At 39.7% G+C, this 1,104,431-nt stretch overlaps 6 protein-coding genes, 1 non-coding gene and 3 pseudogenes across 42 annotated transcripts; 5 read left to right on the top strand and 5 right to left on the bottom strand.

Annotated features, from left to right (window-relative positions):
• Positions 1-1,525: 1,525 nt before the first annotated feature.
• On the top strand, positions 1,526-12,593 carry Zdhhc23 (zinc finger DHHC-type palmitoyltransferase 23). 3 transcript variants are annotated; one of them, XM_051149967.1, is made up of 5 exons: positions 1,526-1,666; positions 2,113-2,381; positions 7,222-7,932; positions 9,967-10,023; positions 12,264-12,593. In XM_051149967.1, exons 2-5 carry the CDS (start codon positions 2,239-2,241, stop codon positions 12,529-12,531), a joined length of 1,179 nt encoding a protein of 392 aa, XP_051005924.1. In that variant the 5' UTR covers positions 1,526-1,666; positions 2,113-2,238; the 3' UTR covers positions 12,532-12,593. The 3 variants fall into 3 exon arrangements, with proteins under 3 accessions (XP_051005924.1, XP_051005923.1, XP_051005922.1); XM_051149966.1 differs by having other exon boundaries at positions 9,865-10,023; XM_051149965.1 differs by having other exon boundaries at positions 9,856-10,023.
• Positions 12,594-18,799: 6,206 nt separating this feature from the next.
• On the bottom strand, positions 18,800-84,362 carry Ccdc191 (coiled-coil domain containing 191). The gene is made up of 17 exons (XM_051149964.1): positions 84,273-84,362; positions 82,137-82,175; positions 74,420-74,561; positions 72,714-72,851; positions 71,257-71,435; positions 69,657-69,880; positions 64,526-64,679; positions 51,357-51,547; positions 43,332-43,581; positions 38,749-39,200; positions 37,952-38,064; positions 35,993-36,075; positions 35,206-35,307; positions 25,955-26,098; positions 23,606-23,758; positions 22,343-22,488; positions 18,800-19,169 (listed from the first exon to the last, which is right to left on the bottom strand). Exons 1-17 carry the CDS (start codon positions 84,360-84,362, stop codon positions 19,025-19,027), a joined length of 2,745 nt encoding a protein of 914 aa, XP_051005921.1. The 3' UTR covers positions 18,800-19,024.
• Positions 84,363-87,878: 3,516 nt separating this feature from the next.
• On the top strand, positions 87,879-88,011 carry LOC127193501 (small nucleolar RNA SNORA84). Its single transcript, XR_007831143.1, has one exon. It is a non-coding gene; the product is annotated as a small nucleolar RNA SNORA84 (small nucleolar RNA).
• Positions 88,012-93,610: 5,599 nt separating this feature from the next.
• Positions 93,611-111,513, top strand: Qtrt2 (queuine tRNA-ribosyltransferase accessory subunit 2). 2 transcript variants are annotated; one of them, XM_051149962.1, is made up of 8 exons: positions 93,611-93,840; positions 94,571-94,626; positions 97,929-98,005; positions 99,305-99,517; positions 104,549-104,748; positions 107,543-107,694; positions 109,170-109,287; positions 111,180-111,513. In XM_051149962.1, exons 1-8 carry the CDS (start codon positions 93,641-93,643, stop codon positions 111,409-111,411), a joined length of 1,248 nt encoding a protein of 415 aa, XP_051005919.1. In that variant the 5' UTR covers positions 93,611-93,640; the 3' UTR covers positions 111,412-111,513. The 2 variants fall into 2 exon arrangements, with proteins under 2 accessions (XP_051005919.1, XP_051005920.1); XM_051149963.1 differs by lacking the exons at positions 94,571-94,626; positions 97,929-98,005 and having other exon boundaries at positions 93,670-93,840.
• Positions 102,497-102,964, bottom strand: LOC127192699 (40S ribosomal protein S23-like; annotated as a pseudogene).
• Positions 111,514-138,245: 26,732 nt separating the features above from the next.
• LOC127193483 (uncharacterized) lies at positions 138,246-138,358 on the top strand (annotated as a pseudogene).
• An 11,114-nt stretch (positions 138,359-149,472) lies between these two features.
• On the bottom strand, positions 149,473-211,911 carry Drd3 (dopamine receptor D3). 3 transcript variants are annotated; one of them, XM_051150436.1, is made up of 7 exons: positions 211,620-211,911; positions 180,355-180,467; positions 163,359-163,501; positions 154,847-155,043; positions 153,720-153,797; positions 151,005-151,341; positions 149,473-149,926 (listed from the first exon to the last, which is right to left on the bottom strand). In XM_051150436.1, the coding sequence occupies exons 1-7, from the start codon at positions 211,887-211,889 to the stop codon at positions 149,730-149,732; spliced, it is 1,335 nt and encodes a 444-aa protein (XP_051006393.1). In that variant the 5' UTR covers positions 211,890-211,911; the 3' UTR covers positions 149,473-149,729. The 3 variants fall into 3 exon arrangements, with proteins under 3 accessions (XP_051006393.1, XP_051006395.1, XP_051006394.1); XM_051150438.1 differs by lacking the exon at positions 153,720-153,797 and having other exon boundaries at positions 151,005-151,052; positions 151,143-151,278; XM_051150437.1 differs by lacking the exon at positions 153,720-153,797 and having other exon boundaries at positions 151,005-151,278.
• Positions 211,912-311,697: 99,786 nt separating this feature from the next.
• On the top strand, positions 311,698-329,497 carry Tigit (T cell immunoreceptor with Ig and ITIM domains). Its single transcript, XM_051150435.1, has 4 exons — positions 311,698-311,868; positions 313,512-313,841; positions 317,544-317,641; positions 329,258-329,497. Exons 1-4 carry the CDS (start codon positions 311,805-311,807, stop codon positions 329,489-329,491), a joined length of 726 nt encoding a protein of 241 aa, XP_051006392.1. The 5' UTR covers positions 311,698-311,804; the 3' UTR covers positions 329,492-329,497.
• A 26,279-nt stretch (positions 329,498-355,776) lies between these two features.
• Positions 355,777-1,088,667, bottom strand: Zbtb20 (zinc finger and BTB domain containing 20). Of its 31 annotated transcripts, XM_051149938.1 has the most exons (14): positions 1,088,554-1,088,667; positions 1,077,562-1,077,658; positions 963,832-963,881; positions 928,257-928,397; positions 914,539-914,584; positions 787,057-787,128; positions 685,447-685,493; positions 661,211-661,287; positions 515,603-515,642; positions 408,768-408,868; positions 406,726-406,777; positions 400,839-401,026; positions 367,424-369,028; positions 355,777-359,502 (listed from the first exon to the last, which is right to left on the bottom strand). In XM_051149938.1, the coding sequence occupies exons 11-14, from the start codon at positions 406,743-406,745 to the stop codon at positions 359,081-359,083; spliced, it is 2,235 nt and encodes a 744-aa protein (XP_051005895.1). In that variant the 5' UTR covers positions 406,746-406,777; positions 408,768-408,868; positions 515,603-515,642; positions 661,211-661,287; positions 685,447-685,493; positions 787,057-787,128; positions 914,539-914,584; positions 928,257-928,397; positions 963,832-963,881; positions 1,077,562-1,077,658; positions 1,088,554-1,088,667; the 3' UTR covers positions 355,777-359,080. The 31 variants fall into 31 exon arrangements, with proteins under 31 accessions (XP_051005895.1, XP_051005889.1, XP_051005892.1 ...); XM_051149932.1 differs by lacking the exon at positions 928,257-928,397; XM_051149935.1 differs by lacking the exons at positions 1,077,562-1,077,658; positions 1,088,554-1,088,667 and adding an exon at positions 1,054,874-1,055,136.
• Positions 794,931-796,903, bottom strand: LOC127192697 (60S ribosomal protein L3-like; annotated as a pseudogene).
• Positions 1,088,668-1,104,431: the final 15,764 nt, after the last annotated feature.

The following is a 1,104,431-nucleotide window of genomic DNA, read 5'->3' as shown; positions in this document are numbered from 1 at the left end:
TGTGTATGTATATGTACTAAAGGTGAGATTCATATATCAAAAGACCAGACAGTAATTTAGGAAAAGGAAGTATGTAGGCTGCCAATGCTCAAAATGAACAACTTTCAGATTTAGAAGCCAGATTATTATTATAAAATCTGGGCATTTCATGCTGTATCAAAGAAGTCCACGACCAGTGCTTGGACTCAGCTGAGCGAGCCATGCCCGTGGTGGGCGGGACCCACCTGACTGAAAACAGTAGCTGTTATATGGAACTTCATTCTTCACACCTGTGAGGCTTGTCTTGTTGGCAAATTATAAAATGGACACAAACTTGAGCAGCACAGTAAGCACGGTGGGGGACACGCATGCTGACTGATGGGGAGAGGCACAGGCTTGGGCTCTCAGGAAAGCTGCCTAGGCATTTGTCTCAGTGCAAGTGATTTGTGAAAATCAGGACTTTGTGACCTGACTTGACACCAGCTCTGTCCCCTAGGCCTTAAGAAAACTTCAGGATTTATTTATTTTGTTGTCTAGTGTCTTTCTTTGGAACATGCACATGCGCACACAGGTGTGCAAACACACATAATACTGTACATATATGTAGTTATTGTTTCAACAACCATTACCTTTGTGGAAAGGATTCCTTTCCCTGGTGTCACCAAAGCCAAATGGCATTTCTGAGAAGCCTGAAGGGAGTGAAAATGCCGATAAAGGGAAGTGGGTTTCCCTCGGTGAGTCCCAGCTATCCTCCCTGGAAGGGGTGCAGAGTAATAACTCCTATTTGTTTTGTTTCTGATAAGGACATATGAAGTATCCGGCAGTGTGCAAGAGTGATTGGATTAGAAACTTGAAATCGTTGTCAAAGTGAATGTTTTTGTGGTTCCTCTCAAACTACTTTATAATATACCTCAAAGATTACCAACGTTGTTTTGTAGATAAGACTAAATATGTATGCAGAATTAATAAAAATCTGTTATATAGAATGACTTCAATAAAACCCAAAATGTCTAAGTTGTTATTTTTCTTCTGTTTCTGCTTTAAAATCAAACCAAACCTAGAAACTATTGGGTAGGAAAAACCTGTAAGTAGGCCCACAGTTCTTACAGATTCGTGTAGTGATAAAAACCCCGGAAAGGTGTCTCTGCAAAAGCGCAGACTACTGAAACAAACTACCAGAGAGGCCTGGCTGAAACGCAGACCCAACCTCCAGGACTCCTGAGTGCGAACAAGTTGGCTAAGCCCGGTCTAAGGAGCAGCAGTGGGCCTAAAGGGAAAGTGGGCGACTTATGGGGTGGCACTCCTGAACTCGGCGGCGGAGATCGAATCCAACGCCTGTTGCCCGCGCCCGCGAACTCACGCAGTGCGCGATGCCCGGGTCGGGTCCTGCAGCCAGAGGGCAGAAGCCAGGTGGCTGGGAGCGCGGCGGGGGAGGGGCTTCGTGGGCAGGCGGCGCACGTGCGGGCGGCGGGATCCCAGCGCCGGGGGCGGGGCACCCGGAAGCGCGCGCCGACCTGCGGAGCGGCAGCCGGGGGCGACTGGCTCGCGCGGTAGGCGCGCACACCGGCGGTGCTCACAGGTGGGCGACTCCGCCCTGCGCGCCCGAGCCCACGGTGCGGGGTCCCAGTCGCAGCCGCGCCCAGAGGAGCCGGAGCTCCTCCCGGTCCCCGCCTTCGTCGGAGGGCAGGTAACTTCCCCGCCAAGGTCATTCTCCAGGCCCGCCCACGCCCTCGGAGCGGCGGGCTCGGAGTGCGCTGGACGGCGACCTCGGCGCTGCTGGGGGCACCTGGCATCCTTGTGCGGTGGGAGGTTGCAGCGTCGGGGCATCGCTGCCTGCACCTGCAAGGGTGAGTTTCCACGGCACTCAGCCTTGGGGTGGGGACCGCCCGGCCCTTCCCAGCCGGCACCCGCAGGTGAACCCGGCCGCCCTAGCTCTGCTGTCCCGGACCGCGTGGTCGGCTGTCGCCATGGGAACGGCGGGTACCTAGATGTTGCTAGCCTGGCTGGGAAGGGTAGGTGAAAATGCTCAGAACCCCAGGAGTCAAGGAGCCCCCCTGTTAGGCAATGCAGAGCCAGAAAATCCTGATGAAAACGGGACCCCTCCCCCCTTTCTTTTCATTTTTTATTGCTCAGGCGTTGGCGTTAATCAGAAGCAAGGATGTGTTTACAGAATGTGAGTTGAGTTCTTGCCACCTTTACCTTCTGAGAGTGTCTCATGCCTCATGGTGACAGGTGCACATCTTTACAGTAAAGGGCAATATGAAGCCAGTAAAAAAAAAGAAAACCGAAGAACCCGAATTGGAGCCCCTGTGCTGTTGTGAGTACATAGATCGAAATGGGGAAAAGAACCACGTGGCTGCTTGTTTGTGCGATTGTCAGGACCTCGATGAAGGCTGTGACAGGTAAGCATACACGTCCCAGATGCTGACCCCACCGGTTCTATTGAGACATACCATATATTCTTGCAGGTTTGCCATCCAGAATGCCAGAGTTTGCTCTTGCTTTCCTAAAGGATCTAAAGTAGAGAATTGTTCTTGATGTCAGGTGTGAGGATTTTTATAAAAATGAGTTATCTGAACAGCTTTCGTTTTAGAAGATGATGGAGAGAACACGCTGAAAAAGGGAAAGTAGGGAAATTAAATGTATTAAGCACAATCCTGGCCAAACTGCAAGTTTAAATGAACAGCCCAGAAAGTTTTACATTCTCAATGACGACAGTAGAGTCCATGCAAGGGGTCGTTTTCACTTGGTCGCATGGAGCTTGGAGGTTGAAAGATGCTTCTGCTCTTGGTTCACCCCTTGTTTCTGAGGAGAAAGGCCATGTACACCCCACAGAGAGGGACCGTTTTTTTTATGTAAGCAACAACACTGTCCTGATTGTAATATTGTCTTATCTTTGGCTTTTACTTTCACCACTATCTCAGTGGTCGAAATTGCTATTTAAAAAGAGAGTTTTTTTTTAAACATCATAGCCGTTTTTCTAAATATATAGTTTTAAATGCCTGCTTATGGAAGAATGACTTATGGAAGACAAGCTTTTCCCAGAAACTGTCCCTTCTGGTTACAAGTTACTGGTACTATAGTTTGTTATCTTCTCTTAAAGCCTATAACCTTCTTGTAATTGTTCCTTGTCTGTGTGTGTGTGTGTGTGTGTGTGTGTGTGTGTGTGTGTAGCCTTAAATATAGCTTCTTTGGACTTAGTCTAAAATCCATACTGAGAAAATGGAGCACTTTGCACTAATGAGTGGAGACACGATGCTGTTCCCATAATGGCTGTCACTCAGGACTGCGGCTTTTCCATTAACTTTGCTAACTCTTTCTCCGAGCCCCCTCCTCTCCTCTATCTCTCCCTTTTTTTCCTGGAGACAGGCTTCCCTGCTCCCACTGCCCCTGCTGCTCCCACTGGCCCTGCTGCTCCCACTGCCCCTGCTGCTTTGTGACTCCAGATTATCATCTCCCACTCACTTTAAGGTTTGTCCTGCTCAGAGAAAAAAACTGTCTAACATTATTTTTGCCTAAACTACCTTTTCTTTCTCGCCTTAGTTCACGTAGGCTGCTGCAACAAACACTTTAGCTGGGTGCGTTACGAGTGATAGAAGTGGACTACTGCCTGTGGTTCTGGACATGGAGAAGTCGAAAGTCAGAGTGCTGGCAGATGTAGGACCCAGTGTGAACCCTCTTCCTCATGGGTGGCACCTTCTTGCTACATCCCCCCATGGCAGGAGGAACAAATGTCCTACCTTCCTTGTCTTCTTTTGTGTAGATGTTAATCTCATTCACGCTCTATCCTGTTGACCTTAAACTTTCTAAAAGCCCTACCTCTGAATAGGATTGCATTGACAATTAGGTTTGAAGTAAATGAATTTTAGCCACAAATATTTGAGCCTTAGGAATCTGCCTCTTTCTGGCTGGGCATGGTGGCACACACCTATAATCCCAGCACTGTGGGAGGCAGAGGGAGGGGGATCCCTGTGAGTTCAAGGCCAGCCTGGTCTACAAAGTACATCCAGGACAGCCAAAGGCTATACAGAGAAACTGTCTCAAAAAGCCCAACCAACCAACGAACAAAATCTACTTCTTCCACACTCCAAATGAATGTTTTCACACGCAAACTGCATCCCAACAACATCAGGTATTTAATTGCTCAGGTGTCGGGGCAGACATCTTAAGTCTGGAGAGTGGCCTGAGTGAAGCCATCTAAGTAAGAAACGGTAAAGCTCACGGAAGACTCAGGCAGCATCCTTCAGCTGTGGGCCCGTGGGTAACAGACTGTGGCCAGAACAGAGGTGAAGAGAGCTTCTTGCTCTTACAGCGGTTCAGGGTTCAAATATGAACACCCAAAGGCAGCTCACAACTGCCTGTAATCCCAGTCCCTCTCACGTCAGTGGGCACGAGGCATGCGCATGATGCACATACATACACGCAGGCCAAACACTCGTATGCATAAAGTAATAAAAATAGAGAAATAACAGACTATGTACTTTCAAAGCACAATAGTAGGATATTCATTGAAAAGACATTCCTGTGGCAGAAATGGGAAATGAGAAAGAAAAAAAAGGAAAGACTGGTCCCATTCCCACAGGGCAAATGACATTTATGATGCCAGTCTTATAAACAATATTTGATATCCTACCTTCCAGATACACTGAGCTACAAGTTGAGTCCCTAAGAGTGCAGCTTACACTGCAACTTTCATGGGTTGGCATCTTGTGCCTACGCAGAAGTTGCGTGCTGCTGGGTCCGCCATTTTGGGGCCGTGGCAGTTCTTCTCCTACAGCTTTATTAGGCACTGCCTGGTGAGGTTCTCTGCAGTGACCCCATACCTGTGGGTACACAAGACAGTGCCCTAGTGAGGCTCTGTGGTACCTCTTGGTCTCCGCCTTGATGTTCTCTGGGACATCCGTTGCCATCTATGTGGATGTAGCAATGCCCCACAGCACTGTACTCTGCAGGGCTCTAGCTGATAATGCAGTGGCCCCTGCAGCCTACACTGCACTTGGCTTTACAGGAACCACATCTGCGGTTTCTGTGAGACACTACACTAGAATGTAGGGAGGAGAGACTTGATGGTGCTAGGCATTCGGTCTTGAGGTTTCATGGGTGTTCTGAGCCATTTTCTGTGAAATTTTGTTGTCCAAACACTCTAGGCTCAGGATGGGAGCACAGTCCAGGCTCACCGGCTCTAAGAGTCATCCTCTCATTGTCTTGGTGCAGCCCAGGGCTGATCTGTACTGATCTCATGACGGCCTCTCCCACACAGGCTTTCTCTGTTGTTACTGCTTAGATGGACTAAGAAGGCTAAGGACTTTTCAGATTGTCAAGTTGTTTCCCCTTTGGTTACACAGTATGTCTTTAAAGCTAGTGCATGTGTGTTATATGTATGTGTATGTGCACATGTGTGTTCGTGGTGGACAGTGGTTGACATCAGGTGTCTTCTGAATTGTTTCTCTCTTTTTTTTTTTTTTGAGACAGTGCCTCTCACTGAACCTAGAGTTCCTCGGTCGGCCAGGCTAGCTGACCAACAAGCTCCAGGAGTCCCACTGTCTCCCCACCAGCACTAGCATTGCAAGCTCACACCCCATACCTCTCTGTTTTTATAATGCATGCATGTGCATGTGTATACATGCATGCTCCATGATTTTCATGTGGAGGTCAGAGGACAACCTGCCAACGTTGGTTCTCTCCTCCCACTGTGTGGACCCCAAGGATTGAGTCATGGTGGCAAGCACCTTTACCGCCTTGTCATCTTGCTAGCCCCATGTCCACATTTTCACATGGGGCTGGGGATCTAAACTCAGCCTTCTTGTTGCCATGGCAGGGGCTTTGCCAACTGCATCATCATTTAGGCCCTAAAGTCACCGTTATGATTATGACTATGATTTTATTGTCATTTGTTTTTTTGTCATTTGTTTATGTATTTGTGTGTAGGCCAGAGGCATGCCAGATGACTTACGTAGTAGATTTTCTACCCTAATTTTTGAGTCAGGGTTTCTTCACTGAATTTGGAGCTCACCGAGTGGGTCGACTGGCTGGCCAGTGAGCTCTGGGGATCCGCTGCCCCCTCCCTAGTGCTGGGGTTACAAAAGCATATCACCACACATGCCTTTTTACATGGGTGCTGGAAATATAAACTCATGCCCTCATGTTTATATAGCGCTTTGCCCATAGAGCCAATCTCCTCAGCCCCTCGTTTCTTTACTCCCGTTTGAGCCTAAGAGTTCAAGAGAAGCTGTACGTCACCCTGACCATTTTGATTGGAGATTTCCTCTATGACTATTCAGTCCCATTGGTCTTCAATCCTACCTTCTACAAGGCACTAGGACATGAACACAGTTGAGCCACCTGCTTCATAATTGGTGTTTTCTTGCTGCATCTTCATGTGGTAGAAAAATTAATAGGCTCCTTTGGCCTCTTTTATAAAGGTTCTAATCCCATTCGTGAAGACTCTCCTGCCAAACATGGCCTAATCACCTCCTAAAAGACCAACCTCCTGAAGGTCTCACTGGATTGTTCACTCTGGCCATGAATTTCCGGGTTCAGTAATCTGCTTGCCTCAGGCCCTCATGACCTGTGAATGAAGTTGTGTGCCACCATGTCCAGCAGCCTCATCTCTTAATACTCATGCGTTGGTGATCTGGTTTTAAAATCAGAACACTCCAATAGCAGCGTGCCTAAGTGTGCTAAGTCAGCAGACACTCTTCTCTTCGGTCATTGGAGCTATTTTAGTTTGTTCTTCATTCTTGCTTATGCAGACTCCTGTCTAGGACAGCCTGGTTCACCCCAGGGCCCAGGGCGGGCTTTGAACTGCAGCCACTTCTCTATGCTGGAACACCCGCCTCCTTCTTTGCTAGCTGACCGGCTACCCCTTCCACTAAGTCCCTTCGATGGCTGCCCCTCAGCTTAAGAGTTCATTGGAAGACCACTTACCTAATAACCTTTTGAATTCTCACTGTCAATTTTTAAAAAACAGATTCCTTTGAGTGTACACAACTCAGGACTAGACAGCTGTATGGAATGTGTGTATATACCTATGTATTTAAGAAAGAATGCTGATAGTTATAAACAATATTTCCTATTTAAAAACAGATACCTGAACCTAAAAAAGCTTGTGTTTCGTACTGAGGGAATAACATTTTGGCTTTTGCTGTCTTATCACTTATGCTGCTGCTTGACATCTGGGGCCCTGTAGTTTTTACTTCACTAAATCCGTGTAAAGCACGATCTTCTGTTCTCTCTGAATAGATGGCTTACCTGTAAATCAGTGCGTCCAGAGACTTGCGAGAGAATCACAGACACAATTTCGGACCGCCTCCGAATACCTTGGCTCAGAGGAGCCAAAAAAGTTAATATTAGCATCGTCCCTCCACTCGTACTTTTGCCAGTTTTCCTTCACGTGGCTTCCTGGCATTTCCTGCTGGGAGTGGTGGTTCTGACCTCCCTGCCTGTGCTGGCACTTTGGTACTACTACCTCACTCACAGAAGGAAAGAGCAGACACTGTTTTTCCTGAGCCTCGGACTGTTCTCACTGGGCTACATGTACTATGTGTTCCTGCGGGAAGTGGTCCCCAGAGGGCATGTAGGGCCCACCCAGCTGGCTCTTCTTACCTGTGGGCTACTTCTGATACTCCTAGCCTTGTACCGAGCCAAGAAGAATCCAGGCTACCTCAGCAATCCAGCATGCAATGACAAATCCCCAAGCAACAGCCAAATGGAATGCCTGATTAAGAAAGGGCAGGAGAAGACCAAAGGGTTCTCCGGAACAGAGACCTCGGGGAGCCTCAACAACCGCACACTGAAGGACGATATCAAGGGCTCCTCCAGGGTGGGGCTCGACAGCCCTGCCAAGGTAAAGGAAGATTGGTGTGCAAAGTGCCAGCTAGTACGACCCGCCCGGGCATGGCATTGCCGGATATGTGGCATCTGTGTCAGGAGAATGGATCATCATTGTGTCTGGTATGTTGGAAAAATCTGGAAGGCCAGAAACGAAATTCATATAAAAATTCATTTGATCTTCCTTTGTGCTGTCCTAAAACGTCTCATTTTCCCAGTTTTACACCTTGTAGATATTTGTAGGCTGTGAGGATGTTCCCGCTTAGTCATCAGGGTTTTGAGTCTCACAGATTTAGTGGCTTCAGTCATTTTCTGAAGGAGATTAGCAGAAAAACTTAGGAAGTTTTTTTTTTTCCCTATCTCTTTTATTCCTTCCAGTTTTCCTTTGGTTGATTTAATTTCTTAAAAAAATTATGTAGAGATGTCTTAGTTGGTAAAATGCTTGCTATACAAGCAAGAGGACCTGAGTTCTTTCAACACCCATATGCAAAGTGGCACGTGCCTGTGATCCCAGCACTGGGAAGGCAGAGCCAGGGGGATGGCTCATTGACCTGCTGGCCATCCCATCTACCTGAATTAGCAATCTGCTGGTTCAGTAAGAGACCTGAACTAAAAAGTAAAGTGGAGAATGATTATCAACTTCTGTTGATGAGCATTGCATGCATGTACACAGACACACACACACACACACACACACACATTGAGTATAGGTCTTTTTTCCTATGTCTCTTGAACAGAACTCTGGGAAGTGGTTCCTGTTTTCAGATGACTGTTGTTGTATGTCCTTATTATATAGGGACATCTTGCTGTATGTCCTTAATCATTTTATGTAACAAGGGAATCCCACTCATCATCGTGGAGTTCGGGCCCTGTCCGATATTCCTGTGCTGGTTACCTGCCAGGAGATGGGCTTTGTTTTGTACCTTCCAGCTGGCTAGTGACAAGGTCACATCAGGCCCATAACATACAGAGTGCATCATTTAAAACTCCACCGAGTGATGCTGGGCTGAAGGGCGTGTCGGCACTCAGCCGCACATGCTGTAAGTAGCAGGTTTGCAGTTGTGTTGCTCTCTGGGCAGTCCTGGCTAATGAACTGCACTTTAGGTCTGAAGAGAACAGGGGAGAGTGAGAGTATAGACAGTGCCTGGAGGATATTGAAATGGCCCTCAAGTGCATGGCCCTAGGGTGGGGATAGCTCTTTTCGGGGACTTGTCTTCAGGTATAAAGGGGTGTTTTTCTTTTTAGACATGTACTTGCATGTCTTTGTAATTCATCCCTGTTGTGTGTGTGTGCATGGGAGTGTGTTGGGCCATTTCCAAATGCCAGTTTGCAGAGTTGACAGTTTGCCCCCATAGGAAACCTCTGCCACTGAGCATTCGGGAATGCATGTGCAGAAGAGGTGGCCTGTACACCCTGCCCCCACGAAGGCCACGACACAGGGATGTTTTTTACATGAACTTTCATAATATCTTGTTCTAACTGCTTTGGATCCTTTTGTTGATCTCATACATACAAAACATGTTTTCCAGTTTTTGTGCAGCATTTCTGACTCACCTCTTCAAGTTTTCTTAACTGCTTAATTTCAGGTCTCCTCATAGCTGGATGGCAGACCTCAGTTATTAATATTTAGGAACAGGAGCTGGGGATGAAACCCAAATGTAGAGTGTTTTTCTAACATGCATGATGAACCGGGCTCAATTCTCAGTATACATAAAAAATCCCATATACGTGCGTCTACATACATTATATGTATTTATATGTGTACAAGCTCTATATCTAGATGTATAGAGTTGTTATCTGGGTTCTGCCATTTTATTAGGCCTGCCTTCAAACTAAGTGATAATGGTTCTACTCTTCCATAGAAATTGTAATACTTCATCACACAGTAGACAGGTTTTGTTCCCTAAAATTTAAAACTAAACGGAATTACTATTTCATAACCGACATAATCCTATTGTCTGCATTTTAAAGGCTGTCTTGTATATCGTGAGTTAGACGAGACATTTTCAAATATGTCTGTTTCCCCGCCCCCTCTGTTGTTTTGAGGATAAATAGCTGCGTCGGAGAATCAAACCATCAAGCATTTATACTTGCCCTTTTGATCTTCTTGCTCACCTCGGTGTACGGGATATCGCTGACCTTGAACACCGTTTGCAGGGACAGAAGCCTCTTCACAGCCCTCTTCTACTGTCCTGGAGTTTACGATAATTACAGGTAGGTCAGCAACCCTCTGTTAAGAGGGCCAGCGAGGAAGCAGTCAATGTTTCCCAGACACAGGCAGTTATTTGCTCCTAAATTAGTAGTTCTCAATCAAAGCATAGGACAGGCTTTGGGGATGGCAGGCATCCCTAAAATTGCCAACAATACTAGAGTGGCTATGAGTGTATTTCTCAGGTGACGTCAGAAGCATCATTGATAGTGCATGCCTTTAATCCTAGCACTTGTGTGCAGAGGCAGGTGGATCTCTCTGAGTTCGAGGCCAGCCTGATCTACAAATTAAGTTCCAAGACAGCAGGGACTACATAGAGATACCCTGTTTAAACAAGCAAACGAACGGGCTTTGGCTTCATCAGGGACTCCCACTGCTGAGAGGCTTCTTTGTGCCTGGGGTCATAATATGGTCCTTTTGAGAAGTGTTCCTATCGTTGTAACCTTCCTTTTCTCTCTAATCTCTCATGGTTTGTTCTAATTTTTTTTTTTTTTAATTCACCACTCATGATTTCTGTGCTATCTAGGTCAAAATTGCTTAGACATCATTAGGTGGGAACCAATTTAAAAACTGTACAGATCTCCATGCAGTGGTGTAAGTGTGATTCTTCTATGTTTGTCTTGCCACCCCCCCAACACCCCCCCCCCACCAACCAGGGTGCTCTTGCTACTCACCTTCTCCTCCCCCAACCAGGATGCTCTTGCCTGCCACTCCTCCCCCACACAGGGAGGATGTTCATGCCACACCCACTGCTACAGACCAGGGGTGCCCTTGCCCCCACCACCACCACCAAGGGTACTGTTTTCACTCCTCCCCCTACACACAGGGGTGCTTCCTGCACATACTTTGTGTTCCTTCCCTCAGCGTGGGTGTTCTGTGGTCTCTGGAATGTTTATTCTTTCTTCTCAGTCTTTGTTCTTAGAGCTGGTTCTGCTTTTGTAACCAGGCACCCCTGTATGGTGTTCATTCATATTAGTCTATGGCAGAGCTCGCCACTCTAGATCTGGATATCACAGGTATTTTAGAGTGATTAGCAACCCTCTCTTCTTGTGTTAACTTTCTTCTCTAGACATGTGGACAGTCACTGAAATTCTTGGCCAACACGAGGATGATAAATGTTGTATTGCAAAAATGTTGTATTGCAAAATGTCTTGCGTGCTTGATGGTTGACTCAACTCGTCCCACCGTTATTTCTTACCCCACCCCATGATTCCTGTCACTTCAGCTTTATGGTGAAGTTCTGGATTGTCATCTGTGAGGTCCTGTTTAGCTTTACAGATGCAGAGCCTGTGTGTGTTTCTTCCCAGCTAATTCTTCACTTGTGCATGTACAAATGAGCCATAACCTGATCTTAGACTATTCTAATGGGAAGCTCCTCCCTATAGTTCATGAATGAGCCCAAAAGATGTTTTCCTGCCCTATGTGATTTGGCTTGAAATGTTAGGTTCCTACAGATTTTTTTTTTTTTAATTTTATCCAATTTACATGTGTGTGAATGAATGCCAAGTATAAGAGACCTCTCAGAGAAGCCAGAAGGGGACATCTGATCTCAGGAACTGGAGTAGCAGGTGGTTGTGTGCTGACTTGCGAGGGTGCTGGGAACTCAGATCTCCTAGGAGACCCCCAGCCAGTGCTCTAGACTGGCTCCTACATACATAAAGGGCTCTTGATGTTGAGAGTGGCCTCCCAGTGCTCAGTCAGCACTAGATAGCCCTGTTCTTATATTTCCATCTACAGATCCCTAGAGGATACCAATAAGGATTTCCTGGGACCTCTGTTTCCTCCTGAGTTAGAGACAACTTAGGGGTTGTTCATTCATTCAACAAACGTGCTGGATACCCTGATGTCTGTGAAGTGTAAAACATCCTTTGCTAACTGTAATGTACTAGAAATTATGTACCGTGTTTTTTGGACCATAAGATGCACTTCCCCCCAAGAAGTGGGGAGAAAATTAGGGTGGACCTTATGGTCCGATTCTTTTCCATTGGGCATCAACAAAGAGGTCACTTATCGATGTCTTCAGTGTGCCAGCTGAGGAACTCGCACAGGGTTTTACTGCTCTAAAAACTGGGTGCATCTTATGGTCCAAAAAATAAGGTACTAACAATCCAAAGGAGAATTAAAGAGGTCCAGTTGGGCATTGGCATTCTGAAGATACTAGCATATTCTGCAGTGGGGTCTGGAGAGGATTCTCAAGTCCTTACTAATGAGTACAAAATGTTTAGAAAGGTCCCTTTCTCCACAGCTCGGCTCTGTCTTTCACCTGCGTGTGGTACTCTGTGATCATCACAGCGGGCATGGCCTACATCTTCCTCATCCAGCTGATAAACATCAGTTACAATGTGACTGAGAGGGAAGTGCAACAGGCCCTCCGGCAGAAGACTGGACGCCGGCTCCTCTGTGGGCTCATTGTGGACACGGGCCAGTATAACAGGGGATTCCTGCGCAACTGGCTTCAGTTCTCCACCCTGGGTACACACATAGCCCACAGCCCCGCTGAGGACATTGTCTGAAGTGCCTTCTGTGCAGCCCTGAGGGACGCTCTGCTGCTGTCTTTTCCATTTCACACTTCGTCGCCCACTTCTCAGAGCTTCTGTAGGACTATGCTCAGGTTCGGAGAGAAGACTGAAGAAAAGGTGATTTTTCTTCTGCCTTCATAACTTAAGGGATTTTAATACTGAAGCAGCAAGAGTAAAGCCAGTCCTTTCCTACCACCTTGCTGACTCAGGCACCAGAAGCTGCAGAGAGGGTGTGGATCACCCACGCACAACCATTTGTATGAGGAAGGAAGTCGGTTAGAACTAGGGTAGTCCTAGTCCTCCTTTCGATTCTTAAGAGCCATATGATCCCTCGGTAGAGTCACTTTTCCCAAGTCTCAGGTTCATCTGTATGGGGGCTTCTGCTGCCTGGCTACCTCACAGAGCAGCCACGAGAGCCACCTGAGGGGTGTGGAAGCACTCCTGTCCACTCAAGCACTTGGAGGTATCAGTATTAGGAAATCCCTAGGGCTAAGCAAACTGCTTGTAGATCTGAATATTGAAGCCAATACTGTTAAGACAATCGGGTTGTACAGCTACAGAAACAAGAGGAATGATGCTGGTCGTCTCGTCTTGAGGACAGCTGGTGAGAATCATTATCACTCGTGCAGTGTGTAGTGGGCAGAGCTTTAGGTGACAAATATGTTTATTTGTTGGTGTATCACTTTAGATTTACTATAATTCTAACAAACAATTTTCCCCTTTTTCCACATTTTACCTGGTGAGGCACTGGCATACTGGTGACAGCAGCAGGAAGAAGGGGACACCATCTTCTTTCCTGGTTGTGGCGGCTGAGTATATCAAGGGCTTGATTTTTTTATTTTTTTATTACTGCTGTGGGAACATCAGTCCAGCATGAGCTGTCTCCAGGGTGACTGACACCTTCCCACATCCACACAGCTGTTCACTCACCCTCCCCTATGCACAAGTATCTCACTGAGAGAAAAACAGGGTATATGCACTTGCTTTCCAGCACTGAGCAGAATACTGCTTTCCAGCTCTTTGCTGGTACTAAGTTGCTCCTTTATGTCTCAGAACTGAAATTGGGGAAGACTAGATTTCTGCAGAATGGCCAATCTTTCTGCAACAGAGAAAGGAGATTCATGAGGAAAACCTCTGTTGAAGCGTTTGGCTTTTACACAGGCATTGTTTCTGGGATCCCAAAGATAATTTGCGAGACCTTAAATTTGCCTTGGCCTTGTTGCTTCCTAGTGCGGAAACAGTGCTTTGTGTTTTGTTGTTGTTTGCCATTCTGTGCCTGCTTGTACACACTAAGAGGGAATGCCCCTGCTACTTGCAGTGGGTCCTGCCCTTGTGGCCGGTGCCACCCTTAGACTTGCCATTAACCAGGGCTCTCCTCAAGACAGGTGCCACATTTTCATCCAGGTTTGTCATTGCTCTCCCCAGAGATCTATTGCTTAATCAATAATAGACTTTGTAGCTGGGTGTGGTAGCACATGCCTTTAATCCCAGCACTCGGGAGGCAGAGGCAGGTGGATTGCTGAGAGTTCGAGGCTAGCCTCGTTTACAAAGCGAGTCCAGGACAGCCAAGGCTACACAGAGAAACCCTGTCTCGAAAAACAAAACAAAAAACAAACAAACAAACAAAAAAAAGACTTTGTACTCCACTGGGGTCAGCCAGAGAGCGAGCCTGAGGTGGTCACTGGCTGCAGTTTCTAGGGCGATGCCTGTTCCTGGCCCAGATTCAGCCACTTAGAATGAAAGTTGGCTGGATACAACTAATTTCTCTGTGTGGATTTTAGATGTGAGAGAGATGATAGTAATGTCAAAGACAGCGTATGTGGGCAGAAATTGGTGGTTTTCATGTCTCTTGAAAGCAAGGTATGTAGCCAGCGCTCTAAACGTCTAGCTGCTGTGAGCGTTTATAGAAGTTGTATAGTTAGTACTTGTGCCTGCCACATCTTCAGCAACAATGCATTTGTGATGTGAAGGTGAGGACTACACCAAGACCCATCATGGGGAGAATTAGGAATAACCACCATCTTTCTCAGAGCTCGACACTCAAGGGTGAGATGAATGAGGCTACTCACGTGGATGGAGACTCCTTGTCAGTTCTGTGGCTCACTGGAATTAAAGAGCTTGTTTCTTTTCTTTTTAGATTTGTGTGTGTGTGTTGTGTTATGAATAGTGTATGTGTTGTATGAATGGTGTGTATGTGTGTGGTGTATGTGTTGTCTGTATGAATGGTGTGTTGTGTGTGTCTGTGTGAATGGCATGTGTGTGTGTGTCCATGATTGTGTGTCTGTGAGTGGTGTGTGTGTCTGTGGTTGTGTGTCTGAGTGGTGTGTGTGTGTGTGTGAGATGTGTCTGTGTTTGTGTCTTGAAGAGCTCCCCTGGAGCCAGAGTTACAGGCAGCCATGAGACAGCTGACATGGGTGCTGAGAACTGAACTCAGGTTCTTTGGAAGAGCAGCATGTGCTCCTAAGTGCTGAGTCCCCTCTCTAGCTCCAAACCTGAAGTCTCTGGAGAACTTTGGTGTTTGTGGAAGGAAGCTCAAGCCTATAAGAAGACCCTTGCTTCATGGATCTTTCAGCCTTCTCATTCACCCTCCACCACGCACAAGCAGCTCACTAGGAGAGAAGAACAGGGCACATGCTGTTCGCACCCTGGACAGCACACTGCTTCCCAGCTCTTCCCTGGCACTGACTTGCTCCTTTGTGCCTCAGGACTGAAGCTGAGGGAGGACTGCAATTCCCGCAGGACGGTCCACCTTTCTGCCATGGGGGTTCATGTGAGGGAAACTCCTTCTTAAGGTGTTTGGCTATTACACAGGTACTGTTTCTGGGATCCCAAAGATCAAAGATAATTCTGAGACCTTAAACTTGTCTTGGCCTTGTTGCCTCACAGAAGGGAAATAGGAAACACACACGCTGCTTCTGAAGTGCATTTCTAAGCGATAAGCAGCCTCCTCTGGGCCCCAGGCCATCTTCGGCATATATTCCCAGGCTTTGAGCCTCCTTACGATCTTGGATTGTTTTTGGAGTTTTGTTGTAGGCCTTGGAGAATTCCAACTGGTAAAAGATTTAACTAGAGTCTTTGAAAGGGCAAGGCTTTTGTGAATGGGCTGTTCCAAACATCCATGGGTAAGCCCTTGACCATGTGAGCAAGTGCTCCACACACACAGGACTCCAGGTAAGCAGGTCCTCTTCTCTTGTCCTACATCCGAGCCTCGTAAAGAACCCACTCTGTCCTGATCCCCGGTGTTACTACCATGCCATATGTACATCCCACCAAAGAGGACCAGGCCTGCTTTTGAACTGAGTCAAGGGCAAAGCACTAAGGGTCAAGCCTGAAGGAGAAATCCCTTCACTAGTAGAAGTGATTCTTAGCAACCTGCAAAGTACTGTGTAGGTCACTCTCACTGCCTTGTTGTCATCCACTGCCTCATCGGCAGACTGCTCTGACTCCGCTAAAATGAAGCCTTAAATGTGTTTTGGCGACACTGCTGTCTGTTTCCTCAGCCACGTAGTTGCTAGGATATTGCAAATCTCTGCTCTCCCAAGTGGCATTTTCCTTAGGTGAAGTCAATGATTGTCGCCCACTGTACTATCTGCCTAGAAGGAAGACTGATGTAAACTTTCTCTTATGCAATAGTCCTTGCTATGTCTTTTTTAGCAAGAGAAAACTTTATATACTAGAACCTTCCACTGCCAGAAAATACAATGCCAGTAAGAGTCTGTGTGATACTCATATCTGCCTGACAGACTGCCTTTGGGTAGGATATCAACCTTTTTGTTTGTTTGTTTTTTGTTTTTCTAGACAAAGTCTCTCTGTTAGCCTTGGCTGTCCTGGACTCACTTTGTAGACCAGGCTGGCCTTGAACTCACAGAGATCCACCTGCCTCTGCCTCCCGAGTGCTGGGATTAAAGGCGTGTGCCACCACGCCTGGCAGGATATCAACTTTTTATCATAGAGCAAAATCCTGTAGAAGCACAGCTTTGACCACAAAGTTTAAAAGTAATGTTTTGTATACTCACTCATCTCTTTAAACTAGCTCAGTGGGTTTCTGTGATGTAACTTCCCATTAGCCCATCCACAAGCAGTGGATGGGACTGGAGATGTCTGCTTGGGGCCTAGTTTGCTTAGCAGTTTGGCAAGTGAACAGTTTCCTATTAAACATGCAGAGGCCATGCAGGCAAGAATGTAACATTTTAACTACGCTGAACACCAACAGAAATGCGCTATGTTCTTGTTAATGTTTGCTGAGATTCTTGTAACTCTCCTGAAGAAGTGGCCGACTCTGTCCTGATGCTGTGGACGGCCATCTGCTCCTGACCTGGCTCTAAGCTGGACGGCAAGCAGAGCACGTGGTGCTCTCCATGTGAGCTTGTGATCTGTCAGCACTGGAGCCTTCCTGGTGGTACTTCCACCTTTAAAATTCATATTTAAAAGGCAAAGCTTTAAAACCAGAGTTAGTCTGTTGTAATGATACAAATAAAATTTGATTTTCTTCTGGCAGGGCCGTTGACAAGACATCATGTAAAAGCAGCAAGTTCATGTGTGGTGCCAGGGTTTAGGCGACTTGATGATTTTTTAGGTCTTTGGGGCCTTTTAATATGATTTAATTTTTTGGGTCTGATGTTAGACTAAGTGAAACCCAGGAATGAGTTTAATATTCAACACCTACTACAGCTGGCCAACAAAATAGAGACTGAGAGATGGACACTCTGCGTCCTTTGTATACACGTACCTTATCTATCACCTCAGACTCAGACACAGGCCTTTAAATGGAGAGTTTACAAACTACTGCTATTTGTGCAAAATAATGTCCTGTCACTTTGCTGTTTTAAAGGAAAATAAAGTGCTTTCTTTACGGAAAGAGTTAGTGATTCTGATTCTTGGTGTGCCCTGAAAGTGTTTGGCCTTTAGGAAACCCTGTGCTCTGAGCTGCGGGGCCTCCTGACTACCTCGGTGTCCCCATCCTGAATACACAGTACCTGGGGTGGACTGCTAGTTAGCAATCACGTTTCAGACCATGTCTTCACCATGGCCCATCAAGAGTTTGGTCTCTTCAAAGAGGTCTGTAAGCTGGCACTGCTCAGGTGGCCTGGTCAACATGCAAGTCTCAAGAAAGCAATTTCTGGTTGATGCTGGGTGAAGCAAAGATAAAGTTTAAGATAGAAAATAATTGTTATGTGACTTATTTAGGACATGTTTACTTAAGGAATTCACCCTTATCTCCAGGTTTGGCATTAAATTAATATTTGTGTATGGTTTTGATTTCGTGGTGTTAATAGCCAATACTTCATAAATAAGCTATAATTAAGTATAAACAGTGGTCTAGATAGAATGAGATTAAATATGAATTTAATCACATTTTTCTTGTGGCCATTGGTCTTCAAAACACTTGTCTTTTTAGATGACAACCATACGATAGTAAGGAAAAAGGTGCATGTAGGTGGGGTATAGTTCCATTTGGTTCTGGTGCTTTGTTGTCTCTCTGCCCATCACTGCACATTTCTCCTGAGAAAAAGATCAGAGCCACTTTGTATGACATGCAGCTGAGGTAGCTTAAGAGCTAGCTATGCTGGATCGCGCACATTCACTCAGTTTTATTTACCGACTCAGATGCTCTGGGCTGCCAGGCTCTTTCTCATTTTACTGTGTGCATTTGTGGGCTATTTGAATTTGTCACAATAAAGATATGTTTTATATTGAAAAAAAATCCTAACAGATGATTCTGTGTAAAAGTTCACAGAAGGGAACATTTTATCAATCTTTATAGAATCCTAAATATTAGAACATTCTTTGAATTCAGTATAAGTTGCCAGGCTAAGCAGACAAAGCAGATGGATTACTTAGAAGCCGCAGTTGGGAGTGTGGCTAGGCATTTTGATGAGGGGCTGGATGGTCCTTGCTGGAGCTGTTATTAGCTTCTGCTTTCCTTCGTGCTCATCAAGGTGCTTGGGTGTCCTAGCTGCTCTGAAATCATGATAAGCTGCTCCACTCTGTAGCAGCCATGTAGAGTACCTTTAATTGTGCTTTGCCATTGGGTGGCATGGGCCCTGTTGGGCACCTGCCACTCATGCTGTGGTCAAAGAACACTGGCCACCCATGCCCTTTTAAAGTCCGCACTGCTTTCTTTCTATCCGGTGTTACGCTGACCAGCACCTCACAGTAATAAAACACCTTCCTGTGCAATCCACGCAGGCAAATACTTATCCCTTTAAAAGTTTATTATGCTACAGTCATGTCAAAAACCACTCCGCAGTGGTGCTCTAGACTGTTCCTGTAGAAGGCTCCACTGTGACAGACATTACAACAGAGGCCTAGCAACCTAGGAGATCAAGATGAAAGAACACATTTCCAAGGTCATTCCATTGGTCTGTGATACCCCTAGAAGGTAAAGCAGCCTTAGGTAGGGGTGTAGGTGGAGACAGCCTGCACACATCCCAGCACCAAGGACTTCCTTTAGAGCACAAGCATTTAGTTTACTGGTACGCAGCCATCACAGTGGCGCTAGCATCTGGAAGTCTGGAAGGATCTCAGCAACCTTCCGGCGGAGCTGGTCTCGCCGTTTTTCTTTCACTCGCTCTTCTTTGGTAAGTTTTACAAATGCCTTCCATGTCTGAAGTGTGACACTGAGAATATTCCTTTAAGGAGAAAAATGGAGAGGTGGAAATCAATGGTGATTCTGATAGCATACAGAGCTATTAAAAAAAAAAAAAAAAAGAATGGATGGGGATGACTGTGTGGTAAGTGACATTTGCACAAATCACCCAGTGCTAACAATGCAGGCTTTGAGACTCCTCAGCTGACCTGGTCACAGCCTGTATACTGACCAGCTAGGGCCAGAATTCTGACTGGGCAGACAGCTGACAATCCATATCCAGAAGAGCTCAGTTAGGGCACCCAGGCCTGAGCACCTCCACAGTTTAAGACATGACTGCTAAGCTCATCCCCAACTATAACAGAAGGCACCTAGAACTTCAGTTGAGAAAAAATATGCTAAAGCAAGTGTGGGATGGTGTTGGGGGTTGAGTGTTGAAATAAGAGTGCTGTCTGTGGGAAGCATGCCTGTCTTTTGAGGACTGACCAGTGCCTACAACCTCGGTGTACTGGGGACACTGAGGGGAGGCCTAGTAGTCTGCCCAGTCAGGTAGCTGGCTGTCTTTGAGAATCAGTGCTGTGGGAAGGGACAGTGGTGGAGAAGCATAGTCTCAGGGTGAGGAACATGCGAGGTGTTAAACGGTATAACCAGAGGCGGCGATGGTACTTGTTCTGGCCTCTTAGCACCTCAGTCATCATTAATTTTATGGCTGTTGGTTGGTTGATATTTTGGATGGTGTTGAGCTCCAGTGAGCAGAAGTGCTTCACTGTGTTCAGCTTCTCAGCACTGTGGTGGTTTGTCTCTCGGGCGCACACCCAGGCTTGATGACCCTGCCCCCCTTCGTGTCCCTCCTGCTATTTACAGCGGCTCTCACCTCACTATATATACTCCAGCCTTTCCAAGGCCTATGTTTTGGCTCTTCCTATTGCACACTCCTGAAACCTCTGTTCGATCCAGAGAAATAAATAGAGCAAGGAAATGGCTAGACACACTGACAGGCAGGCTGGTCAGTGAGCTGTGTTTGCTTTTAAGCTGAAGTGAGCTTTGTGTCTCTGAGGGGCACAGTAGGCAGCCAGTGGGGCAGGGACAGAGGAGTCAGGGACAAAGTGGGAAAGAGACAAAGGCACAGCAGTGGTGCCACACCTAGCAGACAGATTTCCTTTCTGCTGATTGCACAGTTTTCCCATGCCGACTTCACACTTCAAACCCTAAGAGGAACACTTACCTTGTTATTTTATAGTTTACGAAAGACAGTGAATTAGGAAAATGAGACGTGAGGTTATGTGCCAGGAGCAGGGTGGTTTAGAGCAGGAAACCCCAGTGCTGACTTGAGTCCAGTGAGCTGTCTGGGTGTGTCATTTGTACATGGACATGTATGTTGTTCCCTTGTCAGACAATGAAATCATGTTATCACCCCCCCACACACACACACACACACAAACCAGGGTCATTGCAGTGATCATCAGACCTGGTCTGTGGGAAAGGTCCAAATGAATGCTCAGGCTGAGAAAGACAGCTGAGGCAGATAAAAAGAGGCAAAAGCAGGCTGAATGTATAGTCACAAGGGCAGGAAGCTCAAGAGTATACCAGCTGTTAATAAAGACACTGCTGGTTTCCTTGCTCAAGGTTCACACAGCCCCCAAGGCAAATTCTGTTCTTACTCATTTTAAGTTTTTAAAAAAATTTCTAAAGCGTTTATTTTTATTAGATTTATTTGTTTGTTGTGTAGTGTGTGTTATGTATGTCCGTGGTTGTGCTCATGCCACAGCATGAATATGGCGGTTAGAGGACATCAGGCTTGGTGGCAGGCACCTCTACCTACTAGGCCATCTCACTGATCCTGTGTCAAGGAGGGTCAAAAGGTTATGAATCCAGAGTCAGTCACGTAGGTAGAGTCCTCGCCTTCCTCTAAAGTGGAAGTATTTTATTCAAAGGTAAGTCCCTCGAATATTGTCACTTATTGCATAGTTATCTCTATTTAGACCAAACTATAATATACTTGCTAGTCTAGTCCCAGCCCACTGATTTCCAATACCTATAAATTAGGAATAAACAGTTTTTGCTAGGAGCAGGTGTCCTGATATAACAAGATGTGCAAGAGATATGCATACACTCAGTGAAAACAAAACATCCAAAAATGAATGTGAGGCAGGAAGGAGAGAGTGACTCCTTACCTCACAAGCCTCCACATCTCAGAGTTGTCACTGCACATGCCCACTATGTATCTGCTTCCCAGGAGTGACACATGACTGTCAAAAGGGTTGCTCCTGTCTACTCTCAGAACATTTCTGTTCGGATGCTTAGGGATGTTCTAAATTAAGAACAAGCACACATGTATATTTGTGTGGATTACAATATTTCTCAACAATTAAGACCTAATTGTATTTTAAATATTAATTACGAATAGGTCATTTATTTACAGAAAACCAAGGAACAACTACACTGTAGTGTCAAGTGCTGCACACTTAGGAGGAGAGGAGGTAAGCGTTCACTGCACACATTGGAAGATTCATTTACCTGGAGGACGGACGGTGACTGGGAAGGGGCCTGTGGGACAGTGATGCTCTACTCTGATCTCAGTTGTGGTGACATGGGTGTCTAGTAATTACCAACTGTGTTGGTGTGGTCTCAGCACTATAAAATTTTGTGCTATATTTCACAAGGTTTAAAAATTCAAAGTTAAAAAATAAAATTCCAGATTAAGGGTACGTGTTGCTTTTGCAGAGGTTGCTTTCTAGCACCCACATGGTGGCTCATAACCACCTCTTCAGGGTATCCTATGCCATCTTCTGACCTATATGGGCACCAGGGATGTATACGTACATTTATACAGCCCACCCTCACTCACTCACACACTCATACACACACACACACACACACACACACACACACACACACACACACACACACAAATTAAAATTTTTTAAGAAGTAAAACTGTATGACTAATATGGAGCATATTTGCTGAGATATGTTCCATGAATTTGACATTTGGTCCCTGCCAGCCCCTATGATGTGGACAGGACAGGCTTCCTCATCATTTTAAAGACAGTTTCCTGTGCTGCTCTCATCCATGTCAATCAGGGGAGCTGGGATCCTCAGCTGGCCCCAAGGTCCCAGCTCTCCCAGCCTCCATCTCATCTTCTCACAGTGCAGCAGGAAAATTGTTACAGGCAGCTGGGGAGTCACTGAGTGCCTTGAGCATGCCCGGCCTTACCTGTCACAGTGTTCTGCGGCAATCTCCAGCTTTCTCTGAGACTCGACTTTCAGCTTCCTGACCATGGTAAACCAGGCCATGAAAACCTTCTTCTGCAGTAGGTGGATGAGGAATTTCCTGGCTTCTTGCTCCAGACCATTGATATACTGGTGGGTGAAGACGTGAGTCAGAGACAAACAAGTGTCAGTAGACAAGGAGAGTAAGTAAAAGATAAATGAGAGGAAACCAAACAGAGACACACAAAGCAAAACAATAAAGGATGTAAAAGGCTGAGGATAACAAGGCAGCCAGGACAATATTAACCTCTATAATTTCCTGTATCAATAACAGTAATTCAGGAGCAGAAACAGGTATAAGATTGACAGAGGAAGCTTCTAAAATCACTTAAGTGATGTGTGACCAAAAACCAACCAACCAAACAAACAAAATAAAACCCATAACCAACCAACCAACCCACCAACCAACCAAACCCAGGTAATGTAAGAAAGAAAAGCTGAAGTAAAGATTCATTACAACACACTTTATGGGGAAGTGCTACTTGCTGGACGGAACAAAGCTGACAGCATCTCAAAGGAATGAGCTGCATTCACAGCTCTATGTGCTTGAAAGACCAAAGTAGGGGTTGAGCTGTTAGCTTTGGTTTTCTGTGGAAAGAATATGACTGGGCCCCAGGTGAAAGCAATCTTGGCGGGCTCTGCCCCTTTGAGACACCATGGGTACCCCACTGAGATAAACTGTGATGGACTGAGAGGAGCCACCCTGGGTCCTGAATTAAGGAAAAGGACTAGGGACTCCAGCCAGGCTATAGTATTACAAATCGACCACAGATGGGAGGAGAGACTAGGGGCTGGAAAAGGCTGCAAGCGGAGAGAGGGCTGCTGGGTCAGACCACCAGCTGCATGGATTGCTTCTGTCTGGAGAGGATCTGTGTGCAGGACCTGAGACATGAAGGGATTCGCCCCACAGAACTGATACCCAGAAGGAAGGTTTATTCTTAGTCTCCTTAACTTCCTTTCCCTCTTGCCTAGGATAGATGGGTTGTAAGGAAGATACACACCCTATGTTTAATAAACTCATAATAAAATCTAATTGTTAAGGAGCCAGAGCCAACAGTTTTCTGAGTGGTCTCACTATATACTCAGGACTAGCCTTGGATTTGTGGCAGTGTTCCTGCCTCAGCTTCCTATATGCTGAGGTCCTAGACATCTGTCATCACACATGGCTCCAGGGGATGCATTTAATGTACTTTTCCTGTGGCCTTACCTGGAGCCAGCTTTGGAAGACTTTCCTACACAATAGTTGGGAATACAATTGATCAGCCTTGGCTGTCTTTGTAGCCAGACTTTCCTGGCTACACTGGAACCAGCTGAGCAGGCATTTTCTTTGTAGAGCCAAAGAATGATGTTCTTTTGCTCTCTGGAAAAAAATTTAATGAAAAGTAGAAGTTATTCCTTAAATTTTAAATCATTTAAGGAAACATAGTAGGGAAATGGTACTACCCAGCAGGTATGGATAGTTACTAGGCAGAACCATCTTGAGTTGCCGCCTATAGTCTGTGTCCTAAAAGACAGGCAGACTACCGGCCCTGTTGTGTGAGGTCACGGAGTCATGTCATGCATGCTCTTCCTGTACTGACTCCCGAGAGCTCACAAAGATGGGCTGTTATGGAAATGGAATAAGCAGCCTCCAAGCCACCACTTCATGCCCACGAACCTCTGGACTGGGTGGCTGGCAGTGCTCTCAGTTTGCTCTCCTGGAACTTGGACAGCAATTCCATAACAGAACGCTCTTTATTATGTACTTAACCACTGTCTAATTGAGGAAATGCCAATACTTTAAATTAGTTTTGTAGGATTGAAATTTAGACATTATCAATAAACCACAAAACCATTGATAGAAAAATAAGATGATGAATATTTTAATGTCTTACCAATTTAAGTGGCTGAGCATATCATCACAAATAAATACAACTCAATTTTATGTATGAAAAAGAGGCTGTTATGTCCCTTGAACAGACAGGAGAAAAGACCCTTCTCATTGCAGTCCTTTTTAGATAGTGACACACATCCCTTGGCCTCATCTAGCCACTCAGCACTGTGAACATGCTGAATCCAAGCAGATCTCCTGGTAGTCATTATTTACTGGCCAAAATGGCTATCACAGGGGCCTCTGTGACACAGCCAAACATGGCAGGCCAAGAGAGAGTACCCTTCTATCTGTTTAGAACTTGACCATTTACTTGAATGTGGAGATATTTCATTGGTGTTAGATTTCAAGGATCCCAATGGCAGAGCAGACTGTTGCTCTCTATAATAGCAGCATGTACTCTTTGCAATGTGATTTCACAGCACCACCCTATGGAGTAGACGGAGCCTCATTCCTTCCTAGTGCCCTTGAGCCTTAGGATTGCTCTGCTCAGTGAGCACTGTCAGGTAGCTAGTTAAAATAGCAGCCTGGAGGACACTGGGAATGAACCTCCACCTCAGTGGGCAGCTTGTGAAACCAAGGCCTAGAGCTATGGGGCTGAGAACCACTCCAAAGAAAGGGATCTGAATATACCTTTGGCCTTGGGAAGAGATACAACATTCCAAATGGCCAGGTTGTCACTAAAAAAGTTATTTATGATTTGTTTTTATTATGTGTCTCTGTATGTTGGTGCCCACAGAGGCCAGAGGAAGGTATTAGATTCCTTAGAGCCTGAAGAAACATCCAGTTGAGAACCATCCAAAGGTGCTAGGAAATGATTCTGGTTTTCTGCAAGAGCAGCAGCAAGCACTCCACCTGATAGTTCAAAGATCACTATCTACAAGGCTTTCATAAAGAACAAAGACATGCCACTGCTTTCTCTTAGTTGAGTCATCCAACTGGGCGTGTCACTCAGCTGGATAGACCAAGTCCCTCAGGAAAAGCTGCTTTTTCTAGACACATTAGAAATAGAATACTTGCTGTAAAATGCGAAGTGCGGCAGTGTAATCTCTTTGGTCAGTGTGCACTGCTGCCCCTTCGGGGTGTCCTCCACTTTATTCTGCAGTAAACTTTGTCCATTTTCTGCTCTACACTTCATATTTTGATGATGATCACAAGGACCTGGGAGACAAGGACTCCAGAGCAAGTCCTGGCGATGGACAGAAGTTGACAACAGGCTTATGTAATTTGGCTTGGTACATCTGCTAGTTAATTAATTGCTAGTTAGAACCTGAGCAGCTCGGAAGCCAGTGGGGAGGGCTGGAGAGAGACAAGGACCGGAGCTACCACTGGCCAGCAGACTCCTGAGAGATGAGTGCTGAGTTGTAATGCACTGAGATTTTGGGGTTGTCTGTGGACTTACCATCGCAGAGATCTAGCCACACACTCTCTCTGTTGTAAACCACGCTATAACTGAGTCACCTCTATTCCTCCTACAATGGTGGCCTCTAATAAAATCATTCTAGTTTCCAAAGCCTGTTAAATTATAAGTACTTAGATAACCAAACCTAAACTCTTATTCAAAACAGAAATATACATACTCAAACCAGTCATCTTTCTGGCTTTTAAACTCACTGGCCTGATGGGTGTTCATGCTATCCAAGGCAGGCCTGCTTTCTACTTGGGGCTGATACCATGATGGTGTACCTCAATGCTTTGCTTGCTTTGCATTCTCAGTCTCTTCCAGGGCTCTAGGCCTTTTTTCCTTAGCAAGACCTTTTCATAATGATCTTTGGCCATTGCTTCCAACTCTTGATTTCTTTTAATTCTCTTCTGTTTCTCTAGTTCTTTCTGGTGGGGGTTGGGGGAAGAAAAAATTCCATGATTAAAAACCTGATAAATTTCATTTAAACAAAAAACTAATGAATTTAACATCTAACCACTAAATAGTGTGCCAAACATTATAATAAAACTCTGGAATATTTTTTAAGGGGAAGTTGGTCATGAGCCCTACATAAGTCAAAGCTATGTATTCTTGGATTTCTTCAATATTGTTCATAGAAATGAGCTACTACTCCCCTCATTACTTAAAAGTCGAAACATCTAGTCAGGAGAGAAACCAGGAAGCTTTCCTTATTATTATAGAAAACACGGCAATGCAAACCTTCACTAGAATTATGATGTAGAGACTTGTATGTAAATAAAGATGGCCAAATGACAAGAAACTCCACTGAAAGTCTAGAAGAATATTCTTACCAATGAGTTGTTTTTCTTTCCTAAGTGAACAGTAAGTCTAGATGCAAGCTGAAAATATTATCATCATCCAGCAGCCTTCTGTCCTGAGCAGAAAGGCTGACTGCCGCTGCTGGTTTTCTGAGGAAAAAAAGATACCTTGTGCTCCCCACAGAAGACATACATCTGGAGTAGTGTGTCCAAGAGATACGACAGAAACTTAATGATCTACTGTACAGATGCCATTATCTATTTCTTTTCTGTCTTTTAATAAAAGCAGCCTGTAATAAAGGTAGGTCTACTGGAATATAGTGAGTGGCAGCAAGACACAGCTTTAAAAGCAGCTGCAGACTGCCCTCACAGTGGTGGTCGCCTGTGGGGCAGACAGAACATTCAAGTTCCCTTTTCATTCTCCAATTTTGTGTCATGATGAGGGCAGTGGTGAAGTAGTCGATTCAGTAAGATACTTTGTGTGCCTGAGCTGAGAGGGAGGAGAGAGGAGAGGGGAGAGAGCAGAAGGCGGGGGTGGGGGTGGAGGGAAGGGAGGGAGGGAGGGAGGGAGAGAGAGAGAGAGAATGAATATGAGAGAATATGAATGAGAATGAGAGTTTCTATTGTGAAAGGGAGAGTGTTCTCATCTTCCAATGAGACTACCTATCTTTGTACAAGTACCTGCAAACAAAATGTCCACATTCTTTAGGGAATTAATCTTTAGGAAGTTATATCAAAATAACCTTTATAATCTTTATTTCAAACACTTGAGATCCTTCTTGAATGGGATGGCAGACATGAAAGCTGTAGATAATCATTTTTTCATGACTAGTAAAGGAGGGTAGAGAATAAAGAAGGAACAGAAATGGTTGTTCCTACACTCAGTGACTTACCCCTGCATCAGTGGCAGGCGTGTGAGCCTCATTTCCACCCTTTGAAGAAGCTCTTGGGCTCAGTTTAAAGAACCTGCTTGCATATACTCACAATTGATTTATTTTCCACTTCCATGTACAGGAAGTGACTAGCAGCTGTACCCACTTTCCTCAGATACTGATGTGGCATGACTCTGTTTTGAAAAAGCATTTCCACTGCGGATCTACACGGTGGGGCTTCAAAGAACACACAGTTCCCTCAGGTTGAAAACTGATATTAAATATGGGTTTCTCTTCTGATTTAAATTATATTTTGCATAATTACAAATGACACACAAAACCAGTGTCTTAGCCACTATGTCTCAAGAACAAGATCAAGGGTTACAAGTATGCTAAGGGAAGTAAAGGGCATTCTACACTGTTCTAACACTAATTTCTCCTTCACTGCTGATTCATGGAAATCAAAATAGATACATGCTGGTAAATGCCAATTTAAAATAAATCAAAGCAATGACCACCAAAAAAACCAAACCAAACCAACCAACAACCAACCATCCAAACAAAAAACCCAAAACCCTTTGATCCACAGACCCCAGTGTATACTCGATTCCTCACCAAGTCTCAACCCACTGGAAAGTGGCTCCTTTCCTAAGCTGCCACAGAAAGCACTCTTGTCCAGGTCATGAATAAGGCCCATGTTTCCAAATTAAAGAGTCGCTTGTGTTCTTCAGCACTGAGCTCAGTCACATTGCCCTGGGTCCACCATCTTCCCCTACACAAACACTCCTCTCACTGTCCTTCTCTTAGGTTCTCCTGGTCCTTACAGATCCTCCTCCTCTGGAAAATATTCATATATCCTAGGCTGTGGCCTTGCACTCTCATCTCTGTCCACTGCCTGCCCCCACCCCCAGGGTTGATTCTAGTCACTTTGAGAGCACTGAAAACACTGGCATATTTGAAACTTCTAGATTCCATATTCTGCTCTTGATGTGCACGCTTCTTTATCCAGCTGCGTGAGCCTAACAGGCATCCGACATGTGTAGGTGTGTCCTGTTGGGATCTCCTTTGTACCCAGAAGCTCCTACACCATCTGCTCAGAAAGAGTTTCCCATTTTGCTCCCTCCATTACTCTCTCATGCCTATTCTTTAGATGTTGACTACCTCTTTCCCCAAACTAACATAGATGATTTCTAAAGACTGGGATGCTGTCTGTCTTCACTGCTTTGTTCTAACACCCAGAGCAAAGACTAGCACATAAGGTATTTCACAGGTATGTACCCACGGCTAATATCTTTATTAAACATGGAAGATGTCATTTTCTCTGAAAGTTCTTTTTCAATAACAGATTTTAGTTTCCTAGTAGTTAAAAGTATATTTATAATCTGGGTGTGGTGGTGCCCACCTTTAATCCTAGCATAGAGGAGGTAGAGGCAGGTGGCTCTCTGTGAGTGCAACACCAGCCTGCTCTACAAAGTGGGTTTCAGACCATCAAACAAACAAACAAACAAAGTCTTTCCCCCTCCCAAAGCATATTTATATGGCCATAAACCAATAACTTGATAAGTAGTGGGAGGAAGCATGCACCTCCCCCAGAAAAAAATGAGACTTTTAAGAGAAAGTTTTTATTTTTAGGTCACATGAGACCTGTGACTGGCACTTTTACTGCCACATTTTGTGTGCTTTCCTGTCAGGGTCACAGGGATATGATGCTATAGCTATGCCCTATCCCAAGACCCCTTCTTCCTGAGCATAGAGGGCCACTGTATTATGGTCTTTCCGTTGAAGACTTCCTTTGTCCTAAAGCGTACATTACATGGTGTCTCCATCAATCTTTTGTCAATTTGACATAAGCTACAGTCATCTGAGAAGAGGACCCTCAATTGAGAAAATGCCTCCTGCACAGTGTCTGTAGGCAAGTCAGTGGAGTATTGTCTTGATTGCATGTGGGAGGGCCAAGCTCCCTGTGGGCAGTGCCATTCCTGGGGAGGTGGTCCTGGGTGGTCTATAAGAAAGCAGGCTGAGTAAGCCACAGGGAGGAAGCCAGTAAGCAGCAGACCTCCATTTTCTCTGCTTCAGTTCCTGCCTTGGCTTCCCTAATAATGTGTAAACCATGAGCCAAATAAACTTTTTCCCCAAGCTGCTTTTGGTTTGTTATTATCACAACAATAGGAAACCAAACCAAGTTACACATCCTTCTCCACACAGAGAACTGGGCTTAGCTTCTATTTTGTATCCAGAAAAATATATGTGATTGTCTAAGACAATCTGTCCTAGCAATAGTAGGGTTCCTCATCTATCTAGGTAGAAAACATAACTCTACTGGACCGACTGCTGATAAATTCAGTGGGCAAAAAAGTGCCAAGGAGAAGTTAAACCAGATTTCCCTCAAAGACGTCCAGCCACATGCAAGTGACAGAGAAAGTCCCAGCAGGCACTGGTTCAGGGTTCAGGAGTGCAACTGAGTTTCTGTTGCACATAGAAATAATATTATCATGGCCTTGTAGATTGTATATGTGGGTCAGCTATATGAAGTCTACAAGGGAGCCAGGAACTGCTTGTGTAGAATATGATGCCTCAAAAGCATTAAGACCATGTGACAGAGAGTGGGCAAGCACGCTGTGCACAGCATGTTCGCACAGAAGGAAAAGGAGAAAACTGACACATACACTTTAAGAGCTGAAATCACTCTCAAGGAAGGCTCAATCACAGCCAGTCTGCAAATGCACTGATCTCAAATTTAGAAGGTTACAGACTGAATGGAAACTGGTCTACATGAAAAGGCATTTTTGTCTGTTGCTATGGGCTGGCATTTCTAAAAAGGAAAATTTTGGGCTTGGTATAGTGAGATAAAACATTCTCCTGGCCAGTAATTTTTTTAAAATCATTTTTGTTTGTTCAAGCATTTTGCTTCCAACAAGAAAAAAGCCGGACAGAGATCAGAACTGATTTTTTTTTTTTTTTTTTTTTTTTTTTTTTTTTTTTTTTTGTGAACTGATCTGAGATACAAAATCCTCTGCCACACTGGAGAGATGACACCATTAGGGAGTCACAGGGCATTGGCTTAGCTGAGAAGGCAGAAATGGCCAGACACTGAGCTGGTGAAGTGCTCGGTGTATGTATGTACCACTGTGAGAAAAGTAAGGCCTATGAAGGCAGTCCCACTCTTAGGTAGATTTTTCCTCTCTGAACCTCAGTATGTCTTCATAAAGATGGTAGGGAGACTCAAGAGGCAGGTTCCTGCATTGTCTAGGGAAAAGGAGAAACAGCTCAAACTCTGTTTTTCCAGAGCTTTGCTCCCCTGGAAAACGAAGGCTCTCTCTGCTGGTACCACCTGAAAACAGCAGGACAGGGGTCCACACTGTGGCTAGGAAAAAAAACTTTGAGAAATCTACCAGATGTGATCCCTCCCCACCAATCAACTGCTGCAGAGAAGGGCTCACAGTCACAAAGGAAGGAGGGAAGTGAGGTGAGCAACAGTTCAACCTCTCCAGCAGGAACAGAAACCCCAAAATCAGCCCTGGACACCCTCAAGCCGGATACGTAATCAGAGTAGAGAAAGTGTCCCTTCAGCCCCACCTCATCACCTACTTACAGACATTGTGTTACAAAACAGGAGGAACTGGAAAGGACACGGCCTCTGGGGAGCAGCACAAGGTGAAGACCCAAAGCCAAAGTCACTAAAAAACGTGAAGCCTCTGGTGTCCATAGCAACAACAAAAGCCAATGGGAGTAACCACAGCAACAAAAAACGTCAAACAAAGCCCAATTCCTGCCTAAATTAACATAAACATCCACACTAAAGCCCTAATACTTAAGTTTTGATTGCTCTAAGCAAATGTCTGGGTTTCAGCAACAATATACATATGGTATACCACAAGATAAGAAGTCTGAAAGATAAAACAGTCATCAGAACAAGACACAGATATGATGAAGATTCTGAAGCTCTCAGAATTTTAAATGCTGTATGACAATATTAGAGACTCCAGTGGAAAAGGCAGACACCACTCGGTAACAGACAGTAACTGCAGTAGACATGAAAACCATAAGGTTCAAAACAAAGTGCTAGACATTAAAAACATGGTAATGGAAATGAGGAGGGCCTTCAAAGGACTTGTTAGTAGGTGAGATAACTGAAGAAAGAAGCAGGCAACCTGAAAATAAGGACAAGGAAGACACAGTAACTGCAAAGACGCAAGCGGGTGACAACTGGTACATCTGAGAAGCATAACACCAGCATGACTGGGGCCCAGAAGGAGAATGGAAAGAAGAGGCAGCTAAAATATTTGAAGAACAATGGGTAAAAATGTTTTTAAATTTTGTGATAAAACACAAGGCTATATATCCAAGAAGCTTAAAACTACTAAGCAAGGCAACCAACCTAACAAACCAACCATATCTAGAGAAATCGTATATTCAAGAGGGTTAACATGAGACACAGCCTTAAAGACAGGAGCGGGAAGAAACCCACCAACTGTTACAGACTGCAGTCCTTATGTTGAAGCCCTCACTAGTGTATCAGTGACTGGATCTGTGTCGGACGCCGTGAAGAGGGGGGTGGACAGCCCGACCACGTCAGTGTCCTTGTAAGACATTCCAGAGCCTTCCACTCTCTCCCTCTCATGAACCTGCACCAAAGAAAAGGTCCTGGAAGACACAGGCTGTCTGAAAGGAAGGGAGCAGGTTAGAAGCCGAAGGGAAAGGCCAGCAGAAGCCCTGCCCTGCAGAACTGCTAAAGTTCTTCAGGAAGAAAATATGACACAGATTAAGAATTTAGATCTGTACAAAGAAATAAAAATCACTAGAAATGGAATGCAAAATCCAACACTCCTATTATTAATACCACTAAAGACAACTGTGTAAGTAACTCCAGGACAAGACAAGTGAAATGACATGGGAAGTAGATGATGTCAAGTCGTTGGAGATTATTAAGCACTAGACAACACTAAAAATACTCTTAAAAGAAAAGCAAACAGAACAGAAGAGGAGATAAGATAGAGCCATAGAGATCGGATTAAAGTTAGAGAAGACAGCGAAGAGAGAAATGGAGAACAAGTACAACTGGTAGGAGACAGCATATTTTAACGCAGTTATGTCAGTGTCATTTTAATGTTAGTAGCATAAAAATAACAAAAACGTTTGCTAAAAGAAAGATTCTAGATGGGATACTTGTAGTTTGTTTTCTGTTCTGGCAAACACCATAACCAACTTTCTACCAGCCAGAGGAAAAAACACTTTCAAATTCATTTTGTGAGGTCAGCCTTAGTCTGAAAACAAAGTCAAACAATGATGACGCAAGAAGAGAAAACACTGGCCAATATTCCTGGTGAATGTCACTTTTCAAATCCTCAACAAAACAGTAGCAAACCGAGTTCAAGATTCCACTGATCATATCATATGCCACAAACAAGTGAAATTTACTCCAGGAATGTAAGGACAGTTCAATACATGTGACTTTAGCATAATAATAATGATGATGATGATGATGATGATGATACGATAATAATTCTACAATCATGTCAATAGATAAAAAGAAAACATTAGATAAAATTCAATGTTCTTTTATAATAAAAATTCTCAGTGAATGAGTATATAAGGAATACTCAAAGATGACTACATATGATGAGCCACAGGAAAAATCACATCCAACAGCTCGTATCCAAATGAATTAATAGTTCTGAAACAGAGCCCAGACTAGCCCTAAACTCATTATAACAAGTTATATATATTTGAATGGATGGGAGCTAATGTTCAAATTGTCAGAGAGAACATTTGTAAGCAAATAAGATGGGATGTGTGTAATAACCCCTCTGGTCCTAGGCTAGAGTGGACATCAGTATGAGTTCACTTTAATTGTATATGAAGGGATGGTTACAATTGGATGTGTATGCATGGCTTAACATGCGTATATCATCTACTCTGTCTATCAATATTCTAGAATCTTTAATATCCCAGTAGTAACTTAGTATTCAGGGCCCAGACCTTCTTTTCCAGATGCCATGTAGAACTAAGGCATCTTGGGGAAAAAAATGTCTGATTCCAAGGCTTGGCAGTAAAACTATGGGATGAAAAGCTCCAGAAAGCAAGGTGTTCAGAAAGTACAGAAGAACAGGGTCATACCTAGGGAAACCAGGAACCAGCCTCAAAGAGCTTTCAAAACCACAATTTAAACAATAAAGGTAATACCAACATTTTATCAAAGTATAAAATAAGTATACACGAATCCATAGTTATATAAATGATGACTGAATAAATAAATAGAGGATGCAACCAATTTTATTTACAGAATTCTTAGTATTCACTATAGATATACCTCTGCAGAGGGCATGGAGCTGAACTGTACCTTCCTCTTGCCTTGAGAGAATATTTGATTTAATAAATCACTCTCTGTGGATCAAATGTGAAAAGGAGTAACTGGAAACTATAGTGCTGAAGCCTGTCAAGGACTGGCAAAGTCATCAAGTGGACATCAGATACGCTTCATCTGGGTCTCATGTACAATGCTGCCACGTGCTCAGGAGGGACCGAGCATCACCGTAAAAGCCCACTAGTGCAGAGTAATTGTCAGAGAAACACTAAACACAAATGGAGGAACGTTTTTGGAATCTTCAGACAAGCCCTAACAAAAGAGGAAAGACTGAAGCTATCACAGCCCAGAAGGCACTAAGGGAACAAGACAGCTTCAGGGATGTGATATCTTGAGGTAGATCTTGAATATTCATGAAATGTATGCAGTGATGTGTTCATGCTGACTTCGAATGAATGCTTCACAGTGATAGTGGAGAGTATTCAATGAGAAAGATATATAATACACTACTATCCCTACAATTTTTCTGTAGATCTGTATTAATCCAAAACAAAGGTTTTAAAGGAACATCATTGTATATATAAACTAAGCAGCCCTGAAGAATTCTAAATATACTCATGGTAAAGTCTAAAAGATAAAAAAAAATGTTTAAAGCTATATATACCTACAGGCAGACAACGATCCATCTATTAACAGAGAGATGCACAGAAAGCCCAAGTACTCACTAAGATGCTACGACAGGAGAGCAGTTAATTCTTAGTGTTCAGTTCAGATATTTTCTATCTTCTTTGCATTTCTTACTTTTTCTACAGTGAGCTGATATGACAGACAAATTTGTTATGGTGTATGTTTTAAAATTATTTTGTGCTGTATAGCAGTATGACCTCAAATTGTCCCATGATATGTTAAATAGCTTTATCAAAAGTGGTCTTATAGTCAGATATGCATGCCTACTTTGGCACGTTGTGACTCTTTCTGGAGACTCATAATGTCTGGTAGTATGTCAAAAGTTTTGGGAAGTCAGCTAATTAAGGAACTTTGTTTATCTTAAACAGCATTTTTCAAAAACCATTTGACTACTGAATTTACACTTTCTCAAAACAACTTACTATTTCAGGAACTACTAGGACGACATGGAATATAACACATGTTGGAGAAATGTGTTTTAGAATCTCTCTTCAGTTTGTAAGGGAAGAAACAGCTGCTTTTAGAGATTTCTTATGTTGATTTAGCAAAGGATGAAAATGTTTCTACTGTCTCCACAATCTATGTGGATCTTGCCTCACATGACTTCTTGATTCCCTTTGTTCTGGGTAGCACCCGACAGACAATGAGTAAGTACTACTGTATTTTCTGCAACAGATAAGGTCATATCTTCTCAACCTTGCTTTTCATGTTACTCTGTCGAGTATTTCTCCTATCGTTCACTGCTCAGTTCACCCAGTCACCACCTTTGCTGAGAGCACTCTAGGCATGCAGATGGCCAACACAATAACAAGTAGTGAAATCATTAGCAATGGGCCTCAACAGAGAAGCAATCGTCCAAAGACCCTACTAACCATCTTCTTCAGCCTCTTTTCCTCTCTCTTTCTCTCCAGCTGAGCTTCCTTTTCTTCTGCTTCTTTCTTCTGGCATTCTTCCTGTTGGGCCTTTAACTGAGCCTGGATGAGATCAGAAGACAGAAAACTCAGAACCCTTCCTCTGAGTGGGAAAGGAGATCTTTGTCCTGAGGCAGTCAAGGGTCTAAGAACTGCTGTCCTCATCCTGGACTATGTATGCATTTTGTGACAGAAAGGGGAGACTTACCCAACATGCCATGTAACTTAGGGGTCTCTCTGAAAGGACCTTCTCCTGCCTGGGAAGGGGACACTGACCATGAATGTAACCACTCTACTTTCATGCTAAAATGACTATTTTTAGTTCTTACTTACATGTATAAAAAAAGTCTGGTGGGGGAAAACCTGGTTAACCCACCCCAAACAGAATTGTTAACTTTTTTTCTGGTAGATACAAATTTCCTTCTGACAGTCTAGGTCAAACTCTGGAAGATAAAACTACTGCCCTTTGCAAAGTTATTGGGTCAACACATAGCTATCTACAGCATACACATCATGGTAACCTGTGAGCCTTCCAATCTGCTAGCTGGCTTTCACGTTCATAACATTTCCTTCCTGCTCTGCTAATGATGTTGAGTATGGCCTCCTTTATTTTTTTAAAACTGAATTCAGAGGGTGGGGCCACAGCCTTTTCAAAGATGTTCTAACTCTACCATCTCAGGAGGCACGGACATGTAAGGTTCTGGGTTTTGAAATCTGAACAAATCAGCTTGCATTCTGAATTTATTACCAATTTGTCTTCTTCTTGTTTTTTCTTCCTTTCTGCCAAGATCCGCCTACGTTCAGCTCGTTGAATTGCTCTCTCTTCCATTGCTGAAAAATAGTAACATAGTCCCAAAATAAAAAAATGAGGCGTTCTGTAAAATAAATGTCTCCATATTATACTCACATTTAGATTTACCATTAGAGTTTTCTTATAAGTTGAACACTTTGACAGATGAAGCTTATTTAATGCAACAGGTTAAAGATCTAACACCAGCAATGTACATGTACATTGCATTTCTGTTTATATTTCTTTAGAATCTATTTCTATGGTTTAAATACAACACTGTTCCTGGATGTAGACTTTCAGTATATGAAACTCAGAGTCCAGAAATTTAATATATCATTGACAAACACACAATAACATGTAACTACAGCTAACGAGAACTTGGAGAGTAGAAAAATTCCTTAAATCACACTTTAAGTGAGGCTACTCATTTTTCTAAGTCACTGTCCATGTGTCTGCACTCATGACAACAAGAAAAAAGCTAAAGTTGGGGTCATGGTGAATATATTCCAATGTAGTTTTAAGACCCAGGCACCCAGATGGGCAGGAAATGGAAGTGAACCAGGCATTTGGAGAACTGGCATCAGAATGAATTTGAGTGTCAGACTCCTGTTCTCGACAGTTTATTAAATATCGATCCAAAAGAAACAAATGTGCAAGATGGTCTGATAATCTGACTGTAATCAGTCAGGGCTGGGACAGGAAGGGGGGCATGGGCAGCAGGAGCATCGAGTTCTGCTCACCAAGCCAGCTCCTTGGGCCGTGTTACAGAGAAGAGAATTTAAGTCCAAGTTTTAAGAATTAATAAACAAAAAACTCACCAAGCTATTTCCTACAGATATTAAGTGTCTGCTCTGCCACAAAGGATTATAGTGGTGGCACAGATGGCAGAGTGAGACTGTCCTTAAGGAGGCAGAAATAGACTAGAGGATTAGTAAGGAGCCTGAGAATCAGAATCTCAGCAACACATCTCTCCCATCTTTTCTGGATCGAATCGTTAAAGTCTACTTGAAATGGAGACTGGGATTCTAAAATAGCTAAGCCATTGATCAAACAATAATTTCAAAAACTTATCACAATGAACTGGACATTTCTGGTCAGCCTTAGTAGTGAGCAAAGACAGCAGCTGCTGCTGTCCTGCCAGACGGCTGGGCTACAGACAACCAATCTCTTCATTGACAGGAACTGACTACAGACACAATGCCCTTCAGATGTCAGTACTTTTTGCTAGGGCTCAAGATTTACAAAACTCAAAGTAATTGTCAAAGTGCTCATCACCATGTGTGTGCGCACGCGCACACACACACACACACAGCAGCTATGTGATAAAATCAATTAGCAGAATGACAAGGTGGGTCCCAAGGAATGCATCTAGTCTTAAAGTATTATTTAATTTTTAAATAAAGAGTTCCATGTGCATCTCAAATGCTCTCAAATTAAGCTATCTGGTTTAATACCTCACATTACAAAAATGCCACTAGTAAGACATAACGTGTCATAAAATGATTGAATAACTTGAATTGGTATAAACTCAGTATTTCAGCACTGATGAAATAATAACAACAAACTTTCTCAATGTTTAGCCTTAGCAGCTACTCAAGGCTTTCATTTGTGTAACCTCCCTCCTTTTTTCCCTATGATACAAATATCAAATTAGAGAAAAATGATACGCCTTTCATAACTGTGTGTGTGTGTGTGTGTGTGTCTGTGTGCGTGTGTGCGCGCGCGCAGAAGGCTATAAGAGTTGGCAAAAGGGGAAGGAAAGAGAGTAGTGGAGGCTCCTTGGTGCATTCCATTCCTCCTATGTGTACAAATCTTAGATTTTCACCAGGCTCTACCAAGTCTCCAGGCCTAAGAAAGCTGTAAGCACTCAGTCCCAGACATACACTACTTCAGCAGAAAAGGCAACTATGGTGGAACCTTTCAGTAAGGGGTGTGGCGCTGCTGGCGTCTTTGGGGCCCTTTTGGATGCGGGAACAAAATTTCTGGAATCAGTTCTCCTATCTTCACTCCTACGGGAAGGAATGGATGAACTGGAAGAAAATGAAAAAAGAAAAGAAAAACAAATGAGATCAATAATTAGCTTCCTTCAAAGCATTCACAGCCAAGGAACTCAAAGCATTATACAAAGTTCAATCTAACCTGAGTTAACCGTAAATTATTATACCCAGACTAAAGTCGGTACAAGGAATACCCCATCCTCATCCTGTCAGCTCTCCCAACAACTTTTCATCATACACATGGAGTATATTTCAGGCACATCTGAAACCATCTTAAGTGACTTTTGGGAAATTTAGACTCCTATTCCAATTCTGAAGATACATAGTTTTACTGTGAACAACTAAAAGTTCTAAAGAGGCAATAAGGCAGCCCTGCGCTAGTCTACGGGGTTCATGTTGCCTGCCCCTGTTTCTCAGCATTAAGCACAATCAGAAACTCAGAAACATAGCAATAAGAAGTATTTTTCTCTTTTCCTACAGAATTACAAAGTTCCCCTCTCACAAAGGCAGCTACCACCCAGGGCTCAGTGTATAATCGTATCTGTCCAGGCAGCCATTTGCTTTAAATATCTGTACAACTGGAATGGGCAAGTCAGAACATGTGGGGCTTATTGGCTTTGTGAGTGTACAGGAAATGTACACACTCAGCAGCCTCTCTTTCTCAAAGGAAACGCCTCTGCAGATACATTCAGAGAGCACTCTGACCCTCCTGCATACTTCCGAGGCCTCTGGCAGCTTCCCTGCCTCTCCTCTGCTCCTCTGGGCGTTAACTGAAGGTGGCTGCATGCTTCTGGGCCTGCTGTGGCCCGCCCAGCTGCCCATCGTGCCTGGGCCACGCGCTGGTGTTCCTTCAGCTTCTGAATGGTTTTCTGCTGCTCTTTAAGTTTCTTCTCAAGCAGCTGTTGCTGGCAGACATGGCGGCAGTCGAAATGCCCCACACAAACAGGGTCTGCTTCCTGGCTAGTGGTCCCAGGCTTTTCATGGCTATCAGGCTCTTCAGAGGTCTCAGCACTTGGAGTCATGGGCTGCTTTGTGCCAGGTGTGCTCCCAGAGACGTCTGGCAGAGGACCCTGAAAATTACCCTTGGTTGTCCTTCCTGGGGAATGGCTGAGGGTACAACCACTGCTCCCCAGAGGTGGCTGTTCCCACGAAGGGGATGTGAGAGTGACCTGGGGAAAAAGATAACATTTACTATTCCAACTCCAATTCTGATGAGATGAGATCCTGCCTAGGTCTCATTAGTATTGCTTTGTTCAAGAGCACAGCTGTGCTGCACCTCAGCTAGAGCCGCCCTGATCGCCAGGCCTGGGTACCTCATCTATCACAGCCTTGGCGCTGTGATCAGAATGTACACTGGGCTCATCATGACAAGGAGTGGGAAAGTGGTCAGAGCTGTGACAGCTGTTGTCATGGGCCAAGGCATCTATAATGAGCAAGCTGCTCTTAGGAATTGCTTCTTTTGGTTTTAGGAGGCAGCATTTGGCATAGCTCAGGCTGGTTTTGAGTGACTGATCCCCCTGCTCCCCCCTGCCAAAGGTGCTGGGACTGCAGGGATGAACTTCCACTGTCCAGCCTTCTCTTAGGAAGTTCAACAGTTCATTTTGTATCTAGTCAGGTTATTTCTTATATTATAAAAAATCTTTTAAATATAAAAATTGACTAAATTTTGTAGAAATCTAAAATTTTTCCTCAAGAATGTTTAAAAACTTTCTTCTTCACTTCAGATACTTAGAAGCTTTTTAAGTCTACACATATGTATGTATATTATACAGTAATTTTTTGTTTTGCATAGAAAAATATTTTTTGTTGACTTTTTAAAAAAGGTAACAACAGTAAGAACTTGAAGGAAAAAAGTTTGCCTTTCAGCTATTTATTTCTTAAGCTGTAACAGCAATGTTCTTTCAAGGCCTGTCCTGCCTCTACTAAACTCATCTGTAACTAGAGCATAGGTCTGAGTTTATCTCAGCACCAGGTTTGACTTAGAGACTAGCCTCCAGCTCTTTTCCAACCATCTGTTTTGGGGCAGTATCTGGAAAGCCAAGACTAGGTAAACACCTGTACTACTTTAAGAATAAATCTTATCTAGATATCTTGTGTTAGCAGACAATGTAATACCTCTCAAAGATGTAAACCTCACTGATACACAGGATTCATACTCAGTCAGTTATCTGGAAGGGAAAGAAAGAATCATTCCTAACCAGCAAAACCTCCTGTGGCCAAAATCTGTGCCAAGTTAGAATGTCTCCTGTAGAATGTTTGAGTCCATGAGCACAGGTCTGATCAGCCACTGATTCTGCCATGTGCAATGGCACAAGCAGGAGGAAACCATGAGCCATATCCGAACCTTTTAGCACGAACAGCTTTTAGCACTACCATCCTCAGGTGCCGAAGAGTGTTTTTCATGGTGATGGAAATGCTTTCTAAGACGAAGCTAACGTGAGAGATGTGATGCATGGAAATGCTGACATGTTAAAGACTTTTTAAAATAACCTTTTATTTAAGAAATGTCAGTGGACATTTATTCATGAGAACACCTGCTTATGTAATTTAGCATCAAGCAGGGTAGATGTTTTAGGCTCTTTTAAACCTTGTGGTAATGACACATTATTAACCCAGCAAGACTACATAAAAGCCTTGAGTACAGCAACAAGATTTCTTTGGATCATGGTAACTTCTGAAGGTAGAAAAAAGAGAATGAAACAAAAGCTTAATGTTACTGTTTATACTCACCAGAAAAGGATGGCACGGCCTGGTCTAATCAGAGGAAATCATCTATTAGCTAACTGATAATTCCAAAAAATTTCAAGGTATTACATGCTCACTCTTGGCCCATGTATTCCTATGCCTGTATACCTAGTGAGCATCTAACTGAAGATTCTGAATTTTCATTTATGCATGTTTTCCTGTACATCCTGGGAAAGATGGAGATCATTTCATGAACTACAGGGTCTGTTTTAGTCCCTTGTTTTTTGTTTTGTTTGTTTTGCTGTTGTTTTCTCCATAAAATTATTTGCTTGATAAAAATTTTTCTTCTTCATTTCAGATACTTGGAGGCTTTTTCTTAAGTCTAATGTGTGTGTGTGTGTGTGTGTGTGTGTGTGTGTGTGTGTGTGTATGTACATATGTATATTATATAGTATTTTTTTGTTTTGCACAGGAAAACTATTTTTGCTGATTTTTCTCATTTAAAGGTAACAACAGCAGAACTTGGTAAGGAAAAAAAAAAAAGGTTCCATTTAGCTATTTCTTAAGATATAAATCTTTTCTGAGTCTCAGTAGAGACAAAATTATCTAGCTGATATAAAGGTAGACAAAATGCCTGTGGGAAGGGCCCAAAATGTTACATAAGCCCCAATAAGCATTCTTATGATCCTTCGTGCTGAGAGACTACACTTAAATGAAAACCAGCCGCTTGCTTGCAGTAATCAGGGCTGAGACCCTCAGGTGCCCAATTTAATTTTATGTGTCTCAGTTAAGTACTTAGCTGCACTATGAACAGGGTGGAGGGACAGGATCTTCTCCTAAGGCTTTCTAACAAGACAGGTGCAACAAGGAAGAAAAAACGGTTAGGAGTGACCGTAGGAAAAAATAAATGAACAGCTGTCATAGCACTAAACTCCAAACCAAACCAGAAAGGAAAATGATCAAGTGAGCAAAAGCTCTGCAACACACATAATAAATTAAACATCAATATTCCTAAAAGTGCTCCCATAAATAGAGAGACATACACAAGAAGAAAACGGACAAAAGCACTAAAGGGGTCTGTCTGTCTGTCTGTCTGTCTGTCCGTCTATCGATCTATCTATCGCCAATATAACAATGTTTAATCTCACTAGCAATAAAAACTCAAATGATAAACTGTAAGATAAAAACAGAACACGCACTCTGTCTTAGAGTATTTACGCTAGGTAGAGCGTGATGGATACATGCACAGACTTAGTTGCTATTGGGATGTTTAGTGCAACCCTGTTTGAAATAGTGACTAACTGAAAACAACCTCAATTTCAGCCATCCCCGAGTTAAACAAGTTCTAGCTGAGGCTCACTGTAGAACGCCATGCAGGCATAGCAAATGATAGGGAGACTGTAGACCCCAACTGGGGCAGGGGTCAGGCTCATCTGCAGAACTAAATTACCAGTACCCCATTCCCAGAAATTCTGACTAGTAGGTGTAGCTCTGAGAGAGTCTTTTTGTTTGTTTGTTTGTTTGTTTGTTTGTTTTTTGGTATTTCAAGACAGGGTTTCCCTATTTAGCCTTGGCTGTCCCGGACTCACTTTTGTAGACCAGGCTGGCTTCGAACTTACAGAGATCCACCTGCCCTGAGAGTGTCTTTTAATGAAGAACTACAGGTAAGGTATATTTAATAACATAAAATGACCATGTTTTATTTAGAAAACCCAAAAGATGTTTATAGGAAAAGAAAAGTTACATTCATATTTAAAAACAAACAAACAAACCCCTCCCGAACAGCTTTGTACAACACACCTGTGGGAAGTGAGACAAGAGGATGAGGAGCTCGAGGCAGCCTTCTCTACACAGTGTATTCTAGGCCAACCTGCACTGTATGAGACTCTGCTCAAACAAAACAAAGTAAGCCATAGCCTTCCTTTTCCTGATTATGGCAGGCTAGATTCTCCAGTAACTTGGTTGAGGGAAATGTAAAGCTAGGTAAAATATTAACTTTAACAAATCTATATGTGTCTCAATAGAGGGAAGATTAGCTCATTATGCTCCCATGTTATTAGTGGTTACCTCCAGATGATGGAATTATATAGACTTGGTTGTCTAATGAGACGTGGTGTCATTAGGTAGCCCAGACTGGCCTTGACCTTATTAAATGGCTCAAGCTGACTTGGAGATTGCAATTATAGGTATATACCATCACCACTGGTTTTAAAAAATAATAATAAATTTTCATCTACCAAATTGTCACAATTAGTATGAACAATTTTTCTTATTAGAAAAAAAAGTTTAAAATCCATTATGTCACAAGCGTATCCAAAAAGGAAATGTGATGATCAAATGGCATTCAAAGTTGTCCACAGTGCTTTCCCCATCTCTTTATCAAGGTCTTTTTCACTTAGCTGTTATGAGTCCCTTTCTGAATCATGTCCTTGCCAACTTCCAGCTAGCCCAACCTTGACATATCACTAGTGGTAACCTCTGAGCACTGGAGAAGCCCTAACTTTTGATCTGTGGATGCCCTAGACAAGGCAGTCAGACTTCCGCTGTTATAAAAGTGCAAAGCTCTGATGCAAATCCAAAGCAAACATGAAGCCCAAACAAAGGGAGCAATGTACCTTTCCACTTCCTATTGGTGGGTCCACCGCAGCTGTTGCCTCAGCAAGAAGTCGGACACCTGAAGACCTGTTAGAGTTCAGTTTCCCGAGGGAGGCTGCCTTCAGCAGTTCGTCCATTTTCTTCCTAGTTTGCTTCTTTGCTATAGCCAGCTCCCTCTTGATAACTTCTGAGCCATGCCAACGCTGCCATTCGCCAAAACAGTACCGAAGAATGTGTTTCCGGTTATATTCAGTAGCCAGCTGTTGTTTTCTAAGAGGCAAGACACTTCCATTAAAACAAAGAAGCCATTTACAGTGTTAGTTGGTAAGACAGATGAAACTTAAGGCCAAAGAAGTTCCTGAAATGCTCCATCTTACCCTACTATATTAAACTAAATGGAAATACTTGACATTCCTCGAAGCAAGCGCTCATCAAAGGCATCAATGCCTCAGCCTTACCCTCAAGAAGAAAATGTAACTGTATGGTTCAATGTTCCCAATAAGACATATTAAATGTTATTATATATACACATAACTATTTTGAAAAGATGAATGCATTAGGGAAAGAGAAATTCATGTAGGGGTGGAAATCTAAGGCAGGGAGTTTAGGAGGAAACTCAGTGACCTAGCCACATCATTCAATGATGCCAATAATGAAGAGTCACCAAAGTCTAAGTCAAACTCTGAAGGTGATCTTGTCAAAGACCTGGTTAGAGAGAGACCGCTGAAGAGGACTCATTAGCCATGACTCGGTGGTGAGGGCACTGGTTAACACCAGGCTCCAGCTCTGGTGGAGCTCATTCAGGACCTAAGAAGGAACTCCTTTTGTCCCCGGAGCCTTCACAAACATCAGTGAAGCTGGCTGGTTAGAGCTCGGAGTGGACATTACTGATTCCCCTGTGGGAATCTTCCCCAAGAGACATCATGGTGGAGGCCGGTCAAGAGGAATTCAAGCCTTAGGGCTCATAAGTGTGCGGACTGGAGTTCAGAGGCCCAGAGTACATGTAAACACCACACAGGTGTGGTGGCCTGTCTGTAATCTCAAAACCCAGGAAACAGAAAGAGAAATCCTTAGAACAAGTTGGCTTGCCAGACCAGCAGAGCTCTGACTTTAGCAAGAGACCTTGACTCAATACATAGAGAGCAATCTAACACACATGATGGCAAACTTGGACCTCTGTCTGTGCACACGTGAACCTCACACATGCATGTACATGACACACACACACACACACACACACACACACACACACACAGTTCAAACCTAGAGGCTTCTTATATCTATTGGGGGATGGTTGTCACTGTAACCTTGGAACTTACTATGTGGTTGATTATGTGGAATTAGGTGTCCATTTGGAGACTTAAAATCAAATATTGTTTATTTGTCTTTTTTATTTTACCTTGTAAACATAAGTAAGTTCTCCATAGCCCTTTTCTGTTAAAAGTTATGCATGCACTCTTGGGTCCTATCAAGAAAATATAGCCATTTAAATCAGTGAGTACGGAGAACCATAGATCTAAAAAAAAAAAAAAAAAGATTTGTTTCACTTTTGTGTATGTGTTTTGTCTGCATGTAAATACATTTGTGGACCATACACATGCATGTAGTACACACAGAGGCCAGAACATGGCATGAGATTCCCCCTGGAACTGGAAATGGCCAACTGAATCCAGGTCTTTTGCAAGAGCATCAAGTACTTATAACTGCTGTTGCCATCTCTCCAGCCCCCATTTCTATAGTGTTTAAAAAACGTTTACATGACTTCTGACCTTCTCTGATCGTTAACTACAGTGAAAAATGTTACACTATAACATAATATGGAAGTTTATGTATAAACTTAAGTGAAACAAAAATATACATAGCTGAAACAAAGTTTCACCAAACAGTATTTCCCCTTGTTATCAGAAAGTCACTGCTAGTTCAATTCTAACTCAACCTTGAAATACAAGCAACTCACCCACCATGGTTTCAATATACCTTCCCAAACTGCAGAGACTGAACTCCTACTGTAACAATATGAACAAGTGGGGCTTGGAAAGGTAACTAAGGAGCTGGGGAGTGTGGTTCAGTGTTCTAGTGATTACCTATCAGGCCAAACCCCAAAACAGCTCATCAGGCCCCCGGAGCAGACTATTGCTCTTGTCTTGGAGGTGGGTTACTGATGAGGAAGGACAAGAGCCCCAGTTCCTACCTGTCGTGTGTGTGTGTGTGTGTGTGTGTGTGTGTGTGTATGTGTTTGTCCCTGTCATGACAGTATGCTCTGGATTTCTAAGCTCCCAGAACTAGGAACCAAATAAACGTCTGTTGTTCATAAATTATTCAGCCTATGACAGTCTGCTACAGCAGCAGAAAAGCGACCAGGACATCTTCCAACAGCATATATCATTATATTTAATTGATCTTTATAATGCTTTGGTGATGGTTGACAAATACTTGGTGACTGGCAGTTAGTTTCTAGAGTAAAAATACTCTATAGGTCATAATAAATGTGAATGTATCTATAATGGAAATATCTAACGAGACTAACTTCGGATATAATTTTTAGAAGACACAGAAAGCTCAGTAAAGGGAAAGCAAGAACTAAACTGCAAAAGCTAAGAAGGGAGACAAACAAAAGACCTCTAGTTTCTTCCAGTAAGTAAAATTAATAAATTTTAGGATACAAGATGCATGTTGCTGAGTCTGATTACCTTGAAATCCAATTTCCATCAGTCTTCTCAAGAAGGATGAGTATGAGATGCTCCTGGTGTGCTAATCAGTTCTACAGTATAAACAGCCTAAAGCAGCACTATCAGTTAAACTGACCATCAGTTACATTCTTTAGATACAAGGAAAGCAGAGGGAAAACCATCTCCATAACTGCATCAAGACTAAAAAAAGGTAGGAAAATGAGAAGAAAAGCATGTTTGCTGCAGTGCTGAGAGCCCACTCTGATGGCTGCACAGGAGATTTGGAGTGCAATCGCAGCTTCCGTGTTTGGTAGCTAAGGAGGAAGGGCAGACAGACATTAGGAAGCCAGAAGAGGCTGTTCCCATGCCTCCTGTTTCTGCACAGTGACGTCCCATAAGAACCAACTTCTACACTTTTTAAAAGATGGCACTAAAAATGTACTAGTTCTGAAAGGAGGGTGGAAACACCTCAGTTAAGGCTCGAGACACAGTTCCCAGATCACCGTAGAGAAGGCCGGGGTGCCTTATGGAAAGCAGCCTGTCCCAATATGCTTGTGAGCTAAATCAGAACATTTCTAGCAAGAACGCATAAATTGATCATCATAATTACATAACTGCCTGCAAAGAAAGGCTGTCTCTGCAGGCCTAAGAGCACAAAACAGGAAAGGTTTAAATAGGAATTCAAGTGTGAACCGTGCTGCCCAGGATCAACACCTCTGATGGTGCTTTTAGTGAGCAGTGTGTACTCTAGACCCTCAAACTCAGGAGAGCACCAAGCAGATCTGGGACGGTGGGCAAGCAGCTGACAGTCTCTAAGCTACAGACTCACCCTCAGAAATGGTGCTGAGAACTCTACCCTGCCTAGTCTTCAAATAGTTTTTTTTTTTTTTTGTTACCTAAATAAAACAAAATCTAAAAATTAGAATGGAATCTGTGTATCTTACAGCATATTGAATACTGAATTTCTAAATTCTAAAATCTAAATATCTAAAACATTTTGAATATTGAAACCACGTCTTAATTTTTACATTGTTTTGGGTAGAGGTTACACAGTGGGCATGTGGAGGTCTGAGGTAAACTTGCAGGAATCTGTTCTTTCCTTCTACCGCGCAGATCCTGGGGATGGTGCAGGCCATCAGGCTTGATGGCGAGTCCTTTCTACCGGCTGAGCCATTTCACTGGCCTTGTGTCTGAATGTTTCAACAGGGAGTGGGAAACGGTAAGTGTCCATAAGCCGGCAATCTGACTCAGTGCAGGAATCTGACGCAGACCATTAAGAACAGCAGCGACAGGAGCAGCTGCATTTGGGATAAGCAGGTTCAGCAGGAATAGGAAAGAAGAGCAAGCTAATGCATTCAATAAAGCACTAGGTCGCCCCCAGGGAGACAGGGAATATAAGACAGTTTTGTCTAAAAGAGTTTTTAAAGTGAGCCAGGAAGAGCAAGTCTGGTCCTCTCAAAGATCTATCAGGGGCTTTGCCAGATGCATATGCCATGTGGCTTCTGGCCACTCACCTGGGAAGGGGACTGGACAAGATTTACAGGAGCGCTCTGTATATGATTTCCCAAAGAAGGCTGAACTCAGAAGTGTTGGAAATGAAGAATTATGGATGATCAAGGATTATGGGAAGAAAGAAGTTGGGGGCATAAGAAATGATAGGAAGAGATTAAGGCATGAGCTGGCAGGGCCAAGGGATTGGTGTGAAGACGGCAGCACGGCAGATGTAGGTTGTTGGCACAGCCTAGGGCAGGTGCCTCCTGGGAAAAAGCCAGACAAAGTAGAGGGCAGGACTCCAGAAGAGCCCGCAGACAACTCAAACAAACAACAACACCAACAAACCACCCTGTTTATTCTCACTTTCATGTAGAACGTCTAAAACTTCAGGGAAGAAGGGAGAGAGGAGCAGTAGATAGAGAACCAACCTGGGAAAGTGAATTTGCTGAGGAAATTGAAACCATTAAAATATTGATATCACAACATCAAAGGTGTAACTAACAGAGTTATGTTGTATTACCTCAGCAAATGAATCTGGAAATGTTTGTTATGCTGAAATTATATTGAAATTTAATAAAACCATTAGCTACAATAAGCTTTTTTTTTTTTTTTTTTTCATTTTACTTTTTTGGGACTAGGTCTCATGTAACCCAGGTTTGCCTCAAACAGGCTACGTACTAAACATGACCTCTAACTCCTGGCCATCCTGCCTTCTCCTCCCAACTGCTAGCATGCTGCATCACCCCAGCACAATCACTGCTTCTGAAAGAAAAGGGATGGGTGGAAACAGAATGATGCCCACAACTCTTATTAGGGAAAGCAAGATGCATTTGTATAGTAAGTGCATGAATCCTTGGAATGAGGTGAGCCTGTGCATAGGCTCAGAAAGCAAAGGAGCTTACTAAATTATGAATAAGAAGAGAGGGCTTTGTTGTGGCTTTAGAGAGAAAGTGAGAAGAAAAGAAGAAAGCCCATGAGGAGACATCTCAGGGAACAAAATCATTGTGGGTACAGAAACCAGGGATGTGGACCCAGCTCACATGTGAGTAAGAGACAGGTGACTTCAACAGCACCCTGCCACAAGCCACAGCATCACCTGGGTCCTGTTTATGGGCGAGCAGGAAGTTCTCACATGAGTGGCCACTCTACCTACTTGCTCTCCACCTCTCCTTGTGGCTCACAGGAGCATAAAGACTCCATGTAGTGCTGCTGCAGCAGAGGAAGCCACTGAGGCTTCCTTCACTAACTGCCTCCCTTACCACCATGGTCAGTGTCCGCTGAGGTCTGGGGAGAAACCCCAGTGGGCACAATGAAGTTGGCCCAGGGTCTGAATTTCTGAAAGCGGTTTCTAGGACAATATACAACACATAGAGAGCTTGTCACTGAAGGCTCTGCATGAACAGCTGCTTCCTTCTCAGTGTTTCTCAGATGATCTGACATTTGCTAATGACCATTCTTTATATTCAGTTCACAATCTGAAGCAAATTCCAATACAGCAGAAAATCATGGCTGGCCTAGGAAAGTACACCTAAGACACCGTTTCGCTCAACTGGGAAACAGTGCTGTCTGGCAGAGACATCTGACTCAGAGTCTCAAAGACAAGGCTTTTGTCCCATACTCCATCCACGTGGCGTTGTGTGAGAGTCATGTCTACTCTCTGGGCTTTCTTTTCCTCTTCTGTGAAACGAGGGGCTAGATCAGAGGACCCTAAGGTGTAGTGTGGTCTTGCTCTAAGATATTTTTTGTCCTCAAGCTTTATAGTAAAAAAAAAAAAAAGTATTATCAGTTAAATATGTCCTAACTTTGGCAGAAATTTAGTACCCATTCTGAACACTTTAAAATAGACACCTGAAAATAACTCAGATACCAGACTAAAAGTTCTAAGATCTTAAAAAAAGGCACATTATACTATTATGAAATCTCCATTTAGTGCTTTTATATTTAAACTGTTTAATTGGAATGGATTCTTGAGTTCTCCAGATTTTTCTTCTACAAGTTTCTTCTGGTATGCAGTCTACGGGTGCTTTTAACTTTACCACTTTACTTTCCACTCTATGCCCTTATACTATCTCCAGTTTATACTCTTTACCCAGCAAACCCGTCCATTATTCAGTTTTTCAGTAAGGTGCCACCCAGTTCCCACACCAATCGTGAGGCCCAGGGATTCTGGAAACAGATTAAAGGAAAGTTTTCTCCATTGGCTCTTTTCACTGAGATGTACCCCAGCATATGATACAAAAGGGTCATCCTCCTGCTTGAAAAGCTTTAGAAATTCACCTTATAACCAACTAATACCTAAACGCCTTTGTTTAGATACTAAACAAGGTGTATAAAGCTTCCCATGGGGGCTGGCAAGGCTCAGGGGGTAAGAGCACTTGCTGCTCTTTCAGAACCCAAGTTTAGTTCCTACAAGTCAGAGAGTGGCTCGTGACCATCTGTAGCTTGTTTCAGGGGCCCCAACACCCTCTTCTGACATCCATAAAAAATAAATGCTCTTTTAAAAGATGAGATGGACAGTTCAGAGACCTTGGATTTGGTTTCCAGCACCCACAAGGTGGGTCACAATGCCCATTAACTCCTGTTCCAGGGCATCTGATGGCTTCTATGAGCTTCTGCATGCATGTGGTATAAATATACTCATGTGGGCTCACTCACACACAAATGAAAAAGAAAGAGAGAAAATAAGCAATCAAACAAAGTAGCTTCTCAAAAGCTGATGGACTGAAGGCCACATGTTTGATTATCTCCAGCCAAACCAGATGGCTACACTTCCGCCTGTTCTACACAGGGCGTTCTTAGGAAGCATGAGGCACCTATCTGGCCAGTGATGTTTGCCCTGCCCTGTCGTTAGCAGCAGAAGGGAGTGTACTCCTCACTGTACAACACTTCTGAACACCTGCACTGTCTCTAGATACTGTTCTCACATAGCTGAGTTTTTTTTAGGACAAGAGACCATGTGCCAAATGCTTACATAACACCCCCACTCCCGGTCACCACCACAGAGTTGCACAACTACGCCTTTAAAGGTAACCACTCTTCCACATACCATTCAGTTAATTTTTCATTCTGAATGTAATCAGTAAGAATTATGCATAAGAGTGTAAAGGTTCCTTCAAGCTAGGGGACATTGATTCTAGAATAAAAAGGTGATAGACTTGAGAGTGTGTAGCCCAGTAGTAAAATATGTACTTACAATATGCAAAGTCCTGGGTTCAAATACCAGCATCACCAAGATACCAACCAAGCAACAACAACAAAACACACACACACACACACACACACACACACACACACACACAGCATGTAAAGCTAAACTTCGAAATGAATAGAGAAAATGTATTTAATTTTAAGATAATGAAATAAAGAAGCGTTGACAATACATGTTGTGTGACACAGCACCAGCAAAGAGAGACTTGATAGAAGAGAACCAGAAACCTCTAAACAAGGTATCGAACAAAAGCCAGCAGAGTGGGAGGAATCACTCTTGGCAGGTTGGCCCTCCCAGATGGATGTTCCCTGTGTCCTTAATTAACATTCTATGTGCAGACAGTGACTCTATCAATGAGAATTATTGGCATATAAACCAAACTCTCTCTTCAGAACTATGAGATGGTGCATGGTGCAGTGCTGTTCGCTAGCCTCAGAAGCCCAATCCTTCCCTTACAGAAAGGGAACAAGATTCATCAGTACATTTTAATCAGAGAACATGCTTCACTTCTAACTTTCAGATACATCTCTCTAGCTGTGTAAACGCAGGAAAACGTCAGTGAATCATGAGAAGGTTCTAGTGGACAGCATTTCTGAAGTTGACTTTCGGGCTCTTCAGAAGGAAGATGCCCTGGATAAGCACACCACAAGGATTCTCAGTCTTGGTAACGGTACCTGTTCTCTTCCCTAAGGTCGTTTTCCAAGGCTCGTGTCTCCCGCTCCAACTTCTGGGATCGTGTATGGTCTCTCCAGGCTCGCAGGACCTTCAGTTGAAGCTTCCAGTCAGACAGGGTCCCCGCTTTCCCCAGCTTAATCCTATGATCCAGAATCAGCTTGTGCCAGGCAGAGAAATACCGCTTTTGACACTGAAGTGGAAAGATTTGGGAAATCACCACCAATCAGCTTCTGTGTTTCAACTATGCAACACTGACAACCCTGTCCTCAGATTTTCCCATCACACTTCTTCACATAACTCTATTACCTGTGATTCTGCTGGAGAGGAACAAAGCTAAATTCATTCACGCTTACAGGAATGAGAAATGTTTACGTTAGGCACGAGGCACCCACAGCTTTATGACATAGACTAAAAGACTTAATTCTCACTAAAAGGCACTGGTCTTACGGTAAACTAGGATAGCAGATCATATCTTAGACATGAACTAGAGAATTGTGAGAGAGCTGCTTCCACATAACCTGCCCTGCTATGATGCCTTGGAGCCTTTAGTTTAATCCTGTCTCGAGTACCACTCACGTCCTACACATGTGAACATGGGAGTTCTTAAGGGAACGGAATGGGGCCTGTCTGAAAACAAGACAGATAAAAATGGCGAGTCTAGCTGGGCTACCACTAATCATGTTATTAGGGTTTTGATGAGTCGGCCTAGAGATGTCCAGCCCTCATGTACCTGTGCAGCCAACAGCAAATTAGACAAGGTCTACCAACATGAATGAAGCCCCCGGGGTGTACTTTACTCACGTGATCCAGGTCTAAGGAGAAAATCACGGCTACCTGGTCCCTGTCTATATACTCTATCCTCAGTAAAAAACAAACCAAAACAAACCATTCTGTTCTTTCTAATCTAAGGTCATGTCTTGGCCTCAACACCAACCACACTATTTCATACTCTCCTATTTCTTCACAGTAACTGCTCTGTCTGACCTTCCTGCCTTTCTCTGCTTACTTCAGGATCACTTCCCAGATAGTCCTATGGCCAACCCTTCCCTGCACTGTACACGCTCCTCCCCTGTATGCCAGAGCAAGCTTTGCATTCTTCAGCTAAGCACATACCACACTTTAGCAGGATCTCAGGGTTCCTGTTTTCGAGCCCATGGGAGTCCCGAGAGAAGGGAACAGGACCCTTAACTGGGAATGCCTGAAGTGTGAGATCCCACAGAAGACAACATCACAGAAAGCAGCTTTTTCGCATTTACCACATACCTGCCACTGTGTTTCACTTTGGGAGCTCTAAACAAAGGTTTTGAAGAAACAGTCTCTGCTTTGGAAGGTTATAGAGAAATAAGGAACAGAAATAAAAGACGGGCCAGTGAGATGCCTCAGCTGTGTTAAGACACTTGTTCTCTAAGCCTTAGAACCTGGATTCTATTCTCAGAAACCCCGAAAGGAGAGAACTGACCTCAAAAATTGCCCTCAGTGCTCGTTTGTTTTCTGTTGTTGTGATAAATGCTACAACTGAAAGCAGCTTAGGGGAGGAGGGGTGTAGGCTTCAACCTTTTCCAAACCTTCTTTATTTGAGGTTCTTTCATGCTTATACCTCCCTTCCAACCCACCTACCCTAGAGACGAGGGAAAAGAGGTTAATGGGAACAGGTGAAGCAGAAATTTTTGGACTCAGTTCCTGGGAGAGATTCCCCTGGTGTAGTCGGCAGGATTTCAGCAGACCAGCAATTCCACTAAAGTCACTGCTGGAACCTGGAACAGCAGCCAGAACCAGGAGCCCCAAAGTGTTCTCTGTAGCAGTCTTTCTAGGGCATCTCAAAGTGGAGTGATAAACAGTCAAACAATACAATGATGCAAAAAGCCCCATCTCCTGTTTTGGGCATATATATATCCTCTCAGAGTCTGTACTAAGATGTGTTTCAGCTGGGAAAAACCAAGCCCCCATATAAGGTGGCTCGTCTTCTAGTGGATAAACATCACCTGATCTCTCACAAGTCTGTTCCCCATCTCACACTTGGGAATCAAAGCAAAATTCTGCTTATATCTACTACAAAAAGGTCTATTTGGCTTATCCATCACTGAGGGAAGCCATGGCAGGGACATGTAAAATAAGAGAAGTTTGTAAAGGGAAGCTTCTCCCCCCCCCCTTCCTTTTTTCTAGATGCTTGCCACAATCAAGTGGAAGCCCTTGCCAGGAAGCTGCCAGCTCTGGCCTGGTGCCAGCCACAATCAGTTCTGGCCCCTCGCTTACTACTATGAGTGGAAGCTGCTGTAGGTAACAGTCAGTTCTAGCCTAGAGAGTTACCCTTAGAGAAAGGCTCCTGGGTCATCAGCCAGCCTTGGATCTTCACCCCGCCTCAGTTTAACCCCTAGAATGTCGAAGCAGGTCTTTGACAGACACATTTTCTAGAATATCAACTCAAATCCACAGGGAGGAAGGATGGGAGGGAGAAGAGAGAAAAGGAGAGACGTGCTGTATAAAAGGTTTGTCTTCACCTATAACAAGGGGACACACAGCTTCTAGGCTGAGGGATTTGCTTTTCTCTTTCCAATTATTATTTGCTCCTCTATCTTACAGAATATAGCATCTTAAAACATTTTTAGGCTTGTTTTATTTTTAGGTGAGTGTCTGCCTACATGTATGTATGTGTGCCATGAAGGTGCCTGGTGCCCAAGGAGCTCAGAAGTAGAAAATGGGTCCCCTAGAACAGGAATTAGGGATTATGGAGAGCCACCATGTGGATACTGGGAACCAAACTCAGGACCTCTGAAAGTACAAATACTCTTAACCACTAAGCCATTTCTCCAAATTCAGAACATAGCATTTTGTTAGTATGTGCCATTATCAAAGGAAAATGTCCTGTATCTCTGTACCAGATTCACTAAGGTTTTCCTCTTGAGCTGGGGGTGTAGTTCAGTGGAAGAGCTCTTGCTCAGCTTGCAAGACCCAGGGTTCAAGTCCTAGAGTCACAGAAAGAAAAATAGGAGAACAAATTCTGCTGGACTGACTGGGTCATATTTTATAGTGAAATAGTCCAAACATAATCCAACTTGATAATTATATTACTTCTTGGAATTTTTATTTTGCTTTATGTGTATGGACATTTTGCTTGTATGTAAGTCTGTGAGCCACTTGAGTGCCTGGTATCTCTGGAGGCCAGAAGAAGGCATTGGCTCTCTTGAAACTGGAGTTACAGATGTTTCTGGGCCACCATATGGATGCTAAGAGCCTAACCCAGGTCCTGTGGAAGACTGGCCAGTGCTCTTAACTGCTGACCATCTTTCCAGGTCATGTCCTTGGATTTTTATGTGCCTCTTGATATAAAGTTCATAGTAACGTCTATGTACTATTACCCTTTGACTTGTCCATTTGTTTATTGGTGTTAGGGATCTGTGTGTTATGTTAGAGATCTAGAGGGCTATGTGCATAAGCAAACAATACACAACGAGGCTACACCCCTAGCCCTTTATTGTTCTATGTGTACTACTTTATTCATTCGTAGATCATTATGATAAAATAGAAATTATAAGTATTCTTATGATTCAGTTCATTGAATTAAAACTTTAAATAGAGAAATGCTGAATGATTGGACTAACAAAGTAAAGCATTAGTGTTAATTCCAAGGCCCAAACTCAAACATTCTGGCATCCCGGTGATGCTTTTAGTCTTTTGGTAATTAGTCTATCCTATCAGTGGAGAGCATAGTCTCTGCTTTGAAACTCAAAGAAAACTACACACAGAGCACCATGGTAGACAGCATCTGAATTTAGGAGAGCAAAGCTAGAGTGTATAAACTCTGTAACCAATATGTTCCTTTAAAACTGCAGGGTTAAGACATGGGGAGCAAAGGGTGGGGCTTCAATGGCCTGGAGTGGGCCCCACTGTGCAGAAGCTAACAACAGCTCAGGGACAGGCCCCTAGAGCACTGCTTTGCTGAAATCAACTTGCTATTAGGATCCCCCCGCCCCCATTGCTTCCTCAAAAGCAATCTCATTAAAATTTAGATTAAAAGATAAAGAATGACTCAAAGATAGCTGCTTAGTTATTCTAGATCCGCAGTAAACATCAAGTCTCATAAATGTGCTTGAAGGAAACATTGGTATATGGAATACACTCTCAGGCCTCTCATGCCACTCAGAAGAGACAGGAAGTGTCATGCTTCCACAGATAGCATCCATTTGTTCCCATCATTAGTCACTTTTCTTAGTGCTGTGACAACATTCTTGGCAAAAGCAATTTAAGGAAGAGTTTATCTGAGCTCTAGGCTCAAGGGTGCAGTCTGTCACACAGGGAGGGGTGACAGCTACAATGGTCCAGGAGTAGTTGCAGTCTGAGGCAGTCGGTCACACTGTACCACAGCTGGGAGGCAGAGAGGAGGGATAAATGTTGATTCAATCTGGTTTTCCCCTTTTTATTTGGTCTGGAATAGTCCATGGGATGGCGCTGTTCACATTCGGGATATGTCCTCAGTCCTCCTGTAAACCTCCCTGCAAACTCCCTCACAGGTGTGTCTCCCAGTGATTCTAAGTCCAGGCAAGGTGACAATGAGGATTAAAGGTCACCTACCACATCTCCAGTAAATTACCTGCTGCTCTCAGACCTGTTTCTTCTGACTAGTTCAGAGACTAGAACTACAAGGGTGCTGTAGCCCTTTGCTCTTTGTAAGGAGAGCTGTTTAAAAGCACACTTGAGTTGGAAGAGGGGTGCATTCTGTTTACGCTAGAACTCGAAAGGTTTCCTAGCCAGGTAACCAACATGTCCTCTCTCCATTTCTTTCTTACTGCATTTGTTTCTGTATCGGGTTTTAGCTGCTACTGGTTTCCAGATATAATCACATGTTCTACCCCTAGCTTTTACCATCTCTTTATTACAGCTGTACTGATAGGCTTGATACGCTAAATGAACCAGAGAAAATCACTATGGGGATGAACTGTACCTAAGTTTTTTATGGAGCTATAATAGTTTTTCAAATGCAATACTACAATGTGAGAGAAAGTTTTAAAGTGAAATGCTGTCTTCCCCTTAAAATCTTCCACAAGACGGCATTTGGTTTTTAAGGATTCCACTCAAGAGAAGAAATGACAGCCCACCCTGCTAAATTTATTACCTGCACTGGAGTTGCCCTCGCTTTGTTGGCAAGAAAAGCTCTTCCCTGAAGTGTAATCACACTGCTGTCACTGCAGATGATTGACACTAGGTGGAACAGCAATTTGCTATCTAATCTTCATTGTAATTCTAACCCTGTCACTAGAGATGCTTGTTCTGATTAATGAAGTGGGTAACTCATCAAAATTCCTCAGCTATTTCCCTTTTGTCAGAAAGCTCGGTGATAATTGCATCAAAATTCTCTGTCATGGAAAAATAAACAATGAATTGTAAAGAGGACAAAAATGTCAACAAGTTTACAATTTATTTTTGCTGAATGGAACTAACTGTGGTGCAACCCGTAGTCTAGGGGACTTGGCTGAGGTTCAAATGTCAGGAAGAAGGTTGCCCTCCCATGAACGCCCTAGGGATTCCTTTCGGCTCCCATTCTGAAAGGAACAGACATCCCACACTATAACTGGAAGAAATCTTCATTGCCCTGTTTTCCTTTGGGATGACTGTTCACAAAGAAAAGGCATCACAGGAGCTACAAAGAATCTGAGTCTTGAAAAGGATCTTTTACCACAGCAACAGAAGTCGGTAGCAGCAAAGACCAGCCTTAAATTCTGGAATGGAAAAGAAGAGCCCTAAGACCTATCCTATTCCGACTTGACTTTTCACCAAATTGTCCCCCACCGCCCCCAGTCATCTAGATTCCTCAACTGACTTCATTAGAAGAACATCATTAAGTTTCCAGAACACAGGGCTAAGCCTTGTACTCGCTGTCAGACACCATGGAAAACTCCAGAGGCCTAAAGTCTGAGCGCCTCTACCAGGAGACACTTCTAATATTCAGTTTCACCATTTCTTCTTTTAACTTTAGTTTTTAACAACCCATGACTTCAGATTTAACAAGCATATCCAAAAGTACAACAACAAAAGAATAAACCTTCACCCAGGTTTATAACTTATCAAAACTTTTGCCAACCAGGGGCTTCACCCATCTTCCTATACCCTTTCCTCACTTGCAGAATCTAAAAATAAATCCCAGACATCAGACACTGAAATGTTTTATCCATAAATGTGTCAATATATAGGTAACATAAGGATGTTCGGTAAATTCTTAATACTGTTAGTAAGTTCCAATCAACAATACTGTATTTACTAAATAGCAATTCTGTGTTGCTCTAGAAGGGAAAGGCTTTCAGGAAGCAATTGGTTAGTCTTACTGCAATGCAGCCTACAGGCACGTCACTGTAGGGCAGAGCTCCTTTTCCAAGCTAACCTGGACTAGATTTCAGAACGCCACCATGTCTTTAGGGAAGGCAGGCTACTACTTCCCACGGCCTTCTCTTTCCCTTGAGACGCTCTCATCCTCCATCAGTCTCCAGCGTCTGCTTCTCCTCTTGCAGGCCCGGGCACTCACACGCATAAACTATCAGACAAATGCTTGTTTCAGCTCCAGGCTGAACAACGGTAAGACATAGAGTGACATCGTTGTCCTCACTCACAGGAGATTTTTATAAACACCAGAAATGTCTAGTGTTTTAAGAAAAAAGAAGTGTATTCTACTCTGTAAATATTTAGAGAATGGCCTGAACTTATGCCATAGACTTTCCCCTTAATTTTTTATTTGTTTGTTTGTTTGTTTTTCTGAGAGACAGAGTTTCTCTGTGTATCCCTGGCCTGTCCTGGAACTTAATCTGTAGATAAGGCTGGCCTTGAACTCAGATACCTTCCTGTCTCTGCCTCCCAAGTGCTAGGATTAAAATCATGCGCATGCGTCACCACTGCCTGTCTTTCCCCTTAATTTTTACAAGCAAATTTTAATCAGTATCTTTTAAAAAACAAAACAAAAGGAACATACTGAAGACTAGGTATTGGTAGAGTACCTGCTGGGACTGTGTAAGGCCTGGGGCTCAAGATCCAGCACTGGCCACGAACACTGCTAAAGAAAAGCAACCTGTAAGCTTACAGCACTTTGAAAGGACAAACACTGGCTCTAAGCTCTGGTCTCCTCGTGACAATGGGCAATTTGGGTTACTCATAAGGTGAGACAAGAAAAAAATGACAACAAGAATGAAACCTCCATCTCAAACAGATAAGATTTTAGTGGGGAATTTTCTATAAAGTTGATAATATAATAGTGACACATACATGTCGCAAACACTTTAAAAACATATCTCACGCAGTTAGAGCCAGACTCACGCCGGCCTCACATGCTTCACTTTGTTTTGGCATCTCTCTTCCTGTGCACTTCCCTGACACTGCAGAGAGGACAGTGGCCCTGTCACTGCAGCAATGGCTTTGCTTCAGTGCTCTGCAGGCATTCTGATAACAGTAAGATCTTTGGGAAGGAACCATGCTGTATGAAGGAGGCACTTAACTACAGTTTCCAACATCCTGCCAGGAAAAAAAATCACCATGCTTTTTTGGTCTAGTTTAGGATGGATTTTTGGAAGGCTCTACGCCACAGGCATAACATTAACAATGATTCCTGTGGGTCATTATTATCTTACCCTCTAGCAGAAAAGTCTAACCAAATAAGCAAATCAAAAGTTTCTCCCCAGAGAATGCAGATGTAGGCTAATATCACCCCATCTTCCATTGTTCTCTATGACTCTCCCAAGCTGAAGGGAGCACAGAGTTTCTAATCTTATTAAACAAAAGTATATTTCAGACTAGAGAATTAAGAAGGCATTTTCCAAACACTGTTAAGAATTTCGTAGTTAATCCCATGTTGTTTCTGCTAATTAGCTACGACATGTGAATTGCTGAATCTCCCTAAGAGATTTCACTGCCAGATCAAAGAGAAAATAGGAGAGGCTCTCCTGGAAAGTTGCTATGTAAAAACAAGTTCCTGCCACAGCGAAGGGGAAGCTGAGGAGATGGGGAGGGATGGTATACGCCAAGTGCCGCACCGGGTGCGTGTACTGACACAGGAGAGAAGCCACCAGCACTGGGGCAGCTGCAGCAAGATAGCTGCTTTGAGTCTGAGCCCAGCCTGGGTGACACAGCAAGCTGCCGGCTAGTCTGAGCTATGATAGGAAATTTGTCTTTTAAAACAAAACAAAACAAAACAAAAAACTAGATGAACTAAATAAGTGACTTAAATGAGATGTTAAGAATCTAGAGAAAAATTAAAATCCAAAATTATAGTACAAGAAGTGATAGAGACCTAAACTGGAGCAACTCCTAGAGAGAGATTCCTTAAAAGTCTCCCCAATAATAGAAATATATGATTATTTCTACCAGGTTTGTGCTGTGAAACATTCTGAGTTCACAGCCTGTTATCTCACCTTGGTGTGAGTCAGTGGCATTTTTCTCTTGTTTATCCTGTGCCCACTGAAGGCAGTTTTGGGCTCCTTTAGATCTGGGCAGGAATGGGGAACCAGACTTACACTAGAATTTACCAGAAGACTGTCCTTTTTCCATCTATGTGGATGGAAAAGTGTGAGGAGTCAGGTAGTAGGTTTTACCATGTTTTAGACACCCACTGCAGAAGTACAAAGCTAGAGATTTAAGGCCCATATCATAAGAGATAACTTGACCACACTGAAGGGGAAGAGAAGAACTTAAATAATATTGAAAAATAATAGTTTGACTGAAAACTGTGAGGCTAAAAATAAAAATGTACAAATATTGTACTGTAGATAGTAGATTTGCGCCCATCGTTGAGGGCTTGCTTTTGTTTCTGTGTGTCTCTGTGTGTGTATGTTTTGAGACAGAGTCCACATACTCCAGACTGGCCTCTAATATACTAAATATCACCTCTACCTTCCCAGTATTGAGATACAGGTGTGCCCCATCACACCTAGTTCCCCCATCACATTCAACTCTTGGAAGAGCAATTCTCAAACTACATTATAGCAAAGTAGGACTAAAGTACAAGTCAACAGAAAGCAGATAGATGAGGCAGCTTTCTTATAGTCAGGGGACAGTGCTACAAATGGGGGGTGAGCAGGGGCATCTGAGCTACATTGAAAATATCATTATGGAATCCTAATGACAACAGAAATTCAGACAGTTCATATGTAAATTAAAAATAAGGGAAGAGGATGAATAACATGACTCCCATCCTTGTACTGCTGTACTCCAAGTAGGGGTACTTGGTTATACTTATCTATATCTATATGTACAGACAGACAGACAGACAGACAGACACAAACAGGAAGCATAAGCACGTACAGGTTAGTAGACGCAGATAGCTCTCTTACTACTATGGGCTAAGGAGGCACAGAAACAATGGCTTTCTAGCAGCACTGTGCAGAATGGTCTTACTTTGTTTCTAAAGATCATTCTCTGAGAAAAGGAGCCAGAAGTCTATGCACAAGTGTTGATCTCAGTACTATGGCAGAGGAAATACAAGATGCACCTGGAGTGTCTTGTGGTGCCATTAAAACTGCCTGAAAAAAAAGGAAGTGTGACAAAGGGCAGAGAAGGCAACCCGAAGCTATTTCAAAGGTCAAAGATGGGACACTTTAAGCTACAAAATAAACAACAGTATAACCCAGAGAACAATAAATATTGTTGAGTCCATGGTGAATAAAATCAATAGTTACATAAACCAGCGAGCAAATAAACATGAGAGAAGGGTCAGTACTTTCTTCTAGAAGAATTTAAGATGATACATCTAGGAGAAATGAGGGAAATGCAAAACCACCAGGGGCAATTACAGCAAGACCCACCATTAGATGCCAAAACTGGTGAGTGACAATGGAGAACAAGATATTTACATCCGTTCAGCTTCTCCTGTGCAGTATGAAAGGGTAAACAGTAAGCTTCTAACGGAGAGACCCAGGAGACACGAATTTAACTAAGTGATCAACAACTCTGTACTTGACACGTAGGGGAAAGGTGCTATACTGACACTCTCATTGCAAGTAAGAGACGCCACAGAAAACCTAAACGGAGAGAGATGTTACAAAATGCCTAACCAGCTTCCTTAAACAAAACGCCCCAAACAAACAAAAAACAAAACCAAGGAGGTAAGTGCAAGGAAAGACTGAGGGCCTGTCATACAATGAAGAAAAGTGCAAAGGCACAGTAAAAGAGACCAATTCCTGGGTTGAGTCCTCGGACAGGAAAAGAGTGTCAGTGGAACAGTGAGTGACGGTCTAACAGGGTCTCTCTCAGTGGTAACAATTTCCTAGACTTGCTCAACACTTAAAAAACTGTCTAGATATGTTTTGTACATCTTCTGTACACCAAAGTCAACCTTCAAAATAGAACCTTAGCATAATAATGTATGAGCAAAAAAAAAAAAATCATGTGTAATCTTGGCAAAACAAGGATCATTCACTCAAATGTTGTCACTTTGCTAAATACATTGACATGTCCTTTTCAAACAAAGCAACCGGATTTAGATGGGCTATTACGGTTGCTATTGTTAACCCTGCAGTTCCATCTGAAACAGTTATGTCTACAACACATATGATTTTTACCATAGAATAGAATCCACTACAATTTTTAAATGAAGGTTTTAGAAAACACATGTCTTACTTCTGATTTTTTGCTGAAATATCATGGCATGCTTTCCCTGTGCTGTCTCAAGGAGCCCTTGAATATAACTTCTTTCTCTATTTTCTTTTATTATCTTATGTGTGTGAGTGTTTATCTGCACACCATTTATATGCCCAGTGCTTGTGAAGGCCAGAAGAGGGTGTGAGATCCCCTGGAACTGGAGTACAGACAATTGTGTGCCACCATGTGGGTGCTGGGAATTGAAGATGGTCCTCTGATAGAGCAGGCCATGCTCTTAAACACTGAGCCAGCCCTCTTTGTGTGTGTGTGTGTGTGTGTGTGTGTGTGTGTAGCTCTGGCTATCCTAGTACTCAACATGTAGACCACCCTGGCCTCACACTCAGGGATCCACCCACCTCTGCTTTCCAAGTGTTGGGATTAAAGGCATGAGACACCTCTCTATCTTTTATTAGGAATCTTTACTGTTGTTATAGAAGTACATATTAATTACATCTGTCTCTTGAAGGTTACAGAATTTAAGAGTTGCTGTTAAGTCTTTCACAAAATATTTATGTGAAACCTTTACATTTCCTTCTATTTCTGAAACTAAAACTGATTAAACTCTTAATATTGAAATAAGGATAACTTCCTACCCATCAGTCAAGGATGTCATCATAAAATATGTCCATTTTTTACATACACATTTATATTATTACACATATACAATTAGGAATTATATTAATGTTACATTCATAATATTTTGGCTATTTGAATTTGGCAACCTTAAAGAAAACATTTTTCCTATCTTGGTGTGTCTAAACTTCTGAATGTAAATCAGTATCTATCATATCTCATCTCTATCAACTTAAAACATCTATCTAGACCTAAAAACATCTTAACCTGTAAACAACTACGCTTAATTGTAAAACTAAACTGTCTGGTCTTCAACCCTATCAGAGACTTGAGAAGGAATAAAATTAATTACCTGAGTAATCAGGAAGTGCAGGTTAGCAGCTTCCCAAATGAGAAGATGAAAGAGACAGTGTGCAGCCTGAACAGTCACCCAAAACTCTGTAACCCTGGAGCATCAATTTGTCCATCTTTTAATAACTCATGTTGACTACTTTTTGCCTTTTATCTTGGTTATTCACATCACCCTCAAATTCCTGTTATTGATTTCCAGGGCCTTTTAAGTCTATTCCTACATATATCAAGCTCCATTAGGACCTTCCTATGCGTTTTCTTCTTGTTACATCCACTCATTTATGTATTCATTCTATTAACTTTCATGAATTTTAGCAATGCCTAAGGCCCTAGTGTAGGTGTTGTGAGGGCTAGAAAATATACATATTTATCTTTTCTTGTCCAACCATCTCATTTACAAATCTGCCAAGTAATTCATTTTATATAAAATGTTATAATTCCTAATTCATATTTTGATCAATTACCCTTCATTGAAAAAGCTGCTTAAGTACCATGAGGAGTTTGGATCAGAGATGTTCCCTGGAGGCTCATGTTTTGAATGTTTGGTCCATAGCTGGTGGTGCTGTTTTGAGGGATCCTGGAAATTTGGGGAGTGGGCGCCTAAATGGAGAAACAGGTCAGTAGGGGCAGGATGTTGAAGGTACATCTCTGACCACTTTCTAGTTGGATGTTTCCTGGATGTTGTGATGTGCACAGCTGTCTTCTACCAAATGCTCTTGCTGCTATGGAGTTGTACTTTAGTGCCTGGGATCATGAACTGAGCCTATGGAAGCCATCATCCAAAATGAAGCTTTCATTATACATTTGTTTCTGTTCTGTACTTTGGTCACAGCAATTCAAGGGTAATTGATGGAGAGAATATATATTTGTCAGTGTAAAGTTAGTCAGTAATGGCTGCAAGAGACTAAACCTTCCTTGAATGGATTATTCAACCATCTACTAACTCCTTGGGAATAAAAATTAAAATGTAGAAGCTTTGGGAAATCATTAGTTATTGTTCCTATAAAGGTTCTCCCAAATAAAGTTATAGAAAAGAAGATAGTTTGGTAGTGAGAGAAGAAGGGACATAAGTTATCATCACGTGTGGATTTCAGGTACCAGAAGGCAAGTGACTTGTTCTTGTGCCGTAGGCATAGCCCAGGTGGAACTCTCCTTAAGACTGTCGAAGCAGAAGCTCCATGCCCCAAACTGCCAGATGGTGGTTAAAAGCTAATCTAAAGAGGTTATTCAGAAGGAGTCCTAAGCATGGCTCTCAGTTTCCTGGGGACTCAAGCACACTTCCACAGCATGGAAGAACATCTCAGATCAGGGACCTGATGCACTACCTTGCACACCAGGTCAGCAGGCAGTAGGGACAAATGACAGGGCTGATTTAAGATGAACTCTGTCCCCTCTCTCCCTCTTCTCTCTCGTCTTCCTCTTTTTTGAGCTATGGTCTCATCAAGGAGATCCAACTACTCCGGAATTCACTATGTAGCCAAGGATGGCATTGACCTTGTGGTGACCCTTCTGCCTCAGCCTCACAAGAGCTGGGGTGACAGGCGTGACCCACCATGCCAGCGTACTTTCCCTGAAGGAGCTTCTTGTCATTCATGCTACTGGAAGCTGAATGGAGAGGCACCGTGCTTCTCACCTGGTGATTTTCCTGGAAAGTCCGGATTAGAATCTTCCTCAATTTTCTTTTTCTTTCTTTTGCCACTTTTTCTTCATCAAGATGTAAGTGAGAACTTCCCATCACTTCCCCCTCTGTATTCCTCTGAGAGTTTTCTTCTTGCTTTTTCTTTTCTCTATTAGCAGCAATTAAAAAACAGTTATTAGATTTAATAATGAGTAATTATAGCCCACTGCACTGGAATGAATGAAAGGGAAATATTCCAGAGCAGGGGACTTTAAAAAACTTTTTCAGTTTGTTACTTTGTAATATACAAACAAAATTAAGTACTTTAACAAACATCTCAGTAGATGGTTGTTTTTAAATTTATGTGCATTGGTGTGAGGGTGTCAGATCTTGGAGTTACAGACAATTGTGAGCTGCCATGTGGGTGCTGGGAATTGAACCTGGGTCCTTTAGAAGAGCAGGCAGGGCTCTTAACCACTGAGTCATCTCTCCAGCCCCATCAGTAGATGTTTTAATGAAGCATTTTTGACATTAATACTAAGCTATACCTTGACCAAAGCTTGTCAACTAATATCTATAAAGTACTTTGTAATGTAGATACAAGTTTTTGTTTTTCCTTCTAAAATGTCTCTGTGTGTGTTGTGTATGAGTGGGGGGGGCGGGGAAGAGGACACACATGTGCCATAATATGTGTCTGGGTCAGAGAACAACTTTGTGAGAATTGTTTCACTTCCACCTTGTTTTGAGGCAGGGTCTCTCTTGTTTTGGACATTGCATTTCTTTCGTTAAAAAAAAAAAAAAGTTTTATTCTTTTATTATTACTTACATCCCAATCATAGCTCCGCCTTCATCTCCTCCCAAACCCACCCTCCCTTCCTCTTTCTCCTCCCTCTCCCTTAGTCCTCAGAAAGGGGGAGCCCTCCTCCCCTACCAACTGACCCTAGCCTATCAAGTCTCATCAGAACTGTCTGCATCCTCTTCCTCTGTGGCCTGGTAAGGCCGCCCCTCCAGGGGGAAGTGATGGAAGAGTGGGCAACAGAGTCCAGTTCAGAGACAGCCTCTGCTCCCTTTACTAGGGGACCCAAATGGAGACTGAGCTGCCCATTGGCTACAGGCTACATCTTGGCAGGGGGACTAGGTCCTCTCCACGAATGGTCATTGGTTGGTGCATCAGTCTCTGCAGGGTCCCCTGGGCCCAGATTTGTTGGTTCTGTTGGTCTTCCTGTGGAGCTCCTGTCCCCTCCCGGCCCTTCTTTCCCCTTCCTCTTCCATAAGGCTTTTGGTGCTCCACTCTAAAGTTTGGTTGTAAAGTCTCAGCATCTACTTTGACCCCTGACTGGGTGGAGTCTTTCAGAGGACATTTATGGTAGGCTTCCGTCATGTTTCTTCCCTTCAACCACTTCTGGAGTCTATTCTATCTGTCCTTCTGAATGAGAATTAAGCACCATAGGGACCTCCTTGTTACTTAGCTTCCTTAGGTCTGTGGATTGTAGTGTGGTTATCCTGTATTATATGGCTAATATCCGCTTTTAAGTGAGCATATACCATGTGTGTCTTTCTGGGTCTGGGTTACATCACTCAGGATGATTTTTTTTTCCAGATCCATCCATTTGTCTGCAAATATCATGATTTTGCTATCTATCCTGCTGTAGGAGCACTGGGATTAGAAATACCAAGTATGGTACGAGTAGTTTCTATCAAATCCTAGAAAAAGTGTACTTAGGACAAGATACCTTTTTATCTCCCCCACCACATAAGGTTTTTATGTAATATTTTTAGTCCTCCCCACCCAGTAAAACCTTTGTTTATACAAAGGTCCACTGCTCTATTCTAGGACTTTGATGGCCTGGTTCTGTGGGCAGGGACTCCTTTCCCCTTCCCTTTCATGCCAGCTCTTTTCAGACTAGCCAGCTGAAAAGGATTGTGAGGGTGGACCCCAGCCAATGGGGAAAAGACACAGCCACCACCTGAGCTAGAATAAAACCCAAACGTACTTCCTGTTCAGTGTGGCCCCTCTTCCAAGCAGACCCTCTTTCCTGACTAAGAGTAAAGCTTGCCTTGCCCAGGCACTTCAGTTGGAGTGGCGGTCTCTGTCTTTACATCCCACAACAACTTCTAACAGCACCAGGCTTTGCAGTTGGCTCTGGGGGTTGAACTTGGGTTGTCAGGCTTGTGAAGCAAGCACTTTTTCCACTGTGCAGGTTCTCTTTTGTCTCTGCCACTAGGGCACTGCCCAGCCCCAATCTCTTCTTATTAGAGGGATAAATGAATCCATAAGTAAAAGAGGAACGAGACTCCTAGCATGAGCTTTAACAGGTTTTCTTGGATGAGAAAATGGGATCTAGAGACTCTTCCTACCCTCCATTCCGCCTTCCTGCAGGCCATCGTCCTTCACTTACTAACTCAAGTGACCTCATAGATTTGTGTCCCCCCCCCCTTTTTTTGAGATTGTCTCATGTAGCCCAGGCTATCCTTGAACTCCTGATCCCCCTGGCTCCAGTTCCCAAATGGAGAATGATAGTCATATGCCACTACTTTTGTGCGGAGCTGAGGATCAACCCCAGGGACTTGTGAATGTTAGGTAAGCACTCTACCAACGGAGCTACAGCCCCCAGATCCCAATATTGTCTTTTACTGGTGTTAATTATAGATGTGTATGCACATAACGCATATACTTCTTAATGATGTGGAACAAATGATGAGGAATCTCGGGTCAGCTATAAAAATTCGGGCAATCACCTAGACTTTTAGGAGCTTTACAGTTGTAGAAATTAAAATAGAGAAGAATCTAGAATACAGACACTGTGTTGTTCGTTTTCACATACAAGAGGCATGTAATGCTATGTGTTATTACTGGTGATACTGGCCTGCTTCACTGGGTTAAGGTTGATTAGTGCACATCTGTTTATTTGATTTTCAAAATTATTTTCTATTTATATATCTGTGTAAATATATGCCACATGTGTGCAGGTGCCTCAAAAGCCCAATAGAGGGAGCAGCTTCTATGGAGCTAGAGTTATAGGTTGTAAGCATCCCAGTGTAGGTACAGAGAACTGAACTCCAGTCTTCTGGAAGACCAAGAAATACACTTTAAAAAAAAGAAAAGAAAAGAAATATACTTAACTTCTGAGTCACCTCTCTATCCTCAAAGCTATTGTTTCTTTCCTTTTGTAATTAACAAATTTCTTTAAAGAAATACTTTATGAAGTAAAGCAGATTCAGGATTATTTACAAATAAGACATCGGGTCTAGAAGATACAGGTCATTCAAATTTCTCTTCAGAAAAAACATTAATAACATTTCAATCTTGCTTCATTATATAATCATTTAATAATCTAATAATTTTGTAACATTTATTATTTGTTACTATTTATAATGTTATTTTAGTTGTCACTGTGTGTTTGCATTTCTGATCAGTTCTTAGGGCAATTTTTCTAGAACTAGAATTCCCAGGTCAAAGGAAAATACCATTTGATGAGTCTTGTTATTTATTGCCAAATTGCTGTCTGGAAAGTTCAAATCAGTTCATCCCCCTAGAAGCAGAGTTCATTATCTGTGTCACTATAACCACGGGTAAGACTCAACTTTGATAAGAAATGACTGGCCAGTGAGCATGTGTTGCGTGTCCACTGTGAACTGAACAGAGCATCCTGCTACCATCAAATGTTACTTGTTTTCAGAATTTATTTTAGGTCAGCCTATTTTTCAAGGCTTGGGAGCAATCTGAAAAGCAGGGTTGACCTCCGTGAGAACTCACTAAAACACTGGTGATTGCTTTCTGAAAAGAGCAGTATTTGGAGGAGGCCTGAGCCTGGCACTTGAGGGAGTGAAGCACATGTCCACTGCTGAGCTGTTTGAAACTGGGCAGAATGAGAGCAATCAAGAACACAGGGGGAAAGCTGTGTGGGCTGATGCGGGTGGAAAGATTACCTAATAGGTCTTTCTGGCCCTGAGAATTCAGACACTTTAGTCATGTTGCTGGAAGATTTCTGCAGTTCATGCATCAGTGCTATTTCTCAGAATAAATACATTAGTTATTTCACCTGCAAAGCTCATTTTCTGCAGGAGGATGGATAACGTACTACATCCTGTGAGGGCTATTGTCATTTTCCTCTTATGTCAGATAGTTGTCTTCTTTATCAGTAATGCAATGACTTGCTGTATGATTATCAGAAAATAAGACCCTAGCTCAATTCACAGCAGGACAGGGGCAATTACAAACCACACAGAAGGAAGAAGGAAATGCATTTACCTTTAAAAATCGTATGCAGCCAACGAAATGCAAAGCAGTTACTATGATGCCTATTAACATGAAAACAATATTGAAATGATACCTCCTGGGATAGAGAAGAATGTGGTAAGCTGGTCCACAGATGGTGACGCTGTAAACAGGACAACTCATTTTCAAAGTAACTTGGCAACAATACTTCAAGAGTCACAAAAAGAGCTATCCCATTTAAACCACTAGTTACACTTATAAGGACATATCCTAAAAATACATGACAGGGTTCTAGGAGAAAAGGCATTCACTGCACTATTATATTGGTAGTTTAAAAAAAAGATTTATTGTATTTTTAATTATGTGTATAGGTATGAATCTGTGTGTGTGTGTGTGTGTAAAATGCTTGTAGAGGCTAGAAAAGGGCATGAGATTGCTTGATGCTGACCTGTTGTTGTGAGCCCCTAAGGAAGGTTCTGGAAGGTGAACTTAGGTCCTCTAGAAGAATATTCAGTGCTTTTAACCACTGAGCCATCTCTCTAGTCCTACTTGTAAAAAATTTTAAATAGCCAAAATGCTTAGCAATATAGGACAAGGCCATCATGTTGTGGTACAGCGGCTCAGTGGAATGATACACATGTCTCAGGACTGCAGACATGTTTGGTACAGCAGCTTAGTGGGATGATGCACACGCCTCAGGACTGCTGGCACGTTTGGTATAGCAGAATAACGAAGTAAACGTACTTGATGGTTGCAATTAAGTAGGCAAGGGGACCATGACCAGGAGGAAACATGGAAAAATAACTAATTTGTTAGGATGGTGGAACAGTAGGTGTTGCAATGGTAGTACATTTTTAGCACTTGAGAGTACTTCTCATATGTTTGCTTAAGCAGACATATTCCACACTGTTCACCACGCTGGCTTACATTTTCCAGGCTTCTTCCACAGTGTGCCTTCTTTCAAGTATCTCCCGTCGAAGCTTTACCATCTCTCTCTGAATCCCCTCCTGCTCTTTCTTGGCCAGCAGAGCCTTCCTTCTCTTCTCTTCTCGGACCAGACACTGGGCCTCCAAGAAGGCTGCTTTTTTCAGAGCGTTTTCCATTCTCTGGAACTCCAGCTGTTTCTCTCGTCTTAAGCGATTTTCTTTGACCTTACAGAAATCGCAAGGAGAATGCACAGGCAGACAGTCAGGACAAAATTCAGAATATAACCAATTAGAAACATCCTCAACCAGGACCCTCCACTGTTTATTGGAAAAGCAAAAGTAATTCAACACAAAGTTCTGCAAGCAGCCAGATGAAGAGGACTCTCACCAGCTGGGGTGGTCTAGCACGATGGGAAGGCAGGCTGAGTGCAATACAGCGGTCAGAGCCCAAGGTTTGGATTCTTATTTGGAAATCACGTCCCATTCTTAAGCTTGTCCCCTGTTATGTATACCACTTTCTGTCAGGCTCTGCACTTTAACAACCATTTAAGGAAGACTAGGGCTACATTAGGGTGGCTACACTCTGTAGAACAGAACAGTGATCCTTTATCTTAAGAAACACTACAAGGGTCTACTCATTTCTATCCTTATTGGAGTATGCCAGTAATTATGCCACAGCTGGGAACCAAAAGCAAGGCCTTTGTGGATAATTCAAGTAAGCACATTCATTCTTTTCAATGCTAATTCTTCAGAGGCCGGCTCCTCCCTTAACTTTACCAATCCCTTTTACCCTCTAGTTGTGGTAAGACTTATAGACAATGGGCTTAGGTCTTACTGAACCTTCCCTCCTTCCGTCAAGCCAGGACTCTATGTCTTCTCCTGTAGCTGGCTAGGCATACCTTAATGGTTTAAAACAGTGAATATTCAAAATTTGTAATTAGAAATTTAGTGTTGTAAAAAGACAGCACCATATGTAAATATTAGTGCTAGTTCAGTCTTAGTTCTGGTCATATGGCAAAGACATGGTCATTCTGAGTTCCCCAAACTCCTTTGCAAGGCATGGAGTCCGCCTTTTCCTCTATTACCTACTATTCCTTTTGGAGGAAGGAAAGTTCCCATATGCCTTTCCAATTCAAAACAGCTGAACTAGATTTAATTCAGATCTGTCCTCCTTTTCAAATTATAATCACAAAATGAGTGAATTTTAGTTGTCTAGAAAAGAATTATCCTTATAATATCCAGCAGAATATTCATGATAATATATTAATGTCACCATTCAAAGACCAAATTGGAGCAAATGCAATCTACATATTTATAATCGGAAGTGCCACATTCACACTAATAAAGTTTTAGTTCAGTACTCTACTGGTCAAAATCAATTATTCTAATTTTGGTTATTTCTTAAATAAATTGTTTCCTACTCTCAGTTTATGAGAATTATTTTTCTTCTGAAGTTCTTATATTTTATTTTTATTCTTCCTTCCAAACCACAGATGGCACCCTTTTTCATAATAAAGCCTAAGTCTTTATTTAAGCTTATTAAATGTGTTACACAAAGACTGCTTCCTGTTATCCATTTTAATTTTGTTTTTCCCTCCCACCTGCTTATGTCTCATCTCCATGGTAAGACGAGGATCCTTCTGCTGCCTCTTGCCTTGGTTTTCCTTCATTCCAAGCTCTTCCACCATCTCAGAATCCACCACTTCTTTATGGAGCAGATGCTCTATAAATTTCTGAACACTGGCACTTTCCTCCTCTTCCTCCAAATAGCCACATAAATCTGGGGGGTAAGAAAACAACAAAAAAGAGAATTAAAAAATAATATTCATATTTACATAAGAACTCCGGAAAATATAAGGCTGTGATGGTTTAACAAGTGGGAACTTGTAATGGCACCTGGATGAGTGTGGACCTCACCCTCAGATACAAGGACAAAACTCCACTCACCAGGAATTGCCCTCACCCAAGTCACTAAAGATTTCTTCATAGCCAAGTCTAAAAGGTATCACTTTAACCTAAACAACCTCAAAAACAATCCTCAATTGATCCCAGGATATAGTTCAGTGGTAAAACCCTAGTATCTATTAGCCCTGGCTTTAGCCTGCATTCTTTTACTTGATGCTGCAGAACGGCTGCACTATAGGTACATTTTATATGTCCAACTAAACTTTTAAGGAAACTATCAAACTGCTATCCAAAGTAAAATGCAACTTTACATCCTACCAGGCCTGAGGCATTGTCCCAGCTTCTCCACATCCTTACCCAGGCTGGGCAGGGCTGGTCTTTTAACTTTAGGCAATCTGAACAGTAGTGAAGTAGTAATCCATTGTAGGGTTATGCTTGCTTAGTGACTGAAGACATTGAGCAGTGAGGCTAGGTGACATCAAAGTAGCCTTTTTAGCTTTCAGAGCTCATGACTGTGGTGCCCTAGTGGGAGATTTTTGTAGAGAATTTTACAAGAGGAATGCCACCAGCTGGTTCCACCACGGCTGTCTGAGCCAGGAGTGGAAAGCTGTCCTACCATAACCGTGCTACCCTATCTTCAGAGGAAGATAAACAAGAGAAAACACCCAAACCCTTGAGGTACAGTAGAAGACCTCCTTACAAGTCTGTTATTTGATTTGTGTGACACTAGCTTTGTACAAAAGAGGAAAAGAAAGGAAAAATCCCGAGAAGAGAAACAGCTTCTCTTATAACTGAAAATGAATCAAAGAATAAGAAGCATTTTATAATTACAAAATGATATGTGAATATTTAAGTGTGTTCTCTGTCAAAGTGGTTATCTGATGATATGTGGGCAAGAGAGACTTTTAATTGCTACATAAATTCATAGCAAAATTATAAATAATGGAATATTTTAATTTTAAAAAGCAATAGGAACTTACTAACCAAGGATATAGCAAAGGGAATTTATATTCAATCAAGAAATATTAAATTTACAAAGATAAAGCAGACATACATAAGCCAAGCATATCATTTATTATTTAAAACAATAAAAAACACTTGTTAGAAATGTTCATTAGATGTTAAAGCTTAGAAGAGCCAGATAAGTTCTTACCATCAAACTTGTCACACTTCAAATGGCCGTGGGGGTCTAGCACAGGGGCGCTGCTCGGCACAGTGCTCTCCCCGTCTCCGTCGCTTGCTAATTCTTGTTTAAGTTTGTTGTCTAGCCAGTCGTTGACTAGCTCCCGAGCTATCAGCAGAACAAAAACATCTACTAGTATATCAGTGACCTTCAGCTTTCCTCTATTTGCTTCGTTCATTCATTCATTCATTCCATATTATCTGAACACCCATTATATGACAAGCACTATTTTAGGTACTAGGAATATAATAGGGAACAAAACTGGAAAGAAAAATGTTGTCACCATGAAGCTAACAGTCTAATCGAAGGAAAATGACAAATAAATAAACAAGATAAAAACAAAGCAGGGAAACAAGAATTGGAGACTGAGTGTTGTAGTTTTGAATTGGGTGGTCATGTCGAAGATACCTAAGCAAAGGACGGTTGTGAGTGAGGTATATGGATATGGATAGCAATACTGTCCTATGCGGGGGAGCAAGTTCAAAGGCCTCAGGGCACGTGTGTCTAGAGGGCTGGAGAAGTGACTAGGAGGGCAGTATGGCTTGAGAAATGATGGGGGGGGGGAGAATATGGTTGGGGGAGTGACAGCAATGGGATGGAAGAGGTGATATATAGATCAGGCTGAGAGTAGTGTTTATTAATGAGAAGTGATCTTGCCCTCATTTGAAATCCAGCAGTGCTGAAGCCATGTTTGGTTGTCATACAAAGGGAAGTGAAAACAGCATCTAATATGTCAAGGGGAGGACGCTGTTCATAAGACAGCCTCTCCCAGCCCCCAACATTAATAATCTCTGGCGACAAATGTCAGAAGTCTTGAGGCTGAGCCCCTTTTGTTTAGAGTCCTGATGCCATTGTCTGTACTCTGCCTACTACTCCTAAGTGGGAGAAGCTACAGGAGGGTTAAGTAAAATATCTTTTGAGACATATCTTACTTTGTAGCTCTGGATGCCCTGAAATTCACTATGTAGACAAGGCTGGCATTGAGCTCACAGAGAGGTCCACCTGCCTCTGCTTCTGCCTCTGTGGTACTTGGATTAAAGGTGTGTGCTACCATGCCTGACTTCTGTTTTTTAACTTATTTTTAAATGTTCTTTAATTTTTATCTTACTTTATGTGTGTGGTGGTTTTGCCAGCATGTATGTCTGTGCACCGTGTAAGTGCCTGATGGCTGCAGAGGCAAGAAAATGCCCTGGATTGGAGTTACAGACAGCCATCAGCTGCCATGTGGATGCTAGGAAATGAACATGGGTTCTCAGGAAGAGCAGCCAATGCTGTTAACAGCTGAGCCATCTTTCCAGCCCAAGAGGTGACATATTTCAAGAGGATCACTGACTTCTGTTAAAACAGACTATATGGGATAAGGACAGAGAATGTTATGATGAATATGACAGGCCAGTAAAGAGGGGACAGTGTCTTCATAAACATGCAGACACCAGTATGAAGACACACACACACAGACACACAGACACACACACAGATACACACACACACACACTGCAAACACAAATCTTTACAGACGGCATTACACATAATAAAGGAGTGACCTCTAGAATAAGCAGCTTCAGGTAGTAGAGGAGGAAAGGTTAAAAGCAGCTTTCACTCTGTGCTTTGCAGGGAGTGCTGCGCTAAGCTTTAAGGACTGCTCACATTACATGGGCCACTGCATCCTTTCTCACCTTCTTCATAGACGTCATCAGGATACTCCATTGGCTCACATGTTCCCAGATCTACCGCTTGTCGCCAAAGCCCTCCAGGTAAATCTGCGTTTGTGGTAGAATATGAATTCAAAATAGCAAAATCCGGAGCTTTCTCCACTTTCTTCAGAATAACAGAAAAAAAAATTCATCAGATAATAATAACCCCACTCATGGTTAGAGCTGTTTTTCTGACAACCAGTATAATTTTTAATCTTCCCATTTTTGTTGGAACTCTGGACAATGTTTTAATTTTGTGTGCAATGTTAAATTATTTGCATCCTTAGTTCTAACTGGCATTCCCAATGTTTATAAGAATGTTGTTTATCCAGGTGCAGTGGCACACACCTGTAATCTCAGTAGTCTGGGAGGCAGAGGCAGAAGGATCTCTGTGAGTTCAAGGCCAGCTTGGTCTACAAAGTGAGCCCAGGACAGCCAAAGCTACACAGAGAAACCCTATCTCAAAAAATCAAAAAACAAAACAGCAAACACAAACAAAAACACAAAACAAAACAAAACAAAATGCTGTTTAGGCTTAGGTAAATTGAAAACAGGATTTATATAGAGACACTGGTGCACAGGCCTAACAGCCAGAGTTTGATTCCTAAGCCCCATAATGTGGCAAGAGAGAACCAACTCCTGACTGTACACCTACATACATACATGTACATCCTACATACACACATGCATACATGCAAATGCATACACACACCATGATATAACACAAATATTTATTTTTTATTAGCATGTACTAATTGTCCAAAATAATGCATTCCATCATGATACATTCACACATATATAATATGCTTTGATCACATCACATTATGGTTTTGTCCCCATTGGGTAACTTTGTTTTAGGGCATTGGCAATGGGATCCTGAAACCTGAATACCTTATTCCGAACAAATATCTGATACTAGTCTCTGTGCTACTGGGACTCATAAGTGAACAGGAATCATGGGCTGAATCTTCAAATTACTAAGCTGCAGGGGACTGCCACTGTGTATCAAGCAAGCCACAGGTCCGATAAAATTGAGATAGCCACCACTGTAGTCATATAGATTGTTTTTAACTCAACAACAAGCATTTAACAAAAACATGACCAAATTCACGGGGTTAGGGAAGGAATGAGAGTTGAGCAAAGCACCTTGGGTTTTGAGCAGAGTAGGGGACATTTTACTTCAACAGGTAAACCCCCGCATCCGTGTCCCCACAAACTTGTGTTACCTTGTTCTTACTGAGAGTTCACTCTTCAGACTGGAATTGACAACTGACAACTCAAGACTCAGTACTTCCGGTGAAAATTGTGGAGTCTTCCAAAACTTACCATCAGTCTCTCAGCTTCTGTCTGTCTGTCTGTCTCCTCTTCCTTCCCTCCCTCCTCATACATGTTAGAAAATGTTTTGATTCTATTTTCAACATCCATTCATAACCTGCCCCCTTGGCACTGTCTCCACAGCCACTACCTCTGTCCAAGGAATGAAAAGTCTCCCAACAGCTTTTCTGGACCAGCCTTTACCATGGCAAGAGATGGCTTGAAGTAAAAGCACTTCAGTTAGATTTACGACAAATCCTTACAGTATGCTTCAAGGTTATGGACCCCAGTTCCTTTGTGGGCTCTAATGTCTAACTAGAGCACTGTGTCAACCACACTGATCACTTTGTATGTTCATCCTCAGATCGTCTGATGACGGTGCCACACCAACGCCCTAGTGGTTACCATTGCTCTCCCACCATACCACTCTTTCCCTCACCCCCAGTCTATGCTCAAAAGTCACCTTCACAGCAGGGCTTCTCCACAACCACTGCAATTTCCTCCTCCTGGTTCTCCTCTCATCTCCAATGCTGCATCTTTTATCAGTTTATAATACACTGTCTCTATTATAGCCTCTAGAAAGAACAGTAGAAACTGTTCTCTTCAAAAAAGAACCCCGAGCAATCAGATTCTGGCTAGTACTCACTAAGTGCCCCAGAAATACTTTTGCAAAGGAAGAATTAACTTAGATATTTATTCAAAGATGTTCCACACTGTGTTTGTAGTGTTCCTGACCTACTTTGGAATGCCTTTGCCTCTTGCCCTTGGTAGAAAACTTGGTAATAACTGCAGAAACTTGTCATAGGATGAGCTTATGTTGACTGTGTTGGGTTTCTGATGTCAGAAGAGGAGTAAAGTTTAAAAGTCAAGGATCAAATCTAGGGGTAGGGGTGATGTAAAACAGAAAAACAAAACGTGGTCCCATCAGAGTTGAGTCAAGGAGACGCTAGGTCACTCTACAGACACTGTGCCCCATTTTATTTCTCAGAGCCCGAGGGTTGTCTGGCTTTATGTTCTGGCATGCATCGGTGAATGCACTGATTATTATTATGCTGGTATAGCATATCCTTTAGGTTATCAAGTTCTAAAAACGATGACTTTGTGTATATTTCTACTCTAATATGAGGTATTGTACCCATATAACTCAATTATAATACAAGGCTTACTTCCAGTGCTTGGAAAGTGCTATTAAGCTGTTTAGGAAAATTGAGTTATACAAATTAAATGTTAGTAGATTAAATCATGGTCATGTCAATTGCTAGTCTACTTTTATCAGAAGAATATACAGGTGCAGGAGATAGATATGACTCTATAGAAAGACAAGGTCTTCAAAAACCCCAGAGACATGCAGAATATGACATTTAAAAATGTTTTTATTACTTTAAAGATTCATTGACAATGAGAGAGGTTAACTCATGGCAACACCTAGCCTACCTCAAAGAGGATGATGAACATCAAAGAGCCTCCTCATGGAGATGGCTTCAGATGTGGTAAACTAGCCACTGGGCGAAAGGTCCTCATTTCTATCACAAACAGAATTCTGCCTAAAAAAGGGCAAGTTTAGATGCAGGCAGAGTCGATGGCCAACTCTGCCAAGACAGGGTAAGCAAGTACTCAATAGTTCCTGCCTCACAAATATGTCTTTCAGATATATTGGGCCAGAAGATACTCCAATGTTATAGAGAGTTTTGGGTGACTATTCAGGTAGAAAACTGTCTCTGTCATCTTCTCATTTGGAGAGCTCCTAATCTGCACTCCCGGCATACTCAGATCATCAAGTTTATTCCTTCTCAAGTCTCTGAGGGAGTTGAAGATCAGGTAGCTTAGTTTTACAATGAAGCTTAATTGTTTAGGGGCTAAGATGTGTTTAGGTCTAGATAGGTGTTCTAAGTTGATAATGACAATATGTGATGGAGACTGATTTACATTCAGAAATTTAGATGCACCAAGATAGGAAAGTTGTCTTCTTCAAGGCTGTCAAATACAAATAGCCAAAACACTAAGAATGTAACATCTGTATAATTCCTGATTGTGTCACGGTTCTTCTTGCCATAGGTAACCTATTGTATATGTGTGTATAATATAAATATATATGTAAAAAATGAAATAATTAAAAAAAGAAAGATGACTTTGTACATACTGTTTGTGCTTCTACATACGCATGTGTAAACAACTACAAATGAAGCTATTAACTTTAATTTTTAACTAACACTGATACAGAAAAAAAGCCAACCCAACAGATTTGTAGACTTGATTTAATTCTTTAGACTATGAATACAAGAAATAATTTGTATTCCAAAGAAATGAAATGTCATTTCATTAGAAATTTGTATCTTTTTTTGACTTTTTAAAAACTTTTTACATACACGTGTTTGTCTGTTTTTATTTACATGCATGGATAGATGTCAAAGGACAACTTGCAGAGGCCAGTTCTCTTTCTCTACAGTGGGGTCCCAGAAATCAAACTCAAATGGTTAAGGCTTGGAAGCAAGTGCCTTCACCCCATAAGCCATCTAGCCAGCACTTGTATAGGTTCTTAATAGAAGACGGTAGAGAGTTTGATAAATATGAGAAAAATAAATCTTGATACTAAGCAAAGGGTCTGAAAACGACAAATGAGTAAAAGGAAAGGTTTACTCAGTCCTAGCAAAGCAAGTGTTTAAAATATGTACTAGATGACGCTGAGGGTTAGAACCTAACAGCTGAGAGGAGTCCTGTCTACATCTGAGTAACCTCTGCCCATTCATCTTCTTGTCCTTTCAGAAAGACAAGCTCTGTTCCAGCAGTCTAGTGACCTTTCTGCGGAAACACATGTGAACACTTCATTCTTAGACAGTTCAAGTTTTTGTTTTTGGGTCCACATGCCATCTGCATGGTAAGCTGTTCGGGAGCAGCTCTAATCTAAGACAGACTTAAAGATTTAAAAACAAGCTGTGTGTGTGTGTGTGGTGGGGTGGGGTGGGGTGGTTGCACCTGTGGTGCAGGACAGAGGACAATCTTGGGTTTTGCTTTTCTCTCACTGGCTTGGCACCACCAATTAGGGTCTGCTGGCCGGCCAGAGGACTCCTGGGGTCCACCCATGCCTGCTTCCCTAGCTGGAATTACAAACACCACCATGTCTGGCCTTTTATATGGATTCTGGCACTCTGACTCAGGTTCTCATGCTTAGAAGACAGACACTTTAACAACTGAGCCATCCATCTCCCCAGGCCTAGGAAGAAGCTTATTCGTTAGTAACTAGGTTCAATCAAAGTTCCTTTGCAAAACACTACCTCAGTTATTCCTATAACCGTATGCATATTCCTCATATCCCACAGATCATCAAAGATGGCAGAAACAGTGGCTACAACCTGACCCTACATCTCCTTAAAATCAGAGGATACAGACAGGAGTTTAACATTTCCTCATACACACGTTTCATGCACAATTTTAAAAGTGCCAATTCTTTTAAATATCACTCTTTACAAAGTTAAGTATTTGATGTTTTAACAATAAATGTATGTATCATATAATCCTAAAGGAGAGTAGGCAAGGATGGGGTTAGGGTGTGGAAGTGGCTGTGGGGAGTTTGAAACTGAGTTGTATGGGAAGGCTCTAGATCATGTCTCCAAGAGGACAGATCGTCCAGGCTGACGCATTAGCGAGTAACAAAGCCCAGGCGGTACCTCTTTGATGGAGGGGAAGCAGACAGACCTGGGAGGAAAGGAAGCATACAGAGTATCAGTATAAAGGCATTTCAGAATAAAACTGATCCATGTTGACTGACCGAGGACCTGGAGGAGAGAGTTTCACCTGATAGCACACAGAAAACGTTTAGAAAGCTTAATGAAGCAGGAGGATGTACCGAAGTCAGATGAATCAGACAGGATAAAGATGAACTGTAAATCACAGACGACTGCATTTAGTGCTAGGCAAGTCCCTGCCTGATTCTAAGCGATTTCTGCATTGTTGGGGATGCAGATGTCAAGGCTGGCTGCATCTTCTGTTTTATCACAGCATTCCCCACAACTCTCCTTTAGCAGCCCGCTGAACCATACTTACAGGATGTTTCAGATCTTGAACCAAACCTTGCTAATCACCTCTCCAACCTCATCATCCCATCTCCATTCCTCTTATTCCCACAGCACTGGAGTTGGACCCGGTCTCTCCTTCATCTCTGTAAGACCATGAAAGAGTACCTACCCTTCCTTCCTACTCATGTGGATAGTCAGCTACTGCCCTATTTACATATCTTTGTCCCTTCACTTCTGTAGGGACTTCAAGCTTGGGTCAGTTTAATCTACCATGCTTTTTTGTACCATAAAAGATTATGGTTATTTAATTCTGCTAAATCCATGATGCAACTGGCAATTTTCCTTTTCTGATCTAAAGAGAGGCCTTTCTCTATCGTCACCATCCTTCCACTGAACCAACTCACAGCTGGTTTTTATTTTTTTATTTAAAAAAAAATTTTTATTATTAATTTATTCTTGTTACATCTCAATGGTTATCCCATCCCTTGTAACCTCCCATTCTTCCCTCCCTCCCACTTTCCCCTTCCTCCCCTCCCCTCACAGCTGGTTTTTAAAGGGCAGGAAAGAGCATAAGTACTCAGAGTATACCCAGAGTTGTGATATATTATAAGCACAATCGGGGAGAAAAAAAGAGGCGGAGAACAAGAGAGGTACTAGGAGAAGCGAGAGAAAATGGTCCAATGAACAAAGATAAATGGAGGAGAAGGTGTCTGAAACACAGACGCTGAAGCTATCAGATTAAACTGGAGAAGTCTGATGGCTATCAAGAGACAACTAAATTTGGTCAGGAAGTCATTTCTAGTGACAGTTTCTGTTAGATGGAAACTGAAATAAATAGCCTTTTTTGTGTGTATGGTACTGGTGCCGCTGGTTGAATAGAAATGGATCCTAAGGAAAACAATTGTGGACAAGAGAGAATAATGAAAGTATAAAAGCCAAGAGTCCACACTATATATATCTCTCTGTAAATATTAGATAAGAAAATAAAATCATTCTATAATCAGAAAGGACTTCAGGGTCAAATAAGAACTTATTGATTTTTCAAGATGGGAGATATGAGGGCTGGATGGAGAAATACCCAGTGCACAAGATTTAGAGGAATGATAAAATCTGAGTCCAGCTGGCTGACAGCTGTATGAAGGAGGAAAGTCATAGAAATGACATAAAATGGAGTTTTCATTAAATCTCCCCCTCTAAAAGAGGTAGTAAGTAGGTGCGTGACTAAGGCCTTCAGAAACTCAGTAATGGGACTCTGGACACTGAGCTAGGGGTGTTAGAGGCCGAGTGGTCCTTCAGGAGTGGGCATTCATGATGTGACTTATCTTAGCGATTTTGAGATAGGGCTCCTGCGTGGCCAGGGAGTCTCCCTAGGCTGGTCTGGATTAATGAATGCCTCCCATCATATGCTTCCCTTATGTCCTTAATTCTGTCACCAGCTTTAAGTTAGCAAGTTATGCTCTACTGGACTATAAACTCTGGCCTGTGTCTCATTTTAGCTCTTCTACTCAACATGCCAAGCTTGTATTTAGTAGGTACTTAGCAAGTAATAAGAAATAAATACATTGCTTTAAAAAAATAATACAACTAGCCTGGGTTCTGTCTGGCCTGGTGCCCACAACACCTGTCAACTTAGACAGCATTTGTTGCAAATACTATTAGAAAGAATATTCTCTCAGAAACTACTATATGATTTTGGACTATGTGCTACACAAATAAACTGATTACAACAAATTGCTAAGCTGACACTCAGAGGCATGTCTCTGAAGTGTTTTCAAGGCACTTTTAATTCAAATGGAGCCAAAATTAAAAAAATAAATAAACAAACATCTCAGGACTAGACGATATAATAGGTCAGGACATCATTTACAGTAACAGTTTCTGTGGGGGGTTATCTAGCCCAACCCCCTCTCAATGGATGCTCAAACACACTCTTTACAAGTTGAACATTACGCGAAATTTTAGAGTTGACTCCAATACTACCAGTGATGGAAAGCATACTTCTTTATGAAAACTTACTCCATGTTTGGATTATTCTAGACATTAAAGAATTCTGGTGGTAGCCATGTAGCTTTTGCAATGGGTCCCCTTGTTAAAGTAACCACGGGACAGTCTTCCTTGTGTCTGAAGAAGGCTACCACAGCAGCTTTCAAGGCCTCTTTCTTCTTACTCCTGTGGAATTCCTATACTAGATGAATGGCATATCTGCCAACTTGTTTTTCTCATGAAAACCAACAGAATAATGAAAGCTGTATAAAACTGAGGTGGCATACACAATCACACGGGAACACCAGCACCCATGCATATGCACACTGGAGATCTGTCATCACGTCTGACTCTCACATCTTTTTCTATTTCCGATTCGAAAACCTTACCTTAGTCCAGTGCCCAACATTGTCAGGGTCAAACGAAGACTGTAAAAAACAGATACAAAACGTTAGTGCACAGCAATCACTTAATCAACACTACCATTTTGAGCTGTCTTCCCACCAAAGCATACGGAAACAGATCCTTTACCCTCTCCTCCAAACTTCTCACTGGCAAGTGCAGCACTGATTAGGAATGAAAACACAATAAACCACAGTAGAAGAAACAGGAAGTCTTGCCTGAGATATCCTTATTACTTGCTGTCTACACCTACCTTGAGATTGTAATGTAATTGGTCTGCAGTGTAGCCATTAGTTGTTTTTTTTGGGGGGGGGCTTGGTTTATTTAATGTTCCCCAGCGCTAAGAGTCAAGATATACTACATGTAATACTCCTCATGAAACCCACCCTAACATTGGTTGGTTCACCTAATTTTCTGCTTAAAGATTGCTATGGACCTTTCTCTCCTGTTTGCAGAAGTAGCCAGCCGCTTTCCTATCCTTCCTACACCTGAGATGCTAGGCCCACAAGAGTGGGGGTGTGGAACAGAATTACATTACTCAACTTCTACTGTTGCACCAAGCATAAAATGGAGAACAAATTCATCTCTACCCAGATCAGGCAGATATTAATCTGAAATGAGAAATCAAGATAGCATGGAGCCTCCTCTCCATTCTGTGACTCCTGGAAGCTTACAGAATTCTCTCTGATAATCACTGAGCAAATAGAGGCATTCGCTTTGCAAAAATATTCAGTTTTTTTTTTTTTTTAAACGATGGGACAACTAACCAGTTAGCTGGCACATGAACGTTGGTGGGAAAGTTATAACACTCTCACTCACCAAACTCTTCACCTTCAGCTCACCTTACTCACCACTAATGCCACTGTTCTGGCTGAGAAACTTTGTCACTGCAACAAAGAAAAAGCTGATGCTATTCAAACACAATTGAATTTCAAGGCATTCTGTGTTTTTACTTCCTTTATCCTCTAGACACTAATAATGAGCACTATCAGCAAAAAAAAAATAAAAATAAAAATCCTCTTTTTTTTTTTTTTGTAGTTCTAACTTGTCCTATTTTTTTTCACACCTTTCATCATCAAATCTATATTCATATGCTATTTTGGGCCCCATCTATTATGCAACTGACACTCTGCAGTTGGCGCAACCTCAGTTTCCACTCTCTAATGCTCCAGCCTATGCCCTCTGGTATCTGGAGCATGGTTTTCACGAAGTGGAATGTGCCCTGTGCACATAGCTGCTATATTTAGAATAACCCACAAGAATGAGGGCCCAGGCCCCCCACCAAAGCCACACATCTAGAAGATTTTTGTTGTTGTTTCTTTTTAAAGGAAAGTGCAACTGAGGGGTGAAAACAGCTGGTGAAACTGCCCTGTGGCTGAAAGTTGAATCCCCTCCACTTCAACACTTGCATTCACATTTAAAGCATTTATTTTTGTGACTGTTAAAGAGGTGTTCTAGAAGGCACACTCGGTGTGACTGTGACCTTGCACGTCACTTTTGTATGTTCCAAATTTAAAATGTCATTGTCGGGTTGGGTTTTTTGGCCCCCATGCCTTTAGGAGTGCACAGAAGAGGTAAGAAATAAAAGGAGGATCTATCTTGGAATGCTGGTGGAATTTAGAAAGAACATATGGATAAAGTATTGAGATATAACCACCTGGACTTCTGAGGTCATTTTAGATATCTGATGTAAAACTGGAAAGGGGGTTATATAAGGGATAATGGCAGAGAATTTAATGTGATGATTTAAAAAAATTTTTTTTTCCTTTAAAAGATCCCTTACCTCAGATTTGAAGGGAGAGGGAGAAATGTGCTAAAAGTTTCCTAAAATTGGTGGCAGAGATAAGGATTGGGGTCAAGTTCCCCGCACCCTGATGGGCACTAGCCGACTGCTCCATAGACAGAGCCTTACATGATGCAGCCCACAATAGTATTGAGTAGACAGACCCTAAGCCTCCCGGAACCACTCCTCCTAGGGTTGTGCTGGCTCTGGGGCGGGCATGGCCAGGTAAGGATGCCCCCGGGGGAAGAGTGAGGAAGCGCAGGGCGGGAAGCGGCTGGCTTCGGAACTGTGTAGCGCCTAGGGCCGGCCCATGTTCCACGAAGCTCCCGACTGGGATCACCTTGGGATTCAGCTTCCTCGAGAACCGTTGCCAGCGACTCAGCTTCATCTTCTTCTTTGAGGCGGACACTTCCTGGGACGATAGCAGCATCTTTCCAGACTCAGGCCTTGACTTTGGCCATAACAGTGACAACCGCTCCTCCTCCCAGGCTGCTTTCAGATTGTTCTGGGAGTTGTAGTTCCGCCATCTACCCATTAAACAAGGGTCGGACATTTCGGAACTACTACTCCCAGGAGGCATTGCGCAGACAGCTCGCGTTCGCCCAGTTACCATGGCATCGCTGGGGCTCCTTAGGCTTGGTTTAGCAGGGCCTTTGCCGAAGTCTGACGCTTGGTGATGACGTACGGCTTCCTGATTGGCTTTGCGGCGGAGACAGTGTGGGCCGCGAGTTCTAGGAGCAGGACACGTGTTAGCTCCTGCAAGGAGTTTAAGGGTCCTGAGAGTTCGGAGTGTTGTAATCTACTGGTGAGTGTCTCTTTTCTGTGCTTAGGGAGGGTGACTCGCGCCCACCTTTTTTATTTTGTTGCAGTGCAGTCTTGCTCCCCCTTCGTCCTTTCTTGGTTTCCTGTTGGTCTAGGCTTCTGCCAGCTCAGTCTCCCTAGTGAGATTTCCGGTCACAAACATCTAAGAATGAAAAGGACCTCCTTTCTCCCAGCCTCTGCCCGAGGGTGAGCTGCTTGGCTGGAAGTTTTTCTGAATTTCCCAGGTACTTGGGAAGGTATAAGAATAGCAAGGTCTAGAGCTCCAGGGATGGCTAACGGAACTAAGAGAAAATTGAACTGGAAGGAGTATGAACTTTCAACACAGGGCAGAAATTCAGAACTGGAATTTTGGACCCAGTTTATTTCTTGGCAATTCAGCTTACTTACTGGCAAAATGGGATTAGACCTAAACTCTGGGAGTATTGTAATGATTGAAAACCAATGCCCGGAAATGTAAACCAAACTTGAAACTTGGAAAGCTGTGCACCATAGACCTAGCACCTGCCCTCTCACTATTTTTAAAACGATTTAGTTATTTACTTTGCATATATGGGTGCTCTATCTACATATTTACCTGTATGCCAGAAGAGGGAATCAGATCCCAGTATAGATGGTTGTGAGTCACCATGTGGTTCCTGGGAATCGAACTCAGGAACTCTAGAAAACCAAACAGTTCTCTTAACCGCTGAATGGACCAGAAAGAACATAGTTGGACAGCTTGTGGTCCATTCAGCCTTGCAGCATCACAATGGTAGTTCTTTTGGAAGAGGTAGTTTCATGACTATTCTTTGGAAGAGGTGCCTATTTTTTTCTGAACAAAAAGCAGAGTTCAGAGAAATGCACATAAATATAGTATGCATCCATTTTTGGGGAACAAGTATGTTTAAGTGTTTGGGTGAGTATGGAGAAAGGCTATGGAGGCTGGAAAGATGCGTTAGAGGCAGAGGAGGGAGATGGGAAAAGAACAAGAACATTGCAGCAAAATGGGAAATAATCACAGTTAATATGGAAACATTGCACATGCTATTTGACAAATTTCCGTTTCTCCTAAGTCACCAGCCTATATTATAGTCTCTAAAAGTAGACTTCTGAAATTTCAGTACCAGCTCTGCCAGTTACCACTTGTAACTGACTGCTTTAGTCATTGTGCTCTGGCTGGGAAGAGACACCAGGACCAAAGCAATTGTTACAAAGAAGACGTTGAATTGAGGGCTTGCTTACAGTTTCAGAGTTTAGTCCATGATTGTCACGGTGGGGGAATGTGGTGGCTTGCAGGCAGGCGCTGGAGCAGTAGCTGAGAGCTACAGCCTAGTCCGTAGGCGGAGAGAGGGCTTTGTCATGGGCTTTTGAAACCTCAGCTTATTCCCAGTGAGACACTTTCTCCAACAAGTCCACACCCTTCTAACCCTTCTCAAATGGTGCCGCTCCCTGGTGACTAAGCATTCAAACACATGAGCCCATGGGGCGGTGGGGTGGCTCATTGTCTTTTAAACCACCACAGTAAAGCATAAAATTTACTATTTTATAAATTAGTAAGGAGAATTTACTAATTTATAAACTACAGGTGAAAATAGTATCTATGTTGTATTTGGTATGAGTGGTATTGTAGTTAATGTATAAAGCACAGTAACTACCCAATAAATGTAGCTACTAGAATTGTTAGGCCTTTCAGTGGATGAGATTAGTCTTGGTTGACTGTGATTAGTAACATTTAGACTGATTTGGTCATTTGCATTTGTGAGTTTTTTATGTTGTTGTTGTTTTGGTGTTTTGTTTATTTGTTTTGTTTTGGAAACAGGGTCTCATTCTGTATCCCTGTCTGGCCTGAATCACACTCTGTAGTCAGGTTGGCCTCAACTTTCAGAGATATGCCTGCTTTTCTGGTGCTGGCATTAAGGATATGTGCCAGCACACTCTACTGGCAATAATTTATTTGTTTTCCTCTATCTTTCTCTGTTTTCTTTTTAAGATTTACTTTTATTTTCTGTGTATGAGTGTATGTGTGTGTGTTGGTCAAGTGTACATGGTACCGTCAAATGAGAATAGGAAACCCAATCTTCTGGAACCAGAATTACAGACCATTGTAAGCTGCTATGTGGGTGTTAGGGACTAGTCCTGTTTCCTCTGCTCAAATAGGAAGTGCTTCTAACCACTGAGCCAATCCCCTAGCCCTGCTACTTTCTTTTCTTTTTTTAAAGATTTATTTATTTATTATGTATACAGTGTTCTGCCTGCATGTAACACCTGTAGGCCAGAAGAGGGCACCAGATCTCATTATAGATGGTTGTGAGCCATCATGTGGTTGCTGGGAATTGAACTCAGGACTTCTGGAAGAGCAGCCAGTGCTCTTAACCTCTGAGCCATCTCTCCAGCCCCTGTATTTTCTATTTTTGATACACTTCATTTGGTTTGTTTGTTTCTTTCTTTCCGTTCCTTTCTTTTAACCTTCATTGGATAATTGAAGCAGGTTTGGATAATGTATATTCTGTTATTCATTTTCTTGATGGCTATTCTAAACTCTTAACACATGTACCTAATAAAGTTTAATATTGTTAGTGTATATTTTCCCCTACTAAATAGGTTAAGAATGTTTGATTTAGAATATTTTAACATCCATCGTTCCTGAGTCAGCTTTGTGGATCGTATTGTTTCTATGTGTATATAATTGTTGACTCTATGGGGGAAGATATGGATGTTTAATAGTTACAAATTTTATAGTTTTCTTCCCCCCCCCAAAATATGATCATCTAAGCTTGCTGCATTCAGTTTTTTCAAATTTGGGACATCTTTCCTAGAAGACAGTCCGTTTGAGAAACGTTTTAAAATTCTTTCCTGGCAGATGAGGGGTAGAATGGCACCAGTAGTGTTAGGGCAGGCATTGTCAGAAATACAGATGTGCTCCCAGCCTGTCAGTTTTCACTGCACCCTAAGGGTTCGTCCTCAAGGCCCCTAAAGACGTCATCTGTGAAAACGGAAGTAGCTATGCAAGAGCTTGAGAATAAGTGAGAAGGGAGGCATGGCGATCAAAGCAAATACAACCACATTTGATGTCGTGGAGATATTGGTCTTGAACTTGGCTTGGGTTGCTGATTATGTCATTCCCAAATTATCTCCTAAAAACTACGCCCTGTGGTTGCTGGAGGCTGTTGTGCAGGTACAGCTTTCTAGTGGATACAGTGGGCCAGAGAAATTCTTTGATTTAAGCATGGGAGCTGTTTCTTCTCAGCAGCTGCCATAGCCCGGTCATTGGTACATTATTAAAAAACAAAAAACAAAACAAAGCAACAAACCCCAACTATGTACTTGAGTGTATATTTATGTCTATATTGCATACATTAGTACATAATAAAGACTTGTCTATAAGAACATTACAAAACATTTCAATTAGAAAACATAACATTGATCGATGATTGAGGACAGGAAGTATTGGTTCTAGCTTTGGGGGAAAGGTTCATTTTATGTTTTTGAATGTTGATTTCCAGCTAAGCTGCATTTTCCAGGACCAGTTCAGTGGGTAAAGGCACAAGCTGTCCTCTAATCTCCACACTGAACATGCATAAATAAGCGTAATAAATAAAATTTTAGTCCATTTTCAAGTGCTGTACATTTTTCATTTATATTTCCTGAGCCAGGCTCTCAGTATGGAACCCAGGTTAGCCTCCTGCACCCGCCCGTGTCTGGAGCACTGGTGTCACCGTCAAAGCTGGTTGGTCCTTAGATTCCCAGTGTTGATTCCATCATCACTAAATAGAACCACTGACAACATGCAGTTCCCTTTTTGAAAGTGTTTTTCATTTTTTCTGTGAGTTTGCCCTTTGACAATTTTAATTATCATAAGCTGGATGAAACTTAAAAAAAAAAATCCAAACAGCTCAGCTCATGGAGAGGATTCAATATGCTAAGCTGAGGGATTTGATTTTGATTTTGAACTTTAAAATTCTGGGAATCAACCATCCCAACTAAAGGACTGTATCACACAAAAGCCAATCTCTGCATCTAAGCTGGTGGCTGATGTTCTCAAGGGGTCTTTAACTGTGAATATCAACCCCATATGTGTTTTCCCAAATGAAGGGAGGGGGTGTCATACTAAGATCAAATAATCCAAGGGGTGTCTGGCAGGACTCACCTGTGTAGCATTGCGGAACTTCGCTGCAGCCTTGGTTTTGAATGTACGGCTGTACTTCGTGTGCCATCATGACTCCAACAAATGCTGTCCCAGACACCTCAAATTCAATCCTGTGTGTCTTGTGAATTGTCATGCTTTAATCCACATACAAAGCTATCTGCCCTTATAGGGAAACATTGACAATTATAAAAATCAAAATATTAATCAACTCTGAAAAATATTCAAGGTACGCTATATCTCACATATTAAGCCAATATTTTAGCCTTCATGTAAAATAAACAAGCACATTTCATTAGTCCGCAGATTTGCTTTGATCTTTTTACATTTGTGTGTGCACACATGTGTGGAGACCTGAGGTCAGGAACTCTTCTCCATCCTTCCACCTTGAGGCAGGGTCTCTCAAACCTAAAGCTCACCAGTCAGCTTCTCCAGCCAGCTGACTCTGGAGTACCCTTGCTCTGCCTCCTGCGGCTGGGATTATAGGCAGGCGTCATGCCCACCTTCCATTTACAGGGGCTCCGGGGCTCCAAACTCCTGTCCTCCTGTCCAACGCAAGCGCTTTAACCATTGAGCCGTCTCCTCAGTCCTTTCTTATTTAGAGAATGGTAAACTCATGTATACTGGAGATGCGTTTTTTCTTTACGATTTGCTAGTAATGACTTTTTGTACTTATTTTATGTAACATACGTTTTGTGACAGCCTCTTTGGCATAAGGGGGTTGTGAACAGAAAATGTGCAAGCAGCGGTGCTCAGTGTTACCAAGAGCTTACAGCGACATGGCTGTGTTTCCTTCAGTCACATCTAGATGGGAACGGGTGGCAGGGAGGATGAACTCGGGGTTGACGTAGTTATGCCCAAGGCCCTCCTGTTGCATGATGGGGACTCTAGACTGAGCCTATTCTTCCCTCGGGGGAGGATGAACTAGGCCTTCCCCAAGAGGAAAGTGAGTCCTGGAAGCTGAGAGTCCAGGCTCCCAGGTTTAATGTCTCTGTACTTTTGAATGATGCCTGGTCATTTTTGAGCAATGCCTCTGAGAATGGGTTTCTTTATATTGAGAGAACTTGTGACAATTGCCTTTGTGAATGTAACTGTTACTTATCTAATTCTCTTTGCACCCACTATTTTTTTAAGCTTCTTGTATGGGTCTTCAGGGCAATCAGGCACTTATTGACCCATTTTCCTTAATCTGACTTTGTTGTTTAGTTCCAATTTTAAAAATTGCTCTTGGAGTTGCTGGCTTGAGTTTCAGTTTTTAAAAAAATCTAAATTTTGCATGGATTAAGTTTTGCTTTGCACTTTGGCTTGAGGTTAGAACACAATTTCCAACCATTTTTGCAGTGGTCCTACACATAGCTCAGCCATTTTGTTCTATATATTTGTGCAAAACATTTGCCTTTCCTTGTATGACTTATTTTATTTAACAATGATCTCTAGTTCCATCCATTTTCTTGAAAGTGACATTACATAGTTTTTCCTGTGGTTGATAATGTATGCTTTCTCTATCTATTCTTAAGCTTTACTTTTTACATATTAATTCAGTTATTGCTCTGTGAAGGGTCTTATTATCTTTCTGAATTTAATTTGAAAAGCACAACTCCTGCACATGTAACAACTCAAGCAAGACATTTTCTGAAGGGGAAGATGAGCAGACTCTGGGTTTCAGGAGCTGGGCCTTCTGAAGTAGCTCCTTCCCCTTCTTCTGGTCTAGATGTGCACTGCTCTTACCTTGCAGCAGCATGGCTTCACAGCGCTGCTGGCTTAAAATAGCTAAGTACATAAATTGAGTTTTAGACAATAAATAAGAATATGATTCTGGTGTAGAATTTTCTAGGTTACACTCACTCTTATTAGCCTGTAGTAATGTTTTTATAATGTTGTAGGATGGGTTTTCATCCTTTAATAGTTTAAATAGCTGTCAACAAGGTTTTGCTTTTTAAAAATAGCTTTATACTATTCACTGTTAAAACAGTTTCCTCCTAACAGTTATTTCTAATAGCATTAATTTTTTGATATGACTAAATGTTTACTGATAAGATGAGAAACTAAATGGAGTTGAGACAACTGAGAATAAAAATGAGATTGAGTTTAGAAAAATTAGAGGTATTTATACCCTCTGTTTTAAAAGTAATGTTTTAAGTCTTTGAGAATTTCATACAACATACCTTGATCAGATTCACAGTCCCCCCCCCCTTCCTCCTGCTCACCTCCCCCCCTTCTTGTCTTCTCTCCACCTTAGTTTTTAAGGCAGGCTCTTTGACTGAATGTGGGACTCCCTGGTTTGTCCAGTCCTGCAGGCCAGTGAGTTCCAAGCATCCGACAGCCCCCTTTTCCACGTGCCCCTCCCCCAGCTCTAGGGTTATGGGCACTCACTGATGTGCAGCTTTTACGTGGGTCCTGGGGTCTGGAATCAGGTCTTCATGGTACATGGCAAATGCGTGGCCCACTGAGCTGTCTGTCCAACCCCAGTAGCAGCAGTTTGTATGTTTCTTCATTGTGCCTACTTGAAATGATGTTTTAGTCAAAGGAAGTTACTTTTATTCATAAACATTTATAATTTATGATTTATATGATGTCTCTTTCGAATATACAGAAGATAATTTATTCTGATGTCTAATATTCTTATGATTATAGTAAGTCTTATTTAAATATAAAAACTTAGTTCTTAAGTATAATACTAGTGTTTCCAGATGCCTTTTTTTTTTTTTTTTGTTTTTGGTTTTTTTTGTTTTGTTTTGTTTTGTTTTGTTTTTTTTTTGGTTTTTGGTTTTTTGAGACAGGGTTTCTCTGTGTAGCCTTGGCCATCCTGGACTCACTTTGTAGACCAGGTTGGCCTCGAACTCACAGCGATCCGCCTGCCTCTGCCTCCCGAGTGCTGGGATTAAAGGTGTGCGCCACCACGCCCGGCTCCAGATGCCTTTTTTAAAACCTCATGTGAATGCTTGTTTTTCTGGTGATATCTCTGTGTATGTGGAGAGTGGGCAGATGTGTGTCCATGCTAATCGAGGTCAGGAGACAACATCTGTCATTCATTAGGCCTGGGCCACCTTTTTTGAGACAGGGGTTTTCACTGGTCTGGTTCTAGCAGATTAGGCACCTAGCTCCCAGGGATGCGTTTGTCTCTGCCCCTCAGACTAGGGTTACAAGCATGTACTCCTCCCAAACGCCTAGCTTTTAAAAAGTGGCTTCTGGCGATTCCGCTCAGGTCCTTGTACTGGCAGGGCAATCCTTTTACTTCCTAAGACGTCTGTCCAACTGTTGGGTTGTGTCTTAAACAGCGATTCTCTTAGAAAGTAACGCATTAGAAGATAGGCTCAACAGTTGCAGTTTAACACATAATTACAATAAATCATTTACTAATAAAACTTGGAGGAGCGGCTGAGGGGATGATTCATTTTGTAAGTCCTTGCTGGGCTATCAATAGGATATGAGTTTGGATCCCCCGCACCCATACAAATGCCTGGCATGGCTGTTGTGCACCTGTAGCTCACCACTAGGGTGCTGAGATGGTGGGTGTGGGGAGCCGGGGACCTTGCTGGCCTCTGCCATCTATGCATTTGTGAGAGTGAGCACTCACACAAACACATGCACACCAAACCTTGGTCTGGTCCAGGTGGCAAGAATTACTAAGGATCCTTGAAGTAGCGGTGTATTTATAAAATGTTGATATGTCCAGTGACATTTAAAATGTTTTTAAGGTTTATTTTTATTTATTATTATGTGTACAGTTCTCTGCCTGCATGTACACCTGCAGGCCAGAAGAGGGCATCAGATCTCATTATAAACGTTTGTGAGCCACTGGGAATTGAACTCAGGATCTCTGGAAGAGCAGTTAGTGCTCTTAATCTCTGAGCCATCTCTCCAGCCTGACATTTAAAATTTTTAAAGTGTGTTTTTATATGATGTGTATGTGTGTAAGTGCCATGCCATATATATGTAGAGGTCAAAGGACAACTTTGCAACATCCTATAAATAATGTTTTCTGTTTTTTCCCCCAAACCCTCCTGGTGTATCTATAGAAGTTAGGGTATCTGTATTTTTTCTTTAAAAAATTTCTTTCCCATTATGAAATCACTCATTATGGAATCACTCAAAGATCATTTATATATATGCTCATGTAGTGTGTCATATCTATATGAATAAACTAGAATATAATCTCACTTTGTTGATAATCTATTATTTTATGATATGTGGTCTTTGATATATATCCATTATGCTGTTTTGTTTTGTTTTTTTTTTTAATTGAACAACACTATTAGAAAAGAAAATAAAACTATTGCTTAGTATTCTTTCAAGTTGGAAAAAGAAATATGGTTAAACTAGTAGCATGTGTCCTAATGGGATGACATTCCCTCTGCATGGTTTCAAGGCTGAGTGATGTCATCGCCCTTCTCTCACAGCTAGCCTTTTATTTCAGTGCTTTCATTTGCTTTCTTCTCATCAGCTTCCACAAAAGCATGTATGTATGTGCTTCTACACACACACACACACACACACACACACACACACACACACACACACACAGAAAGACTACATCTCAATGTGATAGGTGTTAAAATTTTGCTCTGGGACTTTGGGGAAAGAGTCTTGGTCTCTGTCCTGATACTGATACTCAAGAAAGATATGAACTGGAGGAAATAGACAGGCAGCTGTTCATCTTTGGGTACATTTTTCCTTTGCAAAGTACTTAGCTTGTAAGTATCATGAATTGCCTTCTAAATTTAATGCTCTTTTCTTCTCAGAACCTAGAAGAATCTCCAGTGATGAAGCTGAGTCTCACCAAAGTCGTTAATGGCTGTCGTCTAGGGAAAATACAAAACCTGGGCAAAGCAGGGGACTGCACAGTGGACATCCCAGGCTGTCTTCTATACACCAGGACTGGCTCTGCCCCACACCTGACACATCAAACACTGCACAGTATCCATGGGGTCCCAGCCATGGCCCAGCTCACATTGTCTTCCCTGTGAGTGCTGAACCTAATCATTCAGGTATTCAGCCCTTAGATGCAGCCCAGGGAGGCTTCTTTTCTTCTCTCTCTCTCCCCTTTCCTTTGTCTCCTTTCTCTTTCTCTCTCTCTCTCTCTTTCCCTCTCCCTCTCCTCTCATATTTGTAACTTATAGAAGAAAAGTATTAGATAGTATACAGCACTTGGCCCTGACCTAGAGCGACAGGCCAGACCTGTATGTTAGCAATGCTTTACTTTTCCTTCCAACTTTCAGGCCCTTTCTAGTGCTCCCTGCATGTGCGAACAACACGTGGAGTTCAGAGGTCCTTCTGCCCTCTGCACCCATAGTGCTGGTACAGCTTTATGAAAACGAGATAAATAGTCATCATTTTGCTAAGCACAAACTATATTTGCAGGAAGATTTGGTTGTATGACCAAGTAAATGAGTTACTATGTTAATAGTTATTTTAAAAGGACCAGAAAAAGGGAGAAAACCTGGGTGTTCTGAAGCAGTTGTTCTTTCTCAGGTTTTCTTCTCATGTTCCCCTGGCAAGTTGTGTGCCTTTGTTTTAACTAATGAGGCCAGCTCTGCTGCCTGGACATCTTGACTAGTGATATGCTTTGCTGTTGAGGGTGGCGTCTACCATCATGTGGCTTATTTGGGTGAGGAGAAGAGGGCTTTGGGGGTTGTACAGAGTAGCTAATGGATGATTCCTTGCTATGCCGGGCACTTTCCTTTTTCTTACAGAGCAGAACATCATGAGGTCTTGGCAGAGTATAAGAAAGGAGTTGGAAGCTTTATAGGTAAAAGCTTATTTACGTTGTGTCTGTTTCTGTCTGTCTGTCTGTCTGTCTGTCTGTCTCTCTCTCATAATCATCTTTGGGGTTTCTAAGAACGGGGTAGAAGGTTCATTGGGAAACACATGGTTCTGGCTGCTTTGCAGGGTTGAGGTTATATACATACTGTCATGACAAACCACAGGGGCCATATTTCCTGCTCTGGATACATGAAAGGTAGTCAGAATAAAGAATTATTGAGGAAGAAGATGAGAGGTCATCTTGGCTGGATTAGGGAAGAACAGGTGTCAGCCAGGTCAGGGTGAAAGCAGCCCTTGGTTTACTAATCATTTTAAAAGATTTAAAATATCACTTACTTTGATTTAAGAGTCCACAAAATTGGGCTGGAGAGATAGCTCAGAAGTTAAGAGCACTGGCTGCTCCTCTAGAGGTCCTAAGTTCAATTCCCAGCAACCACATGGTGGCTCACAACCATCTATAATGAGATGTGTTACCCTCTTCTGGCCTGCAGCTGTACATGCAGATATAACATTGTATGAATAATAAATTCTGAGAGTGAGATTCTTGAATTTAATCTATTCACCTACAGCATCCCTGTAATCCTAGGGGCCGTGATTACTGTTAACAAAATCAGCTTTTGACTTCATCTTCTTTCTAGTAGTTCTTGGATATCTCCTACAGTGAGCATCCCTGACAGTAAGTTCTAAGCCACATGTGGTAGCAATGGTGAGGAAGAGGTGGAAAAAGCAGAGTTCAAGGCCAGGCTGGGCGACAGAGTGAATTTGAGACTAGTCTGATGGGTAAACTCTGTCTCAAGAAACCCAAAAACCAACCAAACCAAGAAAAAACAAAACAAAACAAAACCAACCAAGGTACTAGAAGTCTTCAAATCAAATTCAAAGTGATCAGTGTGCCACTGAAAAGTATCATTAGACATAACTTTAAAGTCCCATAGTTAAAAAAATTTTAAACACTTTAAAAATCTAAGTTCTCTTTAAAAATTCAATGTCTCCTTAAAAATCCAAAATGTTTGAACTATGGGCCCAGTTCTGTATGTAATTTATAAGAAATAAATTAAATAAATGACATGCTTCCTGACTTCAATGAGGAAGAACCAGGGCACAGTCACAATCAAATAAAATCAAGACCAGAATTTCAAAGTGTGAAAAGTGCAGTGCTTGACATCTGGGCTCCAAGGGGCCTTGGCAGCAAGCTGCGCTTCTCCAACCCTGCAACCCAGCCCACGAAGCTTATCTAATAGGCGCAGGCCAGCTCTGTTCTCAATGTGCTGCTGTCCCTGGCAGCATCTCATGCCTATGGCATCTCCGATGAACTGGGGTATCTAACAAGCCGCAACCTTCACCAGTAGCCTGTCCGGCCTCTCTTCAGTCAAGAACCCTGTCACATGGTACCAGTCCTCAGCTTCTCTCCATGAGCTCTTTAGTCCTGTGGTGTCCATTGCAGCTGAGGATGCACCTTCACCAGTGCCCTCTCCTGGTCTCACAGCACCGAGCCTCAGCTGCTTTCCATGAGCTTTGTCAGAACCAGTACCACATGGGCGATTCTTGCAAAGTTCAGCTGCCAGCATGAGATGTTACCTTGGCCCTCAAGATCACTGCTTCTGTGTGCTGACCCTGAGGCAATATACCCACTGATTTCACTTCGTTGATGCTTATCTCTTCTTATCACTGCTAAGTTGTCAGTTCCTCCTAGCCAGCATAGATTGTCCCAGAAATGTAAAGATGCAGCGGCCTTCAACCTTCCTAATGCTGTGATCCTTTAAAACAGTTGTAATGACCCCCCCCCCACCATAAAATCATCTCATTGCTACTTGAAAACTGTAATTTTGCTATTGTTATGAGTGGTAATGTAAATATCTGATACGTGGCCCCTGTGAAAGGGTCCTTTGACTCCCCAGACGGGTCCCCACCCACAGGTTGACAACCACTGCTTTAATGGTTCTGGTGTCTCACAAATCCCAGCTCACTCTTCAGCTTCAGCTGAGCAGAACCGCAGATTCTCAATTCAGAATGCTGTAAGACTGGTCCTGATAGCAGCTTTGAGGGACTCCAAAACCTCCCAAGCCGGACCTCTACTGTCTGCATCTGTCTCAGAATTATCCTCCAAGCTCTCCAGCCCAACGTTCCAAAGTTTTCATGATGCTCCCCAAACAACATGGTCTGGTCTGTCACAGCAGTATTCCTTGAACCTGATACCAGTTTCTGTCTTAGTGTTTCTTGTTGCAATTAATTTAGCAGTATGACCTAACAATGTTTATTATGAGCCCTATAATTATTATTATTATGGTGGTATTTTCTAACCCACTAGCAATCAATGAAACAGACATCTGTTATATTTTAAAATAGTCTTAGTTAACCTGGGGCAGGGCAAATATTAATCCTCTAAACTACCTTCCATATTGAGCAGGTATCCCATACCCTGTCTCAATCCCATGCCATCTTCTAATCATTTCTATCGAGCTACCCTCATCCATAATCCCAAATACTTGCTAATGCTCTCCACTTGAGCCAGATCTCCATCCATGCCAGCCATGTGCTTCTTGCACCTAACCCTCCTTTTCTACTCCGGTCCCTCCTCCTCTTCCGGTCTCTTTCCCAAAAGCCCTCGAACCTTAGCCACGCCTATCCTATTTGCCCTGCCCAGGTGTGTTGGCTTTTTATTGGTCAAATAGCAATACGTTTTTAGGCAAGGTTACGTAGCAATCTTGGGGCACAGAGACAGCAAGCAATAATTAGCATCAAAATACATCAGACCAACCTCCAACAGTTTCTATTGCTGTAATAAATACACTGTGACCAAAAGCAACTTGGGCTGGAAAGTGTTTATATAAAGGCTTTCATATCCTGACAAAAACTGAAGCAGAGGCCCCAGAGGAATGCAGCTTAATTGCTTGCTCCCCATGACTGGTTCAAACTGCTTTTGTATAGAACCCAGGACCACCTGCCCAGAATGGCACTGCCATGGTGAGCTGGGCCCTCCAACATCAACCATTAATAAAGAAATTGCCCCACAGATTTGTCCATAGGCCTGTCTCATGGAAGCAGTTTCTCAATTGAATTTCCTCTTCTCAGATAAGTCTAGGTTTGTGTCCTGTCAGCACAACATGAATCTTTACATTTAATTCCTTTGGGTTGGAAGATCTCAAATCGTTTTCTTTTTCACAGGCGTTCTATAGATCCAAGATCAGGTACCCACTGTTTGCTGAGATCAGAGTTGCTTTATCTGCTAGCCCATGCTGGGAGGCTTTTCCTGTAGCACTTGGAACAGTTCTTTTTGTGTCTATACAGGCATGCCAGAATCGCTCTTCTATTGCTCCTTACACGATCCAGTCAGCCCCGGCCCAGCTGGCTACGTAACAAATAAGGTGTGTTCTCAGGAGGATCCTCAAGACTGCAGCCTTGCCCCGGGAAGTCCTGTGTCTGGGTTGATTCCCTGATGCCCTCTGTTTGTGTTGATGATTTTAACAGACTGTGGTGATTCATAAGATTGAGGAGGGCTGCTTGAATTAAGCTCAGGAATAGATCTTCAGCGTTTTAGTTGTTGGAAAAAAGAGGGTAGAGGAAGGTCAGATACCTGCCGAGTAGGAACTACTGAGGGGAGAGTAAGTAGTGTTTGGGAACAGCACTTTGTGTGTGGTGTCAGCACTCTGGGAGGAGGGCGAGAGCTGCTGATGGGTTATCACAGGTGTACCTACATATCATGGACCCTCAGTCAGCATTGCTGCTGGTAGATCAGAATTCCAAGAGGCTGGATCTCCAGCCAGAGGTTGCAGCAAGTAAAGAATGGCATCGGTAGCTCCAATAAGATTGACCTGAGTGGCAGCTAGGTTGGCACCACCCTGCAGGACAACATCAGTAGGGCCTAGTATGTACAACTGCCTTACAAGAGTCAGTCACTTCCTGCACTCTGTTAATTTTCCTTATGAATACTGTTAGGTTTGCTTGTTTCCGACACAGGGTTTCTCTGTGTAGTCCTGGAACTTACTCTGTAGACTGGGCTGGCCTCGAACTCACAGAGATCCGCCCATCTCTGTCTCCCAAGTGCTGGTTGGGATTAAAAGCATGTGTCACCACCACCTGGCATGAATATTTTTTTCAATTTTTCTTCTAACTTACAATTTTATTTTTAAATCGAATTTTTAAAAATAGTATATTTTACTATATTTACCCAAATACAAGTTGCTGTAGCAACTTAGAGCAAGGAGCATGAACTCTGTCCAGGAAATCTGAGGTGAACACTTTAAAGCGGGTAATATTTAAACTCAGGTTTATCATGGATGTATAGTAGTTAGCCTGGCAAGGAAGTAGAAGGGAGGTATTTCAGCTAAAAGATCGACTACAGTGGGAGCTTAAAAGGACTCAGTCTGGTTTGCATAGGCATGAGGCAGGCTGGGGACGACAGCAGTGAGGAAACAAGTTGTATAGTGAGATATAGTAAGTCTCTAGGTGGTAGTTCCGAAGCTGGACTGGATGACCTTTGGAGGTACATTCTGGGCTGTAGGGTCCCTAGAAGTCCTGGAGTGTAGTGACTGTTAACTCACCATTTTTAGGGCATTGGATTGATACATTTCCCCAGTTGATAGGAATTACCACACACCATCGTATTATTTACTTCTTGTTTTCATGTTACTCTTGTTAATTGCTCATCTCTTGCTCCATGGCAGTCTGTGTCTGTGTGGGGTTTTGGAGGTCGAGTGGAAATGACTGTTTCCAAGTTCATGGCAATTCAGGAGGCCCTGCAGCCAGACTGGTTCCAGTGCCTCTCGGATGGCGAGGCGTCTTGTGCAGAAGCAACATCCATCAAAAGGGCCAGGAAGTCTGTGGACCGGTCACTCGTGTTCCTGGACAGCTGTTTGCGACTGCAGGAAGAGTCTGAGGTGAGGCTGCCCGCTAGCCACGCTGTAAATGCTCGCCTCCCTTCTGCTTGTTGAAGATGAACCTTGGCAGGCCACCACCTGCTTCTCTGCTCCGGGCTTCTTTGCTTTACCTGTTCCTGTTTCCTTTGCTGAACCCCAGGAAGTTTTCTTCTCCAGGACTCCATCCTAGGCTCTTTTCTCTGTACCCTGTCTGTTGTCCCCAAGCTGCCTTCCCTTGGTTTTATTTATTTGGTGAATAGTTTTGAAAACGTATATACTGTCACTTTTCCTTTTACTTACCTTGGGAGTTATAACTGTGAACAGACTGGGCTATAGCTAAGTTGTGGCTATAGAATGTCCGTCAGGTTCTGGGCTTCTGGTCTTACCTCTTCAAGCCTACTCTGCCCCAATACTTTACTTCGGCTTATGGCAGTCACCAGATTCCACAGCCCAGGGATTTAAACTTCTTACGACCTACTGATCATGCACGTCTAGTGCCCAGCTGTATCCTCCTCCTTGACTGCATCTCCTTAAATATGACTTGAGTCTGCTCCCTTCTCACACTTCTGTTATTCCCAGCCTCTCTGTAGGTGGTTACTTTGAGCTGGTTTAGCTACCTTCAGCCATTCTCATTTCTGCCTAACTGGCCTTCAGCTCTGCTTTCCAAGAGATCACCATAAAGCACAATGTGAGCGCACTGTCTGCTTTCCTGGAGACGTTAGTGATTCTTCACTTGCCCTTTCACGGTCTACTGCTCCTGGCATGCCCCTGCTCATCATGGCTGCCTTCTCCCATGACTGGCAGTCGGCTTTTCTAAATGGTTTTGCAGTGCCTTGAAGCATTCCTTTGTTTCACTGTGGGCCACCTATACCCTGATAGTTTTCTTTCCATATCTCCAGGCATCTTTCCTCTCTTGCTTCCACCAAGTTCATTTCATTCACTCATCAGTTTATGAAACTGTCCGTGTCGGGAAGTCCCAGTCATCCTTCGTGACCCCTTTAATCTGTATGTGCTCTGTGGGAGCCCCAGCTGTACTGTACTGCACTGATCTTCTTAATGTGTTTGCTTTTGTTAAGCTGTGGTCTCCACAAATTCAGGTTTTTTTGTGCGTTTTTGTATCTTCATCAGATAGCAGAATGTCTGGCATGTAGTTAACAGAGTTAACACGCTGCTGAAGGATGCGTTTCTTGGAGAACAGAGGAGGCACGGAAGCAAAGATAGTGATCAGTCGGACTCAGTGGCTCAACCTGTAATGCCAGCACTCAGCACGTAGGATACCGAGGCAGAAGGACCAGGAATTAAAGGCCAGCCTAGGCTATCTAGACCTTGTCTGAAAAAAATTAATGGTCATCAGTGGAGCCAAATTTGGACTTTACTAGTAAAATTAATTTGGCTAGTGAGCTTAATTAGGGGAAACTTCATTGCTGTTCTGAATAAGACTTGGTTTTCAGAGGAGCCCAGCATGATGATTTTGCTATGGGTCTGGTCTTGGCTTATTAACCAAGTTTTGTAGTAATTGTGAAAGAGAAAACAGGACAAAGACAATTAAAAAGCCCATGACTGCAAGCTCTGTAGTCCTTCATCTAAGTCCTTGCAGTTGACCTTTTTTAAAAAAAAGATTTATTTATTTATTATATATACAGTGTTCTGCCTGCATATTCGCTTGTACAACACAAGAGGGCACCAGAGCTCATTATAGATGTTTGTGAGCGACCACGTGGTTGCTGGGAGTTGAACTCAGGACCTTTGAAAGAGCAGTCAGTGCTCTTAACCTCTGAGCCATCTCTCCAGCCCACAGTCAGCCTTATTATTTGTTATTGTGCATATTAGTCAACTATGGGCTCCTTTCTGTATTCCTAATGCTTACAGTAATATCTTGATATTACTAGTACCCTCCTTTTTTAAGTGTTCCATTTTAAATAACACAGTACACAATCAAACTTCTTACATCCATGAACAGCAGTTTCCTACATAGGCTATGTTAGTCATGTGAAGTGCAGGCCTATGCAGGTCTACTTTGTGCATCTGCATACATCTTTTCTTTTTCTGTGATTCCTTCCTCTTCTTAGTTACTGGAGTTTGTTCTTTCTTTTCTGTTATTCTTCATTTTGTTTGGTTTTGTTTCTTTTGTTTTCAAGACAAGGTTTCTCTGTGTAGTCCTGGCTGTCCTTGAAGACCAGACTGGCCTGCCTTCCACTCCACCCCACCCCAAGTACGGGGATTAAAGGCTTGATCCACCACTGCCCAGCTGTGGTTGAGAATATGAGTGGCTTCATCGGGGTGGTTGGAACCGTGCCATTGATACAGGAAGCGAGTTATCTGCTAGCCCTGTCTACTGTGGAAGCAGGAGAAGGAAGTGGTGGCATCCTGCCCTGCGTCTACTGAAGTTGTCTGAGCACTCTGATTTGTATCACACATATCTGTAGCTTGCTTTGTATGTTTGGTGGTTAAAAGTTGCCACTTATATGCCCCAGCGATACTCATATTTAGAACACACTGGCCAGAATTATCATTGCCTGTCTTTATTTTTGTCACCATCTCCTTGAACTTCTAAAATAATAAACAGCAGTCACTGTACAATCCTCAGTCAAATTGTTGATCCTACTCCCTGTCTGTTGTCAAGAGTTGTCTTTCCTCTTCTTCACACTGCCACTACCTTAGTGCAAGTCCTGTCAATGTTCGCCAAGATTAGGACCTGTACCCTGTAATTATCCCTAAATTACTCGCCACACTAACCAAGACTAAACTAAACTAGTCTAGTTGTCCTTCTGTTTTGGTTAAGGAGCCCTCCCACAGCATTGCAGATTCCTTCCCATAGAGCCACTTGTGTTTGTGTATCTCCTGCACAGCTTTTGTATATTTAGTACATAGATGGGCATATCTGTAATACATTGGTGTGATTATATGTTCAGCAGCTTGCATATTTTCTGCTAACAGTGTCCTAAAAGTTCCCTATCAATGCATGTATTATTTCCTCTTCACTCTTTTTTTTTTCCAGAATATGAAAGTTTATTACTGTGTTTACATTGTCAAAATTTATGATCTTGGTCTTTCCTTCTTGCCTTTGTACAAGGCCAAAAGAGACACATTGGCTACTTTAACAACATTAAATCGGACTCCAGGAATATCACCTACAGCGTGACCTTTTCGACCAAATCCAGCAACCGGGACTTCATCGTTTTCCTCAGTGAAGTTCAAGCAGCCATCACTGGGCACGAACGCTGTGGTCTTCTTGCCGTTCTTGATGAGCTGCACCCCCACACACTTCCGGAGAGCAGAATTTGGCTGCTTGGCTTCAACCCCTACTTTTTCCAGCACAGTTCCCTTGGCATGCGAGGCACCTCCAAAAGGATTGGCCTTCAGGGCTGTGCCCAAGTGTGCTTTTTTGTACTGTTTATCATGTCACTTCTGGTCATGTCGGTGACTGTGGAGCTTCCTGGCAGTACGGAGACCACAACACTTGCCCATCTTGCCAGCACCCCTCTTCACTCTTCTTTAAACAGATGCTTAGCTGCATGGTTTTTACTTTAATCTCTCAATTAAGTTTTTCATTATTTTATACATCTTTGTAAATATACCTTAATATAAATGAGTCAATATATTTATGAGAGAATGTTAGTAGAATTTTACAAAGATAAAAGCATTGGCATGTTGATAAACACTGCCTGCTTGTCCCCATTTAGTTACTTTTCTGTTGCTATGACAAAACATGATTAAGACACTTTATGAAAGAAAGTATTTAATTTGGCTTACTGTTGCAGAGGGTTAGAGTCCATGATGGCACGGTGGCAGGAAGAGCTGAGGACTCATCTTGATGTGCAAACAGGAGGCAGTGAGAACACACTGGGGATGGTATGGGTTTTTGGAACTTTATAAATCTACTCCCAGTGACACACTTTTTACCACAAGGCCACACTTCTCAGTCTTTTTCAAACAGCCACCAAATGTGAGCCAAGTATTCGAATGCCTGAGACTCATGGGGGACAACGCGTTCAAACCACTTCCACCTCCTGAGAGCTGACCTCATCTTAGCTCTGGTTATCTGGGTACAGAATGCTGTTTCCCCACACTTGGACCACTGTGTTGTTTCTGTTAAGTGTTTGCTCCTGAGGAGAGGCTCTCGTTTCCTGCTTGTGCTTCATTTCTAGTGACTCCGTAGCTCTATGTGTGCAGGGCACCCACATTTGTTTTTCTGAGTTTCAATTTTATAAGTTCTATCTAGTTCTGGGTCAGGGGGGTGTCATTTTTTTCAAGAACTTTCTGGATCTTTTTCTGTTGTATAGATTCTGCATATAGATTATGTAGGTATTATAAAGAATAAGTTCTTTGCCTTTGTTACTGTATATATGTTACATACCATAGCCCTGAGAAGGTCTGAGGTCTTCCTATTTATGCAGGGCAGTCATTTTCCAGGAGCCTTTAGCTTGCCTAGGGAGGCCCTCCTTATACACAGACAATAAATGTAGTGCTGTCTTTAATGCTTGTATAACTGTATTTCTTATGTTTAGATACTAGTTTTTGTCAAATTTGGTTCTTTGAAGATGGGAGCAGGAATCTTTATTTTTTTCAGTTGTCTTAGCTGGACTGTCTCTATGTTCCTAAAGTTATCCATAGCTGAGAGATTTGGAAGCTACCTAAAGACGGCCTGGTCAGTCCTTCAAACTAAAACTCAGAGTACATTTAATTCAAGGGTGGGCATAAAGCATGTTTTGGCCAGGTGTGGTGGCACATACCTGTAATCCCAGCACTCTGGGAGGCAGAGGCCGGTGGATCTCTGTGAATTCGGGGGTCAGCCTGGTCTACAAAGCTAGTCCAGGACAGCCCAGGCTACACAGAGAAACCCTGTCTTGAAAAACCAAAAAACCAGTTGTTTTTACAATGTGCTCTTTAGAGCCTTAAAGATTCTTTGGGTGCACAGTCCCCCTCAGACATTTCATCTGTAGCAACTTCAGTGAGCTCTTTCTCGCCATTTGACTTCCATGCAAAGGTCATGCAAGCATAAGTCTCAGGTTCTTGCAATAGTTAAAAGCATTCAATTCTTTATTCTCTCAGGTCCTTCAGAAGAGTGTGATCATTGGAGTGATTGAAGGTGGAGACGTGATGGAGGAGAGGTTGAGGTCGGCACGAGAGACAGCCAAGCGACCCGTGGGGGGCTTCCTTCTGGATGGCTTTCAAGGGAATCAAACAGTCACAGAAACCAGGCTGCACTTGCTGTCATCAGTCACTGCAGAGCTGCCGGAGGACAAACCAAGGCCAGTGCTGGGTTAGGATGCAGGCTAGCCTCCCGGGAGGTGGGCAGAGGTGCTGGTGACAGTGTGATGCAGGGTCTCCACAGGGTGTCCTTCCCGTGGCTTGATTATGCTCTTCCTGTCTTATTCCTGGCCAGCTGGGGAATTTCCACTGAGGCTGCTATTCTGGATTCAGAATGTGGAGGGGATAATTGACGTGGAATTAGTTTAGTAGATCCTCCTGACTGAGGGCGAATGTTACCTTGTGTTCTCTCCTTCTTGAGCCAAATACAGAAACTGTTTTGTATTCATAATGTGGTACCTGGAGACAAATGTAAAGTCATGTGATATTCTAGTGTAAAGCAAGGCATTGTGGGAATCTGCGATGCCTAGTGGGATGAGGATATGCTCTGTTGATAAGAACTGGCAAGAAGTCTGCTTTTGAGTGGTTTAATTGATGTGACTAGTGGGGTTGGTTCTTTTGTTTATATATATCTCAGAATTCTGCAGTGGCAACAAGAGATGATCCCTAAATTTTGGATTTCAGAGCAGCTGATGTCATACTAGTTCCTACGTTTTCTTTTTTTAATGTATTTATTTTTTACTTTTGTGGAGTCCTGTGTATTCCAGGCTGGCCTCAGACTTGCTCTGGATCCTCCAGCCTCTGCCTCCCAAGAGCTGGGATTGATTACAGGCATTGTGCCTTGCTCCTGGTTTATACAGTGCTAGGAATGGAGCCCAGAGCTTTTTGCATGTTAAGAAAACACCTTACCAACTGAACTGTATCCTCAACCACGTTTTATTGTTTTATTAAAAATACAGAAGCCACAGCCAGCCTTTAATCCCAGCACTTGGGAGGCAGAGGCAGAAGGATTGCTGTGAGGTTGAGACCAGCCTGGTCTATAAAGCAAGTCTAGGACAGCCAAGGCTACACAGAGAAACCCTGTCTTGGGGGAAAGAAAGAAAGAAAGAAAGAAAGAAAGAAAGAAAGAAAGAAAGAAAGAAAGAAAGAAAGAAAGAGAGAAACAAACAAACAAACAAACAGAAGCCAAAACCAAAATTCATAAATGATCCTAGCGGTCATTAAACTGGATGAAATAAGGCAAGCACACACAGAGCTACTGTGTGATCTCACACTGGTGGACCCTGAAAATGTCCATCTCCTTGAAGGCTAAGAAGAGTGGGAGCAAGGGAGGTTGGGCAAGACGTTGGTCAACGAGTGCATGATGACAGTGAAGCCAGAGGAGTGCACTCAGTGGGCTTGTCTTACAGCCCGATGACAGTAGCTGATGACGATGCTGTTGTACTGAAACTGGACAGACCAGAAATTAAGTGTTGCCACAGGAAAAACAGTAATTGTGTGAGATGATGCATTTATCATTTGGCTACATTTACCCATTTCACAGTATATACAAATTCCAAACTACATTGTGAAAAATACACATAATTTTATATGTCAAGGTTTTTTTCAGTCTTTTATCCTTAATGTGAATATTCTTGTCTTTTTAACCTGTGATGCATTGAGAAACTTGGATCTGACATGCTGCTTTGTTCTCACAGCTGTTATTAGACAGGGCAGGAGTAATCTCACTACTTTTGAACACTAGATATAATTACATGAAATGAAGTACATGCACCTTAGAGAATCACACTTGTGTACACTGGGTGTGAACATCCCCCAGAAGAGGGTCTTACAGCCATCCTGCTAGCCTTTGTGCACACACACATGCACACACCAGTTTTTCACATCATCCTTTTGCTGTGCCCATTCACTGTGCTACAGATGAACAACCCAGCATGAGCTTTTGTAGTCAGTTTCTGGACTGTCTGTGCTAAGTGTTCACAGATGTCTCTTTCTGAATTTGAAAGCTGGGATTGTTTTTCTAAGTGTGTAGAAATGCCTGCTTCAGTTGGAGTGGAGTTCTAAAACCCCACAGGAATTGAGGGAGGCTGTAGTCAGGGAAGCTGGCATACATTTAAGGGTTCTGCTTGTTTAATATTACATAAATCCTCTAAAAAAAAAAAACTCCTTTAAGGAATCAAAAGTCTGAAAGCCTTTCTCCTCTAATTCATGAAAAGGGCTATGGATAGAAAAACAAACATTAAAAAAGGAAACATGGCAGCTACCAATCCTGATCATATCCATCTCCGTGTCTGGTTTTCATGGCAAAACCTGCTTGAAAATTATTAATATTCCCTGACTGTCTTAGTCCTTGCCTTGGAAGACACCATTTCATTTCCCAATGCAGACTTAACATTAACAAAGAAAATACAAAGAAAGCCAGCTAGATTCTTAGATCCTGAAGTCAGTGCTGAAACTCTGAGAGCAAAGAGGAACTGTTAATATTAAACAAACCTGCAAAATACACTTAAAGGGGACGGGGTATTGACAGTGAAATAAAACAAATTTAAAAACATCTGCATAGTGTTTAGGGGGACGATAAAATTCAGTCTGTGACCAGGGAGGTGGATCAGAAAAATGGGAATGGAAAATGTTAGAAATGCTACTATTTGCTTTTCAGCTGCTCCTCATGCTGATTCTGGGCAGGTCTTTATAGCTGCTCTTGCTCTGAAGAGAGATAACTAGAACAGGGAAGTAAAGGAACTGCCCAAAGCAGCACAGCAGCCAGTGGGACTGGTTGTCAGTCTCATATCCCTTTCCTTCAAGCCAGAAGCCCCTCCTCACCTGCCACCCTGAGCTCAGCGCTGTTCAGTGCTGTTCGTTGTTTGGTTGTTTTCAGTGGCCTGCTGATTTGGGAGCATTCTCCAGTTTCACCCTGGCCGTTGCCTCATGCTGCTGTTCTCGTCGTTTTTACAGGCTCATCTGTGGTGTCAGCCGGCCCGATGACGTGCTCGAGTGTATTGAGAGAGGAGTGGACTTGTTTGAGAGTTTTTTCCCCTATCAAGTGACCGAGCGGGGCTGTGCCCTGACTTTCACCTTTGATTGCCAGCTGAATCCTGAAGAGACATGTGGGTCTTTTGAAGTTCACCTCACCCTTATCTTTCAGTTTCTCCTGTTTCCTGTGAATTTTCGGCCCAAGTCACAAGACAGAAATATATACACGTAGCACCAGACTTTCATAAAGGTTGATCTTGATTTCTTCTCTGTGTTCCTTGGGATGTTGGCACCTAGGGCAAGGTGCTCAATACTATATATGTAGGTCGTCAATATTAGACTGAGATTTTTGTGATGAACAAAGACAAGACCTCCTCTGTTCACAGCCCTACAAAAAGAAAACTCAGAATGACTTGTGATGAAACTCTAAGGAAAGGAAACCTTTGAACGGCTTAGCAAAAGTTAATTTGTTTTTTATCTACCAAAGATTTCTTGTCTCCCTTTTGCAAGCACCGTGCAGTTAACTCACAGGGAGCCTCACCGTCATCCGGTCCTTGTGTCGCCTGTTACTTCTCTGGGTTGTTTGTTACGTTCTGAGCTATGAAAGCTGCTTTCTTCTGCTAATATTGCTTTGAAGTGCTGCCATTTTCTTTTACTGTTTAGTTATTTCAAAGTCAAGACAAACAGTTTCAGATTTTGACACACACATGGTAGTGGGACAGTCCCGAGACACAGACCATAGGCCAGCTCCCTTGAAGCATGGCTTGAGGGGTGTGTGGCCTGCACAGTCCTCCCTCTAGCTTGCAGAGAAGGGCTTGCTGTTCCTTCTCCTGCGTTATTTTCAACTTTTTAGTCATCTCTGTGTCTGCATATACTATAAAATCTGTGCAGTGTTACCACCAGTGAAGATTTTAAAGAAAGTTGTCAGCTCTTCCCCTAAATGACAAGGACCTTTCAAAATGCCACAGTTTCTGCGGACAGTGCTAGTGTCACTTTACTGGAATTACCCTCGCAGAGCCATCTGGCTGTCTCGGGTCCACACTGACTGCTATCATTCCATTTCTGAATACCTCTTCTCTATGTACCTCTGTTGAAGGGAGCTGGGTTTCTGTAGAGTTGCTGCTCTTCCTCTTACACTTAAGGGGGTGTTCCTCCATTAAGCCAGGAGAACAGGGCCACAGAGTGGTTTCCTTGGGCAGAGTCTCCGCACAGAAGACATAAGTTAAAATCATGTTCTGCATTCATCTATCTGGAATATAGGCTGTCACAAAGCCCAGTTTATAAATGCCCATTGAGATAAGTCATAGTGATAACCCTCCCCCCTCATTCTTTTATGACAAGATATGTATCATGTACTTGGATCCATGATTAGCTTGGACTTGGTTAGGTATCTTCAGTTGTCTTAGTGGTGTAGGTAATAGTCTTTGGTGTCCAGGAATGTACAACTATTTGTTTTTTCTTAGGTGATTTACTTTGGATAATTCTAAGAATGGAATTACAGAGTCAAAGGTTGTGAAATTATAGCTAGAATTATAACTAGAATGAAATAATTCTAGTGTTCACTCCTTATCTGATTTTAATTCAAGACTTTTTATTGGTTTTCCTTCAGTATTGCAACAAAATGGAAACCAAGAAGAAATAAAATGCATGGATAAAATAAAGAAAATTGAAGTAACTGGGTGTAACCAAGAAATGACATCATTTGAAATTAATCTGAAGGAAAAAAAGTAAGACATTTTTTGAAGTTTAGGTTTTGATTTCTGACTTTTTAATTTCTGTCTGTCTTAAGTTTATGTAACTGTTCCCTTTCAGTTTATGACTTTGTAAAATATTTATAGTTGGACATAACTTAGGCCGTCTCAAATACAGTTCCAGAAAACTTTTTTTTCTCCTCTGCAGATGCTTTTGGGTACTTTGTCTTGTCAGGGCATTAGGCTAGATAATTGTTGCTTTAGAAAAGCTGTCAGAAAGACCAATCTATTGCAGAGTGTTTTTATACTTACACTTTTAATAATGACAGAGCAAATAAGGATTGCAAAGTCAAAGACAGTGGAGCTTGTACGTTGAAAAGAGCGTAAGTCCCCTTGACTATATACAGGCTATAAATCAGCTATTAGTAAACAGTAAGCTGAAGGGGGCACGCTGAGTACACCTCTAATCCTGGTACTTAGGCAAAGGTGAGTGGATCTGTGAGTTGGAGACCAGTCTGATCTATATAGCAAGTTCCAGGCCAGCTGGAGCTACATAGACAGTCTTTCTCAAAACCAAAACAAAACAAAAAAGGATGAACTGAGTTGTCTTGTAACTTTACATTTGACCAAAAGTGGTAGTCACCAGCCTCAGAGCGTGCTTCTCTGTGAGCACAACATTGGTGTGTTTAGTTTATGTGAGGAGCTGTTTTAGGGATCTGCCTTACTCCTGGCTGTCTAATAATGGTAAAGACCTGAGCACTCACAAAGGACTGTAAAACTCACCCTTTTTACTTACATTCTATTGTACTTCCTTGATGGTGGGTCTGAAGTGGTAACATCTGCATCCTTTAATATTTTTTAAAAGTTGCCTAGACTGTTCTTTCCTTTAAATAAATATTAAGGTACTATGAATGCTTACTGTAAAATAGCCTTTGCACTGTAGATCTAATTAGAAATTGTAGTGTGTTTATTCTTAGCACTAGGTTGAAATTTTGGGGACAAATCCTAGTACTGCATTCGACTATTTGACCTTGGAAAAGTCACGTGCCTTAGGTGATCAAAGGTAACACAAAAATAATATTGAGTATGCCCCTCTCAGAGTTTTTGCTGTATTAGCTCACTTAATAACCCTCACAACCCAGTGAGGTGGGCTGTTGGTATCTGTTGGTAATGAATGAGAAATGTGCACAAGTGGATGTCAAGAGGCATGCCCAGTTGTGTAGCAGAGTCCAGACTCATGCCCCCAGGCAGAGTTTCCCATCAGCCCTCCCTCTAAATACAGAGTAGTAGTCTGCATCTGTAAAATGACAAGGAAAACAGTCATTTCCAAGAGAAGATGCAGACATTGGCTAAGCCAGGGCACCAGTAGGAGCTTTGTAAGCTTTTGTAAGTCTTATGGAGGTTGTGCTGTGGCTGTGGACACTAAGGCTCATGAGTGGAAGAGAAACTTATCATTTGCCAGAAGAGCATTTCCTAGCATCCTGTGCCTTTGCACTGGCTCTAGTAATGCTCTTGGTGGATGGGTAGCCACTGTGAATTTCTTAGCCCCACACTTGTGCGTGTGTCAGAAACCCCTTGAGCAGGTGCCCAACAAGGCTGGCATTACCATTGGTGACCTCTCCAGTGGAGTGGGTAGCCTGGCTTCTAGATTTATTTCTCTTACTTCCTTCCTTTCTTTCTTTCTTTTTTCTTTCTTTCTTTCTAAGATTTATTTATTTATTATGTATAAGCCTGCATGTAACACCTGCAGGCCAGAAGAGGGCACCAGATCTCATTGTAGATGGTTGCGACCCACCATGTGGTTGCTGGGAGTTGAACTCAGGACCTTTGGAAGAGCAGCCAGTGCTCTTAACCTCTGAGCCATCTCTCCAGCCCCACATCTAGATTTCTTAGTCTTCACTTCCTGGACTCTCTGACTTCCTTCTCAGGTACCAGGAAGACTTTGACCCACTCGTGAGAGGGTGCTCCTGTTACTGCTGTAGGAATCACACTCGTGCATACATCCACCATCTGCTGGTGACCAATGAGCTCCTGGCTGGCGTCCTGCTTATGATGCACAACTTTGAACACTACTTCCAATTTTTCTGCTCCATCCGAGAAGCGCTGAAGAGTGACACACTGGCACAATTGAAAGAACTCATCCGCAGACAGATGTCTTGAGAACTGGAAAATACAAACCTGCCTCGTCTCTGGAAATAGTAAAGCGTCAGGAACCTGAGCTGGTGCGGATGAAGAAGATCCGCCCCAGACTGCCCACAGCTGCGCAGGCGCGAGGGTGGGGGGGGCGGGGCTTCTGCAGACTTCAGTGGACCAGATTGGTCAGAACCGTGACCTTTGATTTTTCAAAGCTTGTTCTACCAGTGGGTAGAGATTCGCTGAGTTGAAGACAAAAGCATAGATGTGAGAGAGACTTGAAAGGATGATAAGGGTCTAGGAACCACTGAGGTGGATGCAGCCCGAGTGGAGGTGCCTGTGTGGGTAGCTTGTCACAGCTGGAGGCACAGCTGTCGCCTGGAGAGGTCTAGCTGACTCAACCAAGGGTTTAGTTAGTTTCTCCTGTGCTCTCAGGGGCTTTTGTTCTCAGTGCTGCCATGTGATGCAGCCACTCAGAAGGGCTCTCTTGACGTAACCATGTTCATGTCTCTGCGGTATAAATATGCGGCTCAAATAGTGCTGTTGTGATCAGTTCAGTTGCCTTCATTTGGTCTGTTTGTGACGTGTCTTCCAACCCCCCCCCCCCCCCCATGCTAGCCCGTTAGGAACCAGATTTTGCCTGGCTGCTTGTTCTGGCTGTGCAGATGCAGCATGACCTGCCCCAGGCTCATAAACTGTAACTTCATAATGATTAGCTCTGTCTGTCGCTTGCGGGAGATTCCTTTGCTGTGTGTTGATGTAGCTAGAATCCTGGCATGACAGTAGATCAGTTTCCATTCCACTCAACTGTAAGCGCAGGCAAATCCTGACTTTTCCATGCCTGGTTCTTCGTGAGTAAACGGTGACAGGCGTAGCGGGTGGGACCAGTGACTCTGCTGGCAGGAAAATGTTTAGAATCTCAACCATACTCATCAGCCTTATTTATTAATTACTATTGGCCTGACTTGTTGTTGTTGTTGTTGTTGTTGTTGTTGTTGTTTTAATGCAGCAATGAGTTTGTCCTGTAGATTTTGAAGTGGTTGGTAAGTTAGCATCTGCAGACCTCGAGGCTGGCCGTCCTTCCTAGGTTCTCTGTAATTCTGTTTTTGTTGGTGGCATGACAGAGCTTTTTTGTATGTATCTTTTCTAAATGTATCGATTTTTCTAAGGAGTACATAAAACATGTATATACAAGTAGTTTTTATAAAAACAATAGAATTTAAAGATTCAATTTTTGTAGGTATAAGACATGCATTTCTTTTTTAAATGCATTTCTTATATTTTATTGGTTTCAGTTTATAGTGGCCATTACTGAACATTGTATATAGTAATTATATAGTTACTGTATTTTTATGTGTTGGATGTCAAACTTTGTTTTTCTTTTTGTGGCATGACTTCTTTGAATGCAGAAGGAAACTTACAGAGACAGGGTCTCTGTTCTTGATGATCTGTGTGGAATGTGTTTTGTACTTCTTTACGTGTTTGTATCCTTGGTCAATACCGAACCCACTATTGAAGGAGAATTAGTAAATATCTAAGATCCATATAAACTTTATGAGTTTTATTTATGTTCAGAACACTGAAAATTCTGTTAAACTTTGTTCTGTTCTCTGGGTCTTTTTCTTATTAGCACATTTGAAAAAGTTTTCCTTTTATGTTGTAAATGTACTAAGGGCAATAGCCAGTAAACATTTTTAATTAAAAAGAAAAACTCCATTGGATATTGCCTTTTTATAAGTGGTAATAGTCTACTAAAGTATTAAATTTCCATGGTACCAGGACTGTCCTAAAGATTTCTCATGAGAAAAAACTTGCTCCAGATTTTATCATTTGTGTTTAATATATAAAGAATTTTAATGTTGAATTTAAAACAATGTTACTCAATATATATTACCTGCCTCTACATTATATAGGTAGTACCTAAAAGGCTATGCTAGTGCATAGTAAAATAAGTTCACTATCTCCGCAACAGATTTTTGTTGGTTTTGTTTTCTTTTGTTTTTCAGAACAGGGTTTCTCTGTTTAACCCTGGATGTCCTGTAACTTGCTCTCTAGACCAGGCTGGCCTCAAACTCAAAAAAATAATCCTCCTGCTTCTGCCTCCCAAGTACTGGGATTAAAGGTGTGTGCCACTGCTGCCTGGCAGCAGTTTTTGAAGTTGTGTGTGTGTCTTTACACATCGGCCATGGCTCTCAGCCGAGGACAACTTTGAGGAGCCGTTCTCTCCTTCCTCCTACCATGTGGGCTCTGACGGAGCTCAGGCTGTCAGGCTTGGTAAGAGCCTTTACTTGCTGAGTCACCTCAGTGGCCCACTTGGAGCACTGACGCCGGTCTGTGAGGGGCTGTTCTACCCTTGATGTGAACTGAGGTTTAGTAGAAATTTACTCAAGCCTGCCTGAACGTCTACCAGAAATTGTGTCACTGCTCAATTTTCAGGCTAAATTCTAGCAGCCCCTGAGTAAAGCACAGCTGTTCAGCATTGCAGCAAATTCTTAGTCATGAGTAGGCATGGTGCCACCGGCCTGAGATTCCAGATGGGGATGGGAAGATTGTCAGTTCAGGACCAGCTTGGGCCACATAGCAAGACCCTGTCTCAAAAACGTCTCCCTCCCTGCGCCTTCCATGCTGTTTAGACTTGCTTCTAGGTTGAAGGTACTGAGCATCAAGACTGAATTGATGGGACTATCCCAGTGGGAAGAGTTGGCCTGACAGACGTGTCCACGACACCATGCTGGTGCTTAAAACATGTTTAAAATGAATTGTCAATCGGTATCCTCCAATCCCACCAGCTAGCCACACCCTGAAAATGGCTGAAAGGGTTTGAGGCTTTGATTATCTCAAATTCATGCAGCGGTCAATAGAAGTCTGGGGTTTCTTACACATTTGGGGATAGAGAGATTTTGTTCTCTGGAGCAAAGTAAAGAGAAAACACTTTTTAAAGCCAATGCTGTAATTAAAGCCATTTAATAAAAAGTTCAAACAAAGACCATCAAAGGGTCTGGGCGAGAATGTGAAGCAACTGTCTTATCAAGGATTATTTTCCCATGGAGGCAGCATGAAGCTAACAGAGATGGAGTTAAATGACCATCCTGTGCCTCCCTGATTAGAAACAGTCTGCTCGCCACAGTTTGATTAGTCGTGCTTGTCAGTGTGGGCTTTCAGCTTATTAAAACTGGCAGTGCTGTGTGTGTAGGTCAGGGAGCCTAGAAGGTCACGCTTAACACACAAAGCAGCCCTGAGCAGAGAGGGCTTGGTTTAAAATATCTATCTATCTATCTATCTATCTATCTATCTATCTACTATCTGTCTGTCTGTCTATCTATCTGTCTATCTATCTATCTACTATATCTGTCTGTCTGTCTGTCTATCTGTCTATCTGTCTATCTATCTATCTGTCTATCTATCTATCTACTATCTATCTATCTATCTATCTATCTATCTATCTATCTACTATCTGTCTGTCTGTCTGTCTGTCTATCGTGTGTGTGTGTGTGCTGGACACACACATGAACCCACATAGCATGAGCATGTTGATGAGAGGATGAGTGGGCATTGGCGCTCTCCTTCCACCACATGGGTTCCAGGGCTCAAAGTCAGGCCATCAGATTTGGTAGCCCCTGGGCCATCTCACCAGCCCTACAGCTTATTTGAAATAATTGCTTTGAATAGCACTGACTTCTTTTTAACCTTCACTTCTCCGTTTTACACTTCATCATGTGGTTACGATTTTAGAAGACAAATCCCAAATAACCGTGCACGGACAACTGAAGCAAGTTTAGTACAAGCAATGTAACAGGGAAGTCGGGTGTCCTTAGTGGATCTAGCAGCCCTGGTCTATGCCTGTGCTCCAGGTAATGATTAATGGTGCCTCTTGACCCTCAGAAGTGCCCTGATTGCGACAAGTTATATGCTCACCCAAATGAGAGTGGTAGAGGGGACCAAGCCGGAGAGCAGGTGGCCATCTGAGCAGCGCAGCTGCTATCCACTTCTTCCTAATTGCTGCTGAGTCCAGTGCTGCCGCACATTGCAGTCTTTCAAGAGAAGCCAAAAATCTGGGGCCTCACACTTCAAATGTTGCAGCAATTAAAAAAATATATTGCTCTCTGAACTTAATTTAGGGGTGCTTAATTTGCAAGCTGTGGCTTAAAATTTTACAAGGGTGGCTTTTGTGCGCCCGCCCTCCCTCCCTCCCTCCGCCGCCCCCCCCCCCCCCCCGTACATGCATGGGTCTGGCAAGATGGCTTAGTGGTTGCACTTGCTACACAAAGCTTGGTAACCTGAATTCAAAAACCATAATTCACATAAAGGTTGGAGGAGAGAACCAGCTCTACAAAGTTGACCTCAGACCTCCACGCTCACTGGCATTCCTCTACCCATCAATGCACATATGCACACAAACTTTTTTTTGGTAGCTTATTTGATAAGAGTTCTTGCCTGACATGCATGAGGCCTTGACCCCAGCACTACATGATACAGCATGGTGACACACATTTGTAATTCCAGCACTTTAAGGGTGTAGACAGGAGTATCCAAAGTTCAAGGTCGTCTTCAGCTACAGAATGAACTCTAGGCCAGTCTGGAGTACATGAAATCCTGTCTTCTCAGAGCGCAGAAGGCTACCCATATGAGGTCCTCAGGCCATGTTTTCCATTGTCCTATCCCCGAAAAGAACAAATCACCCTTGCTCAACCTATTTTGTGGGTGGTAAGTTCTAGGTCTTAAGAATGAAAGAGTAGCAGCTGGTATTGCATCCTCTTGAGGGCATCTTAGTCTACTCGGGTGCCTATAGCAAAGAACCAGAGGCTAGGGGGCTTATCAACAAATTTCTTCCTCATGGTCTGGAGGCCAGAAATCTTGAGGTCAATGTGGCAACATAGTTGGGTTCTGGTGAGGATTCTCTTCTGGATTCCCAAGGTATTGTCTTATATTTTCATATAATAGAGAAGTCTAGAGAGCTCTCTAGGGTCTCTTATAAGGGCACCAATTCCATCCATTGGGACTGTACCATCATGTTCTAGTGAGCTAAATTACCTTCCAACACTCTAGCCTCATTAGCAGCTGGGGCTCCAACCTATGGCATCATGGCAGCATCCTGCTCACAAGGAATTTAAGCATGCAGGCATTCTTTCTAGTTACCATGTTGGCTCTTTTTGCATCAAAACGCCTGTTTGGGGTTGGTGCTGTGCCCTTACAGGGGGGGTCAGCATCCATTTCTTAGGGAATCACTTTCCAGTGATCCTTTCTGGCCTTACAAAGCCAGCTGGTCCAATAACATTAGGCACAGCTATACACTTCCCAGCATCAGCCCCAGCAGGCGCGTTGAGCACCCAATTACTGTTTGTCAGTGAACAGACATCCTCAGAACAGTCCAGGTCTTATCTTGAGAGTTTAGCCTGCCATGCTGCTTAGTGACTTGACTGACGGTGTGTGCTAGGGCCTGTGCACAGTGTTGTCTTGTCTGTGGGGGTTTTATCTGACTTTATTCTAGGCAGGCTCCCAGTGACCTGGCACATCATCCGTATTATTTTTCTGTTACTCAATTCCACTTCTATCATTACCACCTTTTAGAGCTGACCCTAAAGCAATTTCCCCTGTTCTGGCAGGAGGAACTCATACTGAACTGTTCCTTTGTTCTCCTTCCTCAAGCTCCACTTTTGAGGCCTGTCTGAAGTTGCCAAGGAGGTCAAATGGCCCCCTGTGCTCCCACCAGGATGATTCAGGGGGATTAACCAGAAAGTTGCACCCTCTTCCAAATGCTAGCCTCTTTCCCTGAGCTCTTCTCCCCTGCTGTCTGCTCCTTTGTCTGTGAAACACATTTTCTCTTATTATCACCTTGTACCCTGCATGCTTCGGATGGCTTTGGCTCATCTCTTAACAGAATCAAGATGTTGCTATTAACAGTCTTCTCTTTCTTAACAGCTTAGAGTCATTTCTTTATATTTAGTCCTTTTCCCTCTTCCCTCCCTATCCACATAATCATCTCTGCTTCAAATAAAGTTTTATAGCCATTTCATAACCATGCTTTATAGTTTCTATCAAAAGACATAAGAGGAGGAGATAAAAGAAGTAAAGGGAGGAAAAAAAAAAATAAACGAAAGGTGAAGGGGTGAGGCTACTCCAATAATTGAGAAACCGGGCCAGCATCTTCAGGACTCTGTTGCGAAGGAATCCATGTGACCTTAGCCCTCACGCCTATGAACTGCTAGCCCGGTGGTCTGCCGAAGTTTTTCTTTAACTTTTATGGGTGGATAGGAAGGTGGTCTCTCCTCTGAGGACCTCTTTTCCTTCCAAATAATTAAAATACTGTCTTAAAATTCTCCCAGCATCATTCATGTTGGCCATAAATCCTTTCGCAGAATCCAATTACATGATAGATAAGAGTTTTGCAAATCACATCCCCCCCCCAAGCTAAAATATTTACCCATATTTCCTAGCATTTTCTATTCCCTACTCATTTATTTTTATTTTCATTTAGCAAACTTAAATAACATTTCCATTACAATTCCATTTATTGTTCCCCACGATGCCAGCTGAAGGAAATACAAACGATGCAAATAAACTCTGTTCCCACATAGTAATTAGACATCAAACAAGAAGAGAGTGGCAGTGTGCTCATTTTTTTTTTTTTTTTTTTTTTTTTTTGTCTTTCTTAAACTCTTTATCTGATTTTGGTTAGACTCTCCAATTTCGCGTTTCTTTGTTTTTTGTTTTTTTAGTCTCTTCCTGTCATGTAGAAAAAGATCGGTTCTACTTTATTTTCCGCACTTGAATATTCAGTCGTCATACCACAGACCCAATATGCCCAAAGCCAGGCTTAGTATCTGTTTTCCTTCATTCACACAAGTCCTCCACTTCAACTTCTTGCCCATGTGTGGAGCACTTGTCTTCCAGTCAAATCCAGATGGAAAAAAATTATTCTGTGACTGAATCATGCACTATCCAGAAGGGATAGGTACAGGCTATTGCAGGGAGTGGATGCAATTTAATGAGTTCAGAGTTAAGGTGTGACTCCAAGATTGGCTCATCTGTGCCTGCTGATCGCAACTGCTAGCTTGATGAGACCCGGGATCACTTCTGAGTATGCCTACCTTGGAGAGTAGGCTAACTGAGGTGAGTAGGCTTTCCCACTGTGGGTGGCACCATTCCCTGCGCTGAGATCCTTGGCTGTATAAAATAGTAGAAAGTAAGCCAAGCACAAGCAATTCAGAGCGGCTTGGCTGGATGTGTTGTGGGCAGAACTATGACTTCTTCACCATGAGGGACTATAACCTTGAACTGTGACGCAAAAGAAAACCTTTCCCCTTAGGTTGTTTTTATCAGGGTGTACTATGAGAGGAAATATAATAGGATACCATCTGCCCTGCCCTCATTCTCTTCTTTCCTCTCTGCCTGCGTTCTTCCCCTCCTATTGTTTGACCACTCCCTGCGCCCAGTCCAAGCTTTCGCAAATAACTCCCTTGAGATCTCCCACACAAAAAGCCTTCTACGGCTTCCGGTACTACTATCCAGACAGAGGAAAGACGGGAAGCCAGGTTTCTGGGCTTCCTGTAACCTGGCTTCACCTGCATGTCCCGTGCTTTCCATCTCTCCCTCCTCCTAATCCTACTTCTCGTTCTTCAGTGTCCAGCCCAGGAATTAAACTTCCTACGAAACCCCGCTGTTCAGGCAGAAGGAGTCAGCCAGACTCTCAGAAGGGGGAGGCTTCTCTTCTGGTTTCCCTGGTGTGATGCAAGCCACGTGCTTACTGTGCTCAGGACCTCAGTTCTGGGCCTGCTCTCCCAAGGTGAGTGCCAGCTCCACAAGGGAAGAGTTCCTCTCCATATTCTCTTTGTACTGCTGCTTCCCAGCTCCCCGCCTCCAAATGGCTGGCTCTTTGTAATTCCAGTGTCCACCGAGATAAACGGCAAACAGCTGGCTAATTTTCTTTTTTCCTCCTGTCTTCGGGATGTTCTCCACTCTTAACTCGTTGCTTGCCACATTTCCCTTTTGTTTGTTTGTTTTGTGTTTTTGTTATTTTTTTTTTTCCCCGAGACAGGGTTTTCTCTGTGTAGCTTTAGCTGCCCTAGACTCACTTTGTAGACCAGGCTGGCCTCGAACTCACAGCGATCCGCCCGCCTCTGCCTCCCGAGTGCTGGGATTAAAGGCGATGTAACTGCTTCAGTACTTCCCACATGTTAGCACACTGCCTACTGTATTGCTCATGGTGGACTCTCTGGATCAGCAGGTCTCAACCTGTAGGTCACAGCCCCTTCAGGGGTGAAACAACCCTTTCACAGGTGTCACCTGAGACGGTAGGAAAATACAGATGTTTACGTTACAGTTCACAAAAGTAGCAAAGTACAGTTATGAAGTAGCAACAAAAATAATTTTGGGGTGGGGAGGTATCTCCACGACATGAAGACCTGTTCCTATAGGGTCATAGCATCAGGAAGGTTGAAGACCACTGCTGTAGATTAATACTATCTTCTCCAGTACGTGGGAGAGAAGTTCACGGAGCCTTAATGGTTTGTTCCAGGACACAAAACAGAAAGTTCAGAATTTGAACTCAACACCATCAAGGCAGAAGCTCAGATTTTTCCCATTTCATTCTTTGGCGTCCCTAAATTGGGTTTTTCTTATTCAGACAGAACATCCTCTCTCTTTTAAGAACCAAGGCCAGAGACAGTGAAGAAGTCTCGCTCCCCTCATCCCTTTTTAGTCATGGAATTCTGCACTGTATTTTGATGATGAAAGGTCTTCAAATGACCCAGAGATGATAATGTTATTTTGGTCAAAAGCTCATATATTTACATATAAATGAAAGGCAAGGGGACGTTTAAATCATGCCAAAGGGGAAAGATTATGATTCTGCTTGTCAGAATAAGGCTCCTTTGGTGACACACAGACGGAATGTGACTGGTCATTGAAGACGAGCTCCTCATTTTACTGAGACAGAAGCCGGATCCGAGAGAGTGACTGACCCAAGCTCCAACAGGAAGTAGAGACAAGGATAGAAGGAGAGCCTGGCTTCCTTTCTCCGCCTCAGCCCTTCTGCACATACCGTCTCTCTGGTCCTGTGCAGGCCAGGTTCTTGAGCCAGCAGCCCGTTCGTCACACAGTAGGTGCTTTACTTGCACTCCCGGTTGCTGCTGTTTTAGCACTTTCTTAGCCGACCCAGCTCCCAGGGGAGTGGTGATTTATTTAAATGCAGGGACCATTGTGTTGTAGCTGCATCTTATGAAGCCTCATGATGAAGACTATGAACATCGTGGGGTTTAGCAAGCTATGTCTGTCTCTCAAAGTCCAGCCTAAAAAGATGCTATAGGCCAATCTCTTTCCTGTGCGTTATACCAATTACAAATTCTTCCCCTGCCAACACGGTCCCCTTCTGATGGATTCTTCACACTTTTTATGAGCCCCTGGCTTTGATGAGGAGACGGGAAGGGGTGAACATCAGAGTTCATCTTCCATTAGCTCATCAGATGATCTTTTTTTTTTTTTTTCATGGCATCTTGATGGTCTTTTGAATTTGTCCCAGCCAATCAGTCATAAAAACCAACATTTTCATCAGGGACTCCCCACCACCTTTCCACAGGTTTATTGCTTAGTCATAGCCTCTTAATTCCTTTCGGGCATCTTTCATTGTTTCGTTTGTCCAGTCATGACACATCTACTCACTTTTGTATTGGCTTTTGCATCACTGTGACCTAAAGTCCTGACATAAACAACTAAAGGCAGAGAGATGTTTTGGGGTTCAAGATTTCAAAGGATTCCATTCTCGGTCACTTGGCTTCATGTTTCTAAGGGTCATGAGAGGTGAGGTATCATGTGGTGTAGGGTCTCTGCCTTCCTTCATGATAGATGGGAGTCAGAGAACCAGAGAGCCAGTCAGGAATCAGAGAGCCCAGGCAGGAACCAGAGAGCCGGGCAGGAACCAGGAGCCACGTGTTCTCCCCAGAGGCCTGCATCCAGAGACTCCCAGCTAGATCTGCCTTCCTTGAATTTCCACAACCTCCCAAAATAGTGCCACCCAGCTGGTGACCAAGGATTCAAGTGCCTGAGCCTGATAGGGCGAGGAGTGGCGTTTTCATATTCAAGCGGTAACAACTTCCAACAAAGTGTCAAGCATTGTCTAGACACTCGGGATTAAAATACAAAAACTGTACAAAACACATTTCCCTTTCTAGAATTTACAGACCACGAGTAAACTCTAAAATTACCCGTGTTTTGCCGAGAATTAGAAAGTTTCAATTTGCTCATCTAACCCAGCAAATCATATCCTAACTACAAATGAGCTTGTCTAGTTATCTATAGATAAAGAAAATGAAAATGTTTCTTTAGTGTTGTTTTTCTATCTCTGTTCATTATAAGGGAATGGAAAAAACTTCACTGTAGGCATTTTATAGACATGAATGTAGAAGGGGCAGTTGCTGGGGGGAGAGCGGGGCTCAGCAGGAGCAGCAGAGGTCAAGACAGGGTAACGGGAGAGAATAGGGTTAAAACACATGATACATGTGCAGAAATGCCATAATGAAATCATCTGTCACATATAATTGATATGAGCCAATAAAAATCTCTAAAATTATCTAGGACTAGGGAGATAGGTCAGTGGATTAAAAACACCTGCTACCCAACCCTAAAGTTTTAAACCCTGAGTTTAATCCATGGGACCCAAGTTAAAAAGCCAGAGGCCATGCTACTCGCTCACCCATGTCTGCTTTGAGATGGGAGGCAAAGACAAGAGCATCAGTAGGAAGCTCCTAGGCCAAGGAGCCCACAGTGCTGCACTGTGGAAATAAGAAAAGACCCTGACTCAACAAGGTAGAAGGTGCAAATAGACTCCTGAAAGTTGTCCTCTGACTTCCACCTATGCACTATGGAATACATGTGCCAACACACACACACACACACACACACACACACACACACACACACACAGAGAGAGAGAGAGAGAGAGAGAGAGAGAGAGAGAGAGAGAGAGAGAGAGAGAGAGAGCGGACAGACAGACAGACAGACAGACAGACAGTCAGCCAGCCAGATGGTCTTTCTCAGACTGTAAGTTTTAACTCAGTGGTAGGGTGCATACATAACATGCAAAAAGCCTTGGGTTCAATCCCAAGCACCAGGCAAAACAATTTCTTATAAGCCCATGTCTCAGGAGGATGTTGAGCTAATTAGTACTGTGAATAATTTTTTTCAAAAACATGGACATAGATTAGAGTAACTCTAATGTAATTTATTGTACTTTTATATGTGTGTGGGTATTTTGTCTACATGTATGCCTGTGTACCATAAGTGTGTCTGGGCCTATGAAGTCAAAAGAAGGAACCATATTCACTAGAAATGGAGTTAATGATAATTGTGAGCATCATGTTGGTGCTGGAAATTGAACCCGAATCCTGTAGAGGAGACCCAATGCTCTTAACCACTGAACCATGTCTCTATTCCCCTCTTTATGGATTTGGGGGGTGGGGACAGTGATTTTTTTAAGTTAACGACAAGATACTAGCAAAGAAGTCATATTTGGAGTGTCCATTTGGAGCCAAGGACTATTTTTAAACTTTGTCATTTGATGCACTTAACTTTCTCAATAACATTTGCTGATTTTCATTCCATAAATATTGCCTCTGACTATGTCCCCTATTTTCTAAATGGGTACAATTCAAAGGTGACAACATCAAGGTTTTTGCTGTTAATATCACAGCCAAGTGGTGATTAAAAAAACATCAGCCTATATTGCTATTGCTCTTGATTACTCATCAGAAATGATGCAAAGCCTATTGCTAAAGGCGCCACACTCTTCAACTGCAGGATACAGAGAAATCAAGCTGGAACTGAGCTGAAGGCTTTCTTGTTGGCTAGTTTTCATTGTAATAGAGAAGTCACCAACAGTCTTACCCAGCTGGGAATGCTGAAAATTGGAATACCAACCTGCCCAGCAAGATGAGTTTACTGGTGCAGTAGTGGCATGATTGTTAGGGAGGTAACCAACTACTTTCTGATTTAATTGGAGGCCCTCTCCACACATGAGAATTCATGCCTGCTACTGCAAATCTGGTCAAAGTATATGGTTAGGGGGGTCATAGTCCCATAAGGGAAGATGATTACCGTTGTTTTGCTAAATGGGCGTGTTTTCAAACTGCTTTCTACATATTTATGTGTTTACCCACATATTAGTGTTGCTCTCAACCTTGGATAGAGAAGCTTCTGTTTATAGTGGGCAGTGGTTACTGCAGAGACTCATAACTGGTCAAAGTGATGAGAATAATTGAATGTTTCTCTGAATTGAAAATCTATACGGCCTCAGGCCATGTGAAGGAGGGAGAGAAAAGAATACAAGAATGAGTCAGAAGATGGGGAGGGTTAGTGTGAAATGCTGACTTCCGGACATGAGATAGCTGCTGTACTCATAGGCTGATAGGTACTTGCACAAAACAACATGCTCTTGGTCGGGGAGGGGCTTATGAGGTCCTATTCCTTGAGGTGCTATTGGAACTTAATGGGTATTGGCCATTTTCTTCAGTGGCATTGCCATTGATTAGTTGCCCATGCTCCAGTAAATAACTCCCACTTATGCTCATGCGCATAACCCTTAATAAACCAAGTGAGTCACAAACTAACAAACAAACATGAGAACAGGAAGGGACTTTGTGGAAAAAAAGAAAGCATTCCGCAGTAGTGGTTGTGGAATGAGAGGAGGCAATGGGAAAGACAGTGAAACTGACACCAATATCAGAAGTTGGGACTTTCAGAGAGTAAGTGGGCATGGGCGAGTTTGTGAGGATGCAACCCTCCTGATGGAATCGGGGCATTTGTGAGACAGCGCAGTGCTGGCTCTTTGCTTTCTGTTTTATGAGGGTCTAGTAAGAAGGTGGCTGCGACCTTTAATCTTGATGGTCAACTTGATAGGTTTTATAGTCACCATGGAAACAAGCTTCTCCCTAAGCATGTCTGTGAATCAGGTTCTAGACTGAGTGAATTGAGGTAGAAGGATTCCCCTAAATGTGTACATGGTACAAGACCCTTCACTGAACAAGAAAGAAGAAGGAAACATTTGTCTCTAGCTACTTCCTGACTTGGATGTAATGCCTCCAGCTGTCTCCAACGCCTGCTGTCATGACGTCCCCACCACAATGGACTGTACTTTTGAATTTGAGTCAAAACCAGCCCTCCTTCCTTAAATGAAAAGTTGCTCTTGTGGAGTATTTTATCCCAAGAAGAAAAGTAAGCAGAACTGGAGAGATGACGGCTCAGCAGTGACGAGCATTTTGTTGACCTTGTGAGACTATGGTTCAGTTCCCAGCACCCACTTGATAGCTCACCTCATCCATAACTCTAGTTCCGGGGGATCTAATGCCCTCTTCTGCGCTCTGGGGCACCAGTTATGGATGTGGTGTATGTGCATACAAGCAGGCAAAGCATTCGCACATAAAATACACAAATGAGAGAAGGAGAAATGACTAACGCAGTGGCTCTCTGCAAAACGGTGAGAATGCTCTCATCAGACACTGACTGTGTAGACTTCTCCATCTTGGCTCTCCTGGCTTGTAGAAGTGTAAAAAAATGTTCACGCCACTGTCTATAGTGCTCTGTTGCGCCAACCCAAAATGACTCTGGTGGGTCTTCTGGGTGATATCATACTGTTCCTTCTGAATATTTCACTTGGGATACTTCTGAAGGAAAAATGACATTCCCTCATCAATGATTTTTTTTTTTTACACTGAGATCCACCTTGTGGATGCTTGGGTGGGTGCTTGAATCTTATATTTACCAGTTTTCCAAGGAATAAATTGGTTCTATAGCAATCCCTTTAAACTAAACGAGCCTGTAAATTGCATGTTAAGCTATTTGGCATTTAAGGGGTTTTATTTTAATTTTAAATTGTATGTGCATTATATACATGTGGGATGGATGTGAGTGCAGTGCCTATGGAAACCAGAGGAGGGCATCAGATCCCCTCGGCAGAGGAATTACAGGCCGTGATGAACTGCCTAATGCAGTAGGTGCTGGTGGGACCTGAACTCAGGTCCTCTGCATGAGCAGTAAACACTCGTCACGGTTGAGCCATCCCTCTAGCCTGCTACTTGGCATTTAAAAATCATTCCAGTTAATGCTTTGTGATCCCCATATTTACCAGCTTTAGGCAAAAGATGGATCACTCAGAAGTGGATGCTGACTTTGGAGTTCCTTTTATATAATCCCAATGGTTTTTGTTGTTGCTTTCTGTCTAGAACAGTGTGTTCCAGGACCATATTTTATATCTCTGTCTCCAGTCTGGAGCCAGTCATTTTCCTAGGAAATTCTCATTGTTTTGGGGTGTTTTTTGGCGGGGAAGGTGGGTGGGTGGAATGGCTTTTAGAGACCATACACTTGGTTCTAGAAGTGCTTATTACTGCATTTATTGTCGTTTCTTCCAAGGTTTTTGTTGTTGTTGTTTTCTTTTTCTTTTTGCCTTTTTAGTGGACAGGATAAAAATTTACACATTATGAAAACATAAACTATATTGTAAATTCAAAATAGAGTTCAGATGAAGTTTTTTTTTTTTTTAATGACTTTTTTAGGTTTCGTTTGTATCTTATTTTTAGCTGAAAACCTTTGTTCCTTATGACATCAGAGTAACTGCTTTTTTTTGTTTTTCCCATACATAAAGACATATGCAGTAGTGTTCCAATAACAAAGCCAATTCTGTGAGTAATGATGCAATATCTCCTAACAGTTTTGATGTTCTTTATAGTCTCTTTTTTTATTTTTTTTTTAATTTTTGGAGATGTGCACATCTCAGAGATGATGTGGAAATTACTGTGTTTTTAATATCACTTGAAATGATTTCTTGCTGTGTGATTAAGCCATCAGCTCTATTCACAAGACTCATTCATTTCATTTTGCTTCTGATTTTTAAGGGTTGCTTATTATCATGAATATTTAATTCAGATAAGGGCGAGTGGTATTTACTTCAGCACTTTAAGTATGTCACTTTTTTTCTTCTTGTTTGTGTGGCTTCTAAAGAGAAATTTGGTGTAATTCATACATATCTCTTCTTCTATATGGAGAGCCTCTTTTCTCCTTCTCTATTTCTTTCATTGTCTTCTGTTTGAATGATATGCCTACATATAGCATTCATGGTATTTTATATGTGTGTGTTTGTAGAATTAATATATTTCTAGATACAGATACTTAGAATGCTTGGTGGTTTTTTGAGCTTCTTGGATCTCTGGTTTAGTTGCTATCATTACTTTAAAAATCATGGTCATTATTCAAACATTTCTGTTCTATTTTCTCTTCCTTTTCTTTCTGCATTCTAGTCATTCACGGTTACAGCTTTTGAAACTGTCCCATAGTTCACAGTTACTCTGTTCCCCTTTTTTTTTAAATACAAAAATGTATTTATTTTTATTTTATGGGTATGAGTGTTTGTATATGTGTGTGTGTGTGCCATGTGCATGGCTAATGTCCACAAAGGCCAGAAGAGGGAGTCATATCACCTACAACTAGAGTTATAGATGGTTGTGAGCCATGATGTGGGTGCTTGGAACTGAACTCCAATTCTCTGCAAGTGCAGTAAGTGCTCTTAACCACTGAGCCACCTCTCCAGCCCCATTCATTTTTATGGTTTCCTTTTTCTCTTTGTATTACAGCGTGGTTCTTTTTACTAACATCTTCAACCACCGTGGTTCTCTCCCTGGCTGTGTCCAGCCACTGATGAACCTATCAGAGGCATTCTTCATTTCTGCTTGGTGCTTTCTATTTTCCAAACCTCCTTTCATTCTGTTTCTCTTCTTACCTGATTCATCCATTCTTGAGTATCACACACTTTTCCCAAAACCTGTGTTCTCTTTGCTCTGTTGCCCTACACTCTTTCCCCTTGCATTTCAGTGAGTCGTGTGACCTTCTGTTGGAAGTCGGACATGATGTATCATGTGTTTATCGTGAAACTGTATCCTAATCTGGTAGTTGAGTCCTATCCCTGGCTATTGGAGTCTTCAACTTCCTGTGGTACTACCAGAGGTTTGGATTTTCTTAAGACTTTCTTTTTGAGTGGAGTCGGCACCTTTCCACTATAATCTCCAATAATTGTACCAGAGCCCTGTTAATATGGTGCTTAAGTGTGTAGGGTGGGGTAGGGGTAGGATTCTACAGTTATCATTACATCCAAGCCTTTTAGTGCTACTGTTTCTGGATCACGACCTTCCCAAGTGTTCCTTGCTTCCTATCCTCACTCACCCTTAATCATTGAGAAGATAAATACAAAATGGGATCTGGGTAACAGTCCTTTCCCAAGGTGAGGCTTGAGGTCGTCTTTGCAGTGGAGAGCCCTTTGGGTATGGTACAATGGCTGTATTTTCCCTCCTTCTGACAGAGGGACATTCTCTGGTACTTTACCACAAGAAGATTCTGGAGTAGCCCCCAACCTTACCTCAAACACTGAAGGACTTCCCCTAAGAGACTCTCACTTTCATAAAAGTCCATTTTTCAGCCTCGGGTCATTTGTTAGAATTTCTATTTGTTAAACACATGCAAGTTGATGCCAGTTGTAATTTTCACAATAGTCTCAAGAAATATAAAATATTTTGGAGTAACTCTAACCATATAAGCAAAAAACATGTATGACAATAAAACTTTAAGACACTGAAAAAAAGATTGAAGAAGATATCAGAAGATGGAAAGATCCCCCATGTTCATGGATTAGTAGGATTAATATAGTAAAAATGACCATCCATGCTAGTGTAATGGTGGCACAATTCTTGAGTGAGTAATTAACCAATATCTGATTTGATTTAAAGACCATTCCACAAGATGGAGCCTATACCCAACTCTGCTTTGGTGACCAAGAACTTGAGACTGTATAGCCAAGAGACCTAGGGGAAAAACAAATACTACTGCTCTACAAAAGGAATGTAGCAATAAAATTACTCTTAATGATATTCTGATATGCTTATAACTCTCTCTCTCTCTCTCTCTCTCTCTCTCTCTCTCACACACACACACACACACACACACACACACAAAGGCCTTGCTCAGCCATCTTCAGAGAAGCTTCCTCTTGCAGCAGTTGGGAACAAATACAGAGACCCACAGTCAGATAATATTCAAAGAGTGACTGACCTCAGATCACTGAGCCCTAAACAGAACATCTCCATCTCCATCAATTCCCTCTCTTCAGGGCTCAGGGAACCCTGCAGAAGGAGAAGCAGAAAAAGTGGAAGAGCCAGAGGGCATGGAGGACATGAAAGAAAGCCTTCTAAACACAGCAGGGCCCTTGAACTCACAGAGACTGAGGCTGCGTGCACAGGGCCTGTATGGATCTGCACCAGAGGGGGTCCTAGAGTGCCCCATCCTTAACCCAGAAGCTGTCTCCAAGAGATAACCATTTGCAAATGGAAATTTAGTTTTCTCCAAGGAAGTCTCACTGGGGAGTGTCAGACTACTCAAGGGTAAGCCCCATGCCCAGCTGTAGATGGTTAGCAGCAAATGAACTCAACAACATCTTTGGAGGTTCCTTGTCTCATAATGTCTTGTCAGAGCTGTATTTTTAATTTAATTTTTATTTTTACTTTTATTTAAACATTTTAATTAATTAATTATTAATTAATTTTACTCTGCAGGTTTTGCATATATATACATTATAGCTTCTGGTTTTGTGTTTTTATGGGATTCCTGAGTGTGCGAGCAAGTGTGTCTCTATGTCAATATCTGTTTCTTGTGCCTTTCTAAGGGACTCCTTTCCTTCTATTTATTTTGCCCTATTCTGATTTTTTTAAAATTTATCTTAATTATTTTTGCTTAGAAGCCTGTTTGTTTTCTAAGGAGAGACAGAAAAGGGATGGACCCTCATGGGAGGGGAGGTGGGGAGGAACTGGGAGGAACAGAGGAGGGGAACCATAATCAGAATATAGTGTATAAAAATATATTTTCAATAAAAGAAAAAAAGTACAATAAAAATGTTAAAAACAAAACAAAACAAAACAAAAAGACAAAACCCTACTGTCTTATAGTTCTGGAGGCTATCTGCCATTAAGGTGTGAGCAACATTGGTTCCTTCTGAGACCTATGAGGAAATATGTGTTCCGTGATTCTTTGCCCAACTTCTGATGGCTTGCTATCCATATTTGGCATTCCTTCATAGACACATCACTTCATTTTCACACCACATTTACCCCAGTGTGTGTGTGTGTGTGTGTGTGTGTGTGTGTGTGTGTGTGTGTGTGTTTAAAAATACCACCTGATCTTGCTTCATTTCTGTCATAATATACCCATGCAAAAGCAACTTTAAGCAAAGTTAGAAGAAGGTTGTGTGGCTTATAATTCCAGGTGAGAGTTCATCACTGCACAGAAATCAAGGCAGGAACTTGAAGCAGCTAGTCACACACATGCTCACGTAGACTCAACACTCTATTCTTATGCAGTTAAGGACCTATTGCCTATGGATTAGTGCTGCCCACAGTGGGCTGGGGTTTCCAACATCAGTGATGCAATCAAGACAATCCTCCCACAGATGTGTACAGGCTAACCTGATCCAGACAGTTGTTCATTGAGACTCTCTTCCTAGTAAGTTAATAGCTAAAGCTATCTATCACACTGCCCACTCCCACACCATTATTTCTTTTTTTTTTTTTTTGAGACAAAGTCACACTAGATACCTCATTCTGGCTTCTAATTATAATCCTTCCTGGTAAGACTCCCAAGTAGTATGTTTACAGACATGTGCCACCACAATTAGCTTTCCGCTTACTGTTATGACACCAGTTTGGTTAAACAAGTGTTTACCACAATGACCTTATTTAAACTGTGTGTGTGTGTGTGTGTGTGTGTGTGTGTGTGTGTGTGTGTGTGTTTCCCTTGAGGCATGAAAGAGGCCAGGCATGGTGGTACCCACTGGGAGGCTGAAACAATAGAATGGCAAGTTCAAGGCCAGTCAGGGATATAAAGAAGAACCTGGAGTTGGGGGATGTGTTGAGGTAAAGGACAGACTAAAGACAAGTGTTCCAACACTCCAGAATGTTTACACTGTAGAAAACGCTACTAACTTCTTCCTCAGTCGCCAAAGCTATTCCTCCATCTTGAAGAGTAGGACCTGTACTCGTTTCTGGAAGGCAGTGTAGCTAACTCAAAATTCTTGACTTCTGTGGAACCTTTGCATATTATCAGTTCCAGGAAATGGGATGTTAGCAGTCTCTAGGTGGGTACTCCTTCTTTCAGATAAGATTAGAACTCTAATGAGAGAAAGTGATTCATCTCATGGCAGGACTCTGTGTCCTCTTATCTAATGACGGACGTCTCAGAAAGCACTCAACAGATGGATCCTGTCTTTGACAGTAGTGAGGGAAAGTTTTTCAGTTATTATATCCTTGAAGAAAGGTCGGTTTCACTTGTGGATACAGGTTTAAACATCCAAAGTAAAATTCTCCCTCCCTTCTCTCTGTCTGTCTCTGTCTCTGTCTCTGTCTCTCTCTCTCTCCTTTCCTTCTTTCCTTCCTTGATTCCCATCCCTCTCTCTTAATTACCAGTCAAGATTAGAATATTAATTCATTCAAGAATACAAAATGAGTTCACATTGGAATGGAGAAAAGTTGTAATCTTGCGACATGGCTCCTCTAGCAAGGGATCACATCCAAAGACCTAGGTCTGTGTGATCCAGCTAGGATATAGACACACCCTTAGTATACACTTTTAATCCCTCTGGCTGGAATACAGGCATGTCTTTAGCACATTAATCCTCTTTATTAATTGTCTTTAATCCCAAATAATGACATCTAATTGAGGGAAAAACTAAGATGAATCAGAGAAAGCTTTGATAGACTGACTCAGTGATAGGACACACGCAACTCTTATGAACACAGACAGGAAAGAGAAGCTACTTAAAAGCAGCACAGAGAGAGGAGAGAGGAGAGCACAGTACAGGAATACAGTAGAGTTTGTACAGTCAGTACAGAATACTTCAGTGCAGTTCAGTTCATGGAGATCAAAGGCAGTTTTTCTAAGCAGAGCAATTCAGTGAGAAGTCAATTTGAATTTGGAGGCAAAACACATGAGTTGAATCAGCCAGCCAGAGTTCAGAAGGAGCTAGAAAGAGTGAGCTTATTCAGCAGTAAGTCTTGGAGGCTGAAAACATTCCAGGCCGAGGTTAACAGACAGAAACCCTTAAGGTACTTCCTGGCTTACAGAAGATTACATTGTGTGGAGGCTAGAAGCTTCCATATCTAGGCCTAGCGATAGTTAGAACCAGTTTGGGCTCAGCCAAAGCCGTGTATTAGTAAAGTTCGGCTATGGTTCTCATCTTATCCCCACTTCTGAGGAAATAAAACAACATTTACATTGGAAAATATACACAAGCAAAAAAAAAAAAAGGGAAATGATCAATTAAGATTCAGAAAAAGAAACTTTTGATGAATATTCACAGTATCATAATCATTTATTTAAGGAAAAGAAATTTGCAGACTATATTTTAAGCATAGGAAGCTGCTATTTTATATATAAAGTGTGCATATATTATATATAATATTTGTTTTAAAAAACCTTTTTATTGATTCTTAAGCACCCCAGTCCTATTCATCTCTCTGTCCCTTCATATTTACCCTCTGCTTTTCAACCTCCTCACCAAAGGAAACATTTAAAAACCACAAAACACAAAAAACAAAACAAACCCATCTCATCATGGAAGCTGTAGTGCGTCTCAGTTGTCCCACAGTATACCCTGTTGTCCACATTTCTCTGCTTGCAAATATTCACTGCAATGAGTCCTCAGTCTGGTTTGAGACCTCTGGCTTCTCCTACACTGTCAATACTGGATCCTCATTGGGACTTCTTTCAGATATCCTGTTTTGCCCTGTGTCATGGAGATCCTGTACTTTTAGATCTGTAGGATCACCCCCTTTGTGTACTCCAGCAGTTTATAGATGGAGTGGATGTTGGGGTGGGCCAACTCAAAGCCCTGGATCGGGGCTTGGGTGGTAGCTGACTTGGTCAGCCCACCAGCTCTCCCACACCCTCACCACTGGGGTAAGCTCTCCAGCACTACCCCAGCTAGCTCATCCAATGCTACAGTTGGCAAGGGGCAGGGCCAGCTCTTCCACTCTCAGGCCCTCAGAGCAGGCTCAGACTCACCTGTGTCTTCCCCACCAGGGCCAGCTCTATTGTGCTACCCAGCAAAGTGCAGGGCCTGCTCTCCCGAATGCTGCAGCAGGTGAGGGGCAGGGACAGCTATCATGATCTCAGGGCCAGCTCGCCCACCCACTGCAGGTGGTGAGGGCATTTCTACCTCACCCATGCCACCGCATAGCAGACAGTTCACCTGCGCTCCCACCACCAAGGCCAGAATAAAAATTACAAAAATAAGAAACAATTTCCAAAACAAGCATTATTTCAGTCAACATATTTGACTAAAAGCTAAGAGAAATCTAGCAACCACAGGCATACTTCATTATAGAACCCCAAAGCCGCTAGATTCAAGATCAATATACAAATTAATTCTATGTTTACATTCAAGAAATAGGTAATTGGGAAAGATAATGATACAGGAATGGATACAAAATTAGGGTTTAGAAACAAATGGTACCCATTAGACTAGAAAACTTGATATTTCTCAACTCACTATGAGGCTTATATTCCAATAAAGCCATTGTTTTTTTTGTTTTTTTTTTGTTTTGTTTTTTGTTTTTGTTTTTTTGTTTGTTTGTTTTTTTTTCCAATAAAGCCATTGTTAAGATGAAAATACTGTAGGCTAAAAATGTATTCCATATGCCCAAAATCATGCTTAGTAATGCAGTACACTGTAGAATACTGGTTGCTTACCTTTTTAGCAGTATACATTCTAGATGCATGGCTTACTGCTTCTACCAGCATCTCAAGGGAGTGTTGTGCTGTATATCGAATAGTGCGAACCCAGGAAAATATCAAAATACAAAGTATGGCTTCTACTGAGTGCATATTGATCTTGCACCCTTGTGGAGCTGGGGAAACATAACTATAAGTGTTGTAAGTTGAGGACCAACCGTCTGAGTCAATAACTCAAAAGCACATAAGAAAGAACTTTCATAAACTAGGGATGGGAAAATAAATGCAGACAACTGTGTTGGAAAGCAATTTGGTACCGTTTACTACAGAAGAAGATGTGCAAATGTCACTACCGGTAATTTCTCTTGGAGGTTTACTTTCTAGAGGAAATTTAGCACACACGCTCAAGGATACATGTACAAAAGCGTTTGCTGCCGCAGCTTTTTAAAGCAATAAAGACTTGAGAACAAAGTAAATGATTATCAGCAGGAGAATGTTATGTTTACCCAGCAATTGCAATGAATGAACAAACTAAATCTACAAGCATCAATTTCTGTGGGAAAGGAAGTGTCAGAGAATAGTGTTTAATGCACATCTTGGAAGCCTACAGCCCCATGCTGCATGGATACATGCATATGTAACAAAGCATTACATAGGAAAGTGGTAAACATCGAATGTCAGATAGTGATTTCTTCCAGGCATAGAAATGGAGGAAATAGAAGGAAAATGGCCCAGGGAGGACCTCTTATATTCAGTCGTCCTTTTTCTACGTGATCTGAAATGAGCAGGAGAAAATGATAATGTTAGATAGAGCTGTTATGCAATTATTTTTTAAAAGTATCCTGAGTGTTCAGTATATTTTATAATATTTTCAAGGTGGAAGAAATCATCTAGGGAGGATTTTTTTTTTTTTTTTTTTGGCAGGGGTTGGTTGGTCCTTTTTAATCTCATAGGCCACACTCAAGCTCACAGAAACCAGCATTTTTACCAGGTGGATATTTCAGCTTTCCTTTCTTTTTCTTTATCTCTTCTCTAGGAGTTGGGATGAGGTCATAGCTGCATAATCAGCAAAGTGGCACAATTTAAGAGTCCCTACAATGTATAAGTTTTCTGAGATAAACACTGTGACTAAAAGCCATTTGAAGAGAATAGCAGTTATTTGACTTGCAAGTTGCAGTCCATCATTGAAGGAAGCCAGGGCAGGAACTCAAAGCATGGACTTTTTTACACAATCCAGGGCCACCTCCCCAGGATGGCACAACCTATACTGGGCAGGGCCCTTCTATATAAATCAAGAAAATGTCCCATAGAGATGCCTAGAGGCCAATTTAATGGAGGCAATTCCCCAGAGGAGGACCCTTCTTCCCAGGTAACTCTGGGTCACTTTTTTTCACAAAAATTACCAGAACACACTATATTTATTTGTTTACCCCATTAAAAAAAGATTTATTTATTATCTAAACAGTATGCATCAGATCACATTATAGATGGTTGTGAGCCACCATGTGGTTGCTGGGAATTGAATTCATGACCTCTGGAAGAGTAGTCAGTGCCCTTAACCACTGAGCCATCTCTCCAGCCAGTTTACCCCATTTTTAATAAAAGAAGTTAAGACATCTGTTCTCTAGCAAAGAGTCAATAGGCTGATGGTGAGGATGGAAAGATGGGTGGGGTGGAGTTAGTGACCACAGCTCTACTTATTTGAAAAGGTTAATTCTTTTAAGCTTTTTCTTGAATTCTTTCTTACATCAGTGAGAAAGTACTGATGCCTCACAACTTCTCAGTCCTGTTTTCAAGGATATGTTGATTTATTCTCATTTGAAAAATCTTCTTCCCACCTCTTTCTGTGTCTAGAACTTTATCTCACAGGATACATGCTTCTCTACTTGACCTTCGCCTGATAACTCTAAGCAAGCCCTGCTCTTGTCTCCACTCTGCTCTACCCCAGTCTGCTAGGCAGCTTTGTCCTTATACTTTCAAAAGAGAACTAATTCAGTTCGGAGTACAATAGCCTTGTCGCCTTGAAAAGCACTTTCACTTCCATGTAGGTAGAACAGGGTTATTCTTGATTTAGAAGACCCAGTGTTCCCAGCTCACCATCTTCTCTAAGTACAATTCATTTCTTCCCAGTCCCATGCTCGAAAGTTCTGCCCTTGATATTTTCAGTGAACAGACCTATGATTAAATATAAGATGTATATATTCTTTTATAGGTGAGTCATACTTTGCAATCTACATTATCGTCCACATTTCTCCCCCACAGACTTTGTAGGATAGGACAAAAATTACTGTTCTCATTTATTCCTGCAAAGACCAAGGAATAAAGACTTTGTCAACTGCAGAGGAAGGAAGACTTCAATTGAAGTTAGTAGAAACAGAATAGTGAGGAGAGGGAAGTTGCAAGCCATCATAGGGTCAGACACAGACGGTTCCATGCAATTCTTCACCTGGCTCTACTCAAGAACTTCCATGGAAGCAGGTGAGTTTGAATGCTTTCCTCGGACAACAGAGATTTTTTAAAAGATGTATTTATTATTTATACTGCCAGCATATATGCCTGCCTGCCACAAGAAGGTACCAGATCTCTCATTACAGATGGTTGTGATCCACCATGTTGTTGCTGGGAATTGAACTTACCACCTTTAGGAAGAACAGACATTGCTCTTAACCTCTGAGCCATCTCTCCAGTCCGGACAACAAAGATTTGCTCTACTACATGGTGTGCTGGCTAGTCTTATGTCAACTTGACACAAGCTGAAGTCATCCAAGAGGGAGGAACCTCACTTAATTGCTTCCATAAGATTGGGTTGTAGGCAAGCCTGTAAGGAATTTTCTTAATTAGTGACTGACGGATGAGGGTCCAGCCCATTGTAGGTGGTGTCATCCCTGGGCTGGTGGTCCTGGGTTCTATAAGAAAACATGATGAGTAAGCAATAAGGAGCAAGGAAGTAAGTAAGCAGTACCCCTCTATGGCCTCTGCATCAGCTCCTGCCTGCAGGTTCCTGCCCTGTTTGAGTTCCTGCCCTGTTTGAGTTCCTGCCTGGACTCCCTTCAATGAGGCACAGTGATCTGGAAGTGTAAGCCAAAGCAACCCTTTCCTCCTCAACTTGCCTTTTGGTCCTGGTGTTTCATGGCAGCAATAGAAACCCTGACTAAGACACATGAGCAGAGAGTTTTTCACTTAAGAAAAGCAGAGCCTAGGACAAAACCCTGGTGATGGTGGTGGTGGTGGGGGGTGTCCACGATTCTCAGGAGAGGCCGGAGACAACCAGAGGTGAAAAGGACAGAAAGAAGGTGGGAGGGAGAAGGAGGGAGTGACAGAGAAGGGAAAAGTGTGAAATCACTTGCCCCCAATTTATCTTTATGAAAATTTGCTATGTGAAAATACCCACTTGAAAATGAGATAAAGAAAGAAGTAATTATTTGCATTACAAATTAACTTTTCACTTCAAAAGGGTATTTACCACAGGTGTGATTCTGTGATGTGAGACAATAAACTGCTGGCTATAATATAATAGAAAGTAATTCCAGGCATGAAGGGGGAAGATAGATGAAGAGGGGGCAGCACAGGGAGTCTCTGCAGAGCACAGGCTTTGTAAGGGACATGAACAAAAGGCAGAGGGGATATTATAGATGGGCGTCACATGGCAATGCATCATGCACCTTCAAGAACAGAGTGAAGGGGGGTGAAGTCAGGAATAAGCCGAGTCTTAGGAATACAGCTGCTTTGCTAGGGAACAGGAGAAGCACAAACAGGAAACGCCTCATATTTTGAGAGCGTAGTGTAATGTCAACAGACTGTAAGGGTTGTCCATTTTCATGTGTTTGCTTTGCTTATAAATTCCCCAAGGTGCAAAAGATGCTTTTAACAAAGTAGTGAAGATGATGTTTCTCTGAGAGAGAGAATGCACTTGTGTAGGAGGCATACATCGATGTTAACTCAATTGAAAAAGCGACAGAAGTCCTTAGATTATAGTCATCCAAACAGAAGACTTGCCTGTTGCTAAAAGACCAAATTTGAGATGACGTTAGTAAAGGGCAGACACAGAAGTTGGAATATGGTGACCAGCGACTCGTAGATCTATTTGTCCCTCTGGTCGAAGCTTAGCTAATTCCACTAAAATGTATCCGTTGCTTGGTATAAGTGGATTTCTTGTGGCAGTAGAGGGAACTCAGCTCAGCTCCCTTAGGGAACCTGGGGACGATGAAAAGCACCGCTCTGAGGCAGGAAGGGACACAAAGAACTCTGCCTGTTCAGTTTTCAAAGGACGCGACCACAAGACTGAAGATGCACCGTCTTGGGTACCCTATGACACGGTGACTCAAATATTTTGTAAGAAGAAAGGTAGAAATATTTATTCGGGGTCATGATTTCAGAAGGCCTCACTTCATCATGGCGGAGAAAGTGCTGAGGAGTCCACGCTGGTGGGAGCCTGTGGCAGAGTTTTCTCTCATAACAGGGGACCACAAAGGGAAAGTGTGCTGGAACCAGGGGACAGGGGAGAACATTCAAAGGCCTGACCCTAGTATCTATCTCTGGCAAAGAGGCCTGTGTCCTAAAAATTCCACAGCCTTCTAAAATAGCGCTGCCAGCTGGTGAACAACATTTACATCATGATCCCGTGGAGGACGCGTGAGTTTCCAACCGTAACAGATCACTTCCGGTTACCAAGGACGGCGACCACCTCATAACATAGCATGCGTTTAGTCCAACTTCAGCAGTTCCGTCATCTAAACAGTCTCAGCAACACCCAAAATTCAATCTCTTCAAAAACTCAAGGCAAACCTAAAAGCTCTTTGAGATTTTTTTACTTTTTTATGCCAGTGAGTGTTTTGCCTGCATGTATATATGGGTACCACGTGTGTGCCTGGTACCCATGGAGGTCAGGAAGAGGACATCGGATCCCTTGGAAATGAAGTTGTGGTTGGTTGTGAGTCAGCATATGGGTGCTGAGAGTCAAATTCAGTGCCTTTAACTGCTGAGCCCATCTTTCCAGCCCTTTCCAGTTGAAAGGCCACACTTTCAACTGCGAGACCAGGTATTATAAAATTGGAACTTACATAATTCCAATATACAATCGTGTAAAAAATAAAGCAAACATTCCTGTTCTGACTGCCACTAGAGGCCTTGCAGGGGTGGCTGCTGTGCCACGTGTGCGTCAGTAGGTGGCAGAGAGGAGAGTGTTCTGACCTGTGAACATCTGCATGATTAGTGGCCTAACACTCCCTGAGAAAAACAAGCCTGAGACACCACCAGTCCAGTGCCATAGGGCCCAGACATGGAGCTAGCCTGAGATGACTACCAACCCGACGCAGACCATGCCCAAGATGACCCTTGCCTGGCACCATAATGCAAGAGTCGGGCATAGCACTGCTGAGACTACTTCTGGATCAACTCAGAGACCCTGGGCGCCACTAGGAGGCGCAGGTAAGTGGTGGAGAGATGGAAGAGAAACAGGAGGTTGTGGACACAGTGGAGAGAAGCAGAACTGGAGACTCGGGGCGGGGGATAGTGAGGAACAGTCTGATGTGAGTAGCCAATGATACCACCTGGGACCATGGTGGGGTCCTGGTCTGTGCCGCCACAGGGGGCTGCATCTGGGTCCATGTCCCTGCAGTAGCAGGGGTCTGTTACCAGCAAAGGCCAGGTGGACATCCCTGGTCTGGGCGGCCTCCTGGGACATGCTGATGTCTGAGGGCTGTGCAGAACTGACCCCATGCTCACCTGAGCATTATGGGAAATCTGGCCCTGAGGGAATGAAAGCAGGAGAGCTGACCCCACTCCTTGTCAGCTGCAGCACTGGGGAAGAGTGGTGTAGTGAGCCTGGCATGGATAAGGAAGATATACCCCTCTCCCTTCACCCCTTAGCACCAGTGGCAGGCTGAGACACAGGAGAGCTGTTCCTGCCCCTCACCTGCTGCAGCACTGCACCTCACCTGCTGGCCCCACACCTCACCTAGACAGAAGAGTAGAGCTGACTCTGATGGCAAGGGCACAGGTGAGATGACCCTGAGGGTGTGAGTGTGGAACAGCTGGTTCTGGCAATTTGTCTGATATATGGCAGCATGGGCATGGGAGAGATGCTCTCACCCACCTTTGCCCCTTGTCAACTATGGCAATCAGGAGAGCTGGCCCTAGGGTCATGAGAGCAAGAGGCCGGCCCTGCCCATCACCTGCTGCAGAACTCAGGAGAGCAGACCCTGCATTTCGCCTTGCAGCAGGCTAAAGCTGGCTGTGTTTGTGAGGGTTGGGTGAGGGGTATGTGCTGGCCCCAAGGGCATGAGAACAGGAGAGCCGGTGGGCTGACCAGCTCAGGTATCTCTCAGGTCTAGATCCAGGGCTTTGAATTGGATCCATCCCAACATCTCCCCCATCTATGAACTGCTGGAAATATGAAGAGGCTAACCCCACAGATCCAAAACTACAGTGCTTCTATAACACAGGACAAAAACAGAATGTCTAAGAAGAGGCCCAGTGAGGTTCCAGTATTGATAGGCACGTGGACCAAAGGGTATACTATGGGACACACTGGGACACACTATAGCTTCCACAATGAGATTTTTTTTCTCCCTTGGAGGGGAGGTTGCAAGGATGGAGGGTGGACATGAGGGGAGGGAGAGATGAGTGGGATTAGGGTGCATGATGTGAAATTCACAAAGAACCAATAAAAAGTTACAACAAAAAAATTCCTGTTCTAAATTGGAAATTGGACCAAAGCAATAGTGAAACCTGCAAGAGCAAATATAAGATGCTATGTTTCCGTGTCTAGCCTCTAGGGCACAGGGTGTCATTAAGTGGGCTCCAATAGACATGGGCAGCCCTACCTCTATGGCACTCCTACCTGCAACATACATGACCTTTCACCTAGGCTTGCTTCGCTCGATGTCTACGGCTGTCTTTAGCAAATGTCATGTGACAATTTAGCATCTCCCAAACTCCTACACTTAAACTTCATCTTCACACTGATAACTTCATGTACCAGCTTCTCAGGGGCTTCCTGCAGGAATTTGACCTTGCTATGCACTGCTTGGCCTCACCAGCATCCTCTTCTTTAGTGCACTAATATAATCATATCAGAACCTCGTTATTATGATCTAACTTATCCCTAATTATGTCCCTATAGGTCCTCTCTCTAGGTAAGGTTAGATTGTTGGTTGGGGCTTAACATATGAGTTTTTGGGGAGACACAACTGAGTTTCTTGCATATTCCTCTATGGTCACCCATCGTTAATTCAGTTTTTGCTTCCTGTCCAAGCCAACTACTATTATATTTTTTTTTGTCTCTATGGGTTTTTCTTTTAGGGTACATTTCATACAAATAAGATTATGTAATTCACAACACCACCCCTTTTGCTAAAGATGGGAGTCATTGCCTCGTGTCCAGTGGGCAAGCACTCTACCACTGAACTATTTCCCCAGCTCTGTGTTTCTCTTTTCTTGTTGTTTGTGTGTGACAGGGTCTTACTCTGCAGCCAAGGCTAGTCTTGAGCTTATTATGTAGCCTAGGCTGTTCTCAGACTCATCATCTCCTGCCTTAGTGTCCAGGCAGAGGACACTTTTGCTGCCATATCTAGCATCTATACATGTTTGTGTATTGTTTCTCCCTCCTAGTTAAGTTTGTTATCTAGTTATCTCCATGCTATCTGTCTAAAACACTCTTTTACTTATAAGCTGTCTTTGTTGAAGTCAAATATCTATCTATATATCTATAAATTGACATCTATCTATCTATCTATCTATCTATCTGTAAAGCTTTTGAATTTTCAGTGTTTTATTTTTCAGTTGGTATATCTGTATGCAAATACCATGTTTTTCGTTAATTATTTTTTTTATAGTGCCCTTGTTGAGCCCAGGCCTTATGCCCACTACGAAAGCATTCTATGACCACATAGAGCACATCCTCAGTCTTTGGACTTTTGAGACAGACTCTTGTTGGTCTGAGCTGTCGTCAAACTCCCAATCCCCTTGCCCTGGACTCCTGAGTGGTAGAGCCCTACTTAAAGCCGTGTAGCACCAGTCCAGCTAATAACTACAACTTACAGTAAGTTTTAAAATCAGAGAGTGAGAATTCTCCAACCCTCACCACCACCACCACCCCTGGTTTTGGAAATGATTAATTTCTGTCTGTCTCTATGCATTTACCTACTCTGGATATTTCTTCTTTTTAAAATTTGTTTTGGCTAGTCTGGGTTTTTTGCATTTCTATATAAATTTACAATCTGCTCATAAGATTTTTTTTTTTTTTTTTTTTTAAGAAAAAGCCTCCTGGAATCTTAAGAGACATTGCATAAGTATATATATCAACTTGGAAAAAATTTTCATCTAGACATATCAAGTCTTCGAATCTGAGAATGTGATATGTTAAAGGTCTCCGTTCTTTTTGATTTGTTAATTTTTCATAATTAAAATTTTTAATTTTTATAAAATTGGTCGTTTAAAAGTGACATTTAGTAACTTACAATATTGTGCAACCACCCTCCTCTATGTGGTTCCATTTTCAGTATCATAGAAAGAAATTAGGCACCCATCAAGCATTTAGCTCTCACTCTCCTTTCTTTCCATGTTTGGAATTACCAATCTTCCTTTTCTCTCTGTGAATTTATCTATTCTGAATATTTAATAAAGATAAAATCATAACAGATGTGATTTGTGTGTCTGGCTTTTGCATTAGTGTAATGTGTTTATCCTTTTTGTACCATGAACCAATATTTTATTCCTTTGTGCTGAAAGGATGAAACTTACTTTGAGACCCGCTAGAGATTAGACGATTCTACTGAACTTCCATAGGAAGAGACACCAACTAGATTCCTGATGTTGCTGTTTCTAGAGTCTATTATATGAAGAAAGTAAAACAAAGTGGCACAAAGCGTATGCTGTAGTGGATTCTGGGATGTGTGCATCCTAAATCTCATCTGGGTTTTTTTTTTCCCTCTAGTTGTTAAGAATGGAATAAAAGCTTTCAACTGAAGAGAGAGCCTCTGTATAAATCATGCCTCCTCTTTAGAGGTAGTTGGCACTAGCGACTGGCTGAGATCGAGAATGGTCTACATGTATCATAGTTCCCGGTGGGATTCTTCTATGTGCTAGCCCATCATACTTTCTGCACCTACTCCTGCTTCCTCCACCCCACCCCCTTATATGTGTTGATCCCTAAGTCATAGCCTATTAAACATCTCCATTCTGTATGCAAATTTCCTTTTCAGAATTTCAGTATGAGTCCTACAAAGTCAATGCAATTTGAGTTGGGTCATTAAAAATTGAATATTCCAATCATGAGGAATAATGAATCTATGGCACTCTGAACTGATTCAACAACATTTAAAGATTATAACCTATTGAGGTCTTGTAGTTTAAGAGAAACTAATAAAATGGCTATTTTCAGAGGAAATCAATCCAGACAGGTAGCGCAAGAGAATGCTTCTTGAATTAGAGCTAGGAGAACTGAAACTTTGAGGACTGTATTAGCCTCACATAGGGAAGATGGAACCTAAAGACTGGTTTTTAAAAGGAGGCAGATTTTGGCTAACTGATAGCAGGAATTTTTAAATGTCAATTTAAAAATTATACTTTATTTTATGTGCTTGGGTGGTCTGCCGACATGTATAGTTGTGCACAATTTGCATGCCTGGTACCTCTGTGGAGGCCAAAAGAGGGTGTCAGTTACCTGGGAACTAGAGTTACAGATGGTTATAAACCTCTATATGGATGCTGAAAGTCCAACTCTGGTCCTCTGGAGATGCAGCGAGTGCTCTTATCTGCTGAGCCATCTCTCCAGACCTGGCAGGATTTCTTTTTTCCTGGCAGGATTTTTTTTTTTTTTTTTTTTTAAAGAACAAGACAACTTGTCAAGTCTTGGCAAGTAGTGAGCCAGCTACTTAATATAAGATGGGTGATCACAGATCAGAAATGTTCAAGAGAGGATTTGTACACTAAGAACTGGATACTGTCCCTTTCAGTTATCAAATCTCATAATTATAACTTGTGATAAATTATAAGCCTTTTAAGGATCTTAATGTGGTGATTCCTGGAATCTGCTCAACTGTTAATGTAAGACTCAGTTTTATCAGCTTTTCTTTTCTTTTTTATTTTATTTTATTTTACTTTTTTTTTTTTTTTTTTTTTTGAGACAGGGTTTCTCTGTGTAGCCCTGGCTGTCCTTGACTTACTTTGTAGACCAGGCTGGCCTCGATCTGCCTGCCTTTGCCTCCCAAATACTGGGAATAAAGGTGTGTCCACCAGGCCCAGCTTGTCAGTTTTTCTTAAAGGAAAACAAAACAAAACAAAACAAAACAAAACCAAAAACCAAACCAAGCCATCCTTCACCACTTTCAGTCTGTCTAGGGTGGTATGGCACAGAACAGGATAAATACAAGATATTTTCATGTATCTTGCCCACCTACAATGAGTTTGCTGTTCAATTCCCCCCTTCAAGACACAGAGAAGCAAATGGTTGAGTTTGAATTAGCTTTTAGTTTTATTAATAAGCACGTTTACAGGTTTTAAGGGCTCAGCAGATAATTTATATTCTTCTACAAATAGCTTTAGCTTGTATTAGCATAGTCTTAGGAATTCAGGCTAGACAATTTTACTAAAAATAAAGTGGAACTCCAGGAAGTTTACAGTTGACCCAGACCATGGAGAGACTGTATGCCAAGGAAGAATCCCAACCTCTCACTTTAATGATGATAAGACTTTCTACCTATACCCAAATTTAACCACATCCCAAATTTTCCTTCTGGACCACTCTCATCATATATTATGGGATGAAATATTTTACAAAACAAACAAACAAACAAACAAAACAAACAAACAAACAAACAAAAAACAAAGGTAAAGTCCTAAACCCTGGGACCTATAAATAATTCAATTATGAAATAATCAAACTAAGGTCATATTGGGTGAAAACAGCCCTAATTCAATGATTGATGAACCCAGACACAGTGCTATAAGAAATTGGAGGTGGAGACTGGAGTTATATTGCCAAAAGCTAAGGAATAAGTCAAGAGGATTGCCGGTAACTGTCAGAGACCAGGAAGATGTCAAGAGGATCTTCTTGTGGCGCCTTCAGAGACAGCAGAGCTCCACCGGTGCCTTAATTTCACACCTCAGGCCACTAAGACCACGAGTGACTACAGTCTATGTTGTTTTAGATCACCTGACATCTGGGTCCCTTGTCACAGCAGCCCTGAACATTAGTGTCCTATAACCAGGCACTTCTGCCAGACCGGAAGAGATGGAATGAGAAGGCGGCAGAATCGGGCATCATGAGGGACAGCACCAGGCGGTTTTGAGAACTATGTATGTGTTCTACTCCTCATTTGACGATGTTGAGAGCAGCAGGGGACACGTCAGAAAAGAGGTTTCTGACATCATCGGCTTGAGTGTTAGGCCACAACCTACTTGAGCAGGTGGCCATCTGAGCGGGTAAGGGGCCCTGTCAGGTGCTATGCATTTGGTCCAACAGTCAGACTACCAAGTCAGGCAGGTACATTTAGGGAATAAAAGACAAGACAAATCAGATTGTGTAGCGGTGGTCAGATGAGCTTGGAAAGATTATGCCAAATAACTTGAGGAAGGGGATCTCCGTAGGAGATGAGTCAGGTAGGCTTGATAGCCGAGGAGTGAATAGTGATGACAAACCCAAGGATGATAGTGGCTTTTTGCATTTGTTAGGGCTTTGTAGTTCATGAAGCCCTGATGCTCTGGTTGGACCATTTGTGTCTTCTGAAAGATTCGTGCTGAGGCCTTTAAGAAGTAACTAGGCCATGAGGATTCTGCCCCTACTTTTCAAAAGGGCTGGAAAGAACCAGAGTGGTCTTCCCCCTTACCTCTGCAGTGTGAGGACCCACCATTTGTTCTACTGGGAGGATGAAGCAACAAGACAGTGTCTTATACACAAATACTGAGCCCGCCCAGCCTTGATCTTAGCTATTTCAGCCTTAAGTACCATGAAAAATAAATTTCTGCTACTTATAAATTATTCAGGCTGCAGTCTTTTGCTATAGCAACATGAACAGACAAAGAGAGCTACTGACTAGTGAGTTTTTAATCTGATCTTCAAATGATCTCATAAGAAAGACCAGGGCTTTAGGTCTCCGTTGTTCTCCTGAGTAAAGGGAAGCTTCCCAAATGCTCTTATCAGTCACCTACAGTCACTTGTCCATGGTAGCACTAGAACTTCAGACCTTGAATCCTGTCTGAACACTATGTTTCCTATAAGATAACAGAGCCATCACAGAGCCATGCCTGCTTCTGCCTGAGGGCGTCGTCCTCATCCTTAGAAGTCCTCGGCTTCTCCTCCCAGGGACCAGGCTCTACACAAAGCAGAAACTCACTGCACAATGGAGACAATGATTAATTGAGGTGAGGGTGATGAAACAAGTGGTCCCAGGTCTTGTGCTTGGCCTGGACTCTCGGGATCTGCCTCTGCCAGCCACGTACCACAGAGATGAGCTGACAATGGCATCACCTGCGCTGAGCCTTTGTGTCAGGAGGTAGTCATGGCAACTCACTTGCTTCCTCAGCTGATGAGTAGACAATTAGGTAGAATGGAAGAATCAAGTTAATTGCCTGTCATCTCTTTTCTGCTCCCTGTGTATTGATTCAAATTAAGCTTTTCCAGTCTTCTAATGTCAGCAGATACCAAGCGCGAAGCACAGTCCAGGGAGCCAGGATCTCCAGCAAATACCTATCGCAAATGACACTCTTAACCTTTCTGCCTCTCTGTGTGTTTCTGACCTACGTGTTCACAAAAACAAATCTCTCTGACTGACCTCCTTTGATTTCTGATCCAAAGTCTCCAAGCTGCCTAATGGTAACCCTTTCTGGTATCAACTCCATTCAACTAAGCATTCCATCTTTATCAGTAAAGATGAAAGATTTCAGAGGAAAACCTGTATTTGTTGAAACCCAAGGTAGCACAGAGATGATAGGTACGTGTCTCAGGGGTGGAGACTCCATAGTGTGCGCGTCACACATGGGAGTCTCGGGTCCAATGTCTAGATGGTGACAAGTGGCATCATCATCTCAGCTAGGTACCTGATCTAGTATTACATGAGATCTTGAGAAGTGAAGACCCTTCCTTACCCATGCCGTCCCTACAGCTTCGTTTCTATAGTCAGATGTGCATTTTTGGGCAGTTGCTTCCATGATCTTTGTTTCTTCTGATCTATGGGTTAAGAGGGACTACTCTGTCTGAAATAGCATTTCTACATTTTAAAGTCCTCTCAACTCTTGACAGTATTTGCCAAGGAAGCCATTCTGAGACTGAATTTGGACTACCAAATGCCCAGAATCCTGCATTTTTAAAACAAACAATAAGCAGGTGAGCACTGCATACATAAATTATCTCCTGACTGGACTATAGGCTTCTTGAGGAGGGTAGGGCAATGACCATGTCTTCCTGGACAGTGCTTCTTGGTACCCAGTCCAGTACCTGGCACGTAAGAAGGTGATAAACTAGCATTTATTGAATAAACGGTTGATTTAAAAAATGGGTAATAGCGAAGTATTAAATGATGAGGCTCTAGAAGAGGGAAATGCTTGCTTATTTGAATGAGTTGACTGTTGACTGGAATATATTAAAATTTCTGTGCTACGTGCAGTTTACTCAAAGAGTGGGAAAGTATGGTATTTCTTTGGGTTCTGGAAGAGTCTTCCCCAAGGACTATGGCCTGATTCTTTCAGCCCAACATTTTCTCCAAAATTTGTGGTCATGTTGGCAACAAAAATAATGAGCCCTCACAGAGACTGAAGCAGCAATCACAGAGTCTGCGTGGCTCTGTGCTGGGTCCTCAGCATATATGTCATGGTTGTGTTGCTTGGTGTTCCTGTGAGATTCCTAATAGTGGGATCAGGGGTTGTATCTCTGACTCTTTTACCTGCTCTTGGGACCCTTTCCCTCCTACTGGGTTGACTTGTCCAGACTTGATATCAGTGTATGTGCCTAGTCTTGTCATGCCGTGTTCAGTAGACATCTCTGGGAGGCCTGTTCTTTCCTGAGGGGAAATGGAGGAGTGGATCTGGGGGATGAGGGAAGCATGTGGGTGGGGGCTGGGAAGAGTGAAGGGAGGGGAGGCTGCAATTGGAATGTATTGTATGAGAAAAGAACAAAAAGAAAGAAAGGAAAGGAGGAGGAGGGGAGGGAGAGAGATATGAGTCCTGAGGTTGAAAGTGCTTGTTTATGGTGTGAAGAGGAGAGGTAGAAGAGGTGTCGTAAAGGGTCTTGGGACAAAGAGGAGTTTATAAAGTGGGGATTTAGGAGACATGTTTGGGATTTCTCTTAGAATTTCCTCCTGGGCTAGAAAAGAATTCTGGGAAGTAGACTTGGTACAGACTAGTAGACACTGTGGTGCCAATAGGTGTTTTACTGTTTAATGGTAGAAGTGACCTATAAAATAACGTCATCTCACATAAGGTTATTGTAAAGGTTGGTTACGCCATACCAAGGAAAGATGCAGAGGGCGGGGGACATGGCTCAGTGATTAAGAGCACTTGCCCCTCTTTGAAAAGGTCTGGGTTCTGTTCTTGGTTCCAACATGGTGGCTCCAGTTCCAGATGATCTAAGAACCTCTTCTGACCTCTGCAGACACCAGGCATGCATGTAGTGCACATACATACATGCAGGCAAACTCTCATACTCATGAAATCAAATAATTATTGTTTGCTGTCATTTTTCCTCACAAAGGTATTGTTACCGATGCTTATATTTTGGCCTCTAGAATTCTGATTGTTTTTACATAGAAGTCTATAATATTTTTATCTCACACAATCATCCATTTTTATTTGTTTTGCATGGAGGAAATATAGAAGTCACAAACCTTTACTTTTGCAGATTTAACTGTCCAGGATTCAGCTCTGCTTGTAGCATAAACACATCATACTGTATGACACTAAGTGTAAGAGGCTGTTGCAGAGAGGATTTGGTTTTTCTCATTGTGTTACAATACCAGTTATTATAGATAATAATAATAATAATAATAATAATAATAATAATAATAATAATAATAATAATAATAATACTTTTAGGTGCTGGAATCAAAACATTCAGGACTATCAGACAACTGAGTCATTCGGGTCAGACATATCAAGATAGTTTGGGGAGGCCTTGGATTCTTTGTAAACTTCCTGGGCTCTTTAAAGTTTTAACAGCATGGCAGCCACTATCTGTCATGCTATATACTAATGCTCTTAAAGGTAAATTTATTGAAGTTCAGGCTGACAGCATTTCATAAATTAGCCATAAATTTGATCTTGATTCTGCAATCAATAAAAAAGTAGCTTGTGCAGGTGAGAAGGCAAATGATGTGAGTATTCTACCTCCTCCAAAATGCAATTTTGAATGACATTTACAAATTAGTTCTGGTTGCGTTTGGGTTTTGTTTTTTGCTTTTTTTTTTTTTTTTTTTTTTCTTGAGGCACCACACCCAGCTTTTGTTACATTCTGAACACAGCTGTTAGAGTGATGGTGTTTAGGATTTGACTAGGAGTTTATAAAACTTTCCATGTGATGGTTTGGAATGGCCACCCACCCCAGTACCCTCAGTCCTGAGGTCCTCTGAAAATCTAGGCAAGTCACTGTCACCCACATGGACAAACACAATGACAAGGGGAGACTCAAGTCTTAGAGGACAGTAGCTGTCTTGGCCACTCTTATCAGTTCAGAACCGGGGAGGTGACTGGAACTGGGTATCAAGGTCTGAAAGTTTTGGGGTCTTTGTTAAGCGAATGGAAGTTCCTGGCTGGAGAAAGTGTTCTAATGATGGAGAGCATATGGAAGGCACTCTCTGGACCACAAAGTTCAGCCACGACACTGCAGAGGGGCTGGCTTGCCTTCTTCACCTAACCGTCTTGTCCTGAATGACTCTGGAAATTGAGACACCGGAATTGTCTTGAAAAATCAGGGTATGAAGCAATGGTCCCTCCTGGCAGGAGCAAACATATAAGGGCAGTAAGGGTAGAGCTTGAATCCCAGTGTGGGAGAGTGCCTGCTCTGGGGTGAGAATTTCCCTCACCAAAGGCAGCCAGTTCCATTCCGCAGAAAAGCAGAATGTATAAACATTTGCCTTGCCTTTCATATTTCAGGATAGAGTGAAAGAGCACAAGCAAATGGGCCCCACGGATGCTCAGCGTTACCTGTGCTGACAGTTAATTACAGGTCTGAAAGAAGAGTGTCTGCCTGCTTGGTCTATAAGATGGCTTCCTGGCTGTGATTTCAAGGACCCCTGGCAGGCCGAGGCTGCTGAGACCTGCTCGTTTTCTTTCACTACAGTGCATCATGTCTCTAATGACAACTCTCTGTGTGTGTCCCATACTTTTTTTTTTTTTCCTTACCAACAGCTCTTGGAATGATCACCTAGCACATAGCAATTTGAAGACTGACAGAAAGAAGTCAGATGTAATTGGGGGAGGTAGAACCTTCTATTGTGGAGTAAACAGCTGGTTATTCCCATCCGGGTCCATCCAGTGTCACAAATCTTCATACCACATGTACCAGACCGCTGTGTAGTCATTCCAAGCAGACCTTGCTGGGCAAGGGTCCGAACTGCCTGGCATCTTGAAGTGGGTAAAGGGAGTATGGCCTCTCTTCTCCTCCATCAGCAAGTCAGGATCTTGAAGAAGGCTTTGCGGAACTCGACATTGAAGGTGGTATAGATCACGGGGTTGAGGGCACTGTTCACATAGCCTAGCCATGTTGTGGCTCTGTAAAGCTCTGGGGACACATGGCATGCCTGGCAGTGGGTATTAAGAACATGAGTCAAGAAGAAGGGCAGCCAGCAGACGATGAAGGCTCCTGGTCACAAAGAAAGAAAGGAGCCGGGTGAGGAGTTCGCTCAGCACTTTCCTTATAACAGGAAACCATTATTAAGTCATCTCTCTTTATACTGGGCGCTGCACTTGGAGTTTCACGTGCCATTTGCTTCCTGTTGGCTTGGCTTTCACTCATTGACTTGTCCTTGCGTTCGTTGGTATTGCCTATTTAATTTTTACAACAGCTCCACAAAGCAGGCACGATTAGACACACTAGTGTCTCTGCAGTGGCAACTCTCCTCAGGGCTTTCCTTCACTTCAGGCCTTTATTGCTAAGTTAACTTTCTAGTTTGACCTTTAGGAATCTCTTGGCTAATCTTTTTTTTTTTTTTTTTAACCTTTAGGTTAAATTCAGATATTTATTTAGTGCCTTCCTATGCAGGAAGGATATCTGATTAAGACAATAAGACCCTTAAAGACCCAATCAATTCCATTCCTGTGCTAGGAACTCTGAGTGTGAAAATTGTGAGGTTTGTCAGTGACGGTGGCCACAATGAAATCCCCTTCATTAATATTTGTGAGATCTGTGATTTATCACACTTTAATTGATTATATGCTAGAATTTAGATTTTCTACTATAAAATCTAAAACTGGCCCTATACGTAATGGAAAACTTGGTAAATACAGGAACATAGAAAAAGAAGAAGCACTTTTGACATCTTGATGAATTTAGTTTGTCTTCCCCCCCATATTTAAAATGATCTAGTTATCATCATATGTGTAACAATAGAGTTTTGCTGTCCTATTTTTTCATTTATATTTTAAAGCAAGTAACTACTGATTAAATACCCAACATGTGGCAGACACTTTCGTTGAGTCGATTTATACATTATAATTCATTATGATAACCCAAATTAAATGGCTTTATAAATTTCATTCAGGTTTTTTGAGTTTCCATCAGTGTTAATATTCATACAGAAACTTTTTTCAGTTGTATTATAGCGATTTTATAATTGAATTTCTAATGTTCTTTAAATATGGCTATGATAGGCCCCATTGCAGCACCTAGCACTAGCTTCAGCTAACCACTAACTCAACCCAAGCTAGCAACTCAGACTTACCAAGTACAATGGCCACCATCTGGGTGGCCTTCTTCTCTCGAAGTGGCACTGCACGAGGCCCCAACTTCAGGGACGTGGATAACCTGCCGTTGCTGAGTTTCCGAACCTCCAAGCTGAGCTTGGGTGCCATGGTGGGGCTCAAGGAGTTCCCGTTCCTCTCCACCCGGCCCGCCCCTCCCGCTCCTTCTGGGAAGCCCGGGTGCCTCAAGGCGGTGTCCTGGCAGATGCTGTAATAGCGCTTCAGCTCTCCGTGTGTCTGGCCGGGCGAGAGGGGCTGCAGGTGTGACAAGAGAGGGTCCTGGCATTTCTGAGGGTATTGTTTGTCTTCTATGTGCTCCTGCCAGGGAAAGATGGTGAAAAGAAGAAGGAGGAAAGCTTCCTTGTGTACAACCTACAGGAAGAGTGGTGGGACTGTAGGAAGTTACAGAAATGAAGTCCGCTTCTGATTTTACAACTGAAAAAGCAGCTACCAGGTATCACAGCCCATCCGTGCAGCAAGCCACAGAGGAAGGCACCCCAGCAGGGTAGGCTGGCCTTTCTGAATTAGAGAGACCTGGCTACAGCAATGAACATATTTAGTGTCATCACGGTAATCTGGAGTGTGGAAAACCCTGCAAGACAAAGGCTTTGAGATCTTAAATAAATTACAGTAACATGTACTTATGAGATGTAAAGGCCTTAGATACTCAGTTGATTCACAAGAGGGTGTGTGTGTTTGTAGGTTGGAGCATAAATGAAGTAAGATTGGTCACAAATTGACACATGATGAAGCTAGCTGATGGTGAGTCTGGACTTGTTTCATCTTTTCATTAAAATTTTTTAAAAATTTAATTTTTCTTTAAGATTGGGTGTTGGGCTGGAGAGATGGCTCAGAGGTTAAGAACACTGACTGCTCTTCCAGAGATCCTGAATTCAATTCCCAGCAACCACATGGTGACTCACAACCATCTACAATGTGATCTAATGCTGTCATCTGATGTGCAGGCGTACATGCAGGAAGAACTTTGTATATGTAATAAATAAATCTTGAGAAAAAAAAAAAAAGATTGGGTGTCATATAGCTCAGGCTGAATTTGCCATGACTTCTAATTCTCCTGCCTTTACCTCCCAAATGCTTAGGGTTTTGGGTATGTGCCACATTTTTATTTTTGAAAATTTAAATATCAAGATAAGAGGAAAAATAAAGAAAACTAAGATTTGCACTGTAAATTTCCTATTTATTAGCTGTTAGCCCTCGAGAAATTAACTATCTCTATACTTCAATTGTAAGATAGAAAACGCACTAGGAAAAACAGAATATAATTTTTTTTTTCTGGTATTGTTGCCTGGAGAAAGGGGTTGATATGTATGATACGTTTGACATTTGAACTTTCCATATTTGAAAGATCAGACACTTGTGCCAATAGGATTTTGTAACTCCTAGTACCATAGTCATAAAAGCCAGCTGGTCCTGCTTCAGCTAGTCCTCTCTCCAGGTAAGTTAGAAACTTTGATACCCGACCCGAGCCCAGACAAGGGGACATTCACATTATGAGCCTTTGGGTTGGAGACTTCAGAACTGTTGGTTTTTGTTTTGGTGTGATTTCCTGATAATTAATATAAGTATATTGTGTTACTCCAATCTACATTGAGGACAATCTTTATGATTAAGTTGGCACCTATTATTGAAAAACCACAATATTTAACTTCTAGCGTGTTACTTCTGGTCGTGGGTTTGGGCAGTAGATCTTGGGAGAGCTTATGGAACTGCAGATCACCCAACTTCCATGACACTAAAATGGATATCTGTCCTACAAGAGGAAAGCGATTCTCCCAAGATTCCATGCTGGTGATGGTGTTTTTCAGTTTGCTCTGTAAATCCTTAGCCCTACCTCCATAGTGGGTGTGTGTGAAACACTGATTCCTCTGTGGCTGGCTGGCTGGCAAGAAGACGTCTACTCCCAGATGGCAGGACAGAACCTAATTCTTCACACTCCTGGCAACGCAGCTTCGTGGCTTTCCAATTCCTCCTGGGAAGTCAGCACTCTGCCTTCAGCCTTGGCATCTCCTCAGACCACGGATCTGCTGTGTTGATTTTAAACGGCTTATCTATCTGTCCTCATTTACATTAAGAGTCTCTGATTGCTACATCAGGCCTGTGTACGGAGTTGTTAATTAATTACAGAGAGCCTGGACAAGACTCAGCTCTTCATCATTATCAGCTTTTGAAGTTTAATTCCTAACGTGAGCTCTGGAAGCAGAACCTTTTGACGTCTCTAGGCTCTTTTCTGCGCCCTGCTAGCTAGGTATGCCAAAGGTTGCCCTGAATCTGAAAGGCGGAGCTTAGGGTAACCTTGAGATTGTCATGGTTTTGTACACAGTCAGTAACAATCAGGACACGTGAAAGTTTTATTTCTCAGCTCTTCCCATGTGTCTATTGCATTGACCTCCTATTCCTTCTACTGCTGGTGGCTCTAGACTGCATCCTCCCACCGCATGCGGAAGTCATCGACTCCAGTCATTGAGACCTATCCTACTAGTCCCATAGCTTCTGAATGTCAAAGTCCCAGTCTGAGACTTCCATCATGAAGCCTCTGGGATCTTGGCACATATCACAAATACATGTGTGGGATCAGTGAGGAATTCCACTTTGTTGTAGGAGTAAAATCAAGACGAACCAGCATCTTAGAGAAAGATGTCGCACTCTTTCCCATGACCCAATACATGCCTACTTACCATTTGTCCCGTGGCATCTGACAGAAATCTGGCCCTTATTGAAAACTGCCGAATGGGATGTAGCCGCAGACAGGAAGACTGGGGTAGGTTGAAGGAGAAACAATCAGTTGTGGGTTAATCTCTACAAAAATGAACCATGTCGTATGTAATTATGTAGCAAAATGGTACTTGAAGTACACTATATTGCATACTAAGTCATGATCTCCTATTTCATGAGGACTATTGTGCTTTTCTATGCAAGTCCTAGGACTGTGTCATTGCGAGTCTGATCTCCACACGAGTCATCAGAGATTGAGCTAGATACCCAAACTGGTTCTCCCTTTAAGACTAAACTCCGTTCTTTCTCTCTCCAGGAAGCCCTTTCCTGGGTACATTAGTCATTTTCTTAACCGCTGTTACACTTCATATTTGGGTATTCCATTGCTTTCACTTTATAGTTGGAAAACATCCTAAATCAGTTCAGACTTATTCCTTCATTATTAGGTGAAGGCGAGGTTTATTTTCATGTCCAAATTTCAAGCTCCATAAAGGACAATGGCTGTATGATATAATGTGTCTTTTGTTAGTTGGTTGGAAGTGACTGGTATTCATGACAGGGAACCCACCATATGCCAGGCAGCAATGTGAGCAAAGTCTAATACTAAAGGTCCAAACTTTCTCTGTAGAGCCTAGAAAGACCCATCCTCCAAGCTGGTTGGTACCTTGACACAGGGATAAATCAGGAAGATGGGCATCAGTGGATGCTTCTTGGAATGAGTGGTTTGAGGAGAGAAAGCAGTGTATGGCACAACAGTCATAGTGAGATGCTACCCTGCCCCCATCCCAGTTCAATAAACTCAGACTTTGTGGGATATCTGAACTGCTGCAGGTGGAAAGCTCTAAAGAGAAGTCAACAATTTGGAAAGTGTGCTATCAGCTTACCAAGGAAGGTGAGCTCATGGGAGACCCAGGACTCTCTCGATATTGCATTTCCTACCCTTAGAGCACAGACAATGCCAGCTGAGTAGAAGATGGTGTGATGAAATCAGTCTCCTAAGTGTGGATTCTGGCACCATCTGCACGGATGGGGCACATGACTGGGGGCTGAGGGCTGCTGTGTCTTCCCCTGGTTCCTGCCAGGTGCTCACCTGCTGAGCGAAGCTGGGTCTGATGCTGATGCACTGGCTGTTCTGTCGCGTGAGAATCCGTTTCCTTCTCCTTTGCCTCAGCACCATGTAGATCCTAGCATAGACCAGGACAGTCACCCCAAAGGGAACGTAGAAGGATACCACTGAAGAGTAGATGACAAAGTCAGGGTTGGAGATGGAGCAGATGGTGGGATCCCCTGTGGGTAGGAGAAGGGGAGAAGGCAATACAACTGTCCTCAGTGTGGAGCACTGAGAGTGAGTCCGTATGACATGGTGTGGGGGTGTGGATGGAAACGTTTGGTCTCAGGCACCTATGTTGTCAGTGCCCTGCAGGAAGAAAGGATGAAAGCTAATTCATCTTTGTACTTCTTGCAGTTGACTTCCACAGAGTTTACTCATGATTATATTCCAGACACTGATCTGAACAGAAGTTGGGGAAATGAATAAGACGCAGCGTCTGCCCTTGAAGGAACAAACAGTCTAGCTAGACAGGTGATCTCCTCCATGCAAATGGTCAGTTGTAACTCAGAGGAATGTAGTCTGGGAAGCTAAGGAGGGGCACAGAACAGGAGAGGAGAGGCTTCTGGGAGGATGCCACACCCAAGGAAGAGTCTGCTAGTGTGGAGGCATGAACAGATGGTTGAATGCCATGAAAAAAAAGGGGGTGGTGGTGAGGGCTCCTTTTGAATCCAGGGTGTGGGGCAGGTGGTGGAGGACTAGAAGACAGGTATTTGGTTTTCCAGGAACACCCAGCACTGGTTAGGATAGAAAGAGCTGGGAAGGATAATGTGACTTCAAAAGGGTCCTTGTCCCCTGGGAGGTAGAGATGGCTCAGTGGTTAGAAGCATTTGCTGCTCTTGCAAAGGAATCTGGTTCATTTTTTAGCACTCACATGACAGCTCAACAAGCACCTGGAACTCCAGTTCCTGGAGATCCAACACTCTTTTTTTTTTCTGACTTCCCTGGGTACCAGATACACACTATATGCATATATACTTGCTGGTACTCACACATGCACATAAAATGAAAACTAATAAATGTTTAAAACACAAAGAGTTCTTGCCCCTAATTTATGGCCTAGAGTGCTCCTTTGATTTCTCTTTGGGAAGCCCTGTGGTCTTAATTTCTTCACTTGAAGATGTTGAGATTCATCCAGTGCCCAGGATAAGGCCAGAGACTTGCTCTATCTTGAAACAGAAAAGGGAAGCAAGATAACACCTGACAGGCAACAGGCCGAGAATTTTATACACATGATCTTACCCAACCATAATGGGAGCGGGCATTACCGCCTCTACGCTTAGACACACAGGCTGGAGTCTTGAGAGCTTCACAAAGTGGCCTAGGGCAATGCGGCCTGGAAGGCACCTTTCTCTAGCCAATCTAGACCCCAAATCCACCCACCTTCTGTATATTTTGATTTTCTACCTCCTTCTGCTCCTGGACAGGGCGCTTCCGTGCCTCAGCCCACATTATAGGCAAGAGCTATTGGCACACCCAGTCCAGACTTCACAGAAGAGTGGGAATTCGGGCCCAAATCTGGCCTTGGGAATGTGGCCTGAGATGTGAGATGGCAGAAAGTGCAGTGGCCACCTCGGGGCCCTAGTTCTGATCCTTTGTCTTCTGAAACAGGTTGAGGACAGACAGCCCCTGGGTGTGAGGCAAGGACCTGCTGCTTGTTAGTTGAGTGACCTTATTAACTAAGGTCCTCAGCTTTTAGTTTCATTATCCACAGAAGGACAAAAATGTTTCTTGCGTAATAGCTATGAGAAATAGTGAAGGTAAGCGATTGCTATGATGATTATCATTTTGTTATAGCGTTGTTATTGACCTCTTCTGAGTTTTCTGGACTTAAGATAGGACTGAAATAGAAGTTTGCAGAAAGACTCGCAGGGAGCAATATTTGTGGAGAAGGGAAGGGAGAAACAGTTAAGAATGAAAGCGAAAATAGAGACTGTGTCCAGCACCCAGGGAGGCGATTCAGTGACAGCATGGGCCCAGAATCCTCACAGGCCTCTTCCAAATCCTCTCCTGCTGTTGGAGATGGCATGAAATTGATACCATCTCACCAGAGCTTGCCTCAGCATTCCCTTATCAAACAGTACATACGGCCCTGAACAGTGAACACCAAACCGGCATCTGCTGTTCTGGGGACAATGAGGTTGGGGGCAGGAATGGGGTGGCAGCTGGTGGGCCTTCTCAGTCCCTAGGGAGCCATGTAGTCATGAGCATTGAAGCCATTGAAGTCAGCTTGCCTGCTGTCACTGGCTGGCCCAGATCTCGGTGCCACCTGTGGTGAGGAGGAATCTCAGCATGTGTTGGTAAGAAGGGGCCAGAGGACTTACTTTCCTAAGGTTTAGCTTGCTGCCAGCCTTGTGAACTGAGTGCTCCTTATTTGTCCCAGTAAATGCTCTCGATCTTTCCCTTTCTCTGCCCTCCTTGGTACTGAGAGACTAACTTCCATAAGTGAACTTCTTTTGAAATAACAGAGTCAAAAGAAGGTATAGTAGGCTTCTAGACACACACACACACACACACACAGACACACGTTTGTGTATTTATTACAATCAACATCTTACAGGGATATTAGTGTTTGCTGCAGGGGAGGCGATGGGTGCCCTGGCAATCCACGGTAGGAGGCAGACTGACATAGATAGAAGGCTGTATGTATCTCATTACACCTTATGAATGTTTTATCATGTGCAAGCATTTATTTTTCCATTAAAAACATTGCAACTGTATGAAAGAGAGAGAATGAAGACAGAGCCAGCAGCTATTTCAGGGTCCTTGACCACGATGGGCCTCGTTTACAATCGCTGATCTTGCTTTGTCATCCCTTCCTACTGCCCCTGCTACTGCCCCCGCCCCTGCCCCCACCTGCTGAAGGTAACTGCTGTCCACGCTCTGATCAAGCTTTGCAGCCCCCTCCAGAATCCCTCCCGCCACCCTATGTGGTCTCAGGTCTGCACAGCAGGGAGGGAGACACTGGAGTCAGAGACTGATGAGTGCTGTGGGAGGCCATCCAGTCTGCATGGCAGTGGGAAGCCTCGTACAACAGAGTCCCAAATGCTTCTCTGCTGAGTCCTCACGAGGTGGTTTGGGCAGCCGAGGTTCCCTCGGGAGACCTTGGGACCTTTGTCTGATGATTGATCTGAGACAGTATTGTATGTGAGCACGGTGCTTACTGAATGGATATCTGGATGAAGAAAAAAAAAATAAGGAAAATGTACAAATGGGCATTTAATCTAGATATCCAAGGACTCACTGGCTGCAGGATACCGGGGGGAAGGCCAGATAGGCATAAGGGATTTTTAATACACTTTCTAAAATTAGAAGAAAAGGGGGCGGGGCACGGGGTGGAAGGCAAAGACATACCTACTCACTCAGCCTTATGGAGCACATGCTATACTCAAGGTTCCTATGCTGGGTAACAAGACACTAAAGAGGGCACCGAGAGGATGGCTCAAAGGGTTAAGTGCTTGCTGTACACTCACAGGGGTGTAAATTTGGATCCCTAGCATGCATGCACAAAGACAGGTGTGCCTGTAACCCCAGTACTTGGGATGGGAGTGGGAGTGGGGGTAGGTGTGGGGGTAGGAGTAGGCAGGGACAGAAGACTACCCGAAACTTTCTGTGCAGCTGGTTTAGCCAAGTCAGAGAGCTCCAAATTTACTGAGAGATCCTGTCTTAGAAACTAAGGTGGAAAGCAACACAGGAAGACCCTGAATTAAACTTCTGCCCTTTATCACATGTGTAGCATACACACGTGTGTACAGCACACACACACAACACACACACATACACACACACACACACACACGACAAAGAAAAAAGAAGGGGTACCAAACCGCTGCGACAAGGAGTGTCTTAGAAGTCTCTTTGAGCTAGGCTGAGAACTTGAGCCCCATAGTCACGGGAATGACAAGGTCGAGAGAAGGGTGACTTGAAAGACTGGTGAACTTTAGACTTGTTGAAGAATTTGACCTCGTGTCGATTCCAAAGATGGAGATGCCAATGAGTCTGATTTTAGGATGAGTCACTCTCCTTCAAACAGTGTGCTTTTATTCTTCTTTTTAACTTTTTGAGCAACCAAGCTCCTCCACCCGCCCCCCTGGCAGCTCCAAGGCTCTGAAAGCCAGGTGACATTTCTATTGCTAAAATCAAATAAATAGCGCTCTTCTTTTTTTTTCCCCCTAAAGGAATTGATAAGATTTTCTTAACTTTAAGTCTCTTACCCAGAAGAATTCTTAAATCGTATCACTAGCTATTGCTTATTCATTCTAGAACTCTCTTTAAAAAAAAATCACACAATGGGTATCTGATTTAACAGAACTTCGAATACTGTTTTTCTTATCTGTGAAATGAAAGACTGAGCTCATTCAGAGACCTTACCGTTGCCCTCTTGCTCCAACATATACCTTCTTCTGCATCACTATGGCCTGTTAATTTGCTGATTAACTAGACTGCTGGGTCTCCAGTGGAGCTGGGGCAATATTGGTCAGTCAGGCCCTGCAGCCCTGGAATTTCTCCTACCCAAGATCCTACATCCTGTTGCTCCCTTTTCAAAGAAAAGGAGCAGCGCCAAGTTCAAAGCGCTGAAGTTCAGCTTGCCTCTGTGGCCTCCAATGATTCAGTCTTAAATGAAAGCCTCTTGTTAAATTTCTTCAAGCCCAGCTCTAGTAGGAAAGAGTCACTTGTATTGAGCTTTTGAATGAACTTGTCCGTGGGGAAGTTGCTGGAGGGGCCAAGTGGTGGTTTGAATGAGAAAGGCCACCATATTTGAATGCTTGGTCAGCAGGAAGTGACACTATCTGAAAGGATTAGGAGGTGTGGCTTTGTTGGAGAAAGTGTGTCACTAAGGGTTGGCTCTGATCTCCCCCCGCCCCACCTACCCACCATGATCGTAATGGACTAGACTAGATCTCTGAAACTGTAAACAAGTCCCAATGAAATGCTTTCCTTTATAAGAGCTCCTATGGCCATGGTGTCTCTCCATAGCAATAGAGCACTGACCCAAATAGGTCACATGCATCAGGGTAAAGAAGGTGCATCATGAGGGTCAGACAATAACACTGAGTTCTTTATGCCTGAGCTCTGCTCATGAATTCCTTGAACTGTGAGCTCCCTGTGACCTCCCAGAGAACTGCCACTGCTTACATCTTCCTTGGAGCAGATGTTTTCTTGCAAGGGAAGGCACAGAAAACTTTCCATTACATGATCACAACAAGGACACCAGCTAATACCTACTGGGCCCTTGTAATAGACCTTGCATTTGACACAATATGAGAATAATTGGTGGTTTTAGTGCAGGGTTGCTAAGAAACTTAAAAATGAGAGAAAGCCTGGCTTGGTGGTAGAGTATATAAGCTCAGCTACTCAGGAGGCTAAGACAGGAGAAATATAAATTCAAGGCCTTCCTGGGCAATTCAAAGACAAGCAAAATGACCTCCAAACATTAAAAAAAAAAAAAAACACATTAAAAAAAAACAACCCAAAACAATCATAAAACACAAAGTAAGAGAGACCCTGAGAGAAGCAGTAAGGGGTTTCTTTTACTATACACATGCTAGGTCACAAGTCTTTTTTTTTTTTTTTTTTTCCTATTCTTATTTTTTTCTTCTCAATTTGAAAATCCTAGGTTTTGTTTCTAGAACAATGATGATGTCACTGGTGTCAACATGTTGCAATTAGCTCATCACTCTTAACTTGCGATGTTGACATTAGCTGAGAACTCTGTCTGCTGTCAGAGCTGGAGATAGTTTCAGCTATTCTTAGGATGTGTGTGTGTGTGCCTGTGAGAGGGAGTAGGACCACCTCTGCCAGCATCCCAGAGTGTGTTCCCAGGGGAACCAGGCTCAGCCTGGGGAAACTACAGCTATCCCACAGGTGACATGTGCTGGGGGCTGGCAGATAAGCAGTGCCTTGGGCAAGCAGTGGTACTCAGTTCCCATATGAGAGTCCCACTTACAGGGCATTTGCACACAGAACCTGGGTAATGTGTTGGCTTAGCTATCTGGCTAATCCACCGGGCACATCTAACACTGAGCACAAAAGATAGTTTAGTTTCATATACGGACCATAAGACATACTTCCCCGCCCTCCGCCCAAAGTGTGTGTGTGTGGGGGAAATTAGGGTGTGCCTTATGGTCCAATAGCTGTTTTCACTGTTTTTCTTGTTTTACTGCCCTAAAAACTGGGTGTGTCTTATGGTCAGGTACATCTTATGGTCTGGAAAAATACAGTAGTTTGTATAGCCATTTCAATGGACAATGCTTTGTGGTCTACCCATGCGCTCCTGGGTATAAAGTGCAACTCAGTTAGAATAACAACAAAGTAACAAGTAATGAAGAATAAAACGATAACAGATGAAATTTTACGAATATTCTGAGTTAACCAGGAAAACATTTGTTGACAATGTGGTTTCTTAACCTTTAATGTATATGACAAACATGACTGGCCCCAAGTAGAGAAGGTAGCATGTGCTCTGATACATTTGCATATGTTACCTCAATTGAATCCCTGTTAAGTGGCAGAAGCCCCTGTAAAGGATGCAGAGCAGAGCTAGATAATATGTAGGGTAAGAGCCATAAGCTAACAAATAAGAAGTACTTGTGGACCAGAGAGATGGCTTGGCTCTTCCAGAGGACCCTGATTCTTTTCCCACCACCCACGTCTTTAACTCCAGTTCCAGGGTGCCCTGTACCCTCTTCTAACCTTTGTGGGCATCAGGCATGTACATGGTTCAAATGCCAGACATACATGCAGGCAGAACACTCATGTTTTTAATTAAATTAAATGTTTTAAAATTAAATATAAAACATTTTATTTTCTAAAATGAATTGTCTAGATTTCTTTCTTTTTTTTTTTTTCCGTTTAGATTGGTCCATTCAATTTCTACTATGTTTTAGTCTAAAAGTTCACTCTGAAAAATCCTCTACATCCCATATAAGGACACATGCAGTCTGATTTAACTCTAAACAGTAATGAGAAGGATATGTGAAGTTCACATAGACCAGGTAACTTCAGGGATGAATTTTGGGGGCTTTTCTTTTTGCAGTATGTAGGAAGTCATTTGTAAACATAAATGTTGAAAAGTTTGTAACAAAATATGCTGCTTGAATATACACTTGAAGTTCGTTGTTCCTTTTTGCATGGCTGTCTTCAACTCATCAGTGAGGGAGCTGAGCTTAGACAGCCCAGTAACTTGTTAAAGGAGATACAACTGGTAACTAGGCCAAGTAGGTTCAGACCTAGCGAGTTCTGATTCTGGAGTCTCTGTCTGCCTTCCACAGGGAGCTCCGACTTCTAAGATCATTGTCCTAGACACAATGTCTGGAATCTGACTGAATTTTTTAAGTAACAATGTTTCAATAAGTCTCAATAAAAGTCTAGAACCTAGTAGAAATTGAACGAGCCAGTCAAGATGGACAAAATAAGAAATCTACATGACATTAAAACATTACTCATTCAGGCTTTTTTCTTAACAAATACTCTCTTTATACATTTTCTTTTAAATTAAAAACTATTTTTAAGGGGATGGAGAAATGGCTCAGAGGTTAAGAACACTGGCTGTTCTTCCAAAGGTCCTGAGTTCAAATCCCAGGAGACACATGGTGGCTCATAACTATCTGCAATGAGATCTGGTGTCCTACTGGCTCACGTGGAGTACAGAATACTATATAAATAATAAATAAATAAATCTTTAAAAATTTTGATATTGTAATTACAAAATTTCTCCCTTCCCTTTCCTGTTGTTATACATTTTTTTGATATTTCTTCTATTTTTTGAGGTTATAATTATAGAAATTTCTCTTCCCTTTCCTGTTATTGTGCATTTTCAATAGCTTTCATTCAACATATGGATTTCCTGAGGCTAAAAGATGGATAATAAAATGGGTAAATGTGGATTGGATTGATTTCATTTGATTAAAATCCAAATCATCTCAAATTCAGACGTTCATCCATCCATCCATCCATCCATCCATTCATCCATCCGTCCGTCTGTCCATCCATCCATCTATTCATCCAGAAGCTATGCCATATGCCATCTATCATATCCACAACTTTGTATATCAAAAATAAAAAATACATTTCAGAACTAGTTCTCAAATGTCAGAAATGATTCTTATTGGAGAATAACTTATTCCAGGCTTTAGAATGTGTTACTTTGCATTGTAAGTTTGTCCTGAATAGTTATTTTTCATTAGAAATCCTGCTTGAAATATTAACATAGTTTTATATTTTAACTGTTACATTTCTTGCAGTGAGTACAATGACATTTCTTTCAAAAGAGGGATAAGACAGACTTTTCATGAGCTGGGTCAAAACTATAACGGTGAGGTTTTACTCTATACTTAATTTATACCCAACAAAGACCAAAGCTTTGCAGTCTACAGCATCCCCGCTTGATTATACTTAATAGGGATGGAAATACTGGAGTGGGTACCACTCACAGACAGACACTCAGGGATGATGTGAACCTTATGAGTTCGGGAAGTGAAACCAACAGTTTTACCTGTTGTGTTGAAACCAAAGAGGAGAGGGCAGGACACGGCAAATGCCAGCACCCACACGGCTGTAATCATGAGCGCCACACGCCGACAGGAGCTCTGCCCAGTGCCATGCTGATAGTGAACTGGCATGACCACCGCTGTGTACCTGTAAAAGAGTAAGGACAGGGGAGAGGCAGGATGTGAACACCTGTGAGAGAGTTTACTAGAGGGTGACTGACATGGGAACATATGGCAAGAGAAAAGTTCTTAGTCAAGAAAGTTAAGAAGAGTGTTTGATTACAGAAGTCAGAGCAGAAAGAATGTAAGGGGTGGATGAGGAGAAGTGCTATGGAATGCTGTCTCCTGGCCATGACAGGGCCGTGGCATTCGTTAACTTATTGCACGAGACCTTAAAAGGCCAAGCCAACAGAGTTAGTCAACATCCCGGTAGGAAGCACTGGGGTTCAGAGGGTTATGAGAAGGAGAAGGGAGAAAAGGGGGAGAGGAGAGGAGAAGAGAGGGAGAGAGAGAGAGAGAGAGAGAGAGAGAGAGAGAGAGAGAGAGAGAGAGAGAGAGAGAGAAAGGAGAGAGGAAAGATCATGAAAGTAGGGGAAGGAGTGGGTTTTGGGGTGGGGGGTCAGTGGGAGGCATGAGCTGGGGGTGGGTATGGTCAAGATGCAATGCATACATGTATGAAATTGCCAAAAATAAGTAAAAGATATTTCAGAGAAGGAAAAATGTTTGAGTAAAAATAGCAGAAAAGCTAAGAGAGGTGAAGAACTCATGTGAGGATCTATGGAGTGAGGGAGAAAGAGTCAACAGAGCAGCATCAAGTTCAGGGCGGACTTCTTCTTGATCCCCAGTGCAATCCACAACCCACCCTCAGCTCAGAGGCCCTACACTCCAACGACTCTGGTGTGGGTCTGTGAACCTTCACGTCCTTCCACAGTTTTCCAGACAGCATCAGTACTGTGTCCAAGTGAGTTGCTCTCTCCTCCCTGCTTGTATGTGAATATGTATTCTACTCACAGAGCGATAAGCATGCCAGCTAAGAGGGGTTTGGAAAATGAAGCAAGTATCCAATGGGAGCTAATTTTGGAATCCAGTTTGCATGCACATGGTATGTTAGTCTTTTCCGTGCCTGTGACAAACATCCGAGAGAAACAACTTAAGAGGAGAACGGATTCTTTTGGCTCACAATTTTAGAGATTGGGTGGCTCCATTACTTTCGGAGTTCGGCGAGGACGAACGCTAAAGTGGGAAGAGGAGTCTGTTCATCTCAAGCATCCGGCAAGAAGAGAGGAGACCCAGGCAGAAGCCAGGGCCAGAAAATACCCTTCAAAGGCATTTTCCTAATGACTTACTTCCTCGAAGTAGGCTCCAACTTCCACAGTTCCATTAACTTTTAATAGTTAATTCATATTCTTTGTCCGTCAGTGGACTGCCCCAGTGACCATGCCAGATCCTTTGAGATCTACTCATCTCAGAATGCACACACACACATACACCCAGAATAGTGATTACTAATCTCACAGGTAGCTCCCAATCCAATTAAACTGATAATCAAGACTGGCCATGCCACATAGTCAAAGTCTACCCCTCATTTTCTTTGGCTAGTGTATTTTCTTTGGTCACCTCCCAGACTCATTTCCACTGCTTGTTGGGCTTCCCTAGACAAACTCAAGATACTAAAAACAGATCCTGGATCCCCACATATTTTCACCCAGTTCTACTTTTTGCCCTTTTCAAGAAGTCCAGACACAACACCCAGACTTTTCCACTGGCCTTTGACCTTTCCATATCACTTACTTAGTTACTCATTTCACTTTTCATTCAGTGTTTATCCAGGGAAACTGTTCTGGGCAAGCCTGACCTTATCAGGTGAACCTTGAAAGGAACTTAGTTGTTCCCAAAGTCAGAGAGCTTCAAAGTATGACAGTTATCCTGCTTCGAAGATCAAACTGCCCCAGTGTGATCTTTGGCACAGAATAGCTAAAGGCCTATAGAAACCTGGCTGACATTCTGCAAGCTAGTGAGGAGCGCATCGCTCCAGCTGTGAGAACCTGAATCCCCTCTACCCACCCCCCACAACCTGAGTGTGTGAGGAGGACTATTCTAAGGTCCAGAGAAGAACAAAATCCAGCTCACACCTCGGGCTCCGTCTTGGAAACCAAGACCATGAGCACCATGTGCAGTGTTCCGACTTAACACGAACTATGAGGTTAAAATGGTTGTGGTTTCTATTTCTAAACCTGTGATAATTTGTTCTGCCACAGCAGAAAATAAGAATACTGTCATTGGCTCCTCTTTTAATGGCAAAATTTTATTTTCTTCGGCATGAGCTCAGCTTCCTTTGCTAACACGGTCTTCCGTTGACTCCTGGCATATACTCATGGCTACAGCCAAACTGGCCCAGTAGTGGATGTTTCCCCAAAGTCTTGGCCCAGGAATTCAACCATGCCTCCCTATCATCCAAGCTCAGCTCTTGGGTAGCCTCCTTTGGGCCTCTCCAGTTAGATACTTTGAACTTGGAGTACACCAGTGGTGCTGACCTCCTGAGTGTAGGAGTCGCCACTGAGCTTGCCTCACCGATGGGCAGAGATAGCCACTCGGTTTAGGTTACCAAATGGCTCAAAGCATCTAATGGCTCAGCAGTCCCCCTAGGTCCATGTACAAAACAAATAAGAAGCTATTGTCTGTCTCAGTGGCCATGAGAGAATGATCTAACCCTAGCTAGGCTCAAGGGATCTAAGATACGGGTCTAAATGTAGATTAACAATTTTTTTTGTCTTTTCAGTTTCCAGGGAACTATGATGCCAGATTTAGGGCAGCAGCCTCCTTACTCTGTCTTGTGCACCTCAAAGTTTGGGCTGAGTGAGAAAGAGTTGGTCAGTGTTCTCTGTTCCTCCTGTGTGTGTCCATTGCCTGTGCCCACCCCCGCCCCTTACGTAGCTAATTTTTCAGAGTTAGCATCTGTGTTCCTGACAGAAGAGCTTAAAGACTGTTGTGAGTTTTGAGATGAAAGCTAGTGGCTTCCTTCTGAAGAGGGAGAAACAGGGTTCTTGGTTTAGTGAAGTCTTGTTACGAGTCCCTGTCAATTCCAAGGGAGGCCATGGCAGGCCTGCTGCTTTCTCCTGGAGCACATAGTACACAGCATGGTTTACCTGCTGATCCTCCAGGCCTATAGCTCTCATGACGTTCTTTCTGGGGCTCCTGATCAAATGTGGTCACTAGGGCATCGCTTAGTGGTGATCCCAGGTGCCTTTGGGGAGGGTCTGAGACTTAAATCCTGCTGTTGTCATGGGCGAACAGCTATAGTTAGCCTAAGGCCAGGGGTGGAGGGGTCTGGGGGGTGGAGGGTTGGGGGGCTGGGGGATTGTGGGGGGGAGAAAAAGATGTCACCACCTTCTCTGGCTCAGACTTGAGCTAGGCAAAGTCCTTTTTTTTATTATATAAATTTTATTATAAAAATTGCAAATAAACAAAAACATCACACACCAAAAACTTAAGGGGAAACATGTCCTTAGAAATAAAAGAACCCATTCTTGCTATATAGTCAGTGATGTGCTAACAAACAGCTAACATCTGGCCTTACACACCCACCCACCCCCACACACACATGTTTGTAACATTTATCAATTTCTGTGGTGTAAACACTCCTGCCATTGCTCAAGTCAAGCCACCCTCAAAGGTTCGATAACCAACTTGAAAAAGTCCTAGGATACCATCAATTGGGCTCTCACCAGCTCGGTTCTGGCACACTAGTGTGAGTCGCCTGCTGTCTTTAGTTTTGTTTTGTTTCGTTTTTTTGAGACAGGATTTCTCTGTGTAACAGAACCCTGGCTGTCCTAAAACTCGCTTTGTAGTCCAGGCTGGTCTCAAACTCATGGAGATCCGCCTGCCTCTGCCTCCCAAGGGCTGGGATTAAAGGCGTGCGCCACCACTGCCCGGCTCGTGTGCTGTCTTAAACATGCTTTAATACTCATCAGCTGCTTGAAGCTCATTATTCCAATGAGCAGGAGAGTATTCGGAACATGGCTCTGTTAAGAGAGGAATCAGAGCTTCAGCCAAGTCAGGGTGGACTCAAAGTTTCTCAGTCCTTAGCCTGTCTATCTCCAGCACCAGTGCTCCATTCTCTCAAGTGCATGCGTAGCAGGGAAGCCAGGGCTTGGGGGTTTGAAAGTCAGAGACCAGTGTGGATGCTTGGAACTGAATTTCCCCATGTAGCTTGACTCTGTTAATTGCCAGTGTGTTGGGGTGTTGGGGGGTGTGAGGGTGTACTGTTAAAATCCACATTCCCAGGCTATTCCCTTTGTGGTTTCGCTGAGGTACTTCTAAAGTAAAACCCAGAAATGAGGGTTTTGTTGTTGTTGTTTTAAAACATCTAATGTATCTTATTAGACAAGTCTGAGAAAATCTGCATTAGGGAGAATTTCTGTCAAAGCTTCTTGCTCACTTGGGTAAGAAAAAATGAGAGACAAGACTAGTCTTCCACTGTTGCGTTACACTTTCTTTGCTGCTTCTTAAAGGATCAAGCCTTTAGAATAAATGAGACCCCACAGCATGTCGTAGGTGGGTGGCTCAGACCTCGAGGCTGTTCCAGAATCTACCATTGGAGGGCACCAAAATGCAACAAGAACTTCGCAGGCTCCGCCGGGGTGAGAAGTTCACGACTCACCTGGGGGCTCTCCAGGCTCTGTGGGGAGGCAGAGAGGGAAAAACCGCCCCCCTCGGTTCTTGGAGCCCGGTGAGGACTCGGCATTCCCACCCAGGGAGACTGTTTCAGCCTCTGGTTTCCTTTCTCAGCGATTGCTGAAGGCCAACCAGAGGCAAGCAGAGGCCCAAAGCACCCGGAAGGGCCTGGCCTGGCTTGTATGGAAAAGGAAACCCGGCTAAGGCCACCTCCCTTGTCACACTCCCTTCTTTGTGTTTCAGCGTTGTAGCTCTCTAGGCCCGTTCTCCTGTGGAACACTCAGCTGTCCCGAAGGCAGGCAGTGAGCGCTGTGGTAAAAGCCGTGGGGCTTAGGACTGACTCGGGTCCGAAATCCAGTTCTGCAGCTTGATAGTGGGCAATGGCTTGAGTTTTCCTGACTCAAATTCCCTGCCCATCAGGACCGCTCACAGCTATTGAATGAGATCACATTTATGAAGGATTTTTTTTTGTACAATTTAAAATTCGAAAGGCTGCTCTTATTGTTATTGCAGTCATTATTGTGCTAGCCTAAGAGATCGTGATTGTTCGTGGCTGGGTGGTTTTAGGGTTTACGACTGCCATTCTCTTCCTCCTGATTGTCAGGCAGGGCACATTAAATTTATCTATCAGACAAAGGTTGAGCACTTTCTCCTGTTGGCCGCTGTTGAAGAGCCGAGGTAGTGTTGACGTCTCTGTTACATAAGCACGGGGACCCAACAGCTTGGCTGGCCTAAGGGCTCTTTGCTGTAAGGCTTAGGTATTGAACTTGGCAGTGCAGCTTCACAGCTAGGGGCCCAGAATGAGACTCTGCGTTTGCTGTGGGAGAAATATACTGGACAGGCTGGTTTGGTGGCGCAAGCCCATAACGTCAGCGTTCAGGGAGCAAAGGTGGAAGCAGGGGCACCCCGAATTTGATGGTAGCCTGAGCTATGTAACAACCCTGGAGATGCCCCTCTGTGGTAGAGTGTAAGCCTAGCATTTTCTTTTCTTTTCTTTTTTTTTTTTTTTTTTGGTTTTTCGAGACAGGTCTCTGTGTAGCCTTGACTGTCCTGGACTCACTTTGTAGACCAGGCTGGCCTCTCACATCAATCCTCCTGCCTCTGCCTCCCGAGTGCTGGGATTAAAGGCATGCGCCACCACGCCAGGCTCAAGTCTAGCATTTTCAAAGCAATAGGTTCCTGTGTCCTGGGAGAAGATGCCAATCAATTTTTGCTATCATCCATCTCCGTCGTCACCTAAAAGTTTTGTGATTGTAGCCTCCCGTGTGTGTGTGTGTGTGTGTGTGTGTGTGTGTGTGTGTGTGTGTGTACACATATGTACCTACTTTACTGGACAGTTGATGCTGTTTTGTTACCCCTAGACTCATGCAAATTAGGATAACCCCGGGCATGGAGGACATAGGAAATTCCACTTCTAGAGATTGGTTGCTGGCGTGACCTAAGTTCCCTTTCTCAGTGCCCTTCCTTAGCTTTTGTCAATGTGAGGCCCTGTGTAGCGATTTGGAGAGTACTCATGGGTAGCTGGAAGGTCAGGGTCTAGTTTGGGACCTGTGGTGAAGAGCAGCAAGGCCTTCAACACACCCGGAGCACCTTCTGAGTCTTGGTCTACCCCGCTGACGGTTTTAGGGTCTTAATATCATGGCTGCCCAGCAGAAGCAATCGCTATCCTCCAGTGGGGGTGCCTCGCCATGACGGCTGCAGGAAAGAAGCTCCTGGCCCGGGTGGGAGGGCCTGACTCTAACTCCCCGCCCGGGTTTAATGAGCCCAGAGCTCGGAGGCCTGCTTTTCACCACCTTTTATTTGGTCAGACAGGGGGCTCAATAAATCTTTAGTTCTGTGGACTCCCCTGGTGGAGTTGTTGAAGGAGAAAGCTTTTTGCAAATGACTGGAAAGCCCTTTGCAAATATAAAGTGCTTATTTAAATGCAAACTAAAAAATCCAAGGTGCCTGTGACTCATCTGGTACGTATTGTGCTCTCAGCAAAGGCTCCGAGGCTTGCTTGTGTGATGGGTGCCATTTGAGAGCCACTTAAAGAACTCTCTGGTGAATGAATTTGGTTGCATTATTCCCGGGCTCCTCTCAGAGGACTCTAATTTTCACCGCTTTGGTCATGTCCTCCTTTTCTGACACGTTCTCAGCGGCCTCCTTGAGTTAGCACTGACCCAGGATGCGATGGGAGGGGACTGGCCTGCTGGGAAGACGCAGGAGCCCTGGGGTGGGGGGCATGTGATCAGAGGACTTCCCATTCTAATTTTTAAAAAGGAAAAGGGAGGCTTTAATCCAAGCATCCAGAGCCAAGCCTAAGAATCTAGTGACAATAGTATTTATTACTTGCTTTCAAAATCGCTTTTATCATTTCCTTCTCTCTCCCCCGACTCCCCCACCCCCCCCCCCTATCTCTTACCACCCTGCTATTACGGTCCAGGGCTTCATGTCCAAAAAAAAGTACTGAACTATTTGGTCAAGTTTGTCAGGCTGATGGCTGGCATTGTGTGACGCCCAAAGGTCTGTGTGAAAGACTGCATTTCTAATGAACTGACCAGTGCTCTGGCATCACATGAACAGATCGTAATGCCATGTATCGCACAGTGCTGGTAAGGAGAGTGGAGACAGTTTTTCTGAGGCCTGGTTTCATTCCTAGAATGGGGGCAGAAAGCCCTGTTTTGAGGTTTGCTGAGGACAGCTCTCCCTTCAGCTTTTAGGTCAGCTGAGCATTCTTGGGGGCTTCCCTATATGAGACAGAAAGAAATTCAAAATTTATTCTTACCAGTTGGGGTTTTAAGTGGTGAAAGGTGAAGTGTGTGTTAACGTGGCTGTAGCCAGCAAAATGATGCCCTTTTGCCAGTTAGAGGATGGTAAGAGCCTGCCTGGCAGGCAAACTGCAAAAGGACACCCTCCTCTGACCAGCTCAGTCAAATGAAGCATTAGCAGCATTCTGTCCCCACCAGCCTCTTCTTTAAGGCCTATGCTTCTTGGCCTTATTCATCAACCTCGGTGTGTGTGAATGTGTATGTTGAACAAATATGGCCTTCCTCAGCCTCTGTATGTGAGCAAGTGTGTGTGTGTGTGTGTGTGTGTGTGTGTGTGTGTGTGTGTGTGTGTGTGTGTAACATATAGGCGCTCTCTCATGGGGATAGAGAGGAGGGTCAGGAACTGGGAGAGGAGGGAGAGGCTGTTCCAGTTTCTCTCCAGAACTCTGTCTGCTCTTCTTCATTTTGTCAGTGCTAGTAGGTAACTCAGCTCCATGCCGGAGCCCACAGCAATCTGAGTTTTCTCAGAGACCTCCTCTCAGGTGCAGCCCGGGCACTGGACTTCGCTGCAGAAAAGAATTTCAGGCTGGGTCAGTCAGTAGGAAGCAGTGTGGGAGTTTATCAGGAAAACGTAGTAACAAGTTTCAGTCTAGACATTAGGAGAAAGAGAGATTTAGGAAAAGAGCAGTAGACACCTAAGACGTGGGAGTGGACCTCTTAAGAGATACATTTAAATACGTTGATAGGGCTGGGCTTGGTGGCACAAGCCTTTAATCCCAGCACTCGGGAGGCAGAGGCAGGTGGATCGATGTGAGTTCGAGGCCAGCCTGGTCTACAAAGTGAGTCCAGGATGGCCAAGGCTACACAGAGAAACCCTGTCTCGAAAAACCAAAAAAAAAAAAAAAAAATGTTGGTAGGATTTTGGTGGCTTCTGAAGTTACACTGTTTAAAGGTTTTAAAAGCATCACTCCCCTTCCTCTTTTGATAAATGAAGCCATAGAGTGGATTCAGGGCCACACTAAAGAGGAGCACAGGCTGATAAGATAAGATCTTAGACGTGGTTAATATTCATATGCATCATCCTGGCTCATCAGCCTCAGACTCAAGATCCATCTGCCTCGGCCCCTTCAGCATGCACCACTACAGCTAGCAACATAGATAGTATGAAGGAGAAACAAAACAAAACAAAACAAAACCGGGGGGGGGGGGCGGGGAGGGAGGTTTAAGTAGGGAAAGAGGAAGAGGAGGCAGGGCAGAGGCGTGGTGTGAAGAGGGAATATTAACAGGCAGGGTGTTTGCAAAGTGCGGATGGCTGTTCTTGCTCGTCAGCTTGACGATGTCTGGAATGAACTACAATCTGAAGACGGAGGGCACACCTGTGAAGGAGTTTTGCTTAATTTGAATCAGGAAGATCAACTTCTAAATGGGGACCTTGAGCGGGAACACTCGCCTTTAACCTGGGCCTACACCTTCTGCTGGAATCCTAGGTATGGAAGAGGGAAGGAAGCTTTTGCTCTTCGCCTGTTTGCTCTCACCTTGCTATCTCCAGAAAACCATGATTAATGCAAAAAATCCATATGGAAACCTACTATTTTATAAGCTTCATATACATATCTGCATATATATGTACATATACATATCTATATCTATATATATATATACATATAATTGGAGGTTTAATTGGAGTTCCCCTACATAGAGGATAATTCATCTTATAAGCCATAGATGTAGGATACTTCCTTTGAGTTGTTGGTCAAGAGTGCCCTGGACTCCCTAACAATATATGCTTTGCCCTTTCTCTTGGTTAGCCTCTAAAAGACCCTATTGCTAAAGACTACACTTTTGGTCACAGAATGGAGATGTCAAGTTGGTACACCGGGAAACGTTCTTCCTGCTAGCTATGTCAGGATGGAGGTGGGCAGGGAGGGGAGTCATCAGCATTCTTACCTAGCTGTGAACCTTGTGAAGTGCAACAGTGACTAGTGTGGCAGGATATGCTCGTGGATGCAATAGTGGCGCATATGTAATGGGAGTAACCAATGTTTTCTAGTTAGATTTAAGCCCTTCTCTACAAGAGGAAAATGAGTGCCTGGTACTGTAAATCTGACTGTTAATGTCCAACAATGGATGGGGGGCTCACAAGTCCTAAGGGTAAATCTACTAATATTATTATGTTAAATAGACACAGTATCACACTTTTCTCTAAATTCATACCTTTATATTCGTAGATTAGTGTAGTCTTTACACCTTGACAGAGAAGCTTCTTTGTGCAGTGGATACAGTTAATTCACTCATAATTGGTCAAAGGGCAGAGAATAGGTCAGTACAAATGGGATATCTATAGTCTCTTCTCTCAATACTAAGGCTCAGGTATCATTACAGAAGAAAAGGGCAGAAAGGTTATAAGAGTCACATGTTAGAGAGGACTGGAGTGAACTGGTGTCTTCTGGACATGAAAACTGGTACACTTATGAAGTCACAGCAACCCTGTTTATCAACGCAAGACCTGCACAAGATCAAGCCCAGTCAACATTCTAGCAGGGAAGGAAGTGGCTCCTGAGCCCCCATCCCTAACTGAGGAGTGATTGACTTGGTGGCTTCTGGGGAGAGTGAGTTGGTTTTCTTAAAGGATATGGTCATTCCAGTGGATGGCCCCACACCACCTAGTATGTGTGCAGCACAAACTGGGCTTACAGGGTTATTAAAAAGGAAAGAAAGAAAAAAGGATATGAAGCTGGGAAGGGGTAAGGAAGTAAGGAGTGGCTCTGGGAGGTAGGTGGACGGGCAGGAATGAATATGATCAAAACATAGTGTAAGGAGTCCTGAAATAATAAAAATATTGGATTAAAGTATTTCGTGGTCAACTCAGGTGGTTTAAGGATCACTTAGGAGACATACCCTTGGGCATGCCTGTGAAGGTGTTTCCAGGGAGGTTTAACTAAAAGAGGAAAGACTTACCTTGAATGTGGGCTGTGCCATCCCCATGAGCTGGGGTCTACTGGACTGAATAAAAAGGGGAAACAAGCGGAAATCAGCTGAGGACCAGCAGCATGTCTTTTTACTTGCTAATTGCGTGAGTGATGTGACTAGGCCCCTCCCACTCCTACCATAGTGCCTTCTCGGATGTGATAGACTGTACCCTCAGACTGTGAACTGGACAAATCCTTCCTGATGCTGTTCTTGCTGGTTATTTTGCCATAGCAACAAGAGAAGTAACTAATACAATATGTTAGAGAGGTCAAAGGGATGCTTATAATAATAAGTTACAGGGGAGCTAAATGCATCTTGACAGCAAACAGATTTATGATCTTGCTTATATATTCTCAGTAATTTACAGGTTTACATCTGGGAGGGAATAAGGTTACTCAAAGGTCTTTGGTTTTAAGCATAGTTTATTATTACTTTAGCATTATTTGAAATAGCACTATAAAAAAAGAATATTATTAACTCTAGGTAGGTGTGCTGATTTTTTTTTTTTTTTTTTTTTTTTTTGTCAACATGACACAAGCTTGGACAAATCTGGGGAGAAGGAATCTTAACTGAGAAAATGTTTTCATGAGTTTAGCCTGTAGGGAAAGCTGTGGGGTTATTGTCTTGTGCAGTGATTGATGTGGGAGGATCCAGCGGATGTGAAGGGTGCTACCCTGGGCTGGTGAGCCTGGATGCTATAAGAGAGAGAGAGAGCAGGTTGGGAGGGCTGGTGAACCTGGATGTTGTAAGATGTGGGTGGTGCCACCCTGAGCTAGTGAGCCTGGATGCTCTGAGAATGCAGGTTGGGAGGGCTGGTGAGGTGGTTTAGTGGTTAAGAGTGCTGGCTGCATCCTACCAAAAGCAATCTACAGATTCAATGCAATCCCTATCAAAATACCCACACAATTTTTTAAAGACATTGAAAGTTCAATTCTGAACTTCATATGGAAAAACAAAAAACCCAGAATAGCTAAAACAATCTTGTACAATAAAAGGTGCTCCGGAGGAATCTCCATACCTGATCTCAAACTGTACTATAAAGCAATAGTAATTAAAACAGCATGGTACTGGCACAGCAACAGGCTGGTTGATCAGTGGAATCGAATCGAAGACCCAGAAAGGAATCCACACACATATGGTCACCTGATTTTTGACAAAGAAGCCAAATCCATTCAATGGAAAAAGGATAGCATCTTCAACAAATGGTGCTGGTCTAACTGGATATCTATATGTAAAAAAATGCAACTGGACCCATATTTGTCACCTTGCACAAAACTCAAATCCAAGTGGATTAAAGACCTCAACATAAAACCAGAGACATTAAGTCGTTTAGAAGAAAAAGTGGGGAAGAGCCTGGAACATATTGGCACAGGAGACAACTTCCTGAACAGAACACCAACAGCCCAGGCCTTAATGTCAACCATTAATAAATGGGACCTCATGAGGCTGAGAAGCTTCTGTAAGGCAGGAGACACTGTCAAGAGAACAAAGCGACAGCCTACAGACTGGGAAAAGATCTGCACCAACCCTACATCTGACAATGGTCTAATATCCAAAATATATAAAGAACTCAAGAAATTAAACACCACCAAACCAAATAACCCAATTGAGAAGTGGGGCTTGGAACTAAACAGAGAATTCTCAACAGAGGAATATCAAATGGCTGAGAAACACATAAGAAATGCTCAACCTCCTTAGTCATCAGGGAAATGCAAATCAAAACAACTCTGAGATTCCATCTTACACCCATCAGAATGGCTAAGATCAAAAATTCAAGCGACACCACATGCTGGCGAGAATGTGGGGGGAGAGGAACACTCCTTCATTGCTGGTGGGAATGCAAACTAGTACAGCCACTTTGGAAATCTATCTGGTGCTATCTCAGAAAAATGGGAATAGGGCTTCCTCAAGACCCAGCTATTCTACTCCTTGGAATACCCAGAAGATGCTCCAGCACACAACAAGAAAATTTGCTCAACCATGTTCATAGCAGCCTTATTCATAATAAGAACACGGAAACAGCCTAAGTGTCCATCAGTAGAAGAATGGATAAAGAAACTGTGGTACATATACACTATGGAATACTACTCAGCTATTAAAAACAAGGAATTCCCAAAATTTGTGGATAAATGGATTGAGCTAGAAATGATCATAATGAGTGAGTTAACCCAGAAGCAGAAAGACTCAAATGGTATATACTCACTTATATCTGCATACTAGCCCAAGGGGCATGTCCCACAAAAGCCTTCACTTACCAGGAAACTGGGACAGAGGAGAGGACATCCTATTGGGACTCTAAATGAGAGAAGCATGGGAGAATAGCAAAGTAGAAGGATCCAGAGGGTCCTAGAAACCTACAAGTAGAACATTATGATGGGCAGATTTGGGCCCAGGGGTCCCGCTTAAACTAAGGCACCAGCCAAGGACAATAAAGGCGGTAAACTTTAAACCCCTACCCAGATATAGCCAATGGTCAGAACATTCTCCACAGTTGAGTGGAGAGTGGGATATGACTTTCTCACATACTCTGGTGCCTCACATTTGACCATGTCCCCTGGAGGGGGAGACCTGGTGGCACTCAGAGGAAGGACAGCAGGTTACCAAGAAGAGACTTGATACCCTATGAGCATATACAGGGGGAGGTAATCCCCCTCACGAACAGTCATAGGGGAGGGGAATAAGTGGAAAATGGGAGGGAGGGAAGAATGGGAGGATACAAGGGATGGGATAACCATTGAGATGTAACAAGAATAAAATAATAAAAAAAAATTAAAAAAAAAAAAAAAGAGTGCTGGCTGCTCCTCTAGAGGACCTGGGCTCAATTCCTAGCACCATCATAGTCCTTCATAACTGGCCATAACTCTAGTTCTGAAAGATCTGAATCCCTTTTCTGGTTTTCAAGGACACGGCACATACATGGTACACAGACAAACATTCCTGCAAAACACCCGTACACATAAAAAAACTCATCAAAATCTGCTTTTAAAAAAAGTGATAGTGAGGCAAAACCACTGTTTGCATAAGTAGGTAAAAATGTTATAAAACTCCTATCACTTTGTTTTTTAACAGGTCTATGGAAAAAGAATCACATATTATACAATTAATCCACTTAAAGTATATAGTTTAATATTCTGTGTTTGTTTGTTTGTTTTGTTTTGTTTTTCGAGACAGGTTTCTCTATGTAGCATGGCTGTCTTGAACTCGCTTTGTAGACCAGGCTGGCCTCTGACTCACAGGGATCCACCTGCCTCTGCCTCCTGAGTGCTGGGATTAAAGATGAGATACGTGTGTATCAAGCTTAGTTCAACATGGTGAATTCTCGGTAAGCAGCCTGCCTACCATCTTTGGAGGCCACTTCTTGGAGGTATGGAGTAGAGGGATACATACCATCATTTGGAAAGAAAAGAGAACAGATGGTAGGAAAGGAAGTCTTCCTTGAAGACTCAGGGAAGACAGTTGGAGGCTCTTGACTGGTAGGTACTTGAGATCATGAGCCCCAAGTCTACTCTTCTTCCCCAAGGCTTTCAGGGATGCCCAGTGTTAGGAACTTGAAAGTACTTGCACCTATAGGTCACCAGGGAAGCATTCAATATGTATGATTGTCTTTTCAATGAAAAGATGTAAAACCCATTCTTTAACCCAGACACCTGGGAATTGGAGGTGATCAGTAGCCTAGTGATCTGTGATATCTGTTGAGCCATATCAGGCTTCCACAACAAGGACCAGATGTGGCTAGTAATCTAAATGATTCTTACATTACCTGTAAACCCATAGGCTTCCCCAGGCTCCCACAACCAGGACCAGAGGTGGCTGCTCAAATAGCCTGTGTGCTACTGTATGACCCAGACTATGCCAAATCCTCCCCTAGGCCCTTAAGCTAGTACAAGTAGCTTATCTCTAGAACCCATCTTCCTGGAAGAAATGATATATGCCCTGTGTAGAGGAATTTTAAATCAAAACATGGCTCCTCTGGCAAGAGATCACATCCAAAGACCTTCTAGGTCTATGTGATCTGGCTTGAATACAAATATGCCTTTAATCAAGGAGACAGAGGCAAGCAGATCTGAGTTCAAGGCTAGCCTAGTATAGAGCAAGTTACAGGTAACAAAACAAAACAAAACAAATAAACAAACAAAAAACTTAGGTCCAGGAGTGGAGGTATATGTCTTTAATCCCAAAAAATGAAGGTAAAGTTAGTTGTTGATGGAATCACCCATGTTTGAAAGTGATATATCTATTCAATTGCAGAAAAAGTGATGAATCACAGAAAAATTTGACAGAACAGGATATGTCCAGCTCTCACAAAAGCAAAGGGGAAAGGGAAGATACTTAAGGAAGTGACACAGAGAATGAGAGAGATGAGATAGTTTTACCTAGAGAGTTTTACAGAGAGAGGTTGAAGGCAGAACAAGTCAGAGAATGAGAAGGAACCAGAAGATCAGAGTAGATTGTTGGAGTTAGTTTGAGGCCAAGCAGAACAATTCATACACCAAGAGAGAAGCCAGATTGAATAAGTCAGCTGGGAGAGGTGTTTCAGCCAGAACAGCTGAGTTGGACCAGCTGGTCCAGAGCTCAGCAAGAACAAGAAAGGGTGGGCTTATTAAGCAGTAATTCTGAGAGGCTGAAAATATTGTAGGCCTAGAGTAGATGGTACAGAGGCTAGAAGCTTACAGGACTAGGCCTAGCTTAGCAGACGTAGGCAGCAGGCCTCTGAGACAACAATTGAAACAGACGAATAAAAGTTCCTTTTACAACCCTGGGTCGACTTTTGAAGTAATTTATGCTTCTTTGTGCACTGGGGATTGTGCTACATTAGGAAACTTTTTTTTTTCCTCCAAATTATATTGTGCTTAAATATGCTGGCAATAAACCACCTGGCACCAAACTCTCTAAATTTGATAGAATTTGACAAAGTCAAACCGAAACAAGTTTTCATTCTCACCTCTTTGTGGTTTGTTTCCCTGCCTGCTTTGATGCTTTAGGGACCCCTAAGTTCAGGATGTCTTGTAGCAAACCTAAAACTCAGACAGGGAAGAGAGAGTGAGGAGAAGTGAACAAAGAGGAATGAGGAACAGAGGAGCCCAGTATAAGGGCTGTGAGTTCAGGATCTTTTTCAAGTCATATGATGTATGTGGAACACATATAGAACAAAGGCAAAACTGCAGAAACCCATTCCAGAAACTAAAAAGGAAATTTAGAAAATATAGTTTACTTTCTTCTGTGTGTGTGTGTGTGTGTGTCTGAGCAGGCCAGAAGGAGGCGTCAGATTCTCTGAAGCTGGCGCTATAGTCTGTGTGAGCCGCCCAGTGTGGATGCTGGGAGCTGAACTTTTGTCCTCTGAAAGGGCAGGAAGCACTCTTAATTAATGAGTACTAGTCCCTACTTGCTTTCTAAAATTATTTTTATATTTCATTCCTTCTTCTTTCTCTCTCCACAGAAATGCGCCTTTGCTTGCCTCTCTCACCCTCCCCCTTTCTCACTTCCCTCTTCTTACCCAAACCAACCAAGCAACCAACCAACCAACCAACCAATCAACCAATCAACCAATCAACCAACCAACCACCAACCAACCAGACTGAATCAGGCTAAGAAAGTATAATGGAAACAAACAGAAAGAGGCCAACTGCTCAGTTGCTAGAGGTTGACGCAGGACAAGACAGGACCCTGCAAACATTGTAGAACAAGATAATTCAGAACTGTCTGGGACTAACATGGCCAAATGAGATGACTTAGCTTTGTTTTGCTATGAAGATATCTCCATATCACTAACTCAAATCTCCCATCATTGCATCTGATGCCACAACATATCCCAAAGCCTTACATAAAGACAAAAGGAAAAGACATTCGGGCACATCCTGTCTCCCAACTTTGACTCAACATATTGCCCTTCTCTTTTAGAGTTTCCCTCCAAGATGCTATCCCAGACCCCAGGCAGCATGACTATCTTGAGGAGACTACATTCTTTACCCCCTATTATTGTGTATTAATTATACAGTATAATGGGCATGACACTCACTCTTGGTTACGTACTTTTACCCTGGTATAAAACTTCTTTCCTATTTCTTCCTTTGTTTCTTCTTTATTCTTCCTCCGAAGGTAACAAAAACCTAGAAACACTGGATAAGATCTCAGCCTGTTCTGTGACTCTCTGAGACAACCCCCCCCCCCCTCCTATCCCCTCCCACCCCCCCCCCTTCATCAGCAACAAAACCAACTATAGGATTTCCTAGCAACCCATCAACCTACTTTGTGCCTTTAGCCATTCTCTCCCCTTCCTACCAATTAGGAATCGCAAAAGCCCCGAAGGATAATGGGAAAGCAACTCCAGTATCCTGGAGGGAGGTGGGTGTGTGTCTGTCGAGGTTGGGGTGGTGTTGGCTGAAAGAGAGGAAAGCCTCAGAAACCTTTTATAGGGCCATTATTTTCTGTCACAATATTTTTTTTCCCCTCACATGCAAAACTATTTTTAAAGAAAAAAAAAATGAGGAAAGGAAATGTACCAATGGCAAATTTTACTGGAAATGACCCCTGATATCTCATGTTAGCATCTTCTGTACCCGTTAGGGCCATCTATCTCCTAAGCTTGGAAGGGGACTCCCAGCCCTACCTGTCTATGCTGATGGCACACAGGTTCAGGATGCTGGCTGTACACATCATGACATCCAGGGTGACAAAAACATCACAGCAAATTCGGCTGAAATTCCAGACTCCACCGGTCACCTGGGCATTAAGAGACAAGAAGGATGTTAGTGCTTTTCCCCAGGGAAGGAACAATAACCCAATCAACTTTCTTGCCTTCCCTGAGCTGCTCATCATAGATGCCAGCACACCTTCCTGGCTCCCCGTGGTGGGTGCCATCAGTACCAGAGGGCTGACAGGCACAGAGGGTGTGCCAGGCTGTCTGGGATTGATTGCTAAGGAAGGGACAGAATAGTAGAGTGCTAGTGCTGGGAGACATCTTCAAGATTAATTAGTGCAGGGATTCTCAGAGTGGTTCACAGTGGGATATTCATTAAAAACGTAAATTTCTCAACACTCTATAGACCAAGTGACTCAGGGTCCCCGGATCTGAGCTCATGACCATCCATCTTAAAATAAACACCCCCAGTTGGACCAAGTTTTAGCAATCAAACGTGAGGTTCACTCTCAGGGGCGCTCCTTGTAGTTAAGTGGTATGTGCATAGATACGTCTTAGCCCATCGATGCACAGCAGCTAGTAAAAGAGTTTGGGTAGCTGCCCAACATGTGCCGTGTGCCAAGACTGCCTCTCTGAAGCCCGCTGCCCAGTAGAGAGCTCACCATGTGCTCAGGAAATAAGCTAAGAACACATTTTACATAAAACATGACTCTAAGGCCAACATCTCTGTGACTTCAGGTTGTAAAGCTTGGAAACATCATAAAACAACATCTATGAGAACAAGAAGACTAATCCGTGGGGCTGCCTTTGACCCCCAACCCTGTGTCTCAACTCATAAGAGGAGGGAGGATACGGGGGGCCCAAGAGGATCAGAGGGAAGCAGGGATAGCTGTCAGCTAGGTGGGGCTAGCTCTGACCGGCTTGCCTGTGCACATGGGACCAACCTCAATAGCTTCCTGTGAGTAACACAGAGAACATCAGGGAATAAGGCGAATCTATCTATTTATTTATTTATTTTGTGTGTTTGTTTGTTCCATTTTGTTTTGTTTTGTTTTTGAGACAGGGTTTTGAAATTCCCAGAACTCACTCTGTAGACCAGGCTGGATTCGAACTCACATCAATTTGCCTTCCTCTGCCTCCCTGGAGCATTGGGATTAAAGGCATGTGCCACTATGCCCTGCTTAGGCAAATCAATTTATATGGAATCATATTTCTATTTTATCTTTGCATGTTTATATAACCTAGTTAAATAACCAGGATGTATCTGCCCGTACGCTGCCTCTTAAAGGCTCCGAGGTTTGTGGGCTGCCATTCTGGGGGGTCATGGCTCTTGATGAGAGTCTGTGTCCCTGGCTGCAGAAGTGTTTTTGATGTCTCCTCTGAGCAAGCTTCATGCCTAGCTAAGAGAAGGGAACAAATAGGCCCTGCAGATGCTGACCAATGAGTAAAGGAGCTGCCGCCCTCTGCCTGGTCCTCATCCAAGATTCTTTTGATCCTTCCTGTGCCATGCCAGTAGGTAAGACCTCCTTCGTCTACAGCCTCTCCTGGAGTTCATTTCCCTTTCAGCTTCCCATCTGATCTCTATATTTGGTCTTCTTCAGGCTATTTTGAGAAGCACTGGCCAACGATGTTTTGTTTAAAAAGCAACCATGAAAAGTTAAAACAAGTGAAGTAATCACGTTCGTCCATTTGGTTCTGGATTTACTTTCTTTTAGTTAGACCATTTGGCTCTATATAAATAAAGAGGACTCACATAAATTTATAGGAATGCCAAGGCCAAAATCTCAGAAAGGGAGTTTATGGATTCTGATGTACAAAGTCATGACGCAGTGACTCGAGAGCATGGTATGAAAGCTTCTCCCCAAAACTGAATTTTTGTCTTCTTAATTTCATTCAACATATATCTACCACACATCTGGAGTTTTGAGTTGGGGAAACTGACTTTTTTTTTTCCTTTTCTTTTCATATAACTGAGTATGTGTGTCTGTCTATTGTGGGGAATTTAAAGGAGAGAGAATAGTTAGGACTGCAGCCAACCTGAGTGCTTTCTTGTTGTTCATTCATTCATTCGTTTGTTCATTCGCCAAAGAAGCACCTGTGAAGCTGTAATAGTCCATAGAAGGAGGGTAGAGTATGTTTGTCAAAATGTTTTTAAAAATGTACTACAAGGGTATACCCTTGGGGACTTATGTAGTTATGTGGTAATTGGAGAAAGAAGGCATTGTTGTCGTCGTCATCGTCGTCATCGTCATTGTTGTTGTCATCACTGTCGTCGTCATCATCATCATCATACGTGTGTATGTGTGTGTTGTGTGTGTGTGTGCGCGCGCGCGCGCGCGCGCATGCGCATGATGTGTGTGGGCATGCGTGCCATGGCATGGGTATAGAAGTCAGAAGAGAACTTTTGGCAGTCAGTTCTCTCCTTTCATTTTTTTTTTTTTATGGGGGATCCAGGGATTGAACTCAGGGTGCCAGGCTGATGTGGCAAACACCTTTACCTGATGAGACATCTCACCAAGCCTGCACAATGCATTCTTGAACACCCTAACTAGAGACCAGCACGGTTACCAGAAACTAACACTTATCGAAAATTTCTCCTATTTATATCATCTACCCACTCGACCCATTCCTTGGATTTCTATAACTTTGGAACTTCGGACTTTGAAAGTTGGCTTTGTTTTCTGTTGTTGTTGTTGTTTTTTAACTGTGTGAACTACTGCAGCCTTTCTGAGGTGTGCGCAATTGGATAGGAGATTAAATGACTGTTACTTAGCCAACTGGGTAATGGCAGAGACATTTACTTGTTCAGTGGTGCTCTGGGGCTCCTGAGCAGGGGTTCGGCATGCAAATACCTCCGTCAGGATTGAGTGGTCTCTGATGTTCTAAAAGCCATTTATTGAATGCTTGCTAAGTGCCTTGTGTCCTGCCAAGCACTTTGCAGACATGGCCTCTTAGTGCTGATGGTAATCCCCTGGGAAGAAACTGTGAAGCTGCAGGTATCTGCAGAAGCGCTGTCAAGCCCTTCGGCCTCTACTCTGCTCTCTGAGCTTGGTGGAGTAGAAGACTGTGTGGCTTGAGGGATGGACCATCACAGGCGGAGGCTTATTTAGGCTCAGTGCCTGTAAGAAAAACATATTCATTTACTTCATTTAAAAAAATATTTATTTTATGTGTCTTAAGTGTTGGCCTGCTTTGATCTGTGTGCACTACTTGTGTGTAATTCTCACGGAGGCCAGAAGAGGGATTTGGATCCTCAGGAACGGTAGTTACAGCTGCCTGCGAGCCACCACGTGGGTGCTGGGAACTGGACCTGGGTTCTTGGGAAGAGCAGCCAGTGCTTTTAACTGCGGAGCCACCTCTTTCTCTACATACATACCCTCTGTTTCACTTTTAACCCTTTTCTCTGACCTAAAGTTCTCAAGATTATTGGACTGTATTACTAAAATTAGCAGACCTCCAGTGTCTGTCAACCCTAGAGCTAAAAACCGCTATGACTTAAAAGCTCTTCCTCCTCTCCAGCTCAGCCAGTCCCAACCTAAGTTGTTTTTGTTTTTGTTTTTGTTTTTACTTTTTCTCTTCTCTCGCTATAAAAGTTCATGTCACTCTTTCTGTGGCATAAATAGAATCCAAGTTCTGAAGACAAAGTCACTCACATTTGGCTCAGAATAGAGAATTTTTATTATTTTCTTTACACCTGAGCTGTTATTTTTTTGCGCTGACGGGGCTATTTAGAACTCCACGGCACAGGAAGCAATCTTTGAGAGGTCAAGGTCGCTGTCGAAGGTCACGTGATTGTCAGAGGCAGGTGGGGCATTGACCACAGATAGGCAGTGCTGTTACAGAGAACCACAGAGGGAGCAGCAGCTTGTGGAAAGGGATGAAGTGAGTGGACACAAAGGAAGGGAAAAGTCAGGTGAGACTTTTGTCTGGGGAAAAGGCATCTTTCTGACCCCCTCTGTCCCAGGACTGCAAAACAGCAATGCAAAGAAACGTGGGGCCTGTTGTGCTGGGGGCTGTGTGAAAGGACACCAAGCTCTCAAGCTGCCAGCCACCAACGAGACTCCGTTCTATCTGTGTCCCTTTTCCAGAACTGTCGTCAGAAATCCCATTCTCTCCCTGATCTCAGTGCCGAGAAGAAAACAACCTGATTAGCTGATTGAAGTGATTCCCACTAAGATGCTATCACTTAACTTTCCTGAGAGCGTACTCATTAAAATGAGTCTGTAAGCCAGGCAGCGCTGCTGATGGTGGCGGCAGCAGGATCAGTGGCGCACGGGGTTGGTCGTGGGGTGGTGGGTGGTGGTCATGGGGGGGTGGTGGTGGCGGTGGCGGTGGCGGCACAGCACTTGGGAGGCAGAGGCAGGCGGATCTCTGAGTCTGAGGTGAGCCTGATCTACAGAGTGAGTTCCACGACATCCAGGGCTACACAGAGAAACCCTGTCTCAAAAAACCCAACCAGCGGGGCGTGGCGGTGCATACCTTTAATCCCAGCAGTCGGGAGGCAGAGGCAGGCAGATCTTTGTGAGTTCGAGGCCAGCCTGGTCTACAAAGTAAGTCCAAGACAGCCAGGCCTATAATATAGAGGAATCCTGTTTCAGGGAAAAAAAAAACCCAACAACTTAACCATATATCAATAAAATATATATGTATATATCATATGTATTTGTACATACGAGATATGTGTATATGTATTATATAGCATATATATTATATATATCATATTTCAATATTTATACTAATGTCTCCCACATCATGTAAAATAGCAGTAAAGAATGAAAAATCAAAAGCTAAAAACATGATAAATAACCAGCTCACATCATTTCAGAACAACCCAGTCAGGTGACGGTGATACCCAGTCTGTAGGTAAATGGAGAACCTGGAGGGATTCTTTGCTTTGGAACATACAGCTAGGGCCTGCAGAGATGGCTCAGTGGTTAAGAGCACTGGCTGCTCTTCCAGAGGTCCTGAGTTCAGTTGCAAGCAACCACACGGTGCCTCACAAACGTCTATAATGAGATCTGATGCCCTCTTCTGCATGCGGGGGGGGGGGGGGGGTGTTATATTGCAAGTTAAATACTCATCTACATAAATAAATAAACCTTTTTAAACAAAGTAACAGCTAACAAAAAGAGCTAGACCGTCAACCTTTTTCTACCAATGGGCTACTGCACCTGACCTCAAACATGCCCCTCCTGGCCCAGCACTTCCGGGAAGCACACAGTTCAACTTCACCCTACTTGCATTGGAGGAAGGAGGTCCGGCATCTGTTCATCCATTTACCTAGAAAGTCACAGTTTTCTTGACTGCTCACATGCTTGATACATGGCATGGGTGGATGTGATGGAGTGACTTAAACCTGGTCTTGTCCCCAGGTTCTCTCTGACGGTAGTGCCTGTGTGAGTTGGGTGAGTAAGGTGTGAATGAATGGGGAGGAATTAAGGACCTACACCAGAGATCCTAGGAAAATAACTGATTCGATGTGATAAACTCTGATGGAGAGATAAATACAAAGTGTTGAGATATCATAAAAGGCAAAGTCATTTTTTTTTTTTAATTAAAGCAGAATTTTTAAAAACATTATTGATTTAAGGCTTTTTGGAGACTTTTTTTTCCACCTAAATTCTGATGACTAACTCACTTCAGAATTATAGGCAGCCAGGTGCTGTTACTCTCAGTTGCTAATGAAGGTAGCTAATTCCCGGTGGTGGGAGGGAGCAAGATGCTGTCTTCAAGTACTGTAGTTGGCTATTGATTTACAGCAGACAGGGCCCAAGGCTGCATTTCCCAAACTTACTGATGGAGTATAGCAGTCCCCAAATCACCCGAGGCTCTTGTTAAACAAATGACTCAGCCCCACTCCAAATAATGAGTCCCTCAAGTGAGTGTGACAGCCTGGGAAATTTGGAAGCCTTGGCTTTGGGAGGCACAACAGCATCTTCAGAAACGTTTGTCCCCCAAATGGGGCTCCGTAAACATCAGTTTTTTGAGATAGGATTTCACCACGGAGCTTAGCCCGGCCCTTCTGCCTCACCTTCCCTTACTGTCAGGATTACAGGTGCATACTGTTGTGTATTCATTTATGTTTTGTGTGGTGTTGGGGCACAAGCCCAGGTCCTTAGGAACTCTAGACAAGCCCTGCTCTACTGAGCCACGTCCTCAGATCTCCTCAGGCATTCCTTTTTGTTTGCTTTTTTGAAACCGAGTCTCACTATTCTTTGATTCTAGCCCAGATTCTTGCTCCTCCACCCCCCCCCCCCCCAAGCAAAATTTGTGCCTTGTAGAATATGACAGTTGCAAACCTGACTCGTTGTGATACAGGGATCTAAGCCAACACCTACAACAAAATTCCAGAGCCTCCCCTTCAATCAGTAGATAAAACAGGAAGAGGGTTTGGGGCTCCCTCTTTGGCACCCCTCATTAGCATGGAAGTTATAGAAAACAGACATCATCCTTTAGGGCCTTGAGAAGATTTTGGGGACCAAAGCTCTGGGGGTGGGGCTGAGGTGAAGTAGAAGACAGGATGTTCCAGAGACAAATGAAGGATTGGAACCACCTCCAACTGCGTTTTACACATAACAGAACTGTCCATTTAAAACACCCTGCTGTTCCTAATAGCCTAAGAGCTGGGGGGCCTTGTAAATGTGCTGCAGAGAATAGAGACAGGCTAGGAAAAGGCCTTTGAGGCTTGGGCCTTTTCTGGCCCCTTGGTGCAACTCCCATTCCAGGGTGTATTTTTCATTTTCTTAACAGAAGATCTCTGTATCTATCATTACCCATGAATCCCTGTTTCAATTCTTGTTCTAGGACAAAAGACCCTGGGGATCTAGTGGATTCGATCTTTGCCTATAACAAGAGCACAGCTAAGTTCTCCTAGATTTATGTTTTGGTATGTACTGGCTTTTGTTGTTGTTGTTTATTGTTTTTGTTTGTTTGTTTGTTTGTTTTATAAAAGTAAGCATTTTTGTCTAATGGCCACCTGGCCAAAGCAAGGGAACTAAAACTTAGGCTTTTTAAAAACTAAGGCCAGTAAGTAAAGGAAACAGTTCAGGTCTTAAAAATGTACCAAGGTTATGTAATTGATCAAACACTGGCCACTGCCTCGCTACGTATGCCTAGCTGGCCTGGAACTGTGTAGCCTCAAACTCACAGCGATCTGCCTGCCTCTGTGCTGGGATTAAAGGTGTGTACCATTGCACCCAGCTAAGGCTACTTAATGAATACTGGGAAAATGGCAAATTTGTGTTTTGACAGCTTTGTATGAGAAAAAACAAAACAAAAACAAAAACTACTTTTCTTGAAACCAGAGTTCAGGATGCAATAAATAGACATAACATACTATCCTTTGGGGATAGGATTTTACTTATTGTAAAAATCAACTCAATTTCTTATACACTCTAACTCAAATAACTATCTGATTCACAATGAGATTTTACTGCTATAATTTAGTAGTCAAAGTTTTGGATGTTGTATAAGTTACAAGTTAGATCTGTTGTAACCCTTGTGTTTCTTTTCATCCAAAAAAAAAAAAAAAAAAAAAAAAAAAAAGAAAGAAAGAAAAAAGGACCAAATATTTTAATAATCTTTATGCCATATAGTCCCGACCTTTTCACCTCTAGTTAGGTTGGTTGGTATTTTGAGACAGGATCTTACTATGTAATCCTGACGGTCCTGGAACTCACCGTGTAGACCAACCAGCCTGGCCTTGAACACAGATCTGCTACCCTCTACTTAAGTACTGGGATTAAAGGCATATGCCACCATGTCTGGCTCTTTAGACAGGGGTCTCTTTGGGTTCGTGTTCTGTTTCTCAGAATGTTTTTAAAGACACAAGGTAAAAAGTACAAATGTGACCACTTAGTATTTCCAGGTGTCTGTAACAACCATAATGTAATTTGGAAATACAAATATCTATAATTTTTACTGGTGACAGTAGGCAACCCTTTTGCTAAGGGGTGATCTTGATATTCATAAGTGAAGGACATTGCCCAACACCAGCTTAGTCAAAATAAGTAGTTTTATTTTCATTCATGTTGGTGGAATCCCAGGTAGCAGTGCACACACCTTATAAAAATGTACCAGATCTTTGAATGCTGTGAGACAAGAGGGTCAATGTGATGCTCAGTGATGCTTTCCTTTTGCCAGGAAAGGACCAATCAAACCACACCACAGCTAAATCTGCGTGCCTTCTCAATTTTAGCTCGTCCTTTGCCTAATACCGCCATAGACACGGCAGAGAGCAATTCAGTTCATTCTGTTTCTTGTTTGGTTGTAAATCGGCCTATTTTCTGATTAGAAAACAAATTTTGTTTTCTAATTTCCTTTGGAACAGTGTTCAGTCATCAGGGAAGAAAACCGATAGCTCACCCCCCCCCCCCCACCCCACACAGCTGTAGTGTGGAGGACTTTCAGCTTCTTGGAGGCCTTGCGCTTTCCCTTTGCTGCTGGCACTGGCTACCTATAAATGCACATTGATGAACTGGCAAAGGGAATAGGCTTTGAATTTGACTAGCACTCTGGTTCTGTGCTTTGGGAAGTTCTTGGTAAATGGTCACAGTCTTATCTGTTTTTTTAAGAGCCCTCTGTTAAGACCAAGCTGGAGTTCTTGATGGAGCCACAGAAACAAATTTCTGCAGCTACATATCAAAGATTTGCCAAGGAGCTTAAGTGAGATCAGAACCTATTTCTTGGGGGTAGATTAGATAGAATTGTAGCTGATTGGATAAAACTACAGGGTCACGAGGTTTTCATGGGATGTGAGGATTGTTTATTTATTTATTTTGTTTGTCTTACTACAAACAAAGTGTATGCTTTTAAACACCTGGCATTGGATAACCTATGTCCGGGTTTGTCCCCAGAGAAAATTGATCCCCCCCTCTTTCAGCAGACATTGACCAACTGCTGCTCTGTAACTAGGGGTGAAGCTGTGTGGCACTTCCCCTGCCCATTTTGGCATGTCAAACTGGCATTGTCATCATTGGTCTTTGTCAGGCAACCTTGCTGTGGAGAGTTCATGGGTATATTTCCCAGGTCATACCTCAGGGACACCAGCAGGTATCCTGGGACTCTGGCTGTCACAATCTTTCTGCCCTGACTCCGTCTTCTGCCAATTTCTCCCCGAGCCTTAGGGATGTTCACCTACATAGCCTGTTTTGAAATGGGTCCGTTTAGATTTTGGTTTCATCTTTCTCTCCACGTTTGAGGCATGGTAGCCCTTTGGGCTGGCACTGGGACACTTTGAAGCACCAGTGCATGGTAGATTAATCAGCTATACTGTCTGGTGTGGCTCCGGTGGCTGTTTGGTGTGTTTTTTTGGGGTACTGTTATGAGATAAAGATTTGCATAGTTATGCTTCTTAGGGCCTTGTCTGTTTGCATTCAAATATGAGTACATTTTGGGGGATTTCTATTGTATTTTGTGAAAGCATGAAAAATACTGTCTGTGCTATCTTTAAGTGACTAGTACCTTTCTGATCTAAGAGTACATACCAACTTCATGCATTCGTTTAATGATCTGAGCCATTGTTGCCAGCATAATGGTTCACAAAAGGTGGGGCAGCGTGACTAACAATGCAGGTACAGAATAAAGGCAGGTGATTTTTATTTGTTTTAGTCAGACGTGAGTGCAATTTGGATTTTACTGATTGTTCCTAGACCTCACAAGTCTATGCTATCTCATATTAAAACTTAGATACTTTTGACTTCTTAAAATCTGTTAAAATGGTATGTTTGGGTCCATTAAATACATTTCACAAAACATTAATGTGATTCGTATAAACTGTTAAGAGACATCTGGTTGGTGGGGACCTAGAGCTAAAAAGAGAAATGGACACATGCCCCCATCCCTAACCCAGAAGCTATCGCCAATTGATAACCAATTTAGTTTTCTCCAAAGGACTCTTACTAGGGAAACAAACTACTCTTAAGGGTAGGCTGCATGCCAAGCAGTAGATGACAACAGAAAATCAACCTGTATCTGTTACTTCTGCCTTTTTGGGGACTCTTTTCCTTCTCTTTGTTTTGTCCTATTCTGATGTATCAGCTTCTGTTTTTTATTATTATATTTTATTGTTATCCCTGTTTATTTTCTAATGAGAGACAGAAATGGTGTGGATCTGGATGGTAGAGAGGCAGGAAGGAACTGGGAGGAGAGGAGGAAGGGGAAACCTTAATCAGGATATATTATGTGAGAAAAAACTATTTTCAATAAAAGGGAAGAAAGACATCTGGTCTTCTAAAGCAAGTTCTTCAGAGGGACAGCAAAATATTTAAAGTACAGTTTGTGTTTATAAAAAATTGAATTCATTAAATCATAAGATGAAAGTTTTGTTAAGTTACAGGATTTTGTATTGACTACAGAGATTTTGATAAGGATTTTCATCCAAAAGAGATTCTAAAAAAAAAATTAAATTTTACATTTGTTTTTTTCCCCTGAGTAGTCAAGAGAAACAGAAGGCAGGAGAACATAGAAAGGTTTAGTATGAATCTGGGCCCAGGGGATCTTACAGAGACTGATGCACCAGCCAAGGACCATGCATCAAGAGAACCTTAGTCGGCCTGCTCAGATGTGGTCAATAGGCAGCACAGTCTCATGGGAGACAGAATACAGGCAGTAGGAGCTGCCTCTGACATGGAACCTGTTGCCCACTCATTGATCACTTCCTCCTGGTGGGATGGCCATGCCAGTCCACAGAGGAAGAGGATGCAGTCAGTTATGATGAGACTTGGAAGGCTGGGGTCAGATGGTAGGGGAGGTGGGCTCCCCCTTTCTGAGGACTAGGGGAGGGGTGGAGAGTGGGAGGAAGGAAGGAAAGTGGGGCCGGGAAAATATGAAGGATGGGGCTACAATTGGAATGTAAAATTAATAAGTTAAAAATAAACAAACGTACTATAAAAAAGTTTTGCATGTTAATAAAATGTATGGTTTTAAATACATTTGGAAATCAACATGTAAAGTATCTAAATATAATTGCTTTATAATGGTGTCTTTATAAATAGAGGTAGACAAGCCTGGGTATATTAAAACAAAACCCAACCCTTTATTTCATTATTGCTGTGTGTAGAGAAATTTTAAAAAAAAATAAATATGAAAATATTTTACTAGAAATCATAACTTGTGCTAATTAACACTGGCTGTCTTAGTTAGGGTTTCATTTGCTGGGAAGAGATACAATGACAGGGGTAACTCTTAACAACGAAAGTATTTACTTGAGTATCATGTAGACATACTGTTTTTTCTTCTTTTTTTATTTTTTATTTTTATTCATTTATTCTTGTTACATCTCAATGGTTATTCCATCCCTTGTATCCTCCCATTCTTCCCTCCCTCCCCTTTTCCCCTTATTCCCCTCCCCTATGACTGTTCCTGAGGGGGATTACCTCCCCCTGTATATGCTCATAGGGTATCAAGTCTCTTCTTGGTAACCTGCTGTCCTTCCTCTGAGTGCCACCAGGTCTCCCCCTCCAGGGGACATGGTGAAATATGAGGCACCAGAGTACGTGAGAAAGTCATATCCCACTCTCCACTCAACTGTGGAGAATGTTCTGACCATTGGCTAGATCTGGGTAGGGGTTTAAAGTTTACCGCCTTTATTGTCCTTGGCTGGTGCCTTAGTTTAAGCGGGACCCCTGAGCCCAAATCTGCCTATCATAATGTTCTACTTGTAGGTTTCTAGGACCCTCTGGATCCTTCTACTTTGCTATTCTCCCATGCTTCTCTCATCTAGAGTCCCAATAGGATGTCCTCTCCTCTGTCCCAGTTTCCTGGTAAGTGAAGGCTTTTGTGGGACATGCCCCTTGGGCTAGTATACAGATATAAGTGAGTATATACCATTTGAGTCTTTCTACTTCTGGGTTAACTCACTCATTATGATCATTTCTAGCTCAATCCATTTATCCACAAATTTTGGGAATTCCTTGTTTTTAATAGCTGAGTGGTATTCCATAGTGTATATGTACCACAGTTTCTTTATCCATTCTTCTACTGATGGACCCTTAGGCTGTTTCCATGTTCTTATTATGAATAAGGCTGCTATGAACATGGTTGAGCAAATTTTCTTGTTGTGTGCTGGAGCATCTTCTGGGTATATTCCAAGGAGTGGAATAGCTGGGTCTTGAGGAAGCCCTATTTCCAGTTTTCTGAGATAGCACCAGATAGATTTCCACAGTGGCTGTACTGGTTTGCATTCCCACCAGCAATGAAGGAGTGTTCCTCTCTCCCCACATCCTCACCAGCATGTGGTGTCGCTTGAATTTTTGATCTTAGCCATTCTGATGGGTGTAAGATGGAATCTCAGAGTTGTTTTGATTTGCATTTCCCTGATGACTAAGGAGGTTGAGCATTTCTTTAAGTGTTTCTCAGCCATTTGATATTCCTCTGTTGAGAATTCTCTGTTTAGTTCCAAGCCCCACTTCTCAATTGGGTTATTTGGTTTGGTGGTGTTTAATTTCTTGAGTTCTTTATATATTTTGGATATTAGACCTTTGTCAGATGTAGGGTTGGTGCAGATCTTTTCCCAGTCTGTAGGCTGTCGCTTTGTTCTCTTGACAGTGTCTCCTGCCTTACAGAAGCTTCTCAGCCTCATGAGGTCCCATTTATTAATGGTTGACATTAAGGCCTGGGCTGTTGGTGTTCTGTTCAGGAAGTTGTCTCCTGTGCCAATATGTTCCAGGCTCTTCCCCACTTTTTCTTCTAAGCAACTTAATGTCTCTGGTTTTATGTTGAGGTCTTTAATCCACTTGGATTTGAGTTTTGTGCAAGGTGACAAATATGGGTCCAGTTGCATTATTTTACATATAGATATCCAGTTAGACCAGCACCATTTGTTGAAGATGCTATCCTTTTTTCATTGAATGGATTTGGCTTCTTTGACAAAAATCTGGTGACCATATGTGTGTGGATTCCTTTCTGGGTCTTCGATTCGATTCCACTGATCAACCAGCCTGTTGCTGTGCCAGTACCATGCTGTTTTAATTACTATTGCTTTATAGTACAGTTTGAGAACAGGTATGGAGATTCCTCTGGAGCACCTTTTATTGTACAAGATTGTTTTAGCTATTCTGGGTTTTTTGTTTTTCCATATGAAGTTCAGAATTGAACTTTCAATGTCTTTAAAAAATCGTGTAGGTATTTTGATAGGGATTGCATTGAGTCTGTAGATTGCTTTTGATAGGATGGCCATTTTTACTATGTTAATTCTCCCGATCCATGAGCAAGGAAGATCATTCCATCTTTTCAGGTCATCTTCAATCTCTTTCTTCAGAGTTTTGAAATTTTTTTCAAACAAGTCCTTCACTTGCTTAGTTAGAGTGACTCCTAGATATTTTATATTGCTTGTGGCTAATGTGAAGGGTGTGGCTTTCCTAATTTCTTCCTCTGCAAGCTTGTCATTTGTGTATAGGAAGGCTACAGACTTTTTTGAGTTAATTTTGTATCCAGCTAATTTGCTGAAGGTGTTTATCAGCTGTAGGAGTTCTCTGGTGGAATTTTGAGGGTCACTTATATACACTATCATATCATCTGCAAATAGGGATACTTTGACTTCCTCCTTTCCCATTTGGATACCATTGATCTCCTTTTGTTGTCTTATTGCTCTGGCTAGAACTTCGAGTACTTTATTGAAGAGCTATGGAGAGAGTGGGCAGCCTTGCCTTGTTCCCGATTTTAGAGGAATTTCCTCGAGTATCTCACCATTTACTTTGGTTTAGGCTATTGGCTTGCTGTATATAGCCTTTATTATGTTGAGGAAAGTGCCTTGTATCCCTGATCTCTCTAAAACTTTAAACATGAATGGGTGTTGGATTTTACCAAATGCTCTCTCTGCATCTAAAGAGATGATCATGCGGTTTTTTCTCTTCAGTTTGTTTATATGGTGGATTACATTGATGGATTTCCATATATTAAACCATCCCTGCATGCCTAGAATGAAGCCTACTTGGTCATGATGAATGATATCTTTGATGTGCTCTTGTATTCGTTTTGCCAGTTTTTATTTAGTATTTTTGCATTGATGTTCATAACAGAAATTGGTCTGAAATTCTCTTTCTTTGTTGAGTCTTTGTGAGGTTTAGGTATCAATGAGACTATGGCCTCATAGAATGAATTTGGTAATGTTCCATCCATTTCTATCTTTTGGAGTAGCTTGAAGAGTATCAGTATTAGCTCGCCCTTGAAGGTCTGGTAGAATTCTGCACTGAAACCATCTGGCCCTGGGCTTTTTTTGGTTGGGAGACTATCAATGATTGCCTCTATTTCTGTAGGGGAAATGGGACTATTTAGCTTGTTTATCTGTTCTTCACTCAACTTTGGCAAGTGAACTTGATCAAGAAAATTGTCCATTTCCCTTAGATTTTCAAGTTTTGTGGCATATATGCCTTCAAAGTAGGATCTTATGATTCTTTGTATTTCTTCAGTGTCTGTTGTTATGTCTCCCTTTTCATTTCTGATTTTGTTGATTTCAATACTGTCTCTCTGCCTTTTAGTTAGTTTGGCTAACAGTCTGTCTATCTTGTTGATTTTCTCAAAGAACCAGCTCTTGGTTTTGTTGATTCTTTGGATTGTTTTCTTAGTTTCTAATTTGTTAATTTCAGCCCTGAGTTTGATTATTTCCAGACAACTACTCCTTTTGGGTGTTTCTGCTTCTTTTTTTTTTTCCTAGGGCTTCCAGTTGTGTCGTTAAGATGCTTATGTGTGATGTTTCCAATTTCTTTTTAAAGGCACTTAGTGCTATGAATTTTTCTCTTAGCACTGCTTTCAGTGTATCCCGCAATTTGGGTATGTTGTTCCTTCATTTTTATTGAATTTCAGAAACTCCTTGATTTCTTTCTTTATTTCTTCCCTGACCCAGGTGTCATTTAGCAGAGAGTTGTTTAGTTTCCACATACATGTAAGCTTTTTGTTATTTCTGTTGTTGTTGAATTGCAGCCTAAGAGCATGGTGATCTGATAGGATACAAGGTATTATTTCAATCCTCTTGTATCTATTGAGGCTTGCTTTGTAACCTACCATGTGATCAATTTTGGAGAAGGTTCCATGGGGTGCAGAGAAGAAGGTATATTCTTTCTTGTTTGGGTGAAAGGTTCTATAGATATCTGTTAGATCCATTTGACCCATGGCATTGGCTAATGGTGTTATTTCTCGGCTCAGTTTCTGTTTCAATGACTTATCCTTCAGTGAGAGTGGGGTGTTGAAGTCTCCCACTATTATTGTGTGGGGATCGATGTGTAGTTTAAGCTTTTTAGGCAGATCTTTTACAAATGTGGGTGCCCTTGTATTGGGAGCAAAGATGTTCAGAATTGTGATGTCATCTTGGTTGACTTTACCTTTGATGAGTATGACGTGTCCTTCCTCATCCCTTTTGATTAATTTTGGTTGAAAGTCTATTTTGTTTGATATTAAAATGGCTACACCTGCTTGCTTCTTGTGACCATTTGCTTGGAATATTTTTTTCCAACCTTTTACCCTGAGGTAATGCCTATCATTATGGGTGAGACGTGTTTCTTGAATGCAGAAGAATGTTGGATCTTGTTTATGCACCCATTCAGTTAGTCTGTGTCTTTTTATTGGAGAATTGAGACTATTGATGTTGAGAGATATTAATGACCAGTGACTGTTACGAGTCTTAATTTTGATGTTGTTTCCAGTCGAGCGTTTGTGTAGTTGTGTTTTTGCCATGGTCTAGTTATCTATTTCTGGAGTAGTTTTGGTTGTAGCTTGACCTTTTGGGATGGAGTTTTCCTTCTAGTACCTTCTGTAAAGCTGGGTTTGTGGATAGGTACTGTTTGAATTTGGTTTTGTCATGGAATATTTTGTTTTCTCCATCAATGGTTATTGATAGTTTTGCTGGGTAAAGTAGTCTGGCCTGGCATCTATGGTCTCTTAGAGTTTGCAGGATCTCTGTCCAGGCCCTTCTGGCTTTTATGGTCTCTGCTGAGAAGTTGGGTGTAATTCTGATAGGTTTTCCATTAAATGTTATTTGTCCCTTTTCCCTTGCAGCTTTTAATATTTTTTTCTTTGTTCTGTATGTTTTGTGTTTTGATTATTATGTGACGGGCAGTTTTTCTTTTCTGGTCAATTCTATTTGGTGTTCTGTAGGCCTCTTGTATGTTTATAGGCATCTCTTTCTTTAGATTGGGGAAATTTTCTTCTATGATTTTGTTGAGAATAGTTTCTGGGCCTTGAAGTCTGATATCTTCTCTTTCTTCAATGCCTATTATCCTCAAATTTCTTCTTTTCTTGGTGTCCTTAATTTCTTGGATGTTTTGTGTCAGGAGTTTTCCAGATTTGGCATTTTCTTTAATGGTAGCTTCAAGATCTGTGATTGTATCTTCTAGACCTGAGATTCGTTCTTCCATCTCTTGGATTCTGTTAGAAAAGCTCAGCTCTGTGTGGCTCGCCTTCTTCTCTGAGGTCTCACGTTCTCGTTTTTCTTCTGTCTGTGTATTTATCATTGAATCCATTTCCATTTTCAGATCTTGAACTGATTTTTTGATTTCTTTCATCTGACTGTTTGTATATTCCTGAGTTTCTTCCATTGTCTCTTTATAGGTCTTCAGAGCTTGAACCATTTTATTTATTTCTTTCATCTGGTTGTTTGCATTTTCCTGCAATTTTTCCAGTTCCACTCTATGTGCTTCTTTTATGTCTCTCACCTGTTTGGCTGCGTCTTCCTGCATTTGATTATGAATTTTATTTGTTTCCTCCATTATCATCCTCATTACTAAGGATTTGAGGTCATTTTCTTGTATATCCATTGTATTTGAGTCCATGGGTTGTTTTCTTTGGGGTAGCTGGGAACTGGAGACACCATATTGTTTTGGTTTTTTTGTGTATGCTTTTATGCTGTCCTTTAGACATCTTGCCATCTTTGTTTCTGTTGGATAGCTTCCAGAGTTGGATGGAGGGAGTCTGATGACCGATTCACTTGTTTTCTCACAATTTCCGTAGGCTGGAAGCTCTGATGCTTCACTGGTGTGGATGATAGGAGGTTAGCCCTGTCGTTTTGGACTCTCACAGCCAGTGATCCTCAGCTCCCCTGTGCTGTGGGTCCTGCAATCGTTCTGTGTCTCTGAATGAGCGTTGGGTCAGGCCAAGGTATCTACAGCCTTCTGGGTCCTCTGCCAAGTCCAGCCAGGGACACTGGGCTCGAACCACACGCCGAGCTCAGCTAGATTCTCAGGGCCTGAACCGTCTGCTGAGCTCAGCTAGGGACTCTGGGCCCAAAATGCACACAGGGTACAGTCAGACTTTTTGGGCTGGGACTGTGCACCAAGCTCAGCTAGGGGCTTTTGGCCCAAAGTGCGTGCTGTGGTCAGTTATTGACTCAGGGCCTGAACCGTCTGCCAAGCTCAGCCAGGAATTCTGGATTCAAACTGCACACTGTGTCCAACCAGAGTCTTAGAGCCGAGACTGTGCCAAAAGCTCAGCTAGAGTCTCTGGGCCTAATCTGTCTGCCAAGCACAGTTAGGGACTCTGGCCCCAAACTGCATGCCGAGCTCCACCCGTTTCCAGGGCAGAATTGTGCACCGAGCTCAGCCAGGGACTCTGGACTCACACTGTGCGCTGAGCTCATCCCGGGACTCCGGGCCTAAACTGCGTGGATAGTCCAGCAAGAGTCTTAGGGCCACTGAGCCTGTGTGCACAGCTCAGCTAGAGTCTCTGGACCCAATCTGCCCTGCAAGTCCAGCTAGGGCCTCTGGGCCGAATCTGCATGCTCACCTCAGCCTGCGTCAGCGCCCCAGAACTGCCTGCTGAGTTGAGCTAGTGTCTTGGGCAGAACTGCTTGCTGAGCTGAGCTAGCACACCTCGGGTGGAACTGAGCGCTCTACCCAGCCTGTGTCACAGCAGGCGAACTGCAGCTGTGCTGAGCTAGCACCTTTGGTGTAACTGAGCGCTCCGCCTAGCCTGTGTCACAGCAGGAGAGCTGCTGCTGAGCAGAGGTGGTGCCTAGGGTGGAACTGAGCACTCCGCCCAGCCTGCGTCACAGCAGGGGAGCTGTGGCTGTGCTGAGCTAGTGCCTTGGGCAGAATTGCTTGCTGAGCTGAGCCAATGTCTCCAAGGCACTGAGCACTGAGCTGAACCCAGGACTCTGGGGCTGATCTGTCCGCCAAGTCCAGTTTGGGTCTCAAGGCACCACGCGACCCAAATCCTGCCCAGAGTCCCCTCTCCTGAAGCAACTCCCACTGGCCACCACACCAATTGCCTCCACTGGAAGGCTCTGAGCTGCAAACCTCAGCCACCACCGCTGCTGACTACGCTGGTGCCACTGGTGCCGCTGCTGCTGCTGCCTCTGCTGTTGCTGCTCCGATCCGAGAAAATCCGAGCTTCTCCCATGTGCAGGGGCATACAGGTCCTCCTTACCCTGGTCCCTCTGAACCATGGAGCACTCCTGATGCTGTGGTGTGGGGACCTCGGTGTTCCTGGCTCAGAAATCTGTGCAATTCCCTGAATTGTTCACTGGAGCTTCCAAACAGTCCACACTGCTCACTGCCATCTTGGATCCTCCCATGTAGACATATTGTTATTGTGTAATTCACATCCTAATTTCTGTACCACTCCATAGTTGGTTGCAATCCTTGTTTTGAGAATCTCCTGACTCATGTAGAGAAATTTTAATCCAGCAACATGGCTACTCCGGCAAGGGGTCACATCCAAAGACCTAAATCTATGTGATCTGGCTGGAATATAGACATGCCCTTAATATACATCTTTAATCCCTCTGGCTGGAATTTAGTCCACATCTTTAATTCCAATCAGTGATATCTAACTGAGGAGCAGACAAAAGGATGAATCAGAGAGTAAGATTTGACAGAATGAGTCAGAAAGGATATGCCCAGTTCTCACTAGAACAGAGAGGGAAGTAGCAACTTAAGAGCGGGCAGAGAGGAGGAGGAGGGAGTTTGTGGAGACAGTACAGTAGAGTTTGGGAGTACAGTGCAGTTCCATTGAGTGCAGTTGAGTTTGTACAGTTCAGTTCGTGGAGTTCTGAGTAAGTTTTCTCAAGCAAAGCAATTCAGTGAGGAGAGGAGAGAAGCCTGTTGGAATGAATCAGCTTGGAAAGGAGTTTTGAGACAGAATAGCTGAGTTGAACCATCCAGCCAGAGTTCAGAAAGAACTAGAAAAGGTGAGCTTATTCAGTAGTAAGTCTCAGAGGCTGGAAACATTCTAGGCCTGGGTTAGCAGACAGAGGCTGGAAGCTGAAGCCTTGCAGAAGATTAGATTATATGGAGACTTGAAGTTTTCAGGCGTAGGGATAGTGAGATAGAAACACTCTGGGCTCAGTCCAAGCCATGTATTCATAAAGGTTGGGTACGGCTCTCATCTCATGCCCTCATCTAAATGATTGCAGCTATGTGTTTCTCTCTCTCTCTTTCTCTCTCTCTCTCTCTCTCTCTCTCTCTCTCTTTCTTTCTTTCAAAGACGGGGTCTCTCTGTGTAGCCTTGGCTGTCCTGGACTCGCTTTGTAGACTAGGCTGGCCTTGAACTCACAGCAATCTGCCTGCCTCTGCCATGCCCAGCTCTGGGTTTCTATTTCTAAGAATATTTTCATATGTAAAATTGTTAAATACTAAGATTTTGTTAAGGCTGAAATATATGTAAAATCATGGATGTATGTACTTCTCAAATGTGTTTCTGTCACATTTGCTTTGCATGATGGGATTATCAAAGATGCTACTTTCTAGCAAGAGTGGCACTCACTTTCTGGACAAGTGTTTCTATTACTCTGAATGTGACAGACACTTTTTTTATGCTCACCTCATACCAAGCACAGAGGCAACCAATACCTTGCATTTAAAGAGTGATTAAAAGGTTAAGATATGACTTTGTTAAGTGCTCAGAGAAATTTCTAAACTGAGTTTTGCTAGGCAATCTTAAAACATACATTTAAGTGATGAGGTAAGAAAAATGGGAAGACCAGCCCTATGTGCAGGCACTTTTCTGCCTTCCTGCATATGAAATATACATACATCTAGACAATGCTGAGATGGGCTGGCTTTGCTGCTGGGATGATAGGCTGATACTCAACCCTAGTTCATGCTAATAGGTAATATAATGCATTTGTTATACATAATGTTATGAGATTAAACCTTTTTTTTCAAGACTGGGTTTCTCTGTGTGGCCTTGGCTATCCTGGACTCCCAGAGACCTGCCTGCCTCTGCCTCCCTGAGTACTGGGATTACAGGCATGTGCCACTGGGCTAGATTAAACATTTTAACACCTAATTTGATAGATTGGTACGCTATAAGACTATTAAGATAAAGCTGGTATTGTTTACAAAAAGCAACGTTAGATTTAGAGTCTCTATGTTTATTGCATGATAGGACTCAAAGTTTATGCTTTATATAACAAAATGTTCTCATGATACATGTAATGCTACATATGCAGCCATTACATCTGTTATCTCTAATGTAATGCTATGCAAATGAGTCTGTAATAACCGCAATGTGATAGAAGTATCACTTGAAATTTTATCCTTTTTTATGTTTTTCAGATATGTTTGCATACAAACACACATAATTCTGTGTATGACAAAAATCTCCCTGTTTTTAAAGAGCATTCAGCAAAAAGATTTGGGGATGAAAACATCTTAGACTGTTTACACCCCAATTACACTGTGTCTTTTGTGAATCTACAATTGCTTGCGCTATAAATGGTATCCATGGTGTATCTGGAATATAGATATGAATGTATACATATATTAGCTAGATAACCACTATTTAGAAAGCTATGAAGGAAACCAACACAAACTTTAGACATAAATTAACATTCCAAAGCACTTCATAACTAGGTGTTGTTTGAGACAATATCAGACTTCTTAAACTCAAAACATTTCATTTTGGGCTGGGGAAGTAGGTCAGTGGTAGATTCTTGTCTGGGATTTGGGGGGTTCAGGGTTCAATCTCCAGCACCAAAATGTATTTGGGTTTTCTGTTGTTTTTAAATGATCTGTATTATCAGTATGCTTTAAAATAGCCTTAGTTAACCTGGGGTAGGGAAGACATCAATACTCTAAACTACTTCCCATGGTGGGGCAGGTATCATATACCTGCCCCAATCCCATGCCATCTGGCTCTAATAATGTCTATCAAGCTACCTCCCATCCATAATCCCAAATACTTGCTGATGTTCTTCATCTGGACCAAATCCTCCATCCATGTTGGCCATGTGCTTCTTTTCCACCTAACCCATGATGGCACAACCTCTCCTCTGGTCTCTCTCTTTCTTCTCATCCTTCTTCCCAGGATTCCTCTCTCTCTCAGCCCGGGAACCTTAGTCACACCTATCTCATCTGCCCTGCCCAGGTGGGATGCTTTTTATTAATTAGCATAAAAACACATCAGACCATCCCCCAACAGTTTTCTTTTCCTCATATCAAGCCAAATATCTTAAAATGTAAAGCCCTATTATTTAAAGGATGCAGATGGCACACACATGGTTTCTGATTTCTGAAATATCACCATCTAATAAAAAGCTAAGAACTACATTCATACACAACCATCTAGATGAATTATATCAAGTTTTTCACAGTTGCTAGAGGCTCTTCAAGAATATAAGAAACTATGTATTACTAGGTTAGCAATATCTGAATGGTCTTTACAAAACTTTCTAGTCCTTTATAACTGAAACAACTGGATTTCTTTAGAACACCTTACATTTAGTAGTTTTACAAAAGGAATGTTGAAAAAAAAAATACAGATTTGGTGTTTTGTGTTCCTCATTCATTGTGTCAGGTTTTTTGTTTGTTTGTTTATTTGTTTTGGCTTTTCGAGACAGGGTTTGTCTGTGTAGCCTTGGTTGTCTTGGACTTGCTTTGTAGACCAGGCTGGCCTCAAACTCACAGATATTCACCTGCCTCTGCCTTTCCGAGTGCTGGGATTACAGGTGTGTGCCACCGTGCCAGCATCGTGTCAGATTTTTAACAGAATCAATGCCCAAGTAAGTTTCGTTTTGGGTTGAGACCTCTTTAGTGACCATCAACACCTCTGGCTAGATAAGGCTGCCATATATGTGAGACGCACTTGTGCACCAGATAGTAAGTCTGTCTGTAGCCATTGATACTAATTTAAGTATTCTAATTTTCTTCAAAAGCAAGAAATTCTGCATAAACACGATAAGTATTTCCTTTTATGTCTATGATCCTCCAGGTTCCAATTTTCCTAGAATGTAAAGCCTAAAAATGATTTATTAAGATGACATCATCAGAGCTGAAATTGTTAATAATGATACTTCTTTTGGGGCCTATGTATGTTCCTAGCTAGTTACACTGTGGAGGCAGGATAGGCGAAGGGTGAGATCAGAAAGGTTTTATACAAGGACTATGAATTAACGTATGAAGGCATCAGTTGGCAGAGAGGAAGACTGGAAACCAGCCCCAAAGCCAACTGTAATAGATAGAAGCTGTGAGAAAAAGCTTGTGCTATACAAACGTCCAAGAAATCCCTCAATACGTGAACTCTTTGGTGCAGTCTTTCACACAGCATTGTCACTGAGCTTCGAACCTTCCCAGCTCTGGTCTGCTTCCTCCGTCAAAAGTGCACTTTTTCTTGGTAAACCATATTTATTCCTTGTAATCTTATCTGATTCCTCATTTCAGGATACAAGAATCTGGAAATCCCAGTGACTGCCCACCAAAGCCTGACTGATATTCACTGATGTCATTAAGACCATAGTTGTGAGCACAGGAAACGTGCCCAAGCACTTTACATTCCAAGCTAGGCTACTGTGACAGGCTAAAAGCTTAAATGCAGGCCATTTAAGGAGAACACACAGACACACATACAAACTATATATATATATATATATATATATATATATATATATATATATATATATATAATAGTATAATAAATAATATAATGGTATATTATATATAATAAGATATAATTATATATTAATATGTTATATATATAATATATATTATTATTCTGTAAATCATTAGGCCTTGTTCTGTTTTCTTTCAATTCCCTTGAAGTTGTGGTCTATTAATACTTCCCTACAAAAGGGGAGTCAAAAGCCTACCTCTTTATAATATTAATATTAATAATAATAATATTGTTGTTGTTGTTGTTACTATAATTATCATCAATTTTTTTTGAGACAAGGTTTCTCTGTGTAGCCCTGGCTATCCTGGAATTCAATGACTGGCCTCCAGTTCAGAGATTTGCCTGTCTCTACTTCCCAAGTGCTGGGATTAAATCATATACCACCACACTTGTCAGAAAACTCACTTCTTTCTGCTACAAAGCTGGTGTGTTGGAGAGGCACTACAGGAGGCCAATGATGAAGTGCCACCACCCCACAGTCTGTCAAAGGAGAGGCTTATGTGGACTTCCAGACAACTCTTCTAAGCCTACAGTGAACAGGCTTCTTTCTACTCAAGACTCAATACTTTCAGGTGTTAAGCATCTACTCTTATGTAGCCTTGCTCTGGAAGCCCTTCTTTTTCGGGCTCTCGATGGCTTGAATGTGGCCAAGAGAAGAGCCTTTGACACTGGATCCCGCTGCCGCTCCTGCTCTGATGTAGATGTGGATCTGATCAGTCAGGAAATGAATCTCATCCTGGTGAGGGATCATTTTTTTTTTTTTCTTTTGAGACAGGGTCTCTCTGTGTAGCCTTGGCTGTCCTGGACTCACTTGTAGATCAGGCTGGGCTTGAACTCACAGCGATCCACCTGCCTCTGCCTCCCAAGTGCTGGGATTATAGGCATGTGCCACCATACCTAGCTCTGGTGAGGGAATCTTTAAGCAGTGATGTTTTCTAAAATTGTGCTGAGCCAGGAAAAAACTGTCAGGATCAACATGGTATAAGACCACAGGCAAAAACAGCCTGTGCAGTGAGTGGATTGACCAAGACTGGAACCATGTCTGCCAGCTTTTCCCAAAGGACTGAAGCCAAGGGCTGACCCGGGGCTGTGCGGAGGTTACCCGGTACCGGCTGGGCTTCTACAAGCCTGGCTCTCATTATAGTTACTTCAAGCACAGGGGTATTTTAGAAAAATTTTTTGATATCTATACAACCCAATAATAGATAACACAATATCTCAAACTCCTTGAAGAATTAAGACTGGACAGAGAAAGAGACGGAGGAAAGGGGTGTGATAGCATGACAGCATAAAAATATACCAGGTCCTCACACTGAGTGTGGAGACAGCTTGCTAAGACTGGAGACAAGAGACGCAGCCTGGGACTCAGTTCCCATTCTCTCAGAAAGGGACCAACTAAATTGTCTCAATGCTAAATTTGCATTTTATTTATTTATTTATTTTGGTCTCATGTATTTGTGTAGATTATAAGACCGTCACTGTCACAGACATGGTAGAAGGAAGTTAGGTTCTTTCTGTCAGTGGTTTGGTCAGACTGTAAATAAATTCATTTCCTTAGACCAATCTTTTCTTTTTTTTTTAAAAATTTATTTATTTTATGTATATGAGTACACTGTCTTCATGTACACCAGAAGAGGGCATTAAATCATATTACAGATGGTTGTAAGCCACCCCTCATGTGGTTGCTGGGAATTGAACTCAGGACCTCTGGAAGAACTGCAAGTGCTCTTAACCTCTGAGCCATCTCTCCAGCCCCCCCCCCCCTTTTTAAATTTCTTTTGGGATATAGGGAAACAAGACAATGGGTTATGGCCCTCAGGTTGAGAATGACTGTTCTAGGGGGCTAAATTTTTAGTTGTTTGGGGGAAATACCTAAAATGCAAAAGTATAATTACTCTTCTAATTAGCCTCGTCACTTCTTTTTACTTGTTTTGTTTATAATCTTTTTTTAAAAAAGATTTATGTATTCATTATGTATGTATACAGTGTTCTGCCTGCATGTATGCCTGCAGGCCAGAAGGGGCACCAGATCTCATTACAGATGGTTATAAGCCACCATGTGGTTCCTGGGGGGATTAAATTCAGGACCTCTGAAAGTACAGCCAGTGTTCTTAATTGCTGAGCCATCTCTCTAGCCCTTGCTTATAATCTTTTTTTTTTTTTTTTTTTTTTTTTTGGTTTTTCGAGACAGGGTTTCTCTGTGTAGCTTGGCTGTCCTAGACTCACTTTGTAGACCAGGCTGGCCTCAAACTCACAGCGATCCGCCTGCCTCTGCCTCCCGAGTGCTGGGATTAAAGGCGTGCACCTTGTTTATAATCTTAAAAAAAAAAAAAAAAAAAAAGATACATATGAATGTGTCTGCCTTAGTATGAGCCAGTTCCTGCAGGGGTCAGAAGATGGCATCAGATCTCCTGGAACTGGAGTGATAGGTGGTTGTGATTGTCCCAGTGTGGGTGCTGGGAAGCAAACTTAGGTCCTCTGGGAGAGCAACCATGCTATTAACCCCTGGGTCATTTCTTCTTATTTTTTTAAAAAGTAGATTTGCTGTGATGGCAAAATAGGGGTATAAGTGAAGACTTTTCATGTCTTTGAATCTACTTCTCCCTGTCTGTGATGTGGGGGAGTTAACAACTGCTTCTCAGAGGCTGCTTGATGTTGGGGACGACAAGCCATATGGCCAATGTTCAGCCATCTTGTCAGAGCCTGCACCTTTAAGTCTCTGTTTTTCCTAGAGCTTGCCTTTCATCAGAAACTAGCTGACCCTGTTGTGGGTTGGCAGTTAGACTAAAGGCAGATAGAGATGGAGCAACCCTGTTATGGTTTAGCAGTTAAACTAGACAAAGAGGGAGCCAGATACCCTGTGTGGCAGGACATTATGACCCTGCCTGGAATTCCCTGTGTTTTGAGAAAAGCCTGAAGCTGGGTTGCTATAGCAATATGCTTCCCTGCCTTCTGACTTATAAAAGCTGCTGCCTGACTAATAAAGTTTGAGAGTTTGATCAATCAGACTTGCTCTCCTTCTTTGTGTCTTGCATCTTTCAACAGGTGACCTCCCTCCCGAGTTTTAGTCGAACCCTGCAAGCCAGGTCAGCTTGAGCAGAAGGCAAGTATTTGGGGTTGATGGGATGGGGACAGGGGTTCAGTGCGGTGCCTACATACTTGTGGAGACCTCCTGGAAATTCCTGCTTGGATTCAACCCAATAGTGAATTTCACTGATGTAAAGCTGCCCCTGCAATAAAGATTGAGCTGGGAGCTAAATCTCGGTTCAGAGCTGAGGGTGTGGCATCACGGAGGACTGCGTTTCGAACGTGTGCGCCTATTTTTGTTTCTCAGTGGAAAGTGATAGTATCTGTTTTTGAACTAAGATGCAACTCTTCTTAAAAAGCCTTATTTTTCTACATGTTTGTGTTCGTTTCTGTCACTATCCTCTAATTTAGGCTATTTCTTCTGTGGTGTGTTCCTGCCTGAACCCACCTTGGCCTACTTTGATGCTTATTTTTTTTTTCATATCCTGAGTGTGTGTGTGTCTCAATGGCTTTATTAGAATTGCTTACAAGACTGTGGGTGAGGCGTTATATACAGGAACAAGGACATTTTACCAGTGGCAATGCCACTGGAGCAAATGTCTTTCATCCAGCAATCATTAGCTACCTAAAGCTCCTCTGAAGGAGCGGGTCACATTTCTCCTGTCCAAACTGAGACCCGAATCCTCTGAGTTTGGCAGAGGTACTCTTCCAGCAACGAAAGGGTTAATGCTCAATAAACCCAACAGAAAGTGTTATGGGTTGAAAATGCACTTAATGCATCCAGCCTGTCCCAAACCATATCTCAGCAGCACATGGCTAGTGCAGGATTGATTTCCTCTCGGGGACACCAGACTGAATGGGAGCTGTGATTCCTGATGCTTCTCAGCACACTTAGGGTATTGTGCCGTGTACAGCGAGCCCAGGAGAAGATTAGAATTCAAATTTTAAAGTGCGTTTTTTATTTAGTGTGCATTACTTTCAGACCATCATAAAGATGAAAAAATTGTGTCAGGCCATTGGTAGAGGGAACTGTATTTCAAATAGTCTCCTGCATTCTTTCTTTCCCTCTCCATCCTTATATAACTGCACTGAGTGTCACAAAAAAGTGCTTAACCAAGTGGAACCAAGGAGGATGTTTGTGCTTGAAGAGAGCTCCAGACTGCAGCTCCATAAAACAGGAAATTAGAAACTGAAGAGCTAATCTGAGATAGAACTCCATGGCACTACATAGAAAAGAGTGTCCCAGAAAATGATGCAAACTGAATTAAAGAGTTACTGAAATACGACTTGTAAGGCCGCCTATATACTTTTTGTCCTGAATATCTCTACAAAGACAGAGGGCAGAGAATACTGGGGTAGTTATGTGACTAGCCCCTGTGAGTTTCCTGTTACCCCCCCCCCCCCACCACCACCACCCTGAGGGCAGGCTTCTGTGTGTCTTAGTGAGGAAGATGACAGTTAGGACAGCTGACTGTGCCTTGCCTTCTTTTTTTGTTTTTGTTTTTGTTTCTGTTTTTCAAGACAGGGTTTCTCTGTGTAGCCTTGGCTGTCCTGGACTCACTTTGTAGACCAGGCTGGCCTTGAACTCCCAGTGATCTACCTGCCTCTGCCTCCCGAGTGCAGGGATTAAGGGCATGCGCCACCACTGCCTTGCTTGGCTCTACCTTCTTCTCAGCCATCCCTGCCTGCAGTCTACTGGGAACCCATGAGAACCCCAAGCTCCTGGTGTGTTCCTTGGAAGGGACACAGTTTTAAACTGTGTTAATCCAGTTCAGAGAAAAGTCCTGTGCTGTAAGTCCAACTGAGGACCTCTTGCTACTGCCAGGATCTCTGCTCTGTAGATGGTGTGGTGTGCGTGTGTGAGGTTTACAGCCTATCACATGGCTTGTGCATGAGGTCTCAATGGAGGAAGGCAAGGCGGAAAGAATGTGGAGTCGTATCCCTCATCAAAGCATGCCTTCAACCCGCACTGCCACAGAGCTGTTAAAAATGGGAGCACAACTAAACATGTCTGAGCAGATGTACTTATAGATTGCGCTTTTCAGCTGCCAATGTACCCTCCTCGGTGATGACAATTGATACTAGCATCAGCCCAGCATGAAAAGTGTAGCTATATTCATTTCACTCATCTTTTCTGATGCCCTGGCCTGAGTCACTATCATAAAGTGACCCCGAATTGGAATGACATTTATTCAAGTAAATCCCAACAGAGGTAGTGTGGGATGATAATCTATTGCCCATTTTTATAGCAATTCTTCACCCTCTGCTTTCTTTCTCTTTCTTTCTTTCTTTCTTTTTTTAACAAAACTTAAAATTTAACTTTTTCTTTTCTGGCCTTGTCCAGCTCATGACTCAGTTCTGGCCAGTTAGATTGAAATTCCTTGGGGAGATGACGCAAGCTGAGCTGTCTCAGATCTCTGTGTCTCTGTGCCTGTCTGCCCATCTTTCTCTGTCTCTGTCTCTGTCTCTGTCTCTCCTCCCTCTTTCCCTCCCTTCCTCCCTCCCTCCCTCCCTCCCTCTCTCTCTCTACCCCTATCCTTGTCCTCTCTCTCTCTCCCCTGCCATCCCCATCTATCTTATGTTTGGACACTGACAAGGTGCTCGAGGCTTTGTTATTAATCTGTCACAGTATAAAGAAGTAAGTAGCTTGCCAAAGCAGCCAAGAGGACTGATAGAGAGAGGATAGAGGAGCAGGAGTCTTGATGACACCACAGGGCAGCTAAATAACATCAACAGCCACCTCCCTCCAGAGTTGTGGCACGTGACAACAACCGCTTCTGTTTAAATCACAGCAAATGAGCTTTCCAACATCACAGCACATTGTCTCCTCTGACACGCACATGTTACCGCGAGAAAGCCAGTCACGTTTTCTTCAGAAAAGATGAATATATTCACGTCAGACTATAGGCTTTGTGAGTCTTCTGACTCTCATGGTTTCCTTCTCATGTGTGTTCTGTTCTCGAATCCATTGGCTCTTAAGCCAACAGCAGCATCTTTGGTCTGCACCGCACCCTTTCCTCTTAGCTAGGAACCACAATCACTGGAACAGCCTCCCATGCTGACCCACCTCCAGGACTCATGAGTAAGCTTGGCACTTGGCTTTTCTCTGGGGCACAACCATATCTTAGTTGAATAATGGTTGCTTTAAGTCCTACTCTGTGCTTCTGCAAGCAAGACCCTCTCAGATGCTGAATTACACAGACTAGACTCTAGTCAAGAGAGCCTTGAGGCATGTTGGTAGACCAAAAAGTAGCTTCCAGAGCCAAGCGTTTCCCAGTGGGGCATGCCTCTGTTCTCCCGTGTATTTAGATGAATGTGGATTTCATTGACCCTGTGCTGGCTTTCAGGAAACTGCCCTGCGCAGCCTGCTGGTGATTTTCATTGTTGTTTTTGGGGAGGTGGATGGGTAACAGCCGAGAGTCTGCTAAGGCCACTGGGCAGGTTTCCCATGGTTTTCTACAAACCTGTTGGCTCTCTTACGTTCATCAGTAGTCCAGGAGCATCACTAACACTGGCAACTGTGGTCAGAAGGGAGCTGCCATGGCTTTCCAGTGCAGGAAAGTCACAGTGTTTATTCTAAATAGGTGTGTGCAGAAAGTTTCCACTATGGTCCAACCAGACCCCCAGAGGCGAGCACAGCCAGGCAGCCAACAGAGCCTCTCTCTGGTCAGCATCCCTTTACTATAGGCATCAAAGGCCTAATTTTGTTATAGATAAATGGAAATGCTTATTGGAGTGAAAATTACCTCTGTTTCTTCCTGGCATTCATCCTGTGGGAGGTCTAAAGAGTCTCTGAGCTACAGTGATTAGCAGGGGGCAGCTGCCACTACGCATCACTGGGTTGTGGCACATGCAGAGTCTTATATTTGAGTGGAAATATTACCTGTTTTGAACTCCCTTTTTGTTATCACTGGCTAGCAAATAATAAGCGGCTCGTCCCCTTTCCAGTAGGTAGCTAGAATGCAGGAGACAAGTAAGACAGTCTCCACACCAAAGATGACTTAGCATAATTGGGTTGACAGAAAAGTCAAGATAATTATAAGATCCCTCACCATCAAGATTATCCTAACTGGGGAGAAAGAAATACACATTCCCCCCTTTAGAACTATCTCAATCAGCCTGCTTGTTTTCCACATTGTCTGTTCTGCCTATACCTCCTCATTTATTTTCTCATGTGTCCCCCACTTGCACTTGTAAGTCTAATTTTAGTATTCAGTCACTCTTTAATATGGGTACTGGCAGAGGCAGTCTGTGTTCAAGGCTTTTACTCTCCCGTGATATGTCATACTTAATTAACTGTCACCTTCACTATTAATATTAACTGAAATATTAATTTGATGAATCTTAATTTCTCTTAATCATAGCATCATTTTGATCCTTCATTGGATATCTCTTTAGAGTGACACTCAGTGCAGAGGAGAAATATTAATAGCATATTAAGGCGTTTAAAACATCTCTGTAATAATTGCATGTTTTCCTGGCAAGGCTGTGTGTTTTGGAGTGATGTAGGCACCCCGATTTCCTTGTTAGCAAATGGATGTTTTGTCTTGATCACCTTCTGACTCGATTTTGCACCTTTAAATGAAAATACTTTCAAATTTAAGAAGTGTTCCTCCCAAGATTAATTCTCCAGAGCCTGGTGCATTACCCAAGTGGAGAGGGCTTTGTCTATTAATGGAGGCATGGAAAATTTAGATTTGAAAGTTTAACTTGATCCTTTGGTAGCAGAATCTATGGAGAGCCAGCACTCAGGAGGAAAGAGGCAAAATGAAGAGCATCCAAAACATAAAGGGGGAGGGGAGGAGGAGGGGGAGGAGGAGGGGAAGGGGGAGAGAGAGAGAGAGAATCTATTTTCTGACTATTCTAACTTTCCTCTTCTTCATTAATTTTTTTTTAAGCCAGGTGCACTCACACCTTAATCCCAGCACTCAGGGAGGCAGAGACAGACAGTTTGAGGCGAGCCTGGTCTAAAGAGCAAGTTCAGGAAAGCCAGGCTACACAAAGAAACGCTGTCTCAAAAAAATTGTTTTTCTCCTTCTCCTTCTCCTCCTCCCCCTTCTCCTCCTCCTTTTCCTTCTCCTTCTCCTCCTCCTCCTCCTCCTCCTTCTTCTTCTTCTCTTGTTCTATACTCCTCATCCCAGATAGATTGAACCTGGATAAAGATGCTCATCAGACTGCCCCTTCATCATCACCACATGACTGGCACACTGTATTTTTAGGAAGGGTCCCATCATTCACATCCAGTCACCTGGATACTGGACCCACAGGCAAGGGATCATTCCCAGGAGCCTGCAAGCAGCTTTCCCTCCTTCCCCAGTCCTCTGAGCACTATGAGGGTTAGTCTGAATCTTTACCCACTCCGAAGCAGCATGTACAAAGAACCCACTTACCTCCAGGTACACAACCCACGGCATCACCAAAGTGGCCACCAGCAGGTCTGCCACAGCCAGGCTCACCACTAGGTAGTTGGTAGTGGTCTGTAGGGCACGCTCCCTCAGCACAGCTGCACATACCAGGCCATTGCCAAAGATGATGGCTAGGATGAGTGCACAGTAGGACAGGGCATAGTAGGCATGTGGGCGGGCCCGGGTGACACCTGTGTAGTTCTCTGCCCCACAGGTGGAGTTGATGTGGCTACTTATCTGGCTCAGAGGTGCCATAGCCCAGACAGAGGAATGTGACTCCAAAATGTTTCTAGGAAAAGATAGAGAACAAGATGGGTCAAATTAGACTCTTTGAAGCTGGGATACAATATATAGATGCAGCTTAAAATGTCTTGGGTCTACAAATGTTTATGGAACATTTCCTATATAGTAGCAGGCAATGCTGGAAATACAGTTAGGAACAGAACAGGTGATCTACCCCTTTATGAAGCCTTTCCGGGGGAGGGGGTATATAATAATAATAAGATCAGGCCTGTTCAGTGATGACATGCATTTTGGGGAGAAGTAAAGCAGAAATGGGAGTTGGGGTGAGTGGTTGAGGATAGCGTGTCTGTGGGCAGGCACTAGGAAACAATTTCTAACTGGTATCATTAGGAAGCCTTCACGGATATGTTGGCAGCAAAGTCAAGGCTGGCAGAGGTCAAGCAACAGCACAGGCACCTAGTAGAGTGTGGTCCAGGCAAAAGGAGTAGGAAGCAGCTCCAGGAAGGGGCTGGGTGTGGGGAGGGTAAGCAGGAAGGCCCGCACAGCTGGAGCCTAATGAGGCAGCAATGACACGAAAGAAGGATGTGAGCCTTGAGAGCTTGTGTGGGTGACTGAAGGAATCATGCTCACATTCTGCGTGGGATGGAGGCTGCTGCAGCGTGAAAACTCTCCTGGCCATATCCTAGCTCTGGGACCATTCCCATGTGATTCACCTCTGGGCTCTGGGGGGATCTTTCTTCTCTATAAAAGAGAGGAATGATAGAGCCCATATTGGGGAAATAATTTACAGGGTGGGAGGGCAGCTCAGAGGCAGCATACATAAATCTCAGCCCTCAGTTTGAATCCAGTCCCACAGAGGAGAAGAGAATTTTTGCTTCTTGAGACAAGGTTTCTGCCTGTAGTTCAGGCTGGCTTGGAACATGATGTTGCCTAGGCTGCCTTCAAACTCAAGGTGATCCTCCTGCCTCAGACTCCCAAGTGCTGAGATCAGTTGGCATGAACCACCATGACTGGCTTAGAAAGGAACTGTAAACTGGAAGGCAAGCCTTGAACCTCAAATGCTATGCAAGCACTGCGCTGCCTTGTTTGTCCATTTATTAGCCTGTTCATCTAATATTTTGAGTGTGTGTATGAGTGTACGTGTGGCAGATTAGTGCAGTATAGCATGTGTGTGTGTGTATGTGTGAGTACATGCACCTGTGTGTGCAGGTGCATGTGGAGGCCAGAGGAGGATGCTGAGTTCCCTACTCTATCTCTCTTTACCTTATTCTTTTGAGACAGCGTCTCTTTCCCTGGACATAGAGCTAGGCATGCAGCCAGAAACCCAGAGACCATCTTGCCTCTTCCGCTCATAGTGCATATGGCCACATTCGGCTTTTTATGTGGACTCGGGGATCTGAACTCAGGTCCACCTGCTCGTGCAGCAGATGCTCTTACCCACTGATCTATCTCTCCAGCCCTCATGTTCCTGTTTCTCTTCCTCCAACCTCTACAGATATATTTGCACCCCCATCTTGGTTAGTCTTCAACAGCCTACTCTCTCTCATGTTTTACACGGGGAATGGTGGGTTTGGGAGACTAGATTAGAGAAGGAAATATTGAGTATTTGAGTTCAGTACGGTGGCTTTTGCATTTATGGGAGTTCTATATGTAGAATTTTATTTGAAAGTTCCTAATCTTAAAAGATGAGTTAGCAGTTGCAAATGTTTAATCCCTACCGGCCAGTGATGACTGGTTTTCAGTCTTTCTAGCACAGTTTGATACCCTTGCTTCTCAAACAGGGAGAGCACACTCAAAGACACGAGGAATGTATCTTAAGCCCATTGCTTATTATGGTCTTCTAGGTCTTTCAGTCTTGCCTTTTAACATTTGGAAGCCATAGCAACTGTCTTGTTACCATCCCATTGGGGAAGATAAGCCCTCAAATCATGCAGGCTTGAGCCAAGAGTGGTGGTGCATGGCTTTAATCTTAGCACGTGAGAGGCAGAAGCAGGTGGATCCCTGTGTGTTTTGGCCAGCCCCATCTACATAGTGAGGTCCAGGACAGCCAGAGTTACAGAATGGGACTCTGCTTAAAAACAAACAGCAAGAAAAATCAACCAACGAAACAACCAAACAAAACAAATGAGGTTTGGATTCAGAGTGGCAAAGGTACCTGAGTCTATCATCTGTACCCATGATCCCAGTTTGTAGGGACCAGCACTACATAAAGGGCTCCAGTTCTCAAAGCCAGATTTTCATGTGTTCATAGGGCACAAAGGACCTCACTCCTGAAGAAAAGGCCTATGTTCAAAGGGATCAGTGCATTAGGGCCACATGCTAGAAAAGACCTGCAGTCTTTGGCTTACGATGTGTGTGTGGTCCTAAAACCCAGGCAATTCCCCCCTCTGCCACACTCTGAAAGATTGTGTGCTCCCCAAATCTATCTTAGCTCCCCACATGGTGATGGTATCAAGAGGTGGGAGGTTAGAAAAATTATTCAGGTTATATAGTGGGACCTTTGGGAGGCCTTAGGCCCCTCCTGTCATGTGCGAACATGGTGTGAAGACAGGCGTCTGTTAATCAGACACCACCAGTTCTTCTGGTGCCTTGACCTTGGACTTCCTAGCCTCCAGAAATAGGAGAGAGTTACTTCTATTGTTCATAAGCTTCCTAGGCTGTGGTATTTTGTCATAGCGGTCTGAACTGGTTAACAGGTCTTTTCTGGCCACATCCTCCTCAGATCTCCTGAGAATCTTTGACATCACCCCTCTGGAGTGAAGGGCCCAGGATTGTCTGAGAAATTTGTTGGAGTCTATTTGCAGTGCATCAGGACCTCATTCTAGATCCTTCAACCTGAAGGTATGTGTGAGGCCTGGGACCGTGTGGTGACTAGTGGCTGGCATTTAGATAAAAATCTTCTGTGCAGCTGGCAATGGGAGAGAAAACAACGTAGTGCCCAAGTAAGACAGAGGCACACTCACATTTTATATAAATGTGTAAATTCAAACTTATCCTTCCAGTATATATTTTCCTTTCTTAGAAATTATTTTAGTGTGAGTGTGCACTCTTGTGCACATGCTCATGCTTATGAATGCAGGTGTTTATCAAAGCTGGAGTTATAGGTGGTTGTATTCTGCTAATATGTGCATTAGAAAATAAATTTATTTTTGTATTCTTTCCCAAGGCCTAAGGGTTAAAACTTGTTTCTAACATATTTTTTTGGCAATGGCATTATGGTATTTAGACATGGCATATATGAGCCTCTGTAAGAACTCTTGCTTTAGATTTTGGCGGGAGTAGACGCCAGTAGTGGTCAGGGTTTACTATCAATCTTGTCACCTACAGCTCTCCTTGAATTAAGGGATTGCTTAATCATAGCTATCATCTTACAGCTCACTTTGAAACATTCCTGTCTGAAGCAAGAGTTAAAAGGAACAAATGGTTAGAAAAGGGTGACCAACTTGGAATGAATTCAGACAACTACTTAAAAATGTTCTTTATCACAGCACATTGTTTGCAGTCAATATATTTTTTTAACACATAATAATAATTCTTGGTAATAATTATAATTTTCTCATTATTAGGAGAAGGGCAGCTGCTACCCTGGAGATAGCATTGCTGCTGCCAAGAGCTTTCAGAAAAACACAGTTCTGAAATCAGAGCTTTCTGATTGTTCAAGGATATTTCTGCTTGGAGGCAGACTTAGGCCCAGAATACCTTTCCTGTCACAGCTGGGCTACCTTCAAGGCAGGGGCCAGGTTTCCTTCTTTCCTGGAATCCACAGCTGCTTAATGAAACCTTAGCCTCCTCTCCCCTGTCGGGTAAGAAGGACAGCATAAAGCCAAGGGATTTCTGTTACCATGTTGCCAGGCTTTGTGCTCCGCCCCAGGGGAAAACAAAAACAGTACAGGGCTCATCTGCTTCTATTTGGAGGGGGGCTCCCCTTTTCTGAGGGGTGGGGAGAGGGAGGGGGAGAGGAAAGAGGGAGAGAGGGTGGGACTGGGAGGAGAGGAAGGAGAGAGCTACGATTGGGATGTAAAGTGAATAAATAAATTAATTAGAAACAAGCAAGCAAACAAACAAAAGTGGTACGGGGAAGTATCAAGGGCTAATTGTTGGAAGTTGGTCCTCACTTCCGAAAATCAGATCTGGCCCTGATGCTGGAAGCACATCTGCATGGAGTCTGATTTGTGGCTCCACATTGTTCTATTTCTGGTCTTAGATTCTGCCTAGCAGAGGCTGGGTAGACTGTGGTAGTTTCAGAGTTTCGGGTGTGAGAGATGAAAGCAGAGACCAATGAGATATGCCAGGCTGCTCCCTGGCTCTTGGGCAATTATGTCCATTTTTTTTTCCTCCTTGGATTTTTTTTTTAATGAAAAGTTCTTATATAACTCTAGGCTGTGTTTCCTCCCTGTTTATGCCTCTGATAGATGTGCTGACAGATAGTGAACTAGTCCCAGGATAAAGCTGAGAGTCTGAAGAATCCATTACCTTAATAATCACTCTCCAAATAATTCATAATGGTAGACCAGTTGTTTCATCGGCAGAATGAGCATAGATCATGCCCAAATGCAATTATATGCTTAAAGCCTTGGCACTGTGCACAATCTGGCCTGGTAATTCTTTGCTTTGCAGGTTATCTTCTGCAGTGTGGATGTTTAGCAGTGCCCTTGATCTAGCTCCTAGTTGTAGTAACAAAAAGCTAGACGCTGCTCACTATCACATGGGAGAAGAATGCCAGGAGTTAAGAGTGCATGGATGGCGAGAGAGTAGGCAACAGAAGCTAAGAAGTTGACTTGTTCAATGGGAAAGATCTTCATTTGCTGAAGGTCTGAGTTTGAATCTCTAACTCCCAGGTAAAAAATGGCATATGGCTGGGAGAGCACCTATCACGTCAGACTGTGGAGGCCTGAGACAGAACAATACTAGGGTTTGGTGACTGTCAGCCTAGTCAACGAAAGACTCAAGGGAATAAGACAGAGTGTGACAGAGTAGGACATGTGTCACCTTCCTCTGATTTCTGCACCACAACACACAGACACATGTGTGCTTATATTACAGATACCACATAGGCAGAGAGACAGACAGACAGACAGACAGACAGACAGACAGACACATATAGAGAGAAGGAGGGGGAGACTGGAGGAGAGAGGAGAGAAGAGAGAGGAAGGAAGGGAGACAGACAGAGCTAGAGAAAGACAGAGAGACAAAGAGAGGGAGAGAAAGTAAAGGAGAGAGGGGAAAAGGGAGAAAAAGAGAGGGAAAGAGTGAGGGGGGAAAGGGGGTGCAAGGGCTAGAAGATTACTACTGAGCCCTGGTCTCTTAAGATACACTACATACAACATTGCTTATGATTTTTAAGAAGATTGAATTTCATATAAAGTATTGACTCATCCTGGTCTCTTTAGTGTGTCCTCATCTTTGTAGGATGACTGCATGATCTACTTTGAAAGCCAGAGAGACGGAATGGACAAGCTCTCATTATCCGGGACTCATACCCTGCTCTGCTACGTTCAGTTCCTAAGCTCACCTGCATATTCCACGCAAAAAAGTCTCGCCAACGAGACTATTTAACACGAGCTGAACAAAGATGACAACAAGAGGCATGTTAAAGTGGGGGCGGGAAAGGCCACGAGGCCTCAACCCTACACACAGAGCTACAGGCAGCTTAGAAACACCGAGAGCTGGAGAGACAGTTCCATATGCGTGGAACAGCAATTGATGAAAAGAGAGGTTGTGAATTTGGGGGCAAGAGAGAGGGGTGGGAGGACTTGGAGGGAGTAAAGGGAAGGGGAAATGAAGTAATTAGATTACAATCTGATAAGTAAAATAAATAATGAAAAAGATGTATAGGATTTAACTATTTGTTCCTTTTCCTTAAAGACATTGAATTAATCAAACCCCAAACACAATAAAACCAAAACACCTTGAGTGTTTAGTCTTCCTCCAAAGATAACCACTTTTGGGCTAGTTCTGGTACTAGGCAGACTCTGATATGCCCCATATAACATCTGTTAATTTTTTTACATTTGTTAATGCTTACAGCATCTCTTGAGGGAGGATATGGTCATCTTTTTCTTTTTTTGAGTATTAAAACAGACACACAGAGAGGCTCAGCAACTTTCCGAAGCTCAAACAATGTGAACCTCCACCAGATGAGCCTCTGGGCGCCATCACTGTCTCTGCTCTCTCACCACAGGCCCTCAGCAATGGTGCCGCATGACCATGAACCAAACCCTGCAAACCCCACGTACCCAGGAAAGGCCACAAGAGCATGCACACAGAAGAGGATCCTTCCTCCTGAACCAGGAGAGAATGAGATCTTATCCACATCCCTTCCCTGCAAACAATTAGACAGACTATGCTGTGAGCCACCCTTTGACTAGGACTCCTCAAGTGTCAAACTCACAACGTACTTTACATATCTACATGGTAAGCATGGATGCTGGGAGTCACTTCTAGGTTGAAATGGGGTTTCTTTCCAGTCACAATGAACTAGCAGCTTCCATGACGACACATGTTCCTTCATATCCCAGATCTCTTATGTAGATAGTCTTTTCACTAACAAACATGCTGATCACCAGTGTCCCAAGGTTTTCTGGTCTTTGCTTCAATGCAGACTTCCCAATTCCCTGATTAAATTAATAATTCTAACAGCTAACATTTGTACACTTTATCCTATTGAAGTTTCCCGACAACACGAGGAATAAAGTAAGTGCTATTCTCATTCTAGCAGATGAAGAAAGAAAGCACTTCTAGTGAGGCCATAAACCAGGAAATGGCAGAGTTGACTCAGCCCAGGACCTGAAATCCTGCACCATGGAGGGGAAGCAGACAAACCTGGAGCAGGGAATAAGGTGAAGATCTGGCATGTTCAGAGTAGCTTGCGCACATCTCCTCACTCAGCTTTTAAAAGTCAATGCAGGTGTGCGTTGCACACAGAGCCGGTGGGAGTTATATTGTCATCGTTATTAGATGTAGTCTTTAGCATTTCTATGCTGCTCTATTCTTGCAAATTGCTCTCTAATTCATCTCATAATGAAGGCTCACAAGTGCACTGAAGTATATAGCATATTTATAGATTTGGATATATTTACATTGTTGGTTCATATACAGAGGAAAAGCTGTGGGTGGCTACTGAGATCCAGTGGCTAGCATAATACAGTTTTATTTCTCCTCATGGAACCTGACCAATAAAGCATACTTACTTACTTTCCTTGACAATCCTCAGAAACAGAACATTTTGTCATTCTAACCAGAGATAAAATGGGGAAATACAGTAGACCAAGTAATCAATGGGTGACTATTTATTGATAGCAAACTTAAGTGCATTAAAGACCTGGTGGCACTCAGAGGAAGGATAGCAGGTTACCAAGAAGAGACTTGATACCCTATGAGCATATACAGGGGGAGGAAATCCCCCTCAGGCACAGTCATAGGGGAGGGGAGTAGGGGGAAAATGGGAGGGAGGGAAGAATGGGAGGATACAAGGGATGGGATAACCATTGAGATGTAACAAGAATAAATTAATAAAAAATTTTAAAAAATGAAAAAAGAAATTAAATTTAATACTGAATAGATGCTATTTGATATTTGGCACTGATTATTCCGTTATAAGAAACCTCCTATTTGGATGTTATCACTACTTTCCCCCTGAAACACCTTATTCGTCACTAGCCATGCAGACCCTTGAAAACATTCAACTATAAGTAAACAAGTGTCTGAGTAGAAATCTCACATTGCCTCTCCTTCTCTTTGGCTTTACAAGGTTCCATGGCCAGGTCAAATGGCTGTCTTTTATTCCTGCCCAAGGGCAAACAGTTCACTGACCTTGTAGTATTAGTAAGCAAAGGGCTTTACCTGTACAGTGCCAAGAGGCATGCAGAATGCATTTAGAATCTGAGTTCCCCTTTGCTATGGCTACATTATTGGGCTGTTTTTTGTTTGTTTTTGTTTTTTGCATGCACTGAGATAGCATTAGATTTAACTAGATGCATTAAGTGGCACAAGTGCCTAATTACATGAACTCTGTTGACCCAATAAGCCACAGTAAGCCATGGAAGTCCTACTGTTAAACAACAATGCCTTCGAAATCATATACCATCATTGGAAAACACAGAGACGAGCATCCCCTCAGGTACTACATATCTCTGTTGGGATAATTGGATTCTGACTTGGAAGCAGCTTGACTTTAAATAGATTGAAAACTGTGTCTCTCTAAAACCCTTGGCCCCGCATTACCTGGGTGCTGAAGTGGGGAGTTTAAAATAATAGACTCTGACAATTAAGTAAAACCCTTATGAGGAATTCAGTCAACTTTCTTGCAATTCCCAGGAATAATTACAGCTTTTTTTTTTTTTTTTTTTTTTAATTTCTGTCTTTTATGTATGCCTTGATATGTATTCTAGAGCCCATCAGGACACAATTTAGAGACAGGGGATAAAAAAGAGAGCAGGTCCAACCACTTAATAAAATGAACACAGTTTCCTCAGGGTTTCATGTTTTAAACCTAGAGTAGCTCGGAGATTTAATGCATATTCTTAGAGAACCATAGAATTCCATGCTAATCAAATAATCTTCCACTAAATTAGAAATGAAAAGAAAAATCCACTTACCCTGAAAATTTCTTCTGGTGTCTGGAGACTGTGGAGTTTAGCGCCTCAGTTCCTGAAGCCATTTACTGAAAGCAGACACACGGAAGCAAAGCAAACTTTGTCTTTCCCAGGACACAGAAACTATGGAATCATTTCCATGCAGAAAGGAAATCACCTGGTTTTGCCTCTGAGGTGGAAATTACATGTGAACTACTCTTGCAGCTTTCCTGTAAGACCTCACTGAGTGTTTCAGAGCTGCTTTTCCGAGGCACCGGTGTTCTCTAGAGGATTTGAGAGGTACCCCCACTGAACGTTGTTTGGGTTTGCGACTCAGAGGCTCTGTCCTTGGTGCTGAGAGAGATGGAAGAGACACAAGCTGCATTTCTACCCGGCTCTACTCTCTTCCCTCCGTGGCTCTATCTGCTTCGGTACTGTACTTTTTAGTACGTGTGTGTGTGTATGTGTGTGTGTGTGTGTGTGTGTGTGTGTGTGTGTGTGTGTGTGTGTGTTTCCTCAGCGCCCTTGCGCCCTTTTCTAATCCCAGTGTTACCACTCCCTTTACATTTATGCTTTGATTTCTCTTGAATAACTCACTGTCCTCAGTTTAATTGCCTTTCTGGCTTTTGGTGGGTGTGAAGATGATTGGTTCAGAAGGAACAGATCAACAAATGGATATCACTAGCAGTTAATGGAAATCAGTACAATTTAAGGCACAATTGACAGAATAATTAAGTTTGGAGGGTGTGTGCCTGTCTGGAGAAAGGAGGTTAAAGGGAACAGTGCTGCAGTAGAGGCAACACTGAGGCATGGACAGCTCTTGGTGAAGAAGCCAGATAGCATTATGAGCAATATTAAATGTTTATTTAGCAGGGTGTCTTGTTTCCACAGAAGTTTACAAACACTTGTCAATTCCATCCTTTCTGCTTGTCCACGGCATATGCTTTTTTCCCCTCTTCTATTTTCTCACCATTATTTTTTAAACACTATAGCTTTACCAGCTAATTGAGATACAACTAAGGTTAGTGTCAGTGGACATCAGCACTAGACCTTACACAACCTCGTTCATGTCCACCTATTCAAGCCACTCTTTGCCATGAGAGCCTAGCTACTCCCTGTTCTCTTATTTCCAGTCTCTTCCACCTTCAGATAGGTCTGTGATTCTTTCATTAGTCTCTCTGCCCCTGAGCTTGGGAGCTGCCAGGAGTGCCTACTGTCATGCAGAATTGAGTTCCCTCCTTGGACATGATGGAGACATCTGCTGGCTGGGAAAGATGGAGCACCAGCAAATCTAAACACCATTATACCATTAGTGACAAAAAGCCATCATTTAATGAACACATACTATTAGTTGGTCATTTTAAATACTTGCTTCTTTTTTATTTTTTTTCCCCAAGACAGGATTTCTCTGGGTAGCCTTGGCTGTCCTGGACTCAACTTGTAGACCAGGCTGGACTCGGATCTACCTGCTTCTGCCTCCATGAGTGCTGGGATTACAGACATGCATCACTACGTCCAGCTCATTTCTTCCTTTAATCCTTTCAGCAATCTTATATAGTAGGATTATTTTTCTTCATTATTACAGATTGACAAATCAAGGCACACACACACAAAAAAATTAACAAGATTTATGAAGGTCAGTCAGCTAACAAATGGAGCCAAAATTTGAATTTAGATATCACAATCCACTAAACTATTATGGTATACTTTTTCTATAGATGGAAAATTTAGTGTTCTGAGATGAGTGACAATATTTCAGAAAAACAGTAGTTTTTAATAGCCATCATGATGATCGTGGTGGTTTGAAAGAAAGATGTGCCCCATAAAGTTGGGGATTTGAACACATGGGCCCCAGTTGGTGGTACTGTTTTTGAGGTTTAGGAAGTGTGACCTTGATAGAGGAATTCTGTTATTGGGGCAGGCTTTGAGAGTTCATAGCCTTGTCCCACTTCCAAATTCACTTGCTGTGCTGGGTAGTTTTATGCCGGCTTGACACAAGCTAAAGTCATCTGAGAGGACAGAAACTCAAAGAAGAAAATGTTCCCTGAGAACAGTCCACAGGCAAGCCTGTAGGACATTTTCTAAAATTAGTGACTGATAGGGGAGAGTCTAGCCCACTGAGGGCAGTACAATCTCTAGGCTGATGGTCCTGAGTTCTATAAGAAACCAGGCTGAGCACGCCAAAGGGAGCAAGCCACACTGCCCTGTTGGAGTTCCTGCCCTGACTTCCTTCAGTGATGGGCTATGTTGTGGAAAAGCATGCTAAATAAACCCTTTCATCCCCAACTTGATTTTAGTCATGGCATTTCATCATCACAGCAATAATAACCCTAACAGAGACAAAAAGGTAACCAGTGGCATTCTCGGAAATACCATACTTTCAGTGGCAGCCACATATACTATTTGCTGAGAGCTATCTGTAAAACTGATGTCTGGAGCCACCAGGGCCAGATCTACTTTCTGCTGGTGATTGATATGTAATCCCATAGCATCCGTCTCTTCCTGCTTCTTGCTGCTGTTCTTCCCTGCTACACTGGACTCTTACCATTAGGTACTATAAGCCCAAATAAACTCTTTCTTCCATAATTAGCTTTTGGTGATGGTATTTTATCATAGCACCAGAAAATTAACAAATACAATGATACTGACAATATGATCTTTGCATAGTGGTGTATTTAGAAAGCATGGTCTAAGTGAGGTTCTTCATCAATCCACATGATTGATTATTTTTACAGATTCTATCATAAGCTATTCATGCCATCTACGTTCATCTATTAAGGCCTCAACCTTGGGATGTGGCTGGATTAGGACATAAATTTTTTTTTTCAAATTATTTACTAAGTTGAAATTAGGTCTTAAGTGTAAGCCCCATCCCAGTAGGACTGGTGCCTTCATGAGAAGAGAAAAGGATGGCAGGAGGGCACAATGGAAAGACTGGGGGAGACACAGGTATGACAGCTGTCTGGAAGACAAGGAAAGGAGCCTCAGGAGGAACCAAACCCCGTGACACATTGCTTTGAATTTTAAGTCTCCAAACTGTCAGGAAAGAAATTCCTCTTCTTTAAGCCACCTGGTCTGTAAAATCTTGCAATAGGAGCTAAAGCAAACAAGTAAGAGGCTTAGGGAATTGGCTGCTGTCTGCAAGGTTGCTCATAACATTACTGAAGGAACATGCTTAGATTGAGGATGCCCTAAGACTGCAACTCTCAATTTCAGGAGGGACCTTGAGGTTCTCCTTCCCTTAAGGGACTGAGAGGCCAGGTACTGCCCAAACTTGGCTTATTTGAAATATGGAACCAGGGTTTAACAGGGTAGCACACAATCAGAATGAAGCAGAGGCATGTTAAGCATTAAGGATTTAGAGTCTCATGATATCCATTTTTACCTTTATAGGTTTGTCTTCCAGTGTTCTGCTTTGATGGTTTGGGTGTGAAATATTCCCCTATATGCTTATGTATTTAAACATTGGTCCCAGCTGAAGGTGCCATTTTGGGAAGTTATGAGGTGTTTAGATATAGGGCCTTGTTTAAAGAATTAGGTTTGCAGGGGTGGGACTTTGAGCTATTGCTTACCCCTGCCTCTTCCCAGAGTCGTCTGTGCTTCCTGACTGCTGACAGGATATAGCCAGCTGGTTCAGGTTCCTGCAGCTCCAGCCCATGGCAACTCCCATCATCATGACTTCCCAGAGTGATGAACTGTGTTGCCTAAGCCGTGAATGCAAATGAGTCATGTAGAGGAATTTTAATTCAGAACATGGCTGACCCGGCAAGAGATCACATACAAAGACCTTCTAGGCTTGTGTGATCCTGCTATAACACAAATGCACCTTTAATCCCAGGAGACAGAGGTAAGCAGATCTCTGAGTTCAAGGACAGCCTAGTATAAAGCACATTTCAGGTAATGTTTAGGTCCAGGCAAGGTGGCACATGCCTTTAATTGCAGCAGTAAGGAGACAGAGGTGTGTAGATCTCTGAGTTCTAGTCAGCTCTGTTCAGTCAATGAACTGAGAGGCTGTGCAGTGGAGTTGAGTTCATGGCAGTTCAGTTTGTGGAATTCAGAGGCAGTTTTACCAGGACAGTTTTACAGAGACAGGTTGAAGAGAGAAGAAGCTAGACACAGGTGAAGACAGAACAAGCCAGAGAAGGAGAAGGAGCCAGAAGATTAGACCAGATTGCTAGAGTTAGTTTGATGCCAAGTACAGCAATTTAGTGAGAAGCAGAAAGAAGCCAGATTGAATCAGTCAGCTTGGAGCCAGAACAGCTGAGTTGAACCAGCCAGCTTTAGTTCAGAAAGTACTAGAAAGGGTGAGCTTATTCAGCAGTAAGTCTCGAAGGGTGAAAACATTCTAGGCCTAGATTAGATTGTATAGAGGTTAGAAGCTTTCAGACTAGGCTGGCAGACAGAGGCAGTAAACCTCTGAGGCAACAAGTATTCCAGGCAAATAAAAGTCTTTTCTCCCTTATTTATTTAAAGTATCCTGTCACAGCATCAAGAAAAACAAGTTAGGCATGGTGGCTCACATCTATAATGTTTATCCTTAAGAATCTGAGATAGGAGAACTTGAGTTGAGGCCAGCTTCAGGTACATAATGATTTCCAGGCCCGTCAAGGTTCAAGAAACCCTGTCTCACTGCTTGCCCTCCCCTAAAGGTCGCTAAACCACCGTTGTTTATTTTCTTTAACATTTGCACATCTTTTGCCTAATGATAGTGCCATCCTGATGGTGTGTGAGTGTGGCGGGGAAGGTCTCATTTTGAGAGCACAGAATATCCTCACTGGAAAGGAATTTCCTTAGCATTTTCATAGTGACTTTTCTTTGGTAAAGTTGAAAGGAAGATAAAGAGGGGTAAACATTCTCACCCTATTAATTTGTTCTGTAGATTTAATGTTTTGATTACAATGTGGTGGGAAGATTTTCTGTTGTGGTCCAATTTATTTGGTGTTCTGTAACCTTCTTGTATGCTTATAGGCATCCCTTTCTTTAGGTTGGGGAAATTTTCTTCTATGCTATCATTGAAAATATTTTCTGGTCCTTGGAGCTGGGACTCTTCACCTTCCTCAATTCCTGTTATTCTTAGGTTAGGTCTTTTCATAGTATTCCAGATTTCCTGGATGTTTTGTGTCAGGAAGATTTTTAGATTTAACATTTTCTTTGACAAATGTTTCAATTTCTTCTGTCATATCTTTTACACCTCAGATTCTCTTTTATCTCCTGCATTCTGTTGGTGATGCTTATGTCTGTTGTTCCTGTTCTCTTCCCTAGGCTTTCCATTTACAGGATTCTCTCAGCTTGTGGGTTTTGTTTTGTTTCTTGTTTTTGTTTTTGTTTTGTTTTGCTTCTACTTCTGTTTTCAGGTCTTGAACAGTTTTATTCTTTTCCTTCACCTGTTTGTGTCTTCCTGTATTTCTTTAAGGGATTTGTTTCCTCTTTATAGGCCTCTACCTGTTCAATTGTATTCCTATATTTCTTTAAGGAATTTATTCATTTTCTCTTGAAAGGCCTCTATCATCTTTATAAGGTTGGATTTAAGGTCATTTTCTTGTGCTTTGGCTATGTTAGGATATCCAGGGCTTGTTGTAGTAGGACAGTTGGGCTCTCATGATGCCATATTGCCTTGGCTTTTGTTGATAGTGTTCCTATGTTGGCCTTTAGCCATATGGCTGTTCTTGGTGTTAGCTAAGTGTTCTTGATGCAGGACTCCTCAGGGAGGCAGGCAAAGCCTTGGGCCTGACAATGGAGCTCAGGGAACAGCTGGCTGCTCACCTCTGGTAGCTGTGCCTCAGGGGGACCTGAATGTTTCTGGGGTCCTGCAGGCCTCTGCTGGTCATGACCCAGGTGGACCAGGGAGGTAGAGACTAGGCAGAGAGGGCTCTATGCTGAATGTTCCTGAGCCCCCCTCCACACAGGTCTCCTTTCTCATTCTATTTTTATATAGATGCATCAGGAGGGGGAATTACCTGATGTGCCAAAGGTTGTACTTCTGGGAAGACAGCTCAGTCTCAAATCAGCTGTCTCTCTATTGAGAGCCCTTGGGGAAGTGAAAGGGATTGGTGGGAATTGCAAACGGAAGGAAGTAAATGAGGTGGCTCTTTCTCTCAGGTCTTTAGGGGAGGTGAAGATAAACAATTGCCTGTTTTAGCCAACCTGGTACTTCTCATTCATATCATTGCACTGAACAGTTTTTTCTTTTTAAATAAAATTCCTATTCATGATTGGCATTGGAGATTTCAAGATCTTCCTTCCGTGAAGAACTCCAGAATACTCACAGAACAGATATGCCTGGGCAAAAATTAAGGAAAACAGCTCATTTCTCTCATCTTCCAGGAAACCTTCAAAGCAGCATGACTGCAACAGTCTCACAAAGCAGACTACTTCCTTCTATTTGGAAGGAAATAGAGGAAGTCTTGGGAAGAAATATCCTTTGGATCTTTGAAATTTTGCTCCAGGGTCACAATTCAGCAAGAACTGACCTGAGCACCACCTACAGCAGGAGATAGTAGGAACAGGAAATGAATGGACAGCATTTGTCCTCATAGTAACTTCTGACTTCCTAGGTACTTAAATCTCACCTCAATCTATGACTCTTCTAACAGTCCCTTACTTTTATTATATTGTATGTTTTTTCTGCTCCCTCAAAACACACAGAAATGGGAATGAGGGTAAGTCAGAATGAAAGGAATTTGTATATTTTTTCTACAATCAAAATTATCAGTGTGTGTGTGTGTGTGTGTGCGTGCGTGCGCGCGTGCGCATGTGCAAGAGAGGGAGAGAGATTATGTGTATGATGCATATGTGTGTACATGTGCCGTGGAGCATGTGTGGAGGTCAGAGGAGGCTGTTGGTCAGCTGTCTCCTTCCACCTTTATATGGCTTTGATGGAACCCACTGAGCAATCACACTAATCCAAAATTTTGTATATTTAAAAAATATTTCATTCACCTGCATGTGAGTACAGGTTCCCCTGGAGACCAGAGGCATCAGATCCCCTGGAGCCGGCATTACTGATAACTGAGAACTGCCCAACATGTGTCCTGGGAACTGAATGAGGGATCTCAGCAAGAGCAATTCATGCTCTTAACCACTAGACCATCCCTCCAGCCCCCAAGGTTTGTATCTGAAATGATTTGTGCTTGACAGGTATGGCAAATTGTATTTTCCAAAGATGACCTCATTCATCACATTCTTCCAGGCTACTGCCACTAACAGGAAGAGCCAGGCTTCTCTTCTTGAGGGTGTGGGCCTCTGTAATCTTATCAACTTCTAGAGCATGGCGGGAGTGAAGTTATGTGATGTCCGAGGCCAGGCCATAAAAGCATCATGTTTTTCTAATTTGTTTTCTTGAGATGTATGCTTTGGGAACTCAGCCATAAAGACACGAGAAAGCTTAAGCAACTTTGGAAGGCTATGTTCAGAGGACCCAAGGCTTCTGTCCCACAGCTCCACTGAGCACATAGCTAAAATCCAGAAATAAGAACATAGCATTTTTAAAGTGGCTGTTCAGGCCCCAAGTTGAATTACGCCAAACTGGTGACATGTGGAATAGAGACACGGTACCCTGTAAAGTTTTGCCCAATTTTAGTTCATGAGCTAAATAAATATTTGTATTGTCTTAAGCAAATAATTTTGTAACATAGAAATAGATAGCAGGTAACTTGAGGCCCACTGTTTATAGGCCTTGTCACATTCAGCATTCATAATGAACACACTTCAAATTTTACTGCATCCCATCTAATTGATGGGGCAACTGTTAGCTACTTATTTGGTGTATATGGCTTGAATCTCAGATACTATGTGTTTTAGCCTCATAAATTCTTATAAAACCTTGTTATTCAAAATATGGGCCATGAGCCAGGACCAACAAGACTAACTTTACTTTGAAAGTTATAAGGAACAAGGAATATTAATCTCTATTCCAGACTTACTGAATGCAGAATTTTCATTCTAACAAAATGACTTTCTATTCATTATATATAGAGAAGCAGCCATACAAGATGTAAAATAGATAACATCTGTAGGCATGGAATAATAATTTTCTTTTATTTAAAATATTTTTATTGTGCTACAATACACATAGCATAAAATCCATCATCTTAATCATTTTAAATGCATAGCTTAGTGGTATTAAATAAATTTATAGTGCACAGATATCATTGCTTTATCTCTTCTCATGCTGTAAAACTGAAATTATATGCATTAAATAAAACTTACCCCTTTCCTAGACTTGATCTTTTCACCAAAATAGATTTTTCTCAACTTTAAAGCAATTCTTTACTCTATTAAATATAATTTGATGTTTATTATTTCATTCTACTGCTGGTGGCTAGTTTATTTTGCTCTTTTAAAGATTTCTTATGTGGTGCTATGAAATGGCTAAGTGATTAAGGACATTTCTTATTCTTGGAGAGGACCTGGGTTTGAGTCTACGTGGCACTTGTGCTTTATGGCCATTGTACCTCCAGTTCCAGGGCATCCAGCACCATCTCCTGACCTCGGAGGATACTAGACACACATATGGTGCACACACACACACACACACACACACACACACACACACACACACACACACACCATTCATACACATAAAGTAAAATAAATGAAAAAATTTAAATTCCGTACGCTGTAAAGTTAGTTTATTGATTTGGAACCTTTCTAGTTTTTCAATTGAAGTGTTTATAACTATAATTTTCTCTCTTAGCATGGTTCCCACTGTTTCCCATAAATTTGATATATTGTTTTTCCATTTGCATTTGCCTTGAAATATTTTCCAATTTCCCTCGTGATTTTATTTCATTTATTTGCTGGGAGTATTTGAATTTTTTACAATTTGTAAATTTTCCAGTTTTATTCTGTTAATGACTGTTAACTATCCCATCGTGACCAGAGGGACTCCCTTCCTGTTTGCTGAATCTAGCCGGCCAATTATGGCAAATCCTTTACTTATATACTGCTTGGTTTGTCTGTCTACTCTTAAGGGTGAGATCTTGAGGTCTCCAACCAAAATATGCAACTGCCAAAGAGACAATTAGGTTTATAAGTATTTATAATTGTTATATTTTTTATTAACAAAAAAGTTCTTTGTCTCTTATAAACAGTTTAAAAGTTTGCTTTGCCTGATATTCTCATAGCTAGGCTTTCATTGGGTATTTATTTATGTAAAGTAATTCTCCGTCTTTTCACTTTTAACCTATTTGGTTTTTGGGTCTAAAATGAATCTCTTTTAGATGGCATATAGCTGGATTATTATTTTTTAAACCAGCCTGTTAATCTCTGTCTTTTTGATTGAACAGTTTAATCCATTTGCATTTAAAGTAATTACTGATAAGGAAAGACTTGCTTCTGTCACTTTTGCTATGTGTTTTCTATCTTTAAAAGCCATGGCTTTTAATCCCTTATTTATACATTACTACCTCCTTTGGTGTTTAGTTGATTTATATAGTGAAATGTTTAAATTCGTTCTCATTCCCTTTTGTGTGTATCTTCAGCTATTTCCTTTGTAGTTTCCATGGGGATTACATTTAATCCCCCCCCCAAGTTACATCACTCTAATTTCAACGCACAGCAGTGTAACTTCAAGAACATATAAACACTGTCCCCCTTTATAACCTTGACCCTGGCCCTTCTAGTTGTTCATGTTATTAAATTACATGTTTACAAATGTGTACCCCCAAACACAGATGAATCATTCTTCTCTTAAATTAGGTAGAAAACCAAATGTGAAATTCTAAAGTCACAGTAATGCTGCCTGTTAGGCTCATGTTTGTTTTTTTAAAGAAGTATAACCATTTCCTAAATCATATAGACAGAAAGGTATACTAAATGTATTTCACCGATATAGGCTTTTATAATTGCCCCTTTGTTTATATTAATTAAAGTTTTTATTTCCGTACACAGCTTCACTGCCTGGAGCCTAGTCGCTGTGCCATGCAGGTGGTCACTGTCAGTAATTACTTGCAGGCCAGGTCTAATGGTAATAAACTCCCCCAACTTTTGTTTATACTGCAATGTCTCAGCAATATCTCCTTCACTTTTGAAGGGCAGTTTTGTCAGACACAGGGTTCTTGGCTGATAGTTCTTTTCTTTTTGTACTATGGATACATTGGTCTATTGTCTGCCATCTCCAAAGGTTTTTGGTGAAAACTTTGCTGTTAGTCATATAGACGTCCCCTTGTACATGCTGAATCACCTGCCATTTCCCCAGATTCTTTCTTTGCCTTTGAAAGTTGAAGGCAGGTGTCTTGTTAGAGTGCCTGGTAACCCTTCTTCTCAACAAAAGAAGACCCAAACAGAAACAAAACAACTACTTCTTGATTTGACTGCTGGAGCAGAGATTCATAACACAGGAACACATGATGGCCTGTAAAGAAGGAAGCTACTTTTCTAGGATAAACTGTCTTGTTTTTCTAGCTGGTATCAATACTGAACCGAGAATGACTTTTTACATCAGACAGTGTATGTAGGAAACTATGCACACATAGAACATCTGCTTTTGGCAAAGCCCGAGACTCTCTCCATCCTCCTTGAGCTTGGTTTGGGGAGCTATGGAGTGATGATGAAGGAGCCCAGGCCATGCTATATCTACTAGCTGGATTCTTACTCCCAACACCATCATGAGACACATGTGCGTGTGGAGACAGTAGGTGATGGTCCCCAGGGGCCTTGTGAGCTAGATGAGTGACGCTATTCATATACTCCCAGCTTCAAGAGTCAGCCAGGCAGTTAATGACACCGGCCCTTCCTTGCCCCTGTAAAGCATGTAGGAAACCTTTCTTGAGCACTTCAGCTCTCTAAGTTCCCAGGGAAGCACCCAAGTGTCCTCACCTGCCCTTTTATGGCCATAATAAGGAGCTTAGCTTATACTGAGAGTCTTGGTCTATCAAGGCCCCCAGGAAGCATCTAGGTGGCCCTACCCATCCACTGTCAGCTCTGGGTCTCAACTGGACAAGCTTCCATGTGTTAATCAGTCTCACAAAGTCCCACAAGTCACCTGTGCAGCCCTCACACACTAGGTAACCTATCTGCTCCTACGTGGTGTGTTGTAGCCCTGAGTCCCATATGGCTTGCGTATTGGTGGATTTGCTGCCTCTCTTTGCACAGACACTCCACTTGAAGCCATCACTTACAGCTTTAGAAGATAGCTGGAGACACACTACTGCACCCAACTAACACCAAAAGCCCAAATATTCTACCAAATCAACATATTAAGGAACATTATTGCAAAAGTTATTTTATAAAATTAGTAGAGGCATTGTATCTGCTAGATGCACAACTATCAAACAAAGGGATGCTAGAAGCACAACAAAACAAGATGTTATGTCACGTGCAGAGAAACACAATTAGTCTCTACCATTAAGCACAAAGAGCAGAAAATTAACAAAATGCCTAATGGTCTTGAGAAAATTCAGTAAGATATAAGAGAATACAGGAGGAAATTGGCTAGTCATAATTGTCAGCGTGTCTGTGAGCTGCCACTCATCTGCAGTGAGGTGGATTGGGCGCCAGAGTGATGCCCTCCTCCCTCCATTCTCCCTGCCTTTAGAAGTCAGCACGTGATAGGGCCTGTCCTGTTCATCCAAAGCTGTAGGATGTCCACGACACAGGGCAACAACAGGATAATCAGGGGGAGTCCTGATGAGGAGCCAATATTGATATTGTCACAGAAGCCAGAGACCTCATACCAGATCAATGACTCATTGCAATGAGCATTCAAAAGTGAAGATGTGTGTACAGAGGGGTACACTGCGGGACACACAGTGACACACCACAGTGTCCACAATGAGATACTTTCTATGCTTGGTTTTGTTTATTTTTGTTTATTTGGTTTTTTTTTCATTTTGAGGAGGAGGTTGCATGGACAGAGGGCAGACACAAGGGTACAGGGAAATGAGTGGGACTGGGGTTCATGGTGTGAAGCTCACAAAGAATTAATGATAATAATAATAATAATAATAATAATAATAATAATAATAATAAAGTAGTAGTAGTAGTAGTAGCAGTAGTAGCAGTAGCCACCAAAGAAGATGAAGAAGAAGAAGAAGAAGAAGAAGAAGAAGAAGAAGAAGAAGAAGAAGAACCGAACAGAGATGTTGAAACTAAGAAACTTAGAAAGTCAGAGTGCAACCTGTAGCTGACACAATACACTGTGCACAGCAGATGAATGTCTGAACTTTAAGTCTAGGCTTGGATATAACCCTGTCAGATTTTTAAAAAGTTATCTTAGACTTGTAAGACATCATGAAGAAAGTAGATAGTTAAATTCTATCTTCCAGAAAGAGAAAGGTAAATTGATAATATCTATCTATCTATCTATCTATCTATCTATCTATCTATCTATCTATCCTCCAGTAAAATGAAAGCTAAAACTCACTCCATGAACATATAGATACACACAGACACACACACACAGACAAACAGATATACACACAGATACACAGACAGACAGACAGACAGACAGACAGACAGACACACACACACACACACACACACACACACACACACACACGTACAAGAACAGCAAAGAGATAGTCCATGAAGATAGAAAGAAGTTGAGCAGTAGGCATGCTTATACCTAAGCAAAAAGCTAGAAAATGAGACAAAGTCACTACCTAATGGTTAAGGGATGAGTTCAATGAGAGGATGTGACAACTCTAACAACACATGGGAACCCAATTCTGGAGTGCTTGATTATGGAAGCCAAACATTATTAGATCTTAGGAGAGAGAGAGAGCTTTCAACAGAATTCTACTTGAGGGTTTCCACATCTGCCTTCATCAATGGGCAGATTGTCTGGACAAAACATTAGTGAGGAGATGCAAGAATAAAGCTGTCCTACAGAACAAGTGGAGTTGACAGACATTTCCAGAATATTTTGCCCAGTCACTGCAGAATATACATTTTTCTCATTGGCATATGGGATATATTCTAGCTTCACTTCTGTTACTGTGTGTGATAAAATACCCCGACAAAAAGCTGCTTGGGGAGAAAAGAGTTTATTTCAGCTCAAAATTCTAAATTACAGCCCATTTTAGCAGAGAAATCACGATGGCAGAAGCTTAAGAAAGACAGCTTTATCACATCCACAAACAAGGACAGAAAGAATCGGGCACATTCACCTTGGCTTGTGTGGTGGTTTGAAAGAAAACAGACCCCACAGGCTCAAAGAGTGGCACTTTTGGGAGGTGTTGCCTTGTCGGAGTAAGTGTGGTTTTGTTGGAGGAGATGCATTACTTTGAGGTCTCAGAAACTCAAAACTAGTCCGAGTGGCTTGTTGTCTTTCTTCGTGTTGCCTGCTGGTATGGATGTAGAACTCTCAGCTCCTTCTCCAGCACCATGTCTGTCTGCACACCACCAAGCTTCCAGTCATGATGATAACAGACTAAACCTCTCACATGGTAAGCCAACTTCAATGAAATGTTTTCCTCTACAAGTGCTGCCGTGGCCATGGTGTCTCTTTACAGCAGTAGAGATACTGATGGAGACAGCTTGCTTGTTGGCTTATGGTCAGTTCCATCTGTTCTTATAAAGTTCAGGACCCCCCTGCCTAGGAAAGAGGGCCTCCTACAGTAGACTGAGTCTTCTCCTATCAACTTAATTAAGGCAATCCCCCACTGGCACGCCCACAGACTGACCTGACCCAAAGAACTCTTCTTCAAGGCTTTCTTCCCAAGAGAATCCAGGCTGTGTGAGTTGATAATGAAAGGCAACCGTAGTGGATGTAAACATGTTTTTGTTTTTGATCCCAAGTGTGGAATGTGAAACAGACTTGTGTGAGGGTGTGTGGTGTTTTTCCTCTGAAAACAGACTTGTGAAGGAACAGGTGGTGTTGTCCACTGGAAGAGGAACTGTCGCTGATGGGGACATGGTCTTTGCCATCCTAGTATGGACTCTGAGAGGAGACACACACATATATATGCCCAAAACAAGAGGTGGGGCTTTTTTGGTCTTGCATGTTCATCACTCCACTTCAAGACACTCCTAAAGAGCAAAGGCTTCGAGGCTCTGGGCTCCAGCTGCTGCTCTGGGTTCCAGTGGCTGCAGTTACAGTCACCTTCACTGAATTGCTGGTCTATTGGAATCCTCCCAACTACACCAGTGAATTTTCTCCAAGAAACTGAGTATAAAAAGGGGCTATCACTTCTGTTCCTTTTCTCTCCTGTCTAGGGTAGGTGGGTTGAAAAGGAGGTGTAAGCGTTAAACAACCTCAAATAAAATAGGTTTAAAAAAGATCAAAGTCTACAGCCAACCATCACAGAACACTGTTATGTTAGGTCATAAAACAAGTCTCAACCAATTCTAGAAGGCTCTGACCAATCATATGATATAATTTCCAAACAGACAAAAGCTATAGTCTAACAAAAGGAACTTTGGAAATTGTACTAGTGCGTGGAAACCAAATAATATATTCTTGAGTGAACAGCAGATAAATGAAAAAAATTATTTAAACAAATGAGAATGGAAAACACAATACACCCCAATCCATGGGATATGGCAAAACCAAAGGAAACTCCTAAAGGAAAAGCAAGAGGAAACATTTTATGAAGTTGGCATAGGGATTCAAAAAAAAAACCCTCAATGGTAAGTAAAAAAGCAAAAATAGACAAGAAGGATTAGATCAAAACAAAAAAGTTTCTACATATCAGAAGCAACGATTAAAAGAGGAAAAATAAAAATTATTTAAAATTATTAAAAGTGGCAAAGTAAATGTAAAGTATGGGAGAAAATATTTGCATATTGCTTATTTGATAAAAGATTAATATCCAGGATACATAAAGAATTTGGAGAATGAAAAAAGTAAACAATACAATTATAAGAAGCAAATGATCTGAAGAGATACATTTCAAATGAAGATATACCATGGCCAATGTGTGTATTAAAAACATATCCCATATCACTAGCCATCAGGCAAATGCCAATCAGAATTATATGAGGTATCATCTCACCCTCATCATATTGGTATGGTCATAAATAGTGGGACAATGTGGAGGACCAAAAACACATACACACACTTTTGGTGTAATTTACCACAGCTGTTCTGAAGAATGACCCAAAGATTCTCAACATACTGAACATTAAACTACCACATTATTCAGTATATAAGCCCCTAATGAAATCACAGCATCAAAGGATTCTTTTATTTACTGCAATCTTAGTCACCATATCCAAGATTCAGAGTCAACCAAGGTGTCCATTGGCAAATACATGAATGGAAAAATGTAGTATATAGGCAAAATGAAGTATTGTTTAGCAATAAAAAAGTAGAAATCCCATCACTTGTGGCAGAATGGACGTCACCAAATGGTGGACTTTATGCTAAGGGAATAAGCTAGGGACAGAAAAACAAATGCTGCTTATTCTTATTCATATTGGGAGATCACTGATCTCAAAGAAGGGAGGAGAATAGTGACCACCAGAAGTTAGGTAAAAAGACTGAGAGAGGTTGGACAATGGGTACCAAAATACAGAAATGCAGCTAGCAAGTGATAAGTTCTAGTAAGATAGCGAGAGTTACCATCACTCTATTTTATGAAGAACTAACTCACGTACTCTGGTGCCTCACATTTGACCATGTCCCCTGGAGGGGGAGGCCTGGTGGCACTCAGAGGGAGGACAGCAGGTTGCCAAGAAGAGACTTGATATCCTATGAGCATATACAGGGGGAGGTAATCCCCCTCAGGAACAGTCATGGGGAGGAGAATAATGGGAAAATGGGAGGGAGGGAAGAATGGGAGGATACAAGGAATAGGATAAACATTGAGATGTAACAAGAATAAATTAATTTTAAAAAATTAAAAAAAAAAAGAACCAAAATAGAGGAGTTCAAAGACTCCAAACACTAGGAAATGATAAATGTAATAAGGACATGGAAACACTAATTATAATGCATAGATCATCACGTTATATCCCACCAATTATTATAATTATGTGTCAACTGAAAGGGGAAAATAATAAAGTAATATTTTTCTTAGAAAAAGATATATATCAGGCTAGATGTGTCGGTATTGGCTTGTAATCCCGGCACTCAGAAGAGGGAGGATCGTCTGTAAGTTCAACTTTAGTATGGTTTATGTAATACATTCTAGGTCAGCATACTGAGACGGCGTAAACAAATAATCAAACAAACAAACAGACCAAAAGCAATTCAGAGGAGAAAAGGATTTATTGCATTTTACAGGCCACGGCCTATCATGGAGAGCTGTCAGGGCAGGAGCTCACGCAGAAACCGGAAGCAGAAACCCTGGAGGAGGAGCTCAAGCAGAAACCGGAAGTAGAAACGGAGGAGGAAGGCTGCTTGCTGGTTTGCTCACAGGCTCCTGTGTACCAGAGCTTTCTTATACACCCCAGGACTACTTGTCCTGGAACGGTGCAACCCTTAGTGGCTTGGGGCCCCGTTCAATTGATGACTAAGACATGGGTCAGTCTGACCCTGAAGATTCTTCAGTTGAGACTCCCTTCTCAGGAGACTCCAGGTTGTGTCAAGTTGATAGTTAAAGCTCGCTGGGACAAAGTGTGGTTAGTCGCTTTCTAATTTCTCCACATAAACAGTTGCTTCTGAATGTCATGGTCCTTAGTGTCTGCCTCCCAAAAGAAGACTGAATGGAGGTCATTCAAAACAAAACAACAAAGACTTGGCCATTTCAACCCCCCCGAAGTCACTTAGCCTGGAGAGGGCAGAGCGTGCAACAAGCAAGATGGACAACGAAGGTGTGAGTCAGGTATGTAGACCATGTCAGCCTCGAAACTGTGGTTCTGCCTCACTTCCCAAGTACTGACAATATGGGCATCAGCCACCACAAGAGGCTGGTTTGGTGATTCTTTGTTGGCACTTTGGTAACAAGTAGGAACAGTCGGTGTTCAGAACACCAATTCCAGCAGTTTGGAGGACAAGGCACTCTGGCTCATCCTGTGCTTAGTGTCCCTTCCCTTCCATCAATACCGTCCAAGAGCCAAAAAGCTATAGTGCTGGTGGGGCAGTGGGAGCAATGAGAGACTGGGGGGTGATGTTAGGGCAGGGATCTTCTTGGCTGGGAAAGCAAGGGCCTGGCGGCTCAGGTGTTGCCTGCAGACTCTAGGCTGGATGAGGTATGTTTAGATTGTTTTAGTTTAGGAGGACAGAGAGGCTCTGAACCAGTTGGTTTTCTTGCTGTCACAGACTGTCATAAGCAACTCTAGGCTCATTTTGGCTCACAGTGTAGGGTAAGAAAAGCATGGCAGTAGGACCAGCTTCTGTACTTGACAGTGGGAGCAGGAAGCTGCTGCCTCACATCTCAACAGACCAGGGAGCAGGGGACAGGGAAAGGAGAGTGGATGTGCTTGACTGGTTTTTTCCTAACCCCTTTTATTTATCCTAGGACCACATGTGCAGGTCTCCCCTCAGTTAATCCTTTCTGGAAATGTCTTCACAGACAAAATCGTGTGGATGTTTTCATATCGCCCTAGGGATTTCTTAATCTAATTATGGTGACAGTCAAAATTCTCTATCCCAGGTGGGCATTAAGAAGCTTAAGTGGTAAAGTCTTTCTTTCTTTCTTTCTTTCTTTCTTTCTTTCCTTTCTTTCTTTCCTCTTCCCCTCCCTTCTTCCCTCCTTCCCTTTTACTTCTTTTATGGTGCTGGGAATAGAACCCCACAGGCTTGTATGTGCTAGAGTTTTCTACTACTGAGCTACAGCCCCAGTCCACATTAATTTTTTTCATAGTTGACATTCCATCATCAAATAGGTGGCATTATGTGTGTGTGTGGGTTTGTTCTTTTTTTTTTTTTTTCAAATGGCTAAATATATATGATAATATATGTTTAGTTTGCAAGTAAACAGATTTAAAGCACTTTAGGCTTTCCTGGGAGGAAATGTTCTATAAGATTGGAAATTGACTGTTATTACTTTTGCTATAGTTAGGATTTGCGTGCTCACACACCGGGCCTCTCCTGGGTAAGTACTGTCGTAATGGTTTGATCCCTGCCCTAGAGCACAAAGGAGCTGTTTTATCTTCCTATTTGGGTTTTCAAGATTCTCAGCATGTGTAAAGTATATCTGCAAACCCGTTGTTCTCCAGGAGTTACATTTTCTAATTGTCAAAAGTTCCGTTTTCCAAGGCAGACAGGACCTAGGGAACTTTGCATGCTAATGACAACAATCCTGAATTCAGTGCAGCCTTCGGCCAGTCTGCCGCCCTTCTGCAAGGCTGTCACCAATGTTCTGATATCCTACCACACGACTAAGACAGAAGGATGGCTGCATCTAAAGCAAGACAACAGACTGATACAGAGCAGCTGGTTTGAGAAGGGACAAATAGGACGAGCCTAAGAAGGGAATGTGTTGTCACTGAAATTTTGGGGGACCCTAGAAAACTGAGGCTTACTTGAGTGGTGTCACTCTTCTTGGACAAGCCTAATTCTTCACCTGTTTTCTTTAGTTCTACTATGCAGCCTTGCCTAGCCCTTGAACTCACAGGCATCTACCTGCCTCTGTTTCCTGAGTGCTGGGATTAAAGGTGTGCACCACCACCAAGCTATCTTCAGAGAAGATATTTTTCTGCTGTCAGACTGGTTCCAACTCATACTTCTGTTTGTTTTTGTTGTTGTTTTGTTTTGTTTTTGTCTATTTGTTGTTTGCTTGTTTGAGACAGTGTCTTTCTGTTTAGTCTGGCTTTCCTGGAACTCACAGAAATCCTCCTGGTTCTGCCTCCTAAGTGCTGAGATTAAAGGTGTGTGTCACCACTCCTGTCTTGCCTCTATTTTTAAAATGCCACATAAGATGCTGATGTTGATCAGGCTCTGCCATGTTAGGGTGCTTACTAGCCCCCCATTGGCTGCTCAGGAAAAAGGACCCATGCCTCACAAGTATCTTTACCACATTCCTTAATCATGCCAAGAGCACAGCTCTTATCTCAAAGATAGAAAGAGATGGTTTTTCTTAGAAACAAAGACCAACAAATAGCAACACAGTTTTCAAGTCCATTGGTGGGAACCTTAGGTAGGCAGGTTACAGCAAATGGGGGAAAACTCTGTTATAGGCCTCAGGTGTCATTGGTTTTCAGGTTGGTGGAAGCTAGGTGATCTGTTCATGCATTCCAAAGGTTTTACTTAATAGTCACAGTTGACACCCAGAGAAAGACAATGGCTAGCCACATGGTAACCCAAAATGATTTGTAATTGGCCCTTGGACTTTCAACATTCCAATCTCTCTATGCAATTATGGAAGTTCTTTTTTTTTTTTTTTTTAACATTTAATTATTCAGTGTGTGTGTGTACATGCCTGTGTGAGGTCAGAGGACAAACTGTGAGAGATGTTTCTCTTTCTGCTAAGTGGGTGCTTAGGGTTGAACTCAGGCCATCAGACTCGATAGCAAGTGCCTTTGCCCACCAAACCATCTCACCAGTCCTAATTGTTGCAGTTCTAATCTGCCTGTGTAGCAAGGTCAACATAGATGTGTCCTCTTCCTGGGGACTTGAGTTCACACCGAGAAGAGATGAGCTACTACAGAACTTCACATGGTTTTGCTACTTGGGCCTTAAAGAGAAGACAAGAGCAGCACATTGAGGCACCCCCATCTTCCATCCCCATAAAGGGGTTCAATTATGCCTTTCAAATTGCAGGTTATGATGTCTGGGGCTTTGGCAAATAGAAGAAAACCCTATATGTTAAAAAAAAAAAAAAAGTCTTTAAGATTTTCAAACAATGAATTTTGACCATACTTATCCTTTCTCTCTTCTTCTCTCAGATCCACCCCAATCTCTCATGCCCTTCAACTTTCATGTTCTTGTCACTTTAAAAAAACAACTCATAGATTTCTATCTGTGTTGTCCTTGTACTCCTGTCTATACGGCCATCCACTGGAGCATGGTTGACCTCCCAGGGGTCATACCTTTAAAGAGAACTGACTCTCCCTTCTCCAGTTGCCCACAGGTCCTCAGCAACCACACCCCTTCCCTCCATGCTGTGCATGGTCTGTCTTGAGCTTATGCAGGTCTTGTGTGTGTTGTCAGGATCCCCATGAATTCACATATGCAGCTGTCTTGCTGTGCCTGGAAAGCACTACTTCAGTGTAGTCTGACTACCCTCTCTGTCTGCTATGGTAGTTCTGCCTTCTCTTCCTGCATGATCTCTGAGCCTTGGGAAGAGGATGTGTGACATTTGATATCCTAATTAAAAAGCTCCTCTCTCCCCTTTAACTGAATTAAATGATAAGGAGCCATGATCCAGATTATATCATACAAGAGGTCCATAAGCAGATGGTTGCCTTCTGGTTTGTTTGGGGACATTTCCTTTCTCTGCTCTTCGAACCTTCGCATGTGACTTCAGCCTGACTCACCTCATGGCCACAAATGGCAGCAGCTCTAGCTTTAGGTTTTCATAATCTCACAGTAACATTCAGAGGTAGAAAAAGAGATCTGCTTTTAAAAGTGAGGAGGCCCTTTCCCATAATCCCCTCAGCAAACTCCCTCTATGTCTCATATGCCATGTCTTATATGTACATGCTTGACCCAAATCCCCAGTAAAGGGAATCAGGACACCACAACCCATGGACCAGCACACCCTTTTAATTTACATAGGAAAAGAGTTCATACCAGAATAGAATGGAAGTTCGTCTTCTTTTCCTGCTAGAAGTAAGAACCAACAGATTGCTACCTTGAGATAGAAAGAAACTCCTGCTAATGTTGTTAAGACCATTCAGACCGCTCATGCAGCGGTGTTAAAATGACCCTAGAAGAATAACAACCATCACGCCACCACGATTTTAATCTTCCAGCTCCTTCTCAGTGTTTGTCTGCGTGTAAGGCTTTTGTAGGCAAAACCTTAATCAAAGTTACAGTCACTCTTTATTGTGTAAAAGAATCACAGACAGAATTGTCCACCTCCTACATCATCCGTGGCATCTTTAATGAGTCAATTCTCATTTAAGTGTGATGTAATGGTTTAATCTAGCTTCTGCTGTTTGAACCTTTATTATTGTTAAAAGTCATTGTTGTAAGTCCTTATGGAGGACAGCTGCATAAAGCTACATTAATAACTTGAGCCTCCATTGCGTGAAGAGAAGCCATGACAATCGTCTGACAGCTGAAAAGTCATCTCTCCTGGCCTGTGAGACTGACACTCTGCTTTACAGTCGCAGTATCTCCATGCTAAGTTTATCAGCCTTCCCGGCCTCGCTTTCCTTACTTGAAAAAGAAGAAGTTAGAATAAATAAAAATCCTTGATTATTTCCAGCTGCAATTACCCCAATTTGGTGAATTCTAAGATCCTCTGGAAGGAATCACTGCTTGGACCTGAGGCTCAGAAACTGACTCAGAATCTAGTGGCCACATTTTGACTGTAGGAAACCAGTGTTTGGCCAGCACATTTTAACCAAAAGCAAATAGGAATATTTTTTAGAGTACACACAGTGGCCAAACCCCACTACTGCTTGCTAGTAACTACCAGGAGCCTCCACACCTGTATCATAGCTGACACGGCCCTGCGGAGAAGCCTGGAGTTTGCACTTTTTCTTGGGACAGGTGAAGCTAGGAGGTTAAACCATTCACCCACCTGAACCTGGCACCTGGGTTTCCATGGAACCCTTTCTTCAGAGTGTTGTTGAAAGGCAGCCTCATTTGTTCGCAAGATCTAGTGATGGTTCCCATGTAATGCACGTAAACACCTTGTCAGGCACCAGAGACAGGTTGGAGAGAGTGATTGATGGGAGTGGGCTTGTGAAATCACACCTGCTGTCACAGCAGATGGGGGAAAAAAGCCGCAGTAACCTGTGGAGTTGCTGATCCTTTTTGAAAATTCACTCATGAAACATAATTTTAGCTCTTTTGCAGACTTTAGAAATAGCCATTATCGCAAACCAAACACTAGGGGAGCGAGTGCTGTGTGAGTTTAGAGCCGTATAATTTCAATAAAGTAGCAAGAAGCCTTCAGCGACTGGGCAAACTGGTGTTTGAATGCTGGGGTGGTATAGCAAGTCCTCCTCTGCCAAGTGTAAAAGTGCCATTCAAGCTGCAGTTGCTGGCTGGCTGCCCACGGGACACCTAAGCCTGCCCATAGCAGATCTCCACACCCTATACAGAGTTATTGCCTTTACAGAACAGGGTGCCCCCTACAGAGGAAAAGAGACTGGGCAGATTGTGTACAGTACAAAGCAGTGCATGGGCAAAGGGGAGCAGGGGCTGCTGACACCAGTAGGAATGCCATGTGGACCTGATAAAGTGTTCGGAGCTCCGTTTGTTAGGCTCCTGGTATTGTTGGCTCTGTCCTGCTCAACGTAGCAATATGTTACCCTAATTTTCCCTGATATGCATTTAAAATTTATTCCGAAATTAGTTATTGAGTTCTCACTACGTTGCATTGTTTTACAGACGGCGAAAAGAAGTGTTGGGATGGACAGACCACGTTTGTGCACACTCAGAGAAGAATTTAGTGGAGCTAGGCAGCCAATATGAGAAGGTCCCACAGGCAGATGCTATCAACTCCAAATGACCCCTCACATACTTAGAGCTGTGTGTACCGAAGAAGGGAAGGCCTGCCATCAGAGTGGGGAAGGAAGACTTTGTAGAAAAGCAGAGGGATTTATTTGGGCCTCCCAGTACACGGAAATTAAGCTTAAAATACAATACTTAAGAGAAAGGGTTCCATCCATCATTGTCCAAATTATTAGACAGTTTACTTTTATTCACTCAGCAAATGCTTCCTGTGGGTCAGTTTTATGCCAGGTCTGTCTTAAGAATAAGGAACACGGAGGTCCTTCTTGCTCTGGTATAAGGAGACGAGTACAAACCAGCTGACAAGCAGGTTTGTATAATGTACAGCAAACTGTGATTATCGTAGACTGGATGCTTTCTTCAGTTCTTGGGAGAGGTGATGGTTAATCTCATATTGCAAAATCAAGGAGCATCCAGCCATGTAGAGGCCAGGGGCCAAGAGCATTTGCAGGGAAGGGAACAGCTATAGCAGAGGCCCTGAGGTGCAGCACGGCATTGCGGTGTTTGAGGTCAGTGTTGTCCAGTATTGGCAGTGAGGAGGAGGGGTGACGCGAGCGTGGAACAAGTGAGTTGGGAGGGGGGTGATGACAGATGACACAGGAGTTTGCATTTTATTCTAAGGGAGATCGAGTCCTTTCAAGAGCTGACGTAGTTGATATACTGATTCCTCTGCTGTCTGAGAATGGGCGATGGCAGGAGCCAGAGGAGACACTGGGACAGTGCTAAAGAAGGAAGGGCCTGCCTGGCATCCAGTGGTGTTGCTGGAGATGGAAAGAGCATACATTTGAGCTTAGAGTTGGATTCAGACTTGACAGGATTTGCTGATGGACTGGCTGTGGGCAGGAGGGAAGGCGACTTGTCAAAATAGTGCCAGAATTGGCACTCAAGTTACCAAGTGTGTGCTGGCTTCTTTGAAATGCCTGAGCAAGCTTTAGGAGTGCATTGAGTTTGCAAATAAAAGTAAGCATTCTCTGGAAATAAACAGAGGGCAGACAAGCACGAAAAAGCAAGGTTATTTCTTCTAAGCTTGTGAGGACAGGGGAGCCGGCCACCACTCCTATGGTTTTGAGAGATTCAAAGGCACACAAGAGAAAGAGCCTGTATGGTGGGGACAGGGAAATTGTTGTGGGGTGCCCTGGTTGGAGATTGGTGGATGGGAAACCTGCATGGACACTAACTACAAGCAGAATCCTTTGTTGGGCATTTGAATAACGGTGTGTGGATTGACATTTCCAGGGAAAGGAGCAACGCTTACGTTAAAGATGCTATAGGGCGAATTGGGGACTAGGATGTTATAGACCGAGAGCAGAGTTATCTTGAGCTATTTTTAAATCCCTGAAATAGTCACCTATATCCTACTTAACATCCCAGTGACTTAATAGCAAGACCTTTTGGGATATATTAACAGACCACTAACTTCCAATATCCAAATGCTAAGACTGATGTCAGGTAACATCTGAGGCCTATTGTGGAGACTCACCTGCTTTGCTGTAGATCACCTACCTTACATTTCCATCAACACACTTTAGAAACGCATTACTCTCTTTTGTTCTGTAGTACAAGAACTTCGTCTTGTCACATGATTTTGGGAGCAATGTGACTCTGTGTTTCCAGGCCACGGTTGCTTGTGTGGGCTTAAGAATAAACTTGCCTTATGCCCTTTGGGAAGAGAGCTGGGTTTCGTATTAGCAGGCACATATTGGCCCTACAGAACGAGGGGGCATCCTTTAGGGAGGCTGTCATTACTACCATCCTGGCCATTTGTGGCTATTGTCATATAAATTGTTGTTTAGCTCTCTGGGTTGCCGTAGAGATAGTAACAACGTCCCTGTAATGGGCTGGGTTCCCGGGTTGCTTATTATAGGCAACGAGTTGGTGCCCTGGACTGAGTGGTGTCCTAAACATGTTGGTACAGGTTGTGAGTCAAAGTTCTATTTTTACACATTATCCTTTTATGAATACAATGTCCCAATGTCTTTTTGTTTATTTCATTGTAGGCATTTCTGTATATTTCTGTCTCTAAGCTCCTGCAAATCACTTTTTTTCATCATATTTTTCCCCATCTTTATTTCAGTTCCAGCCTTGTTTTCTCTGGCCATTAGGCTTTCCTTTCAATGGCTCATTAGCCCTTACCTCACCCAAATGACCTTTTTGTTTGTTTTGTTCTTTTTTTATGACAGATATTAATTGAGCTTTCAATTGTAGGATTGGGACTCCCTAATGACATTTATGCCCACTTAGTTCACTTGTCGACATACTTTCCAGTGTCATCGCTATGAATTGCCATCCAAAGGGCATCTCTTAGAATTTCCAGAATCTTGTGTACCAGTACAAACAACTGTACCAGGGACACAGAACTGGAGACAATTTATTAAGAAAGAAAAGGCAGGCTGGGGATGAGGCTCTCTTGGCACAGCACTTGCCTAGTGCCTGCCCAGCACTGCATAACTGAGTGGTGGTGCTGCATGGCTGAAACTGCAGCACTGGGGAGGTGGTGGTGGGAGAATTAAGAACTCAAGGTCATCCTCCACGCATACAGAGTCCAAGGCTGGGTTATGTAAGGATCTGTTGAGAAGAAGAAAGCCTAGAGAACAGAAGTGGACCGGTAGCTGGGAAAACAGTGACTCAAATGTCTCTGGGCCATGAGCGTCAAAATCTTTAACAGGTGGGTTTTGTAACACCTACTCTGTCCCTCATTTGGAATGCACAGCTTTCTCCTGCTTGTTTGCTCTGTCTCTTCCAGGTAGCCCTTGCTGGTGAAGATGGGATTTTTTTCCCCTCTGTCCTCAGTGATGTCTCTTCCCATCTGAATCTTGTGACTGAAGTTTGTTGGGAGCTGGTATGATGTATTTTGATGCTAATTAATAAAAAGCCATACCACCTGGGCAGGGCAGTGGAGTTAGAGGTGTGGCTAAGGTTCCAGAAAGAGGAGAGGGAGGAAGGAGAAAGACCCGAGAAGGAGAGGAAGGCTACCATGGGTTAGATGGAGGAGAAACACATGGCCTGGGTAGATGGAGAATCCAGCCCAGATGAAGAACATTAGCAAGCATTTGAGATTATGGATGGGAGGTAGCTTGAGAGAAGTTATTAGGAGCAGATGGCATGGGATTGAGGCAGGGATCCCATGCCTGCCCTACTATGGAAAGTAGTTTAGAGGATTGATATCTGTGCTGCCCCAGGTTAACTAAGGCCATTTTAAAATATAACAAGTGTCTGTGTCTTGATTGATTGCTAGCTGGTAATACTAATAATATTGATATTTAAAAGCAATAGAAATTGTCCAAAACAAGATAAATACAGAAGACAAAGTAGAGCATTCATGAAGACCATAAGCACTTTGATAAACTAATATTTTGTCTGTTGAAATTTATATTTAAATTTCAGACTCACATGACTTCTTCCTCTCCATGTATTTAGAAAACACAACTAAACAACCAGAACACATGGTATGGGAAGTGCTGTGCCAGATTTCCTATAGTGACCAGTAAGACCTTCTGGAGTGAGAAGGGAGCAAGGAGGTGAGTAAACACTTTGCTGTGTATACCCAGACACGAGGCAGGATTCACTAGGTTCATTGATCCACTTTAACTATACTGTTTAAACTCAAAATTAGAGCTGTTTACCCAGCAAATGTGAATGTACTAGTAGGATGCAATTTTTAAAATTATCTCTGACCAAAATATATAATAGCAAAAGCAAGGAAGTCTTGGAAAACTATACAAAAAAATGGTATTAGAACCTTCCATACACTCAAGCTATACTGAAATTTCAAAAAATGGGATTAATATAGTTTAAGATTTCTTCTAGACTTTACTAGTATTCTATGATTTTGATGTGTGAAAGAATCTGAGTCCCATTATCAGATACATGCGAATACAAGCGGGGAGAGCAAGTTTGGAAGAAAAGAGTCTACCTATATGTGTTCCACCGCTCCCCCCACCCCCACCCCCCACAACAAGAAAGACTTCCCTAGACAGGACAGATGGCCAGTCTGCACCTGCTCTGCTGATGGCTGCCAAGCCTGACAACCTGAGTTTGGTCCCTAAGACCCACATGGTGGAAGGAGAGAACCAACTCCTGCCAGTTGTCTTCTGAGCTACGAACACAGACAGACAGACAGACAGACAGACAGACAGACACACACACACACACACACACACACACACACACACACACACACGCACACACACACAAATGTAAACAATAAAGTGGAAAGTGGTGGTCAAAGTGTTAGTCTTTTCAATCTCTGCTCACCTCAAGAGCTGATGAGATTAGCTAAGAACACAAGCCTTTGGGCCTCTTCACAGTCCTCCGAAGTCTGGGGTTCAGCGTCAGCATCCTTCTTCTGCTTCCATCAGCTGCCACGTTCCTAGTCTAGCAGCTTAGGAGGCACGTCTACATAGCACCTCTGGATCTGATTTCACTCTCCCTTCTTTCCTCTGAATCTCTAAAGATGAGTGATTTTCCATGTGATGACCTTGGGCTTGCCTGCTTCTGGCACTCTGTGTCATTTCCTGCCATTGTTTCCTGTCACACGGATGACAGATGTTGTCATGAAGCAAAGATCTTCTTTTTTATTCTCTTAAATTTAAAAAAAAAAAAATCTCCTTTTAAGTTCATCATTTGTCACCCACATTCCCAGGCAGTTCCACTTCCCTTCACCAACTGTGCTGAAAGCACAACTTTCTCAAGACTGGGGAAGCTAGTCTGCTTAGTGCTGAGGGAATTCCTGCAGGCAGGTATCTCCAATCAACTCTTGTCTACTCCTCAGTGGTTTTCTCTCAAAAGGAACCACTCCAGGCTGAACCAGAAGCTTGTCTAGAGCTTGAGGCCATGTGAGGGAAACAGAGAGAAATGGAAGAAAGGTTAAGTGACTTCAAGGGTGAGTTGTCTGTCCATGGACAAGCTTATAAATCTGCTATTAAACCCCAAATGTAGTCTCTTCTGTAGATAACATGCCTAAATTCCAAGAGAGAAGGTGTTATTTTCCACGTGTTGTTTCTGGTTTATTTTTGTCTTGTTTGCAGTAATTGGGAGATACATTGAGAAATCTCCATAACATGAAAGCTACCTATGCTCATCCCCGGTCTAATTAAAGGATGCTGAGTGCATTTGTGCTGATGTACCACCGCAGCCAAGGATGCTGACATGCCCTAGCAAAAGCGTGAATGTCAACATAAGAAAATGGTAAATGTTTGTAAGCACATAGTCAATAAAATGTATACAATTTTGTCAACATTCCAATTATTCCTGAATGAGTTAAGACAAGAGACTAAATTCCACAGCAGCCTTGATTATTCAGAGACAATAAAAAACTGACTTTTGAAAGTATTGGTGTCATGCTTGAAAATATAGGTTTCAGGTTAATTCAAAGTGGAGAGAAATGGCTAATATACAAAACTACTGGATAGTACAATTAGAATAGAAAAAAAGATTGTAAAAAGCATTTATATTTACAGCACCACAAAGGAGTTAAAACTATAAAATATCTTATTCATGTGTAAAAGCACCAGTTCACATAAGTAGAAATCGGGGAGAGTTTTGCTTAAGAATACTTATGGGAGTAAGACTTTGGAGGGAATGGGTGATTAAGTCTAAGCTTAAAGATTTAGCAGTCTGATTAAGATGAAGGGAACATTCACACAGCATCAAAGCCCTAAGCAAAAGTATGCAAAGTAAGGGACATTCACCCTGAGCTGCTGGCTGGTCCACAAAGCTTCAGACTGTTGCATTAGAGCCCATTTTGAGCAGAAAAGCTGTGTCAGAGGAGATTGTAGCCCTATGTAGGTCTAAGGCAATGGCACTCATGGAAACCACACCTCATGCTACGTCCTAGATCGTTTTAGCAGGCCATAGCCACTCTGCTGCCTGCCTCCCAGATCGTCTTGAAATATGGAGATTACACAACGAGCTGCACATGTTTAAAGTGAGCGATTTGATAGCTTTTGGTATAAGTCTAACACATTCGAAAACATCACCGCAGTCAAGATGGCAGCATCCATTAAAGCATCCTTGTATCCACTGGAGATCTGCTTGAGTATCCAGGCAACCACTAATCTACTTTTTGCCGCTACAGATTAGCTTGCACTGTTAAGAATTTTATTGAGATGATATATTATATTCTGTATATTTTGGCTTTTACTCGGCTTAGTTATTGTTTTTTCCATTTGTTGTTGTTGTCCTTTTTTTTTGAGAGTCTCATGTAGCCTGAGTTGAGCTCAAACTCACAATGTAGAAGATAGCTGGAGCTGGCCTTGAACTTCCGTCCTTTTGTCCCTACCTCCAATGCTACTACACCAACTTAGTGTGTGTGTATACACACTGATATATTGCTTATATAAGTCATTCCTTTTACCTATTCATTTTTATTAACATATTAATTATATAAGGTAAATGGGTCTCATTATGATGTTTTCATATATGCATGCAATATACTTTAGTCATAGTTCATTTCTGTTTTAAAACTGGGTAAGATCCCACTATTGATTTCTAGTGTTTGGTGATCATAAGCAAAGGCATTATGAACAAAGCCATAGTAGTCTTCATTTGGGTATCTGCCCCCTTCATTGTGGGTAAATATGTAACAGAGAAAGGGCAGGGTCATGTTACAGGCGGAAGCAGCATCATGTAGCTGTTTTGGTTGTCATGCTCACAGCATATGAAGCCCCCGGTCCTCCCATCTCTTCTGTGGCTTGTCACATTGTCACATGGTTGTTGCTTGTGCAGCCAGTACTTTTTATTTTCGTCCTGCTAATGGCTAAAAGTGCTATCTTGTGGTTTTCGCTTGCCTTTCTCGAATGAATAAAGACGTTGACTGTCTTTCCGTGAGCTTATTTTCCATCCACGTGTTTTGAGTTGATTGTTATAGCTGGTATACTGCTAATGAAAGGAAGGTTAAAAAAAAAATCAATGCATGAAAAAACAGCAGTAGCAACAAGAAAGGAATACAACCAGAAACTCAGAGAGAAAACAAAAAGTGCACAGAGAAAGCCATGATCCACAAATGAACTAAACTACATCATAGGAGCTCAGCGACTGGTGAGGCAGAAGAAGAGTCATTTTTGAAATAACGAACCAAAACTTCAGCTATGCAGGGGAAGTGAAGAGGAGAAGCAAGACACTTTGGAGTCACATCTTCTTCCCTTAAGCTTGTCACAATGCCCAGACGTAAGCCCACGTGTGTGTTCTCCTTAGTGTTGTTTTCTCCTTTGAAGTTATTATGCCATTTAAAAAAAATAGGTATTTCCTCCCATAGATGCCTCTTACTTGTTTTCCCCAGAGTTTCCGACTTTGTGTTTTCTTATAAATTAGAAAGAACGCACGGTGTTGATTTTACCCCTACCCGTGCCTTTCGACTGTCGCAGACAGTTGATGAAGTCTTACTTCCTGCAAATGTAAACTTTTGCTCATTAAACAGCATAAATTGAAAAACTCTCACATAATCACTTAAACCTCAACATTTTCTAGAACTTTCTTTCTAGCTTCAGAGGGGGGAAAACTGAAGTGGAATAGTTTTTATTTCTAAAACATAATTCTCTGTGGTTTGCTTTATGCTTCCTGTTCTTTAGTTTTTCTCACCAGATTCAAATGTATGTCTCATAGATTTATTTAAAGAGAGATTGATGGTCTTTATGCTGGTTAAAAAAACTTATGATTTCTTTCTTGTCTCCTCTCCAAGACCAAAAAAATATCATAAGGAAAGTCGGATTTTACATGCAAACTATTTTGATTATTTATCATTTATTTGGTTGAAGTCACACATTTTAAGGAGTGGATACAGCTGTTTTGCTCCTTCTTTTAAGTTTTCACGTCATGTGTATGAGAGTTTGCCTGTATCTATGCCTTTGCACCAGCTGAGTGCAGCACCCTCCGGGGCCAGAATGGGGTGCTGGGTTTCCTGGGATTGACAGTACAGGGGGTTGTTGTGAGCAGCCCTGTGAGTGCTGAGGATTAAACCAGGGAGCTCTGGGAGAGAGAGACCATCTCTCCATCTCCATGACAGATTTTGTTTTGTGTTTCCTTGAGTTGCTTCATGTGAAGGCGATTTGAGACGTGCCTCAGTTCCTCTCACTCCTCTGTCTTCCTGTGCTCAGTTTCTTGTCAGCCCTGGAAGAGATTTTCCCTCTGCTGGGGCGTGCCGCGCGCGCCCTAGATGGTTTTCTTTCTTCTGCATTTGGCATTTTCACTTTTCCCCCTCACTTTCTTGCTCTCTATAACTCATTTGTTTTGTGACTGTTTTTAATTCTCACCATAATGATTTGCTGCTTTTAATTCCCTGTCAAATCTTTCCTCGTTTTATATAGCTTTTTAAAAACTATTTTTACTTTCACAGGTACAATGCTCTTTCTTGACAATTCTGCAAGAAATAATAATTTTGGGGGGTGGTTCTGTTTCAAAGAAGTTTGTTTGTTTGGGGGTGTTTTGTTTTTGTTTGGTTTTTTGAGACAGGGTTTCTCTGTGTAACAGCTCTGGCTGTCCGGGAACTCTCTCTGTTGTCCAGGCTGGCCTCAAACTCACAGAGATCCACCTGGCTCTGCCTCCCAAGTGCTGGGATTAAAGGTGAGTGCCACCACCGCTCAACCTTCAAAGATTTTTTTCCCCTTATTAGATTGATACCTTTCTTTGGGATTACTTATATTTTAAAAATCAACTTGAATTAATTAACTGGCTTTGTTTTATTTGTTTATTTATTTATTTATTTTAGTAATTTATATAGAGTTTGTTAGAGTTCAGGAATAGTTGCACGCTGACCACTCCAGCACCAGACTCAGACTGATGGAAATTTATTTGAACGCTGAACAAGAACTGACCAGTCAGGGCCACCATCCTAATTTGGGTATTAGACCATGCATGATGTCGGTCTGCTTCTTTTTTTTTTTATTTTTTATTTTTAATTTATTTATTATTTATTTATACAGTATTCTGTCCACATGTGCTCCAGAAGAGGGCACCAGATCTCACTGTAGATGGTTGTGAGCCACCATGTGGTTTCTGGGAATTGAACTCAGGACTTTTGGAAGAGCAGACAGTGCTCTTAACTTCTGAGCCACCTCTCCAGCCCCTCGGTCTGCTTCTAAGGCAAGATTTTTATAAGAAAAATGGTAACCAGGTGACAACCAGGGAACCAGGTGGGAAGCAAGGGGGAGGGTAGCATTACGTCATTTTGATTAGCTGAACACGAGAAGCATTTTGTTCTGAGCACAATGGAATCAGGTGGCTAGTCAAAGCATTTTAGCTGATTGGCTGGGAGTTAGGGTAGGAGAGCTCTTGGGGGCTTTCCAAGTGTTAAGGAACATAGCAGGATGTTGCGGCCTCAACTCTAATAGAACATCATTTATCTTTAGCCCAAGCAGAATATGCATTTATCATCCATTGTTGTATTCTAAGCAGCAAGTATTGAACCTTCCTGGGTTCAGGCACGTAGAGCCTGAGAACTTGAAATGAGTTTCACCTTATAATCAAAATGGAGACTTGGAGTCAAAATAGCTTCTGATATGCTAAGAGCTGGTGTTAGTTAACAGAGGAGCTACAGTCATGCTAGGAACTAAAGTAGGTCTCAGCGGAGGGTCTGTAGACTGTAAGCAAGTTAAGCGGGTGACAACAAGTTCACAGGACACAGGTGTGACTTCTATTGTCTGCTTAGCATTAAGCTTGCCTTACTTCACTTGGATGCAGAAACCTTTTAACTGTGTCGGCACATTCACTCTCACCCTCTTCTTCCTGGCTCAGTAGGTAGGTGTGCTTGACACACAGTGCAGACTCTATGGAGGTAGCATCACTGTCGGCTGTTTTATGTGTTCAGGAGAGACGGAGGCTACATCGTCATCTAGATTTCCCTTTCTCACAATCCTCATTCCTTCCTCGGGGCGGGGGAGAGGAGATGGTTTCTATTTGCTTTAATTTTCCTTCAGTCAGAAAATTTTTGTAGATAATTTCATGTATTTTATATCTGTTGGCAATAAATTCACATAATAATTAAAAAAAAAAAACCCTGACGACCCTTCTACTGTTGTCCTTCCTTCTCTTCATTTAAAAAATATTTATTTCTCATTGTCATAGGTTTGTGGTTGCAGGTGTGCTTGCGCTGTGCCATGCATGTAGGAACCAGGGACAACTTTCAGATGTTGGCTGGCTCGCTCTCTCCCTCCAGGGATGGGGCATTGCACTCAGCCTGTCAGGTCTCCAGCTCAAGGGCTTTTACCTGTTGAGCCATCTTGCCAACGTTCCTCCTTTTATAAAATAAGTCTCTTTCATGCTTCCCAGGCTGGTTTCAAACTCTTGGGCTCAAGGGGTTCTCCTACATTAGGCCTAGGGGTGTTGTAACTACAGGCATGTGCCACAGTACCGGCCTTTAGTGGGTTTTTTTTTTTTTTTCTTTTTGTGCTGAGGACTAAAATCATTCCAGGGAAGTGCTCTACCATTGAGCTACATCCCTAGGCCCTTTCTTTCTTTTTAAAATATTTATTCTATTTATTACTATTTTGTGCATGTGCATATGATGCATATGACCGTGCACGGGTGGAGGTCAGAGGACAACTTTGAGAAGTCAGAAGTCAGTTCTCTCTGTCCACCTGCAGGCACTTGCCCTCTTTTTAAAAGTTTTTTTTTTTTTTTCTGTTTTTGTTTTATTTGTTCTTTCAGGATTTTGAAGCAATCTTTCCCTGTATCTGTAGCTAAGAGTTTGGCTATGACACTACTAGGCATGGCTTTTCTTTTTTATATTCACTTTGTCTATAGTTTAATAGTCTAAGGTTTGTATTTTTCACCAAAAACTGGCAATGTTGTGGCCATGACATTAAAATACATTTATATGCTCTCATTTTTATACTGTTCCTTTAAAATCTCCAATTATATGCATGTTAGACTATATATTATTTTATTTCTGTTTTTTTTTTTCTTTCTCTTGCTTCTTCAGCTTGGGTAATTAATTTAGCCTACCTTAAAACTGATATATTCTTCCATTTCTCATCTCTCTTTCACTAATGCCATGTTGTGAATTTTTTACTATTGAATTCGTACTTACTTTTAAAAACATAGCTTTTACTTTTCTACTGTTTTCCTATTGTTTCATTCATTGCAAGCACATCTTTATTTATCATGCCAAGCATAGTTACACAGTTACATGGGCTATCATTTCGGGTCTCCATTAGCTCCTTTATGCCGTGAGCATGAGTCACTATTTCCCACTTCTCCAGTGAGTAGTTTATCATTTTTACTACAGACATTATGAATGGTAGATGCAAAGTTTATAACTTTGTTCAAAGACTTATTTTATTAGGATGGTTTATTAGGCAGCTGACCTGGCTGTGTTCAAAGTACCAATTCTATCTTTTAGGTGGCAACTTAAAATCAGGTTCACAGATTTTGACTTTGGTTGGAGATCACTCCACAGTCAACAGTCTGTGGTTTAGGAGTCAACCAGATATTTGGACAGTAGTTAAGTAGAGAACTTGGGGGCTCACTCCCTGGTTATGGCTCTTCTTTTACATTCATCTCTTAATTTTCCAGTGGCTGCTGTTTTCCAAACACTGTCCTCGGTTCTTCAGACCAAACGGATCACAGTTTTCTAGGGGAAGTTTAGCCGTCCTGAGCACGTGCTAGCTGAAGCTCACCTTCAAGCCAAACAGTATAACATAGAAGGCTCCCTATGCACTTATTCTGCAAGTCTCAACACTGCTCCGGAATCTACTTGATTTGATTTCGTTTCCAGAATCTTCATAGAGTTTATTAGTTACACTTCATGCAAAACTCATTGCTCTCATGTATGTAGTCTGGTTAGACAGGCCTTTGTCATTAATTTTCATTGTTGTTGTTACTGTAACCCAGGCTGGCCTGGATCTATGTAGCCAAGGCTAGCCTTGAACTCCTGATCATCCTGCCTCAGACTCCTGAGTGTATGTGTCACCAGACCCAGTGACCGGTCAGTTTTGACCTTTCCACATGTAAGTTTCTGGGTTGTTTTTTTTTGTATTTTGTTTTTGTTTTTTACAGCCTATCCATCCTTATCCTTGGTAATCATTAGCTTGGTGTAAACCAAGAGGATTGGGTCCCTTGCAAGGCTGAGACCCTCCGTCTCTATATCGCTCAGTCAAAAATGAACAGTGTGAATTGAAAATTTTATTTATATTGTCGTCTCAAGGGAGTAGAAAGGCAACTGAAGACAGGAGTGAACCCCACAGGGAATTTCATTTCTGTGCCAAAAGAGTTTCTCTTCTGTATTTGAAATGGGGTTACCTTGGCAGTGTCCCTGATTTTGCCTGGCAGAACAGCCTATGCCAGATGTTCTATTGGAATTCAGCCTTGCCTATAGTTAGCTCAGTCTATGGGATAACTTTCCAACGATCACGTTTACTAATACTCGGCCCAGTCTCTCATAGTTGCTTGTCACTGGGATTGTTCATGTAGAAGACTAGTGGCCATGCATATTTCCATATTGTTTTCCCTCTTGCTACAAGGACTAGTGGGAGAAAACAGTACTGATAGCTCCTTGCCACGTGGTAGATACTCAGTAACTATAGGTTGCATAAACAAATATTTATTGACTTCACTGTATAAATGAATCAAGAGAGAGTTTTCTTGGTAGTATTTGAGTATACTACATATATCCAGCATTCTAAAGAATAAGAATTAAAGAGTTACAGTAAATGTTTTCAAATGTCTTCAATTTAGAAGATTTTATTAATAGTAGATATGAATAACTTATTAGAATATTAAAAAACATTTTTAATTAGTTGAGATACATGCATAGAATGTGTTTTGGTCATTCTCCATCCCTTCCCTTCAAATCCCTGCCCCCATCCTTGCCCCCTTTCCCCTTTTAACTTCATATGCTTCCCCTCCCCCTCACACCCCCCTCCCTGCCAAAATTCACCGAGTCTGCTTGATGGTGTCTATAAGCACGTGGATTAGGGCATCTACTGGAGCGTGGGTAGCCTCTCAGTGCCACCTCCCTGAATAAAACTAACTCTCCCTCCCCCAGCTGCCATCAGTTACCATCAGCTCTTCCAACCGGGGGCCTGCCTTCATGGACTCCCACCCGCACGTGCTGGGATTTTGACTGGCTTGATTTTGCGCGTGAAGCCATGGTTCTGTTATGTCTAGCAAACACTGTCTCGCAGCTGCAGTCATTCACTCCACTTCTTCCGCAGGCATCCCTGAGCCTTGTGGGTAGAAGATGTGGTGGAGATGTCCCATTTAGAGCTGGGCACTCTGCAGTCTCATTGTCTGCACACTACCTAGTTGTGAGTGTCTGTATTAGTCACCATCTTCTGTAAGAAAATGCTTCTCTGATGAAAGCTGAGCGAGGCACTGACTTATGGATATGGAGAGAAGAACGTAGGGGCAGTTTATGACTATGTTCGTTTAGCAGAATAATAGTATTAGGCTGTTCTCTAGGACAGCCATTGGTTTTGGCTCAGGTAGCGGTACTAGACATGAGCTATGTCTTGTCAGAGGGCTTTAAATTTAAATAGAAAGTGTGGTAACTCCCATGACATTTGCTGGGGTGTCACACAGCAGGAACCGTCAAACAGGTGTGTCTCTGCCTGCTTGCCTCAGTACCAAGTAGTCATAAGCCGTATGAAAATGAGTTGTTTTCCTACCACAGAGGTTTCGAACAGTCTAGGGTCCTCATAATTAGTCACACTCAGGGTGTAGTAAGCTGTATTTAAAAGATGGTAACATGGTTGCATTGCCTTTCCAAACCACTCATAATGCAAGGTAAACTGCGTGTTAGAGGCAGTGTGGAAGAGTTATGATTGCTTTAGAAATATTTACCTCTGACAATGGCTCTGACTCTACCCACTGTCCTGTTCACACATTCCTCCTGCTCCCTTACCTCATCAGCTGAATGGCATAAGTGTATTGTATAGCGGCATTCTCCTAGGGACTGCGTCTAGAGAATGGAGAAATGAACTGTCCATCTTCCTCACCAGCTGTCAGGCGACAATCCTTGCCTCAGCTAAAGTTCCATACACAGTTCCACTCTGTCCATAAACGTTGGCAGAAAAGTGACAGTGCTTTAAAATAATGTTAGCTGGCACTTGCTGCTCACCTCTGTGCACCGGCTGGCTTTGAAGTCCTTGCTGTGTATCATGTTGTTATAACTTAAAGGGCCTGGCAAGCATGCACCGTTTTCCTCATTTTCCCAAGAAGGAACTGAAGCATAGGGAGGTTGGGTAATGTCTCAGGATCACTCTCCCAAAAACTTGCACAGCAGGGTTTGAACACCAGCATTCTTGGCTTCAATCTGAGGCTCTAACTGTGGTCCAGACCACACCAGGAAATTAACCATGCTAGACGGTTAGGTGCATGATTTCAGAAACCTTTGTAAGATTGCTTTAAATCTTATGGGTGGGGGGAGGGGGCTTGAAATGAAAAAAAGACTACCTACCCTGGCAGATTCTGCTTTTGTGTGCTATGCTTGGGATCCCAAAAATGCCTCCCAAACTGTCACAGTGAGTGTAGTAATCTTTCCCCTAGCAATTTTCCAGATTATTGGCACTAAGCCTATGACCAGACCATCCTGGATGTGCCCAGGCTCAGCAGACTACTAACATTAAGAATTTGTGGGAAATGTGGTGCCTCAGAATAGCAACCAAGAAAAGAGCTGTTAGTGAGACAAATTTGACCCCTTCCTTCTCCCATCCACACTTTCGTTAGCAACCCAGATGGAAAAGCCATAGTTCAAGATAAACAAACTATCACCCATGTGAATCTCTGATGATGGTCAAGTACTTATTTCTGCTAATTGTCAAGCACCTACTATATTCATTATCTTGTAGAAAATTGTGGTGAAACATAAAATTTTCTATATAAGCATATAATTCAGTGGCATTAAATACACTCGCTATGCCGGATGGCTATGACTATCTCTGAAAAATTTTCACCATCTTATACAGAAATTCTGTATCCATTTAAGGAATGATACTTGTTATTTTTTGAAAGAAAAGTGTGTGTGGCATGTGTGTGTGCATATGTGCATAAGTGAGTGCAAGTGTGTGGTACCTGCAGGTGCATGTGGAACCCAGAAGTCAATGTCAAGTATCTTCCTTGATTGCTTTCCACTCTATCTTTCAAGACAGGGGCTCTCACTGAACTTGACATTCAATGATGGCCTTGGCTGACTGGTCAGTGAGCTCTAGGGATCTGCCTGTCTCTGCTCCCCTGCTCTGTCCCACTCTTTCACGCACATAAGACAGGTGTGCATAAACACACCTGGCCTTCTTAGCATGAGTGCTTGGGATCCAAACGCAGGTCTTCAGGCTTGCATGGTAGGCACTTGACTGACCAAGCCAGCCTCCACCCTCAGCAACAATTCTTCATTTTCCTATTCAAAGTTAATAGCTACTAATGCACAATCTCTAAATTCACCCTATTCTAGATATTTAGCATAAGCAGAATAATACAATATTTGCTCTTTTGCGTTTGCCTTAAATTTAGTGGATCTCAAAGTTTATTCATACTGTAGTATAGATCACAACCACATTCCTCTCCATTGTTGAATAATATTCGACTGTATGGAAAGGTCTAGAAATTTACTTATCCACTTGTCTGTTGATGGCAACGTTTTTACCATTGGCCACTGTAGAAAATGCAGCTATAAATACTGAATTGTAAGTATCTTTTTGACTCTCTGTTTCAGTGATTTTGGATGTATACTAAAAAGTGAAATGTGTGGTAGGTAATTTATAGGGTGGCTCTCCATGGTGCCTCCTCCTGGTGTTCAAAGCCTGCATCAAGCTCTCCCTCTAAGTGTAAGCTGAGTAGTAGGGAGTCTTCAATAAAGAGGCCACTGCCTGGAAGATGCTCCTGAGATTAGGCTGTGAAAGTTGTAACTCCTTTCTTGTTTTTTGTCTTTCACACTTTTGCTTTGTTGCTGTCATGGATGCTGGATTCCATGCTGGGAGCTATGTGATAGAAAGACCCATGTGGTAAGTGATGGAAGGAGGCTATGACTAACAGTCAGAGGGCGAGGGCTTTAGTCCAGAAGGCTGTGGGAAACAGAATCATGCCAACAAATCTATGGAGAGATTAGACGTGGGTACTCACTCATTTGAACCTGCAGATAAGATGCCTTGGTTAACATCTTGGTAGTGCTTTGTGAGAGAATATGTGAGGCAAAATCATGCACAGAAGAACCAAGGTAATAAGTATTTGTTGATTCAAACTCCTAAGTTCTGGGGAAGTTTGGTATGCAAAAGTAAGTAGCTAATAGTTTATGTTTACTGCTCCTTCAATAATAACATTAAATTAGTTTGGATGCGAGACAAAGACATTTAGAGAAACATTTGTGGAGCAAGCACTTTCTCTGGACCTGTTGAGAGCAGTAGACTTGGACCAGCCTAAAGAGAAAGCCATCATAGGGGAAAGAAATAATCAGTCTTTCTGTGATTGTAATTTTTTTTACCGAAGCATCTCTGTATATTGGCCTTTTGGATGGTTCTTGGGTTCAGCACGCCATGACAAGCCTCTGAGTTCAACATGCTTTATAGTCACTTCTAGGAGTACAGAAGAGCTGTCACCTAAGCCTTCTCTTGGCTTCACCTTGCGCTTTCATTAGGTAAAAAAAAAAAAAAATGAAAACAAAAACTATCAAGTGAGAGCCACTTTAGAATTTTCTGGACTGAAATAACAATGTTTATTTGTCAAAACTGATTGAGCTTTAGAAAGGTCAGTTCATATAAGAAAGCAGATACACCATCATGCATGTCAGCGGCAAACGTGCAGCCCCCCTCCCCCCCCCCCCGTTTTAAAGATTTACTTGTTTACTACTTGTACAGTATTCTACCCCCATGTATGCCTGCAGGCCAGAAGAGGGCACCAGATCTCATTATAGATGGTTGTGAGCCACCATGTAGTTGCTGGGAATTGAACTTAGGACCTTTGGAAGACGAGCCAGTGTTGTTAACCTCAGAGCCATCTCTCCAGTCCCATATGTGCAGTTTTTAATACGTAGTTTCTAAGTAGATTATGGGCATTCAAAAGAAGCCCTAATAAGTAGAAGCATGATATTCTGGTTCTGTAAATGTGTGTTTTCCTATCTAAAGTGGTGACAAGTTGTGCAGATTCTCAAAGAGAAAAAGGATCTAGAGCAACTGGCAAACAACTGAGTGGGTTTCACACTAGCCTTCCTACTCTTCTTCATTGTAACCATTTTTTAATCTCAGATCAGGAATGGGCGTTTTCTGGTGTCTCTAGTCTCCTATCACTGTTCTGTAGATCAGTAGGTTGGGCCCTTTGCATTCTGACAGTAGATCACCTTGGGCCCAAGGAAGCTGCATCCTCTCAAGGCTATGTGCCGAGGATGGACCTCTTCTCAAGTCACTCTGCAGGTGCATGATGAGGCTCTTCTGTGGAGTTGTTCCTCTAGCTCAGGATAATTTACTTTTATTTATACATGATAATACCAAGAGGAGATTCTAGCAAATTAATATATTCTTTGATGTCAGGATGATGAGCAATTAACACTGAGTGTAGAAGACTCCTAGTCCAATATTTACATTATCTTGTCACAGCCAGTCTCTCAGGTACTGAGGAATTTCTGCCATCCTTGGAAAGAACCCATTCCTCTACAGGGCAATTAAGTTGGAAATATCTTCCTTTTTTTCACTTTTGAAATATCTTATCATTTTATTTTCTCTGATTACCCATTGATCTTGGTTCGCTCCTTAGAACAATGGGCTGTTGTACTTCCTCCTCCACACGAGCAGCTTTTTCAACACTGAAGATAGATTTCAATTCCAGTTACTTTAAGAGTGGTTCAGGTCGTATATTTGAGGCCCCTGATCTCTCTTAACCCAAGAGTATTTGATTGTCCTCAAGTAAGGAGAGTGTTTTTCTCATTATCACAGAAGGCTGTTGAAATGGGCGGCATCCATTTTTATCCACGCTCTTCTTTTGGTTGAGCTATACTTCATGAGTGAGAATTTTTTAGGGGCTGGAGATGTTACTGGAATGTTCAGACTTAGTGTTTAGTTCACAAATTGTATATTAGTCATATGTCAGTCTTGTTTGATCTTGATTCTGAAATCCATTTTATTTACAAATGCAGAAAAATTAATAAAGCATACCCCTGTGCTTACGAAGGCCTTTCCATGGAGGATTATCTAAAAGGAGAGCTGCCCTCAGTGTGAGTGGATCATCTCATGGTGTGGGGGCTGGGATAGAATCAAAGCAGGAAGAAGAGACTCTCTAGCACATGCATTCTAGCTCTCTGTTCCTGGCTACTGTGAGGGGAGTCATTCCACCATGTCCCCACCCCCCACCATGACTGAATCCCACGAGACCATAAGAAAATGAATAACACCTTTAATACCAGCACTTGGGAGGCAGAGGCAAGGAGGATCATTGTGAGTTCAAGGCCAGCCTGGTCTATAAAGCAAGTCTAGGACAGCTAAGACTACATAGAGAGACCCTGCCTCAAAAAAATAAAAAATAAAAAAATAAAAAAGAAAGAAAGAAAGAAAGAAAATGAATCTTTCTTTCCTTTATGTTTGTTTGTTTGTTTTTTTTTTTGTTGTTGATATTTTGTTTTTAAGGTTAGGTTTGTTTTCATAGCCATGAGATGTATAACACCCACACATATACAGATGGATTATATAAAAATAATTAATTATGTATATATGAACATATATGGCAGCAGTGACTGTGACACACACACACATGGATGCACACATGCACACACGCACCCATACTTCATTGCCTTCGTCATCTTTCCGTGTCATGAGGATAATAGGAGAGAGGACAGGGAATTTGTATCTTGTGTTTGCATAGAACATGATTAATCCGTGATAAATCTGACATTATGAGACAGTAATGCTACAGTTAAGAGTTAGTCATTATGAACCCAAATTGATCTGAGAGCCCAACTTTTCAGACCAGGGGAGACTTAGAATAGCTTATATAATTAAAGAAAAGCAGTATTGTTTCATACCTGTATACCGTAGAGAAAAATTCGTATCATTATTGCTTATGGTTATTTAGTAATAACTTGTTTATGGATATCCTCACAGCAGATTTTCCAATTAGAGTTTCAACACTACACCAAGGAGCTCATCCCTTTCAAGAATGTGTCTAAACAGTTATATTCATTTTGAGATAGTGTACAAGCTATATTCCTGTAGCTCTTCCCAACTTAGAAAAACATTTTGTTTGTTTGTTTGTTTGTTTCCTACAGTGAACTTTTAAGGTATACGGGGCTCATTAGCTTCCACTTCATCGATGAAGAAACAGCCTCAGAAAGGCCAGGGACCTTTCTGAAAGGCTGGGCTTGGGTAGGCAGAGCTTTTCTGAAGGGCTGGGTGAGTGGCGGGTAGAGTTTCAGGTACAGGTTTTGATGTGAGCTGCATCTTCACACAGTGAGGATAGAGGGCACCTGGACGGGACTTGGGGACTTTTCTTTCTCACCTAGTATCAGAAAGGTTGGCTGGTAGTGAGCAATGCTGGAATTGCCCTCTCAACACCTCCTACATAAGAAATAGCATCCTATCAAAAATGAAAGTATAATTTACATACAGTGATATGTATGTATAGACACCATGTGCATAACTTGATTAGTTTTGACAAAATTCAGACACTTATGCAGCCCACATTTGATCGAGATCATTTCTATCAGTCTAGAAATATTTCTATCATTTCATGGCTCACTTCAGTTACTTTCATCTCATCTCCAGCTCTACCAGGTGACTTCTGCTCTGACTTCAAGCCTTATAGTTCTGTAGCGCTAGGTTCCCAGGGTTCTCTCCAGGTTGCCTGTGGATGAGGTTAGACGGGCAGCAGTTCCTGTGTCATTTTTTAAATGTAGTGTGTGTGTGTGTGCACGCACGCGCGTGTGTGTACGTAGGTATATATGTATGTGTGCATGTGTCTGTGTGCCTAAGCCATGCATATACAGGTACCCTCAGAGGCTAGAAGAGGACGTTAGATTGTCCCAGAGCTGGAGTTACAGGGAGTTGTGAGCCACTGGGTACTAGAAACCAAACTTGAGTCCTCTGGAAGAGCAGCAAGTGCTCTCGGCCACTGAGCAATCTCTCTGGCTCTCATTCTCCATTCCCCTGAATTTGCTATATTAGCAAACATTGTGCCGCTGTGTCAAGACACTTGAGGAGGAAAACACTTTAAGGAGGGAGGATTTATCTGGGTTCATGGTTTTAGAGTTTTGGTCTGTGCTACCTGCCTCCATGGTACTTACTTCTGAGGTGAGGTTGCATATCATGGGAGGGAGGACATGGGGCGGCAATGCTACTCAGTTCTCAGAGAGAACAAAGAACCGGAGTGCTATTCCTCCCAAGAGCATGATTTTTTAAATATAGTTTATTAATTTATTCATATTACATCTCAATTGTTATCCCATCCCTTGTATCCTCCCATCCCTCCCTCCCTCCTATTTTCTCCTTACTCCCCTCCCCTATGACTGTGACTGAGGGGGACCTCTTCCCCCTGTATATGCTCATAGGGTATCAAGTCTCTTCTTGGTAGCCTGCTATCCTTCCTCTGAGTGCCACCAGGCCTCCCTATCCAGGGGATGTGGTCAAATATAGGGCACCAGAGTTCCTGTGAAAGTCAAACCCCACTCTCCACTCAACTGTGAAGAATGTCCTGTTCATTGGGTAGATCTGAGTAGGGGTTCGAAGTTTACTGCATGTATTGTCCTTGGCCTGCTCAAACTATGGCACCAAGAATATGATTTTATGACCCGTTTGCTCCAGAGGTCTCACCTCCAAAAGTTTTTCCCCCCACCTGAGTGGGGAAAAGTCTTTAGCATATGAGGAGGGACATTTCAAATCCAAACTAAATGTTGCCATGGTCAACCTGGACCAGTCTACATATGGGTCTCATGGGTGGGTCTGCCAGCTGATATCACCGAAGGGACACAGTGTCTCTGTGACAACAGCTCCCTCCTACTATCAAGCTAGCTAGCAACATTTAAGGGGTTCCCAGACCTTGCCTGAGGCTAGCACACAGCCGTGCAGGATCAAGTTAATGTTGACAAAGAGAAAGACAGCCTCTTCATCCTGCCCTAGCTCTGGGGAGAGTAGGTCTGAGCTTGTCCCCTGCACACAGACAGGGAAGACAGTCAAGCCCTGAAATCCATTACTCAACATCAGCGTCCCTGTTAGCAGGTCCCACCACTACTCTCATTTATTAGACACCATTAGTCTATGGTGATTCTGCCAAGATGTGGGCTTCCTCCCTGAAGGAAGGAATAGATGTGGGATGAAACTACTAACCTGTGGGTGTCTGGATAATCGAGCTCAGAGCCAATAGGCAATTCTTCTCTGTCCCTCATCTGATCCCTATTTCAGAGGTGGGCCCAGCTGGGATGATGTAGCCCACCCTCCTTTCCCCAGCTGCCATTCTGGGTAATTCCTTGAGACACTTCTGTTTTTTTACACACAGCCCCAATGAGTCCATTTTGTTCTTGTTGCAGGGCCAGAGTCAGCCACGCTGAGTGCTCCCTGTCTCACTTAGAAAAAGATGCTTAGAGAGAAACTGGGGTGTGATAGCAGGGAAGTCACTTTTTGGGAGAATATCCACTTCATTCTTCCTGGCTGAGCCAGGGAGCTAAAGGGGTGGAGCCCAGCTCATCTTCCCATCACAAAGGAAACCATGGATGCAGACAATAAATTGTTTTCCTCTGTGATCTTATTCATTTCTTTGTCTCCAACTGGCAAGATGGAATGGAGTTGACATTCCAGTGGCAACAGCAGAGGCCACGGTCTCATAAATGCCTGTAGAAAAAGAGAAGGCATCGGTGGGACACAGGGGATGACGGCTCAAGTGGGACACAGGGAATTGATGATTTAAAAAAAAAAAAAAAAGATTCCAAATTCTGTTGTTTTTTTTTTTTGCCAAGGTATAGTCAGTTTTCCCACTTGCTTCCCTCTTACCCCATCTTATTGAGGGACTGTACAAATTCAAATCTCACCCCATTTCATCCAGACCAAAAGCATAAAGAGAAATGACAGTCAATCAAGATTCTGCTTGATTAACATCTTGGGAGTAAGAGCAGGAGCCCTCAGGGATGCTCATAAATAGCTCTGAGATGGGCTGTGCTCCCAAGCCCGACCTTGTCACCGGTTAGCCATCGAAGGCGATGGGAGAATTTTAAGCTTTCCGTACCTGTGTGATTACAATTGTACCCTTAACAGGATGTGGCAATGCTTTTTGGTATTTGATTATGTTTTGCTGTGTGTGTATGTATGTGTGTGTGTGTGTGTGTGTGTGTGTGTGTGTGTGTGTGTGTGAGTGTGTGTGTGTGTGTGTGTGTGTGTGTGTGTGTATGAGACACACACTGAGCTAGAATTGAAATCATCTCAAGTGAGAATTCTTGTGATGCATTTAAGGGGCTTGCATTTGACAGGTTGCTACCTAGTTATGGGCTAAAATCTCACCAGGCACCCCATAGCTTATCGCCTGTCATTTGAAAACAAAGACATCCTGCCTCCCCTTTCTGTGTCACATCTCATCGGCTCACTCTCAGCAGACTCTTACTTTCATTACAAGCTCGGTGCCACCTCCCTGACTTTCATCAGATGAGAACTTGAAAAAAAAAAAATAGAAAAATGAAAAAAAAATTCATGTTTTGACTTGGGCTCTAGGTGTTATTCTCTCAGTCCAGCTTGAAAGAAAAAAAAAAAAGCCTATCCCACGAGGGGGCAGGCCTGCTTTTCTGCCACCACACGGGTCTCTGAAGTGTGTGAAGAAGAGAGGAAGAGACAATTAACACTCAGCACCCATCTGCATTTTCTTTTTAGCTGCCATTTACACGCTGCTCAGGTTTAGAAAACCAGCATTTCATGCAGCTCCCTAGAGAGCCAGCCCCAGCTTCAGCAGGATCCATCTGCACGGCAGTCACATTGCCGAAATCTTCAGCCAACCCAGAACTTATTTATTTATTTATTTATTGGGAAAAAGAAGAAGAAGAAGAAGAAGAAGAAGAAGAAGAAGAAGAAGAAGAAGAAGAAGAAGAAGAAGAAGAGAGAGAGAGAGAGCGAGAGAGCGAGAGCAAGTGAGCTCGCAAGCTGAGTGAAAAGAATAGATGAGAACCTAGTAATATTTAACACTCATGCTTGACCAATCTCTGCACTGGGCCAGGCAGGGGTGAGTCAGTAGAGCTTTTTTCTTTGATCATCTTCTCGATTAGTGTGAGCAGCGAGCAAATGAACAGGAGCCTGGTGACAATAAAGGGATGACAGGCGACGAGGTTGGAGGCAGGAAGGACACAGTCGATAAGTTTCGGAGCTGCTCATCAGCCTGCATGTCAGTGTGCTCTTGCTGATGGGGACCAGCAGGGAGAAAAAGGCACACTGGGACGTCACTGATGCTGTGGGGATTATGAGACGCTTCTGGAGGAGGGGAATGTGTACCACTAAACTCCTCAAGGCTGGCCAGATGCTTTATTTCCCACATCCCACCCCATCCCCAAACACTGGGCACCAAAGCAAAATAGCTTCCATAACCTTTGTTATCTTATCACTATGATTTTTCATACTGGGTTCATCACTCCTGGAGGTCACCTAGTCATTGGCTGCAGCTGACTTTTAAAAGGGGGTTGAGTCGTTTTGTGATTGGTGAAACAGGGAGAGAGCCCAGGACAGGGCAATCACATTTTCCCGCTTGAAGGCATCAGTTGATCATTCCAAGGGGGGCGAGGGGTGTCAGGAAGATGTGTTTTCCTTATGCAAGTCTTGGCATGAGAGACTAGGTAAATGAAGAAGGAGGGGGAAAAAAAGAATGTAAGGTTAGCTTTCTCTTGAGAGCACAGGGCTGAAAAGCCTAGTGCTTTTCCATAGACCAGTGAGCAGTCTGCTCTACCCGGCTCTGCTCAGAAGCAGTGCGTTGTTGGCTGTGCCATGGATATGTTTGTCCCCTGAGTAGCGTGTTTCAGCCCTCTGCATGAACAGAGACTTACCAATGACATGTGGATGGGAACAGGTATGCTCGCATGGGTGAGAAACGGGTCATGGAGCAGCAAGTGGTGTGGACACGTGGCAGTTAGGGTAGAATTTAGTGGGCAAAAAGGAAGAGACTTATAAGAAGCTCGTAGGGACCTGTGATGCTGCCACATGTCAGGCAAATTGTATCCTGATGGAGGCAGGTGTGCTTTTCAGCTCTCACAGAAACACACACTTGTAACCTGGGTTTCTCAGCCCTGCCCCTGATCCTTTCACTCCAGGACACATACGGTGGAGGGGGAATAAAAAAGTAAGATAATAATAAATAGCTTGAGTTTTTCTGGCTCTGGTCTTACTGGATGGATCCCCCAAACCTTCACATTTTTGACTCTGGCGATGAGAATGCTCCCTTTTCTATCATGCTGATTAGTGTTGTCACCTTGCAAGAATTCAAGCTCAGAATGTAGCCATTTATACTGTAGATATTTATAAGCAGTGCCCACTGGGGACCCAATACTGTCCCAGGTGCTGAGGATTTGGGAGCAGGTATACACACATAAAGCAAGAAGTAAGTACGTAGTATTCCATAGACCTGTTGCCACTTGTCCTTGGTTTGAAACTTAACGGTGGTAGTGATGTTTTCTGTGAATGGAAGACAGATACAGTCATTTAATTTATATGTGAGATTCAAGAAAGCTTCTGCCACCGCTGTGTGTAGTTTTAGTTGGAGGAAACAACATTGTGTTCGTATATGGACTCAGTAGAGAAGGCAAAGGACCAGTGCTAGAGCAGCATCCTTAGGTTGTGTGAAGGGATGGGCATTTCCAGGGGGAGGATGCAGATGCAGAATGCAGAAGGATGCAGAGATGTGATGGTGAGATGGGAAAGCCTCTGTGCTCCTTTCTCAGGGTCATAGAAAGCTGAGCTACCTGGCTAGAGTCAGGGCGAAAGTAGTAAAGGTTTGAGAGGGAGGAACATGTGAGCTATTGTGGGAACATGATTTGGACTGGGGGAAGCAGAAGGCCCATGCGAAGCACTGAGGGTTGCTTTGGTGTATGTGACAAGGGCTTTAAAGTGAGAACAGCCTGTGGGGCATTCTTTAGTCCTGCCTCAGTGCTCTGGTGGAGGCATGGAGAAGAGGAGTGCTGGCTGTAATGAGGTTCGGGATTCGCCGGCTGAAAAGGATGAAGGTAGTGACGGTTGAAGCAACTGAAGGTATATGCAGTTAACTCACCATGGCCCAACTAGGTAAGGGATTGGAGGAGAGGGGTGCGTGAAAAGGCACCAGGCACTGTGTTTGTAGGTCTTGGTGTGGTCTAAGAGTGGTAGGGACTGGAAGATGGAGGAGAGCTGGGAGAAGAGGAGGCAGCAGTCTGAGAGGGAGACTGTGCAGCGTTGATGTATCCATGCTTGTAGCTGGTGATGACTAGGGAGGGAATAGACTCGGCATGGCCAGTAAAAGAGAAGAATTAAATCCACCACAAGAGAGCAGGTGGTCTTACAGAGTGGGTCCTAGTAAGCACTCTGGGAGGAGTATCCCTCTGTAGGACCCATGTATCTCTGGATCCACCTTCCATGTTGTATTTTAAGTGGTCAGTGACCTCTGGACAGAGGAATTCTGGGAATGCAGGGGATGCTAGGCACAGCTTCAGTCATATTCCCATTGAAGATTCTCACCCGCCAAGGCCCAGGGTCTGGGGTTCGCATCTGAAGATGCTAAGAATTGTAAGACCAACTGAGCCAACACTTCACGTAATCAGTGGTGAGGAGAGGCCATTAGATGACTGGCCATGAACAGAAGAGCAGAGGCGGGAAGCCCAGCTCACTCCCAAGGGTTCTAGGGGGACGGCAGCTGAGATAGGGATAGTGCAAGTTTCTCCGTTTGCTAATTATATGACTCTGGGGAAATTATTTAACTTTCCTATACCCCCTTCCCCTCCCCCCCCCCAAACATAGCATAGAGATTATAATTCTACTTCTTCCAGAGACTTGTTCTCTAGGTTCAGTGACATAATGTCTGCCGTGTGCTCATCACAGTGCCTCGTCCAGTGTGAGTATAGATATGCCTGTATAATTGAAGATTTTATCAGCTATCTGAGTCAGCAGAGGATGGATGAGCCTTTGGCGGGTGCTGAGGGGCTTCAGGAGGAAGGCGAGGGCATGGGGCTTAGCCAAAAGAGGATGCCCTGATCGTAAGAGGAGGGTACGGGAGCAGGTACACAGCCAAGAGTGAGCAGTTGATGCAGAGGGAGGAGAACGCTGACAGAACAAATAGAAATAAAGCAAGTTTCTAATCAGAGCCCCAGGAGCACTTCCTGGAGGCTTTATTGGCAACTGATGTGCCTCTGACAATAATTAGAAACAATTTCTGGGGTAGAGTCACCTAGTGATTGTATTTACCACAGAGTGGTGTCTGGAGTGAAAATGGATGCTATTGTTTGCTGAGAATGCCTTGGAAGGTGACTTCATGGTGAATAGATGTTTTTCAAGGTATTTGACATTCGCTGACTTTCTCTTTTAGCTCCTCTAAGTCACAGAGGCCATTACTGTAATGACAATACCTGGATTTATCTGTGTTAATGGCAGGCGACCCATGAGAGATAAATTCCGCCTCTGTAGGCTGCAGATTCATGAACACGACAGCTTTTTCTCCTCTAGCCACTGAGGAATTCTGGGATTGACCCTGGATACAGCTTCAGCCATACTCTAAGATTCTAAGATTCACCTGCCAAGGCCCAGGGTCTGGTTAGCATCTGTGAAGTTTTTTTTTTGTTTTTTCAAGTAATGTTACCTTTACTTTATGTCACTTAGCAGTAATATAATATATGTAAAATTCTTAGCATAGAACTAGCACATGGTAAGACTCACTAATTATTATTTGGATGATTCTTCTGGCAAAGGCCTTACTATTGGGGCCCACTCTAAGCCCTGGCAACAGGTTAAGGCTTGAAGGAAAGTCAAAAGCATTATTAGACCACGGTGCTAGGTAACTGGAAAGGGACAATGTTCACGGGCTTGAAATTTCCGCATTGGGGTTGGAAGCCAAAGCCAAACTAGAGAGTGTCAATTTGCCTTCCGCTCCATCTGCCCTGGAAGTCAAGTGAGAACGGAAGTGGGGCCCGGGCAAGGAGGCATGCAGTGAGCTAAGAGGGCAAGAGTCTTTGTGGCTCGCTCACCCATGCTTTTGCCCAGTTCACCAAGGGGGGAAATGACGCCAAAGCCTTGTTAAAGTCTGAGTCTTCTGATGGTCCTAGAAAGGAGCACTACTGCCATCCCAGGAGGACTCCCATGCAGTGCGGAATATACAGCCCCCTTCCCCCAGCCCCCTGCCCTCTGCCCTCTGCCCGCTAACTGCTGTGGTTATCCTGCCTCATAGGTACGGTAATGATTCCTGGGATAAGGACTTCATGGGATAAGATATCCTGCATGACCTCAATGAACACACACCTCTGTTTAATGATGCCTTCACACAAGCCGACCCACGTCCTCTGGGTCACTTTTCTATCCCTGGTTGAAGATGGGGGGATACTGGTAGAGTGATCTCCCAGGATTAAGCAAGTATTTTGAAATTGCAGATCCAAGCTGTCCCTTCTCTGGGGATGTGACCCTATCTAAAAACGCTGCATCAGTCACAACACCCCCAATAGTGCATAAGACTCCCACCTCACCATGCGCCACACTGGCAGAAGAGATTTATTCTAGAGCTAATGAGGCTTAGGAGTCAGTCCCTCTTCCAAGACTCATGAAAGAGACTTGATAGAGTTCTCAAATTTAAAACAGCCCTAGAACTGTATGTGACATTACCAATAACATTTCACTGGAGACATTGACTGTAGAGTGACATTAAGAATAGCTACAATTATTATGTCTTTTGAGAGCCAGACACTAAACACCAGGTGCTGTCAACATCCCTGAGACTGCATTTTTATTTTTCATAGTTACAATTTTACAGTTGAGGCCTTTGAAGAGAAAGAAAGGTCAAATGACTTTTTGTTTAAGACCACAAAGCCAATAGGGATAAGAATCAAGATTGGAACCCCAAGATTTCTGATCCCAAAACCCCCTTGTCCTTGGTGTTCCCTAACCCTGCCCCTCAGACATGGAGAACATTAACATACGGCAGCACCATTGGAATAAAGGTCAACGATATGCATGACATCAGAGGCTTAGGAACAAGCCCTGTTCTCTGCCCAAGAGGTGGGCAGGTAGTTGATAGGGTAGAGTGTGAGCTGCTTATGGGGGTGTTCTTTCACAAAGGGGTATTATTCTGAAAAAAAAAAAAAGTTGGAGTTTAATCAGCAAAGGTATGTTTTTCACTTAGGCTCATTTTGGAAGTCATTCTTCTTGGGAGAGGAAAAATAACACAATTCCCTCATCTTGGGAGCACAGAGCCCTTAGAGTTACAAGCGATGGAGCAGAGGCACAGAGCCAGCTGAACAGACAGATACCAGCAAAAGAGCTGGACACAGTGAGGGAACATCTGTATGATGAGAGCACTTAGCAAAGATTTGGGATTTGAGGTGTTTTTGAAGAGTGTAAGCATTGAAAACACACATTTCATAGCCAGACTCTGGACACGCCCTAGATGTACCTCAGCCGAAGAGTGGATAAAGAAACTGTGGTACATTTACACAATGGAATACTGCCCAGCTATTACAAACAAAGAAATCTTGAAATTTGCAGGCAAGTGAACAGAACTAGCTTGAGAAGAAATCTCTTCTGCCTTTGTGGTACATGATGGGCTTATGCACCGATGGAGGTGTTGTCACTAATCCTGAGCAAGGTAGCCCAGAGCCAGAAAGACTCATGCATGGGATATACTCACTTATAAGCAGATATTAGCCACAGAATACAGGATAGCCACACTACAACCCGCAGACCTAAAGAAGCTACATAAGGAAGACCTTAGGGAGGAGGCACAATTCTCATTCAGGAGGGCAAATAGAACAGACAGCTGAAGTGCTTGAAGAGAGGGAACAGGACAGGAGCCTACCACAGAGCTCCTCTGAAAGGCTCCACCCCGCAGTGGATCAAAGCAGATGCTGAGACTCACAGCCAGACTTTGGGACAGAGTGCAGGGACTCTTATGGATGAGTTGGGGGGATAGAAGGACCTGAAGGGGACAGGAGCTCCACATGGAGAACAAGAGAGCCAAAAATTTTGGGCCCAGGGGGACCTACAGAGACTGATGCACCAAACAAAGACCATGCATTGAGAGGACCTATATCCCCTGCTCAGATATAGTCATAGGCAGCACAGTCTCCAGGTGAGCCCCAAAATATGTGGGGCAGGAGTTGTCTCTGACATGAACTCTGGTACCCACTCCTTGATCACTTCCCTCTGGATGGGTGGCCTTGCCAGGCCGTAGAGGAAGAGGATGCAGGCAGTCCTGATGAGACTTGATAGGCTGAGGAGATCAGATGATAGTGGAGAAGGGATTTCCCCCTTTCTGATGACCGGGGGGAGGGAGAGAGAGGGAGGAAGGAGATGAGGAGGGGGCCACAATCGGGATGTAAAGTGAATAAATTAAAAACAAACAAACTTAATGAAAAACAGAAAAAAAAAAAAAAAAAAAAAAAAGAAACACACATTTCCAGAAAACAGTATAAGAGTCACATACACAAGAGATACCCAGTGTGGACTGAACTGGTGCACATGAGAGCAGTGCCCACGGGACAAAGAAAGTATGTGACAAGTGAATCTAAGAAGAGCCTTTAGGAAGATGTGACTTCTTGTCTCCAGCTGAGAAGGGAGAAATGGGTTGGAATGTAGGTGAGGAGCCCTGTTTATGTCACTACTCAGTCTGGCAGAGCACTGTGCCGAGATAAGCAACGGGCAGCCATAACCAGCCCATTCAGTTTTATCATCACCCTACAATGATAAGGATGCCCCGAGTTATTTTCAATTAGGAGGATAAAAATGATGAGCATCTTCTCTGAGTCACTAGTGGCATCTTGAAGAGGTGTTAGCACAGGCAGTAGACATGTGGATAAGATTTTTATTATGGTACAGGTTGAGTAAATTATGATTGTAGCAGATTACTTACAATCATTTTAAGAGGTTTCAGTGTTAAGTGATAAAAAAGAGAGGTAAAAATAATCATTTTTTGCAATATGTTGTTCTGTTTATATATGAGCAGGAATATACCTACACATGTTTGTGTAAACATTGAAGAAAAAAAAATACCTAGTAAGGCAATGTATACCTTTGAGAGCATAGATTTGAAATAAGAAGGGATGTTCACTTTTTATGCTATACTTTATCTCTTAGTTACTTTTTTATTCTATGACAAAACACATGGCCAAGGCAACTTATAAAAAGGAAGTGTCAATTTGGCTTATGGTTTCAGAGGAGTAGAGTCCCTGATGTTGGAGTAAAGGAAGAGGTGAGAGCTTACATCTTGATCCACAACCACAATGACATACCTCCTCCCAAAAGGCCACACCTCCTAATCCTTCCCAACTAGGCCCATTAACCACTAACTGGGGACCAGTTAATCAGATATAGGAGCCTATAGGGACCATTTTCATTCAAACCACTATACTTTAAAGACACCCCCCCCCAAAAAAAAAAACAAAATAAAAGGATTATGAATGATTTTAATTTTTTAATGCCCCACTTTTATTTTTCCAAATTTCATATAAAAGAGCCTGAATTGTTTTTTTAGGACCAAATTTTACTTCTGGTTAGAAAGCAGCTAAGGCAGAGGCCAAGCGTGTGACTTCCGGAGCCAGAACCCTTAGCTGCCATACAGTAGACAGGTGGCATGGATGGGTGGCTTCACTTCCATGGGCTACAGGTTTCCCTTTTGTAATACAGAAATCGTGCCAGGATGTTGTCAGTAAGAATTCTGGGGAAGAGGAGAATAATCAGGTATGATCTTATTGTAAAGGTTGTGTCTAGGGCTTAGGAAGTGGTGACTGTTATTTTTTGTTTGGTTTTAGTATTTTAAGATAGGATTTCTTTGTGCAGTCCTCGCTGCCCTGGAACTCTCTCTGTAGACAAGGCTGGTCTTGAACTCAGAGATCCACTGGGCTCTGCCTCCACAATGCTGGGATTAAAGGCATGCACCACCACTGCCCAGATGGAACTGACCATTATTATGAGAAGAAAAGGCCATGTGTAAGGACACAGGTAGATGGGCAACAGTAAGCCAAGGCTTGTGCTTTTCTGTCTTCTTGAAAGATTAGAGGAAAATGACTCAATGGGAGGCAGGAACAAACCCTTCTCTCCATGAGGAGGGAAGGAACTGATTGGGGATGCTCTTTTGTCCATAGATGATAGCCCTGCAACTCATATGGTCTGGCAATCTTTTCCTTCTTCCTGCCTGATTTTCTGGGAGGGGAGTATTAAGTGTGGGGCAGAGGGTCAGTCTTGCCACCTTTACACTGTCAGGCAGGGGTCAAGACGGGCCCCACTGTCCTCCCCCGCCCCCATCCCCCCTCCCCCACCCCAGGTCTGCAGGCTTCTGACCAACTGTGCCCTGACTGCACCTGCTGCTGTTTCATCAACTCTCTGTTCTGAAGCTTGCCAGCCGATCAGACACTAGGAGCTGAGCTCTGCCCACAGTGGAAATTGGTTTCTCAGAATTTACTGTTTGGCTCTGAAGCTGTGGTTGCTGAAAATGACTCATGGTCCGTTTATGATTCTTTTTCAAATAAATCATAGGCCGGGCAACCTGACATAGCTGAAAATCCCAGGGGCCAATTCAGATCCCAGCGTGTGTAGGCCTTTTGACCTGACTGTTTAATGTAGCAGAAGAGGCCCTGAGTACCTGACGGTGGTCACCTGGTGGCCCTGTAAGGACAACACACTGAAAAGTAACCAATGATAAGGGATGTTCCACATCTGGCAGCTGCCCTCCCTCTTGCTTGGTGTGATTGCACTATGCCAGTTTGCTTCTGGAGCTCACATACAGCCCAGAGAATTCAGGTGCAGACAGCCTTGCGCTGACACCATTCACGATGATTCACAGTCTGGCTGCAGTCATTTCAGCCTGCACAGCCTCCTACCCATTTCCCTTCCCCTCCCTTCTGCCCTCTGCCCTTGTCCTCCAAGCTTTCGGGGAAGACTTGCCTACGTCTGACAGCTGAGCTAGATATGTGTGCTCACGCCGTCCTGTGTACATCACTTTGTGTTGCTTTTCCGGTGGGCTTATCCCAAGGCCATTTGAACAACCCAGTTCCATTACCAAATGCTCTAAAGTGTCTTTCTAGAGCCCTTCATTACAAATTACATCTATGTTGGTCCTTTCTAGCACTTTGTTCATACTTATCCCACCCCCTTTAAAACCACTTTATATCTTATCTATTCTTAGTTCCCTCACTGAGGTCTAATACATACAGTTGATCAGTAAAGTCTTCCAACTTTGGTGAGCATAAGCATTTAATAGCAATGGTGGCAGCCTGTTAGGCCTGCAGTGTGCAAAGCCGTGGCTGGGGAAACTGTGGCTTCAAGCAGACTGGGTCCTAGAACCTCACATTGTTGTGCGTCCCTCACCCCCACCTCCATCAAGGTGAGACCTCAGAATGGTGGCTCTACCTGGGAGGCTGATAATCTGCATATTTTATTTAATTATTCCCTAAATGTTTTTGGTCTGGGTGGTCAGAGACACATTCCTCTTTGGATAACCACGCAGTTGATTTTCAACTTATCTGAAGGTGGTGAATATTTGTGATTTTGCTGTAGTGTAAATTTGAATCTAAGAGCTTTGAGCCTGACATATGGGAGCCAGTCAGTTACCTAGTGAATGAAGCTAACTATTCACGCAGGCTCTCACCCCATCTCAATGATAGTCATGGTATTTTGCTTTTTTCTATTTTTCTTTTATGGAAAATATTTTTTTTCATATAGATATTCTGATTACAGTCTCCCCACCCTCAACCCCCCTCAGATCCGCTCTACCTCCCCTGCAAAATCCACACCCTTTGAGTTAGAAAACGGGCATCTAAAGAATAACAATGAAATAAGATAAAACAAAAACAAAGGTGTTTTAAATCAGTGAATCAATCTTCAAATAAGAGGCACAGGAAACTTCTAATCTGGCACATTGGGAACTTTGATTCTAGGCGGCGTTAACTGATGAGTCGCTAAATAAGTGAAACAAAGCTTTAAACAGCATCGGGACTCCAGAAGGAGCCACTGTGATTAATGCTCATTTCACAAAGTAGCAGTGGGAGATGCATGGGCTTCCAGCCAGAGGGCCAGCGCATGACCCCAGCTCCCCTTAGCTACGTGTCTAGGCCGGCATCTTAGGTTTCTGAGCTGTGAGCTTCTCTCACACCCGACTCATGTTGCAGCCCTTTCTTAAGGACATGAAAACGTTTGTCAACCTGTGATTTTTCTGAGCAGATACTGCTTTTTCACTACCCAGAAAAATGTTCGAGGTGTTATAGTGGCTGAGTACAGTGTCCTATCTGGCAATGGGGGTGGGGGTGGGGCGGGGGAATAATTTTGACTGGGATAATTCATTTATAGCTAGCAGTTGAATGGAATGCCAGAAGCAAACAGGCACACAGGTGTTCGGGATTTTTTTTCTGACACCATGTGTGCTGTTCATTTATTTGTTGTTTGCTATGAGCAGGAAGACATGTGTAGCTGGAGGTCTGGGAATGCCAATCTTCAAGAGAAGACATTGTCAAGCATGATTTTGATAGGGCCAAGTAATTTTACTTAGGATTTCAGAAGTATTATTATTATTATTATTATACCTTAATAGACACCATTCATTTTTTAAGGCCTAGAAAAATTGTCACTAGGGAAGGGCTTTGAGAGGTTATGCCATGATTTCTCTTTAGAGAATTTTAACATTATCTATAGAAAGCACGAGATCATGTATATATTTTTGTGTTTTGTATTATTTTTCCAGACAGGCTTTCTCTGGAACTCACTGTATAGACCAGACTGGCCTCAAACTCAGAGATCTGCCTGCCTCTGACTCCCAGTTGTTGGGATTAAAGACATGTGCCGTCACTGCCTCAGCTACCACCACCAGGCAAGATCAGGCAGCCTTTATGAGATGTATTAGTTGTCCAAGCAGTAGACGCTGGACAATTCTTGTTCCTTCTGTAGCAGAGTTTTGCTCCTTGGCTGGAGATTTAGTCGACGAGCTCTGGATTTTAGCAAGAAGCATGTTTATGTCACAAGGTTGTATGCTTATTCAGAATTCCATGTCCTATGTGCTCAGCATAGCACTGGGTACTAGGGAGTCTGCTATGCCCCAGCTTGTAACCTAACTGTGTCAGGGGCAGGAGGGGAAAACTCCATGTTACTTATTCAAAAGAATAATGAGCTAAAACTAGAGGTCAACAGACAGGGTGTGAGGACCACTGTGCATTTGTTATTGTATGCACTTAAACAAATCTACGGGACTCTTTCCTGAAGCAGGAGCTCACATGCTTTACATAGCCAGCCTGCAAAGATAGGGACACTTCACCATCCATAATCCCAGCCCCAGGGAGACCGAGGCAGGAGGACTACAGGTTTGAGGCAAGCCTGTCTCAAGAAAAAAAGAAAAAGATGATGGAGACCCTTAGGCAGAGATCAGTGAAGACACCCCAGGCAGAGAACACAGGGTATGTACAAGCCTGACACCGAAGAAAGGACCCACAAGCCACAGCATAGCTGGAGAGACAGGCGTGGGGGCTGGACCGGAAAGGGCTTGTGGGATCCACCGTGGACTTCTGCCTTCCTGTTAAGTGGAAGAGGGAGCTACTGAAAAGGATTTGTGGCAGGGGTAGATATAAAGAGATGAGTACTTTAAAAAGCTGTGGTGGTTTAAAATAACCAACGCTTTGTATCTTCTTCTAAGGATCTGGAGGTTGAGGTGGTGGGTGTGGGAATACGAGATAGTGGATTTAGGTAGATAAGTTGGGGACTGTGCAGCAGCAGTGGAGGTGAGAAATAAGATTTTTAGAAATTAGACACAAGGTGGTGTTGGTGGTGAAAAAGAGAGCAAGGCAGAGCAGAGACACTGAGGGAGGAGACAGTGTGGGAAGAAAGTGGTTTTGTTTTCTCTCTACATTCCTTTTACTCCAAGTTCTACGATCACTTAGATTTCCTCCTTTCTTTCTTTTCTTTTCTTTCTCTCTTTCTTTTTCTTCCCTTCTTTCATATTTATCTGTCCATCTTACATCCTAGGCTGGGAAAATCAAAGTAATTGGACTTTTTTTTTTTTAAAGGAAAATTGGTACCACAGTTTGGATGTGTTTACATATTGCTCATGATAAAGACTGAAGGAGTTTGAGCAGAGGGTTTGAAACTGATTAGGTGTGTTAACTCGGGCCCGCTGTCTCACCTCTCCATCGCACAGAACTGCCATCTTGAAAACAGGAATACAATGGCAGCTGGCTTGTTAGACTTCCTTAAGAACACACACAACCATCAACACAAAGCCTAGTTTAGTGAAAACGCTCAGTGTTAACTAGTGTCACCAGTCACAGCTTTCGGTTGACAATCTGTATCAATTTCTTGACTCATTGCTGTAGCAAAATACACCCCCCCAAGCAACTTAAATAAAGACAGGTTTGATTTTTAATATTTACTTTTATTTATGCGTGTGTGTGTGTGTCTGTGTGAGTGTGTACCGCATGTGCTGCAGGGACCAGGAGCAGTCAGAACAGTGTCAGACAGAAACTCCAGAAGCTGCTACAGGAAGTTGTGAATCATTTAATGTGGGTGCTGGGAAGTAAGCTCATGCCCTTAGTCCCTGAGCTGTCCCTCTGGCCATAACATGGGTATTTTTCATTTGTGAGTATTTTTCAGAGAGGATGAAAGCAAGAATATAATAACTGTGATTGACTAATCTTCCTGTGAGCTCTCAGAACGTCCATATAGGTCATGTGTGGTTTCTACAGACAAAGACATTGAGGCTAAGAGAGTCAGTCGATCCTTTCCCAGGGAAGTAGGACTCAAGTTATAGCCCGTACACCCATCCTTCATTTCTCTATGTAGAGTCTTAGCAATCCTGGCTCACAGTTGCTTGAGATTGGTGGATAGAGGTCTCTGGTCATGCTTTTACATAGAGCAACTATGGTATGTGACATAGTTTAGAAGTCTTCAAATGGCAACCCATGGACTAATGGGACTCAGAGTTGTTGCCAATCTCAACGAGATGTAGACTAAAGTAAATTTAAGTTAAAATAGCTCCCTAGCTTTCCATTAGGAAACGATCACCATGCCAGGTATGGTGGTGCACACCTTTAATCCCAGTACTAGAGCGCACAGGCAGGGGGAATCTATGTGAGTTCAAGGCCAGTCTGGTCTACAGAGTAAGTTCTAGGACAGCCAGGGCTACACAAGAAACCCTGTCTCAAAAAACAAAAACAAAAACAAAAACAAAACAATGACAACAAAACCCCATATAATTTGATTGTCAAGAAAGAAAAATTCTTAAGGCCAAAAATGAAAGCCTTATTCAGGAGGGAGGAGACAACTGAAGGGTCTAAGCAAGGTGGGAAGTGGTTGACTTGCCTAAAGTAGGTGCTTCTACTGGGTGGAATAGAAGAAGATAAGAGAAAAGTGACTCCCCAGAAGGGATCCCAGCAGATACAAGTGTCTGTCTTACCCTTGGGACGCGGCAAAAGATAAATTTCTCCTGAGAACCTTACAATAGGGAGTTGTTCTCACTGGAATCAAGGCTAGTGCTCCCATGACTAATATAAATGGAGAAATCCCAAGATGAGCATCTGAGTTATTCTGGCTTGGGTAGTGCCTCCAGGTACCTGGTTAAAGCAGGTACCAATTCTCCCTGAAGGCAGGCACATTGATTCCATGTCTCAAAGAATTTCTAGAATATCATTCCAATTAGCAGCACAAAATGAAAAATCAGAAATGAGGAAGAACCAAGAAACAGAATCAGAACTGTTAGAATCTCAGCAGGAGCTGGAGAGGCCACTGGCTGCTCCTCCAAGGGTCCCACATTCGAACCTAAGTACCCACATGGTGGCTAACAACTCCAGGTTCAAAGGACCTGACAGCCTCTTTTGGCCTTTGCATACACATGGACATGCTGGCAGGCAACAACACCCATACACATAATAAATAAATCTTTTTAAAAGTTCAGATATTAGAAAGTTGAGCATAGCTAAGGGCTGGAGAGCCAGCTCAGCAGCAGAGGGTGTTTGGTGCTCTCCCACAGGACCTGCCCTTTGTGTCTCACTATTATCATTCTCAGTGTCCTCCTCTCACAGTCCCCACACCTTTGATTGGCTTGTCTAAGAACCTAGGTCAGTTCCAAAAGTAGTTTGGTTACCTTGGACTGACTAGAGGGAGAAGAAGTTTGGTCAGATCAAGCCATGGGAGACAGTAACTTTTCGCTATTGTATGAGCGGCTGGTGACTCCTGCCTTGAAATATACCAAGGATATTATTCTACTCCAATGTCACTGTGACAAACCCAGATGACTGCAAAGCCACAGTGAGAACTCTTAAAACAACAGGTCACACCCGTCACCCACTGCAGCCTCCAGACGTAGAACCATCATCGTCCCTGTCTCTTAGCGTGGCCACCTTCCTTTTGGCTGTTACAGGCAGATCTTACCCACAGGAAATGCCAGCGTTTTTTGCAGTCATCTTTCTCAGGGTAGTGAAGTGTGCTTAGTCAACACTCACACAGCCCGGTACGAGGCTCAGTGACTCTTCCAGGAAGGAAGCACACCTCAGTGGAGGTGTGCTCTTCTCTCTAGCTGAAGTCTTAGTTCTCACAGCTCACTCTCCAGAGCTCCAGGCAGAACACACATGTGTCACCACACAGCAGCCAAGTTCTTTTACTAAAAAAGAAAGCAAAACTCACACACACACAAGAATAGATCTTCCGTGGGGTAGCTCAGTCCGGCACGCTATGATTCTTACCAAATATATTTTTCACTGGTTTTTTTTTTTTTTTTTTTTTTTTTTCTTTCTGAAAACCCCATTTCTTCACTTATTACTAGGGGGAATGTTTCTGATGCTACGTGATTTCCCATGAAATGACTATAATAAGTACTCATCATTTTCAAGGGAGAAAACAGAAAAATGTAAGATGTGATCTGTTTATATGTTTATATGAAACTTCTTTTCCTTATTGGAAAATAAGTCTGACTTCTCAGCATGACTATTATGTTGGAAAAACCATCTTTGATTTTGGAATGCTAACATGTGCCACAAAGTCAGGAGACAGAGCTGGCACTACAAGATCACCTTCATTCGGAGGAAAACACCCACAAATGCCTGGTAGACAGCAGCTGCGTGTGCATGAGTGAGCACACACTCATCAACGTTAAGCAAGGGAACTAAGGGTACTTCCCTTGTGATCTGAGAAGACAAAAGTTTGACACCTGACCCAGTCCTAACCACCAGCAAAGTTCATTTATAAGTTAGTACTTAAAGGGAAATGAGTCATCTATGCTGAACTCTCATTTTTTTTTCTTAACGCGCAATTCTTCATATGTGCTGGCTTTTCATTTTAAAACTATCTCATCATCTGCCTTATCATTTCTTAACTGTGACCAAGGAGTTCTAGATCTTTGGTCTTAGTTACTTCTTTAGGGCACAATAAGAAAAAGATTCAACAAAATCCTTTAAAATTCATGTGCTATAGCAGAGAAATCATTTTTATTCTAAGCCACAGCTTTATGAAAATACTTAAAACTTTTATTACAAAAATAATATATGCTATTTATTTAAACAGCAAACAATGGTGGACAATGTAAAGTGTATACAGAGGTTTCTTACACTCTGGCCCTTTCCATCCCAAATGAACAGCCTCATGGGAATCCTTTCAAATTTATTATTTCACCTCACAATGGATCTAGGAGATATTTTAATAGCTGTACACACAGAATCAGTATACCGTGCAGCATTTCATAGGATAGGTATATTGTAATGTACTTTTACTGATGAGCACTTAAGCAATTTTCAGTGTCATATGTAAGCACAAATGTGATGGGTTTTTTTTTTCACACACAGTTTTGCATATCTGTGAACATATTTCTCTAGGACAGATTTCTAAAAACTAACCTGTCAAATAATTTATATATTTTATATTTTCACATATTGCATTTGTATAAAAATTATTTTCCTAAGTGTTTGATAAGAGCCGTATTCTATTATTTTATCGAAAAACCCTTAGCCTCATCTCACTTTGAATTCTGGGGATTTGGGCACAGAGACGCTGTTTGACAGAGGACTGAAGAAGCTGAGCCCTCAGGGAGACACTCAGCGCTCACCTGGGAAGGATACATGGCTGCGCCGTCATCCTCGCTTGCCTGAGAAAACTAATCAGAAGAGAACAAGGAGTGAAAATGATAGTGCTGAGTCTTCCAAACTAAGGGACAAAAAGACCTGCCCCCCACTTACCACTGAATCATAACATGATCGTACACAATGCAACAAACTGCGTTCATTTGTATGTGGTTCCTTATCTCCTTTAAGATCAAATCATTTTATTTTTCACTGTTTCTGCATTCTAATTTCCTTCCTTTCTGTTGCTCTTTATCTGTCAAAGGAAGGTTCTCTGGAAGGAATTCCCATGTCATTCACACCCACAGGTTTTGCTTTCCCCGTCAAGTGTAGACATATTATCATGCTAGGCAAAAGTGGAGTCTTGGACATGTTCTCAGAAGGTGTAATCTGTGTGTTCAGTAAGGGAATCGCTGTGGTAAAGGCCTTTCCTTCCTTCCTCACACTCGGGCCTGTCCTGCACCCTGGGCCACACCACGTCGGCCAGAGCAGAGCAGAGAGGTAGCTGACAGTCTCCCTCTGCTTCTCTGTTACCGGACAAGTGACTTGCTCATGACATCCTCACAAGGCCTCTGCCTTTGGAATCCTGGGTGCCCAGCTGAGCCTGCCTTGTCACAAAGGGCTTTTTCAGGCTCCTGACTTCCATTCATGGCTGTGACTCCAGTGTGAAGCTGGTGGTGAGGTCCAATAAGGACATGGTTGTTGCTAAACTTTTCTCCACAAGCCCCATATTTGTGGGTCTTTTACCGATGGTCTTTGAGTTATATTCAAATAGTTATCTGTGACAGAAACATGTCTTTCTAAACCCTTAAGTATATCTTCATCTGTCTCCAGCCCAAGGCTTTAGGGCTCATCTTCTTAGGACGAGTCCCCTGTGAGAGCTGCTGTGAGTGTATCTCAAATACCTTCCATGCCTTTTTAACTACCCTTTCCATCCCCACCCTCTCCACTTCCTCCATCTTGTCATTTATAAGGACCTTTTCCTCTGTCAGTCAGTCTTCCCTGTTGCCCCACTCTTTTCTAGAACAGCAGTTTTCAACCTGTGGGCCACACCCCTTTGAAATCACATATCAGATATGAATACTACAATTCATAACAGTAGCAAACTTAAAGTTATAAAGTAGCAATGAAACAATTTTATAATCTGGGGTCACCACAGCATGAGGAACTGTATTAAAGGGCCGCAGCATTAGAAAGGTTGAGAGCCATTGGTCTGGAACAAGGTTGGCCACTTTGGGGTTGTGTTTTGTCACTGGGATGGATGCTTTGGTAAAGGGCTCTTTTTGACTTTTACCAGTGGGCTTCAGTTGCTGGTGGACTAACTCGGGTTGGCATACCATGGGGACTGGACAGCTATAGGTCTACTAAGGTTAGGGTCCTTTGGGCCCTACCCCCAGTCATTCTAGATAAGGGTCATGATTTCACCTGATACTTCTGTAATGGAGAAAGAGAAATAGCCCATGTGGTGCCTGCTCAGAGAACAGCTTGCCCATAGGTACCAGAGAACCACTTTTTCCACATTTGGAGATTTCTCCATATGTTATTGTGAAAGCAAGTTCACATTGGCTGTCTGAGGGAGAAAATTCAATCTTTCACTCAAACATTCATCCTGAATATGCAAACAAGAGATTTAGTGAAGCCTGGTCCAGGGGAGAGAAAGAATCTTATGTCGGGCTTTATTCTATGTCCTCATTCATAACCAAGTGCACACAGGGCTGGATATTTAAGTCAATCCAGTTAAAACACTCAGTGCTGAGAAAGCATGAAAATTCGGGATCACTTTTAGATTGTTGGTAGTTCTGTAATTAGTGAAATCACTTTGACAGTTCTTGGCCCCACACCCTCAACGTCTTTTGAAAGCCAAGTTTTCCTATGAGTTCCCAAGAGTTTGAAGATGGCTTCTTTATACAACATTATTTAGCAGTATAGGAATGTTCTAGACTTCTGCCTTCCCCAGAGTAATCAAGGAAGCATCGTCACTTATGTTCCAGAATCCTCAAAACTTGAGAGCCCTGTACAGTGAGTACCAGGCTCTCTGGCGTTGGTGAGGAGGGGAGACACCATGTGGAGGGAGGTGGCACGCATTTGAGCAGGGACCTCATCCAGTGCTATCCTCTGGCCAAAAGAGAAATGGGGAATAAGAGGTAAATATGAAGATTCTGGTGACCAGAGAGAGGAAAAGTCTTGGTGATCACGGACACACCAAAAACAAGACCTCTTTTCTGTTTGCTCCTCCTAGAAGCTATTCTAAATGTTCGTCTCTGAGAATAAGACTATGGTGGCTATTCCCAGTTGTCAATTTGACTTCATTTAGAATTAACTGAAACCTCCACCAGAGGGTACATCTGGGAAGAATTTCTGCTTAATTTGAAGTGGGAATATCTACTTCTAATAAAGATCTTTGAGGTAGGAAGACACATCTTTAATCCAGATCTTGAAGTGGGAAGATGAATTTTTAATCCAGATCTAGCCTGGCCATGTGCTTTCTGCTGCAAGACTGTTGAAGGGCATGGAGAAAGAAGCTTTTGCTCTTTGCCTGCTTGCTCTTGCCTTGCCAGCAAGTCCATTCCTTCACTCACATTACCAGTCTACTTCTTTGGGATTCTAAGATATACTGAAGACCAGCCTCATGGACTGAGCAACTACTGGATTCTTGAATTTTTCTGTTTGTAGGGAGCCATTATTGAATTAGCACAGCCTGTAAGTCATTCTCATAATATTCTTTCTCTATACATATAGACAGATTCATTGTATAGGTTCTAGAGAACACTAACTAATACAGTGACTGACTGAGAAGGAGACAGTGCAATGCTACTGGCACTGAAAGTCTCCCAGTGAGACAGGCTGCCAGGTTCATTTGGAGCGAATACTTAAATTTGTCTTATCTTTCTAGTTGGCTTGAACTTCTATCTCCAATGTTGAGAAGTGTTGACAGGCAACTGATAACCTCTTAATTTTTATTTTATTTGCTGATTTAAGGTGGTATTAGTCTAATGATTCATAATTGAGAGCAGGTACAGTGGGGGTTTTTATTGGTATTACCTGTTCAATCACTGTCACAACGTATGCAAATATTAGGGTTTGAGGAATTAAGCATCTGGCAGACAGACAAAGTAGAAAATCCCAGAGTGTTCTTATCCAAAGTATTTGGGGCAAGTCAGTGCAGACGGGATATAAGACAGAGGGTTCAGATGCGTGTTACATACAAGACCCTCCCTGTATGGGTGTCAGTACATGGTAATGACTTAGGCAGTCCTACATGTGCTGGTCTTGCTCTGCACAGCTGCACGCCCCCAACCCCATCTCAGGGTGGTACCCAGATGATGAAAAAATCTCTCTCTGACAGTGGTTCTCACTGCTGATCTGCTCCCACTTACACTCATTTTCAAGGGTTGCAGAGTCACTGTTTTCTACCTACCCTGTGCAGAATCATGGTAATATGGGCAATCACAAAATGCGTTGACTTTGCTTAGTACAAATGACTTTTTTAAAAATTAATTTCTATTTCAATGTAGAGTTTTACAATGATTAATAGCAGCTTCTAAGCTGATAAATGTTTTTACCCATCTGAATTGTCAGTAGCAATGCTTAAAAGTCCCCTGAATATCCCAGCAGGAAGTTGGTACAAAATAGGTCACATCAATAGCTACACCTAAAGTCTACTATGTGAGTCCTCTCAGGGGACTTCTCACAGAGGCTTCTGTGTCACCTCGCCACTGCAACTGTTAACCACCATCTGCAGTGTAGGGTTACTGGATGCATCCATGGTTGGAATGTTCTCTGCTCTTCCTCTGCCTCCCTTTAGTGCTAAACATAAACACAGACCAGCTATTTAGTATTAGACCAGGCCAAGCATTTAACCAGACATTGCAAAGTGCTAGATATGGCACAAGGACTTCCACACAGAGAATAGCTTATACCTCAGGCCTCTCTTTTAGTAAAAAAAAAAAATGTTCTGAAATTGGTTTGTGGTGCTGGCTGAAACTGGACGTTTTGGATACTTTATTAAGTTCTATTTACTATCTTCCTATACCACCCCTATCCCTTCCAACCCCCAACTAGGAGAGAAAGAAGGTTAGAAGGTAAATAGGGCATCAATATGATCAGACTACTTCCTGCTGAATAGGGACATCAGGTTCCTTGGGGAGCATTTGATCTTCATTGTCAGGATATCTCCAACTAGCAGCCAGCAATGCAGCAACAGCATCAGGAGCAAACAGAACAGTAGCAGGAACCACCAGCAGCAGGGGGAGCAGCAGCAACTGCTGCAGGCCATCTTATGGCTCTCTCATTTATACCCTCTCAAGAGTGTCCAGAATTCCAAACATAAACTGTCTTCAGCTGGCAAAGTCATGCCCTTGACAGACCAGGAGACAAATCATACTTAGCTGCTTATGGTCAATCTGAAGCAGCCCCCTATTCCACACCAGGGACTAAGACAAAAAATAGTCATATAACATTTCCATTAAAAGACAACAACAATATTTTCACCGTCTTTCTCTCTGTTTTAAGCCATTGATTGTTCTGTGTTTAGTGAAATAGTATAAACAGAGACATTTTCAATGAACTAAACACTTTTTCAGATTGGGGGGCCAAGGTTTTCAGGAGACCTCTCTTGGTCAGTTCTAACCTTTATAAGTTTTGATGGTATCCACAACTTTTCATTTCGTATGGAAACATAAGCAACCCCATGTCCCCATCATAAAGCTTTTGCGTGCTTCCATTCTAATGTTAGCATATCCTTATAGTATATAGACTGATTTAATTCCACAGATTTTTCTATTAATCAGTGTCTGTTGGCTGCTGTGTTCCATTTGCATTACCATTCAGAAAGATTAAAGTTAACAAAGCACTATTTGGTTTATTCCTAGGGTCCTTTAATTGTTTTTGTTGTTGTTTTATTTTATAAGCATTTCTTTTAAAGTGTAATTAGCTCTTTCTCCAACTGCTTGTCTTATAAGATTTTGTGGTATACCCATAATATGCTTGATATTATAATAGACAAAGGACTGCTTCATCTTACTGGAAACAAATACAGGGGCATTGTCAGGCTTAATTTGTGCAGATATCTCCAAAATAGCCATTATTTCAATAAATGTGTAATTACAGAATCAGCCTTTTCAGAACTCAAAGCAGCTGCCCACTGAAACCCTGAGTATGTGTCAATGGTATAGTGTACAAACCTTAGTTTTCCAAATTCTGCAAAATGAAACATACCCATCTGCCAGATTTCATTTCTTCTGGTACCTTTAGGGTTACTTCCAGTGGGTAATGGAGTTTGGATATACAGAGAACAAATAGGAAATTTGTAATCACACTTTTCTTAACCACTATATTTTATTATAACTTATTAACCAAGCATATGTCACTTATAACTCAACTAACCAAAACAAGAGGAAAAGAGAATTAAAGAATACAACAACAAAATTGTAAGGATATCAGTTCTGAGGAACAATTCTCCTGGTGTAGTCAGCAGGATTTCTTCTGTTGGAACCTGGAATAACCAGAACCTGGAACCTCAGCAGGAGCCCAGAGCCCTGGAGCCTTCCCTCGAGCAGTTCTCTCTAGGAGCATCTTGATGTGGAGTGATGAACATCCAAAACAATGTGAAGTCTCCAAAACCTGTTCTCCAGTTCTGGGCTCATTTATATATCTCCTCCCAGAGTCTGTTCATGGGATCTTTTCAGCTGGCAACAATCAAGCTCCCGCATGAGGTGGTAGGTCTTCTAGTGGATTAACCTCACCTGTTCTCTCACAAGATCATTCACCGTGCCACACTTGGGAAACAGGTTTATCTCTCCTTTATCTTCTTATAATTTCTTTTGCTGTTGCCAAGTAAGAGAAATTTTTTTCTCTAAAACTTTAATGGTCTAATAACTCTTTTACATTCAGTGTTCACATACTCAAATGCAAGGGTCTCTGTCAACAACTGTCTCATATCAGGGTCTGATACTGCTTTGTTTACAGTTGAAACCAATATTTGCAAGAAATCTGTGAAGGCTTCCCCACAGCTTTGTACAATCTTAGTAAATGAAGTGAATCTTTTCCTAGGCTCCCCAATCTTGTCCCAAACTCTTAAAGCCACAATTCTGTTCTTGTAAATCAGAATATCACCCTTCACCAAGCAACTGATCTTTGACAATATTCATTCCCCTTGCTCTGTTTTGTTGGGGCTAGTTTGATATTCATTGTAAGGATATCTTTTCACTTAAGTTTTAGTAGGTTATATTTTTAGAAAAATGTAAACTTTTTTTCTAGATTGTCCTATATTTTGGAATACAAGTTTTTAAAGTTCACTAGTAATTCTCTGAATTTCACTGGAATCTCTTGTAATGTTCCATTTTTGTTTGTTTGTTTGTGACTTTATTAATTTGGGTCTTCTCTCTGTTGCCTTAGATTCATTTGGATATGGATTTGTCAACTTTTTTTAGAGCCAACTTTTGCCTTCATTTTTTTTTTCTATGTATTGTTCTTTAGTCTGTTTCATTAATTTCTGCTCTGGTCTTTATTATTTCTTGCAACCTACTGTTTTTGAGTTTTCTTTGTTCTTGTTTTTCTAATGTCTTAAAGCACATCATTAGATATCTTTTTTTTTTTTTCATTGTAAAGACCCATAGCTATAAACTTTCTTTGTAGAATTATCTGCTATATCTCAAAGGTTTTGTCAAGATGTGTTTTTAGTAACCTCCAGGCCAATGAGAGACTCTGTCTTGAAGGAAGAAAAAAAAAAAAAAGGCATAACATAATTGAGAAATGACAACTGCTCTTTTCTTCTTGCCTCCATCAGTATATGCAGCTAGATATTAGCATGCATGCACATAAGCGCACACACATACAAACAAGGAACATTTTTAAAGGGCCATGTTATTGAAAGCAATGTACAGCAAATTCAATGCGATCCCCATCAAAATCCTAGTGATACTCTTCACAGAACTAGGAAAGACAATTCTAAAATTAATATGGAAACACACAAGATTCTGGATAGCCAGAACATTCTAAGCAGAAAGAGAAATGCTGGACATGCCACAGTATTCACTCAAATCACATCAGAAAGCCATAGTAACTAAAACCATGTTATTGTTTTTAAATTATCATTATTATCAGTAGGCCCGGCTATCAACCAATCAAGACATAGACACTTGCTGTATTTTAAAATAGCCTTAGTTAACCTAGGGCAGGGCAGATATCAATCCTCTAAACTACCTCCCATAGTGGGGCAGGCGTAGGATCCCTTCCTCAATCCCATGCCATCTGCTCCCAATAACTTCTATCAAATTACCTCCCATCCATAATCCCAAATACTTGCTCATGTTCTTCATCTGGGCCGGATTCTCCATCCATGCCGGCCATGTGCTTCTCCTCCATTTAACTCATGGCGGCCTTCCTTACCTCTCCTCAGGGTCTCTCTTCTTCTTCCCAGGATTCCCCTCTCTCTATCTCTCTCTCTCTAAGCCCCACCTATCTTCTCTGTCCTGCCCAGGTGGGATGGCTTTTTATTAATCAAAAGATGGGTCACAGAGACAGCAAGCAGCAATTAGCATCAAAATACATTAGCCCATCCCCCAACATCTCCCTTTTTATATACAGTAAGTACGATTATGAAAAATTATAAAAACCAATAGGTAAGACTTATATACATACTGTCTAATCAAAAGATATTTGGCGACTTTGTAGAAAATATTATATATTTTATCTTGGTGAGTCTAAAGTTTTGAAATGAATCAATATCTATTAAAGTTTATATCTGTCAACCTAAAATTATCTATCTAGACATAAAAGTATCTTCTTAACTCCTAAACAACTAAGCTTAATTTTAAAACTAATTGGTCTTCAACCCCATCAGAGACTTGAAAAGGAATAAATTTAACTACCTGAGTAAAAGAGAAGTGCAGGTTAGCAGCTTCCAAAATGAAAAAATGACACAGACAGTTTACTGTCTGAACAGACACCAAAACTCTCTATAATATTGAAGCATCATCTTCAGTGTTCTGGCCCAGTATATCTGAAAGACATATTTGTGAAGCAGGAACCATCGAGGACTTGCTTACCCTGTCTTGGCAAAGTCTGGCTGTCAACTCTGTCTGCATCCAACCTTGCCCATTTTAGGCAGAATTTTGTCTGTGGGAGAAAGGGACATTTTTTGTGTCCTGTGGCTGTTTTGTCACACTCAAAGCCATCTTCACAAGGAGATTCTTTAATACTCATCATCTTCTTTGTGCTAGGCTGGGTACTACCAGGAGTTTACCTGTCTTATTGTCAAAGAATCCTTAAAACAATAAAAACATTTTAATGCCATATTCTGTAGGTCTCTGAGGTTTTTGAAGACCTTATCTAACTATAGAATAATACCTGTTAAACCTAGCATATATATTTCTATACTTGACATGACTGTGAATTGATCAACAATTGACTTGTATTACTTAATTATCCCAAACAGCCTAAAATAATACTATCAGAGCACTGGAAGTAAACCATATATTAATTGATTTGTATGTGTACAATACTTTATATTAGAGTAGAAATACAATGTGTGAAGGATAATATTAAATTTGAATTTTATTTCAATGTATCAAAATTAAACTTATTTTGTATCAATGTACAAAATTTTATTCAATGAATTAAACTTAACCTTATTTGTGAGTAACAATTAAGGCCTTAAGTTGAGGAGTAGATTCAATAATTTATTTTTTGTCCTGTCATCCCTACATATCTCTATGCTTTCATTTTTTTCTTTACAACCCCTATCTCTATACCGCTTAATGACAATATATGTCTATAGCCCAAGAAAGCAACCAAAAACCTACCCAACTCCCCTTAAGGGAAATGGACATCTTTTTCTTAAAGTTTCATCAAGCTAATTTGGGGCGGAGAATACCTGTAGGGGGCCCAAATAAAAGAAATGGTTAAACAAGCTGGGAACAGTATTTGTGGTCCAGTCTCTAAATGTTGAGAAATTTTAGGCTTAATATTCATCGTGTGTGGGACAGTTTGAAATATTGGACCAATTTGGATCAGGAGCCTTCTTTGAAGATTTATTTTCTTTCTTTCTTTCTTTCTTTCTTTCTTTTTTCTTTTCTTTTCTTTTTTTTTTTTTTTTTTTTTTTTTTTAATGAGGAACAGCAACTGAAGCACTTGGGGCTGGAACATGAAGGATATAGGATATAGTGTCTCAGCATATTGGAGGAATCCTGTCAGGGCTGATCTAGCATCAGTGTTTAGTGTTTTTTTTTTTTTTAACATATAATTTCTCACAAGCATTACACAGTCTTAAAACTATGAATGTATTAGGTGTACAGGATGCACATGTCTCAGCCAGTCTTAGAGCAATTCCCAAGTAGTGGAATTACCAATATGAGTTAACTGTTTGTTTTGTAGTTTGATTTCATGTAAACATAGGCCTTTTAAAGTTAGCACCCTCTCTTTTATTCAGGCCTGCTTTATTTTGACCTCTTTTAAAGACAAAATATAACATCACCATTAACAATGAACATACAAACAAGATTGTGTAGTTCTAAATGTCTTTTTTAGGCTCTATGGTGTTTGATGTATAAGCTAGGCCGCAACTTGTTTCCTGAGAAAATGTTTCTCATTTTAGAAACAAACTGGTTGCTCTGAGCAGAAGAAAAAGTCATTAACTTTTAAATAAACATCAGATAGATTTTTATTTTATTTTAGGGTTTATATATATCATAGGTATCTTGTTTCTACCTAGGCAGCCTGCATGTCTGTCTCTCCCTTTAACTTTGGCCCTTATCTTGATCAACAAAATATGTTTTTTAGGCCATAGATATCTTGTGTCTGGCTTTTTACATTTGTTGTGGGTGGTTTTGCCTCACCCCTTCTTTACATGGGAGCCATGTAGCTTTATGTCTGTCTCCCTGTTCAATCTATGTCTTTGCCTTGACCAACAAAACATATTTCTTAGGCTGATTTACCCATATCTCTCGTGAACATTTCACTTTTAAAGAGATTGGCTGGCCTTTTTTAAAGCATTTTCATCACCTTAAAAAAAAACATAAACCTCAGATTGATGTATATCTATCCTTTAGATCAGTAAGCCCATACAATTTATTACTAAGAAAAAGGACCGTACCAAAAATTTTGTCAGTTTAGATCTTAAGCAGTCTCTTGTAAGTAACTTATCATATCAGCAGGGGTCAAGCTTCTGGAGGCCTGGTTGGAACTCAGGAGTTCCACCTGGCTTTTGCCTCTTTTGTGTTGGGATTAAAGGCTGATGCCATTACCATCTTGTTTAACTATTTTAGAAATCTCAGCAAAAAAATAAAGCAAGGAAACCAGAAAAAGCTAAGCTTTGGGTCATTTGTGTCAATTTAGGCTTTAGTTACTGAAATCCTGCCCATCATTCTATGGAATTTAGCTATTGTTATCTCTTTTTAGTGGGCCTTTTCCAGAAAGCCCTGATAAACACCTTGCAGCTAAGGAGCTTAGAATTCCAGCTGTGACCAGCTTTATGGAGAAGAGTTCAGCCCTTTCTCCTTGTCTAGTTGTTAGTAACTTATTCTCACGTTTCTCTGCTCTCTGTCTTTCTGAACTTTTTTTAGAGAGGGTAAGTAGAAGTGTGACTATGACTAAGCACATTGTAAACAAATTTATAAACACCAAAACAAAACCAAAAAAGGACCAGGAGCCTTCTGCCATGATGCCTTGGAAAGGGACCATAGCAGTTTTTATTTTATTATTATTTTTAGGCATTTAACTCTATTTCCTAGGCCAGTTTAGAAGACTGCCAGCCTCTTAGTACCACCTCACCAACGGGATGGCCTGTGGCCATCTTTGTTCTGGCCTATGGATGCTTTCTGGGAGCTATAACCCTTTTCAGACTATGACAAAATATGACTTCTAAGAGTGTGGATACATGCCCCACATTGGGCGCCACTTATTGTTTTTAAATTATCACTATTATCAGTAGGCCCAGCTATCAAATCAATTAAGACACAGATACTTGTTATAGTTTAAAATAGCCTTATTAACCTAGGACAGGGCAGATATCAATCCTCTAAACTACCTCCCATAGTGGAGCAGTCATGGGATCCCTGTCTCAATCCCATGCCATCTGCTTCCAATAACGTTTATCAAGCTATCTCCCGTCCATAATCCCAAATACTTGTTAATGTTATTCATTTGTGCCGGGTTCTCCATCCATGATGACCATGTGCTTCTCCTCCATCTAGCTCATGATAGTCTTCCTCTCCTTCCCTCGATGTTTGATTAAAAACACAATAGCCTGACCAGAGTCCCTGTCAGTTTCCTGAATTCTGGATCCAGGATGGCTCCACTCAGTCTACCACAATGTCAATCTCAGTGGGGTATCTGTGGTGTTTCCAAGGGATAAGGCCAGGGGCAAAGTCTGCCATGATTGCTTTCACCTGAGACAAAGCCTACTGTCCTTCCACATTATATGGTGCTGGAACAAAACCAGACGTGAATATTAATGGGATTGAATAGGAGACACAAAAATAAATTCACGTATCTGTAACCACCAAGTTTGTTTGTCTGCCCCAAGCAAAGCTGTCACAAAGGTGCACTAGATCAAAGACAACCCCTTCTACAAATGGTGCTAGAAAAATTGGGGATCCACATATAGAAAAATGAAACTAAATCCATATTTCTCAAGATGAACAAAAATCTATTCAAAATAGACCATATGTCTTAATGTAAGAACTGAGACTTTGAAACTGCTACAAAAACACATAGGTAAGATACAGGCACAGACAAAGACCCTGTGAAACAGATTCTAATAATGTAGTAATGACATCAGCACTTGACCATGGAATTACATGAAATTGACATGCTTCGGTACAGCAAATAAAACAACTACCTGAGCAAAGAAACAAGCTACAGAATGGAAAAATAGAATCTTGACCAACTACACAGCAAACACTAACATGTAAAATACAAAAGAATTGTAAAAACTAAACACGCACATACATGTCTAATAAATAATCAGGCCAATGAACAGTTTGTCAAAAGAAGAAATAAAATAGCCAGTAAGTACTTGAAAATGTATTGAGCCTTCTTAGCCATCAGAATACAAATTTAATCTGCTTTGAACTTTCCTCTCCTCCCACTTAGAATGGCTATCATTAAAAAGACGAAGACATCAAATGAGGGTGAGGGTATTGGAGAAAGAGGAATTCTATACTATACACTTCTGGTGATGTTGAAAACCGGTGTCGCCAGTGTAGGAAGTCCCCCCCCAAAAAAACTAAAGATAGAGTTACCATATGATCCAGCTATACCCTAACGAATGCTAGGAGATGGTAACTCCTTGGTATATGCTTATGGGGGTCTGAGCCAGCACGCTGCAGAGGTGTTTGTACAGCTATGCTCACTACTTCACTCACTCCTAAGCGCTGGGACATGGAACCAACCTCAATATCCATCAACAGATGAGTAGAAAGAAGAGCCTGTGGTATGGATGCACAATGGAATCCTATTTGGTGGTAAGAAAAATAAAACCATGACATTTTTAGGAAGATGATGTTAACAGAAATAAATACACACAGAGAAACAAATACACATACTTGGAGTCTAGACTTAAACAATAAGTCTGCACCCCCCCCCATGTGTGTGTGTGTGTGTGTGTAGAGGTCCTGAAACCAGAAAGGGGACTGAGAGGGAAAGAAAGATCGTAAAGGAGAGGAGAATGTGGGGAAAGGGCAGGGATGATGAAAACATGTCACACAAAAGCAGCAGAGATGGGCAGTGCAGAGGAATGGGGCAGGGGACTAAATAAGAGCAATATATAATGACAATGGCGTGTATTGGGAAAGCTCCATAATGAAACCTATTACTTTGCATGGTAACTATTTTTTTAAATGGATGTTTTCTGATGAAGAAGAATAGGGCTGGGGAGGTTTTAATGATGTCTGGGCAATGTAGTTAGTACACTGGGCACTAGGGAGAGGGGCACCATCTCTTCATTCAGAAAGTTTACTATTTTCTAGGTCATATGCAGAGTTGAAGCCTAGAAGTTACTATTAACTTTTTTTCCTGTGGTCACAAAGTTACAGGATAGTTAGGACACTTATGTTTATGTGGTAATTCTGTTCATTTTAACTCATCCAAAATTTGGTTCTGCAAGCAGCCTTTTGAGGTTATTGAATGGTGAGGCGCATGAACCATGTGACTGGGGAACTGGCTTGAAGCAAGAGTGAGGTCAAGATGTCCAAACCCCAAAAATCTCAATCTTGAGACTGGCAGGAATAGGGATTGCTTTCCCCTGTTCTGTGCCTGCATGCCCTGGTGCACATAGTCTTGCGACTGTCCCTCATCTCTGACATCCACCATCCTCGAGGTAGTCACGTAACCCTGCAGACCAGGACATGTCCAGCTAGTACCTGGAATTCCTCTCCATGCAAACAAAGCATTCTTAGCACCCCAGATCCAGCCGGTGATGCACAGTCACCTGAAAACCCTACCCACTTCCTCAAGGTTATTATTTTTTAATTTTTAAACTCTTGACTGTACTTTTGTTAGCATATTAGGTAACCTGTCCTCTAACTATACTATTCACAATCATGAGAGGAATAAAACAGAGATTCTATTTATCAACATGTAGGATCTTCATCTAATTTTATTTATTTAGAAGAGGAAAACAAACAAACAAACAAAAAAAAAACAAAGCAGTGATATGAAAGCTCCACCTGTGTTTAAAACTTTGCACCCTCCTCCAAGCTTAACACAGCATCCTGCCTCTCATCTTTCTTTCTTTTTTCTTTTCTTTTCTTTTTTTGGTGTTTGTTTGTTTGTTTGTTTGTTCTTTGAGAGAGGGTTTCTCTGTGTAGCCTTGGGTGTCCTGGACTCACTTTGTAAACCAGGCTGGCAATCCTCCTCCTGCCTCTGCCTCTCAAGTTCTCATCTTTCTCTATCCACTGTTTTCCCCAAAGATCTAAGTCTATCTACACTATAAGACAGATTCTTTCCGAAGTAGTCTATATGATATTAATTTCCACATACATCTACAATTCAAGGATAGAAAGTAGTTTTCAGGTTTATATAGCCCTTATTCCCCACAATTAAAGAGAGCTGTTTCACTGGAATAGCTGTACTGAAGACGATGCATACCACTTCTCACTGTCGAATCGGGATTCTACGGACCCACTCGCTTGGCTAAGCTTCTTTCCTTCGAGTCCAGCACCTGTGCATAGCGGTGCCTGGATGCCCCGAAGGGAAGCAGCAGACCCTAGGCTACGGAATGACGCCACAGATGAAGAATTTTGGTTTAGAAATTCCTAGTATGTGAGATTCCGATATTGGAAAGCGGTCTTCCTTGACGGGGCAGAACGAAAATCACTTGCTTTAATGAGTATGCAAGAAAAGATTGTGTGGGAAGAGGCCCTATCCACCAGCCTATTCCCTGGAGTAGTAATGGACCGCAAAACAGGAAGTGAAGTGCTGACGTTCTCACTGCCCTCTCTGAGTATAAAAGTGGAGGCTGGTTAATTTAGTAATTTGAGTCCCTCTGTCTGCCGGTGTATGCTTCCTGCTGCTAGAAACAGACCGCGCTATCTCTCTGCTCCTCTATCAGAAAACAGAGTGATTTACTTCGTCTGCATGATTCTGAAAACAGAGATTCTGTAGGTTAGCATCCCTGGTGCCCTGGAGCGCCTTTCATGGAGAAAGGAGAAGAAAACACCTCCTCCCTTTACCCTCGTGACCGCCGAATTTTTTTTTAAATTTTATTAATTTATTCATATTACATCTCGATTGTTAGCCCTTCCCCTGTTTCCTCCCATTCTTCCCTCCCTCCCTTTTCTCTCCTTCTCCCCTCCCCTATGTCTGTGACTGAGGGAGACCTCCTCCCCCTATATATGCTCTTAGAATATCAAGTCTCTTCTTGGTAACTTGCTATCCTTCCTCTGAGTGCCGCCAGGTCAAACGGTATATACTCACTTATATCAAAACACTAGTCCAAGGGATAGGTACCATGAAAATCTTTACTTACCAAGAAAGTGGGTCAGAGGACAGGACACCCGATTGAGACTTTAGGCAAGAGTAGCATGGAAGAAAGGGGAAATAGTAGGACCCACAGGGTCCTGGAAACCTACAAGAAGAACTTTATGACAGGCAGATCTGGATCCTGGGGTCCTCCTCAAACTAAGGCACCAGCCAAGGAGAATATAGGCAGTAAGCTTTGAACCCCTACCAGGACCTAGCCGACGAACATGATACTCTCCACCGTTGAGTGGAGAGTGAGATCTGACTCTCACACGAACTCTGGTGCCCCTTTTCTGATCATGTCCCCTGGATGGGGAGACCTGGTGCCCCCCTTTTTTGTGACAGCCGTATTTTGTTGCCATGCATCACCTATTAAAAGGCTTGGAATAAGGCAGGGAATGAAACACTTGTTTTTATTTAAAGCCCTGTCTTTAACAGTCCAGGATGTGTGTCAGAGACAGGAAAGAAGATGGAATCAAGTGACACATGCTATCCAGGATGTGCTGGGGCAGACTGTGGGAGCACTGGGCTCTGTTCCTAGAACAGCCTGCCCCAGCCTCACACTGGCTACTCTTAGGATAACTTCTCCTCTGGGGCTTACCAGTCACTCTGGCAGATTGGTTCCAGCAAGCCTATCTAACCTATGTCAGGCATACCTAACCTCTAAACCGCAACAAAAGGACCCCAAATGGAAGAAGGGCAAGTTGGCCTCAAGAAGATTCAAAGTGTTTGCTCAAGGTGTAGGAGAGGAATTTGAGCCCAGAAGAAAAAGAAAAAAAAAAAGTTTAGAGAAGAGGACAAAAGAGATCGCCAAAGATCCAGAACATGGTAACGAAATAGATGGGCTAACACTGGAGACTATGGGGTCATGGATTCCTGTGACCAGGGTTCATAGCTAAGTCAGAGAGGACGCATCCGCTGTGCCGGAGCTGGGGTGTGTGGACTACCAGGAAAGGGTCTAAAGCACTGGGTCTGAACCTGTGGGTCACGATCCCTTTCATAGTGATCACTTAAGCTCATCAGCACGCTCAGGTATTTACATTACAACTCAGAACAGTACCAACATTAGAGTTATGAAGCTGCAACAAAAATGAGCTTTGTTTGTTTGGTTTTTAGGGTTTACCACAACATGAGGAACTGTATTAAAAGGTCAAAGCATTAGGAGGGTTAAGAACCACTCGTTCAAAGAATTAATGGGGTCAGATCTTGTGTAGTCTCTGAGGGGATGATTGGTTCTTATGGCCTGGGGCACCTCCACTAGCCCTGGTGGGGATAAAGGCACTGAAAGCACCTCAGTCTGAAAGCCACCATGTTCTTTTTCATCTGAGTCAAACTGCCTAAAGGTGGGGAACCTCATGGACAACATAGTTAAGCTGTAAACAACTTGTGGCAATTTAAGAAACAGTCCCACGTCTTTTACCTTCCTTTCACCTAGAGGTCCCTCTTTGAGTCTGGGCAAGTCTGTGACTTTATTGAAATCGATCATGGCAAGAGTACGGGAATGTGACTTCTGTGGCTATGTCATGAATAGGCATACCCACTTCTCTTGGGATATTAGCCAATATGTAAAACATCTGACCACTCTAGACAGCCAGGATAGAGAAAACATGGGTGAAGGTGCCTCAGTCAACAGCTACAACTAAGCTCAGCCTGTGGGCATCTCCATTTGTGTGAATTTGAAATATTCCCCCACAGGCTCATTGTAGTACTTTGAATTGGGAATGGCCCCCACAGACTCAAGTGCTGGAATACTTGGTCCATAGGGAGTGGCACTCTTAGGAGGTGTGGTTTTGTTGGGGTAAGTATGGCCTTGCTGGAGGAAGTGTGTCACTAGGCTTTGAATCTCAAATGCTGGAGCCAGTTCACTTCCTCCCGCCCGCCAATCGAGATGCAGAGCTCTCAGCTCCTTCTCCAGCACCATGTTCTGCCTGCATGCTGCCACGCTTCCCACCATGCTGATAATAGACTAAACCTCTGAAACTGTAAGCCAGCCTCAGTTAAATGCTTTCCTTTGTAAGAGTTGCTGTGGTCATGGTAGCTCTTCATAGCAATAGAGGCAAAGAAAAAAACACAAAAACCACACAGAGACGCAGAGGCACACAGATTCACAGAGAGAGACATCTTATACTTCTGATTAGAATTATATTGTTGGTAGAGAAGAGTTGGACACACACACACACACACACACACACACACACACTGGGCATGCAATGACACAGAGAAAAGACTTTTATCTACAAGCCAGGGAGAGGGCCCTAGGAAGAAGTCAGAATTGCTAGTATATTGTTCTTAGATTGCTGGCCTCCTGGACTATGAAGATATATTTTTGTAGCTTGCGTCTTTGCTTTGTAACTTATAGTGCGTCGTTATCCAGCCCGAGTAAAGTAGCACACACACTCAGACGAGGACGCAAAACCTGAAAAAAAAATGTGATAATGTCATTATTATTTTAAGTTACTAAGTTTGGGGATTAGTTTGTCCCACCACTACGGCCATGAGCTTGGACTTGGATAATTCCTCTTGCTCCAGTGGTTGAGTTTTCCTTCCCCCATCATCTCCCAGACAAAGTGCAGCAGGTGAACTTGAGCAACTGATAGAGGCCTGTGGAGATAATGGGGCTGCAGGCCAACGGCCCCAGGTAGGGCTTGAGACCCACTAATGTAGTTTTAAAAAGTCGTTCTCGTCCATTTGAGAAAAGTAGAAGGATGACGTTCAGTACTGCTTTATAGAACTTTTTCATGGATGTGCCGTTTGGTCAGGTGGGATTCCTTGAAAGAGAGAATTACAGTAGCAGATTGCAGGCCCAGGGCCCCGTCTGACCCAGATTCTGAATTTTTAAAAGAGTGATTATAGCTCTGGAGGTGGGGGTTAGGTCTCAGGGCCTCTACCAGGAAGCATTTTTTTTTCTTTGCCATGGGGGATATTGCATTGCAGCTAATTACAGGCTGTCTGCTAAGATTTTCTAATTACTTCATTGGTATTAATCTTGATTTCTCAAGGAGCCTGTAAGGGTTTTTGAAAGCATCACGAGGACAGGGGCACAGGTCTTTGTTTTTTTTGCTCCATGCAGAGCTTCTTTCAGTGCAGATATCCCAAAGAAATTGAGCAACGTAGGTAGGCAGCCTCTCGTGAGGTGCTATGAGTGAATTTGGATTATGGGTGGGCTTGAACCCAGATTCTTACCAGCTGTGGGATGTAGGCCATGTTGCCTGCCCTCTGCACGCCAGGTCCCTGAACTGTCCAGTGGAACATCAACATAACTTGTTTCACAGAGCACTTGGAACAATGTTTGGTGTCTAAGAAGTAGTCATTTCACTTTGGCAAATATTTACATTAATTGTGCTGGCTAGTTTTATGTAAGGTTAAGGACACTGTCAATAAAATGAAACAGCAGTCTAAAGACTGGGAAAAGTCTTACCAACCCTACATCTGACAAAGGGCTAATATCCAAAGTATATAAAGAACTCAAGAAATTAAGCACCAACAAATCAAATAATCCAATTAAAAGGTGGGATACAGAGCTAAACAGAGAATTCTCACAGAGGTCTCACAAATGGTCAAAAAGCACTTAAAGAAATGCTCAACATCCTTAGTCATCAGGGAAATGCAAATCAGACTGCTTTTCTTAAACAACAAAAATTTTCTTCCAGTTCTGGAGGCTGAAAACACAAGAACGTGGTCTTGACAGGCTTGGTGTCTGGAGAAGCCTCTTCCAATGGCTGGCAGAGTTGCCTCCTGCTTTGTTCTTCTGTGGTTACAACTCTGCTGTCTCTCTATGTTCAATTCCCTCTTCTAAAGAGGACAGTAGACCAGTCAGATAAGGCCACCTAAATACTTGATTTTATCTTAATTACCTCTCCCAAGGCCCTATTTTACTCATATTTTAAAGTCCTATCTTACAACAGTGCTGAAACCCTGCTCCATTAATGATAATACACTAACATCAGCTCACTATAATGTCTAATCTGTATTTCATTTTTAATGCATCACCTGTATTAAATAAGGCAAATGAGATATATCTTTACTAGGAAATATGTAATTACAGATACAGCTTTAAATATCTACCTCCTAAATAACACATATCATTGAAAAATTAATGTTTGTTTAGTGTTATTATATATTTTACATACATACATAACACAAAAGAACAGGCTTCCTTTCCGTACTTTCGTGCCTAGTAGGTGCCCTCTCTCCTGCCCCTTCCCCCCTTGCCTCCTCCAGCCCCCGTCCCTGCCTGGACCCCTCACCCCAGCACTCTCCTTCCTCTTCCATGTTATTTGTGTCCTAGTGCCTTTTCTACTGCTCTCCCATGAAGCTTCATTTCTTCCTACCTCAGAGGAGTTCTTTCTAGTTTCCTGGCTCTATGTTCCTTCATCCCCATGTAAATGTGCATATAACAACTAGAAGCATGATCCACACATGAGCAAGAGCATGAAATATTAGTCCTCCTTGAACCTCGATATTTTTTCAGTTCCATATATTTTCCTGAAAATTCATAAATTTACTTTTCCTCTACGGTTGAATAGAATTCTGTTATGTATATGCACCACGTTTCCACTATCCGTCCATCAGTTTATGGAGATCTAATCTAATCTAGCTATTGTGAATAAAGCAACAAACACTGATAAGCAAATGTTTCTGTAGTTGGACATAAAGTCCTTTGGGTGCAAGCTCAAGAGTAACAGACTTGGGTCATATAGGACTTCTAGCTTGAAATAATTATTTTATCGTTTTTCTTTGTGCACGCATGCATGGGAATGCACGTATGTGCACTCATGCCAGAAGGGAGTATCAGATCATCTGGAAACAGTTATAGGTGTTGGTGAGCCACTCTGTGTGGGCACTGGGATTTTGAGCCCCCGTTCTCTGATAGAATTGAGGCCACTAATATTTCCTTACATGTTGTTGTAAGATCTGTTTTGATTTCTGTTACTTTGCTTGGTTAATTTGTAATGTTTGATTTTTTTCCCTCTCCCTCTCTTGCTTAACTGTTATTTGAGTATGGTTTATTCCTTTTGTGGATAGATTAGATAGATAGATTCGTGTAGATAGATTGGTTTTTCTCTTCAGTCTAAAAGCTTCTTCCAAATACCTTGGATAGAGTTTAGTTGTCATAAATTCCCTTAGTCTGTTTCCATGATGGAACATTTCGTCTTTCCTTCCGTTATGATGGAGAGCTTGCTGTATATAAGTTGTGTAAGTTAGTGTATATAAGACGTGAAAGCATCGCTCCAAACCCTCCCGCCTTTAAAGTTCAACTGAAGGATCAACTGTTCAACTGAAAATATGTAACGTGCTGTTTCTCTTTACTGCTTTCAATATTTTTTCTTTGTTCTGTGTATTTAGTGTCTTAATAACGTGGCTAGGGGAGATTCTTCTCTGGCCTTTTTATGTGATGTTCTACATTTCTCCTATGTTTGAATCTGCATTTTCTAATTCTGGCAATTTTCTGTCACAATTCTTTTGAATATATTTCCTATGCCATTAGAATGAGTTTCTTCTCCCTCGTTGATATCTATCTATTATCCATTCTTTGCATAGTGTCACATATGTCTTGGAATTCCCACTGGTACCTTTTCATTGTTTCATCTTTCTCCTTCTTTCTTTCTTTTAGTTTCTCCATGTCTTCTTCACCTTCAGATATTCTGTACTTTTCTTGATCCATTCTGGTGCTGAGATTTTCCACAGAGCTTTTTATTTGACTTACGATATTTTTCATTCCCAGGATTTCAGATAGGGGTTTTCTCCCGTGTTTCTATCTGTATGCTGAATTCCATTTTTATACCTTGTACCACTTTCCTTAGTTTATTCAGCTGTGTGTTTGTGGTCTCAACCAGGAGCTTATTCTTTGGACAAACCTTCTACCATTCCTTTGAATTCACCACATGGGACTTCATCTAATTCACTCTCATTAAACGCCATTACTGTAGGGTTGGCAACTTGGGGAGGTAGTGGCTGTCTCGGTTTTCTCGTTTTATGTTACTGTGTTGAGGTGCATGCAATCTGCGGTTATTTTATTCCTTGGGGTTACATTTTATCATCTGTGTTCTTTCAGTTGAATCATTTACAATATTTAAGGGTGACTTGGATGAGGTAGAGTGGAGGTGCATAGTGTGGAAGATGGTTCCTTGGTCCAGTAGCGTGGGGTGCCTGCTGAGAAGTCTGTATTACTCCTTGAGTAGGATATTAGTGATGAAATCAACCACGGCTGCTAGATCTTACTGCTGGGCAAATATTGGGTTAACCAATGAACACAGAGAGAGGCCTCTTTGCCTTCAATAGCTGTTAGAAGGCAAAGAAACTAAGAACAATGTGGGACAGGTTTGGATCCTAATGGACAATATTAGAATGTGGAGGGAAGTAAGGTGGGTGAGAAATAAGGATACGGATTAGATAGGCTGAAAAGACAAAGACCTTAAAAGGGATAAAGTAACTGGGAGGGGAGAGTTGGGGTATTATTTGTGCTCACAGATCTGAGAGATTGTTACCAAAATGGGAGATAATAATTAAGGAATAAGAAGGAGGAGGGGATCAAGAGGAAAGAGGAAAAGATTTAGGAATGAGAGTGGAAGTGTCTGAGATACGGGTGAAGGGCAATGGAAGCCTTACAGTAGCCTAATGTACTCAGCAATCCCAGCACCTACTGGAACAACACACAAACAGAAGCCTAGACACTATGGGACACACTCACACTCAGTGGCAATTGGGCAATAGTAAATGAAAGACAGCAAGTGCTCATGGAGTGAATTGTGCCGTATTGAAGGGTATGAATCTCAGATGCTCTGGTTTGTAGCAGCTGCACTTGATGCTTTGTGGGCAGGGGGAGGGGGAACCCTTGGTATCTGCCATCTCTTTAAGCTATGCAGTTTTAGTTAGAAGAGAAAGCAGGAACTTTAGTCTTTTCCTGGCAGTTTTCCTGGACCCCCTATACACTCCATCCTGGCCTCCTTTTAGTCCCATGCAAGCATAGATGTATCGAGGAGCTGTGATGACTTCCTTGGCAGTTCCTACTGTTTTCTGCTGGGCAGCTTAATTTGAACTTGTGGTGCAGAGTCCTGAAGGCTTGCAACTGGGCTCTGATTCTCAAGCCTCTCACCTGCTTTTCTGTAAAGATCTCCCCTGGGTTAATAAATTTGTTTACAGACCTTCTCTCTTGCAGGATAAAAACTCACTGTATATTACCTTGTTTGTTTTTTCAAGACAGGGTTTCTCTGTGTAGCCTTGGCTGACCCGGACTCACTTTGTAGACCAGGCTGGCCTCAAACTCACAGCGATCCACCTGCCTCTGCCTCCCAGAGGGCTGGGATTACAGGTGTGTGCTACCCCTCCAGGCTACTCTATATGATCTTAACTACTTTGTTTTTCATTGAGTTTTAGTGGTGAGGTTTCTAACTCACCACTGTATCCAGAAGTCTCACTCCCCCACTTTGGATGGGTTTAGCATGGAAGTGTAGAGGTCAAGGAGCAGCAGTGTATCCCACGAAAGGAAAGCCAAGCGCTGGCTGCGTTTCAAACTCACGGAAAGGAATGCTTTGCTGTATGACTGCTGTTGCTCTTAGATTCACTTCTGTTGTTTCTTTCACACTGTGTTTGGTGGTGACGTCAGCCTCTATAATAAGGCTTTGTTCTCATCTCTTGGGCACGTCCCCAGAGAGACCACTTCCTCACACCTACATGTTGAGGTTCCCTTACGAACTTTGGCTGGACACAAACATTCAGACCAATACAACATGTTTTTGAATATGTACATACAGGCATTATACTTTGAGTTCTTCTCCCACCCCAATCTTTTCCTTCCCTTATCCTTTTGTCCTTTGTCTAATATAATTTTTAAGCAATAAATTTAACTAATTGTATTTGAGATACTGAATAGTGGCACTGTTATCTTTTGATTTTAAAAAATAATTTTAATTTATTATAATTTATTCAGATTACATCCTGATTGTTATCTCCTTAGTTTTTAAAACAATTTCTGGCTATTTCTTACAGTTTTCATGAGATTCCACATGGAGGCAAATGCATACTTAAACTTTTGATTCTTTTTCTTCCCACAAAGATTCACCTCATTTTTCTTTTGACGAGATCTTACAGGACTCACTCTGTGATTAAAAAAAAAAAAAAACACTGGGCTTCACCTAATTTTTTAACTTCATTTTCTATTTTCTTTCTCTGTATTTTTAGGTCAGGCTGACCTTGAACAGACAAGAGATCTGCTCGCTTCTGCCTTCTGAATGCTGGAAGTAAAGGTATATGCTACCATGCCTGGTTTAATTTTCTGTGTATGGATTTTTGCTTTTATATATGACTGTGCAGCACTTGCATGCCTGGTGCCAATGGAAGCCAGGACAGGAGTTAGAGTCCCCAGGAACTTGGGTTAAGGACAGTTGTAAGCTACCATGTGCGTACTGGGAATCAAATTCAGATCTTCTGGCTCTTAACCATGGAGTCATCTCTCCAGCCCCATCAAGCTAATCTTTTTTTAAATAGTTGTCTAGTTTTCCATCCTATGCAATTTCTAGTCTATGCAACCATCCCTCTATTAATAGACACGCCAATCACTTCCTGTTTTAACATCGCTGGTACACATAGTACTCTAGTGAGTAATTTTGGTCATGTGTCCTTTTATATTTTTGCATTCACTTCGTTAAAGAGACAGAAGTGGGGTTTCTGGTTAAAGGGTAAACACAGCTGTGGGTTTGGTAGATGCCAATGAATTTCTTTCTGAAGAAGTTGTTTCATTTTGTCCCACTAACAATATATGCAGTACTTGTTTCTTCATGGCTTCACCAATAGACTCCATCATTAAATTTTAATTTTTGTCAATTTGATGGGAGGAAAACGGGTATCTCTCTTTATGACTGAAGTTGCAGAACTTTCCATGTGATTAAGAAGCATTGGCATTTCTCTTTTTGATGTACCTTCAGCCCTACCACTTTGGTATGTTAAGGGTTGTTGGCCTTTCATTTTTGATTTCTAGGAATTCCGTATATTAAGGAGCACCAGTCATTTTCATTGTTATGACAAACTACCTGGTGACTTCAGGAAGGGTTTGTTCTGGCTCATAGAGAGGCTATAAGTCCATCGTGGTGAGGAGGGCACAGTGGCAGGTGCTTGAGGCAGCTGGTCACACTGCATCTGCAGTCAGGAAGCAGGGGCAGATGAATTCTGGGGTAGTAACCATCAGAGAAGGAAATAAACCACCTGGCCTCAAAACAAATTTCAATTATTTTTCCTATTTTTTTTTAATTTTTAAAAATATTTATAATGTTTTTCCAGGAAAGCCAAGGCTACACAGAGAAAATCTGTCTCAAAAAACAAAACAAAACAAAACAAAAAAACAAAAAACAAAACAAAACAAAACAAAAAAACAAAAAACAAAACAAAACAAAACAAAACAAAAACAAAAAAACAAATTTATGATGCTTTAATGCAAAAGTCTTTTTTATAAAAAACTTTATTCACTACCAAATCTTACTTATAAACTATAAATTTTGTGTTACAATCAATTTCTCCATTTTCAGGTTTTTTAAAAAATAGGCTTTATTTATTTTTTTAAAGAATCTTGCAAATGAAACACACACACACACACACACACACACACACACACACACACACACACACACACACTGAAATTAACCAGACCCAAGGTCTATACATCTCAATGAGTTTCTATATTGTTAGAATAGCCATTTGGAATGGATGCTGTGTAGCTTTTTATTGGATTTTGGACTTTCAGTATTGAGTATGTTTTTGTGCATTTATCTACCACCAAAAACGAAAAATCCATGATAGAGTCAGAACTAGAAGAATGGTTCCTTTCCTATTCTCTCATAGCTCGTGCCCATTACCTGCTTTTGGTCCTTTGGCATCTCCTAATATTTAGTCTTTCTTATTCTCTTTTCTATATCACACTATTGGCTAGACTCTAAAAATAAAGGAGAACATGGTGCTTTTCTTTCTGAGAGTATGAGAACTCACTGAATATTATATATTCTAAGTCCATCTATTTTCCTGCAAATTTTATGATTACATTTCGTGGTTACAGGTTTTTAAACGGAATTCGCCTGAATATTTTAAATATGTATTTGGGGTGGTAAGATGGCTCCATGAATAAAGGCATCTGTTGCCAGCACTTATGGCCTGAACTGAGTTTGGGCTCCCAAACCCGTATGGTGGAAGGAGTAAAATAACTCTCTCAAGATGTCCTCTGACCCCTACTCCAGAACATATTAAACAAAACCTACAATGAGGGTAAAGTAGGGTAAAATAACACACACACACACACACACACACACACACACACACACGTTAAGTCTTTCTGGACATCCTGGAATGAACCCTCCCTTATCATTCAGTGTGTGTGTGTGTGTGTGTGTGTGTGTGTGTGTGTGTGTGTGTGTGTGTAAACTTTATTGGAATAAAGTTTTCTTTATATGGCTTTTGTAGATTTTTCTAGCTTTCCTCCCTGAGATTTCAGGTAACTAGGAGTTTCCCTTCAAAATAATTGTTAACTAGTTAATGATTGTACATAGAAAGACTGCTTGTTTACTTATACTAATTTTATATACTGCCGGATCACAAAGGTGTTATTCTTAATGGTGTTTCCACCACTGGGTCTGTAACATACACAATCAGCTGTAACTAGAAATAATTGTTTCCTAGTTTCTAGTCATACCTTCAAGTGCTGGTCTTAATTGGATTGCCTAGCACTCCTGTTATTTCATTCCTGATTTTAGTGGCACTACCTATAGTCTTTTGCCATCAAAAGAGATATTAGCTTTGAGCTAATTGAGTGTACATGAGTGCACATGGTCCCCCTGTGAGGTCACGCAGGCTTGCCGTTCTCCCCATTATGGTGAAGGGTGAACCCTTCGTCATCAAAGGCTGTTAGAAAGATAAATATACCCACTTGTGCCTCAATCCCAAGACTAGTTGTCTTGGATGACTATAAGGCGTAAGGAGTAGCTCCTAGGGGTAGATGGGGGGTTGGCAAACCTCAAGAATGAGAAGAGAAAGACTGAATTAACAATGAACTGAAGCAAGCTTTATCAAATGCTGGCCAGGAAGATGGACACTGGCTAGGTCTACACCCGGATTCCCAGAGAAATGGCACGGAACTAGGCCATTCAGGTGCCTGTAAGGACAAACCCACCAGGATATGTACTTCCCACCTTTGTCCAACTGGAGGCAAGCAAACATCCTGACGTACTTCCTGTCTGTGTACCACCCACCTATGGGTGAACAACAGGTACCTCCAGTGCAGCTGGGTCAACCAAATTTGTTTAGGGAAGTGAAATACATGGCTTGCTACTTTAGTAATAGGCGAAAGATTTATATGATCTGAAGAGAAACCAGAGTATTGTGGCTTGCTATTCCATATGGACATCAGCCTCCAGCATCCCAGGAAGTATCTGTCCTTGGGGCTTACGGGTTAGAGGCATTTTTGTTTTATGGATCTCTTAGGCATTATAACCATAATGTAACTTTGGCTCTCAGAGGGTAAGGGTGGTTTGGTAGTGTAAGGAAACACAGGGACAAAGATGATTTGCTTCGCCAAACTTAGGCAGATTATGAACCTTCTAAACCCATCTGTACACTCTCCTGTAAAACCCAGGGTTAGCCGAGAACCCCACAGAATCACTTGAGCAAGAACCTTCCTCCCTCTGTGTCTGGATCACACTGCTTGTCTGACCTCTCTGCTTCACCACTTCTCAAGCGGCATCTGATCCTCTGCCACTGTCAACCAGCAAGGCTCCTGTTAGGTCAGTTTAGGAAGAAGTCCACTTAACTCGAGGTTGCCTCTTTGTAGCTTTCCAGGCACTGTGGCTTCTGGTTCCTTGCCTGTTCCCACTTGCACCCTCTGTATTTGCAAAATCCAATTTGTATGTTAGAGGGAGGTCTTGAACTCCTGTCTCTTGTTCTAAGCTGGAGGTGGGGTGGGGTATGAGAACTGCTGAGAGCTGACGCTCAAAGTCACCATTGAGTGAACCTTGCATTGTGTCCTTGTACAAGCCACCGGCCTTGTGGAAGGCGTGGCCGCTATCACCTTCCTTTCCCTCAGAGACGTGGCATCTGTAGACTCGGGTTCTTGGGCCTTCTTTTTCTACCATGTTCCTCTTCAGAAAAGGTCTTTTAGAAACAGATTTGTTATTTCTATGTATGTGTATGTCTGTGTGAGTATATGTCACATGTGCACAGGTGCCCACAGTGGCCACAGAGCCCTTAGAGCTGCACTTGCATGCAGTAGTGAGCCCCTTGATACAGTTGCTAGAAAGCAGCCTCGGGTTCCATGGACGAGGAGTGCATGCTCTTAACTGCTGAGCCATGCCTCTAGCCACAGCAGCAGAGGTTTAAGAACATGTCCATATGGTTTTTGTATGTATGTATGTATAAGTGTGAGGGTACAAACCTGCCACAGGCTGAGTGTGGAGGGCAGAGGACAGGCCGTGGGAGTCAATTCTCTCCTTCTACCACGTGCGACCCTGTGATTCAATTCAAGTTTCCATGCTTGGTGGTGCTCATCCTTAATTACTAAACCATTTCTCTGGGCAAGAAGTCTTTAACTTTTTCCTTTTTAAAACCAACTCTTAAGTTTTTACATTTCACAAACGGGACAAGTTCTAATTTCTTTGTTTTCTACCCACACCGCTATACAAAGCAGACTATTTACTTTTGTAACCGTTTTCTGTGTTAGATTCCTAATACCTGCCTTTGGAGCTCTGCTTTGTCTGTCTGGGTAACCAAGTTTGGCAACACTCATCCTGTCTAGCTAGCCCCAGCATCTTACTTACCCTGGACGCATGTTAGGTCTTACTGTTTCTTCAACTGAAATACATTGGATGTTTAAAAGTGGTGGAGAAGCTGGGTGTGGTGGCGCACACCTTTGATCCCAGCACTTGGGAGGCAGAGGAAGGCAAGCTCTCTAAGTTCTAGACCAGCCTGGTCTATAGATTGAGTTCCAGGACAGCCAGGGCTTCACAGGGAAAGTCTGTGTTAAAAACAAAACAAAAAAACAAACAACAACAAAAGGTGGAGGAGGTACAGTTTTACGTGAGTCTTGAGGGTTGGATTTGAGTGGGTGAAAAGCTGCAGATTGAACGCTAGCTACAGGTCTGGAGGAGGGGTGCAGGGTCCATGAGTCACTGTGTAGATTTGTGAGTGAGCAGAACCCGGGGAGGAGAGGAGACTGGTCTGAGACAGAGGACCCTGCATACAGAAGAGAAGGGCAATAGCTTGATGCTGAGCACCATGTGTGCACCGGTGGAAATGGTCAGGACCTGAGGCTTTGGATCTTCCCTAGTGGGAACGCAGATTTTCAGGCTCTACAACATGGGGCATGGCCAATATAGCTTTGTCAAGAACCTAGGCAACAGTTAAATGTGTCCCCTCCACCTCCTCTTCCCCGTGGCTTTACAGACACAAAGCTCTGTCAACTATTTGAGTGCTGAGCAAGACTTACTTTCCCCTGTTTGTTTAGAACCTGGCGCTCAGTAGGCCCTCCCTTTTAAATGAAGGAGAGGAAGGTGGGAGAAGGGGAGGTGGGGAGCGAAGAAAGATGCTGTTCTAGTTTCCTTTCTGTTGCTGCCGCCCCGACAAAAAACAGCGTAGAGGAGAGGGCATTTGCTGTAGCTCACAATGGCAGGTTCCAGGCTGTTACTGAGGCCAAGCCAAGGTGGCAGAAGCTTGAAGCAGCCATTAGCATCACATCCAGAGTCAAGAGCAGAGGGGAGGGCATGCCTCCCTCAAGAAACTAGCTCTCTCTGCTCATATATAGTCCAGGGCCCAAGCTCAGGGAATAGTGCCATCCGCCTTCAGGCTTGGTCTTCCCCACATCAATTAAGACAATTCACATCTTCTCCCTCCATGGCCATAGCCAACCTGATCTCCATATTCCCTCACTGAGCTGCTCCTCCCGGGTGATTCATGGTTGTGTCAAGTTGACAGGTGAACATAACCCAGATAGACAGGGCCTAGGGAGTAGCTGAGAGCCTTGGGTGAGCACGACTAATGGAGTAGCTGAGAGCCTTGGGTGAGCACGGCTAATGGAGTAGCTGAGAGCCTTGGGTGAGCACGGCTAATGGAGTAGCTGAGAGCCTTGGATGAACATGGCTAATGCCCTTCCTGGTCACCCCTGGGGCTCATTCCTCCCTATTTCAATTCTCACAGGGTCAACAGGTTTCAGGCAAGCTCATTTTTCTAGTCTCTGCTGGTTCTGTTGCAGTGGGGAAGCTGACCCTCAGTGCACGCAAAGACGCAGTTGGATAATAACAGCACAGAAATGCTAAAGTGTGGAGGAGAGGGACTCCTTGCTGTTTATCCAAGGCCTTTGTCTCACTCATGGATTGTCCCCAGGCATTAGCATCTAAGTTTCTGAATTTCTCTTGTGGAGACACACTCCTCAGCAGGGCAGTGTAAGGGGCCTGGCTCATCAGAAATAGCCCCTCCCAAACCTGTACATCACCTACATGCCCTTGAATGCTTTGGATACAAGTCAAGTTGGTGTTTCCAAAAGTACATCAAGATAACTTAAAAACAACAAATTGGCTTTGAGTCACCCAAGACCTGTATACCTCTAACCACAAGTTTTATTTATTTATTTATTTTTTTCAGTGCGTTTCCTTCGTGGTCTTTCTTGTGGCTCACCGTATGCAGCTTGTAGCCTTACTGAGAGCGTTATCTGTATTGACACTGCTCTAGTATAACTCAGTGTTTCCAAGACGTTCTTTCTCACAGGCTTGGTTTCACCTTAACACCTGCGGCAGGCCAGTTTCAGTCAGAGGAGAGGCCACATCTGCTTTTCTGTAGGCCCTCGCGTTAGAAGCATGCATGGCTGGCTGCTCCTGACCTGGGTCCAGGGGCTGATACAGGCTGCCTTCCTTACTGCAGGTAAGGCCTGCAAATGTAGAGGAGTGAGTGAGTGGGCTTGGCTCGGAGACCAGGGTTCTTAGGTAGAGGAGGTCCAGAGGACATGCCACCTCTATGTACGTCAGGTGGCTCCCAGGCCCTGTGTGGCCACACGGGAAGAGGCAGTTGGGGAGCAGGGGATGTGTTTGGGATTACAGAGGAAAGATTTTGTAGATCCTCTGGGTTGGGGGCTCTGACTGGCCAGCTGGCCAGGAGGGAAGCTGGGGAGTGAACTAAGATGGAAGCCAAGAAGCCTTCTGGAAGGCTCCTCTTCTCTTGTTCTGCCTTCCTTTCTGTTTCTGAGAAACTTTCTGGCAAAAGCATTCTAGTTCTCTGTTGACCAGAAACACCTGTTTCCCAGAGTCTCACACTAAATCCTGTTGTGTTTCTATCATATTAGAAACTGTAGACAATCATTTCTGAGGGGAGGAAACAAAAATGTTTAAAGACTATACTACAACTTAGCTTAGAGGCTGACCTTACAACATTCTGAGGGTAGAGAGGAGCCGGGGGCGGGGAGGTGGTGAGCAGTGAAGACCCTGGTTTCATAGCAGAGGTGCTGACCTCACCTCTCCTCTCTTCTACTCTTCCCTCCCCTCCCCTCCCTTCTCCTTTCCTTTCCTGGGCTTCTCATCTCCCTCCCTCTCTCTTTTACTTTAGTTTGTTTCTTTGGTAGATAGAGGTCTCATTCCATTTTCAAGGCTGGCCTGGAACTCACCATGTTGTCCAGCCTGGCCTAGAACTCACTGTGATCCTCCTGCATCTGCCTCCCAAGTACTGGGATTAAAAAAAAAAAAAGCATATGCTGCTATTTCTGCAGGAGAAATAGGGCTTCTTGCCATGTTTCCGGTCCCTTTCCCTGAGCTGGCTTGCTCTCACTCTCTGTTTCTGTCTCTCTGTCTGTCTTTCTCTCTCTCTCTGCCTCTGTCTGTCTGTCTGTCTGTCTCTCTCTCCCTTGTTTTCCCTGACATCCCAAATGCCAATCAAATAGCTCAGTCCTATTTCAAAGGCTAGGACTAAGCACAAGGCTCGACTGCTGGAAACTGTAGAGAAGCAGAAGATATGAGGGGACAGGGTACACTAAGTGGGAAGATTAGATAAGCCTGTGCGAACAATCGACCACCTAGCTAGGAAACTGCGCACACTATGCCGAGTGGGCAAAGCGCTGAGCTGTGTAGTAATGAAGCAGGCATTTGATAAGGTGTCATACAATTCAGGCCGTGAGAAAGGGAGGGCTTACAAGCTAGGGTCTTCAAAGTGGTGGGAAGGGAGCACAGCTCTGACAAACTGCTAAGGTAAGGATGGGACAGGGAGGCAGAAGCAAGCTCTAGAATCAGCAGTGATGGGTTGGACTGGAACAAGAGTATACAGAAAAGGGCAAAGAAGGTTGGAAAGGGGCCGTGGCTGGGATTCGAACCTTCAGTGACAGGTGTAAAAAGGAGAGTCTCTTGACACAAAGGAAACAGGAAGCGAGGTACCCTCCATGGGGGTGTGCCATGATAAAGTGCAGACTACAGACTTCTCCCTAGAGCCAGTTCTGGCCTCTGGGCTCCCTGGGGTTCTTCAGGAAGGCTGAAGGGCAGCTGCTGGCTAGAGACTCATGTGTGATTCTCCCTCTCTCATAGGAGCCACGGCAGGCACCATAGAGACAAAGGGGAACATTTCCGCAGAGGAAGGTGGCTCTGTCATTTTACAGTGTCACTTCTCCTCCAACACAGCTGAAGTGACCCAAGTCAACTGGGAGCAAAGAGAGCAGCTTCTGGCAATCTATAGTGCTGACCTGGGGTGGCATGTCTCTTCAGTCTTCAGTGAGCGCGTGCTCCCGGGCCCCAGCCTAGGCCTCACCTTCCAGTCGCTGACAGTGAATGACACCGGGGAATACTTCTGCACGTACCACACCTATCCTGATGGGATTTACAAGGGGAGAATATTCCTGAAGGTCCAAGAAAGCTCAGGTATGTCCCTTGAATTGGGGCAATAGTGAATCACTTTCTCTCACATAGACAACACCATCCCGAGACACTCTAGGAAGTTGAGTGTCTCAATCCTCCTGGAGCATGTTGAACTCACTGAAGGGACTCTTGGGGGCATAGTAAAGACAGAGCAACCCAAGCTGATAAAATTAGAGGCTCGTGGGGGAGAGCTAGGATCTGATATGTTCCAGAAACATTGAGCTGATTCTCATGCACGACCACTGGTTTTGCATAGGTTTATCTAAAGTGATGAGACCTACAGATGAGGCTTTTCCATGAAAGGCACTCATGTAATGACTTAGTATCGGTCATGCGAATTAGAATTAGAATTAGCTCACTGGGCGTGGTGGTGCACGCCTTTAATCCCAGTCACTTGGCAAGATATAGGAGGTCAATGAGAAATGGAAGCAGGCGTGGTGGTGCAGGCTAATTCCAGCACTCAGAAGGTAGAGGCAGGAGGATTGCTGTGAGTTTGAGGCCAGCCTGGTCTACAAAGTGAGTCCAGGACAGTCAAGGCTACACAGAGAAACTCTATCTCGAAAAGCCAAAAAAAAAAAAAAAAAAAAAAAATTAGAATTAGCTCATTTAAAACAAGGCACAGTATGTGTTGAGTGTAAATGTATAATAATCACCCACCTTTGTGTGATGAAGCTTCTAAGCTTCCAGATGTCCTTGTTATGATTTTTCTCCTGCAAACATGAGCCAATTTTACTGAGGGAAAGGATTATTAAAATCATACCTAAGAGATAGTTTAGCAGGGTAGCAAAGTGCTCAGCCTTTGATGCCAAAATGTTGCTGGCCTCATTTTCTCTTCTGTACAGGGAAGATGGGTTAAGATTTACTGAGGTGCTAATGTGGGCGTTGAAAAAGCCCTTAGCATGGCACCAAGAGCAAATGCCATGTTAGGTGTTAACCATAAGTACACGAATCCCATCTGATTGATGGTGGCAGAAGCTAAGGCTTGGAATTGCTCAGGTGATAAAGCTGATTTTAGCACAGACGTTCTGGCTCCATGGAATACCACACTCAGAATTGCTCTACCATCAGTTGTATTGGAGTTTAGGCTTAGAATATATATGAACATGTGTGTGTGTGTGTGTGTGTGTGTGTGTGTGTGTTGAAATTATGTTGGAGATTGGGTTTCATGAGTTTTAGAAACATATACACTGGAAAGATAAAACTTTACCCCAAAGTTTCCTTTCAAACAATACTTCTTGACTGGCTCCATCCTAGATCAAATGCCGTGAGTATCCAAGAGCCCAGGTTCTAGAACCAAACAGCCTGGGACTCAATATTGTCATGCATGCTGGGTAATTGTGGTATTTAAATTTCTTCTTGTATTTTTTTGGTCTATGCAGTGTGGCAAATTGTCCCATGAGTTGTTACAAATGAGATCTTCGGACAGTGTTTGTTACAGTTATTCAGAAGAGGCTTGGACAATAAACAGGACCTGAGATCTGGGTCCCAGCAAGTCTAACCACACAGTGACTGTGTGGGCTCTTTACCCCAATGTTTTATTTCCCACAGCCTCTCACCAGACTGCAGGACCAATAGATAGAGGCCTCAGAACCAGAAGCCAGAGAGGAACCTTGTGCGTTAGCTCGTATTTGGCATATAACACCATATATTCTATACATGTTCTGGGAAATATGCTATAGTCCCAGGACATTCAGGGCCTGATAACCTTGACATGCAAACACCTCCCTGATGACAGTGACACAGCCGCCTTTATGTAACCCTGGGGATGTGAGGGCATGGGTGTCTTTCTCACTCTCACAGTCTGTTGTGTGCACCTTTCGCCAGCTTCCACCCCAGACCCTGGGTGCTCCCGTCCCGTCATTCTAAACTCCAGGAAACACCATCGGGCCTGTGAAATTGCCCTCCTGCCTCTCAGGGCGTCAGCTGTTTCCTGTAAGGCAAACCCTCTTCTAATGACTCGTATCGACTCCATGCCTGCTCTGCCTCCTGACATTGATCCCAAACAGGGTACCCAACGCCCCAGTAACTGTATCGTGTGAATCAATTTCCTACCAGAGCTGGAGATGTAGCTCAGCATGAGCCTGGGTGCCTAGCAGGCACAAGACCCAGGCCCTGGGTTCAATCCCCTGTATCACAAATAATAAACGAATCTCGAATGCAGGTTATCAGACTGCCCTGCCTGCCCCGAGGCTCTTTCCGTTTCAAAGGCCTTGAAGTCTTTGTTCTGAAGCAGTGGGGCTGTGAATAGAAGAACCTGTGCTTTCACTTTAACCCAAAAGTTCCTAACGAGGTTGGCAGATTTAATAACCTGAGCTCTCTCCACCCCGCCCCCAACCCCTGCTCTAAGTGTGCTTTCGCTTAGATGTGACCATATTCATTATCATAATCTTCCCTAAAATGTCTCCATGAATCTAGCTGCTTCTTGTTTCACCCTTCAGTGTTAAAAGAACCCAGCACTGACCTGGCCTTTTAAGGTGGCTCTGCCTTCCTCTTCTGACCGCGTCCTCTCTGTTTCATGGTGAGCCTTCCAGCTGCTCCGCGCCTGTGCAGACCATGGTCTTCTACCTCCTTTCTTCCAGAGTGAGATATGGCTATGGCCAACAAGGGGCCAGCCTGGGCTACCCTGGCTAAGTCCTCAGAGCAGGAGGAGCATGCTGGGACCTTGGACTTCCCAGGCGTGGTCCTTGTCCTGAGGAATCAGATATCATAGTCTCTTTTCCTATAATCTAAACCTGGAGTTCAGGCAAGTAGGGTCAGGCCTTTTCTTGTTTCCAGTCTTCTCAGGACTTTGGGGTCCTGCCCACATTTCTGGAGACGAAAGGGGGAAGGAAGCATCCTTGAAATCATTCTTAAACATAGCACAGCTATTATTTATTAAGCATCTACTGTGTCCCAAGGCCTGAAATAAACCACAGAAGGTAAGTTTGAAAGAGCCCCACTCCTTCCAGGCTTTCACACCTGGACTATGGGGTAAGGTGAAAAGTGGCATTCTTTTCTTTGCATCATTTAATGTTAATTTTGTTCATTTTTTATTTAGCCTGTTTTACTGATGTGTGTGTGTGTTTTTATTTTATTGTATATCTGTTATTTTTTACTTATTTTATGTGTATGGGTGTCTTGGCTGTATATACATCTCTGTACCACCTGTGTTCTGTGTTCTGGCATCAGTGGAGGCCTGGAGAGTTTGAATCCCCTAGAACCTGGGTTACAGATGGTTGTGAGCCGCCACGTAGATGCTGAGAGTCAAACCTGGGTCCTCCAGAAGAGCAGCCAGTGTGCTCAGCCCCTGAGCCATCTTTCCATGCCTTTCAGAGTTTCCTTTTACATGGCATTTGTTTCACTTCATGACTCCTGAAAACAAGTGTTGACTAGGGGAAAGAATTATAAAAATCTGGTCCAAGGCGCCTCTACAAGGTACCTCATGCCTCCACTGGAGACCAGGTAGAGTCTCTGCAGACCAGAGAGCTAAGGTTAAAGTCTCCAATAGACGACAGATCTAGAAAATCCCACCTCTGGCCTGGAACTCGCCATTAAAGACCAGGCCGGCCTCGAATCAGAGATCTGCCTGCCTCCCGACTTCTGAGCGCTGAGGCTGAAGGTGCGCATGCCCGTGCCGGGCACTGGTTTGGGGTTGTTTGGAGGCTTCCTGGAGAAGGCAGCTTTGCTCCTGACCTCTGCCACCTGCCTGTTTTGTTCTCCCTGCAGTGGCTCAGATCCAGAGTGCCTTGCTTGGAGGAGCCATGGCTGCAGTGCTGGGACTCATCTGCTTAACGGTAACAGGGGTGACTGTACTGGCTAGAAAGGTAAGGGGTAGGACAGCTCGTCTCAGTCCCCATCACCCCAATTCTTGTTGCCCTGGTGGCTTCTGTTCCCCTTTCTGCTCAGAGACCCCCAGATGGGATCTCTGCCCTTGTTCCTCTCTCTCTCTCTCTCTCTCTCTCTCTCTCTCTCTCTCTCTCTCTCTCTCTCTCTCTCTCTCTCTCTCTCTCCCCTCCCTCCCTCCCTCCCTCCCCCTCCCCCTCCCTCCCCCTCCCCCCTCCCTCCCTCTCCCTCCCTCTCCCTCTCCCTCTCCCTCTCCCTCTCCCTCTCTCTCTCTCTCTCTCACAGAGTTTCTTTATGTAGCCCTGGCCCTGGGTGTCCTGCACTCACTTTGTAAACCAGGCTGGCCTGGAATTCACAGCAATCCTCCTGCCTCTGCCTCCCAAGTGCTGGGATTAAAGGCGTGGGCCACCATGCCCGGCTTTTGTGCCTCTTTTATGGTTCCTGTTCTGCACTTATTTATTTGTATTTGTTCTGGTCCCGCCCCCTTGCTGGGAGCTTCCGGAAGGACGTACCTGCATCTCGCCCACCTTTCCGTCTATCACAGTTGCTGCTTCCTGCCTGTCCATTAAGCCGGCGCGCTGAGAGTTCGTCTTCTGTGGGTGTACCGTAGAGGATGTCTTCTGGATGCTAGTGGCTTTTGTAGCTCATTAGTCCTCACAACTCATTGGTTGCCCTGGGCTGCCCCGTATTACTACTGTAGGTTGGGAAGTTACCATTCCAGATTTGGGGAGTGGAAGACACATGGCAAAAATCAGACATTTTAGTGACTTGAGTTTAAGAGGCCATTGGCTGGAAGAGTGGGGGAAGGGGAACCGGAGGGAGGGTTTTACTCTCTAGCTCAGTCCTGACTATATGGTTTTAAGCTTGTTACTTGATTTTTTTTTTTTTTTTCAGGGTCGTCATTGCTTTGTATGTAAGACGCGGGTTACAGTTTGCTCCTATATTAAAAAGTTGTGATGCATGGCTGTCACCTATCAGGCTTTCCCTATAATGATAGCGGTATCAGCGTGCTTGCTGTGTCATAAGCTGGTAGGTGCTGACTGGGATGAACTAAAAATTCTCAATCCGTTTTGGTCTGGTGGCCCAGACCCTTTAAGCCAGCCCAGCTCATCTGCTTCAATTCACTATGAGAACATTTGAAGGAACGTAGCCTGTGATAAATGCGCTGTTTCTACTTTGCTGAAACTTTCTTCACTTTATTTCCCACTGCGTTTCCTAATACTTCATTTTTGCTGACCCCAGACTTACTCTCCAGCTAGGTGCTTGGGGCTGGTAGTAATGATGTCTGTGGACTGAAAGATGCCTTATTCTTAATTTTTAAAGATTTATTTATTTATTATGTATTATATTTATATATTATATTTTAATTTCTATATATTCAATATATTTGAATTAATTATATATTATAATTTTAAAGTATTTATAGATATATCTGTTTATAATTATATATTTAATTAATATATATTTTAAATTTCTATATATGTTAAAATATATTATATAAATATTGAAAATATAGGATATATTGAATATATATAGAAATTAAAATATAATCACATCATTTCTTGCTTCCCTTACAAAACACACCTGGACTTATTCAAGTTCCTCTGTATTAGTAATAATTGATTAGTGTTCTATAACATTCTGGGATATACAGGAACCTTAGATTGCACGGGCTCTAGTCTTACTGTCTGTCTCCTCTGCATCGCTCCATCATCACCCTGCCCTCTGGTCCTTTCCTCTTTATACCCAAACTAGTGATTGTACTCTGAGTCCACATGCCTCTAGCTGTGCTCTTATCTCTGGTCTCACCATCCTGGCTTCTAGCTGCCATTTTCCTCTGACCTGAGGAACATCCTGCAGTGCAGGTCAGTAAAGATAAAAAGAAGTATTTTTTGTGTGTTTTTTTCCTGCTGTTCTTCACCTAAAACTTGCTTACCCTATGGCTGTAAACATGGTATGTTTGTTTCACTAGGTGTAGAATCTAATGTTGGCCAGTATTTTCTTTTAGCACAAGGAAGATTTTTATCCCAGTGTCTAACTACATATATATATATGAAACTGGGTTTTATCTTTACTTCTTTAAAAATGCCTTTTTCTCCTTCTTGTTCTTTGAACATTTTCTGTCTTCAGTTTTCAGCATTTGTACAACGATATAATTAGATGTCATTATCTTTGTATTTATTCTGTATGGGGTTTGGATCAGTGGTTTTTTTCGGTCTGTGGTTTGATGGGTTTTGTCAGTTTTGGGGTCAATCCTGGCCATATCTCTTTATATATATTCCTCCTCTATTCTTGCTTTCTTCTCCTTCTGGACCTCTCATCGCAGGGACTTTCAATGCTTGCCTTTTCTTCCATATGTCTCCCAGCCTCTTTTATATTTTCCACCCATTTGTCTCACCATGTTTCGTAGTGGGCCTTTTCTTTAAGCTTACCTTTCAGGTTACCAAGTGTCGTCTCCTTTGATGTATCTATTCTTTGTTTAAATAGTTTATAGCCTGTCAAAACTCCCAACCTTTGAGAATATTTATGAGTTATTCTGAAGTCTGTGCCTGACAGTCCTATTAATTACACCCTTCCTGGGTCTTTTTCTATTTGTCTATTTTTACTTGATTAACAGAACCACTCTTGCCTGGTGGTTCTCATGGTGTGCTGGGTGTTCTCCGTGAAAAACTGCAGCCTCTTCCTCCGGCCAGCCCTTTGGAACCTGCAGGTGGTTATTTTCAGGCTTTAGCAATCCCAGGTCACCTGAATTAAATCAGTCGTGACAGGTTGTAATACTTTCCTTATTGCTGTGACACAGTCTCTGATGGGAGCTGCTTAAGGGAGGGAGGGCTTCTTTGGCTCGTGGTTTAGAGGTGCAGCACATCATGGTGGGGAAGGTGCAGGGGGCAGCAATGGAGTGTGAGCCTGCTGATTACAGTCAGGAAGCAGAGCCAGAGGAAAGCCCGCATTCCACTCCCTCTCCTAGCAGGGGATGGTGCAGAAGTAAAGGACCAATGCTTAGATATTGATTCATTGTTTTAGTTAGTGACTGACTTATAGTGCTTCTTCTAAAGCCAAGCATGAGGTCACTTGCTACCTGGAACAGAATGGCTTGGAGCGATAGGTAAAACAATGGTTGGTGCCCTTTACGAGCCGACTGCCTCAAAGGCTTCTGTAAAACCTGGTTTGCTTGCCTGCCTCCCCTTGCATAAAATGAGAGTACACACTGGACCCCAGGGGTGGAGGGGGCGACTTCAGGAACTGTCCGCTGGTGATGTCTCTCTGCCCCTCACTGGTGTCAGAGCACTTCTTCCCGGAGAAATTCCGGGAACTGTGCCAGTCACATTCAGGGCAGGTCCTCCATCTCACTCAGACCTCTCTGGAATGCTCCATAGATAAGCTCAGAAGTTTGTAGAAATCCCATCAAATTAACAAGGAATGTTAGCCGTCAGCGAGGCCATAGGGCTAGAATTCAGGTCGCAATACTCCTCACCCCCAGGGTGGAGTCTCTGAGATTGTTACAGAAACAACAGGCCTCCAGCAGTTTAGTTGATATGTTTGTTTTCTCCAAGGTTCCCCTGCCGTGATGGTTCCTGATTTTATTTCCTCTCTTTGGGTTAACTATGTGTAGGTTATCTGTCTCTATAACTGGAGGCAGTTGCCTCCAGAGGAACTGTAGGCAAAAACGCTGCTTTCACCAAAGCAAATCCGCACAGAGAAACTTCCTCCACCCCTGCATCCCCCACCCCCACTATCCCTCCAAACTTGGCATCTCCCTAGGTAACTCAGGCAAGCCTGGAGGCTTTATTCCTCCTGCCCCAGCTTCCTGAGTGTTGGAAGTCCAGGCATGAGGCACCACATCTGGCCCAAATGCTCATCTCCTCACTAGGTATGTTCTCCTGGGTCTTGCTCCCCACCCAACGATCCAAAATTACTCACTTATCTGGCAGATCTCTTATTTCTTCAACCATTTTCTAATATTTCATCTATCTTTCCTCTTTCTGTCCTTTTTCTTATGGGTGGATGTGTGTGTGTGGTGTGTATATGTGTGTACTCACGTTCATGTTTGTGCGTGCCTGTGTGCAGTGTATGTGTCTCGCGTGCACGCCTGCTTGTGCACACGTGTGCACGTTTGCATGTGCATGTAGGCCAGAAAGTGCCATCAGGTGTCTTCTATTGTTTTATAAAATTATCTGTATTATTAGTATTATCGTATTATCAGTAGGCCCGGCCAGCAATCAATTAAGACACAGACACTTGTTATATTTTAAAATAGCCTTAGTTAACCTAGGGCAGGGCAGATACTAATCTTTTAAACTACCTCCCATAGTGGGACAGGCATGAGATTCCTGTCTTAATCCCATGCCTTCTGTTTTTAATAACTTTTATCAAGCTACCTTTCATCTATAATCCCACATACTTGTTCATGTTCTTCATCTGGGCCGGATTCTCCATCCATGCTGGCCATGTGCTTCTCCTCCATCTAACCTATGGCAGCCTTCCTCTCTTCCCCCTCTTGCCCCCCCCCCCCAAATCCTCTCTCTCCTAGCCCCACCTATCTACTTTGCCCTGCCCAGGTGGGATGGCTTTTCTTTAAGCAAGAGGTGGGGCACACAGACAGCAAGCAGTAATTAGCATCAAAATACATCAGACCATCGCCCAACAGTCTTCCTTGATTGCTCTCCCCCTTTAGACTAGGCCTTTCACTGGTTTAGGTAGTCTAGCTAGGCACCTTGCTCCAAGGATCTGGTGTCATCTCCGGCTTGGAGCATTAGTGGTTTTTGGGGTGGGGGTCATCACACTCTCCTTCGCGGAGATGCTGGACATCTGAGCTTCAACTGCTGAATCATCTCCCTATCCCTCCTCTATATTTTCACTTGTTCTAAAATGAAGGAGAGATTCAAATCAGCAGAGGACTTTCTGCTTTTGATGTTATATTTCCTAGCTTCATTCTAAGTCTGACCGTGAAGTAGAGATTCAGCTGGCCTGCCTTCTTTGCTTCTCTGTTCTGTTGGGTCAAACCCTCTGCTGAGTTCTATTTCCCACATCCCAAGCCCAAGTCCAGGCCAGCTCCTGGCTGGCTGGGTCCTGGCCAGGCCTAAGGAGGGCTGTTAGGCTGAGTGAAGGAAGGAGCGTTCCTAGGCTCTGTTTTCCTTTTTCTCACCCTTGTGAGCTCATAGCCTCTCCTTTCCCCACTCAGAGGGGGACCACACCCTGATTTTCTTCCCTTTCTAACTTAACTTTGACTTTTTAGTGCCATGAAGACAGTTCTTCAGGCCTCAGTTGGGATGAACTGTATAAACTCATTGTAACGGCCTCCTTGGACTCCAGGTCTCTCCTTTATAAACAGTCTTAGTGCTACACTCCGGCTGTGCCCGCTAGATGTATCAGCTTGTACTGTTCCTAATTCTGCTTCTGAAGTCACGGGTCTTCATACTTATTCTTATTATAAAGGCTGGACTTTCACCTCATCTTTTATATCTTAAACTCTGTCAGTTTTCTGTGTGGGGGACCGTGATGCCTATTCCTTCGTATCAATAACAAGGATACAGATATAATACATACACCATGTTGGATTTCACAGACATTCTGTCTTCAAACGTGAGCCGGAAATGAAGAGACCCCAAAGATGGGGAAGATGTTTTGGCAGCCGAAGCAAAGCTGTGTTTCCCCCCAGTGAACAACAGCTCTCTCTCTCTCTCAGGGCCGACACTCAGACCTCCACTAGTGAGTTCTTTGGGCACCTCATGGATCTTGCTAACTTGATCCCAAAGGAACTAAACAGGTTCCAAATGTTAGAAACAGTTCTGATTGCTCTGGAAAGTTAAATATGGCCTTCTATTATTGTGCCCAATTTATCTGCAAAATTCTTTGTTGCATTATGATTTGTCCTTTCTCTCTCTGGTTCTGAGATAAACACCACGGCTGCTGACCTGCCTGATACACAGAGATATGGCCACAGGTCCTCTGTTATTAAGCAGATCTGGCTAGTGTGGAGCCGAGGACCCAGCAGTGGCCAAGACATGGCTGCTGATTATCCACTGTATTTTCTCTTCTGTCATTGCTGTCCTGACAGATATGATTATGAAATAAGACATCTAAGAGAAGATGAGGACAGGAGAAGTGGCTCTCCAGAGGTAAGAGGTGACAAGAATAATAACTTACCTTCAGGCTGGATCAGTGAGCGTGATTGGTGAACAGATTTCTTCTGCCATACAAGTGTCCTTTAGCTCTGGAGTAAAGGGGTCAGTGGCCCTAAGGACACAGCAGAACATATTTGTCTATTCAGGACTCGAGGCTGGTTAATTTTCATGTCAGGAACCCAGAGTAGCTTTGATTAAGATAGAGACTGAGAAAGATGAAAAGGCCAAGAGCTCTCAGTTCCCCCGTAGTACACAGGGCCACTCCGCCCTCTCTCTGACACCCTCATTGTTGCTGGTTTACTCTAGAGCCTTTCTGCTTTATCTTGTAGTCTGGATATAGTCCCTAGAGCTCGTTCTCTTCTTGTTCAAAACGTTAGTCAAGGTATGATCAGGAACACATAGTTCTCTGGAGCTGGGTTGCTCACAGATACTTTCATATGGGTCCAGAGCGAACATATGGAAACCGTGGTCGGGAAGATAGCTGTGCATGTACTTAGGAGGAGAGACGAGTGTGATTGCTGGAAATCGGGAGGGGAGCATCACATGGAGAGTGAAGATTACAACCAGGTCAAGGGTCACCCTGCACCTACTGCAGGGGACTACGTACCTTCTTCTCACTCTCTGTTCCTTCATTCCCTTGTCATTCTGCATGGAGGACAAGTGAGCCCACTGGTGCAGGGCATGCAGTGCAGTCTTCTTGGGGCCCAGAGGACGACAGAGAAGGTTGAGAGTTGAGCCAATAAATATGCTATATCTATATAGTTCTGTTCATAGACCTGGAAATTGGACAAATGATCTTTTCTTTTCTTTTTTTTTTTTTTCTTTTAGTTTTTCGATACTGGGTTTCTCTGTGAAGCTTTGGCTGTCCTGGACTCATTTGTAGACCAGGCTGTTCTCAAACACATAGCAATCAGCCTCCCTCTGCCTCCCTGAGTGCTGGGATTACAGGTAATCCTAGGATCACTGTGCTATATGAACCATCCTAAGATCCCCACTGGTCAGGTCTTCTTAGTTTCCATTGTTGCAGCTAGATCTGCTTTGGTCCTCAAACACTCATCTGTTCTCTATTATTTGGAGGTCTCCTTATCACGTTTGCTGCTAGGGATCCCGTTCTGCAGGAGCATCTTCTACTTCAGCGTCAGTCATGGAAGTCAGTGATACTGGCACTGCCCTTGCACTCCCTTGCCTCTGGCCTCCCTCACTATCCTTTCTCTGAGAAAGTCACTAACACCAGAATATACATGCCTGCCCCTAGGACCTGCAACTCCTGAGAATGATGCTAAAAGGTAGCCTGCAAGGACAGGGCTGATAATGAGGGTGACTTTGCCAATCCCTGCACTAAGTAACTTCAGAAGTTCATCACCTTATTATATTAGCTTCTCTTGGACAGATGCAGAGAACACCTTTACCTTTTGTGTTGAGGTGGGAGGGAAAAAAGTTCATTATGAATGTTATCTCTTCTGGAGATATTTTCATAGCATTGCAAGCATTCATATTCATATTATTCATATATATTATATGAATAAATGGTATTTTCCAGGCAGATATTGTGAAACGTTATGTGTGTCAGATCCTGGACAATGGCTCTGCTAACCCCACTGTCCACTGTTCATTCTCCTCACGTGCTACTAGAAAGCAGTGCTTGCCCCAGGAGGACTCAGTTGCAATTTCTGTAGCTTCACTTGGTTCTCTGGGGCAGTGTTAGTACATTCATCTCAGACCTATATTTTACACTGGTTACAATTATAGGGTCTCCATGTAGGGTAAAATGGAAATGGAACAGCTTAGGGACCCGTCTGAAGAATATTTGCATTTCCCAGAGGAATTTTCGAGCTCAAAATAGTCTTAAAATTAAAAAGAAAGGGTGGCCATCCTTACCAAGAATGAGAATAAGAACACACAAGCACAAAAAGTCATAATTAGTTCTTTGAGAGATAATTGAGTATTCATATTAAAAGGAGATTGTGTTGCATCAAGGGATGTCAAAGTCCTTTCCAACACAGCACCAGCACGAAGTATGACAGCTGTTCCTTTCTTCATACTCATGTTAAAGCTTAGCAGTGTCTGCGGAGAAGAAATGGGAGGAGGGAGACCAATGGCTGTGTGCATCTCCCTGAGCCTGTAGTGTTTCTCAATGCCCAACTCTTCAAGGCCTGTAGCAATGCATCATGGGTTTTAGTTGTTGTTTTGTTTGGTTTTGTTGTTTGTTTTTGGTATCTTTTCATTGTACACATCTATAGGGTACTTCCAACCTCCTTTCTCCACCTCTTTATTTCCACTGGTGCGCAGTTGGGCTTGCCACCAATAGGGTAGCATTTTCTGTCTTGTACACAAAGGGTTCAATGAAGAGAGACTCCATGTGACTTGATTGCTCCATTTTCCAAGTCCCTGGATCTTTGTGAGTTTGTTGATCAGATACATAAAGTGGATGAAGTGAATGACATGCATTAGAGCAGCCATCAGTAAGACCAAAAGGATGTCAAGTGTTTGAAATGTTAGTAAGCACTTCTTCTGCCACCCTACTTGTGGCTGATGACCTCCAGTTTCTCTGTATTGTTACAACCCTCAAGTATGACACTGTAATGTGGGTTCTATGGTTGGCATCACTGAAGAGATTTCACTGCTCTGTCTTGTCTTGATGAATGCAACTTTAGTTTCCTGGCTGTGTGATTATGCTTTCACTTGTAAAATATTCTTTTATATGGGACTATATTTTAAAAATGCATGTATGTGTGTCCAACTAGGTATGCATGTCTATTTCAGTACTAAGACCTATACAGATTGAGCATATGATATGGGTTCTGAGGTTGCAAAGAGGAGCATAGCATTTTCCTTAGGAAACTTGGACATTGGAGTATGGTGAAGGATGAAAGGTAAACCAGTTGGCCTTCACAGAGATGCACAACAGGAGAGCCACTGTGGTCAAAGGAGAGCGTAGGCAAAGTCAGAAAGTCTGAGCAACAAGTGGCTTTGTCCTTGGTCGGTGGACTTCTGCCTGTTCCCATAAGCTTACCCCAAACCAGACATTAGCAGAGCTTCTGATACGCAGAAACAGCTGACTAGGTCTGATCTCAAAGCTATGTTACAGTAGGTGGCATTGCATGGATTGCGTGCCTCAAAAGTTGGGCATCTTGGTTGTGAAATACAGCAGCAGATGAAGCCAGAGTGATGGGCATGAGTGAGACACAATGTGTTTGGGACATCATAGATTCCTTTGGGGAATTTAATGAACTACTGATTTTCTCCCCCACAAGAGTGTGCCTTTATGTAAGACTTTAATTATAATGTGAGATTATATGTAAATCCTCTGAAGTCAAATCTCTCAGGGTGTTCATTAAAGCTCACGCGAGGTTAAACCTCCTCTGGTGGACTGTGGAAGTCATTAAAGAGTTTTAGTGGAAGTATGGACAGATTCCATTTTTATTTTTGAAAAAAAAAAATCACTATGTGGAGGTTTGTTCAAAGTTAGCCTAGCAGTACAAGGAAATGTGAGCCAAACCAGTGTGAAGGAGATCCATTCTTCCCCACAGCAGGTGAGAGGGATGAAATAAATAGGGGATGGAGTAAAAGTGGATGGGGCATGCATTAATCAGGGTTCTCTAGAGGAATAGAACTTATAGAATGGATATATTGATAAAGATATGTGTATATATACATACACATATATAATCCTATTATACATACACACATACGTATATGTCTATATATATAATAGGATTTCTTAGAGTGGCTTATAGGTTGTGGCTCTGCTAGTCCAACAATGGTGGTCTACCAATGGAAAGTACAAGAATTCTAGCTGTTTAGCTTACAATGCTGGATATTTCATCTGGCCTTCAGTGTGCAGAATCCCGAAGAAGTGGGCCCAATGACAGTGAAGGAATGGAGGTTCCAAAGAGTAAGAACAAAGAGAGAAAGCTTCATTCTTCATGTCCCTTATACAGGCTGTTGTAGGAGGTGAGACCCAGATTAAAGATGTGTCGGTCTCACCTCAAAATAGCTGGATTAAAGATGGGTCTTCCCACTCCAAATGATTTAATTAGGAAAAAGTTCTCCCAGGTGTACCCAGCCACTTGGGTTTTAGTTCATTCCCAATGTAGTCAAGTTGACAGTTAAGCATAGTCATCACCTGTGTTGTGGGTGATTGGAACTTCCATGTTTCTGAAGGGCCTGTGCTCTTAGCCAAAAGGGAAAATGTGGGCAGAAGGTTGTGGGGTGAGGCCCAATGGTTTTCATGGAGACAAGTTGAGTTCAAGCTTGCTGTGATTCTCTCACAGGCCGAGCTGAGTAGGTGAGCAAATGAGCCAGGAACTCAGTGCAGAGCTTGGGCTATTGGTGGAGTCTTTAGAGACTAGGTCTTGTTTAGAGTCCTGTGGTGGATAACGTGACTCAGAGCGTTAAGCAGAGGACAGAATCCTGGGTAACCCCTTGAATTGGAGAGCCAGTGTACAAAGAGAAAATGGCCAGGCTGGCTAAAGATGGGATCCAAAAGGAGGAGAGGAGGGAGGAGAATGTGATGGCATAGAAACCAAAGAGAGGGGAGGAAGGAGCACGGCGCCTGCAGTGAGGCGTAGAAGAAAAGAGAGATGGAAGCAAGTCGAGACAAGACTCTCCTGGTTAAGAGAACATGAAATAAGGGCTCCAGGGTGGCAAGTTAGTTTCATTAGAGCTGTTACTATGGAAACTTGAGTTCTATGGGAAAGAGGAAGCAGGCACAAATTCCCACTCCTAATCAAGAAGCTATTTGTAATTGATAACCAGTTTCTCCAATGGAGCGACACTGGGTTTCTATCAACTGCACTTCAAGGCCAATCCCATGTCTAGAATAGTTGACCAACATAAAATGAATTCTAAGGCTTTTGCATGCTTTTTTCCCTTTGAGTTTGGTATTGTTTTAATGACTTTTGATTTTGTTTTGAAAGAGAGAGAAGAACATGAGGTTGAATGGGTAGGGAAACAGAGGCGACCTGGAAGGAGCTGGGAGAGGGGAAAGAATATAAAAATATATTGTATGAGAATTTTAAGAACAAAAAGAAAAAAGCTACAATAAAGTAGGAAAATTAAGGGCTAAGGGCTAAGGATTGTGTACTGGTAAGAACCCAAGTTTGCTTCTTCTTCTTTTTCTCCTTCTTCTTCTTCTTCTCCTTCTTCTTCTTCTTCTTCTTCTTCTTCTTCTTCTTCTTCTTCTTCTTCTTCTCCTCCTCCTCCTCCTCCTCCTCCTCCTTCTTCTTCTCCTTCTCCTCCTCCTTCTTCTTTTCCTCCTCCTTCTTCTTCTCCTTCTCCTTCTTTTTCTTCTTCTTCTTCTCCTTCTTCTTCTTCTCTCACTACTATTACTACTACTACCTCCCCCCCTCGTGTGTGTACATGTGTGTGCATGTATGTTCATGTAAGAAAGAAAGAGGTGGTTATAACTATGTGCTATTTGTAAAGTAGCTTTTGAATAATGCCCCCATGTATTTATTTGTTTAATCCTAGAAATGTATTAGGATGCATTCTATGGAAAGTGGCCTTGGGAGAATGGCAGCTGAGCCACAGGCATGGAACCTTGGGATTCTCTCATCCCCCAGAGACCCTGTAGAGACAGAAGCTGCCCCTGCTGGCCTTCGAGGAGAGCAGCCAGAAGATGCCTATGCTGAACCACAGGACTACTTTAATGTCCTGAGCTACAGAAGCCTAGACAGCATCATTGTCCCAGTGAAGACTGGCTAGAACCCTCCCCCTTCTGGGGGTATATCTGTGTGTTTGTATTCTGTTAGGGACTGAAAGGCAACTTCTTTTTCAGCTTCATTTCTTCCCAAAGTAAATAGTTTGTAACTTGATTACAAATGGAATTCTTAAGGTTATCATTTATTTTGCATGTATGAGTGTTTGGCCTGCATGTATGTGTGCCATGTGTGGATGGTGTTTACAGAGGACAGAGAGGGCATCTCTTCTGGAACTGGACGTAGAGACAGTTGTGAGCACAATGTGGGTGCTGTGGATTGGACCCAGGCCCTCTGCAAGAACGGCAAGTGCTCTTAACAGCTCTCTCCGGCCTTGAATAAAATATTTTTTAAAAAGACAAAAATAAGACAATAAAAATAACTCAAAAGTTCCCATTGACCTGGCTTTGAGCTTAGTGCTCTGAGCAGGTCTGCTGTGGCCCTCCCCACAGCAACTCTGGGTAGAGTTATTGGCTCCGGGTGCCGAGGTGGATGAGAAGTTCTTATTTCTCATTGTTATTTTTACTAATATTCACTCATTCAGGATATTTATTTCTGAATAAGGCAAAGTACCAGCCTCTGTAGGAGGATCCAAGGGTGACAGCCTTGAGTGAGACAGCACTTATAATAAGATGTACTAGGAGATGGACACTCAGGATTGGACCACTTAGGAGAATATGCCCATCAGGGTCTGGTGACATCTCTTCAGAGAACTTACAGACTAGTGAGGGCGATCTGGTGGAAGGAAGGCATTTTCCTAGGAACTTGAAAGAACTCAAGTAGTATAGGTTGAAGTCCTGTGAGAAAGGCCCTGACACCAAATGGCCAATGAATGTCAGGCTTTCTTCATTAGCTAGACATTTCTTTCAAGTCTGTTGAGCTAAGAGTTTATCAGGTGCCTGATTTCAGAGAACGCCAGGCTACTTATTCTTCCTGGTCTGGGGGACCTGTCAGGAAACCTCTGCCCTTCTGAGGAGTCTTGGCACCTGGGCCTCTTCTGGATCAATCTGCCACTGGACCTTTGAAAATGGAAACTTTTGCCATCCAAAGGAAAGTCTAATTTTTAAAAAATAAAGATTTTTTTTTCTCCTGAAAACAAAACAACAAGGTAAGCACATATGTGTGTGACACAGAATTAAAAAAAAAAAAAAAAAAGACCTTCTTTCCTCATTCCCAGACCTCTTCCTATTGGCGCTGGGGTGTCTGCCTTTCAGGCTGACTCTAAACAGACTTTGTCCTTTGCCGTCTCTCTTGGAGAAATGAGAAAAGAGGTTGGATTTGCCTGTGAATGCTTTTATTCCACAGGTACAGATTGGAGAGAGAATGAAGTGAGCTTGTCTCGCCCCAAAGACGCAGGTGCAGGTTAAGCATTAACAGGAAGACAGTTCAACTCTTGGGCCTCCTGGGAATCCCCACCCCCCACCTCACTTTCTTATCAGGTGCCTCATAAAGAGTTAAGATTGGTCCAGCCCTTGGGAAGAAAGATGGAGACAAGTAGAATGGAGTTTTCTGTTAGCTATGGCAGTCCATAGGACTTTTCTTACAGAACTAATGCAAATTGGTTGAAAGTAGAACAAAGCTTACAAATTGGAACTGAACTAAAATGTAATGATAAAAAGGAGGGGTGATTTGACTTGGAGGAGGCCAATATTGAACTGAGGCTGGACTGGAATTTAGGTGTCACTTAGCATAATTATGGTAACTTGGAAACATTTACAAATACCATAGGGATGAAGAGAAAATACAAAGGAGCCTATAGATGTTTGAAATGGGTCAGGTTGCTAAAACGAGATTCAATTTGACAGGAGACAAATTTCTAAGTGGAAAGTGAACTAGATTCCCTTCTGAGAGTCACAGAAGACAAGTACCAAAGGTCCAGACTCCTGAAGACACGTACCACCCAGGACAACCGCAGCTTCTTCTGTGTGGCTGGCTGTCCCAGCCCAAGTGCCATGAGGTTCATCCCAGATGGGACTGGCTGCTATAGGTCTAAAGTCCACACCAGATTCTGAAGGCAATGTGAGTTGTAAAATGTAAACCATCTCACCTGATGCTTCGGAGATTTTAGGTTAAATAAAATATATTATTACAAACTAATTAATTCCCCTGCCTTCCTTTTACTGTTTAGATAGGGCTCCTGGAAACTTAATTTTGCTATGGAACCCCATTATACTTTTATATGCTGGAGGCAAGCTGGAAACTGAGGACTGTACCTCTTTCTGTCTGTTGGTCTTTGGTCTCTTTATCCTTCTTTTAAAATAATCTCCGAGATAGTCTCTCCTTCTTATCACGTTTAATGGGCAGTAGAGAGGGAAAGATCACAGAGAAATTGACGTAAGGGCCCTAAGTGCTGACCAGAACGGATTCCAAGCCCTCCTGGGTGTCCTGAGTTTTCTGAGGGTTTGGGAAGGAACACATCTACTGGTTCCCTGCCCTGGAGTGCAGCCAGATAGATCCATAACCCAAGAGCTTATGCTGAGAAATGTTGAGTCATAGAGCAGCGAGCTTTAATGAGGGACAGCACCTTACCTTGCAATTTTATTTCAGAAAATGTCCCTTCTCTGCCTCTGGACCCTGGGGTTGAATTGTTACATGCTTGTGTTCATAAAGAGTCCATTAGGACTGCCCTGGGAAGGCAGAGAGTCTGTGTGTCTTCTGCACAAATGGCCACATTGTGGCAGGCATCTAAGGATGGAGCATCAGCAGCTAGGGGAAGGGAGTCAGTTTTTTCCATCCATGGATTCTTCTCAGTCCGGCTTCATATCTGTAACAAGTAAAATCTTGCCTGTCACCCTAAATCACAACTGTCAATAGGCCCAGGGGAACCTTATTTGTAATGTTAACTTGAGCTTTTTGGAAGTCAGACGGCCCAATGATTAGGGAATTTCTTTGGGGAGGTGGCATGGAGGATGTGGCTGTCTAGTAGAACTTCCTGTGAGAATCTTCTGCCTACTGTCCGATATGGCAGCCATTAGCCATGGGAGGCTACGAAGATCTAGGAATCTGGCAAATGTGACAAAGGAAATGTAGTGACGTTGAAGTGGCTGGAGCTCCTAATTCAAGTTATTGCTGTGCCCTTAGGCATTGGATGGTTTCTATGGATCTTTTTGATAGAGTCACTATCAGGAAGAAACGTGGGTGGTTTCCTTCTGTCTTGTCCTTCCTATACAAGACAAACCCTGAGGTCAAAAGCAGGCTGTGAATGTACTTATTTCGAGTTCTTTTTATGGTGATTTGAATCCATTAAGTGGTTCTGTTCATAGCAACAGGGCCAAGGTTGTGAAGTTTGCCACTAGGAATCAGCTTTTGTCACAGGATGAAGGCTACACTGGATGACTAATTTCATTCCATGTAAGGCGTGAAAGGAAACTTCAGTGGGTTTCACAGCAATTGAAAGAGGAGCGAATCCAGTGTAGTGTGGAGGAGAAGGTGGCCTAATCGGTCCAACTATCAATGTCTGTAACAAAGCTTCATGATGCAGTCATTCAGTCTCTCAGTGTCTCACTACCAATTCGCCATTTGCAAAATAGTAACAGTGATATACTTCAAGAGACCTTAAAAGAATGAGGCCAGGGCAGCTGGTGCCAGGTTAATAATGAAGTGTTTACTTATTATTGAGTTTTGCCCATGAGCATGTGTGCCTGGTATTGCTTGTGGTGTCATGATGGTTCCTAATGGTGGAGCAAAACTTGCTGGAAAGAAACCCAAGAACCTAGAATTATGCGAGTCCTCAAAAGCTTGGATTTGAGGAATGATGCAGTACTCATAGATTTGGGGTCCACAGGTTCACTGTAGGATTTTTACAAGCTTTGTGCTTTTAGTGAAATAATTCTTTAAACAGTCAAACATATTGTGGACATTGAAGATCTTTAGGATGCTGCCACTGTTTTTTGTTTGTTTCCATGTTTGTGTTATAATTACACTGATTCCAATGGACAAAAGCTCCCCTCACAGGTGAATCATTTGCTCCAGGTAATGGAATAATGGAAGATTCTGCAGTAAGTGGAGGGGACTCAGCTTTACTAAAGCAATGTCCAATACATTGGCATTGGTATTGCAAAAATAATTAACTTTATAGTTTTACTCATCTTTAATGTGTACCTTTGGTTTTGAATCTATAAGGCAAATACAATTCTTGAAGTTATGTCTGAACATATTTTAAAATTCTTATAATAAAAATAAGTATGAATCATATGTGAATTGATTAGTAAGCAGAATAAAAATTTTCAGACTTTCTCCTATGAAGGGAACCTGTGAGCATTTTTTTTCCTTTAAAAAGATAAACCCATTACTCAAGTTTGAGAACTGCTGGTATATATGAACATCAGAGAAAACCTAAGCTTGAGTGTTTGTTTAATTGCTTTTTTTGGAGGGTCTTTGTCACTGTAAATTGGTGAGGTAACAGCTCCCTCACGGTTCACAGTGGAAATGCGAGGATAGATGGATGTATAAACTATTACCTGCTGTCTGATAGTGTATGCGCTGTTCTGTGTGACAGGCCACATACACACCGTGCCACTGTGTGGCAACACACTGAGAAGCAGCTGTGAAAGTCTGTGGATGGTGCAGAGTGGCGAAGCCCTGGGTGAAGATGACTGGCATTGTGATGCTGACAGTGCTCATGGAAATCAGGCAGGCACAAATCACACTTCATCTTTTTAAAATTTGTTTTTAAGAAGATCTTTTTATGTGCATGCATGTGTGCTTGTATGAGTTTACGTGTGCCGTATGTGTGCAGGAGCCTGTGGAGACCATACGCGATCACTGGGTCCCCAGAACCAGGGTGACAGATGGTTGTAAGCTTCCATGTGGGTGCTGGGGACTGAAACACGGTCCTCTGCAAGAGCCGTAAGGACTCTCAACTACTGAGTCATTTTGGCAGCTCTTCTTTTTGGACTTTCTAGAATATTAAGTTAATTTATATTAGTTATGGAGTTTCGAGACACCAGGGTTTAATGTTATTGTCACATCTTTGGAGTTTTCCAGTGACCTTCCAGGGCAGAGGTCTCTCTGACCATATTGGGCTTGTGTCTCGGTGATTTTGAGAGTGGAAATGGCTACTCATAGTGCGGCTCCAGCTCAAAGCCTGAGGTCCTTGTGGGTCCCACAGACTAGGCTTGGACCCTTCCTTGACTCACCTCTCCCATCCTCAACTTACTACTTCATTGGCTCCCACAGTACTGAAAATATAGCCTGAACTGTGTAGCATTGCTTTTGACTTTTATAGAACATCTATTTCTAGTTGTTAGATTTGAAGGCCTACCAGGGCTGAAATAATCCCATCCACATTCTGCAGAATATTGAATGAAACATAGACACTAAAGGCTCAAGGAGTTAAGTTCGGGTGATCTCACCAGCGGCAAGTAAGGCTGAAATTTTCCTTATTAGGCATTTTTGTGAGAATGCCAGTTAGGAGAGCACGCTCAGGTGGAGTTCCCTACAAGAAAGATCTGTGGAGCCCCTAGCAGTCCTTTAGCAGGCTACAAAAGTCATCAAAGGGATTTTTTGTGTGTTGTTTTGTTTTGTTTTTGCTAGAGCTCAAATGCCCAGGGTATTAAAACTTGATTCTGAGAAGATAGATTTACAGGGGAACAGATGAGAGGCTACAGCATCATATGAGATCAGTTATTTTCAAAGGAACTAGAACTAGGTGTCAGGTTCCCCTTCTCACATGGGGAGCTGGTTTGTTAAGCAGTAAACAAGCCACACCATTGCTTTTGAGCTCAGGCAGGCATAGAAATAGTGCTAAAATTTGCACTGTAGATCCCCAAAGTGATTTTCCCATGAGTAGTCCTGGTGTCTTATCCCTATTTATGGTGTCGAGAGGACCGATGTATTTCTCTGGACTTCTAGGCATAGTTAGTTCTCAATTTGGATAACCTCAGACTCAACAGACGTCCATGTGCGAAAGAACAAGGAGAGCTGCCCTAGACAGACACACCACAAAGAAGACACGAGAATAAACGAGAAGAGCTTTTTTTTTTTTTTTTAATTATTCCTTCATATTCAAACTTCACAAACAGTGTGAACTTGTACAATACCTCGGAAAGTGAAACTTACAAAAAAAGTGCTGGTAACATTTAAAAAAAAAAAAACAACAAAAACCCCAAAAACAAACATCATTCTTAGCAACATCAATTACTCTTCCACACAAAACAGAAACCTTGTAAAATTTATTTTCGTATTTTTAAGGCGTAATACTTCTGTATAAAGTATATGCAAGAGATAAAACTTCACAGTATTCCAAAATGTCACAATAATAATAATATAACAGTATAATGAAGCGCTACAGTTAATTTTTCTTTTTTTTTTTGAAATTTTTCCTGTTTAAATAACAAATACAAGTCACAGGTAAATATACGTGAGAAAAATACGAGGCTAATATTAAATGGCAGGTAAGGATACTGTCACTGTAAGAAAAACTGGCAGGATGTGTGTATTTAGTCTATATTTTAAAGCACTTGATAGAAAAGGCGTACGCAAGGTTCTTCAAAACAATTTTTCTGTTTGTTTGTTTAATAACTGACAACAAGAGTATAATGAGAGAAAAAAAAAAAAAAAAAAAAAGGAACAAACTCCGTCTCAAAACTATTGACCTGCTCATCCCAGACCATGCCCCTGTGGGGGATGTGTGTGCTGAAGTATGCATGGGTTCTACAGTACAGACTGAGATGACAGTGTTCACACGCACCTGCGAGGACAGCCATTCAGCTGGTTCCTCTTAGGAAAGTATTCCTTTGCTTTAATGCTCTCTCTTTCCCCGCCTCTCACTCTTTCCAAACTCTTCCCCAGTGCCAGTCTGAAAAGTTGCCCTCCCTTCAAAAATTCTCTGGGAAGTGGAAAACTGCATATGGTTTGTGACACCCACAGAGACATTGGAAATATCACTTGGACAAATGAATTATGTTTGTGTGTGCACATTAGGTCTGAATATACAGTGTGTGTGTGTGTGTGTGTGTGTTTACGCGTGTGTGTACACAGTAGCAATTGCAAAAAAAGGGACTCTATTCCTTCCCACCCTCATAGACAATGTGAAGAGGAACATTTTTCCTCACGTCTTATCACAAACACTATGGTGGGGGAAATCAGAAAATGAGTTCACCTTCCAGCAGTCACCACAGTAAACGTCACTGAGAACACACGTGCTCAGATGTCTGCTCTGTGCACATGTGTGTGTGTTAACAGCTAGCTATTCAGCCAACGGTAACAGAAGACAGCAGATATCAAAACACGTCAATAAGGTGCTCAAAGAAAAAAGTGGCACCCACTCATCAAATGGATGGCCACATTTAAGGTGCTTCAAAAGAGTTTTAAAGTTTTTATTTCAAACGTTGAGAGAGTTCTGGTTTGCACATGGTAGTTCTGAGCCAGGCCAAGGGTTTTGAGATTTCTGACATCTTCCTACTGAAAAGGGCTTTCACTGTGGTTGTTTTGTTCACTTGGATGTGGTCACTTGAGTCTGAAACATTTTTAATAGCCAAAAATTAAAATCAAATCATCATGACTAAAAGAAACAACTGGTAAAATGGTATAGAACATTACTGCATTCCCATTGGAGCAAGATGGTTTCGCCCAGTTTTCCTCAATTGCTAACACTGTTCCTTTTTTTTTTCTTGGTTACAATCCATTCCTTATGAACATACAGAAATGACCAAAGTCACTGCAAATAGCTGTTTTTATTTTTTGTGATCTGTTGCAAGAGTCCAACCTTGTTTCCTCTGCTGCTGTTTGTGTAATGAGCGTCTGGATTCGTAATGAACATCTGATCTGCTTTGTGCACATGTGGGTGTGCACTCTTACATACCTATATATGTATAAAATATACACCATATATATGTGGACACATATAGGAAGTGTGTATACATTTATACATACCATAGGGTATACTGTTTCAACTGGAGATAAGCTGAACTGGGTTCAGACACTAGCACATATTTACCTGTCCCCGGCTCCCTCTGTGTGGTTTAAACAGTCTGGAGCTCTGATTTATTTTTAAAGTGCATTTTCAATGCAGAGTAACTGTAATCCACTGATTCCTTGAATAACATTTTTGATGAGAAAAATCTGACAGTTTTCAGCCCGAGGCAAGAGAAACCAGGGTTTAGTCATGCCAGGGGCTGATGTGGCAGTGCCAGGCTTGTGCCTGAGTGATTACTGGACATTCTGGACTCCGGGCACCTCAGCAGCAACAGCAGCAGCAGCAGCAGCAGCACCTTTATGAGAAGGCAAAGATAGGAAATGAAGAAGGAAGTGAAGTTCAGAAGAGGAATAGTGTATTTGGTGTGTGAGTGTGAGTGTGTGTGAGTGTGTGTGCTTGTGTAAGAGTATTACTAATCTTGACTGTGATGGGCTTGTGCAGTCCCTGTGTAGTTCCTTCCCCTAGCAACTGACTCCGATGTCCATGGCCCCACATGCTCCAGCTTCACCTAGAAGTCCTCACCCCTGAGGCTGACACCTAGAGGTCCTCACCCCTGAGGCTGACACCAGCGTTTGTTCTTGCGGGTATGTGAGTGCCAGCATCGAGTAGGAATAAGGCACCAGGGAAATCAAATTTTATGAAAAAAAGCAAAACCCCACTTCAGAGAGCCCCTTCCCTTGCCCCATTAAAATATTGCATGTGATACCATTTACTTGTTTGTGTCCATGAGTGTCATACACATCTTCTGAAAGCAACTCCAGCTTGAGGCCCTTCAGCACCAAAGATCTTTAGGAATGCACCCTTTGTCTACACCGCCCCACCCCCACCCCCACCAGCAAAAGCACCAAGTTAGGAGAACGAAGCAACTTGCCTCACTCACCTCATTGTGACAAAATAATAATAATAAAAAGTGTATGAAATAGACATTTCAGAAACTGCTCTAAAGTCAAGTGGATTAGGCGGTTGGGGTTCTGATCCCTTGGTGTTCTAGGTGGTGCACAGTGCAATGTGAAGGGGCTGAGATGTTTGTGTTTACTATTTGGTGGGGAATAGGTTAAAAAAAAAAATCTCTTCCCAAACGATGCCTAAAATCTTCCACCAACACTTTAACCTCCCCTCTTCTCCTAAAAAACGAAACAAACCCAACACATTGTAAAAAGGAAGAGGCTCACTTAACTATAAAAGGGGGAAAATGAAGGCACATGATTTTAATTCCGTCCCACAATCCTTAAGAAAAATAGATTTTTTTTGTTTTTGCTTGGGTGTGTCTGTGTGTTGATGTGAGTGTGCATGTGCACGTGCTTTCGCACACATGAAGTATGAAGCCTCCTGGACAGTTACCAAGAGAAGCTAGAAAAGAAAATGAGAAATTGAGACAGAGAGGAGGAAGGAGGAGGAGGAGAAAATGGAGGCCTCTCTTCAGCTTTTTGTCACTGACAGTCTCAGGATCTGGCTGCTTTCGGGTCCAGAATAGAATTCCTTTGTCTTGGTCTGGAAAGTGCCCCAGTTAGAAGTATCTCCAGTTAATCATGTTACAGCTTTTGGTGTTTCCCTTTTCCCTTCCCTCCAGCCAAATGATTTCTTAAAAAATATCACAGTTTTTAAAAATTATTTTTTCAATGTTGAAAAAATACGGAAAAAGCTACTGAACAGCCTCAGGGCACACTGCCTCTCCATCTTCACAGTGAGCAGATGGATGGACAATCCAGAGTCAAAGAGGAGGCTGGCAGCAAGAGCCTTGTGCTGAGTGGTCCCTTGCTTTACCTCCTGAGGGCCAGGGGCCTTCACAGCACCCGCAGCCATGTTTTCTATTTGGATCCCACCCTCTCCCATCCATGGAACGTGGGCTGCTGAGAAAGGCAGAGCCACTATAACCCCAGGGTCTTGGAAGCAGAAGGTGAAGGGGACAGAGCCATCCCGCCAGGCACTGTTAGCTGTGAGTGCTCCTGGCAGCCTCACTTTGGATGGAGAAGCTTGGCTGGCTGGCGAGGCTGAAGCCACACTCCCACTTCACTTCCGTGGCCCTGGCCACCTTTATGACTGTCTCCTCAGAGCTGGCCCCAGGTTCCTAAGAAGGCAATGATCCAAGATGGAGAGGCAGAGCCAACCGGCTGGGTTATACAAAAAACAGGGGCTATGGACAGCGGGATTTCAGAAACAAATTTAACTTTGGTTTTCCGACTTTTTCAGACCATAAAAATTAAAGCAGGGCTTCGGTGACTTCCGTCATCTGAGAGCTGTTATGTTTTCCTCATTTGGCAAGGCTAAGGCAGGGGGGGAGAGAAAAGGTTTCCCATAATTGGTTGAAGACACAGGGTGGTAAAATGCTTCCACACTTAAACTCACAGTCCAGTGTTTTTGACATTTCATAAATAGCTTTTTTTTTCTCTAAAAAAAGAATAAAACAAGAACAATCCCTTTACTTACTCATCTGAAACAAAATAAACAGCAGTGGGTACAAACCTCTTCTTGTAACAATTACAAAAACAACAATATAATCCCAACTTTTAACACGCATCTTGGATCAGTTATTATTTTTTTAACCTCAAAACTGCAGCATATCCTTAAGGGCAAACTTTTCGATTAGTTTTTTTCTTTTTTTCTTTTTTTAAATAATGTCTTCACCAAAAAAACAGTCTTGTACCAATAAAATGCATTCAAAAATAGAAAATATTACACAACAAAAATATGTATCCTTCCTTTCCAAAAAAGATTCTTCACAAAAAAATGTAGAAAAAATTCCAACAATTTTTCCTTCTCCTAAACATTAACTTTCAGTCTAGGGCACAACTATTTATTGATTTAAATGTCTGTTTTTGCATAAGATATGGAAGATGCAAAACTTTACTGTATTAGGATTGTGACATTACATCCACTCCCACCCCATTCTAAAACAGAACAAAACCAGAAAAACCCAGCAAATATTAAGCAAATAATGAGCCAGTTGGCTAAGAAGCAACCTGTGTCTCAGATTTCACCGTGCATTTCTGTGCAGCAGCTGGCCTTGTACTGGGCGGTGCTGGGGAAGGGAACAGGCTGACTTTAAGCGCTTTGCTAGCACACACCAATTTCAAGGAACCACTTACAGTCCTCCATGTTGTGGGACCATCATGACTAAGCCTCAGAGAACTGTGTGAATTAGCATGAGGGCTGTCAGAGTACTGTGTGCATTGCATGCACTGGATACATACATTTTTACAAATCCTTTTCAAGGAGTGTGTGTGTGTGTGTGTGTGTGTGTGTGTGTGTGTGTGTGTGTAGCTGAAACACATGATAAAAAGTAACCCAGAGCTCCAGTGGCATAAGTTAAGAATGGGTTACTCCCTCCTTAATCTCTTCCACATTCAACTTGCTTGAGTGTTTATTGTAACAATGAAAAGATCTCAACTCAGAAAGGGCATGGCCTGTTTTCTCTACACACTTTAAACCCAGGTCTTCTTATAAGTTTTAGCACTGTAGCTTAATTATATGTTTTCCTTACTTGACAGTATTTTTGAGCTATAGCTTATATGTATATTTTGTATGAACAGATTATTTTTCATAGCTTTTTTGCATGTGTGTATGTGTCCTGTTACTTATTTGTTTGCTGGTTTTTTCTTCAGGGTTTTGTTTTGTTTCTGATTTTTAAACAGTGAAATGTGTCCAATTTCATTTCCAGTGCATTAAACAAAAATTTAAATTAAAAGAAGACATAAAACTTTCCCCCTCATTCTTCTAAAGGAAATGACTGATAAAAGTACATTATAATAAAATCAGGCATTATCCAAAAAAAAAAAAAAAAAAAAGAAAGAAAGAAAGAAAGAAAAGAAAAATAGGATCATTGTGCAACCTCAATTACATCAAAGGAAACAGACAAAACAAGACTTGTAGAACATAAGCATGAAGAAGCCAAGATAATATAATTCCAACTATGGTGTGACTGGCAAGCACTGGTTAAAAATAGGTAAGGCTACTCTTTGATTTCTAACAACATAGTTAACCACTGCTCTGCTGTCTTTTCTCTTCGTCTTTACTCACTAGATACTTTATATGTTTAAAATGAGCAAATTTGTTTTTATATTTTTGGTCTACAGTAGAATTACATATTAACAATATAATAAAAAGATATTTAAGTAACAGGTTGGTACTGCATCCATGTGGGGAAATAGAAAAAAGAGCACTCAACTAGACATAGCAAATGGACTCTATTTTTATAAAAATAACAATAACTGTAATAGAAATTATATTCGGGGTAACATTAAGTTGAAAACAAGTGTAGAAATTCTATTTTGGATTATACAAACTTCTGACAAACTATACCCTAGAATTGCAGCCTCAAAATCTTTCCCATGATTCTACCTTTCCACTCTCACTCATGATTCAAATGGAAATGGAAACAAAATGGAAACAAAGTTGACAGATATCTGAGCCAGCCAAAACATCCACATTATCAGAGCTGATGATCAAGACCAAGTCAAAACCACTTGGGAAACCGCCAAGCTATAAGGGAGCTGCTAATAGTGTTTGCTTGCTTTTGATTCTGGAGGAGTTACCAGTCTACTGATAAAAGAGAGAAACCAAGGAATCAAATGGTTCTTCCAGTGACATACGTAGAAGAAGCACAATTCAGGTTGTGAGGACACAGTGGTGAGGTGGAAAGGAGAGAGAGAGAGAGAGAAGCAGGTGGACTTTGGGCACTACCCTCACTTGTTTGCTGAAACACAGTAGCTTTGTTGGGTTTCTAAGCATCCCTTAGGATGAGCGTGTTCTGGGTAAACATATGTCAGCTTACCTACGGGCATGCAGTCCGTACTCATTGGCTTCCACCGGAGCTGGGTGGGTCTAGGTGTCTCTACTCACTATCTCTCACAGTTCCTCACCCTTGATGGGCACAGAAGGCGTGCAACACTGTCAGGGGCAGAGGCTGTTTACTAGCTGTCTCTAGCCAATAACTGATCAATGAACTTATAGGTCAGCATTGGGGGGAAAACAAAGAAAAATAATTATAAAGAGTTGGATTTGGTAAACACAAATGTGAAGTTTCCCTTAAGAGGAAGAAGAAAAGGAGAAGAGAGGAAGAGAGGAAGAGAGGAAGGAAGAAAGGAAGGAAGGAAGGAGAGAAGGTGTAAGTAAAGAGGAAGACAATGGGACTAGAACACATTACTTTGGGTTTCTTTTAACTTTGAGCTGACCTTGTTTATTTTTTCCCTCTCATTCAGTTGCTCCAGTTTAAAGGACAGTTTAGAATCTAGTGCAAATATCTTCAAATCACAGCATTCCAGGGGCAGTATCCTATCCCTTCATCCCTCAGACCTCTTCCAAAGATGGGGGCAATGGTCCAGAAAAGCATAACTGAATAAATCACTTGCTACAACAAGAAAGGCACTATTACAGCAGATCTGCTTCCAAGTTTTTCCTTTGCTATGCACGAACATCTCAACAACGTCAGCAATCACAGCAAAACCACACTGTAGCTTCTCAACCCTTGAATCCACTGGCCTGTGCCTAACATCCCAATAGGCGACTGCCATTGGCCCTGCTCACACTGAGCCCTGCTTTGCTGCATGTGACCCTCTTACCCATATTGCCCAACGATCCTCTTACCAGTGATCCTTGCTTGGTTCTAAATGATTCTGCTCATCCCCTTCCATGGGCATTTCTTTCTCTCTACAGGCCTCCAGGTTACAACTGTAGTTCACACAATTTATGGTGTCAAGTAGTACTGTGTATTTTAAAATTTTTTATCTTCTAACTCTCAAGTCAAAGATTGCTCAGTAGCCCCTCCATTTCAAGATCTATAAATACCACTGTGAACAGCAGGAGGGTGTCTTCTTTCGACCACTGAAAGCATATTCTCAGGCCTCTTATGGTACTTTTGCCTGAGAGAAAGGATGCTGGGCTCTGGAGAAGAATCTTTGGTGACAGAACTGGAGTGGATATGCAAGTTTCAAGAAAAACTTGTTCCCCAAAGCCTAAAGAGAAGTATCCAAAAATAGTGAAAGTGAGGACGTATTTTAAAAGGTCAGTTCTTTCTTCTCATAGATTTGGTTGGGTGTCTCCATGTCTTCTGGTGCTTTCCCAGTATGAATTCCCAAGTATTTGGTAAGGGCTCTGATTTAGAATTCCTATTGGAAATACAGATAATGCTTTGAGTGCATAAGGGGTTGCTTAAGTAGCTCGGAATGGTCTCTGTAGGGTTAAACTAGCAAGGCTGGCACTTTTGTATATATAAAAAGAAATTTTGACTTAGAAAGGTAGACTGAGACGTATCATAAGGAGGAAGGAGAAAGTGACAGGTGTTGGTAACTTGATGAAAAAGGACTCAACTGGGAGTTTCCCAAACTGATGCTGTCATGGGGGACAGTGTTCAAAGAAACTAAACATTAGCTGTTTACATGGGTTGTGATTCTTAGTGAACAAGAGTTTTCCAAAGCTGTCACCTGGGATTCTGGAGGAGCCCCTCAGAATCCTCACACTTGTTTTATTCCCCACACAGTCTATTGCTTTTCGTGGGTACAAGAGCCTCTTGTTAATAATTACTAAAGATTGCTTCTGAAGCAAACTCTGATTGCTTCAAAGATTTAAAAAGGCAAGAAAAGTAAATTGAGCACAGAAAAGATGAGGGGGGGGGGCAGCAACAACCTTTAACTTTTAGGCACTAACAAGGTCTCTGCTTAAAGACAGTCTGGGGTGGAGGAGCTCTGAAGAGTCTGAGGAGACCTCCAACCCTTCCTCCAGTTTTCTAGTTGGCCTACCTTGTTCACCTCACTGGTTGGCAGTGTTTATTGCACTGTTCCCTTCCTGTCACCTTACAGGGTTTTACCACATGTATGGCCTTCCTCTTTGGTTAGGTCTAGGTCTTACCATGTATGCTCAGACTGAAAGAACATCTGAACATGGACATCATTTCCCTCAGGCACATAGATGTGCAGTGGTGAGGGCTTTGTGTCATCTTGTGAGCCAAGATGAAGACTTCATGTCAGATCAGTCAGCTTCCTCACTCTTGGGACTCTTACTGTAAGCTGAGTTGGAGACAAAATTGGATACATTTCTTCTGAAATATCCTCCATTTGCTGTACTAACCCACTTCCATACAATCAGAAAACAGTTTTTTTTTTTTCCCTCAGCATAGCAGTTTCTAGATTTGATCAAGAATTGGCAAAAATTCCACAGATATTGGCTCTGCTAAGACCATAATAGAAATAACTTCCACCTCTGTGATGTTCCTAGTATCCCAGGTCACCTCTTTCTTCCCTAACACAGTCTTCTGGCACAAATAAATACATCTCAGTAGTGCAACACATTACAGTCATGCTTAGTGCAAACAAAACAAAAATAGAAAGAAAGAGAAAAAGACCCCACAAAACAAAACAACTAAAAACTATTACAGACTCACAGCTCAACCATAAACAGCTCTTGCTAAAGGTTAGCTGTGCTACAAAAGTGGGGAACAGCCTTTTGCCTCAAACTTCCGTGACTCATCTCTTTTGTTGCCCCTGTTTGTCCAGCTCAAAGAAGAGAAACAACCAGCTTGTACCTCTGTATTATTCTGGAAAGCATTAAGCTAGTAGGCAGAAAAGAAAGGCATATAGTTGAGCTGGAATCCAGGGCATCAGTTAGAGGAGGAAAATAGCTATTTGATGCAAAAGTCAGCAGTGCTTTTTCGTGATTTTAATTGTGTCAGATGACTGGTGCTAACGGAGATGAGTATGGAGGGAAAAGAGCAAGCTCTCCTGTTTCCTAAAATTCAGTTAAATTGAATAGTTCTGTGCTCTCCTTTTTGAGTATGAAAATCAGCTATTCAAGGGCTACAAGCAGCAGCCACTTTACATACCGTCGATAGGTCCGCTTTTTTCATTGATCTCTTTTCCCTCATGTCATTCCTTCCCTTTTAAATTTTTTTTGTTTTTGTTTTTGTTTTTTGGGGTGGTGGGTGGCTACACACATAGATATACATACACAGAAATTTGTGAGGCCTCTCTTAGAATGATGGATTTTAAAATTGGTACAAATAGCTCAGTGACACTTATGCAAAAAATAGAACCGTTAACTAGAAAGTGAATTAGTATACTAAAATGCAGATTCTGCATTGTATCTGTTCGTGTATTGTTCAGTTAAAAACATCTGTAGTGGGATTTCTTATGGAGCGTATATCTTACTGAAAGTAAGAGTCAGTTTGGGATGTGACCATGCGCTTGATTCTGGAGGAGCACTTGGCATGTGGTAACCCTTTTGTGTATCTGAACCCTCCTTCTGCACATGTGAACCTGCCTGACTGCTCAAGCCCACACACACATGCTTGAGTTTGGGGAGAATCAAGTTTCAGTGTAGAACAGAAAAAGACAAGGCCGTTTTGCATTATGGGTTTTTTGTTTTTTGTTTTTTTAAACAAAGCAGTTGTAGATGTTCTCTGTCACTGGCTTCTTACCTTTCTTTACTGTAATGGGTGTGGGTGACTAAGAGACTCCATGTTCATCTACTCTGACAACTACAATTCTTTCAACAATGGTGCAAAGAAGAATCTTAATTAGATATGCCTAAGCAAATTATCCTTAACATATACTTTAACAGGCTCTTCTAGAGACCTTAAGTCTAAATCGACAGAAGCAAGGTCAAAACTTAGTGGCTCAAGCATCTTTAGGAACTTTCTCCTCTGACTCTATTGCTGATTCCAGATTTGTCCCATGAAGAGCCAAGAGTAGAATAGCTAGCTTTGTTTTTAAACATCCCCTAGCTATGAGCTAAGGCACCTCAGACTATTGCAAAACCTTATCCAAGCCTTAGTCCATTTTTGGTCATCTGGACACATACATCACATGTGCCTTGGAGAGCAGATGAGGTGCAGAGCTGCCAAGGATTTCTATAACCTCCTCAGATATTATTGATAGCATGGAGAGAAATCATGCAATTGCAGAAGAGTGTGTTATATTAATTCTCAGCAAAAAAGAGATGGGGAGAAATAACAGGACCAGGGTGAGATCACTTTTTGGTAACCTCGAGAATGGGCTTTAGGAATTTAGAATTGAATAATATTTAGTTCCGTTGAGTTCTCCTGCCTACCCCCTTCTGTTCACTTAATCAAAATTGCAATTATTTCCCAAGTTTGAGCCAAGAATGTAAATTATAGCACAAAATCCAGGTTATAAAAAGGTTGTCAAGCTATTTGTAAGTTAAGCCAAGCTGCACAGAGCATGCTTCAGATGAGGGGCCACAAGACCCTCCCCACTGTTATCTGGTGTTTTCCTCTCTTGTGATCCTGGGCATGATGGACAGGTGAAGTGATGGCAGCATGGAGAAGGGTTCCTATTTGCTACCATCTCAGAGCCAAAGAGGGGGTTAGGAGTGAAGCAGAGGTGGATGTTTCCATATTTAAGACCTTATGAACAGGACTGAAATCCCTACCACTGTGAAAATGGGTAGATCAGATGACTTGGGTATTTTATAAATGTTCCTTTTTTTTCTTCTTCTGTCTGGGAGTTTGTACTAGATTTTTACAAGAAACATCCAAGTAAGAGAAAATAAATGTATTCCGAGCTTTATTCTGAAAAGGATTTGAGGGTGGCAATGACTTCATCAACAGTCAGCTCCATTCTTTGGCCCTGTTAGTTTAGGTAAAGAGTTTCTTCTTCAAGGAATAGTTTTTGTTTTAACTATCCCATGCCCAAGGTGCAGAAAGAATTTCTCTCCTCAAAGCTCTAAGTGACAGCAGAAAAGGAAGATAAGCCTTTCATGGGACAGGATTCTTGATGGAAGAAGGAAGGCTTCTCTAAGGGGCAGAAGGCTACTGTGGGATGGAGGACAGTCACCTGCCATGCAGGAACAGCGTCAAATCAGAAAATCAAAATACTTGCCTAGCTTGAGAAGAAAGAAAACAAAGGAAAACAAATCAACAAACAAACTCTACTAAAATACACATTCCTCCAGTTTCAGATTTCTACAACGTTAGAATTATTCTTAAATCAAGGTTTACAGATAGCAGACAACTGTTTTAATGTGTACAAGTTTTGTGTTTTACCGTGTTTCACTTTCTTCGAAGGAATTGCATCCATGCACACTTGTCCTAATGTCCAGTGCAGAAAATAAACTTGTTTGCTACCAGCTTCAATTCCAAAACATTTCCTAATCTACGTTCACAAAGCCTAAAAACTACCTAACTGTAAAATGAGATGCAGGTTTTCTGAAATGTGTTGGTGGGGGATAGTGGTGGTGGTGGTATGCAGGTTTTTAATGGGTAAAAGAAGAAAAAAAAATTACTTCCTAATCTCTGAAATATATACTCTAGTGTCTGTGACCGCTATTTTGCTGCATGAGTTACTGTTAGGGCTGCTGGGGCTCTTGACAGGTGTCAGCTTGCAAAAACAGGAGGCTCACAAGCCATAGCATTTCACACCCCGGAGCCTCTAGAATATTAAGCAGGATTTTGACATTTATCTGTGACTAACTTAAGAGGTTTTGGTGAGAAATCCTGGGTTGGATCTCTTGGAGAGCCTGAAGGAACAGTGGCAAGAAGGCAGCCTGGGTCAACTAGACCAAATGAGATCTTTCCAATACAGATCTCTCCCCCACCACACTGTATTTGAGGTGATAGTATATGGTGATTGGGAAGAGTCTTCTATGCCTTCAGAAGGCAATCCCAGAGGACAAGCGTACTTTAGATACAGAATACTTTCAAAGGAGATGGCAGCAGCCCCAAGTGGAAAAGGGAGGAGATGAAGGTAAGACTAGGTGGGAGGATATACCAAGCAAAGGTCACAGTCTTCAGCAATGCAAACATTGGCCTAAGACATGGGGGCTTCCTGCTACATGCCTGCTTAAGGAAGGTTTTTGAACATGCCATTTATCTCATTGCTTTCTGTGTGGCTGGTGCTATAAATTGGTGTTAAGACAAAAGCTAGATCAAGCCTCAAGTCAAGTGACAATGCATTTATCATATTAAGTGTAGATTCTGAGTATGTGTCTCAGACTCTCCATCTTCATATGAACAGAGAGGCAATGTGGCATCACAGCGAGTCAGGGCACTCTGGTAAAGGCTCACTGTAAAATGACATTGCAAGTATCCTCAAAGGGATACACCCGTTTTCTGGAATCCAGACAGCTGTAATTGGAATGAGCTCTACAATGATGGCCAAATAACATAGTATGTGTTTATAAACTGAGTACTGCACAAGGAACTTCATTAGTACCAATTCAGTCTTACTCTTGTTTCTTAAGCATACATTATCTTCATGTCAATTTTTGTCATAAAACAGGCTTTTGATAAACTTTATAGGTCATTTTATTCCTTAATAAATTATCCATCAAAGTCTCAGACCAACCAATATGTGGCTTTTCAAAAATGGAAAACACAAAGAAATTCTCTCAAATTTTTCTTACAGTGTGTTTAAGTGGAAGTAGCTTTTTGGCTTGAATAGCTACCAAAGTATATTTTTAAATGTTACCTCTTTTTTCAGATTCCTGTAAACCTAGTATCTGGCAAACATGTCATTTGCTAAATATTAACACAAGCAGAAATAATCATGGGAGGTTTTGTTCCCTCCCTCAGAAATGGTCTACTCATATCAAGAATCTGAAAACTGTGATATTAAAAACAGAAAATACTTATCTTTGGTTTAATGTAAAGGTGAGAAGCATTAATGATCTCAGCTGGTCCAGTTGACATTTAAAACTGTGACTCGGGTCCTCCTACTCTCAAAAGACACTGACAACCTTTACAATCTGAAGCTGAGAGGAAGACATGCTCCATTCTGCCCGCCAGGCTCAAGTTTATGAACTTTAATTTAAAGACAGAAGCTAAGAAGGGCAGTAGAGGAATGACATGAACAGTTAGGGGTCATAATGTAATATATTGGTGGGAGCAGTGAAGAGATGGCTGGGTGGCTTGAAGTTACCTTTAAAAAGAAGCAAGAAGAGTGAGAATAATTTGGTAAGCAAAGGAAAGAAAAAAAAATGGAGTTGGGACAATCTACCTTGTACCTGATCACCTAAGGGACAGCCTTACTACCCTAACCCATACTCACACATTCAGCTAACATGTCTTTCATTGAGAACAGATGATACGTAATTAGGTTCCTACAGGACTCTAGCTTAGCATCATCAGAAGAGACTAGGAAAGGAAAGCTCCTTAATGAGCACCAGGCTTCACAAGTGGAGGATGCTGAGAAGATTCTGGGTGGGTTGAGGGGCACAGCAGTATGAGACTCGAAGATAATGACTGATGAGGGAAAACTGGAGGAAAAAGAGGTATATTAACACTGAGAAGACTAAATATTGGTCCACTATGTGGAGGTTTTCTACTGGGTTTTATGAAAAGCTGTCTTGGTTTTGTCCTGAATACAGAATGTGGAGAAGGAGACTGAATTCAGTTGACTTGATTCTGGTGTCCATACTTTAAGTGGCTGAACAAAGTTCTTCCCTGAAAAGTGATCTGAAAGCACATCTGTTAGAAGACAGGCTATTTGCATGCCCCACATTGGCCTGGCTAAAGAAGAAAACAAGGAGAGATGCTGAGGGCCAGGTAACCAGGAGCCACCCAGTTATGGATTTTGCAGGCTGAAAATGTCGTATATGTTTTTGAATTCTGTCAATAAAAGGTTCCCAGAAGCGTGGTTTTAGTTTAAAATAAATCTTCTGGGGAAAGGAGCAGTGCATTTGCAAGACACCTCCAAGGAAATGTTGAAAACTGACGAAAATAATGGCAAGCATAATGAAAAGAGAGAGCAGACAGTGAAGGATCAATATTGAGGACCAGTGTTTGAAGATACAGCTGGGGCAGCAAGGCATCCTTGTCTTTCCTTCTCACCAAAACAGCCCCTTGAAGTGCGGCTATGACTGGTGGTTAGATCATGTGATAGGCACGCAGCTCCTTGGCCATATTTTTTTTGAAGCACATATAGAAGATGGCAGTCTACTGAGGATCACAGATGCTCTCATATGTCTTTTGTTCTTCAGATGCTGACAGGGTCAACTAAGCCTGAACTTCTTTGTATTAGCCACAACAAAATAAATTTTTAAAAAGTTTAAACAGTTTTCACTTTACTACCTGTACTAAGTCTGAACTTTAAAAAAAAAAATCCTAAAATTTTCTAAAGACAATACTGAAGCTGATAATATAAAAAGCAAACTAGAGCCATAACGGTCATTAAATGCACCAGATTAACTGCAGCAGGTGGTGATGAGTAGTATATGTGAAGAAATAATATTTCAATCAACTCATGATCATTGGCAGATTCAATGTTAAAATGAATATAATGTAATATATTTCAATATAGCAGTTATATATAATGTGTATGTTCTAGGTTTCAGAAACACTGCAGCGTAGTGTATTGTACTTAAGTAAGCATAGCTAAATAGTAACCATAGTCTTCCACAAAGTCACTAGTACTATTAATGAAAACAATAAAAATAAAAACAAGAAGTGAACTTTTTTTTCCAGTAAAAAGAAATTCCTGTGGTGGCAGCCACAGTCTTCTTTTGGATACAGAAGGACAATATACATTTTAAAAAATAATAATAAAAAATTAGTTACAACAGTAAGTAGCTGTATTGAATGGGGGAGGAGAAATGTCACTAAAACAGAGGAGGATAAAAAGGTCCTTTGAATTCTGTAAAGCGGAAGTAATGTACATATCACAAGAAAGGAAAGAAGGAATGAAGAAGGAAGGAAAGAGACCATCTAGCAAGAGAAGGGCATAGGAGTGAGAAAACTAACTCCAACTGTTTCCAGGTCACAAGCCATTAAGAGTTACCTCGGAGAGCTAAGTCCAGTCACTCAGTATGTTAGGCTAGAGTAGCATTCTACTTTAATGCCTGGCATTCTTACAGATCCCATCAAGATTCCCTGAACAGTCTATTGGTTTGCTAGACATGGGAACTACGTCATTCCTGCAGAGACTTGGGTGAAGGCCACACTGTGAATTGTGGTGATGTCCTGCGGTGCAGGCAGCATCAGGGAGCTGCTGTTTGGGAGTAGGTTCCTGTCTGTGAGTGTGTTCACATGATGGACTTCATGCGCAGGATAGAACTGTCTGTGACCTGCAGGCCATGCTCCTTCTCTAAAGCCTCAAAGGTTCCAGAGAGGACAGGAATGGCCTTTGAGTTTGAGCTTAATCCTGGGATATTTGGGTGTCACCTGCCTGGCTGCCACTCCTCTGGGAGTCCTGTGAGGTGCCTTCGATGGCTCCCTCTGGTCTGCTCCTGGTAGAATGTGTGTACTCCACCCTCTCCTAGAGGAAAACAGCCTGTCCCTGTGGGCTTGCTGTGGAGCCAACAAGCTGCCTTTGTTTCTCCCAACTTTGAAATGCTACAAAAAGCAACAGAGTGGGCAGGTGACTGCTTCCCGGGAAGAGAGCCATGAGTCTGAGCACAATGGTTAGAAGAGGCAACTGTATCTATGCACCAGGAACTCTGCCTGTGTGTTTCATGAGAGAGGCACATACACTCAGACGACATAAATACACACAACATACAAATATGCAGTCACATGCATGCGCGTGCGCACACACACACACACACACATTCACCAGTAAATCCACAGAAATGTAGCATTTGTTCAAGTTTTTCCTCAAGAAGCTAGACACAAACTACTGATGGTTGGTTCTAGAAGCTCTAAAGCCTCATCACAGACATCGATGTTCCTAACCAAGGTAACAGGGCAGAAAGCAAGTAGATGTATGGTGCCTGGCCTCCGACTCTAGCTGTAAATTCCAAGTCTATGGTGCTGTCACTGGAGAATATGAATGAAGTTTTGTGGTACAAACCCCTCAGAGCATATATGCACGTGGACAAGGTGCACTCACAGGCACTCTGGACAGCAGCTGGGATGGACTGCATGGGCTAGGCCACTTTCGTTATTAGCATCTGTGTGCAAAATGACAGTGATGCTTCAGGCTGTAACAACTGTTCCAACAGCAGTAGAAAGAGATGTCTCCTGGGGGGGGGGGGGTTGATTCTTTTTCTCTCTGCCTTGGGAGTATCAGGATCTCATAGAAGCACTCTGAACCAAGGGACTTCTCAATTCGAGAGAGATGCAAGCAGAGATTTGGACTGTTTTCAGGCAGTGCCAAAGCTGGGACTTCATCACTAGGGCTACAGACCTGCAGATTATGCCTCTTCAATAACGACGTGAACGTTTTGATTCTGCGTTTAAAGAAAGGCCCACAAGATAAACCAAACGCACCCCAAAACTGAAGTGGAATAAAGGGCAGACTGTAAAGATACAGTTTACATGAAAAGAGAATGCTGTATGTTGGGTCTGTTCTGCTTACGGAGACATTTAAGACCGTCATCATCCAGGCACCTATGATTATGCTTAGTGGGACTTGCTACTTAGCAACAGGCTCATCTTACATTCAGCCTCGACCTACCCATGACAAAACAGAGTGGGGGTTTGGGGGCGGGGTGGAAGCTGCTTCCTGAGAGCAGCCAGTTCCCCTACAAGTTTGGTGCCTCCCAGGAAGTCACTGTTTCCACAATCCTCAGTCATGAACAGAGCTTATTTTTGTGATTATGAAATCATTAAAAAAAGCAAGAAATCCCTACCTGCACAGCCTTTCCTTTTTCTGTTTTTTGTTTGTTTGGGTTTTTTTGGTTTGTTTTTTGTTTTTTTTGTCTGCTTACCTCCAGGGTTTCTAGCTTAAGGCAAGGATCCTACAACCTCATGGTTCCTTGTGAGAATTCCTTAGCTGGGGTTATGTCAGTATTATGTCTGTGGAGCAGAGATGGGGCCTAAAGACACACTACCCTGGGAGAATGGCCGCTGTCAGTAACCGTGTGCTAAGACTCTTGCTTCAGTCCTGGGCCTAGTCCCTCTTCAGTGAGGAGGAGATACACAGTCTGACAAAGGACTTGTGCCCTGCAAGCCTCCATCTTTGCTTCACCTTGGAGAGAACCGAGACTCGCTGTATGGCCCTAGCCACAGCAGGGGACCTGGCAATGCACAGCACTTACTGTTGTGGATACAGTGCTCAAACAGAAAAGCATCTTGAGAAGCTCAGAGAACTCCTTGGGCTATTTTGCTTGGGCTGACCATCTTGCTCCCCAGGGCTAGAAATGATGCTTTGGATTAGTAACTTGCACATGTGCAGTTTTACAGGAACACCGTCTGCCTCGTGTGGAGGTGTAAGATGGATGGGAAATGATAACTCCACACATGAAGCCCTTGGGAATACTTAAGTGCCCTCTCATGTCAAGGATGAAGCTCTCCTGGGGCATCCCGAGCACCACAGCGAGGCTGCCTTTCAGAGTTTGCCCCCATTCTACCTATTTCCCGGCACCTAAGAGAATAGTTCCTTCTCCTTATGAAAACACAGAAGGAAGGAGGAGGTTGCCAGGGTCCCTGTTGGGAAGTTATGTGCAGGCCCAGAAAGCCAGCTACTGGGTCAGCTCAAGCACCCAGTCCTCCCCCCACCCCCCGACCCCCAGCAGACTGGGAGTCTGGAGCTGGGAGGCCCTTGGGTAGCTTTGCTTTTTTTTTTTTTTTCCCCTGTCCAATTGGGGAGTCTATTGAAATTCTAGTGTCCCCTTTCTTTTGTCTGTCACCGACTCACATGGTGTCCCATTTTTCTTTGCTGTCTTTTAAAATTTTTTTTTCTTTTTCCCCCCCTGGGGGACAAAATTGGCCATTTAAATAAAGTTCTTTTCTCGTGAGTAAAGAGCTTTCTCTGAGCCAGAAATCACTCAAAAGAAAGTCTGAGGACCCTACCCAAGGAAAGGCTGGAGGCTTCCCTAAGTACCTCCTGCCAAACTTCCTAGCTCTCTGATTGGTTGTTCTCTAGTTTGGTATTGTTGGGTACTGAATACATTTTGCAATTCTTTTGTTCTCTTTCCTCAGAGCTTCCATTACCCTGGACTTCAACTCATTACTAAATTAAAGAATTCTTTTTAGAGGGTTTCTTTTAAGAGTCAAGTCACAGCAGAAAAGGCACCCACTCTCCGTTCTCTTCCCTCCCGAGGGCATCTCCTGTGTGCTCCTGGGCTGCACTTTTTTGTTCCCTCTGCGGCAGCTACATACGGGTCACAGCGACCAGTCTGCTGTGATCTTCTGTAGAACTCCCCCAGCCCCCAAGGCCAGCCCTAGCTAATCAAAACAACTCCTTCTGTAACATCAGGGGAAGGCTCCAAATGAGCACGTCGCTACGCATCCTAGCCAGGTCGACCTCAATGTTATCCTTCCTCGGGACTTCCGTGTTGGGAATATCTTGGAGGATGGCGACAAGGAACGTCAGCGTATTTTCCTGGGGACCTGAGGGGTTTTATGAGGCAGACATTTCTCATTTAACTTCCACACTGAAAGAAAACACTGCATGGGGCATAAGCAGGACACAGGCTGGTGTGTGAGATGGAAGCACATGTAGATCCTGAAAGGAAGACGACATGGAAATAAGCACACCAGGAGGAAAGCTCTTGCTCTTCAGTCTCAGACACACAGGCTCTCCCTGTTGATGGGTTGGAAAGTTTTCTTGGTCCTTACCTGTCACCCTGATATAATAAAGCCTCTCTGACTTATAGAGAAAGAAGGCAAACCCGAGTCTAAGTTCTAAGGCCAAGAGCTACTGTGACCCCCTCAATTGGGAAGTGGACAGGGATGAGGAATGGTACCATCTGGGGCATGGACCAGGATTACTCACCCTCCATCATTCCTGGCAAACAACTGGGACAGAGGAGCCTGCAAAATGGTTGTGAGGAGGCTAAGTTGAAACAATGAGAATACTTTCATACAGATTCTCATTTCGGATTACTGGTGGAGGGGGGGGCTACTTCTCAATTGATTTTGTTTTTTACTGTAGAGCTGAATCATATCCACTAGTTCTAATCACTGTCTTTTGGGGGTATATTTTACACAGTTAGGGGCTGTTTTTTGTACAAATGCTGGTACTTAAAATAAAACAAAACTACTACCAGACAAGCTAAGATACTACTGATGTTCCGAGTGCTAGGGAATTTTATTTTTCATAAGTATATGAAAAATATATAGATGTGTTGAGATAAACATTCCTCAAATGTTTTAATGTTTTTATATTTAGCAAATTCCTTTTTAAAGTCAGATTGTTTTTCTAAAGAATTACACTAGTGTTTTTTGTTTTTGTTTTGTTTTGCATACCAGTTCTTGTACCCTGAACTTCTCTTAAGAGGTTTTCTGTTTAGATCAACTGTTTCCATTATGTGAGCATGTGTGTGTGTCTGTGTGTGTGTGTGTGTGTGTATTTCTGTATAATAAAAAGATTTTTTTTTCTCTTTTCTAGTTTTAAAAGTACTGAGAAGGTCTCATCATAACAATTGTAGGACTGGAAACCGAGAGGAGGGGGGGGGGGTCGTTCCCACTTCCGTGGGAAATCCAGGAAGTCCCTGTATCTTTTTTAAATAGGTGCAGGTTGGTTTACCTTCTAAAATGTGGATGGGTGGAAAGCAGTCCTTCAGAGGCCACATATACAGCACTAGCCCTATAGAAGCTCCTTTGATTCAGAACGCTGATGCCAACTGAGTGTCCTCCCAATACTAGAGAACAATGTCAAACATTTTAGGCTGTGAGATGTTTGCGGGGACTACAGCAGGAATGAGCCTACACAACAGGACCTTACCAAGAATGCCTAGGGACAGCCTCACACTTTTTTAAAGGAGACATTCTCTTTATAGGGAAAGGGTGTGATCAGGGTTTCAAGTCATCTGTGTTCTTTTTCTTTTTCTTTTTTTCACGTGTTCCACAACAAATGTTGGATTTTTAACCCAGTTGCTTAGCTGTTGAAAATGGCACATCAGCATTAAGGCAAATGGGTCTCTTTCAGATTTAAGAAGCAGACAGGGACATGTAGCCCAATGGCACATGGTCAAGAAAAGTTTTCACAGAAACAATATGAATCCTGACTACTGTACTAAAGTTTGAATAGAGACAGTATTTTAAATGTACTCCTGGCAACAGTGAAAATAATTAAAACTAGGTTTTGACCTTCTTTCATTTGTTTTATATGATGAGTGATTTCATGTCTTTTTTCCTCTAGGTTAAGAAAACTTATCACAATGCCAGTCCTATTATTTTTCCCTGATGGGTTAAATGACTCATTTTTTGAGATATCCAAATGATTCCATGACATAGTTATTTAATCTATTGGTGGTAAGGAGACATTAAGTCACTACTGACCCTTTTAACAGCAAAACCAGCAGAGGGGTGGGGGTGGGTGGGGAGGACTTCCACATTTCTGAAGCTACTTTTTAAAGCAGGTCACAAAAGTTCTTGTTGTCCTCTAGAAATCACGAGAAGTGATACACATTAGTCAGTTACCCATCCAAATCCACACTACAACTTCTAGCAAAATATCCACTGAATTAAGCACCATAAGACCAACTCAAACACCACAAATACTCCAGTTGCACAAACTACTAAACATCACAAAGAACTTATGGGAAAGCTCCAAGTTAACCAATTGTCTATTTAGAAACAACAAAATCCTCTCTTTTCTTCTTTTTAAAACTGTAGGTTGGTGTTTCTGCATTATCAGAGTGTTTACTTTTCTTTTTAAGTGTGCTAAAGCATGCCCAGTCACGAAGTTACTTTGGAAGTATTAGCTAGGTTTAAAAAGTCCTATTTTTGAGGTGAAATCCCTTCAGGACACTGTATATAATTGAAAATATTACGATTTCTTGATCAAGACCGAAGAGAGAAATCTCAACTAGAAAAAGGAATCTGAGATGATGCTGGAGACTCATGACCTTTCAAAAGCCGGGTGCTAGCATAGGGAAATGGTTAATTTCCAAAGAAGCAAGGGTTAATAATCAACTAAAAAATGATCATCCTACTTGGCCCTCTGAGCCATGAGGGGAAGAGTCAGGAGGTGATGTTTGACAGGAAGAAAGGAGTTTTGGCATCGACGCTTCGTGGTTTGTAACAGGCTTCTCATAGTGACGTCACATAGTGGGGAGGGTGAGGAGGATGGCAGAGTTTTACGGATTCCTCCTCCTGGCTGACCATATATGAAACAAACCCATTTGTCAAGATTTCTAGACTACTAGTGTTTCATCAAAGAAAAAAGCAAGGTCAATGGAAATTCTAGAATCCTACGAGCGCAGTGAAATTTTGGAGAAGTAAGAAATCTCCTGCTAAAATACCATGTCCCTCCCATGAAAAAGGACAGAACTCTAGATGGATTGGTGAAAAAGATTCAGTGGAGCAATTTAAGCTTGCTAGAAGTCAAAGATCTACATATCAAAACAGAGCAGCAGTTGAAATTACAGCAGGGGTGGGCGGGCCTCGGAGGCCCTCAGCAACCCAGGCAATACTTAAAATAATAAAAATTAAGAAAAAAATATGAAGAAAATATCCTTCCTCTCTTTCAAATATAACTTTAGTTGCCTTTTATTCTTTCTCTCTGGAAGCAGTATCGCTAACCTTAACAGTCTTGACTTACCAAAAAATATATATATGTGTGTGAGAGACAAAGTAAAAGAGAAGGGACTGGTGGCAGTGTATGCAAAACCAAAATGAGAAAAAAATTACTTTTAACAATCTCACTTTTTTGTTTTTTTTTTTACACAAATACTGTTGTAAATATATTAAAAAATTCAGCATTCTATCCGGTAAACATCACTTTTGCCCCTCTATAAAATTTTGAATTAAAAAAGCCTCAAGAACATTTACTGTTCCCCCCACCCTCCCTTTCTCTCTTTTTCTCTTCCACAAGAATATATCCTGACACTTTTTTTTTTTTGCAAAGATTGTTGGAAATAATCCTTCTCTTGTACCTAGAAACATAGGTTTGAATCTGTTATCTTTGTTTTATCTGCATTCCTGCCTTTCATGAAAGTCCCTCTTGATTGTGCTGAGGCCATGGCTCAGCGAAGACACTGAATAAATAAGACAGCCACTGTTGCTTGTTGCTTGTCCAAGTCTTCCTGGCTTCTGCTGAAAGGGGCGGGGATGTGGAGGAGGTGGGCCAGGGTGAGCGGAAGCCTGCCACACCACTTTCCCCCTACACCACTGGACTCGCTGCCCCCTCCCATCCTAGAGCCCTTTAATGAAATCAGACAACGTGGTAGGTGAAAACAGCAGGGCCTTTCCTCTGGGTTTTCAACCAGAAGTGATATTCCACAGTTTTAACTGCTTACTGTGAAGTCCAAGTGGCCAGAATTGTGAAATGTCCACTGAAACACTGTGAGCGGTGTACTTAAAGACAGCAGGCCTTTACATTTCATAATAGATTTTGTAGTGCTCTTCACGAGTGGAAAAAACAATTTTTTTCTTTTTTTAAGCTTTTTTTTTAAACTTTTTTAAAAGATTTTTTTCTTTTGTTTTTGTTTTTTTGTGTGTGTGGTTTTTGTTTTTGTTTTTTTTTTTGTTTTTTTGCTTTTTTTGTTTTTTTTTTTTTTTTTTTTTTCTTGTTTTGTTTTGTTTTTTGTAAAGAAGGGTTGTATTTAGAGGCCAGTAGCTAGAGATCCAACCAGTGGACCTCTTGAAGCACTACCAGGCCTTAAGGCCACCATCCAAGGGAGACTGGGAAAAGTATTATTCACCCAAGCCTCCAGAAATGTAATGTACCAGCAGGCAAAAAACAGTTCTTCATGTAGTACAAAATGAAACGGAACAAAAACAAAAACAAAGTAAAAATGAAACCAAAACATTTCTTAAATTCTAGTGCCATAGCTTTTTGTCTGTTTGTTTGTTTCTGTTGTTGTTGTTTTGTTTGGTTCATAAGAAAGAGAGAAAGGGACTACTTATCCGTCAGACACATGCATCCTCATGTGGTCGTTGAACTGCTCGATTTGGTCAAACTTTGCTGGGCAGACGGAGCAGACGTAAGTGGTCCCCTCTGTGCAGGCCACCACGCCTGGTGGGCCTGCACGGGCACCTGGGGGTGTGCCTGCAGGAGGGGTCCCGTTGCTGGCACTGTGCAGGGCCACATGTCGCTCCAGCAGGGTCTTGTGGGAGAACTTCTTTTTGCAGATGTAGCACTCGTAGGACTTCTCCCCGCGGTGCAGGCGCATGTGAACGTTGAGGGAGCTCTTCTGGGTGAAGCGCTTGTTGCAGATACTGCACTGGTATGCTCTCACTCCTGTGTGTGTCACCATGTGCTTGATAAGGTAATCCTTCAAGGAGAAGGAGCGCCAACAGATGCTGCATTGGTGGGGCTTCTCACCTGTTGATGTGGGAAAAGACAGCAAGCAGGACAGAACAAGACACAGCCAAGTGGAAGAATGAGAGACAGAAAAACAAGACAACAGAAAAGAAAAACAAAAAAAATTAAAAAAAATAAAAGTTGATTGTTTCATGGATCCATTTTTTTATTGGAAAGCTCTAGGCCTCCCCAGCCTCTTTTGCTCACAGCAAGCTTGCTTTAAGAATGCCAAGAGAGTCTAGAGCGTTCCATTTCCCTATGACCAAAACAGACTCTTGTAAAGTAATAGCACACAACCACCCAACTCTTCGAAGGCCATTTGGAAAAGAAAAAAAGAGGTTACTTTGTAAGAATACTTCTCAGAACCATCATTAAAGATTTACATAGCCCCAACTAGCATCAGCAAACAAGTACAAGAATTAAAAGAAAGATCTTTGGAGGGAAGGTTTGCTACAATCTTTGGGAAGTAGGAATATTGATCATATAACTGGATTCTTTTTGGAAAATCTCCATTTCCACTATTTGGTCCAGTAAATGCTTGGCTACCCATTATTGACCCTAGGCCTGGGTTGACACTTTCAGTTTCTCCGTCTCTGATAAAATCTTCCTGAAATGAAACCTAAGATAAACTGGCTAGTCTGCGTTGACTGAACTGTTCACAGACTGGCCTCACTGGCTGTGGACGCTGACTAGATGGTGGGAAACTGCTGATCTCTGAGTCACATGGCCCTGTTCTTGCTTAGGTACCAACACACTGCACCATTATAACAAATCATCAAGAGCCTCCAAGGTACACAGTCTTACTTACCTCATTGTGATGGTGTTGACATGAAACACATATGGAATCACTTTGGAGACCACCAAGGGCGGTGTGGGAATACTTGCATGGCATTCTTATTACAAGGCTACATCCTCTACCATTAAATGGTTCCATATGTTTTTTGAACTTTTAGGTCAATTTCTAAAATAGCTTTTTTCTGTCTTTTTTTTTTTTTTTTTTTCTTAGCCAGCTGGCACAACACTTCTTTCTTGTGTGTTTACTGCTCTGTCTACCACTGGCTCTGGAACCAAATGATCAAGCTAGATAGAAACCATAAGGTAAGAATAGTCACTAGATGGTGACTTGAGGGATCCTTTAAAGCCCATGGCTCTGGGCTATCATTTTGGATAACTGCCTGAAGACTTGCTTTGGTTCTCAATACTTGCTGCTTTCTCATTTTGATAGATGACATACACTCTCTAAAGTGTATGATCCACCTCTTCCACTTCATTACTGATAGCCCAAAGTAGGCAGTGGCCTCAGAGTGCCTCAAGCCCGAGACCCTCTTGGGTGATGTTTCAACATCTGGAATGTGCAGCAGGACAAGGGTTCTACCCCTTAACCTTGAGTTAACTCCCATTTAAATAAGGGTCTTGACTGCTGCTCTCCTTTTTCTGTTCTGATGGAGGGTAATGTATCATGGTAACTCTAGCAATAAAACATGCACCGGATGTTTATTATGCCAGGGTCTGAATTGAGGGCTTCATATTTATGCTTTGTCTTGCGGAATGTTCTCTCATTAGACAATTTTCTTGGAATTTCTAACGTAAAGGAGCTTGAGTTAAAGCACTCTAATGGGGATGTATGATGTATAGGGTCTTGGGCTAAAAGAGAATAATTTAATTTTTAGATTAAAATAGGAGAATCTGGGGAAGTCTATTGCCAATAATTCCAGCTTGCGAAAGAGCTCAGCCTATGCATAGTATTTACATTGGTAAAGTTTTTATAAATGGAGGTCCCCATAGAGACAATCATGCATGTAATTTTTAGTTGAGGCATTTCTCTCAGCTGTAAACATGCTTGCAACTCAGCTGGTCTTTGCTGTCCTTGAGCTTTCAGTACAATTTATAGTGGCCATGAGAGGCTGGCCAACTATCTCTTAAAGCACGTCCACCTGTCACCTTTAATGGGAATTGCACCTTAGATTGCAGATGGTATTTTGGCCTGTTATGAAGGTGGAACTCTGGTAAAATGCTCTTGTTTGAAACGTTCACCTTCGGACTGTGCTACTCCTCTAGGCAAGGTCACCAGTCAAAGCTCTTTACTTTCACACCCATCTAATCCAACTATAAATTGATTCTTCACAGTTGTCATTTTCCCCTCTGTTGCATATATATGTACGTTGTTTGTATGCATGTAGTATGGCTATGCCGGCAATTATTTGTGTGACCCTGGACTTTTTAAGAGTTTTCATCTCTCTGGGTTTGTTTTGCCTTCTGTAAGTGATAAATTGGATGGAGCACTTACTATGGCTCTGTGGGTTTACTGGTGTTCATCTCAGGTGGTCCACAACCCCTGAGGTCTCCAGTCCAGGCCTTGTCAGCAAATGACCTGAGGGCAACTTGCTTCATCACTCAATGCTTTGGCAGCCCCACATTTTTACATAGGACAGAGTATCTGGTTGTGGACCATGCCACGTGAAAATGGAGTGCTAGTTAATGGGTAAAGCGTATGCAAAGCACCTGGGAGCTACTCGGAGAAAGGCGCTCTCTATAGTGACTGCAGAGCCGAGATGATGGAGCAGAGATTTCAGGGGCTGCCTGAGTGACCTGAGTGTATTTTCACATCAGTCATCTGCCCAGACTCCGCCCTCTTACACGGAAGGATTTGAAACAACATCACTCAGCAGGAATTGTGACATTTCCTTACATGCTACTTGTTGCAAACCTTAAAGGAAGCAGGGCCCTGTTCATGAAATGGTGTATAGATTGTTGCTCCCGAAGAGAAGAAAATGAGAGGTGAAGATGATAAACTGCCACAGATGGCTTTCTGGTTTGGAGCCTATGGTTCACACTGGCAAGTCTGAATTGATAGGAAGGGTCACAAAAATGCAAAGAGGATATGTGAACTGTAACATGAAGGGCAGCAGGCACAAGGAATCCCTTTGCTGTAAAGTGATCCATTCTCGGGGAGCAGCCCGATATGAATTCCATTTTTGGGGCTGAGTGACCTGCATGTTTTATCTAAGCTGTCTAGGCCTTGGTTTCCTTATCTATAACTTACTAATGGCTCAGAAAGTGCATGTGTGTGAACTTTTTTTGAAAATTAATGATAAGCCACTTAGCCTGGAGTGCAGGTCATTTTAAGGAAAGCTAACTGGTCCATCTAGCCTTTAGGGACTGGGATTAAGTCAACCAACTGAGAAGGCACCACACTGCCTAGGAAAGTGAAGCCTGAATTAAACAGAAGCCAAACCAAACCAACCAACCAAAATAATGTTTCAGATGATCCCCAAAGCAGGCTGGTTTACTGATGCTAATAACCAAAAGTGAACATGGACATGTTAGTGAAAGAAATGGTATCACAAGCAACACATTAATACAAAGCATTGCCAGGGTTTTTCCTACCAGGAAGCAACTAAGCACTGGAGGCCTACACTGCCTTTTCAGAGATGGAGTGGCAAAAGTTTATGTTTTTCTCAATTTCTCAATGCCTGTTCTTTAACCCCTCAAGGACTAGCTCTGACACTTACTCTATTATGACAGACAAGGAAAAGAATAAAGAGGAATAGTGATTAGTAAGAGGGTATAGAGGTTCACACCATTTCAATGAAAGCCGTCTATCTTAATGGGCCAAGGCATCCCAATTCTGCTTTGTGATCTTAGCACTGGGGGCTTAGCGAGAACTCATGTATTCTAGTGATTGTTTCCTAGTCTAGTTAGGTTTTTTCCTGGGCTAGGTAAAGAATAGTAAATGCAAATTTTCAGCTCTATTTCTCCTGTGCCTCTCTATCTTCAGCTGTAGGACAGTGCCTAGCCTCTTCTTTGGGTGAGCATGATGAGGGTGGTTGTGGATTAGAAACCCAAAACAGGATGCTTGGTGAGGTATAAAGTAGCAAGGAAGTCAGAGGAAGAGGAAATACCAGTGTTCTGGGAAGGACAGATCCACTGACTGGGGAAAATGAAGACTCTATCTGAAAACAGGAGGATTGGTTCCAACAGTGGGGATGTGGTCAAACTCGATGACAGGGCAACTGCACTGGCTGCATGGTAACTCTCTACTCAGCGGTGTCTGGTGAAGAAGGCACCATAGCAGTAAGATACATGGTATGATCCCCTGCTTGCCTTTCTATCTAGTCCCTGCTGACTGTCTAGGAGGGACTGCCAACTAGGGACATATACATTAACAAACCTCTGTGTTTTCAATGACAGCTCAGTTTTTTTGGTGGTAAGCAGAATTTTAAATTCCCAGGGAACTTTGTCTATATTATCTGACTTCTTACAGTGTTGTGGGGCGGGGTGGATGTTAACACCCCAGAAAATGCTATCTCATGTCACATTTGTGTTGACATCCTCAAAATCCCAACAAATGAACAAGAGCTGTGAGTAAGGCAAGCTTCCAAGCCCTGCTAACTCTCCCTACCAGTACACGGTTCCGTGATAATGCGAGAAAATGCACGGAATTTCTGTAATATATATTCCTAGGTGGCTGTGATAATGTTATAATATTTATAGTCAAATGAGTTTGTATCCAACCTATTATTAAGACTCCAAAAATTAAAAAAAAAAAAAAAAAAAAAAAAAAAAACTCCAAAAACTGTGATTCTGGTTCAACCTAGAGCTTAAAGTCACTTAGTCACAAAATGGTAAAACTAAAGCTTTCTTCCTCTGAACATGTACCCACCATGTTGACAGAATTCACAGTTCAGCTCCTATGTGGATGGTCACACCACTGTCTGTGTCTTTCTGTGTACCTACTGCTAACATTGACATGCATAGCTATTACTCTTTCTACAGTGAATTCATGGCTGAAAAAGCTGAGCTTCCAAAAAAATGAGCAGAATTATCTCATGTGCACAGGATATCAATGGGCTGAAAAACACCACCAACGGATGGGCTGTTGATAATATGATTCAGAAAAAAGCCAAAGAACTATAATTTGTTGGTGAAAAGCCACAAGTGGGAATATAGATACTTCACAATATATTCTAAAGCTTTTTTTTTTAGAAGAAAGAAATCTAAAAGTCGTGCAGAGAAAAGAATGCATTTATGTATAAGTTCCTTGAATTAAGTTCTCCTGGAAAGCATGTCCACATTTTTGAACATTCATTTACATACTCACTCAACAAACATTTGCTAAGCAACTACATATGCTAGCCCATATTCATTTATAGATTTTTCTTTTAAGTAAAACGCCCTAAGTTTGGATCTTAAAAGAAAGTTCCACCTGGAGTTTCCAGATAAATTATATGACACCCTGTTAAGTTGTTTGCCTTGGTATCCATGGCAACACCAAGGCTTATCCTTCTAACATCCTCCATCTCTAGCTTTTGATTGCTCTCACTCCTTTACTTTGACCTCTGTTTTGTCTCTTGAAGGGAGAAGTGAGAAAGAACCCTACTTTGTCCCATGAAGGATGGCTTGTGCTAGTTTTACTAGATTTCTTTTTCTCTAATTCCTTTGTTTCCATGTTCAATATTGAAATATAGATAGACTTTCCATACTGCTAGTGCCAAATAACTCTAGAATGAAAGGGAAAAGAGTTGGTTTTTAAGAACTGAATGCCTGGTTGGCACATGTACAGGATTGTTTCCAGATATACCTGTATTATATACAGTTTGACAGCTTTAGAATTTATTTAGGACCTTCATCATTTAGTACATTGTGTGGACCACACTTTGAGTACAGCTCAGGTCTATAAGAATGACTTTACCTATAGGCTTTTGATTCTGAAATATATAGTGTGCAAAACCATTGCTGTTTTTATCACAGGCAAATGCACTACAGGATTCTTTAGTGAATTTACTAGAGAAATGTATTTATACATTAAAAAGACAACTTTGGATAGGAGGAGAGTTTTATGTTGCAGTTTTAAGACTCTGTTTCAATATGTGACCTAACAGGATGTGTATGCTTTCTGTCTCACAGGACTACAGGAGACACTCACTAAAGAGGAATGAAGGCATGTCTACGGATTTAAGATCAGCAAAGTCAACTTGGCTAAAGATACACTTTCAAAAATGGCTCCCCCAACTTCTGCTAATCCTTAGTTTCATGGCTGTTAAATCAGCTGTTTTCTGAAGAAAAGGATAAACTACCTGACAACATATTTGTATTATAATATACTACATAACAAAAAATACTGTTTGATTGACTCATTTGATTGATTTCAGGTTATTGCTGCATTTACTTTTGCCCTAAGTAAACACAGTGACTCATCACTACCTAATATTATTCCTAAATTCAGCAGTGAGGCTCTGTGTTTCTTTTGAGGTATGAAAAGTAAGATTTAAATACAAGTGACTGACATACAGACGCATACTGACTGAACATTATGTCCTGACTTAGACTGAACTACAAGGAAGGCAAATTTCAGCTTAGGCAATGACATATGGAGTGTTTTTATGTATTCTACTTCCCTTTTCTTCTAGTCCTCAATCAATGTGTGCGCTTTATGTGCTACCTTTTAGATTCATACTAGACTGGTAAGAGAAGTAAGGCTGCTTTTGGGAATTAATTTGTTTTCCTGTATTAGGACTCAAGTGTGTAAGTATTTCCTGACAAATTATTCTGTTTAATGTGACTATTCTAGACTCAAAACTTTGCCAGGAGAGTGAATCTTGCAAGAATTTCAAATATGATGACCGTCGTTGCAGTCAGTGACGTTAGTTCTAAGAGAACCTATGTGAAACCATAAACATACAGATGGTCTCTTACAGCAGTGGTTCTCAGCCTTTCTAACGCTGTGATCCTTTAACACAGCTCCTTATGTTGTGGTGACCCCACCACCATAAAATTATTTCTGTTGCTACTTCATAACTATAAATTTGCTACTCTTATGGACTGTTTTCCAATATTCAGGCAATCCCGGAGAAAAGATCAGGCTTGAGAACCACTGTCTTATACGGAAACATTTCTGTTTGTGTCCATTACGTAGCTGAGGAAAGGGCCGACTCAGGGGTCTGGAGATCTTTATCTCTGGCATGGTAGAGTCCAGGGAAACACTATCTTTCATAAATCCTCTAGACAGTATCTTCATGAAACTCTGTATACTCTCTCTCTCTCTCTCATATTTAATTTTGCTTTTATGTGCATTGGTTGAGGGCATTAGATCCCTTGGAACTGGAGTTACAGACAGTTGTGAGCTGCCATGTAGGTGCTGGGAATTGAACTTGGGTCCTTTGGAAGAGCAGACAGTGCTCTTAACCACTGAGCCATCTCTCCAGCCCCTATGCATTCTCTCTTTAAAGACCTCTAATTACAGGAGCCCAGTTCCTTTGGAGAAGCAAACAGCTCAGAGCAGCTTGGGCTCTTCAACCTTTTCTTTTATTTAGCTGAAAGATTCTCCGTAGAGCTTTCAATGGCCCAATTCTAATCTTTTTGGAATAGAAAAAACTTAATGTCTCCTCTTCCCAGGCACCTTAATAATACTAATAATAGCTACGACTTCTATAGTACCAACTATGCTTTAAGTCATATATGTTAATCAATACAATTTTCTCAAACGGCATAAGGAAGGTACATCACGAGGACTCTCCCCTCCCCCCAACCCAGTCAAAGTTTAGAGAAGTTAGACAATCTCTTCCAAGGTGGCACATTTGGTAGCAAGTAGCTGGGCCTGACTTCCAGGCCAAACACCCTGTCTCCAAAGAGCTGGCTTTGGATCTACATACACCATGTCACCTCCTGACTTAAGATACTTGACTATGACATACTGATTCTTCTCTTCTGCAGGCTGGACGCTTTTAGGTCATCTCTGTTCCATAAAGTTTTTTTGTGATTTGGGGGTACTTTATTCCTATGATGGGTATAGCCAGACTTCTAGAAGGGGTCCATGGTGGGGTTTCTTTGGAATTTGAAAGAGGACTCCAATCCTTCCCTCTACCTATTGTCCTTGTCCTGTTCTGCCACTCCCACTGCCCTCCAGACCCTGCTGCCAAGCCTTCAGAGAAGTGGCACTCACCTGTATGTACGAACATGTGCTTGACGTAGTTCTGTTTGGCTGTGAAAGTCTTGTTGCAGAGAGTGCACTCGTAAGGCTTTTTTTCGCCTTGCCCACTGGCTGTGCTGTGGCCTGCAGATGATGCCAGGGGCTGTGGCGCTGGCAGCTGTGCAGTAAAGGTGGACAGGCCGGGCTGGGACACTGTCACAAACTGGGTCTGCTGGCCTGTCAGGGGCTGTGGCAGGCTGAAGAGAAAAGGCTTAGGGCCACTGCCCGCGGGCTGGGTAGTGAAGAGGGCTGGCAGGTAGGTGTTGCCAGCTGTGCCAATGACCTGTGTGTTGCTGGTCAAGGTCAGAGGCATCCTCAGGTTGCTGGTGAGGGTTTCTGTCTGGCGTAAATAGAGCTGGGTACTTGGCAATGGTTGCCCAATGGATGTGTTGACTGAAGGCTGCTGTAGGACGCCCTTATCAGAGCTGTTACTGACAGTGATGACTGTGTTTTCCATCTCTACCTCGTTGCTTCTTTCGGGAGAGGAGGCACCTGTTTCTAGCTGGTTTGGCTGGGCACTGCCCTCAGCTGGGGCTTCTACTGCCTGCTCAGGTTGAGGGGGTTCCACCTGACCATCCCTTGTGGCTCCTGCCCCAAACTGTTGCTCCACTGAGTCAGGTTCTGTGCCAATAGAGGAGCTGACCCCAGAATCAAAGCTTTCGCCTTTGGGCTCGCTCTCTGTGCCCTCTGCCTGGTCAGTATCTTCAGTGCACTCCTCGGATTCATTGCGCTCTAGGATCTGCACCCTTTGCTGCCCATAGTAGTCATAGTCATCCTCCATTTCCTGCTTGATGTGGATGTTTCCCACCAGGGTCTGGATGCGCACGGGCCGGGGCTGCTTGCGGCAGTGCGTGGTCTCAGGGGTGGTGGACAGGTAGCGTTCCATCTGCTGGGAGCGCTCATGGATGCGTGTGATCCAGCTGGGGTCTTCCATGTGGTGGTCACGGGGCAGGCCGAGTGCTGTTTCATGGTGGCTGACCACTGCACCGCTGTAGAAGGAGCGCTCACCGCTGCCATTTTGCATGGAGCAAGCGTAGAGCGCGGAGTAAATTCGGTCCACACTGTGTTGTGGATGGCTCTGCAGGTAGCCTGATTCCGTGTCACTGCTCTGGCCAGAGGTGCCTGACTCTGGTGTGCCTCTTGGTGTGTCCTGGCCAGAATCCTGGATGCCCGGAAACACATCGCCCACATTTTGTGACACGATGCGTGTGCATTCATCTATGACTGTTTTGATTTGCAGGATGCTGGCAGCTGTGAGGATCTGCAGAGCTTCCGACTGTGAGACTCGCAGCACACCGCTGTACATGAAGTCAATGAGCTTTTGCACGGATTGTACGGACACCACCGACGGGATTTCGATGTCGCTGTAGCCCAGCAGCAGCTTGTCTTGGAAGAAGGGGCTGCCGGCTGCCAGCACGCAGCGGTGTGCCCGCAGCATGCTCCCGTGGATGCGAACCGTCACGTCACAGAAGTGGCCACGGTTGCGCTGCTCGTTGAGGGTCTCGAGCACGGAATTGCTGAAGTTGTGAAGGTTGATGCTGTGAATGCGCTCGGTCATCCCCTTGCAACTGATGTCACCTGCAGGATAGTGAGGAAAACACAAGACAGGGCGCATAGTCAGATACAGCTGATGGCATTTCTAACTCAGGTTTCAGAAGAGCAAGGCCAGAACCACCCTCTTTGCAGATGCATGCACGAACAGGGAGAAAGATGGGCGGGCTTCACACACGACCTAGGCAACCAATGCCTTGAGTTTCTCCCCACCTCTGGACATAGAGTCCCTTCTATTTTGGTTATCACATTCATACTGTTCTCCAAAAAATTCCGGTGCTGTTGTCTTCTGAAAGGATAAGCAGGTGGGTTGCTGCCCTCTAGCCCTTAACTACAGCATCAAGAACTGAGGGAGAGGGGCACGTGCACTCGGGGAACACTCTCCCACTCTTTGGACAGGCTTAATCCCAAGTCATCTGGGAAATTTTAACTCCTTTCCTCACGTTACTAACATTTCTTATTTCATAAGTAGACAGCAACACTATCTATAGTTTAAAATTCAACAATTCAACCCCTTCTTAGCTTACATGGCATGGTTACCATATCCTATATTAGACTTGCAAAAGTTCCTAGAAAATTCAATGATGCACTCCGCCTGCAGATGGGGTGAGCCGTTTTCTATCTGATTCCGTATCTCCTCACTCTTAGTGCCCTCGAAGTCTGGGCACCTTCAAGGTGGGGCGTGTGTGATACAGGAGATGGTGAGGCTTAATGAAGAAGGAAGTTTTGTTGTTTCTTTTTGAGATAGGTTCTCACTTATCGCTCAGACAGTCCTGGAACTGACTGTGGAGATCAGGCTGGCCCTGAACTCAGAGATTCTTTTGCCTCTGCCTAATCCTGAGTGCCTGAATTAATGGCGTACTTATGCCACTACACACAGAAAGAAGCAGTGTTTTAAAGGGCCGGAGCTAGGTGTGCTGAAAGAGAGCACTGTTAATGATTAGGCCAGGAGAGCAGGAGGAAACTCGAGGTGGGGTAGGTACAAGCTTACTTTAAGCAATAGGGTGTTTTGTAGAACCATTCAACAGTAGAACTATTAAGTGGCTCCCACAAGTTAGACAGTAATCTCTGTGGAGCCTCTGCCGGTCTGACCAACTGCCATCCCTATGCTGTCTACGCGGGTGATGATGGTGTTATCATTGATCCACACTGAGAAGAAAACAGATGGCTATGGCCCAGTCCCGGGGCTTTCCCACTTTCCTACCTCACCTCTCAGATGTCTCCCAAGAACGTCCTTCTACAAGCCATTCCTCAGTTGACACACTCGGAACCTCAGCCTACAACATCTTATTTTGACAGATTGAATTAAAAGGTGCCTAAAAGATTATGAGGAACACGTCTTCTGGTTCTGTCTGTGAGGGTATTATCATTGATAACTAGACTCGGAGGGGCCTGACTTAAGGAATTGATTAAGCCGTTCAGAGACTCATAATAATATTCTATTTGGATGAGGTGGATAAAGGTAGGAGGTAGGGCCTGGTTAGAGGAAGTAACCATTAGTCATGTGCCCTTTGGGGCTGTATCTTGCCTTGGTCTCTTGAATTCTCTCTCTCAGCTTCCTGTATACAATAAAGTTGTATATGTGTCCATTATTACAAGTGTGGGTTGACCCCTCTGAAACCATGAGCCAAAATAAACCTTTCCTCCCAGAGCCAGAGCTAGTTCATTTTTGTCAACTTGACATAAGCCAGAGACAAGGAACAAAAATCCCAATTGAGGAATTGCCTCCATCAGATTACACTGTTGTAATAGGGGCATTTTCTTGATTGCTAAATTGATGGAGGAGAGCCTAGCCAGCCCTGGGCATATGGTCGGGGGTAGAATGAAAATGAGGCTGAGCGGGATCTTGAAATCAAGTTGTCTTAGTGTTCTATTGCTGTGAAGAGACACTATAACCAAGGCAACTCTTATAAAATAAAAGCATGTAATTGGGGTTTGCTTACAGTTCCAGAGTTTAGTCCAATATCATCATGGCGGCCCACAGGAAGACTTGGTGGAGAAGTAGCTGAGAGTTCTACACCTGGATCCACAGCAGCAGGAAAGAGGTGCAAGGCTGGGCTTGACCTTTTGAAGCCTCAAAGCCCTCCCCCAGGGAGACACGTCCTCTCACAAAACCACACCTACTTCAACAAAGCGGTAGCTCCTAATCATCCTGAAAAAGCTCCACTCCCTGATGACTAAGCACTCAGGTATGTGAGTCTATGGGGCCATTCTCATTCAGAACAGCCCCTGGGCCTGCTGCTCCTGCTTCAGCTCCTCCCTTCAGGCTTCTTCCTTCTTTTTTTTTTTTTTTAATTGAAAATAATTATTTTCATACAATATATTCATATCAAATTTCCCTTCTTGTTTCCTGCCTTGACTTCCCTCGGCAATGGACTCTAAGCTGTAAAACATCATAGACCCTTTCCTCCCCAACATAGTTTGGGTCATGCTCTTTATCACTGGAACCTAAATCAAACTAGGCCACTCCCTCAAGGATTTTTTTTTCTGTCATGTATTGGTCACAATGATGAGAAGAGGTATAAGTACAAAACTGAGCTACCAGGTTGAGAGAAGTCAAGTAAGTGGGCTTTCAGGACAAAGTGGCCTTCAAAGTACATTTCGGAACTTGTGTCTTGTAGCAAGCAACCTCAGAGGCACTGGCCTACGCACAGCCGGAGCAAGTGTAGTGGGAGTCTGACTCCTCAGGTTCTTTGTCCTGATCGAGCACCACTCAGGGGCAGTCTCTGCTCTACCACACTGTCCACCTTGCTCACTTGATCACTCTCATACTGTCTATGCATAATAAGTGCTCTAAGCCCTTGTATCACATTCAGTGATGCAATTTACCTTGCGTTAGGTAACTGAACCTCTTTCAACTTCCACCCGGTTTATACGTGTCTGAAATACTGTATTTGCTTATACTTTCCAACTTTTTCACTTAATAAAACAACTCTATTTGTACAACTGATTACAGCAAATCCCTGATATATATGTTGATACAAAATACATCCCAATATGAAGATCCCAATAATTCAGGAATGGATGGCTAGGAATCGAGTCAATAGAGCATATATATCCCAACCTCTTACTGAGGTCTATATTCTATATATGTTAAAGGGCAAACTTTTCTTCAGGCCTCATTATCTGTCAAGCACTGTCCAAACCACTCTATGCCTATGACTCTATTTAATCCTCACAGAAACCATGGGGAACAGGTTGTATTATTATTCCCATTTCTATACAGGGGAATTAAGAACAGAAAAATCATGCAGTGTGCTCAAAGCTACGCTGGTAGCTGGTGGTAGAGCTGGTGTATTCACCCAGGTACTGTGGCTCTGGATTTCTCTCCGGAAAATTCCATGACATCACATGCTTTGTCTTCTATCAGAATTGGCAGTAGGGGTCCATACAGCTGTGGTACCATCAGCTCTCAAATTAAAAGTTAGAAAGATTGTCTTAAGCCTTTGGCTTGTAGGCCTAGAGAATTTACTATAGCTGCAGCCATCTAAGCTACACACACACACACACACACACACACACACACACTTGTGAGAGTGTACAACAGACATCTATTTATGTATGAGAAATAAGCCTTGTCCTGGAACTAAAATGTATCACTTTCTAACTATGCTCTCACTGTCATGGAAATCTCTCTTTCATTGAAGCAGAGAATAGCAGCACAGTTCATTGGCTGCAAACAGATGGCAGGAAAATCATCTCTGGGCTACCAGAATCTTGACCTCTAGTATCCACCACACATCTGAAGGCAAGGGCAAAGGGGGAACCCTGTGTCTGAAGACCAGCTGGAAGGAGTAGGGATCTGGTCAAGAGACCAAGACACTCTAAGTGTCAACAAGACACCTTTGTGCCAACTGCTGAAGGTATATCCCCGAGGGGACCCCAACAGTAGGAAGAGCCGAAGGCATAGGAGGCCAAGGGGTCCCAGGTCCTGACCTTGGTGATGTGAACTGCCCAAGGGGACCACGATGATGAGAAGAACAGAAGGTACAGTAACAAGCATATGAGAAACTGGCTAGCTAAGTGACTGGTCCGGCATGCCGACCAAATTTTGAGCCAAACAATTAAGACTCCCCCCGCCCCAAGTGGCAATTAATTTGGTATTTTAGAAAGAAACATGTTAAATTGTTGTATCAATTGGTTACAAAATTGATAAAAAATGAACAGGTTAATATCTAAATTTAGGACTATGAACCTCAAAGATGCTTTGGAAAGGGTACTAAAAGGACTAAAGGCAAGAAGGTTAAAATAGGCATACCTTTAGCCTCAGCTAGAATGGTGGAAACAATGGTGGAGAGGGCCAATAAACAAGAAATTCCCATATTAATGAAGACTGTGGTTGATTTAGATAAGGATAGATTAATGGGCAAAAGGCTAGCCTTAAATACATCAAGGAGGTGGAGAGAAAGCAACCCCTTCAAGGGAATGATGGGTTCCTACAGTGTGCAGGGTCCCACACCATCATTCCCAGTGACCACCTCTAAATTCGCAACCCCACAAGGAGAAACCCCTTTAGGAGATGGGGAGATGAAATTATGGAAATTAGGCCATACACGCCCATGAGATTCAACAACTCAAACAAGATTATGCCCAGAATGGTATGAAGGACGCTTCATACTTGGTCAAGCTCTGGGAAAAGGGAGCAGACACTATAATGCTAACTGACCTCGAGATGAAAAAGATTGAGACTATAATTGAGAAACCTGATATATATGTGATGCTCTAGAGCACATCCTGGACACCAGTAAAGGTGACACACACCCACTGCTAGACTGGATCACAGCAGCCTGGAGGTATGCATTTCCATCATTAGATTTAACATAATTTGAGGCCTCAGCAAAATGGAACTGGCTGCAGGACACAATACACTTAGCAAGGAAACTTGGTATATCTACAGCCAAACTACCATACCACAGGCCTCACCTTTGAACTCACAATTCAGGAAAATCATATTCAAAAGAGCACCATGGCATATGAGAATGATTCTATCAAGTCCACTACAAGGTTGTTAGACAATGGCAGAGGCCATTGAAGTTTTTAAACAATGTAGAGAGCTAGGTAATGAAAAAATATGGTCACCTTACAGGTGAACAGAAAGCCACCCAAGCCTAAATTCAGACTTAAGAATATAAGACCTTTTGGATAAATGACAACAAGGATGCCCACAAAGCAATCAGGTGACAGACCTGGAATACCTTTTCCTACCTATTTTATCTTTCATACACACACACACACACACACACACACACACACACACACACACACACACCAAACAAAAACAAAAAAACTTCATAAAAAAATCTGCTTGTTTGACCAAATTGGAGTGAATATTTAACTACTCTAAACAATCAGGTTATTTGCTAAATAGTCTATATGAATATAATATTATTGTTGTCACCAAGCTGACTAAAAACCATAAAGGCAAAGGTAATACCATGCACAGATACAATTGACCTTATCAGCCGTCTGGATTTTATGGACAAGACTCTAAACATCTCCCTGAGTACACTGCCTCTCCCCCACTGCAGTGAGGTGCCATGAAAGGCTGGCTTCTCTTTTGCTGATAGTGGTACAGATGCGATGGAGAAGCAAAGCTTCTCCTTTCAGGCAGGCCTCATTCCTGCAGCACACAATGCTGAGGCAATTCCTTTCCCAGGCTTGCTTTTATTTTTAACACGAATACAGTGGGAAAGTTTCTGCCACAGTAAGGCAAAGTCCGGGCTTTTGTGAACATGTCCTTTTCATCCAGTGGGCATTAATGTATAGATTCCAATGGAATAAATTTAAAATAGCCTACTGTAGATCTGTCCCCCATTGAAAACAAATCTTGATTAGATGGTATTCAAGAACTGTATAGGAAGGATTGGTGTGAAAATGCTAACTCCATTCTTTCCTAGATTGGCACTGAATAGGCATTTGGGCTATTCAAAATAACCAAGGGGGAAAAAAACACACAAAAAAAACCTCCAAACACCCCCAAACCAACCAACCTCTCTCTTTTGGAAACCCCAACTCTTCAAAAGCTACACAACTTTCCACAGATTTTTGTGTACTTGAAAATGCCAAATCACCTTTAAAAAAAACCCACAGTGGCACTACAGTACAACTGATGGTAAAGAGAAAATTGTTATTGAAAACAGAGCTCTTCATATTATTTTAAAAGAATAACCCACCCACCTGGCTTTCTACCCCAGTAAAAAGTCAGCCTGTGATGACACTCACTGGGAACATTCAAGAAACTGTCCTACAGACAGTGGGGATGTAATTATTCCAAGTGACTGGTCTGTAAGAGCACAAACACATGGGGCTAACGCAGGGCGGAGCCCCCAAGGGGAAACCCCATCTCTGAAATGGGTGGTGGAGGATCTGGTGCTCAGTTTTATAGGAACTTTGCCCTTGCCTGTCCGTAACCTGCAGGAGTCCAGGGATAGGACTTAGCATGAGAATAAAAAGCTTCCCGAGAATAAGAGAAAATGGACAAGAAAGGGAACAGCAGGCAATACAATTTTTATTAATTAGGTGTGAAATCCAGTTCTTTCTCAGGCAGGAGAGTAAAAGGGTATATAAAATAAAGGAGTGCAAGGATAAGGTGCGGGGAGGGGGCTGAGCAAGGGGGGATGGGAAGGCAAGGTTGTAAAAAGGAGGAAATACCAATTCTCACATTAAAACCAGTGTGAACTTGGATCAAGCCAACAGGGATAAATCAAAAGTAGGGCTCAAAGGAGGTCAGTTACTCAGGACAAGAACCAGGTACAGCCAGGGGTGGCCAAGCCTCCACAGCCCAGCTTCAAACTCTGCCCACCTCTGCCTTGTCTCTCGTCTCGGGGGCATCGTTCTCCCAGACTTACATACACCACTGCATGAGGCTTTGCATTGGTTCTGGAAATCTGCTTCGAGGTCCTCACATTTGTGTGGCTAGTGCTTTATCCACTGACTCATTCCCCCAGCTCAGAGTTGGTAACATTTTATACAATAAGATTAACAATCTTCAAGTAAAAGTTGCTTTTTAGAACAGCAAGTTACCAATAACAACCTGAGAGTCAAAGAAAAGAAAAATGTGGACAAGGAAGTACCAATGCTGTTTGGAAGCTAGCAAATGAAGCTGGCTATGTTTTCAACTGCTGGAGGCAATTTAGCAAAGTCTGACTTGATTTTGGTTTTCAGCAGGGCACACTTCGTTTGACAGTTAATACAAGTTTATGGAAGAATTAGGGGATGAGATATCTTTTAATATTTTTGAATGTTAAAATGAGATATTATAGTATATTCATTTTGTCTAGTTCACTCAACAAAATGAAGTTTGAAATAGGGGTCAGTTGAAAGCTCTGTAATATCCCCCTCTCTCCTTTCTGACCTTCCCCCTTCCCCCTTCCTCCCTTCCTTCCTCCCTTCCCCTCTGCTTTTTTCTTTCCCTTCCCTCCCCTCTTCTCTGTTCTCTCCTTTTCTCTCTTCTCCACTACTCTTCCATCCCCTCCCTCTCTCTTCTCCTCCCCTCCCCCTTCCTTCTTTTCTCTTCTCCTCCCCCTCCTCTATTCCATCCCTTCATCTCTGTACTTACTCTGTTTTTAAGATTTTCAAGACAGGGTTTCTGTGTAGCCCTGGCTGTCCTGGACTCGCTTTGTAGATCAGGCTGTCCTGACTCGATTTATAGACCAGGCTGTCCTGGACTCAATTTGTAGACCAGGCTAGCCTGGACTTACTAGGCAAAACCTACACAGACACTGTGCCATTTCCCTTTTTTCTTTTTGGTTATAGGAAATACCAGTTGTAGTAGCTTACAAGCCCCACCACTAAGAGCCTTAACTTTTTCTCTGAAGTAGAAGGCCCTGAATTTTACTTTCCACCTTTCGATAATAATTTGTTTATTAATATGCCCACAGTATTTGGTACTTTCCATTCACCATGTGCAATCAGCATAATGCCATCAGTGTAAAGGAGCTGTGTTACAGCTTTGAAAGGAAATGTGATCAAGATCCTTGGAACTTCAATTGCGATGCTGGCCTAGGAAGCTAATACTACCCTGAAGCAGGAACTGCAATTCAGATACACAGCTGGCCTAGCTAGCAGAAAGCAAGATGCTTATGGTGGTTCTTATGGACAAGGATAGAGAAAAGGGCACTTGTCCGATTAATAGCTGTTTATCAAGTACCAGGGCATGTGTTGATTTGCTTAAATAATGAAACTACATCTTGTAAATTAATCAATCGAATTCACCACTTGGCTAAACTTTTAATAATCTATTACCATTCTCCAGGATCCATCTGTCTTTTTCACAGGCCAAATACAAAAGCAGAACAGAGACAAAGTGGGAATCACCACACTGGCATCGTTCAAGTGCTTGATGGTGGCTTTCATCTTTATAAGAACTCTGGGTATATACTAATTTTCTTTACATTTTCCTAAGAAAAGGCAGCCCTGAGCCTCCCATTTGGCCAGGGGGCTAAGTATCCCTGTCATATTCATACATTCTAGAGCTTGAGGAAGATACATAGACAGATCTGAGAACCCACCAGGGGTCAGACTGGAGCCACAAGCCCCGTAACCCCTTGATCTTTGTACACGTCTGCTCTGACTGGGAAGCTAAACAAGTATTTCAGTCTACAGGAATCAGTTACAGAGCACATTTCTGCTTGTCCCTGGAAGGTAGGATTATTTCTTTTCTCCTGGTAAATGGCTCAGCCTCTTTGGAGAAGGATGAGAAGAAATATGAACAGAACATTTTAGGTAGTGTATGGAGTGATATCAAGTGATAGCTCTGCCTTGTATTCATTCAGCTCAGTGTTGGGAGCACATAGGGAGCTGTGATTCTGTTTGTAGGACTTGAGTTCAGATTGTCTTCACTTTCTCTAACCCTTTTCTGTTTATACAGGTCATGGAAGGATTTGGCAGGTTTCCTATTATCCTTCTACAATGTCTGGAACTAAGTAGCCAAGGTTATAGGTCTACATAAATTATACTATGCTGCCTGCTGCTTTGTCTGTCTGTCTAGTACTGTAACTACCCACCTTGCATCTGGCAGTGGAATGCTGATGCTTGGCCCTTGTCTTCCCAGATCCAGTTCTCACTTCATCTTAAGTTTCTACTTGAGTGGGAGGGGTCCCTACTCTGAGGGCGGGCTATAGCAAAGCAGCATCACAGAGCCCCTCAAAGGCCCTGGATTGCCCCTTACAAGCTACTCTTTTGAAGCACTGGTTGGTGAAAGGCCTACCTCTGGCTCTCCCAGTGTGGAGGAAGTAGGCGAATACACTCTACCATTCCAATCTCCCTAAGCCTTTACAGGCCTTCCTTGGGCATTTTCACTTTAAGCCTGTTGACTAGCTTTTGATGCATATTGCAGCAAACAAACCAGACAGTGCTTTTCCTACCTCTCTAAGCTGCAACATGAAATGTACCATCTCTGCTTAATGGGCCCAGATTGATGACTTCAGTCTGCAGAAGGCAGGCAGCATGGCTTTGTGAAAGCTCCTAGTGGCCACTGCCTTCAGGTACCTAGCACACAGCCTTCCAGCGGCTAGAACATCCAAGAAGGACAGCCCAGCTGGGTTCTGTGAAGAAAGAGACCCAGATGATACTGTCACTGCTGTCAGTTGAGCCTACTTCTGCAAGAGCTGAAAGGGCAAAGGGAAAGAACAAATCTTCAGATTGAAAAAAAAAGTGTAAACAAATTGGGCTGTGGTGGCACATGCCTTTAATCCTATTATTCAGGAGGCAGAGGTGGGTGGATCTCTGTGAGTCCAAGGCCAGCTTGGTCTATAGAGATAGTTCCAGGACAGAAAGGCTACACAGAGAAACCAAGTGGTTTCTTGGTTAAGTGGCTAACCAAGAAACCCAACATTATTTGCAGAGGAATGTAGAGTTAAAAATGAGAGTCCAGCCTATGATGAAAGATAAAAGCTAACCATGTATATCTCATTGTTCCTTGACTCCGTTCTTGTATAACCCAAACATATTTAAAAACTCTTTTCATCTGTCTATCTGTGGGTGCCAGGCCTGTTTCTGTGTATAGGCAGTTATGCCAAAGAGCAAGTGTGGAGATCAGAGGACTCTTGGGTGTCGGTTTTTCCTGCTCCCTTATGGGATGGTGGACAGAACTCAGGTTGTCAGGTCTGTACATAAGCCCTGGCAAGAGCTGAGCCATGTCCCAGGCACCAGAAGGACGCTTTATGTATAACTGTAAGCCTGAGTTTTTTGATGGTCCTAAGAATATCTGTAGGAAGGAGAGAAGCCATCTCATCCATTTTTAAATAGGTGAAAGAAATCAAGTCAGGTGTTGTGGTCCACATTTCATTTTGCAGCTTAGGGCATTAAGAAAAACACTCAGGCTTTCATTTGTTGGATATAACACTGATCAAAAGAGGGCCAATAAGAGCAATCTGGAGTGCCAAGGGATCACTTCAAAGGCTTAGGGAGCCTAGAAGGGTAGCATGTATTTCTCTTCTCACAGTGGGAAGTGGCGGTGGAGGAGGAAGCTGAAAAATCATTTTCTGGTTGTTTACTATTATTATTATTATTTTGTTTTGTTTTGTTTTTTTGAGACAGGGTTTTCTCTGTGTAGCCTTGGCTGTAGTGGACTCACTTTGTAGACCAGCTTGACCTTCAACTCACAGTAATCCACTTGCCTCTGCCTCCCAAGTGCTGGGATTAAAGGTGTGCACCACCACGCCTGGCCCAAAAATGTGTAGCCCAGGCTCTGCTTCAAACTCGTGATCCTCCTGCCTCTGCCCCCTTTAGCAAATCCTACTGGTGTGCGCCACCACAACTAGCCTCCTTTTCTTGCTAATGTTCATGTGCTGTGAAAGACAACTCTTGAGTGGAGTGCAGTGTGTATGGTGTAAAGCTGAGACATGTTAACTGGAATGTGAGGATGTTGGTATTTCATATTTTCATGCAGAATATTTGCCTCCATATTTGAAGTTGGAAAGTTACCAGAAGATATGCTAATAAAGAATCACAATATAGGACTTTTAGATCTTTCACATATATAAGAATTGTGTACAAATTGAAATTTCATTTACTGGTCCCCCATACAGCCTTAAATACTCAATTGTTTAAAAAAAAAAAAAAAAAACCGCTTGGGAGATAGAGGCAGACAGATCTCTGTGAGTTAGAGGCCACCCTGATCTACAAAGTGAGTACAGGACAGTCAAGGCTACACAGAGAAACCTTGTCTCGAAAAACAAAACAACAACCCCCCCCCCCCCCAAACAACAAAAAACCATTTAGGCCAATCTAAGTTTATTTCCTGTTAACTTATCCTGTTCTCTCATTTGTTCCCCCACATGGTCTCCAGATTGCTGTTTACGTAAAGCAGACATCTCAGCAATTCTTTTGGGTTGTAGCACACCTTCTCATGGGCAGTGCTTTGTTCCATACTTGAGGGATTCTGGTCTGACTTGAATTTACGTCTCTGTCTAGAAACCAAGAAGGCTGGGGCCTGAGGAGAAGCAATGTTATCCTGCTGCAGCACCTCAGGAGAGACCACTAATGTTTTCTCAGGCAACGAGGACAGTCAATGTCTGCAGACTGACAAGAAAGGCCAAATACCTGTGTGGGTGGGCAGTCCTTTTCAGGGGTGGGAGGAACTGGCTGCCATGCAGCAGGGTAGTGGGTACAGAGGCCACTCTGTTGTAGGGCACAGGAAAGGGGAGAACCCCGAGAACGGATACTTCCACTTACAGAGTGTGCCTGGACTTTAAGCACCCCCTCTTCCCTTCCTCCTCCCCCTCCCTGCAGCCCACCTTTCCTCTAATGTCTTCACTGTAACAGTAGACATCAGGAAAGGTTGAGTTCAACACAATGCAGCCAGCTGCATGATGAGGGCATGCTTAATTTTTAGCACTTTACCTACAACTTTACAACTTTAGCAGAGAAATTTTGAGTCTGGACATGCTTCAGCAAGTTATATGGAGCCAGAGCCAAGACATGTTATTTCTGAAGATTTGCAACTGACCAGCATCATATTTCCTGGTTCTCTGGAATGTTTAAAAGTACAATAGACAGGGTCACTAAACTCCTTGTTTCTTATGAGTGGTGAGCTGGGAGTATCAAATGCATTTATCTTGTGTTCCCTACAGTTCACACCACAGTCTCTTGGTGCTCTCTGTACTAAGTTTAGCGTTTTTAGTTTAATCAGATTAGAGAGTCAATCCTAGAAACCATAAAATCAGTTCAGGAAACTCATCCTTATGATTCAGCTCCTCTAAAGTCATTCTTGATACCAAATTCTGTGCTAGGTGGAGTTCTTTGGAGGGAGAGAATCAATAGGATATGCATACAGACATATGAGAGGGCATTTATTAAGGGAATTGGCACATGCAATTAGTCAGTTGAGAAGTTGTCTGATAGGTTATCTCCAGGCTGAGGACACCGGGATAGCTCAGTGTGAGTCTGAAGGCCTCAGAACCAGGGACACTCATGGGCTTAGGGAGAGCACCTGGAGCAGTGTGTGTGTGTGTGTGTGTGTGTGCGCGTGCACGTGCGTCCTACTAGTATGAGCTCTGGAATCCAACTGCTAGGAAGCTTACAGTTCTGATGTCCAAAGCAGAAAATAGCCCTACCCAGCCCTCAGGTGGGGATGCCAATGCCTATTTGCCTTCTGTATTTGTTCTCTCCAAATCCCCAAGCAATCTGACAGGACCTACTCTTACTGGGGGAGAACTGTCCCCACCTGGTCCACTCAAATGCACATGTTGAGCTCCTGGGGAAATACACTCACCACCATACATAAAGCAATACTTTGTGGTGTGCTAGGCAGTCCTTCACTCTCAGTCAAGGGAATCTGTTAGAATTAGCTATTCCTGCAAGCATGATGGATATCTATGCTTTGAGCTTCTGATTCCAGTGGAATAAAACATGGATACTAACTGTCTTGCCATGTATTTGTGAAAGCATACATTTTTACTCTCAAAATAAAAGAATTCCAGACATTATGAAAAACTCCTATGCCTTCCTCCCAGACTTGAAATGAAATGGTTTCTTGAGGAGGGAATACCTGCTGGCACTAGGGAGAAAACTCAGTGGAATCTGAGAGTGATGCCTCCAAATCCTCTCATACTGTAAACCTTTGAAGAGTCTTTTAGGAACTGCATTTCCCCCTAAAGCTCTTTCCTTACAAGCATAGCTGCTGCCCTATTGTAACCTTTCCATTGTTCACGAAATCTGGAGAACAAAAATACAGAGATGCTGGGTCCTAGGTGGGATACAAAGCTGACAGAAGAAAACATTTGAATTCACAGTCCTCCATGCTGAGCTTGGATTTGGACAGACCTAAAACAGGGACCGATGTAGTCACTGCAGTTAGGAAGTTAACTCTTTTCTTTTTTCTGGGAAGGAAATTCAAATTTTAAAACATGTTTATATAAAAGCTAGCATCTTCTTGCTCATTTGTTTTCCTTTTCATCTCCACATCAACATGCACTTCCTTTTACAGGAAAAATAAAATTCTCACTTCAATAATTGTAATGAGACAGCCTACCTCTCTAGAATACAGCTCTTTCAGGAAACGTCAACGGGTAAGAGTTACAGAAATTCATTTGTGAGTTAGGACACCCTTTCATCTGGATTTCAGTGAGTGAGAACTAAGATCCCATAGTGTCAGGTAAATAAGCTTTCCTACTGAAATTACCACACAGCTCCCAAGACACTGAACTTTCTTCTAAGCCCTGCAGCAGTTTTGTTCTGAGTGTTTCTGAAGCACGAGTTCATGCTCATGTGTGCTCTCCTGTGTCTTCTGAGCATAACATCACCTCCAACACGACCATGGGAAGGCAAGTGCAGTACAGTGGGCAGGAGGCGAGATCTTTCTCTTGCCCTGAGCAGTGCAGGCCTTCCACCCTAATTCCTTGCTAGATTAATGGTTAAATGGCAGCTCAGAGGTGATTTGTGTAGGCCACCTTTAGACAGTAAGTAGCTGGAACTCAGGTGCCCATTTGTGATAACCAATTATAGAATCAGCTTCAAGTGCACTGTATACCTGTAGTTAAATGCCCATATTTTATTTTGCAACATAATCTAATGAATATATTAGATTGTGTATGTACTGAGGAAAATTTATCTTCAAATGTAAAAATATAAAATAAAAATTAAAATGAACATGTAAGTTCCTTTCCTGTGCTAAGATGAAGATGATACTGAGCAAGTGCTGAAGTGTTGCCACAGCTCAGACCCTCAGGAAGCACTGGTAAGCCAGTGGAGCAGAAAGCACAGCTCACAGTTATGGTTGCAAGGAGCACTTGGGTTTGGTTTCATTGTATCTACATACCCTATTCTATAATATTTACAATATCATTTACAGATTAGAGTGAAAAGATTGAGCTATGTTCTTACAATCTTGTCTCATTTTGTCAATTTGGTTTGATTTGAGTCTCATGAGATTCCCCCAAACAGAATCCTTCTCGTGGTCCACGAGGCTGGCCATTTTGCCAATGTCTACATCTATTGCATCCATCCTTTCCTTTGGCGGATGGTGGTGTGTCGGCGATGGAGTCTAGGGCATACTAGGTTAGCTAAGTACCAATGAGTTATGTTCTCCGACCTGATCCACTCCACCACATCCTCTTCTTATCCTCAATTTGTTACAAGTTCTGAAATCATTGGGCTTTTCCTACTTACCAACTCTTACATACGTTCCATGAAACCTACTCAAATTTCTCTGTTCTCTGGGACATTTCACATGATTATTAGAGTTTATGCTGAGTTCTTTATTTTCTTGTTTCACACTGGCTTAGAGGTGTAAGTGGAGTTATTAATTTCTGGTTTGCTGTCATAGAATCAGAAAACGTTTATAAGAGAGTCCCCCTCTTCCTCTTCCTCCTGTAGGTCAGAGGTGTCAAAAGTTTGTATATGGATACGGGCTCCCTTGTCACAGTGAGTTGTGCTTTCAGAGCTTATTAAGCCCTAAAAGGAAGGGTTTTCTTTCCCAGTTTGGTCTTCTGAAAGGAATTAATTTGGGCTCCTTCTGGGATATGAAGGGGGAGTCTGGTACTTTGAAATGAGATTGAGGTAATTAAGCAATGCTGACTACACAGCTCACCATGGACTCAGGATCTTACCCCCTTCCCTACATTTCCTATATCTTGTACACATCTGGGGAAGGAAAGAGTCCTGAGATTTCATTAGACTTCCGTATAAACTGGTCATGGGAGTCTTTGGCTCAATCTTCTTGAGAAAAACAAGGAAATGGTTCACATACTTGCATGTGAGGAATAAATCTGTACATGTACTACATAACTTATAATAACAGTAAATTAATGCCTCCTTCATTTTCATTTGTGCCTGTCTTACTGCTGTTAGACAACTCTATTATACCTACTGCAACAATTACAACTACAACAACAAGTATAAATGTTGTTAACCAGGTCCCTGACACGGTCCCACACATTTCCTTAAAAGTGGTAGGTCTTCTCTGAGTATCTGTTTGGTATGTTATCCACAACACTGTGCAGACATTAATGAAAGCAAGTGGGAGGCCCAGGGCTCATTTTCTCTGAGGTGTGCCTACTTGTTCCAGAAGGTCCTTTTAGTCCCTTTCAGGCCTACACTTCCTCTTGGGTTTTTGTTTTTAATTTCCTTATCCTCTCATTAGTTAATAACCATGGTTCTGTTTCCTCTATGAACTTCAAGTTTAAAGCAATTGGTTTATGTTTTTAGCTCACTTCTTTTAAACCACACTCATTTGTTTATTATTTCTGATCCATGCCAAGTTATTCTCATCTTCCTGACTCCACTTGTCCTAAGAAACAGTTCACCAGGCCCTTCTGTCACCGGAGATTCAGGGGGCCCCAAAGATGAGCCACACTTCCATGAAAAGGGAAGAGATACCTAATCTGCTACCTGAAGTATAAAACTATCAGGCTTAACTCTCGCCTGACTGAGGGCAGCTGGTGTGCACTGGTAGGAGATGCTAGAAGTTTTCTACCGAGGGTGCTGGCGACCCATCTTTATATTGACATTGTGTCAGGACTTGTTTAGAATAGTTTCACTTGCTGGCCACTGGGTGTCCTCATTTACAAAGTAAATATGTAACATTTAGTGCAGGTCACCAGGGAGAATAAAAGCCACTAGTTTTCTCTTTGGCTTTTCACATACTGGGCCTAAATTTATTGCTAAACACTCAACCAGGTTGTATATTAGTAATGTTTAAAAGTTTTCAGGTCAAACTGTTAAAAGTTTTTTTTTTCTTCTTAAACAAAAAACAAGTTATTCAGTGTCCAGACAGGAATTTAAAAGGCTGTTTCTTCACAGAAGGGTCTGTGATCCAGTCATTAGAATGAGCCCTTATTCATTTGAGAGCTGGCATGGGACTGTGACTATCTGCAGAGATCCAGCTCAGAGAAGCAGAGAAGATCTTAATTTATTCTCAAATGAGAAGAGAGCACCAAATATCTCTATGGGATATTTGTTAGATTATGTTTTTTATCTTGGCTTTTCTGAAAACCAATTAAAAATAATAATGAGAAAGACAAAATATGGCTTTTGTCTGAGAAACTCAAAATAATGTGAAAAATAGCACAATGTTCTGGGTCAGCATCATGACTATTAATCATTTCACATTTACAGACAGAGAACTGAGTTGTGCCCTTGTGGACCAGTTATTTCATCTATAAATGAAGACGTTTATGCTTTACAGAGATGTCCTGGGACAAGCCCAAGAGTATATGGAGGCACACTGGGTTCCTGGGATGAGAAAGTGTTCATGAAATGGACTGAGGATGTTAACAATACTTTGTGGCTGCACCACAGCTGTGTATGACTTGTCTCTGATGGCAGATAGGAGTCAAGGCCAAAGCTTGTACAGCCAACAAGTATTTCCTGGCTTGGTCATTCCAGGGCGCTGAGGTCGACATGCTCTCGCAACCATTTTCTATGCGTGGTGATCTGATTTTCTGCTTTTCCACAATTGTAACTGTCTCCTCACTTCACTTGTATTTCTGAAAGAATTCTTTTCTCTTCACAACAGAAAACATCTCTGCCTCACTTTATCCTGCTAATCCCTCAAAGTGGAGACAGAGCTACTATTAAGGGTAGAAGGGGACATGCCTTCAAATGTCATACTTGGCTAATTAGCTTTCTCAAAAGTAAACTTCACTGGGATAATTTTTTTCACTAGTGTACATCTCAGCTTAATTATTATTCTCTGGCATGTCATTTGGTATATAAATTATCAACATGATTCCGTGCCATAACTAGTAATTTATACAGATAATATCAGGGAGAGAGGAAGCTCTTTGCGCTATTCACTGCTTTTCAGAGATGTTCTTGGCTTTACCGGCTTTGCTTACTCGGCCTTTTTGTCTGTAAAGGACCACCCACTCCTGCTGCCACGACAGCAACCCATGGCTCCTAATCAATGGTTAAGTGCACAACAATGCACAATAGCTAGGTCACTCTCACCCTGTGACTGTACAAAAGCGTCACAGTGCCTTTGCAGTGGATGGAGAAATCTCTCCTTTAGTCTAAGAAGCTTTAAGTTCCTGGGATTTAGACTATTTTCCAAGTCTTTCATTAGTAGAGTCATGTTTGAACTACTGTAACCCCGAAGACACATCTCTGCAGAGTCCTTCTGATTATTTTACTCCAAGTGCTTTCCCATTTTTGCTTCCTTGGTTTGTTCCTCTGATTTCACTTTCAGAACTTCTTGAAGCTCAGCAGCTGAACATTACACAGCACTGGCCTTATCTGATGTGCTGGCGCCTGGTGTGGCCCAAGACACACTGGTGTTTTGTTCTTAAAGTACAGGACTGATGTTCTGAGACCTAGACTCCAACACAAAGGAGATCATTAGCTCATTTTAAGTGTCTCTGTTCTTTCCTCCCAGCCTCCTCCTACCCACCCCAATACTTCCTTAGTCTTATGTACTGGCAGCAGATGGCAACCATATTCCAAAGCTGAGGATACACTAAACCGTGCCATGGAGAACAGAGTGGCTTCAAAGTTAGCCTTTCTCATCAAGGGATGGCGGGGACTTCTGCAGCAGCAAACTCATCTCTCAGTCACTTAATCCTCTATTCATTCAGCCAGGAATTTGTTTTCCTACACATCTTTCTACTGTCCAGCCAGTTGAAGGAGGGTGGGTGTGAAGCAACTCTCTTGAGGCCGCCTCCAGCAGGAGGGCCCTAAGATTCCATGCCAAGCTCTTATTTCCCTGGGCCAGCTCTGCCTGCTGCTGATCAAATCATGCCATTCCCAGGGGAGGAGCTTGGGAGTGCCATGTGTATGGGGGCTGGATTTCTCGAGAAATGTCTCCTTGCTATACTAACAGTCACAAGCCATATTCCTCAGACAAAGACTGTACCCGGAAAGATGATGAAACAAGAAAGAACAGTTGGGGGTACAGAAAATTGTACACCATGTGGCAGCAATGGGAGGCAGAAATGGGGAAAGCTTTCCTTTTTTGTTATTACAAGGTTTTCTAGAGCTTTCACCTAATCATCTGTTTGAGCATCTTGAAAAGAAGTCTCTATTTCCAGATATCTATGAAAAGACAAGTATCAGAGTATATTACAAAGCTGACCTTAACCCTGTCATACTGCAATCAAAACATGTAGTGGTCTACGCTCAAGAGAAAGCTCTCTGTTTTCCCAGCATACAAACCTGAGGGTATCTGGGATGCACTTTGTTATGTGGGCCTGCAGAGTGCAAAAATTCCATTCAGTTTTATAGCCCTGTGATATGCTCAGTAACACACTTCCCTGAGCTCTCTCACCTCTTTCAATTTTCCAGTCTGCAGACATTTGTTGAGCACCTATTATAGCTGAGCACTTCACTGAATCCTAGAGACTCAGCAGTGGACAAGACCAGAGTTCTGCACTTAGGACTTGTGCCTGGATAAAATAAGCACTCAGCATTTCAGCTGGGGCCGAACAATCAGTGGTACAGTAACTGCTTGGCAAGTGTGAACACTGAGTCCAATTCCCAGCATGACAAAAATGAAAGTATAAGTTAATTGATTAATAAAATAAGTTTTACAAAAGCTAGCAGAGAAGCATTTGAGATAACTCAACAAAAAGATACTTGCTACTCAGCTTTATAAGCTGAGTTTAATCCATGGGCTCAAATTGTAGAAGGAAAGAACCAGTAAGTTTTTCCCTGGCATCCACACACATGCTGTGGCACATATGTGCACCGACACTGCTCTCTACATGTGCTTGTGTGCACCCCCTCCCCCACATAAATACATGTAATAATTTTTTAGCTGCCAGAGCATGAGTGTTATGGCTGTAACCAACAGGAATTGAGGCCTGCCCCCCAGGAGTGAACTCATGTCTAGTATAGTAAATCTTGTCAGGAGCTTGTGGCTGGGAGATCATAGGTCCTAGGGAAACTCACTACTGTCACTTTGCTAAGGGGACATGTGGCCAAGTTGCCTTCTAAACAGTCACGTCTATATACATAGATCAGCACTGCTCTCAGCCTTATTCAGGGAGACTGTTTTTTCATTAGGCAGTGGTTAAGCAAACTTGCTGAAGTTCTGAGAATAAGGGAAGGTGGAGTACTCAGCCTTAAATGGGACTTCTATCACCCACTGCAAGACTTAGGGAATGTCATCAAAGGCAAGAGCCAGATGGTTGGAAGGTATGTTGCAAAATGGGTCTTCTAGACATGACATGATCATTGCTCTCATGAACTCACTGCAGCTGTAGTTACCCACGTAAGTCCTGTACAAGGTTGGGTTCCTCAACATTTCTTCACTGTAGGGGGAGGGGCTCATAAGACCATATATTTCCTTGAGGAACTACTGACATTTAATGCTGACTGGGAATTTCATGATATAACCTGTCACCAATGTTCACATGAGAAACCCTAACTAAATTCACAGAATCATAAGCACACACAGAAGAAAAAGGAAGGAAGGACGGAAGGAAGGAAGGAAAGAATGGAGGAAGGGAGGAAGGGAGGGAGGGAGGAAGGAAGGGGAGTTGCTGGGATTGAATGGCTTCAGTGGGAGAGGGAAAGGGATAAGAAGGTAAGGGTGTGTATGTGTGAAAATGACTAAAATTTATTATATCCGTGTAAGAAGCTGTCAAATAATTTACAAAGTATACATTTTGCACTTTATATATTGTTATGTATTAATTATATATTATTAATATTAAAATGATTTAACACATGTACGTATATTTATATTTATGCTGGAAATGCTATTTCAGTAACAGGAATAGTTCATCTTGCAGAATATTGCTTCTGAATCTTCAGACACACTTACTGAGGGTTTGGACTCATGCTACTAAAACGCTCTGTCCTCAGCCTCCTTCTGCTGCTTGGCTGACTCCCTTCTTGGCTCCAATGTTGGGAGTTCAGATTGCAATGCTACTGCTTTTTGGGGGGGTGGGGGGGGGGTGGGATAGTAAGTGTGAGGATCGTTACTTTTTGAGCTACACATATATTTTCTCTGTAAATATTGTACCATCTAATTTGCGTCTTTGGATTCTGCTGATTAGCCATCAACATGTGATTTAAGAAATTCTGCATACAAGATGCAGAAATCATGACTCAGTAAGTTATCGTTTTAAAGCTCCGGCTTGGGATGTATACAGACTTGCACATCATCTGCTTTGGCTTTCACTCTGCAGCTATTACTGGAAGACTCAAGATCAAGTTCCTCCATGTGTGTCCTTGCAATTCTATACCAGGCACAGAAATACTCAGGAGGCAAAAGAAGCAAATATCTAAACCCATCTCCACATCATACTGCCCAAGACGATGTGGGTACCACAGGACAGAAGGAGGGACAAAGACAACAAGTCTCACTGAGTTTCTTCCCCACGTTTTATTTTCCTCCCAACTACTACAAATTGCTTCAGAAACGGAGAAGGCAGTGGGGCTAGGTAACAGAGAGTAGTCCTCTCTCTGCCAAACATATTTACTTTTTAAAGTGTACCTGGTTTTGTATTATCTCAAATACTCTAAAGCTATCATTGAAGATTGTCTTTCAAAGAGATACATTTTCTCTTTGCTTGTGTTTCTCTTTGCCAAGGCTCTCTGATGTGGTAGAACAATGGTCTGCCTGTTTTAAGCTCTGCTTTCTGTTCTCTTCTTGTGTTTGGACATGGAGAGCTTTCAGGGGCATGTGCAGGTTTGACATCTGAGAGAGAAAGTAAGCCACTCCACCCCCTTCTCCACTTGGAGATCTCCCTCTGATTAGAATGCAGGTGAGCACAAGGAACTCCTTGGGACAATGCTGTCACTCAACACTATGCTGTTATTGTTTGAAAGCTTCCTCACACCAAGGAAACACTCAGAAGTTTTTTGTTTCAAGCTTTTCTGAGCAGCAGATGATTTCCTTATCTATGAAATGGGTATTTTATAAGAGCATTATGACAGTGCCTTTGACATAGACTGGATGCTTGCTAAATATTAGTCTTCTTTCATTTTTAGTAAGGTAAATCAACAAATGTAGAAATAAATTTAAAAAAAAAAAAAAAGAGGCCAAAAAGCCACAAAAATCAGTGGCTTCCTGATTCAGAGTCCTGAATCCAGAAGGGACAAGAAGTGGACACTGACAGGCCTTCTCCTACAGACTGAGGTTTTTAGAGTTTCAGTGGTTCTCAGGTAGTATGGGCCCCTCTTACAACCGCCATTTAAATTGCTTTAACTCAAGCCCACATTTACTTCATAATATAAAACATCTAAACTGACACTAAGCATGGTAGCACCTGTCTGTAGTCCTCACACTCCAGAGGAGGAGGCTGAGAGATCCCAGGTTCAAGTCTAGCCTGGGCTATGAGACCCTGTGTCAAAAAATGAAAATAAAAATAATTGAAGAAGACTGTGGAGACGAAAAGGAAGGGGAGGAGGAGCTATTAACGGTCAAAGCTGTTGTTCTGGTGGTGTTTTGGGAGTTTTACAAACAGCATCCTACCTAACTTTCTTTACAATAACCTATGGACAGATATAATGCATATAAGAAAAAGCTTTACAACCCATTTAAGGCAAAAATAGTTTTATGGTTGGGGGTCACCACAACATGAGGAACTGTACTAAAGGGTCCAGCATTAGGAAGGTTGAGAACCACTGCTGTAGGGTACCACACCTGCCCTGCGCTTTATCAGGAGCTGTGCTAGATCTGGATGTTTCCTGAGACTAGAGGGCAGGTTCGAGGAGACAGACATTGACTAGGACAAGCTCTGGCAACGCTGGTCTTTCCTTCTTTTAATTCTCTGACCTCAGTCCAATGAAAACTTTAAATATGTACATGCATTCTCTTTTCAAGGAGCTCACAGACCTGAGGGGGGGGGGGGGCTCACTTCCTGGAACCAGTGAAGTGTATGGCCTCTGGGTCAAATGTTTGCTCTGATGCAGGGCAGGGCCAGAAACATCCTCTGCCTAAAGAAGGCAGGTCTGCTTGAGAGCATCATTCAATTTTCTTTTTAAAAGATTGTTTCTTTATAGTGTGTGTGTGTGTGTTTGTGTGTGTATGTGTGTGTACTTGGGAGCCTGTGGATGCCAAGTGGGGTGAGTGATGCACTGGGGCTGAAGCTACAGGAGTTTGTGAACTACCCTATGTGTGTGCTGGGAACGGAATTCTGGTCCTCTGAAAGAGGAGCAAGTGTTCTTAATGATGAGCCCTGTCTCCAGCCCAGCCTCTCAGTCTCTTTATGTAGGGTTACTCAAGTTGCCAAGCAGGCCCAGGGTCCCATATGTGCTATAAAACCTATCGGCTGGCAGTAAAATGGGATAGGCTTGACTCCTGGAGCTTCTCTCAAAGTTGGCAACACAGCCAGAGCCTCGGAATCTCCGTTCCACTGCCTCCTCTCCATCTCATGCCTGGCCAGGGAACGAGAAAGTAGAGACAGCAAGTGATTACACAGGAAACCTAATCTGGTAATCACATTTTCAAATTCCTTATGTGATATTCTACCAGGTGTTCTTAAAATTTCCATAGGCCTTGACTTCTGATCTTGATATAAAGATGAAAACAAGAATCATGCTGCGACGGCTGGGGCTAGGTAAGCAGGATGGAGCTTTAGGATTCAGGAAGAAAGGAGAACTTTCTTACAGCCAATGTACTATCACGTGGGAAGTCATTGTGGTTTGTGCAATCGTGAAGAATGTTCAAGATTCTTCCACGTGGTTGCTTAAATTTCCAGTGATGATAAAATACTTTTCATTTAGTTTTGCAGGTAATTTAATAGCAGAGCAAAGTATACTTGATTAAATTGGTTCCAGATCACCATCTTCAAGTAGAAGCAATGTCAGATACTATGTGTCCAGATGGCAATGGCATTTGGCATTTTTTTTTTTTAGCTATTAAAAAAAGCAAATACTCTAAGTGGCCAGGTTTAAGCCTCCTAACCCCAAATGATGAAGCGGAGGGTGCTCACAGTCTTTGATATGGAAGAGTATGTGCTACCACAGGTAACTATATGGCTATTTGTATGGGTGCTGTCAGGAGAGAAATTCACAGAACATGGCACTTTAAAGGATTATGTTTAAAGTAACTGGTTTAAAAATTGTTAGAAAACTTAGAAACTCCAAGTATCTGATTCTTGTCCTCAGCTAATGATCAGATGAACTGGGCATTGGTGAAGCCTTCTACAGAAGAAGCTTAGAAAACATTTGTTTTCACTAAGCAAAAGGAAAACAAAGTGGTGGGGAAGAGCAGATGCAATCACAGATTCACTGGGCTGGGTGGGCGGTGCCTTCAAGTTCTTCTCCTGTCACAGTCTTCATGTCTGCATTGTCTTATGGATGGATCTAATTCCCTTTAAGGTGCTGACTTATGGAATCTTCCCTCATATGTATATGTGCATTTCCCCCTTCATTTCTAAAAGGGCTTTAGGAACTCTGGCATCTTAAGAATACTCGTGATCCCGCCCTTGAGTTACTCAGCATCCTTTAAATCACTAAGTTTCTTTTAAAAAGCTATTTGCAAAGGCTGCTTACCATTTATCTTGTTTGTCCCTAAACTCCTCTGTATGGCAGGATAGCAGGATGTGTGTGTGTGTGTGTGTGTGTGTGTGTGTGTGTGTGTGTGTGTGTGTGTGTGAGAGAGAGAGAGAGAGAGAGAGAGAGAGAGAGAGAGAGAGAGAGAGAGAGAGAGTGTGTGTGTGTGTGTGTGTGTGAGAGAGAGCGAGCGCAAGCACGTGAGAGCACTGACTCTGTTCTCAGGACAGCCATTCTGAGGCAGTAGCCACAAAGCCTGAGGTGACCTTTGCCCAGGTCTCTGCCTTCAAGCTGTCTGTAGCTGACCCATCCCCTCCCTGATGATCCCCTCGCTCTCCTGGCTTCCCCCTATCTCTCAGATCTTTTTTTTTTTTTCCTTTGAAGAGTCTTTGTTCTCTTCTTATCACTCAATGTAAACATTCCCCAGGTTCTATTTCCCCTTTTTTCTTTCAACAAAGTCTTCTTTGAAGTTTACTCCTGTATTTATGGCATAAATTATGGCCTCTTGGCCAAAGGGTTTCCTACCCCTAATTTCAAATATTTCTACTGTAATCTAGGGCCCAATTTGTAACTCACCACTCTGTTTCAACTGGGACCATGCACATGTTTATGTTTTGTATTGTACGAAGGACACTCTATTCTAGTCTCTGAAATCTATCCCCTCCTTTTGCTGGGGATTGAGCCTAGTGTCTTGTGCATCTCTGCAAACCTTCTACCAATAAGCTATGTATTTAGGTGCGTTTCCTTCCTTCTGTTGCTTGTTTGTGTTTCTGTTTTGTTATTTTAGAAAGAGAGTTGATCTGATGACCAGACTGACCTTGACCTTGCTCTGTTGCCCAGGGAGGTCTTGAACTTGGAATCTTCCTGCAGTAGTTTCCTCAGTGGCTAGGACTGTAGGTCTAAATCTTCTGCTTTTGAGATCTTGGTATTATCTTTGATAATTCCCCCCTTCTCACACCTAGCAGTTGTCTCTTGGAGTTTTTACCCTCACCTCAGTCTGCTGAGTCTAGCTTCCCTGGCTTGTGCTGCTGTTACTAGCTCCCCTCGGGCACCAGGAGTGCAAACTACTAAGGATATCTCTAGCTCTCTCCTTTGTTCAGTTGTCCTCTCCCATCCTTGTATGCTCTACATACCGGCTGCTGAATTAGCCCTTCCTTAAGCAGAGTTTTGATGGTTAAAAAAAAAAAAAAAAAAAAAAAAAAAAAGTCCCTTAAAAGCCCTTCCTGCAGGTTTTTATGTTTTAAACTAGGGTGCAAACTCTTCATACTTTACCCTAATATGAATGCCTCACATTCAATGAAATTATATTCACCTTTCAAAAGAGGTCAATTGGAACCTCTTCAATAAACTTAACTAGATGTTAATGGGTTATAGTATATTTCATAACCATTCTGACTTCTAAGATAAAGCTGATCTGAAGACATAGACTAAGTTTTAAGATTGTTGGAGGCAGACTCTGTTTGTTTTCACCTTTGGGTACCCATGGAACTCAGTAAACCTACACTTGGCCACATATGTGTGCTCTACATGCAAGGGCTGAGTGAGTGAATGGCTGCTCAGGGTTGTGGTGCAGATGATGCACTCTCAAGCACCCTGTGGGGCAGTCCTTCATGATGGCCTCTGGTCTTTTTTACAGGGATCTGGGTCTTCAAGCACTGGACAGCAGCTGATAAGGCTACATCCTGCATAACACCTGCCTGTGGCCCCCTGCCTTCAAAACAATCAACTGACTGAGTCACAACACTGCTCTTCACAGTAAATTCTCTCAGAAGCGGACTTGGAATAGGTGACACACTTAGCAAATGGAAGAAGAGAGACTACAAAGATGTAATTAAAATGAAAAAGTATGACCTTAAACACAATAAATACAAACTCTAGAAAATCAAAGAAAGAAAAAGGAAAAAAGAGCCCCTAACCCAACTGGCCTTCTACCATGTAAGGCTACAATCAGCAGGGACATCTCGGAGGAAGAGGTAAAAGGCAACAAAAACAGTTCCAAAGACAGTGCATGTTAACCAGCTCAGCGGTAGAAAGGTGACTTCTTAAACCAGGAGAGACTCTTTTAAAGAAATGAAACCCACACACACTTGGTTAATGGAATGGCAGAAAGTCAACTCACACTGTTAGGAATATAAAGAAGGCAAGCACTCATCTCCTGACAGAACTCAGAAGAGAAGGAACCCAGGCACTCTGGAGGCAGCCACAGCACCTAGTCATAGTACAGATGCCCTATTTACTATTTGATTGATACATAAATTATTAGAGAGTTAATTATCCAGGCCATAGGATAGTAACGATCTGTGGTTGTCACCCCTCATCCCATTTTGACTGTGTTTCTCCTTCAAATTAGTGTGACCCCAAAATGTTTTCAGGATTGTCCAACTTGTCCTAAATTCCATAAATAACTCTTTCAGAGATGCTGTTTTTGCCATGTCTCTATTACGGTTCTTCACAGATGGACCATTTTTGTCCTTCCAAAGTCTAAGAATAACTCTTTCAGTTATCAAGACATACCAAAATCCAGTTCAGCTGCCCCTGTGGGATTCCAGTCAGTTTAGACACAGCTGCTGAGGTACATGCATCAGAATCCAAATGAAGTCTTTGTTTGATTATACATTTTGAACATTTATAGAGGTTTTTCGGGGCCAAAATGTTTTTCATTTTTTTGGCACACCAAACAGAGATCTTCAGTTACAAACACTGCCTTCTGAGCACCTCCAACAGAAATCCAATCTTTCCATGTGAACAGGTGCCTCAGGAAGTTTTTGGAAGGTTTTATACTGAATCAGCTTTCCGATTGAAACATTTCTGAACACACAGTCAAATTTGCCAGAGAGACCTTCAAACTTGCTTGAGCAGTTTTCACTCACATAGACATACATTCACACTTAGAGACAGCCCGAGCACAGCAACTCGGAGCCCTGGAAAACCGCAGTTTCTTTCTTAAAGGTTACATACCATATGCAACCAAACTGAGCAAAAAGGAATGCATGACAGCAAAGAATGAGCAAATAGCAGGAGGATGCTCACTGGGCTGGGGCTTAAACCACACACCTTTCCAGCGCAGGCTTTACATCTCCTAATTGTCATTACACACCCAAACACTTGCATTTTCAAATGCTGTGCCATGCGTACTGCAAATGATTTCTTTTACTCACAAACCTGCTTAGTTATTTTGAGACATGCCCTTCTCTAACACAAATGGGTCAGCCAGATTACAACATAGGTGAAGAGTACACTATTCTCTAAGTGGGTTCCTCTGCAAAGCCCCCCTTCTACTTGAACCCTACAACTCCCTTCCCCCACCCACCCCCCCCCCCAGTCATTAGAGAATAAAATAACCTTTAAATTCTGAAGCCCAAAGAGTTAGGAAAGTCACTCCTTCACCGGGCAACCTGGAATTCATGGGGGGAAAATCTGCTTTCAAGTTGTTCTTACGGCCCAGGACCAGATGCTCCAAGGTGGCCAGAAACCTTTGTCTACACCCACTTAGCAGATTTCTGGCTCTTTATCAGGCACTCAGAGGTTTATTTGCAGAAATGAATCATTTCCTTCAAAGTCTCCCTTACCCTATTTACATGCTTGCATATTCCTTCCATTTTGTTTTCCCCCTACAGCGTTACTAAGGAATTAATTATCCAGAAGAACAGGAACATACAGTAAGTACATCTGAGATCCAGGATGGGACACAGTATGTCATCTATTAGGCCTGGCTAAGACCAGCAGCTGACGCTGAACGGGAAGGAACATGCACCAAATGTTTTTTAATCGCAAAGTTAGTAATTAATTGCTCTTTAAAATACATTTTATGCTTCTTTCTGTCTGTGTACACGAAATGCACATTTATTACATGCCAAAAATTACAACATTATGGTTTAAATGTGACTGGCACGGAAGTCCGGAAACAGAGTTAATGTCCCCACAGCAACTTTAGTCCTGTCTGTGTGCACATGTAGAACATGGCTGTAGTTACAGGATAGCACATAGGGGATAACACATGGGGAGGGGTGCTAAAAGCTCGCGTCCTTCCCTGTAGTTACAGGAGAGACACAGGAGAAAGCCTGCTCGCTTCCACAGACGCGCCTAACAACAATGTCCTCGCGATGCTGTTGTGTAACCAACCACCAAATGAAAGAATCTGCTGTGATGCTGCACTCGGCACTCAAGGGGACAGTTTCTGTTGCTGTGGGAACCTGAACTTTGCATTTCCTGACTTGGGGGTAATTAAAATGTCAGCCTTAATGTGGCATTAATGGAGTTTGCCATAAAAATCCTCTTTGTTTTGTTCTCTCAGAAATTGCTTAAAAGTTCAAAATGATCCAAGTGTACTAAAAATTTAATCACAGGGCCTTGGATGAGTGAAGGGAAGGGAAGAGAAGAGAAGAGAGAGAAAGAGAGAGAGACAGACAGACAGAGAGACAGAGACAGAGATAGACAGAGAGACACAGAGACACAGAGGGTGGGGCAGCGAAGGTAGCAGGCAGGAGACAGGAAAGGAAGAACCCACAGTCTCCTCGACAGCAGGCAGCCCCAGCAGCACCACGCTGCCCACACAGCTAAACTTAAACCCACCCACACAACAGTTTGCTAATGTGTAAAGGTTAAATTAAAAATAAATAAAAACTGTTAATGCGTAAATGCATCTTGGCAAGGGCACAAAAACCAGACAGTCTGATGAGTCCAGCACAGAAAACACTGGAAGGTAAGTAACCGTGGATGTGAGCTTGGTGCAGATCTACGGCGGAAGCACAGAGGGCCGCCAAAGGGAGAAGCACTTCAGCCTTCCACGGGAGCCTTGTTCTGGAGGGGGAGATATGCAGGCAGAAGTTCTGCTTGCGTCTATCACATGAGATGGCTATGATGGGTTATAGCATGACAGTTGTCAGGACAGGGCTTTCATACGAGGGCTTCATCTGCTCTACTGACTCCATTTTGTCGTAAGTACTCAAGGGAGATATTGGCTCAGTGCATACTCAGCCTGCTTGCTGGGTTAATGGCTCTGTCAAACACCTAGGTCCCTTGAACCCTTTCTTAATGCCTTCCATCATCATCATCATCATCATCTTCTTCTTCATCATTTGTTTGCTATTATGCTTTCAGAAATGGTGGTGAAGTGACAAACTCCGTGGAAATGGTAGACTATTGCTGAGAGGAAACCGTGCTGTGCTGGGGAGTGCATGGCCAAACAGCATGCGTTTCTGTGATGGGATGACAGCAGCATCCTGCAAAAGCTACTTCTGCTTTTGAACATCCCTAGTGTCTTTGGCCAAGGGTCTTTGGCACAGCAGGTGACATTTAAAGTGGTGGCCTGGTCATCTCTGCACCGTACATGCAAAAGCACTGTGGCTTGTCACCTTGCCTGTGGGGATGATGTAGCTAGTGCGTTTTTTTGTAGCGATACTACCATTATGAGTAGCCGCACTCCTCTAAGGAGCCTCTTTATAGCTATGAATGTCATTTTTGTGCTTTGAACAGAGAACTCTGGATGCTCAGAATGAGAGCAATTTCATAAAAGCTCGTCAGAGTCCACATGAGTGAACTGTAGGCAAATCCTTCCGCTGTTAGGTGTCAGTTTTCTCAGTTCTCTCATCTGTAAATTGGGAAGAATCATGCTGATGGACAGGAAGTAGGCATTAAGTCATGACTAAGAATAATTTTGCTAAGCACACACAAAATTAAAAGGTGCTATGAAAATTCAAGCACTTGTGAAAGCCTGGAATACCACATACTGGTAGAATGCTCCTGAAGTTAAAGACTAGCAAGTCAAGGGCACTATTTTTAAATGCCCCAAATCTGCTCATTCTAAATAGGATCTGAATATTTTACCTTAAAGAAATTGGGCTTTTAAATTAATCTATGGTAAGAATGACATTTGAAAGTAAAAAAAAAAAAAAAAAAAAAAAAAAATCGTCTTGAATGCAAGAAGAGCATCCAAAAAATTTAAAAGCTTAAAATAAGCTCCTTTCCTGTCTTCTCTCAAGCAACCTCCAAATGGACAGATTTCTGTGAATCTTTCCTAAAAACAATTTTCCCCTAAGTGTAGGCTCAAATCAGGACAAACTACAATCCAAATATGTTTGGAGAGAAGTAGAACCAATTTCAACAACAGGTTGGTGCAGACACTTACACATCTTAATGGCAAAATCAAAGTGACTTTCTAGACAGCTGGAGATTAGGTTTCTCCTCCCACTTGGGTCTCCTTCCAACTGCATGCAGACATCCCATTGAGCTCCGCTCTGCTGGCTTCCAAAGGGTCTGCAGCGACAGCATTGTCCTGCTGTTCCTGCTACATATGCCAGGCAATAGGCCTGGCCGGAGGATGCTTACTGCACGGTGTGTGAAGCACAGTGCTTTTTCTACTCAGTAAACACCCATTCGGTTGTCCCAGGTTTCTGGCCTAGGCCATTCTATGCAATTCTCCCCACAGGTATGGCAGAAAGCCAGGTGATGAAGGCGTGCACAGGGAGACTCCAGGCTTTCTAATGAAGGGAAAGGCTGCCTTCCCTGTAAGCAGGGGCAGTGTGCACATGTCGATGGGCTCTGTGCCATGCTATTTTCACGTTCTTCCTGCAATTACTATTAGGCTAGAGACTTCCAGGCAAGGAAGTCCAAGGATGTGACTATGATGATGGTCCAGGGAAGAGGGTCCCTGCTTCTGTCCCCTATGTCTAAACAGAAGCCATGAGTTTGACTGTAGAGATTATGTGGCCTTAGTGATTTGGATCTCATTTTCTAGTGACAGTTGTAGTGTGGCTGCAGCCCAGCCCCTGCCCCAGCTCACATCCCTTGTCTAGAGACAAAGTGGGTGGGGAGGGAATCTCCCAGACTCACTCACTCTTTGTCCTCCTTGCAGAATTTTACATTTGTTCTGCGAGAAAAAATAACAGCAAAAGGTTTAGAGTCTTATTTCCTAATGGAGATTTTTTTCCCCTTAATTTTGTCTTTGAGGAACAGGATAAACAGAGTCCTTTTGGGGAATAAAGCTTTCTTGGTATATTTAACTCACTCCATTATGCCAGCTCTCTGCCTGTTACTAGACATCCTGTGGAGAGACCAGTTCATAAGAGTTGTTGGGAATCTTGAAGCTAAAAGGAATACTTTTTCGGTTTGGTATTGTCAACACATGTGTTCCTCTCTAAAGTACTGGGTTGCACTTGAGAAACGAAAAACAGCCTCCTCACGTGATTTATCAACTTTCTTAAAATAGAATTTAAGAAGTGACTTCTAGATTAGTGAGAAGATGGCAAAAATAAACAGCAAAGAAGCGATTTCAATAGTGACGACTCTCATTAAGTGCCCACTTCCAAATTTAGCCCGTAGGCAGTTTTTTTAATTAAAAAATATTTTTAACCTGCCTTCTTATTGGCTATGCAGAGTCTGGGTGGCTTTTGAATTCTTGGAAGCCATTCTCTCTCCTTCTGTAAATGTGTGCTATCCTTTAACCACTTCAAAATAAATTAAAAACTGGAAAGACCGAAATTCAGCCAAGCTCCATGAGACTCCAATAACTAATGCAAATCTGACTTGGGTTATGTAATTTGGAAATGGCTGTTTCCTTGTGTCTCACTGGCCTTCTGAGGTCCATATTTGGTTATTTCATTTAGTGACGGTTGAAGTGCTGTTATTGAGAGCAAGAACAACCAGAAAGCAAGAATATCATCACTTCTTTTTGTGAGTTAATGCCATGGAAGAGAGTGTGGCCAGTGTAATAAATCAGTTTTTGAGGCCAAATGGTTGGTTACCTGACTTTCAAATATACTCTTGTTTTGACAATATATAGATGGTGGTTGGATCAAAATGGTGGCATGCTACTTTTGGCTACTTTGGAAGACCAAATGGAAACAGCTTGTTCTGAATGCGATCCAGCCAGAACCCTGGGGATGTTGGGGGTGGGTGGGGGAGAAGCTCCACGCCAAGCATTGGGAAGACACCATCGCCTCACTGCTGTACTCACAATCAGACGACCCGGTGTGAGCGTGAGAGTTTGTCAGTGAATGTGTTGAGTGGATGAGGGCTGGGTCTGGAGACAAAACGGCTTCAAAGTTCAGGCAGGGAAGGCCCGGCTTGGCGCTGGATCCACCCGGCTGAGTAATCTCATTCTCCTCAGATGCCTTCTGGTTTTCAGCTGTCTTGGGTTTCTTCCTGAGAATAAACAAAGGGCCCTTTGAAGGAACTGACTGCATATTTGGGAAAAGGCATTTTTAGAATCTGTTAAAGATAACTTGATTTTTTTTTTTTCTGAGGGGGGATGGGAGGGAGTCCAGTATGTCCCTTGTTTTAAAACAAGCTGATTCTTGTTTTTTTCCCTCCAGTAATGGCCTAACTGGGAACACATGAAAGCATATGGGCCAAGCAAACAGCACCACATTTGGACTCTGTTGGCTGTATAAAAAGACCCTGTCCCAGAACTTTAGACAGCTTGAGCTACGTATGGCTGACATTATCCAAGAAAGCATCCTCCCCCCGCCCCTTACAGAGTTTTAACATGGTCTGGAAAAATACTAGTGGAGGTTTACCGTTCTAGCATTTGTCAGGAAGCTAGAGACAGGACCGTGGAGTAATGGGAAGAGCACTGGACGGGGAGTCAGGAGGCTTGAGCTATGGAACTAGCTGTGCCTGCAACTTGCTGTGTGGCTTTGGGCACCTCACTTCACCTCTCTGGGCTTCAGTTTCCTCATCTGCAAAATAAAGGGCTTGGATTAGAAGGCCCTACAGGCTTCTTCTACCTTTAAGTCTCAGTTCTTGGAACATGGTCTGGAGTACTCAACTTTCCTGTTACCATTAGTTTTATTTGAAATCAACATAGAATTTCAAACCCCAACTGCACTCTGTACAGAAGAGAGGGGCAGTGGTAGAGCTATTTGTAAAGTAGGAAGTCACAGGCTCTAGTAGGTAGAGGGAAGGTAACACACACACACACACACACACACACACACACACACACACACACACACTCCACCCTTCTCTTTATTCACCCCAGCCTTAGGATTCTCTTTGCTCTTTGGTTTAGTATAGGCTCCCGGAGTTTGGGACCGTGACTGGTATTTGCCTTGTGAGAAAGGGACTGCTGATAGGGAGTAGCAGGGTGGTGCTGTTGCTCAGCCAGGAATAGAATGTGAAATAGTTCAGCTCAGGACTCCTTTCCCCATGACAATGCAATCGATGGTAACTAGGCAAATCACCATCATAACACATGGATCACAGACCCTCCAAAAGGGAAGCGTTCCTCCTTGCACACAACTGTGGTTTTTGTGGCCTTGTGTCTTTTTCTATCACTATGTAACCACAGAGTATGGCTTTTTCTTTCTTGGATAGATTATGTGTGGCACATAATCTGTTGTAAGTCGCTGTGTTTCATGTTCTCCTTGTTTCTATGAGCATGCATTGGACTTGTATACAGAATAGTTCATATTGAAATGTGTTGTACTGGGTAGTCAAATCTGCCCTCGCAGAATATGGTGTTATGATTAGTATGCTGTGTTTTTAGTCCAACAGGTTGTGAAATCAAATCTGTTTCTTCAGAGGGCATGAGGCAGAAATAGCATGGTAAAGACTAGAATGGGGAGGGGGCTTTCAGATATATTTCCCAGTGTAGAAAAAGCCAACACAATAGAACCAAACTACAATGCCTTATTCATTGCTGAATGGGTGGCTCTGGGGTGAACCCTCAGCTCCTGTGCCTACCTGGATCACAAAGGATCTGCTTTTCTGGTTTTTCAGATTAAGAAAGAATCCAAGATCACAGTCTTTAACCTTAAACTCTCCCCTTCTCCACCCTTTGTTTCCCCTGGTTTTCTAGCATGGTAGTCTGCTGTAAGGCTGGAAACCCCAGCTGCGTTGCTCACCTTAGCCTGTAGTCTTCATCAGTCTGCTTCCCCGTCAGGCAGCTGTACTTTCTCCTGCACTGCTGCCCACTGACTTGCTCTCCATCCTCCATGACCCTAGCCCGCTGCTCTCCATTCAAAATCCCATGAGACTGTTAGCCTGGCATTCGAGGTCAGCTTCTTTGTTTGTTTTATCAGCCCTACCTTATCTCATAGGCCCTATATATTGGCCTCCTTGGAGTTCGTTTATCATTCCCAGAGCTCTGGAATGTACATTCTTGGCTCTTCACCTTTCCTCATTACTGTTCTTGCTTTGAACACCCTTTTCTCATCTCTCTGCTGATGAAATGAGACATACCCTTCACACTTATTATATGCTGTCCAAATGTCATGCTGTTGTGCGTCCCGTCTTTCAGACACGACAGCTTTTCTCCACAGCATTCTGAAACTCCTCAGGAGTTGCAGAATTCTTGTCTTACTCACTGAATCCTATTTCAATAATGGTTAGGTATGTGCTAGCACTGCTAGGCCAGAATAATCTTTCTGTGGAAAGGGGGTACGGCTTAGTTGTTATATTTCTGGTGCTCCTCCATTTTTTTCATTCTTCCTTTCTGCTCCTCCTCTCATTCACTCATTCACACATTTGTTTTACAAATACTATGTGGCTGTGATGTGCTACGCAGGCTGAGCAATCTGGGTCCTGTCCACCTGGAGTTTACTGTCTGTTCTATACTATGAACCAGGGCAATGTACACACAGCAGCCATTTAAGAGCTGTTTGCTGATGGATTTAAACAGAGCTGAAATTCAAGTACACTTGGAGACTAGTCCCAGTCTGAATCTCAATTAAGCTTCCTCGTTTTTATGCAGCAGTGGAATCAACCTGGATTGGTTGCTTTTTCATTGATTATATGAAGAGTGTTTAATAAGAGTGGCTGGTCCTTGTAATTCATCTAAATATAGGGACAAAATACCAATGGCCATTACCATGTAGCAGAAAAAAACAAATGACCTCTAGTACTCACAGATCAGGCCTGAGCTAGTTTCAGACATGTGATTCAGAGAATTAAGGTGCTCTCTTCCACCAGTGCACTGCCAAACCACCCACTGCCTTTACCTCTGGAGAAATCACATTGTTTACATCCTTGCTTCTTGTGCTGAATTACATCTTGATACTGCCTGATATTTTGTGCACGCCTTATGTCCAGGATCACCTTTGTAGGTTGTCCATGGCACAGGGGTATTATAGCCACCTCTGCAAGTAGAACATATTCAAAACCAGCCTACCTGGCTCCTTCCCTCATTTGCTTATTATCCTTTTACCACTGACTGTTTCCCAACTTCACAGAAAAGATGACGACGACGACGACACAATGTCCGTTGGAGCATTTCCTCTCCCATCCCAGCCTCTTTCATCACAACTCTTTGGGATTCCTTTCTCTAAAGCCAAGAAACATCAACACATAACAGCAGTCTGGCAAACAGGCACAGGTGCTGTTCTATGGCCTATTCTTTTGCAGTTTGTGGTTTATTAAGGAGGAAAGAGCAAGCTCTCTTGTAATTAACTGAAAATGCCTTCTTTGGTTGCATAAAAAGGATTGTATAAACATAGCACATCTGAGGACACGTCTGTACAAGCCTATGCAGCTTCAGCTATCCCCTGGCGCCGGCAGAGGGCAGCAGCACACTGGCGTCTCCAGGCAGCATTTCGGAGAGTAAACTCCTACCAGAACCTTCTGCCTAGTCACCATGCCAAAGGTTGGTTTGCCAAGCTCTCTCTGGCCTCTCAGTCTCTCTCAAGTTTGTTCTCTCCCCTGCCTGCTGTGCAACCTCTCTCTCTCTCTCTCTCTCTCTCTCTCTCTCTCTCTGTTAAAATTATACACTCTGATGAGGTCGCTCCTCAACCGGAAAATGAAAACTTCACTGAAAAAGTCAGACAAGCCAACAACAACAAAGAAGAAGCCGGGGGAAAGGAGAAAAGGGGCTGTGAGGGGGAAAGACTTCAGAACAAGAAAAGGGCAGATGTTTCGTAAATATATGCAAAGCAAAACTGGGTGTACCCTGAACACTTCCACAGAAAAACAGGCCAATCATTGTTCACTTCCTCCCGCCACACTGGTGGAGTTCTGCATTCAAAAAAAGAAAAAAAGAAAGAAAGAAAGAAAGAAAAAAAAAAGTGTGGCCACAGGCACCCGCCTTTCAACGGTCAGTTCTGACATTCTGACTGAACATGTCCCAATTGTCCAAAGAGAACAAAAACATTTTCATCTCCCCACTGTGAACATTTTTGTTATGAGAAAAAGGCTGCTTCAAGAAATAGGAAGGCGTTTTAAGGTGAAGGGCAGCTGAGCGAGCCAGCAGAACCTTCTGTTTTTTAACTCTCCCTGTGCTGGCCCCAACAGTAAGTTTAGGGCTGAAACATAGCAACGAGTGAGGCTGTGGAGGATGTTGGCTCTTTCCTAACTAGACCATATTGTTTGTGCAAAGAAATATGCATTAAAACATATGGATGCGCTGTTAGGTATTAAGCATGTTAAATGCATGGAAATTAGGCAACTCGGTGGTGTTGGATGTATGTAGTTCACACTCCTTCACACATATTGCACACATACAGTGATGGCTGTGCTTTCTGAAACATATGGAAAAATAAATATTTTATCTGTGTGAGCTCTTATCAGTCTCCAGGGTCTGTTGAGAGGCGAGTGCTCTCTTCTTTCTCTCTCTCCCCCAATTCTCTCCCTTCACTGGGCTCCCACTCTCCCCTGCACATTAACAAGCTTTCCACTTATCAGCCAGGTTGGATAGGAAAGAATTAGTCAGAACCTCCCTTTGATAAATAATTACTCAGTCATTGGATCGGGATAATTTAGATCAGTGATGCTTTGCTGGGCCTTTTTTGAGTGGTAACCATTTTCCTACTCTCTTCCACAGCTGTAGTGTGTCAGGAGGGAAGAGGGGATGAAATAAAAAGGCATCACCACTCTGACCTAGGGAGGGGGTACTTGGAAAAACTGAACTCCACCAGTGAGCAGCCATGTGCCCAAGGCACGTTATTCTGCATCTCTGAGCCCTTATCTTCCCATCTGTAAGATGGGAACAATGCAGCCTGGGTAAGAGTAAAGGAGATGAGCCAGGCTGTGGTTAGCACAGTGTAGGTCCAGCAGCAAATGCTTCTATAATGGAGCTTTTCCAAAAAATATTAGTTCTGTGGTGTTCTTATAGCTATAAAAATAAGATACTTTCATCTTAGGTGTATATTGAATATCGAGGTCAGGGGCTAATTGTAGTGAACAGAGAAGGAATGTTAGTGCCCCCACCCTTTTCTGTTCACATGCTTGTCATTGCTGTGGCTGCACTGAGAGTTCCTTGGAGTTGAGGGTCAAGCAAGCTGCATGTGGCCTGCAGTAGCCCATCAGCACGAACACTATGGTCTATTCATGGAAGGCAACCTACAGGACTCTTGCTTATCACGCCTTCTTACAATTTATCCTTTCATGACTTGGCCCAATATTCTCACATTAATTTAAAATGTTTCATGATTAAAGCATTTTATTATCTCAATCTTTTTTCCCCCCTTTTCTTGGCAGGGCTGAATTGCAATATTTTTCAGTGTCTTTCCTCCCTCACTGTAGTCAGTCGCCTGACAGGAAATAAATGGTACATGTAAAGGTTTTAACTGGAGGGAGTTCGATAAAGGGACTGTGTCCTGAGATTTAGACTCTCAAGGATGGTGAAGTGCAGAGACCGGGAACAATGGAGAGCTGTTGATCGCATTTTCGAATCAGTTAAACTGGAAGGCAGGGGGGGCACATTTTCTAAAGGGAGTCAGGATGGCCCTGGGCAGGGTCTGCCAGTCTGACTTCTTGCTGGTCCCACTCTCACATCTTTTGCAGAGGTCTTTAGTCCTGATGCTAAGGGGAGCTAGAGAACAAGTGAGCATGGGGACCAGAGTCCTGAGGTCTGTGTCATGCAGTAGGACAGGGAATGGTAGGTGGGTTGGCAAGATTCATCCGCGTACCTATTGTTTCCCTTTTGCATTTCTTTCACCCTTTTCCTCTCAGTTACACTTTCTGGAAGGAAAAAGCAAAATAAAATAAAATCAGTCCTCTGGTAGCTTTCATGTAACTATTTTGTCTGGTTGCCATTTACAGAGCAGGGAAACTGAATGCAAGCTCACAAATGGGGACTGTTTGTGTTCCTTGCTACCACGTCCCAGTGCCCAGAATAGTGTCTGGCACCCACTGCATGCTCAGTAAATTTTAGTGGATTGAATAGATATATTCATCTCTGCTGTGTCAGACCCTATATATACAGCTTCTCATTTAATTATCACAACAGCAAGAGTAAGTAGGCAGACCTGAGCATGTGTGCAGGTAACGTGTGAAAATACAGCACTTGCTTCATCCACCACCTCTCAAACAGACACAGAGAGCACTGGCAGACCCCAGGAAAGGGCACACTTTTGCAACGTTCAGATTTTTATAATTTTCCCACTTTAGTGATTATTTCTTTGGTGTTTATAAGGAAGCAATTTCTGAACAGTGGAGACTATTAGGGCTATAACTCAACCTGCCCCTTTTCCGGGGTCCAGGAGAAGATGAAACACCTTTCTGTGACAAAACAAGTGACTGTGGATTTCCTTGCCATTTCCAAGAAAGCTCAGACCCCAAGTCTTAGGTCTAGGTCTGATCTCTTTGCAGCACAAGAATGGAGGCGCTGCAGGGAATACGCAAACGTTGGTACCAATCTATATCCTAGCATGACTGTGCTGTTGGCACAGGCAGTACTCTGCATTGAAGCAAAATCCACATGTGAGAAATTATTTAGATGTGAGAAAGTCTAAGGGACTTCTTGCGCCTGTCAGGAAAAATTAATCAGCTAAGTTCCCTCTCTGCTCATATGCTGAAGACGTATGTATGGTCTTCTCATGTCTTTAGCCCCGAGCCCCTCAATGCTCTTCATTTCTAGTCTTGGCTAGCAAGGCCTGTCCATTACCTACATACCAGCTATCACCAATTATTATCAAAAAGACCAAATGCATTATAGGTAAGACGACTCAAAACAAAATCCTGGCTTTTTTTCCTGAGTTTGAGGTATGCTAGACTAGCTAAAGACATGTGTAATAGGAATGGCAAATCCTACCTGGCACCTGAGAGTCGTATTAGCTTCCCAGGCTTAGTGTTTTCTAGTAACAGAGACCTCAGTAAAACTCCTTCACATCACCTGCCTCATACTATACAGAAACATTTGTAAGTACAATTGCAATGAGATTTCATTTTAAAATATGTAATTATTCTAAACAATTCAAATTTCTGTTTTTTCTTAGTGGAAAATAGCATATATCCATTTATTAGTTTTAACATGATTAGTTAGTACATTTTCATTGTTTTCCTGTGGATATCGAATCTCCTGCCCTATCTTATTTCTGCACACTTCCTTGTGAGGGCTATACTTGTACAGAAATGTCCAGAGGACAAGGAGCCCAATCAGCTACAAAGCCATGCATCTGGAGGGCAGAGCAGAGCTGGCATGATGGGCTGGGAAGATGGTGAGAGGAGCCCAGAGTCTAAAAAGAAAGCCTTGGCTTTTTATACTTGACAGGAGGCCACAGCAGGAGGTGCATTCTAGAGATCATGTAGGCATAAGGCAAGCTAAATTGGCTCACAGATTTGACCAGGGTGACATGAAATGGCAAGCAACCATGAGAGTCAGTAGACTAGCACACGATGAGCTATAAACACAAGAAAAGTAGCCACCACCATCTTGGGAAGAGGCACACAGGACGAAGCAGAACACCTTCAGGCCCTATTAGGTATGCAGAGATCTGGAATGACATTGCCACAGGAGATGGGAGAGAACACTACCCAGGCATGCATGCAATGAATGCTGGTAGCTGCAGGTATTGGGACTGGTCACTTTTGCTGCATCTAAGAGATGAAGCTGTATGAAAATTTACATGCTCTTACAATTGTGTGGTTCATAATCATTATCATCATCATCATCGCTACTATCACCTATTAAACAAAGTAAACTAATTCACTGGAGGCATAATGTACTTACAGTAGTTTCCAGATAAATGGTGTCACTCTTCAGGTAAATCACTCCAAGGCTTGGGCCTAGTGCAGATGTTCATTGGGACAGGGGACAGAGAGTGGCTGCATCTAGTATAAACAAAACAAAAAAACCAAGGTCATTAAGTGAGTAGGGGCTGATTACGGCATGCTTTGTTCATAAATTCAAGTTTTTAAAAGGAGATGAACAAGGAACATGACTGCAGCTGGCTCTGCTGGCTCCAGAGGGTGGCAAGACAGAGAAGGGGCTTTGTTTCAGCATTTCTGCTGACTCCTGGGATGGTCTGAGGCCTCAGAGCACCCTGGCAGTACAGGTGCAGAGGCTTGGGGAAGTTGAGTGGGGGTTAGAATGGAGAGACTGGGCCAGCGCCATTCCAACTTGGTCCAGCCAACTCTTCAGATGTTTTCCATGTATTGGTTGTTGTTAGCTGACACAAATCATACATATTTATGGCTCATATAATGTTAGTGCCACGTTTTAGAATTGTTTTTGTTGTGGGAGAGACAAAACAAACTGATTAGTATATCTATTACCTTACACAGTTATATTTTGTGGTGATAATTTTGTTTTTTAATCCTAGAGTGGGTAACTGTAAATCCCAGCACTGCCTGGAGGAAGAGAACAGAGAAGAAAAAGGAGGAAAACCTTTTATCTGTCTTATCTAGAATGAAATTTTTGTTTGACTATAAAAATGTCCAAATAAACTGGGTGTGGTGGCACACGCTTTTAATCCCATGCTGGGGAGGCAGAGGCAGGCTGATCACTATGAATTTGAGGCCAGCCTGGTCTACAAAGTGACTCTAGGACAGTCAGACCTAAACAGAGAAACCCTGTCTTGAAACTGCCCCCCAATCTAAAATTCTTGTATTATTTGCACAATATCCCCCTATTCTATGTGAGCCACCATTTTATTTGTTGCTTCTGTGAGTCCTACTTTTTTTGGATGCCATATATAAGAGAGAGCATGCTATATTTATCTTTATAGGCCTGGCTTATTGCAGTTAATGTTTTCCAGGCCCACTCATGCTGTGGAAATGACAAGACTGCCTTCTTTTGAAAGGCTGAGTAGTATGCTGCAGCACCTCTGTGTATCCCAGCTCTGGTGTGTGTAATTCCCTCCAGTCTCTCCCTCTCCACTGCTCACTCATTGCTGCTCCTGAAGACACTCGCTTAGCTGGTTTGAATTCTTGTCTTCTCTCTATTCCCCTTGAAGAGAACAGAAGTCTCCCTTTCTCATCTTTTGGCCCTAGGGACTACAGCCTTAGAAAGTATAGATTATGATCTGTCTCCAGGGGCCCTTAGCTCACTGCCTCTCCCCACCCCCATTCCTGCCCTTTGGGTCCCGCTCAGGGTCCACTTTGTACCTGAAATGTAACCATCTTTGTGACGGGGCAGGACGCTGTCCTGACTGTGTCCCCGTCTCCAGCCTGCTGCTCTATGCCCGTGCTTGTTTTCTTCTCCTCTTCCCTGGATACATAAGTTCTTTAACATTCTTTGCCGGCGCCACGGCCGCCACAGGCTTTGTCTAGAAAACTTGCCCAGACCTCACCAAGCGCTGTCCCAGAGAGCTTTCTCAAGCTCTTGGGTTCTTCAGTGCCCAGACCTATACTCTAAATCCAGTGGGTGACCAACGCACTCATTATTTGCTCACCCGCTGTACATATTGTATCCAGTAGAGCGTTGGAAAGGACGAGTAGGTCAGGATCTCTAACTCTGGGAAACTTACATCTCCATCCAATATTACATGACTTGTTGAAATTAGAAACTTTTAAAATAGACCCTTTCCCTCAAAATCTACTGCTTCCCCAGAGTTTTCATGTCCTCAATCTTGATGCTCCCTCCACTCTGTAGCTTGCTTGTAGTTCAGCAGGCATCCTGATGTTTTTGCTTTTTCATATCCAGTCAGCTGCCAAACCCGTAGTTCTTCCTTTGGCCAACTTTCTTGAGTCTATTTGTTTTTGGTACCCAACACTTTTGTCTCTTTACTGCTGGCTGCCTGCACATCTGAGATCTGAGAGCATGTGACTGCCTCCATTCTTCTAGTTTCTCTTCACTTTACACCAACATTCAACCTTTCTACCATTGTGACACTGGTTTAAGATGCTAGCCTAAACATATTCCTCCTTTGCACAAAACTCCCCTTTTGATTGTATTAAATTCAAACATTTCAACTTGACATTGAGTATGCTATAAAGTGGCCCCAATCCAATTTTCAGTTCTTCTCCCTACAGTTCATTCTATATGTCAACAAAGCCCCCACTCTTTGCCACATGTTCATGCTCATTCTAGTGTCTACACCTAGCTTCTTTAAGGGCCACTAAATGCCACCTCATTTAGGAAGCATTTCTCAGAGGGAAATGTGCTTGAATCCTCAAGCACTGATTTGCAGGATGCCCTGGCACATTACACGAACTCCAATCGCCATTTGTATCACTTATCACCCTGCTTCTGGAAAGCAGAGACAATACCACAGTGTGGAGGTGTCAGAGCAAACTTTCTCTCTACCTCTCTTGTCCTCCTCTCTCCTGCCTCCTCTCATCATAAGGCAAGTCACAGAAAGAGATACTTTTCTGCAAAGCAGAAGATAGAAATTAGAACCCCCTTTTTAATAGCAGACCATGAAGCTTAAAGATATTGTTCGAATCTTCTCATGCCTTTCTGTGTAGGAACGGACTACAGATGTTCTGACATACCTTGTTTGGAAGCAGATCGTAAGACCCCAGGTTAAGAAATGGTCCTGTCCATACCCAGGTAGAAGGAATGCTGCACAGAGAGGCCAGCAAGAATCTGAACAAACAGGCCTTGCTGGGTTCCTGTGCTCAGTCTACTGCCATTAGGTCACACTCCTTTTGACCAATCATGTTTCTACATAGCTGTCCACTGTACAGCCAATTTAAGCATGGACAGCCACCCTTCATCCTGAAGGCTCTGGTGTCAGGTAGAATTGTGGTTCAATGCATTACTTGAGCTCTTCTCTGTGACTCTGTCTTTGGCTACAGGGGTGTTGGTAACCTCCTTTTAGGGTGCATAGAATAAGGACCATGTCCCTTTTCCTGCCTCCACAGTACAGTGTCTTGCATAGGCAATGCCTTACATATGATGTGCACTTAGCTGATGTTGGCTGAGTGGAATTCCAAAGAAATAAGGAATCTTGCTTAGAAGGCATAGAAACTGGAAGGACTTTGAAGCTCATCTACTGCATTGTCCTTGAGTTCAGATGAGGCGATTAAGGGAGCCAACTTTCTCCAGGTCCTATCCTTGTTAGTAACTAAGCAAGGAAAATTGATAGAAAAAGGTCTTGTGTCTTTAAATATATGTCAGTGCCTGCCGAACACCAATAGACCCATCAGACAACCAAGAGTGATGACCAGACCATAGAGGGAGAGTTTGAGTATATTCTATGTTTCAAAAATAACCAACTTTTTTCACTTATTAGCTTTAAAAGACCGAGCAAATAAATACCATTATGCTTCAATAATGCCTTAAGATGAGGCTGGATCATAAAGGCAAAGAAATAGATTTTTCTAACATTATCAGCAGCAATAATTATGACAGTACTGAAAATACCACTGGATTGACAAACCCAGGCTGGAGACTGGAATGGGGCTCCTTATGCTTTGAAAAGGCCATGGCTTCAGCTTTAGTTCCTGGTGGAAACGTGCTGCAGCAATTGTATGGTTAAATTCGTTATAGCTGTCTGGCAGTCTTGTTGCATTAACACTTCTTTTTCCAGCAAGCTCTGCTCCCTATTTGTGCACTGGATGTGTTTACATTTGCGTATTTTTCTCCTGATTTAATGATTTGCTCATAGAAACGTGCAGATGGCTGCCCCAAGTCTCTTCTCAGTTTCTTGCCTTGATTTATTCCAGCCATGGAAAAAATATTATTTGTCTCATTTCTTCTCTGACCTCAAACAGAGTCATCCTTTCTCAGTCCTAAATGAAAAGCTAAAGCGAAACAAACAAACAAACAAAGGAAATACCCAAATCAAACTAAAACTAAAACCAAAAACAACTGTGTTGGGATGGTGGAGCTTACCACAGTTAGTAAAACAGATCTTCCGGGGGCTATCAGCAAAGCTTCCTCTTAAATGTTCGTCTACAGTACCAAAGGGCTCATCGGCTCACTGTTACCCAGCAGCAGATGACAGTAGTATTTACAAACTCCTTTTGGCTGGTATAGTGGAGAGGTGCTATGCACAGAAACGTTTACCTTAGCAGCCACATAACCAGCACAACTGGGTGCACAAGCTGTTCACTGTTCTTTCTAACCCATCATATGGCTAGAGATTATTAACACTTCGCCCCACTGAACTTTCGTCTTTTTTATCTCCTGGCAACTACATTAAGATAATAAAGAAAATCACTGATCAATATTCTCCCACGTTGCAGTGAACAATTACCTGGCAACATACAGATATCCTCTACTCAATTAGGTAAACGTACATTTTCAGTGCACATAATAGTTTACTAAAAGTGTGAAATTTGTAATTAAACAGAGCCATAATCTTCCTGTCCTTTAATCAAACCCTTCTCCTTCACATCCTGCTGCTATGATCTTCCAGTTTTTGGCAAACTATCTCCTACTCCTTTTTCTTATTTCCCCTCTCAGGTGCCTGCACACACCTGAGGGTCCATTAATCAGTGCTACCGCATGGTCTGTCATGTTTTATTGCTTAAAGGGTAGTTATATTCTAAAAGAGAATTGGTGAAAATGACTTCATGGGGTTTCATATTTATTCCCTTTTAATGACTTCCATAGCCAGTGTACTCAGCTTTTAAGTTAAAAGGTAATTTTGAGGGGCTGCTGGTGCCACACTTGTACTCAGTGTCTGGAAATCCAACTGTTCTCTTTGCCTCTGACATCAGCACTGTAATAAAGAGTCTGCCCTTAGAACCCAGCACGGTTTGTGATGGTGTCAGATGCAGAACAGACAGAGGGTCACTTCCCCTCAGCCTGCTGCTTTGCTGGTGTCTTGTCACACCTGGAAGCCAGTTCAGAGTGGAGCTCCGTGGAATATAATGCCACGTGTCATGGGAAGAAATGTCTGCTGAGGTCTGACTTCAGTGTGGCCTTTGCTACTCACTCCTCAGAGCTCAGCAAATCACTGTGAGATGGGAGGGTACTTTGGGGGGGTGAAAGCTCACAGAAAAGACACAGTGAAAACAACAGCAACTATTTACTGGATGTCTGTATTTTATGGGGAGCATATATGAGAACATTCTCATTTGACCTTCCCAGCTATGTTGATTAATATGTCCAGTGTACAGAGCAGAGACAATGACTCACTGAGCTCATGGAAAAGTCTGTGATTAGAAATCCTGAAGACAGTAAGGATAGACTCCAAACTGATCTCTCTGACTGTGTTCCTGTCACTATGAAACAGGCCTCACAAAGCACAGGTGCATTGCTGGTTCCTGTCATGACCCAGCAGGGCGTCATTTCCTTGAGAATTCAGAGTCACTGGGAAGGAACTGGCCTTGAATCTACTAATATGCATAGTTCCTTCCTAATTCCTTTCTAATGAAAGATGGCAACGTCTTCTATCAGTCTCAAGTTCTAGCTAGCACACGAATCACCAGTATTTCTGATTCAGCGTGTCTGGGTGGAGTCTGCAGCTCTGCATTCCAGCAAGTTCCCAGGTGATGCTACTGCTGCTACAGGCTTGGGTACCACAGATCTTACATTTGACATTCTTTTTTTAAAATAGGGGTTTGTTTTTGAGGGGTTGCTTCAGTTCAGCTGAATAACATGGCTTTTGATCCTGGGTCAGGTTGTCAGTTGTCAGTAGAATTTCAGGAGTTTCTGACATTGAGTATATTGTGAACAGCAACAACAGCAACAACAACAGCAACAACAGCAGCAACAACAACAACAACAACAGCAACAACAACAACAACAAACAATTGTTTCTGGATCTCCATTAACTTTCCTCAATTTCTGAAACTTAAAAATGATAATGTCTCAAACATGCCACGTTCCCATTTTTACATTATTGTTATTTTTAACAATAATTATCTGGTAATAATTCAAATAACACCTTTCCTCTGAGAAATTCAATGAGCTTTACTAACCTTAATTGTCTAACAGCAATTCCCAGGTGTAGACGAAACTGTCTCAAAGATCACAGTAAATTTAAAATTGTTCTACTTCCCTCATTTCTTCACTCTAAATGAAGTGGTGAGCCAGTGGTGAGGGCTTACTAACTGCCAAAGACCCACTAGCTCATAATCTGAAGCCTAAGAGATTTCACAGCACAAGGGTAAATGCAAGAAAAGAAATAGCCAGCAGTGAGGTGACTGTAGAGAACACTGTGTGTGTGTGTGTGTGTGTGTGTGTGTGTGTGTGTGTGTGAGAGAGAGAGAGAGAGAGAGAGAGAGAGAGAGACAGAGAGAGAGACAGAGACAGAGACAGAGACACAGAGAGAGACAGAGACAGAGAGACAGAGACTCCAAAGGAGTAAGACTAAGAGAAGGGAAAGAAAATTCTAGAACTGTCTGGATGACCTTAGGTGAATCATTTAACCTTAGGTGGATTACCTTACCCATTTTTAAAAAGAAGGGATGAGTTTCATGATTTCAACATCCCCTTAAAATTATAATAGCCTCCTGAGAAGAAAAATGTAGGTATTACAGAGCTCATCAACCTGGGAAACCATCAAACCTGTTAAAGAAATCTATTTGACTTTTAACTTCTTAACTAATTACCTAAAAATGAGTTCCCCAGTTGATACACTAATCCCACCTGATGGAAACTGGCAAAAACTATTAAAACAAGTAAGGCACTAAAAGCAGCATGGCCAGGCCGACTGCCCAGGAACCCAGCTTCAGCTTCTCCATGCTGTGAGAACATTCTAGTTTTAAATTTGAGCTCATTAATTAACCACCAGTTAATACTTATGTCCAGGAGAAATACCTCTGATGACTCAAAGACCCTTGGGATGGCCCTGCCAACAGAGAGTGGAATCCTAGTCCAGCTGTTTGTCACAGGAAATCTATGCTAATGTTCTCCATAGAGACCCTGGGTTCCTTTTTGACAATTCACAAACTCTGTTAATAAATGCTGCATATCCCCAAAGCTTTAGTGTTTCAGGTAGTTGGTTCTTATTTAAAATAAGAGAATGGAAGATCATGTGATACATAGTGGCATGATGAATTTTGACTTAATTGAAAACCTAATGACAGGATACCCCATCTTACACTTTCTCTTCTAACTCATTTTAAACTGACATCTTCCTGTCCAGAAAGCCTGGCACAGGTCCTGGTTATAAGGTCTCTTTAAATTCTGAAATAAGGATCCTAACTGCTGCATGATTTGTGTACCAGAATGTGTTTTGGTATATCAGTTTTTTATACTTTGTCTTTTGCATTATATTTTCTATACTAACCATTACATTTTATGGTTTTCTGGAAAAACAGGCACTAAGAAACATTGCAGTAGCTTTGCCCCAGATAACTCAGAGATTTTCACTTTCCCTTTTCTGTTCCCTCACTTCAGTGACAGTTTTGGCTACCACTAACTGCTTTGTCACATGGTAAATGTACTTTCTCTTTCACTGTTTAACATCATGCCTTACAATTACTTTTCTAAGGTGTTATATTTCTATTTTTTATACATACAAGGCAGCTAAGACTCTTTAGGAAAGATACAGTTATTTGCCATAGGATAAAGCAACGCAGGGTGTAGCATCAGATTTTAATCACTCTGCCCTGGGTGTGGCCTATAGCAGCTTGCAGTCACTCACCCACTGACCTCCTGCCTTCATTCCTGTCCCCTTCATCTGGGGTCCTCACCACAGGCTTTTGTTAGAAACTCCACCGTTGGCTTCTACTGCCTTCTTTTGAAGCGTTTGTACTTCTGAAAACCCTGTACACTCGATTCATACCCTCCCTTCATTAACACTTGAATCCAAATCACCACCACTACCCCCTGCCCTCATGGTGGGGACTGAACTCAAGGCCTCGGCAGCACTTGCTGTGTCACTGTGCTATATACACCCTGGTCCACCACTCCTTTTCAACAGATCTCCAGTGTCACTCTTCAGCTACTCCCTGGCCTTCATCCTCTTTTTAACTTACTCTTTTGAGGTCTCACATGTCACTCCCACTCTTCAACTCCTAGCTTTAAACTCACCTTTCTTAATGCCTAATTCTTACCATGTTAATCGTGGGGCCCTGTTTTCACCAGGCATCTTTGTGCAACCTGACCTCAGCCCACCAATAAGCACTCGAGTTCTGTTGTTGGTAAGCTTCTGGTTTCCTGTCCTTCTCAACTTTCATGTGCAGGGCTTCCCCTTGATGCCTTCACCCCGCGAACCCAGATAGCACTTGTTGCTCCTTGCTGCTCCTGCTGTAAGGCCCTCTACCTGCTCCCATCTTGGGCCTCCAACACTGCACACTGTCTCCACGTGCAAACCTTAGTGTACCTGACTTTTACCAAGTCCTGCTCGTTCTTTGTTTTCTTTCTCAGTTGATGAGCAGAGTTCCTATGCTTCCATTCAGCATGCTAAGTTTATGGACTATAATGGCCTTTAATCACCTCTGCTTTTCATTCCTCGAGATAGAACAACTCTTTTTTTTTTTTTTTTTTTTCCCTCTCCACACTTGTTTCTCCCCTCAGAAGTGCTCCTTTCCAGTCCTCACCTACTGTGCGTACTGGTTTCATCACTGATGCTCAGTGGTATGTTCATTTTCAATAGCACTGATCTTTATAACATAACTTCTCACTTGATTTCCAACTTTGATCTTAAAGTCCTTTAAGGTGGGCTATCTCAGAGTGAGGTTACAGACCAGTAAGTAATACCTTCAGAAGCTTCATAAGAAAAAGGGAGTGGGAGACGGGAGGCATCAAAAGGTAGCTTTACAGTCAAAAGCACTGGCCACTCTTCCAGAGAACGCTAGTTCAAATCCTAGCTCCCACAAGTCTAATCACAGCCTTTTGGGGCTCCAGTACCAGCGGACACAATTCTCTCTTCTGACCTCTGCTGGCACCAGGCAAGCATGTGGTACACAAGAATGCATGAAGACAAGGCTCCCACATACGTAAATTAACTATTCTTTTTCATTAAAAGTTGGGCCAGTGTGATGGAAGAGTGTGTGAAGGCAATTTCTGGCAAGCCTGAGGATGGCACATAGAACTGACCACTCCTGAAAGCCCGACCTCCATGTGTGCTTGCTCCCCAACCCTGTACAAGGACACACACACAAAATACTTAAAAAGAAAAATCTTAGCATTTTCTTGGTCAAATAAATTAAGGAAGCTCTACATACTTTCCTCTCTCTTGTCTCTTGAGTGCTCACCATATACATAGAGGCAGGTGCTGAGGAACCTGCATTTGTCTAAGCTTATTGGATCAATAGAATACTATTGTACCTAAGGAAAACTAGGGGAAAGGTGTTTTTCCCCTATGATGAAAGTCACTGAATGTCTAAAAAATAGTCTTTCTGTTAATACTCCATTTAGTATTAACCAGTTAACTTTTAGGGGTCAGAAAGATAAATACCTTTGTATCCCTAAGCTTCTGAGCACACTGTTTTGGAAATAACAGAATATCATCTTTGACACCTTTCCTTTGTTCCAAAACTTTCTTCCTATTCAAGGCTCATAGGAAGTGACATATTCCTTATGAAACTGTTGTGCAGAATGCCTTGGCTGATACAGACTTCTGACATTGACTTAGCATTTAGATAAACAGTATTGTTTACTGTCTGCTTTCTGTGTCATTTGGGAGTGTGTCAGTCCTCTAGGGGATAGACCTTGTCTCGGAGTTTACAAAAGCATCGACACCTTCTGCAGGCCTTTGCACACAGTAGGATCTTATAACCATGTAATTGGAAGCCTGATAAATCCAACTCTGATTTCTGTAAGGGACTGTTTAGGATGGGAAAGGCCCAAGTAGAATGTACGATACTTGGTTGGAAAGAAACACCATCTACTACTACTGCCATCGCTTTTGAAAAAGACTAGATTTAGAAAAGTAAGTGCTGCCCTGATCTTAGCTGTGAGACTCTGCCTTAGTTGATACCAAACAGAGCCAAGGATAAAAGAAAAAGCAATACCAAACAATCCATGAAGGGAAGCCTGGAACATAGCTTTGTACCAAGAAACATTTCTATTTATGACCATTAAGTCATGGTAAGTTGATGAAAGTAAAAGACATCATCAGGGCACGCAGCAAACGTCCGTAGATTTCTCGGCCACATCTCACCCATATTCCAGCCTCTATATCTACTCAGTCTGGAGACTCTTTGTGTTGTGTAAGCTAAGGCAGCTTGGCTGCCACTTACACAACACAAAACCCCCAAACAGTGAGTTCCATCTTGCCCATAATACTGGTTACTGACACAACACAGAAAGCCTAGGACAGGTTTTCTCAGGCCAGTGGATAACTACCAGATATCAAAGGCTTTGAGTTCTGCAGATTAGATGGTATCTGAAGTAGAGACTAGACGTAGTTCCTAACAGTGAGCTGTGCTAAGACTGGGGCTAGAAATACACTCTGTGTGTGTATGGTCAGGGGGTTTCACTGGGTGCAGGAAGAGTATAGCTTTCTTCTTTAAAACTGCAGGAACAAAAGTCTTTCATATTTTAGCAGAAAAGAAAATGCTCATTAACTATAGTCTGTGAAATATTTCACTCCCCTCCTTGATTAAAAAAGTGGTATACAGAGAATATAATTAAAATTATTTTATGAATGAGAACGTTTATGTACTTTTTACCTTAAGAGGTAAAGAACATGTGAAACAGCAGAAATATTTATGAAATTTCATACAGTCCTTTGTTAAAAGTCTTTAAAATGTATGAGGATATGGATCATTACTAGTAATCAAAAATAGTAGTTTTTATAATGAAAATTTATCACAAAGGATTATTGACTTGATGAAACTAAATGGTGAGACACTTCTCTGTCATTTTTATACTCAAAGTTGTCTTTCTGGGTGACTTACACATGTCGGGGAGTGAAGGGCAGCCTGCCTGTGGGGTGTGAAACTGGGGCAGGACTGTTATTTTCTGAGTCATGGGAGGCTTCCAGCAAAGCATCAGCTTCTTTTTGTAGCAGAAGTGGTTTATTTCCAGGTTCTGGGGGAAGCCCAAGATATCCACATCTTTCTGGGATGTCAGTGGGAGGGACAGGGAGACACTGCTGGGGATGCTCTTCTTTACTGGGGAGGCCCAGGAAAGGGTGTCTGGTACTTCCTTTAAGATGAGCTCCCTTCATGATTCACACAGATGAGACTCTCGTGGTTAGGGGAGGGACAGAGAAGGGGAGGGAAGGCTCATGAGCTGCCTGGTGAGTAGTACAGTGTAATCTAAAACAAGTTTTTCTGCAGGAAATTCTTTAAAAAATTAAATTTTTTTTCTCAAAAATGACCTGGTTACTACCAAACTCTGTAGCAAACTTGAAAAAGAGAGCCCAGGTTGAGAATCAGGTCTGTGCATGCTCTCTGCATCTGACAGGAGCAACATGACCCTGGTCACATCACCACCTACTTTCTCAAGATATAAAATTATGGATAATGAACACCACCATAAACATTAAGATCGTTGTCACCTGAAAGGTGGTATTGAAATGCACTGCCTGTTCTACTCAGTTGTGAGGCTGATGTGACAATCTTTGGACACTGTGGAGTTGGTGTGGTCTGAAGGGACCAGGGAAGGCTCTTGAGTCTGTGTGAGAGCTGACAGCCAAGTCGGCATATGCTGGAGTTTTTGGAAAAGCTGTAATAAAAGGGTACTGGCTCTAATACCACCTTATTCTTTGTTCCCTTGGCAAGCTGAAAGCATCCCCCGAGCGACATTTTGAGAGTGGGTGAACCCAACACTGAAGCCCTAAGCTTTCTAAATAGAAGCCACAGAGACGTGTGTGCCTAGTGCAGGTGTAGACAACTGTTTCTTGCCGGGTGGGGGACACTAGCGAGATCCTAGGGAGGAAGGGCAGATGGCACTGCTCCTGAAGCCTACTTTTTCCTGCACCTAGCTCCAGACACATGAATTTATCTAGCAGTCCCAGGAGACAGACCAGAGCCAGAATTAGCAGGAGCCTCTTTTCCTGATAACCTAAGTGCCCTGATTGAAAGGCAGAGGGTATCAGGAGAATGGCTGCACCGAGTCGGCATTGATTTCTCCAGCCTTTGTCTGCGTCTGGTTTCTGTCTCATTTGGAGGTGGTTACTGTTACTACAAGCAGCATGAATCATGTCTCTGTTAAAAAACAGAGCTTCAATTGTCTTACATAACCCCTGGTAACTGAGCATCTAATAATAGCAAGCCATTTCCAGGTAGGGAATCTGTCTACCTCCCAGACACATACACATGCACGCACCTTTGCACACACACTCTTAACTCCGCTCAGTGTGACAGGCAGGAGGGGGCGAAGGGAGAAAGGGGTGGCCCAGTTGACTTTTCTGTATTTTGCAATGTATTGAATAAACACGCATCATGGGATAACCAATATGTTTAACTGAACTTCTCTAAGGAAGTGCAGGAAATCAGCATCTCAAAGGCATTTGAAACAGCCAAGGGTTCCAAACGCACATATATTCTCTAGCTCTTTCCTATACAGAAGCATCAAACCCAAAGGACAAAGGAGGCCGTTATTTCACTGTACTGGCTGCTAGCTTGCACTGGTTAAACTGGAGTTTCAAAGGACTTTTTCTCATCTCCTTTATGCTTCACAGGAGTGTATTCCAAAGTGTCTTGGCTCTGTTTATTGCATACATTTCCAGGGAGTGAAAAATCAATGGAAACCATGGCTTCAGTGTCTCCCCATGCATGCCATGGAGCATGCCCCACTGTCCCTGAACTACTTTCTTTGTGGTGGGGGATAACCACATTCATGGCTTTACATTTCTCTCATAAGCATATGCTCTGTTTTGCTATAAACTATGAGGACTTTTCACACATGATATCCTCCCAGCCACCTGATAAGATGACTACCCAAAATCACAGGGATAGGAAAGACTGAAAACATGACTTAAAAAGATTACAAAGGTCAAGTGTGTGTGTGTGTGTGTGTGTGTGTGTGTGTGTGTGCACGCGCGTGCGCACATGTGTGCGCGTGTGCGTGGGTTCAAGCATGTGTGTTTCATCTGTAAGTTTGACCCACATGTAGAAGCCAGAAAAAGATGTCCCATCTCTTCTTGTGCCACTGTCTCTGCCTTACTCCTTTGAGAAAGGGTCTCTCACTGAACTAGCAGAGCCTCACTGCTCTGGCGAGGCTGGTTGGTTAGAGAACCCTGGGGCTCTGCCTGTCTTTTCCCTCCAGTCCTGGGATCACAGGCGCATGCATCCATGTGCAGCGTTTTATGTGGATCCTGGAGTTCTACACTCAAGTCCTCATGATCGCAAAGCAAGCAGTCTTACTAAATGAGCCCTCTCCCCAGCCCCCAAAGATAATTTTTTCCTTTAACTCACTCATCTGATTGAAGATCAAATTGGGGTCTTGATAGTGAGTTAAAATATTTATGAGAAAAAATATTACAAAGATATCTATGTCTGTATTTCTTCACTGCCTCATGTTTCCCTCTTATGGGAAATCATAGCAGGACATAATTTTAAGGCATGCGTCCCTAGGAGCCTGTACCCTGGATACCATGGAGGACTTTATGGAAAATTAGAGACACAGAGGTTACATCCTGCCACTCATTTGGGGTAGGACCATAGGAGGAAAGAGTTCTTCCTGCCTTTTATTGTTCTGTAATGTGAAACAGTGGATTAGACTAGTTCAAACTAACTCATGTCCTTTGAGCACTAGTGTCAGGCTCGCACACATGCTCCGCAGTTGCATAGGCTACAAAAAGGCACAATGAGATAGTTACCTGTCAGGGTGCGCTCCTGCAAGTGAGATAAACTTTGCTTACTTCCTTTAAGAATGACCCCAATACTTAAAGCAGGAAAGCTTTAGATTGGAGAAGAAAATACAGAGAAAAAAATATAAGAGAGAAGAGAAGATTTCTATTCCTGCTACCTGCACATCTGTCTAGAACTGGCCAAAATAATCCTGATTAGTATTCTCTGGTGGTTTTGCTACATGCCATATGGATATTAAAGGAAATGAGTTTTAGGTTTTTTTCGCCCCTCACAAATATCCAAATGCAGAGCAGTGGGGAGGGATCCTGACCACTGCATCACCCTGCATCACCCTGCATCACAGCAGGGTCACTGTGGTGGGATGCAGCTGTTGGGGCTAGACTTCTCTGTTTATTTCATATGCTTTGTGAATTAAATTATTCTTAAAATTGGTATGCTGGTGGACTAAATGTTTTAATAAAAACAGCCCTGAGACACCACAATTTTCTTCACAAAAGGCTATTCCTTCTAACTATTGTGAATATTGCCAAATGGTTCCTACTTAGCGAAGAGCAGAGCAGAGCTTCTCCTTCTCTTGGCTTCAAATCCCATGTTCACTCACTCCACGCCTGTGTGAGGTGACTGCATTTACCTGAAATCTCAGGGCACGGTGTCGAGTTTGGCATCTGAGCAAGGACTTGATGGGCCACATGCATTTACAGTGTAAAAAATGGATTATTATGTTATTTTGCATTGCCACAGTAAGAGTATTTCTGGATCTTTGCTGACAAGTAGATCATAATAACCACATGTGGGCAACAAACTACACAGCATTGTATCAGAAACTTGGATCTAATATTTTCAAATGAGTCAGAGGTTTTGGGGTTTTATTTTGATAATTTTTCCTGCCCCTTTCAATATCATTTATTGAATGTCTGTTGTCAGTGATGGACTCTTTATCCATCAAAGGGAGCTGAGCCATACCAGACACTCACTATCCTCTTTCTCTTCTACACTGAATAAAAAGCTAAGTACAGTTGTTTTGAGGCTGACAGGTAATCCTTTGTAGGAACTGGTCTGATGATAGGAACAGGAAATGGCTGGTACTGGGAATTACCTCCTTGTGAAGGCACCACAGTTCAAACACAACACATAGGGGGCTAATGAGCAATTCTGACAGTATTATTTATACTGCCCCCCCAAATGTCTGGAGCCCTAGAAATTTGAAAAATCTAATATGGTCCAAGCCAATTTTACAGGTAGTCTATCAGCCATACAGAAAGAAGATGCAGATGTCTACCTGGTATGCTTAAGTGCGCTTTTGTAGTAATCAGGATACATCTGAGAGCCCATCTTAACTATTACACTCATTTATAGGAACCCAGCAATCAATTATTATAAAATAAACCTCTCTGAAGCAATTAATTGAGAAGCCAGTTGGTAATCAAGATACAAAAAGTAGTGTTGCTAGAAGAAGAAGGGTTAGAATTATCTAAAACAATGGACAAAGAAACTGAAGAAAACTGTGGGTGATTTGAATGCTACCTCTGTGCCTCAGAAGATTTTGGATCTCTATCTATGTTAAGCTTTTATAGGCCACAGGCAAGGTGTGCAGTGCATAGTCCTACACATAAAACAGGGTGTTAGGAGGCTGGTTCTCAGGAGTCCTTCCAGTCACGGCAGTTGATGGTGCTATATAAAAGACAAAGGGGCAATTCCTTTTTCTTGTTTAAACATTGATAAAACATTGGTTTTTTTCTAGTCAGTGTTTGTGTGCTTGTTGGGCAGCCCAGAAATGCTGAATGCTACTATATACGTATACGATTTTATTTATGTGTGTATTTATATATCAATATATACACACATATCCATTTCTTTGATGCCTGGTAACCTCATTCATAGTATTACTGTGAAGTAGGCATGTGCTAAACATAATTAGTTCATTAAGCAGATGGCTTGTTGGGTTTTTCAGTTCAAGAAGTCACACAGTCAACAGTCAATTCAAAGATTCATAACTAGTCAATATGCTGAGAATAAGTGATTATGAGTGTTCACCCCTAAATAGGACATCTGTATCAACTTTTCCTCCAAGGCTTAGAAACATCTTGAAGAAGAGATGAATTTAAGAGTTGGAAAATGGAAAGAATTGCTGTGAAATTCTGCGTTCTGGACATGTCAAGGCTATTGCACTCATGAATATATAACATTTTGGTTATCTCTGCAAGGTCTATACAAGATAAAGCCAGCCACATTTTCAGCATGCATAAGGAGTTCATAAGTATCAACTGAAGAGCTATTAGCAGTTTCTGACTGCTGTGGGGATGTACACTTATTCTTCTGGGTGTTGCCATTGGTACCTTTCCTATGCTTCAGTGGGTAGTTTCACACTCATCCTATATAGACAAAACAAACTGGACTTGGTTATCTTTTAAAAAGAAGAAGGTGACATGAATTGGGAAAGTGGACATACTAGAGTATTGATGAGGGTGGAACTAAAAGGGAAAGTGGGCTTAAATATGATAACTTTTATTATGTACAGGTATGAAATTCTCAAAGAATAAAGTTAATTTAAAAGAAGAAGAAGAAAAAAAAGAAGTCACCCAGTAAATACTCAGGTGATCACTTTTCATCTACTAAGGGAAAATACAAGTAATAGCTCAGCCTTTCTTTGTCTGTCAAAGTCTCCTCTCACATCAGACTGACACCCAAGATGAGAACAATCATTCTGGTGCTGATGAAGAGTCTCTATCCTCCCACAATGCCATGCTCATGAAAGCTTATCTGATTGGACTATTTACATCTTGCCTATTTCCCCTCCTTCTAACTTGTTTATAAAAATCCCCAGTAAGCATAAATCTGCAAAAACAAAACAAACAAGTAAGACGAAACAGCTCTGTTTGAAGAATTTACTCTAGCTGAAGCAGTGTAGTAAAACATTCTACCCTTCTGGGTGCAGCAAGTTTTAAAAAGACTTGTCCATCTTAGGAAAGACAAAATGAACTGTACCCATGATAGTCTCCTATGCTATGATCTTTTATTACATGGTGGGTTTATAGTCTGGTATGCAGACATGGATATTTTTCCCAGTGCCTCCTCAGTACCAAGCAGGTCCAGAGCTTGCAGGCTAGCTTTACAGAGACAAAGGAGCCACACAGAAAGCCCAGCACCTAGAGCTTATATCATACCCTGACCAGGCCCTCTGGTTACCCGTGACTCGCTCCTTTTCATTTCTGCCCTGTTCATTTGCTGGGTTGAGTCCCTTCACCTGGAATGCCCCCGTCTGCTTTTCTTTTACTTCTCAAACCCTCTGGACACTGACTGTAAGCCTCATTTCTAAGACACAACTTAGGTAGACCCGACTTGGGACTCTGTGATAAGATTTTTGGCTGACACATGGCAGCTAGTTATTGTAATGACTGGAGTCCCTGAGACCACACACCTAGGAAGTATTCTGAGACCACCTGAAACATTGTCAAGGGCTGCGCAGTCATCATGACAGGGAAAGAATATGCAAGCTTTAACAACAGACTCAATATAGAAGACAGAGTATATAAAAGAAAAGCTATAGCCATATGCCTATTCAGTAAACAGAATAATTCTCAGCTTCTAAAAAGGAGGAACTAAAATATTTGGTACAGAAACAGTGTCATGAAGTTTGGCTGTGTTAATTATGGAGGTAAATTAAGATTTTAAGAGGGAAAATATGGAGTACAGCTAAAACAGGCAAAGACATAATATACACACATATATATGTATATGTATGTATATGTATATATGTATATATGTATCCCCCTTACCTCAGTCATTGTCCCTCTCGGTCTGACCCACCCATCAGACATCATCACAAACTCTGACAAAGCCTAGCTAGGCTTAAGCAAAAGGCCATACCATATCTTGGAAGGAAAACATGGACTAAAGCGCAGAAATGCTGAATGCTACTATATGTGTATACGACTTTATTTATGTGTGTATTTATATATCAATATATACAAACATATACATTTGTATGATGCTTGGCAACCTCACTCATGGTATTACTGTGAAGTAGGCATGTGCTAAACATAATTATCCCATTAAGCAGATGGTAGGTCTCTGGCATCTCTCACTACATTCTAAAATGGTGGAGCTATGAGCAGGGCTGAAGCGAGAGTGTGGCTTGGTACGCAGCTAACTGCAAGGCCCTGTGAATTGCTACTGTCCTAAAGACAATCTGGGTAGGCTGCATTTGGCTGAGAACTGGGGATAGTTTGAGAAGCTTTAAAAATATACAGAGGGACAACTTTCCACATTCATTCAGATATAGTATCTTCAATTTTACTTACTAGAGGCATTTAAAAAAAAAGCAGCTCTTTATCTTAACTCATCTGTGTCTCAAGCAAACTTCCAAACTGCTGAGCAGATTAACAACAATAACAATACCAACAGCAACAACAACAATCCCAACAAAAACTTCTGTGTCAAGTTGATACACTGGATAAATACAGTAAGAAAAGTACTAAGAAAGTACACTATTGAAAGCAGCAACACTGAAAACAGGTTTGTGTTTGTGATGAACACAAGGTGGCCACTCTAGCCTGGCAACCCATTGTGTCCAGGGTTACATGGGATGAACTTGTATCTGGTTGAATTGCACACGGCTGTGTGACACAGCTGCTCCATTGCTCAGCTGGCCTTAGAGATCCTGTAAGTAAACACTCTAGGCCCTTGCCTTGTCAGTTAAATAGGATCTAACAGAAGCCCCAGGGTGAGCAAAGTCAAGGCTTGAATTCGGCAATGTATATGAATGAGCTGGATTCAGGAAGACATGAGACACCAACGCATCTGCAGAGTAGAACTTGCACTTGACGGTTCTTTACCATCTGGTCTCAAGAACACTTTCTGCTTGGAAGTTGCATAAGCAAAAAAAAAAAAAAAACCACACACACAAACAACTCCCTGTACCATGTTTCTGGTCAGTTACAATGACGAATTAACAAAGCAAACCAGTTAAATATGAGCAACTGTGCCTTCCTCCAGATGACAACATACATTCTATAACCAAGGTCCATGGGAAGGACAGTCCTTATTGTCTGAGACCTGGACTTAAACCATTCAGGAGTAAACACCCTGTCTGTCAGGTGTCCTGCTGAGTAGTTTGGCCAGCTTGTTTTTCAATGCCACAGGAAATCATTTCTGCATTTTCCAAAATAAAAAAGTACCAAATAAATAAAAATGATGTCAGTATGAAATGCTCCAACTAAATTTTAATGACATAAACTATTAACACTAACATGCATACTAAACTTCTATAAAACAGAGACCCTTCAGCTATTCCCGTTCGTGTTGGAGTATGCTGGTACCATCTAGTACTTTCTTATGACAAAGGGCCATCCTTGTGGATACTCATCATTCCTGCTTGTCAGAAATATTTTTCCTATTTCTCTGGAGAATTTGCCTCTTCTTTCCAGTTCAGCCTGGCTGCCACAGACTGAGGTGGAGGTAGTGTCCTCTCCACTGCCAAAGCTGCGTGTCACCATTGCCTCTGCTTTTCAGAGCCATCGCCTACCAAGTATCTATGCCACCTATATTCTTAAAACTGCTTTGGATTGGAAAATCAGATAGACGAGGCCTACCCAGATAATACTATTTTGAACGCAGGAGATGTTGGAGACGTGGTGGAGACCCATGTTGACACTTGGAGGTCATTGTTTACTCTGATTCAGGGGTAAAGTCAGCAGGCTACATTGCCAGAACTGGATTGCGAGTAGAAGAGTGTAACACGGAGTTTAACAATTATGTACTTTTATTGAAGGGCTGTTTTCAGTGAGCTTAGCCAGAAATGCATCCTTAATTTATTTGGTAGGTGTCCGATCCCTTCACTTCAGCCCCTTGCTTCCCTCAGGCAGCTGACTAACATGAAGAGCAGGTGAGTCAGGAGGCACTGGGTTCATTAGGGGAGCAGAAGCAGAACAGAATGGAATATGGTAGAAGGATGTCCGGGTTTCCGGTGTTTTTGTGCAGGCCTCTGGAGTATCTAGACAATGACGGCCATAAAGACCCTGAGAAGCTATTGTAAGTGTTCAGTGATGGCTCATCCGACCATCTTCTTCTATTCCTCAGAGGGGACATTAGCACAGCTCACAATCTGATAGAATAGGAATGGTATGGACATTTACCATTTGCTATCTCTGGAAATAGGATTTCTTAGAGAACTACAATGTTAGGCTGTTGGTGTGGGGAGACAGGGAACCACATTTAGTCAACAGCTATCAGGTTCTCTGGTTAATTTTTATTTGGAAGTCAGTGCTCAAGAGGTTCACTTGTTAACACTCTTGAAATTTTAAACTACATAGCTATAACATGACTCATATGTTCAGCTGATTCAGGCCTGTTGTCTCCTTCCAAGTTTTTCCAAATTGGTGATTTCACAAAATAGTTTTTAGCCTTTTGCCTACATCTTTGTATGTTTGTTAACTTTCGTTAATTAAAAAAAAATTACTAAGTTCTGTAGAATATGCAAAGTTTGCAAGAAGCTGTGCTTGTTCCAGTAGCCAAAGCTACTGCCGACAGCAGCAGCCTGGGCAGAAACTGCTCTCTCAGTTTCTCACAAGCTGGCAATCCGCCGCATCTGAAGATGTGGCTAATGCACTCCGAAATCCATTCCTAACACTGCCGATCTTTTAGGAATCTCAAAACCTGTCTTCCCTCTAAAATCATGCGAGGTCCTCCCTACTTTTCTGCTATTTACACTTGCTGGGGGCAGGTGGTGGTGGGTGTGGGTGGGTTTTGGAACAACTGAAAGATTATGTTTTTAAATTCCATAGAAGACTAACGATTGAATACTTTTCTCACATCTCTGTTTGCACTTTCACAGTCTGCTTGCATTGATTTGTGTCTCATAAGTAGACATTTCCTTTGTTGGTCACAAATCAATGCTACAGAACAAACCTGCCAGCACAACCCCACTCCCAACTCTCTTGTAGATTAAAAACAAAGCAGAGTTTACATTTTTCTTTTTAAAAGATTAATTTCATTGGTTGGTAATATATGAAAGGAAGATGGAGCACTGTGCTCATGGTCCCTGGGAGAGGAGCCCCTCCCGAGCCTGGCTGTGTTGCTTTCACACTGTCTAGAGCAGTGCCTACTGGGAGGGCCAAACTCACCCTCCACTACGCACCCCTGGTGTGCCCTGTTATCCCAATTAAGATCTTTGTCTTCATGCATTACACAGCAGCCTGGAGCAGCACACTGTGATGTCACAGTCAGATATGATTTCATGGCAGGGAAAAAACTAAAGAGGCAGAAGAGGCGGACTGTATTATGTTTTTATCCAAATCTTCTAAAAGGGGCAAAGAGGAAATCTGTTATTTTTTCCCTCCCGAGAGGAACAGAGCACACATTTTCTCAAGTGACTGGGAAAGCTCAGTTCTGAAGATACCCTGTTGCTCCGACCCGGAGCGGGTGAGCATGAATAAAGAAGATAAGGAAGCCTCGATTTCAAGCACAACACTCTTGCCCACACTTAGCTATAGGTGGAAGGCAAGCAGGCGCAATTTGATTTGCCCAGATTAAAAGGACAATTTTCTATCCTCTTTTTTCTTTGTAAAAATAGTCAATCGATTTTGGCCTAGCTATTGCTGACTGCACCAGGCCCATTTTAATACATCACTGATTAAATGGTATGTGCTTGGCTCAAGAAGGCACTTCAGCAGGGACAAGCAGAAGGACACCAACAGCAGTGCGCGGCTGGCACTTCAGGAAGGCCACCACTACTCCCCTCTTTCCAGTGGACTGTTGGGAACACATGTTAGGCCCATACTGGCTGAAATATAATTCTGAGAGCCTGAAACATGGAACTCATTTAGCTTTTTAATCCCGACTTTAAGAATTGAAGTGTGTGTGTGTGGGATCCTTTGATTTTAAACAGGAACTGGGGAAATCCTGAGTTCTAAACTGCAAAGACATCTGACATGAAGATGGTGCTCAGAAAACAGCCTCCTTAAGTGGTGTGCATAGAGATAGGTTTCCATAAGGCATGAGTTAACTAACGTACACAGAAGTCAGATTTCAACAAGGGATGGAGGTGGGAATTGCTTAGAGAGAGACCCTGTATAGGGAAGCTGCACTGAAAAACAAAACAAAACATCCTGACGTACACACAGGACTTGTATATGGGTATCTCTTAGAAAACTCTATCTCCACAAATTCTGATAATTATAAGAAAGTACATTTGATTGTTTTAAGAAAGGCTAATCCTAACCATTCTATGAAGCCACAAAAGTAAGCCTGGGAGACACTCTCTCAAGTCGTGCCTAGGGAGATGCAATTTCCACAGACAGCCACAAAGTACAGAAATGCCCAAGCCACCTGACACAGAGAGAGCTGTGGTCAACAGTGTATTCTAGGACTTGGGACCTGGGTCTGAGAACTATCGGACTCCATTTTAAAAAGCATGCCTAATTTCCCCCTCTCGTTTACAGCTTCCTCTCTCCCTCTCTCCTGTTTCCTCTCTCGCATTATCATTTACTTAATTTGTACCCTGGACCTTAATGGGGACAGAACTGTATGCAGAGGTGCTATTAAGATAAGAAATTTCAGGAAGAAAGATTTAATGAGGGGCTTAGGAGTTTTTGGAGAAGAAATAGGAAATTGTTCAGCGAGCAATGAGGAAAACTAAGAACATTAGCTATCAGAATGAGAGCAGTGGCTGCATAAGAAAGGCGTTGGAGAGACACAGATGGTCTGCATTCTCTACAACAAAAACAAACAGGAAGTAACAGGGCCAGAGCCCCCTCTCCCCTTCATTCCTCCCGCCAGCGTCAGTTAGGGGAAAAACAAAACAAAACAAAACCGAGTATGTTCACTTCAAAAAGTTTTCCTTCAAACACTGGAAAGTGACTAAAGTAAAAGAAACAAGAGATAACGGGTTCTAGCCTGTAGAGTGCCAAAGGGACAGTGCATTCCAAGGGCGGAGGAGAAATAGATTACGTGAGCCGGGTGTGGAGAAACTCAGTCCCCTGAGCTCATTAATGATAACTGCAGCAGACAGGTGGCACATCGGTGGCAGGAGGGATAGGAGAGGCTTTGCAGTCAGCTGTCGTGTGTGTGTGTGTGTGTGTGTGTGTGTGTGTGTGTGTGTGTGTGTGTGTGGTGGGTGAGGGTGTTGTGCACGGTTGCTCTGGGTACAAGAGAGACAGGAGAGGTAGTGGGGGACAGAGGCTGTTTGAGGGCACATGGAATTAGCTAGGGTTTTAGTTTGAGTAATAAAGTGTTCTCAAGACATGGAGCTAACTCTTACTAAAATGTAGTTGGAATGCATGGCTAGGTCCCGGGCTAGGAGCTCATCTGTCCCCACAGTGCTGAAGTGCTGCGTAGAGTACAAGCAGGCACATGGAAAATCTGCGACATCAGGCTGCAAGGCTTGGGAGCAGGCGCATGCTGTGCCAGTGGCCTCTTTCCTGTGCCCCGGAAGAGGCACAGAGCTCTGACAGGTTAATCACCAGTCAAACTCCAGACGCAGGAGCCACCCCACAGAGATAAACCACCCTGGTCGCCCACGACTCCAGGCAGCAATGAGGACAGTTTTCATGTTCCCAAACTAATTGGGCAGTAAGGAGTGTCTGTAAGAATAAAAGAGGTTGGGAATGGAGGATGGAAATAAAAGGGGAAAAAAGTGTCCTTGTTCAAAGTTTTAAATTACAGGCTCAGTAAAAAACTGGCATTCCACCACATCCGGTCTAGTTACCAAATGGAAAAATAGGGTCATTAACATGTTTATTTGAATTACATTAGTCCTTCCCTTTCATATTTAATTTATTCTCTTAGAAAAAAACCCAACACGTTCTGCATTCGGGTGAAAGGCAGGAGTGTAATGGATCAGGGAGCCGAAATACAATGATCTTCACCCATTATCTGCCTGGCTGGCAAAGGCTTTTCAGAACTTACCGGGATCATTCAGGGAGGAAGAGAAGGGCCCAGAGAGATCTGGGTCTAGCTTACTAAAATAATATGGAGGCATTTTTGAATTAAGAAATGTGAAGACTAGTTTAGTGTGGAAAGGAAGCTAAAACAAATCAGCAAGAAAGGGTCCCATAATGACTTCTTTTATGGTCTGCCTGTTAGGACCCAAGGGTGGTGCTAGGTTTCCTGAGCGTTCTCAGGGTGAGGAGGCTAAGGAAATCTGTGGCATTAGCATTTGAAAAGAGTCTCAGGATGATTTCATGAATCCTAAAGTCACCTACAACAAGCCACATTAACTTCAGGACAAGGTCTGGAAATGACCTTGTTATCTTTATGGTGACAACATGGCAAAGACAGAAGGCTCAGTACCATGACACTTGTCTCAGCCGCACTCCATGGTTTTCACTATACTTGTGCATATTTAGGAAACTAAATTTAGTTTCCCTTGTTCATGAGATGAGAACATGAATAGTTGATGAACAGTAGAAACATTGAGTGGAATACCTTGTCCACATGTTCTATGAAGCATTGGACAGACAGGTCGTTTTCTAGAGATAGTGGTGCCATGCCCAGGCTGGTGTGTCAAAGTCCCTGACAAGACTGAGGAGGACTGGGCTCCAAGCTGCCTGTCTGTACTTTTCACTTCCTGAAGGAATTTCTCCTTAGGATGTTAACCTTGGGTTCACAGAGAACCTGCACAGGAGATTGCCACCCACTTACGATGAATCATTTCAAGTTTAAATCTTTGTCTTGAAGATGCTAATGTGAGGATGCTCTTTCATCCAAGATTGCTGCTGCCTTGTGAGACTGGCAGCTCCAGTCTCTGACTGCAACACAGTGTAGGGAGGGCAGCTCACTGTGGTTCTGGGCATTCTTGCTGCTCTAAGCCTAAGGGACCCTGGAGAGGACCAGGTGCTGAGGCAGTGCTCTGCAGCCTCCATCGGTCTCTCCGCAGCAGGGAATTGCCAGCCGCCTGCTTTTCCTTAAGTCAAGTTTTCCCCTTTGCTACAGACTGATCGTGTTCTTGTTTTGAGTCTTCCTCTTTGGTCCTCTTTGGTTTGTTGAACATTTTGATAGCTGTCTATAAGCTCTAACCTTGGCTCAGATGCAACTGCATTCACAGTAACAGCATTCTGTTTGGAGCCTAGAATATACTCAGAACAGAATTTTGAAGGAGAAGGAGAAAGTTAAACCAGAACAGTTTTAGCAGAAGAAAATGGCAACTCTTGAGTGGGACTCAAAAACAAGCAAAAAGCAAACCCCCACAAACAAACAAACAAACAAAGGAGAGAAACTTGAGACTGGATTAGACTGATCATGGTATGAGATGAAACTTTCTATTTAGATGGTCAAATCCAGGCAGGGATGTGATGAATGTCTATAAAGGGATGAAAAACCTGGCAATGAGAAAATAGATTTCCTTAGTATATTGTTAGATGAGGAGAGCAGTCTTACTAGCCATTAATCAAAGAACCACTTTACACTTGAGGCTGTAAACTTACCAAATTCATTAAAGGTCGATGGCAGAAATAGTATCACAGAGTTTAGCCGAATCCAAGGGTAGTAAGTCCAGAGTTAAACAGAAGAACCAGGATATATGAAGGAAAGTAACTCACTCCTGAAGTCAGCACGAAGGACAGTTGTGATTTATGTAACAGTTCCCCGGTCCTGGGGTCAGAAATTGAATGCTGACCTGAAAGGACTATGAGCCTGACCCAAAGAGGTTTTCTTAAAACCATATGCTCTCAAGATACTGTGGGGGGCAATTATGATGCTAAGAACAGGCACAGGAGGGTCAAAATGCCTGCACATTCTCAAACTTGTAGTCATCTACATCCAACTACGTGAGCCACACCATGCCGTTCTTTCCCTGCAGTAACTACCTCCCTGATGCAGGTGAGAGAAGTGTGGCTCAAAGACCTTCAGAGAAGAGAAGTGAATTACTGTAAGCCACATGGCTTGTAAGTAGCAGATCTGAGATTTGAACTCAGGATTATCTGCTTCCAAAAATTGGCTATTGACCTTGTGGCTTTAAAGTGTTAAAAGAGAACACTAGTTATTTATATTTATTTAGTGTGTGCCTCAGTCTATCTCCATTTCTCTGTGCATGTGTATACGTATGAACACATGTACCGCCGTGCCTCACAGTAAGTGCCACCTGCCCAGCCATCATGTTGCCTTTTTGCCCAGGGACTTGAAGTACCAACAGTTGAGATGACTAGTTTGACCTTTCAGAGCTAACTGGTCCTTTCCTTCATTTTCCCTTTGTCTAAACTGCATGAGGTAGCTTTTTGTTAGCAAACTATGTGAATGTCTACATCTTACAGCAATTCAGCTGTAGATCTCATTAAAAAGGAACAAAAGAAGCAAGCAGAAAGGGAAAGAGAAAGGGTATACAGCTAGCAACACACACAGCTAAGGATTCCCCAACAATTGCAATCTATGCAAATTAATGACAACTTATTCTTCACCTACTAAACGTTCATAGTTTTCTAAGCTAAACTCATGTAGTAGAAGAGAAGTGACATCTAAGAAGTGAACAAATACCAAGACTTTATATTATTTTGTGTTTATGATTCTAATGATGACTGGATTTTCAAACTGAAAGATGAAAAATGACAACTATTAGGATGAAGAGAAGGCAGAAGAGAAAAATTTAGAATTTTCTCTCCTAGACTGAATGGGTTCATCGAAATGAGTTTGCCTTCCTTCTGTTTTGGAGACAGTGCAGATCAGCTATAGGTGCCTGCATTACAAGGAAATTGTCAGCTTAAAACTGTGATACTATGTTGTAGGCACAGTTAACGAGCTTTTAAACATTGCTACCGAATATCTGTACCTTAATTTTCATTCCTACAAATAGAGATAGTTTATTTTTTCAGTATTCAGAATTATTATTATTGTTGTTGTTGTTTTTCTAGATAGCATTTGTCTGTATAGCCTCAGGTTGTCCTGGAACTTGCTCTGTAGACCAGGCTGGCCTTGAACTTAGAGATCTGCCTGCCTCTGCCTCTGCCTCTGAAATGCTGAGATTGAAGACCTGTGCCACGGTTGCCTGGCAATATTCAGAATTATTATACATGCCTACAAGTAAATAAGACTATCATTAAAGGTCCAGTTAATAATAAAATTATTTCTAAACCTTTTCTAGGGTCCCTTTCCTCCTGTACATTTCTGCTCTTTTTTCCTTTTCCTTCAGGAGTTATCCACAGATACAGTACGCTTTCATAACTGTGGAGCAACTTACAACTTTCACAAGAACTTGGAGGCACACCTCTCAGAATTGCCGACCAGTGGCCAATAGAAAAAGTTATTATAGCTTGACATCATTAAGAAGAGATAGATAAGTGTTTGAGAAATCCTTTTATTCTTTAAGAATGTGTCCGTATAAGGGCTTACATTCTTTCAACACCAATGTGATGACAGTACTGCAAACAAGGCCTGGGGATGTGTCATTACTGAACTTAGAAAAGCTATGCCAGTGCTTAACTGAGCAGCATCAAAGAGGCAAGATAACACAGGGAAAATGTCGTTGCTGATTGCCTCTAGCACCCCAGAGCAGAACTTCTTGGTAACCATGCGTGTTGTGGGTAGAACACAGCACACAGTGAGACCAGAGGCTTGGCGCTCTGCTTCTGGAGTTCGATATGAACCACATGTGTAGAGTGGGAGGCAAATTCGTAAATGTGGATGGTTCCCTTGGTCATCCCGTGGATTTAATGTGGCTGCCATCACAGATTCAGCTCCTAAGCAAATAGGATGGCCCAGTATAGTGTTCTGTACTTAGTACCTTCTCAATAAATATTTATTCAGTGACTAAAATATCTTGGGATACAGAAAAAAAATTCATTTCATAGTCACAGGTTCTAATTTACATTAAAATGGATAGCTGCCAAGAAAGAGCATGGGCACCAGTACCAAGGTGTCAAAGCCCATGAGCAAAATAATTCAAGACATGGGTCTCACTTATGCTGAGGCCGTGGAATTGTGAAAACCAGCTATGCAACAAGACAAGACAAGACAAGACAAGACAAGACAAGACAAGACAAGGACCATTTGGTACTCTCCAAATCAGGGAAGAGTGCTCCTCCTAGCATCCTCTTCCAAAAAGGTAATTAATCACCAGCAAACTCTCTGAGTTTATTAAGATTATATACCAGCATATCAAATGCTCACAACATCTGGCTGGGGTACGAAAATGACAGGTTCATTTTCTTCACTTTTCACATAAGAAGGCAGAAATTTGCTTCTATTGCTGTCACCCCAATTCTTCAAGCGGTGGGAAACAACAAAATCAACTAGTACTATAGCTTGACCCACTATCTCTTTGCAGAACATTTGCATATATTTTGCTAATGTGTGGGGTACACAGTGATTTAAGTGGCATTAAGCCCTTCCATGAATTTTGCTTCAGATAATCATAATCATGCAGTAAAGGGACATACAAAAGTATAGAGCTAATGTAATCAGATGTACCTTAGTTAGAACTCCTTAGTAATACCTTAAAAATACTGAACAGGACTAGAACCTGGAAGACTGTTGGCATCTTTAATTGCTTTTAACATCTGGGTTTTGTTTTGGTCTTGGTTTTCCTTCTCCTAGAATCTGGCCAAGGCAAGCAGAGTGCTGACAGAGCTCCCCTCACCGCCTATAGAACAGACTACTGACTCTCAGCAGTGACCAGTAAGCACTGGTTTTATTTTAATAGCTTGGTTGTAGTTCCAGGGCAGCTGTCCTCACTGCACACAATCCGGTCCTCTTTTCAGGGGGTTATAACTCAACCATCAAAATACCAAAATATGCTTTGGTTTGAAACTTGGTGTACAGAGACTCAAGCCCAGGAATGACTGTGGTTTACTTCCAAATTTAAGAAAATATTGAATTTTGTAGGTTATTTATTTACTGTTTTTAAATATGTTTGAAGAGTCGTTTAAACTTTCCATAGGAAAGTGTACTAAAAAAGACACGCCATTTTATTACCTTTGGCCATTCATTTTGAATTTCAGCACATCAATGGGAGAACTAAATGATGGGGAAACGTTTATTTGTTTTATTTTCTTACCAAATGCAGATGTTTTGACCACTTGGGTCCTCATCAGTGCTCAAAATGTTAGTGAGTTGTAACATAATGAAATAAAGGCGTTAACGTCTTTGTTTTGTTCTTTTCAGTGGTGTGCAGAATGGAGTAATGAGTTCTTGTTTTGGGTCCTGTATAACTCAAGAACTCATTTCAACTTAAATAAATTAAGTAAGCAATTAGTTCATAATATGGCCTAATCACCTCTGGTATTTTGAAACAAACAAAAACACAAAAATGGCTGTTGTACATTTGCACTTAATTACTTCCATATAAAATACTCCTGTGGATTTCATTACAGGTGACAAAAATTTCAGATGTAAGCTTTGCTTGTGATCGGAAGTCTGGGCTATTGCTATGTAGATTCCCATGAAGATTCTGTATCCTTCCCTTCTCTTTTCCTAAAGAAAGCCGGCCTATGCAAGCACATTCTTGCCCTTCTAATTGGCAAAAGAAAGCCCTTTATTTCAAAGACCCTGGAGAATAGGTTATGTTCTACACTGGTTCAAAGGATGTGGAAGAGCAGCGAGAAGTAAGGACCATTCCTAGAACTGCTGCGAAGTTCCACTCTGCACCCGAGCTGGAGGCTGAACGTTCTTGCTTTCACGTTTGTCTACCTGGGATTGTCCTTGGAGATCAGGACAGCCTTATGGAAATCCTTCTGACTTTGTCTCTCTGTCGGTCATGTAAAGTTGGGGGAGGGAGGAAGGGAAGGACTTTCTAGTAATAGTGTAAATGCAAATTCTAGCCTTAAAAGAATTTTCTTGGCTTGGACTCCCCACCCCAGCCCCCGCCTTCCTCTTCAGGTAGATATAATCCAAGTACATTCTAACAAACTGGTGATACAAAACAAAGTACTGCACGTGATCTGGGGTTACTTTCCCATCATGCAATGTGTGTAGCAGCACTGGGACTGAACCTAGTGAATCAATGATAGAAAACAGATGATGGAACACAGTTGCTGTGGTTTATAAAGCACACCCTCTGCTTCATAAATAGGTATGAAGAATCTGAGAGTAGGCTCTCAACTTCGCAGCTAACCGGACCTAGCTTCAAAAAGGATCAACCTTCACCATTAAGCATCCAGGTCCTCTCCTTGGCACAAGCTCACTGCCTAGCCAGCTGCACAGCTCACCGTTCATCGGGTGATATGAGATGTCACCATGCAATTCTAGTGAATTTCAATACAGGAATCTAAGTGCAACTAAACTTTTTCCTGTTATGACAGCGTTATGGATGTCACTCATCTTAGAACTTCGGCCAACATCTTCTTCTGATGTTTGGTTTGGAAGAGCTTCTTCTGTTGTAGCTTAGAGTCATGCAAATCATCCCATCAGAGCCTCACAGTACTTGCCAGCTGTGGCCGTCCCTCACTAAGTATGTCATCCACATTAAGGGTGCTCAGTAAACATCCTTTGCAGGAGGAAACTGGCTTTGTTGTAAGGGGAAACGGAGTACACAACAGAGTTCTAACTGAACTTTAAGGAAGACTAATAGATTTTGAGTACGTGTTTGTAAAACACAAGCATCTAAAACAAGTGGGTTTTGATAGAGCTTCCTTCCCAAGGGGAAATAGTAGAAGTTTCATTACTTGGGGCATTTAAAACTGGAATAGACAAAACACTAGAGGAGTATGTTGAAATATGCGTAGTCTGTCTGTGAATTGGTGTTTACTTTCAATATAATTATAAGTGAAGCAACACTGCAATGGGAATTTTTCATACACATGAAAGCTATGGCTACTATGTTTTCACGTCGACCATATGTTGCACATATTGGTTGGCATGGTTGTGTATCCCTACTGCCCTCTAGTGGATAAAATGTAAGGCCTACCTGATTAGCTGATCTAAGGAGCTACTACAGTTTGGGGGGTATATCAATCCTTAATCATTTAGGGTAGAAAGAAAATAGCTGTGTTGATGCATTTTCCATCAAATTATAAAATTGAGGGGCATTAAAAACAACAGAGACAAACTCTGTAATTAAGACTGCCATTTAATGTTTGTTCGCACACGGTATTCATTTCTGTGTGTCCCTGCCAAAGATCCATTGTGTAATGTTGTCCTCACATGACACTAAAAACACCAGTTCCCTGGAAAATGTGAAAAAGCAACTGTGCTGCCTTGAAATACATGGAGCTTTACTTTTGGAAACAGAAAATTAATACAGATGCAGGAAGATAATTTGGAACACAAATAATTGCTAGAAGAAACTTGAAAATCAGTCCTGCTCCTTACATCTGAGCAAACACATCGCGATGGAAGGGGTGCTGGCGGTCACTCAGATGAGGGCAGGCAGAGAGGACTCCAGAACAGGGAAGCTGCTTGGAGAGAAGGCTGCATAAGCTTCCATAGCAATGGGGTGGGGGGAGGGGGAATCAAAACCCACGCTTGGTACTTCAGCCTGTATTTAATGCTTTCACATTAGGCTGTTTTTCAGGTATAGGATTGAGAAGCTTCACCTCCAGTGATCTGCAGTGTCATTTAGCATCTTGTCTTTATGACACAGGATAGATGGGAAGGCAGTTTTCTTTGTATCATATTAATTTTTTCAAAACAATTTATAGTTTAGTACCTATTTTTAGCCCCACACTTAACATGTTAAGGAACTCTCCTAAAACATTAAGAGAAAGCAACAGAACAATTTCCCCCCAAATAATTGATAAACCAAGCAGAATGAACACAATTCAAATGAAGAGGAGCACATCCTGTGCCTCTTGAGTGCTGCAAACCAATGGCTCTTTCCACAACTATGCAGGAAGAAATGGATTTGCTCTTCAAGCGTCATGAATTATTAGAAGCTGGTGATGTGAAAGCAGTTGCCCTTCTCAGTGGACAGCAGCTACAGTGGGCACATAGTTGATAGCTCCCTTTAAGCAAGTGGCCATTTTTAGTCTGTGATTTGGTAAAGAATCAATGGTTTGGCAAGTCCAAAGTAGATTCTAAGGATTCCTGGTCCACTGCAAAGATACCAGGGCCAGCAAGATGACTCAGGGGGAAAAACACCCATTGCCAACCTTGACAACCTGAGTCTGATCCCCAAACCTACACTATAGGAGAGAACCAACTCCAGCAAGTTTTCCTCTGATTTCTACGTGCATACTATGGCAAATGTGCACCCATGTTCATACATACATGTATACACACTCATATACAATGAAAATATATGTAAAAAAATCCAAAAGAGAAGAAAACAATGGACTAAGAAACAGCTATAACAAAAAAATAAAATCTCTAATATGACATGATAAATGATCTGGGAGCTCTGTTTTCATTTTAATCAGATTTACGGTGTCTTATTGGTGTCTCTTCAGAGAAAAGAATGCAACCCCCAGGAGAGCTGGGGGTAAACAGTATAGTCACAAGGAGGAAACAGAGTCCATTTCCTGCTTAGCACCACAGACAGATCTGTGAGCAGAGAGACATTTTGGAGTTCTCCTTGGTGTTCAACACAAAGAAATCAGTGTTGCATTTCTAATACGAATCTTATTCCAATTATGACTATAGCCAGGGTGGATTGTGTCTACTGCCTTCTCCCAGGGCAACTATTAGAGTGAAAGAGGTCTAACTCTGGGTAAAAAGGTATCCTTCCACCTGGGGAACAACGGTTGGCACAGGAGAATGATTTTTTTTTTTTAAATTTCCTTTATTCTCTGGTGTTTGAAAAATCAGAGCCCTCTAGGGAAGAGCACCCAGCCTTTCTTATGGCAAGATGAGTCCATACATTTCAGCCTTGGGATCTCTGGGGTATGGAGAGTGCTCAGGGCACCAACAGGAAAGACAATAAGCAAAGACAGCTTCCAAAGCAAGTCCCGTTAGAGCAGATTGTAAATAGATCTTTGTTTTCCTCCGGGTTCTGTTTTTATAGGGTGAAAATCACTGTTAGATCCTGCAGTTACATAGCAGAGTCTGGGGAGCCAGCCCCCACCCTCAGCTTAGCTGTAAGTGAATCTTCTTTTCTGTCCTGTAGAAGGTGGATGGAAAGAACCAGTGTGAGGAAAAGGTTTCTTGGCACAGTCACCCAGCACTGGCTCCGAGTGTCCCCTGCTAAAAACCCAGTCAGAGCTTTCCTCACTTGATTGTTAGCAAAAGGAACTTGATTGCCAGGGAACTTACTTTTCATCAATTTTTATGGTCTCCCAATCTTTTATTTTTAGTTTCTTATAGGCACACGAAAGTTTAGCAAGAGTAGAAAGTAAGCTGAAGTCTAGACGTTTGCCAGCTTACGACACATGTTCACCAAATGGTGGAGTCCTCACTCAAAACTCCAGCAGGACAAGAGGAGCTCTGTCTGCCCAGCAGCCTTTCAGAGGCATTAAGGGCAAAAGAGAAGGTAAGTAATTCACTATGCGTCCCCATTTCTATAATGGGGAAGGACGTCTTGATACATTTACAATACTCCTCTGGGGATATTTCATCAGTTATACCTAAACTCTAATGGACAATAATTGATTTGAACTTTCCACTTAGCACAGAGCTGTAAACAGCTTCACTGCAGACGGCAGCAATGAGCCGACGTTTTGTAAAGTGGAGAGAGATTCAGAAAAGTTTGTACTGGGTCATGCTGTAGCCTAACAGCTTTTGTATCTAGGGAAGAAACAGTTTGTCCTCCTGGTTTTAATAGCTAGGCTAATAGAGTTTCAAGCCTGCAGTAGGTCTAGGTTATCTTTTGAAGGCATTCCATTTCAACCCTTCACGATTACGATGGTTTATAACCCAGTCATAAAGATGCACTCCTGATCACCACACACATCAGGACACACTCGGAAACAGAACTTTCTGAATGCTAATTTCTTGGAGAAGAAAAAATAAGACAGAAAAGTCACTTTAAAACTATAGTGTGTGTGTTAAAATCTCTTTGAGTCTGGTAGACCAGTGTCTCAGGGAAAATCCTCCTGCCGTCTAAAGCCTTCCATCCTGTTGATATATCCTGCTTCTATACTTCTTTGTTTCTGGTCCAATCTTAGTGTACATTCATGGAGTGCTTCAAGGCTACTCTACAGCAACGAAGGAGCTGAGCCCCTTACCAGCAGGGACAATGTTCAAGTTGAAAAAATTTGGGAGGGGGGTTGTAAATCTCAGCTCTTGGAATATGCTCTTTCTTCCCCAGACATGAAAACAGGCTCTAGAAGGCAGAGATCTTACTTAGAGAACTCAAACTTCTGCTTGAAACATGACATAACTTTTATACTTGTCTTAATGTTTTTTTCCCCAATGGGTACAAAGCTCACCTGGCAGCTGTAGTTAAGGGGGAGAAAAGGCAGAGGCCCCTTTGAATAACTGCTGTCACCTCCCTGGTATCGAAGATCTATAGACCTGTGGCTGTAAAGCAGGGACCTTATATAGCAATCTATAAGAGCTTACAAAAGCCATTTCAGTCCGATGTGTGAGGAACACACATAACACAGCATGATGATTCATCTTATGAACAACTTCTAGCTGATATTACTTACTCTATATGAGTTTGACATGGAATATGAATTTTCTGATAATTTAGCTGCTAAGATTGTAAGAACAAAAACATTCTGCCCTCAACTGCAGCTCCCTTTCTAGAAATCTACAGGAAAAAACATGAAACAATCAGATATTTGTGTAGCATTTTTTCAAGAGTCTAAAAACACATTAACATTAAAATGAATATAACTTGTTCTGCCTAAAAACACATTAAAATTAAAGTGAATATAACTTATTCTGCCTGCCCCTGAAAATAGCAGTCTGTTGATCCTGGTCACCAACCCATTTCTGTTTCTGCTTCTTCTGATGGTGATGCAGATGGCTTTAAGCAAGGTACTTAGCCTCTCCAGCCTCACAATTCTCACTCCTCATGTGGGGAGAATGATGTCTGTATATTCTATACACTTACTGAGGAGGTGATAAAATCATGGCACAAGCCACTGGAAAAATCGTATTACACGTATTGGGTCAATCTCCTTGACCTTTAGAACAGTCTGACCAATGACAGAATTAGCAATGTGTTTCACCCCCTTGGATAAAATCCAGTGTGGAAAGGTCATTTTCTGTCATTTGGCTGTTGTGACTTAACCATACCAATGTTATTCTCTAGGCAAATTCACCTCCACTGTGGTTTAAGTCCAAAGGGCAGCATTTTCATATTGAATCTTTAAATTAGATCTAGCACCATCAAATTTCATTGGAGCAGCTAAAGTTCCATTAGCTTGTAGAGGAACCCCACAAGTCCCTCTTCTAGCATCACACTTCCACAGAACAGTTTGACCCCAACATTTTATACAGTGGTACCAAATGACTACAAATTATTTTATCAGTGACCAACAGTGTATGGAAAAAGAACCAATCTGGAAGGAACTTACACTCTGGACCATTAATCCAGTAAGCTTTGGTTTTCACAAGTATCATGAAGTATAAAATGTTTTTTAAGAAATAAAATGATGCAGCCAAACACCGTTAATCCAAGCACTACAGAGGCAGAGGCAGGGTCAGGGTCAGGGTCAGGGGCAGGGGCAAGGGCAGGGTCAGGGTCAGGGGCAGGGGCAGGGGCAGGGGCAGAGGCAGAGGCAGAGGCAGAGGCAGGTGAATCTTTGAGTTTGAAGTCATTCTGGTCTACATAGTGAATTTCAGGCCAGAGCTACACCGCAATACTTTACTAAAAATTAAAAAAGCTGAAAATTAAATTAAGGGTATATAACTTAAATCCACTTCCCCTTTGATATTCGAAGCGCCATAACTCATAAAAATGGGGAAAGATTAGTAGAGACGGTTCAGAGGAAATGCCAAGAAACTTTCCTTCCTTGCCTCGAGAGGTGAGATAATGGGATACCTACCCGACTGTCCTTAGGCATAACTCAGACCAAACATCTGAAACAGGGTTTGAGAGTGCAACCAACTCAACATTCTGCCATGCAAACCATACAAAACACTGTGATGCCCCACTGTAGATTTTGTGAAATATACTTGGTTCCCATTTGCTTGTGACAACTTATGTCAAGTGCAGTAGGAAGTCCAGGTCAGTGAACCAACTCAGTTCTAGACTATAGCTTTTCACAAAAGCTTAAAGGATGAGCTGTGGAGCTTCTCTTGAAAAACCTGTGGAGGATGCTAGGACTGTTCCACCCCATATACTATGTTGACTGCTGTCACAGGGAGTCAGTGCCGTACTAACTGCCTGGTCTCCTTATTCATCATGCTCTCTAAATGCTTGGTAGAGGTCAAGGAAGCAAACCAACCACATATGAAACAAGTATGAGATTTTTCTGTTTGCGGGTGACATTTACAGATTTTTAAGAACAGCAGTCAACTGTATGCAGCTATATTCTAATTGTCATATAAAAACCTTAATTCAGGGACACCTCTTTTAAAACAATGTATTATTCAGCAACCTTAGGTAAACATGCAATTTAGGAGTGGAAACGAGGCACACAGAGAGAAGCAATCACAGATACAAAGCGTGCTGAATTTCTGTGCCATGCACTTCACACCCCAACTCATCTCGCAGGGAAACTACAGAAGGGGCAGAACCATTCCTATTATGATAATCCACAAAGGGAGGCCATATAGATATGCATGCTAAGTCTCTCCCCACCTCTCCATTTACATGCCAGGATTTCAACTCTGCCACACTGAGTCCCTTCATTTAGCCAATTAGTCCTTCCAACTTCACGTAATGCACGCCAAGAAGGAGAAATAGAAGTGCTGACGTTCACTGCTTTGAAAGTTGCTATTCTAATGCCAAAGCTGCCTCTTGAGCAATTTCCAGAATGTATTAACATGGGAGCAAAGCTCTATTCCTAAAGACAGGGATCACATTATGCAGGGGAGCCCCCTTCAACATGTCACAATTGCACAGCATCTCTCCCATCCCCTGCAAGATCTTACAGTTACAGTTAGTATGGGCTCAAGTTTATGCCTCTTACCAGGCAAACCTAGGAGGTCTTCCTGAAACAAAGGGACCAATTTAATGATAGTCAGCAAGCAAAGCATGGCACATTTTCTAGACCACAGATTGGCCAAATCCTTGCATTGTGGTGCTGAAGAAAGGCAGTCAAGGTCCAAAGCAAACCAGTTTCTCAGTTTTGATTACAGTGAGGGAGTCTCCAGTTTAATTTCTTCTTTTAAAGCCACTAAGCCTAGACTCACTTTAAATTATTTTTACTCAACAGGCACTCTGGTGTTTTTCTTGATATTAAGTTGAAAACAGTTGCAGAACTCCATAGCTGTGTTTGTGAGTGCTCTCTTACACATGTGCTTTGGATAGTAGCGAGTAATAAAGGGATCTCTTACTTGAAACCATTACTGTGCTGCTAGTCAGCCTGCCCACAGTGGCAGGGATTTTAATATTGCTCTCTGGCCTTCAGCAATGGAGTAGGAGAGGCAAAGATGCACAGACAGCCAAGTACTCACCGCCACAAGCATGGTGAAGGCCTCACTAAGGAGACCAGAGGGGTAGGAGCACGTTTACTAGATTGTGTTAGCTTTCGCTACTCAGATTGAGTCATTTGCTTTTCTGTGACGTGTGCAGGAATGTGTGGTGTTTCTAGAGCTCTTTACTGAGGTGGGAAGAAACAATGAAAGGAGCACTTAGCTCTGACCAAAGGCTCTGACCTTCTATACTGGCTTCTCTGTAAGTTGCTCTACTTTCTTGGACCAAACCTTTGTAGGTAGGCTTCCCTTCCTCCCATATACTCTTTGGGTAGTAGATGGGTTGATCCTGTAAGGTCGTTACTAGCCTCTCTGTCTGCCTGGCCTCCCTCCCTCCTTTTCTCTTCCTCTTTTTTCTTCCTCTTTCCTTCTGAAAAAGCTTAAAATGGCTTCTTTCTCTGTTGTTGCCTTCTGTAGTTTAATATCTTAGCTCAGATCTTTCCATGGTTCTTCCGATATCCCCTTCAGCATTTGCTGAACATGCTGTCCCCCCACAGCACCATTTTAAGATGATAGGGTTTCTTTTCTTTAGATTTATACATTCAAAAGACTCATGTTACTTCATCTTTTCCCATAGCCTATGTAGGTGAACTGAGTTAACTTGGTTTAAAACCTCCTTTTCAGAATGGCTGTTCTGCTAGCACCTCAAATTCTACATAATAAAAATCATTCTGCTTTCACTTTTAAGTTATTACGATAGTCACATTCTGTATAACCATAGTCCATGTCACATCCAATGGCCCAATCTTTTGTTAAAGATTCAACATTTAAAAGGTATTATTTTGACATAGCCAGCAATCAAATCTAGAAATTTCCTAGACTGATCTTTCACTGCTATCCTTGGCTGGCTCTGACCACACTCTCTCTAGGATATAAAAACTGCCTCCTCACCCTAACCATACTCTTCATGATCTGACCATTGGCATTCCAGCTTCAGTCCTCTGGTGGATTTTTTGAATATTTCACCTCAGTTGTGAATTCTAGACGTCATGCACTAGAGTCCCCAAAGCCTGTTTGTGCTTCTAACCTGTCACCAACTGGTGCTACTTGGGCCTATTTTAATCCAATAAGTAAGTCATGGCTGCCTTATGGCTTTTCCCTGAATCTTCTTTCTCCAGCTCTGAACTTTTCTCACATGAGCCCACATCTACGGAATAACCCTTCATGCGCTGAAGAACATCCTCCCTTCATTCAAATTACAACTCAAGCTGCACTTGTGCACAGAGATTTCCATGATTACTGCCAGCTCTCTAAATCAAGGTAAGAACTACTCCATCTGCCTTTCTACGTAGTCTTTGCAAAAGCATACAATGAATTTAAAAAGTATATTAGAGTGGCTTATAAGTTAATGAAGTCAGGAAAACATATAGTGGGCCCTCAAAATCATTCAATTGACCTGTAATTTTAGTCTTGATTTCAAATTATGGTTTAAAACAAACAACACACTGTCTTGTTTTAATACCTTAAGCTGTATAAAGCCATCTAAGCCTCCTGATTTTTTTTTTTAAAGAACTGTTGACTGTTACGGACACTTCAGGTATCAGTGAACACTGTTGAGTTGGATTGAGGAGGAATCCTCTTAAACAATTTATTGACTGGTGTAGGAGGGAGCAAACAGAACAAGGCAGCTAACATAAATATCCATTATAACACCTGAGTGCTGCAAAAATAATACTGAAAGGAAATTTCTCAAATTTAGCTTGCCACCTTGCTTACCATTGTATTGATAAAAAAATATTTCTTACAAAGCTTTGATTTTAAAACACTGAATTTACACATGAAGAATTAGACACTAACAATGTCTAATAGCCTGATTTATTCCTCTGTAATATATCTGTCTTGAGAACATCATCAGGAATACACCAAAGAAATACGTCCCTCATGGGATCAACTATATAAAAAGACAGAACACATCATCAGCACAAAAATCATTATCCATCTAATTTCCCCCCTTCTAGATGGCTCCGGTGAGCCCCTGGATCATTACTGAGTAGGGTTAAGATAGACCTTAATGGATTAATTAAGCAAGAGCAAGACTGCACTGTAGTCCAGGGAGGAGGAGGCCCTGACTCAGAGGAGGCAACACCTCTGTTCCTGTTCTTTTCACAGGTGGGAAAATGGCTTCCTCCAGGGCTATCCATTTACACTCTACATTGGTCTCCAAAATGAGACTAGTTGTGTGTTTTTCTGAGTCTTCCCTTAGCACTCCTCAGAATTGAATCTAGTGCTTGGGTGTTTATAGAATTTTATCATAGAGAGATTAAATGTTAAGATTCTTCTTCAGGAATGTGGGGGAGCAGCTGGGGGAGAGGGCAGGCAATAGAGGCAGAGTGCTTATTTGGATACCAAAACACACCTTCCCGGGCAGCCACTATCCTTTGGATGTCAAGATGATGCTAAAAGATATCATGATAGCTAAAAGGGAGAGGGACCGAAAGCCATAACGCCATCCAGCATGGGGACTACATACATCCAAAGGCAGATGTTGGGATGGAACCTTGCAGAGTTGTTCCTTTAAGGAGGATTTTTAAATTCAAAGGTAAAAGGAGAAAAAGATAATGCAAAACACACAATTTAGAGTCTTTTTCTGCTTGTGAAAAGAGGAGAAAAAGGAGCAACCCCAGCACTGAACCACACTGGCAGTTTACTCTCTATTTCATGAACCAAATCAGCATATTAATGACATAGAAACCTTTTCATGACGAGACAATCAGGCTCTATCAGATGCAGCATTAAATATGCAAGCATCGAGAGGGGAAAGGCAAACCAACCAGGAAGGAATGACTCTGGGCATGGTGAGGTGAATGTGGCCCTCTGTCATCAGCATCTAGCACACCCTTGGAGCCCAGAGCTAGAAAGGGACTGGCAACCTCATGTCTACCAAAGAAATGCTGTCCCAGTGGAGCCCAGAACGAGGAACTTGGTTAGCTCCGTTCTTTTTGTGGTATGCACCTATAACCTCAGTTCTGGAGCAAGGACGAACACAGTGGACTCTAGAGGTTTTTGGCTAGCTAATGAAGCCAAAAATTTGAGGGATCTTGTCTCAAAAACGAGGTGGGGTTGGCCAGAGGGATGGCTCAGGGAGATGGCACTTGTTTCCAAGCCTGTTGACCCGAGTTTGATCCCTGAGACCAACATAGTGAAAGGAGAGAACCAACTCTCAGAAGTTGTCCATGACTCCCACTCTCACACCTTGGCACAGGTGTCATCCAAATAAATGAATAAATAAATAATAGAAAATAAAGTGAAGTGCAATGGAGGACAGATGATAACCTCTGACCTCAACATATACAAGTACCAGTGAGTGCACTTGGTTGGATATACATGTGCATGCCATGTACACACATATGTACTCTATTCACATAAGCAAGCAAGTAAGTGCCTGAAGCTGGGGATAACATGAGGGCCTGAGTTCAGATCCCCAGCACTCATGTAAAAGCTGTGTATCGCAGCACATCTCTAACTCAGCTGAAAAGGTAGTGACTGGTGGATCTCTGGAGCTCGCTGGCTAGCCAGACTGCCTAATGCATTAGTTCTAGGTCTAGTGAGACTTTCTGTGTAAAAACAAGGTGGAGAGAACTCAAAGAAGATAACTGATAGTATTGGCATAAACTCCATTTGCTGCATTTGCACATACTCACTCACACACAATCTCTCTCTCTCTCTTTCTCTCTCTCTCTCTCTCTCTCTCTCTCTCTCTCTCTCTCACACACACACACACACACACACACACACACACACACCATAAAACCAATATAAGTTCCCAGTTTCTTAGTGGAATCCATTTGTGACTCTTATAGTAAGGAAAAACTTGCACTGTGTTCGATAGCAGCACACTTTTCAGAAGCACATGCCATTTCTCACTAAGGAGAATGGATGGAATTCGGGAGTTAAAAGAGTATCCAAGTGTAGTGATCATTTAGCCATTTCGCAATGAGGAAAGTGAGGACTTGCCAATGGTCAGATAGGTAATTACGCAGTTGCAATCTCAGCAACAATGATTTCAAAGATAGACTTGAAGTTATCAGAGATCTGGCTAAATTGAGTCTCTTATGGCCTCATATTTAAACATGATCTTGCATTGCTCAAGGTCTTTTATTTGAACAGCGTACATACATACACATATACAAATATGTAGAGAGGGAGAGGTATGTGGAAACAGATACATATGTATAAAATATATTCTGGGGAGTAAACATTGGAAACTGAGTTATAACTGTCATTATCATGGCCAGGAGCTGCGGACTAAATAAATTTGTTCATTCAACAAACATTTGTTGAGCCCCAACTTATGCAAGTATTATGAAAGCAAAACCACAAAATTAGACAGATTTTGCTAATAAGATTTTATAATATTCTTGCTTAATATCTGCTCTACAACTACCTCAAATATCTACAGACAATTCTACTGGCTTAATACTGGCCATGACTGTTACTTTTGATTCATGTAAGAGGGCACACGCTGTGCTTGTATTTCACTCTGACACTGGAGATGATCTGGGCAGTCCCTGGTACCTCAAATCTAAAGGGTAAGTGTTCTGTGTATTTGGGGATGTGGATCCACGGCCCTCCCCCAGGAGCTCCAGAGCAGACAGAGCTCTCTGGGACTTGCTTTGCTACTACTCTTCAGCCCTGGGAATATAGGTCAAGGTGAGACCGACACTGGGGAGAAAGCAGGAACCTGGGTGGAGCCAGTCTCAAGTCAGTTTGCTTCCAGCTAGACTGAATATATGACAGAGAACAATGGATTCCTTGTGATAAACAAAAGTTCAGTGGCTAAAACCTAATGAGTATCATTAACTCAATCTGGTTAATGAGAAAAATTACTAGTGGTAAACTTGAGATCAAAGGCACGACCACATCCTCCAAGCATCCCTCAAGGAAAGAAAGACTGGAACAGTATGTGAGTACCTACCATGTTTCAGGTGCCATAGGGCACACATGCCGCATAATTTAATCCTCATAAAGACCTTTCAGAGCAGCAATGGTCACTTCCCTTTCTTCAGGCAAAGAAACCACAGTGCAGAGAGACTGTGCTTTGAGCAGACTCACAAATCTAAATGCAATTCATGGCAGTCACATTTGGATCAACATTTGACCTATACTGCTAATATTCTTTGATAACCCAGTAAATACCAGTAAATAGGAATCTATTCAATGCCAATAAACAGGGTCTCAAAAATATTGAAAGGTGAGAACATAGCAGATGTTATCCGAGCTGATATTTTCTCTTCATCTACTTACCCTGTCTTTTGCAAACTGTAGCAAAGAAAACGTCTGCACTTTCTCCCACGTGTGTAGGCTTTCAGAAAGAGGTCATCTCAAGTGACTCAGATCCCCTGCCTAGCGGTGGGCTGGGCACTCAGAAACTGTGTTCTCCCCACAAGCTCCTGCACACATATCAACACGGTCAGTTTCAAATGTCCTAATCTAGTTCCGTGCAGGAAAGGAAGGAAAAAAAACTTGAAAGGAGATAGAAGAAAAGAAGTGGAAAGGATAGAAAAAGGGTGGAAAGAAAAGAGAAGATGTAGTTCCTAGAATGCTCCAGAATCCAAGAAGAAGGAAAAGACAAAACTCTTCCCAGTGGCCTCCACATTGTACCCTGCGGCTGCAGGCCGCAACAGTGTCCTCTGTGGGCTCAAAGAAGGAAATGGGACAGGGGCTGGAGGATGGTTCCAGAGAGCCAGCCAGACCTTTATCAATCACATATGAAAACAATTATCCAAGGAGTAGCATGGCTGGCTGTGGAGGTATATACCTGTGAGCCAGGAGGTTGAGGCAGGAAGACTGCTGTGAATTCAATGCCAGTAAATTCAAGGCCTGTCTGAAAACTATAGGGCAACCTTGCCTCAAAAAACAAAATAAAACAAAACAATGCAACAACAACAACAACAACAACAAAAATACTACAAATTTCCATAACATAGCTAAATGCATGTGAAAGGTCCATTTTAAGATGAAATATGAGCTATTTATTATTATTTATTAGCATGTTATCGAGTCTACTTTTTATAATTATTATCTACTTATGACACCACGATGGAGTACTGACATTTGATAATTAGGCATTGACAAAAAACAAAAACAAGAACAAAAAAACCAAAAACAAACAAAAAAAAGCAAGCAAGCAAGCAAGCATTCCAATTGCTTTGCTAAAGAGAAAAAAAGAGGGAGTGAAGAAAACAGGTACAATACCCTCTAGCAATCAACGGGACGCATGCTGATACCCTAATATCAACCACAAAAATATCAACAGCCATGTCCTATGACTCTGGGTATTTGTAGTTTTCCCACAATCAGAACAGAGATTAAAAGTGGGACTGATGGATATGCAGCTTAGCCTTTTGATTAAATTCATGGCTGGCACTCCATAGATTCACCCATGGTAGAAACAGCACTCACAGAAGCTTTTTGGGCAAGCGGCACAAGGGAGAAAAGTGGCCAAAAAGGAATCAGCAGCAGCCAGACCCTGAACTCATCTCCTACCATGGTGTATTGGCTAGCTGAAGGCCATGGAGAGTCAGGGAAGTGTAGCTCATCTCTTTCTAATACAGACAGCACAGGGGAACCACACACTTGTATTTTGCTAACGTGAAAGTCCCAGCGGAGACATTAGCACTCAAAGACATTAATGTGGATTTGGGACACTCCCTGAAGGATTTTGTTCCATTAGAAGAAAAAAAAAAAAAAAAAAAGACAGTGACAGATATAATCCTGCTTTGATATGTTTAATGCCATTTAAAGAGAAACTGCACCCACTCACCTCAGGCCAGGACAGCAAGAGTTCAAAATGTGAAGTATCACTTCTCAGTGCAAAGAAAAAGCTTGCAAAATATTATGTGAAAATTAGTTTGGCATGCGTCTTTGAAATTTTAGATTTCTGGGATGAGCAAATGGGTACAGTTTTCTTTTAACTGTTTTTGAACACCATGTGTTGAGAAGAAAACAACAGAATGGCAATTGCTCATCCAAAATGCTAACTTGTGGCATGGCACAGTCAAGATGGCCCGCCACAGCCACAAGGCAGGTGCATGCTATGCCTCTCACTTCAGTAGTGCGTACGCCACATGTCCCTGCATTCAGCAACCTCTTGCATTTGCTTTTGGAACCTTTTTGAGGGGGGACAGTAAACATGACTCAACAGAATGCTAGCTGAGGAGACTGGCTTTTCTCGCTTGCTGCTAGACAGGCTTGTGGAGGAAGAACCTAAGACAAACCAGAATAATGTGTCTGTTTTGGAATTCTTTGCTGTGTTGTTTCCTGTGACCCAGTAGCAGGGTACTAGCTTCATTTCACTGTGTGCAGATGGAATTCAGTCAGGCTGGAGAGGAACGGTGGGTGAAGCTTTTGCATTTAAATCATCTGCTTCATTTGGACTGAGGTCACAGTTAATGGCTGGCATTACAGATTGTCTGTACCTAGCCTAAAAGCCTAGAGGGATAAAACCTCCACCTGTAAGTCAGAACTGTAGGATGTACAAAATTATCTATGTGAGTATGCCAAAGCTTCCTCAATCTGGAGCTATGAGTCTGATGTAGTTTTTTTTTTCTTTCTAGGAATTAAAGGTTTTTATAGATCGATGGCTATGTCATTCAACTACTCAGCAGCCCTATGAAAAAGAGAAGATCCCCTCATGCCACCAAAAAAAAGTAGTTTTCTACCTGCCTTATATGAAACCTGAGGAGGAGGCCAAATTATAATTAAAGATGATTTCTGAGCTCAAGTTAAAATCTTAGGAGCTCTGTGTTATGGGATAAGCAGTATGTAAAGGTAAAGGAGTTGAGACTCGCACGACTACACTAATGAAAAGAAACAGAAAAATATCACATTTATTATGCTATTTTAATTAACAAATCAACAACCATTCACTTAAAAATCCTGAGATGTGGATATATCAAAAGTGGGGAAGGATGCTCCAGCTACTCAGCAGGCTGAGGCAGGAGAAATGTGTGAGTCTAGGTGTTTATAATCAGTTTAAGCAACATTGCTAAGCCAAGGCAAAACAGAAACAAAGTATGTAGCAATGGGAAGGAATGGCATCCATAAGCTATAAATTGGAAAATAAATGGAAATGAAAAAATTTCTTATATTTTAGAGATACAATTGAATGATGACCTTTGTGGGCTGGTATCTGGTAGGCATTTATGGAATTTATAAAAGGCAATTTATTGTCCCAAATTCACATGGCATTGTTCATTTAATTTACTCAAATTGCAACATTCATAATATATATTTTATTTCTATAAAATTATTTTTATTTATGTGTATGTGTGCGCATGGTCATGTGCATGTGTGTGCACTTCTGAGACTTTTGATCCCCTGGAGTTGGAGTTATCAATAGTTGTGAGCTGCCTGACATGGGTGCTAGGATCTGAACCTGTGTCTTCTGTAAGAGTACCAAGTGCTCTTAGCCATTGAACTATCTCTTCAGCCCTTACTTCTGATGATATGTTCTAGGGATCTACAATTATGTTTCTGAGGCATAAGATAGATTCAAATGTTCACTGGAATAGAAAAGGGAACAATCAGTGTCATGTGTGACATAAAATCAGCACTTGAACTGTGAAGTAAGTTCTCCTGGGTATGGAATAGCCCCTTGGCAGACATACTAAATGGGTCAATGCACAGCAAAGGCAGTATCAAGCTTTATGCTAAGTAACCACCCACACAGTAGAGACACACTGCACCCAAAGAACTTCTCATAGTGTGTTGTTCCATAGTTAATGCCTACCAAAGGCAGGCATGTAAAAGTGAAAGTTGCTTGAAGGCCAGCGAAGGCCAGTGTGTCTGCATCAAGTACAGATATTTATACAGTTATTAATACCATGTGAAAAGCTGCCATTTGAATGACATAGATTTCTTTCTGTACTAGTGTGAAAAGTTCATTCTTTTACCCATTGAAGAGTGATGGGAGGAATAATTCAGGTCTTCATCTTTTCACATTAGGCATATCCTTTGCCCACGTAAAGTGCCCTTGGTACAGATATCAAAATGTCTTTCAAAAATGGTAACAGATGAATCTTCCCCTGAGAGAATGAGTGAGAATCCATGTTCCCTGGAGGTAATGTCGTGAGATTGGGGAGGGGGACAGGCTAAGATCCAAACAGGAAGGGGAGAAGGAAACAGAATTCAGATGTCCTGCCTTCTAGTTTTGTTTTAATAGAATAACCCTTTTTTTTCAATTTTTATTCCTTTTGAACATTTTGTCTCTTTATATCTTGAAGGATACCCACCCTCCCGCCACGTGTATGCCTGTGTAAGAGAAGGGAGGATGGCATTACTGATGTGCTTTGTAAAGAATTCAAGGTTGTCTGGATCCTCAAAGAATGCAATTGAAGAAGGAAAAAAAAAAAAAAAAAAAAAAAAAAAAAAAAAAAAAAGACTACTGTTTTTCTTTGATTCCATGGTGCTTACATTTGGGCAGAATTTTCTTTTTCCACCCTCAAATACAGTATTTGAGACAATCTGCCCACAATGGAAAGCTTTTAAAGCATCAAAAGTGTAGGCGAACCAAATCAGAATTAGTCTCTATGAAAATGGAGACACAGGTACACAGACAAAGTTTAGGGGAAAAAAAAAAAAAAAAAGAAGCCAGGCAGTAGCAATCCACAGCAAGGTGTCTGACAGGTCTCCCGATTCCACGGAATAGGACAAGTGAAGAGACATGGGATTATGCATTTAGATGCAATGTGGGCTGCATTGTCGGGGTCCGGCTGCCTTGAGTATAGTTTCTTCTATTTTCTGATTGCAGAATCCAGTACAAACCACTTAGGGAGAATCCAGGCCTATGTGGCTAAGACGAGATGCCTGCAGCTAATCACTCACAGGGCTGAGCTGCTCAGTCTTTGGGGTAGGCAGTGTGTTTCTTATCATAGCTAATTATATTTTTATTGGGAACAATAACTCTAAGAATAACAGTTTAAAAAGTAAAATGGAAGAGGATAACTCCCATCATCTTTGAACACTTGAGTACCTGCCTGGCACTGGCAGGTGGATTTCTCCCTGCCACCTTATTTGGTTCTCCTAACCGAAGAATGGTGGAGACAGTGCCTCCTAAGGTTACCCTAAGGCAGTCCTAAGGTTCACAGGTTAGGGGACCTTTCTTGGCCACAAAACCAGTAGGGCTAAACTAGGATTCAAATACGAGCCACAGGACACAAAGCCTGTGCTGCACGCTGAGCCTTGCCAGGCCAGGCTCCATGTGCTTTCCATGGCATGAGATCAGTGTTGGGGGAATTCTGCCCAGCATCTCTGGTTAGCAGAGCGAATCGCTTTTATCATTTGCCAACATGTCATGGAAAAAAACAAAACAAAAAAAAATTTTTTTTTTTTAATTCCTGGCTCTATATCTCCTATCGACCACCTGAAGTTTGGCTTGTTACATATTATTTGAATATCTGACAATCTTATAAAAAATCTAACAAGAATACAAAAAAATTCATTTATCCTAGCTCTTATGTTAGTTAAAAATCTCCTGTTCCTCCATAACAATGTGCCTGGGGATCTCTCTGGCAGCCAGAAATGCATCTGAAAATGCTGAAAAGTCAGAATTTGGGCCTATACACCAACTGATGTTACCAGGTGTGAGCCAGTCTGACCATCAGTAATACAATATTTCTTGCTACAGTCTGATTTGGTTAAAATGTGTTTGAAGTTCACCCTTCTCTTAACTAGAATCACCACCTCCTGGAATGGGAGGGCCCCCTGAGAACAGGCTGCAAGTGCAATCCACCCTCCCAGCCAGCAATGGTGCATTTCCTGGCAACAAATACTATTACATTGATAACTACCTAAATAGGTCGAAATGTCTTTTCAATAGTTGCTAATGTTCCTCTGATGCATCACTGGTACCCTTTAATTCTTATGCTAACATTTTCTCCTGTGGAGAGAAAAGACTGGGAGGGAAGGCTGGCCTCCTCTTAGCAATGCCCATGACTAGGGAGAAGATCTAGATGGTTTAAGGAGCCCATGGCTCCAAACTCAGTTCTACTGCTAAATTTGATCACCTTGAAGAAAAGTTAAATTTCTTTTGAGCATTCACCCTCTCAAATGTAAACAAGACACCCTCCACACCCCAACCCCGACCCCGCTCAAATGACTGGCTGAAAAAAATCATGAAAATGAAATGCTCAGAGTTCACTGGAGGCCAGAGTCTTGACAATGTATTTAAGTTTTAAAATTATTTGCAATATTCTTATAGCCTTATCCTAGGGAACTGCTGCTAAAGTACTCACTTATTTTCATGTAAAACCAAACCCCTATATTTTGGTATTGTGGCTTATTTTCATGGAGACCCTCATCAACCATTCTGAGGCTGATTATTTACCACCCAAGCCTTACATTTCCTTTCTCTCTTCCTGGGAAAAAGTTTGCTTTTCTGACTGCTCTACCTATGTGTCTGTATCTACAGTGAAATGGGCTGAGGTGAGCACATCTGTTCCCATTAGGGAGTATGGCTAATTCTAGGCAGTCTGGTTTGGCTCAGAGGGAATATCCACCCACTGCAGGCAAGGTGCCTGATGCCCCTTGTTAGTGAAGTACATTTTAATTTGTAGCACTTTTGAAATGCAAACATCTCATCGTGTGGTTAAGCCACTCACGTCTTGATGCTTTGACCACTTCAATCCCAACAATTACAGCCATGGAAGGAAGTTTTGAATTCAAACTGGGGGAGAGGTGGAGACAATGTGGGGACAAGGGAAGCTGAAGGAAGGCATCATATTAACATAGGGCCCTGGGCTCTGCTATCAAAGGACAAGACCAGAAGACCAGAAAGGACTGAAATAATCTTCGCGTTCTTGGTGGGGACTTATCTGGGTCTGGCGAGCCTCGCTGAGGGAAGGCATGGTTTAGCAGCTCTGCCTTTGGACTCTAGTGTGGACTTGGTTCTCTTGTTCTGAGCTAGTACATCAGCAGTCATGGAAAAGCTTGCAAGCTTCAGGGAAGGGCAGGTAAAGCCAGTTTCCTCTAATTTAAACTAGAAAAATGTACCTCGCTCAGCATATCTCATTTCTCTTTGATCCCTGCTGTTTTCTTTCCTTTTCCAGAGGAAAGAGAACACTATATGAAGAGGTGATGTGGAAGGGGGAGGGGCAGAAAGGAGAAGCAGCTCTTCCTGGCTTTGCAGTCCGTGAACCAAGCTTTGTGTTAGGTCAGCAGCACTCTGGATGCCCCAGCAATGCTGGGCACTATTAATGATGGAAGTGTTTAAGGGGTTTCTTTTGTCTCAGAATCTCTCCTCCAACTTTGATAACTATTTTCTTCTCCTCTCGGCTGTGGATATTTGGAAACTGGTTAGAAGCCAGGCATGTGTACTTTATGCTTCAGGGATGTGGACAACCTGCCTTTCCCTCCCCAGGGGAATGGAAAGTATACTTGAGGTGAAGTTAGGAGGCCTGGATTATTCTGAGAAGGCTGTTACTGTGAAAAGGCTCCTACAACTGGCTGGGTCTGCTCCAGACCTTACGGTTATGTAATTCACACATGCCAAGGTAGAGTCTGGATATGTTTCACATGCAGCAAAAATTATTCTCACTAGGCCAAAGAGAGAGCTCCCTTAGGATTATTATTATTATTATTATTATTATTATTATTATATTTATTATTATAACAATGAGGGGCTTAATAATTGCTAGGCAGGAGGTCGTCGACAAGGATGGCAGAGGACATATAACCAGCAGTGGTATGGAGGTGGAAAAGCTGAAGCTCAAGCTCAGGACTAGAAGATCAATTTGCTTTCATAAGACTGATGATTTGATCACATGATCGCTAAGAAATACCACAGTTAAGATAACTGAATGCTCAGTGCAATTTTTAGGTTTCAGTCTGATGACCTATTTTAATAGCAATACAGGGCAAACTATTAACTATCATGATATAACTATTTCTCCAGGTATTAGCCTTTATTAAAACAAACAAACAAACAAACAAACACTTTAAACCTCAAAAACAAACAAACAAAACAAACAACTTGGCTAAGACCATTACAGAGTTTTTGATTGTAAGATAAGAATACCTTGATCACAATCATCTTGAGGTGTTTGGAGGAAGGAAGATGGGTTCTTTGAACCACACAACCTGGAGAGAAGTCTTCAAAGAGTTTAACAGGGGAATAAGCTTCTGAGAAATCAAAAGAGGAGATCATTTTCAGTAAGAGAAGACATGTGACTGATACCTTCAGTTGGCATGCCAGAGAAAGATAAATTCTAGGCAGGCAGGGCCTGCTACATAATGTGTAGTGCTCAGGGCTAAAGGCCTTTTATTAGAAATTATTAAGAATTCAAGACAGCCACAGTGAAGCATCAAGCTGAGCATGGAGCTCTTCCAAGCTGGGGCCTTGTGCTGTAGTAGCACTGGCTGGACACTCAGTTTTAGCTGGGCCTGGTTGTTGTTACTATTCACCAAGGAGTTCTAGTGCCACTGTCACCAAGACTCAAACTTAAAATCATGTACCACTGCTCTTACAGCTCTCGGTTAACCATGCCTCCTTAGGGTAAGGACTAGAACAATCTGGGGTCTGCCTACAGATCTGATAGATTATGAATGCAATGGACTCCGCGGTTTTTGTTGTACCCACGAATCCCTACTTTGTCATGACTGAAGGATGCCCAATGACTGGGAACTGAAACACATTTTGTGAAAACACAAAGTAAACCAAGCAGAAGTTACTACAAAGGATCTGGGTTTCCTGGATGCAACTTCTGATTTCTTTCTGGCCTTACTGTGAGCAAGTCTTAGGCATGTGCACACAGGTTCAGGAGCACAGGTGACTTACCACAATAGCTCTTTTCAGTTTGGGAAAAATAGAGGAAATAGGAGAACTTGGTCCCAGCCCAGTAGAAACTCACTTGTTTCACTGACAGTGTGCTTACTGCTCCTTCATGCTCCTCTGCTTATGCTAAACTGAAGCTGTGGAAGTTAATTTCTCTTTCCGGGATGCTTGCAAGAGGCCGGAGGACATGCTGTTAGAGGGTAGCAGTCACAACGATGCCGCCGCCGCCGCCGCCGCCGACAACAACATCACATTTATTTATCTTCACCTACCCTCCTCATAACACTATCATTCCAGGGAGGGCTGAATAGGAAAAAAGGAGATGAAAGAGCAAAGACCAACATCAAAAGAATACTTGCAGCACAGAGTACGATGAACACAGCCTCTTTCCCAGCCATCTTAGGGGTCTTGCACACACTGAGCCTGACTGTTGTTGAGACAGACACTCAGTTTGGACAGATGTTGGTAGGCACTGATGATTATTCCTATTCTTTCTATATATGCCCGTCTCATTTTCTAAACCATGTTATCTGAACCTTTCCTGGTGAAATGATCAAATGTCTATTCACCTCAGATAAGGCATCAATGACAAACCAAAGAACACATTTCCCTCACGTCTAGCTTGGTACATTAAGTAATTAGGGTTATTTACAGAAGCATGGGACTTCCGAGTGGCTACTTCACTAAAGAAACGCCTCCCTCCCAACAACTGCTGACTGCCTATACACTCTCAGGAAGGGATGTGGTGCCCAAAACTGTCAACTGCCCATCAACTCCCATGGAAGAGGGCAGCCTTGTGAACCTCTCCTCCTCTCCATGAGGTGAAGCTAATGGACCCATCTTGTGCAGGTCTCTTGTGGTAACCGCAGTTGCTGAGAGTTAAAGAAGACAAAGGCTGTACCATGCTCTCAGTACAGCATATCACACAACTAGCTTACTTCTACTGCCACAATTATATTTTGGTACCAAATCAACTGCTATGTCCTGGATTTATGATTTTTCAAAGCTATCTGTTGACAAACCTTGTCTTTTATTTTGCCTAATGGGGTTTGTGCTGTGTTCAGTAGGACCACTAGGATTCTGTAGTCTAGAGAGACATGTTTGGACCTCTATACTGATAGCTTCTTTCAAAAACCTGTTTTGTTGAGATGAGAGAGGCTCATTCATCATTTTAAAGTGTTTTAACAATTGGTAATTAGCAGAGGTAGTCTTAAAAATATATATAAAGTGACTGACTTTCACTACAGATACATAAACAAAACCTTGACTCATTTATTTTAAAATGATTCTTCCCTGCTATAAACAGAAAGCTATGACATGTACATTTCTGTATGTGTGTGCCATTAGCCTTTGCCATATTGCTGTGAGGTAGATGAGGATAGACGGCTTTCTATCTGTTTGACAAACACACTCTTACATGGACAGGAAGGGCAGGACTGGGGAAATCCCACCACACTGGCTTTTCTCTCATGCTGCTCTGGAATTAGAACGCCATTATTGCTTCTCCTGGCTTGATGCAAATGTTGGACAGTGTAATTTTTATGCAAGCATGTTTTAATATTTTCTTACCTCCCTTTTCTTTCTCCTTCTTTGAGATTTTGTTAATAAACTATTGGTAATTGTGTTTGTTCTTAAACTTATGCTTGTCTTTATGAGGTATTATGAGTTTTAGCCTCTGAAAAGACCATAGAAAATAAAGAACATCTCTAAAATGTATAATTATAAATAATGCTGGGACACTTTGTTTGAGGTAATGGTCCCAGTAAGGTTGATGTGGCTTACAGCAATGCACTGGACTCTTCTCGCCTAACAGCTCCGAGGTGGCAAAGGAGAAGGCAAAGGCTTTTCTGAGGCAGGCTGTGATCATCAATGCCCACTGTTCTCCTGAGAGCCTAGGGAAGGCAAGAGCTCGGGCCCTACCTTTCCACCAAACTGCTGTAACTCTGAAATGGCCTCCACTGGGCTGTGCCTGATTAGTCCTTGACCTTACGTAGGCTGTCTTGGCTCTATTCTCAAGATGGTAGAGACAGACTATTTTGAAATTATGTTAACTCTCTGTTACGTCTTCTGTTGATTATCTGTCTAACTAGAAGACACCCCAAATTTCTTGCCTGTTGTCATGTTTCTGGTTATTGTCTCCTCACGACATCTAGTGAGTGCTTAGGAAATATAGTTTTAAAAAACAAATCATCAACATAATGTAATAATGAAGGAAAAATAGCAGAGAAAAAGCACAGAATGAATTTTCAAGCTACATCTAATAAATATTTAATTAAGAATTTTCTATTCTTCCTTGTTTATTTCTAAATGGCAAAAAATTAGGTATTCATATTAATTTGAAAAAAAAAAGTCAGGATCAAGACAGTGAGTTTCTTTCCTGATGGTAGGCTCTGTAGCATTTTCTGCATCAGGACACATTGGAGTAATGTCTGTTATGTGAAAGTGATTCCTTTTCAAGGACACTGCACTATCAATCCCTCTCCATAGCCACTTCTGTATAGGACTCAGACTCTACTCCGAATGCAGCTGAACCTTGGCTGTCTATCATCCCATCAGGTACCTGCTCTGCAGTTACTACTCAGACATGCAGCGCGTGCATTTGGGGATGGCACACAGTGGACGAGGAAAGGATACAGAGCTCTGTTGTACCAGTGCATGTATTGTAAGGAAGTAGTTACACCGCAACTGCTTTGCTCTTTTAAATTCCAGGCAACACAGTGATGAACATAATTCATAATGAACATATTCAACATTTTCCATCAGTTCAATACATTATTCATAAATATTAGAGATGGGAAAGACTTAGGAGATTATGGAGTGCAGACCTCCTCTTTGTACTTTCCTTTCCCTCAATTGTTGGTCCTAGCTCAAAAACCAAAACCTAAGCTACAAACCACCAATAACTACAAAATAAAACAACAAAGATACAAGGAGGCAGAGGACTCACAGGTTTTATAAGTAGAAGGGAAAACTCAAAAGCCTCGATTCTGGCCAGGGTGTGGGACTGGAGGAGTTGCTGTATTTCCCTAGGAAGAAGGCTGAGTATGCTTGACTCTTCCCAAGACAGGCAGGTCAGGAGAGAGGGATGCCACATTTTCCCTTTGAGGCTGCAACTCAAGGCAAAGCCTGACTTCTTAGTCAAGTGTGCACTATCTGACTCTGCAGCCTGATGTAGATTCAGGACACAAATACTCCAGATAACTGTAGTCAGGACTCACGGTACTGATGAGAAGGGTGACGAGAAGGCGGGTAAGCGAATGGAGTTCAAAATACTAGAGAGTGCTCCCTGGGATTATCTGTACTAGCAAGATGGGAAGACTCTGCAGATGCTCCTGTCTCTCTAGAGGAATAAATGCATGCATTTTCATATTTTCAGCAGCTGGTTCCTGTTGAATGCCATCAGGATGATTCAGCCACCCACCAGGAACACCAGTAACAGCAAGTGCACACACAGAAATCTGCAAAACTTTTTTCTTTTGATGCCAACACTATTACTCTGGCAAAGTTGAAATCCTTCATTGAATTTCCAGTTCTTCTAAAGATGACCTTGTTTCTCTCACAAATACCTGCTCACTCACACATAAAACGCTGGCAGATTAAACGGTAGCTTTCTTCCTGAACTAGGAATACCCTGATGTCAGCCATCTTCTGCATGCCCACATTATCTATTTTATTCTCTCACCAATATCTTGAATGACAAACATTCATATGCACTTAAGTTTCCTGTGCATGCTGCCTTCCTTATAGCTAAACCCTTGCATTTGTAAGGCTAGTTAGTTCTATCTATTGCAACGATAGTTACTTCTATCTCTGTCTTTATATGTTTCAATTTTTAAAAATCATTTTCACGTTTTTAGTGGTTTTCCCCGTTGCACAATATGTGATTACATCTTTGGAAAAACAACAATGGGTACAAAAAATATTGACAGTAAATCCCATCAATAAAGAATTATAATGCCGTGCTCTGGACAGTTAAAATTTCCCTACTAGCCTCCTCTTCAAATTTGGCCCAGATTAGACCATTAAGGGAAGAAAATGCCAAAGATGATAGCTAGCCATCATCAAGTCCACTGCTATATTTTCAGGTCTCCAGATTAAAATCTGGGGACATTCAGCAGAGTCAGGTGTTCTCTGTGGCCATGAAAGCATATGGTTGAAGAGGGAATCTATAAATGTAATGAATACACAATTGGCTTATAACTGATGCCACCAACATGGAATCTGAGATCTTGACCTGCTCTCCAAAGTGAAAGCTTCCAGTTCAAGCTACAGACAGAGCTATAACAAGCTCATTAATCACTTAAACTAGAGATACTAGCAGCTACTTTGGGGATACTGCAAAGAGCTATCCTAAGTGGCCAAGGGTTTGAGGGGAACCTGAAAGATAACATGGCACTAAGAGAGTCTACAGTGAGCAACATTGTTGTACTTGGAACTGGCACTAGCCATGATAACCACTGTACTAAACCTACAGGAGAGAATTTAAGGTTTGGGAGGAAGGAACAGGTGCAATATGGGCTTGTATAAGGAGATTTCATAAATTTTTATTCAGATCCTATTATGTAAAAATCATTCTGTAATTGAACAATAAGATACTGAGTTCAAAATATGACTTTAAGGATTATATTAATAGTGAAAAACCTAGAACTAGGGTAATATTAGTGATAGCAGTAATAAAACTGATATTGAGAAGTAACCATGGGCTACTCATTATGCTAAGCATTTTATAGATGACATTCCCTAAAATCTTTGTAATACCCAAGCTAGGGGGTGACTATGTTCCTCTTTACAAATATGGAAACTGAGGCCCAATAAAATTATGTACAGTGACCAAAATAATATAGACTCGTCTTTTACTTTACATACAAACTGAGAACTAATCTATGAAACAGAGAGTCAGTATAATATACAAAGTGTCATAAAAATTAAGGAGGGACAGTTTGCTCCTCTTTTGGACTCTGAGAAGAAAGGGATGAGAAAATGTGGAGCATTCTTAGGAGACAAGGAGAAGTCCAGCTTGTAGTGTGTGTCAGCTCAGTGAGTCAGCAAGACCTGACAAGAACTCAGATTCTATTCAAACGCATGAGGTATACAGCAGATTCCTAGAGAAGAAGGTCAACTTCTTTTGAAAAGAAAGTTGTGTTTACAAAGTTTTTTCTTCTCTTCCCTCTCTTCTTCACCTTTTCCTTCTTTTCTTGCTTTTGTGAGGCCAGAGGAGTAGTATGAACCCCAGAGAATCCCTAGGACACGCATGGTGCTTTCCCATCATCTCCCAGAACACAGGGACCCTCACCATACAGCCCTGCCCCATTTCAGCTGAGGTCATTGGTACCAAGATAGGGACCCGGAAGAATTGGTGCCTTTGCTCTCTTCTTCTGTTACTTCTGGGTTATCAATCCTCTCTAGCTCTGCAGATATATTTTGGGGCAGGAGTACAAGTGGTCAGAAAACTTTCCTTCATGTCCCACTTTTGCCTTTCTCATTATAAGAACAAGTTGCCACTTTGTTGTGTTTGTTTTCCTTACCATTTCTCTATTAGGCTTTTGGTTCTTTGTAGAACCTGCTTCCCTCTTTAGAACCCATAATTCACAGGAACCAGTCCAGGTGCAACTTCACATTGTCTGTTTTAAGGTTTCCCATTAATATTCTCTTCTCCAAATACAAACCACATCCCCACACCCACCCCACCATGTGTGCGTATGTACATTATATATCATATGTATGTGTGTGTGTGTGTGTGTATGTGTATGTATATATATATTTGTATCTGATATATATATATATCAGTTACAGCCCTATGACTCTCTCTGTCTCTGTGTACACACACACACACACACACACACGTATGTATATGTGTATGTATGCATATAAGAATTAAAATTACATGGTCTGGCATCAGGTGGTTTAACATTCTTTCACTGAGATACCTTAGGTTCCTTTGTTCTTTGAGATACGATGATTCTGATTCTATGATGCTGATATTTGCTTTGTGGACTCTTATTTTATTTTACTTTTTTGGTTTTTCGATAGCCAGGATAGCCAGGGCTATCCTGGATTCACTCTGTAGACCAGGTTGGCCTTGAACTCACAGGGATCTGCCAGCCTCTGCCTCCCAAATGCTAGGATTAAAGGCGTGCGCCACCACACCCAGCTGCCTTGTGGACATTTAAAACTGTGCTTTAAACCTCAATCAGTAACTCGACAACTTGTTCTAGCAGTCACACTCCTATGACTTTTTAAGCAGATTCTCATAAGAGCTCTTTTCAACCATTATCACACTGGACAATCAAAGCTTATGATGTTACTGTAATTCCCCGAAAGAGTTGGATTCCGTTGTTGATTATATCCTATAGGGAAAGTAATGCTTCTCTATCCACGTTTAAAATTGATTGACTCTTCCATATCTGTTAATTCCAGCCACTAGCTTTAAACATCTCCAACAGCTAGCCACTAGCCCCCTCCCTGTCATACTCCTGAGCCTCATTCTCCTGACCTTGCTCATTGAGTTCACCCTTACTGATGTAATCACACATGCTTCACTGTAGATGCATTCGTCATGGTGCTTGTTAGGATTATCATCATTCCTACTGTACCTTAGGCCAACATATTAAATGTACTTCCACTTTGTTGTCTTTCATTTCTTCAGCTAGGTTTCAACTAGATATGTTATTTTACATGATCAATAAATATCTTGTCAGTCAAATGACTCTGATATAATGATAAAAGATTGTTAATTGGGAGCAAAATCTTAAGACTAGAGAGAATTTTGTAAGTCCAGATAGTGGCATTTCACTGACCTTGGATCCACAGGTTCAACATTTATTAATGCTAACTTAGTCCTTCAGAGTAATCTATTAAAACAATAGATATAAAATATGTATATGTATCTATGAATGCATTGACTTTAATGAATTAAGGAAGATCTAAATACTTTTAAAAGAAATACTAGATCTGATCCACACTGGCCATTCATTGATTTTCTGATATAACCTAAAATATTCTTTTGCTTACTTAAGAGCTTGATTTTTTTCTCTCATACGATGAGGGCTGTAGAGTGGCAATATACTTCACAGGCAATGAACATATCTTCTAACTTTAGTTTTTTATGGTCACGGTATGTGCATGCATATAAATAAATGCACAATAGTTTAGCCCCAGGAATGTTTATCCTAAACTCTAAAAACATAGCTTAAATAGTACACTGGTTAGCTGGCACCTCATCGTTGCTGTTTATGCTATAAGGCACACAATGCCACTTTATAAAAGATATAGTCATTTATTTTCATGTTTAATCTAAACTGTAGCATTTCAGGACTGAGAATGGATGCAGATTGCTCTCTCCTGGTTATTTTTGGCTTTAAATATATTGATCATTTTATCATTTTCTTGTGTTAAACTGCTTTAAACACAGCACAAATGTTATTTTCGTCATGCCAGAAATGGGTTTGGAATTGATTTTGAGTTTCCATTAATTTTACTCTTTGCTCTCTGTGAGAAGTTTTTCACTTGTTTAAACCGAGAAAGATACTGTTGTTTGAAAGATGTGGGAGCACAACACCGAGGGGCCTCAGCTAGCCCAGGAAACGCACGTGTTCTACTTTACAGAAGCAGAAAGTTATTGCATTCACTACCATGGACTTAGCTAAAATCAGTGAAGACTCATTCATCTGAATGCACTTTCATGGGCTTCCTCGCTCTTCTCTTCGCAGAAGTGCTCAGCAAAGCGTGCATCTTCTGAGAAGCCACCTGATTGGTCCAGGTTGGCACTGTTTCAGTGTTTGGCCTACGGTGGCTGCTTTAGGAATAATTTTGTCTCATCCTCTCTATTTTCCTGGGTTGTATCAAATTCAGACACGTGGTGTGCAAAAGAAATCCAAGTCTTTTAAAAAAATACTATGTCTTTCAGTAGTAAGGCCAATGCCAGTCCTATTTTGGCCAAATGATATTATCAAGATTTAACAAGAGATACTCAATAATATCTCCAATCTATGAGAAGACATCTCAGACCGAGGAAGATAATTTATTACATCTTGCATACATATACTTTCCCTCCATAATCAAACTTATTATTGGTACCGAAGATAACACAAACTGACAAGAGTCCTATGGCAAGTACTCATTTTGGTTAGTGTAAAAAGAAATAAACAACTATTTCTACATTAAAACAGACACCAGAGATCTATTTTCAGTCATTGTTGAAGGTATTTTTGCTTCTATAAAGGCACCTTGCAAATCTGCCCTGTTATCTACGGTGCTGTCACAATGCAGAATTGGTAGCATTTCAGCCAGATTCTCTAAACCAACTAGATGAAACAACTGCACCACAGCGTTAAGATTCCTTTGCCGAGTCAAATGAAAGGAGAGCTATACAGTTCAAATAGCTTGAAAGGCTTGTCACAAGCACAGCAAAACCCTGTATGTGCTATATATTTTTTCTAGGTTTATAGTACCATCCCCTCGTATAAAAACTGTTCTGCTTTCACTTTGCACTTAGGACTATCAAGAACCACAGGGAGAAATTTAGATAGGTAAACTTCACTTCCCATGCTATTCTTTCTGCTCCCCTGCAGTTCTGTGTTTCTGAACAAATGATTCATGTCTTTAAAAAGTGCCAGGATGTGTCTTCCTCTAGCTATCCAGGCTTTGACTTTATGTGTGTATCATGACACACCTTAAAACACAGAGTCCCACCAACTGCAGTGGGACATTCATTTTAAATACAGACTTAGGGGGAAGAGCTCCATCTACTGAATCAGTTAGATCACAGTTGCACCCTATAGTTATCCCTTCATTACTTTAACACTTGGAAGCCCTGGAGAGAACAGATAAGCTACAGACACGACCACCTAAAAACTAGCTGTGAACCCATTGCTGTTTTGGATATTTCCCAGATGCCGTAGGGCCCCTTTCTTTTGTCCTTCCCAGTTTTCAAAGCTTTCCATGTTTCAATATAAAATGAAAACGGGATGCTTTGCCTTGTGAACCATTTCTCAGAAGCAGTAGAAAGTCATTGGAATTGAAGAAAAAGCCTTAGGTAGGTGAAGGAAAGATGCATGAAGAAAATCTCTGTCCTTGGCAGGTTGAATAAACAAGGAAAATGCAAAGAAAAGGGTAGCCTCCTTACTCCTCCTACCTTGTGTGACTGCTGAGAAAGGCTACAGCTCCCAGAATCAGCTCTCTGGGCTCTCCTTAGCTGCAGTGTTGCTGTGGCTTCCTAAGATTATAGGGAATGCTCTAGCAAGCCAACAAAGTCACAAACAAAATTCATGAGGACCAAAAAGCATAAAACAGCTGATTTTATTGGAGAAGGTCTTGACATTTTCCTACATATGCGACAATTTTCTTAGGTAGTATCTAGTTCTATGATCAGAGAAATTATCTCTATCATACTTATTATCGCCATTTTTTTCAGGGTTACGATGGTGCAGCATGGACAAACAGACCCAGCACAAGCAAGGTAAAGATTTTATCTCATGTTTGCTTGAAAGCTATCTCAGAGATCACAAGTTTAGAACTTTCTTTCTCAGAATACTAGTGACATATAGAAACATTTAGTTTCGCTAGAGTAGAAAAGAATTAAAAAAATAAAAATTAAGAACAAAACAAAACAAAACAACACCAAAAAAACCACTTGTTAACACACTAACAGATACGGAACACAGCAAGTGGTATCTGATTAAACTTTAGCATTAATGTATCTGCATGAAATGCAAGAGTGTGTAAGACCTGTGGAATACAAACTAAGGTAATCTATATGAATACAAATAGATGTTTAAAAGTATAAAGTAATCAAATAGAGCTGACATCTTATTGTATTTTTAAATTACAGAAAAATGATAAAGAAACAAAAGTTCACTAGTTCTTTTTCTTTTATGTAAAAGTAGAATTAATATAAATGTTAAGCGGTGTTGTATCTTTTGCTGGATATGCAAGTATGCATTCATATGTTTATATATACTTGGATAAACACACACACACATAAAGTAATATTGATTGGTAATGAAAGGTAGCATGCTGAATGAAAATTAAAACTCTGAATTACTTCAAATTGGGTATTGAGAATATTAATAGATATTTCTTTTTTAACACATTGAATTTTAAAGTTTGATCTTAAAGCACACAAAGAAAACCAAATTATAAAAGCATTGCATAACAATATGTATTTTGTCAAAAAACTGATCACTTATATTTGTTATAATATTTAAAAAATCATAAGGCAAAAATACAAAACAAAACAACAACAAAACCCAAATGGCTAAATAGCTTTTTACAAATCTTTTCAAGACAACTTCAATTCTGAGTAACAAGTAAGTATGAGAAATTTCCTCTTAGAGGGTAACTTGTTTGAATAGTTATAAAGGCTCCCAACATGTAAACAGTCTCCACCATAACTATAACAAACAGAAAGACTCAATCAGAATGACAAAGCTTGAGAGGGCCATTGCAGACCTGAGAGAGATGACTACAGGAGGCAACATCAAGCCGAGTGATGGAGATAAAGCTTTTTGGAAAATGTAAAGTGTGTCCATCACTGACTGGAGAGACTGAACCTCAGCAGCAAGGACAACAGATAGACAGACCAACAACACCTGGGTATGCATCTGCAGGAGGAAGGCACAGGACCAACTACGCAAGAGGAGAACCCACTTCTTTTGTTATTTGCCTTTGGAAGGCTGGTTTTAAAAAGAGCCTGCACAAAAGATACATGTGTTCCCTTTTCTGGTATGATTACAGGCCCACCTAGATTTAGCTTTCGGTTCCAGATGAGACCAGACATGTTCAGACTAGCACATCTTTGCTCTGTAAGCACTGAGCTGCTAGCATTTTACTGGCAAATTCACATATCCTAAATTTATGCACAATAGATGCCCTTAAAAATCTGCAAATCTTCCCTCAGTCACATTCCTCCTTGAGTTATTTTTTTTCCTCCATTTACTCTGCTAGTAATAAGCCAGAAAGTTAAGGCAGGCAACTCGTACAGGAAAGAAAAGTTGAATAGTACTTACCCTAAGTACAGTGTGCAAGCCTGAGTGGGCAATTCACTTTTTCTCTAGGATAGTTAGAAGGGTATCCAGGTCTGAACTCAGCTCCTGCCCCTTTCCCTTCTGGAAAACTGAGGAGAGTCACTGAAGGTGCCTCACAGAAGAATCCCACAAACCGACAGCCTTACCTGTGGCCATTCAGAAGATTGCATTGGTGTGTATTTAAAACTATGAATAAAGTCAGAGACAGCGCATGCTCAGCAGGCAATTTAAAAATATTTATAACATTGTTGTCTCAAAAACAAATTTCCTCAAACAAAGCAAAACTCACATTTCTTACCCATGCCAAGTTTAACGTTCTGAGACAGAGCTGTTTTGGAGTTTTCCGTTAGGGGAAAAAGGTTTCTAAAAAAATTTTTTTTTTTGAGCTGAAGGAGAATAGTTTTCCCTTCCCTTTTGGGTACTCTTAAAGGGGTGGAATACATTTCTTTTCAAGTTTCAACAAAATTCACCGTTGGTTATAAAAAGACACAGCACATTAAAGGTTCAAGAAAAATAATTTCAGAACAAGTAACAAGAAACTAAAAACTACAGGTCTAAAGCATGTAGCGGTCGGTCACCTGAATCTTTAAGGCAGCCTTGTGTGTTGTAACACAAAAATGTGCACACACAATCAGGATCTAGTATGTTCTGTATGGCAAGGACAATGTATTGATAACCTTATGCACATTGAGAGAGGTTAGCCTCTTTTCTTAAAAACTAAAATTTGAACTCTTCAAAACTAAAAATGAAATACATCACATTTTAGGGTAAATCCAGCAATAATTGTCCGTCATAGCAAGTATAATTGTTTTTAATAGCCAGCGTGGAAAGGTGGCTTGATCACACATTGGTCAGTTAAAATTTGAGATACATAAAACAAAAATTTGATTGACTTAAGGTTTTAAAAGTACTAATTAGAGCAAAAATGCCTGTCTCTCCCCTGCTTGAGAATTTCTCTTTCTCTTCCTTGAATACCCTAAATATTCCATTTATTATCTATCACCACACTCGGAACCAACAGCCCACAGATCTCAAAGACCTTATTTAAACCTCTTACTCAATTCTTAAGTCTCTGAATGGACTGCAACTCCTGCTCCACTTTCCAGTGGTGCTCAGCTGGCCTCACAAAAGCTCCACAGACATATCTTCAACTGTCTCTGATGTTTTCAAACTCAACCGAGAGTGAAAAAAAAAAAAAAAAAAATCAAGGATTGAAAAAAAGTTTATTAAAGTGAAACCAGGAGTGCAGATTTGAAGAAGTTGCCTCTACTTTTATTTCCCTCACTACTCTGCACAGGTGTTTCCTAACTCACGCTGCTGTGCAGGCTGCCGAGGAGGAGGGGTGAATAAAGGTGAGTGAGTGGGCATAAGTCTGACCAGCAGGCATTAGGAGTTGCAGCCTCCTGTGTTAATGGAGGTGGTTAAAAATGTACCCCCCTCCCCCCGGCAAAGCCTGGAATGAGGTTTCTTTTTGGCAAACGATTAAACCTCTATACTGAAATAATTAAAGCTTTGTCCTTAAATAAAGCATCAGATCAACAGAACAAAAACAAAGATAAAAATTGCACACACATATGCATGCGTGCACACACTCTGACACACAGATACACAAAACTAGCCAGTGAAGGGAGAAGGAAATTAAATAAAAGAAAACAAACAGAGTCCTAACAGGCCATTCTCCAAAAAGAAATCTAAATAAAAGTCATATGATATCTGATAGTGCAGGACACGTCGCCAAGAACCAGAGCGGATTGCCTCCAGGAAGAAAGGGCCAGTGTATTCCAGCTCAAAGAGCTTTTCTTTCCCCCTCTTCTATTTTTCCCCTTTCTCCTCGACTGTGAATGCGTTACTCTCAGGTCAGATCTACGAAGAGTCCCAGAATGACAGCTATCACCTCCCACTGTACTCTCACAGCACAGCTAGCTGATGGCTGCTCCTGAGGCGGATCAAGCAGAGCCACTGCTGCCCTCAGCAAGTCCCTTCCTAGTCCTCTGTCCCTCTCAAAACACGCTGGTCACACCAAAAACCTGAGATGGTAGCCGATGGAGAGCGGGGAGGTGACATACACACAACCCCAAATATGCAGGTATAACAGCTGCAATAACAAAAGGGTCCGGGGGGGGGGTGGGAGGGGAGAAAAAAAGAAACCTAGCAAAGTGCAGGAAAAAAAATACCCCCAAATCTCTTGCCTTCAATCTAAAACTTTTAAGAGACTTAGTTTCTTTTATTTTTGACGACTGACTTTCATTTTAGGATCGTTTACTCCTTAAGCACTATTAAAAGCATTACAAGTTCTACAAAAATATAGACATCTGAGTGTAATTCAAGAATTTTCCTCAAGAAAACATGTAACTGTAACAAGTCACCTACCCTAGAAATTCTACATTTGCCCAAACTTCCCCTACTTCTAGTATCTTTCCGTGAGGTCAAGTGCTGGCTCGGCCACCCAGTGCCAGGTTTAATTTGAGGGTCATTACTGAAGGAGCACACACATAGAAGCTTTCCCCAAAAGACTCCTTGTTATCAAGTTACTTCAAACACAAGGCACTGAGACCTCCCAGCCGGGAGGGTTGACTAGTGAGGCGTTGCCCTCTGTCCCATAAGCACTGTGCCCTTAAGAAACAGGGATAGACACACATTTCACAAATATGGGAAAATGTATATGCCTGTAGTTTTTCTTATAGTGTCCATCCCCGGGGATAGAATACATTTTATTTTTTCATAAATGGGAGGAAGAGAGAAGGAGCGAGTCTCTGTATGACTTCTGAACAACTGTTGTAGTTGCTTCCTTCTGAGCCACAGTTGTGTGCAGTTTGTGCTCAGCCTGATCTATATTTTCGTTTTTGTTTTTGTGGTGGCATTTGTGGCTATTTCTCCTTTGCTCAGTTTAGTGTCCTTTATGTACCTTCAAAAGATTACCAAATGGCACTCAAAATATAAACACATTAAGAGTAGAACTTTCAGAAAGAAAGCATTTTTCTGGGATTATAATTCAAGGATATTAGTATAAAAATATAAAGTGTGCTGCATATTTTAAAAGATACAAGTGTTCAGTATACTTTGCACAGACAGTTAACATTTTGATTTCTCTTTTCTTTTGTTAGAGGATTAATTTGAAAATGATAAGGATTCTGGAATGTTTGCTACAAACACGAATTCATAGTCGAAATACACATGCATAGGCAAAACATCAAAAAGAATACAAAGCTACGAGGCAATCAGAAATGCTTAAAAACCTCCGTCTGTCTAGACTTTAGTTTGCTTGAACTAATATATCATAGATGGGACAAGTAATCTCTCTGGGAGTTTGGTCAGTTATGTCATAGAAACAAAATATAAAAGATAAATATCTACTCCTTTACTACCTGTTTTTTTTTTTTTTTAAATAACTGACAAGTGACACAAGCGATGCCCTTTAAACAGATGGATGCAAAAACTTGGGAGAGCAAATGAACTGATGTACCCCATTGGTATTTTGGGAGCTCAGATTCCATAATTAACTTTTTACCCAAGTGGCAAAAGTAGAGGATGTTCTCGCCGCTAAATTGATTATTTGATGGACTCTGACTCTTTCTTCTACAAGATTTCAGGGACACAAAAATGGTAAGAGAGGATGCATTCTGAGTAACTTTTACTGTGAGTAGGAAAGAACAGCAGAGTGAGCAGAGGAACAGTTGAATTTAGAAAGACTAGAAGAGGAGAAAAGAGCAACACAGCCAACTTAATTAGTCATTCCTTTTAATTTTTCATGTATATATGTAGGGGTGATGGAGAGAAAAGATAACTAGGTTTCTTTTGAATATCTTTGTGTCTTTTTAGAGCAATGCTCTGTTCTTGTCTCTTTCTTTTTTAGGAAAAAAAATAATAAAATAAACCTAATAAAAATAGAGAAACATATATCAGACATTAACCCCCCCTCCCTTTGTAAAGAACTCTTTGTTCTCCAGTGAAAATGCTGAAAAATCCCCGGGCAGCTACTCCCTGAAACAAGTGCAAAACACTTAGAGGCTTTTGGGCTGGCTGGGAGCCAGGAGCCCTCCCGCTGTCTGGTTAGAAGAGGAAAAAAAGAAGAGAGGGGAAGAGGGAAGGGAGAGGGAGACAGGGAGAGAGGGAAGGGAGAGGGAGAGAGAGAGAGAGAGAGAGAGAGAGAGAGAGAGAGAGAGAGAGAGAGAGAGAGAGAGAGAGAGAGAGAGAGAGAGATTGGAGCTTCCTTTTAACAGACATAGGAAGCAGCGTTTTTTCTTTTTCTTTCTTTCTTTCTTTTTTTTTTTTTTCAAAACTGGCGGTCAAGCGTTAAGTAACTCCCGTCTAAATCCACCTGCTAGAAATGAACTTGGGTACCCCCCAGGGGTGCACAAAGACAGGGAAGACAGTAACACACTCCATACTCTCTCCCACCCCCGAGTACTGCTTCCATTCTCCCTGCTCCCATACACAAATGCCCACAGCTTCTCACGCCGCCCCTCTTACCCCCCAACAACAAACACAGCAAAATACATGCTCCCTTAGTCTCCTTAAAAAAAAAAAAAGCCTTTCCACCTCGGTTGCGACACAGTGATAAGGGGTAGAACATCTCATACCTGGTGTGAATGCTAATCAGTCAGGAGTTCTCCTTTTCCCAAGACAGGGAACTGTTTCCTTCCAAATTTATTAGAACCTCCTCCACTGCCTCTTTGAAAAACCTTCTTTGTCACCCTCTCCCAAGTCCCGATACTTCTTTAAAAAAAAAATGGCTTCGGAGCTCCTTCTATTCTTGATATTGATTCTCTCTCTCTCTCCCCCCCACCCCTCCTCCTCTCTCCTGTCTGTGTCTCTTCTGAGTGGTCTATTGATAAGTCCCTGGAGGCACTGGGTCAGCCTGCCCGTAGGAAACCAGACACAATGCACAAATCTCCGAGTGCCATTCTGCCATCAGCAAGCAGACCACGTTTAGGAGAGAGAGAGAGAGAGGGAAAAAAAACAGTAGAGCAAGAGACAGAGAGAGAGAGAGAGCGAGAGCAGAGAGAGAGAGAGAGAGAGAGAGAGAGAGAGAGAGAGAGAGAGAGAGAGAGAGAGAGAGAGAGAGAGAGAGAGAGAGAGCGCAAACGAGGGAGGGAGAGAGAGACTGAGAGAGAGGAAGAGAGGGAGGAGAGAGAGAGAGAGTGGGAGAGACAGAGACACACCGAAAAGGAGAGAGAGTGTGTGAGAAAAAGACTGATTGGAACAGGAGGGAGGGAGAGAGAGAAAGGGAGAGGGAGAGAGAGCGCGAGAGGGAGAGCGACACTGCCAGTCAGGTTAATCATCCCTACTTTAATTAGCTGTTCGGCTTAGACATAAAACAATTGAATTTGAATGATCTGTCAGCAGGCTCAGCTGAACCAGAGGGGAAAGCGAATATTACAAAAAGACTGTTGGTGTGTTCTGATAAGCAATGCTGCTCGTACTGACAAACCCTCAAAGGGGGAACTATTAAAACTTACAACTAAACAAAAAGTGCAGATACAAATGGCACTAGATAGAGGTGTTTTTAAAAAACGCAGTTTTCTTTCCTAGTTTTATGAATCGTAGATATTTGTAAGCAGGTGCCAGCATATTGGGGGGTTGTGTGTCATGTGTCAAAGTTTATTAACGATGGTCTAGGAGTGCAGCAGACAGATGCTGCAGAGAACAAGACAGGTACAGTCGGATGCCGAATCTAGATCTTGGAGGGAGACGGATGCTGGAAAAAGAGGCACCATGGCAAGAGATCAGCACAGACAAAGTCAGTGGGCAGACAGGCAGACAGGTTTTAGGCATGGCACACTCTTGTCTAAAAAGGCAAAAGTTCTGATGCAATAATAGGTGCAAAACAATCCATCCATCCTCCTCTCCCGGGTGCACTCCAAGGTACAGTTAAAATGGATTAATCTTTGTGACAAACAGAGCTGGCAAGGCAGACTCCAGCAGACACTGAGGCGATTTGCAGACCCAGAGAATACAAAGCTGGGAAAAGACCTAGAGATGAACCTCTCCCACCCCTAATTCAGCAAAGGAGGAAACTGAGGCCCAGAAACTCAGAGTAATAAATCACAAAAAGGCAATAACTGTTAACATAGAACCCAGAGTTCTAGAAGCCTGGCAAGCTGTTTCACGTATTACCAATCTACTAGAATTCCTTAAAGATTCTGGCCCAACAGATATGAAAATCACCATTGCCTCCAGAATAGCAAGAGTCGTCCATCTAAAGAAAAAGTGCAACCCCCCCTTTTCTCCTCAAACATCTATATTCAAGGGGAATGTTTTTTGTTCAGTTTGAATGATAAGCATAAAGATTAAAGTTCTTGGTTCATTCTCAGAGCAGAGCAGAGAATGTAACATTATAATGTCCCATCTGAGCAAGGCATAGTTTGTGCTACATTTTCAAGCTAACCCAGGCAATGGATTGATCTGCAAAGACCTCGCCCAGAGTTTGGTGAACACCATTTGCTATTTGCTACCATGAAAGAAGATGTGGCTTTTTCATGCAACACATTTCTAAAATACAGGCACAGTGTGGGTGAAGGAGACTGAGGTTTTCAGTTTATGATAAGAGTTTTACATTACTAATGAGATTTTTCTACCTACAAGATTTGCTATGGGAACTTTCCTGCTATATTTCAATTGAAAACAAGCCGCCAAAATAAAAGGGGGCAATTGTGTTGTTTGCTCATGAATTTGATTATATCTTTTTGGGGGCACATGATTGCACTTAGTGTGAGCTCTCGACAACAGAAAATTGAGCGTGCGTATTTAAAAAGGAGGAGGTGCTTATAAAGAGAACAGAGCCATCAGATGTTACTGGAGAGATTAAGCCTCTTGTCCTAAAACAAGAATCATGATGTGTATAAAAGCAAAAATCGTCAGTCATGCTTCAGTAGCGACGGTGCTACTTAGGGTGAAAGAAGAAAACCGAAAGAAATGTCAGGCACCTGGAACCCACTCAAGAGCAAGGCATCTGAAAGAAGTCACAGCCAATGTGATTTAGTTTATTTGCACACTGACCCCTTTACCAAGGGCTGCTGTGACTAGCCAGAAATACAAGGTCCACAGCCATTTTGGAGGTGAGGGAGAGGAATAACTGATTTTGACACTAATGATTTCTTCAGCAGGTCTCAAAGTATACGGACAGGGGAAGCCCAGAGCATGGAGGGCGGTGCTTACAAATGCATGCTGGCACACTGAATATGAAGGGCACGGGCTGCACAGCAAACACAGCTGTTTAACAATTAATGAGACAGGGCTTTGCTTAGAGCCTCAGTTTTCCCATCTGTAAAACGTGATGTTACTGGCCCACTTGAGGACGGCAGGGATTAATAGAAGGAAAGCACACAGACTGGTAACGACCTGGCCGCTCCTGAGAAAGGCTTAATGTGAAGAGTAAATAATCTGAATGATGAGCTGTGGACCTGCCGAGTGTGTTCTAGCCACAGCCTGCCAGTTCAGGACACAAAAACTAGGCAGGAAAGCAAAGATGGAAGGTGCACACTTCTATGAGATACGGCTGGCAACAGAGAGCAACAAACTTTAGAACCCCAGATTTCTAAAACATAAACTTACAATGGGGTTAGGTCATGTGAAGGCTAGGAAATCTCAGTATACCCTAAGTTCAAGAAATATTTCCTAGCTCGCAAAAAAAAAAAAAAAAAAAAAAAAAAAAAAAAAAAAAAAAAAAAAAAAGATGATAGGCAGTAGACTCTGGGACAGTCACTTTGCATGCCGCCTTCTGTTATAAAGCGCTGTCACAGCAACACTAGGAGCTAGGTACTCCAATGCCTCCACCTCACACCAGAGGAGACTCAAGTATAGTGAGCTCATGGAATTTGCTAAATTACAGAGCTCCAAACAGAGCTGGGATTAAACACAGGCAATATGAACTGAAGTCTGCATTCTCAGCACAGTGCTATCCTGGCACCTGGTAGGTTTCCCGAACTGGTAGGTTAAATGAACAGCAAATGAATAAAATGCATTGAAAAATTCCATCAGAAACAATGTAAGTCTCATCATCATCACTTTAAAGCCCCTTGAGCTCGGACTATGTCGTCAGTCCTCTCAGGCCCAGCCCTTGATCAGAAAACCAGGGTGCACGTGCCTTGGAACAGTGTTGAGATGGAATGAGGTGAAGCCTGCTGCCCATGGCCACCCAAGGCATTCGAGTGTCTGATGGAGGTGAAGCCTGCTGCCCATGGCCACCCAGGGCATTCGAGTGTCTGATGGTATTTTTAGCACTTTGAGGGTAATGTTAGCACACAGGTTATTAATTGGCTTAATTCCAGTTTGGATAATTACATCGTGTCTCTTTAATTTTTCCCCTGACAATGCTATCCGTCACTCCCTGTCACAGACGTGCTCTTTTAAAAAGCATATGAACACACACAAACATGTAGTTATATTTAAGGTTTGCATAATCACTTAGGCTGCTACTTCCCTCTTCAAATGGCTAGTGTATAGTATATATATAATAAATAAATGACTAGGGAAAAGAATGAGAGCCATTATAAAACAAAGATAACTAGTTGAAGCTAGGATTTTATTTAGCACTCAAACAGATTATCAAACCATTTCCTTGGTTACTGGATTCCAATAAAAAAATATATGTATCTTTATAGGTCAATATTTCAAGAGTTGATGACCTGATTATGATAAATAATTTCCTTATAATGTGTGATTTTTTTTAGCATAAATAAGTCAATTAAATTTCTGAAGATTTTAGAGTAGACAAAAGGTCTAGGTACTGCATGTATAGATACCAATATAAGTCTTATTTATAATAGCTAGTAATCTGGGCATTAGACCCTGACTTATTTGGTGGTTGCTTTATAAAATTTGCAAACATATTACAGAAGAAAACCTAGTTTAGAAGTTCAGAAGCTTGATAATTAAAAGTAGACATACTCCTTTCCTTTTCCCAAAGAACTTTTGGTTTATGAAAGACTGAATGTGTTCACATAACACCACAAGATTCTCCCAGAGGCCTGTGTCTCAGTCACATGCACAAATAAGTAGCTTCACACAAGGTGCATCACACTTTCCTGGGGAGCTTATTTACTATGCACGAGAGTGTCTAGACCTTTGCTTCTCTAGCCTTTAGTTCAAAATTCCATGCGTACTCTGCACATAACAATAGATGCCTTAACTCAGCATACACCAGCATTTGATTTACTTTCAAGCATCTTTTCTGGTTCAGCTCTCAAAGTCTTCCTTCTTATAAATGTCCTCCGAATGTTCCTTTGTGGTCCTCTGTGAATCATCACATAAAAGCCAGTGCTTATGTGGTGACCCTAATGCTATAGCAAGATTAGCATCAAACCAGTCCTGTTTCCTTTTGAGGATCAAAGGTTAATTCCATGACCTCACCTGAAAACAGGCCTAAGTACCATAAACAGGCAAACAAGCAGCCTATCTACATTTCTTTGACTCTAGTCATCTCCCAGTGACTGCCTCTTGTTAGTTACTCATGCTTTGAGCCTAGCCTTTGTGGGAACAGGCTTTCCACTCTGCTTGGCATATTTAATGTACCTCTCACACTGGTAGATAACATCCCATAAAAGGTGCAAGTACCAAATATTTTCACAGTACTTAATATAATACTTTTATCTGGGCCTTATGTTTCCAGTATATAAAATGGGTATGCAGATTACACTAACACTAGTGATTTGATGCTGTAAATAATATTATTCAGTAGGATATTAAAAATTACCTAATGAAAGTACTCATTTATTTATCTTCCTGCCTCATCGGTAGAAGAAGTCATTAGAAAAAAAGAAGCCCTTAGAGAACATATTCCAAATTCAAACCTGAAATGAATTTTGAATTAGAAGAGAAAGTGGACAAAATTCATCCTGAATATTGGAGATGGTAAGCAAAGTCCTTGACTTGAAAACTGCAATTGAATGACACAGTAGAAGAAAAGGGTCTTTAGGAGACACTTTCTCGGTCACAGAGGAAAGCTAAGTTGTAGAGATGGCTTATCTGATAAGCCTGAGGTCACACAACTGATGAAAAGCACTCATTTTGGGACTCAATTCACCTGTCCCTCTCCATGGTTGCTTTGCCCAGACTTTGCAAGATGGCTTTCATATTCTTAGTTTCCACAATCCTGCTCTCTGTCCTTTTGGATAAATTCTTCAATTCTGGTGCTGAGAGAGAAGTAACCATGCACATAGTCTTATGAACACCCTGCAAAGGAACTGTGCTAAGCGGATTGACCAGTAGCCCCGCAATACACTGATGTCCTAATTCCCTGAACCTGTAGGTTACCTTATATGGCCAAGGGGGTCTTGTGGATGTGATTAAACCAACACTGTAAGGTGGGGAGATTATCTGGGATTTCCTAGGTAGGCTATAAATACAGTCAGAAGTTCTTATAAGAAAGAGGTAGGAGGACCAGTCAGCTGATGTGCTGGCAGAAGAAGAGAGTCATAGAAGCCGAGGAGTGCAGAGGTTTGCAGAAGATATAAAAGGTGGACTGTTTTCTAGAATATCCAAAAGGAATGAACTCTAGGAAGACCCTGACTCTCATGCAGTAAACCAAGTTCAGACTTTTGCTTTCAGAACTGTAACAAGGATAAATATGCATGGCATTAAAGTATCAGGCTTGTGGTAATTTGTTATAAAAGCTCAGGAAATTAATGCAGGCACCACCAGCGACTCTGGTCTGGATATTATCTTTCGATATAACTGAAAAATTCTTAGCTCTTTATTTTCTAAAATTCACTTTGGCAGATATATTACTTTGTTGGTTCAAACTGGGCTTGCGTTACACGAGCCTTTATCAGTCGCATTGCCTGGTTAGCAAATCATGGACGAGTCTTCTTTTTGCTGCAAGAACTCCTTTCTAGGTCCACACCAAGCCACACGCTTAAAACATGTAGCTAAGGGGCTCACTGAAAATCCCATCTAGGACACTTGCGGAGGGCTAGCATTCACATTCTATAGTTAATTCACATCAGTCATTTTAGTTAGAAGGAAGTGGAAGGATCTTGCTGTCCAATTCTTTTATTTTTATGTTCACTTTCATTTATGTGTGTGTCTGTGTGTGCTATATGCTGTGTTCAGGTGCTCACAGAAGCCACAAGAAGGCATGAGATATCCCCTGGAGGTTGAGACTCTAAGCTTGCCATGTTGGTTCTGAGATCCAAGCTCGTGTCCTCTGGAAGTGCAAGAAGCACCTTTACCTGCTGAGCCAGCTCTTCAGCTCCTCAGTGTCCTTTTTTTTTTTTTTTTTTTTTTTTTTGAGTGTCAGACGTCCTGAACTCTTTCTAAATATTGAAGTGTTTTGCCCCCGGTTCTCATTCCATCTTTGTCCTGTTCTTTCCAATGGAGGTCAGAAACAGAAACAAACTGCACTCCTAGGGCTAACTTGTTTCAGAAAGCCTCTTGCCTTACTATATCTCTGCCATTCAGTTAGTACATGCAGTCTGTCAGTGCTCCTTAGACCAGTAACATCACTGTTGGTTAGAAGCTTTCTGGAACTGTAAATCTTTGGGTCTTACTCTAGGCTTGTTCTGTAAGATACTGAGAGGTAGATGACAGAGTGCCTATGTTTTGGCAAGCCCTTCAAGTGACTTTAAAGTCCAGTTGAGAGCCATTTTCACTGGGTAAATGACTGTGAAGTTTAACAAGGCTATGAAAAAAATGTTACACTGTGAGATTACCTGCTAGCTTAGGTATGGCTGTGGCTCTAAAACTTGCTATGAGATCTTAGACCATGCTTTTGCTCTCATTACCTATAAGGTGGAATGAGTTCCATTTATGCAAAAGGAGTTACTGAAATCGTAAATATGAGAAATTCATAGCTCAGAATTATTTACTGTGGAAGAAATGTCAATTTGGACTCTAAGTGTTCTAGGACCAAGGTGCTGAAGACATCTTGGTATTTCATATTGGCAGAGGCTCTGAGACAGTATCAATAAGAGGCTTACAAAGTTGCAAGGTTCAAGTTATATTGATGACTGGATATTTGTACACAACTGACGAATGTGACATTGAGTAACAGAGTCCCTGGCATTGTTGGTCTTTAGAAACAAACAGTGAGTTTTTAAATCCGAAACTCTCCCTGTTCATTGGATTGCAGAATTTAGTGACAACTTTGAATTCCGCACTGACAACAGAAGTCTGTGGGCTTGTGAGGTTCAGTAATGATTCTTCCTCAGTTTCCAGATGTATTCTGCTTAGCTGAGTGGTCCACTATCACTTGTATTTCTAGACAATTATTTTGAACCAGAGGCTACAGAAAACAAAACTGGTTATAGTCACTTAATTTTTAGTGGAAAAGGCCTAAGGTGTAGTGGTAGGAAGCACTGAGACCCTCCTTAGACATGAAGGCCACATCCTTGACAGGTTGTAAAGTACGAATACAGCCACATTACATATAATTGTGATTTTCATAGAAAACCATCATGTATCTGAGTAATGTAAATCCCGTATTTTCAAAGGTTTCTTTTTAAGTGGGAAAAGAACCACTAAGGTAGCTAAACATCTTTTTTTTTTTAAAAAATTCTTCATTGAATTATAGTATGTACCCGTGTGGTCTGAGAGAACTTCCTCTGAGGAGCAAAGACTCCCCAGCACGTTTGGTAGTTTTCTGTACCTTGCAGCATGGCTGTGGGATGGCAAAGGTTCAGGTTGGGTCCCCATTTCTGCTAAGCTACTTACAATGTGTGAGTCAGGAGAGGCAGATGCTCCCTTTAAGAACTTCATGTCCGGAGCATGTCATCTGTCCTTTTAAACTCCACAGACCAGACTCTCTACTTGCAAAATGCAGATAACATGTACTTTGGCAAACTTACGAGTTGTTCTAAGAATTAAAATGAACAATCGACCCAGAATGCTTTGTGAACTATTTTGATTATTTACTCTTTAGCAGGCAAGTAAATAAAGGTACGTATAGTACACTGGGAATGGTAGATTGCATATTTTTTCACATGTAAGTTGCACATAACATTCATGCCCCCCAACAATTCTAATCTGTCAGGTTATAACTAAAATGTTAATTATGGATGTATTTTCTTTAAGTCACTGATGTAATCTCTCTTTGGCCATGATTAATTGCACGCTAAACAGTCAGTGCTATAGCTATTTTGGCCAATTTGACTTTGAAAAGATTCCCTAAATAATAAATTCAGGATTCCAAACAGAGGAAAGCATGACACCCAGATCTGGTACTTGGGGGTTAAAAATATCTTCAAAGGCCATTCCTTAGTTACTTAATACCAAAGATCTATTTAGAAATGTTCATGAGCTCAACAAGTGTTCCTGTAGGAAAGTTTGTGGCAAAGACACTGGTTCAAGATTTAAAAGAACAGGAACATGCATTCTTCCCCAAAGCAAACAGTTCCTGCTTTAAATGGCCAAATTGCTTAATGAAATCTGTATTCTCTGTTCAGATGAAAAGCTCCTACGTTAATGCTATTTAGGCAGCTATATGAGAATGTGGTACCCACTCTGAGTTCTGTTAATAGAAAGAAAATTATGGTATATTTTATTATAAATCACTAATGCAATTCTGCAAAGAATGTATCTGAATATCACACTATTGTTTAAATGTTTGTGCATGCAGTCCTACCTTTTCTGCTGTGCACTTTTAACTAGCAGAACAAGCCGCGACTTGTACTCTCCAACTTTTCTTCTGCTTCCACTCGTGGTTTGTACAGAGCATTTGCTTCTCTGCTGTTTAATTGGATTCACTTCTTATTGGCTTTTCTTGGGGGGCAATTAATGCACACAAAGTGTCTATAGATAAATGCATCATTATCACTGAAGTGAGAGTTGCAATTCTTAATTTTTTAAAAAAATTATGCACTGGGCCACTTACTTTTCCCATGTGACACCTAACCTGACTAATTATAGAAGTGAATAGAAAACATGATTCCCTTTTAAAATGCTCATTTTATGTGCAAGATTTTTATGAATTCAGCTAATGTGTCAAGTACAGACATTCTGCACAATGACGTTGACCGTGAGGTTTTATGCACTACAATTTTGACTGGAAATACTTTAAGTTAAAGCAAGTTACTCATAAAATTACATAAACATAAATATGCATACACCGACAGACATACATTTGCACATCCTTAAAATTAATGCAAAGAAAGATATATTCCTTTGTTCTACTGGAATATAAATGGTGAAGACTAATGAATGAATAAATAAAGCACCAGGTAGCCAAATCAATGTCTGTTCAATTCTGGTCAAGGAGGTGAAGTGAAGTTTCCTTTTGAGTCAGGGAATGTAGTGGATAAAAAGGACGAGAATAGCTGGGGGGATTTCCTGAGGCCATTGCAGACCAGCTTAGTCACTCTTAAAGGCTCATTTTTCATGAGACTTTTGGTTGCATTTGTCACACTTGCTCTAGGTCGCCTGGAGCACTAGGTGCCACATCACAGCACGACAAGAACAAGGCTAAACGCAAGAAGGGACACTGTACGGCTCTCTCTTTTTCAGATCCAAATGGCCTGGAGTTTGTAGATACTTTCAGGACTGCATTCTTTGTTTTTCTTCCCCTCCTGAGACCTTACATAGTCCTTCAAATAGAACTAAGTAGGAGATATTTTTTTTTTCAAAAAATTCTAAATTCCCTTACTTAAAAAAACTACCATCTATAAAATTTCATCGGTATAATTATTCCCATAGTTAGAAGATACTTTACAAAAAGGAAAAAATGAAAACTTGACCAGACAATAAGTTTATTCTAGATTAAGAATTTAGCTACAGTTTGGTGCATATTTAGTCTTCATTAAGCTTGGTACATATTTCAACTTTTCACTATTATATTACATTATTAATAATGTGAAATTAGTAGTTGGTGCTCCCACCACTTTTCTGAAATAGTGCCAGTCATTTCTTCTAAGTCTGTTCAGAACAAAAAGTATGAAATCTAATTTGTCAAGAAAATGAATGTGAAGTTCAGGAAGAGGGCAGCAATCACCACCAGAAGGAAGTCAGCCTTAGGACAAATAGGGCACAAGCTCACTCAGGCCTCAGCTCAGAAGTGAAAGGCAGATGGACTCCTGCTTCTAGGAGCAGACATGGAGGTTCTGATGCGTTAGGGCACTCTAAAACACGCAGTTAGGAAGTGGTAGAAGTGTGCTTCTAACTAGGTCTGTCTGGCAACATTTGGTTTATTACTTCTTTTTAAAAATATATTTTATCAATTTATTCATATTACATCTCAATTGTTATCCCATCCCTTGTATCCTCCCATTCCTCCCTCCCTCCCATTTTCCCCTTACTCCCCTCCCCTATGACTGTGACTGAGGGGGACCTCCTCCCCCTGTATATGCTCATAGGGTATCAAGTCTCTTCTTGATTACCTGCTGTCCTTTTTCTGGATGGGGAGGCCTGGTTTCTTACTTCTATCCTGTATCACCAGGTGTTTAAGGCCCCTGTATGAATTGTCTACAGGTTTCCTACCATGAATAGAACACTAATTAAAACAATTATTATATAAAATCCATATTTGTATTATCTAAGATTCATAGATGTATATTACTACATAAGAGTACATTGGGAGTATATATATCCCATATATTTCATGATAGCTACTAGTTATTAGCATGTGTCAGGTGTTATCCTTAGCACTTTACATCTACTTGGATACATCTCATAACATCTTTACAAGGTATAAATTATTATTATTATTATGTAGTTTTACAAATGAGATAAATGAAGCACTCAACTAGTTAGGTAACACAGCCCAAGATTTTGCCTCTTTCAAGGCCCTGTTCCTAGTCTTCACCCTCCACAATGCATCTGACTTCTGATTTATTCTTTTAGTATTTTGTTTCCTTTTAGGAGATGATCATAGCCTCTTGGTTAGAAGCAAAATTCAAATGTTACCCAGCTAGCAGTGTACTTCCAGGGATCAAAAATTTATAGAAAATCCCCACATCTAGAGCAAAGAAAGCACCCAACAAGATATAGCAGGCAAAATTGAGGAGATATTTTGGGCAAGGTAGGCTTTCTGTACCATTCAAGTCATAACATGCATATAAATTCAATTTGATTAAATATACACTTAATACATGTCTGTTGTGAGCAAAGGGCGTACTATGACCTAGCAGCTCCAAAGATCAGTATGAAGTTAATAACTTATATTTGGAATATAACCATCACATGATAAAAAAAACAACAGGAAACTATTCCAATAAAATTCTACAGAGTTCAATAGCTTGAGAAATACTAAAGATGGCTAAGTATATGTGATGGATTTTAGAATATGAGGGTAAATTCAACAATTAGAAATTGGAGGGATATGGTTTAGGCAAGGGGTATAGAATAAGTTAAAGCTCAAGGGGAGGGAAGCTGAAAATGCATGTGCGGTTAGCCTGACTAGCGTTGTAACACTCAAAGGTGGTAGCAGGAGTTGGAGATGCCATGGGCAGAACATCTAGTTGGAAACATTTAATTTTCTGTAGGAGGGTTCCAGAATCTAGAGTATCAGATTCAAATTTACAGGGAGAAGTTTTGAAAAAACTGCTTAGATTCCAGGAATATAGAACGGGGCAGAGAAGCCATCCATGGGTGGGCCGATGAAGGGGACATGGGTGGCATAGGAAGAAGGACCATGGTATGAACGGTGAACCGTGGAAACAGGCTGTGAAGCACGGCAGTGAGGAACGCTTTCAGAAACAGAGGCTGGTGGGCAAGAGCCAAGTCAGAAACAACGAATCTGGCACTTCCACGAATAATTCAGAGCTAGAGTGTTCTTTATTAAACTCATCTTTGAAAAGACTATCTTTTATTCCTTTATCTCCTTTCTCTAGGGCCATGCAACTACAAAATCATAAATTAAATAAAAAAAAATACTGTAGAAAGCTAGTTTGGAAACAATGAAGTTGATGCTTTAAGAACAGTCAGTAAAATTCACGCATCATTATTTTAGCTTTATTTAAAAAAAAAAAAACTACTGAAATTCTTCATACAAAGGTTAAAATTATTCCTTGGTAGGACTGTGAATCTATTTGAATTTTGTTCAGCAATTATTTAATCCTTTCCTATCTGCCAGATATTGTGCTAAGTATTAGGATCAGTAGCATTTCCATAAATGCTTAGGTGCCTTCTACCTAGGAGCTTTGCTTCTCCACACTGGCATATCTTTGCTGTGATAAGTTTAGGTTATGGCCTTTAAGAGTTTGTGTTAAATTCATCTTAATGAGTAACTTTTCTGCTTCAAGTTTTTTTGAGTACTTTTTTCTGTCATCCAAAGGTAGTTTAGAAGAACAAACAGATTCAAGGCCAGCACAGAAAACAGAGGTTTTGCTTTGACTCATTGGCAAGATACCATCTAGGCGAGCAAGAATAACTTTCCTATTATTTAAAACAACTACAGGAATCTTATTTTGATTGTACACATGCATAAAGAGTAAAGGCAAGAAGGAAAAGCTTTGGCTAGAGAACTAGAAAAGTGCTTCAGCTGTGGGTCAAAATGAGTGGTGGAAGGCGCGTGGAGCCCTTGAAGAGCTACCTCGGGCTTACTTCTCAGCTTGTGTTTTTAAGCCCCTTTATATGCATATACGCATTTCTAACATTGCCCTTACATATCTCTTTAGATTTTTTGTATATATTTTCTCCTACAAAACAGAAATCTTGTCATATTGTTTTGTAACCTGGATTCTCTTGAGGCTTATATTTAACATTCTGAACAGTATTCTGTTTTGTGAATCTATTAACATATAGTAAATCCAGCCCTATTTGTAGCCATTTTTCTTGCCATCTGATTTTCACCATTTGGAATAATACTTTTCTGAGTATCAGTGAGCACAGCCTTTGCATTGGACTTATTTAGTGGGAAAAGTTTGAGAGCTTTAACAGTACTACAGCTAGGTAAGACTCTTAACACAACTACCACAAGCAATGAAAGGCAAATGTCAGTCCTTCAGAACTGAGCCATGGTGGTAGGGAAGTGGGTGTGACATAAATATGGAGCGATGGAGATGTCAAGCTGGAGAGAACGCGGCTTGTCTGAAGGGAGCAGCTGCCACTCCGTTCCGGTGCTGGTGCCACGTGCGGATGCGGGTCTAATGCTGCCAGATCTTCAATTTTTTGAGAAAAGCCAGAAAAATCTGGATATTTTGGAAATCTCTTTGTGTTTAAAAGCTGGATCTAATTATTTTAAAATATTCCACAGATCAAATATAAAATAAGAACAAAAATTATAGGCTAGCTAGATGCAGCTTGAGGCCATGGGTTTATAGCTTCCAAAGTAAAGAAAGAGAAAAGGTACTTGGAGACCTCTTTCTCAGGAAGCACAGTGTGTGGGAATCTATTTCTTGGGTTAAGCAAATAGAGCTTTGCTTCAGGTGTTCCTCCTAACAGGGATGAGAGATGAAGAGTCCGAACCTCAATGTGAACCTTGGGAGGCATGCGAAAACTGCTGCCCATTTCACATCCACAAGGAAGTAACCAAAAGAGGCTTTTACCTTGCTTTGAACTTCTCAAAGAAACATGCTTTAATAATATGCCTGCAGCCGTGGCACTGTACGTTGATACCTAATGACAAGTTCTGCTCATTACCCACGGGAACAAGCACTTTCCATTAGTACCCACCTGCACTACTTCCCTTTATAAAGAGGAGGTGGTATTTGGCTATGTTCTGGTTCTGATTCACAGAAATCAGACCAAGCCCAGCATTTCTGTTCTTAACAGATTTTGGTTTTTCAATCTGTAGAACACAATGTTTCCCTGGGCTCGGTTCTAGCATGCCAAGTTTTGGCTGGCCACAGACTTTGACATCTGAGTGAAAAATCTTTCAACAATGGCATTTAAACGGAAGAATCAACAGACCTTTAATTATAACACTGCTTGTAATTCCCCCCTCTCTTATCATGATGTTCAAATTGCCTCAAATCACTAACTGCATGGACAGCATGTTATTTCATTTGCCATTGGAAATATCATAATTTGGAAACTTGGTGGCTTGAGAATGTGTATTAATTTTTGAAATATCAGTATTATTTTATTCACCATAAATTAAAGAAGCATATGGAACGAAGGTCAAAATTACTGATTCATTAGAAATAAGAAACAAAAAATACTCAGCACATAATTTCTCAACTTATCTAAAATGTTCAAGCTCTAGTTAGATAGCAGGGTTTCTACTTGGAAATTAGGCATTAAATATATAGGAATGGGGAATCACTTGGAGTGAGGTATCACTAGGTGCCTCTGTACTTTGCCCTAAAACGTTAGCTGATCATTTCTTTTAATGACACAGTCTCAGCGTATGTATTTTCCCTACATAATAACAGAAAATTCTACTACTAAAGTACACAAGAAAGCCTTTGAAGGCTCTCTTTTCAGAAATATATGTTGAAAGGTACTTAATTTATAGCCAATCTGACTATCTGTGTATACTTAGTTGGAAAATTGGGGTTAAAAAGTAATTACAGAAAATGTTTATTTCCATATTCTATAGCAGTTAGATAAGTTTTTGTTTATTTTTACAGAATAGCACTTGGTTATATGTGGAAAGTGGGCATAATTACAGTTCCGTTTTCATCTTGAAGAGAAACTTAGCTTTGTATTTCCAGGAAATACATTTATTTAGACCAAACATTATGGCAGACTACTATGTATCCTTTCTGATCTCCACAATATGTCCCCAGGATGGGCATCATTCATATGCCACTGATAAGGAGCTAAGACTTGGATAAATTAAAGAGTTTGACAAATTTAATTAGTCTTTTTGCTCATGCATTTTAAGTGGTAGAGTTCACACACCAATCTTCCATGTCTTCTTAGTCTCTGTTGTTTCCTTTTTCAGGGAAAATATTTCCATGAAATGTAGACAACTTTTTCCCAGTGAGATCATCTTTCCTTTCTTAATACAATGAGTTATTGGTAGACACTGTTAACTTTATTTAGCACTGCTTTGTTACTATGAAATTCGTCTTCTAGTACATGGAATTCATATTCAAAGGATAGGTATAATAACCATGCTTCTGATTTTCTGAAGATTCATGGCTTCATATTTTGCCAGTTTATTTTATTTTATTGAGAGATCAGTCTGGAACTTGCTATGTAGCCAAGGATGACCTTTTAGTTTAGGATGACTTTGAATGTCTGATTCATTTGTCTTCCCATCACGAGTGCTGGGATTATAGGCATGCACCACCATACTGGATTTATGCAGTGTTGGTTATCAGACCCAGGACTCTGTGCACACTAGGTGAGCAATCTACCAATGGAGCTACATTCCTAGCCCTCAAATCTTGACCTTTATTATACCTACAAATATGCCTGTGTTGGTCAAATTGTGTCCTAAGTTTTGGTTCAGGAAATTTGTGGTCTCTGTCTTTATCTAGTTGTTTATAAAATGTAGATCAAGAAACAAGTACTGACTAGCACATAAGAGTCAGTGAAGAATTAGATCTTCTCAGGTAATCAGTACAACTCAGATCAAAGTTTTTGGAGGGGGCAGAGATAGTAATTGATGATAATAACACATATGTTGAATCCATAATGAAATGTCCCTGATCCTATTCACATATCATGTTTAATCTTTACATGCTCCCATTTTGTATATTAGGAAATAGGCTTAGAGAAGATAAATGACTGGCTCAAGGTCACATCTAGTAATCGCATCTGACTCCACAGTTTGTGTCTTCTCTGCTTTGCTGAACACTTGTTAAATGTACATGAACAAAGTCCAAAGAGACAGAGTCAAGGAGCAGTAGTATGGTATAAATCAAAGATGCAGCTAAATCTAAGGAACTAAACTAGGAACAGATCTGGAATAAGTGGGTCCCCACATGGTTGAAGCAATCCCACATGCATCCTGTTACATCTCAGGGATGTAGATCTGAGAGGGATGGGGCGAACTAAAGTATCAGTGGTGGTTTAGATAAAAGGATGCTTGGATAATTTTATGTTCCTATACAGTTTTGTAAATTGGGGATAGGAAATAAAGAGGATATGTCAAAAGGTTCTACTCAAAATTATCTGTCTTAACATGTTTTTAACTTGAGGAGGGGGAGATGGGAAATTCCAATTGTCAAATAAAATACTTTTTTGAATCACAAATTTAAGAGGGTTATATCTCATCCATATCTTTTGATAAATTACTTTAGTGAAGTCACCAGCTCATCTAATTGACTAGAATTAAAGCCAAGGAACCACAGTCTGGGAGAAAAAAAATGGGAAGCTATGAAGTCGGAGAATGAAAGAGGATGATGGGAATGATGCAAATGAGGAGCAGAGAAGGATGATGGGAATGATGCAAATGAGGAGCAGAGAAGGATGATGGGAATGATGCAAATGAGGAGCAGAGAAGGATGATGGGAATGATGCAAATGAGGAACAGAGGAGGCTTTGCCAAGGGGAACAGGACTCTGGGAATGCTCTTCTGGTTCCATAAAGGTGAAGAACTAACACCATCAGCTTAATCACCCTCTACAGTTAGGCCTAGAATTTTTGGTACATAGGACACAATCAAAATCATTCAGCCAGCTGTTAGTTCCTGACTTAAGAATTGAATGGAGTTCTCTAGCTTTACTGTTTAGTACCAATAAATACTCACTGAGAAAATGGGATGTCAAAATTAATTTGGAAGCTGGTAATTTTCAGATCTCCAGATTCTAACCTATTAAACTGTAAGCCAGTCAGCCTACTGTGTTGTATTCTGCATCCCCTCTGGAAGAAAAAAAAGTCTAGACAGTGGAGAAAAATGATATGCCTCTGTCCTGGCCTTCCTTCCCGTGTGGCCCGCCTAGCATGCCTGCATTTTCATGGGACCATTAGAATGTACACTCTGTGAGGGCCAAAACAATGCTGGGAACAATCGAGCTGTGAGAAAGTTACACGAGGAACTATGGGAAGGAATGTGCCCTACACAGACCAGGCTGGGTTAAGGACACTGCTGGCCTCTACTTTCAACCAGCTCTGGGTCTGTGAGAGTTACTTCTGAAATGCTTATGTACACACTGTGACAGGGACAGTCAGAAGCAGCACAAGGACATGACTGGACAAGAACTGTAAAAGCACTGAAATCAGCTACAGAGCACAGACACCCCTGAACTATAGGTCTGCAGACAGCCCCTGGGTGTGACTGCAGATGAGCATGTGAGCCTGCAGCTCATCTTGCCTGGCTTTCTTCCTCTTCCAAGCCCCAGTTCATACCATCCCAGGAGGGCTCTAAATTACAGTGCTTTTCAAATACATTTCAAATATATATCATCCTCTAACTTAAAGGGGAGAGGGGGAGTATTTTGTTATACATGAACTGAATTTGACAGTAAATTTGCATTTTGGATATGTTTTCTCACTTATGAGCTGTGGAAATGCACATTTTGTCTAAATATTGATAAAGCTTTAGAATGAATATAAGAGATGCAATGAACCTAGCAGGTTATGCAGCCCAGGCTGTATATCACAACCATGCCAAGAGGCTTGAAACAGATAGATCCCTCAACCTTGGCCCCTTCCTATGTCTTCCTAAGCCATTCTGACATAATGTCGGTTTGGGTCACAGGTAGCCAATTATAAGAACCAGAGATCTTACCAGTTTCTTCGTTTGTCTTATGAGTGATCTAAGAACCCGAATTGTAAGGGGTACAGTGTCTTCTGTACGGTCACATAGGAAGACATTTGAATTGTCAATAAAAACTATTGGACGGTATGGAACTGGTCTCATTGGATATAGTAGAAATTATTTTATTTTAGAATGTAGCTTATGTTTGTATGAATCAATGATTCACTTCTCTGCGAGCATTGTATGGCATTTCTCTCCTAAGAACAGAGAAAAAGGGGGAAAGGCAAGAAGGAAGGAATGGAGGAAGAAAAGAGTGAGCCGCACAATTGACATGAAGTAGGCCACCCACAAACTCTACAGCGTACAGTGATTAGCTCTGTGTCTGCCTCTCAGTCCAGTGAGGCAGAGATGATTCCAAAGTGCTCACACCCAAGCCTGCTTTCCTTCTGCCCTGCAGTCTCTGGTCTCCCAAAGCCCAGTAGGCAGCTCCTGGGTACCCGCTCAGCAGCACTCAGTGTGTATGAAATTAAACTGGTGCTCTCACCTCCCAGGCCTGTTCCTCCTCTGCTGCCCTGGTTCTGTTTATGGCTCCACTCAGGCTCAAATCATAGAGATGTCTTTGGTGCCGGGCTCTCTCTGGCTTCCAAATATAATGCATTAATTCTGTTCTGCCATGGGTCATTAATCAGTGCTGTCTCTGCTCTGTCCCTCTGCCCATGCCCTACTTAGGGCCCATATTGCCTTTTTGCCTCGACTGCTGTGAGTCTCCCACCCTTCCTCTGGTCTCTCTCTACTCCAATCCATTTTTCTCACTGTTGCCAGATTAATCTTCTGGAGGCACAGCTCTGATTGTGTTACTCTCCTACTGAAAACTTTCAATAGCTCCCCACTGTCCTGTCCACTGAATAAAGTGCAGATCCCTTGGGAGGGCAATCAAGTCCGTTTACTTCCACTCCCCGTCTACTTGGGCCACTTTATTTCCCACTACTCACTTTCACACACTTCAAGCTCCAGTTAAACGCAACAACTTCTTTGTAGATTCTTTACCCCTCTGATTTTTCCACAGTTTGCTTACGGCTTCAGAGATGGGCTTTCCTTTAGTCTGTGTGTTCAAATCCTTGTCGTTCATGGTCCAAACCCATTTTCATGTCTATAGCAAGGTTAGGCCTCCTCTGAACTCCAGGAATACTTACCTACACTACCTGTCTTTCTAATACAGATCGCAGCAAAGAAGGAACATAGCCACCCCTCCTGCCAGGTGAAAGCTTCTGTAAGGGATCGATCAATTCATCCTCTCCAGCACTGAGCATACAAGTGTACTGAGGTTTTCGAGAGAACAGGTAAGGCATGGGTTTACAATTAGCCGGAACCTAAGTACGTGCTTGTCTTCTTGACCACAGCAGATTAGAAGTAGGGAGTCAAGGAGGAAACAAGGCTTTCTCTCAGGCTTGCTTCTTCAAAAAGCAACCTGATAGCCAAAGATGAGATATGAAGACTATCACAGATTCTTACTGCAGTTCAGGGGTAAATACTACAGAAGCAAGCAATCTTTTAGTGCTGTCTCTGCTCTCCACGTGGTTAAAGCCACATGAAACAATTGGGAGATCACAAATAATATAAAAATGTACAGCATCATTTTCATATTTCCACACCTCCATTAGCACAAACAGAAATAGAAATTTATTGTTATTCAAGATAATAAATATGAACCATTTAGAATATTTTGAATTGTGGCTTGTACTACAAAACTTATGGGCATATAAAATTGAGACTATACCTCAAGCTTGAAATTAGTAAGATAACAAATATTTATTTAAAGTGGGGATAAATTCTGACACATGGAATATTCTAAAATATAAACCAAATTTCTGTAAGGAAGTCAGGTAGATAAGTTCTCTTTATATCGGAATATGTGCATATATTCTTCTGAATATTAGTGAGGTATTCATCATTCCTAATAAAATCTACCCATGGTATACAATTTAAAAATATACTAAAATAGTAAAAGAAAATATCTAAAAACACTCACACATTCAAGAGTCACAATCTCTTATTTTTAGAAAATGATTATGTTTTTAACATGTGCTTAATTAAATTTATTACCTTTTAATTAAATATATATATAACAGCCCATGCCATTCTAAGATCTTCATAAAGATTTAAAATTCTATTTAATGGATATGTCATGTCTAAGCATTCCCTTGTAGTTTCATATCTAACTTCTTTCACATGTATAGCATGAATTGGTAATTGTAAAAGCATAGTAAAGTGAGCCACAAGAATTCACTATATCATTTCTATTTTTGTATATGTTTGAAATGTCTATAGCAGGAAGGTTAAAATGTATAGCTATGATAAACATCTTGTGTACAGTAGTTTTGGTCTACTTGGATTTACTTTCATAGGCTAGAATTGAGAATCACATCCAATTCAAAATCTGACTGTAACACTTCTTACTCAAACAGGGAGGCAGCCGAAGCTCTGTGGGTCCAGCTTCCTTACCTAAAAGATAGGTATAATAACGGCAACTTACTTCTTACTAGTCTTGAGGAGTTCCAATACAAAATGAGTAATGTATAAAAAAATAGAATAAAACAGTGAGATCTTTGTTGAGATCGCATCAAACTTATAGCTTACATTGGGGATAAAGTTTATCCTTCCATTGTCAAGTCTTTCTGCCTTTATGTTATTTATGAATAAATTTTAGAATCTTCTTCAAAAAAGATGGCATCTTACAGGGCCATTGTAGGGCTCGTACAAGATCACATGGACTGAATGACTTCTATACTGTTCCTGTGAAATGAATGCTTCTAAGAACACACACAGGGCTGGTTACAGCATTAGATGTGATGTGCCTGTAAAGAAATGTGACATATAAACTAGAAAACATGCTTGAAATAATGTACTTTAAGTACGCTTCATCTCTATTTCTAGGCTAAACATTTATTCGAAATATACTATGAATGTTAACATAATTTGGACCGTGTGAAGCACTATTACAAGAGTTACTATTCTTACTTTATAACCGAAGAGTCTGAAGCTTAAAGATAAGTTAACTCACACAAAGGACACAGGAATTAGCTGTGCTACTCTCAAGCACAGGCTGAGCCCCAGAGCTCACACCTGTGCAAACGGCCCTTGCTGCATTCTGTTTTTCAAAGATTTGCCTTTGAATTGTCTGCTGTTGTTTCAGAGTTTCCTGAAGCTTAGGCTCCAACTTGCTACACAGACAAGCTGGACTTGAACTTCAGTCCCGGGCCTCTGCCTGCCCACTGCTAGGGTTACGAGCGAGTGCTGTCTAGTTCAGTCTTTATCTTTGGAAGCAGTTTTGAAGTGTTGCCAAAATGTGTCCCGATTTTGGATGTTTAACTGGACTTTTGCAAATGGCACACCCTTTCTTCTTTTCTTTCCCTTTCATCAGCATTATCTATTTAACTGTATTTATTGTAGAAGACAACTCTACTGAAATAAAAAGGGCACTCATCAAATAAGCTATGCTTTTAATATGCACACATGTCTCATGGTCTCAAAAGATTAACATGCAGCTTGGTTTCAAACAACTATTTATAGTTAGTTTGTCATATAACCATTTCTGAAATAAGTCATTATTAAGCACACACACATTTAAAAAGAAGCCTGAATTTACATATATCACTTTAAATATCTGAAAGTCTGTATTTGGAAGAATGTTGTGAAAGTCTGAAAAAGGTTGTTTTCTACAAATTTTATGAAAAAACAGCTACAAAAGGCCACAATTAAACAGATATAGAGTGAGATGAAAAACTGGGTCTTTTGTTCTAGGTTGTGCAATATACTTCGACGATGGCAGCAGGCAACACTGGGGATGCTGTGACTCCTCTGCCTCATACAGACATTTATGCATCTGTATTATAAAAAAATGTGCCATCTCTAGCAAGCTCACAGTACTGAGCAAAGTGCTAGAGTTACAAGCTGGGAATTTGTCTTTCAGGGCTGGCTCTATTTACTGGATTTTTTTTCTCTTTTCCTCCCTGGGGGGCCACAGTGGGGCATATTTTTGAAGAGAGAAGAGAAGGAAGGAGTTTTTGTAAGTTCTATTTTGGATTTTGGTGAATAGGAAGGCAGGGAATTTGCCAGCCTGCTACTCAGTTATACTGAAACATGATGCAAACTCAACTCAATTTGGAGCACAGAAGGTGCTGAAAAATGTTTCTGAGGAGGTCCTGAAATATCTAAGCCTTCTTAGATATTATAAAAACCATGTCTGTACTAGAGGTATACAGTCGCATGACTCTTTCCAGCCATGACCCTTGCTCACTATCCCCAAATTAGTCAGGATGGTGTTGAAGAAGGCTTTGTGTGTGGTTGTTTTCACCTGGGTAGGTTGAGGCAGGGGAATAACTGAATTTAAGACCAGACTAAGCAACATTGTGAGTACCAGGTTAGCCTGGTCTACATACTCAGTCTGTCTCAAAAAGTAAAAACAGACAAGCAACAACTGTGTTCCCCAACTCAAACAAACAACCGCAAATCTGCTTTGTGTCTTTTATTCCCTAGGGACTATTAAGAGGAACATGCTCTTGTGTTAAACTCACATGTGAGTTTCTTTTACAGGCACTTCCACAGAGTGGAAGTTAAGAGCATGTTAAGAGCATGAATTGTAAATTCATAAAAAAGTTAAACCTTCCTGTTTGTATTGTCTAGCCTCTTTCATTGTCCTGAGCTTATGTATCCAATGTAGCATATGTGTCCTAAACACACGTCCTGAGCTTATATATCCAATGTAGCATATGTGTCCTAAACACACACGCACATGGACATGTCTCTGTGTGTTTCTCACTGGACATTGTCTTGAAAATGGTTCAGGTTTCTAGAAACTGCCACATAACTTTGTTTAATTTAAAAAACTGTTCAGCAAATGCATGCAGGTCATAATGGCAGGTAACAGACCATTTATTGAGACCGTTTACTGAAGTGCTGAAACAAATTGAAACAAAGTCCAGGGCAGCATCACAGAGCAGACCTTCCCTTGTGAGACACTCTGGGCTATGTAAGGACTGAGTGAGACAATAATAAAAGAAATAGCTTTAGGGTTTATGGAAGCTAGGAGCACGCAGGGCTAGCAGTGTCTCCAGACCTTGTTGATACAAGGATGTCCTCAACCTTTGCTTCCAGACACTGGGTCACCGGTGAAGTAGCCTTTCTCTACTCCTTCTATTTTTTATTCAAGTTGCCCTTGAAATTAGATTTGATGAAAAAAAAATCCTTTGTTCCTGACAAAGCATATGTATCTTGTGGAATCACTCTAAATCCAAGGATTGGGTTTAGCTCCATGAAGGAAAACAATTCCAACAGCCTCTCACGCTGAGATTTCTCACGCTGGTTCTCAGCACAGAAGTCTTTCTTTTTTTATTTATTTTTTTAAAGTTGCATAAAGCTTAGCAAGGTTTAAGTTTTCCCAGCAAGGAGAAAGTGTTTTTCAGCTGTTAAAATTTTCAGATGCTTTTTTTTTGAATTTGGATAAAGCTCAAAAAACATGTTTGTTTTAAAATGTAAACCTTTTTATGTACAGAGGTTTGCATAGAGAGAACTACTATTACTACATGTAAAGGTGCTTTTGGAATAAGGAAGCAGCAGGCGTTTGAACGCACCTAACTCTGTGAGTGTTGTATTAAGCACTACCATAAAGCTGATGGTCTAGGACAACCAATGCACACATTTGCTGCAAGGATCACTTACAGCACAGCTAGTGGATGTGTTTCCATGTGAGAGCTTGGGTGGCCACAAAGCACTCCGACAGTTAGCCAATATACTTTCTAAAGACCTTCTGCTGGAGCTACAAGACACACCTTTGCCCTAAGCCAGTTGGACCCCTTAGCTTGTAGACTGGGCCACAGTTAACACAACTTCAGGCATTACAATGATGAGGAAGCAAGGAAGGTGAGATGGCTCAGTGGGCAAACATGCTTGCTGCCAAGCAGAAACTGACTCTCAAAAGTTTTTTCTCACTTTCACATGCACATTGTGGTGTGCGTTTACACACACACACGCTCATACACACACACATAAAATTTAAAAATGAGGAAGCACAATGAGGCATCAATGCAGAGGAAGAGCGGAGAAGTCATGAGAAGGCTGTCACTTTTAATGAGGCTAGTCACTCTTGGTAGATACATGCCCAGTGTGAGAAGGTCTTACCTTGAACTACAAATTGTTTGATTCTCAAGTCTTTTTATTGATGACCTTCAGGAGGGAACATCTTTTACTGTGTGTGTGTGTGTATGTGTGTGTGTGTGTATGTGTGTGTATTTGTGTGTGTATGTGCGTGTGTGTGCACGCACGTGCATGTGTGTTTCATAGGCAAATCTATCCCAATTTCAAATATTTAACTTTCATAATCCTACAAAAACTTACTTTTTGGAAAGCTGAAGACCAACACCCAATAATTTATTGGATTTCTAATCAAGAATTTTCTAAAATTAAGAAAATTACTCACTCAGTGGGTTAAAAACATTGGTTGTTAAGCTTGACAGCCTGAGTTTGGTTCCCCTGGACCCTGCAGTGGAAGTAAAGCACCCTCTGACTTCAATGCATGTGTTGTGGCTTAGCCATGCCCTACCTCCAAAAATAATTGAGCAACTTAGAATTACACAAAAGTGGTGATCGTCTGACTTAGTCTCTGCAGTGGAGTTCCATTACTTTTCCGTCATCTCTTAGTAAACTACTCATCATCTATTCTTACACATTTATTGAGCCTCATCAAGATCTCACCTCACGAACCTGCATTATACTCCCGTGTCAAGAACTCCCCAGTTACTTTCGGCTCTATGGTGGCTTTGATTGGTAGAAGGTTCGTGAGAAGGGAAATCACTGAGACAAATGCAACTGCCTCCACTTTTCTTATCTGGCAATCAGGAGCCCTGATGGTTCTTTTCTGTCTTATTGTGGTGGAGTCCAACTACAAAAAGTGTAATTACATTTGTATTTACTTTTCATATTTAACCTTAATTAAACATGTTATGACTGTAACTCTGAGATATTAATAAATCATACTCCTTGAAAATAACTTTCTCACAATGAAGTCTTCCTTACATTTTTCATGATGCACAGAGAGAAAATTTACACAAGTTTTCTCTTGATGTAGAAACTTGGAAAACTGGCCATTATCTACTTTACAGTGACTTTGAAAATAAATGATATAAAAACCATGAAATTCTAAGAACTACATTAAATAAAGAGCACATATGTGCCATCAAATGCAGCACAGCTTGTCACCCACACCTCTACTGGAAGGAAATAGATGTACAGCATGTAGATAGCAGCTTCTACGTATTTATTGCTGACCATCTTTAGGTGGGCGTGCCCTAGTCCAGTATGACGTGTTACATAACATTATGGCTTGAGCCCACTCAGCTACTTACGTTAATCTTCCAGAAGCTGGTTAGCAGTGCAGTCTAGAAGCCTAAGGGAATGTAGAAAGCTGAAGAATACATAAGTGGGTGAGAACACGGGACTCCTCTTACCATGCAGGTCATGGATTAGGATCATAGAATTAACAGGGAAAAATTAAATGCTTTGAAGCTTTTAAGTCAGTTTAGCATGAGTTAATTTTTATTTTGGAGTTTATGACTGTGCATTATTAAAATACAATTGAGCACTGTTTCATAAAGATAATTAAGTTATAGGCCACCTTTTCAAAGGGCTTTCTTGAAGTCTTTCTGTTTTTTTTGGGTAGAGTTATTGTTGTCTGCACAAAGTTATTCCACCTTCCACAGCTTATTGTCCTCTACACAAATGGCAAATTGGTGGAGATGCACACTGGCACAGGCAAAGAGCTGACTGCTAAGGTCACACAAATGGGGACATTGCAGCGTTTCAGCTCAGAAACCTGAGCAGATATCTTGAAACTGTCCCTTTTTGTGCTTTGCATAGCTTCTATATGGAACATTTCAGTGCTCTGAGAGTGCATGTGTAAATATTCATCTGCTAGTGTTTTGGCAACTCCAAGTTACCTAAATTAGTTTTTATCAACACTACCGGATTTTAAAACCAGTGTAATAAAGGCAAGTTTCAAAAAACACAAACAAACTCTACAGTACATTGTGTGCTCTGCTGTTTCAAGCCTCGGCTTCAAGACAAAAGGGAGTGAGACTTTGTCATTTGCTAGCTGCTCATAATCAAAAGAAGATCTGCCAGACAAGCTCTTCGAGGGCTCTGTCTGTCTGGACCAGGTATATGCTGCAATACACAAAGGGCTTTGCAGGGGGAGAAAAATGAGTGTTCGTGGACAATGATGCAGCTTTCTTAATTAAGATTTTCATTACTGATACATACATTAAGTTCTGCAACTGCAAGAGCCAAAGCACTGTCATGTGCAGGTAGATGTCCCCGATTCCATCTTCAGGCAGTAAGCTAAAACATATTAAATGTGCACCCAGCAAATGTTGTGGGAACCAGGGGAGCACCAGAAATATTTCTGTTGGGATACAGAGAGGACCATTAAAAGCAGATTTGTAATGCATCTAATGGGCAGAAGAAAAGCCCAGATCAATAGAGAAAATATGAGTGTTTGTGTGTGCCTGCTTGTGTGCTCACTATGGTAGTTCCTGGAGGCCCCAGCACACAGACGAAGGTGTGCAAAGGACAGATGACCTAGGGCTAATACCCATGAAGTAAAATGAAAAGCTCTAACCAATGAGTGTTGCTGAGAATGGTAGCAACATGACTAATCTAGGAGAGTTTTGGAAGTTAACAAAGATTCCTAGCCCAGCCTTCAGACCGCCTGGGTCACTTAGACCGCAAACTTACCTGTTCAAGTCTCTGTGAACAGGTTGCATCCTATTCCCATCTAATAATATTAATGAGATAGGGAGGAATCTTTCTTTGTAGAGTAAGTCATATTTACAGAAATAATTTTGATAAAAGATGAGAACAATCTAAAACCTGACTTTCCTAACAAATGAGTGTTTAGAGTGTATGCTTTGCTTGTTTTTGATTTCTGAGTTAGGCTCCCAGTTAGCCCCAGCTGAAGCTAGCCCTGCACTCTGCAGCTTTCTGTTTCTAGGCTCCCAGGCAGTCCAGACTGATGCTGGCCTTGAACTCTGGAACCTTCCGCTTCCACCCCTAGCACCTGGGGTTACAGGTGTGGCTAGAGTGCATGCTTTTGATTCCATCTTGACTCCTGTCTAATTCATTTGAGAGGCTGGTGTAGTAAGGTCCACGTAGTTCTCGGTGGTTATTCTGGCTTCTATTTGCATCTTTTCCTGTTTAAAGCCCATGAACATTTGTGGGTAGGTTCCCCATACAGAGCTTCTGTCTCGTCTCTGGAGAACATACCTTTTATTTAGAGAGGCTGAAAGTAACCAAAATGACTGTTCTATACCTTCCTTTCTTGGCTGGCGAGAAAGAGTGTCCTCCTAAAACCATATATTGAAATGAGACAGGTAATGTGATAGTGTTGGTGGTGAGGCCGTGAGTTGCTGAGAAGAGCTTGGGAGCAGAGCCTCCATGAACTGACCGCATCCTTATGCAGATGTAGGAGGAATAGCTCTCCTCTCTTGGCCATATAAAGACTCAGCATGACAAAAAGGACTGTCTCTGCAGTACAGAATCCCACATGAGGAAACGAATCTACCATGACCTTGATCTTGGTATCTTAATTCCTATAACTGTGAAAAATAAACTTGGGGTTTTAGATTACCCAGTCTTGAGTATTTCAGTATAGTGAACTGAGAAACATGGAAAAAAGGATTTATCTTGAATTTAAACAAAACCAGCCAGTACCACACTACTTTCTAGGAAGAAGTAAACCATGACCCACAGCTCAAAAGGAACTTTTCCAAGTGTTTGCTTTAGTGGATTGGATAAAGGGAGACATCCAAGTAACCGTGGTCAAAAAGATTTCTCTCAAATTCCTTCAGATTCAGATAGCTAAGGCAGTTTTCCAGATAAGAGTCTATAGCTTGAACTGTCCTCTGACCCTCTTTCCTAGTTAGATAAAGGACTGGGGATGGATGACCTGGTCTCCCTATATAGTTGGCTGAGTGTTGTTGTAGGAAGCAGAGAAAGTGTGAACGTGGAGGGACACACACACACACACACACACACACACACACACACACACACACACACACACACACACACACTCCAGAGGGACTTTGCCCATACTACTTAAGCTATGTGGCGTTTAGATTCCTGCTGCTATTCTTTACTCAGACATGCGGTGCTGTAGGCCTGGTGGAGGGGTGTGTTGAGTGAGTGATGGACAGCAAACCAAGTGGATACGATTCAAGCATGGTGGCCATGGATGAAAACAGCCTCCTCCCCAAATATCCTTTCACTACTCCTTTTTTAAAATGTGTCTTTGATCAGTATGTGAGGGCCACTTTGGAGGACACTATCAAAGGGTTTTAGCACAATTTTTACTCATATTCTCTTACAGGACACCTGATTCTATCACTTCAAAAAAATGAGTGAGTTTTAAATTAGAGGTTATAGTTGTGTTCTATGTACAAACAAACAAAAAAAAACCCCACCAAAACAAACAAACAAACAAACAAAGAAGCCAAACCCCAGAGATTTATGAGGGGGGTTTAAAGGAGAACCTGCTTCAGCTTTCTTTCATGCAAGAAGGTAAAGAGGCTAGCTCTAAACAAAGATTTGGAAATTAGTCTCCAGACAACAGTCAGGAAGGGGTGCCTGATGCCTCATTTGTTTTCAACAGTTCTTACAAGAAGAAACGAAGAGCAAGGATTCAAGACAATACTTTCACTGAAACATTCTGGAAAGGGAAGAAAAGCACCCTGGAACACACGTCCATCAACCATCTGCAACTGTACTTCTTGTGCTCACGGGATGTTCCAATTGTCACTCAAAACAGCTTTGTACAACACCTCCTGCTTCTTTGAAGAGCTCAGAGAATGTGCCCTGAGAGCCAGCTGCTCCCTATCCTGAAACACGGAAGACAACCTGTCACAGTTCGAACTGTCTATGCTGGGGTGACACTGTCAGTGTGGCATTTCACTTTCCCTCAAGTTGCTGGAAAACATATTCCATTTCATTAAGTATGTAGTAAGACACATGGGAGTCAGAGAGAGGGGGACAAAGGTGAGGGACATTGGTGATATGGCCTCTAGCATGTTATTTATGAGAACATCCAGGATTTTCAGTCTACATCTGTTGGAAGACTAGTGTCAATCCTGCCTTGGAGACGTGGATCAGGCAACATCACCAATGTGTATTTTTCATTCCCAATACTGTTCTGATTCTGGAGTCTGACAGAAGAGCACAGATGAACATTTTATACTCTATGCTTGTGTGAGTGAACAATTTGGAGGATGGGATTGCCAGATAAATACAGGAATATACATAACCAGGAAGTGCTAACCCCCTGCTGAAACACCTTGCTTCCCAATTGATGCTTTGTTCCTCAGAACACCCCAGGGAGAATAATGAGGGTGGATGTGGTTGTCCGAGTTGGAGAAACAGAGTCTGAGATGACTAACCTCAAAGGATTTTAGTGAGCACCTTTTTGCAATAAAGAATGAGGATCAGCAACCACAGGCTGTCAGATTGATCAACTGCCATTTACAAATTTTAATTTAAAGGCTAAAAATTTAAATTAGTAAGATAATTTAAAATAATACAAATAATGATTTAAAATAGTAAAAGCTACTATTTACATTAAGTTTACATTAAAATGTAAAAACATATTCTATTAATAATATAATTTTAAAATTTACCTTTTGTTGTTGATTTATAGTCACTCTCAAGGTATCAGAGAATTTTCAGAAATAATTTTTTAGGTTAAAATTTTTCTATAGAAAAAAAAAAACAAAAAAATTTTTTTTCTATAGCAATTTTTACTTCCATGTAGTAAAATTTTTGAATATTGAAATATCCAGGTTTGGATTTACTGTTTGGAAAATATATTACATTCCCCCATGATAATTACAACTGAGAGGACAGAATGATGATATAGAGAAAAGGGGTAGGCTCTTTGTTGATGGAAATATAAATCAAAGGAACTTTACAGCAGAAAAGGGAAGCAATATATACATTTTATTTTAAAGATTTTTCTATTTTATATTTATCCTAAGAAAATTATCAGGAAATTGTGTTTAAGAATATGTATGCAAAAAAAGAATATGTATGCATGGGTGCATGTAGACACAGCGATTGAAGCAGGATTTGAAAGTTAAGAATCAGTTCTAACCGTCAAGAGTGTCGTCCATCAGTGAGGGGCTTAGCCAATGTCTTCTCCATACACTGGGGGACAACACTGCTGTCACGGTCATGCAGATTTTGTATTTATTAACCTGGCAAACAACTTACAATGCTGAGTGGAAAAGCAAACTACAAAACCTCCCTTTTTCCTTTCATTTTGGAAAAAGACAAAGAGAAAGAAAAAAGATAAATAGATAAATAGATATGCATGAAAGTATATTTAGCATATATTTACAGAGATTGTCTCTGGGCTGTGAGATTTTGAGGAATTTTTATTTATATACTTATTAGTATTGTACAAATCAGTAAAAACACCTGTTTTCTCAGCCTTTGAGCTATGATTAAGTGGAATGAAAACACTTAAATGTGAATAATTTTTACAATGAAAATTTGACACATTTAATTTTGGGGGAAGAAAAATTCAGGTAAATCCTGCAACTACTCTCAAACCCAATATGACTGTCCTAGTCATTCATAGTTCACAGCTGCTTTCCTAACAGGTGACACTGCCTGACTGTCTCCTTGGTTTGTGATATGACCCCTCGCTTCAGGTTTCCACTTTCCATTTTGAGAGCTTGATGTGATATAGTGTAGTTTTTTCTCTAAAGGATTTTAAAATATGAAAGTCTGAATACTACAGATAACTTAAATACTTGCAGGTCCTGTTAGGTAAATTCTAGGAGTTTTATAAGGTAGGAGTTTATTCAGGGATTATAGTAATATTGCGAAGAGCCTGTAATTAGACAAGGAAGTAGTTACTAAATACTATTAAGTTAAAATATTATAGAATTTTATACATTCTATATGCTGAATTATCTTAAAATCTGGAGAAGAGACAAGAAGGTGACCAAAATATGTTAACAGTTTTTTCTACATAGTGAGTGGGATTATGCTTTCTGTTTACTCTATACTTTCTTAATATTTTATGATAAATATGAATTATAGAATCTGAAAGAAGCATTTAAAAAAATACAGCTGCCTTACTAGACAGCTGCCAAAATTTACCCCAGATGTATCTGCAGTTTAGTTTTGAATCAAATGGTCCTAATATCACTTCCTAAAAGGAAGCCAGCAGGGTGGCAGAAGCTCAGACAGCAAAGGCCAATGTTGCCACCCCTTTTTTCCCAAGAGTAGTTAGAGAAGGCTCAGTATCTACCTAAGGAGCCTTCCTTCCCTCTGAGGCAGCAGGAGCTCTACCATCCACAGTCTGGAAGCTGGTTGTGGAGGTGGAAGGTGGGTGTTTTAGTCACCATTTCTAGTTCCACTCATTTGTCCACAAATTTCGGGATTTTCTTGTTTTTAATAGCTGAGTAGTATTCCATGGTGTAAATGTACCACAGTTTCTTTATCCATTCTTCAACTGAGGGACACTTAGGCTGTTTCCAGGTTCTGGCTATTGTGAATAAGGCTGCTATGAACATGGTCGAGCATGTCCTTGTTGTGTGCTGGAGCATCTTCTGGGTATATTCCAAGGAGTGGGATAGCTGGGTCTTGAGGAAGCCCTATTGCCAGTTTTTTGAGATAGCACCAGATAGATTTCCAAAGTGGCTGTACTAGTTTGCATTCCCACCATCAGTGAGTTTTGTATCAGGTTTTCTATAATTCATTAGATTTCTTTCTCTTCTTTCCCTATTTTCCTCCCTTTTATTTCTCACTAGTCTCTCTCCCTCTCTCCCTCCTCACTTAAATTTAAATAGCCTTTTTGTATCATTAGATGGCAGCTTTTAAGACTTAAGAGAAAATTCACATTTTACCACACTTCAAGCCGTTTATCTACGTATTCATAATTGATCATACATTAGTAAAATGATGAGAAAAATCAGAGTTGTCATGCATGTATGTGTGATGCACATTAGGGGTGTGGCAACGAGGCCGGGGCTATTCATATTTAATCAGAGAGAGAATGGAATCTGTTTTACCTGCAGAAGCAGCTGCCATGGTTGTAGGGCAATGGTAAAGCATGGCCACCCTCCAGGACTGGCTATGGAGAGGAGGAGGGAGAAGAGACGTAGCTGTGTCTTCTGTACTACCAAGGAGATCGCTGCTATGCTTCTTTGGTCAACTTGCAAACCCATTTGTGCTCATAACTATTTCAAACCTCAACATTTATCAGATCTCCTCACCACTTACTCTTGGCAGGCTCTCACCCCCTTAGGAGCTGTTATGTGGGAAACCTCATAATTTGTCAGCATCAACCCTATACAATGGCTGGCATTTGCTCTTGGTTCTTCTTCCTTCAAATAATAGGTGCTCCTCCTCTTACACTCACATTCTAATCTTATCAAAAACCACCCAGGACTAAATATGGTGCCTTTCTCTCGCTCCTGGGCACTGAATCTCCCCTCATCTGTGGGCTTCCCATAGGAGTGCAAACCATCAATGTTTTTATTTTCCAAAACTTCTTTTGACCAGTGTCTGCCCTCAAGCCACCATGTAGTTCATTTCCTGAATTCACAGTCTGTGTTTCTTCACCTTTCCCTCTCCTCATGTAAACACAAACAAGTTATCTTTTTATTACTTCAACAAAGTGGTTTTGCTAAGGTCAACAGTAATCTCCAACAGATCCATTGAACGTATAGATTTCAACCTTGCCCTTTCCTGTTCTCTCAGGAAACGCGTTTTACTTGCCTCTGTGTTCATGTTTTCTCAGTTTCCTACAACTATTTCAGATGTCCTCCCACCCTAGTACTTTACTGATTTTATTTTTCTCTCCCAGGTAATTAAATAATAAGAGTTGCTTAAGTCTTAGTCTCGGGCTTCTCAATCAAGACCTGTATTGGGCTTTTTGTGCATGCCAACAGAATCATTTACCAGGATTCCGATGACCTGGAGTCGCACCTCTACCTCTAGTCTTTCTGACTCAGTGAACCACAGCTTTCTTCTCTAGAGTTATATATTTTTTCAGTACAAGAATGCTACATGCAGATTGGCCATTTTAGGTTTTATTTGCTGAAATATCCCTGGAATTTACTCACGTTGCTCATTGCTTTTCAGTGATGAATGAGTCTCACGACGTGCATGTGCAACAGTCTGTTGGAGCACCCACCCACTGCAGGCGATTGGGCTGTTTCCTGTTTAGGAGAATTGCCAGTAAAGTAACTATACACACTGTTTTTTTTATGCGACTATGTTTCCAATTCTTAAGATAGATGTCCCAAATCTTTATTAAAACTTGATCACATCATGCTCTTTCTTCAGTGTGTTTTCCAAGTATCTTTTAAAAAAGGGATGAAAATCTTTAATATGGCTACAAAGGAATTAGCATTGTCAGATCCTCTGCACGTTTTCATTTTCAGACTGGGCTGCTCTCTTCACTCTTTTCTTCCAACTCTATCTAGGGCTTTCAAACACGTTGCTTCCCCGTCTGGACTCCTTTCCCATTACCCAGCCTCACTTCTTGATTTATATCTTCAGATGCTAGATCAAATGTCACTTCCTCAGAAAGGATCCTGGGAACTTCCATACTTAGTTAGATGCTGCTCTTCTTTTTGCTCTTCAAGCATCTGGTACTTTCATCTTATGGTAGTAAGCACAGGTTGAGAGTGTATGCTCTTTGTCTGACCACTTAATTAATATCTGCCCTATGTCCCTCACATTAAAAAGGTCCAGGATGAGGGACAATGTGTTTTCCTCACTATTAGAGCTGTAACATTAGTAGACACTTGCTTGTATTCAATGAAATTTGGCCTTAAAATTTAAGAACAGATGGTCCCAATTCAAGTTCTATCTCTAACACTTATTAAGTATTTGTGGAAAAATTAAACATGTGTCCTCAGTTTCCTCACTTGTACAATTATCTTAAGAGCATATCCTTAAATAGGGTACTTTAAAAAGTAGATAACTGTTTTAAACAACACAGTATCCAAAGTAAGGCAATCATTCAGTAAATATTGCTACTATTAGTTTAAGGAGAGATACAAGCATTGTATTTATTTTTCTTCCTGTAGGTTTAATTTAGCTAGTCAACTTTAGTTTTACCTGCTTCCTTCAAGTTCTAGCTGAAGTAATTTGGAGACTCTGAAAAGCCCTTAAAACCAAGTCTTGGAAAAGCAACAGAATTACTGATTCTGACTCCAGGTGTGTCCCCGTAGATAAGTGGGAATTTGTTTGTTGTCAGATCCATTTTCGGTTTTTAATCTCATCTCTTTCTTCATTCCAGACTGCAGATCTTCTTTATGCCTAGTTTCCAAATCAGTTTTCTAGCCCTCTCTTGCCTCTTGCCTTACCTCTTACTGTGGCCCACAGAGATGAACCATCCTGTTGGTAAGAAAGCTCTTCGTCTGTACTGCAAAGCAGGTCCAATGTGCCTCCCAAACTGTATGAGCAGGATTTTAGCGTCTTTCGTATTTCTCTCCAACGTAGACTAGTGAAGAGGAGTGACCTGGCAAGGTGCTGGTCTATCTTCATGCATCCTCTCATGCTCTTAAAGGTTTAAGGTGAAGGCCTGAGAGTCATGGAGCTCGTTTTGTCTTTACCGCTGTGTTACACCTTCCAACCATCAGTTACAAAAATTATTTTCTCAGCTGTCATTTTTATTATTGTTTGAAATTTTACATATGTATTAATTAATTAACTCCTATTGTGCATGTGTACGTGGTGTGTGTGTGTGTGTGTGTGTGTGTGTGTGTAAGATGGAGGACAACTCTGTGGAGGGCTTCTCTTCTGTCTTTATATGGGTTCTGGGAATTGAATTCAGGCAGGCAAGGTTGCTCTACCAGAGCTTTTAGCTGTGGGTTATCCCTCAGGCCTTTTAATCTTCCTTTTTACCAGGCTTAGATCTGGAATGACGAAGACCGGTGCTACTCGAGGACCACTTTAAGATCACAACATTTAGAACATGTGATTGCTTCAAATATCATTATCTTATTTTTTTTTTCTTTTTATAGTTTACTAATTTTTCAAGATCCAGCTGAATGGCATTTTACATGAAAAATTTCAGCTGTCAAGAACCAGTTCTGAGAATGAAGTCCTATAGTACTTCCGAGATGATATCATTCCATTTGAAATTTAGCCATTTATTGTCTTATGTGCATATAAAAAATTCAATAATTTAACTTCTTAACTCCACTTTAAGTTCCTTTAGAATAAGAAAGGACAACAATTATATATTTTAACTCCATTACACACGGCACATGCTTACTATCTTGCAGGATGAATGTTGCTATGGCTGGCCTATCTGACCAGGCTTTGATGTGAGGGACCAAGTTATAACTGATAGGAGTCAGTAGAAAGGTGGTTTCTGAAGGGCACTGGCAATGGCCAAAGAAAGCAAAGATTAGTCCAATTATGGCGGCACAGGTCTGTAATCCCAGTACTACATAATAAGACCTTGTTCAGAGACAGAGAGAAACAGCATGGGAGCAAAAGAGAGAAAGGAGGGAAGGGGAAAGAAAAGGCTAATAGAAAAAGAATATAAGGCTAATATCTTTGAGCTGTATACTAATCCTTTCTTGGGCTATGCTTTCATATTAATAGTATACTCTTTCATTTTCTCTTATGAAAATAAATGTAATTCAGGGCCCAGTGATAGAAAGGAAAAGAGAAATTCAAGCAGAGGGAGATAATGTTCCTGGTTGTGGTACACTGGTTTGCAGTGCACTTTCATTCTCAGAATTAGCCAAAGATTAAAAAACAAACAGTCATTACACCCTCAGGGGGGAAATGAAGAGGAAGGGTCTTGAAAATGGTATCTGAGCAATGAAAGACACAGAATATTTTAAAGATCACTGAATTTAATTTATTCAACCTAAATGCATAAAAGTACAGGTGGGGACATTATTTATGCAGGTATATGCAAATCACTTTATAAAATAGGCAAAGCCCTTCTGCTTTTTATAAGTTGCCAAGGTGGTTCCTGATATTTTAAAAGCTATGCACCTTAATGTAATTTCCTTAGAGTTGGAATCCCTTATAGGAGTCAGTCATTGTGAGAGCAGGTTTGTCCCCCTCCCCCCTCCTCTCTGGGACATTTTACAAGGCTCTCATAACCATCACAGAAAGAGTGTTTTCCACAGAGATGTGACTGGAAAAACCCCTTGGAAATTGCTGAGGAAAAGTCACAGTGTTCAAAGCAGAGAACATAGGCTTTGAAAACATGAACCCATCTGACCCCTTGAATCGAGTACAGTGAATTCCTGAGCTCTGAAACATGGAGCCCGGCTGTGCATGCCATATTGGTGCTATAAGACTGGCAGTAGGTTGGCTGTGGCATGGTCTATTTCAAACTCCTTCACAGTGCCCAGTGTTGCATGTTCCCAGATGACATTTGGTTGGCAGAAGCGGGGCCTCCAAAGCTGGCAGTCTGGAACGCAGCCCACTGTGTTTTGACAAACACATAATTGACCATCTGATCACCAGCCTACGTTCTACACTCAGGTCACTGGGGGAGCTGGGCTTTTAATAGGTCCCTACTCCTCATCTTGTTCCTCTTCTTAAACCTTTCTAGAAAGCAATATAGAGGCAACTTACACACACCCACACATATACTTCAGTTTGCAAAGAGAACATGGTACATGAGACACAAGCTGCTGAAATTCTCCTTTAAACTGTCCTGGCAGCCTAAAGTGAACAAGAGAAAAGCACACTTATGGTGAACTCTAATTCAGAGAGAGGGAATGAATATACTGAATTGTTTCAACACCCCGCTCTGCATAAGTTGCAATTCAGTTCAATGGCTTGGAAATTTTGCTTAGGAAAAGGCAGCAATGGAAAAAAACGACAGGAAATCGGGGATTGATTGACTTTAGAGAGCCATTATCAAAAAGTGCGTTTGTCTTTTTATATTCTCTTCCCTTCTATCTCTTGTTCATTGTGGGCAGAAGACCCCTCTACATCCCAAGACCAGGAGCCAGCAGCTCAGAGTGAGGTGAGACGCAAACTGAAGTCTTCTGTGAACTCCCATAAGGATGGGTTGGCTTTAAGTTGGCACCATGTCACACCAGCCTTTTTCCTAAAGGCAAGGACTGAGCATTGTGCAAAGATATGCTGGTTACACAAATAGTAACGCGCGAGCCAACACTCCTACTGAACGACCTCTCGTCTCCACTCCACCTACTGCACAGTTCAGGTCTTATGCAATTTCCTTAAATTTCTTTAAAATATCTTCAAGGCTGTAAGGTCACGTTTGCACTCCATTCCTTGGCATCAGAGGCCTTCTGACCTGACTACTGGCTGCTCCCTTGCCTACCATGCTCTAGCACACCAGAGTCCTCAGTACCTAGATCTGGCTGTTCCTTGATGCCTCCTCACTTTTAAATGATCTTGGGGCTTTTTGTTTTGTTTTTCTTCCTGACAATAGACCCTTTTCTTCCCCTTCACCCCAGGCCCACTGGTAAACCCCTATTCACTATTTTTATTTTATGAGTCTACTTGAACCTTCTTTATGGTTAGGCACTTGTAGGTATCAGCATTCCAGGGCCTGTCACAGAGCAGCCTCTACCCACCCAGTCATCTTCCCTAGCAGACTGTGAGGACTTTTTCTTTCTCTTTTTGCACTGTGTGGGTGGAGCCCAGGCCTGCACTCCTGCTCCACTCCACTGCGCTCTACCACAAGAGCTCTAGCACGAGCTGTCCCTCAACCCCAGACGGTGCCATTCTTAACGAGAGGTTCTCATTTATCTTGGAGTTCCCAGAACCAAGCACTGTTACAACTGTTCTATAAACGTTTGATGACTGAAAACTAAATTAAGAACTGTGCATAATTAATCAAACCCAAGCCAAGCACTATCAGTAGCTCTTGGAAGCAGCATGCTAGGAGACTACTAGCAATCTGGTGAAGGTGGAAAAATCCCAGCACTGAGGCATGTTCTGATGGTTATCATAGGAGCTGGTGAGTGGCTGGAGTGAGTTAGAGGGGAAGTGGGATAGAGGCTGTGATGTAGCATCTTTTTTTTTTTTTTTTTTTTAAAACAAAGAACGTCAGTAAGGGAACACATTATCATCCTTGCAATGATTAACTGTTAATATTATAAGGTACTGTCCTGAGGAACATGTCTGAGTCTGAACTACAGAGAAGCTTTGCTTACAAGAACTGGGCTTCCCAACAGGGCTAGTCTGTGTCATCTGCTTTGAGGCAGCATGGCAGCTTGTGGGGTTTTCCTTTCTGTTTCTGCTGAAGAATAATGGGACAGAAAACTCTTGCAGGAAAGCATGGCAGCCATTCAACTCCTATTTAAATCTGGGTCAATTCCAGCTTCGGACATTGGATTCAGTGCCAAGGACAGAAGGTCAAATGGGCTGAATTTTGCACCTGTCCAGAGGAGGTCATTGAAGAGGCACTTGGGAACGAGAGGCACTGGGGGGATAATGTTCTGGTTTGTTCCCAAGGAACTTTTCCTTTGCTTTTGATGGGCCTCTAGGGTACCACCCCTGGAGCCATCAGCTGCGTCTGTGGGGGCACTTGAGGACACAGGACTGTTACTGGCCCTGTCATCCTGCTGGCAATAAAGGCAACTGGAGGATTTCAACAAGTCAAGCAAACATGAAGCCTGGCTGGGGGTGGGACAAGGTCATGAGTACATGAATGGACTATTAGCTTATTACAGGTTTTTCTATTCCCAGCCTTACTCTATTTTTTTTTCTTTTTAAAAAAATCTCTCTAGAAACTGCTCTGCCGATTACTGATGTAGCACAGACTTAGTTTCACATTTTCCTGTGAGACAGCCTTTCAATTATAGGTCTCTCCCTTGATTTTTACTAGGTGACCCAGGTCTCTTATACCGGTTGTGTCTGAGGCTTGCCCTAAAGCACTGACGTCATAATAGCCGAGCTAGGCGGGCAGGAGAACATCGTGCTGACTCATCTTGGTGAAGTGAGGATTAATGGCTTGTCTAACACTGAGCTATTATGCGAACTGTTTTTACACAAAAGAGCTGTTACAAAATGATTTGCCAGTCAGAGGACTAGAAATATGCAGTGCTAGGTAAGGAAGGGAAAGGGGAAGGAGACACACAGGGGTAACTGAGCCTGCACACTGACATCCTCCAAAGCATCAGCCGACCCACAACATCAACACTGAAAACCAAGGGAGAATGAAAGGCTTAGAGGCAGGCAGGACCGAGCCCTGTTGTACAACACAGCAGCAGTCTCTGAAGAGTAATCCATCTCCTTTCTATGTCAGACAAAACGTCACACACTTGACTTTAGCCTTAGCATCTTTCAGTACATTCTGCTTCCTTAAACATGTTTTTCGAAAGCTTCTAGGAATGACAGTGAAAGCCACACGCAAGTGGAATCAGAGACCGCTTTCTGTGCAGATCACTACAACACAGGAACTACCCACAGAGCAAAGAGTCAGAGGGTCCCAGTGTGAACAAGGGACAGAGGGAGATGCGGCTAGGAGGACACCCATGAGTACTTAGAGTTCAAGCTGACTGCCTTTCTCTGTAGGATTTCTTAGGTGGTGCCTCTGGTAGTGACTTAATTATTCGGTTTCATTGCCTCAGAACCTCTTATAAGCAGTCCAAAGTAATTATCCAAATCTGTTCAGTGAGGCCCTGTTTGGTCTTTAAATAATAAATGCTTTTCTTTTCATTTAAAATTAAGGTTTTCCCCATTTTTTTCTTTTTTCTCCACCTCGAAATTTCCCCATCTTTTCTGAAAAGGAATGGTACATTCTATAAACCTGCTGGCACATGTGAATCCTGGATTTCTTTTATTTTTCTTCCTAGACTTTATAATTTTGCACACATTTTTAGCCTATTTACTTTTCAGTCTTGTACTTCTTGGTAAAAGGATATTATAAATTTTGTCAATAAATGAAAGCTCTGATCTGGAAGCTAAAATTAAAAATGGTTGGACCTAGGGATGAGTGAATAACTGAAGAATAAATAATTGCCCATTGATTGACAGTGGAGCAGAGCCCAACTGTTGCTGAGATCTGGCTGTGGGCTGTAAGCTTCAGTTCAGAAGAGCGGCGGCTTTTGCAAATAGCAGCTGCAGCGAGGGAAAGGGCAGTCTTTTCAGAGGACATGGTTGGGCTGTGGGCTCCCTCACAGAGGGCTGCGCACCAGGACACTAACAGAGTTGGCTCCACGCAGGAAAAGCACTAAAGCAAACTACAAGGACTACTTCACCACAGTGAAGTCAGCTAGGAGATAAGACACCAAACCCGAGTTTCACAAATCCAACACTTTTTTCAAGGTGAAGAAGCTACTTTTACTCACATAAGGAGCAGGAACAGGCAGAAGACGGGTGGTCACGGAACTGAAAAGGAAAAGAAAGACAAGGAATTAAACATAAAGGCATGAAGGAACGCAAAACTTTGAGATATTGATGGGACTCATTACTCTCAAAATCTGTCACCTGTAGCAAAAAAAAAAAAAAAAAAAAAAAAAAAAAAAAAAATCATTAATCTCTGGCTTCAGAGATTCCAAGCGCTGTGGCCTCCCGTATGCCCCAGTATAGAAAGGGCCGGGGCCTCTCCTGTGATTTCATCTGGTCTCCACTGCGCTTCTCTAGAGGAGTGACACTGTTCACTGCAGTAGTCACTAGCCAGACCCGTTCCCGTCAATTCTTTAACTTCAGCGAAAGGCTAAGTGTTTAGTGATCCACTTACACTAGCCACCTTCCACGTGCACGATGGCCATATGTAGCTTGTGATGACCTTACTGAACATCACACAGAGCCTTCTCTCCTGTTGATGGTGATATTGTGATAGGGTGATTGGATAGGGTGATTCTGCACCCCAAACTGGCTCTAATGAGGACACTTTCAGGTTTGGGTGAAGTTCACCATGATAGTTTCACATTCTATGTTTAAAAGTCTAATAAGTCTTCCTTACAATCCTCAAAATACACAATAATGCTGGAATGGCATTAGAGTTTTGACAGATATTCTTCTAGAATAAGAAATTAATATAACAGAAGTCCTCTCACCAGGCCCCCCAGATCACATCAGATACACACTGCCAAACTGTGCGCCCTGACAGGATCATCTTAACCAGTTCACGGAAGCCTCCAAAAGTATCAAGACGATGTTGGCAAAGGCTATTAGCCTGAGGACCCCATCACCCTGAGCAAGGCCGAAGAAGACAGCTAACTTCAGGAGGCCTCACTTTTCAGCAGGTCTTCTGGACAAGTGCACCACGGTAGAGACTGCTCTAAAGAACTGTTTCCCCTGTGTGGTCAGTGTGAAGCCTGCCTGGGCACACGCAGTTGAGAATAGCGGTGGTCCGTGTGGGACAGAAGGGGTTCAAAGGAAAATCTGCATCACAGAGCACATCAGTGCAAGGGATACCTGGGATCTCTTGTGCTTTACACTTTTTCACAAAATTGACAGGGTTAATGGAAATTGTAGGAAAGATAACTAGATTATATATGAATTATTGAAAGTATTTACAAACTGGAAATACAAATAGAAAAAGGCTACTCTTCAAAGACTATAGTTTTGTATATTCATGTCTTCTTTAGAAACCAAGACACTAAATCACTGACTGTATTGTATATAGTTGATGCCATTTTACCTCTTCCGCTCCCTTTTTTCTTCTTTATCCCCCCCTGCAATTTCTGGACACCATTTCTTTCTCAATCATTGGGGGAAAAGGGAAAATATGATTAGTGGTTTTTCTATAAAATGTGTTCAATTACCATGTATCTTTTGCATGCTATAAACCAAATAACTCTCAAAATAGATTATGACCTTTGAAAACTACATTGGGTGTTTACGTTCTGATGTAGGCAACTTCTCTATTTGAAGTCCAAGGAGCACTTATTCACAAAATTAGTCAAAATTAAATTCTGATGATAGAAAGTTATCAGATTGACTGACACATGTGAAGACTAATAAACTATCTTCCCTGATGCTAGATGATGCACAGGCTGCCAACAGCCAGAACAGAACAGTGTATGTTATAGTTTAAGACAAAACAAAGTTAAATTGCAAATCTTGGGGGAGATAAGCTTATCCTGACATATTAATGCAAAACAATAAAAGAGAACCCAAATTTAATACTAAGGCTAAAAATTTAATTTTATAGTTCATGTAAAATTCATAAATGTCCATAACTGTCAAAAGGTCCCTCCTTCTTGATTGAATTACAATCTGCTATGTGATTTTACAGTATGTATTAATGTCCATAGATTTACTTTTGCTCAGTTGAAACTGTTATGTATTGATACATGCCCTTTTCACCTGAGTGACATTCACCTTGTATGTCTATTAAGTTGTTTTTTTTTATATGAAATGCAAAGAATTAAGTAGAATACTTTTGCATAGGATTTAAAACATTTGCATTGAATATTCCAGGTTCAACACACAAATATGTAGCCAAGGATATAAAACTGTAAAGGCCAAATAATTCAGGACATTAAAACAGAGCAGTGGGCACACACATAAAATGAGAAGCCAAAAGTGTAAACTCCAAGGACCCAATTGTAATGTAATTGTAACTTAAAAGGCTAGTTCACTTAATTTCAATTTATATAATGTTCTAGGGCAGTGGTTTTCAACATTTCGAGATGATGCAGGTTCCTAGAAAAATTCCTTTCCCCAGAATGCTCAAAAACAAGCTTCAAGGAGTGTCTGGCTCCAAAGAAGTCCACATATATGACTACTCTGGGTGCAGGAATAAAGAAAATGCAAAAAGTGTAGCTCTAAGCTGGTAAAGATGTGGGACTAGAGACACACAAGCTCCTTTAAGGTCCCTTAGACTTCTATCTGCCTGGATCTTTATAATATTTTCCTCATTCATTATTATTAGCATATATTAATTGTACAAAATAACAGCACTCATTATAATACTTCTATGATGTATTAATGTACCTAGGTCATTATCCACCTATTATAATTTCTTTTAAAATGTTCATAGAGAAGTTACTGTGATGGGCTTGGGGAGTATGGAGTGGAGAAATGACAGCTGGGGAAAGAGTTCCTATGCTCTGAGTACCTGCTGTGGTTTGAGGCATCTGGTAAGGAAAGGTGTGTCTAGTCTGCATATATGTCAACCTAGGGATATGCAAGGAGCAAGCAACATGGCGTACACAGAGCCCCCTATACTACGGTATGGCAGTCTTCCTGGAGGACTGGTTTTCCTTTTGGGTAAATAACTTACACTGTTGTTTGTGTATGTATCCACTTCCCCATTAATTTTTATCTTGGATGTTTTACAACAAACAAAACAGATGCTCTTCTTGGCCTTCCATTTTTCTTCTAGTTTAGTAAAACAAATAAGAATATACTGAGGAGTGGAAAAGAAAAAAGTCCCTGTGGTTTTTTAGGAGTAATACCTGAGGCCTCCCTGAAATATCCTGTCTGAGGCACACCGGGCCGTCCCAGTAGGCACCCCGAATGCTGGACCACTCCATCTTGAGGACGGCCTGAGTCAAGTGTGAGAAGCACTGGGAGAGTGAAGCACTGAACCCACACTACAGCCGGGGGTGGGGTGGGGTGGGGGAGTGATGGTGGAGGGGGAGTGGGAAGTACTGTTACCCTGCACTTATTAGAAAAAGGAAGAGATCTCAGAAATTAAGAAACTTACCCCCAAATCACACAGTCCCTGGGCTCTGAGTGAGTCTGTGCCATGCCAAAGACCACACGCTGTAACCACTAAATTACACCACCTTTAGGTGATTCCCACTTGATATTTACCCTTGAAATCTGGGCTCATTCAGGGTATGCAGGCTGGTTTATTCTTCGCTTTGGAAGGAGATAGGTTTGGCTTGATTTGCATTCTAAATATTTCACAGCGGTAAGGGAAAGCTATTATTATACCCATTTTATGGTGAGGAAGCTGAGCTGCTTGCCAGCTGAGGTATCTGGCTGGGTTAAAAACAGAAGCCCTCTTGTCAATCCTTTACTCCTCTCAACTGGCTCAAAGCTCAGGTATCCTTACCGGCCGAGCAGGCTTTTCTGCACATGGGGTTAACACTGGGTGACAAAAAGAGAACAATAATAATTCAGTAATGAAATGAAAAAATAGTCATCATAACTCACAAAACTGGTTACTTTGAGGACTGTGAATAGAAAAGGGAGTGCTTATTCATCACAGATGAATCAGAAAATTAGAATGTGTCACGGTGCTGATGACAGAGCTAAGGAATTCAGATGAACTCAAGTTCCACCCTCCTCTTTGTAGCCGAGGAGGGCAAGAGGTATGACCTCCAGACAGGAATGGCCCCTCGGGCAGCTCTTCAATCTTTGATTATTCCTTCTAGAGTTTAGGTGGGTTTGTACCTTTGTTTTGTGTGGGTAAGGTAATTTTAAAATACTCTTCTAGTGTTCTAGAAATATTGTATTAAGTAATTTGTACGTGGGAGTCATCCTGAACACTAGGATGATTTGTGCCTTACTGGTTTTGCTAATATCATCTGACTTCCAGGCTTACTAAAGGCTGGGGAGCTATTGGAATGTCAGACATGCGTGTCTCTCAGAATGAGCCCAAGCTCCAGAGTCTCATGTCCCTTGGTATTCCATCTTTGCTCTGGGTACATGACTTTCTTTATGTGAAAAATTCAAAATTCAAGACATTTTATGCTAGATTTAATGGCATTTCATGCACCCTGAATTTGGGAAGTTTTGTTTTTTAATGTAAACTTGGGGAAAGGTTTGTGAATTAAAGACAGAACATAGTGCAGACAGGTCCTTTGCAACCAACTTTAGGCGTTTGCATGAAATGTTTTCATCTACTTTGGCCAGTGGGAGGAAATCATAAACACTATGTAGTCATTCATATGTTAAAGGTCTGCCTTACCACACCATATTATTTTGTATCCATCTCAAGAAACAAAAGAATCATAAACATGTTATGATGTAACTGTGAACAACATTTCCTTTAAACTTCTGATAATGGGATGAAGTAATCACCAATGGAGAGAGAGGATGTGAGAACTCAGGTTCACTAATTAGGCATGGCACAGCCTATGCGCCTTTGCCAAGATACAATTAAACTCCTGCCCACCCCATACAAGTCTCCTGACTCTTCATGATGCTTACAAGAACAGAGAACCAAATATGAGAAAAGGAATGAAAGAAGCAATTCCGTGAGAAGTGGTAGAGACTGAATTTGTTTATATTTAAGACGGGTTCTATTTTAATTATGATGTTTTTATTCTCTGAGAATCTCGTACATAGATAGAATGAAACATGACCATATCCACCCTCAGTTCCTCCCTCTTCCCCATGCAGATTTTATGAACATTTTATAATCCAATTTCAGTTTTTCCGGCATATTTCTAATTTCTGAAGTAGTAGCTTTTAAGTGGATTTGGTGTCAGGACTGTTCTCCTATTCTAAATTGTGTGTGTGTGTGTGTGTGTGTGTGTGTGTGTGTGTGTGTGTGTGTGTCCTTAAAGGATATGACAATGTTATCGTGTGGCCTATCAATTAAAGGCACACAATGCTGCTCTAGTCTACCATAATGCACTTGCTATAGAGATTGTTGCTATCAGGCAAACACTCCAAAATTTCCCCACATTAGAAGCAGAGAGAATCAAAGTGAGTGGTGCAGTGGATCACAGAATTAATATGAACACAGTAGAAGTACCCAGATCAATGTGAACAGAGAGTGATCCCCACGCAGACAGTTCCCTCTAACGTTTATACAAAGAAAAAAAAATAGGGCACACATATTAAAAGGCAGAAATTAATCAGGTCTTCAGGCCTGATGACTAGCTGAGCTGCAGGGACAACATAAACAAGGTCTGTGTTTTAAGGACTTAGGAGTAGTTTTCTGTAATACAGACTGCAAAGTGTTACTGTCATCCTTGTCAAGACCAACTATTTGCTTAAGCGCATCCAAGACCTTTCACAATCTGGCCCAAGCCAATCTCTGTTTTCTCCTCCACTGTTTCTTTATATACTGTAACAGACTATTATGTTTTCCCTGCGCATGCCCAGGACATCTATGTCTTCGAGCCTTTGCTGACAGTTCACACTTTAATCTCCCAAACCTTGCAAAGTGTGCTAAACACAGCACGACACTCCAATGTTTGTTGAATAAATGTCATCTGTCTATTTTAGGAGACAAAGATGATAGAAAAAAGTCATTAAATTGGTAAATAAATAGCAGTAGAAAGAGAGGTCAAGGAAAAGTTAATTTTCATGCTTTTTAGGAGTGGGGGCAAGATGAGCTTTAAGATTAGGAGCACTGATGCTCTTTATTCCTGGGTCTAGCCAATGCTATGAGTCAGTTACTTTTTTGGGAACGAGTTTAAACTTCAAGGTTAAATGAACACAAATGCTCTGTCCATCAGGGTCTAATGAAAAGTTGTGGCTATTTCCACACCAGCACAGTGCAGTGAAAATATGCAGTGCCTGTCTCAGAAACATCATATATGACAGAACTTTTAAAAATAGTCCTGTTTGCCACATAAAGAGCTATAGAAATAAAAGTAACTGTTAAAAAATGGGAGTAAGTTAGTTTCAAGAAGAAAGAGCCAAGTTGTATCTCCAGTTTTCTGATTATAACAGCAGCTGTTACAGAGAGGGTCATGATTGGCATTTCTGTCCTTGGGCAAAATGGTATCAAATAGGTGAGTAGAGAGTTTAAGACTTCAAGATGAACACCCTAAATATGCTAGTTGTAAATAACCAAATAAATTGCTAAGAGCTGTTATGAAATTTCTTTCTTCACAGCTCTTTAAGAATAGGAAAGATCTTCATCTATTTTGGACTGAAGAAATGCAGCCTCCCAGCCAGGGAGTGGATTCAATAACCTCTCTAGCTTTACTTAGCTTTAGATGACAACAAAATCCTATAAAAATGCTGACCCTACAACTACACAGAACCATAATATAGTTTAATAAAATACATGCTAAACTTAAAGGGGGATTAGGCAATACAGACAGTAAGTTATTAAAATAAAAATAGTACATATGGTACTTAGGTATTGGTTCAATTTACCAAGTGCCATGATGCAAATAAAACTGAGGAAAAATGTACTAGAATCTACTACAGCTTTAACATAATGGTTAGCTAGAGACCAACAACATTTCTAACAATTCATTCTTACATCTAAGACGTTTAGCTGAATATTTCATAAATCTGGAATTGAATATGCATATTAAATAAATTTTCAATTAAAAAAAGGTAGAAGAAAAGTCCAGAACATAATATAAAAACTCAGTATTATTACCTCCAAATCTAACTTCAAAGCCATCAGGAGAGCCAGTGAACAGCTCCTGTAAATGATGAAATGGGCCCTGTGTGCCTAAGAATACGGCACGGACAATGTTCTGGGATCTCTAATGGGTGGTGGCAGTCATTGGCTTTCTTGTCTGTTTACCTTGCAGCTCTGGAGCTCAACGGAAGTGTCCATTACACACAGCACAGGTTCCGATGAATGCTTCTGATGACCCTGTCTACCCACATTTATTTGCAGCAGTTTGCTAGATTTCTTAAATAGAAGATGAGCCCATTCTATCTATGGCTCAGATCAGGACCCGCTCACTGAACTATTGCCCAACTCTTATAAGCTAAACAGTAACACGCCCCAATCAACAGGCCATCCATAGTAAAGGCTCCGGAAGGTCAAAACACACACACACACACACACACACACACACACACACACACACACACACACACACACACACGACATTGGCAGTACACTATATAGAAGAAAGCTATTTCTAAGATGGAGGTTGATTACTAAAACTTTTGAGTTGTATTTAACCTTTCTTTGGAACACCCAACCCTAGACACCCATCCCCCAAAGTCAGTTTCAATGTAACTTGTAAAGAAAGATAGGGTTACAGAAAGAGATTGAGAGAGAAATGTAGTTTAAATGTCTTCCAACCCATTATTTTCATAAGAACACGAATCAAAGAGACAAACTATGCCAATTTCTTCATAGCTGCCTTGTCACAGGCGATTGTGCTAGTCCTCACTAATGACTTCTCGAGGTTGTTTATTACTGTGATCAGGAGCTGGGAGGAGAGAGGTCTAAGACCTTTCAAAAGAGACATTTTGTTCAGTATCACTACAGAAAATAAAGTCAGCATTAGACTAACTTGGATACCTTAAGAAGTATAACGGCGGTGCATGGGGCTATGGCTTTGGCTGTTACAAACACCACGAATGGACTGACAGCAAAGGGTCAAGCTTACCAGCAGCCTGGATTTTGAAAAGCCGTGGCACAATAGGCTTAATGCAGGTTGTTCGATTCATAAAGCGCGCTCCCTGCCTCCCTCCCTCTTTCTGTTCTGATTTCCACATCCAACCTCTGATCACCAGGCAGTTGAAGGAAAATGACCAGATGTACAGGGATGGTTTCATTGTGGACACTCCCAGTCAACTCTAGCCCCTACACCACAGTCTGTACTCAGTGATTGCTTTAATACTTCCTCTTAAGAGAATTTGCATTTTCTTAACTGTCTCTACAAGATCCAAATTTAGTTTTTTTCATAGGTAATGAAACAGGTATTAAGTTCTCTCTCTCTCTCTCTCTCTCTCTCTCTCTCTCTCTTTCTCTCCTCCCCCCCCCCCGTGTGTGTGTGTGTCTGTCTGTGTGTGTGTGTGTGTGTGTGTGTGTGTGTGTGTGTGTGTGCGCGCGTGCTAATATTGGGCTCTACCTGCACTCTTATTTGCCACCTGCTTCACTTCAAAAAACCAATTTTGCTTATAGCTTAATTTCAAGTAAAAAAAAATGCTACACACACATATATGTTTTCCTCTCAAAATTATAAGCATTTGGGATTTTCTGTTCAATAGTTTATAAATAAAGTCTTGCTGTTAGTAACTTAAGAGCAATTTATCCAGAAAGAAGAAAACAGCAATGGCTTGCACTGCAGCTCAGTAGCATACTCATCATCCATCTCTCATCTCTGTTCTCCCTAGCTGTTTGCTAACATAACCTCAGGAAGACTTGACAGTCTTGGTTCCCTAGAGAAGCCTGGCTTCAGACACCCCCCTGTAAGCATCTGGAGTCTTGGAGTCACTTGTTGAGAGTGTGGGAAGTGAGACTGTTTCCTCTTTGCTCCTTAGCTCACCCTTGCTGAAAAGGTTAGACTGCAATCAACCTAGTGGGAATCCTCAGACCGAACCAGGCCCAGCTCATCTCTACTAGCTGGGAACCCACAGCAGTATGTGGAACACAGGTATGAAAATACAAAGGCTCAACCACATTTTCAGGAAAAAACTACATTGCTTCCAAGATGAGACCTAAAAAATGAAGGCAAATTAGAAGAAACTGAGAAGATATGATTTTCAAGTGTTAGCCAAGGTAAAATTCCAAATGGACCAGTTTTCCAAGGGAGACTCAGGCTCTGACTTCATTGTCAGCATGTGACCATGGCCTGCACCAGACCCTTCAAGGGAAGTCCATTTGTCTCTGACCCGGGAAGCCCAGATGACTCACTACACAAAGGGCCCCGTTCTCACCTCCAATCACCTTGCACCCCAGACTGAAGGATCCTGCTTTCCTTTAATGCTGTGAGTGTGCACAAGCATGACTTCTCCCTGGGACGTGGCCCACCCACAACTCCACAGAGCTAATGAGCACACACTGAGCGTCCTTTTCTCATTTCACACATTTGCTCAGTGTTGTAATGACCCAGCCGCAGTGAGACCATAGGGCTTCACTTGTCAGTAGGAGAGCTTGGCACTGGAGGAGAAGAGATGCATCTACCCTAAGACATCAAAACAGCTACAGGAGCCTAACCTTTCCAGCAGCATTTCACCCAAGGGGGAGGAAACAGCTTTAGACATCCTTGAACGAAACTCCTTCTTGTTCCCCCCGATTCTTGCGGTGTTGACTCTATGTACCAAATATTCCACAGTAAACCCTGGGGTAGAAATGTCTGACGTCTGCGACAATACTGAGAAGGCTCTGCACTTCACTGGAAAACAAAACGAGAAAAAGAGCCACAGCTCCCTTCCTTCTCCTGAGCAGTGTCAAGAGGCCGCTTCACACAGAATGACGTAACTCATCCTTTTTTCCCATTTCAAGGAACAGACTCATGCTTTTCCAGGTTTATTTTTACCAAAGTGAATGCTTCTAAAGTTCTTATGATAACTGTTTTCTAACTTTTCAAAAACGGAGGAAAAGCTGAACATGATGATGGTGGGAGACTTAATGGAATCAGCTTGTCAACATGACGGAACTGAAAAAGCTTTTACAGAATGTGTTTGCACGCCCCAGAAAAACCATCTTTAACATAATGTATACAGAAGGCAGAGTGGTTTTTGTCATGGCGAAAGAAAGGAGCATCATTAATTTAGACAGTAAGTGTAAGGTTCTGTTAAAAACCTTTGTGGAGAAGTCACAGAAATGCACTGTGGTCAGGCAAAAGGAAGCAAGCAGGTTCTAGGTTGTGGAGGAAACTAGTCAAGGAAATCATCAGATTTAAAATCTGTCATCTCTGTGACTGACAAGAAGAATTCTATGCTGTCTCCTTCAATTCTAAGTACATGGCTTCAGAGTTACAAAAATTTAGATGCAAATAGAGAAGAAAAAGACCTTTATTGAATGTGCTACCTGAGGCCAACTATCAGATCTCTCTCATTCTCCAAACTGGTTTATTTAGGTACCACTGGGAAGTGAGGATGCCAATGTTTTGCGAACTTTTAACGTCTCCCTTCTTTGCAAATGATTTATGTGTACACTATTAAATATGCACAAATTTTACTTTTTTCCTATGGTGGGCATGTACAAGAAGAAACAATCTAATATTTAAAATTCTTGAAGTGTTTTGAATCCTGTTTTGGAACCAAAGGTCTTATTGAAGCTCTGCAGCACATCAGCCATGCTCTCTGGGCATCTGTAGGTAAGGATACCAAGTAGAGGGTTGGATGGGAAAAACTGGTATCAGAAGCAAATCCCAAAGCTGAGCATTGAACAATTTACTTTTTTTTTTTTTTTTTTCGAGACAGGGTTTCTCTGTGTAGCCTTGGCTGTCCTAGACTTGCTTTGTAGACCAGGCTGGAACAATTCACTTTTATTCACCTGGCTACATATGTCATCGTTGACAGGTAACCTGCATTAAGTTCTTATATCTGCATCTCCAGACGTTGGTCAAAGCTGGTCCTCCCGCAACAATAGGGCTGTCTTGTGATTACAAATACCCTAGTGTCCACTGCAAGTTCCCAGGGTCTTTGATCCCCAATAAAGTTAATCTCTCACCCCCACTCTGTAATCATCACCCATCACTTTAATGCAAAATTATTCCAACTGACAATAAAATATGAGGAGAGGCAGGATGAGAAATGTGAGTGGAACTTAAAAAGAATAAAATTTAAAAATTAGTGACTTTACGCTTTTATTAACACAAGTCTGCTAAGGTTTCAGAACTTACTTTGAGAGTTAGTTTTGGAGGAAAGAGGATGTAAGAAGCAGTTCTCAGATGAAACTTTACATCTTTCCTTAGCTCAACAGATGCTGAACTAGTACTGACTGAGCTGTCACTGAACTGCAGTCCTGCCATGGAGGCTATCCTATCTGTTTTGCACTCTTACGCCTCTATCTTCACTAGTTAAACTGCTTTATAAGGCAATCGTGAGTATCCCAACCTGACCAAACCCATCCCTCTTTGTCATCTTTATTTGTTCTTTTCACTTGCTCCACGACAAGCATTAACCCCTCCTAGAGGACTCCATTCTTTGTAGCCTACATTATCTACTCAGCTGACTTGCCCTACTTCCAACTCTCTTTCTTTCTTAAACAGACATGAAAATATTCTAAAGTCTACAGAGAACATTTTAACTTTTGACATGGATCTTCACAACTTGGTCTGAAGTTTTCTTTCTTTTTTAAGCAACTAACAGGACCCAGTGCCCAAGACGCACATCTGAAATTTTAAGTCTCCCTACCAAGATCCCCTCCAGTCTTCCAGACAGAAGCACCTGAGCGCTCACCAGAGAACCACACTTTTCAATAACCTACATCTCAGGACCCAAGGAAACACATTCCTGCACTTCCCTGCAAGGAGGCAGCTCCTTCATGATCTCTTGTGCTCTTTGGACCTCGCCACTGAGGCAAAGGACAAATACAATGCCAGGAACATGAGGTTTCCCTCAACTATTGGGCTAGTCTTCCTCCTCACATAGAAGAGTTTACTGTGCAGAAAGAGCATCATTGTGCCCTCTAGTTTCTCTTCAGAAATTTCCATCGCACACAAACAGTAGTGATGGAATTATAAATATCATTATTCCTCCTCCATGGCAATAGTCTTATTATCTTGCATAAACAGAAGTGAACAAATACCTACATGACACCAATCAATCCCTTTTTTTAAAATGCAGTTTTTATATTCCTAAACAGTGAGAGAGGAATCTAATGAATTCAACATGTAGTTTACTTGTTTATTTTTTGAATGTTAATGAAGTAAAACCAAATTATTGCTTAAGTTCTCTAAGACTTACATCAGCCATTAACACTGTCCATGCCAACATGAGGCAGGATGTTGGTAGCAATTGCTCCAAGTCCCCTGAGTTAATAAACAAGGTGCATGGCAGCCTGGGAAGCATGTCAAGATGCTGTCCTGGAGATTTCCACCTGTGAGGTAGCTACGGAACATTTGCTAGCAGTGATAAGAAGCTAATTGAGGGCATTGGGTAAAAGTGGTCTGAAGAGACTGAGGAAGGGGGCATCTTCTCACTGGATCCCCTTCTTCCTAGCACTCTCTCTGTTTCCATCTTCTAGAGCTTCACACCCTTTGTCTCTCTGTTCCTCACATTCTTTCTCCTACCTATTTATAACAAGTAACAGGAATAATTTAAGAGGTATTGTGGCAAAAAGAAAAGAATTTAGAGACTTATGATAATATGCTGCATGCACACATGCACACACACACACATATATAACCTATATTTGATTGATGAAGAAGCAGAAACTGGGACTTTTGAGATTTAAAAAATTCATGGTATGTCTGGTCATATTAATCTCCAGACCAGCTGGGTTTCAGCATTGCTAGAGAGAGCTATATCAGGATCGGGGGTGGGGGGTGGGGGTGGGGGTGGGAATGGAATTCTACAACAATTCATATTTGCAGAGAAAGGAGAACCTCTTTAGAAACGCCCATTGAAATTCCCTCAATGGTATTTTCTTTTTAACCTATATACAAACAGCACCAAGAGAAAAAGTCTAGGAATTCTCTCATAGGCTTTAGGAAACTACTGAACCCTATGTATTCTGCTCATCCCATCCTCTTAAGCTAGTGCATAACTAGAGCATGGTATCTCAGTGAATAACATGGTTGGCTACTTTGCTAGGATGGCATATGGAGACAGGGCCCATAGGGACAGAGCTGTCCTTAAAAATGCATAGAGAGAGGGACAACCCAGGCTTATCTGAATGTACAGCATCATCTACAAAGCATATAAAAGCATTCCTTAATCAACCACTAACTTCTTTGCCCAGTGATTTGGGTTGAAAATGTCATATGATGAGATGGGTGTGGTGTTACTTGCTGTATTCCTAGCAATACTGAGGCTGAGTCAGTGACTTAGTTTTGAGGGTAGTCTGAGCTACATAGTGAGAACCTATTTTAAAATACACTACAAAACTCAAATAAATATTAAGCTTGTGGGGATTCTTTATTTGGACTTTAGGTAGGGGAAGGTGGCTGAAACGGTGAACACCGTCTGATGTTACTGATATGAGGGAACAGAGAAAAAGGGGGAGCACAGTATGGGAGACTGAAGAATAGCACCACATTTGCCTCTTGGGGCAATTATCCCTTTTTTCTCATGACAGGTTCCTAATTCTTGCTCTTTTTCACACCCAGGGCTCTTCCTTTGAAGGTTAACATTCTATGACAATGGCAGGGAACATGGCTGATGCTATAATTTGGACCATGAATATCTCCCAAAGGCTCATGTGTTGAAAAGCTTGGTCCCTAGTCTGTGGTGGTTTGGAAAGTGGCATATCCTTAAGAAAGGGTCTGCTATGAGGAAGTCTGGGCATCACAGGCACGCCCTTGATGAAGACATTGGGATTTCAGTCCCTACCTTTGTCTTTCTTCTTCACCTAGTTCTGAACCCAATCCAGAAGTCACAAACTTCTACCATGATATACTGTGCCCCATAGGTCCAAAGCAGCAGGCCAAGAGTTGTGAATGAAAAAACCTCCAAAGCCATGATGCAAGACAAATCCGTCCTTAAAGCTAATTAGCCCTGGAGTCTGTCACGGACAAGCAAAGCTGACCAACAGCTCACAAAACAGTGGTGACTAGGAAAGAAACCCTGAGCATGGCTGCATTCTGAATGTGCTCTATGTCCTCCAACATGCTCATCTCACTTTTGGTGGCTTCTCTGAGGTCTACAGGTAAACATATGTGTAGACAGGCATAGGCTTCAGATAAAAAGAACTCTACTTTCTCAATACAGCTTTTGGCCTTTCTGGTTTCCCCTTTTCTCTTAGACTACAAATCTTTACTTTCTTTTCCTCTCCACTGTTAGGGTTGAGGCCCTCCAGCTCCTCCAGGCCCCATCTCTGTGGTTTCCAGCTGTGTCTTCCTAGCCATTGAGCTTCTTCCTTATCAACTAAGCTGCTGACTGATGCTGAGAACAGACCCGAAAGCCACACGGCCTGGTGCTTCTCTGAACTATGGAGACATGTCCTCTGTACACTAACATCTCTGGAGAGCTGGTCCAGGTGGCAGCGCTGTGTGGGAGGTTATAGACCCTTTAGGAGGCAGAGCCTTGTTGGAGGAAATTCAAGGCTTTACAGTGTGACCTCTCTCTGTGCTACCTCTCTGTGCTACCTATGTGCTGATGAAAAGCAGTCAGTCAGCCTCTCGACTTACAGGCTAGCCTCACACCCCTGTTGCTATGCCTTCTGCACCAGGATGGACTGTAAGTCCTCTGGAACTTCAAGCCAGAACAGACGCTTCCTTCCCTGTTCTGCTTTTTGTCATGGTATTTTACCATAGAGATGGAAAATATGCAGCCAGAACTACTTTGCCATCCTATATTTATTTGTATTTGCTTTCTATTTTGCCTATCTAGTTTCACTAACCACTTGGTTTGATTCCTTAGAATGGCCCTGCTACCTCTGCTTTGAGAAGTGAGCCTGGCCTCTTTTCATGCCATGAAAGCAGAGGCCAGGCTTTGTGCTTGACTCTGTGCTCAGCCTGAACATCAAAGGGACCACTGAATTTTGCTTTTCTTTTTCCTTTTTTTGTTGGTTTGCTGTTTTTTTTTTTTTTTTTTTTAGACAGGGTTTCTCTGTGTAGCCTTGGCTAGGCTAGACTTGCTTTGTAGAGCAGGCTGACCTTGAATTCACAGAGATTTACCTACCTCTGACTCACTGAGAGCTGGGATTACAGGCATGCACCACTGCACCTGGCTTGCTTTTCAATTTTCTACTGCTGCCAACACACTTTCATATCAAGTCACCAAAGACAATACTTATAATAAACTAATATACAAGACACCTATTTCTGTGGACCTGATCTTTTCTTCCTTGGTGCTAACTTGAAGTTCCCTAATTCCTATTTACTTCTCAGTCCAATTAAGATCAGGTTTATTTAGCTGTGTTTCTAATTAAATTTTTTTGGTCAAGTTCATTTTCTTTTTTTCTTTAACAAGCAGCAAAAGGTCTATCTTATTGTAGTGGTTGACCTATGTAAGCACCAGGACCACGGTGCACACAGCTTTATTCATTACTTTCCCTATCTTTGGCACTTGTGGGCTTATCTGGCCTTGCCAGTCACTTGTGATGTCGGCTTGTAGATGGATATCATGGGAGTCTGCTGGCTCTTGAATATGGTCTCCTTCAGTTTCAGTGCAAGCTGTGATACAGATGGTGGTCCTTCTTCTTAAATCCTGAGTGTCTTCTCTGGGCAGGGCATATGTTTGTTACAGATGATGGCCAGAGCTAGGTTAATGATGGCATTTGTCCCTGTGTTCTCTGTACCTGTCCTACCGTTTGCTAAGGTGTTCTTTGGAAGCAAGCCCCGGGGAATGGACACTCATAAACTGGAGGGTCATTTGCCAATTTTCGATCAACTCCCTGATTAAGTTACCTGGAGTTGGCAATGCCATAGTTTCCAATGCAGTCCTCTTTCACAGAGGAAGATATGGACGAACCTTTCTGAAGGCTAGCCAGATTGGAGGCTATGGCTGTGATGGGCCAAAATAGACCTTTCCTTCCCTATTTTGCTTTTATGTCATGGTATTTTATCACAGCAATAGAAAGTATGCTTTCCAGCTGAAACTGGGAATCAGAACTACTGTGATGGGCATCAAAAATGTCTACGTAGCATTTCAAAGTTCATTATTCACTACCACTACTTTCTCTTTACAGTCAAGTTTGTTGATGTATAATTTATATTCAAAACAGTTCACCCATTTTACTTTCTTACCAGTCAATAAGCTTAGCCTTCTGGGGTGATTCATCTTGTCAGCCTGACACGATTTAGAATCACCTAAAGAGACAAGCTCTGGGCATATGTAGAAGGGTGTTTCCAGAGGAGTTTAACTGAGGAGGGAATACCCACCAAAAATTAGGAGGCCCTGTCTCATAGGCTGTGGTTACAGGATGGATAAAAAGGAGAGCAGTGGCTGAGCACCAGCATTCACCTTTCTCTATTTTCTGATTGTGGACACAGTGTGACCAGCTGCCTCAGAACTGCTTTTGCTGCCACACCTTCCTGGCTATGGTGGACTGGACTCTTAAACGGTTAGCCAAGATATGCCCTTCCTTAACTTGCTTTTGTCGGGTATTTTTGCCACAACATTGAGGAAAAAAAAAATTAATGCAACTCCTATGTCCCCTGTCTGACATCTTTAAAAACGTAGTTCCCAACATACTCCTTTGTTTCATATGCAAATTCTTTTGGAATCTTTCAGCAGCGTTTCCTAAAAAACTCATTGTCTTGTCAAATTAGGTACCTCAGCAGCATTTGAGAAATACGCCAAGTATAGTCAGGCCCTTTTGACACCCCATGCCTACTATCTATAAACACAAATTTCATACAACAGTTCATGCTACTGGTGATCATCAAATTGGTTTCCATACAGAATCATAAAATCAAGTGCTATCGTGAGAAGCTATGTTTAGGCTCTGCTTTTGTTAAATTCATAGAGGAAGGTTCTAGAAGGCTCTCTCTTCCCTGCCTAGTACTTCAGTCTGCAACTTTGAGAACACAACCACTTTAGATTTGACTAATTGAGATGAGGTTACACTAAAGGACAGAGAGAGAGGGAGAGAGAGGGAGAGAGAGAGAGAGAGAGAGAGAGAGAGAGAGAGAGAGAGAGAGAGAGAGAGAGAGAGAGAGAGACCCTGATTTAATAAGATGGGAGTTTGAACAAAGACACACAAAAGGAGAATGCCAAATAGAGATAAGGTGGAGGAAGGTCATAGTTTTCTAGCAAGCACACCAAAGATGACCAGAAAGTCACAAAAAACTAGACAGGAGCCAAGGGACCAGCCTTCCTGAAACCTTGGTCTTGAAAATTGTCATAGAAAAAAAACTGTATGCATTATACTTGAGCAGACTGGAATACTAAGTTTCTCCATTGATCAAGTCATTACTGTCTACTCTTGATCAGGCACTGTTCTAGAATGTGGAGTGAACGGACGAGAGTGTCACCATCCTGCTGCACGTGCAGCTCATTACATAGTGAGGAACCAATTAGTCACATGCTATAGACAGAACTTACTCATTCAATAAACATTTCCTAAGTAATTGTGATAAGCCATATACTCTTTTAGGCCCAAAGGATAAAAAGTGTTAACAGATCAAGTTATCCATCTTCCATCAGAGTAAATTCTACAAGAGGAAACAGAAATTAAGTAAGAAAATCTGTAATAAGCCACACAACTTTATTCTCTGTCTCACACAAACAATAATAAACCTTACTACCTAAACCTTTTAAGTCTTGAGAAATGCTCAGGACATCAGCAGTACTTAAGAATATTCCTAAATCAAAAAATTTTAATTCATTCTTGCATCTCTGGAAAAGCCTGAAATATCTTTAAGGTGAATGAGCCTCAACTATTCTCAAGAGTTTCTGATTAAACACAGTCCTACTGAGTTAGAGAGCAAACATGTTACTCCACAGGCTCAAAGTAAAGACCAGTGCACCGAATCTTCAGAGTGAGAGGGGAGTAAGTGCTAGTGAGCACACAGGTTAGAAATGCTTAGAGGTAGCACACCTCCACAGCTGGGCCTCTCCATTAGTCAGGGAGCCACTCAACACACATTAGGCAATTCCCAATTGCGAGGATGGAGGATTGTGCTCGGGGCAGACTTGGCGCTGGTCCCCACTGCATTTACACTGTATGGGAAAAAACATGAATAGGGACGTTATGGTTGTTTCCCTTATGACCCTGGTAAGAATTTACGGAGGGTGCTAGGAAGATGCCTGGGTTCGGGAATGTGCCCACAAGGGCCTTCTGAGGAGGGATCTTGGAGGAGGTGCTGCCTGAGCCCTCCAGTGGGGATGGTGGGCATTATTTATTCATGCTAAGATCCTGAGGCCTTGGGTTCCTCTTCCTCATATCCTTTCACCCACGCACAGGCATTTCAAATACTTGAAAGCATTTCTCAGATATACTAAGAACACCAAATCTAATCAAAAGTGAAGGACTCTCCAAAGGAAAGGGACCAAAAATAGAAGGGGAAAAAACCCTACTCTCATCACTTGTTTTGGAAACACCCCAAAATGATCAAAAGTTATAAACTAAAACATATGAATTAATCACTTGCCAAGTTTCATTTTAAACCCAAAGCCGTTTTGAGGTTCATAAACTGAAAAAAAAAAACCCTTTAATTATGAACTTGTGTTTTCTTTCCTTGGCCCTTAGATGGCTGGAAGCACTTGCTGTGAGGCAATTTGGAGAGGAGAGCTCACTGGTTGGAAACATGAGACACACAGAACATACGTTTCATGAGATCAATACTTGCTCACGGCTAAATTCCTGATGAGCACAAGAATACCTGGGAGACACACAAGAGGCTTGACAAATAACTCTCCTCATCTGTGTGTGTGTGTGTGTGTGTGTGTGTGTGTGTGTGTGTGTGTGTTTATGTCTTTTGCATGTGTGCATGGGTGCCAATTAGAAAGCCAGCGGTAGATGTTGGTACTTTTTCCGCTGGTCTCGCCTCATTCTTTGAGAGGTAGTTTCTCATTGAAGCTGAGGCTCATCAGTTTGGCTAGCTTGGCCAGCAATGAGCTCCAGGAATCCACCTGACTCCATCTCCTTCCTCTAGCTCCACAGCTCTAGAGTTACATCTATGTACTGCTGAGCCCAGTTTTACATGAATGTAGGGGATTCGGGCTGTCTCCCCAAGCCCGAAATAGCCGTTGAATGACTAATTAAAGCAATGTTCTGGGCATTTACGGGATTCTCCATCTCATTTCTTACTGGACTTTCATCTTGCTTTAGGATAGTGGTCCTCAGTCTGGGGTTATTTTTGTCCTCATCAGAGGACATATGCATTTTTAGTTGTCAAAGTTCAAGAAGTTGCTCCTGACATAAGGAATGCTGCTAAGCATCTTAGGCTGCACATGGCAGCCCTGCACACCACCGATCTAGCTGACTCTAAATATGAGGTAGGCCAAGGTTATAATTGCTTTAGACTCTTTGTTGACACGGTGGTGTTGCCGGAGTGTGTTCTGCCCTGTATGTGGAAGGAAGCTGTGTCCCAGAAGCAGTGCTGGAGAGGGGCCACGCTGCTTTCCTTCATTACTTTCCTAGCCCAGCAGAACTAATCCCACTCTAAGGCATGCTTGGAGAAAATCAGACTTGCCTTTTGCCCTTACTAGATCAGAATGCACTTATTTACATGAAAGACTGTACTCAAAATACCAGTGACTAATTCCTTGCAGACTATTGCTAATTTCTTTGAGTTTACCAAAGAATACTTTCTAATTTCAGTAAAAGTAGACTGTTCAGACACTAGTAAGAATAGGAATTTCCTCCTCAAATGCACTTTAAACATGCCTTGTGAGGTTTAGCACACCAGGCTATCTTTTATCAGGATGAACAGCATCACCCATTCTATGAAATCCCAATAATGCATTCTAGACACTGGATTTGTATCATGTCCTCTGCTGCCTTCCTTGCCATGCACATCAAAATGTTGGTATATGATTCCCAATCCAATGGAGAAGCTCAGGGCACAGGGCAGGGCATGTGCCAGTTTCCCCACTATGAGGGCTGCTCCAGCAATCATAGTGTTGTGGCCTATAACCCAGTTGCCATAGAGACTGAATACATGGAGAGTACAGCATTGTAACTGGTAGGGAAGACACATTTTTTAGATGTTTTTAAAGATATACAGATAAGACACCAGAAAAAAATTGAGACTATTAAGAGAGAAGCAAAGCTGAACAAAGTCCCAGATGGTCACAGATTATAAGAAACAGAAACAGCAGAGATTACAACTATAATAAAACTACCATGAGCTTCCCTCTTCATCGGCTGCGTCTGGAAAATTTCAAATATGGGGGGAAACACGCATTCTAAAGGTATAGAAATGACCTCAGAACTATGATGAGACAACTGGTTTTTGTTTGTTTGTTTGTTTTGAGACGGAGCCCTATGCTATAGCTCTGGTTAGGCTGTAAGTTTCTATGACGACCACTTTGACCTCAAACTCAAATAGACCTACCTGCCTCTGCTACTTGAGTGCTTGGATTAAAGATGTGCATCTGGCCTGGGAAATACCTGGTTCTTAGTGGCAGTTCCCTTCCATGAGGGTGGAAAAAAAGAGAAAAATGCTATCTTTCATCCCATTGCTTAAAGGAGGGGGTCTCCTTTAATATCTCCATAGCCTGAAAAATTATAACCAATGGATAGATATGATGTGCCATAGAACAGAAATCAGGAAATAGAACAGAGAAGTGATGTAGGCACTGCTCATATGTAAACCGACTTATTCTAGTTTCCTAAAGCAATGATGATTTCATGTAGACAATTTTGTTGTCCTTACAATTTTGATTTACATAGCTATTACTAAAATCAAGGCATGCCTGGAATATAAGAGGTCAGGTATCAAGTTTCTGGAGTTTTTAAGTAGAAAGAAAAACTACAGCTAGGATATATGTTGGTGTCATGATGGGTGAGAGTTAATTAGAAGAAAAGTATCAGACAAGTTTTTGATGTCTGAGTCCTGTAATGTTTCATAACACTTCAAAATAATATATCCACTCCTCACTGGACATTAATTTCTCCCTGTTTAAAAAATGCCTTTCAAATCTGCATCTTGGGCCCTTAGTGTTCTCTTGAACATGAACGTTTTTATTTCAGATATAGTAGAAAATACAATTGGACTTCTCAAAAGCACCCTAAATTCTATATGGCTGAAGCTAATTATTATTATTCTCCATACTTTTTCTCCCCTTTGTTCCCCATGGGAGTAAACAGCATTAACTATTCACCTACTTGTCCAACTGATATACCTTATCTGTTGCTTTTCAATTACCCCTCAATACCTACTACCCCATATAGACATGCAAATCTAATGCAAATTCTAAATAACTAAAAGACTCCTTTGTGCAGAAAAAGCAAGACTTCCTGCTAATTGGGTTTAAAACCAATACTAACTTTTTAAACTTACAAGTTTTACAAGTCTAATTTTCTTTATAACTACCTTTTATGAATATACACACACATTAATCCATTTCTAAAAGACTTTCTTTGTATAAAGTAAGAAAAAATGCTTTCAATACTTTCAATACAAATGAGGCTACTTACTAGGCAGAAAATCTGGAACCTCCAACTATTTCAACTGTTACTCAGAGGCACCAAGGGCACCAATAAACACATTGGCTATTTTTATAGTTATTTGACAATGAGGAGTTTTAAGTCTATACCTTATTAGGGAAGTTTCCAGCCATGTCCTCCTGTATGTTTGGGTTCTATTCTTATCTAATTTTATAAATAATTTCCAGAGCTGGTAAAGGTAGACAGTGTGCTGTGTCACTGTTAACCATATTTCTGGATTCTTGCAACTTTCGGCCTCACATTTTTACAGTGTTCCCTCTAACATCTCTATGGCACATCATTTCAGGGTAGCATTGTCTGTCACTTATTTCAGTGGTCTGTCGTATTATGTTCTCTTATGTTTCAAGTCTTTACGCATGGCTCTACTTGTCCAGAGTATCTATAGTCCCTGACAAACATTTATTGAATGAAAAAGAAAAATAAACATTTCAGATGTTGCTATTTTGAGCATGGAACAGAAATAGCAGTCCATCAAATGTTTTGGATAAACCTGCATAAGTACTCTTATTTTCAAAATTAATTTTGAAGAATCTCAAAATTTTGCCATGGAGAATCATGGGTCCAGACCACAATATTATGTTTTGTATTTAATAAAAGTTCCTTTCAACTCAGTGCAAGAAAGGCTTACCCTTTCCTACAATTCATCTAAAAATACTTACTGAGCACCCCATGCAGTGACATAGTTCTAGGTACAGGGCATGTCTTGGAGTACAAAACAGTAAAACACCAAACAAATAAACAACATGAAAAAGCCTTAGATGGTGGGTCTTATAGTCCAAATTTGTAAATCAAACACATGTTTAAAAGGAGTTAGTTCTATGAAGCAAATGGTGGGCCCTCAGGAACGAGGTGGCAGTCACTTGAGTCATGGTAGTCACTGTGTGAGGGGCAAGAGACTGGGTGCATTTTGCAGGCTGTGTAAGGCCTTGCTTTGAAGTGAAGATCGAATAAAAGCCTAATGATGATCCATGAGCTTTACCCAGGGAAGCCATGTAAGGCAGCAGGAAAAGCAAACGCAAAGGACTTGCACTGCAGACACACCTGGGAGGCTGAAGAAGAGCGAGAGAAGGGTCCAGTGCTAACCGAGAATAGAGAGGTGATTGAGAACTGATGGAGAGTGTCCTGTGGAGTACCGTAGTCACCTTGACTGCTCTTTCAAGTGAAATAAGCCTCCCACCCCTGAGAGAGTTGTGAGCAGAGGACTGACTTGGCTTGACTGCAGTTACAGTGCACATTGCTGAGCAGCTTCCCTTACAGAATAGCCTATATATGTTAAGGGAAGAAGCAGGAAATACAGTTAGGAATGAAAGTAGTCTGAGTCAGTATAGTCATGGGATGAATGGTAAGGATTTGGAGGTAAAACTGAAGGATTTGTTAACTGGTTGGATTTGTGAAAGAAATAAAGGGCTGGCAGAGAAATTGGTTTTCAATTTGAGCAACTACTAGGATGGAGATACCATTTACCTAGAGGGTTAGACTGCATATTTGTTAGATAAAATATGTATTCCTAGTATGCTAACTTTAATATGCTCATTAGACATGCAGTGGAGATTTGAGTAGGAATGACGTGTGGACTAGAGACCCAAGCTGGGACTGAAGCCAGTGTTACATCATGGGAGTGATTGAAGAAATAGGAAGGGAGCAGTTCAGGGATGAGTCCTGGGATACTTTGATGTTCATACCTTGGAGGTCTGAGAATACACCCAGTCAAGGAGATTGTGAGGGAATGGCCTGTGATGTGGGAGAAATCAGGAGTGTGTGAAGGAATTGAAAGCCAAACATAGGAGGTGTTTCTGTCGAGAAGGAGTGAGGTGAAGAAAGGGAAAACTTGGTCACTGAGTTTAGCTACGTGGAAGTCACTGGGCATCAGCACGGCCAGTTTCATTATTCTTGTTGGTGAAGAGGCTAATTGGAAGACCAGAGAAAATTAAAGAACAGCCTTGGAGAGAGTCTATGATGACCTCAAAAATCCTGGGAACTGTCTAATGTTCACTGAGACACTGCTCTACAGAGGGTGAGGGCCAAGAGAACCTTTAGGATAAGTGGGGTTACAAGATGCGTGAATAAGGACAAGGATTATTTAGGGGTGAGAAGGCAAAATGATAAAGCATGTGAAAGAAGCATGCCTTTCAGAAACATTTATAAGTATGGGGGTGTGGGTTTAACACACAACGAGGACACTGAGACAGGGCTGCATAGCTTGTCTAGAGTTGTAGTGACAAAAACCAGAAGCTGTGGGCACCGATGCAGAGGGTAGGTTTGCTGGAGAGCAGGTGTGTGTGAACCTCCTTTTAGACTGATGCTTTTCTTTTCTCAATGAGGGAGACAGGAGGGGCATCAGGTGACAGTATGGATGAGGAAGGAGATGTTGGAAGTTGGAGAAAGAGAACATTATGAAATACTCTTGCAGAGATGTGGGGAAGGTGCCATAGGCAGCACCAAAGGCCTCCTGCACTTATCCTGACATTTAAGGGAGAGCTGTCAGTGTGCTTGGTTTTGGATCTGGCAGGTAGCTGGTTCTGATTTCTACAGTGAAAAGCAGAGTGATAAGAGAAGAAGTGTTTGTGAGGTACAAAAAGCACAGAATCTAAATATATAAGAAAGTGAGGATATGAGCGTCTATGGACAAAATTAATAAATCAAGGGGTCCTTTGGGCTTCAGAAATTGTTAATCGGGCTAACAGACAGATTGGGCTGGGAATACGTTATGTCGTAATTGGAGAGTGGATGCCTGTAATTGAGACTATGGGCAGTTGTAATTATTAGTGATTAAAATGTAAAAATTACAGCCATAGCAATGGGTAGTTGGAGTGGGGTGGAGGGCAGATGAAGAGAGTTCAAGAAGCTCACAGGATTAGTGAGTCGAGGCTGAGTGTTAGGAGCTGACTGTGACAGGGAGAGCTGCTGAGCCAGGGCCTTTACAATTCTCAACCCTGCATCTCACTTCCCATCTCTCTAGTGTCTGTAAACTTTTAATTCCTCAGAGTCCAGAGCTATAAATACCCACCCCATCCTCTCTTCTCTCTGTTCCATTTTCAAATATGTTCTCTCCATCTGAGTTTATCACTAACCCAGCCACCTATCACTCTTTTACTGTTACACCTTGCTGATTTTGCTGGCACGCATCACTGTCTGATAGTTACCATGTATTTGTTGCTTTGTTTTTGCTTTGAGGCGATAGTTTCTGTTTTCTCTTACTGGAATATAAGTTCCATTAGTGGGATGGAGTACAATATACCCAATAAGTACTTCAAGAATGAGTGGTCCACAACATACTAACAAGCTAGTGTTTTCTCAGGTTTTAACATCATGCTGTACTCTTCCACTCACGGCAGGCATCTCACTCAACAGTTACCCTGGACCAAGCTTATTAATTTCTAACTTGATGAATTTCAGCAAATTAATGCTGTATATTTCCTACACACCAGTTCTTCAAGCACAGCTTTTCCCATCCCCATGGTAGGGCCTGTTGATCTCTCCTGACAGCCTGAAATCACTAATATCTGCTGCCTCTCAATCCCAACTGTTTCCAGGTTGTTAATCTTCCCTCTAAGTTTGAAATTATTATTTGGGTCAGAAATATGGCTTTACACTTATGGGACAACCAATAAGAACTGCAGACAATGTTGTTGGATAATAGATGTTAAAAAAACAAAAACTGTGGTTTTGTTAGCTTCTTCCAATTCTATCTTCAGTACTTTGGCAAAATTTACCCCTTTATTGCCCCCTCCCCCGCTCTTATCCAAATGTTGAGTATCCAGTTTGCTGTATCAATGCTTTCTTCAAGCCCAGAACCAAGTCCTCTGTTTGCCATGCAGAATTCCTGGCACAGCAATTTCCTTATTAAATTGTTGTGCATGCCACTATTGCTCCTGGATTTGCTTGGCAATTTTAGTATATTAAGAACATAGTTGCCAAGATCATCTTCCCCCTTGGTTTTTAGTTTCTATTTATTTTTAATATACAATTTCCTGTCTGTCAAACTTTATGGGTCCTCTTGGAGTTTATTTTTCCTTGCTTTGTCACTGGCCTGGCTCTTCTGTCTTTCTTCTTACCAGTCACCACTTTTCAGTTTGTTCTTCGTCTCATTTGAGAAAACTCAATCAGCTTGTATGCCTTCTTATAACCCCCTTGTATATTTAGAGTAGTTTCTCAAATAATATAAAATTTATAATATTTATGAATAGGTGACATAATGCCAAGATATTCTGTTTCTTCTTTCAAATAACATCTGAAGATGCACCTGTACTACCGAGTTCTATATTTAAGATATTGAATAAGAACCATCCACCCATCTGTTTTCATTCTGGCTTACATTTTACAGGACCTGCAGAAGAGTGCTGCTGTGTGGCTGTGTGAACTGCCTGGAGTAGTTCACAAACTGGCCTTTGCTTCATATACTTGTTTCTTTGACAAATAATAAATAATAATGCTAATAACAGCCCACTGTGCATTTTTGCAGTCTATTCATAAATCCCAGGAAAAAGGAAAACTAACACGCAGGAACTACAATAGAAACAATGAGATAAAACTAACCTCTTACCAGGTTTTGTTACAGTAACACTTACTTCCAAGGACCTATATTCTAATAATTACCTGCTTAATTCATTTGCAAACTGTTCCTTTGCCAACACTATGAATAATATCAGATGCCCATGTGGTTTACAGGATGGGGAAAACCAAGCACAACATTACAGCTATGTGAGGGATCGAAGAAAAGCAGCAAGTAAGAGGTTTACTCTGCTGGGTGCACAGCCTGTAAGAATTAGACTCCTAAGTAGAGCTACTTGACAGAGTATCAGCCTGATCTCCCACATCCCTTTCCTCCTCCCCTTTCCCGTTCTCACTCCAGATCTTTCTGCAATAATGGAAGACTTTCTTTTTGTCCTTTTCCTATTCCAGGTGGGAAGTGTATCATTTTGCATGAAAAACCTGTTTTCCTTGAGCATGTAACAAATGGTCTGACTGAAGCTGCTGCATGAAAATGGCAGTGTGCTTAATGAAGGAGGAGGAGACTAGTGTTCAAAGGGCGGAGAGAGTCCCTGTGTCTGCACATGATCTCCACCTAAATCCTTTTCAAGTGAAGACCAAAGTGCTATGATCTTCCTGTTTTTGCAGTGGCCACTAGATGGCAGGTCCAAAAATCTGACTGGAGCCTCACTGGAGAGGGCAAGTGGTCCCTGGGAGCGACAAAATTTCTGGACTCAGTGCAACCAGCATTGGTTTATCATAGGCCAATGCATATGGCAATTGCACACTGCTGCTGAGGGCAGAAGTGATGGAGGTCCTTTGGTATGTAGGGTTGTAGAATACTGCCGTCATACACACAAGCAGAAACAGCTAGATCTTTAGATCTCCACTGGGAGGTATTCTCAGAGCTGGCTTTTCTAATGTCCACCTGGTTTTACATGTCTTTTCAATATCTTGTCATAATCTGAAGGATGTAAAAAAAGTCGTCTAACCTGTGTCATGAAAAACAGATGGAATAGACTGACTGACTGTGGTGGGGTTGCATATACATGTACTTTGTTTAAGAAGATACATGCTATTTCCCAATGGCCCTAATTTAGTCTTATTTATGTATGCTTATTTCATATAATGGAGGCTGACCATTTAGTCTTCTTGTTAATTATTTTGGAAAAGAGAATGATTACTTCCAAGAGACCTATTATTTACTAGAAGAAAACAATTATAACTTATGATTAGAATGGCATGAGTAAATTACGAAGAACTTCTTGCTGTGGACAGTGCAGTTTTCATATTCTTACATTGTGATGCGAGAGTCCTCAAAGCTGGTCTTCTCGGTCTCTGAAGGAAGCTGTCCTTGGGCCAATTATTCTGATGATGGAGTGAGTCTTCTCCTTTGAACTTTTTTTTGTTGTTGTTTACATCATCCTGATTTTAACTACTTGGGCACTGTGTACTTTTCTTTTAATTAAAAACTGACCTTATGATTTTTTAAAAGTAGATACTCATAAGCTCAAAGATAATTTATTATTCTTACTAAGGCAAGTGTGTTCTAAAGTTAAATTTATTTTTATACAAAAGCTGTGACATGCATTTTGATATACATTTAGGTATCCATGCCAATTAAAATCTTGTAACAATAAGAGTAACACAGACTCAATTATAGCCATGTAACTCACTTGTCATTCACCTTTTGTTCTCTTTTCTTTTAAAATTTATGTAAAAGAATAACAGTAACATCTTGATTTCAACTATCCTTGTTTGTGGACATTAAATGTCTACATAAGACACCACATTAAAAAAAAAAAGAGAAAGAAGGCATATATACTAGTCTTCAGGATAGAATGCACAATGCACACCCTCCCCCGCAAGAATAAGTATGTCTTATATTCATTTATGCCCTTGGAAGAAACTTCATACCAGCACTGATTATTTCTATTAGTTTGAAGGTAGGAATTAAAATAAGACCAAGCTAATTTATGTTGAAGTTGCATGGTTATTTCTGCATAACTGTGGTAAAAAATGCCAACCTGTACTTTGATCACAGAAAGCACTGAGTAGAAGCTTAGAGGCCTGGGTTTGTTCTAGTTTGGACAGTAACTCACTGTGTGAAATTAAGAGGCCATGACCTCCTTGGCTACCTCACCTCTGAAATGAGAGTGTTTTAAGGTGAAAGCCCATGATGCTTCTCTGCTTTAATAAATGTAATATTCAGCTAAGTAAATTGCTATGCATGGCAGATTCCTTTATCTCTGAAACTGAGTGGTATTCTCAGATGAGAGAGCACTGCTGTTAAGGAGCACATATGAAAGCTAGCATGACCCTACAGCACTATGTCTGCCCAAGAGGGCGGGGCTGAAATGGGCTTTCCCATCACCACTCCCTTCTCGTTCTGTAACACCCTTATGTACTTAGTTGTCTACAATCCTGAATCCTTAGGCAGTAGTTGACTAATCATTAAAAAAACACCCAAAGAAAACAAAAAACAAAAAAACCCTTTTACCTTTCTCTTGAGCATGCAGCTAAGCTCCTTTCCCCAGCCTTCCATGAAAATAGTTAGAGGCTGGTGACCCCATCCCTGTCCAGTGGAATTCTGGTGGGATGTCCACACTGCTCTGAGTCTGTCCTAGAAGAAGGTCTCTCTATTGCTTTATGTTTCTCTAGTCTTCTGTCTGGCTGTAATACTTAGGGTGACCCTACAGGGTATGTCCAAGAGAGGACAGAGTCTCTGCCAATCTGAATCCATGATTAGTTTTTTGTGTGTGTGTTGGTACTTTGTTTTGATTTAAAAAAATTTTTTATTAATTTATTCTTGTTACATCTCAATGGTTATCCCATCCCTTGTATCCTCCCATTCTTCCCTCCCTCCCATTTTCCCATTATTCCCCTCCCCTATGACTATTCCACATGCTGGCGAGGATGTGGGGAGAGAGGAACCCTCCTTCATTGCTGGTGGGAATGCAAACTAGTACAGCCACTTTGGAAATCTATCTGGTGGTATCTCAGAAAAATGGGAATAGGGCTTCCTCAAGACCCAGCTATTCCACTCCTTGGAATATACCCAGAAGATGCTCCAGCACACAACAAGAAAATTTGCTCAACCATATTCATGATTAGTTTTTACATGAGCAAAATAGAAACTACTATGACGTTGATCCACTAAGGCTCACAGGTTTAAGTATTACAGAATTTAATATGACCTGGAGTAAGAGCCTTCCTAAACCAGACACATTGGCTCTCTTTCCAAGAGATCATTTATATCTCACAATGTTTTCTATCATGCGTTGATTTTTTAAAAACTTATATGTAAGAGCTTTGTGTACAATAAATGCATTTTACTCATTTTCTTCAAACTCTAGTTATTTCAATGAATTCAAAATAGAACATAACTACTTTAGAAATTATAGAAGGCTATAAATACAATTTTGATTAAAGAGTGTCATAGCTTTTTGTCTTACTCTATATAGGTAGAGGATAATATTTTTATACTTGCTTTTGGTTTGGAAATAGACTGTTGCTAACTAAAACTCTTTAAACATATTTTCCTAGTAAATAGTCTTAAAGTATACATTGAAAATTAGGACAATAACAAGTGAAAAGGACATTAATTGAAAAAAATAAGAACTAGGAGTGTATAAAAAAAGGGCTTTTAGGGCTAGAGAAATGTCTTAGCTGTCACTAACTCTTGCTACTCTTGCAGAAGACCCAAAATTGGTTTCCAGTACCCACATATAACTTTCTCTAACTCCAACTCAAGGCGGGTCTAAGGCTTTTAGATCCTTTGGGCACTTGCACCCACATACACAAGCCCATACTCCCCAATTGATCATACTATCAAGTTTTATTCACTCGGGCTTCTACTGTCTATGAGATTACAGTGTGCTTTGGGCATGCTGTGTCAGCATCGGCTTCTCTGTGCCCAAACTGGGTACTTCCAGTTTCAGTTCATTCAAGCTTGCCAGTGCTGTGCCTGAGACAGTCAACCTGTGGTTCCTTATTAATAGTGGTTGATTTTCTTATCTTCTCTCTCAGAGCCTTTCTTGCCTTTTCTTTGGCTCCTCTATCTTCTCTGCTTCCCAAGTATTGAAATGTTCTAGTATTATTCCCTGGAATTTCCCCCTTAAACTTCTACTTGACTCATCACATCCAGCGTCAGGATGTATTCAAAAGTAACTAAAATTCGCCATCTCTAGACAAGACCTTGCCGTAGAGTTTGAGCTCTGCATGACCTGTGGCGTCTTCGGTGTCTGGGACATCCTCAGTTTCTCACAGTCACCTTTAGGGCAGGTCCCAAAGCAAAAGATTTCTGCCCCTCTACTGCATATCTCTCCTTCCTTCCCTGTGTTTTCTGTTCCTGGAGGATAACATCAACTTAGAAGGATTATTTCTAAGCATATTACTATGCTTGACACAAGCTAGGCTCATCTGGGAAAAGGGAACCTCAATTGAAACGCTGCCCCCCTCAGACTGGCCTGTAGGTGAGTCTGTGGAACATTTTATTGATTACTGATTGATGTGGGAGGGCCCTGTCCACTGTGGGTGGTAGTACCCCTGGCAAGGTGGTCTTGGGTTGTATACAAAGCAAGCTGAGTGACCCATAGATCACAAGGCACTAAGCAACATTCTTTCATGGTCTGTGTCTGAGTTCCTGCTTTGGTTCCCTTCAATGATGGACTATGATCAGTCATGTAAGCCAAACAAACCCTTTCCTCCCCAGTTGCTTTTGGTTACACGGTTGTATTAAAGTGACAGAAAGCAAAGTAGGAAAGTTACATTCTACCTTTCCTCTGCTGTGTCTCGTACTGAAACCAGGTAATTAAAACCCTATAGTAGTTTGAAAGCATTTTTGAGATTTTTAGTTTAAGCTTAAAACTATGGAAGTGGAATGCAAATTAAAAATAGGATTCTTAAACCCTATGTCAAATATCTACTATTCTGAATTTCTTGAACAGACTCATGTTTAAGTATAGAATAGAATTAAAAAAGAAAGATTTTCATACCCTTCTATAATGCCAGTGTTCCAGTAAAGTCTCCACAGAACCGTAACTTTGGAGGATTGCTCTTAGATTCAGTCTTTCACAATTGAAACACATGCTCTACACCCTAATTCTCACTATTTGAAACCAAAGGAAATGAAAAGGAAAGAGTTTTGTGAGGCAGAAGGAGCTGTGCTCACTGATGGCCCTTTGGTAACCTCTGTGAATCAGAGTTTAAAAAGATGTCTCTCTTGGTTATACCTCATGAGATTCCAGGTTTGTGAGTGCTGTTCATTTTGGAATGAAATAGAATATTTTTCAAACTATTGGCTCACACTTAAGTGATATATTTTTATTTGACATACAAATGAGACTGCTCCTATTTAATAATTTACATTAGTTTCCTGGCCTTAAAATTTAGTCTTCAGTGTTTTTTTCCTCACAATTTTCGACATTACTAATAACCTCCTGTAGCAACCATGGTCCCTTCGCTTTCCCCAATGTGATATATTTATCATCTATTACACAAACCTCCTCTTCTGCTTCTTTCCTGTGTACCACCAGCTCTAACATCTTAAATTTTCATTTGACATACTGCTTACTTAAATTATTTCATGTGTGTTCCCATCCATGGAAATTCATTTTTGTGTGACATAAATCCCTACCCTATTCTATTTCACAGTAATAAAACTTTATACTGAATTGCCTGAGAGATAGGTAACCAACCACGCAGTTTAAATTAAGTGCAAGATACACATGTTTGAATATTCTGCTTTCTGTCTAAGATGTGTAGAGACAGGTCCTGCTTGTATTTGAGCATTCTGTCATCTTTCTCAAACTGGTATTCTTGCTTAAACCAAAGAACAATTTTCTCACTTTGAGTCAAAAGTAACGTCTGCTTTGCACAAAAGGCACAGTTATGAAATAATCTGTGTGTTAAGTAACTCTCCCCTAAACAATCATTACAGTCGGTGCAGTCTCAAAGCGGCTGCCTCATGACTTGAGCACATGCCAGAGATGAAGCCTCATCCTATGTGGGGTGTCCTCATTGAGGGCTGTTCCTCTGCACCTTTAACACTTTCCATGCCTTGCTCAAGTTAACCTTTGCTCGTTGCCATAGCCATGGTAAATACCCTGTTTATTGGATTTTATTAGCATTTTAAATTTTGACATTTGGAAAAGCACAATCCTCCTTTTTCATTCTGTCATTTCTTAATGTACAAGTGTCCAGGCTCTTTCCAATTTTAAATTTCTCTCTCCTAGCTTCAGAAGATTGTAATTTTGGAAAGTTGCAATTATTCTGCTACTCCATGGCTAGAACGTATCAATTCTTATGACAACATTTTGGTCAGAGGCATTATTCATACAATTGAAGCATCAGCATTTTAGTTCCACATATTTTGTGGAACTCTTGCATATTTAAGCGAAATGAATTTTGGTATGAATCACCCAGTTAATGAGGTGGATTTTCCACCATTTTTGGTGCTACAGAAATAATAATGTTGAGATTATTAAGCACTGTGGAGTTTCCCAAGTGCTTCCAAGCACACAGTGCTATCTGACTTTCAGCGTATGTTAATAGCATCCATTGTAGACACTGGGACAGGTACACAAGGCACTTACTTTAACCACATGTCTACTGCAATGCTAGAGCAAACTCCCTTTCTACAGTTCTTTTCACCATGCTACATCTGTGCTGTTTACTTACCCTTACATAGTTATGCATCTCTATTAGATTATGCCCACCCAAGCAGTTCCACACAGCCCTACAGAGACTAGGAACCACATCAGCACATTGAGCCAGCCACCATTGTTTATGTAGACCCTAATGAGACCCTACCATGTGTCTGTCATGTCTCCTATGCTATCTTCATCTTCTTTTGTATGCAAACAGTCTTTAAAGAATATATTACAAATATTACTAGTATTTGGAAGAAGGCATTTTGTCCATAAGTAGAGGTATGGGAAAATCAGGAGTGTGACTTGAGAGAAACTGAGAAATGAGATAGACTCAGAGCTCCTCATGGTCAGGCAGCATCTGATCCACAGTGATCACATAAACAAGGACCAAAGTGGCTCTTGGGGGAGGCCAACCAAGGGACACAAATAGCGTTTTCACATCCTTGTGCAGGCTGCAGTGGCTTAGGACTGCTGCAAGCTAGACATTTTGTTCCGTTCCAATAGATCTGTGTTCCTGGAGCCACATCTCCACTCTACACACTAATCACTTCTCTAGGTGAGCTTAAGTACCTAATTATTAAGAGCCCTCCAAATTTCTAGTGTCATCTTCAAAATAGTTAGTGCCCTTTCTGTCCCATTTGCCCCCTGTGCTTGGTACTGAATCAGTATAGCAAATATCCTTAATGAAGAATCATGATACAGGGTTAAATTCACAAATTAAGCAATTCCGTTAGTTTTTATGTCAATTCCTTTTATCTTTGAATCTCTACTTCCATTTGCTTAAAATCCATCCCACTGTGAAACTAAAAACACAACGCTACCATGATGATTCAAAGAGGACAATTGAACCCTAGGACATTTTCAAATTCTTGCTACCTGTAAGCTCTTGCATATAGCAGTGTATTACCTGGCTTCAGGGGACTAGCAGGAAAATACATTATCAGATTTAACACTAATCTTTAGAATCCCAGATTTAATTCCTGTCCAGGTTAAATGCCCTTTTCATTATTACAGTAAAAATACAAAAAATTGATTATAACCATTAATGGAGATTTAAAATATTAACTTCAATCACTTTAACCCAATATCTATAATTAAATGCAAAAAAGCTAAGTTAATGTAATGTTAAGGCTGAGCTTCTAATTCTACAAACGTCATGAAATTTAAAATCAAGGTTTCTGGTACCACCCTCTCATTTAGACAACAGTCAGTCCTTGAATGCTTTTCTACAATATATGTGTAATTTACATGTGTGACTTACAGTTCCTGGGGAAAATTTAAAACATGGCAGACTCGGATTGAACTTGTGAATGACTACTCAGAACATAATGTAATCAACAATAATCAACATAAATACAATTTATGTCTCAGTTGAATGACTAACACATGCCTGTTCAACAATTTGCCGATTTCCCCTACAAATTCTTTAACATGGTCTTCTGATTAAAACTAGCCATTGTTTGGAAAAGAAAAGGACATCTACGTAATGAACAAAACAAGCATTCTGTGGGCTATGATAGATTGACTTGTTCCTTCAACACACAACAAAAGAATATTCGTGTGGAAATAATATTTAAGAGATTAATGCAGACTATGTATTTATGTTTGTAGGTGCATCCTATAGACAATCAAAGGCTTTGTGGATGGGCAGAGAGGGACACAACTCTTATTAAAGGTACTTACTGTAAGCCAAGGTGACTGCCAGCAAACTGCTTAACTAACGGCTTTGCACATTTTTATTAAAGTTACAGTACCCTGACCCATATGCTAGCACAAAGACAAAGCATGTGCAGGAAAGCCACCAATCAGCTTACACTGTAGGGCTGTTATGGAGGTTAAATGAGTAATGTATATTACAAAGGTTCTAGCAAGTTCTTCTGGGATTTATGATACTATATCAGCTATCAGTACTAGAAAAGGAACACCCACAATTTAATCATCATTTGGTTGTCTCTAGAGGTTTCCCGGGGGGGGGGGGGGCGGCGGTGGGGAACTTGACTATTTAATATTCATTTTATTGAAAAGTACAGGAGGACTTTTTCATTTATTTATTTATTTATTTTTTGATTTTGGCATCATTTATTTATTTTTTGTTCTTATGTTTCAAGTAATTACATTTGCTATAAACGTTTTGAACCATGGGCTATAAAGATGGCACAGCCAATAACTCCACTGCCTTGCTAACTCCACCCTGAGGACCTGAGTCCCACCTGCAGCACCCATGTAAAAGCTGGGCATAGTGGGGTTCTACTGTAATGCCAGCGACACAGAGATAGGATGCATACATTAGTTTACGGTTTATCACAGAGTGCCACATATGGTCAATATACGACAGATCAAGGTCTATCAGTTAACCCTGAAAACAAGTGAGTTAAAGGGTGCTTGAATAGTGGGTATCATGTTAATATTTTTTTCCAAGTTTTATGAAACATTTGTGTCTGAATTGGAAATGCTTGAAAAATTCTAGTCCAACATGCAATTTTGAAAGAAAGCTATAAATCATAAATTTAAGGGCATAAAGAGAAAATGCCACCTCAACCATAGCTATAATAATAACTACTAAGCACATTCTGGCAGGAATGAATAAAAATGGCCATGTCTGCTATGGATGGCTGGTGCAGAGCCCAGGAGGTAACCAGGTGAGGAAGCGGCTGAAGCAGGATTAGCCTTACCTGGGAGGACCCCATTCCACAGAGGAGCCAGCTTGTTGGGGTGTCAGCAGTGAGGATGGAGGTGGGCAGGGAAAAGGAAGGAGCTTTTCATATGAAAGCAACTACTTTAGCTGTGGAATGAAAAGAAGAAAGCTGCCCCTGCCAACAGTAATCTCCTTTGAGGCCTGGCAGGCTGGCACACAGTAGCTACATGTGATCTAGCTACTTGCTTTTTGCCCCCTCTGGTGTGAGGTGCACAGGTGTGGCTTGGTGGAGGCAGATCCACCAGAAGAACAGGCAAACTCCTTTCCAAAGATACAAGTACTAGTTCTGTGAGGCTGCTGTTTAATCGGCAATTTAAAGCCCAGATCCTGGCACTCTCACAGTTAGGACTTGTTCTTGGGAGTTGTACAATACAGCCAAGTGATAAAGGGACAGTAGGAAGCCATAGAAAGTGTCAATGACAACTGACACCAAAACCAGAAACAAACGAAAAACTTAAAACATGTGATCTCTACAAAAACATACAGCCATTGTTTTCCTGAGTCCTATTGGTTTCTTATGTTAATTCAGCGGTATGTGGATGAGGTTTCTCTGAAGACAGAGGGGCAACTGGATGAACGTGCAGAAGATCACATAGGGAACTCAAAACTACATCCACTCATGCCAGAGCCGTTTCAAACAATTTTGGGTTCTGAACAAGGACTACATTGATTTATGCTGGTTAGTTTTTGTCAACATGATACAAATTAGAGTCACTTTGGAATAGAAAATGTCAACTGCAGAATTTCCTACATCACATAGATGCGAGAGGGGGAATTTCTTGATTGCTGGTGGTGTGGGAGGATCCACTCCACCTGGTGGTGCCACTCCTGGGCAGGTGGGTGTGCGCTACATACAAAAGGCGGCTAAGCAAGGCAGAGAAACAGGCCAGTCAGTAACATGCCTCCATGGTTTCTGCCTCAGTCTCTGCCTCAATTCTCTGAAGGATGAGCTGTGAACTAAAATAGCCCGTTATCTCCACAAGTTGCTTTGGGTCAGTGTTTTATCACAGCAACAGGGAATCAAAGTAGAAAAAGTATAAAACTTTTAGCTAATATGAATTCTCTTAGGAAATAAGATTTTTGTAGCATGAATAAAAGCAAGCAAGCAAACAAACAACCCCAAAACTACAGCTTTCTAATCCAAAGACTTATCTAAACTTATTCCAGTATGTTTTAATCTAAGATATACTTTTAAGACCAAGCAAAACTAAGGATTTCAACAGGTAGGAAACAACAAAGAGCAATGGCTATTTTTCTGAGGAAAAAAGGAGTTTTCTTTCTAGAATACTTCAAATCAAATGCTTTTAGATTCTTTAAAGATTTTATACAAAAATTACCATTGAGAGTAAGCATAAAAATTTCTGGAAATAGGTAAAACTGTTCATTTCTCTTCTTACTTTGGGAGCATGGTAAAATCAAATGATAGAGAAATTACATGTGCTGACTATGCACTGAGCACTGTCCATGTTTATGGTATTGCACTAGTTGGGTAGGGAACATGGGGGCTCTACTTTTGTCTCACAGTTATGAACAATACCTTTCCCCCCTCTTATCCTGAGGGAAAGACTACCCAGAGCTGGGCTTAGTGGGTTTGGTTTTAGAGATTAATTAAATTTAGAAGAGTGATAGGTGTGGTGGCTCACACCTTTAGTCACAGCACTCAGGAGGCAGAGGCAGGCTGATTAATTTGAGCTTTAGGTCAGCCTGGTCTACAAAACGAGTCCAGGACAGCCAGCCAAGGCTACACAGAGAAACCCTATCTCAACAAAACAAAACATTTACAAAAATGCTAATTTAAATCTCATTTCATTCAAAACTTTTGAAACAGTGTTTTATTTAAATCATTTAGATGATTGTTCACCAATTACCCTCTTGCTGAAATGCCAAAATGTGTCAACTAGAGCCATTTTTTAAAAAATCATTAAAACAAATCAATAAAAAATAGTGCTTAAAAAAGGGCTCATCACCCAAAGCCAATAACAATACCTGTCGTGTTGTTTAAACCTGACTGTCTCATGTAAAGGGTGCCTCTCAGCTATATGAAATATCCCAACTTTGACTCTTTCACTCCTTCTATATTACTTAATGCCAAAATATGGAAGACAGTATCTTTAGAAACTATTTTTACTCTAACAATACATTCAGAAGAATGACTACTTATTTCATGGTCATGAAGAAACCCTGTCACAAAACTGAAATGAAATGGCTCATGAACTTGATGCATGTACTGAAATATAACAGTTCTGCTCACATCTCTTCTTTCTCCTTGCTATGGCATTGCAGATATACATTCTTGTATATGAAGAAGGGAAAAACCTACTTTGAGTATTTGTGCTTCTGGCTAACCTAGTCAAATAAGAATAAAACTTTCTGTTTCTGGATCCCATAGAAGAATAATCCTCAGATTTTGCATATAACTAAAAAGAGCTGTTACTGCCTTTAGGGTGTGCAGGGTAAGAGCCATTATTTCTTCAAGGTGATTTGAAAATTGCCCTTCCCAAGACTTCCTGTCTCCCACATAAAGTACCATTTGTGTTCCATTTTATAGTTTGTAAAAATGCTTTCACATGCATTGCATTGTTCAGTTAGAGGCAGCACTGTGTGGAGATTAAGAAGACTAGCATTGGTACCCCAGCTCCAGAATGTTTACTAAAGCAACTACTAGCTGTATACTGTGGAGGGGCCACCTCCCAAGCTAAGCGTCAGCTATTCTCATTTGTAAACAAGCACTGACTGATTCCTGCCTTGTAATAAGGTAGTGATTAGCAATAATGCAGGCGGAGCGTCCATGCTATTAACAACCATGGCAGGGATAATAAGGACTTCTCAGTAGTCTGTTTCAACTCACCAGGCTGGAAGCAGAGGGTCTTCACAGTGACTTTAGAATACACACAACAAGCATCCAGTTAGAATAACAGCCTCTTCAAATCTTAAATCTAAACCATCTTCCTAAAATGGTTCTTTACTTCATGGCAAAAAAGAAAACCTTTAATACACTTTCAGGGGAAAAGAGTTCATGATTTGGAACAAGATGTAAAATTTAATTCTAGGTCTTGTCTAGCCCTGAAACTAATTCTCCTGCAGTGCTCTTTGCTTCCATCAGAGTTTATTTGGTGGGCTCAAAAGAAGACTGGAAGGGGATTTCTTTACACAATCGCTGTCCCTTTGGACCCAAGTTTCTAAAGTTCACAAGCACCGAGCATATCTTTTGGGTCTCACCCCTACTTTCAGAAGTATTGGTAATTTTCGAACACTAGGCTGTCACAGCTAGAACACACTGGAACATTTTACATTTGTTTCTCAGGTTAGTCTCTGGCAGCTAATTCAGTCATGCTAATTCATCCTGTATACTTACAAATTCAGACTCTAGCCTATGTGAGATGCATCTGATGTGCTCATTAGAAGATAAACTCATTTGGATTTTATAACAACACCAGATAATTGTTACCATTGCTGTGATATGACACCGTGACCAAAGCAACTTAGGGAGGAAAGGGTTTATTTCAGCTTACACTCAGGTCATGCTCCATAACTGAAGGAAATCAGGCAGGAACTCAAGGCAGGAATCTGAAGACAAGAACTGAGGCAGAGGGCATATAGAATTGCTGCTTATTAGTTTGCTCCTAATGGTATGCTCAGTTTGTTTTCTTAAACACCTTAGGACCACCTGTTTAGGGGTGGCACCATTCATAATGGGATGGACTATCCCACATCAATAATTAATTAAGAAAATGGCCCTACAGGCCAATCTTAAGGAGGTGTTTTCTCAATTGAGGTTCCTCTTTCCAGTTAACTCTAGTTTATATTGAGTTGGCCAAACACACAAACAAACAAACCAACAAACCACAAACAACCATAAAGCTACCTTCCTTCCTTCACTGAGTGGTGAATCAGGTTCACTGTCTAAAATTTCTTGTTTGTTCAGGCAATATATGTTACTTTCTTTGCATGTTTGAGGCCCCTCTGCCCGTAAAAAATTCAGTAGGAGTCCTGAGTGCTTTACCTGTTCCACTAATGTTCTGAATATCCTGCTCTGTATTAGCAGGCTACACATGAGTTCCTTTGTAACATACAACTGTCATTTTAAAAATGGAAAGCGGAGAATATAAATGTGTCAGTGGTAAACTGTGGCCATTGAATCCCAGACAAGTAAGCAAACATTTACTAAAGAAATACTCTGTGGAGAATTCACCATCATACTTAAGTAGATACCCTCTGATCTCTGAAGATGTTTACAATTTTTGCTGTGAGTTAGGGAAACAGGACACCTACACAGGCTAAACTGCTTAACAAAGATCAAAGACAGAGGGATACAAAGAGTATGCAAGGATGTCAGGATAGGGAATAGGATAAGAAAAAGAACCTTCAATGGAGTACTTTATGGAGGCAAAGAGTGTTACAGATGGAAGAAGAGCTTAACAGGCATGGAAAAGAAAAGGGCAAGCCAATTGACTTCTCTAAAGCTTCAAAAATGTGGCAATGAAAAGCAAAGGAGAACTGCAGGTAGACAGAGATGTATGAGGAGCCAACTCAATTGCCTCCCAGAGATCACCAAGATTTATTCAATAAAGCTTCATTCATTTCTTTGTAGGGGAAACAGACGCTGATGGACACCTTGAAACTGAAACCAAGGCCAAGAAAAGAATGGTGGGAATGATGGGCGGGAATAATTATTTTAAATCACTGAAAACAGAGGTCTGTGAGAACATCTTAAGAGAAGAGTGGCCTATTTTCAGTGGTCTGGAAGGCAGGTAAGGGCTACTTTACTCTTCAATGCCTAGCTTGGGAGTCTCTGAAAAGACAGAGAAGAGACCAACTAAAGAGATATTGTTGGGAGAGAACATCAGAATTAGTGGTTGGCTGAAAGGACATGAAAGACAAAAGAAAAAGTGAACTTTAAGTTAGTCCTAGTGCTGAGACCAGAGGGAAGAGCACCACAGAAAAGAAAATGGATGTCCACAGAAGAAGAGGCTTTGAACTGTATGTGTGTGTGTCTGTGTGTGTACAACTCTTTAGACCACAAACACACAAAAATGAGAATAATGGTTTTATTACATTATATACAGCCTGCATTTTATTCACTTAGCTAATTCTTTTCCATACATGGTGTACAATAAGACCATGTATAGGGTTTACAATAAGGAAGCAAAAATTCTGTCACTGAATGGAAAGTATCTTAAATCTTTACTACATTTTTTCATTTTTATGTCGGTTTTGTTGTTTGTAATTCGGAGGCCACTGACACAGTAGTGTTTTCATTAGTGACAGATGTGCCTTCTCAATATGACTGAGAATCAAGTAATTTCTCTTAGTGTACTTGCATATCTTTTTTCTTAAATAGCATTTATGCATTTGGATGAAGCCAGTAACTGAGATGCTTTCGGGTTACACTGCATTAGTTTCTACGCAGCTCCACCTTAATTGGAGCCCTCAGTATTTCCTGGAAGAGGTGTATGTGCACATGCATATTCTGTGCTTCACTCATATTTTGGTATTAGGGATATGGTATTTAAACCATAGTTTTATTTTGGCATCCATTGTGCTTAGAAGCGAAAGGAAAAGGAAAAAACACACTTATTTTGCAAAAGTACCATGTAGGAGCTCAACGGCATGGTACCCGTTGGTCCTCAGTTGAGGTTAAATGAAAAATTTCACCTCAACAAACATAAAACTGAGCTTTCACACCATCTCACTGTCAAGGTGTATTGCTTACATCTAAAAAAGAGCTCAGGAGATCACTTAGCAATAGAAATAAGTGCATCTATGAGGACAGAGAGTGGGATATGACTTTCTCACGTACTCTGGTGCCTCACATTTGACCATGTCCCCTGGAGGGGGAGACCTGGTGGCACTGAGAGGAAGGACAGCAGGTTACCGAGAAGAGACTTGATACCCTATGAGCATATACAGGGGGAGGTAATCTCCTCAGGAACAGTCATAGGGGAGGGGAATAAGGGGAAAAGGGGAGGGAGGGAAGAATGGGAGGACACAAGGGATGGGATAACCATTGAGATGTAACAAGAATAAATTAATAATAAAAATTAAAAAAAATATATCAAATTTAAAATACATGGTGGGACTGTTTTGCATATTAAGAAACAGCAAAATCAGGGGGCAAAAACATATATAATAGCCTAACCTCTTTATGATGTGTAAGACCTAAAGCCTACTTTGAAGAAAAAGTAACAATGGATAAGAAAATAATTTCCTTATAGAGGTTATAGAAAAAAGAAGTAAAGAAACAAAAACACTTCGTATATGAAAGTATTAGTGTATTTCTGATCTCTGGCTACTGAGAAAATATGAAGCATGACAATTCATAGTTATTTTATTAATGGTAAATGCTCCTCTTTGCTCAAGGAAATGAAATCCTTTAGGCCATTTCACTAGACATCTATTCTGCTAAGTCATATTTTTGTGTTCATTTTTATATAGTCCCATTCAGTAGCCTTTATCATTTTAAATGAGACCCTGTTCTTACCAAGACATCTTATGCATTAATTATGATTAAATACATTATTTGCAATCTGTTTGGTGCTGACTTTGTAGTGCAAGATACAGTAGAATGGGGGTAAATGCACGTGAAGACCCCACCAGTCCTGTATTTCTACTTGTACTTCTAAGACAAAAATTAATGATAAAAATGTTTTTCAGTGTTTAATATGTATCTCTGTTGCTGATCATTTTCAGCATGATGCTATAAGTACCATGATGGCTCCTCCTATTTCCTATCTAGATAGGATAGTTCATTCTCGGTTATTGAGTCATTTACTTTTTAAAAAAATAAATTGGACTTTCACACAGAATGTTGCTCTAGTTATGACACAGAGACAACTTAGTAATGTCCTTTGAGACTTTTCTCTCCTTCCCACTTATATTTGAAATAATTATTGTGGGAAAATTCTTTCACAGAAAACTGCAGGCAGGGTTTATTTTACAAGTTACAAGTTGACACTATATATATAGTTTGTTTGTAGTGATGTTATATTTTTGGCAACCCTGGTAGTGAAAAGTCCACTTTATACCAAATGTTATCCTTGTTTGAGAAGTTGCCCCAACCAATCTATACCATGTTACCATTAGACTGTACATCTCAGCTTCCTTCCTATAACTCTGCCTTCTGTTATCTCATTTTCTTTTCTGATCACGTTTGATCCTATTTTCCTTATGTGATCACAATACCTCCTCAGTATTTTTTTGGTTCAGTGCTAAGTTGTCATACTTTTCATAGTTTTCATGCTGTCTTGCATAGAATATATACATTAACCAAATTGACCTACATTTACCAGAGATAAAGGGAAGTCTAAAATGCAAGCTGATTTGTAGCCAGCTTTGAGGAGTGATGAAGCCAGACAAGATTGCCATTCTTCAGTGGTATTTCCTCTTCATTTATAGAGGAAGTCTTGAGGACAATAGATCAGTAAGTGTGCTGTTTTAGCTCTGAGTAACATTTTTGTTCCTGTGCCTTTGCATGCTTCATTCACTATACAGGAAAAAGTTCTGAGTTCCTATTTTCTGGTCTCATTCCTGATTTCTTTATTTTTTTAAGTTTGTGAATTTATTCTTCATTTTAAAGGTAATAATTTATTACCTTTAATGAGCTTTTAAAGAAAAAGAGAATTTGCCGTAGATGATACTTACATGAAATAAAGAAAGTTTATAGAGTCACAATATTTAAAAATCATATTGATTATATTTCTAACTTTGAGCAGAACAGTGTCTTTTTATTTATCAGTCCATCATTCTGTAAGTAATACAAGGAAGTCTAAGCAGCATTCCTGTTTACCAGAAAGAGCATCAGTTTTGGTAACTGTGTTTACTGAGTACCTACTGGGTACTAAGAAACACTATCAAAGTCCTTATACTTAAAGAATTATACACATTAGAGGGATTAGACAAAGCTATAGTTATGTGAACTTAGCTTCAAGTTCCATGAAAATATCGGGTGGAGTTGCTGGTGAGGGCGGTTAGGGGAAGAAGTGAGGTCTTTCATTTCACGGGGCAGGTGAAGAGCTAGGGCTTCATAAAGGATGCACCCCTCTAAGGAAGACCTTATTTGACAGGTGGAAATGAAGCTACAGATGGAGATAAGAAGATACTTGAAGAAAAGATTGTTGATCAAACTTCAACATTCAGGGTTGGTGAGATTGCTCTGTGTGTAAAGGTAACTGCCACACAGTCTGAGGACCTGAATTTGATCCCTGAGACATGCACACACACATACATATACACACACATACAAACATACTATAATAAACAAATAAATGTAATTAAGAATTTTTAAAGTGGTATGTCCAGATAAACATGCTTTTATGAATATCAAGGATAACATTTCAGTTTCTATTTTTTACAAACAGCTGTAGAAGTTGTAAATTATCATGTGAGAGTCAATAAAATTATGTGCCTCACTTATAAGACACATAGATCCTTAGGTCAGAAAGCATGTGAGGAGATGTGCAGCTGTGAATAGATGCACCCTGACTATGACCTAGACCTTTCTCTAAACTTGTCCATATGGTCCTTGAGGAAAGAGAGCTTGTAAACATCATATTGTTTAGGAACACTTTTAATTCTATAAATAACCTCCTCTTCTGTAAAAAACAAAGAGTTTCTAGACATTCTGGTATGCAGTCACTTCACATAGCTTTACTGTTTTCTTATTATTTGTCTCTGTTTAAAGTTCTCTGTGAATTCCTACCAAAGGAGATAACATTGTGGACTAAGAAACAGTGCAAAAGAACCAGACAATAGTACTTTTGAAAACATTTTTTGGCATGGCTATTTCCACGTTTTTTTCCTACACTCATTTAGCAGCCAATCTTCCTTCACCACCACCATGATAGACAAATGACAAAGACTCAGTAAACCTTCCTAGATTTGTTTCATAATAACCACAAATCAATAGGAAATGATAACACTAGGAGATATTTCCCCTGAAAGATATTTCTAAATGAGATCTTTATAGTTTATTCCTCAGTTATAAATTTTGTGACCCCCCCCCCCGACAAAAATATGTTTCTGTTGTGGCCATTGTCTTTTACATTAAGCAATTTGATTTATGCTTGTCATAAAAGCAAAAACCAAAACCAAACATTACAATCTCTGGAGTTTGGTAGAGTAAGATACAGCTGGCCAAAATGGGCAAGTACTCTACATGGTTCTAGATGTTTGTCTATTTAGGACCAACGTGAAGACTTGGCATTTGTAAACCACGAAGTTGTGACAGTGATTTTGTGGATTTTTTTTTTTTTTTGTCCTTAGAAGTAAAACATGATTATAAGAAGAAAGATTTATACTTCTTAGGTTCTGTGACCCCATCAGCAACACCTTTGTCCTGGTAGAATTAACACAGTGTGCAAGTTTAGGATTGGATAGACAAGAAAAGAAGGCGAATGTAGCCCATTCACTCCCCTGGGAGGTTATGCAAAACAGCTTCCCCATTCACAGTGTGATGATTCATCTTCCTTATTCCCACATAAAGTAAGTTGCTCAAAACACTCCCAAAAGGCTTGAGTCTTTCTCTTTAGAAACATAGAGATGAATGCATGATGTAGCAGTTGGTATCTCCTGGCAAACTGTAATATTGCACTGATAAGTTCCCAAAGAAATACTAAGGTAGCCATAGTGTTAGGTATGTTTCTATCTTTGTCAGCTTCACTAGGATTTGAAGATGAGGGTCACAGCTAGTTTATCCCTTTTGGTTAGAAAGCCTTTACAGATGAAGCCATCATTTTCATTATTCTATTTCTTCCTGTCTCACTAGAGTGTCTTTCTAAAGCCAACCAAGGACTACTTTAGTGAAATATTAAAGACAAGGGATGCCTGAAATCATTAAAAGCAGCAAAGCTTTCCCTTAGCACATGTCCTTTTCTCTGTAAGGAGATGAGGTAATATATAATCTCCTTCCTATGTTGCTACCACAAGAGCAATTTGGGGGGAGGAAGAGCTGCATTTCTGAGAGTGAAATCCCACTGCATATATGAGGATAGATTCAGAAGGGCGTATCGTCAATATGCTCATTTCACAATTGGTCTCTTTGCTCAGAACAGCACTGTGGGCACACCAAGACTTTCCACCTTCAAAGTAAGACTGAAAATTACTTCCACATTGATAGCCTGTCTGATGAAGAAGAGGAGAAAAAAGGAAAGGAGGTTCTGCTGGTGAGAGGGGATGCTCTTCTCATATGGTTTGTATACACATTTCTATTTGAGCATCTTCCTGGCGCATCTGTAATAGGAGGTGTAATCTGGACAGACAGCCAATTGCTTATATAGAAGATATGGATTAATTAAATATCTTCCAGTACCGATAGACCTCTTGTACCTTCTTAATACCCCAATAGGCCTTTCAAGTAGAAAGAGCCGTCCTGAAGGATGGGAGTTTGCACTTGCCAAGGCAATCAGTGCAAAAGTGTAAATTAGAAACTAGTCACCACATCCTCTCTGGATCCAGTGGCAGTTGTGCCTCAGAGTTTATGTTGAAACATTCATTCTTATGAAGTATCTGTCACTGTAGTCAGCACCAGTTTAAGAAATCAAACACTAGTTTCTAATTCCAGCTTTAAAAACACCTAGAGAGAAGGAAGAACAGAGAAAGCAGAATCAATAAAGGCCTGTATTTTCTTTTTTTTTTTTAGAAAGCTGGTTTTGGACCAGCAGGATGGCTCAGTGGTAAAGGCAATTGCTGCCAAGCTGATGCGTGGAGTTGGATCCTTGGGACCCATATGATGAATGGAGAAAAAAGGCTCCCAAAAGTTGTATTCTAACACCCACCCTGTCATGGCACGTGCGCACACACCCACATACACAGAGCAAATAAATAAGTAAATAAAATGTAAATTGAAAACTGAAATTGTCATTGTAATTTCCTGGACAAAATCCAAGAAGTGATCAGGTCTGCCACACAAGGCTATTCCTAGGTTCCATCATTGCACATTTTGCGCTGAAGTCTCTCACATAACTGAAGGGGCTCGAGAGAAGAAAATGAACTTGACAATCACAGTGCAACCCAAACTCATCCTGATTCTTCTTGTCACTTTTTAATTCAATGCAGATGGTATGAATAGGGTGTTTACTGGCTGCAGGTAATACCTCCATTGTAGATAGTGGTGATGGACAGAATCTCATGCCTGTTGACATCCTCACATCTCAGCACTTATGCATGCCTATCACCAACTGCTTTGCAGCACGTACAATACCATGTCAGCCTGCTTTTCCCACAGGATTTATGCCTGGAACATTTGGATCTTGCAAGCTCACATGTGAGTTGCTCTGACTGCGGCCCTTACTGCCCATATGCATAGACAGTTGAAACGTGATCTAACGGTGCTTGCTCTAAAAGGAAAGTGTAATCTGTTTAAATATCCAAACACTTCTCTTCCCAGGTACCATTATTCATCACAACTGTCAGTGCTTCTGTGGAGAGTAATGACCCTCAGGCAGGGGATAATGCTCCATAGGGGACTTGAGAATACCACTGCCTGGCGTAGAAACAGAGTGGTTTTCAGTGGCATGGGTATGCCCATCATGAAAGGCCTGCACTTACTGACTAAATTACAAGTGGCTGTTTACCCAGTTCAAAATAAAGCCAAGGTTAGGCAGCCACAGACCCTGCTGACTTTAATTGTCCTAGACATGCTAGCAATACATTTGGACCTGTCAGAAAGAAAGATTCAAGCAGCTTGAAACTGGAAAGCTGGACCATGGTTGTTCAAAGTTACATTGAAGACAGCACAGGCATTGCTGCTGTTCATTCCTCATTCCTTTTTATTCCTATCAATGGAAGGCAGCGATATCCCACACCCAATATAAGCACATATAAAGAGAAGAGAGTGACACGTAATGGGATGGTAACGCCTGTGTCCTTCCTGGAGCTCCTCTTCACTGGGTTTGTTCACGTTCAGTTTCTAAGATAGTGTGTGGCATAAACTCAAAATTTACAAGTATTTCTTTATTTAGTAAGTTTTGACTTTTGTGTTTAAATCTTCACCTTCTTCCTAGTTGATGTCATTTACTGTCAAGCACCTTCACCATAGGACCCCTATCACGGTGACAGCTCCATTCCAAACTACATCCAGGACTTGTAGCAACTGTATCATCTTCCTAGATTTCATATTTCTACAGTTATTTTCTAATGATTTTTAATTTTGTTTTTGTAAATAACCAAGTAACAGCAAACATGTAATGAATAAACCTAATTTTTGAAAATTCTGGTACCTTTAATCACATTTTTGATACTTTTTTCATTTAAGGTTGTAGTGATAGTATAAACCATACAAAAAATAAAAAGCGTACTTCAGGTCATGGCATCTAAACAAATGATTGTTCTACTATGAAAACTGTCTTTCAACCTGATATATAAATGAAGGTGATGAAAATGTTTTAGACTGATTGATTTAATTTCAACAAAATTTACTAATGAATGACCCTTATGAAATTATTACAGTTAGGAAGTCCTTCTTCATTTAAAAGTGGTCTATGCCTTTGTCAGTTCACAGTAGTGCCCAACTTAGCTATGTTTTAGCGTTCACAATATTCTGAATATATCTTTAATGATGAGACTAGACACTTTCCTGGGAATAAAAACCTTATAATTGGATAGATCCTAATAATTAATGAAATATACCAATGAGATAATGAAATCGGGAGCTCTTAGTACACTGGTGTGGAGGAAGAAATCTTTTTGAGTATTAGGAATGTTCTAGAAAACAATAAGAAACATCAGATAGTGAACTGAACAAAACGACCTTTGGTGTAAGGCGTCAGCTAGAAATGTCAATCCAGTTCAGGGCTTGGTACAAAGAGACATTGTGTCTTTGAGCAGAGAGATATTAAGTCACCTGATAATGCTCTTCTGGAAGAATGTATTATGATTTAGACACTTTTATTACCCCAAAGATGTAGACAAATGGGGAAGATGAACAATCCGTTGTATTGGGGGGGTTTCTGATGAACTACTATGAAGCATACTGCTTAAAGGGTTTTGTGTTCTTCTCAGCTTTGACATGATCTCAGTGGGAACACTCACTCTTGAAATGTAGGTAGGAGAACTTACGTTCTGCTGGCCAGAGCAAGGGCAGTTTGAGAACTGAAGGAAGGGTGAGTGTTTCAGATTTTAGGAGAACCTGGAGAAGCTGGAGGGTAGGGGACCCAATTATAAGATTTTTCAACTTTGATACCTGCTCCCAATAGCTAGTTGTTAAGCCTTCACTTAAACTAAGCTGAGCGTATCGGGTGCTTGCAGTTTATTTTTATATACAATACCTGCTGATTTTGATCTGTAGAATAAGGCTATTCCTTGACAGTACACTGCTACATTCACGTTTCCCTGGAAGTCTACAAGGTCATTCTGGGACATCTAATAGTTTAATGAAATCCCACATCCCCCCTTTAACTTATTTATTTACTTTACATCCTGATTGCAGCCCCTCCTTCCACCTCTCCTCCCAGTCGCCCGACACTCTTCCTCCTCCCATTTTCCTCCCCCATTCTCCTTAGAGAAAGGGATTCCCCCCAAGCCAACATCACTTTAGAGCTAAGTTACTCTTAGCTCTAATGAAGTTTCTTATGTCTACAATCCTGGTACAGTAACATGTAATCTTAGCGATGCCCTTTGGAAAAGGCACAAGCCATTTTCTTTTGAATGATTATCTACCTGTATTGCCATATAGAATTACATACTTTGCCAACATGTATTATTTATGAATATCACTGAGAAATATTTAATGTATTTTTTTTGTTTATTAGTGAAAGTAAGTTGTTCATAAACTGGCAATAAATCACTAGTTACACACAGGTCATTATTCCTGGATGTATTTATTATGATTTGCCACTTATTAAAGCATTTTAGTGAGATGACAAAGATATATTGAACTAGACTTCATTTGAGTAATACTAGTGACTCACAAAAACCTCAAATATTGAACGAATATCTAACCTTAGACTTAGTATCTTTTAAGTCTACTGGGAACCACCTGTGAACAGAACAGAATACGCTCCTTTCCTGATGTTCATTCAATTACACTGTGTATTCCCACCATTAGTTGTAGTGATCTTGTCTTTTTCTTTTTTTCAGGTGGAGAAATTTATTAAGTGAGCATGGGGAGAGAAGGAAAGGGGGAGGGGTACCCAAAAGAGAAAGAGAGAGAGAGAGACAGAGACAGAGAGAGGAAGCGAAATAAAGTCAGTAAAAGCTGTAGTGATCTTTTCTGTGGACTACTTTGAGGTTGATGGAGAAACAAGTCATTCTATTAACGTATTAAAATACATAAAAATCTATGCATTGAAAATATAGAAAGATATCTAAATGACTTGTCATTTTGGCCAGTTTTCAAGAAAAGTTGTAGTAGCCTTTGTAAGCAGACCCACAGCCTCAGGAACCCCTTCACTTATTGAGGTTTTAGGCTTCCAGCGACTTGTCAGTTACTTTACTACTCACCCACCCGCCTCTCCCCAAATAGCACAGCTTCATTGCAGTCATCACTGGACTGTGTGCACATTTCCTTTTCCTTTCAGGAAGAACATTTTTAGGCCTAAACACAAGCCTTCACATCATCAAGCGGGCAGGGAATACTAGCCTTCCCAGACAGTTTTTGGCTGCTCAACCTGAGAACTTCAAATTCTACACAAGGCAACACACTACACTTCCACGAGATGGCTTGCTCTCTTTATCTTTTACTTAACAACAACAACAACAACAACAACAACAACAACAACAACAAACCCAGAATAAAACCCAAAGTATTAGCTAAGATTGGTTCTCTACTCCCCAATCTCTATATAACAACTGTAATGTTTTCTTTAAGTGTGAAACCAGGTTCTCCTACATAAATCAATGGCTGCCTACTATAATTAGAATAAAATTCAAAATTCTTCCCAAGATACCTCAATACTCTGCTTGCTGACTCCTCTTCTGACCACATATCTACCTTACTTCTCATTCAGTGACCTTTCATAACTCACATGCCTGGCTTATTTGAATCTTTGCATTTTCTACCTTCAATTTTTTTTTTCTGAAATGATTTTGCTGTAGTTCTTCACATAGCTATTTTTGACAATACAACTATCAGCTCAGTGATGTCTCTGTATGTGCCAGCTCTACGAGGCTACACTTACATTTTCTTCATTTCACTCTGCAGGCTTTACATATTACCTATCTCCTCTAACTAGAATGCTCCAGAAGGAAGGAAGACTTGAGAGTCTGCGCACTAATACATCCTTATTGTCGATAATAGCAGAATAGTCAGGGCTCAACAGATACTTGCTGAATGAATGAATGACCAAAATGATGTGGACCAAGGACAAGAGCAGCAGCTTTGCTGTCATGGCTCTTCAAACAAACCTTTAAAAACTTTAAAAGAAAAAGGTGCTTTCCTGGTATGTTTGCATCAAAAGTACTTACTTTAGTAATTAAAAGACAGGACCTCAGTGAACATTTAAAGCTGTTCCAATTCCTCATGTTAAATCTTACATAATTCTGGTTTCAAACCCTGCAAGTCTAATCATCCCTGTCATGTTCTTGTGGCTCACAACTGTAAACCATTGATAATTAGTTGAAACCCACGGATAGGCTTGAGGGTGTAACTCACTCTTTTGAGGAGGGGGTCAACTATTTTCATCAGATGATTAATAGCAATCATTAGTTAGAAGAAGGTTGGAATCTCTATAAACAACACCATTGAAAAAATTAATTATTTTTAGTTCCTCCTGAAAGGATAGTACTTCTGTTTAGTTGTGATGAGGAGTGGAGTTAAACTTGCCCTTGACTTTACAGTACAGGTTTTCTTGATTATTATCATAGGCACCATCTCCAAAGGATGCCACAAAGCAAGCCTTGAAATGGGCCACAGAAGGCTAAATTTAGAGGCTAGCTGTTCTTCTCACACCAAGTCAGGCTTTTATCTAGAGAATTTTAAGTGATATGTCAAGTTTGAGAGGCAGGTTCACGAGACTGTATCTATTTCCTTTTGCCACTATTACAAGATACTACAAACTTAATGTCTTAAAAATAAATCAAGGTTTGTTGGGTTGTGTTGGTAGCTCATTGGTAAAATATTTGCCTAGCCTGCACAAGGAGCTGTGTTCCATGCCTACCACCACAAAAGAAACAAATGAACAAACAAACAAAAATAAAACAACCCCTTGAGCCCCCACAACTAATAACTACTGAAAATCTGAAACACAAATTTGTCACCACGCTAGAGGTGCAAAGTCCTAAAATCACGGTCACGCCAGCAAGCCCTTGTTCTTTCTGGAGGACCTAGGGGAGAATCCATCCCTTTGACCTTCCACATCCCAAAGCGGCCTACGTTCTTTGGCTTCCCAGGTTCTACAGGCTGCCTATATTCGTTGGCTTAAGGCTTCTTTCTGCGTCTTCAAAACCAGCAGCATATCCCCCTTGACCCCTGTCTCTCTTTAGTGTGAATCCTGTGCCTCCCTCTTTTTATCTTAAAAGCCTTTGTGACTATGTTAAGCTTACCCAGATAATCTGGGATACTTTTCAAACTTTTAATCATATCTGCAAAGTCACTTAGTCATGAAAGATAACATATTCATGGGTTCTTAAGATTAGGATAGCCATTTCTCTGGAGGCTATTAATCTGCAACAGAAAATAAACTATTCTGGGTACCCAAATCTCGAACAACAAGGTAAATAATATAATTTATTTAAGATCATACCATAGTAAGCTACACAGATATTTTAATATGCACTCAAAGTATTTAAAGAAATAGTAGCTTTCAATTCACTGGCCTCTCTTTGGCACAAGAACATGGGAATCTTAGTTTCAGCTTTGGCTTGTATACCCTCTTTTACCATCTTACCTAGTTTTAGCGAATCCTATTTGTATTTAAATGTGGTTTTCTTGTAGAATTCATAGTTTTCCCAGAAAGAAATTATTAATATGGTAAGTGCTTTCTTTTCCTTCCTACAAACTCTAGGAGCAGGACTAGCCAAGGGCGGAAGAGAGTCCCTGCATTTTTTCAACATATCTTTCTTGAGTCTTTCCTGTAGCCACAATATACAACCCATTTCAACACGCCACTGAGCTCTGCAGATGCGGATGCTGATGGGACCATGAGACCATGAGACATCCCATCAATTAGTGCCTTGCTTGCCTCCTCTCTCCTCTCACCTGCCCCCTTCTATGGTTCCTATCTTCCCTGCATAGTTAGTAAAGACCACAAGCCCCTCCGTGTGCCTGCTTCATCAGCACAGGCCCATCATAGCTGCACACCATCCTTGTCCTGCTGGAAACCGTTCAGCATCCAGAGGGCCATCTTTATGCTGATAACACTAAAATATAAAATAATGCCAACAGCTGGTGCTACAAATGGCTTTTAAAAACGATGTTCATTCACTAAAATTCCTCTTGCTACTTTTGACATGAAACACGCAGTCTCTAATTATTCTGATCAAGACGGTGAAATACAAAAACAAACTTTAATTGTGTTTAACAGATATTTAATCAGGACTCACTGAACTACAGATTAAAGCTGAGATTCATAAACCATAATTACCCGATTGTCGCAATCTTTTGGTCCACATTCTCCTTCCGTCTGGGCGTCTGGCACCTTGCCCCGAATTTCTTTTACTGTCTTCTCAGCTTCGTTACTGTTCATGTTTTCCAGCAGAGATTTAGCACAGATTACAAAATATCTGTTCTTGGCAACTTTCTTCATTAGCTTTTTTTCTCTTTGCAAAAAAGTTTATTTTTTTCCCCCACCAGAGTAGCTGGAACAGGCATACGTTTAGGGTGCTTTGATGACACAAACTAATTATATAGTTATCAGGAGATAATGCGGCAGTGGTAACTAGTGTTACTATAGTCATCACGTAGGTATCATGCAATTTCTCCAGTAAACCATGCGGTGTGGCCCAGTCACCATGTAATTACCTCATGTCACTGGGGCATTGTTTTATGGAAAATGCTTATCTCTCACCCGAACAAAACCCTTTCTGCTGCATTTGGAAAACAATGTAGAATTCTTAGTTCTCCTTTTCAGTTCTGCTCATTCTCATTAAGGTGTTGTCATGTGAACTTAGGGAAGCACCTGTCCTCCTGGGAAACCTTGCTCTTGCATGGAGTCAACTGAGCAACTGCTGTCCTGTGCTTGGCTCTACCCAGGTAAGAGAGGTGATTAGTAATACTTCACTTTCACTTTTTTTTTAAAGTAAGGAAAAGAAGCAAAAATTCCATTGCCACCCCTGCAAAGCCACCCTATTACTTAGGATTTGTTTGGTCTGGCACTTCCCCCTACTCTTTCCTTTCAAATCTCAGTCACTCACATTTGTTTTTCCTAGAATTATGGTGTAAATCATTCTTAACAAGCTAGTCTGAAACTTCTCTGTAGAAACTCACTCAGTAGAAAGACGAACTGCCCCTGTGATTGAAATACAGAACTACAAAGCTGAACCCCTTCCTCCCTAGTTCTCCTGGGCCAGTCTTCAGGACACATGGAGACTCCCTCGCTGTATGCTGACCCTTGTGTCATATGGTTTGGATAACATCACAGACCAAGGCAAGAGGATAAAGAGAAGGCATTGGCAAAGAAATAGGTGGTTCCTTTATTCCCCCTGAGAGGCATGTAGTCCTATGAAGCAAGGATGGTACTTACTACTTATTTAGCCTTGTTGGTGGCTTGAAGTCTGACCTCACGAAGACCTTTCATAGGACATCCACCTGAGAGTTCCAGCTTAAAACAGGATGCAGTGGCTTCCTTTGCAGCACAACTTGAAAGCTAGTTTCAATTTCTGCTTTTATTAGCCATCTCCCAGTTTGAGAGCTACCCAATTCAATTGCACACTTAGCTCAACTTGTGGTAAAAATCACCTTCAGATTTAGAAGGGCCAAAAAAAATTGCTATCCTGTCCTGGAGCATTGTTCTTCAATCACACAATCCCTCTAAATACAGTTGACAGCCTTTGAGATGCAAAATGCATCACTTTAATGTAGTAGAGGTCCCCTTCACTGCATTGCCAAATCTATTTAGCAGAATCTTCTTGGAATAATCTGTCCCTAGACCTGAGGATGCGCAGTGATTTTAAGCATTTTAAGCTAACGATAATGGTTAGTGCTGAGAACAGATGTACCTGGCTGTGATGTGATCTATTCCAGTAGGCTTTTATGAGCTGTTCATTCCTATTGACTTAGCATTTTATGTCTCTGCTCTTGCCTGGTGTGATGGTTGCATAGGGGTGTTGTGTGTGTGTTTTCCTGATGTGTGATGGCTGCACAGGGGGCTGTGTGTATTTTCTCAGTGCAATGGCTACACAGGGTGTTGAGTGTGTGTGTTTGCCTGGAGTTATAGCTGCACATGTTATTGTGTGACTCTCCTCCTTGCCATTTGATGCTTGCTCACAGGGACCTATGTGCATCTTTTTCTTAGTGAAATGGTTGTGTTTGTTGTTGTGCTAATGATGGACATTTCCAGCAATTATCTATCTACAGGGTCCTGAGGAAATTGCAATAAAATGAATAAACAGTGCTAGACAGGCCCTTGTAAACATGGAATGACACCCATCCATAGATGCCCTTTCTGACTATTGTATGTTAGAAACCAAGTGCTGTTACCTTATTGTCATTAGGATAACATTTCTACGGTTTCTCCATCTCTTTCTTATATTGCATTCATTTCAGAGAGAATGAGATTACTGCTGGTTGGAGAGCTTTTCCATGTGAATCTGTCAAATAGCATTTTAACTATACTGTCCTACACATCACCTCTTAAATTCCACTCTTACTTGCTCTGGTATAATAGCTGATATGCTGAAAGTGAATATGCTTATATGCTTTTCACTTATTCCTGCAGCCTCACCAAGGCCCAACATCACAACACACACACACACACACACACACACACACACACACACACACACACACACACACACACCTCCCTTGCCCTCTCTAGTTTCTATATCCCTTCAGTATTCACCAAATAGAATTGACAAAGGAAAGAACCAATGAGGTTAAAGTCTTTTGAAACCCCTGGAATACAGATGAGCTGGGAGGCATCTGGAAACAAAACCAGACACTTAAAATCAAAGAGACAAGTAAATTACTATCCTAATCTAGGAAGAATAACTAAAGGTGTCAGTGGGGTTCCATTGATAGTACTTGGCTCTGGGCCAGAATGCCAAGGGTTCAAACTCCATCCCAGCTTTGGGCTCAGGCCCAACACTTGCCACTGCAGGGCTCAGCAGCCTGCTCAGCAGTGTGAAAGGGCTCAGCCTTCTGCAGAGAGGTTAAGTCCAAACCTTCCCTGCATGCTTGCCACTATATCCTAGAAGGATGCAGAGATCATTCTAGCTTCCTTCCTGGTTCCTTTCTCCACAGATAGGGCGGGTTGGGGAACAGCTAACACTTTGCAGCAACACTGTAACACCAGCATTATATAACCAGTGAAATGCTCCTATTCTGATGAGGCTGTTTGAAGGAGTAAAATATGTGCAAGACAACCCAACTGTCCCCACCCCCTGCATCCCACTGCAACCCCCCCAAAAGAGACAAGAAAAAGAAAAAACCTGGTGTCTGTCTTAAAGATTCTTCCATCAATGCAAAAAGCTAAGTTTGGAAACCTAAAACCATGTGTCTAAAAGAAAGGAAATGTTTTCATTGGAACAGCTTACATGTCTGGTACACTTGCATAAAAACTATTGCATAGCATTTTAGAGCTAAAATTGCTATAAAATGCTTAATACAGTAAGAATAATTATGAGATTTTGCATGCACAGCTGGTATACAACTAAAGTCTAAGGCACAGATTCAGCGGCGCATGGAAAAGTCGCTTATAAAAATCCCTTTTGTGCCAGTTTACCTCACCATCAACAACCCATCAACACTACTCCACTTCCCCCAACTCTTTAGGTGGGAGGGAAGATGTTTACCTACCAAATGCTGGGTTTCTGTTCTCATGGATGTCATTAATACTTGAATCAAAGAATTCTTGAAATAACTTGACAGTAGTAATATAACAGGACATGACAATGTGAACACAAGACTTCACGGAGCAAAGGAGTTACAAAGACAGGAAAGAATGTACCAGAGACCAAATGGCTAGTGTCCTTGTAGCACCCCCCTGCTTCTCCCCTCCTACTTGTTCATTTATTGCCCTTTCTGCTCTTCTAAGGCACAGGTCTTTAGGGTACTTGCTGGGGGTTTGGGTGCCCGCGGCCACATCCCACCCAACTTTGCTTTCTCTGGTGTAACATCTTGAAAATAGAGCTCCCCATTCAGTTTTTCTTCAGTGATGAATGTTCTTTGTTCCCCAACCCCTCTAACTCCATCTACTAGTCATTGGAAAAGGTCCTGCAGAAACTTGTATGAGTTGTTAACTATTAATAATAACCCAATATTCTTTATTTTTTAATGAGAAGCTTCGAGTTTAAGAGGGAAAACATTGGGCTGGGCGTGGTGGTGCATGCCTTTAATCCCAGCACTAGGGAGGCAGAGGCAGGCAGATCGCTGTTAGTTCGAGGCCAGCCTGGTCTACAAAGCAAGTCTAGGACAGCCAAGGCTACACAGAGAAACTCTGTCTCAAAAAGCCAAAAAAAAAAAAAAAAAAAAAAAAAAAAAGAGTGAAAACATCTCTTTATCTTAAACTTTCAGGCTGCATAGAGAATGCCATAATACACAAGGTGATTCTAATCAGAGATCTGCTGGATGCTTCCTTGCACTGCTTTGCTTCCAGGAGCAACAGCCGTTGTGGGCATATGAAACCACCAGGAAGCAGGCAGCTGGGGAACATGAATGTAAAATGAACTGGTCAAGAATCAGGAACCTCAAGACTAAGGACGAAGAAACTTAGCCACCCAGTGTTTCGGCATCATTCAGTTTGTTCTGCTGGGAAATGAGGCCCTGGGATTAGAAAATCCCTCGGTTTCTTTTAGCCCATATTCCTTGGCTCTCTCTGAGTAAAGATCAGTGTTCTCTTCTGACGAATCTACTTCCAGCTAAGAACTAGAAGCTCTGAACAAAGACGCTGTCATTTCATCGGAGGCCCACATCACTAGAGTACTGATGCCACAGGCAAGTTTTGAGTGCTCTTTAATAACATGCATATCCTACTGTTTCTTAGTAGCTTCTTTATGAAGATGTTTGCTTAGTATTTTGGTCTTCTAATTTATTCAACAAACAACGAACATTTTCTATATCTGATGCAAGCTTAAACAGGGCACCATTTCTATTTCCTATGAAAACAAATTCCATTGGTTTTCTTTTTTTTATCTTCTTCTTGGACTATAACAGTAATAAGATTATAGCAGAGACTACACTTATCTGACCCAAAGTACTGTTTTTCCTCAAGAAAATAATATGATAATAACTTGTATTGGAGAGGTTTACTCATTTAAAAATATAAAGGATATTGTTCAATATGTGTTTTGAGAGTCTTAATTTTCAATAAAGAAAACAAGCTGGGGGTGAGGAAAGACGATAATAAAACAACCACTCCCTTCTCCAAGAATATTGATAAATTCTTACTCTGAAATCTGTGATCCATGTAAATAGACTCTGAAAAACACAACCATGGAATATTTTTATTTTTGTCTTTATATCCTGAACTAATACCTTTCACCTGTTGAGCATGTATTAAGTGTTTCAAATACAGCACCACATGCTGCAACAACTCCAGTTACAGTCACTGTAACCCCACTTTACCGATGTAACAACGGAGGCACAGAGAGGGAAATCTATTTATCAATGGTAACCCTGTGTTCAAACTGTCTTTCTTTGTGCTACATAGTTCCCTAACTGTTGGTTCCACAAATGAAACTTTATTTGAAAAATAAATAATCTTGCTCAAATGCTTTTTTAGTAAGCAAGAAAAGCACTCTTTATACTCTGGCTTCACATTCGCTCATGGCGTTGCATACACTACAGTGAAAACAGGAGATGCTTAGATATTTTTAAGCAGACCTGGCTCTCTTTTCTACTTATTTGCATTGAGATGAATAATTAAATTTGAGGTTCTCACTCAACGTAAAAGAGCTATTTGCAACCTAAGCATTTGTTATGAGTTGATCAGACATGGATGCGGCGTATCTTTACAGTGACATTCGTGAGGTATGATCTACCCTGCTTTACTGCTATTACTTGGTGCTGTTTTTCATTTTCTTCTACTTTGGACTTTTTGTTTTGTTTTTATGAATTTAGTCACAGTTGGTTGTGTTTTGAACTTTGTAAAAATGTAATACTAAGGAAATTAAAAAAAGAAAAAGAAAATATTTTCAAAATGATGTAAAAATCAAATCTACCCCTCACTAATTTGATTTGCAGGAAATGGAGAACAAAGTATTGCAAGCAGAATGCTTTTAAATACACCCTAATTATTTCAATGTGCAAATGCATTGCCTAAATCGAAGCATGCATTTAACACTTTGCACTTCAATTGTGCTTATTCATCTACGTTCTATAGATAGCAATTCCATAAAAAAAAAAAAAACACACAAAAAACAAAAAACAAAGAACTGGAGATAGCCTTTACTATAGCCAGCCTTCCCAGGTATGGGGAAAACTATTGTAAAGTTCAAGCTTTCCTCTCAAGTCAGCTCACTCTGGACTAATGTAGATCATTAGTCCAAATAATACAAAATAACCGATAATTTGCCATAGCCACTCAGTTTTCTCAATTGACCCTGTCTTCCCTATTCTTCTCTTCTGTCTTTAGTGGGGTGGAGTGGGAGGGTAGGGCAGCAATGTTTCTCTAGCAAAGACACCTAACAATGGGCAAGGTGAATTCTGAGGGAGATACCACAGGGCTGGAGTTGATCTATGGCCATAGCTGGGGTGGGTTTACCAGTACTGGGCTGTAGACCAGTTGTCTCAGAACTGCTGAGAGAACATGCTACAAAAACATGTTTCAGAGTCTCATCTCAGAGCAAGCCAAATAACACCTTCTGGGTTCAACGCTCTCCTCTTTAAGCAAGCATTCCAAATATCCCGAGATACATTAGCTTTCACTTCTACCTCCCAAGTGTACCGAGAAAGAGCCCTGGCTGTCTACTCAGATGCTCAGCTCTAGTACAACATCCCGACATAGGGGCCAAGGGCTTAACCAGGGACAACGTGCTTGATAAGCACTATCTCATGTGAGCTCCTCAGTAACAGCTGTGAGATAGGGTTAGTGCTGTTCCCATTTTTCTGATGAGAAACTTGAGATTCAGAGTTATTTAGTCACAGCAATTAAAAAGCTTCAATGCCCAGAAGTTACTAAATTAAAAGTCTAGATGCTCTTAGGAACCATATTACTTTAACTTACAGCTTTATAGATGTTCCCTTTCAGAGATGCTCTTACCTTGCGATCATCTAACTTAAAGGCTGTCATGGTGCAAGGCTGTGCACAGTGACTTTACCCTTAGATTAGTTATGAGCACTAAAGTCATCAAACTCCATTGCCTATCCTGTTCTATTCCTCAGTCTATTCAGCAATCATGTCCTTTGTCAAAACTTGAGGCATCAGTCACATTCTCCACCCAAACTAGATTTACAGTTTTGAAAATGGGATGCTCTTGGTATAAATGGTCCCAAGTCAACTTGAACAGGCAGGGGAGGCCAATTTTTTGGCAGAAGGGATGGAGGGTGAGGTCTGGAAACTTTTAGATACTTTAGTACTTTGCCATTGGCTAGTTTAAGGAATTCAGATTTTAAAGAAGATTGCACTTTTACTTATGTATTTTTTAAAGGTAAGAGGCAGACTAAGTTTCTTGTATATTTTCAACTGATAAAACTTTATCTAGTTCATTCTTTCCAACTGGGTTTCTTTCTCGGCCAAATTTCTGGGTACAGAGCCAAGTAAGTTGTTATGTTTATTCATTTTTACAGAGAGCAGCCGGCCGAGAGTCTATTCTTGAAGAGGGTGCCTAATAAATTTATCAGCAGTACTTTATTCCACCCAATAAAATTATCCTACAGTGACATATTGACTATCCTTTACTTCATTTTCATCTGTTTCAATTACTCAAAATGCTATTATTAGATTAACACTTTTTAATATAATAAGAGAAATGTAGAAGTTGAGGACAACTGCAGACACACTGGGCAATCTCGGCTATGCACTCTCCTTTGTGTATGAGAAGATAATTTTCCATGCAGATAAACACAGTTTGGGCATATTAATGACAGAAGTGACTGAGGATAATGAGGTTCTGCAGAAAATTAAGTTTTAGAATGTCATAGTGGGGCCTGTGGGATGGGTCAGCGGGTAAAGGTGTTTGACACCAAGGTTGCGGCATGAGTTCAAACTCTGGAACCCACAAGGTAGAAGGATAGAAGTGACTCTTGAAAGTTGTCCTCTGGCCTCCACATGTGCATCATGGAGCATGATGACTGGGCGACCTCCCCCATTAACATGAAGAATGGCAAAGTGGATGCTAATCATATAGAAAGATCCAAAAGGAAAAAGAGACTAAGAGGCAACGAAAGCAAGGTGACATGGTACAGACACAGGAAACTGAAAATCAATACCTCTCTATATTTCAGAAGACAATTACCAGATTTGTGATTCAATATTTAGATTATTTGCTGTTTGTTTAAAACTCTTAATTTTTCACATCATTACAGTATTTTTGGAGCATTTTGAAAGTTGAAGAAAAAGGAAAATGAAACATCACTTAATCCCACCGTATAGAGATAACTGCTCTATCAAGCTTACTGCATTCCCTCTATCCAAATCAGAGGCCTTTATATTGTAATTTGGGATAGATGTACAAGTGTGTCTCTTTGGGAGCGAGTATTTTTAGTTACATTATATCATAAGCATTTCTCAGTTTTAAAATCATTAAAACATCTGCAAGAACAACATAATTCATATCTACCTCATATGCAAATATGGACTTTCTATTACTTCCATAATAATTCTTTAAATTTTGAATATTTAAGATTATATTTCTCTTTTTCTTTTGTATGCCATTATGATTAATGCTTTGTGCACAGATTTGGGTCTGAAAAACTGTTTCCAACAAATGGACAGACTTAAGGAAGACTATTGGATCAGGATTCATGAAAGGATCTTTTAATACATCAGATTATCTTACAGGACTTTTTTCACTATTGCTCACTGTCACTATATGAACATCTGTTCTGTTGCATACATACCAGCACAAGAGTAATCACAAAGCATGCATTTGCTTAGCAAAAGAAATAAAAAAGAGCATTTACCAATTATATAATGGTAAAGTAGTTTTAAAAATACATGTTTTCAAGAAAGATTGAGTCAATAGCAAAGGAAAACTCTCAAGCTTTGTTTTCTTTCTTTCTGGGCATAGATAAATATGACACACTCAACACATTCAACTCGCTAAATATTAAGCACCTGCCTTGTATTAGAAATGCTTTACTGCCCAAATTCATGACCTACTCTTTTCTGATTCTTCTCTCTACTGATTCACCAATAAAAATCAACATTCTATATCTGACATAGTGTACTTCAGCAGCCTCAGCAACAGAGAGAACTGGGTGATGAAGGAGGAATGGAGAACGAGTATTTGAAAATGTTCACTTTGTGCAGTGTACAAGTTCAACAATTTAAATAATTAAAAATAGACTTGAATATTTAAAAAATAACAGTAATTGTTACTTGAATGATACATTATTTGAAAATTGTTATATTGATAGCAAACAAACAAGCTAGCTACAGTCCAAAAGAGAAAGACATGGAAGGAGGGATGGACAGAGAGGGCGGGAGTGAGGGAAAGAAGAAGGGAGAGGAGAGAGAGGGAAAGGGGGAGGTAGAGAGAGACCAAGGAGCCATCAAAGCACAGATAATAGGAAATAAACCTTTTGAGGTAAAACCAGATATATTCTTTATAAAAATAGAAATTACTTATTTCAAGTTATTTATTAAAATATATACCCAGAAATATAAGAACAAAATCTCACCATATGATAATACTTCAAGGATACTTGCTTTACAGTAGTAGAAACAGGATTCAAATATTTATGTCTACAAGTTAAAATCTTTTTTTTCTTGAGTGCAATTTATTTTGCCTAATTAATTCTACTGTATAGAATTAAAATAATAACAGAAGATGAAATATGATTTTATGCCAAGTACAATTTTACATTAAGCAATTTTACATTATCATTATTAAATGCTGTCAAGCCAAGACCCTGTCTCAGTAACTACAGTGGAGAACAGTAGAAGATACTTTCCACCTCTGGCCTTGGCATGCACAGACCAGTGCTTCTGCAATGTGAGCACACACAGAAAAGTATGAGAGTGGTTGGGTTAAGAATGAAGTTTAGTGATACAGTGCTTAGCATATATGAAGCACTCAACTCCATCTACAGATTTCAAAGAAATAATTACATATGTAAATAAAATAATAAATAATGATAAACGAAAATAAATAAATAAATAAAATAAAAATTATATATTCACATGCATAAAAGAGGTAGAACTCAAAACACTGTTCTCTATCAATGTACCATCACCAAAACATTCAATATAATATAAAATAAGAAAAACAAAAGATTTACAAATAGGATAACTTATATAAAAAATGAAATCAGTGAATGGGAACAGAGCTAAGCCACAAGAATGGTGACATGAAATTCAGAAGCACAGACAAGTGGCTGGATACTCTGCTCTTGGGTGTGATGGAGTCAAAGATGCACACAAGAAGTGTAGCTGATCCTGCCTTACTACAGGTAGAAGGTGCCAAATGCTTGTCCAATTTTCACCTAAATATCACATAGGGCTTTACCTCCTATGAGGAGATTAAAACACAGTCATATGGTAAAATATTTATTTAGAGAGGACACTGATCTCTCATTGTAAAGATTTGTATGGGCAGCAGGAACTCCAAGATCCAGATAGAAGGAACTGAAAAGTCATCATTCAGGCATTTGTGAACAAAAAAACCGACCAAACAAAACAAAACAAACAAACACACTGAACAAAAAAGAAAGAAAGAAAAAGAAAAGCCTTATGATTAGCATTAACTTCAAGACAAAAATCTAAAGTGCTTCAAGAAAGCTAATGCCAAGGAAAACAACCACCAAAATCAATTACCTTCACTTCAGATGAATTTTTTCTTCAAGAATAATATAATATAATTAATATAATATAATATAATAATGACCTTAACATAAATATGCTTGGGTGTTAAATATAATGTTGTAAAATCTATAAGGAAACAGTAAAATATTAAATAAAAACAAAAATAAGAATAAGAGTAAATAAGATGAAAATCAATCAAAATATTAAGCAGTTTAAGCACAGTCATTGACAATAAAAATGCTTTAGTTTGGATAACTTAATATAGTGCAATTTTAAAGAGAAAATTAAATGACCTGGAAGGTAATTTTAAGGAATTCATTCAGAAAATAAATCACAGAAAGTAAAAAACAGCAGTTGAAATATATGGTAAATTGACCCAGAAGCAACCATATGCATCATGTAAAAATTACAGAATAAGAAAATGGTGATAATAGTAAATCAATGATCAGGTGAATGTCCATAGCAGCCTTATTCATGATAGCCAGAACCTGGAAAGAGCCCAAGTGTTCCTCAGGTGAAGAATGGATAAAGAAACTGTGGTATATTTACACCATGGAATACTACTCTGCTATTAAAAACAAGGAAATCCTGAATTTGTGGAAAAATGGATGGAACTAGAAATGATCATACTGAGTGAATTAACCCAGAAGCAGAAAGACTCACATGGTATATACTCACTTAAAATTGGGCACTAGCCCAAAAGGCATGTCCCATGAAAATCTTCACTTATCAGGAGATTGGGATAGATGTGAGGACATCCCACTGGGACTCTAGGTAAGACAAATGTAGGAGATAGGGAAATAGAAGGATCCAGAGGGTCCTAGAAACCTACAAGAAGAACATTGTGACAGGTGGATCGGGGCCCAGGGGGGTCTGCTTGAACTTTTGCGCTAACCAAGGACAATACAAGTAGTAAACATTGAACTCCTACTGCTATCTAGCCAATGGACAGGACATTCTCCACAGTTATGTGGAGAGCAGGGACTGACTCTGACATGAACTCTGATGTCCATATTTGACCACCTCCTCTTGGTGGGGAGGCCTGATGGTACTCAAAAAAGAATAAGCAGGCTACCAAGATGAGACTTGATAGCCTATGACCATGTAGTGGGGGAGGAGGGCCTCCTCGGTCACAGACCTAGGGGAGGGGAATAGGGTGAAAGCGGGAGGGAGGAACTGGATGATTCAAGTGATGGGATAACAATTGAGTTGTAATCTGAATAAATTAATTTAAAAAATGAAAGAAAAAATGATCAGGTGAAAGAGAATAGCTTAGAATTTTCCCAAATTGAATCCTACAATTTAAATGTACACCCTTAGTTCAGGATGGATAATTCCACATCAATCTGCAACTAGTCACATTTGTGAGAAACTGCTTCCAGCTCCCAGAAGGAAAGAGCAGATTATCTACAAGGAGAACAGAAACTAAGTGATAACATTTCCTGTCAGCTAAAGAGAGCAGGCCAGGCCAGCCTGGGCTACAGAACAACAGTGTGTAACAAGAGAAAAAGTTCTCTCTCCCTCCTCCTCCTCCTCCTCCTCCTCCTCCTCCTCCTCCTCCTCCTCTTTCTCCTCCTCCTCTGCCTCTCTCTCTCTGTTTCTCTCTCTCTCTCTCTCTCTCTCTCTCTCTCTCTCTCTTTCTCCCTCTCTCTCTCTCTGTCTCTCTCTGTGTGTATGTGTGTGTGTGTTTAAGCAAAACCAGAAAAAATATTGTCATGGGAAAGAAGTCACCCTGAGAAAAAAAGAAAGGTAATAAAATATATTTGACAGAATACGGAAGAGAGATTACTGAAGGGAAGAGGAGGAGGAAGAGGAGATGGGAGGGAACAGAGATAGAGAACAAAAATAAAGTATGTATGAGAACTCCAGAATTTAACCCAATATTCCATATACAATCTTAAAATATTATTAAATAAATTTGTGTTGACAGATAAGCTTGGGACTCACCAAGATAGGAAAAATGTTTTCTACAAGGTTGCCAAATACAAGTTGCCAAAACACTATGAATGAAACATTTATATAATTCCTGGTTGTTCCGTGGTTATTCTTGCTGTAGAGAGTTTATTATATATGTGTGTATAATAATATAAGTGTATATGGAAAAAAAGAAATAAACTCTGATTGTCAAAGGAAAAACAGAGAGGATTTTCTGAATATGTACCAATCATAGCCAATAAACAATGAAACAGAAAATTGATTCTGTACTAAGTAGTTTTAAAAATCTGTCATGTGTGAAAAACTTAACATAATAGGCTAGATACTTTTATGTGAAAATTAGTAAATTATTACTAACAACATTAAAGAAATTTAAATGAATATAGGGACATAGATAATTGGCAGAAACATAAAATGTCCATGATCTTGTAGGTAATTCCCTAAAGTTAATGTAATTACAAATAAATTCAGTGTGGACACTGACAAACTCTACTAGCCCCACAACTCATACTGAGGAGCAAGAATACCACAACATTATGGCAATTCAGAAACTACAGTATTTGCCCAGTTACTGGACAAAATACACCAAGGAAAAAGAGCCAAAGGACAACTTGCTGAGGGTGAGAGACATAATTATAAATTAGTATCAAACAAGATTATTTTATTTAATGATGTTGAGATGATTGGGTCATTCACATGAAAACAGAATGAACTAGGGTACATGTCATGTATCTGAAACAAAAAGTTCTTGGAAGATTAATAACTTAAATATAAAAAGCAGAACTAAGTTGCTAGGACAAAGGCTGGGTATGGTCTCACATGCGTATAATTACAGGGTTTGGCATGCTGAAGCAGGAGGGTCTCAGGCTGGAGGCTCCCAGAGCAAGACTCTTTCTGGAAAGCAGCACAAGAACAGGAACAAACTGGCAGAATTAAACACGATGCTTTCTTTATGACCTAGCTATAGCTAGGAAGGATGTCTAAGTGACACAAAGAGCAAAGCATAAAGGAAAATATCAGTAAGGTTAACTGCATTAAAATCAGAAGTTAGAAAAGTTTCTGCTGAAGACATTAAAAGATGAATTATAAATTGGCTAAAGATATCTGCAATCTTTATGAGACAAAGAAACAACGATGAGGACACCACCATTACACCACCACCAAGGACATGACAACACAGAGTTCACTATAATTAACAAAAACAAAGTCATTAACCTTGTAGAAAATTGGGCATAGAATACAAACAGGCAGTACACAAAGGAAGTGTCAGAGAAAGTGAAACTAGTGCGATATTGTTTAAGTCTCTGTTGGTGAGAAACTTTGTTAAAGGTCTGAGCGCCCAGGCTGTGCCTCTTAGCTGGCTCTGAGCTTATGAAGTTTCTGAAGGACAGTACGAGGCACTAGCACTTGCTGAAGAGCATGTATAATACTCAGTAAATTTTGGCACACATGTTTCTGAGTGTTTAACAATTTCTTTATTTACAAACATAAAGAACTTGTTTGCCAGTGGAAAACATTGGAAATAATGCTGACAATGAGAAAGTTGATCAATAAAGTTTAGTGATAATATACAGAAGAAGTCATTTTATATAAGCTGTAATGTGTGACTTTAAAAATCCCTAACTCATGGTAGTAGGAGTCAGAAGAGCTCTGCTTGTTTTTAGCCTTTTACTGAAGCTTTGGGGACTCTGTCAACTGCAAGAAGGACTGGAAGGCTCCCTGGGCACTCTGAATGTGGCTAATGGTGGAAAAAGCCCTGTCACACATACAGATGCTTTAGTTTATTATGTTACACACTGAATTGTCCACTTCTCTGCAACTAGGAACAGACTAGAAACATAGAAACAAGTTTAGAAACAAACCTTCTAAATTAGTAAGATTTGTCTAACCTGGGTTCTGGATCCTTGTATTTTAGATCATTCTTTACACTATTATATATTTGAAATACTTTACAAAAGCATAACTCTGAGACTACTGTTTTCTCCAATCCGAAATGCCTGTGAGGGAAAGGGCCACCTTCCTGCTGTTTCTCACTGTAGAAGCCAATATTTCACCAATTAGCAAGCGTTTTATACAGCGACTGTTTCATTGAATCATGAGCAAAATTTTCCGTTTAGTTCCATCCACATGGAGAATCTTAGGCTTTCTTAACTGAGTGACCAGAAGCATATGCTTTTGATACAGACCAGTGCTCCCAACAAACAAAGCCCATCCATCTAGGTCTCCCTGCAGACGAAGGGGGTTTGCACTGCCAAGCACTTTTCTGACACTAATCAACAGGTGATCTGGCACCAGCCCTGCTCTTTGCTCATGAGTTTCACCTTTGCTTTCAGAAAACAAGAAACAATACCTTCTTAGAGCTGTGCTGCAAGCTGACCATATGGAAAGCAAGGCTTTATTTCAGCCAGTTCTCTGTCTCTCAGCGTGAAGGGAAACTGCCAGTTACTACTGCTACTCTCGGCGCCAGCTATGATACAGATGTTTGGAGATGCAAAACCAGAAATGAACCAAAAAAAAAAAAAAAAAAACCCACTAAAATAAGTTTTGCATAAATAAAAATGCATATATTGTTCCCATAACTGTGAAAAGGCAAATGCGTATTTCATTTATCTTCTGTTAAAAACAGAGACTCCAAACAAACAAAAGTGCTGATGTTTTGACTTAATGAGTGTTTTGCTGAAACTAACAATTACAAGGATTATCTCGAACATGGCTAAAAGTGGAAATATAAAACAGATTTCTATTATTTGAATTTTTTTAAATTTCTAAAAATCAGAGACTACGCCTTATTTACTGACTTACTTATTAAAGAAACATAGCCATTTAAAATATGTTTTCAGGTTTAAAGTGGGCAGAGAGTGCTTCTTTGAACTCTAAGTGTGTGTGGGGGGGTTAATGGAAATAATAAATTTTGTTTTATATTACACAGAGAAAGTAGAGCTTTGAAATAAAAATGTTCAGATTGCTCATCTATGTTCCTTAGGTAGCACAGCTTGTACGAAGTCCCAGTTATCATACTAGCAAATGTCCTGTTCCTTTTAAGCACAGTGATGGATATAATTAAAAGCAATTTTTTTTGTTTAAAATAAAACTAAAAGCACATAATCTCTGAGGAGGAGCAGACTGGCCTACAATTTAGACCTTGGCTTAGGGCCTTGTTCTGCTCACAGTCTTGTGTGCATGGTTCCTGTATTAAACATCTTTGGGGCCTAGCATGCATATATACACTTCCTAAGTGGGAGTAAGATATAAACTCATCTTAGTTAAAAAACTCACTTTTGTTCTAGAGTTCTGAGTCTAATGCTATTACTCCAATGTAGGAGGCATTTCTTCTTTTCTTTGTTAAAATAATCAGATAAGTAAATGCACATTAAAATAATACAAGTAATACACTAGTGAGTTCTCTCTTTAAACAGGAAGAAAACATCCCTCTGTCCACTCTCCTCCTTTCCTCCCTCTCTTCCGTTATCCATCTATTTCTTAATGAATATTTAAAAAGAAGAGTTTCCATAAAAATGTTTTTTATTTTTTTCTGAATTAAATGTAGCATATAATTTCTCTGCCATTTAAGTTCTATTAAGAAAGAATACACAAAATCATTATGGAAATCCTATCAGGAACTTTTAAAAAAAAGTCAGTAAAAATCCAATTAAAATTCAAATTTTCATTCATATATTTTCTTTAAGGAACTCTGAATTACTGCTTCAAGTTACCTTCACTTCCTCTTTCAGGGACAGTATCATGAATTCTACACAAAGAAAGGACCCTCTTCTTACACCCACCTGTCCTCTGAAGGAGGAGGAGGCTCACAAAACAGAGGTATAGATTACAGCAGGAGATATTTGGATACGATCAAAACATTTCACCTGGGAGACAGCTCTGTGGTCAGTTTTCCAAGTTTCAAAGAAAGTTATGGCCTACCATGATGTTGGCAAGAAATTTGGTTCTCATGGCTGAACAATGGTAACCGTTTTACATAAGGCTTCTAAAAATAAAAGCACCAGTGGCATCAGCCAGAAAACAAGCCAGAGAATGAAAGTCTTTCATGTGAATATTTAAACCACCGCAGACACTATCAATGTCCCACTAACACACCTAGAGGGTCTAAACTGAATACAAGGCACCTGACACCTCAGTGCATAAGAGAAGCTCAGCTGTTTGAATAAAGGAATAGTCTTAGTGCTAATGTGCCATTGTCCCAAGTAATGATATCCTGTGGCAGTGACAAAGCAGAGCCCTTGGGACTGGGGCATAGGCCAGGCTCTTACTACAGGCTCCATCCAGGCTCTGTGTGAAGATAGTTCTGGGTCCACTTGATAGGAACCAGTGAGGGTGGGTTCCTAAGGGTAGGAGGGCTCCTCAAACACACAAGATTGGAGGCTGCACAGTGTATGAGCACTCCCTGCTGGTAGCTTATGTGGTAAATGAAACTGGTGACGGCTTGGAGGATACCTGGGTTTTTTGTGGGGGAGGCTAACACAGGTACAATAAGACAGTAGGTTTTAGGAGACATGAGTGTGGCTCTGACTAGGCTTAAATACCTGTAGATCATTACACTGAATGAGAAAGAGGTTAGGGGAGGTTACCAATAGAAAGAACTCAAGTGGCAGATACCATGTGTAAAAGCTGGCAGATAGGTTTCCACTTATATTTTTCAAATATTAACATTCTATAAAGCATAAATTCATGTGTGCACAAATATGTGCTGGGGGAGGGAATGTAGGAGACAGTGAATTTCTTTCAGTGTACTTGGCCTCCACAAGAGCAATCTCTGGGACAATTCAAATGTGTTCATCACATTAATGTTCCACTAGGAAACGCCTTCCATAACTCTCACGGAGCCGTCTGCTTGCTGTGCACATGACATCATCATACCTACGTCCCAGACAGGCGGTCTTTCTTAATCTGCACAGGCCTGTGGCAGCACTCCTGATAACTTCCTGGTGCTCTGCTGTGTTAGGGCTCTTCTTTATGATAAAGTGAAGGTCAAAATGGCTGCCTGCTAAAAGCAACAGCATTTCAATTGCCTGAATAACTTGCTTGTCATCGGCTTGTTAATGCAACAGTCAAACATGCCTTTCACATGCACAGTATCAGCTAACTGCAGCAGATAAAGGGTCTAGAACAGGAAGATGCTGCAGACGCGTTAGCTTGGAGGAAGGCTTAGCGGAGCCAAAGCGTCAGCAGGGCCTGTTTGTTCCATACTTTCCATCGGGCTCTGTGAACGAAATGTTAGATTACTGCAATGACAAGTTTGTGACAAGCGAGTCATTTGTGCAACTGGTGCGCTCCTGTTTTTATCTGTTTACCATTCAGATTTGTGAATGCCATTTCAAGCACTCAGAGGATTTCTGGCTCCCATTAAGGGGAAATGGTTCCTCCATGTTTAGAATTTTCTGCCTCAAAGAGAATTACTAAGCAATTTATTTATCCCTGTGGTCACAGTGTCACACAAAGCACTGGAGTTGTTTTGTTGGACTCTGAATCATGAAATGGAGTTCTGAGGACGGGGCAGCTTGGAACATCAGAAATTTCTCATCTAGTTTATTGGAATGACTACAAAGCAAGCCTGTGAGAGTCAATAAAATTGTGGCCAGCTTGAAATACCTTGCTCCTTTGCTCTGGGATCATATATCAAGGCCATATGCTTCAAGGGACATAAACTCACTGGTGACAAGTAGACCCTGAGACACCAAGGCCTGGCTCTGCTGCAGACACTGACATGTGATCTCACATATGATAGTTTTGGTGACAAGGATAGCTTTGGCTGTTGAGCAGGGGATTTACAGCGCCTTCCTCCTGCTTGCCACAGGTAACTGGAGCACCAGTACAGTACTAGAAAACATTTTATCTGTGTGATTAAAAAAAGCAGTATCATAATACGAAAGTTACACTTGGGATCATCCCTGTGCTGCTGTTTTCAGAGTAAATGGACCCCTGGCCGACTTAGACTCAAGAATTCTAGATCTTCTAATAAAAATTTCAACATTCTCCACCCGAGGCTTCCCAATGACTTTTGGCAAGTCATTTTAGTTTCCCGTGAAGAAGCTGGTAATGATAATGGAGTCCCCAGCCCCTAATCCTTTTATGCGCAAGCTGTAGTGTTAGTTCTATCTTTTAGAACTGGAGGATAAGAATGGTGCTCTTTATGACATCATCTATGAATTGGTATTGAATGTATAAATAATAGTGAGCATAACTCTTAAAGACACAGCAACAGGCTTTCAAGCAGAGACACAGACTTAGTATCTGGGGAAGGCGGTCAGATGTGGGACACAAGGTAATATGTCAAGAAACTAATGATATAAACAAAATCAAAGCTTAGAATAGGTAGCTACAAGACAGTAAAAGAAAATAACATTAAGCCTTATTGGATAAAGCATTTATTGTTGGGGCAGGAGAGATGGTTCAATGGTTAAGAGCATGTCCTACTCTTGCAGAGGGCCCCCGTGCTGAGTGACTCTCAACCACCTGTAATCTAGTTCCAGGGTATCCAATGTCCTCCTCTGACCTCTATGGGCACCTTCACCCCCCCCATTTCCCTCAAAGAAAATCTTAAAAAATGTCATTAATAATCCGCTGCCACATGTTACACAATTTACATATGTGTTTACTCTTTTCATAAACCAATAGTATTTAAGCCTCATTTTTTCTTTTTCATTTTGTAAATTATAAATTATTCGGATTACTTCCTGATTGCTATCCCCTCACTTGTATCTTCCTGTTCCCATCCTCCCTCCCTCTTTTGCTCTGTTCCCCTGCCCTAGACCTCCGATAGAAGGAGACCTCCTCCCCCACCATATGACCTATCAGGTCTCATCTGGATAGCCTGCCCACCTTTCCTCTGAGTGCCACCTGGGCTCCACCAAGGGGAAGTGATCAAATAGGTGCACTGGAGTTCATTTCAGAGGCAGTCCCCACTCTCCCCACAACCACGGAGAATGAGCTGTGCTTTGGCTAGATCTGAACAGGGGCTCTAGATTTACTTCATTCATTGTCCTTGGTTGTTAAGCCTCATTTTTAAATTAAGGAATTAAAACTTAACGACTTCAGATCCTACTATAATTATATAAATTACGGAGATCTGAAGTGAGTTTTCTTTACATCTAAGCACACGCATTCTTAATCACTAAAGAACTAAAGCCATTTCTACTGTCTTTACAACACTTCTCTTTGGTTCAGTGGAAATTATTTTGAATGTAATTCAAAACTGTAGTTAGAAGGGCAAGTTAGAGAATTCTGGCTTTTGATATGTTGTCACCATTCTTAAGTCTCTGGGAAAAGCTGAGCCTCATCCTGACGCCATTCCTTACTCAGTCCTGGCTGAATTTTGCTTGCATGCACTGAGCCGGAAGTAACCAGCTCTAAGCTAATCACATATTTATTGTGGATGCAGTGTTCCATGCATCAGCTGTACTCATGACAATTCCTTTCTCCCTCTGTATGTAGATATGTTAGTTTACTCCAGTGTCTACTCCCAGGGAACTTCTGATTGTCACCTCTCTGTTATTTCCTTCAGGTAGTGGGAAGGGGTGGACATTCATTTCACTGTTACAATGATCTGTGAAACTAGCTGAACTTCAAACTTCACACAGAACGTCTCTTATGTTTGGTTGTCCACTGTGTTTCTCTTCAACAATAGTTTGGCTCCATCCCATTTGAATATAACTTAGAGCAGTGGTTCTCAACTTTCCTAATGCTGAGGCCCTACAGCACTACTAATTAATAATTAATTATTAATGCTGAGGCTCCTCACGTTGGGGTGACCACCAGCCATAATACAGCATTGCTACTTCATAACTTCTATTTTGTTTCTGTTCTGGATTTTAATGTAAATACATGATATCTTATATGCGACCCCCAAAGGAGTCATGACCTACAGATTGAGGAGGGCTGATTTAAAGTTATGTAAATCAAACTGCTAAGCAAAACCTTACAGCTACCCCATCTTCAAGTGAGCATGTTCCGAAGGCTCTGGATGAGGTATGCCTCCTGACTATCCCAGGCTAGTGGTTGTTTTCTTTGTATGGCAAAGAATGAGTTCTGTGACATCTGTACTACATGCTCTGGTGGCTTTTTAAAATATGTTCAAAGTGGGCCACAGGAGTTTTGTGGTTTTTTTTCCTCATTGCTAATACTATGTTTACCACTTCAGAGTTCTTAAAATCTAGTTTCGAAGACTCTCCTATGTGCAGAACCATAAGCTAACAAGGAAAGGATGTGGCTATGAATGCTAGGTAGCCAGTGACTAGTCTGTTTCATGACCTGGTAGATGAGTCTGCTCACAATGACACTCAGCCTCTTCTCAACAAACGTTGTGCACAACACATAATTACAGCTGGGTATAGATTGTTCTGTTCTGTCATTCCCTCATCCAACACGAGTCAAACTCCACTCCATTTCTCTCACAAGCCTCGGGGGGAAGAAGGGTAGGCAGGCTATCCTCTGTCTCTTTTCATGTGAACACCAGAGAAACACATGGAGGTGTGTTCTCAATAATTTTAGTTTATTTGCTATTCTGTAGAGACTCTTCCAGTAAACATCAGGTAGACGTAACTGATATGGCTATTTGTTTTGTTTTAAATATTTTTATTATGCTTCTTTTTTAAACATATACATTTATATTATTACATATGAGTAAAATAAACTACATACAGCAGGAAGAGCCACGAGACAATCTGCAGTTATATAAATGTTACACTCATAGTGATTTGGCCATTTGTATTTGGCAAAGTTGAAGTAAACATCTTTCCTTTCTTGTTGAGTCTAAATTTCTGAATGGAGATTATTATCTATCATAACTTATCTCTATTAACTTAAAGCATCTATCTTGATCTAAAAACATCTTAACTATTAACCTACTAAGCTTAATTGAAAGATTAAACTATCTGGTCTTCAAACCCATCAGAGACTTAAAACAGGGTAAAACTTAAATACCTGAGTGAACCCAGAGGTGATCATGTAGTTTATTGTACAGACAGAAATATTCTGAAGGGGAGAGAACCTTATGATAATTAAATCAATACTGTGGGCTTAACCAGAACTGTCCCAGGAAGATCTATACAGTCCCCTACACATTCCATCTTTAGCCAAGCTAGTGCATAGTGTAATTACTGCTTTTATGCTGTTTCTCCCACCAACCTGTGAGCATCCTTTAGTGATGGGGACATAGTTACCTGCTTATCTTTAGTTTCTAGAAAAGTACTAGGCAGGTGGAAAGTGTGTGGTGTATTGAAATGCTTGATTTAAGGATGTCTTTCTCCTAATTACAATTGTTGTATCCTCTCCTCATTTTACCTGAAACACAACCAAAAAAATGTTGGCTTTACATTTTTGGAAGTGAATTTAAAATATTTTAATGTCACAGGAATGATAGTGGGTCACTGACTTTGAATAATGACATCAAAACCAGATTGAAATGTGATGAAATTTTCCTTAAAAGCCGATTATATTTAAAGATCAACCCCAAAACCCTATATCCACAAAATAATGCACTCTAGCTAACAATTATCCATGGCCAAATTTCTGCTTGTGGTACTCAACTATTACGGGAGTGATGGTAACATGTGGTCATTTCTGGTCTACTCAAAAGCTGGTGGCACTTTAAAAGTTCTACTGTCTTTTACATTTTTTTCCTGAATAACAGTGGATTCTGGATTTAAAAAAACACTGAATTTTTAAAATATATGTTCTTCAAGTTCAACTCCCAGCGGAATAGTGATCTATAAACATTAAGAAACTACAGTGCCCTGCTGTTGATGTGATTTTTCCATTGTTCTTCTATATCTATTTTTGAAAGATAATTTTAAAGTAAACCTGATTTATATCTGTCAATGATTTATCCTATATTGAGCTTGCCAATACTGGAAACATGTTTCTAGACCATTCAGAGACAAACTAGAATCCAGGCTTGGCCTCAGTGGTCAGTCCTTTACTTCTACATTTCTCCACACGACTGATTCCTCACTGGTTATTTCTTGAGAATTGCAAAGTGCTTAACATGAAATGAATGTGTTAGAAATCTTTCATTCTCATCAGAGGCAAAATTTAAAGGAAGCTTGGCTAGTTTTGTTGTGTGTATTATACCCGTAGCTTTGCCTTGGTCCAGCAAAGCTGTGGGCCAATAATTAAGACAATAAGGCAAGTATTAGACTCATGCCTATAATCTCAATATTCGAGATGCTGAAGCAGGAGGATTGCCATGAGTTTGAGGCTATTTGGGTCACATGGTGAGCTCCAGGCAAGCACAGACTACAGAGGAAGATTCTGGTTTTGAAAAATAAAAAATATACAACAATAACAAAACAAAAACCAAAAATCTCCAAACCAAAGCTAAACCCCAAGAAGAAAAGAAGATGGCATTATCAATGAGGCCCCATGTCCTGCTATGACTGGAGGACTGGCAAACTGGTCCAGAACTCTCTGGGGAGAGATAAAATAGATTGGGAATTAGATTTCTATGGCTTCAGCTTGCAATCAGAAGCATTAGATGGCTGTGTTTAGGTGCACAGTCCCAAGAAGGGAGGCTTCTTTTTGGTGGAGAAGAGACAATGAGGATGATGTGAAGCATCGTAATCTCAAACTACGAAGCGAGCGTGGGCGTCGCAGCTCTCTCCCTGGGTAGCCACCCAGAGCGCACCATCCACGCAACAGGTTAATGTTAGACTAGCATTCTAATTTTGTGTTGGATAGAAAAACAGTGCCATTAATAAGCAGCTATTTGTTTCATTTACATAGAACTTTTCATAAAAGAGATTACTTATTTTTATCTACTGTTTTCTCTATTTTATACTGGAGTAATATATTTTTAATACAGTTTCTTTCTATAAAAACCTATAATTTGTAATAAGAATATGAAATGTTACACATTTTTCTATCAAGCTTATTTATTCTTGTAAATGCCTAATCAATTCTATTCCTAGCTTATAATTCTAAGAGATTCACACAGCTAACTTCATATTTTGTACTTCTGGTCACAGCACCTCCAACTTCTGGCTAAGCAGGTAGCTTGTAGGCCACTATGACATCATGAGAAACTACAAAGTATATAATTATTGCAGAGGACATTTATTATGCAGAAGTATACAGCTGCTTCCTAAGCTTGTTTCTTCAAAAAGAACAAGGGCAATGACCTCAATTTTTGCAGTATGTACATCAAAAGGTTACCAAAAACTTATTTTAAATAGAGATGAGTCCAGAAAACATTCCTTTGGTAGTGGCTGCACCTGCTGCTTGGGAGTCTTTTGGGTGGCAAGTGGACTTGGCAGTAAGACAGAGATGGGAATTGCAATTAATCCTTCATTGATCAACTAATTACTAATAGTGGTTTTTATTGGCCCCCAAAACTGAAAGAAAAAATTCTGAGTAAAAGAGAAGATAAATGGCAGTAGGTCTGTCCTCTTTGGGGTGAGTTCATTTCTATATCAATATAGATTCCACTTGCATTACTCAGGTCTTCAGAATGATCCCATCAGGTGTTCTTTGGAAAGCAGGTAAGCTGCTATTTCTTTGCTTGCAGAGTACTCCAGAGCTGAAGGTCACAGGTACCTCCTTGCCAAGGGAATCAGACATGTACTTAGTAATTTATGCCACTGTTTCATCTCTCTACTTTTACCCTGTGATCAGTAGACAACTGCTTAGCCTAGAAGATGACTAGTAATAACAATGGAGGCAAGTTTCCATGTCATCCATAGAAGGTGCTGAAAAATTCTTTTATACCTTTTAATATAATAAAAAACAACAGCAAACAAACAAAAATTCCAAATGCCTTGTGTTTAGTGTGTGCGTGTGTGTCCTCTCTGTGACCACAGAATGTAAGTATGTATTCAGGTAAGAGATCAGGTGTGTTTCTTCAGTAGAAGTTGAGTTGGTGCTATATTCTATTATCCATGGATTTGAAATTCTGGGCCATGTCACAAATTCATGCATAACTATGCTTCTGTTATGATTATTTCAACGTTCAAGCTTTTTTTATTCTTAAAAATTTGGGTCTGTTCTCATATTGCCTCATTTCCAGAGGCTGGAACTCTTCTGAGTTTCCTTTGCCCATCCTTGTTGCCCCCTTAAAGACAATTTCGTTCCTTCCTAGGGAACTTCCTATTACCAAGGGTAAGTGTATGGCCCTGTAAGCATTACAGCTGATGAGATGAACTTTTAGGCTTCTAAAAAGTTCATAAAATAGGTAAGAACCTTCCCATACTGAAATATCACTAAAGGCCCTACAAGTCCCAGGTTCATCTTCAACTGTATTGAAAGCTTCAACTGTACTACAGCTGTTTATTAGGCATTGCTTTTTTTCATTATTATTAAAAGCCACATTAAAATCCATGATGTATTTTGTACATAACAGGTCTGAGGACTACACAATGGGCCTGAACTGAAAATCAAAACCAAGCAAGAAGTGAATCCATCCAGCTTAGGAATAATGGTGGTCAAATGGGTCCAAGGAAGGTCTTTTCATGAATCCATCAAAGAACAATAAGGGCTTAAAGTTATTCTCTTGGATATCTAGAAACCTATATTATTGGTCTGAGTATGACCTAAACCTTTGCAATTTGGCAAAGCCAGTCATACTTTGCTTAGGTTGTAAGTAAATATCTAGGAAAAGCCTGACATCTGTTCATCTCTTATCTTTTTCATTCCTTCTTTAAAGTTCAGATTCATGATGTAATCTCACCTTAAGCAATGGCTAAAGGTTACATAATGGACCAATAATACATAATAGTTCATAAATAAGACGTCACGCTAATATTGGCCTCTCTCACAAACCTTGAAAGGCCAAAGTACAGTTTAGGATAGGTCATGGGAAAGTTAATGTAACAATATCTTCATGATTCAATGTATAAATAAATGTGCCATTTCACTTAAATAGCAAAGGCAAAGGCAACTGCAAAATATTGAAATTGTAAATATCCTGCATTTTTATTGAACAACCTTATCTTTCAAATTCACTCATATACCTTCTTCATATAGATAAATCTCTATCAAAACATGTAAAACACAAACTAAGAGTAGATGTCTTGTGTGGAGGGTTCCATCAGCCTTAGGAATATATGATTATATTATAAAATAGCAAAAACGCTGGACCAAATATCACATAACTTTTCCCATTGGTTTTAAAGTCAGCCTTTAAAATATAATTTACATATAATAAAATTAATTAATAAACAATTCAGTGCTAGAATGTAGTTTTACATTTTAATGCCAATATATCATTATCTCATATATTATAAACTCTACCAAATACAGACTGTACAATAATGCCTTTTACTTTGGTTTTCATAAGAGGACCTTTTAAAGCCCCATGTTTTATATAGTGGAAAATGACATCATATAAACAAGGAACACTGAAAGGTGCAGAAGGCACATGGAAGATGCCTGCAAACTGTCTACCACATGTCGCCAGTTGTGAAAGACCTGACATGCTAATATCCACTCATTCAGACTTGTTACAGAGGCACTAAGAGCACGATGGCTCGCAGGCTCTGCATTTAAGTGCGGTTATCAAGGCCCCAAATATTGACAGAGTGCCAGATCCTAAGAAGCTATTGATGTACACAGCTGGCCACAGCTCCAGACACCTCTCAGACAGAGCCTTTAAATGTCACAGATAAATGAATTTTCATGAAACAGAGAGAGAATGGAAGAACAAGAAGAAAGAACACAGAATGAGAAGTAGGTAAAGAAATGAAAAAATTGCTTCCATAATGATGACAGCAAGGCACATGGCATCTCATCTGTAAAACTCAATCAGACCTTTACAAAGGATGTAAGAGTAAGCCTTCCAGATGCATTGTGCTACCTAGGAATGCAACACTTTTAATCATTTCACTGTGAACATTTAAAAAGTTAAGTGAGATGCATGTTACAGAATAGCTCTGAAAAATTATTCTTCAATGAAGTGTGGTTCAAAAACAAATAATGTTAATTCAGCCAGAAAGCAAATTCAAAATTAAATAAAGTAAGTAACCACAGACACAAATAATCATAGGAAACATCTCTTAAACAGATCTTAATATATATTAAAAAAAAATTAAAAAAAAGAAAAAAAATATATATATTAAAAGTTAAGAGTCAAGGTAGTATGAAATCTCTTCCTTGCCAAGCTTCAGGTGTGTCCTTGGACAGTTACTTTTCCAGAGCCCCACAGACAGTTGTGACACTTACTGGGTTTCTCCAGCTTCTCCCCCTGTCTTCCCATGGAAAACATCTGTTTGGGAAATGCATTAGGTAAAACTGCCACTTGACACATGACAACAACAGAAATGAGGCAAGGCTCTAACTGTAACAACTAAGTATTCCTTAGAAACCATGTGCAAGTCAATACATTTGAAATGGAAATGAGGGATTTTTCACTCAAAGTCTTCCATCTGCCAAGGGCACCTTCTCTTGACCTTGATACAGTGTGCCATTAAAAGCAGCCACACTTTCAGGGCTAGGACGCGGCTGGCTTGCTCACTTCCTTCTCTGCATCAGACACATACACCGCCTACATTTATTCCCGCCAGCCACACCAATGCCCACAAACACAGTTTCCCTTTGTGTAGAAGCCTATGGGAAGATTTTTTAAAAATCTGCAGCAAAATGGCTTCACAAAGCCCCAACTGCCTTTTTACCAGGAGTACAGTAAAACTTGGTATAAATATTTTTCTGCATCTGGATCTCTCTCAGCCATGAGTATTTAGGACATCGTCAGACAGTCTAAGAACAAATGTCTGTAGCTGAAACACTCAACAAAGGGTTTGTTTTTGCTTCAACTTTTCAGTGGTTTCTTAGTGTCTTTCTTTTTTACGCTAGGAGATAAAATGGAAAGGTTCAGATTTTCTGACATGAGAAAAATAATTATCCCCTCCTTAAAAAGGCTTTTATTTTGAAGACAAAATCAGTTTTAACTCAAATGGAAATTGCAGTAAAATCTCAGACACTGTAATCAGCGACGGCATTACAACTCTCCAGAAGTCTGCCAACTTCCATGTGAGTCCATAATCCATCCAGGGCCACAGACACATTATCTACTTCGCCTGTGGCCACCCTGACATTTTATATTGTAAAATCTTTACCCTGAAGCATTAAGGCTCATGGTAATCTTCTGTGATCTGTCATACATACTCACACTTGCTTTCATGGACAGTATTTTCTTCTGTGACCATATCGTAAACAGAGAGGCTGTTGGGGCTATTTTAGACTAGAATCTAGCAATTGCTCTAAAAAGGCTGTCAATTTTCTCATTATGTAATTTGAGGTGGACAAAAAAAATACATTACATAAAAAATTCTAAGACATTATCAATGGCATAATTGCTTTTGTTTAAATAAAACTAGGGAACATTTATACACTGGCAAATATATAAATATTTTTTTTCTGAGGTGATCCAGAAGACACTGGTATTATAAAATATATTAGAGGGCCAAAAGGAGGGTTTCTCTCTCTCTCTCTCTCTCTCTCTCTCTCTCTCTCTCTCTCTCTCTCTCTCTCTCTCTCACACACACACACACACACACACACACACACCACACACTTAAATATTTATATATTATATATAATAAATATGTAAGTATACTTATATATGTATATACATTATATATATATATTTTTTAACTTACACTACTTATATATTTTTCTGCTGTTGTTTTTCAATCATTTGTTTGAAAGGTAAACAACAGATTTACCTGGCTGGCAAGGCCATGAGATATGTATTTCTTTCATTATTTTCTCTTTGTTAGAAAAGTCAATATGCAATACTTTTTGAAAATCTCCAAACTAAGCTATCTAAATGCAATAGTTAATTATAAGAAAGTGGAATAAACATAAAGTCAAAAAAAAAAAAAAAAGACCTTGTAATTTCTTATCCTGAATTTGTGGTAGGGAGTTGCTAGTTTGCAAAATGTCTTCTCCCTTCTCAGTTATATACAAAAAACAAAAACCCTCTACATCCCATATGTGGTACGGCATGCTGTTTCCACAGATACTTATAGACACCATTCATTACCACAGTACTGCGGGGGTCTAAACCATGTTAATGGCACATACATATTCTCTCTCTCTCTCTCTCTCTCTCTCTCTCTCTCTCTCTCTCTCTCTCTCTCTCTCTCCCTCTCTCTCTCTCTCTGTCTCTCATATGTAAGAGAGATAAACAGAGGTAGAAAGAGAGCCAGCACAGCATACAGGATTCCAAATAAAATACACACTTTCTTTTGTACTCCATTTTCCTCACCTCTACAATGGATAGCGCTTATTAAAGAAGTTTATTGTGGGAACCCAAAGAGCTAATATGATGACAGCACTTAGTACACCTAACAGAAAGTGTTATCATTCTTACACAAGCTTCTCTCTTTTGCATAATGGATATGTTCTGGAGGTGGTTATGAAAATGTATAGGCCGAACTTCTATTATCAAGTCACAGAGCAATTACATAGTAAAACAATGGGGACTATGATGACTCTAGGTGGCAGGCAGGGTTCAGGCAGAGGCTGGGTCTTGGGGGATTGCTGGGAGCAGTCTGTGGGCTGGCAGTACTTTTAGGTCTTCTTTGCTCCCTTTCCTCAGATGTCTAGTATGGTAACTCCTGATGCATTCTAGCAGTTTCCAAGACAATTTCCTTTGCTCTTGTCCAGTTACAAGGCCTGATGGGACATTTCTTCATCATTAGGGCTTCACCGAGGCCCTAGCCCACAGAGAACTCCTTCCATTCGAGGTTCACAATTAGGTAAAATCCCAAGTGCTCTACTTTGCATGTTTGTTACGACTTTCTGTCATGTGTGCTAATGATCTTCACATTAGCTCCATTACACTCATTCCGTGAGAAGGCTTTGGGGTTGGGAACACTGTCTTCTACTTTCTTAGAAACCCTACACCAATAGTGAGGCCTATAAATAAAACAAAACCTGAAATAGCTCTGACTTCACCTTCAACTCATAACTGAACCCGACTGTGACTGGAGAGCTATTTTCTCTCTTTGGTCTCATCAGATATAAGTGTGTCTGGTTCCTGACTGGGATGAAGCTTGTATTCCCATAATGCACCAGATGCCAATAACCTGCTAATAAACTTGAGGGCTTTTTTTTTTTTTTTTTTTTTTGAGGTATCTAGACTACATATGTTAATTCCTTAACTTTTCTTTCTCTCAGGACATCCTTTTACTTATGGAACATATCCAGAAAGAATGGAATTTGTAAAATAAACCGTCTGCTGCCCAGGCCTTGGGAAAAAAATAATTTTGAAAATATCAAATAAAACTTATTGGGGTATAAAAGCTAAATTAAATGTATTAGTTTTCTTATCCTTTTGCTTGGGGGTGGGTTGATATTAGGCAGGGTCTCAGATAGCCCATGCTGGCCTCCAACTTGCTTTGTAGCCAAGGATGACCTTAATCTTTGTGTTTTTATACCTAGGTCTGGTTTTACAGGTGGTTCTGGGGATCTAATCCAGGGCTTTGTGCAAACTAGCCAAGCACTCTACCAACAGACCCTAACATAGCCTGAGCTTCATTTCATCATCTGTAGTTACTGTAGGAAATAAGATCCAACTTCAATATGTCAAAGGAGGGAGGGAGGGAGGGTGAGAGAGAGAGAGAGAGAGAGGGAGAGAGAGAGAGAGAGAGAGAAAGAGAGAGAGAGAGAGAGAGAGAGATTACTGTAATGTACACTTTTATGAGATAACGGGATCATTAGCTCAAAAATGCTCTCATACATTCTAAAAGAAGTGTTTGACCAATTTCCCTGCACACACTGTTCCCTCACACACTGTTCCCTGCACACACTGTTCCCTGCACACACTGCTCCCTGCACACACTGTTCCCTGCACACACTATTTACTGCACACACTATTGAGTTTGTGAAGACATCACACAGCCCCTGGGTCTAAAAAAACATTCAAACAAGGTACACCTGTAATGTATTTAATATTTTGTCAACAGAATATACTGTAAACTGCTTTTGTTTTACTCTTGTCTATATTCCTATTTTTTAATCTTCTCTCCATGTTATTTATAAAGATAAAGATGAGTGACAACTGATAACAAGATAGCTAGATACTTTAAATAAACATCTAGATAAAACACATGTGGTTCACATGTTCACAAAATGGCTAGTGAATGGCGACTCCAGATGGGGGATGCTTTAGGCTAATATGGAAAGGTTCTTAGTATTTCAAAACATTAGATTACAAAAGTCATTTTAAGTAGAGTAAAAACCATCAACACAAAGGTTATCATGTATTGGAAAGTCAATAATCTGGTCTGTGAAATGGAATAGTGGGACAACACTTGAGGATGTGAGCAGGCCCAGGCCATAGAGGAATGTGTCAATCAAAGAATATTGCTATCAGTAATCATAGTCTGAAGAAAGTGCAGTCAGCAACCATGCTGCTCCCCCTTTTAAGAGACAGCAGTGTACTGCATCTCTGAGACCTCTGATTCTTCAGGCTCCACAGGGGAGATGCTACATCAGTGGTGGAGAAAAAGTCCTCTGTAATGAGTCCTCCTCAGCTGATTACCATGATTCATCTTTTGAGGTTAATCATATCACAGGATTTGGACAAGAAGCTCCCAGTTCCTAATCACATCAGCACTAGTCCTTCATTACCAACGATAAAATCTTCAGCATTGCTTAGAGGTGGATGGTGAGCATGCCTGACGAGGACTCCCGAGCACCAGTGAGATAGCCACAGACAAATCTGACAGAGGCTGTCATGACTGATTAGTCACATCTCTAGGTCCATACCTGCTGTGATACAGAAAGTCACTCCACTGCAGGGGTCACTCTGAGATCCTCTAACACATCTCTTGAAGGTCACTGCTTAACCTGCAGGAGTTTCTGTCATATCAAAAATTCCTCTTTTCCAGTGTTTTCTTGTTTGTTTCTTATACTCTAGTCTTTTCTTTTCTTTTCTTTTTTTGACCTTTTTTAAAAAAGAAGAGTCTCATTCTGTAGACCAGGCTGGTCTCAACCTCAGAACAAGACTCTTGAGTGAGTTCCTCTCTCTCCTCTTTACTGCTCTCTGTTGTACATCTTCTTTCTGATAATTTCTGTGTACATTTACTCATTTTTCTGCCTCTTCAATCCAAATGTTACCTTTTTAGTAGGCATTGTGTCAGCATCTGCAGTATCTACACTAATTGTGAAAGAGAATTGTTTCTTAAAATGAAGGCAAAGGTAGAGAAGGGTTAAAAAATAGTAGCTCTGTATGGAAAGATATTTTTTTGCATAAACCTCTCCCTAAACACATTACTATTTACTTTGAAAATATCATCAACAAATGAACTCATACACTAATTTTTATAAAACTCAAATATTTTAAATATATAACTTTTCTTACTATTACTAGAACAAAAATCATATATTCTGCACTTATACTGCTAAGAATGACGACAAATGATACTCACACTAGTCTTGGATTCATGATCATCCTCTGCCTCCCACATATAGGCATGCACTACCATGTTCCATGGAATTTTACACACACACACACACACACACACACACACACACACAGAGAGAGAGAGAGAGAGAGAGAGAGAGAGAGAGAGAGAGAGAGAGAGAGAGAGAAGTAAAACAAACTATATATATATTAAAAAAAAAAGTCCAAAAGCATAGTTTTCAAAAACAGACAAGCTTCCGATCCTAATTTGTCCACCATTTCAGACTGTCCTACCCAGAACTCCTGTTAAACTTGGAATTTTTCAACATTTAGAAACTGGACCACAAATGCTTTTCCTAGCTTGTTTAACCATTTTCCCCAATTTTATCTGGGCCCCTACAAAGGTATTATTTGCCCCAAATCAGGCAGAAGAAATCTTAAGAGAATGACGCCCTATTTCCCTTAAAGGGAGTTTGAGTAGGTTGTGGGTTGTTTCTTGGGCTATAGATGTTTATTTTCATTGGGAGTTGGTTTTAAGTTACTGTTGGTCTTATTCAGACAGAAAACAAGCATGGACTCAGGGATGTCGCTTTTTTCCTTTATCTTTCTTTCTTATGTTTGGAGCTAGGGGTTGAAAAGAAAGAAGGGGGAATATAGAAATATATAGGGATGATAGCATAAAAAGTAGATTATTGAATGTACTCCCAACTTAAAGCCTTAATTGTTATTCACAAGGTTATTTTAAATTCATTGGTATAGAATTTGTATACTGAAGTAAAATAAGTTTAATTTTGATATTTGGTATAGAATTCAAATTTAAGATTATTCTTCACATACAATTTATATATGTATATATATGTATGTGTGTATATATGCATGTGTGTGTGCATGTATTTCTACTGTAATATGAGGTATTGTACCCATACAATTCAAGTAGAATACACAGTTTACCTCTAATGCTTTGAAAATGCTATTGCAGGCTGTTTAGGATAAGTAAGTTATACAAGTTAATTGTTAGTTGATCAATCATAGTCATGTCAATTACCTGTCTATTTATATTATAAGAATATACATGCTAGGTTGAATAGATAGATATGATTGTATAGATAAGCCAGAATCATTAGATAAGGTCTTCAACAACCTCAGAGACTTACAGAATATGACATTTAAAGATGTTTTTAGTATTTTGAAGATTCATTGACAATAAGATAGGTTAACTCCTGGCAACAGCCAGCTTACCTCAAAGATCATGAGCATCAAAGGAGATGGCTTCAAATGTGGCAAACGAGCCACTGGGCAAAATGTCCTCATTTCAGCTACTGACAGAATTTTGCCTAAAAATGGGCAAGCCTGGATGCAGTCAGAGTTGATGGCCAAACTCTGCCAAGACAGTAAACAATTGTTTCTGCCTCACAAATATGTCTGTCAGATATACTGGGCCAGAAAGCTGAAGATGATGCTCCAATGTTATAGAGAGTTTTTAGGTGACTGTTCAGGCAACAAACTGTCATTTTTTTTTTTTTTTTCACTTCGGAAGCTACCAACCTGCATTTCCTATTTACTCAAGTAATTAATTTTATTCATTCTCAAGTCTCTGATGGAGTTGAAGACCAGATAGTTCAGTTTTACAATTAACCTTAGTTGTTTAGGGGTTAAGATGTCTTTAGGTCTAGATAGATGTTTTAAGTTAACAGAGATGAGATATGATAGACATTGATATATACTCAGAATTTTAGACTCACCAAGTTAGGAAAGATGTTTTCTTCAAGGTTGCCAAATACAAATAGCCAAAACACTATGAATGAAACATTTATATAATTCCTGATTGTTTTTTGGTTCTTTTTGCTGTAGGTAGTTTGTTTTATATATGTGTAATAATATAAATGTATATATAAAAATTTAAAAATATTTAAAAAATAGAGAAGATGGGAAAACTTGTAGCTTATATAGTTATTATTAACTGTATTATATAAATAGAAAGCCAGTAAGATAAAAGATTTGTAACTCAATAGAAAAAAAGGATGAATTACCTTATAGAGGAATATATAAAAAGATGCTTAGGATCACATAACACCACATAAAAAGAAAATTAACACTGCACAGAGATACCATTTGCTGTCAATACAATTGGCACAAATCATGGAATTTAATGAAAATACAATTTGGCATAAGTTGGGGTAAAATGGTACTTTAGAATACTGTCTATGGGGTCCAAAAAGATCTAATCTGGGTTGTGTCAAATTCTCATAATTTAAGAATGATATATCCTTATAACCATTAATTATACCTTGGAAAATTTGTCTCAGAGATAAACCTGCATACCTATGAAATTATTTTATACAAGGTTGTTCAGCATAGTACTGCTTGATATGGTAAGAATTATTTATCGCTGAAGATTGATAGAATGACCAGTAACATATTTACTTAACAGAATACTGTGTAACCAAAATAATTAATGCACTGGTACAGAACGACCTCCAAACACAACAGAGAGTGCAAGATTTAGAGATGACTCCAACTGAGGGATACAAGACTGAAAACAGTGAATAAACTGCTTTAGTGAGAGGGAAAGTGAAGACATATACATGACAGAAGAGACCACTGAAAGGTCACATCAGCAATTAGTTCATGAAGTGGTTACAGAGGGTAGCTGCTAAGGGGCAAACAGGTAGCTGGGGAGAAAGAGACAAGGCTTTTCATGTCTTTCTGTTTCTCAGTCTCTTTCTGTCTCTCTGTGTCTCTGTCTCTCTCTCTCTATCCCGTGTGTGTGTGTGTGTGTGTGTGTGTGTGTGTGTGTGTGTGTATGTGCGCGCGCGCACGCACATGAAGTCATTTTCCTCAATCACCTTATAGATTTATTTAGAGATAGAGTCTCTCGCTAAACCGAGAGCTCACCAATGATTAGGCGCCTGGCAGCCATCTGCAAGGACCCTCACATCTCCACCTCTACAGTGCTGAGAGTGCATCTGCTTGCACTGTGCCCAGCTCTTTGTGTGCTTTCTGTGGATCTGAACTCAGTGACTCAGGTTTGCTTGGCAAGCACTTTACTGAATGAACCCTAGTATTAATTTTTTAAATTTGGAACATATTGCCTACTAAACTAAATAGATACTTAAAAACAAATTTAAGAACATTGTCATATAAAAGTGAAATGAAAATGGCACAACAATGATGACATGGTGCCTCAGCTCCAGAGGGTCCCGTCAGTTTTAGCCACTGGCATCACCAATGCTTAGCGAGTGTGATAAAGCTATTTGGCCTTCTTGGACTACAAAATGCTTTTATTCTTCCATTTTTAGCTTTGCAGAATTCTAAGGATGCTATGAAATAGCTGGTCAGACTCCTCCTATGTCTTAAGAAGTTGCCAGTCCGATGTTAAAATAACATTAAAAGGTTCTTCCTGCGAACTGGGATGGGTCTTCCTGAGCAGCCTAGGCTGATTTCCCATGTTTTGTTCTCTGTGTGTTAAGAGGAAAACAAGGGATACCCACTTGTTGTTATATAAGAGGAAGGCACTTTTTTTGAGGAGTTTAAATGTGTAAGATTATTAAAAGTTAATATTTCTTTACTAATTAGGCAATATTTATCAGGCTACTAAGGCACTCATGTGAAGGTTTCAGTATGTGAGAAAGGTTATTAATGTGGGCAGGTTGTAACATTCAGCTGATGATGTGTATCCAGTACTTGAGGGGATCCTATAAGAGAAGTGGCTTTATCTAGCAAGTTGTAATTAAAAGTCATATACTAGCAGCCCAAGTTTTGTAATAAGCCACGTGCTTACTCACTGGCTAGGAATGATAGCATCCCTTCTTTAATCAGTTTCCCAGAGATTTCTTCATGTTTTAGTTTTGAACAATGTAGGCATCATGAAAAACAGCAAGAATAAAAGCTCCTGTGTTTGTTTGCCCATTTTCTTTGCTCCTTTACCATTTTAGTAAAAAAGTGACCAGTCAGTTAGCCATGTCATCAAAGAATTCCACCCTCTGAGTTCTGTTTCTACCTTAGGAGATGATTTTTAAATGAGAACGTTAGGGATGAAGGAGACACCAGTTCTTTCATTAATTAATTAATTCATTCATTCATACTAACCAAAACACCCAATATGTCCTACGTATTTTGCTATCAGTTGTAATAACAAGATGAAAGGCACAGTTTCTGTTTTAAAATATTTCTGTGTTGTGAGGAAAAGGAAAAATAAATATCCAACTAATTAGAACACAGAGTGATAAGCACTTGTAATTAAGTTGAGCATCAATCTCCAGGGGAGAGCAGAGGTGTGGGATTGTGCCTTCTAAGGAAGAAGGGCAATAAAAAGCTTTGAGGAGATGGTGCCTTAAAGTGAACTTGAAGGACAGAAGGAACTGTATAAACCACAGTGGCTGGAGAGTGACATCAGGTAAATGTAACTGGAAATATTAAAAAGGGACACAACAAGGCAGAATGTGGCCCACCAAGGAAACCTCTGTGCTTTCAGATAGCACAATGTAATGTCTTGAAGGACTAGAACTAAGGCTTAAGACCCACTGAGATGGGGATGAAGAGCAACTTTAGCCGCGGTGTTCAAGGGGGCTAAGGCCGGAAGGACGAGTAAGTGCATCCAGGCAGGGTGCAGGGATGTCCTAGACAGAGAACTGCGGTTATGAATGTTTCAAGAACCCGCTAAGGAACGGGCGCGGACTCCCGGTGGCCAGCGATGAGCAGACTATCCCCAGTGCGACCCCCCTGCCTATTATCTAATCTCTTTTGTTGTCTCTGGACCCATGGCTCCTTCCCATCAATGAATTCATTCAGTCCCTGTAATCAACTCTGATTAGTGTTGTTTAACATCAATCTTTCCTACTTTTTCAAAGAAAGATACCAATCAGTTCCCCGCACACCCCTGCTTGTTAAAAGCAGCACCTCTCCTGCTGACTTACCATTCTCTTAATCAAAAGGGCAGGAGGAAGCAGTTGGGATTCACTTTTCTCTTTTTTTCTTTCAAAGTACACAAATGTCAACTTCCTCAAGGATGTTTGGCACAGCGGAGTTCAGTCATATAACGTACAAAGTCAGCTTGATCAAAAGGTTGCAGGCGGCCCACTGCTAAAATGGAGGGAGGAAAGGAAACCACAGGCTTCCCGCAAGTGTGAATGAGTGCACAGGCCACAGTTACATGTGTATTTACACTGGAGACGTGCTGAGCCCACAAAGGAGTGTAGGAAACATGAACTCCACTAGGATACTTTGCATCTTTGCCCGTGAACTTGGAGCTGCACTGGCTGCCTGGGTAGTCCTTTGTTATGCAAGCAATTTTCATGTAGGTCTTAGTGACCCTCAGCCATGGCCATTTTATTTTATGTATGTTAATGCTTTGTATATGTCAAGTACTGCCCCCCTTATATTTAGCTAAAGAGTGTAATTTTCCTTCCCTGTCTGGATGTGAAAGTGTTTGCACCTAGATGGGTTCTAAATTTGAGGTAGAAAGGCCAAGGTTCTTCAATGAAAATTTCTGTTATCTCTGGGTGAGATGTCTTAGTTTCTGTCCTATTGCTGTTAAGAAACACCATGACCAAAGCAACTAAAAGGCAGCATTTAATTGGGAGCTTCCTTACAGTTTCAGAGGACATTTCATGGTGGGAAACATGGCAGCAGGCAGGCAGGCATGGCACGAGAGCAGGAGCTGAGAGTTCACATCTTGATCCAAAGGTAGAAGGCAAAGAGAGAGCAAGAGTAGGCCTAGTCCAGGCTTTTGAAACCTCAAAGCCCAGTAAGACCACAGCTCCTCCACCAAGGCCATGCATGCCTCATAATCCCTTTCAAAAAGTTCTACCAACTGCAGACTAGAGATCCAAATATATGAATCTGTGGGGGCCATTCTCATTCAAACTACCACAGGGAGACGCAGGACTATACATATTTCATAGGTGACCCTGTGAAACTTAAGGATCAGGGATATCTGAGAAAAAATTCCATAGACAAGTCTTGGCCGAATCAGCTCAAATATCCTTCATTCCTCACCAGTGACCTCAGTTTAATGTTTCTTTTGTCTCTGAAGTTGGTGCGAACTCATAGTAAACCACAAACTCATGGTCTTTTAAAACAGCTTGATATACACATTCACTGAATTTTTTTGTAATTTTGTAGTAACAAAACATCAAACAAGGATTAATCTAGCTCATTCCCCTAGAAACACCAATATTCCCAATATTGACCTCTAATTAGATATTCTGAAATAATTTCCTTAGTCAACATGACTTAACTGTATACAGGATTCTTTATCCATTTTCATTACACTGCCATCTGATTGGTCCATGTTACTTGTTTCTGTGCTGCTAGAAGTGATACACAGGAAAACCAGCCTGCCTTTTGTTGAGTCTCAGGGATGGAAATGATGATAATGATGATGATGATACAACCAAACAAAATTAACAGGAAAAGAGATACCCATTTTAGTGCAACTTAGAGCTTACAATACAAACTAATAGAGATTTGTCTATATTTAAAATCCATGAAATTAGAAAGTCAACAAATGTGTCCTGTGCTTTTCTGTGGGCACAATGTCGCTGAATTCATAGAAGACAGGGAAAATGGAAGGTCCCATCTACATGGAGCTCTGAGTAGGAAGGTAGTGATGACAATCATTCAAATCACCATAAAATAAAATGAGTTTCTTGCCTTAAGTTAGGAACTGAGAAAAGCATGTATACAATTTTGGGGCGATTGGAAGTTCCAGATAGAAATCATTTACCCACCAAATTATTCCTCTTCATAAAGCATTCTAACTCATAAAACAAAGAAAGATCAACTGGATGCATGCAAGTAATGATGGGAGCGCACAAGACAAGCAATTTAGTGGCTCCTGCATCTCACAGTCATATCCCAGAATGCCTTGGGAATGTGACAGTGTTTAAGGTGTAATGGCAAGAGGTTAAGGTGGTTTTGACATCCTTGCTGCAATATCGTCTATCCTCAAGTTTCTTTGTTGCTGCTGACTTAGCTGAACTGAAGAAAGGAAGGAGAAAATATAGTAATACTTAAGAGTTCTGTTAGAAATCTCGAATAAACGCTATCCAAGAACCTCTGTTGTGGATACAGGTCTATGATGTGTAAGATCTCTCAGAGAATTGAGCATATCAGAAAATCATTAATGCGAGTGGAGAGGAACCCATATTGCTTCTGAGTTTACTCTCCAAGCTGTCAAACTTCAAGAGTTGTTTAAGGAGATAGAATTGAGCCACTATCTGTTGGAGGCCTGAGTAAGTCTGTGTGCTAAATTCTCAATCTAGCTCTGTGCCAGAAGGAATAAGAGACTTCATGAAAATCCCATCAAAAGGAAGGTGGGGCAAGAATTTAAGAAGCATGTGACTGTAAAAGTGATAGTCCAGTGTGAGGAGGATCAGGGCAGGTAGGGAAGAAACATGGAAAGAGCTGTGCTTTCTGAAATATCTATTTTTTAAATCTCCTAATCATGAATGTACTTGTGTTTTGACTGCTTTACAATTTAATTATTGCAATGGTTTCTCACTCAGAGTCTCTGATTAGCTCCAACTATCTCAGTCTACACTTTACACTGCAGTCAGGTCAACTCTTTAAACATTGCTTTTGCTCCCTTCAGCTGTATGTATAAAACGGTTTGTTACTGAGTAAATGCTATTGTGTTCTGTGGCATAGTCATTGTTATCACAACACGCAAAAACCCATCCTGGGCTCCATCTGACTTTGCAAATCTAGGCTCCAACATTCAATATCATGGACCTTACTTCTAAATCCATCTCTTCTAAACATCGACCTTTGTCTCACTGGCAGAATTTTTTCCCCATCTCTCGTTATTGTGTTTTCACAACTTGTAACCCTGGACTCATCTTTCATCCTGAAATTACTTTTCATTCTCTTAGTCACTCAGTCCACCTTATAGCTCTGCAGCAACAGTCCTCGTTTTACTGCCACGCCTTCCACATCTACCACAGACGAACTGCCATCATGCGGAGTCCTGGAGCGCTCACTGTTATTCTTCATTGCTCCTCTGGTACAAAACAATAAACCAAGAGTTCACATCTAGATACTTCTAGGAACTAATTACTAATCTTAGCACTAAAACTATAAAAACTCTACTATGCTTGTGAGCAGTTATTGTGTCTTTGATAATCAGTAACATTGTTAACTATTGTGACAATTACTAATTAAGTTCAACACAGTTCTTTTTTCTATATTTAAATTTCGCCTCTCCTATAATCATTCCTCACTTTTTAAAAAAAGAATCCAAAATCAGTGAAAAATAAAGGAAATATAATAAATAAATGTCAAAATGTAACTGCCAGTGCCTTTGTTAATGATGAAAAGTCTTTCTTCTTCCTATGTCAGTTTGCAATTGGATGCAATGCTATAATAATACTGATTTTGTCCATTTAAACTTGACATTAGTTAAGCATTGGGTATTGCTGGCACTAACTTATGGAACCAGTAGGTATAGGGAACCTGAGATGAAGTTTAGGGCAGAAGGTCTCTGATGTTCATCAGGGAGCAAAGATAAGGATCAGTGTGGGAGGCAAACGCAAAACAACAGACAACAGAGTTCACTAACGTGGTTTAATGCTGTTTCTCAACCATGTGGCTAATATCCATTTTTACTCACCTATATTGATGTATTTTTCTGAAAATGTAATAAAAGGAGTATGTGAATAACATGATATAAAGATCAGAATCAAGGTTAGAGACAAGGGCATCAGATTAAAATACAAATGAGTTATCAATCACCTGTAAAATGATTCAAATTCCAAACGGGATGAAAACATGCTTAGGCATACAGAGTGCAGCTCTAAAGGTGGCATTCATAGTTACTGAAATAAAATATGTAAAGTAAAATAGGTCAGGCCTATCATTTAAACTGGGTATTGATATTGAAGGTTTTACACTAGACAAGAAGACAAAAATAATGAAGAGTTTGGACTGGAAGGCTGAGAATGATAACAAGAATCCTGGGAGAGCAGCCTCAGTAGGCAGTGAGTTCAGCATTTAGTACATCACAGCAAACAGACTTAGGATTTATGTCAAGAGGCTGGGAATGTAAGGACGTTCATTCAGTCATTCATTTCTTCTATATTTATTGACTTATCTAGAAATACAATGTGAAATCATCAGGAGAGAGGGTTTAGATCATGCCTAACAGATGCTATAAGCTAGAGGAAAAGCAAGCACAAAGAATTAAAGTAATTAGATGTTTGAAGCCAGAGTAAGTAGATAATAGAAAGGAGGCCCACAATGGGATGATATATTTGAAATTTGTTGAAGCTAAAATCAGTCACAAGTCCACTTCATCCAAAGATACATTCCTTTTATGTCCTCTTGGAAATTAACATCTAGGTGAAGTAGAAGGCCATAGATGGACCAAGCAGGTTTTTTCCAAGTGGGAGGTGTGTGTGCATGTTCGCGCACGTGTGTACACATGTGTGTTTGTGAGTGTGTTGTATTTCTTTCTAACATGTGTGAACGATGATTCTGTATCACAGGAGTAGGTGATAGTAAGGATAATGCTAACCATCAACATCGAGCCAGGGGCTACAGAGATGACTCAGCACTTAAAGTAACTCAGCACTCAAGCCAGTTCGTGTGAAGATGAGAGTTCAGATATGGATGTGGCATCGTGTCTGTAATTCCAGCATTTACAAAGTGGAAGCTAGGGAGACCTGGGGCATGCTGGTGAGATAGACTAGCCCCTTATCAGTGAACTCAGGGTTCAACTGAGGAATCCTGCCTCACTGAATAAGGTAAAGGGTGATGGAGGAAGTCTCCTGTTAATCAACTTCCTGCTTCTGCATGCATATGTGTGCATCTGCAACCACCCACATACAGAGTCACATATATAGGTGTACATGCACCCCCCCCACTTTAAAAAAGTGTCAGAATGAACAATTTCTGTAACTTTTAGCTCTGTCATTAAGAGACAAAGGAATTTTGGATTGCTCCCATGATTCTGCCTCACACAAACAAACAAAAGAGCTAGGAGGAGGAGGAGGTCTTGTAGGCTGGAGAAGATGATCATCTAAATGTCCTTCATTTTCTAGCTTGAATGTGTGAAAGAGGCAAAGATAAATTGGGTAGATAATGTCTTAAAGCAGAAAAACCAAGATGCTCATACAGGGATCTCTCTTTTTCGTGTGTGTGTGTGTGTGTGTGTGTGTGTGTGTGTGTGTGTGTGTGTGTGTAGTTTGTGTGAGAGAGGAGAGGGGTCCCTTTTATCATGTGACCTTCAATGATTAATAAAACCATTTTCAGTCCTTAAGCTTCTATCAGCTACAAAGGTGACAGATACCTGTCATATTTTAGGACAGCTTATCATTTTATCCCCTGGAGTGATTGAGTATTTATAGACACAAAGATAGAAACATAAAGCCTATATGTATAGGCAAGAGTCCCCTGGAGGTGGCGATTAGGACTAGGCAGTAATTTTAACTTGAAGTTCCTATGACTTAAATAGCCACTTGAGCTCTGCTCTTGCAGTTTACGATGTCAATAGAACCCCTAAATGAAATTACAGCCTTCTGATACGCAGCAGGGTATCCTTTCTTTGCCATGCAATATACACGGCCAGAAGAAATTGCCCTGTATATGGGGTTTCACTAAGGCAGAATTTATCATAAGGCAGCTCTGCTAAAATATCATTATGCTGTTATTCACTGGATAACACATCTAATGACTCGGGGTGCACTTGATAGCCATGTTTCAGTGAACACAGACGCACGCCCTGATGTGAACTGGGCACTCCAGTGCTTCAAAGCACTATCGATTTCAATTCTACCATAATTTACACCTGGCTTGTTTTGCCAATAGCTTGAACCCATGCTAACACTGGAACATACACATACAAGCATTTGAGAAATCAGAAATGAACTCTATAGCAAAACTGCAGGCAGCAAGCTTTTGCCTTTATAATAATCTCTCTAATTAGATATTCTGCATGACTTTATGATACACTTGGATATGTATTCTGTTAGTACTGTCCCATGGCTGGTGGTGACAGTAACACTAACCTCCTATGTTTGTATAGACAGTGTGTACTTCTGGTATCAACTCTGGCCTGTCTGTCTTGTCCTCCTCCCCTGTGCATCTAGCACAGTGACAGGCACATAGCTAGTCACTGTGTGTGATACTCTTCTCTGAAGGCTCTGCTTCCTTCTCCATTCCATAAACACGTGTGCTCCAACAGTCTGATCCTGCTTGTTTTCCTTCACCATATTTTCCTTGAGAATTATTCACTTAATAATTAGAGCTTCAGCCATGTTACTGACGACTCAGAAGAGAGCTAAACATGTATCTCTGTCCCTGATCCGGTATTCCTGACTAAACCAAACTGCCTACTGGACATCAGTTTGGACTCTCCCCCAACAATTAAACACATTCAAACACAAGTTTATCATCTTTCCCGGCCTACAAGACCTATTCCTCATAGCTTTTCTTGTTTAGTTGTGTAAGGCAGAAACCTGGGAGCAATCCAGAATTCCTCCTCCTTTTCATGCTTGGCCCAGAGGTTATTAAGTTGTGTCCATTCTGTCTGTCAGTTATCTCTCGAGCATGTCTCCTCCTCTCTGCCTATTCCCACAGTTACTGTCCTAGTTCAGGAATTCATTGTTTCCTGTCTGAACAATTTAAGGTGCCCCCTAACTCATTTTCCTGCCTCTTCTCTCCCACTCCTACAATCTAACCTTTACTTCTGCTGCCAGGGTGATCCTCTGTAACGCAATGTGATTATTAACCTCTACTTGAAACCTTTTAATGGCTCCCAAAGTGCTGCAAGCAGTGAAAGTATCTTCGAACGGCAACCAAGGCCGCCATGATCGGTCCCCCTTTACATACAAGATTCTCCTCAGTGACAAGCTTGTTCTCCCTTACATCCAGGGCACAGTTCTCCTCACTGACCATGAGAGTTCCCTGCTCAGATACTCGGCACTGTCCTCCTCACTGCCCAAACAACCCCGAGTGATTCTCTTCCTCATCTCTGTCACTTGTCCCCTACCTAAGTGCCTTTGCCCCACCTGCTCCCATCACTAAATTCTATTCCTCTCTTTGGCCCTCTGGAAAAAGTCTTTCACAGCCAGCATGGATTTGTTATCTTCAGTTTCCTTAATATTTTACTCCAGGATACTTTGAGTTGTACAATGTTTGGAGCCTCTAGGTTTCTTTGAACATCCTACAGCCAGGTTATCAGTATGTGACATTATCCCAAGTTCACTCTATCTGTTCCTTCTGCAGTGAGGAACTTAAGGTCACATCTTATTTAATCTTCTGGGCTGTTTGATCAGATCTCCATTGCCCTCATTATTCTGTCCTTAACATTTTCCTCTTTTGCATCTGATCCTGCTATAGAGCCTTCTTTGTAATCACTCAGGCTTGCCTGGTATATTCATTTTTGTACACTGTATATCATTTTATTTATATGCAGTTGAATGATTTTATTTTTAAATTCATTTTCAGCATCTGTATAGAAACACACAACTGTATATACTAATGTGAGTGTGTGATGTCTCAGTAACTACATACAGTATGATTAAACCAAGCTAGCTATAACTTAGCATCTGCTGGCCAGACTTTCCACAGCCTTTCCCACTTTTCATGCCCTCTAGTGACCACAATTCTCTTTACTCAACCGCAGTATTCTTGTTCAAGTCCTCTGCACTTAGATAGTCCTACTGAAAATATACTTGCACAGATATTGAAAAAATGTGCGTCCTTGCTTTCAATAAAGTCTTGTCTCAAAGATTGTCTCCATGCAAGTTAACATGACAACTTTAGCCCCACCTTTTTCCTTCCTTATTGACTTCTCTCTATAGCACTTAACACTAATAAGCCATGCATATTTCATATGAATTTCCTTAGGTGTGTCTCCTAGACTGTCTCTAACATGAGAACAAGGATTTCTCTGTGATCACTACTCTGGAGTCCCCAGATTGGTTGAGTGTCAGCTATGTCATTTGAGCTCCTCAATGGGGATTTGTTTATCGACCAATCTTTAGCTTCTCTAATAAAAGCTGATAGAGTACAGACTCAAAATATTTTGTGAATGAAAAAAGAATGAATGTTAAGAACACGTTTAATGATTATAATGGAGAAGCAGACTTTGTACTCTGATCATCAAAAAACACTGGCAAGTCAGTCAAATGGGTACCATTATCTTCCTGAGGAAAACGAAGCAGATGAGTCCCTTAATTTAGAAGCCGAAATTAAGTCACCTGGTATGTTCTTTTTTCAATTTGCTATTGAAACGTAGAGACAATTTTTGTACTCTGATCATGATGTAGCTCTAACATTTATTACAGTATTTTGTTCCTCTTGACTAGGGAGGCAATTAGCAGGAGGTGAAGGTGCTAATATCTTTTATTGCAATTTATACCCTTCCATATTTGCTGCTTTTCATAAAGCAGATCTTTTTTTTTTTTTTTTTTCATTTTCAAAAGTAGATCAGGCACTCACACAATCTTTCGCCCCAGAGGCCATCACACTGCAAATCCTGCCAGAAGGATTGTAGCTTGAGGATGACCAGGTTGTGTGTTGCCAAGCTAGTGCTACTGGAAATGCCCTCTACATGTTAACTCTCAACGTATAGCAAACTCCCCAACAGATACGTTAGGCTCTGGCACCTGTAGAGTTAACTTCCTGCTGTTCAGGGTTAAGCACCCACTCTGGGAATGGCTTTTCTTTTTCCTCTGGCTGCTTACATCTTGGAATTCAGTTTACTACAGAGTTCAGAGAGACATTTTTTAGAAATATGAAATATGAAAATGACCATTCCATTTATATATCAAACACACAGACACATTACAAGTTCTGGAAAATCATTTTCAGAAAGCAGGATCAAGTACAGTTTGGGGTTTGTCATGCAGATTAACCATTAATAATTAAGTTTAAAATCTACTTTAAATGTTTTTCATATGGTTACTGCTTACTATGTTTATTCATAACATATGCACTTAGTATCTAGCTTATTAGATCAGGGCATTATACAGGGTGCTAGGATGCGGACATAGCACATGGGACACCAAAGGCTGACTCAATTGAAGCCCCTTCTCTGAAGATGCTTTTAGTGGGCTGTGGCTTAATAACTGAAGCAGCACCAAGTAAATCTACCAATTTCTCTCCTCATCGATCAGAAGCAATTGAACTTGGCTATGTTCAGCTATTATTTACCTCAAACAGGGCATTTAATTAGTGCTTGTTAAGGCAGTGCAAATGATTTGGCTGGCTGTCCTCTTGCCCGGCCCTTTACTGTGCTGCCTGTCTGCCCCACCTCTCTGCTGTCTCTTTCACAGCATTCACAGCCAACGTGCATCTGCATCTGCTACCAGCCCGGCTCCTTAAATGTGGACTCTGAGGAAAGGGAGAGCCACTGAGTGACGATAGGCACAGTCTGGAGATAGATACTCTGGCTACCATGAAGCATGACAGGTAGTGTAGAGCACTCAGACTGCAGGAGCTAACTAAGTTAGGTATTTGGTTACCCACACACGGTCTACAAAATGAAGGGAGCTACCTATGTCCCACCAGAAATGGCCTAACCTTTGTGGGATTAGAGAACCTATCTCAGTAAGTGGCCAGGACACTTTCAGCTCTTGGAAGATCTAATAAAAAGATGCAGACATAGGGAAAAAATCTATTGATTTGTTTCCTGGACATGTTCCTTCCTCCATTATGGTAACCAAGAGATCCTCACTGTCAATGAATATAGATATTCATGCATTTCCTACCTGTTCATTGATCTTTCAGATCCTCCACTAAGACTGAGGCAGTATGACATCATTTAGAAGGGAAAGAAACACCCAAACATAAAATCTAATACCCTCTATACATACAAAGCTTTTCAATTCAGGGAAGCATATGATGATAAGTGATGGCTGCTGCCTTTAAAAATGCTGTCAGTGTCAGATTATCATTAACCTGCCTTATCCTGGAAAGTTTCACACAAAAAAGTGTAACTTGACTGACTGGATATCTTGAAAGGATAGCTGGGAAATGATATCCTGACATTAATATGTAAGTGCGGTATTAAGGTATTTAATATACAATTGAATAGCTGAGAAATAAGAAAGAATAAACTGGGTCATTTGTATATGTATTAATTCTCACAAAAATTAATTCATTAAATATAGTCCCAATTTTAATTATTAGCTATTTAATTTCTTTTTCCTTAATTTTAAGCTATTTCTTACCATCACAATTAATACTTTGAAGTTGGGCATAATAGAATTTAGGTTTACAATCTGACATGTATATTTAATCAAGGATAATTATAAAACTTACCAGTTATCAGATCATCTCATTCACAGATAGTGTTCATAAATACCTGTATGAAATGTCTATTTTCTCAGTGTGATAAAATGTCAACTTAACTTTGCTTATGGTCAGTTTAAAAATATTTTGTGGAATTCAAAGTCTAGAAAATCATGTAAGATCATATTATAAATATTAAGAACATAATTTTGCACATATACATACATTTATAAGTTAGTGTATTCATTCATATATGTTTTAAAAACTTCTTATAACATATAGAACATGTGACTTTCCTAGGGAATCACAGAAAATACTCCCAAAATTTCTGCACAAATAGAGCAATTATTCAGTTGATATTAGCTTAGCCAAAAGAATGAAAAAGGATAGATAGTATCTTAAGGGACAATGACAATCTGGTTCTTTAGCAATTTTATTTGTCTGTAATTGCAGCTGCCTAATTAAATGAATACAACATATAGGAAATGATCCCATCTAAAATTTGTTTGCAAGAAAAAACATGAATCCTTATTTTAATGATATTTAACCTTCCAGATGTACATCAAAAAACTGAATTAGTTATAGTATGCTGTAAAGGTTTATTCTATAGGTATGGAAACAGCCAGCTTACAAAGGCCTCATTTCCCCTCCAATCAGGTATGTACTAATAAAATTCTAACTTCTTACATACATCAGCTCAAGAAGACATTTTTTATGACCATATAGAACTCTAGATCTTAGCAACTATAAGAAATATCTCTCTGATTAGATTTGTAAAATATAATTTCTAGGGACATAATGTTAGGTAAATTTGTTTATACTCTCTGGTTAAAGTTACTCACACACACAAAAAAAACTATATACAGTCATAGTTCTTGAAGAATAAACTGTTTCCAAGTGTTAATAGACCCAGATGTCTTCAATGTAGCCTATACAGACTGAGATTCTCTCTCAAGTCTGTGCAGTTGTGAGGATTAGCAGAGACACACAGATTACTACGTAGCTCTGGGTGGCCATGGACTAAGAGCTCTGTGCGTGTTTAAGCTATGTTGAAAAGTTTTAGAGACCATTTTCTTGTCCAGATTTTTAGAAAATAACAAAATAAATAAAGAATACCCCTCAATCAATTATTCATATGAGTAGTGGAGCGCCTACTAAGATGGGCTAATAGAAACGTGGTTTATAGCACACTAGGCTTTCCCATTCCATTCTTTTACATCGACAACTAACACATTTGATGAGCCTTGGAAACTATAGGAGTTGTGTTCTGAAGTCAGGTTTGTGCTAGAGGTCTCTGGCAAACCCTAGTGTACACAGGTGTCTGCAGGGCACTTGGGACATCTGAGCATGTTGACTTCTGCGATTGAGAATCCAAATCACCCAACCTTTGGAATAAAGTTCCAAAGCTAAGTAGCAATGTTCTATACTGAATCACAGTACCAGTTTGGATAAAGGTGTACACACACGCACGCACGCACGCACGCACGCATAACAGACACATTATGTAAAGCCAGATATTATGAAAGCATTTCATACCTAGAAGGAATCTACTGACAATATGTTAATAGCAAAGACAGCTAAAACAATAAAATAGCATCTCTTCCTAAATATTTAAGGACATCAAGTAAGTGCCCCTTAGGCTGGGTTGTGGTTCTGGGAAGTTTTAGCCTATGAGAACCATATTGGGAACATCAAAGACTCCCTCCTCTCTCCAAAGAGCAATTCACTTCAGAGGATGCCACACAGCCAAATAATTTTATAGTCACCATGTTTTTTGTTTTCTCTTTTTTTCCATCCCATATTTTAGAACACGCCAGATTCTTGAAATTAGAAAGATGAGAAAGCACAGTAAACCAGAATATGTCTAGAACAGTAAGTAGGGACATGACAGCAGAAGACAAAACTGCATTCCACCTGACATTTCTCACTTCCAGGGAGGGTATGCATCAGCACGAGGAATTCGGAAGGGCCCTACTTGCTATGGCATATATCAGTCAGGCTACATACAACCCCACCCCATTCCATTCCACTGACTACTTCCCAGAGCCCACTCAGCCAGTCTTATATTGAGGAAAATACTATATTTGGGTTTAATATTGTGAAGACAATCATGTTTCCTTTGTCAAGATGATCAATTTCCCTAGAACCCTGTAAGGAGTCTTGTTGCGTTCTTCTGCAGGAGAGTAAAGAACAGGCTTTGACACTTAACATTTTCCTGAGGTCAGATGGGGAGAAGTTCCTAACATGTAAGAGCAACCAGTTCTCAAGGAGGTGACCTCTAAAGGAAGAGCCATAGCAAGATTTTTTTTTTTTTTTGTAGCACATCCATTTTCTCTCTGCCTTAGCTGGGTATGTAAGTACTGTGTGTATGACACAACTGCTCAGAGTAGAGATGCATCAAAAGTTAGCAGAGGGAAAGAAACTGAACATGAATGAATACACATTCCCACTTTCACTTCCCCCTCCTCCCACCCTGAGCTCTTCCTCCCTGCCCCAGTCACTCACCTACCTTTCTCCTCCCACAAGCATGTTTCCTAGGCATGTGAAGCTGACAGTCCTCTGTGGTAGCGCAAAGCCTGTGCCCACAGGCTACTCCTGAGCAGAGAGCCTCAAGGCTCTGCCGTTGTCCAGAGTTCGCTCAGCTTTACACACTAAAAATCTTCATCACTGTTTCATTGTTTGGCAGGCCTTTTTAATTTTTTTTTCCTTTTAAAATACCCTTTATTTCCTGCCTGCCTCAGAGACACCAAGAATAGAATCCTTGATACATCAAATTCTGGAAGCTCACCACTCACCAGGACTGTGGTTCCTGATCCAGCGAGTGAAGACTGAGAGGCTGCACAGTCTCTTGAGAGTGTCCAGGCCTGGCTGCTAAGCTCCCTGCTCTGATTAGTTTGTTGAGTTCACAGTGTTCCAGAGTGCTGAAGCACAGAAATTAGGCGGGGGGGGGGGGGGGGGGGCCTGGTGGAAGGAAAATCACTGGAGCCTCTTACGAGCTAACTTCCACTAACTTGAGAGGAAATGTCTTATAAATAAACAACAGCAAGAGAAACACACACACACACACACACACACACAAACCAGAAAAAAAAAAAAAGCCCAAAACCCCAACCTATCCCGTCCTGCCAGAGGACTGAGGAATGTACATTATTGTCTCCCGACGGAAAACTTTGCACCACACCAGAATGCAGCCATGTCTCCTGAAACTACCTCTCTTAAAACAGAAAGAAAAAGAATCAAGAAGGAAGGTGGGGAAGCTTCTCTCATGTCCTTGAATTCTGTTGGGAAGTTCATGTGAGTTCCCAGTGGACTGGCTACTCTAAGTAGTTTCAGCAGAGTCTGTGTTCCAGGGTTTCGTGCGGAGGCTGCTTATTAACAAAATTTCATTTCTGCCCAGATCATTGCTCTACCATCCGGACATTTTCAGAAGGGAAGTTCAGGGAGGGGGTGGGGTGGGGTGGAAAGGGTACAACTGTGGAGGAGAGGAAGAAAAGAGGACAAAGGGAAACTCCTGATGACCCGGAATGCCCTAGCCAGGGCCATGAGCCATGATAAGCAAGCCCCCGCCCACCCCGTCCGTCCCCTGCTTTTTGAGGACTTGACTTACTCTTTCTGCTCGGGAGGGAGGCTGAGGCTCCTACACCTCCAGTTCATGCTGGACTGTACCGTGAGCAACAAGTGAAATGAGCTCAGTGAGCTCATTCTAGTCCTTCGACTCCTGTCCACATCACTAAGCGACTGCACAGCTTGGCACAGGCCAGGATGAGTCAGCAGTCTCTGGTCATGAGAGGCCAGGCCTGGAATAGCATTGGTGTGTGTGTGTGTGTGTGTGTGTGTGTGTGTGTGTGTGTGTGTATGTGTGTGCGCGCGCGCGCGAAGGGGGGGCAGGTCAGGAGCAGAATGAAGCAGAAAGGCAGCCTAGATGGCAGGACTCAACTGTGCAGTATGCAGGATACTGCAGGTCACAATGAAAGAGCCTCATCAGCTCTGGGGTAGAGAATACAGAACTGCAGAAAGTCTGGCAGCATCATACGAACAGAACAGACTGACGGCTAAAGCGTGCCGGTCACTACTGCTACTACATGAGCCCCTATTCATTCCGTGGACTGTACATTCAGATTAAACAGGTAGTTACACATTATACTGCTTTATTATTCTGATATGCTTTCCCAATTGCTAAGTAGCAAAACAAAACAGCAAACGCAGCAGTTGTATAGAGAAGTAATATACTTTGTAAAGAAATGTAATAATAAGCAAGAATAACTGATATATCAAGAATGGACATTTGGGCCAACTGTATCCTTATATAAGATGCACACATAGCATTCAAGAAAAGCACTCCCTACATCAAGTCTGACAATGAAAGGAGCTGAGAGAAAAGGGACACAGCAAGTTCAATGCTACAACACAGGGCATTGTGTCTGTATTTCTCTACAAAACACTTTTAGGAAGTGACCCTCCCTAGCCCCAGGATTCTGTACTGTACACTATAATGTAGTTAGAGGTAAGCCAAAATGAAAGGAGGAGCAAAATCCAAGTTAAAAAAAAAATAAATTAGTGATAGAGAGGCAAACTGTGCTGCAAGTCAACTGACAGAAACTACCTAAAACAGACCTAAAGAGACCATATCTAGACAAAGCTGCTGAGCTGGAGACAGACTTATCAGCACTAAGGGAAAAGGTTGGTGGTTTGGAGCTGTGTGGCATGGGAAGCAAGATGTGTCACCAGAGTAGAAAAACACTGGTGACCAACTTTAAGGAAGTTTGAAGGGGAGCCATGAAGAGCTAGAACACATCGCCAGCTTTTATCCCTCAGATGCACAAGTGTATGAAGGAAAATATGCAAGGCAGTTTATGTAGCGTTTCTTCCACAGTGGCTTATCATTTCTATCCTATTACATGTTCAATGCATTTTCTACTTTGTTTCCTTCCTGTTGAAAGCGGAGTGACAGTAGCATCCTAACTGAAGTATTACAAAGGCTGGGTTGATTTCATAGCTGTGTCTGACGCTGAACACCCTGGTAGCTTATAAGCTACTATTATAACTAGCATTCTTAGATCGTTTTGTCACCTTTATGAGTGCCCAGTAAAAGAAGCTCTGCTACTTGTCCCACTGGGTTGAGTAGAACCAGCAGAAAGGCTACAGCCGATCAGTTGAGTGCACTGCCTGGCACACTGCTTTGAAGAGTTTATTTGTGTATGGGATGTTAAATGTTATACGTGAACACAGGGGCTGCTGCTGGTCTACTATGTGAAAACCTTCATTTGGGGAATCGATGCTGTCAAAGCAAGTTGGAGCCTGACAGTGTCCAGTAACTAGAGGCCTAAAAAAGAAGAGGAATTTTTAGAAGCGACTCCAAAAGCAACAGGATAAAAGTGCTATTGGCCTTGACCACATGATGAGGGCTTTTTACCAAAGGGGAAAACTTAGTCCAGTTGATCGTCCCAGCCTAATTGATTAATTGTGGGTCTGGCCATCTGGCTGATGAATGCTGACACCCAGCAGTGATTACTGTGCCACACAAGTCCGGATGTGCTCTCCACGATGCCTCCCACAATAATGGTGACACTGAACTGCAGGTTAGTTGATTCGGGCCTCTTGGCTCAGTCTTTTCATGCCGCAGTGGTTGTGGCAGGGAGTATTTTACTAGACCTGGTCAAGCATATCTTCTCTTGTCTCACTGGCCCCTCCTTTCCAACTCCACTCCTATCCTCTCCTGAGCCCTCTTGTACATAATCGTTTTTCATGCAAAGCATTCCATCTGTAGTTTTCATAATGTTGCTGATTCTCTCATCTCTGGTTGCTCTATTCTGGAAAAGATCTGACTGGTCTAAAAGGTTTGTGCTGCTGTCTCACAGGAGAGCCTATGAAGACATTTTCATGGTCTCTTCTGTATTTATTTACTATAAATTACTCTGTTTACAAACAGAACAACATTTCATCTAAGTCATGAAACTGAGTAAAAGCTCTACAATGGTTCAACTCTGCATGAGAATTAAGAGAAGACAATTCTTACATCTTAAAGCCTTTTCTCATTCTTAGAGGTGTCCCGTGGACAGGAAGCATCCTTCCTCCATAGCAGCTCAGGGATTCAGGGAAGCACTTCACAGTTAGAGAAAGCAAGGAGGGGATAACAGGGATCAGTAAGCATACTACGTACAGACTTGTTTACAGGTGGAGGTAGCATGCACACAGAATTCCCCAAGCAAATCAGATCTGAACCCATGCAAACTCTAGTTATTACAAACAAATTTATTTCTTTTTATTCTTTTTGGTGGAGAGGTATGGGAGAGTAAACTGATACCAAATGGCTGGCAAAAGCTTCTGTAAGGACTCTTTTCTTTTTCCCATCCTGATTTCCACCTTGAAATCATCCTGTCTCTTGGTCTCCACAGATGCTGAATTCCTCTATATTTTGGGCTGTATTAGTGTTAATTTTCAGCAGAGAATGGTAGCAGCGTGCTGAAATACAGAGCTTTGTATGGGGAGTTGGGAAATGTTTTTGGCATGACTGTCAGTAAACAACTCTGTGTCTTGGGCAAGTCAAGTCCCTTAACTCCCCACGTCTCAGTCTCTTCATTGAAAAATGATAGGGTAGGACTGCATGACCCTGCCATCTCTGCCAGCACTAAGACGCTATGGTTCTATAGCTCATTTCCCTTTTTCTCCCCTCTGGCATCAAATGCTCAACAACTCTGCATATAATCATTTCTCTGCTCTCAGTTACTGAAGGAAAATATCTCCTTCATTTACTGCTGGGTATTTTCTATTTGTACCCCCTCTTTCTTTTTGATGTTAGATATTTTGAATCATAAACATGAACATATTCAGATAGATGCTTTAAATTTGAAGGCATTTAAGGAGAATAGCTTTCCCATGTAGAACATTTAGTGTAGCTCTGCATGGAGGAACCCAGCCATCCAAAAGTGGAGCAAAGGGGCCAATTCACAAATGAGAGGAAGCCTTTCATAATAAGAGTCTCCAGGCTCTTCAATTTAGATAAAGCTCAAATGCTATCAACTTCCAACTACTTTCCCAGTCAGTCCCAGACACCATCACAGACACTTAGGACTACAAATCTGAGGACCAGTGCTGGCAGTGATGCAGTTCTTATTTCACCTCCACCATCCATTGCCAAGTAGGACTTAGGATGGCATAGTAATAAGAGCCAAGAGGACAATCTGTCATTTATTTTCCTCCAAACTTTTTGAAATTTCCCATTTGGGCTCTGTTTCCCAGTTTTAATTTGGTAACTGCCATTTTTCAGCATTTCTTTTAACAGGTTACTAATAATTTCTGATACAGGATCTCATATTTCATTTTCTGCTGCTAGAACTGCTGTTAATATTTCATCTGCCTTCAGCTCAGCTCTGAATAAAGGCTGCTGCGTTTAGATCCTCTGTTAACACTTAGGTTCTGGGAATTTCATCACCAGTGCTCACTTAGTTTGTCCATATCTGGTTAAGTAAAAGTATTAGGCTGACTGCATTGGCAGAAGCTCCAGGTGTGCTAAGCAGGCCACAGACTCTTATAGTATCTCTACCTTAATCTCTGATTGACAACAAATGCCCTATTTGTTTCCCAAAGTAACTTATGGTTGGGTGAATTTTTTTGGAAGCAGAGTAGCTGTGAAGAGCTGCGGCTCACAGAAAGACACTGGTTCAGTTATCTTTCATCTGAAATTTTCTAGCTGTGTCATCTGCGAGGCCAATGCCTATGTCCATTGGTGAGAGAGTTATTGCTATGAGGATCCAATAAATTATTGCCAAAGATTAATGATTTCTCAATAAGTGACGGCTCTCATCATTAATAATTTAAACTTCACATTATATAATGATTAGGTTTTGACACCTTTCCAAGGTCAACAAAAATACCTGAATCCAGATTTTTGTGCCTTGCTTTATCTATAGCTTACAATAACAAATTCTCAGTCAACTCAAATAAAAGCCTTTAAAGTGTGGATTAGTAAAAAGCTATATGCATAGGTAATGTATACACAGTACAATTTTTTGCTGCCTTTCTAGCTAACAAAATTCTCAAAACCTTTTGTTCATCTACATCCACCCCCAATCTTAATCTGATCTGTAAGGACATATTGACTTCCTCTAACCCTATGCATTACAGATCATTTTAATGTTACTTCAGTGTGTATGAAGCAGGGTCCATCAGAAGAGAGAAACCATATTACCGCAAAGAACTGCTACCATTAACTGGTGACTGAAAGAACAGGATAGCACCTTATAAAAAATAAATATAACTCTAAAAAGCAAGAACAACAAACATGGAATACCCATTACATGTACAGCTGAAATTGTATGTTGAAGGAAAAGTTGTTTTATTCTTAGACAACAACCCAGACCTTGTTGGCCCCAAGGAAAATAATTTTGGGTTTGGATATAAACATTATTCAACAAAGCACAGATATTATCTACTGAATGCCAAGGAAGTTCCAGGGAGCATTCTCAACAGGAAGTGTTGGGTACCTGTAGTCTTTGGTGGCAGCAAAAGATATTCGTGGGATGGAGTCTCATCTATGTGTGCCCATGTGGTGTGTGCTAGGAGAAGTGGGTGGTAACCAGGTGTGGGGTTGTTATCTGTACTTCATTCAGGTGGAGCACAGACATAGCTGTGTGTGCTATACAGACAAATGTTAGAGAAGCTACCTAAAGGGAAGAAGGCAAGTTCTGGATAAGTCATGCACAGTGCAGGCTTCAGTCAAAGGAGTAGATGGAACCAAGAACTGGAAGGAAACCCTCCTCCTCCTGGACTGTGTCTACTGGACCCTGAACTGACAAGTACTTTCAGGCTGTGAGCAAAGGAACACACTTTACTTGATCTTAGCCATAAGCTTGAGAAATGGTAAAGGAAAATACTTTAAAAAGTCACACATTTTTGTAGAGTAGGTAAGGAAGGGTAAAGTTAGACTTGAAAGGCAATATATTGGTATGGCTCAAATGGGAAATGTCTTCCACAGGCTCGTGTATTTGAACATTTGGTCCCCTGCTGGTGGCACCGTTTGGCAAGGTTATAGAACCTTTAAGAGGTTCAGCCTTGCTGGAGGAAGGACATCACTGGGGTTTGAAGGGATAAGAGTTTATAACCTTGCCCCACTTCAGTTAACTCTGTTTCCATATAGAGGTTGAGATGGGATCTCTAAGCATAAATTAACTTTTTTTTTTTTTTTTTGGTTTTTCAAGACAGGGTTTCTCTGTGTAGCCTTGCTGTTCTGCATTCACTTTGTAGAGCAGGCTGACTTTGAACTCCCAGAGATCCACTTGCCTCTGCCTCCTCCAGTGCTAGGATTACAGGTATGCACCATGGTGCCTGTCTAAAGTAACTCTTAACTTGCCTTTGGTCATGGCATGTTATCACAACAGAAAATCAATCAAGACAATTTGTAACAGACACAAGTATTATTTGCTCATACACTTCATGAAATAATTCACTTTGGAGATTATAATCTAGTGTTCTTGATGTGCTACAGTTTCATTTATGTTCACTAATAAACTGATTTCCTGTGTATTGCTGGATCAATGTTGTCAGAGTGAAGGGAAAGGAGAGGCTACTAAATGGAAACCCATGCAGCACTCACTTTATACAAAGCAGAATCACAGCACAATTGCCCTTCTCTCCTAGTCTTGTCCACATACATATAAATGTTCATGATTTACTTAAAGAAATAGGCATAGAGAAATATTAAAGTACTGACCTGACTCTGTGGCTCCAGACCAGTGGCTCCCAACCAAAGTCTCAGTGATAAGGATTATTAGGAATCATTACAAAGAATCCTAAGTTTGATAAAGATAAAACCCACCCTGGTTTTCATTTTTTCTTTCTCTCCTAACTACAAATCAGTATGTTCTAGATTTCTCATATAATGCTCTCTTACATTGTTATATTTTTAGTATTAAACAAGAAAGTACCAGTGAGTGACCAATTGGGTTCATTACTAAAGTCACGTGATGATTACTGGTGGAACTAGATAGGAATACATACTCAAACACAGCCCCCCCCCTTTTCTTTTTGCTGGATTTCTTATTCCATTTAAGAAACTTTGACTTTGTAAATAGAAGTTAAGTTAAAAACAAATTTCTGACATTAGAGAATTGCTTGTTTTTTGCAGAAACCTGAGCACAAATTCTAACTGCATCAGTAGAGTGCCAGGAAAAGTGTACTTTGGGGAAGCTCAGAGCAAAAAGCACATGCTTCACCCATAAGTCCATCTTTACCTAGGCCTGGCCACAAGCACTGCACTGAAATAGATCTTCTTTCAAGTCCTACTTCTGTGAAACAAAGCAACATCTGGCAAGGCAAGGCTTTCTGGATACTCTCACAATCCTCTTTCATGATCATATCATAGGCATCTGTGTTACACACAGGTGGGTGTGCTTACGATTTTCTTTTGTTTGTATTACATGTAAATACTGAGGGAAAACATAATGACCGGGCACTGAAGCCCTCCCTCCCCACATTCACACACCTCTCATATTTAGTTCTCAAGCTGAGAAGAGATGATGCAAACAGAGCATCATAAATCCCTGTGAAACAGGCTGGCAAGTCCATTTTATTTTAGTGTGCCCTTCTGTTCAGCTGGCTTTTCTGCTATGACCCACTATACTTACCCTGTCGGCTGCTCTTACCAGCAACATGCCTTTTTAATCAGCCTTCCTAGGGTCTGCATTTGATTACAGCATTTGTGTTCTATTTTGATTCTTTTGTACTGTGCCCTGTGGTGTTAGCTTGAAAGGTGTTATTTATAAAATGAAATTCTATTGTATTGCCACTTGGATTCAAAGAGGACATATAATATTAATGTAGAATGTATTTAATAATATCTTGAAACTATTAAATCAATTTCTTCATGAGACTGCAGAGGGGAAGGAGAGAAGTGGGTTAGTAACCAGGTAATAAGACTTAAGTATCACCTGAGCTTTTCTTGATGCGCCCCTGAAAGCTGGCACGAGAAACACTCTCCTAAAAGCAGGTTCTAAGGAGAGGACTACCTCCCTCAGCCAGACCAGGGCAGCACACACCTGTTTAAACATTCAACTGTGCAGGCCAAACATTTTCCTAGGCTTCAGATGCAAATTTTTTTTTACTAAGAAAATCATAGGATGAGACATGAATATAACTCACTTATGACCCAGAAAGGCTTAGGTAAAGAAAGAAATACAATCTGCCACTGCTAGAGAGCTTCTTTTGAGATTCTCCCTTCTGATACTTTTCAAAAGCAGTAAATTCTAGTACTACCAAGAAAACAAGTTTCTAGGTTGCCATAATTAGAATGATTTTCCACCTACCAAATTTGCTGGTTTCTTTCCAGCTGCTGGGCTTATAGCACAAGGCCAGTGGGCTGGTTTGATAGCAGAGCACTCATCTCTTCCTCTCTTCCAATTCCAATGCAAACTAAAGTTGAAACTATGTTCTCACTGCATCCTGGCTTGTGCATCATATCTGCTGTTGGAGACGATCCATTTGTGCACTATGCTTTTTTGTTTTCCTATTGAAACACTGAGATCACTAGCTGATAGGTAGGGAGTCAGGGGTGGCCTGCGTGGAAGATGCTCATGCTCTGTACAAGCCATAAGTATCAAGGGCAGTGGGAACTGTAATATGCAAAGGAAGCTAGGTGTGCAACTCTGGGGAAAGAGTCTGCATTTTCATCTATTCTCACTCACTGGCTTATGTAATTGTAAAAAAAAGTCAGTATCCATATTTCCAATAACAAGAAAGGGAATAATTACATTTTTTTTTCTAATTCCACTGAGCTACTTGCAGATGGATAATCTAATGATTCTACAATGCTCTAAATTCTTTCAAATGAAAGTGACATACATACAAATGTATAGGAGAGTGATAGTTCAGAGACCAAGTTTTGTTTGCCAAACCTAGAAATGAGAAATACTAACAGAAGAAAGGCCTTCCTTCAGTTTTGAAATAAACCATATATACAAATAAGGTGCCAAACCCAAGAAGCTAGGTAGGATGTGTTATGGATACACACCTCAGTCTTGACTGGATTGCATTATCAGCAATTTGCATGGAAAATCATATTATTCTATCTCTGTATCCACTCAGGTTCTACCTCATTAGCTTGTGTTATGTAAGTATTCCATTAATTAATCTGTTAAATTAAACTGAAAAATGAGAACATAAAATATTGGAGCTGAAAGTAACTACAGATAATGCTGCCTTATTTTGAGGACAATAAAAGAAGTAACTGTCCTAGTTTGGTTTCTATTGCTGTGAGAAAACACCAAAAGCAAAAGCAACTTGTGGAGGAAAGGCCTTATTTACCTCTCTGATTGTCTATCACAGAGAGAAGTCAAGGCAGGCACTTAAGCAGGGACTATGGAGGAGTGCTGCTTACTGGCCTGTTCTATGTGGCTTGTTCAACCTTCTTTCCCTTACTACTGAGGACCACCTGTCTGGAGTGTCACCACCCACAGTGGACTGGACCCTTCCATATCAGTAATTTATCAAGAAAATGCCCTTCAGACTTGCCTACAGGGCAATCTAATGGACACATTTTTCTCAATTGTGGTTCCTTCTTCCCAAATGATTGTAGTTTATATCAATTTGACAAAAATCTAAACAGCACAGTTACTTATAAAAGGGTCAATGTTAATAATATAATTCTTTAGCAGAGTTGTTTTAAAGTTCAGCTACTGAAAAATAAACTGCTCAAACCAATTAAAATGGAATAGGTATTCTTTTGTCAAAGTAGGAAGCACTGTTTAGGGGCTGAATGGAGTCTCAGAAGTTAAAAGTGCACATTGTTATTGCAGAAGACCTGGCTCCTATTACCCACACTGGGTGGCCACAACTGCCTCTAACTACAGCTTCATGGGATGCTACACCTCATTCGGGACATTGTTGGCACCTGCACTCACATCTGCATGTATTCACATAGACACACATATTTATACATGTAATTAAAAGGATAAGAAATCTCAAAATAATGAAGCACTGTTTAACTCAAGTTACCTGATATATTTTAATGTAACCAAAGAGGCTGGATCTACAGCGCAAGACAATTTCATTAGATGACTACAGATGTAGTGTGATGTTGAAAATGCTAAGCTACTGAAGTTGCACATCCTAGTCCTCTATTTGGCCAGCCACTGGTATATTTTATAGGCAAAATTAAGGTCTAGCAGACAACAAATAGGGATAGGGATGACATTAGTGTGATGGCAGAGAATAAAACTTTACCTATCAGTTTCCATAGCAATAGAGCTCTAATAATGCTATTGGACCCAGGATATTCTGAATAGAATCTAGCTAAGAAGTAGAAGCGCTCTACTCCTAAGAACACAGAGCAAGAATGGTTACATTCACGCAACACTGTGAGTAATTTCACTATAGATGAGCTATTACCTCCCCCAAAGCAACTTAACTCAGCACTGTCAGGGCTGCACAGACCCTGAGTTCTCCTGTGGAAAATTGAGTAGGTTCAGGCACTCTACCTCTTGCCCGGAAGCCTCTTTTAGGCACAATGGGAGTCCCACCTCATCTGTAGAGGCCAGTCCTGTGGGGAAGCTAGGATCAAAGGAAAGGGAGAGGTGCATAACTGAGGCTGTTCTCCATGAAGGAGAGAAGGAAGTAAAGCAGGTCCTCCTAGAATTACAGAGAACACTCTGTGGAGCCCATTTCCAGTTCATCTCACAGGTGGCCCTGAGTAACCACCAAAGCTAAGTCCCTTCATGTCAAGCAACAATCACTGTCAAGGATTTCTCAGTCAGTTCTAGTCCCCACAGTCTGGGGATGGAGGATAGTTGCTCCTCCAGACACAGAGGACTACAAAGCAAACTTGTAAGGAATAAGGAATACAAAGAGTCAAGAAAGCATGGCACAACCAAAGAAAACAAATCAACCAATTGCAAAGAAGTGAAGATTTGTGAATTGACTATAGAAGAATTCAAAATAGCTTCTTACAGAAGCTATGTGATTTCCAAAAGAATAAAGACCAACAGCCAAGACAACTGAGCAAAATCACAAAAGGAAACATGAACAAAATGAGAAGTTGATGAAGAGATAGAGACAACAACAACAAAGAGACAAAACAAGATCTACGGGAGCTAGAGAGCAAGAAATTGATCAGAAATATTCACTGGGTGGTGTGTTCCAAAGCAGACTTGGTCAAGTAAAGAATCAGTGAACTTGAAAATAGATAATTTAAAATTATGCATTTAAGGTAACAAAAAGAAAAAGAAATAGAAAAAAGGATGAAATAGTTTAACACACAGGAAGTGAACCATAAATACATTATGGATCATTATGGAAGTGGCAGAAGCCAGAGAGAGGTTCAGAGGCAAGGGTTTTGTGCTGTGATTTAAGAAACAGAAGAGAAAACAAAATTGGAAAGGGAAATATTCATAAAAAGCCACATAACTCAGACTAGACTATAAGATATAGGCACAAAACATTATGTAATCAAATTGTTAAAAGAACAGAAAAAACTGTAAAAGTAGCAAGAGAAAAACCATCCTTGTATTAAATAACTGTATTCTGAAGTTTGTTCATTCCACTTTCTTTGCAGGCCAGAAGAAAGTGGAATGATACATTCAAAGCATTGTAGAAAACATACTGAGAACCCTATAGCAAGAAAACTGTCCTGAAATATAAGGGAGGAAATAAGGTAACCACTTCCCCAGACTCGTATAGGTTGAAGGAGAGAGCTCCTCACAACTAGATACAATAAAGAGAGCTGAAGAGAAAGGATGGATACTAATTAGCAGTGCAGGACACAGAGTAGGGTAGAACTTGCTGACAAAGGAAGCTGCCAAATACATACAGAGATGCTGTATGCTTAAAGGGAGTTTTATATTGTTTAATGGAAGCTTTCTGGAAAATTCGGATGAAAATATTCTCCACAGTTGAGTGGAGAGTGTGATATGACTTTCTCACGTACTCTGGTGCCTCACATTTGACCATGTCCCCTGGAGGGGGAGACCTGGTGGCACTCAGAGGAAGGACAGCAGGTAGCCAAGAAGAGACTTGATACCCTATGAGCATATACAGGGGGAGGTAATCCCACTCAGTCACAGTCATAGGGGAGGGGAATAATGGGAAAATGGGGGGGGGAGGAATGGGAGGATACAAGGGATGGATTAACCATTGAGATGTAATATGAATAAATTAATAAAAAAATAATAATTTGAAAAAAAATATATAGTAGTTATACAATGAAAGGAGAAGGGAAACCAGGACTCATAATCTGCACCTCTGATGCTGAGGAAGGGAAGTGACTCATGGGAGATCAGCCTGGTAACATAGTGAGACATTGTGTCAAAATTTAAAATGTAAAATCCCAAAGGTTTGGAGATGTAGTTGGTATCTAGAGAAGCAGAGATGGAGAGGAGAAACGAAGCAGACAGGAAGGAGTTAGAGAGAGAGAAGGAAAAAGTGAGCGAGAGAGGGACAAAAAGAGACCAACAAAACATCAAACCATGGTGGAAAACAGGAAAAGAGAACGAAATTACAGAATACACTGAAAATTTCAAAATGGCACAATAAGTCTTTACCTACAATTTGAGATAAATAAATTATATGCTCCAATCAAAAGACAGAGAGCATCTAAATGGGTTGAAAGCAACAGAGCATGAACAACAAAACCAAGATCCAGCAAAGTACTGCCTAAGAGAAGCTCACTTAGCTTGAGGGACATGCACACACTGAAAGCGCAGGGCTGGAAGCGAGAACTGCATTCCATGAAAACCATGACCACATTAGACTGATTAAGTCAAACTGTCATTAGCAGCAAAGAAGAGCATTACGTGATAAGAGGATCAATTCATTATGGAAATTAACAATCGGCTTGACCAGAGACATCTTGACTGGAATCCTCATGACAAGAACTGAAACAGTAAGTGTAAATTTCTACTATTGTGGACTGCAAATCTCCAATGAGACACTTCTCGGGTTTTTTTTTGCAAAGCTCCTTTCACCATTGGAAGTTCTGGGAGGCTGCAGAGAGCAGAACACGGGGAAAGAGAGTAAGTGGCAGCAACAATCGTCAAATGGGCACCTGACTATTACTTGTGTACTACAAAAACAATTCCAGAAGTAGAACTTGGCTTTCTAATTCCAAGCTCTAATTACTAACTTGGTACTTTAGCTGGTTTTGCCGGTTGCATCTTGCTGAGGCAACCTCAGTTCTTGTATTTTCTAAGAACCCTGTATGTAACCGTACTAGAGCATGTTTTCAGTCCTAGTATTCCGAGGAGTTTTCGTTCATTCAGTTCCAGTACATCTTCAGTTTTCTTTTCAAGCACATCCATGATGTGTTCAGTTTTTTCCTGGACTCTGCACTGGAACTGTATTCACCCATTACTACGAATTAGTATGTCCTGACCATGTCTGAGACAGTAGGGAAGAAATAAGCCTCAGCTCCTGTCTCTCAAGAATAAGGAATGGAGAATGCCAATGGCCACTATGTACAGCCTAGCTGTTCCTGCTTTAAAGCCTCTGCTCTTCCCTAGGAGAATCCAATCAGCGTTCATTTATCAATCTAATTGCTTTAGTTATCTTGTAAGGCACCTTATGCCTACCTTCTGCATAAATTATATTTTAGTTTTTATAGTGCACATTAATTTTCCTTTTATTTTTTTTGTCATTACAGTTGGATTAGTGTGTTGCCTACCCAATATCTATTCTCTCCAGTCTTCCTAGCAACAAGATTCTTTCTCTGTTGCTTAGATTGTGTGATTGTGACTCACCTAAATGCCACAGACTCCTTAGCATGCTAATTAGCTTCCAAAATCTCTCACCTGAGATTTGAAAGCCTGAGTGAAGAAACTGTTATAGCCTTTGCTTGTGGAATAGGGGCTACCTGAGTTGGGACAGGCTATTTTCAGGCATTCCAAATATTGCCAGTCACAGGGAACTGTTGAGGAGAGAAATAAGTAGCTTTGGGTCATTTTAGGTTAGTGACTTTAAACATACGGTGTGATTTAATCAGAAGCCAGAATAATCATGGCAGGAGGTGGAGAAAAAGACTCAGAGTTGCCTAAAGTTAGGGAGGACTTTGGTGGCAGTATTTAGCATCAGCCAAAATTGCAGGATTCTGTCAGAGGCTCCATAAACAAAGGGCTGCATTATGTAATGTATCTTGCATTTCATTGTGAACTCTGCCCCTAGACTATTTTACCACATCCAGGCTACAACTTGCTGTCCAGAAGGGAAACTTCCTACCTCAAATAAAAGTTAAAACTGCAAGAAAAATGGCTTTTTAAAAAAGGAATACATAAAATTAATTTGTCGTTTTTATTGATTGTGAAAACACTTAAATTAGGTGGATAAGAAGTACTCTTGTTTGAAGGACTGCCCAATAATTCAGCAATGGTTAGCAATAACTGGTTAATTCTCTTTCTGCCATTTCTGATACTGATAGTAGGCTAAGTGTGATACTCCAGTCCGGGGCCATCCTGCAACACAATACTTCATAGGTAGAAGTGGAAGGCAACACGTAGATGGGCAGCTTATAGCAACTGGGGATTTGTTTCCAAAAGAAAACAATGTTGGCTACTTTGCTACTCTAAGCTATGCATAGTTCCACACTGTCAAATTTAACTTGGATGTTACTTGCCTTGATTTCATATTTCCCTTGAAGTTGATCCCTAATCACAAACACACTTGTAAGTAACAGATAACATGCAGGCCTTTTCATTATGCCAACTATTTTATTTAGAATAATGTGTTTTAGGCTGGGTGATCATATGACCCACTTGACTCAGGGTGGTTCCAGTTTCCCTTATGATTGTTGAGATGCAAATTTTTTAATAGTGTCCACATTCACGTTCAAAAGCTCTCCATTTTGGATGGGAAATTATGGGGCTTAACAGGAGTTATTTACACTATACTCACAATATTTCTGTAGAGAAGATGTGAATTGCTAAATTGGCCAATGTCCATGAAGAGAAAGTTAGAAAATAGGCTTTAGTTTTTCAAAACCAGAATGATATTTTGATTTATAAGCTTAAGATGAGAAAAATAAAACTGATGAATTATATCTTGGGTTTTTAATTTTAGTAAGCATGTTTAGTTTAATTTACAAAAAGGTATATTTGTCCTTAAACTTTTCTAATAGAAAAACCCACAAATTTGCAGTGAAGATTTTTGGGTCTTGGGTTTAAATCCTACTTCCACTATTTATTTTTTTGGCAAATTCAGATTAGTTCTGTGAACATCATTATTGCTAACCCCTTCTAAAATGACTACAAGGACATTTAAAAAACCAACAGAGAAAGAACTACTTGAAGCTCAAAGTTACTAAAAGTTATTATTATTTCATTTTATAAATGCAGTGTTTCCTTTTCAATTTCCAGGTCACTTCTTAAAGAATGGCAAGATTTACCCAAGCATATAGGAGCAGGCTTTTCCTCTGTCACCTTCAGGAGCTACAGCTGGTCACACCTGGGCATGGATACTGGCATCCCAAATGATCAAGAGAGGAAAACTGTGCAATCTTGTGCAAGGAGGTGAGAGTATGAAAGGCTGATATTTAAAGGAAAAAGCTTTTGTCAAAAATTAATACAGTCAATATTGGTCAAAGAGGTTTTCTTTTGTAAGTATTTAAAATTCATTTCTTTCAAAATTGTAGTAACTATAGGAATTTTTGTGAATTATCATCTAGGTAAATGCTTTAGCAATTTTTTAAAGCTACTCCTGTTATATATGACATTTTGTCTTTAAATTAATTACTCCAACAGCTATGAGCCCTATTTTCAGACAGCAAAGTTTCCAGGAACAGACATGATTTTATCAATAAACTGTATTTTTAACAGGCGATTCTCTATTTTAAGCAGATTCTACGTGCTAGGGTAGACAAAATGGGCAGTATTTGCTAAAAACAAACAAACAAACAAACAAACAAAACCCAAAAAGCTGGGCATGGAGGCAACAACTGGAGAATGGTAAGGAGACTTCTGGGTTTTGTTTGCTTCGTTTTTCCAGATGGGGTTTCTCCTTGCAGCCCTGGTTGTCCTTGAACTCACTGTGTGACCAGAGTGGTCTTGAATTCAGAGATCCATCTGCCTCTGCCTCGCAAGTGCTGGGATTAAAGGTGTGCACCACCACACCCAGCTTCTTGATACCTATCTCAGGGCTGAAAAGGAATAAGAGAAATCTTCCATCCTTTCAGGGAAAGAAATACTCTCTCACACCTTCCATCTATTAGGAGTTCATTTGTGTTTAACAAGCCCCTCTTTAAAATGTAAATTTCCCTTGTGAACCTGTAAACCCGTTCACACCTTATTGTTAATTACTTTGGTGCTTTAGAATATGATCAGCACTTAACTGATATCGGCAATCTAAGAATGAACAAATAGTTCAGAGTGGAAAGGGGAAAATTTGGGTGGAACAGAGCCAGAGGTGGTAGCGTAGTCACCCATTTGGGGAAAATGAGGATATTGATACTTTACAGCTTTATTGGGAGAAGGCAGTAGAATTGTCCTGGTTGCCAACATCTATGTGAGATAGAGCAAATCTGTGAGCCTACAAAAGCCAAGTTCTTAAATATTTAACCATAACAACTTATTTTTTTTCTGGAACTTGCTCACTAACTTTTAGTACAACTGGGTGACCTTGTCTTCTAAGATTTACCCAATTGAAGCTCATAAGTTTCACCATTAACTCAACAACAACAACAACAAAAAATCCCAGAAAAAGTAAATGTGATCTAACTATTTAAAATTGTTCCTAGTTGTTCTATCATAGTTTACAAGAAGTAATCCTAGAATAGACTGGAGTCTATTGAGAAGACCCAAATGAATGGTGTTTCTCTATGTGTTTAAGCATCATGAAACCTGGTGTCAAGAGGCTGGTCATTCAATTACAGAAGGTATGCATGGATAAAAATTTCACTCTGCACCCTATATGTACATGCACAAATCTGTGCAGATGTATAAATATTATATATCCACCAAAAATAAAATAAAGCTTAGAAAGCCTGCAAAAATTGAACTGCACTTTCACTGACTTAAACTACACATCTTGATGAGGCAGAAATGTAAGAAAAAACATTTTTCCCATTTTGATAACATATTAACCACCTCTCCCTTCATATGAAAAACATGCTAAATTCTTCACTGCTAAAATGGGTTTTCTTTGCGGCCAAACCGACAATGTGTTAGTGAGGGTGTCTATTGCTGTAGTGAATCACCATGACCAGGAAAAACATAGGCGGGAAAAGGTTTATTCTGCTTACATTTACATATCACTGTTCATCACTGATAGAAGTCAGGGTAGGAACACAGAGGTAGGAACTGATGCAGAGGGCATGGAGGGGTGCTGCCTACTGGCTTGCTCTCCATGGCTTGCTCAGCCTGCTTTCTTATAGTACACAGGACCACCAGCCCAGGGATGGCATCACCCACCATGGGCAGGGTCCTCCCCCATCAACCACTAATGAAGAAACTGCTCTACAGGCTTGCCTGATTTTATAGTACAATCCAATCTTATGGGGAGGATTCCCTCCCCTCAGATGACTTTACCTTGTGACAAGATGACACAAGACTACCCAGCACAGACATATTTGTAGACAGTACATGAGGACATTGGGCTGGAACGTGAGCCTCCCTCTCATGTTCCTCTGTGCTATTTCAGAGTGCTGTTTGTTTCCTACTCTAAAGAGCTGCCTTCCTTCAGAGAAAATTCTAATACAGAAATAAAGACATCCTCTGCTGCAGATCTGTTTCTGTAGATGAGGGCTGGCAACTGATTTAGGATGCCGGGAGTCGGCAAGTGCTACGCCACACATTCTTCAATCAATGTTTCCCTCTGTGGTTTATTCACCTGTATGCATTTTGACAAATAGGGAAGCAGTAGTGGGAAAAGAATTGCATGTAGCTAATCTTTAGTTGCCCACAGAGTAGCAGACAAACACTATTTATTATGAAGTACATGTCTACATTAGATCATTGAGTCATTTTAAGGTGTCCTGTTTGGAGACTATGTGATGGTCAATTGGCCTATAAGAGTAACAGTCAGCTACTAAACTAAACTGGCATGGCTGAAGCACAGTTCTTCCAAATAGAAGTTTATTTTAGAGTAAGTGAGAAATTCAAACTGTTTAATTTTTTTTAACTTTGCATATGATGCTCTAACTTCTCCTTTGACATTTCTTCCTTTTCAACACATTTTACCACTATTCCTCTCTACTTCTCTTGCTTGACAATGTAACACATGACTGGGTCTCTGTAAATATTTGTGGAGTGTGCAACTGACCACTTGAACAAATATTATGATGTGAACAATGGAGAAATCCCTCTTAATGATTCAAATTAATGTATCCATGTTTAATTATGACAATTAATAAATCTATGATAGTAACAAAATAACCAAAATTCTGGAACTGTTTAGGAAAGATAAAATCTAGGACAGTGAAAATGAAGAAATTCTAGAATCAAAAAACAAAACCCAAGCCCAATACTGCTCAAAAACTACAAAGCCAACATACAACATTGTTTCCTAAATATAACAGATATCCAGTAGCATATAATACAGCATGTAAGTTGTAATTGCAACAGGTGTTTTTGTACAACACACATACATACATGGGTTTTCAGGTTTTTGTTGAAATGAATATTAAAAAGCACAGGACTAATGAAAGCACAATAAGAGTTGCTTATATAAAAAAAGCATGTTACTGTCTGGAAAAATTAACTGTGAGTAACTAAATATCAAATATCATCTACTCTTCTTTATGTAAAACATAAGGTCTCACTATGTAGCCCTTGATGGACTGGAACTTGCTATGTATATATACCAGGTTGTCCTTGAACTTAGAAATCAGCCTGCCTTACATCAGTCTCTAGTACACTGGGACTAAAAGTACATGCCACCACACTTGGAAAATTATATATATATGTAAATTATATAATATTACATAGATAATAAAACATATTACATTTATTACATATGTAATCTATTTTATAATATATAGTATGGCACATATACATATATGTGCATATATATAAAGATATTAACTGTTCTCACACAAAATTGATGAAGAATTGATGATTGCTTAATGTTTACCCCAAAAGTCTATGATTATACTATAAAACATAACTGGCAAATTTAGTTATTTATACAGTCAAATGAGAAGATTTCAACCTTTATTCACACCCTTCTCTCAACCACTTCAGGATCATGTGCTTTGTCTGGATGATACAACCTGGAAATTGGTCTCATTTGCAAATATAAGAGATAACCATTGTTTCAGTCTGTTGTTTCTCAATATCCTTCTGGCCTGCCATCCATTTACAATAGATAGTATTGTTAAAGGTCAGTTATTTAATTTTGCTATTTTCCTCAGGTGTTATAAGGAGAGATATTAAGCCATCCTTAAACTAAACAGACTTCTAATACCTGTAGACCTTCATTATGGAAAAGCCAAATGAACTAAGGATTTATTTCTCATTCAGCTTTACTAGACAATTGCATTGGTCACAACACTTTTCTTTGACACAATTACAAAGAATGCTATATAAAGACTATCTATAGCTCTGGAAAATTGCTCAGTTGTTAAAGTTCATGCTGTGTACACATGAGGACCTGAGTTCAGTCCTTAGAGCCCATTTAATAAAAAACGGTGGACGGGGAGATTGCTCATCTGCTCTCAGTGCTAGGGAGACAGAAACAGGAAGGAGTGTGCGGCCTGCTGGCCAGCCAGCCAGACTAGTTTACTTGGAGAGCTTCAGGATGGTGAGAGATACTGTCTTAAAAAAAACGGGAATGCCATCTGCCACCTGGGAAATGGCACCTGAAGTTGACCTCTGCCCTCCTTGTGTGCATGTACACACATATACATGTAGCCCTCCATGTGTACTTGTATATATGAACACACATATGCATAAAAACTATAAAGTAAAAGTAATTCCATTCTTAGTTCTTCACTGAAAAAATTAATGTGACATTTGAGGACTAGAGGAAGAAAAGTGGTTGATGAAAAAGAATCTTCAATTATGGCATAAGGCCCAAATCATGAAAAATAAAAGTCTGAAAAGAATGCAATGACTTAGCAGAAATATTGAGAGGGACAAGACATTCTGATTACTTTTTAAAAAATCAATAATTAGGGCCATTTATTAAAAACACAGGGCATTATTAATTTAGAAACCATTTTCTCCTAATTTCTCAGTTTTACACAGCTTCTACCCCACACACACAAGGTGTGGAGAGCATGAGTTGGAAGGAAGGTAGGAGCCCATGCCAACTCTCCCCCCAGACACCCCTCAAAGCAGGACCACGAGGGTGCAGGGAGTCTGAAATTCTCACGCAGCCTCGTTTGACCAGAGTGAAAGGCATGTCCTTTCTCCTCTTCTCAGTGAAAAATCTTCAATCGGGACATGTGATGCCTACAGCAGCAGATAAAGGTAACTGGGGCCCAGCTCAGGTTAAAGGTTTGTTTTGGAGCGTGAATTGATAGAATGTGGTGAAAGCAAGTAAATTGCAAAATAAGACTAAAAGCAGTTTTTTCATCCAAACTATTGTATAACAGAGAACGAGTTGACTTTTCTACTGTAAATGTAAAGAAAACAGAAGTTTCATTCATCCCCCTGTAATGCTGCCAATCTAATTTGCTATTAAATTTCCATTCAAAAGGTCTATTTTGTTTAGTTACAAGGGATTTGATCCTCTAAAACTTTCCCAGGCAGTTTGTATGGAAAGACAGTTGCTATGAGTATTCCTAAGGGAACATACAAAACATTGGAAGATAAATAACTTCAGCACAATATGCAGATTAGGTAGATGGGAAGGCTTATGAAATACCTTCAGAAAGCAAAGAAAAGATTCAGAGTTCTGGGTTAGATAGTGGATGGATGATTATAGGGCTAGGGAAGGGGACCAGTCAGTAAATGCTCGTAGCACAAATGTGAGCATCTGAGGTCAGATCTCCAGTACCCACAGAAAAGTTAGTGTGCATGCTTGGAATCTCAGAACTGGGAATGCAGAGACAGGATGATCCCCAGGGCTTGCTTACACCCAGTCTAGCAAAATTGGAGGATTCCTGGTTCAGTAATAGACTCCGTCTTAAAGAATAAATAAACTGAATTGTGATTGAAGATGACTACTGAAGTAGAACTTTCATCTTTGTGTGCATGCACACACGTGTACGTGCACCTCTTCTTACACATGTATAAATATAACATATATATATATATATATATATATATATATATATATATATATATATATATATATATATATATAAACATTCATCAAATACACAGCTATCTCACTTAAACACACACACACACACACACACACACACACACACACACACACAAAATAAAACTACCACAAGGTAGATGATTTATAAGGAAGCAAGGCAAGGTAGTTTTGTGCTTCTGAAGAACTGAAGGCTGATAGCAGCCCTGGAGAACACACACAGCATTACCTGAAGAGGGAGGTGGGAAGAAATGCTCAGCATTTTCATCTCCCATTCTCTCCTTCCTGCCTCCCTCGACCTCTGTAGCTCATCCTAAAGACAAACCCAAGAACACAAGGCCCCAAGACCAGTTTGGAGAAATCAAAGTCCACATTAGGCAGAAATTCTGGAAAGACCTTTCAGTGATGTTGCTAGGCTGAACAACAGGAGTGAGGAGACCTGCTAGGATAAACAAGGTAGTCAGTCTAGGATCACAGTGTCTTCCACTAGTCGTCCCTGTGGCCGTGAGCAAGTCCCCCTCAGCTTGTGACCCGACTCAGAGATTACCTGTGAAATTAGGGTAGGATGCGTGATGACACTACTCACCAAGCACTTCATACTCCTCTCCTATCTCTCTAACCTGGATTCCGCTTGTAATTATGACATTGGATCCTGAAGTACTAATTCTTTGTAATATTCGGTGTCGGACTAGGTGGTATCTGGCTGAGATCTCTATTTGTTAATCAATAAAATGTTGTTGAACATCTTTTCTACTTATACATTGAAATGGCTGTCTATCAGAAGAGGAAACAAAGTTGTACTTTAAGTAAATTTACATTAAATATAATTTTTTGCTATTTTGATTAAACTATCAAAATCTTAACTTGTTTTGACATTTCTTTCATTATTATGTTATCATTGGCTGAAATTTTACCAAGAAATCTATTAGCAATTAATAATTATTTATTATATTAATAAGTATACTTTTCATTCTTTTGCTACATTACTTTAATATCATTAGCACCTATAAATCAGTGTGTAACATGAACCATTTATTGAGCATTTGCTGTATCACACATTTTGCTGAGCATTTCATGTTTTAAAAATTCGTATTTGCAAAGGCTGAGAGAGCCAAGTTAGAGAAGCTCTCCCTGTCCAGTTTTCTGAAGCATTGGTAGAACAGAGCTATAATAATTGAAGTTCATAAAAGTATACTGTTAACAGCTGCATTTCTCAGTTGTGCTGTATGAAATACTAATGTTACAATTCACAAGCTGGAAAAGCTGTCCTCCAAAGTACAGCATTGGAGAAGCTGTAAATAGGAATCTAGAATGACAGCATAATGGAGAAATTAAATTTGATCTAAAATACAGGGAGAATTTAGAGGAACAACACTCATGAGTCTGATTAGAATCTGGACAAATGCACTTCAAAGTTCAAAACATCATAAAAGAAGATCATTGACATGGTCAAGAATGAGTCTTAGTAAACCCAAACACAGCAAAGCGAAGTCCTGAAGACATGGAAAGTATTGACTCCCAGAATGAAAGCAAATAATGTGACTTATTCAAGCCTATACTCTTGATTAATCAGTAGTCCATAAATTAGAAATGTAAAAATATCTAAAAATATACAATATCTTATTCTGACCAGCAGTCATAAAAACTTAATAATTGAAATGTGTTCCTAGCATTCGGGGAGGCAGAGGCAGGCAGATCTCTGTGAGCTTGAGGCCAGCCTGTCTACAATGGGAGTCCAGGCTAGCTAGGGCTGCACAAGGAAACCTTGCCTTTCAAAAGGCCACAAAAAAAGGTGGGGGTGGGGGATGGAGGGTGGGAGAGGAAGGTGTCTTTGGAGATCAATGGGAAAGAAAGAATCCTTACAGTATGTACTAACCTCCAGTCATTTTCAATGTCATGCACTTCCATCGCCAAACTCTACACAGCCTTAGATTAGAAATATTAGTATCTTATAGACAGCCTTGTCATTGGCTCCCACAAAAGCATATGCTCATGGAGGCCAAAGAAACTTGAATGTCAGGATTCTGAGGGCCTTTGGGCACTATCATCGTCTCCCCGTACGTTCTCTTCCTGGCACTGCTACCGTAATCATTGCTATTGTATTAGCATCAGCTCCACTGTGGATTTCCCATTGGCTCTTTAAGTAGGCCATGGAAAAAAAATCAGTTGCTCAGCTGTTATTTTCATGGCCATTTCAATCATAAACACTTTTAATTTCCTGAATATTCTAAATCTATGCACAAATGTATTTCTCATTGCTAACAATACTATGCAACTAGAACCAAGTTTCATTAAAGTATAAAAGAAATCAACACATTATTAACATTTAAAAATGAGTATATACCATGATGGCAGGATGTAAGGTGTAGTTAGGCCTTCAGAACTTATGATGCATCGTTTTAAAACATCCTTTATCATTTTCATAAAGCTGAGGTCAAGTTTCTAAAAATGCAACTTGTTAAAAGCAGGAATAAATGAATGAAGGATGAGTCAGCTCATTTGATGGAAGGGCTATAAAAAATACTTCAAAGGCACACCACGTGACTTGGTAAATATTCAGTGTATCAAAATGTAGTTGCCATCTGGCGTTGATAGACAGGGCTAAAATACGTGTTTAAAAAAAAGCAAGAAAGGAAATAACTCAGCCAGGTTAATGTGCTTGTGTCTGCATTTCATAATTCAGGTATTAAGTGCTTTATTAAGTATTCACTCTGAGTGAGAGAATGAATCCCATCACAGCCAGGCTTGGGTAATGGTAGTTGGAAGCTGAATCTCACGAAGTAAAACCAGGTAAGACCCAATTATATTGAATAAGATAAACAGGGTGTTTTAGGTAAAGCAGAATTCTCAGTCTTAAAAATCATGCTGCAAGCACACCAGCTTCACAGTTAAGCGCAGAGAAGACGGAATCATACACATAGAAAGGAACTGAAATTTTGCCTGTTATCAGCTTTGAATATTCAACTATTCTTTTTTTGTTTTTTTGCTCTGACTCTTTAAAAACATAGAAAAACCAGGAATAAATAAAAACATTGGTTAGATAGCAGAAAGAAGGAAAAATAAATTTTGAACTCTAGACATTTTTTGATGTTTTTAAACTAATGTTTGGTATTCATCTTGTAAATTGTTATCAAACAGAAGCTTAACTCCCCACCCCATTGCCTAAGAAATGGAGCGCAGTTAGGGGAACAGAAAGGACACACCCTCACAGGAGAGAGCACTGAGCAGTATCACAGAAAATGTGCTTTGCTCAGGCACACTGTAGCTAGGCGTGGTACTGGTAACTTCTCTCACCAACCCTGGATTTCTGAATCCTGACAGAAATCCTAGTACATCTCTTGCAGTCAGACTCATGGGCAGAAAAAGGTGTTTAACACAGATTTGAAGGTTAATTAACATAGAGTCTAGGGACATGGTTTGGTTGAAACACTACAGATGAGAATTGGTTAGAGTTAAATGTGCATTTGTCAAAAATCAAGGTAAAAACTGTATGCAGCAGAATTTGCATTTTATTGATACATAAAAATTACCTATGTTTATGGATTGCCATGTGATGTTTTGATATATGTCAGTTGAGGATAAACATACTTATTTCTTAAAAATGTATTAATTCTTCACGCGGAAAACTTCATTATTTCTCCTAGTTTTAAAGAAGTCTACAATGACCATCATTGCCTCCTATTCACTAGAACCCCATAATGTATTCTTTCTAACTACAAATGAGGAATCTAGTGAGTACACTTGTCTGTCTTCCCACATCCAGTCTGACAAGCCTCAGGTATCCACTCCCAATTTTAGGGCTGCATCTTTAGATGTCACAAGAATGAGATCATGAAGTCCTTGTTCCTGTGAATTGTTGACTTCATTCAGTGTGTTTTCTGTCTTCAAGTTCTTTCCATGCTGTCACAATGGACAGGATCCCATTCTTTCATAGCTGAATAATATTCCATTGTGTAAATGTGCCATAATTTTTAGCCTATTCATCAAATGGTTGACATTATGTTGTTTGAATTTTTTGGCTGTTGTCAAGCATGCTTCAGTAAACACGGTAGCGCCTGTATCTGGTCAGCAGAGAGGTTTTGCTCCTTTGGCTATATAACCAGTACTGCATGACCAGTCAGCAGAAGCCTTCAGTATGATGGATCTTGTTATTTTTGCTTTTGTATTCTGAAACTAACATTTTAAAATATATAATATGAATTTTGGTAAATGGTTACCATATAACCACCACCCCAATAGATACAGAAGTTTCCTTAGCCCCATACTAGTGAATTCTTCTATGTAAATATAACCAATATTTTATACCATAGATTTTGCCACCATAGATTAATTTTGTCTTTGTAAACATGCAAGTGACAGTTTTTCTCCTTATGTCATAGTTTTTTTGTACGTGATTCTGATATTCATCAACAGTGTTGTGTTTATCCTATTTGGGTTTATTTGCTTATTAGTATCCTATGTTGTATACTGATTTACCACATTTACATCTTTCCAGTTGTCTTAGGTTTCTTTGCTGTGATAAGGGTAGAATGACCAAAAGCAACCTGGGTGGAAAAAGCACATTTTCTTCCACACAACAGCCCATCATGGAATGAAGTCGGAGCAGGAAATTGGATGCAAGAATGGAAGCAGAGACCATGGAGGAGTGCTGCTTCCTGGCTTGCCAGTTTTCTTATAGCACACAGGACCATCTATTTCCCCAGGACGCTCCCACATCAATCACTACTCAGGACAACACTCTGAAGACTTATCTACAGTCTAATCCTAACTGAGAGTTTCTCTTCCTAAATGATTCTAGCTTGTGCCAAGTTGACCACACACACAAGCACACACAAAACTCAAACAAAATAAGCTGGAACCAGCTTTAGAAAATTCTGACTAAAATCACTATATACACCTTTATGTCTAAATCTCTTTGAGGGGCTAATTTTCAGAACAGCATGGTAAATAACTGGACTATGAAGTTGTGAGACCGGTGTGTGTTTAACTCTACCAGATACCAAATCAGTGTTTCAAAGTGGCTTTTCCATGGGAGAGGTTTCTAATTCTCTGCCATTGTGAAAACAGAATTTTCTGTTGAGAATGTCTCATGAATTCTAGATACTAGTCCTTTGCTGAAAATGCACTGTGAGTATTCTTTCCAGCCTTTCCAGGGCCCATCCACAGACATAACACTATGTTTTTAAGAAGAGGAAATTTAGATCTGAATATAGTTCAATTATCAATCATCCTTTTTATGTGTAGGGCTTTCTGTTACCTCTAAATATTTGTCACTTTAGTGACAGATTTTTATTTCTCTACGTTATTTTAGAAACATGATTACTTTTGTGTAATATATTTAATATGTTCATATCAAATTAATTTCAGAGTATAATGAGAGATAATTGTAAAAGTTTTTATCTTCATATATGTAGTTGTTTTAGTACCATTTGTTGAAAATATTTTCCCTTTCCAATTACATTTCCTTGTCTTCTTTCCCCCACTCGCCTGAAAATCATTGGCTATATATGCTTGAATTTGCTATTTGAAGTCTCCATTCTCCTGTCAGAATCTATTTTGTTATGGAAGGGAGTGGTGAGAAACATAATTATTATACTATAGATGAATTTGTGGTATGAATCCTTCCTGTTTATTCTTTTCTTTGTCCATTTTTGCATATTGCTGGATTATTTGATAATATGTAAAATTTAAAATCTAGTTCACATTTTCTCTAAAATTAGAAAAGGAAATCATTGAAAAAATTCACTTTATTTTTATTTGTGTGTGTGTGTGTGTGTGTGTGTGTGTGTATTCACACATGCATGTGTGTGTTTATGTGTGTACTTGTGTGTAGGTGCTAATGGAGTCAAGGACTTGGTGTCAGATCCTCCAGTGATGGTGTTACAGTCAATTGTGGGCTGCAAACCAAAGGTGAGTCTTCCAGAAGAGCCAAAAATGCTCTGAACTGCTGAGTCATCTTTCTGGGCCTAAATAAGCCATCTCTCCAGTCCCAAAATTGAGATTTTAATTGAAATTGTTTTTAGATTTATAAACCCACATAGGGAAAAATACCATCCTAAAACTTCCTAAAACATCTTCAGAAATAATAAATATTCTTTAAGTCCTTTTAGTTTTGAATTTAGGGACATCGCAGTCCTAGGCTGAAAGAAGGCATTTTATAGTCTTAAATCATTATAAACTTTAACTTTTTCATCTGTAGTATTTGCTACTATTATATGAAAAGAAAATATTTGTATACTGAGTCTTTAATCTTTCTGAATGTATTTATTAGCACTAGTGTTTATATATCCACTAAGATTTTCTAAAACAAGTAGTCATAGTGTATGTAAATGAAGACGGTTTTACATCTTCATTTCCTGTTTTTACAGTTTTAATTTTACTTTTCTTACCTTATTGCTTGTGATAGTATCTTCTGATCAGGGTTGAACACAAGCAGAAAGCTTGGCCATGTAATACAGCTTAGGAGGAATGCATTCAATCTTTCATCTTTGGATATCCTGATGCTGAGCTTTCACAGCAGCCTTCCATCAGATAAGGAGGTTCCCATCAACTCCTTTATATCACAGTTCTTATTACAAGCACCTACTAAATTAAATAAATCCACACCCACATATGGAAAGCTTTCTCTTTAATTTTAGAGATTTGATGAACTTACATTGATTTGCTTTCAAATTTTAAATTTATTTGATTCTTGAGCCAAATTTTATTTGACTTCAGGATATTATTATTTATACATATTGCTGGGTTTTATTTCGTTTTTCAAGACAGGGTTTCTCATGTAGCCTCGCCTGTCCTAGAGCATCCTCTGTATAACAGGCTGGTCTCAACATTATACTGATTTGCCTGCTTCTCTTTCCCAAGTACTGGGATTAAAGGCATTGGCCACCACCACCTGGCATTGATAATATTTTTTTAATAATAATGATGGCTAGAACCATGAGGGAAACTGGCCTATACTTTTCTATTTTTGTACTATTTCTTAAGTTTTACTAAAAAGATTGTCTATTCCATGAAACAAATTAAAAAGTAATTTTTGCCTCCTACATTTTGAAATCAGGATGATAATTATTATACAGGATAAGTATTATTTCCTCCATAAAGGGTTTTTGATATTCTTTTGGGAGATTATGTGGAGCTCATGTTTTCATTTCAGGAATGTTTTTGATAAGCATGTTAATTTCTTCATTAAACACGAACAATTTAGATCTATATTTACAATATTAATTTTAATAACGTGTTTTTAAATGAATTTGTTTTATCAAAGTTGAATTTACTGTCATGGTTTTTCATAAAAGTTTATTTCTTTAATGCCTATATAAATTCAATTTTAATGGTCCTCTTTTCTCTAATTGGAAAATTTATTGTTTAGCATGTATGCAAGAGGTATATTAAATAAGTCCTGTCAATATTCTAATTTTGGGTTCATTTACCTTTTTATTGCTTGTATTTTATTTGATAGATTTGTGTTTTTGTTACTTTTATTCCCTACTCCTTACATAAGGGTTTAAAGTAATATATTTTCTTTTCTCAGCATGCAAGTCTATGACAATGGTGATTTTGCTTGCTTGCTGTTTTGAGTCAGGGCCTCTATATTGTTTCTTCAGATCCTCATGCATTGCCTTTCATAATTCTTATAGGACTTCCATTGACAACAGGTTTGTCGGTACATATTAAAAGATCTCTTTGTTGCACACACAGTTCCTGTTTGTCAACTGTTTTTCTTTTTAAGTATTTTAAGTTGATATTTGATTTATGCCAAGAATCAGCTGGTGCTTGATTATTCTTCTCATTGGATACTTTTGGGGTCTTTCTCTGTTTGGCATATAGAAATTGAACCCATTATCTATATACGATTTTTTTCACAAAGTTTTTGACATGTTCAGCTATGATTCCGTCAACCATCATTCATGTACTATACTTTCTTTTGCTACCTGCAATAGGCAGTAAAATATATCCAACAAATCATTTTCATTATAGATACTGTACCTTAAAATATTTTTCATTTTTTCCTTTTCTTCTGACAAAGTATATTAGAGATACTGATGTTGTTTACTAGGCCACTTGACATATTTTTCAGTCCATTTTCTTCTTAGGGTATTTGTTTATTTATTTGGTTCTCTGGCTCAAGCCTAAGGCCTAGGTCTTTACTCTATTTTTTCTTAGTCTGTGTTCAAGTTTAGTCACATTTTTGTCATCTCAAATCTTTACATGTCTTTCAAGATTTAAAGAAATATAGATACTATAATTATTTTGGTTCTTTCCATTTCTTGATTTTCTCATTTTTCCTTTATAAATTATTTTAAGACTTGAATATATTTCTAAATTTGTTTTAAGATACTTACCTACTATTTCCAACTTCTGGGCCATCTACATATATCTTTCTATTGGCTTCTTTAAGGGTCACACCTGCATGTCACTTTATCCTGCCTCAGTGACTAGCAATACTTGAGCTGCACTTGCAGGTTGTCTGATTAGGTTACTCAGATTCTGGATCCTATCATTTTCTGCCAGAACTGACTTTTATCACACCAGGTTGATGTTACCAGTTGATGACTTTAACACTGTGGTAGCTTGGTGTTTTGTTTTTTGAACCCTTAAGTATTTCAGTTTTGTTTCCAGTAGAAATTCTGCATTTCTACATTATAACAAAAAAAAAAAAGTATCAAACACTTCTAAATTTAAAACTCAATCTCATGAAATCCCCATCTATTCCTCTTTTTCTCTTCACAGACAGGTAGACCTCCCATGGATATCAGCCAGCCATGGTATATCAAACCTCGGGTAGAATGTAACTCCAGTTATAATATCCTCTCCCATCTCTCACATTAGAACTTGCTGTTGACTTTTCTCATATAATTCTTGGTCACTTTATTAAGAGGCAGCAAAATGGAGTTCAAAGACTGAAGCAATGAGTGGCCAAAAATATTTCTCGAATCAGTGAACCTGAAACGCCCTGTCCAATTCCGGCCATCTCTTTTGCCCTTTAGAACTCTGTTTCAAATTAATCTCTTCCAGCTTTGGCCTGTAAACCACCTACTATTCTACCAGGCCAATCATCCGAGCCAATCAGACAAACTGTTAATTATTTGCCTTTATTTCTCAACAATATTGTGGGTGATAGATGGTAATCAAATGAACAGTGAGATTGGTTCTTCATTTTAGTTAGCTAGAGTCTTTCCTAACTCATATCTGACAGTCATCCAGCTCATCTGTCTACGTACATGAGCGCTGCAGAAGGGGCTTTCTTTGTTATGATTTTACAAAGGCTATTCACTTTAAGAAACTGGCTGCTTCCTATTGGTACTGAACCCTTTAACCATGAGAAGTCCTGAGAGTTATTGGAGCCTGTGACTTCTGGTAGTGAGCTTTGATCCTTCTGGCGGACCTCAGTTCTTACTGTTTTATCCAATCTTAAACCAGCTTAAAATCAACTTAACTTTTAAAGTTTTTGAACACATTAGGTAATATTTGTCCTCTGAACTCCCAGGGGATGGTGGTTACTGCCCAGCAAGGAAGCCCTACCCTTCATTATTCAGCAACAGCTTGAAGAGTGCTCTACTTCCAACCTTCCGCTCCCTGACAGACCAGCTGCATCAAAGGCTGCCTTCCCTGTTTGTTTGTTTTCTTCCTGAAACAAAATCACCATTTCAAACTGAATCATCCATTAGGAAAGAATGGATTCTAGGTCCAAAATTTAAGAACATGTGGACCGCAGCAACTCTGAATTAGATTAGGACTTGTGTCAGAGTCTGGACATCTGCGGTCCCCTCTCCCCTCGCCTCTGAATCCCTGCATGCTGTTCAGGGGAAGTTGCTGGCTTCTGAACTGAAGGGTTGAAAATGAAGGCATTCTCTTTCATGGAGAATAGTCCTTCTGCGATTTAAACAAGCAGCTTTGTGATCAAAATAATTCATAAAGGAAAAGATTTATGAAGAGACTCCGCAAGCACACAATGCATTTTTTAAACTTTGTTTTTTAAATAAATCTCTCAGTACACAAGCCAAGGCAACACATCTGAATGCAATATCAGTGGACACACCCTAAGCTCCTCTTCTGTGCTTGCCCAAGACTGGCGGAAAAGGGAAATACTTCTCTTTGTCTTCTTGTTAAATACTAGTTTAAAACAAATTTTAAGATGCTCGGTCCATGCAAAAGCTTTAAGATACTGTGCAATACTACTACCTTTTCATATAAAAAGCTTGTCTTCAAGAAACATCTGCTGCTTGCTCTTGCTTAAGAAAATTAAAAAGAAAAATAAAGAGAGAGCCTAACTTGCAAGCAATCCCTCTGGCACAAGGGAGCCTGTTCTAATCTCTTTTATCAGGTTTGAGCGATAGTTCTGCTCCACGAGTATTGACAGGGCCGTCCTGTTTCTCAAGCTTTCGTTTCTCTCAGTTGGAGAAGGATACAGTGCATTTTCACATTCTCAAAGTCTGCAGTTGTTTTTATATAAGAAGCAATTTGCTTGGGTCACGTCAGGTCGAATGGGATGCCTGCCCAGCTCTTGGTTTTAAAGGAAAAACATACAGAAAGACACAAAAACACAGCAGTTTCCTTCATTAAATTCCACTCTACCTGCCATGGGCTTCTAGCCACAATGGAATTTCCCACCCTGGCCTAGCCTAGCCTAACTCTTATTTTTAGGGATTTTTTCCCTTTAAATCTTATGAGCTTTCTTTCAAGTGAACTCTGAGGCAAAGTTTATTAAATGATAGAGTAATTGCCTGGTTTTGGAAAAGCAGACTCAGAAAACAAATGCCAAGTGACCTTCCATAATATTGCTGCAAAACTACCCTCTGGATAACAGCCTTTCAAAAAGATATGCTCAACTCAGACCAACACCACAGTTAAAGAATTTAAAAGCAAAACTTGTATCATAAAGGGAATAGGCAAAGAGTGACTTCAGTGGTCGTCTCTACCTAACTGCATTGCATAAAGCGAATTTTAGAGGGAAAAAAAGGACATATGTAATATATAGGAGGAGAGAGGTGCGGGGGAGGTTTTCTCTACCTAACTGCGCTGAATTGAAGAGAATTTTAGAGGAAAAACAAGGAAAATCATAATATATAGGAGGAGAGAGTGGGGGGGGGGGAGAAGAGGAAGAAGAAGAAGAAGAGGAGGAGGAGGAGGAGAAGGAGGAGGAGAGAGAACAGCACAAGGTTTTAGGCCTTTCTTTCCTGAAAGCCATTTATGCTTTTGCCATTGCCTACAGGCAGCAGATTTAATCAGTATTGTTACTGTGGATTATCTAAACTATGAAAAGCAACAGGGAGAACTTCCCAAGAAACCCAGACTGAATCTGTGTTAAATACTTGGTTTGCGGCCTAAAGCTAAGCAGAACGATCACACTGTACTCAGGGTCCTAGAAAATATCTCAATACCTCTACTATTCTTTGTCTCTGATTTACTTCAACACTCTGTGTCCCTGGCATTAGGAAAGCTCATAAAAACCGTCCTTGCCTAGACACTGATTCACAGATGGGGGAGGGGGCAGTAAACAAGGAAAGAAAGGCCGGAAGGAAGGACTAGTAATGAGGGAGGAAAATGTACATTCCTGTGATCTTTGCTCAGCTTAAATATCAAAACTAAAATATGTGATTTGGAGGATGTGAACCCCATCACCCACACATTTAGCAATAGCGTTGTAAAAAATTAAACCAAATGCCATGTCAGCTTACTCCCTTTAACACACAAGTTCACTCCTTCACTTGTTATTTTTAACTGGATTTTGCCTCATCTCCCTTCAGATGAAGTTTACTTCTTAGATATGTCATTTGGTCCAGGTATTCTCATCTACTTTGGGCTTTGGCGTTTTATCTCTAAGTAGCGGACTGCTAGTTAAGCTGCCAGATTGCTTTTAAGTAGGCACCCTTTTAGCATCACAGCACACATTTAAACCAAATATTAATCTACCTGGCCTGACTTCAGAACCATTTGCTGCTCGGGGCCATTACATGAATTGTGAGTAAACAAAACCTGCTTTTAATGTGAATCTGGAACAAGAAGAGCAGCAATGCATCAAACTTTACAGAGGCCAACTCTGCTGCGACATTATAGACAAGTTTGTTCATGGATGCTGCCTAAATTGCACTCTACTAAGCAGAGGCCTCTGGCCATCAGGACGCATCCCATGAGTAATGCATGGATATATGCTGCCACTACATCTTCAGCATCCGGCATTTACTTTTTTTTTTTTTTTTTTAATGTCATTTTCTCTAGGAAAACAAAGTGGTTTATCTTGAAACTTAACAGTAGTTTAGTGATTTTAGAGTTCCTTCTAATTTACAGTAAACGTTCATGGGACCTGTGAACTTGTATTTAGACAATCTGAGCATTGCAGCAGTTTCCTGAGGTGACACGTGCTCTACATGATCCCTATTTAGTTTGCACATGTGCTGGTTAAGTGACCCTCCTGAAAACTATAGTTAAATGGAAAACAATAAACTACTTTATTTTTATTTTTTTGAGACAGGGTTTCTCTGTGTAGCCTTAGCTGTACTGGACTCGCTTTGTAGACCAGGCTGGCCTCAAACTCACAGTGATCCACCTGCCTCTGCCTCCTGAGTGCTGGGATTAAAGGTGTGTGTGACCACCGCCAGCAAGAAACTGTTTTCATGTTTTAAATAGAACATGAGGATTAATGCTGGTAATGAGGGATTTAAGAATTTGTGAATATACCCACCCAAAGAAGGAAAATGGAATAAACAACTGTATCAATCCTCTCTACAATAAGTCTAATAAATGTAGCCCAAGGACAGCCTTAGCACAAACACAAATATGTTTGTATACAATTCTTAAAATGCTGCTAAAAGTAGATCATTCGGGACTACTTCTTAAGGATCTATTATTCTCTCTACTTGACACATTCACTCACATATACACACAAAGTATTGGCCTAAGCCCAATTGTACTATTAAGTCAAGCTAAATTTTTATCTGTCAGTCATTTCATAGTTGCCTCATATATATGATGGAGAAGAATAAAAATGAGAAAATCTGGGTGGCCATAGGCTTTTTTTTTTGTAATATCATATAAAAAGAAAACAAGGTCAGAGTCAGGAGAAGGTAAACAGACAGTGGTGAATACAAGGGACAAATCAATACCCCCTGCAGTCAGTGGCAGGACAAATCCTGTCCAACACCCCAGTAAATGACTGTTTCATTGCAGGTTCTTGCAACATGCTTACCATGTAGCAGCAACTCAACATATTTTGCTGAGTACATGAAAGCGTCACCCAATGCCAGGAGTGTACCATGACTTGCCCACGGGGGTGAGTTGAATCAAACTTTTCTGGACAGGGGAAAACTGAACTGGTGCGGGCACAGTTTTTGCCCAAACTTGCAGAAAGGAGGAGGTTTAAAAGCAAAACACTAAAATGTTGAGTCATCAAAGGTATCACTGGAATCTTAACCATGATATGGATTTGAAGGCCATTGAGTTTGTGTACAAAAGGCATTTAAAATGTTGGTATTTATTAGAGAAAATAATATACATAAAAGTTATTATATATATATCTATATAAAGCTTTTTGCACTGATGTTAAAAATAACAACAAGACACTTAAAAGTACAAGGTACCTGAAACATAACAGCCTAGGGTCTCATATTTAGAACAATCACTAAAGAATTCAAGCTAAAAGATCAAAAACTCAAGTGACAGCACATGCTGGCGAGGATGTGGAAAGAGGAACACTCCTTCATTGTTGCTGGGAATACAAACTTGTACACAACCCCTTTGGAAATCTATCTGGCCCTTTCTCAGAAAACCGGGAATAGTGCTACCTCAAGACTCAGCTATTCCATTCCTTGGAATATACCCAGAAAATGCTCCACCACACAACAAGGACATATGCTCAACCATGTTCATAGCAGCCTTATTTGTAATAGACAGAACCTGGAAACAACCTAAGTGTCCCTCAGTAGAAGAATGGATAAAGAAACTGTGGTACATTTATACTATGGAATACTACTCAGCTATTAAAAACAAGGAAATTCCAAAATGTGTGGACAAATAGATGGAACTAGAAACGATCATATTGAGTGATTTAACCCAGAAGCAGAAAGACTCACATGGAATATACTCACTTATAATTGGACACTAGCCCAACATGGATGTCCCATGAAAGTCTTCACTTACCAGGAGATTGGGATAGATACTTTATTGGGACCCTAGGTAAGAGAAGTATGGGAGAATGGGAAAATAGAAGGATCCAGAGGGTCCTAGAATCCTACAAGAACATCATGATGGGCAGATCTGGACCTCGGGGAGTCTGCTCAAACTACTGCACCAACCAAGGACAATACATGCAGTAAACATTGAACCCCAACTCAGATCTAGCCAATGGACAGGTTATGTGGAGAATGGGGACTGACTCTGACACGAACTCTGGTGCCCCATATTTGACCACTTCCCTGTGGTGGGGAGGCCTGGTGGCACTCAGAGAAAGGATAAGCAGGCTACGAAGATGAGACTTGATAAATAGCCTATGACCATATAGTGGGGGAGGAGGTGAATAGGGTGAAAGCAGGAGGGAGGGAGGAACAGGTGGATACAAGTGATGGGGTAACAATTGAGATGTAATCTGAATAAATTAATTAAATAAAAAATTGAAAGAAAATTCAAGCTAAATCTAAGGTTAGTAGAGAACAAGGCATCTCGTGTTAAAAATAACAAGTTAGGATGCAAGCATGATTGCTAATGTTACTTAGCTGACATTATATTGACATTTCTTAGTAATATCCTGTCCTGGGAGTTTCAAAACAAGCATGAGTTCTCCCACCCTCTGATCTTATGGACCAGTGAACCTGTGACTTTGGGTCTTTCCATTCATTTACAACCCAAACACTTTACTGACTGCCTTCTCCAGCTGTTTGGTAAACTCAGTCTGGATCCTGGATTCACTAGTACTCTTGGTTCACATATTCTCTGGGTTTCACTGGGGTTTACCTACCAGGATCACACAGCCACATCTTAATCCTCTCTCTTTCCTGACCCATTTGCCTTGATTATTTCCCCTGCCCTTACTGTCTAAACTGGCAAGCCAGCACTACCAAATACATTGCCTTGAAAACATGTAATATGTTTTACCCAATTAAGAAATTCTTTAATTCTCTGTGTCCATAGAAATCTTATAAACCACAGTACTTCTATAGCAGTTCAAAAGACTTAAGACTTCCTATTAAACACTCTTCCTGTAAGTTGCTCATTTCCTCTGAATATGGTAATTTACCAGGTAACTGTGAATATAAGCAACTTCTTTTTCTACGTAGACAGAAAGGAACACAACCTTTGTTTGCTTATAAATACTTGGTAAATGATGAAAGGCTTTACACCCTCTTTCTTACTTGGCAACTAGCTCCATTTGGAAGAGCTCAGTTCAGAGTTTGGTCACAGTGAATCTGTAATTCTGTGATTTCATAACACTAGGGATTAGTAAATAGCTGGAAAAGTGAGAGGAGGACGGTTTCTCATTGCAAGGAAAGAGTATGCACATTGAAGGGATGTTGTTCATGGCACAGTGCTGTCTTTTGTCTGAAAACTGACACTTAAGAATTATAAGTAAACAAGACAGGTGGGAAAGTGTGTTTCCCTTGAGCCATTTTATGAGTGGAAATCCCAGAAAAAAGCTTTGCTGAGAAAGATACCACTAAAACCATTCCCAGTGAATGCAAAGATTAAAAATAACTATCTTCTGGATGGATAATTAAAAAATTTCTTTTCAATAGATAATTAATAAAAAAAAAAAAGCAGAAAAAGGAGTGCTACTTTGACACTTTAGCTCAGCCATGAACTGTATGAAAGTAAAATAAAGGTGTTTAGTCTTCTACAGCTTCACTAACATTTCCTTCCAAACTACAATCGTGCCTCTGGAAATGTACACAAAATGTACATTTTCTAGGTTCCTGTTATACAATACACAACTGTGAATGAAGTTTTTAAAATGGGTTAATGTATATATCTTTATTACTTAATTAGTCTTGAAGATAACAGGTATATTGAATCAAAATTCTGATGTGAACCAAAATGTGACCTAATTGCAGTCTATAGAAATGGAACACAGGCAAAGTTACAAAGTGTCTATTCCTCTGCTTAACTCTGCCTCAGATTTAGAATTTAGCTTAACTATCATTCCCCAAAATTAAGGAAGGAATGAAACATTATTTTTTATTGTTAAAAATTATAAATAATCAAAAGAGTGACAGCATGATTTTGTGGATATTATGTGAAAACAGGATGCTTGTTAGTTAACACTTATAGTTACAAGATAGTATTCAAATGGTATTTCAACCGCAACATTACAGATCTATTTATTTTTTAGTGTTAAATGCTCCATGCCCTTTTATTAAAGAAACTAATAAATTTTAATTTATTTATTGTCGGAACACAGTCCAAGCATGCAGAATTCTGAGCACTTGTGAGAAAACTCCAAAAAAACAAAAACAAATCCAAAACAAAACAAAACAAAAAAGAAAACAAAACAAAACAAAACAAAAAAACCAAGACAAGAATCCTATGAGCTCAAGTTCTTCAAAAGCACAGAACTGTTCTCCGAGTGTGCTTCTGTGCCCCTCCCAGACGCAGCCAGGACTGAGCTTACTTCAGATTATTCATCACAGCTGGCTATTGTTATTCATTTATATTCCTCTATGGAAAAACATGTCTTTGCCCTGTGAGGCTTATCTTTGTGATTGTATACAGCTTGAATTGTGTGAACTTTATTCAGGTGACCACTCTTAACTCTCAGGTTATAAACTGATGTCTGTATAAAGTTGGCTACTGCATGAGACTTCAGTCCGCCTCATTTCTAGGCTCCATTTTTACCAGGTTCCACTGCCTCTAGAGTAAACAATTTATTAGCTAATTTTTCTAGAGAAATATCAATGAATGATAGTATTATCTAACAGTTAATGAAGAGTGGGAATTCATCTATTATAGTTCAATGATGCCATAGTGATTTAACAAACAAACAAACACACCAAAACCCAAACAAACAAAAAATTTAGAAACTTTGAACAGATCTAAGATATTACATGAAAAATTTAAGGATAAAAGGCAAAATACCTCTTCTAAGTTCATGCCATAGCTACAAGATTACTGGGTGGGGGCGGGGCTTTCTTTCAGAGCATGCTCTTCCCTTCCATCTAAGGAGTTGCTTATTTTGTTCATGTATTCCTTTGATTAAGCACCTGATTCACAGTGCTTGAAATCCAGTCTATATTTCACTTCAAGTTTTAATATATCTTAAAGGACATAAGAGATCAAAGACTGCAGAGAAATGGCTGGCTTAGAATCCCCCTGTACCCCTTGAAGGTTGAATGATTTTGAACAAGCTACTGAGCCAACTACTGCCAGTTTCCTGTCTGCAGGAATGACAGCAGCACCTGACTCCTGTAAGGACTGTGAGGACAAACGGGTTTCACCATCAATGTTAAATTCCCTTCTGGAGTCTCAGTACCATAATTCAAAGTTAAGCAGACTTCATGTTCTTTGTTTGGCAAGTCATCTCCAGTTTTCACTTGTAGACACAGACCCTGAAAACAGTGAAGTGAGGCTACATTTGTGTAATTGCTGTATCCTTGCCTCAAAGCCAAGATGGATTTACCTGTTGTTTCACTTTTTACTAGGTCTCTCTTTAGGGAGGTGCTACTGGGGTAAAATGTCAACTATTAAACTGTTTGAGACAGGTAAGTACTGAAAGGGGAATTTACTTGTTAAGTCAATAGCAGTATGCCAGCTTGGTCTGCTTTTCTGAAAGATCATTATAATAAGAAGGTAATAAATAAATAAAAACTATAAAATATACATCTATGAAGAATCGTAGACTCATTTCTCTAGTGGAAGTCATTAAATAAGACTTGGAAGCACACCTATGTAATTGACACTTAAAATATAACATACTACAGCTCTGGAGAAGGGCCCCTCTTTGGCTCAGCTAAGGACTCCTGATATTCTTTGGTTTGTATAAAATTCTTTCTGTACTCTATTATAAATGAACAATAAAAAATGAGTAACTACAACAACCGGTATGCTCATCCCAGTAGCACATGCTAATAACTTGGAGCGTTCAGCTGAAGGACACGTTTGTCATCTTTCTCCTACACATGACCACTGGCAATGTCTGTAGATAATCTGCATGATTGGAGCTGACAGTGTTACTGGAATACAGTGAGATCAGGTCAGGAATATTGTACAACATCTTACAATGGGAATAATTTCTATTTACTTTCTAACAAAGTATTATTCGATCCAAAATATAAGTGGAGAACTTCTGTAGGTACTCAACTGCCCAGAGTAACTGGCCTTAAACTGTAAGCCACATGAACATTTAAATTCCACAGCCAATGGGATGGACTGAAATGGCAGCTGTGGCTAATAGGAAACATGACTTCAAATATATATGAAGATAAATATGGGCACAATACTAAGGATACTTGGTCAAAAAGTATTTCTCAAGTAGTTTTTGTTAACTAATTATGCCAAATGACACAAACAGACAGTTTTACATTACCGAACCATCAATGCTAATATCCCTTTTTTGAATTCTTCAAGGGAGAATGTAAAACTCATAGACTATGCAACATTATCTGTTATGGAGATATTTTAAAGTACTTTATAAAAAGCAATGAGTACATTTTCTAAAAAGTTAGCCCATGTGAATTATGGAAAGTTACAATTCTGTTTTTTAGGGCAGTTTTCCCCCTGCACAGCATTTTCTCTGTGCATCACACACAGTTCAGATCCCACTCCTCTCTCAGGACGAATGTAGCTGAAACTACAGGTCTCTGGCTACTTCTATACCAGAGTCATCTTCATCCAGGACAGCAACCATGAGATCTAAACAAGTGTAAAATTATTCTTTAAGTAAGCCACTTCTACTCTCTGAAAACATTATACCCAACACTATCCCACTGTTCAAGAATGCCAATTACTCACGCAAGGAAAAAAAATATAAATAAAACTTGAAAAAAATACACCTTATAACAATTATTATGCTAAAATTTTAAAATGTGACACTTTCATTTCCTTGAGAGTTTTCTCGTTAAAGGAATGAGTATTTTCCTAATGAAAGAGGTGCCTGAAATAGGCATTCAGGCAGCATTTGCTAATGGCTGCAATGTGATTGTTTGCTTATGGCTACAGTGTGATCTTCCATGGAGTGCCTCTTCTCTGCTTTTGAATTTCATGTTGGTTAGCTGTATCAGGCAATAAACTGTATTGATGACCTTAAGATTGGCTATTTCTTCTTAGTCAGAACTATGAGAAATTATTTCCTGGATGGGCAGTATGGAGACCAATAAATGAGAAAACAAAAAACAACTGCTATAGCCTACAAAGAAGATTAAAAACTCAGTAATTTTCAGAAACCAATATTATTTACCATTTGGACTTCCATTTAAATTTCTGTATGGCACTTGAAAACACACTCTCCATATATTTTTTTAAAAAATGCTCTAATATCAGAGGCGTGGGTAAAGGGAAATGTACATGCAACTAAGAATATTTGGGAAGAATGTTATGAGGACTGTCTACACTTGGCCTTTGGGATGTCTGCAGGTATGATCTTGATTACTTTAATTGAGTTTAATTTGGTGGGAAGACCTGCCACCTGTGGGAGGCACTATTCCCCAGGCAGGGGATCCTGAACTGCACAAAAGTGGAGAAAGCTAGCACAGCAGGAACTTGCATACACTCATTTTCTTTCTCCTTTTAACTGTGTGTTTCTAGCTCCTTTATATTCCCAATGCTTTAATCTCCCCACAGTGATGGATAGTAACTAAAAGCTTTGGGCAAATCAGCCCTTTCTCCCTTAAGGAGCTTTGATACATTTTTTTTTGTTGTTTGTTTTGTTGTTAAATTTCAGCAACAGAAAAGGGAACTAGGGCAAGAAGGTAGAGATGGTTTCAGATCTCTTAGCTGTACAACTGTAAATGTTAAGTGCCTTCTACCAAGACACCACCATTAAATATTATTTTTGGAATAAGTCACAGGGACAGGTTTAACCAACCACAGGGAACACCAACCAATCAAATGAACAGAAGGAAGCAGCAATGCCATGTCACTTTGAAAGATCTTTTAAAAATCCAAATGTTTACAACTTGTACTAGAATAGGAAGAAATGAAACACTTAAGCATAAAAATAGGTAGTAGAGGCAAAATACTGTGAAACAGCCATATCTCTGTTGATGATCAAAAGATGAAAAGCTTAGTCTTTTAGAACTCTGAGAAAAGAGACAATGGATCAAACACAATCTATGCTGTTTTTTTTATATTAGTTTTACAATACAGTTGTAATCCCATTACAATGAACTTAAAGAAACTGTTGACATTTCTTGCTGACTTGTACTGTATTGTCTTAAGTATTGCTCGAAATACCAGGTCCCACAAAGAGATGTCTGCTCTAATGGTACTTATTAACCGTTATTATGTTGCAGTTAGCCTGAATAAACAAACATGGAATCAGCTAAGTTGTTGGTAAGTCCGTTCACGTTATTTTTACAATGTTTTGTTATTTTTAACTCAAAGACTACATATATAAAGTAGGACATTATCCTTAACTAATCTTGTTATTATATGAAACAGTAATATTTACTAAGAGTACCTTTGTAAGGCTCAAAATGGGGATATTCAGAGGTGGCCTGGCTGTGAATTTAAGGGATTAAACTCCAGGGCCCTTCACTTGCCTGGCTTGTTCCAAAGCTCTGTGCTTAATTTTGTAATCAGAATTTTTATGCTTTTTTCTTAAAGGGGGTACTCTATGTAGTTACAGTCCATCCTGGACGTAACATGATAGTGAAGAGGGCAAGCCCGAAAAATCAAGGAACAAAGTGCACTTTCCTGAGGAGAATGCTGTTTCCCATCTCTAAATGCATCTTCATTTGATACTGTTACCTGCTTACTTCTACCAATAAAGAAATGCTATTTTGCTGCATTGCCTAGATTATTCAAGTCTAAATAAAAATTGTCCTTTCAGTGACTGAGAATAAGCACAGTGTTTAAAAAGAAAATGATGAGAAGGGTTCTAGGAATATATTTTCACAGGTAATATAATACACTGTGCAAGCATGAGGGCCTAAGTTCACATCTCAAGACCCATTTTTTTTTTTTTTTTTTTTAAGAAAAAAAGCCAAGTGGGCCTGTAATCCTAGTGCTGGGAGGTGGAAGAGAAGAGCCTTGGAAGCTTGTCAGTCAGCCTTGGCTGAATGTGTGTGTCCAGCTCCAGGAAGAGACCTGCCTAAGATATAATGTGGAAAGCAATTGAGCATCCCAGGGATCGACTTCTGTTCCTCATATGCATGCGCAGCCACGCACACAAGCAGAGGCAAACACAAACACATCATATACATGAACCAAGATGAGAACTTTAGATGTAAAAGTCAACTTCATGGAATAGAAGGTACGTGAGTGAGACAAAAAAGATCACTAGGACAGCAATAATTATTACCCATAGCTAAGTGATACATGCTTTTGAGAAAAAGAAAACCAATTATGTCACTCCAATTGACTCTACTACCCATTGATTGAAAAGAAGTAAGGCAAGTTTACACAGACCGTGGGAATCCTCAGCATGAGAAACTCCACATGTTCTGGTTTCTGAAAACCCCAGCCAACCCCACAAGTGCCTCTAAAACCCCCATGGAATACTCACACTTCCAAGCAAACAGTTCAGAACGTTGGATCCACTATGTCTGTGTCTGTGCACACTTCTTCCTATAATATCTTGCCCTGTTTTTATGAAGAAAACAAAATAAAAATTAAGCCAAAAAATGAAATTGTCCTACATGGAATATTAAATAATAGTTGAAATGTTTATAGTCACTGTGCCTCCCCATGCCCCCCGGAGTAAGAATGCCTAAAAATAAAAGTAAAGTCTACCCTACCTCAGAAACAAGGAACATATTGAAATTTTCTCCTGGTGACACCTATTAAGCAGAAGATATACTTCTTGGACAGGGTGACTGATTCAACATTCTGAATATTTCAGGTACCTACTGGGTTATAGTTAGTTGATTGAGTAGCTGGTTTGAAGGCTCAAGATAGCCCTGAAACAGAAATGCAATGCCAAAGAGCACGGTGGCTTTGCAGTACAAATGATGGTGCTCCAGGCTGAGGCATCCAAATGAACTAGAGGTTCTCGGGAAGCCAGTATATGCCGGTGCAGAGCACAACTCCTCATGTGCTATTTTCTCCTTTCTTTTAATTTGTCTTATGTTACTGTGGTACTGGGGCTGGTCCTAGGACCTTAGGCACGCTAGGTGTGAACTCTGCCTGTATCTCCAGCCCTCTTCATCCCTTTACATTTACGTTCTGTATGTGTTTCTCAACTTACCCTTTCCTGGAAGCACTGTAGTATTACTATAGTAAAAAGGACAGAGTTGGGAATTTGCAAACTTGGCTTCTAGTCTTGGCTCCGCCAAATATTGTGACATGTTGCTTACTTGAGAAATTGTCTTCTGACTCATACATTGGGTAGTTACTGCTCTTCTTTAGTCGCTACATGTTTCTCAAAGTACCACTGGCCTCAAAATCACCTGGAGTTAAAACCCAGAACTCCTTCTGGACCAATTAAGTGAGAATCTCTGTGGGTTAGAAAGTCTTGGGATCTGATCTTAAATGCACTTCCATGTGGTTTTGTACAATCAAGTACTTTAGGATCACAGCCTGGTTTGTCCTATGAAGAATTAAATACAACTACCTGGGTGGGGGTGACAGTCATCAAGACCCCTATATGTTTAGTTGCTCCCATTAGTTTATTCTCCAGGAAGCTCAGAATGCCAACGTCAGGACATAGGACAGTTTTCCTAAGGAACTCCTTTTAGCCTTTCCCTGCAATGTCATGAGCATTGTACTGTATTTTGTGAGGGAAGGGTAGGTTCACTGGGGACTGGTATAGAGCTGTGACACAAGGGGACTTTCGAAGAATTTCATTAATGTGAGTGTACCTACCCCACAGGATGATATAAGGATTAATTTCTATTTGGCAATTTACTGTGTGTAAAATGCCTTGAAACCCTTGGAGAAAAGTGCTATATAAATGTAAAATAATAATTATAATAATAATAACTTCGACTATTTAACTGATCAGTGAATTAGCCAGAAGATTTAGTCTGCCAAGGGACAGGGCTGAACCCATTATAAGCAGAAACACTCTACATCATCATATCTCATAACTGCTATCACAAAAAGGGGAAACAAAGGGTGAAAATTAAGATAAATCCACAGTCTCAACTGATTTAAATGACAGAGGATCACTGGTAATGTTTCATGAAAAGCAGGAAATGCAAAAATGACAGCTGCATTGTAGTTCTAACTCAGCGCAAGTCCCAGGGTTTTATATACTTTGTTCTTTATTTGTATGGAAAATATCTCATCAGTATAACATCTCAAATTTAGCATTATTAAAATGCTTAACTATGCTTTGGCTTGGTTAGAATATGTTCCTAATTTATTCCTATTGCGGGTAATACTTTTCCTATGTGAGGAATACTGATAAGGTTTTATGAAATTCCAGGTAATATTTGAACTGCGCGTTTGTTGCAAACTTGACACCTATGCACATGCCCTAAAACACATATTAGGGTGCAAATAAGGGAAACATATAAGCTATGTCCCTACATTTAAATTTAGGGAAGTTAAATGGCCATGAGATAGATACCTTTGCTCTCAAAAAATATTTGCTGTGGAAACTCATAGGAACTTCACTGTGCTCAAGTCTGACATTATTTGTTTTATATATTTACTAGTTTCATGAAAACTTTCCTACCAAAACCTGAGGGGGTTAAACTAGAAGTTTTCTATATTAAACATGAATCCCCTATTAAGACATGGAAATTAAAAGGAGGAAGACTATAGATACCTTAGTGGAATCGCTAGGAATGCCTGAGAGCCGAGGCTTAGCTACTGTGCAGCTCCTCAGTCAGGTGTCATTCAGAAGACTAGATTAGACAGAAAGGGCCTTTTGTAATGAACAGACTTTGAGGCCTTGGGTAAGTTTTTAACTCCGTTTTACAGATCACACAGAAAATAGTTATAGCATATAAAAAGAGACCATATATGTTTATAAAATAAAATGTGAGGTTGAGAGGTTGAAACAAATGGGGGAAACTCCCACAAAATTAGCCAATTTAGTAAACAACCAACCAGGTAACCAGCCAACTACATCTACCACCAACAAATCTAGAGCATCTTACTCTAGATTGACTAATTAACTCTTAGCTTCAAAGGCTCACATTTTCCAATATCCATCAGCAAGAGTGGGTGTAAGCCAAGGTGAATGGGGCTATAAAATAAAATAAATCAATATAAATCATAACTTCATAAAATCTGAAACTCAGCTTTTGTCTGTCTATAACGTAGAATGATCAATGTAAGAATGAATGAGAGAATTTAAAAGAACTGAAAACACAGAGTTAAAGTTGACTTTGTATATGAAGTAAAAACTTGAAATGCTGTTGATTTATAGACTATTGGCTTGGGATACATATAATAAACATTGCAGAGGATTCTAAATGTGACCAGTGTTTTAATACATTCATTCAGAAACAAACATCAAAAATATGACAGTTCTGGTATAGCTGTCTGCCTTCAAAGGCCTCTGAAACATACAAAAGAAAAGGGCCATGTGTTAACTTGCTTCTGTGGTGGGGGCTCACTGGCAGACAGGCATGTCCAGCTAAGTACTACCCTTGCACTGTATTACAAGCACTTTAAAATCTCATCTTTCCTAGACTGATATGTGTTCCCACTATATTACCAATGGCACTGCCAGTGCCCCGGCCTTCTAGCCACGCTGGTATTCTTTGCCCTTGTATTGCCAAACATGCTGTTCTCACCAAAGTGAAAAAACTGACTGAATTTTCTGAAAGGCACAGCTCAGGATAACTCTTCCTTTTAGCTCCCTGTCAATCAGTACTATCCTAGTCTTCTCATATATAAAGGAGGTGTCTACACATTTAAGTGACTAAGCACATAGCTATCCCTTTAACAAAAAAGACTACATGTGGCAGTTCAAGCAATGCCTTAGCACTGGCAGTAGTATTTTAAAGGCTCTCTATATATCAAAATATATGTATTTGTCCAGAAAGGTAAAAATAACACTATTCATTAAAAAACCTGACATTACCATGTTCTGAAGAAAGCTAACTGAGAAATGTCAATGGACATGCACAAGAGAGGAAAGCTCACAGCATACACTCTCTTACTGAGTTTCTTTCACCTAAGCACAGAATGGATTCCTCTGATGTGTGTCTTCCTTTCTCATATGCTTGATTGAAGGATAGCTCTCAAGATAAAGAAGGAAAACAATGCTGTAAATGTTCTAGTGTTCTAGACTTGTGAAATATTAGTTAGCTTGTTTTTACATTTTAAATACAATCCAAGAAGGAAAAATTTCAAAGTATTCCTATCACTCATTACATAAAAAGTCAGCAGTAATAGCAACAGTGGTTAATATTTATTTAACTTTAGACATCCTAAGCATCATGGTAATCCTATGTATTAACTCATTCAGCCTTTACAGCAACTCAACCAGCAGATACTATTGTTTTTCCATTTATTGTTGAAAATATAAAAGAATTAGAAAATTTCTCCAGATAACAACACAGTAAATAAGTACAGTCAGGGTTTAAACCCAGGGTGCTTGCTTCTGCTACATGATGAGCATGGCGGCTGCATTATATACAAGGAATATGTTCAAGCACTGCACAGAGGATGGCTGGTGCCTCTGAAAGCACCTAACCCTGTACAACATACTGTTTTATTTTTTTCATATACATACATAACCCTGACAAGTTCTTTCCTTTAATTTAAAGAAAATACAGGTTACTTCTAGTACATTGTTAGTGTCCCTAATCTTGCTCACTGGAACTATTATTATGTAAAATAAGGATTATTTGAATACAGAAACTGAGATATCTTAAAAGGCAACTTGATAAGCCAGACAGCTACTAGAGGATCAGCAGGTGGGTAGTGTAGACAGTGTAGAAAGGAAGGGCTCACGGCTTAGGCAGGATGTGGTAAGACTGCATGAGATTTCCTTACACCACTCACAACAGCATGGAACTGAAAATGCATGCACATTACTTCTGAAAACTTTCATTTAATATTATCTGACTATGGTTGAGTTTTGGTAACTGAAACTACAGGAAGGAAGAGGAGGAATAATTGTGTGTAGGGAGTATGGTATTTTGATCCCTGAAGACCACACTTCTCTGAACCTCTTCCCTTATCTGGTCATTTTGCACTGTTGCTCTTCGAGTCTAAACACTTACTTTGTTGTACACAGGCCCAGTAGTTAAAACTCCAGCTCTGCAGTCAGAAGGAAAGGGTAATTCAGGTACCAGCAGAGCTTCACTCGACCATGCCTTAGCTTCTGCCTGCTTTAAGAATAATAATATCCTTTTCCATCGGCTAGTCTGGGTAGGTGTTCGAAATTTACTGCCTATATTTTCCTTGGCTGGTGCCATAGTTTGAGGAGGACCCCAGGGCCCAGACCCGCCTGTAGTTTTCCAGGACCCTCTGGATCCTTCTATTTCCTCATTCTCCCAGGCTTCTCACACCTAAAGTCTCAATAGGATGTCCTCTTCTCTGACCCACTTTCCTGGTAGGTAAAGTTTTTCATGGGGACGTACCCCTTGGACTAGTGTCTCGATATAAGTGAGTATATACCACTTAATTCTTTTTGCTTCTGGGTGAACTCACTCATTATGATAATTTCTAGTTCAATCCATTTGTCCACAAATTTCGGGAATTCCTCGTTTTTAATAGCTGAGTAGTATTCCATAGTGTATATGTACCACAGTTTCTTTATCCATTCTTCTACTGAGGGACACGTAGGCTATTTCCATGTTCTGGCTATTATGAATAAGGCAGCTATGAACATGGTTGAGCATATGTCCCTGTTGTGTCGTAGTGCATCTTCTGGGTATATTCCAAGGAGTGGAATAGCTGGGTCTTGAGGAAGCCCTATTCCCATTTTTCTGAGAAAGCACCAGATAGATTTCCAAAGTGGTTGTACTAGTTTGCATTCCCACCAGCAATGAAGGAGTGTTCCTCTCTCTCCACATCCTCTCCAGCATGTGGTGTCAGTTGAGTTATTGATCTTAGCCATTCTGATGGGTGTAAGATGGAATCTCAGTGTCGTTTTGATTTGCATTTCTCTGATGACTAAGGAGGTCGAGCATTTCTTTAAGTGTTTCTCAGCCATTTGATATTCCTCTGTTGAGAATTCTCTGTTTAGTTCTGAGCCCCATTTCTCAATTGGGTTATTCGGTTTGGTGGTGTTTAATTTCTTGAGTTCTTTATATATTTTGGATATTAGACCTTTGTCAGATGAAGGGTTGGTGAAGATCTTTTCCCAGTCTGTAGGCTGTCGCTTTGTTTTCTTGACAGTGTCACCTGCCTTACAGAAGCTTCTCAGCCTCATGAGGTCCCATTTATTGATTGTTGACGTTAAGGCCTGGGCTGTTGGTGCTCTATTCAGGAAGTTGTCTCCTGTGCCTATGTGTTCCAGACTCTTCCCCACTTTTTCCTCTAACTGGATTAATGTCTCTAGTTTTAGGTTGAGGTCTTTAATCCACTTGGACTTGCAGACTAGCCGATGGACAGGACATTCTCCACCGTTAAGTGGAGAAGGAGATCTGACTTTCACACAAACTCTGCTGCCCCATATTTGACCATGTCCCTTGGATGGGGACACCTGGTGGCACTCAGAGGAAGGATAATAGGTCACCAAGAAGAGACTCGATACCCTATGAGCATATACAGGGGGAGGAGGCCCCCTCAGTCACAGACATAGGGGAGGGAAATGGGGGGGTGGAAGCGGGAGGAAGGGAGGAATTGGAGGACACAAGGGATGGGCTAACAACTGAGATGTAATATGAATAAATTAATAATAAAAAAGGGGAAAAATAAAGAGAAATTCAGTTAACAGGAAAAAATAATAATAATATCCTTTTCATTTAGCTATTATGTTAAACAGCATAGGGAGTATTAAAGCTCAAAGGGAGGTCAATGATTAATAAATAGGAACTTCATTATTATGTATTTTAATGTATTAATACATATGTTATTGTCCTCAGTAGATTATGTCTCTTTTTAGAGAGAATAATCAGTAAGAATGAATCCTTACTGCCTTGTGTAGTTTTGTGAATGTTCAATATATGCAATAACATATATGAATCCATTTAATTTGCATAAAATTCCATGTGTAATACCTATATCCATTTTTACTATGTATAATGCAAAGTGGATACAGATATTACTTAATATGTAACAGAAATACTACAAACTAGATTATGGTATATCACATAAAATTTCCCTTTTACTGATTAGTGAACTTTAATAATCACTACTTAATATGAAAGGAAATTTAGGCTCAGAACTAGTATGTGTCCTAAAAATGTGAATGCTTAATCAAAACCCATACTACCTGCTAAATGATAAATTTGAGAAGTTATTTAATAATGATTTGACCTTTGTGCTAAAACAGTTGCCCTGTACATTGTCCATGTTATGAGAAAATACTAATGTGGCCCGTGTGCTATCATTCATGCATTAGTTACCTATGAAGAGACTATTGAATGCCAGGTACATGGCAAGCTTTGGGAGGAATAAAGCAATGCATCAAAAATGTTCTCATCAAAAGCAATTAGATATTTAATGTCACTTTTCTTACTATCATATTTTTGCATATTCTTACAAAATCAAAGTTTTCTTCCTGCCCACTCATTCTTATTCTTCTCTGCCCAAGTTTTGTAGTATTAAGTTTATACAGATTTTGTCCATAAGAAGCTTATATGACAAGGCAAGGAACCATTTTAATTATATTTACTCTTCATTTTGAGTATGTTTCTTTTTCATATCTGACAAAGACTTTTTGAAGTGAGAAAGAAAGGCAAAGCAACCTGATTTTTTTATAAAAAAAAATCTTTCATGTGCAATCTTTTGTCTGTAATCTCATAATAGCTTAGAAAAATTTAAAAGGAGGTTTTAGCTGTTTTTGTTCTTTTCAAATTGGCAAAATTTGATTTTTTTTCTTCACATTTGGATTGGCTTTACAAATTAACAAACAAGAAAACAAGAACATATTCAACCTAAAAAAAAACAAAAACAATAAAGAAAAAAAAAAAGCAAAAAACAAAAAAAGCTTCCCTGAAACCTTGGCATCACCGACTAATGCCAGCAAACTGCTTCCGTTCTTTTGTAAAAGGAGTTGAAAGATGCACAGGTAGAATTCACACGGAGCCAAATGTACCATATTAAGAAAAGAAACAGAGGGCAAGAGAAGACCATCACCACTGCTGTCAGCAACTCTCCAGGATGCTATCAAATTTCACTGCCGACTTGGTGGCATGAATGGGGTGTTCTAGCCTACAATTTTAAAGTTTCTGTTTAAGTGTTTCACATCGGCACTCAGAAAGCCTGGAGTATACTGTGATGTTGACTTCTTACCTGTGGAGGTAAGTTGTAATCAGTTGATAATTTCAGGAACGAGTTTCTATAAAAAGAAAAAAACCCCAAATCTTGTCATTAAAGACAGACACATTTATTACAAACCCTCTACTACAAAACAAAGGAGACCATGCACAAGGTAAACTTGGCCTGGGAACTTGTATGGGCAGGTAGCTGGGGAGAGAACAGAGGGGGTGAGGCTGTTCAGAACCATGGGCTGGGGAATGCGCAGGTGCTTGACATGAGATACTTGCAACTTGGCAGGGTAGGTGCTCTAATCTTTTGTGCAGATTGATTTTTAAAGGCTTTCTAATGAAAGAAAAGAAAAGTTCAGGCTGGGTAGAGTGGCATATGTCCTTAATATCAGCATTAAGAAGGCAGAGACAGGTACGTATCTGTGAATTCAAGGCCATTGTGGTCTAAGGGCTACATAGTGAGACCCTCTTTCTAAACCCAAGTTCGGATATTATTTCAGATATTGTTTTACATACTTACAAAGGATCTGTTTCAAAGATGAGAAATGATATAATTGAAAAGTATTTATTTACTTTAGCTTTAGAACTCTGGGATCAAACTGGAAACTTTTTTCTTTCTACAGAGGATTAACTTCAGTACTCAGTTTATTTCAGGCAGAATATCTCTTCGACTGGCAAAAACATCCACACCAAAAGAACATGGTTTGGTGTGAAATTATGTAAATCTTTAAGCCATCCAGAGACTGATACCACTGGACTCCCAGATGAGTAAGGTAGTGAGGAAGCCTGGCCTGGCCATGCCACTGTCCTTTGATTGTACAAAGCCATCTTTAGCGCACTCCCACACCGTCCAGGGGAGCTCCAGTGTATGGCAGCCAGCACTGCTCACAATCCAGTGTGCTTTCCTATGAAACCCTGCCATGCCCCAGGTGTTCATCACTGGTGCCCTCCATTCTCAGGCAGGGGACTCAGATTCCAGCATTGTTTGGCTTCGATTCCCCTGACGTTCCTTCCCCGTAGATAGGTTATCTTGTGTTTTTTATTTTTCCTGAAGTACAGAATTCCATTCATTTGCAAAATTTTATTTGAAAGGCTACTTCCTCCTCAAAGTCTTTCTTTTCCTTCCCTTGAGAGTCTCCCACCTTCTCTGATTTCCCACAGCATCCCTTCCATTCTGCTCTACTCGGAAACAACATGTTTCTAGGTCCTCTCCTTCAAGAGTCTAGATGGTGAGGAGCCTGAGGATACTGGCCTTCAACGTTCATCTCAATGTGACAAACAAAAATCAGAAAAGAAACACGGTGTGTTGATGTATTTGACTAAGTAATGATGTTCAAATGCTACAATCCAATGCTTGGTAAATGTCCGATGGATAACATGGAGTCAGTCATTTGATCATTCAGGCCTTACTTTTAAATTCATTTAATAATTTTTGTATGCTTACTGAAGGAACTGCAGGCTGCTTGATAAAATGTTTTCTGTTAACTTGAATAAAAATTTGAAAATCAAATAAACAGAATAAAAAAAGAGAAGCATACTGTATGATAAAGACAGTTATTAGATTAAACAAACAAACAAACAATGGGTACATCTTTACATCTACCTAAGTACAAATGATGAGAAAGTCAGGAAAATGTGATAAACTGTAAAAGGCTGAGAAATGCAGCAGCTCCCCTCCCAGCATCGCTGCCAACACAGTCTGCAGGTATTTATGTGGCTGCCTTATTCTGTGAGTGGTGCTTATAAAATGCATGAATAATCTGCCCACTGATACTAGTTTTTAAAACAAACAAAGCAATTTAATATGGATGCAAGGGATAAATGGCTAACATTTACAGAGCTGTTTATCAGCTAGGGAAGATAGCAGATTCTAAACATACTTTCTCATTGAAATCCTCATCACAACACTCAGATAGCCAGCCTAGCATTTGCTCATTCGAAAGAAGACTGTAACTAAGCATAGAAACGTAAACTATTTCCTGGAGGCCACAGCGTTTGAAAGCTGTGGAAGAAGGACTAAGAAACCCTAAAGCCCTTAGTCCTTTGCATTCATATCACCCTGATTCTTCTTGAAACCTACTTCTACACCAAAGAAGTTGAAACAATGTGGATTAATATTTTAATGGAGAGGCTAAACAGAAAAGTATGGCTTTAGATAATGAAAAATAGAAAATATAAGATAACATTTGTTACAACCATTGTAAGCATTTTGCTTATTTTACTGGTTGAATCTTCGAGCATTTCTTTTTTCGGGGCGGGGGCAGGGAAATAGTATCATTCTGATCTTTCCTACTCTCTGGTAGGAAACCAGGCGAAAGATGAAGTATCACAAAACCATAAGGCTAGTCAGTAGCTAAGCAGCTGGTTTCATAGACTCAAGTCCTGAGATGAATTTCTGTCTTTAGTGTCCCATTACAATGAAAGGCTATAAAAGACACTGGTGCAAATGGAGTTCCAAACCAATGGTTTGGTAAAATTATCAAATTATATAATAACAATCAGAGAAGTATCACAAGAATTTATTTTCAATGTATATATCACTTTTGAAGGCTTTATATTTTAGGTTTTGTAAGAATGACAGTCAATGTGAAGGCAGTCAAAGTCAGAGGACCAGAGTTCACTGCGCGATTGTCCCTCTGAGAAATGTCAGAAGCTACACCTATGAAGTCTTACCAACACGGATACTTAAACAGGAGTTGAACTAGGATGACAAGACTACACATGCTAACATCATGGGGAAAGCTCAAGAGGCCTCAACCCTAGGCAAAGAACTACAGGCAGCCAAGGGATGCCGAGAGTAGGAGAAACAGCGTTCCCCAGTGAAGAGCACTGCGGTTATCCACTGCCAATGAAAGGGTCAGCCCTGAAAACATACATGTAATAGTAATGCCATACAGACTGAGAAGTGTGTATTTATGAACTTGGAACTATAAATATACATGTATATACATATGTGTATAAATATATATAAGAATAATTAAATAAAAGAAGGCTATGAATTTAAAACAGAGCAAGGGTTATTATGCATAGGAGGGTTTTCCAGGAGAAAAAGAAAGGAGGAAATTATGTAATTATAATAATCTCAAAAATTAAATATTATTTTAAAAAAGACAGTGAATGTGAAATACAATATACTTATTGTAGCAATGTTTAATATTTTCCAACTATAGATATAAACAACAAAGGTAGGGTATAAAGGTATGCACAGATTTTTAACAAAAACAGAAACAGTGTGTATACATAGAACAAAGAGTATAACAATATCCAAAATTTTGAAAGCAGATTATTTGTGGATGATTTTGAGTGATTTTAATTATCCTCTTGTAGTTTAATCTATATGTTTGACAATACCGGTGAATGATTTTCATATGCAAAAGTAAGAAAGAATAACCATGGCAGGTCACATTCCTATTTTAGGGATGATAATACTGAGGGCAAGATCGGTAGGAGTTGTAATTTTCCCCTTATTTAGTGATGGAACTTTAATAGAAACCAATGCTATTATTTCTAATTAGTGTGTTTTCTGACCTCTATTTCTCTTCCATTGTTACTACAGTAGAGAAATTCAAAAGGAACCTAGGAAGAAGGCTGTGAAGGTGGCCAGAGATGCACAGGTTGAAAGTGTGCTGCCAGCCTCTATTGAGGAGTCCCTATGCTGCTTCAGCCTTCTGAGCCTTTTCCTTCCGGCTACATGTTTCTGAGACCAAACCAATAGTATAAGTGGTAGGCGCAATAGCACCTCTACTTATTTACTTACTCTGTGAAACAGAACTATATCCATATGCCACATGACTTTACTGTGACTCCCTGCAAAGGATATGATCATGCATGGGATTGGTGCACATCTCTACCTGTTGGCATTGAGTTTAGTGAAATAATTTGACTTGGTTGATAAAAATATTAGGAGACATGAAATGATCAGAGACTTCAGATACTTTTGTATGGGAACAAATTCTAAAATTGTTAATCGTTTGTCCTCCCATGGTAAAAGTTAATAAGCCATTTTAAAAACAAGGATTGTTCCTCATAAAAGGCTATAGCTAGTATACCATATCATGTCCTTTTGTACTAATCTGGGACCAAAATAAGCCTCTTGGAGAACTCCGGGTCCCTTTTCTAGAGCCCTTCTAATCCTCCTTTGATGCAGCCAGGAAGGATGCATGTATTATCAAATAATTATCCTGGTCACCACACCCTGAAACAATCTTTCTTCTACCTTAATTGCCATTCACATTTCAAGCCTCATTAGTGTGTCCTGAAAAGCAGATTCTTCCCTGTGGTGAGTACAGAGGAAGTCAATCGTAGACTCCTGTCAGAAGACACCAAGACACTTCCCTGTGGTGAGTAAAGAGGAAGTCAATCATAGACTCCTGTCAGAAGACACCAAGACACTGCCATGTCCCATTCTCCTAGCTTCATGGAATTTCAGAAACACTCAGACACCCACTGAATTGACTCGATACTTCAAATAGCCACAGAAATTATTGTGGTTACTACCAAACGACTGGATTCACCACCACTCTACCATCCCGATCCATGGGAAAATATTTACATTCTCTCACAGTTCCCTTCATTTACCCAGAGTCAAGTACAATTTCTAGGCTGTAAGCTAAAATAGATATTCTTTCATTTACACACACACACACACACACACACACACACACACACACACACACACACACCAACAACAATCACGTGAGTATAACTTTAGTATAAGAATAATCCTGTGTTTTCTATGCTTACATTTTAGAAATTTATTATAACACGCTTCATAGTTGATCTGAATACAGAACAGTATTACTTTTCAGCATGTCACAGATCCAAAAAACATTAACTGAGCATATATGATCTGCCAGGACAGTACTGGAATTAGGGCACACAGGTGATTACAATATTACCCCCCCTCTCTCTTAATAAACAGAGGTGAGCATAGGAGTTTAAGCTAGCCTTGTGAAACAGACAATGAATTGACAAGTCACTGGCCATAGTAGAAAGGAGAAAAGAAGGGGCTATGAAGTGACTGCTATAAACAAAGCAACAAGCCTGAGTGTGCAGCTCATTTTGAGTTTCTTCCAAAGAACAGTTTGGAACAAAGGCTTGTGTGTATGCAGTGATGGATTTGGAAGGCAGGAGTAAAATAGTGATGGAAGCTGAGTCAGAGATGCGGTCAATTCCTTCAGAAACATTGAGATGTGCACACAATGATTCCAGGTGTTCACATAAAAGACATACACATTAAGTTCTCTTTTTCAATGGTTTTCACACCATAGTTGTCTTATCCTCATTAAACCTAGAATGGACTCACAAATCTCTTCTGGCAAGGCAAAAGATCTTGGATGTGGTAGTTTGAATGAGAATAGCTCTATAGGTTCATATATTTGAATACATGGTCCACCATTGGTAGAACTGTTTGGGAGAGTTAGGAGGTAAGGCCTTGTTGGAGGAGGTGTGTCACTGGAGGTGGGCTTTGAGGTTTCAAAAGATTCATGCCATTCCCAGTGCTCTCTCTCTGTCTCATGGTTGTGGATCAAGATGTGAGTTTTCTGCTGTTTCTTTGCTCTTCCATCATAAACTCTAATCCTCTCAAACCAAAAGCAAATGATTCTTTTATGAATTTATTTGATCATGATATTTTATCATAGCAATAAAGAAGGAACTAAGATACTGAGAAAGACTATATAGAGTAAACTTCAGCTAGGGACCTGGGCTTAAAGAGAATTGCTTCAGCAACTACTTAAGTCAAAAGTGAACCAAGAGCTTAGGCATCAATAGCAGATAAAGATGACATACTAGCCTACAAAACTTAGGGGCAGACATTGGTGTGATAGTGGGACAAATGTTACTAGAGTCACCAATTGCTCTTTGGTTGGACTTAATGCCTACTCAATGAGATAAAACCCACACCTGATATGGTCAGTAATGCCAAGAACCTGTTGTCCTAAGAGTAAATATACCATTAGTGTTCTGCTAAAAGTACATAACAATAAAATGAGTCCTAATCACTTACTGATATACCCAGGGATTAGTGCATCACCCATCCTCACCAGAGAAGCTTCTTCCTGCAGTAGGTGAAAATTAGCAGAGAAGAATAAGACACTTTAGACTGCTCAGCCCTAAATGGGAAGTCTATTTCAAAGGCCGCTCCTCAAGGCTCATGGATCTAAGTGGCAGAGGGGGTAGGACCTTTGTAAGAGCCAGAGTTGATGGATGACCTCAAGAAAAGTGTTTTTTCAGACACAACTGGGAAAATGCACAAATGAACTCACGAACTGTGAGTCCATGCACAAGAGCAGCACAAGGTCAAAGCAGACAAAAGACATGAAGCCTCACCAACCCCCAGCTGAGGAGCTGTTGGTGCTGCTGAGAGAGGAAAGCCTATTTTGTTCATGAGGTGATTGATACCTGGTATATCAACCACACCCAAGAGTAATTGGCCAACGTAAACTGGACTCGTAGAAGGGGGAGGGAAAAAAAGAGATGGGGGAGAGACTATGAATTTGGGTGGGGAAGGATCTGGGAGGAGTCATGAGAGGGAGATACATATCAAAATACATATATGAAATTCTCAGAGAATATTTGACCATGTCCCCTTGTTGGGGAGGCCCAATGGCAATCGGAGGAAGGATAGCAGGCCATCAAGAAGAGACTTGATACCCTATGAGCATATACAGGGGGAGGAGGTACCCCTCAGTCACAGTCACAGGGGAGGGGAATGGGGTGAAAGTGAGAGGGAGGAGGAATGGGAGGATGCATGGGATGGGATAGCAAATGCAAAGTAATATGAATTATTTTATTTTTCAATAAAAGTGTGTTTGGAAAAAAAAAAGAAATTCTCAGAGAAAAACAGACTTACATTCTGATCCGGTCCTGTTAAAGAATGGCCTCGCTAAATCAGGCTGTCATCTTTCCTCAGTTATTCTCACCACAGGTTAGGCCTAACTTCTTCAAGATTTCAAATCCTGGAATAAATCCTAAACTGTTCAGCTAAGAAATACAGTTCTCATTATTTTCTTGGGATTCATTCATTCATTATTATCCTGTAGAATGAATGATAGGTATTGACCCTGCTGTGTGTGTGAGAAAATGTTAGAACAACTTTTGGAAAAAAATTTTAAAATGGTGGCATTTTATATCATCTTGCCAAGATGGACTGAAAATTTTTCTGACATTCTGAATTCATGGTAATATGGTGTTTAGTTCATATTTTAATAAGGTTTTATTAAAATGGAAGAGAATTGAAAGTTTAAGAGTTATATCTAAATGTATTAAGTTTGAAGGTTTTAGACATAAATGTGTGCTTTCTAGAAAGTTATTGAGGTCTGTAAGCGTCCAGAACTGTTTTATCATTGCTGGCCATCTCTGCTTTAGATAACTCTGTCCAAGCCACTTCATAAGGACGAAAATAAGTTTATTTCACAACTGACCAGGCTACAGAGGACTTTTCTGGAACACACTGGTTTGGAGGCTCAGATTAGGTTTAAGGATAAATACTCTCATTGTTTTAGAAGAATCAGTAAGCCACTCATTCCTCTGCTATAATGTATAAAGTACAGATTGTGTACTTAATCTCCAAAACTACAGCAGGACACTGCTGGGCACATTATAGTTCCTTACATGAACATATGTGGCTTTTCCTTGACAACGAGTAGGCAAATCTTTTTTTAAAAATTCAAAATAAAACCCACATACCAGCATTTTCCACCCTAATACATTAAACTCAGTTGCAAAGAAACAAGATGTTAATATTTACAGAGCTCTTTTCATCCTATATCCTGTCTCTTTGTCTCATGTGCATTTTCTCCCTTTCTTCTTTCTCTTTGTTCTGTTACCTACTTCACTCTTCTACCCATTTGCTCTCATTCCCCAATGCTTCCTACCCCCATTAGTCTAAAATCTGTTCATCCTGAAACAGGCTTCAGGATGGAAAAGAAAAGGCCGCAGACAAAGCCCCCATCTGAGACAAGGCTCTCCAGAGGGTGCTGAATGGTGACTGGGGTGCAGCCTGTGGGGCTGAGAACTTTCACCACTGTGGAGGCTCTTACCCCCCTCAAGCCATTAGGCTTCAGCAGGCTCGATAGCTGTATCAAGCCTTCTGATTTCAAAGCTTTCATGGCTGACAAGGACTTGCTAATTTCAAACTTTCTAGCCAATTACAATCACAAAGAACTCAGGACAATAATCAGTGAGCAAAATGAAACTGCTGGAGTGAGGCAGCCTCTGCAGGTTTCCCTCTCAAGGCACTGCAGTGAGTGCAGCTGGGACTCTGCTTCAGCAAGTAAATAAAAATACACCATAAAATACAAACATACACAATGGATTCCACTTGCTGTTGTTCCCAGTAGTGGGGTATGTAGAATCCTTGCCCTGCATTCAGCCCATTAATTTCTGATGGTGTTAATTAAAAACTTTTGATGCTGGTTTGAATGGAAAAGACCTCAAACAGAGTTTCCTTTATCGAGGCAGTAAGTTCCAAGTCCTGGATTATTAGGTTAAGCTCTGTCAGCAGTGAGACCAACAGAAATGCTTTTCATACCATCTGCTTTGACCAAGAAGAATAGAAATAGCAGTAATAAATAAATAAGTAAAAAGGAGGAAGAGGGGAAACTGTTTAGGTTGAAAATGTCCTATTTCAACTCATTTTTAAGAGCTATATTGAAAATCCAGGTCCCAAATGCAGAACAAATGGTTAAGGAAAAAAAGATTTTTTTTCCAAATTCTTACAGAACATTCAAATCACCCCATGTTCCAGGATCTGAATTTTTTATATTTTAAAATGGGGAAAGCTGCTTAAAATAAGCGAATCAGCTGCTAAGTGATTTCTCTCTGTCTTTTTCCTCTGCTCTCTTTCCACAAGCTGAAAAAGAATGCTTAAAATGGTATATGCAACTGATATTTGTGGCTTAAGAAACTTAATATAGTTATTGAGGACTAGTACTTCCTATTTAAGACTAAGATAGAACGGAGCAAAAGAACTGGAGTGGTGAGTTGTCATCCCTTGTGAGATGGAGAAAACACTTGCAAATGCTTGAGCCATGGAACAGGGATGGTGCAGAGCAGTTGCTCTGATTTCTATATCATCCTGGAAACCCTGGGGAGCCTTGGGAACTGAGAGGGCAAGTAAGAGGCTAGTGTGAGAAACGCTTTGCTGTAGCCCAGCAAATAACATCTACCTCCTCTATCCAATGCCTGAGAAGGATGAAGCCAACCACAGAAATATTCTGATTTTTTTTTTCATATTTGAGCTCAATTTTGTTACTTAATAATTCTCTCCCTTGTAATGGATGGGTGCCAGAAGTTTTGAGTCCCCACAGTGAGAACCTCAAAATGTCATCTCACAATGACCCTACTTTCTTTATACTTTAATATATCCAGAGACTATCAGTTTTTAAAATTTCCCATCCTGTTTATTCACACTGCCTGTGAAATCAAAAGAATCCTTGAGAGACCACAAAACTTCTGTCTTTTTTCTCCCCGAAGGTCTTCGTCACTTACTCTTGTTTTGATCACCATACATCTAAGAAAAATGACTTCTGTACAAAGGCTAGCCATTTGGGCAGGTTTACTTTCCTTCCCTCCCTTATGTCAGGCTTCCTTGTCCTCAGCCTTCCTGACAGACTGCAGAACTGCCCCTCCAAATCTGATGTGACATGACGGTGGTCTGTTAGGAACACCAGCGATGACAAGAGCAAAGCCTTACAGTAAAGCATGAGAGGGGAATGCCCTGCGCAATTGAACTGAAACTCCATAAAGGAAATAGCTCTGAGGAAACCACAGGAATCTGTTTGCTCACAAAATTTATGAATTTTACTCTGAGTAAGTTGATAGGTAATATTGCCTACAAAGGGCTAGTAAATGTAAATTAACTAACAGATATATAGCAAATGAATGCATTTAAAGATGATTTCCAGCCAAAATGATTTTTTTCCTAGCGACCAAGTTTTTGTTAAACTTAATCCTCACTCTCTTCCCTCTCCAGCAGTAGAAACATCTGGTCGGTTTTAGATTCCCCTTGGATTTCCAACTTCAAAGGGAATTATAAAGAATAACAAATTCATGTACCGGCAGTAAAAAAAAAATTAGAGCAGCAGGGGAGAATGGTAAAACTGTCCTTATTTGACTGCTAGTGACATGTGACACAGGCAGAACTATAAGAAAAGACAAAGGCAAGATCACCTGTTGACAACCAGATTTCCTGTAGGGTACTGAATCTTATATGCACAGACCCATAGCAATCCATCAGGAGTATGTGTGTGTGTGTGTGTGTGTGTGTGTGTGTGTATAAAATAATATTTAATATATAAAATTAATCAAAACAGAAGAAATGATTCATATTTCCCTAACAAAAATATATTGAAATAACAACAAATAAAAAAATTGAAAGATGACTTGGCAACAATCTCAGAGACTCCTTTGTTCTTGGAGTGTTGACTTAATTGGGAAGAAACTATAAATTTTTATTCTAGGGAGGGCAGGATAAGCCATTCAAGAAATAAACTGCGCTCCTAACAGACCATAGACCTATCACACCCTGATAAAAAACTGTTCTCCAAGGGCGTGCAAAGTATCTGGTGCTTCTTCCTTGCTCTGGGCAATATGTGCAAGGATTGACCAGATACCGAAGTCATGTTAGTAGAAGAGGATTTGATGAAACTGTGCTATTTGTAATTGTAACACAATTAACATGCTGTGTTTGACAATACTTTATAAATATAGATTTATTCTTCTCTATCATTTTCTTAGCAAAACTGAAACACTTTCTAGAGTGTAGGTCGTGATGCAATCAAACAAGAGAAAATGAGAATATCTCAAGAAAGTACAGCGTTGCCATTGTAATTATCTTTTATAAGCAGCCTTTCCTCTTTCTTGTTTTATGTGCAGTGTGTACAACAACAACAATGAAAACAAACAGAGACATGATTAACCAATCAACTTGTTTGTGGACAAAGAAAGAAAAATAGTTAAGGGCTAAAATGTCTTTAAATAATTAATTACAAGAGTCTTTACACTTAGCATTCAAAGGTTATAGATCTCCACGCCACAAATATATTAGATGATTCCCAGAGTGCTATCAAATACCCAGAAAACAAATTATTTCTGACAAGATGGCATACATCAGCAACAAATCAAGAATATTTCCACAGTGGAGGTCAGAGCATGTAGAAGCCGCTCTCGGAAGAGTGCAGATGGTCCCTGTGCAGCTATCCCGAGATGGAAGGCCATCTCCTGTTCAAACTGTAGTCTAGTCAAGGGGGAGAACTGGGGATTCCTCCTTAGCATTCCAGGGTCAAAGGACTGAGCTATGTAATTATCACCTTGAATACCTGCCTTAAACAGGTTGTGTCATTCCTCCCTCTTCTCCTACGTGAAGCACAATCACAGAAATTTTCTTAGTGAGGGGATGATGTAATTTTTATCCTCATGGCAAACACATACAATTGCATAATGTATGTTCACTAGAGACCTCCTAGAAAATACACCAGGTTTATGGAATAGAGAGACAGCAATCTGAACAAATCCTTTCACCCCTTTTGTTGTGATTATCAGCATCTTTAGCGTGCAACCACAATCCCGTCATGATGCAGGTACTTACAAAAGCCCACTAAACTATAATCCTGAGCTTAATTCAGAGTAACAAGTACAAAGTATAGGTTGCTGCTTTAGTCTCAGAATCTTGTTTTGTACCTGTGTGACATATAAAGTCACAAACACAACAACAGTGACCAAACACCAGCACCCAAATAGCCACACATAAGGAAGAAACACCAGCTACTTTTCAGGCTTTTGCAGAACAGAACTTATCACAGTTACTTCTGAGATGGCTTCTGTTGCTCTTTGTACCATCACTCGGAATGCTTATTATTACATAGCTGCTGTCATGATGAGGCTTTGGTGGGTAGCTGGGTGTGTGGTGTAATACCTAGACCAGAAGGAATCACTGTTTCTCTTTCAAAGGCACTTTATAGTTCAGGTTATGACAGGGATATGGTACACTATCACATGTAAGAAACAGGTATAAACAAATGACCAGTGTGCTGTTGGCATATGTCATAAAATAATGATGGGAAGTGAGTTGCTATAAAATATGGGTATTTGGAAGCTTTAAAACAGTACAATTGTTTGCTCCTACCTTGTCATACCTGCCTGAATGCCATGGCACCAGGCACATGTCAGTTTATTAGCTGCTATTTTAATGGTGGTGATGCCAAGGCAGAGTAGAGGAAAAAAGCCGTTGAGAAGACATATGGAAAGAAAGAGATGGAAAGAGGAAAAGAATTTGTATTGTTTACATATGCAGAGCAGCAATGTCTACAGATGCTCTGTTTGATTGGATAGTTTACTGCTTGTGTTATTACTTTCTTTTTCCCATGTCCTTTTTCCTACAAGCTTTGGCTGAAAATATTTTGTGTGTATTCATATTCTAAGCCTTCAAATTTTTTTCTTGAGATTTAGTGTGGTGAAGAAACCTTTTATTTCTTCTCGAAGGGTTAGGCACATCAGTATTCTAGCTGCTCACTTTCGAGGCCAATGGAAACTGTGCGTCTAAGATTAAATAGACCAGAGTACACATAAATTCAGTGTCTGCGGAGGCAGTGTGTTACTTACTCATATCCTGAATATCTGATGAGTGCAAAGCACCTGTTGGATAACACACTGCTACTGAGCAGCCTCTGGCTTCAAATTCAAAGACAGTTGAGAAAGGACAAATTTGTAAACAGGTTCTCTACAGAAAGCTCAATCCCAACAGAGCAGTCTGCGTGTGTAGAATTATCTGGTGAAGGCTGTGGTCTATCTATGGAACACTGGCTTGTAGAGGTTTCTCCTAAGACCTTAGGGCAACTAGAGCAATATACACAGGCATTGCTCCACAGTGTATTTCTTCCCCTCAGACATAGTTTTTATATAATATGAAATTTTCCTTTTCATACTGGTGGGAGTAGAAACTTGTACAACCACTTTGGAAATCAATCTGACATTTTCTCAGAAAATTGGAAATAGTGCTACTGCAAGATCCAGCTATATCACAACAAGGACACTTGCTCAACTATGTTCATAGCAGCTTTATTCGTAGTAGCCAGAGTCTGGAAACAACCTAGATGTCCTTTAACTGGAGAATGGATACAATAATTGTAGTACATTTACACAATGGAACACTACTCAGCTATCAAAAACAAGGAAATCATGAAATTTGCAGGCAAGTGGATGGAACTAGTAAAGACCATCCTGAATGAGGTAACCCAGACTCAGAAAGACATGCATGGTATATACTCACTCATAAGTGGATATAAGCCCAACATAGATGGAAACTGAGAGACTGTACACAGCGGGGGATGGGGACAGATGCTGGGACTTGCAGCCAGATTCTGGGCTGAGTCCTGAGAGTCATATGGAAGAGTGGAGGGATGGAAGGACCTGGAGGGATTAGGAGCTCCATAAGAAGACCATCAAGACCAGGGGATCTGGACCCAGGGAGACCTGTACAAACTGATGTACCAACCAAAGACAATATATGCAGAGAACCAGACCCCCTTCTCCATGTGAAGAGGGGGTAGGGATTGCCTCTGACATTAACTCTGGTGCCACTGATGTGATCACTTCTCCTTGGAGGGAGGCTTTGCAGGCACGCAGAGGAGGAAGGGGATGCAGGTTATCCTGATGAGACAGAGGCCTGATAGGCTGTGTCTCCCTCTCTCATTCCCCTCCCCATCTACTGCAGGGGAATAGGGTGGTAGAGGGAGGAAGGGTGGGAATGGGAAGATATGAGTAAAGGGGTGACATTAATCAGATGTAATGTGAATAAATTATAAAAATAAAAAATGAAAAAATTTCCCTTATCAGGTGCTTTCCACTTAACAAAAAAGCCTTAAAATGTATAAATATATGAACTGAGTATTAAGTTTCCTTTAAGTAGCTTTGCTCTATAAAGTATGGTCTTAAAGCAGCTAGCATGGATTTCTAAGTAGTTAGAGAATGAACTTTTTCTTTTACTTCAGATAAACAATTGTATATAGTATATGGATATGTTCAATAATGAAGCTAATTAATGTTACATATGTCTGCCATGCCAGTCATCATCCTAAAATAGGGTCAAGTAAAAAGAAAAATCTCCAAAAGAAAAAAGTACTTGCATTGTCTCTCATCAACCAAACACTTTGGCTTGCAGATGTGCCTGAGGATGTTATGAAATAAGTTGCTGAGATTTTTACAACCAATTGGTACATATCAGAAAACACAAGGCCAAGACATTAAGAAGAAAAAGGTGTTCTATATAATGATGAGAACTATTTATCTGAAACTTTTAAGGCATCAACATGTAAAAGTGTCCTGATGAACCTGAATTATTAGTTACTTAATTAACAAGGTTTGTTTCTGAATAACATGGCACTGCAGTGGGAAGCTGACAGGTCACAAGTTAGGCACCTAATAAGCTAAATGGCTAATACACAGGACTTCATATGGGTAATCTGCCTACATTCATGTATCTAAAATTTTTATGAAATAATCTTAAAAATATATACTATATTTGAACTTTCAATCATTTATCCATTATTTACTGACTGACTCATCACTGTTCCTATGCAAGGGATTATGAGAAAATGGTAAAAGCTAAAACACAATACTATTATAGGAATAGTATTTTCTTAAAATGTCTATGAAGACTTTGCCACTGAATGCAAAATTCTTAGGTTAATTTCTTTAAAAAAGGAACAAAAAGTATAGAGGAATTCTGAATACAGCGTATTCAAAAAATATGTCCTCAGGGGGAAATGAAAGTTAAAAAAAATATCAAATAGTTATTAATGGTTAGATTTAAGTTATAAAATAATTACTTTAATTTTTCTTCATTTTACTCCTATGTATTTTTCCAAATTATTTTTAATGAGCATGTATCTTTTAAAAATGAAAATAAAAATTTATTCATTAGCAGACAAGATGTGCTCTCCTTTCCCTAGATGACTTCCATTCACTAAAACAGAGAAACTCTAAACACACAGCAGTGCCCAGATACCTTAAATCTTCATGTCGATTAGTGAAATACACCCAAAGCAAAAAACACTGATACAAACTTATGTGATCATAGAAACAGAAAAGGAAGAGAGGAGCAATCTGCTTTTTTGCAAGTCAACAAGAGTGTGCAATTCTGGCTTTTCTGTGATGACATCATTTTGTGATGAACGCTAAGGGAGAACAAATTAAATTTACCAAGTAAGCTGTTCCTTGTGCCTCTAGGCTTATACTGATAGGACGTTTATTCTGGGCAGCAAAACAAGTAAAGCAGGGAGTAGGGAGGGAGAGGGCTTCTACACTCCTAAAGCCTGTGGCCTTCGGTGGCAAGCTGGATAAGCTCAGGGACAGAGATAGGCGGGTAGCAGAATTAGAAACACAACACTGAAAACTATGGATTCCGTGCAATGGACATGGAAATTTCCCGCTTGAAAGATATCCTTATCACCCTAAGAGATGATCCTCTTCACTGTGTGCTCATTCATGTAAAGTGAAGTCAAGGGTGAAACTTTAAGGGTTGGATGACAATGCTGTTCATGACTAAATAGGCCTAAAGAGTCAGTCAGAAGAGAGGCAGAAGCAAGCAAGGCGCTCCTTCCTGTGCCTCCCCGTCAAGTACATTTGTCAGTGTGGTCCACTGCAGGCCAGCCTCCAGCAAACCCAGAGTTTCTAGGTTGTCTCTGTCTTGATGAGCCACCTCTGTGTCCTTTGTCCTGCCATGTTCTCCTTCAGACACAGACTGCCAAGGCTGCTCAAGGACACAATGCCACCCTTCAAGAGATTTTACATAGTCTCACCAAAAGATGAAGAGCCAGACTTTAACCTATGTTTACATGAAGCTCCAGTCTCGGTGCTATTAGTTCCCTGAGATGGACATGTTTATTCGTATCTGCACAGGCTGGTGTGGAGATACTCCACAGCAAGAGTGGCTGTGTCTGTTTTTAAGACTCAGAAGAAGCAAATACATTTCAGATTTACGGAATATGAAAAATACAAACCAGAAGTTCAAAGAGACATAAATGTGTTTGAAAGAAATTTCTGTGTTTTCTTTTTCTTTTCTTTTTTCCCCGTGTGTTTTCTTAATGCCAAAATAAATGCATTCTTTATAGGAAATATCAGTGGCTATCTTCACCTTATCTCTGTCTCTTTAGAAGTTCTTTGGAAAAATTTATCTCTGGAAAGACTTCCAAACAAGTCCTCTGAATATTTGCACCCACGTCTTCCGCAGTCATTCAAAATGTTTACCAATACCGTGATACTGGGTTCTTATTCTTCCATGTTTTATCAATATCAAAACACATTCTGTTCACATTTAATTCTGTGGGGGTAAACTCACTACAGCCCTTAGATTCACTTTGTATTTGCCTGGAGTTGGTGAATCTGGTATGAATACATTTTATTTCTTTGGACTTCAATATTTTGGACTGCAATTGAGAGACAATGAAAGCTTACTTACCGGCCAGCAATGTTGTGTGAAACACTCAATGCTGCTGCTGAAACAGTCTGAAATAGAAAAGGATATCGTAAATGTTGGAATGTATTTTAACTAAGATATGACAACATGGTGATCACAGAGAAAAACGCATGTGTTACGTCCGGGACTCTGACTTGGTGATACTATATAGAAAGTAAAGAGGCTGCCCTTTGGAATAAAGGCACAATTGGACCCTGCCCACAGGTGACTGGGTGAGAGCCTGGATGCGTAACTTGATAAGCAGATGCAGCCATTGAATAATCTGCCTACCCTTTGTATAACACATTCTGTGGCAAGAAAGTTCAGTTTCACAGTTAATTACTGTCGTCTGCTTAAAAAATAATCAAACTATTGGGAAACACAAGGACTTGCAATTCCATTTGAATTTTACTGTACTTTCATTAAACATTGAAATAAAACATAAATAAAATCAAACTGGCCTTTCCATGCTTTGGGCTGTTTGTTCTTCACACTCTGGACATATGCCTCATGGCAGTGAGGAGAGACCAAGCTATGACCACACACTCACTATTGGTCATACTCTCCTTCATGACCTAAGTTAACGTGTGGTTTTATATTCCAAGCCAGGTAAGAGAAACACAAATGTGAACTGAAACCTTTAAAATTTGTATGCGAAGTCACAAAATAATAAAATGAAATAAAAATTAATATTAAAAATTTCAACTGTGGAGAAAACGTCTCCAAATGTTATATAATTTACATTTTAGAAGTGGCACAGGTGGTTTTCCTGGAGGTCACCCTACCTGCAATACAAGCAGCGTAATGTCATCCTAGGGAAGATTCAACACAACTAAACTCCTGCAGACATGATGGGAGGACCTGGGATTTGTCAAGCCACAAACAATGAAGTACATGACAGAGTCATTTCATAGGACACGACCTACATATACATATGAAATACAAAAGCAATTATCCAGAGGACATAAGAAAAGCCAAATTCAAGGAAGCCTGTGGTAGAGTGCAAGAGAAGTGTATTTGAGAGCCAGTCTTTTTTTTTTTTAAAGTAATTTATTCTTGTTACATCTCAATGTTTATCCCATCCCTTGTATCCTCCCATTCTTCCCTCCCTCCCATTTTCCCCTTATTCCTCTCCCCTTTGACTGTTCCTGAGGGGGATTACCTCCCCCTGTATATGAAAGCCAAAGTCTTAAGTGTTTTATACTTATATGAAATTTAAAAAGATTACCCAGATATCCTGACAGAATTTTGTTTTTTAAATGATCCTATGTAGCAATGACCACTGAAAAGAACCTCTAGGGAAGATGTAAAATGGCCTTCTGAGATTTGATGATTCTATAAAGGATGAGAGCACCTAGCCATTTAGCTTAGTTGGTTAGATCATAGGGCCAATAAAGAGTAAGAGTGGAGAGCAGGGGCTTTCTCACTTAATAGAATAATGTCTCCACCATTAGAATGGAGAGGCTCCACTTCCGGTTTCTCCTTACTCCTTTCTTTGCATGGCCTACACTTGCCTGGACAATGCTGTGGACAGCCAGTGATTTTGTCCCCAGTTAACAAAACAAATACTTACAAAGCTCCTACTTTGTCCAGGGTACCACTAGGTTAGTGATTCTGTCTGAAAAGCTGTTGGTGACTGAGTTTCCTGATGTCCATTAGAATGTGTCTAGCAACAAGAAAAGAAATGGAGTCCAAAGGGTTGTGCAGAATTTTAAAAATATTAGAGAAAAAATTTAAAACTCTCTTCTGCTTTGTAAGGCACAGCAAGAGGACGTTTTGGCTTGCCAGCCTTGCCTCAACTTGGCTGCAGCATTATAAATGAGAAAGTACACAGAGCTGTATGTTCCCAGGGCTGTGCTCACAGACACCTGGCAAGGCTAAGCAGACTTGCCTGACATAAAGTGAACTTTTAAATACAATCCTCCTTACCTATGGTTCAGAGTGTGAAATCCCACCAAGACGGAAATGGAAGCTATCTTGCAAAAAGAGACAGGAAAACAGACTTTCCCTTTGCTTCTTCCATAAGCAGATGTCTACAACTATTTTTGTTAATCAAGAAATGCTGACTCCCTTTAAGGATTCTAGTTTTTCAGTTTTTAAAAATTCATTTGAAAATTAGGGAAATAAGAATAAATTCCTCTCTATATAGAAAAATTAACATATAGTATAATACCTTGGTTAAATACTATTAATTATTTAAAATTATTAAAATTATTTAAAATTCTATGCTTTTACAAAAGCATAGAAAATAATTATGAAACTGCTCTGTGAACCAGGCACAAGTGAAGTAATTCTGCATGGGCAGCTAAGTCGCTGGCAGAGGTTCTTGCAACAGTATTGCCACTACTGCCAACAAGAAGAAGTAGAGATGACGTTGGTTATCTTTGATAATGTGGTACCAATATGTACTGCTGCATACTGAAATTCAAGATTAGCCATAATAGATGTAGAAGGATATGAAGAAAATGTGTGAATGTAATTTTCTGGCTAAACACTACAACATTCTGTACAATTTTCATGTCAATATTTTTCGATAAGCAATTCCTTGGGTTATAGATTTTGTACAGAAGAAAGAACTGGAAGAAAATGTGTATATATGTAAAATATTTTTTAAAATATTTACTAGTTTAGACATGATTCATTTTAAACAACAAACCCTATGTAATAAAAAATGCAGACATACAACAATGCCAATAATGTTGATCACTCAGTTGTTCCAATAAAGAGCTCTGTGCTTGAGCAATGAAACCTAAAAAAACAGCCAAAATACACTTGCTTTGATTTTTGTCTTTCTGTGCTCGGGTTTTACATACAAAAGAGTTTGAAATTGCAATAACAATTTAATAGTATCTGAATTAAACACACACACACACACAAACACATACACATATATAGAAAGAAAATAACATACCTCAGATCTTTAGTAAATCAAACTGGTTGATATTTCATGGCTTTAACATCCATAAATAAAGCATGAATTGAAAGTATGATATTGATTCAAAATATAAGAAACACAACTCTTCAGTAGTTTGTGTATTGAAGACCACTGTGTCCCTTTTCCCATCCACCTTCACCATGTCTTCGTTTGACTAAAGCAAACAGAACTACTACTGCCTACCAGATGGCTTCACAGATCTCTGCTGTGTGCAGGATTGCCCTCTCTATCATTTTATTCCCACTTTATAAGTACAGGGTGGTCAGACACACTAAAAAGAAAAACAAAACAACACCCAATTCTCTCCAACTTCCTTCTTATCAGACAGAAATGCCTGGTTCCCAGAAAACTCCTTAGGGTAAGTGAAACAAAATATTTCAAGATGAAAGAAAGACTGATAAGTACACACAAATACCACTGTGTTTCCATCAAAACTGGGTGCCATCCTTCAATGTGAAGGAGAGAGGTATGGGAAAGAGATATAGAGCTACAAAGATAAGGGAGAGAGACCAGAGGAGAAGAAAGAGGGGATAGGGGAGAGAAGATAGAGAGATGACAGAAGAGGAGGGGGCAGGAATATGAGGGAGAAGATAGAAGAGGGAGTGGAGAGCAAAGAGGAGTGAAGAGACATGAGAGAGGGATGGGGTAGGAAAGATTTCTTACATACTTAAAGAAAGCTGATGCAATGAACCCACAGGTGTTCCAGGGAGCAGTGTGACACACAGTATTAAATGGGAACTCCAGACGCTATAGACTCATACACAGAACTGTCATTTAGGGAAGGAATTCTATAGGGAGTTTGAATCAAGCCTGTCATGTTGTAGCACCTAGATGTTTGCTTTCATTGAGACTTTGGGGTTTGAATGTACTTGGTAATGAGAAAAAAAGGCTAAAGACTTACAGTTACTGAAGTAAAAAGGAAGAGAAACAGCTTTCTGAATCGTTTCTACATAAATGTTATAGCAGGTTGTTTTCACATAAATATCATACAAGAATATATTGCAAGTGGAAACACGTGTGCATACAGTCATCTTTCTTATCTCCTACTTTATAATTAATTTTACTGAGAATTTTTTGATTTTCCATTAAATAAGTGAAATCATCTCAGAATAATTTTAGTATAATATTACCTGGAAAATCCATTACATCATTGACAGTCACAAAATCCTGTTTTAAAGCCAGTTATGGCGCTGACAATTATGGGATGTTGCTGAAGCCTAGGGTAACTAGAAATGGCCATGGATGTTAACTAACTCCTTTCTAAACAGTCTGGGAAATGGGGAAAAAACTGTAAGTTTTCCCATCTGTTACTTCCTTTTTGGCTGTGGAAAAGTAAAATTATATGCGAGCTTTTGAATGTAAAGCTGTGTGTGCTTTTTCCCTTTCTGTCTGTGTACCAGTTACACGATGTTGCGTAACTGAGTACAGAGTAGGCGGTTAACGTTTACTATTGATTTACTCTACACCACCTAATGAATTCAGAACTGTAAAGAGAAAAGAGCGGGAGTAAAGAGAGAAGGGGGGGGGGGACACAAGGACACAGGGAAGAGAGGGCCTGGAGGGGCATTCGAAAGCATTCAGAGGAGCAGTCTTAACGTTTGGGCTAAGTTTGGGTTTTTGTTTTTTCTTAATTCCTTTGGCTCTGACTTTGCACTTTGTTCAGGTCTTAGGAGAATGTGTTTGAGCTAGTGACCCTGATAGTAACCCACGTATTCCAATTTTATTTCTAATGAAGTTTACTGGCAGGTCAGTGTTTCAAAGTAGTCATGTTTCAAACTAATGACAACAGTTCCACGAAACTGACAAAACTTCATTTATAGTAATTTGCCCCTTCCCCATACATTTGTGAATCTCTGTCTGTGATAATTGCTGCTACCGCCCTAGTAGTTTTCCTTGCTGCAAACAGCCCTTCCAAGATGCATGGGCTATTGTTAGGGACAATGATACTTTGTTTTGCCTAATTCTTTTAAAATCCTTGAAGAGGTCATATATTACGTTGCCAGATGTTATGCCGCAGATTATTTGGTTTAACAGAACAGCCAAAGAGAATCCACTGATGAACAACAGTTGCAGAAGAAGTTGACATAATTCCTTATAGTTCATGTATGGAGACCATTTAACTTTGGAGCATAAGAAGATGGACATTTTTGTTTAATGTTTTCCGTGCTATATGATAAGCTACAACAGTTTACACCCAGAAGAATCCATGATGTTCATCCTTCCTGTAGGTACAGGACTGCCCAATGCCCATGAGCACTTCTGAGGCAGAGAAAGAAACATAAGTTCTCTTGATTAAGCACAGGGTTAGAAATATAGGCAGGGCCATGTTTCCTTCATGGACATGTTTTAAAGTGGGGACTAGGAATTCACAGGTATGTAAGGAAAAGGAGAAGCTAGGATCATCTCTGATCACGCCACTGCCATCCCCTTTCCACATGTTCAAATGAATATCCACTCCATCCTTTCATAAGAGATGCTGAGGGCACAGGGAACACTCACAGTGGTTGGTATGCCTAGTACCTAACGACCTCTAACCCCTTCTCTGTGTTTAGTGAATATTTGTTGAAACTGTAAAACGATTGTGGAAGAAACATTTCTGTACAAAGAGAACACAAAAAGCCTGAAAAACATGTTTCAATGTTTTCTATGAAATCTTAGGCTGTATTGCTGTATCATTTATTTGCAGGCAAAACAATGTTGTAAAGGAACCATCAGGCAGTGAGTGCGGGGTCACGTGACTTCAGCTCCATTTTATTACGAAAAAAGCTTTAGAAAAATTATAATACTGATAACACCAGCAACATTTTGTGTTTGTGTTCACCTGTCCTTTCAGCCTAGCTTTTCAATTCATTCCTGGGCACAGAAAAGTCCATTTTAATTTTTATGGACACATTCTAAAGGAAAAGTCACGGGATATCAACATAATTCATCTTTTAAAAACTACTGAGAAGACCGTAGCCACTTAGTAGAGAGAGAGAATATGGCTTTTTGTTGAAGGGCAAAGCAGGTTGAGTTTTGATTAGGTTATGCAAATTTAAATTAACAGAAGGGCAACCAAGAATATACTGATTTTCATTTTCTTGGTTAAACAGGAGTTTTATGAGAAAAATAAATTCTGGATTAGGAAGACAGAAATGCAATCTTGCAGTTAATTGGAGAATAAGACCTCTAGGAAAGAAATTACAACTGCAATTCTCCACAACCACAGTTGAGGACTCAACTAACAAGCATGCTGCAGAGCCGTAGCCATGCTCCTTCTGAAGGATAGGGGGTGGTGTGTGTGGGGGCGTTGCTACCATCTTGTCAGCTCTCTGGAACTCTGCATGCATATACACTGCAGTCAACACTTTTAAAGACATTTTTGTGACCTTGACTTTCCCTTTAATGTAAACAAGCCGAACAACTTTTTTCAAGGAGCATCTCAGTGCTGTGTCAGTGGCATATTCTGCATGGCTTTCAAGAACAGATGAGCTCATGCCTTTTTGCTTCATTTTATATATGAAGATCTGAAGGCTCAGGATTAATTTTTCTGAGGAACATCCAGTTTGAGATAGAACTGGGACTAGTATCTAAAGCTCACACTTAATTTTTCCACAGCGTGGACTAAATCAGAGCATATAACTTGAAGCTTATTTTAAATGCCATAGGGAATCATTTCAAAGGACTCTTTTCTAAAACAGAAAATCCTTACATTATGTAAAATGTTCCCCTCAAAGCTATCATATACTTAATTTTTTATCTGAAGCTTGAGCCTCCTGTTGAGGCTGTTCCCTCCCTCCCTCCCACTCCTGCGCTTCTGACCCCAGATCTTTGAGCAGACCTTCTCACTGCCCTGTGTGTCCAGCTGGCACATCTCCCCAGACTTCAAGTTCTTTCTTTTTCTTTCTGCTTAGTCACTTTCTCTTTATTTCCTTTTTCATAGGGAAGTCATATTTTTTTTTTTTGTTAAAAAGCTCTGTTATATTCTGAAATTACAGAAAACAAAAAAGTAAAATTAAGAAAAATATTTAAAAATGTAATATTATATAAGGAAGTCTTAGGCAAATACTTAAAATGTTTACAAAGTGCAACAAGATAGTAAGCACCAAGGATAATTTAGAGCTGGTAGGCTCCCTCTGGAATGTTAGCACTCTCTAGACCTCTGAATTGTTTATCTGGACAGAGGGGCCTACACAAAGTATCTCACCAAAGATAGAGAGCAAAGGCTCTTGATCTCCAGACCACTAATTTCCCACAACACCACAAGCCTCTCTTTTCTCTTTATGTTCTTTCTGTCCCATAGATGCACATATTTGAGACTGATTTTGGCATAGCAGGAAAGAATCCAGAGAAATTCCAGTTGTATAATGCAACTTAATGATGGAGGTCAAATGCTCTCAATTCCAATAGATGTTGGGGAGATGCACACTAAAATTTCATTTACACAGCAAATGATATCTAAGAAGGTTAAAAGAAAACTGGACATGAGAAAGAGGTCTCTGGATATTAGATGTATAGCTGCCAGGGTCGTGTAATTAAGATTGTGCCACTGTTTCTATTATGAACCCTACTCTTACAGGATCTAAAATTCAACTACAATGATTAATTCTAGGCTGAAGTACAGTTCAAATACCTTAAAGTGGGATATTCTTTTTCTCTAGTCCCTAAAAAAGAAAACACAGAGCAACTATTCAGCCATGTCAATGGCACTGGTGGCCTAAGCTCACAGGCTTCCCTAAAAAGGGCACTTCACAATCAATAAGCTTAATCTACAGCAGCATTCTACAGTGGAATAAAGAATGCTAACCTGGTATATGAGTGAAGATTAAAGGGGTTGCCTATTACTTGAAAAGGCTTAAGGTATATCAGTTCATTCCACATTGTTGGTGTGAACAGGAGTTCATCAACATTGTGTGGAAAGGTCTCCTTTTTGGGGGAGGGGCTAACTCGTTCTGTGGCTGCAATCATTTCTTATGATTTCCTTAGATCTCTGCCCAGATGGGCATTAGATGATAATTAAAATAGTACCGTGCTCTTGTTTCCTTAGCATAGTCTCTTAAGTTGTAATGACAGTGAGGGATAGAAAGGAAAATCAGATATGCATTCAAATCAATAGGCCCAGGAAAACTGGGATTTACTGGGTATAGTGGTTTGAATGAGAAATGTCCCTCCTGGTCGTAGATGTTTAAACACTTTCGTCTTCAGCTAGTATTACTGTTTGGGGAAATTTAGGTGATAGGGCCTTTCTGGAGGAAGTACATCACTGGAGGTGGGCTTTAAAATTAAAAGCCAGCCTACTACCAGTGTGCACTCTCTGTTGTGTGCTTGGTTTCAAGAGATAAGTTCTCAGCTTCCTGTTCCTACCACATATCCATGATGTCCCCATAATTATGGACTCTAAACCCCCAAACCATAAAACAAGCAACCTCTTATGTGAGTTGCCTTGGTCTTGGTGTTTTACTGACACAATAGAAAAGCAATTAATATGCTGAGTATATTCTACATACCACATAGTCTGTTTTTTGCTGTTTCACTTAATATTAGTCTATTGTGAATTCACATTGGCCAATGTCTTACAGATGAGCAAGCAATCTAGTTACCGAGTTGTTATTATTCTGTCTATGGGGGTATTGAAGGTTATTTAAAAGTTGTAAAGTAAGTCTTGAATTAGGATTCATACACCACATACACGACAATGGATGATGAACAAAATATGAAGCCATCTAAACAAAAATCATTTGTCAATGATGAATGCCTACTCATGCTCCACGTAAGAGGTGGAAAATGAATGATTCCCCCAAAAGGAAAGTTCTTGTTTTACTCTTGGTTAAATCAATCCATGTTTAAGCAAATGCTATAATATCAATACATAGGTAAACATGTTCACTGTCTTAGCAAAGGAAGACACATTTTCCCAGGATTCAGTAAGTCAGGTCAAGGTTTTTATTGTTTTAAATTTGTCAATTATGGTATTATACTAGATAAGAGTTTTAAAAATGAGCAGGACGTGGCGGCACATGTCTTTAATCCCAGCACTCGGGAGACAGGCAGATGGATCTCTTTGAGTTTGAGGCCAGCCTGGTCTACAAAGGAAGTCCAGGACAGCCAGGACTACAAGAGAAACCCTGTCTCGAAAAACATAAACCAAAAATGTAATACATAGAAATGTATTACATCTCAGATGATCAATACAATATAAGCATCTCCATATCTGTATAAAATTGCTTTTCTGTTTGCTAAAATTTGTGGCAACTAGCATTAATTAATGAAAGATACACATTACATACACAAATTAAAGATACAAATGAAAGATAACAGGAGTATATATACCCATAGTTTTTGAACTTTACTCTTAATATATTTATTAAGCAAAAGACATCATACATAGTGCTTTAACATGGTTGTGTGTGCAGTTATTTTAATAAATGACTCCGTTTCAGTCTTCATCTTTTTATGTGGATATGTTTTTGTTTCTTTTTTAAAAGATTCATTTTTATCTTTAAAGTTTATTGTTTCATTATGGGTATGTGTGTGAATCTCTGTGAGTTTGAATATATAATGTCCATGCAGGAATGCAAAGAAGCCAGAAGGTGGTGTTAGGTCCCTGGAATTAGAACCTAAACTTTCATGTGAGTGCTGGGAACCAATCCTTTGTCTTCTTCAAAAACAGAAAGTTCTGTGAACTCTTGAGCCATATTTTCCAACCCCTATTTTCAGGTTTCAGTTTGTGCTGAGGTGTAGGCATGTGAACATGTGCACATGTCCAGGGATATCAGAGGTTGTGCATACTGTCAGATGTGCATACTAAGAAGTGAGCTCAGGTCTTTGGCAAGAGCAGTACATGCTTTTAATCACTAGACCTCCAGATCTAATGTTTTCTTTACAAATAGTCACTGTTTAAGATAACATTACAACTTATCAAGCAACAAAGAGAAGCATTTTAAAAGACTTCAATCTAAAGCACTGTATAGTTTTTGTTTACAAATTACCATATGCATTCTTAAAGAATGAAATGGAATGTATATTTCATTTTATTCCCATAATGTAGAATTTTGGGGCTGAAATTTATATGAGTGTGTGTGTGTGTGTGTGTGTGTGTGTGTGTTTGTAAGAGGGGGAGGGAGAAAGGGAGAGAGGGAAGGGAGGGAGGGAGGGAGAGAGAGAGAGAGAGAGAGAGAGAGAGAGAGAGAGAGAGAGAGAGAGAGAGAGAGAGAGAGAGAGATCCTTAAGACCTTGGATATTTTTTAAGAAAAATATTTCTAAAATCATAATTATATGAAGAGCTTAACTGTAACTGGGTACATCCAAACAGACTGAAGCGCTCTTTAGGCAGCACCATGCATTCTTCATTGGCACTGTCTCTATTCTTTTGCTCTTCCCTGATACTCTCCCTCAAATTACATTGGAAACAACATGGAAGAAACATTAACTCTTTATTTAAACACATTTTTATTGAAAAATAAAATAATTCATATTACATCTCATTTTCTACCCCATCCTATGCATCCTCCCCTTCCTCCCTCCCTCCCACTTTCACCACTTCCCTATGACTGTGACCGAGGGGGACCTCCTCCCTATGAATATGGTGCTTGGGTATCAGGTTTCTTCTTGGTAGTCTGCTATCCTTCCTCCGAGTGCCATTGGGCCTCCCCAACAAAGGGACATGGCCAAATATGGGGCACCAGAGATCGTGTGAAAGCCAGTCAACTCTTGATTTAGGAGATGCAGAAAGAGAGAGCTGGAACATTCTCCCCCTCCCTCAGCACCCTAACCCCATCAGGAAAAGCCACAGTGCACTCAACACTGGGGAATGCACCAGCAGCAACCACCAGGACAGCTTGTGACCTGGAAAAGGTGGGCTGTATATCTGCATGTGACCAGAGGATGTCAGTTTTTAGCTTTTCTTATTGCTTCTGAAACAAATCTGGGTAAGAGAAGGGATCTTCAGGGGAACTAGATGTGGTTTACAAAAAACTAGGAGATACTTCTTATTAAAATCATATTTAAACACTAAGATATAACTTGTGACATTAAAAAGTAAAGTACTCAGTTAACTTGAACCAGCTGAAAATAACTCACAACATCCTCCTCATAAAAACAAAGCAAAACAGCAAAAACTCACAACCAATTATTTTGACTGGTGAGAACAGACAGTGACACAGAAGTAACAGATGGAAGGCCAATTTTACTCTCACCACACACTCACTGAACACAACTGCAAGCATCCCCACGACTCTCATTTGACAATAGTGGCTCTGGCCTTGTGCTTCCACATCTCCTTTGGGAGCACTTTCTAAAAGACGTTAGAGGGGCTTGGGAACAATGATGTGGCATGAAGCCAACCTGCCTGCCGGACCTCAGGACAAGGACAGGCTCGGGACAGACACGGCCCAGGTGCCCCCGTCAAATCTTTCAAAGTTAGGGTAGGTTTTTTTCTTCATAATTATTTTTTATGCTTTGGTAGGAAAAGCGGCATATTTGTACTATTAAAAATATCACACTACCTACTATCTAAAAACTTTCATAAATGAAATAATTAAAAGTAATAAAGCTTCCTTCTAATTTACTCTCAGAGTTGAACGAAAGGTTATTTTCTTACCTTCCACCATGCGTTCTGAGCTGTCAGTGTCATTCAGTCAAACATTCAGTGTTAGCTAACTGACTGTCAACTCTCTATTGCAGACTCGAGGCAGTAATGAAACGGTGCTGATCTGCCTGCTTTCACGCTATATAACGTCTATATTTATATGCTTATGCTTCTATTTGGATCTATATTTATCTGCTTTATCTGCCTACAGTGCATCTGTTTCTCATACACACAGACATATATTTATATATATACACGCATACTGTATATATGTGTGTGTTAAATATAAACACACATACCACAAGAATGTACTCTAGTGAGCATTCTTCAGCAGCCATGTAGGTGCATAAACACTCAGACACATGACAAATATACAAAGAGCAAAAGCACACATGTAAATACAGTTGCTTGGAGGAAGCACAGCTTGACTGCAGCACTGTCTACCACACTTGGCTCCTGGCCTTTGAGACTAAACACTGCTCTAAGCCACACCACTGTCCATCCTGAGGAGAAATGTCTCTGAAGTCAAATCCATTTAGGCAAACAGAAATCATGCACCTCTTCTCACTCATTTTAGGGATAGGGAACTGGGGTATTAAGTGACAGAGAGCTGGGAGTTGTCAAAGGTCAAAGTTAGAGTCCGAACCTCAGTGTTCCTTCTAGACAAATGGCCTTTATACTGCTGAATCAAAGTGACAAAACTTACTTCAGGACTGGAATCATTTCCGGGTTTTTGCTACCCTTTCCTTCTATCTTTTCTCTTTTAAGATGCACTTTCTTTCAAATTATGATTACATGTATGTATCTGTGTACATATGGTGTGGGTGTCCATGGAGGCAAGAAGGAAGTGTTGCATTCCCTGGAGCTGGAGTTGGAGGGGATGGTGAGCTGCCTGACATGGCTGCTCTGAAATGAACTCAGTTCTCTGGAAGAGCTATCTATCTCTCTATGCCATCTCCATCTTTACTGCACAAAGCATAAGCAACAACCACTGCTGTAACATTCTCCACATACTATCTCATTTAATCCATACAACTCCTCTATAAAATAGGCATCATGGTTATTTTTCATTTTACACATTAAAATGTCTTGGTCTTTGAAACTTAAACAACTAACTTAGGCTAGAAGTCAGAAAGGCTTAGTTCCTATGATTCTCGAGTCCCGTATTTTCACAGTAGACCAAGATAACTTCTTACTATACATCTGATTACCAATGCCAACCCAATCCAACCAATACTGCCTAATGATCATATAAATCTAACAATTGTTTTAGAAGACACAATGAGCTGAAAGCGAGATTGTTTCAGACTGAGAAAAAAATGGGAAGACTGGAAGGATTTATAGAATCGGATATCCAGTATGTAGTCAAGTCTGTGCCTTCATAGAAAGAATTGAAGTATACAAAATTCAGGCCTAAAATTATCTCATGGTATTATTATGCAGTTTAAAGTCTAAACAAGCTTTTGTGTTGTTTTCATTAAAGGATCACAGCAAATTGTTAATACTGATTCAGACAGAAAACAGAGGTGTGAGTTGATAAAGGCAAAGGAACAAAGAAGCAAAACCTATGTCTTCTGATTCTGCTGGACTAGCACTTCTAAAACAAACCCCTACTAAAGGTACAAGGTCATTCCCACAAATGTATTTTGTCCTACTCACGGGGGCTAAGACAGACAGAAATGAAGTGATGTCTGTATATTGTAGGCAATTTTCTCCAAGTATCTTCAGAGATTATCTAGTTTTGAGCCATCCCAAAACAAAGGATTTTCACACTTATGTTGAAGACACAGAACTTTGCCTGAGGAGCGACCATGTGTACTGAGACTTCCTGGGGCATACTTCATCTATAAGCTAACACTCAGAAGTTATACTAATTCATACATGAAGTTCTTCATATGTGTCATACCGATAATTAGTCTGTGTTTGTGAATTAAAGCCAAATGATCAAGGCAAGCTTCAGACATTTGACACAAATGATACAGTTTACTTGACTCTTTCAGAACACATAGCCATTGTCTATAGAACATACTGTAGGGCTTGATATCCTAGGTAGATTATGCTTTGAAAGAGAACTCTAGACTTGAATTTGAATCTCAGGATTTTCCATATTTACAAAGACCTCTCTGATCTGGCTCACCAACTGTGGAATGAATGCACGGCCCTGTTTGTAGGATCGCTGTTAGTTTAGAGACAGTCCCAGAGCAATGCCCCATATAAGGTGGGGCACTAAGTATTAATTGTTACTTGTTTAAGGACATTTGGACATGACTTTATATTGAATAAATGACACATAACTCTCTTGGAAATAAGAGGAGACCTGAAGTAACATTTTGTGATGGTTATAGTGAAAGATTAATGTCCAAGTAAAGTGAAATAAAGGTCTTTCATAGTGTCATGTTTTCAGTGGAAGATCTAAGGTATTTAAAACTCTTCTGGCTTTTGTGATTGCTGGTACTTTCATTTAACAACTGGGCAAAACGAAGTGCTGAGATACACCATTAACATCAACAACAACGATGATGACTATGATGATGATGAAGAAGAAGAGGGAGAAGAAATCCCAATCAGGAGTAAGTGGAGTAAGTAGAATTTCTGTCTTCTGACATTTAATTTCTGCAGTGTCCAGTAAAGTAATAATTGCTACAAGGTTATAGTTACAAAGGGCTATGCTTTTTCCTGAACTCTCTGAGATTATCCACAGATGCTCCAAACATTAGGTAATGCTGTGTACATCTCCTGAGATAATGAGGGTGACTCAGGGTTAGGTCAAGGTTTCAGGTTAGAGGGGTGGGGTGAAGGGTAGTTTTCAGATCAAGTCATGAGAACATTTTAATTTAGGCAGAGAACAAGCTACACAGAACTTCCTGTGAGGAAATAGAAGACATAACCAATATCCAGAGAAGGTAGCTGGAAATACAGACCCTGTGGGCCCCAATTGGTAACTGACTCAAAGCAATGTCCCACCCCCTCTCACCCTGAAAATTAACAGAAAAGCCCAGGGTGCAACATAAATTCTGCTATCCCAATAACACACACAGATGTTTCACCATTGTTTTCTTTTATGCACATTTTAATTAAGAGATCAGAATCAAGCATTAAAATGTTATTAAATAACTTGTTTACATGTTCACTATATGTCATTTATTATGCATTTTCAGGAGGACTACTGGAAATTTTGTGTCATTGCTACAACAGTCCTGTGAACTCTGGCCCTTTTTAGTTGACCAAATATATGCTAGACAGCTCTTTTGGTCCAAGTGGAAGAAAAGCACTCTCACTTCTTTAACTCTAGTCAGGCAGCTCCCACTCCCCATTGTACCCCTTGGCAGAATGACAAGCTGCACTGCAATGCTCTAACACTGCAGGAGGTCCTAGGTCCATAGCAACCTTTCTGATTTTTCACAAGAGGCCCGATTCCAAATGTTCTCCCATTGTCCTCACAAGAAAATGGTCTGCATACACGCATGGTGCTCTTTCCCTGTGAGATTTAACAACCTCAGGGACACTTAGCTACTGTGTGAAGAACCTAACATCTTAGGATCTGCACAGATGCCCCTGGTTGGGACACAGTGGGAGATATGGAAACAAGTAGGCTTTTTCCCCTTTAGCAACACTGGCTACTTCTAGTTAATAGCTTGTCTCCATTTACTCCTGCTCAACCCTGTGAGTACTCTGTAGTATTCTAGGGCTCATAGAAGTATATTCATAGTTATTCTCTTTCCAGATTCTATGAATATCAAGACATTCTTACCGCCCACCTGAATGCACAGATCACAGGTGTCCTGCAGTCTGCACAGTACAGTTTAACTACCTTTACCATATGGCACCATTCTGGGAGTCCAAATTCATATTATGCCTGTGAATCATGGTACATAGTGTTTTGGGTTCTCAAGAGGGCAGGGCTCAGGTCTCATGAAAGTGCAATTCAGTGCCCAGCACACTGTGAGTGATCCGACTACTAGAGGTGAAAGTGTTTTTCTTTATATTCTCTAGTTTCTTATCCAGGGTGGACAATGCTTGTCCAGCACTGACAGAAGAAAGAAATCTTATTGTCCATTTATATTATTTAAATTGTCTTATTTGTGTCATCAATGACTGCAGAAATGATATGGTTGCTCTGGGTATACACCTGCCACGAGAGTAAATAGGCTTGCTATGACCACAGAAGAGACAGGGCCCAGAGAGGAGGGACCACATGGTTTGCACATCCCCTTGGGAAGGAATTTATAGGAAGTTACCACAGAATGAATGAAATTGGCTCAGTGTTCTGGCAAGCATCTTAGCAATATGTGTCAAAAACTTACAAGGATATGAATGCTGTTTTCCCAGAACTTGTATGTCTAAGATCTAAAGGAAGCAATCAAAATCTACATACAAATTTGGAAGCAAGAAGGTTTAATATATTATGTAGGATTGTGAAGAATGGGAAACTTTATCTGACAATAGATTGTTGATTTTATAAATAAATGATAATATAACCACTTACTGGCATGGCATGCAAATACTAAAAATACTTGGAAACTACTTAGTGACACAAAGATAACAAATGAAAGAGAATAATCCAATAACATACAAAAGGAAATTTCTTGTATCAATACATATTCCTCAGTTAAATACTATTGATTTAAATGTTTGAAAAGTATATCTAAAATGAAATGGAAAATCAATAGGAAACACTATACCTGGTTGTTTCTAGTTGGAGGAATTGTGATTGATTTTTATTTCTCTTGAAAGGTCCAACAAGTAAGACATATTAATTTTATGGTAAAAATATTGCTTATAATTATTAAAATATTGCTTATTAAATATTGCTAAATCTATCCAAGCCTTCCTTCTCAAGGCATGAAGTGACTGCTCTAGTGTAGGAGTTCTCGTTCTTCTAGCTTTATAAAGAGTGTCACATTCCACCAGCCAAGGACAATACGTGCAGGAAATTTCAAACCCCTACCCAGATCTAGCTGATGGACAGGACATTCTCCACCGTTGAGTGGAGAGTGGGGTCTGACTTTCACACGAACTCTGGTGCCCCATTTTTGACCATGTGCCCTTGATGGGGAGGCTTAGTGGCACTCAGAGAAAGGATAGCAGGCTACCAAGAAGACACTTGATACCCTATGAGCATATACAGGGGGAAGAGGTCCACCTCAGTCACAGACATAGGGGAGGGGAGTAGAAGGAAAGCAGGAGGTAGGTAGGTCTGGGAGGATACAAAGGATGAGCTAACAATTAAGATGTAATATGAATAAATTAATAAAATATTAAAAAACAAATGAGGGGATAACAATCAGGACATAATGTGAATAAATTATAATAAATAAAATATAGAAAAAAAGAGTGTCACATTCTAAACCATCAAGTGTGTTTGGGAAAATGTAGCTCTAATAGATAGTCTACCCCTTAAATACTTAAGACTTTCATTGCTGAGTGATGTTATTCCTAGGCTCCTTTATAGAAAAAAATTACCAATGTACTGTTAATTAAAGATGAGGAATGTTAAGAATTTGAATAGGGACTCTGGGGCCCTTGATTCAAAAGTTTGGTCCTAAACTTTGCTTTAAGTAAAGCCTCCCTAGTATTAATTAATGCCACGATATTAATTAGACTCATAACACAATACTTTTACTATTTTAAAAATTGCTGATTATTGATGTGCTGTTTATCAGATGTCGATGCTGTAGAGACTAAACAAAGCACAGAGTGTCAGTCCTGCACACACACACACACACACACACACACACACACACACACACACACATACTCATTGTAAGTTTGGTAACATAAAGAGGAGCTTAGTTCAATGTATTAATTCTGTGCAGTAAATGAAGTGGTAATCATGCTATCTCTTATACCTATAATTCCTTTAAAGAATCACCATCCTTCAGTGCCTCTTACCAATATGCCCACATCCAGCCATACACAATTTGCAAGAGATCATAAAGTAGAAAGAAAATGAAGGAGCATGGCAGGTCAGTTGTTCTCAAATAGTAAGCCAAGAAAAGAATCAAGTACTAAAATAGTATGAAAATAAAAATTAAGTAGGTTCATGAACAAATGCTGCGTTGTGGTACTGAAGAATTTCAGTAAATACTGATGAACTGCTACTGTAAGAAGAAACTATTCTACTTAACACATCATGTGCAACTCATGTAGTAACTAGTTCATATTACAGCTTTATGAAGGATGCTCTAAAGTAGGCTCCAAAGATTTCTAGCCAATTCCAAGGGCTAATTACAAAGATCTCCAGTGATTTATAGACTCCACATCCTACATTCCAGGGACAACTGCTCTAGTGAACAGTTTGTGTCTCTTAGCTCTAGCTAGAGCCTTTATACACTCATCTCCCTTAGATCATGAAAACAAATTCTGTTCATATTGGGCTGGTCTCTTCGCCATTCTTGCTCACCCACAAAGATAAAGCTAGCTTTTATCTGTGTACATCTTCCTGTGACTTTTCTTATCCTGGATGCCCTGTCTGTTCCTTTCTGCTCATTTAAATCCTCTGTACTTCAGAAATTGGGCCCAGGTGTCAAGTTTCAATTTCTCTTGTAAGTCAAAGAGATTTCCTTACTTTAAAAAACAAAAGAAAAGAAAAAAACAACTTCCAAAATTTACATTTGGCCTCCTTCTTTACCCATATTTTAATGCAGATAACAATTAGTGTCATATACCTCAGTATGACTGGAAACTATGTCTTTAATAAGTATTCACATCAATTTACTGGCACACTTTTCACATGCCAGAGACTTTTAAAGAGAAGAAAAAGAAATAAAATTAGTACTTGAAATCATATAGGATATGCATATTTATCTTCAGAAAATGCTCAGGGATCACCCTCTACTTGCTGTGGCCTTATAGAGAAAATGTATATGTAGAAATAAAAATAGTTTAAATGTCCTCCTCCTGTGTCAAGGATCCAACTACCTACCACATCAATGCACTTGAAAGAATAAAGTCAACAGGTCCTCTAATTAAATAATTTTTTCTTCTCTCCAATTAGCTCATTCCTCCAAAGCTTCCACAGCTTCCATCTCCCCAAAGTCGATGATAAGTCTATTTCCCCAGTGGCTGAAGTGAAACATCTGGGACTCATTACACTTGCTGTCTCTTTCTCCAGCCCTACTATCAAGTTAGCAAAATTGAGCTACTTTTTATCTTAGCTAGAGTCACAATTGCTCCATGATCAAAGCAATTTGGGGAGGAAAACATATATTTGGCTTATGCTTCCACATCATAGTCCATCATCACAAGAAGTTAAGGCAAGAACTCAAGCAGGGTAGGAGCTGGAGGCAGAAGCTGTTGAGAGGCCAAAAGGGGTGCTTCTTACTGGCTTGCTAAGTCTGCCTTCTTATAGAACCCAGGCCCGCCATCCCAGAGGCGGCTCCACACGCCATGGACTGGGGCCCTCATATCAATCACAAATTAAGAAAACGCCTACAGGCTTGCCTGGAGCCTGATAATATAGAAGCATTTTCTTCATTAAGGTTCCCATCTCTCAAATTACTTTAGTCTGTGTCAAGTTGCCATACAACTATCTGGGACATTCTACATTCCCTTTTACTGCCATTGCCAATCACATCCCTGAGCTGCCATTATAGCTTCTCCTTACTCTTTCTCCCTATTCTTATCCCTGATAATTCTCCAAAAGGTAGTCAGACCTCTTTTAACTCACACATGAGAGTACAAGGCCCATCAAAAAGCCCTTGGTGGCTATTTTCAGTCTCTAGCATGACCTCTGTGATCTAGTCCCTGTCTACAAACATGACAACTCTCTCTTCATATGACCTATGCATTTCATGTTGCTCTCCTTGAAATATGAAAAATTTTTTTTTTTTTTTGCTTCGAGGAATTTACAACATCCCTTTTCTCTGACTAGAATATTCTTTCCCCTGGTCACCATATGCTGAGCTTCTCATTACTTAACTCTCTTTCCAACTGTATCTTTCTTAGTGAGATATTACCTACCCACCTATTCCAAATGGCATTTTCTCTACAGTTTATCCCTGTTTTCTATCTTACACTTCATTATCTTCTTCAGAAATCTTATTATTTAAGACACTTTTTCTGTTTACTTAATTGTTGGCTGTCTCTCCTATAACAAGATAAGCTTTGGTGTGTTTTTGTGTGGGGTTATTTTTAATTTCTTCCTGTATTCCCAGTAATCAGAACAATGTCTCAAACAGTACAGGGGGCTGATACCTGCTAAATGACTGAATGCACAAGTGGGGAACAAAGTGTTCGAGTACTTATAACTCCCATCTCAGCTAGAGAAACTTGAAATAGAAAACATTTATGCTTTATAGTGCAGTGAAACTCTGGAGTGTCCTGGTGGCCTCTGTTCTTTCCACCTGACTGCTCAGGCCAGTCTGGGAAAACACCTACACACTGCAGCTTAGGTCCTATAATTCAATTCTTGAGAGGAATAAAGTCAAACTAGGCAGTTGGCTAAAGATATTATCTCCTCCAGGCTTGTGTCTCTGAAGTTTTCCCAGCACAAGATCTTGGCCCCGAGGAACCGTCAGTCTGGAGGGGAATGAAGTCTCCTTGTGTAGCATTTCCTTTGTGAAAGTATCAACTATAGTTTAACTTTGATACACTTATTCAGAGCATCACTTAACAGGGTAGCACTGCAATAAGTATTTATTAAATGCATAAACAAACTGATCTGTGAAACAACACGGTTTTAAGTGACGTTCTATATCTAGGATGTATGACAGTGTTAAGTGATCTCCCTGATAAAAACAAATACTAAAATAGAAATATGCTACTAGAATTTATTCTTGCAGTCTTCCTCCATAGTTTGGATTATATCTATGTATACACAATTGCGCAGACAATTCATAGCATAGCTTGATACATATTATGTCTGTAGATTTTAGTAGACATGTCTGTCCACAAGAGGAGGAAAAGCTCTAAAGCAATGGGTAGGTTAGTAGGGTGACCCAGGAGCAACCAGTGTGTATTAGATTGCCAGTCTGAAATCATTCTCAGACGTCAGATAATGGAAATCACACCAAGAAAACCATGGATTCCTACCTTGTTTCTCCATGAGACGTGAGCTCTGAAGCTAATTTGTGAGCACAAGGAGTCAGAGCTGATGCTGATTATTTACTACAAGTCGGCTATCTTTAGAAGCATTGCTTTTCGAAGTGAAAGATACTCAATGCATAAAAATATCTACTTTTTAACCCAAATTCTCTTGAGTAAAGTAAGGTAAAATAGTTTAGTGAAAGGATGCCATGAAAAGTGGGTAAGCAGCTTGTTCACTAACTATGGAAGGATTTTCAAATAAAGAAGCAATAGCAGACATGAAAACACAAAATGTGACTATTCAGTCAATATGTCTTGTGAGTCTCCATCATAGGGTAACCAACAGCCTTGGTTTGCTTGAAACGAAGGATCCCAAGGCTTCAGATTTTGATTATTCAAATAGGAAAGGCTCATACAAGGTGACTACATTTATCATGGCTGAACTTGACTCTTATATATGTGTTTCTACAGATATACCTAGAACCCATGGCAGGATCCTGGCAACACTAGGCTAGAAACGCCAGGGTAAACAGCCTCAATCATCCTAGTGCATCCCACCATCCCCCCTTTCAAATTCCCCTGCATTTTAGACTTTTTAGTTGGGTTTTAAGAGCACATGTTTATATTGATTTTATTATAATCAAGGACATTAATTTGAGGGTGTTAGGACAATTCCATTTACTTCAAAAGAAAGGAAAAAATGAGACCAGCAGTGGAGGCTGTACTCAATCGACACATGGACTCATCTATTTTTTATAACTCCAAATGTGGTAATTTATGATGGTGATGTCACTCTGAGGAGTTAAAATTTTCCTACTCAGAATACATGTTTTCTACATATCCCAGGACTAAACACATGCAATTATGCCACAAAGAGCTGCAAAGCCACCGCAGCCTGAATTCTGCTCCGACATTTGTCACAAGACAAACAGGGGTCTTATGATTCTTATGCCTAACCTGCACCCCACCAGGGGCATCTGGCTTTCTGTGAGCTCCAGAATAGTGGCTGGCTTTGGGGCACACAATGCCTATCACAGTTTGTATTATGTAGCCTGAGAAATATTTCATCTTCCAAAGAGTGTAGAATGTCAGTTTTTAAGCCTTGAAGGGCACTACTTTCTTTCAAATATTTCTGGTCAGTCGTAGCAACTCAGTCTACTTTTGAGGTTTCGTTTCTTTTATGTCTTTTAAATTTAATGATAAAAAGAAACATCTAAATTTATAATGCACATGAAACAGTGAAATTAGGAAAAAATTCTATTTGATGTATGTCTGTTTTTTCTTAAGTTCCCATGACTAAAAAGATCAACAGTTAGCTACATTTGTAATATTTATGCCTGCCAGACTCAGGGTAATGAGTTTCATCTCAGATCGAGTTTTTATAACTGACTTTCATTTACCTGTGAAGTAGGTAATGGAACACCTTAGTAGGCACTGCCCTACAGAGTCAGATGTAAGAGTAAGTTCTATGGCAAGGAAAAGAAAGGAAATAAATTGTCTCTCTAATCTGCTACCACCACTTTATTTCTCTGCTTTTTGCAGATCCTATGTACAAATCACGAAATAGGCGAAATACAGAAGCTGATCAATCGAAACTAGAAAACCATTATTCTTCAGCTCTCTGCTTCGTGAAAACCTGGTGTGTCCTCTTAACTTTGGCCAAATGTCTAGCAGAGAGAATTCTTCCACAAGATGAACATTTTAGCGCAAACTCTTATCCTAATTGATGGTTTTAAAGCCCAGCCCTGCATTCTGTTTAGGGCTTTGGTTAGGCAGGTAAGCCAAAACAGTGGATACAGGACTTCCTCCATTAAACTGGCTAGAGCCCAGGTTGCACTAATTCCGCCTAAATAGAAAACCTCTGCTTTTCAATCCCTTTGTTCTCTTGGATGTCACAGCTTCCTGTTCTATTCGCTTCCTTTTATAGTCTTCCCTCACTAAGCATTTCAGGGGAAGGAAAAAAAAAGCTAAATAAAGATCACAGCCTGCTCCATTGTGTCCCCTTCTTCTTCTTCATCATCTTCTTTCCATCTGTGCAATGTTGTGGCACCTATTAACTACCAATGTTTTCAGAATGACATTATACAAGGTGCAGGCTGTACCACTGTGCCCTAAAAATATCAACAACTGCATTAGTCTCACAATAATTAATGGCAGGCATTATGCAAATGACAACTTTTTCGCTGCAAAATAATGACATTTCTTCATTTTGAGCAGAGTTATGCAAAACAATGAATTTAGGATGATAAATCACACAGGAGAATTAAGAAAGCCATAACGTTCCTGCCCAGGCAGGCAGAAAGATAGACAGACCAACAATTTAGAAGACATTGTTTGTTCTCACACCACTATAAAAAATCATAGCCAGTCGGCCATTAATGTGTGTGGATTTTTTCTTCTCCCCTTTAGGCAACAATGCATAAGGGGATGCTAAATTCTAGCAATTGGATCATTACAAGTCACAAGCAAATTTTTCTTTATTAACCTTAATAAGTCATTCACTCAGAGACTACAGTCATCAGGCAAATAAAAAGTATCACATGCCATTCTGCTACACATTAACTAATTCCTTATGCAAACATCACAACATATAGCAATTACTGCCGCTCAAAAAAACAAAGTCATTTTCAATTTATTTTATTGCTTTTATACTTGGCCATTTCCTGTAGCACATTATCGTTTCTTTCCATAACAACCGGAGGAGAAATGGAGAAGAGTTTCAGTAGCAATGAGCCCTTCCCCAGCCACCTCTGTCACACACACCTTTCCCTGCTTCTGACTACAAAGAAGGGTGGGCTGCACAGGGATGGGAGGGCCCTTCACAGTGAATCCCCAACAAGCTCTAACAGGAAAGGCACGATCAGCCCCTGCAGCCGGTGGCACACAGACCCAGGTCTCACTGTCTCCTTCATTTGCCACCATAATCCTGGCAGCTTTCCTGGATACAGTAAAACAAGATAAAATTGCAGGTCTAGATTTGCCACTAACAGGTGAACATAAAAGTCAACACACGTGCTGTTAACCTGAGGGACGCACATTACAGCTAATGAGAACCTGAGTCTAGCCCAGGTTGTTCCATGGAGCTCATGATCCGTCTCTTCTAGAGCAGTCATAAATATTGAAATACTGAACCCTCCAATGTTAAATAGAGTCTCTTTCTATTTTCGTTTATCCCATTGTATCCTTTATCTGAGATTTCCAGGACACTAAATGAAATGTACACATCATCAGTTGATGTTTTTGGCCCATTTTACAGACTGACAAACATTCTGAGGAATTAGGGACTGCATGTGGAGTTGAGCAAGGGAGCAGCTAAGATCTGACCATCTCTATGGCATTCTGACCTCTGAGACCTGTGGCCTCCCTTTAGTATCAGAACACTCTGGATGGTAAAAAATTATGTTGACAAAAGCCTGTACATGTCCCATTTCATATATCTCCATCCACTGTCCTAAATCCACAATCTATTCCCTCCTTTTAAGGTAGATCATTTCCAAAACACACTAAAAAAAAAAAAGCTCCTTTTCCAGACTTTCTTCCTGAAGGTAATAACATTTTGCAGTTCTCCTTAAATAAAATCCAGCCCATGCTGGATCAATAAGAATGATGCCCATTTCCCTAATGGCAGCCGATTGCCATTTGCTATTCAAATCAGACTAGATAAATTACAGTACATGCCAGGGAACAGGCCAGTGAATTAAGACAGGCCTCCAGAGGACCAGCGATATTATTAATCTTTTAAGACACTATCATATTTCTTCTTGACAGTGTGCGTAGACTCACAGACACACTGCACCCAGATTGAAATATCAGCTGCTGAAAAAAATCAATAGTGTTAGAAACACAATAATTTTTGGTCTGCAGGGCCTGCACTAAGCAACATGTGGACCCTCTATGTCATAGCTTCTCTCACTTCCCATTTCCCAATTTTCCCTTCTTCTTCTTCTTCTTTTTTTTAATGTTCTCTTTCCACTCCCTTGTTTTAAAGGCTGCTAAGCTCAATGGCAAGATATCATGAAGGAGTTCCCACACTAACGTCAGCCACTGTGGTTAACATATTGGTCTCCCATAAGCTGTAATGAAACAGAAATGCAGGTTTTCTAGCCTGATAAAATGTTTTGGTGTTGGGCTGTTGTTCCTTTACACTTAATACAGACTCCTAACTCTTGTGACCTTGGTTCCATTTTACGTAGAGTTAGAAATACAAAAGGCTAAAGGGGAAGTGGATGGAGAGTAGTGTGTGGTGAGAAGAAACTCCCAACCAAACTCTGAAACGTGGGTTGTGCTCTGCTCTGGCACACTCATGTTGGCAGCCATCAGAGCAAACTGACATACACTTTCTAGTCAAGTTAATGGAACACGGAATATTTTGAGCTAGGCTAAGAGTTGTTGACTCATATATGTGGATAGCCTTCACATTTGACTCCTTTGATTTTGACTATTCTATATGTTTTCCACTGCAGATTGGTGTTTTTGAAACTTGTTTATCCTTTTCACCTGGTAAAGAAGGTTTAAGCAAATATAAACTATCAAATGAGACAAAACCAAAACAAAATAAACAACTCCCTTTAAAAAATACAGAAAGTCACCATGCTTTAGGTATTTTCATATGGAATTTCTTTATCTCATGCCTCTTTCCAGCTACTTTTCACTTTCCCTCTTAACTTTATAGAAAGACTGACTTAAATAATTATATCTACTATCACCGTATCTTCACTTCCTGGCCTTTCTCCAGAAGATTCCAATCAGCCTTTTATCTACTCCATCATCTCCACTCCTGTCAAATCCTCCGGCCCCATTTTATTCTCATTTCTCTCAGCTTCTCAGCAACAGTGCAACCCTGTTAGCAACTTCCCCTTTTCCTGAAGCACGGTGGATATCTGCTGGGACATCCTCTTCCCGGTTTCTCTAGCTCCTATTTGGCACATAGAATCCATTTAAGTCTCATCATACTTAAAGCATGTTGTTCTTGGTTCACTCTCAAGTTGCTTACTGATATAATCACCGCACATCTGGCCAAACAATGAGTTATGAGAAGGTACTTGGAGATACTGAGTTTTCAATGTTTTACTATGACTTTCAAATGCACACTGAATAGAACATCTAAAAAACCCAGCTCTGTATTTAAGTTGAAGCTTATGAGTTTCTCATCATATCTCATGGTAAAAAAATTTTAATCTACTTCAAAATATTAACGAGTCATGCTTTTTCTATAAATTCCCCAGATGTTTTTTATATATACCCCAAACAGGTATATACCCCAGTTACTGTGTCAAATGCAGTGAAGACGGGTGTCTTCATGACAGGACTTCGCAGAGACCAGCACTCTAGCTAGACGTGAGGCTCAGGTGTATTCTCATTGTCTACCTGATTGGCTTCATTACTCTACTCAGGGTCTTCTACAAATTGTTCCCTGAGGTTCCATGGTGAGAAGTAGGAAGGAAAACCACTCCTGAGTTGAGCCAAAGGAGTCTGAATATGTTTTTAGTGCTAGACTGAATTCCAGCTTCAGAGATAAGAAAAACAAACAAGAAGACGACAAACTCAGATTCCACTTGTAGTACCCTGTCTTCCACTGTCAGATGTAACTTAAGCTCATTTGTGACGCAGGAGGAGAAACGGGCCCCTTAAAATTTTTAGCAACACATTTGGTCACTGGCATAAAAATGTAGCATGAAACATCCCAAGGCTGATCAAAGCCAAACATTTTTCAAATAAGCCATCGTAAAGACCCCAAAAATCTTTCAGATGAGCTATGCCGAGAAAATGAATACACATTATTATTCTTTTCTTATTTTGGTTTTTTGAAACAGGATTTCTCCGTGTAGCTCTGGTTATCTTGGAACTCACTCTGTAGCCCAAGCTAGCCTCACACTCTGCGATCTGCCTACCTTGCCTCCCAAGATCTGGGATTAAAGGCATGCACCAACACACCTAGCATAATGGTTATTTTTTAAAATTTATTTATTTGTTTATTCATTTTATATTCCAATCGCAGCCCCCTCCTTTCTCTTGTCCCAGTCCCACCCTCCCTCCTTCTTCCCCATATCCTCCTTCCCCTAACCACAAAAGAGGGTCGCCCCCACTACCACCTACCCATCCAATGAACTTCAAGTAGAATTAGGACTGGGTGCATCCTCTACCACGGTGGCCTGGCAAGGGAGCCCTGCCAGGAGGAAGTGACTGAAAAGCATGCAAGAAAGCCATTGTCAGAGACAGCTTTGGGGACCCACATGAAGATCAGGCTGCCCATCAGGTACATATGTGTAGGGGACCTAGGTCCAGGTCATACATGGTCTTTGGTGTTTCAGTCTCCAAAAGCCCCACTGGGCCCAGGTTAGTTGGCTCTGTTGGTCTTCTTATGGAACTCCTGTTCCCTCTGGGTTGCAGTAGGAGAGCAGGAGGACAGAGAATTGCAGAGAAAAGAGAAACCATGGCCTGGGGCATCTTTGAGACAGGCTAGAGACCTAAGACAGGGTAGGCTCCTGGGAAACTTCCCGTGACTCTAGGTGAGACCCCTATTAGCAGTGGACATGGAGACTGAGGAGGCCACCCTCTAACTAGACACGACTCCTAGAAGCGGGAGGGGAACACCAACTCACCCACAAAAACTTCGACCCAAAATTTACCCTGCATACAAAATGTGTAGGGATAAAGAAAGAGCAGAGATTGAGGGAATGTCCAACTAATGCCTAGCCATACCACCTTGGCAAGAGAGCAAACTCCTGACACTATTAAAGACACCGTGCTATGCTTGCAGACAGAAGCCTAGCATGGCCATCCTCTGAGAGGCCCCATCTAGCAATAGATTGAAACAGATGCTGAGACTCAAAGCCAAACATTATGTGGAGTTCAGAGAGTCTTGTGGAAGAATGGGAGGAAGCATAACAGTTATTTTTTAAGAGCAAAAGAATGAGGACAGAGAGGAGGTGAATGGGTGCAGGGAGGAGGAAAAGAGCAGCAGGAGCAGGATCATTTCCATGCCCCATACTATCCATAGGATTCTGGCTCCCTTCTTTGCTTGGAATCTGCTATATGACCCACCTCTTGGGCCCTTAACTGAGGCTTTTCTTTTATCTAGACTCAAACACATTTTGTGCCATGAGAACATACTGTACAATTCCCAGAGTTAATATTTTATCATATATGCAAGTTTTTATTATTTTAGTGTGTGAGCTGTTCTGCTGTGTTAAAATTTAACCATATTAATCTGGAGATGGGAGGAATCTCTGATTGTCAACTAGCAATTTTGTAAACAGTTTTCTCATAGGTTAAATATTAACTTGAAAATTTAACTCAAATCTCCAAACAAGCAGGAGGAATCAAAAGGTCAAAGGGAAGGAATGAATATTTTTTTTTTGTTCTTCCCAATGAAGTTTGCTTAGGATGAGGGGACACAGTGAGGAAGAGGAGCAATTGTTGGTAGCCTGATAATGAATGGCACGTAGAGAAGTGGGAGTGTAAAGGCAACTTGGTACTAATCACCTTGATAGCAAGACTTAGTCTTGCCTCGTGGGAAAGTAAGCTCACGGGTGATGAATATGCTTATGTTTAGGAGAATGCAGGGAGGGTGTGCACAAAAAATAAGTCTTCCTTCCTCCCTTCTTTTCTTCCCTCCAACCCTTCCTCCCTCCTCAATCCTATCAACAGAGAAAAGATAGCCAATAAAGGCTAGATGGCTCATACTACCAGGCTGCTACTCAGTCTCACCCATCTTCCCATAGTCAGTCTCCCACTAGAAACAATGAAATGAAGTTTGATCGGCTTGGCCTGTTTCCACCAATAATAAAACAGATCAAAGGATACCCTACAGTACTGGGATGATAAAGAATGTGCTCTTAAGTTTGAAGCCATCTTCTAATTGTCCACCAATTCATCTCCAATTAGAGAAATTATATCATATAGGAAAAGGTGGATCCAAGCATCAGACTAAATCAGAAATGCCTTTTCTGTAATTGAGCAGTTTTACCACAAATGATATCTTCTGGTTAGGATTTTGACTCAATAAATATCCACGCAGAAAGTCTAAATGGTCTAAGAATCTGCATTATCTTGATATCTGAAGTGTAGGACAAATTTGATTTCTAATGCTATTTCAGGAACATTTAGGAACTATTAAGAGTTCTTGTCAGTTGTAAAAAAATAAGCCTTGTTTTCTGACTTAAGAAACTTATTTTATTTTCAAGTCAAAGTGTATTCAACTTTATTTTTTTCACTGCTATTTTTATTAATTTATTCATATTACATCTCAATTGTTATCCCATCCCTTATATCTTTCCGTTCCTCCCTCCCTCTCTCCTGCTTTCACCCTACTCCCCTCCCGTATGTCTGTGACTGAAGGGGCCCTCCTCCTTACTTTAACTGTAGCATTCCAGGGGATATCTTAAGCAAATACTCCATTTGCCATATAAATGTAGGTGAACAGGTATTTCTTCTGGAAAGGACATAACCACCACCACCTTTCATCAGACCAGTGTTGTGAGTATGTGCAGGTAACTATCACAAAAAGATTCTTTCTGTTTCTGCTAAAATTCTACTACAGATGTTTCCTATTAGAAAGAAGGAGGGACATCACACTGTCACTTGAGATTTAACTATGAACTGCCTGCTCGAGCTGCTCTAATCCTTCCCCATGCACATGTTTCTATGGGGTGCTAGAATATTTGGGAAGTAGAAGGCTGACTGTGAGGTAGTCTCCTGAGCTGCTGTCCATGCTGGGCTGGGACTTTTTAGTAATGCAGCTGCCTTAGTCATGGCTACTCCCGTAAGTGACCAAATAAGTCACTGTTTCACAGATCTGGATATGGTTGGAGCCATTCTGTTTGTCTATTGGGGCCCTATGTAAAGTAAAGAGAGGTTTCTCCACACATCCCATGGGAAAATCACAGCAAATGTTCAGAAAAGCAAGGGCAAATAATATGACCAACAGTCTTTTACTTTACTAATGAAGGCATGTTCATTAGAGAAATATTTATTTATTTATTTATTTATTTAGTTATTTATTTAGTTATTTATTGAGACAGTGCTTCTCTGTGTAGCCTTAGCTATACTGGACTCACTTTGTAGATCAAGCTAGCCTCAAACTCATAAAGATCCATCTGCCTCTGCCTCCCTGAGTGCTTGGATTACAGACGAGAGCCACTGCGCCCAGCTGAGAAATATTTATTAGTATTGATTACTCCTTGCCTTTGTGAAGCTTCTACAGTTTATAAGATGTTTCAACATAACTCATCTTTTCTTTTCAACATGTGCTATTTCTGTTCTCTATAGTGAAACTTATCCTCCATTGCTGAGGGAGGATGCAACATGACCCTCAGATTCCATATGAACATGCCAGGTCAGAGAGTGGCAGAGACTCAAAATACAAAGGCTTTAGAAGGTAGTGTCTGGAAAAGACCAATGGTAAATTGTTTTAATGACATATAGAAAGAAAAGAACTGAAAGTAACTTTGAAAAAGAAAGAAGAAAAGGGGTTTATAAAAAAGGAAAATCTCCATATTCTGAGCACTTATTCATTTGATATTTATTAATCCTGTACCAAGCACCACTGGGATCTCTGATAGGGACTACTGAATGAACGATAATGTGCAGGGAGACACTGGCCTACGTTTAGGGTGAGTGGGATAGACAGTACTAATACAAGGGAATTCAGGTGTTCAGAATGGGGATTTAGAGATAACCAGTACTATCATTCATATACAGCCTGACAATGGAAAGCTTCATTGTGATGAAAAAAGTCAAGTTGAACTTTGAAAAATATGTGAAAGAGTTGGGTAGTAATAATGAAATTCAGGTGTGTGAGGGTAACAGCAAGAGCACAGGAGCAGAAAATTAAAAGATGCATTTACTTGTAGCAACAAGTAAACATGTTAGTTGGAATTGTGATAGGAGACAGCGTTAAGAGATCAGCTGAGTGTGGAATGGGACAGGGTTCTTTGAACACTAGGCTGAAGGGTCCACTTTGTTCTGTGGCAAAGGACATGAACTAAAGGTTTGTAAGTAGCACACTGGGCTGATCAAAGTCCTGTCTTGTTATAAATAATTAGAAATAGAGAAGGCACAAGGAGAGCATGCAGAATCCACTATAACAATCCAGGAATTATATGATCTGACTTACTGGTATCAGTAGAAAGTAGTGTGGTAATGATACATTCTAGGAAAATTGCGAGGGCAATAATGCTAGCTAATATTCTTGTGCTGTGCACTGAACTAGGCACCCCCCATACATTAGCCCCTTTTCTCTGCATGTTGACCCTAAGAGATTAAACAGTACTGGCTCCCATTGTACACATGTGAATTAAGTAAGGTCTTATGAGGAATTAAATACAGGTCATCTGACGCTACATCCTGCTTCTTAACCTATGACCACTCCTTTTTCTGTGTTAAGACTCCTGTGGTGGGTTATGTGTCTGGATTCCATAGAATTTCAATGTCTGTTAATATGAATTATAAGGTCCAGAGATCCTTGGGATTCCTGATGTTAGAATTTGGTGGAAAGTGGAAAAGATTTTCTTTCCTTCATTTTCTACATTTGTTCTCAATAGTTAAATTGTTTTTGAAGCTAAAGTATTTATTTACAATGGAAGTTATAAAGCTGAAACATGTAAATCTCAAAGCTCACCTAGATGTCTTAGCAGATTCTTTTTTTTTTCTGCTTTCACTAGTGTACATTTGAAGGAAATCACACTTCTTGGCATTTAGGAAATACTACAAAATAATGTGTGGACTGGCATAATTAAATGGATTGCAGTCAAAATGAGAATTAAGGGGTACAATGTAGGGTCAGATGAATTGTGTTCAACTCATAGCTTAACTATAATTCCAACTATTCAACAGGGAGCAAATTACTTTAAGGGTGTGGGTTAGATGGGGAAATAATTCATAGGGAAACCAGGTGTGTGTGTGCATGCATGTGTGCGTGCATGCATGCGTGCGTGTGTCTGTCTTTGTGTGTGTGTGGTTGAATGATCCTCTGCAATGGCAGTGGGTCCATGTAGACCTCAAAACTAAAGTGAAGACAAACTGCACCTCTCTTCTGTCTCTTTTAAAAATTTGCAAAACCTACATGGAAACCTATGTTGGGGGGAGGGATCTGCCAAAACCGCCAGTTTAAAAAAAATTATTTTCAGAGAAGCAGAAACTAGATTCAGCTAAAGAGGAGATTTTAATTGCAGGGAGACATCAGCTGAATAGTTTAGCTTGGACTTACAGCAGCCAGTGGGATATATATTAAAGGGGAAAAAAAGCAAGTTTAATTAGCCTTAAGATTTTATACAGCAAGGCTCTTCCCTCCCACACCTTGTCTGATTCCAACGGGCAGGTCACCCTCCTTTTCAATCAGGTTTTCTCCCATCCTTTTCTCAGTCGCTGTCATGACAAGCCAATGGTAGAATGACATACAGATGAAAACAAGGTTTGAGTAATTACTGCACCGTGGCTGGTTGTTGTCTGAGCATCATTTTATTTCTTCCAATCATACAGGTCCTTGGACTTCATAGCTCCGTGTTTCAAATAGGGGTGATGCTGATTATATTATGACATTACAGCAAAGACAGGCAGATCAGACAAAGTGAATTTCAATCAGTAATTAAACTGCGGCTTCTTTCGTCTAGAGTCCAGGGCAGGATTAATCTAAAGGCAGCTCTTTATCATTCCGATTAGTGCTAGGATTTGATGAGTGAGCTCTGATATGAGAACTAGCCCTGAATCTGTCCGGCTGGTGGCCCCATGTCTGTCTAACTTGCAAAAATAACATCAGATCAAGATGTATTTACAAGGCTATGCCCTTCAGTTTTATTTTATTTTTTCTAAAGGAAATACAAATAGACTCAAATATGCTACCATTTCTATAAACGCCTGTTCAAGAGAGTAGGTCTCTTCAAACTTCATGGCATTTAAAACATGACGCTAGATAGTTCCACTTAGCACAACGCCCTAACGACATCTCTTTTGTTTGTTTGTGATTCGGTTTTTATTCTTTCAGACTCAATCTGAATATTTGGTTAGCTTAAGCAATGGTCTTTTGTTTTGCCTAAAAGTTCTACTTTTATTTCAAAGATCTCATTTTAGGACTTAGAGATGCAGTCCTTCCTCTACTCATTCCTTTGGTGCATTTGATAGCCTTGCATTATTTAGAGAGGATTGGGCTGGATCAATTGATTGTCAATCCTGATTCTCACAGAAATGAGTGTGAGGGTTTATAAACAATCATTTTAGATCAAATGACTCAGAATCTATAGAATTTAGAAAAAAATATGTATACTCTTTAAGTCAGTAGGTGATGTGAGTGTATAGCCAGAGTTAAGAAGCATTGAGTTAGCTAGACAGTATACCAGCTGTATTTGCAAAAGATTTATCAAAACAAGCCATTGTTAAGGGAAATGAGGCCTGATATTGTTGTAGGAAATCTCTTAATTAGAAGATAGAAAGCTCATTCTAGTAGCCATTGCATAGGAAAATATATACTCCAGTCTTCAAAGAACAGTAGAGCAGGAGGCAGATTATGAAATAGCCTATTGTATTTGTCTTTGCTTGCATTGTTGTAGGTCATCACCTTGAAAGTGATGGCTTACTGATTGACATGATCACATGGTAGCATCAGAGCTTATGACTGTACCATTTACGATGACTGTTGCCTGACACAGAATCTCAGAGTTTGGAAACAAACTTAGAATTAGCTATCATCTATTTTTAACTCCTTTATGCAGGAGTCTTTAGAAAGAGAATGGGAGGATTGAGAGGATCTGGCCTTAAAATTTGAACTAAGTACTAGTTTGGAGTTGAAGAATAAATATTATAGCATCAAAGTGAATTCAATTCATGTGTTGGGCTATCTTCAGATATTTACTTGTCTAAGCCTCAATGAGCATACTTTAATATGGGATCAAGAATATGTTTCTCACAGAGCCACTGGGATTTATATTAATTTAGATAAAAGTGTCCAGTACACAAAAATGTCAGAATGCAATAACAGCCTGTTTAAGGCAAACACAGTAATTGCTGAAGGCTGTCACCTAGCCTGCATGCCTAAAACTAACAGTTTCAGAACTCCCAGATCAGTTTTTTTTGGAAGATTTCATTCACCAGGCAAGTAGAGAATGAATCCAAATAGAAATGGTTTTCAAATTTTACTGAGCATAAGCATCACCTGGAAGTGGTATTAGAAATGCAAATCACTGGGCTCCAATCCCAGAGTTCTGATCCAGTGTGTAGAGTAGAATTTAGGAATATACACTTTTGCAACAATCTGGTTGATCCTGTCAAGGACTAAGAGGATTTTCTTTGATAATGACACCTATATAATAATCGGACATTTATTTCCAAAATAACTACAGAATGTGACCTGATCTAGAGGAGTCTGTGTAATCTTAGTTACATGAAAGAAAGTTATGTGGAAATATAATCTATTCTCAGAGTATGGTTATGTTCATTACATTACAAAGTTCAATTTTCTTCAATTAAACATTGTTCTTGAATAATTACTCTTTAGTTACCAGTATTACCCCCACTTGTTTTTATCACCTGTAGGTACATATGAGTATTCAAACAAGGCCAGATTAATTATAAACTCATCCTTTTTCTTTTTACAAAATTATAAAGTAGCTTTCTAAAAATTAATAAATTCTTTATTTTTGCCTTTTTTTATTAATTTATTCTTGTTACATCTCAATGGTTATCCCATCTCTTGTATCCGCCCATTCTTCCCTCCCTCCTATTTTCCCCTTACTCCCCTCCCCTATGACTGTGACTGAGGGGGACTTCCTCCCCCTGTATATGCTCATAGGGTATCAAGTCTCTTCTTGGTAGCCTGCTATCCTTCCTCTGAGTGCCACCAGGTCTCCCCATCCAGGGGACATGGTCAAACATGAGGCACTAGAGTACGTGTGAAAGTCATACCTCACTTTCCACTCAACTGTGGAGAATGTCCTGTCCACTGGCTAGATCTGGGTAGGGGTTTGAAGTTTACGGCCTGTATTGTCCTTGGCTGGTGCCATAGTTTAAGTGGGACACCTGTGCCCAAATCTGCCTATCATAATGTTCTACTTGTAGGTTTCTAGGACCCTCTGGATCCTTCTACTTTGCTATTCTCCCATGCTTCTCTCATCTAGAGTCCCAATAGGATGTCCTCCCCTTTGTCCCAGTTTCCTGGTAAGTGAAGAATTTCACGGGACATGCCCCTTGGGCTAGTATGCAGATATAAGTGAGTATATACCATCTGAGTCTTTCTGCTTCTGGGTTAACTCACTCATTATGATCATTTCTAGCTCAATTCATTTGTCCACAAATTTCGGGAATTCCTTGTTTTTTTAAATAAACAAAATCAGATATTTCCTCTTTGAAATGCAATGAGACAAAGTATTTTAAAATGCATTAATGGAAAATAATAATAAAATCAATGTATAATTGTGAATTGGATATTTTAAATGCAACTGGTAAATTAGCTTGCTAGAGTGAACTTTTAAAATTTAAATGGAGATGGTTTTGAATCTAAGGCGAAACTTAAACATTCAATTTCCAAGACTTTCCTAAGAAGGAAGTGGTGAAATGAAGGTTAGAAGTATGCTGCGACTTTACAATATAATATTATGCTAATAAATAACCATTAACTAAATATTCTCAAAGTTCTTGTAGGAGGTGCAACATGTAAGGGTGCAGGGGAGGTGCTGGAGAGGTGGTTCAGGAGCTAAAGGCACACACACAACTTGTGCAGAGGACCCACATAAGTTTGGTTTTCAGGAACTCACAACCATCCCTAACAGGGGAGCTGATGCCCCCTGGTTGATGCAATAATGTGTGTAAACCACATAGAAACACACACACACACACACACACACACACACACACACACACACACAGAGAGAGAGAGAGACAGACAGACAGAGAGAGACAGAGAGAGAGACGGGGAGGGAGAGAGTTTTTAGAAATTTTGAAATATATATTAATAAAAGGATGTAACAAGTAAACTGATGTTTAACGGTCACCGGACATATAATTTTGCTGGTGAAAAATAGACATCCTCGTGAGACACGGTATGGACACTATGAGGCAATGCGTCCTAGTGGTCAAGTGTGTAGCGGGAGGAGGATCTTTTGAGCAGATGCAATGTGTACTAGGCTTAGCTACTTAAAGTGTCAGAAACTGTAATTCTTTAAGGAAACTGGTGATTTGAGTGGGAACTGAATAAATAACAACCACTGTACATCAAAATAGTTAGAATTCTAAAGTATACATGATATACCACAGACAAGACTTAAATGAACTGCATAAGCATTAAGAGCTTTCGGGCAACTAAGCTAAGAGAAGAGTTGCATGGCCGGTAAGTGCTTTGCAAGGAAGATCTGAGGTGGATAATCCAGGGTGAATAACAATTTGGTCACAGAGCAGCATAAAGATCATTTTAGAATTTACAAGAGTTTAGGGACAATTAAACACTCTAGGATGAAACCGTAAGATGAGCTTATAGTAGAATAATAAGGAGATTTTGAAAAATGAGTTGCATTTCTTTGGGATAGCTTTTGTGAAAACATTTTCTTAGTGGAACTCAACATTTCTTTGGAATACTGGCTCTCAGGTTGTAGTATCTGAGCCACCTGGGAAGATTGTTCAGTAAACACTGTACAAGTCACATACATGCTCTCCATCCAGAAGAGTAGGCTGAGATGAGGGGGTCTGTTGTCCTAAGATATTCCTATTACTGATCACTGAGAGAGCCATTGTTTGGTAGGTAGGGCTTTTACTAAAGCGAGTCAGGTGAGGAAGGTGGTAAGATGTCATTCCTAAGAGTAGGAAATTGCCAGAAGGTAGAAATGAACAAACAATGTCTTTTTTCATTTCTTATGAACTTTTATTCCCACTTTCACCCTAAATCAGAGAAGAGCTACTGGGAGATTACCTAGAACAAACTTCTGACAATGTCCTAATCTCTTCACTGTGGCAGTAGGTGGAGCCATTCTGAAAATAAATCCTGGCCAACCAACCTGGCAACTTGAAGATAACTACTTTTAATGCCGGCTAGGAACTGAAAATAATAGTATCACAAAACTGAAGAAGACAGTGGCGTTTCTATTCCAAAGAACCTCTATCAACCAGTGCTAGACAACACTAAAATATCAGCCTGAAATCCACAAACTAGTCTCAGTTCACCTTGTATTTCAATAGGCAATCAGAAGTCAGTAGGAGGACTAAGACCTTTCTACTTAAGTGTATGTCATGTTTAATCACTACCACCTTCTGCTCTGAAATGTTCTTTAAAACAAAGTTAATATACAGCAACCATACTGTAAAAACTATTTTAAAGGGCAGAAATTAAAAATTAAAAGCTCAGCCAGGCATGATGGCACACTCTTGTAACCCCAGCATTCAGGAGGCAGAGGCAGGCGGAATTCTATGAGTTTGTAGCCAACCTGGTCTACAAATCGAGTCCAGGACAGCCAGGGCTACAAGAGAAACCCTGTCTTAAACAAACAAACAAACAAACAAAAAGAAACAGTATATATGGAAAACTTCCTGAAAAAAAATTAAAAGCTCTGGAAAATAAAATGTAGTATTTTTTCAGGTTAGTACCTTATTTTCAAAGGTAGATTTTTTTAAGTTGTAACTGAAGATTCATATAAAATTCTGTGGGAAAACAGTCTAAGGCAGATATAGAAATGGCTAAAGTCTAACTAATATTTTAATGACAACAGGCATATTCCCTAGCCATTTATCTATCTTTAAAATACACTATATAATTACAAAGTATAATTAATAGTAATAATAATAATTATTATCACAGTATAATGGGAATGACAGCACACACCATGGACCCAGAGCCCCATAAACACAGATACAGTAATAATCTATATATTTATATGAAAGAGAAAGTGGTAGTGGTAGTGAGGGGAGAGCTGAAAGAAATGTTTTTCTTATTCACTACAGGAAAACAGACATAAACTTTGATACTAGTTGTTAAATACTTCATTCTGAGGATCAGCTCAGGTAGTTTAAAGAGAAAACAAGATGAGGCCTGTAATGTCTCTTAGGGAGCAGCATGAATGTAAAATCCTGGCTAATCCCAATTTCATTTCTGGCTAAGCATCCCCATCCACTCATGAGCAGAAGAAACAGTATTTGTAAAGTGTTTTTCAGCTTATAGTTTCACACCATCTTATTGGATTGTTGGAAAAATACTGTAGGTAGACAAACAGAAAAATGTTATTATTTTTCCCAAAAGAGGAGGACAGAATTAAGGATTGTCGAAAAGTAGAAAAAACTAATCTTTACTAATGATCTACATTGTATCCAGCAAAGCTCATGTAAAAAGAAACCTCAGTAGAGAGCTCTATATACTTTCTGACACTCCACAGACTCAATTCTTACTGCAAATGAGAACTTACAGGAACTGTCCCCCAAGAGGAGGCTGACTGAATTACTAAGAACTAAAACCACTAAGAGTGTTCTGGGGCTGTTTGGTTTTGCAGTGCTGTGGCTCAAGCTCTCCTGCATGCTAGGTTAGCATTCAAGCCCTTAGCTTGAACGTCCAGCTCCAGGGTAAACTTTTAGCCTTAGTTAGTTCTTGAGATGTTGCACTCCTTTCCAAACATTCAAGGGACGTACTGTGTCATATCATTGATTTGCAGTCTTGAGTCTGAAGAGTCACTCCAAACACCCAGACAGGAGACAATCTAGCTAGGTTCACACCCTAACACTCTTGGCAAGAAAAATGAACGGAGAGAATGGCCAACCTAAGTGTTAACTTCTGACAAAGTCTCAACTTTAATCTACTAGTTTCTATTAAATGTAGACAAACGAATATTAAAACAAGCACACACAGCCAGACATCCATGGATGAAGTCAAGCTTTACTTATTCTGAACTCAAGTCTCAAAGATGTAAGTTCAAGTTTTGACTTTCTTTGATTAACTAACACACTACTGTTTAGATTTACTTTTTAGATGTATTTACTTGTGATTTGTGGTGTAGTGTCTTTGTTTGCTTTGAGATAGTTATATTAGCATTCCCATTTTTTTTATTATAATAAAATTTCTGACTTAGGGCATTTAAAGGTTTGGTAAAGCACGGTCCTCCACATGAGACAGAGGTTTCATCATAAGCCACACTGGTAACTTGGGCAGCAGAAGTCAAGGGATGTCCAGTAAAAATGTATATAGTTGTAAAAATAAACTGAATTTTTATATTAAAGAAAACATTTATTGGAAGGAGATTGTTTTATATGCTGGACAACCACCATGCTATGGTGAACTTTTACAGAATGGTAGAACTTCAGAGTTGGTTCATAGAAGCTTTTAAATCTTATTTCTCTCTCTCTCTCTCTCTCTCTCTCTCTCTCTCTCTCTCTCTCTCTCTCTCTCTCTCTCTCTCTCTCACACACACACACACACACACATGGAATCATGTTTCCCAGGCTTACTTTGAATTCACAATATCACTATGTCCTTGATCTATTAATCCTCTTGCCTCCACTTTTCACGTAGTAGTATTATAGGAGTAAGCCATTATTAAATGGCTTGGGTTTTATTTCTATAGACAAAGTGTCATCATTAGCAGAGTCATTAATATTATATATTGAAATCATACCTTAAGCCTAAAATAATGGCTTTAACTAGTTTGAACATGTAAGGGTGTTACTGCATTTGTTTTTATATTGAACAGAATTTTGTATTCTTGAGGGCTTTATCGATTCTCATATTCTCCTTGATGGAATAACAGAAAGAAACTTAGGTTATCCTGTAAATAACTTCCTTTGCCCTTCTATATATACAAGAATGAAGATAGTTCTAGTCCTGGTTCCCAAATTTTCAAGCAGTTCTAATTCCTTAATCATTCCTTACACTGTTCATTTCATTGTTCTAATCTCATCACTTACTTCTGAAAAAGTTTGTTTGTTTAGATTTCTTGTGCAGAACTGTTAAGACATCTTTCCCTCATATCATCCATGAGTAGTCTTGAAATGAAAACAGAACCTTCCATTACTCGTTTTAAAAAGACTGCTAGATATGGCATGTCACATTGTTTCAGTGTGCTTTGGGAGCCTGTATACAATGAAACCCAACAGTACTAAAAAACCCCATAGCTAAGGAAGTCTTAGGCTGTAGGGGAAAACTCAGTACTGTTTGTTTAGCTAAATTCCCATAGCATCAAGCTAACTTCTAAATCTGTATGTCTATATCCACAGACAAATGCTACTCTCAGCCTTAATCTCTGTGCAGAAATACAGACACGCATGGCTGAACAAAGAGCAGAGAATAAGTGGCAGGCGAGTTTGGAGCCTTAAACAGGACTTTTATTCCAGTCCTTTTAAGGTTTAGAGAACATCACAGAACAGTGGGTGGAAAGAAGGTAAGAGGCAAAAGATGGGGAGAAGAATTAGGAAATGCTATCTTCTAGTCATGACACAATCAATGCAATAATGATCTCACAGCAGCTGTGGCTGCCTGCAATGTGACTGCATAAGTCTATACCAACAGTCAATCCCAGACTGGGGAAGGTTTCAAGGAGCTCTAACCCTCCTTATTGAGGGCAGAGTAGACAACAGTGTAATCAGATAGTAATCAGAATGCAGCATATGCATGTAAGATAGTATGTCAACACATTTCATAGGAATGTAGTTAAAAATAGTATGGCTGGAGCTAGCGGATGCCTCAGTGGATAAGAGCCATTATTGCTTTTGTGGTAGACCTAGGCTCAGTTCCCAGCACCCACAAGGCAGCTCACAACTATATATAAATCGAGTTCTAGTGGGTCTGATGCCATCTCCTGAACTCTGCAGGTATACTTTGTACACAACATACATATAGGCAAAAACATATCCATAAAAGACAATTTAAAAGTCTACAAACATAGCCTTGTCATTCAAGGAGTTGCCAATATCATCTCTATTTACATGAGCTACTAGCATCTACAAGCTCAGGAGAGACTGCATCACAGTGTGGACAGACATTCACTGCAGCAATTCTGCCTTCTAGGAAGCACTTATTTCAGGGCATACAACATATGTCTTTACATTTAATTGCCTTAGTGCTCCACTCCAGACTTTTGCTCCAGACTGACACTAACCTGTTTGTTGCCCCCAAACTGACTTTTAATATCTACTATGAATGAGATAGTCTCATACCTGTAGTGTTTTCTTTTTACTTCTGTCCTGAAATAGGGCAGAAAACTCGACGATCTTACTGACAAACCCTCTGACTTTATGTCATTTTTCAGGCTCTCTTCTGTTTCCATTACTTTCCTAGGAAAACGCCACCTCTGAATAATCCAGAAAGCATCCTAAAATGGAAGCCCCACCAGAGAGAGACCAGTGTACTGGAACAGTTAAGATGACTTTAAACAAGGTGTCATCCTCAAGTCCCCATCGATGCTGGCAGAGGCTTTTGGGGTTTTGTTCTGTCTTAATACATGGCTCCATATGACTGCAGTATTTAAACCCTGTTAGTTTACTTAGAGAGAGCTACATCCTTTTCCTGTCTACTGTGGATGATTTCCTTTGCCAAATATTCAAAACAGCTTTGTATTTTTCAGCCTTTAGCTGAAAAAGGTGATAATATATAATGCTTTTATTTTCCATGCAGACTTTCTCTGAGGCAAGCATGTATCCCGACCTTTACCTAATCAAGAGAAGTTGTTTGGGCAGTGGGGGATGGGGAGGCAGGTTGGGCTTTAAATGCACAAATCAGTTCTAATAAAAACACTGAGATTCAGGTGCCTGGGGTTAGAAATACTGGAGGGAATTCAATTACACTAATTAATATTTAAGAAGGGCTAGAGATCACATACTGAATGTGGGAAACTAGGCCAGTCAGACATGAGCATATGGGGAGGGCAAGATCAACAGATAAAAGTAACAAACAAATCATACATAAACGCTCCAACAGGAATGGAATGGAGAATGTAAAATAAATGTTCCAACAGACACTGAAGAGGAGGTAAAGTAAATGGTCTCCCAGACATAAAAGCAAAATGTTCCAACACACACAAGACATTTTATTGCTTTTGTGTAAACACATACATTATAAAAATGATTTTTCCAAATAAGTTACAAGGAAATGTTACCCATTTCTTAAAACAGACGTAGTCAGGGTTGTGCGCATTCATAGCATACTGTATCTACTCTCATTTCCTCCCTGGCTCATCACATAGAAAGCTCAGTAAGCTTGGATTTGACTCCCTATGGCTAAGTCTACACGGATACCCAGAAGTTAATGGAAGGTCAAAAACCTTCCTGGTATTTTCTTATGGTGATGTGATATGGCTGGTGCCACGCTGGATTCTTTCGGGGGTGATAGGCTTGGTAGTTTCATCTGGTCCTTCTTTCTGTATGTGAATGCTCTCTAATGGAGGCACTGACGGTGCCAGAAGTACCTTGTTTCACTCATGAAAATGGTTTGTTTTCTTCATCCACTAAAGCATTCAGTTATCTTGTTCTTCTTCCTCACTTTTAGACCTCTCTCCTTCCTGGATTATGAGAGTTTTGAAAAGCATAATCCAGAAGAGCCTCCAGATTGCCTTTGGGAACTGTGCATGTTTACTATGAAGCACAATGTCTTGCTATCCGTTGGGTGGCTTTTGCTACCCACATCACACAGAGCTGTAAGTGAAGGTGGACATGCTGAGGAGGTAAGGGCCACCAAAACTGAGAATTGAACTCCTCGTGCAAACTCTTTATAGCACACACAGATAGTAATTAAGGGACTCTGAAGAACCACTCTGTGACAATGCTTATGGTCATGGAGAAAACAAACTAAAAAGAGGTTTTTGCTTTAAGGAACATAACCTAAATTTGAAAAGTAATTTAAATAAACTGAAGACTTCAAGATAATATATCCCAAAAGACTACATTGTCCCTAAATAATAAAGAAGCAAGAAAACAAAACAACAAGACTATGTCCTAACCGTTTTGGACGTAAATTAGTGATGTTCCAAACTATTTCACAATCCAGGGTTTACAAAATTATACTTATAAAAAAATGTGTAAGAGTTAGTCGAAACATTCAAAAAGTGGTATCAATTTAGTATTCTGATCAGAATGACAAGTAAACTTGAATATATAGAATTTGAAGTATTGGAGGTCAATGTTATCATAATCTAAATATACACAAGAGGGCTAACTAGTTTTTACACAGGCCTCAAATTAAAACTGAGTTTGGAAGACAAGCTATAGAGAGAGAAATGGACTGTTCTCATATTCTATTTACTGAGTATGTCATCACTGTTTGACACCGTAGGGTATTTTACTGTCCATAAAATACACTGAAGGCTGAAGCCAACATGGCAATCAAAACCCAAATTTCCATGTTTTTATATATTCAAATTTGCAATAATTACTGTTTGGCTTTATAATATTAAACATGGTAAATAAAATTATAAAATGAGTATATTTTTACAGAACATTATTATTTCAACTGTAAAAATGACAACTAGGTTTAATTAGAAAAGGTGAATATGCTTATATTTTAAGAAGTGAAAACTTTCTGCAGATGATGTTCCATGTGGCCCCTCCAACTCATGCTGCTGGCTCCAGGCTGTTCAGTTTCTGTACTCACTGATTTGCCATTTTGGAGCATGGCACACTGCAGATGTATTGGACCAAATCAGATTTAGTGTATTGGCTGCTAATTCTTTGAGGTTTAAGAAAAGTAATACTTTCCCCCCAAAGAGTACATTATAATGAGAACATTAAATATCACAAAGTGTCTACTTTGTCTTAGATTCATCCAGTACACAAAATTTACCAGATATTCTTAAAGTACCAGATTTTGTGAATTTAATATATTGGTTTAAGATTTAATCTATGGTAATCAAGAAATACATCAACGAATGAAAACATCTTTAGTCACCAAGTCATAGTGCTTATATTAACATGCAATTTATAGACACATAGCAAGTGCTGTTTGGTTTCTAAAAATATATCACAGGAAGAACATCAGATGATTCCTCCACCTGCCTCAACTTCAATAAACCACAAGTGACTTTTTTTCTATTAAGGCTGGAACTAGCTAATTTAAGGAAAGAATCATTTCCCAAAATTTTCACTAGTCTCTACTACAGTAAAGTTTTAAATTTTTTATAATAATGGATTGTGAAACATTACTTTGAGATTTTTTTCAGGATCTTTCTCTAATGTAAGATACACCACAGTATGCAGTACATTAGTCTGTACCTGCTGCAACAGTTAGGAACATACCTGAAGTTTCCATTCAGGCTCCACATTCCTCTTGCTGGATTATTGCATGGCCTTGGGCAATCCACTTAAACTGGCTGAACCATGGGTTTCACTGGTGTAGGATGGAGGAAACAGAATACCTACTCTCATGCCTTTGTAGTAAAGATAAGTGAAAATTTTTCCATATGAAAAATTTGCAGTAACTATCCAATGTGATCATTAACACATTTACAAATCTAAATGGCAGTTTCTTTCTTCTGGTTATTGTTTCTGATCAGAATTTAATAATCATTTATAGATGGCATGTTCTTCTATCCTGTTATAATGCTTGGTAAGGCTATTTGTCTTTGGTTCTAAAATGTTCTTTGACTCCGATGTCTTTATCTCTGACTCATTCATCGAGCTACAAAAGGTAATTCATCTCGTCTCTGCACTTGGCTTTCTGGCACTGTCTATGCTACTTTCTCATGGTACTCAGTAGATTATGAACCAAAACACAAAGAGGAATAATTATGAGAATTTATTGGGAGTAACGTTTACCAAAACTGAGCCAACAAAGAATTATTAAGAATAAAGCCCCCCCCCCAGTTCTAGGTGCACTGGAGCATGAATAATCCCAGCAGTGAAGGAGCAAAAAGTGGAATATGAGGAGTTTAAGGTTACCCTCAGCTACATAACAATTTGAGCTCAGCCTTGGCTATGGGAGACTGTTTAAAAAAAGAAAATTCACAGCAGAGGAGAGCAGCTGATGACAGCAGGTATGAAATGCTATACACAGTGGAAATCAGCGAACCCCAAAGGAATAAACTTAGAAAACTGGAAGGCCATGAAACTTACATGATTTACAAGAGAAGACCAAGCTTAATAAACACTGTGAAGCACTGAAGACTACGGGAGCCAAGAAAGCCAGTTCTCGGTAAAAATCTGGACATGATAGTAACACTGCAAGGACCGATGGCTTCTGATCACATAGAGACTAGAGCTGAGAGAGTAATGGGAAGCAATGCACTCTTACTGTACAGAGACTCTTTAGTGATGAGCTACACCGTGGGGACATTATGTGGGAGTACACCATTGTTGATGAAGTGCCAAACAGTGCAAAGAGGTAATGGTGGCAACAGTGAGGCCAATCCTTTCTCTTATGTTTTCCTTTAGGTGTTTGTATTTTACTATTTTAGGAAAATGAATGTTTTGCCTGCATGTATGAATGTGTACCACCTGCACACTTGATGCCTGAGGATGTCAGAAGGGTATTACAGGTGGCTGTGGCCCAGCATATGAGTGCTGGGAACCAAACTCAGGTCCTCTGCAGGAGCAAACAGTTCTCTAGACACTCAGCCAACTCTCCTGTCTCAAGGATAATGATTGCTAAGAGCCAATGCTAGAAACTCATAGGAAATATAGATTAAAATTAGAACCCATGTTGGCAGATACTGCCAATGCATTTTGCAACACAAAAGGTTTCATTGTTTTGTTTTTTTGTTTTTCGTTTTCTTAAAGTAGGACACTAAGAGTTTAGCTGCTTGGGAAAAAAACGTTATATAGGTAACTAAAGCAAAACTATTGGTTTATTGTAAAAATGAAAAAAAGACTTTTTGTCCTTTGCTTTGGATATGGCTATGAGTCTTTGGTGAGTACTAAATTAACTTAAAATTAAAAACAAAGATACTGGTCAGGATATTTAGATGGTAATGTAACTTCACTCATGCTTGACAGAATAAACTATCAAAATTGAACAACAACTAAAATGGAACAAGCAAACTTATCACAAGTCAAGGAGACTTTCTACAATATGAAGAATACTACTAAACAGAACCAAGATTGTTACTCATGGGAACAGCAAAAAACTTTTCCACATTAATTTTTTGTGAGATTTTCTAAATGCGGTAAATGTAGGCAATTATTTAGTAATTCCTTTCAGTTTTCAAATGTAATTTTAAGGTAGTTTGTGAAAAAAGGAAACTTTATTAGAAATAAACACTTAAAGTACCCACACACAAAGGCTAGGTTTCTTACAAACATTGGCACTCACATGTACACGTAATCCCATATGCCCATTCACACACACAGGGACCGCAGTGGAAACGCTCCATAAGCCTATTGGAGGAAGACACAGGAGGAAATATCTGCTTGCTATGTGCTGTAATCTGACAGTGTATGCTGATGAAAGCTCATGTTATGCAACTGACCATTATTCAGTACACATTTGTTCCAAACCCCTATATGGGAAAAATATTACTTACCAGCCCAAAATGAATGGTGTAAGCTTCTAAGTAACATCTTTTTTTTTATTATTAATTTTTTCTTGTTACATCTCAATGTTTATCCCATCCCTTGTATCCTCCCATTCCTCCCCCCCCCCATTTTCCCATTATTCCCCTCCTCTATGACTGTTCCTGAGGGGGATTACCTCCCCCTGTATATTCTCATAGGGTATCAAGTCTCTTCTTGGCTACTTGCTGTGCTTCCTCTGAGTGCCACCAGGTCTCCCCCTCCAGGGGACATGGTCAAATGTGAGGCACCAGAGTACGTGAGAAAGTCGTATCACACTCTCCACTCAACTGTGGAGAATATTCTTAAAAAGAAAAGCATAATTCTTTCTGTTAATTAAGTGTTCGTTTTTAAAATTGTTGAGCATTTGAAAAATAATATGCAAATATGTGATGTTACAGTGGACATAGATAATAGGTCAGTAAAATAATTTAGTCAGGACATAATTTCTAGTAATACTTTTACTTTGCTACTATTCTATAAGTGAAATTTATTTACAATGGTTAAAATCTTTTTATCCAATTTGACACTAGTACTAGATAATGTAAATATATTTTTCATGTAAATTTACAACAATGAAATTTTATGATAAATATTAAATCACTGTCTCATGTATTTTGATAAAATTTCTTCTAGGTGGTATCATTTCATTTTAGGCTTTTTGTGCTGCTTAATATTATAATTAATAATTCATATTTTTGTCTTTCCTCTCTCGTTTCTGACAACTTTTATTTTTAATCGGTGGGCATGTGCCAAATTGGTTTGTTATTTATTTATAATGGAAAATGACAAGGGAATTGAATATGTGGGATAGAGAGAGAGGGAGATATTGTCTTTCATAAGATAAAATTTTCTTAGTAATGTGGATGTTTCTTGTTCATCCTTATGGAGCCGAACATTTGTGAGAGGTTAGATGAGATGCCATTGCCGTTGCATGACAAAGCTGCATTAAATGCATTAAATAGAATGCTATGTTATTTTATAAAAATTCATTTTGTGAAGACATCTGGGCATATGCATAAAAAGAGAAAAAACCAAATCTGTAAAAGAGTCACTATTCTGATAAATCATATAGTGCCAATTAAGTAAAAATTCTGACAAACCAGATCTATTTGTATTCTTTCCTAAGCTAAAACATGCAAATTTAGTAGGAACAAACAGAAAATTCCAAAGATATGGGACTGAAAAAATAAAATGTTCTGTCTGTGGGGCTTTATAGAATAGAACATTAAGTAATCTCTTTAATTCTGCCCATAACCAGAAACCACATATCCTGAATGCTAGAGTGCTGATCGACTGCCAGAAAATTCAGAGATGGTTTCCAGAACATCAGCTAGCAAATCATTAGGGAGCTGGTTCTAACGAGGACCCACAGGCCCACCTAGAAACTGCCATCAAATGAAAATCTGCAGGGACATGTCCTTCAATCTGTACCAGCTCCTGAGGTGCAATTAAGTTTGAGAACTACACTTTTACAGAAAAACTTGTCTATCTTACCAGAGCTTCCTATTGTCGAAAAAAATCCTTTCAACTCATCCTGTGTCAAATGTTAGAGAATTCAAGGAATACAGTAAAATTCATCAAATTATATATTTCTCTAAGATTCTAGAACCTCCCATTTATTAATTTAATTACCATAGTGAACCATTATGGCCTCATACACCAGCCTATCTGACACTGTACATTTAGACTCCAGAATTTGGAAGAAGGAGAACTTAACAAAACAAAAACAGCACTATATCTCATGAGAAACCCACTGTTTACAGATTAAACTTATAAAATAATATTAAACACTTCAAAATGTTTCTGACTTCATTTGGATAATTATTAAAATCTAGACTGTTGTTACGTTGCCATTGAGTCAGATGTGGGAACTGGTTAAATCATTGAGTGACAACTCACTTGGTGTCAATGTGAGTCAGAACACAAGTATTCTGACACATCACTGTGCTTTTCAACCAGCCCCTTGAGCAAACCTCCCCCTCCCTGCTTTTGGACACATACTCACTCTAAAGGCTCTGTAGCTAGGAGGTGTTTTACCATGGCTATGCACATAGTGATCGTCTTTCAAAAACACACTGTAAAAGAGCTAACCATACGATGTGGTAATCTAAGGTCATTATGATCTGCATGGTTCGTCTAAGAATGGGAATACTGACCATAGGCAGTATTTATGACCTGGTTAGAGGGTGCTGGTTTGTTTTTAACTTATTACTGTAGGATTGTACAAAGCCTTTTAAAGTTTGGTGGTACTCTATATATAAGGAAAGAAGAGCTATGTATCTAAGTGTAGATAGCAGCCATGGCTACTACTTGGTATCTGTATTTCACGAATTAAATGTAACAAGAATAGGAAGTGGAATCTTTAGGATACCTTTCATAATAACTGCAGCATGATGGAAGACAATAGAAACTGCTCGAATGGACATAATGTTCCTGAGATGGTAGACCTTTAACAGGGTATTTAAGGTGTGCTCCTGATAGGTAGGAAACACAAAAATGACTGCCTGCACACTTTAAAAAGTCACTAAAACGCATGTTTGCATTTTTATGGGTGAACACCACTGTGCTTGATAAGCACTTTGACTTTAATGATACAGTACTTCTAAATATGGTGCTGAGGGAGAATTCAGACTGCTTTCCAGAAGTTAGGTCTGAGAGAAGGAGGGGAGAGAGATTAAGAGCATGTGTGCATTTGTGTGTGTGGATTCATGTGCCCTAAATTTAACAGTATCATCATTCAGTGCCCATAAATTTTTGGGCAACAAGTATTTTTCTTCATATCTGGAATTTATATGCATTTTTAATATGACATCCTTTGAGAATTCTTCCAAATACTCCAAATGGACTTTTCCAAATGCAAACTACCCTGAGTTGGCCTTATTAGCATCTGAATGAATGTTTCCATCGGTTCCTCCAGATGGAACAGTAAGAACTGAGTTTCATTTAGAAAACAATCATTTTCATGATCAGTTGTAATATTTTCTCTACTGTCTGGAATAAGACTATAGAAATATAAAGTATTAAACATGTACCTAAATAAAAATAATTTTAAAGAGCTCAACTGGTATCTGAGAGGTGAGGACAGCCTGAGGTGGACTCATTGGCTTCCTTCTGTCCAAAAATTTCCTGTTTCCCTATTTCCTATGGTTACCACCATGGAACATGTTAAAATCTCAGTAGGGACTCTGTTTCAACTTTTCCTTTAAAAACAGAGTAAAAGCTTAATGGAAAAAAATGTCCTTCCTATCTTCATGCCAGGCACCATGTAAGTTCCACAAACTTAAAATCCAGGCAAACAGTGTTTTATATGCCCCAAAACTTAGTGACAGGATGCTCCAAAAATTCCCAAATTTAGGTATGCGACTTAACTAATACGTACTGTGCAATGAAAAAAATTGAAACCATTTGTACTTTTATTGGATAGTCAAATGATTCTTTTCAGTCCATCCAAAACCATGCTACTTCCAGAACACATGGGTTGGTTTTATCAAAAAGAACTGACTGTTAAAATTATTAGGTAAAATGATTGACAGCAATCTTTGTAAGCATAGGTAAAATTAAACAAATAAACTTATAAGCTATGTTGGCCACAATTTAGATCTTTTAATGTGTATAAGTAATTCTTCAGAATTACTTAAGACTTATAGAAAAACATCAGGGAAGATGAAGGGGATTCAAGTAGCAGGTTAAAAAGATCATTTATCCTTTGAGGGAAAAGCTACCCACAGTTTGGGTTAGATGGCAAGTGGGTGATAGCAGATAAGCAACTCCAGGGTCATATTAGTTTTTATTGAGACATGTTTGCAAAGCTCTGCCTTCTACTTTTTAAAGCCTATATGTCAACAGTCTATCATATTTCAATTATCTTTATGAAAATTCCAGTGGATTTATACTATTTTCAAGTATCCAGTCTTAGTTAGAAGTAGCAATACTTGGCAAAAAACCACAATAAAGGCTGAAACTATCAAAGATTTCAACTAACAAGTTAACAAACTTGTTATGATTTGAGTTTGTAATGTCTGTCATAGGCTCATGTTGTGAAGACTTGTGTCCCAGCTCTTGGCCTGATATTAGATGGTTGTGGAAACCTCAAGAGGTGTAGTCTGTTTAAAGCATATGACTAGTGGCAGGCCTTTGGAGCCTATGGCTACTTCTGGTTCTGGCCTCTTACTGTTTGCTTCCTCATCTACGATAATGTGAGTGGCCTTCCTCACATGCTTTGGCTCCCTTGAGTTGGGTGCATTCCCATGCCTTCCCTGATATAAAGGAATGAAATCTGCTAATATTGTGAGCTAAAACAAAGCTGTCCTCTATCAAGTTTCTTCTTTCAAGTACTATGTTGACAGAGAAATCAGAGTAGCAAGTATTTGCATGTAGACAATAAGAAAGACAAAATGGTGCTAAGAAAGATATGGTAGACAAGGCAGATACAGATCTATATAGAGTTTTAAGACATTTGTTCCTTATTTATAATAGTGATTTCTCCTTTCATTACACATAAAGAAAGTGAGATACTTAGCCACACAGATAACATGTAATAGATTCATATTATAGGGCAAGCACTATGATGCTAAACTTATAAATATCATCTTATTTTATTTTAAACAGCTTACAAGACTATTATTGTTTGAATTTTATAAATGAGTGAGCAAGTTTAAAGTTGCTGATTGACCAAAGACATGAACTCAGATTCTGTGTGGTTTCAATCCCTAAGCTCTCAAACTTTATAAAAGTAATTCCTGACTCTAATTACATATTATAATGACCAAATATTTTAATAGTTATAAACAAATGCTAGTATAAAAAACTGAATCAGAGTTTTTCATACAACAACCCAGACATGATTTGAAGCTTTCCTGGATTGCTATAAGACTCAAGTTAGAGACGCACCGAGGTATGGAGTATGACTCTCCTGAAGCTCAGTACATGTTTCCTGGGAAATGAGACAGTACTAGAACCCAAGAGTCTTCAGTTTCTTTGTAGTATCTTTCCCTGGCTTCTTTTGTCCACCTTGCTAGTCTCTGTTCTCAGGTGTATGCAGAGAAGAAAACTACATTGGAATTTTTTAATGAAATTGTCACAGCAGGATTTAGCTATAGTTCATAAACCTGTCCATATCTTCACACTGACCATAAAGAGTGAAGACAAAATTGACTTACTTATTTATTGCTCTCACTACCCAAATGGGAATACCAGGTTACCCTTAAAACATTCTTTGGCCAAAGCTAATCACTAAAACGGGCTCCTCCACAAACTTAACAGGGGAATCCAATTACTATGCTTCACAGTGCTGTTTCATATAGTATTCCAAGGAACCTGAGAGCCATTGAATGTACAAGATACAGTGAAGGAAAACTTTCTGTCCTGGGGAGACAGTAAAATTTAAAGCGGGAAGGTCTAGGTTTGTGTTTGTACTCTGACACTTTAGTGCTACAACAGGAAAAGTCTGGGGTTTTCTTTCTTTTTTGGTACTGGAACTACATCTCCCTTAGGGCAGTGAATCAAAAAATGTCGCCTGTTCAGCATTTCACTAAGGACTTGCTAGAACTAAAATTGTAAGTTTGTATTCTGGAGTCATAATCATAAGCTGGGGTGTGTGTGGGGAGGGAGCATTCTCTGTAGTTTCATTACGGCAATGGTTCTGATCTGCACTGACCCTGATGTATACTCTCCATAGGGTAGTTGTCTCAGACTACAGGGGAATGTTCACAAATCTGTGGGTTTTATTTTCTATCAGGAATCTCAAATTCACTCCCAGAAATATTTAGAGAAATAATGCGCCAGGCTACATTAGTTAAATAATAACCTCATTTCTGATTTTTACTTTGAATGTGTAGACGAGGCACAAGTCAACCAGAGGTTATGCAATTACCTTGGAGTCAAAGAGAAAGCAAGGAATAGAGCTGCAAAAGAAACCCCAGCATGAACTTGATTTTAATTCAATCAAACTGCTAAGGTACCGACCACGCACCCTCCACTATACTGACAATGAACCTTTTAATAAATAAGTTTTACTCCTTTTAGTTATAAAAAAATAACAGTAGCTTTTAAAAGCAGATTGGCACCTATAGTATGAACTAAGGGGTGTTTACATCAATATCAACCCGCTTTGAAGAGTTACAATTGCCATGATCTTTATATATGCCAAGTGTGGGCATTATCTATGTTCCTCACATCACACTTCTGATTACTACAATGGCAGAGAATATCATAAACAAAAGTAGTAATGAAAGATTTAGTTTTCATTTTGGTATAGGCTCCTATAGCATTATTTGGATACTATACAACATAAACTTAATGTTAGGAAATGCTTTGGAATGCTCTTCCCCCACCCTCCATCAGAAGTACTCTTTCACTTTACTGTAATTTATCTGATACAGCTACTAAGATGCTTGATACTTCTACATGCAAAGGTGCTGAAAAACAAAAAGCAAGAGAATGGATTGCTAATGAAATTCTCTGATTGTCAAAGGCACTTTGGAATGATCAGGTGGTAAATAATAGTAAGAGGAAGAACAGAAAATGCTTAGATACTATAATGCTAGTCACCATAATAAATGCAGAAGAGAGCACATAGGAATAGGATTTGCATTTTCCACAGATGCTATGTATGTATATAGAATACACAGAAGCTAATTTTTCAATAATACTGGTAAAATATTGTTCAAAATCTACTCTTGCTGTCTTCTCCCTTTAAAAGGCACTATAGAGAAAAACACCCATCTGCCCAAGACTGCACGAGGAGGCTAGAAAAGGAGCTGCTTAGCATGCATGAAAAAGATAAAATAAAAGCAGAAAGAAAAAAGTAACATGAATAGAATAGCAACACTTACATATAAGCCCCCGTGTGTGTGTGTGTGTGTGTGTGTGCGCACGTGCACGCGCGCGCGCACACACACACACACACACACACACACACACACACACACACTGATCATAAGAAACATCAGAGACAATGTTAGTGTGTGGCAGGAACCACAGTAAGGGTATACAAACATACTTAAAATATAGGCACATATTCTTCTGGTTTGTTGAGCATTTTTATGGTGTTGTAATTTTAAAATGGAAGAATGGGAGGATACAAGGGACGGGATAACCACTGAGATGTAACAAGAATAAATTAATAAAAAAATTTTTTAAAAACAAACAAACAAAAAAAAAAGAATTAGAAAAAGAGAGTAAGAAACATTTTGTTGACTGTTGTTATTGTAGTTGCCTCGTTTAACTATGAAATTCTAGTATCAATTCCATACCAGACTCTTGGGTCACTTCCATGAATTCAGTGCTTAACAGGAAGCTACCCACATTCTGTTAATTAAACATACTTATTCAGAAAACCCAAACACTGGATGTTTGGTTAAGACCTAGTCTATGCTTAGTTTCCATCTGATGAAACCAAAGAGATGCTATGAGTAGGGGAATCTATTAGGTATACAAGAAGTGTTAAATTTGAGTTTATGGGAAACACAGGAAAAGGTACAAGAAACACAGTCAAACACACCTGGACTGAGCACCCATGGACTGAATACTCCATGTAATTCAATTCTCTCCTTCCTTTTGTTCTGTCCTCTTCTCAAATAAAAGATTGTTTCTATGATATTTTCTGGATCTGGTCTGTAAAAAGCAGGAATGGGGTTGCATATCCAAGTACTTTTTAAACTCTCTCAAGTTTCCAACTTGGAGAGGACGTTAATTTCCTCAGAGAATCAGAGAACATTCGGCATAGTCACAAAGCTTTTGCATACTTGAAGAATTAGAAAACGAAAAGTTACCTCCCTTGATAAGAAGGGGCTAGGAATAATCAAAGCAATAACATTAACAACAATAATCTGGATCATAGACAGTAACTGATCACAAGATTCACCTGCATTAAGGAGACTCGAGAACGAGGAGGTCATTAAGCTATGTTTCCATCTTTAGGATTCTGCCAAGCTTAGACTCTCCGGAAAGCTGTAAATACTCTCAGAACAGACTTCAGTAATGAGATTGGAATGAAGACTGTATGAAGGCATAAAAGCATCTCCCTGCCCCTTGTTCTGAAGTTAACTATTAAACCATGTGTTGTTCATCCTGATTTGGTTTACTTAGTTCTAGAAACAAGGACACACTGGTCATATTGCCCAGGGCAATTAAACACCCAGTGAAGCCTCTGTGATGAGCATGCTCTTCCCAAGAGCCCCACTGAAAGGGCTTTTGTGACCAGGCCATCAACTCTGCGCTGCTGTTGAAGGAGGCAAATTATTTTCTTCTGAAGAAAAGTTCTTCCCTTCCATTAATTTTATATTTTGGAATATTCAACACCTTTAGTCATAATCTTTTCCTCTTGATTCCATTATCCCATGTCTCCTCTCTGTTTCAGCCTCTCTGTCACTCTGTCTGTCTGTCTGTTGCCCTCTCACTCATTCCTTTAATTATTTACATACTTCCTTGTCTGGACGTTTCATCCTAGTAGAAGATGGCTTATTGTTATTTTTTTACAATGTCATAGTGTAATGGGATATTAAATATATTGAAGGAATTGGTTTCAATGATATATTTCAATTATGAATTTTAATTTCATCCATGATAAAGATTATTTTAATTATTTTATTAGCTTTTCTCATGTGCTGTATATTATATTGTTTAAAATGGCTACAGAAGTATTTAAAAAATCAGTAGTCACTGTTTAACCCATTTTTAAAAAACAGTTACTGCAAGGCCCATTTTATTGTTAGAGGGAGAATTTTGTTGTGGTTGGTTTCATTTTCCTCATGAAGTCACATCACCAGAGAAACACAAGACTCAAACATCATTTAAAAATGTATTGTGATTTGGATTATATCTATACTGAATCTAATCTATGTTCCAAACATACAATATGAATATAAGTGAGCACAGATGTTCAAACTTAAAACCTAAAATGATGGCCTGTTTTTCCTTGGATATTGTCTCATGTTAACAATATTTTTTGTCGGTGGGTGGGGGGGGGGGCGGGGAGTCCAAAACAAAACGTAGCATGAACATGTGGCATCTTCCACCACATTTTTAATAACACTATTAATGAATAAGTCTCTATATTTTTGTAATGTTTACATCTATGAAAAAAATGAGATGTAAATAGCATGATAGGAGGTCAATTTTTAAAAGACTCTTTAACAGCAGATGTTTACTCATAACACACTAATATAAGTGATCAATATATTAACAGAGGAAATCAAGTTGAAGAGACTTGAGATAAAAGGAAAAAGTACTCAGTCATACTGACGTTTGTAAAATTCATCAATATTAATCTACTTTTAAAACAGTATTTAGGGCTAGGAACTGGACTCAGTAGTTTTATTACCTTTTGAGCATTCTTTTCAATGTTAAATTTTTATTGACTGTTCAGTTTTTAAAATATCTACGTTCAATTTGGAGGAATAAAAATAGGACATCAAAAAAAAAGGACATCACCATTGATAATTTATTACTTTTGTTTTGAAATTAACTATGTGCTAAAATTCATAGCATAAAATTTAGCATATCAGAACTTTTAATTCCATCATTTAAGAAGTTGAGGTTAAAGTTTTCTCATCTATTAAGTGAAGAAAGCGTAAGTATTACAGAGGGCTATTTTTGATTAAAATGGATAGAAAGAGAGGTCACTGAGTAAATGGCAACCAAGTCACCACACACAGTAAAACCCAAATAAAAAATATTTCTTGGCCTGTTGCTCTATTAGGTAGGGCCAGTATCCATGCTACAAAAGCCATTAAGCCTCAATAATTTCGGCATTTAAAAATACTCTTCATAGAGTCTTTAATGACATTTCCCAAAGGTCAGACTAGCTTATGCTAGTATAGAGCTGCTGCATCTGAAGGGAATTTTATTTGGTTCAGAAAAAATGTCTTGCTCCCAAACTTTAGGAGCATAAAGACCATGCCATAAAGGAAAAGAGGGATGTTTTAGAAAAACTAGGGTAAAAATCTGTAATAAAAAGTGAATGTAGATTCTTAGGATGAAGTCAATGTCACAGTGAGAAGAAATTCACTCTAGACAAACAGCCTGCTGATCAGGAAGAGTGGAAAGACTTTAGGTGGCTGAAAGAAATAGAAGATTAAAGTGCAGTACAGAGGCTTCCAAGAAGACAAGCTAAAGGGTGCTCAGAAGCCCAAAGGGAGGGGTAAGCAAGACCCCAGGACAGTGGACGTCAGTAGTAACAAAGCAAGGAGGGTTAGAAATGAAATCCTTAATGTGCATATTCCAAGGTGGTGCTAATTACAAAAAGTACAAATATTGATGGGTTAAATTAGACGAGGAGAATATAAAGCCAAACATGGGCAGCTCTGAGGGGAAAATAGGCAGCTTGGTACTCAACTGTCATCACAATTCATTTGTGTTTCACATCCCACTGTTTGTGACATTAACAGAATTTCGAATTTAGCAATGAACTGTTTTTATTATGAGTCTCTGCAGCCATTTTCCATATGCATCTATTGCAGATAGGAATAATAGCCTTTTGATCTTTAAAATGCTTCCAACTATAATATTCAGATCAGGGGTCACTTAGGAATTTTACAAGTATTTCTCTTTTCTATAACTTCAAGTAAAGCATGAAGTTCATATTATTTGGTCATTTCACTAAGAACAATAAAAAATCATTGGAAGCCTTTGTTTTTATTATCATTTTCATAAGATTGGGTTAGTTTGAGAGTTTTGAATAGTATTTTCATTTAACTAAAATAATTATAACACCTTTTCCATGGAGGCATTTAAATATATCAAATTTACATCTAGATTTCCTGTGTGTCAAATATTAGGCAAAACAATTTCAAGTGTTATAATTTACATACTCATATATTAGTGCATGTTACATATTAATATATATTAATGAGCTTATGATTATTGTCTAAAAATTCTGTTTTATTACTCTTGTGTTTATTAGAGTTGGTAGCAGATACCATTCACTGAGTACCTATTATTTACCAAGATATATCAAGAACTTTACTAGAGACCATAAACACATACCAATGATGATGTTAATGGTTCAATTTTTCATTTGAGGGTTTAAAACAAACAAAAAACCCAAGATGCTTATGATCATATGATCCGTAGACAGGAGAGGTGATGATGACAAGTGCAGCATACTCTGTGTAAAAACATGGCCCGTGCTCTCTCCATGATGTACTTCTGCTTCTATGACTGAAGCAAGAGTATAGTTTTTAAGTGAACATATGGCTGGAAATACAATTCGGTGATAGAGTGCCTGCCTAGCATGTGTGGGCCCTAGGTTCAGTCCCCAGTACCACAATAAAGAAACAAACAAACAATGTATTTCAAATAAGAAAATACATTGATTCCATGGCATCATTTTCTTAGCATCTACATTACAATAGAGCATCTGGATTGGTCTCACATACTTTTCCTGATATTATATACTCAATTGGATAAGCATTCTCAGGCGCCTAGTCTGTAATCCCAACTAGGCTAGTGATCTTAGTTTATTAATTTTCATGCTTAAGCACAGATTTGATGATTATAGCGTCTTCCTCTAGAAGATGTCAATTTTAGGCAAAATTGTAATTTTTTTTTCTTTTCCACAAATGGTGCTTAAAGAGAGCTACACTACTTTATGATCACTGGGGTTCAGATTAAAAAGTCCTTTTAATAATTTAAGTCCCATACTGTGAAATAAACAACACTTAATGCAGATTTAAGCATAAATTCTACAAAGAAACAGAACTTTGCTTTGTATAGTATCATCGATATATTAAGCTAACTCCCATTACATTTATACATATATTCATATATAAAACCTATATTTTTCTCAATATATATTGCAAAGGTGATGTCTCTGAGTCATCTTCAGAAGGAAATTTGCATTGAATTATTTTGTCAGTAGGACTAATACAGTTACAATGGAAAAATATATTTTCAGCATGTTCCTGGGTAATGATACAAAAGTAATAATCATAATAGCAACCACAACTTCCCAATGTCTCAAACATTACAATTAACTGTTCAAAAGCATTATCTTACTAATTTCTCAAAATTCTGTAAGGGGGTACAAAGTGCTAATAATCCAATTCTACAGAACAGGACACTTTAGCCACAAAAGCCATATAACTTGTCTGAGATGAGTGCCAGCAAGGAGGTAAGAGCAAGGTTTGACCCCCAAAGCCTGCCTCTCTTATGTGTTTTAGGTGGAGGCCATGACAGATATTCTACATTTTATTAACGCTACCTTTTGGCTGATGTAGCTGTACTACTGGGCTTGGGACCCTTCTGGTCTGTAAGCTTAAACTTAAAGATAGCTAATGAGTCAAAGTCTGAGGCTGCCATTCATACTATTTGCCAATTAAAACGCTCCCTTCTGAGAAGGTGTGACAAGCTAGCTCAAGCTTAGAGCATAGCACATGCTTTAAAAAGTACCTGAAGTGAGGTCAAGAAGGGCTCAGGTTAGGAGCTCTTACTGTTTTTGCAAGGGAGCCAGTACTGGTTGTCACTTCCTCGTTCCCACATGGCAGCTCAGTCACCTATAAACTCCAGTCCCTGGGATCTGAGACCTCTTCTGACCTCTGTGGGCATCAGACGTGCACATGGTACACATACACACATGGACATGGTACACATACACACATGGACATGGTACACATACACACATGCACATGGTACACATACACACATGCAGGCAAAACAGTCACACACTTATAGTAAAAAAAAGTTCTTAAAAGTGCCCGATGAATAATAAAAATGTCATCTGCAAGTGGTAAATTAACAGGTGATCATTTTCCTTTTATTTTTCTTTCTTCAGTATACTTTCTAACCATTTAAAATACTTTATTACAGGCACATGCCACATTCTAAGCAATGAAAAACTTAGAACTTTACTTACTGAATTTTTTCATTTTGCATTATTATTGGGCTGTTAATATCAGGTAAAATGTGTTCTGTTTTCTGGTCTTCTCTAGCACTGTGTTTCTTAGTCTGCTCCCTGATAACTTTACCACCATCACACATTTACCTCTGTCTTCTCTACTGTAGCTGAAGCCCTCCCATATGACTCTAGTAGAATGCGATGCTTTCTGAGCACCTACCACTCACCACTCAGCTCTATGAAGAAACTCAAGCACACATTCTCAGAACAAAGAGCTGAAAGCAGTTGTTGACTCCCTTAAAAGATATGTAAATTTCCTCCACAGAAGTTTTCTTCAAGGAAGCTCCTGGACCCACAGGTCTACTTTGTATCTGCAGCAGATGAGGGAAAAATATACCCCACCCAATGACACAATAGAAGTCATAGGGAACAGAGAAGGTCATGTCTCAAAAAGCACCTTCTTTCTATAGATATAGTGCTTTCCATTCTGTTCAGTCATTTATCCCTTCTCACTACAATATAATAGAGATCCTTGAAGGGTTTTTATTGAGGCCAACATTTTATCTTATTTGCTAAGCATGATCATGGTAGCAAAATATTCTCAATACGCATATGAAAAGAGGGAAACAAGATCATGAAGATGATGATGATGATGTGGGTGTGGGGGTGTGTGGGTGTGGATGAAGGGGGGTAAAATGTACACAAATTTTCTTATGTTGTCCTGGAATAATGAGGAAGGTCACCTCAAAAATTCCAGGAAAACATAACCCCCCAATAAATTAGCAAGTTCTCTTTCTGTTTCTAAGCCGACTGCTTGTTAAGTTCCTTCATGAGCTGTACATCCCCTGTAGCCTTTTGATACTCAGTTTCTGCTACTACAGTAATTATTGCAGTAATGATACTGTTTTTTGAGTATTTTTCTCTAAGTGCTACATATTGTGATTTGTATCTTATATGCATCTAATACTCAAAAAACTAACAAGTATTTATTCATTATGTATGTATGTGTTGGGGTGCGGATTGTGTGGCTGTGTCTGCCACAGCACATGTTGGAGGTCAGAGGTCAACTTCCAGGAGTTGTGAGTTTCATCATGTGCATTCTCTCCTTCCTCCATTTGGTTCTGAGAATCAGATTAAGATTTTTCAGATTTGGAGGCAAGGTCCTTTACTTGTTGAGCTATCTCACCAGTCCTTTAAATAAATTTAAAAACCCCACTAATTTAATAATTTTGTGTGTGTACTGGAGGCTGTGTAGAGGTCAAATGACAACTTGCTGAAAGTGGTTCTCTCTTTCCACAATGTAGGTTCAGGGGATGGAACCCAAGTTGTCAGGCTTGGTGGCAAGAGCCATTGTTTGCTGAACCTCTCATTACCTCCCATATTCATTTCTTCAGATCATGTCCAAGGTAATGACTATTAGGAATCCAGTTTAACAGAGTGGCACAGACAAATGATGCCCAATATCTTGTCCAAGATTATTCAAATAGAAATGAGTCAAGAATTGGCACAAGGAGCATGACTCTAACATGTATTCTAGCTGGAGGCTACAACAAGTGTTACAGGATGTTTGCTCAGGAGACTGCTATATTCATATTTAGAACTTGTGGAACAAAGAGTTCTGGGTAAGAGCAGCCAGAGCTCCTTTGTATGCCGTCTCACTCATCAGCTAGATAGTCTGTCTAGGCTTCAGTATCTTGCAGAACAGCCTAGACAGCAGAAGGGAGAAGAAAAGAGACATGGAGGTCATAACACCTAGTGACAGGTGTACGCACAAATCTCTGCCTCTGTCTCTGTCTCTCTGTGTGTCTGTGTATGTCTTTCTACCTGTCTCCATCCCTCCCTCTCTTCCTTCCTTCCTCTCTGTTTCTAAAAGGATCTTTATAACAAATCATTGATTAATGGTGGGAGATATGTATTTAGGAGGTCACTGTGACACTTCCTTCAGTCCCAGTGTTAGGAGATAGTCTCCCATTGAGGAAAATGGAAGGTCTGCAGAAGCTTCTTTATATCCTCTGAGTGGTATCAGTGTACTACTAGATGTAATTATTACCAATGTCTATGTAGAATCTTGAATTACCACCAGATCTCCTGATCAGTTTATACACAATTCATGTTTATCTTAATTTGGATAATGTAATATCCCAATGACAGAGAATTATCGTCATTGTGAAGTGTTTCATACAACAGAGAGACCATCTTTTAGTAGATCCAGTACAAGACGTGGTGCACTGAAGTTCCCACCAATTACCAAAAACATTTTTAATTTTTGTCAGATAGTGATATCTAGTGTAAAGGCTGAAGAATGTCGTGTTGTTCTGAGCTATATTATTACAGTTTTATTACACTTACCACACAGCACTGAATATGCCTTAATCATTAGTTCGTTTTATAATAATGAACTCTCACCAGCTGTGCTTCACATACCATAATTCTAATATGCATGACTAATCTAGATAGTCTTTTAAACTGTACATCCCCAAATGCCATCTTCACAGGCTTTGAATCAGAATTTCTAAATTTCTAAAACATGCCTTTGCATTCCTGCTACAGGTGGTCCCTGGCCAGCTTTACTCATCATCCTTTGAAAGTTAAGAGACTAGCTTAGCAAATGAAGTGTATCCATGAAAATTGCCTGTGAGAAGAGGAGACCATTTGCTAAAACCTTTGAAAGAAGAGAGAAGGCTAAGGTGAAAAGTGCTAAATTTTAAGGCAGAAAGGGGTCTTTTAACCCTTTATAAAGACTGACAATCTGCTTAAAGTAAAAGTGGAAGAAGAACATCAGCCACAGAACAGTGTTTTATGCACATCCGGCACCAGTAATACTGATCCAAGAAGTAAGTTTGAGAAAATGTGTTTTAGTGGCCATGACAAATGTAGGCGAAATGTCGGACTTTTGTGTGTGTGTGTGTGTGTGTGTGTGTGTGTGTGTGTGTGTGTGTGTGTGTGTGGTGTGTGTATAATAATGTGAAGATCTCTTTTCCACTTAACTCCTTATTTTCTGTAAGAACTTGGTTCATCAACTTGACAGCACTCACATTCGCTCCCCTTCCTCCTTGTACCCCCTCCTTCTGCCCCCTCCTCCCATTCCTCCATCTCATCTTGTCCAGATGGAAGTAATAACTGACATATCCACATCTCAGGATGCATTGCATCCACTTCCAAGCTGCTTCTTGGGATACTGTAATCCATAACTCTTTTCAGTGGAAGTTTCCTGGCATCTTAGCATTGTCCTCTCTAAATTATAAGCCCATCATTTAAAGAAACTTTAGTGATGAATGAGAGAATTTATTTTACTTTGCAGATGCTGTGGATTGCATAACTTGCCACATTTTTTTATTGGGCAGCAAGAATGCTGAAACTGTACAGTACTCTGGCAAGTGATCTGTGTATCCATCTCACGCCTGATTCCACTTTCACATCTATCTTGATTTAACATTTTGTTTTATTTCATCTTTATTACATACTTATAATTCATGTATTTTTGCTTCATTGATAGTTTATTTATCTCTGGTAACCATGTAAATTCCTTAATTGGGCAAGGTATCAAAAGTAACAAAATTAAAATGTGTGTATGAGCATGTATGTACATTTGGTATATAGATCATGCATGTCTAAATTGTCAAATTAAAATCAACTTCCTCAAAATAACAGATTTCTCATAGGCTGTAGACTATAAGATAAGAGATTCACCAGGCACATTCACCTGTAGTTCTACAATTTGTGGAGGTACAAATTAAACAACCCTTCATCTGACAAAGGTTTAATATCCAAAATATATAAAGAACTCAAGAAATTAAACACCACAAAAGCAAACAACCCAGTTGCAAAATGGGGCTTGGAACTTAACAGAGAATTCTCAACAGAGGAGTATCAAATGGCCGAGAAACACTTAAAGAAATGCTCGTCCTCGTTAGTCATTAGAGAAATGCAAATCAAAACGACACTGAGATTCCATCAGAATGGCTAAGATCAAAAACTCAAATGATACCACATGTTGGCGAGGATGTGGAGAGAGAGGAACACTCCTTCATTGCTGGTGGGAATGCAAACTAGTACAACCACTTTGGAAAGCTATCTGGCGCTTTCTCAGAAAAATGGGAATAGGGCTTCCTCAAGACCCAGCTATCCCACTCCTTGGAATATACCCAGAAAATGCCCTACCACACAACAGGGACATATGCTCAACCATGTTCATAGCTGCTCTATACATAATAGCCAGAACATGGAAACAGCCTAAGTGTCCCTCAGTAGAAGAATGGACTAAGAAACTGTGGTATATTTACACGATGGAATACTACTCAGCTATTAAAAACGAGGATTTCCCTAAATTTGTGGACAAATGGATTGATCTAGAAATTATCATAATGAGTGAGTTCACCCAGAAGCAAAAAGAGACAAACGGTATATACTCACTTATATCAAAACACTAGTCCAAGGGATACGTATCATGAAAATCTTTACTTACCAAGAAAGTGGGTCAGAGGAGAGGATATCCGATTGAGACTTTAGGCAAGAGTAGCATGGAAGAAAGAGGAAATAGTAGGACCCACAGGGTCCTGGAAACCTACAAGAAGAACTTTATGACAGGCAGATCTGGATCCTGGGGTCCTCCTCAAACTAAGGCACCAGCCAAGGAGAATATAGGCAGTAAGCTTCGAACCCCTACCAAGACCTAGCCGATGAACATGATACTCTCCACCGTTGAGTGGAGAGTGAGATCTGACTCTCACACGAATTCTGGTGCCCCTTTTCTGACCATGTCCCCCAGATGGGGAGACCTGGTGGCACTCAGAGGAAGGATAGCTAGTTACCAAGAAGAGACTTGATATTCTGAGAGCATATATAGGGGGAGGAGGTCTCCCTCGGTCACGGACATAGGGGAGGGGAGAAGGGGAGAAATGGGAGGGAGGGAAGAATGGGAGGAAACAGGGGAAGGGCTAACAATCGAGATGTAATATGAATAAATTAATAAAAAAATTCTACCAGTAAACAATCTATAGGAACAGAACAGTCATTTTCATCACTAGGGCATTTTAATTTTGTTGATATGAATATCAACTATAGCTCCTTTAAAAGTATTTGTTTAATTTTTAGACTTAAACAGGTCTTTGGCATAATCACCCATTCAAGTGCATGATTCTGAGAACTAATAATCTGCCCTTGTTTGTCTTTGATAATGAGCCATCCAGGCTGCTCATATTTGAGTACAATTTAGGTAATGTTGAAATGTTCTGTTGGCAGATTAGATATGCCATATATAGTGATATTCATCTCGGCCTGTCCTTATATGACCACTCTAGGATGCTCAGGGTTATACTACAGTATACTTATTTGGAATGTATAGTACTATATTTGGAGCTAAACATGATTTTTGTTCCTTTATTATATTTTTATTTTCAAATCCTTCCAGATGTTAAGGCAATATGCTAGTAACATCCAGGAACAATGCCAATTAATCCTTGGTTTTCTTTTCTGTTGTTACCACCCCCAGTGGACAACCAAAGCATCACAGCTGGATTACAGCAGGGCTCTAGCCTGAACTCTCCATGTCTTCTCCAACTCGTCTCTACACAATCCAATAGTCAACACCTTCTGTTTCTTGAAGTCACTGTGAGTTTCACCACCAATAACAAGCTCAAAACTTCAACCACATATTCATATTGAGTGGGTTAAATGAGACTGGATCACCAATAATTTGCCATGGGTTCACATCATTACACAACACTTTGGCATTACTGCCCATGTATCAGAAAGTAATAACAATATTTTCTTAGAAAATAAAAAAAGTATGGGGAGTGCTAGGCACTTGAATAAACCAGAGTGCTCAGTATTAAGATCTTGCGCAGAACTCTGGCTCTGATTTTCTGCCTTTCCAAGTCCTCATAATGCTGTGATGCCCATATTAAAGAAGGCAGATGGCTGTCCTCTGAACATATGCTGTGAGTGCCCTCTCTGCTAGTTCAGAATAAGGACCAAATTTGCCCTCTAATACTCATAGAAAACTTTAAAGAGGCTGACTCTCTGAGAAAATCTGGTCCAGTAGAAATTTAATCTTTAAAAAATTATATTTTCTACACTTTGAGTCCTATTCTACATGCTAAAACAAACTAATCTCTAAGTAAGACAGAATACAGTAAAAAAGACTCATAACTGGTAACATATTGTTTGGGTCAAGAAACAGATTAGAAGGCAAAAAAACCTGTTTTATTTATTTATATTTTAAAATTCTAAGTTTCTGAAAGCTAATGTAGTTGACTGTGGTTTAATTTCTATATAACTGCTGGATTTTCCATTTTTATTCTTCTTCTTCTTATTACTATCATGTCAATGTTTTATTCTTAAAGCACTTCACAATTATTAATTAGTTAATTTAGTCTAAATCATATTTATGCCTTTGTTTTAAATCCATGTTCTTTGTAGTTATTACTAGTCTAAAATGCTATTTCGCCAGCCAATTATTCTCATTTCAAAATCAGCTTGTTGTCAATGACAACACCTTTTCTAGGTTTTCAAAGAACATTTGATTCATCCTCAGTAGACACATATTTTTGGGTGCTGTTCATATAATCTAACTACACTTATAAAAGAGCACTTCTGTTTACTATCTACATTTTATACATGAGTCTTCATTTCCTTACATTTATAACTCTATTTCATTACATTTAGTTCTGAAAAAAGGCTTTAACGCTGTTTCTTGTGTCTTACAATGACCTCAAAACTCAGGAGTCCGAGCAACATTCCAGATGAAACACACACACACACACACACACACACACACACACACACACTGACAATAAGGACACTTTGGTTATTAGAAGAGCTCGGATCTTACGAACTACTTGAAAACTGTTATGTTCCCGTAGACATTTCAACAGTACTAGCTAGGTCCTAATGTAAAACAGTGTTTACTTTTAAAAATAAATGTAATAGTTGTACCCCCATGTGTTTGGGACACTGTTAAGACACATCAGAATTAACAATGTTGAAAGTAACAGATCTTTAAATGCAGTCATCATTTTGTACATAGTCACAAATATCTGAGCAAAATTGAAACTATTTTTGGGACAAAATATTAACATATTCTCTTTTCCTTCGGATAAAGACAAACAACTTGAGAAAACACCCTCCTTTCCACGACTCTAACTTTCACAATAAACACAGCACAGAAACTAAACTCTCAACTTAGAAATATGCAGAGCTGTGCTTCCATAAGCAACTCACCAGACGCAGAGCCACGTTACCATCTCCTGCTTGTTCTCTCACTTCTCATGCACACGCAATCACACTTACCTGCACAAGTCCCAGACATCAGTCTATGTGTGTTTTTTTGAAATGAACTCTGTACCGATGCATTTTTCTGTGTTTCTTTCTAACCCTCGGGAATGCTAAGAATTTAGGAAGAGAGCCACAGCTTAAGAGAGCAATTATTTGCCAGTAAATACTCAATTTGCTTGTCCTGTGATTTTTCTTCTAACTTGCATATTCAATAATCCGTCCCTGACTGCGTCACGAGCACAAAAAGTCTTTTCTCCAAAGAACACTTTCGCCAATCAACCTTCAGCCATGCCAGGGCACAGCTCGTCAGGGTGATTTGTTAGCTTTAACTAATAATTCCTCATGCTGGCCATTTTCACAAATAACACAGTGAGACTGCGACACAGGATGGCTGTGATTCAGGCCGATAAAAATACAGGGGAAAGGGGGTGGAGGGGGGTGGGAGAATTCAGACGCCGTTTGTAAACACATGCACTCATACTCTCTCAGTTTACAGTACAGGGGACACTGCGGCTGAATTCCCGTGTTATGTCCATCAATTTGTATTCAGATGGAAGCCATATGTTCTTCCCCTTTTATCAGCTAAGGCCTCCCGGGTGCCAACACCAGCACTGGGCAGACAACATTTACAAAGGAGGTCTCTAGCCTCGGCATTGCAAAAGTTTACTGCAGGGTGAAGTTGAGAAATCAGACGTATACAGCACTTCTCAGTGAGCTTGTGTAACAGCCTGGAACACAGAAGTACAAGTTGTGAGTGTCAGGCTTTCTCTTACTCGGCTGTGTGACACTGGACATTTCAGTTAGCCTGTAACAAAATGCTCAGGCCCAGTCCTCAAAACAGCAAAGCAACAATGGGGCATTTGTTCAGATAGGGCGCATTGATTGACTTTTAGCTATATATCGCATATCATATTAAGGCCTAAGAATTTTGGTTGAAAAAAAAAAAAAAACCAAAATAAAACAAAAACCTTTCCCAGCTTGCTGACACAAACCATGCATCTTTTCAAAGCACATTGATAATAGTGCTTGAACAAAGCAACATAGCAGGTAGCATGTAAACAAAAGTGAAAATTAATAATGCTTTCCATGGGGTTCCATTATGTCACTCATGGACAAAACACTTAAGCCCTGCTGTAAAAGATATACCCAGAGTAAACAAAACAAAACAAAGCAAACAAACAAACAAATAAATAAATGAAAGAAAGAAAGAAAGAGAAAGGACAAATAGGCAACAACAACAACAAAAATGTCTTTTCAAAGATTAGAAAATGTCCCTCAAAACAACTAGAGAACTCAGAAGCATACTAACATGTTCATAGTCAATTTCAAAAGTGTCACAGTCACCTGAAGAAAATAAAAATACATAGGAAATTTTATTCACGTTCCTTCTCTGATGTGTGCAATGGTAGGTTTGTTAATTTATTAGATAGATATTAATTAAGAATCTATTCTGTATCAGAAACTGGATAATATTGGCCATAAGAGAGGAATAAGGCAGAGGCTCTATTTACAGGAAATTTATAATTTAATTACTAGAGACTAAGAAAAAAATTCACCTTTATATAGAAAACTAAACATATTACAACCATGCAGACAAGCATGAACCAGGCACTTAGACATGACACACAAGCTGTTTCTGAAGGTAGACCAGGAGTACCAGTGGTAGGAAGACTGTTCTACGGAGAAGCAAACCTTTGAACCTTTTCTAAAACTATTACTAGAATCAGATTAGCAGTTCTAGGAACTGGGAGATTTAGTGCATAGTAATTTCAGATAAATGCCTTAGATAGTAAACATCTCAGGATTTAAAAACAAGTCTATTAAGAAACAAAGTCATTCTTAAACTATAATGACTTGTCATCATCAGGAAGGTATGTGGCATCTCCAACAGAGGCACAAAGAGGGGTATGCACTGTCCTTCTCATAATCCTGGGGTCCCAGGCAAGTAGGAGTCTAGTAGTACATACTGGCTTTTTGTGTTTTCCTGCCCATTTATCTTTTGTTCATCACATGCATACATGTATATTCGATCACTTCTGTTTGCATTGTGCCAGAAGATAACTCATATTTGTATGACTATTACAAAAAGGGGAAATATGAGTTTACTTAGCAGCCACAGATAGCTTCAGTCAGAGAACACGTGCTGTGCATTGCAAAGGGTGTAGTGGTAAGTGGGGAAGTAATGATATGTCCTATAATGGCTTCTACAGAGAATATAGATCCTCTTGGAGACTGGATGGCATTCTCAATGGTATTGAACATCTGTTTTATATGATATTCAAAATGTAAAGAAGCATATGGGATACCAAACTTGTAAGTTGGTCATATGTAGCCATTTAAAGAATTTGTGCAGTTCATTTATCCATTCACTGCATATTTATGAAGCTTGCACTACCTATTTGAGTAGCACTCATTAGTAATAATAATTAGACTATAAAACATATGTTGGTGACTAATATAAGAATTTTATATAAACATATATTTACAAAAGCATCATACTTAATCATCAGAAAAACTGAGGTAGGTCTTATTTCATTTTCATTTAAGAGATTATAAATCTCACAAGTAGTGAAACTAGATATACATTAAAATTCTAAACATTAAGACCTCTGTTACTAAAAATAGTCTTACTGTTATACTTACATAGGCACATTTATGATACTATCTTTAATCTAAAATATTCACATGGTTTTGAATTTATTATAAGAGTGAATGTAGATGTATCCCCACAAATAAAACTGGGATATCACACTATGGTATCTCCAGTCTAATAGGCTGCATTATGAGAAAAAAATGGCAAGGACATTGTCTTGGAAATTGTTTCAAGTGGTTAAAGCAAGCAAGCAAGCAAACAAAGATACACAACACAACTTATGTTTCCAAATTACATATACTTTTAGGATGCAAGACACAACTGTCTATATTATGAGACAGAAAAGACAGTGGTTTAAAAAGAGTGAAGGCAGACTTTCAGCTATGAAGACCTGAGCCTGAAATATAGCTTTGTCACTTATTAGCTGTATGGCCAGGGTCAAATTATTTAGCTTCTCTGATACTCAGCTACTTCCTTATAAAACAGCTTGTTATTAAGGACTATAATAAATATACTTAAGATGTGTAACACTGAAATCATTGAGAAGTACATATTATATGGTGTTTTAACTATTCAGAGTGAGGCAAACACATGCAGTCACAATTTACTATTTTTGAGCAAATGATGCATACACAGGACTATTAAAGGTTGCTATCACAATAAATATAAATAAATTAGTGAAAACAAGTTGGAGTTGGTAGTCTGGTAGTTTTCCTTCGAAGATGTTTCTAATATGACTGAAATGGAGTTTTTATGAAACAGCTAATAGACAAAATATAGGCACAGGAATACATGTTTATAATAAATTCTTATTTTTACAAGGACTATTATATGATCAACATACTTTATTTATTTACTTATTTATTTATTTATTTTAGGTTTTTAAAGACAGGGTTCCTCTGTGTTGTCCTTGCTGTCCTGGAACTCACTTTGCAGACCAGGCTGGCCTCCAACTCAGAGATTCACCTGTCTCTGCCTCCTGAGTACTGGGATAAAAGTGTATGCTATCACTACCCTGGCTAACTTTTCTTTAAAGGAGATTGAATGGCTTAGTTGGGACTATATGGAGAAGTCACCACTCTGCATAATCACATGTTGCCTCCACGCCACTATTAATATTTCTCTGGCCTGTGGCACTCTGATGCTTTCTCTCTATTTCTTCTGTTTAGACACTGGCTTTAGTAGAACAATCTTGAACTCTTGACATAAACTATGGATCAAATATTGATGGAACATGTTCAGTTATGGTTGTAAAACTAAATTCAGGTCAAATGGGTATGTAACCATAGGGGTGGGGAGTGGTCACTGAGGGGCTTTAAGAAGGCTCTCATCAATTATTTACTTGTATAAGTAGTTTTTGTGTTTTATTTTGTGGTTGTTTGTAGGCTTCTTTGATGTAGGGACTGCCTAGACTCTTCAGTGATGTGTCTACTTTTACAGCTTCTCATATTGGGTGTGTGTCAGGAAGGTGAAGGTGCCTAAACGGCTATCAACACATATCTACTTTCTGTCTAAAGCAGTGCCCCAAAGTGTTAGAAGTTTCTAGAACACGCTGATATCTCAACTGTAAATTGTCATCTGTGGAAAGTAGACTGATGTATAAGTTTGTCATGCATTCTTTCTCCAAAATACTTGGATAGATAGGAAGAACGTAGGGACGGTTAGTCTGCTTGGGCCTCCACTCCTATCAACTATCTGTATCTTTAGATTTACAAAAGAAATATCATTGTCTGGCTGGAAGCAACACTCAAAAAGATTGCAGACATTCTAGAGCTATTTTCATAATTTTTCCTAAAAAATTCTCTATACTTTATAACTTTCAAACTTAACATATTTTACTTATGTATACAAACATCTGACATGTAAAAACAGTTATCTAAGTGATGACTAGCTAATAAAGGGAGACAAAGTGTCCTGATCCCAGAGTTACAGCTATATCTAAACAAGAATCATTGAACTCAGTCTAAAATTAATCAATTAACTAATTAGTTAAATTTAGATAGATATTTAGTTGATTGTTGAGGCCTAAAAAATACAAATGCATTAATATGAAAAACCAGGATTATATATAATAGGAAACATTTCTTGGCTGGAAACTAATTATAGGTAGATACATACCAAAACCCCAAGCCATACCAAGAAAGTCCTATCTTCACTGTGATTTTTCTATGGTATTTGCTTTAAGCCATTTAGTATTCTCTTATGTCTCATTTTCTGTCTTTCATCTGTGATGTGTGTAAGATATGATAAGCATAAATGGACTAAGTGCTTTGGCTTAAAAGGCATGCGCTAAGGTCCTAAACTCCAGAGTGTCAGGATGAAGGATTAAGTAAGTAGTACATTAAATGTACTGCCTTGTGAAATCTTAACTTATAGATTCAGCACCTCACTATAAAATAGGTATAATGATTTTTATGTTCTTTATTAAACGGTGTACAGAAGTGAACTGAGACTACTACAAAATCTATTGAATTTGTTAACAAAATATCCTGCAGGTAAATTGATGAATATGTTAAATATTAAATATAAGTTAAATAACTTGGTTAAGTAATTCTACTATATATTCCTAGATCAAAATAGCATAGCGTAATTGATAAATTTATGAAATTATTATTTGTTCAACAAAACATATAACTAAATGAAATATTCATGTGGAAAGATGACATCTAAGTTTATTTTCAAATATGGTGGAGAATCAGCTTTTAAAGTACCAAAGCATACGATGAAGTAGATGTTTGCAATCATGTCCTGATATTTATGAAAGAAAACTATGAGAAAACAAGGACTTTTACTTTTACTTGTGTGGCTGGATGCTCTTTATGGTGGATGTAAGACCTCAGTAACAACAAGACAGAATGAGGAAATGTGCTTTTCAGCAGACTTTGTGTGATATACAAAATAAACTGTATTCATTAATGAGTTGGCAGCAATGCTATACATGTGCTCTCAGAACCAGAACAGTCTAAGTAGCTTTTCATGCTTGGCAGACCATGTTCCTGAATTGCCCCCTCAGTACTCCCTCCCACCTCCTATTTTTTTGTCCTATACTGCCAGGTGGGAGTAATGACCAAAAGGAAGGACAAAACAAACAGAACCACTTACTGTGGCAGGAGCCACTCCAAGGATCAAAGAGCTGATTCTACTGTGGCTGCCAAAATCAGAACTGCAGTGGGAGGCTCATCAGCATGGTGCCCTGAGATGCACATGGGCCACCCTGGTAGGTCAGCACCTGGGGCTACAGGCCCTGGATCCTGCTCAGGAGAACAACCTGTTAAGACTAAAAGTCCACATTTCCTCACCCACTCACAGCCTTTGATCGTTATTCCATTGTGAGCTAATATTTTATGTATTGAATAACCTAAGTCTGTAGACAAAAAGATTAATTCACTATCCATTCTGATATCATGCCATGCTCAATTCTAAGGAGGGCTCTTTCTCTATTAATGGGTAACTTCTAAGGCAAGGTAGAATATTTTCAGAAGAAAGTATAATGCTATCAGTTAAGAAAATGCTAATCTGCATGTCTGAATGAAGAAGATCGAAGAAATTAAGGGAAAGGCAAAGTGTGCAAGACTGATAACTATAAGCAATTTGTAAATCACTCATAATTCATCTTTATAGAACCTATGTGGTAGGCATATGATCAAAATATTGCTTATAGTTATTATGGGTTGAATTAGAGTTCTAAAATGGATATACTAAAGTCCATTTCTTCAGTACTCACAATGTGGCCTAATTTGGAAGTCCTGTCATAGGAGATGTATTTAGTTAATATGAAGTGATACTGGCATAAAGTGGACCTCTTGTCCGAGGACACATGCCTTATAGGAAGAAGAAATCTGAACACAGGCATACATAGCCATAGGAAGAATGTTATGTAAAGATGCAGGCAGAGATAGAGAGAGGTTCTATAAAGCAAGGAATGCCAAAGATGGCCAGTCAACCACCAGAAGCTAAGTGAGAGGCATCAGATAGATTCTCTTTCACATCATTCACACCAGATCCAAGGCTTCTAAAATTTACAATAGAGAGAATAAAGTCCTGTCTTTTAAACACTTAGTTTACTTGGTTTGGGTAGCTTTAGGAAATAGATCTGATAATGCTGACTAAAAAGGCAGCATTAGAGACTAAATAAAATTCAGAGCACTTTAAGAAGGTTGAAAAGTTAAGAGCCGTTGAAGAAATGTTACCAACATGGCTTACTAGGTGTGGTGGTTTGAAGAGGTATGGCCCATGGGGAGTGGAACTATTAGGAGGTGTGGCCTTGAAAGAGTGGGTGTGGCCTTGTTGGAGAAAGTGTGGCACTGTGTGGCGGTGAGGTTTGAGATCTCCTGTGCTGAAGCTTACATTTGATGACAATGTAAGCCAGCTCCAATTAAATGTTTTGCTTTAACAGAGTTGCCTTGAACCCAAGACAGTAGTATTATGTATTCAATGTTTGAAAGGCATCTGGGTAATTTACTGCATGGGATATAGATTTTTAGTTTTTTATAATTCTGTAGGAAATTGATTTTAAAAACAAAGTTATATGCAGGCCACAGAAAAGAAGAATCTTCAACTTCTTAGAACCATTTACTGGAAGGAAGGTAAGCATAGGGCTATCCAATGTGCATGCTCTCTCCTATGTGTATATGTGTGCGTTTGCATATGCATGCATATGTGTTTAAGTTAGACACATATAGCAAGTAAGTCAAGAAAGAAATACACCATGAAACAAGAAGTCATAACAAGATGAAGTATTCATGAGAGAGTTTAAGAAAAAAACAACAAAACTGACAACACAGTCTTAGAAAAATTTTGTTAGATAGCTTTAAAATTCTACCTTTTCTAATTGCCATTAACATTTTATTCAGCCAATTATCAAATTAATTTAGAGAAGAATAATCAACTTGACTTTTTGATAGTAAGTCAGTCCAACTGGAAAGTTCAAATTCTACAAGAAAACTCTGCTTAGCAACATTTTCAATTGCCAACAGACATTTGTAATAACAAATCACCATTTCTTCCTGTCTAAACTTATTTTTGCTAAAAAGAAATAGCTATCCTACAAAGTTACTGTTAGATGTAAAGAAAAGACACAGTAATCTAGCTCCTTCCTACAGTGCTAGCATGATACAATCTGTGATCTGAGCTCACTCTCTGTTCACAGAACTTGGAGATGGCCACGCCTATATTCTCTAAAGAGATTAAATATACTACTGAGAAGAATAATTCTGCCATCACTTAATCTGTTTAATATAATAAAAAATTCATAGAGCAATTAAATTATTTATTTTGTTCGCTGCGAAAATATTGTCTAGATGATGATCAAGTAGGGAGCCAACCTGTTGAAAAGGAACATGAGTGACACATAGCCATTCCACGTCCCACTAATCTCTCCATGACTTCAGAAACAGAAATGATGTCTTCAGGACAATAGTAGTCTTAGAGCACAGGGCAGAGGATTCTTAAAATTGACGTGGTGACAAAGGTAATATGGTTAGAATCAGTGAGAAGGAAACTGAGAAGCATGAGGAAAATGCTGGCATTCAAATGAAAAGTGTCTGTAATTTAAATGATGTGTAAATTGTCTATAAACAGTTCACAGAAAAAAAGGACAGACAAAGAAATGAAAGGAGAAAGGAAGGAAGGTTGAAGAAAGTAAAGAAAGGAAGAAAGAAGGTAGAGAGTGGGAGAATGGAGAGAAGGGGGAAGGAAGAGGGAAGAAAAGAAGGGAAGAGGAAGTGAAGAACAAGAAAAGAAAGGAGCAGCACAGTAGGAATGAAGGAAAGGAATACTGTCACCCCGTTCCTGCCATCTAGCCCCTCTTCTTCTTCCCTGTTACTCACGTCAGTCCAGATGTCCAGGTTATGAAGGAAATAGTTAAAAACGGCTAAGAGCAGAAGTTAGCCTTGCCTGAACCTCTTATCTGGATCTTTTAACTTACAAAGCCCAGTGGTTGTGTGGTCCTATGGCTCCTTCATGAATAATAATGATGGCCTCATCTCCAAGAAAAGGATAAGAGAAAGGAAATCCCAAATACATATCACACACACACACACACACACACACACACACACACACACACACACACACACACACACACCTAATATGTATTGAAGGCACTCAGCAAACTTTAAAATTCACCTCATACCCTCCAATCATTCATTAGCTGAAAGAACCTTTATATCTATATCTTAAATAGTTCAAACAAAAATAGATGGATGAGAATAATGATTTGGAGACATGGAAATAAAACATAAAAACAACCAGCAAACTCACAGGCACACATACACGTACAACTGCCACGATGGTTCAGTTTAACCCATATGCTCCTGAGTTTCTTAATTCATTGTTGCTGAGATTTAGAACTAAGTAATCTATAACGTTACTAAAAATAATATAAAAATAGAGTTAATTATCAAGCAACAGATAACAAGTTTATATATTTTAACCCTTAATTCTAAATTTTTCCCTGTTAGTCAATTCATTGATAGCTAATACTGTCCTGATTAGCTTTAGCACAAATAACAACATTAAAACAAATTAAATATTAAACTCCTTGCTTTTCACTAGTTTTATTTATTACTTAATACTGTAGCTACCAACTCAACAGACACACAGGAAACAACATAGACACTACAGTGGACACAAAATAGAGTAACAAATTAGTTCCATCTAAGCTAGATTTTATATATTTGAAGAAACAGACCGTTCCTTGACTATAATAACAGAAGTCATGAATATTTATGTAAAACAAAGTAATGTTTTTCATAGGAATTTATAATTTTCAAGTTAACCTTAAGTTAACTTTAGCTCATTTTGTTGGAACACTTACCATACAATATAAATGGGAGCAATATCATTCTTGCTTTATAGGTGAGGAAACTGAGGCCATGAGTGATTAATTGACATTCTTAATATTATATCTCTAACACAAAAAAAGAGTAAAGGTGGAAATGAATTCTGACAGAGTAATTTTATGCTGTCTCACACTGCACTAGGTGTTCATTACACATAACTTGTTTAGACACCAATACTGCTTTATATTAAAAATAATGAAGGCTGCAATGTGCCCCCATGTGAGCTTATAGTCACAAAATTTGTTCTCCAATGGAGTACTCTGTTTGCAACATACAATATACAGAGTATATTCACTATTTAAGAAATGAAATAGATATGGTAGATCTACCTAAACTACTACATGCACTTCATATATATTCTGAGTATCTGAATGCATTCTGTGAATATGTCCATGCATGGGTGCTATTATGGGTTTTACTTATTCTGTTAGAAAAACAATAATGCCTAGTCAAGTTTGTGTTTTATTATTATTTATACATTTTTGAATATTGAAAAATCAATTATAAATTAAATCATTATAAATACATGAACAGCACAACTGAATATATTTTGAGAAAAATGTAAACAAATATCTACCTTCAATTATCCTTGCTTTAGTTGATAATTTATTATATAAGTAAAATTTATTAAATTAAAACTAGATTCTGACACTTGAGACATTAATAAATATATCTTCATACTTTATTTGTGATTAAACTAAATTTTGTAGTGAGCATTCAAGTTTTTTAATCATTCTCAATTTTATTTGGGAAATCCTATTTTCTTGAAAACATTCTTCCTTATTTTTCTAATCCCTAGATATGCAGACTTATTTTAAATTATACAAGGTGCTAAGTTACTGGCGAGCTCAATTCTTTCTTAAGAAAACAGTATCAGAGAAACCCGAATCCATCAGGTTTGCCTCTATACCTTCCATAATATACAAAGAAACCCTGAGTCCCAAATGTCAGAGTCAACCTTGAGCAACACTGTCACAGACACAGTGAATCTTACTTCCAGTTCTTTACCTCACTTATGTTGTCTATATTTCTACCTGACCTTATTGTTCAAGCTGGAAAATCACTTTTACCAAGTGCTATAAGCTGTACAAGTGAAAAAATACATATACTAATATTTTATGTTAATTTATTTACTTCTGGAAACACTCCCACCCCAACACTCAAAACTATGTAGAAATGCATTATAGAAATGATGTATTCTTACAAAATTTTCTGTGATAAGCAAAATAAATACAAACCCAAAATGCAATTCCTTGAAATAAATGCCCAGAGCCTTTAGCACATGGTACTGTAACAGTAGGTGGCAGAGCAACTATGCTAGTATGGTGAGAGTTATGGACATTTCAACAGTGAGAATACCTCAGACTTCAGGTGGGCTAACTCAGGTCAACCTACAAGCAGATAGGTTTTTGGACTAGATTTAGAAATTCTAAATTTTGTTCTATAAATGGTAAAAGGGGAAGTCAGAGAGATCCCATGGGATTTCAGACACCATTGCTGTCCCTGAGATTTCAGGACAACATTCAAGGAGCCAAGGATGGTCCTGACCAGTCATCAGCAAGGAAAGGAGGAGATTTCCCTCTGAGCTACAAGGAACAGTGTGAGTTAGAAGTGGGGTCCTTCTCAATCCAGCTAAGAACACAACCAGCTCGGACCTTTCTTACAGCCTTATGAAAGCAAGCTGAAAGGAGCTGGTGAAAGCCTAGTTAGCTCCTGGAGAACAGGGAAATAATAGACTTGTTGTAAGCTGATAGGCTGACAGTACTCCATTAGAGCAGCAATAGAAAAATATTGCATTCCAGATCAAAGACCTATAGACACATTAATTTCAATTCCCATAGCTCAGAGTTGGATTAGGAGCCTTCTTTTGAAAACAGATAGTTCTTAGCACTACACCTCAAAGTCTTTTCTTCTTAAAAGTGTACATAGTGTAGTGTATATATGTATGTATGTATGTATGCATGCATGTATGTATGCATGCATGAAGGTATACAGGCATTTATCTGTTTATTTTTCTATTTTATGTGTGTGAGTCTTTGCCTGCCAGTGTGTCTGTGAACCATGTGAAAGTCTGATAATTGCAGAAGCCAGAAGGTGCTGGATCACAAAAAACTGGTGTTATAAGGAGTTCTGAGCTGCTATGTGCATGTTGGGAACCAATCTCTGGCTATCTCTCTAGCGCCATGCCATTTTCTTTTTATTTCACTCGATTTTACATCATATTCCATAAAAAAAGTAGTCTTGCTAGGCTTACAGACAGACCATGAGAAAGGGATGGATGCTCAGTGTCCTCTACCAGGATTTTATAAATTTGCGCTTTTTTCAAAAGCAAAGATACTATCAAAGCAGTGCTACATTAGTCATAACCACTAAATCCAATGTCATGGAAACAAAAAACAAAAACAGAATCGAACGGCAGTTCGAATGATAAGAAAGGCATGATAAGGGACATTTAAAAACTACTAAAGGTAAAGGTAATTCAAATACATGCAGATCATATATAAATGCAGTGTGCTTTTATCACTACAGAACTTGTGTAATAAGTATGTATTTAGTGGAGACTGTGTTACCCACTCCCTTCCTTATATATGATCTTACCTGCCCTGATTTTCAGAAATACTTTCCTCAAGGAAACCACCAGAATAGTGCATTAACAGAATAAGACATAATGGAAGAAAGGCTGTCATATCCAACAACTTGCAGCATGGAAGGTTTAGAGAACCTAAGTTTTTGATGTATAACCAACAACAACATCCGGAAAGAAGAAACTTTTGTAATCAGCTAGGAGTCATTTTCACTGCAAAGAGTAAATGCTCATGTGGGTTGCACATATTTACTTCATAATTGTATCTGAGTATGGAACAATACAAAAGAAAGTAGGATAGAAAGCAAATGCAACTAATTGATCAGTGAAGTCAATGTTTTCCCCACCAGTTAGAAATTCTTTGAGGTAAAACTGACCATCCTTGGACTTTGCCCTAATCTTCCACAGGGGGCAGGAAGCTGAGTTCTATTGGCCTAAGAGCACAGGGGAAGGTTAGGTGCGTAACAGCAAAGACCTACCTCTACCTCTGAATGCCTCACTGTTTTTCCTACAGGTCTCTGCAAACTTATTAAACTTTGGACATTTTGTAAACAGGTATCATCATTTTGAGGGGTTGTAAAGCTTATGCATGGCAATTCAATCCCCCTTTTATGCTTGTCCCGATTTAGTATTTCTAAAGGGGGTGGATAATAAATCCCGCCAACTCTCTCTTTAAGGGCTATTCTGATACTAAATAAACCAAGAACATTTTAAAATGCAATCTCACAAAATCTGCTCTGCTTAACCTTCTCTCCTTCTTTAAAAAATAAGAAAGGCATGATGTTCTTTTTTTTGTTAATTAATTCATTTTAGACAATTCCTTAAATTTTCATTTTAATAAATTTTTGCGTGGGTGCATTAATTACTTTCAAAGACGCTTTACAACTGTTACCTATTAAAAGCCTTTGTTAGTGAGTAAAAAAAAAATACAAGGAAAAAAAAGAAAACCTTCTAGCATGCACCCCCCCCCCCCCCCCGCACCACCACACTTTTCTGCTCTGAGCAGGTCCTTGCTATCAACTGCTGGAGTATGTTCGCTTTGCACCTAGAGCTATAATTATTTTGCTTTAATTTTACAAAACCTTTTGTTCCATTCCCATGAGCCCACCTGATCCTTATATTACACTCGCTCTATTAAAACACTCATGCAGAACAAAGCATGGCTGTACTGATTCATAAGTAACTTTTTTTTTCTCAGTATAATGCCACTGGCTAGGGTGTGGGCCACTGACTTCTGATTCACTCTCCTCTGCCAATTTTCATGTATTAGAGATATGTTGCTTCAAAGTCTCCCCCCACTTCCTTTAACACATTTTTTGTATTTTAAATATATTTTGTGTGCACATAATTTTACTCTAGGCTAGGGCAATATAAGTGTTACAATGTTGAGAATGCTAGATATGTGGAAAGATTATAACCATGTTAAAATGTTTCTTATTCATATGTAAAGGTTTTTAAAATCAATTTATTTACTTCCTTTAATTTCATTTTCTCCACCCCTTTTCCTTGAGCTCTTGCAACACATGTGGGCTTTTGGCAAGAAAAAAAATTCAGTGACTCATCCACAGAATTGTTTGTTTGCTCTGAGGAGCACTCTGAGGACCCTCTGGGCTACACAAGGAGCCCTTTGATCCTGGAAAATTTATTTCTTCCAGATGTTTTCCCCATAGCCACCTTTCTCAGTGTCCCTTCTCATTATGCAGCATGAGAAGGAATGTTCAGGAACAACAGCTACCGCATACCGGTTTCCTGAATGCAGCATGACAGGGGATTGACATCTGATTTAGCCTTGGGGTTCTGACTGCCTTCAGCAGCAATGAAGGAGGCAGAACTGTGCTTGAGTCTGTTTAGATGTCTTCATGATTAAGATGAGAATTATGGGAAGAAGGTCAAAGAAGATGCATGAAATAAACAGATCTGCAGACCACTGTTTGGGAGCTAGCTTCGTCTAATTCTGAAAGTCTTAATGTCAGGTCTGTCATGTCATGTGTTTAACTGATTCAACTAAACAACAAAGCCAGTGCTCTGTCTTACTTTCTTTCCTTCTTTCAATCTTTCTGTCTGACTTTCTTTCCAAGCTCCTCTCCCCCTCCCCCCCCCAGGCTTCTCCCATTCTTTCACCTGCCCTACAGTAAGTGAAGGATGGGAGTCAAGGCTACGGATAGAGAATGGTACATAGGTAAAGATGATACAATAGTTTGAATATTTCTATCCCAAAATATACAACCCCCAATTCTATCTATAAGTACTGTTTCATATGGCTAACAATAAGCGACTTTGAGGTTTATTTATGGAGATGTTTTCTTGAATTTTCTAGGTGAGCCCTAAGTGCAACCACATGCGTTCGTAACAAATGAAGGGCCTACAGACAGAAGAGGGCAAGTCCATGTGACCGTGAAACTATGTCATTCCAATGGGTGATGTGGCTACAAGGTAGGGACACTTCAGTCAGCAGAAGCAGGGAGGATTCTCTCACCTAGTTTCCAGAAAGAATGCATCACTGTCCTCACCTGGACCCTTGGTGCTGACATTAAACTGTGGCATGTAGACTTATTAGAAAATCAAGTACAGATGCCCTGCATCATCAGGAAGGTCATAGATTAATACAGTAGCCATAGACAAAGAACACAGGTGCTGTTTCCAAACCATATTGCTCAGACTCCTAAAGTCATCCAAATTTCAGGCGGAACATACTGCAAACAACAGGAGGCCAACACTTGAAGACAAAAAATTCCATGTGTCTGTAGCAAAGCATTTAAGAGCAATAAGCTACATCATCAGGTTGAGAAGTAACAAAAATAAGGCAATGAGAACACAAAGGCATTTAACAAAACTACACAGAGCAGGAATGAAAAGGATTCAGCTTACTAACACTAGTGTGTTTCATGAAGTAAGACAAACCTTTTATATTTTCTCTTAAACTGGCCATTTATATGTAAGATATCACCACCCATTTTCCCAGATTCAATCGTCAATATAATGAATGTTAGTTAAGAGGTTTATAGAGACTAAAATTTTATAAAGATATTTTTATTTTTGTGTATAAGTGTTTGGTCAGCATGTACATGTGTGTACCATGTATATGCTAGGTGTCCATGGCAGCCAGAGAGGGCATGGGATTCCCTTGACTGCAGTTATAGGCACCATGTGAGCATGAGGAATTGAATCCAGTCCTCTGGAAGAGTAACCAGCACTCTTAGCTACTGAGTCATCTCAGTAGCCACATACAACAATATTTGACAAACATACACTGTACTATGTAACATTGAATGTCCTTTGCCTGAGCTTCTAGTAACTTCCTTTAGCTGATCAAACAAAAATCTATTTTAAATGTTTGATATAACAAAAATCATGTCTGAAGCTTAATAATTCTCTTAAAATTCTTTATTTTTAAAACAAATGATTTTCTAGTTCATGGGACATAGCATAGAAGTTAACACACACAAGGACAATATGAAAAAAACAGGGGCAATTCACATTCAAACCAACACTTTATCTTGTGTAGGTGTGTTTCAGGTCCTTCAAATCTTCTCTTTTAGATCTTTATAGAATTATATAATGAATTATTGTGTACAATAGATAATTTATTCTTCCTATATGACTCCAGCATTTAATATTTCATCTGTCTTTACCTTTCTTTCTCTTTCTCCTTCTGTGAAATCAACAGGTTTGTGTTTGTCTGTTTCTTGCTTTTTGTTTTTATTTTTGTTTTTCTTCAACTTATGTGTGAGAACATGCTCTATTAGTCTGTCTGGGCCTGGCTTATTTTTCTAACAACATATATTCTAAATTCAACAATGCTTAGATGTGTTAAAACACAAAAACTAGTTGAGAAAATACAGCAGCAGACTGACTGTTACATAACTACACCATTTAGTGTACCATTTTCTCTAGTTTATGATTAAAAATATGTTGCAGCTGCAGCAACAAAAAGCTCAAGCAAGTGCAGAGGAGATGGCTGAGCAAGAAAAAAAATGCTTGATGCCAATCATATATTCAGATCCCAGAAAGGCAGTAAAAGGTGGTTCTGGAAGCAGCCCACGTGTAACCCCATGTGCATGAAGAGGAGACAGAATCCCTGGCACATGAGCTAGCCAGACTAGCCAAAATGGTACACTCCAGCTTCAGTAAAAGAGTCTGTTTCAAATATAGGCTTAAGAGGGATTGAGAAAGACACTTACTACCAACATTGAAGAGTGCATACACACATGATATAAGTGCATGTGCACTTGCATATACATGCATATTCACATACATGTGAATACAAGCACACACAAGCACACACACAGTGTGAGAAAGACGCGGGGGGGGAGGGGAGGCCACAATCATAAGGAAAAAAAGAAAAGAAAAAAATAACAAGGAAGACACTCAAATTCCCATGATTCATTTGAGGTACAGAGCATTTTAACAACTGAATCATTAGTCTTTGGTAACAAGAAAACAGTGAGCTTAGACTACCAGGGCAAATGAAGGACATTAAAAAGGTTATAGGTCATTCAACAAATGAGAAAAATGGAGAAAATCAGTAAGAAATGCTGACTGTATGGTGTACAATTTGAAAAGCAGCTACAGGTAAAATCCAATTGTTGGAGAAAACTGTCTGATGCCTGGACATGAGGAAAAGAGCTCTTTATTTATTTGCTACCGTCTTATTAACATAGAACACTGTGTTAAACATAATGCTTACCGTTATGATTAAAAACAAAGAATAGAAGGGGTTTTTATATAAAATATTGAATTATCGCTGTGGTACTCTAAGAAAGATGTTTCAAGGCAGTAAATACTGGTCTTGTCTCTTTCCCCAGCCCCCTCCCTTCAGGAGGCATGAAAAATAGGAAGTTCATTGTGTTTCCTTTTCCATTTCCTGTCACTACCAGCTTTACTTAAGGCAGTTCTAATGTCCGGTCCCCCTGTGCTGTGAGAAACAGTGTATAGTTCCACCTTCACACTCACTATGGTGCATGACTTTATTTACTTTTAACACTATGTGTTCTTTACCCCTGGAGGATACAATACTGATTTTAGGTATGAAATCTCAATGTGTGTTTCCTCAGTAACATGTACTTAGGTGTTTTTACAAAAACCTAGGAGGAAATTGTTAACATTTTGAATCATCGTCATAACCCTGTGTCAAGTTTGCTGAGGGCAGGAGACATTGTTCTTCCTTTAATTACTTTCTCTTAGCTTTATTACACCCAGGGAGTGTTTGCAGTAACTAGTTGACACAGAAGGCCCAGGACCTGTCCTGACTCATCTGTATAGATTGCAAATCTTAAAATACAGTGTTGGATGCAGAAGAATCGAACATTTTAAAAACATATGAGAAGTTTTAAGAACCTAATACAATAGTTGCATAGCTCCTGTAGCTCAAGGTCTTAAATGCACCTACACTCTTCATGGTCAAAATGGGTGAATTTAGTGATACATATTTCTAGGGGTAGGTGTGTTGAGTGGAGATGTAAAAGTGAAGAGCCAAGAATTAAGAAAATGAAGACACATCTGGATTCCCTATAAATGAACAAGATTTCATCCTAAATATCTCTGTCACTGTGTTTCTAAGACATGAGTTAATCAAGCCTCTGCTGATCATTTACTTTGTTAGTTTCTGGGTCCTCTTTTTTTTTTTTTTTTTTTTTTTTTTTTTTTTTCGAGACAGGGTTTCTCTGTGTAACCTTGACTGTCCTGGACTCACTTTGTAAACCAGGTTGGCCTCAAACTCATAGCGATCCACCTACCTCTGCCTCCCAAGTGCTGGGATTAAAGGCGTGTGCCACCACGCTGGCCGTACTTTGTTAGTTTCTAATAAGCATTCCTGATTGTGAGCTGAGATCTTCAAAGTAGATAGATTTATAGAAGCCCCTAAATATAGCTAAAGGAGACATAAAAAACACAGTTCCTTTCTTTCTTTCTTTGAAGCAACTTAGTGAATTTTAAAATAAGAGTATGCAAAAAATGAAAGTAGAGTTTAATTCCTGTATGAATATATTCTACATCAATGACTGTTTTTGATGTGTCTTACAGATTACTAAACATCTTTCTCAACAAAATTGGATTCCATCAAATACACAGAGTATAAACTTTCTCCAGATATTTATGATCAGCTAATCTAACTCCTCACTTTACAAACTAGGAGATAATACACTGGCATTTAGATAAAGGATACTTTAATATTTCATTAAAGTGGAGCACATGCCTTTGACCCTAGCACCCGGGAAGTAGAGGCAGGTAGATCTCTGCGAGATTTTTGAGACCAGCCAGGTCTACAGAGTGAGTTTCAGGACTGCTAGGGCTATACAGAGAAACACTGTCTGTGAAAACCAAAAAGAAAAAATATTTTCATTGGGATAAAATGTCTATAACATGAAAAATAAAAGAGAAAAACAAAATTAAGAAAAAGAAAATTGGTTCAGGAAGGAGGAAAGGAGAATGGCTCTAACAGACACATTCTCTGATCTGCATCTGGGTTCTTGCTGGAGAAGTTTGTAATATCCATTTCCGGACAATCATTAACACTCTAAAAGTACAGGCAGTTTACAGAGGTGTATCTCATCTTAAACAAACATCCACTTCCTGTATTTATAATATGATAATCGTCCATTTGTTTATATTGAATATGAACTCTTATTTACTGAGCATGTGTAAATTAAAGGGAAACAATAATGGCTGTTTGATTTTTAAAATTTGCTTTAAAATAAATATTATCTCTAAAAACAGAGAAAACATAAATGCTTTGGAGAAAACATCTAAACCAAAATTGTAGTTTAGAGACTTGGTATCAGGACTATGTGTATTGTTTGCAAGCTCTCAGATCAGACTTCTGGGGACTAAGTCTTAATTTTGCCACATACTTTAATCTTGGATATTTCCCCCTTTTAAGACTGGAGTGTTGGCTCTGTGCTTCAGAGTGCCATACTACTCTTGGTGAGGACTTGAGTTACAACTGCTTGTAACTCCAGCTCCAGGGCGATCTTATGCTTTTGGTCCCCTCGGGCAGCTGTATGCACACACTGGCACACAGACAAATAAACACGTACATGTAATAAAAATACATCTTTCAAAGATTTTCCTCTCTGTTTCCCAGTCCATTCCAAAATAGTTAATGTGAAGATAGTTGATACAACTTTTCATATAAATCTCTTAGAGCAGATCCTGGTACACAGAAATCAATAAACATTAGCTGTCAGTAATAATATAGATAAGTCTGTTAACTATTTCAGAAGCAAAACTTTTCTAATTAAAAAAACTTTTGAGCTTATTTTGTCTTCCAATTTACTCTCAAATTAATTTATACTAATATTCTGTCTAGTATAAATAATAAAATGGTGTGAGGAAAAGGTCTTGTTTGGCTTGTTTATAGTTTAGAGTCTGAGAGTATCATCATTTTAAACTGCACATGTTAGCATACAACTCTAATTCCAGGCCCAGGAGTGGGCCAGCCAGTCAACACAGTGAGTCCGTGGGCAGCATGGGTTACATGTAGCAAGAGACTGCCATCATCTCAGAAGAAAAGAAGGAGGAAGAGGAAGAAGTAGAGATAGAGGAAAACAAAAACAAAGTAGAAAAAAAGAAACAATAACCAGGAATGAGCAAAAATGCTAGTGATTTCTGTGTTAAAGCAACTGGGGAATAACTTAAAAGGCAAGAAAATTGTCATGTGTTTAAAAGGCAAGAAAACTGTCATGTGTTCATATCCAGACTGGGATACAGCATGGATACTATCTCAAACAAACAAAGCAAAGAAGAAAACAAGGGAGGAGGAGATACTGGGCATATGTGTAGCTTCTTATTTGGAGAACATGAGAGAATACATAGCGGGTGAAATGAAGGTTCTGACTCTGCAGGATGGCCCTGCCCAGGATCTCAGCCACTGACCTACTGCTATGCAAGCATTTGTCTATATGTGCTTTTGCCCTATTATCCAGAGATCTACCTGGGAACAAAAAGCATCTCGTTAATTGTTATTAAGTTGGTCAGGAGAATGCACTGAATGAATATCTGAACTAGTTAATTAATAACAGTGGCTACATGGAGAATGCTAGTCAGCAATGCTCAAAAGAACAGGAGCTGCTTCTCACAGGCATGCCTATTGGGTTGCAGATAGTGTTGAGGTTAAACTGACTTACTGTGTATGGTAGTATTGGCAGTGGATTTCTCATCTATAGGATTGTAAGTAAGTAAGCACTCTAAGGTACTTTTTTTTTTTATTTAAAACACGCGAAAGTTATTTTTTAAACAACTTTCTGTTTTAATGCACAAATATTTATCTTGTATTGTATCTTTTAAAGTACGGGAAAAATGTCCAATATGGAACACATATAACTAAATAAACCACTGAAAACTCTGAAAGCAAATCAGTCCAAAGAGTCCTTGATAATATGTGGTGGGAGGTCATCAGAGAAGAAGCAATTACTCATAGCTGGGGGAATGAAGGTAATTTTAGTAGAAGGTAATATATGAGCAAGGTCTTGATGCAAATACTTTATGTCTGTGAAAACAGCATTATAGCCTTAATGTGATAATTGGCTGATATGCAGAGATAAGTGGAAAGAACTGTGAATAGGTGACATAAACATCAAAGGCATGCCCTCTCCTGAGATATGGAAAAGCCTACTATTAGTTGATGCATATGGCCCAGTAATAACACTAAGTCCAATAAATAAAATAATGATGCCCCTTACAGATTCATTCATTTGTGAATATCTATTTACGACTTAATTCTTTCAACCTCACGTGAAACCTCTTTAATACCAGATTCTGAATTGTGCTGAGTACACTGATACCAAGGTGATCAAGACAGAAAAGACTCTGCCCGAGAAATAAATTACACGATCAAATTAGTAATCCCACAGTAATAAAATTATGTTTACGAAAGTACTAGATGTTATGAGTACAAATAATTGTAATGTATTTATTCCTAAAATTATTACAAAAGTAAGCAGAACTATACTTAGACAAAAATAGAGTGCTGGTGGTATTTGTTGACCTTAAATTTCTTGAGATTCAATCTTGTTTATCTACAGAGTAGTGTGGTGCATATGGCTTTTCCTCTTCCTATTTGCTACTAAATCCTGATCTTTGAACTACATATTTAATTTTGGATGCATCAATAACAAATAAATTTTTGTTAATTTCTTTTAAAGTAAACAGCACCACATCTTTTCCTGTCCCCATATCTCTTTTTCTATTAAAATATTTTTACTATAAATGATAGTAAGCTAGAGAAGATGATATACTAAAAAGTTTTTTAAAAAGTGTTTTCCTTTGTGAGATTAAATCTATACGTCTGAGAAGAGTAACATCTTGTTTGGACTAGTAAATTGAGCAAACACAAGATAGGAGTTGTACAGGAAGCAATTATAGGCAACACCAATTCTTGTCATTTTAATTAGTCAAGGTTAGAGCTGGCCCTCCAGTTGTGATACTTTTGAAAATCCAAGTTATAACCTACAGCCTTTAACAATCATTTTCCTAGAAACTGTAAACAATATGGTGGATGTTCTTGGAAAACTAGACTCCTAGATTTATTACAACAGAAAATAGGTTTTCCTTTATTCTAACTCTTAGGAAGAAATAAAATGTTGTGGGTCTTTTTCCAACCATTAAAAAAATGAGTCGCCAAAAGACGAACAGCTCAGTGTGCTAAGGGACGCAGTGTTTAGGGCCTTTGCCACACTGAGTTCCGTGTAGTTGAGCATGAGTTTTGTAGCTTGAGATGAAGATATCAGTAGTCTGGGGAAATGTGCTTTGTGTACATAACACTGAAGTAAGGAAGAGAAACAAAACTTCACTATCGCATGAAACACACTAAAAGTAAGAGCTTAATCTTTTTAAAAATGCAATCAGCTCAAGTAGCTTTATCTATGTAAGACTGTCCTCTGCACAGAAGGGTGGGAGACCCACACAGAGTTACACTCTCTTGTGGCCGAGGCAGGGCCGGTTATGCGGGGGCCTCTCTTGTGAGGGTTCTGTTTCTACATTTTCACATCTATATTAGGAGTCATAAATATAATTTAAAAGTATAAAATGTCTTTCCATTACCTTATAGAGGAGAAAAAAGAGGTAAACAAACAATATTACAAAAATTAGAATAAAAATAAATGCCAATATTTTCTTATAGCTAAAATATAATGGCTTCAACCTACTTATAAAAATTAGGAAAATCTTAGCATCTTTCAGACAACCTCTCAGTTAAACACACTGACACTCAGTATAACAATAGGCAACAAATATTGCAACAATAATAAATAAGTAGTAATAAGTAAGGCACTGTTAAAAATAATATCAAATAGCACAATGTCATTACAGGTTTAGAAGCTAAGGAAAAGAGAAGCTAACCCACTGGCTGGGCAACCAGGACAGCAGTAGGTGGAATGCACGTACACTTCTGAACTCAGGTACGCAATGGGATCTAATACCTCTAAAACATCATTCAGCTTCCCCAAGCTTTAGATTCTTTATCTATCAGGGACTGTCAAACATTTTCTATTAAAAAGACACAATAAATATTCTACACTTTGTGTACCGAAAGCAAAATCAGAAATGTTATGGTCTACAAGCATGTGACTAAAAAGAATGAAAACAAATTACAAGATTTGTTTTAGCAATACAATCTGAAGTACAATAATAAATACATATTAAGGGCAACTTTAAGGGCAATGCAGGGTTACTGGTAAGGAACCTGATAAGTCTTCCAGAGAAGATAATACTTTGATAAGTCAAAACTAATGACAGACAGTCCCTGTCATCAAGTAGACTGCAAACACTCACTGTGAAATGATTCTTAGTCCACAGGATTAACCAATGAGATTAATAGTTTCTAGCCTCATGATCCAGAAATCAAAGCCGGAGTGCTGGGTGGCTTCTAAGGACTCACACCACCTCAGGGATTCAGTGGGATTCTTACTTTATGAGTACAGTCATCTCCACTTGTCTGGGAGTCAACAGCATATAATACAGTTATTGAATTTATCAGGACATCTAGGAAACACAATGAAACAAAAGAGTGAGTGCTAACCAGAGACTGATAAACTGCTATGTTAGGAGGCTATGGAAGCCAAAGGTTAGAACTAGCACATGAGATAGAGTAGATCACATAAGCTACTTCCTAGAGGTCATAAGATAGGATTAGAACTTTATGTCAGTGTATAGTCTCCTACAGCAAGGAAAAATACTGAGCAAATTCCTTATGTCATATGGTACTGCAAAATTAAATATTTGTTAAAATGATACTTTTACCATCATTGGTAGCTTAGAGGGAAATCCTAGAAAGATGTTATGTAAGGTTAAAATTTTCTACTAGGAAAGTGTTGTCAGAAAGATGTAGACATCTATAGAGATTAAGCAAAGCTCTTGACCCTGAAGTAAAATAACAGCTGTAGAGTCGGGAAGCATTGCTACATGTATCTTCTGATGCCTGCCAGTAGCCTCTCCTCCTGCAGAAAAACTGCTCAATTCTATAAATTTGTTTCCATTTTTCCAAAATTACATAAAAAAGAGACTCATACCCACTCAACACTGCATACATCAATATTAACTTGTTTAACATTAGCTAACACATGTTAGATATTATTTTCCTCAGTATTAAAAGTTCAGAAACTATCATCCTGTAGACTGCATTCTTGCTATAGTATGTCTTTTCCACATAACTGATGAAACACTGTAAGTGCTCAATAAACATATATTAAATCAGCACACTATCTCTTAAGTCAGATATTTAGAATTCACACACACACCATGTATATTATACCACATCATTTAAAGATAGAGAGGCAATCTATTAGACAGCTAAGAAAAAAATTTAAAAAGATGAGAAAACGAATCCATGACATTTCATAGAAAAAGCATTACTTATGAGAAGAGGGTCTCTATATGGGGGACTAGTGATATCAGAAATACACTAATACAGGAGTAAATTACCTCTGAAGACAGAGTTAGGTAAGATGATGGCCTCAAAAATTGTATTTTCTTCTATAGGTTAAATAAAATCATTCAATTGCATATATTACAATGGTTAAAAAAATGGTACAAGGAGCTACAGGATGCACAACAGCTGGGACTCATCCACTGCTGGTGGAAATAAAAATGGCGCAGCCACTTAGTAAAATAATTGTGTGGTATTGACTCATACACACATAAATATAACATCCGACCCTTGGGTACTTACCCTTGAGAAAAAAATAAAATAAACTAGCTTTTGCACAAAAATATGTGTGAAAATTTATAGCAGTTCTATTCATAATTATTCCAAATGGAAAGCTGCAACTGACTTTCTTGAATGCTTGGCAAAATATTCCAAGGTCTTTCCTAACAGTGAAATGCTACTCAGCAACCAAAAGGACAGAAACTGCTGACACACTGTCAACATGCTGAGTAAGTACCCCTTCCTTAGGAGGCTCCATGGTAGATTCACTTACATATCAATTTTCATAATGACAAGTCTACAGTGATAAGAAGAGACCTGTAGTTATCTGGGGTCAGTGGTGGGAGCAAGAGTGGCAATGAGTTGGGAGTTCTTTGGGGTACAAGAACTGTTTTGTACCCTGATAGTCATCGTGGTTATTGTGCAAATATATACATGCTGAATTTCAGAGAGCATTATATTAAATAATAACTAAATGATTGCTGACGTGAATAAAAATACTAAACATCTTCATGAAACAAAAGGATCAACTGATAGTGTATTGAATTTCTGAAGAAATGCAAGCTGCAACAAGATCATGGCTTTCTCCAGCAACAAGATAAACTGGGATGATGTGAAACAGCTGGAGAGGAAACCTCCATCAATTTATCATCAGTTGACCAAAGTGAATATTGTGAAAAGAAGTCTTTGCTTCTTTAAACTATAGTCTCTTGAAGTTTATTACGGCCATTACTGCTTGTGACTCAAGGGTAATACCAGAGTTTGTATTTTCTAAATACATCAGCTCTCAACAGCGAAGGAAAGACCTTTTCAAACTAACACATTATTATATCCCACAACTCTCCTGATGTTTCTCCAGAGTAAGCAGCTCAGTGGTGCTTCTGAACTATGAAATCACACTCCTCTTTCACTACAACGCCTCAAAAATTTCAAATTCATTCCCCACAGGGTAAAAAAAAAAAAAAAACTAAACTAAAAACCAAAAAAGTAAGGTAACATAAAACTTACTACCTTAACTGTTTTTAGTTGTATGGGACAGTGTCATTAAGGATATTCATACTGTCATGCAACCATCACAAACATCCATTTCAATTTTTTTAACTGTCCTGAACTGAATGTCTGTAACCACACATGAAAACATCCCTTTCCCACACCAGTTCTCAGGAATCTCTACTCTGCTCCTTTCTAGCAAATGTGAGCATGTTGTGTGCGATGTAGGTGCCAACACCCAGGATTTGCCCTTGCCTGGCTGTCTCACATGCTGTGCACTTACTTAGCATGCTGCTGTTGTGTTTCACTCATGTTATATAACACGTGGGAGACTTTCATTTATGTTTAGGAATACATGATGTCCCAGTTAGTATGTATGACTATCTGCTTATCTGTCTGGCCACAGGGAGGCCATTGCATTGCTTGGTCATCAACTGTATTAGCCAAACTTATGGCACATTTTAGGAAGACTTTTCATTTATAATGGCTTAAAGATGACTTCCTATGTTTGGTCAGTCCCGTTTTGGATCTAATGACTTATTCTATGTTTATTAAATTACATATCCTAGCTGGTCATTAGCTAAGTGTGTTGGTGTATATGTCACATGAATATGTAATGATACATAGAAATGTACTGTTTTCAGTGATAAAACCATATTAGTCAGCACAGAGAGATCATTTTCTTATATGCAGATGCATACTAAATTTGAATTAACTATTTTTATAAAGAGTTGTTTCCCACAAAGGTCTATCTCAGCTAGACGCTACCACACTTGACCAAGTCAGACTGAATATCTGGGTGTGGCAACCAGACTTACTTTATCCATGCTGTGAGTGTCTACCAGATGTTTTCTCATGTTTAAGGTTGAAAATTATTCATAATATGTATGGGGCCCCCTTTATTATCATTCTGTTCATGGGCATCCAGGTTGTTTCATCTATTGTTATCAATTTTGTATGCCTTTTGACACTCCTATTTTCCATTTTTTCCCATACTTATCAGACTCAAGGCATATGTGGACTTAGACATTGTTGAAAAACACCATGGATTATGAATAAATAAAAACTGCAAAGACATAAATGCTATGAATATTTATGTATGTTTGGAATTGTATCTTCTCACTTTAGAACATATATGTTCTTTCTTATCTCACGAAAATATCTTCAGAAATATGAATTTTTCCAAGTAACTTGTTTGACACTGTTCTGGCTAGAGTTCCACTTACTCTAGAAAGATACTGTATTCAGAAAGCATCACACAACATAAACATGATGCAAACTCTTTTCTGAGTAATTCTTCTCAAATGAAGGAACACTGCAAACAGAACTAGCTTTAGGCAAGCTGGCAAGATCAGACACTTCCAGAATTATTAGGTAACACAACAGCCTAGACTTTCCCATATCTGCTCAGGGTGACATCTGAGCCATCATCATCTCTATTGAAAGGGCAGATAACTAGCTGGCTAGAACCAAACAGATGCACTTACAGCAGGATGCCCTGTAGAACCAGATATGTGAAATGTAAGGAAACTCTCTGTACACCTGTATACCCAGTCAGCCAACTTTCCTTGCCCCCTGTCCTCTGATCTGGAAGAAGGGATGCTTCCTCCTTCCCCCATCCTTTCAAAAACCAAATGTAACTTGCCATAACATGGAAATGAAGTCTATGTTTTAATCATCAGTTGTGGTCGCTGTGCTATAACTTCTCTGTCTTAATATATATCTGTCCTCTAGCCATACATATTAGTTATTATAGAAAGGATGTAGAATGTGACCACTCTTCACTGACCACTGAAACAGAGTCCCTCAAATTATACAGTTCCTTCTTGCCTGGTTCTGACATGGATCATCAAATATTTTCCCCACATTTGTTTAGTAGAGGATCTTTCATGGCTATTTGGAACCTAACACTTCAAGTACCCCACCTTCAGTTACAAAACAACCTGATGATCTTCTGCTGGGAATATAATCTATGCTTAATATTTTAGATATTTTGTAGCTTCTTCTTTTACATCTCAATTAATGAGAGACATAAAAAAAAATGCCAAAAACTCCAGAAAAATTTACAGAGAAACAGTAGGAAAAGGGTGATACAGAAGAAAGATTAGAAGTGAGCAGGGAAGTGAATTGGCCTAGGCTTCAGAGGGCCCTTGAGAGCTGCTGCAGAGACAATGGCAGAGAGACACTGGGAGGGGATGTAGTGGAGAGATGATCTATGTACCAGGAATATGACTGAAAATTGTTAAATGGTCATGCTCACGGAATAAGGTATACAGTCAGGTAAATTATATCAAGAAAGCAAATTAGTTTTTATATATTTTTGATTGATAAACTATTAGTTTTTGTGGTCCAACGTATAACTCTGAATGAAGAACAACTCAGGTTTACAGACATATGTTCCCATGTACATGACCACACACATAAATATGGACGTGCATGAGTCTAAACACTGTTATATATTTTTTTTTAATTTGAGAGAAACTTCTCTGAGAATTTATAGTAGCATCCTTTAAAAATAAATGTTTAACAGAAGTAATATGTCACTGCAATGCAGTCATTGTTTCCAATGCATGAACAACCCTTATCAGCCCCAGTGTTTCCTTATATGGCAGCCTAAAAATCGAAGAGATTTCAAACAACTAAGTGCTGGGACAGAGCACTTACTCCTGAGGCGTCTACATGATCTCTACTTCTACTTGTACCTGTGACTTTTAGGGACCATCTGCATTCTACAGATCCCTGAACAGTTCACACATGTCATTTGACTTCTTCCTATCACATGGTGTATAAGATAATGGAAAGTTCCCTCTTTAGACAAGGAAAACACTATTAAGACAACACTGTTGAGCAAGACTGGGTCAAGTCACCAGATAGTCTGCTCCCACGCTGCTTCGATCACAATGGGTCCCTTCCAAGCGGTAACTGTGTCATGATGACGTACACAGGATCACACTGTCATTGCTCCATATAGTCTTCCAGTATCAGTTGTTACTCAACACAAGAACTTTCATGTTATGACAAATATTTGCCCAGCTCCTCTAAGGCTGGGTATAAGACTTCATTGACACATCTTTCTAGGTTAGTTGAGTCTATTTTAACTTACTAAGCCACCATCCAGGGTTTTTTTTTTTTTTTTTCGTTTATGTTTTTGTTTTTGTTTTGGCCCCTGGACTTTCTAAAGGCCATTCTTAGCAGCCCTGATTTATAAGAATTAAGACAAACAGAAATCCACAATGCTGATAGCAACAAGCATGTATACAAGTATTGATTACTGATCAAATAATTAAATCTTACCATATTTAAATTATTTAAGGAAAGAATAGTTTATAAAAAGCATTGACACAGTTAAGCAAAAGTTTATGTGGGTAAATTAGTACATTTGCCACAAAGTAAAAGACCTTGTTAAAAACCTAGATGTTGTAATACTAGGTAACACATAGCAGCCAATTTATTTCCTTGAATGCCACTGGAGAAACTGTGAGATTGAGTTTATAGCTCTAAGATTCCTTATGAGCAAAAGGCCAGCTTCATTGGGCCTTCTGGTCTCATTGTCCACAGGAGAACCAAGATCCGGCATGGCCTCCTTAGTCTCTCCCAGCTGACTCAGACTGGTGCATTCAGATTGCCTTGTGGGACACTGGGGGCACAATTAAAATCAATGTGGGACAACATGAACTGCAATGTAGAGCTTTACTTCTTATGTGCCAAATTTCTTGGAAATTTGCAGTTTCAAAGGGTTAGAAGGTTCCTTCCTAATTGCTTCTCTTCAGTCTTAAATAGGAGAGATAGCCTGCCTTCATTTTACCAAAGCTTTATTTTTTCATTTTAATTTCCTTGGAGAACAAAACTGAACCAGAATTAAGTATTTACCGAATTATAAAGTTGCAGTAAATATTCTATTGCCTCCAGAAGAAATCCAGGATATAAGGTTTTCTTGTTGTTGCTGCTGTTTTTCTTGAAATCGCTACACTCTCTGGTACTGGTAACATCATGAAAGAGAGGCTGAGACAAATAACAAAGATTCCTTCCTCAAAGCAGGATGGTGATTTTCAACCAAGGCACCAAGGGAGGACAGAAAGAATCTGTAGGGACTTTCATGGAACCAGAAAGAGAGGTCAAACTCAAGAAACACAGAGACAAACAGCTCTCGGACACTTGGCACCATATCTGATCTCCACACCCATTTCTGCTCAGGTATTACAGCCCAATGACAATGGTTTTAGGATAGTTGCTCAAACCAAGAAATGAAAATGGGATCCTCAGAAGCAAGAGTGTTTACAAACACTGCTGGGAGGTGATTCATGGAAGGAAATGCTGGATCATGGCTGCAGTCAGACATGGTGTTGTGTGTGTATGGGGGGGAGGCATGTGCACATGTACATATCCCTCTAAAAGTCCTACTTTCAAAAGTGTTTATACCTCCTTCCCTCCTCCCTCTACCTTCTCACTCTTCTCTTTTTTTCTGGTAGGGCCTCACTTTGTATCCCAGCCTGGTGTCAAATTTACTGACATATTGCCTCTAATTCCAGAATGCTGAAATTCACTTCTCACGAAACCCTCAGCAGTCATTACAAAACAAAGATTATGTTTCAGTGTTTATTGTTTTACATTTTTTTATAATGTCTAACCTTACAACTACTATAAAATGTATACTTATATGTATGAAATCTCTGATCATGTGATGAAGCTCATTTTGAGAAAGAAAACCTAATAAACCAAAATTTAATTTTAGAGCATTTGAATTATCCCTTTTTATTGGTTTAATTACTACATTAATTTTACTTTTCATTAATTTTTCAAAGTTATGTGTACATGGGATCCAGGCTAGTAGTACCACCTTTTGTGATATGATTAGGGTGATGATCACATATACATAATCAGTTAAGAAAATGCAGTCTTCCCAGTTCCCCATTTCTCATATAATAGAAGCATAAAGCCATTATGTTTATTGGCTGGAAAGATAGCTCAGTGGTTAAGAGCATTGGCTGCTCTTCCAGAGGGCCCAGGTTCAATTCACAGTACCCACATGGCAGCTCACAACTGTCTGCAACTCTACTTCCAGGGGATTTGATAACCTTACACAGGAATACATGCAGTTAAAACACCAATATACATAAAACACAAATAAATAAGTTATTTAAAAATAACATAATCTAGCTTTGAAGGTAATCTCTCAACACTTCTGCATGGGAAGAATAAGAAAGAATGTATTACAAGTTTTCTTTTTAAGGTATTGTGTCATACTAGTATGTAGAGCATAGAAAATTAAACAGCATTCAGGAGAAGAGTCGTGGCGGTGGATGGGATAATGAGTAAGTCAGGCAGGGTAGTCCCTTCTAGAAATCCTAGCATTTACAACACAGAGATAGGAGATTCACGAGTTCAAGGCCAGTCTTGTCTACACAGTGAGTTGGAGGACATCCTGTGACTATATGAGATCCTATCTCACAAACAGACAGACAGACAAACAAACAAATAAGTGGGTCTGTGTGTGAATGATTCCTCAAATTCTTACTATAATACATGGGTTTCAGAAGCTTATTTATCTCAGCATGATATTGTGATGTGACAGAATCCAACATGACAGTTTTATGTATAAAGAACATACTTTGTAAAAGCAATTTTTTACCTTCTTAATATTTTTCAGTTTTTAAATACATTTAGCCCATTTAAAAAATATTGAGTTGTGTGATCACATGAGCTGAGGGGAATACCAAGTTGTAATAGACAAAAACATTAAGTAAGAGAGGCCCATAGCGTTTGGATTTGTTAGGCCTGGGAGTGATACAAACTCACACACTGGCTTTGTGTTCTTGTACTTTATTTTCTGGGGCACAGTTTATTCATTAGAACATGAAAATGGTTTCCTCTTTGCTGAGTAGCTGCAGAATGTGGGTAGCAGCAATGACAGACAACTCTTGAAAGGCATCTAGTACATTAAATAAACAGATTGACAGTCATCGATATTGTTCATATTTGTATTAACTGAGGCTCTTGCACAAATGTGTCTCCTGTACAAATAGTCCATTTTACCTAAGACTGTGAAAGTGTTATGGTGGGTACTTTAATCATCTATTAGGTTGGTTGTATATGTAATGTGGCTGAGAACTAGGGTTCACAGGTCCAGCTTTCCCACTTGGGCTATTAAGTATTTATTTAGATGGCTGTATATCCAATTATTTAACTGTGTATCTTGGACATAAATTCTAGATCTGGATTTTGCTCATCTCCAAAATAAGACTAGGGAAAAAAACCCTAAGTTTCTTTGTTGCTATTGTATTTTCCAATGGTAATGTCTCATGACTGAGTAACAGCAGATAATTTTGATTTCTTTACAACCTACTTTTCTACAGTTTAATATTAATATTCCCTCTATTTTTGAGTGAAAAGGCTAATTTACATTTTGAAAACAAACTACTATCTCTATTATGGTTTAGTGACTTTATAGGATACTAATGCAACATGTTTTATGACTGTTTGATTTGTTCTTCAATGTAGAAATTTAGAATTTTTTTGTAGAAACTAACAATTTTCAAATTTTTATTGCTTCTAGACCTCTCGTAGTTGTATAAAATAAAATATACCACAATTAAAGATAAGGTTAAGATTTAACAGTGAAAACATATAGTCTATGAGTAAAACATATTGTTGGTATGTATTCTTTACTTATATGAAGAACCTTTAACATAGTTTATAAATGGATTAAGCAGAACAGGGCTTTAATAATTATTAACTACAAAGGAAATGGGCTTGACCTTATCTCAGAAGGTTGTCAGCATTCTCTGTCCTTACACATATGGGAAACATATCCTAAATTAGGCCTACGTTTTAGAGGTCTAAGCTCTCTTCAAACTCAGAAAAAAATGCTTTAGTGAAAATTACAATTAGATTTACCTCAACCACCATCCTCTTGTATACACAGTTCTTTTCATGGAGACAATTTGTAATTTTGTAATTATCTGTGTACTGAATTAATATCTGAGTCCGTAAGAGTTTATAAATTCAGCTGAGACTTCAGAGTTCATTTCTACATTCTTAACATCAAACACAGTTGAAGAATGAATTAATGATTCCATTTTTAGGAGATTTACCGAACAGATTTATAACCCCATAGTTATGTGGCAAAGGTATTAATTGACATGTTTTGTAAATGTTAGTCAGTATGAAGAAGTGAAAGAAGTTTTTGAAGGGCAAATTTTGAGGACCGTATCTGGAGTTCTACACTGACATCCTCATGTCATGGTCTCTCCTTCTCTGTATGCTAAAGCTTCCTTGGCTATTTGTAAAAGTGGAACTGTTTCATCTTGTTGGGACACAAAGACTTAGGTCACTGACTTTCATACACAGTGATCTGAACTTCTTCAAGGTCAGAAGGAGAAGGTGTAGGTGTGTGATGAACAGAACTGACAAACTAGTCTAGGTCTAGGATCTGACTCTGGGCAGAATAACAGAAAAGTTCTGACACTTCCCTCTTTGGATTGTGAAATTCCAGAATTAAATGGGAAATAAATGACCATGGTTACTAGTTCATTTTAAATTATTCACATTTACTTCAGTCTTTTGAAACTGTTCTTTATAGAAAAGACCCCTGACAAGAGGGATACTCCAGTACCATGCATATCGCTGGCAAGTCTGAATTTGATGCTCAAATTCCTGGCATCATCCTCAAGACTATAAGCTGAATAGCTATGAAAATTTCTAGTGGACAACCTTAGTCAATAACCATGATGACTATTAAGTTAACCAATAAATGTGTCTATGAAGGCCACAGGGAACGGCCAAGGGTACAGTATCAAAATGTGTAGGGATAATGAAAAAGTTTTGATAATATTTTCAGATTACTGCTTTATTCACTAATTTTGTACTACGTGGTAAACAGGCTCAAATCTTATGAAAGTGAGATCGGTCCCTCAGAAAGTACTGCTTGCACTGCTGCTAGAGGGAAGCTGGAAGTCTCAACATCCAGGTGGTGATCTTCTGTCAGGCTGACATGTTTAAGGATGATCTACCTTAGGTGTCACTGTGGTTTTCACAGCCTGAATGGACTACCTGTGCCTCCATTTACTGAATTCAAAATGAAGTGATTTGGCTTCAATTTTTTATACATTCTTTGCTGCTGTTATTTTTATGATAGTCTTTTGCATGTACATAAATTATATTTCAGTTTTTCAATCTAAAATTCTTTAGTAATTTTATAGGACTCTTTAATGGTCTTAAATGTTATTCAGTGTGGTAATAGCAGAACTGAGTAAATTTTATCATTTCAGTTTAGTCCCAGAGTTGAAATTTTATGAGATTCTTAATATACATCACTGGAAGTTGATATCACAAAAATTAAAAAAAATCTTTCAGAAAGATTTTTTAAAGAGTGCAGAGAGATGGAAAAACATTAGGTCAAATTAACTGAGTTCTAAAGAAAATTATAGTCTTATAGTGTTGATGCCTGACTCAATGAAAAGAGTATCTGCATATTGCAAGTCACAAGACCCTGTCCTCCTAAGCCAGCACTCATGGTACCACTTGCTTCCCTTCCTTCCAACATAGTCAAATTATACTCAATGGGGGAGACGGTCATGGTAGCTACCACTCATCCAGGTGGACTTTCCTTTGGAGTCAATTCTAGAGACTGAGAAGCAGTGCAGACCTTACATAGAAAACTCCTGAAGACTATGGCACACACAGAATGGATATTTATGAATGGATACCCTTCTATTGAGTCAGGAAAAGAAGTGTAAGTTAGCAAGCTAATGAAAGAACAAGAGGCTGATTCCCTGCCTGATATGAAGAGAAGCATGGTCTATGGTAAATTATTTTCTTTCATTGGTGACTGCAGACAGGACAATAGCACTTTCCTAAGTGCCAAAACCTCAACTCGATGCTTGTTTATGTAATCTCATATTTCTGAGTTTTTGAAGCTTTTGTAATTGTACTGCAAACAATAGCTTGTGCGCGCGTACGTGTGTGTGTGTGTGTGTGTGTGTGTGTGTGTGTGTCTGTGTGTGTGTGTGTGTGTGTGTGTGTCTGTGTGTGTGTGTGTGTGTGTGTTTACCATTACAGTGGTAAGTATTAGGGACTAAAAACTGAATGAGTCTCTATTTTTATTACTTACTTTTAGAAACCTTACTGTCTGTAGGCTTATGCATTGTAATTATGGCAAAATTAGCAACCGTAACTTATTTATTGGGTCTGTGTTTTCAACAAACCCAAGTTGCCAAAGTTCCCCCAGTTTCATTTTGATCAAAAATAAAACAAAACAAACAAAAAAGAACTTAACATAACTCAGACAAAAGACACAGACATGTAAACCTCTAGGCCTGTCTATAGTCACTAGTGAAAGATTGGACAGAAGCAAAGTGAAAATGGAGGAAACGTTCTGACCCTGTGTGGCCACCTGCACTATAGAAAAGAGGGTGCAGTACAGACACCCCACATTCGGCACTGCAACAGAGGAGTTGGTGGTTTATGACTGACAGAAAACATACTGCCAAATTTGTGAGGCATCAGAAACCTGGATTTTATTACTAAAATGTGCATTTTGATCTAAAATATGAAAAGGATCTTTCCTTATAACATTTCCCAACTCAGAATACAGCATTAAAATGATTTTCTTTCTCTCCTCCACTGACTATAAGCTTCTGTTTCTTACCCTGGGCATCTGAATCTTTTATTTGCTCCAGTTCTATTCACTGCCTGTTATTCAGACATTGAAATTCCAAATGTTAATTGTTCTTCCAAGTACATTGACAAAACAGCAGCTAAATAAGGGTAGAGCAGACTGTGGTAGACTCTGACATGCATTTATGGAACAATGGGGCTCTGAGAGACAGCCTTGTAGCTCACGGGAAGACATAAGATGTGCTATTTTGACTGTTTCATAGCAGAATGGGGAACACACGCACACAAGGGATTTATGCATTTTTACTTAGGTTTGCCCAAAATCTTCAAGGCTATAGAATCTTGTGACGTCATTATGAACTCTCCATTTCCATTGACACAAAGGCTAAAAATTTCTAGTGACATCACCAAAGAAAATGAAATCTACTTCGATTCAAAAGAATTCTTTTACCTCGTAAGATTCTGGTATAAAATTGCACAAATGTTTCCACACCGGGTGTATGTCACTGCGCTGATGCACAGTGGGTGACACCCTCCCTAATAAAACTCAAACCTGCCAAAAGAAAGGTTTCATAATTTCGAGGGAATAAAAGACACCCTGAAATACTGAGCTCAATAACTTTCTTAAAGGAAATCATTTAAGGATATATTTCTTCAGGGACATTCAGATTTCCTCCCCTGTCTCGTTACTATGATAGCAGTGTTTTTTTTTTTTTTTTTTCCCCTTTGTGGGTTGGTCACAGAAACATAGAAGAAGGCACAGAAAGCTTCCACTTACAGGAACAGTGCAGCTCAATCTTTTGTTTTTAAGGTGCAGTGATTTCAGTCTCAAAATGTAACTTCGGGCAGTCTGAAAAGAAACAGGTTAAAATCTCTTTCAGTTATAATTGGTATTTCAGATTTAATTAAAAATTAAACTTTCATAATGTTTCCCCATCCAAAGCAATGCATTCCCAGTCAAGCAGAGCTCTTTTATCCCTGTTAAGGGGGAAAAAGAAAAAAAGAAAGGGAAAATACCCTTTCCCAGAGTAATTTCTTAATGAAAATAAAAGAATCTAAAGATGAAACACAGGTAATTCTGAAAGAACAAAGTCTCCCTCCATGTTAAGGACTTCATAGTGCTTTGGCTAGCGACTTCCTATAGTGCATTTAGTTATATTTAAGTAATATAAAGAAAAAACTCTAAGGAAAAATTTCACTACCCAAAAAGTATGGAAAATATTAAGATCATAGGACAACATGGAAAATTCCATGCATCTGCATATACATGTTGAAGGAACCTAATCTGTGGTTTCAAACAATTGACCTGTGGAGGCAAGACTGTAAATGAGAGGTAAACAACCAGTAATACAAAATGCAAACTGGCTACTGCGTTATATTACGGGCTGCCTGTGCCCCACTTCATATCAAATTATACTTCCTGTAACATAGTATCACTAGTGCAACACAAGAAGATCATAAGGATTTAATTGCGACACCTTGGGTTAACTGTATGGTTAAAAATAAAACAGAAACAATTCTTTAATATTCAAATTAAGAGCCCAGGCATTCAGCTCTCCAATTGTATCCCACAACTTTGAGATTTAAACAGCCTAATGTTTCTTTTTCAATCTTTTCTTCAAACAGCATCCTCTACAAATACTAGTAATAAGAGAATCACACACACACCACATTAAGGCATTCCTATTTTTAGGTTCAAACAACTAGCACATTAGTGTTTAGAAAATGATATTTTTAATTCTAAAATGGAGCTATTATAATTATCTTCCTTATTTTACTTTACAACAGTATTTTTATTATGTATTTGTTGCCCTGATTGTGGTAGGTTTATGTCTGACCCTCACATAATGCAATGTAATATTTAATATTTCCACATATGAGATCATAATCATAAATCACCTCTGAAATTGCACCTATTATTAGAAAATGCATCTGGTTCTCACTTGCAAATCCTGTTTTCCTTTGAAATATATGGAAGAATAATTTGAGCAATGTGTCTATTTGATGTACATACATTTTAAATGCAAACTTGCTCATAATTCATACTAAATCCACCCATGAATGAGATTAGATTTTATAAAAAAAATTACTGACTTACTAAACTTTCCCTTTGCTTCTCAAATGCCTGAATTAGACTAAAAATGCACCAGTGTAAAGACAGAAATTATGGAGGCGTCACCAGGGACAACTGAATGAGAGGAGGGGAGAGCACATATATCCTTATAAGGCAACCAAACATTCAAGAAAGACACTGACAAAAATAACTGTGCTCAAAAATTATATGGAATAACAATAACCCCTGATAAATGATTCAGAAACATAAAAAGTATCCCTTTCTAGATGAATCTGAATCACAACTGGCATTGTTCTCATCAACAAAATGCGGTCAGTGAAACCGACTCCCTGTCTGGCTTCAACCGGGAAAGGTGAGAGAAATGAGATTGAACACACACATATAAACTATTTAGCTGACAACTAGCAGTTCCTCAAACCAGCAGATGTGGAGTACAGGAAACTATTGAAACTCATAAGGTTCCTTGTGAATAGTCAGCATTAAGTCATGCACGCCGTCCCTCGCTGTTCCCTTTGCCTAGCTTTCTTCTCCATTTCTGCCTGCTTCTCCCTCTGTCTGTCTCCGTCTCTCTTCCTCTCTCTGCTGAGGGTAATGAAGCTCAAAAATAACATCTTGTATCCTGTTGAGGGAAACTTGGTCACAACTATCCTTCCAGATGACAAACTCATTTTCAAATGTCTGGTTCTCCACCTAAAAAAACAGAGGAATTGAGAAAATAGACTCGGCCTTCCTTACACTCCCAACACCACCCCTTTTCATTCCTGTGCTGCATTCATCAAAAGGAGGACTGAAGTTTATTTACATTATGCCTAACCTCAAATAGGACCACAAATAAGCCTAATAACAGGACCGCTCTGTGGCACTCAGGCAAACGGCTGGGCAAAACAGATGGATCTTGCTTTGCGCCAGGACTTAAAAAATACAGTCGCCAACTCACTGTTGGCGACTACGTATCTTGGCCCAAAGATGGACCTGGAAGAGGGAGCAGTTGTCTTTGATATGAATACTGCTCCTCTTCATTGCCACATGAACAAACCATTAACTCTGTCACTGAGCAGTAGGGTGCAATATTAGGTAGAAATTGCTCGAAGGCAGGTCATTAAGGAGTGAAAAACTCTGAGGGCACACTGAGACTGAGGTGCAGAAAATAGGGCAGGGCCTTATCACAGCCCTACTCTTTGCTTCTTAACTTCCAGCTTTTGGGATCACAACTGTACAGGAATCCACCTTTAAAACAGATCTGCAATGCATGTGTCTTCAATAAGAATAAATTTCCCTGACGTAAAAGTTTTTACAATCTTTTAAAAAATCATATTAGGCAGTAGTAAAATTAACATCAGTGGTAGATATTCTAGTAGGAATGAAACTGTGAGGATTTACAGAGTATATTCAATATCCAATGACACAGTGAGGTCAGTGTGAATTGTGAAGCCTGGAGAAGGATCCTCTGTGCACAAATCCTCAGCACAACAGCTCTGTCCTTTGCACTAGATGCTTTATGTATTCTCAGAAGCAGCAAATGAGGTACTTTACAGTGACCCATTCTACAAGTCAAAAGGCCGCAAATAAAGCCTTAGTTAAACAACAAAAACCATAGAGCAGTGAAACGCCACAGATCCTAGCACTGAGTAGATCAAAGGTGGCCTCTGGCCATGCTAGCTCACTCAAACATCCTCACATAGATAGAAACTGAGATATCAGCTTCTGACTAGGCCAGAGCTCCAAGGAAAGAACAAGAAGCACTACAGTTTAGGAGGTCAAGCACTTCTCTTAATGTTCTGCCCTGATTTTATCTTGCTCAGGTTATTTTTGCATGTTCAGTAAATCTTTTTTGGCTTATTAATTTTGACACTGCAATTATTTGACTCTTATGTGACTGTGATCAGCATAGAATGCTAATTGTGAATTTTCAGTTGAATTTCCCTTCTGAAAAAATTATGGAAAATTTCAAATATATGGAAGAGTAAAATGCACAGTGAGTTAGTTCCATGCATTGCCAACACAGCCATTGTCTACCTATTCTCTTTACCAGTTTTTCTTCCACCAGATCAAGAGACAATGCCAAATAATGTATCACTTACCCATAAAGACTTTAGTATGCATTACTAAAAGATAACTTTTTATTGACACAACTGACATTTTTTCAAACCCAGAATAAAATGACTTTTAATGTTAGTAAATGGTCTGTTAATGTCAAATATTAGATGTTACCAAATCTTCCATTAGCATATTTCTCCTTTTCCCAGAATTCAATTTATTTATTTATTTTTAATTTTTTATTAATTTATTCTTGTTACATCTCAATGGTTATCCCATCCCTTGTATCCTCCCATTCTTCCCTCCCTCCCATTTATTTTCCCATTATTCCCCTCCCCTATGACTGTTCCTGAGGGGGATTACCTCCCCCTGTATATGCTCATAGGGTATCAAGTCTCTTCTTGGCAACCTGCTGTCCTTCCTCTGAGTGACACCAGGTCACCCCCTCCAGGGGACATGGTCAAATGTGAGGCACCAGAGTACGTGAGAAAGTCATATCCCACTCTCCACTCAACTGTGGAGAATGTTCTGACCATTGGCAAGATCTGGGTAGGGGTTTAAAGTTTATCGCCTGTATTGTCCTTGGCTGGTGCCTTAGTTTGAGTGGGACCCCTGGGCCCAAATCTGCCTATCATAATGTTCTACTTGTAGGTTTCTAGGACCCTCTGGATCCTTCTACTTTGCTATTCTCCCATGCTTCTCGCATTTAGAATCCCAATAGGATGTCCTCCCCTCTGTCCCAGTTTCCTGGTAAGTGAAGGCTTTCGTGGGACATGCCCCTTGGGCTAGTATGCAGATATAAGTGCTTCTTTCAGCTTCTGGGTTAATTCACTCATTATGATCATTTCTAGCTCAATCCATTTGTCCACAAATTTCGGGAATTCCTTGTTTTTAATAGCTGAGTAGTAGTCCATAGTACCACATATGTACCACAGTTTCTTTATCCATTCTTCTACTGAGGGACACTTAGGCTGTTTCCATGTTCTGGCTATTATGAATAAGGCTGCTATGAACATGGTTGAGCAAAGTTTCTTGTTGTGTGCTGGAGCATCTTCTGGGTATATTCCAAGGAGTGGAATAGCTGGGTCTTGAGGAAGCCCTATTCCCAGTTTTCTGAGATAGCACCAGATAGATTTCCAAAGTGGCTGTACTAGTTTGCATTCTCACCAGCAATGAAGGAGTGTTCCTCTCTCCCCACATCCTTGCCATCATGTGGTGTCGCTTGAATTTTTGATCTTAACCATTCTGATGGCTGTAAGACGGAATCTCAGAGTTGTTTTGATTTGCATTTCCCTGATGACTAAGGAGGTTGAGCATTTCTTTAAGTGCTTCTCAGCCATTTGATATTCCTCTGTTGCGAACACCACCAAACCAAATAACCCAATTGAGAAATGGGGCTTGGAACTAAACAGAATTCAATTTAAAATGTCACACTGCATGGCTGTGCCATGTGCACTTAGTTTTTCTTGTCTGTGTCGATTTTTGTTTTCCGTTATTTTCGCAGTTTTAAACAAGATCAAATACTTCGTGTTTTGTTACAGAACTAATACTAATACTTTCTTATAAATAGACTGGAATTATGACCTTCATAGATGCATACAAAAGATTTATTATAATACTGGCCAGGACATTCGGTCAACCTGACATGTCATTGAGGATATTAAACTTGAATAATGATTAAGAAGTATCAGCAATAATTTAGTTTTAATGAACATTTTTATTTTAGCATTATATAAAAGCATAACTTATAGGACGTATGTCTGAGTCCTATGTCCTATTGTTATAATAGAAAACGCTGACAAAATCAACTTAAGAGAGAAAGGGTTTATTCAGCCTACAATTCCAGGTTACAGTCTGTTTTCACAGGTAAGTTGGAGGAGGAAGGTGAAATAGCTAGCTGTAGTAAATCCACAGACACAAACACTGAATCACTACATGCATGCATGCATGCCATCACATTTTTTAAAGTTCATTTGTCAGCTGATGCACATTAAGGCAGTGTCCACCTTTTGGCTGTTATGAATAAGAGTGCCATGAACATTTTGTGTGGATATGTTTTCATTTCTCTTTGTGACACACTGAGAAGTTGAATTGTTGAGTTCTCAGATTTGGTTGATTTTAATTTTAAAGAAATTCCTAACATATTTGAAATGAACTATTAAAATTTCATTCACATCAGTTATGTGGAATGGTTCTGTTTCCCCACATCCTTATGAATACTTTTTACTGTCTTTAAGAGAGAAGAATCATAGCTCCTGTAGCTGTATGGCGGTGTCCTCTGGGTTAAGTTTACTTTCCCCCAGGGTTATTCATGTCGAGCATCTTTTCCAGTGTTTATTGCAATTCCTCTTTCTTCTTCAGTGAGATATTTATTCAAAATATTCATTTTAAAATGGATTATTTATCATACTAGGTAATATTTCTTAATATATTAGGAGATAATTTATGATTTATAAGTAACATTAACACTTATGATAAATTTAAGACTTATTAATCTATTCAAATCTTATAGCTGTTTTCTTATCATTTCACTTCTATGATTAAGTTCTTAATTTTGTTGAAGTTCAAGTTTTCAATTCATTCCTTTGTAAGCATATTTTTATTGAAAATTTTATACATGCATATAATGTGATTTTATGAAATTCACTCCATTCTCTCCTTTCCAATTTCTCCCTTATTTCTTCCAGCTTCGTGCTCTCACTCTCTCTCTCTCTCTCTCTCTCTCTCTCTCTCTCTCTCTCTCTCTCTCTCTCTCTCTCTCTAATTCACTAAGTCTAGTTAGTGCTGCTTGTATATGCAAGGGTATAGGACCATCTACTGGAGCATGGGCAGCCTTTCAGGGGCAGCGTCTTTGAAGGAAACTTAAATCTTCTTCAGTAGCTACTAGCTGCCAATAGATTCTCACACATGGCTTGGAATTCTAAACTCGCATTTTGGCTGGCTTCATTTTATACAGGTGTTGTACATGCAGTTATAGCCTCTGTGACATCACACGTACAACTGTCCTAACATGTTCGCCAGATAATGCTTCACTGCACATGTTCACTACTTCTGGCTCTTAACACTTTCGGCCCTCTATTTTCAATAATCCCAGCATCTGTAGGAGGAAAAGGAGAGATGCTGATTATGAGACACTGACCACCCACTGTTCTTTGGATTAATCACCACCTACTATGAAAAGAAATTTCTTAACGGGGAGTTGAGAGATGCACTAATCTATGGGTAGAAAGATAGGAACTTAGGGGGTAGGTTAGTAATACGTTCGTAATGCTATGTTCAACAATAGCGTTAGGTCTCCCTATATCTATAGCCTAACAAGTCATGAATTTTGAGCTTAGATAACAATGGGTTCCATCTTGCAGAGTGAATATTAGATTCCATAATATAGTTGTTTACTAATTTACTACATCCACACCATTTATGCCACTATGGCATCAGTGGGCATGTTTTGCCAGTCCAATCATTACTGGGATTTACTCATTTTAAAATCAAGGTTTTGGTGTCATATCTAAGAATTCTTTCTGAAACAAAGTCCTGAAGATATTCTTTATAACATCTTCAAGTCCTATAATTCTAGCTCTTGAAGTTAGGTACATGAGCTAATTTTTATGGACAGTATGAGGTAAATATTTAAAATATACAAGTAGTCATGTAGTCTTTGCATCCTACCTAAGCGTTGACAAATTACATTGGCACCGTGTTTGTAAAAACCAACTTCGAAATAGTAAAGTTTACTTTTCTGGGCTCTCAATGTCATTCCATTGATCTACAAGCCAGTATCAGAGTCTCTTCCTCACTATATTTGAATAGTACATTTTAAGATGAGATAGTGATAATTTTGTTTTATTTTTATTAAGTAATTTAACTATTACATCATTTCCAATGTTAAAATTAGCTTGTAGGCTTCTAGAAAATTATTCTTTTTGATGTTATTACAAATGGAATTTTTGTAATTTCATTGTTGCTGGCATACAAAAAGAAAACGGATTTCTGCAGTGAACTTGTATATAGTTAATTTGCCAAACTCGTAATTAGTTCATAAGTGTGTTTATGTGCATTACTTAATTTTCGATGTGCCAGATTATATTATCTACAAACAAAAATCATTTTTATGTTTCACTTTTCCACTGATTTCTGTCCATTATGGCTCCTTTTCTTTTGCTTCCCTCTCTGTTTCATCATTCTTAGCTCAAGTTTACTATATTGTCACATGCAGGAGGTCAGATCTGACAGCTTTGACTCCTTTCCAATCTTAGCAGCAAGATTCCATGGCTACATTTATATTATAGATTTTTCATAGATGCCTTCATTCTGTTCAGAAGTTTCCTCTGTTACTAGTTTGTTGAGGTTACTGTCACAACTAGAGACTGTATTTTTTAAACTGTGTTTACGTATCTATTAAGATGGTCAGTTTATATTCTATTAATGTGATATTTTACATGAACTGACTATTGGACTTTAACTCAACCTTGCAGTTCTGGGAAGGATCCTACGTAAATAGGGTGCACAGATAATATTGCTGTATTTGAATAGTGTGTTGTATTTGAATAGTGTGTTGAAGCTTTTGGTGTCTACTTTCAGTACAGCTATTGATTTTGTTTTTCCTTTTGTTGTGATATTTTTGTATGTTGACTGCAAGGTATTATCCTCATTTTTCAAAAGTGTTTCTCCTCAATAAATTCTAGAAAATTATGTGAAAGATTGGGATTTTTAAAAGTTGTTGGTAGAATGTACCATGGAGACCATTTGTATTTATTTAGAGTGAGACTCTCTCCCTTCCCTCCCTCTGTTCTTCTCTCCCTATCTCTTTTTTCCCCCTTGCCTTATCAATTTTATTTATCTAATGGTTACAGGCCAATGAAAAGTCTATATTTCTTCCTAGGTTAGTCTTGTTAACCTGATCATTTCCAGGCTTGTTTATTTCAACTGAATTGTTGATTGAAATTGGGATGTCTCAGTCCACAGTTTTGTCTTAGACTCCTTTAGATTTCCATGAGATTACGTGTGACCATTTGTACCCCTCCTTCATTTTTGATGTTATTAACTGTTTTATCTTCAGCTCTTTGGCAAGTCTAGCTAAAATTCTGCCGATATTGTTAACTTTTTATGGTTCTAATAAATTTGTTCTTTTTTCTCTTTCTCCTTCCTTCTTTCCTTCCCTTCTCTCCCTTTCTTCTTCCTTGCCATTGTGAAAATATTACTGAGACCCAACCTACTGCATAAGGTGCTTTTGGCACACTAAGTACCTTCCTCCTTGGCAATATGGTATTTTTTGAGTGGTCCCATGAATGTTTTCTTCGCTTATGTAGTCTGGATATAACCATGACCAAAATTGGATGTAGTGTCAACGAGCTTCATGTCAAGAACCTGCAGAGCTCAATTCTTGGTCTGCACCAGCACAGACTTGCAGAAGGTGAGCCTTTGCTTCTTGCTTCCCACCAAACAGCCTTTTAGCAACAAAAAGTCACTGGTCACTTCAACATTGCTGACACAGCCACCTAGTGAGTTGTTGTTCTTGTAAGATTGATCAAACTTGGCAGAAGCATTGTTCTTGATCCGTTTTTCATCTTTGATTAGCTAGCCCTGACTAAACTTATAATTTTTTTCTTATTATGGTAGCCTTTTTGCCCAGCTCAAGCCACAAGGAAGGTCACACAAGCACAGTGCCAGGCTCCAATACAAGTAACCTTGTGCAGCCCTATGTAGGTACTGCAGGGCAGCTTCTTTGCAGGCCAGCAACTGGTGATATTTTTGTTGCTTTTGCCTTTAGTCACCCTAATGACATCAATCATCTCATCCTGTTCAAACACCTGGTTCAACAGAATCTGCTACTCCAGTCCCTCCCAGGCCCTGTCTAGCTTCTCAGCCTCAGTGCCCATATTCACTGGATCACCATCTTCTTTTAGCACAGAGGAAGCACACACATCTGAGAGAGGGCACTTATGCGGATATGTGTGAGCATCTTTGTAGATGCCAGCAGTACTTCTTTGTGCTGTTGAAGTCCTCCTCCAGCTGTCTCTTGCTCGTGTTGTCTTGCCATTACTTGCAGTATTTGGTGAGAACTTCTTAGATTTGTGTGTGTTTTTGTAGAAATGCCTTTTACACTCATCACTGATGTGTTAGGCAAAGACTGTCTTGAAAGTGCAGAGGCCTAGTGAAGTTTCCACATGTCCCACAATGATCAGAGGCACCATGTGTGGTGTCTCAGCAATGGTTACAGCCTCCATGACTTCTTTTTGATCACCTCTGATACTGTCCTGTCAACTTTCCAGATGATATGGGTCATGCAAGCCTTGTAGACTAGAAAGGTTGTGAGTGTAAAGGCTCGGAAGGGTCATCTTTTGGGAAGTTCTTCACTTTCCCACAATGAAGACTACTGTGCTCCTAAGGCAAGAAGCCCAGGGACCAATGCCTGGGAACAGAAAACTACCAAGGAGATACCACACCAGCAGACACTGACAAGAAAACTTTTTATTTTCTACTTTATTGATTTCTTTTTATTGCAAATAAAACATCAATACTTTTATTAAAAATATAGTTGTTAATCTTTACTGTGTGACCATGTGCATTTAAAGAAATGGTCTATTTCAAATTATCTTTATATTTTGTCAACACTGGCTATTTGTTTGTTTGTTTATTTTACATCTGGATCTTACCCTTCCTCTCTTCTTTCCTCCCAGTCTCACTCTCCCTTCCTCTTCCCCCTATCCTTCCTCCTGTACTCCTTGGAAAAGGGGAGTCACCCTAAAAGGCTCCACCCAGCAGCCTATTAAAACAGACTGTGGGAAAGGGGGGCGGGGAAGATAGAAGGGAGAGGACAGGAGCTCTGAAGAAGACCAACAGTGTCAACTAACCAGGGCAGGGGGTGGAGTGGGTTGAAGCTTGTGGAGACTGAAGCACCAACCCAGGGACCTAGGCCCCTACACAGATGTAGCCAATGGGCAACTTATTCTTCATGTGGGTCTCGTAGTAAGGGAAACAGGGGCTGTCTCTAAAGTGGATTCTGTTGCCTGCTTTCCAATCATTTCCTCCTGGTGGGGCTGCCTTGCCAGGCCACAGAAGAATAGGTTGCATTTATTGGTTTCTTATTATTATTAATTTCTTTTTTGATTTGGGGTAATTATATAATTTACTGTCTATTTACTTCTACATGCTATTCATCTTTCTGTCACTATAATGAAGTACCTGTTAACTTATAAAGCTAGAAGGATTATTTTCTCTACATTTTGAGAATTCCGTAGAATGAGCAGGACATCATAGCCAGAGACGATGTTAAAGCAAATCATTCAATTTATAGGTCAGAAAACATGATGAAACTGAGAACATGAAATATTCCACAAGCCTTTAGAAGACAACAGCTTTATAGACATAAAGCTTTCCTACGAGGCTCTGTCAAAGAACCAAGATCCTCCCTAGGGAACTTATCTTTAACAAGGACTCATAGTCAAACAATGGCACTATATAATTACTGGGACTGACTTATTTATTTGGTACATATAGTCGCAGTTTATATGTAATTCCTTTTAGCTTAAATCCTTTTCAGTATGCACATATGATAAGTTTATTATCAATACATTGTCTTCATCTGAAAATTGTTAATTTTTCATATTTAAAGATAGTTTTTAATATAAAATTCTTAATTGATTATTACTTTCATTTGCTTTAGAACTTCTTTGACTTCTGGCTTACCCACTGTATATACTTAAACTCTTCATTTGTCTGTTTGCAAGATTGTTTTTCCTTTCTTTTTACTTTCAACAATATTGCAAACTTGATCAGAACTATTGTGTTTCTTCTATGTGGAATGTACAGGAGCTTTCCAAATACATAAATTATTATAATTCAGTACATTTTGGAGATTTAGTGGACATATTTTTCTACTTCTTTTTTGCCTTCCTTCCTACAGTTTGGATGATATATTTTATGAATTTTATAGTAAAGATAAGTAATTTTTGCATACCTAAATAGTGACATTGTCTAATTCTTTTCCTTGAAATTCAGTAATCTAGGTCCAGCTGCAAAAAATTTGGCATAATTAAAAATACTAAGATGGTCACACAAGCCCTGAAAATCATCCATGGCCTGGACATCTCTAGAAAGTTTAGATGTTTGTGGGATGCTCTCAGAATGCCTTCCAGTTCTGAAAAAATTAGGATGGACTGAAGAATGGAATATGGGTAGACTAGTAATGGTGAAGTTGTCAAATCTCTTATGAAAGTTCAAGCATTGCTTTTTAAAAACATAGCTGAGAATATATTCACATCACAAAGACAATAGATTGTAGAGGTGATGTTCCTATTTAGGCACCTCTCTATATTCTATGAGCTCTGTGGGTGTAGTTTTCAGCAAATGGGTCTTGCTTTCAATTTGTGGAGAACAGCCTATTGTCTTGGAAACAGACTGGGTTGTTTGGCAGTTTCCATTGGAACCTTTGGCCAACAACTCAATTGGATGTAACCCAGTCCCAGTACTGGAAGACTCGTTCAATGACAAAAGATGGCGAGTTGTAAGTACTTCTCCCCATTACTTGCTGACTCCATTACAATAGCATTCATATATTTCAGATTTCAACAGCACTAGGTTTCCATAACACCCCACAAAATGACACTCATTCTAGCTGTCTCTCCTTTAGTTTCCCCCCTCAACCCTCCTTCTCCTTTGCCTCCCCACATGATTCTCCCATTCCAGTCGTTCATGTCTCCAGTCTATACATAAGATCTGTTCTATTTCTTCCTTTCTAGGAGGTACATGCGCCCACCCCACACCAGTCTCTTCCTCTATACCTAGCCTGTCATCAAGGTCTACAGATTATGGCTTGGTTATCATTTGCTCAATGACTAATAACTACATAGTTAAGTCAATAAATACTATATTAACCATTCTAAGTCTGGGTTCCTCACTCAGAATGATTTTTTCTAGTTCCATCTATATGTTTATAAATTTCATGATGACATTTCTTAAGCAGCTGAGTAATACTCCATTGTGTTAATGTATCGCATTTTTAAACCGATTCTTCTGTTAAGGGATATCTAGATTGTTACCAATTTCCAGATATTATGAATACAAGAGCAATGAAAATGGTTGTGTAAGTGTCTTTGTGGCAGAATAAACTGTTCTTTGGGTGCTCAAGAATGGTATAACTGGATCTTAAGGCATATCAATTCCCAGTTTTCTGAGAAACTACCATATTGATTTCCAAAGTGGCTGTACAAATTTGCACTTCCACCTGCAATAGAGGCATTTTCCCCTTTCTCCACATCCTCACCAGCACAAGCCATCACTTGTGTTGATCTTAGTCATTTTGACAGGTGTAAGATGGACTCCCAAAGTAACTTTGATTTGCATTTCCGATGGCTAAGGATGTTGAACATTTCTTTGTTTTTCAGCCATTTGAGTTTCCTCTATTGAGAATTGTCAGTTTAGATATCTAATGTACATTAAAATTGCATTATTTGTTTTTTAATATAAAATTTCTTGATTTCATTATATGCTTTAGACATTAGCCCTGGAGTATAAAATCTGTTCCCATTCTATAGTCTGCTGCTTTGTCTGATTGGTGGTGTACTTTGGCTTACAGAAACTTTTCAGTTTCATGAGGTCACATTTATTAATTGTTCATCTAAGTGCCTACATTATTGGTATTCTGTTCAGAGAGTATTCTCCTATACCAAGAAATTCAAGGCTACCAAAATAGAAACATGAACACCACACCAACCACAAACCCTTTGATCTACAACCCTGTCCTGCATGCAAAATATGTTAGAGCAATAGTGACACAAAGCTTGTTGGAGTAACTTTACTTCATTTGATTTGACTTACGGCCCACTCCATGTGGCAGAGCACATTCAGCACACTGATTGGGTGACCAGGAACCTGCGACTATATTACGCAGAGACTGGGGGTAAAACCAAACACTACTGTTCATAACAAAACAACAGCAGTGATAGAACGACTCCTAATGACACTCTGCTATGCTCATAGATCAGTGCCTTATTCAACCATCGTAAGAGAGGCTTCCTCCTGTAGCAGACCATAATAATTACAGACCCACATCTAGACCTTATGCGGGGTGGGGGGCTGGGGGGGGGAGGGAGACAGACACAGACACGGACACAGACAGACACAGACACAGACAGAAAGAGACGTTGGAATACAGAACTCTAAATGGGATGTAGCCATAAAATGCCTCTCTCATGGCTAAGGGAGGCTTGCAGCACAGGAGGAAGGAAAGGGGATGATGGCTCTTTTCCTTCTGTTATGTTACCTTGTCCAACTTCAATGTGCTGGGTTTTGATTTACCTTATATTTTACTTTGTTATGTTTTGTTGTTATCTCTTATAATTTATTTTTAAAAATAAATATTTAAAACTTTTAATTTATTCTTCCCTCATACAATACATCAGGACCACAGTTTTCCCTCCTACCACTCCTCCCAGTTCCTCCCCTATCTCCCATCTCCCCCAGAGTCACTCCTTTTCAGTTTCCCTTGAAAAAAAAAACAAGCAGGGGTATCGACTGAACAAGGTATAACAAGATTCAATAAGACTAGGTGCAGACCCTCAGAATCAAGGCTGGACAATGCAATCAAGTAGGATAAAAAGCATTCAAAATGCAGGCAAAGGAGTCACAGACACATACCCTCTTACTCCCATTGTTAGGAGTCCTATAAGAAGACCAAGCTAAGCAACCGTAACATATATTCAGAGGGCCTAGCATTAAGCCTAGTGATTGCCACTTCAGTCTCTGTGAGCCCCAAAGCCTGTTCTTTTCTAAAGAGAGGCAGAGAGGTAGTGGGTTTAGATGGGAGAGGAGAAGGATGGGGAAGAAACTATAACCAGATATATTGTGTGAACAAATCTATTTTCAATAAAATGGAAAACAAATTAATAGCCTAAGTCAAAAGTCACTGTATGTATATGTGTCTGTATGTATGTATGTATGTATGTATATAATTACATATATATACATATACATATATAGCTGAGACAATTTATTCACTGAGAAGGGCTGGAATTATATTGGCTTATCATGGGATGCTGAGGAATTCAGAACTATACTGAGATGAAATAATTTAATCAATTTAGGAGTCCATAACATACAATCTAAACCTAATATCATACAAAATCATAGCTTTGGGATCTCTTTAAATAGGTCTAATACTTAATATTTCTTTTTTGGGGCTTTTAAAATATTTTTATTAATTTATTCATATTACATCTCAATGGTTGTCCCCTCCCTTGTATCCTCCCATTCCTCCCTCCCTCCCATTTTCCCCTTACTCCCCTCCCCCATGACTGTGACTGAGGGGGAACCTCCTCCCCCTGTATATGCTCATAGGGTATCAAGTCTCTTCTTGGTAGCCTGCTAACCTTTAAAGTTATTATCATGTCTAACAATCTTATGTGCTCACTCAAGGCATATGTTTTCAGGAACATATTAAGGGGATAAACTCCATAGGAACTAAAAAAAATGACAAATTATAATGTTCATATATAGAAAGGGAGAATAATAGTTATTATAAAGACAACCTTTTCTTTAAATGAAGATCCACAATAAAATTCTCTTGAGAATAGACTTACATAGAACATTTATGTTATGAATAGATTTACAGAATCATTGATATCACATAAGATGAAATAAACATATAGTGTTTCTAGAAAATTTCCAACCTTGAATGTGAAAGACAGAAAGAGAGGAAAACTCAGTAAACTCTGTATGAATAAACACAAAATGTATAACATTTCAACTCTGAAAGTGATTTTTCTGGGCCCAAACTAATGTTTCACACATAAAATGTCACAGAAATCTAGATCCCCCAGCCTTGACTCATGAAGATGGCACAGCTATACACTATGTACTTTTTCCTAAGAACATGCACCTGTAAGGATTAGTTTCCACATGAAAAATAAGAAACATAATTCAGAATAAGACTCTGAACACCACATAGAGGTCTCGAACTGAATAAGCTGGAATACAGAATATCATGGAAGTTTATGACCTCACCTGACGTGGCTATCCCAGTCAATATCCAAACTACTATAATGGAAACTAAGAGCCTCCACCTCCCACTTTTAGACTGGGGAGGCCGTAGAGACAAATATTTAAATGGATTTTTGGTCCTCCGAAGTGGAACTTCTTTGTTTAGTCTCTCAGGTAAAGTGGATAGTTCTTCTGTGCATTTTGTTAGGCTTTGCAACTTCTACTGGAGGATTTAAAAGAATCCCTAAGTGATAGTTGTTTTTAATATTAACAAAGAATGGCTGCAGTTGAGATATATTCTACAATTTACTGTCATCTAATGACAGCCATAGGCACAACTAAAGAAACAGAGTACAGCGGTGCTCAATGGTGCACGCCTATAATCCCAGCACTTGGGGAGGCAAAAGGAAACAGATCTCTGTGAGTTTTAGGCCAACCAGGTCTACAGATTGAGTGCAGGACAGCCAAGGCTACACAGAGAAACGCTGTCTGGAAAACAAAAACAAAAAAATAAAGAAACCAAATATATGGAAAAACTCCTCAAAATAATAATTGTAGCCCTTCCAGCTCAGTTTAGTACCTTTGTATACTCTTTTTAAAAATCCAGATTGGAATATCTGTCTGACCTGGATCTCTTAACATTGAAAATACTATGTTGCCTTTATTATGTTGAAGGCAATTTAGTATTTTTAATGTTAAGAGATCCAGGTCAGATAGATATTCTAGAAACCTACAAGAAGAACATTATGATAGAAGATTTGGGCCCAGGGGTCCTGCTCAAACTATGGCACCAGCCAAGGACAATACAGGCCGTAAACTTCAAACCCCTACCCATATCTAGCCAATGGACAGGACATTCTCCACAGTTGAGTGGAGAGTGGGGTATGACTTTCACACGTACTCTGGTGCCTCATATTTGACCATGTCCCCTGAATGGAGAGACCTGGTGGCACTCAGAGGAAGGATAGCAGGCTACCAAGAAGAGACTTGATACCCTATGACCATATACAGGGGGAGGAAGTCCCCCTCAGTCACAGTCATAGGCGAGGGGAGTAAGGGGAAAATGGGAGGGAGGGAGGAATGGGAGGATACAAGGGAGGGGATAACCATTGAGATATAATATGAATAAATTAATAAAATTTTTAAAAAAAGAAAAAAAAAGAAATTCTAAATTGCTTCCTATAAATATATCTCTTCCTAGCCTTGGTATTTGTAGCGCATATTTTAAATAAATATATGGCAGAGTCCAGTGCTCCCAAATGTATATAATAAAATAAACACAAGTCTTTTTGTTTGTATATATGTGGTGAATGTGTGTGTCCTGCTGCAATTGCCCATGTACATGTGTGAAAGGGCAGAGGTCTACAATTAAGGTTTGCCCTATTTGACCTTCACCTCTTTGTTTTTGAGACAAAAGTTTCTCACTGAACTTTTATCTTGTCCCCTGAAAATTACAAGCTCTTACCATTTGTTGGTTGCCCTACAGAACTGCATGATGGACTCCTCTGCTGAAGATACAGCTTTGTTACAAAATACAGAGAAATCAAGCTGGACCTGACCTAGAAGCTTCCTCTCTTCCTGCTAGCTTTCATAGTGACAAAAGGTGCTATGTAGGTAGCTGTGGGAGGAAAGTCACCAAGGTCCTAGCCAACTGTTAATCCTGCAAACAATAACACAAATCAAACTTGCCCAGCAAGATCTGTCCACTGGCACATCAGTGACTATTATGGTGATATCCAATCACTGTATGGACTGGATCTGAGGTCTATCCACAGGAACATATTCATGCTATGTACTGTAAACTCAATCAAAGCCCCATAGCAGAAAAGATTTAAATCCACATGGAAACTTACTACAGCTGTTTAGTAAAGAGTCATGGTGTCCAAATGCTTTCTTAATGTTAATATTTTTAATGTTTATATGTTATGTGCATAGACAAATGCTACACCAAAACTCATTAGACAGGCTTCTCTTTGCAATGAACTGTGGAGAATGAGGCCTCATGTGCTAAATAAGTGATGACTAAGTGCCAAGCCCTAAACATGACAGTCTATTGGTCTGCTCTACCTCTCAGGCAGCATTGCAGAAGAGAGGTGGAAAAAATATGAGAAAAAATTAGGGATAGAAAGAATGTAAGAGCAGGAAGATTAAAAAAAAAAAAAAAAGACAGGAAAGGAAATGCTCTCTTCTGAACAAGACAGAGCCCCTGCAATTATGATCCCAAAATTTTACTTGCCTGCCTTTGTCTGGGACCATCGTCAGTCCACCATAGAGTGGGAGATTCAGGGGACCACACCTGACCCTGGAGAATTATTGACTACGGATTGAGAAAGGCACTCATTGGCCTCACTTGTGTACTCCAAGATCAGAAGGCTCTGCTGGATAGTTCAAACCTCAAAGCCACACAAATGGCCCTCGTTAAATTCACTGGTTCAGAAGACTTCATGGATATGAGACAGTTTTATAGTGGCGAGAGAAAGAGAAAAAGGATGTGGTGAGGGTAATTAGAATGCAATATGTGTGTGTGCACATATGTATATATATTCAAAATAGAAAATTAATATAAAGAATAATCATTAGAAAATATAGGAACATATATGAAAAATTACAAAGCATCAATAAACTGATTATACAATAGTAATAACAACTACTATAATTTAAAAAGATACCATTCCTATGAGATACATTTTTTGTATGTATGTTTTTGTATGTCTGCACATGTGTCCTGGGGTCAATATATGTGTCTTCTTCAATAACTCTCCATTTTATTTGAGAGAAGGCTCCCCACAAAACTTTGAATTGGCTGATTGGCCTGGCCGTTAAGATACAGCAATCTTCCTGACTTTGACTCTCAAGCATCAACATGCACCGTACCCTGCTTCTGAAATGCTGACCCTCAGGATTATGTGGAAGCACATTACCCCCTAAACCGTCTTCTAGCCCCTAGTGAGATAAATGTTAGGACCAGTTTGATTTAGGCCAATTTGATTTATTGCACATCACTAAATTGCCTCTTCATCTCAGTATTTGTATGTATCAAACAAATGAGCTATTTCTACACTAATTATTTCTAAAGATAATACAATAATCAAGTAGCATTATATCTCATAAGCTTGACATTATCAACTTTTAAATACTTATTACCACTTACTATTTCATATATTTTGTTTGATCTAATCTTTTCCTGTGGGAAATCCTAATGTTGTATATAGAGAAATGTATCATTACACAGATATTATAAATTTTCTCTGAAATAATATGAAGGCTAACAATTGCTTCTCAAGCCAAGCAAAATGGCATATTTGAAACTAAAACCTTAGAGAAAAAAAGTGCATTATAGTAAAGATAATTGTTTTAAGGAGCATCCTTATTTCTGTATTTTCATTCCTGTTGTATTTACCATATAGCACTACAATAGCAATGTGCATAATTAAGTGTGAGATATGCTTATAACATTAAAGTGCTATAAAAGCACCAATGCATATTTCTCAGGAGTCTAATCCAATTCTGTTTGAGGAGATATCTTCAGTCTATGAACTCTTTTATGCAGAATTACATCATATCCCATGGCTCAGATAATCTACAATTCATAAAATACTTTTAAAAACTGGTATGAAGTAGATTCTGTTAAATATTCATAAAACGCCTTCTTTACTTCATTCAGTACAGAAACACACTACAGATCAATCTGTGTTCCATCAAGACAGTTGTTTCAAGATAGTAAGTTGGGTAAATAGAGGAAATGTGCTGTGCATAATTTATTTACATTTTAACAAGACCTCACACAAATGATACCACACAGGAGGCTCAAAGTGAGTGTAGGGGAATTGGTGGCTGAGAAAGGCCTTGAAGCTTGGAAGCTATATTGTTAATCAATAGTATTACTTATGTATTAATGTAGAATAACAGTTCCAAAGGGACAAACATTGTAGTTTGTGACAAATACAATTTGATGCCAGCACTTAAATTTGAGAAGAGATAAAATTTGAGAAAATATAACATTTTGAGAATATATAATGAGTGTTAAACTTTAAAATGGTAACCTTTATAAAATGGTGTGTGTGTGTGTGTGTGTGTGTGTGTCCCCAATATGGTACTGTTCTCCTTTAATAAACCAGCATTTCTTTCCATTACCCCTTTAGTAGGTTTGCTAACTTTGTGTCAGCACACAGACTCCTCCTACTTTGCAAGTCAATTCTTTGTGGAATCGTTTTTAACAATAGTGTAGGAGCTCTTCAATGAAAGAAGAAATTTGGAAAGCAAGGATTTTAGTTTATATTAAGCTTAATTTCTATGCAGGATCAACTTTTATTTTGAAAACATTTGCATTTAGGTTAAGCGGACTATTATAAAAGTTTTTAACAGAAAATAAGGATACAATTGTGAAAAATAAGAGACATAATATAAATTAGAAATACACATTCCAGTTGAAATCAAGTTTTTTAAATGTGTAAGAAATTATTACCCATAATACTGTGTGGGTTCATGTACATTTATCTGTCTAGCCAATGTAGTTTCAAAAGAAAAAAAATTAGAAACATATTGTAAATTAAAACCAACAAGTGATTAAATAATTTAAAATATAATGATTATATGGAAAATGTTTATTTCAGTGGAGGTTGCATATCCAACATATTTAATATTTTATCTAAAAGATAAAAAATGATTAGATATATTAGTTCACATCAAGTATACATATTTCCTTGAAATGTTTTATATTTTTCTCCATTCATAGCTACCAAACAGAAAGCATATTTCTTGAAAGCATTTGAGCTACGTCTTTCTGAACTGTAACTAATAATAAATAGCATAATGCTGTGTAAAAATTGACAAACTAAATGTTTAGAGTAATATTTGTTTAAATTATAAAGGATCTAGTCGAAAGAGTATAGCTTAAAATATTTATATACACTAAGTGAGGAAAATAAAACAGAAATTTAAAAATATGGTAAATTGTTTCACAAGATGGGAAAAGCAGGATACATTTTTTAAAGCAGGATACATTTTATTAAGTAAATTGAAGCAATAAAATTAGTACCAAAACCACAACTGTGTGAATATCTACTGGAATTTCACAGGTGACTCAAAATACTCTGTGATCAACAAAAATTCAGTAAACAAAAACAAACAAACAAAAAACAGTATCACAAAAGTGATTTCCTCTAAAAGCATATGTCATTTCAGTCATTTTACACGAGACAATGTAAACTATGCCAGATTAACTATGATGACAAATCCAGCTTCCTAATTATATACAAACAATAGAGTCAATGGTATAGAGCTTATAAATTTAGTAGGGCATTATCAAACTTTGCAAGTGTTTTTCACTAGAATTCAACCACCATTGTTCTTGATGTAATAGTTAAAAAGTCTGATCATAAATAATCATTTTATTTTTAAAAATTTTATAATTTACATGGTGATATAAAATATTACATATTACAAGCTTTTGATATTTTTCTTACTGAATTCTTAAATGTAAATTGTTTTCTAATAATGTAAGTTATTTAATAATGAAAAATCAATTACCTTAAGTTATTTCTAAACTGTCATTTTTTAAATTACCATATAACATTTTTAAGGGAAAGGACAATGTACTTAAATTCTAATGCCTAGTGAAATTTTTCTGGTACAAAGTAAGTGTTGAATAAATGTGTGATAAATTAATCTGAATTAAAAATCTCTTCTGTGTTTTTCAACTAGAGCTTCATAAGATTTATCAACATGTAGCATATAAACTTTAAAAAAAATTTAATAGTTAGCAAAATAGAATTCTAATGTATTTTACCAATATAAGAAAGTATTTATATTAACCTTAACTATAAAAAAGAAGTATTGTGGTACATATAATCAGGAAGTATGCTTCCTGTCACAATGAGCACTTAAATGATTGAATTTTTTAAGTAATACAATGGACATTAAACAGAATTATAAGAGAAAAGACTAAACCATTACTGTTAGCTGATAATCAGTTTGCCTTAAAAACACAAAATTACTTCAAAGAAACTATTAACAGCTAAGTAAAAATAACTAATTTTAAATATTAAAAATAGCAAATATAGATTTTCTACTAGAAATTTGGAAACTAGAATTGAAAGAATCCCAATTCATAAGAAAAATGCTACATCTATCCTGAGTAATTTGGGGATGCAAGCCAATAAGATTGATTTGTGAATACAACTATTCATAATGCAAAATACTATAGAGTTCTGAGTATGAAACTGAATATTATTACATAGACACCAATATTAATTTATAGATTTAATAAAATCCTATTGGAGCATTTTATGAACTCAGTGAAGGGAAGTAATTATGAATAATATGTAGGTGACAATATAAAAAACATATCTGAAAAGAGAAAAACAGCTATGAGGGTGGGGCGCATGCCTGGGATGTTAGCACTTGGGAGACAATGGGATCAGGGTTTGAAGGCCATGCTTAGTGATCCTGTCACAAACAGCAAAGAAGGATGAGGAGAGAAGTGGGGGACAAAAGGAAAATAAGAGAGAAAAATAAAGTCTTTGACCAAATAAACACATAAATTGCGAAGGTTTAAGAGAGACTATGAAAGACCAAACAAGAGGTCTCAAAAAGAAGATTCTAATACTGCTAACATCTACATGCAATAATGCTGCCATAGGAGTGTGAGTGACACTGACGATGCTAAGGCAAAGACTCTCATTTGGACACCATTAAGTAAGATACTGATTTCATACCTTAGGCAAAAATGGCATTTAAGAAATAGAAAATAAATAAACTAGAGCTACCATAATACTAAAAAAAAAAAAAAAAAAAGGTGGCTAGTTACCCACGATCACCTGTTGAGTAATGTAACAGCAAAGGACAATATGACAACAGAATTATCCATACAAGTACTTACATTTTTCTCATGTCAACAATAGCAAAGACAATCATGTGTCATTTGAAAACTAGGACACACATTTTTGTACAATGTTTAACAAAAGTAATGACTAACATTTAAAGAATCTGACAGATCAGCATGATGACAGGAGTAAAGGACACAAGCAAGTTCTGTATTAAAAAGAGGAAGCAATGGCAAATAAGTATAGAGAAGCATGCTACTTAGGTAGTCATCAAATTGACGTGAATCAAAACAAAAGAAACCCGGTTTTGCTTGCCAAATTGACAAATAGTAATGATAATATTCAAATCAGGAAGAAAATTATCTAGAAAAATCCTTTCACATACAATTTGGGAAATGTTATCCAAAGAAGCAAAATGGACATTCCCCAACCAAGAAATTCACCACTGCAGGGAGATGGATCCTCAGGATAGAAGGCACTGTCAAAATCACCTTCAGTCAAACACAGAGAGGTTGCTGAAGAATGTTCGTACGTAAGGTACAATAATTTGAAAGTGCTGATAGTACAAATTTCATAACTATCATCTAATTATTGATGTTAAGAAAGCACAACACATACCATATGATCCAAATTTTATTTAAAAAGTCACATGCAAACATATACACTTTAGAGTTGTGCATAAAGTTGGAAGGAGGTAGGGAAAATATTAGAATCATCTCTAATTATGGTGACAACTAAGTTAAGATTTAGTTGCTTTAATCTGTCTGCTTACAAATTCTTTTTAATAAGAATATTTAATTTATATTTTAGAAAAATACTTTGATTCAAATATTGAATTATATGTGTTCAGAATCCACTCAAAACAAAATAGCAAATATTAATAAAAGTCATTTGTCCTGTATGTCTCTAGGGCTCTTTCACCCATGAATTTCCTTCCACAGTTATTTTTTAAATAATATTCTTCTATTGACCTTCTTTTCTTTTTTTTTTTTTTTTTTTTTTTGAAGAACATAGTACTCTGTCCAAATTAAAAGCCAAAGAAAATAAAATCATTCTTAAGTGTCACATTAGATCACAATATAATATGTGGATTTCTAAGTGCTCCGATGCCCACTCCTTTGTCTACTTATGAGTAAATTTGTTGGCATTGGTAACAATTATAGTGGTACAAAGTTTGAGAATATACAATCCAAAAATGTTTACATGGCCCATTTAGCCAATGCCAAGAGCTCTCTCCAACCAACTTGACCAACACAGAAAACGGTATATTTGTTTTGCACACTTCTTTTTCCTGGAACACCAATGTATCTAGTATTCTCAAAGTACCAATGGGTTATATGTGAATTTTTGTCAGTGCTTAAAAATAGCTGCCAAAGTCAAGACATGCAATAACCTTCTAAGTTTGTTGGCTCCATATTGTGTTTGAAGGCACACCCCCTCCAAATGTCTGCACTCACCATCTGCTACTGATCCACAGAATAATGCACTCAAGTCTGGTGTTGCTTGGCATAGGCAAAGATAGTCAATGTCCAATTCCATCCAGACATGTGCACCATATCAGGAACCTTATGACACAATCCTCAACATCAAAGCAGCACTTTTAGGCCGCCCTGCACATCAATCAAATAGGTATGACAGTCAAGCTGATAGACAGAACCTAAGCCAATCCTAGATACCTACTGTGTCTAGATCTCTCCAGTGTGCCTGCAGCTCACCTTCCATTAAGATGATAGCTTTGGCTTAGGCTTTCATGCCAAAAGAAGTCCATGGAGTCACTCTGGCAAGAAGAAGGGTCTCTATCAATGTCAACAACAACTTTCTTGCTGTCGACCCTACCATCTGTCCCCTTACTCCCCACCTACTTACTTTATGTGGACCTTGATGAATGGTATTTACATAGTCCAAGATTCTGGTTTAGCCAGCCTTTGCAGATGGGGTCAACATGACTGCCCTCTGGGCCAAACTCCCCAAATGACATAACTGATGGGTTTCTTAGGGAATGTCTTTTCGCAAATTTGATATAATAAAAATATAAATCCCAACCAGGTTTTCAAAGTTTGAGTTTATGAGAAAATGTGATATGTTCAATTCTCAGTGAAGATGACTTTTTAGTTAATAGAAAATCTGATAGATAAAGTATAGATAAATTTTACTTCAACAATATGTCTAAGTAAAATACAATTAATGGATTAAAGTAAAACTCAGGTATTTTTCAAATTTTTTTATTTTTTAATATTTTAATATACTCTTGAGAGGAAGATGATAAAAATTATAAAAAACATAACAGCAAAATAGAAGTGAAAATGTCATCATGAATTTTTAGATGCAACAATAGTACATTTGTATATACTAAGTGGAATGCAATAGCTTCTATACTTATTTTCCAGAAGTTGCGTAGCATTTATACTATTCAGGTAGAATATAACACTTAATATAATGGTAATATACTGGTACATATTCACACATATAAATATGATTGGTATATATAATATAATGGTATATTCATCAGGAATGAACAGTTTCTGAATAAGTCACATTTTTATATTAGAAAGTATATGGAAACCTTAAATATAATAAATAAAATTACTACATTTAGGCTGAGTATAAGAACAGTTTCAAGTAAGCAATTAAAAATACACTCAAAACTGAGCCTTATATCATGAAATAACAGATAATGTGAGGAAATACACTAGTACCAACCCTAGTCAATTTAATATGTCAAAAGTGTAAGTCTTCATTTTTCTTCCAAGAGAAGCTAAATAGCTTTCTCTCTTTTTTAAAAATAATCTTTATTTAGTTTTATTTTATGTGCACTGGTATGTAGGTGTCATATGCCTTGGAACTGGAGTTACAGACAGTTGTTGAGCTGCCATGTGGGTCCTGGGAATTGAACCCAGGTCCTTTAGAAGAGCAGACAATGCTCTTAACCACTGAGCCATCTCTCCAGACCCCTAAATATCTTTCTTAAATGGTCTCTAGGCTCACCAAAACTAAACACAGAACAAATCTCTACCCAAATCCAAAGTAATTTTGATAATATTTTATCATGTTCTTCTCAAGCCTACACTGAGATATTTGGAAAAAAAACTGTTTTACTTTCATTCAGTTGTATTTCACTTACACATATTGTTGAAGCAAAATTTATCTATACTTTATCAATCAGATTTTCTATGAATTAAAAAATCATCTTCACAAGGAATTGAACATATCGTATTTTTCGTAAACCTAAAATTTGAAAACCTGATTGAGATTCTTTATGATACCAAATTTGCAAAAAGACATTCCTGAAACAGGTAATTTATGCAAGGAATAATTAAATCTTCACCATAAGCAAGAAAATAAATGTGAAAATATTTTCAAAACTGTAAGGTTATATACACTGAGAAATACTTCTTGGTATCTTCTATAGTACTTTATACACAGTACACACTTATTAAATGTTTATAGACCTGAACATAATTTAAATGAGTAGAGTGTTAAAATAAACTTCACAAGACATAGTTCAGATCTTTTCAAAATTACAGGAGAATGTGTTTCTATCAGATTAATTTACTAGACTTATCAGTTGCCTTTTAATTTAGAAATCAAGATGAGCTCTTACTGTATCTAAAGAAAACATTGGATTTCTCTTTAGAGAAATATCAGTGGAATAAAAAGATATTTTTAATTCCAAGTATCTTTAATTTTTCTAGCATTTTCCAGTCAACAAAGATAATGACACAGGAATTCTACATAAAACCTAAACCTAAAATGTCCTGGCCTAATCATCTGGGTAATCTTTTGGACTTTTCCTGAAATATGCTTCCATTCCTTTTTCTATGGGAATTCTCCCACTGATTAACACAGAGAATGAGAACTTGGCCTGTGCTCTATAGGAACCATTGAAATGTGGCCACCTGAGGCATGTAGGGAGGGCATCCAGCTGGCACACCACATGTTGCCCTGGAGTAGTGTACAATGAGAGGGAGATTTTGGCTAAGAATACCTGGGCAATCTCTACAAAGGTCCTGATTATGAAAAGGACTTCAGCATCATCATTGTCTCATGAGTGTAATATGGGCCAAAGAAACTTCTCTTTCTATGTTTATATACTACCAAGAAAGAAAAAGTTCTTAGAAAAATCAAAGAACTCCATGAAAGAGAAAATCTGGCCAGCTTATACTAGACTTTGAATATTAGCCATGTCACTGGATAAGGCTTTCTGAAAACTCCACATACTTCAAAAACTTCTGCTGAATTACATTATAGCCTTGTATGTAAACTAAAAAGTACAAAACTCACTTAAATAAAGGATGTAAGAACATACCACAAAATGTCACCTGTACAGCTGTTATACTTTATATTATAGCACAATTATACAATTTAATATTCATATACTACTCATTTAAGAAGTTTCTAGTTTCTATTTTATTTTACATAACTTATGAGAAAGAAAATCCATGTATTTGAGCGGTAATTACAATGAAACAATTTTGTCAATTTTGAGTCTTTTTCAAAACACCATACGTGATTAAAACACATAATGCACTAGTATTTTTGCCAATTTTTGTTTTTAAACTAAAGCTGTTTTTGAATTACACAAGCAAAGCACAAAATCAGAATTTCAAAACTAGCGAACATATTTAAGGGTAAATTTTAAAATAAACCCACTTGATTCTTTGTTGGGTTAACTTGGAGACAGGAGCATTTTTTTGAGATTCCACTGGAGCAACTAGGGTAGCTAGGAAGTGATCCTCTGGGTAAGGAGAAAACATATACACTGCTTTCAATATATTTTGTTTAGTTTTCACACTCCTACTGAGAGGCTCTGGTGATATTTACAATACAAGTATGCATCTTAAGGAATTTATGACGTCCCAACTGCTAAGCAATAATTACAGCTGGGATTTACATTTGTGTTTATATGTTATTTTGCATATAGACACCAAAAACCAATGAAGAGAAAATTTGATAGGAAACACATCCTGGAATTGAAAGACAGATTCCATCTATCAATATAACTAGTTGATAGTATTTTGAAGACAGGGTTTGACAGTAAATGAAACAAACAAACATAATGGCTTAAATATGCTACTTCACTGTCACTCAAAAGGCTTTTTCTTTGTATCATTAATTCAGTGTCACATGAACATGAATTTAGACTTTTCAATGAATTTTGATCACAATTTATGTGATAAAGGAAAACACTTAGTACTTAATTTGTTATCATGTAGGTCTATTTGAACTTGCTTAAAACATTATAATTGTACACTTAATTTACATATTTCTCTAAAAGCTGAAGCAAATTACAAGGATCACAGTGTCCCAAGGACTAATGAGTCCCAATTTATATCTGAGAAAATAGAAGCCCCAAGAGTTAAAAGTATTGGCAGAAGATCATACTGCAAGTCCAGCAGTGTACTTGGTGTAGTTACTTGAATCCTAATAAAAATCACTAAAAAATTACCACTTTGTTTTTTATTAAATTATCATTTTACTTCATTCAAATATTTGGCAGGATAGATTTGTAGCTTAAGTAGCAAAATAATTTTTCATTAGTTGAATTAGAGTTTGTAATTTGTAACCAATAGGATTTGGCTTACATCATGTCTTTCCTTAGGTGTTTTAGAATCTGAATTCCCTAGTGGCAACGTAAGCTATAAGAGGCTGGGAAATGCTAATACTCATTTTTTTTCCTTTCCTCTATCTTGCAGTAACCCAGAATGCCAAAAGCTAGCCCTGTTGGTTGCTGATCATCCCATCTAAATATTGATGCTTCGAAAACTTGTATTTTGAGATTTTCTTCATTTCGAATTACATGTGGAAACTCACTTCTTTTTGATATACACTGCATGCGACTAGGAAGGAGGCAGTCCTACACAATACATATGTAGGGAATGGTTTTCCACCTCTGCATGCTGCAGAAAATCCCACTGAGTTAAGTAGGGTTCTACCAAGACCACTTAAACATATTAGCCTATTATGCTCCACATTTCTTTATTGTTCTCAAAAAGCTAATGAAATGTTCCACTGTAATGTTTATGCTGGAGCACTTTTAAAGGCATTTTCGAAGTGATGTTTCTCTCAGAACTCCAGAAGGGGTTTCTACTTCCTAAAAATATTTAGTAGACCATGCAGAGACCACGCAGCCTCATTACTGAGTCTGTTTAGACTTGCAGCTAAAGATGAAATAGACTTAACAGTAGGCCCGCATGGGTTTCAATGTGGTCTTTAACACCATTGCAAACTGACAGGAATTAGGAAGCTAGCTGGCAGACATGCTGCACTGTGCTACTAAGTGGCCAGCATGTACGGGCTATGCATAGATAACACACTGTTGGTCAAGCTTTTGGGTCAGAGTAGCTGTAGAACCGAAGAGTGGCTTCTCCAGAGTCAACTATTTCAGGAAAAAAAAAAAAAAGAACAGTCTATTCATGAAAGTCAAGTTGTAAAATTAAACCCTCCCAGTCTTCTCTTACGTAGTGTTGGTTTATTTTTCTAGAAACTAAAGAGCGCGGCCTCCTCGACAGCCACAACCACTAACATTTGCAGGCTTTATGATTCCTAAAACAAACAAAATGCAAACAAGCCCACTATATTTGAAGAATAGTAAAGCAGGCAAAGAAACAGAAAAAAAATTCACGAAACTAGCTACTTTTTAATTACAATTTAAATTAAGACACTGTCCCTTGGTTTCCCATAAATAGCCATCTCATCTCCCGAACATTAGCAGTGATGAAAGGAACAGGTATTACGACTAAAATTACAGCTAAGATTAAAAATGTGGTAATGGACTCAGAAACGAATGAAATCACATACTCCTGCTGAACTAATATGGAATAAGTCTTGCCAAAACACCATTTCTTATACAGTAATTCTCATGTAGAAACACAGAAAGAGTCTGGTTATTTTCTGGCAAAAGAAATGCATGTGAAGTAGTTTGGTTATTTTCAAGAAATCAGATAATTCACAAAAAAATCTTTTAAATAGAGTTATTGTTCTGAGTTCTGTTGGATAATTCCAAGAATACCTTATTTTCTTTCAAAATTAGTTACCAACATTCAATACAAAGCTGATTTTAATGAATGCCAACCATCTTTCACATTACTTTTTATCTGATTATACACTGCTTCTGTGAACACCAAGCAGTAAAAGCATTTAGAACACACAGGAATCTGAAGCCGAGGCTCACAGGAATAGTGACGAGGAATGCTAGAATATTAATCTGACTGAAGGGTCAGTCTCAAGGTAAAGAGTGGCACAGTGTCTGAAAAATGAACAAAACTCATTAAATAAGCATGGATTTATCTTCTGCCTAGAAGCAATCCAGAAAGTTACTACAATATGCAAGAGTGCCGACAGTGTAAGAAAGGGATTCATAAGATACACAGTTTCACCCTAAGCATGAAGAGTTGTCCAAAATCAGCGAGAATGAACGTATGCAATCACATACAGCCTCTTTAATGATAGGTTATTGTAGGGTGCGGAACACTAGAGTGAGCACAAGGCGTCTCTGTTGCGTCCTAAAGCTGCCGTTATCCACTTGAATCATCTTGCCAAGTTGCTTAACATTTAGGTACACCAGGGCTTTGCCTCTGTTTGTCTAAAGGGGAGAGATTTAGATCTCCAAGTTCCCTTCCAACTGCAGCATTTTATGTCAACTTGTTTATAAAATCAAATAATAATTAACCTTGTTTAAATTGTTACGTAATAGTTACTAATCTAAGTGAATGATACACTTACAGCCTAAACTAATTTACAGTGAAGACAGAGTCTCTTTGTATTCATCTTTCTAAAATACAAAATTACAACTATAAATATATTTAATATTTTTCTACATTTTAGAAGCACTTAATTATTCATCAATGTGCATCAACTATTTATAAAATTCATTATATAAACATATTTTAAAATTTCAATTTAATCATTGAGTATATCCATACAGTATATGCTGGCTAAACCTAGAGTTCCTTTATCTAACCCTTCACACCCCTGTTAATCCCAGAATTCACCTTAATATCCTTGGCCATACCCTATATTGAAAATGAAAAAAATGTTCCTGGCTTTACTATAAAGGACCAAAGAGTACAAATGAGTTGTAGACTTTGGCTTATATTTCCATAATTAGTTTTGAAAATTATTTTAATAGACAATAGAGTTAGTTATAGACTGGTATTTTATGAGTAAAACAACAAACAAAACCAAACCATAAAAACCAAGCATAGCACCTTCTCTGTGATCTGCAAATAGCTAAGCCCAGATAATAGGAATCCAATATATACATATTGGAAAATCAAAGGTCATTTGGAAGGGATAGTGGAGGTCAAGAGTAAGCCCCCTTAGGCCTATTACAGAAGTTTCACTAGAGGGTGCTCTTGGGCTTTTATGAGTTCTCCAATCTCCAGAAACAAAGTATTTCTTAGAAAACACTATGACTTAGCATATCTTGGACTCCATTATGGAATCCATATTTACGATTTCAATACAGATATAAAGTTGTTTTTCCTCTTTAATCATCTTGTTCTGTGGGTTGTACACCTAAGATTTCAGAAAGAGAGCCAAGAGATCTTATGGGATCATCACATCGCCATTTCAGCAAGACTGAACATATAATCAATATTTCTTCACTTTTTTATGTATAAAAAAATCGTATGTTTATTATATAATACCAAAATAAATTTTAAGATCTATTGCTTATGAGAGAATTTCTTTATAGATGTGGTTTTGCATTAAAAAATTTTTTATTTATTATATTACTTATATTTCATTATAATAATTATTATATCTCTAATGATAGCTGCTTTCGAAGACTACATTGTTTCCCAACATTATTGGGAAAAAAAGAAATGGTTTGTTACTATGTGGCATATTTTTAATATTTATTATATTAGGGAAAGTAAAAAGGCTTTGTGTAATAGATTAAAAATTAGAAAAGGCATGCCCAAGATAATGTTTTCTACTGAAGAACTAAAATGAATAGACAAATAAACAGTTTATGTTTGTAATATAAGGACTTTTCTGCTCTGCTTATGGTCACTCTGGCACCCTAGAAAGCTGTCACACATATTATCAGATATGATGGCTTTAGTATCTTTAAGTTTGGCGGTGTAACTCTGAAGATGATTTAGAATACTAAGATTTGGCAGATTTCTAATTTGACTAAACTTATAGATTCATTCTCCTGTAGCTAAATTAAGTTCATGAGTTTCTCTTTAAAAATCTGCTTAAATTTTATTTTGACAAATAACAAAAAACAAACAAACAAACAAAAAACCCTCAAGGCTTGTATAGTAGTCCTTTATAATGCACGAATCTGTATAAAATGTTCTAAATTCTCAATTCAATACCAGATACATCTCTAATTTAAAATTGAGGTTCTACTCAACATTCTGAGTAGATTGAAACAAGTATAGTAAGTTCAAAAAGTCTGAAGCGGTCCCCAAGCTCTTAGAAAATGGTCATTTGAGACTTTAACGGCCCTGCCTTGAGAAGCACCCACACAGTTTATGTTTACGAATCTGACCCATGGCATTACCCACTCGTCATGCAGGGGACAGAGCTGCAGGCATGTATTTAAAGTGTACTTCGTCCAAGTTAGGTATGAATGAGCTTAAATCACTCTATGAAGAATTGGCAAAAGTCCCATAGATGCTGTGGAAATAAAAAGATTCAATGAAAAGATGTAATTATTTTAGTCCTAGATATAATTAATTTGTGGGAAAGGTCATTTTATCTCGAATACATCCAAGTTTCTCCAAACACAGGTCAATCTTTCCTGGCTAATACTAGAAAAGATTCATTTGGTTTGAGTTTGCCGACTTTGAGATTCATCTCTATATCATAGCTAAATAAAATGTTTTATGAATCTGCACATCTGTAAACAAGGGCTCAAGCTGAGGCAGAGTGACAAGCATTGTTGATTGGAGTAAGAAGACCTCTTAACTACTCTTAAACATTCTTCCTATGACGTTCTTCTTCACATCTTTTTATTGGACTGAAAGAAACAAAACCTTTGCCTCATTTTATGAAGCAGATTAGTAACATTTTTTAGTTAGAAGTTACACATAAGATGTAAATCCAACATGATTAGATTGCAATTAGGAAACAAACTCACAGAAAAAGTAACACCCTATCTTGTACCCTGTGTAGCGAGTGTGTAGCAGGGTCTAATTTAGTTGAGTTCCCAGCTCCTAGCCACTGCTCTCTCTTCTGCACAGATTTCCATACCGCTTGGCTTTTCATAGGGATTGTGTGGCATATTATGATTTCACGTTGAGTTCCACTGAAGTTTCAGAGAAAGGAGGCATCACACACATCGTTTTTCAGTTACTAGCTCTTCAACTGGGGCAACACTCCTAGGCTCCAATGATCCTCGTGATAGTCTAGGTCTACTGACGCATGAGGATGCACCCAGTGGAAATATATGTGTCACAAACCACAATTAATGCTCTCCCTGACAAAAGGGGCTGTGTGTTTCTGCAGTTACTGCCCTATGCCATCTTGAATCCAAGAGGCACCCTGTATTTCTCTGAAAGTCTTCACAGCATGAAAGTACTGCTCACCTTGTAGGAACAAGAGTGCAGGTGTACTCTTTGCTTTAAGAAGACACGCTAAGCCAAAATCTGAACTTACAGAACAGATAAATTAAGGGGTGATTATTCGCATTATAAAAGGATTCATCACAGGATGCTTTTAAATCAGAAGCTGTTCTACTGCATTTTAAATAAGTTGATTTACAAAGCTTCCTTTATAAGTATTATTCACAATTTAGAGTTCAAGGTTCCTTATCCAAAAGCTGTGAGAGATTGATAGGTATAAAGTCCTACTTATTATTAACTGCTAGGTTGTGCTTTCTTTTTCATGTAAGACTAATTAGCATTATAGTGTACATTTGAAAATTAATTATTTTTTTATGCTGAAGAATTTAATCTTACTATGTGCCTGACATAGTGCTAAGCATTTTACAGACTGGTATTATTTACCCTTCCTCACCATGAGTCTAGGTGATTAGTACAATTATCCTAATTACAGATGAGGAAATTGGAATTCAGAGAAGGATCAGGTAACTTTAAATTCATAATACTAATATAGGATACTGTGAAGTATCTGCAGCTCTGGCTCTTCAATGCTTTATAATATGGCTTCAGATTAAATATATGGACACTCTTTACTTCCAGCCTAAACCAGAACAGTTGTGTCCCAGTGTACTATCTCCGAGCACCAATCCTGTTTCTAGCATTAGCGTCACTCAGGCAGCCTGACACAAGCTTTGGGGGCTGCCTACCTAGGCTGTCTACTCTGATGCAGCAGTACCTAACCATGGATGTGTCCTTTTAGTGCCACCCTTCAGATCTAACAAGTTCACAGTCATCCAGAGCAAACACTGCTCTATTTCACCATAGTTGTATTTCTCATAGTTCCTTCCCTTCCTTGTAGACATCCAATTAACCCAGCTTTGTTTTTTATATCATGGGTTTTCCTGTAGCTCGTGTGTGTTTTGTTCTTTCTGTTTTTTCCCTAGTGAACAAGAGAATTTATACACGTTATTTCCAAGTGGCTATATAAGTACAGGCTTATATAGCTGCATATGATAGGGTATGCGCTCTAGAAAGCTCAGGCCTGGGTTTAAAATCAGATCTTACAACTTATTGGCTATGTTTCCTTCCCAGATTTCCTCAATCTCTCTGTGCTTTATTTAGTTCTGTCCACCAACTCTGATATAAACATAGTATGGAGTTCATATCAGCTTTAATATCTAAAAGAGAAACTATAGAGTAATTAGGGAAAGTGCTATATGAATGTTTGTCATTGATGTTACCAGAGTGGCTGAACCATTAGTTAAGAAATAATTACCAAAATAATTGTACGAGAGTGACTCTACTGTTGTTAGAAATGACAAGTCAAACTCCATAGTAAAATGCATTTTACCCTGGGACCAGGCACTTATTTCTAGTCCCAGCTTTTCTACAGGTCCTGGCTAATTGCTTTATCTACTCAATTCAATACTATTCAATAGAGGGAGAGGCCTATGCCTCTCTTGCCAGAATGAAATGATTCTAGAATTCTAGAATGCTATGATTCTACTCTCCCTAGGCAAGCCCTATTCAAAGTTCATTGGTAATTATGTAAAGACTGTCATTAACAACTTTTTATCTACGTTTTAATATCAAATCTGTTCAGGTTTCACACAGTTTAACAGAGTTACTTCCATTAAAAAAATAAGCCTCTGAAAGTCCATAGATGGGGATCCTAGAAAAACATAAGCCACTGTGATTGCATGGAGGGAAACTGTTACTTCTGTGGCAGAAACTCAAAGTCCTATTATGCCTGATCCACAGAATCCTTCCCTCTGTCACATCTGGTCTAATTTATGTCACCATGCTAAACTGACTACACGTTATTGATCAAGAAGTTTTCCCCTAGAGCTCCCCCAAAACAATACAGAATGTGCCATTGCTCTTGGGTGTCTTTATAACTAGATGGTAAGACTTTTATTTTTTAATGTGCCATACATACTCTCTGGCTCCGTATAGAAACCAATCTGTAATTGTGAAACTTTCTCCTTATTGGCTAGTACTCATAGTGCTAGAAAATACTGTGCACTCCGCACAGAAATAGGCATTAACATCCTACAACCTGTAATACAGGCAAGATGTGGCAACTATTACAATAGTGCCATGATTGTCATGGGAGTAACCATCCAGATTGTGATTGGATTTGAAGTCTACCCCACAGGAGGATATTCTTTCCTGGTCTGTAAACCATTTGTGATGGGGAAGTCATAGGCCTGAGTTAGAGGGATATGCAATGGTTGTTTTGCTAAATTGTTATGTTGTCAAACTACTTTCATTAAGATTATTAAATTTTAAATTTGTGATTATATTTGTCGATTTGTGGTGCTCTCAAGTTTGATCAGAGAAACACTTTGTGTTGTATTGCAATTTGTTTAGGGGCTCATAAATAGTCAAAGTGCTAAGATTAAGTGACTGTGTGTGCTTGTTCCAAGTGGGACATGTATACTGCCTGTCTGTCACCTACCTCCAAGTTCAGAGAATATAAAAAAAGAGGAAGCAGAAAGAATGGTGAAAATGATGGCAGCGAGTGCTGTTAAATGTTGTCCTCTGGATGTGACATAGCCATCATACTCATGAACACATAGCAACGGTAGTAGCGTCACAAGATCAAGCCAGTCAAAATTGCAGCAAAGATGAGGGAGGAACTCACAGGTTCTCATCCCTTGATGAGGAGGTATTGGCAGTTGGCAGGTGCTGGGGAAGGGAGAGTCACTAGGTTGCCTATGAATCAACGGCCAACCTCCACACCGATGCAACATTAATTTGGCTCAGTTGTCTATAAAAATAAACATTAAAAGCAGAACAAATGTTTTTGGAAAGGACGATGTGGAACTGCAGGGCTGGTGGTAAAGGAGATGGAGGGTAGGAGAAGGGGATGAAATGATCAAAATGCATTGCATCTCAAGGATTTTTTTTAAATGCATCTTATTTGGACTGTTTTTCTTATCAAATTCACCCTACTTTAAATCATTTCATATTTTGATATATTTGCTATTTTTATTATGGCTGACATTGCCAGTGACTGATTACCCATCTCAAGATCTAGCACAGTTATGTGAGTGATACCAATACCATGACAGTTATCATTAAATATGTGGCAATTTATTTTAAAATGTAAATTCACAATAGGCTAGAAGACTAGCCATATGAAATCACTAATTACAATTATTTGACATCTTCTAAGCACCAATATTACTCTATGGTAAAATGACAACATTATATTTCTATAGGCTATGAAAGGTATAATTTCTAGAATTCGATATGTCTAAAGACAGAACTCAAAGAGAATTGTGTTTGCATGTGTGCACGCATCTCCCTCCTGTCCCCCTATCTATCTCTGTCTCTCTCCCTCTGTCTGTCTGTCTCTCTGTCTGTCTCTCTCTCTCTCTCTCTCTCTCTCTCTCTCTCTCTCTCTCTCTCTCTGTGTGTGTGTGTGTGTGTGTGTGTGTGTGTGTGTGTGCGCGTATGTGTGTGTGTGAAGATGTGAGGAGGCCAGAGGACAATCTTTAGTGTTGTTCTTTATGTGCTGTCCACCATTTTTTGGATACTGGGTTTTTCATTAGCCTGGAATTCTCCAAGTTGGCTATTTAGATCCCAACATAAAAACTGATATTTTAGTTCAATATTCTGTTTAATGGTTGACTTACAGAATTATACTGAATAAAAAAGATGATTATGATCATTTTAGAATATATACAATTTCCTAACTGTAAGAAGGCCTTTGAATTATGTCTAGTTCTCACTCTAGCCTTTGCATTATAATGAGGAGCATGATGAAGACTTAAAGTTAAGATTTTACCATACAGAGCATGCTTGCCAGAAAACCAGGCAAACTACCATTAGGCCTTCTTCTCTCTCTGTTCCACCAGAACTAGTGCCCCAGTCTCATCCCTATTGCTGTAGTAGAACACCAGCTACAGCCTTTCTTCTGGCTTGAGGACACCTCCTGTGCTCCTTTCCTAACCTCTCTCCTCCAGCTGTATCCCAGCCCCCAAACCCAGCAGTACCTCCTGCTAAACCAGAAGCTCTGCTGCTGAAAAACTAGGTAGGCTGATTGCACACCTTCTCCTCTCTCTGTGTTCCCCCAGCTCTGCAGGAAAATACCCTTGACAACTTTCCTTCTGCCCCCATCCAATGCTCCAATCTTCATTGATGCCACAGATCTTCCCCTTCTAACTGTCCTCTGGAACTTGTTGCTTTGTCCCAGACTTCAACTCCAACATTTCAGTTCCTAACATCTATGTCCCTCCTGAAAAGGGCACCCAAGTTGTAAAAGAAAACTACTGAAGCTTAAATCACATATTGAACCTCACACATAAAGAGTGGGAGACTTCAGTACCCCACTCTCAACAATGGACAGGCTATCCAGACAGAAAGTAAAAGGAGAAATATAGGGCCTAACAGACATTATAAAGAAAATTAACCTAATAGATATTTACAGAACATTTCATCCAAACACTAAAGAATATACTTCTTTACACCTCATAGAACTTTCTCCAAAATTGACTATGACACATGCCAAATCTTAACAGATAGAAAAAAGTGAAAAAAAAAAAAAAAAAAAAAAAACTCCCTGCTTCCTATTAAGTAATCATGGATTAAAGCTGGATATCAACAACAACAGAAAACATATAAACTCATCCAGACTGAACAATTTTCTACTGAACGAAAATTGAGTAAAGACCGAAAAAAAAAAAAAGGTGGCGGCAAGCAGTGTGGACCGTGTTTGGAGGCTCCAGTGAACAATTCAGGGAATTGCACAGATTTCTGAGCCAGGAACACCGAGGTCCCCACACCACGGCAGAGGGAGGGCTCCACGGTTCGGAGGGACCAGGGTGCGGAGGACCTGCGTGCCCCTGCACACGGGAAGTGCGTGGATTTTCTCGGATCAGAGCAGCAGCGGCAGAGGCAGCAGCAGCGGCACCAGCGGCACCAGCAGCACCAGCGGCGGCGGCTGAAGTTTGCAGTTCAGAGCCTTCCGGTGGAGGCGATAGGTGTGGTAGCTGGTGGGAATTGCTGCGGGAGAGGGGACTCTGGGCAGGATTTCGGTCACGTGATGCCTTGGGACCCAGACTGGACTCGGCGGACAGTTCAGCCCCAGAGTCCCGGGTTCATCTCAGTGTGCAGTGCCCTGGAGACACTGGCTCTGCTCAGCAAGCAATTCTGCCCGAGGCACTAGCTTAGCGCAACCACAGCTCCCATGCTGTGACGCAGGCTAGGCAGAACGTTCACTTCCACCCTAGGCACCAGCTCAGCTCAGCCGCAGTTCTCCTGCTGTGATGCAGGCTGGGCAGAGCGCTCGGTTCCACCAGCGGCGCTAGCTCAGCACAGCCACGGTTCTCCTGCTGTGACGCAGGCTGGGTGGAGCGCTCAGTTCCACCGGGTCTAAGACTCTGGTTGGACACAGTGTGCAGTTTGAATCCAGAATTCCTGGCTGAGCTTGGCGGACAGTTCGGACCCTGAGTCAATAACTGACCACAGCACGCACTTTGGGCCAAAAGTCCCTAGCTGAGTTTGGTGTGCAGTCCCAGCCTAAAAATTATGCCTGGACCCTGTGTGCCTTTTGGGCCCAGAATCCCTGCTGAGCTCGGGAGAGGGTTCAGGCCCTGAGAATCTAGCTGAGTTCGGCCCGTGGTTTGGACCCAGTGTTCCTGGCTGGACTTGGCAGGGGACACAGAAGGCTATGGATACCTTGGCCAGAATCAACGCTCATTCAGAGACCCAGAACGATTGCAGGACCCACAGCACAGGGGAGCTGAAGATCACTGGCTGTGAGAGACCAAAACGACAGGGCTAACCTCCTACCATCCACACCAGTGAGCATTAGAGCTTCCAGGCTACGGAAATCGTGAGAAAACAAGTGAATCTATCATCAGACTCCCTCCATCCAACTCTGGAAGCTACCCAACATAAACAAAACGGCAAGATGTCTAAAAGACAGTGTAAAAGCATACAAAACAAAACAAAACAAAACAACATGGCGTCTCCAGTTTCCAGTTATCCCAAAGAAAACAACCCAGAGAACTCAAATACAAGGAAAATACAAGAAAATGACCTCAAATCCTTAGTAATGAGGATGATAATGGAAGAAACAAATAAAATTCGTAATCAAATGCAGGAAGACGCAGACAAACAGGTGAGAGACATAAAAGAAGCACATAGAGTGGACCTGGAAAAATTGCAGGAAAATGCAAACAACCAGATGAAAGAAATAAATAAAACGGTTCAAGCTCTGAAGACCTATAAAGAAGCAATGGAAGAAACTCAAGAATATATAAAGAATCAGATGAAAGAAATCAAAAAATCAGTTCAAGATCTGAAAATGAAAATGGATTCAATGATACACACACAGACAGAAGAAAAACAAGAACGTGAGACCTCAGAGAAGAAGGCGAGCAACACAGAGGTGAGCTTTTCTAACAGAATCCAAGAGATGAAAGAACGAATCTCAGGTCTAGAAGATACAATCACAGATCTCGAAGCAACCATTAAACTCCTAACACAAAACATCCAAGAGATTAAGGACACCATGAAAAGAAGAAATCTGAGGATAATAAACACTGAAGAAAGAGAAAATATCAGACTCCAAGGCCCAGAAACTAATCTCAACAAAATCATAGAAAAAAATTTCCCCAATCTAAAGAAAGAGATGCCTATAAATATACAAGAGGCTTACAGAACACCAAATAGAATTGATGGGAAAAGAAAAACTCCCCATCACATAATAATCAAAACACAAAACATACAGAACAAAGAAAAAATATTAAAAGCTGCAAGGGAAAAGGGCCAAATAACATTTAATAGAAAACCTATCAGAATTACACGCAACTTCTCAGGAGAGACCATAAAAGTCAGAAGGGCCTGGACAGAGATCCTGCAAACCCCAAGACACTATAGATGCCAGGCCAGACTACTTTACCCAGCAAAACTATAAATAACCATTGATGGAGAAAACAAAATATTCCATGACAAAAACAAATTCAAACAGTACCTATACACAAATCCAGCTTTACAGAAGGTACTAGAAGGAAAACTCCATCCCAAAGGGTCAAGCTACAACCAAAACTACCCCGGAAATAGATAACTATCCCATGGCAAAAACACAACTACACAAACACTCGACTGGAACCAACATCAAAATTAAGACTCTTAACAGTCACTGGTCATTAATATCTCTCAACATGAATGATCTCAATTCTCTAATGAAAAGACACAGACTAACTGAATGGGTGCATAAACAAGATCCAACATTCTTCTGCATTCAAGAAACACATCTCACCCATAACGATAGGCATTACCTCAGGGTAAAAGGTTGGAAAAAAAATATTCCAAGCAAATGGTCACAAGAAGCAGGCAGGCGTAGCCATTTTAATTTAGAAGAAAATAGACTTTCAACCAAAATTAATCAAAAAGGATGAGGAAGGACACTTCAACTCATCAAAAGTAAAGTCAACCAAGATGACATCACAATTCTGGACATCTATGCTCCCAATACAAGGGCACCCACATTTGTAAAAGATCTGCTAAAAAAAGCTTAAAACAAACATCGATCCCCACACAATAATAGTGGGAGACTTCAACACCCCACTCTCACTGAAGGATAAGTCACTGAAACAGAAAATAAGCAGAGAAGTAACATCATTAACCAATGCCATGGGTCAAATGGATCTAACAGATATCTATAGAACCTTTCACCCAAACAAGAAAGAATATACCTTCTTCTCTGCACCCCATGGAACCTTTTACGAAATTGATCACATCGTAGGTCACAAAGCAAGCCTCAACAGATACAAGAGGATTGAAATAATACCTTGGATCCTATCAGATCACCATGCTCTTAGGCTGCAATTCAACAACAACAGAAATAACAAAAAGCCTACGTGTACGTAGAAACTAAACAACTCTCTGCTAAATGACACCTAGGTCAGGGAAGAAATAAAGAAAGAAATCAAGGAGTTTCTGAAATTCAGTGAAAATGAAGGAACAACGTACCCAAATTTGTGGGATACATTGAAAGCAGTGCTAAGAGGAAAATTCATAGGACTAAGTGCCATTAAAAAGGAATTGGAACCATCACACATAAGCATCTTAATGACACAACTGGAAGCCTTAGGAAAAAAAAGAAGCAGAAGCCCCCAAAAGAAGTAGACTTCTGGAAATAATCAAACTCAGGGCTGAATTTAACAAATTAGAAACTAAGAAAACAGTCCAAAGAATCAACAAAACAAAGAGCTGGTTCTTTGAGAAAATAAATAAGATAGACAGACTGTTAGCCAAATTAACTATAAGGCATAGAGACAGTATTGAAATCAACAAAATCAGAAAGGAAAAGGGAGACATAACAACAGACACTGCAGAAATACAAAGAATCATAAGATCCTATTTTGAAGGCATATACGCCACAAAATTTGAAAACCTAGGGAAATGGACGATTTTCTTGGTCAATTTCACTTGCCCAAGCTGAGTGCAGAACAGATAAACAAACTAAATAGTCCCATTTACCCTACAGAAATAGAAGCAATCATTGATAGTCTCCCAATCAAAAAAGGCCCAGGGCCAGATGGTTTCAGTGAAGAATTCTACCAGACCTTCAAGGGTGAGCTAATACGGATACAATTCAAGCTACTCCAAATGATAGAAATGGATGGAACTTTACCAAATTCATTCTATGAGGCCATAGTCTCATTGATACCTAAACCTCACAAAGACTCAACAAAGAGAATTTCAGACCAATTTGTCTTATGAACATCGATGCAAAAATACTAAATAAAATACTGGCAAAACGAATACAAGAACACATCAAAGGTATCATTCATCATGACAAAGCAGGCTTCATTACAGGAATGCAAGGATGGTTTAATATACGGAAATCCATCAATTTAATCCACCATATAAACAAACTGAAGAGAAAAAAACACATGATCATCTCTTTAGATGCAGAGAAAGTATTTGATAAAATCCAACACCCATTCATGTTTAAAGTTTTAGAGAGATCGGGGATACAAGGCACTTTCCTCAACATAATAAAGGCTATATACAGCAAGCCAATAGCCAAAATCAAAGTAAATGGTGAGATACTCAAGGAAATTCCTCTAAAATCGGGAACAAGGCAAGGCTGCCCACTCACTCCATATCTCTTCAATATAGTACTCGAAGTTCTAGCCAGAGCAATAAGACAACAAAAGGAGATCAAGGGTATCCAAATGGGAAAGGAGGAAGTCAAATTATCCCTATTTACAGATGATATGATAGTGTACATAAGTGAACTTCAAAATTCCACCAGAGAACTCCTACAGCTGATAAACACCTTCAGCAAATTGGCTGGATACAAAATTAACTCAAGAAAGTCTGTAGCCTTCTAATACACAAATGACAAGCTTGCAGAAGAAGGAATTAGGAAAGCCACACCCTTAACATTAGCCACAAGCAATATAAAACATTTATGAGTTACTCTAACTAAGCAAGTGAAGGACTTGTTTGAAAAAATTTTCAAAACTCTGAAGAAAGAGTTTGAAGATGACCTGAGAAGATGGAATGATCTTCCTTGCTCATGGATCAGGAGAATTAACATAGTAAAAATGGCCATCCTGCCAAAAGCAATCTACAGATTCAATGCAATCCCTCTCAAAACACCTACACAATTTTTTAAAGACATGGAAAGTTCAATTCTGAACTTCATATGGAAAAACAAAAAACCCAGAATAGCTAAAACAATCTTGTACAATAAAAGGTGCTCCGGAGGAATCTCCATACCTGATCTCAAACTGTACTATAAAGCAATAGTAATTAAAACAGCATGGTACTGGCACAGCAACAGGCTGGTTGATCAGTGGAATCGAATCAAAGACCCAGATATGAATCCACACACATATGGTCACTTGATTTTTGACAAAGAAGCCAAATCCATTCAATGGAAAAAGGATAGCATCTTCAACAAATGGTGCTGGTCTAACTGGAGGTCTATGTGTAAAAAAATGCAACTGGACCCATATTTGTCACCTTGCGCAAAACAAATTCCAGAACACAACACCAACGGTCCAGACCTTACTGTCAACAATTAATAAATGGGACCTCATGAGGCTGAGAAGCTTCTGTAAGGCAGGAGACACTGTGAAGAGAACAAAGCGACAGCCTACAGACTAGGAAAAGATCTTCACCAACCCTACATCTGACAAAGGTCTAATATCCAAAATATATAAAGAACTCAAGAAATTAAACACCACCAAACCAAATAACCCAATTGAGAAATGGGGCTCAGAACTAAACAGTGAATTCTCAACAGAGGAATATCAAATGGCTGAGAAACACTTAAAGAAATGCTCAACCTCCTTAGTCATCAAGGAAATGCAAATCAAAACAACTCTGAGATTCCATCTTACACCCATCAGAATGGCTAAGATCAAAAATTCAAGAGACACCACATGCTGGCAAGGATGTGGGGAGAGAGGAACACTCCTCCATTTCTGGTGGGAATGCAAACTAGTACAGCCACTTTGGAAATCTATCTGGTGCTATCTCAGAAAAATGGGAATAGGGCTTCCTCAAGACCCAGCTATCCCACTCCTTGGAATATACCCAGAAGATGCTCCAGCACACAACAAGAAACTTTGCTCAACCATGTTCATAGCAGCCTTATTCATAATAGCCAGAACATGGAAACAGCCTAAGTGTCCCTCAGTAGAAGAATGGATAAAGAAACTGTGGTACATATACACTATGGACTACTACTCAGCTATTAAAAACAAGGAATTCCCGAAATTTGTGGATAAATGGATTGAGCTAGAAATGATCATAATGAGTGAGTTAACCCAGAATCAGAAAGAAGCAAATGGTATATACTCACTTATATCTGTGTACTAGGCCATGGGCCATGTTCCACGAAAGGCTTCACTTACCCGGAAACTGGGACAGAGGGGAGGACATCCTATTGGAATTCTAAATGCGAGAAGCATGGGAGAATAGCAAAGTAGAAGGATCCAGAGCGTCCTAGAAACCTAAAAGTAGAACATTATGATAGGCAGATTTGGGCCCAGGGGTCCCGCTCAAACTAAGGCACCAGCCAAGGACAATACAGGCGGTAAACTTTAAACCCCTACCCAGATCTTGCCAATGGTCAGAACATTCTCCACAGTTGAGTGGAGAGTGGGATATGACTTTCTCATGAACTCTGGTGCCTCACATTTGACCATGTACCATGGAGCAGGAGACCTGGTGGCACTCAGAGGAAGGACAGCAGGTTACCAAGAAGAGACTTGATACCCTATGAGCATATACAGGGGGAGGTAATCCCACTCAGGAACAGTCATAGCGGAAGGAAATAATGGGAAAATGTGAGGGAGGGAAGAATGGGAAGATACAAGGGATGGGATAACCATTGAGATGTAACAAGAATAAATTAATAAAAAAATTTAAAAAATAATACCAATATATTTATCAAAATAAACTCCATATTCTGGTGTTTTATTAAAAAAAAATAGTAATTTCGTAGAGTTCAATGAAAATGAATACATACCAGACCCAAACTTATGGGACATAATGAAAGCAGTCAGTACTAAGAGGAAAGTTCATAGCACTAAGTGTCTACATTCAAAAAAATTAAAAGGTCTCCTATTAGCAAAGATCTCATATTTGAGCAAAGAAAGCTCTAGATCAGAAAGAAGTAGGCAAACTCAAGAAGAGCAGATGACAAGAAATAATCAAACTGAGGGATGAAATCAATGAAATAGAGAAAAAGAGAACAATACAAAGAATCAAGGACACAGACGTGGTTTTTTGAGACAAATCAACAAGACAGACAAACCTATATGTAAACTAACTATACAGAATATCCAGGTTACCAAAATAAAAAACAAACAGGGGAACATAACAATAGACATCAAAGAAACTCAGAGAATCATAGGAGATACTTTAAAAACTTTTACTACACCATATTGGAAATCTACAAAAATGGGTAACTTTCCTGATAGGTACCACTTACCAGAGTTAAATCAAGATCAAATAAACTATTTAAATGGATCTTTAAGCCCTAGTGAAATAGAAGTTTTCACTAAAAGTCTCCCAAATTCAAACAGAGTAGGGCTAGATGGTTTTAGCACAGTTTGCCAAACATTCAAAGAAGTTTTATACCAATGCTCCCCAATATTTCCACAAAGTATAAAAAGAAGAAATAATGCCTGATTCATTTTATGAAGTTACAGTTACCTTGATACAGAAGCCACATAAAGACTCAAAAAAGAAAGAGAATTACAGGCCAATTTCCATCATAGACAAAGAAACAAAAATACTTATTATAATACTTAGAAACTGAATCTAAGAACACATCAAAAAGATCATCCTACAATATCAAGTAGGCTTTATACCAGAGATGCAGGGACAGTTCAATATATGACAATCTGTAATGTAATTTACCACATAAAAATTGAGAAAAAAGTACTACATGATCATCTCATTAGATGCAGAACAAGCTTTTGATAAAATCACAATCCTCTTCACGATAAAAGTCCTGGAGAGATTGGGGATACATAATGGGCACACCTTTTTAAAAATTTATTATAATTTATTCAGATAACATCCTTATTGTTATCCCCTCACTTGTATTTTCCTGTTCCCACCCACCCTCCCTCTTCCACCCTATGCCACTCCCATAGACCTCTGACAGGAGAGGACCACCTCCCCCACCATTTGACCAGAGCCAATCAGGTCCCATTGGGATAGCCTACTTCCTCTTCCTCTGTATGCCTCCAGGACATCCCTAAACATAATAAAGGCAAAATCAAATTAAATGGACAGAAACTCAAAGCAATTCTACTAAAATCAGGCACAGGACAAGGTTGTCTATTCACTCCATATGGACTCAATATAGTACTTGAAATTTTAGCTAGAGTAATAACGTAACTGAAAGAGTTCAAGTGTAATCAAATTGTAAAGGAAGAAGTCAAAGTATCATTATTTGCAGATGTTATTGTAGCATACATAAGTGACCCTAAAAATACCAACGGAGAACTTCTACCCACTGATAAACACTTTTAGCAAAGTCCTTGGTTACAAGATTAACAGAAAAAGAAAAATCAATAGCGCTACACATGAAAAGTGGATTGAGAAAGAAATCAAGGAAAGACCACCTTTCATAATATTTCAAACAATAAAAAATTTCTTGGGGCAACTCTAACAAAGCAATGAAAAAAATTATTTGAAAAAGACTTCAAGACTTCGAAGAAGGTATCAGAGGATAGAAAGACTCCTGTGCTCATGGATTAGTAGGATCAACAGAGTAAAAATGGGTAGCGTACCAAAAGCAATCTATATAGTCATTGGTAACCCCATCAGAATTCCAACACAAGTTTTTACAGACCTTGCAAGGACAATTCTAAACTTCACATGGAAAACAACAAAAACCAGGACAGCTCAAACAATCCTGAACAGTAAAAAAACTTTAGAAGGTATCACCATCCCTGATTTCAAGTTGTACCATAGAGCTATAGTAATAAAAAACACATGGTATTGGCATTAAAAACAGACACACTGATCGATGACATCAAATTAAAGAGCCATACATAAATCTACACATTTGTGGACACTTAATTCTTGTTAAAGAAGCCAAATGTATGCACTGGGGGAAAAAGACATTATCTTCAACTAACGGTGCTGGTGATGCTGGACCCCTGCATGTAGAAGAACACCAACAGACCCATATCTATAGCCCTGCACAAAACTCTAGTCCACATGAATCAAAAACGTTAGGATAAAACCAGATACTTGGAACCCCATGGAAGAGAAAGGTGGGAAATAGCCTTAAACACACTGGCACAGGAAATGACTTTATGAACAAAATGCTGATAAGCGCAGGCATTAATTTCAACAGTCAGTAAGTGGGCCCTCATGAAACTAAAAATTTTTTAAGGTAAAGGGCATTGTCAATGGGACAAAACAGCAGACTACAGAATGGGAACAGATTCTTATCAACTCCACATCCAATAAAAGGCTAATATACAAAATACAAAAAGAACTCAAGAAATTTTATATTTAAAAAACTAGAATAAGCCAATTAAAATGGGGTACTAATCTAAAGAGAGAATTCTCAATAGAGAAATCTCAAATGACTAAGAAAGAAAGAAATGTTCAACACCCTTAGTCATCAAGGAAATGAAAATGAAAACTACTCTGATAGTTCATCTTACACTTCTCAAAATGGCTAAGATCAATAACACAAGTGACACCTCACACTTGTGAGGATGTGGAGCAAGTGAAATATTATTCCATTCCTGGTAGGAGTACAAACTTGTATACACTATGAAAATCAATATGGCAGTTCCTCCAAAAGTTGAAAATATACCCAGCTACACAGCTCTTGGGCATACACTCAAAGGAAGCTCAGATTTACCACATTGACATTTGCTCAACCATGTTCATTGCAGTTTTACTCACGATAGCCAGAATTGGGAAAAAAAATAGATGTCCCCAACAGATGAATGGATAAGGAAAATAAGGTATTTTTACATAATGTATTATTATTCAGCCCTTAAAAATGACATCATCAAATTTTCAGGCAAATGGATGAACTAGAGAAATTCATCCTATGAGGTAACCTGGACCCAGAAAAACATGTATAGTATGCACTCACTTACAAGTGGATATTAACCATTAAGTAACTGATAACCAAGTTACCATCTTTATACCCAGAGATGTTAAGTAAAGAGGAGGAGCCTAGTGGAGATACATGGATCATTCCCTGAGAGCAAGAAACAGTAGATTTAGGGAGGACTGAGGGCAGGTGGGAATGGGATCAGGAGTAACAGAATCAAGTGTTGGGAAAAATATGGGTAGAAGCAGAGAGTGTGGAAAGAGGCGGCTGCAAATAGAGGGCTATCAGCTTAGTGTTTTTACAGGACTCCTGGCATTGAGAACAGGTGGGTCTCTGACTCTTATGCCTGGCTCTTGGGGCTCTTTTCCTACTGTTAGGTTGTCCTGTCCAACTTCGATATAATAGTTTTTGCTTCATCTTTTTACATTTCATTTGTTATGTTTGGTTGTTATCTCTTAGAGGTCTGTTGTTTTTTTGTTTGTTTGTTTGTTTGGTTGGTTTGTTTTGTTTTTTAGAATGAGAGACAGAATGTGAGTGGATATGCAGGAGAGGGAATATGAAGAGGAGCTGGGAACAGTACAGGGAAAAGAAACTATAATCAGGATATATTATGTGAGAAAACAATCTATTTTCAAAAAAATTTATCATGTATATGTGCACATATTATAAAAGGTAGAAATCAAAGATAACTTAGAGAAAAACCAATGAAAAACTTAGGGACTTCTAGTGTTCAATCTTCATTTTCCATAAGAAAAAGAAAATTCATGGAGAAACAAGAATATAAAGAATACATAAGATAGAATTTATACAATATATATTGATTTGATAAAATCAGTACAGTATAACTCAGATCCCCTGGTGCTAACATTGCTGTGGCAGCTTTGTTTTGCTAATTTTTGCATTATAATTCTAGGTGTGTTGCAGCTAACACAGAGCAGAAATGGAGTCACTTTAGACATATTACATTATATATGCACAATCATCCCTCACAATGGAAGAGTGTTGCCTTTGAGAAGCAGAATTTAACCAGCATTCATTACAGGATGAAATCACCATTTTAATTGGGTTCTAACAATTCTCAAATTTTCGTATAGCTCACTAGATGTCAACAGAATCTCACAGATGAGTATTGCTAATCCCATCTTACAGATTATAAACAAAGGGATGCAAAATTTTGAAATTAATTATACAAGGTCACCAATTCTAGAAAGTAGTAGTTGAACTTAGACCTTCATTATTGGAATCTCAATGCTCTTTCAATTATTTCAGAGCAACCTTGGTAAAGGATATATTAGGTTGTATTAATGCACGGGGGATGAAGGAAGCCCTTTATCTCTGTATGTCATCACCCAAGAAAAACAAAGGAAGCCACTGAATATGTCACCCACTAAAAGTTTGGTATTATCCATTGACTATTTTAAATCCCAAGGTACATTACATTTTGTGTGTATGGTGGGGTAGGCTGTGTATGTTATGCAAAGTATGTGTGTGTTGTATACACCAAGTATAGTGGCCCAAGAGGCTGAGACAGGTTTTTTTTTACGTATACATTTATCTTATGACATGTATATAAAATAAACTATATACAGCAAGAACAGCCACAAAACAATCAGGAATTATATTGTTACATTCGTAATGTTTTGGTTATTTTTATTTAGCAAGCTTGAAAAAAACATATTGTCTATCTTGATGAGTCTAAAATTCTGAATGTATATCAATAGCTATCTTACCTCACCACTAACAACTTAAAACATCTATTAGACTTAAGAACATCTTAACACCTAAATAACTAAGCTTAACTGTAAACCTAAACTATCGGGTCTTCAACATCATCTGAGACTTGAGAAGGAAAAAAATTAACTACCTGAGTAAAAGGGAAGTACAGGTTTCTTACTGAACTGTAAGCATGCTGTATTGGCTGGGCTGGTTAGCCAGTGAGATCAAGATATCTGCCTGACTCCATCCCCCAATACAGGGATTGCAGACACGTGCAGACATACCCTGCAATATATGTGGGTGCTGGGTGTCAGAACTCAGGTCCCCAGGCTTATAGAGCAAATGCTCTTACTCAGCCATTGTATTTTGTATATGAAAAACAACAAGAGTCTCATATTTCAGTCCTTCAGAATTTGTAATCTTTCGATATTTGTAGGAAATTCTCACTTTGAATTTATCACCTGTTAAGAATGAAACTTTTAACAAAACCAGAGGCAAGCCCTTCCACCATGGACATTATATAAAGCTGCCTGGTTATAAAGTACACAAACATGCCAGGAGTTCAGCTGATATCAGAAATAATAATAAACTTCTCTGTTGAGTCAGTCTCTCAGGCTGAGATTAACATCCCCCACATTCAGCAAGGATTTTTAAATTAGAAGTTTTTCATTTTTAGGTAAAATGTAATATACAACATTGCTGGCAGAGTGTGTTTTCTTTTTAAATATTTTTTACTTTTTACATATACATTTATATTATTACACATATATGCAATAAACTACCTATAGAAAGAAGAACCATGACACAATCAGGAATTATATAAACGTTTTATTCTTAGTGTTTTGGCTATTTGTATTTGGCACAAACTCTGCCAAGACAGGGTAAGCAAGTCCTCAATAGTTCCTGCCACACAAATATGTCAGTCAGATATATTGGATCAGAAGGCTAAAGATGATGCTCGAACATTATAGAGAGTCTTGGGTGACTCTTCAGGCAGCAAACTGTCTCTGTCATCTTCTCATTTGGAAAGTTACTAACCTGCACACCTGGTATACTCAGGTGATCAATTTTATTCCTTCTCAAGTCTCTGATGGCGTTGAAGACCAGATAGTTTAGTTCTACAATTAAGCTTAGTTGTTTAGGGGTTAAGATATTTTTAGGTCTAGATAGATGTTTTAAGTTGATAATAATGAGATATGATAGATATTGATTTACATTCAGAATTTTAGATGCACCAAGATAGGAAGGATATTTTCTTCAGAGTTTGTTTTCATTGCAAATAGTAAGCAGTGAGAATCTTCTAGACTCTGTCCTCTCCTTCCCCTCTGTTTCTATCTCATTGTTCTCTACTCCCAGCACCTTTTCTTCTCCATATTTGGTCTCTTGTTGATGCTTGTGGAGAGGCTACAAATTACCTACTGGGCTGGGTCCTCATATTACTTAGTCTAAGCCCAGATCTGACCACAGCTTGAGTCCCATTCTTTGTCTATACACAGAATTTCATTGAATCAGATCTGGACTTACTGTCACACTGAACAACAAGCTTAGATTATTTACTACTGTGTATGGTATTTTTCTAAAAAGGTCCATGTAGTAAACTCTCCCAGAGAAAATATTTCCCTTATAGTCTAAGTGTGTTCTCACATCCTTCTCTAACGTCTCAGTGGGAGGAAGGTTGCTGTGGCCACCTCACTACTCAGAGTCTGAGTAGGACAGTGTTACAAATAACACTAAGAGCGCTTATGTTTAAAGACACTTTGCTATTTCCTTCTAAGTGCTTTCTGTCCTCCCAGAGGGCAGCTGTGTGTGAAAGCTAAAGCTTGTACCTTCCCTGGCCCTGTGTTCATGCCAGTTAGGAATTAAGTTAAACCAGATGTGAGGCTTTGTTTTAGTCAAAATATGGCTTCCAGTACTGACCAGAGCATATAAATGTGTCTTTACAATCTGCAACTTGCTCTCTCAGGAACAGCTTTTATAGATTTAGATATTTGTCATAAAGTATTCTATTTATTTCCCAGCAGCTGGTGTCAAAAAAGTTGTTGTTGTGTTTTTTAATATTCCTTTTAAATAAATAAAATCTGTTTTCATATTGTGTAAAATTAGTTTTGCCTGCTGTGAGTTTGTGGCATTATGAAGTGATCATTTCTTCCCATGAATTATTTAAAATGAGGATATCAAAATCTGACGGAACAATACAACAAACTACACAATACAATTTAATTTTATAATACACGAGTTCATACAAGTATCTCACAATGCACAGTGGATGCAGTGCATTGGAAAGGAATTCAGCAGATCCAATCTCAGCTATGTACTTTCTCATATCTTGGTATCTAAATACTCCAGTGGGCTACAGAATCACTCAGACTTGGTAGCTCACAGACACCCAGTGGTGTTTACACTTTCAAGTCATTGAGTTTGCAGCTGTTTCCTGTCATCACCAAGCATTATTGATATCAATTGCACTTCCATTGGATCTTCTGACCCTTTCATCTTATAGAACAAAGAAATGCACTTATGTAACCATAATTACATAGATATTCTTACTATATAGTTGATGGTAGTACAGTAACAAGCCACCCAAATTCCCAGTATGTTTATAGGACTTGTTTCAGAACTGCCACAAACTGCTAAGGTGGGTAAGGTGGCATGAATGAATCAACTACTGATGAGTAAGGAAAATCATAAGAAGATGTAACAAATATTGAATCAAGGGTTATACTGTATTTTATATTTATGCTTTAATAAAGCATAATGAAAAATCTACCTTTATTTTCCCCCTCAGACTATTTTACAGCATTATATAAGAGAAATTGTGCCTGACTAACTCAAGTGTATTGCGAGAGTCAGTGAATAGTTAGAGACAAATAGCCTCTAAAAATTTTAAAACACACACACACACACACACACACACACACACACCAGACAAAACAAAATTCACAAAACAACATACTATGAGATATTACAGGTGGTTTGTCAAAGAAAGAAACTATCTTAATACACAGAACACAGGTTACTAAGCACACTCCTGGAAAGTTCTACACATTGTAGAATAACAGACATCTAACAAAACTCTGGATCCTACAACATCCATCTCACTGCTAAGTCTCCTAATCCAGCTTCACTATAACTATTATGAGAGGCACCACCATATTCTTAGTCAATCAGACCAAAGTCTAGGGCTTTTTTTATGATACCCTCAATATCTATGCTATTATCAACAAGCCCGATTAACTTAACCCCAAACCAGTCATCTCTTCCAACCTCTGCCATCAGCAATTCAAGTCACAATTACCTTCTCGTAAGATTCCTGTTTCTACTGTTGCCCTTGGTAATCTACTTTGAAGCAGAAGCTAGAGTAATCTTAAAATAATCTTAAAATACATTATATTGTTCCCTTGTAGGAAATAATATGGTAAGTTTATGTTTCAATAAGAATGAAATTCATATTCAACCTCATTAAAATTATTGTCTCCATCATTTGTGCCCATCTCTGTTATCTGATCTCCTGTCACAATTTCTTTGGCCACTTTGCTCCTTTTGTTTTGTCCCTAAAACAAGTCAAACATATTACTACCTTTATTTAAACTCTAAATATTGCCCCTGCTCAGGCTATCTACACATGGCTGATTTTTCCCCATTTCTAAGATCAAGTGGAACTTCTACATGGAAGTTTTTGTTCTCTGATCATGATGTACACAGCATATTCAATTCATCCTGCCCTCTCACACTTTCTTCTAGCAAGTAAGTACTAGTGTACCCTTATATCTTCTTCACTTATGTCCATTATGCTGTTTCCATTTGAGGGTAATTAACGAGAGGATGTACATATCTCTTGGATAAATTGGTACCTCAATATTCTATGACTGTGTAGTAATTTATCCCAAAACACAGTGAATTTAAAACTGGACAAGCATTAGCCCATAGTTTCTTTGAGTACAGAATATGGATGCATGTCCACAATCTACCTCTGATTTAAAGTTTCTCATGAGGTTGTGATTAAACTGTCAGCCAAATCTGAGGTCTCACTTGCTGGATCTATTTGATTGGAATCCATTTCCAAATTTACACACGAACTTGATAGCAGTCTTAATCTCTTCTTCACTGGATGACCTCATCAGGGCATTTATATGTCTTTATCCATGTAATTTTACCCAGGAGAGAGAAGAGAGGTACCATGATAAAAAACATAGACATTTTAAAATATATTCTTTTTAGACACATTTCTTTGCATTTATTCTTGTTCCTGTCAGAAGTGAGATACTAGCTTTACTCAATAGTAAAAAGAAAGGTAATTATATATGAAGGTATACGCACAGGACAGAGATCATTATATAGCACCTTAGAAGATGCCTATCTATTACAACTGTTAATCTATGCACAGAATATTTTCTAGCATTTAGTAAACATACTAGTTGAAAAGAATTTTTACTGATTAGTATTATATAGTAACCTTTCAAAACTTTCTGTTTTCCCAAAGGTCAAGAAAAAAAATCTAACTAATAAAAGTTTACTAAATTAGAGACATGCAAACCAAAGGGAAAAAAAGCAAGCAACTTTACTTACAGAGGGTAAGAGAGAATAGCAGTGAAGTCTTAGTGTCTTCACTAGTAAAACAGAGAAAGTAAGATTACCATATGAATAAACTATCAGATATAAACTTTTTTCATATAATATATTCCGGTTACAGTTTTCCATTCCTCTACTCCTCCTAGTTCTTTGCTTCCATTCTCCCATCCTGAAACACCTCCCTACTTTCTCACATTTGGAAACAAATAGGTTTCTAAAGGATATTATTAAAACATAGCAAAATAAAATAAAACAAATAATAATATAAAACAAACAAATAGAAAAAAGGCCTCCAACAAACAGAGACACAGAGACATACTCATTCTTACATTTAGAATCTAGAAATGTAAAAACACTAAACAAGGAACAAATGTGTATATATATGCAAAACCTGTAGAGTAAAAAATAGATAAATAGTCTAACATAAAAATAAAAAAGCCCTAACAAAACATTATGATGAGGAACCTCCAAAGATCCATTGAGCTTGTTTTCTGTGGCATCCACTGCTGTACTTCCCATAGCCAGACAATATGCAGAGAGTGAGAGACCTCAGAACATTCAGCCCTAAAAGAGATGTCTCCATCAAACTACTTTACCCAGGACTCAGGGAATCCTCTGGAAGAGGAGGCTAAAAGAAGATAGGAGACAGAGGGGTAGAGGAGACCAAGAAAATAAGGCCCTTTAAACATAGCAGAACCAAAGCGCACGTGACCTCACGGAGACTGAGGCAGCAAGGGTTTGCATGGGTCTGCATCAGATGGAACCTTAAGGCTGAGAAGAGAATGGAATAGGCTCCCACCATAGCCAGAGGCTATTGGGCATTGAAAACACAAATGAAGTTTAGTGTTCTCCAAGTCTCACTGGGGACACTAGACTATTCCTCTTCTCAAGTAGAAATAAATGTGAATGAGACATTTCTCTCCAAGAAAATGAGGCAAATCAGATTTTTAAGCTGATGCTATTTAATGTTAGATCCAATTCAAATGAAACTTATAAATTACTCTATTTCCTAATCACACTAAAATAATAAACTTTAACCAAAAATTAATAAAATGTTGGGATTCCTTGATTGTACTGAGAACAAACTAGAGAGGTTTGTGTATCTTCATTACATTTTGACAACTCTGAATGAGCACAAAGATGCTTTTCTAGTCTCTGCAATCCATAAAGGCCTAACTTTATTATTGTAAGACCCACAGCACAACTGCAGTTAGGTTCTCTGAAAGTTGAAAGAAGGTCAGATGTGGATCCTAGGCTTAGGATAATGTAGTCAGAGAACTAACCATAAAATCCTAAAATATTAACATCATGTGCAAAACTACAATTAGGGAGAGTAAAGGATGCATGCCTGAAAGAAAATAAAGATAAGTCAATCAAGAAATTCATAGGAGATATACCAAAATTGACAGTGGCCAACTTGGGGATGGCATTGTGCAGAACACAGGGGTATTGTTAGACCAATTTATGGAGGTCTCTGTTTACAACCAAATAGGCAAGTGAGTCTCAAATTTAATGAATGCACCCTGAGAGTATGACCAGTATTCCTACCAAGATGTCTCTGCTCCTGTCCTAGTGATGACAGAGGGGCACCAATATTTTACTGATGGCATTAAAAGCAATAGCAGCACTCTATCATCTGGACCTGTCTGCTTACCTACCTACATACTTACCTAATTTTTGCCAGAAATGGCTTTATTTATTCAATATTACAAATGCATGCCACAGGAAAGGGATTTCTTAAAGTAGTGTAGTGGATAGAATGGTAACACTAAGAAAAATTTACTCAATAATAACCTTATGAAAATCTGTGGCTATGATCACATTTGTAAAAAGGTTCTTTGCTTAGGGCTGCACAGATGGCTAAGCAGATGTGAACTTTTGGCTTCAGAAGCTGGTCAAGTATTTCCCAGTTCCCAAATGATGGCTCACAGCCACCTATAACTCTAATTCCAGGAGATGTGAAGCCCTCTTTTGACCTCTCAAGACACCAGGTATGCAATATATATATTTGCAACCACCATAGGATAAGAGAGTGAGGAAAGACTCTCATACCACTGTGAGGGGAGGTGCAGCCCTGCCAAGATGTTGATTTCAGACTCTGGTATCACTGCATTGAAAGAATACCTTCTAACGGATTGAGCCATTAAAGTCATGATCACTTATTAAGGCAACCATAGAAAAGCAATATATCCCAAACAAGTAAGTATAATCTCAGAAAGAAAATGGAAGGCAGTAGACAAGACACTTGACATGAGCTTAACAGAGAAAACAACTAATAGAAATGGTAAAATGGGCAAGAGAAATCTCATGATGCCTCAACTCTATACAAAGAATTACAGGCAACGAAGGACTGCTGAGAGGGGGAAATAGTCTTACACAAGAAAAAGCACACCAATTGTTTTCCAATACCAAAAGGTCACCCCTGAAAATATACATACAAGTAGCATGATACATAATGAGCAGTTGTGTATTTAGGAAAGAGAATGCAAGAATTAATGAAAAAAGACGGCATGAATTTGAAAGACAGCAAGGATGATACATGGGATTATTTGGAGGGAGGAAAGGGAGAAAGAAGTGATGTGATTTTATACACACACACACACACACACACACATTATGGTAGTCTGTGTTTTTTCTTTTCTTTTTATTAATTTATTCAGATTACATCTCAAGTGTTATCCCATCACTTGTATCCTCTCGTTCCTCCTTCCCTCCTTCGCCCTATTCCTCTCCCCTAGGTGTATGGCCGAGGGGCTCCTCCCCCACTATATGGTCATAGGCTATCAAGTCTCATCTTGGTAGCCTGCTTATTCTTTCTCTGATTTCCTATATTATAATCTGGAAAAATAAAAGGAAATTGTTGAGTGGCATATATTCCAGTTTTGATCTAGGATTTGTATGTACTAGCTGTGCATCTTTGAAGAAGTTATTCTTTATCTCTCATCTTCAAGTTCTTAGTTAGATGATAGTGAACTCACTAGCAGGATCATTGTGGGCCATGTCTACCTATGAGGTACTTCACTATAGGCCTGCCAATAATATTCTGCTTTAAGGAGTGGAGAAATGGCTCAGTGGTTCACAGCAAGTACTGATCTGAAAAGACCCAAGCACAGTTTCAAACACCTATCAGTTGTCTAACAAAGGCCTGTATCCAGAGGGATTTCTTGACTCCAAAGGCACCTGCACTCATATACACATATTTACACAGACACACAAATGTGCCCATAAATAAAAAATAATAAATTTTAAAAATTAAATATGCTGTTTTATCTCCTGTACTCAATTAGTTTATTGATAATAATTTTAAAAAGTGTGTTATACAATTTTTTTAAAAAAAACTATTATTTTCCTTGAGAGTCAAAAACATTGTTAGTAAGGTACTTATTGGAGGCTAAGAAACTGGTTTTGGGGGGAATTAATTGTATAATTTCTTTTTTATCAATAATTTATTCATTTTATATCCTGATCCTAGCTCCCATCCCTCCTCTCCTCCTCCCTCCCTCTCTCCCTCCACTATTCCTCACATAAGGGAGCCCCACTTTCCATCAACTACAGTTCATTAAGTTGCATCAGGACTGAGCTCGTCCTTTTCCTCTTTGGCATGGCAAGGCACGCCCATCTGGGGTAAGTGGTCAAAAAGCAGGCAACAGAGTCCATATCAGAGACAACGCCCCCCCCCCCACACACACTCTTCTTACTAGAAGACCAACATGAAGCCTGAGCTGCCTCTTGGCTACATCTGTGTAGGGGACCTCGGGACAGTCCAGACATGGTCCTTAGTTGGTGCTTCAGTCTCAGCAGGCCCCTTCGGGCCTTATTTAGTTGGTCCTGTTGTTCTTCTTATGAAGCTTCTGTCACCTCCATGTCCTTTTCTCCTTCCCCCAACTTTTCTACAAGACTCCTGACGCATTGCCCAATGTTTGGCTGTGGCTCTCACCATCTTTTTCAAACCAGTGTTGGGTGGTGCCTCTCAGTGGACAACACTGCTTGGCTCCTGCCTGTAAGCATAGCAGAGTATTCTCAGTAATGTAAGGGGTTGGTTCTCTCCCATGGGGTGGGTCATGGGTTGGGCCAGGCATTGGTTGGACATTCCCTCAATCTCTGCTCTGTCTTTATCCCTGCACATCTTGTAGGCAGTGTAAATTTGGGGTGAAAGTTTTTGTAAGTGGGCTGCTATTTGCCTCCCTCCACTTAGGGCCCTATCTAGTTAGAGGGTGGCCTCTTCTATATACATGAACCCTGCTACTATGAGTCTGTGGTAGAGCCCCCTAGTATCCTCTCAGAAGCCCACCCTGACTCAGGTATTCAGCTTGTCATAGAGATGACCCTGCCACAGTTTCTGTTTTCTGTACAGGTCATCTGTCCTTCCATCCCTGCTTTCCAGAGGTCTGGTCTTCATTCTCATACCTCTCTGTGTCCTTCTCCTACTTTGTTCTTTCTTTTCAACTACTACCACTGTCTCTTCTATTTACCCTTTGAGTGAGATTTAAGAATCCTTCCTTGAATCTTCCTTGTTACTTATCTTCTTTGGGTCTGTTCATTTAGTGGGTTTATCCTGTACTATACAGCTAAAATCCACTTATAAGTAAGTACATACCATGTGTGTCTTTCTAGGTCTGGGTCATTTCATTCAGGATGATCTTCTCTAGTTCCATCCATTTGCCTGCAAATTCCATTATTTGTTTTTAACAACTGAATAGTATTCCATTGTGTAAATGTACAACTTTCTTTATCCATTCTTCAGTTGAGGGACATCTAGGTTGTTTCCAGATTCTGGCAATTACAATTAAAGCTGCTACGAACACAGTTGAACAAGTGTCCTTATTGTATGGTGGAGCATCTTTTGGGTATATACTCAGGAGTGATATAGCTGGGTCTTGACATAGAGATATTCCCAATGTTCTGAGAAAGCACTAGATTGATTTCCAATGTGCTTATGTAAGTTTTCACTCCCAACAGCAATGGAGGAGTGTTCTCCTTTATTCACATCCTGTCCATAATGTGCTATCGCTTGAGATTTTGATCTTAGCCATTCTGAATAGTGAGATGGAATCTCAGAGTCATTTTGATTTGCACTGTATTGATGACTAAGGAGTTGAGCATTTATTTAAGTGCTTCTTGGCCAGTTGAGTTTCTACTGTTGAGAATTCTGTTTAGCTCTGTGTCCCATTTTTTAATTGGCTTATTTTGTTTGTTGGTTGTTAATGTTTTGTGTTGTTTAATTTTGTTAGATATTAGCCTTTGTCGGATGTAGGCTTGGTGAAGATCTTTTCACAGTCTGTAGGCTGTCATTTTGTTCTGTTGACAGTGTCCTTTGCCTTACAGACATTTATAAGTTTCAAGAGGTTCCATTTATTAATTGTTGATCTTAGTGTTCTGTTCAGGAAGTTGTCTCCTGTACCAATGAGTTCAATGTTCTTCCCCGCTTTCTCTTCTAACAGATTTTGCATATCTGATGTTATGTTGAGGTCTTTCTCAGCTACTTGGACTTGAGTTTTGTGCAAGGTGATAAATATGAATCTATTTGAATTTTTCTATGTGCAGACATCCAGGTAGACTAGCAACATTTGTTCAAGATATTATCTTTTTTCCATTGTATGGTTTTGGCTCCTTTGTAAAAAAATCAAGTGTTTATAGTTGTGTGAGTTTATTTCTGGATTTTTTTATTTGATTCTATTGATCATCAGTCTAATTCTATGCAGTTTTTATTACTATTGTTCTACAATGTATCTTGAAGTCAGGGATGGAGACACCTCCAGAAGTTTCGGTGTATAGTTTCAATGTTTCATCACTATTTGTTCACCTGTTTAAACCTTATGTTCAAATTGAGTATAACATTTTAAAATTAATTCCTTACATGTCAGTTGCACCATATTCCATGTGATTATTTCCCCGTTTCATTCCTAATACCCTGCCTAGTTTATGATACACAAATAATGGATCAAAGCATCATCAGAGAATGTTTGCTGATGGGCTGGGTATAAAGTAGTCCATATAGAGGAAAAATGTAGTAACAGATTTCTCCTAATTGTTAGTATCGTAAAACTGAAAACAGCACAATAATCTTCACAGAGATCTTAATCAAACATGGGAACTTTCAGTTGTCCAAAATACAAACAGAAAAGAAATGAATGAGATAGCTGCAATTTCTCCAGAGGAGTAATATGAGAATTAAACAACTCAGGTATTTCAGATTTTATAATAACTCCTTAATTGGAGATCGTTGAGAATCTAATGAGAGCTATTCAAAATACATTAAACAAAAGTAACACAATTCTAAGAACTAATGTTTTTTCATTTGGCTAGGAACTAAAGTACCATGAAAAATCAAGTTTTCACTATTTGTAAATCACATACTTTCATACATAGGAAAAGACTCCACCAAAGACCTCCCAACTATTGGAAATTATAAATAATGACAGCAATTTTCAGGAGGAAAAAGCAATATGTAAATATCAAATTCATTGTTCTCCATACATAGCAAATTACTGAAAAAGAAATTATAAATGCAATACAAATGTATAAATAAATACAATACAATAACTATCATATATGACTAAGAATAAATTTAACAAAATAAATTATAACAAAAATTACAGAACATTGAAGAAAAATATTAGAGAAGACACATGAACATGTGAAAATATATTATGTTCATGGATTAGGAGAGCCAATATTTTTATAACATCCACATTACCAAAAATGATCAAGTAATTTAGTGCAATTCCTATCAAAATGCTCATGGTACTTTTTGCAGAGCTATAAAATTCCTTGAAATGTATATGAAAATACACATGGGCATGTGTGCATGCAGAGAGAGAGAGAGAGAGAGGGAGAGAGAGAGAGAGAGAGAGAGAGAGAGAGAGAGAGAGAGAGAGAGAGAGAGAGAGAGAGACTGCATTATCTAATGCATTTTTTACAATAAGGACAAAGCAGGAAATAGTATACCATCTGATTTAAAATACATTATGAAGCTGCACTAACCAGAACTTTATGAAACTGCACTAGGATAAATACATGTTACAGAATGGGATCCCTAGGGGAAAAAACCCCCATACACATCTAAGTAAGTGATTTTTTGACAAAGATGTCGTCACTAATTAATTCTGCTGAGAAAATTGTTTATACACTCAGACCAATGAAACTTGAGTCCAGTCTTTTGCCAGTTGTACAAATTAGCTGCATAAAATTAAAGACTTAGGCTAACTAATAGAAGAAACTATGAAGAACAGAAGTGGAAATGCTGCTGTGAATTAGGGTTAACAAAGACTTTCTGGGTAAGACACAAAAAGCACTAGAAACAATAGCAAATACAACTGAACATAACACCAAGCTGAAAGGTTCCTCACAGCAAAAGAAACAACAGAGAAGAAAAAGAAACCTAGAAAATTGGAGAAAATAATATGCTACATATATATCTATTAAGAGCGTCAATGTCTATAACCAAAAGAAACACTAGAAAATTAAACCAAAAATTTAAATAGGCCGGATTTAATATTTCTCAAACAGAAATAAATAAGTTGTTATTAGGTATATGAAAACAAGTCACTAACTATCAGGAAAAAAAAATAAAACCAAAATGAGGGTCAGCAAGACAGCTCAGTGGGTAAAAGTGCATGTTGCACACCTGACAGCCTAAGTTCCATCCAGCATCCTATGTGGAAAGAGTGAACCAACTCCTGAAAGTTGTCCTCTGCCTTAGACATGCATGCTATGACACATCTGTGCCCGCATTCATACATCGACATTGCACACACATAATAATTATAAATAAAATAAATTTAATTTCAAGGAGATGGTATATCACTCCAGCAAGAATAGCTATTTTCAAAAAGACTTAAGATAACAAGTACTGGTGAGAATATCACGAAAAGGAGACCCTTGCACATGGTTCATGAGAATGTCACTATTGGTACTCTCACTATGGAAAATAGTCTGGCAGGTTTGCACTTCTGGTAACATATGCATTACAATTAGCATGATAAAGAGACATCTACATTCTCATGTTCATTATAGTACTATTCACAGTGGTCAAGAAACGGAAACAAACTGGGAGTCTATTAACTAATGAAGGGATAAAGCAAGTATAGTAAATATGAACAATGCAATTCCATTCAACTGAAAATACAGGAAATCCAGTCACTTGTAAGAACATGGATGTCACTGGATAGCTGGAGGTCACTATGTAAGTGATAAACCAGGCAGAAAGCTCACTCTATGTAAAAATCTAACAAAGTTGATCACACAGAACTTGAGAGTAGAGTGGTAGTTTCCAGGGGCTACTGAGGAAAAAGAGAGCTGGGAGTGGCTGAAATACAAATAATAAGTTATCATTGGGCAGGAATTAGCAGTTTGCTATTGTACAGCATAGTGGTTACAGAATGTTTATCTGTACAATCCAAAAGTGTGAAGAAAGGATTTTGAACATTTTAAAACTATAAATAAATAATATATGCTTAGGAATATAGATATACTTAAGCATATTTAAACATTACATAATGGAAAATATCTAAATATCACATTCCCTACTAATAGTCACATTTTATACAAGAATGCCAATAAAATTTTAATTTAGGAGGTGAATAGAATGAAAGAGGGAGGGGGGAGGAATGGGAGGATACAAGTGAGGAGATAACAATGGAGATGTAATGTGAATACATTAATTAAATAAAATAAGAAAAAATTAATTTTGTTAGCTTCCAAACAAATTACAAATATAACAAATTAGCTTTTATACCATGAAGTCATTTAATATTATTTTTTATTTACTCATTCAACAAACCATTAAGTGTTTCATCAATTTTCATGTGAAGGTATCACATCTGATACTAGAGATACTCCTTGCGTAGATAATATACTACTTGTTTGACTTAGGTAAAATAACCAGTGAAAATAAACACATCAGACTGGAGATAAGGCTCAGTTAGTAAAATGCTTACCTGCCAAGCACAAAGCCCTAGGCATGACACCCAGCATCACACAAGTAGGCACAGTGGCACAGACTTACAACTGTCGGGCTTGGGAGATAAAGGCAGGAGAATCAGAATTTCAAGGTTATTCTCAACTACACAGCAAGTCTGAGGCCAGCCTGAGATTTATAAGACCTTCTCCCATAAGCAAACAAACCAATAAACAAAGCTTCCATTTACAGAAGTACAATGTAAAACATTGACTTGCTTCAGTAAAGTGAACACAAAAGTTAAGAAAGGACAATGTAGAATGTTTAAAATTTCTAAAGATTTTCAAAGCTGCTATGAGGAAAAGAAACAAGAAACACATTATTCTAGAAGATATAGTGGACAGGTTGCAAGATTCATGCTAAGGATATAAAGTGACTATTGCTAGATGGCTTTCTGAACTACAGACATACCTTTGATGTGGAGAGAGGGAAAAGGCTTAAGACATGCTTACAAGGAAGATCAAAGTCTAGGGAGCAGTTGGATGTGGGGCTCAAGGGGATTTTAAGAAAGAACCACAGAGGAAGGATAGAAAGTTACCAAGAAGAGACTCGATACTCTAAGAGCATATATAGGAGGAGAAAGGAGGTCTCCCCCAATCACAGACATAGGGGAGGCGAGAAGGAGGAAGCAAGAGGGATGGAGGAATTGGAGGGCACAATTAAGATGTAATATGAATAAAGACTTATATGGTAATCTCAGAAGGAAGAGCACATTTGAGAGAGTTTAATATGGTGCATAGGTTAGTTTGGACGTCTTATGGGCCATCTAAGGAAGAGCTCTAGAAGGCAGGAATTAGAGTTAATCCAAGCTGTAAAAAAGATTATAACTGTTCTGAAATGTGTTCCAGGGATCAAAATAGTCAGGGTGTCTACAAGGGAGTTCTGAGAACATCAGCTGTGATGTTGCAGAAGTTAGGGTTGTGTTCATAGCCATCTTAATCTTGATAGCAAATAGCTTTGTGCTGCACTTAAACACTCCCACTTTATTCATTCTCTCTGACTCTTACATATGATTGTAGGAAGTATAGGAAGAAATATAGTATATGTAGGAGTCCTACATGATTTTGGGCATGAGGGTTTTAAGGTATCGGACCCAACTTTCACAAATGAGTAAGTGCTACAAGGAAATTGTATGGGGGTGAAATTATATCAGCACTAAAAAGGATGCTTATGACCATTCCCAAACGAACTAACCTAAACGCCCTATTTGAACTGGCTACCTACCCACTTGTCATACATAATTTATATCTCTTTTACCTTTTTCCTACTCTTTATGAATTAGTTTTGTTAAGGTACACTTGATAAAGATTAAATCACACAAACTTAAACTATAAAATTTTAGATGCTTTGACACACTGATTAGCCCATGAAGCCACTACCTCAATGAAGTAGAGTAACTCACCATCCCTGAAAAGATTGCTTAAGTACTCTGGACATGCAATCACCTCATTACACACTAGCCTCCATTTCCTAAAACTGTATATATAAGTAAAATCAAACAGTGTGAACTCATTTGGCTTTTCCTATACTTCACATATTTTAAGATGTATCCATGTATCAATAATTCACTCTAACTTGTTATTTTATGGTAATCTGTTGCATGATAATTTGTTTATAACTGTCTCTGAATGGTCATACAAGTTGTTTAAATTTTTGGCTACTATAAACAAAGCTGTTGGGAACATCTGTGTATAAGCCTAATAAACATTTACTTTTTTTGCTCTTGCATAGGGGTGAAATGCTAGATCACACAATGAATGTATTGACTTTTTAACAATTAAAGATGTCACGACTATTTCCAGATGTTATGCCATTTTACTTTTTGATAGATTTTCCAAATTCTCACAAATACTTGGTATGATCACTCTTCTTAATTTCAATCACTCCAAAACATATAAAGTAGTATCTCATTCCTTTACTTTGGCATGCTGTTTGTCTAATAGCAGCTAAAGTTGAGCATATTTTTACTCACTCACGTCTTTTGTGGGCAGATCTTTTGACCACTCAACCCAGTATATGCTTTCTTAATATATTGAGTTTTGAAAAGCTCTCTAATGAATAAAATCTTCACAAATATTTTCAAGCAGCATGTGTCTTATCTTATATTGTATTCATAATATTTACAAATATATAAGTTTTAATTTTGATGAAAGATAGCTTATCCATTCATTGTTTATAGCTTACAGACTAATCATACACTTACTATTTCCTAGCAAATGATATGGTTGATTTGTTACTATAGATTCTAAGTATATAGAACAGGTCCTGACATACACTAAGTATCAATATTAATAAATATCTCACAAATAAATGAATTATTACAATTACTGGACTGGATATTACAGAATTCTAGAAAACCAAATGATCATACGTTCAAAGTGTAATTCAGCTTTTTGTTAGTTCTAATAGGAAAGCTGGCTGATACAAGAAAGAACCCAAAATTTTTAACTCCTGGCCTTCAAGAACTTGACATTATCTCTCTGGAAACAGTATTTCCTATACTACAATATGAAAATGGAACTCTGCAGAACTGAAGTTTAAAGCAGTAAGTCCTTTATACACCTCTGTCCCTTTCATTCCCCTGACTCAAGTCCTGTGTGAACCCTTGTAAATAAATCAAGGCTGCTCAATTCTCAAAAACTCTAATTGTGCCAATTATAAATAAGCCTCAGGATGGATTTCAACCAGCAGCAGCCCCAGAACCATTATCTGCTCCTATAATCCATTATTTTTCTTTCATAATTAATTTCTCTAAGTAGGTCAGCACTATTCCTTTTATTTAAGTGCTGTTCCAGCAATCCTGTTTTCCCAACATCCAAAGCCAATTGTAACCATGTATGTATTTTCTATTAAGTATACCAAAAATATTTCTATAAAAAACACTAAATCAGGCAGTAGAAGTTTTTTTTTCTAACAAGCAGTAAGAGAATGTATTATATTACTCCACTGCTGCTCATGCTCTGACTCTATGAAGTAACGGCCTAGTGAAAATATATTTTAAAAAAAAAAACTTTGATTTCTAAATACATGAGTGCTTATGTAGGCGCTCAAGAAAATAGATAAGTGAGCAAATTTATGAATAAATTAACGAAGGAAAGAAAAAGAAACAGCCAGTTTGAAGGATTTATGCATCTAAACTACCGAGAACAACTATTACCACAGCTACAGATTGGCAGATCCATAAGCACACAACAGACATGTGACATGTGTGCTACAGCAAATATATCATAGACTAGAACAATGTTGGGTGCATGCCTACCTATGCACATGCATACCTACATATGAAATAACAAGACACAATTATTTTTAGACCTTATTTATTCATTGAGATATGATCCTAAGGCCTTGGGGTATTTCCCTTTCTATGCATAGAAAATTAGGCATTGGAAATAAGGAACACAACTGGACTTGGGGCTGGAGAGATGCTCTGCCAGAGAGTACTCCTAGAGAGGGTCTGGTGGACAGCTGAAGCCTGAAGGTTGGGAGAAGTCCTAGTAGAAACAAGAAAAAACGCTTATGTGAAAGAAAATTAATCTGGGCCTAGTTTGACAATATGAAACTTTTGTGACTGACATAAGGAGGATGAAGACGCAGTACGAAGCTAATAGTAAACACAATTCGTTATAGACTGCCATTTACTTTACAAATAATATTTTTTAAATCATTAAGAATTTCTTACACTGCCTTTTGATCTAATTTATTCCTTCCAGATCCATCTCAACTTCCCCAAATCCTTTCAAATTTGATTCCTTTAGTGTGTGTGTGTGTGTGTGTGTGTGTGTGTGTGTGTGTGTGTAAACTCACCTTATCTAATTCATGCTTCCCATACACTTATGGTTGTGGAGCCATCCACAGATTCACAAACCAGCAACCAAACCTGTAAATTAAACTGACTTCCATCCCCCAGAAGCCATCAACTGTCAACAGCTCCTCAGTAGGAGTCTAGGCTTCTGAGGCCCTTCCCCTCGTTTAAATAACTGTTTTTCCACCAATTTAGTGCTAGGGTTTTTAAAAAACCATTCCAGACGAATTCTATACAAGTCAAGGGTATACTGACTAGAAAGAGGAGATATAGCTCACAGGAAGAACACTTATCCAACCTTTGGGGGGCTCTGAGCTCCATCCCAGCATCAAAGAATATACTGATTAGATTTAAAATTTTAATTCTCAAAATTAATGTAAATTTAAGGAAGACTACAAAATATTTTTACAGTGAAATAGCAAGGTCTTTCTCAAAAGACAGTGAGAAAGGGGGTCTTAAGTTTTTCATGAAAAGAAAATTGAACCAAGGTCCACCACACACAGTTGAGGCATGAACCCAGGGAACACTGGGCTGAACACCACACCCCACCTTTCTGAACCACCACTGGCTGGGCTGTCACCACAGCTTGCCATTCAACTATTTACTCATGATCTTAAAATATCTTACTCAATAAGACTGAATGATTACCCCACAATTTAACTCATATTTAGTGATCTGAGAATGAAATTTCATTTCACACAAGCAAATGATTTTGCTATCCCAATCAATGAATAACTTCATCATATGGGAACCATCATTACAAAGGAACGTGAACGGACATTTTAAACAAATGGATTATAATAGAAATCTCTAACAAGGGCTATTTTTCACAGTGATATTGCCGTGATAAGAAAGTTGAGGCCTTGCTGTTCATTTAACTTATGAGAAAAAAGAAAGGCAGAAAGAAACAATGAAAGAAAGAGACAGAGACAGACAGAGAGACAGAGACAGATGGGTAGGGACTCTTTTGCTTCATAGTTACCCTTTATGTTTAGTGACTCCTACTTGAATCTATCTCTTAGGCTAAGCATATCAAGGCCTACACTTAGAGATGAGCACTGTCACTTTGTTGGGGGTTGAAGGGAGTTTGTGGAAATCAGAAAAGTCTGTTTTTGAGCACTGCATCTGTGAGACATAAGAAATTCCTTTGGCCAAAACAGCATTATAAAACTAAGATTATCAAAGGAACTTTTTCTAAAAGAAAAATGTCACAGTGACAACATGGAAGAGTCATAGGAGTTATTTTCTTTCAGGGAAAAGGGTGATGGTGGTGGAAAATGAATGAGAATTGGTGAATTTGAATATATTCTGTTTCCAACTTGGATCTTAATTACACTGCTCATGCATAGGCACTGGTGATGAAATATGAGGGAGAACTCTGACATCACTGTGGACTGTGATGCCTTAGTTAGTGTGATATGCCCAGTGAGCCAAGTGTGATCCCCTTCTCTGGGTTATCTGCACCTGTGGGCCTTCAGAAAGTACTTGTAGACTGACTCATTTATCTGTACACATAAAACAAAAATATGTTGCCAGCAAAATGAAATCAGCAGCTCAAATACTTTCTCACTTCCTGGAGTTAAGTATCTCAGCATTGCTCTCATGCACCTTATCCATACTCCCTCCAAACCAATTAAGAGGAGAGAAAGGATAGGAGGAGAAAATAAAAATAAGAAAAACAATTAGATGGTGCATTCTACAAAGCCTGTAACTATCTAGAACAACAACATGGCCCTGTGGGTGCTGCCCAAGCCCTGCATGTTTGCTAGCTTACCCGATGTCCTAAGAGAAGAGTAAACTCAGCAGATTAAATGTAGACTGATGTATCCACGCTATCATTGCCTCTGACAACACATACACTGTTCTGAGGGTCTGAACACATGCGGGCAGGTAAACCCAGAAAATGGGCACTCCATGTTGGCAGGGAGGGAAGAGGCTGCCAACAAACAGGGCCTGTTTATTATTTAACAGTTGGTACTGCTAGAGGCCTGGCACAGCTATAGAGCACTCTCTGTTTCACTGCAAGTCAGCCTGATTATGAGAGCGTGTGAGCCAAATTGTGTTTACCATAGTCTATGAGAACCTCAGTGCCCCCAACAGACATGGAAATTCTTACAATAGCTCTCATCCAAACAGAAAATCATCCCTGAGATGGAGGTAAAGGGCTTCATGCGCTTACATTTTGTCTGATCAGCTGGCTCAGTGTCTCCCCATGTTCTTGCTTTTCTCCTGCTCAAGACAAATCATTCCTTTCTAATGGTACAAATTCTAATCCTCTGCTTTTCATTGCTTTACTTTGGTAACTAAACAAACCAAATAACGTGTGAGTCACCCATCTACTTGTATTGTTTATGCCATCCTGCAAGTGGGGCTCTGCAGGCCAGGCCTCTGCTGCCCAGGGCAGCTACCTCCTGCTTCTCCTTCGCCAAGGCTGCCTCTGCAGTCAGTCTCTTCTCTGCCAACACAGGCCACAGGTGGATGCCTTCCTACAAATCCAATCAGCGGGATAATGTGCTACTATCACAAGAGTAGACCTTAATGACAAAGAGCCCTGCTTAGATGGTCACCCCATTAACTCTGATTTGATTACTCTGCCCCAGCAGAGCACTTGGCTTCACAACCACAGATGGCACTCGCCCAACAGAAAACCTGGTGAGAAAGTACTCACATGTTGTTCGTACATTGTCAAAGTACTACATTTGGTGTTAAAAAAATATATGTATCATAAGAACTCAGAGGTCTTGGCCCCTAGGAAAGCACTCATTGCATTTTATTAAAAAGGCAAACTGAGGCCAGAGCACAAGACAACTGTGATAATCAGTCAATGTAGGTGATCTAATCATTTCCTTTGAAATTTAAAATAAATCAATATTTCTTTTAAGTCTAAGACTCTTGGATTTTGTCTTGCATATATAACACAAGCAGTCTTTGAAACTGTATATAATTCATTTCTATACAACTCTTTATATATTCAAATAGAAACTGACTCCAAAGAAACTAGTTCAATATTTTGAAAATTATTGGACATATTTTCTCATGAGCCATGAGTAGATATCACTGAAATGCCTCGAAAATTGAAAATAAAGACAAATCATATATCTTAGCCATGACTGTATAGACTCACTCTGGGAGGCCAGTCCAGTTCTTCTGGGATAGCTGCCGCCTTTCCATTAGGCCTCCATCATCTGTAGAAATGGAGGGTGGGTACCACAGTGACTAGGCAAGACAATCAGATGGCATGTGGCTCTGATCTGGAGCCCTGGTCTTGTTGTTTAGTATTTAGCCTTGTTTTTGAAAAAAGGTTTCTCTCTGCAGGCCTGGTTGTCCTGGTACTCACTCTGTAGACCAGGCTCACCTCAAACTCAGAGATCCACCTACCTCTGCCTTCTCAGTGTTGAGATTAAAGGCATGAGCCACCACTGTTTGGCTTCTTCTTTGTTTCATAATTATAGCTAGCATATACACACTGACTCATAAAAGTATGGTTGGTTTTGATTAATTTTTCAATTTTAAGTGCCACGCAAAACAAAACAAAAACAATGTTTGTCATTCAGTGAAAGTATAATGTTATATTCCATAGTACTGTGGTTTTTCAAAGACAGTAGTTATCTCTAGGTTGTAGGCTATGTTCTTGCAAATTAAACAAAACTTAATAATCAAGAATTTATGCACAACAATTCCCATAGCTGGTACTAAGTTTGCTCTGATTTTCATCAGTTTCTCCTCTGACCTAGCAAACTCTAGTCAAAGACCTTCCAAACTTCCTACATATAGCAATACTCATGTATTTAGGAGAAAATGGACCCTCCCAGAGTCACAAAGGTAAAGATGATATTCAACCAAGAGCAAACAAACAGGTAGGAAGGCAATCATATTATTCTATGTGCTAAGATGCTATATGCTAGGGGGAGATATAAGTGACAGCTCATTCTTCTCAGACATGTCCTATCCACCTGAGCTTTAGCACACTGCCACACAATGAGTATTATTCTATTTCCCACCTAGGGATGAGGAAACAAGAGAGAGGAGGGCAGGAGGATGTTACCTGCCACTTACTGTGCCAGGACCCTCTGTAAGGAGAGTAGAGTCTAAACTGTGAGCTACAACACAGATTCCACAGCACTTGTTATCTCTGTTGTGACACTAACTGTGCTGTCCCTTCTCTGCGGCTTGGAGAGTAGTGTGGCCCAAAGGCTGGGGAATGTTAGAGATGAGCTAACAAAAAGAGGTTCTAGCTCTGCTCTAGAACTCAGGAAGAGAGGGGAGAGTTTAAAGACTGGTAATCCACAATTAATTATATACACACATTTTCTTGGAAAAGAATAAGAATCACACATCTAGCCTAATTGCCACAATTAAGTTAAAATTTTCTGCAGAATAAGGGCTGTATACATGGTAGATTATAACAAAGGATAAGAAAGGACAAATAAAAAAGCAAGGCTCTTTTCATGATTCATTCTGCCTTTGGAAAAAATATGAAGGTTGGAATAAAGATACTATTTGAATCTGTGCTTGGTTTCACACAACTCATTAATGCAAAAGCAAAGGTGACAGACATGTACCTGCGATTCAACAGAAATTCCACTGCAATCATTTCTAAAGCACTTATTGCTGAAGAGGAAGCTCGGACATATTTAAAGGTTGAGAAGTAGGACTGTGGAGGTGGCCCAGTAGTAAAGAGAGCACTTGCTCTTCCAGAAGACTGGAGTTCAATCTCATTCACAAAGGGTGTCTAACAAATGCATTTAGCATTCAAGTTCCAGAGATCTGACACCATCTTCTGGCCGGACATACAAACATATGGACAGACGGAGACACACACACACACACACACACACACACACACACACACACACACACACACACCTTTAGAAAAAGATGTCAAAGGTGAAATTAATAAGCATGTATCTTTAAAAGATGACTGACCCATTTACCTAACACTTAGTGTGGCATGAGCGCATGCCAAACTATGTATATATATCCATGTATGTGTATATTTGGTGATAGAACTTCAACCTTAATTTCTTACTTTTTGGTGATTTATGTTTACTTGAGTCCACTGATCACATTGAAAGTTTAACTTTATATGAAGAAAACTTGTTACAGTTGGTTTGATTCATTTCTTGAGTTTCTCTACTTTTTTTTCTTTAGTATATTTGTGGGGTTTTCTTCATATAGTAAATAAGTCATCTAATATTATTTTGTTTATAGTTTTTTATTCTCTTCGAAGAAAATAATCTGAATTATTAGTGTATCTTAAAATTCTTATTCATAATTTTCAACGTTATTTTTACAAAAACCCTTTTCCTGTTTCGCAGATTTCACTGTTGTTCTTTCTCCACCCATCTTGCTGAGTGGAGTGCTAGTGCGTTCATTATCGTTCTGTCCCAACAGGCACAGCGGCTAACTTTTATGGATTCTAAATGGTGTTTTATCTACCTCCACATGTTCTTATTTCACTGTAAATTCTATAATGCTTCTTTAAAAAATAATCTTAATTGAAAGAGTTTATTCTTGGCACTTGTGCTGGGACTAAATAAATAAACTAGTGCTGGGGACTGAGCACAAGAACTTGACATGTTAGCCAAATAGTCTACTACTGAGCCACATCTTCATACAATTTAAAACTTGAAGAATTTTGATTTTCTCACCCATGATTTTGGTAAGTGTTAGAAGTATCCTCCATCCCAAATTCTTGGTTTCTAATGTGCTTTATGCTTCAATAATAGCTTTACTTTCTTCTGCTATTTCTTATTTCTCTCAGCCAGTTTTATTTCTGTTTACTGTCATCATATTCTGATTTGGCATGCCTAATTTTTGACCTTTCACTTTAAAAGACCATAATGTCTTCTATTTTTTTTTTTTTTTTTTTGCTACTATATGAAACATGCATTCTGTTCTGGTACTGTTCCCCTGGTGCACATCTGTTCTACCTCTATTTAATAACACTAAAGCCTTCTTGTGAGCTGTGTATAGGTTCAAAACATGTTCCTTTCTATTTCCTTTATACAATAAATTAACTCTACCAACTGTTTACAGAAGGAGGAGGAAAGGAAGAAATTAAAGAAAGCAAACAAGGATGGAAGGAAGGAAGGAAGGAAGAAGGAGAAGCAGTCACAGCAGGTATAGTGAACTGAGGCAAACATGAATGGCAGTTCATACAGTGATGCACTGCTTGGCGTATTTCATCCTTCCTCATCAAGTTGACCACACTTTTTCCTAAAGATTTGTCTCTGCTCATGCTCATAGTTCCTGTTGGCCAGCTTTCTGGAGCTGTGACAAAATATCACAAAATGGACTTAAAGGAGAGAAGATTAATTTTGGCCTATGACATTAGATATTTTAGTCCTCGGTGTGCTACTTCCACTGCTTTCAGTCAGAGATGAGGCATCATGCCATTGATGGTGGTGCATATGGCAGGGAAAGTCACAATACATGGAAGTGGAAGAAAAGAAGGGGTGGGAGGGAATGGAGCAGAAGTGACGGAAGGGACTAGAGCTAAGGTACATAATGTTATATGGTTTTTGCATCTTGATTATACCTGTCTTCCAAAAATTAAAATTAAAAAATTAAAGAAAAGAGTTTGGGGGGAATCCAAGATGGCAGCGAGCAGTGTGGACCGTGTTTGGAGGCTCCAGTGAACAATTCAGGGAATTGCACAGATTTCTGAGCCAGGAACACCAAGGTCCCTACACCACAGCAGCGGGAGTGCTCCACGGTTCGGAGGGACCAGGGTGCGGAGGACCTGCGTGCCCCTGCGCACGGGAGGGGCGCGGATTCTTTCGGATCAGAACAGCAGCAGCAGAAGCAGAGACAGCAGCAACAGCGGCGACACCAGCGGCACCAGCGTCAGCAGTGGCAGTGGCTGAGGTTTGCAGCTCTGAGCCTTCGGTGGTGGTGATTAGTGTGGTGGCTGGTGGGAGTTGCTGCGGGAGAGGGGACTCTGGACGGGATTTGGGTCGCATGGTGCCTTGTGACCCAAACTGGACTCGGCGGACAGTTCAGCCCAGAGTCCCGGGTTCAGCTCAGTGCGTAGTACCATGGAGATGCTGTCTCAGCGCACCAAGCAATTCTGCCCTAGGCACTAGCTCAACTCAGCTACAGTTCCCCTGCTGTGACACGGGCTGGGCAGAGCACTCAGTTCCACCCTAGGCACCAGCTCAGTGCAGCTGCAGTTCTCCTGCTGTGACCCAGGCTGGGCGGAGCGCTCAATTCCACCCTAGGCACCACCTCAGCGCAGCCGCAGTTCTCCAGCTGTGACACAGGCTGGGCGGAGCACTCAGCTCCACCAGAGGCACTAGCTCACATCAACGAGCAGTTCTGCCCAAGGCACTAGCACAGCTCAGTGGGCAGTTCTGGAGTGCCAACACAGGCTGAGGTCAGCACGCAGATTCAGCCCAGAGGCCCTAGCTGGACTAGCCGGGCAGATTGGGCCCAGAGACTCTAGTTGAGCTATGCGCACAGGCTTGGTGGCTCCAAGACTCTGGCTGGACTATCCACACAGTATAAGGCCGGAGTCCTGGGCTGAATTCAGCATGCAGTGTGAGTCCAGAGTCCCTGGCTGAGCTCGATGCACAGTTCCGCCCCGTAGACTCGGGTGGAGCTCGGCGTGCAGTTTGGGGCCTGAGTCTCTAATTGTGCGTGGCAGACAGTTGGGCCCAGAGACTCTAGCTGAGCTTTTGGCACAGTCCCGGCTCTAAGACTCTGGTTGGACACAGTGTGCAGTTTGAATCCAGAATTCCTGGATGAGCTTGGCGGACAATTCAGGCCCTGAGTCAATAACTGACCACAGCACACACTTTGGGCCTAAAGCCCCTAGCTAAGCTTGGTGCACAGTCCCAAACCCCCAAAATTCGGGCTGGACCCTGTGTGCATTTTGTGCCCAGAATCCCTAGCTGAGCTCGGCAGACAGTTCAGGCCCTGAGAATCTAGCTGAGCTTGGCGCATGGTGCGGGCCCAGTGTCCCTGGCTGGACATGGCAGGGAACCCAGAAGGCTGTGAATACCTTGGCCTGACCCAACGCTCATTCAGAGACCCAGAACGATTGCAGGACCCACAGCATAGGGGAGCTGAAGATCACTGGCTGTGAAAAACCAAAACGACAGGGCTAACCTCCTGCCATCCAGACCAGTTAAGTATCAGAGCTTCCAGTCTACGGAAATCGTGAGAAAATAAGTGAATCTATCATCAGACTCCCTCCATCCAACTCTGGAAGCTACCCAACAAAAACAAAAACACCAAGATGTCTAAAGGACAGCGTAAAAGTATAGGCAAAAAATAATAATAATAATAAAATCATATGGCGTCTCCAGTTTCCAGCTATCCCAAAGAAAACAACCCAGAGAACTCAAATACAACGAAAATACAAGAAAATGACCTCAAATCCTTAGTAATGAGGATATTAATGGAGGAAACAAATAAAATTCATAATCAAATGCAGGAGGACACAGCCAAACAGGTGAAAGACATAAAAGAAGCACATAGAGTGGAACTGGAAAAATTGCAGGAAAATGCAAACAACCAGATGAAAGAAATCTAAAAATCAGTTCAAGATCTGAAGACGAAAATGGATTCAATGATATACACACAGACAGAAGAAAAACGAGAACGTGAGACCTCAGAGAAGAAGGCGAGCAACACAGAGGTGAGCTTTTCTAACAGAATCCAAGAGATGGAAGAACGAATCTCAGGTCTAGAAGATACAATCACAGATCTCGAAGAAACCATTAAGGAAAATGTGAAATCTGTAAAACTCCTGACACAGAATATCCAAGAAATTAAGGACACCATGGAAAGAAGAAATCTGAGGATAATAGGCATTGAAGAAAGAGAAGACATCAGTCTCCAAGGCCCAGAAACTATTCTCAACAAAATCATAGAAGAAAATTTCCCCAATCTAAAGAAAGAGATGCCTATAAACATACAAGAGGCCTACAGAACACCAAATAGAATTGACCAGAAAAGAAAAACTGCCTGTCACATAATAATCAAAACACAAAGCATACAGAACAAAGAAAAAATATTGAAAGCTGCAAGGGAAAAGGGCCAAATAACATTTAATAGAAAACCTATCAGAATTACACCCGACTTCTCAGCAGAGACCATAAAAGTCAGGAGGTCCTGGACAGAGATCCTGCAAACCCTAAGAGACCACAGACGCCAGGCGAGACTACTTTATCCAGCAAAACTGTCAATAACCATTGATGGAGAAAACAAAATATTCCATGACAAAAAACAAATTCAAACAGTACCTATCCACAAATCCAGCTTTATAGAAGGTACTAGAAGGAAAACTCCATCCCAAAGGGTCAAGCTACAACCAAAACTACTCAGGAAAAAGATAACTATCCCATGACAAAAACACAACTACACAAACACTCGACTGGAACCAACATCAAAATTAAGACTCTTACAGTCACTGGTCATTAATATCTCTCAACATCAATGGTCTCAATTCTCCAATAAAAAGACACAGAATAACTGAATGGGTGCATAAACAAGATCCAACATTCTTCTGCATTCAAGAAACACATCTCACCCATAATGAAAGGCATTACCTCAGGGTAAAAGGTTGGAAAAAATATTCCAAGCAAATGGTCACAAGAAGCAGGCAGGCGTAGCCATTTTAATATAGAAGAAAATAGACTTTCAACCAAAATTAATCAAAAGGGATGAGGAAGGACACTTCAACTCATCAAAAGTAAAGTCAACCAATATGACATCACAATTCTGGACATCTATGCTCCCAATACAAGGGCACCCACATTTGTAAAAGATCTGCTAAAAAAGCTTAAACCACACATTGATCCCCACACAATAACAGTGGGAGACTTCAAAACCCCACTCTCACTGAATGATAAGTCACTGAAACAGAAACTAAGCCGAGAAGTAACATCATTAACCAATGCCATGGGCAAGTGGATCTAACAGATATCTATAGAACCTTTCACCCAAACAAGAAAGAATATACCTTCTTCTCTGCACCTCATGGAACCTTTTTCAAAATTGATCACATCGTAGGTCACAAAGCAAGCCTCAACAGATACAAGAGGATTGAAATAATACCTTGGATCCTATCAGATCACCATGCTCTTAGGCTGCAATTCAACAACAACAGAAATAACAAAAAGCCTACGTGTACGTGGAAACTAAACAACTCTTTGCTAAATGACACCTGGGTCAGGGAAGAAATAAAGAAAGAAATCAAGGAGTATCTGAAATTCAATGAAAATGAAGGAACAATGTAATCAAATTTGTGGGATACATTGAAAGCAGTGCTAAGAGGAAAATTCATAGCACTAAGTGCCTTTAAAAAGAAATTGGAAACATCACACATAAGCATCTTAATGACATAACTGGAAGCCCTAGAAAAAAAAGAAGCAGAAACACCCAAGAGGAGTAGACGTCTGGAAATAATCAAACTCAGGGCTGAATTTAACAAATTAGAAACTAAGAAAACAGTCCAAAGAATCAACAAAACCAAAGCTGGTTCTTTGAGAAAATCAACAAGATAGCAGACCATTAGCCAACTAACTAAAGGCAGAGGACAGTATTGAAATAAACAAAATCAGAAACGAAAAGGGAGACTAACACATACACTGAAGAAATACAAAGAATCATAAGATCCTACTTTGAAGGCATATATGCCACAAAGTTTGAAATCTACGGGAAATGGACGATTTTCTTGATCATTTCATTGTCAAATTTGAGTAAGAACAGATAAACAAGCTAAATATCCCATTTCCCCTAGCAGAGATAGAAGCATCATTGATAGTCTCCAATCAAAAAAAAGCCAGGGCCAGATGGTTTCAGTGCAGAATTCTACCAGACCTTCAAGGGCGAGCTAATATGGATACTATTCAAGCTACTCCAAAAGATAGAAATGGATGGAACTTTACCAAATTCATTCTATGAGGCCATAGTCACACTGATACCTAAACCTCACAAAGACTCAACAAAGAAAGATAATTTCAGACCAATTTGTCTTATGAACATTGATGCAAAAATACTATAAATAAAATACTGGCAAAACGAATACAAGAACACATCAAAGATATCATCCATCATGACCAAGTAGGCTTCATTCCAGGCATGCAGATTTGGTTTAATTTACGGAAATCCATCAATGTAATCCACCATATAAACAAACTGAAAATAAAAAACCACATGATCATCTCTTTAGATGCAGAGAAAGTATTTGATAAAATCCAACACCCATTCATGTTTAAAGTTTTAGAGAGATCGGGGATACAAGGCACTTTCCTCAACATAATAAAGGCTATATAGCAAGCCAATAGCCAAATCAAAGTAAATGGTGAGATACTCAAGGAAATTCCTCTAAATCGGGAACAGGCAGGCTTGCCCACTCTCTCCATATCTCTTCAATACAGTACTCGAAGTTCCAGCTAAGAGCAATAAGACAACAAAAGGAGATCAAGGGTATCCAAATGGGAAAGGAGGAAGTCAAATTATCCCCATTTTGCAGATGACATGCACATAAGTGACCCTCAAAACTGCACCAGAGAACTCCTACAGCTGATAAACACCTTCGGCAAATTAGCTGGATACAAAATTAACTCAAAAAAGTCTGTAGCCTTCCTATACACAAATGACAAGCTTGCAGAGGAAGAAATTAGGAAAGCACACACCCTTCACATTAGCCACGAGCAATATAAAATATCTAGAATCACTCTAAACTAAGCAAGTGAAGGACTTGTTGAAAAAAATTTTCAAAAACTCTGAAGAAGAGATTGAAGATGACCTGAGAAGATGGAATGATCTTCCTTGCTCATGGATCAGGAGAATTAACATAGTAAAAATGGCCATCCTACCAAAAGCAATCTACAGAGTCAATGCAATCCCTATCAAAATACCCACACAATTTTTTAAAGACATTGAAAGTTGAATTCTGAAATTCATATGGAAAAACAAAAAACCCAGAATAGCTAAAACAATCTTGTACAATAAAAGGTGCTCCAGAGGAATCTCCATACCTGATTTCAAGCTGTACTATAAAGCAATAGTAACTAAATAGTAACTAAAACTGGCACAGCAACAGGCTGTTGATCAGTGGAATCGAATTGAAGACCCAGATATGAATCCACGCACACATGGCCACTTGATTTTCAACAAAGAAGCCAAATCCATTCAATGGAAAAAGGATAGCATCTTCAACAAATGGCGGTGGTCTAACTGGATGTCTATGTGTAAAAAAATGCAACTGGACCCATATTTGTCACCTTGCACAAAACTCAAATCCAAGTGGATTAAAGACCTCAACATAAAACCAGAGACACTAAGTCACTTAGAAGAAAAAGTGGGGAAGAGCCTGGAACATATTGGCACAGGAGACAACTTCCTGAACAGAACACCAACAGCCCAGGCCTTAATGTCAATAATTAATAAATGGGACCTCATGAGGCTGAGAAGCTTCTGTAAGGCTGGATACATTGTCAAGAGAACAAAGCAACAGCCTACAGACTAGGAAAAGACCTTCACCAACCCTACATCTGACAAAGGTCTAATATCCAAAATATATAAAGAACTCAAGAAGCTAAACACCACCAAACCAAATAACCCATTGAGAAATGGGGCATGGAACTAAACATAGAATTCTCAACAGAGGAATATCAAATGGCTGAGAAACACTTAAAGAAATGCTCAACCTCCTTAGTCATCAGGGAAATGCAAATCAAAACAACTCTGAGATTCCATCTTACACCCATCAGAATGGCTAAGATCAAAAACTCAAGCGACACCACATGCTGGCGAGGATGTGGGAGAGAGGAACACTCCTTCATTGCTGGTGGGAATGCAAACTAGTACAGCCACGTTGGAAATCTATCTGGTGCTATCTCAGAAAAATGGGAATAGGGCTTCCTCAAGACCCAGCTATTCCACTCCTTGGAATATACCCAGAAGATGCTCCAGCACACAAGAAAATTTGCTCAACCATGTTCATAGCAGCCTTATTCATATAGCCAGATCATGGAAACAGCCTAAGTGTCCCTCAGTAGAAGAATGAATAAAGAATCTGTGGTACATATACACTATGGACTACTACTCAGCTATTAAAAACAAGGAATTCCCAAAATTTATGGATAAATGGATTGAGCTAGAAATGATCATAATGAGTGAGTTAACGAAGAAGCAGAAAGAAGCAAATGGTATATACTCACTTATATCTGCATACTAGCCTAAGGGGCATGTCCCCCGAAAGCCTTCACTTACCAGGAAACTGGGACAGAGGGGAGGACATCCTATTGGGACTCTAGATGAGAGAAGCATGGGAGAATGGCAAAGTAGAAGGATCCAGCTGTAGGAGTCCCCTGGTGGAATTTTGCGGGTCACTTATATACACTATCATATCATCTGCAAATAAGGATAATTTGATTTCTTCCTTTCCTATTTGGATCCCCTTGATCTCCTTTTGCTGTCTTATTTCTCTGGCTAGAACTTCAAGAACTATATTGAAGAGATAAGGGGACAGGGGGCAGCCTTGTCTGGTTCCCAATTTTAGAGGAATTTCCATTTAATTTAATGTTGGCTGTTGGTTTGCTGTATATAGCCTTTATTATGTTTAGATAAGTGCCTTGTATTCCTGATCTCTCCAAAACTTTGAAGAGTAGCATGGAAGAAAGAGGAAATAGTAGGACCCATAGAGTCCTGGAAACCTACAAGAAGAACTTTATGACAGGCAGATCTGGATCCTGGGGTCCTCCTCAAACTAAGGCACCAGCGAAGGAGAATAAAGGCAGTAAGCTTCGAACCCCTACCAAGACCTAGCCGACGAACATGATACTTTCCACTGTTGAGTGGAGAGTGGGATATGACTTTCTCACGTACTCTGGTGCCTCACATTTGACCATGTCCCCTGGAGGGGGAGACCTGGTGGCACTCAGAGGAAGGACAGCAGGTTACTGAGAAGAGATTTGATCCCCTATGAGCATATACAGGGGGAGGTAATCCCCCTCAGGAACAGTCATAGGGAGGGGAATAAGGGGAAAAGGGGAGGGAGGGAAGAATGGGAGGACACAAGGGATGGGATAACCATTGAGATGTAACAAGAATAAATTAATAATAAAAAAATTTTTAAAAATAGAGTTTGTATGTGACTCATTTTTGTTTGATTGTTATACACGAAGAGATGAAAAGAATGACATTTCCTGTTTATTTTATTTCCTCTTAATTGGTAAAAACACAGTTTTAGCTATTGGTCTTTCTCCTACCCTTTTCTCAACAAAGTGTTTGGCCATTTCTTGTCAACTGTAACATCCACAGCATTCCTGGAACACTGTATCACTGCTTTTGTTAACATATTTGCATTTAAGCAGGGGATTCTTTTTAAAACTTATACTATACCAGGCTTTCAGATGAAGCTATAAAACCAAGCTGTACATGTACAAGGACAATTAGAAAGGGAGATGGAAGAAAGGAACTGGAAATTCACTATCTCTATCTAGAAAATCACTTCTTATGAAAAATAAACTTCAGTTGTCTTCCTGTCTAGATTGGCTGCCCGATTTTTTTTTATTTTTTTATTTTTTATTTTTTTGGTGTTTTGTTTTGGGTTCTTCTATAACAAAAGAATAAAAAACATTGCATATTAGTAATTTTCCTAATTAACTGTTTAAACATTCATTTACTTTTTTATGAGTATGAGCGTTTTACCTGCATGTGTATCTGCTCACCACACGTGTGACTGGTGCCCACAGAAGGCAAAACACACTGTCAATCTCCTGAAATGGGAGTTACAGACCGTTGTAACCTGCCAGTTAGATGCTGTGAATTGGACCCAGGCCCTCTGAAAGATCAGACAGTGTTCTTAACCACTGAATTATCTTCCCAGCCCATACGCTTTACCATTCTTTAAAAATTAAACTAGAAAACATTAATATGATTTCCTGTTTTCTAAGACAATGCAACTTCAGGAAGTGGTTCAGGAGTGTATTCCATTGGTAAAGTGTTTGCCACGTGTACACAGGGACCTGAGTTCCATCTCAGGATCCATGTACCTGGCAAGGTGATGAGAGTTTTTACAATCCCAAAGCTGGAATCCAAGGTGGCAAAAAGAACTGCCTAGGAATTGCCTGGTAGGGTGAGGTCCAGATTCAGTGAGAGACCCTGTGTCAAAACATAAAGGAGAATTTAACTGAGGAAGACACCAATATCACTCCTTGTGTCCCTGGTCCTCCAGCACACAACAGTATAATGCAAAGACCTGGGTTAGCAAGCTTTTTCTGTTACTTAATGAAAATACTCTGGCAAACAATCTAATCTATAAGGACTCATTTCTCTACTATAACAGGAGTAATAATTTCTTTCTGTTGTTTCTTCTCATATGTGCTCTCTGTGAGTACACAATGAAGAACATGGAAAATTCTTTGTAAATGAGAATAGAATCAGAACCTTACTAATAAAGGATGATCCACAGAAAATACCATGTGCTAGTATGAATAGGTTTGGCCCCCATATACTCATGTGTTTGGATGCTGGGTGCATAGGGAGTGGCACTATTAGCTGTGGCCTTCTTGAAGTAGATGTGGCTTTGTTGGAGGAAGTATGTCATTGTGGAGGTGGGCATTGAGGTCTTCTATGCTCAAGCTATGCCCAGTGTGGTTTATCTTCTCTTGCAGATCAAGACGTGATGTAGAACTCTCAGCACATTCTCCAGCACCATGTCTGCCTGGATGCTGCCAAGCTCCCTGCCATAATGATAATGGACTAAACCTCTGAACCTGTGAGTCAGCACCAATTGAATGTTTTCCTTTGTAAGAGTTGCCTTGGTCATGGTGCGTGTTCTCGGCAATAGAAACACTAACCAAGACACTATAACACTATAACAGATAATTGAGGTTCCGGAGTAGTTCATCCTACACCATAGGAGACTATTTTCAGTGAGTCCTTTGGAAGAAACAATTTCTTTCCCTGCTTCCTTTTCTTCATTATGCTTTCTTAAAAAATGGGACCACAGATACTTGCCTTTCTAAAAATCCATTTTAAAAACATTTCCCAAGTAATCACATAATTTCAACAATTTGTTTCTGACTTCTTTTTCTCCTAAAACCTTCTCTAGCCATAATCTACTGAATATTCTGTGAAACCACATCACTACTGGCTAATAGCCATCTATGTGGACGTTAAGGATTTCACACCTTTGAATACTATCAGAGATTGCTTTTATATAGCACTTATATGATGCTTTACCATTCACGAACATTTAACATTTCTAACATACAGCCTGAAAGTACTATCATATGTTGATGTTCTTATTATTACTGCAAAAAGCTAGAGAAGACAAAATGGACTAAAATCCTATGCCTGGCCAGGAGAACACGCACAAACACGCCCAGCCTCACCCTCTGATTGGCTGTCAGCCTTTTGAGCTTGAGTTTCCCTGCTGTCATAAGGAGGAAAACCCCTATTATCTGAGGTAGATCTAATCAGTATTATAGCAATGGTTCTCTTTATTTTCATAATAAGTAAAAATCAAGTCAGAGGAGGATAGAGGGGTCAGAAAGACCAATGCAAAGGCTAGAGAGCAGGAAGGCTGTGAGAAGATAAAATTGGTGTTCTTGAATCCTCTTCCATCACACATGAGAGAATTACTTAAGAACAAAGGACGCCTCTCTTCTGTGGCCTCCTCCAACACCCTGTAGGAAGGAAGGTGACTGCTGAGTCTTCATTTGGGGAGCAGCAGGAGAAGGCATTCTCTCCTTAGCTAAATGAGCCCCCTCCTTACAGCTGCAGGAATATGTGCTTGTACCACCAGGCCTCTTAGAAAATTATGCCTAAAATGACTAATGCTTAAGATAATATAAAATCCAAACACACACACACACACACACACACACACACACACACACACACACACACACACACACCACACACTAGGTTTCAGAGGGAAACAGTTTGATACATGAACCTTGCTTGTAAGCTTTCTTTTAAGTATTTTCAAAGAGGTGGGAGGACTGGAATAAGACCTGGGAAACATCCTCAATTAGGAGTTTTTAGTCTTGACCTTAGTTTCTGCAATTTCCCTGTCTAGCTGTGTGGTCTTACCCAAATAGCTTAACCTCTCTGGATTTCAGATCCTTCATCTTTAAATGAGGGGACTGATTACTAAATGCTATCTAAGAGCCCTTCTGGACATACAAATCTCCTACTCTATAATAATAATAATAATAATAATAATAATAATAATAATAACAACAACAACAACAACAACAATAAACATTAGCTGGAGTTTTACCATGTGCAAAAAAATTCTATATGCATTGTCTAATTGGTTCTACATACCAGTGCTGAGATAGTATTATTATGATTATGCCCACTTTTAGAGGAGAGATTAAGAAACTGCTAAATAGTAGAGCTGGCATTGAACAGATGTTCCCAAGAGGAAAATTCCCCTTCAGGAGAAGAAGCAGCTGATGCTAACAAGGATAACTAACAGCAGACAATTTAGAGTGCGGCTCTTGTTTAGGGGTACAGTGATTTCTAGATGCTGCATTGGGGGATGATAATCTACCATGTGGAGTATTATCTGATGATGTATTTATCAAAAAAACTAATAAAAAGAAAATTAAAAAAAGATACAATAATTGTTACTGCACTACACCCTAATGAATTATTGTGTTCAAGGTTCCCACAAAAAAAGTAATATTATACTCGGCTTATGTTTTAATTGATTTATTAATATTTTATCACAGGAATGTAATTTAAGCTCCTCATGATTTAGATCTCATAAACCTTTAGCATTTTGCAAATTCAAATTCCAATTTAAAGCCAGGGCGAGCAATTAACTTTTCTATCATCTTGTCAGGGGAGAAGGTTCGTGTTTAATTTGAGACAAAGTGACAGAAATATATATACACTGTATGTATTACTCCAATTTAATTTATGAGTCAGCACCATCCACCTTCAAAATGTAGATTTAATAGAAAGGGAGGAAGAAAAAGTGTTGCTGTCCTGATAGGGTTGTGATATCCATCTGAATTTCTTATATAAAAAGAAAAAAGAAGTAGTAGTCCCTGGCTTGCTAAACTCCCTTTGCAGCTTTTTTTCAGTCCTTTTGTTTTAAGTCGCTTTTCCCAATCCTTCCTTCATACAGCCCGTTATCTGGAGACTATCACAAGGACTTCTTACCCCTACTTCAACTGACCTGCTCACCATGATGAGAGCCTGTTTTTTGTTTTGTTTTAGTTTTGGTTTGTTTTTTTTTTTTTCAGCTATCCCCACAGGCTTTTCCTAACCCTGGATAAGCCACACACCATGGTAAATACTTCCTGGAAATCACTTCTTCATCACTTTTCTCATTTTTCCAAGCAATCTTTTAAGTGATCTCTGCCTAAAACAAATTAACAACAGCAACAGAACCCCTCCTCACAACCTAATTTTCATTTACACATTATTTACTACAAATAAACCAGTGGTACTTTCCAGATGAGGTAAAATGATGAAGGCAGTCAGGTAAGTGGAGGGAGAGACCTTCCCTTTGGTGGTATTAAACACTGAAATAGAGCTGCAGAAAGAGGTTAAGGAATCCTTCCTAGCTCCGTTATCCTGTAATTCACCAAAGGCGCACAATGCTCTATGCTGATGAGATGAGATACATGACATCTCCTCCCTGGTTCAATCAAAGGGAAGCAATTTACATCTCAAACCAGTCCTCTCATCAGTGGGACATAAAAACTGCCGAAGAGAGACACAGCAAATGTGCTTATTTATACAGCACCAACTCGGTTGCCACTGTTCTTTATTATGTTCCTTCATTCCCTCCTCCCTTCTACGGTGGCCATTTTGAATAGGGTGCTTTCAATTCTAAAGTGGAAAAAAAAAAAAAAAAAAAAGATAAGGCTAAGAACAATTCCAGAAGAAAATTAAGTAAAGATTTCTTGTGATCCTGAAAATCACTGGGCCTTGTGGTAATAGGCCAATCTTTTGTTCCATTTAAAAGTAAAATCTGACTCCCTTTGTAGGCCACATGACAAAATTAGAGGACGGTTAATAGAGAATTCTGGAAGGAAGCCTGACAAATGTTTATTTGCTTCCTAGGCATATAATGATATTCTACATAAGTGACTATAGTGCATTTGTCAAAGAAAGGCTATGCTGAATTAGTGTGAGATTTTCATTCATAAAATAAATTTATTTTTACTAACAGTCCCTTTTAATCTTAGTTTAATTATTTTGGGCATTTTGTACTTGCACAAGACAGTGAAAATAGCACAAAATACATTTGCTGCACCTGCTTAAATGCAGCTAAATCTCTAAAAATCTACCACAGGAAGGGGACAAGTTCTCATAGACATGGCTTTTAGGCAGAATGTGGGGATTAAGCAGAGGACTTTAAATACAGGAGGTAAATTGGTAATCATATCATCAAGTACACAAAGAAGCAAAGACAAGAAGCTCTAGATAATTCTTTTTAGTGGACTCACTAAAATAACAATAACAGCTTGATGAAGAGAGCATGATTGTAGAAAGCTTGTCCATTTTACATCTTCTCTTTACATCATGCAATAAAAAAGGAGCACCTGCAGTTTCTACTTGTGAATGTATGTGTGTGTGCTGTTAGAAGAAATTGTGGGACATCAATTTGCCTTAGGAGCTCCCAGGCTAATTTCAAGTGCACATCCCTATTGCAAAGCCACACTGAGCCCTCAGCAATACCTGTGCAGTGCAAATGCCCTCCTCAGCCTGCAGACACAGGCTTTGCCATAAACACACACACACACACACACACACACACACACACACACACACACACACACATGTATTTTTAATTCAACACATGCACTAGCATCTTATCACTTTCGACTTTAAGGTACAACAGTCCTCTTTGTCCTGAGTCATTTGAGACAAGTTACACTAAAATATCCAGTACACTGCATCACTGGGTGGTGTCTGTTTTACTGAAAGATAGCAACCCACAACAGCATGACTGCTGTGGTGTCCTACTCCTTATCCAGACCCAAAAAAAAAAAAAATGTTGTTAACAGCACATCATGGGTCTTTGAAGTGCCTGAGAAAACCATAAACTTAATTACATTGGAGGGCTGGTGTGAGATCTCACATGAAATTTGAGCCTTAGTTATTAAAAATAAAAACTGCATTTACTAAATGCTTCTTACTGTAAACCAGTCAATTTCAAACTTCCAAGACTGTATGAAATAAACTAGTATTTTTAAAAATAGAAAATCCATGTGTTTCTAAGGAGCATTTCATCTTTTCTCCTTCCTTCCTGCTGGTTCCTCTTTACTTCTCTGTTTCTGTGTCACTTCCACCTCCTCTCCCTCTCTCCCACCCTCCCTTTCACCTTTTCTGTTACACTTTCTACCAGTAGTTTGGATGAGCAGATGGTAAAATTTGGCTATAAAAACCCAATTTTTGTTTCAAAGACCATGCACTTTTAAAGCTTAAGATGGCAATTTCAGGGAGCAGTGGATGGCTTTCTATACCTTTTTTCCCCTAAGTTTGGAGCTATCCTTCAGGAATCAGTGCATTTCTAAGCATTCCTATACTCATGTCTAATGCTCTATACTACAGCTTGTCACATGCTCTAGGCAAATGTGGTCTTCTATAAATGACTGCAGTAGCTTTTGCAAAGGCAAAGGGTGAATAAGCAGACAAGTCTGCACACTGGGTACTGGGTACTTCACAAGTGCAGTGCTCCTGACATGACATGCATGCTCTTCCTCACTGTTTCGTATGTCTGTTTTCAAATACCCTTCACAGATGAGAGAAGTCAAAAGACTAATCCATGTTTGTGTTCTATAAGTCCATAGTTAATATGTTATTATTAAAATCTACATAACATTCAGAATCGCCAACAAAATTAAGATCTGATTGTTTTACAAAGTAATAAGTCTCCAATGAGGAGGTAGGAACACAGACTGTTGTTGTTGTTGTTTTGAGACAGCATTTCTCTGTGTAGCCGCAGCTGTCCTAGACTCCTTTTGTACTTGAACTCACAGCAATCTTCCTGTCTCAGCTTCCCTGAGTGCTGGGATTAAAGCTGTGTGCCACCATGCCCAGCTACACAGACTTTTTTAAACTTATGTTTAAGTTATTCTATGAACCCAGCCACAAACCCTTTGATCCACAATGGTGTCCTGCCTGCAAGATAGGTTGGTGGCACAAAGCTTGTGTGATTTGACTTAATGTCCACTCCACAAGATGGAACCCATACTGGGCACTGCCTGGTTAACTAAAAACTTGAATTAGATAGCCCATGGGCCTAAGGTAACAAATAATCTTGCTTTAAAAAAAAATAGCAATAACATGACTCCTAAAGACATCTTGCTATACTCATAGATTAGTGCCTTGCTTCCCCATCATCAGAAAAGCTTCCTCCTGCAGAAGCTAGAAATAAATACAGAGACCCACAACTAGACATTACACAGATAAATGAGAGACCCTGGAATTTTCTGCCCTAAAGGAATGTCTCCATCAAATCCCTCTCTACAGAGATCAGGGAACTCTTCAGGAGAGCAGAAAGAGTATAAGCATCAGAGAGGATGGAGAACACTGAGGAAACAAGGCCTTCTAAATCAACAGACTCACAGAAGGAGTCAGAGGGCTGTGGCAGCATGCATGGGTCTTCATTAGATGGTGTCTTAGAGCTAAAGGGAGAAACAGACAAACTACCCCATCCCTAATCCAGAAGCTATATATAATCAATAATCACCTACAAATAAAAATTTGGTTTTCTCTAAGGGAGTGTCCCTAGAAAGACAAACAACTCTTAAAGGCAGGCTGAATGGCCAGGAGTAGACATCCAATAGAAAGCGAATTCAACATCACTGGAGCAATCAACATCATTGGAGGTTCCTTGTCTCATAAGGTCGTATCAGGGCTTTTTTAATTTTTATTTTATTTATACTTACATACTTTCTCTCTTGGCATCTATATCTGTTCCTTGTGCCCTTTCTTGGGCTCTTTTTCTTCTGTTTGTTTTGTCCTATTCTAATGTATTAGTTTTTGTCTTATCTTATTACCTTATATTTTATTTTAGTATTATCTTTTAGAAGCCTGTTTTCAAATGAGAAACAGAAAGGGGTAGATCTGAATGTGAAAAGAGGTGGTGAGTGAATGAAAAATAAAAATAAAAAAGGGAAATATATGACTCTTCATGGGTTTTGGTAGCAGAGGAGTGAAATAAAGAAATAGAAAGTAAAGGATCATGACTAGCCCCAGGTTAAGGCACCAGATGAATGAATGAAGAAAATGTACAATAAGAAAGAAAGGAAATGACTGCTGCTAGGTATGGTGGAGAAGGTTTACTGTAGATAAAAGGGAGAGCACACCCAGAGGCAGGGCCATCTGAAAGAGTCCAGAATGGACATGAGCAGATTGAACTGTGTCATTCGGGAAGATAGGGAGGGGAAGAGAAAGAGGAGAGCAGGGAAGCCAGGTTCAGAAGCCAGAAGGCTCAGAGGTACAAAGAGAGGCAGGAACCCAAATAGGTGGATTATACAGGGAAGACCGGGACAACCCTTAGTGTTAGGAGAGGAAAGGGGCAAAAGGGGATGAAGACAAAAGGGAGGCTATAAGGACATAGAAGAATGGAGTATTGTATCCCCTTGATAAGAAAAAGAAAGGGTGGATTCTTGTATCTCCGTTTAGACTAATAAAGCAACAAGTCTCAAATAGTTTAGATTGGTATGGGTTTTATATATTGATAGGAATTCAAGGTTATAGTTTGTTATAACATAATATATACATTGATTCAACTCTGGTTTAAGATATTGTGCATATGCAACTCATTTAAAAATATAAAATTCTAGTCCTATGAAAGCTACTATTGTAAACTATTTAAGATAATTAAGAAAGGAAAGTTAGTAGTTAGCCACCTATAATAATCATACTTGTAATCATGTAGGTACTAGTTTAGTTAATTACAGAAATAGAGTTTATTTCACCTCCTGTATTAGTTTTCAAAGATAAACAGAAAGCACATATGTACAAAAGCAACATCTGTCCATTTAGATAAACTGAGATAGATAGGTGATCCTTAAAACTTCAGAGATCTTCAGAATTTGGCATTTAAGATGTTTGAATAATCAAAGGTGTTTCTGACAGAAAGGCATGTCTGCTGCTTCTGGCAGCACCCTATTCTACTCTGAAGAAGATGATGGGCACTGATGACCCTTGGAGCTAGCTTCAATGTGGCAAAGCTAGCCACTGGGGAAAACACTGCCTAGTACCTATGGGAACCTGCTATGTCAACCAGGAGGACACTGTAACAGGCAGAGATTGGGAAATGCAGGGAGAACCTGGGGGTCAAGTCTGCTCTTAAGTGTTAAATAGGCACCTCAGTATTTGTCCCAAGTTTGAAACCTAACAGTGAGAATCTGGGAGGAAGAGATCGAGGGGAAACCATAATATATTATGTGAGAAAAAGTGCTATTTTTACTAAAAGAAAAAAACTACAATATAAGTTTTTTTCAACATTACAATATCCATCAAAGATGTTTGCTCTTCTATTAGAAATTTCCTTTACAATTTTTTAAATTTTTTATATTTTATACTTTATTCTTATTAAATTCCAATTGTTAAGCCCTTACTTGTACCCTCCTGTTGCTACCCTCCCTCCCTATTTCTCCCTATTCCCCTCCTCTAGTCCTCTGACAGAAGGGGCCCTACTCCCCCACCATCTCACTACAGCCTATCAGGTCTCATCAGAACAGCCTGCATCCCCCTTCCTCTATAGGCCCAGAAGGCCAGCCTCCAAGGAGAAGTGATCAAATCGCAGGCACCGGAATTCATGTCAGAGGTAGTCCCTGTCCAGCACCACCCCATAGCCCCCACACACAAATACATGAAGAGTGAGCTCTCCTTCAGTTACATCTGAACAGGGGGTCTAGCTTCTAGAAATTTCCAAGACAGAATAGTAACATTACAGTAGCATAGCACATAGCCTTCACGGTTGCATCAGTTGTCATCTAGCAGAGAAGGTTGAAAAGAAGGACTAGACTAACACATTGCCTCCCTCTGCCTCTCTCATGGGTCTAAGCCAATGGTGAGAATAGGAGATATAAACTGGCTAAGCAGTTTACAGACAGGGTCTCTCAAAGTGAACAATTCCTTTATTGCCCTTGGTTAGAAGCAGGAAATGTCCTTGGTTCTCAGACCAGGAATACCACAAAGGAGCTCTGATGGCTTATCTCCTCATGCCTGGAGGCTGTTTGTGAGGGCTGAGAAATCTCTACTCCAGACACCAGTGCCTTCTGCTAAGCAGTTCTGGAATGGGATCTCTGGATTGTCAGGGTGAAATGGACTGTAGCTATGCCCAGTTTTAGCACACCTCATGAAGGGGTTTAAGGTTATGTCACAAGGGGCATGTTACAGCAGTCTTGATTGATCAGAACTCTGTTAAAGCCCATTAAGGCAAAGCTATTTCCTCATAGTTAAAGGAAGAAGTCTACCTCTGGCTTTGTGTGGAGATATGACATTCTAACTAGCTCTAAAGATTTAACTACCACATAGCACTGTCCCTTTCTTTAAGAGTTAATCCATTTTTCAACTGCCAATCTCTGGCCAACAGAGCACCTATCAAGAAGAGTAGGCTGCCAATCATCTGGCAAGGAGATCACCACTCAGCAAGAATGGTTCACATGCAACTATGCTAAAGAGATAGGAAGAATAGCCATCTCTAATGAGGTAAATGTACTCTTCTTCCCAGAAATTCATTGCTTCCTGCAGTACTTAGAGCGACTGCCATAAAGCTGTGTTTTCTTTTATTTAATTTTATTTATTTATTTATTTTTATTTAAGTAATTTATTTAAATTACATCTCAGTTGTTATCCTCTCACTTGTATCTTCCCATTCCCCCTCTCTTCCTCTTTCATCCTATTCCCCATCCCCTAGGTCTGTGAAAGAAGAGGACCTCATCCCCCACTATAAGATCACAGCCTATCAGGTCTCTCTTCCTAGTAGGCTGCTTACTTACCCTCTAAGTGTCATCAGGTCTTTCCACCAAGGGGAAGTGGTCAAATAGGGGGCACCAGAGTTCATGTCTGAGTCAGTCACTAATCTCCACACAATTGTGGAGAATGTGATGTCCATTGGCTGTATCTGGATAGGGGTTCTAGGTTTACTGCATGCATTGTCCTTAGTTGGTGCCATAGTTTGAGCTGACTTGCCTGGTTCCAGATCTGCCAGCCTTAATCGTCTGTTTGTAGGTTTCTAGGACCCTCTTGGTCCTTCTATTTCCCCATTCTTCCTTACCTCTCTCACCTAGAGGCCCAATAGGAAGTCCCAGTATCTATTCCAATTTTGGGGTAAGTGAAGACTTGCAGGAGACATCTCTGTTAGGCTAGTGTCCACTTATAAGTGATTATATACCATGTGTATCTTTCTGGGCCTGGGTTAACTCACTCAGGATGATCATTTCCAGTTCCATCCATTTACCTGCAAATTTCAGGATTTCCTTGTTTTTAATAGCTGAGTAGTATTCCATAGTGTAAATGTACCACAGTTTCTTTATCCATTCTTTGACTGAGGGACATCTAGGTTGTTTCCAGGTTCTGGCTATTATGAATAAAGCTGCAATGAACATGGTTGAGCATATGTCCTTGTTGTGTGGTGGAGCATCTTTTGGGTATATTCCAAGGAGTGGAATAGCTGGGTCTTGAGGAAGCCCTATTCCCAGTTTTCTGAGGAAGCGCCAGATTGATTTCCATAGTGGTTGTACAAGTTTGCATTCCCACCAGCAATGAAGGAGTGTTGCCCTTTCTCCACATCTTCGCCAGCATGTGCTGTCACTTGAGTTTTTGATCTTAGCCATTCTGATGGGTATAAGATGGAATCTCAGAGTTGTTTTGATTTGCATTTCCCTGATGACTAAGGTGGTTGAGCATTTCTTTAAGTGTTTCTCAGCCATTCGATATTCCTCAGTTGAGAATTCTCTGTTTAGTTCTGAGCCCCATTTCTTAATAGGGTTATTTGGTTTGGTGGTGTTTAATTTCTTGAGCTCTTTATATATTTTGGATATTAGTTCTTTGTCAGATGTAGAGTTGGTGAAGATCTTTTCCCAGTCTGTAGGTTGTCGCTTTGTTCTGTTGCTAGCGCCTTCTGCCTTACAGAAGGTTCTCAGCCTCATGAGGTTCTATTTATTAATTGCTGAGCCTTAGAGCCTGGGCTGTTGGAGTTCTGTTCAGGAAGTTGTCTCCTGTGCCAATGAGTTCCAGTGTCTTTCTCACTTTTTCTTGTAACAGATTTAGTGTGTCTGGTTTTATGTTGAGGTCTTTAATCCACTTGCACTTGAGTTTTGTGCATGGTGATAAATATGGATTTACTTGCATCTTTCTACATGTAGCCATCCAGTTAGACCAGCACCATTTATTCAAGATACTATCCTTTTGTTCCACTGAATATATTTGGCTTCTTTGTCAAAAATCAAGTGTCCATATGTGTGTGGATTTATTTCTGGATCTTCAATTCAATTCCATTGGTCAACCAGCCTATTTCTATGCCAGTACCATGCTGTTTTAATTACTGTTACTCTATAGTACAGCTTGAGATCAGGTATGGAGATTCCTCTGGAGGATCTTTTATTGTACAGGATTGTTTTAGCTTTTCTGTGTTTTTTTGTTTTTCCCTATGAAATTGAGAATTCATCTTTCAATGTCTTTAAAATATTGTGTAGGTATTTTGATTGGGATTGCATTGAGTCTGTAAATTGCTTTTGCTACGGTGGCCATTTTTACTATGTTAATTTTCCTGATCCACCAACAAGGGACATCTTTCCATCTTCTGATGTCATCATCAATCTCCTTCAGACATTTGAAGTTTTTTCATTCAAATCTTTCACTTGCTTGGTTAGTGAAAGCTGTGTTTTCTAACTCAGAAAAGTTCTCTCCCCCCACCCCACTTTCCTTTCCTCCCCTCCCCCCAATACTGGCCACAGCCTGGGCATGCTTCCTCTGACCCTCTGAACTCTTTCCTTCTTTTTCTCAGAAGCTATACTACTATCACCGCTCTAACATGTAGCAGCTTATAAACAACACAGTTTTCTCTTGTCTTCTCCATCTTCCTTCTTGAGTCAGTTTGCCTGCCCTGGGTTTTTTTGTTTTGCTTTGTTTTTGTTTTTGTTTTGTTTTGTTTTTAACTCTAATAAAATTGTCCTCAAGTTTCACCTGAGTTCATTCTCAAATTCTTTTATTAACCAAAATAAGACTCCTGAGATGAGGACTCAATTTTCCAATAGGGTATGACTCCCCAGGAGGGTCTTTTCAAACTTCCTGGCAATGCTAGCTATCTTGTGGCATTCTCTCTCAATAGAATTCTGAGGGCGTAGTCAGGTCCTATCAGAAGAGGCAGAGTCCTGTGATTACTGACTGAAAATGGTCAGACATTTCATGCTTCTGTTAAAATCACAAATGTCATGAAAGCATCTTATGACCTGAAACTAGAAATTACTCTGTAAGACTATGCTGTTATCTACCAGCCAGTTCTATCAACATAACTAAAGAGCTTGCCATCGCCACCCTAAACAACATTATTTTGTTTCTTTCATGACATTTGCTCTTTGCTGAAATTATATATTTATTATTTATCATCTCTCTTCCCTACTAAAATAGAAGCTATGGAAGACAAATATTTTTTTTTATTCCTCATAGTTTATACATAGTACTATGAACACAAAACATTCTTAGTAGATGGAATGGGTGGTTGGTGGTCACAGTAAATTTGTTGACTGAGCAAAATAGTGTTCACTTATTCTCCTTTGAATTTTACAGCTTAAACTCCATCCTCTAAGGATATGAGAAGACATGGCACAGTGAAGATCCTTAACACTCTAGATAGTATAGAAAGCTGTGTGAAGAACTCATATCCCAAAAAGAGCACTTTCAGACCTGTTTTGAAATCACAGCTTCTTGATAGGGCACATTTGTGGCCTGCCATGTTAGTCAGGCTGAAGCATGGATGGGATTAACTAACGAGTCAACAACAGCCTCACACCCAAAATTAAACATTCACTCTCCCTCCAACTATATCTCCTATACTTTAGAATCAGAGTAAGTTGTTACTGCCCCAAGCCAAACATTAGCTAATAAGAAGAGGCAAAAAATCAGAACTTTGGAACCCATTACACTTGGGGTGCCACCTGTCATGTACATAACAAGATGCAATCATCCATCTGTCCAGATTAGTGAACCATAAGGTCTTACATGCCATTTACTTTGCCCCAAATAGTGATTCCTTAGCAAATTTTTATCATATAAAATAATGAATGGACAGATTATTATTTGTATTTCATTTAGATGTACACTGAACATCTTTTTAAAGGTGCATACAGCTTTTCAATTGTACACTTTTATGGTTTTAAACAGCAACTCACTGAAGTCATCTTTTTTGGTACAGAAAAAATCGTCTATCATAATTTTAGTAGCAATAATAGTTCTGTACTTTCTCTTAGCAATTTTCAACCTCAGATTTCTAAGCACTGTGCAAACATTAATTTACTAAGTTATGCTGTGCTCTATGAGAATTAGGATATTATCATATCTTCATTATTTTTAGCTGAGGATCACATGACCTTAGCTTGACATGGCCACATAGTAAAGAGAAAAGTAAGTAAAAGATGATTCTGCTTTGGAATTAGGTGCCCAGGAACATTAATGAACTTCAAGGAGAATAGGTCTAAAGCAGTGTTATTTGTCTTATTTGGTCCTTCCATATGAATACTGCTTAGCCCAGAAGTTGTGAGCTCTGAATGAATGAACATCCTTGAAAATAACAGGGCCACTCTTTAAAAATATTGTATGGGCACTAGCCCAAGGGGCATGTCCCATGAAAGCCTTCACTTACCAGGAAAGTGGGATAGAGGTGAGGACATCCTATTGGGACTCTAGTGAGAGAAATTTAGGAGATGAGTAAATAGAAGGATCCACAGGGTCCTAGAAACCTACAAGAAGAACCCTATGATGGGCAGATCTAGGCCCAGGGGTTCTGCTCGAATCATGGCACCAACTAAGGACAATATGTGCAGTCATCATCAAACCCCTACCCATATCTAGCCAAGGGACAGGGCATTCTCCACAATTATGTGGAGAGTGGGGACTGATTTTCACAGGAACTCTGGTGCCCCATATTTGGCCATGTCCCCTTGATGGTGAGGCCCGATGACACTCAGAAGAAGGATAGCAGACTACCAAGAACAGACTTGATACTCTAGGATCATACTCAGGGGGAGGAGGTCCCCTTTAGTCACAGTCATAGGGAAGGGGAGTGGAGTAAAAGCAGGAGGGAGGAAGGAATGGAAGGATGCACGGGATGGGATAGCAGTTGAGATGTAATATGAATGATTTTATTTTTCAATAAAAAAAGAACATCTTATGGCAAATATTGGTCTATGCTATGTTTAGACATAATACTAAGAGTTATACTTCTAAGTACCAATGTATGAGTATCTATGAATAGAAGTCTGTTTTGTTTAATATCACATCTATCTCCATAGCCTATAAATAATCAAAGAACAACCGTTCACTAATTATTAACCTGTCTGAACTTTGGAACAGGTTATGTATGTAAGCTGGGAACATCTGATTATACCCCCCCCTTTAGAGTTGCAAAAAGCCTCAGTCTGATTATGTATGAGTGAATCTAGAACACAGATCCCCTTTACAAAGGTACAAATTTGTTTAGCAAAGATCTATTGATCACATAATGTGTGCCAACTATTGGAAGAAGGCCCTTGTTTCAGAAGCTAAATTGGGTTACATGGGTGACAGCAGAATGCTTGGAACTCTTCTCAGTACACTAAGACATATTCCCTGCCAATTCTCCTAATATCTTTATTTAATTAAGGTTAGGCCCAGTGTCCTGTCTTCAACAAGTACACATGAAAAGAAAAATAAGTGACACTCTCAGTATTGGAGAACTTGCATTTTTCTCACCCTGTAAGCTGAAAGGCAAAAAAAGTTACAACTGCTGGGAAAAGGAAATTTTTAAGAAAAATGGGGAAAAAGCTGTATGTCTAATTCCAATATGTGTCATCTATTTTTTTCTCAAGGAAAATTGTGTATCATTGCCAAAATTCTCCAAGTAACCACAACCGACACACTTGTCAGCATCAGGGCAGGGAGGATGGCAGTAATACCTGCTTCTTCCTCTAGCAGTGAAGAGCCAAGCACTCTCCAAGGAGAAGAAATGCTGCTTTTCTTGACTTTTAATCTGCTTTTATGTCTCCTAAACACAGCACTCTATCTTATGTAATTCAAGGTTCACAGAACAAACCTATTTTACCCAAAGCATTAAAACTAGTGCAATGAATTTTTATATTTCCTTCAGGCTACATTTACTAAAAACCTACTCTCATTATGCAACCAAATATATGCTGGTGATGTGTACATTATAATTTTACAAAGGTCTAAAGAGTACTGTCAATAAACAGAAAAAAAGAGTCCTGCTAAGAAATGTCCAAACAAGCAAAGGAATGCAAACAGAAGCCTGTTACCATACACAGTATCTTCTTTTGTACTTGTTACATATGACCAATGGAATGTTGATGGACATTGATAACATTTTTAAATAAACAAATTCTCATCGTGAATTAGTTCTTACCACCAGAATTCATCAATTTAAAAAATATACTTATGTTAATTTAATTATTTTTCACTATAAAGAGTCAACTCAATACGGAACTGTTGCACAGGAAGAGCGGGGATGCTAGGGGAGACACTGTAGACAACCAGCCTTATTACCTTGACAGTCACCTTGATGCAGGCAAAACATCCTACTGACAAGAATGTTCTGATTATATGTCCCTACCTTACCATGGCTTCCTCTGCTTCTTCTAGTGTGTAACCCAAACTGCTTATGGGAAGTTAGGACCACCTCTCCATCTTTTCTAGAGTTATAAAAAGAGGTTAATAGAGTGATGTTGGCATCAAAACCTAAGAAGGATGTTTAGCTTCCCAGTTCTGGGCTCACTGGAACATTGCATAAATGTGTAATAGAGAAGAAAATGGTCACACCATGTCCTTCAGGTTCAACCGCAATAGCTTGCTTATCAGATCTACTCAATGCAAAAAATAAAGTTTCGTTAGGCATTTTGCCAATGTCTGCCAAGTTTTTGGGTTTTGTTTGTTTGTTTTAATTAAGAATAACAAATTGCCCTGGGACAAGCTAGAAACCTAAGACAGTGGAAAGTCCCAGGAATCTGTGACGGTGACCCAAGCTAAGACTCCTAGCAACTGCCATCTCCTGTAACCAGAAAAGACTTCCAGTGGAGGAACTGGAACACCAATCAAGCCTCAAAACCTTAGATCCACAATTTCTCATGCCAACAAGATATGCAGAGGTAAAGATGAAGCAGAAATGGTTTGAATGACCAACCGATGACTGGACCATCTTGAGACCTATGCCAGGAGAGACAGCCCACCCCTGAGACTTATCTATTAATGATATTCTGCTATGCTTACAGACAGACACCTAAAATAACTGTCATCTGAGAGGCTTTACCCAGAAACTGATGGAAACAGATGCAGAGACCCACATCAAACATTCGGCAGGGCTTGAGGAATTCTACGGAACAGGAGGAGAAAAGATTGAAGGAGCAAGAGAGGTCAGGAAGACCTACAGTGTAAACTAGCCTGGGCACAGGGGCCCACAGAGACTGACTCATCAAACAGAGAATACACTTTGGAAGGACATATGACCTCTGCACAAATGTAACAGTGGTACAGCTTTGTCTTCTCGTGGGACTCCTAACAGCAAGAGCAGGAGTGGTATGTGTCTCTGCTGCCTACCTTGGGATCCCTTCCTCCTAATTGGGTTGCCTGGCTTGGCTACAATAGGAGAAGATGTGCCTAGACCTTCTACAACTTGATATGCCAAGGCATGTTAATATCCATGGGAGGCCTCCCCTTTTCTGAGCCTTTTCAAAGAGAAAGCAAAGACTGGAGGGCAGTGGGTAGTGGAGGTAAAGGGGAGGGACTGGTAGACGAGGGAGGGGAAGCTGAGATCTGGATGTAAAGTAAGTTCTCCACATAATATATTAATCAAGAAAATTTTCCACAGACATATCCAGAAGGCAATCTCATGATGGTAATTTCTCTATTGAGGTTTGCTCTACCCAGATAACACTTATTTGTGTCAAATTGACAAAAACTAACCAGCATGACTATTAAATCAAAGCTTTTCAATTTCATTTTTCTATCATCTTATCATTTGGGCTATTTCCTGACAATAATCTTTAGATGATTAAGACTTCTTATTTTCTTCTACTTCCTCATAGAAAGGGGTTAATATCAGAACTCATAGACATATTGTCAAGTTAAAAATTGTAGAGTAAGTTTTGCGGAATCCTCATCTTGTGTTTTTTCACTGAATTCTCCTACTTTTTGTAGGCTACTTTCATAGCAAGTGCCTTTCTGATTTCTTCTCAAATACTCAAAGGAAGATGGCTTTTAAAACTGCTCTCCAGCTAGACTTTATTAGAGGTGTTTCTCTACATTAGAATAGAATGTATGGCAAAAGTAACAGTCCAACTTGATTCCTACCCAAAAGGCTGTGTATATCAAACCCAAACAGAAGAATCTTTGTGTGGCTTCAGGATCAAGTAAGGGTTAGGCAAAGGCAAGACCAGGTGGTTTTGTTGACAGCTCAAAGACACAATGTTTACCTGCACTCCTACTGAGCACAAGATAATAAAGCTAAAACCAAAAACAAAGTCAAAGGAGCAAACAATAACAAGACATCCAAACTAAGGGATTCTGTATCTAGACATATATTCTTTATATCCCAGAAAAATTTGGTAGCAGCAACACATTATAATCATATATTTTATATATTTTATTGATTTAAAATATTTGGTTGCTATAGAGGCTTCATTTTGAAATAACATTAGAGCCAATAATACTGCTGATGATATAAAAACTGTATCTGACTCAGGTGTTTTCTCTTAAGTGGAAGCAAGCAGACAAGTTCACAGCAGATGCCTTAGCCTGTATTTTTGTTAATCAGTGGGCTTACTTTCTTATCTAAGTTCTATGCAAGCCTTTTTCTTTTCTCACAATAAATCACATGTGTGAAATTCCATCAGTGTTATTACCAATATTTATTTTTGATGGCCACAGCTTTTCTAATCTTTGTGTAGCCATATGCTTAATATTACTTTACCCATTCAGAATTCCCTTTTCAAGATTAAGAAAACACAAGTATAAGAAAAAAAAGTATTCTTCATAGAATGCCAGCATATTTTTAAGAGAGGAAGGTTCCACAATGGACATTTGATGTTGGATAAAATGTACTGCATAAAAATATGTAGTGCACATTGGGAAATCATCAGAGAGAATCCTTGCAATCAGCACTGGGATGCTACCAAGTTCACAGATACATCAATTAAATCACATCAAATGCCATTGTTGGTTGGTCAGTCTTTGTTTGCTTGGGTTTTTTGTTTGTTTGTTCGATTGGTTGGTTTTTTTGTTTGTTTTTGTTTTTGGAGATAGGGTCTCTCTGTGTTAGCATTGGCTATCCTGGACTTGTTTTGTAGACCAGGCTGGCCTAAAGCTCACAGTGATCCACCTGCCTCTGCCTCCCGAGTGTTGGGATTAAAGGTGTGAGCTACCACGCGTAGCTTCATGACTCAAGAGCTACCCAAAATGAACTTTAATTCCTGAATAACAATGTCACCTAATAGTACTGTAATGGATAGAAGTTTTACTTACTAACACTTTTTCTAGGAATCTTGATTACTTAACCATATAATGTCTTAACATTTTTTAATTTATTTATTTATTCACTTTATATCCTGACTGAGGCTTTTTCCTCACCTCTCAGTACCACCCTCACACCCTCTCCCTCTATCTCCCCTTCCCTTCTCCTCAGAAAAGAGGAGGCCCCAATACCAACCCACACCAGCACATCAACTTCACATCAAATGAAGCATATTCTCCCACTGAGGCCAGACAAGGCAGCTGGGCTGGGGGTGGTGGAAGGCATTCATGTAAGAGACAGCTCTGATCTAATTGCTAGGGAACCCACATGAAGATGGAGTTGCTCAACAGCTACGTATGTATCAGTGCCTAGGTCCAGTCCATACATGCTATTTGGCTGGTGCTTCTATCTCTGTGAGCCCCTATGAGCCTAGATTAGTTGACTCTGCTTTAACCATATAATCTAGTTAAATCTATGGCAGAACACGAATGCCTGCAAAGCCCAAGTCCTTTCTCTCAGCTAAGGACAAGTTTGGTATGGCTAATATGAAGTTGCTTTGTTCACCTGATTAATATAAACTGAAAAGACATGAAACAAATATTTCATTATGGTCCTGCTGTCTGGTTTGAATCCCACTCTGGCCTGACATCCTTTCTACTTCTTTAAATTTTTAACAGCAAGGATAAGTGAAAAACAACATAAATCACAAATATCTACCACGTAATTGTGAAGCACTGAAAGGCTGAGGCTCGGTTCTTCGCTGGTTGTGTGGTGATTGTGGTGAGAATATGAGGATGAAGTGTGTCCTACATAACACCTGTTTAAGATCCAAAGAAACAGCAGCCAGACAGAGCACATCGTGAGAAGCACTCCGATTCTCAGTTTCTCAAGAAAGCATCCAGTAGACTGAAAGAAATGAGAATCCCCTTTCTAGGTGTCAATTATGTTACACACTGTTCTTATTTCTACCCTTACTGTCTCTTCTGATATCCCACTCCAGCCTACCTCTGTCAAGATCATCTTCCTGTCCTCATACAAACTGTTCTTCTTATTTGTCTTAAGATAAGATCTGTCACCTGTCTCTGGCATGGTGGCACACACCTTTGAGCCCAGCACTAGGGAGGCAGAGGCAGGTGGATCTCTGTTAGAGACCAGCCTGGTCAACAATTCAAGTCCAGGACAGCCAAGGTTATACAGAGACCCTGACTCAAAGAATACCAAAAAAGAAGGTAAGAGCTGTGATAAAGAGTCAATTTAAACTCCCATAGTCATGATTCAAATTGGTTCCTAGTCCACTTATTCTACAAAATCCTGTCATGAACAGAGTTCTTGGAAGCAAGAGAAGAGGTACAAGCAAGAGATTCCAGTCATACAGTGGAATTAAGGAAAGAGCTATGAATGTGTGCATTACTTATCTGTGTTACAGCCTCACGTGTGCAAACCTCAAGCTTGCAAACTATGGCCAGATCCTCTCTATTTCACACTAGTACTACCTTCACTCTATTTCATTCTTCAGCTAACTATTGGTCATAGAAATCAACTTCCAACAGTGTAGACAAATCACGGGGATCCATGCTTTCCTGTTTTCTTCACATGTAGACCTATATTTATACTTCAGATGCAGAGCTCTAGCCACTGAGTATCTGTTTTCTTAGTTTTAGCCATAAGCTTATGCTTATTTATAGATGTACTTTCTACCTTCTCTCAACAGAACAACATTGTTATCCTTCAATTTTTATCTTTTCAAATAATAGCTTGTTAATATAAAATGTATTTTTTCATCTTCAACTTCTAGGATCTAAGGCATCCAAAGTAAGAGCGCCAGTAAATTGTAATTAATAAGGGTGACAAAAAACCCATGAATGTTCAAATGAACTTGGCCTTCTCTCTCACATAGTGTTTCATTGTCTTTCTTCCTATCTTGTTCTGTTGTCATCTCTCAGTTTCTTCACAGAAAAAGCGAATGTAATCTTGCAATATGATATGATGGGGTGTGTGTGTGTGTGTGTGTGTGTGTGTGTGTGTGTGTGTGTGTGTGTGTGTGTGTAAAGACAGACAGAGGGGGCGGAACTTTCAGGAGTCGGCGCTCTCTGGAGATCCAACTCAGGTCATCACCTTGGTGAAAAGTGCCTTCCTTTATTTGCTGAGACATCCCACCAGCCCCACAATCTTGCCTTACCACAAATATATCCACATTTTAAAAAGACAAAATACAGACAAATTACAAGATTTTAAAGGACTCATAGGTCCTTTATCACAAGCACACAATCTACCCTTGTCATTCTCCTTCCTGTCCCTGATTCCCTTACCATCCAGCTGTCTGTCAACTTCTCTGTATTAGTCTCTTCATGCTTTTCTTTATATCCAGAATCCATTTTTTCTCCAAATTCCCACAATAAAAAAGCTACGGTTATTTTCAAAAGGTCAAATCCAAACACTATTTCCTTAAGATTCCTTTCTAATATTTCCTCAGTGAAGGTTTCAACACCTTCACTTCCTCAATTCTTTACTCATTGATAGGTCAAGCATTTAAGTTGTTACTTTTGCTCTCAAGAAGTTTCCAGTATAGGTAAGAAAATTAAACAACAAATAACTAAGTTTCAGCTTTAATGAAGACAAGACATTTCTATTTAAGTTCAATCACAGGTGCACACATTTTTATAGTGATAATCAAGACTATGTTACATACAAGCGATAAATGTAAGTCAACAAAACCTGACTAAGTAGGGGAGTGGTCAAAGTATTTATGAAGAACAATGATATAAGGAGAAAAGAGAAAGCTTAAGTATAAGGTTAATTTAAAAAATTAAAAAGCATCACCACCACCACCACCACAAAAGCAAAGCGGACTAGTCAAAAGGGACTGCATTAGTTCATCGTATTTGGGTAGCAGAACCAGGGAGGATGCTCTTGACAGAAGTAATGAAGGACTGACTATGGAGCCTCAAGGTTCCTGTGAGCCACTGGGCACTGAGTGTTGTGGTTTACATGGTTTAGTTTAACTAACATCCAGAACCAAACTTTGAGGGAGAGAGTAGGAGGAAGTACAGTCAAATAAATTATGACTTCCTCGGATAGTAACTGGAAAATCCACTACTGAAATGCTGGAAAAATCCACTACTACATGCAAGAATATTCTAAAGTCCACTCTATCTAAATCGAACTTTACTTAAAATACAAGGCAGGTGTGCTGGATAGTTTTGTGTCAACTTGACGAAAAACTAGAGTTATCTGAAATGAGGGAACATCACTTGAGAAAATGGCTTCATGAGACCCAGGCAGGCATTCTCTTAAGCAGTGATTGACAAGGGAGGCCTCAGCCTATTATGGGTGGGGCTACCCCTGAGCAAGTAGTCCTGGATTCTATAAGAAAACAGTTTGAGCAAGCCATGGGGAGCAAGCCAGTAAGCAGCATCCCTTCTTGACCTCATCATCAGCTGCCGCCTCCAGGATCCTGCCCTGTTTGAGTTCCTGTCCTGACTTCCTTCAATATTAAAGCATAAGCCAAAATAAACCCTTTTCTCCCCAACTTGTTTTGGGTCACTGGGAGTATCTATAGAATGATAATAACAAATCACTTATTTGCAAAAAGATCAAAGTCTGAAAGAACTAAAGCTTTTCTCATGGTAATAAAGTATAAATTAATTTCATGGTCAGCTAAAGGATTCTGACACATTTTATATAAGACGAGCTCACCTTGGAAATAATTTAGTAGAACATTTTAATTTTTACATAATTGAACACTGAAGCCAAGTACTTGATTCATAAGGCTTGTATGAAGAGAAAATTTGAGGACTAGCAAAACATAAAAGTTTTGTCCCTGAAAAACTTTCTAACTCTGAAGATCAAGAGGAAAACACAATCTCATCTCATCACTAAGCACCACCTTGCCCAGTGCTTGCACTGCTTTTGGCCAACAGTGTCTCTAGTACCTAGGAGCATTACCTGAACTGTAATTAGCACAGTGCACACATTTTTTGCAAGTTAGTTCCTCAAAGAACACTGCTTTTCATGAAGAACTGAGTAAGTATATATATCACAGGCGCGTCTGTGATGTGAGTATAAATACGGAGGTAATCAGCACCAATACTGGCCATTTTATCTTTTTTTTTTCTTCTTTCTTTTTTTTTGGGGGGGGGTGTTTAGAGACAGAGTTTCTCTGTGTAGCCTTGGCTGTCCTGGACTCACTTTGTAGACCAGGCTGGCCTCAAACTCACAGCAATCTGTCTGCCTCTGCCTCCCTGAGTGCTGGGAGTACAGGTGTGTGTCACAATGCCTAGCCTCTAAATTCATTTTCATTTGCCATTTGAATCACACCATTTTCTCCTTGAAATGTTCTAATGGTATTACAAATGTCTATGAGCAATGCTGTTGGCTTCAAATACCTTCAGAAGGAACCAAGGATATAGTTTACTATCGCTGAAGCTAATTTATAGGGTGCCCTTTAATTACAATCACTATGAAAAGTTTTTAAGTTTATTAAGAAGTGATTCAAAATATTTTAATAAAGTGCTAATATGAGCATTAAATCTTTATCTGAGTGTTAAGGTGGGGAAAACTTAAGCAATGTTTCATTTCTAAAGCCATGTTCCCATGAAGCAGAGCAGAAGGACTGCTTATTACAGAGTTTCCCAGCCAAATTCTCGAAGGGCCCCCAACAGGCTTTCTCAAATTGTGGCACTGTCCTCTACCAATCTATTTCTTTCCAGACTCTCCTTGGAAACCAAAGATTTATGTCATTGTCTTCATATTTGAAAAAGAAATTGGTCCTCGTTAAATAAAAAATAAAAAGCTTACTTTTATCAAAGAATCCACATAACCTGGACAAATAAGTCATTAGCATGCCCTGGGTTGGAGGCTGCACCAGTGACCCTGTCTCTGTAGTATGGTTAGCACAGTTTGGACATAGAGAAATGCAGTTCACATACAGCATTTGTGAAAATGAGTTGTGCTTAGACAAGTGTATGAAATACAAAATACTGTCAAATAATAGTTGGGGTATTAGGCCCTTCTTTTTGCAAATAATTTAAATTTCCAGCTCAAATTCTAGAGCCAAAGGAAAGTCACATAGACTAAAACCATTTTTTTAATGAATATTCACTTAGCATCCTGAAATGTTTTCTGCTTTTTGAAGTGATTCAAGTAAGCAGGTATTGTAACATTTTGTCAATAGCTTACCAAGCCACAGAATAGAACTGGACTGAAGAAAAAAGGCTGTCCTGGGGGAACTCTCTGGACATTGTTCTATAAAAACATATGAGCATATTGCTATAAACTCATCTTTACAGGAAGTTACCCAGCTTAATAAGCACAGACCTCCAAGTTAATATTAAAATTCACTTTTATTTCAGTGGCAACAAGGCTGGTCCAACTAGGAGCTATTATATAAAACCCTTATTGTCACATTCGTCATCACCACTCTCAACAGAGACTACTGCCAGCATCAAGAAGCCAGCCCTCAGTTCACCTCAGGAAATATGCTGCACAGATGGCCAACCTAGTAACAATGCAGGAGTGAGGTGGCCCTGTTTATCTGATCAGAATGACACTGCTTTATTTTTCAATTCTCTTTATTGATGCCCTCTTTCATGTATAGCTCTATTAGATTCCCCTTCCTTTACTGTCCTCCTAGAACTTGGCGCTTGCCAACTACAGTAAGTTGTTTTGACAACTTGTCTAGCTATACAATACTCTGTTTTTTTTCCCTCTGCATTCTCTCTGGCTTCAAATGACTGCCTTCAGAATATAGCAGACTATCCAACCAAACCATACAGCAGTGGGAAAAAGCTTTCTATGCACAAACACTGTCCTTCCCAAACCATAATCTTTCATGTGTCCACAGTTCTTTCTTTTCGTCTTTACTTTCACAGATAGATCCTATTTGCTACCTTGTCTACTCCTATCTTAATAAGGAATGACTGCCGTGACTACCCCCATCTAGCTACGCCATTCACTGCTAGCTCCTCTGCTCTCCTCGTGTGCTTCAAGAAGAACTGATTAGCACTTTGCATAATTAACCTGATTAGCACTGTGCATAATCAAACTGATTAGCACTTTGCATAATTAAAAAGAAATAATAATAATAACAATAATAAGCACTAAGTAATATCAAAAGCTGTTAGTCCTTCAGCCCTTTGGTTACCTCCACAATTAGCTCAATGCAACACATCTTGCACCTCCACATTGAAATCTTTTCTTTAACTCTAAACTCAAGAAAGCAAATTCAAATTCTTTTAGGCCACAGACCCATTATGGTTTTTGGATCCACTCTCAGTTACCAAAAGGTTTGGGGTTTATTCATATATATGTTTCCCTCTATTCAGTGTTTGGTATTTCGTGGATACTAAAGAAGAAAAAATGAGAATATGATGCCAAATCAATGGAAAGTGCTTAGAGTAAAATCAGAATCCAAGATGTATGTTGCTTCTGTTTATCAGTGAGCATGGTGTGGCCACTTGCTTAGTGATCCCAGCAATGTGATTCAGTGTTTATAATCTCCCTCCCCTCATATTGATAATGGAAATGATAATGCTAATTATAGTATCTCAAGGGTTGCCATTATAATAAAATAATATCTTAACAAATAGTTTGTAAGCTGGATGCTAGTAGTCATAAATGATGCATGCCTAAGCCTCTTATCCCCAAAGATGACTTCACACCATGTACAGAATCACAGATTGAGTAATACATTTTATATTTATAATGTCTTTAATTCAAAAAGTGATTTAGTATTTTTTCTTAACTTTCCTTATTTCTCAGTCAACAACTGAATATGATTATAAGTATGAGTAGAGTTATGATTTTACATTGGTAATTATTGTATCCATCATGGTTCTCATTTGTGTTTCCACAGAGGTTAAAGTCAAGCTGTTCCTGAAAATTCACAAGAGAATAGAAGAAATTCTAGTATATTTCTACTAATTTCAGAATGCATGGTGAAGAATTTTGCAAGTCTGCTTTTCTCTACCCTATCATAGACAACCATCTGTTCCTTGCTAGCTCTTAGTTCAACTCCCCTTTCCTCTAAGAAACCATCTCTAGGACCCTGTTGTCAGAATTCTGCCTCATTTTCCCATAGTGTGTCTGTGACTATTTCAATGCAGTTTGTATATATAGCTCCTTTAGTAGACCCTGAACTGCCAGAGCCACTATTATGCCTGTTCCTGCCCCACCAGAATCAGATGCATGTGATGAGCAGGCCACATTTATGTCATAGTTGACATGAGGAAACTGACTAGCAGAACAATGTTTTCAATAAACATTTGATAAGTATGTACAACATGCATGCCTGGGGATCTGCACCCTAAAGATCAGACAGTATTTGCCGTACCCATAACCATGTATCTGGTCAAAAAAATAAATCCCTAACTTTAGTCACTCAAGCAAAATGGGAGTGTCTAGTGCGTGCCTGGCATTGCACTGTACACTGAACATAGCATTGCTCACAACGAACTCCGAGCTCCTCTCAAGGAACTTACAGTTTACAAATCTTTTCATTGTTGTTTTCTTTTGTTTTTGTTTTTGTTTTCTGAGACAGGGTTTCTCTGGACTCATTTTGCTCACTTTGTAGATCAGGCTGGCCTCAAAATTTTGCTCACTTTGTAGACCAGGCTGGCCTCAAACTCACATCGATCCGCCTGCTTCTGCCTTCTGAGTGCTGGAATTAAAGGTGTGCACCACCACGCCTGGCTCACTTGACAAATCTTTAAGGATTTTTTTTCCTGAGTCTGGAATGGAGTCAGAAGCCTCACTCCAAAAAGATAAACAAAAATTTACTATGTCAACCGAGAGACCTTCATCAACCTCAAGAAGAACAGCTTCTTCCTGGGATGAGCATTCATTTTACATTTCACTTAATTCAAGAAGGAAAATGCTGCTGTGGAGATTATTCAAGTCCAAATGTTCCTGGTGAAGGTGCTTCCAGTAATTCTGGGAAAGGAGCCAGTCCTCCAGTTTTATATGTAAATATTTTAAAAACAAGCACATATATATAAGCACAAAGGAAAGGTCAAGAAGATGCAAGTCTTTACAAAATCTATTTTAATATTTTTTTCTATAACTGTCCACAGAAGTTTGGGCTTTTTTTTTTTTTTTGTAGTGTTACATTTTTCTTTTACACAATACACCTGCTTTTTTTTTCTAAACTAAATATTTCTTCCATCTAATGACTCTCTTTATTAGACAGCATCTAATTTGCATACATTTACATACAATTTAACTGCTAGCTTGTAAGAACAAAGAAATGGCTCTGTATTGTACTGAAGGACAATACTCAGTAAAGGAAGGTATAAAAACCAACCAGTTCTGTGACTGTGTAAGCTCTTTGTTTCAGTCACACCAACCTCTCTTTCTAACATGCTACTTAAAGGGGATAAAAATTATTTCATCAAACAATGAAGAAACCACTCTGTTCAAGTGTCTGCACCCCACCCCCAGCTTGCTTACCACAATTTGGGTCCAAGTTCCCTGATTCTACCACAACTTCCTTTATTAGTTTCATTAGGTCTGAAGACGCAATCCTTTAATTTTGTTTGGTGTCCCATCTCTGAAACAACCTGGAATTCTGCTCTGATAAAATTTCATTCCAATACTAATTTGTACTGACATTCGCTTTGCTCCTGAACAGACTGGGTCTTAGAATGTGGGAGGCTGTTCTAGCGAACAGTGCACACTCTTGCTCTTACCAGGTTAATAGAGTTCCCTGAGACTTCGGGATGCTTTGTAATAAACTTCAAAATAAAGGGGTTTCCAACTCCACTGGGGAGTTGATGGGAAGAAGATTTGAAGGTGAAGAGGATGTCCGTGCAAGGCATGTTAGAAGTAAAGAGCACTTGAGCCAACTGTTCCCCACTCAGCCTGGTGTCTCTTTGTGAGGCTCCAAGCCTGCAGGGCTCTTGGGTAATGAAAAAAAGAAACAAACCTGAAAACCAGGGACCCTTGACTCTACTAGGAAGTGAATCTACACACACTGGGACATGGTGACTCAGTGTGCCTCTTCTCTTGGCAACCCTCATTCTTGATGCATGGAGAGGGAGATTATAGAAAGCAATCTCAGTTTGTTCAGTGTTTTGTAAATATTAACTATTGAAAACATACAAAATAACTAACAAAGCTTTGGTCACAACCAAGCAAAAATAAACACAAAGGGAATTCAACTTTCTTAAATGTTATTTGAAAAATATCAAAAAAGTATGGAATAAAAATGTTCAAATTACAGTAAGTAATACAAATGTTAGGCAGGACACAAGGACAACCGGAAGGTATAAAACCACATATGATCCAGCGACACAGCCAGGATGGAAACAACAGCATCAGTGAGTGGGAGCTGACACAGCCTGGGAAGATTAGGCTCCTTACAAGTGGATTTAATGGCATTGGCCTGTTTTTTGCATCTGATAATGTGCATTTACAATTTTAATGACCAAAAGAGGTGTGAACTTGTCAGTGATAAGTGAGGAAATTCTACCACTCTGTAGGGCTGCAGAATGCCCACATGATTTGGAGCCTTCGACAGCCAAACAGATTGCACAAGCACTACACACGATCTTGAGGCATGTCTGATTTTCCACCTGGTGGGAAGCCGGAGTTAGAGGCAGGATCAGTGCTGGAGTGCTGGCAGAGACCAACTCTGCCAACGCCTTACCCCATGGGCAACTATGAATATTGATTAAAATATAGCACACAAAACAAAGTATTAGGCACTCTCTTTACAAAAGGAAACCAAAACACCTCTAGGCTTTGACTAGATTCCAGACACTCCAAGAAATAATGGGGAAGTCACAGGCCTTCTGAAAACCATGACATTTCTAAAAACAGTTTTAAGTACTAGACGACTGGTAGGTGCCCACCCGACCCCAATCCCTTGTTCCGTGAGAAAGGAGCCCATCACCTGATGGTTTTATAGCATCTGTCCTTCCAGAGACTTTCAGTAAGTTTTAGATGACACTTCTGATTCTCAGGCTCATTAAACCTTCTTGTTAATGGAGATTTCAGGCAGCACTTGTTTTTGTGTCATAGAGAGCTATCTGTTGGTACCCAGCATCAGACCGCCTTTTTACACTCTAACATATTAAATTCACCGTGCTTGTTTGAAAAGCACCTCTTAATACTAACTCAGCCAACATCACCTGTGCTGGAGGTGGTTAAGATCTACCTCCCCAAAGCGTGTTACCACGGTGACAAAGTAGTGACCTAATTTACACACACCTGCTGGGTTAATTGGGCCAAAATGAAAGATGATATATATGCTCAAAATCCAAAACTGATTTTTTTCTTCAAAATTAAATATTTGATTTTTTTAAATTAGCAGTTTCTAAAGCTAAGAACATACTCCAGGTGTGCATTTGCCAGTTAATATACCCTGAATGTTTCATGACACTTGAGCAGCAAAACATATTGAGTGATGAATACAAATCTTTTATGTATTTTCTGCATGCAATGATTAGTATGACTAAGTGGTCTCAATCACTGAATATGTCAATGTGCTTGAAGGGTCAGGCAACTGACTAAGCTAACAGGGACATTCAATCATGCCAAATGAGCACTTGGTCGGGACTTTTTTAAAGAAACACAAGCTCGCTTTAGAGAAAGCTGTGCTTCATAGCCTTTGGCAGCATGTAACAAGTCTTGAAACAAATATCATCTTTGCTTGACTTCTTCCTGTCACTTTCTACTCTCCTTTCTCAAACCATCAAGAGCTTTCTTTGGGCCACGAAGTATTCTGCTCACAATGGTGATATGAGCAGACAGCTCCCTTTAAGGAAGACTGGTACAGGCCAGCCATGGATGTGTGCATGCACACAAATGGCCTTGCTAAAGGCATCAAAACGCTAAAAATTCACAGCCTTCCATTCACTTATCAGGGATGTCCACTAAAGTATCTTCACAAAGACATCCTTCTATTTTCAGTATATAAAAATTGAAAGTAACTGGCATGTGCACAACTATAAGAGTATCAAGATGGTATAGCATACAATTATGGAGTCATAAATATATCAAATAAATTATTTATTTACAAAATATGTGTTATATTGCTAGGTAACATAAATTACTGACTATAACTATAAGTTGTGTGCAATGGCCCATAGTTTTTAAAAATATACACCAATATATTAATAACTCTTTTTTATAGTAATTATATAAAAGAAAACTTTACTGTCTTTATTCTTTTTTAATTTCTTAAATAGTTTTAAATTGAGGTGTGGTATTGTTAGAATATAAAAATATATGATTATATATGATTTACTAATAATGTTAAAAATAGACCTGAAGAGATGGCTCAGCAATTAAGAACAGTAGCTATTCTCCCAAAAGACCCAAGGTTGATTCCCAGTGCCCCCGTGGCAGCTCACAACTGTCCACAACTCCAATTCCAGGTGGATCTAACATCCCCTCTGGTCTCTGTGAGCACTGCGGATGCACAAAGTGCATAGATACACATGCAGGAAAAACACTCATACATACACAAATAAAAAAGTAATAATAATTAAAAATTTTAGGTTGAAAGAAAATAAATCTGTGATATTACTGATTGTACCCCCTAAATGTATCACTCTGTCATCAAATGTAAAGCTACAAATACATGTTAAGTTGGATAGGGTACTTTTATTGCTAAACATTCAACTTTGTAATGGCTCTCTTGTAAAACATTATAAATATGCCAGCTATCAGAATCCTTAGCCTAAGCTCCTTTTAAAGCTAAATGAAATCATATGAAAAGATTGCCTTTTAATAATGATGACTGCATGAAGCCAACTTTTCTTCAAGACACAAATAAATTTATTTATCACCTGGTTATTGCATCCTGCTTAAATTACAAGGTTCACATCTTTATTTCATTTCTTCAGTTATAGGGTCTTACTGATAAGTGCTTCTCTTAAGTAAGTAAAATTAACATTACCATGTGCACTGTATTTGCTGTTAAAAGTATCTCACTAGGGGTTTGATTCTTTTCTATGATGCTTTCACTGATTTAATCATTACTTAGACAATCAAAATATAATAATTTATTTTTACAAATGAGAGAATTTCTTGGGACTTCCTATGTCACAAACATTAGACATCGGTGACTGATAAAGAAAAACATGCCAATTCTGACATTCCAGTTCTCAATCAAATACTATTTTTTCTTTGCCTCTGTGCTTATTTCAGAATTCTTGAGAAGTTTATGGAACAAAAAAGGAATTCTTTCATTTCAAGTGGAAAAATAAAACTACCACTATCATTCAAAAATAAGAGTTAAAGGATTTTGAAAGTATACAGAATGTAAATTTTAGGTAAATCAAAGATAAAAGTATTTTTTAAAAAAGATTAAACCACAATGGGTAAAAGAAAATATGAATAATTTCTCTACACACAAGTTCTTCGTAGTCACAAAGTAAATTACTACTGAGTACAGCTGTACAAAAATACTACAGGAGAAAAAGAAATTAATAACTAAAAGTTTGAACACAAAACCTCACTTTTTTTCCTAAAAAGGTGAAGGAGAAATTCCTCTTAAAAAACTTGAGACTGTAATTTAATTACAATATTTCCTTCTTCACCCTTCTCCCTTCCAACCAATCACCACACACACACACCACCTTCTCCCTGCTCACTTTCAAATTCATGGCCTCTCTATGTGTTGTTACTGCATGTACATATACATATGTAAATACATATAGGTTCCCAGATTAACCTGTTGGGACCATATAATGTTATTGTATGCATATTTTCATGCTGATGAGATTTGGCACTGGACAACCAATTGGTTTGCACACCCAAGGGACAACCACCTCTCCAGTTCCCAGCTTTACTCAGTCACCTACAAAATTTAACTTTTGACAATATACAAAGAGGCTATACAAATTGGTAAAAGGCTTTTTGAAAAAAAAAACTCAATGAAAAGCAAATAAATATTTAACACTAAGTTCACAGAAAAAGAAATGTAAATGTGCAATGAACTTTTTAAAATATTGTGAAATCTGACATAAATTGTATGTAAAACATTGATAAAATACAATTTCCATTCTTCTCTGTAAGATAAATAACTGCTAATACCTAGGCTGATGAGGCCATAGGAAACTGGGAATATTCAGTGATTTTATTTTTTATGATTTTCTATGTATTTTTAATGTTTTTTTTAGCTCTGGTGGTGCCTGCTTTTTTATTTATTTATTTATTTATTTTTAACAGGATCTTACCATGTAACTCTGGATAGCCTGTAACTCAAAATATAGAGACCAGCCTGACCTTGAGCCCACAGAGATCTGCTTGACTCTGCTTTTCCAGTGCTGGAGTTAAAGGTATACACCACCACAACCAGCCTTAGGACAATATTTTTGAAAGTAAACTTTTAAGAAACAAATAATAAAATATTTGATCATTGATTCCATTTAAATTTTAATGTTCGGTAAGTATAGTTTACTAGATTCGCTATACTCTTTGATGAGTAAGGCAAACTCATGAAGCCATTATTCCTTGCATAGTTTTATGAATCACCCAGATTTTTAATGATAGGAACATATTTAGAAAATAAAGTAAGCAAAATTATTTAGTGCCATGACAAAGAATACTTTGTAAAAGAGCAACAAAGTGCTGAACTTGTCGCACCACACCCGTCTATAGGAAAGTACTCAGCTTGCTGTGGCCAGTCCCTCTTCTGTACAACAACTGGATTCCTGACAAGACAGTCTGTAAGTCACCCAAGACCTCTTCAGTTCATGCTTTTATGAGCTCATAATCTGATGCAGAATGGTAGAAAAATACATTGGAAATTTAAATATCAATTTTGAATATCTAAATCTACTAAAATGAACAAGTTTCTATTTCGTGTTTTGTAAGTAGGCTGTAACCATGTTTTTGTAACAAACGCAAATAATGTAGCTGCTGAAAATGTGGCAAACTGAATAAATTAAATATTATTTTAAATGCTACATCGCCGCCTGCGTAAGCAGTGTGTCTAGGTCTCAGTTTAGCTCTGCCAAGGTGGTGCAGCTTGCCAAACAGGACTGATCTAAGGAGGGCTTACTGCGTTCTCACTGCCTGCCAGGCCAGGGACACAGCCCAGAATTATTTCTTAACATATCCTGATAAATGTTCTTATATACACAGCATGAGGAGAGAAAATGCCAAAATTAGTTTATAAGTCATGTGTATATTTTCATTAGCACTCATATAAAAGCCATAGTCTACAACAGGACAGAACATGTGCTCTGCACTTATAGGAAACAGCCTCTATCTTGCTTTTCAATTATGATACAAATAATGCCTTCCTCCATGGTGACACATGGACATGTCTTTTTAAAAGGCCCTTCTCTCGAGTAAGAGTTGGATGATAACGTTTATCTAAGGGAAATCATGTATTACAGTATTTCTGGAGAAGCCAGTAGTCTACTTCCCCACTTAAGCTTTCATTACTAAGACAGAAACAGTCATGAGACTTCCCTTTGTAGAGCTAGAGTTTTAACCAATAACAAGGCTGATATTAATTACATGTCAGCTTACTTCGAAAATAGGTATATCTGCAGCCTCTTTAAGACTGCACTGAGTTTTAGTTTCTTTGGTATCAAATATATAAATCTTGATATCTAAAAAATTAACCATTTGTGGGCTGGGTTTTTAATGTTTTCTAAACTCTCACAGCAGAGTGGCTATTTCCTACTGCACTGTCTGATTCTGCATATAACCCACTTCATGCTGTACCACTGAGCAATGAAAAAGTAATGCTGAGGTGAATACGATGCTGACCACACATGTGAAGCGCAGGTACCAGCACCATGTCATCAGTTTGCCATCAAATACAGTTACACAGGAACAATTTAATTTTGAATGAAGTATTTCTAGAAATTTTTGTTGCAAAATGAAAATGTAGACAAAAATAGCAGATTCCGTATGTTCAGCTACATGTGGGGAGATAACTGGATGTTTCTAAAAATTCTGTTGTAAGTCATGGGCTATCATGAGATTAATACTAAAATTTAAAAACACCTAAGACTATTTTGACCGTCTATCTAATTTTCAGTCTTAATTTGAAGAAAAAAACAAAGTATAATAATATTACGTTCATAGGTAATTGATCATGCTGGAGAGATGGCTAAACAGCAAAGAGCTCTGGCTGCTCTTGCAGGGGACCTGGCTTTGATACCCAAGACTCACAAGACAGTTAACAAGCATTTGCAAGTCCAGGTCCAGAGAACCTGACACTTTCTTCTAGCCTCTTCTGACACAGTACACAGAGCCACGCAAGCAAGCATGACACTCATACAATGGAATTAATAAAAAATTAATAAATCTTTTTAAAAGATAATTTATCTAAGGGAAAGAAGTGAGGACTCAAGAATGCCTGAGTCCTCTAAAAATCTGTTACTGGACTGAACAACAGAAAGAGCTAAGAAAGGTAACAAAAAGTTCCTTCCTTCTGTCACCAAATTCACTTCTGTAACATGAAATGGAGAGATGGCTCAGAAATGTTCAGTCCTAGGGTCCTCCTTGTCATTTAGCTTCCTAAGGTCTGTGGGTTGTAGTGTGGTTATCCTGTATTGTATGGATAATATCCACTTATAAGTGAGTACATTCCATGTGTGTTTTTCTTGGTCTGGGTTACCTTCTTCAGGGTGAACTCTTCTAGTTCTATCCATTTGCCTGTAATTTCAAGATTTCTTTGTTTTAATGGAGTGGTATTCCATTGGGTAAATGCTTAATTCTCATTCAGGAGGGCAAATAGGACACCAGATGTGCTTGAGAGGGAACAGGAAAGGAGCCTACTATTTAGGTCCTCTGAAAGACTTCACCCAGCTAGATATTGAAGCAGATGCTGAGACTCACATCCAGACATTGGGGCAGAGCACAAGGAGTCTTATGGAATACTTGGTGGGATAAAAGGACCACAAGGGGACAGGAGCTCCGCAAGGATACCAACAGAGCCAACAAATCTGGGCCCAGAGGGACCTGCAGAGACTGATGCACAAACAAAGGACCATGTATGGAGAAGACCTAGACCTTCTGCTCAGATGCAGTCAGTAGGCAGCACAGTGTCTATGTGGGTCCCATAATACGGGGAGTAGGGGCTGCCTCTGACCTGGACTCTGGTGCCCACTCCTTGGTCACTTCCCCCTGGCAGGGCAGCTTTGCCAGGCCACAGAAGAAGAGGATGCAGGCAGTCCAGATGAGACTTGATAGGCTGGGGACAGATGGTAGATGAGGAGGGCTCCCCCTTCCTGAGGACTAGGGGAAGAGGCAGGGGAGAAAAGAAAGGGAGGGTGGGACCAGAGGAGATGAGGGAGGGGGCTACAATCAGGATGTAAAGTGAATAAATTAAAAATAAATTAATTAAAAAAAGAATCTTCAGTCCTTTCACACATTCTTCTGTCGGGTTTATTATTAGGAGAAAGAAATGATCCAATAGACTGTCACAGACAAGTCAGCAGCAGGATATCCCTCTTTGCTACAGCTACTCTAATACACACACTCAATATGCAGCCCTCGGCACCTCCCAGACTCACCATCAGGTTTCTGTAGCTCTTCCCAGGACTGGCTCCTTTAGGTTATTCTTGTGCTGACTTTGGGTGCTATTCCCACTGAAGGCTACTTACGACTGCACTCCCCATTTGCATTCATTCTCTCTCCGAGTTTTCCCACTGTATGTCATGGACACCACCTATGGCCTTGTAAAAATATACCATTTACATGTTTCTTATTAGTTTAGTAGTTTACACATACCCAATGCATTTACCATGTCAGCAAAGATGCAAAACATGGGATCTTTCTATTCTGATTCAGAATTCTATCTCTGGAGCCTGGCACCAGTCTGATCTATACCAGGAAGAAATCTGCAATCTAGCTGGGCCTAGTGGTGCAGGTCTGAAATTTCAGCTATTTAGGAGGTTGAAGGAGAAAAATAACACGTTCAAAACCGCTTGAATAATAATCTTTAAAAACAAAACAAACAAAAAACACCAAAACAAACAAACTGAAAACTAAACACAAGGCTAGGGATATAGCTCACTGGGAGAGTGCTTGCTCTAGCATGTATGAAGTCCTAGATTTAATCTCCAGTCCCCAAAAGGAAAGACAAAAACTATAATATAGCAAAATATCATTTTCTCTAGTTCTGAAACAAGATAAACTAAAGCATGTTCACTTAATTAATGTGTTTTGGATACAAATCATATTTTATACTTATAAATTCAAATTTTCATTTTTTCAAAGTCTAATGCTCATATCTAAAATGCTCTATTCTATAAATATGTTTGCACTGAACATAAGGTCACCAAGAAAGGTATTTTATTCCATCATTAATACATGTAATATTCATATAATCATTTCACTAATAGCTTATTTTTTTAGAAATTGAAATTTGAAATTATTAACTTAAAGTTCCAATTATGAGGTAGGAAGGGTTAACAAATGCTTCCAGCTGTATTTCAAAGTATTTTTGGAATGACTATACTCTACACTCTGCTGTCTCTCCCTATCTTCCCACTAATACTAGTCTGATTCTTATTTACAAGGAAAAAAAAAATCGGTGGTAGCGCACGCCTTTAATCCCTGCACTCAGGAAGCAGAGGCAGGTGGGTCGCTGTGAGTTTGAGGCCAGCCTGGTCTACAAAGTGAGTCCAGGACAGCCAAGGTTACACAGAGAAACCCTGTCTCGAAAAACTAAAATATAAAAAAGAAAATAAAATAAAAACAAAATATCGACTCCTTTTATTAGGATCAAGTTGGAAGAAACAGAAAAAAATGGCAGGTTTCTGTGCTGGCGTGAGCTCTGTTTAAACTCTCTCTTAGCCATTCATAAGCTGCACAGCTGAGCTAAGCCTTGCAGCTCTCTCCTGCATACACAAACCTGGCCTGGCCTCTGGAGGAATGCCTTTTTGTATATATAGTCTTACAATAAGGTCCTGGCAAATGTTAAACAGTGATCAGTTTGCCATACAGTTTTAAGAGGCAATGACACTAAATCTTAGGTGCACACTGTTAGTCTCACAGAGAAGATAGGGAGTCATTAAGTAAATAAACAGGACCACGTGAAAAATCATTTTTGTTTTAGGATGGAATCTGAATCCAGTAACTTGTATGTTTATAAGGAAAAAAAGGGATACAGAGACACACACAGAGGGGAAGGACATATAAAGGTGCATGATGTTTAAAATGGCAGTATCAAACCTAAGGGAAAACAGGTGCCACCAAAACTCTGAAAAGGCAATTAGAAATCGCTGATTGAGCTGGAAGAAAGAATGTGGTCCTGCTGCACCTTCATAGGACTTTCTGACCTCAAAAACTGTAAGAGAATATGTTTCTATGGTTTCCAGCCACATATTTTGTGATAATGTATTATATCAGTCATTAGTCCAAGAAAGAGCAGAGGCAAATGCACCTTACATACAGATAGGGACCCAATGTCTCCAATAGGCAGCAGTGCACAGAAAAACCAATGCAAAACCTTATTAAAGTGCTGTCAGTGGTGGCTCCAAGCAGCAAGTTAACCTAACAAAGAATACACGGCCCTGTGCTTAGTCAGAAATTATACCACCCTTTAAAGAGAACCAGAATCCAGAAAGTATACTAACAGATTTGTATTTTTAAATTTCAAGTTATATTTTAAGGTGAATAGTTAATTCATATTTTATGATCCATATAATCAATACCAGGGTTGTGCTTGAAATTATTTAACTGGACATAGTTCAAGTCTGCCATCTAATGAAAAACTGTGCTGCTGAAGACTAGATTTAGAGAGCAAATACACCAATATTTGACTGAAAAAAATTGAAATATGATTTCAAATGACACATTTACAGAGAAAAAAATCAATTTCCTGACACTGGAAATGACTCCATACATTGCTTTGCTTGGGGCATCAGCCTAACATGACTAAAGGCTATGCTTGAAGTGTCTCCTGATACAAGGTTAATTTTCCCAAGCAACATTGAACTCACGTATCCTGCTTGCTCTATAAATTTAAGGTACCATAAAAACACTTCTAGTCAATTTTCAATTTACCTATTTAGTATGTTTGTATACATATATGCAGATGTATATATGCAATTAATAGTACTATATAGCTACAACCACTTAAGGCTCAAAATTCAAAAGATCCAGACGTATGTAACATCTTTAAAACCTCAGAACCTATATTACAAATCTGCTTTTATGTATGTAAAAACATGAAAATGATAAAAATATGTTTACATTTATTTTATCCAGTAATATCTATTTATACAATATTAGAAAATTAGAACTGAGAAAGTCCCTCAGATCCTCAAAATAGTACATAAAAATATTCATATTAACCACTTTATGGTCAAATAAATACTGAAGTAAGTTATTTAGAAAACTTTAAATATTGTTAGTTTTTTCTAGGTATTAAGTGACTACTAGAAAATGCCAAATTGATCAAATCTCAACATACTCCAAATATGTGGACAACATGTACTTACAAATCAAAAAGACTTTACTTAAAATTTATTTCTGAGACAATGATCTTTCAACACTTTATAAGTTCAATTAACGTCGTGTATATAGACAATGGTGTATTCAAACATAATAAAGAGAAAACAAATGCAATTGGGATAGTAGCTAAAACAATTTGCTTTGAATGAGCAACTAGAATTATGAGGGTGACGGTAAGTGGAAGCATCCATCGCAGACGGCTTTGGGATAGTGTCAACTCTGCTTTACAAATGAGGAGACCGTTCTAAAACAGCCCAAACACAGAGCTGCCAAGTATCATGTCAGACAACTCAAACCCAGATCATCTCTTCCTAACCTCTGCACCTTTCCTACTGTAATGTGCTATCTTCTTCCCTGGAACCAGATATTTGCAGTAAAATTAACCATTACAGTTCCAACAGAAATTACTCTCAATCAGTAGTGTGAGTCTTTCAATGTTCATATGACTACCTGCTTATTTATTAGAAATATTGTTTTATATAAACTTGTAGAGAACAAAGTCCTTTTTGAATAATCTTGACAAGTGAGAAGTTTCTCTCAGACTAGTGAATTGTAGAAATTATAAAAAGAGAATAAAACCTATTTTTAAAAAAATCAATGAGAGGCCAAACATAGGTAGGAGGAGTCAGTGATAATCTCTGTGAAGAGGTATGATATGGTGAATCACATGCCACCTCATAGTTGATAGCCTAGCAGAATTAAGCACGCATGTGTTACGAAGATGTCCTCATCACTGACTCTGCTAAGAACTTCACATACATATTCATTTGTGCTTATTACTCCCTAGCTTCACAATGTTTCACCTTCTCATCTTCAGAAAATTAATTCCTATGTTTTATTTTTATTCAAGACCCATGTCAACTCTAAGTTCTGTGTAGCAAGCTCACAGAGATCTCTGTTCCCACAGAACAGCTTAAGTAATTAATAATGTCATGCTTTCCCAGCACCTGTTCACAGGTTTCATATTACATGCAGCTTCCAACAATTGGCCATGGCTGTCTACAATGCTGTCTTTAGGAGGAACCTGGCTTGGTTGCAAAGAGAACCAAAATGAAGGAGGCATGTACTCCGTGGACACTAGAGGGAGGAAGGGGAACAACAGTTCTGAGAAACTCATTTCACACTGATCCTGCTTTAGTCTGTCATTTAAAAGCCTATAAGCAATTTGTGTTCAAGTACACAGGGTTCTTTTGGTCACGACCACACATCCTTTTCTCTGTAGCATCTATGTGTTATGACGCGGTAACTTCTTAAAGATAATAAAATAGCAATTTCCTACTGTTAGCCATAATTCTGTTACATCGCTTCTCTAAAAATATCATCAATATTTAACCTCATTTAGAGAAACTTTTAAAAACAGACACCATAACATCTCAATTCAAATAAAACAATAGGATCCAGTGAGATCATTCCTGCACAATAGTTAAATGCAAAATGCAACAAAGAAAAGATAAGGTTATACAAATATATTGAAAACAGATTTACAACTTTTAAAACTGGCAAATCTATATCTCTTGAAATAAAGCTTACCTACTGAGATTCTAGGATTTAAATCTCTACTTTAGTGTGTTGTATCATCCTGTACACAGTAAGTGTTGAAGCAATCCATGTCAATTAGTTTAGTTCTTGCATTGTAGAAAGAGCCCCGTTTTATTTCCCCCCTGCTAAGGAAGTGTATTTATCATATTCTACAACAGCTCACAGTTTGTTATACATTAACTGCTCATTCTCTGTGCCAATAAGACTATGCTGGAACAGTAAATGAATTTAGTACATTCATTTTAAATGATTCTGCAAACCACAGGCTACCCAGTTGTCTAATGATAAGAGAGCCCCAAAGCCACCTGATCACCATTATCCTGCCTTATTTTTTTGGACTCATGGTCAGTACTGTCAGGATTTGCACACTGAGAAGAATGAGAAGGAAAGGTCTACCTCAGACCTAATCATGCAGAAGGGTTTTATTAATTCAGGCACTGGTGATGATGTGGAGAGGCTGGAAGGGAAAGGGATGTGAGATCTGGAGGGCTGTAGCTGCTGCTCCAAGACCAATGCTGGTTTTGGCACTTCTCTCACTCCAGTGAATTGCAAAAAACAAGCAGGTGCTAGCAATCTGAGAGACCACATGCCAGCAACAGCTGCTTCAAACTGATTCAATTACATCTGCCTGAACAGTCCCAGGACATCAAACCAGTTGAAGAGATCCATAGGTTGCAAAGAGACGTGCCTCTCCTGAGGTACAAAGGTGCCTGACATAGGGGCTTACAAATCTCCATGTTCTGATAGAATGGTTTTCCCATCATTGCCAGGCACAGGAGAAATGATGGGGTCTATTTGATTTCTATACCCTTTAAAACTAAAACCTAGTGGGCAAGAGCAGTAAAAGCCCCCTTTGATTTTTATTTTAAACTAGACATTAGCTGGGGTCTTAAGGATACCTTGAAGCAGCATAATTTTGTGAGAACATTTCCGAAGCCATTGGGCACAGCACATTTACAGAACATGCTCTTGGGATCTGGACTTCGCTCCAAACCTTGTTTGTACAAAAAGGGGCCAAGCAGCTGGGAAATTCTGGAGTGGAGTGTGTCCTCATTAGTTCCCATCTGCCACCAGAACTCAGCTCATGGCAAGTTTGGCTAAGTCCTGGTGTACTCAGGTCCAAATGTGGGTCAGTTTTAATTACACTATACAGAATTCAGCATGCAGTTTTTAAATCCTTATTATACAGAACAGAGGAGTGGGCAGCTCTCCAGCTAATCAATTTTTTAAAAGTACATATATAAAATTTTAAACCAGGCTAGACAGACAGTGGAAAAAATCTTATGAGTACAATGGTTACTTAAGAAAATTATTAGTGAAACTGGGTCACGAGCTAGTTCTGTTTTGAAATTTCAAAGTGAGAAACAAAATGTTTTCAGTGGTAAGATGAGAAACTTACATAACACACAGAATCTCCTTGTACTTTAGTGTAAATGTACTAGTAACAAAAACAATGAACAGGGTACAGCATATACCCACAATGGCAGAGGCTTCCACAGAAGCAGCAACTCCTTTCAATAGGTAACTCTCAAGGAGCGATATTAAATAAAAAACTGGTCAAAGTGCAAAAACAAGGGTGAGGCAAAAGAGTGAGACAAGAGAGAGGTAGCAGGGGAGAGAGGAAGAGTGAGACTGAGAAAGGGGAGAGAGCGGAGAGAAGGGAGGGAGGGAGGGAGGGGGACAGCACACAAGACAGGTGTGTAGAGTAGGAGAGTAAAGGTACGTATTGATTCACAATGACTCTCACCACCAGACTGTCAGAAGAACCCATAAAACATGCACTTAGGCTCTACTCATCCAGGCACAAGTTTCACCAAGTAGAAAAGTATAGGCACTAAGCTTTTAAAGATAACAGGCAACAGAATGTTAGGAGTGAAGAGACAGGCAATAATTGGTCATTGATAATATAACATAGTGTCCCAATTTGACATAGCCCTAGTTACAAACCAAAACAGAACCACAAATATTCTAAGGATGCTACATGCTTCTGACTCAGTTATGAGGCTTATTTTAAAAAACAGCATCTAAGCTGGGTGATGGTAGCACACATCTTTAATCCAAACACTCAAAAATCAGAAGCAAGAGGATCTCTGTGAGTTCAGGACCAACCTGGTCTACTGACAGTCAAAGTTACACAGAGAAACCCTATCTCAAAAACAAAACAAAACAACAACAAAAATCAAATGTTATGATAATAGTTTTGAAACCAAACTATTATCCTAACATTTAATATTTTTTTGGTTTCAAAATTATTATAGTGAAAACAAGGCAGCAAACAATTGTTGCATCTATATAAGTTCAGGTCTATCATTTGCTAGCTGTGTACTGTAAACAAACAGCTGGTATTCTACTCAGATATTAATTTTATCATATATACAATGGAGGAAACAGTAGCATTTACCTAACCATGTTACTGTAAGCACTACAAGTAACACACACCTGTGCGCGCAAATATACATAGTGAATTCTGTAGAGGGAAATTAAGATTGGCCTACACTTGGGCCTGAGTATACCATGTCACTCAAATATTAATACAACTACTCTAAGTAAATTGTGTCAATGGGAACAAAAGATTCATGTTGGGAGCTGGAGTTGTTGCCCAGCAGTTAATGGGTTTGTAGTATTTCCAGGAGACCAAAGTTCAGTTCCCTGCAACCATGCTGAGTAGATCTAGCTCCAATATAGATTTCACTTTTCTGGCCTCCGAAGGCAGCCACATGTATGAGGAGACACACACACACACACACACACACACACACACACTGCGTTTTTTAAAAATGAAACTGACATTAGAGTCCTAACATATACTACTAAGAAATGTGAAATTATTTAGATATAAGGGGGTATTCTTTGGGGTAATTTGATTTGTGCTCTATAAAAAGAGAGAAATTTGAGCACCAAGCACTCATAAATAGAGAGAATGCAGTCTGAAAAAATATAAGAAAAATGTGTCCATCCATAAGTCAAAGAGAAGATCAGGGAATGTATTTCCTCCCTCATAGTGGAGAAAAGTGATCAAGATTGTTAATAAGATTTGAAATCCCACTTCCAAACTACAAGAAAACAAATATCCATCTAAGACACTAAGTTCGTGCTACTTTAGAATAAACCTTTAATAATGACCAGTTTTAACCTTGGCACCGACACATAAGTTCTATATTATGTGGTAAGGAATGAAGTATGAAAAAAACTGAAATTTCAGTGATAGTTAGTTTGAATCCCATCGTCCTGTATTCAAACATGAGATGCAGTGTCCATGACTGTAAAAGTATCATTGGCTCCCAGGATGTGTCTCACCTAAAGTATTCAGATTTCTTAGATCATTTGGATTCACATAAGTAGTAGATGCTTTCCTGATGAACATGACTCTTCTAGGATTCTCCATTCAAAGAAACCAATGCCATTCATGTGCACAAACTAAGAAGATTCCATTGATTTAAATGTAATGCCACAAACCTTTATGAGACATAGAGTTACTGTACAGTACACAAATTCCACTTGTGGATCCACACTTAAAAGTGACTTGAAACTGGGTTCTCAAGGTGTTATGTTTATGCATGGGTTCACCACAGAATTACAGAAAACAAAAATGTATATGCAATGAATGTGTCCACTGATAAAATGAATTATAAGGCAGTATGTGGTGAATGCACAGAATAGAAAAGTATTCGGTTATTAAAATATGGAAAACTTAACATGTACCACAATGTGGATGAAACTTGAAGACATTATTCACTGAAATAAGCCAAAAACAAAAAAACAAATATCTTGTGACATTATCTATAGACTTGTCACAATCTTTGAGTCAAAAGGCAAAATGGTTTCCAAGGATTGAAGGAAATAAGGAACGGGACATTGTTTGTAGTGTTTTTACCATTTCAAATGTTAATGTCAATTAAGGGAAAAAAAAGATTGGAAAAAAACTGTCACAAAGGGATGAAATCTCCAAGTCTCAAAGTTCCCATGAATATCATCAACAAGGGGCATCAAAATTTGAGAGGCCTAAACAAGACATAGTAATTCAGTAGTTCTTTCTACTTCTTCCTAATGCGCTTACCTCAAGACACACATGTAATCTTAGCCACAGCAAGTCTTGGCTGCTTTGTTTTGACTTTACTTTTGTTATGTATTTGCAGTTGGGATTTAGTGGTGAATAGGAACCATAATTATAAATATGTATATAGTAAATACAGCGGCTATTATTTATGCTTAGTAAAACAACTACCCACTTTTAATGTTCTGATCTTACCTGACCCAAAGAAACATCAACACACATTTTATTTCCATGAAGTTGGTGAGTGAGGATTGAACAAGGAGGAGTTCAGTGAGTGTAGAAGGCTATGGCCTGGATTGTCTAACAAAGGGTTTGCTTTTCACTATGCTCCAAAGAGTTTCCAAGGAACTTAAGTATGGATGCCTCTGCCTTTGTGTGTATAATGAGTAGAATAAAAAAACTTTGTGCATAGTCAATAAAATTTGTATAAAGCAAATATTAGCATTTTTATTCTTGATCTGTGACAATGAAAATGGATAGGTTTCACAACATCTACTGTTTTTATAAACAAGATTTATCACTATTTTGTTTCTATCTAACGGTCAATGAGAAAACTCATCAATATTCACCCAAAATGCAGTGACCAGCCACATGTCTCTATGGTACAGTCCCTCTACTTCTAACACACTGCCAGGTGTGTTTTATTCTATATGGATTCATTCAATATGCCCTGACCAACTACTATGTACAAGGTACTGTGTTAAGGAGCCACAGGTACTCAGCTACTTCCTTTGTGTATATTTTCCTATTTCCCAAGAGATTAGTTCAGACCGTATTATAATGATTTATTATTTATAAGTCATAGTCCATGCATGCTAGTAGAAGAAAATACAGCAGTTCCAAGACTTAAGATTTGTGTTATTAAACTCTCATGGAAAAAAATCCCTAGCATTCCTAACATATCAAGGAGAATAACACAAGCCATATGAATGAGTTTTCAATATCAGAAATATGGGACAAGTGAATAAATTACTTAAATACCTTTATATAACATTATAGCTGTTTGTATTTCATCTATAGAACTTTACCTAAGATAAATTCAATAATTGTTCAAACTCTTAAATATATACTAATTTTTCAGAACATAAATAAAGTCATTAACAAAAGAAACTTAACACCACTACCAATAACTCTGAAGAAAAACTAAAGAGCTACATTTGATATTATGATAATGTAGCAGCCTTAAAACTTTCCATATATATTAGCCCCTCTCCTAGAATTTACTACTTGATTTTTCCTTTCTTTCCCCATATTTTCAAGCCCAACTGCAGGAGAGACACATGCACAAGTAAAATCTTCTTACAATATACTCTTATATTTTCTAAATGTGCCCCATGTGTCCACTAATAGCCAAATGCTTTCAAATCTGTTCAGCTAAATGGATCAATAACTACATCCAACCCCACATAGTGGGGCTGCCAACATGGTGAAATTGAGCCAAACACAAAATGTCTCTCCTAGGACAAAAATTACCAACACAGTTTCCTTGAGAGATACACTGTCTGAGGTATACAGCATATACATTAATCAAGACATACTAAATATATTTGAGATACAAAACAAAGAATTAACTAAAAGTATTCAGATGCTATAACCGATAAGTGTTATATTGGGCCAATGTAACAATCCAAAGTCTTTCCAACTAAACTGTATGCAAAAACAAATACACAAGAGCACAGGCAAACTGCTAACATGCTTATCTGTGCTTCCCCTCATATGACACAGCTGTATGCAACAGCTGAGCAGGTGCAACCAAGCTTTGGAGAATTCTTGCCTGTTGCCAGGAACCACAACACCACATGGCTGAATTTTTAAGCATGTGTAAACATCCCCACCCTCGCCCTGTTTATCTGGTGCTTGAGACAGTGCAGGAGACAGTAGGTCTGCAGCCAGTCCTTATCGAAAGCTACTCTACAAAAACTAAATTCAATATCATCAATAAAGTTTGACAGTAAAACAGAATGTCAAAGGTACTGGTTCTTCAATGGTCTGATCTCACATGTCAGTTACTTTAACAGTACAGTGCTATAAAATACTCTCTGATCTTCACCAGATGAATGCTTTGTAATTTAAATCATTCTACCTCATCAAATCATAGAAATGTGTATCTGATTCTTACAGTGAACTGCAAAGCAATGTGTATAAAAAGTACAGTTCTTTGGCACTATCTATATCTTTAAACAAATGACCAAGCCGAGCGTGATGGCGCATGCCTTTAATCCCAGCACTCGGGAGGCAGAGTCAGGCAGATCACTGTGAGTCCAAGGCCAGCCTGGTCTACAAAGTGAATCCAGTACAGCCAAGGCTACACAGAGAAATGTTGTCTTGAAAAAAAAACAAAAACAAAAACAAACAAACAAATAACCAAAAATTGACATATGCATATTATGGCATCTATATGCAAATTTATTAAACTGTAATAACTGAACAGTTACTACACATATTTACGTAGCGATAGGTAATTTGGTTACATACCTGTGCAGCTATGTGGACCAAACAGACTTGTAATTTATCAGGTACTCTGCAAAGTAAAACAAAGATGTCATCTAAGGAAAAATTAATTTACCAAACAAAAATCAGAATCTATACTAAGACAATTTCTGTAGAGAAGTAGAACAGACTGTAGTGTATGAAGGACATGGAGTAGTTGATATTTATATGTCCCACGGGTATTTCAGGGCACCCTAGAGTAACTCTTATGATGGATACACAGAATTCTTCACAGTGTCATCAAGGGACTGAGACTCACCATGGCCTCTGCAATGCAAATGTTCTCACTAGAGGAGTAGGAAACACTTAAAAAGTATTTCTTCCTTGGTGTTTTTCCAGGACTAATGCCTTGCTATACAAATGACTGCTGCTCTCTGAAAGGAAACGCCTCCAGCTCATCTGCACTAACTGCTCCAACACCCATGAGCAGGAAAACTGCTTCCACAAATTAGTCCACAAAAACACAGAAAGAAAACTTTGAATGCTCCTTTGCTTTGTTACAAGAGATCAATTCCAGACCGGAGTTCATCAGATGGACTGCTCACAGCACAGGCTGCATGCTGCATAGTGCCTGGCCTGACACACGGGGGCATAACAACAGCAACACAGGGACTGATTCTGAGATCCATGTGAGCACTGATAATCAAACTTGAAAAAAACAAAACAAACAAACAAAACCCGCTGCGTTTAGATGGAAGATTCATTGTAACAAAAGGCTACAGGCTAAATTCTCCAAACTAAAAGTTTAATAATTCTTTCTGAATGCAAAATAAAGTATCTATGTACTTTATTTAACCATGACTGATAATACCACCATGCTACAGTCAGTAACCTTGCTCAAAGGTGAGCATAGATAATGACTCTTACGGCGGCTCAATAAAATAGCATCATACATAAAACTGATGTGAGCACCAATGGCTAAGAAACTTCTGAAAAATTACTCTCTGTAGGTATCTAGAAGTCAAAGTTTGAAAATTTTGCTCAATGGGTTTACTTCTTGGCATCTGCTCACACAGTAGAGCACAAATAGAAATCTATGATAAAAGATAATTTTAGGGCTAGTGAAATGGCTCAGTATGTAAAGACATTTGTAGCCAGTTGTAATGATTGGCAGAATTTGATCCTTGGGATACATATGGTGACAGGAAAAAACTGGCTCCTCAGCTTGTCCCCTGACCTATACATGTGCCTTGGCTCCAGTTCCAACATATACACATGCATGTGTGCGCACACACATGCACACATAAGTAAGTAGATAAAATATAAAATTATATAGTACTGAAAATTTATAAGAAATTTAAATGAAACAAACAAAAGAAAACAAGTAATATATACCACATCCATATAAACTAAAATTTTTTCTGCAACTTACAATGTCACTTAGACATTTTAATTTTTATGGAAATCTTCATAATAATAATAGCATGTTATATAAGCATGCATAATGTCAATTACATAGGGCGTATGACACTGAAGATTATAAAAATAGCATACATGCATATAAATACCAAGGCATTAGCTCTGAATCAGACAATCAACTCTTTAAATTTTGTTCTACTTAAGTTAATAGCTAATTACTGACAATAAACACTACTAGTAAAATATTAATTGATAAGGAAGAGGTAGAAAGAAAAATTATAAAGTGCCATATGGAAATCATAAACCTAACTTTTCTTTGAGAAATAAATTAATTCAATCACTTATAAAATCCACTAGGTATGCCTACAGAGAGCACACACACTGCCTCCCCATCAGGGTACGCACAGGGTCTTTTTCCTCCCAGTACTCTAGGATCTACACAGTAATTCAATAACACATTTTTAATCATCTTAGTAAAACTTTTTAAATTATGCAGAGTGAAATGATGGCAAGAACAACTCAGGACTGAAAATCTGTTGTATCTAGTACAGACTAATTTATTCACTAAGCCAGCAACATTCAGTGGGCATCTACTGTGTGCAAGGTGATGCATTTCATCACCATGTGTTAAAAGATAGAGTAGGGCACATCCCCACAGTGACAACCATTTAAAAGCATAGAACATACAAAGCAACACTACAAATAAAGATACAAAACATAATATAGTTCAAGGTATTTCTGAGAGGGATGGTACATTTTAGAGTAGGAAAGCGTAGGTGACATTTTATTATTTTCTATTACGGAGTGAAAACTTACATATAGGTAGCACTGACTGAAAGATCAGACTCATTAGTATGTAGCACTTACAAAATGTATTCATAAACTATTTTAAATATTTACATTTTTCTTTATGTTATTTGCTTCATGGTAACAGTGAAGTAACATAAAAGGATGTCAAAGAAATACTGACCCAATCTAGGGTATGGGGTGTGTTAGACTGCCTCAGACTACGCAGAGCTACATAAGACACACTGACAATTATTAACAGACTAGAGTTATTTATCAGCCAGTTACGTAAATACGTTAGTTACTTGTTAATCCTTCATGAAAACACTGTTATGACATCATTAGAGAAAGAAAAGGAGTTAGAGTAAACATTTCTGCTAGAAAGATAAAAACAATACAGCTAACAGAGTCTCTCCATAACTGGTCAGTTTCTATCTGGTCTATTAGAGTCCTAACTTTAGTACCTTTGAAGGCAGAGCTAGATATTAGGTACAACGTTGATGTCCTTGTGACAAGCATAAAAACAGCAACTCCTATCACCACTGATGCCTAGCCCAGGCTTAGAAAGTTCTGGGCAGTAGAGTTACTAGGTAGGATGATGATAAGTGCTTAGAATTTGCCACCAAACAATTAGATCTTAGGCAAGTTGCATATTTTCTGTATTTAAAATGGTGATCATGCTACCTACCCTACCGGATTATTTATGGTGCTTCCATTTGTTAGCATATAATGAAATAAGCACAGTGTCTGGCATAAAGTAAGCATTTCCTTAAAGGGCCCTAATAGTAGCATCATAGTTGCCTGAAATGGGAGAGGATATCTTATTATAAACTAATAATCTAAACTAAATACAAATCCAGGAGGTAAAGACAGTCTACTGCGCAAAAAGTGATCCAAAAGGCACTTGGATCCAGAGCCAGATGTTCAGAGAACATTTTACATGAAATAATACACAAAAATACTTATAACCACAAAACAACCTTATCCAGCATTGTAAGAATTACCCATATTACTGAAGAGAAAAACAGTATGATCTACTGTAAAGATGAAGACTTGTGTACCAGTAAGATTTATCTGTTTCTATGAAATATTGTCTAAAACCATTTCTGGAGAGTTTATTTGGCTTACAGGTTATAGTCCATCATCCAGGGAAGCCAAGGTAGGAACTGGAAAGCAGAAGCTAAAGCAGAGACCACAGAGACATTATGCTATTGGCTGGTTTCCTCTAGCTTACCAAGCTATCTTTCTAGCTAGGGCTGCAACTTCCCACAGTGGACTGGGCCCCCTTACATCAATTAGCACTTAAGAAAATACTTTACAGTAACAGACACATGCCAATCTGATGGAGGTCATCCTCCAAGTGAGATGTGCTCTTCCCAGATGTGTGAAGTTGACAACTAAGATTAGCCATTCCACCAGTATAAAATCTGTCTTACTACGTTGTTCTCTTGACTTCTAACTAGTACAATTATCATATGGAAACTTAACAGGCACAGCTTTATGTTGTGGAGTAGAGAAAAGTTCTCAGCTCCCTACTATTTGAGTCTAAATCGAGAAGCCTCTTGAACTATTAGTCAATCAAGTGGCTAACTCACTCAGGCCATTAAAGATGGTCTCATCTGGGTCCATTGTGAAGTGCTTTATCATGGCTTGAAAAAAAAAGCTTTGAGATTTAATTTGGACCATAAAATATTACCTCCATGACTAGACATGCTAAGGAATATTTTACACAGAGCCTTCACCCCTGTTCTAGTGTCTTTGATACCCTGCAGGCTAACAAAGGAAAAATGTAAATACCAGCCTAGCCACAAAACCTTTAGCCTACAATCTGTCCTGCCTGCAATATGTGCAAGGCAATGGTGGTACTGAGCTTGTGAGAGTGGCCAACCAATGTCTAATTTGACTTAGGGCCCACTCTAGAAAAATACAACTCATTCCAGACACTGCTTGCATGATTAAGAACTAGAAACCAGATAGCCTAGCAAGAGGAACACCAAATACTAGTGATTAAAAATGTTTTCAATAAAATGATTCAAAAGGAGATTCTGCTATGCTCATATATCTGTGCCTTATTCAGTCACCATCAGAGAGGCTCCCTTCAGCAGCAGATGGGAGCAGAGGCCGACTACCCATTAGTGCAGGGACAAAGAGCCCTAATGAGATATCTCCAGCAAATTCCTCCTCTTGGAACTCAGGGAAGTCTGTGGAAAAGGAGGCAGAAAGATTGTAAGAGACAGAGGGGAAGGAGGACACCAGGAGAACAGGGCCCTTTGAATCAAGTTAGCAAGTATGATATGAAGAGACTGAAGCATCAAACACAAGGCCTACACATGTCTGCATCAGGGCCTCTGTGTATATATTACAGCTTTCAGCTTAGTATTTTGATAGGGCTCCTGAGTGTATGAAATAGAGTGGGTCTCTGGTTCTTGTGCTTGCTTTTGGAGCTCTTTTCCTTCTGTTGGGCTGTCTTGTCCAGCCTTGATATGGTGGGCTTTCCTTTATCTTATTATATTTTATTTTGTCATGTGTGGTTGTTATCTCTTAGAAGCCTCTTCTTTGCTAATGAGAGACAGAGAGGAAGTGGATACAGAGGGGAGAGAAGTTGGTCAAGAACTGGGAGGAGTAGAGGGTGTACAACAAAATCTATTTTCAATAAAGAGAAAAATGAAAAAATTCATACAGTATATTATAATCATATTTCTCCTCTCCCAACTCTTCACAGATCCCTCACCTCCCTAATCCACTCAACTTCAAGTTCTCTCTCTCAAAAAATAAATATATAAATAAATAAGCAAAAACCAAACATCAAAAAAACAAACAAAAACTGAAAACCAATAGGACAAAATATTATTAATATTTTAATTATATCTTCTTTTGAGAAGTCACTGATACAATGTAATTCAAGACTATATTAATATATACATATATTTCTTCTGAAATCACCAGATAATTTGGTGTTAATAACATCTTACTGTTATTATTACCTTATTCTGTGGTTATATTGTGTATATTAATAAGGCCAAGAGTAATTTTGAAAATTGAAGTGTCTTTACTTTTTTATTATTTAAAAAAAGTTCTATGAAAAGTAAAATTTGCTTTTTTAGTAAACTTGGAAAATTCACACTTATGTTTGTATGTTACTAAGCTAGATTCAACTTTTCATGATTGAAAGGCCATCTTCCTATCATATATCTAATAATTAAGAATGAGAAATTAAGGATAAAAATGGCAATATCTGAAGTGATTACTTTTTCCAGACCTGAAAGAAATTTGTAACTCACCAGTTTTTAGAGGAAAACAATATCAAGATCAAGGTAGAAGGCTAATGAACCAACAGACACACAGACGTAAGATTAGCAATGGAGGCACAGTCGAAGGAGATGTGCTGCCCTTATAGTCAAGAATAGCACTACCAAGTTTCATATGGTTTCTCAAAAAGCCTTTAGTGTTATTTGTCCATCCTCATATTCCCTTGTTTCCCTTGCTTTCCAGTTACACTCCTCATTTAATCCTCCTACTCTACTTTCACCTTTGTCTTTCCATGAAAATGCATTTATTCTCCTTCACTGGGAGATGCTCTTCTCCATCCTGGTCCATTACTAGGTCTAACCTCTGTAGCACACATATCAAAAGATTTAAAGCTAACATCTGTATATAAGACAAAACATGAAATATTTGTCTTTTGGGCTCTAGATACCTCATTCAAGATTGGTTCTAGTTCCATCCATTTATCTGAAAATTTCATACATTCATTTTTCTTAACATCTGAACAATATTACACTGTGTAACTGTACCACATTTTCATTGTCCGTTTGTCAGTTGATACAGATGTTTGCTAACTTCTGGCTATTGTACAGAAGCAGCAGTGAATGTGAATGAGTAAGAATCCCTGTTGTGAGATGTAGAGGTCTTTGGGTATGCTCAGGAGTGGTATGGCTGGATCTTGAAGAAGATATAATCCCAGCTCCCTGAGGAACCAGCATACTAATTTTCATAATAGTTGTACAAGTCTGTACTACTACCAGCAATAAACAGGGGTTCACCATTTCCAAAATCCTCACTAGCATGTGTTGTCTTAAGTTTTATTGATCATGGCCACCGTGGCTGAAGAGAGATAAAATGGTAAAGCATTTTCAGTTTGCATTTTCCTGACAAGTAAGGATTTTTAACATTTCTTAATTTCTAAGTCACTGTGTTTCCTCTTTTGAGAACTTTGTCCTGTACCGTTTTCTAATTGGTTTTGGTTTCAGTTTCTTATAGTTAACATTTTCTTTTTAGTTCTTTATATGTTCTAGGTATGAACCCATATCAGATATATTTATAAAGACCTTTCCCATTCTGTAGGCTGCCACTTTATACTGATAATAGAAGGTGTTTAAATGGAATCATCATGTAATAGGGGAGCCAATGTCCCAACTAGACATTTCATGCCATCAGGTAAAATCTACAATGCCAAGAATGTGTTATATTTTGGTGACTTGTTGGCCAAAGGCATCCATTGACCTCCCCAAACATCACTGGCTATTGCTAAGACTATTGATTGTTCTCTACAACATAATGGTAAGGCCCCCTGGCTGAGAATAACTTTTACATCATCTAACAAAGAGAATCTGAGACCACCTAGAAGCTCCGCCCAAACCACTCGTGTTCGTAATGCTAGAAGATACTCTACAAGCTACTGTAGAACAGGAACCATCAACATCACCCAGCAACAAACCCTGTGACTTCTACAGTAAGCAGCCTGCAAGAAATACTGGTGTGATAGTGACACAAATGTTCTAGAAGTAACCAACTATTTCTTTTCTTTTCTTTCTTTCTTTTTTTTTTTTTAAGTTAGGCCCAATTCATGAGATGGAACCCACATCTGACACTTGTAAAGTAGCAAGAACCTGTGACTAGAAAGGGGCTAGATGGGCCTAGAGGAAAACCAAATACTACTGTTTTGCTAAAGAACAAAGCAATAAAATGCTCCTGATGACATATTCCTATACTATACATCAATTAGTTAATTACCCAACCCTCATTAGTGAAGAGTGAAGTGGATAGGCATTAACACAGAGACCCACAACTGAGCAAGAGACTTTGGAACACTCAGACCTATATAGAATGTCATCATCAAACCCCTCCCCTCAAGGGTCAGGGATCTATGTAGAAAAGGATGAAGAAAGACTAAGTTATAGCAGTGGTAGATGACTCCAAAGAAACAGTGTCTGATGGACATAGGATCTAACAGAGACTTTGGGAGCATGCCTACAGCCTGTACAAGTTCACAGCAAAAAGAGTCCCAGCACTGATAGAGGGAAGTAGATAAATGTCCTACACCTGAATAAAAAGCTATTTGCAATTAATGCTTTCTGGAAAAGGGAAAGTACGTTTCTCCATGCAGATTTACTGGGTATACCAACCACATTCCAGGGCAGGCCCAATGCCCAAAAGCAGTGGTCAACAAAAATAAACTTCAAGGTTTTATGCGGAGGAGGTTGTTTTGTTTTTTGTTGTGTGTCTATGTGTGGTATTATTGGGTTTTGTTTTGATTTTTAATTTTGGGATGGGAGTTAAGAAAAAGAAACACAGGAGACAGGGGGGAATAAATGAACTCTAAGCTGGGCGAATAGGCATAGGGAGGTACAGAGGATCTGAGAAGAATTGGAGTAGAAAAAGTCATGAAAATATATGAAAAAATACTTAATTTTTTGAAAGAAAAGAAATATCTGGTCCCACTGAACACATGAAATAAAATTTCAGAAATTAAATTTTTCATTTTTCCTTTGCTGTTATCTGCTAATCAATTATTAATGGATTCCACTTGTGAAAACTACAAAAGGAATATTGACCTGGGAAACAAGGAAATTTGCCTCACCTTTGTCAATTCTCATGAAAGACAATCAAGAAAAATATGAAAAAAAATCACAGAGGCTTATTGTCAAGTCTGTACAAATGTTAGAGGCAAAGAGACAACCAGGTTAGCTGCTGAGGAAATACAACTAATCAGTGATTTCTCAACAGCAAATCTAAAATACATAAAAGAATGATGTCTTCAAAGTACTGAGAGCAAATAAACACTTGAAAAGTATATACTCAGCTAAAATAAACTGCCAAGCAAGTAGAAATCACGTATCTAATAAAGACCAACATTTCTTTATCACAGCCATTCATTAATGGAATCCAAAGACATATATTAATATAAGTAAATGAAATCCAGAATAGTGGATGGGAAAAATAAAGGAAACTTGAGATGCTAATGTATTATCTTGCTAATTATTCAGCAACCTAATCCTTAAAAACTAAAAGCAATAGACTGCTAGTTCTTAATGATATTGCTGGTATAAATAACTTCAGTGTACCCAACAGTTAAACATCATAATATAGAATGTGGAAAAGATGCATAGAGTCAGGAACTGCTAGTCAAACCCAAGCTCTTGAAAAGCACAAAAGAATGAGCAACACCAGGGAACCTTAAACAATGGTTACTGTTAAAGAAGGAAAAAAGAACCAAACAAAAAACAAAACAACAACAAAAACACACACACAAAAACAACAAAAACCCTTATTATATAACATTAACATATACCCAAGATCAAATCTTCCACATTTTCACATAGTTTCAAAGAATGCTATAGTATCCAGGCAATGTAAGATTATTAAATACTTAAAAGTAATTAAAATCAGATATTAAGTTAAAATGAATTATACAATTTTTAAGATGAGAGAGATGAAAGAATACTAAGAAAATTCAATAGAGTAAAATTTTATTTAGTTGTTTTATTCTTTGAGAATTTCATACACGTACACGAGGAAACATGATCATATCCAGCCTCATTTTTCCTTTCTGAATCCGCATAACATCCCACATTTCCCCATAATGTCATAATAAAAAAATTTAATTGAGAACAGAAAATATAAAGTAGGTTACTAGCAATTAAGTATGCAGGTGATCAAATAAACAAAACCATCCTATTCTGATCAAATACTAGTGTGAACTGTAAAATCTTGCAGCCCACTAGTGATGATAATCATAGCTGAAACATAGTGAGAAAGAATGTTCTTGTGAAATAATAGGAACACTGCGGTAGCTAGATTAATGTCCAAATCTATGTTCTCAGTAAAAAAAAATATTATTCAGGAATAGAGACTGTCATTAAATAATAAAAATGAAATAATTCATCAACAAAGTACAATAAACTTCTCTCTAAACATCTAATGGCATAGATAAAATATAACAAACAGGGCATATTTCCCATCATAATAACGCTTTTTACTATATTTATATCATCAATTGCCAAGTGGCCAATAAAAAGGTAATGGTAATTTAACAACTCAATAATCTAATTAACAAATATTAAAGCTCTAATGAAGCTTTGTATCTAATAATTGTAAGATATATATGCCTTCCAGGCACACATGACCATTGAGAATTGACCTTATGTCAAAGCACACACAAAACAAGGAACTGAAGTACCTCTCTCCTCTTTTCTTCACATTAACCTCAGTCCTGGATGGAAGTATGACCTCTACCAAGACTACAGTAATGACACTTTGAGTATGAGAACTTTGAGTAATCTACAGATTTAAGACAAATGAAAACCTTAATATTCACTACTTATGAAACAGAAAGACAAAGACAATATATATATATATGAAGGATCACAGGATACAGATAATTCAATCTCAGGCAAAGATATGCAGCTTTACATGTATGTTAAATCAAAGGACAGGGCAGAAAGTATCAAGAGATTACAAAACTTAGGGTAAATGAACACCAGGAAATGTAAAGGCAGAAATATATGAGCGCATGAAAACAAGCTACAAGAAGAAAAATAAATAAGGAAAAAGGGCACAATTTTTAGGCACTTAGATGGATACATTTCATTACATCCCCTAATTATTCAAACCAAATATTAAAGTTGTTTTAATACTAAATTTTATGGAAAATTTTAAGTTGCTGAAAAAAACTGGAAAACCTGAGCTAAAAATAATAGTAGAATGCAACTATCTAATTATATGTTGACAAATAATAACATACAAGGTAATTCATTTTAAATTCTGATGACCTACAAAAGCTAGTTAAGATTGATACTATAAACAATGGACTACAGAAAAGAATAAAGCACCTTATTCTTTAAAAAACCCCACATAATACTGACATTAAACCGCATGAAAGACCTGGGAGTGGTTATGCATGCCTTTATTCCCAGGCTTTAGAAAGCAGAGGCAGAAGGATCTCCAGGAGTTCAAGACCAATCTGGTATTCATACTAAGTTCCAAGCCAAGGAGTAAGTACTACACAGTGAGATCCTGTCTTTACAACAAACCAAAAAACAAACAATAACATATAAAGAAAGTATGAGTGGAAAATATTAATAATAATGAGTGAAAGAGATCCATGCTAGCAAAGCATTCACTGTAAGTAGCAAGTAGCAAGGGTTATCAGGTATCTTCCTCCTACTACACACTTTGCTAAGGGTTTTGCATTCATTGTTGAGTTTATTGTGTATTTCAGTAGTAATATAATCTTTACATTTCCTCCTTTTCAGTTTTCATATCAAGTAATACGTTTCATTATGACATTTTCACTTATGTTATCTTAGTCACTGATTTACTGCTGTGAAAAGACACCATGACCCCATCAACTCTTATAAAGAAAGCACATAATTGGGAGTTTCCATACAGTTTCAGAAAGTTAGGTCATTATCATTATCATGATCTACATATAGGAGCATGTGGCACCAGGCAGGCATGGCCCCGGAGCGAAGAGCTTTACACCCTGATCTGCAGGTGGCACCTGTCATAGGCTTTTGAAACTTCAAAGCCCACTCCCCAGTGACACTCCTCTTTCAATAAGGTCACATCTACTAATCCTTTCAAATACTGCCACTCCCTGGTAACCAAACATTCAAATATATGATCCGTGGGGGGAGGGGGAGTGGTATTCTTATTCAAACCACCACATAGGTCTAACACAGAACATTGTACATGTTCACACTTTCCCTTGTCTTCCATCTCCTTTCTTGTGAGTCCCTTTCCTCTCACAAAATAGTCTCCTTCTTTCATGTAATATATGTATATGTGTGTATCTATATATATGTGTGTAAATATGCATATAAATCTGGATTCTTCATAAAAAGTGTGTGTGTGTGTGTGTGTGTGTGTGTAACTAAGTCCATCTAGTGTTGCTTATATATATATACAGGTGTTTAGAGATGACCATGTAGGATTGGGTAACATATCAGGAATGTAATCTCCTATGAAAACTGATTCTACCTCCCTTGGTAGCCATCCTACCTATAGTTCTTATTTTGGGGTGGGGCTTGTGAAATGTCCCCCATCCGCATTGGTATATTGACTGATATGGTCATTATGAAGGTCTTGTTTAGGCAACCATAGTGCCGATACTTAGTGAGTCACCATCCCTATCATATCCACAAGGCACTATTTCACAGAAACATCCTGGTCCTTTGGTTCTTACAATCTTTCTGCATCATCTTCTGTGATGTTTCCTGACCATTATGTATAGGAGTTGCATTGTTGATGTACCAATTAGGGCCAGGCACGCCACAGTCGCTTGCTGCATTTTGTCAAATGTCACTTTCTTTAATGTCAGCTGCAGAAAGGTGCTTCTTTGCTAAGAGTTGGTGGAAGGATGAGAGCTAATAAGACACCTAAAAGCTATACTAGTTGGGGGAAACTGTTAGTAATAACTTTTTCTCTGGAGTCCATGACCTTTCCAGTCACAGGTAATTTGCTAGGTTTATAGTACAGAGCCTGAATTCCTTCCAAGAAGGCCATAAATACAATTAGACAGCATTGGTTAGTTTCTCAGGCTTAAAAGTTGGGTAAGACTATTGATTGCTTTTGTCTAGTGGCAGCTTGCGGAGTTCCCGCTGATGCTCTGCAAGCTGGATCCTAACGAAGATTTCCAGCAGTACAGCTCTATGCTTTCAAGTCCTGCTATTCCGGCTAGGAAGCAGTCTCTTTTCCCCTTCTTGAATCTGAGCTGGCCTTGCACATGTGTTTGAACAGACACTAGTTGAAATGACTCTATGTCTATCAGAGCAAAGGTTCAAGTTCTGGTAGTGGCTTTTTTTTCTTCTGCTTCAGATACCATAACAAGAAGCTTTGGCTAGATTAATGAATAGTGAGAAGACATATGAAAAGAGATTCAGACAAATTCCAGCATTCTACTCATTTAATAAAGACTTCAAATCCATAAATAGAGCCACTATGAATATTCTCTCCCCAGACAGATGCACCTAAATGTAACTATATGGTGAGCCCAACTACTACTAAGTAAAGCAGAACTGCTCAGTTTGTTTTGCCAACTTGATATATGCTAGAGTCACTTTGAAAGAGAGAACCTCAACTCTCCCCCCACCCCCTGTGAGAAAATGCACCCACCAGATTGGCCTGCAGGCAAGCCTGTCAGGGTATATTCTTGATTAATGAATGATGTGGGTGGGCACAGCTCAGTGGGGACAGTGGTACCCTTGGGCAGGTAGTCCTAGGGTGAATAAGAAAGCAGAATAAGAATGCCATAAAGCAGCACTTCTCATGGCCTCCACATCAGTTCCTACTTCCATATTCCTGCCCCAAGTTCCTGAACTGACTTCCTTCCATGAGGACCTGGAGTGTACAGTATAAGTAAACTAAACCCTTTCCTCTCCAAGTTGCTTTTGATGATGGTGCTTCACTACAGCAACAGAAACACAGAGCACTAGCCATACTTTAGAAATGTGCAAAATAACAAATATTTGTGGTTTGGGCCACAAAGTTTTAAGTATTTTGTTAATGAGATATAAAAGTAATGGGGATGTCAGGGAAATGCCTTTAAAGGTAACATTATCTGACAGGTTATGGCAACTGTTCACTGGAAATGGCTCTTTCTAGAAACCTCTAGGAAATAGATCATTCCTCACAGTTACACCCTTTCAAGGCCAATATTGCTAGGGAACAATCCACTACCTTGGAAAAGGCATTTATTTAAGCCATCTTATAGTGAAAATAGCTTTCTGGCAATTAAAGCCTTCAGAGAGGTAAAGTCTTGGGTAAAGCAACACACAGTCTCAGAGACAAGGGGTGAGTTGGAGGGGAGAAAAAGCAGCGATCCAGGTGGAAGTTCAATATGGAAGCAGGATCTGCCTTCACCACCAGAGTGCAGAAGCTAAGGTGAGCCACACACTATAACCATCACATGCTCACAACCTCCATACTAATCTGGACCCCAAATGTTACTTACATTGTCCAGGAGCCCCTAGTTAATTGCCTCATTACTTTTGCATTTGTCATCTACTTTAAATCATCTCTCTTCCTTAAATTTTCTATCCTACCACACCATCTTCAGTGTGCGGCATAAATTATATCAGCAAATAAATCTGCTGTCTACCTCAAGGAGGGAATGACTGTCATTAAGTCAACTATGCCCCTCACTTATGACAGATTGCTTTCATACACTGCTCTGCTTCCCTCCAAGTAGCTTTAAAATACTTAACATGTGAATGTGATGTATCTACTGACCTAATGAACCACCTCTTCTATGCCTCTATGTATAGTATGCCTGATACCAAATGTACTCTCTTCCCGTTGACATTGCCAGACACTTCTGACAGATTTTCCATCCATGCATCCTGCAGATCTCAACTGCATGAAAGACTCCAGTGCTTTCCATTCTCCCATTCTTCATACTGAGGCTTGCTTCTTTCCTTCTTTAAATAAAGAATTATGCACATATTAACACTGTTCCTTCAATTTTCTGACAATCTGTTGTCTCCTACTGAATGTAAACTTGAGTTCTCTTTTATTTAGGTACCCCCAGAAAACAGTAAATTCCTCTAAACTAGTAACCTCCACCAAATCAGGTACTGTTTTTACCAAATTTTGAACCAAAATTTACCTCTATGCCTGAAGCAAAGTTGGTGCTAAAAAAGTGTTTACTGAATAAATAAGAAGTGAAGCAGTCTGCATTCCCCTTCCACACATCAAGAGTGGCTGTAGGAGGGGCTGGACAAGAACTCTGTATCCAGAGTGACTTTTCTCTCTCTGTCTCTTTTTTCCTTCAGTCTTCAGTGAGGTATCAGGCAGGCCATAGCAAGATAAGACTGTCCTCCATCCTATTCTAGGTAAGAGAAATATAGGAGATGGGGGAAATAGAAGGATAGAAGGATCCAGAGGATCTTAGAAACCTACAAGAAGAACAGCATAACGGGTGGATCAGGGCCCAGGGATGTCTGCTCAAACTACTGCACCAACCAAGGACAATACAAGTAGTAAACATCTACTCTGATCTAAGCAAAGAACAGGACGTTCTCGGCAGTTACGGGGAGAGCAGGGACTAACTCTGACATGAACTCTGATGCCCCATATTTAATGATCTCCCCTTGGTGGGAAGCCCTAGTGGCACTCAAAGAATAGGCAGGCTACCAAGAGACTTGATAGCCTATGACCATAAAGTGGGGGAGGAGATCCCCCCTCAATCATGGACCTAGGGGAGGATAAAAGGATGGGGGTGGAAGAGAGGGAGGAACGAGAGGATACAAGTGATGGGAGAACAATTGAGTTATAATCTGAATAAATTAATTAATAAAAAAGAAAATAAAGATGAGACTGTCCTCAATTTGCATACAATGCATACAAAGCAGAAAGCTGTTTGGAAATTCGAGGATCTCTGCCTCATCACAGCACTACAACAATCAGACTTTAACGATCCAAAAGAACATTTACCATCAAGATGAGGAAATTTCAAAGTTTAAAATGCAGTATATGATAAAAGAAAGAAGGGAAGAGGTATTTAGAATAAGAAAGGTTACTAGTGAAAGGAAGTAATGGTGACAGGGGAATAAAACAGGAAGGGACAAATAAAGTGGTATGACATATATGCATGAAAACGATATAACAAAACACATTAATTTGTAAGTTAACTTAAAATAAATTTTAAAATCTCATAGACACAAGTAACTTTATATACTTACAGTGAGTTTATTTAAAAACTGGGAAATGTAATTTTTATAGAAAATTGTCGAACCTATCAAAATTGGCTTTGATGATAATAGCTTTTACTTCCATTTAAAAAAATGAAATTTAAAAAGTACAGTATCTTCAGAAGACAAGAAAAGGACTCCCTCAGGCTTCTGGTCATTTCTGAGTCCTGCACTAGGCCTAGGCATTGCTAGTAGGAGGCAATAATCCCTGAAACAGTTTCAAGCAGTATGCATTCCCTTGTTTGCTTCCTTCCTATCGTCTCAGAAACCACATGTGTGAAGCAAGTTAAGATTTAAAGTAACACTGATGCTGCCGTTTTAAACCACCTTAATCTTCCCACACCATCCTTCCTACCCATAACGCTACATTTTGTAAAAGAGGTGTGCTTCAAAAGATTAGTTTTCAAGAGAACAAAGACATTGAAATTCCACCCCAATTATTTATATTTAAATTCTGCTACATTGAATTCAGAATATACATTGTACTATAAAGTCTGAGTATTCTGTACTAAAAACATCCTTGAATGTAAGATTTTTAAGGCATTTAAGTTAAAACTAAAAAGTATTTAAAAGAGGAAATCAGGTTAGCTAATCATCTGAAAAACACTGTACTTTGTAAAATTTGGTAAAAATGTATGAAGATGCGTATTTTCTTGCATGTTTTATTGGCCATGGAAACCTGGGACATAATTCGGCTTACCCTCCCTTTTCCCAGTTCAGCTCACTCTTTGTTCAGTTCCACCTTTAGTCTGGAGTATAATTACTTCTTCAGCTCCTAGGCTATTTGGTTTTAAGCACCTCTTACCCCCAAGGCCTCATGGCTCTAAGGGCTTGTTGAATTTAAACAAGCACATTTAAATCTTTGTCTTTAAATGAGTAAAATAAAAAGTCTCAACAGCTAACACAGATCACTCTTCTCTCTACCTACACTCTAAATGTGCATGTTATAATTGTCTACCAGATCATAATGAGCATCTATCCATCCTCAAAATCAGAGAAAGGAGGACTCTTTCTAGAAGAAAATTTACAATAAATGGTTTTATTCTTGATTAGCTATGTGTGTTTGGGGACACAGAGATTGGCATGTGCATAATTTAACTACCTAATAAGAATTGGATGATCAGGGACACCTTGGAAATGAAGGAGGGAAAATAAAATGGAAGAAAAGAGGAAGATTATTAACAGAAAATAATACAGCATACGAGAAGAATGCAAAGCCATATCGCTTACCTAACAAACTGTAAACTCATGCACACACGCACACTAATGCTTGTACATATACATGGGTCCATACCAAATATACATATATGGTAATCTCAGCTAAGTACAAATTCTCTGCCTTCTAAGGGAGCACAGGCGGATGACATAGATTCTACTCTTGCTATTGCTTGAGGACACTGGAAAATCATAAATACTATCTGTTCTCTTATATTTCTTCCACAAATCACTTAGTGATGAATTTTGAAACAAAGAAATACACACATGCTATATATGAATAACAATATGGTTTGCATTATATCATAGATGCCATTTAAAAATATCGGGAAAACATGTTTGTTTAATTAGGGAGCATGGAAGCAGTCTGTGAAACTTGAGAGGGTTTGACAACAGTGCTTTCCTTCCATGGTCCAAACAAAGGCAGCGGGAGGCAGACCTGTATGAGTTCAAGGTCAGCCTTGTCTACAGAGAGAGCACACAACAGCCAAGGCAACATAGAGAAACACGGTCTAGAAAAAGGAATTGAATTGTATGTTGAGAAGTGAATGCAATACTAAATGTTAACACTAAGTATCCAGACGGTATTCTTTCCTTCAGTGATGCTAGAACACCAATTTTGAGTACTCACTTCTGAAACACCAGTTTTCATCTAAAACCCCTATACCACAACTAAAATATTTTCCCTTCCTTTCCTGTCATTGGTGATAATAAATAGTATGTCATCTAAAAGTCCTTTTTTTTTTTCAGAATTTTCTTTATTTTGTTGTTTCCAGTGTAGACATTAGGCAGTTCATTGTAGAGTAAAGGAGAATGCTTTCGCTAAAGGCTAATGGGAGTGGATAATGGCTAAAGGAACCATTGTTAGAATTCTCACATTTTTGTTTGTTTGGGTTTTTTGTTTGTTTGTTTTGTTTTGTTTTTCTGAGCCAGGGTTTCTCTATGTAGCCTTGGCTGTCCTGGACTCACTTAGTAGACCAGGCTGGCCTAGAACTCACAGCGATCTGCCTGCCTCTGCCTCCTAAGTGCTGGGAATAAATTCTTAAAGCATGTTCTTCAGATCTTTTTCCTGTCTTCCTTGATTTATCTGACTTATTTTCTCACTAAATAATTTGAAATATTTTGCATTCTTTTCTTTATTTTAAAACCCTACCCACTCACTACTGAATAAGGTGAAATGTTTTACTAAAGAAACTGAAAAGAATCTATAACTCTGAAACCACAACTCCTTCATTTATAGTATTTTCTTCCAGTGTTAAAAAAGAATTTTTCAATAATTTAGTCTTAATTTCAATGGCTACATTATTTCGCATCTTACTTTTTAAAACAAATAAGCATTTTACATTTTAAAATTTTCCAGGATATTCGAGTGAAGAAATCTACCACAGGTACTTGACCAATTCCATGTCTGAGTGTTTTTTTTCTGCTTATTTTTTAAAGACTGTGATGAGCTTCATTGTGCTTAAAATTTGTATTTTACTTTTTGTATTTAAATTATTTCCTTGAGATGAATTCCTAGATAAAAAATGCATGTTACCTAATTATCTAAATTATAACAATTTCTTTGTTAGGGAAAGGATAACCAATTTTTTCAGAAAACAGCTTAATTCTTGGTAGTTTTTCAATCTCATAAAAGCTTAGATTTTGCTTGCAAGATGAATGTAACAATGCAGATGGATCCATCTATTTATGACAAATAACACATCAGAGCAAACTCTTTTGCATCTTAGTAATATTTATATCCAAATACAGGTAGGAATTGCATTTAGATATGAGCATAAAACTTGTATGGAATTATTTGTGCTGTGAAGATATATACAATATTTATACCACCTTTCCTTAAATACTCCGCAAATCCAATTTACCTCCAGTTTTGTTTTGATAGCGTAGCTCATAACCACGTCATGTTTGAAAAAACGCTGTAAAAGCTTAATAAAATGAAGTTCTCTTTAAGAACCGTTTAAAGGTACCAGAGAACAAGCAGCATGATTTCAAGGTTAAAATCAACATTTTATAACGAAGACAAAAATACTTTAGTAACTTTATATTATATAATTCTATAGCACACTGGACATGCAGATTCCTAACCAGCACTGGTAACAAGACAGACGGAGCATAAAATTACAAATCAGAGCATCACTTTCATGAGGAAGAAAAGACAAAAATCATATGCATTGGAGTCATCAGAACAGCTAAGGTATAAGAAATGGGATAGGGGACAGATATTTGTACCAAAAGTTCATTGCTGCTTCAATATATGGTTAGCCTCAGTGTTTAGTAACAGATGTCAGATATAAAGTAAATACACAAAAGAGAACAATATATGGTACTTAAGAAACCCTAATTGCAAACAACATTAGATTAGTGCCAATCCTACATGATCTCACCTATTTTTTTTAAACATGGAATGCAGAAAAGTCAAACTCATAGAAACAGTATGGTGAATTTAATAAGAATGGCCCTATAAGTTCTTATGTTTGAATACTTGTTTTGAGCTGTTGAAACTATTTTAGAAGTATAGTGAGAACTTTAGAATTTTGGTTTCTTTATAAAACAGAAAGATTATAAGACTAAGGTTTTGCTTTAATCCTAACTGCAGGGATTTGGGGCTGTTTCATGATTTGCCTCATGCTCTAACAGAGGCATGTTTTGCCAGCTGCAGATAGTTTCTGCTAGTGTGTGACATTTGACATTCTGGAAACATTTCAGATAGTATACTAATGCTAGAGCCACGATGGGGTATTGCTGGTTGAATGCTGCTGGTTGTAGTTTGTTAAGTAGTTGTACCACTCCCTCCACCTCAGAAAAGAAGATATTAGATATCCTGACAGGGAAGATCAAAATTGCTCCAAGAAGTTCAGCGCCCCTAATTAGCAAGGAGTAGTGATAACAGTCCGTGCTCTTTCCTCTCTATCCTTTCCCCTTTATTTTCCTCCCTCTCTTTCCTATCTAGTGTTATGGGGATAAAAGGGTGGGAAAGGGTGTAAGAAAAACAACTAAGAAAATATTAAAAATATGGTTATAGGCAGGGATTATGACCTTCCTAAGTGAGTAGTGTCATGGAGGTGGTCTTTAAGGTTTCAAAACACTTGTGTCATTCCCGCTGCCATGTCTTGCTCGGCCATCATTGATTCTAGCCCTCTGTAACTATAAGGCTAAGTAAATACTGCTTCGATAGGTTACCTTGTTCATGGTATTTTATCATAACAACAATAATGTAAGTAAATTGCTACCAGGAAATGGTCTGTTGCTGTGAGATACCTGACCATATGGTTTTTTGGAGGAATGTCAAGGCACTGAGACTTTGGACTAGAAGACTCTAAAAAGAGCTTAATGGCACATTTTAGTAGGAGTTTAGAAAAGCTGAGAGCTATGAAGGTCCAGACTCAAGAGATTTCAAAGGGGAACAATACTTCCAATCAGCCTGGTGAACATTATTGTAATATTTTGGCTATGAATGTGACCTCTTCTTAAGAATGCCCCTGAAGATAAATTTAAGAGTAATGGGAAAAATGTCAACAGAGATTTCAAGATACCCTAATATTGACTATTATGTGAGTATTAGTAATCATTCATAGGCAGGTCTACAATAAACGAGAGCAAATAGGACATAAAAATGCAAGTTTGTGGTGAAAGAGATAGATATGCTAAAGAGGGACCTGATATGCAGTGGAATAAAGGGAAGGGCACCCCCATGGCAAGAACCCACACAGAGAAGCTTTTGACTTCAGATAAGAAATGTTCTTGGGTATCTTCTGCTCCTAGAAAGATAAAACATACTAAAGCTACCACAGATGTGATTAAAAGGGCCCGGACCTCATCCCAAGTAGACAGCCAAAGGTGGCAGTATCTTCCATATGCTGCTGGCTTTAGAGTCATGAAGGACAGATGAATAAAGAAGCTGTGGAATCTTCCTCCAAAGATAAAGATAGCCACAGTCACCAGACAACATGTGACAGCATAGTCACCGCATGAAGGTCCTGAAATAGGAAGGGACCCTGTGATACCACAGTGTTAATCTGTGAAAGTAAAGCCACAGTCAAGTTGTGACCCCAAGAAATTACAAATCTGAGAGCTTTGAAAAATCTGCCAAGGAGAGCTGGACATAGGGAGTAGAACCAGCCTGTGAAACAACTGTTTTGCAGACAGCAAAGTAAGAAAAGAAAAGCCATTTAGCCTTTTGACATCAGAAGTGGAGGTTGGTTTCTGGGTTCAGTTTTGCTTTGGTCCAGTATTTCTTCACTGTGCCTTTATTCTCCCTTTTCGAGTGGCAATGTATACTCTGCGCTATTGTACGCTGGACCTGAGATGTGTCTGGGCCAGCCAACACTGAGAAGTGTGGAAGGCTCGCAACATGGTGGGGTCATTCCTTCCTGTCCAGTTGGTCATGGTAGGATGCTTAGCCCTTAAAGTTTGACCTGTGCAGCAGAGAAGGAAGGGGGCATGGCTAAGTAAATTACAGTATGGAAACTGGGGCCAAATACATATGCAAAATGACAAAAGGAAGAAAAAAAGAACTCAAACATCTAATCATTAAAAGTGTTTAAAAATCATTCTTTTATGTTATAAAATAAATAAGCAATCTGAACATAGACAGTCAAAATTTTACTTTAAATAGTAAGTCTCCATAGATGGACTTACAGAAATTAAAACTAAATCAATAAATATTTTTCATGTTACCAAAATAGAAAATCCTATAGCAGAGGGCATTTGGACCACATATAGGTTTGTTTTGACTGTCAACATACTAGTACTATGACTAATAATAATAATAATAATTATATTTATATATAATTATTATTATATATATAATTATTATTATTATTATTTCCGTAATAAGCATAGTTCTATATATCCTTTTAAAGAAAGATTAAACTAAAACAGACTTTGAGAAGGAAGAGACTAAAAAAATGGACTGCTGGATTAGAAACCATAAAATAGAAATCAGAAAAATATTTGTTCCAGTAGAGAAAAATCCAGAGACTTGAGGATTTAGAATCCACAAAATATAATATATAGGATTAAAAGTTTAGGTTTTACTTATTGATACATACAGAATTTCAATGGGCTTTTGCATTGAATTCTAAGAAGGATGTTTTTTGAGATTACACATTTGTTAGAGATAGTGACTGTCTTGGATATGCCTTTGCAAATCGGGGCTGATGGTGCTTCAGCATGTATATCCATTGGAATAGAACAGTTTCTTGGACAGGATAACATAGAAAATGTTACAGATATATCTTGCAGTCCTGCAGGACAAGAAAATATGGAGAGATCTAGGAGAAATTTAAAGCAAATGCTAATAGAACAGAAGGGAGAAAAAGACTACCCAAGGGATAAATGATGCTTTGTTTACTTTCAATTAAAAAATCAGTGAGACAAGTAGCACAACTGCTAAAAAAATATACTGGATTTTAAAGAGGGCTGCTAAACTATATAAGCATTCAAAGGTCCTACTTCCAAAATTGAGAAAAGGGGGTATGTTGTATTGGGGAGGAGATTTTATGTTATGTTCATACAGGAGAAGGAAAACTATGGATTCCATCCAAACTGATAAACATTAGATATGACATAAGGAGAGGCCCTGAAGATCTTGGTCAAACACAAAAAGAAACAAATCAAGAACAAAACATGTAACATTACCTGTATATGTATATGCTAGTCCCTCTATGGAAACAACTCTAAGACTGGTTGAGATGTAAATGTCTGTATGTAGCCAATAAATGTTAATGGGTACAAAATTCTCAATACTTATCATGCTTTTAATTCTTTTAATTGGCAAAGACAAAAATTAATAACACAGTATTATATACAATCCAGGCTGGCTTAAAGGAAGACAGATGTCTTTCTTCTACTCAAACAAAGAACAGAAAATCATCTTTAATTGATCCATATGACTAGCACACCACCAAAATATGCAATTACATAACTGTATATTACTTGAGAGTTTATACAAAACAAACAAACCCAAACACCAATAGAATGGAGATGGACCTGAGAGACTCATCTTCAAGGATGCTGAGAAAGATGCTGAGACACATTTATTCCAACATCCTGTATGAGCTAGCCTCAGTTTGCTTCAGTGGCTTTTAATCAAAGCTTGCTTCCAGGACAACTTCAAAGGAGCTAGCTCAAATGGTCCAGATTCACAGACTGTTTCAAACAGGACTTCACTTAAATCTACATTTTCACAGCATTTAGAGACTGGACAACAAATGGTACTGCTAACATGCTTTACTATTTTTTCCCAATTTCCTTTGGGGCCCCCAAAAGTTATCCTAGGCCCCAAATAAGCAGGAAGCTATCCAAAGAATGATTTCCCATTCCATTAGGTTGGGGTGAATGGTTTTATGAGCTATGGATGTTTCTTGTCATTTAGGGCAAGGAAGTTGGTTATAAGTTTTTAATAGTCTTGATCATGAGGAAAATATAGAAACTTAGGACTTAGGGATTTCTGTCTTTCCTTCTCTTTTCTCTATCTTTCTTAGGTAAGGGAAAAGTGGATGAGAAGACCAAAAGGACAATATAGATATATTGTCCAGAAATAATAGGGGGAAAGGGGAGACTATTGAATCTGCTCTTTAACTATAAAACTATTGTTAGTCTCAATTATTTTTGATAGATTGGTATAAAACCTTATATACTGATACAAATTTTAAGTTATATTTGATACACATATGTATAGATGTTTCAACTCTTGTATATGGTAATAGACCTTTGAAACTGACTTAAAACTGGAAGGCTTACTTCCAGTCCTTTTTAAAGCTGCTATTACAAATAATGCAAGTTATTGGTTAGTTAATCTAACTCATGGTCAGGTCAGATACTAGTCTAGTTTACCACAGAAATATGCTTCCTAGGTTAAACTGATAGTAAATAGCTAGAAACAGACAACATTCATCTAATCAGATTTACTGTAGATAGATAACAATTAAACACTATATAAATGTATATACACAGATGCCCTCAAAAACAAAGAACATTTATTCTGCGGAAACAGCACGCATCCATGGGTCAACCATTGATACCAAAATGGCGGCAACCCCAAAGAGGAGTTTACAGGCTCTTTTAAAGGCTCTCTAAAGGCTTCTTAGGGAATCCTTTTGGTGGCTATGTGACTTTAACCAGGATTGGCCGGTGCTTGTGGAGGCAGGCCAGTACTCATGTGAAAGCTAAATGACTCTAGCAGTTGGCCTTTTAGCAATGTCTGGTCCTCTCAAAAGGATACATTATTTTTAATGCTGAGAATAAAGAACAGTAAATGTACAAAATTCTGTATCTATTCAAACTATTTTCATAGAATGAAGTGAAATAAAGGCATTGTCAGATGAATTAAGAAAGTTGGTTACCACAATGCCTGCTCTGAAGACTGGTTTATAGGAGTATTCTCCACCCAGAAGAAAATGACACAAGAAGAAACCTTAGTTTCATGGAATTACTGTTTCACTAACAACAAAAAGACAAAGAGAACCAGAAAATAATCTACCTAGGTGAGCATAAGAAGTAATTCTTCTTGTCTCGAGGTCTTTGAAATGTTTGACAACTTAAAGGCACAATTATCACATTATCTTATGTTATTGTCAATACATGTAGACAAACATACACACACATATATAGAAAGTATGCCACAGAGCAGGAAGCAGAAGGACACAAGTGCAGGCAGTATGCATGGTCTATTAACAATGGTGCAACATGCATTTGGAAAGGGCTACAAGACTTCAGATATTTATGTAACAAATTTTAGAGAAATCCCTGAGGAAAACCATACTAACAGATCAGTCAACAGCTTAATAGTTACAAATTTTGGAGAAATCCCTAAGGAAAATCATACTAACAGATCAGTCAATGGCATAATAGCTAAATTTAAATAGAGTACTGGAAATAAGTTCAAATAGAACAAACAGGGTCAAAATGAACAGAGAGGCTTCTCTTTAAGATGGCAGATGAGAAGCTGCTGCTGTGCGACTCAGTCAAGAAAAGTTAGTGTAAGAATGGACTCTATTGCAAACAAAAAGGAGGACATTCAGAAATTGCAATGCAGTCATAGAGCAGCTGAGCGGTGCCAAAAATACAGCTGCCAGAGCACCAAGACAAGCCAAACCAAACATGCCGTTAGCCTCCTGGCTCCTGATCAGGAGAGCAAAGAAGCCCTGTCCTGTCCAACAGGTAAACAAACCAAAAAGCACAGGCAACAAGAAAGCCACAGTCTTAGTTCAGCCTCCCAGCCCTCCCCAGCCTCAGTCCATTAGTGGGTTTTAATGAAACAATGAATTCTCTGGTACAGAAGTTGAAAGCAGGGAAGAATTGTGTTTTGTCATTCTATATGACCGAGAAGGCTATTATTATTTAAAACAAAGCTACTCTGCCATCTTGAGATAAGAGAACAATTACAAGCTAGATGGCTATACTCAGCCTGTGACAGCCTCAACATGAGTGAGAGCTGTCCCTGGGAGGTAGCTGTGGTCAGTGAGAGGATGGACAAGGACAAGCTGAAAAGATGCAAGCTGCAGGCAACCTAGCTTAAGCAGCTGAGTGCATACCTCTGCCCTTGGTGGGCCAGACCTAAGCCCTTCAAGTTAGAAGCACACACAAGTTTTATAGGCCTGAGTTCCACATCAGTAGGTAGGTCAACTTCTGGAGCTTTCTATCAGTCCCTCATGACTAAAGACCTGCGAACTCTAAAAGGCCTCCCTTCATCAACTGGCTGACACTTGGATCTTTAAAATGTGAATATCAGCCTGAATAGATCCGAGTGCTGTGGATTGTGCTATAGACACAAAGGCTTCTCACATACACCCTAGCCAGGTATGTCCTGGGGAGTCCCAGAAGCGTGAGAGCCTCCTGAGGTTAGGATTGGAATAACTTTATTTTATCCTATTTTAATCATGTTTTATTCCCATTTATGCATAATTCTAATTTTCTTATACACTTTCATTATTGAACATTTTTGGTTTTGGTACTTTTATTCTTTTGAAAGCAGCTCTCATTATGCAGCCCTTGCTAGCCCTGAATGCACCTTGTAGCCCAGTCTGGCTCTGAACTTGGCAGAGATCCACCTGGCTCTGCCTCCTATTTCTACAATTGGAGCATGTATAAATATGTATAGCTTCTAACTTTTTGTTCTGCTCCATGTTTCACTTTTGTGTGCTTCTGGACTGTACTTTTAGTATATTGATTTTATCATGTCCTTTTTAACTCCTGCTAGTGTTTTTATTGTCATTCTTATATTAATCAATTTTTGTTTTTAAACTTTCTTACTACTAAGAACTCATTTCTTGACCATTCTTCCTTTTCTTTTTTCTACTCAATTGTTCTTTTGTCTTCTCTTCCATGCTGGTCTTTTTCCACTACAGGAAAACTGGTAGAATTGAAGAGGATACATTAAGCAAAATAAGCCAGACTCAGACACTACATGCTTTCTCTCATAATTACAATCTGGATTTAAGTGTGTTATGTGTGAACATGTGTCTGTGTATGGGGATCATAAAAATAGAAAGAGTAATATAAAAGGAGAGGAAGAGCCCTTAAGGGATGAGGGCAGTAGGCAAAGAGAGGAAGAGTAATAGAAATCATATCACATGATATCAAATGGGAGGAAAGTTCATGGCAAAAAGAATGACTAAGAAAGATGAGAAGGAGGAGCCCATTCCTACCCTGCAAATAAAACCTTCCTTCTCATTGCCTTCTTATGGCAATGAGAAGGAAGAACAAGAAGGTGAGTGAGAATGTACTATAATGACATGTGCATAATAAAACACAGTAACATCCATCACTTTGCATATGAATTTAATAATCAAAAATATTAAAGAACGCAAAATACACAAACAACTAAATCATAAACTGGTACACATAATTAGGAACATAGGGACTATAAGAAGGGTTAAGACACGAATCAACTACACATACCTTACCAGAAAACTCCTTCAAATATAATGTTATCGACCATTTGAAATAAAAGGAGTGGAAATGTTAATTGTCAGTTATTATCTGCAGAGGACTATGCCTAAGACCTCTCTGGGCAGCAATAATTGATAGAATCTCGAGACTCATAAAAAACGACACAGAGTTCTCATGTACTCTACTCATATATTGCATATATATTACATGCTACCTACATTACTTATAATATGTAATGCTAACTAAAGGTTTGTAAACAGTAGTTTTATCGTATCATTGAAGATATTATGACTAGAAACTGGCTTTATATGCCCTGTTAAGCTGCAATGCTTTTGTCCTTGTCTGGTCTGTGGGAGTTGAATTTGCAAGGACAGAAGGAACAGATATGGAATCCTAAATGCTCCCAGAAATTGCTAATCAAAGATGGTATGCTGTGTTAAATTTTCACAAAACAGATTTCAAAATATCACCAGATATACAGAGAGACAATACTTAATGTACAAAGTGTCAACCGGTGAATAGGAAATAATAATTCTATATGAAAATGTCCTTAACAACACAGTTTCGAAACACTTAGAGTACAAACAGAAAGAAATCAGAAAATTCATCATTAAAATTTGTGACATCAGTGTTTCACATTAATAGAAACACTAGGTAGGAAATCTGTAAGGACTCAGATAGAGTAAATAATTTGTTATAAAGAGGGTATTTGCAGAATACCACAACACTTATTTTAATAGACTGTATTCACCCAAATTTTAGATAAATATGAGTCTGGTTAGTGAAATGTTAATGGGGATAAACACAGTTTTGGTGAGAATAAAGGTGAACTGCTTTTAGTAGGACCTACACCAGCAGAGGCAGAGAGCCTTGGGAAAGCACCACACATAAACAGAAAATGAAGCTTTCTAGTAACCAGGCTACACTGTTCTCAGGTGCAAGCGCAAAGAGTTCATCACAGTTTTAGGAAACAGGTTTCGTACTTTGTTTAAATATTTGTGTAACACGAATAGTTCTCACTGCAATGAAGTTGAATTATTTTCTTGATGTATTTGTCTCTTAAAACCCAATTACCAATCCTTTAGAATCCTATATAAAAATGTAGATGACTTTTATCTAGAAAAATAATTTAAAGCAGAAAGTTGTATTTTAGTAAGTAAAAGTATTTTATATAGAATAACTAGCATTTTCTTATGAAATCAGTAAGGTGCCAGGTAAGCAGCTATAAATTATTTTAATATTAATTCATTCTTTTTCTTTATTTTTCAACTCAAAGATGAAAAGCCTAATTTATTTAATTTTCAATTTTTATTATATTTTTTCATTATTTAGAACAATTTTCAAATTCAAATATGTTTTTATTATATTCCTCCCTCCCCCAAGAGGCTCCAGATCCTCTCCCCTTCCCGATGTACCCAACTTTGCTATTTCTTAAAAAAAGAAAAAAATTCAATACAACAAAAACACCCCAAGTCAAGAAAACAAAAATAAAACCATATTCAAAAAACAAACAAAAACAAAAAGAAACCAACCAACCGCCCAAAAAAACCCAAAGCATAACCAAATTAACACACACACACACACACACACACACACACACACACACACACACACACACACACCCCTGTGGAGTCCATTATATATTGGTCAAGTACTCCTAAACATGAACCCTTTCCTGGAGTGGTTGATATACCCAGCATCATTCAACAGGATAAAGCTGATATTCCCTCTCCAAGGAAGTACAAGTGACAGTTCACTTGCTAACTTTTATCCTAGTGGCTAGGTAGTCATTCATTTATGCATGCAAACATTCATTCATTCATTCATTCATTCACTCACTCATTCATTTTTTTAAAAATAAAATATAATGTAATAAAGCAAAAACTATTACATCAAAGTTGGGCAAGAAAATACAGCGGGAGGAAACGAGTCCAAAGAAGGCACAAGAATCAAAGACCTACCTTATGTATATTTAGTTTTTGAAATTTTCATACGTGAGTACTATATTTATGTAAGTCCTCCTTTCTTCCCTCTTATCCCTCCATCTATCCACTATATTCATATGCTCCCCTCCTTTTCAAACTCATGGTCTCTTATTCTTGAATTATTATCATTAACACACTCTATCACGCAAGCCTAAAATTTCCATTTAGTTTTGTTCTTATCTAATTGGGGCTGATCGCTTGGGACTGCATAACCTACTGGGAGGCTCATCCATGAAGAAGACCGATTTGCACAGCAACTATTAATTACCAGTAGCTCTTCATCTAGGAATAGAGTCTTGTAGGTCAGTGTTGTCATTACTCAGGAGGAAGCATGATACTCTGATATGGGTTACCAAGAGGGCCTAACTAGATCAAGGTATTAGAGAAATCTGCTTCAGGGAGGTATCATTTAAGGACATAGAGAACAAAGCAAGTTTAAAAAGTAGTAGTCACTTGCCATTTGATTTGAAGCCAAAGCAGATGGAATGACAGTATATTATGTTAAGTGAAATAAGCTGAACAGAAAGACAAGTAGCAGATGTAGTCTTTCACATGAAAATGTTTTTTCTTAAAAAAGTCAAAATCAATATTGGGAATGGTATGAGAAGGGTAAGGTAGTGACAGCATGGTAAAAAGAATGGCTGATTTTATTTATGTATGTTGCATGAATGTACAAAAATACCTAAATGAATCACATTACTAAATATAATTAATAATTTTAGTGAAAAGTAAGTATTAATTTAAACTAATACATAAGTATTAAATTAGACTAGTAGGCAGTACAAATGTGTGTCAAATAATACATTAAAAGTAGGTCAATTATCACAGGCTTTTCTCAAAGTAAGATATTTGTGTCATGGAAGCTATGCTTACTAGCAAAAAAAAATTTGCTTTCATTAGTTCATTGAGAATGTTTTTACTAGGTGTTTTGATCATACTGACCAGTATCACCAGTACAAACCATCTATCCCTATTTCCCTATGCATACAACTTTTCATCCTTTTATTTCTTTTTAAATGCTTCAAATAAATTTGTGCTCCCCCATATTCCAAAATGTATAGATTTCCACCGGAACATGGTCAATTTAACAGGGGCTAAATTCAAAGAAAATGTTTATGCATTTTCCTGAAGCTAGCATTGCCAATAGACCACACTATGGTGGGACTGTATGCCTAGCTTCCCTCTCCATGCTAGGATTTAGACTGCCTTGGGCCTTCATGGGTTTTGTGCATAGTATCACAACTTTTATGACTTCATACATGCAGCTTCCCTGCTACATTCAGAAGACAAGGTGTCCTTGTAGTTGTCCACTGCCCTGGCTCCTACACACTTTCTGTCCCTCTTCTGTAATTATTCCTGAGTTGTGTATATGTGTGTGTGGTGCGGGGGGTATGTAAGTTCCCTTTAGGAGAGGATGTAAGTATATATAAATTCCCCTTAGGGCTGAGCATTTTCTACTCTCTATTATCTGAATGTTGGCCACTTGTGAGCCTCTGTGTTGATCACACAAATAAAAGCTTCTGAATCACTTAAAGAAATGCTCAACCTCCTTAGTCATCAGGGAAATGCAAATGAAAACAACTATGAGATTCCATCTTACACCTATCAGAATGGCTAAGATAAAAAATTCAAGAGACACCACATGCTGACAAGGATGCGGAGAGAAAGGAACACTCCTTCATTGCTGGTGGGAATGCAAACTAGTACAGCCACTTTGGAAATCTATCTGGTGCTATATCAGAAAATTTGGAATAGGGCTTCCTCAAGACCCAGCTATTCCACTCCTTGGAATATACCCAGAAGATACTCCAGCACACAAGAACATTTGCTCAACCATGTTCATAGCAGCCTTATTCATAATAGCCAGAATCTGGAAACAGCCTAAGTGTCCCTCAGTAGAAGAATGGATAAAGAAACTGTGGAACATTTACACTATGGAATACTACTCAGCTATTAAAAACAAGGAATTCCTGAAATTTGTGGACAAATGGATTGAACTAGAAATGATCATAATGAGTAAGTTAACCCAGAAGCAGAAAGAGTCAAATGGTATATACTCACTTATATCTGGACACTAGCCCAAGGGGCGTGTCCCAAGAAAGTCTCTGCTTACCAGGAAAGTGGGGCAGAGGGGAAGACTTCCTATTGAGACTCTAGGTGAGAGAATCAAGGGAGAATGGGGAAATAGAAGGACCCAGAGGGTCTTAGAAACCTACAAGTAGAACATTATGACGGGCAGATCTGGGCCCAGGGGTCCTGCTCAAACTATGGTACCAGCCAAGGAAAATACATGCAGTAAACTTCAAACCCCTACCCAGATCTATCCAATGGACAGGGCATTCCTCACAGTTGAGTGGAGAGTAGGGTCTGACTTTCACACGAACTCTGGTGCCCCATATCTGACCATGTCCCCTGGATGAGGAGGCCTGGTGGCAGTCAGAGGAAGGATAGCAGCCTACCAAGAAGAAACTTGATATCCTAGGATCATATACAGGTGGAGGAGCTCTCCCTCAGTCACTGTCACAGGGGAGGGGAATAGGGTAAAAGCTGGAAGGAGGGATGAATGGGACTATACAAGGGATGGAATAACAATTGGGATGTAATATGAATAAATTAATACACTATATTTTTTAAAAAGCTTCTGAAATGAGGGTTGAGTGCAACATTTTTAGAAGTTAGCTACTCTCTACAGAAAATTTCAGAAGACTTGCTATAACAGTATCTGGTAAAGCTAGATATCCTGTAACCCTGCCCAAGCTGATACTCAGATTTTTGGTAATCAAAGCCTCCTTTGCTTACAGCTATCACTGCTAGAGCCCAATCTCTCTTACCTACAAAAAAGTAATAGGTCTTTCACATGAAATTATTTGACATGCAAATCAAAGTCAGTTATGTTTCATTCTACAGAACAAATGGTCCTTGAGGTAAATTACTTCCATATTTAACTGGGAGTTATAGATCTACTTACAATCCCTACGGCAGTCCAAGTCACCAGCACGATTCACTCTCCCATGACTATGAATGAATTCTCCTATTCCAGAAACTTCTCAGGGAAGTTTCTAAATATCAGTAGTTGGGAAAAAGATGGCTGTGCCTCCCACAGTCTACTTAGTCCTTATACCTAGATGTCAGATATAGTTAGGCAGGTTCAAGGTGGTTATGGAGAAATATAACAAAAAAAAAAGGATAACTTGCTTCTTTCAATATTTTTCTATATTCTATTGCTTCATTCCTAACCTGTGGACTGAATTTTTCTGTTGTCTGAACCACTGTCAGCTCTCTTGCTCTTGGCTTCACTGAGTTAATGACAACCCCTTTGACTCTGATAAAAGCTAAACAAAAGTTCTGTCTCCTCCTGCCTTGCTCAACAAGTAGAACAAGAGCTCGTCTTCATGATGTTAGCTATTTTACAAAACCGTGGAATCATTTGTTTTCTTCCAAAAACACATTTCTGCTGTAAGAGGGCAGGGTACTGTTGAATTTTCTTTAAATAAAAATGGTGGCACCAAGAGGGAAAACGGGAGGGCATTCATTTCTCAATCACATGACTGACTTTGCCCAGACAGATCTTTTGTTCTTATTAATAAGTCTTAACAAAAAATTGGAAGTGGTAGAAGTATTTTATTTTATTTAGTTTATAAGGGTAGTGTCCCATTCATTTAGGTAGACTAATCTGATTAGAAAGTAACTGGGAGAGGGGTTTTCAAAATTGTACCAGGTAAAGGCACTTTTGACAATGTGCTTGGTGTAATGATTGGTTAAGTCCATTTTAAAATCTAGAGTCAAATACTGAATTTTACATTATAGACAGGATATATACTCAGCTAAAGATTTAGTAGTAAATATATCTAGTAGTAGGAATGAAGACCAAGGATTATGAAGTACCACCTAAGTACAGGGTAGACTGCAAAAATGTACTATGGTCCTAATGAAACTCAGGCCTAGAATATTACTGTAGTGATCTCATTGCCCAAATATGAGTTTTCAACTCAACACTCAGGGCATTCTATAACTGTGATTGGAACAACATTAAGAAGGGAAGGGATGAAGTTAAATGCTGCTCTTTCACACAAACAACTGGACAAATACTTCAAACAATAACGCATGAGCAAATACAACGAAAGCAGAAAAAGCCCAGCTCTCAGTCCATCTCTTTATGGAACTGTTCTGCAGGTCTTTTGATGACTTAGATAGTAATAGAACATATTAGATGTCTAACAAGAATGGGCCCATACCAGGAAGACATCCTGAAGTTACCAGGGAAGTTTTGTTCAAAATTAACCTCTCTCTCCCTCTCTCCCTCAGATGAGTAACACGAACTAGACTTAATTGGCATAGACATTTCAGGCACAAATAGATGAACAACATTAGAAAATTATAATACAAGAGTGGGCTTGCCATTGGCAACTACACCTCATAAAACTATTACAACTAATCTAGTATTCAGATTACTCTTACAAGCCAAGAATTTTTTTTTTTTTTTTTTTTTTTTTTTTTTTTGTTTTGTTTGAGACAGGGTTTCTCTGTATAGTGTTGGCTGTTCTGGTCTTACTTGGTAGGCCAAGCTGTCCTCGAACTCACAGCAATCTGCCAGTCCCTGCCTCCTGAATGCTGGGATTAAAGGGGTGTGCCACCACACCCATCTCTAAGCCAAGAATCCTGATAACTTTTTTACCACCATGATAAAGAGGCCCCTACTCCCAAACATGAAGATTATTTGTCTCTGCATGAAGGAAAAGGCCCACTATGTTAAATCACCACCCTATAGTTTAGGAGTGACTCATTTTCACATGTAGATCAACAGTGTTTCCTTTGTGACCCTTATTCATTCATGGTTTCTAATATGCACTACAAAGGTAGATAATACTACAAGGAAACTGGATGTGAGTTTCTGTTTCTCTCCTTTGTTGTCATAGCAATAAAGGGCAAAGGGGAGTTGCAGTTTATGCCTGGACCGTTAACATGTAAGTCTACAATTCCTTGGTGGGAGGAGGTGGGGGAATCCTTTATTGCTTATGTGAATATGGAACCTAAGCAAACTAGAAATTATCCCTGTTACTCTGTTCTCACCAGGACATTTAAAAGAACTAAAAACTGTTGTTTTTTTTTTTTTAACTCCAGGTCATACGATCAACACTTTAAAATTGAGATTGGCAGACACTGTAAAGGGAAAGAAAGTAGTTCAGTCATTAGGGTTCTGCCTACACCACTCTATTCCTAGCTGCTACATAAAAAGGAAAATAAAAGATATGCTAGAATGGAAAAGGTTAAGACAGAATAAGATAGAACTGGAACCTTCAAAAGATACTAGAATACAAATTTTATCGGTGTGCATCATACTTATGGTAAATACAGTCCTATGAAATTTGTGATTCAATTGTAATTATTTGTAGCTGCCCGAGCACTTTATTGTGTCTTAAATGTACTTCTCTGCTGTTGTTGCATTTCTTTATACGAAGCTATCAGTTCTGGACTGTGGTCTAGTTGCCTTTTGAGCTGGTCACCCATTCACTGCTCTTGCCGCTATAGATTCAGCAGTGCTTCCTGAATCCCATATATATAGAGGAGATGGTGTCACCCTCTGTAGAAAATGTGAACCTACACACAAAAGGTAACTATTTCATTTTATACCTAAGGAGAGGAGGATGTATCTATGTGTCCTATAGTTAGAGCTTGTCCTTCAAGCTGAGATGGAGGTCAGTTTCATAAGCCCTTTAGGAAATATGCATAGTACCCTAAATACTGTGACAAGTAAAGCTTCACATACAAATGAATCTGATACCAAATTCACTAGCAAAGTGAGATGAAAAGAACACAACATCCATTGCTATTAATGGAGTCCACGCATGTCACTACCCACAAATGTACTAAAAATGGACTCATCTCTAGTTGACTATATTTCACACTAAATCTGCTTTTCAATACACAGCAATTCAAGAGTGCATTTCTAAAAATGTTTTAAAGACATTTAAATTGTATAACTTCATTTCCTAGAAAAATCGTTAGAACTTTCATCATTATACATATTTACTTGAAGGAGTGTGCGCACGTGCACGCACACACACACACACACACACACACACTGAGACACAGAAACAGAGACAGAGACAGACTTAAAACATTTGCATCCTATGGCTCTAATATATTTTGAAGGACACAAATTAGGAAGTTGTGTGTGTGTGTGTGTGTGTGTGTGTGCAGCAAATAATAAACACTAATAAATGTTTTTAAGTAAATGACAGAATGGATGTAACTAAACACGTGGTACAAACATACAATATGAGTACCCTTAAATTAGATCATAGGAGATATGCATACATATACATCTTATACATGTGTGTGTGTATGTATGCACACACCCACACATGTTGGCATAGGTGTTTATGCTACTTTGAGTTCCTATATCTACCTTCATTCCAACCCTATTCCACCCTAATCCCTTCCAATCCCCCAATACCAGGTAGAAGACAAAGAAGGTTAGAGAGGAAAGAGGGGTAATCTCCTTAGACTACTTCCTGCTAATTAGGAACATGGAGTTCCTTATTGTCATGGTACCTCCAACTTTTTCTTCTATGCCCAAGAACACTTGTCAAACCACAACAACAGCAACCAGGAACAGCGGGGGTTGGGGAGGAGCAGCTGCCTCTGCCTGTTCTGTCTCCTTCTTCAGAGGGCCATCTTTCTCTCTGGGCTCTGGCATTTATTCCTTTTCCAGAGTCCCTGGAAGTAAACTATCTGCAGCCAGCAGAGATCATGCATGTGCTAATGCATGAGGCAAATCATAATTACCCACTGTGAAGCAGCCTCTTATCCCACCACTGAGATTAAAACAAAAACATATCCATGTAACATAATTCGGTTTTTAAAGAACCCAAAGCTCACTATATATACATCTACATGATACACATATATACATACACATAAATACTCATACATATAAAAGCTAGAAATTTGCATGTTGCAGATACATTTGTTTATTTCCCTGAAAATTAAAACTATCAGATTCTGATGTAAGCAGGCTCACTGAACTATTTTTGAATGTATACTCTCCCCACTCACCTCAGTTTGTCTACATAAAAAAAAAAAAGCACACACACACACATGTAATATCTAAAGCCCTAAGAAGGACACAAAATTATAATTTGCAACATTCTCTGCTCCCAGGAGAATTAGTAACATTTAAAGAAATGTAAACTGCTTTGAACTTCTGACCGTCTTTCAGGCCTTGTAAGAAGGTATATGGAATGCTCTCTCTTTTTCTTTTTTTCTTTTTCTTTTCTTTCTTTTTTTTTGGTTTCTTTCGAGACAAGGTTTCTCTGTGTGGCCTTGGCTGTCCTGGACTCACTCTGTAGACCAGGCTGGCCTCAAACACACAGAAATCTGCCTCTGCCTCCCAAGTGCTGGGGTTAAAGGCATGTGCCACTACCGGCCGGCCTGGAATGCCCTCTTTTAGATGCCTAGTTGTGTTGATGTCTTCCAAGTGAAAAACAGAGGAATGCAGGCCAAGGAAACTTGGACTGGAAAACAGGAGTCTTCCCTCTAATTTTGTCAATTTTAAGTGTCCTTCTAATTTAGAAGCAGAACAGCTACAAATAAAATCTGTTACCTGTTTAATATCTGGTTAAAACACAATCATAATAGAAAATACTAGATTTCTTTCAAAATTAAAACAGTTTTCAAATGATTGAATTTAAGTATTTCAATCAATTTACATATTTCATATTATAAAGGAGATCTGTTTTTTCCTATTACTCTTCTGAATCCATAGTTTATTGGGAGCTTCAATACGATTTATTTTTTATTTTTATTTTATCCCGTGTATATGCATGATGTATATGTAGCTTGCGTTTATGTACTTAAGTGTTAATCCTGGCAGACATCTTTGCAGGGAGGGGTGGCTATTTGTATTTACGTAACCAACAAACTCAGTATCTGTTAGCAAAAAATTTAGGAAAACAGAATGGGAGTAAAAATAAATACTAATAATTATAAATACTTTACTGCAGCTCTACAGTTAAAAAACAGCTAAATTATCAACTGGTCAAACTGTTGGTGTTTTGCTATTAAATAATGTTCCCTAATGACGGTCACCTTGGGGAGGTTAACTATAAACTCATGGCAGGTGGTAGCTCTGACCACTACTATCAGCACTTGAGGAATCACTGGGCAGCTCAGCTAAAGTGCAGCAGATGTGTTTCACCTACAGTGACACCTCTATTTTCCCTTTAATAGTCTTACCTTTATTTTTTTAATGTAAAATCCTAACCCAAGCTGCAGACAAAATAAACCTGTGGTAACTGGTCAGACTGAAAATGTATGCTCTGTAGTTTTAATAGGGAACTCAACGTTATCCAGGTTGACACTTTTTTTAAAACTATAATTCTCAGTCAGACCTGGAAGTCAAGGAAAAAAGTCCCTAAAGATCTTACTTTGAACTACCCTCTTCTAGCACAATAAATGAACAAATAAACAAAATGCATCTGCTTTGCAGGAGAATCAAAGAATTTTAAAATTTCTGCATATTGATATAATTGGATATTTCCAGTAAGTCTAAAAATACATCTCATCTTTGGAAAAAATTTAACTGAACTGCTAGTTACCAAGCTCTTATCACAGAGGAAAAACCATGATACCAAGAGAGACCACCACGAGAGTTCAGAGTTTCACATGCTCAAATAAGGTCAGAGTAGCAAACTTCCATGAGAAGTCTTGTATCATTCCAATTCTTCTAACTGATAAATTTTCTTCAAGGAAAAAAATGGGTTCCATTTCTGTTTTAAAATCCCAGAGTGCCTCTAATAAAGCAACTATGACAACCTTCCCGTTGTTCTCACGGAAGAGGAAACCCTATAATAAGAGCTTCCCAAAATGTCAAATAATACTCGTCTCATAACAGGGTCTCTTTGTTCATTCACCACATCTCTTTTGATATGCACAGATAATAAAAGTTCATGTAAAACTAAAGGTAATATAGAGCAAAAGCCAACACTAATTCTGTATAAATATGTCTGATTAATATGAATGCCATTGTTATGGTTATTTCGTAATGTCACTATTGTTACAAGAGTAGAGGATAGAGGTACTCTCACTCTCACTGGTTTTTTTTTTTTTTTTTTTTTCATCCTCATCCAATCAGTTGGTGGCGTTTTGTTTAATGGGTGAAATGAAGGATAGACTTTTTTTTTTTTTTTTTTTTGTCCATTAATTATTACTGTTGCATCAGTTAAACAGATAACCTAGAAAACTAACTTTAAATTCACTATTATTCACTATTCTAAAGTGAATTCCTAATCCCCTTTTAAAAAATACATGCTTCAAGCTTATTTCCTAGGCTCAGTTTTTCAGTTACAACTGCTCTATTACATTGGTGCTTGCCTATAGGAATTTAAAAGAAGCAAATAGCACAATAGCTCCAAAACTTGATTAAGAGCCTACCAAGTTAACTCTAAACTATGATTGAACAGTGCAATTAAACAGGGTATATGTAGGGTCTAGTTACAAAAGAACACCCACATGGGAGAAGGAATAAGAATGTCCATCCTCAGCAATGCCTCTTCAGTGGAAAGAAAATGGAAACCAGGTAGGTCATAGACCGCAGCCTAAACTATCTGATGTTATTGAGAAAAAATACTCTAAGTCTAGTAGATGTCTGTATTGTCCTTACTTTCTCTTTAAATTCTTCTCTCCTAAATGCCCCCCGCCCTTTGAGGCTACACATAATATAAAACTTAACAGTAGATCTTAAATTTAGCTGACATTTTTATATTCTTCACAACATTCTCTTTAGATTGCACCCAAGAAGGAGATTATTAAATAGTAGCAGGAGACCAGTAGCCAGACTATTTTGACTGGGAAAAAAATCTCGCTGACAAACCAAACAATTCTACAATCTTTATAATAAATTTCAAAAATAAGCTGCTATTAATGACTGCAAAGAGGGGAAGAGATTATATTTCTCCCAAGTCCCTTCATCCTCTCTCCAATCCTCAGCAGCCTGAAGAAGTGGCAGAAAGGGTACATGAAAAGACTCATGCTGAGCTGAGCTAAGTCTCCTAGGAAGCAGGTCCTGTCAGTCAGAGGCAAAGATACACCTCTGTGATTATTTTAGTCCATTTGTTGTAGTAATTAGCTAGAGTTCCCTTTTGCTGAAGCTGGCATCAGTCACAGACCTCTTTTTATTTTTTAATATAAACTCTTTCCTTTCTATAAAATTAATTTACATATTTTCCATCTCTCGATCCCTCCTATGTTTTATTTATGAATATAGCTCTTCTTGATGGTAACTTTAATGTGAAATAGGTAGTAATTAATGTCCCAGTCTGCTAAGTTAATCCCTTTCCATTCTCTCTACAGAGAACTTTAAGGTAAGTAACAGTTTACAGTCAGTATTAGGTTTAATTATGCTTAATGAGAGTTAGTGTCTCTGTTTACTAACTGCATTTAGGTGTGTGGATCCTAGATGAGTTCTCCCCTGGCCTCATTCTGATGCGTTAATAGTGCCTGAGTGTGCTGTATGCACCGCACTTAACACTATGAGGCAGTTACTGGAAAAAGAAAGCAAGTAAGGCATCTGCTTCAGCTGAGACACCATTAAACCAGCGAGTGCAGTCTCAAAACAACCACATCTTTCTTTGGGAAGAGAACGTCACTTTATGCTTTCCAAACAGATTCACTTATGAAGCTAATTATTGCCTAAATTCCAGACTCTGAGTAAGGCTATACATATAAACAGCGTCTCAAGCTGCGAACAGGCATCAGTGTGGTATGTATAATAAAACTATAGAGCACCGAGCTCTTTCAAAATGTCCTGTGTCACTCCTTCAACATCACTGTGAGTGCTAAGATTTAAACTAACTAACCAGCTTAGTCCATTGTCTTTGCCTAAAGCCACTTTTGCCTTAAAATTCCATTCGGCTTCATTGCAGAGTAGGTGACAAAACTTTGTTTGATTGCTGAAAATAAAAATTTGAGAAGACAAACAGTCAAAAACGAAATAAAAAAAAGTCAACGGAAATACTATACATATGTGTTTATGGAATCCCCTTCTGCTAAGTTTTTATCCTGTGTAAAGTTAGCAATTTAGTTTCTCTGGGTCTGTTGGTTGATTAAACAATTCTGCAAGCATATTATTGGGTTTCTTTTCTGTGTTAAGGACATTGATGGAGAAGACAACCCCTTCCCTCAACAAACTTACTATGTAGAACACAGTAAAAACTGTAGTGTGATGCAGATTCTTTTTATCAATGAGTGAATGTTGAGGAGACTCACCTACTCCTTCTTTATCAGAGGAGAAACAAGGCCTCCACTAGTGAAACAGAATTTTTGTTCCCTGGTCATGTGAAGGCTGTGGCCAACTCAATGAACAGTAAGGGCAAAGGTGATGAAAAAGATTACGGTTGAAAGACAGCAAACTGCAAACTGTGAAGAAGGACTGTGTGTCAGGGAAAGGAAGATGAGAAAAAAGGAATGAAATCTGCAAATAAGGAACTCAAAATGCAGACTGAGACCAAATTAAGAATTTCCATGTCATCGTTTATTTTTTAAGTAATGTGAAAGGAAAAGGGAAAGTGGCGTCTTGACAAGACAGGGACAAGGTATCTTAAATCTAGAAGTTATACTGAATTTCCTTGCATCCATTGTTAACAACTATTTTTAAATTGTAAGTCTTCTAACATCTTCTATTAGAACTCCTTTCATTCAGGCAAAAAAAAATAAATAAATTCGTAAAATGGATAACAGCAATGGAAGCTATATAAAGGAAAATGATTAAGTGCATAGTCCATGTAGTTCTGTGAAACGTAGTGTCCAAACATGTATGAATACATGAAATACTTCACATATTTAGCAATTTCATAGTAAAGGACTTAAATTAACAACATTAAAATTTGTAAGACATTAATTATAGTCACCATGCTGTGTAACAGAACCTATTAGTCCTCCTTCCAAGTGTTCTTTGACCACTATCTCCCGTCACTTTGAAGTGTCTGGCAACCACCGCTTAATTATGTTTCATATGCAGCTTTTTAAGACCCCACATGTAAGTAAGACAGTGAAGAGTTTGCCTCTGTATACTTACATTATTTCACTAAATATAATAATGCCCTTTAGCTTTATAATGTATAAAAAATTATAAAATTACTAGATAAATAATGTTTTCCTGTGTTAGATGGTGGGGAAGGGGAGAGAGTGGGGATCATCACATCTAAAGCTGACTATCAGTATCTCAGTGTCATCTACGGATGACCTCTTATGTTGTTTCTGTATCTTGGTTGTCCTGAACAACACTGGAGTAAGATTTGGAGGCAGGTTTATCCTCCACATAGTCACTACAGCTCCTCAATTATACCTAATGTTGGCTGATATGACAATTCTGTTTGTATTTTAAGGTATAAAATACTAGCTTACTATAGTTTTACTTTGTGTTTTTCTGAATATTATTGATGTTTGAGATTCTTTTAATTTACCTATTATTTCTATATTTTCCTAAGGAAAAAATTCAGTTCTTTTGCTCATTCTTCAAATATATTGATTACTTATACTCACTGGATATTAACCCGTATTTTTTATTTATTTATTTATTTATTTATAAAGATTTATTTGTTTGTTTCTTTGTTTGTTTGTTTGTTTATTATACAGTGCTCTGACTGCATATACACCTTCAGGCCAGAAGAGGACATCAGATAACATTACAGATGGTTGTGAGCTACCATGTAGTTGCTGGGAATTGAACTCAGGACCTTTGGAAGAGCAGGCAGTGCTCTTAACCTCTGAGCCATCTCTCCAGTCCAGTAATCCATATTTAATTCTTCTGTTTTGTGGGCCATCTCTATCGTCTTTGTTGTTGCTAGTTTTTGTTTGTTTGTTTGGGGCATTGTTTGTTTGTTTGTTTGGGATTTTTAAGAAAACAAAGCAGAGGCAAACCCACCAACCACTAGACTTAAGGGGTAAATAATGTAATCTAAATTATATACTTAATCAGAAAAGGCTACTTTCTACTGTTAAATTCTGGGTTTTTTAGTATTTTAGAAAAAAATAAACACAAATCATATGAGTAAATTTTCTCCTTTGCGGGGGGATTATCAAATACTCCTTTTTAGCAGTACCCTGCTTCTGTTTGGAAAATAAACTCTCTTATTTCAAAACTCTCTTATGTCATCTGGGTGAGGTGACAACTCCATGTGCAAAGGGAAACATGAAGAAACTGGGTAGTCATTATAAAAAGAAGGAAAAAGAAAGAAAGCTCGTGAGATAAAAAGAGAAAAATGAAGTAAGTGTAATAGAAAATAGAAATTATGGGTCAAAAACTGCCGAACAATGTTCCAATGTAAGTCATTATTAGTTATTGGTAACATTTTGTTGTCAGTCACTGAAGTCAGTATTTTTGTTAATATTGCCAATCCTAACTGCAACTCTGTGAGAGGGATCTCATCCTGCAGTATCCTTTCAGGAGACTAGTGCAGAGAATTCGGGAACTTACCCTGCTAACACGCTGCAGTTGAACCAACACTGAGACTCAAATTAAACTACAAGGATAATGCTATTTCCAGATAGGAAGTACAAAACACACATACTAAATAAACAAACGTTCCCACAGAGCTGTCAACAAGTCACTCTCAAATCATGTCAGTCTGTTAATGCAAGAAGTCATTTGAATCTCTAGAGTCAACTAAAACAGTAACATATTTCTAGAATTAAAATGAATATATTTCTATAATGTTAAGAAGCAAACCATCTTGGAGTACACAGCCAAGCACTGAGGGAAATGGCTTTTATGCGGCACACTATCCGTACATAAGAGACCAAACACTTTCCTTAAGACCTCATGGTAGACAATAACACAGTAGCAGTTTGAGTTTGAATAACTTAAACAAAACCAAGCTAGCTATTTCAGATAGATTTAAACTACAAACAGGTGACTATGTGGCTTTATGAAGACTATTCAGATTGTAAGTATTCCTTTGTCTAAAGTAGGGTTAGTACGAAAAGAGAATGACAGATTTAAAAGCAAATACTCTACATGGTATTAATTAACTAGGAACAGAAAACTGTATCACTATTTTTAGCAATAAAAATAAGTTTGCTTGTTTGTTTGTGTGTTTTTCAAGACAGGGTTTTTCTATAGCCTAGGCTGTCCTGGACTTACTATGTAGATCATGCTGGCCTTGAACTCATAGTGATCTGCCTGACTCTGCTTCATTGAGTGCTGGGATTAAAGGAGTTTGCAACCATGCCTAGTTTATAACTATATTTTATCCAATTAAAAATATAATAAATTCCTCCAGTTAAACTATGAATGATACTATTGTTCACAAATCTACATGTTTCAGACCTCACCTACACTTACCTTTCTGTCACGCCCTTTCCCTCTCAGCATCACAGCTTTGGATATTTTTAACAACCACTGAAACAGTTTACATTTGCCTCCACCACACTATTTCAACTGGTCTCTAGAACATTCAAATGTTCTTTAGATATTGGCAATTCTTAGGCACCTAAATTTTGTTTCTCTGTTTAAGAAAAAGTAAAAGGATGTCATTGGTAAGGCTCTTTTATCCTAATAGTCACAGCGAATCACAGCAGGATTATATAAAATAAAGATGATCTTAGTATTAACTTGTGGATTACAACATAAAAATATCCACAGGAATATATCACAATGAATTGGTTTAAATGCACAAGTTTATTGCAAAATAATATTCATGTGTATTCCTATGACTTAGTATAGTAAAATACACACATACTACATAGCTACAGAGCTGTAGAAACATACGCATTTACATTTGAGCAGTTATTCCTGGAAGTTAACGGGGAAAACACTTACACTGTTTTCATAACAAAAATTATAACTGAAATAAATGTCCTTTAAAAACTATAATTAATAGCTGTTATGTCAGAATGTGAATCAAAGGGTCAAACCTTATAATGCACAGTTTGAAAGGTCACAGCTCAAATTATAACTTTAAAAAAGTGATTATCTATGAGTAATACGAAAAAACCATTTTGTAAACACTGGATGCATACAAAATGTTTTAAGAGTTTAAACATTGTATGTCTAACTGGACAGCTGATGAAAGAAATGGCCTCTTTTTACTGAACAAGGCTGACGTCCAGCGTTAGAGCGGCTTTGAATGAGATTGCAGGCTGGAGGGCCAAGTGGCATACACATCCAAAGGAAGCATGATGGACAATCTGATCACAAAACAAAATGTTGTATGCACGTGACCAATGACAGAAAAATAGGGACGCCTCCACCACCTGCTCCTTCCTTGACACTAGTCACACCTGCCTCAACAGCAAAAAATACTATGCCACTAGCAGTTAAGAAATGGTTTTCTGTAATTTAAAAATACTAGAAATTCTTTTGCAAGATGTAAGGTTTGAAAACACCCATGGAGGTCATCTATTTCAGATAGTATAAGCAGTTCTAAAAAACTTCTTTTTCTTACAGTTCATCTCGGAGCAAAATACTGCTTCATCTACATTTGTGCCAAAACTACTGGCATTGCCAGACGAGGTGAAAAGAAATATGGTTTGTCTGTAATTTCAATCTAGATGTGATCTCTTCTTTAGAGTGCAGGTGAATGGAGCTAAGGCACTGCACATTGAATTCCTAAAACCATGGTAGAGTTCAGAGATGAACAAAATGAATGACTGAACTGAATATCTTTATTTGTAATCTCAATTGATATCTTTGTTTATTTACCTTTGAGATTATAATCTCCTTAGATGTAAGAATTAGATCACTCTATTTTTCAACATTTATTAAACATGTATAAAATGCTTGACATGAAGCTAACACTTAATAAATGTTGAGAAATTGGAAAGGAGAGATGGAGGGGATGAAAGATAGGAGGCTAAAGTTAGCCAGTGTCCTCATGCATTATTGGTATGACTCTAAGAAGAAAACACCTCAAGATTAGCAACTCAGAAAATTTAAAATTTTAAAAAGTATTTATAAGACAAAATTGACATACTAAAAAGGTAAAATGAGGAATCCCTGAGAAGGTACCAGTATGCATCATCCATAGGCTCAGGAAGAGAGTGGTAACACACAGAGAAGGGCTCTGCAGTTTCATATCTCTCCAGGTTAATCAGCCTGAACACTCAGCACAAAGCACTAAGCAAACGTCACTAGCTCCTCACCCAGCACTGAGTGCTGGGCACTATATTATTAAGTACTTTATCTCATGACTCACAATCTGTTGAAAGATACAAATGTCCACGCAAAATATTCAAAAAACAGTTATAACTGCACAAATCCTTTTTTATTCTGGGTGTAACTGTTCAGCATTGGACAGATATAAGTAAAAGGATCAAGAAGACTAGGCCAGTTGAGAAAGAAAAGAGGGAAAAAGAAAAACAGAAAATTTTTGTAAGATAAAAAAAAATCAGTATTTTCTAAACCTACAAAAATGGCTCCAGGGTAATTACTTTGCTTTGTATGCCAATATGACTCATGGCAAAGCGCTTTACTGAGACCTGTGATTCTGCTTGAATTTGATGCAAGGAGTATGTGGTTCTCATTGTAACTAGTGCCGAGACCCGCAGATGCACAACACCATACCATAAAACACATTTGAAAAACATTCTTCTTAATATTAGTAAAAGCTTAACTGTAGTTCTCCTTGGCCTGGGAAATGATTCTGTCATTTGCTGGACCAGCCCACACACACTGAGCTCTTGATAGGTTCTGGGCACAAGCATCTGGCCCTTAATTTACTTAACTCTTTATGTTAGTAACACTCTTATGATCACTAGTAAATATAGAGTTGCTGCACAACTAACATCTTCTTTCATTCTGAAAGTCACTAATTAGTTGTGGTCAGGAGTTGAAGAGTGTTACAAAGACGAGTTGAGCATTACTACCGTAAGTAATCTAAAAAACCCGCAACACATACCTATTTACTTCCCACTTCATTAGAAAAGTGAAAAACACCTTGTCAACACAAAAGGAATCCAGTAAGACTTGAGCATTTTAAAGGATCATAGGTAGTTTAGGGAAAAGAATGAATGCTGAATTTAGCCAAAAAACAGAAAAATCAAAAACTCTACATTTTTTTTTCTTGAAATTGTCCACTTCCTTTATTAACAGTATGACTCAAGGCTCACAAACAGATCAGGATTATAATCCCAGAACTCATGAAATAAAGGTAGGGTGATAGCCATAAATTAAAAGCCAGCATAGCCTATATAGTAAGACTGTCTTGCCAAAAACAAAAGACTAAGATAAAAGTGTATTTAAGGGGCCTATTTTTTTCAGTTAATAAATATAGGTTTCCAAAGGAGACAAATAAGAAGGGCAGCCCACATTTCTAAAGCCTGACTTTTCTAACTAGTATTCATATAAAACAGAGCTTCATATGCCACATTAATCTTTCCATATAAAAGTCCTAAACAATTTTATTTTACTGAATACAATATAGGCTAAAATAAAAAAGGTCATTCCAAAAGATGCTAAAAAGACATTTAGAAAACACCCCTTAAGTCTCATATATGTTTCAAAACTAGAAATGTATATAGTTTCAGCCCCTTATACTATTTATTTATAGCATATTTTTATGTAGATGAGAGAATCTCTGTTAAATTTTCTGTAATATTCAGATTGTCCACAAAAAGTCAGCTAATTATTTTGAGCTAATTGAAGATCAGGCTTACAACTGCATCATGATCACACTTGCTGAAACTAATGTGGGTAGGCTCCTCCCTTCTGAGCTCAAACAATGTGTAAGCAAGCAGAGACTTCTAGAACTTACTTTGGCTTTAAGCTTTGCTAACGTGTTCACAGACACTTCTGGCACAACCAGTCCTTATAATACAAAACCCAAACAGGTAGGATCTCAACTGAAAACATAACCTCACACATTGTGAAGTATTTCATAAGTCCTTATCAAATCCAGGAACTAGTGAAAACCACAGAGTTGGAACATATGCAAAAATAATCTAATATAAGGATAAATAGAATAAATAAAAGGATACAACATGTTATTTAATATGTAATTTAAGATTTGCCAAAGAACTGGGGCATACATTAGTTACTGATACACGAAATAAGAATGATTTTGCTTACAAAGAAACACAGGTATGGAGATGAGACGTATGAAGAGCCTTGTGCATCAATGGAACAACAACAACAAAAAAAAAAAAAAACCCACAAAAACAAAAAACTCCTTGGAATAATAGATGGTTCAGAGACAGTTACAGAGAAGTGATTAACCAGCTGACACAGCTTTTAGACATGGAAGGTATATCAGCACTGGGAGCAGCAATGTTGGTGGCCTCTAACCATGCAACAGCTTTGCCAGTACAGACTGGATGCCTGGAACCAAGTACTACAGAAAAACAATAAAACCTGGAGCCAGCTAAGGGAAGATTGAACAAAGTCCGCTTCCAACTGCAAATACTCCCAAAAACCTATGCTAAAGATTGTTTTCCCTTGGGAATGGTACACACCATGTTTGCCAAGTGTTAACCAGTGCTTACCTCTACTTATCGCACTCTACAGAGCAAGATGTCAAATACAAACCTAAAAATTTCCAGTCTCTATTGCACACAGAAGTAGTTCTAACCTTATGTGGCAAAAATTCTGTTGATAGGTATGGCCATAATGTCACTACGTGACCAGATGGCTAAAGTGAGTCCACTTTGCTAAGAATGTATTAAGTGGTTCTCTGTATCCCAAACCATCAATCAAAGCAGAGCACAAGAGAGGTTGCTGTGTTCTCCTTTATTTGGTCTGCAGCTCTACCTGTGAAGTATAAATATAAAATTACAGCACCAGCTTTAATGTTGCAAAATGCCATTTCTATTTAACATTTCACAAATATCTAAGTGTACAAAATAAAAATCTAAATATATGAAAATAGAAAAATACATGGCAACAGCACAAAATTTTTATGCTTTTAGGGACATGAATGCAAATGGAGACAAAGATACGAAGTAAAATAAGACTGTCTCAGAAAGACAACTATTGTATGTCTAGTTTCATATGTAGTTCATAAAGAAACATAAAATCAAGTATGTACATATGACAAAGTGAAAGTAAAGCTGCCCAGGTAGACAAAGAAGGGATGTGGACAGGTAAGAAGAAAAGACAGAAACATTTGAAAGGTGAGGGATAATATAATCAGTGCACAAATATATACTAGTATTAAAAAATTGCAAGGTAAAACAAGAACTTTCAAAGTGAAAATTACATATTTTAATCTTTCAACCCTGTGACTATCACCTAAAGAATAATCATATTTATCATATGACCATATTATTATAGTTTGTAAGGTATTATACAGTTTATAAGAAAAAGCAAATTAGAGCCATTTATATTAAGTTCCACAAAAAAGCAAGAAAAATGCTCTAAACACCAAATCCCTATAGGCTAGAGAGTTGGCTTAGTTGGTAGGATGTTTGTTATGAAATCATAAGTAACTGAGTACAAATATCCTGCACTCACACAAAAGGTAGACATGGAAGCATGCATTGTAGCCCAAGTGCTAGGCCGGCAGGGACAGATGGATCCTGGAGCACTCTGGCCAGCCAGTATGGCTGAATTGGTGATTCAGGGGACAAAACAGTGATAACTACACAAATGTCAAAAGTGATTAAATTATACCACAGGACTTTCTGAAACATACAGAGAGACAGACACACAAAACACATACACACACCCCGCACGTGCATGTGCACACACACACACACACACATATTACTAGCTATCTTCTCAGTGTGCTGACTTCATTTCTAACACTATCCTACAATAGGAATTACTTTGATTATGTAAAATAAAAGTGAATGAATGATGTGGCAGGTCAATGGATAACTTAGAGATATATTTCTATTATAATACCTAATAATAAAACAGCTGAAATCATATTGCTAAAGCCCTATTCATGTAGTTGAGCAAACCTACAAAGAAAATTCTAGTTACTTATCTTCAAGAAAGAGATGATGAAATATGCACATCTTTAGTACCTCTGTACCTTAAAATATTGCCTAGTATTAATTTTTCATCAAGTTGTCATTTTCTTTGACATTTGGTTTTATTAATCAAGGCATTTATCACTAATTTGTAGAAAATATCATAATTAAGCCAAATAAAATAAAATCCTTAAAAGGTTAAAATTAGAAGGCAGGTGAATTAGAACTCTGGCATTACTATGTTGACATACAGGAGCTTTTTGGAAGTACAGGAATCAAGTGTTTTCAGAGTTTGGTGCCTCAATCTTGGGGCTGGATGGTTTTTTAAAATGTTATAAAGATTTGATTTAAAGCTGTCTGACAGTTTTGACATTCAGGTGAAAGTACTGCTGCTGCATTTGGAACAATTTGCATATCCCACTGCTAAACGGAATGTTTGAGGTGTGCACTGGTGTAAAGAAATTAAAAACAAGCTATCACACATGCTTAAGTGTATGTATTCACAAAAAGATGGTTGGATCACACCACCCCAACCCCCTCCAATGTAATCTGTGATTTACTCCTCTATAATAAATTACCCTAGCATGTTATTCTCACTGGAAAATCTAACCATGCATGTAAGAAGTGAAGTAATTACTGCCCCTTCTTGTCTAAGAAGCTTCTCTCAAGCCCTCTCTCAAGGCACAATGCAGCAACACAGTCTATTATAAATTTCTTGCCTATAATTCTGGACTTGTGTATCTGAAGCTATTAAATGTCATGTGCAGTTTGGATGTTTCCAATGAAAGCATTTTTATCCCTCCTATAGTAACTTGTAAAGCTATTACTGAGCATAAACATATTCTTACTCTCTACTTTTGAGTCAATATGCCTACTTAAAGGGCAAGCTTAAAAATAAGAAGGATTCAAACTAATAAAAATGAGAAACATAACACATTTCTATGCAGAAAGAAGTATAGCATCAATGAATTAGAATTAAATATTGTAGAAGGCAGGGTTTTTCTGTTTTACTTATAGTTACATATTATTTTGAGGTAAGAATAATTGTTAAACAGCAATCAAAACAGAGCTTAAGCAGTTAATCCACAGCCTTGAAAATAATAAAGCAAGTCCAAGAAGATAAAAACCTATAGAAAAACATCACTGGACATTACCTTCAGCCTTCAGAGTCTCAAAGGGCAATTCAAACACTCCACTCACTTATCTATAAAAAAAAAAAATTCTTAAAATTAGTAATCATTCAAGAAATAATTTACATTTACATTAATGTCTTCATGATTAGCTTTGAGAAGAATGTAGGTGTCTTTATAAATTCTAATATATCTAGTTTTAAAAAAAAGTTGAGTAAGCACAATTATTACAAGAACTGAAAACATGAAGTACAGATTCAGTAAAACTAGTCACATTCAATACAAAGCACTGTTTGTACATTTCTGAAAGGGACGGAGGGCAGACTATCAAGAGGAGCTCCCTGAAATTATATTAATGATGATTTTGGGCCTTAAAATTTTGATGTGTGTGCAGGTATGTCTCCATCTGTGCACGCACGTACACATTTGCTTGGAGGCAAGGGGACAACGTTCGTCTCATCCTCAGAAATGCCATCTACCTCCTTTGAGACAGTCTCTTACTGGCCTGAAGCTCACCAATTAGGCTAGATTTGCTGGCCAGCAAGGCCCCAGTGACACTCTTGTCTCTGCTCTCCAACACTAGGATTACAAGCATATGCACATCTCACTTTTTACATCTATGCTATGGAAGAAACTCGAATTCCTGCACTTGCACAGCAAGCACTTTACCAACTGGACCATACTTCCTGCCCTGCATATTAATACTTAAGCAATGTAAGACAGATTGATAAGTGTAAACAAGGTAACTAGTATATAAGAATAAGATAGAGATATCATTAAAATGTAGATACAGTTGAAAATGTTTGTATAAGCACAGATAATTAAAATGAAAAGAGTGGAGAGACATAAAGCAGCAAAGGTAACATGTTCTGTGCAGTTTCAAAGCAAGGCTGACCAAGACCTGGGGCTGGAACGGAAACACACAAACAGATGAGCTGTTTCTATTCACTTATGTACTTGTGTGAAATTGTTTGCTTGTAGTCTATGTGTGCTGTCTACACACATGTAGAGTGACCAGAGAATACAGTTGCCCTACTCTATCACTTTCTGACTTATCCCCTTAAGGCAGAGTCTCTCACTAAATTTAGAGCCTGGATGATGGCCCTGTTTCCAGCCTGCACAGTGCTGACAGTTACAGTAACCAATGGCTTTTTTAAAGTGACTGTCAGAGATGTGGCCTGGGTCTTCATGCCTGTATGCAAGCACTCTTACCTGAGGAACCATCTCCCAAGAATCTGAAGAGGACACTCTGAGCTTCCTGTTAGTAGGCATGTTGATAGTATAGAATCAAAGCTGAGACTAAAGCTAAAGCCAACAGGATGCTGAGGGGCTTTTGAAAACAATTTGGTATGTTTCACTATAAGAAAATTTAGCCACAAGCAATGCTCCCATTAAAATTTGATCTTAATTCTTTATGACCTTGGATAGAGATCCTCCTAAATTTACTATAAAATCTCTATGATGACCCTGATGTCATATTTATTAATAATCTCCTCAGAGATTCACTCATTTAAAGTCTCAAAAGCAGTTTTGCTAATGGAAATGCATTACATAAACAAGCTAATCCTATAAGCCATTATATCTACAAGGACAATCCCTTTAGAAAAAAACTCTTAGGATTGGAATTGGCTGGATCTTTAATATGCATATGCAACATTCTTGCAAACAGAAACAAAGAAATAAGCAATAAACCACACCAGCAAAATAAAAGATGCCCTGATCTAGACTGTGCTGACAGACAAATGGAGTCCAGAAAAGGAAAACGGGTGTCATTACATTCAGAGGACAGGAACAAACCACAACTACTGTGCACCAGAAAGCCTCAGGAGAGCCATTGCAGATCAGATTAAGGAGTGAGACCAAAACCATTCGGGACAGTAACAGAGAATGTTGAGGACAAAAGTGGGGCAGGAGTAGATTGTAAAGTGGTCCAGAAAAAGGCCTTAGGGAAAATTAATTTGGCCATTATCTGATACACTGTAAGAGTATGTTTATATTTATGTTTCTCTCCCTCATTAGAACGGGATAGGCCAATTGTCTTCTTCACAAGACGCGAATAGCACCTGCTGCGAATAGTGCCTGCTGGGTTCTAGATAATGCATTTACTGAATAAAAGAATGCACAAAGCAACCAACCTATGAGCAACTCATGTCTACAAATAAGATACAATATAAATAAGCTTGAAAAAGTTACATGCTATGTACCAATTTAAACTTTCTCCTTCGGCAACCCTAAACTCCTAAAATTCATCGTTTACCAGTACTATTTTTTAAACAAAGAAAACAATAAACAAGCAAGCAAATTACTATATTTGTGACAGTGAAGTAGAACAATACAAGGCAGTAATGCTGAAAGCTACAAGAACTATTATTTTCAGAGGTTTGGATAAAGAAATTTCTTTCAAGAGGTGACAACAGAAAGAAACCTAGGTGATTAAGAGAAAGAGTAAAAAATGTCTATCTAAGAGTAGCCTGTCTGCTGCCAGATTGAATGATGACAAACATTATCTTCCTTAATACCATGACTAGCACACAGCAAGCTGGCTGCTCATTATCTATTATTTTTATATTGCTATTTTTATCAATTGTGGATTTCTTCAGTAGATAAGCGTGTCGAATGTATTCATTTTTATCTTCTCTGCTTTAAATAGTGCCTAACAAGAACTCAATAAACATTTACAGAACTGAAAAGAAGACAACTATTATCACTTAATTAATTAGAAAACATAAACAGACTATGAGGATATAAAAAAAGTCACTACATTTCATATGCCTGAGTCAATCTATCCAATATCACATAATAATTAATCTTCCCCAGATTTATAAAAAAGAAAGAGAAAATATTGCTAGGACTAGTAAATCAGGAATGCAAATAATAACAGTTAATCAGAAAAGATAAAATGAAGTTGACAATATTAAGCCAGTATCCTGTTCATTTAAATACTATGTCTGCCTTCATCTGATTAACACAGTTTCTCTCCAGCACTAGGCCTGTTATACGGCACCTGCTTCACTTACGTATTCACACACCAACACAGACTTGTTTATAATAAATATTTTTTAAAAAGACTTATTGAACTAATTTACATTTATCTTGAGCAGCCTGGGCTTTTATCTCTCTTTGTTTTAGGGAACTGAACTCAGAACCCCACACAAGCTTCCACTAAGCTATATCTCACTCACCCTTTATTTTATTTTTACTTCAGACAGAGTGTCACTAAATTGTCCAGGCAGTTTAAACTCAAGTACTTTTGTCTCACTCAAAGGTATTTTGGATTAGAAGCCACTGCTACTAAGATTAGCAACAGTTATAAGCTCAAAACATCTAGGCAGGAGATGGATAAATTTAAAATACAAACTTCAATGGAAGCAGTATCTCTGTTCCTTGGCAAACATGTATAGAATAGAGTAGGTTTTTGCAAGAACTGAAAAATAATAGAAAACAGTTGTATTAGAAGAACAATATCAGTAGCACATGGTACTTACAGCATTTTTTTTTGATAAAAGGCAATATTTCCAAGAGCATATGAGAAGCAAATTCTCCTTGCGTCTTACCATATAAAAATAAAGTTGATATATCTGAATAAATAAATGAAACAAATCAGTGATCTCTAGGAATATGTAGGCATCATCTCTCAAACTACATGGTGGGGAGGAATTTTGGGGCACACAATAAAATGGATCAATTTTGATACATAAGACAAAAATGCTTTTTCATTACCTATGATAGCAATACATTTGGTGCAGCTCCCACCCCACTGCAAAGAATCTCCTTTTGTCACTGAACAGAGGGTATTGCCGAGAATCACATTTGGGAAAGTCAAGAGACTAAAGTAACTGTATAGACTCCACCCTCAAATGAGACATCTATAACACAACTCCTGCACACAAGACATAGGGAATACTGAAAGGGGGCAAATGAATTCTAAGAGCCAGAGAGCCAGGAAGCCTATGGTTGCCTACTAATACTTGTGTAGAACTACAGCAGTCAACATTCCAGCATGGACGGGGGAGGGGGGTATCACAGTGCCCAAGACCTAGCTGGGGAGCTATGAGCACACTAGGTAGGCACTCTATGGCTACTGAAGGAAGGAGAGTCAGTTCTTCTTCGGGGACAATTCCTCTGATAGGTTGCCCATGCCTATGTAGCCATCCCTACATTCACATGCACACAGTTAATAACTAAGTGAAACCAGTAGGGAGGAGAGAGAGAGAGAGAGAGAGAGAGAGAGAGAGAGAGAGAGAGAGAGAGAGAGAGAGAGAGAGAGAGAGAGAGAGAGAGAGAGACAGAGAGAGAGAGAGAGGAAGGGAGGGAGGGAGGGAGGGAGGGAGGGAGGGAGGGAGGGAGGGAGAGAGACTGTGAGAGTGTTGCAATACAAGAGAATATGAATTTGAGATGGGTATGTGGCAAAGAATATGGAAGGAGATGAAGAGGGGAAAGGTGGGCTTGACTATGATTAATATGATTTGTATTCAAGTATAAAAATCTCAAAATTTTAAGACATTGAAAAAATTTTAAAGACAAATTGAGTTCTAGTTTCCTATAATGGTGGCCCCTTTGGTGGAGGTGATCATTTTGCTTTTGCATATTATTAATGTGCAATACCACTGAAGTGGGATAAGCCATTTGGCTGACTTGAAGAATTTTTCAAAATAGTGGCTAGCTCAGCCCAGCAGCAAGGCCATTAGACATCTTAAGAGTCTGCTGGGAAGGCTTCTAGGGCAACACCAAAGCCATTCCTTTCAGTCAATTAAACTGACTATTGGGCACCATACTTTCTCCAAAGAGAGGGAGAAGGTTCAAAAGGATTATTTACATAACACTGCTTTTAAATCCTCAAATCCAATTGACTTTTTTTTCTTGTTCCTTTCAAAGCTCCCTTTGCTTTACTATGCATTACTGTTTGTTTTTATTCTGCAATAGCAGAATTCCTTAAATAAATTCTTAAAAACCAACATACCAACAAATAAATAAATTAAAACTCAATGACTGTAAAGAGTACACAGTCTAACCTGCTTAATTATTAACAGGTAAACAGAATACACTTCTGAATTATTTATTTAATTGCCTGCATCTAAAAGTTTTTGAATTTAGAATATGTGCCTTTTCTAAGAAGCCAAAGAATAATTATTTTAAAATATTTAAGTCATTTTAATCATATAAATTTAAATGATGCATCAAAAATGCCTAAAATATTTTCACTAGTACCTACAAGTAGAACACATTTTTAAGATTTCAAACATTACTAGAATTCTTTTTCCTCCAACCTTCCATTCTCGCTCATATAAATTTTTTTCAAAAAGAGTTGAGCAGAATGAGTACAAGTATTCAATGCTAAAACTACATTGAAATGATTGCTAAAGGTCTTGAAACAAGAGTTTACAAAGCTTACAGAGCACTTATTTCTAAACATACTGTAGGAAACACAATTATAAAATGGGAGAATGTTAAAATAAATTTAAAATTATAATCTAATTTAAAAATAATGAATGGTAAACAAAAATTGCCACTTACCCTAGGTATACAAGGTAAGTTAACAGATTGAAGAATGGCCACTTCTGGGCACAGGAAAATGCTGATTCCCTAAGACAATGGTTAAACTGTCTAGCTATGCTGGAAGAAAAAAATTTTAATTTGTTCCATTCTACTAAAGTCCAAGCTACTCACATTGACAGTCTGCTTTGGTAATTAGGGTATGTGAGTTTACTTTTTTGCTCCAAACATTTACATTGCCTTCAGAGCAGATCTTATTTAATCATTTGGGGTGGGATATCATAAGAGAAAATATATAAAAAACAATTCAGGAGAAAAGTGCATATGATCATAATATTGTGTTTAAGATTTCCAAGGTCCTGGGACCTTTGTGAAAGCATCTTGCTTTTCAAGCATTCAGAACGCTAAATACTTAGCAATAGAGCCTGGGATAACTAAGCATGACTCCATAACATGCAAAGAGTGTTGGAAGTTATCTTTTGAAGATGCTCTTCATACAGGGCAATCCTACTAATACTGTCCTGTTCTATGCATGGTATGTAAAACCAATTTTGCTTCATTTAGTCTTGGGTAAAGGTTAAATATTCTCCTTTTAGGACAAATGTACCACAAGTTCTTTGGCATTTCACATCACTACATATTTTAAGTTTGGCAAAAATATTTTCTTATAATTTCATAAGTATTGGAGGGGCTAGGATCAGAGAGAATGCTACTTAATTGTCATTTTTTTTTCAATCTAAACATTAAATGAAGCTGAGCACATTGGCACACACCTTTAATCCCAGCACTTGGGAGGCAGAGGCAGGTGGAACACTGTGAGTTCGAGGCCAGCCGGGTCTACAAAGTGAGTCCAGGACAGCCAAAGCTACACAGAGAAACTCTGTCTCAAAAAACCAAGAAAGAAAGAAAGAAAGAAAGAAAGAAAGAAAGAAAGAAAGAAAGAAAGAAAGACAGCAAATACATTAGCTGTCCCTTCTTTAAGTTATACACAAGTGTGTACTTTTACTTCTTTCAAACTCTCACACACTCGAGGAAGGAGACAGTATCATCACTCCCAGTTTACTGATGTAAAGAAAAGCAGAGACGTTAGGCCATCTGGTAGAGGATCCTATTCTACCAGGGTCGTACCCAATCTGACTGCAAAGTCAACTCTTATGGGGCATTATATTATATGACATTCCACAGACTTGCTTTTGTGTTTAACACAAGGTCACCTCTTTACTACCATGGAGGAAGTATTCACAGCATCTTCCCAGGCAAATTTGTTGGGGGATATTATATTATTACCAAGCTCATGCCATATTTGCCAATGACAGTTGTATACTATTATAAATTTGTCATAGTGCCCCGGATGGAAAATAAGACACTATCTCACTAAATGTAGAAGCACATAATAAAACTGACCACATAATATCCTTCCTGGAAATTTTTCTGAAGGAACAGATTATCAAATGATATACATCCCAAAGGCTGACCAAGGAATAAAATAAATGCACAATCTTATAATGATAAAAGTTATCTGCCATGACTACTTTGTCTAAAGAAAGGTACAGAATATAAGATTTCTTTCCATTTTTCTACTCTTATATAGTGTGAATTAAAAAAATATTAGAGTGAAATGTATAGTTAGTAAGAGCATTCAAGTTGCTTCAGGAGTCAAAATGGTGAATGTGAGTACTTTCTTAGCATATCCTTCTCCCTGACATATTGTTACTGGAAAGCAACCAATCTATAGCCTAGGATTTGCCTGGAGTGAACTAACCTTTATATACTGAGTAGATCCCTGAAGTGAAGAGGCTAATAACAATAAATAAATAAATCACATCCTTATGATTTAGAGGATTTACCTATAAAATACATTCCACTTAACTTTCATTGCATTTCTCACTACATATAAATGCAAACAAGCGGATACTAGCAAACACAAATATAAAAGGAGAAATGAGACATAGCATGCAAAACCCTAAAAAATAAGGTGCATGGAAGGACAGAGAAACCTGTTTTTGTTATGATCCCAAGTGTGGGACAGGGAATGGTCTTATGAGAGAACAGGTAATGTTAATCCACTAGAAGGCAAACCACCTCGTGTGGGAGCTTGATTGTTGCCAGCTGAAATGATCCTTGAAGAGACTCTGAGAGGAGATATATAAGTGAGCCAGAAACAAGAGGCAGGGCCTTTGGAGACTTGGGATAGTTTTGGCTGGTCATTGCTCCACTTCAAAATGCTCCTAGAGAGAACCACTCAAGGGAAGGCTTCGGGGCTCTGGCTCCTGCTGAGCTTCCAGGTTCTGGTTATTCCAGGTTCCAGCAGAAGAAATCCTGCTGGCAACACCAGAAGAATCATTCCTTGGAACTGATACCCTTCCGGTTTTGTTATTCTTTAATCCTCTTTTCCTATTGTTTTGGTTAGTCGGGTTATAAGGGACGTTAATAAGTTTGTAATAAAATATATTGGTTAAGAAAATTGAGCCTACAATGCATAGGTAAGAAGGTACAGTGTAAATCAAATGGATACATAGACATAAGACAACCTAACAAAAAATTTTGATAAGGGAGGCAGCAATCTTCTATATCAGACCTAGAGACATCAACAGAGTAGTTAAGGTAAAGAACTCCATACTTTTAAGCCAAAATGCAACTGAGATAAAACTATAGGTAGGTAATGTGTGGAATTAAACTAATTAAATCTTCATTTGTATGTTTAAAGGCTTAATAATTCACTATAATTTTTATATTAAAAACCTGTGAATATATTCTGGTTCAAAATTAATTTCCTTTGCATCAGTTTTCAATCTTTCCATCGTTTCTGTAATTCCTTTTCTTTACAGTCTCCTTCTCTACAGTATTATAACATTGACTCCCAACCAGCTCTAGTTTTAATCTCTACTTTTGCCTTTTTCTACTAATGTGGACTTTAGCCCTTGTACTTCTTGGAGTGTTGATCTGAACATATCATTTTCCACACACCATCCTATCCTCTTATACACACACACACACACACACACACACACACACACACACACACATTTTCTCCTGTGAGGTTGACATTAGTTGAGACTGCAGGCTATGGAATGATTTTTAGCCACCTGACTCTTGTCCATTACCAGTCCTAACTTTCTTGTTAAGTACTGCCTTAGTTGGGTTTCTACAGCTATGATAAAACATCATGACCAAATTTACTACTTTAGGGAAAAAAAAAGAATTGTTTCAGCTCATGCTCAGGTCAGAATCCCTACTGAGGGAAGTCAAGGCAGAAACCTAAAGGCAGGAACTGAAGCAGAGGACACACAGGAATGCTGGCAGTGGACATGTTGCCCATGTCTTGCTCAGTCTGTTTTCTTATTACCCCCAGGACCACCTACCAACACCTACAATGGGCTGGGTCATGGTTTACCCACAAGACAATGTGATGACACTTTTAGAACTGTGGTTGCCTCTTCCCAGAGAACTTGTGCCATGTTACCAAAAACAAAAACGAAAAACAAAAACAAACCAACAAAATAAAAACAAATCAAGACAAATGTCAGTAGTAACATCTTTTAATCTATCATATCCATTCTCCAGCTCTACTTGAACCCCTATTTTCCTTATATTTTCCTGCTCACACACTACTTCCTAGTTAAAAGACTGATATCTAGTTAAAAGTTTGTTTGGTGTTAGGGCCAAAGAACAAGTACTAATACTAAACACCTTGAAGATCTATTTTTTTTTATTGATAATATTCATATTACATTTCAAGTGTTATTCCATCCCTTGTATTCTCCCATTCCTCCCTCCCTCCTGCTTCCCCCCCCCCTATTCCCTTCCCCTATGACTGTGACTGAGGGGGACCTCCTGCCCCTGTATATGCTCATAGGGTATCAAGTCTCTTCTTCGTAGCCTGCTATCCTTCCTCTGAGTGCCACCAGGTCTCCCCATCCAGGGGACATGGTCAAATATGGGGCACCAGAGGTCATGTGAAAGTCAGACCCAACTCTCCACTCGACTGTGGAGAATGTCCTGTCCATTGGCTGGATCTGGGTAGGGCTTTGAAGTTTACTGCATGTATTGTCCATGGTGCCATAGTTTGAGCAGAACCCCTGGGCCCAGATCCACCTGTCATACTGTTCTTCTTATAGGTTTCTAGGACTCTCTGGATCCTTCTATTTCCGAAATCTCCCATACTTCTCTCACCTAGAGTCCCAATAGGATGTCCTCACCTCTATCTCACGTTCCTGGTAAGTGAAGACTTTCATGAGACATGCCCCTTGGGCTAGTGTCCAGATATAAGTGAGTATATAACATTTGACTCTTTCTGCTTCTGGGTTAACTCACTCATCATGATAATTTCTAGTTAAATCCATTTGTCCACAAATTTCAGTGAATTCCTTGTTTTTAATAGCTGAGTAGTATTCAATAGTGTAAATGTACCACAGTTTCTTTATCCATTTTGAAGATTTATTTTAATACTGTTCTTTCTTTGCTCTTTCCTTATTTTTATCTATAATATGTGACTTCTCTTTCATTCATAATTCATCTGCATGTAATTAATTTAGTCACTCTCATTTTAGTCTAGATACATCAACATTTCTATTTTAAAAATATTGATCAATTATTTGAAAATCTAAGAAAATATACAAGAAGCATCTCATACCTTATTGCCACTAACAGTTCCACACAAATATGTAAGATCCTAAATTTACACACACACACACACACACACACACACTTTTTCTGTTATTCTTCCATTTATCGTCTTCTTCAGTCACTTCTGTGGCTTTGAACATGCTCTTTAAAAGGTCTTTCTTGTTCATTTTCTAAAGGGTTTTCCTTTCCATTATTCATTTCTCAACTCAAACAGTAGCAAATAATGCTACGGATTTCCGTGACCCCGACTGATTCATAATTTCACTTTCTGCTTTCTAGATTATCACTGCCATGTTTAAAACATTATAAACTTATTCACTGTCTTGCTTGCTTGTTAGACATGATATTTGTCTTGGTCGTTGCTTATTCACTTGCCCCTAGGTGTCATGCCTGGCACATAGTAGGCACTCAAATACCTGAATAATGAATAAATGAACACATAAAAGTTATTGGGATATTAATATTCAAGTCGTAAAAACTTATTAAGTACCTAAAATGCAGTAAGTAATTTCTTTGGTTAATCTTAGGCTGATTAATGTTCTGCTCTAATATAACTACATCTGAAAGAAAAGTCAAAAAAAAAAACGTCAAAAAAAAAAAAAAGAAGAAGAAAAGCAGAAGATTAAGTTTTGAGAAAAAATATGTAATGCTATAGAATTAGACACAAAATGACTTGACAAATAAAAAGAACAAGCATTATTTCTCTCAAACATCCTTTCTTTCTCATTCCCCCACTACACTTCTACTGTGTCATTACATCTTTTTATGATGCCAAGAAGAACGCCATTGAAAGAAACAGTAACAGTGAAAATCATTTTACATCTTTACTAAAAAATTATAGGTCAATTCCCATAAAACATGAAGACTTGGGCTTTTATAACACACAAATCCAGTCTTTCCTGTGTGTCACACACAGATGTACTAGTTTTCCTCAGACTTTATTATGATTCAAATGTTACAACAACCTAAAAAGTGATTCTCATAAACTATGAAATACCGATTATATATCTGTAAGAGGCCAAATAACAATTTTTAGGCTTCTATTCAACTGCCATGATAGTCTAAACTTAGCAAATGCAGCAAAAACACAGACAAATAAGTATGTTTGTATCCTAACATAATTTTCTTTAGAAGAAACAAGAAGTAGGAATATCTGCAGACATTTTGTCTTATGCTATCAGTGAGTGTGATCCAGAAGAGACACAGGAGGATTTAGAATTAGATTTTGATTAGGTGGAATACAAGGAAGATCAGCTAACTCAAGTTATGTGTTATAAACATTGCTTTTATATGGTGTGTGTGTGTGTGTGTGTGTGTGTGTGTGTGTGTGTGTGTGTGTGAGAGAGAGAGAGAGAGAGAGAGAGAGAGAGAGAGGAGGGGGGCATTATGAGGTACCTGAATCCCTAAGGGCACCTTTGTATCTGTCATCTAATCCAGCAATCAGGTTGTTAATTGCTAACACCATTTTCTACTCTCCATTCTCCCTACAGCCTCTGCAGCAAATGGCATTGCCAATCAGCTATCATGGAGATTTCAGCCCACATATTCCAAATGACCAATAAATTGCACTCTACATATCTGTCATCCAATGTGATTTTATCTGTGCTAGCTACATAAATCTCTCAACTACAGTGTCAAAATATGTTTTTTTAGCTTCAACTGGGGTCTTGCAAAAATGCCAAAGCTGTAACAACTAAACGTAAAGTTTATTATTAAGTTACATCAGCATGTCATACCACAGCATGTTTTAAAATAAAATGGAAAAAATAAAGAAAACTTCAGATAATATAAAAGTCTCCTGTAGTTGAATTCTGTATTCAGTAAAAGAAAACACTTCAGAATTCTAGTAAAAGTAAACCTTGAGATGTTTGAAATATCCATTCTAAATAATGGGAACATTTAGGTAATTGTCTGTTCAAAACAAGGATCAAGCTTTTTGAGGTCATAAAATGCTTGACCTTCCCAGGTCTGACGAATGTGAAAAGCTTACCACTGAATTACACAATAGATGGTAAGATTGTTGAATCCATCTGGAAAATAACATTTTCAAAAGCTCCGTACACTAACTGATTCATTAAAGAAATAATTGGAGTGACTATTTCCCCCAATACGAATAATAATCAAATGTTGTGATATTCGCAGAAGAGGATGAAGTGTTCGCATCTCACCGTGGGACTTGAATAGTGTTATTAGCTATGCTCTTGCTATGGGCATTCTTCATGGTGAAGAAAAGCATTTCCAAAAGAACACGGCTTGCTGATCCTGGCTTGCTGATAATATTCCATGATAGAACAGGAGCTTTTACACACAATCAAACTGACAGTCGTTTACACTGCACTCAGAGAGGCCAAAAGTAAAGCACGAATCATAAAGTGCAAAAATAAAGGCTAAGTGCAAACCCCTCAAATTCACTCCAGTATCAGCAAATAGCACCCATTTACATGTACAACCAAAATGTCATGTGCAATGAGCTTAAGGGAGCGAAGAATGATTTCTCCGTCTAAGCCACAGGTCTTCTATCTGCCTCACTGAAATGATTAAAAGTAACTGTGTGGAAGAGTTGAGCCCACTTGGTACAACCTGTCTAATCACCAAAATCTCTATAGTCTTTCTTTCTCCTCCTAAACTGCTTGCTCTCTACCTCCCTCCCCCAATCCCCCTCTCTCTTTCTCTCTCCCTATCCCTCCCTCCCTCCTTCCTCCACTCTCTCTCCTCTTTCCTCTACCCTGCCCCAATTTTTCCAAATACACAATGCAAAATGCTATCTGTTAACTTGAATGATATTATTCTTCTAACAACTGCTTATGATCACTGGCACCACAACACAGAAACAAGTATGTCAACCACTAATAACAAGATTCAAAGGAAGTGCTAAATCATATACATTTCTTTAAATCATATATATTATATAAATCATATACATTTCTATAAGGCAATAACTACAACCAATCCTAAATGTTGGCATAAAGGTTTTGAGGAAACTAACATAAGTAAGGTAGGGCTGGTTCTGTTGGGTAAAGCTGTGTCTCACTTTTCTTTCAAACAGAGAGATATTCAGTATAATTTTTCTAATAAAAGTGAACCAGGTTGATATGAAAGACTTTTTAGAAGGGTCTAAGAAAGGAATAGCAGAGTGAGACAGAAGGCCTAATGGCCTACTAAGGCCTCATGCCCACAAATCCCCAGATAACTGACATGATAGACAGATGGCACTGAAAGGCAAGAGATAACAAGTGTACACAAGGTTAGTAGATTTCCATTTTAATTTAGAAGTCTATGGTACAGCTGGAAATACTGCAGAAAGCTACAGGTCACCTTAGGCTGTGGGTAGGAGTCATGTGAACTATAAAAGCCATGGCAGAGGAACCTTGCAAATTAGCACTTACCTATTTAGAATAAAAGTCCCAAGGAAAACATCAAACATCAGAACAATCAGGTTAGCCTAGTAAATAGAGGAAGATGTTGCATAAAAGGATGTAAAGAAATGGCTAAGCATTCTGCAAGAACCCAAGAAACAATCCTCACTAGAAAATGAGCTCTACATAGAAGGTATGCAGGCACATGCCTGAAGTCTCAATATTTGTAAGGATGCAACAGTTAAATGCAAGACCAAACTTTATGCCTGCTTCATCTATAGAGGAAGAACAGACTAAATATTAAACAAAACTAGTTACATTCTACCTTCAAAAATGAAGTAAAAATCATCAAAATCCTCAAAATAAGAAAAATATATTTATCAACAAAATATATGTAACAGAGAAGAAAATATATTTGCAACATAAGTAACGAGCAAAAGCTTTATATTCTGATTACATAACAACTTAACATAAAAATATGCATTACAATTTTAAAAACTGCTTAAGTGATTGAGATAGTAATAAAAATTAAACTTGATTAGCGAAAAGAATATAAATAGGTATTAATCATTAAAGAAATAAAATTGAAGCATATAATAGATTATCTTTTTTAAAAAATTTTTTGAGCCAGGGTTTCTCTGTGTAGCCTTGGCTATCCTGGACTCACTTTGTAGACCAATTTGGCTTCAAACTCACAGCCATTTGCCTGCCTCTGCCTCCCCAAGTGCTGGGATTTCAGGTGTGCGAACATGCCTAGCAAACTAGATATACTTTAGTCCCATTGCTTTCACCTCAAATTTAAAATTCTGCCAACATCTATAGCTTGAGAAAAGATGAAACAAAGGAAGCTGGGACACAGTTAGAGAGTTATTTTCCACTCAATTTTAAAGTTTAAACTCACCAATTCAAATACAGTGGCTTTCCTTCATATACACAAAGAAACGTTTATAAGAATATTATAATACTGACTGCAATAAAAACACTAAAAGAAAGAAATGAAATGAACGTGGGAGGAGGGAAAAAGGAAAGTAAAGAGACAGTGGGGAAGACAGAGGAAGGAACGGGAAAAAGGAGGGGAGGAGAAAAGGGGAGGAGAGGAAGAGAAGGGAAAGGGAGGGGAGGCACAGGAGGAGATGAAAGATAACATTTTAATTCCCATCAATCGAACTAAAAAAATTACTGTCCAGCCACACAGTAGACTCTCTAGCAGCTAATTACTGAGGTCTGTATGCATTGATAATTCTGAATGACTGTAATACCAAGTAAACTCAAAGCATGCTCACAGAACCTACCTGTTGTCTTTCTCTTAGCAAGAGTTTTCACATCATTCATAAAATAGGTCATTCTAAGCAATTCAATTTTTGGCTGTACAATATGGTTATAAACACACATATAAACCATTATTCTCAGCTGGGCAAGAAACTGGGAGGCAGAGACAATGCATCTCTATGAGTTCTAGTCTAGTCTGGTTCTTCCGTCATTCCCAGGTCAACCAATGTTCCACAGTAAGACCCTGTCTAAAAAATACTATCGTTTTTGCTTTGTATCCCAATATCATTATGAGTGATTAATGAACACTGGATATGTCTTGAACCTTGAAAGCATATTGGATATTACAATCCTTACTTCCCATCTGATTGACTTTCACATGATACCTGCTTCTCTTGACACCAATGCCAAACCTTAGCTCTAGAAAACATGGCACCATCCAGAGAAATAGTAATGTCAAATTTTTAAATTATGTACTACTTCTAATTCGTGGTTGCTCTTCTATCTGAAAATGTCTTAAAACTTTAAAGAAGTCCTAACATTCCTAAGTGTTTTCTGTTGCACTCACTTCTGGAGCTCCCAGAGATATAGAGTAGAGCCCTGAAGTTGTGATGAAATATGATTTATATAAACTGCAAGCATACAAAAAAGCACGAGGTTGTTTTGGACATGAATGCATCTACATGCATAAATAAAATAAAGATAATTCAAATGTGGACTGAAAGCAGACACAGTAACCTTAAGAAAGTGGTTGTTTCTAGAGGTAAATGATTTAAATGTAAAAAGGAAGAGATTGTTTACGTATAAAGTTCTAAATAAGTATGCCAAATGCTAACATTTAAAATTATGAGTGGTAAGCTTTTGATATTTATTATATTAATTCTGTCTTTTTATATTCTTGAAATATATGAGAAAAAATAATGACAAGCATTGTGTTTTTGAAGATCTGTGCAGGAAACAACTTTTACCACTCTAAATCCCAGAACTTGTGGTTACTGTTAGGTCTGCCTACACACTTTCCACTTAAAATCATTGGACCATCCATCTACAGCAAACTAACATTTAAAGGAAAAGTGTCAGTGCAAAATACCTGTTTCATGATGGCCTATTACTAGACTTCAAGAAATTAGAAGAACAACTATAAAACACATGTTACAACAGCAAAGAAAAGAAACAATAAAGATCAGAGTATAAAAAGTAAAAGAACAAATACACATTAACAAACTCATAACCTAGGTGAATGAGCAAATTCCTCTACACATTCACCTTAACAGACCATGCCAAAAAGAACAGAATCTGAACAACCAACAAGAACAACACTGACTCAATAACAAGACAAGTGTAGTCCTGGGTAGCTTCCCACCGGGTTGCACCAGACATAAGATAATCCCACTACTTCTGTTACTCCAAACACTGCAGATGCAGCTATCAGAAATTGATGACTGAAGTTCAAGGAAAGGATGCATGACTGTTATCAACTCATAGACAATCACTAAAGCTATGGAAATGGCTAAGATCAGTAAGAAACTAGAATAGAATATAAGCAAGTAAAGAAAGGAAATAAAGGGAATGGAGGCAATAAAGGAGGAGAGAAATAAAAAATAAATTTCTATTTATTGGGTACATATGTATGAACTTCAAATATTATTATCCATATTAATTTCCATGAAATATCAATGGCAATTTATTTTCTTACCCCTTAATTCTATATCCTTACTGCTCTTGAGAAAGAGCTACATACTCTGAAAATATTGTTCAAATATTTATATTCTTTCCCAAATGTTTTCCAAGTTGACTATTTCTATTTATTTCTTTTTTTTTTTTTTTTATTCTTGTCACTCTCAATGTTTATCCCATCCCTTGTATCCTCCCATTCTTTCCTCCCTCCTATTTTCCCATTATTCCCCTCCCCTATGACTGTTCCTGGGGGAGATTACCTCCCCCTGTATATGCTCATAGGGTATCAAGTCTCTTGTTGGTAACCTGCCATCCTTCCTCTAAGTGCTGCCAGGTCACCCTCTGCAGGGGACATGGTCAAATATGAGGCATCAGAGTACGTGAGAAAGTCATATCCCACTCTCCACTCGACTGTGGAGAATGTTCTGACCATTGGTTAGATCTGGGTAGGGGTTTAAAGTTTACCGCCTGTATTGTCCTTGGCTGGTGCCTTAGTTTGAGTGGGACCCCTGGGCCCAAATCTGCCTATCATAATGTTCTACTTGTAGGTTTCTAGGACCCTCTGGATCCTTCTACTTTGCTATTCGCCCATGTTTCTCTCATTTAGAGTCCCAATAGGATGTCCTCCCCTCTGTCCCAGTTTCCTGGTAAGTGAAGGCATGCCCCTTGGCTAGTATGCAGATATAAGTGAGTATAAACCATTTGATTCTTTCTGCTTTCTGGGTTAACTCCCTCATTATGATCATTTCTAGCTCAATCCATTTATCCACAAATTTCGGGAATTCCTTGTTTTTAACAGCTGAGTAGTATTCCATAGTGTATATGTACCACAGTTTCTTTATCCACTCTTCTACTGAGGGACACTTAGACAAATTCTTTTAAAGGGAAAAAAGAAACTACTTGTTGAAGTAAAATCCCTTTCCTCAAAGACCGAATCTGCCATTTAGTTGGGTGATTGGTATGTGTCCAGATTTTTATCTCCCATTCTTCCAGATTGCCTTTTGCCCTTCTTCTATTAATACTGTAATATAACTTTTATATGAAACAAATGTTCCCAGGCATACCAAAAGGAGGAGGAGGAGGAAGAATGAATGAGATACTCAAAGGCCCTCTAATTCTCCATGGTGCTAATGTTAGCACTGAGACTGTTTCAATTCCTGTTCATTCTCTAAATTCTTGTTCTTACTGTATATGTAACATAAACATATACTGCTTGTAGAACCAAAACAAAGATAGTATGAAATGTTCTAGAAAACTCCCTATTAGTTAATTTAGTTAATATATCTCAGGCAATTCTCACCCTAATTTTGTTTAGAATGTTGTAATCTTACTTGGGACCAGTTATGGTTAGTTAGTCAATTTGACACAGCCTAGAATCATGCGGTACTTGTAACAATTCGAGACTGTCTATACCAGGTTGCCTTATATGGGACTATCTAGTGGATTGGCTCAATTGTTTTAATTGATATGTGAAGATCCTTTTGAAAGTGGGCAACACCATTCCCTAGACTATGCTTTGGCCTATATTTAAAAAATAAAATAAAAAAACCAGCTGAGCACTAAGTATGCGTGCATTTGTTTCTCCTTGTTCTTGGTTGTTGCTGTGATGTTTTAAATTCTTGCTCCTTAACTTCCCTGCTAAGGTAGACTGTGAGCTAAAATAAATACTTTACCCCTTAGTTTCTTTTTCTCACAGCAACAGAAATGAAACTAGTGCAATGCCTCACATTTTTTTTACATAAAACATCATCTTTCAATATGATTAAAAACAATTTCTCAGCAAACTATTTAAGTTTAAAATTAATTCTAAAATTGTTCTGTCAAGAAGAGTAGATGTAAATGTCTGTCTAAATAGATAAAGATAACAAAAATCATTGAAAAATTATAATTTTCTTTTGTATCAGTACTTAAAAATACTTAATAATACTTGGTGATCTATAACAGCAAACTACTCAAATATAAGCTAAGCATAATTTGACCCAAGTTACAAAGATCATAAAGGAAAAAGAGTTCACAATCTGGAGTGGAGAAAAGTTATCACTATATTAAAATTGTCATGCAACTTCTAAAGTAGATCAATTGCTTTCATAATATCCTCAGAACAAAACGTTCCCTGAGAGCAGATCTGATAGGAAGAGCCAAAAAATGGGAAAACATTCACTACCAATTTACTGCAGTCGCCCGTAAACTATTACAAGAACATTATGTATCAGGGTTCAAGCCAGCAAGCTATTAAGGCAGGCTGCCCTGATGTCTTTTCATTTTACTTTAATGCCACAAAAGCATTAATAAGTCTTCAGAGACTTATAGTTACAGTGAAGTGATCTTATCAAGTAATCAATTTTTCAAAAATTCAAGTGTTTTGAGGTGAGCTCTGTTCCTTTTTTGTTTCTTCCTGGTCAATGTCACTCCACTTTCACAAATGTCATTATTTTTTGTTTTTCTTGTCCAAATCATGCTTTCATCTTGGAAAATTATCAATCTAAATGGTGCTAATTGCAGTAGTTAATGAGTGCCAAGACATTTAGCACCCTTGGCCTCACTGCCACTTCATGTGTCTCTGTTCATGAGGAAATCAAAGAACATAGGATGCAAAGAAAAAATCTTTTAAAAAGTGAGATTCCATATGTATATACATACGTGTGTGTGTGTGTGTGTGTGTACTGTATATATATAAATAATTATTTTGTCTCTTTGCTTTTTATAAACATTGAGGACACAACAATCCTTCTAAAATTATTTTCTTTTTTAGCCCAGGTCAATGTTGACTTTTGAAAACTATATAATATAGCCTTTTCCTCTCATTTAAAAGAAAGGAATGGGACACTGATTAACCTAATGATCTACACTTTTAGCTCAGCAGTCACTATTTCCCTTGCTGGCAGGAATTCCTGGCAACTGAGACATCTCTCGATCTCCATTTGTAAAATATATTAGTAGATATAAACTTTGTACAAAAAACAAGTCCTCCAAAATTATTGCAAATGTGAATCAGTAATTATTGCACTTTTGATTGATAACAGAGAAAAAAGCCCAAAACAAAAATTTTAATAATAAAAAGATTTTAAATTGGAGTAAAATTACTGGGCTACAAACGCCATTGAATATTTGCTACCATTACAGAACTATAATGTATCATTTATATATAGTCTACCTGTAAATATTCATTTCTTTGAAGAATTACGTACTATGTGCATGCATTCATGCATGTGAATTTATACACAGGTGACATGCATATACATTCATATTCATACATGTATACATCCGAAACAATATAGATGACTGATAAATATATATACATAAATACTTGGCAGAGAGACAGACAGATAATACCTCTCTAATTCTTAATAATATCCATAAGCTCTACTTCACTACCGCTGTATTCCCAAATTCCACAATATATATGCATATCTCCATGATAGTATATTACATCATATTGCTACTTCTTGATCCACTACAATAAAAGCTACTATATTAAAGTATTAATTTTTATCATGTGTCTTGAAAAGTGTTTACTGTCCAGTCCTCTTGACTTTATTTGCTGATCAGGTTGAAAGAATAGTTTGTTTACCTAAACACAAAGCATGCCTTATTTTTACTTCCCACTGTCCTAAATAGAAGATCTATAACATCATTTTCTAATTATTTTCCATAACTTTTCATGCTCCATTCAAGTTTACATTAAAATAATGCACCATGAGATCTACCAGCAATAGTGTTTTGGACATCTGAGAGACATCACATGGCATTAAGCAAAGGGGGGAAGCTGTTAGCCTCTCCTATTCGCTCATGCTGTTTTCTTAAATCAAAACTACCAGAAATTATGTCATTAAAAGATCCAACAGGGTCTGACTGAAATATATTTTCCCTCCTCAAGCTCTTACATAAAGACAACAAATTATAGGTCTCCAAGTGTAACAGCATAATATAGAGCTGTCTTATCTTGCTTTGTTTTTCTAGAATCCATGGCATGATGCTTAAGTCAATGTTTTAATGGTTTAAAAAAACAAAAACAAGCTTAAAAGAGGCACAAACCAGAAATGACACTAGGAATCACAGGTTTTCTCATGGACAGAACTTTGGGTCTTAGAGCAACCCTCCATTCAAACACCAGACTGTGAGTTCCACAGCAGCAACTTTCTCATTTGTTGCTAAGTTTCCTAGCAGACAAGGACCTAGAGAACTACAGGAAAATCCCAAGTATGTATTGATGGAATCATGCGCACAGTCATCTAACGATTAGACCACTGGCTCTATGCACCTCCACTTCTGTAGCCTTTCTAACCAAAGTCATCAAACGGCCACAGATGAACACAACTGGCAGGCGACATGTTTCAGTAAGGGTTTCTTCTCAGGAGCAAGGACTTTTAAACTATACATGGGGCCTGAGACACAGCTGAAGGGTAGAATGCTACCTTTAGCTTCAGTCCACAGCACTGAAACTTTAGCCTATAATTTGGAGAAAGTAATTTACTGAAAAGTGTTACAATCTTAATGTTGTAAGAGAAAAAAAGTATACTAAAAATGCCTTACCATTCCTCTTTACCAGAGAATATAAGCAATCAACAGTAACAATACTTCTTTCCTTTGTAGTGAGAGAAACCTATGAAAAATAAAATTGTAATATTTTACCAAACCTCATTTCTGTTACTAATAAATAGGCACTTAGTAAGATAAAAACAAAATAGAAAAACAACCAAATACACACATATATGGCCTGCGTTTGAAGCTCTGAACCATCACTGCAAAAGCAAAACCTACCTGAAGGAGGTGAGGAGATGAGGAGGGACATGCAAACTAAGATCCTGTGCTACTCAGAGATGACAACTTGGAATTTTAATCTGGGGTGTGAACAATATAAAAGTGACATTGAGAAATTTAAACAGATTAGCATGACTTCTGCATTTCAACTGAGATAACTATGTAAGAATATAGACGACAACACATATAGCATGAAAATTGTATTAGAAAACCTAATAGAAGAATGAAGTAAACTTAAGAAAAATATAAATAGTCCAATTGAAAATGGTTAAGCATTAGTTGCAGCAAAAAAGGAGCCATAAATGTTCAAATCCATAAAAAATCTTTAGCCTTATACATACATACATACCACTTTTCTTTACTAAACTGGCATTTAAAAAAATTAAATATTATTTGGGGTTGGTAAAGTTCTAAAAACAGATATAACATGTTGGTTGCCCACTCTAAAAAAAAAAAAAAAAACTCTCAAAACTTTAGAGACAGGGTAAATTACACTAGCAGAGATTTGTGTTATAAATTTAGGTGTGACTCTGCTTCACAGAACCATTTGAAGCTTAACAACAGAGCTCTGAGTGAGAAGTGCCTCCTTAGGTAAGTGTGCTTCTGTGTAATAACCATGGAGAATTTATGAAGACCTCAATGATGCTGTTTACTCAAGGGATACCTATCTAAATACTAGCAAAAGATGTGGTCTTCAGGGGCCATGAATTTAAAACAGAGAAAGGAGAAGAGGACATAAGAAGGTGTGGAGGGCTGAAAAAAGAAGGTAAAGCTCTGTGATAACACTATAAACTCAAAAATAAAGGGAATAGTTTTAAAGAGACATGGTGAATGTGTGGTGTATGAAGCTCCTGCTACCACAACAAAGATACTTCAGGGAATCAGCTTTATGTAAACAGAAGTATACTTATAAATAATAATAACCACAATGTAGCAATTACACAAATTACTGGAATAGTTGTGTTTTTCCCTCGCAAATATCATATGCTGTATGTGACTGTATGTGCTATGACTGGCATTAGTAGGTTTATTTCTACCAGCCATACCACAAGAAAAATGCATTGACTATAAAGTTAAGAAAAATAAAGCCCTACTAAGTTTATAAGAATGTTTTAGCCCCACAACCTTCACATATGTGGTCCCTTGTCTGCTGATATCCTTTAATTTTCTGAGGATTTTGTACAATTTCAAAGTGTACTGTGAACATATCTATCCCTTATTTTCATCATCCAAACCCACCAGCAACAACCTCAGGTCCTCACAACGCACCCCTTTCCCAACTTCCTGATTTATATTTTCTATTCCACAACACATTGAATCCAGTTAGTGCTGGCTCTAGGAACATAGGTGTTATATCTACTGACGTTTGGAACCTACCCTAAGTTCCATCAATGGCCAAAGCCGCCCAGCTGTAGTAAAGCCATGTGAGCTCCTCCATCTGTCTTATTCATTTTCCAACCCCTCCTCCATAATTTCCCAATTCTTGAGGAGGCAGTGTTGATAAACATGTCCAATTTAGATCTGATCACTCACAGTCACTTATTGTTGTAATTTCAAACAGTTATGAGTCTCTGCTTTATCTATTGAAACTGTAAAAGCAGCTTCTCTGACTAAGGTTTGAAAACTCCAGAAAGCCTCCACCCAGCAGGGGACTGAAGCAGAAGCTGAGTTTCACAGGCAAATGTTGGGCAGGGAGTCTTATGGAAGAGTGAGGGAGAAGGTACAGAAGGACCTAGAGAGGACAGGAGCTCCACAAGAAAACCAACAGATCCAATAAATCTGGGCCCCTGATACACCAACCAAGGACCACGCATCAAGAGGGCCTGCACCCCCTGCTCAGATGTAGCTGATAGGCAGCTCAGTCTCCATAGGAGTCCCCTAATAAGAGGATCAGGGGCTGTCCCTGCCATGGACTTAGTTGCCTGCTCTTTGATAACTTCCCACTGGAGAAAGGGTGCCTTACCAGGCCAGAGAGGAAGAGGATGCAGATAGTTCTCATGAAACTTAGTAAGGGGGGTCATTTGATAGGGGAGAAGTGCTCCCCCTCTCTGAAGACTAAAGGAGGGACATGGGTGGAAGAGAGAGGGAGGTTAGGACCTGGAGTAGATGAGGAAGGAGCTATAATTGGAATGTAAAGAGAATAAATTTTAAAAATAAATTTAAATTTAAATAAATAAGAAAAAAAATCATCTCATATCCATTGTCCCCTGGGCTTTAGAAGGAGCATATGAATGTTCTATTTCAGTCTGAGCATTTAACCATTACTTACTCTCAATATCTTGGGCAGCGATGTGTCTCTATCACCTTTCATTTCAAAGAAAAGTTTCTCTGATTCAGACTGACCATGACGTTTGTCTTTTAGTTTAAGCTTAAGTGTTTTGAAGGCAGCTTTGCACTGTGCAGCTAAACTACAATCCTAAATTCCCTACTAGAGCCTCAGACCTCCTCCATTCACAGGTTCTTAACTGGGTTCCTAGCACCACACATTGATCCCATCTTCTAGAGCACCCCAAGCATATCAAACAGCACTTGCTTGCCCCATACAGCATAGCACAACTGCTGTATATAATTATGAGACCATATGAGAGTAGAGAAAGCAAAAGCTTCATACATTTATCCATCAGATAGCCACTTAAGCCTACAGTGCTAGACACCGAAAACACTGAATAAAGTGGAACATTTCTGTCACTGTGGAAAGATTACTCTGCTGCAGAGAAGGGGTGCAGACAGAAATGGATAATAAAGATGGGTAGAAGCAAACAAACAAATGATGTGTTTAAAATTATGAAAATCCTCTGACAAAACCAACTTTACTTTACTTTGATTGTAAAGCAGTTGTGCTTTAGTTGAAACATAAAAGAACAAGAAGGCTCCAAAATTGCTGAAATCCAGAGCAGAAGACAGTATGTGTGAGTGAAGACAGAAGCCAAGAGAAAGTTATCCAGAATCATCTTGATGGTTCTACAGTCTCCGGCTAATTTGCCTTGTATAAACTAGAGTAAAATGTATTAACAAAAAAAGATGTACAGAACATTATGCGGTGTAAGACATAGTACACACCTGACATAAAGCAAATTACAATAAACTCATGTCATCACAAATAATTTTCCTCAAAGTAGTGTCTACTTAATGGTTAAAATAACTACTAACTATTCAGTCATATATGAACAGACTGTCTTTCAAGCATGCATAGAGCCCCTTAAATAAAAAAGCAAAGCATTTAGAGTTTTAACTCGAAATATCCAGGGCAAAAGTTAGAGCATATGTAATTAGCAACCATACAATACTTGGAAAGAAAGAGGTATCTGACAAATGGAATAAGTAAAGAAATAAGATGTGTAAACTGTAAAAAAAAAAAAAAAAAAGTAATCTTAAGCATCTGTCCTCTTCACTCAAGATGTGTGTACATGGGTGTGTGCCTGTACACATGTTTGTGCATGTGTGTTTGCATGTATGTGTATCTGCATCATCATCAGGTCACTATATTGGTATTTAATTTTAGCAATAACAGAATTCAATTTCTTACCAAAAAAAAACTAAACCCAAGATTCTCATGACACTACAGAGCCACATCAGTAGAAAGCCCCAGAGCAGATACTGGTTGTTTGAAAACTATCAGAGCACTCTGCCACCATGCTGCACAGTAGTAGGTCTTACAGACATGAAGTCTCCTAGTTACTGACCACTTCTCACAATAGTACATCGATCATAGGATATATACATAAGGGTACATATGATTGCATATATATATGAATGAATTACTAAGTCTGGCCAGTTAACATCATGTCATGTAATGTTTAGTACTTATTGCCAACTCAATAGGATCTGAAATCATTGAAGAGACAATCTGTGAAAGATTCTCCACTTGAGGTTAATTAAAATGGAGAGCTTATCCTAAATGTGGGTGACACCAATCCATGAGTTAGGTTACTGACTGGATATGAAGGAGAATCTAAGCTGAACACAAATGTTCTTCTACATGCAATGCGACCAGTTGCCTCAAGCTCCTACCATGACTTCTCTAGTTGCTTCCTTGGGAAATTCTGGAGCAACAATAAAAACTAAAGCACAGTGCCTCACATGTTTATCTTTAACATACTGGGAACACTTTATATCCATTTTCCAAGGCTATATATATGTATGTATATGTATATATTTTTTTTACTTTTATTGAATGTCTATGATTTACATTTCATACACGAAAATTCCTCTCCTCCCCTCAGTAAAATAAAACAAACAAAAAGTCTTGTTGCAGAAGCTGTAGTGTATCATGCAGTATAGCTTTTTGGCCACATATGTTTACTTTCAAATATTCATTGTTACGAGTCATGGGTCTGGTTTGAGGCCTACACTATCATTATCATTACCAAATCCTCACGGGACTGCTATCAGATATACTGTTGTTGCCTGTGTCCAAGAGATTGTTAATCTTTGAATATACAGTTCCAGCCCCTTCATGTGTTCCAGCAGGTCATACATGGGGTAGATGTTCGGGTGAGCTCCACTCAGAGCCATGGATCAGGGCCCACTCCCTTGTCCTCAGGGCAGGGCCCACTCTCTCGCTCCCAGGTCATCATGGCAGGGCCTGCCCTCCAGCTCTCATGTCCTCTGGGCAGGGACAGCTCTCCTGCTCCCACGTCTTCTGGGCATGGCCTGTTCCATGTCATTATGGCAGGGCCAGCTCACTCACTCCCCTGTCCCCAGAGCAGGGCCTGCCCAAGTAAATATTTTAAAAAATAGTTATGTTGAAACTGGATTTCTTTGAGTCCCTTAATTGTACTAAAATTTTATATCCTTTAACCAACATCTCCAAACCCTAATTTAAATGAAAAACTAAACTTTCTTAGATTTTCAAGAAATGAAAAACATCAAAGAATAATATAAAATGACATTTCTTAATTCATTTTCTGAACCTACTAAATGCCTGATCGTATGACTTCACAATGTAGTAGGCTACTGAGCACTACAGTATGGCTCCTCTGAATTGAAATAGGATAAAAGTGTAAAATAACCAGATTTTGAAAACTTACTTTTCTTTTTTTTTTTAATTAATTTATTCTTGTTACATCTCAATGTTTATCCCATCCCTTGTATCCTCCCATTCCTCCCCCCCCCCCATTTTCCCATTATTCTCCTCCCCTATGACTGTTCCTGAGGGGGATTACGTCCCCCTATATATTCTCATAGGGTATCAAGTCTCTTCTTGACTACCTGCTGTCCTTCCTCTGAGTGTCACCAGGTCTCCCCCTCCAGGGAACATGGTCAAATGTGAGGCAACAGAGTACGTGAGAAAGTCATATCACACTCTCCACTCAACTGTGGAGAATATTCTGACCATTGGCTAGATCTCGAAAGGGGTTTAAAGTTTACCTCCTATATTGTCCTTGGTTGGTGCCTTAGTTTGAGCGGGACCCCTGGGCCCAAATCTGCCTATCATATTGTTCTACTTGTAGATTTCTAGGACCCTCTGGATCCTTTTATTTTGCTATTCTCCCATGCGTCTCTCATTTAGAGTCCCAATAGGATGCCTTTCCCTCTGTCCCAGTTTCCTGGTAAGTGAAGGCTTTCGTGGGACATGCCCCTTGGGGCATGCAGATATAAGTGAGTATATACCATTTGATTCTTTCTGCTTCTGGGTTAACTCACTCATTATGATCATTTCTAGCTCAATCCATTCATCCACAAATTTCGGGAATTCCTTGTTTTAATAGCTGAGTAGTATTCCACAGTGTATATGTACCACAGTTTCTTTATCCACTCTTCTATTGAGGGACACTTAGGCTGTTTCCATGTTCTGGCTATTATGAATAAGGCTGCTATGAACATGGTTGAGCAAATTTTCTTGTTGTGTGCTGGAGCATCTTCTGGGTATATTCCAAGGAGTGGAATAGCTGGGTCTTGAGGAAGCCCTATTCCCATTTTTCTGAGATAGCACCAGATAGATTTCCAAAGTGGCTGTACTAGTTTGCATTCCCACCAGCAATGAAGGAGTGTTCCTCTCTCCCCACATCCTCGCCAGCATGTGGTGTCACTTGAGTTTTTGATCTTAGCCATTCTGATGGGTGTAAGATGGAATCTCAGAGTTGTTTTGATTTGCATTTCCCTGATGACTAAGGAGGTTGAGCGAAAACTTACTTTTCTTAAAGCTCTAAAATATACAGCATTTTTACATTGAAATAGTATGGTTATGATGGCTGAAGTGAAAAAATTATTAGAACTAATCTAACCTAACAAGAATAAATAAAAAAAATATTTTGAAAAAAAGAACTAATATAACCTTTTCCTTTTTTAAAAATTATGATTCCTACAAGTTGAAATTATTTACATATTCCACATCTTTTGTACTAACAATCAGTGCTAAATGAACATTATTTCACTTATATATGGATCTCCACATATGTGTGTGTGTGTGTGTGTGTGTGTGTGTGTGTGTGTGTGTGTGTGTATCCTAAATAAACCGGCCAAAAATCTAATAAATAATTCATTCTAACTCAAAAAATTTGTAAATGATTTTCTATTAGGAAATTTATTTACAAATATATTATATGAAAATTCATATGTAAGGTAAAACTATGACACAAGAGTATAGAATGTCACTTGAAATTATAACTAAAAATATCACATTCTTGATTTTAAATTTGTATTAAAATTATTAGAATAGATCATTTTACTCTAATTTATAATACCCCCATACACAAATGGCTGGCATAGCACTGAATGGTGAAAGCACTAGAGGACTTCCCAATGAAGCAAAGAGCAGGATCAAAGAGCATGATCATGGGACCTACCAATTACCATAATTCAGAAGGTCTAGCAACATCACCAAACAAAATGCAAGTATCGTCAATAGCAGGGCATAAAAAATAAACTTGAAATAGATATGAACACTTACAGAAGTACTAGCTGTTTTCTGAATAATGGTTAAAATACCAAATTTATTTATACATTTATAAACTGGAAAAATACCTTTATTCTTCCTAAAATAATTCACAAATATAATATGACCCTTAGCAAAAGCCAACTGAAATTGGAGGTTGAGCAGAGGTGACTAAATTATTGATTAAAATTAATATATGAATAACAATGGCCAATAACATTTTAAATGAAAAAGTAGTAAAATGAAACTGTGTTTAGCAATTTTTTTCTATTTGGGGCCACAATAACTAAATACCATAGTCCAACAAAAGAATACATAAACCAGTATAAATGAAAAGAAAAAAGGGAAAGGGTGAAAACTAAATAGAAAAGGTAAGAAAAAAAGCATTTGTAAATTAAGTACTTAGCATATGATAAATAATGCATTTCAAATCAGTGGGGAAAACATAGATTTTTCGATTGATGGTGCTGGGACAACTGGTTAAATATTTAGAACAGAGTAAATTTAGAGCCTATCTAACACTGTATATCAAAATAAAAAATCCAGATGGTTTAAGGAGTTATATGTAAACAATGAAAGCATTAAAAAAACTAGAAGTAAACAGGAGAATTTTCAGTCTTGAATTAGAGAGGGTCTTCAGATCATATGAACAAGGCAGAAGCCATATGTAAAAATGTAACTAAAGCTTTTTTAAAATAGTGTATTTGAACAGATAAAAATTTAATAGGTCTATACAACAAAACTTTAAAATACAGGGACAAGAATAAAATTTAGAAAACCTACTTACAACATATGACTGAACATATGTATCAATAAAAATGTAATATGAAAAAAAGTAAGGATCTGGGAGATGGTTACCATTGACTCTTAAATTTGGAAAGTGATAAGAAACAGTAAGTACTCCGTAATCTCAAAATGAGTAAGATGGCTTCTCAATACCTCCATAAGACATAACAGTATCTTAGCTCTTATTACATCAGTGTCTTCTAACAATCTACCCGCTCTCATTTACCTATCTTCCTTCTGTCCAGCTTACAACAATCATTGTAGAATCCCTTTATGCATCAAGAAGTTTGAAGCACAATTACCAGCCCGGAAAAATAAATACCCATAGAGTGTAAAACTGGAACTTATATATTGGGAGTAAGTAATAACTGTCTAATGGCACCACTGGCCTACTAAACAGGAAGAAATTCATGTGAAGTACTAGAAACTTAACCAACTGCACATGGCTGGTGAGGTCATGTACCGTAGAAGAGAACTGCTACTTTCCTAAACCAGAGCACTTCCCGTTATACACCAAGGGAAGTGTAGCTCTAACCTGTCATTAAGGAAGCTTTATTTTTGGGCAGGAGACTACCACAGAAATACAAAACTGATCAAAATACCAAGAGCAAATACAGGCTCCCCAAACCAAATGATTTATCTACAATGCAATGCCTATACCCAACACTCAGCGAACATTAAGGAAAGGGACACAGAAAAACTGTAAGAGGCAGAAGACAAGGATGTCTGCTGTAAGATACTTCTATACACAACAAGGAAGCTGCATCCTTAAAGCTTAGCAATAAGATCTCAACAATATTTGCACAATAACACTACCAGTTAAGATGCCAATGTGGATGGCATAAAAATGATAAGGCCTACCCCTAGATGAAGAGCTACAGGCTATTCCAGTGGCTTCTGAGAAAGGAGATTCACTTTTCTCCAGGGACCAGCCTGATAGATTATCCATCACAAAGGTCAAATGAGCAGCACTAAGAGTGTGTGTGTGTGTGTGTGTGTGTGTGTGTGTGTGTGTGTGTGTGTGTGTGTGCGCGCGCAGCAACAATAATAATTAAAGAGGTCAATAATTTGAGAGGGAATGCAGGCTCCAACAGAGAGGTTGGAGCACAGTGATGGTGGAAATGCATTACTCAAAAAGAGAAAATAAAATTTCCCTTAAATTACCAGGCTAACCAATGTGCCCTTACTTTGCCCACAAAAACGGGCAAATGTTACACCTTTTTAAATCTACTATCTATTGACAACATAATAGGTTGGTTTGTAAATATATATAGATGCAGATGTATACATATGTTTAGTTTCTCAAGACAATGGGTATTTTATTTCTTTTTAGATGTCTAAATGCTGGTACAATACTTGTCAAATAGTAAACATTTAAAAATATTACTTCAGAGTACGTGTGAAAGTCAGACCCCACTCTCCACTCAACTGTGGAGAATGTCCTATCCATTGGCTAGATATGGGTAGGGGTTTGAAGTTTATGGCCTGTATTGTCCTTGGCTGGTGCCATAGTTTGAGCAGGACCCCTGGGCCCAAATCATAATGTTCTTCTTGTAGGTGTCTAGGACCCTCTGGATCCTTTTACTTTGCCATTCTCTCATGCTTCTCTCATCTAGAGTCCCAATAGGATGTCCTCCCCTCTGTCCCACTTTCCTGGTAAGTGAAAACTTTCATGGGACATGCCCCTTGGGCTAGTGTACTCTGGTGCCTCATATTTGACCATGTCCCCTGGATGCGGACAACTGGTGGCACTGAGAGGAAGGATAGCAGGCTACCAAGAAGAGACTTGATACCCTATGAGCATATACAGGGGGAGGAGGTCCCCCTCAGCCACAGTCACAGGGGAGGGTCGTAAGGAGAAAATGGGAGGGAGGGAGGAATGCAAGGATCCAAAAGATGGGATAAACATTGAGATGTAATGTGAATAAATTGATAAAATAAAATTTAAAAAAAATAAAAGTATTACTTCAAATTTTTCAAAAACGTTTTTTAGGTGTTTCTCAAATGGAACTAATTCCACACACAAGCAAATAGTTAAGAATGTTTCTGTTCTGTAAGAAAACAGAAAGGTGAGGAGAGAGACTGGAGCTGCATTACACTCCATCTGTCCTTCTTTCAAATGTACACCAGAAGCTTTCTTGAGCACAATTCAATAAATATCCCAATTTTCTTCCCAGTAATCATCCGAACAATCTAAAGACATATAGCACTTCAGACTATAGGTTTATCATTTAAGATAATTGTTATTTAACTGTTTCTCTTGCATAGGACTCCTCTCTCACCAGAAAAGGAGCATTTTATACGCTGGTGCCATTTCTTTGTCTAGCTCATAGTTTACAAAATGCCTATCAATATTGTAACATCTTAGTGTGCTAATAAACATTCTACATTTAAGCATTACCTTTAATCTTGAATTTGTCCTTGTTTTATATTCGTGGGTCATAAATCTTTAGAATAGAGAGGGACAGGAGATATGTGTGGGCTATTACCATTGTTGAAGGAACCTGGTAACCAATCAGTCTTGAAACCTGTTCCAGCTATGGTTGTATTAGTTGAGATAGTTTACAACACTTTCTGAATTTCATTAGAGGAGGTAATGCTGTCCCATTTTTTTCTTTTAAGAGCATGTAAGAATTTTCAAATTTCATTTCTCTACCAAGGTAAGGTAATGTTTACTAATACTGAAACTGTACATCTTCTGACATAGTGGAGGCACTGAATAAGTTTTATTGGCCAAAATATTTTCACTTGTGAATAGAGTATATACAATGACCAAAACCACACAATACTATTTAGCTCTAATACCATTTTGCTTCCATACTGTCTGATAGGTTTTTAAGCTTTCCAATAATATATCTTATCTCCTACACATGAAGAATAAAATCCTGGAGTTTAAATTATTTAATTCCAAAGAGGAGAGTAATCTTTTCTTCTTATGTCTTTGTTTTAAAAACTATTATCAGATATTCATGCAAACAACTGAAAACAAAAAATTATATGGTGTAGCTAATTGAAAAAATGCTTTTCTTGCACAAAGAAATTGACACTAAGTGCTGTATTAGCAGGAAATCAGTGGTTTTCAATTGACATTGCACAGAAAATCGCTTAGTGTCAATTGATATTAAATGGGGAAATTTGTACTGAATTAGTACAAAATGATTTGGTGGAAAAATGTGCTTCCATTAGGTGACTTGATATTAAGTGGACACAAATGTAATAAGTTTTAGAGGTCACTAGTCAACAAAAATCAGGGCATGCCTTCCAACCCTGCGTACATCTAACTGCTTGCTCTTGACACCCTTATCAAAGGATAAGTTAGTGTCATATTATCATGACAAAATTGTCCTCCTTTGCACTTTCAAGAGATGTGGGAAAATTCAAATTGTTTAAATGGATTAAATTAGCCACTGGTAAGGACCATGACTTCTTGGGTCTATTTGATGATGCTTATCTCTCAAAAATATGTTTTATAGTACTTCTGATGTGAAAAAGTAGACAAATAATACAACCTGTTTTTGGTTTCTTGGGGGAGGGGTTTTTATTTTGTTTTTATTTTTATATTTTGCTTTTTGTTTTTCATAATACGGCCCAGATTGAACTCCTAGGAAAAAAAATCTTGCCAGTGAACAAATAAAGGTGTTGATTGAATGAGTGATATCACAGCATATTATAAATAATGAGTCACTTTATTAGTGCTTTAAACTTATATTGTGAAATCTGGGTTTTATGGAAAAAGACATACATACCCCCCGGTGTGTGTGGAGAAGAATGAAGCATGAGTAGATAGGAGACACAATCATTATGAAGACAGCAAAGTACAAAGGATGCTGCTGATGGCTACTGAGGGTAGAGATGAAGATTTTCAAGGCTGTGCTTATGGCTCAATAGTTAAGAGTTGTACTGCTCTGGCAGTATATTGGCATTCAGATCCCAGTCCCCACAGAGGTGTATCATAAAGGCTTGGAACTCCAACTCCAGGAGATATAATGCCCTCTTCTGGTAACCCCAAGCACTCCTACTCACAAACATATACCACCCACCATCAAAAAAACAAACATGTACATAATTTTTTAAATAATAAATTTTTGCTTAAAAATGAAGTAAGGCTTGTGGGGTAGAGGAGAGCATAAAAATATATTACTAACAATGTAAATATACTAACAGCTTTATTAAATATGTACAGATCATGTACCTAACAAAATATGCATTATTCATAAGTAAACATGTCATATTTTATAAGATATATTAGATAAAATAATTAAGTCACCATAAATTTTCAAAAGATACATATCAATCAAGGTATCTTCCAAGGCTAGAATGGTATAAAGTTAGCATTCAGAAACAAAAGGAAAATGGAAATTATGAAAATTTAATACAAACATATTCTTCAATAGACAATGGATCAAAACAAACATCACAAGGGAATTTAAGGAAAACCTTGAAGCAAGTGAAAAAAGTTTTATCCTATATTAAAATTTATGATGTAAACAAAAAACAGTTCTAAGGGGAATTTTATGGCTATAAAATTTACATAAAAAATAAAATTCTTAAAAGAATCAAAATTAGCAACTTAACTTCAGAACTTGAGAATTCTAGAGAAATATTATCCACAACACTAACATAAGAAAACTAATGGGGGAAAATTAAAAGCAAAACGAGATTTAAATAAATATTACTAAATTTGTAGTTTAATCGTTTTATTACACTTCCTCCTTTCCTATGTCTCTAACACCCTAAGAAGTCCTTCTATCTCATTCGTATTTTTTGTTGTTTTCTGACTGAGTTTAAACCAGCCCATCTGCTGAATTATTGATTACTGTTAATTCTACGGGTGGCACAGCTATTATCCCCAATGTGGACCCATGGATGAGCCCACCAGGCAGCAAGGAACAGTTCCAAAACTAGGTTATTTAAAAAGCTCAACCAAAAACTGACAAAAGGGCTTCCTCAAGACCCAGCTATTCCACTCCTTGGAATATACCCAGAAGATGCTCTAGCACACAACAAGAACACTTGCTCAACCATGTTCATAGCAGCCTTATTCATAATAGCCAGAACATGGAAACAGCCTAAGTGTCCCTCAGTAGAAGAGTGGATAAAGAAACTGTGGTACATATACACTATGGAATACTACTCAGCTATTAAAAACAAGGAATTTCCAAAATTTGTGGACAAATAGATTGAACTAGAAATGATCATAATCGGTGAGTTAACCCAGAAGCAGAAAGACTCAAATGGTATACACTCATTTATATCTGGACACTAGCCCAGTGGATATGTCCCATGAAAGTCTTCATTTACCAGGAAAGTGGGACAGAGGAGAGGACATTCTATTGGGACTCTAGGTAAGAGAAACATGGGAGAATGGGGAAATAGAAGGATCCAGAGGGCCCTAGAAACCTACAAGAAGAACATTATGATGGGCAGATCTGGGCCCATGGGTCCTGTTCAAACTTCGGCACCAGCCAAGGACAATACGTGCAGTAAACTTTAAACCCCTACCCAGATCTAGCCAATTGGACAGGACATTCTCCACAGATGAGTGGAGAGTGGGGTCTGACTTTCACACGAACTCTGGTGCCCCATTTTGACACGTCCCCTGGATGGGGAGGCCTGGTGGCACTCAGAGGAAGGATAGCAGGCTACCAAGAAGAGACTTGACACCCTATGAGCATATACAGGGGGAGGTGGTCCCCCTCAGTCTCAGTCATAGGCAAGGGGAGTAAGGGGAAAATGGGAGGGAGGGAAGAATGGGAGGATACAAAGGATGGGATAACAATTTAGATGTAATATGAATAAATTAATAAAATATATTAAAAAATAAAATAAAAATAAAAAGCTTGACCAATAATATAAAAATTGTATGCTGGTATTTTGAGAAAAATTAGGCAAGTAACAAAAAAATGAAAAATGAGTGTGAGAATTAAATTCTATAGAAATAGAAATGAATGTTAAGTGTATATTATATGCACCTTATGCCCACAGTTTCAATAATTTAGATGAAATGGAAGAATTCTTACAAAACAAAATGTAGAAGATGATTCCATGAAGAAATACAGAACCTAGTAAGAAAAGCACATTAGCAATGAAATTCCCTCAAAAAAGAATAGCTCTCCTCCTGATCGCTCACTTGATGAATTCCACCAGACTCATAAAGAAACAACAACCATCCTTCTCAAATTTTCCCAAGAAGTAACAATGAAGAGAAGGGTACTAAAGAGAAGTACTAAAGGCTGAATAAAAATTGAAATATTAAATATATCAGAATACCATGATACATACACAAAAACTCAGCTATTTTTACATATTTCTAATAAGTAACCTATAAGATATTAAGACAATTCTATTTTAATAATTTCAAAAGAATATACTCCATAAGAATCAGCTTACTCCTGAAAATAAAAGAACTGCACAATAACAACTAAAAGACATTACAGAAAGAAACCAAAGAAGTACTAATCAGTGGGAAGATCTCTGGGCCTCATGGATGAGTAGCCTTAGTACTGCAAATATGCCAATAATTCTCAAGGAATTTACATGTATAATACAATTCATATAAATCCTTAGGCCATTTTTATTTTTTACAAAAACCTGATAAACTTATACTAAAATGTTCATGAATTACCTCAGGATTCAAAACAATGCAGAAAATGAGTAACACTGCTAAGAAATATTTCATGATTTTAAATTTTACTATTCAAATTGAGCAACCAAAACAGCCTGGTGCTGATATAAAGCAAGACAGACAATAAGGATATAGAACAGATATAAACTCTCATATGTATGATCAAATGATTTTTTAAAGGATACAAAGATCCTTTTAAAAAATAATGGATACACTGGCTTAGACACTACATGTGTATTATGTACAAATATTTATTTTTTACATATCCTCTAATAAGTAGGTGTTTAAATGAACAAGGAACTTGAACAAATATTTCTCCATGGATGATATACAAATGGCCAATAAACATTTGAAAGTATGTACACAATGTTAGTTCTATGAAGTGTGAATCAACCCTACAGTAAGATCCAACCCATACCCATTAGAATGCCTAAACCAATAGCAAATAGAAAAAAAAAAAATACTCTGTAACTTGGATGGAGAGAAGCAGGAAAGATGGTAAAGCTGTGATCATAATTAATCAGGTACAGCTCACATATAAAATGGTATGGCTGCTTGTCAGACATTAAAAATGAAATTACCATATAACCCAACAACTCTACTTCAGGTTATATGACCAAAAGTATTAAAACAAGGTATGAAAGATATATGTTTATATTCACCATCATGCGATCATTATTCACAAAAGTTACAGTGCAGAAGCAATGCAGGTGTCTATCAATTAATGAATAAATTAGAAAACTGTTGCATATACATAAAACAGAATACTATTTTGTCTTAAAAAGGAAGAAAATTCTGGCGCAAACTAGAACATGGTGAGTTCTTAGTATATCACATAGAATAAAATAAACCAAACACAAAAATTTATGGTACCATTTATACATAAAATTTAGAATTGTTAAAAATCATATGGGCAGAAAGTAGAGTGGTAATCAAGGGGTGAAGAGAAAAATACAGTTTTGGTTTAACAAAGAGTTTGAGTTTTACATGATTAATTCTAAAGATGATATTGATGATCTTTACACCATATGAAAAGAGTTTATCAATGAATGGTGTACTAAAAATGTTAAATTTTTAAGTCAATAGTATATCATATTTTATATATATATACATACATACATACATACATACATTGGTTTTTCGAGACAGAGTTTCTCTGTGTAGCCTTGGCTATCTTGGACTTGCTTTATAGACCAGGCTGGCTCAAACTCACAGCGATCCACCTGCCTCTGCCTCCCAAGTGCTGGGATTAAAGGCATGAACCAATAATCTATAATTTTAATGCTCCATATTTTAGTTAAAATAAGTTAAAATTTTTAAAAGGGTTGGTATTATAAATTTTGTTATGTGTAATATGTTAGGATTTTTTAAACAAGAAAAATGATAAGAAAGCATTATGAATTTTCATTTGTCCTTGATCCAAAATTGTTTTAGTATGTGGACTCACCATGGTAGTTATGAATTTTAATGTTTTTAAATTTTTCCCATGACACTAAAAGTTAAATTTTCAACCACCCTACACCGCTATAAAGTCATCACGAATAGACACCAAGTATACTAAGAACAATCCTCAAGATTGGCAGGAAGCTTTCCAGACTAAGACTCAACTCCATCAGTAGAGATAGACAAACACCTTGGGCTAAGATCAGAAAACCATGAAGAGGCAGACAGGCAGATAGAAATGCAAAGCACTGAAATACGGTTAACAATAAAGGAACTGCAATTACTATTTACTGACTTCTGACTGAAGAGAAGCAGCTTCATAAAAGCATTAGCATCTTTTGTTGCCTCTTTTTGATCCCTTCTCCCTGATAAGACTGCCTTCCCTGGCCACAGTGGAAGAGGACAAACTCAGTCCTGATGCAGCTTGAAGAGCTGGGGTTGGTGGGCAGGAGACTCCCCTTATCTGAGGGATAAGGGATGGGAGAAAACAGAGGGACAGTGGGACTGAGAGGAAAGGAGGAAGGGGCGCTATGAGCAGGATGTAAAGTGAATAAATAAATGAATTAATTTTTTAAAGTATCACCATATTTGACCTACCAATCAATTTTAGAAACAAATATGAGATTAAGAACAATGAACAAAATCCTAAGCACTAAAGAAGTAGCAAAATCACGGTTGAACTCCAATCTAACGCCAAAATCAAAAAATACAAACAGGTAATAAAAGCCTAAAGTAGATTTACAAGAATAGTTGAGGCTAGAGTGATCTTAAGCACCCCCACAGAACTATAGACAGCTAAGGGCTTTGCACACAAGTTGGAGTGCAGACTGAATAATCACTAGATGATGATTAATGAAAATTAAAAACAAAACCAATAGCATGTAGCCGTACTTAGATGTGACTATGCATTTAAATCTTGTTTTGAGTGTTATTTTTAAATAAATGTATCTAACTCATAATATGTATTGTATGTGATTTTAAAATACAAAATTCTATCTTCATATATAGCCACAAATGGTAAATATGTAATTAAATAATGAACAGGGTTGTGCTTTCTGTAAAAAACTATTTTAGAAATAAAGCTTCACACAGATGCTACCACTATCTACATAGTCACAAATCACCAAAGTCATGTGTATCTACATAGAACAGAGTTTCAGGGTCAAACTTCAAATCACAAACCAACATATGTAACAGGGCCAAGGATCTGTAAGGGTAGTCTACATAAGTGCCAATGTGGTTTAACTAGTACATATAAATAGATATTGGTAAGAACAAAGCAAATACTACATATTCTTTACTTGACAGTACCTGGGAAGCAATTAAGAACTTTCAGTAACAAAATGTGTACCTTGTATGAGTAACAACTTGAAACACTGTAAAAGTACTATACAACAAGAAGGCAACATACGTGGCCATATACATTTTCCAAAAGTTAAATGGCATATAAATAAATTAAAACACAGTAATATTAATAAATCACTGCATGTATTTATTCAGTCAATTACTACATATTCAAGAGTTACAAATGAAAGCAAAATATATTAATTGTTTAAAGGACTAGACTCATTCCACTTAAGTTTTCTTTAATATATTATTTGGAGTATAAGTCATATTTCCCTTGAATTAATATTATAGTTTAAATCCAAAAGTATGTTTTAATGAAATGAGTTTGTCTGTACATGTAAAGGATATATATTTTAAAAGTGTATTTCAATAAGCTCTAGTATGGTTGTGCTAAATTCAAACAAAATATTCAAATTAAGGACACAAAACCTGTGCAAACCTAAGCCAAACCAAATCCCAGCTGGAGATAGTTGTGCCCAGCAGTGCCTGCCCCTGGCCAAGAAACTATTGGAAAGGCTAGCTGAGCTGCTGGGAGCCGGACAGGGTGTTTCTCTAAGAGTGCAGTCCCCTTTATGTCAGCAACACTCCAGCGCACATGATCACATTCAAGAATATTTGAGCAGCACAAATTGGTTTTAATGGGCTTTTAAAAAATGAAACAAAGAACACAAAGATGAGTTGAAAAGGAGCAGAGTAGATGTGGAAATATCATGGGAGAATATGAATATGATCAAAACATATATGAAATGCTCAAACAACTATTAATTTTTAATTTAGATTATACTGTAGTTTCAAAGAGTGTGCAACACTTGAATAATATGTCTACAATACCAAAGACAGTAACTAAAAGCTTAAAACTATTTTGTTTTCACCATCTTTTAGCAAATACATTGTTTCTATATAATTCAACAATCTTTCATCCTTTTAAAATGTTTCTCTCTTCCTTACTAGACACCACCAACCACTGTTTCTGACACAATTACCAGATAATATCTCATTTACCTGTCCCTTTATCCTGGGACAAACAGAGACAGCATCTCCAGGGAGGTCAGTGTGAGTCAACTGTGTGATAAGGAACTGAAAAGGCAGTTACTCAAAATATGTTATCTAGATGAGGGAGATGAGTCTCACTCAAATCTACACCTGTCAGATGACATGATCAATATGGTGATATAGAATGACCCATAAATACTATACTATTCTAAGAAAGGGAGATAAGGAACTACCTAGTACAAAACTATGACTACAAAACACAAGAGATGGCAAGGAAACCAAGAGAGTTACAAGTTGACTAATTATGAGTTTGGCAAATGTTTTCCAAATATCTGAAAACTTGAAACTAGATTCACTGTGTATTTTTAGGAATTACACTAAGATAATGAGCTGAGACTAGTAGACAGATGAAGCAAACATTAATATCACATCAATTTCATATCAAATATAAGTGAGTATAAGCCCAGAGGTGTTTCTTAGAAGTAAAGAATTGACCTAGATCACTTTTTTATAGTAAGTTTATTTATTCATTCACTGTACATCCTGACTGCATCCCCCTCCCTGATTTTCTCCTAGCCCAAACCTCCTGCCCTCTTCCCTTTTCCCCCTCCCCTTCTTCTCTGAAAAGGGGAGCTTCCCCCTCCCCATATCAACCCACCTCAACACATCATGTCTCAGCAGGACTTAATGCATCCTCTTCCACAGAGGCCAGGCAAGGGAGCCCTGCTAGCAGGGGGGGGGGGGGGCGGCGTGACCCAGGAGCAGGCAACCGAGTCCATGTCAGGAACAGCCTCCCCCCAATCCACTTGCTAGGGAACCCCCATGAAGACCAAGCTGCCAATCAGTTCCATATATTTAGGGGGCCTAGAAAAAGACGATGCATGCTCTTTGGTTGATGCTTCAGTGTCTGTAAGTCCCCATGGGCCTAGCCTCTGTTGGTCTTCTTGTGGAGTTCTTGTCCCTTCGGGTTCTTCTATCTTTCCCCCCACACTTATACAAGGGACCTAGGTCACTCTTAAGAGCAGCTTTACATTATGATGGTCCAAAGTGAAATATTTAATATGGGCTATGGAAGTTCTTCTGATGTTATCTCAGTTGGCATCCCGTTATGCTATGATTTTTATTATTGAAATATTAAAAGTTTTTTTTTTAATTTAACAAGATGCTTTGTTAGCAGCCACTGCTTTTGATAGTTAGTTTTGAATGGTGGTTGTAAGAGCTGAGGCTAAAGTTGGATTATGAAATATAGATACGTTTGTCAAACAGTGTGGATTTTTGGTTAAACAAGAATAAGCCACAGAGATGTGTCCTATAGCATATAAACTGTAGCCAACCTAATACACTGTATGTTTGAAATGTCTAAAATCATATCTCAAAGCCATCCCAACACAGACACACGAAAAAGATGTTAAGTAATGAGTATGTCAATGACTTAGCCTTAATCATTTCAGAAACTGTACATTTATGAAAATATGTATACTTAATTTTTCAACTAAAGTTAATGAAAACAGAATTAATATGTAGACTATACAGAGAACTTTTTAAAAACTGAAAAAAAAAAGCAACTCAATCAACAAAAAAGCTGGAAAGATGAAGGTTTCTCAATGTGGGCACATCCCTGTAATGCCAGCACTCAGCAAGGCAGAGGCTGGTGGAGCTCTGTGAATTCAAGGCCAGCCTGGTCTACAAAGCAAGTCAAGGACAGCCAGGGCTACACAAAGAAACCCTGTCTCAAAAACAAAAAACAAAAAACAAAAAAAAAAGTTTTCTTAGGAGATGAAATTAAATGGTCTATATGCATATAAAAATGTAGGACTTCATTGACCCACAGAGAAAAACAAATTAAAGACACTTTGAGATTTCATCTGACCACAGTAAATATGGTAGCCATTAAGAAAACAACAAATGTTGGTGAGGACGTAAACAAGAGGGAATCCTTCTGTGGTTCTAGTGACAATGTAAACTAGCTTACCCAGTATGAAAGTCAGTAAATACATTTCTCAAAGACTAAAAACAGATATGAATATGACTCAGTCATTCCACTCCTGAGTACCCACCCAGAGGGCCCCAAGCAAAACCAACATATGAAGAGACACTCATACGTCAATATTTACTTTCAACTCATTATACACTTATGTTGATGGCACCTAAACCTGTAACAATTTAATAATTCTCATGGAGCCCACCATAAAAAACATGAATATAGGTTACATCTTTATTTTACCCAGAAAAAAATTGAAACTAATATAAATTAAATGAGTTTCCCATTGTTATATGGCACAGTTATTAGTGACACCACCCACATCAAATGACAAATTCTCAAATTAAAAACCTAGTCCTTGAGGCTAGAGAATTCTCAGTGGTTAACTGAACATTCTGCTTTTCCAAAGGTGTTGAGTTCAATTCCAAAGACGCTCATCAGGTGGCTAACAAACACTTGTAACTCAAAGCTCCAAAGAACCTGATGCCCTTTTCCACCTCCACAGGCACCTGCACATATGTGAATATATCCACATGCACAAACACAAAGGCACACATGCACACAAATTAACTAATTAATTATAAATCATTTTTAGATCAGCTCTTGGTCCATGTTGTCATGCTTACCAACTGAAGAAAACTCTTGAGAACAGGACAAGAATAAACAGACTCAAATGATTCTAATGCTACTCTAGGTAGCCAAATTTAGACAAAAATAAAATTATTATGTGTTAGTGTCTCCCTTCAATTCTAGGTTGTGAGAATCAAAATTTCTCTTTTCCTGGAAAATAAAGTATACTTGTAAATACTTATTTACTTATGCTATATAAGAAAGATGTTTGGCTCTGTCTTCTTTCCTCATCTTTATAACCAAAGCTCTAGTACCCTATGACTTGCCTTTGCTACTTAGTTGAGAATGTTTGTAAAGATTGCTATAGTTTCCCAAGATCAAGAATATGGCAACAAGGTAGAAGTCTCATAATGAGGGACTAGAGAAATAGCTCAAAGGTTAAGACCACACACTGACCTTCCAAAGGACCTAAATGCAATTCCCAGAGCTCACATAAGGCAGCCCACAACTGCATATAACTCCAAATCCAGGGGACCCATTGTTTCTGGATTACAGACATACATATGGTTATACCCACACACACACCTATACATGTAAATAAAAATAATAAAATGTATTATTTTTAAGTGATGTAGCACTGTACTACTCTGTAATAAAAACCTTTTTAAACTCTTGAAGAGTAATACAGGCATTAATTTTATTTTTAAAAATTGATAAAAGAGAAACTGATGACAAAAATTTCTTATAGCTGATACCTGAATGCCCTAAATGCTTAATCCACTATCATAATGCAATCTGCTAATCAGCTTGAGCATCATGTTAACATTTTCTAAAATATAATAAATGTTACTGTCTATATATGCAGAAACTTTCCCACGGCTTTCTCTCACATATAGACACCTGGATGAAGTCTTCTCAAGCCAAAAAACAAAACCACGGAAGGCTTTGTGGGACCAAATATGCAATTTCCTATAAGAATTTTTAGATGTCTTTCATCAAGTAATCAACATTCTTCCTGATTTCATCCTCATTCCAATAACTACAAGTATCACCTGGTCTTATTTATTTATGTATATAAATATAAATTCATATATCACATGCATAAAACACAGAAGAAAATGGGTGACGTTTTATATTCTCTTTCTATATTTCTATTATAGACTATATTTTGTATACTATACATATCATTTTAACCATGGGTAAAACTATATAATTCTTTTCATTTTAATTAAATAAATAATAAGTTAAGTTACATAAAGTTAACTTTTGCCCAGAAATTTATTTACTGATACTGTTATTTTGTGGACTAAACATAAATTTTCCTCAAAGAAATCAAAGTGGTAAGAAGCTAAAACTCAAGGTTCTTGAAGATTCCCAAAAAAATTATTTCTACGGTAGATCTGTGTAATGGGAAAAGAAAATCTAAGAGAAGAACATGTGAATGTCATACGTTTCTTCACTTTCCAAAAATGAGAAGGGAACTTAGAATAGTGGTTTTCTGTACTATTTTTACAATCTTTTCCTAATTTTTAATTCAGAACTGAACCATTTGCTTTGCTTTCTTTCTTTCAAACTGTCTTTGTAATCACTCAAAGGATATTTCCCACACTTTCAGCATCTTCTGTGTCGCCTGACAGTTAGCAACCATGTGGACTACCTATATTAGGGCGTGCAGCTGCTTCAAGTCCAGTCAGACTGTTTCATCAGCGCATCATCACTCTCAAGCTCAATGAGAAGCTACACAACAGCAATGTAACACGTAAGGCGTGTATCAAGTAAACTATTTTTCATTCCTTATTTTGATTTAGTTACACTATCATGATTTATTATTAAAGATATTTTGGATCAGTAGTAAATTAGAGGGGCTCTGTCACACATTTCCAGTTGTCAAACACTGACTAGAGCTGTGGATAATTGAATCACTGAAGACTACCTTCAATATGCCTCAGATGGTAAGTCAAAACTATGCCACCCTCTGGGAATGCAAACTTGTACAACCACTTTCAAAATCTACCTAGCGCTTTCTCAGAAAACTGGGAATAGGGCTTCCTCAAGACCCAGCTATTCCACTCCTTGGAATATACCCAGAAAATGCTCCAACATGCAACAAGGACATATGCTCAACCATGTTCATAGCAGCCTTATTCATAATAGCCAGAACCTGGAAACAGCCTAAATGTCCCTCAGTTGAAGAATGGATAAAGAAACTGTGGTACATTTACACTATGGAATACTACTCAGCTATTAAAAACAAGGAAATCCCAAAATTTGTGGACAAATAGATGAAACTAGAAATGATCATATTGAGTGAGTTAACCCAGAAGCAGAAAGACTCACTAGCCCAAAAGGCACTAGCCCAAAAGGCATGTCCCATGAAAGTCTTCACTTACCAGGAGATTGGGATATAGATGTAAGGGCATCCTACTGGGACTCTAGGTAAAAGAAATATAAGAGATGGGGAAATAGAAGGATCCAAAGCGTCCTAGAAACCTACAAGAAGAACATCGTGATGGATGGATCAGGGCCCAGGTGGGTCTGCTTAAACTATTGCGCTGACCAAGGACAATATACCCCTATTCTGATTTAGCCAATGGACAACACATTCTCCTCAGTTGTCTGGATAGCGGGGACTGACTCTAACATGAATTCTGGTGCCCCATATTTGACCACCTCCCCATGGTGGGGAGGCCCGGTGGCACTCAAAGAAAGAATAAGCAGGCTACAAAGATGATACTTGATAGCCTATGACCAAATAGTGGGGGAGGAGGTCCCCCTTGGTCATAGACATACGGCTGGGGAATAAGATGAAAGCAGGAGGGAGGAGGAACAGGAGGATACAAGTGATGAGATAACAACTGAGTTGTAATCTGAATAAATTAATTAAAAATAATAATAACTACACCACCCTCAAACCACAAATCATGAAGGCTTCAACTTTTTAGATAAAAGTAGTTCTTCAATCTACTCTTGGTAAGATTCTACTGTAAAATAAGTATAACAAAAATATTTCTTTATTTTCAAACCAGAAAGTTGTTTTTAAATGGGATTAATGGTATAATGTCAATTCCTTGACCCCAAATGAAAACAAATTCAATGATTAGAAATCAGTGAATCATTTGTGCCAGAATTTTACATTCTAAACAAAATATGCTATCTTGAACTAAATCATGATGTTCATACATGCATGATATTACATATATAATTCATATGTAACATATGAAATGATGAGGGTACTTGAAATTAAAAGAAAATAATTTATAGTCATTGCATGCTTTACATAAAACTATTGTTCCATCTCTCATACTTGCAGATATAGTTTATGAAATGACTTTCAATAAAGTCATTTTAAGTAGCATACAACCTTTCTTCCCCTTGTTATTGACATGGTTAGTTGTCTAAAATGTCATGAAACTTCCCTGCCAATATCACAGCTCAACAAAAATACGTACTGTGGATTTAGGGTATCAGTAACAAGCTGAAAAGATCATAGAGCACTCCTGCCTCAGATGTTCACAGCATAAATGCCAAGAGCTTACAAAGTATCTCCAACTTAAAACTTAATTGTAATTAGCACATACACTGGGTGACACCTAAGATGTTATGATAAAGAAAATGTTCCAGTAGTTTCTTTTGCTTTCTCTCTGAACATATAAGTCATAATGCTGAGCCTGCTTTCCTAGTTTCAAAGCAATCCCAAACATTACTTGTACCTGGTTTTGCTTGCTACAAAGAGAACAACTCCAAATAAAGCCTTTGTAGATTTGATCTTTGACCTTTGGCAACAAAAATCATCTATTTCATACCAGAAAGCATTAAAAAATGACCAGAAGAGCTTCAATAGCTTCCTTTGATTATTTGACAAGGTTTGAGGAAAAACAACACAGTAAGAACAAAGAGGGAAAGGACTTCTGGTATTCATCATTGAGCTTCCTGTTTGCACTTCCCAAACTGTATATAAAATCCTCACTTCCTGTAACTCACTTCCTCCAGGACAGTTCTGAACATGCATTCATTGCTCCACAACAGTCTGCACTATTTATACTGGTAACTGTTTTGTATTTAAAGATTTCACCAATATTTTTATATTTCACTGAATGTAAATGCATGTTGATGGATGTTGTGAATTTGGTATATAAAAGAAAAATAATGATGAAAAATGAAAACTTTAAAAACAGAAATAATCTGTGAGCTATATGTGAGCATTTTAGCCAAGACATACATATTATGTGTTATTAGCTCATTGTTACCTAAGATAAATCTTTTTTGTGTGATTCTTTTAGGACTAAACGCTTGTGAAAATACAATTTATCATATATTAATGGTGACAGAATGAGAAAATTACTTCATTGTCTTTTCTTCTGCAAAATACAAAGGTCAAGAAGTAGAGTTGACAAGACCAAAGGCACCAATTAGTAAAACTGTTGCAAAGGACAGAGCCCACAATGTCAGGACAGGTGATGCAACACAGATCTTTACTTCTGAAAAACTACTTTGTCAATCAAGAAATTTCCAAAAGTGACAATTCGATTACACAATAAACAATCTCTTTCCTGTGTGATGAAAAACAATGCTCATGCCAAATACTGCACTAGGAAACATTAATAGGAAGGTATCAGCATGGTCAAATTGGATGTTATCTCTTGCTAACAGAGCTGAGATGCACAGTCTAGCCCAATAGCAAGGTGGTTTCCTGGGTGTCAAATGCCTTTGCTGCTATGTAAAAAGGTCCTTTGTGGGGGGCCGGGGGGGGAACATTTTGAACAAGCAAAGCAGTGTAACATAAAAGACATAATTTCTGAATGTTTTCTTCTCAAATGTTCACTATATTATAGACAATTCAAGTATGTGGCACTTAGACTGCAAATGCTTACATAAATCTCTACCTGTAATATGCATGCACTCTGTGGGCATCCAACTACCACACTTTCTTTGCTTTTTATTCAGACAGATCATTAGCTTTCCCTATGGCATGTTTAGTATTGGGCATGTTTTGCAGTTTCTCTGTCTCTCTTCTCCCTCACGCCAAGCACTTCCTCTAAACTCCCTCCCCTAGAAGGCTCCTTCACAGCACACCTGATCTTTGCTCTCCCACTCCCCTTCCTTAGCACCTTTTATTTCTCAAATCTTTTAAGCATTCCATTAAAAAAAAGATGCGTAAGGAAATCTGAAGGTACAATTTTTTAAATGAAGTTTACATTAATGTAATCAAGGTTCTTTCTGCTTTATCAGATTTTCAGTTTATCTTCCTAGTGCCATACTTATATAATGTTGGAATACTTAAGTCTTCCTAACACATGAATGCGGATTAAAAGGGTGGTTTTTTTTTTTTTTTTTTTTTTTTTTTTTTTTAATCACTGGATACTTCTGTCTCTGCTTTGGGTATTTTAACAGGCTTTCACAATGGACAAGTGTACAGGAGGCTCCCTTCTCTGGTTCTATTAAGTTTTCTTATTCTATAAATGTTTCAAAACTAACTTTTAAAATGTTTTTTAAAAGCAGACTATGATATTTCTATAATTATAAATGGAGAGATACTCAAGGAAATCCCTCTAAAATCGGGAACCAGACAAGGCTGCCCTCTGTCCCCATATCTCTTCAATATAGTTCTTGAAGTTCTGGCCAGGGCAATAAGACATCAAAAGGAGATCAAGGGAATCCAAATGGGAAAGGAAGAAGTCAAATTATCCCTATTTGCAGATGATATGATAGTGTATATAAGTGACCCCCAAAATTCCACCAGGGAACTCCTACAGCTGATAAACACCTTCAGCAAATTGGCAGGATACAAAATAAACTCAAAAAAGTCAGTAGCTTTCCTGTATACAAATGGCAAACAGGCAGAGGAAGAAACTAGGAAAACTACTCTCTTCACGATAGCCACAAACAATATAAAATGTCTATGAGTAACTCTAACACTCTAACCAAGCAAGTGAAGGACTTATTCGAAAAAACTTCAAACCTCTGAAGAAAGAGATTGAAGATGACATCAGAAGATGGAGGGATTTACTTTGTTCGTGGATCGAGAGAATCAACATAGTAAAAATGGCCAACTTACCAAAAGCAATTTACAGATTCAATGCAATCCCTATCAAAATATCTACAAAATATTTTGAAGATATTGAAAGATCAATTCTCAAATTAATATGGAGAAATAAAAAACCCAGAATAGCAAAAACAATCCTATACAATAAAAGATCCTCCAGAGGAATCTCCATACCTGATCTCAAGCTGTACTACAGAGCAACAGTAATTAAAACAGCATGGTACTGGCAAAGCAATAGGCTGGTGGATCAATGGAATCGAATCGAAGACCCAGAGATGAATCCACACACATTTGCTCACTTGATTTTTGACAAAGAAGCCAAATCTATTCAATGGAAAAATGATAGCATCTTCAACAAATGGTGCTGGTCTAACTGATGTCTACATGTAGAAAAATGCAATTAGACCCTTATTTGTCACCATGCACAAAACTCAGGTCCAAGTGGATTAAATACCTCAACTTAAAACCAGAGACATTAATTCAGTTAGAGGAAAAAGTGGGGAAGAGCCTGGGACACATAGGCTTCCTGAACAGTACACCAACAGCCCAGGCCTTAATGTCAACAATTAATAAATGGGACCTCATGAGGCTGAGAAGCTTCTGTAAGGCAGGAGACACTGTCAAGAGAACAAAGCGACAGCCTACAAAATGGGAAAAGATCTTCACCAACCCTTCATCTGACAAAGGTTTAATATCCAAAATATAAAGAACTCAAGAAATTAAACCACAAAACCAAACAACCCAATTGCGAAATGGAGTTTGGAATTTAACAGAGAATTCTCAACAGAGGAGTATCAAATGGCCGAGAAACACTTAAAGAAATGCTCGTCCTCGTCAGTCATCAGAGAAATGCAAATCAAAACGACACTGAGATTCCATCTTACACCCATCAGAATGGCTAAGATCGAAAACTCAAATGACACCACATGCTGGCGAGGATGTGGAGAGAGAGGAACACTCCTTCATTGCTGGTGGGATGCAAACTAGTACAACCACTTTGGAAAGCTACCTGGCGCTTTCTCAGAAAAATGGGAATAGGGCTTCCTCAAGACCCAGCTATCCCACTCTTTGGAATATACCCAGAAAATGCCCTACCACACAACAGGGACATATGCTCAACCATGTTCATAGCTGCTTTATACATAATAGCCAGAACATGGAAACAGCCTAAGTGTCCCTCAGTAGAAGAATGGACTAAGAAACTGTGGTACATTTACACTATGGAATACTACTCAGCTATTAAAAACAAGGAATTCCCGAAATTTGTGGACAAATGGATTGATCTAGAAATTATTATAATGAGTGAGTTCACCCAGAAGCAAAAAGAGACAAATGGTATATACTCACTTATATCAAAACACTAGTCCAAGGGATACGTACCATGAAAAACTTTACTTACCAAAAAAGTGGGTCAGAAGAGAGGACATCCTATTGAGACTCTAGGCGAGAGTAGCATGGAAGAATGGGGAAATAGTAGGACCCACAGGATCCTGGAAACCTACAATAAGAACTTTATAACAGGCAGATCTGGGTCCTGGGGTCCTCCTCAAACTAAGGCACCAGCCAAGGAGATTATAGGCAGTAAGCTTTGAACCCCTACTAGGACCTAGCCGACGAACATGATATTCTCCACCGTTGAGTGGAGAGTGAGATCTGACTCTCACACAAACTCTGGTGCCCCTTTTCTGACCACGTCCCCTGAATGGGGAGGCCTGGCAGCACTCAGAGGAAGGATAGCAAGTTACCAAGAAGAGACTCGATATTCTAAGAGCATATAGAGGCGGAGGAGGTCTCCCTCAATCAGAGACATAGGGGAGGGGATAAGGGGGGAAGTGGGAGGGAGGGAAGAATGGGAGGAAACAGGGGAAGGGCTAACAATCTAGATGTAATATGAATAAATTAATAAAATTAAATAAATAAAGAAAGAAAGAAAGAATAGCTGTTTTTCACAAAAAAAAAGAGAAAAAAAGATTGTGGGTATGGTTAAAATTTCCAAAATTTTGAAGGAAATATATAGATGCAAAGAATCTAAAGATGTGTCCCAATGTTGCCAAAACTATTCAACACAAAGATCAGTCTCACAACTTAAATACTGAATAAGTTTCTCTCTAGTAAGCTAACCTTATGAGTGGAGGAACTGTATGTGATCTTTGCTCTCTGCACAATGAGCTTAAATGGTGAAAATTCCTTGATGCCAGAGATATTACTATGTTGATGCAGCAACAAACAAAACCAGTAATCACAAAGATTTGATACACTCTTATATTTAAAGTACCAATTCTGGTTCTCTGAGTAACATAGGTAGATTTCTGTTCATATATGTGTGTGTACATATATATACTATGATATACAGAAAAGACACACCTTATCCAATTAACTTTGTATCGTGAGATGGTTTATCCTAAATGGAAAAGTTCCTACAAAGGCCTTTGCAACTTCCTATTTTGAGATTTCAGTATTTGCCTATTTATAATGGGTTAAACTTTCACTAAAGTCAGTATCTGGGGTTCATAATATTCATATTGATAAATTATAATGATATACTAATATCCCAACAGAGGTGTCTGTCATTCCAGGTAAGATAAATAATCCTGGCAGAATTAAAACAAATGTTGAGGTGATTATTACTGTGTACATTTCAAAGCAACCATAAGCTTCACAAAATGAATCAAATTCACAATTGCAATTCTCATAAAGTTTATATAAGGACTACTTTGAAAGGTCATCCATCTGTCTCTCTTCAAGGAATAGGAAGAGAAACCAATAATTTGTCCTTGTTTATAAAAATGTGTCTATTTTTGGATTTTTATTTACATTTAAAATGAGCATTTCTTTAACATTTGTCTTAAAACCGTGATGTTTTAGATGATGTACAAGAGTATTTATTACAGGCTTCTATCTTACAAAGGATTTACACTAATCCACGTGTGTCCTAGCTTACCTCTACAACTTCATCTTTCATGGGTATAAGGCACATATGTGCAACAGTCATAGTCAAATGTCAAGAGACTTACACCAGCCCTAACCAATCATCTGAAAACCCATTCGTCTATGACTTTTTTCAAAGTTTTATGTCTCTCTTTCAATAATCTCTTTAACATCTCTTTCTATGGTTAGAAACATTTTGATATTACAACATAATCTTATCATCTGAAAAGCTAGAATATACATCAACTTACCAAACATATTTTAATGATCTCATAATGTTTTATGTAATTTATGATTTTTTGGCCAAAATTTTTAGAAATCTCTGGACACATGCAGCCTGCCAGCTATGGGGTATATAGGCCTGATAGCTTTGATAACAATTGCTGTTGAAAACTGCGATGTCTTGTGGCCTGTCTATCTCTTCTATATAATATATTCACTTAAAATGAATATGTAAGTGTTGGTTTTCTACTTCTGGAATCTAAAGAATATCAGACAATAATGAAACATAGAATATATCAAAATACACAGCAAACAACTCAAAAATTAAACAGAAAAGAGGCCTTATACTATTTAACACATAGCTCTCAATAAATAACAAGCAAAATTCTATCAGTCTGAAATGAAATCTAGCAAAATTATTCTTTAATAGTATTTGAGGTTATTCTGCTAGAAGTTGAAAATGGAGGTAGATATTTAGCTTTCTTTTCTGATAATTTTATTCAGTGTTTTGAAAGATGCAAAGCTTACAGTAAAACAACAATCAATGATATAGTTACAAAATGGAGATCATAAATATAAGCTAAAGAAACAAGTGTTTAAAACAATCCTCTCTTGTTAGCAAAGTGAATAGCATCTTGTGATGTTTTAGTGAAAATATCAAACACTGATTCCAAACCCATTACATTATGCACAAAGTGAGGGAACACTTTTCCCTAAATGAGATGTCTCTATCAAGCACTCCCCTCAGGGCACCGGCAACCACATGAAAGAGGAGGCAGAAGGAGAATTATTAGAGATGAACTGCAAGTATTTTTCATTATGAGATGTCCATGAACCTTTGAGGCCATGGCAAGCTGCTATGATTTGAGTCTTAAATATCCATCATGGGCCTATGTGGCTTGGTCTTCATCTGATGGTGGTGATTTGGGAATGTGGTGGAAAATCGAAGGCACACTTAGTTGGAGGAAGTAGGTAACTGGGGACATGATTTTAAGGATTATTCTAGCCCCTCATCACTTTACTTTTTACTGTCAGATGTCCCCACTACTTTGTTATTCTGCCCAAATACATGGGTCTAAATAACTATGGGCAGAAGTGTCCAAAGCTGTGAGCCAAAATAAGCCTTTCCTTTTTTAGCTATCAGCACACGTACTTTAGTTGTAGTAACAAGAAAAGTAACAAATACAATATTCAGTGGATCGAGCTAATATTAGTATTTTGTGATCTTTTTTCACTATTTCATTGTAAGAATATCTTGTTTGTTAATCAAGATCCAATTAAAATGTTACTTCTGCCAGTTCTATGTGTCCTCTAGATGCAAGCTGAGAGTGTGTTTAATAACATACCTGCACTTAGCGTCCACATTTTTTTTTCTTGGCTTCTTTACCGACTGACAGTCACTGAGGGAAACGCTGATGATTTGCTGTCTTCTAAAAGAATTTTTTGAAATGCATGGCCTCTTTTTCCACTAATTGTTATTCATGTGCATGTGTTTGTGCACACACACTCATATTCCGAAATAGTGAAAAGCCTGTTCAATCAGCATGTTACCTATATGTGTGTTTTCAGGGCTGATCATTTGGCACTGAACGATCAATCTGTGTGCTCTTCCCTGGGGAATTCCACCTCTCACACTCGCACTCCCAGTTTCCCTCAGCTGCCTAAAGAGGGTAAGGAGCGGCATACGGGAGGGTTTGCAGGAAAGAAAGGGAAGAGAGAAATGTTGTTATTATAATATAATCTCAAAAATATATATAAAACTCACAGTCGATATGAATTACTTTGTAGCTGAGAGGACATTAATAGTATTTGACTAAGAAAATAAAATAAAAATACCACTTAAAGTATTGAAATAAACCATGGCTATATCTAAATATATTGCCATTATTTGGCCAAATCCAAATAATACAAATAGCACATATTTATAACATTTTCTTCTCTAATAATCTAGCTAACTTTATCAGAAAATGAAAAACAGTATTAGACATATAACATGACCTGATCTTGGTTAAATAATGATGTGTCTTGGTTTCTACATGGTATCTATTATGCATTCATTATCTCAGCACAGAATATTATAGGAGATGAAGTTTAGCCTGCAGGTTATATAATTATTTATTTCATCTTTTAAGATTTTGTACATTGATGTATATGCATTATGTTATACTTTTCTTTTTTAAGATTATTATGTATACAGTGTTGTGCCTGCATGTGCACCTGCAGGCCAGAAGAGGGCATCAGATCACATTAGAGATGGCTGTGAGCCACCATGTGGTTGCTGGGAATGGAATTCAGGACCTCCAGAAAAGCAGTCAGTGCCCTTAACCTCTGAGCCATCTCTCCAGTCCCATGTTATACTTTTCAACTCTCCACATTTTAAAATCATATCAGGCAGTAGAAAAAGTAAAGCTTTGGAACAACAGTTCTCAGTTCTGGATTCCATGTGTTGAGGAGAATAGGGTGATACATTAAATATTTAATTTCAGCTGAAACATGTAAAAATGGAGGTAACAAGACCCTCCTGGGGATAAGATAGTGATTAAATGAGAAAGTTAATTACTTCATCCACTGCTCAAAACTAATTGTTGGCTTGTCTGAGTCTGTCTCCTCAACTGTAAGAAGAGAAAAACTTCCTTATTTTCAGGATCATCAAAGATCAAAAAAATAAGAGTCAATGCTATAAGAAGAGGTATAGGAGGAAAGATGTTTATTTCAAGTTTACCAAATACAAATAGCCAAAACACTATGAATGTAACACTTATACAATTCCTGATTGTCTCATGGTTCTTCCTGCTGCATGTGGTTTAATTTATTCATGTGTCATAATGTAAAGGTATATGTTAAAAAATGAAAAAAAGAAAATGTATAGTTAAAAAATGTCCAGATCTTAAAAATTATTATAATTATCCCTAAATTTCCAGTATCATTTTTATTTAATATGCAAACATGCACATCCCCACCCATTCTCTTCTATTCCTACTTGAATATTCTCTTCATCAGAAAAAAATAAAAAATAAAAAATATCATTTGTCTTCTCTATTCCACTTCCTTATGTGATGTGAAAGTCCTGGAAATTGCTCTACCTATTAAGTAGCAGATGAATCCTCAAATCTGATGTTAAATCTCATGTTAATAAAAGGACAAATCAAACATATTAAAATTCAGCAAAGAAAACAAAAAATGCTGAGATAACATTTAATATGGATTATTATCTTTTATATGGCTATCCTTTTAAAATAATACTATGAACAGTAGAAGTCAATATTGTAATTTTTATTTTATGAGGGAAATATCTGAGTGCTTCTAAGTATGGTCTGATTTTTTTTTCTTTAAGCTACATACATTGTTTCTTTCTGCTTACCACTATACAAACACTAAATAATATGTAGTGTATACTGTAAGACGACAGGATAAAACATTCTTGCTTGTACTAATTTGTCAGAAAATGCTTTGTGAACTCCAGTGCAGACTGGCCATATTATATAATCTATCATCAAGTGTTCTGCTTATACACATACTCAAAACTAGTCCAACAACTTCTATTATGCCAGTTACTAGCATTGGCAGCCCTTTTGCCCTTCACTGCCTGGAGAATGTCCATCAGAAACAGGGAAGCAAAACTAACTGCCACAATGCACCATTGATATTTGAGCGAGCCTGCCCAAGCAGCTGCAACAACAGGGCAACTCTTCAAAGCTTCAGCATTGAAACCTACAGTTCTGCCTCCTATTCTCTGTCAATGAAAACCCTTATAAGCTACAATCAATTACAAAATAAATCTTTGAGACAAATCCTGTTCTTTCCTCATTTCTCCTCTTCCCTTTCTTCTTTCAATACCAAATGTCCTTGGTTTAAAAAAAGGGGGGGGGGAGTCCACTCCTTCTCTACCTTGTTCTCTGCCTCTCCCTCTCTTAAGTCCTAAAAATTCTCAAGAAGACTCAAGGATGTCTGCTAAACACTTTTGTCTATTAAACCTGTTATGGGTTTTTTGTTTGTTTGTTTGTTGTTGAGTTTTTATTGTGGAGTTCTTATTTAAAATCTTCAAAAGGCACTTGATATTTTGAGCACACTCAGACTCGATTTTTGGCAAAGCATGTGTCTGATTATTGGAGGATAATCTAAATTCTTAACTGCATGCACTGAATTGCATAACTCCACATTTTTAAGCCACAACAAAAGTGCCTTATATTAGTCATAGATGAATAGGTAATGAGCCAGTGAACAGTTTAGAGCATTCCGTGAGAACCTATATACTAAACATGTGAGAATTGTGTATAAAAAATACAAAGTGTATAAATATTAATCAGAATGAAAGGAAGATGTCCTTCATTTAATAAATGCACTAATGTATCAAATAAGATTAAAGATTCTAGCTTTTTATATTTCAGTTTCATAGGTTACTATCTTTTTTCAAGCACAGCTTAATATCTGAAATTGCAGTAACAATTCCTAGATTCCTATACATAACGTTTCACATAAAGCTACGTACCTCACGTGCAGAAGAGGAACCTTTGGCAAATGATATTGCTCTTAATAACACAATGCCAAAATGCCATCAATATCAGCATAGAAATTTATTGCTCCAGATAAATATATACACACTTTCACATATTTCACTGAGTTAGTCTTCTATCTGGCTGGGTGGTAAACAGCAATTTATTTCTCAGAGTTCTGAGGCTGAGCGACTAAGATGGAAACACCAGCATATTTAAGTTGTACTGACTGCCTATTACTGGTTTGCATACAGTCATCTTCTCACTGTGTGCTCAAGTACTCAAAGACAAAAGGAGAATATTCTTCCATAAGAGTATTTAAACCACCACAAGAATCCCACATTCATGACCTAATTACCAGCCCCCAAAAAGCCCATTGTCTAAAACCATGATTTCAACATGTAAAATGTCAAAGGCACAAGTCTCCAGTACATAGCTGTCATCATTCTTAAGCTGAGGACCAGATGTCTAGGTGAGTAAAGGTGCTTGACCTCAAGCCTAATTACCTAAGTTAAATCCTCCAGGCTCTCACAGTGAAGGAGAAAACTGACCCTCACTAGCTGTCCTCTGATTTCCACAGGCATGAGCACCTCTCCCTCCATTCCACAAAAACATAAATGGGTAAATAACTAAAGTATTCTTTATGATTAAGACATTTTTAATAATAATATTTTTATTTTCTTCAATTATACTGTGATTACATCATCTTCCCTTCTCTTTCCTCCCTGCAAATCCTCTGACTCTCCTCCTGGCCCCACTTGGATAACTTAAGCAACATTTCAGTAAGGCATCTTAAACTGCCCCCTTTCTTTTACAGCATCCCACTGCCACGCTGCCACCCAGCAGGTGTCCAATCTCATCAAATGTACCTCCTAACAAAATCTTAAATGTTCTTGGTGTTACTGTTTCATTTCATGCCCTCATCCTGTTTTATCCTGGTAATTTCTGTCTTCTTATTCATAGATTCTAGTATCATCTCTTTATATCCCTTCTTCCAGAATCAAACAATGAAATATCTGTCTCAAAAGTACTGAAAAAAAATTCCTTCCTTTAAATCCATTAGTGGATCCCACCCATTTCTGCCATTTAGTGTGGCACACATAAGACACTTCATGAAAACCTCTTTATATTTCAACATCTTAATCTCTTATGGTTCCATACTCTGTGTTTTATTGAACTAAAAATCAGCCAGAATTTTTTTTAATCTGTAAGGCAGCTGGAAAAATGGTTCAGCAGTACCCAGTACCCACATAAATATTTAAAACCATTAGTAACTCTAGTTCTAAGAGATCTGGTATCACTTCTGGCCTCAGAAGGAACCAGGTACTTTTGCAGTCCATACATACATGCACACAAAATACTCATGTACATAAGTAATTTTTTTCTTTAAACTCTGTTGGGTTTCTATTAACCCTAGATTTTCACCATAAAATAACAATTATATTTTCCCTTCTTTTCAAACAAAAAAAATCAAATGAAAGACAATAGTAAATAAATAGCATTACCCATAAAAACTAAAATTTTACCATAATATTATGCACTTAAGAGTTAATAACATTGTTATATTTTAAGTACTTAATAAGGAGTTCTGCATATCATGTTGGGCAAAGAAATTTCATATGAAGAAGGCAAGTGTCTCCAGTCTTACTTCCATTTTTAAAAAAATCAGAGTTAACAAAAAACAAAAACAAAAATGTAGAGAGCACTGTGCAGATCTTGGAATAGCTAGAGTACCAGGTAGACAGCTGTATGAAACATGAACATATATTACAAAGAAAATATATCCCCCCATGTTGGGGGATAAATCTTAAAAAGCACTATAGTTGTCTTCGTGCTTACAACCTCCATGGAAGTGACTAAAGAACCAAACTGGCCAAAACTTAAATTATCAAATTAAGTAATATGTGTAAGATAGAAAGATAGTACCTGCCAATAAATTATCCCCCCCCCAAAAAATACAAAAAGGCACATCTTGAGAGCAAAATGCTAAAGACCCATATGACTGAAATAATAACACAAAGCAATCAGAAAAATAGCAATAAAATTCATACACTGTAATTCAGTCAGGCAATCTCAAAGAATGATATGGAAAGACAATGTTCCCTTTATCCAGAAGCATTATGACAGCAGCTAAGGATGGAAAGCAACTTTAAGACTACATGGACTTAAATTGCATAGTAGGCAAAAAGGGTCACCAGCAACAAAAAGTACATTATTCAAGAAAACAAGCAGGTGTTACTATTATATTCTAACTATATTATATTGTTGTGCTAACTGGTTTATTTTTAAAGTGTATAGAATAAGTCATCTCTAAGTATTAGACACTTCCTTGGAAAACAGTAAGTAGTTGATAGAGTGTGTCCACTGCTATGCTACCAGAACTGAAGGAACTTTCAAACCAAAGAGCAAAATATCACAGGCACTGACTAAAACACTCCATTCCTTTTATGCCACTGTCACTATCACAGTCATACCAAAGAAGGAACTATCAGCAGTACTGGTATCTCTGATTCTGAAGTCTGAGCTCTTGCCAATGAGAACTACTTTCTCTCTTTCTTTCTTCCTCTTTAATTTTATTTATTTTTATTTTTATTTAAATAATTTATTCAGATTATATCTCCATTGATATCCCCTCACAAATTTCTTGTCGTTTCCGCATCCCTCCCCCTTTCACCCTATGCCCCTACTCTAGACCTGTGACAGAAGGGGACCTCATCCCCCACCATATGATCACAGCCTATCAGATCTCATCTGGGTGCCTGCTTCCCCTTTCTCTGAGTGCCAGTAGGCCTCGCCACCAAGGGGAAGTGGCCAAATAGGGGACACCAGAGTTCACGTCAGAGTCAGTCCCCACACAACTGTGGAGAATGCGCTGTCCATTGGCTAGATCTGAATAAGGGGTCTAGGTTTACTGCATGTACTTTTCTTGGTTGGTACAATAGTTTGTGTAGGCCCACCTGGGTTCAGATCCACCATCCTTAATGGTCTTCTTGTAGGGTTCCATTTGTTGTTCTACTTCCCCATTCTCCCATACCTCTCTCATCTGGAATCCCAATAGCACGTCCCAGCATCTGTCCCAATCCCCCACTGAGTGAAATTCTAAGAGGACACCCCTGTTGGCATAGTATCCAATTATAAGTGAGTATATACCATGTGTATCTTTCTGGGCCTGGGTTAACTCACTCAGGATGATTGTTTCTAGTTCCATCTAGTTCCCTGCAAATTTCAAGATTTTCTTGTGTTTAATAGCTGAGTAGTATTCCACAGTGTAAATGTACCATAGTTTCTTTATCCATTCTTGGACTGGGGGACATCTAGGTTGTTTCCAGATTCTGGCTATCATGAATAAGGCTGCTATGAACATAGTTGAGCAAATGTCCTTGTGTGATAGAGCATCTTTTGGGTATATTCCAAGGAGTGGAATAGCTGGGTCTTGAGGTAGCCCGATTTCCAGTTTTCTGAGAAAGCACCAAATTGATTTCCAAAGTGGTGGTACAAGTTTGCACTTCCACAAGCAATGAAGGAGTGTTCCCCTCTCTCCACATCCTCGCCAGCATGTGCTGTCACTTGAATTTTTGATCTTATCCATTCTGATGGGTGTAAAATGGAATCTCAGAGTCATTTTGATTTGCATTTCTCTGATAACTAAGGATGTTGAGCATTTCTTTAAGTGTTCCTCAGCCATTCGCTATTCCTATGTTGAGAATTCTGTGTTTAGCTCTGAACCCCATTTCTTAGTTGAATTATTCTTCATGATAGCCACAAGTAATATAAAGTATTTAGGTATAACTGTAGCCAAGTAAGTGAAAGACTTATATGAAAAATACTTCAAGTCTCTGAAGAAGAAAATTAAAGATGATATCGGAAGATGGAAAGATCTCCCATGTTTGTGGATCAGGAGAATTAACATAGTAAAAATGGCCATCCAACCAAAAGCAGTTTACAGATTCAATGCAATCCCTATTAAAATACTTACACAATTTTTTAAAGATCTTGAAAGATCAATTCTCAGCTTCATATGGAAAAACAAAAAACCCAGATTAGCTAAAATAATCCTGTACAATAAAAAAATCCTCCAGAGGAATCTCCATCCCTGATCTAAAGCTGTACTGTAGAGCAACAATAATTAAAACAGCATGGTACTGATATAACAATACACTGGTTGATAAATGGAATTGAATCAAAAACCAAGAAATAAATCCACACACATATGGACACTTTATTCTTGACAAAGAAGCCAAATCCATACAATGAAAAAAGGATATCAACAAATGGTGCCGGTCTAATTGTATGTCTACATGTAGAAAAATGCAAGTAGATCCATATTTATTACCATGCACAAAACCAAGTACAAGTGGATTAAAGACTTCATCATAAAACCAGAGACACTAAATATGTTAGAAGAAAAAGTGGGGAAGAACCTAGAACCCATTGGTACAGGAGACAACTTCCTGAACAGAACTTTAACAGCCTAGGCGCTAAGGTCAACAATTAATAAATGGGACCTCATGAGGCTTAGAAGCTTCTGTAAGGCAGAAGACACTGCCAACAGAACAAAGGAACAGCCTACAGACTGGGAAAATATCTTCGCCAACCCTACATCTGACAAAGGGCTAATATCCAAAATTATTTTTACTTTATATATTAACTTTACATGCCAATTGTAGTCCCCTCCTCCTACCCTATCTCCCTTAGCTCCCCCCTTCTCCTCAGAAAAGGGGAGCTCCCCCAACCCACCCCAGCACATCACAATGCATCAGGACTGAGCTCCTCTTCACCCACTGAGGCCAAGCAAGGACGCTCTGTTAGAGCAAAGTGATCATAAAGCATGCAAGAGAGTCCATGTCACAGACAGCACCCTCTCAACTTACTAGGGGACCCACATGAAGACCAAGCTGCCCATCAGTTACTTATATACATAGGAGGCCTAGATCTAGCCTATGCATGCTCTTTGGTTGGTACTTTCATCTTTGTAACTCCCATGGACCTAGGTTAGTTTACGCTGATGGTCTTCTTGTCCCATCCTGGTCCTTCTATCCTTTCCCCCAACTCTTCTACAGGACTCCCCGATCTCCGCCTAATGCTTGGCAGTAAGTCTCAGCATCTGATTCAATCAGCTCCTGGGTATGTCCTCTCAGAGGATGGTTAAGTTTGGCTCCTGTCTGTAAACACAGCACAGTATCATTAATGGCATCAGGGGTTCGCTTTCTCCCATGGGGTAGGACTCAGGTTGGCCCAGGCATTGGTTGGACATTCCCTCAGTCTCTACTCTATTTTTATCTCTGCACATCTTATAGGCAGTGTACAGTTTAAGTGAAATTTTTTTTTAGGTATATTGGTGTTCTCCTCTTCTTAAGAAAGAAACCCAGATGTGAAATTATGTAAAAGATATGTGCCTGCTATCATAAGTAAAGCAAGAAAAACTTAAATCTTTACTCACTCAAAAGCAGGAACATTTAATGTGTATTAATAATAAAACCTGTAACAAACTGACAGCAGAAGCATTGGGAACTGAGCACGTGTCTCCCCCTTGTACTACAATCAGTATTTCACTCAACACACTACTCTAGTTACTAAGCCTTTTCTGTCTATTACCCCACCACACTCCTTACGGCTGGCCCTTTATCTCTTCTTTGTTTATAATGGAGAGAAAACTGTGTAGAGCTTAGTGCTCAGTACTCAGAAACACACTGCAGATGTCTAGGCTTTGTGTATGAAGATGGTACTGTATACGCACACTATAATTAATATAAACTCCCAGTAGCCTGGATATTATTGACAGTTCTCAACTGGACAACACATAGGTAGCCCTATTACTTATATTTCATATGCAACCTGAGGCTTCAGAATTTTCTAAGGAAAAAAATCCAACTTCTTTTTTTTTTTTTTTTTTTTTTTTTTTTTTTTTTTTTGGTTTTTCGAGACAGGGTTTCTCTGTGTAGCCTTGGCCATCCTGGACTCACTTTGTAGACCAGGCTGGCCTCGAACTCACAGCGATCCGCCTGCCTCTGCCTCCCGAGTGCTGGGATTAAAGGCGTGCGCCACCACGCCCGGCTCAAAATCCAACTTCTTATTCTCATAGATCCTGAAAAAAATGGGGACAAGATAAGGTAGGTGGTAGAAAACAGTCAAGAGCTTCACTAATAACCCAAACAGAACTAGTTGTATTTGGTCACTGAAGTGTTTTAATAACAGGAAACAATGATCCAGAATATTACATCTATGGCATTGATGTATAGATTGAAGCAGATGGTCTCAGGGAGTAACAACTGATGATGAATGCCTGGTGACGGCTAACTTCTCTAAGTACCTGAGTCAAGTATTGTTGTGAATGCTTTACATTTCATTTAACTCTCACATACTAAAAACAAAACTCTTACTAGATAAAATTATTTTTATTTCTATTATACACAAAACACTACAAAGACTAAAATAATGTTAATATTTTCAACTCATAAAAAATTTAAATATAAAATAGTGTGCCCATTTATCAACCTTGTGATAAGACAAATGGCAATCACTGATTTTTTGTCTTCTGTGTAGTTTTTCAATTATTCTTCCTACTTAAAATATAGGTCATAGAGATTTCCAGTGTTGGTTTATTTAAAATCAGTACACACAAAGGATACTTGAAAAGCAAGCTAAATAAAGGATCAATCCAGATGTCTTACATTCATCTTTGTAATGTACAACTGCCTTGATAAACTTCCATGTGGTGCTTGAACTCACTAAGACGCTGACTCTAGAAATGGAAATGGGATTACTCCCCGTACTACCACCTTCAGACCCAAGTATATTTTTCTCAGAGTGTTCTCCAAGGCCCCTTGTCTGGGCACTGGCCTGCTGCCCTGTGACAGGAGAACAATAAAACATCCCAAGTGAAAACACTGTGTCCTTGAAAGTAGATGGGAAACCACATCCAATGTCAGTATTGTTTACTGCATCATGTGAGAGAAAGAAACTATACATTCAGCCATCAGATGCTCACACAAAGAAAGAAAGGAAATCTGTCTGACTACCTTCACTTATTCAGGTGGTTTCTGCTGGAAGTTGTGAGCAATAGGCTTGAGGATGTTATATCTTACATGTTGCTGTCGGGTTTTTCAGTTGAAAGCCTCACCCAAGGGGACACCATTCTGCCAAGAATTTTATCAGGAGCTCTACCTAGTTGCCTCAGTTTCCAGTGCATCTCTGCTGGGTGTGTTACATGTTAAATATTTAAGTTTGAAGTTTTGCTATCAAAGCTACTTATCTTTTTAATTTGGCTTACTATATACTTAATTCACTCCTTCAAAATCTAACGTATGGTTATAGTAGATCATTCTCTAGGTACTACAGAATAGTCCCACCCACACTTCAGGCTTTCTTTCACCATTATCTAATCTACACCTGTTTAAAAGACAGTTTATTTCAGTGAATCCCCTTTTAAAACATTTCCAAAAAGATTCAACTGAAATTTCACAAAATCAACAATCTTTTTATTTTTGTACTTATATTTCATTTTGAATAATTAAATTATAATTGCACATTCAACTGGTATAAAGAAACTTTAAAACAAACATAAATCAGTTTGAGTACGCATAACAGTGGTTAAACAAATAAAAATGAACCTTTTCTTCAAAGTATTCTAATGTCCAAAAACAAGAATTGCCTCAAAAGGCTTTTCTTGTATTTTTTTGAGTTTTATTTATTTATTACATGTACATGTACATGTATGCCTGCACACCAGAAGAGGGCCCCAGACCTCATTATAGATGGCTATAAGCCACCATGTGGTTGCTGGGAATTGAACGCAGGACCTCTGGAAGAGCAGACAGTTCTCTTAACCTCTGAGCCACCTCTCCAATTGTAAATATTCCTATTAGAAAGATGATTTCTGAAATAATGTTTATAATTAATAGAAATACCTTTTGTGTAGTGATATCAAAAATTCTACATGTAAAGGTAACACATTCATAGTATCTTTAATTAGAAATTCTAGGAGATTATACCAATTGAAAACTAAAATGACAAAGTTCTACCTCAAACTCAATTATGTATAAGGAAGCATATATTCATGCACACATTAAACATTGATAAATGAAGTTAGGTTTCAAGAAAGAAACATTCTACCTCTCAGGAAAATCCATTAATTATATAAGGGGAAAAGTCTGAATTTAAATTTCAGGTTCAGGCCGGGTGTGGTGGCACACACCTTTAATACCAGCACTTGGGAGGCAGAGGCAAGTGGATCGCTGTGAATTCAAGGCCAGCCTGGTCTACAAAGTGGGTCCAGGACAGCCAAGGCTACACAGGGAAACCCTATCTCAAAAAAAAAAACCAAAAATTAAAAATAAATATAAATAAATAAATAAATTTCAGGTTCAGGCAGTTAGAAGTTATTTGATGTACGATGAGCCATTCTACCTTCTTAAACTATATATAGTCTTACCAGAAAAAGAGAAACAGAGAGCAAGAGACAGACAGACAGACGGCAGTTGTCTCTGCTTCAAGGATATGTGCTTAGAAATATACAAAACAGATTAAAACTATGCAAACTATCAATAATCTTATATACATAGAAATTATGTGCTGAAAAGCCTACTTTATAGTTTGCACACAGAAAGTTATAGTTAGCAGATTTTATTTTAAAATCACAATATTGAAACTTACAAATCTGAGTTTTAAGCTGTGGGTAGCTCATTGATAGGACATGTGCTTATCCTGTGTAAAAGCACAAAAATAAAAACCCTAAATTACTTTCCTACTTACAGTCACATCACTGATAGAGCACAGAACAGGAACAGAGATTTCTTGATTATCAAAAACAAAAACAATGTAGACAGAGGAGTTTGATCCACTAGACAGTTAAAGGAACAAAAGTGTGCAGGATGAATGAATACGCTTCGGACTATAAATAGAGAATGAAGTCTAGATGTTCAGTAGTGTCCTGTAGTAGAGTTGTGCCAATGGCTTTGATGATATTAGGGAAGAAACCAAGAGAATAATCAAAATGCTTCTATTCAACTACACTATACCAAACAGAAACTATTATTGCATGTTATAAAATGTTAGTGCTTTTACAAATAAATTGGAAGCTTAACATAATCATCATGTTTACAATATTCCTTTCTACCTGAGAAATTAACCATAGGTTTGAAAGTTGAGAAAACAATAGGATGGATATCAGTGACATTCAAGTACTTCTCATTGGATTGTTTGGGATACTATTTGCTTCCCCTTTTCTCTGGCCATTAATCCAGCAAGGGAAAGTGATCTAATATAGCAGCATGGCAGGAAGGATGGGCTCTGAGATGGGTCTCTCTATGATAACTATTCTTGTGCATTCAGGCTGCCTATTGAAATTAACAATGCCTGCTGCTGCTGCTGCTGCTGCTGCTGTAGCAGAAGAGGATCATCCAAACTCTGCAATAAAGCACACCACACAAAAAGATGAAAGAGTTCTCATTCCACAGGGTTTAGCTTGCAGGTGGTCATGCATGTCAGAGGGGTGTGCAATGAGGATGACAAACAGGCTTCCAAAGAGAATGGCTGGGGCAGCCAGCCGGACATTTTGAAAACTTAGGGAAGTATTATCTTGAAGCTAAGGCAACAGCCAGTCTTCCTTAGAGCAGAACTTGGGAGAACTGGGTTTTTCAATCTCCAGCAGCACCCAGGCAGGAGTATTCTGAAGATAAATTGGCTTCTTATACAGAATAACACACTACTAAAAACCACCATCTGTGTCTATGGAATAAAAGTAATTCCTTTCATTATCCATAATGGTGCTTATGTTAGACTTATGGGTCACTTTTTAAAGGTTTTCTCACTGATTCAAGTGAACTCTGTCTTGACTACACAGGTCCTTGCAGAAGTTAACTTCATTTATCTTTAGAGTCGTCCCAGGTAGAGGGAAGAGGTAAGCAACACCTGTTCTTTGGGATTGTTGTAAAAGACAGTAGGATAATATTTACCATACTGTATTGATATGAGCACAAATAGTGACTCAATAAATGATAATCACTGTGTAGTTACCTATAAGAGGGTAACAAACAGTTCACACAGGAACTGAAGTGAAACAGTACATAACAAGAAAAATAACACCCTGGATACTATTAGTGATTCAATATTGAATTGTGTATTTCAGGCTAGATCACACTTTAATAGTGTGATCTTTAGTTCAGAAGAGGATGATGGCAAAGTGAAAAAAACTCATTAGATTTTCTTTATTATTTTTTTACACATACATTTATGTTATTACACAAATAGAATAAATTACATACAGCAAGAATAATGACAAAACAATCAGAAATTATAAAAATGTTACACTTATAATGTTTTGGCTATCTGAAATTGGCAACCTTGCTGAAAACATCTTTCCTATCTTGGTCAGTTTAAATTCTGAATGTAAATCAATACATTGGGAGATTTTCCAACATGCTCACCCTACTAGATCCAGTTAACCATCAGAACACAGTTTGTAACTAATAGCTTAACTTTTTAAAAAGCTAATAATCATCTTGTAGATAAATGTTTGGCACTGGAAGGTTCCTGACGCTGTTGCTCTTGATCCTTGCTTACAGCACCTATCAACCTCAGTTCCTCTAGCACCTCTCAACAAAATGGTGGTGAAATGAAGAAAAACTAAGTCTAAAAAGCAAAATGTTCAAATGTATTCAGAAAAGTTCATTTGCACTGCATGTTATATTATGGATACTTTACCCCCAGTTGTACAAAATAAACTTTGAGCCCTTAATCTACTACCAACATAAAAAAGTATACTTTCAAAACAACTTAAAACTAAAGAATAGAATAATTTACAAATATAGTAAAGGGATGATAATGACAGAAATGTGTATGGAGGCAATGGGAGATGGAGGTAAACATTATCCACTTACAACAAAACTCACAATTTCTTTTTCCTTAGAGTTATAAAAAAATTTCAATTTAAAGAAATTTTTGCAAGCATAGTAAAAAATACGATCTTTCTTTATAATACCATATTACTTGTTTTTATTATCATTATTACTATATTAACTTTATTCGTATTTATCTAACATATTACTAATCTTAAGTAACATTTATTGAGAACTTACTGTATTATTTATTTTACCCAACTTGCTAATAGCATTTAATTTGCATTCTATCCTTTAAGCAAAGTTTTAAGTCCATGATATTTTCAAGTGTATGACTACATAATGACTATATATTTACAATAGAGTAAATATCTAGTACTTTTTATTTGGCTTACCAAAAACTTTATGCTTATTTAATAATAAGTCCCCATTTCCTCCTCTCTCCAGGTCAGGAAACTATCCATTCTACTTGTCAATTCAAGTAATCTGGCTATTTTAGATAGCGCATGTAAGTAAGTCCTGCAGTATTTCTCTCTATGATTGGCTATTGTATAAAGTTCTTAGTTTTCAACCATGTTGCTTCATATTAGAAAATTCTCTAATTTTTTAATACTAGATACCATTCCACCACATGTATCTGACACATTTTTTTAGCCATTCCTCTGTAGAACATTTAGGCTGTCTCCATTCTGTGGCTATTGTCAACAGTGCTACATAAAGAGCGTTGATATCTCAGGCAAGTACCTGATTTCAGTAATTTAAATAAACAGCAAACAAGAAAAGGAAAGTATCTGGAAAGAATATATTCCACCTATGAAAAGTCCAAGGGTCATTCTTCACTGGTCAAAGATGAAAATTTTTTCCAAAGATTTTTCATTCTTAGCACTTCTATTCAACAGCCAAAGCAATTAAAAATGAAATAAAATACAGAAACCAGTATCATTTAAATTAGAAAGAAAAGCAAAACTTCCCTGTTTGTAGATATCAAGATCTTATTTAGAGGAAATCTTAAGGAATTCCAGAAAGAAAGACAAAACTGTTTTAGCTAATGAATTTAGTAAACCTTCAGTACACAAAATCAATGATCAAAAACGTTGCCTTTCTAGGTGCTAATAATAACCTCTCTGAAAGGGGAAAAAGGAAAATATTCCCACTTTTAAAAACATAAAAACAGCATCAAAAATGCTTAGGAATGAACAAAAGTGAAAGCCTGGATATTGGAAACTACAAAAACAAAGACCAGAAAAAGTTATAAAAACATATCTAATGGAAAGATATACCTTGTTCATAGACTGGGAGTCTGAATATTATTTACATTATAAATTGCACAAAGTGACCCTCAAAGTTAATTTGACAAACTTGCAATTGATATGGAACATATAATGAATAGCCAAATTAATTCCAGAAAAAGTAAACCTGAAAGCATCATTCTTCTAAACTCAAGTATTTTACAGCAATAGAAATCAAGTTTCATACCAGCATAAAGACTGAGTGCTTATAAATACACCCACACATATTGATTCAACTAATCTTTGATGAGTAAACTAAGAGTATACAATGGGGAAAGGGCTATCTCTGATATAAGTGGTGCTAGGGCTGGGGGAAAGGGCTATCCATACACAATAAAAATGAAATTACATGCATCTGACCCTGTGCACAGCAATCAACTCAACATACATTAAAGAGTTAAGCATAGACATTAAAATATGAAATTCCTAGAAGACTATACAAGTAAGTTTCATCACTCTGATCATAGCAATGATTTCATACGTATGACACTAAAAGCAAGGAGACAAAACAAAAACAAATGAAATTCAATTCTACATAAAAATAAAAAATCTCTACACAGTAAATAAGTGCAATCCTACAGTAAGATAAAATCTCCACACAGCCAAGAAAACAATCAATAGAGTAAAAAGACAACATGTGTAATATGAAAAAAATATTTGTAAAGTAGATATCTGTTAAAAGATTAATATCTAAATTTATACTAGCAAAACAACAACAACAAAGGAGAACATAAACATCAATAACACAATCTTTATAAATGGACTAAACTGGGTTATATGTTTTAAGGTATAAATTTATTACTAAAAAATTCTTACCTTCAAAACAACAGTAAGAAGAAGTATAACCTTTACTTGGTGATTGATTAGGTCATGCAACCTTAGACCTTGAGAAGAGCATTGGGGTATATGGAGAGAGTAAAGAAAAGAGGGAAATTACGTAATTATATTTAATCTCAAAAAATAAAAGGAGTTATTAAAATATCCAATGCCACCAATCCTCATCAGGATAAATTAAACTACAATGAGCTACTGGCAGTTACCAAAAGCCAAGTATATGTAAGGATATAGAAAAGTAAATCCTTTTGTACACTATTATCAGAAGTATGAAATGGTGTAACCATTAAAGAAAACAGTATGGAGGGTCCGCAAATTAACAAGATGAATAAAAGAATTATCAGAAAACACAGCATTTCCACTTCTGGATATTTATTCTAGACAACTGAAACTGGATCCTACAGAGAGCTTACTATGCTGCTTCTCTACATTGTTTGCATCGATAACTGCTGGTCCTCACCACAGGCACTACTTTGAATCTCACTTTGTAGATAAAGAAAATTAAACACAGTCTAAGTAACTTGCATTTCAGAGCAGGGGTTAATATCTGGCACCAAATTCCATGAACATAATACGTTATTTTCCGGTTTGAATTATCCCCAAGATTTTCTAAAACAATTCATCTATATATTCTTACTAGCTGTTCATAGAGAATTACAACCCATAAAAATTCTTTGTGCTTCACAGATCTCTATACTGTTTCTGACAGGAATGAAGGAATGAAGGAGCTAGATGAAGCTGGAGAGAACATTTTCACTCTACACTAAGCCAAAAGTCTGGCAAAAGCGAAGCTATAGACAGAATGTACTCACAGTTCTTTGAAAAAATTATCCTTCATCCCTATAGCTTGTCAGAAATTTTACTCAAAAGCAACTCAGTATTTTATAGGTTCCACTGATGTAATCATATCTCACCTTCAGCTTTTTTCAATATTGTCAAATTTTATGTCACCTTTTTGTCTATTTTTAATGACTACTTAAAATGTTTCAGGGCTAGGGAGATGGATCAAAGAGTGAAATGGTTCCAACGCAAGCACAAAGACCTGAGTCCAATTCTTCCCAAAACGCATGTCAAAAATATGGCATGATGGCATGAGCCTATAATCTCAGCCTTGGCATGGAGGAACATAGAGACAGGAGGATCCCTCAAGTTCAATATTCAATCAGGTGAACATATTGAGTTTCAGGTTCAGTGAGGGAACGCTATCTCAAAGAATATAAGGTGGAAAGTGAGTGAGGAAAGATATCCAGTGTTGAAACTGACTTCACACATGCACATACATGTATACACATATACACACATCTGCAAACATACTTGCACGCACCACATACATAATACTACATACACATAATACACACACACACACACACACACACACACACACACACACTATTTCATGTTCATTCAAAGCATAGAGCAACACTACAAGTAAGAATATATACAGGTGAAAAAATATGTGTGGGCACTGCAAATTAGGAATGGACAGTGGTTATATAAAATAATTAGAACAAAACAACAACTAACAAAGCCCTAACCAACCCCTCACCACCACAAAGATATGGGAATAATATGAACCTTGGAAGTTTAATATATTCTTTTTAAAACAACAGATTATATCAATTGGCCTCAAACATTTTTAAAACAATCCCCATTTTAGTAAATTAGGGGAGAAGCTTGAAAGACTCAGGACTAAAATACCAATTTTCACTTTTTTATCAAGTTAATCAAGATGTCTTGTATAGCAGGCTAGGAAGTATTATTCTTCTTGCATGAATTTATATGTGTTCAATACTTGGCCCCCATGAACTCATTTAAAGGCTACCAAAAATATTATTAAAGGTGCCAAATAATCATAATCAACTTTATTTGTATAATTAATAACTGGTAAATATTTGCACTGTAACAACTGCCTTGACTAGCCACTCAAGGTGATCAAGAAATTTCTTCAACTTACTCTTTCAGAGAGAGGTATGGACTACTATATGCTACGGTCATAATTAAAACAGAAGTAATGAAAATGAAAATTCTGAATCTTTAAACTACAATTGTTTATAAAGAAGTTTATATTTTTCATTTGCTGATCAATTCTCTTGATTTTAAGAACTAACAATTTAATAACATATTAGCTATATTTTAAGAAAAATAATGAAGAGCTGGGAAGTCTTTCACATGAGAACGTGGATTTAATGTTTTGGTTTTAAAGAAAAACAAAACAAAACAAAGGGCATGGTGGCTGGTGATGTGTATACTGAGAATATCAGCACTAGTAGCCAAAGCAGGTGGATCCCTGAGTATCATTGGCCAGCCAACCCAACCTCCTAGGTGAGTTATAACTAAAGAGAGAATCTGTACAAAAAACAAAAGGTGTGCAGTGCCTGAGAAACTGGGGGCTGTCCTCTCTCTGGCACATGCATAAAAATATCATTAATAAGCCATATTACATTTCATTAGTTATTAATGGAAGTTACAGAATGCCTACTATGTGCCAGGGGAAATAGTAGGGATTTTGCCAAATGATATTATTTACCTACCATTATTTCAAAAGTTTTGTTTTCTAACATCTAGTTACCAAATGAGGGGAGCACCTTAGTGCTGATGAAGTAAATATTCATGTTCCTGCCCCTAAGAATTCAAATATTGCTGCTCTAGCTCATTGTGTGATAACATTAGGAAGACAGAGTTTTTGAGACATAGTTAGAATTAGCTGAGATAATGATGGCAATGCCATCATGAATGGGAACTGTGCCCTTACAAAAGAAACCCCAAAGAGCTAGTTTGTTCATTTCTGGCATGAGAACAGACAAGAGAATTCAGCAGTCTCCAAGGCATAAGGGGACCCTCTTTGGAACCTGCCCATGGCAACCACACAGTATTAGACTTCCAGCCTCCAAAATTGTGACATATAAATTTTTGTTGCTTATAAATGACTCAATGGATGGTTATTTATTATAACAATGCAAATGGACATTCAAAATAACCAGCTCATAGTTTCACAAATATTATGTACTATAATCAGTCTTATATCTACCCTGGTACACCAGAAACAAATAATATAATTTTGCAAAGTAGGAAGCCATAAAGTTAACATGTAAAGAACAGTCCCTCTATGTAGAAACACAACGCTAATACAAAATATGATGGGAGAGAAGACCATGCTTAGGATATTAAATATATAACCAGGTAAGTAAATAGAGTTAACAAAAACAGAATATTATATAACTAACTTACTAACAAATTTTTAAATAGATACAAGGAAATCCATAACAATTATAAAGATACAAATTATTAAATAAATGGATAGAAAACTCAGGTTCTGTATATGAGAGCTTACCCTCATAAAGATAATCATTATCACTATGACAAGTCAGGGGCATCTAAAATTATATACAAATTTTTGCAAGGTGTTTTTCTCTTTTCCTCATGTTCTCTGGATGATTCTAGTGTTCATTTGAAATAACAACTGAGTAAGAAAACTCTGAACAGTAAAAGTAATAAGTGGATTGAAGAAGGGAATGAACATCTTAAATCTTAAAACATGGTATAAAGCCACAATCATTACAATTATATGAAAATGGCACATAAGTAAGCTCATGACAAAAACAAATCTAGAAATGTACCTAATTTTATAGGAAATTTACCATAAGATATCATGCAAGTCCTATAAAAGAAAACATCCAACCAAGTCTTTACATAATGAGAATAGGAAAACTATTCCTAATTACACATCTGTGTGATAAGACCCAAGAAAGTCAACTAGACAATACTAAAAGAAAACGCTTTGTTGTGTCAGAATCTATGAGTAAATTTTACCACTGTTGGATAATCAAAGAAATCTCACACTTGTTTGGTAGAACCAATTCTAATACATCCTATTCTTTTTTTAACCCAGGCAAAAATACCATAATATAAAGAGAACTCAGATCCTGAACTGTGTCTGTGTCTGTTACCTAGTTGGAAATCAACTACAATACCCTATATCTCACCTCAGATCAAAAACTTTTTCTTAAATTTCAGAACAAGGTTTATCATCATTCATTATCTCTAAGATTCATATTATAAAATACGTAAGTGATTTCTAAGGACCACAGGGCAACGCCCCTTAAAATGCATTTATATTATCCTATAATTAAAAGTAATAATAATGTACATATATTCCAAAACCCTGTACATAATAATTTCCAAAACAGTGTTGTGAAGAAATAAATACTCTAGTGTTAAAGCCATCTGGGTTTAAGCCAGTCTATCACCTGGCTGTCAGCTGTGTACTATCTGAGTCCATTTTGAGACAGCGTCTTTGCTTACCTTGAAATACTATACTTTACCATAAGAGACAATAAGCCTTTAAAATTTGTAAAGATTATATTTAGGAAAAAAGATATTGAGTGTTTAGTATCTTTCTAAATAAACATTTTGAGAAGCATCATACATGTGACTGAATCCAAATATACCACCGCAAGTGGCAGGATGGTATCATATGCAATAGTTACACTGCTTGAATGGTGCCTCTAGATCCCACAGATAGCATCTACATTTAAAAAATGAAGCTCTGTCTTCACAAGTAGCTTCTGAGAAGAGTTGTTTTGTTTTGTTTTGATCTTGGTTTTGTCTTAAGAGATGCTAAACTGGTGCAGTGGCAAAAGACAGCACAGCCTTGCTGCACAGCAACACTGCCTTACAAATGAAAACCAGCACTATTCCTTATGATCAGGGCTTCACCCATTTATTTGGTTAATCATTCAAATGGCTAAACAGACCTCTAATTTGAAAATAAAAACCAATTGATGCAATCACAAACAAGTTCTAAAATTGCGGTTTATAAAAATTGAAATCTTGTTCTAAGCCAAAACACACACACAGTTACCTTTTCCTAATCAGAGCATTCATTTCTCCTCATTATGATCTCACAAGCACATTAAAATCTTATTAACATTAATTACTTCTGAGCGCCTATGCATGAGCAGTGACAGTTGTGAGCTTGCGCGTGTCTGGATCATATCTACATTTATATACCTTGCTGCACTTTGCTTATAAAACATGTGAAAATATTTCTGCTAACACCAATTAGCTAATTTCACACACACACACACACACACACACACACACACACACACACACACACACACACAGAGTATACTGCTGTTTCACTGAACAACCTATCAGGGATCAGCAAACATATGGACAAATGGACAGGGAAGAACTAGAAACACTTCTTCAATGAGAGAACTGGAATTCATTATATTTGAGCCTTACTTCTTGAGGTGAAAACAAACTGAGAAGGAAAAAACAAAAAGAAAGAAAGAAAAGTAAGGAAAATAGAAAACACTGCATTCGTTATCTACACAGAAAATATTGAGATACTGGAATAGGGCAAAAGCAAAACTTAGAGAAAACGGCAACAGACTTAGGAGCTAGCGGTGTCCATTCCTTACATGTGTCCGTATGGACACACATCCCACACATCTGCACCATGTAAACATGCTTATACTTTGAACAAAACAACATACACTTTACTCTGAGTACAAGATGTGAACAGAAACCCATATACTTTATACTCTGTCTGTCATCACAAGCAAATAAAATTCTTATGTAATACAAATTATTTGTGATCCTATGTATATAATGAACAATAATTACAAGAGTCACTCAACTCTACCAAAGAACCTAATTGTTAATACAGAAGATTGGCTATTATAGACATTCAACAGCATATAATCCTTATCTTTCTGCTTAACACTCTTCTCTCAGCATCCAAATACTTTCATCATATACACATACTCTCCATCAAATAACCGCCCTCCTCATTCTCTATGTCCTTTGTTAGGAAGACTCATCAGTAACATATCTCTGATCATCACAACTACATTTACATTTTCATCTTTGCCCCCAGTGCCTATCTTTCCTCACAGCCTATGTACTTTATTACTAAATCCAGAGCCCTGTCACCATTTATCTATAGCTACATATTCTAACCTGAGTATGATTAACTCCTTATTACTGCTGACAACTATCCAAATCCTGCATTGCTTTCACAAAGGAAACATTTCAGAATTCCTTATATAACATGTCAAGCATCAACAAATTGAGTTTGTTTTCAGTTCACAATAAAATTTTGAGTGAGGAAAAATAGTGTCTCATTGGGTCATAATCCCTATTATTTTTCTGAAAGGAGAAAATAATAGAGCTTAATTTTAAGAATTTTTAACAATTGATTGTATGCAATAAGTTGAGAACATCTAAGAATGAAATAGAGAAAGAGATCATAAGACAGTCAACCATCTACCACAAGTAATGCTTCCATTGATTTCAGCAGCTATAATTTATTCTTTAATTCCAACTGTCTACCTATAGCTCAGCAGTCTCAGTGCCTATATAAAATGAGTAAACAACCTATAGCAATACATGCGTGCCCACTCCAGATGTGCTACATCAGAAATATCTAGGTACTGTGCTGGTCCAGCATAATACACATTAGCAAGAAAATGAAAAGAAACAGATTTTCTTCTGCTCCTTATGAGATAGTATTTAAAATGTATAGTAGTATCAATGTAGAGTTGAAATTGTTATAAAGTGTATGCTAAATTTCATGTAGTGTTTTTCAACACAACATACTTATAACTAAAAATACTCAACAACTTTTCTCTGAGAAACCAAAAACATGCAGGAAAGACCGCTAACCAGTGAAGTGCTTAAAAACTTAATATATATTCAGTAATAGTAAACTAAAGGCAAATGCAATAAAGTAATATTTAAAATGAGTGAAAGTTATTTCAAGTGAATGCCAATTTTTCATAACAAGGTAAAAGTTGTAGTCACTGCATGTATGAAGTTTACGTAAGTTTCATACAGGCAGCAACAATTGTTACAGTGCTACTTACTACTATTTGTACATATTCAAATTTAGCCAGCTCTATCAGGCAGCACCAAGAGTGCTTCCAAACAATAAATAAATAAACCTACATAATCAACAATTTTAAAAAATCTGAAAATGTCATAATAAATAAATGTTGTCATTATTACATAATTGTACTCTATATTGCAAAAACATTTCCTTTTAATGAATGCTTAAATATTAGTTTACAGGTCATCAATACATCAATAGCCAAGTAAAATATGAAACCAAAAAAAGTATTAGGCAAGAGAATCACAGAAAGAATGTCAGGAAATATCTAAGTATACAGTTCAGTGACAAAGAAACTTACTTTAAAAATCAATTTACATTAACACTTTTGGGAACACCTTGCATCACCCACTTAATTATCACAGTTAGGGAAAAGAAGGAGGCAGCACGGGAAATAATTTGAGTTATCAGTTATCAAAAGTACTACAGTTAAATTTTTAGCTCACTGTATTACTCAGAGCTTCCCAGCAACCCACTGACATATGACCAAGACCGACTAGCAGCAAGTAAAAACAAAAATATCTCTCGCCCTCTCTCTCTCCCGCCCTCTCTCTCACTCCACCCCCCCCCCTCTCTCTCACACACACACACACACACACACACACACACACACACACACACACACACAGTAGAACAGGTTGAAACTTCGAACCCACCTTCCCTCTCATACAAGCCACATCCAAAATTAGGTGACCAAATTTCAACATCAAAGGTGCACTTGGCATTTGAACCAGATCTAAGAATAAAAACCACAGTCTTTATTGTCCAATAAAGCTATAAGCTGAGGCTTACTTAACTCTTTCCTGGCGTTTTGGATTCTCTCAAGGACCACTGAAATGGAGACCACATACGAAAGAATAGTCCATCATTTCCAAAACAACGAGCCTCATCCAGATTGCCCTCCAATCCATGAAATCTGAGATGCCTAAGGATTCTTCTTTGTGAAAGCCTTACAAATATATCCAAAGATGGTGAGTCCCATATGGCTCTGATAAATGAAACCCGTTATTGTGAATACGAGGCTCCTCTTTACAACAAAACACTATTGGGTGAATTTGGTACTCATAAAATAAAGCACTAATTGCGTGGCCTAACAACACTGAATCCTCTGCCTAGCAGACATTTTAAGTTGTGCCAAATTGGTTTTGGGATGTGAACAAATATCCTGGAGCCAGACTAGCTCACATGCACTCACCACTCCCTGGAAGGAAGTTGGGCACTCTTGGAAACTACATTAACTCTTTCAGACCATCCGGGGAACCTAACTATCCTGAAGAGAAAGACCCTTTTAAGACAAAAACAAGCCATCCAGCACAATATTAAGCCCCAGTAAAAGGTAAAAGAGCAAAGTCTGACTGAAGCTAAAGCATCCACATTTCATATCAGACAGCATCTACACCCAGTGGATGGTTCCTAGAATGTTTCTTCAACATGTTATTCTCCTTTCCCCATGTGTGCATCGTTTCTAAGACATTAGTAAGAGGTGTGTGCACGCCTAGGAGGAGAGTTCATTTTAAGCTTGATGTGCCACACTGGCCTCTGGCCAAGCAATAGGAAACTTCTGTCTCTTTGGTAACCACTTTCACCTTGTTGTAACAAGAAACCTCTGTTTAGTGGTTTTAGCCACATGAAATGCAATTTCCAAACAAACACCTTTTTCTATGGTCTTTGTATCCTGGTTCATAGAGATGCCTACAAACCTGAAGCTGCATAGTTAACAGCAATTAGTCAGAAACTCCCTCCCTCTCACCCAAATTTGAGTTCATAACTTTTAAAAGAGTGTAAGAAAACGTTTGAACTACTACTTCTAAATTATCCATAAATAACTTCTTGGGAACCCATATTTATTGTTCTAGAGAAATTTAACTAAATAACTTATATGCAGTAGATAAAAGTATATTTATTTATCCCAAGAACACCCAAACTAATTTTATAGTTTGTAGGTCTTCTTAAGGCTGTCAATTTCATCTTTCACTTTGAAAGCTTAATAAAGATGAATTCTAAATGAAAATTGTGAAAAATAAAATTCTTTGAAGATCTTATTTAGTTACTTCTAGTTTAGCTACTTCTAGTTTAAGCATTCTACAATACATACTTACAGAACTACACTTAATCTCCTTCCAATTGGCATGAATTTAAGCGTAGGGTGAGAAGCCTATGCTCCACCTTCAATAAAGCCTCACACCTAACCATCAGCCTCCTCAGACTGACTCTAATGCTGAGATATGAAAACACAACAAACTTGTCAGACGGCCCTACAAAGAAACTAGGTGCTGCTTGCAAATAGGACATATTTGGTGAAATTAAATGCATGCCTGCTTTTGGCCTCAATCAGTTAATTTCAACTCTAAGAATTGAATCTAAGGCTGTGGATGGCTGCAGATACGTCAAGATGAGAGTCATCTTCCTGACCTGCTTCAGGGTTCAGAATAACTCATACATTCACTAATCAAAGCTTAGAGGCCTGGTTAGTCTACTGGGCAGTGTGTAAACCATGTCCACTGTGATGGCATCTCCTCCAAGTTCTTCTCTGCAGTTATTTAGTTAGCTTCTGGTGGACAAACAAAACTCAGGTTTTAGTTTCACTTGGCACACAGGAACTAGTAAAATGGCATTATAACTAAATATAATGATGATGCTCACACACTACAACACCCAAAGATTTTTATAATGTTTATTGTATCAATGAAAAGTTGACAAATATATACCTTCTCAACAGGTAAGACTAGAACCATGATGAAATTTTCCCACAAAGTTCAAGCAGAGGAGATACCTGAGGAAGTTCTGATTAAGGTTTCTACCTAAATCCATATGATGACATCAAAATAATAGAAAACTTTACTCGTTTACTTCAAAACCCTGTGGCCAGCTGTACTGAGGAAGATGTTTTTCAAACCTTATAGTACACGTGCACCACATTTTCCATATTCAGAGCTCTGCCATGAGCACAATCTCTATCTACTCCACATGTTGTTTCTGACTCCATGATTGTTACATATATGATCCAAAATAGAGATGCACATGCATAAAAGGGTACACACGGGCGTTACAGAGCAGCTTGTTCAAAGTGTCTTTCATGCTCAAAATGCACCTGTCAACAAACCTCTAAACCTGAAACTAAGCCAGAATAATGTTTAGATATTACAGCCACAGTAAGAAAAGAAGAAGGCAGAAATGGGGTGCAGAGGTGTTAAGGGGGTCTCTTGATCAACAGAAGAACTGGGCCAACCAATTTTCCCACTGAAGAAGTATCTCTCATACCAGCCATAACATCAGAAACTGCTATGGAACTGTAACTAGTTGTTTTCCCTATTTTAGCTTCTCCTTTTAGCAAGGGTAACAGTTTCATGTATCAATTGCTTCCCACATCCCTATACTGGCTAGAATTCTTTACATTTTATTCTGAGACAAAATCTCACCTATATGCTATCAATAATATCCTACCCACCCACTTAAGTTTTCTGATTCCTGTGTGTTTGCAAAGAAATAAAATTAGCTGTCAAAATTAAAACCTGCAGTGGGCAAGCCATGCTTTGGTTGTAGGAGTGGGAAGGAGTGTGTTATGGTAAAGTGCTTATTTGGCCCCAAAAGAGTCATTGTTAGTATACTACCTCTCATACTAGCTTTTCTGGAATTTTCCTCAGAAAAATGGAGAACTGTTTTAAGATAGACATGCCCTTTAAGCTGGTTTCAAATAAAAATACATTTAGGATATTCAAAGACCTACAGGATTTTCCCTGTGGAGCTTAAATAAATCACAAAGATTTCCAATTCATGCTCTGTTACTAAATTTTACTTTCTACAAAACCAATTTACTTTTATATATGAAAAAAAGAGTAGGTAAACCTTTTAATTTTAAGATCTACCACTTGCTCTTCCCTAGATGCCAATCTAAAAAGAGCTGTAATTAAAACAAAAAAACAAAAAAACAAAAAAAAAAAAAACCCTGTAATTTGAGCAAAGGTCACTCTTAGAAATTCAAATGTAACCCAAATGCCCAAAATTTTTAAATTTTTCTAAGGAAAGGATTACATTAGTAACCCTGTAGATCTGTATATACATATAAACATTCATACATACATACATATGTATAATTTTAATATATAAATTAAGTTGACATTAAAACTTCCCAAACTGTATAAATATCTTAACTTATGAAAACATGGTTATTTTCAAACACACTTGATATATACCAATGTCTTTACATTATGACTACTCTAGTGCACATAGAGTATTACTAAGTCTATAAAAATACATAAACACTACATGTTCAGCAATTTATATGAAGGTACGTGTGAAATATACCAGTTTGTATACTACACTGTATAGTCAAGTTGTCACTTATACAGAGACTTTCTTTTTCAAACATGAATATCTGGAATTATCCATGGTGAGGTATTTTACTTGTTTAAAGCTGCTGATGCACCGGCTCTATTTTTCATGTAAATATACATAATTTACATAAATGTAAATCATTACTTTAAGAATGATAATAATGGCTATGCTATAGAATTTTTATTTATCCTGGAGTACTGTTATAGGTAAGATTTAAATTTTCATTCAAATGATATCCCAAACTTTATGGATTAAAGTAAGAAATTCCTGAATTCATTAAATGTGGCAAGATGGTGTGTTCCCTATAAAGGAAATAAACTTATATCCTACAAAGTTTATTAGTATTTAGTGACTTGTGCTTAACAAAGGTCAGACCAGATTCTAAGGCATACCCTGATTCTGAGGAGAAACTGTGAAGTCACTGATGATTTAATAAGAGCACTAACATTGTTATCAACATTAGATAGAACCAGTATTTAAGTTCTGCCACTTACTAGATATACAATCATGAGTGAGTCACTTAACATTAAAAGCCTAGCTTGCCTTCTCTAGTAGGAAATACCTCATATTGTTGTATAGGGATTACAAAGCCCAAGAGCATGGCTACTTAAGAATTCAGTAATTATAGCTAGTAGGACTATGTAGGCTCCTTTTGAGTATTGGCATTTTATTTCTACCTCCAGCCAGAAATCATTTTCAATGGAAAGGTGAGAATTTCTTTCCATCCACATTATTTAATTAATAAATATTACAGCAAGTGGCTCATACACATTTTGGCTTCCCAAAACTAGATATTACCACCTACCATAATGGGAATTTGATAAAAACTCATTAAATTGGGTGGGGGGTGTGAAGAATGATATAATGTAGTGGAAAAAACACAAACTCTGAATCTTAACTTTGGCTTATACAGCTGTCAACTAACTTCACAATGGGTCCTACACAGGGTTTTTCTTAATCTGAAGCGTGGGCAGAGTATCACTATACACACAGACTTATAAGTAAAGAATAAATTAATTTGTGTGGAAACAATAAGAATTGCCGTTCTTCTTAGGGTTTGGATTGTAAGGCAAGACTGGATTCTTCATACATGACAGTACTGATTCTAGCCTTCTACATGTAAAATATGCTTATATTTAGTTAAGGAAGATGAATTTAGATGCAACAATAAGCATATTGTAACATTACACCTTAAAATTCAAAAAGCAGTGATTCTCAAGGCTTGCAATAAAAATTGATGGAGTAGCTTTTGTAAATACATGTGTCCAAATACTGCTCTACAGGTTCTGAGAAAAGGACCTAGAAATCCATGCGCTTGAAAACTCACCTGCTGACTGTAAAACATCTGTGACTATGTGTGCATGACTAAAACTCAACTGAAACTTTCCTGAAGTATTTGGACCAGCTACAGTACAGGATCCCTGAGTTCCACTGAACATCACTGAGAATGAAGCCTGGATAACTGAATTTTTAAAAACACCTTAGGGTAATTATTATGTACCCTGATGCTTAAAAATCAATGAACTATGATATAATAATTCAATACTGAAAAGAAAACATTTTCCATAATAATTTTTAAATGAGCATCTATACTTAATACCATGATCAAAAATAACTTGTGAATGGTAAGTTTAAAAAGTTATTTAAAGAAACAGTAGTTTTACTCTAAGTATTATAATTATTAGTTATTAAAACAAAATATAAAAAATTAAGAACATCTTTAAAACGCCTGCTGCCACAGCAAAACATTCCAATTAAGAAATGCCAGAAACCAGGGTGTGGTAGTGCATGCCTTTAATCCCAGCACTCTGGAGGCAGAGGTAGGTGGGCTGCTGTGAGTTCAAGGCCATCCTAGTCTACAAAGCAAGTCAAGGACAACCAAGCCTACATACACAGAGACACGCTGTCTCGGGGGAAAAGAAAGAACGAAAGAAAGAAAGAAAGAAAGGCCACAAATGTTAACGTTCTTAAGTTGTGTTTTGCTTCGACTTGGATTTTACTATCTATTCCTTCTTTAATTATAGCAGTAACAGCAAGGACAATCATTAGTGTTTGTAGACGCTCTTACTACTTATAAAAGCTTTACAGACATGAACCCATTTAATCCTCACCATAACCTTGTGAGAGTTTACAGGAAAGGCAATATCTACTATTACTCTTTTAAAAACCATGAAGTCAAACTTAAAAAGTTAAATGAATCATCCAATCCTAAGTTTATTTGTATTTTCCGTGATATATAGACTTAAAACCTAGGTGTAAATTCCATACAAAAACATGTGAAAATTAAAACTTAGCACTGACTTTTAAATGTTATGAATAAAGTTTAAAATGTCATGAAAAAATATGTAGGTAGAAAGTAGTCCATACTTCTATAGCAATACATGTTCATCTTGATCTTTAAATTTAGTCTGCTTTACTTAGTTTCTAGCTAAAAGACATAAAGATAGTGGTAGCCTAACCAACCAAACTAAATATTTAATAAAAAGCAAAATTTTGGAATACTCTTCAGTTATAATAATTTCCTTGCTCATATCAAATTTAACCCCTATAAGAAAAGCTTTCTCTACTAAATCATGAGATAACAAATAGTATTTTCAACAGCAAGCAATTCAAATTTTAGCTATACTAGGAATTTTAAAATTGAGATGCCAATGGTATAAGACTAATGAAAACACAAGAGCGGCCCCTCCAAAACCTCTGAGTTAACACCCCTTCAGATCAGCTGGGCCAGTGCACTGATTTTTTCCACAGGAAACTAATATAGGAGGGTCAAGCATTTCATTCACATTAGCACAGTGAATTTGTTGTGAAGCTGGAATTAGAAACTGAGTGTTGACTACAGTCAACTATAACACATACTCTAGAGGAAGTAATTCCTTATTTTCTTAAGCAAAAGAAGAAGGGGTCATTTTAGTATCAAAGAGAAGTAAAGACAGAAAAGTCAAAAAGTTTTTCCAAAAGAGAAATAATTTAAAAACCATTTATAACATGGGGCAGGGGAGGTGTAGTAAAGTAAGAGTGTGGGGGGAGGGGGAGAAAGGGAGAGAGGAAGAGAGGAAGGGAGGGAGGGAGAGAGGGAGAGAGAGAGAGACAGAGAGAGACACAGAGACAGAGAGACAGAGACAGAGAGAGATAGAGACTAGCCAGTACAAGTATGCATGTGAACCTCAAGTAACTGAGTTATTGATTATTCTGTATGTCACAGAAGGTTCCAAAATGACAGTTAACACATAAGCCTCACCCTCCAACTCAGGGCTTATACTGCCTATGTGCTTAGAAACAATGACAACTGAGTGTGACAAGTGGTATCACAAGAGATGCATATGAAAGTACACGTCAGAATTCAAAGGAAGAAAGTTCTTCCTGTCTGATACACCTAGTTTCAGTTCTACAAGCGGTAAGAACTGGGGGAAATCTCTCTTGTTCATTGTCTTTTCCTGCTCTAAATCTAAGTTAAATACTTCCCTCTTTGCACTCAGCATTTTAAAGAAGTCTTAATATATACTAGGATGAGAGGAGGGAATGCACTGATCCTAAAATTCCCTTGAGTATTAAGAATTCTCAAACACACTGGAACATTTTATAAGGATTTTTGTATCATTACTACAAAATCTAAGCTTAGGACAATTTGTAAATACTTTGTGAATGTCCAGTTTCTTCCTTTTCACTGGTTCATGCATTAGTTACTCTCATAGCAACAGGGACACAAGGTGGCACTGTCGTGCTGGCATACATTTCGGGGGGGGGGCCCTTTCTAAATGGGCAAATTTGAAAGAGGCAAAGGAGTCTATTGCGGCAGTTAAAGCCAGAGTTGTAATACTGGCCTTCCATGTCTGCCAGCATTTACAGGGGCCTAAGGAAGAGCAAATCATGTTGGATTTCATGAATATCACATCATGCTTTAATAGAAGACAACATATTCTCTGATGAGGTCTCCAAAATTCCATGTCCGTGTACATAAAAATGTTCAAAGGCATACAATTCAGCTTTGCCAGTAGGAACTCAGAAGTGAGCTGTTTACCACAGACAAGCTGTGGACATGGAACGCCTCTCCATCTAGTGGCCAGCAGGAAGGAGTGGAGCCAGAGTAGCCATGTTGCACTTAGTTAAAAACTGTCTTTTACCAAACCACCCACATGCAATTAAGTCCTTCTGTCTGACAAAGAAAGAAAGAAAGAAAGAAAGAAAGAAAGAAAGAAGGAAAGAAAAAAAGATTGGTTTATTGCAACCATTGAATCGTTAAATAAGACCAATAATATGTGACATTTACTTACCCTGATAACCACCACCTCAAAATTAAAGTGCTGTGCTTGCCCAGACCACATAGGCTCCTTTTCACTCTTCCACCATTACCAACCCTAACTTCCTCCATACACTTTTAGCTTATAAACAGAAAATATGAAGAGATATGTGTGCAATATAACTACCTAAAACAAAATCACATTAAGACCTAAATATATATATATATACGTGTGTGTGTGTGTGCATGTGTGTGTGTGTGTGTGTCTGTGTGTGTGTGTGTGTATGCTTTACTGTGTTTTACTGTCAAAAAAAAAAAACCTGCAAAACAGAGATTGTGACTTATTTAAAATTACAGAACAAGAAACAGGGCCTCTGGATTTAGCCATTTTAAATCCTATTTTGCATTAATTAATACCACCTGATCCCTGAGGAAGAGCTTTTTGTAGCAAACCATAGGATTTCTCTCAACATACCAAAAAAAAGTTTCTAAACATATGTTCATATGTTTCATTCCCAAATGGAGAGAAGGAAACTATAGTGAGTAGGTCCTAGAATTTCTTCATATTGACATATACTGAGACTATTAAGAGTATAATTTCTTTTCTTAAAACTAAAAGATTGTTTGTATCTATGTAACAATTACAAAACCAAGCACCAAATGGGCAGGGTGCAGGGAAGGATGGGCTATGAAAAACTGGTTTCAAAAAGCCATTATGTAAAACAAAACTTGAATCCATTTTGCCTGCAAAGTTTAGAGGAGGTTTTTATTGTTGTTTTATATAAAATTCTTTGGCTTTATTTTAAGAGAAAATACACACAACCTTGGTGTATCAGCTCACCCACTTTAATTAGCGCATGGCGCTGCTTTGGTGCATCTGTGGAGAAGATTTTGTTAGGAAGACTTCTTACCAAACTAATGAATCTGTTCACCAATATTAAAACCTGCTCACAACTCAAAACCCAAGGATTAAAGCGCAAAAAGAGGACTGATATGAGAGTACTGCCAATGTGAGATCTTTTAAGTACTGCTATGACCTTGTTGTGGTGGCAGCATTAAAAGCTGTCTTGGGTTGGAAGGAGTATTTAGAGCTACCTGAATAAGCAGGATGAAAACATAAGCTGTGGGATTGTGTCAAATGGCTTTTACTAAAGTTGGACACAAAACTGTTTTCTTTCATCCACTCTTTCCACCCCTCAGTCTTACACGATCCCAATTTACTTTTTTGGGGGGGCGGGGGGAACGTTGGAGACAGGGTTTCTTTGTGTAACCTTAGCTGCCCTGGACTCACTTTGTAGACCAGGCTGGCCCGAACTCACAGAGATCTGCCTGCCTCTGCTCCCGCTGCCCCCACCTAGTGCTGGGATTAAAGGCATGTACTACCATGCAGGCTATCTGGATGAGACCTGTTAGGCTGTGGTCAAAGGGTGGAGGCGGAGGTCCCCTTCCGTCAGAAGTCTAGGGGAGAAGAATAGAGTGAAAGAGGGAGGAAGACTGGGAACAAGAAGATACAAGTGAGGGGATTAACAATCGGACGTAATCTGAATAAATTATAATAACAATAAAACAAAAGAAAAAAAGGCATGCACATCCACACCCAGCTTTAGTTTACTTCTTAATCATATCTATTTTTCTCTCTTGCAGAGATGGAATGAGGGAATAAAGGCCACTGCTGTTACTTATACACAAACAAAAAGAACAGTGTTACAAGTATTGTAGTTCTTAGTCCTACTTAAAACCCAAGTGATAAGAATATGTGACCGAGTACATAGAAACATTAATAAGTATGCCCAGAACAGGAGTGTATTTTCTGAACTAAGAGGAATTTTAGGATGTCTGGTGCTTAAAAATAAGCAAATCAACAAGGAATAGTGTAAAGCAATGCTTGTAACACTATTTGCCTAACTTTTACTTAGACAACAACAACAAAAATGATGTCTATATCAGGTGTTTTTATTTAAAAGTACAGTTATACAGTTTTCATATGTGCATATAGGAACCAAAAAGTTATAAACACTGAATAACCATTCTAGTAGTTATTATTTTTTTAAACTAATTTCTAAGTTGTCACACCTATACAAATTGAAAACACTCCTATAATTTTAATCAGTTACATTTCATTTGCTGGAAAGATCAAAGTACAAAATGAATTCACAACAACAAATCACAAATTGATTGTAAATCCATAGGAATCTTTTTTTTTTCCCCCATAGGGTATCTTTAAAGGAGAACTAAGAACAGAAACCCGTGGTAATTTAATAAAAAGAAAAAAACTAAAGCATTCTAGTGTTAATATTTATATGATAAATGTATGGCTCAAAACAAGATTCACAGTGAGTTTGCTTAAAGGCAAAATGATACTATATATAATGTGTAATTATTCCCATTGTATGGTTTTCAGCTTACTGGGCATCATTATATACTTCAAAAACTCCAAACTCTACAGAACACGTGCATTTTAATATCTCTCCTTACATTAGCAGCTTAGTATGAAAAGTTTTCAAAGAAATTCTTAATACTTAACTGCTTAATGTGAAATATGAACATTGAATTTATCGTGTCTGGAGGTACAGAAGTCTTCAATGCCAGTTACTTCTAAATATCAAAACAGGCAAATAGTATGTACTAATCACCACCCTTTCAATCAGCTGCGATGGAAAGCAGGGACATTCCAAATTAATAAAAATGTGCATCTGACAACTATATGAACTGATCAACTTACTGTCCTTGCTCTTTTCCTCAATTCTTACATGGAACTCGGTAGCTAATTGTGTCTGGGTTAAAATGGCTATGCAAGAGCTGCATAGCCTAACAGAACTACTGAACACAGGCCTGGACTTCCAGTTGAGTCTCAAAAGATTCCAGAAAGGCAAACATTCCATGTCCTCAAGCTGATTACTTTCAAGTGAACTGTAGAATCACCAAGGAGCTGGACTAGAAGAAAGGTTACGAAGCCACAATCAAGCATAATTTTCCCTGAGCTAAGTGCAAAACTAGCAGAGTATTTGTCCATGACTACATTACTCTAGGAAGTGACAGAGTCACAGAAAACCCCGCTTTTCCTAAGTGCTCTGAACACCTGCTGTGATGGTTGACACATGCAAGACAGGAGTAACAGGTAGGTGGCACTATTCCTTCCTAGAGCCTCAGAAATTTGCCTCTACTGCTTCTGAAATAGCTCAAAGAGAGTCTTGGTACATTAAATAAATATAGTAAATATCAATATTGATATGTAAATATAGGACATTAACGTAACAAGACAGCAAGAAGCCATACGTTTTCTGACATTTGTAGAATATGCACAGACTTCAGACTTTGGGTCACAAATGAAAAGCACCTTGCTAGTTAAGGGATTACATAAAAAGCAACCAAAATGTCTTATAAAAATGAAAAAAAAAATATTTAAAAGGCCTTAAGCTCTAAGCAAAGTATAGACTTCTTAGTTAAAACTGTGGTACTGGCACATGAATACACAGGCAGATGAAAGGAGTAGGTTAGGAACCCTGAAACAAAATGAAGTATGGACAAAAAACATAGTGAAACCTGCTACTTTGCAAGCTACTTTAAAATTATTTTTTAATGGGGAGAAAAAGCCATTTGCCAGTATACCTTTCACAACTGAGAGTGTCTACAGCCACTACCATAGGACAACCTGTTTCTTTGTGATACCCAATATCTAAAACTTGTTTGTATTTTATACAGCCAAGTAAGTGAAAATTTTCAGATTTTCTCCTCAGTACAGCTAGTTGAGAAAGCTGGTTGGGTTTCATTAGTAAAAGTTAAATAAAGCATATTTGCTATTTAAAAAAAAGTATAATTTACCCATTATCAACAGTTCCTCTCAAGTGGCCACCCTTGCAGCTGAGGAAGGCTGAGACTAGCAGCATTCAAAGAATATCAACAACAGACCTCCCTTTGCCTGAAAGATCACAGTAAGCCTAGGAACCAGATGCTGCTTCCACACACCTTGCCAGACCTCTGAGCAACACGTTGCTCAGGGCCTAAATTTGGCTTCCTATGTGACAACATGACCAGCCCCAACTCAGGGTTGGGCAAGTCCATAAACACATCCACCAATAATTTCTATATTTATAGAAAGCCAGAACATGTGTAGATAATCACACAACTGGTTATTTATATAGTGCCAGATTTTATGAATACAGGAATTTGTTAATTAGCACAAGGACTAATCATTAAAATTCAAAAATAGATAAATAAACAGGAATGCCATTTATTTGTTAACATCAAGGAGAAAGTATGCAGCTGTTTTCCTTTCGGTGAATATAGGCTTCTGTAGAAAAAAAAAAAGAAGGGAAAGTATCTGCAATTTTTGAAACCCTATTGAGTAAGATCCAGGAAATCACACATAGTCTTTCTATTAAAAATAATCATAGTGATTCGCCCCTCAGTTGAAAAAAATTAAAAAGTTTAAATTGGCATGTGCTTAGCATTTGAATCATACTGTTTGACATTCCAGTGTTTGGGTGCTTTTCAAAGAGCCAAAGCTGATTTTCATCGGATAGGAGTTAAAAAGCACACACGTCACTCAATACCAAATTGTTTTAGCTACAGGGCATGGCTAAGCATGAAATAACTGCTTTAGAGCACTTCCTCATGTGGGTGTGTTAGATAACTGTCTGCTCCAACACTAAAACGAAACACACTGTGACCTGACCAAGTCTCGGGACTTAAACAGGAAGATGAGCCCACCACAACCAGCAAGGCTTGTTAATGAATTTTTCTGGCACTCTATAGCTCTCCTGTGATGCAAGCCTTTCAGCTTTCCAAATCCCTGTGCAGCAGAGGGCACTGGCTTGAAGTTTACTTATGCACATTTTACAATGTCCTGCAGTATTTAGGTTGTGACAGTTCCTCCCAGAAAAGGGTGAGATTATTTTTCATACTAAAAATATTTTCAATTTACTGAAGGCCAACCAAGAATTACAATGCAAAAGAAAACACATTCTAAAAATTAAAACCACCACAGAAATGACTAAAATTTTCCTTGCTTTTATCCTTCCTAAGAGGTTAAAAAATCCATTCTCAAAAAAAAAAAAAAAAAAAAAAAAAATCCATTCTCTTTTTAGAGTTACTGCATTTGGTGTTTACTTGTGGTTAATGCAAAAACACAATGTGAAATATTTAAAATTTTATCAGCAATACATCTATGATCCTTTGATTCATATAAATATGAATTATATACATACATGCATAATATTTCCACAAATACATGTGCATATTTAAATGATTGGTCAAAAGATATGTGAAATATTTCTTTTGTCTAAAAGAGCATCTTAGATAATTCTCCCAGGGATGATAACAAAATAACAGGTGCATGAGATAGACGCACTTCTGACCTACTAGTTTGAAACAAGTTTTTGGATCACAGTCTGAAATGGGAAAAATTCTATTCCAAACAGCAATTATGCACAATGTTAATACATACTTCCTAAAGTCTCCTCTAAACTTTCCTTGGACCTTTGATGAAAACAACCTCTGAAAAGACCTGACTGAATATGCTTCATGTTTGTATTGCTCTTGGTCAAGGCTGGCCTTTCCAGCCGAAAAGATAGTGGAGAAAAATAGCTAAATTAAAAGTCTAAACATAAATTTTTTAAAAGAAGGGGTAAGAAAGACTTTTAGTAGCAAAAGTTCACTGCCTCCCATAAGAATGGATTTTAACAACCATTTTCCTAGGTTTGAACCTTGAGAATGTGTTCAGGAGTCTGCTCTAGAGTCCCAGGTGGGTTAAGAATATTGCTTTATGGACTTCTTTGTGTTGTCAGAGAGGCCTAATGGAATTAACGGGGAAAGTCTGCCACTTATAGTAAATAAATAATGTATTACAAAAGGTGATTGTTATTGTCAAAGATCTCTACAGATCAGCACTCACTCCCTATCACAGCTCGTGGATATTCTGAAAACATTTATGTACTGCACTGTCTGACTTAATTTTTATCAGATGAATAAAAGTTTTACTTTCATACATATCTAAATAAAAGTCTACTTTAAAAAGTATACTTAAAAAACTATACTTCAAATGAATCTTATTTAACTATCCCTTGGAATTTTTAAAAAGCACTATTCTAGAAAATTCCTCAACAAAGTAAGCTGGTTTGAAGCATAACTTTTTTCCCACCATGAGAAGAAAAATGAAATAAAAAACACCTCAAATACATATTTGCAATAACAAATACATTATTTATGACCTCAAAAATGTTAAGGAAATACTTACAGTTGTTGCACAAAATGGTCTGATACACTCCATAGCTTCCACTTTGTTAAAAAAAAAAAAAAAAAAAAAAAAGGCCAGCCCCCACTCCTCCTTCCCCAAGCATAAATAACCGGTAACACACTAAAAGTGAACTGTTCCAGGATAAAAACTGCTTGTTAATAAAGTTTGTATTCTTACTAACCACAGCAATATCCATATAAATGCAACAATCCATCTGTAAAATAAAAGTTAGAAAATACTCCAATTTCTATCATAATATGAACTGCCCGATGCACTATTTCTACATGTGTAATAGCAAAAATGGCTACTTGATCCCTGCCCACCCCTCACCTCATGTACAATGTCATCAAATAAACATGCTGGCATAAAGTATGCAACCTGCTCCAAGGATTTAAACTGTAAATATGGACTTCAAACTTCAATGTAAAACAAAGAACAAGAGTCTCACTTTGTTAGTACCCGCACTGGCACTGCAGCTAAAACTCTCTAAAAAAATAACTAACAAAATCTAGTTAGCAATAAGTAAGGACAACATGATATATAGACAGACAGATGGAATTGCATAAACAGACAAGAAAAAGCAAAGAGACAAACATACGGAGTTTGTTTTAAAAGAGTGAAAGATTCTGATTTACTTGTACTTTAGTAAGAAAAATACATTTGTTTGTAATTATTTTTAAACTAATAAAACTGAATCACAAGGTCACACCCGTAATAATTAAGAAAATTAGTAAAGGGTAGGCCTCCTATAGATGTTCCAGTTTTTAAGCTAGCATTAGCTTTGTCAAATTTAAATACAGAAACTAAAATTCAAGAAAGCAAGCATAAAAGCACTGTGAACTAAATAAGATGACAAATACAGGGGGACTGAGGAGGCAGGGTTGTTTTTATGAAAGTTGTCTGCCCCTACCTTCGTCCCCAGCGCTGAGTTTCTCTTCTCATAATCGGTGTCTCCCTGGAAGTACAGTGTGAGTGGTAATGACTGCCTGCCTCCCTAATGAGTCCATTTTCCTGCTCTTGATGTTGTGTATATACACACACTGCAACCTACCTTACAAACCACAGAGACGGGAAGAGAGAGAGAGAGAGCAAGAGAGGGAGGGAAAGGGGGGGCAGAAAGAGAGAGAGAGAAAGACAGAGACAGAGCAAGCAAGCCAGTGAAAGAAAGAGAGAGAGAGAGAAAGAAAAACAGAAAGAAAGAAACAGAGAGAAAGGCACAGACAAAGCCCTCCTACCAGACAGCAGACAGCCCTCCTTCCCCTATCCAGCAAAATACAACTCGTCTACTGCAGCAACAGGTTCAGTATTGCCAGACTAACAGAGTGAAAAAGGTATATTCTCTATAGCATTACTGCTTGCAAATAAACAGTTTAGGAGCAGCTGGCTCCACCTTCTTTATTTATGCTCCATTATGAGGAATGTATTGTTTCAGCTCTGGCACAGAGTACGTGTGTAATTATCATAAATACATTTTTGCATATTAGCAGGAAATGGGGAATTGCATAGCTTATTTGTACAATCTTTCAAATTTATTTTTTGAATGTGAGAAAAATGTCAACAAATGTGCTCTGACAAAAGCCTAGTCATGATTTTAAAGTCAGAGTAGTCTTAAAGGAGACAGTAAGAAACAGACTCCATACAATAGGAAAACTGATCTCAGACAAAATTGCTAACTGCAAAGAAGAAATCTCTGCTCAGTAAATAAACCAAGACCATATACAAAACTGAAAACAAGAACAGAATTAAGTTTAATTAACTTGCTAATAGGTTGCTACCCTAGAAGAAAGGAGACTGGTTTCTTGTTTGAAGCATCCAGCTACACAAACACCACAATGCAATGCAGTCTGTGTGAACAGGTGCAATGCATACAACACATAGTATATACCAGAGAAATAAACCACTAGACGTTTCCATTCAAGCACAACAAGGTTCCATTATGTATGGATCTGAAGCTACAGGAAATAACCCTTCATCGTTTATTAGAAATAAAAGGTAAGAGTGGTGCTTTTAAATAAACCTTCCTTGAAAGAAAAAAAAAATTCTTTATCCTACACCTTTAACCAAATTTTAACACACAATAGGTCCAGGAAAATAGTGCTAATTATATTATTGATCCCAGCACGTGCTCACCATAACCTTTGCCAATTCCCAGGTATCTTTTCTGAAATGGTGATATGTTTTTAGCTGTAGAATGACCAACATCAAAAAACAGGACTGGTTGCAAGCCACTCTTATGATCCCTCACTTTTTAAAAAAACAATTCCTGATGCACCATACTATATCTAAGTACTGTATCTTTGTAGTCACCCATCTTCCTTAATACTATTCTATATAGTTTGACTATGTCATTTGTATGCATTTAAAAATATTTAAATAGAGTAAATGTTTCTAAAATAATTCATACAAAAAATGAAAGCTAAGAGAGTATATTTGATTTATTCCAACACACCAATGACCTTAAATATATTATTTGTAGAAACCATCCTTTTATATGACTTAGCATAATACTGTGCTTCAAAATTCAGAATGTAATCCTTAACTTAACGAAAACAACCTTACTGGACTGAGTAGAGGGATACATAGATCAGCTGACAGAGTGTTTGCCTAGCATGCACGAAGGCCTGGGTTCAATCCCCAACACTTCCTAAAACTAGGCATAGTGTTCTATGTTGAAAATCACACATTTAGAGGAAGTGGAGGCAGATGAAGCAGAAGTTAATGGTAATACCAAGTTTGAGGTCAGCCTACTTATCAGCATACATCTTACCCCTTGCTGTTCTACCTGGTAATTCCATGTTTATCATAAAGCCATAATGGAATCAACACAGAGTAGCTTTTGTAAAAATTAATCCATTACTTAATTAACTAATACATCAATGGTTTAAAAGAGTGAGGCTTGAAACAGATGGACATAAACTTAGTTAACTGAGCATTAACAAAACTAAAAATGGAACACAATGGATCAAAGGTAGGCTTTTCAACACGTAGTGCAAGAACAACAATATGGGAAAAAAATCATCCTAGACACAGACATTAAATACTTTGAAAATAATTGTAAAATTAAAAACCCTAAGAATCCAAAAATATAGGAAGAAATCCTTAAGTAAAACACTAATGATGCATTCAAAGAAAGAAAGATTATTAAACTAAACCATTAAAATCACCATTTTGGGGACATCTATCAAAGAGATAATGGTAAGACATGCCATAGAAGGCTAGGAAATATTTGCCGAAGACGAATCTTATAATAGACATTTATCTAAAATATGAGACGGTGTCTCAAACTCAACAGGAAACCAAGCAACAGAATTAAAAAGTGGGCAAAGAGCTTAACAGGCACCTCATTGAAAAGGAAAAACAAAAGGCAAATAAATAATCAAATGAAAATATGCACAACATATGTCTTCAAAAAAGTGCAAAGCAAAACAATGAGACCTCATTAGAACCCAAAACACTGACAATACCAAATAAAGATGTAAAGCACCTAAAACACTGACAATAACAAATGAAGATTAGAGCAACCAGAACTCTCCTTCACTGATGGCAACAATAGAAAATAGTACAACTATTTGACAGATTCTTGAAAATCTATTTTTCTAAAGCTCTCAGAACTGTTCTATAGGAACAACAGTATAGTTCCCCAAACTTGCAAATAATCAAAATAAACAGTCTTTGGCATATCAAAACAATAGAATTTTCCCAGTACTAGAAAAAAAGGAACCCAAGAAAGATATTCAGGAAATTTAAATGCTTATTAACAATTGAAAGAAGCTAATGTGAAAAGGTTACAATTTACATGATTCCCACTATATGACATCCTGGAAAGTATACATTGGAGATGCAAGTAAAAGAAAAGTAAGAATTCTGGGCTTATGGTGAACATGGGATGAATAAATGAAAAACAGAGGCATTTTCAGGGCTTAAAAAATTACTCTCAGTGAGATCTAAAAGTAACCAGATAGCCGTGATAATATTTTTGTTCAAATCCATAGAATGCACAACATCAAGAGTGAACCTATGGATAAATGTACAGACTAGATTTTGAGTGATAATAATTTCATAAAGAAAATGAAATCACTGTAACAAATACAGCACTTTGTTAAAGGACATTATTTGTAAGCTGAATGAAGGCATTAACATAAGCATGAGAGATAGGGATACATGTAAAATTTGATGTCTTCACTTCAATATTCTACAGGCCTAAGAGTCCTTTAAAAAGTAATACAAACTATTACGGCTAGAGAGGTGTCTCAGCAGTTATTCAGAGGTCCTGAGTTCAATTCCCAGCAACCATATGGTGGCTCACAGCCATCTATAATGTGAACTAATGCCCTCTTCTGGCCTGCAGGTGTATATGCAGGCAGAGCACTGTATACATAATAAATAAAGATTTTTTTTTTTTTTAATGTGTACTGCTCTTGTAGGAAACTAGAATTCAGTCCTGAGGACCCACATCAGACAGCCCACAACTGCTTATTAACTCCTGCGCCAAAGAGATCCTGTGCCTCTGACCTTTCCTCAGCTCACACACGCATATCCTCCCACACACACATACATACACATGATTAAAAAAAAATAAAGTCTATTACTAATCAACGCTAAAAAGCATTGTTTCTGGAGCAGCCATAATGACTCAATGCATAAAGGCACTTTTAAGCGCAAACTTGAAAGTCTGAATTCAATTATTAAAACCCATAATAGGAAAAGAATCAACTCCTGAAAGTTGTCCTCTGATTTCCAAACTTATGCTGTCATACACACAATCACAACATATGTACATACACACACACACACACACACACACACACAAAAAAAAAAAAATAACAACTAAAATAAAAATATTATTTCTGGGCCCACAATGAGTGCTAATTTTTGCATAACCAGAAAAGTAATGTAACTATCCACAGCTTATGTTACCTCATATAATAAAAATTAAATTTAAGGGAAATAATTGGATTTGAAATTTAACAATTACTGTGATAGCCAGTGCTTAAGTACTCGCTATGTATAAGGAACTGTTCTAAGTCATTTTCATTTATTAACTCATTAAATCTTAATAATGACCCTATGAGGTAAGAACTGTTTTTAGGCCATATTTTCAAGATGAAGAAACAAGATTAAGTAATTGCCTGAGCTCACATAATTTAGCAGTAATGGGGTTTGAATCTACCCTGTCTGGTTTAGATCTCATGATTTAAATCTTATGCTTCATTGTTTCCAAATATCTTATGATTGCTAAAGCCTCACCCAGCCATTAGATTCTGTGTTTGTGGGTTAAATTCAGTATACCATGCCCCGCATATCAATACAGCACAAAACTTTAAACACCTGGAGTGCTCAATACATCTGGTTTATGGGTATAGCAATTCTAAAATACATTGTCAGACATTCTTGAATATCATGTAATGATGTACCATCGGTAAAGTGTTTGCACAAGTGTGAGAACATGAGCTCAAATCTTGAAACCCAAGTCAATTTTGTAATACCAATGTTTCTAAGGTAAGATGAGAGGTGGAGATGGGAAAATCCCAAGAAGCTCACAATCCAGCTATCCTCCTATATGCAACAGCAAACGGCGAGTCATTGCCTCAAACAAGATGGAAGATGAAGACCAACAACCAAGATTATCCTCTGGCCGGCACACTTGGCTATTGTGGCATGCACATGCCTACACATATACATACACATCGCATGTGTATATATACAAATATATCATACACCAGAAATAATTTTTAAAGTTGTGTAGTCCAACATTATGTGCTTAATGATACAACCAAGCATTTAAAGAATTAAATAAATAAATAAAACACAATAAAGCATCTCCAACTTTCTATAGTCTGAGAAGAGAATGGAAATATAAGATTCAATTGTAAGAAATTTGAAAGAACAATGAATAAATAGAAGTATGTGACTTCATAAAATCTGTTTCAACTGTGAATTGTTTGAATATATTCTAGACTTTCATACTTGTGACTTACACTTACATAAATAATTTAACCTTGTTCTGATCTTTATGCTTTCACTAAACATATTGTCTGCTTGCTATGTACTGGAAATGAAATGATTTTAAAGTATGATACAGTTCCTGCCCTTGACAATTTCACAGAATAGTAGGAGATGGGCACAGAAACAATCTAGTGAACACGATTAAATAACAATGACTAAATGTGCCATTTTATATAATAATGCCTTAAACCCCTCAATAAGCTAAATATAGGCCTATAAATGTCTAAATTTAAAATATGGCTTATGAAAATCTATCTGTATATACATATAGGGAAGAGGTAGGTTCTCAGATTAAAATTAGAGTTTGTTTGGAGACAGTATGATCTATAAACACACTGTATATACTTTATGTTTATTTCCCAAAATGTCTAGTAAATTCTTTAAGTACACAGTATGCATACATAAATGACTGCGAAAATCAGTGGCAAATATTGCCCTAGAGTATAAAATTCTATCGTTTTCAGTTATATAAATCTTGGTCAGTGTTATATTGATACATAATTACTTCAAAGACTGTGCAGGAATTTTTCAGTTCTTCAAAAGCAAATAAAGCTTGATTTCACCGCTTTATTTATACCAATATCCCAAGTCAGACTTTTCCTGAGCACTGGTATCATTAACATTTTAAGACTATTCCCAAGATTCCCAAATATACCTTTATTGTGAAGAAAAAGAGGAGAATATTAGAGCCCTGTTGCAACCGTTGAAAATATCTGAAGCCCGAGGAAAAGGGTAGAAAAGCCATGTTTAGGATCAGTAAGACAAAATGGTTAATTGCTACACTAAACAGAAGACTTTGTCACTGAAGATACCATCAAGTTAATTCTATGTGTCCTAATTACATAATAATTCTTAATTTTGGTCATCTGGCTAAAATTGTATTCCATTACTTCAAAGAAAAATGAAAAGAGACTGTAGATAAATCACAGTTTTCCAATACTGCCAAATAGTACAGTCTTTTTGTGGGAAGAGAAATAGCTAACTTCAATTACAGTCAACAAATACTTAAGTTTAAAACTAAAGGCACAGAATATAACGTGCGTAACTGGGAATGTCTCTATTATGGCTAGTGGTAGCACTGGATAGTTTTACACGGCTCTCTCCTGCAGTAGACTGAAACCTGGACACACAGCAAATCACTCATTCGCTTCTCTCGTCTGGCACCTGGCAGTGCCACTGACACATAATTGAAAGAAATTCAGTTTTCTTGAATGAGTGAGTGTGTACATGAATGCTGAACCAAAGTCATGGCACACAGGTTTCATAAACAGTACTTAATTACAGACATTAACAAATTTGGGTTCTAAGGATGATGTGAACAGCCTGTAAGTACTATTTTAAAATTTACTAATTCATGATTACACTATATCATTATTTAAGATCTTGTAGACAGACAATAAAATGTTGAATAAAAAAGATAATTGTCCTCTAATAGATTTTTAAATATTTATTTTTTATTGTATGTCTGTCTCTGTCCCACACATGTGCCACAGTGTGTTCATGTGAAGGTCAAAGGACAACTTGAAGGTGTAGGCACTCTTCCAACATGTAGACACAGTTTGTCATTGGGAGCAAGGGCCCTAACCTACTTTAGCCACCTCACAGGCCTCAAGAAGCCTGGAGATCACATCACTAAAGAAGACCCAGCCTGCATTCACATTTGCCTTAGCTATTATTTCCTGTCCTCAAACATGGAAAATGTTCAAGCAGAGTCTGAAGTTGGTCTTTTTGTAGGAGAGGAACGATATATACTGTCTGAGGAAAACACCTTCATAAGTTTGATGGGTTGAAGTACAAGTTGGATAATCTTCTAATGGGATTAAAATGTGCTATGTAAGAAATAAGCAACAATCTGAAGGCAGGAGACAGATGAGAGGAATGAGGAAGACAGGAGAATGGCAGGAGAGATTGAGCAATGAGAAATTCCCAGTTTAAAGATGAATTTTTGTCTCAAGTAAAGTCTAATCTAGAATTCAAAGAGTCTGTTTGTAATGCGAATGCTTTCCTCTCTGAACACTTCTGACAGAGTGTGGATGGTGTCTACAGTCCTACATAGCAGTCTGATGAAGACCAAAAGAATCAAGAGAGAAGTCACTCGCTACAAAAAGCTTTGCAATGTAGATGTGTTAGGGGCTCTCCACACGGACGCTTCTCCTCAAACCTTCCAGGGGTTAAGCACTGGAGTGAACAATTGCTAGGAAACAGTCAATCTTGAGTGAAAGAAATCAAAAGTACCTTTAATGTAGAATGACTCATATATGGAAATGAGTCAATCTCCCTTTTCCAAATAAAGGACAGATCAGACCATCAGGGACAATAACTATAGAAATTATTATAACATTAATACTGTTACTGCCTTATAAGTTTACTTTAACTGATCTGATTATCTTCAGAAAAAGAAAGGAATAAAGTACATTCCCTACAAAAATCAATGAAATGCTAACTCAATGTAATAGAAAAAAACATACTAAGGTCATTTGCAATAATGTCTACCTGGGTCTAGTAAAATGTTTTAGACATATGAACTGAGAAAACTCTTCTTGCTCCCTGCTCAGTCCTCCCTACTGAACAATCTAGGACATAGCTAGCAGCTAGCAGATCTTTAAAGTTTTAACACATATATAATTTATTCATATATACAGCATATAGTAAATATACCAGAAAAGTACAGCAAGTGCATTTTCTTAAAAGAATGAAAACCACATAAAGATATGACAGGCATTTTAACTCAATAGTGTCTGATATCCACTTCTAGGAAGATAGCTTTTAGAATAAAGGTTATCACTGCTATATGCTTTTGACCTGTAATTAGCATCACATTCACTACCTCATTTAATCTCTCCAAGAGCATTATAAGATTAATATCAATGTCCCCATTTTATAGATAAGAAAATGAAGTCTCAAAGAAAGGAGAGAGGTGGGGGCAGGAGGAAGGAAAGAAGGATAGGAGAGAGGAAAAAGAAGGGATGGGGAGAGAGTGAATTTGTATAAAAAGGCTTGACAAAAACACTCCCAAATTTTTTCTCAAACAGCAACTACAGAGATTACAAAGACATTTTAGAGAAAGAACAGTCACAATGGCGAAAGGATTTGAAAGTATGCATGTTTCCTAGGTAGTTTCAATACTTTTCTTACAGGTGTTTAAGGAAGAGCTTACTAAATTTCTCAAAGTGAAATTTTCAGAAAGCATGATGAAACACTGCATATTTACAAGAAAAACTTTCAAAGGGCTGGAGAGATGACTCAGTGGTCAAGATCACTAGATGCACCTCCAGAGAACCAGGTCTAATTTCAGGTACCCATATGGTAGCTCACGGTTGTCATCTGTAACTCTGGTTCCAGGATATCTGATGCCCTTTTCTGGCCTACAAGAGTACCAAGCACATTTGTGGTTCACACACAAGCAAAACATCCATGCACATAAAATAAAGTTTAAAAATACATACATAAACTTCCAAATACTGGGTGGTACAGAACTTGATTAGAATACATAAGGCCCTTGATTCCTTTCCAATAACATAGATAGATAGATAGATAGATAGATAGATAGATAGATAGACAGACAGATAGACAGACAGACAGACAAAAGGTAGGTATAAGAAAATAGATAGATGTAATAGACAAACAGGTAGATAGACAGACAGATACTTTCAAAACAAACATATCATGAGCTAGTTTTCAGAGTTGGAAACAGAAATAACAATCTGTCTAGTGATTATAACGCCGGTTATTGATAGAGTCAGCATAATAGCAACCTGCTAAGTCCTCTGATGTAGCCAGCCACTGTAATGATTCAAACGGGTAAAAATAGTAGTAGTAGTAGTAGCAGCAGCAGCAGCAGCAGCAGCAGCGGTAGTAACAGCAGCAGCAGTAGCAGTAATAATAGTAGTGGTAGTTGTTGTTTGTGCAACAAAATTCATTCAATTCTGACAGTTATGAACTTACAGTCATAGCCTTTTAAAATTATTAAGCTAATATGAAGAGTTTCTGATAAAACAATCTAAATAAAGTTTTGATCATTAACAAATACAGAATAGTTAATTATCATGTTAAGAACATGTGTCAAATGTTTTCACATGAGTCTTATCAAATGAAATTTTGAAAGTACACTAAGTTAAATTTTAATTATGCTAGGTATCCCAAAATTATCATTTTCTTAGTTTTAAGTATTCTGTCAATTAATGTCTCAGTTAAGAGTACTCTATATGAAACATATTTTATGCTTTGCTGATTATCCATAAGTTTAGACTTATCACTTATTTAAATAAGATGCAAGGTTTTATTTTGAACTGATGACATCTTACCACTTATTTGAACCTTCCAAATTGCAAAGAATACTCTCAGCACCCTCTAAATTTGACAAATAACACTAAGCACTGTGACAGCAGTGTTAGCAGCCAATAAGAAAGAAAAGGAACACTGCGAGTAATGAAATCTGGAATCATTATGAAAGGAGCCATGTAAGAGACAGAGAGAGGAAAGAGACAGAGGGAGACAGAGAAACAGATGAGAGAATAGACAGAGAGACAGAGATAGGAGAGAGAGAGAGAGAAGAGAGAGTAGAGAGACAGAAAGAGAGGAGAGACAGAGACAGAGAGACAGAGACAGAGAGAGACAGAGAGAGAGCGAATATATCATTATGAAGTTAATGTTATAAACAATGATCTGGGACTCTAGGGGTATAAAATATTAATAAACAGTAAACCAGGTTAAGTTAACATCTTAATGAGACTCACATGGCTTTTACCTAACAAACTCAAATTTTCCATTCAAGTATCCCTCCACCAATAAATGCCACTGTCTCAATATTTCACTAAGCAATTGATTTGTGCTTTAACAGTTTAATCATGTGTTTATAATATGATAGTAGCCATTATAAAACATTTGATATTATTTAAACATTACCTAATGTAATTTAAGTCAGTTTTTTCCAGTTGCTGCACTTTAGCTATTGCCACTGTTATCTTCTTAAATTTATTGTCTTAATATTTTGTGTATGCATGTAATGACATACATGCTCAAATACTACAATGGACATGTAGAGATAAATAGACATCTTGGGGGAATCAATTCTCTTTCCACCACGTTGGCTACCAGAGAATGAACTCAGGTGGTCAGGCTCAGGAGCAAGGACCTTTATCTACTTAGCCATCTTGGCAGCTTTTTAAGTCATCTGAATAAATATATTGAAACAATGTATCAGTTTTCAGCAGTCTGAGTGACAGCCAAAATGTTTACAGCTGATTAAGCCCTAACCAATATGCACAGCTGGTGAATCCAACCAGTAAGAAATGTTACTCTATGACCTATGAAACTGTTGCTGACTGTTAAGTAAGGGATATAATACCATATGTACTTGCTAATATCAACTCTACCTTTCAGTAACAAACCAAAATCCATTTTAAAAGTAACAAAGCCTAAACTAATACATAATTTCACCAGTGATTTATCTCTCCTATAGTCTAGAATAATCAATTCTCCAATTTTAAAAAACAGTACCCCTACCTGTGAAATCATCTTGAACTTTTGGTTCTTACCTAAAATTAGATTTTGTTACACCTTGTTACATATTTTCTACTAAATTTTAAAGCTTGAAAAACCACCATTCATGGCATCTTATAGGAAGCAGTACGTATGCTAATGACAAATTTATTAGTTAAAATTGCTTACGAATGGGTAGGTCTGGTATCCCTAACATGCTAGCCATGGTGGAACTTGAAAACTACATTTCCCAGAGTGGTTTGCAAGAATAAGGCCTGCTGGCATAATATTAAAAGAGAAAGGTTTTGTTGTTGTTGTTGTTGTTTTGGTTTTTTTCCCCATTTGCTTTTTGGCTCTAGCAGCCTCAACAATGATACCTGATCCACCTCATCAACACAGAACTCTTAGGAGCTAGCATTCAGGGCTGCAAGTGATAGTACCAATGGGAGCACCACTGGAAAGCAGCAGCACCCACAAGTAGCTGCAAAGCCCTGCCCACTTGATACATAACAGAACTCTGGGTTCCTAGGCTCTGCAGACTTATTAGAGGTGCAGCTGCTGCTCAAAAGCACAACTAGTAAACTCTAGGTAGCTACAGCCATGTCTTACTTTAGCTGAGGAAATTCATGTTAAGTAAAATTGCCGCCTTTCTTGCCCACCAGTCTTCTTGAATTTCTTGTTTGTTTTCTCATTGAACCTCGAGCTCACTGCCTCTGTAAGGCTGGCTGTCCTCAAGTTTGACAGATGCATCTGTTCACTTCCCTAGCTGTTCTGCCCAGCTTTTTTACATGAGTGCTGATGATTCAAACTCATTTTGGCAACTCTGCAACACTCTACCCTCTCCTCGTCTCTCCAACAGACCAGCAAATGAATTCAATGATTTAAGTCCCTCCATTCTAAGTTATTTAAACTGGTCTAGTGGCATTGATTAATAGAAGCCCACACCCTAGTACACTCAGTTATTGATACATTCTACAAACATGTACTATGGTATTCTATACATTATACAGGTATTGATACATTCTACACACATGTACTATGGTATTCTATACATTATACAGTAGCAATGGGCAGGACTAAGCATTTAACTTTAAAATTGAGTAACAATTCAGATTTTTAACTTTTTTGTTTTCTTTTTATTATTTAATTAATTTATTCAGATTACAACTCAACTGTCATCCCATCACTATCAATAGTTCTTAAATATTTTCCTCCACTAGAAACAATAAAACAGAAATTAGATTTGAATAATGTGTCATCTGTTGCATCTTGGCTTGGTTCTACATATTGTGAAATAGTTGTTAGGAAGATGGTATCATGTGAAATTAACTGTAATCATTAACATGGGAGAGACTGCAGAGGAAGCCTCACAAATCAGCAGACCAAATAGAAAAAGAGTGGCTTTAGCAGTGCTTACTTATTCACATTGCTTAGTTTCCAAGCACAGCCACCAATTACCGTATTTTCTGGTGTATAAGGTGACCCCCAACTTTAACTTTTCCAGTTATAATATAGAGTTTAGAACATACTTACTGTATAAGACTACCCCTCTTCCAACGCACACCCTGTGCAGCAGACTCGGTTGCAAACTCTACATTAAAGTTATATTAAAATTGGGCGTTGTCTTATATGCCAGAAAATATAGTGTATATCTTGTATATGAATACTTTATTGAAATAAGGATGGTAGAGCTCTATATTTCTTGATGTCAGTAAGTCTTATAGTGTGAGATGTACTTCAAGTTTTTTAAACAAAATTTTAAAACATATTAAAGAGTATTTTCAAGACTTTAACGCAAGTTATAAAATTTTGTCCTAACTATATATAAAACTATGCAGATGTGTTTTGTATACATTTTAAATAGACACAGAAACTACTTTTACAAGTATGTTGGTTTTGGCAACAAAATCTCATGACAATAAAAGTAATAATAATCCTTCAAAATGAAATATTGTCTCTATACCATGGGTCTTTCAAATATCAATCACTTTCATGATCATTAGTGCTAATTCTTTTAAAACATAGAACAAGTATATTTCTTCCTAAAATGTATGACAGAGAGGTCAGTACAGGCATTACAAAAAGTACAATCATCACAGAACATGTGTCACCCTGTGAAAGAAAAATGCACGATTGTCATAAGTTTAATAGTTTCTCTATTTTTGCCACTGAATAACTGGTACATCTGAAAATGTTCAAATGAAACTCATGAGCAGTCTCCATGTTCCTACAAGGTTTCACAGTGGCTCTAAAGAAGTATTACTTTATTTACATACTTGGTGATGTATTTTCTTCTTTAGGTAAAGCTTTAATTACAAAAATAAATTAACTATACTAATGACATCCTCCAGCACTTAGGTAAACTTTTAACTACAATACTTTTGAAAAAATTAGCTTGTCTACAAATGAATCAATTCAGATGTCAGCTGAAACCTGACCTAAAAACAATTTTTCTACTTGCCAAACAAACCTTTCCGACATATTAATTATATTACTATGTAACTGTTTAGGGCAGATGTAAATGTTGCTTTTATTCCCTCAGATGAAGGTATGAGATGAGAGCCATACTCAAGCTGTCGGAATACACAGCTTGGGATGAGCCTTGAGCATTTCTTTCGCTGCTCTAACTATCCCTAGGCCTAGGCCCAGATGCTTCTAACCTTCACACAATCTAATTTTCTGCAAACCCAAACCTGGAAGGTTTCCGCTTCCAGCCTCCATCTGCTAGGCTAGGCCTAGAATGTTTCAACCTCCAAGACTCACTGCTGAATAAGCTCACCCCTTTCTGAATTCTCGCTGACTAGATCAACTCAGCTGTTCTGGCCCAAACTCTTCTCCAAGCTGACTGACTCAACCGTGCTTCTCTCCTGGCTTCTGACTAAATTGCTCTGCTTGGCCTCAAACTAACTCTGACGATATTTTCAAATCTTCTGGCTCATTCTAAAAATTGTCCCGGTAAAATTGTCACACACACACACTATCCCACTACTACACTCTCCTCTTCCTCCTACCACTACTTCCACTATTCCTTTTTCTCTTCCTGTGATGTTCTCATGAGAGTTGGACACTTCCTATTTCTGACTCACTCTGTTAAATATTTCTGATTCCTCACTTTGTCTGTCCCTCAATTAGATGTTAGCTTCACACATGGCTGCTTCCTTCTATAAACTAATCTTACTTTTATTTTCGGGGATTAAAAGTGTGTACTAAGGGTGTGTCTGTATTTCAGCCAGTTCACACAGACAGACCTAGAAAGTCTTTAGATGTGATCCCTTTCCAGAGCAGCCATGTATCTGGATTAAAAATCCTCTACAGTGTTGATACATAAAAAAACATTTCTTGAAAGTTACAAAGAAATAGAGATTGGAATTGATGCAGAAAGAATACTTGTTGAATATTACAAGGAAATGAGAAATTAAATGTATGAAAATTTAAAAATGCATTAGGACAAATGGAGCTGGTACTTTCCACGACTATCTTATTCACAAAACCTCCTGTAACCAACATGTCTTTAAAAAGTACAATGTTTTGCAGGCACTGTGTTCTAAATAATTATTAAAGTGTAAGGTGTCACTACAGATGTTGTTTATTACCCATAAAAATTACAGCAACTAGATGGACAGGAGTAATTAATTAAGTACACAGACATCACAAAACATGTCACAGCTTTTCTCTATATTCTGCATTGTATCTTTCCAGGAAGACAGACAGCACTCTCCAGACCTTCTGATAATGAAGCACCCCATGGCTATTTATACAACTTGTACTCTACCTTCACTCAGACCTCAGATAAGAAACGTCTCCATGATGGCTATTATTGAGACAGTTTCTGTATAAAGTAGAGAATTCATCAACTGACCTGGAATCAATTGGCTATTCTAAAAATGAAATGAAATACACTATGAAGCCTACCATCTGTTTTACTAAACTTAAAAAGTTTAATTTTATGAAGAATTATTTTACTTTGGAAACACATTATAAGCCAGTAATACTCTTCAAGAAACCTCAGGTAGAGAAAACCTAGTTTGTGATGTGTAAATATTTAGGTATGCGATCATATCTGTTCATTCGTGTTTTTCATGTGACTCATAGCACTTTTATAAGGAAGAAGTAGGTATATCAACATGAAATGTTTAGAAATAAAGGGAAGAATAGTAAGTGTATGCATGATGGTATTTGGCTGAGGCCCTGCAAGATGAGCTTTCATCATTGCCATAAGTGTTCAGGCACACACACTCCATCCTCACATACACGGGAAGCAGAGCAAATCTACAAACCCAAAATGGTCTTAAAGTCAAGCAAGCCAGAATCTGACTCAGGCATCTACACGTGCTAGTTGTGAGTAAAATACGTTAACATTTTCTTTTATTTTTGGTTTCTTCATGCTACTAAATAAGAATAAACAAACCGTTTACTTCATGACAAAAGTCATAAAATAATAATCCTTTTTCTTCATAATTTGGAAATTCCCAAATTTTATTGTATTATGGACTTCTTCTAACTAGTAGTTACTCGTATCAATACTTTATAATTATCTATCACATAACAACTTTGAAAGTTCTTCACAAAACTATTACAGCTATATGTGAGCTGGACATGTTGACACATACCTGTCAGCCCAGCGTTTGGCAGATAAGGATGGGAATACTCTGAGTTCAATGTCAAGGCTTCAATAGTGAGTTCAAGACTAGCCTGAGCTACAACCCCATCTCCAGAACAAAACAAAACTAATCAAAAAAATTTAAAATAATCCTTTATCCTAATTCTTACTAACTTCTCTGAAGTTATTTGCCACTATTTAACTTTATATTATTTTATGTGTATGGGTACTTGTCTGCATATATCTGTGTGCCACTTGCCTGATAATTATGAAGGCTTTAACAGGGCATCAGATCTCCCTGGAACCGATGTTATAAATGGCTGTGAGTTGCCATGTGGGTGTTAGGTCCTCGGGAAGTATTGCCATAGCCCTAAACCACTGAGCTTTCTCTCTAATCTCCCAAATATTTTTATGAAAGAATTTAACTTAAGTGAAAATAATTTTTATAAGATTTTCCAAATAAAAAGCTGTAAATCTAAACATTGATATGTCATCTAGTATACACATCATTCCATCAAACATGCTTCCTAATTATAAAATAAAATAAAATAAATTCTATAGGCTCAGTGGGTAAAGTACTTTCTACTAAACCTAATCATCTGAGTTAGATCCCTGGAACCCATGATGGGAAGAGAACCAAAGAGCTGTACTCTAATCTAACCTCCACACCTGCACTATCACACACATATGCCAATACACACACACACACACACACACACACACACACACACACACTCACACACACACACACTAAATAAATATATATGTAATGTACTAAGATAGATAAACCTAGCCAGAATAAAAAAAAATAATATAAGAAATATGTTTAAGCTATTTACATAGTATCCAAGTTTGCTTTCTGTTGCTGTGACTGGGGAGAAGGGGGTTGCAGTCCAACACTGAAAAAAAAAAAAAAAAAAAAAAAACAAGGCAAGGACTCAAGAGAAGAACATGAAGGCAAGAACTAAATCAGTGCAGCATGAGAGATAGCTGCTTACTGCCTTGCTCCCCATAGCTTGTTCAGTCTGCTTTCTTATTCAAGCCAGGACCACCTGCCCAGTGGTCATCCACCTACAGTGTACTACATACGTCTCATCAATCATGAACCTCATGAAAATGCTCCTTAGACACACCCACATCCCAACAATGGAGGCAGTTCCTCAACTGAGGTTCCCTTTAAGGTGTCTCTAGATCATGTGTCAAGTTGGCAAAAACTAACAACATACCTAGGCTTAGAGTATCTTAAAATTTTAAATAATTGTCCAAAGTGGTTGCAGGTTCTAAGAATTTACTTGGTGCAAAATATAACTGCCTCAAAAGCAAAACAAGAAAAATATAGCCTTTCTTTAAAGATTATAAAGATTAATTTCATCAAGTTTAAAATTAAAAAATCACTATTTTGCCAAATATCAATAACTACCTATATGAAGAACAATTTATACCATGTATTTTAAACATGAGGATATCCAAGCCTAAGTTTATTTTTACGGCCCATGTGGTCCATCTTTTTATGTGCTTAAGAAAGCTTTCCCCTTTTTAGGTACTGGAATTTTAAATTAGAATATAAAGTAAATAATATCAAATTCTTTTTAAAAATATTTATAAAGCTACATTTTTTTGGACCTTGGAGAATTCTTCTGAGCTTTTAGAATCTCATTTTAGTTTCTAGTCATTTCAGTCTAAATGGTGGAGACAGAGACTATTGTAATTGGTTATAGAGCTAATGTAAGTTTATCTAAAACATATAGATTCAAAAGAAAAAAATATATATATAAGCTACTGTTAATTTTCTCAACTTTCATCATGAAAAAATAGTAAAAAACTGTCAGAAATAAAAGAGACAAATTTATAACAGGGCAGGGGACTTTAGAGTGAAATCACTAGTGAAGCCCAGCTGAATTTTAAAGCGTGCAATTAACTATAAACAGGTGCTTCTTCTCATATTTGGGCCCTTATTAGTAACTTCTGAATGCAAAAAAAAAAATGATGGATGGAAATTATCTTCTCCATATTCTCCAGCAAATGTTTGGAAGTCTCTTGCTCACGTCTTTTAAAAAAGATTTATTTATCTACGTGTATGTGTGTTTGCATGAGTATATGTATGTGCAAGAAAAGGTGGAACTGTAGTTACAGGCCATTGTGAGCTACCCCATGTGGGTCCTGGGAAACACACCCTGGTTTTCTGGGATAGCAAGTGTTCTTAGCAACTGAGTCATCGATCCAGCCTTCACAATTCTTTTTTAAATGAAAAAATTCTCAATCAAAATTATCCTTTCTCATATTTCATGAAAATCAAGCCAAATTATTATTCTATGCAGTCCTATATGACTTCCTTGGCTCTCCATAAATTTTAATTCTGTCAAAAGACATAATCGGCCTTCCATGCCTTTTTGTGTTGTTGTTTCTCCATAAAATCTGTGTTTCTTTTCTTCCAATGAGTACTACCCATTAACATTTCCTGTGCATTGATCTTCTTTACTTTTGACCACATGCCTAAAATAACTACACATTCCAGTTAATATATATCTATATCATATACGTAACTGCACTGCTATTGACTATGTCTCTAAAGCATTACTTTATTAAATACCTGAGTGCCCCCTGACTCTTGTCCTTTCCTAATCCTAACCTTACCATGGGCTTGTGTTCACAAAGCTAGATCACTTACCATATACTGCCATCCCTCCAAGTTCTGCCTCCTCTGATATCCAATTTCAAACACCCACCTACTCTTAAATTGATATATCAAAGGGTCAAAACCCAGTAATTTACCTTAATACTCCAATCACTAAAAATAGGTATGATTTTCCCTAAAATCCTATGGTTGTTCCATTCCAAACGGTCTACATTATGTGGTAGTACTGCACATCACAGCATAATACTCGCCTTTCATTGGCATCTAGTCCCGGTTGGTGAAGGTTTTTTCCTCTTATTCCTCAAATTTCCATTCTCCTAAGACACCTAACCAGCCAAAGGAGAAACGCTTAAACATTTGTTATAGATCAGCTCCTTGCGATCATCACTTAAAACCTTTGCAGGCACCCATTTTTAGTAAAACCCAGAGACCCTTTCCTCTAGCATAAGTAGCTAAACCATAACTATTGAGAGCAACAGATTAGAAAGAAACTAGTAAGTGACTTAGGAATAAAGTAGTGTTTATCTATCTGACCATACAATTTATTTTAAAAATCAAAATAGACACGCGGAATAGAAAACAAAAGAAGTAAGTATTTTAAAAACACAAAAGGATTAAGAACAGAAGCAGATTAAATTGTCAGAGTGTGTTTCATTACAAGAAGTAGTAAACAGAATACTTGTCAATTCTAACAAATATAGTGTTATACAAGCTCTGGACACCTGAAAAGAAAAAGGAGCAAATGAGTGAGAGAAGTTCCACTAGCTAAAACTAAATATCAACCAGGATCCAATCCATGTCATATATATAATCCATCCAGGAACCATCTATTCAACCTACAATGTCCAAGGCAACCTACAGATTTCTTCAGTGTTACGAGCTATTTCTTTTTCTATTTCTTTTCAAAATTAGCTCTGGTGTTAAAGATCAAAATCATTTTGATTCCCTACAATAAACATATCTGGTACTGGGACTAGATGGAGGAAAAGCTAAAGTCAACAGCTATCATTGACTTAGTTTTATTTAAGAGTAACTGAGATATTCATAAGCCATTGCTGCTTAGCACTATAAGCATATATGCATATAAGCATCTGAACATACATAAGGAACCAAGCTACTCTTGGCCTTCTTCATCTTTAAAATGAGTACAGCATTAACTCAGAGACCTACAAAACAAATGATGGTATTTTTACCATTTAAACATTGTCACGTACCAACAAGAACTAAAGTTTATACTACTAATCAGATTTATAATAATGATCCAAAGATGGTTATGATCCAATTCAATAGCTTACCCTAAGATTAATAAGTAACTGCTTAATTAATATACACATATAGTATATAAGAAATTATGATATAAACTTGAAATCAGGATAAATAGGTTGAATTTAGTTTTCCAGTTGAATAGTTTGAGTACGATGATATTGATATTACATTTTTGTTATTGATTTTAGCTTTTAATTCTAAGAGACAGACATCATCAAAGAAGAACCCAAATTAAGCAGTTGCTTTGAACAAATTTCAGATATTAAAATACATTCATTGACAACTAAGCTTTATGTATATGCATATAAGTTTTATGTCTATGTATGTATGTGTGTGCATATATGTGTGTTTTTAAAAACCACCATTTATTTAATGCAGTGACAAAATACTGGCATTCAAGGCATAAGGCAAACTCACTAAGGAAGAGATAAGAGCATACAACAAATGTAGCAATGTGTTTCCCTTTAAAAAACTATTTTAATTTCATTTCTACATAATGTACAGAAATCATCTTTGTGGGACAACTTATTAAAACATGGAAAGAGATTAGGTATGATGCTAAAGGCTGTTAAAAGACCAGATACAAATCAAAAGATAGAAGGGTACATAGAACATATAAAGAACTTACACAAGTCAATAAGAAATAGCCATATTTTAAAAACAGCTAAACATATGAACAATCATTTCTGGAGTGAGGGGCAAAAACAAAAATATGGTCATAGCATAACTGGTAAATACAAATTTTTAATCAAGACCAAACTGGGATATGTTCTATTCATGTAAGTGTAGAAGTTTAAATCTGACAGTATTGTAAGATAAAAGGAACAAAAATGAATAAGAATGTGATACGTACCACTAGAAGTAATACAAATGAGTGGCATGACTTCAGCAAAGCAATATGACAACCACTTGTAATAATCGAACATTTACACACCTAAGACAGTAACTCCAGTCTTAGCGCATAACAAAAAATGACTTGAAAATGTCAATAATCAACAGCTCAAACACTCAAGAGCAAGACAGGTGATAAATATACTGTGATTCAGCTACACATTTTATGTATAAGTGAAAGTGAACTCAAGAGTTACAATCATGCATAATGTAGGGCTATCTTAGCAATTAAATGCTTAGCAAAACAAATACAGCATGATATTAAGGTTTTACCTAGTCACACATTTGCAAGTGGTAATTATAAAATTTTACTTTTAAAAAGATGGCAGACAGCCAGGTTGTGGTGAAGCTTGCCTTTAATCCTAGCACTCAGGAGGCAGAGGCAGGAGGATCTCTGTGAGTTCAGGGCCAGCCTGTTCTACACAGCAAGTTCCAGGACAGCCAGGACTGCACAGAGAAACTCTGTCTCAAAAAAAAAAAAAAAAAAAAAAAAAAAAAAAAAAACACAAAAAAAAAAAGAGAAAAGAAAAAAGAAAAAAAGATGGCAAATAAATAAACACAAATTTTAGGATGTTGGTCATTAAGCCAAGTATGATGTTACATTTAGTGGGGCTCAGGTAGAATGACTGTCATGAGTTCACGGCCAGGCTGGGTTACAAAGGAAGAACCTGCCCTCACCACAAATGAACAATAAAAAAAAGAACATTTTCTATTTCCATATACTGTCCTGTTCATATCAATATTTCCAGATAAAAGTAATAGCCTAATATTTGTGGTTTTTTAGAAAATAGTTTAACTCTGATTTCAGAATATTGTAATTAAAAACTTTTTAGTTTTCTAACAGCTAAAAACTGAGCTACATATTTTTTAAAATACTTCCATATAAAAAGTAACCTAGCAATAAAGGAAATATAAAAATAATTTAAAACCTTATACAATATAACTAAAGTAATTATCAGAGGACAACTTAGAGTTTTAAAGCCCACTCTCATAGGAAGATGAAAAATAAATGACAATATACTATTTTTAAAACATTAAACTTATCAGTATACTCAATTAGCATGACATATATATACATCCCTTTATTTAGTCATATTTTCATTTCTACCTAAATAAATCTTCTAAGACCTATGCTAGTCTTCTTTGGATCTGATGCTTGTATTATTTGTTAATATTTTAACTAGAATTTTTAATTCTTCTATAAAAAATTTGAACTATAATATAACTATAACTTTTGTACAATCTTTATCAAAATAAAGTATTAAATGAAATTAAAATATTCCAATACTTTTCCACAGCCTCAAATAACCTAAATGAAAATTACTTATGTCCTAGAATTTAAGTTACCATGTTTCTTTCTCATTCTCTACGCCAACTGATATCTATATCATTGATATCTTTTATCAATGTTCATCAGTCTTAGTGAACTAAAGCAACAGGAGTTGATAAGACTGAAGCTTCCTAACAGGCAACTTTGGAATGTGGTTTTTTTACTGTTTTCTTGGTTTCATGGTTTTAAAAGTGTTTCTTACTATGGTTTGCATAATTCTTCTTTTACCTGAGATATGTTCTGTTTCATAACTTCCTAGATGCCTTCAATAGACATCATGACTTTGCATCTGGAATGAAGAACTTTTCTCACACTGTCCTTAAAAGTGCTGTCCATTTTTTAGTCAAGACTACAGGTCAATACACCCTTTAAAATCACACACTGATTCTTGTCATTCTCAGCCTAAGTAGTTCAGTGTTTTCGTGCTTAATACTTTAGTATTAACCTATACAGTATTTGCTCTAATTCTTCCTTTTGTAGTTCTCATCACTCACAAGATATATTTCAATAGCCTTCAAATGTATCCATTCTTATTCAAGATTTTTGTATTTTATCTTTGTTCTCTATGAGGTTTGATGTATTTCTTAGTATCTAAAATTCATTACATGACTTTTTTTTTTTTTTAGACAGGGTTTCTCTGTGTAGCCTTGGCTGTCCTGGAACTCATTCTGTAGACCAGGCTGCCTCAAACTCAGATATCTGCCTGCCTCTGCCTCCCGAGTACTGGGATTAAAGGCGTGTGCCTCCACTCAAGTTTCATTTCCTTTTGCCAACAGTAAGCAGTAAGTTGAAGAGGGTACTCTGACTTTCCCACCTGACCTCCCTCTTGCCCTTGTTACCATATCCTGCAACCTGATAGCTATTGTTGCTACGTTACTGGCTAAGTCGCTGGTTCTCAAGGCTGGTTGCTGGAGTGCCCTAAATGGTAGAAGTACTGCAAGGATGAAAATTAGATATTATGTCAATTCCTGCCAAGACACATGGGGCACAATCTCTGCTCTTCCATCTCTGTCTGTCTAACCTGGGGACAGAAAAGACGCCATTCACCTACTCTACTGTGGGAGACTAGGATAAGTAACACAAATGACCACAGGGGTCCAGAGGCTTCTAAAGCCAATTTTTCCTTCCAATGTCTGCTGCTCTCTGATATGTAACCTGAGCACTTTTCTTTTTATTGTTTGCCCAACTAAAGGAAGGAAAATTTCAGAATAATGTTGCCTTGCCCAAGATGCATGTCAGCTGTTCCCATATCTCAGCAGCCATTTCATTCAGAAAGAAAGCATCTCAGAATCGAAAATGAAAAGGAAGAAAACCACGTACGGGTCAGTTTGTTTGGGGGGCTTGTTGTTCTCATTGGTGGTGGTGGTGGTTTGATTTTTATTTATTTACCTTTATTTTGTAGGGTCTGGGATTTGAACCTGAGTCCTCTGGAAGAGCAGTCAGTGTGTTTAACCACTGAGCCACCTCTCCAGTGCCTTTTAAGATCCTGAAATGAAGAGAAGCCAGGGAGTGAGATGGTGTCTATAGATCTGAAGTGGGTTAGAATATTGTTATAAGATTTCCTCAAGTCAGCATCTTTCTCAGAGAGTTGAATATAGTATATAAAAACAATAATGTGTTTTCTATATGCTCTCAAAATATACTACAGCTACTAATCACCCTATGCAAATGTACATGGAATCCGACTCCTAATTATTCCAGGATACAATTCTCTTTTCTTTAGACCAGAACTTCAAACCAATTTTCTGTGATTTCAGTTAGAAGAAAAACAAATGATAACTCTGGGCAATCAGATAAACTTCCCCAATGTACTATCAAGTCTTGCATATGCGAAAAGCATGCCAGCTACTATACAACTTCAAGTGTTCTCCCACATGGTTTACATGGCATAGCCTTCCATATTGTTCTTGATTAACTGTATTTTTGCTCTCTGAATATCACAAATGATAATGTGTTTAATTAGACTCAAATTCTAAATAACTCAGGCAATAAAGTGAAATTAATAAAAAACTTTTTTTAATTATATGAAAGTTTGGGACCACTACCTGTTTAAGAATTTAAAAGGTCATATAAAGTGTTCAAAAATCTCAATTGCAATCTCTAAAGTGCAGAAGGTACCTTGGCTTATTGTCCTCCTATCTAGATAGGAATCACGTAGGATATGAAATTTGGGTTTCATCCTTGAATCAGTAGGTAATGTAATTCTGTATACTCTATTCCACACAATATCCTGAGTTGATCGAAGTAGATTTGCTTTGCCATTGATGGTGGTATCTGATATATCTGATATATTTCTTTTCTGAATCACAGTAAATATAATTTTATTGGAACTTCTGTCATGATAGAATTTCATTAAGTAGCTAAAAGGATAAGGGATCATAAGCATGTGTAAAGATGTCTGGCTGTGGAAAAGCATAGAGAATGTTTATAATAGGTAATGCCAACTTTTATGATATTAAATGTGAACCAGAATTAGTTGAAAATAAGGAAATAGACAGCTAATATGCAAGACATTTATCAAATAGATGTAAAAATGTCATGCCCAACAATGTCTCTTCTGTGTGACAAGTACCAAACTAGCACTAAGAATATCCAGATAAACAAAGTGCCATTATCTGTCCTGAAAGGTACAATTCAGTGTGGCATGAATCTAAATGTTACCTTTCTCAAATACTGAATCCCAAATAATTGAAATGACGTAGGAGTCAAACTGTACTTGAAATACCAAATTACATAAAATTAACTTTATACCAGACCTGTCCATTTTTATACAGTAACGCTCAGTAAGATAAATGAGAGAATGAGAGAGAAAACCCCTCCAAGAACAGAAAAATAACGTCCATTTATCTTTAGCATTATACTGTTTGGTTTGCTTTATAATGAACTTAGAAACTGTAACATAGAATATCTAAATAAGAACAGCCTAGAATCTTGTTCATTTTGTATACTGATTTTTACCTCAAAAGACCTACCTCCTCAACATAGTACTGCTTTGCTCTTAAATTCTTTCCATAACAAGAAATTTTACTATGGGCCCAAGTTTTCAAAAGTACTTACTTCTCTGAGAGTTTGTTATATAAAGAAAGGTAAATGCAAATACCATAGCCATTCAGAAGACTAGGTACAACAGTATGTCAAAAGAACAAATACAAGAGTACCATTCACAATGAACCTGAAGAGAAAAGCCGTCATGCATGAATTGAATGTTAATAAATTTTAACTGCACCATATCTTTTCAGTGATATAACTATTTGAACCATACAGAATTACTATTGTACTTTATTTCATAATGTGCTAAAGTCAGAGTATGAATAAACATCTGAAACACCATCATAAGGACAAGTAAAATGGTAGAAGTGACGGTTCAGCAATTCATTACCCCCTAATACTCAGCTGATAGAACTTAACATGTGTAGACTTAGCAGAACAAGCAAAGCATCCCTGAAAAGCATGGGATGTCTGCTCTATCTTACAAACAGAGGGTATACAAGTGGCTTGGCTAGCTTAATTAATTTTAAGGCAAAACTCTGTGCGGTGAAGGGCAGCTTGTCTACATAGCAAGCTTCAAGACAGTCAGTGGTTACATAGTGAAACTCTGTCTTAAAGTAATATAAATATTCTACTTTTCACTCACAGGAATTGACTACTCAAAATAATCCAAACTCATGTACACTGATTTTATCTAAGCTGGTAATTTGAAGTGTATATAGCATATATATTATACTATCAAATAAAATTGAGCCTCTCTTTGGCTAATGGCATCAAGGAAAAATTAAAGTTACATACAAAGCTTCTAGACTGCATCCCATGATAAGCCTGGCAAAGCCTCGTTTAAAACTCTGTGAACATAAGATGAAAGAGATCAAAAGCTAAATTTCAAAATAAACTAAATATGATTAACATATCAAGTTCTTTCACCTCTCATATTCATGAAAACCTCATGCAAACTAACAAGTATTTTGAAAACTGATTCCAAACAGACTCTTAGAAATTCCTCCAGAAACAGTTCCAAATTGGGAGACATAAGATAGATACTCAATAAGTGCTTTAGCAGACAGCTTATTGCACTAGCTTGTCTTTCTCTACAATGTAATTAAACTTATTGCCTAACTCCAGGCAATCATTCTTATCATTTCTCAAAAAAAAAAAAAAAAGTATCTTTGTATTGCAAATTCTTGGTGGCCCATGGTAATGCTAGGTAGTGATTTTTGAAGCACCTTTAAAGATGAGGTAACAAAAGTAAACACAAAGACCATTAGAAATCAGTAGGATCTGTGAGTTTAAATGTATATTTCTGTTCTGCCTTAGCCTTATATATTTGACCTCTGGTTCTTGGTTACTCAAACTGGTTTGATTTAGTTTTCCTTTTCAACACAATACTCACAGTTTTTAACCTTTCCTTTACCCTGCTTCTATGGTGAGGCCTAAATTTTGCTTTAATGTGTAATTGTTTCATTGTTAGGCATAAAACCAAATCAGACAGCATCTACTGAATTCATTCACTGTTAAAACAGAGGATAAATTCCCTCTGAACATCTGTAATTCTAGACCAAAGACTTTAAATTTGAAACTAGAGTCTACCATAGCAACTACTACTCCTACTTACAAGTCTTGCCCTATGTGCTTCTACACAGCCCTCTCCAACCTACTATGCTTTTCATAAAGTTACCAGTGCCAATTTGGTCAAGCACTGGTCTCACAATAAAGGTCTGGTGAATATGGCTTAGGTGGGATTTGAATTCGAAATCCCATCTGCTATATACTAACTATGTGGCTTTGAATAATATTGTTTCCCTTTTTTAGCCTTGGTTATATTTATGAATGGGATAATAAAGTGCCTGTTTCATGGGACTGTGGAATTAACTAGAAAGAAATGCTGATACAACCTATGCACAGTTCAGAGTAAACAATAACGTGGGCTACAGTTGTTATGGTGGTTCTTTTTATTAACATAATTTAGTACAAGGATATAAACTTAAATTTCCTTCCAATGTGATTGCCACTTTAAAAGAAATCAACTGGGTGCGGTGGCGCATGCCTGTAATCTCAATACTAGGTGAGGCAGAGGCAAGTAGATTGCTGTGAATTTGAAGCAAGCCTGGTCTACAAAGTGATTCCAGGACAACCAAGGATATACTTGGCTCAAAAAACCTTGTCGGGGGGGGGGGGGGCAGGGAATCTGCTAATCTCCAGACACAAATATCATTAGAAAACATCTACAGTAATTCTTTAATACATTTGAAGAATTTCAGTTAACATTTCCAACATTTCTCGCAATCGTAATTATCTTTCCCATCATTTGTACACATTGAAACATACTAGTTTTTGAACCTGATGGTTGATCTAAATTTTTTTCTTGAAACTTCTATTATCTAGATTTTGGAGAGGCTACAATAGTTTAGCATGACCTAATATACTAGAAAAGTTACTGTGTCACTTAAAGTGACTACAAGATGTTCCATGATTAGTAACCAGGAACCACTGGAGCTGTGGACGGGTTCTACAGAGAGAAAGGATCAGAACTGTATCAATTTCCATAAGTTATGTTTGCATTTGTGAATCGGTACTGCTTACTAGCTTTAAATTCTCATAACCATTCGTACTAGCAAAAGAAATGTGTGTCAATTAAAGAAACTGACTAGAACATTAGACCCCAAGATTATCATTAAACAATGACCTATCAATTCATGTCACAAAAATTACACAATTATGTGTTTCGGTATATAACACTGTAATATTTTCACAGTCTAACACAGATCTTTCCTGGATGAGCATAATGTAGGCTCAAAAATAAAATACAATAATTAAAAATTACAAATTAAATAAGATCTGCGTGGAGATGGATCATAGTTACTCAAACTTTATCTACAGTAGAGCAGGGGTATAGAAGCCAAACACACCTTTCTTCCTTGAAGATATAAATCTACTGATCTAGACATATTGTATGAAATTAGAAAATGGCTTTTACCTAGCTCATTCTATTATTACCATCTATTATTACTGTAGATGTTTTCTAATGATATTTGTGCCTGGAGACTAGCAGATTTTTTTTCCCAAGACAGGGTTTTTCACACCAGGTGTAGCTCATTCAAAGAACTTGTGCTGGATACAACGGATCAAACAAAAATTTTATGACTAATAAAGCTTCCTGAACCAGGGTGAGTTTGTGGAAAATGTATGCAAACTAAAACATTTATTGTTTCTAATTATAAAAAAATAACAAGTAACTTATATTATGTCTTCATTTATAGTATGCTATGTCTGAAAGCAATATCACTAAATTGAGATAAACCACAGAGGATAGGACATGTTCAAATTCACACAACTAGTCCACAGAAGCATCTACTAAGTCTACATTCAGATTTTTGACCATATGCAATAAAGTAAAAGCATTAAGTTTAATACAGGGGGGATTAAAAATGAAGATACTAACATGTTCTAAAACCCCTCTTCTAGACTTAATGACTTTTACCTAATTATCTAATATTAGGAAAATAAGTTTAAAAGACTAAAACTGACTAGAAGTAATGAAAACATATATATACAAAGTTTATATACATGTATGCACACGGGGGGGGGGGAACTTTTCCTTAAGTAGCAACCATGGAAAAGGACATTTCTGATGTCTAAAGAATGCCAGAGATGTATTGAACATGAGAAAGAGTAAGATGGGCAAGAAAAAGGGTAAAGGAGAGAGAAAGGGAGAGGGCATAGAGGGAGAAAGGGAGTAAAAAAGATAGAGGTACCATAAAAGGAGGGAGAGAGGGAGGGAAAGAAGGAAGGAGATATAAATATAATAGTTGGTTTTTTGTTTTGTTTTTGTTTTGTTTGTTTGTTTGTCAATTATTAGAAACCATTATAGCCCCTTGTGCACTGATAATCTGTATTCCAAAAGGTATAGTGAAAATGAAGTTCTGATCATATATTAAAAGCACTGAAGTAGAAATAAGAATCTCAAGAAACTTACAAATAAGAGCAGGATAAGAGGCACCAACAATTTCAAAACTAAAAATCCTAATATTTTTAGTCTTTTGTTAAATAATTTTGCCTTTGAAAATAAAAGTCAAAAGCAATTGGAAAAAGATTAAGCCAGTATACTCAACTATAAACTGTGTGTATTTTTTCCTCAAGTCCATATTCATGAGCTGACAATAAAGACAGGCTGGCTGCTTTGCTTGACTATAGTTCTGTTTACTTCATACTGTCAAGAATGGATTTTGATACTCAGTATTAATATTGCTATTTTTATTGATATAATTAGCACTGCTATAAATAATTCCTTGGCCTGCCATATCTACGTATATTATTATAATCAGGAATATTAAGGCATCTCTTCCTTACATGATGCTTTGGAAACAGACTGCTGACCCAAAGAACCAAGGTAACCTCAAGATGCAGAAATTACTGAAAAAAAAAATAATGTTGCCCTGTCAATAGAGACTGTTTTGTGTATGACTTCACTAAACAAACTAGTTTATATTTGTTTGAAACTGAAGTTTCTCACCAATCTGCTGTTTCAATTTCACATCACACCATATTGTACCTAAAACAGGCAATCTGGATTCCTATTGCTACTTTTTTTTTTTTTTTCCTTCCAAACAGCTCAGTCCATAAAGAAACAAACGAAGACACCCAAAGTGAGGCTGGGTGGGTGAAAGCAGGCCTATGTGAAATCATTTCAATAATTGCTAGTGGGTGGCAAACCCACTTGCAAGTTTTTGATCATTACATGAAAGCAAAATCAAAACATATTTTATCTTGCCTCTAGATCCCATCAGCTGTGACAATAACCTTATCTGGCCTTGAGTGGTTTGTTCATAAAACAAAGTGGGGTGACTGACCCAGTACATATTCAACAGAGAGAATGAAGGCCAAAACAAAGTGACAATACAATTCAAAACAAGTTTGTAGAGATTTTAGACTAGTATATTAAAACCTTTCTTTGTCTCTATCGCTTGACAGATGGTTAGCCCTCACACAGCCTAGTATCTCTGGCAAAGAAATTACTATGTCTAGCCAATAACACCCCAAATTGTGACTTAAAATGCACTGTACACAAGCTTAGACATACCTTACAAATACAAATTCTAATACAATTAGTCATGCTTATTTTCTTACCACAAAAACTTGACACATGTCAAGGTTCTATCCTTTGTACTAAGGCCATCTCACTTTGAAACTCAAACATCTTATGCAGACTCCAGCCATGAGCTTCCCATTTTAGTTTTCATTCATTTTATGCACTGCTTGGTAATCATGCTTTTAAAACTTCCAAAATAACATCTTAGTCCAAAGTATTATAAAATTTACAAAGATTTAATTAGCTTGTGTTTCTCTATGTTGCTCACAAGAAAGTTCTGGTAACTAACAAACTGTGTCAAACAAAATCACTTGGTAGCGTTGAAAACATTCCATGTCAAGGACCAGAGGGCAAGCCTGGGGTGATCAAACACTCAAACAAGTCTCTTCTTACACTGTTTATCTGCAAACGCATACCTACACATATACACACTCACTAAACAGTCATTCTTACTAGAAAGAGGAAATCTTAGTTTTTAATATTCTTTTATCAATTCTCCTATAAGAAAAATCAGATGAAACTATTCTACTATATTGAAGGTCTCTATTTTTTCTTCAGTCTTCAGATGCAGGCCATTCTTATACAGAGGTATATAAACCACAAGGTGATCTAAAGGCAGTCCTGGAAAGGATTGATTATTACAAGTATTAGTTTACAGATCTAAAACAGGCCTAAAGAGCCAAGCCTTCAACATCAGAGAATGGGTCGGGCTCTGTATAATAAAAGCTATCTCCTATAAGGAATAAATTTATATATTTTTGGTTGTGAGCCTAGCCTTTAACAGCTAAGCCATCTCTCCAGCACATAAATTTATATACTGCTAACAAAACCTGATTCTTAACGAAATAATAATGAAAACCAAAACCTGTCATTGAGAGCTATCAACCAAGGTCTAGAAAGGCAAGGCTCTCACTACATGAAGCCACACACTTAAAATTCAATCACATATGCACTGAACCAGGCACCAAGTTTCCTTCTGTTACAACCTAGGGTTTTTTCTACTTATAGACAAAGTGACTAAAATAATGCTAAAATTTTTCTATAGTATTTTTGAATTGTAAAGGTTTATTAAATCAGAGACATGTCAACTAAGTGATTTTGGAATTTGAAAAGAAAGGGTTAAAAAACAATAAAGCTTTTTTTAAACAGTCTTCTCTCTGCCTCTTTAATGTCACTTGTAAGTTATAACTTTCATCTTCCCTTGCTAAAACTATAACTGCAAAAAAATTGAGATACTTAATTTTTCAGGTACATTCCTAAGATAAATCTTAAGCAAAAAATTAACATGTATTTTAGCCGGGTTTTTTTAGTCAGTTTTGTTAACAAGACAATGTTACACAGGAATTTTACAGTAAATGTGAAGACACAAGATTTTATTATAAAGCAGTATTTTATTCCAAAGACATGAAAATCGTGAAGAATTAAAAACCCCTATCTGTCAAGATTTTTTGAAATTCTGAAATTAAAACAAGAAAGTTGCTAGATTTTTGAAGTTTAATTTTATTTTTAAATCTCTTAGCAATGTGGAGTATACAAAGGGTATTACACAATAATGTAAAAACCACAGGGACCAGCAGCTTCCCCTTTGCTTCACTGTTTTATCCCAAATTTCCAGAACTGTCTTCCCCAAGCTGACGATGTTGCCATCCACGTAACAAAGCCACCATTACTTCAGAAAAGAAATGTTCACTTCCATATCCCAAATGTTTTAAACAAGCCATTCCTTACCACTTATCCTCAAGATATCTGAAACTATTTAAAATTAATTTGTTATAAATCATTTAAAAGAATTTATTTGTAACTTTCATTGCTCTTCTAAAATGGCCTAGTTATTCAGTCTAGGCTTTTATCTATGAAGTCCAATTTGTCTTAAAACGTCTTCTGGAAAAAAAAAAAAAAAGGCTTCTGAAAATCTGCAAATGACACAAAAATAATTCACTTAAAAATGCTTCTCTCTTATCTTCTTCCTATGTCAAGGAGTCAAATTCTTCCAACAGGAGTGGATTCTATGTCTCAAAACTTTCCCACCTAGGAAAGAAGTGGGCATCATATCTAATGGACCTAAACACCACAGCCCTCAGGTTTAAAAAAAAAAAGTCCTCTTTTTCTGTCATTGCATTAATCTCACACTGCCTTCCTGTGCCTAGTCAACAAACACACGATCTGTATCTGTATTTTCCAGCTGGAATGATAGTCCCAAAATGCTCACCTACCTAGACAGATAAATATAAACACAGCTTCTGGGAAACGGACACAATTTAATACTTAAGCTTCTTTCTCTACCCTAACAACATTAGAAGTTCATGAGGAAAGGGTGTTGCTGCTTTGGAGCCTGGTGGGCAGTGTAGCTGTCACCTGCTCTTCCCATCCGAAATGCTTGTACTTCACTGATCAACTACCAAAAGCCAAGCCAAAGCTGCCCGACTGCCTCGCTCACTGTGCAGCTCAGACACTTCAAGAAAACTCCATTTTCTTCTCCTCACCTGTTTACTTCCGCACCATTTGTCCTCAAACTCAAAGCTCTGAAAATGGAGTTCAGTGGAAATCACAAAACCAGTCTGAATTTTACACTACAGCACCGTGGTTCTTCGGCAATTCTACAACTTTTCTTGGGAGGATCAAGAGACGTTGGTACTCAAATACCACCTACTACCTCTCTATGAGCTCAGATGAGTTACTAAGAATTCCATTGAGCAAGTGTCTGGGAATCAGTGACTTGTTGGTTAGTTGGTTTGTTTTTAATCTCCTTTTCCTAGAAATAGAGCCATACCTAATTGTAAGGCAAAAATACAGAATGTAGTCCAATCTTGTCGACTCACTTGCGGATAGGCACAGACGGTAGGGTCTATTACCACAATATAGAAAAAGGTCCTTGAGACACGAAACTGAGCCAGGAATGCAAATAAGTCCTCTGCGGTTTTTAAATAGTCATTGATCCCTTGAATTCAGAGCTCATACGATTTGCCACAAAACTGTACTTATATATTTTACATTGTTCAAAGGCAACAAGTTGCAGCAGTAACTCAGAACACTGCTCCTTTGAAATCACTGTGAGCTCTGAAAATTTTTATCAGCAGAAAACCCCACGTGGCCAAAGCGTGAGAAAATTCCACTTTAGTAAAATTTGGTGGTTTAAAAATTAGTAAAGGCAATTTTTTACTGTTACAAAAGTAACATGTTCAACCTAAGTCTGGGCCAATGACTCGGAGGACAGTACTACACACCTGCAGGCTTCCGAATTTCTTCCCATCCCATGCAGAATTCTGCTGGAAAAGTGTCTTGCTTCTTCCGACCTCATTTGACCCGGTTCAGAGTAAGAGATCATCGGATTACCGAGCTAGGTAGCGTAGCTGTACGCCATATTGTGTTTTTCGCTAATGTTTATAGTTTGTGTGTGCGCCTAGCATATGCTTGTGCAAGTGTGTTTATCAATACAACTTTTACGAAATCCCTGCCTCCTGCCTCTTCTGCAGCCTTAGGAAAGGGAGGGGCTGAAGGGGACCTTGAGAGCCACACACAGAGAAACGCAATTAAAACAATTAGAGGACCACGTTTGAACTTCAAAACCATCCTCCTCAATATTTGGGGGTGGGGTGGGGTTTTGTTGTTGTTGTTGTTTGTGTTGTGTTTTGTTTTATGTCCCAAGGTATGAAAGAGCGTTAACATTTTTTTTTTCCTAAATGTTTCCAAGTGGCCCGAAGGCCAGAGAGAAGGGCAGGGTTCCTCCCTTGCCAAGCCCGCCCCCCCCCCCCCGCCGCCCCGCCGCCAAGTCTACGGGTGCGAGCACGGCAGGCGGGGCCACCCGTCCTGGCCCGGGGTTCTCTGAAGCTAGTCCTCCGCGCGGGCGGGAAGCGAACGGGAAGGGCTGAGGGAGAGAGGGGGCGGGGGTGAGGGAGGGAGAGGGGCGGGAGCCGGCGCCGCCAACAGCTCCGGAGCCCCGGCTGGTGCCCCTCAACTCCTCTTCTGGGAAGCCGCGGCTCCAGGCGCGGGGAGGAGACCTAAGGAGCGACGGCAGCGACGGGACGCCCCGCCCGAGCTGGCCGCGAACCCTCCCCCGCGGGGTCGCGCGAGGCCGCCGAGCGGGCGGGCGGGCACGAGGAGGGGCGGCGGGAGGGCGCGCGGGGCGGGGCAGAAGCCCCGGGGCAGCGGCTCGGAACTCGCGCCGCGGCCCCACCCCGCCCCCTCCTCGGCGGCCCGCCACCCCCAGACTCCCGGCGACTCGCAGACGCCCGGCCGCGCTCCGCACGCACACACCCCTCCCTCCCGCCCGCCCCACAACAAATTAGAGTTTTTGGCGTTACCTCCTCGCGCTCTTTAATCTTCTTTCCTCAACTCCTAAACTTCCCCCCGCCCCTACTTCTTCGGCAGAAGGCCCACATTGGGCGCCTGAAGCCGCGAAGCTCTAACTTGGCCTGCTATTGGGCGGAACTCATGCCACTCCGAGCCTCAGCTGACCAATAAGGGTTGGACGGCCCTCGTGAGGTTGCCGCCCATAAACAAAATGCACTCTTCCTCCTCCCCTCCGAGGCCCCGCCCCTAACTTCCCCTTCCCTCATCTCCGTCATCTTTGATTGGCCTAGGAGACGCCCAATCCGCTATCTCAAGCACCAATTGGAGAGAGGAAACGTCACTCAGAACAATTGTAACATCCTATTGGTCCACGGCCCCAACACTTACCGCCCACCAGCGCCCTGTGAAGAGAGGCCAGTCGTCTCTCGTTCTTCAGTGATCCAAGAGCTGGGAAACTATTGGCCGAGAGAGGCCGTCAGACCGGATTGTAGTGATCTGTGATTGGTCAAAATAGACACGATCAAGTTAGGTTGTTTACTCCTCCGTTAACCTCCCCCCCTTCTCGTCCACGTCCCCGCCCCCTCCCGACTGCTTTTACTTTCTACGCATTTCTATTTCCTCCTTTATTTATTTATTTGTGATAAACTTAAATGACCCGAGGATAGAGGCGGGACTCCGAGAGTGGCTTAAAGGATGATGGGCGGCGGCCTGGGGCCAATTGTGGCAGCGACTGCGGGCTGAGGGGCAGCGGCGGCGGCCAGTGAGAAGCAGGTGTCCGCCGCGCGCCGCCTATGGAGCCGGGTGGCCCCAGCGGAGGCGGCGGTTACCCGCTGTCTGGCGCGCCGGGATGGGGAGGGCAGGAAGGGGGGCCCGGGGGAGAGGGGACACAGTGCTGGGAGGAGGGGTGTCGCGGTCGCTGGCCCTGGCTGTCCAGGCGAGCAGGATCCCGGCGGTGGGAGGGACAGCAGCTCTAGAGGCGACCTGCGGCCCAGGGAGCCATAAAGGCCAGAGCTAAGAGTAAGAGTATGTTTCTAACGGGAAAATACCGTGTAAAACAGTCTGCAGAGAGCCGCCCATAATATCAATGAGGATTTATTATCCTACCGGAAAAAGCAGATTATGTTTCTTATTACTAAACGCCTGAAGTACTGACGATCCAACTGGAGCCCACAAAATTCAATATCCTGGGAGCTAGAAGGAATAAAGCAACACGGAAAATTAAATGCAGTTCAGATGCTTCAATAAAACCTTCATCTTCATCCATTTGTCACTCAGCATAGTACTCCCCAGAGCCAAATTCTAACAAATACTGGTCAGGCAAGGGCGGGGTGGAAGAGGAAGGGGGTGAGGCCGCAGGCCAGCTTGAAGCCAAGGATAGATTCCTGAAAAGAATTCCTTAAAAGGACTAAGATGGAAAAAAGAATGGCTTTCGCTCCACAAAGAAAAAGAATCCCTGCCAAAATAAGAAATAGTACTTTTTAGGGAGCTTAATTTGTCACGAAAGGGATTTGTCAGAAACACCAGGCATACAAAGAAACTAATACTAGTTACTAAAACAGAAAATAGTGTTGTAGATTGTGGACTTCATACATAGCTTCCGGTAGACTTGAAGAAAGTCCGGATTTAACCAAGGCTCCCTTAACACATACTGAATACTTTGAACACCAAATGCTTGCTTTGACTAAGAAATCTGGCAGACCATAAGCAAAATAAACTAGCCCTAATAAGAAAAGTACAAGGCCTTGACTTCATTAATACACCCTGAAGATTTGTGGATGTTGCTGTCAGAATCCAGAAAATGCTTAAAAGATAAGTTAAGGAGGTTAACTGTAAAAACTGCCGTTGTAGAAACCAAGATGTTTTTAAATTTGTGTATGAACCTTAAAGTTTTACAGAAAATAGCCCATGTACAACAGTCAATGAAAAAAATAGGTAAAATTTAACAAAAGTGTTCAAGTAGTTAACCCCATGATGAAATGACTACTTCAAATACTTAAAACTCATCTATTCTTATACATTTTTAAAGACACTTTGCAGTGTTTTGGAAACTTGAGGATTGTGATGAGGTGTAAGACAGCTATGTAACATAACTAAATCAAATAACAGCGACAAGCAAGCTGGGGCCTTGTGTGTTATTACCTTTATTTTTTTTAAGGTCCAAATCAGGTTGGTAAAATGCTTTTGACTCTAAGGAATATCCCAGTGTTGGTATTCACATTGCATGGCTACTCTGACTACTGTGCTTTTGACTTTCCCCAGATGCAAAAATCCCAAAACTGTATCAAGACCTCCATAACTGTGGCACAGGAGATGTTTTCTTCTTTTTAACATTTAACAAGGGAAGAGTTGTTTTTGGTGGGCTGGCATGGGGGTGTAGTGGGTGAAGATGCTTTTTGCCAACACTGACGACCTGAACTTGATTCACTATAACCCACTTGGTAGACGGAGAGAGACAATAGCCCCAAGTTGTCCTCTGGCCTCTACACTTGCACTGTATACCCACAGAAACACAAAAATAAATACATGAGTTAAATAAACGTTTTTAAATCATGTGTCAAAAAGGTCAATACAAGGTTAAGACAGCAAAATTGATCAAAAATAAAAAGACTAGTGGTTGCCCAGAAAAAGATTTTTATAAAAAGATATCTTAGTCATCTATTCACAATCTGTTTGCCTCTTTCCAGTTCATTCATTCAAAACATTAAATATATTCTACACTAAATTTTAATGGAGCAAAATACAGAAACTAAGTGAATTTGGGATTTTTCTCCAGACTTCTCTGCTTATTAGAAGAAAAGTAACAAATTACTATGCTATACATGTGTGCAGCATATACTACATGGGAATATATAAAATAACCTCCCTCCAAAAAAGTTGGAAATAATCAGAATACACTGAACTTATCACTATATTGAATTCAAAAGTAAGTCAGTTTCTGCTGTCAAGGGACTTAGATTCTAATGAAGGCACTAAATATATGCAATATATAACATATAATGCCCTATATGTCATGATTATAGATACTATGTAACATAATAATGGTGCCACTAGGTAAAGTACAGTCTCAATAATGTGAAAAATGAATGCTATAGAATATCAAATTATAAAATGTTTACATCCAAGAGAGAATGGAGACAACCTCACTGATCAGTATTCAAAGGAAACACAGGATAAAAGTAATATATGCCCAACATAATGAAAGGCTTGAGAACGTCTTGAATCCATAGACCCAGTTTTGCCTAACACTAATTTTCCCCTGGGATAGCTACTCTTACTGTCAACTTGAGGTGGTATTTAGAAGTTCCTTTACGGAACTTACAGCCCTGGATGTGATATACATCAGTTAATATTTTTAGCCGTTTGTGAGCAGTCACTGCTTTCCTACACACAAGCTTGCTCAGAACAAAAGCACATTAACAGCAATAAAAAATATGAAAATAAAAATCATTTCCTAGTGGCATAAGATTGAAATAGACAGCAAAATTTGTCAGGACAATATGCAAATGATTAAGGTTAGACGAGTCATATTCAAAGCAACTTAAGGAGGACACTTGTAAACACACATGCACCCCAGATGTAAAATAAGTCCTTCTGCCCCTGGAAACTTTATATAAAATTTGCCTGGAAGCACCAAACCCACAATGTGGTAGAAGTCTAAAGCCTTTTATAATATTTCTTCACTGGAGTTGCAGATGCTTAGCCTGCTTTGCTCTGTACTCAGAGTCTCCTTGCCATGCCTGTTCTTTGTTCTACTCAAAGCTTTGTTGTAAATGGAAGAGTCATACCAAAACCATAAGCAGTTTCCAAGAAAACTTCACAGAATTAGGATGTAATAGACTTGACTCAAGAATGTGATGCTGGAGAAGAGTAATGAATGGGGGAGGAAAAAATATATCTATATGGTGTAATATACTCATTACATTTACAGAAGAAGAAAGAAAGAAAAAAGCCCAGAAACAGACTCCTACATAATTGGCAATATGATAAGACAGCAGATTGGCACTAGAGATCATGAGGGAGGGGACTGTTGGGTGAATAGTATTAGATAAATAAGAAGTGACCTCTAAACAACACACAAAAATTAACTTTGGGCACTTCATGGGTACGAGGTGAGGGACTATAATTGCTAGTTCTGTTTGAAATGCACAAGTGGATGTGGGGAGGAGGGTCAGTGCTGACACAGGAAAAACAGATGTTCAGCATAATGGAAGGCTCAGGAACCCACTCAAATCCAGACCAATCTCTATGATGTCTTGGTAATGGGTTTAGAAGCATGTAAGAGACTGGTGAGGCAAGCCAGCGTGGGTACGGCAGGAAAGGGTAAACTGAAGAGAAAGACCAGTGGTGTAGGTGGCACCATCCCATTGCCTAGGGTCCAAAAGACAATAAAATGTAGATAGGAAAAGGTTAGCAGAGAGCCACCATCCTGTTTCTTTCTGTTTCCATGGTCAGTCACTCTCCTCTCTTGGGACCACTCTCCTTTTCCACATCTTGCAACTAACCTGTGTCCACAGTCCTAAGTGACTCTGGACTCAAACCTCTAAAACAGTGAGTCCACATCAGTTTTCCTCCTCTAAGCTGTTCTGTCAGGTATTTGGTCACAGTTGCTATAAACGTAACCGGTGCAATTGCTGTGAATCCTAATATTCCATGAGCAGAAGATTTCTTGTCCTTGATCAAGGTACTTTTAATTAGACTCATCCCATTCCTCAGTTGTCTCAGTTGATGTTCACAGGCTATTTTCATTACAAAATGAAACCATTTTTTATTTTACCATGAGGAATATTTTACAGTCCAGCTGGGCTTGAATTCACTGAGCCTGTTCTCTTTAAGGATGGGTTCGCACACATACATCACCTGACTTGATAGGAAATATTTTTTTTATTTTGCATATGGAGTTTGTATCTATATGTCTAGGCAAATTTGTTATTATTTATTAGCTAATGCTATAAAATGTGTTGAGATTCATATTATATGGGTAATTTTTTCTCTAATTTGTTACTTATTGTTAATTTTTATTGTATTTTAGTAAACAGAGTTTTCACCATAATATTGAACAGTACTTATGTTGTTTTAAATTTTTATTTTATTTAAAAATGTTTAATATTGTGCTTTTGAGTATCTTTTTTATGAAAATTTTGTTAAAAGCCATGTATATTCATATTCTGAAAAGATGTTTTTAACATTAAAATATGTAATAAATTTACATCAGTTTTCTCCTGCTAATACATTGAATTATAATAATTTTACTTATGTTCAAATATCTATTCCTACATAAAGTTTCTTAGTTTGGCTACTTATTGTAAAGACTATGTATCTAATTCACTAATACTTTTGTTTGGAATTTTCTATCTTCCTCACTTCATGTCTGAGAATGGTATGCATACTAGAATGGACTAGAATGAATTTGAGGGTTAATATTTGGTCAGCTTCATAGAACCGTATAGGTGATTTTTCCATGCCTTGAAGACAATTTTTTTCCAAGAGAGAACTCATCTGTAAAAACAACTTGGCCTGTGGCTTGATGTTGCTGTGTCGTTGTTGTTTTGTTAAGATAGATATTTGTGCAAAAGTCCTAGAATAATAGTGGGAAGTTCACTTGAAAGGGTTCTGATGACCGACTTAAATATCGAGTCCATATAGGCTCAACTGGACTCAAAGCGAAGGGGTGATTGGTCAATAAGTTTAAGTGATCCTTAATATAACAACACCAGCCACTTCTTTTTTACTATGAGGCATTTGTAACAGACATTAAATATTGATACCTCTTGCTGGTAGCAACAATCAGTGTACAATAGAGACCTGTTCCTACTCTTATACACTCAGATGCATTACAGTCCATAGGGGTCACACTTTTTAAATTAACCTTAACAGTCTAGGAAAATGATAACAACAACTTTATAAATTAAGGACAGAATCACTGCATTTCTATGGCTGAATTCTGGATTATTCCCCAATGTTTAGAACTTTGCAGGATGCAGATAAATGAGATGGTATAAGAGTAAGCAGTATTTGTTTATCAATATGCTTTTAAGAGAATAGGCCAAGTTAAAGTTTTTAAACAGGATGCTGACCTAAGATACAAGTTGTAAATATGTAAATATGCTCTATTTAACTTTTCTTTTCCTGGTATATTGAGAACTCAGGCCCATGTCCTCTGGTTATACACAAAGAATTAGATTTTTTTCTTGCCTTTGAAATTTACCATGTTCTATAAACCTTCATAAGCTGAATACTGTTCAAATAGTATTGAAAATTCTGCAACTACAATACTGTTATTTTGAATGAAAAATGCCATTGAATACGCATAGACACACACACACACACACACACACATACACACACACCTCTGTTATTGTGACTGATACTGATAAGCTCATCTGGAGACATAGACTGATTTAGAGCTGAAGGTTTTTTAATATCCAGTGATTTACTTTTTAAAATTAATACTACTTAAAGCATGTTAGAATTATATATAAACAAACTATATAATTCCCAAGAATTATATTATTGGGGAACTGGAATGGCTTACATTTGGGAAACAAGCGAAGGGGTGGTTCTAAAAAAAAAAACAAAAACAAAAACAAAGGGGTGGTTCTTTGCAAGTAGAACATCTAGGACTTTGTAACAGTCTTTGCTAGAACTCCTAGTAATTTTCAATCCTAAACCATTTTAGTGCCTTCCATATTGGTAGCAAAAGGGAACAAATTTGAGTTCTTCCATATAGGAGCAGGAAGCCAAAGGACAGATATGAGACCTGCTTCCTGTGACTACCTTCTGGTTAACTGTGAGCAGCCCAGGTTACTTGAGTTTTTCACACTAAACAAGTGCTTGTTTGTTGTTGTTGTCATCATTTTTTCTGTTTACCTCTCAAATTCACAGGCCATATAAAATTTTGATTTATAGGGAGTACAGAAAACATATCTTTAAAATATCACTTTATTACCTTGTTTTTGATTTATACATATACATGATGATTTAACTATGATTTGTATAAATTGTAGGGAAAATGTGCTGTTTCTGTTGTGCCTCAGGGATATTAAAACTTTGAGTTCTTACAATATATATTATGTGTACTTTAATACTTATTGTATATACATTATAATTCCTAGAAATCTACATAAACTATATAATTCCGAAGAATTCATTTTAAGAATTTTATATATATACTGTGTGTATGTGTGTGTGTGTGTGTGTGTGTGTGTGTGTGTGTGTGTGTGAATGACAATCATTTACTGAAAAACTAGTGTTGCTGGATATTTTGTGTATTAGGACAATTTAAGTTGCCGGGCCTTGTGGAACATGCAGCCTACTGTAAAAAAAAAAAATTATGCTTCCATTCAATTTTTGTTGAATGTCTAGTGGCTCCATATGCAATTAGTTTTTACAGTTTCTTTTTAAGCTAGGTACAGGCTAAAACCATGATAAATTCATGGAATGTCAAATAATGTATGTGATTATCATCTCCATTGTAGTAGAGGTTCCCTTTGATGTGTGATAGAACTATCTTGACATTTCCCCACTGTCTGGTGGGAATAGCCCCTCAGAGATGCTCTCCTTTTCATTCTCTATTTTAATCAGTGTATTTATGGTCTGCTTGGTCGATTTCCGTTCATTTGCCATAGCAATGACAAAGCAGGGAGGGGTAGGAAAAACTCTTACAAGATTGTTATGATTTGAACCTCAAATGCCCGACATAGGCTCATTTTTTTAATGCTTGCTCTCCAGCTTATGGTATTATTTTAATCACTGTAGAGCATTAGAAAATGAGGCGAGGTCCTGACTGATGGAAGTAGGTCAAGACAGGCAAGACTCTGGAGGTTAACCTTGCTCTTGCTCCCAGTCCAACCCTTTTTGCTTCTTGATCAGCCAAGATGTGAAGAGCCATTCCCGCATAACCACTGCCACAGACAACTCTCCTAGGATGGACTGAAATCTCTCTGAAACCATTAGCTAAAACAAAACCTTTCTCCCTGCAGCCATTACTGTCAGTGATCTCTGCCACAGCAAACAAAAGTAGCTAGCATAAAGAATTCAAAACTCCCTAGCCATGAGTTTGTGGGAAAAAAGTCTCGAGCAGTATCATCTTACAAACATGAAGCTTCTTTGTACAGAAGTGTACTGGTGACATTGTGTGTGTGTGTGTGTGTGTGTGTGTGTGTGTGTGTGTGTGTGTGTGTGTGTGCTAACCCTCTATTAAAAGATTTAGCTCTTAGCCTGAACCCTGCCATACCTACAGTCTGTCCTTGTCTTGCTAGTGCTGTTAGAATGAAGAAGCCTTAAGTCTCCTCTGCAGCCTAAAGTCTAGTGCAACCTATAATTACCTGGTGGGAACAAGCAGAAGGGGCATTAAGCAAATTCCAAGAAGGCAGTAGAATTTAAGCCACTTTTTAACTTTGCAGGACCATTTAGTCAGATCTAGCCATTAAAATGGGAAATCAATTATTTGAACTGGAAAAAGACAGATTTTCTGACTAGTAGTTATTTTATATCCAATTCTGAACAAACATGTGTTTGTTTCATTTCCTTGTTCTGTTTTCAAATTTATTTTTCATGGGAGGACTTTCAATGAAAGAATACATAAATAATTTCTCAGGATCCCAATATCATACAACTCAGATAAGCTAATAAATTAGGAAGGACTGCATTTTGCAAGTGGAATAAGCCCACCTTGGATAAAAGTAAATGAGAAAAAAACCACTTTGTTGATTTGCACTAAAGAAGGTACCTCAAATAGTGTCGCCAGTAGTCAAATGCTCCTGCTGCCTTTCACAGTGGCTTTGTTTTATTTCACTTTGTCATGATTATCCTATAATAACATAAATGGTAAGAAAGCTTAAAGTATAAACAATATGATCCTCATAATAAATGCTAACTAATGTTAACTTGCGAGGTTATTGATTCATACAATAGTTAGAAATCCAGAGGGAGTGATAGTTTGGATATGGTTTGATCAAAATTCTAGGACACATTTAGCTACTCTTTGTGTGTATCCTGAAGCTGTTGTAATGGTTCACACCCTTGTGGACACACATCACACCAGAGTAAGATGGCAAATCTTTGAACAATTAGATAGGAGTCCTATATTTTACTCTGTAAATACCAGTGTCAACCATTACCTACCCTGAATCTAGTGTCTTGGAAAAGGTGTATTGGAGCTCTGCTGACTGCTCTTTATTAAGCTGGAGAACCCTCAGTAATAGGAGATTTATTAGTGCTCCCCACACCCAGTGGCTTCTGTATGGTAGGTGAAGGTGAGATCCGAATAAGAATAAAATAACAGCCCATGATCCCAGAATGATAAAATGCTTGCTTACTGATTTGTCAAAAGCCCTGGGGTGGAAGCTGGCACAGGAAGAGTTGCTCTGCTAAGGCTTTCTCAAGCCTCAAGAACTTCTAGATTCCATTGCCTTTAGAATAAAGGGTTGATGGATACTCATTGAGAACAACATTGATTTTTGGAGATTTTTTTGTTTTGTTTTGTTTTTTTGCCTGTGGTATATTCTTAAAATGAAACAGCAATGAAGGCCGTTGTATCAATTGACCATTCCACAAAGGATTTCTGAGTAATGTGATGAAATATGACAGCATTTTGTCCTCAATCAAACTTATTTTCAAAATTGAAGACAGCCTTTGAAAATCTTACTGCTACTTTGTCCACTAAATTGATACAATGATGTAAATTATTTGTCATTTCAACAACCATCATGGTATATTCACAAGGGGATTATACCTCAAAAAAATCTTTGCTTATCTGTAAATAGTTCCTCAATATCTGTTAAAGTTTCATCATAAAATCAGCAGTGTAGTAAGATCTGAAGACTCAACTTCTAATTCTATTTTCTTATGTTTCTTTCACATCTGTAATTAATTCTTCCATGGTCATCTCAGCTCCCTCAGTCACTCATAAAGACCCATACAAACTTATTCCAAATGCTTATTAGTTTTTCTATTTTGACTTCTCATCAATCTTAATGGAATCTAGAATGTTGACTCTTTCTAGAGGCCAATCAGAGGGGCAAATTTTAGTTTGTGTATATGTGTGTGTGGTATATGCATATGTGTTCCTGTGTGCTCCAGTGCTTGTGTGCCAGGGCTTGATGTCAGTTGTCATCCCTCTTGCATTCTCTGCCTTTAGTGTAACAGTGTCTCTCACTGAACCTGGATTTCACCAATTTGACTAGACAAGCTGGCTGGCCAGCGCTGGGAATCCTGAACTGGGAGTATAAACTGATATCCCCATGGGCTGCTTCATGTGTGTGCTGGGGAAGGCGAATTTTGGTCCTCAGACATGTGAGGCAAGCAGTTTTAGCTGAGCTGTCTCCTTAAACCCCTCAATCTACAGTCTTAAGAAATGTGTGCTTTTGGTGATGGATCAAGACATATGCCAGAAACCCCTGTACTTAGGAGGGAGAGTGACAAGAACAAGAGTTCTAGGTGAGGCTTTGCCAAGAAAGAAAGAAGGAAGGAAAGAAAGAAAGAGAAGGAAGGAAGGAAAAAAAAGAAAGAGAGGAAAGAAGGGGAAATAAAAGTAAACGAAAAGGAGAAATAGGCAAAATTAAAAGTGGCCCCTTTACCTGTGGCATAGAGATTAGACATTTCATTAGATAATTATCCCATTTTTGTCTCTTCCTTAGAGCTCTTGAGTGACCAAAGCCTAATATCACTGAGCAGTAATACTATGAAAGAAATCTGCTTGGGTTTTTTGTTTTGTTTTTTGTTTTTTTTGTTTTTGGGGGTTTTTGTTTTGTTTTGTTTTGTTGTTTTTCTCCTGAGCTGTAGGTCTCAACAGTGGGCTTATGATATTTAGCAAACCATATTGTAAGCAGATGTGTTGCCATGCCGGCTTTGTTGTTCCGTTTATAGAACGTAGGCAGAGTAGCTGGCATAATTCTAAAACGGCTGGAGGCCTCACACCACAGGAACTGAGCATGGGCTAAAGTCTGAAGTCAATAGCTGTCTTAGGCTATTATCTCACGTCTGAAGCTTTGAAACCAGGCACTGACTTCTCCTCAGGAGGAGAAAGTAGTCCCAGGTGACATCTTCCCCTCCATGGGGTCCCCATTCCATCATCCTGACTCGGTTCAGAGAGAAGCCAACACAGCTTCTATTTCAGCACTTGTTGCTGCATCTTGCAGCAGGGTCCTCTTCCCTTATACCTCAAGAACCCAACCTCTGCTGGCCTCCAACTTTTCTCCTGTGCTTTCCTTCGCCCTCCACCTTCACAAAATCAAAGGTACTTAGGACTTCTCTGACTTGGCTTTGGCCTAAGGTCATTCTATAGCTGGGTGAGCTCTTCAAACCACTAAGATGTTCTCCACATCAGCAATTGCAGTTATGATGTTTTACTTCATCAACTGTGCGTGCTCCCTGAAGTAGAACCTCTAATTTCTTCCAGGAACATTCTCTTTGCAGTCATAGCATTTGGTGCCATGTGGCTGCTCTTGGGGTTAGACATATTTTCCTTAGGTTCCTAATATTAGTAATCTCTAGCTTTGTCATGTGGTCGTGCAGTGTGGGGTGGGGTGGGGTGTGTGTGTGTGTGTGTGTGCATGTGTGTGTGTGTGTGTGTGTGTGTGTGTAGGGGTTTGAAACCAGAATCTCACATAAGCTAGGCACTCCTTCTAAGCACTGAGCTGTCCCTTAACCCTCATTGGTGGTTCTCATTAAGAAGTGCATGACTCTTCCTTTCCCTTGAGCAGACAGATGTTGATGAGAAAATTTTCAGTATTGTTGTATCAATGGATAGAAAGGGCCAAGGTGATGCAGAGATGCAGAAATGCCTGGTTGATGGAACAGCCACATGTTTGTTAGCCAAGTTCACCATTCCAATATAGGACTCTTTCATAGTGCCTCCAAATAATTTCCACAACTATATCAAAAACCACTGTATCAGATATTTTAATAACAATAATTAATAATTTAAAAATAATAATGTTATGATAATTACCAAAAGGTGACACAAACATCAGTCAATCTCTACTTTCCAAACTATAGCATCACTAGACTTATTTGAAGAAAGGCTATCACAAACTCCAATTCATGGGGTTTTTTTGTGTTGTTTTTAATCATTATCTGCAAAGTACATTAAAGCAAAAGTAAAATAATGCAAAAGCCTATAATAGGCTTTTTGATCCCATCTCTAATTGTCTTATTTTCTATCCTCACTGGAAATTACTCTTGTCTACTGCCATGGATATACTGACTACAATAATCACATTTTAGAATTTTTTAACTGTAAAAGCTGAATTTTTATTTGAAATATGAAACAATTAACTAATATTTTTCAGAGGGAAGTAAGATTTTAGATTTGTACTAATACTGCTATGCAGAAAAAAGACATCTGTTTTTCTGGAAATGAAAAAGTGTAAGGGAAAAAAATCATGGTGTAAGAGAGACTGGTTGAATGAAAAAGATTTTCTCAGTCCTTTCTTTTCCTGTAAGGTTTAGCCTAATTGTCAAACAAAGGTGCACTGAAGCCTAAGATGTGGACTTAAGCAAATAGGAAAGGCCACATGGCTGATTTCTGGGATAAAGGAGAAATGATTAGGTCAATTTTTAATTAGAAAAAAATAATATTATCAAGTAATTTGATCCTGCATGCAATTTTAATCCCAGCACTAGCAGGCAGGGACAGGTTGATCTCTGTTAGGTTTGAGGCCAGCCTGGTCTACAAAATGAGTTCCAGGACAATCAAGGCTATTAAACGGAGAAACTCTGTCTTGAAAAAGGCAAAAATGAAAACAACAACAACTATTGTGTATGATTGCTTTTCCAGAATCTTCACTGAGAAATTTTTCAGTTAAAGTTGATGCTTCAAATGCTGTAAAAGTTTGAGATCCATGGAAAGGATCAAAGTTATGAAATATAATTTAAGAATATTGCCAAATAAAATACTTCCAAGCTACGCTGCCTTGATATATCTTTTGTATTAAAGATTAATAGTTGAAAATGTCAAACAGCACAGACTTGAGAAAAACTGAACCTTGCAGAGTTTTTCTGTATACTTATACATAATGACCTGCTGGTGTCTTCTCATGATGTGGGTAGGGTCAAAGACTCATAAAATAAACCTCCTCTTCTTCTCCTTCAGTCCTAAGTGTAGCTGATGCGTGAGGGTCTATACAGCTGATAATATAGTCATGCAGTATTTTCTATGTCATCCTTATTTCTCCTTACAATGCTATATGTGGGGCAGGGCAGCTATGCAACCGAGCGAGCCAGCCAGGAGCAAGAATGAGGTCAAGATGTGTCCAAACCCCAAAACTTTCTTCTCGAGATTGGCAGGACTGCCTCCTCCCTGCTCTAGGGCTGCATACCCCAGTGTAGATAGCCTTACTACCCTCACTTCTGCCATCCCTGAGGTAGTCACATAGCCTGGTGCCCTGGTTTCAGGTTAAAACTTCCTATTTCCTTATAAGGCCATGTCCAGCTAGCACCTGGAATTCCTCTTCGTGCAAATGAAGCGTTCTTAGCACCTCAGGCACAATGATACACACTCATCCTGAAAACCCCTACCCACTTCCCAGAGGTTTGTATAGCTCCTATTCATCCCCAAGAAAGAGAGCTGTTTCACTGAAAATTGTCTCCAAGAAGGCTGTTTCTCCCTGTATTTACTGCTCAACCGCCTGGCTAAGCTTCATCCTTTCCAGTCTGGCCAGGTGCACAATAGTGTCTGGACACCCGTAGGATAGAAGCAGACCAGGCAGCAGCTGTATAGGTTGGGTGCTGCTTTTTTTTTTTTTTTTTTTTTAACACTCCAGGTATTATTTTAATTTTTATAAAGAACTGAGGAGTATAAAGTTTTTCCAACAGACATTTGTTTCTATGAATACATAGCTGTTGCTTAAGGAAGTTGCTGGCTGATTTCTCTCTTCAGTGAAAGTAAATCAAATGTGGAAGGAAATAACAGATAACCTGTTCTCTTCATTTCAGTCTTAGAAGACATCTTGGAGGGCTTCTCACATATGAAAAAAAAAATTCAGCTGTCACTTTTTTTAAAAATAGCAAATACATTTTGGTATAATTAAAAAATTGAGTTTAGAAAGCACATTGGGATTGCTGTCAGTCCAATTTATTATGTTGCTTTTGAGGATCTCAATGTGTTGGAAGACTGAGTTAACTCCTTGGGGAAGATGCATAATATTCCTGCCCTTAACAAAGGTAAAGAGCTGATAATCTTACTAAACAAACAGGAATGTACCATAAAACACAAGTACACATGTAATAACGGCTGCTTTAGTAAGGTATTTCCATGTCTAATCAAGAGGACTCAGTGAGTGTTCTCATTTGAACACACACAGTGCAAGAGATGAGCGCTCATTGAGTTCTGTGGTAAAGCTCTATGCTATGGCAAAATGACAGCTTGTTCTGGATTCAAGGTAGCTCTAAGGGCCCAGTACCAGGGTTCTACAATTAATGTGATATAGCTACTCTGTAAGTTAATTTTTATCTTTGGCTTTGAGTGTCTCCTGCAGCCCAGATTTCTAAGACTGTTTAATTTATTGCACTATTCAGACCTCAGTTAGGTTGAGCTTCTCTTCACCTAGACCTTGACCAATGGGTAGGAGCATGTGTTGGCTTTGGGAGAAGTAAGGGATAACTATGATGGGATGTGCTGCTCCTGTGGGCTGCTTTACTGAGTTAGTGTGCAGGATGGGGCACCAGCACCAGTGTGAGTATAGCAGTAAGTGTGTAGCTAGTAAGTGCTTTATAAAACCAAGCATAATAAGTAGCCCGGACTGTCAACTTGATGGGCATCAAATCACCATGGAAACGAACCTCTGGGCAGCACCTGTGAGGGAATGCCTACACTCAGTTTACTGAGGTGGGAAGATTCACCCTATATGTGAGCAGCACTATTCTGCAGGCCATGGGCTTGGGAGTAGATAAAAATGAGAAAAGCTGAACAGGAGCATCCGTGGTTCTCTACTTCCTGCCTGCTATGCTTGAGCCCCTGCCTCCTAAAGCTTCCTGCCTTAATGTAGAAGAACATTAATTCAGAACATGGCTGTTCTGGAAAGAGATCACATCCAAAGGTCTTTTAGCTCTGTGTGATCCAGCTGGAACACAAGCATACCTTTAATCCAGGAGACGAGACAGAGGCAAACAGATCTGAGTTCAAGGCCAGCCTGGTATAGAGCAAGTATCAGGTAAAGAAGAACTTAGATCCATGTATGCCTTTAATCCCAAACAAAGATAAAGTTAGTTTGTAGAAAGAAGCACCCATATTTGAAAGAGACGTCTAATTGTGTGGCAGAAAAGGTAAAGATTTACCAGAATAGGATATGCCAACTCTCACAAGAGAGAGGAAAGGGAAGCTACTTAAGAGGCAGTTTTTCAGAGAGAGGAGGCAGTTTTACCAAGACAGTAATAGAGAGATGGGTTGCAGAGAGAGAACTCAGGTGAAGATGGAATGAGCCAGAAAAATGAGAAGCCAGAAGATTAGAACAGCCTGCTGAGTTAGTTTGAGGCCAAGCAGAGCAATTCCGGACCGAGAGAGAAGCCAGATTAAACAAGTCATCTGGGAGAAGAGTTTAAGCCAAAACAGCTGAGTTGAACCAGCCAGCTCAGAGCTCAGAAACAACGAGAAAGGGTGAGCTTGTTAAGCGGAAAGTCTCAGAAGCTGAAAACATTCTAGGCCTAAGTTAGGTTGTACAGAGGCTAGAAGCTTCAGGGACTAGGCCTAGGCTAGCAGAAGGAGGCAGTAAGCCTTCCAGATTCCAATTGAGCCAGGAGAATAAAACTGCTTTTACACCATAAGAGACTGCATCCTCAGACTGTGAGCCAAGTTAAACACTTTTGTCCTATTTTTACCTTCCATTGTTATGATAAGAAAAACAGTCTAGAAGCAAGCTGGAGGAAGATATCTAGAGTCTCAGAACTACTC

This window comes from Acomys russatus, chromosome 8, assembly GCF_903995435.1.
Source record: "Acomys russatus chromosome 8, mAcoRus1.1, whole genome shotgun sequence".
NCBI classification, from domain to species: Eukaryota; Metazoa; Chordata; class Mammalia; order Rodentia; family Muridae; genus Acomys; species Acomys russatus.
The sequence above is the reverse complement of the archived record's forward strand: the minus strand, read 5'-3'. Positions and strand labels throughout refer to the sequence as shown.

Excerpts from the sequence above, each read along its gene's own strand:
- Zdhhc23 (XM_051149965.1), top strand. The coding sequence starts at position 2,239 with ATGAAGCCAGTAAAAAAAAAGAAAACCGAAGAACCCGAATTGGAGCCC. Across the intron at positions 2,382-7,221 it reads CTCGATGAAGGCTGTGACAG|ATGGCTTACCTGTAAATCAG; the intron begins GTAAGCATACAC and ends CTCTCTGAATAG. Across the intron at positions 7,933-9,855 it reads ATGGATCATCATTGTGTCTG|GATAAATAGCTGCGTCGGAG; the intron begins GTATGTTGGAAA and ends TGTTGTTTTGAG.
- Ccdc191 (XM_051149964.1), bottom strand. The coding sequence starts at position 84,362 with ATGCTGCTATCGTCCCAGGAAGTGTCCGCCTCAAAGAAGAAGATGAAG. Across the intron at positions 51,548-64,525 it reads CTTTCCAGGAAAATCACCAG|TGTCAAAAGCGGTATTTCTC; the intron begins GTGAGAAGCACG and ends TTTCCACTTCAG. Across the intron at positions 38,065-38,748 it reads AGCTGCCAGAGGCCTCGGAA|TTCATCCATTCCTTCCCGTA; the intron begins GTATGCAGGAGG and ends ATTTTCTTCCAG.
- Qtrt2 (XM_051149962.1), top strand. The coding sequence starts at position 93,641 with ATGAAGCTGAGTCTCACCAAAGTCGTTAATGGCTGTCGTCTAGGGAAA. Across the intron at positions 104,749-107,542 it reads CTGCCGGAGGACAAACCAAG|GCTCATCTGTGGTGTCAGCC; the intron begins GCCAGTGCTGGG and ends TCGTTTTTACAG. Across the intron at positions 109,288-111,179 it reads ATTAATCTGAAGGAAAAAAA|GTACCAGGAAGACTTTGACC; the intron begins GTAAGACATTTT and ends CTTCCTTCTCAG.
- Drd3 (XM_051150436.1), bottom strand. The coding sequence starts at position 211,889 with ATGGCACCTCTGAGCCAGATAAGTAGCCACATCAACTCCACCTGTGGG. Across the intron at positions 153,798-154,846 it reads GACCCAGCTTCGCTCAGCAG|TCTTCCTGTCTGCGGCTACA; the intron begins GTGAGCACCTGG and ends AACCTACCCCAG. Across the intron at positions 149,927-151,004 it reads GATGGTGGCCATTGTACTTG|GAGCCTTCATCGTCTGCTGG; the intron begins GTAAGTCTGAGT and ends CTTTGTGACCAG.
- Tigit (XM_051150435.1), top strand. The coding sequence starts at position 311,805 with ATGCATGGCTGGCTGCTCCTGACCTGGGTCCAGGGGCTGATACAGGCT. Across the intron at positions 313,842-317,543 it reads GAAGGTCCAAGAAAGCTCAG|TGGCTCAGATCCAGAGTGCC; the intron begins GTATGTCCCTTG and ends TTCTCCCTGCAG. Across the intron at positions 317,642-329,257 it reads TGACTGTACTGGCTAGAAAG|AAATGTATTAGGATGCATTC; the intron begins GTAAGGGGTAGG and ends GTTTAATCCTAG.
- Zbtb20 (XM_051149938.1), bottom strand. The coding sequence starts at position 406,745 with ATGCAAAAGGGAAACAATAG. Across the intron at positions 369,029-400,838 it reads TCACACCGGGTCGTCTGATT|GTGACATCAGTTGCAAGGGG; the intron begins GTGAGTACAGCA and ends ACTATCCTGCAG. Across the intron at positions 359,503-367,423 it reads GCACATGTTCGTACATACAG|GTGAGAAGCCCCACCAATGC; the intron begins GTGAGTGCCACT and ends CCACATCAACAG.